At 45.2% G+C, this 1,107,157-nt stretch overlaps 1 protein-coding gene, 1 long non-coding RNA gene and 1 pseudogene across 9 annotated transcripts; 1 reads left to right on the top strand and 2 right to left on the bottom strand.

The window, feature by feature from the left end:
• Positions 1–179,378: 179,378 nt before the first annotated feature.
• Positions 179,379–196,859, bottom strand: LOC146775900 (uncharacterized). The gene is made up of 3 exons (XR_014972193.1): positions 196,728–196,859; positions 179,971–180,276; positions 179,379–179,523 (listed from the first exon to the last, which is right to left on the bottom strand). It is a non-coding gene; the product is annotated as an uncharacterized LOC146775900 (long non-coding RNA).
• A 36-nt stretch (positions 196,860–196,895) lies between these two features.
• NDRG4 (NDRG family member 4) lies at positions 196,896–1,082,735 on the top strand. 8 transcript variants are annotated; one of them, XM_085637545.1, is made up of 17 exons: positions 196,932–197,145; positions 478,049–478,140; positions 662,291–662,335; positions 858,208–858,313; positions 913,323–913,443; positions 916,649–916,711; positions 917,925–917,985; positions 919,346–919,432; positions 927,276–927,332; positions 932,779–932,882; positions 966,010–966,066; positions 970,611–970,662; positions 975,690–975,737; positions 984,860–984,895; positions 993,733–993,784; positions 1,031,246–1,031,284; positions 1,079,997–1,082,735. In XM_085637545.1, the coding sequence occupies exons 2-17, from the start codon at positions 478,072–478,074 to the stop codon at positions 1,080,149–1,080,151; spliced, it is 1,152 nt and encodes a 383-aa protein (XP_085493671.1). In that variant the 5' UTR covers positions 196,932–197,145; positions 478,049–478,071; the 3' UTR covers positions 1,080,152–1,082,735. The 8 variants fall into 8 exon arrangements, with proteins under 8 accessions (XP_085493673.1, XP_085493671.1, XP_085493674.1 ...); XM_085637550.1 differs by lacking the exon at positions 196,932–197,145 and adding an exon at positions 337,042–337,200; XM_085637546.1 differs by lacking the exon at positions 196,932–197,145 and adding an exon at positions 399,695–399,813.
• On the bottom strand, positions 758,347–758,925 carry LOC146775899 (ADP-ribosylation factor-like protein 4C; annotated as a pseudogene).
• Positions 1,082,736–1,107,157: the final 24,422 nt, after the last annotated feature.

Genomic DNA, 1,107,157 nt, shown 5'->3' with positions numbered 1-1,107,157 from the left:
TTGAAACTGGAATACCATAGTTGGGGAGGCACTTAAATAAAAACAATCGATTCCTACCCAGATGAACCCTTTTTGCAACATTAATATCTGCTTTAATCTATACTTTGCAGTGCATGAAGTTCTTTGATGACTGTTCTAAATTCACTGTTCTATTTTAGGATTTTAACTAATGAGCTGCAAGTAACAAAAGCAGTAACCCACTGACCTATTTACATTTTATGCACTTTGTGTTCTGTATGGTACACTTTCTTTGCAGTGCATTTTAACCCGTCGCTACCTTGTAATGAGTTATAACTTCTTCCACTAGGCAACTCCATCTCTCCAGCAAGAACATTAATCACTGGCGTTATCTTGACATTTTTATTGTGTGGAATTGCTTGAGGCCAGGAATGTGTCAGGGAGTGCTTTTAAAAGCAAAATAAACTCCGATACACTTCCCCTCTGCGCTGGTCAGTATCCAGTGTGATCGCACTGCCCTTGTGCCAGCCCTGCGTTCCTGTTTTGCATTTATTTCATGCACTACATTTGAATGCTAATTTACAGGGGATATTCTTCCAGAAAGAAACATTTTGGCCTCTGCGCTAAACCGAGAGGGGAGACTTCCAACCCCTCAGCCAGCAGCCAAGCACAGGCCGTGGAGGGGAGGAAAGAACACAAGCAGAATGCATATTAAAGTATCATTTGAAGCATAGATTTAATGGAACTGAAACCATGGCTGTTTTTAAATCATGGTTTCACTTTATTTTACTTATATAATTTAGAGCTGCAGTAGCGAGATGGCATGCTGTTGCAGTGTTGTTGTGCATGTTTCTGGATGAAATTAAAGGAGGCAGACTTGGACTTAAAACCACAATAATTAATTGCTTGCATTTCAAGCCAGGTAGCGAGCTGTATTTAGGAAGAATACAAAAGAATGCTAGCCACATGGAAGGAACTGGAAGGGTTAATGCTGCAATAAAATGTAGGCAGTGACCGATCTGAGCAGCCACAGTGTAACACAAGGTTGAAAACATAATAAAATAATCCCTCTAGGAGCAGATCAACAGAACAAAGCGTAATGATATTGTAAAAAGTTCCTGCTCCTTGGAGGAAAAAGGAGGAACAAAGAGGCACGACTGGCCACTAGCAAGCAAGGATTTTTAAAGGACATTGAGACCAACAAATGAGAAGCAAGGAATGGCATTTGGCCCACAGAGGTTTATGTATACTAAAGTATACAAGAGGTCGTAGGCTTATGCTCGACCTAAAAAAAATAATATATATTTACAGTTCATTGACCGAGCATGCGCACTGTAGGCGAAACCTGACAACATTAAATATATCTACCAAAGCACAGCTTCACCAAAATGAAAGGGAATTATGAAACAGAAGAAACATCATACCATTGCTGGGTTCGTCCTTCCTAGTGTGCATTAATCAGTGCAGGTTCGTTGACTTGTAATTTGCAAGTGATTTTCGAACTGCAAGGTACAGCATATGGGTCATTTGATCTTTGCCTATAGCAAGTGGAAATGCCTCTCTTTTTCTGATATCACACCTCCACCAATCAAGGGTCATAAGAATAAACTAGCTACCATTTTCAAGAATAAGCTGAAGAAAGTGGCAGTTATTTGTGTTTGATTTTTCTCTTACACACTTTGCATTAAGAAGTAGATGGATCTCTTCATTTTGAATAAGCGGTTGTGAATTTTGTCTTTCTGCCTCTGCGGATACCGAATAATGCCAGCTGTTGAATTCTCGATAAACCATCTGACCCACCCTCAGAACTCGCTGAAGTGGAAGCAAGTGCCTAAAATTTGAAACGGTATCTATGATGAAGTTCTCGTGAAATGTTGGCAGAAAGACCGCACTCAAACATTGCCCCCACCAAGCCAACGGACAAAACTCTGTCTGCACATTGGCACCACCGCTGTCTTTCATGGATATGTTAGTAGCAGTGCCCACATGTGTACTTTAACTGCTTATAGCAGTATATGATATTGGTTTTCAGATGCATATTTGTCTATCTACACTTTAACAATGCTAGTGCCGCACATTACCTATGTAATACTTGCAGGTCCATGCACTTGCACACAAATGCGCAAACTTCGGCATATGATTGCATGATTGCATAATGTTATATTCACTGGTTCATTCAACCTCACAAAACGTGAGTTTATGCCCAACAAGCATAGCTGGACAATATTCTGCAGTCTTTTAATGACTATCCTGGTAAATACATTTTGCGCACAGTTCGAAGCTTACCTGTGTTGCCTACCGTGAATTCTACTGTGCTGCAGGACCTGCTGGTAGGAAACCCTGCAGAGGATGCGAAAACCCTCAGAAGGGCAACCAACCAACTGAGCAGTATTAAGCGACTCATTTTGAAGGTTCTGCGTGGGATGACACTGGCAGCAAACGGAGCTGTGCTAGATCCATGCTTCATGGCATGGGCAGAAAATTCTGGAAGAATGCAGGTGGAAGTGAGCAGCCAATAGGAAGTAGAAGGCGTGAACAGTAAGAAGCAAGGTAACGAGTGACGTAGAAGCCAACCAATGGTAAGTAATGGGTGGGCTCTAAGGCCGTTTTTAAAAGGTCTTTTTCGCTGACAGAATGCACGCTGTAGGCGAAACGTAAACATTTTACAGTCTAGCTGTCAACCTTGTTTCCTTCCTTCTCTGATGCACGCTTATTTTCACGTGTCATAAGCTCTTAGCACTGCGCTGTCTCTTTGGACCACTTGCTTGTGTTTTGTTCCTTATGCAGTTTTTCACCTTGTATAAGTTATTGCTTTAACAGTTATTAAAACTGACTGATCTGCATCACTAACTCTGACAGACTGATCTCATTCTCGATTGTTAATCCAAGGGAACAACTGTTGTTTCTATCATTGAAATCCCCAGGTTACCAGGAATACTGGGGTGCCCAGTACCCTTTTTTGAGTTGATTTGCAGTTCCCGTAACTGCAAGGGCTTTTTTTGCTCATCTCCTCGTAGCGTGAGCAGTATGTCTGTCTGAAAAAGGGACCCTTTCCTATACTGAGGAATATAATGCAAACTCTTGAAGGGTCCTTCATTCTGATTTCAGTACCTAACCGTGTAGCTGATGCCTTGCAAATAAAAATAGACAAACTAGTGAAATTGAAGAAGAAACTAATTTGATCCAGTTGCATGGTCATGTAATGAAACAATACTTGCAATTTAACATTATTTCTGTATAGTTACAAGTCAAAAATGAACCTGCTATTTTGTTGAGGATCTCCTATTCAGAGAGATCTTTAGTTTCAGTGCAAATAAATGCTCCTGCAATTGGATGGTTCTAGGGATAGGGGAATCCCTTAAACACATATTCAGAGTTGAAAAATAAATAGCAGACCTCACAAAAAAAAACTTTGACCAGAGATTTATAGATGGCAAGGAATCTTTGGGTAATCTAGTGAAATTGATTAATAATTTCAACATTATTACTCTACATCGGAAACTAGGCAAACTTATAAAGGATATTAAAAAATATGACAATTGTAAGACTTAGCCCTACTTATTTGACTACTATGAGCAAGATGATGTAGGTAGGTAGATGTATCAACAGGAAAGGATTCAGCCAAAAGATCTTAACCTTTTCTGCTACCTTTGTTTCTGACACCACTCACAGACCAGCACAATTCCTTCCCCATTTTCACCAGGCCCTACTCCTGAACCAAATCCTCCTTTGGGCAGAGGTCAAAGACAGCAGGGAGCGAGGCGAAAGAGATGGAGTTTTTCCCCCCCAACAGGACACTGAAAGTGTCAGACCTGATGCCAACATTACATTTTGGTAATCGCTGCATCTACCACAGAGCTCATGAAACCTCCAACAATGGCACCCAATTCTAAAATTTCTAAATGCATCCTATGAAATTTCAGTAGTGAGCACGCCCTTGAGTTTTGTTTAACACAATAGGCCCAGTTTTTTACATCAAAGTTGAAATTCACATTTTTTTGGTAAGCGTAGATTGAAACATTTCCTTACTAATAACTCATATCAAGGTCAGACAGATTATGCTGGATTATGACCATCATCTACCTTTATTCTACTGCCGAAGTCCTTCCATGTAGAGTTATTGACTTTTGAAAAAACAAGCATTGGCAAAGCCAACAGGTCTCACCTTTGGAATCTATTGGCTTTCCTAATAGGTTTTAGTGATGCTGCACGGTATCCCTGATGCTGAGCAGTATGGATAAAGATACATTTTAAAAAACCTATGATGTTGCTGGCTACGTCAATTTGTAGGTGCTCATATCACGCATATGCACACCTGCATAATGCTGTGGGTGAATTTTTCACCAATCTGAGTTGGATCGGTAAATAAAAAGAAGAAAAAGCAGGTGGAGAGCAACATTGGGGTGTGTGGGGGTAAAAGGCAGTCGAGAACAGAAGCAACATGGGCGGGGCGAAAGCCACACGAAGGATATGGTGTGGAGAAGCAAGATGGAGAGCACAGGTGTGGGGAAACGAATGACGAATGGGGGGAGCAACATGGAGGGCGCCAGTGGGTGGAAGCAAATGACCAGGAGAGAAAGCAAAATGGAGCACAGGAGGGAGAAAAGCAAATGCGAGAGAGAGAGAGAGGGTAAATGTGGACCTGATGGGGAAAAGGCTACAGACAGGAAAGCAATGCTGTGTGGCTGAAGCACGAGGGCAAGCACATTGCAGAGAGGGTGGGGTAGAAGCACACAGGGGAGAGAGAGAGCAACATGGAGCGCTGTGGAGGAAGGAACAAAAGTACATTAGGCATTGGTGGGTCTGCCCCCACCTCGTTCAACTCCTTGAATACACACGCTCGTGCGCCTCTCCCGGTGTACCTCTGTCTTCCTGGACTTCACCCCTCTTATTCCAGTACCGAGAGCCGCCGTAGGTAGCTCCCTCAGTGTAGCAAAAACAGTCCACCACACTTCTATGTATTAAATACATGTATACATCATTATTGGTCCATATGCACAGTAAGATTGATTTACAACAAACAGTTGTTTTCCCAAGAAAAAAGTTGATAAGATCTTGCGTTATTTAAGTTCATTCTTTATTCATTTTCTTTTTAAATTTGGAAACCGCCAACGCGTTTCGTCTTCAATTGGACTTCTTCAGGGCTTAAACGTATAAATTGCACCCGTTCATATGGTTGTTGCCAATGCATTGAGCCAATTGATTTGTAGACTATGTATATTCAAGTATGCAGGTCATATCAATTCATTAAGTAAAAGTATATCTTGAAACTAAGTATGTCCAAACAAGTATGTTGTATCGATTCAGAGGCTCATTGATAAGTGTGTCGGTGAATGTCACACCCGTCTCCATGCAGTCATCTGGTTCGGAAAAAGGATCTTAGTCACTGGGAAAAGGTATGGATGACCGCTAAAGAAAAGCAACACAGGACAGAAAGGTTTTCTGTGGAAATGAGAGGCCCAGGGGGAGTGGATGGAGAGGAGGGAGGGCGTGGGATGACACTGGCGGGGTGGTGGAGGGAGGGGTTAGAGGGAGCCGCTCTGCCCCGTCTCAGTCTGCACTCAGCAGCGACCAAAGAAGGGCAGAGAGGATCAAGCGGGCGACACTAGGAGGGACTGGAGGGGAGAACGGACGGACAATAGGGAGTGCTGAGGGAGTGAAGGATGGAAGAGGGAGCGGAGGATGGAAGGAGGGCCAAGTTTTCCCACAGGTGGAGACTGCGAGCCCGTATATATTTCTCGTATAGCGTCTGAAGCAGATCTTCGTAGTGTTCAGAAAGATCTTATAGCGTCAGAAACCCCCATTGTTTAACACTGTGCGAAGCACTTCCGGATAGCGCTCCAAAGCCCCCATTCTCCATTTCCGCAAGGAACAGATAATCATAGCTCCCAGAAACTCTAGTTCTGTATTTACGCCCGGTCCAGATTTTTGTAGCGCTCAGAGGCCTCATTCTCTATTACCGCAAGGAATAGATAATCAAAGCTACTAGAACCTCAAGTTCTGTGTTTATGCCCGCAGCTGATTTTATAGCACTCAGAAGTCACAAGTCTAGTCTGACCACGGCACTCACTGCTTCCTGTTCCTCTAGGTTAAGCACACATTTGAACGATGGATGATCTAAGATAAGCAAAAAAACACGTTTAGACAAAACACTTCAAGGGAGATGCAAACCTGCATCCAAACCTGTGGACCTGCAATAACGCATGGATGAAAACAGCCGAAAGCATGGCGCGTTCTGTGTAACTAGTAACTTGAGCCACAAGAAATGCCGCTGCCAGCCTGCGCGCCGCTGCTCGCTCTCGATAGCAAAATGCTGTGGGAGTGAACCTTTGGAGAAGAGGTGGGACATGCACCCGCCTTTGGCCATTTGCGTGCTTCCATTATTGAAAGCCATACGCAAAGGCCAATGGAATGTGTGGGAATTGCCCGACCCACACGGAGAAGTTTCGGGGAAGTTTGGAGTTCTCACAAGAAGCCTCCCATAGAGCAGCGCATGCGTGCTGCGCTAGGCTCAACCTAATAATTAAGGACATTGACCTACTAAGAACCAACAGGCGCAACATCCTAATACAATATACCCAAGACTGAACGTATGGCTATTCTTTCTCTGAGGAACAACAACAGAATCGTTCTTAAGCCAAAAGACAGAGGATGGGGATACTTCTACAAAACTCTAGTGACTCGGAAGGAAATTTTCAACTGACTTTCAGTAACCGATTGTTATAGAACAGATCCTACCAACCAGATCAGAGCAGTCATCAAAGAAACTACAGAACATGCACTTGATAAAGGCTTTTGAGTAGAAACAAATTTGAGTATTTGAACTAACAACCTCCCAAAATCCTGTTACTTTACATTCTAAAATACACATGGTGCTTTAAAATCCTCCAGGTAGACCCATTGTGTCTAGCTCTATCCTTTAAGCCCTTGTGTCAATATGTTGATCTTTTTCAAGACATTTGTTTGCAATACCAAGGCATACATAAGGGACAGTATGCATTTCAGTAAAACCATTTAAAATGAAAATTTGCCTAGCTCAAGTGAAGGTAGGTTTCAGTTCTATTAAGGACACAGAGGCAAGGATTATGCTTATTCCTTCTTCGCTTTAATCAGTAATTCATAACACAGCAGCCAATTAAAGCCAAAAGGAATTTTCCCAGAACACTTAGGGAAACAAACTAACAAAAATCCACAGTCTTTAATGTCCTTGATCAGTCTCCACAAAGTTCTCTGTCACAGCTTGCTCCTCATATTTCTTCGCGCGAATCATGCCCACAGATTTTTCATGCATCCTGTATCGACCCATCGCCTCCTGCAAAGACACTTTGCATCAATAACCAATCTACTCAAACTTCTGAACAAAAGAGAGGATCGGTCAATGAGTATAAACTTATTGTTTAACCAGATAAATCAAGATCATATAACAGAATATCATACAAAAATACATGTGGAATGAAAACAGACTACTTACACCAGTATGGGCGGGTCTGTATCTGACTTGATTGCCGGGTGGGATAATCCTCACCTCCGTGTCCTTAATAGAATTGAAACTTACCTTCACTTGAGCTAGGCAAATTTTCATTCTATGTCAGGACCGGAGGCGAGGATTATGCTATCTCAAAGCTTACTTACCACCACATGAGCCCCGTTCACTACTGGTTGAAAATAAAACCTCTTAAAACTAGAGTCCGAAGACCAATCCGCTGCACACATAAGATCCTCCATATGTGCTCCCAGGCTAAGAGCTTTCAAGGCCATTGCCCCTAGCTGAATGTGCTACAAAAACCAGCCTCCTGCATCACCTATCCAACCCAGCGGGATATCGTGGGAGAATTAACCGCTCTGTACGGTTTTCTGAGGGCAATAAGGAGCTGTCTTTTGCCTGGAGGGCGGACTTGCTCAGTAATCTCTTTGGAAACCTTAAGGCATTTGACCATGCACAGCCTGGGAGACTCGGTGAAAGCCGGATAAAATATTGTGCAAGTGTTCGACTTGGTGCACCTGCTTAGGGTAAAAGTCACTCTATCGGGGGAAAACAGCCTGGAAGTTATGTCCAAGGCCCGCACCGCAGAGACCCTTCTGCACGATATAAGGCAAAGCAATATTGCCAATTTCGCCAAAATCTTTATCCGAGACAGGAACAGATTAATCTGGCATGAAAAAAAGAAATGAAATACCAAATTAACATCCCTGTTCGCCGCATAATGAGGTTCAGGGGTAAGGGATACTGAATCCACCACTCCCCAAGCAGCCTACAGACGAACAGGAGTTTACCCACTGGCAAGCTATCTACTGGGGCATGGCCCACTGAAATGGCAGAATGAACGGCATTGATTGACCAATATGCGAGCCCCTCCTCTTTGAGGCTTGATAGAAAATCGAGGATTTGGATTACATCAGATCCCACGGGATCCTCTTCCCTTCGCAGACACCAACATGCCCATCTCGAACAGGCAGAGCGGTAACACTTTGTTGTGCTGTCTGCCCATGCTCTGGATAACAGGAACTCAGCATGGCTGGAAAGGCCTGGGAGTTTCTATCTTTGCCTGTGATCCACCACACCATTTGATGTAAAGAACCCTCTGACACCAGCTGATGCGGTTCGTTGTCCGGATTCTTCAGAATGTGAGGATAGTGGGGGAGTCTGATTGGAGAAGCCCAAGAAAGTTCCTGAAGAACTGGAAACCATACATGAGACCTCCAGATAGGTGTTATCAGGACAACGTCAGCCTTTTGCCTGCAGACCTGAGCTGCTTCCCTGGTGATCATTGATAAGGAGGAAAGCAGTAAAGATATGGGCAACTCTGGGTCAAATGGTAGCAAAAAGAAACCTCGCACGACTCTAAGGGGGCAGAATTGTCGCCGAAACTTGAGGCCTGCAAGGCGGATATGGACTGGTGTATAATCAGGGAAAAAACTGTATACGTTGCACGTGGCTGCCCTAAAAAATTGACTGCTCGCTAGGGCAAATGGAATGCCTATCGTGGATATATATGTGCACCATCTGTTCTTCCTTCCCAGATAAATCCACATCACCATAACTATTATAACTTATCATGTCTTACTGAAAAGGTGTTTTGTAATACCTAACTATCATATCTCCACAACTGTACAATTTTGATGTTTGTGATTGTGTTCAGTCGTGACCAGTAAAGTTTTAATAAAAAGAATTCTAAAAAAAATAGAAGGGGGTAAAGGCATAACCCTTCTCCGACTCCAATGCTGGAGAAACTAGTCTATCGCCTCTGCCACAGGGTCTGGCCTCCAGCTGAAAAAACGTGTCAGCTGGTGGCCCAGGTGGTGCACAAACAGGTCCATTGAAAAATAACTCCTCCTGTTGGAAAATTTGAGAGTCCAGCTTCTAAATGCTGGAGTCTTGCGGGTGCCGGGAGTGCCAGTCCGCCACTTGATTCTCTTGACCTGGAAGGTACTCCGCTGTTACCGTTACCCGATTGTCCAGGCAGAAGTTCCAACATTTCTATGCCATATATATATTTTTTTTCTACTCATTTATTTTTATTTTTTGATTAGTATATAAAGTACAGGTACAACAACAGCGCCGTGCAGAAAACTATTGCATACAATCGAGTGCAGTCGGCATTCTTATTCAGTAAGGCAATCTTCTACATTGCCTGTCTGCCCCAATACATGGCTACCCGCCTCTTGGCAAGCAGCAGGAGCAGAGCCGCCAGCTTCCTATGTGCTGGCACGGGTCACACATGTCCCAAGAGGGCTGTCAGTGTGGATCGCTTCAACTCAAATTCAAGCATTTCATCTAGCACTTCAAAGATGTGCTCCCAATACTATACAATCTCCGGGCAGGTCCAAACTAGATGCAGGAAATCTGCCTCCGATGTCTGGCATCTCTCACTCCTCGTGCTCTCATTCAGACCAGCTCTATGCAGCCAGACAGGGTTCTGTAAATGCAGTGGAGGAACTTGAAGTGGATTAACCTCAATCTGTAGTTAGGAAATAAGCCCATTGCTCATCCTTCAGAGGGGCGCCTAGTAGCTCCTCCCATCCTTTATGCTCTGCTGGTACACGTTTTGGCGCCTCACACTCGTGTACAGTTGGGTGATGAGTTTACATTGTGATGGGTTGTTTAAAAAGTCCTTGAGGACCTGGAAAGTGGTGGTGCCTCTGGGAACGAGGCATATCTCACTCGCAGTGCCACATGGATCTGTATATATGTCATTCTTTTGAGCAATCCGTTATCCTCACTCACAAGAACTGCCTCAAGCGACGTGAAGGTCCCCTCAGGGAATACAAACCCCATTGTATGAATACGGAGCCTGTCCAATCTCCGAGACGTTCCTGCGTCCTCCAGGAACGGCCGATCCGGGTGACTTGGCAGGGGCACAGAGGGAGCGTACATCTCCCCTAAGTGTGCCCTTCGGCGCAGCTCTCGCCAAGCCCATACTGTGCAACCGACTGTGCGCGGTCTAGGTTGCGATTTTATAAAGTACCATATGCAATGGTGTGTTCTGGCGCCATATGTGCCATAAATTGGGTGGGGAAGAGCCATTGAAAGCCGAACTGGGCTTGGGCGTAGTTGTAATAGAGCTCTATGTCTGGGGCTCCAAGTCCCTCTTGCTCGAAAGGCAGTGTGAGGGTCTCCCATTATACGCTGGGTTGTTTGCCCGCCCAAGCGAACAATATGAAATTGGCACGCAATCTGCGCTTGAACGCCGCAGTGAGAGGAAGCGGGAGATCAACAAATACATACAGGAACTTAGGGAATGATCATTTTAGCAATTGCTAAATGCCCAGCAAGGGACAGTGAGCGGTAAGGAGATCCATCGCTCCACCCGGCTCTCATGCCAGTCCATGAGTCTCCCGTAGTTGCATTGCCATAATTCCTAAACATTTTGGCTGAGCCAGATCCCAAGATACTTCACTGGGCCGTCAGTCTATCCAAGTGGGTATTCCGACTGAAATCGCGCCGTGGCCGCTGTTTGTGGAAAAATCATTGATTTCCCCAATTTTATAGTTATCCCAGAGAGGTTGCCTCATCGTGTAATTTCCCTGATCAGGGGGCCTAAAATTTCCGCCGGGTGCTTGACATGTCATGTCATCTGCATACAGCAGCACCAGAACCACTCTGGGTACAAATGACAGGCCTCGGTGTGCATGAGGTTGTTGCGGCCAGTGGCTCCGTGGCGATGGCAACAAGGCGCAGGAACAGCGGGCACCCCTGTTGGGTACCCCGAGACACGGAGAAAGGGGGAGAGACAATTCCATTTATCTGGAGCCGTGCCGTTGGGGATGAGTATAATAGGGCAATAAGTTAAAAAAAATATGTGGGGCTGATGCCCAATCGGGTTAGTAGAGCAAACATATATGGCCATTCCAGGGTATCAAAAGCCTTGGTGGCGTCAAGGAATATTGCCTCCCCTGGGATCGAGGGATATAATTCCTGCATAATTGTAAAAAATGTGCGCAAGTTGTGGAAGGTGGCTCTTCCGAGGACAAAGCTGCACTGGTCCGGTCTGAGTATCAGAGCAAAAGGGGGACCAGCCCTGACGCAATGAGTTTAACCAGAATTTTATTATCTAGGTTGATCATTGACCGCGGTCTGTAGGTGTCGCACATTAGCAGGTCTTTGTCAGGCTTCAAAATAGTGACAAGTGATTCCCAAAGTGTGGGGGGGAGGACTCCTCGCTCAAGAGACTCCGCATACATGTTAATAAGATGTGGCACCAGCAATGGTGCAAATTCTTTATGAAAGAAGCCATAAGACCATCCAGTCCCGGGGCCTTATCTTCCGGTAGAGCATGGATTACTCCAATCACCTCAGCTGCCAGACATGAAGACTTTTAGAAGTGAGGTTTTTTGTTTAATTTTATACCTGAACACTGTACCTTGTAACTTCTTCCTCAACTATTGGAGGTCTTTTGACGTGAGAACACAGGGCACCTTTCTCAGAACTGCAGCGGGCTCGGCAGACTGTTGTGGTGGGATCCCTGGACACTAACGGAGCCATATCATTCCCAGTGGCCTCGCAATATATGATGGGGTCCCCCTGCAGAATATAAGGAGAGCCCTTGAGATGCCCATATCTTGCAGATATTCATTGGGCTTGGGTTGAATGATGCCCTCTGAAGGGTTGAGGGGTCCCTTAAAGGGTTAGGGGCAACCCTGCACCGAAAGGCTGCAAAGGCCTGGTTACACCCCTGAGCATTCTATTCTCCGCTATAACCAGTATAATAAAATGCAGAATTAAGGTGCTCTGGGATGTAGCACTCAAATTTAACTTATAAACGAAAATGTAAGTTTAGCAATGAACAGTTTGACATCCTCATGAGTAGAACGGACCAGTTGAAATCATTTTTTACTCTGATTGGTGGATATGCACAGATCATTTAATGCTGTATCAGGGGATCACAATTTGTATGTAATTGCATATTGGGGTGGCCACTCGAATCTGGAAGAAAGAGTGTAGCTCCTGCTTAGGGGCATAGGCTTTAATCTCCTGCAGTAAGTGGCAACCTACTCTTGTGATTGGGGCAAACACCCTAAAGTTGGTGTAGGTTGTTCTGTGAACCATTTGCAGGCCTGGTGCGTGTGGTGATGATTTGCTGTTGGCCCTACTCCACAGCCAGCATCACTGCAAAGTGTTTTGTGTAGTTGCACTAATAGACTGAAGGTGCCATGAATCTGATGGCTGTGTAATGCAGTTATACATTGTGAGATCATGTATTGACTTTGACTACATTTTGCTTTAACTCCATTTTGTGGGCACAGTTTCATCTTGTGTCTGTCTTACCATGACTTTCAGCTGCAAACGCAGGCAGGCGCAGGTTACTTGTGCACACAGGTTATTTTTCTCACTTCACCGAGCGAGAGAGCTAAGCTGCTGGAACATACAGTGTGGGAGGCATACAGTGTCCAAGGATGAGAATGTGAAGAATTCTGCTTCAGAACTCTCATTGGAGGCTTGCCATCTCCATTGAGTGACCGTGATGCAGAGTGTGTAGCTAGCACCGACAGCGCAGACAAAGGGAGGGCGAGCTTCCAGAAATCTCTCCCCGTGTTAGTAAAAAGTATAAAGAGGGAGACCTCTTGGCGCTTTGACAGGAACTCTCCTGCGGAGTGGACACGCGGTCCATGGCCTTTATGTGCCCGGTTGAAATCTCTTGCCTTAGACTGTAGACTGTTAATGGGTTCACCAGTTGTGCCGGTGAGGATGATGCCAAAAAGACAGCCGGTGAAGTATTCCAAGTTCTAATGACTTATTCTTGTGTACATACAGTTATCTTTCTATACATTTATTCTTGTGTATATACATTCACTATATGCATTTATTTTACATATATATTATTGCCAAGGGAACTTGCTGCAAAAAATATTCCCCTCTATTTGGCAAATGAGTGATAAGCTTTGTCCACGTTGTATTTTGTTTGGTATTCTAAAGTGTTTAGAGTCCTAGTTTGAAGAATGTTTAAATTGTGTACTGGTATTTTGAAGTCTTGCTCAGGTCCTCTGAAGGAAAAAAGCAAGACCTGGATATCTGCTACGCTGCCCGCAACCAGTTTCCAGTCTGTCTGGGATGAAAGGTGGCATCTTGTTGAGGGGCTGAATCTTGAATTTATGATTAAATAGGACCCTGAATCTCTTGAGAGAGAAGCTCTTTTGAGGTAGACTGTGGCTACTCTGGGTTCACTCACTTCTTTTGGGCTCTCAATATTTGATCTCTAGGTTTTTCTTCTGCATGTCTCCACTTTTTGAGTCTCTGCTTTTCCACCAGTTATCTAGATTTCTGTTATGTTAACTTACTCTTTATCTTCCTTACTTCTTTTACTCAGTTGTTGGCGATGGTAGAAATGCAGGTTTAAACAATTTTATGTAATATGGTGTCCCCCATCTCCTGTGCACAGGACAGGAGGATTGCAGACTGAAGAGTTGGTAATTTACAATCTCAATTCCAGCAGTTATGTCTAGGCTCCATTCAATTTAAAAAGTTTTCTGAATGTACCAGAAGCATTCACCTGTGTGTAGGATTACAACTTGCCTCCATGTTAACACAAACATTGTTTCCATTCGTATACTAAGACTACAACTCACAAAATGCTTACATCCCTTTACCGCTATCCACCCCATAACCCTAAATTACACATACATCCCTTTATCACTACCCATCCCAAAACTCTAAAATTACGAGCACACTGCTGTTTAGGTCTCGACCTGGCGTGAGCACCGCATGCGCTGCTCTTGCCATGGCAAGGGCCTATTGGAATCGATACAGATTCCAGGCGTGCACACGGTGGGACAGAAGATGTGCACGCGGGGACTGGATGCTTTACTGCCGGCGTGATACTCTGGACTTTTTTTTTCGCCGTCAGTAGAGCCAGTCCCCGTGTGCACATTACCTGGTATCCAGTATGTGAATGCCCGTCTCTGTGATGCCCCTGTTGTATGTTTGCCCTCTGTTCTCTCAGTTGGCCCTTTGGGGGTCTGACGCAGCCGCCCCTTGCACTCCTGTGAAAGGAGACCCTCTCTCCGCCTGTCTGCAGTGGACCTGCCTTTTTCACAACTGATTATCCCCGATAGCACCTCAGTGGGTTGAACGTTTGCCACGGAGGTATGCGGAGATCTGGTGGTCACAAGCGCGCTTCCTAACGAAGTCGACTTGGCCTACCATCCATGCGAGGTCACTAAATTGAAAACACTGACGTTGGGAATAGAATCACCTGTTCTTTCGAGCTCTTAGAAGTTGCAGGGGAGTTTCACGAAGAGCTAGGTATAAAAGCATCCATTCTTATTTTAAAGACTTGGATATCGGGAAGTTGGTTGTACCATTTACCGCCAATAAGAACTTGTCCGGGTTTGGAAAGTTGCTCCTCCGGTGTCAGCAAGGATATAGTTCCTTGACTTACCGGAGTGACCTAGGAAATTACGTCACATATCCTTAGCTGTGGTCCATCAAGCAAAGTGACGTTGTAAAGCTTTTGGTGTGGGCGATGCAGGGTTGGGCAACGAGAACTAGATGGGTTGTTTTTTTCTCTGCATGGCTCTTTAAAATCTATGGGAAAGAACTCCTTTCAGCTGGAGTACCCGGTCTACTTATATTTATGTAGCTCTGTAAGAATTCAATAAAACAAGATCTCTGTCCGATGAGATGGCACGCATCGCAAACGAAAAGTGATCTACAAAACTTTAAAGTGACTACTGTATGTTAACAGCAAAACTATGTTCATTCTGTGAACCTCACGTGGATGAAAGGCTGAGGTCGGGCTTCACGTCATTCTTTAAAGACAGTGCAGTTGTGTTGTTACGGACACAGCCCACTGGGCTATCTCGCCGTATAATTGATCCCCAGTGAGTGCATTTACTTACCAACAAAAAAATAGTCAGTCTGGGAAAAAACGCATAAATTAAACAATGTCTTTTTTGAAGAATGCTGGAGGGCGCACACAGTTCCTGGAAGATGCTGATACAGATGTCACACCCACTACATGAATATCTAAATATAAATTGAGACTCCATCAAAATTATTCAATCTCACGTTTGTGGATGAACGTTTTCTGTAGAATAGGGTACCACGATGAACTGCTGTAATAAATATTCGGTTCCAGTTCCACACGAGCAGCAAATGTAAATGGGACAAGAGGTGTTATCTCTGGAGGCACAAAAACCCCAGAAACGTATACTTATCGCCCTTATTTGAATGTAAAGTACAGGGCAATATATCTGTAGACCGGTAGTTCCAGGAATCTGATTGCCCACATTACAAACTAATTAAGAATTGTGTACCTGCAACTTTGTACCCCCAAATTAAAACACACTAACTAGTGCCATATGTCTATTTCAGGTTATGCTAAGCGCAATCGTGCACTGGAACATGATTGCAAAACACCTTTTGCAGTAACTGGGCAAGGGAGAAATGCGGGTCAAATTTGTCTTTTCGCTGGTGCAAAATTGATCGGCGGCCAAGCCAATGCATGCGACCTGACGCTAATGTTTTATTCACCTCAAATGTTGTTGTTCTTGCGGCTCTGTAAAAACACAACTGCCACAAATTCTTTAAATGCTGCCTTCTTCATAACCCACTTTTATTCATTTTGTGCTACATTGTACACGAGGCAGGATAACATACGTTTCATCATGGCTATCGAATGTGAGCTGTTCACTGGACAATTTCACATTAGCATTTGCATTGAAAGACCGCTATAAACGAAATTTTCTTAAAAGCCAAACATAATCCCCATTGGGTCAGCCAATGAACATGTCATTTTTGATTTTTCGTTCAGAGCAAAATGGCCCGGTCACCAACACAAAACTGATCAGTCAACAGGGCAACCTGTTAATTGACGGAATGGGCTGCTTTCAGTTGGACGAAAATAAATGTAAAATGTGTGCATAATTTTTACACATCCAGCAGAAAATAAGTGTGAAGTGTTAGGGATGTAGGGCAAGACAAGCGCCCACAAAAACGAACAAAACGTAGCCAATTGCAGAATAAACACAAGATAAACCAGCATTGAAAATGCAATAGGTCTAGCCTTTCATTAAGTTAAAGCCATTTGCTTTGCTAATGGTATTGTATAGCAAAGAAAATGGCTTCAACTTAATAAAAGGCGAGACCTATTGCATTTTAATGCTTGTTTAATTATTTTTTCACTATATGAAATTAAAAAATGAGTAAAAATCTCAAACTTCATCTGTGTATGGTTTTGCTTCTCCCTATGACAATCCGCTCCTATAAGTATATGCCATTGAGCTTTTCTAATATAATATATTTTCTCCATAATATTTATCTTGTGGCATTGGAACTATTTTACACAGTCTGCCTTTAGGCAGTAAATAGCTGTGATTCTTTTTTTTAAACACATTACTTTATTGTGTCTGTCTAGAACAGAAGAAATGTGGATGCGTTATCTGTACCAGGGTATCCTGACACATGAGAATTAAATCCACAGGCCTCTCTCTCATTAGTCCTTTAAGCCTGTTTGACAAATTAAGACAGTTCTGTGTCCTCTGTACCATCCCTAGTTGGGACTTAGTCAGGATTTCCATGTCTAGTTTCTTGTGGATGCTTGGTTGGCAGATTGGCAAAGGAAAGCCCTGGAATTTCTATGCAGTTTGCCGAACTCCACTTCGCATGGCTCTTTTGAACTTCAGTTTCTTTAGAAATCCCATTAGGGGTCCTGTGGTTGTGAGTGGTTGTGACCTGTCCTTTCCACGTTTGGGTCTCCCTCTTTCTCTCTCTTCAGTTAACCGGTTTCTAATTCTTAATACACTTCCAGGATTTATCTTTCTGCAGGGACAAGATTCAGTTATCAATCCCCCTCTTTACTGGACTTGAGGGATGGTTTCAGATAAATTAACTTATGCTAATCGTATTACAGGAACACAAACATGGCTTTTACAGGTCTGCAAGAGTAAAATTATGAGATTGTGTCACTGCATTTTGGAAGAACAAATTAATCTTATTTGGGCATCACTTCTAATCCAGTACTCCACACATATCTAGTCAACTCATCTCAAACCCCATTCTTCTACTTTCTCTAATGCACTACCCATTTCTCACCTTATACCTCTAGCAATATATCCTCTGCCTCAACTCTCTGACTCATGTCAGATCTCATTCTACTACTCTTTCGAATACATTACCCTATTTCTCACCCTATACCTCTCTCAGAATATCCTCTACCTCCACTCTCTGACTCATCCCAAACCAATTCTACTACTATGATCTTGAAATAGCCCTTTCTAGACTCTTCCCTCCTCTACCCCTCCTTGCATCATCTCATACCTCTTTTACTATTAAGATCTCCCAAACAAACATTTCTAAACCCTTCCCTCTGACTTTCCCTCCTCCACCTCCTCATTACTCCTCTTAAACCACCTCCTACTGCTATGCGCTCCAAAACAAACCACCTTCTAGCCCCTTCTCTTTTCTATCCCTCCGCTATCCTTTTCAATCCAGCTAACAGACTTGCATGTCCACTGCTCAAATTAATTATATATTTTCCTGTACTAATTCCCCACTAATCCTGCTTCGGTTCCAGAGTTGCGTGCTACCTGCCGAAAAGCGATTTGACACATCTTCAAGGGTAGCAATCGCTATATAAATGCAAACCCTTACCTCTTCTTTCTCTCCAGTATCCTTTTTCAATCCAAATAACAAACTCACGTGTCAGCCGCTCAAATTAATTTTATATCTCCCGATACTAACTCACCACTAATCCTTTTCGGGTTCCGGATTAGCATGCTACTCGTCAATAATGCGCTTCAACGCCTCATAAGGGATAATAAGCGCTATATAAATGCAATTACAGGGGATAGTTTAAAAGCGGGCATTGCAGGATATCAATGAAGTGCCTTGGGAGAGCAGGTCTCTCCCGAGGAAAGGGTATCTTCCTGTGCATGTACTCAAGAAGAAAAGGAGAGAAAGATGGTCAACTACCTGGGGTACAGAACCGGGGTGAGTGGCGGGGGGGTGTTAATTGATGCTTTTTGAGTGGCTGGGGTGTGGGTCTAGATGAGGGATAGTGCATAATGGCTCTGTGAGGGGTCACAGGTACCCCTGTATATGTGTGCAGTGTAGGAGAACTCGGGAGAGCAGATCTATCTCAGTCCCCAGGATAGACATTCCGTAGACACCCCAGGCAAAACCTATGGCAGTGGGTATGTCATTTAATTGTCGATTGTTTGATGAAAGAGTAGGAGTAACATGGCCCATTCAAGGGAGATAGGACAACGCCGCATTCTACTCTCCTCTTCATTACAGAGTGCACCTTCCTCTGCAGCGCCCCACTAATAGACTGCCCCTATCCAGGCCACTAAAGGGGGCTCGTAGGCGTGCCCCAGTGCATTGTGATTCTCGTTTGGCCAGAAGGAGGGCCAGGGCTGTAAATTGCGACTGGACTTTGTGATGCTTTCTGCGTCTGAATATACCTAACGAGCATGCCTCCCAGGAGGAGGTATCAGGAAGCTCTGTGGCCTCACACAGTGTTCCAGGACTGGGCAGGCCCAAGACGTGTGTAGGAGTGTTGTGCTAGGGGCCCGGCATCGGGGGCAGAGAAACTTCGACTCCAAGTAGTAGTGCTGGAGCCACTCCGGCATCAGATAGGCCAGGTGTAGAATGAAAAATTGTATATTTTTGAAGTTGGAGTCCCGTGATACCTTCTTCAGGAATTCTTGGGCACGTTCCCACTCCTTATCATGAAATGGCCTCTCAGACTCCTCCTCCCATTTGTGTCGCAGCTGGACAAGTGGGGCAGATGTCAGTTTCCGAATGACCTTGTATAGCCAAGTGATAAGGTGATGGCCGGGGCCCATAGTCATTACTGCGTGCAGTACTGGGTGAGTCGCAGGCTCGCCCCTAGACAGATCCGAGAGACGCCGGCAGTCAAGAGCGATTTGTTGATGGAGAATGAATTGCCCCGAGGGGAGTCCACTCTCTTCTGTCAGCTGATCGAAAGGAAGAAGTTGGCCTTAAAAAAAAAAAAAGGGATTCCACCTCAGTAAGCGAGAGGTCGGTCTAAACCTGCAGTGCTCGGACAGTGAATATAATCCTCACCCTGGGGTAGGCCAGCCAACGGCAGCAGTGGGGTATAGAGTGGGGTCCCTCAGGACACGCAGTGGACCTGCAGCATACAGGTTTTCGCTATCACTACTTGTATTGAATGGGTAGAGGTAGGCCGGGTTCCCGATAAGCGTAGGCACGCACTGTATTTCCGGCAACGATAGAGGCCCAGCATCAGAGCAGGCCTCCGCTAAGTAACGCCCCGCCGCCGAGCATGACAGCCACTGAGCTGTGCTGCTTGGACATATGCCTCAAATTATGGGACTCCGAGACCTCCTCGGTCCACCGGCAGCTGCAGAATAGCTAAGGCGACTTGCCGACTACCACTTCCCCAGATAAGGGAGCAAAGCAGGGTGTCCAGCTCTTCAAAAAATGGGACGGGAAGGAATGACCAGGAGGTTCGAAAAGTAGTAGAGAAAGGGGGGTAAGAGGATCATCGTTGCCAAAGCAATTTTCCCATGGTAGCTAGAGGGAGGGTCCTCCAGAATCCGACCAATGATTGCATGCCCGCCAGTGCTCTATGGTTGTTGCCCTCATAGAGATCACAGGGGGTGTGGTAAAGTCGGACACCCAGATATCGAGCTGCCTGCGCGCGCCAGGCGAGGTAAGAACCATCATTATGCACCTCCCTCGGGAGAAGGTCGGAGCTGAGAGGATAGACAGAGGCCTTTGCCCCATTGACCCTCAGTCTGGCCGCGGCCTCGAAGTCCGACAATGTGACCTCAAGAGACTCGAAGTTGGCTGAGATGTCCTGCAAGTAGAGGAGCAGGTCATCTGCGTACAGGGATACACTCTGGGTCTCGCCCATCAGGGGGATGCCCCAATCTCTTTCCTCCCCCCTGAGGCTCAAAGCCAGGGGCTTCCTTGCCAAGGCAAAGAGCAGGGGGAGAGCAGACAACCCTGACACGTGCCCCGGAATACAGGGAAAGGGCCCGATACATAGCGGCCCAAGTAAACCTAAGATGTAGGATTCAAGTACAATAACTTTGTGTAGGCCAAGAGCTTGGGTCCTACTCCCATGGGGCAAAGTACTGCAAATAAATAAGGCCAGGACAAGGTGTCAAAAATCATCTCCAGGTCCAGGACCACACATGCAGCAGAAGGAAAAAGGCCACTCGCCCTGTCCTGGGTGTGGAAAAGGCAGCAACTGTTCTGGGAGGTGTTCCTACCAGGGACAAACTTAATCCGGTCAGGGTGCATGACTACCAGGAGGATTTGTGCATAGCGGTCTGGTAGGATCTTACCAAGGATTTGGTAATCCGCCGCCAAAATGGAAATCCAAAAACAACAGTTGATGGACAGAATGCAGAACAATGTCATACATTCACCCCAGTACAGAGAACTGGGCCTAAATCCATCGTTTTTTTGCTCACCATGCCGTTCCAGTTTGACGTGAGTCCCTTGTTCACTTTACCACTGGATTCAAGCAAGCCTGGCTGAAGACGGCTGAAATGCCAGAAACCGGTCCTAGGAAGCTTGTTTCCGGTCCAGGGAAGGCATGGCTTCGCAGTTCGGGCTAGACTGTTCCCATGAGGCACAGGGTCAGACTGATTTGCATATGGCCATGTCTTAACTGGGGTGGCAGAGTGGGCTAAAGAACGGTGATGGATCAAACCCAGATCTGTTGACTGGGTGTGAGTGTTTGATGGTTCTGATGCTCCGTCCATCACCACCCCCTTTTGTACCGCTTTGTTCGCCATAAGTTGGCAGGGTATGCTCAGACGTGAGTCCCTTGCTCACTTTGCCACTGGATTCAAGCAAGCCTGGCTGAAGACGGCTGAAATGCCAGAAATCGGTCCTAGGAAGCTTGTTTCCGGTCCAGGGAATGCATGGCTTGGCAGTTTGGGCCGGACTATTCCCATGAGGCACAGGGTCAGACTGATTTGCATATGGCCATGTCTGGGGTGGCAGAGTGGGCTAAAGAACGGTGATGGATCAAACCCAGATCTGTTGACTGGGTGTGAGTGTTTGATTGGTTCTGATGCTCCGTCCATCACCACCGAAGGCACCAACCCGGCGGGCCTCCGGAGGGCCGGATCTCGGAGCTCGAAACTGGGACGGGGTCCCACAACGGCAGTGGCCTATGTGGTGGCCCTGGGGGAGGTTATGGGTGATTGACTCTCACCTCGCTTCGAAATCGGCAGACCTCACGACCTCCGGGACCGGGTCCAGCTGCCTGGCCATGCGGCGTGCGGGGCGACAAGAGGTCGCCGGCATGGTGGGGGAGGGCTATATAGCATCCCCTCACGCCCAGAGGAGCCCCGGAAGTGACGCCCGTCGCGTCACTTCCGGACAGGAAAGAGGAGGGGGACACCGGCCGGAGTCCCCGCGTCCCCCTGGAGGGGGAGGCGGGGAGGGGTGACTGGTGCCCAGGCGACACTAGGGCGCCGACCGCTTTAGTGGCCCCCTGCGGGGGCCGCAGTCAGCGGCAGAGTTGTGGTAATTCCTGTTAAATGCTGTCCCTGGTCCTGTGGTGGTAATCTTTGGCAACATTCTGGTACATTGTGAGTAAGGCCTCTTGTGTTGTGGCAGGCATGGCATGGTGGTGTCACTATCAAAAATATAAATCATTTTGATTACATTAAAGAACAGACGTCCTCAGAGCAGAGAAGGGAAGAATCAGGTCAAGTAAGCATACGCCATGGGTATATCAGTGTAGATGCTTAGCATATCTCTTCAACGCCCTTGATAAATGTCTATGCCATTGGCCGGGTTTTAGGACGAACACTGGAAAAGGTGAAGCAATGTATCCTTGTGTAACGTAACCAATACTCATGTAAAGCGCTCCAATACCTTGGGGTCGCGTTCGCGCCATATAAATCTGCAAAAAAAGCAGATTGTTTTGTAAATGCTTGCTTTATTGTTATGCACATGAAAGGCAGAGGGTCCCTCTTTGACACTTCAGTTCTCACTCATTGGCTTGGCGTCTGAACATATGCAGCACAGCACTCTTGGCCAGTCTCAATGGCAGTAAATTGGTTTCATACCTGAGGATAATGAATTGTTGTGCAATGATAATCGTCTTTGCAGAACCCCATCAAATCTCTCGCCAGTGGAGGGTCTGGGATATCTTTGCTCTCTGGATTGGCTCAGTTTTTGTCAGCCTTCGTCTGAATGATCAATGTTGTCGCCGTCTGACGTACACTATACCGCCCCTCCTTTGTCCTTCGCCTTCAGAGAGCGAAAACTCACTGTAGACGTTGTGTGCTGTTCGTCAACAGGGGGCAGCACAGAGCTTTGCAAAAGCATCTGACGCGCAGGAAGCAGCAAAACTCCTAAGAATTATGGGGTCTCGGCATCTTCAGCGAGGTCGTGGAAAATTATTAACGCCAGTAAGCTGTCACCTTCCACTGGCCACCCGCCAATCTAAATAAAAAAACTTAAAAATAGAACCTCACTTATCTTGGAAGGAAGATTAGACAGGGGCAGAACATCAACAAAATATAAGAAACATGTTCGTCCACTACATTGTTTACTGGTAATTTTCCAGTTATAAAATAACCCAGCCGAGGAAGACGGCGCTTGGCCCTAGAGAGAAATGTAGAAGTTGTCCGCAAATAAAGCTCATCAGGCCTGCAGCTCAGGCTGCAATTGATGACGTTCTCCCCAAGGCACAGAACCTACGTTCTCTCCAGTTTTACCCTTGTTTTCGAAGTACTATTTCTTCTGTGTGTTTTCCTAGGTTTAAATCGATCGCCAATCGTTATCAATAACAATAACACAAGATGTAATGTTTTCACCAATCATGCCACCACAATTGCTGCAATTCTACGTATACTGTCAATCGTTATCCTCACCTCTTCTGCTGGAAGACTTTAAAATGCTCTCGCTGTCTGTCCTTTTCCCACTCGAGACCTCGGAACTCATATCGTGACATTAGACATATTTTTCTGCTAAAATGCTAGCTTTTGTGTACTTTTTAAAAAATTTAAATCGAATGTTTAAACCACATCCCTTCCTATCAGTCCCAAGACCACTATCTGCAAGACTGCTGTAACAACACTATTTCTAGGATTCAGAGATGGAAACTGTCATTCCTTGAAGACCCCACTTTGTTTAACATATATATGCGTCTACTAGTGCAAATTGTGCAGGAGTTTGGGTTGTCAATTGTGTTATACGCTGATGACACACAACTAGTAGTTTCAGTGTCCGGGGAGACTAACTCCAACCACCTCCAACTGGTACCATGCATGGAAAAGGTGTCCAGCTGCAGCCTTAAGCTGAACGGCGATAAAACAGAGCTGATGTTCCTGGGGAATTGCCCTGGGCCCTAGATTAGCTGGCCAGAAGATTGGGGTGCTGCCCTCATCCCCAAACCTTCCATAAAGAATCTGGGGATATGGTTAGACTACAACCTATCCATGAAAACCCAAGCAAAAATACTTTCAGCAACCTGCTTTGGCATACTTCGATTGATCCGTAAGATCATAGACCTTATCGCAGATCAGGCACGGAGAACGGTGATCCAGGCTCTGGTGGTCTCACGCCTGGACTACAGTAACTCCCTGTATTTGGGTGCCCCAAAATACGTGGTCAACATGCTTCAGGTTGCCCAAAACTTGGCAGCTAGATTACTCCTGACAGGAGTCTTGATATCTTCAGCCCCTCTGAAAAAGCTGCAGTGACTGCCCGTTCAATCCAGGATCAGATTTGAATCCCGCTATCTAGCTCAGAAAGCTATGATTGACAGGGGTCCAGCTCTGCTAAGACCCTCATCTCCCCATATGTCACCAAAAGGTCCCTCAGGTCATCGTCCGACTTCCTAAAGAATAAACCAAGAAAAAAAGAGATCAAGATGGGGAGGAAGATACTTCTCATACCTGGTCCCTAAGCTCTGGAACTCAGTGACCAACGGACTGATACTGCTGAAAGATGAACGTAATTTAAGACATATCTGTTCCCATAATTTTTCTCTTCTTATCACCTCTGCCTCCTCTCTTCAGTGCTGGGAAACCTTTGGGCAGCCATGCGCTTTACAAATCCCCCAAACATAAACATAAGACCCTATCAACAGTTGGCTGTCTACCCACTTCAGTAAGCACTGACAAAGCCGCTATGTCTGGGTATAATATGATAACACATGCAGTGTTAGCACATTAGAGTGAAACACAGAAGAGAGCCTGCAGGAGAGGAGAGAGAAGGCCATTTAATGCAAGCAATTGAGCGGATGCGGATGTGAAAGAATACACCCCAACAGCCAATGGTTAGAGGTGAGATATCAAAACTCTCAAAACTGTGCTTGATATCAATAGGATAAGTAAATAAGCCAATGCTGATGAATCAATATCGCAACTTTTAATAAATGTCTTGATTACTATGGCACGTGTAAAGATGACCTAGTATATATAGGCACTGGCAATCACTGGTTAAGTCAAGTGCCTTCTACCATTTTGTTAGTAAAATGTTTTTTTGAGTGGCACTATATTTATGTCCCAGTAAAATGCTCACTGCCTTATGCTGTGAGCTGTGGTAGGAAAAAACAAAATACAAGCCTATAGAAAAAGATATTTGGTGAAGGGTCGCCTATATATTATATCAGGTTTGGGAGCATGTGTGTGTATATATACATATATATGTGTGTGTATGTATATATATTATCTACTGGCGGTCGCCAGTAGATAGTTATAGTTAGGATCGTGTTTCCATAGGAAATCCGCAACATTCTATTTGGAATAACTTTGGCGCCGATTGACGAATCCTCGCAAAATTTTCAAAATAGGTGGGGCGCTCTGCTCCGCTCCTTCCCTGAAAGTCTCGGGGGGATTCGTCAAGCGGGGGCTGAGAAAAAGGGGGGGTCCCAAAACGCGTTTTCCCCATGCATTTTTCCATAGGACCTTTAGTCCAAGCTACAGCCCGAACGGCTGAACAGAATTACTTGAAATTGGGCAGAGAGGTAGTCCTCAGGTCAGGGATGTGCCTTTTGCAGGTCTGGTGTAAATCTGTTCAGTATTTCCTGAGAAAATAGTATTTAAAAGCATATATATATCTATAAGCGCGCACCGTGCGCGTACGGTAAAACTTACCAGTATGCGCACGCTGCCGTGCGCGAGCGCGATTCTGATTGGTTGTTAGATCTTAGTAAACATTCGAATCGGTCGAAACCAGGAAGTGTCGGCTGCCATTTTGTCTCTCGCAGTCTGAGGGGGTGAAAAACAAAGGTGGAGAACGTGAAAAGGGGGCAGGGTGGACAGTTCCTGACCCCCTAGCCTTTGTCAGGGGGTCTCAGAAGGACCCCCAAGGGCCAAAATTTCATTTAATTTTTTTGCGAAAAATCGCAGAGTACGCGTAGTGTGCGCGTACGGTAGAAACAGAAAAATTCCGCGAACTGCGTAACGTGCGCACAGCGCGCGCACGGTGCGCGAAGCGCACTGTGCGCGTACGGTACGCGCACGGTGAAAAACCTTAAAAAAAAAAAAAAAAAAATACATAACTTAGCATTTAAAAAAACGTACAAATTCACTGAAAAAACCATAGGTTTCACACACGTTATAGTTAGCTGGACATTTCACTCGTGAAAAACCATTGAAATTCCCCCCTTATAGTTAGTGCAGGCAACTATAACTCACGCGACCGCAATCCTCTGCTGATGACGTCAGATATTACATCACTGATGACATATGTGTTTTTCTGAAAAAAAATATTTGTAATATATGTATAGCTAAAAATTAATGGAAGAAGATATGGGTAAATAAGTGTCTGAATACAGCGATGTAATATCTGACGTCATCAGCAGAGGATTGCGGTCGCGTGAGTTATAGTTGCCTGCACTAACTATAACGGGGGAATTTCAATGGTTTTTCACGAGTAAAATGTCCAGCTAACTATAACCTGTGTGAAACCTATGGTTTTTTAAGTGAATTTGCAAGGTTTTTTAAATGCTAATTCCTAACTATAACGTGTGTGAAACCTATGGTTTTTTCAGTGAATTTGCAAGGTTTTTAAAATGCTAATTCCTAACTATAACGTGTGTGAAACCTATGGTTTTTTCAGTGAATATATATATATATATGTGTCTGTGTGTGTGTATATATATATATATATATATATATATATATCCTGCAACTCTAGGCAGGAATTGTAAAGATTTAGCATTTGACTTGAGGGACATCTAGTAACAAATTGAGGAACTGCAGGTTTGTGAGTTGGGACCTAGTTTCCATAGGAAAAGCGTTTTTTCTTTTGCCAATATCTTTGGCGCCGTTTTACGAATCTTTGCGAAATTTTCAAAACTAATGGGGCAGGGTAGAAACACCCTGATCTCCTAGGCCTGGTCAGGGGGTCCCACAGGCAACCCTAGGGCCAAAAAAAAAGCATTTAAAAATATATTTTCAGCGGGATTTGCGCTGCGTAGCCCCGGGGACCACCACTTCCCCAGGGCTTTTCATATAAAATGCATGGGGGGCTCCTGTCCCCCATGCTGCCCGGGGACCGCCACCTCCCCGGAACATTACTGTAATTATGTGTGGGGGGCCTTGCAGGCCCCCCAAGCCAAGAGGACCGCCACCTCCCCGGGGCTTCAATTGAAATAAATAAGTGTGGGGGTCTCCTGCCCCCACACACTGCCCTGAGGACTGCACCCTCCTTGGGGCACGGTGAAATTAAGGGTGGGGGGCCTCGCAGTCCACCCCCCAAGCCCCGGGGACTGCCACCTTCCCAGGGCTCCAATACAATTAAAGAAGTCTGGGGGACTCCTGCCCCCCCCCCCCCCCCACACTGCCCCGCAGACTACCACCTCCCCGGGGAACTAATTATGTTAATGCGGGAGTCCGTTACAGACCCCTGGCCCAGGGACCACCACCTCCCCTGGGCTATATACAAGTTGGGCCCTCCAGGAACCCTCCTTGGCCCTGGGGACTGCCACCCCCCAGGCCCAGCTCCAGCTATGTCCCGGTGTGCCCACCTCCGGGACATTGCAGTTTGCTATGGCAGGGCGGGAGCACGGCACCCGCCCTGTCATTGCAAACTCTGCTTCTCTTCATGGAAGCAAGAGCAGAAAAACTGCTCTCGCTTCCATGAAGCAAAGCAAATTGCTTTTGGACAAGGGTAGCTGCATGCCAAAAGCCATGCCGTTTCCCACAGAAGCAGGGAGCTGGCTGGGACCGCGGGGGCATTGGGGCTCCCCCCACGGTCCCAAAAATTAGGCCTGGCCTGCGGCATGGGGTCCCCGGGGCCAAAAGTGGTCCAGGGAAGGGGGGCCACACGGCCCCCCTCCCGTAATTTTTTTTTCTTTTTAAATGGTAAAGAGGCAAAGCCCCGGGGATTGGTTCCCCGGGCCCAAAATCGGCCTCAGGATGGGGGCCATGAGGCCCCCTTCCCATTTAAAAAAAAAAAATAATAAAAAATGGGTCAGGCCCTGGGGGATGGGGTCCCCAGGTCCCAAAAACTATTGAGAAGTGGAGCCACACAGCCCCCCCTTCCAAAAAATAAATAAAAGAAAGGAGAAGCCGGCATCTCACTGGAGGCCCCACCCCCTTCCTGCATCACTCTGCAAACGCACCCTTCTGGTGCTTTCTGGGTTGTGGGATTGAGTCCTCTTGAATCCTAAGGGTCCTTAGGGGGCATCTAGCCCACCAGGTACCTCCAGAAAGCCCCACATAGTGGGATTGCTGAGAGGTGGTCGGAGGCCACTGCCCTTTTTACACCACTCTGCAAACACGCCTCTTGGCGCACTGCTGGTGGGTCGATGAGGTCCTCTTCTGTCCTGAGGACCTCAGGACTAAAGTGGACTTCATCCCCCGAGCAGCAGTGTACCAAGAGGCGCGTTTTCAAAAGGGGCATGGCCTCAGATCACCACTCAGCAATCCAGTTGTTTGGGGCATACTAGAGGTAACAGGAGGGCTAGTTGGCCCTAAGGACCCCCAGCAGCGATGGGGACTTTAATACCCACCCAGGAGCGCACCAGGAGGCGCGTTTGCAGAGTGGTGGGCAAAGGGGGCATGGTTTGCTATGAGAACTTAGCAATCCTGCTTTATGTGGGACTTAATGGCGGTAATAGAAGGGGTAGTTGACCCCCAAAGATGTCCTTGAGGGCCAACTACCCCTCCTGTTACCTCCAGCGAGTCCCACACAGTCGGATTGCTAAGAGGTCTTCGGAGGCCAGGCCCCCCTTTCTCTACCACTCTGCGAACGCGCCTCCTGGCACACTACTGGGGGATGAAGTCCACTTTACTCCTGAGGGACTTTGGGGGCCAAGAAGCCCTCCTGGAAGTCCTACACAGCGGAATTCCTGAGTGCTGGTCAGAGACCCAACACCCTTTCTCTACCACTCTGCGAACGTGACTACTAGTTAAAGAAGCATTTGCAATGTAATATGTTTCACATTTGCGAGAGTTAGAGCTATTGGCGTTCTAAATGTAAAAGTTTCTTACTAATGTTTTTGGGAGTGGAGTGGATGTACGTTGTGTGTAAATTATGTGGTATGTTGTGCAGTGAAATTATGTGGATAGAAAGTATGTGGTATTCAGTATATAGGAATTATGTAGAGTGGGATTATGTGTTATGGAGAGTAATTATGTGATATGGTAGTCTGTATTGTGGAGTGGTAACCTCAGTATTGGACTTGGCCCTTTTGGCAGGTTCATCCCTAAACGTTTTGCCTTTTCTCTGACCTGGTGTTGGTGGTTTTAGGCCTCTGGGCACTTTAGCACTGTGGTCCAGTGTAAAGTGCGTGCGCTCTCTGTATACATTTGGTAAGGTTGGCCTGCCCTCCCATAGGTAATTCCTGGGATGGGAGGAGCAGCGTTGTCGAATTTAGTATGTATGAAATTGTAAGAATAAATGCTGCGCAATGGTGTGCGCAGATTTATGATGACTGGTTGAGAAATGCCACTTTTAGAAGTTGGCATTTCTGTGTGCTATGTGTCTGCCTGCCTGAAGTGAATTGCATGTCTGGCTTTTGAGTGACAGGGGCTGAGAGGTGTGTGTGACTCCAGGAGGGGCAGGGTGAGTCAGCTCTAGGCTGAATGGGACATCTGCCTTGGGAGTAGTGGTAGGAGTAATCACATGATTCTAAATAGGACTGTGCTAAGCCTGGACAATGCTGCTCCGCCCTCTGTGGTGTGTCTGGTCACCTAGCCCCCACCTGACAAAGGGGAAGAGGAGCTTGGTAAACAAATGCTCCAATTCACCCCGAACCAGTTGCATCTGGTTCCCCCAAGCCCTGCACTGCAGACAAAGAAATTGTGCGGTATAAATATAGGGGCTGTGACCCCATAAAGTTAGTTTGTCTGTGCTTGCTCCTGAACCTGCGGGGCGTGCTGCTGCTGGGGCCCAAGAGGAACCGCCATGAGAGCTTGCTTCCCTGGGCCCAGCATGGCCCCCTTCATCTCTAAGGACTTTTGTGGACCTCTTGCGCCCTGTGAGCGCTTTTACATTTTAATTATCCTGAAGGGGATCGCTGTGCTTTAATTTCCCCAGGAGCGCTGGAGCTTTGCAGCGCTGAGCTGCAGCCTTTTTGAGAGGGAATCCCCACCGTAGGGATTCCCCCGTAATGCCTCTTTAGGGATATTCCGAGCGGGTGCCCACCACGCAATTGCGTGTTTCTGAGCAGGAGCCAACCCCGCTTTATGGTTTCAGAAAATGGCGGGTGCCCACCCCGCATTTTTGAGGAGATCACCGCCGCGACCCGAGCCGCCGAAGAAATCCTTTCCGGGCTGCTGATGAGCGTGACCCGGAAACCAGGCGACCTTGCCTGGTTGTGGGCAGGGCCTCCTACGGGCAGCCGGAAGTCTGCGCAGGGCTCCCGTAAGCATGGAGAGCCCAGCACGTCTGAAGGGAGAAGTCCCGGGTCCCAGGAGGGGGCCTGGGTGAAATAAGGAGATGAACGAGAGAAGTGAGGCCAGACGAAGCATCCCCAGCAAGGGAGGAAAACAGAGTGCGAGCCCTGACGCGGCACCTTGTGGTGCCGGTCCCGCAGCGAGAGAAGAGTCCTACCCAGAGCTGGTGAGTGGAGGCTACTCAGCTGTTCTTTGTGGTGCCGATCGAGGCACAGAGCGAGTTCTTAGTCCTGAGCGGTCCCACCGTTGCGGGCTGCTCCAACGTTGGGGGGACAATTTTATTCAAAGAGCCCCCGTGGAGGCCCCGAGGGGACAGACGTGCCAGGGCCTGTGCCCCTTACCTTTTGGCTATTTTCTACAGCTGCCCAGCTTGCTAGAGGGCAGCTGCACTGATGGGGGCAATTTGATTTAGAGAGGCCCAATGGGGCTGAAGAGGCAAAGATGTGCCAGGGCCCTTTCCTTTGCTTGTTCAGAGCTGCGCCGCACGAGCGCGGGCAGCTACAACGTTTTGGGCTACATGTGTTTACAGAATCCCAGTGGGGACCCACTCTCAGGGCACAGTGGTGCCAGGGCCTTTATTGGATTCACAGCTGCACGGCAATTAGCGTCAGCTGCAACGTTTAGGCCAACATTTCTTTGGGGGCATTTTTGAATGAGATAGGAGTGAGATACACTCCTCTGCCCCAGCGTAATTGTGCGCATTTGGATTCTGCTGCATTGGCAGCCAAACTGACACTTATGGACATAGGGCATATGAGCCCTCTGAGAAGGCCAGTTGGCCAGGGGGACTGTTAGTTTGGTAGGGCACCAGGCTCTAATGTATTTTATGTGGTGCGCAGGAAATGTGATTCATGTACTGTGATTTATGCACCCTGTGTTATGCCTCTAAATGTGGTTTATGTATGAGGTTATTTGAATACTGTGGTTTATGCTTGTGAGGTTATCATCTAATGTGAGTTATGATTAGGAGGTTAGAGTCTAATATGTTTAGGCTTATGAGGTTGGCGCATAATGTATTTTTGCCTGATGTGATACTGTGCATAATATAGTTTGTGTTAAAGGATATAATGCTGAATACATTGTTTGCCAGTAAGTACTGGTTGTGTTCTACGTTTATTATATGTTCTACATTAACTATGTTCACTTTGTGAGGGTTCTGACAGTGGTCCCAGTGGCCCTGTCATGGGTATATAATCCCCTGTAAATACTGTCTAGTGCCAGCTGGCACAGTGTATATTGTGTGATGACTATTCTAATGTGTTTATGATACTACAAAGGCTATTTTTATATATAACCTTGTGTGGAGTTCCTTTTGTGGTGTGCCTAGTATGTTGTTGCTGTGTGTGTGTTGCGCAAACGCTTTACACATTGCCTCCAGGATGAACCTGACTGCTCGTGCCAAGCTACCAAGGGGGTGAGCAGGGGTTATCTTTGGCGTGTAACCCCCTTGCCCTGACTAAAGTAGTGGTTTCTGCCTGGCTTTGGCGCAAGCCTTAGCCAACCAGAAATCCCATTTCTAATACTCCGGTTTAGTCTTCCTTGTTTCCATAGAAGCTAAGCTATAAACTCAATGAGACAAAAAACTACTGAGGAGCACTTCTGGACCTAGTCAGAGGTATGAGCAGGGCCACTGAAATTGCCTGCACCGACTTTCACACAATTATAACTTTTCTGCATTTGCCACATAATCCATCATCTGCTGCATAATCTGCAGATTTGAACAAAAAAAAACTTGTTTCTAGTTCAACCGACTCAACCATTATCAAAAATGCAGCAACAAGTGTTACAGTGTGGTGGAAGGCTCTTTGTAAACCTAAAATGGTCACTTTTACTTATTGCTAATTGTAGGTGTTAAATTGGTACTAATGGTGTGCAAACCACTCTTGCTTCTTTCTGCGCCTCTCTTGCCTCTTTCTGCATTTCTGTTGCTTCTTTCTGCACCTTTCTTTCTACTTTCTGCACCCCTCTTGCCTGTTTCTGCACCTCCCTTGCCTCTTTCTGTACTTCTCTTGCCTCTTTCTGCACTTCTCTTGCCACTTTCTGCACCTCTGTTGCTTCTTTCTGCAGTTCAGTTGCTTCTTTCTGTACTTCTCTTGCTTCTTTCTGTACTTCTCTTGCTTCTTTCTACACCTTTCTTGCTTCTTCCAGCACCCCTCTCCCCTCTTTGTGCACCTTTCTTGACTCTTTCTGCACCCCTCTTCCCTCTTTCTGCACACCTCTTGCCTCTTTGCGCACCTCTGTTCCTTCTTTTTGTACTTTTTTGTTTCTTTCTGTACCTCTCTTGCTTCTTTCTGCACCCCCTCGTGCTTCTTTCTGCACCCCTCTTCCTGCACACCTCCTGCCTCTTTCTGCACCTCTGTTCCTTCTTTCTGCACTTCTTTTGTTTCTTTCTGCACCTCTCTTGCTTCTTTCTTCACCCCTCTTGCCTCTTTCTCTACCCCTCTTCCCCCTTTCTGCATCTCTGTTGCTCCTTTCTGCACTTCTCTTGCCTCTTTTGCACCCGTCTTGGCTCTTTCTGTACCTCTGTTGCTTCTTTCTGCACCCCTCTTGCCTTTTTCTGCACCCTTCTTTCCTCTTTCTGCACCTCTCTGGCCTCTTTCTGCACCCCTGTTCCCTTCTTTGCATCTCTCTTGCCTGTTCCTACAACTCTCTTGCCTCTTTCTGCAGTTTTCTTGCCTAATTCTGCACTCTGATGCTTCTTTCTGCAGGTTTCTCTTTCTGTACCCCTCTTGTCTGTTTCTGCACCTCTGTCGGTTCTTTCTGTACCTCTCTTGCAAATTTCTGCATCCCTCTTGCCTCTATATGCAACTCTCTTGTCTCTTTCTGCACCCCTGTCCCCTTTTTCTGCACCTCTCTTGCCTGTTTCTACAACTCTCTTGCCTCTTTCTGCAGTACTCTTGCCTCGTTCTGCACCTCTGTTGCTTCTTTCTGCACTTCTCTTCCCTCTTTCTGCCCTCTTATCTGTTTCTGCACCTCCGTCGGTTCTTTCTGCACTGCTCTTGCTTCTTTATGCACATCTCTTGCTAATTTCTGTACCCCTCTTCCCTCTTTCTGTACCCCCTTGCCTCTTTCTGCACTTCTGTTGGTTCTTTCTGTACTGTTCTTGCTACTTTCTGTACCTCTTTTGCCTGTTTTTGCAACTCTCTTGCCTATTTCTGTACTTCTTTTGCCTCCTTCTGCACATCTGTTGCTTCTTTCTGCACTTCTCTTGCCTCTGTCTGTACCCCTCGTGTCTTTCTGTACCGTGTTTGCTTCTTTCTGCACTTCTCTTTCTGCACCCTTCTTGCCTCTTTCTGCACCTCTTGGTTATTTCTGCACTGCTCTTGCTTCTTTCTGCACCTCTCTTATACATTTTTGTACCCTTATTGCCTCTTTCTGTACATCTCTTCCCTCTTTCTGCCCCTCTCTTGCCTCTGTCTGCACACCTGTTCCTTCTTTCTGCCCCTCTCTTGCCTGTTTCTGCAACTCTCTTGTTTCTTTCTGAACTTCTCTCGCCTCTTTCTGTACTGAAATGGGAAGTGCAAGCTGTCAAGTTTAAAGGTCTGTGTGCTCTTGTGACTGAGGTGTATATGTCTATTTGAACATGTATTCTCACATGTGTTATGCATCTGAAGATGGTAGCTTAAAAAGCGGGTAACTTCTCCTATAGGTGGTATAATCTTCTTAGTTCTGCTCAGTCATTTGGTTGCATAAGCAGACATGTCTTATGCATATAGGTGTGATAGAGCCCCTCAAATATACTGTTGAATACCCATGTGCCCTGTATTATGAGCAGAAAGAAATACATACACCTTTATGTACACAAATTTACAGAGTATGCTGTTTGAAACACAGGTATTCAAGTATTTGTATGTTTATTTTTATGTAACATGTCACTAGGTAAAAGCAGAGAAACATGCGTGCATACCTTCACAAACTTGGTCAGGCTTACAACAGTGATATGCTTAGGATTGCAGTTTTATATTTGATACGCCTAACATTCTGAGCAGTCGATTAATAGTGAACCCTCAAGAGAAAAGTGAGGTTTAAAACATCTTAGGAGAAGAATTAGTGATTAGGCTACTTTGTATGAGTCTGTTGTAAGGTACAGTCTGTTGGTTCTTTCTGCATTCCTCTTGCTTCTTTCTGCACCTTTCTTCCTCTTTCAGCACATGTCCTACCTATATAGGAATAGTTCAAAATTAGCATTTAAAAAACCTTAAAAATTTGCTGAAAAAAACATAGGTTTCAGGGATGTTACAGTTAAAAATGAGCATTTAAAAAAACCTTAAAAATTCACTGAAAAAATCACAGGTTTCAGGGATGTTATAGTTAGACTCACATTTCACTCTTAGAAAACCAGAGAAATTCAGCTGTTATTGTTAGCTGAGCTAACTATAACTCGCGCCCCCGCAATGCACTGCTGATGATATCACATGTGCCGCTCGGAGGCTGAATCTGGTGACTGAGTTGTATTTTGAATCCTTAACTTACCGGTGGGCTGAACTCTGAATTTCCAACTTAACGGAGGACTCTGCAGGGCGGACACAGTATGGGACAGCTGATTTTTCTGTTCCCCTGAAAGCATCCGGGACTGCGAGTACCAGCGGCCCTTCTGCCTGCGTGACATCGGCAGTAACTGGTGGCTCCTCCCACGTTCATCTGTATAATTGTGCGCCCATCTACGCGTACGCGGGACGCGTACCGGGCGAAGCCCGGGCCAAGGGCGGGCCCGTTCCAGCCCGTTACAGACCGAGCAAGACCGGACCGGGCCACATCTCTTTCTCTTGCTCCTTGGACTTGGACGGTGTTGCTGGTAACTGCACCTATTTAATTTTTAATGTTCATAAATGGCTGCTAAGGGAACACGTAGCAAATGCCCCTCGATGAACACTTCTATTGCAGGCACCCTTGATTCCTTTTTAGTTAGAGCGAACTCAGTATTCAGTAATGAGATAACTGCTTTGGAGAGGCGCCTGTCGATAGGCATTGAAAATGCTAAGAGATCCTCCCTCGGCCACATTGCTAATGCGAGAACGCCCGATAGAGATGTTATCCTCCAAATGCACCCCTCTCCTCTCCCTACTTCTGAACCCTCCTTGCTGGTAGCTACTGATTGTCTTCCTGCCAATTCTGGTGCTTTGCCACTTCTTACAAAAGGGTCTAACTTCTCCTCCCCCCTACCACAAGCTCGTAAGCGCCCTAGAGCTGCTAGGGAGGGGGCTATTCCTAAGAGGAAAATGGGTCCGCCTTCAAAGAGAACTAAGTCTCGCAAGGCCCCGATTTCTTCTCACCTGCGTAATGATTCGGGGGCTATCACAAATTCGAGCATGAACTCTGTCATAGCGCAAAACCCTATACTCCCCCTGCCCACTCTGACTGTTCTCACTCCTCAGATAACCCCTGTACCACATTCTGCTACGGTGGGTACTACTGTTAATAGAACCACAATGACTGAACCCCAATCCCAAGACCTGGAGGTCTTGTTGAAAACCATACTCAACCCTCTGCAAACTAAACTGGCTCAAATTGAGGATAGACTAGTAAACATGGAAAGAGCGCTCGGGTTGCATCTAGACCCCAGTCTTACTCTTCCATCTGTACCTAGGGGGCGGGTTAACATGGTAGATAAGGAGAGCCAAAGTGCCCCAATACTTTTACAACCCCTACAATCAGTGGAAAATTCCCATTCGCATCTGAAGAATGCCATTACACTCAACCGCTCTGTCTCTCTTTTCCCCCCTCGAGATAACTTTACTTCTGCACCAAGGCTAGCGGGAAACATGCGGGAGGAGGTCACTGCTTCAAATGTGTCTATCACGGGAGCTCACCAAAATCTACATCTCCCCCCGGAAGCAGCACCGTTTGTTGTTGTTCTAGCGGGAGTTCCCAAGCTTACTGAGGGAACCATTGAACCCTGTGCATCACTTAAGAACAAAGTGATGAGCTGGCTTACAAAACATAGACCAGTTCCGCGAAAATACTCAGGCGAAATCTTGATGGTCCGTAGGGTTCAATGGGTGGGCCCCACTAAGAAGGATCTTGAGGGCGATTGCGTGATCATTAACATGAGGGATAAGGGTGCAGTCTCTTTTATTTTGAGTTCTTCCCATTTAGGGACACAGTCTTCCATTAAGACTCTCCCATTAGCTTCTTTCTATCCTCCATTGAACAGTAAACAGAGGCAAGACCTTGAACTGGGGTGGACAGGGGTGGGACGGAGAGGCTTTCCTGTTGAGCATAGAATCGGTCAGGATCTCCACCCCCCCGCAGCGCATTTCAGAGACTATTATCGATTTAGGTGCCTTAGTGAGATTGATTGACTAACTAATCATTCTATCTTGGATCCTCAGCTAGATTCCTTAGGGCTCCATTTTGGTAGTACAGTCATTAATTCTAATCTCAATAGTTTACTAATCCCGGGTGCTATAGGATCGGAATCGGCTGACTTTCGAGAAGCCCGGCCTCCAAATACATCTTTACAGAACCTTTTCCATGTGAATCCCCTCACAGGTTCTCAGGGGGGGGGGCTAATAAGTTTGGTGTATCCTGTAGAAATTGTCCAACTGAGGTAGAAACTCCAATTCTAATTGTAGATTCACCATCTTTATCCACTTACAGTGGGGCTAATATGATTGGTGGGAATCCCATAGCTGGTGTAGATAGCTCAATTGCAATTGTTGACTCACCGTCATTCCTTTACAGCGGGGATAATGGGATTGGTTTATGCACGGGAAATTCCATAACCGAAGCAGATAACCCATCTGTAACTGCAGATAAACCATCTTTGTCCCCCCCAATTAAAAATTTTATCGTGGAATGTAGCTGGTTTGGTTAATAAACTGGGGTGTCCTGACTGGGGTCAATTTATAGACACTATGGATATCTGTCTTTTTCAAGAAACCTGGGCAAGGTCACCACAGTTTCGTAATGCCTTTGCTTGTTTTTCAATTCCAGCTCAGTGGCAGGGCCGCGGCAGACCATCAGGTGGTTTATCTATCTGGGTACGTACACACTTGGGCTGCAATGCGTCCGAAGTGAGTGCAGATTCCCCAGATATTCAGTGCGTGACTCTGACTTGGCCAAATGATGTTCATCTCACTCTGGTCAACGTATACCCCAGGCCAGTTAATCCGACCGCGGAGTCTGTAACCATCACTCAGCTTTCGCAATTTTTGAGCAGCCTTCCTAAGTGCTCCACTGTGATAATAGGTGGTGATTTTAACTGTCACCTTGAACCCCTCCCTGGTTTGATAGACGGTGATATACAGGTGGAGGATGATTATTGGAAAATCCCACCATCTGTTGGAAATCCCCCTAGGGCTTGGACCCCACTGTTAGTACAGATCACGGCCTTGACTCTGCAGTATTCTTTCAGGGCCTGTAATGGCCGTACTAAATCTGATGTCCCTGCCAAAACTACATTCAACAAACCGGGCCATGAGTCCCTGCTCGATTATATATTCGTGGAGACAAGAGCGTGGGACAAGGTTTATGATTTTATGGTTCATCCGAGGGCTGAAAGCGACCATAACCCATTACAGTTATGGTTTTTTCTCCAGGGGGTTTGTAGAACTTTGGATAACGACAGTGATACAACGAGCATTGATACTGGACTTGTAATTTCAACCAATAGAAGAAGGGTGAGGTGGGAAAATCTGGTCATGAAGCCTGGAGCAATTGATGATCTCTATGTCAAGGCACTTCCATCATTGGAAGCAGTCCGACACTTACCACTCCGAGCTCCTACCAAGGCCACTTATGTAAGATTTGAGGAATTAAATTGTGAACTTATCATTGCACTGGCCAGCGTCCTCAATCCTATAACTTCCAAAGAAAGAAAGCCTTCTGTAATACCTAATTGGTACAATGCATCTTGCAGAAAAGTGAAAACTCAGCTTATTGCTGCACTTAAATCTGCAAATAAAATATTAATAAAACAGAAACGCAGAGAATATAAAATATTAATTGCTCATGCAAAATCTGAGTGGGATGCAAGTAATTGGGAGAATTTAACTCAGGCATTGAAAGACAATGATCCTCGACTATTTTGGCAAATTGTCAACACAGGATCAACGGCCTCTCTCCCGGCAGTAATGCCCAATGTAGCCGCTAGTGTCTGGGAGTCTTATTTTTCAGCTCTCTATGCCTGTAATAATCCCCCATCCCATGAAATCTTGACAGAGGAGGCTAACCGGGAGGTTAACCCGGAGGACCCTGGCTTTTACCAACTTGTGGATGAGTTTCAGATCTCTGAAGTAGCAGATATTCTGATTAGTCTCCCTAATGGGAAAGCCCCGGGCTTGGATAAGCTCCCCGGCGATCTTTTTAAAAGTGAGCCGACAATATGGGCCCCTTATTTAACTGCACTATACAATGCAGTTTTAAAAGGTATGGCAATTCCCACTACCTGGCTTGGAGCAGAGACAGTTCCAATTTTTAAAAAAGGCTCTCCTTTACTTCCGGCTAATTATAGGCCAATTAGCCTTATAGACGTCTCCCAGAAGATTTTTACACGATTAATTTTAAATAGATTGCAAGATTGGATGGAGGTCAATGCTATCCTCAGTCCCTATCAGGCTGGCTTTAGGAAAAAGGTATCCACGGTAGATCAAATCTTCCGTCTCATGCTTATATATTGGAAGACCGTACATGTTGAGGCTGGATCTCTTTATACTGTGTTTGTCGATCTTCGCGCGGCTTTTGATCTGGTCCCCAGGGTCAAACTCTGGACCGTCTTAGCAAACCTTGGAGTGCCTGCCCCCTTGTTGAATATCATAATCCGCCTACACAAGGGGAACTTCGCACAAGTAAGATATGGGAAGTCGGGTATACTTACTCCAAGATTTGCTGTAGAGAAGGGAGTTAGGCAAGGCTGCGTCCTTGCACCTACCCTTTTCTGTCTTTTTGTAAACGGAGCCTTTACGTACTTGAACAGGGTTGTCAACAGTGATGCTCCTAAGTTGGACCGCAATAGGGTCCCGGCGATAATGTTCGCCGACGATAACCTGCTTCTCTCCAAATCACCCCTGGGTCTGCAGAGGGTACTAGACGGGTTTGAGCTTTTTTGTGGTGAACAGGGATTGGAAATCAACACGTTGGAAACTAAATTTATGATTTTCAACCCTCCACCTAAAACGCGCCCAACCCCCTCTATAGGCGGCATTATCCTGGAAAGAGTTCATACCTTCGACTATCTAGGCCTTACCCTAAACAAAGGATTATCCTGGTCCTCGCATCAAACAAAAGCCCACCTAAAACTAGCCCAGTCGACTGGTGCAATTTTAAAGTTTTATAATTCTTCATCCGAAAAGCCCTTAGCTCCACCCATTGAAATATATAAGCTTCAGGCCCGTGGACGGATTCTATACGGTGCAGAACTTTGGGGTTCCAAATGCTGTAATGAGATACCACTCTTGGAATCCAAGTTTATAAGAAATCTAACAGCGTTACCCCAAAGTACCCCTTTACTTCCCGTAAGATTGGATTTGGGTCTACGACCGATAGATGAAGTCATTGGTCTGAAGCCATTGATTTTTTGGAGAAGGATATGGGCAACACTTGAGCTGGAGGTCTACAAAAATGAATTAGCGGAAATATTGAGTCTCCCAAGTGCAGCCAAATTTCCCTGGTTATCTTATGTAAAGAATCAATTGGCTGCTATTGGATTATTGGATCTCTGGTTAGATCCAGAGTCGGCCTGCACTACTATCTCTCGGGAAAAACTTAATAAAATATACTACGAATATAAACTAGCAGAGATCATTTCTAAATCTCAACCTTCTATTTTAACTCAATCTTTTTTAAAAGTTAAAGACGATTATCACTTTGAGTTGGCTTTAAGTGAGATTAGACCTTATTTTACTAGGAAATTGTTTTTGCAGTGGAGATATGGCACACTGCCCCTAAGAGCATTCACAGCTAAATGGTCGCATCCCACGCTGCAAAATTGTCCAAGCTGTGATGCAGAGTTAGAGTCAGATTTACACATGTTATTTTTTTGCCCCGCCTACAGAAGGAGTAGGAAATATTGGATTATACCTATCTGTAGGAATTTAGGGTTCTCACATTGTATGGAAGCTTATAGAGTTTTTAAATCAGACTCCTCTAGGCAAATAGTATTTGCAATCTCCTCATTCCTTGCAGCAATGTGGAGGACAAGAAGACACAATTGTCCTAGTTGAGTTGGCCAACTTGATCTTTGTTTTAAATATGGATGATTGTCTACCGTGCAAGATAACTTATATTTTATTACTTTATAGACTGGACTGTACTGCAAAGGCTGGAGTTCTTGAATGATTGTCCTATATCTGCTTCATTTTATGACAACTGTATTGTTTTTATTCATGTATGTGCTTTTATGACTAAATTAGTCGCAATAAAGTTAAAAAGAAAGAATATCACATATTACATCACTCATGACATGGTCAGTGACATCACTGATGACATCTCAAATGACATCACTGATGACATCATCCACTTAATATCTGATGCATATCCTCACACCCTAATATAACCTTTGATACACCCACTCTAAAATACAGACTATCATTCTCGAAACCATAGACACACCAATACCAGTTAGTACATAGCCACTCACTGATTCATAGGTGTACACACATCCACTCACTCACCCATACAGTCACTCATCTGTACGGCCATATATGCAATTATATCCCCGTACAGACACTCACACACTGCCACTCACCCATAGTTATTCATACACCTATAGTTATTCATACACCTAGTCAGTCACACAAAGATTAAATCAAATTGCCATTTACTCACCTTTACAGTTATACACACATCACCTCACTTATTCATACAAATAATAACACATACTTACTCTCTTATACAATCACTGACACAAGCACACACTCATCCATACAGTCTCTCTCACAATCCTCACTCTTACATATAATCACTTATATACTCTAACACTCACATATACTGCCACTGTGTTGTCTATATGCAAAGTTGATGCCTAAACCAGCACCCTCCTAGACACATGTAGCAAGATGAGGGACTGGAACTTTGTGTGCAAAGATATATCAAAGAGTACAAGCAATGAGCAAAACAAAGGCATTCATTAAAAAAGTCACTTTTGACTGATACTCTGGACCCATCTGTGTTGCATTGCATGCAATATGCGGGGTGGGGACTGTGGGCTTCCTTCTGACAAGTCATTGTCAAATCTTGCAGGATAGGTCAGTTGAGTAACATGTAACACTTGCATTAAGGGTCCACGATGCCATGACAGTTCTGGGGGGTCCACTGTCTTACTGTTGAAGAACCATGCATTTGCCCTACCAGCCTCCTGTCTGGGTTTTCTCTGGGTACAGTGGCAGTTCTAATTTGATTTTAGTGTTAGATGTAGAAGGACACTAGAGTTACCATAATTCTCTTCCCACACACACCATAGCCCTCTGTGCCCAGGTTTAGCATGGCTGAAGACTTTCTTCATCATCAAACTTTTCAAAGACGATGGCATTTGCCTGGTAACTTTTACCCCCATTGGTTAGGGTGTTCCTAGGAGACATTCCCATCCTAGCTTGTGCCAGGCATACATGTGGCATCTCTTGGCACTAACACTGCAGGAGCACTGAAAAACTGGACCTAGTCCCTCTTGTAATCCTGACAAAGAAGTGGACTTCAAAGGTCACCACCTGGTCAAGCTACAGGAATACAACAAATTCCAAGTGGCCTTTTCCTGGTAGAACCCAGCTGACCCATGGCAAAAGATCACGGATTGGACCCTACTGTTGGCCTCTGCCTGACATCCTGTGAGTCTCTAAGTGCCTCCCCTGAGGTCTTGGAGGACTTTAGAAATAAACTCCTTTGGTGGATTGCGACTAAAAGCACTAAGTCAGCATGTCAATCTTTGACCAGGACGAACATTGTTGCTGTATCGGACTTGCTCCCCTTCGCGAATAGCTTCAAATTCGGCCTAGTACCCGGTTTCATTCTGTGGGTTATTGTGTGCAAATCCAAAGTCTGTGGTTTCTCTGTACACATTGTTTTGTGGATTTTCAGGATGCATTTGACCTGCTAAATTGAGAAATTATGTGGTCTAAACTACGACTTTTAAAGATGCCTCCCAGAATACATTGAATGAACTATATAGGGGTAATTGGACTAGGGTCAAATTGGATTGTAGGGTTAGCATTTGGAGGAAGATAAATATCAAGAACGATCAGCACCAAGGCATTGTCCCAACATTATTTTTATTATACTTAGCAGATCTCTGGGAGTTTGCAGTCTACTCTGTCTGCTTTTTGCCAACGTTCTTGTGGTAATGGATAAGACCACGAGTGGCCTCAATGGGCAGGCAAGGTTCACTGGACAGGCAAGGGTAGACAAAGTGTCAGAGCATAGGTGTTTAGGGATGAGTTTTAATAAGTCACTTTCTTGGTCTTCACACATCTGCACTTTAAGTTTAAAAGCTACCTCTTCTGTTAGAGGATTGAAAAAAATTAAAACGTGATCAAGAAGGACCTTCCTTCCAACCTGTACTTGCGGCTTATAAAGCTGTGGTACCTCCCCAATTTTTATATCGGGTAGAGATACTTGGTTTGAGTGGATATCGAAAATGGGAAAAAAACTTGCAATCTTTACCGAAATATGGAAACCATTTTGGTATCGTGATCCTCCTCTGCTCAAGTACGGCCCTGAGATTTTGAAAAAAACTATTAGCAGAATATGCAAAACTCGGCATTTTATGTAAAGATGAAATCATTAAAAGTGAACTCCACTGGGCAAAGAATTAAAGAATCAGCTGGCAGATATTACAATTTCATTAAAGATGAATAATTGAATGCTTCCCTCTCTATAGTTCTTTCAAAGAAAGAAATAATAAAGTTAGGTACGGTGGTTTTGAGAGAAAGAGGTTTACATTATTTACTAATAAAAACTTCGACCTCAGATTTGTGCGAGTTGTGGGAAAATTAGTCTTAATTTTTATATTTATACTCTCTCCCGAACCAGCAAATGTGCAGCATAATACAAAAATTCAGAATAGAACTACAGGCCATTTTGCACACAACAGTCTGGCATAAACTCGTTCAAGAACTGAAATGGCTTTAAACAAGCATTGTTCTAGAGTTCATATTGTATTTGATTACTTTTACTTTTTATCTCAGTCTCAAATTATTAAGTTCTGGATTGGTAGCTGACTAGCTGTGAATTTTTTATTGTTAATGCAATATATGGATGTTACGTCTGCACTTGCTAGATTTCCAATGGCTTTAACTTATTTTAAAGTTTGAATAGGTATGTATTGTAATTTATGTTATTATTTGTTCATATTTATTGTTCAAGAGACATATGTCTTAAATAAAAAAAATAAAGTTCTAACTGTAGGGACCGGTTGTCATGCACTCACCAGGTTCCTACAGCGGAGATGGTACTGGAGCTGATGCTGGTCCTCCTTTCCCCGCAGGGCCTGGCCCGTTCAAAGAAAAGCTTCTCTCTAAACAAGGCATAGCCCTGGGGGGAGGGGGGTTTGGGACAACATAAGCAAAGAGAGATTGGCTGTACTGGTTCCATCAGCAACTGTGCGTCACAGCATTAACTGGAGGCCCACTGAGTCACTAGGTAGATGTTCACAGGCCCGTGACCTGATTTTGCGAAGACGCAATGCACTAGTAACAACAAGAAGAGACAATTACCATCAATACACTACAGGCCTCTCAAACAACGGATTTGCAATAACATCAGCAACCTACAGTTACAGTCTCATTCAGAAACACAGCATGGAAACAAAATACCCTGAACCACAGATTGGAGCTGTTCACAAATCTCTCAATAGTCCTTCATTCAGTTATTTTTATTTTGTGCCTGCAGCCAGTACAGATCCCGCCAGCCAACACGTTTCATCAAAGTGGGTGTTAACTTATGACTTCATCAAGGCTCACATTTCTAGTGATGTATATCTTCTATCTTTTTTACTCAGATTCATCTTTGTTCGTCTGTACCATAGTTTTTAACTCAAGAATGGAATCCTTCTCAAGAGTGTCCCACATTATTTCTAGAAAAGAAATGTTAAAATTACTCTGCTTTGGGTACTCCTTACCTGGGTCTGAAAGTTCTTGTCTTTCATTGCTAGTGTAAATACGGAAAGTGCCATCACTAAGGGACTGATTATGATGTGGTGGTCGGACTGCCGACAGGCCATAGGTGGCGGTCTGACCACCCTTCGGTCTGACCACTGCGTCTGGTGGCTTAGTGTACTAATGCATCCACTCTAGGGGCTTGTGTTTGACCTCATGGTCACAGGTTCAAATCCTAGCGGATCCACTCAGTCTTTCATCATCTGAGGTTATAAAATGAGTACCATTGAGTTGCGTAACAATAAACTTCTGTTATTTAGCGCCAAGATACCCTTGTGGGAAAGTGCACTTTACAAATACATATGGTATGTTATGTTATACTGGCGGTCAGACCCACAGCTGTCAGATGCAAGACCGCTGCCTCTACCAGGATCATGGATCCCGATGGTGCAGCGGTCGGAGGAGTGTCCGACAATGGCACCAGTGCCGAGGCAGGTACAGCATCAGGATTTCCATATCCCTTTCCGAAGGCCTTTTCATGGCGGGAGCCCCGCTATGAAAAAGTTGTTGGAAAGGGATCGGGGGAACAAACAGGGACCCTGGGCATCAAAGCCCAGAGTAAAATGTGTATGGGGGCACATGTAGTGCCCTCCCTCTCCTGGCACTGTCATGTGTGCACCTAGTGCCATGCACGACAAGGTGCATGGCACATGGTGCACAGACGTGTCTGAGGAGTTTCACGGTGGCGGCATCTGCTTCTGCCCTTTTCTATGGCCACAGCAAGCCCCTGCCATGGTACAGCCAACATCCGACCACCAACATGGCAGTCGCATCAAAATATGATATTTGGAGTGCCCACATGCTTGTCGGCGGTCTCCTGACCGCTGCAATAGCCGCCGGCTGTCCAGCATCCCAGCATTGTAATCAGGCTCTAAGTTCATGTGTTTTACTTGTTTGTTACCTAATATCTGGTGTGTTGGGTTTGATCAGATGGTCTTAGCAAATCTAAATATGTACCCTTCCTTAGAATCACTCACTTCAGTTTTATTCTTCCAGTGTTTAATATCTTCCCGGGATGTGTCGATTACCTCCTGTAAGAGAGCATAATTTTTCTTTGTTGTTTCAGTCATATATTTCTTTTTTAACTTCCTTAATCTCCTATTTGAATTTGGTCCCTTCCTCTCTGCATTATATAGCAATATTTTCATCAGATTTTGTAAGATTTAGTGAATTCATTTTCCCATCTAGCCATAAGACATGTGTCCAGGTTGTTATATTTAAAGCACAAAAAAATGTAAAGGATAGGAAGTTGGGAGTCAAGAGGTCTGAAACTAGTATTCATGTATGACTGAAAGAATCATTTACAAGAAGACATCAGTGCTCAGGCAACACAATAGAGGAAAAACACAAAAGAAATGCATCAGGTCTAAATAGACCTGTCACATTGGATGGGTCACAAGCTGAAAATCTCTTGATTTAGAGAAATCTCTGCTTTTAAGGACAAAAACCCTCACCAACCCTTAGGTGGCCTACTTCATCACAGGGTTCCTCTACACACCAGTTCCCAGAGATCAGTGGTGTAGGCGACAACTCCCGATCAGGAAGGAGCCCTTAAGGTCTTAACACAATGGGGCAAGCTTAGAAGTGGTGGAGAACAAATCTGTAGTGGCTGTGGCTGAGGAGAGACTGGAAGGCATCATGAGATGAAGAACCCATATGGTTTGCCCACCGAGGCCGTAAGTTAGGGAATGAGCTTCCAGGTGACTTTAAGTAGCAATAGCTGGTATTAGTCAGAGCCTCGCAACATGCTTTATTGCAAGATTCCTGCTCCACTCAGTTTGTTCACCATTACAGTATCCGCACCTTTGTTGTGTCTTACCTTCCCTACAAGTTTCCTATCTTTTAGGTTCCTGACCTGTAAGTTGTCCATTCATCAGACGTTTACTTCTCCCCATCTATTCTGCTGCTTCCTGTGCTTGAGAGCTTAGAGAAGGTCTTCTGGCACGGCCTGGGTGGGCCACGACTTGGAGAATGGAGCACATCTGCTTCTTTAGGAGATTTTTTTTGTGATGTTGGCTGTAAACATCATTAAATGAAGTATATTCTCTTTTCTGAAGATTCCAGTGAGTGTATTATGGGGAGCTGTACCACAATCCGCTAACAAGTCCTACCAGTCGATATCCAGTAGACAAGAGGCTGCAGCGTGGTGTTTTCTCTCTCTTCTCCCTTGCCCCTATTTCCTCCTGTTGAGGTCTAGGCAATAACATTTTCTCATTAGTATTCATCAATGACTTGCCCTCCTAGGGATATGAGTATTGAAATCTTGTCGGAAGCCTGTCTTGAACTATCCGCTTTCGGTCAAGTCTTGACACTCACACACAGGAGCTATGAAGACTGTAGCACCATGCACCACTACACACTGCCTTTTTCTCATTTCTCTTTTGCAGCTTTCTTATTAGGCTCCTCTACCACTCTGTCTTTTATACAACTCAGCTAACCTGCCTTAGAGGGAGTCAGTCTCCTTGGACTTGCACTCACCCTCTAAACAAGCAAAAAATGCCTCCCAAAAACTTCAGAGGTATCGCCCAACCAGACAATTTCCTTCCCTCTACAAAAAAAACAACATATTTGTTGATGAATTCATTGGGCGTGCTCTAAAAAACACTCTGTTTTATACTCCCTGGAAACTCATAAGGTTGAAGGGTATGTAGTTGCTATTTCATGCCCATATAGGGGAAGGAAGTAGTGGAGCGCAAATAAACTATAGAGAGGTCAAATAAGCTAAGAATTCGCAGGTGCTATTCTTTCACAAAACCTTACCCAAAATGGTGCAAGCTGCTGATGGTTTTAATTTACACCTACCTCAGGAACTGTCACCATTCACAGGGTGCCCTTAACATTACCATAGTAAAAGGGCACACTGAAGCCATTGTATTCACCCACATAAATAACACTAGCTATGGTATTAATTTTGGTATGCCTTAGGCTAGTGTATAGATTGACAAGGCAAGCCCATCACCTTATCTTTATCTTATTGTAACAACATCTGTTTTCCAGTTGTCGAGTTTGTTTCTCAAGTTGTGGCATCCCTCCACACCCATCCACTTCCACATACTAATCATGTGAGTGCAGATCAAACTCAAATACCTGATGATTATATCGCATACACTGATGTTTTGACAAAAAGTTAAATCGTTACCAACCCACAGGGAATTTGATTGCCTTCATGATTTTCTTCCTTGGACCAAAATACCCTCTGGCCGAGTATTTGCTTTGACTGAAGCCGAAGATACTGTCCTTAAAAATTACATTGAGGAATCATTAAAATATGGCTTTATCCAACATTAAAAACCCGGTGCTGCCTCCCATCTTTTCTTTGTACCTGAGAAAAGAATGGAAACTGAATCACTTCAAGACTTTTTTTGCCCTGTTTTAGGGCTCAACAATCAAGTGCAGCTTGGTTCAGAGTTGCTTGTGTGCGGGTTCAGAGAGCACCTGGCATGGCATTTGGGGGCTTGACTGTTCCTATTGGAGCAGGGTCACGAGTGATTTACATATGACTGGGTCCAAACTGAGGTAGGATGGTGTGCAAAATAACGACGGACTGGCAAGCGGCCCCAAGCTATTAGCAGTGGCCGAGATTAATTCAAGCTTTCGATCATCACTTTTTGTATACTTCAGTGTGATTTTTTAATAGAAGGCAGACTATCCTGGTTTCAGTACTATGAGTCCAGGGAAGAAATGTATATATTCTCTGTCCTTGAGGTGGAAAAGACACCAAGGATCTAGCGGGAGTTGTCTAACATTAGATCTTTGAGTAGACCTCACTCACTGTTGCTGCATAAATCCAGGTGACCGGATCCATCTAGCACTGAATCGATAGTTACTGTTCAGCCTCTTCCCACTATGATTTCGGAATAACCAAATTCAGTGAAAAGTCTATTCAACTTCACTGATGTAGTCATGCTACTGGCCACTGGGGGAATAGACAGAGCCGGGGATAAATATAGTACTCTGCAATGACAATTTAGCAAACACATATCAACCCTTGGGTTGGACTCTACTTTCAGTGTCCTGAATGCTAGACACCGGTGAATGAGAATAGATACACCACCTTTTCAGTAGTGCAATGAGAGTATACAGACTTGTCTTGAGGACTGTCAGAACCAGAAGAGAAGACTTTGCCCACCCAGTCTCGTTGTGATCTTTGTAATTCACTTTTAGTAAGATGAGTCTCTTGCAGTAGTACAATGTCTTGCTTGTTGATCACTAGGTGAGTTAAAATATTTTTACACATAATGTAGCCAAAAGGCAATTGACGTCCAAGTATCATATTGAGAGAGCTTTATTTTAAGACCTGTGGATTCAGGAGAGCTGGCATCTGCTAAGCATCAAGATGTAACTGTGTCTTCATCTTGCTGAGGACTCAAAAGGCCTACAATGAGCACCGAATAGCTTGCTTCCAGTGTACGTAAATTCTTTGCTAGCAGTTACACCAAGTCCGATATGGGAAAGTCAGTAGGCATGCTTAAACTGTGCATATTTAAGAGAAAACTCTCCAATTTAAAGTAACAGTAGAACCCTGAGGAGTGCTAGATACTTTAAACATGTGTGCTCCATTCCTATCGTCTCCCTTCACACTGTGTACTCCCTAAGTATAGTATGTCATGTCAATGATCATTAGTGCTGAACATTGAAGACGCTCCTCCATGTAAGATCACATGTTTCAATAATGTGGGCCATCTAAACAAAGAATAAGGACTCAAACTTTTAGAGGTTGATCTCGATTTGTCTCAGTCCTTTTAGCGTTATCCCCCATGACTGAGTTTCTCACAGTGTCTCTAGGGTGGAGACATGGTGCTTGAGCAGTATCAGAGCTATGTTGGTCTTGGGAACGTAGAGGATTGAGTACAGAATCTCCACTACTTTGCTGGGTTGGTTCAGTTTCCATTGATAACAGCTCCAAACTTTCCAGGAAACGTTCCAGTTCATCTTGATCGTAGAATTCCCTAGGTTTGCCTTTGCAAGTCACAAACAATATGGTGGGTTCTCGAAACCCATATTATATATATTTTTTTAAATATAGGCTGTAACACAAGTAATTTTTTTCATAGAAGATATGTTTCATGTAAAAAGAAGTCATGATCTAAAGTAACTGTATGTCCATTATACATGTGGAGGCCATGTTTCTTAAACATCTGGAGTATTAGCAACACATGCTGGGGACATATAATGCAAGTGTTAATATATCTCAGTGGGCCAGATGTACGACCATATCAACTTGCGAGTCGCTAATTGCGTAGTTTTGCGACTCACAAATAGGAATGTACAACAGTGTGTCAGACACTATTTGCGATTCCTAATGGGGTTGCAAATTTCCTGCCTCATTAATATTCATGAGGCGGTGCAATTTGCGACCAAATTAGGAATGGCTGTCACTCCCAGGGATGGTGGCTTGCTGGGGTCAGAAGACCACCATGCCTGTGACTGCTTTTTAAATAAAGTAGTTTTTATTTTTAAATGCTCCGATTCATTCAAAAAGGCAAAATGAAAAGTTAAACTGTTTCATTTTTTAAGAGTAAGCAGTGGTCTGTGGGACCACTGCCTGCTCTTAAAAAATACTTTCAATCCCAGTCACAAAGGCGTAGGGGTCCCCTGGGGACCCCGTCCTGTTAGCGAGTGGGTTACCACCCATTTTAAATTGGTGGTAAACTGCGAGTGTTTTGCGGCAGTGTGTGCGGCCACAAAATTATCTTACATTGCAGTGCGAGTGCTATTAGGAAGGGACACCCTTGGCACACCCCTTCCTAATAGTGAGTCGCAACCCCTATTTTGCGAGTAGTAAAAGGTTACCGACTATCAAAATAGGGTTTGTAAATAGGGCAGACCTATTTTGCGGTCGTAAACGGGCTGATTTCTCATTTGCGAGCGCAAAATATGGTCGTATATCTGGCTCTGTGTGTCATTGCTGAGACACCCTCTTCAATGAATTCTGTGGCCCGTCTGGAGTTGGTATTCGGACAAAATATTAAATTAAAAATATTGTGTAACATAAATATTGTGTCAAGAATATCGTGACACATAAATATAATTTTTAATATAGTTGTCAAAAACATCGTTTTTAGTGTTGTATGTAATATTTAATATTGATATAGTTAATAATATTGTTTTTAGTGGTAAATAGTGTATAATATATTGTATTTTAGTTTTATATGTTTTTTATTTATATGAATTGTTTATAAAATTGTAATTTTTTTAATAAGAATTTTTTTGTAATGTAATTTATTTAAAACATTTTTTATTTAGTATAATTATATTTATTAGGAGCGGTATGTTGGGATTATAGGAGGTAAGGGTGGGGAGTATTTAAAACAAAAGACACACAATTGATGGAGGGAATGCAGAACAAATCAAAACATTCACCCCCAGTCAAGAGATCTGGGTTAAATCCATCATTCTTTTGCTCACCATGCCACCCCAGTTTAGACCTGGCCGTATGCAAATCAGCCTTAACCCTGTGCCTCATGGGAACAGTCCAGCCCGAACTGCCAAGCCAGATCCTCCCTGGACCGGAAACAAGCATCCTAGGACCGGCTTCGGGGTTTCATCCCTCTTCAGCTAGAATAGCTTGATTCCAGTGGCACAGTGAGCCCGGGACCCACGTCTGGGCATACCCGGTGCACTTAGGGCGAGAAAGCAAAAGACACACAATTGATGGACGGAATGCAGAACAAATCAAAACATTTACCCCCAGTCAAGAGATCTGGGTTAACTCCATCATTCTTTTGCTCACCATGCCACCTCAGTTTAGACCTAGCCATGTGCAAATCAGTCTCGACCCTGTGCCTCATGGGAACAGTCCAGCCCAAACTGCCAAGCCAGATCCTCCCTGGACCGGAAACAAGCATCCTAGGACTCTTCAGCTAGAATAGCTTGATTCCAGTGGCACAGTGAGCTCGGGACCCACGTCTGGGCATACCCGGCGCACTTAGGACGAGGAAGCAAAAGACACACAATTGATGGACGGAATGCAGAACAAATCAAAACATTCCCCCCCAGTAAAAAGAGATCTGGGTTAACTCCATCATTCTTTTGCTCACCATGCCATCCCAGTTTAGACCTGGCCATATGCAAATCAATATATAAATCAAGCATTTGCAATGCAATCTGTCTCGCCTTTAGGACCTTAAAAGTATTTAGCCATGCAGCACATTATCCTGGGTGTTATATCTACTCTTCTCATTTAGCCTTACACAACTGCTTCAATGCCTTATAAGGGTAGTATATATATAGGATAATAAAATACCACCTTTGAAGCGGCGGAGGCTATTGATAATGTGTACATTAAGGAAATAGAGACATAAAACAAGGTGAATATATGGTTTACTGCCCAAGTTGTGAATTCTAGAAGCACTATATTTATTTAAAAAAACACGACTACAAAAATGCATTCTTCTGAATTCTCAAAATCCTTTAGGACCTTAAAAGTGTTTTGCAGCTGCTGACAGTGGACACGGGCACTATTTGCGGTTGTTGGCAGAAATTTGCGGTTGTTGGGGGAAAAAAAAAAGCTTTTTAAATGATTGCATTTTAGAAACTTTGACCTATTGTTATTGTAAATGACAATGGCTTTTATTATTGCAGGTTGTTTAAAACAAATATAAGGCATTGTCATTTACAATGCCAATAGCTCAAAATCTCGCAATTGCGAGACCTATTGCATTGCAAATGCTTGTTTGCTTATGTTTTTTTGTTTATAGTGAAGTGGATGTATGTTGTTTGTAGTGGAATTGTGTGGATTATATTGGAATTGTTAGTTGTGGAATTGTGTGGGGTGTAATTGTGTGGTGTTTAGTGTATTTGTCTATTGGAAATAAGTGAGATGGTGAATTGATAGGTGTGAGGTGAGAGTTGTATAAAATAGAAAGTAAGAATGAGAGTGATAAATACTTGGTGTGTGAAGTGGTGAATGAACTCTAGATAGAGTAGTGGAAAGAGTGTGAGAGAAAGAGAATGAAGGGGAGAGAAGGTTATAGACGCATAAACAGGCTAAGCAATATGAGAAATGCTGGATCAGTGTGTTTGTGTGTAATGGAATTATGTGGATAGTAAGTAGGTGGTATTAAGTGTAGTGGACTTTTATGTAATGGTATTGTGTGTCGTACAGTGGCACGTATTGAGTGGAATTATGTGGCATGGTGTAGAATTATGTAGCTTTATTTCGACTTTTGTGGAGTGGATTAGATGTATGTGGTGTGTAGTGGAATTATGTGTTGTGGAGTGGAATTGTGTGGCGTGCAATGGAATTGGAGTTGAATTGTATGGTATTGAGTGAAATGATGAAATGAAGGTTGTAACAAAGTGTGGATGCAATAATCAATGCAGCAAGTGGTTCACTACTACACGTTTGGAACAACCCTCCAAAATTCACGTCTGACACCAAAACTCTTACCACATATGTCTCTCTATAATCCAACGCTTCACGAACAAAGTACAATAAATGGAGTAACCTCACCCAAAAGCACTTTTGGGCTTTGTCAGGGGTATGAGAAACGACACAAATGTAATAAACAGTTTGCTACACTTATTAAAACCTCAAAATCGAGGGCTCAACAATATGAAGTTCAGAAACTTAATTTCAGGGAGACTTTAGCAAAGCATTATCGCCTACAATGCCAAACCATTTTAATTATGTGGCAAACTAGTTTCAGGCAACTTTGCCCCAGAATTGACGCTCATGCAAATTTCAAAATGCCACAGAGGTCCTATTTTGTTTAACTCAGTGATTCTAAAATGATGCCAAACACAATCTTCACTCCATGAGTGACTGTCAACCAAACACAGCCAAATCTCAAAGCTATTTAACAACCACAGACATGTTTTTCTTTCATGTGTGGGAATTTGTAGTGATGCAGTTCACATATTTTGATAGAAGTGAAACTTGAGCGGAGGCAGCAATGAAACCACGTCTATGCAAAAGTAATTACAAATGTAAGTATAAAAGGATCCATTCAAATATGCAGTAGAAAATAAATTGAGTACTAGAAGGTAAATGAACACCTGTGTGGGTCTTCTGCAAGGTATTTACCTCAACCTATATCGGTTTGACAGCATCACACAAACAAAGATTGCCTTTTGATTATGACATTATGCTAAGCTTTTGACCTAAATAGACTGCTAAGTAGAAGAGGCCAAGGGACAACAGTAAAAAAAATTAAAAACTCGGAAATGATTAAATAAATCGACGAGAACCACATGTTCAAAATTGCAGAAAGTAAGATGGAAGTGTAGTGGAAAGAAGGTTGATAACCAAAGAAGGAGTTTGAAAGATGATAAAGAAAACTGCTTGTAGAGAGGCAAAACTAGATGGGATAATGAAGGAAAAAACAGCACCAGTCCACAAAAATGTGATGGAGAAACCTCTGCTTTCCTTTTTGAAGACTGCTTTAAAGGTGAGGGACTGGGATGAGCGAGGGGACATTAGATAGGCCAATAGAGCGTCTTGGATCCTAATGCAATGAAGGAAAATTGACACACTGCTCGACTGTTTGAGGAGTACAAGGCATATCTAAGGTGCAGTATGCTACAACGTTCCCACTTTTGGACTTTTGATTTACAAATCACCAATATCACATTTTTTGTCTATTTAGTGCAATGATAGCAATATAAAACTACCATACCCAGAAGGCATTAGGTTGTCATATGACAGTCTAGGACTGGAAACAATGTGATAGCACAGAGTGAGCTGGCCACCTTAACTCTGTTTTCAGAGCCCAGGCACCACTATTCCTGCGGTATTAAGGACAGCTACATCCTCAGTAGTACTTAAGCACATCAGCTGAACCACGAGGACCGAAAACATGTTACAAATGTTTGAGACGGGCACGTCCAGGAGTATTTCCGTGGAGCAAACATAGCTGGCAAGCAGTGACCCTCTCAGCAATAAGCGGATGAAAAGATCTTTGTTCTCAGTGACACTGTAAAACGTAAAACAAGGAGACTGCGAAGGAGGAAACGAGGCAGGAGAGGTGAACATGAAGAAAAAAGGGTTGGTGGGATAAAAGAGGAAAATTAAGAAAGGAATTGGAAAAGATTTTAGATAGCGAATTAGAAGGAGGAGAGATTCTGTGTGTTATATATTTTGCATAGTTCACCAATTCCTTGGCCTCTATGGGAATCTCGGAGCGCAGATTCTCTTCTGCGCAGTGTGATGGATAAAGACAGAAGTGAAGACAGTGTGGATGAAAGGAGGGGACGATGAAAAATGACGGGGCGGGGAGAAATTATCAGGCAAGACAAAGAGATGTAGTATAAAATTATGAAATATATGTAAGGGAGAAGAGATGGGGCTGAAGACCGAAAGAGGGTAAGTATAAAGATACATAGGAGAGGAATAGCGACCGTTGGGGAATGTGAGAGGGGTTTCAAAAGAAAGGAAACCTAGGAAAGGAGGATGACCCTCCAGCTTGTTCACGTTTTTAAACCCAGAACTCATGAAGAGATTCAGTGGAGCCAATGCGAGACATTCACCTGGTGTGCAGTGAGGAGTGCATGCTGGGCATTGTAGTTTGCTGATGCAGCTACAATGCTTGTGGTCACGTTATTCCGCCCACCTGGATTGCCACCAATGGCAAAACGATGTGAACTACATCTAAGCGCTTGGCTGAAAGGACTTTCGTTGCAGCAGGCATTTGAAAAAGGCATTACGTCCGAAACGCTTCATGCCATGCTGAAATACATTTCTTACCTGTTATTCCCGCTGTGTCCCTCCGGTTCTTTGGACGAAAATAAATTTTGGGCATATATTGTAGGATATATTTTTGGTTGTTGGTTGGTTTAAACATTGCATTTATCGTAATTTTTACTGCTATTTATTACTTGTTTTAACAATATTTATGCAGTCAATATTGTGGATTTCGATATTTTTGACACAGGCAGGATATTTCTGTTTTTGATATTTTTGTTTTTGATATAGGTTAGATTAGATATTTTTGACGTCGATACCTATGTTTAGAATATTAGTGACTTTTTAAATTAAGTATAGGGACTCAATATTTTTGTAAACGATATTACATTTTCGATAATTCTGTAAGTAGATATTTCTAGTCTTGATATTATGTCAGTGATCCCTGGAGTTGTATAGCTGGCAGGAATTCCAGGTCTACGCTCATTGGGAGAAACGCAGATCCTAGAACCTTTTCATATAATTTCCTTCTTTTGATTCTGAGACTGCAAACTTGTGAATTTTCCCTCCTACTTCTGTCTTCAAGATCAGTCCCTTTTCTTTGGACATTCCACAGCTCTTTCCCCTAACCGGGAAACTTCAAATTCTTTAACTTCAAAAGCATGTAAATGTTTTTCCGATCAATCAAGTTGTTTAAAATGCCATAAGTGAGGTGCATATCGACTTTAGCTTTCGGTTTTCAGATGTCGATAATTCCACTGTGGTCATCAACATTTGATGCCTTTGAGTCACGCATAATTCCAATGAGAGCCATTGTTGGTACAGTAGCCTGCATGGCTGCTTTTTTTTTTTTTTTTTTTACCTGGCTGGCTATGGTTAGCTATTGTGTTCTAAAGGTGCTGGACATTCAGCACAACATGAAACCTTACTGTTGCTTCAGTAATGGTGTTAATGGCCAAACGTGAGGCAATATGCAAATTAGTATACTCAACAATGTGCTACTTGTGCATAAGCTATAGATCTAAAGATGGCACCTCTAAAGCTATTACATCTTGCTGCTATTCCTCCTTAAACACGGCATGCTCTTCTCCTAGATTTTATGGTGTATTTACCTGAGGTTAAGGGATTTATGAAGCTTTTCCTCGTGGTTGACACCTTTAACAAAAGTGCTTATTAATGTCATGTAAGGAAGGAACTGCTAACATCATCAACCCTAGCAAAACTATTCTTGTGAACTCTGTTCCATTTGCGTAGTGTTGCAACCATATATATGCTGGGCTCAATTTACTTTTCGGTTCTGGAGGGAAATCAGCAAGCTTTAGGGCACTGGCTTACAGTATTATTCAACTTATCATCCACAAAGCAATGGGCAAATGGAAAGACAAAGTAGTACTTTAGAACACTGCATCTGTTGCATTTACTTCTGGATCAAGAAGGTTTACAATTGTGTCTGCTGAGTACAGCTGAATTTGCTTAAGACAATTACGTGGACTCATCTACAGCAGTGTCTGCATTTTTTACATCTCATAGTTTTCATCCTCAAGGTTATGAGAATCATTGACAGAACCCACTTGTTGCACCATCGTCAGTGATTCAGGGTGTACCATGTAGTCTATCCCTCAAAACACCAGACAACATATATTCAAAGCTAAAGAGAACGGCAAGCCCATTGATCTGAGGCTCCATTTTATACCATTGGTGACTTAGCGTCTTATTTTGAGTGTGGCAGATAACCCTGCTCATCAAATTCTGGTTTTGCCCACTTTGTTTAGAGTCAGGCAACAGTTATGTTTTTGCTGGCAGTCTCTGATGGCAGAAACCTTAGACCAACGGCCCATCAGACATCAGGCCTTTGGTCTAAATACCTCAAATTATCCATCCTGTTTAGAGCAGACGTTCATACATTTCTTTTTCCTGCATAGACTGCCAGGAAAAGTCTGGCAGCCCCATACAGAAAGAAATATTAAAATTATACCACACCCCGGGAGAAAACTCCAGGTGTATTGGGACCAACAAATCTCCACTTTGGCAGCTTTTTTAAAAATAATATAGACCTTTTCTGAACGCCAGCATGAAACGTGGCAGCTGTACAGCAAACCTACCATGCATTCGTATAAGTTGCTGTTAAACAGGCTCCTCTAAAGGCACAAAGATCTTAGCCTAGCAGGCGGAGACCTCTAAATATGGTATGCGAACATCTGTCAGGGTGGCGCTGGTCTGGTTGTCTAGGCAAATTATCCAAATACCAGGAAACAAGAAGTTCCTTCTTTAGTAGATAAAATTGTGAATTCTGTACTGTGAGAAGTTGGCCTGGTATATGCTGTCCACTAATTAAAGTTGGCTCCTTGTACCAGTCCAAACAACCCTTATTGATGATTAAGTTAAAGACAACCTTTATTGAAAGCTAGCCTAGTGGTAGCTATGGAGAGCAGCCTTCAGGCTAAGTCTCAAAGGGATGTAAAGCAGCTTGGTTTACCAGATTATAACCTCTTGAATGACCAAATGAAAGGAGAACCACACAAGGTGTATATATATATATATATATATATATAAAATATTTGTATTTATTACTAAACACTCTCTACTAACCTCTTTATGATATTATTGAACAAGATACACAATATTAAAGTACTAGAACAACAGTAAATAGCACAATACACAGTGGGCTCGAGAGGGAGACCAAACCATATATTAAGAAGGTGGTATAACAACCCAGACTTGACTGGACACAGTGCCTAGAGCACGTAGAATCGCTGGGACCCCAAGGAACCATCCAAGGTAGTGACACAGGGGACCCACGGGGGACGCGTGCAGTGTGAGAACACAGCCACGAGCTCCGTAAAATCCTATGGGAAAGTTGCGGTTGAAATTTTAAAGCTTAAGGACACTTTGGAGAGGACTTGGAGCAAACCCTTTTAAACTTAGAAGGTTCTAAGGCCATCACCCATGTGAGCACTGGAGTACTCATGTTACCTAACTCAGGGAAGCCAGGTGCATAGGTGTCTTTTGGTGTCGGGAATCTTCGTCGTTTTCAATGGCATGATGCTGCAAAGTGCTGCTGCAGTGAAGAGGAAAAGTGTGCTGTGTGATCCAAGCCTGGATCGGAGCTGAGAAGAACCTGAAAGCAGAGGGGAAAGAGTCTGGGTCACTTGCCAGTGACCAGGGGCACGATAGACGAATGCCCACCAATGTCGGGTGTCTCAGGTGTGAAGAGGTGGAGTTTGACTCTGTAGCCACGGGAACCAGGAGACGTCGACAATGGCCAAATTCCGCAGGCGAACTTTCCCACAAAGGATGTCGAGTGGGAGGGGTCAGTGTCCGGATTGGAGGCCAACAAGCCTTGGCAACTGCAACCCACACAGTCAGAGAAAAGATGCTTCGGTGTGGACCAGCAAGGTCTTGTGGACTCCCCAAGCAATGGAGAGTCAGGGCACATCTGGAGCAACCAGAAATGCCCACTGAAATTTAAAGTAACCTTCTCAAGGACCCACAGGTCGACGGACCAGGGATCGCGAAGGGACCTTGAGAGGAATCACTAAATACCAGCCCACGGAACACTTGTGGAGTGTAGACCAGTATTCTTTGGTGGAATCACTGCTCCGGTTCTGGACTACAAGTAGCCCAAAGCACAGCCTCAGGGATTGCCAAAAAACATATGCTGCTGCAAACGTGCACGGTGTCCAGGGGTTCGGGTTGCACGGTTCCCACGAGGACTGCGGGTCTCAGGTTTGCTGAGAGCACTGGTTGGCCTCGGGGAAGCTTAGGAACCCACCTCCTGTGCTGCAAAATCTTCGGAGTCCGTCAGGAGCTGCGTAGATGCAAACCGGTCAGATGCGTCTTTGGTGCCTGCCTTGCAGGGGAGTAACTCCTTTACTCCAAGGGAGATTCTTCGGTCATCCAACGTAGTGTAGATAGTTGAAGTACTTGGTTTCTGTAGCAGAGTTTCGTCCAGGTCAATCTAAAGCCCTGTAGCCAGCGGTTCCTACTTTATACCCAAGGAAGGGGTGGGACACACTCTGGGGACCCACCTAGGGCTCGCATGCATGTGCAGTTTTCTCAAGCATTACCGGTACGGCGAGGAAGAGGAGGAGGGCAGCCCGAGGACCGATGTTCCCTCTCATTTTTTTCCTCTGTGTGTTGCAGTGTAAGGTCTATGTGCGCTGCAACCAAGGCTGTGTGTGCCAGTAACCAGGCTTGCGTGTGGGTGCAGCGCTAAATATCACTCCAAACTTTTGCTTAAAAAAGTGAAAAGACGGTGCATTTCCTCACATACAGATCCATGTGAATGGTGTTAAGGCTGGTTTGAAACCGTCCCAGATAGCAATTTGAAACCTTAGCAGCTATGTTGCTGCATTTCTTTTGTTAATAGAGCTAGGCTGCGGGGTGATTGTGTGCATTTGTTCAAGTTTTCATGTTGATTTCAGCTCATGATGGGTGCTGCGATTAACATGAAAACTTTAACAAATGCTCTCTTTGAGCAGGAAAAATAAAATTATAATAAAGTTATTATAATTTTAGTTTTCGCAGATTCAGGGCTGGGTTAGGGTAGGGCCACATCAGGCTTTTGACTAACACATTTTAATGCTAGTGTCCGTATCACCGCATTAAAATGCATTAGTCACGTATTCTAGCGCCCCTCTGACAATACTGCAATTGAGGCACACTGCCAATGAGGCAGCACCAGCATGCTAAAATTGTCTAACATATGAGAGCATGCAACTGCGCCTTCAAATTTAAAATGCTATGCGTCAGAGATATAATATTCATGAACTGCGCTGAGCAGGCAGGCGAGAATTTACCAGATCAATTAGCCGTGCCCCAACCAGCCTTCCTGTGAGTCTACTTATTTAATTTGATAGGTTCCCTTCTCCTGCTTTTTTATTTTAAACATGTGTCCCAGGATGGCAGAAATAGCCAAGGCCCACAGATAAGGCTCGGAGTTCGGGGCAGGGCGGGTAGAGAAGGAAAATGACTCTTGTCTCTTCCTTCTTGCCCAGAGAAGACCAGGACAGTGTCCACTTCTGCTCTGCCGCTGGCAAAAGCACTCACTGATATCTGAATAATTAATGTAAAAGCGTCAAGGTAACCATGTTGTTCCTGCTTACATTTCACATGCTTTACTTAAACTTGCATTCCCTATGAGTGTTTGCTTTCTCCATGATTTTGTAACTTTTTTTTAGGCAGCATATTGCTCTTGTCTAATGCGGAATTTGAATTGTGTCGCATCCAGGAGTTTATAGCGGGCCACAATTGGGTTGTAGCTTAAGCCTGTGCAAGTTTCTCTCAGTGTGGCAGTATGGTGTTCAGTGGAGGAGAGGATGTGGCACGATGGTCAGAGCTGCCGAGTTTGGAACTTGGGAACCAGGTTCAGCCTTCATGACCAGTCCACCGGACCACTCTCCTGAGGGAGCACATTCCCTTGCTATACCTTAGAAGACCTGGTGTCTTTGCACCATCAAGCGTACCCTAACGGTGGCAACTGTGGGTAAACCTAAAGGCCTGTCAACCACAATCCATACCGAAGTTCACCTCCAGTCTTGCAGGCAGGCCTATGAAGCAGCACACCCTAGCGCGACAGTCACTGAGGTCACAGGACCCTTGGGCAGGGTGGCTCTAGGTTGGTGCGATCGCACCGGGCGCTGACTTCGGGTGGGGTGACATGCTAGCAGAAAAGTTTCAGATTATGGTGCAAAGTGGGAATCTTTTCACTTGCTGGCTATTCCCTTGTAGGATCCTCCTTGAGGAAAAGTCTTGGAACAACGTGAGAATGTGTCCAGAAAAAAAACTAATAAGTAAAAAGCTGAAGGCAGAAACACCGAAGTCCTAAGATCCAGTTGTAGAGAAGATGGAAAATAACCCACTAGATCAGTTAACTGAAAAGCTGCTCTGCGCAGCAGCCTATGGCAGTATGCAGTCAGCGTGTGTCCCGGGCCAGGCGACCAGCCCGAAGTGGTAACTTAAGTTTTACTTGACAGTTACAGTAACACAGTAGTTAAGCAGTACGGAAGAGGTTAAAATAGTGAAAATAACTACTATTAGCATAACCACAGCCGCCATGCCACCATCACCATGGTCGTGAATATGCCGCCCGTGGGTGATGGTGCCCTGGCGTAGTGGCCCAAGCCAAACCAACAAATACAAATTTTTGTTTGGGTGCGTGACTCCACAGTCCACCCTCGGAATCCATCAGACTGTTCAGAGAAAACACAGACCCTCAACAAACTCTTGTAAGAACACGGGGGTTTGGACAAGATGCCTGCCTGGAGTGCAGTTTCATTTCTCTGGATTGCTTCATGTGACTGACTGCCTGGAATCAACGCGTCCTCGGTTATTTTGAATAATGAGGTCATAAAAATAACTTCTCTCTCGTAACTGAAGAAAACAGATTGTGGTGTGCAATTCATCGTCGGCTGCCTCAAGCCACTTCCCCTGTGCAGACTGTGGCTGGGCTCTTAATTGCCATTCAGCCTTTAATATTGCAAATGCGCATTCAAGTTGTGTATCACTTGATACATTTATTTAGCATATTTATAAATACATAAAAAGGTTAAAAACATGCCGTAAACGTGAATAGCCGACATAGTGAACAAAGGCACAATGTGGACAGAATGTGGCCTCACGGTTATGGTGGTAGAGGTAGGAACTGGGGAACGGTGCTCGAGTCTCCGCAGGGACGCTCAAGAATGTGTGTTTTGGGGCAAATCAGGCAATCTCCCTGTGCCTAACAAACATGATTGTGTGTGTATTTAATGCAGCTGGTGCTTATGTAAAGCGGTTTGATACCTCCGGGTCTACTTAGCAGTAGATAAAGCTCCACATATAATGTGAGAGTGAAGTGTAAAAGGTCAATATAGTAGTGAACAAAGGCAGAATGTGGCCTTACGGACAAGTAACGAATAAAAAGCGAGCTATTCAGGAAGGTGCCTTACAATTAGCAGGGACTTTAGGCTATAGTCCAAGTTGTAGCGCTTTAAAATGCGTACGTAATGGTTGTGCTTGATGTTACAGTATTGTGCAGAAGACAGGTGTGGTAAATACATTTTAAAAGTATTTGTACGATTTTGTGCAAGTTATTCCTGAAAAACATTTTGTATAAAGCTTGCCATATGATAAAAGGCGCGGCGCCTGTTTTCTTACAAATTAAGCAGTAGCAAAGCAGCTGTAGGTAACCCACAAACAATAAGGAACTGCAACTGGCTGGGTACATGTGCATTGTGGGGAAAGTTGCGTTTGAAAGTAAAATAAACACGAGTGCTGACAAAGTAGATATGGCCATTGGGGGTACACATGGATGTGCGTAAAAGGCACGTCTGGAAGCAGATGTATATATGAGTTGTAAGTGACATACTTTACTGTTTATTAGGAAGGCAAACAACAAACATTTAATAATAATCTGCCGCCTATTAAGAGCCCCGGCACCTCTTTAGTGACAAATTAAGCACTGTTGACCTGGAAGCAAATGCCGCGTTTGTAAGCTTGCTGCATTTCTTCTCATAATAGAGCGCAGCTGCAGGGTGATTGTGTGCCTCTGTTAACGTTTTCATGTTAATGGCAGCGCCCTTCATGGGCTGCAATTAACATGAAAACTTTAAAAAAGGCACACTATCACCCCGCAGCCCAGCTCTATTTAGAGAAGAAATGCAGCAAGCTTACAAACGCAGCGTGTGCTTTTAAGTGATTCTAAAAAGCACACGCTGTGTTTCTGCATTTCTTTTGTTTTCTAGAGTTTGGCTGCGGGCAGATTTGTGCTTTTGTTTACAGCCGCACTCTAGAAAACAAAAGACATTTAGCAAGAGGGAGCGCTTGCTAAATGCAGCGGCGGCACGAATGCTCTCGGGGATGTGCGTGCCACAGACACACCAGTGCGCGCTCCGGGTCACAAAGGTGAGCGGGCGCGCGGGCGCGCAGGCGCGCGCGTTCGTGGGAATTCTGCCAGGGATGCCGCAGTACACAGGTAAGTGGGTTTGAGTTTATTTTTAATTCATGTTAACATACTTCTTAATAGGGGGTGGAGGCGGGGGACGGCCAACTCCGCTCTGCTGCGGAGTGTGCAGAAATTTGCCTTCTCCACGGAACGCGGAGAAGGCAAATCTCCGCACACTCCGCGGGCGGAGCGGAGGTCTCCGCCTGGGGTTAAAACTAATGACGGCCCTCCGCTCGCTGCAAAGGCCTTTACCCAGGGTAAAAGAAGGAGGAAGATATAGAGAACAGGGATGAAAAAGAACCCACAAGAGGCAAAAAGTATTGGGTGGGGTCTGAAGAATGAGTTCTGGGGTTTGACTAGGACTTGGCTGTCTAGTTATGGCAACCCGGGCGCTGGGCAACGACAGGTACCCCAAGGAAACTTGCGCCCCTGCACCCAGGGCCGGCTTTAGGGCGTTGCGACTGGTGCCACCGCACCGGGTGCTGGCTTCCTGGGGGCACCGTGCTTGAATGTTTATTATGCTTTTGAAGCACCTGCTGCAGCGTTTCTTTCCCCCAGCAATTACCAGGCCTCACATAAATGTCACAATAACTCCTGTGATTAATTAACGTCCTGGGGAGAGAACAGCATTTTGCATAGTTGATGATTTGACTTATGTGAAGTTAGTGCAGAGGGTTAATATGCCAGCTGCAAAGAACGTGTACCAAGTAGATTACAGAGTGCATATGATGTAAACAGATCAGCAGGTTACTGCTTTCAAAAGAGACATCCTTTTGTTACTTGCAATTTATAACTTAAAGTCCTAATATAGAATAGTAAACTATTAACTTTCATCCTAGAACTGCATACACACTGCAAAGTATACATTATTAGAACATTGATTAATGTTGCAAAAAGGATTAATTTGGCTAGAAATCGATTCTTATTATTAAAGAGAACTCCCAACTATGCTGTTTCTTTTTCGACACTGAGTTTGTGCTTCTCCACACCAAGCACTCTAAAACTATACTGTCTACCAGTATGGATGACCTGTGACTCCTACACTTTTAGTCCTTTGGCTTATGTAACATTTCCTATACACTGATTTACACACGTATGATTGATTGTCTCTGTGTAATGTGTGTGTGATGTAAAGTGCTCGGACACCCTACACTGGTATGAGTGGCGCTATTTAATTAAATGCATCTGAGAGAGTGTGGTTATGGAGATTTCGTCACTGTTAAAGGGTGCTAGTGAGAGAATCCGTGGTGGAGGGGGTCATTGGGGGGGGGAGCCAACAAACATTGTCGCACAGGGCGCCATCAGCACTAAAGCCGGCCCTGCCTGCACCTATATACAGCGAGTAAGACAAAGGAGTCAAAATTGCAACCACGATTCTGAAGAAATGGAAACGTCTGGACGTTTTTTAGCGCGCGAGAGCATTCCCTCTGCCCCCGCCCCCCTCCCTCCGCGCGCATGTTCTCTTCCCGCGTGCCTCTTCCGTTACCCTCAAGCACCGCACCGCATGAAATGAGGTGGCCACCAACTGCGCAGAGAGTGGACAGGAACACACAGGAAATAGATTGTGAACAACGGAACAGAGAATTTGACAGCAGATAAGAACCGTCAGGCGCAATCTACTCTGCCAAATCAAGCAGCCTCCGTAAAATTAGCTCGGATTGACAGCCGTCTGCAAGGAGTGCTGAGAAGCGCATGAACAGCACGGTCTGCCCTGTCACAGTGTCAGGGGTACTCTGGAAATACTTGAGCACCAGCAAGAGAAGAGGTGGGTATCACAGGGGGCAAATTGCGGAACTTTTCCCTTCCATTCTCGTAATACAATTAGGAGTGTGCTGGCTGGCTGTGCTTCTGTTTCTCATAATGGATATAGGCAACAAGTAAATTAGCAAAATAGAATTATTATTCTTCAGTGATAGCTTTGTAAGGAAATTGCAATCTGATTTCAGAATTAACACTGGATGAGAAGAGGTCGTTACAGTCATAGATGAAGACATACCCTCCTAGGAGGCTGGAAGGGGTCAAAAATGAGCAGGTTCAATGGCACCGGCATTCTAACGTGTGAGAGGTTCATAGCACCACATCTCGGGCTGCCTTTTACTACCCAACTGAGGCAGATTTCCTTGTGTTCCTCGCTTGTATTAAGGCCTGTGACACCCACTGCACATGTTCTAGCTCACAGTTACTGCTACTCAACCCTCCATTGCCACCCTCTTGAAGCGCACACTGTTGTTAGAGTACCTCCTGCCCTGAGTGCCTCTCCTAGGAGCGGTTCAGCCAATGGGTACACCAACTTGTGTGAGAAACAAGGTGCAAGTCCTAAAAACAGTAGTGGGGAGCCTAACCAAGTTAGGCAAGACAGTATGCAAGCGACATCACATCACAGTGCGTGACATCACACGGAGTTACAACACGTGACCTAACAAGAAGTGACATCAGATTTGAAGACCTCACAAATATGTTCAGATGATCTATCATGAGTACATTACAATATTTAACAAATAAGAATTTGGATCAGCGTTGTGCCAAAAAAAAGACGTAACCCAGATGCAAAATCTGCACCTCAATTTTTACGTTTATTTTTTAAAGCTGTGCCACAATGAAACTGGCAACAAGGAGAAACATTGCCATAGATATGTTCTGCTTAATCAGTGGCAAAGCTTGCATTTTAAAATATCTCATGGGGTTAAGGCACCTGCTACATAGTTCTTTGTGTACCAGTAAATCTCAGGGAATAATAATGGTAACATAACTCTAAAGGTTAAGGCACTTGCTCAAGAGATCTATGTTTTGTCTAGTTCCAGTTTTGAATCAAAGTAGCATAGAGGGCTAATATGTCGCCTGAAAAGCACATCATGTGACTTGCAGTTGACAGATTTTTTATTTTATGCAGATGGGTAAATGAGTTACAGCTTTTAACACAAATCGTTTTGTTACTTGCAGTTCATAACTTGTAATCCTTCTAATATAGCACTGTGAGCTATGAATAACATGTAACTCCTACACCATGTAACCCTCACTGCCACATGTAACACATCCTTTACCTTAATTTACACACATGCTGGCACATGCATCAACAATGCCATTTGCGATTCCTTAATAGCGAAAAATAAGGATTCGCTAATAAGGATTAGCAAAGGGCTATGCATGTAGAAATCGCTCACAAAATAGCGATTTCTAAACATTCCTTAATTGCTACTCGCAAATTGCGAGTCGCAGTTAAGGAATACCTCCCCATTGATTCCTATGGGCCTAGAGGCCCATAGGAATCAATGGGAAGACTTTCTCAATTTGCTAATCTCAATTAGAGAATCGCAAATTGCTCATGCTATTTCAAGGGTGCCAGGGCGTCAAGAAGACACCCTGTTGCACCCCTGAAATCTGCATATGAATACATCTTGCACACACACATGCCCCAAGGGCATGTGTGTGTGTAAAATGGAACTTTGAAAAATGCACTTTAGTGCATTTTTCAAAGTTTTTTGCAAATTACCATGAAGTTCAACTTCATGGAATTTGCTCCCCCTATTAGCAAAATCGCTAATTTTTAAACTTTCATGCATTGCATTCAAGGAATCTCAATTTGGGATTCCTTAAATGCAATAGCAATTTAAGGAATCGCAATTTAGAGATTCCTTAAATTGCGAATTTTGCATTTGGGATGATGCATCCCAAATGCAAAAATCCCAGTCGCAAAGGGGCAGATTCTGAGAATCTGCCCGTTTGCGACTGGCTTTTGCTTTGATGCATGTGGGCCATTATTTATTATCACTGTATAATGTGTATGTGTGATGGAAAGTGCTTCAACACTCGGGACTAGAACGAGTAGCACTATAAAAGAAAAACAAATAGTGGTATTTGAATTGTTATTTGTGTAAATACTGGGACAGACCAACACATCTGACATTCTTACAGTGCATGCATATTTCTTATACACAGGGTCTGCACAAAATCAGAAGCATACCTCTCAAGTACCTGTGAAGGTGTAAGCTGTATGGATGCCTTTGTTTCCCATCCATCATTTAGGTGTAAGGCTCCAGATAGCTCCCAATCAGGATACTAAATCAAAAGGAAGCCTGATCGCACTTAACTTTAGCCTTTGTTTTGAGGCTGCTCCAGTTTAAAATAACAAAGCCCCCTAGCTTGCACGTTACTTACTGCTTGGAATAAAAGCAGACGCTGCTGAACGTGTCCCAGTTTCTGAAAATTACACCGGGGCCAGATTAGCATTTTTCTGTGGGGCCCAGCTTTTTGACAGGGTAGACGGCGTCCACCCTCTGAAGAGAGTGGTAGACGCCGTCTACCCGCGACTTGTGCCCTGGTGAGAAATAATACATCAAATCTTCCTGACGTTATTAATCATCACTATGGCAACCGCTCCCTCCTCGCTGGAAAGGTCTATTTATACTTTCTGATATTGGCACCCTGAGCTTTGTCTATACTCGTGCATATACAATAAACAAACAAACATGGGGGTCTGCAAAACAGCAGATCAGTCCGTGTCACCTGCCTGCATGAGCTCAGCGTGTTATTGGTCATGAAGGGACACGTGACCAGGTCTAATAATGGGCACATCAGCCTGCAGGGTTCCCTGTACCACAGCTAACCTGGGCCATGCCCTAAGGTGGCCAAGTTCTCTCATTTTGCAGTTATGTCCTGCAGTCATGGCTCCTGTCCTCTCTCCTCACAGAGGAACTACGGGACACCCATCGTCCTGTAGTTCGGCCCAACGTCACTTTCAACCCTCTCAAAGGGCAAGCAACTCCCACTCTTTCATCCGTTTGTGAGCTGTGAAAGCGAAATCTATTTGCAGGGGCGTATCTTAGTCAATAATGTGTGTGTGTGTTGGGGGGGAGGGGGTCTGAGATTTCCCAAAAAGCAACGTAGTGTACGCAACTAAAAAGGACAGAAGGCTATGCCAGCAGAGGTGGGAGCATTGTCTGTTATCTGGGCAGTAGTTCTGAGATATTTGGTAACATTACATTATAGGTAGCTTTAATATATACTTAGGGACGTAAGACACAGCGCAAGTTAAGACAGCAGCTACTTGAATTGGAGTCATGTCATACGCTTGTTTTTGCCTACAGTTGAGTGTAAAGTGTACTTTTCGTGTAGGGCAATATCTGGGTTTAGATTGAGCTGGATGTATCGCTGACGTGGGAAATGCTAAGCCTGCTGGATGGTTTGGAGCAGGTTTGCGTCAAAGGATGATACCAGGAATTATGCTGAGAGTTTACTTTTGGAGCAGTGCAGCTGTTCTGACTGTGAAGATCTACACAGTGGAGGGCTGGGCTGACCTGTGCGATAGAAGCATAAGGAGAGAAAGTGCCATCTCCATGGTCTCAGATGCATAAACCCAACATTAGTCTTTTGGTTTCTCAAGACGTTGCTAAATAAATAACCTGAAACTGGTTAACCTACCTTTTATTGCTGGTTAAGCAAAGGAAACCCGACATGCAGCACCAACTTGGCAGGTAAGGGTGCAAAAGACTATTGCTCTCTGTAGGCTGAGCTGTTCTGTAACACCCCATCCCTCCCATGTCCAGAGCAGTGCTGGTAATGTTCCAGGGAGGCTAGGTGGTACAAAAGTGTTCCATGTATAAAGTGTAGAGATTTGTGCTTAACGGTGCCAGAAAGAAGCTGTGAGAGTGTCAACCCAAACTGATGCAACTCCCTCTCATGATGATAGCCCATTCAAGCCTCAGAATGACTCTGGGAGCACACTAACCTAACAGACTTTCAACATCAAGCTCCTACATCAGACTGCTAATGCGTTGTCTCCATCTTCAATACCCACTACACCAGGCGGTCCAGAAATTGGCATCAAAGGATGGGGACATGTCAAAATCTAGCTGTTGGTATCTGTGTAACAGCTCATATAGTCTCATCCCCATTGATTATTCAGAGACTGTACCTTTTTCCAAGCACACCTATTTAGCAACCATACTGATTCTTTTCTGGAAGACTGACATAATTTGGTGATATCCTATTATTTTTAGAAAGCTGCTAATGAACCTTCTAAAAATATATCCCCAGCTGCCTGAATACTAAAATACACCTTGCATGCTTCATACTTCAGATTACCGTTAGTGCACAACTCACTGAGCTATTTCAGCAAGTTTGCCCTTTGAAACCCACAGGTCTAACAATGTTTCTGAAATAAAGGCACTAACGCACTGACTAGATTACTTACAATACACGTTTGTGGCCTATTGTTAGTGATCTGGAGCAGGCACATTAACCTCTAACTTATTTTATGAGGATTCTAACATGTGGCCAGAATACAGACAGAAGTGATTCCAGCAAGTGCATTACCCTAGTCCTGGCCCTAGGGTGATGGCATCCTGAATTTTTCATCATCTACTCCGCGGATTTCAGTAAATTGAACATGTTGCTTTTTCACAGTGGGTCTACTGAAGAAAGGAAGTTCAATTTCTCATTAATACCCTTTTGTCTTTTAATAAATGATAAGTCCAGTAGAGAAGTATATATCCTTTATTCTCAACTCTGCTACAAGAGCAAGCAAGCACAGCCCTTAATGTCCAGGCTTCAATCCCCAACTGACATCCCCAGAACCCAGCTCCTCCTTATATTCTACATAACTAATAATGGTTCCTAGAAGATTCTAAAAGAGAATACAGCAACTTCACACATCGCCCATCCATATATAATAAACAATAAGAAAACATAACAATAGAATACCAAATTGATAACTATATACAAAGCGTTTCATCTAGGTAAACAAACAATTAGACACACTCAAATTGGAACACAAAAGTAAAATTAATACAAAATCTTTCAGCCTGTTCGGAGTGTGAATAATTCGTCCCAATCTACCCAACCTCCTTGAAGCCACATCCTCACAATCCTGTTCCACCACTTCTCCAGCCACAATCTCCATATCGGATTGCACCCGCTCCTCATCCTCCCACAACCAACCAATCAAATCCAACACATCCCCATCTCCTCCTTTTCTTTTCTCAAAATGTTTACATTTAGCAATTCGACTCATGTGCCATACACGATCATCGCTCAACCTAGCAGAGTTTTTTTTAACACTCCGCAACCTTTGATGGCTCTGAAAATGTACTTCAACCTTTCAACACTCTGCCCATCTTCTTAACTTTCACCCACTCTCCCACTTGTAACGCCTCATCTCTAGCCACATTCCTCAAGTCATAATTCATTTTGTACACACCTTGAGCTTTTATGATATTCTTTTTGACTTCTTCTGGAGACCACTCCACCTTTCTAGAACTGCTCATCCATCAAATGCTATCCTTAGTGAAAGGTTCTCTACCCCGCATCAACACAAATGGGCTATATCCTGTCAGACTGGGTGTCATCCTGTATCCCTACAACATTTTTTTCAACTCTACTTCCCATTTTTTCTTGCTTTCACATGCAATTTCAATAGTACCTTTAATAACACAATTACATCATTCTACATCACCATTTCCAGCTGGGTGATACACTGATGTTTTTACATGTAGAACTCCAATTCTTTTAAGAAATTCCTCTACTTTTAACGCCGTAAAATGTGCTCTGTTATCACTCAGTAGCTTTTTTGGGAAACCTTCCTTTAAAAATTCACCTTCCAAAAATCTCACAACTGTGACAGCATCTTCTCTCTCCACCACTTCCAACTCTACCCACTAACTAAAATAGTCAACCAACACAATGATGTACTTATTTTCCCTTGACTCCGTTTTAACAGGACCCACAAAATCCACTGCCAACATATCCCAAACCATCTTGGGACATTCCACTGGTATCAACGAAGGTTGCAACGTATGCAAACGTTTGTCAAAATTAACACATTGATTACAATCCCTCACTCTCCTCTCTACCTCAAGATCAACTTCTGGCCACCAATAGAAAGATTTGACTCTTCTCTTTGTTCTCACAATTCCGAAATGTCCCTCGTGACACAAATCCATCACTCTTCCTCTCAGGCCCTTGGGCGGTAGAATTGTTCCTCCCCTCATCACAAACCCAGATTCCACTCCCAACTCACTACGTATTTCCCCAAAACTCCTCAACTCACCTTGTTCAGGCTTCTTAGCACTCCAACCTTCAAAAATATTATCTTTCACCCTTTCCATCAACTCATCCTTTTCATACTCCGTTCTCCACTCTTCTCTTCCAGTAGAATTTAACCCCTCCTCATCTGTGAATGCAATTTGAAAATCATCCCACTCACTACTCTGTGCCTCCCTGATAGGTAATGACATGCGACTCAAACAATCGACAGCTCTGTTCTGTACACCCGGCACATACTTAATCTTATAGTTGTCATCCTGCAATCTCATCGACAACCTTACAATTCTTGCTGACGCCTTCACAAACCCTTCAGTGGTAAGCAAATTCACCAAAGGCTTGTGATCAGTTCTGACCTCAAACTCTGTTCCCCACTCAAACGCTCTGAAGTGCTCCATTGCCCACACACAAGCAAGAGTCTCTCTTTGAATTACTTAGTACACTTCTTCGGCAGGTGTGAGACTTCCTGACACAAACCCAATCACAAATTCTTTTCCACCATCTTCAGTTTGAGTAAGCACTGCACCCATCCCTTTATCACTTGCTTTCACCGTAAGTACGCTATTAAGATCTGGTTCAAAACCTTGAATGTGTGCTGCATTACAAATTTCCTCTTTTATCATCTTAAAACTTCCTACACACTTTTCGTTCCAATCAAATTTGTTGCACAATTTCATTATTTGTCTTAAATCATATGTTTTCTCAGCAAAGTTCCTTACAAATTTTGAATAGAACTCGGCGAGACCTAGAAACGAACAACGTTCATCCTTATTTCCAGGTTCCGGAGCATCTCTTAATGCTTCTAACAATTATTTCTTCAGAGAAATACCATCCTTTCCAATTACATGTCCCAGATATGTCACCTTGTTTTGCGCAAAGAGACACTTAGTAAATTCAGCTGTTAAACCCTTCCTCTCCAATACTTTAATTTCCTCCTTCAACCTTTGATCATGCTCCTTCCTGTTCTCTTCCATAATCAGTACGTCATTTTGGAAGTACACCACGCCTTTGATATGTTTTCAAATTTCGCTCATCAACCTTTGGAACACTCAGGCTGCCGAAGCCAGTCCAATGGCATCCTAACATACTGGAAACATCTAAACGGTGTAACAAATGCAGTAATTTCCCTGCTTTGCTCATGAAGCAGAACTTGGTGATATGCTGATGATAAGTCCACCGTTGAAAACCACTTAGAACTTTTTTTTTTTGCGAACAACTCACTTATTTTTGGTAATGGAAATTTGTCCACTTGAATTTGCCGGTTCACACCCCTCAAGTCCACACAAAGTCAAATTTTTCCATTGGACTTCCTGGCCACCACGAATGGAGACATTCAATCCGATGACTCTATCTGTTCTATCACCCCCTCCTCCTTCAACCTGATCAACTCTTTTTCCCTCTCACTTCGTACCACAAAAGGAACATTTCTTACTTTAAAATTCACAGGAACTTCATTTTCCTGTGTGTGAACCCTTTTAACAACCCAATTTTGCCTGAAAATTCTCCCTTAAATTCGTCACATAGTTTTTCCCCCACAGTATTCCCGTCCTCAATGCCAACACTTTATTATTGGGGTTCAGAATAATATTCAAACTTCGTTGATCTCTCCATCCCAAAACACATGGGCCATGTTCTGCCACATACATTCTACCATCAGCTTTCCTTCCTTTAAATGCAAAAGAAACATCTCTGCACCCCATCATGGGTATGGCCTCCCCTGTGAAACGTTCTGGTTTGATCTCACACGTCTTCAACTCTTCACCAATCGCACCTTTAAACTTCTCCTTCCACATTTCCAAATTAATGATACGAAAGGACGATCCTGAATCAGCCACTAGAACTACAGGTATTCCTGACACCACCACTTCACATTTGGGTTTGTTCCTACCCTGATTCTCAACATCCAAAACTACATCCTTTACAAATATCACTCGATCATCTTCTTCAGACCGCTCCTCCTCTGAAGAAAATTCTCTCTTACTTTCCATCACACACTGAACTATCTTGCTCCTATCTCTCCTCCTACACGCTTGTGCATAGTGTCCTATTAAACCACAAATAGAACACTTCTGATCCCTCGCTCTGCATTGTTTACTGTTTGCAAGATGTTCCTGAATGCCAAATCTGTAACAACTCAGACCTTTTTGACCTCCTCTCTTGTACTGCACTTTTGCTGAAGTAGTATATTTCCTAGGGTCTTTCACATCTTGCGCTTTACTCCCCACCACATTCTTTTTAATAGATCTACCACTTTTCTGATTATAGATTACACAAACTTCTTCACGTTCTTTGCTATCATCCAAAGCAGTCTTCACACATCTCAAGGATACTTCTACTCTCCTTACAACCGCCAACACTTTGTTTAATGTACCATCCCCCATGGCCCATAACCTTTCTTGTACTCTCTTATTATTCATTAGCATGATAATTTGTTCTCTTATCAATTCCTCTTGTATTGTCCCAAATCTACATAGAACTGCCATTTTTTTAAGCGCCGCTAAATAATCTTCAATTGTTTCATTTTGTTCTTGCGTTCTACAGAAAAATGTATACCTATCTATAGCAATGCACACAGTAGGGGCATAATATTATTCCAAAGCATCTAAAGCATTAGCATAGACGTCTGTTTCATCTTCACCTCTCTCTCACTTTCTTTTCCATTTGATTGTACTGCTTAATACCTTCAGGTCCTAATTAATGTTAAAGAATACCTTTTTTGTTATCTCTGGCGTTAACATTTCATTGATTATAGTAAGCATATAATTCTCAAAATAATCTTTCCATTCTTGCCACTTCATATGTGGCTCCCCAGGACATGGCAAAAATGGTTTTGGCGGATTTAATGTAAAACTTTGCGCTGCACACATGACTGTTGCTAACTATACCTTTTTTACACTTGTAATTCCCTTATTATTCCTTTTAAAAGATTAAAATTATATCACAAAACTGTTACCAAATCCCCAATACATCCAAATACTGTCCACTGTTAAAATTAATACACATTTAAAATTAAAATATTTTCCTCGACCAAATAAGGTGTGCGCATCACCGCTGCGCTACTCTTCCACCTATTTACATTTTACAGTATCTTAAAGTTCCATGTTCTGAAGTGGTGCATGTACAAACAATGAACAACTTGCCAATTACTGGTGTGGGCATCACCGATTGTGAACACACATTACTTGCATCAGGTGTGTGCATCACCGTAATGATACGCCATCCGCTTGACAACTCAACATAAATTCTCTCATAATGGTGTGTGCATCACTGTCTGGGAACGCACTTCACCTCTGACTGGTGTGCGTATCACTATAATGAATTACTTCACAATGAATCTCCTTTACCCACTTTATGATTGACGCTTCTTACGTAAGACGTGCTGCGTCATAAATGCTTGCTTGCGCCCTCCTCCTTCAGCTTGAATGACGAATCTGCCTCTTCAGAGTATTTCCTCCCCCACCTAAAATTACCGCTCCTCACATTTGACGCGTTGCGTCGTGACCGCTTGTCTGCTCCTCCTCCTTCAGCTGTAATGACGTTGCCTTGTCTTGCTCAGCCTCATGAGACTTCTCGCACTCCTCTTGGTCTACGACGACTCTGTGCACTCTATAACGGCACCGCTCCACATCTCAAAATCCTTTTATTTCCGCACCTCTAATTTTTGGATCTTGCTAAATCATCTCTTCGTCCGTCCCAAATGTAAGTAATCTTATTTCTCCAATTACTCTTGCTCCGCCGTGTCCGTGTTGATCCCCAATAGAATTTTCTCAGCTGAACACTGGCTCTCGCAGAGTTGAGCTCATCGCCCTATTTGTAATAAATATTATGTCCAGTAGAGAAGTATATATCCTATATTCTCAACTCCGCTACAAGAGCAAGCAAGCACATCCCTTAACGTCCAGATCTGTGCCTCTCTTCTAATGCAAAAATGTAACCCTACCTCAATATTTGTGGAATGTTGCAGTTTTTGGCTTGTAAAATCTGGTCACTCTCCATTAACCGCCCAAGTTATCCAGCGCCAGTAGCTTCCATTATGTTCAGTCCTCCTGAAAACCACTACGACATGCAGTAAGCCGGCCAAGTTTTCAGGTCTTACAGTTTGTGACTTGTAGTTTAATTATTTCCACTATAAAACCAGAACTGCAAGTCCCAGAATGCAAAGAAAAACAGTTGCAGCTAGTGTCACATGAGCCTGAGAAAAGTGGTGCAGCTTGATGAAGCGCTATTTGTAAAAAGCGTTTCATTTATATTAGAACATTGGAATGTGGCACGCTCCATTGAATACAATGGAGTGCTCCGGGCTTCTATGGGCCGGTAGGAGCCCGCAGAGCTGCTGCTGTGAACAAAGGACTCTCGCAGCCCGAGGAGATTTAAACCACCTCGGGCTCCGAGAGGCCTTTGTTTTTAGTAATTAGAACATTCTGCCATCTAGGGGTGAAATGTTCTAATAGCCTTTGAGCCCAACCTAGCGGGCTCTACTGGCCATTAAAGGCCTGCTGCCTGTTAGCCTTGTTGGGCCCTTGTTGGGCCTTTAGCGCTGGAGCGGGCCTTTGATGGCCAGTAGAACCTGCTAGGTTGAGCTCTAAGGCTATATGGGCATTTCTGGCTAAAATGGACCCTTGTCTAAGAGAAATCATAATTAGATATACTGTGCTCAGGTTGTCACTGACTTGGCACCACCTCACAGGCCTGTGGGCCATCTGTCATATAATGCAGGTATAGATGGGTGACATGCTGCGAGAAAGCGTGTGGAAAACCTGGCTGTGTAGTGCTCTGAGAGTTCAGGATCTAATTTGGAATACCTGACTTACGGTAAAAGCATGCAATTGCCTACATTTGTTTTTTCATACACAATAGAAGCTGCGGAACCGTGCCCAGAGTCCTGACTAGGCACCACTGTGAATATTGCTCACTGCTGTCCAGGCAAGCAACAAAGGTAGGCAGATTAAATCACCCAGTCCCTACCTACGTGCCACACCCACACACTTATGAAACTTCAACTCTCAGTCCCAGCAGTTATGTAAAGTGATGACCTATCCGACTGTCACTGAGTTTGCAAGCAGCTGTTACCCAACTCTAAGAAATAATTAGGGGGATGTTCCACCCGATGCACCCCTCTTGAAGCTATGCCCTGCCTATGCTTTTTAATACTGTATGCATAACATCTCAGTCCAGGGTATCAAAGGCTTTCTCGATATCAAGCGCTACTAGGTTTGTGCCAGATATGCTATCCACAATATGATGCAGCCTACTCAGGTTCATTTGTGTACTGTGACTATGGATAAAACCACACTGGTCCAGATGAACCAGAGAAGATACCACATGCTTCAACCTTAAAGCAAGTATCTTTGCAAAAAAGCTTAATGTCCATGTTTATCATGGACGCCTATATGGACCAAGGTAATTTGGGTCCTATTAGGGTTTAAGATCATCAGAACCAGGGCTTCTGTCATGGAATCACATAATCTCTGTCTACTGTATGCTTCCTCATGAACCACCTGGAGCTTGTCCGCAAGGTCTGTTCGGAACCTATGCTAGAATTCTGAAGGGAGGCCATCCAATCCTGGTGTCTTGCCAGCTGTTATACTCTCAAGTGTCACCTGTAACTCTTCTTTAGCTCAGCCACCATATCTTGTCTTAGTGTAGGTAATCTAATATCCTCGAGGTACATAGACATCTGCTCTATCGAGGCAGTGTCTGTTCTGGCATAAAGTATAGAGGCAGTCTCTATTCTGGCATAAAGTATCTTTAAATAGCAAAACCGTGTATTATTAATGCACTCTTGCATGTTGATAAGCAATCTGTCTAGTCCTGCCAGTGACATAGTGGGAGTGGGGTGCTCTCACTTCAGCAGCCACCCCAACATTCTACCAGAATTGTTTCCTTCTGCGGGCAGTCACTGCCTAAAATCTTTCAATTATTACAAATCCGTGTGGCAGCTATAGGTAGAATACCAGTTACAGTGTTACTACCTTAAGACAAGCAGATGTAAGTCCAATTTGGATGTTTACAGAATTCCTGTACAGGTGCAAGGCAAAGGGAAGATCATTCTTATGGAAGAGGAAGACTCACACACGTATTTGTGTCCTGCTTCATCATCGGCAACCTCTACCCACCCAGGCAGGACAGTGCCACCAGGCAAGACTCGACCTCCTGTTGGTTTCAGAGCAGGAAGGAGTTCTTAGATAAAAAGCTATTGGATAAAGACTGGATCCAGTTCAGTGAGTTAAAAATATCGTACAGTTCCTCGGTGAGATACCTTTATTACGTGGAGACCACAGGTAAGATTAATAAATGATTAGGATGGTTGTTGAGAACAATGACTCACACCGTCTCAGTAATTAGACCAACATGGTTCTGCCCTAATTAAAAAGCCCTTACGAGTCTGGGGTATTCCTCTAGGCAAGGATCCTTAATTACATCCTAATGACCACTATGCCAAGGTTTGTGATATTAAAAGAAGAACAGTTATTAATATACTCAGGTGAGTCCTACCTGTGGTGAACAGGTCAACTTTTAACCGATTAAAACAAAAAGGAATATTTTGTTATAACCATCCCTGGGTAAATACACTTGGACTATTGTGATGTGAGCATACAAGTGACACTGCACAGCACACCACTGCACTCTAAACAAACTTGATATGTGATAAAAGAATGTATGACGTTACAACGCATACATTTACAATGCATGCCTTTACAATGCAGTTTTTACATCGCAACATCCTTTACAATGCATTCTTTTAAATCGCATTTTCAGAAATTACCTTTACAACGCATTCCATTACATCGCATTATACCTTTACAACTCATACCATTACAATGCATACCATTACATCGCATTTAAGATAAGTGTTGGATAGTATAGGGGTAATAATTACTATTCTAACTCCAGTGAGTGCAACAGTAGGGTAAGTGTTGGATAGTGTAGGCGTAAAAATTACTATTCTAACTCCAGTGAGTGCAACAGTAAGGTAAGTGTTGGATACTGTAAGGGTACTATGCGTTGTAATGGTATGCATTGTAGTGATATGCGATGTAATGGCTGCATTGTAATGACATGCGATGTAAAGGATGTTGCGATGTAATTACTGCTATGTACAGGTAGTGCGATGTAATGACTGCGTTGTAAAGGTTGCTTCCCGTGATAAAAAACATGCAAGCATGACGCATATGCACAATATTATGCTAATGTCAGTAATAATCAATCTGATATACTGTAGTCACTTCCAAGTAAATGTCTATTAGAGAATATCCCTTACCCTAAACTTTAGGGTGGTGCCCTTAATAATCACTCCCTGGTCAGCCAAAATATAAATTTAGATAAAAGGTGTACAAGTTAACTGTAAAACAGATACATGGGTTCCCTGTGTGCCTGAGGTGCACTCCTAAGAGTCTGCTTAGACAGCTTGCTTAATTTACATGAAGGTCCACAGGACTCTGAAAAAGTGGTTGTTCCCTTGACCTCAGTAAAAGAGATCCTTCAGCTACCTCCCAAGGTTGCACATGAGAAAAGTAAACCACCAGCTGTGCCTGGTGGTTACTCGTTCTAGTATTGGTTGTTATTTGTTTACGCACTTCACTAGTATTTAGCCCCTTTCAGAACAACAGCTATGTGTATCATCCTATTTGCCACTATATAATTACTCATAAGCACAGCATTATCGTGAGGCCCAATAATGGGGATAGAGAGGCATACCTTCAGAATTGGAGGGGGGTCCATTTGCCGTGTAACTGTTATCTGACCCATGGGAATGGATGGGAGAATACATCTCCACATGCGGCGTACTCGGGTATGTTATCCATATTGTGGCTTAGATATATGCCTTAAAGGTTTTTAGAGAATTATTGCCCTTGCACAAACACACATTCTCCATACCGTCATAAACTGTTATGGAGTTAGATGCAGGTGAATAAAACCATGGGGCTGACTCACCCTGGCAAATAATGGGTGTCCCTTGTGCCTGGGCCAAGCCCCAACAACAGCCTTACAAGGGAGGATGGGCGCTATGCCATAGTAGGAGCCCCGCACTCCAGGAGAGAGGTAGGGAGACTGAGGGAAAAATACAGACCTGTGTAGGAGCAGGCGTCAGGCTGCAGTCCCGATATCACACGGATGTCACAGCTTCCAGGTGGCTCAGGCTCCGTGGGGATGCACGTCTGACAGATTACCCTGCAACTGACAAAGACAGCGCATCCCCACAAAGCGACGAGACGAGGTTCGCACTCTCTCAGTGCACCCTCTAGTGGTATTCCAGCCACCACCTCATCAACGCTGCCCGAAATGGTAGGCGGCACCATGACTGGAGTGATGAGGAACGCTCCTGCAGGCCCAGAACACTGCGACAAAGGCACTGAAAAGCACAAAGACAAAACGCTAACTGTCACACTCTAACTGGCAAAACTATATCAACACCCCACATCAAAAAACGCTGAGAATGGAGAGCAACTTAACTGCTGGAGAAGCAGGAAAAGAAAGAGGACGTTACCCAGAAGCCTAATGCCTTTGTGGTCGACTGAGATTGCTCATTGGTTCATCTCTGTTGACCTTTCCCCTATGGACTATGGGAAAAGTATTTTTTTCTGTTTATTGAAGTTGAATACTGCTGGAAAGGAAAATAAAGAAAGTTGAGCATAAACCTCGCCTCAGTGTCATTAATAGAATTGAAACTTTCCTTCATGTCTACTAGGACATTTTTCATTCTTCAACATTGTAATGTGTATTGGAAGCCTAGTCGCTTTCTACCTTTGTGATAATTAAAAATTGAAGATTGCTGGACCACATGCAGAACCAACTCCACAGTTATGTGCCACACAAGTTTCCCAGTTCAATAGAAACATGAGGCAGCACTACAGCACTAATAACATATTCCGTTGGTGAGTGAACCAAAAAAGTCCCACTATAATTAATCACAGCTTTGAGGGAAAACCCAGTGACCACACAGAAACAAGCAGAAATAGCACATATATAGGTCATGCTAATGTTTTTGGTAAATGTGTCATTGTAAACACTGAGGCTGCTATTCCATCTCTGGTCTCATGAGCGTGGCCTCAAATCAAACCACATGTGTCTCTTGCTGACCCTTGGAGGGTTTGTCACAACATCAATAAAAGTATAGGGCATGCAGTAGCATCTGCATTGAATGTAGGTAAGATGGGAACATCAATGCCACTTCTAGGGCTGGAACCCCAGTGAATAAAACAGATTTCAGAAACCCAGGCATTAATTACAGGCACTATCTGAGGATTATACACTCATGCTGCCCCACGGAACGTCATCATTAAGCCCATGGTGGTCTGTACGGAGCCTATAGATCCATCTCTGCTCAAAATTTAAGAAAGGTCTGGTCCTATCTGCACATGATTTTTTTTGTTTCTCAATCACACACTACTCCATCTCATTAACCCCATACTATGTAGTTTCTCGTCAGCTTTGTCGTGTCACGTTTACACCTGATTGTGCTGCAGTGTTCAATGATGCGGGTGAGCACACTTCTGGAAGTCATGCCTATATACACTAGGCTCATGGGCACCTAATCATTTAGATGACATCTTTGGAATTGCAGTTGGTCAGACTTTTCAGGTTTCGCTGCGTCAAAACTCTATGCCTGCTTGAAGCAGGCGCAAGGATGACTGACACAGTGTATTAGGAATAGGCCTCCCCATGCTTTGCTGGACTTGCGTTGTGCTAGTGACACCACTCCAGCAATGCCTGACTTTTCCGCCGACAGATGCGTCAAATCTTCTGACACACCTGTCAATCCTTGAGCCATGGTGCGCTGTATTGTATATATGGCGCATCCATGGCGGTGCAAGGGTTTCGCTTGCAGGCGCAGGGAAGCTGACACATTTATACAGATGCATCAGTTTCTTGTAAATAAGCCCCTATAAGTTTAGAGAGACGCTGGAATGGTGTGTTTTTTACAAACACCTTCGTGCCGTGGCAAACACAGGGGTCTAGCAACAGGGCACCCCCTCTCCCACTTCACACCCCCTCAGTTGCCCAAGCATCACTTCTTCCATCTCGTCCAGCCAAACACAAGGGTCTGGAGTGACCCCCTTGTGCCAGTCCGACAGTTCTTTCATGGCCTGTGTTTTCCGGTCCATCCCGGGATGAGGACTCATCTGTCATGTTGTCGCTCTTCCTAATCTTGGTCTGTCCCTTGTCCTCAGGCCACATGGGGTCTGTCAGGTAGAGAGTATCGTCCTCCTTCACCATCAGTCTACTCTCGGTGTGCCAAGCCGATGGAGTGTAATGACTCACCCGTCCCCCCCCCTGACAAGTCCCTGCCTCCCACTTCGATTACCCGGGATTATCCCGTGTTTATGTGCAGCCAGGTTCCGCCAGACACCGCCAGCCAATCCTAGACATCCTCTGGAGGTGTAAAGAAGTGTTCCAGCCCCTCATGTTGCAGCCACAGCCTCACAGGGTATAACAACATATATTGAAGTACCATCTCACAGAGTTTCTGATGGATCGCAGTGTATGACTTGCTTATGTGCAGTCCAGAAAAATTCTGATCGTACAGTTATCATATGAGGGGTCTTCCCCGCCTGTTGGGCCCATTTGAGAATATCCTTGTCATAGTAGTTTAGGACTTTTGCGATCATTGCCCTAGATGGCGCCTCAGAGGGGGGTCGGGCCAAGGCCCTATGCACGTGAATTTACAAATGGTGCACCCGCTAAGGTGTTCTGCTCCCCTTCTTTTATAGCCATGAGGACTATGCCTCACTGGGGCCTAGCAGACTATACCTGATGATGCTATATTCTTTACCAATGTTCTACGGACACTCTGGCGCATACTCCCATCGGTGTCATCTCCGGGAACTGTAATAGTAGGGCAGTGTGAGGACTTAAGTTAAATGCGATCCTGCCAAGAAAGGCCAGCGGACAACCTCGGGGGCCTGGGGTGGGGTGCTGTGGGCTACAGCGTGCCCTGTATTCCCTCCAGGGATGGATGTGATCCCTTCCTCACATATGCTGGGGTTTGAAGGAGGATGGCCGGGTTGGGTAGTGGAATTGGGAAGTGTGAATAAATCCAGTTCTTATATGTTTACCTGTTAATCGAAAGGGTTATGGTTATAAATCTCCTTCTTGCAAACTTCAGTACTACGCCCACCTGAAGGAGTGAAGTTTGTGCTTCTTAATGGTCTGTTTGACTTCCTTGGACATTCTAAGCGATGGTTAAAGTTGTAATGTGGAATGTTAATGGTTTGAATGCCCACATTAAGCGCCACAAGGTGTGGAGGGAAATTAGGGAGGCTTATCTTGACATCCTAGCAGCACATAATAACGATATTCACAGCTGTCGCACATCATTGGTAGGATAACATTCCCCTCCTCTCCACCCGGTACACAACGTTGATTTATCACATAGAGTCAATAGCAGTACACATTCCTGCAAGTTTCCAAAGAAATAAAAAATCCTTAACAATGCTCAAACAAATAAGAGCTAGAGGGTGGTATGCTCCAGGCATCCTCTGTCTCCAGGAGAAAAAACTGTGATTTGCTGATATCTACTTGACAAAAACAGAATGTACCTCACCCATTTCTTTGCAGCCACTAGTATCAATGAATGCTGGGTTATGATCTCTATCCATAAGGACTTTGACCTTGAAATAGTTAAAATGGTCAGGGACAGCATTGAGGGCCACTATATTTATATTGAGGGCAGCGATCAGGGAAAACCATGTAACATATTTAACGTCTATGTCCCCAACCAGGGTCAGGATAATTATCTGATACAACTTTTGAAGCAACTTGGAAACTGGGATCCGACTAGTTTGATGTAGGCTGGATATTTTAATTCTATTTCAGGACCGGAGACGAGGATTATGCATCACTCTCTTCGCTTTTATTAACAGCAGCCACTTTCATAGAAAAATTACTATTCCCATGAGCCCTTGGGAATAGGGTAAAGATCACAACAGTTCAACCAATAGACCAACAGTCAAGAGTAACAGCCAATCAGGACTCCACATATAGCCATATAATCCAGTAACAGAATCCCACAATCCTCTTTGTTGCTCGCAGCCAAATTAAGCACTCTTTCCCTGCATCTATGCTTGTCTTGATTTTACCTTGCAAAATTGTTGATACTGTACAGTTCATAAGCCATTGTTTACTTTGTACAGTGTTGTTTTTTCTTTCCTAGGGAAGAACATGCTGCGGAACCGCTATGCCCTCCCTTCGTGGCTGATTGTGGGTGCGGCCCTCTGCCTGCCAGGTGGTGCACGTGAGGTGCATCACTATTCGTGACATGAGGTCTCGTTCCCTCAGTTCGGGTTCAGCCCTTGCACCGCATTTGTTGAGCCTAAAAGCCTGGAGAGTGACGCCCCAAGGTTTTCTAGGGTCTGTAGCCCGCAGGGCCTCTTGATTGTGTAGTAGATGCCCGATGTCGTGGGTCAGTATAATTAGTGTGTTCACACGTGTGATGCCTGGGGGGGTGGGGGGGGAGGGGGGGTGGGGGTCAGAATAGCCCTCTTTTACTTGGCCTGACCCGGCCTCCAGTTTCAGCGCTGACTGCCTGTGAGCGTTTAAAGAGGTTATTTCAGGCGCGCTTCATATGTATGGACACCATCTCACTGACTTGGTCCTCTTTTTATATATTAATAGCACCAGAGGGGAGTGTATCCCAGTGCTTGTACACCCAGCAGTCCAGCATTGCCCTCCCAAACGTTGTTTAGTTGTATCCCAACCCCGTTTGATTGCAGTGTGATGTCTGTCTAGCCCTCCTGGGGAGTGGTTTTTTGGCTCATTTCATTTAGCACTTAGTTTGGTAACCACTTTTCCTGTTGCAACTGTTATGGAGGTTTATGATCCCCTGGAGTACCTGCACTTTGATGATGACTTTTATGAGGCGGTGGATGGTTCAATATGTAGAGTGGTTGCGAAGGCCATGGGGCCTATGGAGCAGAGACCCTCCAAGCAGCTTGCGCATGAATGCGCTAGTTGGCAAGTTTGGCCACCCCACCCTCTGGCACCCAGACCCCTGTCCAGACTTCTGATGGGGATGAGGCCCTGACCAAGCGCCGCAAATGAAAGATAGTGGGCCATGACTTCTTCGAGTATCTTGAGCACATTTTCCTTAATAAGGACCCTCCCTCACTCACCACCTGGAAACCCCCTGAGCCCTACTCAGACTCCCACCCTCCAATTGTCCAGACCCGTAGGATCCTCACTGGGATACTGACGATGACCAGGGTCTGTCAAGACCATGGCTCCCTTCTTACCTTCCACCCCGCTGAGCCCCCTACTAAAGCTCCTGGGTCGAACTTATTGAATTCCAATGGCATTATCCACCCAAGATCGGCAGAGTGGGCCCCTTCTGAGAAGGTTGCCTCATTTGTGGCAGCGCATATCCAGAAACCTCTAGAAAAGCAGACTCATAGCTACCTATGTGTAGAGTGTCCTCGTCCCTCTCTTGAGGGGAAGGTGTCTCCAACCCCCGAGCTTGACCCCCATCATGGCCACCTTTCTAGGCAAATTTATCAAAGACCCAAAGAAGGGGATTGAAAGGTCCTGGCGCTCGTGCCAGAATAAGCTCCATGGTACTCTTGGTCCTGTGACAAAGATCTTTGACATGGCCCAGGATGCAAAATCCTCAGGCGCCTTCATCTACCCTGACTTTCTTTTTGGGTAGGCTCAGCGAGCCATTATATTTCCTGGTGATGCCAATTGAGCTTTGTCACCAAAGAATTGATGTTTTTTTCAAGGTGGATCCCAAGTTGGGAGATTTGTCGGTTTGTCGATTTCTGAGGCTGGCGTAGTTGCCTAGGGGACCCTCTTCAGGAAGCCCTTCATATAGAAATTGGGTATATTCGTAAACACTTTTACTTCTCTAGATAAGGCCAAGTCCTCGATCAAGCGGGTCTTTCACCCTCAGGTTTTCCAGGGGGCTGGGCGAGGTTGGGGCCGCTCATCCATTGTGGCGCTCCACAAGTGAGGCATCTATCAAGACAACAGCTGTTATGCCTCCTTATACCCTACCCAGGCTAGTGCTTCAGAGGCAGAGACAAAGGATCTAACTCTGCACCCATTTCCGGTGAGCGTCAGTCCTTCTTCATCACTGAGGGTCGGGGTCCACTGGCGGTTTTTGTTCATGCTTGGCGCTCAATTGCCTCCGATTCTTGGGTTCTGAAGATCATTCAAGGGTTTCGGATAGAGGTCTACGGTTCCCCCAAACAGTCCGTACTCCCCAGACTTATTCAATTTTCCACACAAAAGACGGTGCGGATAGACTCAGATATTTCTTCTCTTCTAGAAAAAGGTGCGATTTGTCCCTCGGTTCCTAATCCTCGGGGGTTTATCAGCAACATTTTCTTGACAGACAAGGCAAATGGCGGTCAATGCCCTGTCATAATCCTCCCCAAGTCAATGAGTGACTCATATATTGGAGGGTATCCATCTTCTCTGCGATCTCCTGCAGCCGTCGGACTGGATGATTCGGTTTGACCTAAAGGACACCCACCTGTCCATTCCAATTTCCCCCCCACAGGAGATTTCTTAAGTTTACCTAGCACAACCGGACGTACACATTTTATACCATGCCCTTCAGACTTTCTTTGCCACCCTGGTGCTTCACTAAGGTTCTCAAACCAACCATGGAGTACCTTGGGACCCAAGGAGTCCCCCTTATTGTCTTCCTAGACAACATGCTCCTTCTAGCTCAGTGCCCACGGCCGCTGTCTTCGCAACTACAGATGGCGGTCAACTTGTTGCAGGATCTTGGGTTTGTCATCAATGACAAGAAATCCCTATTGGAGCCCTCTCAATCAGTCACATTTCTGGGTTTTGTGATAGATTGAACCAAGGCCACTTTAAGGCTTCCTCAATGGAAGATCACCAAGATTCAGCACGAGTTGCACAAGATTCTAGCATGGACTCATGGGTCCCTGAGACAGATTGCCCGTCTCGTGGGTTTGCTCACCTTCTCTATCCAGGCAATCTTCCAGTGCCCGCTTCATTATTGGGCCCTTCAACGTTTGAAAGTGGGCCAACTGTGGAAGGGGCTCACGTATTCGCAAAGGGTAACCCTCTTGCAGGAAGCGAGGGACAAAATAGGTTAGTAGCTCGCCCATATTGATGCCTGGAATGGAAGGGTAATTTTCGACTCTGCCCTGGATCTTGATATCAAATCTGATGCCAGAAGGTTTGGTTGGTGCGCCAGGTGTGGAGAGTTCTCAAAAAGAGCTTTCTGATGGATACATCTGCCAGTGGATTCCTCACCTTGTAAATATCCCCTGCGCCAGCATTCCACTGAACTTTTTTCCCCAGCTCTCTACGCCGACGTGGACGACGTCACAATGCATCGGCTCCGCTCGCGACTCCATATGACGTCACCGGAGCCATAAGAGAGCCACGTCGTGTGATGACGTCAGTTCCCTTTTTTCCGCGCCATCGACGCGCAACGGTTTTTCCAGCACTCTCCTGCTACTTTGTAGTCGTTTAGTGGTTACTGTTGGAGAAAATTGTCATGTCTTCGACTAGGAAGTCGGGTTTTAAACCCTGTAGGGAATGTGGGGGCCACATGTCAATGACATTCCCCCATGAAGATTGCTTGTGGTGCCTTTCATCCGACCACGACGTGGAAGATTGTTCCAGCTGCAGAAGGATGAATCCCAAGGCCTTGAAAGAAAGGGAGGTGAAGCTCTTCATGGCCAAGGCTAAGAAGGAGAAGAGAGGTAGGAAGAAGGAAAGATCGTGACCGGAGTCGTCGACTTCGCATTCTTCGAATTCGAAGAAGCATCATAAGAAGCGGAAGCATTCCTCTCGGCGCCGGTCTTCGAAGAGCAAGGCGTCGAGATCTACTTCGCCTCGACGTCGAAGTAAGGATGTGTCTCCTTCTCCGTCTAAGTCTCCTGAGGGATCTCCTTCGCCGAAGCGGACTCCGGCGCGGTCCCCGGCGCCGTCTCCGGCGCAGTCACCGGCTCAGTCACCGGTTCCAGTGGAGTCTTCGGCTTCGGAGGCCGAGCAAGAGCAAGAGAAAGAGCCTTCTCCAAAGCCGGATGATCCTGCAGCGCCTGTGGAGGACACTGCGGCTCCGGTACCAGGTACTCCACAACCGGATCCGGGATTATTCCCTTATCCGCAGTTCCCGACTCCGGGTTCTTTAAATGCGATGTATGGGATTTTCCAACGGGCTGCCTTCCCATCCGGCGCACCTACTGGTCCCGGGGGTCCTATGGCTTATACTCTGGGAGTGCCGCAGCATTATGCTCAGGCCCCGTTTATGCCCTTCCTGCCGATGGCGCCTTCGTGGCAGTTTCCGGCGCCGTCTGGGGATCTCTTGGCTTCGATTGGATCGACCTTCTTCGGAGCCTTCCTCGACGCCGTTGCCGACTCCCTCGGCGCTGCGTCCGGCGCAGCCGACTCCGACTCCGGCGCCGCCGACCCCGACACCTCCGGCTCCACGTTCAGTTCCACCGACTCCGCGTACAGCTCCGCCGACGCCGGCTCCTCGGATCCGTTCAAGGAGGGAGGCCCAGAGGATCTTAGAGGAGGAGCGTTATAGAGTGGAGGTGGAGGAAGGTGAGGTGGATACATCTTCCGACGAATTTGAAGGGATTCAGGAGGCTAGTGGCCTGGATACGACTCCGGAGTGGGAGCATTCTTCCTCTAGGTCCGCTCCACCGCAGGAGCTGGCTCCTTACCATCTTGTGATAAAGAAGGCCGCAGAGTTGCTGAACTTGCAGTTGCCCTCTGCGGAGTATAAGCCTAATCTTCTGACGGAGCTGTTACACTCGCCTACCTCGACCAGTGAGCCTTTGCTGCCCTCTAATGAGGCTATTTTGGAGCCAGTTATGGATGTCTGGCGTAAGCCACTCTTTTCGCCGGCAGTCTCCAGACAGGTGGCAAGAGGATATAGGGTGGCACCTGGGGATCCAGGTTTTCTATCTTCACACCCTTCTCCAGAAAGTCTGGTGGTACAGGCGTCATGCTCGAAGCATGCTTCAGGGGCTTTTCCTCAGACTCCTGCGGATAGGGAGTCTAAGAAGGCGGATCAGGCGGCTAAAAATACCTTTTCGTCTGGGAGCATGGCGCGTAAGTCCACTAATGCCACCTGCTTGCTAGGGCGCTATGTTCTTGCTCTTATGGACTCAATGAAATTGTTAGCCCCTAAGTTGCCAGAAGGTGATAAGACGGTGGTCACGGACACTCAGGCTGCTGCAAGGCAGGTGATTCAGTCGGGGCTTGATACGGCTGATTCGGTGGCAAGGATAATGGGGTCATCTATAGCCACTAGGAGGCAAGCGTGGCTTTGTTCGTCTGGCTTCTCTACGGACGTTCAGGCCACATTGGTGGATTTGCCATTTGACGGACAGAGGCTTTTTGGTGAAAAGGCTGATTCCGCCTTGCAGAGGTTTAAAGAGAGCAGGGTGACGGCGAAATCTTTAGGTCTGCAGGCTCCTGCTAAAGGATTTGGGCTTAAGAAGTTCAGAGGTTTTGGGAGGTCTTCATTTCGCTCATTCCGGCAGCCTCAGCAGCAACAGCAGCAGCAAAATCCCCTCTATAGGTCCTATAGAGGGAGACAAAGAGGTCGGAGAGGTTCTGACCGCAACCCCTCTTCGTCTTCTACCTCCTCTGCTCCCAATGAAGCTTCAGGGAAGCAGCCCTAGATCCCCCATCCTGGAACATGTAAGACCTGTGGGGGGCGGGTGTCCCATTTTCTGCGAGGTTGGAGATCTGTTACAACCTACCTTTGGGTTTTAAACCTCGTGGAGACTGGGTACGCCCTTCCCTTTTGGGAGTTTCCTCCCCCTTACCCTCCTTGCCAGGGTTACTGCTCAGAGGACCATCTACTTCCTCTACAGAAGGAGGTGTTAACTTTGCTTCAAAAGGGTGCGATAGAGGTGGTTCCAGAGCAGAAAAGGGGTCAGGGATGCTACTCCCGGTATTTCCTGATTCCCAAGAAGGACGGCAGATTGCGTCCGATACTGGACCTCAGAGTCTTGAACTTTTACCTGAGACAGGAGAAGTTCAAGATGCTGACCCTTGCGCAGGTTCTTCAAGCGTTGCAGCAAGGAGACTGGATGGTGTCGCTCGACTTGCAGGACGCGTACTTCCATGTCCCAATCCTGAAGTCGCACAGGAAATATCTCCGTTTTACGGTTGGGTCGCAACATTACCAGTTTGCGGTCCTCCCGTTTGGTCTTACTACCGCACCTCGAGTCTTCACGAAGGTGATGGCAGTGGTGGCAGCCCATCTCAGGAGGTCGGGGATTCCGGTTTTCCCCTATCTGGACGACTGGCTTCTGAAGGCAGAGTCCCCAGAGATGGTGCAACATCATCTGCAGGTAACATCTCGACTGTTATACGACTTGGGTTTTTCGATCAATGTACCCAAATCTCACCTGGTGCCCTCTCAACGCAACCTGTTCATAGGGGCAGTATTGGACACTACTGTGTGTCGAGCATTTCCTCCTCCTCAAAGAATTCTCGACATTCAGGAGATGGTCCCTTTATTCCACTGTGGAGCGGTTGTTACAGTTCTGAAGGTCCTTCGTCTGCTCGGTCTATTCGCCTCCTGCATTCTGTTGGTCAAGCATGCACGCTGGCACATGAGGGCGCTCCAGTGGTGCCTCCGCAGGCAGTGGTATCAGCACAACGGAGATCTCAGGGAGTCTGTGAGGATCTCCAGAGAAGCTGCGGCGGATCTGTTTTGGTGGAGCGTGGAGGGCAATCTGTCCCAAGGAAAGCCCTTCCATCTACCTCCATCGGTGGCCACAGTGATTACGGATGCATCCACTTTAGGGTGGGGTGCTCATCTGGGGGATCTGGAGATCAAGGGTCTTTGGTCTCCAGAGGAAAGGTTGCTTCACATCAACCTTCTGGAATTGCGGGCGATTCGTTTGGCACTAATGGCCTTCCTCCCTTCCCTACGCGGTCAGTCTGTTCAAGTCTTGACGGACAACACTACCGCGATGTGGTATGTCAACAAACAGGGAGGAGTGGGGTCGCATTGTCTCTGCAGAGAGGCTCTGCGTCTATGGTCCTGGGCTCAGGACCATCAGATTTGTCTGATGGCAAATCATCTGGCCGGAGTTCTGAACGTGCGTGCAGACAGTCTCAGTCGGCAGTTCTCCGCCGACCACGAGTGGAGGCTCCATCCGGAGGTGGTTCGTCACGTCTTTCGGACGTGGGGGACACCTCGGGTGGACCTATTCGCCACCCGCGAGAACGCGCACTGCCCGTCGTTTTGCAGTCTCCAGTATCCGATGAGTTGGGGCTCGCAACTCCTTTACGCGTTTCCTCCCATACCCATGATTCCTCGGGTTCTGAGGAAGATTCGCCAAGACCGGGCCCAAGTCAGATTGGTCGCCCCGGATTGGCCAAGGAGGGTGTGGCATACAGATCTTCTCCACCTCTCCTCGTGCCCTCCGCTCCGTCTCCCTCTGAGGGCAGACCTCCTCTCACAGTCGGAGGGGCAGTGTTAGAAGGCGACCTCAGAGGAGCCCGGAGGGGGCCCTGACTGTCCTGAGACCCACCCTCAAGGTATCGTAGCCGGGCACTGGCGGGAGATTCCGCAGGGGAGGAATCTCGTATCTAGGATCGTACACTCGGCACCACACGACAAAGAGACACCACACCGAGGGTTCTTAGGATTCAAGCTTTATCAAATTGAAGTGGTAAGATCTTTATGATCAGCAAGGCAGATATTTACAAGCAGAGCGTGGGCTCACAGAGTCTTGGCGGGGATAGGAGGTAGCGGGACAGTCTTTGGGGGGATATGGATCAAATGCAGGAGCGTTCCCGGCGCACAGCTCACAATCCTCGAGCTGGGGGATACGCTTGTCGTCGTGGGGTCCGGCGGGACCAAAGAGAGTCTGGGGTAGCCGCGAGTCACTCAGCAGGCTCAAGCACAAGTTCGGCGGTCTTACGATCTTCAGGGAGCCGCGAGTCACTCACCAGGGCTCAAGCACAAGTTCGGAGGTCTTACGATCTTCAGGGAGCCGCGAGTCACTCAGCAGGGCTCAAGCACAAGTTCGGAGGTCTTACGATCTTCAGGGAGCCGCGAGTCACTCAGCAGGCTCAGGTACCAGTTCGGAGGTCTTACGATCTTCGGGGAGCCGCGAGTCACTCAGCAGGGCTCAGATGTTCCAAGGCGAATCTGCCGGACAGTCCCAGAGCACCCCTTGTTATAGGTCGACCCCTCTTTGATGTCCGGAGTCTGTGCAGGCAGGGGTCTTGTCACCTGGGGGTCGCTTGTCGAGGTTTCCTGCCATTGTCTTTTGATCCTTTCAGGGCCGGGTCGGGAGGAGTCCCAGACACCCAGCAGGCGTGGAGCCAGCTCTCAGGGAGGCCGGAGGGCCGATCGAAACCCATCGTCCCAGGGGAGTTCAGAGGTGCGATAGAAACTGCTCCTCCCTCTCTCATCCCCTGGAAGCGTGATGTCCTCCAGCCGGAGTGGCGCCTCTAGGCCCGGGTTGTGCTGGGGCCGGGCGGCCATCTTGGTGCACGAAGTGGGCACGCGTGCCCGGGGTGGCCGAAAGGAGAGAGGCCATGGACGGGGAGGCCCGGGTCGCGTGTGTGTGTTCTGGTGGGAAGGATCGGCTGGGCCGTGTGCTTGGGGTCCCTGGTACCAGGTTAGGTAGTGCGAGGACAGGAAGAGCCATGCTACGAGGCCGGGTCTAACAGGCAGGTTCTACACCCCCACCTCCAGAGCTTACACCTTCATGCCTGGAGATTGAACGGGGCAACCTGAATTCCTTCTCTCTCCCGCGAGATGTGGTGGATGTTATTTTAGCGGCCAGGCGACACTCCACCAAGTCCATTTACTCATATAGGTGGTCTAAGTTTGTTAAATGGTGTGGAGAGAGATCCATTGACCCTTTAAAAGCCCATCTTTCTGATGTGCTTCAGTTTGCTCTTTCCTTGGCTCAGCAGGGCTGTGCTGTGGCCACGGTCAAGGGCTATCTATCGGCCTTATCAGCTTTTCTAGGTCTTCCTGATCAACCGTCATTATTTAAATCTCCGATTGTATTAAGGTTTATCAAGGGCATTACAAACATATTTCCTCCTGCTCCTTTTGTAATGCCACAGTGAGACCTTAATCTTGTCTTGACTTTTCTGATGGGGTCCCCGTTTGAGCCTCTTCATAGTTGTCCTCTGAGGCTTTTGTCCTTTAAAACGGTCTTTCTTGTAGCCATAACCTCGGCAAGGAGGGTGAGTGAGCTTCAAGCTCTTAGTTCTAAACCCCCTTTTCTCACATTACGTGCTGAAAGGATGGTACTTCGGACCAGGGCTGCTTTCCTGCCTAAAGTAGTTACTCCGTTTCATTTGGGGCAGTCTATTACTCTCCCTGTTTTTTATCCTCCTCCTCATCCCTCCAAAGAGGAGGACAGACTTCATCGCCTGGACCCAAAGAGAGCTGTAAGCTTTTACTTGGACAGAACGAAGGACTTTCGTCTGGACGATCAGCTCTTCGTGGGTTATGTTGGTCGTTCCAAAGGAAGAGCGGTGCACAAGCGCACGTTGTCGAGATGGATCATCCTTGCCATCAAGATCTGCTATGCCCTGGCTGGTAAGGTTCCACCTGAGGGTATTAGGGCTCATTCAACTAGAGCTAAATCTTCTACATCTGCTTTGGCCAGGGGTGTTCCTGTGGCAGATATTTGTAAAGCCGCGACTTGGGCCTCCCTCCATACTTTCGCAAAGCATTATTGCTTGGACTCTGAGATGAGGAGGGAGGGCCACTTCGCGTGCTCTGTCTTACAGGACTTTCTGGTATAGGAAGGTGGACACCCTCCTCCGGGAGTGGGGACTGCTGTGGGAATCTATTCACAAGGTGAGTAATCCACTGGCAGATGTATCCATCAGAAGAACAAGTTACTTACCTTTGGTAACGCTTTTTCTGGTGGATACAGTATCTGCCTGTGGATTCCTCACTGGCCCACCCGCCTCCCCGTTGTCCACCTTTGTATACCTTAAAAGTTGTCTTGTTTGAGATGTTGTTATGCTTTCTGGTACATTGGTAGGAAATGCTTGTTTGGTTTAGCTTTCCTTTTGTTTATGTGCTATGTATATTTGATTGTATATTGTATACTGTGTATACTTCGAATTTGTCGTAGGTCCACCTGTGCGCCTCGGGGGCACGGAAAAAATGGGTGGAACTGACGTCATCACGCCGACGTGGCTCTCTTATGGCTCCGATGACGTCATACGGAGTCGCGAGCGGAGCCGATGCATTGTGACGTCGTCCACGTCGGCGTAGTGAGCTGGGGAAAAAAGTTCAGTGGAATGCTGGCGCAGGGGATATTCACAAGGTGAGGAATCCACAGGCAGATACTGTATCCACCAGAAAAAGCGTTACCGAAGGTAAGTAACTTGTTTGTTTGGTTCCTTCAGGACCAGGCACTACATATCAATTGCCTGGAGCTTCTGGCCGCCTCCTTCGTGGTCATGTGTTGGACCAGGGTCAGGATACAGTTGTGCGTCCTCCTCAAGATGAACAACATATCAGCTGTCTGATCTATCAATCATCTGGGAGGAATACGTTTCAAGACACTGTCGGATCTGGCTTCCAGTTTTTGGCAATATTGCTACCAGCATCACATTTTCATTATGGCCCAGTATTTGCCAGGACAGGAGAATCAATACCTGACTGGAATTCCCTCAATTTCCAGAATTCCAGCCTTTGGAAGCTGCACAGTCTTTGCGTTGATTCAGGAGCCCTGGGGCCCTCTCTCAATTGACCTGTTCACCTCCCGACACGACCTTGAGTTGCCCAGATTCCCCAATTGGAGGCTGAACCCCATGGCAGTAACCTCAGATGCGTTCCTCCAAGATTGGAGTCGGGGGAAGGGGTATGCATTTCTCCCCTTTGCAATGATTACTCAAGCTGCATTTCAAATAAGGCGGCAGGGTGTGTAGGGGGTCATAGTCACCCCAATCTGGAGGTCTCAAGTGTGATTTCCAGTTCTTCTGAAATTTTACTGGGATTTTCCAATCCAACTCCCACTGTATAAGTCCCTCCTTCTGAATCTGAATAAGGTTCCGCATCGAATAGTGCTGGAAGGCTCCCTTGCCTTGATGGCCTGGCGGGTTTCAGGAGCAGATGTTTGGTCAAGGGCCTTTCGCGAGAAGCTGAGGATTTCCTCTCTAAAGCATGACCCGGAAACACTATCAAGCGTTGAAAGTTCACTTGGGCGCGATGGACCAGTTGGTATATGCAATGAGGTTGTGATCCTGTGGTCGCCAATGTAGTTCAAGTGCTCAATTTTCTGGCTTCCTTAGCATCAGAAGCGTTAGCATCTCTGTGGGGCATGTCCCAGTGGATGGCTATCCTGTTCGGGGAACATCCTATTGTGTGTCGTCTTCTCAGGGTGTTCCGTTGTCTGTTTCTCCGGAACCCAGGTACTCAGCCCTAGGGATGTTAATCAGGTTCTGAACTTGTTTCTGTCCTGGCAACCAAGCAGATTTTTATCCAGAAAAGAGCTTTTCAGCAAAGCTAGCAATGCTTCTTTGTCTTGTCTCATGCAGACGAGTTTCAACAAAAAAGTACTGGCACAATGTAGCAAAGAACTTTCTTGTTACTCTGGACTAGGTGGGAGGAAGTGTACGTTATCACAGACCTCCAATGCTCGTTTATAAAGTCTGGAGACAACCCATCCAGAATGCTACAAACTTAACAATTAAAAAAATAAAAAAAATAGAAAAGTAAGAAAAGGAGAATGTGTAGTCAGTCCACAAACAGATACACTCTACAGAAACCCTCAATTGGTGACGAGGTGAGAAAATATGTAGAGAGAGAGAGAGAGAGAGTACCTCACGTGCGCACCACCAGAGGAGCTACTGGTTGGTTCTCACCAGCTTGCCCACGTTTATTTCATCATCGGTCACTCTCTCTCAGAGTGTATCTGTTTGTGGACTGACTACACATTCTCCTTTTCTTACTTTTCTATTTTTTTTTTTTTTTAATTGTTAAGTTTGTAGCATTCTGGATGGGTTGTCTCCAGACTTTATAAACGAGCATTGGAGGTCTGTGATAACGTACACTTCCTCCCACCTAGTCCAGAGTAACAAGAAAGTTCTTTGCTACATTGTGCCAGTACTTTTTTGTTGAAACTATTGTTGATTGGAGGGCGTTCTGGCACTTGTTCCCTCTTTAGCTCCCTTGTTTGATTAAATCATGCAGACGAGTATCTGACGCTAGAGACCTGGATATTACTGGCAGAACCTTTTCCCATTCCGCGGTTTCTTTTACTGTCAGCAGACACCATGGCAATGCAACACCCAGAGTTATTTCTTATCCGGCTTTTCCAGATTCTCAGAAGCTTTGTGTGGTGCAGTTCCTTAAAGCATATGAGGAGAAGTCGGAAGAAATCCTGATCGCCAACTTTTGTTTACACTCCGTAAACCACACAAGGCTGGCTCCTCTCCTACTATAGCCCGCTGGTTAAGGTGGGTGATGCAGAAGGCTGGCATTGTTTTAAAGGATTTTAAAGCACATTCGGCTCGGGGAGCAATGGCCTCCTAGACCTTTAGTTTGGGAGCAAGATTGGAGGATATTATGAACGTATCAGATTGGTCGTCTGATTCAACTTTTAAGAGTTTTTTATTTTAAGCGTGTGCTAGATTCTACCAGATAAGATGCTTGACTTCACATGGTCGTCTTGGCTCATGCGACAAAAGAGGACAGTGAGATTCCTGTTAATGGATTAGATGGCAACATGTGGAGTCCTGCTTGGCTGAAACTCTGGACTGTTAGTCTATTGGTTGAACTGCTGTGATCTTTATTCTATTCCCAGGGGCTCATGGGAATATCAGTTTTTATATTGTGTGCTGTGAAAATGGCTGCTGTTAATAAAAGTGAAGAGAGTAATGCATAATCCTAGACTCTGAGTCCTTTATAGAATTAAAACTTTCCATTACGCTAACTAGGACATTTTTCATTCAGTACCAGACCCTCTAGTAGATAGACACCCACATGACAGGTACCTCCAGGGTCCTACGACACCGGCATGGTTGCAGGGGGTGAGTGAGTTTGACCTAGCGGATGTATGGAGAAGCACACTCAGACAAACAGGAATTTACTTTTTTTCACACATACATAGATCATATTCCCAGATTGATCTTATATACGGTACCCAGATATCTTGAAAATTACAGAAGCAGTCATGCATAACGATATTGAATCATGCTATGGTAATGTTGGCAGGAGCAACCCGTGAAGGAAAAATCGGTGGGGTGGTTTGGGGGGGTATTTGACAGACAACGACGAGCGAAAAAAACAACACTTACTTACCTTGTGCTCGGTGATGCGGCGAGCGCAAGGTAAGTGATTTTGTTTTCTCCTCGTTGTTGTCTGTTAACTCTTCCTCACCCCGCCCCACTGCTCTTACTGCACGGACCACTGCTGAATGTGGGAGGAAATACGACACACACGCACCATTTGGTGTCCCTACTGGAAATTTGACAAATCTTTACTCAGAGATGTCCTTTTCTGTCAAACTTTGAGAGACACAATCACGCACTATTTCAAGGAAAACACAGGTGAACTGCCTCTTAATGTAGTATGGGATCCTTTCAAGGTGAGAGGGAAAGTCAACTCCAGAATTATAGGGATTATAGATCCGCTTTGGAAGTGGAGCTTAAGGCTGCCTTAGAACGCCATAAAAAAAACAGGCTCTCTGAAAGATTTGTGCGAGGCTATTTCTCTTAAAGGTATAATTGATCTCCTCACTACAGTAAAATCTGAGAAAGCCCTACTATGCCTCTGGCAAAAATTCTACAAACAGGCCTATAAACCTGGCTCCTTCTTTGTGAGAAGACTTTGGGGGCAGACTGTTTTTAGACGGATTCCCTCCTTGTGGAGTAAACGGGATGTCATCCTCAATAAGAATGAGGATAAGCTGAGAATAAGGATATGCTGAGGGCCTTTCAGGAGTTCTTTGTGGTTTTGTAGCGGTATGACCTTTTTTTTCCAGACAAAACACAGTCCATCAACGATGGAGCAAGCCTCCAGAAACTTACTAAATGCAATAGAGATAAATTAGAGGGATTGATAATGGAGGAGATCTCAACTGCAATTCTAGCTCTGCACTCAGACAGGTCCCCTGGTCCAGATGGGCTTACCAGTTGTTTTTATAAGCACTTTGGGAGCATTGGTTCCCAATTTTGCCTCCCTCTTTAATTCTATTCTTGCATCCTATGCAGTGTTACCCTCGATGTAGAGGTATATATAGCGCTGATACACAAACTGGCTGATGGGTGTGGCTCCTAAGGTCCATTGCCCTGCTGAACTCAGACTCATACATTTTCACAAAAGTCTTGGCGAATAGACTCCTATCCCACCTGACTTGCCTAACTAACCCTCACCAATTGAACTTTGTCTCACAAAGATGAGCACCGGACAACATCAGAAGTGTACTGCACATTAAAGAGGCCAGTTGTCGACTCCTAAGGCAGTCCTGTTGTTGGATGCATAGAAGGCCTTTAACAGGGTCAACTGATTCTCCTTATGAAGTTCTTGGAAACAATAGGTCTTGGTCCCCGTATGCAAACCTGGATACCAGCTAGTTATAAGTTTCTGACGGCACGGGTTATTGCCAGCGGGGATAGGTCAGGAGTGACTCCTCTTACTAGGGAAATGAGGCAGGTGTCACGTTGGTTCAGCCCTCGGGATCGGATTGTTGCTAATTGTGGTCCACCTCTTGATCTACCCAAGCCTAGATAGCCGTAATGGCATAGGTCATTAGGAGGATCAAGTGAGGGAAGGAAAGGAAGGGGACAGCAGGGAGGGAGATCTGCAAAACACAAAGAACACGATTAATACCCTACCTATCTTCCCTACCTTCTTGGTAATGCCTCCCTATATATATATATGCTTCATAAACATACCACAATATCTGTGTACCTGTAAAAGAAAAGAACGTGCAGCTTTATGGCGTAACTCTTCGAAGGGTGATCCTAACAGATGTTCTCTTTGGTTGGCTACATTAGAGGATACACAGCAACAAGGAAATCATAGGACAATAACACAGCGTCACCACTGGGCACAGGTTTCTCCCCAATACATGTCACACCACAGTCTAGTTCTCCCCGCACCTACCCCAAGCAATGCTCCACCTTGCTTCACAGGGAGAGCGCGTTGTCCGCTCGCTTATAAGGGATCCCTGTTAAAGATGGAGTCAAGAGCACACACAACACAACAATGAACATATATGAGTAGCCACAGAGAGTATCTCGCCAAAGGGGTTCTTAGCCTCCGCTTGAGGTCAGAATCCCGACATAATGCATAGCGCTAATTTATGACGTATGGATAATGAAATAATAACTGTGTCAAGCTCTGAGGCCAAGGATAATGCTGCCTTACTGGCCAGCGACAATTGCAAGGAGATTAGTGTCTAGAATTGTTCCGTAATACTGATAAGAGCCGGAAGCCTCCGGGCCTGTTTATCAACCAATAGTCAAGGAGTCGGTGGCAACGTTACCACTGACGTCGAGGGCAACCAAGAAATAACCACTTCCCCTTACTCCGCATGAGCTTGAACTAAGCTCTCCAACGGAGGAAGGGATGGAGGGAACAGGGGGTCTGTGTCGGACTCGGTGCACTGCACCCTTACCGGACCTTCTGCGAGACGGGAGGCGCTATCTTCACGAGGAGTACCTCGGATCCACCACCACCACCACCTGACTTCCGCACCGGGGCTGCACTGGCTCCACAGCTACCGCAACACTGGAATACTGCTGCAGGAAGGAATTTCCGACGCTCGGTGTGGCTGCGACGACGTCTTTGTAGCGGACGCTCGTGCGTGATGACGAATCTCGCTGCGTGCGTGATGCACGCCCGGGGCGTCTGGGTAATGTAGTTCCGGTGGGAAGGGTTGTCAGATTTGTCGAGCGCGCTCGAGCACGATCCGTAACAGTACATCCCTCTCTTCAACGAGAGCGCGCAAGAGGACTTGGTTTTCGTGGGTATCTCCTGTGAAATGAGGCCACCAGACGGTCTGCGTGAACGTTGGATGCCGGTTCCCACGAGTCTTCTTCTGGCCTGTACCCCTTCCACGCTACTAGATACCACAATCTTCGACCATAGAATTTGGAGTCTTTAATCCCTTTCACCTCGTACTCCGGAACATCACCCACCATGACTGGTGGAGGGCGAGCGGTGTGTGATGCGCAAGCTGGCTTCAGTAGAGAGATGTGAAAAACTGGGTGTATCCGAAGGTGTGAGGGCAATTGCAACTTCATATTTACCGGACTGATACACTTCTCTATCTTGTACGGGCCGATATATTTAGGATGAAACACGCTATGTTTTTTGAAGCGTATGTTACGTGTTGACAACCAGACGGAGTCACCCTTTTCATATACCGGTCCTGGTCTTTGGTGCTTATCCGCTGATACTTTGTACTTGTGTTTCGCGGTCCGTAATTTCTTTTGTGTTGTCTCTACAATTTCCTGAATGTGTTTCACTCTCCTGGATACTTCGGGTATGCTGGTGGAGTTGTTTGGATGAACAAATGGGAGGAACCGTGGATGGTATCCATAAGTGCAATAAAATGGGGAAGATTGCGTGGAACTATGGGTGGCGTTGTTGTATGCTATTTCCGCTAGCCATAGGTAGTCTATCCACTTCTCCGTGTCTTGGTGTACATAACACCGTAGGTATTGCTTTAGCGTCTGATTGAGGCGTTCGGCTTGCCCATCGGTTTGAGGGTGATAACTCGTTGACAGGGCTGTGTTGATGTGGAGAGCTGAGCACCATTGCTTCCAAAACCTTGCTGTGAACTGGGAGCCTCTGTCCGACACAATGATCTTGGGTATTCCATGCAACCGCACAACATTTTTCATGATCATTGTGGCTAGTTGTCCCGCCGTAGGCACAGCCTTGCAAGCCACGAAATGTCCCATCTTGGTCAAAAAGTCTATGACCACCATTATCACGGTGTACCCGTTATCTGCGGGCAATCCCACTACGAAGTCCACTGATATGTTCTCCCACGGACTGCTAGGAGTGGGGAGAGGTTGTAATAGACCTTGTGGTCGTTGATGGTCTGATTTCATTGTGGCACATGTGTTGCATTCCTTGATCCATGATCCCACGTCGTATCTTATGGAGGGCCACCAAAACTGTCTATTGAGCAGACTAAGGCTTTTTTCTATTCCAAAGTGCCCTGCGCTAGGTGATTCGTGACACCAACAAAAGGCTTGTTTCCTGAGCTGTTGAGTAGGTATCAATAGGCGGCCTTGGTTCATAGGAAGCCTTCCTTGGCTTGCCATTCCTTATGGCTCTTTAACCATGTTCTCCATATTCCTGTATTAACTCCCTTTAGTACTCCTTTGAGGAACACATCCGGCTGGAGTACTCCTATTACTTTCGTGGGATGAATGATGGAATGTTCCTGTGTGTTCTCTTCCAAGGAGGACGACTGTCTAGTCAGTGCATCGGCTTTGCGATTTTCCACTCCGGGTCTATAGGTGATTATAAAGTTATATTCTGAAAAGAACAGCATCCACCGCAGTTGTCTCGGTGTAAGATGACGTGCCGCTGCCATGAACTGTAGATTTCTGTGGTCTGTGTACACGGTTACCACATGTCTGGCCCCCATCAGAAAATGTCTCCATTCCATAAATGCCCCTTTAATGGCCAATAGTTCTTTTTCCGAGATGTTATAGTTCCGCTCTGCATCATTCAATTTCTTAGACATAAAAGCTATTGGATGCATTTGTCCAGTGATGGGGTGTCTTTGTAATAACACCGCCCCTAACGCCACATCAGATGCGTCTGCCTCGACAATGTAGGGTTTCTCGGGATCAGGATGTGAAAGAACAGGAGCCGTAATGAAGGCGGTTTTCAAGGCTTCAAAGGCGTCTTGCGCTTCTTTCGACCACTGAAATTTCTGGGATTTCCTCAACAATCGGGTTATGGGTGCCACGAGGTTTGAAAACTGATGGATGAAGCACCGATAGAAATTGGCAAACCCTATAAAACATTGTACATCCCGCACATTCAATGGGGTCGGCCACTCTTTAATTGCTACAATCTTTCGTTCAGCCATCTCTTGTCCATGAGGGGTAAGCATAACCCCTAAGAATTCCACCGTGGTCTCGTAGAATTCGCATTTTGTCAATTTGCCGAACAGGTGATGGTTACGAAGAATTTGTAGTACCTTTTTTACGTGTTCAACGTGAATCTCTGGGTTTTCGGAATATATGAGAATGTCGTCGATATAGACGACTAAATAGTGGTCTAGAATTTCTCTTAATACGTCATTCAGGAAATACTGAAACACTGCAGGGGCGTTGTAGAGCCCAAACGGCATGACCAGGTATTCGTATAGGCCATAGCGTGTCTTGAATGCCGTTTTCCATCTGTCACCCTCCCTCATCCTCACGAGATGATAGGCCCCCTTGAGGTCGAGCTTGGTATATATCTTGGCCTTTTTTACCTGTTCGAGTAAGACCGGGATGAGAGGCAAGGGGTAACGGTTCTTTACTGTGACTGCATTCAACGCCCTGAAATCTATACAGGCGCGTAGCTCGCCATTGGCCTTGGGAATGAAGAAAAGCGTCGAAGCCGCCGGGGACTTCGAGGGACGAATGAAACCTAAGTCCAAATATTTATCCAGATATTGTCTAAGGTGCCTGTTCTCTGGCTCGGTTAAAGCGTAAATTCGCCCACTGGGCACTACCGCTCCTGGAACCAGATCGATTTGACAGTCATATTGTCTGTGGTGTGGTAGTTCTTCCGCCTGACCCTCATTGAACACTTCACGGTAGTCTTGATATACCATGGGTAACTGGACGTTTTTCTCTGCCGCAGTGGCGATAGCCAGTCCTGAAGCTAATGCTGTAGTGGGTCCTTCAAGATTCCCTTGGCAGAATGCCTGGCAATACGGTGAGTTCATGAGCACCGTACGGGCTTCCCAATCGATAGCGGGGTTATGGCGTATTAACCAGGGCAGACCCAAAATGATGCCATACTGTGGGGCGTGATTCAGGTTGAATGATAATCTTTCCAAATGAGAGGTACCATATTGCACCTGGATGTCTTCGGTATTGTATCCAACAGGTCCTGTGATTAGTTCCCTCCCATCAACGGCATAGATATGTTCAGGGCTGTCTTTCGGTACTAGAGGCATATTTCTGAGCTTGGCTTCTCCAATATCCATAAAGACCCCCGTTGCCCCAGAGTCAATCATGGCTGTCACCTTAACCCATTCCGTCTCTATTAACAATAACAAAGGAATGAACAAATGTCCTTGTTCCACAGTCGTAGGACTGCACAAAGAAGGGATATACCTTTTTCCCCAAGAAGTCCCTTCCGCCTTTCTTGGTTGCTTTAGTTTTCCGGGGCCATATCCCCCACTGCCAAGGCTGATTTGCTGCGGAATCGATTGGTCTTTGGTTTTACTGGACATTCCTTGACAAAATGCCCTTTTTTGCCACAATAAAGGCACAACCCTTGTTTGCGTCTGGCCTCTTTTTCCTCTGGGGTGAGAGCTGCTCGTATTGAGTGTCGCGATTACTGCAGGGAAAGGCCAGGGCAAGGCGCGCACCATGCATTTGTCCCCCAGCGCTTTTAGATTACAGCGCGCGTTTCGATATGCAGGGCGCGTAAGGGGAGGTAGTGGCACACAACAGCACAGGGCACTACAACTCCCAGCATGCCCACAGACAAAGAACCGGAAGCAGTACCCGGCGGTGTAGCCGGAATACGATTAAGCACTTCCCTCTCCCAGGGTTCAGTGCTTGCCAATGAAGTCCCAAGCATTCTCGTAGCGGAAGGATTCTGCCCGCCGACGAAACTCCGGACCTGTGAACCTGTAGCAGCTTACTTATCGAAGATTCCACGTCGCGTTTCCGAGGCCGTTACCAATTCAGTTACCTGTTAGCTCGCACGGCGCCAAGGAGCTCGAGGCGCCTCCCGTCTGAAAGCCGTTCAGTGAGTAGTGCATATACAAGGATTCTTGCTTGTTTTCCTTTTGTTCACATTGACACGCAGGAGAACTTCGATACTGCTCTGCCTCATTAAGTCTTGCTGCACTCATTTGTTTCAATACATTTTGGCTTTCCCATGAACACTCTTTTATGCCTAGAAACCTGCTGCTCTTCAGTCTTGAACAGGATAGTGCTTTTGGAAGCCCTATTGCAAACCCCTACACCTGTGACGTAACAGAGTGGGGAAAATAACTCTGCCACAGCTCAGTCCTGAGATGCTAGTTCGCATTTCGCCTTTGTGCCTGCAGTGAATTGCCTTTCTGATGATTTCCTTATCGCTGCTGCTGCTGCTATGTTTAGTAAGTTGCATTTGCTAGGGGAACATCATAAGTTAAAGCACTTAAGAAGACAGGGGGTGGGCAGCGCGTACTGACCTCTCTGTTGCTTCTCTTCCCTCTATAGTTCTTTCCCGGGAGGTTCCCTGCTGAGAGACAGAATCCCTTTTAGCCGCAGGATCAGAAGATATCGCAGCAACATTTTATTATTTTATCCACTTCCCTTTTCCCCGGGGGGCTTTCCCGCGCAGCAGTGTAGTTATTACTCTGTGAGGGTCTGCGCCTCAGGGTCGAGGGGGGATAAACCACGCTCCATCGCTCCCGAAGGCTTCCTTCCGAGGTCAGTGGCAATCTGCATGCTGTAACCACTGACTCCACGACATTGAGCCTATGTCCATTGGCTCTCCGGCTTGCACCACTCGAGCTTCCGTAGTTTTTGGGCGATCCCACTGAGGCACTTTTCTTTCTTTTCTCTTGTGGTCGCCTTGGCGTTCACTTAACCGGTGGTCTAGTCTTAAGACCAGATTTATTAGATCTTCACAAGTAGCGGGCTGTGGGTCGATCTGTGCTATAATATCCTTAAGGTCTTCTCTTAGCCCTTGATGAAAGATGGCTGCTTGTTTAGTTTCTGGCCACTTGGTTTCCGTTACTAACCTCCTAAAAGCATTTAGGTATGTGATTAAATCTTTATTACCTTGCCTCAATTCTAATAATTCCCTATCAGCTACATATGACTCGGTTCTCCTATCGAACACCTTGAGGAACTCAGCCCTGAAATCATCCCAATCGTACAAGAGGGGATCATCACGGGATACCAACGGTACCGCCCACTGAGCGGCATCGCCGGCTAAGTATGAAATGAGAAAGGCGACTCTCGCTTGGTTAGTAGGAAAGGACTTTTGTGTGCACGAGAAATGAAGCAGGACCTGGGTTAAAAACACCTGGACCTTGCTGGATTCCCCGTGAAACCTCTCTGGTGTGGCTAGCGGTACCGATACTGGTAATTCCACTAATACTGCGCTTGTGGGAACTGCCGTTGCTGACGCACCCCCTGCATTAAAGGGGTTACGTTGCATGCTTTCTACCCTAGCTCTAAGATCTGCGGTTTCTTGACGGGAAGCTGTTAGTTCTGCCTGAACACTAGCAAGAGCTGTCAATACGTCATCGAGCATGGCCATTCTCACAATCCGACCAGGAGGACTCAATTCGTGGGTCGGAAATTCTGTCACGTTGGTTCAGCCCTCGGGATCGGATTGTTGCTAATTGTGGTCCACCTCTTGATCTACCCAAGCCTAGATAGCCGTAATGGCATAGGTCATTAGGAGGATCAAGTGAGGGAAGGAAAGGAAGGGGACAGCAGGGAGGGAGATCTGCAAAACACAAAGAACACGATTAATACCCTACCTATCTTCCCTAACTTCTTGGTAATGCCTCCCTATATATATATATATGCTTCATAAACATACCACAATATCTGTGTACCTGTAAAAGAAAAGAACGTGCAGCTTTATGGCGTAACTCTTCGAAGGGTGATCCTAACAGATGTTCTCTTTGGTTGGCTACATTAGAGGATACACAGCAACAAGGAAATCATAGGACAATAACACAGCGTCACCACTGGGCACAGGTTTCTCCCCAATACATGTCACACCACAGTCTAGTTTTCTCCCCGCACCTACCCCAAGCAATGCTCCACCTTGCTTCACAGGGAGAGCGCGTTGTCCGCTCGCTTATAAGGGATCCCTGTTAAAGATGGAGTCAAGAGCACACACAACAATGAACATATATGAGTAGCCACAGAGAGTATCTCGCCAAAGGGGTTCTTAGCCTCCGCTTGAGGTCAGAATCCCGACATAATGCATAGCGCTAATTTATGACCTATGGATAACGAAATAATAACTGTGTCAAGCTCTGAGGCCAAGGATAATGTTGCCTTACTGGCCAGCGACAATTGCAAGGAGATTAGTGTCTAGAATTGTTCCGTAATACTGATAAGAGCCGGAAGCCTCTGGGCCTGTTTATCAACCAATAGTCAAGGAGTCGGTGGCAACGTTACCACTGACGTCGAGGGCAACCAAGAAATAACCACTTCCCCTTACTCCGCATGAGCTTGAACTAAGCTCTCCAACGGAGGAGGGGATGGAGGGAACAGGGGGTCTGTGTCGGACTCGGTGCACTGCACCCTTACCGGACCTTCTGCGAGACGGGAGGCGCTATCTTCACGAGGAGTACCTCGGATCCACCACCACCACCACCTGACTTCCGCACCGGGCTGCACTGGCTCCACAACTACCGCAACACTGGAATACTGCTGCAGGAAGGAATTTCCGACGCTCGGTGTGGCTGCGACGACGTCTTTGTAGCGGACGCTCGTGCGTGATGACGAATCTCGCTGCATGCGTGATGCACGCCCGGGGCGTCTGGGTAATGTAGTTCCGGTGGGAAGGGTTGTCAGATTTGTCGAGCGCGCTCGAGCACGATCCGTAACAGCAGGGTTACCCACTACCTCCTTTGCTATTTGTAATCACAGTTGAACCACAAGCAGCAGCTATTAAACGGCATGCATTTAGTCAGGGATTATCGAAACTGATTTGCCCAAAGTTTGCTATTTCCATAAGGTAGGAGTAAGTGGACTTTGTGATTAGATTAATCTGTTCCTCAGCAGAACTGCAGCTGGACCCAAAATGGTCGATATGAGTCTAAATGGTTCACATAAGCCCATTAATGTTAATTTTTGTTGGTCTCTCTAACTTTTCTCTAGGAAACTGCACTTGGACCCAAGTCGGCTGATGTGAGCTTAAATGATTTACACAAGCAGATGGGACTTTAATGTCAATTTCCTTGTCTTTTTTTAACTTTGTTAATTACTTGCTTATATGTAGAATTTTAAAATAACAGACTACATGGGGAAATCAACTATGTCATTTCTCTTCTGCGACTAACTATATTAACTGGAGGATATAACACGTTAATTACATTTTAGGGCCCTTTGGTTTTTAGCATGCAATACTTGCGTGTACACAAAACAATTATTAGGGAAAATGACTTTGCACGTGGAGGAACACTGGAGGAATCTTATATGAAATAGTATGTAAAAATAGTTGTAACAAGTTTAAAATATAAGTTGGTGTTGCAAGAGGAATAAGCAAGGTTGTCACTAGTCAGCAGGAGTGAAGGTAACGACAGGGGTAGGCATTTATGAAATTTGACTAATTAGATGATTTTAGTATTTCATAGAACGTAAACTTATTTTAATATTGTAATGGTTTCAATTAACCAAACAATAAACTTCTTTTGAAACTTTGGAAAAAAATGGCAAACGTAACTAAATTAGACATTCTTAGTGTGGGCGTGCCATCAGAGATTAGAACCAAGCTTGCATCTATGCTAGGACTTTGCTGGACAGTGAATCAAATACTTAAATACTTGGGGGTGTATATCACTACGCCTGCTCTATACAGCAAATTAACATCTATGGCAGAAACCTTTAGATATTTCGTGCATATGGAGGGTGCGGCAATCAAATGAAATATACTCGGGTAGTTGTCCTGCTATTTGGAAAAACATTCTGTGGTGGAGGAAGAATAGTTTGGTTATAGGCCAGGGAATGGGACTCAGATGGCCCTTCTTACTGCCATGGATAATCTTTGGTTAAGGGTTGATAATGGCCAGTCCACAGTTCTTGTAATGCTTGACTTGTCAACCACCAAATCCTCCTGAACAGACTAGCACTGTATGGAGTTGGTGGGACTGTATTGAAGTGGATGAGATCCTGTCTATCTGGCAGGTGCTAGGCGGTCGCCCTGCCCCTTATCCCTCTGTCTATAAGTCTGTGCAAGAGGGAGTTCACCAGGGATCGGCGCTTAGTCCGAGCCTTTTAATATCTACATGAGACTACACATCACTTTGATTAAAGCCCACAACATCAGGCTAGTTAACTCTGCTGTTGGCACGCAGATGATCCTGTCTATAAGCGATAATCACCAGGATGGTATTGATTCCTTTCACAACTGCGTGCCAGACATGGTTAACTGGCTGAAAGTAAATCTCTCAAATTTAATGGGGAAGAAAACAGAACTCCTTTGTTGTTTGTCTAATAAAGTCCCCATGACACTTCCTGATAATGTTTGGCCACTCCCTACTGAACAAAAACTGTCCCTACCTGATACAATCTGCAAACTTTGGGTCACTTTTGATGATAAACTCTCTGTGGAGAAACATGTAAATAAAGTGTCCGGGACCTGCTTTTCTCTTTGCTGCCATCTCAAGCCAAATCTCAAAGTAGTGCACAGCGTTATTTTGAGCAGGTTATGAGCAGGTTGGACTACTGCAATGCCTTACTTGCTGGCTCTACGGATCATTTTATTAACAGATTATAAAGAGTACAAGCTTCTGCTGCGAAATTGGCATTAAACAGACCTTGTAGAATATCTGCGTCTAAGGCAATGAACGAATTACATTGGCTTACTCCGAAACAGGATATTCTTTAAATCGTTGTGTATTGTCTTTAACGCCTTGCAGGGTTCTGGTCCCATGCCCCTGCAACAGGGCCTACAGAGATCCACCGCAGGACGGTGTCTCCGATCAGCCTCAGCTAACCTTCTCTGCCTCACAAGATTTCGCAAAACTAGACAAGGCAGGCAAGCCTTTATAATTAAGGCAGCTCAACTTTGGAATACGCTGCCTGCTGCCCTCAGCTCCTCCACTGACCTACTCTGTTTTAGGGAGGCTCTGAAAACGTGGCTATTCCCAAAGTAATCTATTGACTGTCTTGGTCTTTACCTTTCACTGCTATCTCTGTTTAGATGAATGTGTGCCGTGGCAGGATACCTGTAAGGTGACAGTTAAGCTATATAGAAGCATGAAATAAAATTAAAAAAAACTGCCCGGGCCACTCTACAACTTCAAGGCAATTTCATGTTAAGTTCCCAGAAACTGGAATAAAGATCTTACAGAAGTCCATAGATCTATTTGTCTGGGATGGGAAAAGAGCAATACTCTTCAGGAACGTATTGAGGGTGCTAAGAGGTGGGGAGGGCTGGCACTTACGGACATTCGAAAATATTAACAGGCAGTCCAGCTCCAAATGTTCTTTGAATTCCCATTGTATGAAAGCGAGTGTCAGTTTGTACACATGGATGCTTCAGTGATGGGCCGGCCGCCCTGAGCCATACCATGGCTCCCAAAATATGCAAGGTCCTCAGTCTGCTATTTTTCTGACATTCTTAAGTATTCTTTTGAGATCTGGGATTCTCTCACAAGATATCATAAGCTCCCCTCTTTCCCATCCCCTTTCATACCCTTGCATGTTATGTTATGTTATGAGTTTCTTGTAGAGCGCACAACTCACCCTGGGGCATCTAGGCGCTTACTGGGAGAACTAAGCTGAGGGGAAGGAAGAGGCTAGCCACGAGTGGATAGATTAGAACAGGAAAGCTTTTAGATGTTTCCTAAAGGTAGTAAGTGAGGGGATTTTACGAACCGCTATAGGAAGCTTGTTCCAATAGCTCGGGGCTAGATATGAGAAAGCTCTGCCTCCCGTACGCGTGAGACGAATTCTGGGGACTTGAAGGAGGTCTAAGGTGCTAGATCTGAGTTTTCTGTCTGAAGAATATTTAACTACTTTCTTTCGAAGGTAGAGTTGACCTCTTCCCCTCAGAGCATTATAGGTAAGGCAACAGATCTTGAAAAAGGATCTGTTCCTTATATTTAGCCAGTGCAGCTCCCTCAACAGGGGGGTTGAAGCTGAGCCTGCAGGGCGGTTCAAAATCAGCCGTGCTGCCGTATTCTGAATTACCTGTAGTTTTGCCAGATGGATTTGACCCACTTCAGCCAGCAAGGCATTCCCATAGTCTAGACGGCTAATAACCATCGCCTGGACTAGGGTTCTGCGCTGAGAAATAGGTAAATAGGGAAAGATTTTCCTAAGCAACCTTAAGCCATAATAGCACGAGCTGGTTGTTGCTGCAACCTGATCTTTCATGGTCAGGGCCTGATCTAATTGTAGACCGAGATTCTTTACAGACTGTTTAGGAGTGGGGGGATGACCCAATTGACTAGGCCACCAGTCGTCCGACCAGTGAGTATGTTTAATCTGGGAGCCCTTCTTGGTGTAGAGCTCGGCGCCATCCTTCTCGGGAGGTAAACAGGATTCAGCTGGGCTGTAAATCTGGCATGGGGCAACCTCAACTGTGTCAGTGAAATGCTCCTCTAACTAGGCAAAGTAGTGATATTGTTTATATAATAAACTTCACCCATGTTTGCATGCCGAAGCCCCAGTCAGGCTGTCATTATTGATTCTATCCTGACAAATCTGTTGCTGAGCAAACAATAATAGATAACATAATTTTGCGCAGTGAGCTTTAGCTTTCATACAGAATATTCAAGGCTCTGATAATATGTCTAGGAAGATGTATAAATGAAAGCAAAGTTATTTCACGGAACATTATCCATACAAGTACGCCAGCAAATGTGTGTCAAAATGTCAACGTTCAAGAAAAATATGTCAACTTTAAACGTGAACATGTAAAATGGTGGTGTTCCTGCCTGGGCTTAATGTGACCACATGACACCATATGAATTGCCTTTTGCAAGATGGTGCTCTGATCAAGGAATTCTGTCTGAGGTTCCCAATCCAAGATGAAGTTGATTCTTTTCCTATAACATTATTTCCTGTTTGCATTATGTATAAAGCAAGCAGCAATGAGGGAAGGATGTGTTGCACCATATATGTTCCCTTCTTTTTTGTTTCATTTATGTAACTATTGTTTTTGTACCCGATTTGTGCTCCTTTACTCTGGTTGGATTTTTGCTCTGTTGAGCTGATTGCATTTCCCTTTGGATTTTTTGATGTCAGAGATAGTTCAGTGCTAAATTTATCTAATCCTGCATTAGTCTTTATATTTAGTCAAGAGCTATAATATTGCATAAGTGTTTTTTTTACCCTTGTGTTTTTATTTTCTAACTGGGCCCCTCTTAAGGAGACTACTGACACGGTTCATGTGTATATTTAAGGACATGTTTCCACTGTGCCTACCGGGAGGAATCACCATTTCTTCAGGCAGACAAGAAGGAAACTCAAGAGAACTTCTCAGCGTCCAGCCCTTGAAAAATTGTGATACCAATGACTCCATGGGTTTGCTCACAGTATGGATCTTCTCGAGGCCTATCATAAAGTTACAACAACTATGTCTTGAGAATTTAGCATTGAAGCCAGCCTTGGTTTAACGTCTACAGATATCCCCACATTTTCCTGGAGATCAATGAAGGTAAGATCATTTTTTTATTCTGTAACTGTAGCTTTAGCTTTCCAATAATTCACATTTCAATTGAGTAAAGGTAAGTTACCTGATTTACTGTCATACTGGACCTGCTTTGGCCACAACAACTCTTTTAAAAACAGCTTCAGAAACTGGTTTGAAGATATATGATATCCTTCTATGTTCATTTAGGAAAATGTTTGACCGTTCTGTTCTGGAGTACTTTACTGGGCATGCTTTGTGCAATATTCAGCTGGGTGGAATGGATGCACTGACATATGTGACTTGATTTTGTCAATTAGCAGCTAAAACTAATTAGGTGAAAAGAAGCAAAATCACTCTTTTTTAATATGATTCTGTTGGTTAATTTGCAACTTCCTTCTGAATTTTCAGAAGATATTGATTTAATGCTGATAATTGAACATAGATGACAAAAAAGATTAAAGAACATAGTGAGTCCTGATTAAGTAATGTGCTTTGCATTTTGCTCTATTTGTTAAATTACTTTCTTTGCTCTGGCTCTCAAGCCAATGTGTGATCAACATACCAAGTTTTCAGTCACAAAATTGACAACAAAGGCTTTTTCCAAATTTAGAACCTCTGGCACGGACTGTTTTACTGTAAATTCCACTGAACCAAAACGTTCATTGTGGTCAAAATTCTTATTACTCGGCCCGAACATGCTGCTCTTCATTTAGTTCACTATCATTTTGGTTTACCACTCAATCCTGTTCCTTTCAGATTCTCTCCTTGCTGCAAGAATATCTTGCTCCTGCACTACCTGACGTTTTCAATTATTCTCTTTCTCTTTGAATTGCTCAAGACATTTTCAATACTGGTACTGTTATTCTCCACCTGAAAAAAAAAAACTTGATCTGATATTACCTATCAGATAGTTGTAACAAAACAAGTGTACAAATAACTTGATATGATATTTTCAACGATTATCAAATGGGATTTCACCCTCATTGCAGAACAGAATTAGCCTTGCTGGCAGTGGTAGATGATTTGCACATGGATGCAGACAACGGATATAATAATTACCTGATACTTTTGAATCTGTCAGCGATGTTTATTACTCTCGCTCACCAACTTCTTATTAGCCAACTTCTTGCTGTCAACATTCATGATAAAGCCCTTGGTTGAACAGGCAATCAGGATGCATCCAAATCAGTCTTGTTTAAAAAAAAAAATGTTTTTATTGAATTTTCCAACTCAAAAAACAGGCAGTGCATGGTACAATGTAACACCTAAATGTACAGTACATGTGATGGACATGTATACATACAGATGTCTTGCAGTCTTGTAGTGTCTACATTAGGTTTCAGACCCGCATTAACTTACAAATTGTTGGTCAAGCATGGCATCCCCTTTCTTACAAATACAGCATAATACATTTTGCAGAGTTTCCATCCTAATACATGAACTTCCTCCTGTAGGCAGGCCTCATGCACATGCTTTAGTCCCCCCCCTCTCCCTCCATGGACTACAACATAGGAAATTTGCCCAAACAACCAGCACCGTGCACTCAGTTTCAATCAACATGATACCGTAGATATTCCACCAGGGGTTACCAAATATCTCTGGGGCTGGATGGGGCTGGCAGTAGATCTGCATAGATCCTGAACTGGTTTTTACAATATATGAAGTCTGTGAGTCAGTTTTTGAACTTGGGGGCCCACCCCCTGCCCCATCTACAAGTCACCCTGCGCTTGGCCAGTAGCAGTTCCATTGCTGCAAATTTCCTATTTGTTTTCTGTATGTCAGCCGTGGAGCCCAGCAGCGCAAGCAAGGGGGACCGTGGGAGTGTGGCTCTGATCATTTTGGATAGTGCATCTATCACCCCCGCCAGTACCCTTGTACCTCACCGCATAGCCATGCAAGATGTAGGAAATCTGCACCCTCCTGCTGACACCGCACGCAACGATTGTCGTTTCTCAATTTATATTTACATAGCAGTGTAGGTGTATAGTAGGTTCTGTGCAGGAACTTAAAATTGATGATTCACAGTCGGCTGCTGGACGTGATGGCTTAGGTCTGTTTACAGAGACCATTGCTCATGCGTCAGTGGTGTTTCCAAATCATGATCCCACGCCTCCCTGGCGCCGTATGACAACTGTGGCTTTTCTAACAGCCCAGCTCGATATATTTGGGACACGGCGTGCGCCGGTCCTGACATCTGTAACACTGTGTGCAGAACCTCCAGCGTGTGGGGCTCCTTTGGGAATCCCGGTATATTAGCCCTAATTTCATGCTTCAGTCTTATACATAAAAAGCCTCCAGCGGAGTGGCCCCCTCTTCAGTCAGAAGCTCCTGTCGGTCTTTAAAGTTGCCCTTGCGGTACAAATCCAAATCAGTATTGTTAAACTAAGAATTACATCAAATTGTAAATATAATAATTGAAATTGTGGTATTTTTCATATGTCTTCTTTATTGAATTCCAAATTGAAATAACTATACATTCACGGCAAACTTGTTTGATTCTATAGAACTTCTTAAGGACATGAATTGTATACCAAGATGTTGATCGCATTAGTTCTTCTCAAAGGTCAAGAAGTGGAAATGATTTTCCCAGCACTTCTTCTTCTCTCAATTCTGCTTTAGGGATGACTAATTATAAACTCTGCGAGTCATGCAGGAAAATCCTAAAACGTTTTCGCCCACCCTCCAGACAATAACAAAGGTGGGCAAAAAATATACAAACCCCTCTTGATGGTCCAGAAAAGAAGGAAATAGAGTGCCGATCATTACGTATGGTGTAGGTCGCTGATTCAGGTGTCCACACTGGCTTAACTTTTTTGCCTATGTTTTGGAATTTAATAAGGAAGACATATGAAAAATTAGCACAACTTCCATGACTATATTTTCAGTTTGATGGAACGCTTAGTTGACTGAGTTGATTAATACTGATTTGGATACATCCTGATTGACTTTTCATGTTTTTTCGGCTTTGGCAGCAGTATCTTTAGTGGATGGTGATGTTCAGAGTGTGCACCAAGTTATAATTTGCAACGGATTTGGAAGCGCTGTATTTTTTATGTAGCTACTATGTAAATTGTTTGGTAAATTCCTCGGTTGGTTCCTGTCATTCCAGTATGGCAGATCTCAATATGTTACTTTAAAACAATGTTGTTCCCATCTTGTAACTATTAATGTGGTGTTCTCCAAGGCTCAACTCTGTCCACGTATCTTTTCAACATCTATTTGAAGCCTTTGGCTTTACTGGCACGTTCCTTTAACAACTAAATAAAATGTTCAGCCAAAGTTATTTAGCTTCTGCTAAGACTTAGAAATTCCCCCGATGACATTGCATTATTGCAGAACTGCTTTACACTTGTTCATAACTGAATGAGCTCACCGTGGTTGAAACTTAACAAAAACAAGACTGATATCCTGATAACTGGGAATATCAGAAATTTTGGCAATCGATCTTTTGGTCACTTGATTTCAGTTTTTGTTCCTCACGTGTTTCTTGTGTAAAGAGCTTAAGGTAAATGCTTCACTCCAGATGGACAGCCAGGTCTTTGCGGTGGTATCAACTTGTGCATTTCATTAATGCCACCCTTGATTATTGTTTCCTTTGCTCTCCCAAAACTGCAAGCAGCTATTCAGCTATTAGAAGATCATAATTGGACTACATTATTACTCTTTGCCTAGGTATGAATAATTATTTTCTTACCAATCTTTAGGCAATACAAAACCAAGTTGCAAGGATAATGAAGGGCGCTCCTTACCACTGCAATAGTAAATCTCTGGGGCTCCGTCGGAGCCCTGGTTCACGGATAAGCTGAGAGCCCAAAAACAAAGCTGTAGAAGGAAATAGAGGCAATGGAGAGCAAACTATGATCCATTAGAGAATCTAAACTATGCACAATCCCTTTCGGACTATAAAAAATGTTTAGTAAAAGAGAAAAGCAGGTATTTTCCAGAAAGAATTCTGCAGGCAAAGAACTCCAGTACAGAGCTCTTTCAAACAGTAAAAAGCGGAGCCAAAACACCAGAGCCTCCGCTAAATGTAGAACAGACCTTACAGCTGATAAGGACAGCATAAGCTGGGGCCCAATCAGATCCATGCTCCCCAAAAATATTCCATCTTGCCTCTGAAATCATCAGTGACAATTGGTGATCGTTTTTAATGAGATCATTAATTATGACTCCTACCCAGATGTTTGGAAAATAGCATCAGTACTTCCTCTTATGAAAAAAATCAAATTTAGATGCCTCCGAACCCTGTAGCTATAGACCAATATCTAGACTACCCTTCCCGACCAAGGTATTAGAAAAGGTGTTAAACACACAACTCACGTCCTTCATCTTATCTAAGGATCTAGTTGATCCTCCTCAATATGGATTCTGGGAAGGGCATAGCACTGACACCGCCTTGGTCATGGCCTCGGAAGAACTGAGAGCTATTCTGGATGAAGGAGGTAGAGCCGCCCCAATTCTATTGGATCTGCCGGCGGCCTTCGATATGGTGAATCATGAAATTTTGGTAAACCGGCTAACAGACGCAGGTATGAAAGGTATGGGAAATCAAAGTACAGGAGTAAACCTGTTAACCCAGGTGAGACCGGATGGAGTAGGTTACAAAGCAACAGTGTCTCAACTGGTAATCATTAGGGAAGACAATTACAGAGATAGTATAAATCACTTGAGGGGGGGCGAGAAGAAAGGGAGACCACAAAAGGATTTCGTACAGTATAGAGTATTATTTGCAAGTAGTTGTATCAGTACTATAGTACAATTTTATATACAGTAACCATAACACACAAGTGTGCACTGAACGTGCTAGTGACGGTGAACGGCGCAGTGACAAAGGGGTGAGAAAACCGTGTGAGCGGTGAAAACAGTAAAAGCAAGTAATTATGTGCTCAATGATACAATGCAAATATGTACAAGGTAAGCATTCCGATTTAGACTGAATTGATTGACCACAATAACACCACGGTTTGCGCTGGGTAGTTGACGGTGTTTCGACCTGTTCGATTCCAGGTCATCATCAGTACAATGGTTACTAAATTCAGAATAGTGCTGTACAGAGAAAAAAGGGGAAGAAGGACAAGCTGAAGAAATGGGGCCTCGGATACAAGTAAATGATAGTGGTAGATGCTCTTGCCTGTAGCGGACAACTAATCCTACCTGTGCCCTGGTCGAACCTGCAGCAGTATCCCTGGACGCCCACGCCAGCGTGCTCCGGTGTTTCCCTGCCGCTGCCGCAGTTCACATCTTCGCGGCCGCAGTGTGCAGCGGGACCACAGTTCCCATCAACCCTTGCGGGGGAAACCCGCCTACGTCATCCGCATCGCACTCGCAGGCGCATAAATTAACCGGGAGCCCCGGCAGAGCGGGCGTGCTCTTGCCTGTAGCGGACAACTAATCCTACCTGTGCCCTGGTCGAACCTGCAGCAGTATCCCTGGACGCCCACGCCAGCGTGCTCCGGTGTTTCCCTGCCGCTGCCGCAGTTCACATCTTCGCGGCCGCAGTGTGCAGCGGGACCACAGTTCCCATCAACCCTTGCGGGGGAAACCCGCCTACGTCATCCGCATCGCGCTCGCAGGCGCATAAATTAACCGGGAGCCCCGGCAGAGCGGGCGTGCTCTTGCCTGTAGCGGACAACTAATCCTACCTGTGCCCTGGTCGAACCTGCAGCAGTATCCCTGGACGCCCACGCCAGCGTGCTCCGGTGTTTCCCTGCTGCTGCCGCAGTTCACATCTTCGCGGCCGCAGTGTGCAGCGGGACCACAGTTCCCATCAACCCTTGCGGGGGAAACCCGCCTACGTCATCCGCATCGCGCTCGCAGGCGCATAAATTAACCGGGAGCCCCGGCAGAGCGGGCGTGCTCTTGCCTGTAGCGGACAACTAATCCTACCTGTGCCCTGGTCGAACCTGCAGCAGTATCCCTGGACGCCCACGCCAGCGTGCTCCGGTGTTTCCCTGCCGCTGCCGCAGTTCACATCTTCGCGGCCGCAGTGTGCAGCGGGACCACAGTTCCCATCAACCCTTGCGGGGGAAACCCGCCTACGTCATCCGCATCGCGCTCACAGGCGCATAAATTAACCGGGAGCCCCGGCAGAGCGGGCGTGCTCTTGCCTGTAGCGGACAACTAATCCTACCTGTGCCCTGGTCGAACCTGCAGCAGTATCCCTGGACGCCCACGTCCATATGGATATAATGTCTAAAACAAGGAATCCTCCAATGACAAATACTATGGACAACTACTTGGTCCAGATTGTTAGTAAAATCAACAACGACAGGATGACATCATTGGGGTTAACATGTTCTCCTAACTCTCCACCGTTGATTCCTTTGTCTGGGTTACCGTTGGATTCTCCTTTACAGGCTACTAGTAGCATGTCCTCTGACCTAATGATTTTGGATAGTGATATCCCTGATTCTTGCGCACCTCTAGCTCCCAACTCGCCATTAAATCCCGCCTTAGACATAGAAGAGGCTGATGTAGGGGCTGACCCGCAGTCTCCCGCTCTTCCCTTGAGAAGCAGGTTAGTTAGAGCGTGTAGAAAATCCCAGTTTAAAAACAATGGGACTCGTCTAGGGAGGAAAAGGGCTACCACTGTGAACAAAAGCGCTAATAAAGAAGATGCATCAGGGTCGCTTTCTAACAAAAATCCCGAGATTGAGCTCTCTGAGAAGATAATAGACATGATTGATACTAAAATAGGAGGTATCATAACCCCATTGGTAGCCAAAATTGATCATCTTATGGCAGAGGTAGCTAGGTTGAATGCTATAATAAATAGACCTGTGGAGGAAGTCACTAGAGTAATACCAATATCCCCAAATGTACGTATTATAAATGGGGTGCCCCCAAATGGAGGACAAAGAATCGCAGCAAATGAGAAAGTGAACATCCCAATCCAGCAACCTGAAATCAATAAAAATCTCCCGAAGGCAAGCATAGATACCCCTAAAGCTTTAACACTGGCAAGTGACCAATTTCAATGTATCTCCGAGGCTGAACCCCTTACATTGGTTCTTGCCAATGTCCCTGCTTTGACAGTTGATAAAACAGAAACTACATCTTCTTTGATCAGTAAATCTTTGTACTGGTTGGTGAATAACATGAAGATGTCTCTATGGGGTGAGCAGAAACTAGCTGGGGAAATTATTATGGCTAGAAGGGTCCAATGGCTAGGGCACCATCCAAAAAAGTTCAAAGGTGATTGTGTGGTCCTAAATTTTTCTAATCCTGAAGTCCTCCCAAATGTTTTGGCTAATATAAACCCCCCGCAGCGAAGACAAGGTGTTATCATCCCGCTAACTCTCAAATACTTTTATTATAAGAGAAACCGAGACACACATAAAGTATTATCGAGATCAGGGTGGACTCCGTCTCTAAGCAAAGGGGGTAAGAGTGTTTCCACTAGCAATTGGAACATTAGCCTAGAAAATAGGTTTGAGGTGTTATCTGACTTAAATGCATGCGATTGACTTGAAGATGGAACTAATCTGGTGAATATGAACTTAGCATCGCCCAAAATTGTGACCATCTCTACAACTTTTGTTAGCCCCAGAGATACTGGGGCAGTAGGGAACTATCAAGAAATCCAGGTTGATGTTATTGAATCATTGGGGCCTAAACTCCCTAATAATCCTGGAGGGGTGAGCTTAGCACTTGATTCATTGGTAAATGTTGCACCAGGTATTTTAAGTTCTACCATTGACTGCCAGGGCAGGGCAACTGGTGAGACACAAGGATTATTGACTAAACACCTTTCTTACCCTCCTGCAACTGATTCAGGTTTGACTATCCTATCCTGGAATCTTGCAGGTATAAATAATAAGCTACATTCTGGCGTATGGAGCAGTTTTGTTGACCAATTTGACATTATTTTATTCCAAGAATCATGGTCTCTGGTCCCAGTCTTTCGCTCTGGATTTCTTAATTTTTATATACCTGCTACCAAAAAAGCAAAAGGCCGACCTTTGGGGGGTTTAATAATATGGGTACGTCAGTCACTATGTTGTAAAATCACCCAACCCAATCCTCCATCCATAGATATTTTGTCTTTATTCCTCAATTGGCCCAGCAATCAGGGTATGGCTATTTTCAACACTTATGCTCGAGGGATGGTTGGGGGAACTTCGTCTGATGTGATAAATGTTTTGGACCACCAGCTTGCAGCGCTCCCCCCTGAAATGATAAAAATTGTAGGAGGAGACTTCAACACAACCTTTGAGCCTCTTGGCCCGGAGGACCAATTTCTTGCTGTTGAAGAAGACAATAGGTGGCGTATTCCCCAGCTGGATCTCCCCCCAGTCAAGAGATGGTCCGCTGCAGCCATTCAACTCAAAGCTCTTTGTCTAGAAAGAGGGCTTAGAGCTGCTAATGGGCGCACTAAATCAGATCGTCAGGGCGCAAGCACGTTTGACAACGGCAGGTCTGCTAGTCGGATTGATTATTTTCTGGTGGATGTTAGAGCTTGGAACAGACTGAATGACATGTCCATAATCCCACGGGACGAAAGTGACTATAATCCCCTGTGTTTAGAATTACATTTATTAAATACCCCTAGAGAATCCAAAACTGGGGGGGGGGAAATAACCCTGGACATTGTCGTATCGAACAACATGCGACATGTTAAATGGGATAGATTTATAGAGAAGTTGGGAAATTTGGATGACCTTAAGAAAGCGACCATTTGTGAGGTGGCTAATTTAGGTTCCAAATCAACCAATTCCAATTTCCATTTAACTATGCTTGAGGCCCATAACATCTTTTTCACTAAACTCCAAGGGTTCTTTATGAAGCCCCCCAGTAGTGGAAAATCTATTAAGGGATGTCCACCAGAGGAGGGATCGTTCAACAAATCCTGTAAAATAGCTCGCAAGAACTTGAGTGTTGCTTTGAGATCAAGAGTTGCAGAAGATGTGAGGTCAGCCAGGAAGCTATATAGACAAGTCCAGCTAGTAGCTAAGAAGGACTGGGATGAGAAACAGTGGCAGGATTTGAAATACGCATGCTTGGCCAAAGACCAAAAACGATTTTGGGCTACAGTAAAGTGGGACAGAGGTGGGTCTGCACCTTCCCCTCAAAACAATGTGGCAAAAAACCAATGGGTAGACTTTTTTAAACCACAGTACGCTTCTGCCCCATCCGTAGGAGAGCATCCACTTCCCCCTACCATCTATTTCCAAACACAGGTGTTTTCAATCAAAGAAGTCAACCTAGCTTTGGATAGTATAACAGTGGGTCGTGCACCGGGAATGGATGGGATACCTGCGGATGTGTTTTTAACAGACAGATCATCTTGGTGCCAATATTTTCAATGGCTAGCCAATTCAGTAGCCATGGGTGCACCCATTCCTTCTTCATGGAAAGGGGCGGAAATAATCCCGGTCTTTAAAAAAGGGGACAAATCACTCCCAAGTAACTATAGACCTATTAGTCTCATAGACTCAGCACAAAAACTAATAGGTCGATTAGTGCAAAACAAGTTACAATCTTGGGTTGAAGACAATAATATTTTGTCACCATATCAAGCTGGGTTTAGACCTTGCACCAGCTCTATTGATCAAGTTTTTTACTTTTTAGCTCTTTACTGGAGGAATGTGAAGCTGACCAAAGGGACCCTCTATGCGGTCTTTATAGACCTGAGATCAGCCTTCGACCTGGTGCCTCGCTCTAAACTTTGGAGGGTTCTCGCTCAAGCAGGTATGGCCCCGGAACTACTAACCTTACTCGTCCGCTTACATCAGAACAATTATGCACAAATTAGATGGGGAAGCCAGGGGGAGGTGACTGACCCATTTCCTGTCGAACGTGGTGTTCGACAGGGATGCGTCTTGGCGCCCACGTTGTTTTCCTTGTACATTAATGGGATAGTTGACCACCTTGGCTGTTCCCCCACGGATGCCCCTATACTGGCAGGATCCAGAGTGCCTGTTCTCATGTTCGCGGACGACACGCTGTTGGTTTCGCGAACTCCAAGCGGATTACAGAAAGCGCTAAACATATTTGCTGATTTCTGCCAAGAACGGGGCCTTGAGATAAATACCTCCAAAACTAAATTTATGTGTTTAAACCAGCGACAAAATTTTAGAGGAGTGATTAAATTTAATGGTATTCCACTGGAGCAGGTTGAAGCTTTCACATATTTAGGAATATCCCTCCAGAACAATATGAAATGGTCAAACCACATTGACATGACTGTCTTAAAGTTCCACCAGCTAGCAGGTGCAATTATTTCTAAGCACAAATCCTCATTGACCAAGCCAATTAGGCCTGCCCTGGAAATTTACAATATGAAAGTTATTAGTGCATCGCTGTATGGCTCGGAACTATGGAGCTTTGCCAACCTAAATTGCTTAAGGCTGGCTGAAAATAAGTTCCTACGTAGCCTAACAGGTGTTCCCCAAAGCACCCCAATGATACCATTAAAATATGATCTAGGGAGGAAAAAAATTGAAGACCTGGCGCGACTACGTCCACTTTTGTATTGGCGGCGGATCATGACAACGCCAGAACTTGCACACTACGCTATTGCCCTGAAAGACATTATTAGGGCTGACTGTTTTCACTCCATCTCTTGGCTCAAAGGAATTAAGAATTTGCTTATAAAACTGGAGCTAGGGCACTTATGGAATGATCTAAACGGTTTAAGTATCCCATCAAAGACAATCCTCAAGAAATTGTACTGGGATATGACCCTGACATCTGCCTCTCGTGCTGGCCAAGACTCTAACTTGACTGGCCGCTTTCTTGATATCAAATTTTTACCATCTTGTGAAGCATTCTGGGATATCATAGAGAGGCCCATGGACAGGAAACTGTATTTCCAGTTCAGAATTGGGTCTCTCCCTGTAAAAGCTTTTACCCATAAATGGTCACCCTCCCAGGATGATAAATGTCATTATTGTCTAGACTTGATTGAGGATATTGGTCACTTGTTGTTTGTGTGTCCGCTATATACTGCCCCCCGCCTTAGGTGGTTAAAGCCAGTATGTTTAAATTTGGGAACACGTAGCTATAAGGAAGCTCTAAGAATTTTAGAATCTGATTGCACCCCCTGTCTGGCTATTGCTGTTGCTAAATTTCTGGGGTGGGCATGGATATTACGTCTTCGTGCCCTGAAATCCCTTGAAGCTGATCAATGAATGTTTTGTCACCAAGAAATGTCTAATTAACTTTTTTATCCAGCATTTGATCTTTTTAAGATTTTTTATCCATCGATGTCGTTTTTATCTGATGTTACTCGCCAGCAATATGATTTAATGTATTTTTATTACATTTTAGCTTAGTATTTATGAAATTGTTAGGATGTACTTGCTTTTATGACATGCTGTCGAATAAAGCTTTTGAAACTTGAGTGGTAGATGGTAGAACGCGCCAGGGAAAAGATGGCGTCGGGAAAGGTTGATTGCACCGAATGCGAGCGTGACAGAAATTCAATTATTTACAATGAATTGCAATGGGGAATACAGACATCAGTATACATCGTATTCTACGGTGAAAACAAATTCCAGGCTGAGTCTTGATAACAAACTATACGAGTAGTTACCAATTGCTGAATAAAGATGAAACATATAAATAGGTTTACAAAATGTCATCGATTGAAATAAAGGCGTGACAATAATCAGTATACATCCAGAGGATGGCAAGTTAAGAAATGTAATACATGGATTATGTAAACAGGTTCCATGCTATGGTGTCAAAATAAAATTGACAACTGATAGATACAATTTATGAAAGAAGGTATTCACAATGGTGTAATTACAGATAGTACACAGCTTGGTTGCAGTACAAAATACGGAATAACGAAGGGGGAGCGGATTGGGAAGGGGACGGGAAGGAGAGGGTGGCAACGAAGGAGTGAATGGGGATCGTGAAGGGAAGGGGAGAGTGACGAAGAGGGCGGGGTGAGGGACGCGAAGGTAATAAAGGAGGGGATGGGGGGTGAGGCAGAGAAGGGAGGCATACATTTGTAGTACAAGTGCAGACAATTTGAGCATATTTACCTAAAGGATCATATTCAATGTACATAGGGGGGCATGAAACAGTGTAAAAGGTAGAGTATGACCTAAACCAGGGTTCATCAGTAATGTCAAGATACAGCAATAACCGTGTTCCATTCATCAAGTGAGTTAAGCTCATTATTAACAGAATCGCAGCGTGCAATCCACCTGCACTCGCATTTATTCAGGAGTAGTTGTAAGTTCCCGCCCCGGGTAGGGAGTTCCAAGCGGTCAATGACTTGCCATACTAGGTTGGTTTCAGAATGTTTTATTTCTTTGAAATGCATAACAAGTGGTGCTGTCTCGATGTTGCATCTTATGCGGCTTTTATGCTGGGAAATACGTTGCTTTACCATCTGGTTCGTTTGACCAATATACAACAAGTTGCAGGGACAACGTATGGCGTAGATCACGTTGGATGTGTGGCAGTTAGAGAATTGTTTCAGTTTGTATGTGTGATCAGTAGTGACAAATTCCTTTGTGTTACAGGTAAGAATGCACACTGAGCAGGACTGGCATTGGTAATGGCCGATAATGGGTGGTAGCCCCCACATGAAGCTCACGGATTGGGTTTTCTTTTCTTTTTGTGGCCGTTATAGCATGGACCAACTTATCTGAGAGGTTGTTGCCCCTCTTGTATGAGAAGAGGGGAGGTTCCTTAAAAGGGGCATGGGTCCGGAGTATGGATCAATTTCTCTTAATCACCTTGCTCACCTTGTTGCTTGAAGGACTGTAGGTTGACACAAAAGGGATGCGCGAGTTGGTACGCTTCGGGGAAGGAGAGAGAACTACTTCCCTGTGGCTGTACCACGCACATTTAGATGTACGGTAAACCAGGTGTTTTGGATAACCCCTGTTAATGAGTTTCTCAGAGAGAATGGCAGCCTCTCTGAATTAATCTTCGCGCCATTTACAATTTCTCCAGTTGCGGAGAAACTGTCCGTATGGTAAGCCATCCCTAAGGCCTCTTAGGTGATAACTAGAATACAATAAAAGGGTATTGCATTCTGTGGGTTTTACAGTATAGAGTGGTACCGCTTGCACCGTCCTCTGCGTGAATGGTTAAATCAAGGAATGGAAGGTCATTGTTTCTCACATCCGAAGTAAATGTGAGGTGAGCTTGGCAATTGTTAAGCCAAGAGATGAATGATGACAGATCTTCATGTGTGCTATGCCAGAGTAAAAGAATGTCGTCACTGTAACAACGCCATAGGTTGATTTTGTTAAGAAAAGGGTTTTGAACGGACAGGATGTGCATTGTTTCAAGATAGTGTACGTAGAGGAGAGCAACGTTGGGGGTGAAGCAAGCCCCCATTTAGACACCTTTAATCTGGAGATAGAAAGTGTCCATGTAAAGGAAACAGTCATTAGTCAGTGCAATGCGTAGAAGGTTCATTATAAACTCTAGTATAAAACGTACAGCGCTGAAGTTGCTGAAGTCATTTCTGTCCAATCGGATTCAATCGGTAGAGATGGATGCCTTCTGGTCTGACCAATTCAGACTAACGTGTGGGGTACCGTAGGGCTCATCCCGGAGCCCTTCACTTTTTAATGTCTATGTCACCCCATGTCTAAAATCATTAGGTATTTCGGCCTCTCAGTTATCTCTTATGCTGATGACACTCAGCTTTTGGTCTCAGTCTCCAGCAATTTGGAAGAAACCGCAGATTGATTTAACAAATGTCTGTTGCAGGTAAATTAGTGGATGAGCTCCAATTGTTTTAAACTTAACGATGAGAAAACAAACAGAAGTTATCCTCCTGTGAGGAGACACCTCCTTCTTGTCACCTAAATGGTGGCCATCTACACTGGGCAATCTTACAGCACCAGGGAAAAAGGTGAAAACCTAGGCATCATCTTTGATGATAAACTGACCTTTAAGGATCAGATCAGCACTCTCATTTCCACAATTTTCTTTATCCTGAAGATGTTGGAAACATTTGCCCTTTTATACACTTAGACCTGCAAAAGACACTGGTGACAGCACTAGCCCTTTCCAGATTGGACTAAGGAAATGCTCTATATGTGAATATCAAATCACAGCAACTTCAAAAGCTACAGCGGCGTTCAAAACGCAGCAGCTCGTCTTCTGCTAGACATCCCAAGGTTTCAGTCAGTCACTGATGGTTTAAGAACACTGCACTTGTTCCCAGTTGGTAAAAGGATCAAGTTCAAATCCCTATGTCTTACTTACAAGGCATTACATGGATCTGGTCCACACTTTTTGAAGAATCACCTGATCTGGTACGCACCGCCCAGAAACTTACAGTCGTCCCACAGTAAACTGCTATAGACCCCAAGATTTAACAGAGCACACTGAGGAGGAAGGAGTTTCATTGTAGGAACGGTCAAAGCATGGAATTCGCTCCCAATAGATATAAAAAACAGTCCTAACTTACTATCCTTCAGAAAATCTTTTAAAACTTGGCTTTTTACCAACTAGAGCACACTCCATGACTCATCTGTAGCCTTCTGGTTCCTGCTTGCAGCAGCGCCAAGACGCCCTCGGGCATTCGTGCGCTATACAAATGTATAAATCAAACCTATTTTAGATGCATTACACTGGTTACCCATTTTTAACTAGGTTTTTTTCTAGACTGTTTAACACACTGCATATTTATGGGACTGTCCCAGGCACAATGTTTAAAAGAATCATTGGAGATAGGCATCTCCATTGTGCATCATTTGTTTCTTTGATCATTCCTAATTTTTGAAGGAGTCGTCTTGGTGTGAAGGCTATTTCTGTTGAGGCCTCCCACATTCGAAACCACATTTCCCAAAAATAGAGACCATCACCCATTATCCACAATTTAGGTAGACCCTTAAATCATAGCTTTACCCCTATTCTTATGTGCTGTTCTGTCACTGTTATTTAGCCTGATGCCAAGAGACTCCCAGGTGCTAGTGCGCTCTGCAAATCCAATTTCAGTTTTATAGATGAGTTAAAACCACGTCTGATATAGTTTATACTCTTGTTGATGTCCTCCTATTAAATCTGTTGTTCAGGAATATGTTCTTGTTTGCTTTTGTGCCCAACATACATTTTTACCATCTGGATATTTAAAGCTGTTACTGGTACCCCCTGAACTTTGGCTTACAGATTTCCACAGATATTATACTTAGGCTGTGGTATGCAGGATTGGTGGGTGTGGGTGGGATAGTGATAGAAACATGTCCGTTGCAAACTGTCCATCTAGCAAAAGACAATAAAGTAACCAAGATAAGGACCTTGAGGTATGGAGTAACAGGTCTTTGATAAAGATCAATGATAGAAATATGCATGAAAGTCATGGATGGGTAAAGAGATTTACCTGAAGATAAAAGTTCTAAAAATGGAAATTATGGAACAATAGGGAGGCAGGAGAACCAAGTAGGTCTTGTTTAAAATGACTGAATTCCTTAAGGAAGAGCTTTAATCTGATTCACTGCCCCCATAAAAAGAAATATTTGAACAAAAAATTTTAGAAAAACAAATGAGCTAACCCTTAATATCAGAGCATTTCTAATATTGTTAAATATATTGTAGTTGGTTATATGTCAATGTAAAGATTAAATCATTTGAAATGTAAATAAATTGATTATATGACATTGCATACAACATTTTGTCTTTGTATGATGTGACATGACATTATATGCAAACAATTATTCTAAATACATTGATTTTTATGTTTTAGTTATTTTAGAAATATTTTACGTGGAATACACTCTTATATGATAAAACACTCTTTGGTCAAACAATTATGTATGAAAGTTTTGGGGACAGAAAATTAAATAAAGTTTGGATGCACCCCATTTTGTAAGGAACCGTTATTATGCCATTATTTTTACGTTGACATCCCCTGGGCCTGTTTCTCAATTATCTATTACTGGCATTAGGATAGAAAATAAGCCAGTACACAGTGCCAATGAATCTGGTGATGGCCAGGACCCAAAGTTAAAGTAATGATAGTAGAAACCACATGTAAGAAAGGGCCAAAGGTGAGGGCAGAAAGAGGAAAACAGCCAAGAAATAATGTATTAAAAACAGAGTGTCTATCTAGTTGTTGTTTGGTGTTGCTTCTCTAGCAAATAGTAGCAGCAAGAAGCAGAGTTTGAAGGCTCAAGGTATTTACAGCACACCCTGCAATCCAGAAGGGTAAAGAATGAAAAAGCAGAAGACCTGAAATACATCATTCATTTTACGACATCATCATTTCTCACCTCTAACTCCTCATTCTTATTCCGTATCTCTTAACTCCTCATTCCTAACTCCATGTTCTTTGTTCCTCATCCTTTATTTCACATCTGTCATTGCTCTTCCACCACTGCCCCACCCTCAGTCATTTCTTACTCCTCATCCATCACACCAGACCCTCATTCTTCATCCCTCATTCCTACCTTTTCATCTCTCGTTCCTTATCTCTCATTTCTCATCACTCACTCCTCAACTATCACTGCTCAACTGTCACTTGTCAACCCTCACTCATATCCCTCAGTTCTAACCCCTCACTTGCCATCCCTTGTTTCTCACTTCTCATCCCTTGTTGTTCATTCCGTAGTCCTCATCCCCCATGCCTTGCCTCATTCTTGACCAGTCTCTCACTTGCTCACCACTTGTGCCTTATTCCTCTTCCCCACCCCTCATTCTTCACCAATAATCTCCAGCTTGTTGTTGGTCCTGGCCCTTTTTGCAGGGTCTCCCCCAGATTGTTATCTTCTTTTGCTGAACGTGTGTTTGTTGGCATTAGGACTCTGTGCACTTTCCACTGCTAACCAGTGCTAAAGTGCTAATTCTCTCTCTGTAAAACATGGTAAAATTGTACTGCACCTAATTGGCACATTTAATTTACTTGTTAGTCCCTAGTAAAGTGGTACCACATATACTCAGGGCCTGTAATTTAAATGCTACTAGCCCCCTGCAGCACCTATTGTGCCACCCACTAAAGTAGTATTTTAAAACATGTCTCAGGTGTGCCACTGCAGCCTGTAGCGCAGTTTTAAACTGCAATTTCAACATAATAAAATAAACCTTCCTTTTTCATACATATAAGCCATCCCAAGAGTAGGCCCTAAAGGCTCGTGGGGCAGCATGAATTATATTTAAAAAGCAGGACATGTGGGTTTACGTTTTACTAGCTTGGACATGTAATGGTAGTGAAACAATCCTAAAGTCGTTTTTCACTTCTGTATGGTCTGTCTCTCCCACTGACTAACATGGGTTACCTTGTTTCTTTTAATAAGTGATAACTTTTGATTAGGAGCAAATAGAGATATGGTGCTTACATTAAAATGAATTGTAATTTCATATCTTCTTTAAAGGTAAAGTTGGATTTTAACTGACAATTCTGAAAATGCCACTTTTAGAAAGCTGCAAAAATAACAATTGATGGGCAGAATGCTGAATTGTGTAAAACATTCACCCCATTACAGAGATCTGAGCCTAAATCCCTTGTTATTTTGCTCCCCATGCCATTCCAGTTTAAACACAGCCATATGCAAATCAGTCTTGACCCTGCTCCCCATGGGAGCAGTCCAGCCTGAAATGCCAGGTCCTCCCTTGACCGGGAGCAAGTAACCCAACCAAGACAGAAATACTGTTATTTGCCAAGAACAACAAATGCGATACAGTACAAACCTTGCTCAAACACAAGAAGCTTGATGGCTTTGAACCCCAACTTTCAACAAGTGCCAAGTCACTTGGACTCAGCATGGAACCCAACCCAACTCAATCACGGAACATGTTGTCAAAAAAGAAAGACAACCCAGTATTAGCTTTCTTCTCTAAAGAAAGTCTAACCATTTATTCCTAAAAACGGCTTCAGACAGTTGTTCAAGCCCTCACACTCTCTCATCTGGATAGTAGTAATGCCCTACTCCATGACCTCCCTGACTCTACACTGGCATCCTACATGCCGCAGCACGCCTTCCAGGGCCTGAAGAAATATGATCACATCATCCCCATCCTGACGGAACTCCATTGGCTTCCCTTGGTAGCCCGCATCATGTTCAACACCAGTTGCATCATTTACACAGCTATTGTGACCAGCTCTCCCACTTTTATTGCAGACAAGCTCACCATTGCTGGTGTATTGTATTGCAGCATTTAAATAGCGTTTACTACCCCATGTGGGGCGCTGAAGTGCTTGCCTACATGAGTAGCATGCAACACTGTCTAGGGTGTGCAGTTGGAAGGATGTTGTCTTTGTTTTGATCCTATATGGGGAGTGTTTCCGTGTTGTGCGTGATGACCACCGAGGTACGGTTATCGTGTTATGGGACACAGCAAGTAGCAGTGTGTTGAATGATGAAGTGTGAGAGACAGACACACAGTTTTAGGGTTTTTAGTGTACTGGTAGGTTTGTACAGCTCTACAGGTCCCTTTATGGTATTCCATATGATGGAGTCTGCTAACATGGTTACTGTACTGGGTTGTCCAGTCTGAAATTTGGGCCCGATTCACAATCTTCTTACTATTTTTCAGTATTCACAAACAAATGATTTAATAGTAAGTTTACAACTGTGGAAGCTCCACAGTCAGGGCAGAGAACTCCGCACATAGAAAGATAAGCCAATCCATGACTTTTAATTTGCAAATTATTACAAAAATGCCCCCATACACGTCTAAACAACAGAATCTAATAGCATTACTTTTGCAACGGTTCTATATGAGACAACAGTATTTTCTTTGTTCTTTGGTGAACTTTGTTTGCCTCAATGTTTTTTTGGGAAAAAATAACTTTTCATCAGATGGCTTTCTTAATGAGTTGTTAGTATCCTATACATATATCTTGGAGACAATTGTTAAACATACATAAGACATACAAACTGTAACATTCAGATATGTGTAATATGGCACACTTATGTGGAGCTGTTGCAGGTTCCTAAAAGGGAACTCTTGGATTCAGATTTTACAGACTGAAAGCTTTGCACTTTTCGTGTAACTTTACAGATATATAACATTTTTGAACTCATAGCTCTGCTCAAGGCAACAAAGCATGCAAGAGTACCCTGTACATGGAATGATGACTTTTGACTTTCCCACTGACTTTACCAGGGGTTCCTTTTAATGCGGTGGCATGGGCCACTGCCCACCAGGGCCATGCCTTAAAAGATCTCTGGATCATCAGTCTATTTTTTCTGGTAAAGCCACCTTCTCTTCCAGGGGATCCTCATCAATAGTCATAAGCACTGAATATTCCCGCCCATGTGCGGGGACCCCGGAAATAATAAAATTATATATGTAAAAAACATACATATATACAGCTCTGTATATGTATAAACATATATCATTTTTTCCAAGCAAATGCAGCTCCCATAAAAGGCTAGGCAATGTAAATATACACATCCAATAACACACATATATCTATATATATGTATAAAGGTATAACAATACACCCAAATCTCTTTTTTTTTTTTTTTTTTTTTTTTTTAATGAGGTAAACACTCATGAGAAAGCAAAAAATAAAGAGAACAAACTGTGGAAAAACACAGATGTATAACACATTGCCAGCCTGCAGGCTGCATTGCAATACAATACCATAGAGACTAAAAAGCCCTGTACAGGTAAAAACTGGCACCGTGCCTTTAAGGCAGCCCTGACTTCCATATCCCATCATGCCTCAGGGGTGACAGTTAGGTCAGTTGTTCTTTCCGGCTCCTTCAGTCAGGACCCTGGAATTCAGCTCTCTTCTTTTTTGACTCTTTAGTCAAAAATTATAACAACTTTAAGATTTTTTTTGGACTTCTTCTTACAATTTCTGTGAGGAAGTCAGTATCCTGTGTTTTTCTGACTGATTTTTCAACCATTTTGTCAGAAAAATGCCTTCTTTATTTGTTCCATGCCCATCTTGTGGAAAAAAGAAGGCTGCGTCAGACACACATGAGGTGTGTATCATCTGTCTGCCGGACTCTCACTCTCCAGCAACATGTCGTCATTGTGAAGACCTTTCCAAAAGGACTTTAAAGGAGAGGGAGAGGATTAGGCTGTATGGCCTAGCAGAACGGTCGACGTCGAAGCAGTTGGTCCCTGTTTGCTCTCCATCGACGTCGGGCTCGGCGTCGAAGACTCCAGCGGCGGGATCGTCGCTGAGAGGTGAGGAGTCAAGGGGAAGTCATGCTGCAAAGAGAAAATCGACGTCGACTTTATATTCAGCGTCGAAGAGGATGCGTTCGACGTCGACGGCGTCTAAAAGCTCGGCGTCGAGGACTCGGCGCCATAGTTCAACGTCGAAGAAGCATCTGTCGACGTCGAGAGAAGATCGATCGACGTCTGCACAGAGATATCGTTCGTCGTCGAAAGAAAGACATCGTTCGACGTCGAGGTCGGCGAGACATCATTCGACGTCGCGAGAAGAACGTAGACGATCTCCACAGTCGACGTCGAGACCAAGATCGCCGTCAAGATCAAGATCGCCGTCGAGGAAACATCGTTCGACGGCGAGGAGGCTTTCGACGTCGTCGGAGCTTTCGACGTCGAGACAGAAGTCTCCGTCAGGAGTGACGTCGAGGCAGACGCCTCCGTCAGGGCCGACGTCGAGGCAGGAGCCTCCGTCGGAGTCGACGTCGAGGCAGGAGCCTCCGTCGGAGTCGACGTCGAGGCAGAGGCCTCCGTCGGAGTCGACGTCGAGGCAGAGGCCTCCGTCGGAGTCGACGTTGAGGCAGGTGCCTCCGTCCTCACAGGTCTCCAAAGCTTTGGTGAGGTACATGAAGCCTCCGTCGAAGGTAATCTCGACGTCGAGACAGGAAGCTCGGAGCCTCGAAGATTCGAGTCAAAGATCTCCGGTGATAGGCTTATCACCGTCGAGGCAGCCCTCTGTTGAGGGTACGCAGGAGGTTTCACATATTCGCCTCACAATTCGACCAGTCTCAAGGCGAAAATCTCCTCATAGACTGATATATACAGCTCCGGAGTCACCGCGTATCATTTCTATCTCGCCTTCAGGATCAGAGGGCTCAGGTTCAAGGTCAGCATCACCAGAGCTTGTACATCAATCTCCAGTTCCTGCAAGAGAAAGTTCGCAGGAGGAGGACAATGCTGTGCCTCAAAGTCCCGTAAGGGAGATGCCTCAGGACCCTGCTATGACAGACACAATAAAGGCATCGCTAACAAGAATAAGGGGCGTGGTATTCCCAGCGACACCGATCAGACCAAGATCTCGAGAAAGAGAATCCCGAAGTCACTCTCGAGCACCAAGAAGGCGATCCAGGTCTGCCTCCCTCAGAAGAGAGTCGACCAGATCAGAGAGAAGGCGCCGTAGGACCCCTTCTACCTCCCCTTCTTCCAGATCATCCAAAAGGGATTATTCACCGACACTCTCGGAGACGCCACCCTCTCGGGTATCTCCGGTAGATGACATTTCTACATTTCAAGAAGTGTTGTGTAGAGGAGCTACAAAATTAAGTATCCCTATGCCGGTTCAGGAGACCACCACATCCATAATTTTTGAAACTCTTCATGAGCGCACAGTGACACGCCCGTTGTTGCCATTAGTCCCCGGTTTGCTACAACCGGTAATGGATATCTTTCTCACGCCAGCAACCACCAAAACGGCGCCGGCGAGAATTCTAAAAAAGTACCGTCCAGCTCCGGAGGATCCGCTATTCCTTAAAACAGATCCTCCACCGGACTCTGTCATCACCGCCGCTGCCAGAAAGACGCATGCAGTAGCTGGCTCTTCAACGGTGCCACCAGATAAGGACAGTAAAACGCAAGACTCCTGGGGGAGGAAAGTTTGCGGCTCAGCATCCTCAAGCTTGAAGGTGGCAAGTGCCTCGGCTCTTCTGGGGCGCTATGATAGGTCACTATGGGACTCTCTTCAGAGGTTCGTTGAAAAAGTTCCATCAGAGGACAGACGGGACTTTGAAGAGATTTTGCATGAGGGGAGTCTAGTCTCTAACCAGATCATAAGTGCAGCGGCGGATGGGGCAACACTGGCAGCGCATGAATATGCACATGGAGTCACAGCCAGAAGATCATCCTGGCTTAGATTGACGGCCCTGAAACCGGAAGCGCAGGCAAGAATTTTAAATCTGCCTTTCTCCGGTAGTTCTCTTTTTGGGTCCCATGCAGACGAGGAAATGGCCCGTATGAAAGCAGAGCTGGAGACCATGAAAGCAGTCGGGCTTGAAAAGAGGAAAGAGTTTCGACGCCGCAAGGGAAATGACAGGCGCAATTACCAACAGAGGGTTCAAACCCCTCATTGGCAAAAGAACCAGGACCAGCAAGGTCAAAAGAAACAGCAATACCAGTCCCGCAAGCCATCCAGGGGACGAGGTAACAACAGGCAGTCTAATGCTGGAAACAAAGCACCGGGGAAGCAATGAGAAACCGCTTCCTCCGATGCTGTCCACCGCTCCGGTGGGAGGAAGTGTTGCGCATCATCTTCCAGAGTGGCAGACAATCACAAAGGACAAGTGGGTACTCAATATACTGCGTCATGGGTACTCGCTTCGTTTCAAAAGTCACCCCCCATCGATTCCTCCTGTCAAGTCATCCCAGCATCTAAAGCAGCTCAGAGAGGAGGTAGCGACGCTACTACTCAAATCTGCAATAGAGAAAGTGCCCATAAACCAGAGAGGAAAGGGAGTTTACTCCAGATATTTTCTCATCCAAAAGAGGAGTGTGAAGGCGGAGTTCAGACCCATTTTAGACCTACGGATACTGAACAAGCACATAAGAAAGGAAAAATTTCGCATGCTGGCGCTCCACCAAATATATCCTCTTCTCCGGATGGGCGATTGGATGTGTTCACTGGACCTTCAGGATGCATATTTCCATATTCCCATCCTAAGGAATCATCGAAAATTTCTCAGGTTTGTGGTAGGCAACGCTCACTATCAGTTCAAAGTCCTCCCATTTGGCCTGAAGTCAGCTCCTCGAGTATTCACAAAATGCGTGGCAGTAGTAGCGGCTGCTCTGAGGCGCGCAGGAGTCTTCGTCTATCCCTACCTAGACGACTGGCTAATAAAGGGCTCATCGCCACAGAATGTGCGGACACAGCTGTCGCTATGCCTGAACTTATGTCGCAGGTTGGGTCTCAGAGTGAATGTCAAAAAGTCCAATTTTTCACCAACGCAGAGAATACACTACCTGGGTGCAACTATAGACTCCGTAGTAGGAAAAGTGTTTCCTTCGGAGGAAAGACAGTCATCCATTATGCTAAAAGGCAGACAGATTATGACCAGCAATCTGTCGTCGGCAAGGCAAATCTCATCTCTGCTAGGGGCCATGGCATCCTGCATCTTCCTAGTGCCCAATGCCAGGCTAAGGATGCGTCCTCTCCAGCAAGATCTCGAGGACAAATGGGATCAAAGGAACTCTCTGTGGGAAGAAAAGGTTTGCCTCTCCTCTGCAGCCAAACAGTCAATCAAGTGGTGGCTGAAGCCAAGGAATCTGCAAGTGGGGATTCTTTTCCATCAAGAGCCCCCAACTCAGACCTTAATCACCGACGCATCCCTTCAGGGATGGGGTGCGCATTTTGGGACTCTGCAAACTCAAGGACGGTGGTCCAGCAGCGAACAGTTGTACCACATCAACATGCTGGAGCTCAGGGCGGTCCACCTAGCCCTCAAAGCGTTCCTACCTGCGATAACGACGAGTACCATTCTAGTACAGACGGACAATACCACCACAATGTACTACCTGAACAAGCAGGGGGGTACTCGATCCAGAACGCTCTCGCTGGAAGCTCAGTCCCTGTGGCACTGGATCCTAGCAAGGAACATCTCATTGAAAGCGGTGCACCTACCAGGAGAACTCAACGTGCAAGCAGACTTGCTCAGTCGGCATTTTCAAGAGCCAGAGGACTGGGTAATCAACGACGAAGTGTTAGAAGACATCTTCGGGGAATGGGGGCGCCCGCAAGTGGACCTCTTCGCGGACGAGCAAAACACAAAATGCCGAGGCTTCGCCTCAAGATACCATCGACCAGGATCCCTAGGGAATGCCCTTTTGATCAATTGGTCAATGACATTTGTGTACGCTTTTCCGCCTCTCCCACTAATTCCCAAGGTGGTGACCAAGCTACAGAATTCATCTGCCAAGATGATACTCATAGCACCGGACTGGCCGAGGCAGTGGTGGTACACGGATCTCCTACACATGTCGATCCGCCCCCACAAGCGGCTGCCGTGCAGGCCGGACTTGTTATCCAAGATGCAGGGGAAGATTTACCATCCCAGCCTTCCCTCGCTGAGCTTAACAGCATGGCTCCTGAAGTCCTCCAGTATGGCCATCTGAACCTCCCTCAAGAGTGTATGTCCATACTGAAGGAAGCCAGGAGGCCTTCGACAAGACACTCCTACTTCTGTAAGTGGAAAAGATTTTATATATGGTGTGCTCAGCATCATTATGATCCCACTAAATGCCAGGAGGATGTAATTTTGCCCTATCTTCTACATTTAGCAAGGGCAGGGTTGAAATTTTCTTCCATAAAGGTTCACCTAGCAGCCATAACAGCATACAGGCGTTCGCCTTCACAGCAGTCATTTTTTAAAGTGCAGGTAGTGAAGGATTTCTTGCAAGGACTCAAGAAAGTCTATCCCCCTGTTAGACCTCCCTCTCCTTCCTGGGAGCTAAACTTGGTTCTGTCGAAGCTCATGGGTTCACCTTTTGAGCCTATTCATAAGGCTACCCTACAGCACCTCACATGGAAGACAGCATTTTTAATAGCCATCACTTCAGCACGGAGGGTCAGTGAGATACAGGCCCTCTGTTCTAAAGAACCCTACACTGTTTTTCATCTAAATAGGGTGGTGATGAGAACTCACCCTTCGTTCCTACCCAAGGTGGTATCGGAGTTTCATGTAAACCAAGCCATCTCCTTACCAACCTTTTTTCCCAACCCCTCCTCTCCGGCAGAGAGGGCGTTGCATTCTCTGGATGTCAGAAGGGTCCTAAAATTCTACCTAGATAGGACTAAGAATATCAGGAAATCTGACCAATTGTTTGTGAACTATGGGATTGTCCGTATGGGCTTTGCTGCATCCAAACGTTCCATTGCTAGGTGGATTGTTTCTAGTATTACTTTGGCCTACCAACTGGCTCAGAAACCATTGGGGGCGCGCCCTAAAGCGCATTCGACAAGAGGAAAAGCGGCTACCGCGGCTTTTCTCAATAATGTCCCACTCTCCGAGATCTGCAAGGCAGCCACTTGGAGATCTGTCCACACTTTTACCAGGCATTATTGTCTGGATTCGGACACCAGGGCAGACACTCAAGTAGGACAAGCCTCCTTGAGGAATCTGTTCCAAACATAATCATTTTCATGATTCTTTTTCTCCATGGGTGATACAACCTTAGTTTCATTTGCCTGCTGGTGGAAGGGGAGCTTGCTACTCTATTCAGTGCTTATGACTATTGATGAGGATCCCCTGGAAGAGAAGGGTAAGTTACTTACCTGTAATTCTAGTTCTCTTCCAGGGGTATCCTCATCAAAGTCATAAGCAACCCACCCACCTCCCCAGGCAAATGAGAAGAGGTGTATTATTCATTATGGAAAAGGTATATCTTTGTGTTTAGGACTACGGTCCCGCAAAGAACAACTGACCTAACTGTCACCCCTGAGGCATGATGGGATATGGAAGTCAGGGCTGCCTTAAAGGCACGGTGCCAGTTTTTACCTGTACAGGGCTTTTTAGTCTCTATGGTATTGTATTGCAATGCAGCCTGCAGGCTGGCAATGTGTTATACATCTGTGTTTTTCCACAGTTTGTTCTCTTTATTTTTTGCTTTCTCATGAGTGTTTACCTCATTAAAAAAAAAAAAAAAAAAAAAAAAAAGAGATTTGGGTGTATTGTTATACCTTTATACATATATATAGATATATGTGTGTTATTGGATGTGTATATTTACATTGCCTAGCCTTTTATGGGAGCTGCATTTGCTTGGAAAAAATGATATATGTTTATACATATACAGAGCTGTATATATGTATGTTTTTTACATATATAATTTTATTATTTCCGGGGTCCCCGCACATGGGCGGGAATATTCAGTGCTTATGACTTTGATGAGGATACCCCTGGAAGAGAACTAGAATTACAGGTAAGTAACTTACCCTCTGTGTTTGGCTTAACGGATGGTGGAGTTGGAGACGTCTCCACAAGTGAGGTATCCACCATTTGCTGAACTGAAAGTCAGCAATCATACCGCTGGCAGTATGTGTTAGTTAGCATTGCCAGCCTCCTCTAAATAGTGTTCTCTATACATACCACTCACTTGTTTATGTTTGCAGCCTTTTGTTTATACCAATTTCATTAAAGTTTATTTGAAGTCTTCAAGCAATGCCATGCTACACTTCTACACACACTAATTCTATGTAGGAGAAGAAAACCTGGATTTTAGAGGGAGCAAACATTGGCAAGGCCAATAGGTGGCCTTGCCCGGCTGGTGCGATCGTTTTTTTATTTTTTATTACAAGCATATGCCACAAAAATAATGATAAGAAATGCTGGTACTTAAATGTGGAGGCTAGATACTTGCTACTCAAAAATTGAGCATCACATATAATTTTCATAAAACAATTCGGGTATTCACTAGCATGCAGATGTACCTGAACAGGTATATAAACCATTTTTAGGTCTCGGCTGCGAAGGCTGCGCTTGCGCAGTCTAGCTCCGAGATTTAATGACTTGGAGAAGAGGGGCTTGAACCCGCCCCTCTTCTCCCCTGTTCTCCATTGGCTGGCCTCTTGAATGCTGGCCAGCCATTGGAGAAGAGGTCAGTCATTCCGATTAGGCCCCGTCCTTTTCGGATCAGGGGGCGTGTTTTTTGCAAGAGGTCTCATTCTCTCCTCCAGCCAATGGCTGGAGGAGAGAAAAGACAAACACGCCCCCGAATCCGAAAATGCTGCTGCCTTTCTCCGAGGCATTTCTGCTCTGCCTCGGAGAAAGGCGGTGGTGTCTTCCGGTGCCCTCTTTACTTGTTGGCTTACAAATGGGGTCTGTTGGCGTGTATGAAGATGTGCTGAGAAGTGTCCCCGCACCATCGTGAGGAGTACAAATCTCTCAGAGGGCGGCGCACAGGTTGTTTGTAAAAGTGTCTTTCTTCGGTATTAGTGCAGTGTGTGCACTACGTACACATCGCAGTAAAGTTCTCAGGCCCCATCGGAATGAGACTGCTCGTCTCCTCCCTGCCTTCCTCCTCCTTGTTGAACTGGTGAACATTCACTTTCGGTTTCGGTTCCGGGGGAGGGTGAGGGCTGGGAGGGCAGTCAGAGAGGACACAGTCGGCTGCACGCACTCTTCATGGCGCTGCTAGACATCTTCCGGGGGCCCCGGGACTGGACCCTGCCCCTGGACAGTACCGAGAACGACAGGAGCCAGGGGCCCTGCAGGGAGCTGCTCGGGGGCCACATGGCCCTGCCTCGGGGGCTGGAGGTAAGGAGGAGCGGGGATTCACGGGCGGGGAGGTACCTCTGCACCAGCTGCTGCCAGGGGGCACCGAGAGCACCAGTGTAGGAGAGTGGAATCTGACTAATGGTTGCCCCCAACTTTTTGCCTGGTATTTAAGTGGTTTTTGACCCTAAAACTGTTGTGAGTACTCTAGGTACAAACATAATTGGATGCTGGGCATGCCCTTCCAGTCCCTTGTAGATGGTACCCTAGGTACCCAGGGCATGGGTCCCCCAGTAGGCCTACCAGGGCTGCAGCACGTATTGTGCCACCCTGGGACAGCCACCCAAACTGACACCACCAGGCCACTACTGTAGCCTGGGTAAGGTGGTGCTAGCACCCCTTACAGGGATGTAGGTACCCTATGTCCCATACCATTACAACACATATACTCTCATAGGTCACCCCTATGGCAGGCCCTGGTAATCCTACAGGGCTGGGTGCTGAGGTATGTGTGAGGGGGGACCCCTACATGAGTAGGACCTCCCTGCAACCTTCGTAAAACCGTTACTGGGTTGTTTGTAGTGTAGCCATACCATATACTCTTACCGCATTATAAGTTATTGCGTCATCGCTGTAACTTTGGAGTGGCTACACAGAACCATATCGTGTTTGGTGTCAAACATGAAGGAATCATACCCCCAGTCCAGCCATGGGCATGGGGGCACGATTCCCCCTTGCTAGGAGGGTGATATGGGAAAAGCGGTAGAATTTGGAAACCAATTTAAAAGTGCACATGTACCACAAAATGGCTACTGTTCGCCACCTACACGACTCTGGCTGGCTGTTGCTGGGGAAAACCCCAGCCTCGCCATCTGGACAATAGGGCTCCTGTGGCAGGGAGGTGCCAGCACCTCCCCAGACAGGATATGTGGATTGGAACAGGGTGGGTGCACCAAAAGTCCATTCAGAGTTGCACGTAGGCAGCTGCAGAGCCCCAATTCTGCATACACCGCCTGGAACCGGTTCAGGGGCATCCTGCCCCTCGCCCAGGCGGGAAACACACAAAGGGGAGTGGGTGTAGCCACCCTTTCCCGCCTCTACTCTGATTGGTAGGCTCTATGTTGGACCATCCCCTAATCTTGGGGATATATGGGAATAACTTTGCCCTAGAGCCTTAGATTCGTACAGGACTTCACAGAACTGACCTTCGACGAGCTGCTGCCCAGCTGACTGAAGAAATCTCCCTTGGGATAAAGGAGTTATCCCCCTGCTTGGCAGGCACCTAAAAGACTACAAGATACCCGGTTGGAACTTCGTTGCTCTCACGACCTTCGACGCCTTCCAGCGACCTCGAGGTGGGTCTCCAGTGCATCCCAGCGTCCTGTGAGTGTGCCCAGCAAGTCTGAGCACCCTGGACCACGTGGGTGTCGAGATCCCCGCATACCCCGAGACACCGGCCACCTCTTGTCCAGCACACGACCCCGACCAGTGGGGAAGTTGTGCTTTGGCCCATTCTTGAGCCAACCTTCAAGCAGCATTTGTGCCGACCCTCAGCTCCCTGGCCCGCTCCGGTGGCCCGTGGGAGCCCTTTTACGCACTCCATTTTGCTGCCTTCCGCGGTCCCTTGTCTCTCGACTTGTGGGCCCTGACGGAGGACAATCTTCTTTTCTAAGAGTTCCCCTGGTTGCTCCAGGCCTGCTCTACGCTCCCTGCAAAGGAGAGCACCCTCAGACCACGTGGGTCTGCACCAGCAGCTACTTTGTTCATCTTGCGTGGGTTGCGGTTGCCAATGCTTAGTGGATCCGATCGGGACACTAACACCGCAGCGACCCTCAGCCGACGTGGGACAGTCGCCCTCCAGAAGCTGGCCTTCCTTGAAGCCTCCCGGAGCCCGTGACTGCAGAGCCCAGCTGTACCTTCCACACCTGAAGCACCCGACATCCACGAGCTCCTTCCTGTGAGCTCCCTGGTCACTGTGCTGTGACCCAGACTCTGTCCCCTCTGCTTTCAGGTTCATCTTTGTCTTTTCTTCAACTTTAATCTTCACGACTTCAGCGACACTTCCAGCTAGCAGCAGTTTGGACTCCTTTTCCATAGAAAATCAGCCCGCGACCCGACACCAGAATCGACCTATGCACCCGGCTTCCCTGGGGCAGGTAACAGTGGTACTTCGGTACTTCCGTGGTGGTGGGCTCTCCAAAGCCTTAAGTCTCAAGCCTTAACTTTGTACTGTTGTTAGAAGTGTCCTTAAACCTTAATTATTCAACCGCGACATTCTCCATAGGCTAACATTGCGATCCCGACAGCAACTTCTCGCACTGCACACGCCTCCCGTGGGTCCCCTTCCTCTTAACTGTGGGTGGATTCTTAAGGGGCCAGCGATCCTGAATGCCCTAGGCATTGCCTGTAGAATTGTCGTGGTTCTTATACCACTATTTTAGTATATGGTTTGGTCCCCCCCTGGGGCCCATTGATTTCTGTGCTATTTATTGTGTTTAGAAATGCTTGTTTGAATTGTAACTTTGCCACTAGCCACATAAAGTGACTGTGGGATTCTGTCTAGAATAAATACATATATTTTATATATATACCTGTGTGGGCTACTCTTTCATTTGGTTATTCAAGAGGTTATTATGGTAAAACAATAAGCTTAACACTCCTTCAAGACTTAGCCTGAAGGCTGCTCTCCACAGCTACCACTAGGATAGCTTTCTTTAAAGGTTGTCTTAAACCTACCATCAATAGGAGTCGAATTGGACTGGTGCAAGGTGTCCCTATAACTAGGAACAGCATATGCCAGGCCAACTTCTCACATTGGTGTGCAGCGGTTGGATTCAAGCTTGCCATTGTTTTACCAGATAACAAATTGAATTTCTAAAGTGAAAGCCACAAGGTACCAAAGGTACATATAAATTCAAGCTAGAATACAATAAGTTCTACTGAACTTGGAGTTGTGTGTAGAGGGTTTAGCACACCTTGACTACAACTCAAGAGAGGGTTCAGTAGGCCACACTTAGTGTAGGTAGATACATCACTACACTAAACATGTCTTCAGGTGGCACTAAGGCTATGGAAGGACCCCAGAGGGTCCCAGTAGATAAGTATGATAATTTCACCTTTGCAGAGCTCAGGGAAATGTGCACCCTTAGGGGACTGAAGACAGAAAGAGGTGCCAACACAAAACGTCTCAAGGAGATCCTGCTCATAGCAGACTTTATGGAGTCCATAGGATCCAGAGGGACGGACAGAGTGGGTGGGCACCCCTCAGAAGAGGACACTCCCAGAGTGGAATCTGAAGAGGAACAGGAAGAGGATGAAAATCCTGACCTGGAAGAAACAAACCACTCACAGCATGGAGGTGATGGCCCAAGAGGCACTCCCTCCACCCTTAAAAGGGGAGTGGTGGGTCCAAGAAGGAACAGATCCCCCTCAGTGGGATCCAACCATTCTAAGGGATCCAAAGGGTCCTCTGCCTCTTCTCAGAGAAGAGAAACCTCTCATGAGAGGAAATGCAGACTGATCAAATTTGAGCAGGCTAAGCTTGAGCTTAAAAGAGAACAGTTAGCATTAGACAGGGAAACCCTGGAGCTTCAGAAAGCTTCAAGAAAGTGGGGTCTAGAGATCCCTGGTGGCAGTAATGAAACCCCTAGAGTTAGAGAGAGAGTCCCTGACAATAGGAACCTCCACAAGATTGTGCCCCCCTATCAGAATGGGGATGATATCCACAAATGGATATCTGCTCTTGAAAGGGCCTGTAGAGTACAGAGGGTCCCTGTAGAGCAGTGGGCAGCAATCCTGTGGCTCTCCTTTTCAGATAAAGGGAGAGACAAGCTCCTCTCTGTAAGAGAAGAGGATGCTGATGATTATTATATCTTGAAAGCTGCTTTAATAGATGGGTTTGGCTTAACCACTGATCAATACAGACTTAAGTTCAGAGACACCCAGAAAGCACAGAATCAGGATTGGGTAGACTTTGTGGATTGTGCAACCAAGGCACTGGAAGGTTGGTTAAATGGCAGCAAAGTTAATGATTATCAAGGATTGTATAATCTCATTATGAGGGAGCAGATTCTTAATAATTGTCAGAACCAACTTTTACACTAGCACCTGGTGGACTCTGATCTGACCTCTCCCCAAGAATTGGGAAAGAAGGCAGACAAATGGGTCAGAACCAGGATCAGGCCTAAGAACCAAGTTGGTGACCAGAAGAAGGATTCCACTAAGCCCAAAGAGAAAGGTGGGGATGATAAACAAGAAAAGTCCTCTGAAGGGCCCCAACAAACCAGTGCTGGGGGTGGGTCCCAAAATACTTCCTCTAATACCAAGAAACCATATTGCCATGTGTGTAAGAAACCTGGCCACTGGAAGACTGACTCCAGCTGTCCTAAGAATGGCAATAAAGAAAATGTTCCTCCAAAACCAGCTCCAACACCTCCTGTTACTACTAGTAGTAATCCCCCAGGTGGTGGGAGTGCACCCAAAAACTTAGTTGGGTTCTCTTTGGGGACACCAGTGGACTCTGGCCTAGCCAGGTCCCCTGCATTAGCAACTATGGTCTGTGATGGTGGCATGGGGTTTGCCAACTTTACCATGAGCCCCAGTATTCTGGGCAGGTACAGACAAGAACCAATAATCAATGGTCAGAAGGCTGTGGCCTATAAGGACACAGGGGCCAGTGTCACCATGGTGACCAAGAGGCTAGTGCCCCTAGATCAGCTTTTACCTGGGTTTAGCTATCAGGTGACCAATATTGATGGAATCAGGACAGATCATCCCATGGCAGTGATAAATCTCAGCTGGGGAGGAGTCACTGGCCCCAAGAGAGTGGCAGTGTCCCCAAACTTGCCTGTAGATTGTCTACTGGGGAATGATCTAGAAATCTCAGCCTGGGCTGAGGTTGACCACAAGGCCCATTTGAAAATGGTAGGAATTCCTGGGAGAGTGGATGAGACCCTGAGGGCCTCACCTCCACCCCAGGAGGAAATAGCAAGAGTGAAGCCTGAAACTATGGATCACTCTACACAAACAGAGAGCATAGGGGAGGAAGAGCAGTCTTCCCCCCACCAGACTACAGGTAAAGGTCCAGTTTCTCAGGGAACTGACCCTGCCCCTTGTGAAGTAACTGCCCCAGAAGTGGACAGGCTTGGCCTGCCCACCTCTCTGATGGCAGGGGAACCTTCCAAGGTGGTACCCAGTCTGGAGCAGGTATCCTGCCCCTCTCTACCCTGCCTCAGTCAGCCCAGGGCTGCAGAGGTCAGGGAGGTCAGTGGACCCTTATTGGGCCCCTGCCCAGAGGAACCCCCTCATCAACAGATTAGGGACACCCAGCAGAGTAGTTTCAGCCAGGTGAATATTCCTCTACAAACTGAGGGATCCACCTTACCCCTAGGTATAGGCACCCCTCAAATGGATGTTGTTGAGCACAGGGAAACCTGGGGCCTAGCTGCCCCAAACCTTCCAGTGCCCTCCACTATTCCAGCCAAAGGGATCCAACCCCCAGCTGTAGGCAGCCAGAGGTTGACCCTTAGGGCCAGATATGACACAGTCATGGGCAGAAAGGCTTCCATAGTGGCCAGTGATCTGAGGAGGTTGAGACCAACCCAAGTAGGGTCTCACTTCCAGACTCAGACACCCCACCAGCCCACCTCTGACCCAAAAACCAATACAGGTAATTTCCCTAGACTTTGGAGAAACTCTAGAACCCCTTGGGGTAGGATTTCCCAAGTGGACCATGACACAGGGAGCAACCATGTTAGTACAGGTTCTTCCTTATATGGCCACTCAGGAAATAAAGGCTTATCTGGACAAGGTTAGCCTTATCTCCTTTCGTTTGGGGGGGGGTTATGTAGGAGAGTGGAATCTGACTAATGGTTGCCCCCAACTTTTTGCCTGGTATTTAATTGGTTTTTGACTAGTCTGGCTGGGATCCTGCTATCCAGGACCCCAGCCTATCTGCTTTCTCCCTAAAACTGTTGTGAGTACTCTAGGTACAAACATAATTGGATGCTGGGCATGCCCTTCCAGTCCCTTGTAGATGGTACCCTAGGTACCCAGGGCATGGGTCCCCCAGTAGGCCTACCAGGGCTGCAGCACGTATTGTGCCACCCTGGGACAGCCACCCAAACTGACACCACCAGGCCACTACTATAGCCTGGGTAAGGTGGTGCTAGCACCCCTTACAGGGATGTAGGTACCCTATGTCCCATACCATTACAACACATATACTCTCATAGGTCACCCCTATGGCAGGCCCTGGTAATCCTACAGGGCTGGGTGCTGAGGTATGTGTGAGGGGGGACCCCTACATGAGTAGGACCTCCCTGCAACCTTCGTAAAACCGTTACTGGGTTGTTTGTAGTGTAGCCATACCATATACTCTTACCGCATTATAAGTTATTGCGTCATCGCTGTAACTTTGGAGTGGCTACACAGAACCATATCGTGTTTGGTGTCAAACATGAAGGAATCATACCCCCAGTCCAGCCATGGGCATGGGGGCACGATTCCCCCTTGCTAGGAGGGTGATATGGGAAAAGCGGTAGAATTTGGAAACCAATTTAAAAGTGCACATGTACCACAAAATGGCTACTGTTCGCCACCTACACGACTCTGGCTGGCTGTTGCTGGGGAAAACCCCAGCCTCGCCATCTGGACAATAGGGCTCCTGTGGCAGGGAGGTGCCAGCACCTCCCCAGACAGGATATGTGGATTGGAACAGGGTGGGTGCACCAAAAGTCCATTCAGAGTTGCACGTAGGCAGCTGCAGAGCCCCAATTCTGCATACACCGCCTGGAACCGGTTCAGGGGCATCCTGCCCCTCGCCCAGGCGGGAAACACACAAAGGGGAGTGGGTGTAGCCACCCTTTCCCGCCTCTACTCTGATTGGTAGGCTCTATTTTGGACCATCCCCTAATCTTGGGGATATATGGGAATAACTTTGCCCTAGAGCCTTAGATTCGTACAGGACTTCACAGAACTGACCTTCGACGAGCTGCTGCCCAGCTGACTGAAGAAATCTCCCTTGGGATAAAGGAGTTATCCCCCTGCTTGGCAGGCACCTAAAAGACTACAAGATACCCGGTTGGAACTTCGTTGCTCTCACGACCTTCGACGCCTTCCAGCGACCTCGAGGTGGGTCTCCAGTGCATCCCAGCGTCCTGTGAGTGTGCCCAGCAAGTCTGAGCACCCTGGACCACGTGGGTGTCGAGATCCCCGCATACCCCGAGACACCGGCCACCTCTTGTCCAGCACACGACCCCGACCAGTGGGGAAGTTGTGCTTTGGCCCATTCTTGAGCCAACCTTCAAGCAGCATTTGTGCCGACCCTCAGCTCCCTGGCCCGCTCCGGTGGCCCGTGGGAGCCCTTTTACGCACTCCATTTTGCTGCCTTCCGCGGTCCCTTGTCTCTCGACTTGTGGGCCCTGACGGAGGACAATCTTCTTTTCTAAGAGTTCCCCTGGTTGCTCCAGGCCTGCTCTACGCTCCCTGCAAAGGAGAGCACCCTCAGACCACGTGGGTCTGCACCAGCAGCTACTTTGTTCATCTTGCGTGGGTTGCGGTTGCCAATGCTTAGTGGATCCAATCGGGACACTAACACCGCAGCGACCCTCAGCCGACGTGGGACAGTCGCCCTCCAGAAGCTGGCCTTCCTTGAAGCCTCCCGGAGCCCGTGACTGCAGAGCCCAGCTGTACCTTCCACACCTGAAGCACCCGACATCCACGAGCTCCTTCCTGTGAGCTCCCTGGTCACTGTGCTGTGACCCAGACTCTGTCCCCTCTGCTTTCAGGTTCATCTTTGTCTTTTCTTCAACTTTAATCTTCACGACTTCAGCGACACTTCCAGCTAGCAGCAGTTTGGACTCCTTTTCCATAGAAAATCAGCCCGCGACCCGACACCAGAATCGACCTATGCACCCGGCTTCCCTGGGGCAGGTAACAGTGGTACTTCGGTACTTCCGTGGTGGTGGGCTCTCCAAAGCCTTAAGTCTCAAGCCTTAACTTTGTACTGTTGTTAGAAGTGTCCTTAAACCTTAATTATTCAACCGCGACATTCTCCATAGGCTAACATTGCGATCCCGACAGCAACTTCTCGCACTGCACACGCCTCCCGTGGGTCCCCTTCCTCTTAACTGTGGGTGGATTCTTAAGGGGCCAGCGATCCTGAATGCCCTAGGCATTGCCTGTAGAATTGTCGTGGTTCTTATACCACTATTTTAGTATATGGTTTGGTCCCCCCCTGGGGCCCATTGATTTCTGTGCTATTTATTGTGTTTAGAAATGCTTGTTTGAATTGTAACTTTGCCACTAGCCACATAAAGTGACTGTGGGATTCTGTCTAGAATAAATACATATATTTTATATATATACCTGTGTGGGCTACTCTTTCATTTGGTTATTCAAGAGGTTATTATGGTAAAACAATAAGCTTAACACTCCTTCAAGACTTAGCCTGAAGGCTGCTCTCCACAGCTACCACTAGGATAGCTTTCTTTAAAGGTTGTCTTAAACCTACCATCAATAGGAGTCGAATTGGACTGGTGCAAGGTGTCCCTATAACTAGGAACAGCATATGCCAGGCCAACTTCTCACAACCAGCCTAAGACGTGTGTATGCGCCAGGGACTGGACCGTAAGTTTCTCGTAGAAACTGCATCTGATGAGCAGGGGGGGGCCAGGCCCGGCCCGACGGCTGTAGCGAGCTCAGAGACCCTGCGCACTTCAGCGCTCCCTTTCTGCTCTCAGAGGCACGTGTGTCTGAGGACTTGAACTCCAGAAACTAAGGTACTTTCTACCACTGATCCTGCTGGAACACGCCTGGCTCGTCACCATGCCTGTATGCACACCCCTGGGGGTGGAACTGTGTCCGCATCCATGTGGGATTCACGTTTCGGAATCCCTGGGAGATTTAAATGTCTCTCTAAACTTAGGGTGTTCAGTTGTGTGTAAAGCTCTAAGTTGTATGACTGCTTCTATATCCCTGGGATATTCTCCCTAATCTTAGGGTGTTCGGATGTCTCTATGCCCCTAGGGTGTATGACTGCTTCTATATCCCTGGGGTATTTGCATGTCTCTCTAACCTTAGGGTGTTCGGATGTCTCTATGCCCCTAGGGTGTATGACTGCTTCTATATCCCTGGGGTATTTAAAGTCTCCCTAATTTTATGGTTTTCGGATGACTCTATGCCCCTAGGGTGTATGACTGCTTCTATATCCCTGGGGTATTTGCATTTTACTTTATTTATTTATTTTATTTAATGCGCTTTTATATAGCGCAGACTTTACCCGAAGGTGTCAGAGCGCTTCACAATAGGAACAGTAATGATACAGAAGGAGAAAAATTACAAGTGAGCATGTTACAAAAGCAAACGTTAAGTTACATGAGGCAATAGTGACAATTGTGCAAGTATCAAGAGCAAACAGAATACAAGAGGTAGCAAACGATACGTTACAAAAGGAACAAGCATTTACAATGCAACGGTCTCGGCATTGTTAAAGTTAGAGCTATTGGCATTGCTCATGACAATGCCGTTTCTTTAAATGTTTTAAAAACAAAAACTTAAACAAAAATAATGTCATGAGCAATGCCAATAGCTCTAACTTTACCAATGCCGAGACCATTGCATTGTAAATGCTTGTTAGTTTTAGTGCACAGCACACATAAGTGTAATTCTTATTGGTGCAAGGAAAAGCTGCAAATTGTTGTAGGCAGACAACATGATTTAAAAAAACACTAAGATAAATAAAAAATAAAAAAGGATAAAGAACAGAAAGAAAAAAACATTGACAGAGTAAAGGATTGGCCCTCAAGCCCTGGCACTCAACTACATTTGATTTTAGGCGGATGTGCACATGTGATGAGGTATAATGTAGTCACTCACAGTGCTAGTGAGCCAATGGTAGAAATAGGCTGGTGGACTCCTAAAAAAACCCACTACATTTGTTTATTTGTTTAATAAATTTAGCACTAATTCTAGCATCTCTCTTCACTTTCTCGGTTAAGAATATCGAAGTGTGCCATCGGACATCTGTTATCTCTTTCCTTTCTCTACATTCTTTCTAGCCACCCCTGCTTCGGTCCTTACGCTCTCAAGGTTCCCTCCTTGGCGTTTATACAGAGCCATCATATAAAAAATCAATGTCGTGAATTACACGTACCAAACGCAGCACACATTAAACATGAATAATTAATCAATTTATCACATTCCGGCGAGAATGAAAATTGAAAACCGATTCTGTGGGGAAAAAAGATAATTCTGTACCACCTGGGAGCACTTACAACTCTAGACCCAAGACCGAAATGACGTAAACTCAATGCCCTGCGGCACAGTAGACTCTGCTGCTATTTCATGGAAACTATCGAGCACATTTTGTGTGCCTGCGCTGTATTTGTAACAGAGAGAAGAGCATGGCTAACAGTTCAACCCAATGGGGCTTCGCTTCTGCGTGCACACAGCAGTAGACACAAATCAAGTTGGGAACATCCGCTTGAGTGTTCACTTTGCACAATTTATGAACTTGGTAGACCAAAGTTTGGCAACATCTGTAGGAAATTAATTATTCTGGGGTATACCGCGTCATCTTAATCTACGGTTTACACAATTGTAATCTTGTGCTGTATGCAACGATTTTACTCTACTGGCATGAATACATTTTTAATTTGTTAAAAAAAAACATTTGATAATGTTAACAAAACTCAAAGTAAAGACAGGAAGCCAGCTATTAATAGAACATGAAACAAGGAAGAACATCCCACAGGCAGCAGATAAAGTAAAACCAGCCTTCGACAGTTAATCAAGTCAAGTATGCCCAGTTAGAATCTTGTCAGTGGAAATACTCTTCATCCTTCCCAGCCCCTGAATACTTAGCCAGTGCATTCAAGAAGCGTGCACTGTTGGACTTGGCCCTCTCTGCAGGTTCACCCCCAAACATTTTTGCCTTCATCCCTTCTGTTTTCTGAAAAAGATGTTTTGTTGGCTTTTAGGACTCTGTGCACTTGAAAACTGCTAAACAGTTCTAACGTGCTTGTGCTCACTGCCTAAAATATGGTAATATGGCTTACACCAGATTGGCAAACCAAGTTTACTTATGTCCCTAGTAAAGTGGCATACCATATACACAGGGCCGAAAACTAAATGCTATTAGAGGGCCTGCAGCAGTTATTGTGCACCCCCAAACTTATTGTGCCCCTTAAAACATGTCTCAGGCATGCCATTGCCGCCTGTATGTAGTTTTAAACTGCCAATTCGACTTGGTAAAATACTTCCCTTGCCAAGCCTAAAACTCAGTTTTTCCATTTTATTACAAATGTCACCTCTAAGATAGGCACTAGACAGCTCATAGGGAAGGGTGTATAGCAAATAAAATAAATATGGGCATGTACTTTTAACGTTTACATGTCCTGGTAGTGAAAAACTCACAAATTTGCTTTTGACTGCTGAGAGGCCTACCTCTCACTTAGGACACCATTGGGTTACCTTATTACATTTAATAAGTAATAACTTTTGTTTGGGAGCAAGTAGAAATGTCATGCTTGGTGTCTAGGGAGTCGTAATTTAAAATCCTCTTTAATGGTAAAGTTGAATTTTAAGTCACGATTTTGGGAATGCCACATTTAGAAAGTTGATATTTTCTTATCCTAACCACTTATTGCCTAAAGCCTGTTTTCTGGGTCACATGACTAGGTGTAGGTGACAGTTGGCCTTTCTATATTCGTCCTAGACAGCTATACAATAGGGAGAGTGAAGTGTTGGCAGGATGGGCCATTCTAGGCAGAATGTGGGATGGGGCTGTGCACAGTCCTACCTGCACTTCAAAGACACTGCATGAGCTCACAGAAAAGAACTTCACTAGCCTATTGTGCCTCTCAACTGGGATCAAGGTAGGGAGGCAAGGAATTCAAGACTCTTCGGTGGGAGGAAAACTCCAGGAGTTTCTTCCACTTTAAAGTGGGCACCAGGTATAACAAGCATTGGCATAGCCAATAGGTTTCGCTTTTAGGACCTTATAAGCGTTTAGCCAGAGCTATTGGCTTTGCCTGCGCTACCAGTCTCTGATGTCAGTCTTTTCAAAATTGGCACAGGTGTTCCCACTTGTCTCTGGAGGTGGGTGCACTACCTTTGATGGAGGTTAACCCTGCTGTTGTCACAGTGTTTGGGTAAAGGGAAAGGGCTTGGGTGAGAGAGGGGAGAAATTGTTTTTTATGCTCTTTGTCGGGTGAGTTCAGAGCTAAGAGTTGTAGAAATAATGGCAGATGTCAATAAAAAATGTAAAATGTCTGAAAAGGAGTATCTTTCAAATGTAACACAGGAACGGCCACTCACAGCTTTAAAGGTTTCCACATCCCACTCTACCGTCTCTTCGTTGTCTCAACCACCTCGATAGTTGGGAGATAAGTTTAAATAAATAAAATTTGACATTTTGACCGCCTGTCACTTCCAGTCTTTCAAAAACATTGACCTTTGGAATTCCTTCAATTACTATCAAGCGTTGCCTTTGTACCTGCGACAAAACTTTCCATTTTGGAAGTTATCTTACTGTAAGTGCTGTCTAATTGTGAGGGAAAAAACTAATTGGAAACCCTTTAAAGACAGCAGGGGAAAACAGTGTTTTCAGAGCACAGCTTGTGCACGGGCTCTAAGATCCGAGCCAGACCATTGGATTGACTCTGACTCGGCTTTCCCTGTAAATGGGTTGGCTCGCCCATCTCTAGTTGTTGCTCGGAAACATGAATGTTAAAAGGTTGGCCTTGCGTGACCTTGGTATATTGCTAGAAGCTTAGAGATGATAGCGTACTGGCAGGTGATTTTTTGTAAAGGCTCCTTTCTATGAATCCTTCCTGCTTTTTATCACGACCCCTCTCATGTCTCATTTACAATTGTTTTATTCTTGTTACGTCTTGTGATATTTTTAAAACTTAGATGTGATTTTCACCTGAAGCAAGACGGGTAGGAGGTGTGGAAAGAAGGTTTGTGCATCAGCCACGAAGTGACCAGTTTCTCTGAAGTCTTGAAATCAGTGACACTTTAAAAACACACCTTTTTACTTGAATGAGTTTTGCGCAAAACTCAATTACCTGGCTGGAACAACACCCAAAATGCAGGTTATTGTGCACTGACATCCCGTTCTGTAATTAAATTACATGGCATGTTGCCAAACTCTCCGTAGCTTCGGGAATCTGGATGAGAAGGAATAATTCCACTCAGAAAAATTCCTGCGCTGCCACAGACAAGAACGGCTGACAGCTGCAAAAGCTTGGGGCAGCCACAGGTTCTTGGGCCAGTTCGTGACACACTGATTATTCACCAATGAGAAGGAATAAGGACGGGTAGGGGGAGGGGTGAAGGAGAAACACAGGGGTGGATGGGGAAACCAGTAATAGAGGCAGAACAAGTCAATTAAAGTAACGTGCTGATCAAATACAACCATTTTTACTAGTCCGTGGGTAAACTCACATTTAAAATCTTCTGACCTACATGGAATATTGCCAAAGTCCTTGTAGGTTCGGAATTGGGTGCCATGCAGCTCCTGCTCCTGTGCCCCAGCCGCGGTCATGAGGGGCTGTTTTTGTATTAGCTAGATTCTCTCTGGGAGGGTTTTCCTTCTAGGAAGAAGCTTAACTGTTCTACTAAACAAGCATTGGTCGCGGGGAATTCAAAGATGGAGGCTGCAGCGTGAGAGAGAGGTGGAGGGAGTTGTGTGCACGCGCGTGCCGGCAAACACGCGAGTGGTGCGCACGCAGCAACTCACAAAGTGAAAGTAATCAGAATGCTGGCCGCTGTGCACGTTCACGTTCGCGTGAACGCAAGCATTAGGCCAGCAAAAGCCGGTGGGAAGCACTTTTAAAACCCACTTACTAAAAGTCGAGCAACAGCGCATGCGCTGCTGTAGGCTCGACCTAAAAACAGGACTACCAGACCCACTCTTCAGGTCACTTCTGGACCTGCATAAGGACCTCAGAGGACTGCCAGGCTGCCTGTGGCATACTGTGTACTTCAGATGGCTGCCCTGCTGCACCAAGAGGACTGCTCTGCTGCCTAAAGCCTGCCATGCCCGTCAGAGTACTGTTCTACTGCTTGAGATCTGTTCTCCCGCTTAAAACCAAGACTTTCAGAGTAACTCCAAAGACTGATGAGAGACTGAAAAGGCTTCAACCATCTTGAACCCGCACCTGGACCGAGTTTGAGTGAGTCTTGACCCTTCAAATGATGCCCCTCCAGTCATGGACCCTTGGAAGTGCCGCTAAAGGCACTAGACAGCCCAAATTCAAAACTTGGCACTTAAAATGTTTTCTGCCAAAATGTGTTCTTAGAACCGAGAGGAGACCGAGACCTACTTGCTCGCCGATCCATCCAAGGTGCATTGCCGATCGACCTTAGATCGACCTTAGTTCGCAGCAGTTCCCACTGTGTTCTTCTCCGCAGCAGCAAATCCTGTTCAGCGGCTCGTCACACAAGGAGTATCCAGCCTAGTGGAGCCCTCATTGGCTACAACCTGCAGCTTCATCCCACTGGAGATTTTCTACTGAAAATCTGTTTTATTAGCCTTTCGTAGTGCGACATAAACACATATCACAGTTCAAAGCTTACAGCAAGCTTGTGCCACAGATAAACAGTGTGATAGTTAGCAGTAGAGCCCTCAAGGGGGCCCAGCGATGAATGTCTATGCATTTTCGAAGAATAAAGACTGCGGTGAGAAAACAGAGCAAGGTAACTGAGGATAATGGGGGAGGAGGTGAGGGAGCCCAGAGGTACTGCATCATGTGGCCTGGCAAGCTAATGTGAGGAGTATGGCGAGAAGCCTAAGAGTTGAGGCGATAGGGCAAAGGGGGGAAGGATATATAGAGGGACGTTCACATGTTGTGAGGTAGCACACTTCACGGTGGGAGTTCAGCTTCACGAGGTAGGAGAGCATCTTCGAAGAGCTGTAGGGAGCGGAGTCAGGAGGAGTAAAGCGGAAGTATTCTAACCTGGAAAAGTGCTCAAGCAGCGGTTGCCAAGTATGTGTGAAATGTGGCATATTAAGAGTTCCATCGCCATGATATGCCAGAGGCGTGAGAACCACAGAGAAGTAGGCAGGCTGAGGATTTCTTCCAATGGAGGGCAAGGATTTGTTTAGCTGCCCCCAGCATTTGCGCGATAAGGCGCAAGTCGGAGTGTGTCATGGCTATAAGCCGTTGCCGGCGGATACTAAGCAGGACTACTGTGGGTGTGTTTGGTATGGGGAAGCCCACGGTGTCTTTGATATGACTTAGGACTTCCTTCCAAACTAGGACTAGTAGTGGGCAAGACCACCAGATATGAATTAAAGTTCCTGTCGCAGAGTTACAACGCCAATAAAGGGGTGAAGAGGTAGAAAGGATTTTCTGTAAGCATAACGATGTGTAATGCCAACGGGTCATAATTTTATTGGCTGTTTTATGTTAGGGGATGCTTCTATATATCCTAGGGATGTTGCGCCATAGTTTTTCCCATTGTTACAGGGAGATGTCCTCTGTGGAGTCTGCGTGCCATTGTGTCAGGACACGGATTCCAGTAAAAGGATACAAAACCTCGGGGGCGAAAATATGTCTCCTCTCTCCCCTCAGGGCACGACCAGATTCGAAAACAATCTCGACCTCTGACCTGCTGCCCCACTGGGAGGTAGGAGATAGCGTAGGACCACCAGACTTCAAGGAAGGTGCGACTGGATATATTTGTGTGTCAGGTAAGCGTGTTCCAGGCTGAGATGTCAGGAGACTGATTCCCTACAGAGAGAGAGAGAGGGTAAGGGACATGATAAGTAAAGCTCCCCTTCTATTCTTCCCCACCCGCCCACCTAATCCTGCTAAATCCACTCCCCTTCTACTCCCCTTCCCAGGAGGTGTGTTCTTACGGACTCACCGGTTCAGTAATCAGGAGAGGCGTCTCAATAACGTAGCAGGTGGTAGAAACGTAGTTCTTAATAGAGTAGAACACCTTTAGATGTGACTGGATGTTCCACTGTTCGGGATATTCAACATGTTCACCTGGAGAGACTCTACACGGCAACACTAGCAGAGTTCCAGCCGCGAGGTAAGAAATTACACAGGAGATGGATCCGGGTTAGCGGTGCAGGGAAAGTCCGGTCTGGCGGGGGAATGGAAGCGGGAAGCGTCCGATTTTGACAGCGTCAAGCCTGAGGCAGGGGTAGGGTCTATGGCGTTGTAGAGGAGAGGCAGCCAATGGGGACGAGGCAAAACGCGTACTGGAAAACGGATTGGCGAAAGCAAAATGAAGGCGTTTCTCGGCGGCCCAAAAACGCCTATTCGGTGGTGCGAATCTGCTGTTAGCGAGGGGTATCAAAGTAGTTAGGCAAAGATCCGGGTTCAAACTAGGTACGGACTGAGGCGGGTCCGAATGGGATAGCAGCACAAGCGCTGTAGCCAAAGAGCTCCAAGGCAGGAAAGGGGTCCGAATGCAATTGGCTACGCGCGGTCCAGGTCGGAAGGGTTTTGGCAGCAAACACGATGCAGACGAAGAGTTCTCCGGCAGGCACACAGTTCGATGCTCAGCTGTCAGGAGGCGTGGTCCATCCAAAACGGAGGGATTGTCAAGCTTCGAGGAGAGGGAGAGAGACGCTTATATCTCCGCCTCTAATGTCAGGTGATCACCGCAAGCACACACCCCCTCCTACCCTTCCCTTCCCACAGGATGCTAGGAAATGTAGTGCAATTGGTACCCACTGTTCCCAGCGCGGGGGCTATCGTGTAACAGTTCCCCCCCGCAAAGACCTCCCCACTGGTCTGGGTTTGCTGGGATTCAGGGCGTGAAATCTTCTGACAAGAGAAGGGGCATGTACTTGAGCAGCTGGTTCCCATGTTCTGTCATCAGGGCTATAGCCCACCCAATCTACTAAATATTGCAGTTTACCTTGCACCCGTCTAGAATCTACAATGCGCTTGACTTCAAACTCCTCTTCTCCATCAATGAGTAGTGGAGGGGGTGGGGGTTCCGAACAAGATGGTGTTACATACGGTTTTAATAGAGAAGTATGGAACACAGGGTGAATCTTCATTTCCTCGGGGAGGTTTAACTTCATGGCTACAGGATTGATTACTTGTTTCACCCTATAAGGCCCTGTGTATCTGGGTTGTAGTTTGCGAGGTCCCGGCAGTCGCAAGTGTTTAGTGGCTAACCAAACTTGGTCGCCTTCCTGATACTCGGGAGCGGGTCTTCTCAGTGTGTCTGCATGTTTTTTCATCCTGTCTTTAGCCTCAGTGAGTGCATGTATCGCTTGTTCCCATATCTGTGTGAGCAAGGCATGATGTTCAGCAACAGCAGGGAATTGTGCTACAGAAAGGGGGAGAGACAAGGGTAAAAATGTAGGATGATAACCATAGGAAAAATAAAAGGGAGACACCTTGGTAGCCGAGTGATCAGTGTTATTGTAGGCAAATTCCGCCAACGGCAGAGCCCGTATCCAATCTCCTGTAACAGTACTCAACAGACACCTTAAAAACTGTTCCAGGGTCTGATTCGTGCGTTCTGTTTGCCCATCTGTTTGCGGGTGATATGCAGAGGATAGGCGATGGTCTAAATGAAGGGCATTGCAGATTCCCTGCCAGAATTTTGAAATGAATTGGGGGCCTCTATCGGAAACAATCACAGAAGGCAGTCCATGCAAACGTACTACATTCATGATAAATACTTCTATGAGTTCCTTGGCTGAGGGGAGTTTTTTGAGCGGTACAAAATGGGCCATCTTTGTTAGCATGTCTACAACCACGAGTATGGCAGTGTACCCTTGCGATCGAGGTAGATCTGTTATAAAATCCATACTAATGGATGACCAGGGTCTTGAGGGAACTGGTAGAGGGTGCAACAACCCCGCGGGAGCGCATCTAAGGGCTTTCTGTCGAGCGCAAACGGGACAAGCCTTCACGTACTCCTGGATACACAGCGACATGTTGGGCCACCAAAACCATCTTTTGCACAATTGTAAAGTCTTTTCCCCCCCAGGATGTCCCACAAGAGGTAGAGCATGACACCACTGGATGATTTCCTTCTGTAACTCTCTAGAAGGAATATACAACAACCCTCCATGATAGAATAGAGAGTGTGTGATTGAGTTCACCGGGTCTTGTAACCATTCGTCTTGACTAAGGGTAGTGTAGGTGGCTAATAATCTTTCGATAAAAGGGGTCATAGTTTCCTCCTTTGTTTCCCCCGCTGCCACAATTTTGTGAGTTGGTATCAAAGGCACCGGCTCTTCTATGATGTATCTTGCTTCCTTGCCTAATCGGGACAAGGCATCTGCTCTGCCATGTTGAGCCCCGGGCCTGTAAGTTATGACGAAATCATACTCACAAAAGAAAGCCACCCATCGCATCTGGCGAGGGGTGAGCGCCTTTGCTGATCTGAATATATCGTGATGACATGTGGAGAACCCAATAAATAGTGTCTCCACTCTTGGAATGCCAATTTAATCGCGAGGAGTTCTTTCTCTCCGATTGTGTAATTTTGTTCTGCGGGAGCAAGGGTCTTTGAAAAATAAGCTACAGGATGAAGTGTTCCTGTCCCCAGGTCTCTCTGCAGAAGGACCCCACCCACCGCATACTGAGACGCATCAGCTTCCAGGTAATAGGGCTGTGTTTCGTCTGCATGTCGCAAAATCGGAGCTGACACGAATTTGCTTTTTAAATATTGGAACGAGGCTTCTGCTTTGTCGTCCCACTGGAATACCACCCCCTTTTTTAAGAGCCTGGTGATGGGCGTGATGAGGTCTGAGAAGTGGTCTATGAAACGCCTGTAGAAATTGGCGAAGCCAAGGAAGGATTGTATGTCCTTGATGGAGGTGGGACTGGCCCACTGTGTGATGGCCGACACTTTCTTCGGGTCCATAATAATGCCCTCAGGGGAAATCACAAACCCTAAAAAATCAACCTTTTCTACGTGAAAGAGACATTTCTCCAGTTTAGCAAAAAGATGGTTGTCCATGAGTATCTGGAGAATCTTCTTCACGTGGGAGACGTGTTCGTGCCTGTTCTGGGAATACACTAAAATATCGTCTATATATACGATGACGCACACATCAAGGTATTCTCTCAGAATTTCATTGATGAAGAATTGAAACGCTGCTGGAGCGTTACATAGGCCAAACGGCATCACGCAGTACTCATAGAGGCCAAACTTTGTGCGGAAAGCCGTCTTCCATTCGTCTCCCTCTTTCACTCGAATGAGATGATAAGCTCCCCGAAGATCGAGTTTCGTGAACACCTTAGCTTTACGGACTTGGTCCAGAAGGCCTGGAATGAGAGGGAGAGGATACTTGTTCTTTATAGTGACCTTGTTCAATGCTCTGTAATCCAGGCAGGCACGTAAACCCCCTTCCCTCTTGGGTATAAAAAAAAGAGGGGAAGAGACTGGCGAGGTCGAGTGCCGGATAAAACCCTTTTTTAACATGTCTTCAAGGTATTCCTGTAGGTACTTGCTTTCGGGTTCAGTCAAGGCATAGATTGTACTTACTGGTAAAACTGCGCCAGGGATTAAGTCAATCCGACAGTCAAACGATCTATGAGGAGGAAGAGCCACCGCCTTTATCTCGTCAAAGACCGCAGCATATTCTTGGTATTCCGTCGGTAAGACGGTGCTAAGGGACTCCGCGAGGGCACAAGTAACAGAGGTAATGGTAGGTGTGGCGTTTTGGTAACAGTTTTGCAAACAATAGGGAGACCGAAGGGTCACCCTGCGTGTCACCCAATCAATATACGGATTATGTTTCTGAAGCCATGGCACGCCTACGATTGCCCCAAAATTCGGCGCGGCAATCAAATCAAACTGGACCGTTTCGGTATGTCCGTTATCACATACCATTACCATGGCAGGGGTTTGGTAGGTGATTCTACCTGACGATAGCTCGGTCCCATCTACGGCCCTCACTGTCTCAGGCTGAGTTTTGGGTATGAATCGTATTCCTAAAGTTTTGGCTAAAGTAAGGTCGAGGAAGTTACCCGTCGCCCCAGAGTCTAACATGAGAGACAGCTTGGTCTTATCGGTATCGGACAGAAACAATATAACCAATAAGGTTAAGTGCTTAGGTGTCATAGAGGAAGTATTCACCAGATATTTCGAGACCACTGTGGTTGAAGGACTTGAAGAACGGATCTCTTGTTTCTCCAAGTCAACTAGTTTTCCGCCTGCACTGATAATCCTGTCTTGCCCCCAGCAGGTTTACCACCAGTCTTTGGTCTAACAGAGCACTCTCGGGCATAATGACCCCCTTTACCACAGTATAAGCACAGATCAAGTTTTCTGCGCTTCTCTTTCTCCTCTTTACTGAGAGGACCTCGGATTCCCCCTATCTGCATAGGTTCAGTTCCATCCTTTTGCTCCTTTCTCTCACTACGCGTCACCAATAAGCGAGGAAAAGCACCCTTCGTACGTTCTCCCTTTCTCTCATTAAGTCGGTGATCCATCTTAACCACCAGATCGATAAACGAAGAACAATCTTCTGGTGGGTCCACTATTTGTGAGAGTATATCCTTCAAGTCGTCACGCAGTCCTCGATAGAATAAAGAAGTGCGTTTTTCTTCGGGCCAATGCGTTTTCGCCACCAGCCGATTGAAGGTGGTGATGTAAGTTACCAGGTCAGTGGAGCCTTGTTTCAGCCCTAATAACTCGTTATCGCTAGCCTGCATGTAGGCGTGCCGAGCAAAAAGATTTTTCATGCGTTCCTTAAATCGGGCCAGATCATACAGAATGGGGTCATCGTTTTCTATTAATGGAACCGCCCATAAGGCAGCATTGCCAGATAAATAAGAGATGATGAATGCTACTTTTGCAGCGTCGTCAGGGAAGGAGGCTGCGCGACACAAAAACTGCAAATGGCATTGATTCATGAACACTGAGTATTTCAGACTGTCTCCAGAGAACCTCTCAGGCATTGCCAGAAGGGTTTGAGGAGGAGTAAGTACCGTAACGTTCACCGGTGCGGGTTGAACCCCTACAGGGGCATCTGCCACCGGAGAAGGCATCTGAAAACGAGCCGGTTGTATATACGTCTTTTTTGTTTTAACAGACCCATCTGAGGAACTGGCATTGGACTGGTTTTGAGTCTTGATAGTGTTTAACTCCAAATGTAATAGGATGTTCTCATCCTTTACCGCTTGAAGCTCTTGTTGTAGGTTGTGAACTACTTCGGCTAACTGTGACATTGTGACTACCTGATGGGGGTCTGCCATAGCTTCTGCTCCGCATATTACATCCTTATCCATCTTCGCCCGGGGGTTGGGAAAGACGTAGGTCTTGACAATCTGTCAGGACACGGATTCCAGTAAAAGGATACAAAACCTCGGGGGCGAAGATATGTCTCCTCTCTCCCCTCAGGGCACGACCAGATTCGAAAACAATCTCGACCTCTGACCTGCTGCCCCACTGGGAGGTAGGAGATAGCGTAGGACCACCAGACTTCAAGGGAGGTGCGACTGGATATATTTGTGTGTCAGGTAAGCGTGTTCCAGGCTGAGATGTCAGGAGACTGATTCCCTACAGAGAGAGAGAGAGGGTAAGGGACATGATAAGTAAAGCTCCCCTTCTATTCTTCCCCACCCGCCCACCTAATCCTGCTAAATCCACTCCCCTTCTACTCCCCTTCCCAGGAGGTGTGTTCTTACGGACTCACCGGTTCAGTAATCAGGAGAGGCGTCTCAATAACGTAGCAGGTGGTAGAAACGTAGTTCTTAATAGAGTAGAACACCTTTAGATGTGACTGGATGTTCCACTGTTCGGGATATTCAACATGTTCACCTGGAGAGACTCTACACGGCAACACTAGCAGAGTTCCAGCCGCGAGGTAAGAAATTACACAGGAGATGGATCCGGGTTAGCGGTGCAGGGAAAGTCCGGTCTGGCGGGGGAATGGAAGCGGGAAGCGTCCGATTCTGACAGCGTCAAGCCTGAGGCAGGGGTAGGGTCTATGGCGGTGTAGAGGAGAGGCAGCCAATGGGGACGAGGCAAAACGCGTACTGGAAAACGGATTGGCGAAAGCAAAATGAAGGCATTTCTCGGCGGCCCAAAAACGCCTATTCGGTGGTGCGAATCTGCTATTAGCGAGGGGTATCAAAGTAGTTAGGCAAAGATCCGGGTTCAAACTAGGTACGGACTGAGGCGGGTCCGAATGGGATAGCAGCACAAGCGCTGTAGCCAAAGAGCTCCAAGGCAGGAAAGGGGTCCGAATGCAATTGGCTACGCGCGGTCCAGGTCGGAAGGGTTTTGGCAGCAAACACGATGCAGACGAAGAGTTCTCCGGCAGGCACACAGTTCGATGCTCAGCTGTCAGGAGGCGTGGTCCATCCAAAACGGAGGGATTGTCAAGCTTCGAGGAGAGGGAGAGAGACGCTTATATCTCCGCCTCTAATGTCAGGTGATCACCGCAAGCACACACCCCCTCCTACCCTTCCCTTCCCACAGGATGCTAGGAAATGTAGTGCAATTGGTACCCACTGTTCCCAGCGCGGGGGCTATCGTGTAACAGTTCCCCCCCGCAAAGACCTCCCCACTGGTCTGGGTTTGCTGGGATTCAGGGCGTGAAATCTTCTGACAAGAGAAGGGGCATGTACTTGAGCAGCTGGTTCCCATGTTCTGTCATCAGGGCTATAGCCCACCCAATCTACTAAATATTGCAGTTTACCTTGCACCCGTCTAGAATCTACAATGCGCTTGACTTCAAACTCCTCTTCTCCATCAATGAGTAGTGGAGGGGGTGGGGGTTCCGAACAAGATGGTGTTACATACGGTTTTAATAGAGAAGTATGGAACACAGGGTGAATCTTCATTTCCTCGGGGAGGTTTAACTTCATGGCTACAGGATTGATTACTTGTTTCACCCTATAAGGCCCTGTGTATCTGGGTTGTAGTTTGCGAGGTCCCGGCAGTCGCAAGTGTTTAGTGGCTAACCAAACTTGGTTGCCTTCCTGATACTCGGGAGCGGGTCTTCTCAGTGTGTCTGCATGTTTTTTCATCCTGTCTTTAGCCTCAGTGAGTGCATGTATCGCTTGTTCCCATATCTGTGTGAGCAAGGCATGATGTTCAGCAACAGCAGGGAATTGTGCTACAGAAAGGGGGAGAGACAAGGGTAAAAATGTAGGATGATAACCATAGGAAAAATAAAAGGGAGACACCTTGGTAGCCGAGTGATTAGTGTTATTGTAGGCAAATTCCGCCAACGGCAGAGCCCGTATCCAATCTCCTGTAACAGTACTCAACAGACACCTTAAAAACTGTTCCAGGGTCTGATTCGTGCGTTCTGTTTGCCCATCTGTTTGCGGGTGATATGCAGAGGATAGGCGATGGTCTAAATGAAGGGCATTGCAGATTCCCTGCCAGAATTTTGAAATGAATTGGGGGCCTCTATCGGAAACAATCACAGAAGGCAGTCCATGCAAACGTACTACATTCATGATAAATACTTCTATGAGTTCCTTGGCTGAGGGGAGTTTTTTGAGCGGTACAAAATGGGCCATCTTTGTTAGCATGTCTACAACCACGAGTATGGCAGTGTACCCTTGCGATCGAGGTAGATCTGTTATAAAATCCATACTAATGGATGACCAGGGTCTTGAGGGAACTGGTAGAGGGTGCAACAACCCCGCGGGAGCGCATCTAAGGGCTTTCTGTCGAGCGCAAACGGGACAAGCCTTCACGTACTCCTGGATACACAGCGACATGTTGGGCCACCAAAACCATCTTTTGCACAATTGTAAAGTCTTTTCCCCCCCAGGATGTCCCACAAGAGGTAGAACATGACACCACTGGATGATTTCCTTCTGTAACTCTCTAGAAGGAATATACAACAACCCTCCATGATAGAATAGAGAGTGTGTGATTGAGTTCACCGGGTCTTGTAACCATTCGTCTTGACTAAGGGTAGTGTAGGTGGCTAATAATCTTTCGATTAAAGGGGTCATAGTTTCCTCCTTTGTTTCCCCCGCTGCCACAATTTTGTGAGTTGGTATCAAAGGCACCGGCTCTTCTATGATGTATCTTGCTTCCTTGCCTAATCGGGACAAGGCATCTGCTCTGCCATGTGGAGCCCCGGGCCTGTAAGTTATGACGAAATCATACTCACAAAAGAAAGCCACCCATCGCATCTGGCGAGGGGTGAGCGCCTTTGCTGATCTGAATATATCGTGATGACATGTGGAGAACCCAATAAATAGTGTCTCCACTCTTGGAATGCCAATTTAATCGCGAGGAGTTCTCTCTCTCCGATTGTGTAATTTTGTTCTGCGGGAGCAAGGGTCTTTGAAAAATAAGCTACAGGATGAAGTGTTCCTGTCCCCAGGTCTCTCTGCAGAAGGACCCCACCCACCGCATACTGAGACGCATCAGCTTCCAGGTAATAGGGCTGTGTTTCGTCTGCATGTCGCAAAATCGGAGCTGACACGAATTTGCTTTTTAAATATTGGAACGAGGCTTCTGCTTTGTCGTCCCACTGGAATACCACCCCCTTTTTTAAGAGCCTGGTGATGGGCGTGATGAGGTCTGAGAAGTGGTCTATGAAACGCCTGTAGAAATTGGCGAAGCCAAGGAAGGATTGTATGTCCTTGATGGAGGTGGGACTGGCCCACTGTGTGATGGCCGACACTTTCTTCGGGTCCATAGTAATGCCCTCAGGGGAAATCACAAACCCTAGAAAATCAACCTTTTCTACGTGAAAGAGACATTTCTCCAGTTTAGCAAAAAGATGGTTGTCCATGAGTATCTGGAGAATCTTCTTCACGTGGGAGACGTGTTCGTGCCTGTTCTGGGAATACACTAAAATATCGTCTATATATACGATGACGCACACATCAAGGTATTCTCTCAGAATTTCATTGATGAAGAATTGAAACGCTGCTGGAGCGTTACATAGGCCAAACGGCATCACGCAGTACTCATAGAGGCCAAACTTTGTGCGGAAAGCCGTCTTCCATTCGTCTCCCTCTTTCACTCGAATGAGATGATAAGCTCCCCGAAGAGCGAGTTTCGTGAACACCTTAGCTTTACGGACTTGGTCCAGAAGGCCTGGAATGAGAGGGAGAGGATACTTGTTCTTTATAGTGACCTTGTTCAATGCTCTGTAATCCAGGCAGGCACGTAAACCCCCTTCCCTCTTGGGTATAAAAAAAAGAGGGGAAGAGACTGGCGAGGTCGAGTGCCGGATAAAACCCTTTTTTAACATGTCTTCAAGGTATTCCTGTAGGTACTTGCTTTCGGGTTCAGTCAAGGCATAGATTGTACTTACTGGTAAAACTGCGCCAGGGATTAAGTCAATCCGACAGTCAAACGATCTATGAGGAGGAAGAGCCACCGCCTTTATCTCGTCAAAGACCGCAGCATATTCTTGGTATTCCGTCGGTAAGACGGTGCTAAGGGACTCCGCGAGGGCACAAGTAACAGAGGTAATGGTAGGTGTGGCGTTTTGGTAACAGTTTTGCAAACAATAGGGAGACCGAAGGGTCACCCTGCGTGTCACCCAATCAATATACGGATTATGTTTCTGAAGCCATGGCACGCCTACGATTGCCCCAAAATTCGGCGCGGCAATCAAATCAAACTGGACCGTTTCGGTATGTCCGTTATCACATACCATTACCATGGCAGGGGTTTGGTAGGTGATTCTACCTGACGATAGCTCGGTCCCATCTACGGCCCTCACTGTCTCAGGCTGAGTTTTGGGTATGAATCGTATTCCTAAAGTTTTGGCTAAAGTAAGGTCGAGGAAGTTACCCGTCGCCCCAGAGTCTAACATGAGAGACAGCTTGGTCTTATCGGTATCGGACAGAAACAATATAACCGATAAGGTTAAGTGCTTAGGTGTCATAGAGGAAGTATTCGCCAGATATTTCGAGACCACTGTGGTTGAAGGACTTGAAGAACGGATCTCTTGTTTCTCCAAGTCAACTAGTTTTCCGCCTGCACTGATAATCCTGTCTTGCCCCCAGCAGGTTTACCACCAGTCTTTGGTCTAACAGAGCACTCTCGGGCATAATGACCCCCTTTACCACAGTATAAGCACAGATCAAGTTTTCTGCGCTTCTCTTTCTCCTCTTTACTGAGAGGACCTCGGATTCCCCCTATCTGCATAGGTTCAGTTCCATCCTTTTGCTCCTTTCTCTCACTACGCGTCACCATTAAGCGAGGAAAAGCACCCTTCGTACGTTCTCCCTTTCTCTCATTAAGTCGGTGATCCATCTTAACCACCAGATCGATAAACGAAGAACAATCTTCTGGTGGGTCCACTATTTGTGAGAGTATATCCTTCAAGTCGTCACGCAGTCCTCGATAGAATAAAGAAGTGCGTTTTTCTTCGGGCCAATGCGTTTTCGCCACCAGCCGATTGAAGGTGGTGATGTAAGTTACCAGGTCAGTGGAGCCTTGTTTCAGCCCTAATAACTCGTTATCGCTAGCCTGCATGTAGGCGTGCCGAGCAAAAAGATTTTTCATGCGTTCCTTAAATCGGGCCAGATCATACAGAATGGGGTCATCGTTTTCTATTAATGGAACCGCCCATAAGGCAGCATTGCCAGATAAATAAGAGATGATGAATGCTACTTTTGCAGCGTCGTCAGGGAAGGAGGCTGCGCGACACAAAAACTGCAAATGGCATTGATTCATGAACACTGAGTATTTCAGACTGTCTCCAGAGAACCTCTCAGGCATTGCCAGAGGGGTTTGAGGAGGAGTAAGTACCGTAACGTTCACCGGTGCGGGTTGAACCCCTACAGGGGCATCTGCCACCGGAGAAGGCATCTGAAAACGAGCCGGTTGTATATACGTCTTTTTTGTTTTAACAGACCCATCTGAGGGACTGGCATTGGACTTGTTTTGAGTCTTGATAGTGTTTAACTCCAAATGTAATAGGATGTTCTCATCCTTTACCGCTTGAAGCTCTTGTTGTAGGTTGTGAACTACTTCGGCTAACTGTGACATTGTGACTACCTGATGGGGGTCTGCCATAGCTTCTGCTCCGCATATTACATCCTTATCCATCTTCGCCCGGGGGTTGGGAAAGACGTAGGTCTTGACAATCTGTCAGGACACGGATTCCAGTAAAAGGATACAAAACCTCGGGGGCGAAGATATGTCTCCTCTCTCCCCTCAGGGCACGACCAGATTCGAAAACAATCTCGACCTCTGACCTGCTGCCCCACTGGGAGGTAGGAGATAGCGTAGGACCACCAGACTTCAAGGAAGGTGCGACTGGATATATTTGTGTGTCAGGTAAGCGTGTTCCAGGCTGAGATGTCAGGAGACTGATTCCCTACAGAGAGAGAGAGAGGGTAAGGGACATGATAAGTAAAGCTCCCCTTCTATTCTTCCCCACCCGCCCACCTAATCCTGCTAAATCCACTCCCCTTCTACTCCCCTTCCCAGGAGGTGTGTTCTTACGGACTCACCGGTTCAGTAATCAGGAGAGGCGTCTCAATAACGTAGCAGGTGGTAGAAACGTAGTTCTTAATAGAGTAGAACACCTTTAGATGTGACTGGATGTTCCACTGTTCGGGATATTCAACATGTTCACCTGGAGAGACTCTACACGGCAACACTAGCAGAGTTCCAGCCGCGAGGTAAGAAATTACACAGGAGATGGATCCGGGTTAGCGGTGCAGGGAAAGTCCGGTCTGGCGGGGGAATGGAAGCGGGAAGCGTCCGATTCTGACAGCGTCAAGCCTGAGGCAGGGGTAGGGTCTATGGCGGTGTAGAGGAGAGGCAGCCAATGGGGACGAGGCAAAACGCGTACTGGAAAACGGATTGGCGAAAGCAAAATGAAGGCGTTTCTCGGCGGCCCAAAAACGCCTATTCGGTGGTGCGAATCTGCTGTGAGCGAGGGGTATCAAAGTAGTTAGGCAAAGATCCGGGTTCAAACTAGGTACGGACTGAGGCGGGTCCGAATGGGATAGCAGCACAAGCGCTGTAGCCAAAGAGCTCCAAGGCAGGAAAGGGGTCCGAATGCAATTGGCTACGCGCGGTCCAGGTCGGAAGGGTTTTGGCAGCAAACACGATGCAGACGAAGAGTTCTCCGGCAGGCACACAGTTCGATGCTCAGCTGTGAGGAGGTGTGGTCCATCCAAAACGGAGGGATTGTCAAGCTTCGAGGAGAGGGAGAGAGACGCTTATATCTCCGCCTCTAATGTCAGGTGATCACCGCAAGCACACACCCCCTCCTACCCTTCCCTTCCCACAGGATGCTAGGAAATGTAGTGCAATTGGTACCCACTGTTCCCAGCGCGGGGGCTATCGTGTAACACATTGTGTTTGATAGGTGTGAGCGGGTATGGGGGTGGAATGTTGTAGAACCTGATATGTATGGGAAATCAGTCCCCATGTACAATCGAAGGAGCGCACCAGCATCTCGAAGGGGTAAGTGGTTACATTACCCCTTGCGTGTTAGTTGGCGTAAGTAACCAGTGTCGGAGCTGGTAGTATTGCAGTCTTGTTGTGTCAGGGAGGCAAAAGTTCATTTTGCATTGGTCAAATATCTTGAATACCTGTCCCTCAAAGAGATCCTGGATCGTGCGCCACTCCCCCTCACTTCAGGCTGTAAAGGAGTGAGGTTGTAAGGTCGGGGGAAGCTAGGGTTATGGGCCAGTGGGGTATTGGGCGAAGGAAAGGATGTGAGGTCCTTGGAGATCACAATTTTATCCCAGATGTCTAGGACCGTTTTTGTGGGGTGGCTATGTATGCGCTGTGGGTTGAATCTTGTTCGAGAGCCAAGCCAAGTCCCAGTGAGGTCTACACGCCACCGCCCTATCCATGTGAAACCAATGTTTTTCGCTTTTGCGAACCACCCACTCCAGGATATAGCGGAGATGTGACGCCCCATAGTATACCAACAAGTTACGGCAGGCGACTCCCCCCCGATTCCTGGACAGCATGAGAAGCTTATTGGAGAATCTCGGGTGGTCCTTTCCCCAGATAAAGAAGTTCATATTTCTCTAGAGCCATATAATGTCTGCTTGGGGAATGTATGGGTGTGGGAAGAGTTTGGAATTGATACAGGATTTTCTGCAATATGGACATCTTGACTGCATTAAGACAGCCAAGCCACGACATGGCAAGCGGTTTCCAGAGCCTCAGGTCTTCCAGGACAGAGCGCCTACACTCCAGCCAATTGGCTTGGGACCACAAGGTCAATGTGGGGGTCACATTTAGGCCCAGATGACGGATCGAGTGAGTCTCCCATTGGAACGGGTGTGTGATTGCAGTTCAAGGACTTCTACAGTGGGAGCGATAAGATCAGCGACTGAAATGGCCATGTTGATCTTGAGCCCCGATATCTGCTCAAAGGTGTGAAGGAGCAAAACCATAGCGGGCAGGGAGTCCCTAGGTTCAGTCAGGGTAAGTAGAAGCTTGTCTGCAAAGAGCGCAACCTTATGTTTGTCACTGCCAAAAGGTATACCCTTGACTGTGGACCCCCGGCGTGTGGCTATCGCCAGCAGTTCCACTGACAGGGCTAAGAGCAGAGAAGAAAGCGGACAGCCTTGCCAGGTTCCTCTTCTAATGTGTATGGAGGGGGAGGACAGCCCACTAACACAGATCTGCGCAGTGGGAGCGACGTAGGGTGCCATTATTCAGGAAGTCAGAAGCCCAACCCAATCTTCTGTAAGACTGCTCCCTGGAAGGCCAGTTCACCCTGTCAAAGGCTTTCTCCGCGTTGAAGGAGAGGAGGCATGCCAGGATATCCTTAAGCTGAACTTTCTCTACCAAGTGTGCTATTTGGATATTATTCACCCTTTGATGCTGGCATATAAATCCGACCTGGTCCGGATCTACCAAGCCAGGTAGGTATGTCATCCGTATTAAGTAGGGCGATATGGCGATAAGATGCAGAGAGGGAGGGATCTTTCCCTGGCTTCGGTACAAGAGCTATCTCAGCCATAGACATTATGGGGGTGAGGCCAGTGTAAGAGAAGGAGTTGAAAAGACCAAGTAGGTGATCCTGTGTTTGAGGTAGGAACATGCGATAGAGGGAGTCAGTGAGTCCATCTGGGCCCAGGGATTTGCCAACTGGTAGGTCTTTTAGCGCCGGTTGGACTTCAGCCAGCGTAATTGGGGCCTCCAGAAGTTGGGTGTGGGTGGGATCAAGAGGAGCCTATGGGCAAGATGTGAGCAATGGGCCGACTTCTTCCTGAGTAAGAACGCCCTACCTATATAGGGCAGAGTAGAATGAGTGGAATGCCTGTTGATTGCCGTTTTCGGAAGTGGCCCAAGTACCGTCCTTGATTTTAGAGATATGGGCTCGGGTGACCCGAGTGCGGAGCTGGTGGGCCAAGAGCGAACCCACTTTATCTCCCCCTTCATAGTATTTTTGTTTCAGCATAAGAAGTGAACGTTCCGCCTTGTTCGCTCAAAGGACCCTCAGTGAGCACCGGAGCAGGGCCAACTGCTTTTTATGCCTCCACGAGAGTGCAGTGTTGTCCAATCGCTCCAAGGCCTTGATGTCTTTAGTCAGGCCAGTCTCTACTATCCAGGCCTTCTGGGTCTGGGCGATTACAATTGAAGTGATGGTGCTGCGAATAGTCGCTTTGAAAGCATCCCACAGAATATGGCCCGCAGTGTCGGGCAGGGCATTCGCCTTGAATTAGGCTAGGATTTCTTGCTGAATCTCTTCTACATTGACCGGGTTGCATAAGATATAGGGAGGGAGCCACCAGCGGGGCGGACAGCGGGTCGCTGCATTGTTGCTCCTCAAGGTCACCTCGAAGTGGGCATGGTCCGAGATAGAGAAGTCAGAGATATGCGCTAAATCGAGGGTCCGGATTGGCGAGTGTGAGAGAAAGAAATAATCGATGGGTTAAAGCGAGCGGTGGACTTCGGAGAAAAAGGTATAGTCTGGGGTGTCTGGTGATTTATATCGCCAAGCGTCCACCAGGCCCAAAGTTGTGATATCCCTTTTCAATGCAGCAGACATCGCCCCGCACCCTGGAAGGAGGCTATGCTACGTTCTAGCTCAGGATCCTAGACCGAGTTGAAATCCTACCAATGAGTAGATGCCCTTCCTCCTTTGTAACTAATTCTTTTGGAGGTTTCTGAGATGAATGTCCTGCGACTGGTTGGGGTCGTAGACGTTCATCAAGGTAAAGGGTTGTGTGTCCAGCTGGGTTCTAATCTTAAGATAGCGTCCCTCCCAGTCCCGCATCACCCAAACTCCCTTCAGGCAGAGGCCCACTTTGCAAAGTATGGCAACTCCAGCTGTCTTAGATATAGTGGACACCCAGTACTGGGATGGGTATTTGGGGTCGGCCATGCAATATGTGTCTGAGCGCAAGAGGTGCGTTTGTAAGAAAATGACATCTGGGTCCTGTAGAAGAAGATATCACCAAATCTTGTGTCGCTAATTGGGGGCATTGAGGCCCTTAACATTAAGTGAGAGAAATATAATGTGTGGTATGTTTGTCAATGTAGGGGACAGTGCAGGCAATCGCCATAGTGTGCTTAATATGTAGGAGTGACTTACCATGACGGGGGGAGCCAGCCCCATCAACCAGCCGATCGTGAATTACGCGTCCAGGGAGTAACCCTACTGCAAGAAAGTGAGGGATTGGATGGGGGAAAGCAAAGAGATCAGAATGGTGTTTCCAGCTGTGTGATCTATGGCGTATCCTCCTTGAAGAGAGAGAGTAGCAAAAGGGGAGCCTAGGTGACCCCTGACCCGGGATCCCCAGAGAAAGGGAGGGTGGGAAGAGAACAAGGGACCAATGGCAAAAATATGAAAACGCCAAAGGGGACTAAGAGTCCCATTCAAGTCCTGGAAAGGACCAAGGTCATTCTGAGGAAGTCACTCCCCATAGAGACAGGTTGAATGGGGGTATTCGGGAGAAGGCCTCGTGTGTGTCGTGGTCTTTAGAACCTGCAGCCAGTGGACCGCAAAATGGGAGGGAGTCCTTCCCGGGGACCCGGTTCAGTAACGAAGCAGTCTCACAGGCAAGCCACCCCATGGTTGAAGGATGGGGGCCATAGGTGGTCCTAGAGGTGCACAAATTCCGTATTAATGACTGCAATGTCCGGGCAGAAGCCTCTTCTGTTCATCTCTGGTCTGTGCATGTCAGGGCAGAAAGTTCGTTGCCCCAGTGATCTCGGGTAAGTGGGGCCATTGTGACAGAAACCGCTGTCAATGGATGAGGGTGTTAGCATTTATTCAGAAGTCGGGGGGATTGGGCAGGAGACTGGGCCTCATCCATGGAGCGAAGGTGTTGGATAATGTCTTGTTTGGCTCGGAGGGATGACTTTCCTTTGGCATGTAGCCTGTGCCAGGGGGGCGGCACCATAGACCATTCCGGGCGTATAGAGTCTCTGGGTGAGGCATCTAACAAGACCAGGCTGGCCTCTCGGGAGGCCGCTGGGATATGGAGGAGTTGTTGTGCGTCCCATAGGAAGCATAATACTCTGCGTTTTGCCCTCCCAGGTGAAGATCAGAACAAACGGATGGCCCCACTGGTACTTGATGTTGAGGTTGCGCAGCCTATCAGTAACGGCTTGAAGTCCCTCCGGTGCCGGCGCATCACAGGAGAGAGGTCCTGAAAGATTTGGATGTGGTGCCCATTATAGATCATTTCTGTCTTGCTCCTGGCAGCCTGCCAGATGGCCTCCTTTTCCGTGAAGAAATGTACCTGTGTGAGGATGTCCGTACAAAGTCTGGGTGGCCCCGAGGAACAGCAGCTCGGTGGGTTCTATCCAGGGCCAGCGGGGAGGCATCATCGTCACATCTGATCGTCTGGAGAAGGTCCGCCGTGAATGTCATGATGTCTGCCCCCTCCGCACCCCTAGGGATCCCCCTGATGTGAATGTTGTTCCTCCTGCTCGTGTTTTACAGGTCTTTCTGCTTTAGTTAGAGGTCAGTATATTGCTCCTCTAGAATAGTCATCTTACACCACAGGTTCTCCTGGTCTTCCATACGTGTATCTAGTGTACGTTACAGGTCGTCGACCCTGCCCCTAATTTCTGCAACTTCTGGCCTAAGATCATGTAGGCAGGCTCACCAGGGGTCGATGCCTGCGGAGGGGCCAAGGGGACCGAGGTTGAGGAGCTTAACTTAAGCCACATGGAGGAAACCGTAGTGTCTCTTGACGGAGCAACTGACGCCTTTTTACCAGCTTTGGTGCAAGGCATGGTCTGTGAATGGCCCCGCCAAGTAAAATCTCCAGTGAAGGTCACGTAACAGAGGGCCTGAGTCAGGGTAGGTATTGCTTCGGTATGGGCTGGTCCACTCGTGGCCGGGGCCCTGAAGGAGATGTGGTCCCGCCTTGATCTGAGGTCGTCTCACCCGGACCCCAAGTGGATGTAGGTTTCGGGGGCCTCTGGAATGGGTAGAGAATGGCCCCCTCATGCTGGTCTGCATGTTGATGCACCCCCTCCCGAGGGCAGCACCCCTAGCTCCCCCAACACCTGCAGAGGGCCAAGGAGTGCTGAGAGGACGAGAACCTAGGAAGTGCCAGCCAGCCAGGGAGGCCAAGGGGCACCCGCCTCCACGACGAGATCACAGAGTCAAGGCACACAAAGGTGTATTCGGCAAGGGGCCCTCACCGGTGGGTTGAGGCCGAGGTAGGATGGGTGTGGGGCCCCAGAGAGCGATTCAGCCTGGGGCAGCTCACTGAGTCAGTGCATTGCAGGGTGTCTTAAGGGTGCAGTCAAGCAGGGGGCCCAGGAGCAAGCAGGGAGAGGGAGACCCCAGAGGGCCCCTGTGGTGGTCAGGAGACAGGCCCAAGGTGGCAGAGGCTGCTGTGAGGGTGCAAAAGCCAGGCTATGCCCCGTTTCAGATGCAGGGGTGGGGGTAGGAGGCCAGCTTGCTCAATGGCGCAGCCGATCGCCCCCTACCTTAGTGGTGAGGTTCCTACTCCAGTCGAAGTCCGCCGGCAGAGATTGGTGTTCCAAGTCGGTCAGCCAGCTCCCCCAGGGTGTGGCAGAAGATCTCAGGCCCTGCAGAGTGGCAGGGGGCCACCCTAGGCCACAAACCACCCAGGGCTGGGCTTGGCAGGAGGGTAGCAGCAGGGGGCAGGTGTCTAGGCACAGTGGGCACCACAGCAGCAAGTCCTGGTCAGAAAGGTAGGCAGATCAGGCCCATCACCTCCGCCTCTGCACGTCACAGGAGCGATGCAGAAGTATTGTTGCAGTAGTCCAGGGGCCAGAGGATAGGTATAGCAGGGCCCCCGGGTTTTCACCCACGGGTCATGCCTTCATTCCTGCGGATGCAGGAGGAGTCATGTTGGGGCCCAGCGGCTCCTGAATGAGGCCCACTGGAGAGGAGCAGATACAGGCATTCGGCCGCACTCTAACAGGGCCTTCCACCAGGCCTGGGCACAGCAAGATGGTGGCGTGAGGCTTCACAAATAGGCCATCTCCTGGGACACAGGGGAGGCGGCGGAGAGGAGCATGGTTCACACCCCTCTGGCCGCGACCAGATTCTGGAGGCCCCACAGAGTCAAGGGAGAGGGGTGCAAATCAGCCATGAACTCCCAGGAAGTGGCAGGACATCACCTTTCAGGCCTCAAGATGGCAGCCCGGCCACAATCGTTCTTCAGACAGCGGCCAGCCAGTCGTCGCTCTGTCTCGATGGCCCCCTGGCACCATCAGACTGCAGCAGGTAGCGGCAGGGGGGTTAGAGCGGTCTCAATGGGCATCTCCCGGGCCCCGATGCCATAGGAGGGTGTTAGCTGGCTGCGGGGGGGCAGAGACATCGGAAGGATTCTCTTACTCCATTGGCAGCCCGGCTACGCCCCCTCCCACTGGATACTTTTAACTTCCATAAAAGAGAATAAGTCCGAACATAGAAATCTTCACCACAACTTCGTTCTGCAGCTCCCTGATGACCACGCCTCCTCCTCGGACAATGCCAGCTGCCTTGCCGCGCTGCACTTTACCTTCACAGACATTTTTTTTTAAATGTCTTCTAAGCCCAAAGTAAGCCCGATCTACTTTGTGTATTTGACCTAAGCTCCATTAGGGTTGGCCATAACTTCGGTTTTGCCCTGGTCTAGTGTGACTAGATGTCCACAGTTGGTAGTTTGATTTTTTTAGGTGATATTTTACCCTTTAAGCTTTAAAAATACTGATTGGAATTTTGGCTTTTTGATGTCAAATCATTTATTAAAATATACTCTTTTTTTAATTAGTGTGCAATTTTTCTTGTGGTGTGCTTTCACTTTACTACAGTCAAGTGCTGCAAAAGTTATTTTGTGCTAAGCTACCAGAGGGTTAAGCATATGTTAATTTATTGACTTTTTGTTGTTCACCCATATAAGGACTGTGGTTGTTGCTTGAGTAAGGTTTAACCCTCCTCAACCAGTACCCCAATTTTTCACATACACCATAATGGAGGTTTAACCTGTAGACAACTCCTAACTGTTAGTAAGGTACAGAACATTACTTCTAGAGGATTAGAATATAGAATTTGAGGATATGCTAATATAGCTTATTGAACTCTGTCAAACCGTCCACTAAATTAATCACATAACCATCACAAGAACTCTGATTCAATTATAACAAGTTTTTGTTTTACTGGCAAATTCCTCTGCATCATAAGCAAAATCATTGTCCAACTAGAACAACACTGAACTAACCTCATCTTGACCACTTCCTTTAGTGTAGGACAACATTACCATAAAAAAGAAACGAAATACTCAACATCATTGTTGAGTTTATGGATCACAAGAGACAACTCCTCTGTGACTAAACACTAAGCAGGTAAATGTCTTCTGGCCACTCCACAAGTATATTGCACTACCTTCCTCAACTACCATGGGGCCTTTGTCATCAATTTGTCTTTTTGCTCTAGATGCATTACCCAGGACAGTAAACATATACATCTTAACTCCATTGATCAAGAACCAGACATCTTGATTAAGCACCACACTTTTTCACTTCTTCTGTGATACCTAAGATACTACAAAGTGTTGTTTTACCCCAACTCTGGCGCCTCTTCAAATGCCAGCACATCCTGCACGCCCACAAATTATACTTACAATCCAAATATGGATAGAACCAGTAACTGACTCAGTATTACTGGATATGCCATCCTCAATTGAAGGAAATTTGCTCATGTTCATCCTCCTAAATCAGTCTATAACCTGAAATGTAATACTACTAGAAACCAAGCTGAAAAGCATTACAGACATCCCACAAGATTAAATCACAGCTCTGCATTGATGCACACCTTTTTCCTACCAACGTTTATCGGCATGTCACTGTAGACATCTTTCTACATTAAGTTGGAGCAATTACTTGCTGCCACTCAGAGGACTGCCATGCTGCCTGTGGCATACTGTGTACTTCAGATGGCTGCCCTGCTGCACCAAGAAGACTGACTCGCTGCCTGAAGCCTGCCATGTCCACCAGAGGACTGTCCTCCTGCTTGAGACCTGTTTTCCTGCTTGAGACCTGATTTCCTGCTTGAAACCAAGATTTCCAGAGTAACTCCAAAAACCGGTCAGAGCATCAGAGACAGAAAAGGCTTCAACCATTTTGAACCCGCACCTGGAACCAGCCTGAGTGAGTACTGACTCTCCCAGTGGTGCCCCCGCCCCAGCCATGGACCCTTGGAAGTGGAAGAAAGCCCAAATCCAAAACTTGGGACTTAAAAAGTGTTCTGCCAAAATGTGCTCTGAGAACCAAACCAAGAGTAGACCAGGGCCTACTAACTCGCCGATCCACCCAAGGTGCATTGCTGATCGGCCTGACTTTGCAGCAGCTCCCAGTATGTTCTTCTCCGAAGCAGCAAATCCTGTTGAGCGGCTCCTCACAGAAGGGGTATCCGGCCTAGTGAAGCCCTCATTTGCTACAGCCAAGATTTCTGATCTTTGTTATCTCTGTTCACCAGTATGTTTACTTTTGATCCCCACAAAGATCAATAGTGGGGGGGAATGGATCACCTGTACCTACGTTACCAGGGTTTGTTAGTTATTGGTGCCTTCATTAAAACCATCATACACGTACGTAGATGGAGAGGCGGTATATCTTGGTTCTCCGCCTATCCGTAACGTGACCGCATCAAAATAGGGTTTATTTTTCGCTATGCTGACCTCCACCTGGAGGTAAACCACTGGTATTGCAGTAGTGTCCAGAGACCAAAAAATTCTAAATGTTGAGTACTCGGGGTGAAGTGAAATTAACATTCTTTAAACATCCTCATTTGAGTGCAATTATTTATTGGTGAATGGGTGTTAAAGAAGTAAAAAATAGTGGGTGTGCGTGTTTAGATCGTGTTACCAGATCTGACGCACTAAACAAGTCCATACGTGAGGTCGACATGTTTCAGCCCCATTTTGCCCAGCTGGGTCTAGGGGTCTTTCTTCAGGACCGATGAGAATATGCTAGCACCATTTGCGCCGCAGTAATGTGTGGTTTACTGATTTTCCACTATGGAAATAAGGTCAATAGTACCTGTAATTGTAAGCACAGCGAGAAAAAGGAATATATGTGAATACCTTTTTCATTTCTAGATGCCAGTCATGCATTATCTAAACGTTTCTAAAACATTAAAAAAGGTTTATGCGGTTAAGATTATTCATCCCACCACATTGTGCATTTCGACGAAATAAACACTAATGTAGCACTACATGAATTAAGGCATTTACTTGAGGTTGTGGCCTATCAGATATAGGGGGCACAGGAGGTCTTGCGTTACCAATGGACATTGTCAGGTGTATCGAGCGATATCAAGTTTAAATCTCCATCACTGGCTACGATAAAATAATCTGATTGAACCGAACATGCACTTTTTTGTATTGGCACGGAAAATCTGGAAATAAACCGGGTATTATTATTTCTCTATGTAGAACCTGTTATGACTGCGTGTAGACGGGTGTGCTTATCTACAAACATTAATAAATTACGTTGTCGCTTGTCTATTCCGCCATTAGTGGCAGCCAGGACTCGATAATAAAACCCCCGTACGAGTGCTCAATTACCTGTGAAAACCCACTTTTGGGCATCTTCGGGGGCCGGCAAGTGTTTCCTGGCTTGCTGTGATAAAGAAACAATATTTAGTGGAGGCCTTACTTGAGTTCGGGAGAACGCGGACTTTCAGCGTGTCTTCCTCACCTGCAGCTACGGAAATTTCTTGCTTGTGCTTGCTCTGCCCTCGATTAAGTTGGTCTGTTTGAAGCCATCATTTGTTTCTTCACATTGATAAACACAGAAGAAAGACTAAATGACGATTTGCAATGTTTGAGTGAGGATTAATCGTGATCCTTACTTCGAGTGCTATATAGGGTGTTATTGGTGACTATTTCAGTGGAAATTAGTCGTGAATATAGTGTACTTTTAATAAAACGTTAGTAACTGAATCTCTAAATATAAACATTTTTTTAAATAAAGATTTTTTTAATAAAGATTTTTGTGTTTTCGTAACCCAAGTGTTTGTGTGTAGAATTAATGGTTTGGTTTTAATAAAATATTAGCAACTAAATCTCTAAATATAAAAAAAAATTTAAGAAAATATTTTTGGTGAATTAGTGACCCAAACAGATTGTGAGGAGGGTGCTTGTGTGTAGAATTAATGTTTTGGTCACCAGTGTTTTTTGGAGGTTCCATATGGCAAGTGTTCAGTACATGTTCACAATTTGGCTAATCTAAGAATGAATCTTTGGGAGGGTTGCGTGGCTAGGAGGTCAATTCAACTGGTTCCATGGTTCATTACACAAAAATCTTTATTTAAAAATCTTTAAGGGGCCCAACACAAGCTCGTCCAGTGGCAAAAACCCCCGGTGGAAACCTCTCGACAGACGAGGAGCCAAACAAGCTCGAAGAGAAATTGATAGTCAACTTATCAATTAGGCCCCTGTCTACAACCGAGAGGCTTGTACTTCTGAAAGGCCTGGGATTCTTCCCTGCACCTAAGATAGACAAATTCCACTCTACTCATGAACTACATCAGTTGTTCTGGAAGATTTGCTTGCAAGCCTTCTTCCTTGGTAAACCCCGAACTGATAATACCAACTCGGATCTACACCTAAATTCTACCTTCACTCCCTCAGTAGTCATGGTACCCAACATGGTGCTTACATTTAAACAGGCAGTCTTGAAAGAGGTTGAGAGATGTCCACCAAAACGAACCAATTACAATATGTCCAACCCTGAAACCACTGCCATGCAAACTCTGGGTAATGACACCACAATCACTATAAAACCTGCCAAGAAAGAAGGTGCAATAGTGATCCTGAATACAAATGACTATGTGATAGAATGCCAACAACAATTGGGGAACCTGGCATACTATACTGCAATCATGCAGGACCCCACAGAGGCGCTAAGCAGACAGATAACTGCACTTGTGACATCGACAGAAGCACAAGGTTGGATCAGCAAGAATATCAGTACTCCCTATTTTTATACCCTCCCCAAAATCCATAAGGGTATACAGCGTATACAGCCACCTCCAAGTAGACCTATATTGTTAGAGATAGGATCTCTCCTTGAGCCCCTGTCACAATTCTGTGACCCCTTTCTCCAGCCTCTGATAACCAAGACTCCTTTCTTTGCCAAAGAAGCCACTGATGTCCTCAACTTACTGGGTGCCACCGACGATGACATCCAGATTGATTTACTAGTCTCGCTGGATGTCGAGGCTCTATAAACCAACATATCCCAGGATGCCACACTAGCAGTGATAGAGAACACATTTCAAATAGAAGAGTGGTCATCGCCACACCAGTGAGCTTCATCATTGAATGTGCCACCATCGCACTGAAAGAGAATTTCTTTCAGTTCGAGGATCAGTTATACCACCAGATGCAGGGGACATCCATGGGCAGCACTTTCGCCCCAAGTCTGGCCTGTCTTTAAATGGCAGACTTTGAACAACGACACATCTGGGGGGAGACAAACCCGCTTCTCCACTAACATCTTGATCTGGCGCCGCTTCATTGATGATATTCTGCTTCTGTGGCAAGGCACAGAAGACACATGTGAAAGATTCTATAAATGGGTCAATACTTTGAACCCGTATCTGAGGTTCACCAAACATATCTCAGCGATACGCCTACCTTTTCTTGATTTGTAGATAATTCTGAGAGAAGGCAAGCTGTGCACATCTACATACAAAAAACTGACTGACTGTAATAGCTTGTTAAGATATGACAGTCACCACCCTTAGCACCACAGAGACAGTCTGCCTTTTGGCCAATCCATGCGTCTACATCGCAATTGCAGTTCAGTTAGCGACTTTACAGACCTAGCTGAAACCCTCACTATGAAGCCTGATTGCACGAAAATATCCCTGCATGTAGTCAGAACTGTCTGCAAAAGAACAAGGAATAACAACAGAGCAGGACTGTTAGAACAATATGAGCATCCAGAGAGTCAGGTATTAACCTGTGTTACATCCTTCAGTCCGCAATCCAATCAAATACTGAAGATCATCAAAAAACATTGGTAAAATCTAAACACCGGGTATTTGACATTGGCCCAACCATGCTTTGCCTTCAAATGCACCAGTAATCTCAAAGATACCATTGTACACACAAGGCCAAAAACTAACAGACAGGGAACCCAACAAACACTCTGTGTCTCCCCCCGCTAGTGGAACACTACCCATGTGGATCATGTAGTGTCTGTACACCTACACAGTCTTCAAAAGAAATCCACTTCCAAACTTTGAAATCATGGGTTCTGAGATCACATACTAACTGTAATACTAGGAGCTGAATGTATATGATCACCTATCCATGCAAAAAACACTATATAGACATGACAACAAGGGCAGTCAAGATAAGAATCACTGAACACCGGAGCAACGTGAGATGTAAGAGACTCACAACCAAAATGAGCGCCCATTACATTGAGAGTGGACATACCCCCAAGGATCTCCGCTGGACAGTCATTGAGGCACATACACACATACGCAGTGACGATTTATTCCGTAGGGAACAACAATGGATCTTTCACCTTTCCACACACATCAATGGTCTCAATGACGAAATACCATGGAGTGAAGTAACACTGTAGGGACCATACTTTTAGCGCCGGGACGCTCTTTGGAGCAGCTGAGCGCTCTACAAAACAAACAGTAACATAACATAACATAACTAGTATCACCTCATACTCTGTTGTTTGGAATGATCACGTAGTGGTGGGCACCACCAGGGACCGGACAGCGTAGCCCTCTCATATGTGGACATGGTAGGGTGTCGCATACCCTGACTACACTCAACCCCACACAAAAAACAACTCCTGAGTAAACCACCGAACGCCCCCACTCTACTGTGAACCATGTAAGGGATGCATTCACATGAGCAATAACTATTATTTAGACCCATTGCCATCTCCCTAGTCACAGACGGGACGCACGTCACCCTGCAAGCTAATCTGGCAGAACCCCCTGCCATCATTGACTCCACCAAACACAGGACTGTACCCTGATGTACGTATGGATCAACCGGAGATATGGATGAATAACCTGGCTTTACTGAACTAAGCAGTCTGCAACCACCCTAATATTGGATCACTCGAGTTTCCAACTATTTCCGAATTTCCCAGTCCCCCAATAAACCTTAGGAGATGGGCTTTCTATATGCCCCTTGGGACGGAGCGCTTCCAACCAGGTCGTGACCTACTCTGAATATGGTGGCCAGTGTGCGCTTTACCAGCTTTGCATGCTCACGCTCCAGCACCTTGGTGACCAATAGCAATGTGAGAGGAACAGGCGGAAGAAGAAGCGAGGAGGCTGGATTTTGGGCTCAATGGTGGTACACTTTATTTGGTTGCACACTAACAAGGTCAACTGTAGCTGGTTGTAAGGGTCATCTTCTCTCCTGGCGGTAGCTGGGGCCTTCGTTTCTCACTCCTCTGGGGGTTCGTCTTTCAGGGGTGGATGTCCCGGGAGGCTAACAAGGGAGAGAAGCAACATAAGAGAGGAGCGGTTACTTCACCTTGTCCTGGTAATGGTTTAGCAGAACAGAACCCTTCACCGGCTAAAGAGCCCACAGGAGTGCGTAGTACGAAAATGAGGTGGACTAAGAGAATACAGCGGATCAAGACAGATAGAAGCCCAAACATGAGGTCTCCAGACTGATTTCCATGGAGTGCCCCGCTTAGCGTCTAATGTGCAATATCAGAATAGGGGTGGAACTTGGTTTTAGTGCAGGGGGTGAAAGAACACGGGTGGAGCGGGTGATACAGTCGTGAGGGATCGGGCGAAGTGTAGGAAACAATGGGGAATCACACACACACACACACACAGTGATTGCACTCAGTGAATCCCTTAACATAACCAATATTCCCGACGACCCTCCCTTCTACTCCCTCCCCGTTCCCCCTCCCAAGCCACGTACCGCGTCAGCTGCAACTCTCCGGAGCTGCGGCGGCTCTCCAGCATCCTCCGGGGGCGTCCACCACTCCTCCGTCCAGGATTCGGATCCGCCGTCTTCATCCGGGTCCGCAAGGTCGGGGCTCCCCGTGGTCTCCTTCTCCTCTCTGCTCTCCTTCAGAGTCGTCTCCTGCGGCACGGCGTCTCTCTCCTCCTCCTCTTCCTCCCGGCATAACGCGCTCTCCCTATCTGCGACTTCCGCCTTTAGGGACCATGACCCCGCCTCTATGTGGTCTGATTGGTGGCAAGGCCTCAGCTGTCCGTGACGTCCCTGGAGGCAAGAGGCAGCCAGCGGAATTAACTCCTGCCTCCTCGGTCTGCGCGGATCTACATGTGTGGGTACAGTGTTAGGGGAGCACGGAGACAGGGGGGGAAAATATAACGTCCTCATCGACCCTCTCACAAGCAAGATTTGTACCTTGTATGTTGGTGCATCTAGATATGTATGAATGCACAGTTTATTGTAATGAGTAACCCACATCGACCACAGCATGGGAACAACCTAGCTTCCCAGTTTCCAATCCCTGTTTCCTGCGAAATCCATAGGAGAAACTCTTTTTTTAAACTCTCCACAGTCCTTCCTACATCCCAGTAGGACAAAAACCACTTCCAAAATGGTGCCCAGCATGCACCCCTTACGCACTACACACTTACGTTCTAGAATCTGGACGTAACCAGGTAGTAGATTAGGGACCACACTGATGGCAATTCTACTCTGGAACCAGCAGAGCAAGGGGTAGGTCGAAAGCCTGAACCGAGCTCCGATACTGTAAATATAACTCCCCCCCCCCCCTTTTTTTCTTCCCCGCTTTCTACCTGTCCCCAGACCCCGGCACAAGCAGCAGAAACGTACACCTCGAGTTAACCACCACGGCCCTCTGCCCAAGCCAAGCACCTTGCGGCAACACAATTGAGTGTTGAAGATTGAATGGCTTCTTCCTGCTTTTTAGGTCTCGCCTGACCCAGCGCATGCGCTGGTCTGGCGAGACTTATTGAGAGGGCTCCAAAAAGTGCTACCAGGCCAGCCTAGAGCTACAGTGCATGTGCGCGGGCGTGCGCGCCCCGCTCGACTGAGATTACTTTCACTTTATCGGCCGCTTTGATGTTTGATCGCGATCACTTTCGCGGCCGCACGGCCGCTTGGCATAGCCAATAGGTCTCGCTTTTGGGACCTTATAAGTATTTAGTTATGCAACTGTTGCATGGCTAAACACTTATTTATAAGGTCCCAAAGGCGAGACCTATTGGCTATGCCAATGCTTGTTTCAGTTGCTGGACCGTCAGCATACACAAAAGCGTATGCTCTGACTGGGACCCTAAGTTTTGAAAGTTCTGGGTAAGTTACCCACTACCTTTGGTTGCACTCAATGTCCCAATGGGGTAGTCCGCCCTCGTTTGTGTGTTTTTATGTGACAGCCGTTCCGCTCCGTGATCCTGATGAAGCGCATTAATCATAACAGTTCCCATTGCCTCCAGAATACTGTGATGGCTAGGTTAAAGGCGAACACACCAGATAAATAACGTAATTTATGACATATGTGATTGCATACACCATCCTGCTTGCTCGCTTGCCTGTGAAGAGCATGCACTTACCCGAATTATGAATAGTGTCACCACAGCACTGATGGTTCTCCTCAACTTTTTATTTGCATGTTATCATGAATATCTGTTTTTAATCTTTTCCTTGTACCCTCTTGGCTCTCCCAAATCTAGGTCTGTCCCCGGGAGATATACTAAATATCCATGTATACAGGGCATGGTTTTCACACACTTTACCTGTCCATCCCTGTTGGAGTAGAATAAGGGTTTGTGGTCCTGACGAAAGGCCACGATCCTCCGGGACTGTAATAGGTATGAAACATGTTGACCTTTTGACTTACACTTACTGTAGCTAAAATAGACCATTTCCTCTATTATATGCTTGACTCATGTTTTTTAACCATGACAAAGGGACCCAATAATTAAATTAAGGTTTCTTTTGGATTCCCTTAGCCATTTTTAATACACACCTTACTTACCCATTCTACTCATATGTCCTCACTCAGCCTCACAATTCACATTGGCAAAAAAGAACAGAACTCTAGTAAAGCATTGCAGCGCCAGTACAATGAGGAACGGCCCGATGATGAAGCATGACACCCCAGGGGGTGTGTGAGGGCCCTTGCTCCTAAAAGGAGCACTCCCCTTGGCTCACCACATTACAAGACCTAGATACCCACATAGGAACTGCACACTCCTTGGTCTCATAGCTGTAGGGGTGCGTGTGCCGGACCTTACAAAAAGCCAGAGTCCCTCCACCCTTGTATTAATGAATTCCAGATTGGAAGCCCAGGGCATGGCGAAAGACTTGTGGAGATGGAGAAGCCAACCCAGACAGATTAGTGGATTGGCTGTATTCCTGAGAGCTGGGTGTGACACACGCACTGGAGGATAGGCTCCCTTGTGCACTTCAAAAGGGTGCTTTGATTCTGAAAAGGTCACTGGTCAGTGGGTCCGGGCACATCTCAGGAAGGAGATAGAGCTGATAGTGGAATCATAATAAATAGTGCTCTGGGCCTTAATAACCTTTTGATAAGCATTTATTAGTGAGACTGACATCCAGGTGTGATCATGTAGTCCCTCTTTGGGCCTCTGTGAGGGGCTATCGAGTTTGGAGTCAAAGATGTAGTGGACTACTTACTGGACAAAGGGCAGGGCAGAGGAGTGGGCACTTCAAAGAAAGGCAACACCCAAAACACGCACTTCAAAGACTAAGAAACTAAATCACATGTATGTCTTGAAATAGATTGTAAAAAGAGGAGCTTGAGCTTCCCAAAATTATGAAACTGGAGCTGTACATCAGCATGGAGATGTTCAGCCTGACTTTTGCCTATGGTGACCAGGACTGGGAATGAAGGTCTGTTAGTCTCCCTGCTGGCGAGAGGACATTACCCACGAGAATCAAGACCACTCACCCTGGAAATTGGAGCACCAGCATCTGTCTGCCTACCGAAACCAGAGAACCCTCAGGGGAGGAGACTGCCTAGAGGGTGCAAGATTCTGTGGGGGTTCTGTTTACTGGATCGCTGAAGCAGAGTGTTAGATTTGGATCCAAATTGAGGACCATTGCACCAATTGAGCCATCTGCTTAGGTATTGCTGTTCGCAAACTCCAAGTGCCAGTTGGGGGCTGCAGTCAAGATTGAGGACCGTTGCACAGATGGGCTGTCCACTCTAGTGCTGTTGTTTGCGAACCCTGTGTGCCAGGTGGGACCCAGTGAAGACTGAGGACCACTGCACCAATCGGCCCTCCGCTAAAGTGCTGCTGTTAGTGACCCCCGTATGCCCGGTAGGGGCTGAGGTAAGATTAAGGACTGCTGCATTGATTGGCCCATCCTCCAGAGTGGTATGTTATGTTGATTTGTAGAGTGCACTGATCACCCAAGAGGGTATCCAGGTGCTCGGGAAGGTGTGTAGCTCTGCGGTCCAGAGGTGCTTAAATGAAGAGCCAGACCTTCTGCTTCTTGTGGAACTCTAGAATTGAGGCGGAGGCTCTGATGAGTTGAGGGAGGTCGTTCCATGTCTTGGGTGCAATGTAGGAGACTGAGGGGCCTCCAGTTTTGCTTTTGTGGATGGGAGTGTGTGCAAGTGAGGCAAAGCATGGTTGTCAGGTGGCTTGGTGAAAGTGCATGCGGCTTTTCGGGGAATCTGGTCCTGTGTTTTGTAGGGCTTTGTATGTGTGTGTGAGAAGTTTGAATTTGACTGTGATTGTGAATGGGGAGCCAGTGAAGTTCCTGAGGTGCAGAGTGATGTGGGTGCGGCGTGGGAAGTAGAGTGGGAGTCTTCTGGCTGTGTTCTGGATATTCTAGAGTCTATGTAGGAGTTGTTTGGAAATTCCAGCATAGACAGTGTTGCCGTAGTCTAGCTTGCTGGTGATGAGTACTTGTGTGATGGTCCATCTGGTGCTCTGAGCCAACCACTTGAAGATCTTTCACATCATGCGCAGGATGTGGAAGCAAGAGTTTCACACTGAGTTGACTTAAGCCATCATGTTGAGTTTGTCATCTAGGATAATACCTAGTTCTCATCCAGGGGATACTCATCAATAGTCACAATCTATGAATAATCCCCGCCCATGTGCGGGATCCCGGAACATATAGAAAATACATATTTATACATATATATGCATATGTGAAAACATATACATGCAGCCTAAAATGTTTCAAACATGGCAAAAAATGCTGAAATTACATAGGTTTGCATTGTAGTACCCCTAACCCATAAGGAAAAAAGGAAGCACTAAACCAATTGTCACACAACAATGCTTTATTGCCATAAAGCAAACTTGTAATTGCAGGCATTTGCCTGTAGGCTGCAGTAGAGTATCAAGAAAACAAAGAAAACTGACACCTTGCCTTTAAGGCATTAGAGTAGGGGGACCGTGCCTTTAAGACCTGTAGGAGACCCCTTGCTCCTATGATGCACCACAGGTGACAGTTAGGTCAGTTCTTTTTTCCGGCTCCTTCTATGAGGATCCTGGAGCTTGAGCTCTTGAGTTTTTTGACTGAAAGTTTTTCTCTTCAGATTTTCTCAGAAAATTCGACGTTTTCTGGCTCCTGAAAGCTTATTCTGCTGGTTTCCTTAGTATATTCTATTTTTTTCAGAATGCCTGCTTTATTCAGGAAATGCCCTTCCTGTGGCAATAAGATGGCACTGGCAGATCCACACTCTGTGTGTATTGTGTGTCTTCCAACTTCACACAATCCTGACCGGTGCCCCTACTGCCAGAAGTTTTCCAGGCGCACTCTGCGCGATAGAGAGCGCATAAAGCTACATGCCCAGCTGGAGAAGGAAAGAAGCCGTCGTGAAGGCAACCATTCATCCTTAAAACCACCCTCTTCAGCTAGACGACTTCAGAAACAGCGACATACCACCTCTCCTGATCCCAGGAAGACCAAGGTTCCAGGAGATTCGCCGTCGACATCGAAGTCACCATCTAAAAGACCCAGGACTGCTTCTGCGTCAAGAGATCCATCTCGACGTCGAGACTCTCCGCCGCATACAAGTAAGTCGGCGTCGAGGCACAGCACTTCGGGCTCGAAGGCTGTTAGTCCGATGAGATCCGGACAGTCTCCGTCGATGTCGAGGCTTCCATCGACGTCGAGACACTCTCCGCCGACCTCGAGGGGGTCAGCATCGAGAGCTGCGACGACGTACATCTCGCCGCAAGTGGGTCGATTGACGTCAAGGCATTTGACGTCGTGGAGATCAGCCTCATCTCGACGTCATGGAAGATCGACGTCGAAAACACCGGACCGCCGGCGAAGGTCGACATCAAAGTCGCCAACTCGACGGCGAAGGTCAACGTCAAAGTCGCCAATTCGACGGCGAAGGTCGACGTCGAAGTCACCAGCTCGACGACGAAGGTCGACGTCGAAGTCTCCACTTCACCGTAGGCGATCGGCGTCGAGACCACCGTCGAGAGCGGAGCGGCATTCCCAGCAATCAGCACCGATGGTGACGCAAACATCATCGACATCGAGACGTTCGATGTCGAGGGATCGAACTGCAGCGGCCACGGAGGAGATTAGATCTAGATCTTCATTAGGGGATCGATCATCATCTCCAGGTCTACATATTGTACAGATTTCTCCGGAGAAATCCCCTAAGGCTACAGAGAAGTTTGGACTTTCACCTCGCTGGTTGGAGAATGTGGGTACAGGTGACTGCAGAAGTCCGGGCTCGGGCTATTCTTGCACGTACTTGCCCTCCAGGATTTCTCCGCGTAGAAGAAAGTCTCCTCTGGTAGGCCAAAGACACCTTCTCCATGCTGGTCACGATCCAGGAATCTTCCTTCTCCTCACAGAAGGCCCAGATCTCCTTCTGAACGCAGATCACGGTCCAGGGCTCATCACAGTGACCGTCTCCACGAGAGGCGACGCACCAGATCGCCCACCTGGTCTTCCTCCACAAGGTCCTCGGTACGGGACTATTCTCCGACCTTTTCCTCCACTCCGCCATCACGAGTGTCTCCTATTGATGACATCGCTACTTTCTCTGAGGTCCTGGGTAGAGGTGCGCAGAAATTGAACATCACATTGCACACCCCTGTTGTTCCCACATCAATTATGTTTGATACTTTACATCACCGTTCAGTGCCCAGACCTTTGCTACCGTTGGTGCCAGGGCTGTTGGAGCCAGCTATGGCCACATTTCTCACTCCTGCTACGGTGGGCACTGTGCCTTCAAGGATCGCCAAGAAGTATAAGGCTCCTGCCGAGGATCCCTTATTCCTAAGAGCGGACCCGCCAGCGGACTCAGGTATTGTGGCGGCTGCCATGAAGTCCCACTCTGCGTCTGTTTTCTCTTCTGTCCCCCCGGAGAAAGACAGTAAGCAAATGGATTCCTATGGCAGGAAGATGTGCAACACTTCTGCTTCATACATGAAAGTGGCGAGTGCTTCAGCTCTTCTGGGGCGTTATGATCGTTCACTTTGGGATTCACTCTCCAGATTCGCTGAAAAACTTCCAAGGGAAGACAGACAGGATTTCAACGAGATTCTCCTTGAAGGTGGGCTTGTAGCCAATCAGATCATAAGTGCGGCTGCGGATGCTTCGGACCTCGCCGCACATGGATACTCCCATGGTGTATGCTCTCGACGTTCAGCCTGGCTGAGGCTAATGGGCCTCAAGCCCGATGCTCAAAATAAAATTCTTAATTTGCCTTTTAACGGTTCGTCCTTATTTGGTGCTCACGCTGATGACCAAATGAACAAAATGAAAGCAGAGATGGACACCGTTAAGGCTGTTGGACTGGAGAAGCGCAAGGAATATCGGAAGCGCTTTCATCAGGGCGACAAGCGCCCCTTTCATCAGCGTGTTCAAACACCTCAATGGTCCTCTCAGAACCAACAGAGGCCCCAATTCCAACAAAGGGGTCGTGGCAGAGGGAGAGGGAACACCAAACAGCAACAGTCCTCCACCAAGCAGCCTTCCAAACAGTGAGGTCTTACTTCCTCTGCGCCCGTTCGCCACTCCGGTAGGAGGAAGTATCAGTTTTCACCTGGAAGAGTGGGAAGCCATTACAAGAGACAAATGGGTACTTTATATTGTACAGCATGGCTACTTGCTGAGGTTCAAGTCTCCCCCTCCGCAAGTACCCCCACGGAAGCAGCACCTTCCTCAAATTCAAAATCGGCTTTTACTGGACGAAGTAGATACTCTCCGCTCCAAGAACACCATAGAGGAAGTACCACCCCTGCAAAGAAATCAAGGAGTATACTCCCGCTATTTTCTAGTTCAAAAGCGAGGAGTAGTCAAAGAGTACAGACCCATCCTCGACCTGCGTCTGCTCAACGGATTTGTCAAGAAGGAAAAGTTCAGAATGCTAGCCCTGCATCAAATCTTCCCGCATCTTCACCAGGGAGACTGGATGTGTGCCATCGACCTGCAGGACGGCTTTCTTCATATTCCTGTCTCAGTGAAACATCAAAAATTCCTCAGGTTTCAGATCTCTCATCAACACTACCAGTACAGAGTTCTGCCGTTTGGCCTCAAATCCGCCCCACGGACATTCTCGAAGTGTATGGCGGTGGTAGCTGCCTTCCTCCGCAAGCGGAAGATCTTCGTCTATCCCTATCTAGACGACTGGCTACTGAAGAGTACCAGTCCTGTTCTACTCCAGAGCCATCTCTCGTTCTGCCTCAATCTACTACAGTCATTGGGATTACAAGTCAACTACAAAAAGTCGGTCCTCAATCCCACTCAGCGGATTCACTACCTGGGCACCTCTCTGGACTCCGCAAAGGCAAGCGTGTGTCCTTCGGAATAGGTTATTATCCATGCTTCAGAAATGCCACACGCTTCTCAACACTGCATTCCCCACAGCCAGGCAAGTGTCTTCACTTCTGGGGTCGATGGCTTCGTGCATTTACATTGTGCCAGATGCACGCCTTCACATGCGTCCTCTACAACAAGCGCTAGAGGATCAGTGGTCGCAGAGGTCAGGTCGCTGGGAAGATCTGGTCTCTCTTCAACAAGCCGCCAGAGACTTCATCAGATGGTGGATGAAACGCTCCCATCTGCTTCAAGGCGTCCCCTTCCATCAGACGCCTCCGACACAGACAGTGGTCACAGATGCCTCCATGCAGGGCTGGGGTGCTCATATGGGCCAGCTTCAGGTACATGGTCTCTGGTCCACTACCGAAAGAACTTATCACATACATTTTTTGGAGCTACGAGCAGTCCATCTGGCTCTCAAATCCCTGTATCCTTCTATCCAAACCAGCCACGTTCAGATTCAGACAGACAACACAACAACTATGTTCTATCTGAACAAGCAGGGAGGCACCAAGGCACGAGTCCTGTCTCTGGAAGCTCAGTCCATTTGGCAATGGCTACTGGCGAAAGGTCTTTCAATCATCGCAGTACACCTGCCAGGAACCCTGAACATGCAGGCAGACGGCCTCAGCAGAGACTTCGTAGAAGCGCACGACTGGGTGCTCAACGAAGACGTCGCCCAAGAGATCTTCCGGCAGTGGGGAGTACCAGACATCGATCTTTTCGCAGACGTGGCAAACAAAAAATGGCCCGTCTTCGCCTCCAGGTTTCCCCAACAGGGATCACAGGGGAACGCACTTTTGATCAGCTGGTCGCAGACATTGCTGTTCGCTTTTCCTCCTCTCCCTCTCATCCCAGCGGTCATACAGAAATTCTACAGGGCCAGAGCAAGGATGATCCTAATAGCTCCGGAGTGGCCCCGCCAGTGGTGGTATCCGGATCTCCTCCAGCTGTCAGAGGTGCCACACCAGAGATTGCCTTGCCTGCTGGACTTACTGACCAAGAACCAGGGGAGAGTGTTCCATCCCAACCTCCCCTCCCTTCGCTTGGCGGCATGGCTCCTGAAGTCATCAAGTACGGACATTTAGATCTTCCGGCGGACTGTATGAACATTCTTCGAGAAGCAAAAAGGCCCTCCACTAGGAAGTCTTATGCCTTCAAGTGGAAGAGGTTCTACATTTGGTGTAGAGATAACGCCCTTGATCCAATCCAGGGTCAAGAACAGGTTATTCTCCCCTACTTATTGCACTTGGCAAAGTCTGGTTTAAAGTATACTTCTATCAGAGTCCACTTAGCTGCTATCACAGCTTATAGAAAATCTCCTACCCAGGCCTCATTCTTCCAGATGCCGGTAGTCAAAGATTTCCTAGAAGGGCTTAAAAAAGTATTTCCACCAGTGAGGTCTCCTTCCCCTCCCTGGGAACTCAACATCGTTCTCTCTAAGTTGATGGGAGCTCCTTTCGAACCTATTCATAAGGCATCCTTGCAGCATCTGACCTGGAAGGCTGCCTTCTTAGTAGCCATCACTTCTGCCCACAGGGTAAGTGAGATTCAGGCCCTGTGCTGCAACGAACCTTACACGGTTTTCCATGCCAATAGAGAGGTACTACGTACTCATCCGAGCTTCCTGCCCAAGGTGGTCTCGGATTTCCACATTAATCAGGTTATCACGCTGCCCACTTTCTTTCCTCAGCCAACCACTCCCCCGGAGAGAGCTTTACATTCTCTAGACCTCCGGAGGGTATTGAAATTTTATCTTGCTAAAACCCTTTCGCTTAGAAAGTCGGACAGGCTCTTTGTCAATTACGGTCCAACAAATACCGGGCTGGCTGCTTCCAAAAGGTCTATTTCTAGATGGATTGTTTCCTACATAGCCTTGTCTTATCAACTGTCTCACAAGGTTCTGCAGGTTAGACCAAGAGCACACTCTACGAGAGGGAAAGCTTCTACTGTAGCTCTCCTTCGCAATGTTCCCATTTCTGAAATTTGAAAAGCGGCTACATGGCGCTCTATACATACCTTTACACGCCATTATTGCCTAGATTCAGACGCACAGGCCGACGCCCAGGTGGGACAGACCTCTTTGAGGAATTTGTTTGCATAACTTCTATGCGAATGTGATTTTAATGCATGTTCTAGATGCTTTATTGCTCGTCCGCAAGATTTAGGGTATGGGCTTGCTACTCTATTCATAGATTATGACTATTGATGAGTATCCCCTGGATGAGAAGGATTAGTTACTTAGCTGTAATCCTAGTTTTCATCCAGGGGTATACTCATCAAAGTCATAAGCGACCCACCCACCTCCCCGGACGAGCATTCTCCTGAAGTTATTGTTTATTGATTGCAGATCTACTCAGGTGCGTGTACACCGTCAAAAATAACTGACCTAACTGTCACCTGTGGTGCATCATGGGAGCAAGGGGTCTCCTGTAGGTCTTAAAAGCATGGTCCCCCTACTCTAATGCCTTAAAGGCAAGGTGTCAGTTTTCTTTGTTTTCTTGATAATCTACTGCAGCCTACAGGCAAATGCCTGCAATTACAAGTTTGCTTTATGGCAATAAAGCATTGTTGTGTGACAATTGGTTTAGTGCTTCCTTTTTTCCTTATGGGTTAGGGGTACTACAATGCAAACCTATGTAATTTCAGAATTTTTTGCCATGTTTGAAACATTTTAGGCTGCATGTATATGTTTTCACATATGCATATATATGTATATATATGTATTTTCTATATGCTCCGGGATCCCGCACGTGGGTGGGGATTATTCATAGATTATGACTTTGATGTCTATACCCCTGGATGAGAACTAGGATTACAGGTAAGTAACTAATCCATTTCTTGCATGGTGTGTGAGTGTGGGTGTTGTTCCTAGCTCTTACAGCCACCAGGTGGAATCCTATAGGGGAGGTCTTGTTGCCAAAGACCAGTATTTCTGTATTGTCGAAGTTGAGTTTCTGCCAGTTTATTCACATCCAGTCTGCTACCATAGTCATGCAGTTGGTGAAGTTGGTTCTGGTGGTGTTTGTCCTGTCTATCAGGGAGAGCTGTCCATCAGGGAGAGGATGAGTTGGGTGTCATTGGTGTATGAGATGAGGGTGATGTCTTGTGATCAGATGATGTTGGTGAGAGGTGTCAGGCATATTTTGAAAGTGCTGACTTTCGCAACCCCTGTATGCAAGGTGGGGTCCATGGTAAAGATTGATGACTGTTGTACCAATTGGGCCGGGCAATTGAGTGTTGCTGTTTGAGACTCCCTTATGTCAAGTGGGGGTCGTGGTAAAGAGAGAGGGTCATTGTCCTGGAGCAGCGGGCGACCATGAAGGGCAGCTGGTTGTGACCGTTGAAGTAGAGCATCAATTCAGTCACCGGAAGCATACAGACTTCCGCTTGCCGCTATCACGCCCAGCCTTGCTGAACCCCAGCTGCAGTGACAGCGAGTATGACTGATTACCGGGCCACTGAGCCTCTGGGGAAACTTGCTTTGACTAAAAGTGTATGCCACTGGGACACAAAAACTTTTAAAAAAAGCCATTGTGGAACTTCTAAGACTTGTACTTTCTAGTGGGGCCTAACCTGAATGTTGCCTCACATGAATGCGAACAACCCAGTGACAGCTCCTCCATTCGAGCAGAGGAGCATCGTCCCCCTGCTGCGAACGCAGCAAAGGTAATAAATAAAATGATAATACATTTGATGTATTCTCATTTTAATTGTCACTGCTCCCAACTCAAGTCAAGTGTGATGGTAGGGCGGGCCATTGCTGCTGATTGGCAGCAGGGTAGGAGTAGTGACAACTCCAATATAAAATGTGCATGTAATTTTGGCTGGCTGTCTTGCAACGACCACCCTGACATGTGCACTTTAAACCTCTCCAACCCAATCTGGCTTAGACAGCCAGGTTGGGGAGCAGGCACAGGTCCCCAGTGCCTAGAGGAGCGTCAAGCCAGACCGCTTCAACCAATCCTGTTGCTTCTGTCATGCTGCTTAACATTACTAACAGCATGAGAGTACCTTCTGTATTGGTTAGGGAAGTTGACTCTCAGACCACGTGCTCGGACGGACTGCAAGAACACGAAGACCAGAGGAGGTACACATTTTATTTTGAACTTTATGACCCATTGACAGCCACTATTAGAAACTTGCTCTGTCTTCTACCTCAACAACAGAGCTCTGAGTTGTGGTCCGTTATGAACACTGTTTATAATGAGCCATCATTGAGAGATTTGGCGTTGACCCTAAAGGCATTGCTGGTTTCTCACAGTGCCTGCCAGTGTGTCAGAATAATAGATTTTCTTGCCACACCACTTAATCATGTCACCAGCCGCCATTGGGAGGACCACAGTCCTTAGACAGGGACGTGAGACTCAGGGACATACCTGTACAATGCTAGAGTGCTGGCCTGATGAAGACTGTCTGTTTTATTTGTTGTGTGCAGTATTTCACTTTGAACTTGTATATACATACTATTTTTTTCATAAAAGCAAGTATATAGCTGGACATTCATTTATTTGGATTGCTACGCATGTTTTTGAGTTGTGAGTCTGTGTGCACATTGCACCTATGTCTACCCGGAGAAGCTTTGGACTGCTTGACCCGTGTTACCAATGAAAGTCAAGTGCTGAAAGGGTAGTACTTGGCCCAGATGCTCTGGACCCACGGGATCTTCAGGAGTGAGGCCACAGCCAACGCAGTTGGGCCCAGTAGGTCCTGCTTGCCCCATGGCCCTCTGAAAGCGGTTCAGACAAGTAGTTACTGGGCAGAATATCACTTGTTTTCAAACTGAAAATGTAGGGGACCATGATTAGTAGGCTGCATGGTACTTGATTTCCGATGTTCGCAATCTGTATCATATATTTGTGTCTGAGCAGAAGATAGAAGAGGTATGACACCCTGTGTATACAGAGAAACGTTATCCACGAAGGCAGTAGCATTGCTTTACACTTATCTTTCAAGGAAAATCTGAGTTTGGTGAAAACGCTAGGAAATTGGCAGTTTTTCAGCGAGTAAAATTTCAGGATCTCAGTGCCAATACATTTGCTAGGTTCTCTTTCCTCTGATAATGTCTCCAGTGACTCAAAAGCTGAACCCATCTCTACATGCTATGCTGTTTGCAGGACTGACTGCATCCCTTCCATATGGTGTCCATAGCTTGTGGGGACACCTGTGGATCTGCAGTATAAGGGTCGTATAGAGTTAACCACAGATTTGTATAAAATGCTGACTGATTTTTTGTACTTTACCTTCTAGATAATCCTTTGACCCAGACATTCCTATGACCCATTGTCCTATGTTTGCTTTCCATCAAGCACCTTTTTTTGGTTTAGGTGTTAACAGATTAGGTTCCTGGACTGCAGATCTTGTGCAAAGATTTGTTTTTGCTTCCTTCTCTTTGATGGACACTATGTAGATCCTTGGGCAGCCATGGGCAGCCATGAGCTTTATAAATCCCATAAACATACTTTTTTTCGAACGTTTCTAGAAACATCCCTGCCCTCATTTAAAAATCTCCCTTGACTCTTAAGTCTGCACCTCCCCTCTTCTATCATTCAGCGTCTTCGAGCCTTTGCCGCAATCACTGCAGCTTTAAGACCTCTCTACTCTGAACCTCGAAATGCTGCTAGTATTTGCGTTGTGGTTTGAAAATGAAAGGTCTCAGGTTTTAGCTAATTAGAAAGTTGAATTTTGGAGGACAAGACAAGGAGGGGATAACCGATTTTCTCAATGATGAAAGCTACTTCATCATCATCATCCTGTTTTCATTGATAAAAATACATACACAAACGATATCCAATAGCACTGTGAATTCATGTAGGAAAAGGCCAAGACTCATACCGGACAGCATGGTCAATTCACTAGAATTCTCCATCCCTGTCCTAACAGGAAATCTGGATGAGGCTGATATGATCTTGTCAGATTAGATCAACCAAGCAGCTGACCAATGTCTTCAGAAAGTTAGACCAAGAGCACATCGCACTTTTAAAAGAACAGCAAGCATGGTTCAATACTCATTTAGCCTCCTTGAGGAAAACATGCAAGAATATTGAAAGAAATTGGAGGAAAACTTATGACCCCCGACCTCAAGTTCCAGTATAAGAAGGTCATTAGACACTATCACAATGAAAGCAAACTAGCACAGGCCAAGTATTTCGAGGAGAAAATTAACATGGCGTCCATCTCATAAAGACGTTGAGGATAAAAAGGTCAAGATGGGGAGCAAGATCATTCTCATACCTGGTTCCGAAGCTCTGGAATTCCATGTCCAAGGAAATTAGACTGCTAAAAGATTGACACAGCTTCAGAAAAAAAACTAAAGACATGGCTGTTCCCATGGTGACCTAATAAATCCTCTCACTATCACCTCCTCTCCGCAGCGCTGGGAAGTCCTTGGGCAGCCATGAGCTTTATAAATCCCATAAACATACTTTTTTTCGAACGTTTCTAGAAACATCCCTGCCCTCATTTAAAAATCTCCCTTGACTCTTAAGTCTGCACCTCCCCTCTTCTATCATTCAGCATCTCACTTTGACCCTCATTCGTTTTCTCCTTGTTTCGTCTTTGAACATCTCTTGTCGTCCCTAATTGGCCATCGCTACTGGTCCCCAGTGAAGAACCTGTACAGTCACTAATGAAGCACTTCTAATTATTCCTAATCCAGCATCTCTGGTGGTCTCTAATTATGTAATATAGCATTTTCCTGATCTGAAATGCAACGACCCTGGTTCCCAGTTGAATGTTATGGCTCCAATCTAATTTACCATCTCCACCTGTCCCTAATTATGCCTCATACTTGCTCTCTAATTATGTATTCCATGTGTCCGTAATTAAGCATCTCTCTAGATCGCTAATAGAGCATCTCACGTATTCCCTGATTCAACATCTTACATGGCTATTAATTCAGCCAACTCACATTACCTCTAACTTACCATCCCCACCGGCCCTATTTAAGCATCTTACTGCTTCCATAGTTAAACATAAGACTAGTTCCCTAATTAAGCATCTTGCGTGTTCCCTAACTAAGCATCATTTTATGTCCATAATTACATTTCTCCATGGGTCTCTAATTGAGTATCTTACTTGTTATCAAACTAAGCATCTCCCTCGATGCCTAATTACCTATTTCCATAGATCCCTAATTAAGCATTTTCCTCAGTCCCTACTTAAGCATGTTACCTCGTTTTTATTTCGTCCAGTACATCTTGTTCCTAAATCACCATCTCCCCTGGTCCCTAAAGCACAATCTCCTGTTGTCCCTAAATCGCCATCTCCCATGATCTCTAATTCAGCGTCACATCGGTTCTCAGAGCAGCACCTCACTTGGTTCCTAATTCACTATTATCCCTTGTGACTAACTTGTTATTTCATGTGTCCCTAAATAAGTATTATATTTTTTCCCTGATTCAGCGTCTTAGCTGTTCCCTACTTAAGCATTTCCGTAGTCCTTAAAGAAACAACTGCCTTGATTCCTAACTAATTATCTCATGTGTTCTTTAATTCAACACTTTATATGGTCCTTGATTTCCAACTCTCCTTGTGCCTAATGTACCATCTACCCTGGTCAATATTTCAACATCTTGCTTTATACCTAAGCCACCATCTCCCTAATTTAGCATCTTGCTTTATACCTAAGCCATCATCTCTCTAATGTAACATCTTGCTTTATACCTAAACCACCATCTCCCTAATTTTACATCTTGCTTTATAAATAAGCCACCATCTCCCTAATTTAACATATTGCTTTATACCCAAGCCACCACCTTCCTGGTCCCTATTTTAACATCTTGCTTTATACGCAAGCCGCCATCTCCCTGGTCCCTAATTTAACATCTTGCTTTATACATAAGCCACCATCTCCCTAATTTATCATATTGTTTTATACCTGAGCCACCATCTCCCAAATTTAACATGTTACTTTATACCTAAGCCACCATCGCCCTAATTTAACATCTTGCTTTATACATAAGCCACCATCTCCCTAATTTAACATCTTGCTTTATACCTAAGCCACCATCGCCCTAATTTAACATCTTGCTTTATACCTAAGCCACCATCGCCCTAATTTAACATCTTGATTTATACCTAAGCCACTATCTCCCTAATTTAACATCTTGCTTTTTACCCAAGCCACCATCTCCAAGGTGCCCTAATTTAACATATTGCTTTATACCTTAGCCACCATCTCCCTAATTTAACATCTTGCTTTATACATAAGCCACCATCTCCCTAATTTAACATCTTGCTTTTTACCCAAGCCACCATCTCCCAGGGGCCCTAATTTAACATATTGCTTTATACCTTAGCCACCATCTCCCTAATTTAACATCTTGCTTTATACATTAGCCACTATCTCCCTAATTTAACAACTTGCTTTTTACCTAAACCACCATCTCCCAGGGGCCCTAATTTAACATATTGCTTTATACCCAAGCCACCATCTGCCAGGGGCTCTAAACCAACACCCCTCTGGTTCCTAATTAAGCATCTTCTGTGTTTCCTGTTAAGACTCCCCGCCCGTTATTAAGCAGCTCACTTTTTTTCTCATGCAGAGTATACGTGGTCCTCAACTCACCAAGTCCCTTAAGTATCATGTCCCCTGATCCCTAATGCGGCGTCTCTCATCTCTAATTCATCACTCCCTTGGTCCCCACTGCAGTGCTCCCTTCAACGGTTCCAAGTGCGACATCTTGCATTGCCCATCATTCACCATGTCCCCCAATCTTATTAGGTATCACCCTTGTTCCATTCCCTGGTTACGCTGTTTCTTGGCACGTAATTAAGCATCTCGCAGCTTCCCTAATTAAGCATCTTCATCGGTCCCTAATTCACCATCCCTCCCTTTCCCTAATTTACTCCCTTTCCTCGAACATCATTTTATGCCTTCTCTGTTCCTTCATGAAGCAATTCACCTGTTCCTTATTCGGCACCTCCCTTCCCCCAGCCCGGATTGCTGTAAAGCAGGACGGGAAAGCAGACACCAGGGCCCCGCTCTCCAGAAGCAGATCTGGGCCAGCATCATCACATGTGGAGGGCACCGCCACCTTCCCTCCTCCCAGCTCCAGAGCGGTGGGGGCTGCACGGGGGGGAGGAGGCAGGGAGTGAGGGAGGGAGGCAGAGAGGACGGAGGAGGGGGCTAGGCTGCTCAACTGCTCGCAGGGGCTGGGCTGGGACCTGCCATCAGGGAGGAGAGGAGAAGAGGAAGGAACATTACAAACATACACACAACTTGCCTTCTGTGGGAAGAAAAAGGTGTGCAGAGCGAGCCGCGTGACTGACAGCTCAGGGGCGACATAGCCCTCTACTCCCATCTCTAGCCCAGCAGAGCGGGTGAGTGCCAGCCCCCAACTCCTGTTGCCAGGAAGGGGCGGAGGCGGAGGAGGATAAGAGGGTGTGGGTCTGTCACAGCATGCTGCATGCTGTGCCATTGTTGTATCGCATGCCTTTACATAGCGCCAACCCCCGGGTAGCCAGGTGTTTGCCCAGTGTTGGCAGTGGCCTCGCAGACATAGGGTAACAACCTGCTTGATGCATGCCATTGTCCCGCAGCTGGACAGGTGTCTGGCTGCGCGCCTCTCTCCGGAATCTGTTAGTCCGCATTACTGCACGCTTTTACATAGAACTACAACAGCGCCAGACCCCCTGGTTTCCAAGCGCCCGTTCATACATTCAATGGACCTGTGAACATAGAATGAGTCTGGTTGGTGGGGTTGTGTGGGAGGGGGGTAGTTCCAGTTCCTTCCTCAACTGGGCACGTGTGTCTGAGCGGAGCAGACTTTGCTGAGGGCGTCAGACCCTTTGTTCGGTCCCTGGCTGCGTAGGCGACGGTACAGTATAATGATGTTTGTCCATTTTTGTTGCACCGAGCAATATCAGCTCTTGTGTTCGCATGGACGTCTGTGCGCTGCGAGGCGGATCTCGGATCTCCCGCCCCCTCTTCCATCTCCTCATTCCTCTCCTCATGGCCTCTTTTAGCGCGATGACAGCATCATGCAGCGGGGAGGGACTGCCAGTGGCTCGGGATCCCTGGGAACGGTGCTGGCCGGCTCCATAGTGTTTAAGGCGGTGTTCTGCGCTGCCTCATTTCGCCACAGTTTTTTCCCAGTGCTGGATCCCAGCGCACTCTTATGGCCCGTGTTTTTCTCGGAGCTCCGAGTCGGCCCCCCCCCCTCCCACTCCTCTTTCCGTGGTACCCGCAGCCCTTGTTTACTGCAGGGTTCACTGGGCTTGGCCGCTGTGCCAACCCTGCTCGCGGGCACCTCTCAATTGTGCAACGATTCGTGAGGTGAGGTTAAACAGGCGCACTCGCTTACTTCACCCGATAGTTTTGTCTGGAAGGACGTTATCCCCTTCTTCAGTGAGATGACATTGGTTCGGTCCGTGGCGAGGCCGTCTCTGGGCTGTAGCTGTATTTTTCGACTGGGGCTGGCACAGTGTCTGCCACTGTGTTTCTGTTTACCGCCAAGTGTCTGTTGCCTTTGTGTTGATTCAAGGCATTGAACGTCTCTTTATCTATCCGCGCACTCCCTGTCTCTGAATGTGCAGTTAGATGTCCGCGGGGTTCCTGTCTGTCTCTTGGCCTGTACCTCTACCAGTACTGGGGACTACTACGACAATGGTTACCAGATATCTCCATTTTACCGGGGACACTACACTACACTCAGCTCTTTTTTCCATTTAACAAACCTTTTCATGTAATGCTTTAGTGCTAGTGATACAGACGCCTAGGTTTGTTTAACTAAGGCCCAGGTCTGGAAAACAGTACCCCTGATGTCAGAGAGTCTTCAGGTAACCGTAAGAATAGCAGTCTGCCTGTTTGTGGTTGTTTCCTGGCAGAAGCACTAGCTGCCACTGAGTCTGTAATTGGTTGTCTGCTTTGGTACAGTACAGTCCTTCACGGGGTCTGTAGTTGTAACATTATGGGATAAGTGTCTCTCGATCTGCAGTTGTCTTGACACTGGCTATCTCTAAGACTGTAGCTGGATGTTGACAGGAAAATGGACTGTCTCCCGGCTCGAAGTTATACCTAGTCTTACCATTGGCCGTCTCTGGGGCTCTGGTTGTACTTATGTGATGGCAATAGCTGTCTTTAAGACTGTGGTTGTATGTTAGCAGGTGAGATGGCTATTGCAGGGCTAGGCTTTCTATTTGGGCTGACTCATGACTGTCTCTGGGATGGTGGCTGGGCCTATGCGTTAGTACTGTTTCTCTTAGACTTACATTTCTTTAATAAAAAAAAGTGCTAGTTGTCTCTGCATCTATAGATGTTCACCGGCACCTGTTTATTTAGGGAAGGTACATAATAACCAGAAAAAGAGTAGAGACCAAAAGGCCACTTTATTAGTGCCGGTCTATAACTAGTTTCAAATAAACTTTACAATCATCATAAAACCCCTCCTCACTAATATATTTCAAAAACCTACCCTGCCCTTAAATCTCCCCCAACTATGACAAACTTCAGCAATCAAACAACCCCAGCATCCACTCCCATCACCCATTGTTTTAACCACGGGGCCTTCACCCAGCCCCGCTGTTGTCTTCAAAGTGTCCCATCCTCTAACTCCTTTTAGCCTTCTATCTTTGTGTCAGCACCTTCATCTCTGCAATGTGCCCAGGTAGCAAGAAACTAGCCTCCCACCTGACAGTTTAGGAATTTATAAACCCAACAACGTGACCTGAAAATACACAAAACAATGGTAAAATACGGAAAGCACCAGATAAGAAAAGTCCAAGGGAAAAAGAGATTAGGAAAAAGGTAGCAGAACTAAATCAGCTAAAACCTGCCCAAACCCAGTCAAACTTTGGGAGGAAGGGGTGGCCATCAAAAAGAGTGCACTCCCCAGACAACAGCCACCAGACAAGGAGGGCACAGTGACCTCCTGTCCCCTAAGCCCCATCCCAGGAACAAAACGAACCAATCACGGTGCCTTCTGTTTAGGAAAGGGCCACCTGCCCGAAGTCCCCAGGCGTAAAAGTCTCAAGCCCCTCTCCCTCTGGATCCCTATCGGGTTAGATTGAGCAGAATAACCAGTTTAAGAGTAGAGAGCAAAAGGGCGCTTTCTTTCTAAGGTCTAAAGAGAGCTTCAAAGAAACATTACAAACATCAAAATACTCACCTCACTAGTACATTTCAAAATCCTATCCCCTCCTACCCTTCAACCTCTCCCAAACTATGACAAACTTCAGCAATCGAACAACCCTTGCACTCTCATGAAATATACTTTGAACTACTTTCCTTTCACCCAGGCCCAAACGTTACCTTAAAACTGCCCAATTTTGCCAACGTCCTCGAGTCACACCCCTAAGGCTTCTGTCGACATGCAACCCATAAAGGCCCTACTGAAGGCAGTCTGGTCCCCACACCCCTTCTATTTACAGTCTGGGCTGTTACAGTCCAGTGAGTCCCCAAAGGTATGGCAGAGGTTAAGGTAGATAATACCTTACTCTCAGTTTAGTGGTAGCTGGGCTGAGCAGTAAGGCTTATCAGAGGGTAGTGTGAATACATTTGGTGTACATACTCATACAAGGCAGGAACACACACTCAATGACTTAGCTCCAGGCCAATGGTTGCAAAAGTATTATTTTAGTTACTTTTATTTTAGGAACCAAGCGAACTAATTTACAGACAAATAGACTTTCAAGTCAAGTCAAGTCAAACTTTATTTCGGAGAATATCTCCATAAAAGATGCATAGAATTATATTATTATAAAAATATTTAAAAACATGCATAAAATTAATTAAAAAGTGGTTTAAAATATTTAAAACATTTAAAAGACCAGGACATCTATATGGCCGCTCGTTACAACAGTCATATACAGTTTAAACCAGTACAAATTGAATCAGGTGAGCGTTTCAGGTACCGTCTCCTTGTATGCCAGAAAGCCCCCAGAAATTTGGCCACAGCAAACACAATATGGGCAGCCATTTCACTCTTGAGGATTCTAAAGGCTTCATGACACCTAGTAAAACCCAAGTTCCTGCAAATGGGGATGATCCATTTTCTCCGCGCCTCACTATAGCCCGGACAAAAGAATATTATATGCAGTTCAGTTTCATCACTTACTCTGCATGCCGGGCAAGTGCTAGGTGCGGACTCAGTCCAATGACTAGTGAGTGCACGGATTGGCAGGGACCCATGCCTCCATTGCAGATACAGCTTCCTTATTAGTACTGGGTGTATATTGTCCAGGGCTGGTTCCAGGCTATAAACATTTTTAATACAAATAAATTGCTCCGTGAGGGTCCTAGGGGTTGTGCAGGGGTGGAATGTGGGAGCCTTGGAGTCATAGTACATTTTAGTGAGGGCCTTTTTTGGAAGCCTGGGGCAAGCATCTAGAGGATCATTCCATAGGGTGTCAAGGCCTAGACCCACCAGACTACTCCTTACAAATTTGAGCCAACCAATATTCCCCGAATTCGGAAGGCTAAGGACTTCCTGCAAGCCCTGCCTATAATGGATCAATTCGGGCACCGCCCACAGTCTGCGCCAGTAGATCAGAGGGCGGAGCGCCAGATCTTCTTCCAGGGGTCTAATACCTAGGTCAAGTCTTAGTGGCACTAAAGGTGTGCTTGGAGGGAGGGCTACTAAGCACCCGAGAAACCTGTTCTCCTCCTTTGCCAAGCAAGACGAGACTTTGTGGCCCCATAGTTCACTGCCATAAATAACGGCTCCTCTGGCTTGCGCCCTATAAATGTGGAGCGGAGGGCCTATAGGTTTAAGAGTTGACCTATTCTTCCCCAACAGCCTTAATATCCCACCCACATGTTGTACTAGTTTTAGCTTTGCTTTCTCCTGATGCGGACCCCACCCCATTTTCTCATTGAGGGTTACACCAAGATATTCAAAGGTGTTAACCCGTTCTAGTGTCTTGTTCCCTATACGGGGAATGCAGTGGAACCTAGGCGGGGGATTGAAGGCCATAAATTTGGTCTTCGTAGTATTAATCTCCAGTCCGTGCTCTCTACAGAAGTCCACAAAGCCATCCAGAACACGCTGGATTCCCATCGGCGACTTGGAGAGGAGGAGGGTATCATCCGCAAACATAATTGCCGGAACCCTCCTTCCTGCCAGCTTTGGGACGTCAGAATTAGGGACCCCGTTGAGGTGGTCAATGACCCCATTGACAAAGAGGCAGAACAGGGTCGGTGCAAGTACGCACCCCTGTCTTACCCCTCTGCCAACGGGAAACTTGTTGGATAGGGCGCCCTGCGTACCACACCTCACTTGAGCATAGGTGTTGGTGTGAAGTCGAATAATCATCGACAATAGATCACTTGGTACCCCCACTCTAGCCAGCACTTCCCACAGCTTACCACGTGGAACCAGGTCAAAGGCCGCCCTCAGGTCCACAAATACAGTATAGAGGCTGCCACCCTCCAACTGTATTGTTTTCCAATATATGAGGGACAGCCTGAAGACCTGGTCTATGGTAGAGACCTTTTGTCGAAACCCAGCCTGGAGGGGGCTCAAGATTTCCCTATCTTCGATCCAGTCCGAAAGCCGATCCAACAGAAGCCTCGCGAAAAGCTTCTGGGGGACGTCTATCAGACTGATCGGTCTATAATTGGCTGGAAGCAGAGGTGAACCCCTTTTAAATATAGGGACAATCTCTGCCCCCAGCCAAGTAGAGGGAACCGCCATACCGTGGACAATAGCATTAAAAAGTACGAGGAAGTAGGGGGCCCAAATTCTAACCTCATGTTTTAAGAGGTCGCCTGGGAGCTTGTCAAGTCCTGGCGCTTTTCCCAAGGAAAGGCGAACAATCGCCATTTCCAAATCCTCCAAGTTAAAATCTTCCATCATGGAGGAATTACCAGTGGTTAGGGACACTATCTCTCCAGCCTCGGTTCCCAGGTGATCCAGCCCAGCTATGCAATAGAGGGATGAAAAATGTTCCTCCCACGCTTCGGGCGCAATATTTGCCTCTATAGCCAGAGCAGGCTCAGCAGAGCCATGTTTCACTATTTGCCAGAACTTCCTGGGATCTTTCCAATAATGCAATATTCTTGGCATTAGGTTTGTATAGTATCAACCAATACTTTTCACGTACATGAACCATGTTTTAGTCTAGTAGAAGATACTTTGTATACAGGTCACCACTGAGCCCAGTATTGGTTGTAGGGGCTGTGACCACTTGAAATGTGCGTAATTCAGTATCAGGTCCGAGGCAGTCATTACCAGCAATGATATTTACCCTTGCGGTCGGCGGAGGACAATGAGTGGGATAGATTTCAGCAGGCAGGCAACACAAGTAGCCTTGCAGTGGCTGGCGGTCGGTTGCTCTAGATCAGATGGGTTTCTGCAATCGTCTGACTTTCCTGGGGCGGCCGCGGTCGGACAGTTGGTGCAGGAGGAGGCCAACAGGGCCACTTGCATGAGGACATGGGCTCTCGGGCATGGGGGCTGTGAACAGCTACGGTTTTGCGGGCATGGGGGCTGTGAACAGCTGCAGTTGTGCAGCCAGGAGGATCCCTCATGGTTTTAGAGACAGTCTGGCTGGGGTGCTTTCCTCCAGCAGGTCAGAGTCGCGTAGGCACAAGTGCCAGTCCACCACCACTGCGGCTTTTGAAGGTCTTGGGTAGCAGTGGGTCACATCAACAGGAGTGTCGTTCCTCAACTGCGGCAGTTCTTGGAGTTCTCTTGTAGCAGGGAGTCGCGTTGACACAAGTGTCGGTCCTCCCTGTGGTGGTTCTAGTAATTCATGTACTGGTGGATGCCTGGGACTAGAGTACTTTGGCAAAGGTTGCGGGGTCTCTGGGCTTTCTTGGAGGCCTGGCAGGGTTTCCGGGAGGACAGCAGGTTCATTGGTCGAACCGGGTGCAAGTGGCGGGGTTCTTGCCGGGTTCAGTCTGCTGCGGTTCAGTTCCTGGTCCAGCAGCAGTCCTGGTCTGTCTTCTTCTTTGATCCAACAAATTTGAGGAACAAGGTTCTGGGGTGCCCTTAAATACTAAATTTAAGGGCATTACTGAGGTTGGGGGGGGGCAGTAGCCAATGGCTACTGTCCCCAAGGGTGACTTCACCCTTTGGGTGACCCCTCCCTTTGGGGAGAGGGGCACCTCCTGGTTCCTATTTGGCCTAATTCTCCAACTCAAGATGGAGAATCTCCAAGAGAGGGTTTTACCCCTGCTCCTCGCGACCCTAGGCGTGTGCCAGGCTGAGGTGGATACTCCTACTCTGCTTAATAATTTTCCCACCCGTCCTGCCGCCAAAAGTGGGACCTGGACAGGGGAGTTGGCAGCTCCACTAGTTAGAGCAGCCCAAACCAGCATATCACAAGGTGAGAGCCTTTGAGGCTTCCCGCCAAGTGTGGCTGTTCCTGCCAAGGGGAGGTTTGAAGCACCTCTACCCAGAGCAGACTTTGTTTCTGACCTCCGAAAGCACAAAGGCTGTCACCTCATGAGGTCAGAAACCTGTCTGGTGGTGGCTGGTTGGCTGGCGGGGACCAGTCAGCCAATACACTAAAAGTTGGTCTTTTTTCAGGGGGCATCTCTGAAATACCCTCTGGCTGCATTTTATAACAAATACAACACTGGCATCAGCCTGGGTTTATCATACTGAGAAGTTTGGTAGCAAACATCCCAGTTTTCAGTAAAGCCATCATGGAGCTGTAGAGTTTGTAATGACAACCTCCCAGCCCATGTACTCAAAATGGCTTCACTGCACTTACAATGTCTGTGAATGGCACATACACTGTAGGGACATATTGCTCATGCAGCTATGCACTCAACTGTGGTATGGTGTACCCTGCCTTAGGGCTGTAAGGCCTGCTGTGGTGGGTGACTTACCCGTGTCCCAGGCAATGTTGGTGGGCATAGCACATAGGGATGTGTGCCATGTCGACTTTTCAGTTTGGACTGCACCAAAACATGCAGCCTGCAATGGCAGTGTGTTGGTGTTAAGGTGAGGGGTCTCTGAGGGTGGCACAATACATGCTGCAGCCCTCTGAGGCCTTTCCCTGGTCACCAAGCCCTTGGTACCCGGAGAGCCTCTTACAAGAGACTCACATGTGGCCCAGTGGGGTGCCAATTGTGCAAACAAAGGTACAGTTTTGGGAAAGGCTACTGATGCTGGGGTCTGGTTAGCAGGGTCCCAGCATACACTCAGTCAAGTTGGCATCAGGTATCTGGCAAAAGGTTAGGGACCATGCAAAAAGGGGCAATTTCTTACACTGAAACAGCCATAAAAAATTGAAAAACATTTTGTTAACTCCTACCTAAAAATTAGAGCTGTCGTTCCAACAGCCATTCTGAAACTCTGTCAACACCACAAACGAACTGATAACTTCTTTGCCAACAACTCCTTTTCACCATTATATAATATTCATTACCTAAAAAGGACAAATGAACTCTTGCTTATAGAGGAATCAACCATGCTGACGTATAATACCATGTTGCAAGAAATGTATCCCCCTAACTGTACAAATATGCCTCATGTCCCTATTCACCTTGCTTCACCGCTCCTCGCCATACTGTCCTCAGCACCAATTCCATTCAAATCAGATGAGTGCCTGACTATGCTTCAAGATCTTGTCTAAATCGTGCTTCATTAACTTTAACAGTCCTAAGCCAGCACTTATAGTAGATAATTTCTACCCAAATGAACAAAAAGAATATCAGGACATGCATGCCACAGCCCAAGCTCAAATAATCATAATAATAAAATATAGTAATATTAGGTGTTTAGTGGCGTGCCTGGAGCTTTTGGTTCCGGTGCTACTGCGCCTGCTGCACTATTGAAATCATGACTCTAGTGCTTGCTAGATAACTGCACTCTTGGCTGCCTGTTTAGTTGTAAAATATAGCAATATTAGGTGTTTAGAGGCGTTCTGACAACTTTTTGCCCCTGTGCTACAGCACCTGCTGCACTATTTAAATCAAGCCCCTTTCAGTTGCAAGGTAACTGCAATTGTGGCTGCCTGTTTAGTAGTAAAATATAGCAATATTTGGTGTTTAGAGGAGTTCTGGTAACTTTTTGGCCCAGTGTCACTGCACCAGCTGCACCATTTAAATCATGACCCTAGTGCCTGAAAGATAACTGCATGTGTGACTGCCTCTTTAGTAGTAAAATATAGCAATATTCGGTGTTTACTGGAGTTATGACAACTTTTGGCCCCGGTGCCAATGCACCTGCTGCATCATTTAAATCAAGCCCCTTTCAACTGCAATGTAGCTGCAATTGCAACTGCCTGTATAGTAGAACAATATAGCAATATTAGGTGTTTATAGGAGTTCTGACAATGTTTTGGCCCGGTGCCACTGCACCTGCTGCACCATTCAAATCATGACCCTAGTGCCTGAAAGATAACTGCACATGATTGCCCATTTAGTAGTAAAATATAGCAAATGTAGGTGTTTAGTAGGGTGCCTAGAGGTTTGGTCCTGGTGTCACTGCACTTGCTGCACCATTGACATCATGACCCTGTTGTCTGCAAGGTAACTGCACTTGTGACTGCCTGTTTAGTTTGACATTTTAGCAAGAATCTTGGTTTAGTGGGGTCCCTAGAGCTTTTTGTCCTGGTGCCACTGCACCTGCTGCATCATTCAAATTAAGTCCCTTTTAACTGCAAGCTAACTGCAATTGTGACTGCCTGTTTAGTAGTCAAATATAGCTATGTTATGTGTTTAGAGGAGTTCTGACAACTTTTTGGCCCAGTGCTACTGCACATCACTGCCTGTTCAGTAGTAAAATATAGCATAGCTCTTGTATATTAGCTTTTTTTTAAACAAGCAATGTTTATTACAACATTTAGAATTTGATCATACTGACCAAATAGATTACATTGAAGAAATCCATCCAATAATGACTACAAAGTGCAAATAAAGGCACAGAGGCATGAATAGGAAATACCACAAATGTTTTAAGGCTAAAGCTTCTGCTTTACACAACTTAGCAATAAAAAGCAAGCATTCCAGTATACTGTCAGAAGCTGTTGCCTTTTCCATGGGAAGAGCTCTTATCTTGACAGTGAATGGGGCTTAAACAGTGTGAACAGCTTTAGTAGAAGTATTTTAAATGTATGCAGCCAGGGGAAGTTAAAAAAAAAAGTTCCATACAAAAGCAGATGAACACAGTAATTCAGCATTGGGAACTGATAAGAGCCCCTTTTTAAGTTATATTAAATACAAGAGATTTCACAAGCACAGCGCTAGCGTATTGCAGGCGAAACCTAAAAGGTAAAATTAGTCATTTGTATTTAGACCATAGTTTTGGTAGCCTCACATCACCTCAGCACTCTCTTTTACAGTTCATCTGCACAGCAGGTCCAACACCCCAATTCGTGCCATGTAGACGGCATGTAGAACAGACACTAGCTCAATAAGCATTGGCAAAGCCATTAGGTCTCACTTATGCGAGCTATTGAGTTTTCACATTGTTTTTTGTCAAAAGTCATTTTATTCAGCATCATAAGTAAATACAGTCAAAAAGCTTTATTTCGATAAAAGAATTATCATAAAAGCATGTACATACAAACATATAAAAACAAACAGATAATTCATCAAGAGAGCAATATTTACAGGTAATCGCAATATTTGTGAGAATGCTCCTAATCTTGGTAGCTTAATGATTAGTTATATAAATTCATTATAAAAATGTTAAAACCAGTTTAAAAGCTTAAAAAGAGGATGAAAGTGTTATAGACAAAAATCAACTACTAGGGCTAGTGAGTTTACTTCTAATAATCCAGGACCAGCCCAGAAATTTGGCCACGGCACAGACTAGCACCAAGCTTGTGTCAGATTGTAGAATACGTAAAGCAACACAATAGTTTGTAGTGCCCAGGGGGCGGCAAGCTGGGCCTAACCATTTCCTTCTTGGATTACTGTACGCTGGACATTCGAACATGATATGGGCAATGCTTTCGACCTTCTCCACACAAATCAGACAAGTATCAGGTGTCTGGTGGGGAGGCTTCCATTTACTAGTGAACTCTCGGGTTGGAAGAATCTCTAGTCTGAACTGGAGATACAAAGATCTATCCCTTGGTTTTTGTACAAACTCGAGATAAGGTTCGAAGCAAATAGACTGCTTGTGAATGTAAAAAGCTTCAGTCAACCTGCCCGCATTAGGGTTGCTAAGATCCTCATTATCGATCCAAGCCCAATATGCTCTTTTGAGGTCCAACACCTGGAGTACAGTAGGGTGTACAGGACCCAGAGTCAAAACATTCAGCCAGTTTCACATAGCGCTAGGTCTGTTACAAGCCCCCTGCAATCACCAGAGCCAATGGCTGTTTTTGTTTTGAACTTTCAACGCTGAAAACAACCCCTTAAGCAATAGGAAGAACAAATATAAACCAGAAAACCCCTCCCCAACCCAACCCTCCCCCTCCCCTACCCTGGTGGTGATGCTATACGAAAGTGAAGCAAGTAATCTGGGTGTGTCAGAAAGGTGAGACTGTAAGAGCATGGCTGGAGATTTTAGGGGAGTGATGAGTGCTTCAGCTAACCCTTTTCGGAGCAATTAGAATTGAAAAAGATGCATAATCCTTAATGAGGGAGGGCAAATCGCCGAGGGTAGACCCCTGGACAGATAGGTCACTAGCGGGCCCCATTTATTTTCAAAGTTCTTGAAGTCATCCCGGAAAATATCTGCATGGCATTCCATGGAGAGAATTCTCCACAGACGGGCATGCCACAAGGGGGAATCTGGATGGCCAATACAAAGATCATGGTGTTTCCGGACTATTCCGGAGAGGTACAGAAGCAACGCAAAACGTTTGATTCTGTGAAAGATAAGCTATGACAGCTGCAAATCACATACATGCTCCTTTTCCCTGCCAAACTCAAGTAGATTTATCAAGCCAAGACACTGTTTTTCAACACCCCAGAAGCGGTCTGGCATTGGCTGGAGGAGCGTCCTCTGCCGAGAGCAACCGGAGGCACAACAGCGCTCTCGGGGAAAGCCCCATCAGCATGCAGTAACAGACCCAGATCACAGCTTCTCATTGGAGGACCACCGAGACTGCCCCAAGCATGAAACTTAGGGCGACACCATACCGGAGTGGGAGGGTGACGGGATCCTCTCCGCGAGCCTCGGAATCCGAAAGCATACACTGCACGGATAGGCCTAGAGGGGCATTGCGGATGGAGGTCCTTGTAACACAGCGCTCGGCGGACTGCACTGATCAGGACATAACAATCGACTCAGAGGAAGAGCATCCCTTGTTGCAAAACATCAATCTTTTTGAAAATCAGGAAGAGGCAGGCACGGAGAATGACACGGACACTTGGACCCAGCACGCAGATAAAGAAGAGTGATGGGTGGTAACTGTCCTGGAGAGTCGCAGGGACAGCGGACCGACAGAGGAACTCGCACGCCACCCCACGTGTTTTGTTTCCCCTGTTGTATTTGACTTTCCTGCGTCCATCTCCCCTGCATTTTCTTCCCGACCCCCCCGTTTCCCCCCCTTGTTTCCCCTTTCTGTTTTCATTCATTTTATTTCACGTTGGACTTTTTGAATAGTTTAATTTTGTGTGTGGACTCCCTGCCTACTAGCTAGTTCTCGTCATTAGCAGCTTGAGGGCTTAACCCGCAGATAGCCTAGTTAAGGCCAGCAGATCTGTGCGGGAGGGGCCTGGAGGGACAGGGGGCGGCTTGAGGAGGCAGATTTGGGGGGGGGGTGGGCGACAGACCTCTCCAGTCCGAACACGACACAGTTGGTCCTGTTGACCCAAGGGGCAGTCGGTTGGAAAATGGGGGAGCATGGGGGCGCGGGATGGGGCGTTTGGGGTTGGGGGTCTTATACGGTTCTGTGGTGAAATAATAGGAAGACAGGCATTATGAGATTACAGAAACAGCAGCAGTGGGATGGAAGAGGCAGTCCTGACAACAGGACGGGCACAGCACATTGCCGGGAAGACTGCACCTAATCTAGGGACGTACTCGGTCCTCTCCTGGAATGTGAACGGGTTGGGAAACAAGGTTAAAAGAGGACTGGTGGTGACATATTTCAAACGACTAAAGCCAGACGTCATCCTTCTGCAGGAGACACATTTAAAGGGCACACATTGTGGGTTCTTAGGCCGAGGGGCATATAAGCCACTGGCCCACGCCGGGTTCTCCACCGGGGCAAGTGGTGTTGTAATACTAATTAGGAAAAGCCTGCCTTCAGACTTGAACGCACATGGACAGATCCCAATGGTACATATGTCGCGGTTAAGGGTGTGTGGGACAGACGAAACATCACCTTCATCAGTGTATATGCACCCCCCATGTTACAAAGACAAACGCTGGAGTAGCTCGCAGTGGTCCTGCTGGAAGCGGGATCCGACATGCATATTATTGGGGGAGACTTTAATGACGTAATGGACCCCACAATTGACCGTACGACTATCCCAACGGGAGGCCCCAAAGAGACACCGGTCAAGCGGTTTGCAGACACACTAACACTTACGGACAAATGGCAAAGGCAACATTCCCAGACCAGAGCCTATTCCTTTTATTCAGGTGCTCACAAAGCCTTTTCACAGTTAGATTACCTACTAGCCCCAGTGGGAGAACAAGGAGAGATACATAAAATAGAATACCTGGCGATAGGCCTGTCGGGCCACTCGCCCCTGTGGCTTACAGCGAGCACCCATACACAACGTCCGGCTGGGGAGTGGAAGCTTAATCCATGGGATTTAAGGGACCCTCAGGTCGCTAGGGAAATCAGGGTGGACACGGAACGTTACTTTCGTGAGAACGTGGGGTCAGTGGACTCCGCCATCACACTATGGGAGGCATACAAACCTGTATTGCGGGATAGGGTCCAGAACATCATAGCCCATAAAAAGCGGAATGAAGGTGAAGAGATTGCAGGGATTGAATCCCGACTATTGCAGATAGAAACACAAGCCAATACAAGCAATGACCCCTCCTTGTTGCGCAGATTACAACTTCTCAGACGGGAATACTTTGCGTTGGCCAAGAAAGATGCGCAACATGCGATACAAGCCATGCATCGACGTCTTTACGACACAGGCGACAAGACCGGTAGACAGCTTGCATGGCTTAGCAAAAAAGAATTGGATAGTAGGTGGGTGGCCCTGATACAGAAAGAGGACGGCCAGACTCATGTAACTCCCGTTGCAATAGCTAACGCTTTTGCGGAGTATTACGAGACCTTCTACACGCAACGTTCTCTGGCAAATTCAGGCCTATCTCCAGACAATACAGTTCCCTAAGTTAACAGCTAGCGAGTCGCTGACGCTGGACGAAAAGATTACAAAGGAGGAAATTATAGCAGCCATCGGTCAGCTGGAAACTGGAAAGGTCGCGGGCCCTAATGGGCTCCCTCCTGAATTTTTTAAGCAGAATGTGATGCTATTTAACCCCCACCTCCTCCAATTATACTTAGAGGCGCATGAGGCGGGTAGTCTCTCCAGAGATTTGCGGACGGCCATGATTGGGGTAATTCCCAAGAAGGACAGACCACCACAGAAGAGTAGCTCGTACTGACCTATCTCCCTTATTAACATGGAGACCAAAATACTGGCCAGAATACTAGCCAACAGGCTCACCATGGTAATTACTGGTCTCATCCATCGGGACCAGTCCGGCTTTATGCCAAAGAGGTCGACGAGGCGCAACCTTCGGAGGCTACACAATTGGCTAGAGGTGGTGACCACAAGGGAAGACCCACACCTTATACTGTCCCTTGATGCCGAAAAGGCATTTGACACCGTTCATTGGCCCTTTCTTATGTCCGAATTTGGATTCTGCCCGGTATTCAGGCGATGGATTGCGGTTCTTTATGAGAGACCCCTGGCTAGAACCAGGGTTAACGTTGTGGTGTCACAGGAATTCTCAATAGGTATGGGCACTCGGCAGGGATGCCCCCTGTCCCCTCTGCTCTTTGCTTTGGTTCTGGAGCCTCTTGCATGTGCCATCCGAACACACCCGGACATAACGGGATTCCGGGGAAGAGGGAATGAGGACTTGGACGAGCACATTTCTCTATACGCCGACGACATACTGATGTATGTCACAAACCCGGAAACGACGCCCCCTAATATTATGGAACGTTGCGAAACCTATGGCGCATATGCGGGATATAAAATTAACTGGGAAAAATCGTGTCTCTATCCGGTGGGCATGGGAGGTGGTTACAATGCCTGCCCAAGCCGCCTTCAGCTAGCCCCAGAGTGTATAAAGTACCTAGGGATTTATGTCACAGCGAGCACAGCAATGGCGCTGGAGTGCAATCTTTACAGGGTGCTTGGGGAGTTTCGCACGGATGTCGAGAGATGGAGGTCCTTGCCACTGACGCTGCTAGGCAGGGCAGCGCTTTATAAAATGATAGTGCTCCCGAAATTCCTGTATGTTCTGCAAAACACTTATCAGCTGATACCAGATGAAGTATTCACTAAAACTGATTATACACTGCGGACGTTTCTTTGGGATGGGAGACCGCAGAGGAGAGTGCTGGTGACACTGCAACGTAACCAATATAATGGCAGTATCTCCCTACCTGACCTTCGGGCATACTATTGGGCGACTCATCTAATTATGGTGAACGAATGGAAACATGTGGAGAGGGATCACCCCACATACACACTTGATCGCACACAATTTGTTGGGCGCTCATACATGCACTACATCTATGGGGGAGGGGCTCCGCACAACTCTTAACAGCTACGTGGATAGTCATAGCGGCATGGAAAAAGGCGGAAAGGCAGATGAAATGGGACGGGCGGGTGACCAAGGAAACCCCGCTTTGGGTGGGAAACCGACTTAAAGAAATCGCAAAAGTGCAAGGTTTCCAGGAATGGGACTTGCTACGCATCTCACAACTTAAGGACATACTATATCGTAAGGAGCTGGTATCTCCAGACTGAGTAGGACATGAATCAGACCCAACGCTATAAATACTTGCAGCTCACGCACACGTGGCGGGCACAACACATAGACACAAGTGACATCCCCGAATACGCACCTTTAGAGGGTCGACTCCTGATGGTCGAGATCGGGGAAAAGGCAGTCTCATGGACATACAGAACCATAATCATTAATAAGCTGGATTCCTTGCAGAAGTTGAGGGCGAAATGGGAATTAGACCTGGGAGAGATAGAGGCTCTAGATTGGGAAATGGCGCTGATGCACCCCTGGGAGGTGGCTATCGAGTCATGACTTCAATTGATTCAATTCAAATCCTTACATAGAGCATATTATGACAGAGCTCGACTGCATCACATAGGGAGGGTGGAAAAGCCCAATTGTCTGCGATGTCATGCGCCAGAGGGTAAATTCTTTCACACGGTTTGGGAGTGTTCACAGATTCAAATGTACTGGGCAACCCTGCTGGAAGAGTTAGGAGCTATCTTGGAGGATACAAGTCCCTTGTTTGTTCTGTTGAGAATATCCACGGAGATAGACCTCTTCAGAACAAAGTTAACCCTACTTCAGTTAGGATTGGTGGTGGCAAAGCACTACCTGGCTAAGGTATGGGGGGCTGTATCGAGTCCATCACTGGCCGACTGGAGAAAGAGTATGGATATGTATGTATATGCTTGGGGAGAAAACGACTTATAAAGCACGGGGCTGTCCCAAAAAGTTCTGGAGAATATGGAAGCCATGGCTCACACTATGAACTCACGCTCACTGACTCCCAGTGTGGAGTGATGGGTGGGGGGAGGGGAAGAGGTGCTTAGTGAATCTTAGGTACATGGAACTGCTATTTGCCCATTTACCACTGCTAATGGAATATGATGTTGATATACCACCGAAAGAGCTAATACGCTCCAAAGATGAGTATTGTTTCTGTACTGTAATTAAGAAAATGCCAATAAACACATTTAAAAAATAAAATAAAACAAGCACTGGGTTGGACATTCAAATTACTGCGCCATTAGGTGATTCTTGAGTCCTGAACTTGAAGCATTCCCACACTACCTCCTTATAAGTCTAGCCATTGCTAACACTGCATATCCAGTATTGAAGTGCTTGTACTTGGCCTAGTTGCAGAGCCACAGTAGCTCTGACCCTACGATATTAGAGGCAAACAACTCCAGCACCCCACAGCTGAGGCCCAGATGCCCCTGCTTGCAGCATGGTCTCCTGAACAGGGTCTGACAGGGTGCAAAGAACTTGTCGAGCATATTCAGATTAGGAGTGCATTTTCTTTTTTTTAAAGCTGTATTTATTAAAGTTTTAAACAGTGACAAATACAATTATGCATCTTGTGCAAGCTTGTGGTAAAATAGGAACTTTGAAAACATGACATATGAAACCAGCCAGTGTATACTTCAGCACCCTGCAATCCTCTCCAGGCTCTACAGGTCCGATTGGGCAACCTAGTCGCCAAATCTGGCGAATGCAGTTCTTTAATAATACCACACGTAGGATCCAAGGGAGATCAACAAAGAACATATCACTCCTTATCTAAATCTAACAACTCACTAAAGATATGTTCTGCTAGTAATGGGGTTAGTGTGATGTGTATGTGGGAAAGATATCTCCTAGACGGACGAGAACCCTCACTCACCTAAGGGTGACATGCTTCATCATTGGGCTCCCTCCGCACATCGGGGCCAGATGGTCCCAGATGTGGGCTACGACTCCCCACCTAGTGAGATGATGCCTCAACAGCTCCAGGAGCGAAAACAGGCCTTAGACACCAAGTGCATGCCCAGATGTTGGTCCCTTGCTCACTGTGACACTGGAACCAAGCTACACCTGACTGAAGAGCCCTAATCAGGGCAAAACCAGTCTTGGGTTGCTTGTGTTCCAGTTCAGAGAGGACATAGGTTGTCAGTTCAGGAGCAGGATCAAGACTGATTTGCATATGATTGGGTCTAATCTGATGTGGCATAGTTGGAAAAAGAATGATTGGTTGTAATGCAAACCGAGTGATTGCCAGTGGTTATACCTAGTGCAAGCATCCTCCTATCACCTTTTGTGTGTTTGATGTATTACACCCCCGCATATGCCTCCCACACTGCAGCACCTCTGAGAGGACCATTTGTCCATACTCTGTGAGGAAGTTCATGTGCAGTTCTTGGCAAAGGAAGCGATAGAGCCAATGCCAGCATCAGAGATTGGGACTAGGAGTCACTCCTATTATGTCTTGATGATGGAGAAGGATGGAGGCCTTCATCCCATCTGAGATCTTCGGCCTTTAAACCTTTTCCTTCGGAAGAAGAAGTTCTAAATGCTCACCTTAGCCCTAGTTCTGTCTGCCAAAGATCCAGCAGATTGAATGGTGGAGATGAATCTACAGGAAGCCTACTTCCATATTCCTGTCCTGCAGTCCCACAGATGCTACCTGCAGTTTTAGGTAGGTCAAGACCATTTTCAGTTCACTGTGCTCCCTTTGGCCCTACCAGTGCCCCCTGGGTGTTCACAAAGGTGATGGTGGTAGTTTCAGCCCTTCCGTGGAGGTTGGGACTACCAGTCTTCCCATACCTCAATGACTGACTACTGAAGCCGGGCTTGCCTCAAGCAGTCGTAAGCCACCTCCAGACAACGGTGGACCTTTTGATATCATTGGGCTTTTCCATCAATGTACCAAAGTAACATCTGACTCTTTCACATCAGCTCTCCTTAATCAGAGCCATCTATGCACTGTGCTTTTCAGAGCCTTTTCCCACCTCAGGGAGTCCAGGACATTCAGGCTATGATGATTCTACCCTTGACCTGGGTCTTGGTGAGAGTGGGTCTTCTGGGCCTCCTGCAGCCTACTTCTGCACCACGTCAGGTGGCAGTTGTGGGATCCACAGTGGGATCTGAAGTCTCAGTTTGATAAGCACTAGGCGGGACCTCTTAGAGTCCATCAAGTTGTCAGAGGAGGCTGCAAAAGACCTGCAGTGGTGGCTGTCTGTCCTCAATTGCGACAGACTCTTCTCCCTAACCACTCCCAGAGCTAACTGTTGTGATGGAGGCATTTCTGATGGGTTGGAGATATCGCCTGGGAGAGGTGGCAATCAGAGCACTCTAGTCTCTGCGGAAGCTCGTCTGCAAATCAACCTGCTTAAGCTGCAAGTGAATTTCTTGGCATTGAAGGCATTCTTCCTAACCATCAAGGGGGAATGAGTACAGGTTCTCATAGACAACACAACCACCATATGGTACTGCAACAAGCAGGGAGGTGTGGGGTTGTGGGTCCTGTGCCAGGAGGCGTTACGTCTCTGGAAGTGGCTGATTGCACTTTGCATTTCCCTGATTTCCTAGCACCTAGCAGGATCTTTAAATGCTAGGGCAGATGTACTTAGCTGATGATGCCTAATGGATCACAAATGGTAGGCGTAGGGTATCTTCCAGCAATGGGGAGCACCTTAAATCGATACCCCGCCACTGCAGAGAACTCGCATTGTCCAAGCATTTGCACATTGAAGTGCCTAGGGCAGCTGTCCTACAGAGTCGCCTTCTGTCTAAATTGTGGCTTAAGACTTCTGGACGACTTCCGGCCCCTGGCTCTCCTGCCCAAAGTGTTGAAAAAGATCATGAAATACCAGGACTAAATAATCTTAGTGGCCACGAACGGAGCGAGGAGAGTGTGGTACCTGGAACTTCTGGCCATGGACACCTGTACTCCAATCCGGCTGCCCTTTTGCAAGGACTTTCAGTCACAACAGCAAGGGAGGATACTACACTTGAGCCTTCATAACCTACACCTCCATGCTTGGAGATTGAACAGGGGCAGTTACTGACCTTTGACTTAACTCCTGAAGTTGTTGGAGTCATCCTGGAAACCAGGCATCCAGCTACCAAAACTGTTTATGCAGGACGCTAGGAGAAGTTTATTGTCTGGTGTTCCTCCAAGAACATTCAGCCTCTGATCACAAAGTTGTCTGATGTTCAAACGTTCTGTCTTTCCTTAGCCCAGCATGGCCTTGCTGTGGTGACAGCTAAAGCATATCTTTCGGCACTCTCGCCATCCTATGTTTAACAGATCAGCCCTGCCTCTTCAAGTCATCAGTTGTGTTGCTTTTTTTGAAGAGACCGAAACATCTTTTTGGCAAACACAATTTGTCGTGCTGCAGACCTTAACTTGTTCCACACTTATTTGACGTGCACACCTTGCAAGCCAATGCATAGCTGCCCCCTCCGTCTCCTAACCATTAAGATGGTGTTTGTCATTGCCATTACATCTGCAAGGCAAGTCAGCGAGCTTTAGGCATTGTCTGATGCACAGCCATACTCTTTACTCTTCCCAGACAAACTGGTCCGACGGACAAAAGCAGCATTCCTGCCAAAAGTAGTCATGCTATTCCATACATGGCAATCAATCACCTTGCAGAGTTTTTATGCACAGCCCCATCCCTCCAAGGAGAAAGACTGGCAACACCGTCTAGATCCTAACAGGGCCCTTAGTTTCTATATTGACCGTACCATAGAATACAGACAAGATGATAAGCTATTCATCAACTTCTTTGGAGTAGGAAAAAAACAAAGCAGTGCAGAAGAGGAACATCTTCCAATGGATTGTATATGCATCAAGCGCTGTGTGCTGGTTCCAGCGATCTCCCACGCAGCTACATGGGCGTCCTTTCACACGTTCTCAAACCATTACTGCCTGGATAACCAGGTCCGGAAGGATGGGCACTTTGGCTAATATTTCCTGAAGGATTTCCTGATCTGAGCCATTCCACAGACCCACTACCTGGGGTGGTACTGCTTTGGTTTCTATTCACTATGTGAGGCATCTGCATTTAGAAGTCGCTATCAGAAGAACAAATAACTTACCTTCGGTAATGCCTATTCTGGTAGTGACTCTGTCTAACTGCTGATTTCTCATCGACCCTCCAGTACCCCCCATTCTGTACAATGTCCTCATTTAGCCGTTAATAAGGTCCCAAATATGAAAGTCAACACACAGCCATACTCGGATTTCAAAGACTCCGATTCCGATGGAGCGGACAGGAATCAGGAAGAAACTGATGCTAATGGGCTGAAGTTGCACATAAATGGGGGCCCCAAAATTACATCCGGGCGGGACAGATCCACGCACGATGCCACCTACCAACACTCGAGGGATTTGCTATCAAAAGTTTCTGGATCCAGCCTAGCGGCTGAGGAAATTCACGAGGTGACAAATCTGCGGTGCGATAATGTCTCTACCAGAAAAGGTGATATAGAAGGAAAGTACTTGTTCTTCTAGCCTCTCAAGAGGTCTGCCACCTCACTTGTAGGTCACAAGGCAAAGAGTATTGAATGATTAATATGTACCAGCTACTTGTTGCCCAAGGCACTGTTGCTTACTTGTTACCGGACTAAGGCAACTAGCGATGAAAAGGCAGTCCTTTAATGAGATTCAAGATGCAAGACATTTATGTAGGTTCACAATTGTCTCGGGCGAAATATTTTTTTTAGATTTCGGTTCTGCCACATGACCATTACAACCCGAATGACTATTGCTATACATAAACTCCTCATAAGAGGTCAGACTTTAGGGGTCATTTTACAGAGATGACATTCTCATGTTATATATATATATATCTACACATACATATAATATATATACATACATACACACACACACACACATATATATATATATCAGAGAACGCTGGGTAGTTCACGGACCCTTCATGGTGCAAAATAATCGCACTATATTTTTCTTTCTTTGTGCAAGTGCATGTTCATGATGCGTTTCGGCTGCACTCCAGCGGCCTTGATCACATAAACGAGCTACGTTCCACTTTCTTCATTTAACCTGTTTAATCACGTGATTGACCACACAATAGCTAACCACAGGCATAGACAACAGACCATATGGTTTTCAATTTCTTAACTTTCCTTGAAAAGACAGACTGTTCCCTGCTATGTTGTCTTTCCGTACAAATACAGTATTACATATGTTTTCTCACCAGGCTTCAAACTAGATGGATCTAATATTAAACAACTCATAAATACATATATTTAGCAATTTACACAATAAATAACATTATCATTATTATTTTTTTGCTTAATTTATCTACCCCACAATGCTTGTAATCATTGTATAAATAATTAAAGAGCTATTTAAGATCACCAAATCATATCTGATACCAAACGGCCTGAATGTCTTTGTCCAATATGAACCATACAGAGTGCATAATAGTGCCCAATATTTAGAGTGCTACAGTGCTTAGCGACGAAAAGTTTTATAGCAGCGACACAAGACTTTATGTAAAAAATTACATCATTTTCACAGTATCTTGTGTCATCCTACAGGATAAAATACCTTTGAATTTCAAAGTGACTTGTGCTTTAAACATACAAACGTCACCTAGCAGCATCCCCAAATTCGATTTCCTTTTGCAATAAATCACTGTATTAATGCATTTACACTCCATTACAATATAGATTCTGACCGATTAATAAAAACTGGCATTTGGAATGAATGTGTTAATAGAATCAAAGAAAATGATGCAAATCTTCACTGGTTTTCAAACCATTCGGTATCTTTGTATCTAGTGCAAGTATGAACTTGGATTCTAGCTGCCTTAGCAACTTTTCTCTATTTCCACCTCTCCTCAATGTCGGCACTGCTCCTATGACAAAGTATTTTAAATTGTTTAAATTATTATCATGTACCAATTTAAAATGATGCGCCACCGGGTAAGTAGGGCCTGAGTTTACTATTGCCCTAAGATGTTGTAAAATTCTGGCGTGCTGACCATATAGCGTAGGCCGCGTGTACACTCTAAGACATATACTACATGGTCTGTCCTATAGTTGTGATGCCCCTTAATTTCAATAGGCTTGTCACTGAATGGCAACTCGTATCTGGTGGTGTTGATCCCAAACTTTCAAGCCCGACATGAGTTGCATTTAAAAAAAACTTTTTTCGGGGACAACCAGTTTGTTTTCTTAACCAGTTCATGGCAATTGTTGACCTAAGTATTTCTCATTGATGGTGCTCGCCTAAATGTTAGTATATGTTTCTTGGGGAGAACTTGACTTAGGGTGATGTCCGTTAGGACAATGGGCCTGTGGTCGCGCTGTTAAAGAGAGGGTTTAATAAAGTTGGTTTCAGTTTAAAAATAAAAATAGACAAAGAAATCAAATGTCTGAAGTCTGAAGGTTCTGGCAGGATCCTTTTTCCGTGTCTCCTTCAGGTACGCTTCTCTTCTCTCTGGCTTAGAGTTCCCCTCCTCGTCTCTTTCTCTCCTTGCTCTCAGTATAAAGAAGAGGACATCAGGTTAATCAGCTGACTCTTGACAGTGTTTCCCGTCACCACACCCACGTGCTCAGTGTAGGCTAGCCAGCCTGCTGTCTCTTCAGGTGTGAGGGTGCTCTTTTACTCTTGGGGGCTGTGAGGTACCCAGGTGTCCTGGGGGCTTCCCTCCCACTACTGCCAGAAGAGAAACTGAAATACCGGCACTTGCCTGAAGCCACGGCCCTCCAGGGTCGTGGAGAGGGTCCTCTCGGTGTTCTTTGCCTCTCCTGGGTGTCCGGGTGCTTCTTCGTGGTCTTCCTCCGCTCTCTGTCGGTGGGTCTCAGGGTCTCGGGCTTCCCGCAGTGCTTCTCCGTCACCTCAGCACTCGCGCCCCAGTCTCTCTTTGTCCTGCTCCGCTACGCTGGCGTCGTCCTCTTCCTGTGTCTCCCCCGAGTTCCGTCCTCCTGAGTTCCTTATTGATTGGGACTCCGGTGTCCTCCTGACGTTTACGCCAGCCACTAGACCGTTCTAGTCGGGCCTAGGCTGGAGGGATGGTACGGCCATGACAAAGTCCCCGGGAGTCCGCAATACCGGACCACAAGGCCATTGCTTATTGATGATGGATCCAATCTGTCATTGCTGTTGGGTGAAAGTAGTGATCAATCTGATGCTATTAACATCATTAGTGTTTGGGGGGTCGTTATCAAACATGTGATGGGAGCTGGCAGGGATCTGACGTACCATGGCTTCCCTAGATCTCATATTATCTTTTTCTTTAGCATTTTTAATGATCCTAAAATTGTATCCCCGCTCAAGGAATCTCCTGGTGGCTTCCTCGTGGCATTATGCTAAACCATTGTCTGAGCGGCAGATATTACGCAGCCTCAGAAACTCTCCATAAGGGATGCTTTTTAGTAAATGTTTAGGGTGGAAACTGGATGCATGCAGGATAGCATTCTCCGCTGTGCTTTTTCAATGTAGTTTGGACTTTAATATACTGTTCTTAACATAAACGTGGACATCCAGAAACTCAATCACATTCCTGTTAATTTGTGTGGTGAATTCTAAGGCCATGGTATTTGCATTATTACTTTCAACAAATGAGACCGCACTCTCCTCGGTCCCCCTCCAAACTACAAACAAATCATCAATAAACCGCCGCCAGGACACCACATGATTCTCCCATTCTGTGCTGTGGTTTACCTAGAGAACCTGCTCCTCCCACCAGCCCACGTGTAAACACGCGTAGCTGGGGGAGAAGCAGACTCCCATGGCAACCCCCCTCAATTGTTGGAACAGCTCCTTTCCAAACATGAAAAATTGTTATGTAGACACCAACTTATCATCTTCAACAACATGTTGTCATGATTATATAAATGAATTGGTTGTTTTTTCAAAAAGTACTCCGCCCTTAGGCCATTCTTGTGCTCTATACTTGTGTATAGCTCAGTGATGTCCATAGTCATGCGTATATAATCCTCACTCCAGGTCATTTCATGCAGTTTTCCTAGAAAATCCTGTGTCCTTAATATATGATAGTAGCTTTATACCAAAGTCCTGAAGGAAATAGTCAACATATTGTGAGATTTTCTCGAGTAGACTCTTTTTTGCAGAAATGATTGGGCGGCCTGGGACTGAAGATATGCCTTTATGTATTTTGGGGATGAAATATATTACTGGTAGTACAGGAAATTCTTTATTTAAAAATTGAAATTCTTGTTTCGTAAAGAGACGTTCATGCTTCCTTTTCAACAGATCTTCCTCTAAGGTTGCTTTTACAGTCCTAATTTGTTGCATTGATTATCTTCTGTAACATTTTACATCACCAAGATGTCTAAAAGCTTCCTTAATATAGTCTGCCCTAGGCCATAGAACCACATTGCCCCCTTTATCAGATTTGTTAATGATTACTTCACTCTTTTTGCCCAATTTCTGCATTAAATTATGATATTGCCTCACATGATATTTGAATTTCCTCATCGTTTGACTGATCTTCCTATTCAATTTCTTAATTTCTTCCACTACCCGGTCATTAAAAATGTTCACCACATCCCTGGGCATCACTGGCATGAAGGTCGAAGTGGGTCTAAATGGACTCTTAATGGTTCCTGGTGGGTTTTTACCAGCTGAGATCATCACTTGTTGGGTAGAGATTGCTATCTGGTTGGTTCCTTCATCACTTTCTAAAGCTTGTAATGTCCATAATGTTTCTACATCCGATACTTGTAGATTGTCATGCACTTTCTCACTCGATGTTATAGATTGCTCCGTCACACATTAAGTGTGAAATATTTTGCGAGTTTTAACTTCCTAATAAATTTGAACACACCTATCCTGGTTTAATTATAATTGAAATTGCTCTCAGGACAGTATGTGAGGCCAAGTGAGAGTAGTTGAGTCTCTGCCCTCCTTAGCTGAATGTTTGTTAGATTGATAATAGTGTTGTTAGTCATATTTGTTACTTTCTCCACTTCTGATTTGTGGCTTTTTGTTTATTGCGGTCTTTGAGTTTTCTCCTTGCCCTTCTCCTTTGGTTTCTTCTCTGCCTTGATTCTGGATTTCGCGGGCGTAGTGTTTGCCTGCGATCCCGTTGTAAAAAATCTAGTTCCTCTGCCAGTGTCAGATTTACCAGATCTTTACCCCTATTGTTTACATTGTCTCTTCCAGCCTCCGAATCTGTTTCACTTAACACAGAGCTTTGGTCAGAGGCAATATATATAGTGATGGACATTCAATAACAAGGGGAAAGGGCTAGGGAACATAATTGCAGGATGGATGTATTTCAGCAAAGGAAACACCTGACACGTATATCTGACCCAAAATCCCTATCTAAATTGTCAAATAGCTTTAAAGATAAAACTATGCACAAAAAGCTCTCTTCCAACAACCCCTTTTAAAAATCCTTGATACCAGTGTCAAAACACTGATTATTTTGTACATCACCATTTCCAATGCATAGTTACAATATAGAACCTATGCCTGTTGAATGGAATCCGTGGCATAGCAAGAGTGCCACAGGGCTCAAATGGTGGCAAGGAAAATGGGCTTCTCGCCAGTAGGCTCAGCTGCCATTCACCAGCTCCACTATTGAAAGTTATGGTCCATTGTGAAATAGTACTAGAACAGAAAAAACATCTGCTGAGACAGGTTTCATTTTTCTCATCTTTTTTCATGGAGGTACACCATCTAGTGTGCTCTATTAGTGGTTTTAGATAAGCCAAATTCCAAGTATGCATTGCTCAAAATAGCAAACATTAAGATGTTTTGTCGTTCTTTCATGTCCCTGAGTGATATCCAGGATGTCAAAGACCTTGCCTCAGTTGAAATCTTGCCAGTGCACATTATTTTTAGATTAAATATATGTTTCGTGAGCTGAAATCAGAAGACCACAGTTTGGGGGATACTCCGAACTGTCGATCACCATAAAACAGTGTTTAAATCCATTTTCCTCAACAAAGCCAAAACAGCATGGTTAGCTCCTCAAAGCCTCGTCAGTGGGGTAATAAAGGAGGTAAGATACTGCACTAGTTTTGTGGGTATAAGGATGTCTGAAAGAACATTAACCATTTAGTTGTCAGCCTAGGACAAACGGTGGTTGATGGACAGGCCATTGTGCAGACCTTTGCTGCTTATTATCAGAGTATATACGCAAAGTGAAACCCCACATCTCAGCGAATTGAGGAGTTTTGTCTTAAGCCGATTACAGATGGGGAAAACTCCCAGATCAAATGGATTGCCGGCATAATTCTTTAAGCTTGCTTGAGAAAGTTCCTTTTATGAGTGAAATGATGCTAAAGACATCTCTGTAAGTGAGGGAGTTACAACCTGAACTACACATGGCTGAAATGATGGTGATACATAAACCAAGCAGACCTCCAGAATTGTGTTCTTCCTACCGCCCAGTTTCTCTTATTACTGTTGATGCTAAAATATTACCTAAAGTTTTGGATACCAAATTGCTTGAGTAATTAGATTCTTGGTCCATCCCGATCAGTGTGGTTTTATGCCAGGTAGAGAGAATACAGAAAACATTAACAAAGGGAGGGAGTTAAGAGGAATATCGGTAGAATCTTCCTCCTGTCAAGCTTTTCAGAAACAATGTGATTCTACCCTGTAGTAGTGAAAATTATTTTTAATTTATAATTTTTCAGTGAACAAAAAAATGCTTCATGAAGTGTCATGGGAAGGCACGAAGTGTTTATAAAAATACCCCTCACACACTATGAATCCCATGGTGTCATGCTTCGTCATAGCGGTATTCCCGTCCCTCTACGGGGCGGGCGTGCTGCGACCAGTAAATATGTGGGAGCACTGTTGTTTGTGAAGGAATAGGCTATGTGTATTGTGAGGGTGAGAGTGGTAGGGTTAGTGAATAGTTACAAAAAAGATTAAAAATTCTCTGGCTAGTGGAAAAAACAAATGTATTCAATTCCCTGGCTGAGAATATTAAAAAAGGGGGGTTATGTAGGGGGTGTACCTTAATCTGACACTCCCTACTGGGTCAACATGTTTCGTAAGCAGTCCCCACTGCTTTACTCATCAGGACATATATTTGTCCCTACTACACTCAAAACATTTTTTTAGATTAAATGAATTGTATGCCTATTACTCAAAAACCAAACAAAAAAAAGTATGCAAGTTTGGAGAAGGTTTGTAAGGGTACAATGACCTTTGTCGTTTTGAAATAACTCATTTTCGGTATATTGTTAGGAATAGTTATCCTGCTTCATGAGCTTGCACCGGGGGGAAGGGAGCCTTGTAATAGTCAATGCTGAAGGTCTCTCCTCACCTCTGTCTGCCACCGTGCTGCTCTGGTAGAGAGAATAGACATAATATCAGACGTCTTTGCAATGCCTTGGTGCTGACTAACGGAATAGATTTTCCATTTGTTCTCTTAAGAATAGATTTTGAAAATGCCTTTGATTCTGTGTGATGGGGATATTAGTTTACACTCTTAGAAAAGATGAATTTGGGACATAGTATGATCCACCTTCTGAGGGATAAGATTAGACTAGGGGGAGATGTTTTAAACAACTTTCTAATAAATAGGAATACAAGACAAGGTTGTCCATTACCCGATTGCACTTTTGCCATCACTATCAAACCATTGGCAGAAGGGATCCGAACTGATTTCTAAATGTAAAGTTTATAACATAGGTGCAGAATCTGAGGTAGCCACATGACTCTCATAGTTGCTAGGGATGGATTGCAATAACAAGATGTTTTTGTAACGATGGAGAAATCCCCGGCATGGTGGATTAGTATATTGCCCCAACTAAATAGATTAAGATTAGGGCTCCCTGTTTTCCGTTTTTACGGATTTTTACAGATAAATACAGACAGAAAACTATTTGGTTTCCTGTCTGTATTTATTTTTAAATACAGAAAAATACGGAAAGCAGGTATTTTTTAGATGATTTTTTCAATAGTCAATCATGAGTGCCAGGTCAGTAGGAGTACAGATTTAGAGGTAGAGGAGATGAAAAAAGACAATAGATTTCCTAATTAAGTGCAGATCTACAGTTATTGTTGCTATACTACAATGCAAGTGTATTCAGATAACGCTATTGCACTGTATACTGCTGAAATCTTTTGTACATTCAAATGCAAGTATACATTTATCAGTCAAATAAATGTGGAAAAATACAATTGGCAGCTTCACTTATATGGAAAACATAAAATAAAAATGGATAAAAACAGAAAAAATGAACAAAAAATAAATATGGATAAATACAGACCGAAATGTCGAAAAAATAAATACCAAAAAACCGGGAACCCTAATTAAGATGTAATCTGTCCTTTTGGTCACCCCTCCCACTTTTGATCATGTAGGGCAGCCATTGTTTAAAATGGTATCTCTGCCGCGAATATTATACCAAATATAAAAGCACCCGTTTTTAGCTTCCATGTAGTTTTTTCAAAGTCGCTAGTAGTAGAGCTCCTGTGGTAAAACGGCACCTGAATCACCCTTATGAAATGTTTTCCAGAATTGCCCTTACAAGATGTTTCAAGTCATACTTTGATGGCGGAATAGAGGCAGTGGATATCAACTCTTGTTTTAGAGTATCACACCTGGATATGGTACATTAATGGCTTCATGAGCCACAAATGGAACTTGACTTTGTGATAGAGAAATAGGCAATGGGGAACTCTCACGCAATCATTTGTAAAATAGACGGAAGCGTGCTTTGCCTCTACGCCCGCAGCACAAACTGTGATACAACTTTGGGGTGGGATGTTAAAAGATTTAAAGTGCCAAAATTGACTAAGAAGGCAACTCTATGGCTGCAGAGTGCTCTATGCCTCATCCATTGCCTGTGAGCATTTTTGGGCAAGGGCGTAATTGGGATTTCCAATTTAGGCAATGTGATGTTAAGGCATATTTTGCATTTCTTTGAAGACATGCATGCTGATTACGATACGCATAAGGGTCAGTTCTTTCTCTACCTTCATCTCCCACACACACTAATCCCTCATAACAGGGGCCTGACTGAGCTATCAGATTTCAAGTCTCGTGAAGCTAAACAGTTGCATTGGGAGATGGGAAAAGCACAGAATTTCTTTACTTTATTGTTTACTGGTTATTTATACTCTTGACAGCTTCAGCGAATTTCGACAGGCATTGGAGAGAGATGTGGATACACTTACCGATGAAGAGTGGCAAGAGACCTACATAACTTCATGTGAATCTGCTACAGCAACTCAATTTCCGGTGATCCAATTCCAGTATATGCACCAACCACATCTCACTGCATTGAAGCATGGTGATGTGGCCAGATAAACTCCCCTCAATGTTTAAGCTGCACAGACCGAACACGAGATTTCTTCTGTGCTATATAGCATTGTAAATTAAAGAAAACCTACTAGCAGTGAGTTCATAATATGTTGAAGGAGGTGTTGACAGGAGACTAAAGCAAGACCTCAAGGAGGCTCTGTTACATATTACATTAAATCTGGGCACCAAAAGGTACAAGATGGCACACCTGTGGGAAGGTTTAGATCTTTCAAAAGGGATATTCATAAGAAATGGCGTATTGTTGAAACCCTAAGCCTGGAAGCATGAAAAAAATGTTTGGATCAGTGTATGACATTTGAGGTTCCAATATACCATTGAATGGATTGCTCCCAGAAACATTATAAAATATGCGGAGACTGGAGCCAATATCGAGGGATTTGTTTGAACTTGAGCACATGAACACTCTCCAATGGCGAGTTGCAAACATAAAGTATGAGTCAAGGTCGGTCACATTACGTTCTGAGTGTAAAGAATAAGCAGAATAATATTATCAATATGCTTGATACACCCTCCAAGCTAAGTAAACATAAACATAAATATATTATGTAATGTATGCCATTGGGTTTAACTAAATGCTAATAAAAGTGTTTTCTAAAAAAAAGAAGGCGAAAATGTCGGCGACATTCGTGCAGGTTATTGGTGGCTTATTGGACTTACTGGTCCTTTTGCCCTTTCCCTGGTTGGTACGACTCCTCTGGGGTTTTAGTTGTTGCATCGCACATCCTGCCAAGTTGTGGATGATAATATTTGAAAAAATTTGGCGAGTGACCGACATTTTGAAGACGTATGAACCATAAGACTGTGGGGACCCTAAATAAATCTCCATCACGATGTTTCTGATTGCGTTCATTTGAACTCATATTCGCCCCGAAGAAGTCCATCTAAATAGACGAAATGAGTTGGGTGTCATTTCTACTTGTACGTGAAATCTTACTATACACAAAGAACTAAGAAAAGAAGAACAATAAAGACAAGAACAGGGACAGCTCCCCCATGTGGACGGAGGAGCTTCGCCCCACTGCTTTCTCGCAGCGCGAGAAGCAGAAACATATAATGGTATTATGAATACCATTTTATGTTTCTGCTTCTCGCACTGCCAGAATGCAGAAGTGTTTGGTTGGGGGTGGGCGGTCCTGCTGCAGGGCAGGGGAGGAGTGGCTTTCCCACTGTTGTGGGCACTGACTGTTTGGTCGGCCCCAGGGCCGACCAAACCAGTCATACGCACTCTCCGTTTTCTCCATGTAGGCTACATGGAGAAAACGGCCTCCCCATAGACGCCTGTGCGGTCGGTGTTCCAGCCAATCGCATTGTGATTGGCTTCGGGGAGGAGAGGGAGACTGCCTGCTTCCTGTGACTCAGAGGGGCGCAATGCAGAACCGGACCATGCATGCGAAGGTAATTTTTAATTTTTTTAATTAAATTACCCCCTTACGCGCGACCCCCCCCCCCTCCCCCAGCAAGTAATGAGGGCCGCGACTGGACAAGAATCACAATTCTTATCGTTTGATCATTGGCGTGGTGCATCTCTACGTTTCTCAAAGTAATTTGTAACAAGTTCTTGGTTGATGCACCCAGACCGAGGGTGCTTGTAGTGTTTGAACACATTTGTACCTTTTTATGTTCAAAGATATTAGTTGGAAAAACGGGTCTTGTGCAGTTTGTTTCTAGGTCCGCTGCCTTTCCATTACTTGATAAGAATTTCAGGAAAGTCTATGTTCCCAAATATTTTCTCCATTAATCCGTACGTTGTTGTTATAGAGCCAGTGATTACCTCTGCCACTTTTCTGAACTCATATTATACTACCTGGAGATGGACATTGTCTTCTTTTAAAATCTTTAAGGAACATGGTCATATGATAGGGTCTATTTACACGAGTCTACAACAATGATATAGAATTGTTTCTTGAAGCAATACACAGTAGTATACATCCATAACATGACGTGCTAGTTTTGCGCTAATCAAACAGTACTTTCAACTCACCATTTTTCTTTCTTGCTACCCATATTATGGAGGCATGTGATCTTGTTAGGAGAATAGGGAAAAGTCAGTGTGATCCCTCACTGCAGGTGAACTTCTGCCATTCTGGGGCAAACGACTTAAACTTGCCCAGCTACTTTATCATGTAAAATTTCTTCCACTTGATCTAGTTTCAGAAAGTCTTAAAGGGGGATCACTGACACATCATCAATGTAATAAATATTGATGTAAAAAATATCGAGTATAAAATATAGATAACAAAAATATAGACTCCTATACTTAAATAGATAATTACAAAAATGTCGACTAAAAAATATCGATGTAAAAAATATAGATGTATAACATATCGACTTTTATATAAATATAAAACAAAATAATATATATTACATATCATTTTAACAAAATTAAATACATGTAATATACATTTTAATAAAATATAACAAATAAACTTATTAAAAGATAAACACACAAACATAATATTGTATACATATATATTTACATTAAAGCAATGAATAACCTATTATTTTTAATTTATATTAAAAGTTTAAAATAATATAAAAAATATAAATATATATAGTAATGATTTAAAATATAAAAAATATATAATAAATTAGAAAATTAAACTATTAAAAAAGATTTTTAAACTTACATTTCAAAATACAATCAATGCAACAGTAGGGAAAATGTTGGATAGCAAAGGGGTAAAAATAACTATTCCCACGCCACTGAATGTAACAGTAGGATAAGTGCTGGATAGCAGAGGGGTAAACATTTGTATTCCCACTCCGGTGACTGCAACCACAGGGAAAGCGTTGGATAGCGGCGGGGTTAAAATTAAAATTCCCACTCCAAAGAGTGTAACAGTACAGAAAGTGTTGGACAGCGAAGGGGTAAAAATTACTATTCACTCTCTAACAGTTAAAAACAATTATATATATATATATATATATATATATATATATATATATTACCTACTGGCGGTCGCCAGTAGGTAGTTATAGTTAGGACCCTGTTTCCATAGGAAATCCGCAACATTCTATTTTGAATAACTTTGGCGCCGGTCGACGAATCCTCGCGAATTTCTCAAAATAGGTGGGGCGCTACGCTCCGCTCCTACCCTGAAAGTCTCGGGGGGATTCGTCAAGCGGGGGCTGAGATAAAAGGGGGGTCCCAAAACGCGTTTTTCCCATGCATTTTTCCATAGGACCTTTAGACAGGGCTACAGCCCGAACGGCTGAACAGAATTACTAGAAATTTGGCAGAGAGGTAGTCCTCAGGTCAAGGAAGTGCCTTTTGTAGGTTTGGTGTAAATCTGTTCAGTAGATTCTGAGAAAATAGCCTTTAAATCAATATATATATCTGAGCCAGCTTACGGTACGCTTACCGTAAGCTTACCGTACGCGTACGGTGGCGTGCGCGAGCGCGATTCTGATTGGCTGTTACATCTAAGTAAACATTCGAATCGGTCGAAACCAGGAAGCGGCGGCCGCCATTTTCTCTCTCGCACTCTGAGGGGGGGGCTGTAAACAAAGGCAAAAAACATATAAAGGGGCTGTTTAGACAGCGCCCATGCACATAGCCATGTTAGTTGAGTCCTCAAAGATCCCCTAAGGCCAAAAACGGTAAATTTTTATTTTTTGAAAATTTCGCCGATTACGCTTACCGTACGCGTACGGTGCGCTTACGCTAAAAATTTTAATTAAAAAAAAAAACACTCTCTGTGCATGGCGTATTATTGTCATCACTTACAAATTAAATTTAACAGATTACCTATCACAAGGAAGCGCATAATATGTCCTCCATGTGCGCACGGTGCGCTACGCGCACCGCGTGCCCACCTTGCGCGCACGGAACGAACTGCGTTAAGTGGGCGTGCACGCCACGAATGGCGTAAAGTAACTTAGCATTTAAAAAACCGTACAAATTCACTGAAAAAACCATAGGTTTCACACACGTTATAGTTAGGAATTAGCATTTAAAAAACCTTGCAAATTCACTGAAAAAACCATAGGTTTCACACATGTTATAGTTAGCGGAAATTTTACTGATAAAAAACCAATGAAATTCCCCCGTTATAGTTAGTGCAGGCAACTATAACTCACGCGACCGCAATCTTCTGCTGATGACATATGTGTCTTTATGAAAAAAAAATATTTGTAATATATGTATAGCTAAAAATGTATGGAAGAAGACATGGGCAAATAAGTGTCAAAATACAGTATTAGCATCAGCAGAGGATTGCGGTCGCGTGAGTTATAGTTGCCTGCACTAACTATAACGGGGGAATTTCATTGGTTTTTTATCAGTAAAATTTCCGCTAACTATAACATGTGTGAAACCTATGGTTTTTTCAGTGAATTTATATATATCTATATCTATATATATATATATATATATATATATATATATATATATATATATATATATATATATATATATATATATATATATATATATATATATATTATTTATTTATTTATAAATTAACAAAGTGCTCGAAAGCTTGTTTAGATGGCACACACAGCTCGCCGAAAGTCCCCAAAGCCTGGATTTATCTTTCTTACCCGACGCATTTTGAGGTGAGAATCCTCTTCTTCATGGGCTGGTTACAAACAGGCATCACAAACTCGCTGGTGCTTACGCCTTCCGGCAATATTTATTTAATTTCATAGCCCCCTAGTGGGCGTGCTCATTACCGCATATTTTCAAGAAAGCACACTGGGAATTGTAGTCCTGAGCGAGCATCAATCATCCCTGAGTGGGGGTGTTGCCCGTTTGATTATTTTCTATATATTGTCCTTGTAGTAAGGTTCAGACATCCGGGGGCCAACATTAATCACCAGGGCTTGCTGTACTGCTTACTCGGACTGGAACAGTTCCAAACCCACAGTCTCTTGTCTCTGATAAAAAGATGGTGCTCCTCATCGCGGCTCGGCGACCGCGCTGAATGTGAATCAACAAAGTGCTCGAAAGCTTGTTTAGAGGGCACACACAGCTTGCCGACCTCCGGTCTACGTTTCTCACAGGTTAGTCCCCAAAGCCTGGATTTATCTTTCTTAGCCGACGCGTTTCGAGGTGAGAATCCTCTTCTTCATGGGCTGGTTACAAACAGACATCACAAACTCGCTGGTGCTTACGCCGTCCGGCAATATTTATTTAATTTCATAGCCCCCTAGTGGGCGTGCTCATTACCGCACATTTTCAAGAAAGCACGCTGGGACTTGTAGTCCTGAGCGAGCATCAATCATCCCTGAGTGGGGGTGTTGCCCGTTTGATTATTTACTGTATATTGTCCTTGTAGTAAGGTCCAGACATCCGGGGGCCAACATTAATCACCAGGGCTCGCTGTACTGCTTACTCGGACTGGAACAGTTCCAAACCCACAGTCTCTTGACTCTGATAAAAAGATGGTGCTCCTCATCGCGGCTCGGTGACCGCGCAGTATGTGAATCAACAAAGTGCTCGAAAGCTTGTTTAGAGGGCACACACAGCTCGCCAACCTCCGGTCTACGTTTCTCACAGGTTAGTCCCCAAAGCCTGGATTTATCTTTCTTAGCCGACGCATTTTGAGGTGAGAATCCTCTTCTTCATGGGCTGGTTACAAACAGGCATCACAAACTCGCTGGTGCTTACGCCTTCCGGCAATATTTATTTAACTTCATAGCCCCCTAGTGGGCGTGCTCATTACTGCACATTTTCAAGAAAGCACACTGGGACTTGTAGTCCTGAGCGAGCATCAATCATCCCTGAGTGGGGGTGTTGCCCGTTTGATTATTTTCTATATATTGTCCTTGTAGTAAGGGCCAGACATCCGGGGGCCAACATTAATCACCAGGGCTTGCTGTACTGCTTACTCGGACTGGAACAGTTCCAAACCCACAGTCTCTTGTCTCTGATAAAAAGATGGTGCTCCTCATCGCGGCTCGGTGACCGCGCAGTATGTGAATCAACAATGTGCTCGAAAGCTTGTTTAGAGGGCACATACAGCTCGCCGACCTCCGGTCTATGTTTCTCACAGGTTAGTCCCCAAAGCCTGGATTTATCTTTCTTAGCCGACGCGTTTCGAGGTGAGAATCCTCTTCTTCATGGGCTGGTTACAAACAGGCATCACAAACTCGCTGGTGCTTACGCCTTCCGGCAATATTTATTTAATTTCATAGCCCCCTAGTGGGCGTGCTCATTACCGCACATTTTCAAGAAAGCACACTGGGACTTGTAGTCCTGAGCGAGCATCAATCATCCCTGAGTGGGGGTGTTGCCCGTTTGATTATTTACTATATATTGTCCTTGTTGTAAGGTCCAGACATCCGGGGGCCAACATTAATCACCAGGGCTTGCTGTACTGCTTACTCGGACTGGAACAGTTCCAAACCCACATTCTCTTGTCTCTGATAAAAAGATGGTGCTCCTCATCGCGGCTCGGTGACCGCGCAGTATGTGAATCAACAAAGTGCTCGAAAGCTTGTTTAGAGGGCACACACAGCTCGCCGACCTCCGGTCTATGTTTCTCACAGGTTAGTCCCCAAAGCCTGGATTTATCTTTCTTAGCCGACGCGTTTCGAGGTGAGAATCCTCTTCTTCATGGGCTGGTTACGAACAGGCATCACAAACTCGCTGGTGCTTACGCCTTCCGGCAATATTTATTTAATTTCATAGCGCCCTAGTGGGCGTGCTCATTACCGCACATTTTCAATAAAGCGCACTGGGACTTGTAGTACTGATCGAGCATCAATCATCCCTGAGTGGGAGTGTTGCCGTTTGATTATTTACTATGTATTGTCCTTGTAGTAAGGTCCAGACATCCGGGGGCCAACATTAATCACCAGGGCTTGCTGTACTGCTTACTCGGACTGGAACAGTTCCAAACCCACATTCTCTTGTCTCTGATAAAAAGATGGTGCTCCTCATCGCGGCTCGGTGACCGCGCAGTATGTGAATCAACAAAGTGCTCGAAAGCTTGTTTAGAGGGCACACACAGCTCGCCGACCTCCGGTCTATGTTTCTTACAGGTTAGTCCCCAAAGCCTGGATTTATCTTTCTTAGCCGACGCGTTTCGAGGTGAGAATCCTCTTCTTCATGGGCTGGTTACAAACAGGCATCACAAACTCGCTGGTGCTTACGCCTTCCGGCAATATTTATTTAATTTCATAGCCCCCTCGTGGGCGTGCTCATTACCGCACATTTTCAAGAAAGCACACTGGGACTTGTAGTCCTGAGCGAGCATCAATCATCCCTGAGTGGGGGTGTTGCCTGTTTGATTATTTACTATATATTGTCCTTGTAGTAAGGTCCAGACATCCGGGGGCCAACATTAATCACCAGTGCTCGCTATACTGCTTACTCGGACTGGAACACTTCCAAACCCACAGTCTCTTGTCTCTGATAAAAAGATGGTGCTCCTCAACGCGGCTCGGCGACCGCGCAGTATGTGAATCAACAAAGTACTCGAAAGCTTGTTTAGAGGGCACACACAGCTCGCCGACCTCCGGTCTACGTTTCTCACAGGTTGGTCCCCAAAGCCTGGATTTATCTTTCTTAGCCGACGCGTTTCGAGGTGAGAATCCTCTTCTTCATGGGCTGGTTACAAACAGGCATCACAAACACGCTGGTGCTTACGCCTTCCGGCAATATTTATTTAATTTCATAGCGCCCTAGTGGGCGTGCTCATTACCGCACATTTTCAAGAAAGCGCACTGGAATTTGTAGTCCTGAGCGAGCATCAATCATCCCAGAGTGGGGGTGTTGCCCGTTTGATTATTTACTATATATTGTCCTTGTAGTAAGGTCCAGACATCCGGGGGCCAACATTAATCACCAGGGCTTGCTGTACTGCTTACTCGGACTGGAACAGTTCCAAACCCACATTCTCTTGTCTCTGATAAAAAGATGGTGCTCCTCATCGTGGCTCGGCGACCGCGCAGTATGTGAATCAACAAAGTGCTCGAAAGCTTGTTTAGAGGGCACACACAGCTCGCCGCCCTCCGGTCTACGTTTCTCACAGGTTAGTCCCCAAAGCCTGGATTTATCTTTCTTAGCTGACGAAAGAGTACCACGTACAAACAACAAGAAACGCGGCAGGGGCTGGTGGAATCGCCGATAAATACTCTTGAGGAAAAGAAAAGAACGGTGATCAATCTATCTGAAGCCGTACTAAGCAAAGCGGAAGTACAAATACTGGCCCTTGGTCTATCCTTCTGCAATGAATCCAATTTTGACTATCCAAATACTCGCATGGATATCTACAAATTCGTGAGAAAATTGAAACTTAAAAAGTATCATGCGATGAAAAAAACTAAATCAGATGCTGCCACTACACTTGTAAACTCCTCAGAAACACTGGAACATACACAGTCCATGTTCTCTACTGACCAAGCATTGCTACAAGTTTTAACTGACTTACGCCAGGAAAATGAATGTATGGAAGAAGTGCTCTCTCCTACCCTAACAACAAATATCTTGACCACACAAGCTATTCAAAGTAAAAATACCCCCTTCAAACAGAAATCTAAGTTCACTCCAATATTGATAAGAGATGGTATTGACATTTTCAACGAAAATGTAACAAGTCAAATCAAGCTGCTAAATTACAAAATCTCCAACCAGAGGAAAACAATATCCAACAAAAATAGACAATACTATCAACTCATCAACAAATTACAAACTTGCTTTAAATACAGTACCATCATTAGTGGAATTGGCCACTCCTTTGCATTGTCCTCCAAAGGAAGTACAGTTTACTGACCCTTTGGAAAGTATTGAACATCTCATAAGGTCATTCATCTTACCAATTATCGAGAGGTTGAAGAGGGTTGAGGAAAGGCTAGGGAACTTAGAGCTGGCCATTAGTAGTGAAGCTGGGCAGGTTAAGGACCAAGCGGTCCTGGCCCATTCTCCCGTAGCCACCATGCCTTCTTCTTTTCCTGTTGCGCGTGAAGGCCCAACCAAAGTTAGCACGATCACAGATTTTAGACAACAGAGGCTAATACCCCCTAAACTTGCAAGGCAATCGGCCTCGCCTGTTGCTAGCGAAACCCAGAGGGTTGGGGAAAAACAGGGCGCAGGATTCATGGGTGATGAGATTAGGAGCTCTGGCATTGCTAAGGACACGACACGTAAGGAGCCTCAAGTTGAACTACCGCCAGAATCTGTCCCCTATGTGGTTGTACTAGTGGGAGTCCCAAAACTTCCGGATGGTAAGAGGGAAGGGTTTTCTCAGCTCAAAAATAAAACTGTATATTGGCTGAGTCAAAATCGTCCCCTCCCTTATAACATTAACGGCGAGATTCTTCACGTTCGCCGACTCCCTTGGCTGGGAAGTAGGGTGAAGGACATTAAGGGGGATCTAATTGTTATTAATTTCAGAGACCCCGAGGCCGTTAGACATATTCTAAACTGGTCAGTAGGGACTCTTGGTAATTGTATCGCCCCTTTTGAACTTACCTATTTTTATCCCAGAATCCAAGGGACCAGAGTTGGGTACTCTGGGGCTCTTGTCTTCCCACAGACTAACTCACGTGTATTTTATAATAATGGGTGTACAATGTTGGAACCTAATTTTAAACTAATGACCTCTGATAACGTCCCAAGGTGGGACATTGTACCGCCCAGGAGTTATGGGAGTGGTAACAGGAGGATGGAGCACCTGGTGCCATTCACGCCGTTTGAAGCCTTAAATAGATTGAAAGCTCTTTCTGGCCTCGACGGTTGTGATTGACATACGTGGCCATTGACCAACTTACCCCTCGCTATTGCCCAATCTGACCCAATTGATAATCTTAGACCACTGCATATTGGCAAATCTGACTCAATTGAACGATTCAGACCACTAGAGGGGATCTTGACATCAGAATCATCTGTCGAGTCCCCATCTACTCCTTCCTCTATCTTTCATTCTCTTTCAAATTGTATACTTGAGCAGGGGACTGGTGCTGGGTCCTTCACCTTGAGTGATTCTAATGGTTCCTCGGTCCCCCCTAACACCTAAGCATGGTACTGATGCTGAACATGTTAAAATTCTCTTGTGGAATGTGGCGGGTCTCAAGAATAAACTTCCTATTGCTGAGTGGGGTGCGTTTATTGCCTCATTTGACATCTGTTTGTTGCAAGAAACTTGGATGCTCAAAGAGAGTGTGGTCCCGGGCTTTGCAACATACGACATTCTGGCAAGTAGGAGCAGTAGGGGCAGGCCTTCGGGCGGGCTGTCAATATGGGTAGGTACATATCTAGGAGTGAAGGCACTAGAAATTCCAACTAATTCTCGGGACGTACAACTTGTTCTGTTGGACCCAATAAATGGCCCAAATATCGCTTTGATAAATGTTTACTCAAGGCCAACCAAGCGGGGCCTTGAATCTGAGGCTATTACTGTACTGTCCAAGCTCATACAGACACTTGACTCCTCCACTGTGTTAATTTTGGGTGGGGACTTTAATTGCCATTTTGAGCCCCTTTGGGATCCAAATGTAGGAGACTCAGATGAAGTGGATTCACTATGGAATATTCCAGACCCGCTGACCCCTTTGGTTAAGGTCTGGACCCCCCTTGTCTTGCAACTGCAGTCGCTCGCCTTAGCTGCATCGTTACGAGCATGCAATGGAAGGGTGAAGCCAGATAGACCTGGGAAAGTATCATTTAATAGATTAAACCATACTTCGATAATTGACTACATCTTTATTGAAGCAAGGCATTGGGACAGGCTTTACGAGTTTGTGGTCATTGAGAGGTTTGACAGTGACCATAACGCTCTAGCTTTGACCCTTAAACTGGGGAGTTTTGGACTTAAAAACCCTCCCCCGGATGTGAACCAAGTCACTGACCCATTGATTATCACAAATTGCAGAAGGAGGGTCAAATGGCCAGAATTTCAAATGTCCGACAGTAAACTTGCGGAACTGTATGAGATCATCATACCATTCATTGAAGAGATGGGGAGAGTTGGCCCCTTGGGCGGCTCAACTGATATTCATGGCCAATTGGTTGCTGCTCTACAAGATATCCTGTACCCAGTAAAGAGGGTAATTCAGCTTCGGACCGCAACAGCTCGGTGGTTCAACACGACTTGTCGCATGGCCAAAAAGGCTCTGTTGCTGGTCTTAAAAACCAACGACAGAGAAGCCATCAGGGTAAATCGTTCCCTGTATAAAAAGGCAATCAGCGATGCTAAGAAGGAAAGGGAGGCTGAAGTGTGGGAGGAGTTGGGTTTTGCGCTTAGTAGCAAAGACGCAAAATCATTTTGGTCCATCGTAGCAACTGGAGTTAGTGGGCAACTCCACGCTCCTGCCCCCAATATTGCCTCCTCAATCTGGGAAAGCCACTTTGGTGATCTATATGGCACGCCTGATTATGATGGTTTGTCTGCTAGTACTCCTGAACCTTTGCCACCTCTTGTATGCTGTGCTTCATCCGACCTTTTTACCCTGGTTGAGGTAGAAACAGCAATAGGAAAAATGCTCCCTAATAAGGCTCCCGGCCTTGATAAATTGCCTGGGGACCTGTTTAGGGCACAACCAAAGTTATGGGCCCCCTATTTGGTCGTCCTATTTAACCATATCCTGCAGGGGGACGACATGCCCCCCACCTGGTTAGGAGCCGAAATTGTGCCCATTTTAAAAAAGGGCTGCCCATTGACTCCCTCTAATTATAGGCCCATTAGCTTAATTGATACTTCGCAAAAACTAATGGGGAGGGTTCTCCTGGACAGGGTCCTGGGGTGGATTGAGGAGAATGGGATTCTGTCTACATTCCAGGCAGGTTTTAGGGCTGGTACCTCCACTCTTGATAAGATCTTTCGCCTGCAGGTCTTGCACTGGAAAACAGCTACGGTGGAGGGTGGCAGCCTCTACCTTGTGTTTGTGGACCTGCGTGCAGCTTTCGATCTAGTTCCACGAGCTAAATTGTGGCAGGTTTTAGCAGACTTGGGTCTTCCGCCCTATTTACTGGCCGTCTTATCTAGGCTCCATGATAATAATTTCGCCCAGGTGAGGTGTGGCAAGCATGGTGGTCTTACTGACCGATTTCCTGTCCAAAAAGGTGTCCGCCAAGGGTGTGTGTTGGCTCCCACTCTATTCAGCCTTTTTATTAATGGTCTTGTGGACCATCTGAATTGTGTGGTAAACAATGATGCCCCTAAATTGGTTACAGGTCGAGTGCCCGCTCTGATGTTTGCAGACGACACCCTGTTGCTGTCTAGAACATCATCGGGCATTCAAAACACACTGGATGGTTTTGTGAAGTTCTGCCAGCTGCGGGGATTGGAAATTAATTTGGGGAAAACAAAATTTATGATTTTCAACCCCCCCGAAGCGGGTGCGCCCAAATCCAGTTCTATTTGGCACTCCCCTTGAAAGGGTTAAAACCTTTGTTTATTTGGGCATTACTTTAACTGAGAACTTTAACTGGAATGTGCAGATTGCAAAGTCGACACTCAAGCTTTCTCAGCTGGTGGGGGGTCTAAACAAAGTTTTCAAAAAAATCAACTTACAAACCAGTGTCCCCTGCTTTGGAGATTTACTGTCGGCAGGCCAGAGTGGCTGCAATTTATGGGGCTGAACTGTGGGGACATAAGCAGACAGGGACCCTTATAAAGGTTGAGCAGTCCTTTTTAAGAACTCTTGTAGGGCTCCCTTCTAGCACGCCCTTGATCCCACTTAGATTTGATCTTGGTTTAGTCCCAATAGAGGAGATCATAAGTGCCAGACCAATCTTGTATTGGAAGAGGTTGTGGTCGGTCCCGGAACTGGCCTCATATAAAGCAGAATTTGTTGAGATTTGGCCTGCCCTGAGACACAAAAAGATCCCTTGGCTCCAGCATATTAACACAGTTAGTATTTGTCTAGGACTGCCGGAACTGTGGGTAACCCCGGAAACCTTCTGTTCTGAGCTATCAAAGAAAGAACTCCTCTCTCTGATATGTATACGGAATTCCCAATCACTTTCGAGTTCTACAGCGGTGGGTAGGTTGACTTCAGAGTTCCTCATAGTTAAACCAGATCCAAAACTTGAGGAATTTATGGATCGAATTCAACCTCCGCTTGCCTGAAAATTATACATTCAGTTAAGGCATGGTACCCTACCGGTTAGGTCCTTTTCATCTAAGTGGCAGACGCAGAACCAGGAAATTTGCCCTGCATGTAATTATAAAACGGAGACTGTTGCACATGTGTTGTTCTTCTGTCCTGCCTACTATGTAATCAGAAAACGTTGGTTGATTCCCATCTGCAGGAACTTGGGATTTCGTCATTTTATGCAGGCTTGTAGGTCTTTAACTTATGATACCCACCCCCCTATTGTTTTTGCAGTATCTCGCTATCTATACAGCATGTGGCGTAGGAGACGAATTTTTTTAAATTAATTTTTGTACTCGTTCCTCTTTTACTGATAACTTGTAGTTTAATTCCTTTTTTAATCTTTTATGCTTATTTATTGTCTTATTGTATTTGCTGATGTACTTATGTGTACTTTTATGGTCTTATGACCGAAATAAAGTTATCACCCACCTAAAATTACAAACAGACAATAACATCATAGTGAGAAACTCTGACAAAGGGGGTAATGTCGTTCTGTGGGCAAGAAAGGACTATATGTTGGAAGCCCTGTCACAATTAAACGATAGATCCTGCTATCGGCTCAGCAATTCAGTAGCCTTAAGGGAAACTGCCAATCACTTCTATACTAAGTTGGTGGCTTGGAAAGGCGCGGGATTGTTAACTATGGAAGAATGCCAGTTTATCAGAAATGATCATCCAACTATTCCTAACATTTACTTTATCCCTAAAATCCATAAAAATGCTTCCAATCCGCCTGGCAGGCCCATCATATCTGCAAGATCAAGTCTTCTAGAGAATGCTTCCAAGTATATAGACTTTTTTCTTCAAGAATGGGTACAAAGTTTGTCATCATATATTAGGGATACCAGTGACCTTTTAGCCAAAACGAATGACTTTGAATGGAACCAACGATTTTACCTTCTTACGTTGGATGTATCCTCCCTATATACTTGCATTAATCACAAAGATGGCCTTCGTGCAGTGGAATTTTATCTTAATCAAAACAGGGCAACTTGCCCCCAACACAACGCTATGCTGTTAAATATGATCAGTTTTTGTCTAAACAACAATATTTTCCTATTTGACAAAAGCTTTTATCAGCAAATGCGGGGCGTTGCTATGGGAGCCAGCTTCTCCCCCAGCTACGCCTGTTTATTTATGGGCTGGTGGGAGGAGCTGGTTCTCAAAGGCACACACTGAAGGGAGTTTGATGAACATGTGAAAATGTATTACAGACATATTGATGATTTATTTATCATATGGGATGGATCAAAAGAGTCAGCTAAGAACTTTGTCACTATGATCAATCAAAATGATGTCAATCTAAATTTTACTGCTACCATAAGCAACCAAAACAAAAAATTCATTTCCTTGATGTAGAGGTCTATATTAACAATTGTAAATTAGAAACCAGGCTCTACAGAAAGGAGACTGCTGGGAATGCGGTACTGCACTTTTCTAGCTTCCATCCACGGCACCTTGTACACAGCATCCCCTATGGGGAAATGCTCCGCCTAAAAAGAATCTGCAGCAATCAAAATGATCTGATACAAGCGCAACAACTAAGTAAAAATAGATTTTTGGCTAGGGGATATCCCCTTAAAACAATACAAGAGGCAATCAACAAAACCCAAGATCTGGTCAGAACAGAACTATTAGTGCCCAAAAAATCAGGAAAAGAAATAAAAATAGAAAAGCCCAGTTCTGATGAGTTAAGACTTATTACCACCTACAGCGCCCAAGAAAAAACTATTTAAAAAATTGTTTATAAAATTTGGGCTCTTGTCAAAAATGACCCCATTATAGGTCATGAACTCCCTATAAAACCTAGCATTACCTATAAACGGGCACCTTCAATGTACAACAGTTTAATTTCCAGCAGCCCGGAATCATCTAACCGTACGAATTGGTTAGCTGTCCTTAACGGATTCATAAAATGCAAAATGTGCAAAGCATGCCAATATGGCATAAACAAAAAAAGTTACTGTACTGCATTCAGCAAGCAGGAGATAAAAATCAACAAACCTTTGCACTGCAAAACAGAATTTGCGATATATGTTCTGGAATGTACATGCCCATTAAAATACATAGGCAGTACTAAATTACCGGTGAACAAAAGAATCCTGCAACACATCAGGGCAATCAACAACAATGATCCCACTTACCCTGTCGCTAGGCACTTTGCAGAAGTCCATAATAACGATCTAAAAGACTTTACATATTTTGTGATAGATGCTATACCAAAACCAAACGAGGGGGAGACAGGGAATACTGGCTGAGACGACTTGAAACTCGTTATATTCTTAATATGGACAGTAAATCTCCAGGAGGTCTTAACAATACGGAAGACTTATACACCTGTTTATAAAAATGACCCATTAATTTCCCAGAACTCTGCGCGCCCTTTTTACCAATTGGCACATACTGTATTATATATCTACTTTTGATGAAAATTTAACAAATTATAGTTACGTCGTCCCAATCAAGTTATCAGTGTTTTGAAGTACAAAATATACTTGAGAACAAAATTCATGGGACACATTTCCAGGCGTAAATGGAGGCTGCTATGTCACTCAAAACCAGTTAACATAATGGTTTTTTAACTACTACATTCATTGCACTTTAATATTTTAACACTTAAGGGTTTTTTCATATATTAGCACACAGCACTTTTTGTCATTAAGGGTTTTTAAATTCCCAAGTAGGAACCTTTGATCCTTGCACTCATGCCAGCTGAATCTCGCCCCAAACAACCGTTTTGGATTCATCCTGACATTGTTTACATTGTATGAATATTTATATATGAGCCAATAGAACGAAACTAAGTTCTTTTAGATCACAATATTTATTAATGTTTTTATAACATTTAACAACGTTTTTAGATGATTTATTACGACATTTTAAAATGTTTGTGTCTTATCATATTTAAGGTTATCTATTTATTTATTACTATCTTTTAACCTTTCACATCAAATTTTGACAATTTATATTTGTTGTGAGTTGGCATTAGACTTTGTGATTTTTATTATTCATACTCTTGTTATTTAAAACTCAACAATGAGCGACACTGAAAACCCATGAGGGCATGTTTAATTTGTTTTCTGTGTCTATTATGTAGCAGCAATCACGTGCAAATTGTAGCGTTTTAAATGGTCTGTGAACATTGACGGCGTTGTCATGTGATCAAGGTCCTTCCTGGACCGAATTGCGTAATGGCCGACATTAAACAGCTATTGTAAGCACAGAAAATTGAGTCTGAGTCTGCTTGCCGAGCAAAGTATAATCGACTTTGGTGATATATATATATATAATTTTTTTTTAAATAATAAAATGAAAAATACAATATATTATATTTATAAAAAGAAAACATATTATAATATTAATTACATATAACAAACTACAAATATTATATAAAATAAAATAATAAATACAATTTAAAAAAATAATTGTTTTATACAAGAAAATATTTACAAACCAAAAATTAATCAATACATAAATGTATTTATTTTATTTCCTACCCTATAACACCACACCAAAAACAAAACACTTCAAAATGTTAAATAAAATGTACTTCCATAATTAACATAATTAATAATCACTTAAAAAAATATTATTAATAAAAAAACTAAAAAACATTAATCAACGACACACACTTTAAAACTATAATATCCACAACACACACCTAAATTAAACTATAAAATAGTAAAACACATTTAAAACTTATATTTAAGGGGCGTGGCCAACAACCAAGAAAGATGGCCACTCACTAGGGCGGCTCTGGCGAAATGCACCCGTTAATTGTATAAATCGGTATAAGTATCCGGTGATACTTTAGCTGCAGTAACTTCAAATGCAACCGGAACCTGTCGGGATCACTTTCAGGGAGAAAACGGGCGAATCAAGTGCCGATTTGCTGAGATTGGTTCGAGTTTGCCGGAGGGAGGCCCAGCAGTTAGGACCGGAATGTGGAGGAGAGGCGCCCGCAAGGAAGGCATATGGCGATTGAGTGGAGAGACGGAAAGTGGTGAGACTCTGCAGTGCGAGGACCCCGGGCGTCAGATAAAGCCTGGCCCCAAATCGAGAGCGGGTGAGCACACAGAGGTGGGGGATGCCCGGGGATACGCACATTAGGACAGAGTGCAATCCACAGTGAGAAAGGTGATCGCAACTGCGCAATTGAACAACGCTTGGCCGAGGCGGTGGGGAAACAAGGGGCGCATTAGCAGAGACGCAGGTGGAAGTTGCCCGGTGGCCTCCCGGCTCGGAGAAAATGACCGCAACTTACCCATAAGTGAGGGACGTCACCTGTTGGGAGGGGGAAACAACCCCAAGGCAATAGAAAGACAGCTCGGGGGAACAAAGAGCAGAAGAGCCAGGAAGACTCAACGCATACAGCTGAGAGTAGTAGCTGAGCTGAGCTGAGAGAGTAGCTGGGACAGGAGCACCGCCCAGATGGACTTGGGGCTCACCAAGTTCCGAGATGGCAGGAGGCAGGAGTGGCAAAGCGGTAATGCAAACTAAATTGGACAAATACGCTTGGCAGAAAGGAGCTGGAGCACATGAGAAAGACGCTGCCGAAACGCCAGCGAAAACTCAAGCACCAGATAGGCAATCAGAGCTAACATTGCAGGTTATTATCATAGCAATTACCACGGTAAGAACGTCGTTGGAAAACCGAATGGACTCTGTCTCAACCGAAGTTTCTTTAATCAGGGCGGACATGAGGAATATGAACACTAGAATTAGGGAAGTAGAATCCACAACAAGTTCCCTAGTTAAAGACACATCAGCCCTCAAGAAGCAAGTAAGTGACCTCCAGACCCGAAACGAAAAAATGGAAACGCTGCTAGATGCGTACGAAGAGAGGTCCAGTACGAATAATGTTCGAATCCTTGGAGTGCCGGAGCACTCTGAAGGGCAAGCAACCAACCTTTTTGTTGAGGAGCTGATCACAAAATACCTACAACCTAAAAGTTTATCAATATTTCTTACTATTGAGCAGGCGCACAGGGTGCCGGAAGGCAGACCAAAACCAGAAGCACCCCCTACCAATAGTGACTAGAGTATTTAACTATCGAAACAGAGACGTCGTAATGCAAACGGCCAGTACAGCGCCGCTAGTTGATTTCGACAACAGTAAACGTCGTTACGCTCAAAAACAGCGTCAACGGCGCAGCTTCCTCAACGTGAAAAGGGCCCTACGAGAGAAAGAAGTCAAATATGCAATGATCTTCCCTGCCAAACTGCATGTGGAGGCAAAAGGGAAAGTGTGGTTCTTTGGCAGCCAAGAGGAAGCTTGGGAACTGGCTGGAAGGATGGCGCACGGTGAAGAAAAAGAATTAAGAAAACCAACTGAATGGATCGGGACAATCAAGATCAGAGCAGAGTAAGGGGGTTGCGTTTGGGGAAGACCACTTGGATGAGGATAGATATGACTAATTGGGTAGGACTTTTGATCATTACAGTGGATGATAAACTAGAGTCTCCCTTTACCCACTAGTCCCCAGTAGAGTGCAAGCATAGATAAACCTGTGGAATCAAGTGAGACTGTCCCTGAGAAGATATCATGGGTGAAACGTAACGACCCGACAGTCCAGGTTCCAAGTGACTGGTAATTGTAATAATGTTCACAACAAAATCATTGTAAGCGGGCGCGGGGCTGGGCCACGCACCAGTAGTCCAGGGGTGGGCGAAAGGCACTCTGCAGAGTTGTGGAGGTGGGTGGTTTTAGCCCCATCACATAGGGAAGCAGGGTGGGGGGGACAAAGTTTGATGGAGGGTGGGATTTCCTGTTGTTAACCATCCTACTTAAGACATTGACGGAATGGGACAGTTTACAGCCCAAATCACATTGAGACGGGAAGGGGACAGGGGAAAATGTGTTGAATACTGTATATAGTTTAGATGACACAGATATGAGACTATTGACAGGGATTGGTAAGATTTTAGGGCGTTGCGCTGGGACGCTGGCACTAGAGGGTATTAGACTGATGGCTTTAGTGAAAAAAAAAGAATTGCATGAGACTGGAAGGGAATCTCCTGATGAGACAAGGTACCAACACAAATAGAAATGGGTCCACGGCTACAACAGAGACTTAAGCTACTGTCCTGGAACGTAAATGGTCTGGGCGACAAGATAAAGAGAGGTATCGTGTTGCAATATGTAAAGCGCCATTCCCCAGATGTGATTTTACTCCAGGAGACTCATCTCATTGGGAATGCATGTGGGGCAATGACCAGGTGGGGTTATGAACTGATGGCACATTCAGCATTCAGCTCCGGATCCCGGGAGGTGGGAATTATGGTGCGGAAAAACTTTCAGATGACGATTGATCGCGTAAGAATGGATAACCTGGGCAGATTCTTGGTGATCTCTGGGAGGTGGGAGGGCCGCATGTTGAACCTAGTATCTGTATAGGTGCCACCTGGCCTCCAGGCCCTAGCTCTTAAGGACCTGGGCGACCTCTTACTAGCACTATCAGAGGGTAGGCTCCTTAAAGGGGGCGACTTCAACTCAGTCGTCTTAGGTGAACTGGATCGCTGGCCCTCGAGGGAGATACCGTCTACTCATACACAAATCCACAGTTTCCTGGGAGAGATGGGGTTGGTTGACACTTGGAGGGCGCTCCATGCTATGGAGAAACAGTATACAGTCTACTCTGGAGCTCACCGCAGCATGTCTAGAATAGATTATAGCATGACACTGGCGGACCAACTAGACCAGATCAAAGAGGTGAGCCACCTAGCAAGGGGCATATGAGACCACTCTCCAATTTGGGCTCTGATAGAGGTGGGAGAGCCGCAGGCGGGAAGGGTAGCCCCAGTAAACCCATGATATCTTAGGATCCCCTGATTAGGGAAAAAATCATAAAGGAGACTGAGCCTTATTTCAGGGAAAAAGTATTATCAGTGGATTTAGCACAAACACTTTGGGAGGCATTCAGTGTAGTTATTAGAGGCCACGCTAGTTCCCTGATCTCAGGAATCCAGAAAGAAAAGCAGGCGGCACTAGTCAAACTAGAAACAAAAATACTACAATTGGAAAAACAAGGCTGACTGGGGATGAAGAAATTTACCCACATCACACGTCCATTAAAATTCAGTTGTTTCTAATGTGAACATATGTTCAGTTTCAGTTTTCTCTGTTCCATGCGCTAAGCCTGGTATAGAATGTGCCTGGTCTGTGCCACCCCTTAGCACCAGACTGCAGACACAAGTGAAAATGCAAGATCTAGTTTATCCTTGCCTATTTGCTTACCAGATTCAGTCATTTCAATCATGGAAGTAAGTCCACTAAAGTAGTGCCTGCTTATAGTTTGCTGGAACGGAGGATGCATCTTTCCCACTTTTTGTATAACAAGCATTGGCAAAGTCCATATGTTTTACATTTGTATGGCAGACAGGTAGCTTTGCAATTCTTGTTTTGTGCTCTTTGGAGTGCAAGGGTTGCATTGTTTATCGTAGCTTCTATTGTTCTAAACTTTTTAACTCTTGACCATAAAATAATTTCAAAGTAGATCACACATATTCACTTTGCTACACACCCCACCCCATCTACATTACTATTCAATTACAGCTCTTCATATTTGTTACTTTACTTCAATATGACACTTGGGCCTGATATGCAAAGCAATTTTGCTGTCACAAAGCATGGAATTTGCAAAATCACAGGGTTTGCAACACCAACATGGCTATTTATGTAGTAATCCATTTTGCGATTCTGTAACAGGTTACTAAATCACAAAATCAGTTTAGAAGCCCGAAACTAAATGCTATTTCGAAAAGGCATGTTTAGGGTGTCCCAAAAAGCAATTAGTTAAGAGATGTATCAATGTTTTGTGACTGTAATCCGGTGGGAAAACGTTGAAAAGTTACCAAAATACCAACTTGGGCTGATAAGGCTTTGGCAAAAAGGATTCCTTCCCTTTTGTCAATGTAAAAAAAAAGTTTCTTGGGGGTAGACAGTGGTCCATGGGACCTTTGCCAACTCTCAAACGTAAAAAAAATATAAAACTTTTATTTTTAAATGCAGTACTATTTACCTTTAGGAAAAAGGGCTGCTTCTTTATTAAAATGCCGTCACAGACATGGTGATTTGCTGATACCAGAAGGCCACCATACCTGCGATGGCATCGAATTGTAGTGAGTCGCAATTAACAATCTACCTTACGGATATTGGTGAGGTAAGTCGGATTGTGACCCACCACAATTTTGCATTTTTTGATTTGACCTATCTGTACATAGGTCTGTTCACAAAATACTATTCCTTTCACTAAAATTGGTGTGCAATTTGCTACCACTTTTTGTGAATGGATATTTTGCACACTAAGGGCCTCATGTAGGTAGCGAAATACCGGTCGGTAACGGCCGATTTTCGGTAAATATGCCGTTACCGACCGGTATTCAGACAAGTGAGATGTAGGAGTCCAAAAACCACTTTTCGGTAAATATGAGGCGGTAAATACCGATTCATAGTTACCGAATTCCAAAATACCGATTCATGTTTACCGAATACATAATTAACGAATCGGTAAATATGAAGTGGTAAATATGAAGTGGTAAAAATTTAAAATGACATGTAGGAGCAGGCGGTAATTAAGAAATCCAGGAAAATCGGTAAATAAGAGTCGGTAATTAACACGGATTGAAAGCAGGTGGTAACCATCAACAATGCACATAAGCAATCCCAAAATGCAACAGCGTGGACAACATGGCCGCCATGTACGTCATTGCAAGGCGCCTACGTCTACAGGCAGCAGGACTGAGGGTGTGGCGACGGGAGGAACAAATCTACAGACAGCGCATCACACTACTACAGCTGACTGATGCAGAGATACATGAGAGGTACAGGCTACACCCCGAAACCATCATGGACCTGATAAGGGACCTGCACCCACTCCTGGACCAGCCAACAAGAAGGGCGCACGCCATACCACCACATGTGCAGGTGCTCTGCAGCCTACATCTACTGGCATCCGGCAGTTATCAGGTGGTGATAGCTGCGGTGGGTGGTGTATCCCAGAGTTGCCTGTCCCGTTTCTTCAGGAAGTTCCTGGATGCCATGATGCAGAGAATGCACCACTACATAAGCTTCCCAAACACACAGGCTGCACTGCAGAAAACAAAAACAGACTTTTATCACATGGCACAGTTCCCCCATGTCATCGGCTGTATTGATGGTACACACATCCCAATCTGTCCACCAGCTGATACAGAGCACATCTACAGGAACAGGAAGTCCACCCACTCCATCAATGTGCAGGTGATCTGTGATGCAGGGAACATCATCACAGATATTGTTGCAAAGTTTCCTGGGAGCACCCACGACTCTTACATCTTCCAGAATAGTGGGATCTACACACGACTGAGTGCCGGAGAATTCGGAGAGGGATACCTGCTGGGTAAGTAACAGTGACGCCCCTTGAAACCTGCAAATCAGAGTGTATAGAGGCATGTAACTGATGGTTCCCTCTTACTCATCCAGGCGACAGTGCATATGCATGCCGTTCATTCATCCTCACTCCCTACCTACACCCAGCAACCCAGAGTGAGAGACGATACAACGTGGCCCACAAAACAACACGCAATGTGGTGGAGCGCACGTTTGGACTACTGAAGAGCAGGTTCCGCTGCCTCCACAAGAGCGGAGGCGCACGCCAGTACAAACCCATCACCTGCTGCAAGATTATTGCCACTTGTGCAATGCTGCACAACCTTGCCACGAAAAAAGGTACAGATGTGGAACTAACATATGTTGAGGACAACGAGGATGAGTCAGGCCAGCCAGAGGGCAGCGCAGCTAGAGTGCCAACTGCAATCGATGGGAGAGAGAGACGGGCAGAGATCACATGCAACTATTTCTGAGTAAGTGAGGGGACACAGCGAGTTGTGAGAAGTCATGACGTAGTTTAATGTGGCACCACGCCATGAACACATGAACAGGCCAATCTGGCAATATACCATCTATACAAGGAGTATGTCCAGGGTTACGTCACCCAATGGGAAGTGGCTAAGCAGGGCCACATCAATGTTTGCGCATACGCGCTGCAGTGGTGGATTGCACGGCCTGTGCATCCTCACTAGAGCCAACCCCAAGCCGCCTGCTGCTCCTGCGTGCTTCTGGGACGGGGGGTGTGATGCTGCTGCTGGTGTCGATGCGCTCCGCAGCATCCCCTGCAGCAGTTGTCGACGCCTGACTAGTCAATAGCACCCCTAGTGCACTTGTCACCTGCACCATCCCCCGAGACAGGTCGCTGCAGCACTGTGTTAGGCCCTCCTGCATCGTCACAGAGCGCCGGCAAAGTAGGGAAGTCGCAGTTGCCAGACGGTTGAGTGCCCTGCTGGTAGTGTCCCTTCTCTGGCGTTCCCGGCGCCGTGCTTCGATGTCAGCATCTAATTTGCTGCACAACTGCTGGATTGACTGGGACATGTCCCGAATGCCCGCAGCCATGCCGCCAATGTTTGTGTCCATGTTGACTAAGCTTGTCTTCATCACCCGCAAGTGCCTCTGGACTGACATAACTGCCTTTGATTGCAGGCGCTGTTGCTTCAACATTTGGCCCTCGAGCCCCAAGAAGACACCATGGCCGTCAGTGGGTGCTGGTGGACTCTGGACACGCGACCTGCGGCGCCCTCTTGCTCCCGTCTGTGCTGCCTGTGAGGTGTGGGGCACAGTGGGATGGCTCCCTTCCTGGTGCCCGGTGCGGTCTTCTGGGCCCATGCTGTCGTCTGACGAGGTGTCGAAGGCTCGTAGCCTGGCTGCTGGACGCCTCCTCATTCTCACACCTGCAAGCGGAGATGTGGCCGGTGATTCGAACATGAGTGGCGATGCTGGCTGTGGTTGTGGTGATGCTGGCTCTCGGTGAGGTGATGCTGGCTCTGTGTGCGGCGAGGCTGGCTGTGTTGGTGGTGCGGCTGCCAGTGGGCCTGCTCCCTGGTCTGAACTCGTGCTGGCTAGAGGTGATTTTTGTGGCAGGTGTGCCGTCTCCCCTGCAGCATGCCCTGTACTGCATGATGTCACATCTGTGGACAGAAAAACAACATTGGCTCAGTGTCCCCGAAGGGCTGCATTGCAAGCGTCACAATAAATCATTTCACATTCCAATCTGTCCTCTGTCTCCTTGTGCCTCGAGTGCGTGACATGCCCTGTTGCCCTGTGACATTTACGTCATGGTTAGTGTTGCCCTGACTACATCTCCCGGAATGCATTGCCTGTCTGCACTGACACGTGTGGACTGCAGTGTGATTCTCGTTTCACAATGGGGGATGTGGGATAGGGGTAGGGGGGGCTACATTGCTGTGCTTTCGTCTTACCTTGGTGTGTTGCGGCTCTGGCAGAGCTGTCGGCGTCCCCAAGACCCACGACGCTCTCTTGCTCGATTGTGGCCGCCACCAGCTCCTCCAGTTCGGTGAGGGCAGGTGCCCTGTTGGTTCCACCTCCGGTCTGGCTGGCCTCCTTCTGGATGTCGCCCATCTTCCTCTTGGTCACAATCCTCAGGTCATACCAGCGCTTTTTGAGGACCTCAATGTCCCTGTGGGTCACTCCCACAGCATTGACCTGCGCCTGGATGGCCAGCCATATGTTGCGCTTTTCGGCCTCAGGCACTTGCAGGGATTGCCTCCCAAACAGCTTCTGGTGCTGCTTCACCACCTCCTCCACCAGCACCTGGAGTTCCTTGGGGCTGAATTTGAGCTTCCTCCTCCTTTCCCCTCCGTCTTTCTGTGTTCTCTGGCTGGACATGCTGTTCGTTTCCCGCTCGCACATGCAACTGCTCCCTGCCTCTCCTCTGCACTCCAAGCCTCTCCAGGGTCGGCTAATTATGTACACCTGCCTGGGTGTGGCCACGTCGGCTAATTGTGTACACCTGCCTGGGTGTGGGCAGTTCCTGGTTGGGTGGGCTGTCGTTGCACAGGATTAGCTGTTTCGTCAAGTCATGTGATGTTATTTACCGAATCCGTACATACAGATTCGGTATTTTCCGATTCGGTGGATACCACCTCGGTATTTTCCGAATCGGTAGATACCACCTCGGTATTTTCCGATTCGGTAATTATCACCTCGGTATTTACCGATTCGGTGAATTCCGATTCGTATTTACCGAATGTTACCGAATCGGTAACTGTTACCGAATTTTTACCTACATATAACTTACCGATTCTAATTTACCGATTCGGTACGGCTCGGTATTTAAGAACCGGTAAAATTTATTTACCTACATGAGGCCCTAAGTCCTTATTAGTTACTTGCATATTCAGTTTCCCCCAAATTCTTGAGACTCAGCAATATGTTAAAATAATCCCCTACTTTCATTACACACACCCCACATTTTACCAAATTTCTTAAGGCAGACCCTAACTGAGTATATTGTCTTTTCTACCATTATGCTTCAGTCCACATTCTAGACCCAAGTCTCTTTCTTCAGTGAAAATCGTCCACCCGCAGGTTGGTGATGTCTCTTCTGGTTAGTATCTTCTTGCTACCATAATTACTAAACCACAGAAAATGCGTTCATATCTGGTCATGATGCTGTCCTTCCGTATTCCAATTAGAGCCACCTCCACTAGCATTTCAAATTCCACCCCTATAGCTTTGTATATTCATTGCCTAACTTCACACCAGAAGGCTTGTATCATGGGGACATGCCCAGGAAGTGTGCAGGAAAGTGCACACCTACCAACAATCCCTTACACAAATATTATCTTGGATTCTACCAAATCTTGCCAATTGTACTCGGGTATAGCAGGTATGATTTAGTATTTTAAGTTGGACTAGCCTGAAGCCTCCTCTTATGGCTAATTCTCATGTGTATTTTACTGGTTTCATCCTAGTCTGCATCTTCTAATGGCCCTGGATAATTTTCCCATCTAGCTTTCTGACTATCAAGTGGTTTCAGAGATTATTTGTTAACGTTTTGTAAATCTGGGATACCACATGTTTATGTAGCGAGACTGTCAATACCCTACATTCTAGATGGGACTCATCAGCTATCACTTGTGCGGGCCTAATATGGTCTCACCACATGGGATAGTTGGAGATATCAGTATTACTGGGAGGTTGCTAGTTGATATTCATCGTCTCAAATGATTTGATTTGCTCCCCGCCCCTTCCCGATATGTCACCTTTTAAGAAAATGCCTTTGTGTCCCATCTATGTATGTAATGTAATATTTTAGTTTCGCTGTGATCCAAAGTTGTGTGTCTAATGCAAGTTTGTCTTCCAATCCCGTTACTTTTGTACCACTTTTTGTATTATTTTGATCACTGTTGTAGCGTGGGTTGGCCCAAATCCTGCGGTTGGACTTCTGTATAGTGCATATACATAGCCTCTCTCCCCAATACACATCTGTCTGCCACTATCACTGGTTCCCTCTGCAAACCAAAGACCCAGTGATTCACAATCAATTGTGACACCAAATAGTAACTTCGGCAATGCGATTCCACCTTCATCTACTCCTCTGCATAGTTTATCAAGGGCTTTTCTGGCAGTTTTGCCATCCCACAGTAATGTATGAAGAAATCCATTTATTTTCACAATTAAATTGCCTGGAACTTCATATGAAGTATTCTGAAGTTCATACAGGAGCTTAGGGAATGCCATAATTTTTCAACAGGAAGCTCTTCCCATCAACGACAGGGGTAATTTCCTCCAGTGCACTACATTGTCCTTAGGAGCTGTCATGAGCACCATAAGGTTTTCTTTGATAAATCTTTCATCACAACATTTCACCGGACTTCCCAGATAGCAGAAGCCTTCCATCAACATTTTCAATGGACACTCAAAATCACCCTGTGGGCCCTGTTCATCCACAAGGGAAACATTCCATGATAAGGGCATATTTCCAGATCCAGAAGGCCAAGTGTTCCACAGCCAGGCAAAAACATCATCAGGGACAGAGAGCACATCTGTCTCATGCCCAACCCCAGCTGTAATGACCTAAATACTGTTCAATTGATATTCCCTCTGGCCATATAGACCAGCCTTATCCAGGAGCCGAGGTTTGGGCCAAACCCCATTCTGTTTAAGACTGTGAAAAGAAACAGCCATTCAACAGAGTTGAATGCCTTCTTGGCATCTAGGGATAAAACTACGTCAGGTTCTCTTAGATATTGGACCCTCTCCACACAACCATATAAACGGCATAGATTGTGACTAGTGGCAGGGTGACACATGAAGTCTGTTTGATCTAGATGTATTCTGCCCACTTGCAGCTTGTGCAGAGCGGCTGCACCACTGCTCTTGTTCTTTCCTGGGACATGGATCCGGTAGGCTCAACTGGTGTCACACCACGCACTAACACTGTGAAGATGAGAAGCTCAGCAAATTGGCTGGCTTCCCATACTAAGGAGGCACCTCTGCCCAACCCAGTATCGGTGGCAAGAGAATCTCCAGTGGTCAAAATATCATTGTACTGGGCAAGAACCTTGTACACGGCCAGGGTTTTGCAGAGAGAGCCATCATTCGTATTAGCATGGAGAAATTTCTAACTTTGATCACGTTGTGGACTATGCCATATAATTTGTTTGCCATTATTTAAAAAAACTTCTTAATGTGTAAGTTAAGCAGAGAGATCAACCTGTATGAAGCACAGTCAGTCCTCCAGGGGATTTCTTTGTTTATGGTTAAGAATTATATGTGCAAGCCATATGTCTTCCATAAATTGCCTCTCTTCCTTGGCTTTATAAAACATTCCACAAATGTGTTGCATAAGTTTTCCTGAAAGACATTTATATATTTCTGCTGGCAATCCATTTGGGCCAATTGCTTTCTTAATATTCCAACTGTTCTATAACCTCTGAAATTTCTTCATCCGTTATGTCTGCTGTCTACTAGGCTTCTGAATTCATTATTTGAGAGATCAGTCAGGTTCAGGTCTTGCACTGCCTCTTTAGCTCTTCTGTCGTGCATGTTAGTTTGGCCTAGGATAGTGTTTTGAGATACTTTATGAAATGTATTCGGTATGCCCTCTGCCAAGGCTACTGTGTTCCATTCGTTATCTCAAATGATTTGCCCAATTCCCTTTCAAGTGCCACAAAACATCCCATCAAACCGTCCCAGATATTAGTTACCATCAGTGGCAGATTTTCCTTTTTGAGCCAGATCTAAATCCCAAATGTATTCTCACTTGTATACCCCCTGCCAGTGAAGGTGCACCTGTTCCACACTAGATGCGTCTCCTGAAAGAGTCCAACATTTGGCTTGTAGCTTCAATTTTTTTAATGCTTTTGCCAGTGCTTGCTCCCACTACTACTACGCCACTCGCTCACTATAAAAAAGACCCTCATTGCTAAGAAGTTCACTTCACAGTCCTTGTAGTAAGAATAATTTATTGTTGAAGAGCACGGAAGGACACGTCCAGTAGTATCGGTGTCCACCCTTCAACTGCCTAACAATCGTAATCACTACTTGAACACAAACATTCCAGGAATGCGTGCTGGTCAAGCATTCCTGGTAACATAGCAACATAACACTTCCCCCATCTAATAGGAAAAAAAAATGAAAGCATATAATAGGAAACATAACATAAAAAAAGGCATTACCATGACAATAATAGCTAAATGATACCATAAGGAAAAATATATGAATTATTAACAACATAGTAATTTTTAAAAAAAACTATGCATTACTAGTAACATACTGGCACATGCATCAACAATGCCATTTGCATTCCTTAATAGCGAAAAATAAGGATTCGCTAATAAGGAATAGCAAAAGGCTATGCATGTAGAAATCGCTTACAAAATAGCGATTTCTAAACATTCCGTAATTGCTACTCGCAAATTGCGAGTCGCAATTAAGGAATACCTCCCCATTGATTCCTATGGGCCTAGAGGCCCATAGGAATCAATGCGAAGACTTTCTCAATTTGCTAATCTCAATTAGAGAATCGCAAATTGCTCATGCTATTTCAAGGGTCCCAGGGCGTCAAAAAGACACCCTGTTGCACCCCTGAAATCTGCATATGAATACATCTTGCACACACACATGCCTCAAGGGCATGTGTGTGTGTAAAATGGAACTTTGAAAAATGCACTTTAGTGCATTTTTCAAAGTTTTTGCAAATTACCATGAAGTTCAACTTCATGGTAATTTGCTCCCCCTATTAGCGAAATCGCTAATTTTTAAACTTTCATGCATTGCATTTAAGGAATCTCAATTTGGGATTCCTTAAATGCAATAGCAATTTAAGGAATCACAATTTAGAGATTCCTTAAATTGCGATTTTTGCATTTGGGATGATGCATCCCAAATGCAAAAATCCCAGTCGCAAAGGGGCAGATTCTGAGAATCTGCCCGTGTGCGACTGGCTTTTGCTTTGATGCATGTGGGCCATAGTCCTTTAACCAAACAGGAACCTTATTTTCACTTACAATTTTTTGATTTTCAGTTTCATTTGCCTTAGTATCATCAGTCACCAAAGGTATATTTGCATCAGTTTGAATTTCTAAAGTTTCCGACTCTGTTTCTTCCACTGTATTCTGTGGTGGTACAGCCATTTTGTGAAGAAATCACTTCCTCACTTCCAGTGATGGTACAATCATTTTGTGAAGAATTTATCTTTCCACCAGGACTCAAACCTAAATCACATTCATCCATCAACCAATCCCAGTTTGTCTCACCATCTTTTCTTCATTCTTACTTAATTTTCTTCCTTCAGCTACCCTCTTGAAATTCCAAACTTTACCATTACTAAGTCTTACAGCATTTTGCAACACTTCTGTGACTTCTTCTTACTAATCAAACCTGTTTTTTTAATCCGTACCCAATCACCCACTTTAACTTTGATGGGCTTTACACCATGTTTCTTGTCATATAATTGTTTACTTTTGTCATGAATTCTTTTCAATCTACTTCTTACTTCTTCCTTTGACCAAGATTCAATACCAGACTGACATAACCATGAAGGATTAAATTTAGATTGTGGTTTCCTTCCACGCCTTATAATAAAAAGCGGTAACCCTGTGGCGTCCGTGCTGGTAATGCGGTAAGTCTACACCATTTTACCTACTTTTGTAACCCAATCTTCACCACCATTCATGGCCAATTGTATGGTACCTTTTAATACTCTATTGAATCTTTCCACTGTACCATTCCCGCTGGGATTGTATAGGGAAATGGTTCTGTGTTTAATTCCTAGTCTTCCAAAATATGTTCTTGCTTTATTAGATAAAAATGTAACTCCATTATCACTTACCACACATGCTGGAGTACCTTCTGATGTAAGGGTTTCATCCATAAATTGCAAAACAGTATCTGTGTCAGCTCTGTCCACTACTTTAACTACAGGCCAACGTGAAAACCAATCCATTAAGACAATTAAATAGTTTTGTGAATGTAAGAGGGAGGGTCGAAAGGAAAAGCGAGGAGGCCGAATTCGAGGATCAATGGTGTCAAGGTTTATTAGTTTGGTGATAAGAATAATTCCAAAACAGGTTCAGTATGACTGGATGGTCTTCTATATCCGGGAATCGTGTTCGCGGTCTTCCCCAGGTGATGGATCCCTGACGAGGTCGGGTGTCTTCCCCAGGTTTCCTCGGAAAGAAAGAGGGAGAGAAGGCGGTAAGATCCCTGTTCAGGCTTTCCGATATAAACCCTCCACCAGCGGCAACACTAATCAAAATAACCAAAATAACACCCGTTGTGCAGCGCGACAAACAGAGACAGGTATAGCGATTGCGTGAAGGACGGGGATGTGGGAACGAGGTATATTCAACAGGATACCAAACGAGTAGCGAGGGTAGGGGACGGTCCACAGTAACCCAGAATAGCTTGACTGATTGTTGGAAGGTTTACGCTCCCAAAGGCACCGTGCAGGTTAGACTAAATAGTTGAGTAGCGCTGTATACCTTTCCTCAGATTATGGTGAGATGACAGAGGGTAGATCGCTTTACCTGTGCAACAACAGTGCTACCCGCTAGTCCCCTAGCGGGACTCCACTTATACCACCCCCCCTTCCCGTGTCACGTACCGCGGTGGCCGCAACTCTCCGGAGCTGCGGCGGCTCATCAGCGTCCACCTGGGGCGTCCACCACTCTTCGGACCAGGTCTCGGCTTCCTCGGCTTCGGGAGTGTCCTCCGGGTCGACGGTTGGCCTCATTGCTTCCTCTCCGGGATCGACGGGTACGGACTCCTCTCCGCTCCTCTCTTCCTCCTGGCGTGGCGATTCTCCCTGCTCCTCCGCTTCCACACCCCCTCGCTGGTCTTCCGGGTCTCTTTCGTACTCGTCAGTTCCCCATTCCTGGGGATGCCATTGGTTCTCGTCGGGTCTGGGCGGGGCTCCTCCCTGCACACAAGAGGTAGGGGAAAGGATTAACTCTTTCCTTCCCGGCCTTTTCGTTTCATTCTCTTTCTGTTCAGGGGACGATGGAAAGGGCATCCCGGCTACGGAGGCCGCCTCCTCACATCCCCCTTCCCTTACTTTCTTGCTGGCAAGAAAAGAGTCCATGGGATATCTAGAGAGATAGTCAGCATTGGAATGGTCTTTCCCTTTCCTATGAAATGTTTTGAATCGGTAGGGCTGTAAGGCCAAAAACCACCTCATAATTCTGTCGTTGTGCCCCTTGTTGCGAGATAGCCATTGCAGGGGGGCATGATCCGTATACAGAATGAACTCTCTTCCGTCCAGGTAGTAACGTAGGGTTTCTATAGCCCATTTTATGGCTAATGCTTCCTTCTCGATGACCGCATATTTGGTTTCCCTAGGAAACAGTTTCCTGCTGAGGTACAATACCAGTCTTTCCTGGTTTTGGGTGTCGGTTTGTGACAGGACAGCACCTAGTCCTTGATCCGACGCATCCGTCTGTAAAATGAAGGGTTTGGTATAATCAGGGCTCAGTAAAACCGGTTTGGAGGTTATAGCTGTTTTCAGGGTCTGAAAAGCTGTCAGTTGTTGGTTTGTGGGACACCGTAGTGCTTTCTCTGTGTTGATGGTCTTTTGTAGGAGGTCAGTCAAGGGGGCAGCTGTATGGGAAAAATCTGGTATGAATCTCCTATAATACCCAAGGATACCAAGAAAAGCTCGCAGATCTTTTTTTGTCTGTGGAAAAGGTATACTGGCTATGGCTGCTACTTTCTCTGTTTGAGGTTTAATGAGGCCTTCCCCGAGGAGATACCCCAGATATTTCACTGACCTTGCTGCTAACTTACTTTTCGCAGGGTTGATCGTCAATCCACTAGTTTTCAGGTTCCTTACTACAGCCACTAAATGATCGAGATGTTGTTCCCAGGTGTCACTAAATATGACGATATCGTCAATGTAGGCGGCAGCGTATGCTGCACATGGTTTTAATACAGTGTTCATTACTCTCTGAAAAGTGGCTGGAGCCCCATGCAATCCAAAGGGTAAGACTGTAAAGTGATACAGCCCTCCGGGGGTTGAAAAGGCGGTCTTTTCCCTGTCCTGTCTTCGAAGGGGGATTTGCCAGTATCCTTTACTTAAGTCTAGAGTGCTAATGTATTTGGCGTTACCTAGTTTCTCGATCATTTCATCGACCCTAGGTAACGGGTAGGAATCAAACTGTGAGATCTTATTAACCTCGCGAAAATCTATACAGAATCGGATAGATCCGTCAGGTTTTGGAACTAAAACAATTGGAGAATTCCACTCACTAGTAGATGGTTCGATCACCCCCATCTGGAGCATCTGTTGTACCTCCTTCTCCACCGCCAACCGGCGAGCTTCGGGAATTCGGTAGGGACGTAATTTCACCCTCCTCCCCGGTTGAGTGTTGATAGCATGTTCGGTCACTGTGGTGTGACCTGGGAGGGTAGAGAAGACCTCCTGTAAAGGCTGTAGCCTATCATACAGGTCTTCCTGTTTTTCTTCTGACAAGTCAGGGTCTATGCTCCCGGAAAAGGGGGCGGATTTCCGTGCGATGGCCACCAAGGGAGGTACCGGCCCTTCCCATTTCTTTAATAAATTAATATGAAAGATTTGGGTGTTGGTAGGCTTTGTGGGGTCCATTTCCAAGCGATAGGTTACCGGAGTAGGGGCCTCTAGGACTCTAAAGGGACCCTGCCATTGGCCTAGGAGCTTGTGGTCCGAGGAGGGCATCATTAGTAAAGCATAATCACCCACTGTAAGAGACCTATTTCTGGTGCCCTTATCGTAAGAACGTTTCTGGGCTTCTTGAGCTTGTTCCAAGTGGACTTTACAGATATTGCGTATTTCATGGAGATGCGTTTTCAATTGTAGGATGTAGTCGTGTAGGGGCTTAGTGCCCTCGGGGATTTCTTCCCACTCCTCTCTAGCCATGTCAAGTAGGGTTCGTGGGGGTCGGCCATATAACAGCTCGAATGGGGAGTACCCAGTGCTTTTCTGGGTCTTGCAGCGGATGGCAAAAAGGGCAAGAGGCAACATGTCTTCCCACCGACGGGTTTCCAGCTCAAGCAGTTTTTTTAGCGTGGTCTTAAGAGTAGCGTTGTATCTTTCCACTAATCCATCGGTTTGTGGATGATATGCAGATGTTCGGATTTGCTTGATGTTTAACTGGGTACAGACCTGTTTCAGGAGTTTAGAGACAAAAGGAGTCCCTTGGTCCGTTATTATTTCTCGTGGAAAGCCTACTCTGGAAAAGATGTTAATCAGGGCTTTAGCGATTTGTAAGGCGTTTGGGTGACGTAATGCCACGGCCTCGGGATATCGAGTAGCATAATCCACCAATACTAACACGAACCTACAACCACTTCGAGAGGGGAGCAAAGGGCCCACTATGTCCATTCCTACCCGAGAAAAGGGTTCACTAATGACAGGCAAGGGACGCAAAGGGACTCTAGAGAAGGTGTGTCTGTTGGTTTTTTGACAGATGGCACACTCTCTACAGTATCGGCGGATTTGTTGGTAAATACCTGGCCAAAAGAACTGTTTGAGTATCTCTTTTTCTGTTTTGTCCTCCCCGAAATGTCCCCCTAGTAGATGGCTATGGGCAAGGAACATTACTTTCTCCCTATAGGTGCGTGGGACCAATAGCTGTAGGGGTTGGTTGCTTCCCCCCTTTCTATATAGCAACCCCTTCTTTATTAGGAATTGGGGACCTACTGCAGTTGGATCTTCCACCTCTGAGGCCTTGTTCCAGGCTTCTCGTAGCGTGTCGTCATCTCTTTGTGCGGCGAAGAACCCACGGTCATACTGCCACATGGCTGCTTCCTCATTCCGTGTGAGAGCTACTCGATTCCAGTCCTGTTTCTCTCTTTTCTTCTGTTTTCTGCTTTTTGGTTGTTTCTCTGGTGGTGGGGTGAGCTGAGGTTCCTTTGAAAACGGGGCTGTTTGACACCAGGCTTCTGGGGTGGGGTGAGAGTCCGGTACGACTGCTGAGAGATAGGGATAGTCAGACCCCAGTACCAACGGTTCAGGCAGCCGAGGTATTAACCCAACTTTTACAGGCACCGGAGCGTGAGCGGGACTGTGTTGGACTTGTATAGTGGTAGTTGGATACCTCCTGTTGTCCCCATGGACACACTGTATATTTACCATGCCATTGGTTTGGGTAACGCCTCCGGGAACTGCGGAAGGCTGGATAACGCTCTGCAGGCATCCCGTGTCCATCAGGGCTTGTCTTTTCTCCCCATTGACCCTTACAGTGTGATGATAGGGAGGTCTCTCCTTCCCAGGAGTACAATAATAGGACCGGGTGAGTCCGATTTCCATAGGTTCTTCTTTTTGAGGGCACACTCGTGCTATATGCCCGAAACCACCACAGGAAAAGCACTGGGGCCCAGGGGGTGTGGTAGACCGAAGGGGGTTAGGTGGGGGACCAGGTAAGAGGGTGACCGTTTCCGACCTCCTGGGACCCAGTGGTCTCACTGGTTTGCTGGGTCCCCCGCTAGGACGTTTCCAGGACTGTTCGTCCTTCCCTCGATGTAACTCTTGGGCGCGAGCATAGGCGCCAGCAATGTCTACGGCTCTATCAAAAGTCAGTCCTGTGTGCTGTCGCACCCATCTTTGTACGGGGGGGTGTAAAGAGGTCAAAAACTGCTCGAGATACAGTTTCTCCATGATATCTTCTTTTGACGCGGTTAGGGGTTTCAACCATCGGTCGGCTAGATCCCTGATCCGGAAAGAGAGGGCCCTAGGGGTCTCCTGAGGACCTTCTTTGATTTGTCTGAGACGTAATCTGTAGGTCTCGTCGTCTATCCCCAGCCTCTCTAACATAGCTTTCTTTACATCCTCGTATGGCGTAAGGCCAAAAGGGTTAGCAGCCTGGTAGGCGGCCTGCAAATCCCCAGTCAGCAGTGGCCCTAAGTACTGACCCCATTTGTCAGCAGCCCACCCCGCCGTTCTAGCCATTCTCTCAAAATTGGAAAAGAAGAAGTCCGGATCTTCACCGTTTACATACTTCTGGAGGACAACGGAGGGTAGAGTGGTCTGATTTCTTTGTTGCCCCATCGTATCCGCTAGTCGGTTGAAAATGGCTTCTTGGGCCTGGCCTTGTTCAACCAAGGTTTTATGGTGTTTCTTCCTCTCTTCTTCGGTCATAGTCAGGAATTGTTCCATAATGCTTCCTAGTTTTTCTTGGCCTTCAGCCATTTTCTTGATTGCGGCCTCCATCCCTTCTGATCCCACTTCTGACACCACGTGTAAGAGGGAGGGTCGAAAGGAAAAGCGAGGAGGCCGAATTCGAGGATCAATGGTGTCAAGGTTTATTAGTTTGGTGATAAGAATAATTCCAAAACAGGTTCAGGATGACTGGATGGTCTTCTATATCCGGGAATCGTGTTCGCGGTCTTCCCCAGGTGATGGATCCCTGACGAGGTCGGGTGTCTTCCCCAGGTTTCCTCGGAAAGAAAGAGGGAGAGAAGGCGGTAAGATCCCTGTTCAGGCTTTCCGATATAAACCCTCCACCAGCGGCAACACTAATCAAAATAACCAAAATAACACCCGTTGTGCAGCGCGACAAACAGAGACAGGTATAGCGATTGCGTGAAGGACGGGGATGTGGGAACGAGGTATATTCAACAGGATACCAAACGAGTAGCGAGGGTAGGGGACGGTCCACAGTAACCCAGAATAGCTTGACTGATTGTTGGAAGGTTTACGCTCCCAAAGGCACCGTGCAGGTTAGACTAAATAGTTGAGTAGCGCTGTATACCTTTCCTCAGATTATGGTGAGATGACAGAGGGTAGATCGCTTTACCTGTGCAACAACAGTGCTACCCGCTAGTCCCCTAGCGGGACTCCACTTATACCACCCCCCCTTCCCGTGTCACGTACCGCGGTGGCCGCAACTCTCCGGAGCTGCGGCGGCTCATCAGCGTCCACCTGGGGCGTCCACCACTCTTCGGACCAGGTCTCGGCTTCCTCGGCTTCGGGAGTGTCCTCCGGGTCGATGGTTGGCCTCAGTTCTTCCTCTCCGGGATCGACGGGTACGGACTCCTCTCCGCTCCTCTCTTCCTCCTGGCGTGGCGATTCTCCCTGCTCCTCCGCTTCCACACCCCCTCGCTGGTCTTCCGGGTCTCTTTCGTACTCGTCAGTTCCCCATTCCTGGGGATGCCATTGGTTCTCGTCGGGTCTGGGCGGGGCTCCTCCCTGCACACAAGAGGTAGGGGAAAGGATTAACTCTTTCCTTCCCGGCCTTTTCGTTTCATTCTCTTTCTGTTCAGGGGACGATGGAAAGGGCATCCCGGCTACGGAGGCCGCCTCCTCACAGTGAATTGCTGTGAGAATCACATACTGGTCCCATAATGTCTATTGCTACGGTTTCCCATGGTTCATCAGGAATAAATCCTTCACACATTGGTGGTTTTAAGGTATGAAAGGAAAAAGCACTGCACTCTCTTACCATTCTTTCAGCAGCTATGTCTATTCCAGGCCACTAAAACAAATTTTTCAAAATAGATTTTATTCTATTAATCCCAGGATGGCCTTCGTGGCATAATTCAATAATGCTAGCGCAAAAATTGCACAGAGGAACAATTCTTTTGCCTCTTAGTAAAAATTCCTCATCCATTGTCAATTCAGATCTAATCTCTCAGAAAGGTTTGACTACATCATTGAGCGATTCCTTTTTGGACCAACCTTTCAACACATATGAGATAATTTCTTGTAAGACCAAGTCTTTTCTAAACTCCAATTCCCATTCATTTTTATTAATTGCTGAATGACCCTGGTCATGAATCAAAGCTATATGAAAATCATTCCACTTATTTTCTTCACACTCCTCTAACATTGTAGGCATTTTAGAAAGAAAGTCAGCTACAACATTATCTTTTCCAGGAGTATAAATAATCTTGTAAGTAAAATTCTACATTCTCATTGAAATTCTCGCTAACCTTGCTGACACATTTGCTGAGCCTTCTGATGTTAAAATCTTAATTAAAGGTTTATGATCACATTTTAAAATACAACCTTTACCCCAAAAAAAGGATTTGAAGTGTTCCAAGGCCCAAGCACACGAAAGTGCTTCTTTTTCAATAATTGGATATTTCTCTTCGCAAGGAGACAAAGGGGCTCATTATGATGGGGGAAGGACTGCCACTGCCGGCCCCGGCCGTGGCGTTCCTTCCGTCATCATACAGAAAATTCCCACCGCCAAATTAGGATGGCGGTGGGAATCACAATGGTTCCGCGGTGGACGGAAAGTCCGTCTGCCATGGTTCCGCAAGGCGGTCCTTTTCGGTCCACCTTGCGGAACCCGGAACCAGGGCAACATTGCAGTGGTGCCGCACAGGCACCGCCTTAGGGATTACGGTATGCCTCTCCGCCTGTCCTTTTGCGGCTGATATCCTGCCGCAAAAAGACAGGCGGAAACTGGCTTTGAGGGCCCATTGAGGGCCCCCTCTGTGTGTGTGTGGGGGGTGCATGGGGGTACCCCTCTGCAGTTCCATGCACCAAGTGGCAGGCACCGTGTGGTGCCTGCCACGTGGTGCAGGGAAATGGGGTGCATGCACCTTTATCATTGCGGACGGTGCTGCAGCCAGCAGCACCGCCCGCAATGATAAAGGCCCAGGATGTGCCTGCCAGTTTGGCGGGCGCATCCTAATAGCAGTGGTGGGACCGCTACATGTCTGGCAGGTGGTACAAAACACCAGTACGGTGGTGGGCGGACCAAGTCCGCCTGCCATCATAATGAGCCCCAAAGATCTTGATGCAAAAGCTATTATTTGTTCTTTTTCTTTGTTATCCACTTGGGACAGAACTGCCCCCAACCTCTTATTGCTCACATCTATGGTAATTATACTATTATCAGCAGGGCCAAAGCTATTTAAGGAAGTAGCATTCACAATTGCTGATTTGATAGTTTTAAAATCATTCTCACAATCAGAAGACCATTGAAATTGACACTACTTTTTGAGTAGCTGTCGAATATTTTAAGTCTTCTCTGCAAAGTTAGGAATATACATTGCGCAAAATTCTGCCATACCTCAAATGACCTCACAACGTCCTTGCTAGTAAGTGTAGATACGTGTTTAATAGCAGCCACCAACGTAGGTTTTGGTTTTACCCCAAACTCATCTATCACATAACCTAAATATGTAACACTTTTGCTGGCAAAATTACATTTTGAATATTCTACAGTGAGCCCTTTATTTTCTAGAATTTTCAATACACCAGAAAGTCTATCTTCATGTTCTCTTTCGTTTGAAACAAATACAAGAATATCATCGTGAAAAAAAGTAACACCAGGTTTACCGTTGAACAATTGAAAAATAAGACGCTGAAAAACTGCAGCGGCAGAAGCTAGCCCAAAGGGCATGCATTTGTACTGATAGCAGCTATATGGAGTAATGAATGATGTGAATTTCCTGGATTCAGGTAACAAGGAAATTTGGTGGTATGCCGATGAGAGGTCGATGGTGGAGAACCACTTAGCCCCCCTTAAGCATGTGACCATTTACTTGATTTTGGGTAGAGGAAATCTATCAATTACTATGTTGTTGTTTAAATGGAGCAAGTCCACACACAATCTAATTTTTCCGTTACCTCGTCTAGCGATCACAACTGGAGAAATCCAATTGGATGCCTGAATTGGTTCAATTACATTGGCATCTATCAATTTCTCAATTTCCTTAGCAAATTCATCTCTTACCAACAAAGGTACGTTACGGCATTTGTGTAGTTTAGGAACAGCGTCTTCCTTAAGACGAATTAGGTGTTAAAAAACTTGGAGATTGCCTAATTTATTACTAAAGATAGATACAAACCGGTTCTGCCTTCTCTTTCCCAATGTAGTACCTTCATCGGCTACCAAAACTTGTTCTTTGCTATTTGGATCTAAGATAATGTGTAACATTTTCTGATCAAACCATCCAAGAACAGGTGGAGCAGTTTTAGCAACATATAACTCCCCTCTATGTTGTCTGTTTATAAATTGAAATTGGAAACATCTGAAACCCATTAAATCAATTTTCTCACCACTGTAACCTTCAGGGTGTATGTCAGGTTCCAATAAGTGTTTGCCTACTTTTTTAACAAATATTTTTTCCCTTAAGTCTTCATTGATTATGAATTAATTAATGAATACGCACTTGTATAGCGCATGGCTACCCGAGGGCATCCCAGCGCTTAATGTGGCGCCTCAGTCAGCAGGCACTACTCAGGAGAAAAGGAAAGTTTTCAGCTATTTCCGGAAACTAAAGTAATTAGGTTTCAGGGGGATATGCTCAGGAATTCGGTTATTATAGTATATGGTGAGCCAGAGTCAACAAATATTTTGAGTTCTATGCCTCCAATCGCCATCCAACATTCTGGCTTATTTCCACATACTACATCATTGAAAACGAAATTGTTTCTAACATTCATAGCAAGACTATTCATAGAATCTTCTTCTGGTGAATTACCTGACATATCGTGATCTTCATCAGACTTGTTTACAAATTTTACTTCAGTATTTTTTTTCTGCACAATTTTTACTGTATGCCAAATGGTCTAAACTTCCACATCTGTAACACCTTATTTGTTCTTTAGGTCTGGTTCTATTACGATCAAATCTAAAACCTCCTGTTTTTTCTATCCTATCCCTACCAAAATTTACTTTTCCTACTAGTGAGGAATCTTGAGTGTCTTCTTTTAAAACAACAGCACATCTGCTAGACATTTCAGCCTTACGCATTATGGCTAAGATTTCTTCTAAGGGACCATCGCCATTTATCCATAATCTCTCCTGGATTGCAGGATTACAAGCATGCATTACAACCTGGTCTCTAATTAAGTCATCATGTAATACCCCAAATTTGCAATCTAAGGCTAATTTCTCTAGTTCTGAGACATAGGTATCAACTGTTCCACTTTACCTTGTTTTCTTGAGAATTTTGTATCTGTAATCCCAATACACACTTTAGGTGCAAAATAGTTATCTAAATGTATCAAGGCTAACTCATATACATTGATATCCCCTGCGATGGAACATTTCGTCATTTGGTTATACACTTTCAGTCCTACAAGACCTAAGGAATGTAAAAGTAATCTTTTTTTTTTGTGCTGCTGCCATTTTTCCAGCTTCATCCATTGCGTCGATATAGTTTGCAAACTATGCCTTTCATTCCAGTCATTTGATTGATGGTTCTGATCCAGCTGGCCAAAATGCCTGTGGAGGAGTAATATTAAAATTTTGGGTACTCATATATGGATATGTCTAGTGTCCCTTCTAAACAAAATATTATATCACTGTCCTGATCTTCACCATATAAAGTACCAAAAACCAAAACAAATGAAGAATGTAGTAGTCAATATGAACAGAATTAGTAAAAATAATTTTTATAAATACAGTTGGAAAGAATAAAGTTGCTTAAATACTTCAGATTTAATGTCTCTGTTTCGGTGGTCCAATTGATATAAATTCCCGCCGCCGAGGTCACGTTGCATGACCTCGCGTGATGACATTACTTCCTCAGCCTTGCTTTTGCAATAAGAGCGTAACAGCACGAGGAAGAGAATTTCACTTTAGGAGTCACGAGCCAGCACAAGGCACAAGCTCTTTAACGGCAAGCGCGAGCTTCCCAATGACATGTGCGAGCTCCCCAAAGGCATGCGCGAGCTTCCCAACAGTAATGGCACAAGGTACTCACGCGCCTGAAATATCCGAGGCCGATTATCTCCGCTAATGCTGGACTGAAAGGAATCCGCTTGGTCCGTTGTCACAAACATCTGGTAATTTTACTTTTTCATCGATCGGTCAGCAAAAGATTTGGTATAACTTGCTTGAAGTAAAATCAATTTCCATGAAAACAGATTCTCTGCATGTATGGGTTCTTGCAGCTCTTCAACACTAGTCATCGCCAGTTTTAAGAAGTTAACTACACGGTCCTTGTAGTTAGAATAATTTATTGTTGAAGAGCACGGAAGGACATGTCCAGTAGTTTCAGTGTCCTCCCTTCAACTGCCTAACAATCGTAATCACAACTTGAACACAAACATTCCAGCAATTCTTGCTAGTGAAGCATTCCTGGTAACATAGCAACATAACGTTCATACATTACAATGAAGTCAGAAGCTCGCTCCCACCAATAGTAAAAGAACAAGACTGACACAGCCACAGCATTGAGGATAATCTGGTCAAGCCCTCCTCCCTGATTAAGGCTCCTACCATCAAAGACGCCCTTCCACTGCTCACAGCTTTTATCGACTTTACTAGTGCATTTGATAAAGTTGACAGATTGAGACTGGCTGAAGCTGCAAAATTGGCGAATCCCAGAAATCCTATTGAGAGCTATCATGAGTCTATATACAAGGACTTAGGTGTGAGTTAAAATATGTGCAAATACAATGACAACTCATAAGATGCAGACAAGCACAGTTCTAAAAGAGGGGGGCATTTTAGCCCCCCTTTTATTCAATCTCTATTTGGCTGACAAAAATGGTGCACTAGCCACAGTAAAAGCCTTTCCCCCAATCTTGCGGGTTCACACATCCAGTGCCTCCATTTATGCAGATGATAGGCTAATATTTGATCATACGGCTGTTGGGCTGCAACGATCCTTGGATTCTCTTTCACTGTATTGCAAAGAAAATGAGCTATCAGTTAATCATTCAAAAAGAAAAATCATTGTGGAGTTAGAAATATGAATAAAGTCACATTTGTTATGAATGACACATGGCAGGAGCAAGTATCAAGTACCTGGTCATCCATTTTAATAAGTGTGATCTCACCATGCACAGCTGTCCATTTTAAAAGAAATCTCCCTATCAAGCTTTCCAAACTTTTAAAAAAAGATGCATGGATGAGACCTTACGGGCGTCTGCAAAATAATTGACGCCAAGTTTATACCAACCTTAACCTATGGCTCATTGATATTTAAGGATCATCTCGCCACGTGGCTGGACAAAGCCCAAACCCAATTCTACAAACGCCTGTTCCGGCTCCCAGATGCTACTCCTTCGTCCCAAATACGACTGGAATTTGGCCTCTGTGAACAACCAATCATGCTGAAGGCTCGTTTTTTGGAATATTATGTTAAGCTTAAAGCGGCCCCCAAAGGATCTCTCGAAGATCTTATAGCGTCAGGAATCCGGGATAAAAAGCACTAATGGGAGTCCTACTTGAGAGACTCAGTTGAATTTGTGGGCGCACAGAGTCTTTTTGAAAAAAGTCCACCAAATTTAAACTCCAAAATCCTTGCCAAAAGCACAAAAATAAAATCGGGCGCAGAAGACCAGCAAGAGCTAGCACAAAAGGCTCAATGGTAACTGTGAGTATCTTTCTATGAAGACCAGGGGAAAGGTCCATACTTATCCAGCCCTATGAAATTGGTCTTCACAAGGGAACTTGTGGGATTGAGATGTGGAATAATCCCTTTAAAAGCATACATATTTAGGTGCTTAAAAGGCTCTTCAGAATATAACTGCAGACTGTGTAATTATAAGCAGGAATCACTATTGCATGTTGTTTTTCTTTACCCTAGTTTAAAAAGTTGAAGGTGTTACGCGTTAAAACCAATATTCCGACATTTGGGCATAAAGCAATATAACAAAGCTATATTGGCATGTTTGAGCAGAGTAGATGGACAGCTCTCAGCCAAGTTGCTGAAATTTCTCAGGGAAGCCCTTAAGATATTGAACATGAGCTCTGAGGGCTGTTGCAGACAGTTTTTGCTCACTTAACTCTAGCCTAAGAACAGCTGCCGCCTGGTATTTGCTGCTTAATGAAATTGCACAGTACACTTTATCATCTGGTCGATAATTTTGCAGCGCAATGTTGGAGGGTAAAGAGTATTGAGCTCTCTCGTCTCACAACTTTTGGGTCCGGGGGCTGTTAAAAGTAGCGGACTGTGTCTTGCTGACTTATCATCAGCCCTTGAAAAGTTGCTGCTTAATTTTTGGTGCTCAGTACACTTTATCAACTGGTCTACAATCTTGTTGAGCCATGTTTGTGGATAAAGCTGCACAACTTCATCTTCCACAACTCTTGGTCAGGACTAGTGTGTGTTAGGTTTGGTAGTCCTCCCGGCATTGTAAAATGCACATTTTGGATTTAATTTGAAACCGCCTGGTTTTTTAAGCCTAACGAAATTTCACAGTGCACTTTATTAACTGGTCTACAATCTTCCTATCCCATGTTGCCGTAAAAAGTTACACACCCTCATGCCTCAGAACTTTGGTCCAGAACAGTCTGGACTCAAGTTTTATAGGCCCCAGGACATTATAAAATGCACTTTGACTTTTAACAATTCATTATGATGTCAGCTTCTGTAGTTTAGTGATTTAAGTTTTTTAGACAAAGGTCCTATAAACTGTGATTCTTGATGCAATATTTAAATCAATCAACGGTGCGAGGTTGGCAGAAGTAACATGGAGGGCGTGGGTGGGAGAAGCAATACGGAGGGTGGGGGTAGGGTCGGACTAAGACAGAAAATAGGCTAGGGCACCAAAATTAAAGTGTCCCCCAATTGTAAATTAGATAGCTAAAAAATAACCCATGTATGCTGTAGATGGTCATTCATAGTAGCCATTTGACATGTTTTTTTAATGAGGCAGTAGATGGACCTGATCTCAGGAGGAAGAGTGTTCCAAATTCTTGGAGCAAGACCAGAAAAAGCACGATTGTAAGATCTTTCCTTATTGAATTTGGGAGGTTTCAATAGTAGGGTGTTAGAGCTTCTTAAGTACCAAATCGAGCCACATAGCTCAAGTCTTTTTGCCAGGTAAACGAGGGTGTTGTAATGAATAGCTTTGTGCGTCAGGCATGCTATCTTGAGCCGGATCCTAGCTTCAATGGTCAGCCAGTTTAGTTGAATAAGATCTGGCGATATTTGATCATGTTTTCTGGAGCCTGTGATGAGTCTGGCCAAAGCGTTCAGAGTGGCTCTGAGTGGAGCCAAACTAGCTTTAGGTAGCCCAGCTAGGGTCACCAACCCATATTCCAAGCGTGAGATAACTAAGGATTAAACTGCTGGCGGGATGTCTTCGGACGGAAGGAATGACTTGATTTTCCTAAGGGTGTTGAGCTGAAGATTGGCTCCCTAAATGGTTGAACTGATGTGGTCTTGCACATTAAGGTATTTGTCCAGGGTTATGCCTAAAGATTTAGCAGAGTCAACAACGTGAGGGGGGCAGTTAAGTGCATTAAGTTGTTTGAGCCAGTCAAGGGTAGGAGCAGAGTGGTTGCGGGGGGCAATCAGAAGGAATTCTGTTTTGAGAGCATTTAACAGTAGGTGGTTATGAGATAGCCATTGTTGAGTTTTTAGGAGTGCATCATTTAGAGTGTTTATGTCATCTGGAGAGGAAATCTTCAAATACAGTTGTGTGTCATCAGCATAAATATGGCAGTGAATGTTAGAGCGGTTCAGAAAATCAGAGAGTGGTTCCATGAACAGGTTGAAAAGTGTGGGGGAAAGAGCGGAGCCTTGAGGTACTCCAATAGTGACCTGGGTACTGGTTGCAAGGGATTGGTTAACTTTGATTCTTTGGGTGCAGTTCTGTAAGAAAGGTGCAAACCAATTTAACACAGTGCCCGATAATCCCATCCTATATTGAAGAAGAGCAATCAGGTTTTCGTGTTTGATGGTGCCAAAAGCTGAAAACAGGTCAAGAAGGATCAGAAGACAAGGGACATTTTGATCAAGGGATCTCAAGGCGTCATCTACAATGTGAGTCAGAGCTGTTTCGGTACTGTGCCCCTCTCTGAAGCCTGATTGGAATAGGTCAAGGAGCTGAAATTTCTCTATGTAGTTGCAGAGCTTAGTGTGGACGCATTTCTCATGCAATTCTCGTGCAATTTAGCTAGAGTCATGATATTGGTGATCAGACGGAAATTGTTTGGATCAGTTACGTCGGCATTTGAGCTTCTTTGGGATGGGAGGTACTTTACCCGTCTTGAGGCAGTCTGGACTCCTCCCATGTAAGAGAGATTCTTGAATGATCCAGGACCAAAGTGGGAGAATGGCCGAATTGAGATCTTTAAAAAACTTGGCTGGTAGTGGATCGCTGAAGTGATTGGAAGGTTTTAAGGATGCCATAGATTGGAGCAGCTCTGTGTCATCTGGAGGAAATAAAGAATTCCAAGAAGTGTTGTTTTTGGGAGCGCAAATTGAGTGGTGAGATGGTGCACTCACCGCTGAAGGATCTGTAGGTTCCACTGATGAAGCGTGGGAGTCCAAAGGCTGCAGGTTTGGAGTGGCAGTTTGCAGCTCAAGTTCAATTTTTCTGGCCTTTTCAGAGAAGTGCGTTGAGAAGACCTCCCCACTAAGGCAGGAGGTCAAGGGTGCAGAGATATTGTTGGTAGAGTGGTTAGCTTGTTGCTTGATGATTCCAAACAGTATCTTGGGTATGTCTTTAGCACTGTCAAGCTTAGCCCTGAAATTATTGGTTTTAGCATTGCAAATATGTTTGTTGTATGCACTTCTCATCTTCCTTGACTGTTTGAGGTTTGAAGTGGAGGGAGAGTTTCTCCAAAGTCTCTCTGAAAGCCTGAGTTTGCAATGTTCCTCATTTAGGGAGCCATTAAACCAGGTTTTGGATTGTTTGATCGGAATCTTTTTGAGTTGCTTCGGAGCAATAGTGTTGAAAATACTAGTCATAGAGTTACTGTAGTGATCAGTAAGGTCGTCAAGGTTAGTCATGTTAGGGGGTGGCTGAAGTTGATTCTTGCTAATGGATGTTGGATCATTAATGTTGATGTCTCTCAGATTACATGACAGTTGTTTGGTTTTCAGTTGTTGGCCCTGTCTGTGCAAGACCTTTTCCAGAATGTGGAAGGCTATTTGGTGATGATCCGACCAGCCACAGGGTGAGATGACATCAAATTGCATGATGTTGTATTTAGCTATGATAAGGTTGAGGGTGGCGCCCGTGTTGTGAGTAGATCCCTTGCAGACCTGGGTGAAATTGAGGTCCAAGAGGAAAGCCTTAAAGGAGCATACTAGAGGATCATTTGTGTCATTCCAATGAAGGTTAAAATCAATGAGGAAGATGTGGCTGGGGTGTCGGTCCAAGCAAGAGGTAATGGACTCCATAATTTGCTAGATGAATAGTAGATAATCACCAGGTGGATGATAAATCGTGTGGAGCACACATACAATCTTTTCATTGTTCCAACTTTCGGTGACTAGTTGCTCACAGGAGGACATCAGAGCATTTTGTGTTTGTTTCAGCATGAGGTTGGAGCAATGGATGCCAGCAATGCACATGGACGAATGAGAGAAACATAGAGCGCGAGAGGAGAAAAGCACACTGGCTATAGAGAGGGAGTTTGAGTTGTTGGGTGAAGCACACAAGCGAGAAAGCAATTGCAGGAAGTAGACACAACGATGAGCACAACACAGGGAGGCCAGGGAGAATCACAATGGCGAAAGAGAGAGCAACCTGGAGCTTGCCAGAGACGGAGAAGAGCAGTACACAAGGGAGGCAGAGGGTCGAACTGCCTTATAGGGCAATCAGGAAGTGCCCCATGGGCTGCTATGATAGGTCAATGCGTGGGCTGGTTTATTATTTGTTTATGGACTGGTTTTATGGTCTGGTGCACCAGTTTTTACTGTTGATTTCCATTATATTTTAACGAACTGCCTGCAGCAAGCACAAAGGCATGCGCTCTCCCATACCTTGTAAAACTCCTACCCAACATGTCTTTTTGAAGATCAAAACTGCCCTATTTGCATAGCTAGGCCTCTTTTTAGCTATTTAATTCAATAATGGGGCCACTTCTATGTTGGTGCCAGGGCCTATTTTCTGTCCCATTCTGACCCTGGGGAGACAACTGTAAAACACATGCATTCTTTTGGAGTGCTTAACCAAAATGAAAAGTAGTGCTTCAAAAGTGAGCAGTGGAAGGACGTGAGTAACATTTACATGCTCCAACAGAGGGAGAAACACAAGAAGAGGAAGGAAAGCCTGCCGAAGCTCATGAAAGCAAAGCACACAAATGAGAGTGACAGAAAGGCCAATAACTGGTAAGCCTCTAAGCCCATAGGTCTTTTGCCAAAAGAAAGCTTGGGCTGTCTGCTAGGAAACACCTAAGAAGTTAAAAACATAACATAATATAATGCAGTGCAACACAATAACAGTATAAACCAATACAAAAAACAGTCCAACAACTTAAACCATCAACACACCACAAAACACTGTAACACAGCAATACAACAACACATTACAGTAAAACAAAATAACACACCACAACAGCAAAGGAATAACACAAAAACACAACACAACCTAACAACAGCACAAACACACAATACCTTTGCATCGGTGTGCTGTTGTTTTTTTAGTTCTATTCTGATGTTTTTGTGTTGCATGATTGTGTTGTGTTTCTGTTTTATTGTGTTGCTATTTTGTTGTGGTATGTTGACGTTTTGTGGTTGTTCTTTTGATGCATTAATATATTGTGTTGTAATGATGATGTGTTGTGTTCCTTTGTTGTGATGTGTTGTGTTCCTTTGTTGTGATGTATTGTCATTTCATTGTGTTGGTGTGTTATGAATTTGTTGGGATGCTCTATTGTCTTTTGTTTTGATGTGTTGCATTGTCTTGAGTTGTTTGGAAATGTGAGTTGTTGCATTATATTGCAGTTCAGTTATTTTGCTGTAGTTATTTGGCATTGTGGATCTATGTCTTCATGGTCTTGTTGTAGTTGGGTCTATGTCATTGTTGTACCTCAACTGCAGACCGTCTTCTTTAATATACAGAAGCATCCTTATAACATTTTACCACTGCTACAAATCCAAGCTCATAATGCAGCTGTTCTCTTCATATTGCTTTATGGAATTCTAATCCACCTGATTGCGAATGGCCCTGATCCATGTAGGAGAACATCTAACGCAATTTTGCCAGCCAGAAATACTGGCTGGTCAAATTGCTTTATGCCAGGTCTGCTCCACTTTGATCCTGTCTGACTTCTTTCTCCAGCAAGGGTGAGCATGCAATGCTCCACGTGCCAGGACACGTCTTCCTCTTCCTTTTCGCGCCCCTCCTATCCCCTTTCTTCACGCCCACACCACAGAGAAGCCCCAGCTTCCATTTATGACCTGCTCCGAATCAGTAGTAAGTGGGACCGCTAAACCCCTTAGAACTGGGAACTCCAGGCATATGTATGCTCTGCAACCCTAGGTCTGCACAATTATTCCAAATTCCATGGAGTTTAACTCATAATTGCACGTTACTGGGCGGAATAAGCAGTTATGGGTGCAGAGCTTGCACCCAGCTAGTAACATGCAAGCCGTTATGATGGTAAACGTTTCTTGCAGCAACGGCTCACTTGCCAGCCAAGGAAAAGTAATAGCCCAGTCTAAAAATGTCAGTAATAATTACAAAAACAAGAATAGCATGGTAGAAATGGGGCGTGGTGCTGAATTGTGCCACAGGAGGTAAATGGAGTGAAAGAGAGAGAGAGAAAAATACATTTTCGCTTTACAAAAACACTGTTATTAATCACTTTAATACTGTGCTAAGGATTCCACACTAGTAGCTGGTTGTAGAATAGCCCCGCTGTTTGCTGGTGGTAGGTTACTCATCTTTAAAACTCTCATTGGCATACAGTTGCCCTTGGGCAAGTTTGCTGAATTTTTCGTTGCATGTGGACTAGAGGTAATCCCTATCAAAACAAAATGTATGGCCCTTAACCCACATAAAACATTTTGAGGGGGGGTTATGATGGCAGACTCCAGACTTGAAAGAGTAACAGATTTCGATTATTTGGGGGTAAAAATCAATCCTAATATGGACTGGTCCAAGCAAATCAACAAGAGTGGTCTTAAATTACTTCAGAGCACTGCAGGGATACTTAGATACTTTAAATGCACCACTTCCAGGTCTGTTTCACTTGCTCTACAAAATTATAATATGCAGGTTCTGCGAGAGGCTCTTTACGGTTCCGAATTGTGGGGATACAAGAAGATGAATCAGCCATCATCAATATAAAACAAAAATTATGAGGGCCTTAGTGGGCCTTCTACAGAGCACCTCATCAGTACCCCTGCATGTGTATATGGGTGTGAAATTATTTGCCCGAAGGGCTGGCCTAAGGATGCAGGTATGCTGGAGGATATTCTGGGGCACTGGAGAGTTACTAGATTACAGGCTAGAGAAAGAAGTTTTCGGTTCCTAAGGAAGGCATTGAGAGGGAGGGGTTATATCCCAGGTTCCAGGAAGTAACAAGAACGGCCGGGGGGATAGCTCCTATAGGAGTAAGGGCCCTCACACACCCCGAAGGATGTCATGCCTCATCATTGGGCAGCTTCTCGTTAAGCTGGCGCTGCAATGCCCAACGGGCCCAGCAGGGAGGCTCTTTGCCAGAGGTCTTCTCTTTTTGCCAATGTGAAGTCTGCTGGGTGTGTGGGCAAAAAAACTGGCGTGAGTAGAGACGGGAAAGTGCAAGAGTGAATTAAAAATAGCTTTAGGAAACCCACAAGGAATCCCTTATTCACTGGGTTTCCATGCTATTTTAAAAACAGGGACTAGATAGCTGTGGCTGGAGCGGGAGAAGTTATATAACCCTTCGAGCTTAAATTGGAATGTGTGTAGTGAATGGGGCAACATGTTTCATGCCTGTTTAAAGTCCAAGGGATCTCTGCGTTTCGTCAGGACCATGGGATCCTTGTCTACTCTGACAGGGATGGATAGTATATGTGGTTGTGGGAGTGAAATGCCGTACCTTGAGATCTGGACTCAAAATATAGCCCCAGCAAATTACAAACAAGATGCCTCCAGGATACACCTAGAGGTGGGGGAACTACTGGCCCCCTTGTGTCCCGTTGACCACCCTGATAAATACAATAAATAAAGAAGCGTGGCTGCTATACTTACAGCGGTCCACGCTGGCACATTTATAAATAAAGAAGCGCGGCCACTATAGTTAAAACAGACCGCCATTACTAATTAAAATATAAAAGCGGGCGGCGTGCTGCGTTGTAGGAAAGCACGTCATGGGTGGAATATGGGAAAATCATTAAAGAAAATAGTGCTCACAGACTAGATAAAGCAGACCGTGTAACAACACAAGTAAAAAGTCCAATCCTCATTGGAGGTTACATATGCACAGTACCAAGGCGGGACTACTAAGCCTATTTATGAATCAAATGCATCAATTTAGAAAGGACAGTAACAGGAGCTGATTGAGAAGATGGGCATGAAATGGACGGAGCTTCAAGTTTCTACCTGAATACAGCATGCCTCGCAGAGCAGCGAATGCGCTGCCCAGGCTCGACCTAAAAAATTATCTCAGCTGTGTGGAAGGCAAGCAACTTTATGCGGAAGCGCACAACTTCTGCCCAAACAAAAGATGTACTCCTGGATCCCAACATTTGGGTGGAGCAAAGCCCCCTCCCGGTAGTTCCAACATAATTGTCTGGGAACAGCTGAGCTGTCAAGCCAGACCATAAAAATAACAGGTTGCCAAGGCTAGACCTATTAGCCTTGCCAATGCTTGTTTATTTTTCGAAGTGAGGCTGTATTTTGCCGACAAAAACGTCACAATGAAGAGGGAAACATGCAAGAATTTTTCCACTGCAATCTGCCCCATGTCCAAAACCCTCCCATTGCAAATGTAATTTCTTCAGATTGAATGATGAACACACACATTGAATACAACACACCCAGAGTGAAAGAAAACTCCCCAATGGCTTCAATCTACCCAGCAGTGATTCACTCAATGCATCTCAAGGTGAAATAGCCTGTCCCAACAAAAGTGTCTGGTGATTCACTTGCACTCGAAGACGAATACATCTGCATTATTGATATCTGTAGTTCTTTTTAGACATGGTGGCTGCCTTTATTTCATAAATGAAGTACAGAATAAGGGCGGCTCAAAAAGAATGTTTTGTTTTGCTGCTAAGGTTCCCGATTCATCATGCGGTCTTGAATAGGTTGGTCAAATAAGCTAAGGATTTGAAATGGTTGGTCTGCTAGCTAGGCAACCCAGCTTGAAGTTGAATCTGACCTTGATAACAAGCCAGTGATTTTCAGTGAGCATTGGGGAGATGTGGTTCAATTTCCTGATCGAGGAGAATAGTCTGGCTGCAGCATGCAAGACAACTTTTAGTGGCTTGAGGTTCCCCTGCTAAAATCGCATTACCAACGTCCAGTCGGCAGAGAGTTAGAGCAAGTGCAGCAGTTTTCATGTGATCTGGTTGTACAACTAGTTTCTTCATTTTTAACATCTGAGGTTGGAAAATAGTGCTTTCAACAACTTTATGTGTGGGACCGTGGTTAGAGAGTGGGTCTGATGATATTCCACGGGAGAAAACCAATGATGCCAAAGTGGGGCTGACATTCGGATGGTTATGGTGCAGTAATGGATCTGGGTTGAACGATATTTTTTGATTTTGGTGAAAATAGAATGAATTCAGTCTTTTGGGGGGGTAAGGAAGAGAAATTTTTGATAATGAGTAAGACTTCTCTTGAGGAGAGGATCTCTTTTAATGTTGTGGTTGCTAGGTAAATCTGTGTGTCCTCTGCATATTGGTAGATAGACGCGCTTGAATCATTGCAGAATTTCGTTAGTGGTTATACATAAAGGCTACAGAGTGTGGGGATGGGATACACTCTGGTGCCAGGAATGGGCAGTTAGTAAAGCTGCCTGGAGCACCGCTCCTGCTCCCAACCACATGGCCCCCACACCAGTTCAACACCTTTCAGGAGAGTCCAGTGTTGCCAGGACCAGGGGCAGCCGTGGTGCAGCGCAGCGAGGCCCAACGAAGGGGGCTCACAGCCATGGCCTAAATTGGCTTCAGAAATCTAATTACTGCATCTGCACGAGAACAGCAATTAGATGGGTACTTGAAGCGCCCTTAGGTGTGAGATGAGTCCTGCCCTGGCTTGAATGAAAAGCACGGTGTCCTGCTAGGCTCACAACAACAGAAATATCCATACCCATCACAATATGCATCAAAAGGCGATGTTTTTTAAACATGAACTGAAAAACATTACTGCCCCCACTCTGATGATTATAATGGTGTTAGTGAACTAACAGGCACGTCAAGGTTCATGTGTACCCTATATGTGGATTACATTTTTACTAAATATGGAGCTATATTATATATACATCAAATGCACGAGTTGTCTGTACAGTGCACTCCCTGAATGCATGTATTAGAAAGTGTTCTGTTGTGTGATAATGAACAAAATGGAGCCTTGTGAAATACAGCATTTGCCTGGTATCATACAATTTGGTCAAACAGGGAAGCAAAGATTTTCCAGATTATTTTCACCGTGTAATTCAAAGTAGTCATATCAGTTTTGGAAAGACCTAGGCACCGCTTTTTCACCCAGTTTGATTAATGTAATGTGTTTCGACTTAATACAGCTTTAATATATGTGTGCCTATATTCTATGAGTTAATATTGAATTATTTGTATTTTTAGCCATTTTAGAGATATCCACACTAGGTAAATAGCTTCTTGCACAGCTGCTTCAACAACACAGGAAATGTAATGATCAATTGATGTCACTTCCTGTGATGTTACTTCTTAGTTGGGCCTTTCACATTCATATTCTGCCCAGGGCCCCACAAACCCTAGAACCGGCCCTGATTGGATGGATTGTGGAACTCCACAAATGATAGGGACTGGGTCAGAAACACGGGCACTGATGTTTAAGGCTTAGGAGCGCTTGGAGAGGAAGGACGAAAGACATTTAAGGACTGTGTCTTTAAATCCAAAGCAGCATGTAAGGGGGTCAAGTAATCGGGAACAGTCAGTTGTTTCAAAGACTACTGTTAAACCCAGTGATACAATCAGGTGGGATTCACCACCATCCAGTATTCATTGGATGTCATCCAGGATTTTTTAAGATGTAAATTTAATTCACTGACCCATTCTAAATCCAGATTGGTGGGCGGTGCGTTTTTTCACTATTAATTAAGTCAAAGAGTTGTAGGGTTATGCATTTTTCAGTAGTCTTTCTTAATTAAGAAAGTTTAAGATTGGTTGATAATTTTATGGTGGGTTGGGATTGAGGCTGTTTTTTTTGCTACAGGGTGAGATCTAACTGCGCTTGAGCGAGTCAAGAAAGGGCCCTTAAGAGAGGGAGAAGTTTATTTTTTTGTCCCAAGCACCAGAAGACAATTAATGATAGCAGCATGGATGACATTGTTGTAGTAGGGGTGGCTTTGAGGTTTTTAACAATGTTGAAGAAGGCATCTTGTGAGACAGACATGAATACTTTCCAAGTACTACCTGATTTGTCTGTGATAGTGATAGGAGAGACCATGGATGAAACAGTTGAGTGAAGCAAACAGATTTTGTAGGAAATAAGTTCAATAAGGGCTTGCTTTTATTGGTGGAAGTGTCCGAGATAGGTTTGCCTTGAGGTGAGATGTTGGTATGGGTGTATTGGAAGAGAGCTCTGGATGAGTTCTGCAAGGTCTGAAGTTGAATGAGAAGGAAGTTGGATTTTGCTGAAGATTGTGCTGTGTATAAAGCTTTCTTAATGATTTCATTTTTTTTTAAGTATTGGTGGGTTAGAGACTGTTGTTTATTGAGCATTTGCGTTTATTTCCTTTTTTTATTTAGACCTGGATGAACCATGAACATGAGGGCTTTAGATGTGTACATTTTGATTTCAAAGGGGCCGTTGTGTCTGTGGCTTGGGAAATGATTTCGTAGTAGGTGTCAAATATTGCTTTAACATCAATATTATCAAGCAACGAATGCAGCTTTTGTGTGATCAGCTCTTCGATCAGATTAGATGATACGTTTTTAAAGGAATGGGGAAGGTGTCGGATGAGTAAATCTTGATTGCTTGAAGGCATTGGACTGCCTTAGCACTGGTAGTTATGAGATCAAATATATAACTTTTGCTATGGGTGGAGATGGAAGCATGTTGTTTTAGATCGTACATTTTGATAAGGGAGTTCAGGGAATTGAAAAGGTTTAATTTGTTGTTACCCTAAGCAGTACTGAGCTCTCCAAGGAACGTGTTGTTCAGAGATAGTATCTGTTGAGAGGCAATGTAGTCTGCTATTTGCTGTATAAAGTCAGTTTTAAGTATAGGTGGGTGATAGATGACATGGATATAGTGATCGAGCGAGGGTCGGTTCTTAATAGCAACTCTGAGGCATTTGAAGGGTGATGAGTCGGTTGTTGGCATTGGTGTGCAACTGAAGGACTTTCTGTGTATTTACAGTCGAAGCCTCACCTATGTTTGGAATTCTATCTTTGCAAACAATTTTATTATTTGGTGGTACTAAGGAATCCGGAATGGGATTTAAGAGGTCATTCAGCCACTATTCTGTGATACAAATGAGATTTTGTGCAACAATGAGGTCTGCTGTGTCAACATGGTGGACGTTTGCAGATCTTGTGTTACGCAGCATGCGTGGTAGTTTGAAGTATGAAGGTGTGCTTAGATTAGTAGCTGTCGGTGGAGGTAAGTGCAGAAGTCTTTGTATGTGGATGAGGCGTGAGGAGGGGACTTAGTTGTAATGAGATGGTTGGAACTTGAAGTAGATGATGGATGCTTGAAAGTTTTCAGTGCACCAATACAAGGGAGAAGTATAATGGTGGAAATCAAGTATTTCCTTGGATGTAAATATATGGTGCTTACAATACTTAAAGCAGATGCCTGGAAATATAGAAGTTGTTTGAGTTGCTGACAGTAGATGTCTAGGGTTACTAAGGCGCTACCAGCTAATAAGGGTTGTTAAAACCAACGACCGCTAATATGGAGGGAATTGAAGAAGACGCAATAAGACGTTGTTCAATCTATTGTTTTGATAGAGCATGAGCATTCCTCAGAATCGTGAAATATCAATAATAAGCTTGAGATAAAATAAGTATTAGCAGGATGTAACTCTTATAATTAGCTTAGCAGACGACCGTACCTAGGATTGATGTAGATCCTATTTTAAGTTTAGATGCAGTCTGTATTCAGTGGTGGGGAAAGTCTTTCATCCAGATTGGTGATTTCAGATTCGGTTGGCCGTCTTCAGTATTGAATACTTGGCACCTTAGGTGTGTCTCTTTTTAAGTCTGGCTTGACAGCCCACCTGTCACCAGACAAAAATTTGATCAGCCTAAGAAAGAGATTTCAGGAGTACTACAGATAATGGCTTTGGCCCCATTCACATGTCGGAAGTACATTTTGATTGCACGGAAGTTCTGTGCTTTCACAGAAAAAAAAACTGCTTTCCCTACACGCCTCAGCCACCACCACTATGGTTACCTGAGCTTTATCATCCAGGGCAACACCCATTTCACTGTGATGCTGTTAAAGTGTCTTAGATAACTAGGTAATTTACTATGGTTGTTTTTCTCTGGCAGCAGCACAAACGATTGGAAGACGGTCATGAGGATTGTATTGCATTCCCAGCAACCTTCCCTTTCATCATTAACTTTAGACTTCAGAGTGCAGTTTTGTGTTTGAGAGCAGTAGGGGATACCCAAGGCTACACTAATCTGCACAGATTTTTAGTTCTGGTTTAACAGTGCAATTGTCACACACCTCATGTGATGAACAAAAAGGAACTTTCAGAATACTACTGAGAGATGGGCTTAGGCTCGACACACATGTTGGTTCCCCTGAGTACAGGATGTGATTGGACTGAATTTTTGTCCATCTTCTGAAAAAACTGCTTGTATTGGATGTTTTGGCCTGTGGCAGATCTTATACTTGATGCAGCAGGACTGAGTTTGTTATGGTGGTAAACCAATGATCATGGCTGTAGGTCTTATTTGTTTATTATGAAATGTTACGAACAAAGCAGTAGGCCTGGTGTATTTATTGTGTAAAGCATATGTTAAATTCAATAGGCATTTAATGGTGGATTTTTATCACTCCATATAAAGTCTATTTATTTTGTTAAATAGAATCCCACAGATTACTGCAGTAGGCAATGGTTTTGGTGTTGGTCAGCGTGTGCGACAACTGGCAATATAGAAGGTTTGCTCTTTGAGCGTTATTGTTAGGCCCTCTTAGGAGGGATAGTATTTTGCTTAGACAGCAGTAAAGTTTTACACCTCCTTATTTTTATGACTGTGTGTCTGACTGTTCCCTTGTGGAAAGCTTATGCTCAAAACCGTAGGCCTGACTTGTTATCGGGGACAAGCTATAGGCCATATTGGTGCACTGGGAAATGTTATGCCGATGCCACAGGTCTGGTCACCTCATTACGAAATGTTATGACAAAGGCTGGCCGGCTTTAGGGCCCTGCGGCTGGTGCAGCCGTCCCTAGCGCTTAGCTCGGCCGGGGCGCTGTGTTTAGAAATAACTTAAAAGTTTAAAAGTACCTGCTGCAAAGTTCCTTTTGTGTCCAGCAGTTTTCGGGCAACAGTAAACATGTCACGATACCTCTGGTGATTAATGTTCCTACTGGAGAGGAGGAGTTTTGTCTAGTGGCAGTTTTGAATCATCATAAAGTAGCGCAGAGGATCATTATGCTTGCTGCAAAGACCATGTACCATACAGATCACAGAACTGTATTTTATGTGTATAGCTCAGTGGGTGGGTTACATCTTTTCTCACAGAGATCGTTTTGTTCCTAGCAGTTCATAAGTTAGAATGCTAATATAGCACAGTGACCTATGAACTGTCATCAAAGAGCTGTATGCAAACTGCAAGGTATAGGTTAGAATGTTATGTGTTTTGCCCCAGTCTTTCATTATCCTCTTCCTATAAAGGGTGTGTTTGGGTATAAATACATTCTTATTAGTAAAGCCAACCCCAATCACTGTGTTACGTTTTATATCCTGAGTTTGTGCTTCTCCAGATCAAGCATTCTTAAAATATACAGCCTATCAGTATTGTTGACATGTGACTCCTACATCTTGTAATCCTCATTGTTTTATGTAACATTTCCTATACACTGATTTACACGCATATTATTCATTGTCTGTTCAATGTGTGTGTGAGATGTAAAGTGCTCTGACACCCTGCACTGGTATGAGTAGTGCTATAAAACAAATAAAATGCATGTAAAAGAGGAGCTATGGAGATATGAGGGGCACCGTTAAAGGGTGGTACTGAATGAATCCGTGCAGAAGGAGGTTGGGGCGCCAAAAAAGATTGATCCACTGGGTTTCACCAGCACTAAATCCAGCCCTGGACAAAGGCATTTGGTCTAGTTTATTAATTGTGAAAAGCATTTTTTTAAAGCCAGTATGCCTTTCCCAGTTTGTTGTTATCACACTGTTTTACAGGCTGTAGACAGGTGTTTTGTTACATGTAATCTTACAGATTTCTGTAGTGTGCAAGTATTTTGGCTTGGCTTCCCACTTTGACAACAACTCTGATGGTTCTTTTTTGGCCCTATTTGAAAGGGGCTTTATATTGTTTTGCAAGCAGTGTTTTTCTACATATTTGTAATTTTATGACTGTATGCATGATGGTTGCACTTCAATAGCCTGGTGTTCAATGAGGGGTAAATCCAATTGGTAAAGGCTTAATCGGTTCATTGGGAAAAGTCAAGGCAGATTTATTATTATTATTATTACTGAGCTTTGTATCGCGCCTGGTTACCCTTGGGCATCCCCGCGCTCTTCCAGAAAAAAAAAAAGGCACCATAACACAAGACAGCGGCATTAAGCAGGGAACAGGTAGGTCTTTAAAAGTTTTCGGAAACGTAAAGTACTCGTTTCAGAGCGAAGAAATAACGGAAGGGAGTTCCACAGAGTTGCAACGTTTATGGAAAATCTTCTGCCGCCAGTCCTGGCCTTCCTCACTCTCGCGACTTGCAGCAGATGTTGGTGATCCGAGCGCAATGTACGAGGGGCCTTGTAGGGTTGAACCATCTCCCGTAGGATGGGTGGCCCTTTACCCTGCAGGATTTTGTGGGCCATGTAGAGTGCTTTAAAATTCACCCTCTCTCTGATAGGAAGCCAGTGAAGCGCCTTAAGCGCCGGGCGGGCAGATTGACGCCTGGGAAGATCCGTCAGGAGCCTAGCAGCAGCATTTTGTACTTGCTGCAGTTTGTTTAGGGTTGTTTCTGGGGCCCCCAGAAACAGCGCGTTGCTGAAATCCAACCGTGAGATGATGAGTCCCTGGATTAGCAGCCTCCTCGAAGCCATCGGGAGAAGAGGTAAGATCTTCCGGGCAGCCCGGAGCAGACCAAAGCACACGCCTGCTGTTATTTTAGCGTGTGTCCTAAAAGAGAGGTCCTTCTCCAGCCACACCCCCAAGCTCTTAATCTCCTGTTTGGGGGTGGGTGCCACTCCCAGGCAGCTGGGCCAGCTGCTCGGTGAGAGGGAGGGAGGGGAATTCCCCAGCATCATCAATTCGGTTTTCGAACCGTTAAGTTTGAGTGCTGAGCTGCACATCCACGTAAAGATCTGAGACAAGCAGGTGTGCAGCCGGTCGGGTTGGTTAGCCGACTGGGGGAGCCCTACCACCAACTGGGTATCATCGGCGTAGCTGATGATCTTGATACCCAGTGGCAGCACCACACTCTCCAGTGGGGCCATATAGATGTTAAACAATGTAGGGCTCAACGATGAGCCCTGTGGCACACCACACTGGAGAGGGACAGATGTTGATTTCTCCTGGCCTTCCCAAACCTCAAACGTCCGGCCCTCCAAAAATGACGCGAACCATTTCAGGGCCATCCCGGAGACCCCCACCCCCGCCAGCCGTTGGAGTAACACCTGGTGGTCTACAGTGTCAAATGCCGCACTAAGGTCAAGGAGGATCACTGCCACCGATCCCCCTGAATCCAAAATGCTCCTGGCATTCTCCACGACTGCGAGCAGGGCAGTGTCCGTCCCCTGACCAGGGCGAAAACCCGTTTGGGAATCACCCAGGAGGGAATTGGATTCCAAAAAACCCGATAGACGCCTGTTCACGAGTTTCTCCGCCACCTTGCTAATGCCGGGGAGCAAAGAGATAGGCCTAAAATTAGCAAGGTCGGCGGGGTCCAGGCTAGGCTTCTTCAAAAGGGCCTTGACAACCGCTCCCTTCCAACTGGGGGGCACCACTCCTTTGGAGAAAGAAAGATTTATAAGGTCAGTCACAGAGCCGCCGATGATAGAGGCGACCTGCTTCAGGTATTTCATCGGTACAGGGTCTCTCGGGGACCCACTCTTCACAGTCGCCAGAACCCCGAGAGCTTCCTCCACCGTAACTAGACCAAAGGAATCCAGCTCCACTGCCCGCGGCCCAGGGCAAAGCCCTGGGCTGCCACCCGAGTGTGTCTCCTGGGCTAGCTGAGGAAGGGATGCCAAGATGTTTTCAACTTTGGTCTTGAAGAAAGAAGCAAGTTCGGAACATTTCTCACGTGGGTTGTCGTGAGTAACCAGGGGTTCAGGAGTTTGCAGGAGTTCTCTGATAACCCTGAAGGATTCCTTCGAAGAGTTGGAAGAGAGACCTATTCTCTCCTCGAAAAACACAGCCTTCGCTGCCTTGATGGCAGATTTATAGGTACCGAGAGCCACCCGATATTCTGTCCAGCTGTTTTTACTCCAGTCCTTCCTCCAAGTCCGCTCCATCCTCTTGCAGCCCTTCCTGAGTGTTCTCAGCTCTGGTGAATACCAGGGGGCTGATCCCACTCTTCTACCCCTGGTAAGTAATCTTTTCTTAGGTAGAATGGCATCGAGCGAATTGGTCAACCAGGTGCTAAGGTACACATCGGCTACCAGCGGATCGGACCCAAGAAGGGGCCGGGACGACTCCAAATGTGTTGCCCAGATGTCCACTGGAAGCCTAGACCAGGCTCTTCCAACCGTAAATACCCTGGGAGTTGATGCCACTGCGACATCAAGCTGCCATTGGACCAGGACCATAAAATGGTCTGTCCAGGGCAGAGCCAGCGCGGGCAATATTTTGAGGCGATCCGAGTTTGAAAATATAGTATCAAGCAGATGTCCCTTTGCATGTGTTGCACCCGAGTTGGCCAGGCTGATCTCAAACGCCTTGATGTCGAACTGCAGATCTGCACCCAGAGAGCAAGAGGGGTCGTCAAAGTGAATGTTGAAATCACCCAATGCCACAAAGTTGGCAGTAGAGGAGGCAAGGAGCGCGACCGTTTCGAGAAAGGAGTTGATAAAATTGCCCATAGTCCCAGGGGGGCGGTAAATCAAAAGGCCAGCCAGGGACGCCGTAGGCGACAGACGTAGGGAGAACTGACAGCTCTCGCAGTCGCTCAACCCTCCATCTTGAACCTTACACACTAACGTATCCCTGTAAAGGATGGCAATTCCCCCGCCCCGGCCCACCGGTCTGTCTAGATGGAATATGAGGAAGCCTGGTGGAAGTGCTCTAACCATGTCCGGGCCGGAGCATGATGAAATCCAGGTCTCCGTTAGGAACAAGACATCCAATTTATGGTCAAGGATGAGAGAGTTAATTTCCGTCGCGTGGTTGGGTTAAGAGCGGCAGTTCAGCAAAGCTAGTGATAACACAGAGTTATCCAAATCCGGATTGCAGGCCCCACAAGGGAGGAACGGGTATCCGTCTGCGTGAGCAAAGCTACAAGTAGATACAATAGGGGACCGCCAAGAAAGAAGGTCATCCCTCCTATACCTAATACATGTAGGAGGTGGCTCCTGTGAGACAGGCAGGGGGACCAGCCCTGAGCCCGTCTGGGCCCGGACGGGCTGAACTCTGGCGTAACTCCGGCGTCAGTCCGGCGTCCCCGCTGTGCGTGGCCGCTGCGCGTCAACGTGGCTACCTAAATACTCTCCTAGCGAGGTAGAGAGAGGACTTCAACACGCGCTAGGACCCACTCACCTAAGATGGCCGCCACGGGACAGGGGCGGAGGACCCACAAAGAGCGGTGATTTCACTATTATAGTGCAAGTATGGTGACAGAGGTGGGGGTATGCGAGGCCAGGCTGATTAAGAACAGGGGATAAGTGTTCAGAAACAAGCTAAATAAAAGGCAAAAAACTGGTATTTTAAAATCAAGGAACTGCCAAGAGCAGCGCTCCAGGTATAGCGCTCACGCTGGAATAGGGCGGCGCTGCAGGATTTGCCTACCTAAATACTCTCCTAGCGAGGTAGAGAGAGGACTTCAACACGCGCTAGGACCCACTCACCTAAGATGGCCGCCACGGGACAGGGGCGGAGGACCCACAAAGAGCGGTGATTTCACTATTATAGTGCAAGTATGGTGACAGAGGTGGGGGTATGCGAGGCCAGGCTGATTAAGAACAGGGGATAAGTGTTCAGAAACAAGCTAAATAAAAGGCAAAAAACGGGTATTTTAAAATCAAGGAACTGCCAAGAGCAGCGCTCCAGGTATAGCGCTCACGCTGGAATAGGGTTTCATCTGTTTACTAATGTTATGACAAATCTAGTAGGTTTTATCCACTTATTGTGAAAAGTGTGTGTTAAAGACAATACGCTTTAAAGGAGGGATTTTTATTACATTGTCCTAAAGCCTGTAGGCAAGTATTGTGTTTCATGTAATTTCACTTTTTACTGTAAAAGGCAAAGGTTTCGGTGTTGATGATCCACCTGAAAAATCTTGAGGATAGGGAATACGTACTACAATAATCTCTTAGCCTCTCTTAGGTGACATAGTATTTTGCTTTTCTCATCTGAAATTTAGTGTAGATTTGTACTTTAATTAAAATTTCACTGTGAGAATTCTTGTCAAGCTATCTTAGGAGAGATAATAATTTGCTTTTGCAACTTTCGTTTTAATTTGATTTGCAATTTTATGACTGTATGCCTGATTAGTTGCCTTGTGGGAAAGATTACTTTCAGCACAGTAGGCCTCAGTTGGGTATGGTGACAATCCAAGGATAACAGCGGTAGGTTTGGTTTCTGTGGTGGGAAATGATGGGTCGAAATGGCCTACAGAGCAGTCTGTCAGTCTCAGAAGGGCTGGTCTGACAGCTCAATGTGTGGGACAGTTTGTGGCTGTTTGTAGTCCTATTTTAAGGTCTGGTGTTTTTTTTTCACTGCTGATTTCCTGAATATTACCACAAATATCACCTGCAGTAAGCACAAATGCATGCAGTCTCCCATACCTTGAAACCCATCTGTAGAGCATGCCTTTAAAAGTTCAGAGTTGCCCCATTTAGAGAATGTGGGACACTTTTTTAGCTGTCTGATTCGCTGATTGGGGCAACTTTAATTTTAATGCCTGTGTCTATTTCTGTCCTGGCCTGGTAATGTTATGCTAGATGCTAGAAGTGTGGCCTGTTTATAAGGAAACGTTATTACAAAGGCAGTAGGCCTGGTTTATTTATTGTGAAAGGTATCCTGTAAATCCAAAAGGCCTCTAACGGTTGATTGTAATCACATGATATTGCCAGCTGGTAAAAGGTATTTGGTTACATGTAATCTCACAGATTACCTTACTAGGCAAGGTGTTTGGCGGTGGTCACCCACTCTGACAATCCCTGAGTGTTGAATTTCACTGTGATGATTCTTGTTAGGCCCTATTTAAAGGGGTTGTATATTATTTTGCCAACTGTCATTTTATACTTATTTGTAATTTTATAAATGTATGTCTGATGGTTTCCAGTCTATGTACACTTCAGTAGGCTAGTGCAGTATATAGTGTCAAGCCGTTGGCAAAGGCTACAAGCCTATCAGTTCACCAAGAAAAGCTATGCCCGATTCTTTAGGTGTGATATATTTATAATGAAAAGCTATGGCAAAGCAAGCTGGCCTTACTTACTGATTGTGAAAAGCCTGTGTTAAATGCAATAAGCTTTTAAGTGTGTATTGTTACTATACTGCTTTAATGCCTGTAGGATGGTATTTTGTTTTATGAAATCATCTGTAGTACGCAAGAATTTTGTGTTGGTGACCCACCCAAACAAACCAAACAAAGGGCTCTTTAATTCAGAGGCCACCCAAATTGGCATTGTCAGCACTTGTTAGGTCTGACTTGACAGCGCAGCTGTCACCATACCTTATGTGATCAACCTAAATAAGAACTTTCAGGAGTACTACTGACAGGGGGTTTGGATCCACCCGCATGTTGGTGGACAAGACTTCATGTTTTGATTGGGGAGAAGTTGTGTGCTTCCACAGAAATAGTGCCCCTCCTCCATGCAGCTGTGATTATTTTGTTTGTTTATTCAGATGCCAGAGCACGCAACAATATAACTGCCTATGGAAGGCTCCATTACGCATATTGTTTCAAGTTTACAATGGAGTTGAGCCTCACAATTCATGGGCTCACAAATGGCATTGTAATGTAGATAACTTACAGCGTATGTTTTTCTCTGGCAGAAGCACAAACGGAAGGATGGCAGTCATAAGGAATATATTGCTGTTTTCCATTCCCCGCTCAATTCTCTTCCCTATACAACATTAACTTTAGACCTCAAAGTCCAGTTGTGTGTTTAAGAGCAGTAAGGAATGCCCAGAGCTTCCCAAATCGACATGCATGTTTGCATACTTTAACATAGCACTCCTTAAAAGAATGGTGTGCGGGGGGTTCAATGGACAATGATGAGGGAAGCTTAATTATTTATTTAATTTTCCCCCTGCATCGTCCGTCGAAATCTCTCCCCCCTCCCAATCCGGCCCTACCACCCTTACCTGCACCGGCCGCGTCTGTGGCTGATCTGTGTATAGTGGGATTCTGTGTGGTATGCTACCTGCTAGCTAACAGTGTTTGGCTGTTAGCAATGAAATAGCAGATGCTGCTGCAGGATGGAGGGACCTTGGCAGAGTTATGCATGAGTTGCGCATTGTGAAAGTAAGCGCAGTTGCAGGACAGAGATTCGTAAGGCACACTTTGTGAGTCTAAACACTGGAAAGTCTAGGGGTGCTACTGAAAGGGACTCAAGAGCATTGACAGAGCCATGAATGGCTCTAAGCACTGTGAAATTGTAGTATGGGTTAACCACTCCCTATGTACAACGCTAAGTTAGCATAACCTCGTCGGCTGTTAGAAAGCCAGCTTGCCGCTTCTGCTGCTTTTGCACGCGATACTGTTGTTACATGTTATTCATTCGAGAACTGCTGACTCGACTTTGCTTCACATGAGAACCGTCTGTTGTTTAACATCCTTAACAGTGAGCAGTGACCTTGGTCTGTATACCATGTAAAGAACGAGTCTGGGTCACTAGACGGTGCAGGTTGTTGTGTTCAGGTTGATCGTACCACTTCTTAGCCATAACATACATACAGCTGCCAATACCTGAAAGACGAGTCCTTTAATATTGCAGAGCAGCATGTTTTCAGTTACATTCGAAACGAAGAGCTGTTGCAGGAGAGAGCCTTGCTGATCCTGTGATGTGATTCCACTAAGCTGATCTATAAGGTATGGGGTCCCCCATGCAAGCCTAAGAGACCTTCTATTAGTCTAATAATAACTTATTAGTAGCTAGAGAAAGGAGGGTGGTCGCTTTCCACTGTCATTATTATTATGATTGCTCCTTTCATTTTCTATGGTATTGTAACAATGCTGATGGTTCTGATCTTAACCATTTGTCTGCTTGTGTTAGCCAAAGTACTGCATCTTAGGACGCGAGGTTTATAAAATAAACTCTTTAAACTTTACAGTGTCTTTGTTATTCTGTTGTGGACTGATATATATATATATACAAACGGGTATTTTGGATTCCAACCACTCCTGAGAGTATCTAAGTCGCTTGTTCTGGGTTGTCTATACATTGGAACCGCCGAGCTAAATCTCGGATAACGAATGGGACACTAAGCTAGTCGGATAGGGGTTCTTGGTTCTGAGGGGAGTTTCTGGTACACCACAATTCTCTGAGGTCCTGGTTTCCTGCGCATAGTTCTGTGCATAAGCAGAATCCCTGCAACATGGCGCACCTAACGTTTGGTCTTTTGATCTGAAACGCCTTAGTAGTGCTTTTATTAGTCCACAACGCCCTCACTCTGGTTTCCGGACAACGGGAGTGACGGCTTAACCTACCTAGGTTTAGACTAAAGGTTCTTTCAAGCTTGATAATTAAAAAGGTTTTCTTTTTCTGAACCCCAGTGCTACTGTAGAGCTTGTTGTTGTTCTTCAGTGTGTCCCGATGGCGGTCAACGTTGCCGCGCATAGTCGGGTTCCCCTGACCGCACATTTACGGGTCTATGGGGTTCCTGATGATGGGTTGGCTGTTATTTTTGTGGTAGGGGCTGATGCAGCGTTCCCATATGAGCTGTTTTACTCTTGGGTGACGTTCGATGCAGTGGATGCGAACGATAATTTGTTCCTCGAATACACTGCCACAGCTATGCCTGCAGCCTATGCCCCTTATCGGACACTTGAAATTCCTCTCACTGCTTGGCAGCATACAATTTGGTTTAATGGCGCCCTTCCCCATGCGGTAGTACCGGCAAGAATGGGCCCGTTGTCTATTGCAGGGGCCACATGGCCGGTGCTGGCCGGTTATACACCCCATCCCCGCTACATGACTGTGGCGGTGGCGGAGTTGCGTGTGCTACACACTGCCCTGATTACGGTCCATAGGGCGTTAGTGCAGTACGTGTCTCGCAATGTACAGGTGGGGGCACCTGTGGTTGCGGGCCACACGACTGACCATCACACGGTGGTCATCAGTCCAGTTATGGTTAATGCGGTTGTCGGCAAGCGCCCCCAAAATAAGGATGAATTTCCTTACTGGCTTGCTGAAAAGTTTGATCAATTAGAAGCCGTGTTTCTGCATACTTCTCCTGTGGATAAACACAGGATACTCACTATTACTTTGCCAAAGGACCTGGTCCCGGATATTGTCGACTGTGACAATTGGGGCAAGGTCTTTGCTGCGACCTATGCGAAGTGCTATGGCACTCCGTCTATGTCCGTACTACCCTCTGTCATCAAGAAGGTCCAAGACAATCATGGTGCAGAGGCAGCCATTGAGTTGGGAATGAGGCTTGTCGACAGCTTCGATGTGGTGTGTTCCATGGTAATGGGCAACCTCAAAGGAGATGCCATGCAATTCCAAGTGTGCAACATGTTGGCACTTGTGGATCCGGCCGACAGGCCAAAGGAATTCACTAAAATTATAGCGAAAGCCAACAGAATGGTGGGTCGTAGCGCCTTGGGTGTGAAGCCCACCGTGATCATTCCTACTGTAGTACAGCAACCTAAAGTGAGTTCGTCTACCAAAGACGAAAAGCCCAACTTTCCAAAACAAAGTTGGCGAGCCAAAAAACAGGGGAAGCAGCAAGAGAAACGGAGGTCTCGTTCTGCGTCGCCGGTGCAGATATAAACTGAACGCACTTATGATTTGCGCGATCGTTCTAATATTAAGTCACCTGATAGATTTCAGGTTCCTGAACAACGCTCTCCTCGTTCTTCACAGGAAACATCGGCTTTTCAATCCGGTGGCGGAGATCGTGGGAAAGGGAGGGGTGCTCAAGGTCGTGAGCAGCCCCGTCAGACTGAAGGTAAAGGCAAGCAGGACGATTCTGCACGTCAAAGTCCCCCGTTTCAGAAGAAAAAAGTTGCTGCTCTAACTGCGAGATATGCCTCAGATGGTACGGACACAGCTTCTGAACCAGACATGGGCACTAACGCTGCTAGACAGCGCGGCGGAAGTTACAGTAGTGCGACAAGCGCTGCGTCCATTTCTGGCGGCGACAGCAACTGACACATTTGTAAGTGTTGAAACTGCTGATACTCGCGTATCTCCCCCTGAACGGATGTTTGAAATTGTCCTTATAATTGAGGGTGACAGACAACGTAAAATTAAAGTGGTATTTTGGGATAATCTAACCTCCACCTATGATATCCTTTTGGCGGAGGCGGATTGGCCCCCGGCTTTCGTTTTAGATGCTCCTAGAGGGGAGGTAGTGATCCTCCCGTCCTTTCGGCACACAGTGCCACTGGAACATTCTAACAGGTTAGCAGGGGAGTGGGCGCAGGTGCTCGCGCCTGCGTTGTATCGTACTCAGGTGGGCTGGGACAAATTTTCTATCAACCATACGATTCCGTTGCGGTCAGAACCCCAGCCACAACCCCAATATCCCATGCGTCGCGGGCTAGGTCTCACGTCGCGTCTATCCTTGAACAATTGGAATATCAGGGAGTAATTGAAACATGTGTGTCACCCATGAATAATCCTTTATTCACTGTGACGAAGCCTGATGGATCGTACCGCCTAGTTTTGGATTACCGGCACTTAAATTCGCACTGCCGGACATGTGCGGCACAAAATACTCACAGTTCGGCTCTTGTCGATAGTCTCGTGAGAAAACGGTTTAAAACCACACTTGACATCTCCAATGGCTTTTATAGCCATAATCTGTCCCCTCATAGCTATGAGTGGACGGCGTTTACCTCGGGTGGCAAACAAAAGAAGTTCAAAAGGCTCCAGATGGGCTATAAAAATAGCCCCGGGGTCTTTGCTGCTCGTGTGGTCTCTCTCTTGGAGATGGTTGACCCGGAAGCATACTTGTATGTAGATGACATCTACCTAACGGACGACGAGTTGCTTCCACACCTTGTTCGCGTGGATAACATAATCACTATGTTTGCTGACTTCGGTTACAAGTTCAACTTTGCGAAGTCCCACATTGCCGAGTTCACAGTGTTGTTCTTGGGGTACGAACTCAATAATGAGGGTCGAGGCTTGGCTCCGCAGTTCCTTGAGAAATGTGCACGCCTTAGTGCTCCTACGACACTGAAGAAATTACAATCTTTGCTGGGTTTTCTGAATTTCAGTCGTACCTACATTCCTGATTATGCCCAGCGTATCAAGTCGCTTTATGCCTTGGTACAACCTACTTTTACCAAAGCTTGCTGGCTGCCTGAGCATTCTGCTGCATTGCAAACTTTGCAGTTTGATCTTCTTGCTTTGAAATTCTTACAAACTCGTGATAACCACACTAACCTGGTCATTAGAATCGTACCAGGTGCAGTGAGTTTCACCTACTTGACGTTCAATGAGGGCGACACTGTCCCCATTGCCTACAAATCTCATCTGTACACTTCGGCTGAGCTGCGCTTCTCCGCTGTCGAAAAAGTACTGACAGCAGTTCAGATGGCGATCCTGAAAGAACGAGCGCTATCACAGGGGAAGCACATGCTGGTGGTAACACCGTACCCTGCCCTTGAGGCGGTCACTAAGGCCAGTGTACCGAATTCTAAGGCTTTGCATCCAAGGTGGATACAATGGGCAACCTCCTTGACCTCGCCTGACGTCACATATATCTTTGACGCGGCATTACAGACACAGGAGTTCTTGGAGTATGAATTTGTTCATCCGGCTCCTCTGACTTTGCGCCCGCTCGAGGAGTACCATTGTGTCATTTACACTTATGGGTCTGCGCAACCCGCGACTGGATCAAAGCACGCCTATTCAGCAGCCTGCGCAATTGTGGTGGGTACTTTCGTGAACGAAGAGTTCCAATCTGATGTCGTGCATACGCAGTCATTGGGTGATTGTGCCGCGCAGTTAGCAGAACAGAGGGCTCTGGTGCTTGCACTGGAGTTTGCTGATCCTCGGGTCACTACTCTTATAGTGAGTGACTCGTACTATTGTGTTCAATCATACAACGAAAATCTACATTTTTGGAGTCTCAATGACTTTCGTGATTCTAAAGGTAGCACAGTAAAGCATAAAGCACTTTGGGTTCGAGTGGCAGAACTTAAAGAACGTTTGCCCCTCGTGAATGTAATTCACACTCTTGGTCACCAACGGGTTGGTGTCCATGCTGTCGGTAACAGTTTGGCTGACGAGGCAGCAAAAACCGCAGTGGCGACATATTTAGTGGCAGCAGTTACAAGATCCAAAAGTAAGATTAATGATGACATCTTGGCAGCTATTGCTGCGTCCGAGACAGGGACAGCCTTTCCGAAAGGTTTCCCTTCTCGCTACCATTATCGCTTAAGTCCTGATAACGTCCCGTTAGTGAGGATTAACGACGTTGGTGACAGATTGATTCCCAACGCGGACTGCAGACCATCTCTGATTTCAGCTGCCCACGAAGGTGTTGCGTCTGCGCATGCCGGCGTTTCGGCTACTGTATCTCTTTTGACATTTGCCAGCAGATTAAACCTTCTTCTGCCGCCCGTCCACCACAAACGCAGCTGTTTATATCTAATCAACCACTTGCGTGTGTTTATTTAGATCACTGCGGTCCTTTTTCCTCTGATACTGCGTACAAGTACATCTTAGTTGCAGTGGATTCGTGCACACGTTTTCTGTGGGTGTGGCCGCAAAGGAGTGCTGATGCCCGGACTGTCATCAAGGATTTGCGTGTCTTTATTGGGAGTTTTGCATGTGGTACCCTTCATTCTGACCAGGGCCCTGCGTTTGCCTCTAGGGCGTACAAAGAAGCCATGAGAAGTTTGGGGGTCCAAGTCAAATTTTCATCTCCATACCGGCCTGAGGGCAATAGTGTTGTGGAGCGAATGAACAGTGACCTTAAGCAATCTTTGACAGCAAGGGTTTTAGGTACAGGCCGACGCTGGCTAACCCACTTGTATGACGTGCAACGTGCACTTAATAATCTCCCTAGAAGGTCTCTGGGTGGGCGGACCCCATACATGATGCTCTTTGGAGTACGAATGTTTGTCCCGGACCTTGAGGGTCTAGACATGGCGGCTGCCGCGCCTTTTGACCTAGATGATCACTGTGCTGTATTGCAGAATCTTCAAGTAGCCAGAGACACTCTAGCAAAGGAACACGTACCCTCTACATCCGAAGCTGAGCTCCAGATTCCGGTAGTCGGCTGGCTACCTCGAGTTGGTGACCTGGTCCGTGAGAAGGTGGAGAACAAGAAAGAGTTTGGCCCCTCTTATCGTGCACCGATCCCGGTGCTTGGAGTCCAGGGTACACGTACAGTTATTTTACCTCCACTTCCTGGTCGCAAGGCTAACAGGTACATCTCGATTGACAATGTCAAGCTACAGCGGGTGGCCGATTCTCCATAGTATGACACCTTCAGTTTCTTGCCCTTCCATTCTTTGAAATTCTGTTGTGATGCCGCCCTCGAACATCATGCCTGAGTTTGCCGTGGAGATGCATGCAGTTACTGCTCCTTCTATGCCGCCTACTGCTGGGGGTTTGCCTGATGATCCTGAGTATGCTTATCCTGCAGGTGTCCCGTTGCCTCTGTTACATTCGACAGCGATTAACCAGTCACGTTCTTCCTTTGACACTGAATCAATGACTTCCACTGCCCCGTCCAAAAATTCTATATTTTTTGCCTGGTTCAAGAGACATTTTTTGGTGGCACCATGGACTTACATCTGGCTGGTGCTGGTGCTGATGTGTTTTTTTGTTCATGACAATTGGCTTTGTGGTAGTGTTTTTTAAACTTATCAATGGACACTACCTGGCTGAGCGAGCTGCGATTAGGTTAATTGATGGAACTTTGGCCCCCCATTCCTCATCACACATTATGAAAAGGGACCAGACTTTTGTGAACATTACTGCCTGGCCTGTGCGTGATGGGATCGCTTGGGATGCTGTTAAATTTCAAATTTATGGACCTACTGAAGTGATTAATGTGCCTAATGTCTTTCGTGTTTCTATGGGTGATGTAGTTAAACAGAATATCCGATCTGATGATTGGGATGTACAAGCAATAGAAGTACTATTTTCTGATCTGAAATATTATGCTGCATTTGATGCTGAAGATTTGTATTTAAATTCTGCAAATTATGGTGAACACTTTTGTTATCAACATTATGGCACACATTTCCTACACAGAGCACATACCTTTCGTAATTTTGTTAATTACACACAATGGGAACACTGTCCGGCCCCTTATTATGGCAGTTCTGCCACATTAGTGAACAAGTTCACATATTTTTCGGATTTTAGTTTGTCTCGTCCGACCTCCTTTTATTTTAAAGTGGCGGCTGAGACCGCCTCTAAGGTTAGGTTGACACATAACAAATTGTTATATTCCAAGTCCTTTATGGACGAATTGGCTATCGGAGGCTATGAGCTATGGAAAGCTACTATCGATCTTAAATCGGTTTGGGGTACTAAACCATGGCAGGTTCAGGGAACAGAAGCTTTGCATCGGCTTGTCTTATCCCAAACCACATTTTGTTTTTGAATTCATCTATTTTTCAGACCACCTGTTTTGGATTGGCCACATCTAAAAAATTGAATTCCCCCTCGATCCCGGATCTGGGTGCTTATCCCGGCTGGGGTAATCACACAGATCTTTCCCTTACTAGGTTGCAGTCCCTCATTCCAAACACCACCTTTAATGTTTCGGCATTTAATCCTGATGGGTGGTTGGTATGGCAAACTGGTTCAGATTCCTGTCAACGTCGATTTCTAGCCTTAGCACCTGGGTATACTCAAGTCAGGGTAGATCCTCGTTTTGAATCATCACACACTGTAACTACCTACTCTGTGGGTAAGTTATGCCAGTCATGGCTGCAACATTCCACATTAGCATCTGTTAAACTTCATTTGTCACGTTTAAACGACAAAATTGATCTGAATGATTTTATTAAGGCTCCTGCGACAGGCAGGTCCAAAAGATGGGTATATGCTATTTACAACGAAGTTTGGAAAATGTTGCAAATTGAAGCTGCGTCCAGATTACGTGCTATTGACCAGGCCAATATGGAAAAAGTATTGGCTGTGATTGATAATAGTATAAACGCCTTGTCTTCTAGGATTTACACTTTAGATAATATTGTTTCATCTGTCGTAGACATTGTGCAGGATGATTTGTCTGTATTGTATCATGGCCAGAATCAGTTGCGTTCTGTTATGCAGTATGTTTGGACTTTACAAACGTTAAAGGCAGGGAAGGTCCCATGGGATTACATGAATGTTTCATCTTTGTTCCTCCCTTTTAATTTAACTGCAAAACAACAGTTTATGTCCATGAAAGATGCTACTTATTCATTACTGCACATTGAGAAATTAGAACTGTTACCTTTCTCTATTGCTGAGTTAAATTCAGCCGTGTGGCTTATCCACGGAGTGATCACTTTACCTTTTCCGCTTTTTAAGTTTAGTTCGTACATGAAACATCATGCTCTTGGCAGATATGAACAACTTGGTACTACATTCCTGCACAAAGTCTGGTCGCTCCCGTTCACATATAGATGCATGCGGGAGGGAAAGAGGTTTATTTGAAGGGTGAGGAATGCACTTCTGCCCCTGATCATTCTGTAGTGTGTAGACACATACAATTACATGGTGCTTGTAATGTGCACGCTCCTAATTTGGCTTGCATCCTGAAAGGTATACCGGTGCCGGTTATAACCCCTTCCTTTACGCTGCATGCTAACGGTAGTTATTTGCTTTTAAATAATGAGGATTGCTGCAGGATGCTAAAGGGAATACCTTACATAGTAACTGTTTCACAGCGTGTTGTTTGCTGTAAAAATGTCCTTTTCCCACCCCCACATGGCCGGCTCGAAGTTTCTATCTGGCCTTCGATTCCAACCTTGAACGCAGAGTTCAACCAAATGAGCAGAATAAGGGCTCTTTTGTCTCAAAGGGAGGTCGCTTTGACTTCGTCCCGTGAAACCTTTCTTCTTCACGTGGCAAACACCCGCACGGAGGTGCAGGCGCTTTTGAATACTGACCTCCCTTTCCATTTTGGAACATTGATACAGACTATCTTTAATGCCTCGTCTACGACTGGCATAGTTCAATTCTTTAAACTTGTGGGCTCCGGTCTCGTGACCTCCTTTCAAACTGTTTTTGGTGTGATTCCCGCATTTTTTCATTCTATTTTTTCCAGCGTCTTCGGAGGTCTCCCTTTGCTTCTCGCCCTTATAGCTGGAATACTTCTATTGGTTTGCGTACTACGCAATGGCTGCACAACGTGCGTACCGAGACAACATGCCCGGGCTGTTGCATCTCCGTAACTGGATGCTTGAATACTATGGCACCTTACCACTGGCGACCTTAAGTGTCGCATATGGATTGTCCTTCCGGTTTCCATTCTTTACTTGTGTGCAACCAGTCTTTCACTGCCTGGATTGTCCATTCCAGTGGGCTCTGGATTTATGCCTGTCAAACTCTGTGTCACCTGTCCCGGATTTTGATCAACTAATGGGCCCCTTAGTGGCTCATGAGTTTGAATGTTCTGGTGTCGGCAGTGCTTAATTTGTAAAATATTAAGTGCAGGTGCTCCAATTTTTTTATTAGGCCACACCCACTTCCCCTGGCTCCACCTACTTCCACCACTGGCTCCACCCACATCTGTATATGCTCCGTCCAAAATTCCACAACTGGCACTACTGAAAGCCAGATGTAATACCGGAGTTGAATTTCAGCCAGCGAGCCTTCCTCCAACATGGTGTTGATAGAAGGTTCCTCCCCTCCAGCACCCCAAGTAAATTTTGAAAAAAAAGTAAATCACAAAGTGCATTTAAAGCACAATTTTGGCGTAAATTTGCTAAAATCACTAATGCACTGAAAGGGAATACATGAAATATTCCTTTGCTTTATGTGACGACTTGGGGAAAGGAGAATACTGAGGTATATCCCGGTCCCTGTATCTTAGAGGTCAGCCTGAACTTGTGACTTTCCCCCAGTCTAGATCGACCAGATGACCGCAAGTGGGGCTTTGTGCTTTTAGGTGAAATACCTACAATAAATCTTTAAAATTGCACATCTGCAGTTCTAACAATTAGATTTTTGTATTTTTGGTGTCAAATAATGTATTACATTTTAGTCTATTTTTTTAAATTGGTATGGGGTTATTCTTATGTTGTGTTTTCACTTTAATACTGTTTGTGAGAGCTGAATAAATACTTTACACGTTGCCTCTATGCTAATCCTGACTGCTTTTGTGCCAAGCTATCCGAGGGTTAAGCACAGATTAATTTAGTAACTTCTAAGGTTCACCCTGACAGGGATTGTGACTGTTGCTTCAGAAGGGCTCACACCCTCCCCTTCAATCAACAACCTAATTTCTCACAACAGCCATACAATTTTCATCTTGTACATAACCTGTACCAAGATTTGACTGTGACTGTGGTCACTCACCAGGGATAGTGGAACACCCTCTTTTACTAAGTAGAGCAAAACTTTAGAGCGATCAGGAGAAGGGACAGGATAGAAAGAAGGCAGTGCTGAGAAGAGAGGGGCCAAGGTGAGGTAGGGTATAAAAGAAGGCAATACTGAGAACAAAGCAGGTAGGGAGAGTGAGAGAGAAGGCACTGCTGAGGGGAGACAGGGCAAAAGCAGGAAACGGGCTGAGAGCAGAAGGTTTGTAGGCAAGAGGTTTGGGAGGAAGAGAGAGAGCAATGATTGCTGAGGAAAGAATGTCCAGGCATGAAGGGATTGAAGAGAGTGAGGTCAAGCCCTTGTGGGGAGAGAGGGACTAGATTGTGGAAGGCAGAGAAAGCAGGCATTGTTGGGCAGGGGGAACAACCTTTACAACGCAACTTTTACAACGCACTACCATTACAACAAAACTGTTACAACGCGAGTGCATTGACAACGCAGGACATTACAACGCAAGTCTTTACATCGACTTGCACTAGATGGCGTGCTAACATTAAAAATAGTGTAGTTTACTATCCCAACACCTTCCCTACTGTTACGTGGACTGGAGTTGGAATAGTAAATTACACTTTTTTAATGTTAGCACGCCATCTAGTGCAAGTCGATGTAAAGACTTGCGTTGTAATGTCCTGCGTTGTCAATGCACTCGCGTTGTAAAACTTTCGTTGTAACAGCATGCGTTGTAACAGCATGCGTTGTAACGTCATACAACCTTGGGCAGAGACTGGAACTCAGGCAGGACCTGACTCTCACACTGGGGCATGCATCGCGCCTTCCCTGCCTCTAGCCTTCATCCTGAGATATTAAAAGGAGTCATCAAACTATTTATTATTAAACAGGTTTTACCTTGTTTAATTGTTTTTTTGCGTCGATATGTGCAATTGGTACCACCTAACAAATGCATCTTTGATTTTTGCTCCCCAGCCATTTGAGAAAATAGTTTCCATTTACCAAGTTCTCGTGCAGTTCTTTCCTTAGTCTTATAACTAGTTACCATTTGCCAGCAGTAACTCACTAGAGATATCCAGGTGCTGCATGACCTGTCTCCCATCCACCATGAAGTTTTGTTGGTAAAAATCACAGTATTGTAGGTTAGAACCTTTTTATATTCGAGCCAAAATAAACCTACCTCTACGGAGAAAATTATGTAGGTTTGTATGCAAATCATTTTATTCTGAAAACTTATGTCAGAAAGTCAAAGACAAAACGCGTGAACAAAATACTTGAAATGATGCTCAGACATGAAAAATATCTGGTGCCTTTTAGGGGTCAGAATCACTGAAAAGACAGTTGATGAAAACTATTATTATAACAGACCCACTGAACAGCCCCAATAGCCATGGATTTTGGTTCCCTTTCATTTTGTAATTCACTTCTGCTCGAACAAAGCATTACAAATGTAAAAGTAAGGATGTAATACATTGTAGTATAACTGAACAAACTGAGATCTGTGGTGTAACTTGATTGCCACAGGATTAATGCAAAGATGGAAAGTAGGCCGCCTAACGGCGCCTATCCCCTGCTTGGGTTATAAAAGGACAATATAATTAAGCTTCAGTGGGCCTTACACAGCCCTGGAACCCAGCGCCAATAACCATACCCCTTATTGCGATGCAATTATAAATGGTGATGGATATTGCCTTCACATTCCTAAATTGCCTTTATAAATGAATGCACGATTGAAATAGCATTGTCTCTCTGATCAGCTACCATGCCCTTCCTCGTCCATGTGCTTCCAGCCATCCTTTGTATTCCTTGGGTTCCTGCTATCTCTCACTCTCAATTGAAGCCCAGTGCGGAATACACAGAAGTGTTTGCTCAAGTGATTGTTCATCTGTATTGGTGAACAGGTAGAAAGATTAGCACAAGAATGCAAGTGTTACCCGCAGACACCATTCAACACCATCACACACCCATTTTAATTTCAGCAATTATCAGTAAGCGGGGTGCCTGCAGATCAAATCAATGCAGGACAGCCGATGAGTGTTAACGGGCATTTCACAAAGGGACGCCCACTCACACCTTGTAGCTCGAGGTAAAGCGGGCTTTTTGTGTGCTTGAATATGTTACACTTGTCCTTCAGTCACAAGATCGTATTTGCATACATATAGAGTGTAGGAACATGGGTACAAATAGCATAGAAGTCAGATGTGAATGCACCGCTTATCAGCACACACTGTTTGAAGTTATTTTTTATTTGCTGTTTTATAACATGTAAGATACACACATACCCACCCCGTCTCACACAATCAGCAAGCACACATAAACACACACACACAACCCTCCCCCCCCCCCCCCCCCCCCCCCCCCCCCAGGGCCCATCCACCTTCACTTTTCTGCTCAGTGAGGAGGGTCAGGATGATACGATGATGGCTGGTCACAGCAGGTCACCACTGCGCTCTTCGGTTTGTGATCTAATCTGTGCAGGCCAGGTAGGTTGGTGGAGGTGTCTACAGTTCAACTTAGCTTGCCATGCATGCTACCCAGCTACTCCCGGTAATGCTGCCCCTGCCAGGTTCACGCAACACAGCAATAAAGGTGATGGCAGCTTTTATACAGCGGCAGTACAGGGCAGCACATGCACACCGAGGTTCCACAGTGACTATGGCCAAATTCAGCTAGTTTCAGTTCAAGTGTGACCTGATTAAAATGATGCTACGCACTTTTAATTTTCTCCACAATATCGCATACACAATATCGCATACAGTTTCTCTTGAACTTTCTCAGCCTGCCTCCCCCACTCCAGCTCACCCATCAGTCCCTCCTCAACCACAATTATCCAATGGAATTTGGATATTACGATGTTCCATAGGGAAAGGCAGGCATGCACTGCGTCCATCACCCTACCCAAAAAAAAACAGCGTTGGTTTTGGCACGGTCTGTGGTGGCATATTATTGGAATAATCAATGGCATCCCTAGATAGCTGGCTTCGCTTAGCTACTAGTACTAAAGTTAGTTAGTTTACAATCACTGCTTAAGTGCTTAACTTCTAATCTTACCAGTGCTTAATTTGCGCCACTGCTGCCAGCCCCCTCAAACTAGCGGAAGCAGCTGAACACATGCTAAAAACCAGCGGTCATGCAGTAGATGACATCACAAAATGCAAAACCTGCACTGACATCATCAAACTTGCATTCTAGAACACCTACTATTGGTTATTGACAGAAAGAAGGAGCGCGGGATTCACAGGACGATCCCCTGTGGCAGCTCAGCTCAGCTTCATGTGACTGGCCAATAGCTCACTTAATCTCCCGGCGACCCACAGCACCTTGAAACATTAAGGGCTGATATGCTCACGCTTTACAAATAGTAATTATTATCATAAAGATGCAGGACTCGATAAAGAGAACAGTGTTTTTCTGTACACTTGACAGTCTCTTTAACACCCTCTTTCGAACAGTGCAGTCCAGCATTTTCCACTAAGCCGCACCTTGAGCTGGAGTTGGACTAAGGTGCTGCACTTTGTAGACCCCTTTAATAACATGGTTTTTTCCCCCCCTTTGTTTCCGGCATTCGTGCTTTATTTCTCTTCCACCCTGCTTTCCAGCGAGCCTGGCACAGTTAGGCCTCTCTGGCATGAATGTGTAAACTCAGATCCCTAGGGCCGCAGTGGCTGCGAAGTCCCTGGAAACCCCTTTTGTGCAGTCAATCAAAGGGGCCCCTGTCTTGCTGATGGTCCCTGCAAATTTGATAAAATGGCAGAGTAAGTGCATTACTGAGTGCCTGTGTGTGTGTGCTTATGTGCCTGTGACCGTGAGTGCGTATGTGTGCATCATGCTTGCACATGTGTGAAAGCATGTTTGTGTATGGGTTTTCATGACTGTGTGAGTGTATGTTTGTGCTTGTGTGCGCATACATGAGTGCTTGTGTGTGTGTATTGTATCATTGTAGTATGTACATAGGGCTTCCAACTCCTGCCAAGGTCAGGCCACGCTTGTTAGACATAGGTTGTCTTACCAGAGAAGTGTGGGGTGAGGTGTATGAAGTTTAGAGATGTGCAGTAAACGTGGTGCAACGGCGTTGCTGCACATAATCATGAAGTGGTACGGAGAGTTCGAGAATGCACACATACACTTACGTAAATAAAGTTTGTATTGAAAACATTGAGGAATCCACTTACCGTCTCTCGTGGTGAGCCGGCCGGCAGGGACACACACTGGCTGCACTGCACTGCCTTGTGCCTTTCCTTTAATTAGTTCGATTGATTAGGCCGCGGCGGCCGGTGCTGCCTACTTGCTACCAGACCGTCAGTACTGTAGTACTACTGGCTGCCAGTTGATCGATGCCTGCACAGGGCGGCTGCCCAGCTCTGCCCTTTACGTCGTCGTCGGTCCGGTCAGGTCGGGCCGGGCTGACAACGTCGACGATGACTCATGGGGAGCTGCAGTAGTTATGCTGGGGCGTGGAAACTGGTGGCAAAGTGAAAAATTTGCGCATGCTACCGCGCGCACAGCCACTACCCCTTCAGAACCTCCAGCATGGCCCGCCCAAATAAATCAGTGTGTGTGTGTGTGTGTGTGTGTGTGTGTGCGTGTGTGTTCCGCAGCCCGCCCACTGGCAAGAGGCACAACAGTCAACACTGCACTGACTGAACGAAGAAGGGTCGCGTTGGCCCGCGGCCGCCATGACATATATATATTTATTATTAATCTGACTATTCTCCTGGACTTGGGCAGGGCTGCAGGCTAAGTGTTTAAGAAGTGAGTCACAACACTAAACGCCATGACACTGACTCAGCGGGATACGTGAAAAACACGCTGCTGGCCTGTGGCTGCACCAAGTACAGTAAAGGTAAATTTAAAAAAACATCACTGTGGACGTGCGCAGCAGATGCATAGACCCGGCCCTGATAATTAAGTGCCGGTGCTAAGCACCGGAAAGCACCGGCACAAATTAAGCACTGGGTGTCGGGTTTATGGCCTTGGGTGCGGCACATGGAGTCCTTGGGAATTGGGCCATTGAGGAGGCTGCGATTGACTTGCTGGAACGAAGTTATGTCGAGGAACCTTCCTGTTGTCCTCGTGTGGTGCTGGAAGCTCCAATTGTGAGTGAACACGTGTGTTCCTTTCCCTTGCTGAATTGGATGGCGGATAATTTTGCGGAACGCTCCAATGATTTCCTCTTGGAGGCTGTTGCAACTTATTGTGCCTATACCTTGATGGATTGACTCTTTGTCTTGGTCAGCTCATGGTGCATCCATCGATGTCATTTTTTCCCATTTTTGCATGGTTTTTTCCCTGAGGACATCATTTTTCCATTTTTGACGCTTTTTTTCCTTTTCGAACTTTACACTTACCTTATATGGACTTATAGTTCATGCCCTTGGTTCCGTTCTTTCTAACTTGAACTCTGCGTTCTTGATAAGTGCGCCTCTTGTGGTTAGTAGTCCGATCAAGGGGGGGGGTGTAGTATGGGTTAACCACTCCCTATGTACAACGCTAAGTTAGCATAACCTCGTCGGCTGTTAGAAAGCCAGCTTGCCGCTTCTGCTGCTTTTGCACGCGACACTGTTGTTACATGTTATTCATTCGAGAACTGCTGACTCGACTTTGCTTCACATGAGAACCGTCTGTTGTTTAACATCCTTAACAGTGAGCAGTGACCTTGGTCTGTGCACCGTGTAAAGAACGAGTCTGGGTCACTAGACGGTGCAGGTTGTTGTGTTCAGGTTGATCGTACCACTTCTTAGCCATAACATACATACAGCTGCCAATACCTGAAAGACGAGTCCTTTAATATTGCAGAGCAGCATGTTTTCAGTTACATTCTAAACGAAGAGCTGTTGCAGGAGAGAGCCTTGCTGATCCTGTGATGTGATTCCACTAAGCTGATCTATAAGGTATGGGGTCCCCCATGCAAGCCTAAGAGACCTTCTATTAGTCTAATAATAACTTATTAGTTGCTAGAGAAAGGAGGGTGGTCGCTTTCCACTGTCATTATGATTTATTATTATGTCATTATTTATGATTGCTCCTTTCATTTTCTATGGTATTGTAACAATGCTGATGGTTCTGATCTTAACCATTTGTCTGCTTGTGTTAGCCAAAGTACTGCATCTTAGGACGCGAGGTTTATAAAATAAACTCTTTAAACTTTACTGTGTCTTTGTTATTCTGTTGTGGACTGATATATATATACAAACGGGTATTTCGGATTCCAACCACTCCTGAGAGTATCTAAGTCGCTTGTTCTGGGTTGTCTATACATTGGGACCGCCGAGCTAAATCTCGGATAACGAATGGGACACTAAGCTAATCGGATAGGGGTTCTTGGTTCTGAGGGGAGTTTCTGGTACACCACAATTCTCTGAGGTCCTGGTTTCCTGCGCATAGTTCTGTGCATAAGCAGAATCCCTGCAACAAAATCAAGTGTTGATTCATAAATGAGGTATATCAGCTGAACTGTTTCTGTATACAGTTTGTATGGGACGGAGATGCACTGGCAGAGTTATGCATGGTTCTTTGTGCTGCAATAAAAGTGAGATATATTATCAGACGTATGTGTACGCAGTGTGGTAGCAGAGCTTATGGACATTGTTTGTCTCACATCAATCTATAACTAAGTTGTCTTTAATTTATTGTCTACCCTATGGTGTCCATTGAAGGGGGTGGTGGGACAAGGGGGATTAGAAGGCTTTGCAGGACAAATGAACAAGATGACCTGCTGTATGTTATACATGCACCACATCCAGTAGACATGTTATTGATTTATTTAGTTTTGAGATAGCAAACCTCAAACCATTCTTGGATTTCAGAGAGTTTCACATAAAAAGGAGACACGCCATACTGAGAACTAGGGAGGCGTATACAGCAATGTGATGGAGTCAGAAATGATGTTCAGTATCAACATATGCAAGTAGGACAAAATCGATGCACGCATTGAAAAGTCGGCAAGTTTCTAGATAAAGCACAACTAGACTAAATTGCATTATTTATTTATAAGGATCAGCACAAAACCGATATCCCCACAGTCACAAAGTTCTTTTTGCTTCATATATATTTCAGGCACACTTCAAAGGTGGTCAGCCCCAGGAGCCTGAGCAACAACCCTGTTCGAACATCCAATGTGCACATTTTTTTCACTACAAACGTTCTGTCTTTTTTTTTTTTTTTTATAGAAAAGGGGATTTTGATAGATTCTAACAGATTTGAGAATTGTTGAAGCACTTGCTTTCTGTGTGAGCAGCGGCGGCAAGATGCGCACTCCCATGCTAATTTGCATTTGGAACTACAGATCAACGCAACCATGGGCTATGAAGGAAGGACTCTAGACATGTGCTGCTTGAACAGCTGAAGAAGGAGCACACAGCAGACACTGGTGTTTGGGATTGAGGGCTGGGAGTGTTCAGGAGGCTTGATGTCTTCTGTGGTGTAAACATTTGATACTGAAGTCGCCTCAGTGGGGTGGAGGGCTGGTGGGGGGGTCGTGTTTTGTTTGTTGGGGTTGGCTTCTCTGTAGCACAGTCAGCAGCAATTGACAAAGTGTTTCAACACCTCTTCAGGATTTGTAAGCACAGTTAAAATCAAATACAGTGTACTTATGTAGCTTTTCAGAGAATTAAAGACAACATATTAATCTTTGATGTAAATCAGGATTAAGAGATACCCACCTAGAGGGTGAACTGTGCAGCCAGGAAATCTGGTGTTGATCCCGGATTCTATACTTCACCAAATTGTGTGAACCAAGGCAATTACCTTATTCCACTGTGCCTTCTTTTCATTTACCATCCCATTAAGAGCACCTTTAAATACATCAGTTCAGGTTGTGAGCTATACAAAAACCTCCCTTGCCCTCCCTTAATATTGATCCATCTATATTACAAACATAGGCCCCCACTGGGGTGCACATGACAACTGACTTGTCTCTTCGTTCACTAATGGCATTGTGTTAGGGCGGTAGGGGGCGTGAAGTCGCTGTCAACAGTAGGAATTAATTACACTGGATGCCGCATGCTAGTATGCTTGTGTGTTGCTTTCCAGTTAATTTTACTCCCAGTCGCCGTGATCTGTGTTTATCCCTGACAAAAAGACTGTGTCAAATCCAGTTCATTATTTTGAGATGCTTTGTATAAACACAGAACTTTTCCAGCCATGTCACACCCACGGTGTGGAGTACAATACAGTCTCAGCCAACCTGGGATACACACCACTTTGAAAACTTTGTGGAGAGGTTTACAGCAGCCCACCCTCTGTGCCCAGTAGCTGGTCAGAACGACTACCCTCTTTCTTCTGCAGATGGCCATTTTAAAGGTGATAGTGAAGAAACAACATTAAGAAGTGATACTATTATCTTAAGTGATCCATAACTCTCTGTGCCCAGCTGCTGTGGTCACCCCATGGTGCCCCAGGCTTAGCTTACACAATATCCCCCACCCCAGTTCCTTTCTCCTGTCTTAGTTGTGGAGCATTCCGTAGGGTGGTTGACTTCACCGCAGGCCCCCAGGCTCCTCTCCATGAAAAGCATAGTGACTGCCAGGAGCCCGACCATAAGCCAACAGGAGACCGTGGTCTGCAGAAAGAAGCACATTGTGTAAGAAGCACGTGGACACTCCTGCACCGATAGGTCTGGCACTTTCTGTCCGCTTAGCTAAAGTACACCACCTGCCTGTTAAAATGCAAATGTGTGCCTTAATCTGCAGATCCATAACTTCAATCCAGAACATAACAAAAGGATGTGATACTTGGCATTTGCAGTGCCCTTCCTCTGCCCAAAAAGAGTCCTCTGTATAAGTTATTTTGAAAAGTAAGAAGGCTTTCCAGTGGTGTCCTTTGTTTGTACTTATGAAGAGACAGACAAAACAGAATGTTAATCCATAGGGAACTACTGCTGACCCTGATGTCATTGACCCCAGGTAAGGACAGCGCCTAATACTGAGTTATTCCTTTGCCTAGTTCTGAACAGCCCCAGTCCACACTCCTGGGGATTCTGCAACACTCTGCACTGGAGTCCCAACATTCATACCTGTGCACTGTGCCAACCTTTGGAGCTCCACAGAGTTTGATGCAGCCAGCTGCACTCTAGTACCACTGTACAAAACTGTTAGAAGTGGGGTCTCTAGTTGGCAGTGGTTTGCAACCTGTCCAAGAAGGGACCTTCACTCTAGTCAGGGTAAGGGAGTCACACAGCTACGATACCCCCTGCTCACACCCTTGGCAGCTTGGCATGAGCAATCAGGCTTATCTTAGAGGTAATGTGTAAAGCATTTGTACATATGCACAGTGAAAATACTACAAAAGGAGTCAACACCAGTTTAGAGAGATAGCCAATATTTATCTGAGTAAAATAAGACCAAAAGGACAAAAATCCAACATACACAAGTCAAAATATCTCTTTTAAAAGATTAAGCAAGTTTATTCCATAGAAATCAATTGATGCGTTCGTTTAAGCATAAAGTACTTTAGATGTGTCAAAAATGAAAGACGGTGCAAGGTGCAGGAGTGGTGAGGCGCCAGTTTGCAGACATGCGGACACGGTTTCTTACTGTGGCACAGTGTCGTTGAAGAGTTGGCGTTGAAGGCCAATGCTTGGAAACTCCAGACACACTGCGTCAATGTGACAGGGGAGAGGCAGGCGCTGTGTCGATTTCACAGCTGCGAGGCAGGCACTGTGTTGATTCTTCAGCCGCGAGCATGTGCTGCATCGGAGCGGGTGCCTTAGATGCTGGTGACACGGTGCTCGGGACTCATGCTGCAGCCCTTCTTCTGACGTGCTGTGATGACAAGCTGGGACCTGCAGTGAAAGCCATGGTTGATGCTTCCAGCAGGAATCACACTTTGGTGCAGGCAGCGGCGATGCTTAGATTTTTTGCAGCAATGCTTTGAGAAAACAGTTGCTGGGAGTCGATGCGTGGATTTTCTCCTTAAGATCACCAGGTTACACTTCCAATGGCCCAGGAACTGGATTTGGCACCACTTGGCAAGTCAGGACTGTCAGCAGAAGAACCCACTGGCAGGTGAAGTCTTTGAGGGCCCTGAGGCTTCTTAATAGGATGCAAGCACACACAAGCCCTTGGAGAACCTCAGAAGCAGCATACAGAAAGCAAAGTCCAGTCTTTTCACTCCCAGAACAGAAGCAGCAAGTAGCAGGCCAGTCCAAGAAAGCAACAGGCATAGTGACACTCCCTCCTACAGCATCCAGCTCTTATTCCTGGAAGAATGTACTCAGTCCAGAAGTGTTCGAATTTTGGGGTGTCCAAGGTCCAATACTTATACCCTTTCTGCTTTTGAAGTAGGCAAACCTTAAAGGAAAGTCTTGTAGTGCACAAGATCCTGCCTTTCCCAGACCTGCCTGCAGACACACCACAGGAGGGTGGGGACAGCTTTGTGTGAGGACAAGCACAGCCCTATTTGGGTTTTCAGGGACAACTCCTCCCACCACTCTAGCTTAGTAAGGCCCTTCAGCCTGGTGATGGCCCATGAGGATATGCAAGGCACAACTCATCTCCATTTATACGACTATCTAGAGTGAATGCACAAGGGCCCAACATTCAGCCAACCCAGACATGTGTTCTACAGACAGGCAGAGGCACAGATTGGTTGAGCAAGAAAAGACACACTTTCTAAAAGTGGCATTTTCAAACACACAATTCAACAAGCATTTGCAATGCAATAGGTCTCGCATTACTAACAGTTTGAGTTATTGGTGTTGCATAATTATTTGCAAAGCCAATAGCTCAAACTTTCAGTAATGCAAGACTTATTGCATTCCAAATGCTGTACCTTTGGTATAACCGCGGCACCCGCACTTTACTTTTAATGTTATAAGTAAAGCACGGGTGCCGCGATTATACCAAAAGTAAAGAAATAGATGTTTTTTCTATTCCTTTACTTTTGGTATAATCGCGGCACCCGTGCTTTACTTATAACATTAAAAGTAAAGCGCGTGTGCCGCGATTATACCAAAAGTAAAGAAATAGAAAAAAAATCTATTTCTTTACCTTTGGTATAATCGCGGCACCCGCGCTTTACTTTTAATGTTATAAGTAATGCGCGGGTGCCGCGATTATACCATAAGTAACGAAATAGATGTTTTTTTCTATTCCTTTACTTTTGGTATAATCGCGGCACCCGCGCTTTACTTATAACATTAAAAGTAAAGTGCGGTGCTTGGACGCCGATGGTGATGGTCGCCTGAGAGCTCGGCTCCGGGACTGAGCCCGTGATTATCCTGTAAATCGGCGGCTGCGGGGCACCCCAGCCCCCGCATTTTGCTGACCGGCCCGACGGAGACCTGCCGGGGCCTCTGGCGCGATCGGCACGAGCGGTGACCCGGCGAAAATCGCAGTTTGGGGAGCTGCGGAGTGCGACCCAACATGGCGCCCGAACTTCTTTGTCCCCTTGGCCGGATCCATTAGACTGGAGGGACATCGCTGGCGGTGGCGCATCCCCTGCTCTGCTGTCTCCCAGTGGGGGATGGAGCTGGACATCGGTCAGAGCGGTCTCTTTTAACGGGGATTGCACTTGGATGGGCGGATGCCCACACCATAGCGGATCCCACACGGGGACGTCTGGAGGTCCCGACGGTGGCCCCACTCCCTACACCGCACTTGGCTACCTTCTCCTGGCCGACCCACTTCCATGGGAGGCGCAACTCTTTGGGGCCGCGAATCGTCCGGTAGAGTTGGTGACACTCACTCCGGGACTCTATCGGCCGTGCGGGCCTGCCCGACCTGGCGACGATTGTCTCCGCCTCCTCCTCGGTGCCCCCGGACGACGTGTTGGTGGCACGAGCCAAGGTTGAGACGGTCCGACGGGCCCTGGAGATGGGGATCTCCGGCACTCGACCCGAGGCCCAGTACCCGAGGGAGTCATAGCCGGCGCCTGCACTCGGGGACGCCCGCTCCGGGACCCGCGCGGAGAGCGGCCGGCGACATGGGGAAACCTAGAGGCGCCAAAGGGGCTACCCCAGCTGTCTCGGACTCGGAGACCCAGGACAAGGAGGAACGTGGGGGCCCGGAGGGTTCTGGCGGTGCACCACTGCAGCAGCAATTTGACCGCGTCTTAGAGGCAATAGCGACCACGCGCTCGGCCCTCCAGCAGGACATTGCTCAAGTAGCGACGAGCCTAGGTCTCCTTAGAGCGGACCACGGCAAACTTTCAGACCGGGTCAAGGAAGTGGAGAGCTCGGTGAAAACCTTGGAGCCGGCACAGCGAACCTTGGCTGCGGCTATGAAGGATGCTTTATCCCGGATTACGGTTCTGGAGCAGAGAGCGGAGGATGCGGAAGGCCGTAACAGGAGGAACAACATCCGTGTGGTGGGCCTGCCGGAAAAGATTGAGGATGGCGGTATGGTGGCATATCTGGAGGCCTGGCTCCGAGACACGGTGGCCCCGGAGGGTCTATCCTCCTTCTACACCCTGGAGCGTGCCCATAGAGTCCCGGCGAGGCCACCGCAGCAGGGACGTGCCCCGCGACCGGTGGTGGCGCGGTTATTGCACTTTAGAGACAGAGACCTCATCCTCAATGCCGCCAGACATAATGGGCCATTTAAAGTGGCGAACAGCCAGGTGAACATCTTCCCGGATTACACCTATGAAACTCAACGCAGACGGTTTTCCTTCCAGGCGGTTAAGCGCGAGCTCCGGAGCGAGGGCATCCAGTACTCGCTCTTCTATCCTGCGAGGCTCCGCATAATTGTCGATGACAAAACTCAGTTCTTTGATAACCCAGAGGATGTTTGTAACTGGCTTGAACTTTATAGAGCGGGGAAAGGTGGATCCGGCTCCTCACCTCCACAGACGGCGGAGCCGGAGCAGAGACGGCGATCCAGGAGGATTCGGGGTCGCCGTGGCCGCTCGGGAGGTCCCTCAACTGCAGAGACATCGACGGAGCGGAAGGGAGTACTAGAGGTGCTATCGGCGCTGTCTGGTTCACGGGACGATGCCATTGCGGAGGAAGCGGTCCCTGATGACGAGGGGGGTCCAACGGACTCCGAGGAATCCGTGCCTGACAGTGTCCATACGCCGGTGATCACACCGCAATCAGTGGAGGACCTTCTGGATGGACAGGGGTAACGGGGTGAGCTACTTCATTTTGGGTGGGGGCCCGGCGGGGGGGTGGCGGGTGTCGATAAGAGATGCTGACTCCCGGGGACGGGAGGGTGGGGTGCCCTGGATTTGCCCCGAGGGGGTTTCTCTGTGACACTGTTTTGGGCTTGCTATAGTCCTGGTGGCCTGAGCGTCGAGGGCCCACTGCCTCCGCCCGGCCCGCACCTGGCCCTTAAGGCCTTCCTACGGTGGCGACCGCAGGATTAACAGGGTATAGTGGGTTGTTGGAGGGTATAGTTTGGATGGGAACTAGATGGTGCTATTTGGGTCCTGTTCTGGGGAGGGTGGCTGGGGAGTTGGTTCATATTTGGGTTGTTAAGTTTTGGTTGGGGAAAATGGCCGCCATCAGTGCTGTGAGGATCGATGTCCTTCCCTTGTTGGGACCCAGATGGGGAGACTTTGCGAGAACAATATGGGACAATGGCTGATGTTGCTAATCTGAAATGTGTTACTTGGAACGTACGGGGGCTTCATGCTATGTCCAGGCGTCACAAGGTCCACGCTTACTTAGTGCGTAGGGGGATACAAATGGCGCTGCTGCAGGAGACTCATCTGAACAAGGCGGAAGGGGCGGCGTTACAGCGTAGGTGGAGGGGGCAGGTCTTTTGCACTTCGCACTCCGCATATGCCAGAGGGGCGCTGATCTGGGTTAGGGCTGGGGTTCCCTTCCAGGTCACGAACACAGTGATAGATCCAGAGGGGCGTTATGTGGCCATTTCGGGGACTTTGGGAGGGAGAGACCTGAACGTTTGCTGTGTGTACGCTCCTAATGTAGACCAGACTGCCTTCCTTTCCAGGTTATCGGGCTCGTTGGCCCATTGCCTCTCCGGGCCCCTCCTGCTCGGTGGAGATTTCAACTCAGTAGTGGATGTAGACACTGACCGCTCGCACCCACCCCTCCCCGATTCTCCGGTTCGGCGCTTGGCTAGGGATCGTAGGGACTGGCAGACTCACTGGGGTCTCACGGATATCTGGAGGGCGCAACACCCCACAACTAGGGACTACTCCTACTTCTCGAACCTCCATGAGTTGCACGTTCGACTGGACGGATTTCTTGGCTCGCCCGAACTGGTGTCAGCAGCGGTCCGGTCTGAATATTTGACCAGGACCATTTCTGACCATAACCCCCTCCTGCTGGACCTTCGTTGGTTTCCCGGGGTGCCTGCGGTGCCCACCTGGAAATTACGGCCCGAGACCCTTGAGGACAGTGTTTTCAGGGCGGACCTAGGTGATACGATCTCAGAGTACTTTGCGTCCAATGGTGGCACCGCGAGCTCGAGAGCGTTAGAGTGGGACGCTTTTAAGGTGGTGGTGAGGGGGTACTGCATTTCTGAACAGGTCGGCGTGAGGCGAATTATCCTCGCCGACTTAGAGGCAGCGGATCGAAAACTCCGCGAGCTGGAATTACGCCGCCCCGGGCGCCCCGAATTACAGGCACGCACGGCGGAGGCGAAGGAGGCGGTGGCGGCGGAGGTCGAACGGCTCCGTTGTTTTGACTATAAGGCCTATACGGTTCGGTCCATTGCAGAGGGGGATAGGTCGAGCGCGCTGTTGGCATGGCTGGCCAACCCGACGCGGCAGTCCTCACTGACGACGTCCATGCGCAGGGCAGACGGAACCCAGGTGTACACCCAGCCTGCGATTCTGAGCTGCTACCGGCAATATTAAGAGCGCTTGTACCGCAGTCGCTCTGTCCGAGACCCTGACCTGCTCGATAATTATTTGCGGCCTCTAGAGATCCGAACAATGGAGCAGGACGTGGCGAAAGCCTTGGGGTCCGACATAGAACTGGGAGAGATCCGTAGCGCCATTAAAAAGATGGCGAGAAATAAGACCCCGGGCCTGGACGGCCTTCCTGTGGAGTTCTATGCGGCTTATGCTGATCTCCTAGCTCCTAGGTTGTTGGTAGTATACAGGGAGGCAAAGAGGCTTGGGTGTCTCCCGGGCTCGATGTGCGAGGCATTGGTGGTCCCGCTCCTCAAGCCCGGAAGGGATTCATCCGATCCGGGGTCTTACCGTCCCTTATCGATGCTGATGGTGGATTATAAAATACTGAGCAGCATCTTGGCCTCGAGGCTGCTCGGACACATGAGCTCCTTGGTACATGAGGACCAGGCTGGCTTTATCCCCAGGCGTAACACGACCATGAACATTCGCAGGTTGTTCCGCTTGCTAGGGGACCCGCTTGTGGACGCCCCGTGCCCGGTTGTCCTATCAGTGGATTTAGAGAAGGCTTTTGATAGCCTGGAATGGGACTACCTTTGTACTGTGCTACGGAGGTTCGGCCTCGGGGAGGGCTTCATCAGGTGGACCAGGGTTCTGTACGCCTCGGCGTCAGCCAGGGTTCGGGCGGGACCGCTGATTTCCTCACAATATCCGGTGGAACGAGGCACGAGGCAGGGGTGTTCGTTGTCCCCACTGCTCTTTGCGCTGGCGGTGGAACCTCTTGTGCTGCATCTCCGGTCGGGAGCCCATTACACGGGCCTGTGGACTCCTTCGGGCCCGCACTACATTTCACTGTATGCAGACGACCTGTTGCTCTTCCTAGAAGACCCGCTCGCTGCCCTGCATGGGGCTGCGACGGCGCTCACGGAGTTTGGGGAGGTCTCGGGCCTCCGAGTGAATTGGACTAAGACCTGTCTTTTCCCGGTCCGCAGGGGCACCCCTACCCCTGCTCTAGGTAGGGAGATTAGATGGGAACCCGACTGCTTTAAGTATCTAGGGGTGTATGTCTACCATGAACCTTCTGACCTCCTGGATGGGAACATTACCCGGGGCATTCGAGCACTTCGAGGCAGTATGAGCTTTTGGGCCACGCTACCGCTCTCGGTGGCAGGGCGGATCGCTTTGCTTAAAATGGTGGCGCTTCCCCGGTTGTTGTATTATTTCCGGACACTACCGCTCTGGGTCCCACCGGCCACGTTTCGCCAATTACGATCAATGATAGTCGGATTCCTCTGGGGCTCGGGCCGCCGGCGGGTGGCCCTCAAGACCCTGCTGAGGCCGAAGGAGGAGGGTGGGCTTGCGGTGCCGGACTTCGAAAAGTATTATTTAGCGGCGCAGCTCCAGGCCTTCACCCAGGAGATCGCCCGGGAGTTCCGGGGCCCAGAAGACAGGAGGGGAACGGGCATGGCCAGGCATGTTCTCTCCTTCATAGCGATGAGACAACGGTTGGCCTTGCAGGACTTGTCACTGGAGGAGCGGACCGTTCGCCTGTGCTGGAACCGAGCTCACGCCCGGGGCCACCTGAGGACACCGTATGCGCCCGAAATACCTCTGGGGATGCTAACGGCTTTGCCCCATGGGGGCGATTGGTCACGGTTGGCGACCTGGGAGGACGCCGGTCTACAGCTAGTCGGTGATCTATACGAGGACGGGACGCTCTTGCCCTTCCAGGAGCTCATTGATCGCTTCGGGATTCCCTGCGGCGACTTTTTGCTGCACTCTGCCCTTGTTCGAGCGATCCAGGCGCACTGCAGATGCGGGCAGGAGGAACCTCCCTTATCCCCGGTAGGCCAATACGTGATGATGTCGGCGGGCACGGTAAAGGCGGTCACTTGCCTTTACGGCAGGCTGATCAATGAGGGGCTGGCTCCCCTCACCACCCTGAGAAACCGTTGGGAGGAGGACATTGGCAAGGAGATCCCGGAGACGACCTGGTCCCAGCTGGTGCGGCGAGCCTGGAAGGGCACACGCCACGCCCGCTTTCAATTGGTCCACTACTACGTGCTCCATAGAGCATATTTGACCCCGGTGAAAATCAGGCGATATTTTGCTACAACTTCGGCGGAATGCCCCAGGTGCCCGGCCCAGGAGGCGGACCTTCTCCACATGCTGTGGGCCTGCCCGGGATTGACATCCTATTGGGTAGAAGTGGGGAAGACCCTGGAGGAGACGACGGGGAGATCCTTATCGTTTGACGCGGCGGTGGGTCTCCTGCACTGGTTCCCTCATACCCCCAAGAATAAAATATCTAGCAAGTTCATTGATTTGGGGTTGCTCCTTGCTAAACGGGAGGTGACCAGGAACTGGAAGGCACGAGCTGGTCCGACGGGAGGCCGGTGGCACAGCGAACTTTTGAAGTGGGCGGCGGGGGAGAGCACGCTAAGATACCAGCTAGCTTGGAGGCAGCGTAATGAGAAGGCACAGGAGGCAGCGCTGGAATGGGAGATGTTAGTGCAGGCCCTTAGGGATTATTGCGCCCCCAGCGACTCTGAACGTGAGGAAGCGGCTCGCCCCGAGTCCCGATAGACGATTGCACTTTTCAGCTTTGTTGCTCTCCCCATGGGTCCTTTAGTAGATCCTGTTGCGGCTGTTGCCGTGCGCTGATGGCGGGGGTGGGTGGGTTTTCCTGGGTTTGTAGCGTTTTAAGGGTGGGGTGTTCTTTTTGGGTTTATAGGCTTGTTTGGAAAAGCAGATGACGGACAGTGGGTCATCCAGGCCAGCTTCGACATCCTTCTGAGCCCCCATTGAATTCCGCCGCCCGACCCTAGGGTTGTGGGCTAAATGGCTGTGTAAGCGACTCACGGTGGGGGGACGGAGGGTTGTGTCTCATTGATCTGGCTTGATATATAATGCTGGCCGATTATGTAACGATTTACTGATTCCTGCAATAAAAATAATTTAAAAAAAAAAAAAAAAAGTAAAGTGCGGGTGCCGCGCTTATACCAAAAGTTAAGAAAAACATGTGGCGCGCGCGTCACGCCCGTGTCTGGGCACGATCATAGCTCCTCCCACGGCCTATTGATGTCTATTACGCGCTTGGTGCGCGTAATAGACACCAATAGGCCATGGGAGGAGCTATGCGCGTGCCTCGGGCCAATTGCGTGCAGTCTTTTAGAATAAGACGCACGCCAAGGCCAGTGGGGGAGCTGAAAAGGGAACGCACACGCACGAGCGCATGCGATTCCTAGGTCAGCTTGATTTCCCCGTTTTTCACCTACTAAAGGTCTTGCGACCTGCGGAAGCACTGCTGCGCAGTGCAGCGCAGGTCGCGAGACCTAAAAACCAACATCACCAAAAAGTGTGTTTTTAAAGTGTGGGTTAAGAGACCCCAAACTTCAAATCTCTATCTGCTCCCAATGGGAGATTACACTTAAAATATATTTCAATGTTATCCCCATGTGGGAGAGATAGTCCTTGCAATAGTGAAAAAATTAATTGCAGTATTTCACTATTGGGACATGTAAAACACACCAGTGCATGTTCTACCTTTTAAATACACTTCACCCTGCCCATGGGGCTGGCTTAGGCCTACCCTAGGGGTTATTTACATGTGGTAAAAGGGGAGTTATGGGCCTGGCAAGTGGGTGCACTTGCCAGGTCGAAATGGCAGTTTAAACAAACTGCACACATAGACACTGCAGTGGCAGGTCTTAGGCACGTTTGCAGGACTACTCATGTGGATGGCACAAACAGTGCTGCAGGCCAACTAGTAGCATTTGATTTACAGGCCCTGGGCACACCTGGTGCACTTTACTAGAAACTTACATAAGCAAAAAGACGGGGGACATCACACCAAAAGATGGCAGATCTAACAAACACTCTTATGGTGAAACCACCCCACCAAGCCCTAATAGTGCCCTTGTCGAGACCACTGGGGATTTCATTAAACAAAACTGAGTGTTACACTTATTTCCGTAAGGGAGGTAGGAGGAGCCTTTTTATTATGCAAAACTGTGTTCTAAACACAACTCTTGATTAAGACCAAGTCTCAAAGAAGTATATTGATGTAGAGAGATGCATGCAGGACTAGTGCAATGATTTTTAGCACTCCAGGCAAAATGGCATCTTGATGTTGGAACGCTCTTTGCTGTTTTTTCCCTACCTTTGGCAAAGCTAATAGGGATTGCTTTCATCATGTGATAACATCTGTATGTGCAATGCATATAAGAGCATCTGTGAATGCCTGTGTTCACCTGCATCAGAACATGAAATTAATGCCAGATATATTGGCTTTGCCAATGCTTGTTCGATTTGATGAAGAAGGAGCTTTATCCATCCATCGGTTATCAGAAACTTTCGAATTTAATTGTGAGTGCTTGCATTCCATAGTCTGGAAACATTGCTCACCTCTACTGCTTTGACGCCCTTTCTGCTGGTCACTGCCTTTACTGCTGAGAATACCAGAAGCCGCCACGAAGGCCAGCTATGTCATCCCAGCCAAGGTGATAATACTGCTGACCAAGCAATGCCCCCGAAATCCCAAAAGTCACCGATCCACCCCAGCTTTTGGCGAAGGTTTGTATTAGACAACAATTGAATGTTGTGGGCCAAAGAATAAAATCACCTCCGTGCGTGGTGGGGATAATTGTACCAGCACTACTATCCCAGATGCTGCCTTCATACTGGCGAACAGGGCTCGCGACCAGGGCAGTCTGGTAATCATTCACAAACTGACCCTTGGTGCAGATAAAGTCTTTCAACTGGTGAATCCACAGTTAGATCATGTTGATTTGGAGTGAAAGGTCGGATTCTGGAGATTAGAGGAGCTGATGAGGGGTGTTAGAAGGTTGTACACTCTTCAGGCATGTGCTGGGTTTTAATATTCCCTAGGGTTTGCTGCTCCTTCGTGTTCAATGAGACTATGACGTGTCCCCAAGCAAACCATCAAAGAGCACCTATTAACGTCCGGCTGAAGCCATGGTCAAGTAAGTGAAAGTAAGCTGGTGAGTTAGATGGAACGTAGATTCCACAAAGACCGGGGTTTGGATGATCTGCTTTTATCAGGCGGCCATCTTGTTGCAGATTTTCATGCTTTATACTGAGATGTGACTAACCCGTTACTGTCTTTAACATACAGGGCACTGGCCAGTGATGAAATGCCATTATAATAAAACCTCCCCATTTAATTTTACCTACCCCCCTGGTTGTTATGCAATGACCTTACATCTCACAAAATGGATTCTATTTAGGTCAACCGTTGGATTGGGTGCTTTGAATTTAAATCGTATTTATAGTCCTAAGTATGTGGTAGGAAGCAGCATCATTGGTTGGATGGAACTCGGTGTGCAGAAGTACATGGGCACAGTGCATTGTCCAAAAAAATATTGTGACATTGTCATTCATGTTTCGGTGCTATGTTTGGTGTTGCACTCTGACTAGAATTGCATAGCACCCCTGGACAGCGAGGACATTGAGACCCGATAAAAAAGCAGCCCGTTGACCAATGAGGAAGCCACTAGCCTCCCCAAGGGAGATTTCCTGCAATCTCTGCATGTTTTGCCCTCTCAGTCGAGTAAAAAACACCCGCTCCTCAAATAAGGAATGTCCCCATCACTGCGACAAATATGAAAATGCTGTGTAAACATGAACTTGCATTACGTCTCTAGAATGTGTGCAGTGTGGGGCGCATTCCTGAGTTTAGGGGGCAGTGGAGCCATGGTGGTAGGATTGTTTTAATTGAGTTTTGGGCATATACCCCTGAAATGATGATGGCCACTTAAAGGATCTGTTAATAATTCAGTAATTCCACGAAGAGATAGAAGTGTCTCCCACATGATGCATACCTCTCTCTAGGGCATCTATTCATAGTCTGCAGTACAAATGTAACAAAGTCTGTAGGCCTTCTCGTTTTTTAAGCCCAGTGGTTGAAGTGGGCGGGATCGGCATCGCACGGCGTGCCCAAACTTTTTTAATTTAATAAAATCCATTCCCCTACTTTTTTATGTTACAAATGCGCCCCAGGACGGCAGAAATAGCCAAGGCCTACAGATAAGGCTTGGCATTCGTGGCTGTTCGGGGAGAGCAGGTGGGCAGAGAAGAATTGGGAACTAAAAAGTGGGGGGGAGCAAGCCGACACGAGACCACCTTCTGTGTGTGAAAAAGGCCGCTTTATTGAAACAGGTGCATATTACAAATTTCAACCCTTGGCAACTGCCTTCCAAAACTAAGAACCTCACTATACAAGAATTTCCTGCCCCCTTGTTCCTTCCCTCCCCTACGATCCCCACATCAGATCCCCCCACCCCACGAAATACTACATAACATTCCATAACCATACTCTTACCCACTCCTACAAAATGTAGCATTTTCAAATCCTAAACTCCCGTGAGCCTAATCCCTACCTGCCTTTGTGCTACTGTAACTAACCAACCTCTAATCTAAACTTATCCTACCTGGTTACCCTTTCCCTGCTCCTGCTCACAAACTACCAACATATAACAAAAAACTACAGCCAATCCCGGCCAACTGTCAACCACCCCGCCACCCAGAAAAAGGCGGGAGTGTAGGCGGAGAAGCCGCCTCCCCCTTTTTCTACCCCCCCACAACACAACAACAACTCCCTTCTCAACGCCTATAAACACCCAGTAACCTGGCCAATACCTCTCTCAATTCCAATAGGTACAAATCCATCCCCAGCCGGGATAAATGGACCCCGTTGTCCCTGAAAAATTCCGCCGTGTCATACCTGATATCTTTATGGGCAATCCTGCAAATCCCCGTCTGCCGACAAAATCTCACCATTTCCGTGTTCAACTTACGCCTGGCCTTATCCACCGCACCCGGGTTAACGGCCCCACTCCAAACCCTGCGAGGAACAAACTCTGTCCAGACAATAGAACAACCAGCCCACCAAGCTTTAACCAAAGCCAAGTCCTTCTTCATGCAACGCATGAGTGCTAAACCCGTCTCCCTAACCATATCGTTTTCGCCTAAGTGAAGTACCAACACATCTGGGCACCTACCAGCCACCAAAATCCCGTTAAGAACCTGTAATAGCTCATTCCACCGCATACCACCCCAGCCACGTCAACCCACAGAAAAAAGATCTTTATTGAACCCCAAACTTTCCCCAAAATAGCTTGAGCAGGCCTGGAATTGCACCCGTTTCACAAAGGAATGGCCGACAATCCAAATGGACATCTCCCTGGCGAGGGGACCCATCACCGAACCTGCAACGAGAAACATGAATGAACAACAGGAAAAAGTAAGAACAAATGCGCTATAGCCCCCCCTGTACGCTGCGCACATAACGTTGATAACAGTCCGAAGACCATCTGCCCAACTTCATAATGTCTCCTCGCTCCCAGCCTCTAGAGTGAGATTCTGACGCCGCGCCAATATGAAATGAATGCGTCCCAAATTCCTTTCCGTCAATCCCCAGCCTGCCCAAAGCCTTCCGCAGTACGGCTGTACAGCGCTCCCAGCCACCAGGTCACCAAACCTAAAATGGTGGCTGGGGAGGCGCGAAAATCACCTATATACCCCTTGGGCTATAATTCCAAATATTGGGCTACAATTGGGCTAGTCCCAATGTAGCCCAAATTATACAAAATGGCAGCTCGCCGGCCACTCCCCCCCCCCCCCTTCCCAATCTGCCCGGGGGGCAGACCTCGCCGTGCTCGGCTGCCCCCCAAGACCCCAATGGCACTCTGTCTTTTCCTTCTTGAAGACAATGACAGTGTCGCTGGCTGCTGCCCCCTCTCTCTGTCTTTCTCGTATTCCCTCTCTTTCTATATCGATCCTCCTCACTTGCTGAAAACCGTGACTTCAAGAAACAGCTCGTACCCTCTCTTTCCCCTCTTTTCCTTCATTCGTTCCCTGTGAAAGGAATCCAAAAAAGAAAGAAACACTTTTGCTGGAAATGTATTTTTTTCTGACATTTTTCTATTCCAAATTGCTGCCTCAGGGCGAAGAGGAAAACAAGTTTCAAAATACGAAAAATAAATAAATACCTAAAGCAAGACATGTGGCTGCAAAGTGGCCATATAAGTTGTATTCAAATCCAAACAACATAGCGCCACTTTACAGAGTTTGCCAGTGAAGCACTACTTTCGTTTTCTCAACTTTGTTTGAACAACATTGTTTTCCCTGGGTGGGAAGTGCTCAATTTCTGGAGGTACTGGAATACCTGGTTAATGTGTGGAGTGGAAAACCTTTATTGTAATCCTTATCAGCTGTTTTCCTTATTTTAGTTTATAAAATGTGTACAGATGCTCGATGTACACAGGGATGTGCTCTTTTTAAGCTATACTGGGTACGTTTGGTAAAGATATTATCAATGGACAATGATACGGTTCCCTTCTGTGGCCTGTAGTCATGTCCTTAACTTTTCTGGCTAAAACAATCATTGATTTCTGAATAATGAGTGTAAAAGCGTTATGGTAACCACGTTGTTCCTACTTACATTTCACATGCCTTAAATAATCTTGCATTCCCTATGAGTGTTAGCTTTTTCCAGGATGTTATTACTTTTTTGTCAGGCAGCATATTACTTTGGCTAGTGCATAATTTGAAATGAGTCGCATCCAAATGTTTATAACGAGACACAATTGGGTTGTAGCTGAAGGCAGTGCGATTTTCTCTCAGTGGGGCAGTATGGTGTTAAGTGGTGAGAGGATGTGGCACTACGGCCGGAGTTGCTAAATTTCAAACTGGGGAACCAGGTTCAGCCTTCATGAGTAATCCACCAGACCACTCTCCTGAGGGAGCACATTTAATGCTAGACCTTAGAAGACCTGAGTCTTAGCACCAGCAGGTGAACCCTAGCAGTGGCAAATGTGGGTTAACCTTGAAGGCCTGTCCACCACAATCCATACTGAAGTTCACCTCCAGTCTTGCAGGCAGGCCTATGAAGCAGCACACCCTAGAGCAGCTTTGACTCTGTCACTGAGGTCACAGGACCCTTGAGGCTAATCCGCCTCACCCATTGGTACCTCCATTGTCCTTGTTTCTCTCTGCTTCATGCACAAGCACTTTTAACATGTGCTGTCTGCTTTGGGGGCACTGGAATTATGCAGCAGTGGAGGACAAAATTATGTTTCATTGTTTCATTGTTGACTAAATTATGCAGCAATAAAAAGGCTGCAGTGCAATGCAGTACATTTTCTGATTCTTAATTATTTTGACATTTTTACACATACTAACAGTCTCTGCAAATATGTTGCCTCATTAGTACCAGTGTAACATACAAATGCAGCAGTGAGAAAGGTGACCAGTCAACCAAAGGACAATCCACAATTTCCAGCAACACAAGTCACACTTTTTAGTAACTTTTGATCCATTTGAGTTACAAACAATTTTTTGGTAAAAATCGTCAGCTTATGTGGCAGCTGAACCAGGAAGCACTGCCAGGCTCTTGTCACCAATCACAGCACTGCAATGCAGCGTAGTCATTGGTAAGGACCCAGGCTCCCCTGACCAATCACAACTCAGCAATGCAGATTTGAGCGCCCTGAGCATGTTTGTCATGCATTCGGTAATGCAGCCTGTATGGAGAACATGCAAAGTGCGCATGACGGTTTGGCCAGCCGGGGATGGTCGGTCAAAGCATGATTGTGCACTTAGGAGTGGGCAAACCACTCCTCTCCTCCCCTGCTCTGAGAGCAGAGCAGCCACGCCCGCCGCCTGCCAAGCAGATGTAAACAATAAAATGATAATAATGTTGCATCAGTATCATTTTATTGTTCCTTAGTTACACTACTTAAAAGCAGTGGGGCGATGCTGCTCCGCCTCAGCGGAGGAGCAACCACTGGTAATTTGCAAATAAAAAAAATGAAAAATAAGTGCAGGGTCCAAAGTTTTCCTTAGAATCCTACTGCTGGCGCCGAGCAATGCTGGTGTTTCTAAATACTAAGGCTGCCTATTCATAATCTCCCCTAATGCCTCTCTGTGCACCACCCTACACTTCCTGTCTCTTTAAAACACTCTCACAGGTTCTCTCTCTTCCCTGCTCTCTCCCTTTGTCACTGTTATTTTCCATTTCACAGTTCCTCCTTTTTTCTGCCTTTCTCTCTTTTGCTCTGCGTCAAATGACGACAATTAGTCCCAGTCCCCCAAAATGGGAGGCGGAGTCTAGCGCCTGCACAGGTGAAGAACTGGTAAGGAGCCTTCATACCCAGAATCTCCCTGTCGCTTCGCCACGTCCTGCGAATCCCCCCCCCCCCCCCCCCCATACACACCCCTCTTCCCTGCAGTCCACCTAAGCCTTTCCATTGTCTTCCAGTCCCCGCACTCTCCCCGCCGCTGATGATTCATCCGAGCCCTCATTAGGCAGCTGCCGCCCGAATTCTCACTGTAAAAATGATGTATGCGTTTCCTGGTTGTTAATACATTATTTGGTCATCCCTGCGACGCTTTCAAACACCGTCGACTCCGCATTATCCTACACTGGGAACCTTTAAAGGGCGTTTGGCTGTTTTGCTGAAATACCGATACATTATCCACGAGTTCTCCATTTTATATTTTCCTTATGAAATAGTTCTCCACTTCATTTGGTGGTGTCGGTGCCCCTTGATAGATAGGTGCAGTTAGTGACGTGTTATATAAAGTCAGTGATACTTTTCTACTCATTCAAGCACCCAGGCAGCATGCTCTTAAATGCGGTTGCACGAATGCAATGTGGAGAAAGAGCGATTCTCAATCGGGGCACAAGCACAACCATTGTTTTATCTATGGTTTTAGCTAAGAGCTTTTGATTGTGATTAAAAAAAGTATATATAAAATATGCTTACTATGGTTAACTCTTATCCAGCTCATTAAATTTGGCCCAGATTTTGCGTCGGGATTGCGCCACTTTTTGGCACAACCCTTACACCTAATCTCGTTTGTTAAATCTCATAATGTGCCTAAATGTACTAATTATATACCTGATAAACATTTGTAAGGTTTTAAAATTGGATGTCACTTCCTGTGGTGTCACGTGCAATGTCACGCGTTGTGACATCATAGGCTGTGATGGCACGTGTCATGATTGCACTTGCATACTGCCTAACCTGATTAGTCCCCCCCACTTCTTTTTTTAGGACTTGTGCTCTGGCTCATTTCTTTTATTGGTCTCACCTGTGATTCATTTTGCGAGTGCCCACCACAACATACAATGTGGCCAATCGGTCAGCCCACTTGAGCCATTGGTTTCTTTTTCTGTAAGTGACAGCATTCTGCTCAAACCAGGCGCGCAACACCCATTGGACTCAAAGGGCTTCAGCCCCCCCCCCCCACGTCGTGTGTGGCAACCCGGGCTGAGACACCTTCCCGGGCAAAAAAGCAGCCGCACCCGAGCACTTCACAGGTCTTTAAAAGACCATTTGCATGTTAATGAGGCCTCGCTGGTGTTTCACCCCTTCTAAGAGCCCCTGCAGCTCCACTCTGCCTATTACTTAAAGTTCAGCCCCCCCCCCCGAAATTTGGCTCTAGTTGCGCCTTTGGCTCAAACACAATTTCATCGCCCAACAAAAGTAGTCCCTTTAGTCCCATTAAATTGTGGACCATTGTGTGCTTGTAAAACTAAAAAAGTTAAAATAAATGTATTATCTGCTTATTTTAAAGATTGCAAGGGCTCGGCATCTCACAAGGCACTGCTATAAGGCCCTTTTTGGCGCTTGCGTCTGTCGTGTCCTGTGTTCACTGCTTGCAGCTGGCATGTTTTGAAACATGCTTTCATCTTACTCCAAAATGGCTGCCTTTGGGTGTGCATGTGGGTATATAAATTGGTGGCCATCTTTAAATAAAATTTCAACTAATTCCAAAATGGCTGCCCGTGCATGTGTAAGCTCAAGGGCAGGGATTTTAAATGTTTTTGTAACTCTTTATTACAAAAAAGAAATCACCTGTGCATCCTCCTAATTTGAATGACCAGTTATCACTGTTTTATCACTGTTACTTGCTGTTTTGCTTGGAGTGGGTTGCGTAAACTTTTGTTCCTAGGAATATCCGAATCTGTAGTTAGGTGTTTTACCAGAAGTTTTTGTGTTTTCTGTTTTTCTAGCGGTGTTTGGATGTCAATAGATCGGTAATGGTGTTCGGGCAGACAGCTGTATGTGTTGGGGATCTGCAGTGCTGTGTGCACAGTATTATTAAGCATCTTAGGATCTTCAGTGTGTTTGAGTTGTTTGTGGACGTAATAGTGAAGTCCAATAAGACCAGGGCCGGCTTTAGGGTGATGCAACCAATGCAGTAGCATCTGGCACTGACCTCCGGTAGGGGAGTGGGGGCTGTGTTTAGAAATAACTTCTTGTGTGTCCAGCAGTTTTCAGGAAACAATAAAAATGTCAAGATAACTCTAGTGATTAATGCTCCTGCAGAAGAGAGTTTGGAGTATTGTCTAGTGTCAGTTTTGACTGTTCATCAAGTAGGGCAGAGGGTTAATATGTCTGCTGCAAATTACATGTATCATTCAAACCACAGATCTGTATTTTATGTAGATAGCTCAGTGGGTTACTGCTTTTGGCACAGATATACTTCTGTTACTTGCAGTTCATTAGTTACAATCCTAATACAGCACACTGACCTATGAACTGTCATTAAAGAGCTGCATGCAAACTGCATAGTGTAGACTAGATTATGTTTTTTTTCCACCCAGTATTTCATTATGCTAATATTTTTAGGAAGTGTTTGGGTAGAATTGAATTCTTATTAGTAATGCCAAGTCCAACCACTGTGGTACATTTTAAATCCTGAGTTTAAGCTTCTTCAGACCAAACACTCTTAAAATGTAGTGCCTACTAATATGGATGACAGGTGATTCCTACACGTTATAGTCTTCTTTGTCTTATATAACATTTCCTATTAACTGATTTACACATGTATGATTTATTGTCTCTGTATAATGTGTATAATCTAAAGTGCTCTGACACTCTACACTGTTATGAGTAGTGCTATAAAAGAAATTAGATATATGTGAGCGAGAGGTTATTGGGGTGTGGCCTGACCACCAAATATGGTGGACGCTGAGTACAGGAGTTCCTCTGACCCCGCTCTTCCTCGCTTATCCTCCCGGAGATCAAGGCCAATTTCAACACTCCCAACCCAGTTGAACATCTGGAACCACCTAGCTCCCACTCGGGCCACTTGTTTGCTGAAGCAGGAAATGGCTCCAGGGCTGCTCGATGCTCTGTAGTGTAGCTGCGGTGCATGTACTTAGCGGCGCTCACTCCCTCAAGTGACCTCTGCAGGCATCGCTGCCCACCTCTGGGGCTTGGGGGGAACGCTGCTCCGGCCGAGAAGGCCTCCCCCTCTGGCACTGGGGTGATTACATGTTGGCCTTGGGCTCCCCATGGACCTGCACGCCTACAAAACGGTGGGTGGGCCGGCTAGCTTGGGCCAGATTGGCTCCCAACATAGGCTTCCTCCAGGTAGTGGGGCTTTGCCGGTGGTGCACCAGAAGGTCCATGCATTCTGCACAACCTGGTGAGACGACTCCAGTCCCCTCGTCCCCCTGTCCCTCCCCCAAATGAAGTTGTCAACCAGTTGGACAGGGCTTGCAGCCTTGCAGCTCGAGTAGGTTGCGCCCCGCACATCATCGAGGAAATCGAGACCCACACCCCGAATCTGCCCTCAGGCCTCCAGGGACACAGGTGAGACACTGGCAAATTAAGTAAAGCATTAGTTCCTGGCATTTTCAACTCTTATTGACACGCCCCCCTCCGCCTCTAAGGATCTAGCTCTTGTTTGGTCTTGGAGGGATCTTGTGGTGCTGGGACCTGATTTGGCACTGCGAGAGCCGTTGTGCAAGTTCGTTTACATGGATGAGGCGGGTCTTCTAGACAATTATACCAAGCTGACTTCATATTGACCCTGCCCCACCTCTGCCATAGGGCCCCGTTATTCATGGCATCATCCACTCACTACCACATAGGCAAGCAGGCGGGGCACGCAGGCCACTGAAAACCTTTACCCCTAATTGTCTGTCTGAAATGCTACAGGGCCCAGTCAGTGAGCAGCTCGCCGAGACGATCCACATTGACATCCACTTTGGACCACCCCAGCAAGCCAACTTCCCTCTCGGTGCAGAAAAGCTTGATCAGATACTGACTGAGATCGCAGACTCCCAAGAGGCTTTTGAAACCAAATTTGACTTTTTCACCAACGACATGGTGATCCACAGAGATAATCAACAAAACTTGCTGAGAAGGTCAATACTAATACACTGGGTATCGAAGAACTTTGTCCAGGTACCTGGGATCTAGCCAAGCAGACACAGTCAATCCTGGAGCAGTTGCGAATCTCAGAAAATAAACTAGACGCAGAAGGAAAGTCTCCCGGGAACAACCTCCCCATAGCAGGACTGCCTGAGGACACAAAGGGAGATGATCCTGTTGTCTTCCTTGAAACCTGGATGAAACGAAACATCACCCCTAACACTCTCACCCCACATTTTGTGATCAAACAGGCCCATAGAGTTCAGAGAAGCACCTACACCCTGACGTCCCACCCAGGCCGATGGTCGTGAGATTCCTAAACTCATGAAACCGAGACGCCGTTCTGACAGCTGCCTGTGGAAAAAGTTCCATCATGTATGCAAATGCCAAGGCGATGTTCCTCCCAGACTACACTTTGGTGGTTCAATGCCAGAGGACATCATTTATCCAGGTCAAGAAAAAATGACGTGATATTGATCCTAAATATGCTCTGCTATTTCCTGCTAAACTGTGGGTCTTGTCTGGTCGGCACCAACATTTTTTTGACTAAACCAGAGGTGGCATGTGACTGGGTGGAAACTTGTGATTAGAAACCGCTTAGCCACTCCCCCTCCTAATCGTCCGCCCCTAAGGTAGACCAGGTCTCAGCCACTGTTCGCCGCTTGTGCCGCTGGCGACAATTATGAGATGCCCCCATGCCTGCACAGAGCCAGAGGGAGCAACGGGAGAGTGAGACAGTGGTGGCATCCTTGAAGGTCCCATCAGTGAGCGACCCCTCACCTGCTTTCCTCTGACTCTTATATCTCTCGCGATGACCAAATATCAGATGAACCTGGCTCAGACATAATAATCCCCACCAATATTTACAGCTCAATCCATGGATGAACTGGGGTGATTGTCTCCTTCTGTCTACTTTCTGTCGCCAACTCTAACTGAGAAACCCTTGGCTTCTGGCTTAGAGGGTCCAGCCACTGGTATCACCCATATATTTTGCCAGTCTTACTACGTGGTATGCTGGGAGTCCCCCTGGAACTAAGAACTGCAGGGTTATACTCATTATTGTAAGATTGTATTGATGGGCCTGGATTCGCATATACTAGTTCTTCAGCAGGGTTGGGCTCTCTTTCTGCAGGGTTGCACCCCTCTATCTGTTCCTTTGCGTATGCCTGAGGGACTGAAATGCTCTTGTTATGTCTGCCCATTATCATTTTCCTGTTTATGGTTTTTCTTTCTTTCTACTTTTATTGGACGGACATGTTGGCTCTCTTCTACAGATGCGAATTGCATCTTTCTAGTTTTATACCATTGTCTGTTCTCCCCCACCACACCATGCTTGCAACTCTACCCATTGGCACACACGGTCCACACATCTCTGCCCAGTAGCTCCCATCACAATTCTCCTGTACATCAGATACATATTGTTCACTAAAACCTATAATTTGAGTACATGGAATGTCAGTGGTATTAATTTGCTGCAAAAGCACTGCAAAGTGCATGCAGCATTGCTTAGATGGCAAGCACAGATCGTCTTCTTGCAGGAAACTCACTTAACAGCTGTCGAGGTCTCCAGACTGAAATCAGAATGGTGAAGTCAAGTATTTGGCACAATTTCTCTGCTTATGCCAAGGGGAGGTCATAGGGATAAGAGTGGGTATTCCTTTTAAAATAGATAAAGTGCAACCAGATGCAGGTGGCTGTTTCCTATTAGTGAAAGGCACCCTCGATGGACGGCACCTGAATCTGGGTGTCATATATGCTCCACACGTTGATCAACTGTCTGGACCAGACTGACAGCCCTTCTCGTTGACTGGCCAGGAGCCCCATGGAATATTGGGGGAGGGGGCGCTTTAACTGTGTTCTTGATGTGTACCTTTATAGATCAACAACCTCTTATTCCCCTGTTCATAATTTTTTCTCACGACTAGGCAAGTTTGTTTGTTCCATGTCTGTCTCTTCAGTCAAATGTACCTACTGTGCTTTACCAGTGCCAGACTCTGTCGGAGCCCAACTCCTTGGCCGCGAATGTGACCTGGGGTAGACTGCTTTCTCCTAACCCTGTGTGGAGGCTGGCAGTTTGGATGTTGGAACATATTGTCTTCCGACAGACACTGCTTCATCACATAGAAATCTTTTTTAGGGAGAATGCTGGGCCCTCTTCTTTACTGCAGTGGGAGGCCTTTTAAGTAGTGACAAGGGGCTTATGCAACAAAACAGCATTGGCATTCCGAAGGGTGATGTTGAGAGAGATAGTGAACAAAGAATCATCTCTATTCGATCATGAACTAGCTATATAGTCCTGGAAAGCCTTTGAGCGGCACAAGACACTCGTTTTAATAGATTGGAATTGCTCCGCTGTCATGATTTCTCAGCAGGGGAATATGCATCGCATGTGATACATTGCATACCATTACAACGCAAGTCGTTACAACGCCTTGCTGTAGGGGGCGCAGGATGTTGGAATAGTATAATTTACTATTCCAAGTCCAGCCTGTGTAACTGTAGGGAAGGTGTTGGATTTAAATCCAACACCTTCTGCCCCCTACAGCAAGTCGTTGTAACTACTCGCGTTGTAATGTAATGCGATGTATCGCATGCGATGTATCGGATGTCTCCCCAGCAGGGTGCACAATGAAGGGAAAAATTCAGCCGTCTACTGGTGCAAATGGATGCTTCTCAGCAGACAGGTTCTGCTCTGCTCACCATCACTCTCTTCTCTGGAGAGATAGTCAATACGCATTTGCCCATTAATGATGTTTTCCACATGTACTATAGGGACTTATACATGGCTCTGCCATCACAGAATCGATGTTCAGTCCTTTTGTGGCTTTTATCCGTTTCAGTCATTTACCCTTAGAAGCCCGACCAGCCTGCCCAGGATGCCCTCCTTACAGAGCAAGAGATTAAATCACTAATGAGGGATTTACCCCATGAGAAAGTCCCAGGACCAGACAGCCTACAGGCTGAATTTTATACCATATTCACTAATTCCTTAGCGCCCCAACTGGCAAAATTGTATAATACTGTTTTTACCACTGGCTCCTTGCCTCCGACCCTCACTGAATCCATAATCTCAACATTATTGAAACCACACAATGACCCAACAGACTTGGCAGCCTATCATCCATCATCTATTTTAAATACCAACTATAAAATCATGACTAAATTACTGGTCTGCAAGCTACTACAGGAATTACCAGGCATAATTATTGGGAACCAAGCAGGGTTTGTCCTGGGTTGTACCACCTCCCTCAATCTCCGTAGGCTATGGCGTATTAAGGATGAATCAGCTGCTTTGATCCCTAACGGTGCACATATTGCTCTCGACGTGGAGAACGCTTTTGATTCCCTGCAGTGGGACTATATGCACAAAGTGCTTCATTCGTTCGAGATAGGTCCTTATTTATGGTAATGGATACATATCCTCCACTCACTCGGTGAGGGTAAAAACCAAGCAATGCATCTCAGCCTTATGGTCAACTGGGAAGGGCACTCAACAGGTTGTCCGCTCTCACCCTTGTTGTTCACCTTGACCATGTAGCCGCTAGCAGCTTGCTTACAACTCCCAGGAATACAAACGGGGATACTGATCTGAGGCACGATTCGCGCAATATCATTATTTGAGGATGACTTACTCTTATATATACAAGATGCGCATTTACACTTGTTTTCTATTACTCAGGTATTATCTGAGTTTCCAATTATCTCTGGCCTTAAAGTAAACTGGGACGAATCCTGTATTGTTCATTTACAAAAGAGATGCGGGCTTCCCCTTCAAATGCACCTGGACCACAGATGATTAAAGCACAAACTGGTTACATATTGGTACAGACGATGGGTGTATTCCACACCCGGATTTCCTTTTGGTCTTCTCTCCCACTATCAGTGATGGGTCGCCTCTGCTTGGCGAAGAAGATAGTGCATCATCGCTTTCTGTACTAATTTATTAATCTCCCACTGCTTGTTCGAAGCTCCTTCTTTAGACAACTGGACTCATCTCATATAACGCTGATCTGGGGGCTGGAAGACACAGTGTAGCCTTAGCTACACTAAATCTTCCAGTGCCAGCAGATGGGCTAGCTCTTCCAGATTTTGAGTGCTATTACTTCGGTGCACAACTATAATGGCCAACTCTAGGGCTTACTGGGCACTCCCTGCATGAGTCAGGGTTTACAACTGATTAATTTAGGGAAGGCCTATTGCACTGCTCTTTGTTATCCAACACCCGGCCCGCACCCCACAAGGCTACCTCACACAGCTCTGGCTTGCCTGGCCTGGACCAAGAAATTAACTAATACGTCAGCAGCCTATGCCCATGCCATCCCTCTGTTGGGTCTTCCTACTAAAACAGCGCAGTTACAACCAAGACAATTGCGCCACTGGCAGAACGCGGGATTATCTACGGTGGGTTACCTTTTCTGTCAAAGGCAAAATTATGGCCTTCCCAGCCTTTATAGCAGACTATAGCCTCCCTCTTGTGCAATCTCTCACCTATGAAGGTATTTGTCGATCCTTCTATATACTTTATCATACTCGCCACACGCCTCCACCAACACATGAAGTGTATCAGACTCTTTACACTGCTGGCATGGGAGGTAAACTGATAAAATGATTCTACATGGCGTTTCTAGCTCAGGAGATAACACAAGCCCCTCTACGGACCTTTTGGGAAGCTGACCTGGCAAAGCAGTTTCATAACACTGACTGGAAAAATAAACAGGCATACCCTCTAATAGTATCCCGAGGGGCATGATTCAAATACATCCAATCTAATGTCCTGAATAGAATTTATCGCACACCAGTCCGCATCAACTAACTCTTCTCAGGGGCAGAAGCAAAATGTCCCTGTTGTTCACGCCCCAGCGCTAATTGCCTACATATGCTTTGGGCCTGTCCAGAACGCCTGACTTTTTTGTTTTGCATTTATTGGGGGGGGGGGGGTGTAACACCCAAAACACACCCTTCCCCCCCCCACCCGCCCCTCAAAGCTACGCCCTTGTTGCAGGTGTGTACTGGTGGAAAGAAAGTGGTATTGTATATCGGAGGTGTAAGTTTAGTGATATGCATCTGGGTCATTCGTGGATTTTGCAAGCTATTCGCAGTATTTTGTATTTAGTAATTTTTTGTCTGTAATGGAAGAATTGAATAAGTTTGAGTCTGGGAAAAATTTTCGACTGCGTTGTAAGTGATACTTAGTTGTGTGGGGTTCTAAGGCAGTACTATTAAAAATCTTAAAGTTTATTGTGGTATTCTGAAAATGTTCCTGACTCTCTATATGTAGGTTTTTTGGCAGTATTATTAAATATCTCTGGGCATGTAGTGGTGTTAGGGCAATGCTAGAGGATACCTCTTGGTCTGTATTGGTGCTTGGGTAGTGTCATTGGCTATCTCTGGGTCTGTATTTGTGATTGGTCACTCACTCTAAGTAGATTTCGTTGAATCTCTAATGGTTTTTGGGACATGTTATTGGATTTACCTAGTTCTATATTCGTGTATAGGCAGGACTATTTGATAGCTTTGAGTCTCTAGTGGTGTGTAAGCCACAGTAATTGATGTATGTAGGCCTCTAATTTTGAACAGTGTTACTGGATGCATCTTGAATTGTAGTTGTGTCTTGGCAGTGTTCTTGGCTTTATCTAGTTGTGTGTTCTTGTTTCGCTATGTGATTGGATGTCTCTGGGGCTGTAATAATTTTGGGCAGTGTTCGTGGATTATCTAGCCTCGTTCATATTTAGGCAATGTTACTGGATACTCCTAGGTCTGTAGCACGGTCTGGGTGGTGCTATCATATTACTCTAGTCCTACAGCCTTCTTTGTTTAGTGTTACACGATATCTCTGGATCTGTCATGGTGTTTGGCTTGTGTTATTGGATTTCTGCTGTTCTGTGTTTGTTCAGGCAGTGTTTCTGAATGCCTCTATGTCTGTAGTGGTGTTTTGGGACCTATATTCGCGTTCAGTGTTACTAATATCTCTGTGTTTGTTGGGGTGTTTGGGCAGTAACATTGTACTTACCTAGGGATGTATGTGTATCTGGGCTCTCTCCGGATATGCAATTGTGTATCGGCTGTGGCATTTGAATTCGCTAGGCATATATTTGTGCATGGGAAGTGTTTCTCAATATTAGTGAGTTTCTAATGGGGTTTGGACAGTGTTTTGAGACCTCTTGGTCTGGCTATGAAAGGGTAGTGTTATTGCATGTGTTTGGGTCCAAAGTCTGAGTTGAATTATTGATTTCTATTGGTGCTTAGTAACATTTAGGCTCCTGAAAGACATATCTGAGCCTGTACTTGTATTTTGGGCTGTATTATTGACTACCTACCTCGTGCTCTTTAGTGATGTGTGAGTGATTCATAATTATTTGAGTATGCAGTCAACTGGCCCATGGTTTGTGATACTGGAGTTCAAAATAAGGTGATGCGCTGACGTTTGGGCATTTCTTTAGTGGTATCATGAACTGATATTAGATGACTTTATGTGTTTAGAGGGGTGTGTTGGTAAAGTCCCTGGCTATCTCTGGGCCTACTGCAGTGTTTTGGCTGCCTTCGTGGAAATGTTTCGGCTTCTATTGTTTGTGCAGCATTACTTGATAACCTTGCATTGTGATGGTGTGTCTGGTGGGTTAGCAGTGTTATTGGTTGTGTGTGGCTGTAAAAAGAAGGGTCGTGTTTCGGAAACTGGTAGTTGGTAGTGCAGTTTGAGTCCTGTTACTGCATACTCCTACTCTGTAGAAGTGTTGATTGGTATTACTGTTTAGGTAGAAGTGTTTGGGTCGATATTGATACTTTCCTGCTCTGTACTGGTGCAGTTCATTGATTCTTCTACTGTTGTTGTCAAGGCAGTGTTTTAGGCAGCTTTGTAACTCTGATTGTGTTCGGGACGGATGTTTGCCTGTCTCATTGGTTCAGTAGTGGTATGTTGACTGCGTCTGGTGTGCCTTTTGGGTGCCTTTTAGTCCGTAATGGTCTGTGCTTGATGGACCTGGCTCTCTCGCTGAGTGAGGGCAAGGTTCCTGCAGGTTTTGGCTCTGCAGTGCGAGCTCTGCTGGCTGGCTTTCTGCGACTCGTTCTGGAGGCACTGTGCTTTGTAGTCATCGCTGCAGGGTCTGCAGTGCCAGCTCCGTTGCCTGGCGGTCTGTTGGCAAATGCTGGGAACAGTTCGTCTGCATCGTGGTGTCGCCGCCGCATACGCTCTCTGCCTCCCTCCCTGTCAGCAGTCAGTCTCTCGTGCCCTCTACCTCTCGCCATCCTTCCTTCTCTCCCTTTAAATCTTCCGTGCCCTCTTTGCATCCCTCCTCCTTTCTCCACCCCGCAGTGTGTCATATCTGAGCAGTTTGTCTCGAGGACGCCAGGGGATCGCCGCTCTCCCTGTGGTGGGTGGGACATCCTGACGCACGCACCTGCTAGAATAATGAAAGTGCTCGGACACAAGATAGAACTGTTGACAGGTAATTCTGTTTTTCTATTTCTTTATTGAGTGCCTGTCGTGGTGGGCGCTTTCTGGGAGACTGCCGAAGCCACCCTATGCCTCATAGGCTGGGAGGCTCCCCAGGGGGTCCACGTTGTGCCGTCGCGATTGGACGGATCGCGATGAGCGTCAGAGGGTACCCTAGACCCGTGGATGTGCCCTAGTGGGCAGCAGGGTGCCGTGCACCAGAATACATTCACCATGTCACCCTCTTGTCATTCTCAAGGTGTGTTGTGAAAAATGATTATAGTTGGGTGTCGTCTGTCTTTGTTCTCACTACATACGCCTGGGTTGTAAACTGTTGCTGTCCCATGCCTGGAATGTCGAGGCAGCCTGATTACAGTCACCGGCGTTGGTCAGTGACGCCATCAGTGAATGACTTGTGGCGTCGTCGGAAAGACTCTATCGACGCGACAGTTGTCAGTTTCACCTCCAGTGATATAGATAATAGCCGTTTATTACACAGACAGGGGAACTTACTCGCATGTGATGCCACAAAGTAATGGGATTATTACTCAAAGTAATTGATTCATTTGTGATGTATTCCCTGGGCAAAGTAGTAAAACTGGGCTGACGCCTATGTATGACTTCACAGTGGTATGAGTCTTTAATGTGTGAAATCAAAAATCTCAAATCTGTAGTAAAATGAGTGAGTGAAACGGGAAGCATTTTTTTGTGAGCCGTGGGCAAATTAGAGGCCAGTGATATCATTAGAAGTATTCCAAAATGTAATGTCGCGCCGGAGCGCAAAAAGTCCTTTCTGCTATGTCACCAATGACTGGACTCGTGATCACACAATGCCAGAAAGAGGGAAATTACCACAAGACGCCCAGTCAGGGCCGGCTTTAGCGCTGGTGGCGCCCTGTGCGACAATGTCTGTTGGCGCCCCCGCCCCACCCCCCAATGGCCTCCTCTGCACGGATTCCCTCACCACCCCCCTTTAACAGTGCCCTTCAAGTCTCCAGAACCACTGTCTCAGATATTCATTTAGTTTTATAGCACCACTCATACCAGTGTAAGGTGTCAGAGCACTTTACATCACATACATATTGCACAGAGACAACCATAGGTGTGTAAATCAGTGTATAGAAAATGTAACATCAGACAGGACTACAAGGTGTAGTGTAGGAGTAACATGTCATCAATACTGGTAGGCAATATAGTTTAAGAGACCTTATTCTGGAAAAGCACAAATTCAGAATTAAAAATGTAAGACCATTGTTAGGGGTTCTCTTTAATAACAAGAATTGTTTTCCACCCAAATGAACCTTTTTGGCAAGATTAGGATAATGAAAGACTGGTCAAAAAAATATAGCTCTAACATATACCGTGCAGTTTGCACACAGCTCTTTGAGGACAGTTAATAGCTCAATGTTCTATATTACGATTTTGATTTACAAACCATAAGTAACAAAAGGAGCTCTCTTATAGAAGTAGTAACCCACAGACCTATTTACATTACATGCACTTTGTTATCTGCATGGTACACGTTCTTAGAAGCAGGCATTTTAACCCTCTGCGCTATCTTTGGATAAGTCAAAACTTCCACTAGACAAACCTCCGGTCTCTTTCCAGGGAGAATATAAATCACTGGAGTTATCCTGACGTTTTAATTGATGTCTACAAAACTTGATGGAGGCCAGGAACGCCCCAGCAGGTTGATGCTTTTAAAATGATAATATTACTTGTGAAAATGACGCCCCCACCCCAAGACCGCGCCCGGTGCAGTGGCACCGCATGCACCGCCCTAGAGCCGGCCCTGCGCCCTGTTGCTCTAAAAGCAGAGTCGACCTGTATGGCAGTGCTCTCGCCGCGATACCACATGTTTATTGGTAACACTTCAAGTCTCGTGCCCCGATTGATTCTCTATTCACTAACTATAACTTGACTAAGCTTCTCGCGGCGGTGTTCCGCGTTTCCAGGTAATCCAGTTTTCGGTGTAAAGATTATTACAAAATAACGACTTTTGCTTACAGAGGAAGCTCAATTCCACATTAACGTGTGATGTCACTAAGTAGTGAACTCATAACATTGTAATGTTAGCGAAGAATGAAATTCTAAGGCTCTAATGGTAATGGTTAGTTGAATATTTTGATGAACGGCATTATTAGTGATATATTATCATATTTCACAGTTTGTTGAAGAGTCCCTAAAATCACTGGAGTGTTGAAACACTTTATAATGATGCCGACATTATTGTAACTGTACCAACAAATCCTACATTTTGCAATTGTACCGTAAAAAAGCATGTTGAAAAACTAGGTAAATTGAATTTACAATTACATCTTCATGTTCTTCCTAAAATCCTCTGACGTTGGAAGTGTCCCTATCGCCACTGTTAAGTTGTTAGTTGTTCCTGTTGGAATCATGCCTGTTATAAAGGGCTGCCTAGACTTTAACTGTGTACTGCTTTAAAGGGGAGGCAAGGGACTTTAAAGAAATGCGTAGCCTTAACAAGAAGCCATCACCGGTATGATCATCTGCTAGTAAAACATTAATCTACAATATCATCCCTGAGCAAAGTCGCCAGCCGATGATGTCACCACTAGAATTCAGAAGCCAGTGATATCAGCAAAGAATGAAGCAGAAATATGTGACTTCCCCCGGGATGAAATCATAAACCTATGCAGTTACCAATGGATAAAATCAGAAACCTGGGATTTCCTCAAGTGGTAAGGTCAGAAACTCCTGATGTCAGTGATGGGTGTAATTAGAAACTTGTGAAACCATCAAAGGTTGAAATTAGAAATCTGTGATAAACATCAAGTGGTGAAATCAGTAACCTCTGATGTCACCCATGTGGGTTAAATCATAAATCAGTGATGTACCAACTAACAGGTAACATTGGAAACCTTTGATGTCACCAATGAGTTAATTCAGAAATCTCTGCTATCAGCAAGGGTTAAAATCGTAAACCTTAATTTCCACAAGTGGTTAAATCTGAAATCTGTGATATTACCACAGGTGAAGTTAGAAAGTTGCGTAGTCACCAATGGTGAAATCAGAAAACCATGATGTCTCCAAGTCAGAAAATTAGAAATCTCTGATCTTAGGACAGGGTGAAATCTTAAATCTCCAGTGTTAGCAGTGGGTGAAATCAGAAATCTGTGATGTTATCAAAAGGGGAAATTTGAAATATATACCGTCACCTAGGATGAAATCAGAAGCCTGTGATGTCACCAAATGTTCAAATGAGAAACTTGTGATTTCACCAAATTTAGAAATAAGAAACCTTTGATGTCAACGAATGTTGAAATCAGAAACCTGTGACATCACCAAATGTTGAATTCAGAAATCTATGATGTCACTAAGGGGTGAAATCTGAAATATGTTATGATACCAAGGATGATATCAGAAATCGCTGGAGTAACAAGTGTGATGGCAGTAAGTGATTATTTAACCTGCTATTAAAATGAGTGAAGTCATCAGAACATGACCTCACCTATGGGGAAAATCAGAACCCTTCAAAATGAGAAAAGATTGAAATCAGATACCTGCGATTTCTTCTGATGGTGAATGCATGAACCGTTGATGTAACAATGGATGAAATACAAAGCCTATGATTTCCCCAGTGGGTGAAATCAGAAATGTTTGAATTTAACAAGTTATGTAATCAGAAACTTCTAAAGTCAACAGTTGGTGAAATGAGAAACCAGTCAGGTCACCAATTGATAAAATCAGAAATGTTTGCTATCACCGAGTGGTGAAGTCAGAAACCTAAGAAGACATCAATGTGTGAAACAAGAAATCTGTTTTATCACCAGAGGATTAAATCAGAGAAATTAGAATCCCATACTATCGTCAATGTGTGAAATGAGAAACCATGGATGTCCCCAAGCAATAAAATCAGGAACCAGTGATGTCCCTGGTGGGTGAAATCAGCAATCTCTGATATGACCACATGATAATGTCACCAATGGACAAACCATAAATCTGTGGGGTTACCAGTGGGTGAAATGAGAAATCTGTGATGTCAACAAGACAGAACTTCAGAAATGTCTGATGTAACGAAGGGGTGAAACCTGAAATCTTTAATGTTAGTAGTTGAAATCAGAAATCTGTGATGTTACCAATAGGTGAAATTAGAACTCTTTAATTTTATTATAGTTGAAATCTGAATCCTGCGAAGTAACTGAAGGTGGAAAGTAGAAACGTTGAAGTCAGAAACTTGTGGTGTCACTAAGGAATGAAACCAGAAAAATGTGATGTCACCCAAGGTCGAAATCAGAAACCTATGACGCCACTCACAGTTGAAATCAGAACCCATTGATGTCACCAGTAGTGGAATTTGGTAACCGGTGAAATCAACAAAGGTTGAACACTGAAATCTGTGATATTCCCAAATGATGATATCAATGCCCCAATAGGTGAAATGAGAAAGGTGATTGTCACCAGTGGGTTCAATGAGAAATTGGTACTAAAACTAGTGGGAGAAATCCGAAACCCATGCTGTCACCAGTGGGTGGAATAAGACATTTGTAAAATCTGCAAAAGGTTGAAGTTCAAAACCTTTGACGATGAAATCTGAAACCAATGATGTCACCAATGGATGAAATCACAGTTCTCTAGTATGACCATATGGTGATGTCTCCAATGCACCAGCACATTCAGATGCCTCTAGAATCCGTGTACTCTCATAAAGAGCTGCACCTAACATTCCTGTTAGAATTATACGACGAAGGCCGAATAGCATACCTATAGAAGTTGCATCCCCTCGTACAGAAGGCCAACAACCATATCATGAACATCTTCAGCAATCAAGAGGAGGCACAGAAGTTGTCCATGCACCAGTTTTGATGAAACTGTTCGCCTACATGCATACATTAACTCAGAAAATCGGAAAGTTAGTGTATTAGTTGCAGACAATGCAGCGTAGATACATGAATAGAGTGTCACTGCTCTGTGTTTCCAATTTTGTGCTGTTGACAGCACAATTTGAGGAAACATATTGACATGTACCCATTCAGAACCTTCAAACTGAAGTAGAACATATTCATTATACCGCCCCACGATCACCAAGTTCAATTTTCATTGCTATTGCCACCATATCAAAATGCAGTGGGCAAGCTGAAAGGAAACCTAACGTTTGACAAAGACTTCTCTACAAACTCAAGATGATATCTTTGGAATCCTACTGAGCAATACTCATTCTTTCCCCCAGACGGAAAATGCACCACACCAGCGAATAATGCATAGAACACAAAGGTAAAGTGTCTCATGCAAGTTTCACAAATGCCTGGAACCAGCACAGTCCGTCCCTGCTTTCAGATAAACCAAGTTCCACATGCTTGGTAAAAATCAATCCTTAGCTGTCCTTGAGATGGCTTTCAAATAAAATGAGAATCCTTTAGGCATGTCTCTACGTTGTAAAATGAGCTTTATTGATGGTGTGAATTGTACAGGTGAACAACCCAAGGCACCATGCAGCTCATGAAGGTTCTTTACTGCCTCAGCTGCACAGCGGCGGAGTTTGCTGTCACCAAAGGCAGTACAGTTAACAGTCTGCATAGTAATTCCTTAACAGATGTCTCCCATATGACCATAAAGAGCAAGAATACACCCAGACCAGCCAGTTCTATCACATTTATTAGTCCAGTCCTTCCTTGGTTTCTTGAGACAGAGAGCGTTCCAGAGTGACACTGGTTAGCAATAACTGCACCCCCCACAATATATATATTATTATATATATCTATATTGGTTACTGTGACTAAAAGAATGCCACTTTCCACTATTCGATGAAGGTGAAGCGACTGATGTTACCTTGGGGAAAACACCGATTGGGCTTTCTTTAAAACAAAATCTAACGTCATTGGAGAAGCTAACCAAATGTGAACTTAATAAGGGGTGGGAAGTCACCCCACTAACCAATAACATCAAAGTGGGGCGAGTACCCAGGGGACTCAGGATATCAATTATCGCCACATATGAAAATCCGAACGCCGAATTATTGAAGGAATGGGCTGCATTCATGGCTAAGACCTGTAAAGGGATGTTGGAGATATTAGTTAAGTATTCCAAGAATGACTTAGAAAATACTAGAAAAGAACTAGGAAAACTCTGTGAGGTGCTCAATAAACACAAAGACGAACCATCGTCCAATAGTCATTGAATTCCCCAAAAATCTGGAAGTCATAGTGAAAAAGTAAGAGGAGGTATTAAGTTGAAAAAACAATGAAAGTTCATACATCACAAAAATGATTTTGCTGAGGGGAGAATCCTCACTTTTGCCAAGTGCTTCGACTGACTGCAAAGGACCTCAAGGTCAACCAACAACAGCGCAAACAGGAGCTCTTATCTACAGGCTCTAGTTCAGAGGTAAACATTGAATCAGAAGACCCCCTACATAGCATCCCTTTAGGGACGCGTCCTCTAACCTTCCACCCAGTGGCGTTGGAAGGGGGGTGCGGTGGGTGTGGGCCACCCCGGGTGTCATCACTGAGGGGGGTGACAAAATGGCAAAATATGTGTTCTAAACACATATTTTTGCCATTTTGTCAAACCGGTGGTGACAAATGGCATCACTGAGGGGGGTGACAAAATGGCAAAAATATGTGTTTTAAACATATATTTTTGCCACTTTGTCAAGCCGGGGGTGACAAGAAATTTTCCGCACTGGGAACCACCTGACCTTGCTAGGCCACTGCTTCCACCAGCAATTTCAACTGCTAAAACAAAAGCAGGATATTCCACAATACAGCAAAAACATGGGGAAGGTGCAAGAGGAGGAAGAGGCCAGCCAGGAGGGACAGCAGGAACAAGTGGACTAAATTAGGCCACGCCAAATCAGCAGTCCACAACGCAGTTATCACAAGTACTGGTAAATCAGTAGTGAACTTATCTAGCAGATCTCTGAGCCCTGAAAGATCATCGGCACTCTCCTTGGAGTTATCCTTTTGCCCATGAATGACTTTGATTACACCAATACTCGAATTGACTTATTCCTTTTTGGGAGAAAACTCAAGTTACAAAAATTGTTTTCCTTAAACCAGGGAGCTTAAATACACAGAATGAAAGGCGGACAAGAAAGTTGCATATCAAACTTTGGATTACAGGACATAGATTCGATATTGGCAATCCATGAACTGGAAACCAATAACAAAATTACAATGTATGACAAAGTGGGAGACTCCCTAAGCAGGTTGGGTTTTGATGTGGATAGTGCTCAAATCAGTGGTCTGAGACCTAGGTCAAGGTATACTCCCAACGTTGCCCACAATAACATTGAGACATTTCACAATGTAATGATTCATGAGCTAATAAAATCACAGAGACAAAGGTTTGCATACACTGAAGACCACATAACGCAGGCTCAAAGATCAGCAACTAAAGAATTAATGGATGAATTCCTCTATCATTATAAAGCCCTCTGACGAGGGGGGGCAACATTGTGGTAATGAATGTCGCAGACTATAGTGCTGAAGCTCTAGGAATGCTAAGTGAGTATAACTGCTACGAATCCATTCCCTGGGAAATGTACAAACAATCCATTCAGACATATCATGAACTACTGAAGAGATGGCAGCAGGAAGAACAATTGAATTTGGACGAATATAAGTTTCTTAAAGAGAAACACCGAAAGTACCATGTCTATACTTCCTGCTCAAAATTAATAAAAGGCTCATTCCCCCTCCCCCCACCCAGGAAGGCCTATAGTCTCCTCCAGTGTGGGTCTATTATAGAATACAGTCATCGTCATAATCATGTTTTGTCATCCAATGTAATGGTATTAAGATCATACTGTCAGGATAGTACAGATTTCCTGAAGAGGATACACAACATCACAAGGGAGGATACTTACACAATGGTTAGGTTGGATGTGTGTTTCCTATACACATGCATAGAACAAAAGAAGGTAGTTGAGGCAAGTGCATACTACTTTAGATGTAGACCCATAAAATATTATCTGCATAAACGTATGTTAGAGCACATGATGACATACTGTTTTGAAAATAACATCTTTCTATTTAAGAACACACTATACCACAACGTTCTGGGACAGTAATGGGCACCTGCTTCGCCCCTAGCTTTGTGAATTTATTCCTCTGCTGGTAGGAGGAGCAGATGGTCTGGACGGAAGACAATGAAAGTATACACAGCATATGCCAATTTGGATCAGATACATTGCCGATCTGTTCCTGTTTTGGGATGGAGATACCATGCTTGCCACTGAGTTCATTGAGACATTGGAACGTAATGATCTCAACTTGACTTTCACATACAAAATGAGCAGCACCCATAGTGAGTAATTAAACATTTCCATCCAAGTGAGGGATGCGAAATTGGTTACATCCCTACATAGGAAAGAAACAGCAGGCATTAGTGTACTACACACCAAAAGTTACCACTCTAATTCACTGAAATGCAGCATCCACTATGGGGAGCTTTTACGGGCAAGGCACAATTGCAGTGACAATGATGATTTCATCTGGGAGGATAATAACATCATAGAGAGGTTCTCACAGACAGGTAACCTTCCAAAGATTCTCAAACAAGCCGAAAATAAAATCAAAGATGCTTCGCAGGAACAAGTACTCTTTAGAGAAAGAATCCTGAACAAAGGCTTAGGGACTACGAACACTATTACACCCAGGTTTAATACCATTTACAATAATTATTTCTATAAAGTCAGGAATCTCATGAAGCAGCAATGGAACATACTAAAAGCTGATCCCATCATAGGCAGTGAATTGGGCAATCATCTTGCCATCACTTATAGAAATCCCAAATCATTAAGAGATATGCTTGTTCACAGCCGAAGAAATCTTCTTGACTTTCCCCTTTAGCCGGCTTTCATAACTGTGGCTCTTGTAAAGCCTGCAGAAATAGTAACAACCAAAGTACTTATGTGTTACCTACAGGTAAGCATTTGAAAATCACCAAGTTCATTACATGCACTTCTGACTTTGTAGTGTATGTTCTACATTGTCTATGCGACTTACAGTACATAGGGAGCACCAAATTGCAGGTTAGAAATCGAATTTTTGAGCACCGACTTGCATAAAAAATAATGCCCCCCAACTACTCTGTCGTACGGCAACTCCATTTAAAACATACTAGAGATAACAACCTGTTGAAAAACTTTGGTATGAACAAAATAGCGAAAAATATCAGAGGGGGTGATCGAGAGAAATATTTGAGGATTCTAGAATCATGTTACATCATCAAGCCTAATTCCAAGTTTCATCATGGATTGAACAGTGATGAGGAACTAGCCATACATATTGGAATGTAGCTGGCTTATCTCTCTGTTCTCGTTGTCTGCCCCACCATGTTGATATCTGTACTGGCCTGGATTCCTTGGCTTCTGCCTCATATATCACCTGCTTTTGGGATTAGGATATGTTTGGCTCCCTCCTTTTTCCAAGTATAATTTTCATGTTTTAAATGTTTTTTTTCCCATTTTATATTTTATATTATCACCTTTAACTAGATACACTATGCACGTATTCACTTCAGAACATTAGATGGGGGTTTAGAACTGCTCCTACTTTTTCCCAGGACAGCATCACCCGTTGAGTCCTTTTTAGTGTTCGACATCCGGTCTTATGGAAAATGGGTTGTGGCACCATGATCAGTAGAAATTGACCCAACTCACAAACTTTGTAGGTATGCTGCATACATGAGATTGCTTACAACTTTTCATATGACAACATTATCCGTTGAGTCCTTTACAGACTGGTGCCCGGTCTTATGGGGAACTGGCTGTGGCACTGTGTTTTATAGGGATTGACCCTACTCTCTATTTTTTGTAAGCATGTTATATATATGAGATTTCTTACGATTTTTCTCCAGGAGTTGCAACATGAGACTTCATACTGTGGCCTCCACAGAGATGTGTCAATTCATCTTCCTTCACACACATATATGGCTACACATTCCCTCTGTCCCTCCTATTTTTGAGGACTGGGAGTGACCTAGACTAGACCTCATCACATAGTAGAGCTATACCGCTTTGTAACCGCCCACATCAGGTTATGAATGTTTAATTTAAGTATCTGACATTCAACATATGCCATTGTTTTTAATAGCACATTGTTTGGGTACATGGGTACACCTTTTATTCTTCTTACACACTCACATTTGAATTGCATCATCAACGCCCCCATCAGTTTGTACACTATGATGATGACTATGCACAATACTTCAAGGACACAAACTCACGTAAATCTTTATACTCATTCAGGCCAACGCCGTACTAGGTGTTCCACCGTCCCCCAGTGATCATGTACCATTTGCAATTCATTTTATCAATTGTGTTTTCTGTTCAAATCAATTTGGACATCTCACTGATTACTCTGTCAGGTTTGATTTTTTATGACATGTAATACTCAAGATCACACTACAAGACAATGTATTGGTCAGTCCTATTTACCATCATGACTTGAAATACTCGTGTATGAGAACTTGTGTGAATTTGAACATGTGAATTTTATGAGAGGGTATTTTCAACAATGAATTCAGATAATTAAGTTGATGCACATATTTGACTGACTACTAGAATATTATACTTGAAAGAATTATGTTGTGTATCATAAAACATATGTTTTCTATGTCTATGCACCACTTCTGCTTTTATTGACTGCGTGTATGAGTGATTTGTACTTGACAAATGCTACTGGGTAGCTCAAACGCATCATTGTTTTCGTGCTAATACACTGGTACAAGGATTTGGTGTGCCGCTTAATCTATCACTGGATGGGACTGATGAAAAACTGTATATGTATATATATATATATATATCTCAACAACAAAGTCCAAATAACGGAGGGCGTACAAATTAGCTGGTGCTTGCGGCAAGGCTGGACCAGTCCTTGAACGTATATTTAACACCAAAAATATCATGCAGCACTCTCCAGAGGGATTTTTCTTTTAGTTTATTGAGCCATCCTTACTCCACCTACGATTTTCGACCACGGTACATGGCAGCAGTCCATCCTTGCTATATATATATATATATATATATATATATATATATATATATATATATTATCTACTGGCGGTCGCCAGTAGATAGTTATAGTTAGGACCGTGTTTCCATAGGAAATCCGCAACATTCTATTTGGAATAACTTTGGCGCCGGTTGACGAATCCTCGCAAAATTTTCAAAATAGGTGGGGCGCTCCGCTCCGCTCCTACCCTGAAAGTCACGGGGGGATTCGTCAAGCGGGGGCTGAGAAAAAAGGGGGGTCCCAAAACGCGTTTTCCCCATGCATTTTCCCATAGGACCTTTAGTCCGAGCTACAGCCCGAACGGCTGAACAGAATTACTTGAAATTTGGCAGAGAGGTAGTCCTCAGGTCAGAGATGTGCCTTTTGCAGGTCTGGTGTAAATCTGTTCAGTAGGTCCTGAGAAAATAGCATTTAAATCAATATATATATATCTGTAAGCGCGCTCCGTGCGCTTACGGTAAGCTTACCGTACGCGTACGGTGCCGTGCGCGAGCTCAATTCTGATTGGTGGTTACATGACTGTAAACATTCGAATCGGTCGAAATCAGAAAGTGTCGGCCGCCATTTTCTGTCTCTCGCACTGAAAAACAAAGGTGGATAACGTGAAAAGGGGGCAACGGAGAGAGTTGCAGACCCCCTAGCGTTTGTCAGGGCGTCCACGAAGGACCAAAAAGTACGAAAAATACATTTAATAATTAAAAAAAAAAATCGTGAAGTGCGCGTACGATAAGCTTACCGTACGCGCACGGCAAAAGAAAAACAAAACAAAAAAAAACGAAATAACAATCACATTTATTAAATAAATTGAAGGACCGGCAAGGGAAAAAAAATTGTTACTGTGTAAAAAAAGGCGAGGCGCGCACGGTATGAACTGCGCAACGTGGGCGCTCGGTGCGCGAAGCGCACCGAGTGCCCACAGTGCGCAGGGCGCAGGGTGTGCGCACGGTGAAAAACCAGAAAAAAAAATAAAAAATAAATACATAACTTAGCATTTAAAAAACCGTACAAATTCACTGAAAAAACCATAGGTTTCACACACGTTATAGTTAGGAATTAGCATTTAAAAAACCTTGCAAATTCACTTAAAAAACCATAGGTTTCACACATGTTATAGTTAGCTGTACATTTCACTCGTAAAAAACCAATGAAATTCCACGTTATAGTTAGATCAGGTAACTATAACTTGCGCGACCGCAATCCACAATGTGTCATTTCAGATGTCATCATTGATGTGATGAGTGATGTCACTGACCATGTCATGAGTGATGTAATATGTGACGTCATCAGCAGTTTATTGTGGGCGCGCAAGTTATAGTTACCTGATCTAACTATAACGTGGAATTTTATTGGTTTTTTACGAGTGAAATGTACAGCTAACTATAACATGTGTGAAACCTATGGTTTTTTAAGTGAATATATATATATATATATTCACTGAAAAAACCATAGGTTTCACACATGTTATAGTTAGCGGAAATTTTACTGATAAAAAACCAATGAAATTCCCCCGTTATAGTTAGTGCAGGCAACTATAACTCACGCGACCGCAATCCTCTGCTGATGCTAATACTGTATTTAGACACTTATTTACCCATGTCTTCTTCCATACATTTTTAGCTATACATATATTACAAATATTTTCTTTTCATAAAGACACATATGTCATCAGCAGAAGATTGCGGTCGCGTGAGTTATAGTTGCCTGCACTAACTATAACGGGGGAATTTCATTGTTTTTCTATCAGTAAAATTTCCGCTAACTATAACATGTGTGAAACCTATGGTTTTTTCAGTGAATTTGCAAGGTTTTTTAAATGCTAATTCCTAACTATAACGTGTGTGAAACCTATGGTTTTTTCAGTGAATTTGTAGGGTTTTTTAAATGCTAAGTTACTTTACGCCATTCGTGGCGTGTGCGCCCACTTAACGCAGTTTGTTCCGTGCGCGCGCGGTGCGCTTCGCGCACCGCGCGCCCACTTTACGCAGTTAGTACCGTGCACGCACGGTGGGCACGCGGTGCGCTACGCGCACCGCGTGCCCACGTTACGCTAGATGGGCCATGTACGCACGATGCGCTTCGCGCACCGTGCGCACATGGAGGACATATGATGCACTTCGTTTTTAAAGGTAATATTTTAATTTTTCGCAGTAGTTATAAGCCATGCACAAATGGTGCCCTTCGGGCACCATTTGCACACGGGGTGGAGAGAGTGTGGATAATTTTATTTTTTAATATTTTTTTTTTTAATCTTTTCGTTTTTTACTTTTGTGATAACCCATGCACAATTGGTGACCTTCGGTCACCAATTGCACACGGGGTGGGGTGAGTGTGGATATTTTATTTTTTTTAAAAAGTTTTTACCGTACGCGTTTTTTAAATGCTAAGTTACTTTACGCCATTCGTGGCGTGTGCGCCCACTTAACGCAGTTTGTTCCGTGCGCGCGCGGTGCGCTTCGCGCACCGCGCGCCCACTTTACGCAGTTAGTGCCGTGCACGCACGGTGGGCACGCGGTGCGCTACGCGCACCGCGTGCCCACGTTACGCTAGATGGGCCATGTACGCACGATGCGCTTCGCGCACCGTGCGCACATGGAGGACATATGATGCACTTCGTTTTTAAAGGTAATATTTTAATTTTTCGCAGTAGTTATAAGCCATGCACAAATGGTGCCCTTCGGGCACCATTTGCACACGGGGTGGAGAGAGTGTGGATAATTTTTTTTTTAAATATTTTTTTTTTTAATCTTTTCGTTTTTTACTTTTGTGATAACCCATGCACAATTGGTGACCTTCGGTCACCAATTGCACACGGGGTGGGGTGATTGTGGATATTTTATTTTTTTTAAAAAATTTGTACCGTACGCGTACGGTAAGCGTAATCGGCGAAATTAGCGAAAAAATTAAAATTCCGTTTTTGGCCTTGGGGGATCTTTGGGGACTCCCTGTACATGGCTATGTGTGTGGGAGCTGTCAAAACAGCCCCTTTAAATGTTTTTGTGCTTTGTTTGTTAATCATCTCTCTCAGTGCGAGAGAGAAAATGGCGGCCGCCGCTTCCTGGTTTCGGCCGATTCGAATGTTTACTAAGATCTAAGAGCCAATCATAATCGCGCTCGCGCACGCCACCGTACGCGTACGGTAAGCGTACCGTAAGCGCACCGTAAGCTGGCTCAGATATATATATTGATTTAAAGGCTATTTTCTCAGAATCTACTGAACAGATTTACACCAAACCTACAAAAGGCACTTCCTTGACCTGAGGACTACCTCTCTGCCAAATTTCTAGTAATTCTGTTCAGCCGTTCGGGCTGTAGCCCTGTCTAAAGGTCCTATGGAAAAATGCATGGGAAAAACGTGTTTTGGGACCCCCCTTTTATCTCAGCCCCCGCTTGACGAATCCCCCCGAGACTTTCAGGGTAGGAGCGTAGCGTAGCGCCCCACCTATTTTGAAAAATTCGCGAGGATTCGTCGACCGGCGCCAAAGTTATTCAAAATAGAATGTTGCGGATTTCCTATGGAAACGTGGTCCTAACTATAACTACCTACTGGCGACCGCCAGTAGGTAATGTATATATATATATATATATATATATATATATATATATATATATATATATATATATATATATATATATGTATAGTCACAGAAAAAACCAAAGGCTACAAAGACATTATAGAAATCAAATAGAGTTAAAAAACCTCAGAAATTCATAAAAAAACAAAGGTTGCAGGGACATTATAGTTAGGGTCAGATTTTACTCATACAAAACCAGAGAAATTCAGCCAATATAGTTACCTGAGTTAACTATAACTCACGCCCACGCATTGCACTGCATATGACCTCACAAATTACATCACTCATGACATGGTCAGTGACATCAGTGATGACATCAGTGATGACACCATCCAGTGACTGTGAGTGTTTTTAAAAGGTTTATGAGTGTTAAAAATATATACAAAGGTGTATTAGTGAAAAAGTGGGTGTATGATTGAATGTATGGATGAGTGGGTGAGTGACTGACTGTATAAGTGAGTGATTAGGTGTCTTAGTGAATGTATGGGAGAGTGACTGGTTGTGTGAATGTGTGTATCTGTCAGTTCATGTCTAAGTTGGTGTATGAGTGTGTTGGTGGGTAATGTGAATGGCTATATGGGTGATTAATTAGTTGTCTGACTTCCTCTATGGTTCTCTGGGTGTCTGTGAGTGTGGGTGAGGAGGTGTGTAACTGCCTGTATGGATAAGTGAGTGGGTGAGTAGTGGCTGCACGGGGTAGTGTGTGAGAAGCTGTATGGCTGAGTGAGTGTCTGTATAGCTGTGCCAGTGATTGAGTGCTTGTGTCAGTATGAGTGAGTAACTGGGTAAGTGAAAGGCAGTATAGGTGAGTGACTGGGTATATAAGTGACTGTATGCGTGACTGAGTGAATGTGAGAGCGGCTATATGGATGAGTGCATGCTTCTGTCAGTGACTGTATAGGTGAGTGACTATGTGTAGCTATTTGTGTGAGTAAGTAAGTGGGTGTGTGTAATAGTTCGGTTGAGTAAGTGGATGTGTGATTGACTGTATGAGTGAGTGTCTAGGTGTGTGAGTAGCTCTATGGGTGACTCACTGTGTGAGTATTTGTATGTGTGTATGAGTGGATATGTCAATTGCTGTATTAGTGAGTGAGTGAGTGGGTGTATGAGTGGCTGTATGGGGTAGTGAGTGGATATGTGTGTGTAGAACTATGAATCAGTGTAAGTACTGGTATGGCTTTGTGAATGGGTTTGTGAATAGTTGTGTGGGAGTGGCAGTGGGTGTATAAAAGTTTCTATAGGGGTGTGAGTGGGTGTGTCAGAGATGCTGTGGATGATGTCATCACTGATGTCATTTGAGATGTCATCAGTGATGTCACTGACCATATCATGAGTGATGTAATATGTGAAGTCATAAGCAGTGCATTGCGGGGGACGAGTTATAGTTAACTCAGGTAACTATAATGGCTGAATTTCTCTGGTTTTGTATGAGTAAAATCTGACCCTAACTATAACGTCCCTGTAATCTTAGATTTTTTGTGTGAATTTCTAAGGTTTTTTAATTCTATTTGCTAACTATAACGTCCTTGCACCATTTGTTTTTTTCAGTGAATTTCTAAGGTTTTTTAAATGCCAAAACCTAACTATAGCGTCCCTTTGACCTTTTCTTTTTACTGAATATATATATATATATATATATATATATATATATATATATATATATATTCCAACACAAATTTCTCCGTGAAAGGGGGCCCCCAACCCTGGCAGGGCGGCCTCGGAATGCAGGAACGGAGTGTCCTGCTACTTGCATCCAGCAACATAAACAATTCAGCCGAGGCTCGACTTCAGAGACAAAAGTGCTTTAATAGTGCAGGGCGGCAGCCAATCACTTCCAGACGCGTTTCAACTGTTCATTCAGTCTTAATCATTGGAGAGCCTTCTCTGGTAACCAATGGGGATGCACTACCTGGTGTCTCAATCCTCCATTTCCCAGGATGCACTGTGCAAGCGAAATGCAAAATTCTTTTCAAGCTGCCAAGCAATTATCAAATGTAAATATTTCTGTGCAACGCAGTCTTGTAAATACAAATTAATTTATGCACTCACAGGGCATCTTTGCTCGTTGTGCTGCCACAGATAAAATGTCATTAGAAAAGCTCCTGTCTCCATAGTCAGCTTTAGGAAGTGGAATACTCCCCAAGCATCCCTTGCTCGCCTCCATGCGGTAAAATGTATCAGGGAAATCCTTTCTTTTCCGACTTGAAGGCGGGCGGGTCATGCCCCCTGAATTAGATTCCAACACAAATTTCTCCGTGAAAGGGGGCCCCCAACCCTGGCATGGCGGCCTCGGAATGCAGGAACGGAGTGTCCTGCTACTTGCATCCAGCAACATAAACAATTCAGCCGAGGCTCGACTTCAGAGACAAAAGTGCTTTAATAGTGCAGGGCGGCAGCCAATCACTTCCAGACGCGTTTCAACTGTTCATTCAGTCTTAATCATTGGAGAGCCTTCTCTGGTAACCAATGGGGATGCACTACCTGGTGTCTCAATCCTCCATTTCCCAGGATGCACTGTGCAAGCGAAATGCAAAATTCTTTTCAAGCTGCCAAGCAATTATCAAATGTAAATATTTCTGTGCAACGCAGTCTTGTAAATACAAATTAATTTATGCACTCACAGGGCATCTTTGCTCGTTGTGCTGCCACAGATAAAATGTCATTAGAAAAGCTCCCGTCTCCATAGTCAGCTTTAGGAAGTGGAATACTCCCCAAGCATCCCTTGCTCGCCTCCATGCGGTAAAATGTACCAGGGAAATCCTTTCTTTTCCGACTTGAAGGCGGGCGGGTCATGCCCCCTGAATTAGATTCCAACACAAATTTCTCCGTGAAAGGGGGCCCCCAACCCTGGCAGGGCGGCCTCGGAATGCAGGAACGGAGTGTCCTGCTACTTGCATCCAGCAACATAAACAATTCAGCCGAGGCTCGACTTCAGAGACAAAAGTGCTTTAATAGTGCAGGGCGGCAGCCAATCACTTCCAGACGTGTTTCAACTGTTCATTCAGTCTTAATCATTGGAGAGCCTTCTCTGGTAACCAATGGGGATGCACTACCTGGTGTCTCAATCCTCCATTTCCCAGGATGCACTGTGCAAGCGAAATGCAAAATTCTTTTCAAGCTGCCAAGCAATTATCAAATGTAAATATTTCTGTGCAACGCAGTCTTGTAAATACAAATTAATTTATGCACTCACAGGGCATCTTTGCTCGTTGTGCTGCCACAGATAAAATGTCATTAGAAAAGCTCCCGTCTCCATAGTCAGCTTTAGGAAGTGGAATACTCCCCAAGCATCCCTTGCTCGCCTCCATGCGGTAAAATGTACCAGGGAAATCCTTTCTTTTCCGACTTGAAGGCGGGCGGGTCATGCCCCCTGAATTAGATTCCAACACAAATTTCTCCGTGAAAGGGGGCCCCCAACCCTGGCAGGGCGGCCTCGGAATGCAGGAACGGAGTGTCCTGCTACTTGCACAGAAATATTTACATTTGATAATTGCTTGGCAGCTTGAAAGGAATTTTGCATTTCGCTTGCACAGTGCATCCTGGGAAATGGAGGATTGAGACACCAGGTAGTGCATCCCCATTGGTTACCAGAGAAGGCTCTCCAATGATATATATATATATATATATAATTAGTTGATCTTTGTTATTTGTGGGAAGAGTAGCACAGCAGGAAGGTTTGTTAAATGTGCACCATTAACCCTTTTATCTACTGTAATCAAATCTTAATGGGGTGCAAACCAATGTGGATCCTGCACATGGAGTGGCATTGTATTGCTGAACGGAGGATTTTTAAAAGTTTTGAAATCATGGGAAAAAGCTGAAAACACCAGAATTCTCAACAAATATAAACCTCAAACAGGAAAGGCAATATGTAGCGCTTTGTTTACATTTTCTAAGTACTGTTAAAAAGAAGCGTTAACCCACATTGCGTAAAGCAGTATCTGGTTTTTTTCTTCTGTAAATATCAAACTAGGGTTTCCCATTTCGTTGTGTCATATCTGTCGTTGCTCATAATCTTTGGGTGAGCACCAAGGTGCAAGTAGATGTCTGGAGCAAACCCTGCAGTGAAATATGAGCTAAAATAGGTTGAGATCTAGGGAAACACTTCAAGATAAACACAATTGACAGGAAAAATGGAAAAGTCCACTTGAGGAATAGAAAACAATCACTAAGGAAATCTAATTTCACATTGTAAATTCTACATCTAGGGCCATTCCATTTTGCGAGTCGCAAATTGCGACGTTTTGCGAATCGCAAAATGGAATGTACAATAGTGTCTCAGACACTGTTTGTGATTCCCAATGGGGTCACAAACGAGCTGCCTCATTAATATTCATGAGGTAGGTCGCAATTTGCGAACGCATTGGGAATGGCCAGCACTCACAGGGATGTGGGCCTGCTGGGGTCAGCAGATCACCATGTCTGTGAATGCTTCTTAAATAAAACAGTTTTTAAAAAAACGCAGCACGTTTCTCTTAAAGGAAATCGGGATGCATTTAAAAAAAGAAAAATTAAATGTTTCTGTTTCATTTTTTAAGAGTAGGCAGTAGTCCGTGGGACCACTGCCTGCTATTAAATTTTGTTTTCGCTGCAAGTAAACTTGTACAATGCGAGTGTTTTGTGACCGCAATTGCGGTCGTAAAACAATCGTACATAAAAGTGCGACTCGCTTTTAGGAAGGGATGCCCTTGGCATGCCCCTTCCTACTAGCAAGTCGCAAACCCAATTTTATGAGTCGGTAATAGGTTACTGACTCACAAAATAGGGTTTGTAAATTGCACAGACCTATTTAGCTGTCGCAAATGAGCCGATTACCCGTTTTCGAATGCTAAAAAAGGTCGTACATCTGGCCCTTAGAGGACAGGTTCACGGTTGCCAATCAATCATAAGGCCATCGTGTTACAGAAAATCAACATTGCAAGTATATTGCAAATCATTAATGAATTATTGTGCTATCTAAATTCACACTGGCTTAGACTTCATTGCCTTTATTACATCACACGTCTCTGAGGTGTTATGCAATATCTTTTTGCATGTGCAGTTGGGTGTACTTTATTGATTTTATCGCATGTCTTCCTCTCTTAGCCTAATGATGTTTACAGTATCCCTTTTTGACATGCTTACATAAATGTGTCGTCCCCATTCTTCACATTTCTTGGTACATTCTTTATTATCCCACTCCCCTGCACCCCCCATGTTTTATTAAATACCTTTTAGACCATCCTCCTTACTCTTTACCCATATTAAATATGCTTATCAGGTTGGGGGAGGCTCCATCTTCCTTGTTATTTGTTTTTAACATTCCCTGCCCCCACCTACTGCCACACTTTTTCTATTCCTATCTTTGTGATTCTCTGACTCCACGTTTTTCATTGTTTACTGCAGCACCAATGCAGAAATTGATCCCAATGAAAGGCTCAAGTTTTGTATTTTTATGATGCTAAGAAATGATGTTAAAAAGATAAACGTGGGTATGGTGACGGAATCAACCACTATTTGTGACTGTCAGGAGCTGTGGATAATTAGTGGCACAACACAGAATGAGGGGGCTCTCTCTGTAGAATTTGATGAGGGTCCGGGAGTCTCCCATATCTCACAAATATTCATTGGCTTTGGACTGAACAAGTCTCTTTGAAGATTTGGGGAACCCTGGAGGGTCTCCAGCCCCCCTGCGGTATAGAGGCTGCAGGGCCCTGCGTTAAGCCCCTGTGGATAACAGATTGTCATTTTACTGACAACACCGAGTGACATTTGTATCTTATATTGAAAGGGAAGACAGGTGCTCACTTTGTTTCACAGCCAGCTCCTATGTCACATCACTAGTAATAATTTATTACAAGCAACTAGATACGTTTATCGTGCCGGGCTGTTATGATGTAAGAAAGTTTTTGTACTGGGAAAACATTTTCCAAATTTCTATAAGGAGCGGGATAGGTGGTTTAGTTATTAAGTCCACTAAACTATTATTAAATAATCTTAAAAGATGAGAACACTTAAATCCTTACGCTTCACTTAGACTATCTTTAAAGTCACTGACAATATATTTGACGCAAATCCTTTTACAAATTTAAGGTTCTCTGCCTTCTTGATAAACTAACAACAACTGGTAGAGATTAAAAGTCTGATACAAACAGGTACAGAGTACAGAAATGTACTTGATTGCCTCACCATCATGGACGGCTCCTCCTTATGATGGCTACAACCATACTCAAGCCTGCTCCTGGAATTTAAAAACATATCTATTGTAAAATGTAAACAGGTTTACAAAAGCATCCCCTGTACCACAAAACTGTCCCATCATTCATAATAGACCTCACTTACAACTTTCAAAAACAAATGTTCATCCAAAGAAGGAGAAACCCAACTTAAAAGTCGGCTTTGATCAGCACCTGATCACTACAAGGTGTCCTCCAAATTGGCATCCTTTCTGTTTTCCACCACCTTACATTCAGAGTATGGAGAGTGGTGGAGGTAGATGGGCGGTATCAGTTACGTATCATTGACTCAGAGTCAAGATTTATATTTGTCTGTGAAATGGTATCTCGATACTGGGTTCCATGGAGCGCTAGGATCTACTGAAGAATATGGAGCTGATCTCCAACACTTAAGGTTAGTTTCTTCTTGTTGGGGGCCAAAGAAGCTCCTAAAAAAAGTCCTGATGAGGGAGGTTTGAGGGTGACATTCTGCAGGACTAAAAAGTATCAAAGGGCTATCCTTTAAAACTAAAAACATGACCCACTTGACAACGTAAGTCAAAACAATTTCAGGGCGTATTACTGCAAAGATGGATAATAAAAAATGGATATTGATCCAAGGGTCTAAAGAAAGTTAAATGAAAAACCAAAGGGATCATTAAAGGTTTTGCGATGCCGGTTATTCTCCCAAAAATTGCAGGTGCCCCATCCACCAGATTTTAATTTCCCCACCTTCATGTAGAGTCGAAGGAACCTCAGGGTATCTGAAGGCGATCCTCAATGTCTCCACCCTTAGAAGCATTTGATCTGATGGTCAGTCAGGGCTGTCAAGTCATAGTGACTGTTGCCTCTTGCTGGCGGGGTGAATGCCACTATATTTCCTTTCCCAACCCAATATGCAAGATCTCGGTAAGGAGATCAATGAATGTCCCCAAAGTGCTGTAAGAAAAAATGGTGCCTGCTCGGTGAAGTTATTTTCCTTAGGGCACTCACTGCACCAGAGACTGAGCAGAAGGTTTTTAGAGATCCCTACTAGGAAGACAGAAATTTCTTAATCAGGTAGGGGGAGCAGTCTGTTTAGTTGGTGGGCCATGCATGGAAACCTGCCTGCCTGTCAAAGCCTTTTTATGGTAACAGCATCATAGCTGGATGGAAATGCCGAGAAGGTGCCATGTTACTTTGGCCCCACTCAGCGTTTCTGGTTGGTTTTTCAAAAACAAACATGTAAAGTAAAAGATTTGTATCTGACACGGAGGGAGTTTTGACCATGCACATCGGGCCATTAATTTCCCTTTCCTGGACTGCCCTTCTTTGCATTTCAGTCCCAGGCATTAAATAGAATGGCAGTCATCCTTGCCAGGTAGGTGGGGCGATCATCACCATGACCTAGCAGCCGAGTGGTAGAGGTCCCGTCAGGTCAAGAGTTTGTTCCGACAGAGCGTGCAGAGATGGTGTCGGCGCCTACCCTGCAGTTCTCCCATTTTTATATTTGACAGGGCGAACTCTAATGATCCAACTATTATAAATGCAGGCTCAGAGCAGTTCCTACTTTTTGTAGGTCTTTTGATCAGGAAGTTTATAGGACACGTCTAATACCTTCCTAGTGTAACCAGGATAAAGTAAGAATGCTGGAAGTCATTATAAGGTCCATTGTAATCCAGCAAAAATATGGTGATAACAGCAGCTATTATCCAGAGTCCCAGACATACATGAAAGTTCTTTGTTTAAAGCGCTGGCTAAATCAAACTCAAATGTGACCAGCAGCTGTGTGCTGGCAAAGAGTCCACTTCAAGATACTTATCTTTTCCAGGTACAGAGGTGAGCACTCTTTCAGCCCTCTGTATTATACAAAGTGCCCTAGGGGAGAAGCGGGCATTTGACCCTCTTTTCACACCCCCCCTGAAGGCAGCCCTCTGGAGCCGGTGAAGGGGGGTCCTATGGACCGCCTAGATATTCCCTTGCATGCGGGTGCAGTCACTCACTGCATCTGCCTGCAAGGGGATCTCAACCCCCTCTTAAAATTGCAGGCGGGTTGCCACCTGCACAGTAAAACACTGAGCTGCTCCTTCAACGCTGAGCCGTATTTCACTTAAATGCGCTACCCACAGGGCAGCATGAGTTCGCGGCTGCCCTGGCGGCAGCGCCTTCACTTTAATATGGCTAACTCTCTTGTTAGCGCCAAACTCACCTTTTGAAAGGTGCTCCCTGGCGCTATCCAGGAAAATGCGCCGCATTATATAAAACAAAAACAACAGTTGATGGACAGAATGCAGTACAATGTCATACATTCACCCCAGTACAGAAATCTGGGCCTAAATCCATCGTTTTTTTGCTCGCCATGCCATTCCAGTTTGCACCCAGCCATATGCAAATCAGTCTTGACCCTGTGCCTCATGGGAACAGTCCAGCCCGAACTGCCAAGCCAGGTCCTCCCTGGACTGTAAACAAGCATCCTAGGACCGGTTTCGGGGGTTCACCCCTCTTCAGCCAGGATAGCTTGATTCCAGTGGCATGGAGAGCATGGTACCCACGTCTGGGCATACTCATCCCACTCGGGGTGATAAATGCAAAAACAACAGTTGATGGACAGAATGCAGAACAATGTCATACATTCACCCCAGTACAGAGATCTGGGACTAAATCCATCGTTTTTTTTCTCACTATGCCATTCCAGTTTGAACCCAGCCATATGCAAATCAGTCTTGACCCTGTGCCTCAAGGGAAAAGTCCAGCCCGAACTGCCAAGCCAGGTCGTCCCTGGACTGGAACAAGCATCCTAGGACCTTGCTCACCATGCCATTCCAGTTTGAACCCAGCCATATGCAACTGATGGATTTAACCCAGATCTTTTGACTCGGGTGAATGTTTTGATTTGTTCTGCATTCTGTCCATCAATTGTGTGTCTTTTGCTTTCACGCATTGTATAATACGGCCCCAGGTAACTCAACGCCTGAGACCTGAGCAGGCCGACAATCGTAACTTTTTTCCACCTGTTATGCTTTTAATGTTTACATGTAGCCAGTGCTTAATTTGTGCAGTGTTTGCAGATGGTGGACATTGACAGTCATTTTTGGGGACCAGGTTTTAATTTTCATCATTGGGCTTTGACCCAGAGAGTGAAAAGCAAAAAAAGGTGAAAGATCTAGAATGATTAGGAAAGGAAAGTAGGGCTAAAGCAGGGATAAACAAGATCCTGCAAGTTTAAGATAGAAACACCAAAGTGTCGGGTCATGGACCAAAGAGGCATGCAGTGTGACCAAGATTAGACAGCTTTAGCATTTGGCAATCCCCTCTGTCCAGTAGCGCCGGCAGCAGAACTCTAGGAAAAACTTTGGGTCCTGTATCTATTTTATAATTATTATTTTTTTTTTACAAATTCACAAATTCAGCACTGCATGCAGCCTCCTTTTACCATATGTCATGGTTTGCTAGGTTTTATCATAGGTGTTTATCATACATTCTATTCACAGTGCTTTAAATGGGCCGGTACTCGCCGGTACGGAGTACCGGAACTTCCGAATTTTTTTAACGTCAGTACCGGCACTTCTCTGTAGCCAGGGAGAGTACCGGTACCCTGATCAGCAGCACGGCATGCTCAGGTTAGTTTTCTCCACCAGTGCAGGGCAGTAATTAACTTGGCTGAAGCAGCCTTTGTAGATTTGCTGGCAAACATTCCAGCAGCGCCCATTTGAATGTCCCCAAACTGCAGGCGGGTGCGAGGGCTTGTGCCACGCTGTGATTAACAGGACAGGGTCTCTAGACAGACCCTGCACTGTCAATCAGGTGCGCAGCGACCATTCGGGTAAAAGTGCCATCATGACTTTCATTTTGTGTAATGAGTTAATCTGTTTTTTGACAGAAACACATTTCTCATGTGTTTTAATATGTGCTGCAACTGGTACAGAAGTAATTATGTATGATCATATTTTGCCCTTAGCCCCGCCCATATCCCCGCCCACTTGCCACACCTCTATTTTAATGAGTACCTGCACTTATTTTTCCCCATTTAAAGCACTGGCTATTCATAACTTCTAAATAGCCCCATGTGCCACTGTGAGCCAATATTTGCCTTTTAGCCATTATCACTTTGCATGCTAGGATTTTTAAGGCCATTTTTATAATCATGAATGCCCACTCCGCCAAGTTTAATAACGACACAAATCGGGGGCATTGTCATGAAGGTGTGTGCCAGCAGCGGCCGCTGCAGGTACGAGCGGTGGGGCCGGCTGGGGGGGATTTCGAGAGACAACCACAAGGGAAAATTAAATAAATAATTATTTTTTCCTCGTGGTCGACTCTCGAAATCCCCCCTCAGTTGGACCCACCGCCCCACCACTTATACCTGCAGCAGCTGCGGCTGGTGTGCGCAGGAGCAGAACACAGCTGTATGCAAGTTTCTGAACATAGTTGCGCTGTCTGCCGTGCGTGCGTGAACTTACAAACTCTGAGTTAGCGCATGAGCTGAGAGTGCCCCAATCAAACTCACAGACCCGGAATCACAGCCCCATGATTGCAAGCTGTGCTCTCTCACCCAGTGATGTAACGAAACTTGAGAAGAACCAAAACCGGCCCTGGCAAATTGCTCGGCCGGCATCCCCCCCCCCCCCCCCCCCCCCATTGGGGGTGCCGCCGAGCTCTTTGCCAGGCCGGTTTTCGGCCGATTGTGTTACAGGGCCGATTTTGCAGCTATGCTGCAAAAACGTCCCTGTAACAAAAACGGCCTCCAGGGGCCCAAAACCGGCCTCCACCCCTGCGGCGCACCAGGGGATTGTCCGGGGCCCGCTACAGCCAGTCCGGCCCTGGCCCCCCCCCTCCTGCAAAGTACATAGAGCCTACCCTCTCCAGACTCACTCCGGAGCTCTCAGGCCTGGGTACTGTGCTGAGGGGGCCCCCTGAAGCTTGTGGCCCCTCGCACTGTGGGGCCTTTGTTGCACCACTGTCTGCACCCCATGCTCTCACTCATGCACTTACCGAGTTAGCGCATGCACTTGTAGACATGTCCAGGTGCTTGTCCATGATGTGGCTCCAAAGTGGTTGAAGGTGTCACCTATAGAAAGGGCCCACTTGGCAGCTATGTAAAAATACAATTGTGATGTAAAAACTCTGGTTGCAGTAACGTCAAGTACAGCAATGCATAGTTCATCACTGGTGAAGTTCATTTGACTCTGGTTGAGCTTGCTCTTTCCATCACAGTTCTTCTTCCACATGCTACAGGCTCTAATAGAGAGAGGTAGCTCAGTGAGGTACAGTGCTAGCTTCAGAGTAGGGTGACCAACCGTCCGTAAATTTCACGGAGTTTAATAAAATTGTGGCGAAAGTTAAATCAGGTTCCCCAAGGGATCCTCTTAGACCTGCCCAATTTAGAGAATCTGCGTCACTTTGTCTCCCTCCTCTACGTGACCTTGTTAATTTATCTTTGACGTCTGGCTCGGTCCCTGCTAGTTGGAAACAATCCCAGGTGATGCCTATTTTAAAAAAACCTGCCCTGGATCCTTCAAAATTGGAGAATTATCGCCCTATATCTCTTCTTCCGTGGGTGACAAAACTGACTGAGGCCCATGTCAACGCCATTTTATCCAACCATCTTCATTGTGCTAATATTTTAGATCCCTCACAGAATGGCTTTCGACCCGGCCATAGCACTGAGACCGCGTTGCTCTTTATGGTCGATCACCTGCGAACCTTGGTCGATTCTGGTCAAACGGCGGCACTGGTGCTTCTTGATCTCAGTGCCGCGTTTGACACTGTCTCCCACGCTATATTATTACAGCGTTTGGGTGAGGCAGGTGTCGATAACATGGCACTAGAATGGTTTCGATCGTTTTTATCTGGTCGCACGTTCAGGGTTGTTACACCTCCCTTTCAATCTAAACCCTACCCTGTTGCTCAGGGTGTGCCGCAAGGGTCGGCTCTTAGCCCCACACTTTTCAATCTTTATGTGCAGCCGCTGGCTGCTGTCGCCAAGCGTTGGAACCTGACTATGGTGTCCTATGCTGACGACACGCAGCTGGCGGTTGCATTAAGTGGAGCCTCCGACCTTGAGGCTGCTAAGTTCCGTGAGGGAATTAGCTCAGTAGCCCGCTGGATGACAGATAATTGTCTGCAACTGAACGCCAAAAAGACCGAGGTGCTCATTGTTGGCAAGCAGAGTCATCTATGGGGCGCTCATTGGTGGCCATCTGAGCTTGGTCCAACTCCTCTCCCTGCTACCGAGGTCAAAAACCTTGGGATTTGGTTGGATTCCAGACTCAGTTTTGTCCCCCACACAAAGAAAACTGCCGCCACGTGCTTCGGGATTCTTCGTAGGCTCAGACCTATTTTTAAATTCTTTGATGCCCCAACCAGACAGCTTATTGTACAAGCTACGATTCTGTCTAGGTTGGACTATGCAAGCTCTCTTTTGCTGGGAGCTAATTTGGCCGAACTCTCCAGACTTCAATGCGTTCAAAACGCTGCCGCCAGGGCTCTGGTTGGCTTACCGAGATTTTGTTCGGCCAAAAAAACCATAGGTAAACTCGATTGGCTCCCTGTTGCTCAGAGGATTAAGTTTAAGTCTCTCTGCCTTTCGTTTAAAATTTTGAAGCACTCTTCTCCTCAGATTTTGGAGCATTTTATTCTGCCCTATGTACCCTCGCGCTCTCTAAGATCCTCAGGACTGCACCTGGTTACAGTCCCGCGCTTTAAGAGGGCTAGGGCCGGTGGCTGCTCCTTTAGAGTGCTTGCTGCTAGGCTCTGGAACTCTCTCCCTGTTCATATCCGCGCAATTAACGAACTTTTGGCCTTTAGGAAGGCTGTTAAAACCTTCCTTTTCTCTTTGGACTCTTAGTGTTATGCTCATGTCTTTGGTACTGCCTGTGTCCGGTATTTTGTCCTTCATAGCGCCGGGACGCCCCTTTGCTGGGGCATCTGTGTGCTTTATAAATCCGGCTAACATAACATAACATAATATGACTGCCCATAATTTGGGCCTCTTGTCCGTTGTCGGTAAAGAGTTCTTTCACGAACGCCTTTTGTCCGTAATTTTGGGGATGGCACCAAGCTGTGCTGTTTCCCTGCGACAATTGCCGGCTCGCACTTCTCCTTGAACTCTAGAGGCTGCAGCAGCCCCTCCCTGACCTCACTCAGTCTGTGGACAGGCCCATTGTCATTCCGAATGTGGGTGATTATCAGAAAGAATGACAATGGGCCAAAGGCGTAGTGAAGCACCCGCAATATCTGCTTAAGTGGGGGTGTCACATAAGGTCAGCATAAGACCCAATAACAGATAAACACAGCAGAATAATCACCGTGAGGCAGCTGTAGGGAGGGGGCTAAACTGTGCCAAAGTAGCCAAAAGCAGCGACAGAAAGTGAAGTGCACAATTGTCTCAACCTAATATAAACTTATTTTGACGTCTACTTATGTTGGTTGTCTATTTACTTATGTACTATGTCTGTAAAACGTACCTTTTGTCCTGAAATTTGACCTTCTGTCGTGAATTTTTCCGGAATTTTGACCCTTTGTCCTGAATTTTTACACTCACTGTCCTGAATTTGCACCTATGCCAGTGGGTCACCCTACTTCAGAGGCCTCTTCCTACTTCGTTATTCGAATGGGCCTAACTCAGTGGGATAACCTAATGTATTAAGCGTGTGCTTCCAAAGTGCATGTGTGTGTAACCAGGAGAAATCGTGGCACTCCACTGGCAACAAAATACTGTTTGAACCTGAAGATGAGGGTCACTTAAGAGCTGCGTGATGTCAACTCTTACCTAGTGGAGGTCCCTTGCCTGTAGTCGAAAGAACTTCCTGGTCTAGCCCGTATATCTTGTGATCTTTCAATCCTGTTTTCTTTATGTGCTCTCAATTATTAATTTCCCAAACTCCTTTGGGTGAGAAAGCCCCTTGCAAAGTAGTCTTTACACCCTACATTGTTTTGAACCTTACTACTGGCCTGATTTGCATAATTCAGTTAACCTGTTGCAAGCATATTTGGCAAACATTCCTTCACCCGCCCTTGGTGTGTGGAGCTATATGTATGGGATAAAGTGCTCTCTCCTACATAATATAAGGATACCACACGTCTCAAAGAGTTCTTTGACCATATAGAGGACCGAGGAGCAAGGTTGGGTTCCTTTTTAAGAGCAGGGAACTCTGAGGAATCCTGGCCCTCAGACATATGGGCAAGACACAAGCCAATTAGCTTATAAGCACATCTGCTAAACCTTTGACTACGTCAATCAAAAGCTACAGCACATCTTATCAACAACAAATCGTAGAAATCCCGAGCCTGCCTGCTACCTCTACAGCGCCACAACTAACAGCCTGCTGTGGAATACTCCAAACAAGTCACAGAAGTTAACAAGCTCGATGTGCACTGCAGAACAATACCAATGGTGGAATGTTTGCATTATAAATATGTATACCTTAACATGCATATAAGTGACTTTGAAATAAGATCCTTTCCCCACTTGGATCTGAAAGAAAAGTAATCTGAATAATTAGACTAAAAGTTCAAGTGGGGAGAAAAGGCACATCATATATTAGAAATCTGCCTCCGACTAATTAAATAATTTTTTAGATCAGTCTGGTGAAGAACTTAGGTAATAACTAAGATAAAAAAATTATTGTGATTTGTTACAATAAATGTTGATTTGTACATCGATTCAAAGCATTTGTTTCCTCAGGTAGAAACCCTGACAAATGTGTGATATCAAAGAATAAGTGTAGGAAGCACTTCAGAAAAAAACAAAAAGCAATTGTTTTTGAGTCCAATTTATACAGGTTTATTCATATCAGCAGTTTATTTCAAAATAGATACACATAAAGAACCATAAATGGAGGAAGTATACCTCTTTTGCCTGATACCGCCCATGCTCGGTTTGTCCACACTGTTTAGCGTTAGCGTTACCTCAATAGCGGGCAGAGTCTCAATGAGTCATTTTTCTTCTTTTTCTCATCTTCTGAGGGGTTGTAGGCGTAATTCAGGGTGAACTATTTGTAGCCCCCCGTACTCACAGGCCTAGCTCCAATCAGGTCTCACTTTCTATCAAGGACAAACCCCCCTGCTGTGTATGTAGACTTAGACACCAGTAACTCACCCTTGGGATTTCCACCACCTAAGCTGTGCTTAGAATACAGCTAACACAGCTGGAATGCTAGCACTGTTCACTCACTCAAATGCCTACCCTCTCCTACCTCAGAATTCCAGTGATGAGAATATTCCTCAGTCTAGAGTGCTTTCACACTCAAACACACAAGCACACCACGCTTCTTTCTTTGCGTTCTTAACCTGTCTTATTCTCTGTCTTCTGCTGGAAAGGCAATGTAGGCCCGGCTGCACATAAGAGTCTACTCTTCATATGAGAGCCTGGGTTACTTGGTCCTCCCAGAGAGACTTCTGGAGTGCAAGTTTGGCTGCAACTGTTCAGCATTACAAGCTCCTGGTGCAGGTTCATCCTCCGCGAGAATGCTTAAAGAGAGCACACCCCTTTGCCACACTACAGGCAGCTTTATGTTCCTTTACAACAAAGGTGTGGCAGTGTAAATTCTGCGCAAGATATTATGAGATATTACAGAACATTAGGATTCAAACAGTGCTGAAAGGATACAAAGCGGCCACTCTGCACTTCCAAGCAGAAGACAAGCCGCTCTCTAGTTGCTTTAAAAATTATCCTGATCCACAATGTCCAAATTACAAGTGTCCACATAAGTTGATGTAGTTGTAAACTCCACTTCACTTTCACTCTTCATATGTGTCCAATAAATCCAACATGAAACTGTAGCCAACACGTGTTTTGTCTATGGTAGATACACCAGTGACTTCGTCAGGGCTACAAAATAAATGATAATCAACCTTAGCTATTTACAGTGTCTTTCTCACCTGATTTTAATTATCACCATGGTGATTGGGACCATAAGTGGACAAAACAGACCCCAAGCCACAAAAGAGTGTAAGAGTCATGTCAAATGTTAGTTCCCAGTGCATGTGTGTCGAAGTTCCATAGTTCCACCTTAAAAACTGTCACCAACGTGAACAGCCAATGGACAAAAGCTATTGATGACTTGAGAAAATAAAGATAATGAGGATGGAGGAGCAAATGTGTCCTTTTGCTGAGGGCATGCCATGCTACTCACTGCGATATTTTGATCAAAACATAAAGTCTTCCAGTGCCAAGCTTCCCTATCCCCAATAAATTAAATTTTACTCACCCAACGTTACTATCAAAGACAACCTCGAGTACAGCATCCAATAATAATTGCTAGTGCCTCCTTTTATCTTGTACAGACAAAACAAATATATTTGATAATCCAAAACTAATGTATATAAATGCCAATATCGACTTCTTACTGTATCTTTCCCTGTGGCCGCCACCCGTATATCAGACAATTCTTCCGATTAGAAATACGTATATTCTTCTGTAGATGTTTAGTATCTTGGGAGCTATGTTAAGCACCTACCTTAAATTCTAGATCCTTTGTACCTTTGCACTTCCAGCTTTGCTAAGGTAGTGAGATAAGAGTGCCATGGCTGTCCTTCACTCACCTGGAAGCTCTTGCTTTTCATGTGGTCACAAAGGGGCTCGCCACCTGCACTGCACACACCTGCTTTCTCAGTAATTGACCACTTGTAGAGGAGCTAAGGAACATCCGTTTTCTGTGTCTTTCTTTCCAACTATCTCTGAAAAATTCTACAGCCCAATCACCACAGATCCAACCATAAGACTCCAACAGACGATTAAGATTATGGTGGAAGAGGCTGAAACCAACAGATGGATATCACACAATGAAGCTGAGTTTTTGAAAACCATCTCACCCAGAACACCATATTTCTACTCCCTCCCAAAGATACACAAGGAGAAGAGACCACCTCCAGGCCGCCCCATTGTGTCGGGCATAGGATCGGTCTTGGAGCCGCTGTCCCAATTTGCTGACCATTTCCTAAAACCGTTAGTCCAACAAACACCTACCTACCTAAAGGACACTCGCGACCTACTGAATCTTTTGCAAAATGTCAACTTCTCTCCTGAGACAATGCTTCTAGTAGGTTTCGATGTAGAGAGTTTATATACCAGCTTACCTCAACAAAAAACTCTCGAAACTTTAGAAACGATACTCTTCGCTCAGAATTGGACATACCAAACCCCCAGACATTTTATCCTACAATGCTGCACCTTGGCTCTCACAGAAAACTACTTCGAATATGAAGGGAGACTCTACCAACAGCGACACGGAACTTCGATGGGGAGTACCTTTGCGCCTAGCGTAGCTGGACTCTACGTTAGCGCATTTGAACAAATGTACATACAAAATCCCATAAACCCATACATTACCAACATCCGTTTTTGGAAACGATACATTGATGATATCATGGTGATTTGGGAAGGTGACCAGGAAACCCTAAACAACTTTCATCAATGGATGAACGTCCAAGACGAATGTCTCAAATTCACCTATACAGCCAACAATCTACGGCTCGACTTTCTAGATCTAACCATCTATGTTGAAAATGACATCATCAAAACACGAACATTCTTCAAACCAACGGCAAAAAACAGTCTCCTCTCATTCAACAGCTTTCACCCACGCCCCCTGAAAGAAAATCTACCTTACAGCCAGTTCCTGCGGCTCAAACGTAACTGCAGCGACCTAGCAGAATACAAAAAACAAGCTGATGACTTAAGCTCCAAATTGCTTAGAAGAGATTATCCGACCAAGATCATCTCCAAATGCAAAAAAAGAGCCAGAAATCAACCCAGAGATTGTCTACTCCAAACTACAGTAAAGAACCCTACAGATGATACACCCACTTGTGTCACCACCTACAGCACAGCAAGTAACGCTGTCAAGAAAGTAATTAATAAAAACTGGCGTATCTTGACCTCTGGACACCTGAAATGGCAGAAACCCAGATTCGCAAATAAGAGGACTAGAAACCTTAAAGACATCTTGGTACACACACGACCGGCGGCTCCACTTAAACTGAAAAACACCCTTTGGGACCTCCAACCAGTCACAGGTCACTACCCATGTGGACAGTGTTCAGTATGTCATCTAACAACACCAACGAAAACCATCCAATTGCTACCCAACCTGAAGTGGACCATAAAACAACACACCAACTGCAACACAGCCTTTGTAATCTACATGATTACCTGTCCGTGTAATCTTAGGTACATCGGAATGTCCTGCAGAAAAATAAAGGTGAGAATCTGTGAACACAGAAGCAATGTTAAGTGCAGACGTGAAACCACCAAAATGAGCCGTCACTATATTGAACAGAAACACTCAGTGAACGACCTTAATTGGATCATAATAGAAACACTAGTAGGGTGCAAGAACAATGCCGAGAAAATTCTCTTCGAAAGAGAACAGAGGTGGGTCCACCGCCTCAGGACAGACACGAAAGGCCTGAACGATAATATACCGTGGCTCAATTTCAAATAGGGCATGACCAATTTGGCCTTATGCTACATAGCACCAAACACGCTGAAAAGTGCCATCCTGTTCCATTCATTAAGCTCCCAGTTCTGAATTATATACATGCAATGACCTCTTTGATTTTTAAATGTTTTTAAACCATTCAAAAACACACTAGTTCCATGCTAAGTGTATCGAATGGTTATACCCCCCTTTGTTAATAATTTTTAATAATTCATCCTCCCACTTTTTCTTGAACAAAGCGCTAGTCTTTTTTCAGTTTCTTTTCATACACGGAGCTAAAAACCGGCAATACACGGGATCTCGTTCTCCACGAGCCCTGCCTGCCAGCGTCAGCACAAGTCGTGCTCTGCCCGAAATTGAGGTACGGAAGGCTGATCCCGTCGGAGGTCAACAAAACCGCGATGAAGCTCAACCCACTAACGGTATCTTTAATACCCTATTCCCCCACCCCCCCCTCATCCTCCCTCGTCCCTCTTTCCTCTGCCCCACCTCCCCTCCCTGTCTTCCCCGTTCTTTACCTACACAGGCAAGATAGTGACGCTGCCACGGCAAACCGCAATTCGGACGCGTCTCAAGGTAATCTGCCTCTGTCTATCTAATGTTGGGGTCTGCTTGTACTATAATTGTTCGATTCAAAAGATACAGGCAGCAGAATGACTGTAACGATTGGACTATTTATCTTTTGTATCTTCCGTTACTTTCACGATACATTCAAATTCATTTCTATGACTCGATAAACCAAGGGAAACCTGTCATAGAAACGTGATCGGGCAATTGCACCGCCTACTAAGATATATCTTTCCTTGGCAACTACAATCGCACAGTATATCAGAGATTTGCCATTATATAAGTTGCTTGACAGTATCAATAAGAATTGCCATTTTGTGTTTGTCTATTGTTTTAACTCACTAGTCTATTTTTAGCCCACTACCACCCTAAAATTTGGGGTTGATTTCATTGATAGTCTCTTAGGTTTCGTTTTTCTCCACAGGTTACAGTATTTCTGAGACGTAGCTGTCTATCACGTTGCTTGAAGACAGCATTTGTTAAACCGCTTGAACTGTACAACAACAGCTCACACTAATAGGTCCTGAAGAATGCCCCACGACCCCCTCCTGGGGCACTGAATGGGCAGAAACATGTCGACCTCTTGATATGGACACCTACTGTGCTTTGGGTACATAATCTATCCTTCAGCACCACCTCTCTTTTTAACGGTCTCCCCACACGCCTACCAGAATAAATCGTCATTTCTTCAAGGTAGTGTGGGTACGACACTTTTAACCTCACTATTTTTCACTATTTGCACACTTATTACTGATCACTACCAAGAAGCAGTGGTTCCCTCCAGGTGGAGGCAGCATGATAAAAGAGACCCAATGATAATGCTGATGCGTATCTATAAGGCGGAGAATCAAGATAAACCGCCAAGAACCGCCCATACCACTCAAAAAATACGCTATTGAGGGTTCTCATTAACACCTATCTAGGTGTTAATATTTTCAAATTCAGATTTACGAACCGCCACTTTTGGTTACAAGTGATCCATTCCCCCTTGATCTATGACATATGCCTTGGAAAATGAATGGATAACTATCTTTTCCAACTCCCTCCTCTCTTGATTGGATGATATTTCGCAGCGCACAGCTGTGGGAGCTATCACTAACTATTTTCTTCAAAATTGAGAATATATAGTGATTTCTTTTATATAACAAGAACCAAGGTCCACGACGACTTGAATTTTAGACTTTACTTTGTGTTCCACTCAAGTAAACCATGGCTGAAAATTTAGGTTTGAGTTACTCAGTAGACGAAATCAATGCAATCCTTTCTTTACCTTCACTGCTACATAACAGTGATCTCACACAAACCCTAGAACAAAACTCAGATTGGGATGAACTATCTGAATTGAAGAAGGAGCAAGTGAGGACGGCCATTCACGGCGTTATTATGACGGAATATCTGCGAGCCAATGCAGCCCCAAGGGGACTTTGGGTACATAATGCACCACGTATTTTTCTCAAAGATCTGGCATTCCGGAAAGACTGGTCCGCAATATCGTGGAAGTGCACAAGAGATTATTTAGTTCTAATAATAAAAACAGCCACAAGATTGACAGAGACCCTCACTATCAAGATCCAATTGCTTGAAACCAAAATCAAGAACATGGTACAAATTTCAGTATACAAAAAACGACTTGAAGAAATCAATAAGGAAATGAACGAGACAAAAGACTATATTACTAACAACAAAATACAGAAATTAGGCAAGGACCTGAAACGCTTCTCCATGGAGAAGATGCACCCATACAGTAAGGACGATTATGAGATTCCGGACTATCAGTCTGACACCGACAACAGTGGAACCTCAAGTGATAATTCTGATTGGAATACCACAGACACAAGACAACCAAGAAGGAACCGTGGCCCTTATAGACGACAACAACTACGTAGACCCAACTTCTGGCGCACTTCCCAATTCGGGAATCAACATCCAATCCCATTTCAACCATACACACCAAATTTCCAGGGTTGGATGAATCCCTACACTACAGGGCCCCCACCAATGGGACAATACATGGGACCCTACATGCAACAACCGTCTTTTTTAGGACGTGGCCAAACCAACCAGAGGGGACGACGAAAAGGAGTAACATGGACAGACCCAGAGAGACAAGTCCAAACAAGGAGCATGTCCAACGTAACCAAGGAAAAACCGGGAACAAGCATGACACGTTAATAATCAATCTGACAAAAACAACCCTCACACAGGCCCAAGAAAGCGTGTTGAACAAAGGATTAGGGTATGTACCAACCCCTAATCTGGATATTTTTAAGACAAAATGCGAAGTCTCAGAATTTTGCAGGAAATTAAAACTGAAAGCCTTTTTTTCAGGAAAAGAAACGGAAAACAAAGAAGGGGATACATCCCTACGCCTAAAGTCCACTTTTTGTCCACTAAACCATCAGGTGCCCATCGAACTTTTGGCCTTCGAACAGGCCATAATGAAAGAGATTGATGAGTTGACAGTCTCTAAAAAACCATTCATGAATTTAACCAACACAGAAAAACAAGCATTGGAGACATTGAAAAACAACAAAGAGATAATAATAAAACCGGCAGACAAGGGTGGAGGCATCGTCCTAATGAGTAGAGAAGGCTATAACCATCAATGCCTTGATCTACTGTCAGATGAAAAATTCTACAGCCCAATCACCACAGATCCAACCATAAGACTCCAACAGACGATTAAGATTATGGTGGAAGAGGCTGAAACCAACAGATGGATATCACACAATGAAGCTGAGTTTTTGAAAACCATCTCACCCAGAACACCATATTTCTACTCCCTCCCAAAGATACACAAGGAGAAGAGACCACCTCCAGGCCGCCCCATTGTGTCGGGCATAGGATCGGTCTTGGAGCCGCTGTCCCAATTTGCTGACCATTTCCTAAAACCGTTAGTCCAACAAACACCTACCTACCTAAAGGACACTCGCGACCTACTGAATCTTTTGCAAAATGTCAACTTCTCTCCTGAGACAATGCTTCTAGTAGGTTTCGATGTAGAGAGTTTATATACCAGCTTACCTCAACAAAAAACTCTCGAAACTTTAGAAACGATACTCTTCGCTCAGAATTGGACATACCAAACCCCCAGACATTTTATCCTACAATGCTGCACCTTGGCTCTCACAGAAAACTACTTCGAATATGAAGGGAGACTCTACCAACAGCGACACGGAACTTCGATGGGGAGTACCTTTGCGCCTAGCGTAGCTGGACTCTACGTTAGCGCATTTGAACAAATGTACATACAAAATCCCATAAACCCATACATTACCAACATCCGTTTTTGGAAACGATACATTGATGATATCATGGTGATTTGGGAAGGTGACCAGGAAACCCTAAACAACTTTCATCAATGGATGAACGTCCAAGACGAATGTCTCAAATTCACCTATACAGCCAACAATCTACGGCTCGACTTTCTAGATCTAACCATCTATGTTGAAAATGACATCATCAAAACACGAACATTCTTCAAACCAACGGCAAAAAACAGTCTCCTCTCATTCAACAGCTTTCACCCACGCCCCCTGAAAGAAAATCTACCTTACAGCCAGTTCCTGCGGCTCAAACGTAACTGCAGCGACCTAGCAGAATACAAAAAACAAGCTGATGACTTAAGCTCCAAATTGCTTAGAAGAGATTATCCGACCAAGATCATCTCCAAATGCAAAAAAAGAGCCAGAAATCAACCCAGAGATTGTCTACTCCAAACTACAGTAAAGAACCCTACAGATGATACACCCACTTGTGTCACCACCTACAGCACAGCAAGTAACGCTGTCAAGAAAGTAATTAATAAAAACTGGCGTATCTTGACCTCTGGACACCTGAAATGGCAGAAACCCAGATTCGCAAATAAGAGGACTAGAAACCTTAAAGACATCTTGGTACACACACGACCGGCGGCTCCACTTAAACTGAAAAACACCCTTTGGGACCTCCAACCAGTCACAGGTCACTACCCATGTGGACAGTGTTCAGTATGTCATCTAACAACACCAACGAAAACCATCCAATTGCTACCCAACCTGAAGTGGACCATAAAACAACACACCAACTGCAACACAGCCTTTGTAATCTACATGATTACCTGTCCGTGTAATCTTAGGTACATCGGAATGTCCTGCAGAAAAATAAAGGTGAGAATCTGTGAACACAGAAGCAATGTTAAGTGCAGACGTGAAACCACCAAAATGAGCCGTCACTATATTGAACAGAAACACTCAGTGAACGACCTTAATTGGATCATAATAGAAACACTAGTAGGGTGCAAGAACAATGCCGAGAAAATTCTCTTCGAAAGAGAACAGAGGTGGGTCCACCGCCTCAGGACAGACACGAAAGGCCTGAACGATAATATACCGTGGCTCAATTTCAAATAGGGCATGACCAATTTGGCCTTATGCTACATAGCACCAAACACGCTGAAAAGTGCCATCCTGTTCCATTCATTAAGCTCCCAGTTCTGAATTATATACATGCAATGACCTCTTTGATTTTTAAATGTTTTTAAACCATTCAAAAACACACTAGTTCCATGCTAAGTGTATCGAATGGTTATACCCCCCTTTGTTAATAATTTTTAATAATTCATCCTCCCACTTTTTCTTGAACAAAGCGCTAGTCTTTTTTCAGTTTCTTTTCATACTCGGAGCTAAAAATCGGCAATACACGGGATCTCGTTCTCCACGAGCCCTGCCTGCCAGCGTCAGCACAAGTCGTGCTCTGCCCGAAATTGAGGTACGGAAGGCTGATCCCGTCGGAGGTCAACAAAACCGCGATGAAGCTCAACCCACTAACGGTATCTTTAATACCCTATTCCCCCACCCCCCCCTCATCCTCCCTCGTCCCTCTTTCCTCTGCCCCACCTCCCCTCCCTGTCTTCCCCGTTCTTTACCTACACAGGCAAGATAGTGACGCTGCCACGGCAAACCGCAATTCGGACGCGTCTCAAGGTAATCTGCCTCTGTCTATCTAATGTTGGGGTCTGCTTGTACTATAATTGTTCGATTCAAAAGATACAGGCAGCAGAATGACTGTAACGATTGGACTATTTATCTTTTGTATCTTCCGTTACTTTCACGATACATTCAAATTCATTTCTATGACTCGATAAACCAAGGGAAACCTGTCATAGAAACGTGATCGGGCAATTGCACCGCCTACTAAGATATATCTTTCCTTGGCAACTACAATCGCACAGTATATCAGAGATTTGCCATTATATAAGTTGCTTGACAGTATCAATAAGAATTGCCATTTTGTGTTTGTCTATTGTTTTAACTCACTAGTCTATTTTTAGCCCACTACCACCCTAAAATTTGGGGTTGATTTCATTGATAGTCTCTTAGGTTTCGTTTTTCTCCACAGGTTACAGTATTTCTGAGACGTAGCTGTCTATCACGTTGCTTGAAGACAGCATTTGTTAAACCGCTTGAACTGTACAACAACAGCTCACACTAATAGGTCCTGAAGAATGCCCCACGACCCCCTCCTGGGGCACTGAATGGGCAGAAACATGTCGACCTCTTGATATGGACACCTACTGTGCTTTGGGTACATAATCTATCCTTCAGCACCACCTCTCTTTTTAACGGTCTCCCCACACGCCTACCAGAATAAATCGTCATTTCTTCAAGGTAGTGTGGGTACGACACTTTTAACCTCACTATTTTTCACTATTTGCACAATTATTACTGATCACTACCAAGAAGCAGTGGTTCCCTCCAGGTGGAGGCAGCATGATAAAAGAGACCCAATGATAATGCTGATGCGTATCTATAAGGCGGAGAATCAAGATAAACCGCCAAGAACCGCCCATACCACTCAAAAAATACGCTATTGAGGGTTCTCATTAACACCTATCTAGGTGTTAATATTTTCAAATTCAGATTTACGAACCGCCACTTTTGGTTACAAGTGATCCATTCCCCCTTGATCTATGACATATGCCTTGGAAAATGAATGGATAACTATCTTTTCCAACTCCCTCCTCTCTTGATTGGATGATAGTGAGATAAGAGTGCCATGGCTGTCCTTCACTCACCTGGAAGCTCTTGCTTTTCATGTGGTCACAAAGGGGCTCGCCACCTGCACTGCACACACCTGCTTTCTCAGTAATTGACCACTTGTAGAGGAGCTAAGGAACATCCGTTTTCTGTGTCTTTCTTTCCAACTATCTCTGCCTCGCTCTCTCTCTGTAAATATATGTTACTGATTCTTTCTATTTCTCTTATACAGTCTCTGTTCTTCTTCGCCCACTCCTCCCTCTCTCCCTTCCTCAATATATTCATTATACCTTGAAGATGCATCGTCCTCCATGTAGTTGATCAAGTTTTGCAATGGTCGGCTCAGGAAAGCATCGGAGAGACAGAAAGACATCCTTCACGTGAAATAAATACTCAACATTTACTGCTGTGAATTATCATCAATTTACATTACAAATTTCCCCAAAACGTTATTCGACGTATTAGGTTATAAAAGCACAAACTTACATTTAAGTCCATTCACAAAGTATCTACAAGCAATTCATATATACTGTAATCAAAATCGATATATACCCCCCTGATTAGAGAAAATATAAAATCCTAAAACTCTATATAGAAGTCTAACATTTTGTTAAAAGTCAATATGCTAAAATCTTTGTGACTAAACTACAATACATACTACAATTAATACCAATTAAAAAAGGAGCAATTGATTATACAGAAATGCATTACAGCCTAGTAAAAGTGCTAATGGACAGATGCCTCATCGTGGGACCTCGCACTTATGGCCCACACCCACCCCAAATATTTAGCCATGGCTATAACAATCGCTTCAGTAGTATTACTTCTTAGGATTCTTTCTGCTTCATGCGCCCTTCTTGTTCCCAAGAGCTTGCAAATTGGAGTCAACCAGGCACGACGTGGAGCTTTACAACCAGTGCATTCAAACAATACATGGGCCAGTGATTATTTTCCAACCCGGCACACCGGACACAAATCATTACAATCAGCTGTTAAATGACGTAATTTGACCAGAAATGCCATCTAACACTCTTTTGCCCTGACACATGTCCCACTTGCCTAGTCAAAAGATTCATATGCCTCAATCATATTCGAAATGCTTAGGTGATCTGTGAAGAATAATTAAGGATGTTCAATGAAACAAACTAATACGTCTCTTAAGATGGTCTGGTAATGGGGCAGTCACACTTTTTGAGGGAGTGTTCTGTGTTCAGACAATGCATAGTATACAGGGCCAGCTTTAGCGCCGGTGGCGCCCTATGGGAGAATCTTTTTTGGTGGCCCCCAATGACCTCATTCTCCAGGGATTCTCCCTCACTAAAGCTCTCCTAAAGTGCCCCTCATCTCTCCATAGCTCCTCTCGCACATGCATTTCATTTGTTTTATAGCGCTACTCATACCAGTGTCGGGTGTGGGAGCACTTTACATCACACACACATACAGAGGCAAAGAATCATAAATGTGTAAATTAAAGAAAATGTTACATAGGGCAATGAGAGTTGCAAGGTGTAGGAATCACGTCATCCATACTAGTAGGCAGTATTTTATAAGGGCGTTTGTTCTGTTGAAGAACAAACCTAGGATTTAAAATGTACCACAACAATGAGCAACATTAGGATTTTGAAAGGCTGGGGAAAAAGCATAACTTTCTAACATAGGCAATGCAGTTTGCATGTAGTTCTCTGGTGACAGTTCATAGTTCACTGTGCTTTATTAGGATTATAACGTATGAACTGCAAGTAACAAAATGATCTCAGTGACAAACGTAGTAACCCACTGAGCTATCTACAAAAAAATATAGCACTGTGATCCTCATGTTACACGATCTTTGCAGCAGGCATATTAACCATCTGTACTACTTAATGATGTGTCAAAACTACCGGTAGACAAATCTCTATCTCTCTCCAGCAGGGACACTAATCACCTGAGCAGTGACGGCTGGCTTGTACCCAGGGTGGTGAGGCAGGGGAGGGGGATTGGGAGGCATATATATATATATATATATATATATATATATATTTTTTTTTTAAATAAATTCACTAACCTTTTTTGCAATGCGACATACTCTTCCCTCGGATGTCTTCCAGAAAGCTCCAGATGTAGGAAACTGCACTACCCAATCCTGGTGCTGCTTTCAAAGTATGAAAGCAGCGTCAGGATTGGATAGAGGAGGATCTCCCAGCGCTCGTAAGAGCACTGGAGGCCTGCGCTCTCTCTAACCCAGCTGTCTAAGACTGCTAGGTTAGAGAACTCTAAAATTTGCATGTCTGACTTTCCAATTTCGTGCATTGTTACCAGACAACCCCACACCCAGCTTTATTGACTTAAGCCTAATGTCCATAGAGTCATACTCTCTGATTTGAACAAAATACTTTAACTGGGGGCACTTTGACAGACCTGCTGTGTCTTTCAGTGAGAATGTGGTCTTTGGGGATGCATGAACATGTGTGCATACGATTGGGATATATGAGTATTGGTGACTGACACCCTGTGCCATATGTACTTGTGGCAAAGTACATACTTTTCGCCATATGTGGCACATTTACATGTATAACACAAACGTACAACAATTTTTTCAAATGGGAGGAATTCAAAGTGCAGAAAACTGTTTTGCAAATATGTTCATATTGTGAAACATTCTTCTGCACTTTTAATTGCTCCCACTTAAAACAATGACTGTATTTTTCAGTTATAAATATGGCACTCTATTTGCCAGCCACTGGTAGCAAGGTGCCTACTATCTGTAAAGACAACATTTTGGCATGGGAGAAAATTAAACTGAAGAGTTAACTTGGTTTATATGAATTCATCCATAACAATAGGGTATACCCAGTATACAGTTGGACCTGGGTGATTTATGGTAAATACAACAAGAGGTCTGACTGACCTATATGTTTTTCAGAGAAAGACAAAAAAACTAAATAAGACACCCAACAATTATGAATTAAATAATAACCAAATAATCTTGGTTCAGAAAAAGAATTGTATTTAAGAATGTAATCAAATAATCACAATTTCACAGGATGGTGAATAAAGTGCTCCAGGTAGTGCTCGTGAAGTGGTGGTGATGTGACAGTTGGAATATAATTAATTACAATATTTACATGAATGAGAACGACCTGTCTAACAATAAGTCAACAAACTGACTGAAAAAAGCCCAAGTGATAGGATGCCAGGAATGTATATTCTGTTTACCGCTTCTGGAATGCAGGATAAGTACTGGTCAAAATACAAGTGAAAGTCGATGTTTCGACCCCAGAATTTGAAGAGAGCAATTGATTCCTATCAGCAGGGTCTCCCTCAAGTGGATTAACAGAGCAACCTACAAAGTAGGTAAAGTTAACATAAATACTTGTGCACAATAATTATGGGTTGTATATCTCAAAACACATGGCAACACAGGCTCACCTTAATCTAGGACTACCGGTTCAGCAGTGGAGAAGTTCAGGATAGGGCTGAAGGCTCCAAGTCCAGAAAGAATGAAGCCACCGCACATACAGAGACTGAAACAGTGAATGAAGGAGGCACGTCGGTGCTCAGTACACATGGTCAAGGAGAAAAACAACCGTTTTTGAAACCACTACTCACAGGGTGGAGACTTGGCAAGGATTAGAGCAATTGGAGGACGATTCTTGAGTGCAAAAGGGCACAAAGCTGTGAGTCAATCAGGAATGGATTTAGTCTCTAATCAGCAATGTGCTGCTGAATAAATCAACGCGTTTCTAAGAGACAATGACGTCCATTAGACAATGGCAAGTCAAAAGAGAGGGGTAATGCATACAAGCTGCGTAACACTTGGTCTTAAAGGTGATACCGGGTGGAAAAGACAGTGCTACTTTACGCGTTAATATAAAGAGGGCGTCTTAGACGAGTGCTCACGTGGCTAGACAACATTGTTGGCAATGGTAGTATAGGAATCCTGCACAGCCAGTGACAAGAAACCTCTGGTGTACAGCAGACTCTCACTGTGGACGCATCTTGTTACGTAGTGGAGGGGCGCATATGAAATCAATTAGGTCACTAGTGTGTATATTTAAAATGGTTGCTAGAGTACAGGGGGATAAAAGCTAGTAAACGCTGGGTGTCAAACATCAACCCTTGGGTGCGTGTCTATTCTTAATTAGGCCATAAAAATTAAATACATCGGAGTTAAACAGACCATCTCGCAGGGAAGTGAGCGTATCAGTATAAACTAACCTTCACAATTTCCAGACTTTGTAGCCAACCCGTCCAATTTTTCATGAGCTTCACAGACACACCTGGCAGGATTCCTGCTCAAGACATTAAGCTCTATTTCATTATACCCATCTATGAAATCTAACTTGAGATTTCCCTTTGCAAAAACCCCAAGTTCTGCTTTTAATCTTAAAATGTCCAGTTCTCTATGAGAGGCCTGCAGCCTCTTTTTCTTGAATTTGCGACTCTGGATCTAAGTTGGCATCACCAAAGGACATGTTTATAGGAGGTACCCCTCCTATATGGTATCATGCTTCCAAATCTAGTATAGTACCAACATCAGATATACTGGGAGGAGGGTGACAACTGACGCACCGGGGGTGGTTCTAATAACAGTAGTTCTAGTGGCTCTTAATAACGTATCTGGAGTGACTACTGATAAACTTCCCTCTGGGAACCCTAGTCACCATGCAAACTCACAGCCAATTTTGCTCCTTCTCCCACAACTCCAAATAGGGGCTGTTGATATCCTCCAAGATGATGAACAACATTACAGGGAGGTAGTTAGGAATTTAGCAAATCATCAAAAAATTCATCATCTGTTTCATTGTCGCTCTCATTCTCTCTCTTTTCATCTGTACCTCCCTCTTGTGATTTCTTTCCTTATTTTCCTTCTTTTGCTATTATAGGACAAAATCCCTATACCGTCAAGCACATTTCTTTCCACTCCTGCTGCTCTGCATTCCACCTTACCACCTTCCAACTACGGACCTTATTCCTTATTTGATTTTTTATATTTCTCCCTTTCCTTTCTATGCTTAGCACAATCCCATGCATTGAAAGCTTCACACTGAGCAGGTGTTGGCAGGAGATTCATTTTGCACAACACTTACCTTAGGTTCTCAAGTATTCTCACATTGAATGTGCCATGTGGGGAAATTTGCAATCACCCTTCATTCACTGTGATCTTATATCCATTGTTTGATACAGAGACAATTGTGGAAATCGACCGTAGTAGTCATTGAGTATGTGAGCTTGTCCTCTGGATGAGTCTTCTCACCTTCGTGAGCCGGTATTATTAAATCATTTCTCAATATAGCTCTTATTTTCTTAAATAATGTCATCTTTGCCCTTTACACAGAGCAACACACAATCTGTAAACTCCAAATTCAAATAACCATCAATTCCCAACAAAACACAATGCAGTTCTCAACGGCACAAACATCCAATCCTAGCACAACACGCCTGAAGTGACCACTCGCAGCACGGCACCCAATGGCATAACAACCCATCTCTGTGTGGTACACAAGCAGAACAATCAATCTCAGTGCAACACCTAATGATGGAACTTGCAGCACCAAAGAGCGGCTCTCACTTCACTTCGATCAGCTACACATAAGCTAAACTATCAAAATAAAATAGTAGCTCTTCTCTGTTTACCTAACAAAATATAGAACCAACACTCACTCTAGGGGATTAGGGACTAGCACCCTCATGGTACTATCAAGCACATGAATTATGTTCTCAACCAGCGGGTACCCACTGTGACTAATGCGGTCCACTTCATGTGCACTGAGAATCAACCAACATCGATCTCCGTTACCACAATCTCACATTAGAAGTTTAATAAGTCCCCATCTTGGTGTGGCCAAAGGCACCTCACAATCCAATACCACAACCTTAACAGATAAATCAAATATCTCTTAGTATATCTCAGTATCTATCTTGGGATCTTGAATTACGATGAATCCTAAAACCCAGCGTCTCCTCTTTACAGTAAGCACATACATGAAAAGTTCTTCAATTATCAACTTTAACACAGAGCCCTCTTGGACCCAAATTTTACACTGCAATTCAAAACATGACAACTCATCCAAATGACAGGGACCCAGCAACTCTCTCCAACTCACAATAAAAATCTCATTACCCTACTTTTACTCCCACTCCTAAAATACTGCAATCGCTTTTAAGAATGCTGCAACACTGTCAATAATCCAAATGGGAGCATGGAAAATTGGGATCACAGATTAAATTGGAGCAAATCTTCACTCTCCCTTTAAATTTTAAATCTGCATAACCTCAGGGAGAACCATCCTCTGCCACCAATTTTACTAGCGCTTTTCTTTGTGCACATTTGGGGCCCAGAAAGCACTATTTGATGAAGCGAAATCCACAACTGGCCTAGTCATCAAATCAATACATTTAAATAACGTGAAGCACACATTAGGCTCCACAAGGAAGACAGAGTGGCTATAAAGGTTTTTTAAAGGTTAAATTGTTACAGATTCCAAATCATCAATTACTATTAATCTATAATCATTACAGAATGCATTTAGTAAATATGAAGTTCAAATCAATCAAAATCACATAAGCAACAGGATAAATAATTACAAAGCTGTCTCAAAGGAAGAGTTGAAATTAATTCATTCTCCCATAAAGAGACCACTCTACTTTGCTCTAAGTTGTCTCAAAGTTGCTCTAAGTTGTCTCAAAGTTGACAAAAGCATGTCTGAAAAGGTTTCTGAACTCTCATCTACATTGCACTAGCTTAAATCAAACAATTCTAACATTTGCTACACCTACACATGGTTCTCATAAAACACTCTAATTAGGTGAAAGCATACAGATACAATCTAGGGCTAATTAATTTCCCAGAATCCTTCACAATTCAGCTTCTCTAAACGTCCTTCAAACGTAGCTATCTGCAACAAATAAGATACATTGGACCAGCCTGTACTCCGCAGGTGTACTGTAGCTACTAATTAAAACATTCTGCAGTTAACACATAAAGGAAATTATTGCACATGAGAAACAAAGCAAACTCATATTGCGTTTCTAAACTGTGGGTTCTGCTTCTCCTAGAAATAAAATACACGTGTGACATGAACCACACTAAACACAGGCCGGCATTAGCTAGAGGCAATCTAAACTTGAATAATACACAGTTAACAGTATTTGCGTGTTTACATATTAATGTTGATAGAATGCAAAAACATAATGAAAAAACCTTATCAACATGAACCACAGCGCGAAACCTAAACCTCTGACAGGCTGTCACTCTCAACAAAGCACTCACCAAGTTCCCCCCTGTAATCAAACTGGTCGTTTCCTGATCAATCACATCCCTGCCTCCCCAAACCATCCATCACGCATCCAACAGCCAGAACACTGAAGGCATGCTAATTGACAATGCGCTGCTCTCACTGCCAGTCATTCATCTTGCCACCCTATGCGTAATCTCCTACAGCTACTGTGGCATATGCAAGTGCGATCTGCATGACCTGCTGCATGCCCCCAGACAACAGCTTGTCCCGAGTCAGCACACAGCATTGTACTAGAATGAAACTATTCTAGCTCATTGTAACTGGTTCCTGGACTACCTAAGCTGCACAGTTACACAAACTCAGACAGCCTAAATACATACAGTACATATGCTCCAAAAAGCCCTAACATTGTGTCTAGATGCTTCAGACAGGCCTGAAGTGCAATTCATTTCAAACCATTAACAAACATGCACAGCTCTAATACTGGTACCATAACAACAACATTCTAAAGGTCCTGACATTGGCGTAAATGGTGTCTTGCTCTTGTTTCCTGGTGTAGCACAATGCTTGTTCCTATAAACACAACGGAGGGCCCTAACATTGGGGTAATTACTGCTCCATTTTATTGCTGGACGAAGCTTGCAAAAGTTTCAGCAAACTCCTGCAAGAAGAATACAAACCAGATTAGATAAAAAATAGGTGTATTATAAGTTGCCAGGTTGGTTTCTGCCAGGCTACTGGACAACAGCACAATGTATAGGGTTATCTATGTACATTTTAAAGTATGCTTTCCTGAAGAAATAGACTTTTGGGACCTTCTTTAACGCGAGGACTGCTTTCGACAAAGTGGACAGAAACTGCTGAGAGAGTTCCTGCCGTAATGCCCCAAAAGATCTAATAGAGGCAAATCATCTTCCATATACGAAAATATTGCGTGTGTCCACTATTGCCATATCGGAGAAGTGACTGCTTTGAAGTTGATCCTGGGGGTGAGTCAATGATGCCTACCTGCCCCTACTTTATTTAATTTTTATTAATGATATAGTTTGATATCTAATATCTGTCTCAAGCATACAGTTAACTGGATATTGGAACCCCACACCGTGTGTGTTTTTTATGCAAATGATGCTATCCTTGTTGGTGGGAGTGGGAGTTCCCAATTTGCTACACTATATTGAAACATATTGTAGTCAAAAATGAAATTGACTCTGTACATACCGTGGAAAGCCTTTTGTTTATATAGTAATTAATTGGAAATTGGTAAATAGTTTGAATATTTAGGTTTATGATATAGTATCTGAGGAAAATAATTATCTCATATAGCAAAGAGTGCACATTTTATCAAACTCCATCAATGTACTATCTGCGCATGTTGTATTCTTGAAAATGGCAGGTGGAGGGGTGTTCATCTGTTCCTTTATTTGTCATAAGGTCAAAAACTGAGAGTGCTCTTTACGGTGCCGAGTCATGGGGCTATAGTAACTTGAAACTGCAGATAAAATAATTGTGTGTGTTGCACATCTTAAATCAATTATGTGCTGGATTAGACTGTGGACAAAGCCTGCTGCATTGGTTAAGACAGTGGTTCTTAACCTTTTGACTTCTGTCGACCCCCACTTAAACATTCCTGGAACCTACGGACCCCAACTGAATCATCATGGAATCCAGGGACCCCCACTGAGTATCCTCAAATTTCAAATTAGTTCACATTTGTACATTTTGCTTCTTTATTTATATACACTTTATTGATCTGTTAATATTATTTAATTTTCTAAGCAGTCACGGACCCATTGAGTAGGCTTTGCGGACCCCAGGGGTCCCAGGACCACAGGTTAAGAAGAACCAGTGGATTAAGATATTTATTGGCTTTTGAGCTTTCCTTGTGTCTTCCCTTCTGCAGCTCGGGTTGAACTGTATTTGGTCAAATCCTACTTGTACCACCCATACAGACTCAAATGCTGCCAAGGCAAGATATTGGGAATACATTTATTTCAATTCATGTACGGAAACTAGATGTGAATATACGCTGAAAAAGAAAAAGATTGATTGGTTTTACTACTTAGACTGATGGTGCTGGAGAACTTTTCTGAGTGAGGTGGTGCTGCTATCAATGTTACTTTACTAAAGTTCTTGGGATAGTGAAATATCCATGCATTACATAAAGAACACGTGTAGCAAATTAACAATGCTCATTCTTCAGGAGAGAGGTAAGAGTGGTGTGTGTCCGGTGGTGCATTTTGGTGCACATTGTCCCGAATATGTGACTAAAGCATGGTGTGGTAAGATACTGTATTCACAAATAGCATATTTTCCATTGAAATAGCCTCTTGAAATGGCTACTAAATTTGCACCATCCATGCAGTTTTATTGCTAAACATATATGGCACACACACAATGTTGGAAATCGGAATCTAGCACATATTTATTATTTGAATAAAGTATCTTGGCTTGTTTCGATCCTAATGAAATCAAATCTTTGTTTCCATCACACTATAGAATTACAGAAAAAGCATGCCTCATCTTATGTACTTTCTGTTGCAATATGTGTATATTTTATTTACAACTCTTCAAATGTGTGTAAGAAAACATTTTGAGAACCTACATTTTTTCTTTACTCGTTCCCTGGAACTTAGCAAGATTGTCCTTTGGCTCACGATACATATTTCAATGAGCGTGCAGTTAGAGAAAGGAAAAGAAAATAATCAGAAGACATTGTCTAAAATTTGACCTCTGTCTTTGAACGCCCAACAAATGCAAACAAGCATTTGCAATGCAATCGGTCTTGTCTTTGGGACCTTAAATGTATTTAGCTATGCAGCACATTAGCCTGGGTGCAGAAACATCTACTGTTCTATAACATGGAGGTAAAGTAAGCACCTAACTGCGTGCCACGCCAGGTATGGAAACACATGGAGAGAAATATTGCCTTTCAGCGGGAAATGGTATAGTCCAAAGCTCTATTTTTAATATAAAAGCAGGGCCTTCGGTGGTCATATCACTGAAAATACAAGATTTGAAAAAAAATATTATTGTCTACGGGTGCTCGTGGAAGACAATTTCTATGGGCTGGAATCTAGAGAATGCTAAAGTGATTCTGGTATTTTATTGACCTCTGGTGGTCGGTTTGTATCAAGAAAGTTAAATAGAGGCAGTTGCCAGAAAAATTTAAAAAAGAAAGTCCCTAAGCAGAAAGCAATTCTGGTATTTCACTGACCTCTACTGGTCATTTTCTATCAACACAGTTTAATAGGGGCAGTTGAACAGAAAAAAAGTCCCTAAGCGGAAGCATACAAGTCCTATGGCTGATCTCCAGAGCCCACAAAGTACATACACATATACGTATATACTAAAGTATATACAAGAGGTCTCGAATGCTTGACCTAAAAAGATGTAAAATAAACGCAAAAGCCTCTTTCTTGCTTATTCTCCTCCTGACCTCCTTCAAGGTTTTTTGGGAGGTTTGCTGCACCTCCTGAACCACTACCTCCAGCGCCCCTGACCTACACATGATAATAATAGCCCCATATAAATGATCCTTATATAATAAACAGAAATTGGGCATTTTCCCCTTAAGCTATTTCCCAGCTAAGCGGTAACTTTCAACTTCCTCTAGGAGTTTCTCTAGAAACAATGCTATTGAAGATGATTTTTTTTATTCTGCCGTCTGAATAAAGTGCAGAAAAGTGGCGTGTTAAAACCTATTTCTGTGGAAGTCGGTATTAAAAGGGCCGTCACGTGGTCTAAACCCAAGCTGACATCTTCAAACAAAGCAACAATCCAGTAAATGTATTGTTGGTAATTGATAGTGATTCAGGACTGGGTAAAGTGGACTGTTTTTTCTTTGAGCTGGATAGCCCCATTAAAACTTGTAGAAAGACTATGTCTTTGTGCAAAATATACAGATAAGTAAGGATTGAATTTTGTGTTAAAGGAGCAGGATTGACCTTTTACTCTGCCTTATATTGAGGAAGACTTAATAGTTTAATGCCTTCCACATTTTAACATATGTTTTATTATCATTTAAATATAGGTTTTTGGTACTTTATGATCAGATATTTATGCAATGTATTTGTAATTTTGTAAGAAAAATGTAATGGGATGTAAGATATATTTTGTCTTAAGATTTATCAATGATGATTGTTTCTTTTTTAATGGAATTAAGTTTCAGAATAAACAATATTTGAATATTTGATTTGCATCAGTGTAATTACCCATTTTGCTCATTTAGGAAATACGTGGGTTACATTTTTGCCTTTAAGAAACATGACTGGGTTTACAATTATTAGTGTGACTTCCCCAGTATTGCTTCTCAATGCATAACCTTTCAGGCCTTTATTATATAACAGCAACATGGAGCCCAGAGTTTGTGGTCGCTCGGTCGCACATTAAGAAATACCCTCTTATGTTCTTTACAGCCTCCTGCCATTTCCTCGCTGTCCCTTCATTTTATGATTGTAAAGAGAACACCAGGGCATCTCTCCCTTCCGGTCAGTCATGCTGTGCTCTGGCATCGCCCAGAGCTGGCTTCATATCAATTTGCTTTCCCAGCACGTTCCTCACTGCGTCAGCCTGTGTTTATGAAGAGCAAACCCTGTCACAATTCAGATAAGTCACTGTTGCGGATATCTTACGCCCAGATAATTCACACAACGTGGGGCTCTCTGAAGCTCCCTTCAAAAACATCAGGGCGGCTCAAGCTAGCATCCTTCTTCAGTGATATCAGGGGAATTTATGAGCTGTGCATGGGCTAAACAAGATTGACTACCCGGCAGCGATGGCTCTCAGAACGCGATGGGATGGAAAAGTAGCCCCACACTACCTTAACAATGAAAACTGTGGCCAAGCACAGATTAAGAGGTTTGTCCAGTGGCCCTTTACTTGCCTAAAAGTTCTTGAAATTGGTTGGCAACCAGGGGCGTAGCGTAGTCAGTGAGATTTGTTTTGGGGGGATACTCAAAATTTCCCAACAAAAAAGCTGTGGGCTGCGGGGTGGAGTGCGATGACCAATATTCAAGATAGGCTGTTTCCCTGAGGATCAGGGTCTGTACTGATTTGCATTAGTTGGGCCTCTGTCTAGAGTGGCACAGTGGGCGAAAAGCAGTGGGTTGAAATGCTACCGCTAACGATTGACACTGGTTAGACTATTTGAAAGCATTCACCCCATCATCTTTTGGGTGTTTGATTGCCACTAGTATGCCTGGAAACTTGAGGCATTGTTGCAGCTTTCCAACAATGCTACTGCCAGTGTTTGTGAATTCCAAAAGGTAGTACATTTGCACCCATTCAAGGAGTACTTCTGTGGGTGTAGATTTGCTATTTTTTCTCACTATACTCATGCTCGAAGTCCTTGGGTAAGTTCCACAAGAAATTCAAAAAGTCAAAGAAGTTTAAACACTCCTTAACTTCACCACGTCGGCCCAAGTCTTCAGACAAGGTGCAGGAACAAAGTCACGCTAACCCCCGCTCCTGAGCCAACCCTGCCGCTGGGTCTGTTTCCCGCCTCCCTGAGTTTCCTGGAGCCGGAGCGACCCCCGCCCAACTCTGTGAATTTTATAAGACCATGCACCTCATTCTTGGTTGGGCTGACCCCTCTAGAGGGCCTTTGGGGCCCCATGGGTTTGGCTAGTGCCCCTAACGGATTCCCTCTGCGGGTCCCCCCTTGGCACCAGTTGGGTCCCATGGATCCAGTTGTGGATTTGGAAAGATTCCGGTAGCGATACCACAACCTTCCCTAGTGCCTGTTCCCGGCAGCGCGACCCCATAATCATACCTGACTCCGATACGGCGCCGGATCAGTGTCACCCAACATCAACTCTGGTGCCGGTCGGAACTTGGCCTTCCGAGTCAGAGCCAGGACATGCTTTTTTAACAGGCCTGGGGAGGAGTATGATTGGGAAGGATCTGAAGATCCTTTGGTTAAACTAGCCCTCTTGATGCGGCCGAAGATAACTGGTATTAGATGCTGGTGGATGCCAGTGGTCTGGACTTTTCCCTAGTCACTGGCCTGGTCTCTCCTCCTTCTGAGGCTACAGAGGAAGGGGCTTCCTTTGCTATGGTGGGGAGAAGGGTAGCTGAGGTCCTGGACCTTTTGCTGCCCTCAGTGGTAGTCAAAACCAATGTCTTGACAAAAGTGCTTTAACCGGAAGTCGCCCCCTCAGAACCCTTCCTCCCTTTTGATGAAGCCCTCACTGACGCCCTCCTTGGAGCCAGGGCCAAGCCCTACAAAGGGGTACCTTTACACAGGACAATTGCCTGCAGCTATTGACTCTCTCTTGGGGACACAGCTTTCGTCACCCATCCCCCATCCCGGAGAGCCTGGTTTTCCAGGCCTCCACACCCAAGGTCAACCCTGGCGCATTCCCTACCACACCATGGTGATGACCTGTTAAATTATGGAAGGACAGACATCAATGACAAAATCCCTACTGAAAAAGTTACTTATTAATATATGTTGTGCGATAGAAAAGTGATGAACTCTTAATTTATACACTCACCCATGCACAATATTGGATTAATATTTATTTTTGACTCTTTTTGTTTATTCTTTATATGTTTATCACCTTGTGCCTCCCACATGAGTTTCGCGAGCACTGTCTTCTCCCTGTACACTTAGCGCTTACTCTTCAATTTATACTGCTGCTGCTTTTAATTGATCATAAGAAGATGCAAAATACAGAATTATTTTTGATTATCATTGGCTATACCTTTCTGTAAATAATTTAGATACACAATATATTTGCTAAAGTATTGTATAAATGATAATGATTTCTCTTTTGAATTATACCTTTTTGGGGATTGTCCCAGATACATATTCTATCCTAGTCCTTTTAGGTTTATGGGTGACTCCTGTTTTGTATACCAATTTCATACTTTATAGACATACCATTCCATGGCACCCTTCTCTTCGACGACAAGGTGGATTCAGTGCTGGAACCCTTTAAAGATAGCCACGCCACTGCCAGGTCCTTGGGCCCCTCCATGGCCCCACACCAACTCTATTCTGCCTTTCACTCCTTTTGTGGCTCTGATGCAGGCTACCAGCTGTGTCCATTCCCACCCAGCCACCAAGGCCAACAAAGCCACCCGCAGTTTCTTGGCTGTGGTTCCCACAAGCCTCGTGGGGTAAACAGCCAGACTTCTATTAATGCCACCCCTGCATCCTAAAAGCCACTTTAGTTTGTCCTCATACCAACACAGGCAGCCAGTTGGCTGCAGGATCCAACATCACCTACCCTGTTGGCAGTCCATTACATTGGACAAGTGGGTGTTACTAATTGTTTTGCTAGGGTACTCCATCCGTCCGGAAGTTTAGGCTCTTTTGGATGAGGGTGCCATCAAGAGGGTGCCGGCATCAGAAGTAGGTCATGGTTGTTATTGCTGCTACTTTCTGGTGCCCAATAAGAGAGGCCTCTGCCCTATTTTAGACCTTCACCCTCTCAATTTCTTCCTGATGAAGGATAAATTCAAGATGCTCACATTAGCTCAGGTTCTTTCTGCCCTCGACCCTGGAGACTGGATGGTAGCGCTGGACTTGCAGGACACCTACTTCCATATTCATTTTCTGTAAGCTTACAGGCGTTACATGCGGTTCTCGGTGGGCCACAAGCATTTTCAGTTTGCTGTGCTCCCTTTTGGCCTTACAGGTGCACGTCGAGTGTTCACCAAGTTGATGGAGCCTATTGCTGCTCCCCTGCGGAGGTCAGGGGTTCCAGACTTCCCCTACCTCAACAATTGGCTGTTGAAGACAGGCTCGCCCCAGACAATCATCTCCCACCTCCAGACTTGGCAAACGTGCTGCATTCACTGGGGTTCACTATAAACGAGCTAAAGTCACACCTGACTCCCTCTGAGGTGTTACCTTTCATCTGAGCTATTCTGGATGCAGTGCAATTTTAGGCCTATCTTCTGGAATAATGAGTCCAGAATATTCGGGCTATGATTCCGATGTTTAAGCCTTTATCCTGGGTTTTGCAGAGACTGACTCCGAGGCTGTGGGGCCTTAAGGCCTCCTACATCCTGCTGGTAACACATGCTTGTTCGCATATGTGGGCTCTGCAGTGGAATGTGAAGTCCTAGTGGGCAGAGTATCAGGGAAATCTCTATGATCTGGTCCAAATATCAGAGGGAACTGTAAAAGACCTGCAGTGGTGACTGACGAACCAAGATATGGTCAATGGAAGAGCCCTCTTCCTTCCCCATCTGAAGCTGACTGTAGTGACAGATGCGTCACTCCTGGTCTGGGGCGGCCATCTGGAGGAGGTGGATATCAGAGGACTCTTGTCTCAGGCTGAGTCTCCTCTCCAACACAAACCAGTTGGAGCTGGCAGTGATCTGACTGGCATTGAAAGCATTTTACCTTCCATAAAGGAAAGGCTATTTCAGGTGTTCACAGACAACTGCCAAGTGGGACTGCAACAAGCAGGATGGGGTGGGGTTATAGGTCCAGTGCCAAGAGGCCCTACATCTCTGGATATGGCTGGAACGTCAGGGCATTTCCCTGGTGGTTTACCACCTGGTGGGTTCTCTGAATTCTGAAGCAGACAAACTCAGAAGTTGATGCTTGGTGTATCACGAATGGCTTCTCAAGCCTGAGGTGGTGCAAGGAGATTGAGGAGAACCTTGGTTAGATCTATTTGCCACCGCCAAGAACGTGCAATGTCAGGACTTCTGCACACTAGAGTATCCAAGGTGACACTCACCCAGAGACGCATTTCGCCTCAAGTGGAGCTCACGCCTCCTGTATGCCTTTCCTGAACTCCTGAGCATGAACATCAGGCCTCCAATGAGGTTGCCCTCTCAGAAGGCTCTTCTCTCACAGCAACAGGGCCGGGTTCTGCACCCGAACCTGCACACGCTCCGCCTTCATGCATGGAGACTGAGCGGCAGGCGTCCCTAAACAAGACTGTATACTCCAGTTGTTGAGACAAATTAATGGCTTGATTCACTGCCAAAAATGCTGATCCCCTTTCTGCACCTCTGTCAGGGGTTTTGTTTCCATCACATTGTCTACCTTCTTTGCTCCGCCACACCCTTTCAAAGAGGAAGAGACTCCAACGAATGAACCCAAAAAGAGCACTGTAGAGCTCAGGGTGGGGGATCAGCTTTTTATTGGGTTTGTCGAGGTGAAAAAAAGGAAGGCCATGCAGAAAGAGAACATCTCAATATGGATTGTGCTGTGCACTAGCCAAGAAGCAACCCCCTGAGGGGTTGCAAGTTCATTCCATCAGAGCCAAACCTGCAACTACTGTGTTACATCGTGGAGTCTTTGTCGTGGACATTTGTCAAGCTGCCACGTGGGCATCTCTGCACACATTTACCAAGTACTACTGCCTGGACAGTCAGATCCGTCATGATGGGCTCTTTGCCCATTTGGTCCTCCAGGATTTTTTGGTCTAAATCTGTTTGCGGACCACCCTCCGGAGAGTTTATTTCTTGGGTATCTATTCTAGGGTAAGGAATCTGCGGCTAGAAGTCTGTATCAGATGAACACGTTTTTTACCTTTGGTAATGCCTTATCTGGTAGAGACGCTATCTAGCCACAGATTCCTTACCGGCCCACCCATCCTCCCCGCTATGCGATCAAATTTCTCCATATAGGGTAACCCTTATGAGGTCCTTAGAGTCTGCACACTGGTACATCAGCAACCTTAGTGACTTCATGCTTCTAGCTTGGAAAGGTCATGAAAAGTAAGTGATGTCGATGCACTAGGGTGACTCCTATACATGCACAGCACATGTTACTTCCAACGCGAACAATGCTGATGCATAGCCAAACTGTGCCATCTACTGCTCAAAAAATAATCCTGGATCCAGTATGATACCTTAGGAATATTCTAAGGTAAGAACTCTGTGGCTAGATAGAGTCTCTACCAGATAAGGCATTATCGAAGGCGAGTAACTTGTTCATCTAGGCCTGGATCATAGACATTTCTAAAAAAACAGAGACCCAAGGGAATCCAGGGAAATGGGATGTGTTGGAATCCCAGCATGTTCAATTACACAGGATGCCTTAAAAATGTCAAAGTATGTGTAATAAATCACAATAACTTCACTTTTCTGTGATAGCAAACTCCATAACTTCTGGCAAACATCAAAAGTCCCCCCAGCCAATGTCCCAACACTTCACATGATAAAAAACAGTACCACACATGGGAGGCTAGGCATATCGGACAGGACAGCTACAGACCAAAACTTTAACTTTCTGAAGACTACATTAACTGTACATTAACTTCAACAGTTACAGTTTTTGCCCATTTCTGTCTACTGTGATAGACCCATCCACACATGTGAGGTGCTGTTTCTATCTGTAGAAGTCTGGGAACACTGGGTCATTAGACCTTTGCTGTTCATCACAAATTCCAGGAATTTAGGACACAGACATATAGGGGAATTCTTTTTTTTTTTGCTTTTAAACCAAAGTTGACATTTGTGCTGCATTCTGGGTAAGAATAATTGGTGGCCCGACACAACCACATCACCCACAACTCCCCCAGGTGTATAGTTTTCAGAAAAGTCTGGGGGGATTAGTTCTCCCTAAGTGGCAGCCGAACCCTGCCCCAAGCAACACAGCCACCCACATCCCAAAAATCAACCTAATTCCAAGCTTCTGAGTTGCGATTCCATGCTTGTGTTCTTATGCCTTTGTCATGCCAGATTATAGACTGTCCCACACTTGAGGGGTACCATTTTAGTTAGGAAAAGTGTGGGGGTGTAAGGGGGTATGACATTTGCTATTGAATTTACCTACGTTTTTTCCTTTTGTATTCACGTTTTCCCATTTTACCAGTATTTATTCATATTTATTTATTTATTTGTTTTGTAAATCAATGAAGTTCTAAAGTCAATAATATCACTTATATTTAAAAGTAAAACGTGCACTCTTACTTTGCTTCATGTCTGGTTTTAGCATATTGCACAGTCCAATTTAATAAAAAAATTACACCCACATAAAAATATTAGCATTATAGCACCTACATATGTTAAGATATTCTGTCATTTATGTAAATCTCATGCTGTTTTTTAACTTCACATGCTATAAATGTACTCCGCTATTGACAGGGAATTTGGGAATTACAGCATGGAGGCTCAATCAAGAGAAGCCAAATTTTCTGTATTTTTCTGCTTTTAAAAAGTAAATACAGATTCAAAACACACTGTTTTCTCTCTATATTTATTGTTAGAAATGAGTAAACAGGGAAACTATGAGCCTTAGTTATAAACCACGTCTAGATGGCAGGCTCTTGGTATTGTGGGCTTTGAACAAACTACAAAGACTAATCATGTCTGCAACACATAATTCTGTGCCCCAATAAGGAGGCAGATTATTTTGTGATTTCATTTTAACCCTGAGAAAAAATCCAAACAGCAACTGGCTCTTTTTTGGGGCTCGCACTGGGGAACCTACTTGTGTGTCTTTGCAACACAAAGGAGACAGATGCTGATTGGAATTCAAACAGCATCTGCCTCCTCGCTGGGGCATAGACTTGTGTATTTGTGCCCCAGAAAGGAAACAGACCTCGTTGGATATTTTTTTTAGGTTAAGAAGAAGTCCAAACACCGTCTAGCTTCTTGCTGGGGCACACACATGTTTGTCTGTTCCCAAGAAAGAGCCAGGTGCTTAGTGGATATTTTCTTAAGCTCAGAAAGAATCCTATAAGTCTCTGGTTCCTTTCTATGGCATAGATGTGACTCAGCAAGGAACCAGATGATAATTGGATTTTTTCCTAGGCTAAGACCTTGCTACTTGCAGGGGCACATAATTGTGTTTATGGCCCTCTTGGGCTAGGAAAAATCCAAAGTCCACCTGTCACTTTTTAGGACACAGACATACCTTAAACAGAGAGAGGCATTGTGATAGGAAGGAGCTGTATGTTTATGTCCTAGCAGGGAACAAGATTCTGTTTGTCGTTTTTTAATAGCCTAAGAACAAAAGCCACACTGCATCTGGCTCCTTGCCGAGGGGCAGACTTGTGTGTCTGTCCCACAACAAGGGGACAGACATTTAGACTAAGAAAAATCCAGAGAGCATATGGCTCTTTGCGCAGGCACAGACACAAAGCTCCTTCCTCTTAGAGAGGATATGTCTGAATGAACTAGGAAGCATAAACTGGCAGTGGAGGAACTAGGAACAATGCTAGTCCCTTTTCTTCCAGTCCCCCACATCCTGGGTCATTTATTCTGTTGATGGGGTGAGATATTTGTTAGAGGGAGTGTGGGAGGGCCTCGGCTGCTCCTCTCACCTTCTTGACCATGCCACCCCCTACCTCAAGAGACAAAAGGTGAATTAGACTAGTGGGCATGGCTAAGGAGGAGCCAGGGTGATAAAAGCTTTCCTTACCCCCTCCCTTAACCAGCTCACCGGATCGATCCTTGGCTGGGCCAGTGAGGGTCCATCCAGTAAGTGTGTGTGTTTGTGTATATGACATCACTAGTACTGTCACATGCATACTGATTAGGCAGCCCTAAAGTGAATATGGGCCCCCTCATTTGGGCATTGTCTGGTACTCCGATGGGGTCAAGCCTGGCAAACTCCTTAACAGCACACCCCGCACCAGGAGGAGTTTATCCCGAACCGATGAGGGATAATTTTCTTTTTTTTAAAAGGCTACTAGGCTCAGTCGCCACTGTGTAGTTATAGTAAGATCAGAATGTCCATAAGAAGAGTGTTTTTTGTTTTGCTAATAACTTTGGTGCTATTTGACATATCCATCAAAAGAGTTCATCTGCCTCAGCTCCTTCCTGGAATGTTTCAGGGTGATCCGTTAAGCGTGGACTTATAAAAAGGGGGGCCCCAAAACATAATTTTATCATGCAATTTCCACATGGTATTTTAGATGGCTTAATGGACCTTCACCACATTTTTCAGAAAGCTAGATTTACCCAGAAATCAGGCCTTTTGTGATTTGGTGTAGGGCCTGGCTGCAAGACAGGCTCTGCACTCAACACCATACACGGCCAAAGCTGCGCCCGGCGCTGTGCAACCCGCGAGTGTTGGATATGTTAATAAAATGCTATGCTTAAGATCTCACAGGTTGCAACACTGATGGCATGTTCAATGACATCACTGATGACATCACTGATAAAATCCCAAATGACCTCATTGATGACAACATAGAGCACGGTGGGGCATAAGTACTAGTTAGCTCAGTAAACTATCACTGGTAAATTTTATTGTTTTTTTTAGTTACGCATGTTATGTTTTAACTGACACTTTCACCTAACTATAACATCACTTTAACCTTTGTTATTCTGAAGTTTTTCTGTGTGAATATATATATATATATACATTCCAAAAGACATTGCTCTCCCCTTCAAGATTCAGCAAACCAAGCCACACCACTGTCCTTTGTGACCAACTTTATTCAGGCAATGACAGGTAACATGCATTACACGTTTCAACTCTGGCGAGTCTTCCTCAGATGCATTTAACAGGGTGGCAGCCTCAAAGTTTCTTTATAAAGGCAGATGAAAAGCAGTGATGAGAGTCACATGACTAACTCAGTTTTTCAAATTGTTAAAGAGACATTGCTCATGATAGCCGCCCCTTTCTGACAAATGTCTAATAATATGTTGGATTCAGTGCATAATTCTTCTTTATAGTCCTTATAAATATCTTCAAAAGTTCATTTAATTATCTTCATGATTACTTGCACTGACATTTGTCAGAAAGGGGCCGCTATCATGAGCAATGTCTCTTTAATTTTAAAAACTGACACGGACACATGACACTACGATGATCTCAAAGTTGGTCCCTTCTCCGAGCGACTCACTGACCATCGTGGCATTATATCATATTTCCTGCAATCGCCCGCCTGCTAGCGCATGATTGTATGGTCATACAACCCACCAACGGTGGCCCACTTTCCCTCTTCCCATCCCCCGTGGCATGCCTGGCGAATACCAGACCTGCTAGTTGGTCATTCTGTGCAGAACCATGCACGCTCGCTTACATGACGTACCGATATTCCATCATGTGGAGGTGTTGATTAAGTGCTGACTTAATATTCCATACATATGTTTTTCAATAACGTTAGAGCACTCAAATTGTTGCACCTTATTTTGCCTTTTTTCTTCCTTCCCTTCTCCTTCTTCCCCCCAGCTTTTTTCTATCCCCGCACTTCTCACAAAGTTAAATGCCGCACAGTATATCCTGCACTCACGAATGTACCTCGCACAAGGGTATTTGACATCAATGTTCATTGCATACCTTGATGCCATATTGTATACGTACATCTAATGACAACAGATCCGCTGTTATTTGCTGCAATTTGCAAACTGTGCTGCCAATAATTTTATTTTTTTTAAAGCCAGGAACTCTTGTATGTGTTTCTGTTTGTTGAGTGTGAGCATAGCTGAAGAGCAAGAGTGGCAAACAATTGTGCAAGCCCCGAGTCACGATTTAGGGTCCTGGGTGGTGAATCCTAACATTGGGAGCTGTAGTATCACTGAGTATTCAGCTGCTTTTTGATTTGCAGAAGGATCGAGGAAGTTCTGATGTTGGTTGGTTTCTTGTTCCTGATCCTTGAAGGGTAGCTGGAGAAGGATTGTTTCTGTTTTTCTCTTGGCAGTATTTTTTTTCCAGTCTGGCAATGTCCTGGCATCCGATGTGGCTCAGTCTACCTGAGGTAGTTCATATGTCTATATCTCCGGCTGGTTAGGAGTGCCTGTTCTGGTGGTGTTGCATGTGATGCAGCTAATCTTGAAGGTCATGTGGGCTTGGAGGAGGAGTCCGTGTAGTTCCTCCAGGTTTGGAGTGATACGCTCAGTTTCTCTTGGGAGAAGTCCCTTGAGAAAATAGTCAAAGTGCACCAAGGGAACCAGAGCTTAGCATTATGAAGATTTAAGTTTAGGAATGTATAGAATAAAAAAAGTACTATTCATTAAGAATCTCATGGGAAGGTGCATGCTGAAATATGACTTACTGTGTCGTAACTGCACGTTTCTAGCACTGGATGGACAGATCCAGATCCTTGGACCATCACAGTAACAACTCTAGGTTTTTTTTTTGTTTAGCCTAAACATATAATTCAGTATTTGCTTAGCAGGATTGATTGTTACTTTTGGACCTTTTAAAGATGAAAGTAACAACCATTCCTTCCTATCTGGAAGTGGATAGCCCTGGTCTGGATTTAGGGGATTAGAAACAATATTGAATCACTTTGCACTTTAGAACATACCGTCCTCTGCGATGTCTGCTAAAGTTTACATACCTCCGTTGGATCCATCCAAAAATGGCGTCAGGTTATGTATACAGACATAGCATGTTTACTATAAATCCAAAACCGTAGTCTGCTTTAGCTTGCGCTCGGTGAAGTGATGAAGAAAGTGAGGCATACATACCTTTGATAGCCACGAGAGCTTATCTCACATTGTCAAATTCATGGCATTTAGAACTGGGAGGAAACCCAGCAGCTCTGGTTTGTGTCTGCTGAACCATGGTAAAAAACACTGATGTCACTGGCTCTCAAGGGCCACTTATATTGCTGATAAGTCACTTCTGTGAAGTCATGTGACTTCACTCCATGACTCCATTGGCACCTCCTAGTGCTATTCATCCCTGAAAAAATAATGTGATTCTTGTGTCACCGGGGAAGATGTTCATCAAATAAGCCTTCGGGAGCTCCTGTATCCACCAGAAAAACCGTTATCAAAGGTAAGTTACTTGTTCTTTTGACTTTCTGATTCATAGAAGTCTTCATTCTCAAATCTATTACTGGATGCAAGTGTGACATTTACAATATTCAGATTAGTTTCAGCCTCACTGATAGTTTTGCAGGCTAACCTGTGCAGTGTTTAGTATTTAGTTTGGACCAGTAAAAGTGGCTGCTATTATCTGACTGTCTGTAACTGAATCCTCGCGTTTGTTTCTCTTTTGCCCGTCTGTATCTGACTGAATCTCTCTGCAGTGCTTCAGTTAGTGCTTAGCCCCGACTTTGCATATTGGCTGCAACACCAATGTTTGCTTACAGAAGACATCAGAGCTTTTGAGAAAAGGATTCTGTGCACTTCTCAAACAAGAAATAGTTCCCTGCTTAGATTCTAACACTGAGCTAACAGAAGCGATTCCATAATAGTGGGTGGAGTTGGAGGTGGATATGTATTTAGCAAATCTGATATTTTAAGTCGACGCAGCATTGGTATGAATTTACTGATAGTAGATATTTACGAGTTTAAGGAAAGATCAATAAGAGCGATGCCTCAAAAGACATTTTAAGCACATTGGACCATTCCATAGTGGTGTACTCTGAGCTGAAGATTGCCTATTGCAGCAGATTGACAATGGGCGTTTTCTGTGTTATTTATTTAGATAAAGTTTTATATAGCGCAAACATGACCCTTTTGAGCGCTGTACATAAAAAAAGCCAAAGGTGAACACACAAGAGTATACACATGTGGGTGAACAAAAAGAGAAGAACGTAGATCTCATTCAGAGATTCCAGAATTGAAATGTTCATCTAACTAATATATAAAGTGGCATCATAGAAAAATAAATTACTATAGGTATGCCCAGATTCTGCTGCTGCTGCCTTCTTGGCCTCTCTTGCTGCCGCCTCTCCTTAATGCCCCTGCTCTCCAGGCTTGCCCTCGCTCTCCCGCTCTGTCTTCCCGCTCTTTCCACCCCCCCCTTCCGCTCCCCGCCGCTGCTCTCCTGTGGCCCTACCCCCTTCTCTTGGCACCCGCTCCCCATTCGCCACCCCGCTCCCGCCTCCCAGCTGCTCCTCCCTCCCACTTCGCCATATATGGCGGGGACCGCGCGTATGCGCAGCGGCCACACGCAGCGGGCGCGCCGATTGCGCGCCGAAGGCACGCCAAAGGCCAGCCCGCCTACGCCCGTCCACGCCTGGACCGCGCCCAGCACCAGAACCCCTGGACCCCGCCGGAGCCAGCCAACCCGTCAGGGATAAGACGCCGCCACCCTCCAAGCACTCAACACTGGCCGACAGCCAGCCTGCTACCAAGCCAACCCGAAACGCACCCACGGAGCATTCACCTGCCACGCCTGCAACTTCACCTGCACCCGATCCTGCACCGCACCCACCAAGCCAGGCTCCAGCAACGACCACCTCAAGTGCATCTTGCTCAACATCCGCTCCATCCACAGGCACGCCGTCGAACTCTGGAACCTTCTCGACACAACATCACCAGACGTCGCCTTCCTCACAGAAACATGGATGAACGCCTCCTCAGCTCCCGACATCGCCATAGCCATCCCGGATGGCTACAAGATTGCCCGGAAGGACCGCGTCAATCAAGCCGGAGGAGGCATCGCCATCGTCCACAGAAACACCATCCGAATCACGACCAACTCCGACGACATCCTCACCGCCGCCGAACACCTTCACTTCCAGATACACACCGACCCCAAGACCACCCTCAGAGGCACCCTCGTCTACAGACCCCCGGGACCACGCACACAATTCAGCGAAGCCATCGCAGACTTCGTCAGCCCGCACGCCCTTACCTCCTCAGACTACATCCTCCTAGGAGACCTCAACTTCCACCTGGAGAACAACAATGACAGCAACACCGCCACCCTGCTGGACAACCTCGCCAGCCTCGGACTCAAGCAACTGGTAAACACCCCCACCCACATTGCCGGCCACACGCTTGACCCCATCTTCTCCTCCAGCAAGCACATCTCCTTCAGCCACTCCACCGGACTGCACTGGACAGACCACAGCTGCGTCCACTTCAACTTCAGGAGAACCACGACCCACAACCACCCTCAACAGGTTCCCCGCAGAAGCTGGAGCAAGATCACTGCCGACCAGCTCACCACCTCCCTCAGCCAGAACCCCCCCACCAACACGACGGACCCCATCGAAGCAGCCCGCTACCTCACACAGTGGCTCACCAACTGCGCCGATGACCTCGCACCACTGAAGAACCCCCCCAGCAGACACGGCAGCAAGAAAGCCTCCTGGTTCACCAACGACCTCAAAAACTCCAAGAAAACCTGCCGTACCCTCGAGAAAGCCTGGCGCCACGACCAGACTACAGAAAACATGACAGCCCTCAAGAACGCCACCTGCAAACACCACCAACTGATCCGCACCACCAAAAGGACCACATTCAAAGAACGACTGGACAACAACTCCCACAACAGCAAGGAACTCTTCAGCATCGTCAAAGAGCTCTCCAGCCCCAGCGCCTGCAACACCGACATCACACCCTCGCAGGACCTCTGCGACTCACTCGCCTCGTTCTTTCACCGCAAGATTGCCGACATACACAACAGTTTTGGCGCACAGACCGCGCACACTACCACCGATCCGGCGCCCTCCACCACCACCCTCCGCACCTGGACGACGGTCAGCACCGAAGATACCACCCACACGATGAACACCATCCACTCCGGCTCCCCAACCGACCCCTGCCCACACCACATCTTCAACAAAGCCGACTCCATCATCGCACCCCAACTCCGGAACATCATCAACAGCTCCTTCGCATCCGCCACCTTCCCAGAGAGCTGGAAACACGCCGAGCTCAGCGCCCTCCTGAAGAAACCCACCGCGGACCCACGGACCTCAAGAACTTCCGCCCCATTTCGCTCCTCCCCTTTCCGGCCAAAGTCATCGAGAAGATCGTCAACAAACAACTCTCTGCCTTCCTCAAGACCAACGGATCCCTCGACCCCTCGCAGTCCGGCTTCCGAGCAAACCACAGCACCGAGACCGCCCTCATCGCAGCCACCGACGACATCAGGTCCCTGCTCGACAACGGGGAAACAGCTGCCCTAATCCTCCTGGACCTCTCGGCAGCCTTCGACACCGTATGCCAAAGCACCCTGATACAGCGCCTCAGCAACATTGGAATCCAAGGAAAGGCCTTGGAATGGATCATCTCGTTCCTCGCCGGCAGAACCCAGAGAGTCCGCCTTCTCCCGTTCCGGTCTGTGGCCACCGAAGTCATCTGCGGCGTCCCGCAAGGATCCTCACTCAGCCCCACCCTCTTCAACGTCTACATGAGCCCCCTCGCAGGCATCGCACGCCAACACAACCTCAACATCACCTCCTATGCCGACGACACCCAGCTGATCCTCTCCCTCACCAACGACCCCGCCACAGCAAGAACCAAACTCCAGGAAGGAATGAAAGACGTCGCGGAATGGATGAAGCTCAGCCGGCTGAAACTGAACTCAGATAAGACGGAAGTCCTCCTCCTGGGAACATCCCCTTCCGCCTGCGACGACTCCTGGTGGCCCCCTGCCCTGGGCTCCGCTCCAAAGCCAACGGACCATGCTCGCAACCTGGGCTTCATCCTGGACTCCTCCCTCACGATGACCAAGCAAGTCAATGCCGTCTCGTCATCCTGCTTCAACACCCTGTGCATGCTCCGAAAGATCTTCCGGTGGATCCCCACCGACACCAGGAAGACGGTCACCCAGGCCCTCGTCACCAGCCGACTGGACTACGGAAACACCCTCTATGCTGGAACCACAGCCAAACTACAGAAAAGACTCCAGCGCATACAAAACGCCTCTACACGACTTATCCTGGACACCCCCCACTTCAGCCACATCTCTCCCCAGCTGAGAGACCTGCACTGGCTCCACATCAGCAAGAGGATCACGTTCAGACTCCTCACCCACGCACACAAGGCTCTCCATGACATGGGACCCACATACCTCAACAACCGACTCACATTCTACACACCCACCCGCCACCTCCGCTCCGCCAGCCTCGCCCTCGCCACCGTCCCGCGCATCCGCAAGACCACCGCCGGAGGAAGATCCTTCTCCTACCTGGTGGCCAAGAGATGGAACTCCCTCCCCACCCACCTACGACTGACCCAGAACCATCTCTCCTTCAGGAAACAGCTCAAGACCTGGCTCTTCGAGCAGTAGTGGATCCCCCTCCCCCCAGCACCCTGAGACCCTACGGGTGAGTAGCGCGCTTTACAAATTCATTGATTGATTGATTGATTGATAGTAGGACCATATAGTGTAAGGGCAAGCCACAGAAGTTAAAGTCTGGGAAGATTGCATCTTTATTGTGGTAGGAATCTATTCATTAATAGAGACTTTACTTTCTGTTTGAAGAGTACTGTTGTGGTGTTGGTTTTGGTCTCAGGGGGAAGCGAGTTCCAAATTATAGAGGCAATTCCGTAGAAGGAACATTTGCAGGTTTTCTTGTTGTTGAACATGTAGGGCTTCAGTAGAAGGGAACCTGTGTTTCATAAAGATCTATTTTAACCTAATAGGACGCGTTTCATTGACAGGTAGGTTAGAGTGTTGTGGCGAAGAGCTTTGAGAGTCATGCAGGCGATTTTTAGGTGGATGTTTCACCTCATATTGTAGCCAGTTCAGCACTTTCAGGTCTGTTTAATATGATCGCTGTTTTTAGCCTGTGATGAGTCGAGCTGCTGGGTTGAGGGTTGCCTTCAGAGGAGCCAGTTTTTATTTTGATAGACCCATGAGGGTAGCACTCACAAAATCTAGTTTGGAGATCACTAGTGCTTGAACCACTGTCTTGAGATCTGCAGTCGACAGAAGAGGTTTTAATTTCCTTAGTGTGTGCAGTTGGTAGTTAGCACCCCTGGTGGCGGTGCGATGTGATCATGCAAAGAGAGGTGATGGTCCAAAGATATTCCTAAAGATTTTCATGAGGTTATGATGTGTGGAGTACAGTTCAAGGCTGTTAGATGTGAGGGCCATTCTTTGACGTTAGGAGTGTGGTTGGGTGTGGAGATTAAGAGGAATTCAGTTTTGAGAGCATTGAGTTTAAGGTGGTTACGAGTTAGCCAGTGTTAATTTTTTTGTCAGGGTGTTATTGAGGATGCTGATGTCTTCTGGAGAGGTAATTATTTTTATGTAGAGATATGTATCATCAGCCTACTTTGACAGTCTGAGGATTTCAGTCAAGGGTTCTATGAGCAGATTGAACAGGTTGGGGGAGAGTGAGGAGCCTTATGGCACACCAATCATGACTCGCATCTGGATGGATAGATCGTGGTTGATCAGAACTCTTTGAGAACTGTTGTGTAGGAATGAGGACAACCTATTTAACACTGTTCCGGAAAACCCCATTCTGCATTCTAGGAGGTTATTATGTTTAACCATGCGAAACGCAGCTGACAGGTCAAGCAGGATGAATAAGCAGGACTCACTACGGTCGAGAAATCATAACCAAGATGTACTGGTAATTTTAGTTCTTGGTACACATTAATAAAGTAATAATACTACTAATAATAATAATGATTTTGTATAGGTCTCTCATGACATTAGTCGTGTCTGCACATTTAAAGGATATTTATTGCTTCTACCTATACACGAAAGTCAGCTGTGAACAACTACCTTTAGCTGTCACACAAGGGAATTGAAGAAAGACTGATCAGGGCAGGTCTGTATGTATAAATTGCTGTCAATGGAAACAATGCAGGGTTCTTTGTGATATGTTGTATGCATGTTACCACAAGGAAGAGTAACTTACAGTCCTTATCTGTAGAACCAGGTATAGGAACCTCACTTTTCTGACTTGTACGGAGTGGTGAATTGAAGACACGCTGGTCCAAGGTATTGCAAGATTTCTAAAAAGCACCCTGAAAGTCATAATTTGAAGTATCCACTGTACATAAGATAAAGGTCTGTCTGGTGTTCTTGGCGGTACTAAGAAAAGTGTTTTTCCTTTGGAAATAAGACTGCGATTGGACTATGTACTTCTGCTCTCACCTCTCTTTTAGTGCCATATGATATTATTATGGTTGGTAAATGTGTCATAATAAAAGCAGTGTTTGAAATAATTTCCTATACTATCTGTTGACTTCTCAGACATTTAAATGTAATAAATGTAAAATAAATTGTTTGTTATATTTTAAAAATAGAGACCATCAGCCCTTGGTCCCTATTTACCACCTGAGTGTCCAGCCTGAATTCAGGGACAGACGAAGTTAGCCATTAGAGCAGAAACAAAGGTGGTGCAACCATGTGGATATAAACAAGAAAGGGAACATGTAGACATGTACCTGTGTTGTACATAGAATAGTATAGTTGTGCTTTGAGTTTTCAAATTTCAGATATTGTTTCTGTACCCGAACTCAAGCATCACCCTGCAAGCAAGCAGTGACTCTACCGGTTCAACTTTAGCATGAAACTAATAACCCTCAGAAAATCAAACCTCTAGCTCACACAATAAAAGAAAAGATACATATGGACTACCCTGGGGACATTGAAGCCAGTGAATAGACCTATGAACACCTTAACGGGGTCTCTACTTTGTGTTGGTCTGAAGAAGAGCCGTGATCCTTAGTCAATCAAATCTAGGCAAACAGGGACACTGACTGCCTAATCCTGGAGGCCTAGTTCCCAACAGCCTAAGCTAAGCTTGCTACTATCCGCCCGCTTAGCTACGGCCATAGCCGGCCACTACCACCCACAGGATTGCCAGGCCTAGTGATGGCCTCCACACGGTACCTGCATTTCACTCTCATCCTTGTTACAATTCCTACTGGTCTGCAGAAGCAGTAGGGTATATAGGTAGCTCGTTATCAGCTGGCTTCCACAAAGGCACCGTCTGCAGGGAAACCTAGTCTAATGCCTTTCTCCCCAATCCAGTACCTGTACTTTCCTGATTAGCTTTTCTTCCAAAATGGGACAAATGTCTACGTGTGATGTCAGTTTATTAGGCTCCAACTTCAATACCTTTAATTCTCAGGCATTCAGTGAATTTCTGAAGTTTTTTTGAATATCTAATTATAACTGTCTGTTAAAATTTGTTTTTTTCATTGAATTTCTATTTTTTTTTTTTAATGTAAGTCATTGTCAATATATAAAAGGCAGGCCGATTGGTTTTGTCAAGGGGTCATTACAATATCAAAAAACAATTTAATAAAGCATTTCCAGCCACAACAGCCTTACACAGGTGTTAAGGTCAAGCCATAAGGCCAATCACAAAGGGCCCCTGCATTCCCAAGCTCAAGAGCAAAACCTCCAGCTCTGGGAATGTTTATAAATATCATCAAATTTTCCTTGGGTCATATTCTGTAGGCCCCGGGAAACACAAGGTTAATTTTGTTTAAATATTTCTGGGGGTGCTGCTGCACTCCCTGCAGCCCCTCACTACACTTTTGTAACATTATGGTGGTACCCCTGACCAGATTTGGGTACCACAAAGGAGGAAAAAATAATCACATTTCTCCTTTGAAGCGCATTAAAAGGCGCTGCAGTCCGGAAACAGTGACTAATAAATGAGCAGCTCTGGCCACTCATTTATTGCTCTTTATTTTGCCTTGTATGTTTTTATTTGTGGGTGCCCTAGTCTCACCCGGGCACCCCCAACTTTTTGTTTTGTTGGTTGTTGCCAATGCCCCGCAACTTCTACCGGCTCCCTGGCCTGCACCCATACTGGGTGTTGGCCAATGTTTTGGGGGACTACCCCTTTCCCGCAAAAGGGTGCCCACATCTCTCATATGCCTTGGGTGCTGCAGCTCAACAGCCAGCACCCAACCTGGGTGCTGGCGGTAGCCGGCAACAACTATGTCCCCACACTGCAGGAGCAGATTTTAACCCTGCTCCCACAGCGGGAGCAAATATTCACAAATATTTGCTCCCACCTGGCTGGGGCATTACTGGTCCCGCCGGAGGAGGTACACATAGTTAGTGCACCAGGCTATGGTGTACCTGGTGCCGTAACAAGGCCAGGGAAGGGGGGAGGCACCACGCTCCCTCCTCAAAAAATGGAAATCATCTCAGAGGTATGAGGTCTCCAGGGCTGTACTATGGCTTGGGGAAGGGGACCCATGCCTTTCCCCAAAAATAAAATTGTTCCTGGTAGATGTTGTCCCTGGGGTCTTTGAAAGGCTCAAGAAGGTATGCCGCACACTCCCACACCCTTATAAAAAGCCCTGGGGGTGAATTCCATCGGACCTTCAGAAGGCTCAGGGATGGGTACTGTATGCTGCCCTCTCCATTTCAGTTGGCACCGGCCCGGGAGGATGGAGTCCCCAGGGCCTTCAGAAGGCTTGTGTATGCCCCTCCTCATTAAAATGGTATTGCCCTGAGGGTTGAGTTCCCCGGTCCTTGAAATTTTTCCAGGAGGGGGACACTCGTTCACCTCGCCATAACTTTAATGTGCCATTTTTCCGGGTCCTGGCCCACCCAGGGTGGCTTTCATTTAACAATGACAGGAGGCTGCCATTGTCTTTTTTTGTCTTTTTTGAAAGGTTAGCAGTCCATAGTACTGTTTAAGAAAAAAAAGGGTTTTGCTCCACCCTACCCTGACCAGCCTTAGGGGATCAAGGTTTTCCTACCCTCCCCTATGTTTTTGTCTCATATTTTTTCACGACAGGGGACTGAGTCACCGAGTCCTAAGATGACTGATGCAACATCTTTCTCAGTCTTTAGACCAGATCAATAATACATCTCCATAAAAGTGTTTAGCTACCCGAGAGGGTTGAATAAAAGAACTCCAAGGACGAGCAGTATCACTCGCCTGTGAATAGGACATGAGCCATCTTTGCCTCCTGCACAACGATTTGAGAGCTTACTGGAATGTGCCAGTTTTGATCAAGTACAATCTGTACAACCCGATGCTCCCTTTGCATTTTCTCTTGGCAGATAAGTTTGATCATGTTACCAAATCAGTGTCTATTTGCATATGGCACTGAAAGTACAAAATGGAAATGAATCTGTTTTGTAATGTTTGATATGTTAATGTCATTTATCTCTGTAGCAGGCCGATGGCTAGGTGGCAATTGTGACAAGAATCCCAACTGCCTGTTCTGTAAACCCAAACTTGTTCTGCGCCTTCCATTGAGGATTGAGGCCTGTATTTTTGCCTGGGCCCTTCTGTGTTTTTCTTCGTATAGTCTAATCCGTACCTCCTGCACTCACGGGGCTGGAGTAGGGAACAAGAAGCAGCCCACTCCCTCTTTCCATCCTCCCTCGCTCTCCTCTCTAACGTCTCCCTGCGCACCCACAACACTGGTAGAAGGATTTATGACCCGGTACCAGATATATTGGCCACTCTGAACTCTGTTTTTATTAAATGTGCAACTCACGAATTGATTCTCAAAGTCCATGTCAATGCTGGTTTTAAAGTGGACAAGGAGAGAAACAAATGGGTTTTTTGTTATGTGGTTTTATATAGCGCGAACTCGACCCGAAGGTATTGGAGCGCTTTACATGAGCACCAATTACGTTACACAAGGACATGTTCCTTTTTGTTAGACACGGGGAGATTACGCGAATTGCCCGGAATCACAGGAGGGTGAGCCGACGCCCAGATTCGAACCTGGTTCCCCAGTTCCAAAGTCAGCAGCGCTGGCCGTTACCCCACATCCTCTCAATGCTTACAGGCCAGGGGCGCTATTATGTATAGGCAGTGGCGTCACTAGGGTTGGTGTCACCCGGTGCGGGTAACTCATGGTGTCACCCCCTCACGACTTACCGCATGGACCTCCTCCGCCCCGAGTCCGCCAGTGGACACAGTTGGCAAATAACGGGACCATACAGAATCCTTAGTAACGTTTGTAAATGTAGGTCCTATATTTACAAAATGTGCCTGTTAACAACAGTGTGATAATGATTCGTTAATCAGGTTGTACAGTGGGCTACCTGCTAGTCAACAGTTTATTGGAATTTATAATATCATTGGTATGGTACTTTTTACTGGTGTGGTGTTCCCACTATCCATCAACACGATATATCAGTGGTCGAAGTGGGGGAAAAATAGTATGGGAACTGTGGGCGGAGAATCAAAGGGCGGGAATAACCCAAGGATTGGATCAGTGGGCAGAGCCAGAGGCGTGGCCAGAATGCGCAAACATCCCAATTTTTTGTATTTGTTTGGTTTCACTGCCCAGTTTTATCAACCAATGGATACACATTATTATTTAAGGTTATAATGAGTTATTGACAGTAAAATGTGTTCACAAAGTGGGATAAACTTCTAATCACAGAATGTCCCCAAATACGATAAAATGTGGAAGCACAAGCCATTTGTCTCCGAGCCATGGAGTTTCTGTCATCAGCACTTCTCCCTTTACCAAAACAGCAGTTCAAACATGAATGGCTAAAAATCCTAGTTTGCAAATGTTTTCTAAATAATAATGGCTCTGCCATATTTGCCTCATAATGCAAGATCTGCAGCATGATCTCACCATTTAAACTAATAAATTGTGTGTTGCTCAAACGTATCAAAAGTTAATAAAAAATTTCACTTGTGTTGCTGCGGAGTAGATGACAGTTAATAGCTCACTGTTCCATGTTAGGATTTTAACTTATAAACTGCAAGTAACAAAAGGATCTCTCTGACAAAAGCAGTAGCCCACTGGCCTATTTACATTATGTGCACTTTGTGATCTGCATGGTACATGTTCTTTGCAGCAGGTACATTAACCCTCTGAGCTACCTTTCCATGAGTCAAATCTTCCATTAGACAAAATTCCGATCTCTCTCTAGGAAGGACATTAATCACCAGAGTCATCATGACATTTTTATTGTTACCAAAAATTACTGGCGGCCAGGAAGGAGGCAGCAAGCGCTTTTAAAACCATAATATACTTGCAAAAATGATGCCTCCACCTAAAGTGAGCACCTGGTGCGGTCACACCGGTTGCACCGCCCTTGAGCTGGCCCTTCTCAAGGGTCTTGTAATCTCAGTGACAGGGTCACTGTTCTAGGGTGTACTGCTTTGTAGGCCTGCCCGCAAGACTGGAGGTGAACTTCAGTATGAATAGTGGTGGACAAGCCTTGAAGGTTAACCTACACTTGTCATGCTAGGGTCCACCTGCTGGTGCTACGACACCGGGGCTTCTAATGTCTTGCGAAGCCTTCTAAGGTCTAGCATGAGATAGTGCTCTCTCAGGAGAGTGGTCTGGCGGACTGGTTATTAAGGCTGAACCTGGTTCCCCAGTTCCAAATTCAGCAGCTCTGGCCATAGTGCCACATCCTCTCCCCCACTGAACACCATCCTGCCCCACTGGGAAAAACTCAGACTGCCTTCAACTACAACCCAATTGTTGCCAGCTATAAACACCTGGATGCGGCTCAATTTAAATTACGCACTGGGCAAGAGCAATATGTGGCCTACAAAAAAAAGTGACAGCATCCTGGAAAAAGCAAACAATCATAAGGAATGCAAAATTTTGCAAACCATGTGAAATGTAAGCAGGAACAACATGGTTACCTTAACGCTTTTACACTCACTGTTCAGAAATCAGTGAGTGCTTTTGCCTGAAAAGTTAAGGACATGACAACAGGGCCCTGAATGGACCCATTTCAATGGCCATTGCTTATATCCTTACAAAACGTAAGCAGTATGGTAAAAAAAAGACAACATCCCTAGATACAGAGCAGCAGTACACATTTTGTTTTTCAATCCTCACATTGCAGTACCTCCAGGATTGGTGCACTAGCTCCAAGCCCAGGGAAAACAAAGCCAAGACAACAAAAATAGCACTTCACTGGCAAACTCTGTAAAAGTGGCGCTAATGTGTTTGGGTGTGAATAAAAATCAATCTGGACAGTTTGCTACCACTCTGTCTTACTTTGTTTAGTTATTTACTTTTCATATTTTTAAACTTTTATTCCTGATGCTGCATTTTGGAATTAAATGTCAGAAAAATACGACATTGATTTCCAGCAAAAGTGATTTTCTTTTTTGGATCCATTTCACAGGGAAGCAAATAAAAGAAAGGAGAGGAGACAGTGTGCACTGCGCACAGGCACGTCATCTTCCTAAAAGGTTAGGTTGCTCTGCGCACACGGGCCCCAGGGCCGGCTTTAGCGCTGGTGGCGCCCTGTGCGACAATGTTTGTTGGCGCCCCCCCAATGACCACCTCCACCACGGATTCTCTCACTAGCACCCTTTAACAGTGACCAAGTCACCATAACCACACTCTCTCAGATGCATTGAATTAGTTATATAGCGCCACTCATACCAGTGTAGGGTGTCCGAGCACTTTGCATCACACACACATTACACAGAGACAATCAATCATAGGTGTGTAAATCCGTGTATAGGAAATGATACATAAACCAAAGGACTGAAAGTGTAGGAGTCACATGTCATCCATACTGGTAGGCAGTATAGTGCTTGGTGTGGAGAAGCACAAACGCAGAGTCGAAAAAGAAACAGCATAGTTGGGAGTTTTCTTTAATAATAAGAATCTATTTCTAGCCAAATTAACCCTTTTTGCAACATTAATCAATGTTCTAATAATGTATATTTTGAGGTGTGTATGCAGTTCTATGATGAAAGTTAATAGTTCACTATTCTATATTAGGAGTTATAAATTGCAAGTAACAAAAGGATGTCTCTTTTGAAAGCAGTAACCTGCTGATCTGCACTCTGTAATCTACTTGGCACACGTTCTTTGCAGCAGGTATATTAACCCTCTGCACTAACTTCACCTAAGTCAAAACCTCAACTTTACAAAACACTGATCTCTCTCCGGGAAGATAATTAATCACACCAGTTATCTTGACATTTATGTGAGGCCTGGTAATTGCAGGCGGAAAGAAACGCTGCAGCAGGTGCTTCAAAAGCTTAATAAACTTTCAAACACGGCGCCCCCAGGAAGCCAGCACCCGGTCGCACCGCCCTAAAGCCGGCCCCTGACGGGCCCTGTTGGTGTCACCCCACTTGAGGGTGTCACCCGGTGCGGTCCGCACCCCCCGCACCCCCATAGTGACGCCGCTGTGTATAGGGCGCACTTTCCCTGTTTGCACCCGGTGCACCTTAAAACAGGTGCGCCAGGTGCAAACAGGGAAAGTGCACCCTATTACATGGAATGCGCTGCCCCCAGGGCTTCTGCGGGGGCAGCGCATTTCTGTGAAAAACTGAGCGGCTGCTTTAAGCCACTCTGTGTTTTCACTGTGCAGCAGCACCCGCCTGCACTTTTAAAGGGGATTAGAGATCCCCTTGCAGGCGGGTGCAGTCAGTGACTGCACCTGACTGCAAGGGAATGTCTGGGGGTGTCCATGGGACCCCCTTTCTCCCCTCCAGAGAGCTGCCATCAGGGGGCGCACTGACATTTAGCCACCTTTTGTTGGTGCACTGTCAGTGCGCCTCCTGAGAGCTTCTTTGTTTCTGCATCCGCCGTCTGTAATAGGGTGCGGGCACATATATAAAGGGATTCCCTAATTTTCATGGGGCACGCCCCCATGCAAATGAAGGAATGCCTCCTGCAGATAGCGCTGGTGCCCCCAGTAACAAAACCGGCCCCCACCCTTCCGGCCCACAGGGAAAACACAAGGTGCCTGCTACTGCCAGTCCAGCCCTGCAACCAGCTCAAAAGACAAAGCCTTGTCTGTTTACGCTCAGAACTGTCATTCATGAAGACTTCAGCTGGTTACTGTTTTACCCAGTGCCCAGTTCTAGGTCCCAGTTGGGGGCAAAAGAGGACTTCTTATAGTCAACCTGGCATATGTGTGTGTGCATGTGTGCGTGTATGCAAGTGAATAAATGCTGAGCACATATCTCTATTTGTGGGCAAGTGGAGGCTGGAGAAGGGGTAAGCTTGTTCAGAGGTCTGAAAGGTCATCATGACCATCCTTCACATATTGATAGCAATTTTAGCAACATGAGGCTATCCCTGCCATCATTGTGGTTCGCCCACGACATACTGTCAGCATCCTTGACAATATTCTTGGTGTCCCTGTCATTAGCCAATCCTTGACATATGGTGGCAATTTTATGATAGCATTCTAGTTACCCTTGGTATGATAGTGGTCTATCCATGACATATTGCGAGCATTGCTGAAACAATTCTTTGTGTCTCTGTTACAATGGTACACTCTTAACATATTGAAGCATCCTCGACAGCATGCTACCTATACCTACCTAGCTTAAAGGCAATCCATTACTGACATATTGTGACCAGAGTTGATAATATTCTGGCAACCTGTGGTATAATAGTTGACATTCAATGACTTATAATGGGCATTCTTGACAAAATTATGGCTATCCTTGGAATAATGCTGACACATACTTGACATATTGTGGGCGTTCATGACATAGTTATGGTTATCCCTGCCACAGTTGTGGTCTCTCTGTGACATATTGTGATCATTCTTGGTTTATTTGAGGTCATTCAAAGAATGGTGGACATCATTGACATACTGTGGGCATTCTTGATTTAATTGCAGTTACCCAGGTATTTGTTGGCACTGGCCTAATGGTGCCCATCTTTGACTTATCATGGGCATTCTTTTTTTTTATAACATCTTTTTATTTAAAAAACAACAAAGTAGTTACATTCACTACATAAGCAATATATTTTCACTTCTCTTGATTACATCCTTAACATTTCTAGCAATCTTTATAGCACCACCTTATAAAGTATCCCACCCTCTGTACCCTTATTAGTCAATTTCCTCATGTGTTTCCTTCCACCTCCTCTGCGGCATTGGGGCCATACATGGGTTACCTCTAATGTCATTATCATGGGCATTCTTGACAAAATCCATAGCATAATAGTGACCCATTCTTGACATATGGTGGGCAATTGTAACACAATTCTGACTACAATAATTGTTTTTGAGTATTTTTTAACTGCAAACAAGGAAACATTTGAAAATAATATGGAAAAAGTACTTACCTGCTGCCCGCCGCTCTTCTCCATGCCCTTCCTGCAACACAGGCTCCAATCCTGATGCTGCTCTCAGTGTTTGAAAGCAGCATCAGTAATTGGCCAGAGTACTTTGAATTTGTGCGCCTAGAGAGCATGGAAGCCTGTGCTTTGCTGTCTCCAACCCAGCAACACAGCTGGGTTGGAGACAGCTCAGTGCGCATGTCGGTTCGGCCAACCTTAGATAGCCGGCCAAACTGATGTGCACTGATCGCAGTGCAACCACTCCCTCTCGTCACTGCCTCACGATGGTCCCGCCCCAAAGACTCGCCCAGCCCTCATAACCTGAAAAATAAAACGATAATAAACCTGTTTTATTATCGTTTCATTTTTACGTTTTGAGACTAGCAAAGGAGGCAACGTTTGAAGTCAGATGCGGGACCTGCCACGTAGGCAGAGATTCTAGCATGCGCTACCCTTGTGGAGCACTACCTACCCTATTGTGGGATCTTCGCTTGCCTAGCAGGAATCTCATTACCTTCAATGCAGTCTGTGGTAATACAGTTGCAGAGAGGGCAGATCATTTCGCTGTGTGGGTGCCATGCTGTTTTAGCCCTGCTCAACAAAGGTTTTTGTTTTTCAAAAAACAACTTTGATTTTGAAAAAAATAATAATACAATGCCCCTGACATGCAGAGAGTTTGTTCCTTGTGTGCTGGGCCATTTATTTATTTTCTTGCTTGGGATCACCATCCTAGCAGGGGTGGAGTGACTGTTGCTACGACCAACATGCTCTGTAGCATATTGGCTGCCAGATAAAGGGTTTCCACTGATGAGACTCCTCCAGTCGGGCGCCTTGTGTTTCCCCCAGCTCTAAATGATGTGTTGGAACTGGAACTTTGGCAGGTGGGTGCATCACCAATTTAAGGCTGTTCACCTACTCCGGCAGTCTCTATGTGATCGACCCAAAAGCTCAGGATTCGATTATTTCACAGTGCAGCAGTAATGTAGCTCGACCAGGCAGCTGGGCAGCCTGACTCTGCATTAGGCAGCTCAATTTTAAGTCTCGCTTCAGACAGTGTATGTGAGGCTTTTGGTTACTTTACTGGAGACTTTATAGCCACTCATTGCTCACCCTTGGTTGGCTTCATTGTCACTCATCTGCTCGCTTCCTTTTCTTCAGCTTTCGTAAGCTTCCTACCTGTTCGTGTGTTTTTCCCTCTCCTGGAGCATAGACCCATTACTTGTGTCCTTCAACTGCTCATTTTTCAGGTGGCACTATTTTCTTTTTGTTTAAACCCTCTACAAGAGTATGTGTTGTATGTGTGTTTTTCAGCTGTCTCCGTTGTGTACGCCTCCCCTCGATGTGTTCCTCCCCATTCCTCCAACCTCTCTCTATTGTCCATGTACTTGCCGAAGCCCCACTGCCCAGTGCTCCATTGTCTATGTGCTTGCCACCAGGTCCTCCCGACCACCCTCTGTTGTGTATGTGTTTGCTCCCAGCCACTCCCGACCACACTCTGTTATCTGTCTGCTTCCACCCAGCCCCATCCTGCCCACCTTCCTTTGTCCATGTTGTTGGCCTGGTCCCACCTGCTCACTGTCCCTTGTCTCTGTGTTTGTCTCTAGCCCCTCCTACTGGCCCTCCATTGCCCTTGTGCTTTCCTCCAGCACCTGCCGCCCACCAACTGTTGTCTGTCTTCTTGCCCCCAGTCCCTCCTGCTCAACTTACATTGTCAGTCGGCTTGCCCCAGCTCCTCCCTCCTTCCCCCCCCCTCCCCTGAGTGCTCCCCATCCCCTTTCACCTGTCCTCTTCCTGCACCCGCATCCCTCTCTCCCGCCCTCCCTACATGTTGCCTCGTGGGAGCATCAGTATACAAATAAAAAAGAGAATGCTATGAGGAGGCCAGTGCTAATTATCTTTGTTATGCATTAGCACTGGCCCCACTATAGTGATTTTTTTTGTAGTCCTCCTACATGCCAGACGCACTTCTGTACAGCATGGCTACAAAACATTGCCAAAGTCAATAGGTCTGGTAGGCGAGCCATATTAGCTTTGCCAATGCTTGTTAAATAATTAATGTAGGAGAATAATAAATCATTGCCCGCGCGCACTGTGCTCCGTGTGTGTGGAGCTATTAGCAAAGACATGTTCCAATCCAATCCTTCCTGGCCTGACACATCCAGAGCAAGGTCCTACTGGGATGATAGATTGCAACAACATTAGTCTGTAAGGAGCCATGTCACCTCTGGAACAGGAAGTGATGCATTAAAGTACAATTTAACAGCGCATCAACTAACTGAACTCACCAGTGTTGCTTTTTTACAGGATCATCCTTAAACACCAGAGCAGGGTGGGTACCAGTTCTTTGTGACGTGGGGTATGTACAGTAATGGTATGGTATGCCAGTCAGTCAGTCAGTCAAAGCTTTTATTTCGGTATAATACCATAAAAAGACATAAATACGTATATACATTTAAAACATGATTAAATAGCATTGTGTAGAGTGTAATCCATTAAAACATTAAAATAGTTCCATAAAACATACGCAGTGAAAAACGTGATCTTTTCCACGAAAACAAATTGTTAAAAATTAATCCAGGGCCAAAGATATACACATTACACCTCAAAGTACTATGATGGTAATATAGGTAATACTGAATCAGGAGAGATGAGTGGCGGAAGACATAAATTTGGACCTTGCAAACCACATTGAGAGAAGGAATTTAGCCATTACAAACACTATCAATGGGGTAGTATCATATTTCAAAATTCTAAACACCTCCTTGTGGTCCCTGAGACCCCTAGACTTACATAACTGGATGATCCACTTTTTTCTTGCAATAATATATAAAGGGAAAAAGAGAACAACATGCAGCTCTGTTTCACAGATAGCAGAACATAGGGGACACGAGCTAGCTACAACATTGGACCATCTATGTGTGAGATCTCTCAGCGGAAGCGAACCGTGTCTGAACTGGATGTAAAGTTTCTTTGCCAAAGGTGGTTGGATAACGTCCAGGAAAACTTCAAACTGGGGACTACACTTAGTATCCAAAAAGGTGTCAGTAAGCCTACCCAGGGAGGAGTGAAATAGAATTCCCTTCCTATAAGATTTCAAAACCTCCCGCAATGAATTCTTCGAGAGTGCACGGCAGGTCTCTTCCGGGGCGGACCATAGATTCCCCATCCCAATTAGGTTGCAGAGGTTCTTTATGTAGGCAAGCCAAGGGATCTTATCCGATTTTCCCCTTGCCATAATGTCACCAAGATCATACCTGTAGCTTACCAACTCGGGCGTTGACCAAAGACGCCTCCAGAACTGAAGAGGACGGTTCAGGGCAATCTCTTCTATGGGAACCAGACCCAAATCCCATCTCAGAGGAATTAATGGGGTGCTGACAGGTAGTTTCAGCAATCTCCTGATAAAAGAATTCTCAATAGATGAGAGGGAAGCGGGGGTGGAATATCCCCATAATTCAGCGCCATAAAGTGCTCCTCCTCTGGCTTGAGATTTATAGATTTCCATAGGGGGGCCCAAAGGTTTAAAAGTGGAGTTATTAAACACCTTCAAGATGCCCCCCACTGATTGGGCTAATCTCAGATTTGCCTTCGCCAAATGGGACCCCCAATTCATTTTATCATTAAGGGTCACCCCCAAATACTCAAACGTGGCAACCCTATCCAACTCAACATCTCCCAGTTTAGGATGGGGGCAATTAAATGAATTTGAACCGAAAACCATAAATTTGGTCTTGGAAAGGTTCAGTTCCAGATCCCTGATTTTACAAAAGGAGCAGAAGGCCTCTAATGTACGCTGGATGCCCATGTAAGATTGAGATAACAAGAGCGTATCATCAGCGAACATTAGGGCCGGGACCTTACGCCCCGCCAGTACAGGGGAGTCCAGGTTAGCGGAGCGCAGAAGATACTCAATCAGCCCATTGATGAAAAGGGAGAAAAGGGTGGGGGCCAGGACACAGCCCTGCCTCACACCCTTCTCGACCGGAAATGGCCCAGAGATTTCCCCACATCTCCCATATCTCACCCTTGCATAGGTGCCTAAGTGGAGGCGTTTGAATAAATGGCAAAGGTAGGGGGGGCACCCATCTCTAGCAAAAGGGCCCAGAGATTTTTCCCTTTGCACCATATCAAAGGCGGACCGAAGGTCCACAAAAATCAGATACAAATTACCAGCACCCATGCTGACTGTCTTCCAATAGATCAAAAGTAATCTAAATAGTTGATCAATAGTAGAAACCTTAGCTCGGAACCCCGCCTGGAGGGAGGTTAGGAATTGTTGATCCTCCATCCAGAACTGCAGTCTGGATAAGAGGACTCGGGCGAACAGCTTCTGTAAAACATCAATCAGGCTTATGGGGCGGTAATTGGCTGGATCCAGTGGGGAAGATTTTTTGTGGATGGGTATAATTTCTGCACCCAACCAGGTGTCCGGGATTCTAAGGCCCTGCAAAATAGCATTAAAATACACACATATATAAGGGGCCCAGATTTTTACATCACTTCTGTAGAGATCACCAGGGATCTTGTCAAGCCCCGGAGCTTTCCCTACTGATAGGGAATTGAGGGCCAATTCTATTTCTGAAAGAGAAAAGGGACAAATCTCAATTTCTTCCTGACACAACAGGTCCGTTGCAATATCAATCCGTGACATGCCTGCATCGGTGCCACCCGGGGGGTTACTGACCGAGTAGAGGGGTTGGAAATGGGCGAGCCAGACCTCCTCGCTGAGGTTAGGAATAATTGCAGGGGTACTGGCTACCGTGCCCGTTCGGACAATGTTCCAAAACGCCCTCGAGTCACGGTCTACTAAAGCTTGCAGTAAATTTTGCCACCTTAGATCCTCCCACTCGGCTTTTGCTTCCTTGATCAGGTTTTTGTAGGTGGCCCTAGCCGCCCGGATACTAGACAGGGTACCCTATTTTACTTCTTTTAACAGGGCAGACTTAGCCCGCCTACAGGTACCATTAAACCAGTGCTCGGGCCTAGGAGGCCTTGGTTTTGAGGCAGTAGGGCTGTAGAAGAAGCTAGCCAAACTGCCAAGGAGATCCTTGTGAATGGTCTGGAGATCGAGGAGTCGGGACTGCGGAATGTCCCCGGCGGGGCTCAAGAGGTGGGAGACTGCTTCCAAGGAGCGGGTCACAGTGCTATATATATCAGCAAGCTTTAGGTCATCAGACACTACCCTTTCCCACCTAATCCGTCTACCACCTGCCACTAGAACCAGATTCTCACTATGTAATGGTGATTGGGGCCTAGAGAATTCACTACCACCTAACTTGTTAATCAATTCCAGTGACAGTAGGTTGTGATCGCTATCGGCCCGTGGAATAACAGAAAAGGCGGCCAAGTGGCCCCAGAATTCCACGTTCACCAAAACATAGTCGATAGTCGAACAGCTCCCGGATCTATTAAAGGTGAAAGACCCCGGCACGTCCGGGCAGAGTCTACCATTGCAGGCCCGCAAGGAGTGTGCAATGGTAAGCCTATTAATCTCAAGGGCTAGAGGGGAAAGGCGTTTGGCAGGGTAGGAGATGAGGTCTGGGATTAGATAGGTTTCATCCTCGTCACAGGTGGGGGAGGGGATCCCAAGGAGGGGTTCGAAGTGGCAATTAAGATCTGCGCCAATTAGTTTATGGGACGCGGGTGGAAGAGAATGTAAAACATCTTCCAGGGCTCCCAAGATCGACAGACCCAACTGTACCGGCTGGGGGCGCAAGTAGACATTTATTACTACTAGCGAGTAGCTAGCGGGGAAAGTGAGTAGCAGGCATAGGATGTCAGGGGACTTTGGATCCAGTAACTTTACTGAGCACCCCAAGTGTGTTGCAACCCATACTACTAACCCCCCCGAAGGTCTTCCTCTCGCCCCTTGGACTGCTGGGGCCGAAAACGATGCATAACCCACCCTCCATGGTATGGACCGTAGCCAGGTTTCTTGGAATATGCAGATGTCGTAATTGTCCATTAGCTCTCCCCACTCGAGATCAGAGAGTTTGGACTCCAAACCGGCCACATTCCAAGACCCAACTAATGGTCTCCGGATAGGTATTCAGGGCGGGCTGTCTGCCCGAGGGAGGGAAGAGGGGGGGCTGTGGGAAGCAGAATGCTCAAGGGGGTTCAACACTAGACATCCCACCGTGGCGCTGAGGGACAGAAATGAGGGAGAAGGGGGCCCAGGGCCACTCTCCGTGCCAAGAGCTGCCGGGGGAAAAGCCATCATCGTATCATAGACATCCCCAGCCTGATTCCCCCCCAAGGGCATAAACCCTCCCTTGCTAGGACTCAGAGGTGATGGTCAGTCCACCGCGTTGAGCACGCCGAAACGGTTTTCAACCGGGATGTTAAAGTAAGAATTATGTGGGACCTGGTGGAAGTATGGTAAATCGACAGGATCCAGAGTATTGGAGATGGAATAAAAATACCCCAAATGCGATGCCTCAATGGCTCCCCTTCTGTGGTGCCCTCCCTGCTCCAGTATGTGTCCTACTACTCTGGGGTCCCTAAAGTTAATCAGGACACAGTCCCCCCCTATGTCCTTTGAGCGGGTCCCCAGCCAGTTAACCCTCCGAACATGAAGAATCTCCCCTCTCCCTGCTCCCTTCAATGGTCGATTTTTGGACAGCCAGTGGATGACTTTATTTTTTAATTCAGAGTAAGATTCCCCCCTTCCATTCATTAGCGGTGGAACTCCTGTGAGCACGATCACGTAAGGTGCTGCCTCCGGGGGAAGCTGGACTAGAAGATGGGAAACTTCCGGGCTCCGTAGGGCTCGGTTCCCCCCCCCAGAAGGGAGGGTTCCATCCCCGTCCGAACTCCGAGGAGCTAAATCCCTGCAGCTAGAAAGCTGCTCATGTGATGGAACAACAATAGGGGCTCGGGGCACAGTCGGGGGCATACGGGAACCAGCAGTGGGGGAGGGGGCAGTTGGATGCACCAAAGAAGGCTGGCCTGGATCCGTAACCGACTGGTTCGGGGGTAAAGGTGTCTGTATTTGGGGGGTAGGATTGGTGAGGGTTACTTGAGTACTGGCACCCTCCGTACTACCCATGTTGTACTTTAGGTCCTGGTTTGGCTGCTTCTTCCCGAAACCTTTGGTATTAACTAAGGATACCAACCTGTCAATTTTGGATGACAGGGTTTTTAAAAGATGGTTTAGGGACTGATCTATGTGAGACTGTAGGTCAGTTAATAAGGTAGTCACCCAGGTCGGAGGGATAGAAGTAGGAGGGTGATGGATCGGGGCCAAGAGGGGAGAGCTGTCTACAGGAGGAGCTGGTAAGAAGCTCCTTTTTCTGAGTTTCTGTTTTTTTTTTTTCCTTGGCTTTACCTGCTTTATGGGGGCCACAATAGAAACAAAGGAGGATGATGATGGCCCATCTTCCACTAAAGCTGGCTCATCTATTAGTGCCTGCGCGCACGGTAGTTGTGTGAACGAGGGCAACAAGGAAGACATCGCATCAGGATCCACCTGGTATGAGGATAAGTCAGCCAATCCATCAGAAGGAGGGGCCATGTTAAGTGCCGGTGTAATCGACAACCGTCTTTCAGTATTTTCGATGGCTGTAGCCACCGCCCCGATTGTCTTCTGCAGCATCTTATCTATCGCTGTGAGACTGGGGATCTGTGGATTGGAGTTGGCTAGCTGTCTGGTCATAGGGCGACTAACTGTAGGTTTGGAGTGCTTCCCCATGATTCCAATGAGCCAACAGCGATAAGCAGTGAGGAACCTCTAACACAAATACCTAAAATCCAAACAATATGAGATAAAAGGAACACACTCTAAACAGAGCAACAGACTGACAAATAGTGGATAAAATGGCCTTAGCCAGTGGGGAATAGTTCACACTGTTCCAAGGAGCAGAGCTTAGAGGAGCGGCCCAGCCCAGCCTCCTTTGGCCCCTGACGGCCACAGACGGCCCGCCCTCTGCCCGGGCTCAGCCCGGCGACGCCCGCGCGCGTCCCGCGACGCGGAGGGAGTTCCTGGCGTTTATGCGCCTCCGGGCGCGAACTGGCGGCAAGTGGGCGTGCCAAATCCCTAGAGCACGCTGGGAGCTGTAGTCTCCCCTGCGGCGGCCATGCGGAGCTGGAAGCTACGGCGGCGGGGGAGAACTAGCAGCGTCCGGGACCCAGCACCAGTGTTGTCCGTGGCAGTGTTTCGCGGTAAGTGGATGAAAAGAGCCTCCCGCTCCACCGAGGGAGCTCCTGGCGTTTATGCGCCTCCGGGCGCGAACTGGCGGCAAGTGGGCGTGCCAAATCCCTAGAGCACGCTGGGAGCTGTAGTCTCCCCTGCGGCGGCCGTGCGGAGCTGGAAGCTACGGCGGCGGGGGAGAACTAGCAGCGTCCGGGACCCAGCACCAGTGTTGTCCGTGGCAGTGTTTCGCGGTAAGTGGATGAAAAGAGCCTCCCGCTCCACCGAGGGAGCTCCTGGCGTTAATGCGCCTCCGGGCGCGAACTGGCGGCAAGTGGGCGTGCCAAATCCCTAGAGCACGCTGGGAGCTGTAGTCTCCCCTGCGGCGGCCGTGCGGAGCTGGAAGCTACGGCGGCGGGGGAGAACTAGCAGCGTCCGGGACCCAGCACCAGTGTTGTCCGTGGCAGTGTTTCGCGGTAAGTGGATGAAAAGAGCCTCCCCGGCTATGCACATTTTTGATGTTGCTTGTGTCAAGAATTCCTGTCATGCGAGGGGAGGAAAACGGTAATCAGCGAAAATGGACTACATCTCCCAGGATGCTTAGCGGTTGAGAGGTTATGTAAACAGGAGAGCTGTTACATAACTCAAGGAAAACACGCCCTTATGTAAACAGGAGAGCTGTTACATAACTCAAGGAAAACACGCCCTATAAAGGGAGGAACCGGGAGGTACAACGCTGTCGGATATTGTGTTTACACCGACGTACCTGCTTAGTGAAGAGCAGTGTTCCGGAGTGGTGCTCCAGTAAGGCAAGAACGGAGGTAGGTCGAGTCGTTACTCCCTGGGCCGTGTCTTGCCCCATCGTCACCTGTGAAGGACCCGGAAGCTCTACCGGATAACCATTGAGCTTCGCTTTTTGACTCGGCTGAGTCAAAGCGCAGTGACGCTTTTGCTGGTTGGAGTCGTAACTCCCAGCCCGACCAGAGATACAGGGACTGCCAGCTGTAACGCACACCAGGAGGTGTTTGCCGCGTTACAGACTCGGAAGTCCACAGGATCGATCGAGCGGCTGCTCTCGGTTCAGTCTTCTTTGCTTGTGATTGGGGTATCGGTGACGCATCACCAGGAGGTGACTCCGTGTCCCGGTGCAGTCTGAGGAAGAGGTTGAGCGGCTGCTCCCTTCAGGTAGAGACCCCGGCTGGGTGTTTCCCTGACTCCTCGATTCTCCCCAACACTCTTCGTGCCCCTCACAGCCTCCCGATTGGCATTGTCGGCCATTTCATTTCTGCCCTCTGTTGGCATACGCCGGGATCGGCGTATATGCAGAGGACGGTTAGGACCATCCGTGCTGTGGGCTGGTAACGTACTTAGCCTGGAGGATTCCAGTGACTATAACCTTTGTTTATTCCTTGTATTATTTTTGCCTTCATTAAAATAACTAAACCTTCACAAGTGGTTGCGTTCTCATTATCGTGTCTGTTAAACGATCCTGAGACGTTCAGGGCGTTACAGCTTGTGGACTGCCAAGTGTTCGTTACTGTGAGAAAGAGTAATGGGGACAATGGCAGTTGAGTGAGAGGTAACAATTGCATGAGGCAAGTAACGTAGAACAGGAGCGAAAGTGAGGAATGGGCTCTCAAGGAAAAGCCATAATTGTACTTCCCACAGCACTTCCGATACTCCTAGAAAAGGCCTTATTTCAGGTCTAGGGGGACCACCTTCCCTCAGATTATTACAAACACTGTTCTCAGTCCTGGGTTTTCTTTTGTCAATGTAATGCATTCTGGGTGTTGTAGTCTTGTTTTCCTTCCATTGAACTAATTGGAAAAACACACCTGTAAACAATGGCATGTAGATGAATAGTCAAGGAGTGGAGACAGCGCGCAGGATGTGTCCAGGAGTGGCCCTTTGCAATAATTTGCCACCACAAGTGAGGACTATAGGTCGGCCGCCTTAACTCAACATATGGAAGCTCTGGTCCAAGCGGTGGGGGGGGAAAGGGTAAGAGAGAGAAGGGTGAAGCAGTTTGTCAAAGTGAAATCCCAAATGGTTGCTCCTGAATGCATGGTGTATGCAGTCACAATATAAGACTGCTGAAGCTGTGGAAGAAGTAGCTCTGGATTTTATTTATGTTTTTCATCAATAGAATTAGTTACTACACGAAAGGCCTCCAAGCAGAAGGAATGGAGTCTTAATCTGTATCCGAATTCAGAAAAAGCAGTCACAGACACTGATGATGAATAACATAGGCCACCTAGCTAGTTATCTGAACCCCAGGCCCGCATCCTCTTCGAAGCCATCAAAGCCATGTTTGTTGGCTGCCTCAAGGGCACTCATCCCATTTGGCCAAGAACTTGTACATTTGAAGGTAGATCCTTGCCTTGGAAGGTATGCTTACTCTTCCATTCAACCTTTCCCTCTACTATACACTGGCTTGATGGAAAACCTTCGATGAACCATCATATCACTAAGGTAGCCTCCACCTGTTTCAGCGTTCTAAGATGGTTAAGGAATATTCTTTGGCTACTGCCCACTTCTGCCCAAAGATTGGTATTACAAGCAAAATCATCTCCAGGTTGGATTTCGGAATAGTCTGTGCCGGGAGCCTCTAAGGCTTCACTCAGGCGTCTTCAGGTAGTCCTGAAAGGGGGCGCCAGATTACTAGTTCACCTCCCCAAGCATTCCTCTACCTCTGATCTCCTTCGATATCTCCACTGGTTCCTGGCTGAAAAGATTTCAAAGCGTTGTGCTATATACATAAGGCTATGTAGAATGCAGGTCTACTCTATCTTAGATGGCTGGTGGCACCGTATCATCCCAGCCGTTCTCTTCGATCACGCAACAGTACTCTCTCTACAGTTACCCGAGTGAGGAGAACCCCACAGGGTGGCCGGTCTCTCTCTTCTATGGGTCCCAAACTGTGGACTGCTTTGCCTGCCTCTATGAGATCTTGCCGATCCTTTGGTGTTTTTGGGAACTCTTAAAGACTTGGCTCTACTAATCCTTTGTTCCCCAGTTAAGATTCTGATGCTCTACCTTAATATGCCTAGCGCGGGAAACCCTGTTAGGGCTCTACAAAACTATATAATGGTACACCCCCAAGGTACTGTAAACCCAATCTGCCCACTTGCCACAGTCCAGTGCTTTGAGACTCATAGCGCCTTGAGTCCACTATAAAGTGCTTTTTCGGGGTCTATTAAAAAAAGTTAGATGAATAAATATTTGTGTTTCCCTGCGGTGGCATTAGAAAGTGGTGGTGTTAAATTAGCACATTAAAAATGTATTCTCAGATACAAAAGGAAACCTGCAGCCATATTTTGAGCTTCATTGAACGAGTCTTCCAAGCGTTGTGGTTGGGTGTTTCCTTTAACTGCGCTCGGCATATGTTTGTCACAGAGGATGATAGTGTTACTCGGCCCAATTAGCATCACAAGGTACCGCAGTGTTGTGTTACCAACTACAATAACTCTCTCCGACAAGGATTACCGAATGACTCCACGCGAAAAGGACACCACTTTTTCTGACGCGTTGGAAATGTGTGTTTATTTCTACGTAGACCCACAACACTTGCCCTGCAGACCATCTCCCCCTTGCACTGCACAACCCGAATTTACGGGACGATGTCACTCCCACTAAGCCACTATGGGAATGCACTCATAAATACATTTTGAAGGAATAGTTTTACAAGCACATGGGAAGCCATTTTAAACGGAAGAGCCATTGAAATGGTTTTAAACAAAACACAAAACAAACCACGTGTTTGTGAGTGTACGATGCACGTTGAATGCCACATAATTTATGACGGGCATATAGGCCAAAATATGTCTCCGGCTGCTTGTGTTCCCATACAGTCCCTGATAACGTGAAATACGTTGTTTATCGCACTTTGATAAAAGGCAGTACCACCTGGTTCCTAATTTATTGGCTGTAAGATATTCAGTTTAATATAAATGGTGACCTAAAAATGGAGAATAACGTGCAGATTTTGTTTTTATACCAGAAACCGCATGCCCTTCTTTTTTTTCCTCAAGTAACTTTCGGCATGTTTGACTTGCTGAAATTTAACAGAAACGCAGAGTCTATCAGACTGAGTAATTCATGAGTTTGATAAACTTCACACCACTTCTATTTGTGATTTGTTCACGGATCACAGTTATCCTGCCCACTTGTAACCAGATCTTTAGTTTGTACTTTGCCAAGCTTTTCGGCCACTTCCTTGATGGCACAGGTAACAAAAGAACAGTGGAGTGGAAACTGCTGAGAGTAAGTCTGATTCATTCAAGCATTTCCTCCATCACTTTTTATTTTTTTCAAATGCATGTTTAGTAAGTATTGTTCAAATATTGGTGAAGCAATCACCGTGCTTGCTGGAATTGCTTAGGGCCAAAACGGTTGTCTTTTGGCACAGAGAGTGATAACGTGATGGAGTGAACTGCTACCTGGAGTAATTACCAGTAGTCTTGATTTTTTCAGATATTCCCTCAATCGCATTCTCTTTCCCCCAAATACATGTTTGAATATTGCTCTGGTCAACATAATTTGGGCAGTAACTGTTGTTCAAATGCAAGATATGTAAGCATCTCCCAAGTAACTCAAGTGAGCCCCCTCCCAGCTGCCCCTGTCTCTTAAAAACAAACTAGAATATCCAGCTCTGTCTTCCTCGTGTGCTATTGGCTGTGCTTGTGATAATTACCTTGTTGGCCTAGCTGTTCCAATAGCGTACCCTTCCTGAATATTTAAAAAACGTTTACATTATTTATGCTTTTAAATCAAAATGACCGATAATAACATCCCCGTGGAAGGCCCCTATTTCCTTAAGGTGAATCAGAACATTTTTGTAATTTTTTTCTCAATCTCAAACCACCTTTGGAGAATCCAAGCTCCCATGTAAAGTGTGTAAATCCTGGTAGACCAATGTTCCTTAAACTGAACACTTTGTCTCTACATTTTCATTCCAAGGAAATCTTTTGAGAGGAAATCATCTACCCACAGAAAACTATTCTTGCAATTTCATTACATTTTACCTATGTTACTAGTGTATTGTTTTTACAAACTCAGCTGTAAAGTTGACTTTAGGTTCTATCAAATTGTGACCAATATTGCTGACCTAATGTGCTTACAGGTGTACGATTTGTAATTGTATTTATATAGCGCTTACTATCCCTGACAAGGTGTCGAACTGATTTTTCAGCGATTAGCACGCTACTCTGGAACCCAAAAAGGATTAGTGATGAATTAGTATAGTGAAATATCAAATTAATTTGAGTGGTGGATATGTTAGTCAGTTGTTTGGATTAAAAAGGATAGTGGAGGGATAGAAGAGGGAAGGGTTTGCATTTATATGATGCTTGCTACCCCTGATGAGGTGTTGAAGCGCATTTCGGCGAGGAGCAAGCTACTCCAGAACCCAAAAAAGATTAGTGGTGACTTAGTCTAGGGAAATATTTGTCAGTTCCTTGTCCCTTGACTCCACCTGATCACACTTGCCAGGCTGCTCTCTTTCTGGAGAACAACAGCACAACTGCACATATAACGCACTGAACCTACTCAGCAGTTCTTGCTAAACTCCTTTGATGCAGATTCCTGTGAGCGGTGTGTGGCACCCTGTAGCAGAATAAGCTTACCACAAAAAAACCTAGAACTTTTTCTAAGATCTATCCGAATACTGGGATGAAGGGTCTGGATCACTCTCGGGAACATTGGTCCTCTCTGGCGTCAGCCCTGAACTTGATGCTGCTCAGAGCTCCTACCATTCCCGCAAAGCTCCCCAGCACGAGCTCCTGCAAGCTCTCTGACCTCATGGAGACCTGTGTAGTCAGAGCCTGCAGCCGCAGTCTGCTGGTAAGAGAAGAGATCTGGAAAGGATGCATAAGATGAAGCCTCCCAGAGTACCTGACAACCTCACATCGAGAAACCGCTGCTCAGAAGCATTTTCTCCTGCCTTAAGCTTTTCGTTGTTTCTAAACTTTCTTCACTCAAGAACTGGACTGTCGATCTCGCATTCTGGCACACCTGTCAGATGAAGTCTTTAGATGCCCTCTTCTGAAGCGAGAACTCTATAAATCTTAAATGTATTCAGCGATCTAAGTCCCTTGGCTCAGTCAGGTTGTGCACTCATGATCCGGCCTCACTACGGCAACCTGAAGAGACCTGCAGCATCATTTCGTATAAGGTGTAATGATTCACAATACGATTGCATTGATTTCCCTAGAGTTCCATGCTCACAGCTGCGCGGATTGCTTTTCATTGCAACAGGTGAACTTACTTTTATCTTGTTGTCCTTTATCGATTTTCCTTGAACGCTTTTGGCAGTTAGCTAATTTAGCTAGCATATTTTCGCTTTTAGGAACTTGCTTTGGACTCTTTGTCCTTTAGTTCAATTCAATTCACCAATCTTTATTCACATACCAGAGGTATACATAAAAGGAAGGTAAGACAATATAACAATAAAATATGATAAATACAAGGATTCTTCATGATCCATAAAAACTGTGCGTTTTCGTATGCAATCAATTAATCATATTTCGAGAATGGAAGGCTAATAAAAAAAAATAGACTTCCCCTGCAAATAACATTTGTAAGAATCTAAGAGCAACTCTGCATTGAGCACCAGTGTGCTTCTAAAGGAGTAGTATCAAGATATGCTTAGAAAAAATAAAAAAACAGTAATAAAAAAAAATGGAGCAACATTTACTCCGAGGTTTGGTCTCAAGGACAGACCCCCAGAGGTTCATCATTCGTAAAACCCATAGGAGAACGAAGCAAATGGAGAACTGTGCCTGCCCTGAACTGGAACAAATGGGACCTTTCCCATTTTCCAGGTTAGGCTGGACTCCGTACCAATATTGCTTTTTAAATTTGCATAACTATATATTGAATGTTTACGTCATGCAGTGCTCTCCCTTATCACTAACCTCTTCTCAAAGAAGAGTGTTTTCATAACCCCGTTATCTCCCTTGGTAATCAAAGGTGGTGAATGGAACAGATCTGGGCAGCCAAAGTCTTTCAGGTATTATTCAATATAAGCTATCCACGGATAACTGAACCCTTATCCAACTGCAAGCAGTCTCTAAAATTATCCCTGCTCAAGGTATCCTCTGGGTTTGTCCATATCAAAATCTAGGATAGGATAGGAGCTAATTTTATGCGATCCTCCAAATATGGTGGGCCTCGCTCGCTATGGCACATAAATTGCGAGCTAGAGGGAGGATGGTTCAATATACGGCAGCAGATCTAGGGGACTGGTGTTAGTAGAACCCCAAACACCGGCACCATAGCATGCAGTAGAGGCGCACTGGGAACTATAAAAGGATGTAAGCGGGGTCAAGGTCTTACGCCCAGCTGGCCATGGAAGGCTCAAAAGTACACCTGTCGCCCTAGAGAGCTTTAGGGTACTGGCTGTAGTATGGGGTCTCCATGTCCCCGAGATGTCAAACCTTACACCCAAATAAAGGAAGCTATTCAATTAGGCCATGCTATCAAAAGGTGTCACATATAAATATGTAAATAACGTTTTTTGTTTATCTCTGTGAGATGTAAATGACCAGGTTTTGGATGCTTAATAAATATTGACTTCCTTTTATAGGTATACTGTTAATATTTTATACCAAATTTGTGATGCTAAACCTATAGCAAAGTGTTTAAATTGCTAAAGCTATAACAAAGTGTTTCTATTTTTTATTATTGGTATGCATGATGCTAAAGGAGCAGGATTATGGAACACATATGGTACTCCAGTACCTGGTTAAATATGAATAGCTCCAAAAAGGGTTTTAAGCATAAATAATGTTTGTTTCATATTTTGGTATGGTGTTGTCCATCATAAAATGCACAGATATGCCTACATCATATTGAGATCAGTTACTCCTTCAGGGCACCGACAGTTAAAAAGATACAGAAATGATAATCACCTTCAGTGGCACCTAGATCCCACTGGGATACCATGAGCATGAGAATAGTTGAATTAGAAAGAGCTATAGGTATTAGTTTGTTCCTGTACAGGTGCAGCAGAATTCACTATATCAATTTCACTCCTTGCGAAGGCCACGAGTTGGGGGGCATTGGTTGACATGGGGAATATTATGAAGATATCTGCTTTCAGCCTTTTTTGGTCCTAGGGAATACCTTAACAAGCCATACCACAGCATGCCTTCATCACACAATGCCTTTACCACGCATTACCTTTACAACGGAAGCCTTCACCACGCATGCCTTTACAACACAAGGTAAGTATATATAAGGTAAGTCAAATCCTTATATATATATACATAGGCTCACGCCACCCCTCTGCTGCTTATGTTGCATTGGCTTCCGGTCAAACAGAGATCCAAGTTCAAGGGCCTTTGCATTGCCAACAAAGCCATCTATGGCCAGGCTCTTGGCTTTATCAAGGAGCGCCTGATGAAATATGCACGGGGACGCATACTTCGATCGTCTACGGCAGGCCTCTTGGCCCCCTCATAAGCCAAAATGGCATCTAAAGGTGGCAGAGCTTTCTCTGTTTTAATTCCCAAACTCTGGAATGAATTGCCAGAGAACCTCCGTAAGGAACCCGTCCTCCTCCCTTTCAGGAAGCGTCTCAAGACTTATCTGTTTAGGGAAGCCCTGGCCATAGTCTAGTACATTAGTTTGGTGCTCATTGTATATATATATATATATATATATGTGTGTGTGTGTATATATATATAGATATATAGATATAAAAGCTCCAAGTTACCAAGTTCCCACACGTTGAGTCAGCACTCGACCACAAACACAAGGTGATAAGCCTTTAATCAGGGTATAAGAAGACATCTGTTCTCTGCTTGCATAGTACAGCCAAATTCTGCCGCCTGACGTGTTTCGAAAGTCTATTCTTTCTTCTACAGAGGCTTTTCGGAACTGAATGCGTGCATCCGGTTTCAGTCCCTCAAATAATGCTTTAATTACGCCCACAGATTGGCCAGTCAAATGACTGCTGCATTATGGGAACTGAAGTCCTGATATTTTCATCCATCAATGGTGGCACTAATTTCTGTAATCCTTTCAAGCCCGTGGATGGGACGCAGCGATCAGCGTCTTCCCTCAATCCCGTGTGGGTGGTCCACAGATTGGTGCGGAATATTCCAGGCACGTGTCCCCCTTACATCTTGGGGCGGTGCGCGACTCGGCAGCTGGGCAGCCGCCCAAGATCAAAGCTCCAAGTTACCAAGTTCCCACACGTTGAGTCAGCACTCGACCACAACCACAAGGTGGTAAGCCTTTAATCAGGGTATGGGAAGACATCTGTTCTCTGTTTGCATAGTACAGCCAAATTCTGCCGCCTAACACGTTTTGAAAGTCTATTCTTTCTTCTTCAGAGGCTTTTCAGAACTGAATGCGTGCCTCCGGTTTCAGTCCCTCAAAAAATGCAATAATTATGCCGACAGATTGGCCAGTCAAATGACTGTTGCATTATGGGGACTGAAGTCCTGATATTTTCATCCATCAATGGTGGCACTAATTTCTGTAATCCTTTCAAGCCCGTGGATGGGCCACAGCGATCAGCGTCTTCCCTCAATCCTGTGTGTGTGTGTGTGTGTGTATATATATGTATATATATATATATATATATATATATATATATATATATATATATATATATATATATCCAACAACACCCCACTTCACATGCAAGAGAGCACGCCCACGAGGACTGCTTGGTATAAAAGGCATTTTTTTATTCCATAGGGCCTCCTCCAACCCGGCAACACAGAGAGACTCGTTTCAGCTGTCGCAGCAGCCTACCTCAATCTGATAAGCGCCATTGTTTTAAGAACATTTATACATGTCACAAACATAGACATAGAAGACATTCATCTAGCTTCTATTTAAAGTGATACATAAGAATAAAAATAACATAAAAACATGTACACATTTACATTCACTTAAAATGCCTTGATGATGTAAATGGTCACATTTGTAATTAACATGGTCTTCAAGATGCATAGTGCATGGTGCATCTACATACACCCTTTATCCGCATAATGCGAAATCGGACCACAAAGTTGTACATGCTATGTGTACACATAACTGTCACAAAAGATATGTATCCTTATTATATACATTGAACCTCTATTAAAATATAATATGGCCAGCAGCTTTCATGTGACGCTTTTAAATCTTAGACGTATGCTGCATAGATGTAATGCTTCAGAGAAATGGAATTACGCCCACATGATCACTTAATTGGCATGGAGATCGCTTAAAACAGTATCCTTGGAGCTCTCCGATAAATGCACAAATGGAGCGTGTCCGGTAAGTGTTTATATAACAGAACGGTCGTATCAAAAGTAGGAGATTGATATTATTGAGGCGGCTAACTTACTGTTGCAATGTAACACCAGTGTGTATTTAACCACACTAATGTCACCTCGTAATTAGCTAAGTGAAAACATAAGCAGTGAATTGAGGGGAACGCAAGTTTTAGTTAACTCAGCTAACTATAACTGCTGAATTTCACTGGTTTTGTACGGGTGAAATCTGAGCCTAACAATAACGTCCCTGCAACCTTTGATTTTTTCAGTGAATTTCTAAGGTTTTTTAAATGCTGATTCCTAACTATAATGTCCCTGTAAGCTTTGTATTTTTTCAGTGAATATATATATCTCTTTGTTTATTTTTATAAATTGGGGAGACACCCCATTTTTAGGTTGAGCATTCGAGACCTTGTGTATATACTTTAGTATATACTTATATGTGTATGTACTTTGTGGGCTCTGGAGATCAGCCGTAGGACTTGTCTGCTTCCACTTAGGTACTTTTTTTCTGTTCAACTGCCTCTATTTAACTGTCATGATAGAAAACGACAAGTTGAGGTCAGTAAAATACCAGACTTGCTTTCTGCTTGTTCAACTGCCTCTATTTAACTGTCTTGATAGAAAATGGCCAGTAAAGGTCATTAAAATACCATAATTGCATTCTGTTGAGGGACTTTCTATTTTTTTCTGGCAACTGCCTCTATTTAACTTTCTTGATAGAAAACAACCAGCAGATGTCAGTAAAATACCAGAAGCCCTTTAGCATTCTCTAGATTCCAGTCCATAGAAATTGTCTTCCACGAGCATCCGTTGACAATAATATTTTTTTCTAATCTTGTATTTTCAGTGATATGAACACCGAAGGGCTTGATTTTATATTAAAAACAGAGCTTTGGACTATACTATTTCCAGCTGAAAGGCAATATTCCTCTCCATGTGTTCCCACGCCTGGCGTGTCACGCAGTTTGGTGCTTACTTTCCCTCCATGTAAAAGAACAGTAGATGTTTCAGCACCCAGGCTAATGTGCTGCATAGCTAAATACATATAAGGTCCCAAAGGCGAGACTGATTGCATTGCAAATGCTTGTTAAATTTACCTTCACCATGTCATACTCTACACCTACCCACATCAAAACATCAAAAACACCCTTACCACCCAATACCCCCTACCCACCCCTAAACCGTAAAAACACCTTTACCACCCTATACCCTTACCCACCCCTAAACCCTGTAAAATCACCCATACCACCCAACACTCGTACCCACCCCAAAACTCTTAAAACACCCTTACCATCCAATACCCTTACCTACCCGTAAAACCTAAAAACACTCTTACCAGACAATGTGCCTACCCACCCCTTAACCCAAAAATACCCTTACCACCCAATAACCCTTACCCACCTCTAACCCTGAAAACACTCTTACCACCCTATACCCCTACCTACCTCTAAAAAACCGTAAAAACTAAGCATGAGCTAAATATTCCATGCCACCTTCGAAATTGGTGGAATTTTGGAGACTTCTTCATACTCTTGTAACGCAGAGTTTTGTCCAAATCCCACCAATTCCTGTGTGGTGGAATGTTTTTTTGCATATGTGCCTAAATGGTAACTTGGCGTGTGTGTGCGAGATTTGGCATCCCCCATCATGATTTCTGGCCAAAAGGAGGACATCCAATCAGATTTTTCCAATGCTGGTGGTCGTGACCACTCGCTGTCAGAAGCCTGCCGCCCGGGTAGAAAATCTACTCGAGTGTCAGAAAAATCAAATTGAGAACACGCCACTGTTTGCGCTAACTCACAATGCGAGCAGAGCGAAGTGCCTGTTGGTCGACTCAAGGTAATCTTGCAGAATTTTTTTGTCTGCACAGACTTAACCCTTGGCACAAATATACTGATTAAAAAATGCAGATACTCATATACAGTGTCAAATCCTTTGCCGTTCTCCTGACACAACTGCCTGAATACTCCGGAAACTTGTGTACCTTTGTTGTGTTTATTTTATTAACTGATTTGTGTGCCATCTACCTAAACTAAGAATGCTAATATTTATAATTGCTTTGTTTTATATACACCGGGTATCCAGTATAGCTTAAGGATAGTTTGATCTATGCCAGATTTGTAGTATAACTATAGACACTATAAATATTTTGTTTTTAGGTTTATTCCATTTACATTTATTTTATGTGGCTATCATAAAATTTTGAACTTAATCCAGCCTTCGTGGACATATGTTGAGCACCCTTGATACACCTGATACACCTGTGACCAAAACATACATTTGCAAGGTGCATTTTTCCTCTTACAATGTGCATTGATACTTTTGTTGAAAACTAGCAAAAAAAAATATTTCTGTGGCCTGATCCATCCCACTCTCTTAGTAAACACAATTTGGTGTGCTACTTCTGAGGAAAAATTAGAATTAGAACTAAGCCAATGTACAACCTTGTTCTTCAAGGATTCAGTGGTCTTGCTAACACCGGATTTTAAAGGAGAAACATTTACCAAAACAGCCATATAAGGGCAACAGACAGGTGGAGGATTAAACGTTAGAGTCATGTCGTGGCATTGTGACATTAGATTGGGTATGGATATTTGCTACTGGCTGGGGCTGTGTATCAACTGAAAGTAATTGGCTCTGATAAGAATGACCCATATTAGATGTCTGTACAGGGAGCGCATGTTTCGCCCCCTGCATACAATCAGCCACAGGTCTCACAGCGGTATGCCCTGGAACTCAGGTAAAGCCATTGCATTCTGATGAATCAGGGCAGGGTTTCTAACAGAATTAACCTCCTAACCTTTGATGAACACGACTCAACAGCACCAGAAGTCATTATTCTCTCAGTAAGTACTTTCGGATAGAAAAAATTACATTTCAAATATCACCTCCAGACTATCCAATTTGTCTCTAAAAGGTAACAATAAATCATTAATGGTGATTGAAAATTTACTCCAAAAGGAAGTCCAAAAGGGATGTTCAGCAGCCTCATGTTGGACAGAGAGATCTGGAGGACTCGGTTTAGCAACTGAATCCTTCTGTGACTTCCTTTTACATTTTACTGCAGGTGGGCGAGCTGGAGATCTTGAGTCCAAGTGGGATAAAGGAGGGGCTGCCACGGTCCCTGGCACAGTAGAAGAATGGTGATTAATAGTACCATCCGGAACCTCAGTAGTGCTAATACTATGTCTCTCCATAGGTCCTGTTCTTTACTCAACCCTAGTTCAGAGTCCTCAACAAACACCACATGTTCATCTGCCCCATTTGGCCCAACCATGCTCAAAGATAGACACCATTCTGCTAAGTCTATTTCTTTACATATGACTCCCACGGCATGTGCTAAAAAGGAGTCTATGGTAGTACGCTTGGGAATGGTGTTTGGATCTATGGGTGTCTTAGCACCCCCAGCTTTACGTTTGCCCATCGGTGCTAGTGGAGCCAACAAAACACCTTTAAATAGAGGAGGGATAATTCAACCCCCATGTGTTCCCCCTCTTTCACAGCTACAAATAAACCAAAAGTCTGGAAACACGCTAAACAAATCAACCTACTTACTTCACAGTAGCTAGACAGAATACCATTCGGGGTGCCTGCTCCGTATTAGTAATCAAAATCCACAAGACCCAGAAACCAGGGCCAAGAGAATAGGCCCAGCCCGGCCTCCACCAGCTGCAGACAGGTCCAGACAGGTCCACCCACAGCAGGCTGCACTCTGGGGTACTAAGTCCCACCCCAGAGAAGCTTTAGGGAAAATTCAAAGCCCCCCCTGCAACTGATCACATGGTGAAGTAATTTCCTGAGCACGGACAAAGCAAGAGACTCCAAGGGTCAGGGTCTGACCTCCTGTTTGCAGCACAGGGCTACAACTGCTGAAGAGGCTTGCTAGGACGTAGGTAGCCCAGATTACCCGATCGCTGCTTCTGATTGCCATATGGCACCAGGGGCCAAGACTCGACCCTCAAAAGTTCCACCTGAGTCTGCTGGACGTAGGCGACAAAAGCAAAAGTAACATTTAATGGATGGAATGCTGAACAAAGCAAACATTCACCCCCAGTCACAAAGATCTGGGTTTAATCCATCATTCTTTTGCACACTATTCCACCCAAGTTTGGACCCAGCCATATGCAAATCAGTCTTGACCCTGTTCCTCATGGGAACAGTCCAACCCGAGCTGCCAAGCCAGGTCCTCCCTGGACTGGAAACAAGCATCCTGGGACCCGTTTCGGGGCATCACCCCTCATCAGACAGGATAGCTGGCCTCCCTGTCTCGGTCCGGTACCAGAACCAAAAGATCAGATCAAGAGCCTTGGCATGTGGCTTGACCGCTCCCTTAGCTTTAACCATCAGGCCACCAAGCTCTCAGCTTCCTGCTTTGGCCTGTTGAACATTCTCCGTAAGATCCTCCCTCTTCTCCCATTCCAGGCGAGAAGAATCCTGGTCCAGGCCCTTATCCTCTCTCGCCTGGATTATGGAAACGCCCTTTTCTGGGAGCCTCTCTATCCACCACCTATAAGCTCCAGATTATCCAAAACTGCGCTGCTCGTCTGCTTCAGATCCCCCGCAGACATTCTGCCAAACCAGCATTGAAGAACCTCCATTGGCTTCCCGTCAGGGCAAGGATTCTGTTTAAAGCCATGTGCCTGGCACACAAGGCCTTCTGGAAGTGTGGCCCTGCTATCTCCCAATCCCTAGTCACTCCCTATCATCCAACCAGGAATCTCCGCTTCAACTTCACTTTCTCTGCCGTCACCCCTAGAATACAGTGAGCCAGAAGGGGCGGGTGCTCCTTCTCCTTCAATGCTGCCAACTCCTGGAACGCCCTCCCTCTCCATCTGCGGAGAGAGCCCAACCTGCTAGCAATTCGGAAACTCTTGAAAACCCATCTTTTCAACTTCCCTCTCTAACACCTGCTTCTGGCCTGCTTGATCCATCCACAGCGCTGGGAGGTCTCAGGGTAGCCATGCGCTATACAAGTTTCACTTCATTCATTCATTCATTCAAATCCAGTCGCGCAGTGAGCACGGGACCCACACTGGGCATATCTTTCCCACTTAGGGCGACAAAAGCAAAATGAACAATTGATGGATGGAATGCTGAACAATGCAAATATTCACCCCCAGACACAAGGATCTGGGTTTATTCCATCACTCTTTTGCTCACCACGCCACCCCAGTTTGGACCCAGCCATATGCAAATCAGTCTTGACCCTGTTCCTCATGGGAACAGTCCAGCCCACGCTGCCAAGCCAGGCCCTTCCTGGACCGAAAACAAGCAACCTGGGACTGGTTTCGTGGCATCACCCCTCATCAGCCATGCTAGCTTGAATCCAATGGCGCAGTGACCACGGGACACATGTCTGGGCATACCCTTCCCACTTAGGTGACAAACGCAAAAGGAACAATTGATGGACGGATTGCTGAACAATGCAAACATTCACCCCTAGTCACAAGGATCTGGATTTAATCCATCGTTCTTTTGCTCACCACGCCACCCCAGTTTGGACCCAGCCATATGCAAATCAGTTTTGACGCTGTTCCTCATGGGAATGTCCTGCCCGAACTGCCAATCTAGGTCCTCCCAGATCGGAAAAAAGCATCGTGGGACCGGTTTTGGGGCATCACCCCTCATCAGCCAGGATAGCTTGAATCCAGTGGTGCAGTGAGTACGGGACCCACACTGGGCATACCTTTCCCACTTAGGGCAAGAAAAGCAAAAGGAACAATTGATGGATGGAATGCTGAACAATGCAAACATTCACCCCCAGTCATAAGGATCGTGTTTTAATCCATCATTCTTTTGCTCATCACGCCACCCCAGTTTGGACACAGCCGTATGCAAATCAGTCTTGACTCTGTTCCTTATGGGATTAGTCTAGCCCAAACTGCCAAGCCAGGTCCTCTCTGCACCAGAAGCAAGTATCCTGGGACCGCTTGTGGGGCATCACCCCTAATAAGGCAGGCTAGCTTGAATCCATTTGCGCTGTAAGCACGGGACCCACGTCTGGACATACCCTTCCCTCTTATTGCTACAAAAGCAAAAGGAACAACTGACAAACGGAATGCTGAACAATACAAACATTCACTCCCTGTCACAAGGATCTGGGTTTAATCCAGTGTTCTTATGTTCTCTGCACCACCCCACTTTGGACCTAGCCATATTCCAATCAGTTTTGACCCTGTTCTTCATGGGAACAGTCCAGCCCGAACTGTCAATCCAGGTCCTCCCTGGACTGGAAACAAGCATCCTGGGACCACTTTCAGGGCATCACTCCTATTCAGCCACTATAGCTTGAATCCAGTGGCGCAGTGAGCATGGGACCCACGTCTGGGCATATCCTTCCCACTTAAGGCGTCAAAAGCAAAAGGAACAATTGAAGAATGGAATGCTGAACAATACAAACATTCACCCCCAGTCATAAGGATCTGGGTTTAATCCATTGTTCTTTTGCTCACCACGGCTCCCTAGTTTGGACCAAGTCATATGCAAATCAGTCTTGACCCTGATCCTCATGGGAATAGTCCAGTCCAAACTGCCAAGCCAGGTACTCCCTGGACCGGAAACAAGCATCCTGGGACAGCTTTTGGGGCATCACCCCTAATCAGGCAGGCTAGCTTGAATCCAGTAGCGCAGTAAGCACGGGACCCATGTCTGGGCATACCCTTCCCACTTACAGAGACAAAAGGAACAATGACGAACGGAATGCTGAACAATACAAACATTCACCCCTGCCACAAGGATCTGGGTTTAATCCATCGTTTTTTTGTTCTCCGCACCACCCCACTTTGGACCCAGCCATATGCAAATCAGTTTTGACCAGCATCAGTGTCTCATTCGCTCTTCATACCATATAGAAGCTACCAATGATTAGACAACCCAGAACATGCGACTTTAGAGTACTCTCAGGAATGGTGGGAATCAGAAATACCTGTTCGTTATTATTCTCATATCAGTCCACAACAAGAGTATTCAGAGACACAATAAAGTTTAAAATGTTTATTTTATAAACTACGTGTCCTAAGATGCAGTACTTTGGCTAACATAAACAGACAAATGATTAAAATTAAACCCATCAGCATTGTTACAATACCATAGAAAATGAAGGGAGAAATCATATCACAAATGACACTGGAATACAATCACCCTCCCTTCAATAGTAAGCTAGTATTATTAGACTAATAGAAGGTCTCTAGGTTTGAATGGGGAACCCCATACCGTAAAGATCAGCTTAGGTGAATCACATCACAGGATCAGCTTTCCTCTGCGCCTTGGAAAGTTCTTCTCCAGAATGTGTGTCTAGTGCATGCAAACTGCAATATTAAAGGCGCTCGACTTTCAGATATTTGCTGCTATGTGCGTGTTATGGCTAGAGCGTGGGCCGATCAACCTGAACTCAAAAACATACATTATTTGGTGACCCAGACTGTTTCTGCACACAATGTTCAGACCAAGGTCGCAGTGCACGTCTAGGTATGTGAACAACAGACAGTTCTCATATGAAGAAAAGTCAAGCAAGCATTTTTCAAATAATAACATCTATCTGCAGTGTCGTGTGCAAAAGCAGAAAAAGTGGCAAGATGGCGTTTCTCACATCTAAGACGCTTATGCTAACTTAACAATGTATGCCATCTAAAACTCCGCCTCCACTACAGTTCCTCATGGTAACAGTCCAGCCCAAAGTGCCAAGCCAGGTACTCCCTAGACCATAAACAAGTATCCTGGGACCTTTTTCGGGGCATCACCCCACAATCAGCGAGACTAGCTTGAATCCAGTGGCATAGTGAGCAAGGGACCCACGTCTGAGCATACCCTTCCCACTTAGGGTGACAAAAGTAAAAGGAACAATTGATGGACGGAATGCTTAACAATGCAAATATTCACCCCCAGTCACAAGGATCTGGGTTTAATCCATCCTTCTTTTGTTTACCACGCCACCCCCAGTTTGGATCCAGACATATGCAAATAAGTCTTGACCCTGTTCCTCATGGGAACAGTCCAGCCCGAACTGTCAATCCAGGTCCTCCCTGGACTGGAAACAAGCATCCTGGTAGCGGTTTTGGGGCATCAACCCTCATCATCCAGGATAGCTTGAATCCAGTGGCACAGTGAGCATGGGACTCACACTGGGCATACCTTTCCCACTTAGGGCAACAAAAGCAAAAGGAACAATTGACGAATGGAATGCTGAACAATACAAACATTCACCCCCTGTTACAAGGATCTGGGATTAATCCATTGTTGTTTTGTTCACCACACCACCCCAGTTTGGACCCAGACATATGCAAATAAGTCTTGACCTTGTTCCTCATGGGAATAGTCCAGCCCAAACTGCCAAGATAGGCCCCCCTGGACCGGAAACAAGTATCCTGGGACATGTTTCGGGGTATAACCCCTAATCAGCCGGTCTAGCTTGAATCCAGTGGCGCAGTGAGCACGGGACCCACGTCTGGGCATACCCTTCCCACTTAGGGTGACAAAAGCAAAAGGAACAATTGATGGACGGATTGCTTAACAATGCAAACATTCACCCCTAGTCACAAGGATCTGTGTTTAATCCATCATTCTTTTGTTCACCACGCCACCCCAGTTTGGACCCAGCCATATGCTAATCAGTCTTGACCCTGTTCCTCATGGGAACAGTCCTGCCCGAACTGCCAAGCCAGGTCCTCCCTGGACCCTGGACTAGAAACAAGCATCCTGGGACCATGTACCATCTTACTCAAACTCTTGCAGTTCGCACTTTACCACAGCTACTTTTCTTGGAATGAGAAATACTTTTTACAGAGAACTGGCACTTCCATGGGCTTTCCCGGAGCCCCTTCTTATGCAAACACGTATATGGCTTACTTTGAAGATAAATACATTTGACATGACGAACAATGGCAAAAACATCTGGTGTCATACATGAGTTACATTGATGATATATTAATAATTTGGCAAGGTAACCAACAGGAATTGGTAAATTGTATTCATACACTCAATCAATGCAATCCCAGGATTCAGTTTACATATGACATACAATCGCAAAAAATTCATTTCTTGGACATAGAAATCAAGAAAACCAATAGGGGTTTACAAACCTCTGTATATAGCAAAGCCACCAATAAAAACAACGCTCTTCAATTTGCCAGCGCTCATCCACCATCTTTAAAAAACACTTACCAGTATCACAACTGATTGGAATCAAAAGAATCACATCTGATTCAGATGAAATGAACAATCTAATTGACGAACAAATACACAGATACCAAAAGCGGGGATATCCACTGATTATTCTTGAAAAAGCCAAGGAGGTGGTGTCTCATAAGCCACGAGAAGACCTATTGAAAACCACTGTTAAACCATCTAATCCTCGGGAAGTGTTCGTGTTGAAACACTCCGAACAGGCCATTAAAATCAAACACATAGTGCTCAGGCGATGGGAAATTGTGGAACAGGAATCGGACTTCAAAAAGGTCTTCCCTGACAGACCACTTTTGCTCACACTAGAGCTAAAAACCTAAAAGAACTACTCAAGGCACCACCTAAACATTCGGCAGTCATACACAAAGGCATGAAAAAATGCTTTAATTGTGGACAATGTGGCAATCCTCACACAGGTAAAAACATCATGTTAAGACACACATCGGATTGCAATACCGAAGGGGTTATATATGCTATATGTTGCCCCTGCGGACTCACATACGTGGGATGAACGACGAGAAAAATCAAGACAAGAATCATAGAGCACAAGAGCATGATACGTACCAAAAACACGAAATCATGTTTAGCGGCACATTGGATCACCACACCGCACACCATTCCACAGTTGCGATTTACCATTCTTGAGCACATACAGGCACGTGCTGGTATAGAATACAATATTTTACTTGCCCAGCGTGAAACGTTTTGGATCGATTACTTAGGAACCCTTATACCTAAAGGGTTGAATGACCATTATGAATTGCTATGCTATCTATGATGAGATCTCATCCTTATGCAACTCCATATTTATTTATTTATTTATTTTATTTATTTTTGAGATTTTTATTGCGCAAACAATTACCCGGAGGTGTCTCGGCGCATGTGTGAGCTAGCAGGATCATAATAGTAGAGTTCACTGATCAAACAGCCATGTCTTTACGAGCCTCCGAAAGCTCATCAGGTTGGGGGCGTTTTTGATATTTAGTGGGAGAAGGTTCCAGAGTCTTGGTGCAGCCACTAAAAAGCGACGATCTCCCCAGGTTGCCGTTCTGGTGCGAGGTACGGGCAGAAGGCAAGTGTTAGCCGATCTCAGCAATCTTTTGGGGGTATACAGCTGGAGTGCCTCAGTCAAGAATTTAGGTCCTGTGCCATGCATGGCCTTGTAGGCAATGCAAAGGGCCTTAAACTTAATACGGCTCTCTACTCTGAGCCAGTGAAGCTGGCGGATGGCTAGGGTGGTAGGCTGGCGGTGAGGGATGTTTAGAAGAGTTCTGGCAGCCGCATTCTGTACAGACTGTAGTTTTGACAGCACTGATTTCTGGGTGTTGAGGAAGAGGGCATTTCCATAGTCCATTTTGGAAAATACCAGAGTGGTAACTAAAGTCTTCCCAGCAGAGGAGGGAAGATAAGGCAGCAATTTCTTTATTTTCTTTAGCATGAAGAGAGCAGAGGAGACAACCTTGTTGACATGAAGGTTGAAGGTTAGTTTGCTGTCGAAGATGACTCCCAAGTTCCTCGCTTTTATCACTGGGACAGGAGGAGAGCCCAGTTGTTTGGGCCACCAGGTGGAGGACCATTCTGGGGCGAGGTTGCCGAAGGTCATAACCTCGGTTTTATCCGAGTTAAGCCTTAGGCAGTTGGAGGACATCCACGTACTGACAGCAAGCATTGCTTCCTGAAAATTAGCTGCCACTGCTGTGCCATTCTTATGGATCGCCAGCACCAGTTGGGTATCGTCTGCGTAGGAAGTTAATCGCACCCCGTAGGCCTTTATTACCCTCGCTAAGTCCGCTACGTAGATGTTAAATAACGTGGGACTTAGCGAGGAACCCTGTGGTACTCCGCATGGTAGTGCAGAGACGGGAGAGTAGAAATTACCCAACTTGACTGTCTGGGTGCGGTCGGCCAGAAAAGATGAAATGAGATTTCTAGCCAGGCCGTCAATCCCCAGAGCTGTGACACGGTCGACCAAAATGGCATGGTCGACCGTGTCAAATGCTGCGGATAGGTCCAGAAGAATTAAGATGGCCATTCCTCCCTGATCCATGATGGTTCTGATTTCATCAGAGGCTTTTATTAGAGCGGTCTCCGTCCCGTGTCCCTTCCTGAAGCCAAACTGCGTTTCGTCTAATAGTTGGTGCGTATCGACGAACTCTGAGAGCTGTGTATTCATCAGAGCTTCGCAGATTTTGGCCGGGAAGGGAAGACAGGCAATAGGTCTATAGCTGACCGGGGCGGAGGGGTCCAGGGAGGGCTTCTTCAGAAGAGGCTTGATCACAGCCTTCTTCCACGGGGCTGGATAACATCCGGATTGAAAGGCATTGTTGCAGATTTCCATAAGTGGGTGAGAAATCACCTCACTTAGATTAGCCATCACAGAGGGAGGGCATGGATCCAGAGGGGATCCAGACTTGGTGATGGAGATGAGTCTGCTGATTTGGTCTTCTGAGGTGTTAGCAAATAAAGAAAGACGGTCATGATTGATGAGGGGGGGTTCCTTATTGCTGGCAATGGGTCTGGCCCCTGTATCTCCACCAAAGGATGCATAGATATCTGCCACTTTAGTAGTAAAAAAGGTGGACAATGCGTTACAGAACAGTTGGGAGGGTTCTACTCCGAGACCCGATGGAGGTGTAGATAGGGAGTTGACTACTGAAAACAATTCTCTGGCCGAATTCCTAGCATTGTTTATTTGGGTCGAGAAAAAAGTCATCTTCCGAGTAGTGATGGCCTTTTTATATATGGTTAAGGCATCTTTGTAAGATTGCTTGGCAATGGGGCAGTAGGATTTCCTCCAGCGTCTTTCTAAATTCCGACAATGTTGTCGGTGAAGTCTAAGTTCTTCGGTGTACCATGCCGCCGAAGGCGACTTTCTATTAGGTTGGATAGATTTTTCTGGAGCGACCTGGTCAGCAGCATTCCTAATCCAGTCTTGGAAATCAGAGGCTGAGGGGACAGGATTGGATTCTATAGTAGGGGAGGATAATATCAGAATATTTGCCATCTGGGGGATGTCAGCATTCTTCCAGGCACGAATTGCTGCCCTGCTAGGTGGTCTGGAAGCGGGAAGGTTGACTGGGCGTGTGTCAATACCAAATATAATAGCTCTATGGTCAGTCCAGGTAAGGGGTAGAGTGTCTAGTATCGTAATAAGAGGGTTGCTAGTGAACACACCGTCTAGTGTGTGTCCCGCCTGGTGGGTGGGTCCCTTGACCAATTGTTGAAGTCCTAAAGTAAGGAGATCAGCAGTGAGTTGGACGGTGTCGTGATTTCCCTGCTCTTCCAGAGGGAAATTGAAATCTCCCAATACTGTGTATATTGTTGAAACATTTGTACCTCTGCACTTGCACCCACTGTCATCATCTACTGTTACTCACCTTCCAGTACTTTCCCATTTTCGTTCTTGGGGACACGGTCTAGACAGAAAAATCGTAATAAGTTGGCATTTGACTCATGTTTCTCCTCGAAGTGCCGTGCAACGGGATATGCTGCATCTCGATTCTTAATGGCACGCATATGCTCTAAAATTCTTTTTTTAGTGGGATGGATCGTGCTTCCTACATATCTCCTGTTGCACGGGCACTGCAAACAATACACCGTATAATCAGAATTGCAATTCTGAGTTTACTGATCTTCCGTCTAGTCTTCCTTCCTGGTATGCTATAATCTTTTACTTTGGAGCTATTTTTACATGCCTTGCAGTTAATGCATGGAAAAAATCCCCTAATCAAATCCTTTTTCTTAGGTACTTTGGAAAAGTGGCTCCTCACTAGCTGGTCTCTCAGTGCTGGTCCTCTCCTGTAAGTTATTAATGGGGTCTGTGGAATGATGGATCCTATTATATGATCTGATTTAAGTATATTCCAATTTCTTCTGAAAATTTGAAAGACTTCTGTAGATCCTGTTGTGTACTCAGTTATCATCCTCACCTTCCCCTGGGGTTCTAAAGTTGAAATTTTATTCCCCCCCATTTCCAGCAGCAGGTCATTCCTTTCTACCTCTCTGATCTTTCTCTTAGCATTAATTAGGGTCTCTTTCCTGTATCCTCTTTTAAGGAACCTATTGTAGGCATTGTTACTCTCTTTGTTAAAATCCTCATCAAGTGAGCAGTTACGTCTCAATCTTATGAGTTCCCCATACGGTACTCCACTAATTACACACTTAGGATGGAAACTATTCGCATGTAACACGCTGTTTCCCGCAGTGGGCTTCCTATATAGAGTGGTCTCTAACTTATTCTCTTTTACATATACCATCAGGTCAAGATAGGGTACATTAGTTTGACACATACATTCAGTAAATCTCAAGTTCATGTCATTTTTGTTGAGTTCTGCTATATACATTGTGGCCTCTTCCATCAACCCTCTCCAAATAATGAAGAGGTCATCGATGTATCGAGACCAAAGAACCACTTTTTCCAGCCAAATTTCATTATTGCCTGCCCAGGCCACGTGCTTCTCCCACCAGCCAACGAATACTGCCAACGAAACGCATAGCTGGGGGCGAAGCACGTGCCCATCGCGGTACCCTGTTGTTGGTGATATATCTCTCCTGAAAATAGAAAAAAGTTAATGTAGAGACAGTATGTGATCAATTCTTTCAACATGATGTTATGTTCATAAAATTTCAGATTTCTCTTTTTTAGGAAGAACTCTACTGCTTCGAGTCCCTTCTGATGTTGTATGCTTGTATACAGACTCGTTATATCGAGAGTTACTTGTAGCATGTCCGTCTCCCAATCGATATTAGCAATAATTCTCAAAAAGTCTTTTGTATCCCTTACATAAGAGCTGAGGTCAATTACCAATGGTTTTAGAAAACAGTCAATATATATTGAAGTATTTTCTAATAAGCTGTTTTTTGAAGAAACAATAGGTCTCCCCGGTGGATTTACAGTACTCTTGTGCACTTTAGGGAGAAAATAAAATGTTGGTAGTTCAGGTTATTCGCAACTAATGAATTTAAAATCTTCTTCACCCAGTATACCCTTGTCCCTCCACTTCTTGGGAAGTTGATGAAAATTTTGTATGCTTTTTTCGTATGTCATAAAGGTTGAGATTTCATAACAGCTTGTGTCCAAGAGTAATCTCCTTGCTTCCTTAAGATAGAATGGTTTGTCCATTAACACCACATTTCCCCCCGTGTCCGAGGGTTTGATTATTAAATTACTCTCTTCACTCAAATTCATTATCAATTTTCTTTGGTGACTTGTTAGATTCTCCTTGGTCAAGTTAGGACCCTTGGCTTGTAGTTTCTTCAGGTCCTCAATTACCAGTTCATGAAAAGTGTCTGTTGCATCATGGGATGACTGCGGAATAAAACGTGATTTTCTTCTTAGGGTGCTCATAGCGCCTTTTTGTGTGATCCCCATCTCTTCCAGAAAGTCTATGGTCTTGCTCGGATCATCCTGACTACTGCTGATTCCTGTTTGTAATTCCCTCATAGCCTGAAGGGCACTTAGTTCCATTCCTGTGAGAGAATCACTTTCTTTCATAGTGATGATGTCTGTTTCCTTACTCTTCTGTGGATGTAACACGTGTATTTTCAACAGTTTCAATTTGCGTATGAATTTATATAGATCTATACGCACATTGGTATATTCAAATTGCGTTGTCGGACAAAAACTGAGACCCCCGCTTGCTCCTTGTTCTCCATTCAATCGGTGAAGTATCTCTTGCCTTTCCTTCCCCTTGGTGTTTTTCGTTTCTTCTTTCCGGGGGGTGGGTTCTTGCTGGTGGGTGCTGTCTTGCTTCCCTCAATAACCGATACTCGTGAAAAAAAGTTGTTGTGGACGCTGTTTCATTGTTTTTTCTTCTTGTTACTAGTTCGCCTTCCGAAGCTTCAATTTCAGACTCCGATGTATCACATGATGATGTCTCACTTGGTTTATGCTGTAGTAGTTGTTTCCTAAGTGCATCATACTTCCTAGCAAATGTTAGAATTCTTCCAGACTCATAATCATTCTCATCCCTTAAAAATTTAGTTTGTTTGCGATGTCTGATGATGCTCTCATAATCTATTAGCCGTTTCTTCATACGTTGTTGTAATTCCTCCCTTAGTTTTACATCTTCGTCTGATGAAATTAGTGCTTCCAATTCTTTAATCTCATCGAGTAGCTTTTGTCTATCGCTCCAGGCATACTTGATTAAAATTTTCACCATGCCTTTTGCTGATTCAGTCGTGTATTCAGCCCATTCCTGTAGCAGCATGGGGTCCGGGTGCTCATATGATGGTGTTGTATAGATGCGCAGCCCCCTGGGAATACGATCACAGTCTAGATACCTCTGCAACGAGGTAGCCTCCCACCACTTCCGTGTCTCCTTTTCGTAAGTTTTTTCCAATTTATTGAAGAGGGTTTTCAAATTGCTGCTCGTCGCTCCATCTCCCAACGCTCCTTTTGGATCAGTATCCACATTCCGTTTGCTTCTCGTAAAGAGCCCTTCTGCTGCCTCTTCCCTCTCTCGATCAGTAAACATCCTATGTTGAAATACTGTGTTCTTAACCAAACGTGTGTGATTAATAATACTGTGTAAATCCTTTGTGCCTACGTGCCTGCCGTTACTGCATTTACGTTCAGGAAAGTGATGCGGGTTGTACTCACCAGAGAGGATCTGCCGACGGCTCCTCGTTCTCCAACCCGTAGCTTCCGGTGTTCTCCCGCTGGCAGTACGCCCATTCAACTTTCCTCACAGTTCTCTTACTTCCAATGAGCTCCGATGATTTGTCGGATAGACGCACGGCGGGGTTGACAGTAACATTCAATTCCTATGCGTTCACCAACTGTCGCTCCACTCGGCATGGGTGCTTCCCTCCGCGTTGGTGAAACATGATACAAATCCAACAGGTTACCTCCTCCTCCGACTACGGACACAAAACGAGGCGCACTCTGGCAGCGTAGTTATTTAAATTTAATCACCACACACGAACATGGACAGACGCGTTTCGGCTGCATGCCTTCCTCAATGTCACATTTTGGTTTCAAACAAATTATTTATATATACAAACAAACAGTGTTCATTAAACAATAAAGAGAGAGAGAGGACTGGCAGCTCATAGACATAGAAAAAGGGGTCATTGCTAACACTGCTCAGTGACTGCGGTGGCCATGATGAAATGTCCGAAAAGGTCTTAAATGTACGTGAACTTCTTTAAATGTTAAATCAATATTTCATTATTTATGTTTCATAATGCATTATTTCCAAACATCTAACAAATCAAATAGTTGAAATTCATTCATTATTTTTGTTCACACATTACAGAGTTCATGACATCTATAATTAAACCCACAATGCGAAAGCTGATACGCGTTGCGTTATTGCAGTCAATAAATCCACTTAACTGCAATCTTCCAAGGTGTCCAGGCGTTACTTTTCTATTGAAGAGTGTGGTGCGATATATTTAGGGCTGCCGGTTAACCCTGCACGGACCGCCCTGCCAGACAGCCTTCTATCTTTACCGGGATTGCGCTGTTATATATATATATATAAATATATATATATATATATCTATATATATATCTTCTGGTACGCTACCTTATTTGTAGGTAAGCTCACAATTGAAGTTGATACACAGATTTCTGATGGAATTCACAGGGCCTACTGGGGATCCCATCAAAAATAGCCTCTGCAGTGGTCCAATCTTGGACAGCGCATGACCAATATCTCTCTGTCTTATTTCTTTTTGTGGCTCTGCAGGTTGTTCAGTTACCAGTGCTGTTTCAAATTCAGGCTCTCCGACACCAGTGGTGCCTCACCAGAGTCTCAGAGCAGGTCAAGCAGTAGGGCTGCAGCATGAATAGAGATATTCCTGTAACTGCTTAGTCACTTCAGCGTCTATATATGTTTACAATCAGTGGTGAGAATAGCATGGACCTGCAATAAGCCAAGGTGGATGAATTTGGTTAAGACTTTCTTAATAGAGTTAGAAGAACAGCCTGTTTGATGATGGTTGGTAAACCCATCCTTTGCTGTGAAGCATCAAAGAGTCGAATGGGTCATCTGCCAAAATGTCTATTTTAGTTTTCATCAATGAGGCAGGCATAATATGTTCAAAAGAGCCGTAAGCGTTCTTCTTGCTTACATTATTAATTAAAAAAAGATCGTTTTTGCTTGATTTAGAACTTTTACATACGGTTTTTATAGATTCTTTTAAATTTTTCTGCATTTTAACAATATAATATGTCACTACACAAGTAGACTCACTAGAGATAAACCGAACAATAAGACAAAACGGGCAGCTTTCCAATTATTCACTCTTCTTGTATTATCTTTGTCTTGCACCATTTCTATTTCAGAAATGTTTTATCCAGTTACAGCTTCTGTCATGCCATGACTATTAAGTACAATTTATCTTTCGTCCAATCCGAGAACTTTATACAGGTTGAAAGTTGTATAGACTGACTTTTTAAGCAACATTTTTTGAGTCTATTTGTTTGCAGTCCATTGAGGTGATTCAGACCCCTGCAGTAGGTCCTTCAGCCTAGATGCCTGGGGTAACCCCGCCTCCATTGTTCTGGCAGTAGACTGACACTATAGTTAGAGATTGCCACTGAGTCCATGGTGAAGGTGCTGCCACAGGAGCACTTTTATTAAAATTGCAACGCCAGCAAGCCACCATTTCATGGCTATTAAGCCTTGAATGCAATCGCTCTGGCCCGGTCTAGCGTGAGTCACAAGGCGACACAGAGAAGAAAAAAAGTACATGTCAAAAGGCCATCCTAATTAGAGAACTCGATGGTCCTGTGGCAAATGGACCGCTTAGGTTTGCTAAGGCAGAGCTAGTCGAGGCTCCACAATCAGAAACCTAGCCATTCCACCACCTCTAAAGGACATGGGAGAACCACATAATTTTTGATTCAAGGCGGAGTTAGCACTCTACCAGACCCTAAAGTCATTCCTATTTTTTCATTCCATATTGTTTGATATGGAACGTTCCTTCCGCATGCAATCGCACTCCAATGAAGCCGTTACTAACTACATCAGCAGGTGCCCGCACCAAATGATGGTAACAAGCCCCATTTGCACAGCCTGTGGTGTGCTATAACAGCATCACTACGGGCTATACAAACAGAAGAGAGATGGTCTTTTATCGGCCAAGATAAAGGGTGCTGTAGTATCAGGCGCAAGATGGGCCAGACAATGGTGCGTATACTGGGAGCCCCTCAGAGGAACATGCTTGCGCAGGGCTGGTAACATCAGTACATGGTGGTGCTAACCATTTCCGATATTGACAGCCATTTACCTCACTTTCAGTCATTTGCTTTCTTATGAGAATCGTCCTGAACATTTCAGAAGGCTTTATCCTCTTTTGACTTGATTTATTCCATCCTTTAACTATTCGTACTATGGAGTCAGTTCTACCCAAATCTGTCTCGAACAGGACTTCACCCGCACCTTATTGTTCAAGAGTTCCCACATCAAGTGAGTGGCTATATTGATGTGGGAATTGTACACATTTCATTTATCCCCAAGTACTGTGGGGTTTTTTGTTTTTTAGCCCCTATATGACCCCATGGCATAGAAGAGATTATTAAATTATGTATAAAACGCCTGGCCCCAAAGTCAGATTTAACTAGCAAAATAAACCATCCAGTAGAGTCAAATCTACTGAGATCTGGCTTGAATAGGTCTTCAGTCGTTCCTTATCGTTCAAGAGTTCCCACACCAAGTGAGGTGCTATATTGTTGTGTCCTAGGTCCAAATTAGCATTTAACTGGCAAAAGAAACTTCTTCAAGTAGTGTTGCTGTAAAACATTTCAGAATTGAGTAGCTTGCCAGTGGTACCAGCTCACAAAAATCAAACATTTTTCTAAAAAAAATAAGATTCAGTGGTGCATTTACAGTGGTGCATTTAGAGCATATGTTCCCAAATATCTTGGTAACAGGAAGTGAACTTAATTCACCAAAACGTGTGGTAGAACCCCACACCCCCATTAATATCACAGAATGTGACATCAATGGACTTTTGAACCTCCTCCTCCTATATGACCCACGCACCTATTAGCATCACATGAGGTGATTTTGGGAAGGCAAGGAAGAGCATTTTGAGCTTTCAAATGTAAAGCAGTGGTAGAATGGCAAAGATCTATTAGTAAGTAGAAATGTTTAAAATTATCAGTTGTGTCTCCCACCCGGTGGGCAACCTCCTCAAAAGTTATATCGTTGGGACGCATTGTATCTTTCCTCATTGCACCTCTCATCCTCATACTTTGCATGCAAAACATTTTAATACGAATAGTAATGAGTAGTAATGACTAAAGGTGCGAATGGCATTTGGGACTTGGTGACATCACAGCATCTGTCTTTAGAATTCCCCCTTTTCATGTTAATTGAGGGTACATGGAAACAAGGAAAAACATCTAAGAAATCGAAATATTTTAATTGTTGTGGAAAGTTTACAAACAGCTACGACTTAACCACCATCATCCATTCCAAATCTCTACTGATTGAAACTACGAGTCCAATCCTTGAAGTCACGTTTAATGTTACAACTGCCACTTTTTAGTTTGATGGAAGGTACCATTTCCTCCTACTAACGTTATACCATGAGATTGTTCTGCAGCTCCCTGTGCGCAAAAAGAGGACAGTTGCATGCAGATCGACAGTCAATACCCACTATGTGTGAGCTAGTGGTTACTTCCAAAGGTGTTTATTTCCCAAATAACAATTTTCAGTTTACTTATGCCATCTTCTCAACTTGTAGAGCCTGAAAAGCAGAGCGATAAATTGATCGCCAGTTGTTGCTAGGAGACAAGGGGTTGAAAGTAGGTCCATGGGGGTAGCAGATGCCCTCCCTTTGTCAAAAATTGAATTTCATGGTAAAATATGGTATACAGGTGGTATGATAATATCTGATCCATTATAGTGAGAACACTCTTCTTTAATATGGCAGCTGAATGCTAATAAATCACCTGAAACAACCGCTGGCAAGCCTCTTTACTGTTTTAATTGTGGAACATTGCGCTCCTAATTGCTTTTTGCAACATGTGAAGGTCTGTTTTAAAGATAGATCTGATAGGGTCTTAATAAATTAATCTAATACTTTTACAAAATGTAATGGGGACCAGATTCAACACCGTAAAACACATTTCAGTGACCTTCAGATATATTGTCTGGTACAACACTGTTCTCAACAGAGTCGATTATCTGCTGGAAGAGCATTTCTAGTCCTTGCAACTTAAATATCAACATAATTTTTTTAAACCTTTCAAGCCATTTATTCTTTACACTCTTCATGTATATTTTTTCTATACAGAGTTGCGCAAAGAAAGCCAGCCTCTGCATGAGTATGGGATGTACTTTTTCTGTTTTGCTAAAATACTGCACTATGGCTTTAGTCTTAGAAATACAAAGAGATACATAATTACTTAGCTATTTTTTTAAAAAATACTCACTCATATTTTTACTCTTAGGGCCAGATATACGACACTTCCAATTTGTGAGTCACAAATTGCGTTGTTTTGTGACTCGCAATTTGCGACTCAAAAAATGTAATTTTACAACAGTGTCTCAGACACTGTTTGTGATTCCTAATAGGCCCGCAAATTGCATGCCTCAGTAATATTCATGAGGCAGGTGCAATTTGCGACCCCATTGGGAATGGTTAGCACTCCCATGGATGGTGGCCTGCTGGGGTCAGCAGACCCAGAGTGCCTCAAACCTCAGTTTCTCGCTTACCACACTTTTACTGCTGGCTCCAAGTTCTAACCTAGACTTCACTCTTAAGAATACACAGGCTTACTCTGAGCTTTGTTCTTGATAATACCCACATTCACAGAAAGCTCTGCTGCTATTGATATTACTCATAGGCACTCAAACTCTGTCCCCGTGATCACGTATAAGTGTTGCTAATACAAAATTTGGCCCAGACGTAATTCTTACTAATATACCAGCTCAGTCATAGCTTTGTTCTTGATAATACCTATATTCACAGACAACTCTGCTGCTTCTGGTAATACCCAAAATCACTTACACAGAACGGCTTGAGGTTATGGCCTGCTTCTCACTACTTGAGAAATTCCTGGTTTGAAAATTTCGAAACCGCTAAAAGTAAAACCTCAAAGCGAACTGTCTCATGCCTAACTCCTAGACTATGTAATTCCCTCCCTGACCATATTAGACAAAAACCTAATGTTCTTGATTTCCGTAAAGACCTGAAAATGCACCCTTTGAGACTCCAGCTACATAATTAATGCGCAACCCATAATTCTCTGCTACGACTATTGGGTCCGCCGGCTTACTGACTGTAACAATGTGTTTTATATATAGTGCACCAAATTGCCGCCTGTTAATGCTCTCTCCTTGTTGCTGTACTGCTCTTCATTTAAAAAGGTGACTTGATAGTTTTGTATATTGATATAAGAGCGTGTGTTTCAATACATCTCTTCCATTAATTTGATATTTTGTTATTTCTAAAATGAACCCCTTGGGGCTAGATCCACACTGTATAAATACCGCAAATATGTAAATTGAAGAGAGGCCTTTGCCATCCAAACGACTTTTGCTTTCTTTGCAGTTGTATGGGTCCTAAAGCATGGAGCCATCACCAAGCTTGTATTCACAGAGTAGAACCCTTACTAAGCAGGCCCTTCCAGGCTGTCCTTGCTATGGTCAGTGCCTCTGAGTAGGAGGTTAGGCCTGTAGACCAGTGACAAGCACACTTTCCCATGGAGAAGAGCTCGACTAGCAGGTCTGCACTCAGTCAATAAAATACAATTAAAATAAGGTATGATTAATGTATAATAATCCTTTGCAGCCCTATTGATGAAGGCATACATCATAAAAAGGTGTACCCAGCACATGGTTATGTATGTTTTCGTATTTTGGTGTCTGGAACCTATTTTGGATTGTCCTGTCGGTTGTTTTCTTTTATACCTTGTGGTCACTTGAGATTTGTTCAGTGACAATTTTCCTGTTAAACAGTACATTTTCCAAAAGGGTTTCTCAAAGCTTTTCTACGTAAACAGAGGTACCAATTTCATTTGGTAAGCACCATTGTTGTTATATTCCCCTTAAACAACGTATGCTATTTAAACAATAGTGTGATTTTTAAAATTGATTTAGTATGTCAGAAATGTGGTCAATAGGATGACTCCCAACCTCCAGTCGATTTCAAAACAGTGGTGTGGCTTTCAGTGGGCTCCCTGCTTGCTGCAAAATAACTCAACCACAGGGAAAGACCAATACTAGAGAGTTCCTAACCATTTTTAGTACAGCAGGTCCTTAAAGTGTGCGGATTTGGTAAGCAATATGTTCCTGTCACCAACCTGACATCAACTGAGGATGTTTAAATAATACAGAAAACGTTTTTAAAGGATTGACTGCTATCTAATCTAATGAAATCTAGCCAGTCAGTATGCAAGGACTAGGAGTGGGTTTCTGATCAGCAACTAAGTGCCAAATATTTGTATGTTAGTGAAGTGGGTTCCCGTGCCTACTTTGCAGTCCAACAATTCAGTTCATAAGAGGTAAAGATCAGTGTCACAAACGCAACAGCAGGAAGCAGTCCAGCACAATACAAAAGAGCGCGGAATATTGTGGACGTGAAAGAAATCCCAAGAAGGAAGATAATTAACGTTGTACGCCAATAATAAACAATACCCAGGCCAGGTGTCACAAATGTCCTAATTTGTGGGTCTGCAATTGTCTCAATTTTAATTGAAAAATGAGAGATTAAAAAGTGTGATAATAAATCAGAGTGTTTTGAGCCTCGTGTGCATTATACAAAGTACAATTAATGTGTCAAGGTTTGATATCTGACCCTGCTTACATAGTTTGTTTTAATCGCAGAAGAGTGTTCATAGGCAACGCGGCTCATTTGTTCTTGAAATGTGGGTGACACAATTTGAATTACCAACACTTGAGATAGGAGTTTTTTTTTTTTTGTAAATCTTTTTATTAAACCAGGACATGTTTAAACATACAAATAGTATATCAAGAATCATATCAGTCTTTTGACATTCAAATCTGTAGTACGTATTACCAATTAGAGGCATCAAGCATAGGCTGTACAATCTTAAAGGAAGATTTATTTTTAAATCTGTGGAGGTTAGGCAACCTTTGACATATGCTTTGTGTTTGTACCATGTTCTGGCGCCCAGCAACAAAATCAGTGAGGTTCAAGCTAAAAAATGCCCCCACATTGGAGCCAGATTCATGAAAATATAATCTGTGTGATGAAAGAATGAGCAGTACTTTGTAAAAAGCAGTTGCTTTCCGCCTGAAAGGGACATCTGCATGGTACTTTTTTTTTTCTTCTGGAAGATACTTCCAACAGCAGATTCTTACCTTAAAATATTCCCCAGAGGACTCATTCCGTAAAATCTTGAGCAGTACCTCTGCATGCTGGTGGATGGCTCCAATGGCTCCACGTCAGCGTCATCTGCTCCGGGTGTGACATGCGCAGTGCCTATATAGGCGTCACCCCAGCATGCTGACATCAGTTTTTTTCATGACACATTCTGCGTTCCCATACGCGGAGCCACAACAGAATGATTGTGACTAGTGTGCTGGATCTAAGAGAGTCTCTCACATAAGGAAGTGCAGTTCGCACAGTGGGGAGGAAGGGAGGTTCGGTAAGAAATCTGCAGTTAGATAAAGTGTCTGCTAGAAAAGGCGTTACCGAAGGTAAGAAACTTGTTCTTCTTCTAACCTCAAATTCCTTACCTAAGAATAGATACCACAGAAATAACCTTCGTTGAGGAGGGACTGTAAACTGACTTAAATCAAGTAGCCCTGCAGGACTGAGTGGGCAAAGTGCCCCTCTCAATGGACCTGACCATCCAGACAGTAGTGCTTCATGAACGTATGGAGTGACGCCCATGCTGCCTGGCATATGTCGAGTTGCAGCCTTGCCTCTGATAGAATGAAGTCTCAGGCCTTCCAGAGGCTGCTTCTTCACCAAAGCATAGCAGATTTTCATACAGAGTATAATCCATCGAGAGATGGTCCTCTTCTGCACATCCTTTGCCTTCTTTGTTTCGGCAAATCCATTGAAAAGCTTTTCGTCCAGTCGATGGTCCTTGGTATGGTCAATTTAAAAACTAGGGCCCTTCTGCTTCGACGTGGAACCATGTGCCCCATCTACCAGCACACAGAGGTATTGCTCGAGATTTTCTGGATCCAGTCTGACTCCTGGGGAGTATTCTAAGGCATGGAATCTGGGGTCAGAGTCTCTACCAGAAACGGTGTTACTGAAGATAAGAAACATGTTTCGGTTTGACTTCGAGAAGGACCTTTTCAGTTTTAACTTTAGTGTTGATCAAAAGCATATTACCCCTACCCAGCCCTCATATGGCCCTCTTTCTTATAACCACTATTGAAGGATATCTGCCATATCGCCTTTCATCCATCAGCTCTTTAACAGTATATAAGAAAGGCAGAAGCAGGGCAGAGTCAGAGAAACAGCACTGCCCATCCCCTCCCTGCTGTCATTTAATTGCGGGTGGCAAAGGCAACCGCAGTGCTTGAGAGTTTAATATAGCTTTGAACTCACCTGCCTTTGAGGCGTGACAAAAGCCCTTCGTGATCTTACGCCTGCTCACCCACTAGCTTCTTTTCTTCACTTCTGCTGTGTGCTAGAAGCTTTGAATGGAGCTCAAAAGCTCTGACATTGAATACCAGCGGGAGCGGGTGTGGCGTAAGGGCCAGAACTGCTGACTTGGGAACTGGGGAGCCAGGTTTGAGTCTCGGTGTCGGTTCAACATCCTGTGGTTCTGGGCAAATCACTTATTCTCCGGGTGCTTACCAATAATTATTGTGTCTTTGTGTATTTGAACTGTTGTTGGTGTAAAGCGAGCCAATACCTTCTGTCAAGTTCGCGCTCTATAAAACTGCAAAACAAAAATGAAAACAGAGCTATGACAAAGATGTCTGCTGACAGACAGTTTTCAGCCGAGAGATTAGTGAAAATGAGGCCAAGTGTGTCAGACGTTTTTGTCTCCTTCGGGGACATAGAAAATACAGCAGTTCCAACATCCAGCATACATTTTGCAACATGAGCACTGGGTCCTGGGAAATAATGCCCCCTTTTTGACTGCCCTTATGGAGGCTATGAAACAGAATAATACTATTGGGAAATAATATGACGTTGTGCTTTGAGTGGTGTGGTTATAGAGAGCGTAAAATATGCACAAAACTAGAATAATGTGCGTTTGGCTTTAAAAATATGGGAATTGCCCAGAAGTTTCATCCGTTAAACTGCAGTGACCTGTTCAGCGGTGTGGCATTCTGCATTTTCCAGGAAGGAAGGGGATGCAGGAGAACCATGGTAACAATCTGCTTCATGACTGACCCCAATGTAAAAGCTGTGCCTCTTCTTTCTGTAAGCAAAAGTAGTTTAACAAAAAAGGTGCAATGAGGTGAATCAGTCTAATGGTAAAACATATACAGTGCTAATTTTGTGCAGGCGGTTCCAGGTGGTGGGTGCAGGCACTCATTTCTACTGGGGCTTATTCCTCATCATCAAACCGTGGTCTAGAACAAGGGAGAGAAAGGACGAAAGGGAGAAAGATTTCAGAAGAAAGATATTGGAAAACAGTCATAAAGGGAAGGAGCAGTGATGAAAAGGAACCTGCAAGAGAGAGGTAAATGTATAGGTAGTGTGAGGTGATGGGCGAAGAAGGCATGAAGTGGAATCATTAGTCAGCCTTAGAATTCCAAAGCTCCTGCATTTGGCAGAGCAGGTGGCGGGCTCCTCAGAAAAAGTATGGGCCCCCACAATTTCTTATTTTAAATACATTAATCACTGAACAAATGTACCATGAGACCATCCCTCTAATTGACCTAACTAATGAATGTCTTTGAACGCAGAACAAAGAACGCGAGAAGAAACCCTTCAAATGTCCTCATTATTATACATTCTCTTGTTAAACTCCTAGTAGGTTATCTTGGGATGCTAAAGTACATGCTGTGCCCTACTAACACACTCACTCATCCTTTCTGGTAGGGCGGCAAAGCTAAAATATCCCTATTGAAAAGTAAGTTAAGATAAAAGCGGTTTAAAGAGCGAAAACAGCAAAAGATTGAATAATAACCATTCACGTAGAAATAGAAAAAATAATGTATTGTATAACGCATTTAGAAATATAGTTCATGTCCGTGGCATGCTTGGTTGCAATGAGGAGAAACCAGCAAAAAAGCAAAATGCTAATTCTTACTTAGAAATACCACAAGGAGTTCATAAATGTAAAATTTCTATTCACCCAACTTTGGTAAAGTAATGAGCAAGCATGAGTCATTGGTAAAGTAAGCTTTAATGAGCCAGCGAGAGTTGTGGAAAACAAATATGTGAGCTAAGCAGTCTCACAATGTGCCAGTGGTTCCCCAAACGCAAAACTCCAAGCACTATCACAGGAGGAGAGCCGTTGTTTTTATCACCCCTGACAGTAAAGCAGCTTGAAACATGAGACTCTGGTTGTCAATTGGCTAGATGCATGCTTTCAACTATTCAACTAATGGGCAGCTGAGAGTGGCATGATAATCTCTTGTGAAGTGTTCACTGCAGATTATTGGCTACAATGCCCACGGGGGCGTATGATTGATCTGATTCTTCTAATATCAATATATTTCAGAATATTGTAGTTTAAATATCGTCTTGCCATATATTGTATCCATGAGATCAGGTACCAATATCATCAAAGTAAGTGTATAATGGGAAGTATAGAGTCTTAACTTCACATCTACTTACCTTGATGATATATTGGCAGTCAATATAATGGATGCATTATTTTGGCTGATAGATATTAAAACCACTATACACACATAAAATGTTTCGGTAATTTATACTTTATGGGCTGGATTACTTCCCTAAATGCTATAGTCCTCCTTACCTCTAGGCTCAAAAATAAATGTTTAAGGGGTTGCCTCCCCCACAACTTTTCGTGGGATGCTTCATCATTGGTAGCCCCACATACTGGAGTAAGATAGTACTACACCTGTGGACTCAACCAAAACTGGGAGTTCTTTGATAATAATATACAAGACAGTACAACAAGGTCCAGATATTCAGCTAAAAATACCTAAGGGTATATGAAGTAAAGTTCATCACGCAGGTAAGAGTAAAATCCTTTATTTGGTATCAACGATAACTGCACCCTCAGCTTGCTGGCATAAGGTACACACAGTGAAGGCAACCTGTTAACATTCCAAAGCTGCCTTCATGTCAACATTCTAAGCATTACCAGTGTGAAGGGTAGAAGAGGGGAGGATGGAATGTACCAAGTGGCAAACTATAACACATCTTCCTCCCTAAAGAAGAGCAAAGGAGATATAAGAGAAAGTGGTGGGGTTTGACATAGGGCGGATGGAACCAGGTGCCCTATAAGTGGGGACCCCTAGACATGAGAACAAGCGAGGGAGCAAAAAGTTCTAACAAATGTTCAAACCATTCTGAAATCTTTGTGCCAACTTGGAGGATTCCTTTGTCTCAACCCCCTTTCCACTTGAGCCTCACATGCTCTGGAACTCTGGACCAGAGACCTGCTGTCCCCCACCTGGCCTGTCTCCCTCGGACCTATGGCAACTCGATCCATGCTCCATTTTTTCCCATCTTCCAAGATGACAACATTTTTTTTGACCTCTCTTATTTTCTCAGGGGCGTAGTACTTATCATCTTTGCCACCTAAACTCACCGGTTTCCTGATATACACACTTTGCCCCTTGCTGAAAGACCTTTCCTTTGCACCCCATTTTCTGTCATACCACTCTTTGTACCTCTTTTGTCTGGATTCAATTTTCTTACTGATTTCTTCCCGGATTGACCCCCATTGAATCCTTGGGATACAACCAATTAGGTGACAGTTTTGAACCTGCCTTCCTCCCTCTCAACAGCTCAAAAGGAGTATGACCCGTGGAGAGGCTAGGTGTGGTGTGGTAGGACCAAAGCATGTCTCTCAGAGCCGATTCGATAGAAGACTCTGACTTGACCGCTAGTTGGATGCACTCTTTCAACATTCGATTGGCCCTCTCTACTTTACCATTGGCCTTAGGACAGTACAATGGGGTACGTATGTGAGTTATGGACATGTCCTTTAGAAACTCCCTCATCTCCTCTGACACCAATTGAACGCCATTGTCCGTGATCAAGGTGGAAGGTATACCCTCCTTTGAAAACACCTCACTCAAAAATTCTATCAAAGATTTGGTGATGATGTTGTTCACAAATTTGTAAGTGATCCAATTTGAGTAATAATCAATAAGCACTAAAAGGTACCACTGCTGCGGTCCTTTAGCCCGTATGGGGCCAGTGATGTCAAATCCTAACTTGTCCCATGGAGACCTTGGGATCTCAACAGGAATAAGTGGGGAGCGCCTAATACATCTGGATTTATCGCATACACCACACGCATAACAATCCTTCACTTTCTGTTCCATACACTGATCCATACCTGGGAACCAATATTCAGATCTCAATCTTGCTTTGCATAGACTCCTACCAAGGTGCCCGTCATGGGTGAGGTCAATGATTTGTCTTCTTAACCCCTCTGGAGGAACAATTTTCCCTGACTTGAGGAGATACCCTCCTACAATTGACAGTTCGTTACGTACATTCCAAAAAGGTTGAATGCACCCTAGCAGGTGTTTGCACTTGTTAGGCCAACCTTTAATTACAAATGTTTTCACATTGCTGAGGGTACTATCCTGTTCCATGTGATAGTCCCACTGTTCTTTTGTCACAGCTGGGAGTTTTACTTCCAGGACACCCTCCCTACCCGTGACTTCTTCCTCCTGTCTTTCCACTGGGGACCTAGATAAGAAATCGGCAACTTTGTTCTGTTGGCCAGGAATGTATATCATCCTGAAATTGAAACCTTGCAAACCTAGAACCCATTTTGCTATGCGGGGAGTCATGTTTTCTAAGACCTTATTGCCAAACAAGTAGACTAAAGGTTTGTGATCGGTACATACTTCAAATGGCAAATCCCACACATAGAAACTGAAATGTTTAATCGCCCAATACACAGCCATCGCCTCCTTTTCTATTGTAGAGTAATTTGACTCAGCCCCAGACAAAGACCTTGATGCAAAAGCTACCACTTTCACACTATTATCAATTCTTTGTGAAAGCATGGCTCCTATTCCTTTGCCACTTGCATCAGTTGTAATGTCCTTGTTCACATCAAAGTTGGCAATAAATGGTGCTGACACAATTGACTCCTTGATGTTTTCAAAAGCCAGTTCTTGATTCTTCTCCCAAGTGAATGGCAAGTCTTTTTTTAAGATTTCTCTGAGGGGTTGTGCTAACATCGCAAAGTTCTTGATAAACTTAGCCATATATTCTGCTAATCCCAGAAATGAGAGAACTTCCTCTTTGCAAGATGGAGTAGGTGCTCTCCTCACTGCTTCAACCAGATCAATTTTAGGCTTTATCCCCTCCTCGGAAATTGTGTGCCCTAAATAGTCAACCGATGTTACACCCACTTTACACTTGCTTTCTTTTGTGGTGAACCCTACCTCTCTTAACCTTTTGAGTACTCTCTCGGCATTCAAATTATGTTCTATGTCACTCGAACAATAAATCAGAATATCATCCTGAAAACACATCGATTTAGGACAATCTTTTAGAACATGTTGCATTGCTCTTTGAAACGCAGAAGCTGCTGACGCCAGCCCAAAAGGCATCCTTAAGAATTTGTAGTTGCCAAATGGGGTGGTGAAAGCAGTCAATGGTTGCGAATCAGGATGAAGTTTAATTTGGTGATAGGCCGATGAGAGGTCGAGTACACTAAAAACCTTAGCACCTTGCAACGTACTCAGCATCTCATGTATCCTAGGTAAAGGATGCCTGTCAACAACAATGTTGGCATTCAACGCCCTCAGGTCCACACATAGTCTAATGCTTTTCCCCCCATCCTTACTCGTTATGACAATGGGCGCCAACCACGTTGAACATTCAATCACTTGTATGACCCCTTGTTTGACCAATTTTTCTTATTCCATTCTTAAAGGTTCTCTCATCAATAAGGGGATCGAACGTGTTTTGTGCACTACTGGTGTAGCTCCAGCCTTGAGTTCAATTTTATGCATGTAATTTTTAAGTACCCCCAAATTTTCATTGAAAACTTCAGGAAATTCCTTTACCAGATTAGCCCCAACCACTGGGGGATCAATAAGAAGTACTTGCTCATGGTTATTAGGGTTGAGCTTAATTCCCAATTCCTTCTGATGTTTCCACCCTAATAGACATGAGCCCTGCCTAGTTATATATACCTTCCCAACGTGTGCCTGTTTTTGAAAGAAATTCTCATTCTTACCATTCCTTCCAACGGGATGGGAACTCTATTGTAACCCGAGGGAGCAATATCAGCTGTCACTAACTTGATGTTGTGTTTTGAAAATTTCTCATTGAACATGTTCTTATCCACCAGGGTAAACGGAGAGCACGAGTCTGCATAAACCTTGAATTTTTCCCCATCTAGACTAATCTCACATGTGGCATACTGTGTGTTTGCTTCCTTGCTCCCATCCTCTATCTGAAAGATAAAACTCTTTTCCTCCCCTTCATCAACCACATTGTGTTCAACCACATGAACCTTAGTACTACTTACATTGCACACTTTTGAAAAATTTCCCTTTTTGTTGCACTTCCTACATATAACATTTCTGGCTGGACATCGCCAATTGTTAGCCAAGTGATTGTGGTTCCCACACCTAAAACATTTCAGGCCTTCCATTTTATTGCTAGGGACCTCCCTATTTTTACTTTCAACTTTGCAGACTGCCTCCAAACTAGAAGAATCTTTAAGTCCAGACTTTTCCTTAACCTCCTCTGAAACTTTCATTTCTCTCATACATAGTGCCGTGTGTTCCAGACCTTTTGCTATACTAATAGCCTCCTCTAGGTCTGGATTTCTTGTCAGTAATTCCTCCTGGACCTTCACATCATTAGTGCATCTTACTAATTGGTCTCTAATAAGAGAGTCCGTAAGCGCCCCAAACTCACAAGTGGCCGCCATACCCCTCAACACAACAACATAAGAGGATACCTTCTCCTCTTTCCTTTGAATTCTTTTGAAAAATTTGTGCCTCTCAAGAACCACATTTATTTTAACTTTGAAATGCGCCTCTAGTTTCCGTAAAGTATATTCATAGACATCCACCCCTTCATCATCGTCATGATGTTCATCTTCCACTAGTCTACCAGTTATGTCCTCGAAAACTTTCCTACCATGTATACCAAGATTATGTAACAGTATATGTTGCTTTCTTATGTTTGAAAAATTCCCGCCCCCTATGGCTGTCAGATAAGACTTGAAAATTCATTCCCACCTTCTCCAAGGAATATCCGGCTCCCCTAGCTCATTTAAAAATGGGGGCGGTTGACTCATTCCTGCACCTGCCATTATGAGGAGTGTGTACAATACTGAACTAACTACTAGACAAAAGCTAGACAAGAGATTTTCAACGCAGATGAAGGAAGAGCAAGATAAAGTAACAAGGTAAGGATAGTAGAACGTAAATAGTGTAGACTGAGAAAGAGTAAAGCCAGTTAAAATTGATTATATGACTATTTGCTTTATCCTTCACAATACATTCCTACCTTGGATAATATACAACATACCACTAAAACAATATAACCCAAGTGGAATGCAATTTTCTCTTACTCTCTTCTCCTCACACAAAATTCTAGTCCTATTTTTGTATTAATGACAATCTCCCATAGTTCCCCCAGAGAGGCAAGAGCATACGCTTCCTGTAGCTGTATTCATGAGCAAAAAAAAAAAAAAAAAACCCTCAGGAAACACCGGACAACACCTCTTCTGGTAAAATCCTGACGAGAACGAAAATGTCCGTCAAAGTACGATTGCAGCTGGAGACTGTTCCGTGCCTTTAAAACCGTTGATTCCCAGTCGATCTTGAACACTTTTCTCCCTCCAAGGCCACCACACGCGAGGCGCTCGTACGGAACACTGCTCCACTGATGCGAGAATGCCCGGGATATGGAAACACCACCTCGCTGCACCTCATCCGCTACACTTCAAATGCGCGTTGTGGGAGGCAGAAGACGCACTGGAAAACAGGCTTAATGAGGAGTCGCAATACGAATGGAACCACAATGCAGGTGGAGCGCACACAACCGACTTCCTGCTGCCACCAAACCAAGCAGAGACCTTCCGGCTGAACAATACCCCTCCGTGGGGCACAACAAAGCGTAAGGACGTCCTCTGAGGGGCACCAAGCAGCGGCAGCCCCTTAAAGATGAATGGACTCCCTGCACAGACTTCGCCAGGATCACTTTTAAGGGCAGGCTCCAGAGTAGATTTCGCCCCTCAGCCTCACCCCCCACTCTCCAGATAGACGAACTTAAACCCTGGATAAGTCTCGGGGGGCAGGTAATCGACACCTTGCACCTCAATATGTCACCGCCACGGTAAATTTCACCTCACCGTCAGAGATAATAAAGACGAATCCACTCAAGGAAAGCCTCACTCGTAGAAGGACATCTCGAAAACCTCCAAAAGCCACCAAGGTGTAATCTTCACAGGGAAGGATGCAGCGCTGTCCCTGTCACAGCTCCATTTTCCCTCGTCGCCAAAATGAAGTAAAGTTCATCACGCAGGTAAGAGTAAAATCCTTTATTTGGTATCAACGATAACTGCACCCTCAGCTTGCTGGCATAAGGTACACACAGTGAAGGCAACCTGTCAACATTCCAAAGCTGCCTTCATGTCAACATTCTAAGCTTTACCAGTGTGAAGGGTAGAAGAGGGGAGGATGGAATGTACCAAGTGGCAAACTATAACAGTATACCCCAAGATTATGTCTTTATTATAGGGTTCCATTGATATGATATTGAAACAAATAAAAACAGTTCACGAGTGAAATAATGTTTCACTCAACCATAACAGATTACTAACATGTTTCGACCGATTTACTTGCCAAAAGATGATCGCTGGTCTCCTTCAGGTTTACAGAACTCCCTAGCTGGGGTCTGTGAGCATAAGGCATGCAAAGGCTTAGGGCTCTCATACCTGTTTGATATTTTACAGCAATAAGCCCCTTTTTAGGGGTGTATCTGGGCTTCATGGTTCAAAATGGGGGGGTGTCTCCCCTGTAATCACATATTCGACTAGAGGTAAATGCAGGGGGTAATACCTGTTTCGGGCCTACTCTGCCGCATAGTGAATGTGTGTGTGTAACTCTTTGATTGGAGGACGTGCTTGAGGAGGTTTTCTTCTGACTCTCCTATGGTATATGTAAGATGCCAAAATCACATATTTGTAGTAAAATACCCCTATCAGTCATGATTCAAATATTTCTCCCACCAAGGAACATTTATATTTTTAGGATTATGAGAGAAAATACAGTTGTATAATGAGTGTGTTATTTATGCATTCCTCCTTGTAACACAATACTTTCCCTTCTACATCACTGGGGCGGTGTGTGTCCTACACTGATGCCTTCTGCACCAGATCTTCAGAGGATGCTTCCTCTCTTTTGATGCCACGGCTTGGACATTGTCCTGATGGTGTCTGGTGGAGACCTCTTACTCTTTCAATGGCAAGCCCTGAACATTCTCTCCTTTTCTCACACAGTACTGGGTATAATGCACAGTGCAGGATCCCGACCCTCCTATGGTTTCATTCCCTGATCTAAACCCACTAAGGTGCCAAAAACGAAAGGTTACCCCGGTTGTTTCCTATGAAGTCCACACTGTAATCTTACTGAATGAGATGTCCCCTTTTGATGATGCTATGACCTTCCATGAAAGGTGGGTGCTAAGGCAAGGCGATTCTGTAGAGCTGTCTATAGCACAACAGGGAGTGGCTGCAAGATATATCCTTCAGGCATCAAAATTGGCGCAGCTGTTGCCGAGGGAGGCAGATGGTCACTGGGACTATGGCCCTTTTCTGCACCCAATCCTGCTCTGAGACAAGCAGGTTCAGGTCCAAGCTTTTGGAAAAGGAAAGAAACAACGTTGGAGTGCCTAAGGATTCCTGAAAATAGTAAGGTCAGCCCTGTTAGCTACAAACATAAGCTGTTGTACAAGCTTTATTCGAGATATTTCTCATAAAAGCACAGCATAAAAACATTTAAAGATTAAAAAACAAGATATTTACAAATATAAATTCATATAGCACAGCATAAAAACATTAGAGGTTAAAAAACAAGATATTTACAAATATAAATTCATATAGGCGTTCTGTGCAGCTCATACAGTATAGGCATAGAAATGTTTACATTTAACAAGTAATTTTACATTTTTAGCCCAAAAAAATAAAAAATAAATAAAAGAAAAACCTGATTAACTGGTCCCCCCCATTAAACGTTGCCTGATGGCCCAGGCCCAACCCAAGTATTTGGCTACCCCAATGACTATCGATTCATGGGTTGTTGTACACACAATTCTTAAAGCCACTGTGCTATCACGTGTCCCCAGGTTTTTACATACAGGGGTAAGCCATAGTCTCCTGGGTAATGAGTAGGCTTTGCATACGAATAGAAAGTGACCTACACTCTCCTCTGCATTACCACATGCTGGACTTAACCTCTTGGTCGACTTATGCCAACGTGACGTTAGTTTTTTTAAGGGAATAGATCCGGATCTTAGCTGGAAGACTAACTTCCTATCCATTGGTACCGTAATAGTATCCCAATAGTTTTCTAGGATAGGACAAATTTTTGTCTCCAAAAAACGACCAGCCATAGAGTCGGACCTAACGTCGTTCAGCAAATTGCCACCCACCCAATCCCAATAACGTAATTTGAGGTCTTCTTTGCTTGGAAACTCTTCACCCGCTGGGTTATTCCAAAGATTGGAAAACCCCAGATCAATTAGCATTGCCCTTAGATTTTTAAGCCAAGTTATCTTGTGAAAAATGTCTTCCTTAATTATCCAGAGAAAACCCTCTGCATATTGTCTAATCTCTGGAGTTGTCCAAAGACGCCTCCAGTAGAGAACAGGGCGCAATCGCGCTCTATCAGTAATTGGGCGTTTACCTAACTCCAGGAACAATGGTATTAGGGGGGTGCTCTGAGGAAGTCCTGTTATCCCTCTGAGGAACTTGTTCTCAGATATCTGTAAGGCCGCTAGATTGTCCCAGGCCCATAACTCCGCACCATATAAAGTGGCACCTAAGACCTTGGCATCGTACACTATAAGTGCGGGTTTAATCGGCTTTTTTTTTGATTTGCGGTGTTCACCCCTCAAAGCACCTGAAACTTCTTGATGTTTTATGACCACTTTTTCCAAATGATGCGACCAGCCAGCGCTCTCTGCTATCTGTACCCCCAAATATGTAAACTCCTTAACGGTGTCTAACTTACAATTATTTAGGGTTACCTTGGGATAGATTCTACGGTTTGGGGTAAAGGCCATTAATTTTGTTTTCCCCACGTTTACCTCAAGCCCGTGCTCCGTGCAAAAGGTATCAAAAATATTTAATGCACGTTGCAGCCCTGCAGGGGTTTTTGACAAGATAAGAGTATCGTCAGCGAACATCAGGATCGGAACCCTGGCGTCCGCTAACGAGGGTGCGTCTACGCTTGCTTCCAACATTCGCCTAACAATCCCATTAATAAATAATGAGAAGAGTAAGGGAGCCATGGAGCAGCCTTGTCGGACACCCCTTTCCACGGGAAAGTCCGAAGTAAACTCGCCATTCCCACCCCACTGTATTCTTGCGAAATTAGATTCGTGGAGACGCATAATTAATGTAAGCAAATCAATAGGAATTCCCATTTTTTGCAAGACCAACCATAGCTTAAACCTGGGGACTAAATCAAATGCCGCCCGCAGGTCGACAAACGCGACATATAGGCATCCTCTTCCCAGTAAAACCGTCTTCCACCGCAGTATGGTAAAGCGGAAGACCTGATCAATGGTACTGGTAGCTCGTCTAAATCCTGCTTGGTATATGGAAAGGGCATTGTTGGCATCAACCCAGTCCATAAGCTGGTTTGCAACCATTCTTCCCACTACTTTTTGTATGGTTGCTATTAAGCTTATGGGCCTATAGTTGGCCGGCGATGAGCGATCTCCCTTCTTATGGATGGGAATAATAATTGCACCTTTCCAAAGGTCGGGGACCACCCCCCCCTTGGCTAGGGCATTTGCTACTAAAAAAATATACCTCACCCATCTCGTCATATCATACTTAAAAATATCCGGGGGTATCCCATCTAACCCTGGGGCTCTCCCACTTTTCACAGATCTAATCGCGATTTCTACTTCTTTGAGGGAGAACATGTTGTCAATAAGCACATACACGAGCACATCCCTTCTACTCACAGCCTCAATCAACTTTAATACTGTCAGCTTATAAAAGCAGATACTGATAGTTTAAATTTAGCACCAGCTTGCGGCAGGTACATACAGCTAGTGTTTAATTTGTGCCAGTGTTTGCAATTGGTGGGTACCAGTGCTCATTTTTAAGGATAGTGAGGAAGGAGAAAGAGAAAGATATACAGTGATTTTGGACTTGGCCCTGTCTGCAGGGTCAACCCCAAACATTTTGTCTTCTCTCCTCCTGGTTTGCGGAATTTGTTTTTGTTGGCCTTTGAACTCTATGCACTTTACCACTGCTAACCAGTGCTAAAGTGCTTGTGCTCACTCCATAAACATGGTAAAATTGGCTTACAGCTGATTGGTATTTTTAATTTACTTATAAGTCTCTAGCAAAGTGGTATATCATATACCCAGGGCTAGTAAATTAAATGCAAGTAGTAGGCCTCCAGCAGGTATTGTGCCACACACTTAAGTAGCCCCTTAAAATATATTTCAGGCCTTCCATTGCAGCCTGTGTGCAGATTAAACCTGCCAATTTGACTTGGCAAAATAAAGCTTCTGCCAAGCCTAAAACTCCCTTTCTATTACATATGTTACCACTAAGGTAGGCCCTAAACAGCCCATAGGGAAGGGTGGATAGTATTTAAATCGTTGAACATGCAATTTTAAGTTTTACATGTCCTGGTAGTGAAAAACTCACAAATTCGTTTTTCACTACTGACTCCTACCTTTCCCTTAAGATAACATTGGGTTATCTTATTACATTTAATAAGTGATAACTTTTCTTTGGGAGCAGGTAGAAATGTCATATTTCGTGTCTTTAATAGTAAACTCGGATTTTAGGTCACAATTCTGAAAAGGTCACTTTTAGAAAGTTGGCCTTTTTTTTTTTTATCCTAACCATTTCGTACCTGCAGGCTGTTTCCTGGGTCGCAAGGCTATGGGCCCGATTCCGATCTCGTTCTTAAAGCATACCGCCCGAATCGGTTCCGGAATGCTTTCCGTATGACTCGGATCAGGGGAGTTCAACCAAACGAGTACGATGCATCCATATGCATCCTGATCCGATTCGGTCGGAATCCCATTGAAGCCTATGTTCTGAACGTGAACACAGGCTCACATTGAAGAAAGGGGTGGTTGGGGAAAACCTTGCACCCTGTGGCAGGCACCCCATGATGCCTGCCACACTGTGCATGGTTGGAAAGGGTGGACCCATGGGTACCCCCACGGGCCCGATACGGAGGGCCCCGGGTAAAGGGGGGCCTGCTATGGGCCCCCAAAGACCAATTCCGGAAGCATTTTTGGGCAAACCGAATCGGAAGGGCTGTCTGAATCGGTCATCGTTCTCGCTTGCTCGGAAACCGAGTCCATAGAGCTGATCGAATTGGCTCTGGAAAGGCTCGACATGTCTGGATGCCTTTCGGAACAGATTCGGGCATCCCTAACGGTTTCCACGCATCGTACTTGGTCATTTGGAACGGGAAACGAATCGGTCGGAAACTAGGGCTCCGGATTGGATTCGGCAAACCCGAATCCGATTCGGAGCCCTTCCGACCGACATCGGAATCGACCCCTAGGTGTAGTTGGCAGTTGACCTTTGTGTATACCTCCCAGATAGACACACAATAGGGGGACTGGGTGTTGGCAGGCTAGGCCATCCTGTCAAGATGGGAGAGTGGAGCTGTGTACAGCCCTACTTGCACTTCAAAGTAGCTGCCGAGGCCCTCACACAAAGAACTTCGTACCAGCCTTATGTGCCTCCAGACATCCTGGGACCAGGGCAGGAAGGCTGGAAATTCCAGACACTTCTGTGGACGGAAAACACGTGAAATTTCTTCCACCTCAAAACTGGCACTAGGCATAAGAGTAGGATCCCCAGAACCACTCTTCAGTTTACTTCTGGACCTGCAGAGGACTCTCAGAAGACTGTCTTGCTGTCTGTGGCCTGCTGTGTACTTCAGAGGACTGACTTGCTGCACCAAGAGGACTGACCTGCTGCCTGAAGGCTGTATTGTGCCCTCAGAGGACTGCCCTGCTGCTTGAGGCCTTCTTTTCAGCCTGAAACCAAGACTTCCAGAGTGACTCCAACAGCTAGTTGGCTGGTCTCCTGATCACGCCTCAGGGACAGAAAAGGCTCCAACCAACTTGTTCCCACACCTAGACCCATCCTGAGTGAGCCCCGACCCTCAAAGTGGTGCCCCTCTAGTCCTGGACCCTCAGAAGTGGTGCTAAAGGTGTCCAGGTAACCCAAATCCAAAGCTTGGGACTTGAACATTTTCAGCCAAAAAGTGCTCTGAGAACAAGAGGACACCAAAAACCTACATACTCAACGATCCGTCTAAGGTGCATCACCTGTCGGCTGGAAATCACTGTAGTTCCCACTAAGTTCTCCACAGCAGCAAATCCTGTTCAGCTGCATCTCGGAGAACGGTATCCTGCCTAGTGGATCCCTCGTCGGCTACAGCCTGCAGCACGTCCTGCTAGAGATTTTTGAATTCCAAAAAAGAGACTAAGGCCGATTGCAGAAATCTTCACCGTGACTTTGTCTAGCGGCTCCCCGATGACGCCTCCTGCTCGGACACGGCTGGCTGCCTTGCCCTGCTGAACTTTACCTTCTCAGGAATTTTTCTTCAAAATTTCTTCTAAGTTCGAAGGGAAGCTGAGACCAGAGCGAATCCACCCTGGTTTATCCAAACTGCACTCCATAGCGGATGGCCAATACATTCGACTCTTCCGGTCTTGCACGATTAGATGTCTGTGGTTGACACTTTGATCTTTTAGACGCTATTTGAAAATTCATAACTCCAGTTCTACTGATTAATATATTTGTTCTTTGGTGTCAAACAATTTCTTTAAATGTGTTCTATTTTTCTAAATTGATGTGGAATTTTTCGTGTGTTGTGCTTTCACTTTATTACTGTTTAAGTGCTGCATAAATACTTTACATATTGCCTCTAAGCTAAGCCTGAATGCATTTGTGTCAAACTACCAGTTGGTTAAGCACAGGTTAATTTAGTGACTTTCTGTGGTTCACCCTGACATGAGTTGTGGCTGTTGCTTGAGAGCCACACCTCCCTCCACCAACAACCCAATTTTTCACAAGTGACAATTTAAAAGTCAGCATGGATGGAAAACAACCTACAACAGAGGGATAAAGAGACAGGAAGTTTAGGGTGGTGAAAAACAGAGGTCTGAGCTAGAATCAAGATTAGGTAGCCTTGGTATTCAGCAATCCTGGCATTCGGCAGCTTCGCGGGACACCCACACAGATGGCACCCGGTAAAGCCTGGGCCAACGGCAGGCCTGTCCATGCCCGTCAGAGCCCAAAGGAGGCTGGGCTGGGCCATTCCCCTTTCACCTGACCCCCACCTTAAGGTACTGTGTCCCTGCGCTGCCTGCTGTCCGCGCGCTGTCAGCTCTCCTTGTGCTGCCTGCTGTCCCTGCACTGCCTGTTGTCCCTGCACTGCCTGTTGTCCCTGCACTGTCTGCTGTCCCTGCGCTACCTGCTGTCCTTCTCCTGGGATGTCTGCTGTCCCTACCCCTGGGATGTCTGCTGTCCCTGCCAATACGCTGCTGGCTGTCCCTGCGCTGCCTGCAATCCCTATCACTGTGCTGCCTGCCTTCCCTATCACTGTGTTTCCTGCCTTCCCTATCACTGCGCTGCCTGCTGTCCCTGCACTGCCTGCTGTCCCAGCCCCTGCGCTGCCTGCTGTCTCTGCCCCTGCGCTGCTCATTCCAGGTCCCTGCTAGGTGTCTAGGACCTACTACCTAGACCACCAATTGAGGCTGCCGCACAGCCACGCTGCCCAGGCACACTACAAACTTACCTCCGGTTGGACAGCTCCCAGCGCCAGGACCCATGGCCCTACCGCCAACCGATGTTGCACAGTCAAGGAACTCCTAAACCTGAACCCCAGATGCCAAAACAACAGCTGCATCTCTTCCTCCCCATGCACCACCAAAAGACCCTTCACCTGCCAACACTGCCACTTATCCTGCGGCATAACCTACAAAAGATTCTGCACCACTGCTGCACACAAGACCAAGAATACCCCACAACTGGAAATCTGGGACACCCTCACCACCTTCGCCACAGACGTTGCCTTCATCACTGAAATGCGGCTCAACCACTCCTAAGACCCCAACATCACCACCGCCAATCCCGAAGGTTACAAGATTATACACCGGGACCATGCCAACAAACAAGACGGAGGCATCGCCATCATCTTCATTGAAACTATCAAATGCACTGTCACCAATGACAACACCACACCTCTCATAGAACACCTCAACTTCCTACTACAACTACAAATTGACGCAAAAACCAGGACCCCAAGCACCATTGTGCGATGCCATCCCCAACCTCATCGCCCCCCTAGCAATCGACTCTCACCACTATGTCCTACTCGGAGACCTCAACTTCCACATCGACGACCCCAAGGACGCCAACTCCATCGCCCTTCTGAGGAATCTGAACAACATTGGCCTCACCCAACTGGTCACTGAACTCACAGACAAAGCTGGACACACACTCGATCCAATTTTCACCTCCAACGACAGAATCAAATTTAGTCACACCACAGAATTTACTTGGACTGACCACACCATTGTACACTTCACCATCACTGGCACCCAGCACATCCTCACCAGGCACCAGTTCTCCCCCCACCACCGCAGCTGGAGCAAGGTCACCGAAACTGAGTGGTCACGGGCCCTCACCTCCTCCTAACCCAGGTCTCAACAGACCATGCCCAGGCTGTCCATTACTTCACCGCCTAGATCACCGACAGCGCTAACAAAGTTGCCCCTCTGAAACCTAATAAATCCAACAAGCCCTCCAAACAGGCCAGCTGGTACACCCCAGACCTCAGAGCCACCAAGCGCAACTGCCACCAACTTGAGAAACAATGGTGCACCACCAAAAACACCGCAGATAGAACAGCTCACAAAACAGGCCTCAGCAACTATCACTGGCACATCAAGGAAGCCAAGAAAGCAGCCCTCACCACCCACATCGACTCATCAGCCAACCGCACAAAGGAACTCTTCAAAATAGTTAAAGAATTCTCCAACTAAACAGCCATAGAGAACATCATCCACCCCTCCCATGAACTCTGCGACACCCTCTCTGACTACTTCAGCAGCAAGATCACCAAAATGTACAACAACTTTAACCTCCACCCCAACAACCGCTACCAACCAGCATTCATCAGCCAAACCATTACCACCTGGTTTCCGCTCACTGCCCAGACCACCTCAACCATCATGTCTTTCATCCACTCTGGGGCACCCACTGACCCCTGCCCACAATACCTCTACAACCTTGCTACGAACCCCATCAGCATGCAACTCACCAGCATCCTCAACACCTCCATTTACACAGCAACCTTCCGGAACAGATGGAAACACGCAGACGTCAGACCCCTCCTAAAAAGTCTCCGCCGACCCGATGAAATCTCAAAAAATACTAGTCGATCTCCCTGCTCCCCTACCCGGCCAAAGTTCTTGAGAAAGCCATCAACCAGCAGCTCACCAGATTCCTGGAACAAATCTACCTAATGGACGAGTCACAATCAGGATTATGTGCCACCCACAGCACTGAGACGGCACTGATTGCCACCACAGACAACATCGGAACACTCCTCGGCCATGGAGAAACAGTGGCACTGATTCTCCTCGACCTCTCTGCGGCATTCAACACTGTCTCCCACAACACCCTCATCAACAGACTCTACAACATAAGCATAGAGCAACACGCCCTCACTTGGATTGCCTCATTCCTTACAGGAGACACACACAGCATCCAACTGCCTCCCTTTACCTCCCCACCCAAAGACCTCATATGCGGTGTACCACAAGTATCATCCATCAGCCCCACCATGTTTGACATCTACATGACCCCCCTCGCAGACGTCAGATTCCACTGACTCAACATAATCTCCTACGCAGACTACACTCAACTGATCAACTCGCTCACCGAGTATCTCTCGACTGCCAAAACCAACTTCTGCAACACCATATTCAATGTAGCCAAATGAATGAGAGACAACTGCCTCCAACTCAACTCCGACATAACTGAAGTTCTGATTTTCGGAAAATATACCTCTGCATGGGACCACAGCTGGTGGCCTGCAGAACTCTGAATACACCCTCACCGACCAACCATGCACCTAGCCTCGGCATAATCCTTGACAGCCAACAGCCAACTGACCATGAAACGACAGTCAACGCAATGACCTCCTCCTGCTTCCACTCACACTGCATACTACGCAGAATCTTCAGATGAATCCCAACCAACACCAGAAAGACCATCATGCAGGCCCTTGTCACCAGCTGCCTCGACTACGGCAACGCCCTCCATGCCGGCATCTCCACCCAGCTCCTCAGAAGACTCTAGACCATACAGAGCGCTGCAGACAGACTCATCCTGGACCTCCCGAAACGTACCTACATTGCTCCCCACCTGAGAGACCTCCACTGTCTCCCTATCCAGGAGAGATGCTAGTTCAAGATCCTCATGCATGCCTACAAAGCCCTCTAAGACCTAGAACCTGCCTACATCAACCACCGATTGAACTTCCACCAACTTGCACTCCTCTTCACTCCCCCTCAAACACACTGTCCGCATCCATCGCAGCTGCAGTGGTAACTACTTCTTCTCCTTCATCGCTGCTAAGACCTGGCATGACCTTCCCCTCAAGCTACGTACAGCCCCCTCGCTGGAAGACTACAGAAAGAGACTCAAAACCTGGCTCTTTGACTAAGACACAGCACCCAGATGCCCCTAAGGGCGACAGTGTTGTGCTTTACAAATGCTGTTTGATTGATTAATTGCCGGCTCTTGAGAAACGCTTTGGATCCTTTCACTTATGTATTTTTGGTACATAAAGCTGCTGCTCTTGTCTGATTTTCCTTAATCAAATATAACACATTTTTGCCACCAATATCCAAAATCACTTGGCTTGAGGGATTTCACTTCTACAATACAACCAGACTTTCAGTTCAGGATCAAAAGTGGCTCCAACTTGGCTCGATGGGTGCTGCTCTTATTAGGTGAAAATAAAAAATACAAATGCAAACTATGGGTGTCACTGAAAGGTCTATGGATTTATTTCACAGGTCAGTAAATATAACCCATTAGAGATGAACACGGTTGTTGCCTTTACAAACGTATCCATCTAGATTTTAATGTTGTATTTTTACTGGTTTAAAGCTGCCAGCCGCAGGTTAGGCAGATAAGTCATCTGAGTTGGGTTGCCCAGAATGTCATATGTTTTCATAGAACGAAATCAAGATTCATGGCCCTGGTTCCATAGCCAAAAGTTCGACCACTAGAACATTTCTCCTCCATTTCTTTTTAAAAATTCGAACAAAAACTTGATGATCTAAATCATGTATGGTGCATTTTAGTATTCTATGTATTTCCTTTTCAGATAGGTGTGAGTGGGCATTGATGTGTGTTGGTTGTGTTTTAGGAAATCAAAGACCCGTTGTGGAAGTTATCCAGGACAGGGAAGATGCAAAGAATAGGTGCGAAGGTAGAGTCAGGGAGCAGGGTCTGAAGAGCGACAAGAAGTAGTCAGGGAGCGATTTAGAAGAGACTTGGGTGAAAGCTGGAGCCCACACAATGAAGACTCTCCTGGGAGAGCTAGGCAGCAGGGTGGAAAGGAACTCAGAAATGTGAAAAACTGAAAGAGGCCGAGGGTCCCCCTACAAGCTGGAATTCCACCCAGTACTCCCCCCATCCGGATTTACTGATACCGCAACATTGGTAAACTCGTGGTAGGGAGATTGCGCATTATTACGGGATGTTTGGGATTAACATGCATGAATTAGTATTTCTCTGTTGAGCTGGGCTTTTTTTCAATCATTTCTGCTGAATTTTCCCGCAGAGGCTTTTCCTACTTCCAGCCAAGTCTCTGGTCAAATTCTTTACCGTGGTGTTGACAATGGGACCAGAAACTCCTGTTACAAGTCCCATCGGAATTACCAGCTCAGACATAATGAGAACCAGATAGGGGGAATTAGTTAAGTAGTGGGAACGGGTAAAAACCCACACAGAGGCAAGGCCAGGAAATGGCAGGGGAGACAGATGAAAGAATGCCATAGCGCAGTTAGGCAGTATAGTAGTTACTCATCAGTTTCACTGTGCACTGCTCTGCTTGGAGGGAGGATGAGTGCGGGAAATTGGAGTAACGGGGTAAAGCCGTTGGGTTTGAGGAACTTCCATGCTCACTGTATATAGGGTGCCAATGGGAAGGAGGCAATTTGGATGTTTCTAGATGGACAGTGTGTTAAGGGGGTAGACTCACAGTAGAATATCTGCAAATGCTTTCAAGGACGGCTCATTTTGACCCTTATACATGTGAGCAGTTCAACTAGATTTCCCTGGGAGACAAGTGCGGTCAGGGTTGTCCTCCATCCCATTTTGATGTGCATAGTTATAGATTTTCCCTCAGTTATCTTGTATGCAGGTTGACTTTTGTTATTTCATTGGTATCTTTGGGTGACCTCTCCACTGTGGTTTTCATCTAATGCAGGGCTGTTGCTGCAGGAGGTGAACATGGCGGGAATGAATGAAATGCGCTTTACAGAGGAGAAGCCTCTTCTGCGGGGACAGGACACCGAGCTGGTGAGTTACCCCTTCGAGATCAACCTTTGATCATCTTTGTTCTTCGGTATAGAGGTTTTAAATGAAAGCTGCACCAAGGTAGGTGTGCATCCTCTTTGTAGGCAAGAAATGAACCAATGGGTTCCAAGTAGACCCCTAATGTCTGTGTAGACTCTAAGACCCAATCATTTTGCCAGGTTCTCTCACTTGCTTGTAACAATCTGAGAGGGCACTTCCTGACGTCTGAGACTAAACCCAAACAAATACATTTGGATAAACTAAACTGAACACCTTCCCAATTTTCGGGTGACTTATGGTTGTGACTTAGACTACTAACCCATTTTTCAGAAGTGCAGTTTGAAAAGTTAATCAGTTGAAATGTGCCTGTCTGCACAAAATATTACGTTTTTTTTTTAAAAAAAACGTATTTTATTGAGTTTTCACAATACAGGTACATCGACATTCATGGCATAACCCCCCCCCCCCCCCCCCCCCCCGACAGAATTCAAAGTGAGCAACATTTTGTTATACTATAAGCATATACCAACCATGGATGTGCTGACATTCTAGTGTGCTGCTACAATTAGGGCCCCAATGCCCTGTGATAGAAGGCGAAGTTACTCTGTAACGAGAAGAAAAAAGGAAAAATACAGCAAACCCCGAACCAGCCCTAAAAGAGAAAGGTTAGTACATATAAAGCAATGAGTAGAGTCGTTTTGAGTATGCTCCAGTGGTGGGGTTCTCCGAGTCACCAGATAACTCAAACGGATTATCTCTAGAGGTGCAGGGTTTCATCTAGGCATTGTTCCTCAGGGCGATCTCATTTTGCATTAAACATTAAGTTGAAAGGTCACTGCAGCTTTTTTTTTTGCTTGTCGCAGGAGTGTGTCAGTTTCAGGGCTTGTAAACTTCCAGTTTCAAGGCTTGTAAAGTGCCTTTAAGTAGTTGTATATTGCCTGCTATACTCTTCACAAACCGATTTTAGTGCAAGTTAATCCTTCACTTTCAATATGCAAAATAAATTCATAGGTGGGTTATGTGCTTGCTGCAGAGAAATATGTCTTACATAATTGAATGCTCACATGGCAGCTACGTTGTTTCCTGGCACGTCAAAAATAATAGTACATTTTACAAAGCTGCTTGCTTTATTTACTTCAAAAGGACCTGGTTGTGTGTCATCACTACTTCAATTTATATCACATGAATATGCACACAAGTTTGCACACACACACCCCTCTACCCAATACCTCCCCATAACCATTACCTTTTTTATATGATCTTTGCCAAAATACGACATTCTCACGTAGATTTGCAATTATCAATCATTTACTCATGTTTTCAAAATCCAGACCGTTTGTTTGGATTCTTAAAGATCCCAAAACTACCCTAACATTGGTAAGCAATTTGCAAATGTATAGAGAATTTCTCAGTGTGAGAGTCACCACAGTATTTCTTTCAAAAACTTCTCACCCGAAAAAAGCCTAACACCATTCAGAAAACTTGTATTTGTTCATTTGTTATAAGCAACATTCTAAAGCTCTTTTGTTCTCCATCTCATCGCCCTTATATCATATTTCCTTTTGTTGCTACCATTAAGTATGTAACTACAAATCATTATCCACAACTTAAATCGTACTTTAATGTTTTTAATATTAATTTGCAAAAAACTTCAAATATAAGTCGGCAACATTACCAATTACAGTAACAATTCATACAGTTCTCATAATCCTTTCTTAATACGTGCAGTAAAAGTATTGACCACATCTTTAATTTTGCAACCATGAACCCAATTGAAGCAAAATACTCTGGGTCCTGCGTTATTTTGGTTCACACCCAGAATAATAGAAAAAATAAAAAATACCTGTCTTTTATCCATGTGTGAGAGTAACTCTTTGGTAAAGTGGTTCACAGAAAATATTATAACACGTCTTTATAGGTTGAGTTTTCATGTAAGAAAATGCAATAAGCCAGGAAGTAGTTATGGAAAGGGAATTATAATGTTATTTATTTGACTTGTACTTCTTAAAAGGTCACATATTTACGTATACTGTCTAGAGAGAGAACATCTTTGGTGCTGCAAAAGCATCAATAATAATGACTTCAGAAAAGCTAAAAGGATAAGTAATTCACATCCATATGTTATCTTGTATTTTTCCTCGTTTATCTTCTTGCTGTGTTTCATAGTGGCATTACCTAACGGTCTCCAGAGAAAGGCACATCTCTAAAAATAGTACTTTGTGACTAGACTGCAGTGTTTGCAAAGCATTTATCTTCCAGACATACAGCATAGCAGCAGAATGCAAACCATGGAAGTAACCAATAAAAGAAAGACTTAACTACCATCTTACTTCTTCTTCTTTGCTTTACTTACTCACGGCACTGCACAAGTGATAGTAGTGGTAATTGAAATAAGAACATGTGATGTCAGTCCCCATTTGGCGGGCCACAGGGCAGGCAAAGGCTTCTGGGTGTTTGAGGTCCGTCCTACTATGGTTCTGCAAACTAGACCAATTACAAGCCCTTCTGCCCTTGACTCTCAGGGTAGCGACGGAGAGCAGGTTAAGGCTTCTCAGGGAGGTAGTGTGTGGGCAAGAGCTCAGATCTCAACATTGAACCAAGAGACACAATCACCTCAATGTCCAGCCCAGTGTTTGTCCTTTATTGAAAGCCAGTAATTATACAACCAAAATAAATACCACACAATCCAGTTGTGTCCTCGAATAGAGGATTGCATCCTTGTTTGTGTTCTTCGGGTGCTCAACAGCCTTCAGATCCAAACTCCTCAACCCACCTAGGTGATATCTAGGCACTACAGCTCTCAATATCTAGGCTCAGGTGGCAATTATCACTATTACTCCTATGGGGCTTGGAAGGACAACTCAGTACCTTGGTCTTACCCTTAGTTCTAATTCGAATGGAGAGTCTCAAGTTACTGCATGTGTCTTCCTTGGAGCACGTACCAATCCATTGTGTGCCAGTCATGAGGCAGCCTTACAAGTTTTATGTGCCAGTACTTGAAGTTTGGGCAGTGAGGCAAGACCAGTTGTGCTTGTGGTAGCCGTTTTCTGGTGCAGACAACACTGTGTGAAGGCAGTACAGGTGAGGGTGTCCCAGTTAGCCATGTTCACAGCGATGATATACAGGTGCAGCCTCCTAGGCCGATCAGGCCTTCAGCAGTGAGTTGCAGTTGTGGCTTTCTAGGCTGAACAGGCTCAAAGCCAGGTGATGCTGCAGCCGCACTGGTTCACAGCCTCAGTGGACAGCGGATCCAGCCACACCTGGTTTGGTACAGACCTTGGAGAGGCTGTCAAGTAAGAACCTCACAGGGGACGTCCTCATGATATGGGTCACTCCTGGCTTTGCTCTCTGATGGTGGCCCATTTATCTTGATGCTCCACACACTGGGAACATGCTGGGCTTCTCCTCCTTGAAAATCTCTTCTCCTAGAGGTCCAGGCACACTCCTTTCTTTTAGACCTTCCAGGCACTAGGCAAACACATTGCTTCTCCAGCAGGAAATGCAGATGTTAGGTGATGTTCCCTCACGTCTATGAAACTGGCTGTCAGGCAGACACTAGCCCTGGTTGCAGTAAACACAAACAAGAAGTAGGTAGCCACTTAATCATGTGAAAGCAGGAGATCTAAATATAGTAAGTCATGTGCAAACTGTAAGGAGGTCTAGGAGGACATTCTTAATGGAAGAGGATACCTCAAACACAATATTGTGTCATGCTTCATTATAGGCATCCTCTCCCCACTCTGGTAAGATGGTGCTACCAGGGCGGACTCAACCTCCGCGAAGACTTCTGGCGATAAGAGGGAGTTCTTACATAAAACTTACAGGATAAAGCGGGATCCAGTTAGATTAAAAGTGCTTTCAGGTTCCTCGGTTGTCACCATTATTAGTGAGGACCTGAAGTACGCTAAAATCAGAAAAATCGGTGGACTCTACAGAGAATAATGTCTCTGATCCATCTCTCCACCGGCCAACATGTTTCTGCCCACACAAAGAGCCAAATAGGTCTGGGGCATTCGTCAGGGATGTTGGATCCCTACTACAATCTAACTAAGTGTTCCCTGTGTCCCTATCTAATAGAGAAGGGAAATCCACCTAAAGTGTACCCAAGTGAGTCCTACCTGGGATAATCGCATGCGTAATTCATCATGTGCCCTCAGTTAAATGGGGTACCACATGTTCAGTCAGAAGGAGGGGCGATGGCTTTTGTAGTCACACATTTGTCAGAAGAACCGCCACGCTGGTTCACCTACATTATCCGCTCCTTGCCGGTTTGTACCACAGAAGCTACCTGAGTACTCTGCAGAGCATGCCCTTCTCTGATTGAGAAGAAGTTGAGACGGGAATAAAGTGGCATGGTTTGGATCCCACTTTTATACACATTTTCTAGACAGGGCATGTGGATCCACTGTCCCTAATATTAGAACCTATCTGGGGTGGTTCTCTTTAAAGTGTTCATCTCAGGATGCTTGCCGGACCCAGGCTGTATGTAAAGTGATGTTTCTCATAGCAGGTAGCAATGGGGCGAGCTCCAAGCATGAACACCTATCACATGGGCACAATGAAGTGTGAGTTTTCTGCTCGGGCTGTCATCAGATGTTTTAAGCAGTAATCATTGGTCGAGGAAAGGGCACGCCTAACCTTGAAACTTTCTCACCTGAACAACAGAAACTGCAGTCCCAACCTTGACCCCTTCCATCCACCAATTATCAGTGTTCAGGAAGAGCTAATGAGCAGCCTCTTGCTAATAGAATTTCTGAAAGTTAGCCCTCCCTTCATCCTCTTCCCTTCAGGTTCTGGATCGCCGCCATTCAGTCACACAAATGCAAGCAACATACTTCCACTGACTAGGAAAAGTGCCCTTTTCTATATCTGGTGCCACGCTAAACTAGCAGCATTCAAACTGGATCCCAGTGACTTCAGCACTCAGACACACAAACACACACACTGAATCCTATTACCATGCATGTATAACTGTCTCACTATGCACACACACATGATCGACATACACATGTGATGTCTATGCACGGATCTGGCTGACACATAACAGTGTAACTTTTAACTTTTAACAAAAGGGGACAGTAAGTCTCACTCTCACTTACACAGATAAAAATGCCTGGTCCAAATATGAATAATGAAACATGGTAAACAACCACCACCGCTCCACATAGAGATTAGTGCGACACCAGGACCAAAATATAAGCCAGGATGCCAGATTCACATGCAGGCAGGCACTCAAGGTGGAGTAATACGTCTGTATTCAACAGACATTAATGTCCAAACACATTAGTTCTTGTGTTTACATAACACATCATGAATTTTGAGTAAACTCAGTTGTACTTTGGACAAAATTATTATTCATGAACATTGGATTGTGACCAAAGACTCTGTGCTGCTTGGTAGTCCCCCTGAATTTGTGCTGCATTTTAATGTTTATTTACATAGGGAGAGAGCAACCAGCGACAGCATCCCTACTTGTCAGACTCTTCCTGTGATTTTAAGTAAGCACCAGTATAATTTGGAGTGCATGAGAGGCCACATTTATCTAGCACTTGTGCTTGTCACGAAGACAGTTTAAAAACAGGAAGATCATACATATGTGCCCATTAGCAAAAGATTATAGTGTGTTTGCAACCTTGTGAATTAATTCAATATGTATTCATTTTTAATAGTGTATTATATACATATCAGATACATCATATCAAAACGTTATGTTCATTCTACTACAGATATATGGAAAATATATTTGTTCTTGAAATAAATGTCATATTTTGTGGCTGTCCAGTATGGATGGTTTCATCTACCAGCAAATTCAGAAACACATTTTTAAGTGATTGTGCCTTCTGACCTTTTTGGAAGTAGAACATATATTTTTATCAATGTCACCTATAAGTGATAGTATCAGGCATTGTGAACTTTCACATACATCTGGTGAAGGCTTTAGAGCAAACACCAGTGTAGGCCAATAAGGTCTCCACTGCACTTCCAAATTAAATCCAGATTTTCCCTGAATGCTCAAGAACCCCTCCCCTCCCAGGAGAAGACTACATTTCATACATGGGCACAGATAGCAGAAGCAGTAGTGATGCTGTAGTCTTCTCTCAAACACACTCCGATCCTATGTGCATCCATTGAAAAGGACTGTTACCATACTTTTTTGCTTTTTGCTATTCTTCACCTCCAATTTGACTTTGCCCTAGCTACTAGTGTGCCTACAGCCAATGGAAATGTTGAGCTACTCAGTCAGCTAGCTGGGGGTGCTGGTTGTGATGATTTTGTATATGAGGTAGTTGGTTTTAAAGGTGCAGTTGTTCAACCACAGGAACCAGTGGAGATAGATCAGGATTTTGAGGATGTGGTCCCACTTTGTCAGGCACTTAATTATGTATGCTGCAGTGTTTAGGATACCTTAAGGGAGATCACTGAGGAGTCTTGGAGGCTGTAGAGTAAGGCATTGTCGTCAAGTAGATGCGGAAGTATGAGGGCTTGAACGCCAGTTCCTGAAGTTGTGTCCTGAGAGAAACACTTTCACCATTTTTAGTAGACTGTGCTGGTACCAGGCAGTCTTAGTTTTCTTGGCATGCAGTGATTCCTACGTAGAGCGTGTTTCCATAGTCCAGTCTGCTGGTGATGAGGGCCTGTGTGAGGATCCTTCTGGTGTCTGTCGGGAGCCACCTGTGGAGCAGCCAAAGGGTGTGGAAGCAGGTGGATGAGACTGCGTTGACTATCTTGTGGAGCAGCCAAAGGGTGTGGAAGCAGGTGGATGAGACTGCATTGACTATCTTGTGGAGCAGCCAAAGGGTGTGGAAGCAGGTGGATGAGACTGCGTTGACTTGCTTCTCCATGGATAGCTTTCCATTCAGAATGATGCCGAGGTTACAGAATGGTCTGTTGGAGCGGGGATGTGCCTAGCTCTGTGGGCCACCATCCGTTGGTCCATGGCGAGGTGTTTTTCCAAAAGATGAGGACTTCCATTTATTTGGTGTTGAGTTTGAAACAGTTGTCCTTCATCCAGTCTGCGACATTCATCATACATCAGTGAAAGTTCATACAGTGGAAGGATGAGCTGTGTGTCGTCGGCGTTGGAGATGATGTTGAGTCCATGTGATCTGATAGTGGTGGCCAGGGGGGTCATGTAGGTGTTGAAGAGGGTCAGGCTGTGGGAAGATCATTGTGGGACTCCACAGATGCCCTTCTTGGGCTTTGAGGTGAATGATGGGAGGCGGATCCTTTGGATTTTGTCAGTGAAATACGAGGCGATCCATTTGGGGGTGTTTCCTTGAATCCCGATATGGTGAAGTCTTTTAATCAGGATGTGATGGGAGACGGTGTTGAACGCGGTGGACAGGTCCATGAGGATGAGGGCTGCTGTTTCCCCCACGGTCCAGGAGGGCTCTGATGTCGTCTGTGGCTGCAATCAGGGCTGTCTTAGTGCTGTGGATAGCTTGAAATCTGGATTGGAAGGGGTCCTCCTGGAGGTTGTGGTCTTCTAGGTGTTGGGTGAGTTGTTGGCTGACCGCTTTCTCAAGACCTCAAGTTTTAGTAGCAAGAATGAACCCCAAAAGCAGACAAGGCCCTGGAAGTCTTCATTCCCTCCTAATTGTTCCACTCAACACATCTCAGAATTCTCAGATAGCAATAGAGCTCTTACATCTTTTCAAGAGTCTTTTACTCAGACCTTGGATATAATTGCACCTTTGAGATCTAATTGCTGCAATTAAACCAGACCACATGCTTCATGGTTCACAGAGGAACTTAAGCAAGAGAGATTAGCTTGCAGGAAACTGCAGATGAGATGGCGTATCTCCGAAGCTCCCTTTGACAAAACGACCTACAAAGTAGCTCAAAGAGCTATTACAGAAAACTTAGAGCCACTCGTAAATCTCATCTCCTCAACAAAATTGACAGCACTGGCAATTCCACCAAAGAACTCTAAATGAGTTCACGCAGTCGATGGCCATTATTTCTCCCACTCCAGTCTCACAGGAATTGTGCGATGTCTTGACTAATCATTTTGAGGACAAAATTGAGAATATCCACAGGAACCTCACCAACTGCCCCTCTCCTACTGACTTTTTGCCTACCACTCCATCTATTTATAATTCTGGAGCACTTTGAACCCAACAATCCAGGATTAGTATTAGACACGATGAGAAAGGTCAAGTCAGATTTCCTCTCTGACCCCTCTCCTCCACACATAATGGTGGTTCTTGCCACCATTTTTTTGCTCCCTGCCATTACAGCACTGTTCAACCTTTCCCTTGACACCCCTATTTTACCTCAGGCATGGAAGACAGCGCAGGTTATGCCCATCTTGAAGAAACCTAACGTGGACCCTCTAAATCCTGCAAATTACATGCCCATTTCGCTTCTCTCATATCTCAGTAAGATATTGGAAAGCTTAGTCAACCAACAACTCGCATCAGGACTCTAATACTCTTTTAGACCCTTCACAATTTGTGTTTAGAGCTTCACATACTACCAAAACAGCGCTGATAGGGGTTCTTGCCACCATAAGACTCTCGCTTGACGAGGGCTGTCCAGCCATGCTGGGGCTGCTTGATCTCTGGGCTGGCTTCAACAGCATCTCACACTCCATCATGATTAAAAGACTTTCTGAGATTGGAGTCGGAGGTAACTGATTACATGAGGAAAATTGCTTCCTGGGTGCCTACAATTGCCTACAGCTCAAAGGTGGTAAATTGAAAATGTGCTGTTTGGCAAGGCCCATGACTACTGGATGAATGATTGGTGGCAACCCGAATTAGGCACCCCTCCTCAACATAAAAAAAGTGGTCAAAACCCAGGCATCCTAATTGACGACACAGCCTCTCAATAAGAGAACAGGTTAAATCTAAGTTTCGGGATAATGTCCATTTTGAGAAAAGTATTTCAATGGATGCCTCTCCACACAAGAAAGACTCTCACACAGGCTCTTGTTGTTAGCCGCTTGGATTATGGAAATGCCCTAATGGCAGCAGCTAATGATTCTCTCCTGTTAAGACTACAAGTAGTTCAGAACATCGCAGCGTGTCTTGTCCTCAAACTCCCACCTGGTACCTCCTCAGAATCTACTCTTAGATCATTGCACTGGCTTCCTATTAGGAAGTGAGCTATTTTTAAACTTCTGTGCTTGGTAAATAGATCTCTTTCAGATAAAAGGCCGGCTTATCTTCAAAACAAGCTGTCAATTTAACGGCCCACCAGAGGTTTGAAATCCAAGGATCAATTCTTGCTGTACCCACGCCGTATTCGTACAATCAGATGTGATGGTTGATCTTTCTCATACCTGGGTCCTTTTCATTGGAACAGGCTCCCGTTTCTTATTCGTGTCTGATCTGCTTTGTCTGTTTCAAAAAGCTACCTAAATCCTGGGTCTTTTGAGTGAATTTGTTCTCTTCCTCTTTCTTCTGAGTCTGCGATTCAGCTCTAAAATACCCCTCCAGGGGTAATTTGCTGCAATATATTAAGTTTCGATAAGTTAACATAACAAAACTTTTGTTGGGTAGGGGAGCAGAAAGATGGGCCAGTAGTTCTTCATTTCGGTTGGGTCAGTGGATGGTTTACTCAAGAGAGGCCTCACTTTAGCGTGTTTCCAGTCCTCAAGGTATATAGGATCTTCCTGAGGTCATTGCTGATTGTCTTGTTTCCAAGGTTTAGGATGTGGTGGAAGCATGGATCTGTAGGTGTTCCCAAGTGAACAAAGTTCATGATGGAGAAAGTTTCTTGCACGATGAGGTGTTTCCAGTGGGTTAGAAGGTGTTTGGGATTGTGTTTGCAGGTGTAAGCCGGTTGATGCTGTCTGTGGCGGAGGGTTGGTGTTCGAAGTTTTTTTATAGATGGCCTAGATCTTCTTGTGGAAGAAGTCTGCAAGGGTGTCGCACAGTTCTTGGGAGGGAGGGAGTTTTTTCTCGGTGGCTGTGGGATTGGTGAACTCCTTCATGATGGTGAAGAGTTCTTTGCTGTGGTTCGTGCTGGCTTTGATGCAGTCTGGTGGGGCACTCTTCTTGGTTTCTTTCAGGAGTCAGTCGTACTGGTTCAGAGAAGACCTGAATATGGTGTGGTCTTCTGTCTTTTTGATGATGCGCCACTTCCTTTCAATTTGTTGGCAGTTGCATTTGGTGGAGTGCAGTTCCTCAGTGAATCTGCTTGCTCTTTTGCTTTGTTCTTTGGTCCTTGCTGTCTTGGCGGGGGCGATGGCGATGGCAATGACACAGTCTGTGATCCACTGGGAGAAATTTTTAGCTTGCTTCATTCAGGGTCTTGTCTAGAGTCGGGGAGTTAGGGGCGGAGAGGGTTGTCCCACTGATATTCTGATAGCTTTTTCCAGTCTCTTTGTGTGGATCTGTTGGGCATGGTGCCGGGGTGGGTGGGTCCTGAGATAGTGAAATGTACGCTGGGGTAGTTGCACCAGGTAAATGGTGTGGTGGGGATGTACCTGACTCTCACTGGAGGTGAAGATGGGGTTGAGAGTTTGTCCTGCGATGTCGGTAGCGTCAGTGACAAGCTGCGTGTGGCTCATGTTGCTCATGCTTTCCAGGAGGTCGGTGGAGTTGGAGTTACTAGGGTCGTTGAGTTGGAAGTTAAGGTCTCCTAGGAAGATGTAGTGCTCCGAGTGGATTGCGAGCAGAGTGATGAGTTCTGGCATGGCATTACAGAAGCTGGGGAGTAGTCCAAGTGGTCCAAACGAAAGGGTACCTCTGAGGATGCTTACTGTAAATAATCTAGGGCAACTTCAATTCAATGGAAACATCAGAACATGTCAAATAAAAAGTAGTGACACTAGCATTTAGAAAAATACAAAAATGGTGTGTTTTTTATAAATAGTGTTGTGTCAAATTTAAAAATATGATTGATGTAAATCTACAAAGAACCATGAGTTATGCAACATACTTACTACAGTCATCCATCATGCATTCATACTTCTAAACTGATATTATTTTCAATATTCAGTCTGTTTGACAGTTCATTAACAAGCCATATAAGGTATAACAAAGAATCTCTTTAGACACATGATTTTCGGGTGGTTTCCAAGTTGTCTCAACGTGTGTTTCGGCAGACCACTGCCTTCCTCAGAAGTTCCACCTCCAAATATTATGTTCTGTAAAGACAATTATATATCACAACCAAATACAAAATACAAAGTATAGTGTCACTACTATATACAGTGAAATTATTCACACCATTTAACATTAAAGGATACAATACATGGTTCACATCTTTTTTTATGTATATGGGAGCCTTATAGAAAAAAGTTAAAAATCTCAAAATAGAGATAGTAAGTGCTTGGCCATAGTGAATTGAAAGATAAGAACAGATATGAGACAGAATTTTGTAGAAAAGGAACTAGAATATACCTAAATAAACCCTTCTGCTCTGAGAATGCACTCTGCATTTTATCCTAAGTTGGGTGTAACATATACCAGGTTGTAAAATAAACGTGGATGTACTGAGCTAAGCACAGCACTCCAATGGCTAGATGACTTACCAATAGGTAAGTAATTCTGAAATGATGATGCAGCTGGTTAATAATGGGTATAGGTCACAGCATCTAAACCAACTAATGGTGTCAGGCCGAAGAAATCCTGTAAAATTAAAGGCAATTTTTGCAATCTTCATATGAACCAGATAAAACTCGATTACATATCTTAATGATGTGTTGACCCATTGCAAGCTAACAGCAAAGGAACACATATTCATGTTAGCCAATACATGAAAGCTTACCGGTTTCACAGGGGGTGCTAGATATATCAAAGTATAGGTCGACCTGCAGACCAAAAGAGAAGTCTAATTCCTTCTGAATGGGATATTTATTTCAAGCTGCATACAGTTGGTTCTGTGCAACAAAAAAATAATAAGGAAAAAGGGAAAAAGAAAGAATAATATGTAATGTCCCAATTTTTACCTTTGGTAAGTACACAGATTTAAATACATTTCTAATAGTAGACAAAACCGCTACCTCATAGCAGTGATGGCTACAGCAGAGAGGAGAACAGGATCTTTCTCGATATCACCTAGTCCTCTAAAGACGTACTATGAACAAAAGAGAAAAATAGAGAGAAAATGAGTATTGTAGTTGGCCAACATGAAATCCAAGGATCAAAACAAGGAAACTCGTGAAGCAGGAAAAAATACCTCACAAGAGACTATCCTGACCTGGTGGACGAGCTGCTAATCCACAAGATGCCACAACGTCTACTGGATTCTAAAAGTGAACACAACTTATAAGAATTTATATATAGTGCCCAAACCTATGTTACGTTATAATTTTATGGCTTCTGAGATGGGTGCACCTTTTTAATGGGCATATAACAACTCAAAGTTTTTGTTGGTAAAACTAGCAAACACTGAGAAATCCTTGGCAACATTCTAACTTTCATATTGAGAAACCGTGCTCTATGTGGAACAAGGACTAATCTCTGTCTTGTTTAGGATGTGTAAGATCCAATTCATAACTTGTGATGAAGCCGCCATGCCACAAGTGACACATAAATTGGGCAGTAAAATATACTGTTTGTTGTAAAACACAAGGCCAATTGTAACGCGATTATGAATTTCCAGCTAAATCAAATAGGAAACAAGCATCCTAATATGTAGGGGCTGCGGCGAAAAAAAAAAAATACAATGCTCGTCTGTAGATCACGGCTTACCGGTGAAATTTAGATATGATGCAGGCAGCTCAAAGACTGGAGCCGGTCTTCGCGAGTAAAGCGCCCTGCTCGGCTAGGCTAAACGTTTGATGGACACGCGCCGGGCGTTTAAACATGGAAGTGGATAGATCACATGACTGTCAGCTGATCAAGGCAGTCAGTGTGTCTTGTTTTCGCCTGTCAGATTCCATCTGACAGCGGTGAGTTTTTGGATACCGAGGCGATAGCCTCATTACTCCACATTCATTTTTGAGTTTTTTAGTCGCTGTTTCGGTTGTCTTATTGATGTGACGCTTTGTCACAGTTGAGGTTGGATCACAAGGTCAGCGCTGTGAAAGGCCGCAGGTTGCGGTCAATATGGTTTGCGGAAGTGTCAGCAAGTTTAGTCGCAGAGTCTTGTATTCGTCTGCCAAATGTCTTCTGGCGGTGATGAGCTTTTGATGGCTGCCGCGGCGGTTGCCTTCTGACAGTGATGAGTTTTGGGTACCTACCGGGGCGATTTGCCCTCAGGCAGTGATGGGTTTTTGGATGCTGTGTTGCCGTTTCAGTTTCACAAGTTTAGCGCTTCGATGGGCCTCGGGTAGCGGTCAAATGGGTTTGTAGAAATGTCTGCAAGTTTCCTCATCAGTGGGTTATCTTTTTGATCCAGTCCTTTGTAGAATGTCATGTTGAGTTTGCGGAGATGGTCGTCCAACATCTCAACGCCTAGGTCTCTGTGGAGGTCTGCTGTTCTTGTGAAGAGTGGAGCACCTGCTGCAATCCGTAAGGCCCTGCTCTGTAGTCTCTGCAGGTCTTTCCGAAGCTGCGGGCGGCAGCCACTCCAAACTGGTGCAGCGTACGTCATTGTTGGCCGGATTATTGCGGTGATTACTCGCACCTTGCTCTGCCAGGGCATCGACTTGGTCTTCAGGAGTGGGTATAGTGCAGACAGTTTTGTTGCTGCTTTCTGGCAGGTCTTCTCTATGTGGTTTCTCCATGTGAGTTTAGAGTCCAGAGTCACCCCCAGGTAGGAGCTGCTGTTTTCCCATTTGATCTCATCCCCATTGAGGAGGATCGCTGGGTGTTTTCTGTTCAGCTTCCTGGTGAATAGTGTTGCTGTGGTTTTGCTAGTGTTCAGGGTGATCTGCCAGTCGCTGTACCATTCGGAGAGTCTGCTGAGCGATGCCTCAAGGTTCTTAGCCACTTCCTGTTCGCTGAAGGATTGGGAGATGACTGCTGCATCATCGGCGTAGAGAGCCAGATCTGTCTTCTTTAGGTCCGTGGGGATGTCGTTTGTGAATATGTTAAAGAGGAATGGTCCTAGGATTGATCCCTGGGGCACTCCAGCGAGGATTGGGCGTGGCGTTGAGCATTTGTCTCGTACCGCCACGTGGAAGGTCCGTTTTGACAGGTAGCTAGACAGCAGTTTAATCAGGTAGCTTGGAAACTTGAGCTTGATAAGTTTGCAAAGCAGTCCCTCATGCCATACTCGGTCGAATGCTTTGGCTACATCCAGAAAGACTATTCCAGTGGACTTGTTGATGTTGAATCCATGGCTGATGATGTCCACAACTCTGAGGAGTTGGTGATTTGTCGAGTGGTCTTTCCGGAACCCAAACTGTTCTTTGGCGAGGAGGTTTTCGCTTGTCACAAAGTCCACAAGGCGGGCAAGGATAACTTTTTCGAAGAGCTTTGATAGGCCAGATAGCAGACTTATAGGGCGGTAATTTGCAGGATCTCGTAATGGTTTCCCAGCCTTGGGGAATACGATGACTCTTGCTTCTTTCCAGGCATTAGGGAAATACTGGTGCTGCATGCAGGCGTTGAATATCTCAGCAAGGTGATCCACTGCCGCGTCTGGGAGCATCTTGATGGCTTGGTTGACTATTCTGTCCTTTCCAGGTGCAGCTGCGGCACCGGAATTTTATACCAGTGTTAAAAAACGGCGGCCATTATGGAACGGGTTGAAAGTTCAAGCGTTACCCTAGAACTCAAAACGAATTGCCGCTTGCAAATGCTAAAAGACCAACATGGTATAATAAAAGGATCCAAAAATCCTGACCTCAAATGTGAGGCAAGATGGAATCTGCAACCGATTGCGAGAGGGTGTACAAAACTACATGAATCATCAAAAAACCGATCGTATAGTCACATGGTATGTCACATAATGTGTACTAAAACTAAGGTATACTGAAGGAATCAGAAAAACCTCTAATGATGCTTCCGTCTGTGTGGGGTTGGAAGATGAGGTGTTCCATTCCTGGTGTCGGGTCATCAGGGGATGTTGTGCAGTGGATGGTGTCCCTGTTGATGATGGCTTTACTGCCTCCGTACTTGTTGGTTCGGTCCCAGTGTGTTATCTTGTAACCTTCAGGGATGGAGATGGCGATGTCTGATGCCAAGGCGGGGTTTAGCTAGGTTTATGTGAGGAAGATGACATCCAGATAAGGGAGAAGATCATATCCCAGACCTGCATGGCGTGTTTCCCGAGAGAACATATGTTGAGTAGGATGCATTGGAGTTGTGACATGGAGGTCCCAGTTGATGTAGCAGATGCGGCAGTGTTTGCCGTGTCGCTGGTGTCGTTGACTGCTTTGGGCTGAAGGTGAGGCGGCATTGTCGGCGGGAGAACAGTACTCTAGTGGTGTGCGGGGATGTGCAGCAGCTGTGGTTATTGGTGCGTCCTGTGTCTGGGCTCAGAGGTCAGCACGGTGTATTATTGCTGGGTGGGAGGACATGGGGTCCTGGCACTGGCTGTTGCCCAGGTCCTGGTGGGCTTGCTTTTGGCGTGCCAGCAGCGTGTCTGCTGCGGCCTCCATTATGTAAGTCCTAGTAGAAGGGAGGGGTGCTGGGAGGGAGCAGCAAATGGGAATAACAAGGAAAAAGCAGTGAAAAATTGAGGGAAGAGCAGGGAAAAGCACTCAGAAAAATGAGAGAAAGGAGGAAGAAAGCAGTAAAAGTGAGGCAGAAGGGAGCACTTAGAAAAACAGGGGTAAAGGAGGGAGAAAGCAGACAGACTGGGAAAAAGCAGAAGAGAGTAATACAGCAGCATGGGAGAGCTGGGCTTGAGACCTTTGCCTACTTTCTAACAGTACCCTTCCACCCTGGCCGAAAGAACTCTTCGTACTCTAGATGTCAGGCAAGTCTTAAAATGTTACTTAGACAATACAAAAGATATTCACAAGTCTGATCAATTGTTTGTAAACTATGACCTGGTCTGTACAGGTTTAGCCACGTCTAAACAATCTATACGCTGATAGTGTCTTGCATCCTAGTATGCTACCAGAAAGCAGATAAGGTTCTATCCGGTAAACCTAAAGCTCATTCCAGTAGAGGGAAAGCAGCTACAGCTGCTTTAATGAGAAATATACCCATTGCTAAAATATATCTAAAACAGCTGCATGAAGATCCGTTCACACTTTTACTAAGCACTATTGTTTGGACTCAGATGTTCAAGTAGGACAGGTCTCTCTGAGGAATCAGTTAGCTTAATCTGGCCTATGGGTCGTCTCATTTCCTTTCCTCATTTGTTGTAGGGATGGGCTTGCGATACTATTCAGTGCTTGTGATTATCAATGGAGAGCCCCCGAGAGAGAAGGAATGGTTTCTTACCTGTAATCATAGTTTTCTCGCAGGGGAATCCCGATTGAACTCATAAGCAACCCGTCCTCCTTCCCTGTGGAAGAACCAGAGACGATTAATGTACGATTAGTTTCCCTTGCTAATACTACCACTGTCTTTGTAAAAAAGAACTGAGGTAACAGCCACCTGCTGGGCATGATGGGATACTGGTTGGCTGTGAGATCTTAAAGGTGCAGACTCTCTTTTCATATCTACAGAAGTGCAGCCTATGAGGCTACATTGTCCTCTTTCTTCTTCATCTCTTTCCTTTAAAAAAGGTCTGTGGTTGAAATTTAGATACTCAAACAATGCAATTCCAGTTAATTTTCCTGTTACTTTTAAGTATATAGTACCCTTTTTTAAATGCAATTTTGAAGCAATTGGCCAATATAGCCCTCTTTATAGGCTGCAAAACGTTAATATCTTAAGTATCTCCAGGCCATTCTGGAGAAAGGCAAACATCTACAGTTAAGAAGATATATTGTAAAGAAGTTCTCCGGGATTCTCGCACATGGGTGGGGCAATTTATTGCTTACGATTATCAATGTTGATCTCCTGAGAGTGAACTAAGGTTACAGTTAAGAAGCCATTACATCTCGAAGCCCACTGATAGAAAACAATAGGTCTCGAAGAGACAGTGCATGCGCCATCTACGTAAGAACTAAAATGGAGTCCACATTAGCAAACGGGGGTAGTTTTGAACTTGTTAGGAAACATTGTACAGGGTATTGCAAGATATTGGACAATGCATCTTGTTATGCTTGCTGCAGGCAATCTTTGTAATAATATCAGGGAAATCAACAGAAAAACAAGCATTGGTAATCCATCGGTTTCGCCTATGTAACAAATTAAGATCTGTTTCCATCAATCATCGTCTGGAAAGAGCTACCTGACAGATAACACAGGAGAGAATGTGGTCCAGCGGACAGAGCTGCGGACTCGTGAGCAGGGGATCCAGGTTCGTGTCTGGGCGGTGTGTGGCGCAACATCCCGTGATTTTATGCAAATCACTTAATCTCCCCGGGTGATAAATTGTTATATAAATATGCTGCAAGAGTAAAAAGCAAAACTTTATGAAAATATAGTTTCACCAAACCGGCTGTTGACAGTATTTCAGCAGCAGGAAACTGATAAGAGAAACAGTCAAGGAACAAGCATTGGTAATTGCAGGAAAATATGCTACCTCCAATAGAAATGGAGGAAAGGTAAAAATGCCACGCACAGAAACCAATGAGAAGCCAGGAATGAGATGAGGCAGGATGTAAGTCGCTTTTCAGTTTATATTCCTAACAATAGATTTCTCAAGCACAGCGCAATTGCTGGGCAGGCGAAACCTAAAAACGGACTACCACACCACTAAACAGGTCCATAAACGCCACACTTACTGACCTGTCAATGCAGCCTTTCTGGAACTGCCAGATTGCCCTATAGGCACTGCCAGCCCTCGGGGTCAGAGACCCGTACCCTGGATGGAGAGGTCAAAGGGGTGAAACCAGGCGAGTGGCAGTGCTGTGCTAGCAGTCCTGTGCTAGCAGTACTGCATCAAGCAAGAACTGAGTTTTTTACTGTTTACTGTTAAATAGCTCCATTACATTTTACTAAGAATTCTTCTGTTCTTTTACGTGGCTTGTTTTACAAAGCAAACCTATTTTACCAGATAATCTCTCTGAAACGAATTATTTCACTTGTATTCCTGTAGAGCTGGGAGACATCTAAACAATAATCTCTTTCAATAAAGAAGAAAACGACAACATCCATTCCCTCCCCCGAACTTTTCAAGCATTCATGGTGCATTTCCTCTGCTTAAATGTCCTCCTGCCCCCACCTTCTGCACACATGGGAATGGCTGGGTCTTATTCAAGTAATACCAGCTGTGGTGCGATCCCTATTTTGTAATTTATAGCTCCTCAAGTGTCTTTTTCCCATAGCGCCAAACACAGGGAAAAGAAGCGAGAACAAACTGTTATAAAACATCAGTGTGAAAATGAGTTTAAACTACACAGATCTTTCTTTATTAGGAGTCGGCTAATAGCATTTAATGTTACAGAGCTATTTTCCTGAGCCTTGAGCCTCATTACGAAATGCACTTTAAATCTTAAATTGTGAAATATTCCAGAGTAATGACTGGATTAGCCATTCGCCAAACAATAAAAATATTTTTTCTATGATCTGCTAATATAATATTGAAGTTTTTTTTCTCTTGTTGACATAAATGCTTGCTTTGTTGAAAAAAAGGACGAGCAGCTGAGCTTGTCTACTTTGGGGCAATATGTTCTAATTTTACTTTGGTAAATGCAGTTTGCTCGTGCGCTGTTGTTTGCCTGGAGTAAATGATCAGAGTGCTTTTCCTGAAAGATTGTGTGTGCTCCTTCAGTGACTGAACAAATATTTGCACTAAACAGGATAAACGTCACATGAAATACCAATTTGAGTCAGGGCTGGACTAGGGAACCAAAAGCAGCCCTGGAAAAAATGCTCACTCCTGCGTCTCCTTGCGCACTCACTCTCTTTCCATCCATCCATTCTCGCTGTCTCCTTCTCTTCCCTCTTGCTTCTTTCTCTCTGATCACTTTCTCTTTACCTTGTCGCCCCATTCCTTTATTTCTCTCTCTCTTGAAACCACCAGTGCTTGCCGTGGTTAACATCTTGGAGTTGGGGAAAGTGACAGAGGCACCAGGGGCCATATTATAAATACGCCACATTTTCCTTAATTGCGCCGGGTGCAGCATTAAAAACGTGCGCCCACCGCAATCTAGGAAAGTGCACTGTATTAGGGTGAATGCACTGCTCCCAGGGCAGCCGCGAACTTGCGCTGCCCTGGGGGCAGTGCATTCATTTGAAAAAACAAAACGGCCGCTTTGAAGCCGCTTCGTGTTTTCACAGTGCTGGCAGCACCCGCCTGCCCTTTTAAAGGAGAGTACCCCTTGCAAGCGGGTGCAGTGAGGGGATGTCTGGAGGGGACCCCCTTTCCCCCCACCAGAGGGCTGCAATTAGGGGGCGCACTCACTGACAGTGCGCCACCTTTTAGGGGCGCTCTGTCATTGCAGCTCCTGAGAGCTTCTTTGCCTCTGCACCTGCATCTGAAATACGGTGCGGGCGCAGAGGCAAAGGAATTCCCTTGTATGCATGAGAACACGCCCCCATTCAAATGAGGGAATGCCCTTGTGATGATGCGCTGATGCTGTATGTTTGCTAGCGCTTTCAGTATTACAGAAGGGGATGCGCAAGCATCTTTGTCCCCTTTTTAATACCTAAGTACCCCGGGGGTGTGCAGAGTGTGCGCTAACACCTGTTGCGCCCTCGGGGCACTTCTTTAACACAGTCCCAAGAGATCCTGGGCTTTCAAACAGCTGCGAAGGGCTCCAGCCCACCGGGGAAATGCCCAGTGGAATAAAAGAGTTGTTAGGCTCTGGTTTGGATTGTGGCAAACCAGTGGATACACTCTGTAAAAATAGGCAGTAGATCCGGAGCTATGTGTAGCTTGCTGCCACTGGTCCCAATCAATGCAGTAATTTTTAGGTCTCGCCTGAGCCAGCGCATGCGCTGCTCTGGCGAGACATTTAGTAAGTGGGCTTTTAAAAGTCCGACCACATGCTTTTGCTGGCCTCAAGCTTGCGATTACGTGCACAGTTACGCGCAGAGCCGCCATCTGGCTTTTTGTCATGGCTCATTAAGTCTTACAACCCTTACAGCGCGCGAATCACTTTTATTTCTATGCTCCTCCACCCCCTGCTCTCTGCTCTCACTACCCCCTCCCTTCTCCCCGTCCCTCCTCGTCAGTTACTGGGCTACAGCTTGTTCTCTTTCCTTTCCACCCCCTGCTCTCTGCTCTCACTACCCCCTCCCTTCTACTACCCCCTCCCTTCTCCCCCTCCCTCCTCGTCAGTTACCAGGCTACAGCTTGTTCTCTTTCCTTCTACCTTTTCTGCTTTTTTAAATTTATTTACCCAGGTGTTTTAGCGCTTGTTTAAGTCGCTATGTGCGTGCCTTTACTTTTTGCTCTCTGCTTGACCATTACTGAGAGCATATCTGGAAATAAGCATTTAACTGTCGGCATCCGTGATATTGCTGCACCATCCGTGACAGAGTGGTCTTACGTTTCCTACAAACCGACTGAAGCTCTCACTGCTGCTGCTCTTATAGTGCTGTTTTCTATGTTTTACCAATACGCTTTCTCAATACAAAAGTCTTAAACCAATGATTTTAGTTTGTAACCTCTGAGGGGCTCCTTAACCCCTTTGTAAACGTGGTCCTTCACCAATCTGTGTCCTAATCTGTAGGCTTCCAGCCATTCGCAAGCTCTGGCAAGTGGAGGTTGAACCACTGGACTTTGGCTCAAAGCATCAGGAAAAGGATGTTCGTCTGAGAAATTAAACACGCTTCCCTACGAGAAATCGGTTTTATAAACTACTTTAAAGACGCAGATCGAATATAGTGGGATACCACACCTATTTGCTGATCACATCCCAGTAGAGTCAGATTTTTATTATTTTCCACTATAATCCACAATACTAAAATCAGGGCACAGAACATGCTGAATAGCTGGGTATCTATGTGCTTAACGAGGCACGGACCACAAAGAAAAACCATACCCAAAATACGAACGAACACTTCACATACACATACACATACACAACAGCAACACTCAGCACCACCACAGGATCACTCAAGGCCACAATAATTTCATTCTGATGGATACATCTGCCAGTGGATTCCTCACCTTGTGAATATCCCCTGCGCCAGCAACATTCGGAAACTTTTGTAGCAGTCCACGCCGATGAGGTCGAAGAGGACGTCACAGAGACACGGCTCCGCTCGCGACTCCGCTGACGTCACCGGCTCCATAAGAAGACCTCGTCGGCGTGATGACGTCAGTTCCCTTTTTTCCGCGCCGTCGACGCCAACGGATTTCGGGAATTGCTGTTGCTAGCTTCACTGTTACTTTGTGTTTTTCTGGTTTTCTCTGTTTCTCTTTCGAGAAATATGTCGACAAGGAAGTCGGGCTTCAAACCCCGTCGGTAATGTGGCAAGCACATGTCAATTACAGACCCACATGAAGACTGTGATTGGTGTCTCTCGTCCGACCATGATGTGGATGGTTGTTCTTGTTGCCGGAAGATGAGTTCTAAAGCTCTTAAAGAAAGGGAGGCGAAGCTTTTCATCGCCAGGATGAAGAAAGAAAAGAGAGGAAGGAGAAAGTCCAGGTCGAGGTCGAGGACGAGGTCGAGGTCGGCATCCAAGTCGACTTTGGGACATGCTTCGAGAGGCAAGAAGCATAAGAAGAAGAGGAGGCATTCTTCACGGCATCACTCCGATAAGAGTTCGGCTCCGAAGTCGAAGTCGCCGGCTCGGCGTCGGAGGGAATCCGTGTCTCCTTCTCCAGTCCCGGCCTCACCTCTGGTTCCTTCTTCTCCGGTGGCTTCGCTGGCTCCGGCTTCATCTCCGGTTCCGGTGATATCCCCGACGCCGGCTTCATCTCCGGCTCCATCTCCGGCTCCGTCTCCGGCCCCGGTTGAGGATCTTCCAGTCCTGGGTGAGCCTGCGACGCCGCTTATTCCACCGTCGGCGCCGGTAGACCCGAGTCCGGTGATGCCTGACCAGTACCCTGCCTTCCCTGGACCAGGCCAGGACCCCTCGCATTATCTGAATGCGATGTATGGGGTGTTTTCGAGGGCCATGTATACCACTGGTGCACCTGCGGGTCCGATTGGTCCAATGGCTTTTAACTTGGGAGTGCCGCAGGTCTATCCTCAAGCTCCATTTATGCCGTTCTTTCAAGAGACGCCGTCTTGGCATCTGCCAGCGCCGAGGACGTCGACTCCGCTTCCCTCTTCACCGGTGCCGGCTCGACCTCGTTCGACGCCGGCTGCTCCTGTGGATCCACGTTCGACGCCGGCGCCGGCGGATTCGAACACGGCGCCGCCGACGGCGCTGGTGCGGATTCGATCCAGAAGGAAGGCACAGAGAGTGGTGGATGAAAGGAGGTATCTTTTGGAGGAAGCTGAACCTGAAGAGGGACAGTTGGTTGAGTCAGATGAGGTGTATAAGGAGCTAAAGGACGCAAGTGGTTTGGATTTGTCTCCGGAGTGGGAGATCACTCCTCCATTAGATGAGTCCTCAAAGGATGCAGCGCCGTATCATGCGGTTATCAGGAAGGCTGCAGAGCTGCTTGATCTCCAGTTGCCAACTACGGAGTTTAAGTCAAATATATTAACTGAGGTTTTGCATTCTCCTACGGCAGTGTCAGAGCCATTGCTTCCCTTCAATGAGGCTATTGTTGACCCTGTGTTAGAGGTCTGGCGTAAGCCTTTTTCTGCTCCTGCGGTTTCCAAGACTGTTGCTAGGAGATACAGAGCAGCCCCAGGGGACCCTGAGTTTTTAACATCACACCCTTCGCCTGAGAGCCTGGTGATTCAGGCAGCTTGTTCGGGGGAGTCCAGGGGTGCTTTTCCTCAGGTGCCTGGTGATAGAGAGGCTAAGAAACTAGATCAGTCAGCCAAGAAGGTCTTTTCATCGGCCAGCATGGCACTTAAATCGACAAACGCAACTTGCCTCTTGGTACGATATGTGCATGCGCTTATGGATTCGGCTAAGAAACTGGCGCCGAAACTGTCTAAGGAGGATAGGGCTGGATTCAATGAGATCTTGTTGGATGCCCAGGCGGCTGCACGCCAGGTGATCCAGAGTGGATTGGACACGGCGGATTTGGTGGCGAGGGTCATGGGATCTTCTGTCGCCACCAGAAGGAGTGCATGGTTAAGATCTTCGGAGTTTTCACAGGATGTGCAATCGACTCTTTTGGACCTGCCATTTGATGGTTCTGGCCTGTTTGGCAAAAAGGCAGATGCTGCTCTGGAGCGATTCAAAGACAGCAAGGCGACAGCTAAATCTCTGGGCCTGCAGTCTCAGTCGAGGGGGTCTTTTAAAAGATATAGAGGTTTCGGAAGGACATCTTTTCGAACCTATATGCAGACCCAGCAGCAGAAGCAGCAGCAAGGTTCCTCGTCTAGAGGTTACAGAGGAAGAATCAGGAGTCGCTCACGTGGCCGTCGGCTCTCCTCCTCCTCTTCCTCCTCCTCAGCCCCTCCAATCCACCGCAAAGCAGCCCTAGATCCGCCATTCCGGATCATGCTGGTCCTTTGGGGGGCCGGCTTACCCATTTTCTGCAAGTAACTACAGATCTCTGGGTTCTGGATCTTATAGAAAATGGGTACGCCCTTCCCTTTCGGGAGTTCCCTCCGAATTACCCTCCTTGTCAAGGTGCTTGCTCGGAGGACCACCGTCTTCTCCTACAGGAGGAAGTCCTGAAGCTGTTTCAAAAAGGTGCGATAGAGGTGGTTCCAGAGCAGGAGAGGGGTCGGGGATGCTACTCCCGGTATTTCCTGATTCCCAAAAAGGACGGCAAATTGCGTCCGATACTGGACCTCAGAATCTTGAACTTTTACCTGAAACAGGAGAAGTTCAAGATGCTCACCCTTGCGCAGGTTCTTCAAGCGCTGAATCAGGAGGACTGGATGGTGTCGCTCGACATGCAGGATGCCTATTTTCACATCCCCATCCTGAAGTCGCACAGGAAGTATCTCCGGTTTACGGTAGGGTCGCAACATTATCAGTTTTCGGTCCTTCCGTTTGGTCTTACTTCGGCACCTCGAGTCTTCACGAAGGTGATGGCAGTGGTGGCAGCCCATCTCAGAAGGTCGGGGGTCTCGGTTTTCCCTTATTTGGACGACTGGCTGATCAAGGCGGAGTCGCCGGAGAAGGTGCTGCGTCATCTGCAGGATACAACTCAGCTGTTGTACAAATTGGGTTTTTCGATAAACGTGCCCAAGTCTCACCTGGTGCCCTCTCAGCGCAACCTGTTCATAGGTGCAGTACTGGACACTACTGTTTGTCGAACATTCCCTCCTCCTCAAAGGATTCTCGACATACAGGAAATGATTCCTTTATTTTACAACGGAGCGGTCATTCCAGTTCTGAAGGTCCTTCGCCTGCTCGGTCTGTTCGCCTCCTTCTTCCTGTTGGTCAACCATGCATGCTGGCACATGAGGGCGCCCCAGTGGTGTCTCCGCAAGCAGTGGTATCAGCACAAGGGAGATCTCAGGGAGTCTGTGAGGATCTCCAGAGAAGCTGCAGCGGATCTATCTTGGTGGAGCGTGGAGGGCAATCTGTCCCAAGGAAAGCCCTTCCATCTACCTCCATCGGTGACAACAGTGATAACGGATGCATCCACCTTAGGGTGGGGTGCTCATCTGGGGGATCTGGAGATCAAGGGTCTTTGGTCTCCAGTGGAAAGGTTGCTTCACATCAACCTTCTGGAATTGCGGGCGATTCGTTTGGCGCTCAAGGCCTTCCTCCCTTCCCTTCGCGGTCGATCTGTTCAAGTCCTGACGGACAACACTACCGCGATGTGGTATATAAACAAACAGGGAGGAGTGGGGTCTCTTTGTCTCTGCAGAGAGGCCCTGCGTCTATGGTCCTGGGCTCAGGACCATCAGATTTGTCTGATGGCAAATCATCTGGCCGGGGTTCTGAACGTACATGCAGACAGTCTCAGTCGGCAGTTCTCCGCCGACCACGAGTGGAGGCTTCATCCAGAGGTAGTTCGTCACGTCTTTGAGATGTGGGGAACTCCTCGGGTGGACCTGTTTGCCACTCACGAGAATGCTCACTGCCCGTCATTCTGCAGTCTCCAGTATCCGATGCAGGGAGCGTTGGGGGGACGCCTTTCAGTTGAGTTGGGGCTCTCGACTCCTTTACGCGTTTCCTCCCATACCCTTGATTCCTCGGGTTCTGAGGAAGAATCGCCAAGACCGGGCCCAAGTCATATTGATCGCCCCGGATTGGCCAAGAAGGGTGTGGTATACAGATCTTCTCCACCTCTCCTCGTGCCCTCCGCTCCGTCTCCCTCTGAGGGCAGACCTCCTCTCGCAGTCGGAGGGGCAGGTTCTACACCCCCACCTCCAGAGCTTACACCTTCATGCCTGGAGATTGAACGGGGCAACCGGAATTCTTTTTCTCTCCCGCCTGATGTGGTAGATGTAATTTTGTCTGTCACACGTCATTCCACCAAATCCATATATTCCTATAGGTGGTCTAAATTTGTACTTTGGTGCAGAGAGAAGTCCATTGACCCTTTGAAGGTTCGTCTATCTAACATCCTTCAGTTTGCCCTTTCTCTTGCTCAGCAAGGCTTTGCTGTGACTACTGTGAAAGGATACTTATCGGCTTTGTCGGCTCTCCTTTGTTTGCCGGATCAGCCGTCATTATTCAAATCACCTATTGTTCTTCGTTTTATAAAGGGCCTTACAAACAAGTTTCCTCCAACTTCCTTTATTATGCCTCAATGGGACTTAAACCTTGTATTAACTTATCTTATGGGTTCTCCCTTCGAGCCCTTACACAAGTGTCCCTTGAGGCTGTTGTCCTTTAAGACAGTATTCCTCATTGCAATCACCTCGGCAAGGAGGGTAAGTTAGCTTTAAGCTCTAAGTTCAAAACCCCCATTCTTGACTGTTCATGCTGATCGAATGGTACTTAGGACCAGGGCTGCGTTTCTGCCTAAGGTGGTAACTCCTTTCCATCTGGGGCAGTCCATTACCCTTCCTTCCTTCTATCCTCCCCCTCACCCTTCCAAGGAGGAGGAGCGGCTTCACCGCTTGGACCCTAAGAGGGCGGTGAGCTTCTACCTGGACAGGACAAAGGACTTCAGGGTTGATGACCAGCTCTTCGTGGGCTTTGCTGGCTGCAGGAAAGGTCGAGCGGTGCACAAGCGCACCCTTTCCAGGTGTATTGTCTTGTGCATCAAGATATGCTACTCCCTGGCTGGTAAGGAACCTCCGGAGGGTTTGAGAGCTCATTCCACTAGAGCAAAGTCTTCCACGTCTGCTTTGTCTAGGTGTGTTCCTGTGGAGGACATTGTAGGGCGGCAACTTGGGCCTCCCTCCACACGTTCGCATAACATTATTGCTTAGACACCGGGGTGAAGAGGGACGGACACTTTGCGCGATCCGTCCTTCAGGACTTTCTGGTATAGAAGGGTGGACACCCTCCTCCGGGAGTGGGGACTGCTGTGGAATCTATTCACAAGGTGAGGAATCCACTGGCAGATGTATCCATCAGAAGAACAAGTTACTTACCTTCGGTAACGCTTTTTCTGGTGGATACAGTATCTGCCTGTGGATTCCTCACTGACCCACCCGCCTCCCCGTTGTCCATCCTTCTATACCTGTAATTCTATTGATGGTATTTCAAATGTGTTTTGTTACTGTCAAAGGCATTATGTTATTTCTTGTGCCTTGCTATTTATTCTCCACACTGTGTGTGTTGCTTTGCATATCATGTACTGTGTATGCTCTGTATATATTGCTGTCAGTCCGTCCGTGTGCCTCGAAGGCACGGAAAAAAGGGCGGAACTGACGTCATCACGCCGACGAGGTCTTCTTATGGAGTCGGTGACGTCAGCGGAGTCGCGAGCGGAGCCGTGTCTCTGTGACGTCGTCTTCGACCTCATCGGCGTGGACTGCTACAAAAGTTTCCGAATGTTGCTGGCGCAGGGGATATTCACAAGGTGAGGAATCCACAGGCAGATACTGTATCCACCAGAAAAAGCGTTACCGAAGGTAAGTAACTTGTTCCTCAGGGTCACAACAACATCACTCAGCACCACCACAGCATCACTCAGCACCACCACAGCTTCACTCAGCGACGCCACATCATCACTCAAGGCCAACACTGCATCACTCAACAACACCACAGCATCACTCAGCACCACCACAGCATCACTCAGGGACACACCAATATCACTCAGCACAACCACAGCATCAATCAGCACCACCACAGCATCACTCAGCACCACCACAGCATCAGTCAGCACCACCACATCATCACTCAGCACCACCACAGCATCCCTCAGCACCACCACAGCATCACTCAGGGACACAACAGTATCACTCAGCACAACCACAGCATCAATCAGCACCACCACAGCATCACTGAGCACCACCACAGCATCACTCAGCACCACCACAGCATCAGTCAGCACCACCACATCATCACTCAGCACCACCACAGCATCACTCAGCACTACCACAACATCACTCATAAACACCACAACATCACTCAAGGCCACAATAATATCACTCAGGGCCACAACAACATCACTCAGCGCCACCACAGCATCACTCTATGCCACCACAGCAACACTCCGCACCACTACAGCATCACTCAGCACCACCACAGCTTCACTCAGCGACGCCACATCATCACTCAAGGCCAACACTGCATCACTCAACAACACCACAGCATCACTCAGCACCACCACAGCATCACTCAGGGACACAACAATATCACTCAGCGCAACCACAGCATCAATCAGCACCACCACAGCATCACTCATGACCACCACAGCATCACTCAGCACCACCACATCATCACTCAGCACCACCACAGCATCACTCAGCACCACCACAGCATCACTCAGGGACACAACAATATCACTCAGCACAACCACAGCATCAATCAGCACCACAACAGCATCACTGAGCACCACCACAGCATCACTCAGCACCACCACAGCATCACTCAGCACCACCACAGCATCAGCCAGCACCACCACAGCATCACTCAGCACCACCACAACATCACTCAGGGACACAACATATCACTCAGCACAACCACAGCATCAATCAGCACCACCACAGCATCACTGAGCACCACCACAGCATCACTCAGCACCACCACAGCATCAGTCAGCACCACCACATCATCACTCAGCACCACCACAGCATCACTCAGCACTACCACAACATCACTCATAAGCACCACAGCATCACTCAGTACCACCACAGCATCACTATGCATTACCATAGCATCACACAGCGCACCACAGCATCACTCAGCACCAACATAGCATCACTCAAAAACACCACAGCATCACTCAGTACCACCACAGCATCACTATGCACTACCACAGCATCACTCAGAGCCACCACAGCATCACTCAGCACCACCACAACATCACTCAACGCCACCACAGCATCACTCAGCACCACCACAGCATCACTCAAGCACACAACAATATCGCTCAGGGTCACAAGAGCATCACTTAGCGCTACCACATCATCACTCAGGGCCAGCACAGCATCACTCAGCACCACCACAGCATCAATCAGCACCAGCACATCATCACTGTGCACCACCACAGCATCACTCAGGGCCACCACAGGATCACTCACCTTCACCACTGCATCACTAAGCACCACCACAGCATCACTCAGTGCTTCTTACACTTTTTAATTACAACTTCTCAGCATACTGCACAGCAGCCACACTTCTCTGCAGCACAGCTTAGAAACATTGCCATAGTCAATAGCTCTACCTAAACACTTATAAGGCCCCCCAATGCATAGCCAGAAGGTGTCGCCTTTGGGACACTATAAATGCTTAGTTATCCAGCACAATATCCTACATTAAACAACATCAAGTATTGCATGGCTATTCACTTATAAGGTCCCAAAAGCGAGACCTATTGGCTATGCCAATGCTTGTTCCATAGTGTTCTTAGAGTGTCACAAAATCAAATTTAAAATGGGCTGTCCTTGAGGAAATCTTCAAATATCAAAAGCACTGGGCACATTTTGACTTGCATATAACTATTAACCCACTTAGCAATTCCAATTGGCCATATATATGCAGTTTTATTTTTCATCCTTTCTTTGTCCAAATATACTGCTGTTTTTAGCTCTCCGTGTACAACTGCCCAATTCTTAATTCGCAAATGGCTCCTCAAGCATGAACCTTGGCTTTTTTTAAAAACCTGGAAAAAAATATTTGCTGTAAGTGCATCACATCACATTTTAATAGACTTTCTTTTTATATGAGAGAAATAAGTAGCGCCAATCCTGAACAAGTATGGCATTTGTGTAGTTTCGAGTCCTTTTCTTTTGTAAGGTTTACTGTGTGTAAATCAATTTTGTTTTGCGAATTAATATTTTATATGAAAGATGGCAAGAAAAGTGGCCGAAGGATATGGTTGATCTACAGATTGTAAATCATGTCCATTACTCCCAGGATCTTAGGAGCATCATTATATTGCTAATTGCTTAAAAATGTAGACTTATAAGTATATGAATTGACATTCCAAGTATAAATATGGCTCTTTGTATAGCTCTATTAAATTTAATATATGTGTTCCGTAGCAGATCTGACAACTATGTGTGTATTTATTTCCAAGTAGTTATGTTGACCTGCAATGTTTGTCACTTATTATTGTGTCTTATTGTTATTGAAACTTACAGTCTATATTTATTTATTTACCCATCTTAAAGCATTTCAACAGGAAATGTCATACTAGTAATATTTAATCGCTACATAGGGCATCTAGCACTTTAGTGTGATTACGTATAATTGGGGTGGGTGGTGCTGGATGATGTATAAACATTACATTACAACATTTATCATGAAATACTTTACATTTATTCTTACATACATTTATCGCAATGTATACATAGATACAATACATTACATTATATTACATTGTTACAGCTTCTACCATGAATTCGACTGGGCACGTTGTAGGCATTGTTCCTATATGGACTGAGAACAGTCAACAAAAAACAAGCTCTTCAACTGAATTCAAACACTTTGACTCAGTGTTTCCCAAACGTATTAGACCCAGGCCCCAATTTTTAGAAGACCAAACTTTCGTGCACCACCTAGCTTTAATGGACATGAGGCAGGCAATCTTGTGATGTAACTTTAGCTTTAGGTGGTAGTCCACTGTCATTTACAGACATCACATTTTCCTTTGAAACAACCAATAATTTGCACAGACATACAGTTGTACTGATAAAACTATAGTGCACACAAACAATGATGTGTGGAGTTTGTGTTTCATTTGTGCATCACAAAGTACAGTGTCTTGATTTGTTTTACTCCTATTAAAATCTTTGTTTCCCTCACACTTCAGAATTACATAAAAATAGCCTTTCCTTTTTGCTTTCCAAACTGCTGAATGTGTACAGTTCATTTACTGGTATTTACAATGTGTCGTATGTTGCAAAAAAACACATCCTACAGCTTCTCTGTACAAACTCCCTGTGCCCCAGCACCATTGTCACATAATTCACTTCACTTTTCTTTCTCTGACTACAAAGTAAGAGGGGTATGTAAATACCAATCCCCATGTTAAAAAACATAAGCAGCAGTTTGTCAGAAGTCATAGCCTGACATTTGACTTCCGTCTTTGAAACGTGACTAGTTAAATACAGAATTTAAAGGCATCTTTATTTATTATTGGACTTTTGTGACCACCCAAATATCGGCTCATGGCCCACCAGTGGGACGCGACTAACAGTTTGGGCAACACTGCTCTAACTGAACCTTCACTAGACAATTTTTAGGTTAGTTCATTGATAATATAAAGCCAAAATGATAATTGAAAGAACCGGGTTTCAGTGATGCACAAAATAATATTTGTAGTGTGTTTTTTCTTAAATGTTAAAACTAAAATGTAAATTAAGTAAACTACCATCATACTTTTGTCGCACCTAGTTGAGCCTATATGGGATTGCTATGGATAATTTTATCCTTTAGCTTTGCCTCATTTACTTGTATCCAATAATTTAATTCTAATTCCTTATGTGTAAAGAACTATAATGATCCATACACTTTAATACCTTACTGGAAAAATAACTTATTAGAAAAGGAGTGGCTCTGACATAGGACACCAAAATAGCAAATTGAAAATGGCATTTTGAGAAAGTCCACATGAGGTGATTAAGTACTTGCCCGTATTTAGTTCTGGAATTAGGATTGGTAAATTAGCCTCTCCAAAAATATTCTCCAATCTGAAAATTAAATTCTCCTTGTTACGTCTAATTGAGTGCTAATATTGGCATGCACTAAATCTATCTGAAAACTGATTAATGAAAAAATTATAAAAGAAAAATAACCTATTAACAGTAATTAAACATTAATATATTGATAAACTGTGTACAGGGTTTAAAAATCTTTATATTAACAGTAATTAAGCATTAATATATTGAGAAATTGTGCTCAGGGTTTAAAATGTGTATCACATATTTTAGAACTAAAGTTCAGAACAGTATCCTATCCTCCCTCAGAACATTTTCATTGGGACAGGCACTATGTGACTACTTTTATTCAACATAGGCGTTGTGTAGAATTTCTAAATAATCTTTTTCTAAAGTGATGTTTTGATGAATAGCTGTTTTTCATATTGTTTTATTCAACCAGCTAGTGGAAAAGGACAAGGGGGTTGTTTCTCTAGCTTTTGTACCTCTACGGATTCTTAACAATATTTATGACTTAGCTATGTGCCTTTTTACTGCAGTACAGAGAAAGGTAATATATACAAATGAGAGACAATACTCTAAATCTTGGAAAAATGGAGCTGCTTTGATTATCTACAGATATGTAAAGATTCATAATCATTCATCATCTGTTTATGCATCCGACTTACCACCCTGGTGACTTGCTGTCAGGTCAGGGCACACAGTATAGCATAAGAGAAGGCAAACTTAGAAGAAATGGCACACAGAACAGTGGAAGTTACACCATTTGACGTAAAACTACATTTCCCCAAAGTCAGAGTTGCATCTCCTGCCACTAGAGGACAGTCACAGGCAGAAATGTTTCCAGACCAGTAGTGGTAGTTGGAGTATATAGACTTGACTCACACTGAGCTCACTTCAAGCAGGCCTACCAACGGTTGTGGTGACTCCTTGCTACTCATATTAGTTTTCACCCGGCTTGACTTGTTCCTTCACTTTTGTTGTTATCACCCTATTCTGATATGCTGCGCCTAGGAAACCAATCTGGATATTTCAACTCCAAACTTGCACAAGTGTCTCCAAACTTGCACAAGTGTCTATTTCTCTCTCTCTCTCTCTCTCCCTCTCCCTCTCTCCGTTTCCTCACCCCCCTTTTCAACTTAGCCTTGGTATTCTGTACCCTCCTTGACCTCAGACAAGACAGTAGTCAGCCTCTAGGAGGAGAGGGAGGGATTGGGTTTGACACAGTCATGCTTACAACACCGAGTCTGTGGATGTTTGTCAGAACCATACAAGATGAAGTCTGATGCCAGTCCCCTGCAGGTCATGGCACAAGCCTTCCACAAGATGATCAAGAAGAAGTTGCATGACAGAAGCGTGCTTCTCTATTAGAGAAATTGAATCAGCAATTAATTGGCAAGGTCATCCAGTGAGGTTGGATCTACTCCCACATTCCCGCCTAACCAAAACACCAATCTTGATTCTGGAAGGTGTAGTATAATGACCACCATTTACATTGTGCCTCATTATGCCTCTTCCATGCTAACACCACCCAAAAATTGTATTGGAGACCTGTATCCTTTCAAGCCTTTATGCCTCAATGCCAATTACATTTTATAACAAAAACACAGTGATTTGTAAAGGATCAAGTAGAAGTTACTTTTATGTTATTCTGTCTTAATGAAGGTACATTGGCTTGGTCAGCTCCTCTCTTTTTAAATCAAAGCTGTGGCTATTGTTTTAGGACATTTATGCAACACTTTCCTGCTATCACTGGGGGAAAAAACAGACTGCAGCTGCCACACATGCAGACTTTCCCTTCGACAAGGAAAGGAAGACCTGGTATCTTATATAAGTCGGTTTCAGCAGCTGATGGCAGAAGCCGTGTGGATAAAGGGTGGGTGGCAGTACTGAAGGAGGCCCTCTCAGTTAAGGTGAATTGATCCACTACCAGTACAGTACTGATAGATCTGGCACAAAAAATTGATGCTCATCAATCGCAAAGGCGACAAAAAAAAAAACAATGGATTCCTGCTAAGATGTTAATTCCCTCTTCTCTAGGCTCCCCCAATGAGCATTTTGGTCTGAGAGAGGAAGTAATGCAATTCGGAAATATTCCAAAACAACCAGCCACAGAAGAAAGGCAGCGTAAAGTGCAAGAAGGGCTATCTTTATTATGAAAAACAAGGGCATTTTGTAAAATAATGCCCAGTTTCACAGGAAACTCCAGACTTTCCTGTGAAGGGTGAACCACAGTTGAGTGCTATTCCGATTACGAGATTGGTCTCCATCATATGAGACTGGAGCATAGACCATTTTCAGCTTCCGATACACATTATAACTAAGCATGAACCTCTCACTACAATAGTTCTCTGTGGTTGTTGAGCTTCGGTGTGCTACATGGGTATGCACTTCCATGAAATAAATTGATTACCTAAACAACACACAGCAGTCCATAAACCTATTGAAAGGACTGATGAAAATACAGTCGCCTAATCAAACACCCATTGTGATTTTGGAGGCAGCAGTATAATGACCAGCATTGCTGTTGTGCTCCAGTATGCCTCCTCCATTCTGGCACCTCCTGAGAAGTTTACGGGAGACCCATATTGTTTTCAAGCTTTTATTTTGGCTCTGTCAGTTACATGTTATAGCACACCCAGAAAAATCTGTAAATGATCAAGCGAAAATTACATTTGGCAACTCCGTCAATTTTAAATCAAAGTCCATGGCTATAGAATTTTGGAACATTTGTGCAGCAGTTTACTGCTATCTTTGGCGGAAAACAAACTTGAGCTACTGCATATGCAGCATTACTTTTCCTTCGACAAAGAAAGGAAGACCTGGTATCTTTTATCAGCTGGTCCCGCAGCTTATGGCAGAAGCTGCTTGGATGGATGAGTCAGCAGCAATGGCCTTCTGTCAAGGCCTATGAGAAGGACTGAAGTAGGCCCTCTCTTTAGTGGTGATTCGACCCACTACGAGTACAGCACTTATAGCTCTCACGACTCCAGATTGAAGCTTAGCAATCGCAAAGACAGTAAGAAAAACAATGTATTCCCGTGAAGTTAATCATTCTTCTACTCCTGACACCCACAAAGAGAATACTGGCGTAATGGAAGAAACGATCCAACTCAAAAATATTTATAAACTGTTAATCACAGAAGAAAAACAACATAGAAAGAAAGAAGGACCATGTCATTATTGTGGAAAACAGGGACATTTTGTAAAAGAATGCCCCAGCCTGTTGAGAAACTCAAGGACTTGTCTATGAAGGGCAAATCATAGTTGAGACCTTTTCTGATTTTGTGATTCACCTCCAACATATGAGAATGGGGCACAGAACATGTTAAGTCCTGGTACAGATTCCAACTAAGGGTGAACCACTTATTACCTTTGCTCTCATCGATTGTGGAACTTCAGGGTACCTTCTGGATATGGGATTTCATGAAAGAAATGCGTTACCACAAAAACTCAAAGGAGTTCCTGAAGCTATCGTAGAGATTGATATAAAACCTCTGAAACCTGGAAAAGTGTCTTAGGAAACTCCTTCTTTAGGAATGCCATTTAATAATGGACACTTCGAAATAATTAACTTTGGACTCATTGAAACACCTACTTTTGATATGGTGCTAGGTACGCCTCGGTTAAGAAGACACTATCCCTGTACTGACTGGGAAAAACAGATCATTACTTCCTCATCACAATGCTGACATCAACACTGCTTTCTTAGAAAGGTTTTGGAAAAGGTTTTGCCTTTAAAATGCTGTGTGATACAAGAGGAACTTGATCCAACATTGATATCAGAGGTGTGTAAGGATTTCTGTGATTTTTTGCAGTAAAAGAGGAGCTGATCAATTTCCACCTCATTGCCTATCTGACTGTTCCACCAATTTGATTCCTGGTGCCAGGATTCAACATGGGGGAATATATTCGCTCACAGTAGAGAAATATAAGATCCTCCGAATGTATATCACAGAAAACCTTTAGAGGGGTTTTAGTCAACATTCTACAGTATTGGGGTGTCTTTCATAGATTCACATGCTTGAATATTCCCCGTCGTCGAAGTGGGAGTCCCACGGTACATAACAAAGCAATGTAGTAATAACATAAGCCTATTAGGCCTACAGGAAAGAAAAAACCATAGAGTTTTCATGGATAGACAACTTGTCACTTCTATAACATATCACTGTCGTTTTGTTCTAGGTCAAATCCAGCCAATCAGGTGTCCGCACCCTCTAGAACCCTCTCCCCAGAGACTCAGGCTCTCAGATTTTCTACCGCACGTGGTGTGAAGGGAGTCTCCCTGAGCTTGCTCAGTTTTTTCATCTCATATTTCACAGAAGATTGAGTCTAGGATGTCTTCAACCAAGAAATCCCTCTTCAGACCTTGTGGGAGCTGTTGTAAACTGAGACTTCATTCTGAAGATCCTCACAAAAAATGTATTTATTGTTTGTATCCTGAACATTTGGTAAAGGACTGTAAAATTTGTAGAACCTTCTCACAGAAAACTTTGAAGGACAGAGAAGGGCGTCTCCTTCTGTGGCTACAGAAGCTGAAGACTTCAGAAAATCCTGTTTCTGATGTGGAAAGTGTGTCTTCCATCCAAACTGCTCCCTCTTTGAAGAGGTCTTCTGACTCTCAAAAAGTTTCTCCTCGACCTAAGATGGTGAAGAAACATCATGGAGAACCTTCAACTTCAAGAGGGGTGATTTCCCCCACAGGAGTCTCTCTGTTTCCTTGACGCCCCCGAGATCTGATTCTCAGGCGTCTAAGACTCCGTCTACGCAGTTTTTACCTCAAAAACTGCCTCTCTCGTCGACGAGTTCATCAAGCCTTCCTCCGTCGACGAGAGCTGCCATCGTCGCACCTACATCGACGACATCGGCATCTATGTCTCTGAAGCCAGCAATGATCATGTCGTCGGCGTCTTCACCGTCGACGCTGGTATCTGTGAGGGTCAGACCCATCTCGTCGACGTTGCCTTTAACTTCGTCGTCGACGAGTATCAAGCATAAGAAGAAGCTGACGTCATCGACGAGTGCTTCGTCGTCGAAGGGTGCTTCGTCGTCAAGGGGTGCTTCGTCGTCGACGATGGCTTCGTCGTCGACGGTGGCTTCGTCGTCGACGCTGGCTTTGTCGTCGACGCTGGCTTCGTCGTCGACGCTGGTTTTGTCGTCGACGGAAGTTCAACGGCGAATTTCAGCACCGGCAACGAGAGCTACAGCTCCAATTCTGGATTTGCTACCCTTAGACACTTCAACCTCTCTACTTCAACGACGGCAATCGTCTCTGGAGACCCTAATGCCACTCAAACCACCTGTGCAACCTCCTGAGTTACTGTTCTCATCTGACAATGATGAATATGAGGATGACAGATTTCGGGCTGCTCGCAGTCCTTCCGAGCTCTTAATTAAATGTCAGGACACAGATGATGATGAGGAGGATTTGCAACAAGATGATTTCTCGTCTTATGACACGCATCCACTTCCGCAACCTTCTTTGGCACAATTGCCTTTAAGTCTGATTTCCAATTTGCAATATATGCTCGATGATTATAATCGCCGTTTTCCACGGTCTGGGCATACCACTCCAACACCGCAGACACCTCAACAATCTGTGTTTCATAGAGAACCAGGAGTCACACCGACGCCGGTGACTAGTGAACAATGTCTTGGGGTTCCTCTTATCACGCTTGAAGATGTTATCGAGGAACAGGATGATGACGCTGACATATAGGAAGGTGAGCTGGATGATGCTTCCCTCCTTTCCGACTGGGACAACTATCAGATCCAAACTCCTTCTCCCGCTGATCCCGCTCCTTTGGATTCTCCCCCAGTTGACATTGGTGGTTTCCATTTGCTTATGGAGAGAGCAGCTAAGAGATTTCACCTCCCTATGACAACTAGAGAGGAGGATTGTTTCTTATATGACTTTAAGGACCAACCTCAAAAGCAGGTCCGCTGCATTCCAATCATTGATTTCATATGGCCAGAGGGCCTTAAATTAATGCAAACCCCTAATTCGATTCCAGCCATCCTTCCTAGAATCGACAAAAAGTACAAGGCTCCTCCAAATTCTCCTGCCTGTTTGACTTCGCAAACAAAGCCTGATTCCATCATCACTCAGGCAGCCCAACGCCGATCCAGAAATCCTTCATCTCCTTTGTCGGCACCTCCAGATCGCGAAGGTCGAAGTCTGGATGGTATAGGGAAATAAATTCCACTATGGCGGCGGCAACGGTACGAGCAGCCAATTCTTTGGCGATCTTAGGCCGCTACGATCGCCAAAGGTGGTCGGACATTTCATCTCTGATCAATCTTATTCCCGAATCATCCAGACAAGAGGCTTTGAAGATTCTCCAAGAGGGAGAAAGAATTTCTTCGGAAATTATAGATTGCGCCATTGATGTGTCCTCTTCTGGCTTCCGTCTTTTGGCTGGCGCTGCAGTCCTCCGGCGTCAGGGCTGGTTACGGGCCACGTCCTTTCGTCAAGAGGTGCAAACGAAGATCCTGGACATGCCTTACGATGGCGAATTCCTTTTCGGCCAGCATATAGATGATGCCCTACAAGCAATCAAGAAGGACACTGACACAGCTCGTGCTCTAGGGTCTTTACAATTCAAAAAACAGCCATTTCGGGGCGCAAGAGGTCGTGGTTCCTCTTCTTCCTTTCGAGGCAATTCCAACCAGTACAGGCAACGACAAGGCCGCTATTCCTCGCAAAAACCAACAATGGGGAAGCGCCAAATTCCGAGCCTGCCTACCTGCTGGGTGAGTTGCCTGTGGATCCGCCACTGTTCCGCTGTTGCCGCTGGTCTTGGTCCGTCTCCCGCTGTGTGTCTCTTCCGCCGCCGCTACATCTCCACGCGGCCGAGAGCGGGGAGAGACTACAGCCCCCAGGCTCCCTTGCGGCCGGTGACGCCGCCAACGCGACCGGAGGCCACAAAAACATCGCGGCTCCCTCTGGGGAGCGGGAAGCGCCAAATTCCGAGCCTGCCTACCTGCTGGGTGAGTTGCCTGTGGATCCGCCACTGTTCCGCTGTTGCCGCTGGTCTTGGTCCGTCTCCCGCTGTGTGTCTCTTCCGCCGCCGCTACATCTCCACGCGGCCGAGAGCGGGGAGAGACTACAGCCCCCAGGCTCCCTTGCGGCCGGTGACGCCGCCAACGCGACCGGAGGCCACAAAAACATCGCGGCTCCCTCTGGGGAGCGGGAAGCGCCAAATTCCGAGCCTGCCTACCTGCTGGGTGAGTTGCCTGTGGATCCGCCACTGTTCCGCTGTTGCCGCTGGTCTTGGTCCGTCTCCCGCTGTGTGTCTCTTCCGCCGCCGCTACATCTCCACGCGGCCGAGAGCGGGGAGAGACTACAGCCCCCAGGCTCCCTTGCGGCCGGTGACGCCGCCAACGCGACCGGAGGCCACAAAAACATCGCGGCTCCCTCTGGGGAGCGGGAAGCGCCAAATTCCGAGCCTGCCTACCTGCTGGGTGAGTTGCCTGTGGATCCGCCACTGTTCCGCTGTTGCCGCTGGTCTTGGTCCGTCTCCCGCTGTGTGTCTCTTCCGCCGCCGCTACATCTCCACGCGGCCGAGAGCGGGGAGAGACTACAGCCCCCAGGCTCCCTTGCGGCCGGTGACGCCGCCAACGCGACCGGAGGCCACAAAAACATCGCGGCTCCCTCCGCGTCGCGGGACGCGCGCGGGCGACGCCGGGCTGAGCCCGGGCAGAGGGCGGGCCGTCTGTGGCCGTCCGGGGCAGGAGGAGGCTGGGCTGGGCCACGTCCCTTGTTCCTGCTAGACCTGTGAGTACATATTCCGCTTACGTACCCACTAAACTATGTCTACCCGTTCTGGTAAACTGTTAAGGAATGAAGGCGTAAGGGGGCCAAATACAGCAAGCCCCATTATTGGATCTATGGACCGCTTCATTACCAGGGTGGCGGCGGTGATTGATAAGGAGATTGCAATGTCTGAGCGGCGTTTATCTGAGGTCTACCTCCCTTCGAGACGTTCATCCCTGGGGGGCGATGCTCAATCATCACTTATAACTGCAAGTACCCAGTCCCAGGACGATATTGCGCCTAGTGTTTTTGGTACTTCCTTAAACCCACCCCAGTTGGTTGACATTGAACAAAATATAGGAAGGCTAGAAAGTTTGGCTGCTCTTTTTCCAATAGTCACCATGGAGCCAGATGGTCTTGGTAAACAGATTGCATCATCATCCATCAATGTCCCAAGTGAACCCACTACTGTTGTGGATCCTCTATTTTCGTCCACCTCGCTCTTGGGATTATCAGTAGGGGAGATAGATAGGTCCCCCAATAATTCCCAAACAACCATCAATAGACAGGAGAATAGGCCCTTAAGCAAAAAGGTTCGTAAACGTAAAAGGGGCTGCCCAGTTAGGCAGGCCGCGCTTTATCAAAATTCAAGAAAGCCTTTTGGAGTGGGTATGAGAACTTCAAGGGCCAAAGCTGTAGTGAATAAACTGGCCATACCTGGGGATGTTGTAAACTCTCCTGAGGAGCCACACTCTGGCCCAAATAGCGCGAAACTTTTAAAGTTTACGGACTTAGCAACGGTAGGAAATATTCTTGAGAAGGTTTATAGACTCTTGAATCCGTTGCTAACTCAAGTCAAAGGCCTCGGGGATAGGATCGACAAACTCGAGCAATCAACCCTTGACGGCTTTCACTCACTTAAAGTAGCAGTTAAACAAACAAGTAGAGTGACCGAAGCTAAGAACCTGGTCGCAACCGGAAACGTGCCTTCATCCCAGGGAGCCTCTAAGCATCCACTATGTTGTGAGAAGGGAGCTTCTAATAGCCCATCTACTACAGCTTCCACATCCATTCCAAGTCCCAAAGCAGGACTTTTGCAAAAGGGTCCACAAACCCAGATAGTGCCCGATAACAATAAACCTAAGTCTCCCCGACAGAAGCAACCACAGGTAGTGAGTCGTATAATGGAAATTCCTAAAAAACAAGGGGCTTGCACCAACTCTAGCAGGTTAGCCTTAGAGAAATCCCTTAGGTCCGTCCCCCATCCTATCACCAGATCGACCCTTTCACCTGCCCCTAGCAAACAAGTGAGTCAAATTCCCCCAGTAAATCTTCCACCAGACTGTCAACCCTTTGCGGCAGTCATGGTTAATGTGCCTCCTTTAAAAGACGGCCAGTGGGAAAATCAACAATCACTTAAGAATAAGTGTATCCACTGGCTAAAGGCAAATAAGCCAATCCCGCTAGGTGTGGATGGCATTATACTGAGTGTTCGTAGAGTGGACTGGGTTGGACATGGAGAAAAAACACAGGAGGGGGACTGTATAATTGTAAATTTCCAAGATCCAAGAGTGGTACCATCTATTTGTACCCCTGTTCCTAATATGGGGGTCCCGGGGGTTAAAGTGGTAGACCTTTCCTTCTTTTACCCCAGGCAAATCATTGACTCGACCGGTCGAGGCTTAAGTCCCCCTGTTCTTGATCAGAATAGGAATGGGACTTTAGGGGACTCCAGGGAGAAACATTTGTGTTCAGCGGGACCCATTTGACTGGAAGTTGGGCAGAGAGTAGATTCAGTGGAAATATTATCACTTAGCAAAAGTAAGCCTGCAAGTGGGATAGGTGACCTTATACCCACCTTGCAAGACCCTTGCTGTCCTCACGTTTTCCCGAGGAGCTCTACAGGCGGGGACATTCTGGTGCCCTGCAGCACTCCGGCTGTGACGGACCTTGTCGTTAAGGTTTTCAGCTGGAATGTCGCGGGGATTGCAGGAAAGCTGCCCCTGGCTAACTTTACTACGCAGGTTGACGAGCACTCTCTGTGCCTCTTTCAAGAGACATGGAGTTGTGTGCCGGTACACAGGGTGGGTTTTTCCTCCTATTTCTCCTCTGCGCATGTCTCAACTTCAGGGAGGGGGCGCCCAGCCGGTGGCCTCCTTATCTGGGTGGCGGCATCTCTCGATTGCAGAATTATGGATTTCCCCACAGGTTCTCCTGACATTCAAAACATAACTTTAATAGACCGAAGGGGGAGAGTTGTTTTAAACGTTTATAATGTTTATGCCCGGGGAACCGTGGGCGGGAGAAAGTCTCCTATAATATCATTACTCGAGACTTTGTTAAACAACACCCCACATAAGTCTTGTACATTGGTTGCAGGTGATATGAACTGTACGTTCGAGCCTTTGGGTTCGGACGTCTCCCTCGACCAAGAAGAGGAGGACACTAGGTGGGGGATTCCGGCTCTGGAAATCCCACCGATCAAGAGGTGGTCAGAAGTGGCGCTTCAGTTATACTCCCTGAGCTTTGAATTCAATCTAAGGGCTGTTAATGGGAGGACACCCTCGGATAGGCTGGGTGCTCACACGTATAATAGGCCCGGACATACCTCTAGGTTAGATTATCTTTTAGTAGACGTGTGTCTTTGGCCCTATGTAAGGGACATGCAGGTGGTCCCCTCGGTTGAAAGCGACCATAACCTGCTTTCTTTAAGTATGGTTCAGTGGTGGCGTCACTCAAGTAAGGTTCCTATAAACCAAGTAGCAGCACCACCTGAGGTATCGGAAGTCTCCCCTTGTGGCAGGCGAATTAAATGGGCCAAACTGGTTTTATCAGAGGGGAAGGTAGAAGAAATAAAATCTCTCCTAAACCATACAGTCCTAAACCTTGGAACATCGTCGGAAGGTGTGGGTAGAGTGAGTGGGCTCTTTGTCTCCCTGACTGATGCCTTGACTAACGTCTTTACCCTTCATCATAATAAATTGGGTAATAAACTCTCTAAAAAACCCCCTGAGGGTTGGTATTCCCAACCATGTAGGGTTCTTAAGGCTAAGTTAGTTGAGGCGATTAAAGCTAAGTCCTGTCTTGAGATACAGGAAGCAAGGAGGGCCTACAATAACTCTCTTAAACTAGCCAGGAGGGAGTGGGAAGATAAATATTGGGATGACCTGCTCCAGGCCAGCAAAAGTAGAGACCCAAGGGCATTTTGGAAACTTATAAGTGCACGGAAAAACCCCGATGCACTTATGAGACCCTGTAACATCTCGCCACAAAGCTGGGTAAAGCACTTTGGGTCTTTATACCTCCCTCCAGAAGGGGATTGTAATGCGGGGATGGCTCTTACGCATATAATTGAACCTCATGCCTACGACCTCTTTACTCCGCTAGAACTTGAGGGGGTTATAGGGTGGGTAGCCCCACGCAAGGCTGCGGGTCCCGATGGCCTCCCGGGAGACCTTATGAGGGCATACCCAGCTGAATGGGCACGGGTCATAGCAGCGCTACTTAATGACATCATGATGGGAGGGGCAGTACCTGAATCCTGGAAAGGGGCGGTGGTGGTCCCAGTTTATAAAAAAGGGTGCAGGGAAGCTCCAGGTAATTACCGACCCATAAGTCTGATCGACTCCACCCAAAAGATAGCAGGTAAAGCTATCCTCGGAAGGATCCTCCATTGGGTGGAGGAGAATAAAATTCTTTCAGACTTTCAGGCAGGTTTTCGGGTCGGAATGGGGACAATTGAGCAGGTGTTTAGGCTGATATTACTGGGGTGGAAGGTGGTGGAACTGGGCAAGGGCAGCCTTTATTTGGCCTTTATAGACCTGAAGACTGCCTTTGACCTAGTCCCCCGAGAGGATCTTTGGAGGGTACTTCTCGAGCTGGGCTTACCCCCTTACATCTTGTCACTTCTTATCAACCTTCACGCCCATACCTTTGCCCAGGTCCGCTGGGGTAAAAACGGTGAACTTACTGAGAAGATTCCAGTCTCCAGGGGCGTAAGGCAGGGCTGCGTTTTGGCTCCAACCCTATTTTCACTTTATGTGAATGGGGTGGTAAAACATCTCCAGCAAGAACCAGCCGACGCCCCCTGTCTCGGTGGAGTCCGGATCCCCACCCTGCTATTTGCGGATGACACGCTCCTGATTTCGAAGACCCCTCAAGGTCTCCAGAAATTACTAACACGATTTCAGGAGTTCTGTGATACAAGAGGATTAACAATAAACGTGGATAAAACAAAATATCTAGTCCTAAATCCTCCTAAGAAACTGGGCCGCCCCCCGACTCTAAATTCGACCCCCCTAGAGAAAGTAGCCGAATTTGACTACCTGGGTATCCGGATTACGGATAGGATGTCCTGGGCTAGTCATATTGATAAAATGGTCCTCAGCCATAGGAGAGTGGGAGGTGCCCTTATGAGGGAGTTCAGGGCCTCTCCAAGAAGATCACTCACCCCAGTAGTTGACATTTACAAGGCTAAAGTAGTGTCATCAGCCTTGTATGGGGCAGAACTGTGGGGCCATTGCTGTTTGAAAGATCTAGAGACAGCGGAGAGTAAGTTATTGAAATCTCTTATCTCCGTTCCCCTGAGTACTCCATCCGTACCTGTCCGGTTGGACATGGGCTGCAAAAATATTAAAGACCAGGCCCAGCTTCGCCCGCTTTTGTTATGGACAAGAATCTGGAGGGGTGAAGAATTGAAATCTTATGCTGATGCCTTGGGAGAAATTATGAGTCTGGGGGGCTGGGCCAAAATAAAGTGGCTTAGAGATACCAAAAAGCTTTTGGAGAATGTCGGTCTAGGAGGCTGCTGGTCATCACGTTCAGCCCCTACAAAAGAAGTTGTCAAGGCGCATTATTGGAACTGGTGTGCGGAGCGGCTAAATACAACCTCCAACCACTGCAAGTCGACTGTCGCCTTTTTGCAAATTAAAGACACTGTGGCTTTTGAACCCTACCTGGACTTGATAACTCTCCCTTGTGACCGAGCCCTTTATTTCAAATTCAGAGTTGGATGCCTCCCCCTAGGTGCATTGGTATCGAGTTGGTCACCTGTGCCCCGCATTTCTCCCAATTGTGCATGTTGCCCTAGCAAGGTTGAGACTATTGTACACGTTTTATTTGCTTGCCCGGATTATGCAAGGCCCAGGGGTGTCTGGTTGAAACCCCTCTGTCGCAATATGGGCACACGTAGTCACCTTGAGGCCCTGCGCATTTTAACGACGGACACTTCCCCCCTTTTTGTGTGTGGAATTGCGAAATTTTTAAAGTGGTCCTGGCTCATTCGCTGCAAGAGATTGTCAGTAGCTGTTTAATTCTTTTTTAGATAATTTATTATGGGAAATTTATGCCCTTTTTTATATTCTTATGTACTTCATACTGGCTTCTTGTAACTGTGATTTTTATGTGTCTATTGTATTTTTTATGTGCTTACAAGATATCTTGCATATCGAATAAAAGCTTATGACTGACTGACAATCTTATCGGCAGCAAAATTCCTCCAAATACAGACAATACAGAGGCAAATCTTCCTACAGAGGAAAGGATTCCTCAAAGAAACAATGACTCTCCTTACCCTCACTCACGGACTCCTCCAAAACTTGGAGGTAGAATCTCCCGCTTCTTCTTCAAATGGTCGCAAATCACCACAGATCAATGGGTTCTCGATCTTGTGCGCAGGGGACACGCTTTGGAATTTATAAAGATTCCTCCAAATACTCCACCAAGAGGTCCCCCTCCTGCACATTTGAAAGAGCTTTTGATTCAGCTAAACATATTATTGAGAAAGGGCGCCATCGAACTGGTGCCAAAACTACAGAAAGGCAGGGGGTTCTACTCAAGGTTCTTCCTTATTCAGAAGAAGTCAGGAGAATGGCGTCCCATTTTGGATTTGAGAGCCCTGAACAAATATATAAAGAGACAAACTTATCGTATGTTGTCCCTACAAGAGGTCCTTCCTTTTCTCTCTCACGGAGAATTCATGACAACGCTAGATCTCCAAGATGCTTACTTTCATCTTTCCATATTGCCAAGACACAGAAAGTTCCTCCGATTCAGGGTTGCCGGATGGGATTTTCAATTCAAAGTCCTGCCATTCGGCCTTCGTTCTGCTCCCCGAGTGTTCACAAAAGTCCTTGCACCGGTGGCAGCTTACCTTCGCCTTCAGGGAATTCAAATCTTTCCCTACCTAGACGACTGCCTTCTAAAGGCAAAGTCCTTCGAACTGGCGTCAACGCAAACTCTGGTCTGCAGCTCCCTGTTCCAATCTCTGGGCCTCACGCTCAACTTAGACAAATCTCAGTTGCACCCAGCTCAAAGCAGACTGTTCTTGGGAGCCATTCTGGATACAACTCTAGGGAAAGCTTTTGTGTCGCATGAACGACGACAACGTCTTCGTAATCTAGCGGCCTCTATCCATCTAAAAGAGTTCGTTTCTGTCCGACAGTTGAAGTGTTTCCTAGGGATGTTGTCGTCCTGCATTCCTCTAGTCCCTCACTGCCGCCTGAAGATGAGACCTGTCCAAGAAGAACTGGACAAGCAATGGGCTCAGGTCTCAGGCAATTTCAACGACCTAGTCAGAGTCACTCATCGCCTCAAAAAGGCTCTTTTATGGTGGACTCACAAAGAACATGTCTCCTCGGGGCGTCCTTTTCTGGCGGACTCTCCACAATTCACCCTTACCACCGACGCCTCTCTTGAAGGTTGGGGCGCTCACCTGCAGGGTCTTACTGTGAAAGGCAGGTGGTCTGTTCATCAAAAGACAAGACACATCAACCTGTTAGAATTACTGGCCATCTTTCTGGCTCTGAAAGCTTTCCGAAGCATCATTTACGGAAGCACGGTATTGATCAGGACGGACAACACAACGTGCATGCACTATATCAACAAGCAAGGAGGCACGAGGTCCGTTCTGTTGTCCCTTCAGGCCCAAAAGATTTGGAAGTGGGCGATTCAACACCACATCGCCCTCACTGCAGTCCATGTTCCGGGAGCGTCCAACGTCCTTGCGGATTCCCTAAGCAGATCCTCCACGACCAATCACGAATGGGAATTGCACCAACCCATTCTGGATCGCATATTCCAGCTATGGGGTCCCCCGAATCTGGATCTCTTCGCAACCTATCTGAACCGGAAATGCCAGTTCTACGCAAGTTGGCTTCCCCAACCAAAGTCATGCGGGAATGCCTTTTTGATGAATTGGTCCAAAATTTATGCTTACGCCTTTCCACCGATACCTCTAGTCCCCAAGGTCCTACGGAAAATGAGGAGAGAACCCTGTCGGCTCATCCTAATAGCCCCCCGATGGCCTCGACAAATATGGTTCACGGAGCTGCTGCTACTGTCTCAGTGCGAACCAATCATGCTTCGTCCTCTTCCGAATCTCTTGACCATGGAACACGGTCAAATTTGCCATCCCGATCCTGCGTCTCTACACTTAGCAGCTTGGAACCTGAGCACTTTGAATTTGTGAATATGGACATCCCTTTGGAGTGCAGAGAAGTATTGGCAAAGGCTAGAGCTTCCTCTACTGTAAAAACTTACAAACTCAAATGGAAACGCTTTTGTTCATGGTGCAGTGATGCCAAAATTCATCCTATCCATTCTAAGCCTGAACAACTACTACCTTTCTTTTTGCACCTAGCAAAATCAGGCCTGTCATATGCTACCCTTAAAGTCTTTTTAGCGGCAATCTCACGATTCCGCCAAGATGGCTCGAACTCCCTTTACTCGTCAAGAGTAATGAAACAATTCTTCAAAGGACTTTTTTGTATGTTTCCTCCGATACGTCGGCCTCCTCCTCCTTGGCATCTAAACATGGTATTGGCGCAGCTCATGAAATCGCCATTCGAGCCAATACATAAGGTCAGCCTCAAACATGTCACCTGGAAGACTTCTCTTCTCCTGGCGCTTACATCCTCACGCCGGGTCAGTGACTTGCAAGCATTTACCATTAACCCACCTTTTCTTCAATTTACTAAAGACTCTGTTCTGCTTCGCACCAATCCGGCCTATATCCCTAAGGTGCCATCTGATTTCCACCTCAATCAGCCGGTTGTTTTAAAAACATTTTTTCCTAATCCTCAAACTTTTGCAGAAAAGTCACTTCATTCTTTGGATGTCAAGAGATGTCTCAAATTTTATCTTCAAAGAACTGCTGCCATTCGTAAAACTGACCAACTCTTTGTCGCCTACGGGCGAATGCGGCAAGGTCATCCTGTCACCAAACAATCTATAGCACCTTGGATATCCTCTGCTATTGCCTTTTGCCATCAACAAGCAGGAAAACCTCTCGCTGATGCTGTGAAAGCGCACTCCACGAGGAAGGTTTCTTCTTCCACTGCGCTTTTTGCTGGAGTCCCTCTTCAATCCATCTGTAGAGCGGCGACATGGTCCAGCAGACATACCTTTACGAGACACTACTGTCTGGATGCTGCAGACAACACAGATACAGCTGTAGGACAGGCAGTCCTGCGTAATCTTTTTAAATAAGGTGAGCCTCTGTTGCTTCCCTCCTCCTGCATACAAGGTACTTTTATTTCTTTATATATTTACGTATAATATGTATATATATATCTATATATATTTATATATCTGTTATATATAGTTAGACGTCTATTTTTTATGCATATAATCTTTGCACTGTCTAAACTACTATCTGGCTTCTTATGTACCTTGTATTATTCTGCTACCACTGCTCACTACTCTTATTCAAGCATGTGAATCTATGAAAGACACCCCAATACTGGAGAAGAACAAAAGTTACTTACCTGTAAACTGTGGTTCTCCAGTATTGGTGTCTTTCATAGATTCACATGCGACCCACCCACCTCCCCTCAGAGGCTCTTCCTTGTATTTGACTTTATGTCACTCTTGTGCTACGAAAATCTGAGAGCCTGAGTCTCTCGGGAGAGGGTTCTAGAGGGTGCGGACACCTGATTGGCTGGATTTGACCTAGAACAAAACAACAGTGATATGTTATAGAAGTGACAAGTTGTCTATCCATGAAAACTCTATGGTTTTTTCTTTCCTGTAGGCCTAATAGGCTTATGTTATTACTACATTGCTTTGTTATGTACCGTGGGACTCCCACTTCGACGACGGGGAATATTCAAGCATGTGAATCTATGAAAGACACCAATACTGGAGAACCACAGTTTACAGGTAAGTAACTTTTGTTCTTCTTCTTCACCAGCTAGGGTCCAAATTTTCTTCATTCCCAAATCGGGTGGTGAATTTCAACCTTGTATATACCACAGAGACTTTGATGCTGTGACAATTTGAAATAGATACCTCTTACCCTTGATCTCAGTCCTCTTAGATCAAATTAAGCCAGCAAAGATCTTTTCAAACATGGATCTTAGCAGAGCTTACAATTTAGGGCAATTTTCACAAGGGGATGATTGTAAGACTTTGCTCTAAATATTTAGTAATGTCCTCTAGGTTATGTAACGCACCCACAGCCCTTCAACATTTCAAGAAGTATATTTTGGGAGATATATTGGCTTTCTATGTCTGTATCTACTTTAATGACATCTTAATATTCTCACACCCTTTGGAAGAGCATTGCAAACACGTCAAGGAGTTACTAGGATATTTAAGAGTACAATGATCCTTTGCCAAGTTAGAAAAATGCTTATGTGAAGTACCAGAGGTTGTGCGCCTCGTATTTAGTTTTTCACAAGACGGGATACATATGGATATGAATTAACTTGAAGCTTTACAAGAGTGGCTTTACAAGAGCACTAAGAACTGTCTAGGAGATCCACCAATTTATGGGCGTTTCACATTTTTACAGACAGTTTATTTGAGACACTTCAGAAATTGTATGTCCCACATCAAGGCTGGCTCAAAAAGGGAGTTTCCTTCTGTTGAAGTAAAGTATAAGAAGACACATTTGAAACACTTCAGAAAGCATTTATGAATGCACCTATCTATGGCATCGAGATGATACACAACCCTATATTGTTGAGTATTATGTGTCACTTTTCACTATTGGAGCCATCCTGTCCCAAAAAGACCAAGCAACAGATATCATTATTTCTCTTGCTTAATATTATTTAATTGTGACATCATCAGAAGATTACTTCACTATCTACGAAAGGGAGCTAGTAGCGATTAAAGAAGACTTGTCTCACTGGAGCAACGGTTTCCAGCTAATAGCTTGGGAGCTACTGGTAGCTCTCCACTTCCCTGGAAGTAGCTTTCTGAAGTGCAGCACAGCACAGTACAGTACGTTATTCAGAGCATCTAGCCATTTTGAATACAACAGCTCTCCACATTTTGATATCTTTGGGATGGCCACCAGCCAAACCAGCGGCAGGGCTACACACTTACACATAGACACAAACTGAGGCAGTCTGCGGTACCTGCAACACAACCACCTGCCTACACTCTCAGTTTAGCAGTCACACGAATATGCAAATGCATCTATACAATTGACGTTTGTTAGTTGGTTTGTGTGAATAATAAATCCGTGTAGTTTATTTAAAATGAATTCATGATTTCATGCAACAACTTGTGCTTACATAAGAGAATGAGACTAGTATGGGAATTATGACTATCAAACATTTGGAAAATAACAGTTGCTTTTTTAGAGTGCTGATTGGAAACGATGAGTAACTTCATGCACACATTCCAAATTTGTGTCTAGGACTTTCTTTGTATGAGAAATTGTAAACATAAAAGTACATTTGGAATAAGCCAACGTGTCTACCATCACCATTAGGTTGCCCTTTTAAGGAAAAGTGAGTCAAAGAGCTGCTTTATTTTTATGTGTTACTGCCAAGTTAATCATCTATTGGGAATGTTCGACCAAGTACCTGATGGAGTAAGCAGTGCGTCCCAACTAATAAAAGAGATTTTTGGACTTTCTGGAGATGAAGATGAATGCTCCGTAATGCAGAAGAACCTTCTGTCCAGCAGTTTTCCTTAAATACAAGGTGTATATATACTGAAAACGACTGCGGCGAAATACTTTGTGATGAAAGTACAAAATTGTCAGCTTCATCCTAGGCTTTGTGAAGAAAGAACAAAGTATTTAACACCCCTCTTGAAGTCACGAGGAGGCAGAGGAAGGTACTGTAAGAAGTTTGTAAGTGGTCTCTCCTCTTTAAGTGAAAATGAAGAAATGTTGTAGTGGACCAAATATTGGAGCCCATCATATAATGAGTTGGCAGGCCCAAGACTCTGTTCACCACAGCACGCAAGGTGGTGCATCTATTGTTCTGTGAAAGAAGGAAAGAGAAGGTGTTATCAATTGAATTGAAAGTGGACAGATTTAACCACTGCTTAATGAGGGCATGGTTCTTAAGTGAGGTATCAACTGAGAACCTAAGGTTCCAGACTGCTTTGAAGAATGAAATTGTCTAGTCAAAAAAACAAAAAAGGGAGATATGGCTAGGGTAGGTGCTGCTCGCCTCCTGTCCCTCCCCTCCTCCAACTGTAGGAGTTCAGTTTGTTCTCCATCAGCAACCGACAAGTCATTCTAATATGTTATTTCTTGCATCTAGAGAGCAGTTCAGATTCAGGAACCTCTATGATGGTGCCGACAGTACAGTGCACACCTGGGCATTAAAAGTATATAAATAGTGTGTCACCTGAGCTATAACTGAAACATTCAGAGGATTGTCCTATTACTTACCGATAATCTTCATTACTCCTGGTCCCGTTGTCCTCGTCCCATTCCTTACTAATTGGAGATGACCATCTCCACGGCAGAAAAAAAGAAAAGGAGCATGCTGGGATACCCTACCCACTCCCTCCCACTGGGAGTACATAAGCGGTACCAGCCCAGCATGCAGCCTGAAAACACCAAGCCAACAACCGGAAGGCCGGCCGCCAGGGATGGAAGGGAGGGAGGGGCGTAAGGAATGGGACGAGGACAACGGGAACAGGAGTAATTAAGATTACCGGTAAGTAATAGTACATTACCCCCAGGTCCCTCCTGTCCTCGTCCCATTCCTCGCTAATTGGAGAATACCAAAGCAGAGAACTCGGCCTTCCGGAACTCCACCAACGCCAAGGGCACCAGACCAAAAAACGGCACCCCACAGGAGCAAAAGGAGCCCACAAGAAGCAGAGGAACGCCAAAGGGGCACCCAACCAAGCACGCCCCCAACCAAGCGGACACGCAGAGCCAAGCCCCCAATGGAGCAACCAGAGGGGCCAAAATCAACGGAGAAAAGGAGCCAGAAAGGGCAAACGACCAGGGAGAAACCCCCACGGGCGAAGCCCCCGGACCCAGGCACCACCAGGCAGCCACCCACCCAGGGACTAAACAGGCCAACCCAGCCCAACGGTCAAGAGCAGTGGAGAACAGACCGCACAGGGCTGCAGGGCCGAAGGCCCAGGAAGGAAAAAAGTAGAAGCAAAACACGACCAACCACCGGACCACCCCAACGCACCGGGGGAAGCCACCAGCAGAGCCGCAAAGAGGGCAGAACCGGAGAAGCAAACAGGCACTCACCCAGAGGAACAGCCAGAAAGAGAAGGGGCCGGGAACCCAAGCAAGGCCCCCCCCTTCCCACAGACAACAGCAGCAACATGCAAACCGGAGGCCAGAAACCCACAGAAGGACAAGGCCAAAGGCCAAGACAGACCAACAGCCAACCCCAGCCGAGGCACCGAAGAGCCGCAGCAACCAAAAGGCCCCCCCAACGGGAGAAGAACCCGGGGAACATGAAATGGCCAGGCCCGAGGCACACCCCCAAAGCAGGAGACACAGGGACAAGACATCCAGCAACCCGCCCAACGGAGGCCAGGGAGAGCAAAGAAGCGCAACCCAAAACAGACCCGGCAAAAACCAGGGCTCAAAGAGCCCCCACACAGAACTGGGGAAACCAAAACCCCAGAACCGGAAAGGAGGAAACCCCACCAACCAAGAGCCGAACAACCGCCAGGAGGAGAAAGGAGGACACCAAGAACCACTGAAGGTGAACCCCAAAAGGCAGAAGGACAAAACCGGAAAGACCAACAAGGAGGTCAACAGCCCCACCCCAAGAAGCCAGCCGGAGAACCGGTAGGCAAGCCAGCCAGGAGGCACACAACACAGCACCACCAGGACCCGGAAGGAGAGGCAAAAAAAAGCCCCAACCATAAAGGGGCTCAGGGAAAGGCACAGCAGGCAACCATAGCCAGGCCACCCAGAGAGCGGAGAAGCAGAGGATGGGAGCCCAGAGTCCACTCAACGGACCCAGTGCCACAGCCAGCCGAAGGGAGCGGCACCGGAAAGGACAGAAGACCATCCCAGGACCGCGACAAGGCATACGAGAATGAGCGGCCAGGAAAGGACCCAAGCAGGGACCGAAAGAGGCCCCCAAGAAACCAGGGCCCCACAGCACAAAGCCCAACACAACCAAGCCAAGAGGCGCACGAGCAACCCAAACGCACAAGCGAACGGGAGGCCAAACACAGGGACCGCAAGGGCAAAACCAACAGAGGCAAAGCCCAGGCCCCCAGAGCACACCGGAACAACCCAGGCACCAAAAGCAAAGGAGAGGAGCCCGGAGATGCCAAAGGCTCACCACCCAACAGGGGAGCAGGAGCAGGAGCAGACCCAAACAAGGGGAGAAGGAACACCCCAGAGTAAACAAAAGAGCAAGGGTCACAGACAACACAGGCCGTAAACAGCCCGCGCGGGAACACAGGACCAATGACAGGCCCCCAAAAGAAAAAAGACCTAAGCCCCAGACCCGAGGCAAAGCCAACCGCAACCCAAAGGGGAGCAAGAGGGGCGGGAAGCAGGAAAGTGGCCCACACAACAGGGGAAGCCGCCACCCAACACCCCCAAGCAGGGAAAGGGCACAGCACACAGGGCAGGGCACAATAGCCGGGCACCCGAAGAAAAAGAGGCCACCCAAGGCAGAGGCCAAGGAAGACCAGCAAACCCCAGCCACCAGAGGAGGGAAACGGAGCGACGTGCGAGAAGGAAAGCCCAAACCTCAACAAGCCAGCAAGGAAAACACAAGGGGGGGAAGGAAACCACAAGTAGAAACCAAACCCCAGCAACCCCGGCAGCAGGCGAGAATTTGCAAACCCAACACCGGCCAGAACCCACCAGGGCCACCACCAGCACTCCACCGGAGCCAAGAGCCCAACAAGGCCAAGGCCCACCGGGACAGAGGAAGGGCCCAACAGCCCCCCTATGCAAAACGAGGGGGAGAACCCAGCAGAAGGCAGACACCCCGAGCACGGAGCAAGCAAAAGCACCCGGAAGACGCAAGAAGCGCCCGACAGAGAAAACCGCCGGCAGGCAGGCACCCAGACAATCATGCACCCAGCCCGAACCCACAGAAGGGCCGGAACCAAGGGGCGGAAGAGCGCAGGCAGCCAAAGGAAGCCCAAGAACTGCAAGGCAACAGGGACAAGCATCCAGGGCCGACCAGAACAGGGAACAGCAACCGGCAAACCCAGGCGCACCCCAAACCAGGAACCACCTTGGGACAACCAGGGACAGCAGAAGCCAGCAGGGCAGGACGCCCGGAGGCCCAGAGGACAGAGAAAAGAGGCCACAAGAAGAAGCCAAAAAACCCCAGGAGAGACCGCTCAAAGCGAGCCACGGCCCAGAGAGGAACCAAAGCCCACCAGGCCAAACCACAGGGTGGGCAGCAGGCGCAACAGAAGCCAAGGCCGCAGGCCAGCAGACGGAAGTAAGAAACCTCCATTTAAGCAAGCACCAAAGGGACAGGCCAACAGCAGACCCACAGGAACCGACCCACACCCCAGACGCCAACCAACAACAAGCGCCGAGCAAGCGGGAAGCCAGAAGGCCAGGGAATACACAAACCATGGAGGAAGGCCCGAAGGAACGCCCCAGGCAGAACCCCCCCAACAAAAGGGCAGCGACCCAGGGGAAACCAGGGCCCAAAAGAGGACAGCGAAGGCAGGGGAGCCAAAGGCGCAGCCGGCAGAGGACCCGAAGTACGTCCAGGAGCCCGGGATCGGAGACACCAAGGACTACGGACCGAGGCAGCAAACGGACCAAACGCAACCAAGCACAGAGGGCCCATACGCAGGAACAGGAGCTAGCAAAGAAGCCGCAAGAAGGAGGCCCCGGAACCAAACCCTGACCATCCCAGGGGACCAGGCGCACAGGGTGGCAGCAACCAGAAGCAAAGGGGAAGACACACCAGCCAGGGCCGCAAGTGAACTCCCAACCAGGAAAGAACCAGTCAGGAACCTAGCCCATCAGCGAAAGCAGACAAGACCAGGGCCGACAACCATGGAAGCACCCAGACAACCACAGCACCAGGTATCCCAAAGCGGACCCCCATCCAGGCACCACCCAGGCGCGACACTCCACAACCACGGAGACCAGACAAGAGCAAGTACGCAGTGGCCAGGAAGTCGAACCACGGAACCTGCAGAGAAAGAGACAGAAAGAGCAACCAGCAGGCCACAACAGAACGGACAAGCGATCAAGCGCGTGGGCAGAGGGCCGTGGGAAGCCAGGCAGCCCCCAGAGCACGGAAACCACCGCCAGCTAAACACCCAGCAACACAGGAGCACAACCCAGAAGCAACATGAGCCCCCATCAACTGGTAGCAGCACGCCGACTCCCATCCAGGTAGAAACCAGGGCTGACGCACCACAACATGTGAGAGCAGACGAGAGCAGGCGCCGAAGGGCGGCACGGCCGCAGGCCAAAAGAACAGCCCATGAGAAAAGGGGGAAGCCGCACCCAACCCCAACAGGATGCCGGCAACGCAAGAGCCGTAAACGGGCCCATGTGAGTCCTCGGGGCCAGACCGTACTGTGGTGCCTAGAACCATCATCCTGCGGACCAAATTGTGCTTCCAAGAGTAAACAGCGCCGAAACATGTTTTTTGCTCACCATGCCATTCCAGTTTGAACCCAGCCATATGCAAATCAGTCTTGACCCTGTGCCCAATGGGAACAGTCCAGCCCGAATTGCTAGGCCAGGTCCTCCCTGGACCGGAAACAAGCATCCTGGGACCGGTTTCGGGTTCATAACCCCCATCAGCCAGGCTATCTTGAATCCAGTCCCAAGTGGGACGGGTATGCTCAGACGTAAGTCCCATGCTCTCCATGCCACTGGAATCAAGCTATCTTGGCTGAAGAGGGGTGAAACCCCGAAACCGGTCCTAGGATGCTTGTTTCCAGTCCAGGGAGGACCTGGCCTAGCAATTCGGGCTGGACTGTTCCCATTGGGCACAGGGTCAAGACTGATTTGCATATGGCTGGGTTCAAACTGGAATGGCATGGTGAGCAAAAAACGATTAATTTAGGCCCAGATCTCTGTACTGGGGTGAATGTATGACATTGTTCTGCATTCCGTCCATCAATAGTTCTTTTTCCACAAGTACCATCAGCAGAGAGAAAAAAAGGGAAATTTTTCCGCTATGCGGTACTCACGAAGGGGGCAGGAAGAGCGCCCCACAAGCTCACTGCTCCCCCAACAGCCATCCCATGTGCGCACCAGGAAACCAGCGCCGGGTGGCCAATCCCGCCAACAATGGGCTCCAAGGCCACAGCCAGGCCAGCCCCGGACCAACCCAACCTCTCAACAGGGTCGCCAGGAAGAATGGAGGAGGCCGGCAGGAGAAAGGGTGAGGAGCCGCACCGGGCATGTCGTAATCCGAACAGGAGACCCCCAGAACACAGCAAAACGCATGGTGCCGAAGCTGGGTGCGCAGAAACGACTCCCACAACCTCCGGTCATTCCAGGCAAGGTCCACGCAGCCATCCATCAGCCAGCCACGCGACCAGCAGCTGACCGAGGCGAGCACCCGAGCCAACATGAAGGCTCCAAAATGACAGGTAGGGGGCCCGGTAACAATGCCCAGCAAAGCCCCAGGACCCGCCAAACAGCCACAACAGCGCGTCCCCCAGACCGGCCAAGCCACAGGGAGACTCGCACTGCAACCCGGAAGAGATCCGGGAGGAACGGCGCCCTAGCCGCAAAAGGCCGGGCGGCAGGAAACGCGGCTCCAGTTAAGCCCGGCAGGCCAGGAGAATGCGTAAGGAGGACGGTGAGGACAGCCCAGCAGCCCCGACGAGACGTCCAATGAAGAATCCAATGAAGAATTCAGGTAAGTCCCAACACGTCCCATTCTGTCGGAAGACAGAAAAAAAGAACAGGCTGCATGCTGGGCTGGTACCGCTTATGTACTCCCAGTGGGAGGGAGTGAGTAGGGTATCCCGGCATGCTCCTTTTCTTTTTTTCTGTCGTGGAGATGGTCATCTCCAATTAGAATGGGACGAGGACAGGAGGGACCTGGGGGTAATGAAGTAAAGAAAAGGAGGGGGGAAAGGAGTGAGCACTTTGGTACATTACATTACAGTACAGACCTTTGACAGAAGATCCCTTTCTTGGTATGCTGTTTTTTGCTACTGGGTACTTCTCTGTGCACTGCTGGAACCCCAGACAGAGAGAGAGAGAGACTGAGAGAGAGAGAGAGACAGAGAGAGAGAGAAGAAGAAAATGATAATCTACTGCACCAAAGTCCCGTCAGATTTTAGAGATTTAGTTCGAATGGAAAATCTTCATCTAGGTCAGATCTAATATCACCCCAAGTGGTGCTGCAACACTATGATTGCTTGAATTCGCAATCAATATTCGCTGATGACATGAAGTAAGGTAGGGTGCTTTGAGAATGTCTTCCAATGGTCAGGACAGATGTCGGTCCCCGGGGTGCATGTGGGGTTCATCTGCGCAGCATTCGTCGACACTGAGTCTCACCCCACGTTTGGTTAGTGTCTTTTACCAGGCAGTCCCACTGCTCGATTCTTTCCACGGGGGGCTGTGTCTTTCCAAAGAGTGTGTCGCACTATCAAATTGTCTCCCAGATATCTTCCAGGTACAAAAGATCTATTCTTTATTAAATATTTTCCCATCAGAAAGACGGCACATGCTGACAATGTAGGTACTTGTCAGTGATGGTTGATCCGCTCTCAAAGATGACTGTCTTCAATTTATGAAGTATTTCATCATGATAATATTCTGCAATCTTGATTTGAATCAGTGAAGTAGAAAGGTAGCCCCTGCCTGTGACTTGAAAACCATCGATAAAGGACGATGAAGAGACGGAGGCTGAATTAGGCCTCGGCCATGGAATATACCATGCATATTTAATATATAAATATTTCATGACAAAGCACTTACTGATTCAAGACACCAGACCTGAATAAAAAAAGTGGTTTGTGATAAAGGAGTCATTTATTCCACCCTGTTCAATTATATGTTAGCAGCATTAATGCGTTTTCTTTCCTGTTGCAGAAAAAAAGCATTTCAGTAAAGGTTGTTAACGCCAAGAGGGCAAAAATATCACCTCTCTAGTACCAGAACAAAACACTCAGATGTCAGGTGCACTCTCACCTTTTTACATAGTATCTGGAATGAAGCTGAACCCATTGAGTAGTGTTTTTAATAATTACCTATCTGTGCTGTTTGTTTATGTATTGAAATCTGCAAATCATCGAGCAAGTAGTGTATTATATGGAAAATGTGGAAAAGTCGCACTAATGCGGAAAATGAAATGCAGTCGAATTGCGTACCTCCAATGGCCATAATTATTGATGATGTTTCTATACTCCTACACATTTTCAGAATGGAATCAGAATTGGAAAATGTTGAAATGTTGTGCCGAGGTGAGAAATCACAGAGAACGTATGACTGAGACAGGACCCTTCACTGATATCCACATTTGTGGCTGGCTCGCCATTATGCAGCACACTCTGCAAGCGGCAGACCCAGAATTATGCAAGGGACATTCTTAATGAAATAGCCACACTTTTAAAATATATTCTGCCTACAAGAGCCAAGGCTTTACAGCACTCACTGCAAATGCAGTCAATAGCGCCTGAGCACACTGCTAATTACAATCCCACATTGTTTACTTTTTTTAACTGATGTTAAAGAAAATTCTAATTTTCCGATAAGTAGATAGCGTAGAAATACCAGTTTATACGGTAGCTCAGTAAGTCTCCAACTGAGTGTTCCTCGGGTCCCTGATTTGAGGCAGCGAACGGTGTCCATTATACCAAAAAAGCGTTTCCCCATGATTAGCTTGACAATGAGAGGCTCCTGGTCCTGAAAAGCAGACTAAATTAAAAACGCAAAACAAAAGAGGACACAACGAAGAGAAAGATGAGTTCCATCTTTGTCTTCAATTTCAAGATTTAATTCGATCTATCACTATTAATGCAAGGTATAGTGCTTAGAAGAAAACATGTCCAAGGGCAACATTGAGGTCAATCTGCAAACATGAAAATATCCTGCAGTGCATCACCTGAGAAATGCCATTTGAACCCCTGGCTCCCTAAGCTAATATTTTGTGAAGGAAGTTGTATCCAATCCTGAATCAAAAGTTGGTCGCACTCTGCTCGTCACACCAGCAAGTTGCCCCAAGGAACTGTGGTCAATGTAGTGGTGACGGCGAGTACGCCTATGCCACGGTGTATGTAGAAAAGTATGTGTCGCATTAGCCATCCCTGGACACGTGTTTCGAGGTAGTTGCCTCTCGTCAGCAGGGAGCAGGTCAGTGTAAAGGGGTGCCGCGTGGACTGCCAAAATGTAATTAAAACAGGTAGAGTACCTCTCATGGCGCGCAGGTGCAGGTCCAAGGCTCGTCAGCCCGTTGGCTCAAGGGAGCCGTAATAAATGAATCAAAAGTTGGTCGCACTCTGCTCGTCACACCAGCAAGTTGCCCCAAGGAACTGTGGTCAATGTAGTGGCGACGGCGAGTACGCCTATGCCACGGTGTATGTAGAAAAGTATGTGTCGCATTAGCCATCCCTGGACACGTGTTTCGAGGTAGTTGCCTCTCGTCAGCAGGGAGCAGGTCAGTGTAAAGGGGTGCCGCGTGGACTGCCAAAATGTAATTAAAACAGGTAGAGTACCTCTCATGGCGCGCAGGTGCAGGTCCAAGGCTCGTGGGGCAACTTGCTGGTGTGACGAGCAGAGTGCGACCAACTTTTGAATCTTGTATCCAATCCTGCTGCGTGTAGGATGGGTTAGATTGTTTTTATAGATCACAGTACGGTTATGGGAGACACAAATGACATCCCTTCTTCAAAATGTTGTGAAGTATCCCTAACATTTCAGTTAAGCTTACACCCCAATAAATACTGAGAGGACCTGGATTTAGCATGGATCAGTTATGCATTGGGATCTGCTTTGACCCCAGCAGCTTCAGGGTAGGATGAGTTAAAAAGCATTGGCACAACCAGAGTGGGGATTAACAAGTCCTCGGTTCTCTTATTAAAGGGGATCAAATGAAGATTGGGATGTAGCAGATCTGGTTAAAATAAAGTATTTTAAAGACAACGTTAATCTGGGTCAGTAATGTGGTTTTGGGGTCAAGGAGAGTCTGAAGTTCCATAAAATTACTTCCGAGTGAGACTATACCATGAGGAAATATGAGATCTGGAGAAAAGTTTGGATGTTAGAAAGGACTAATTAAAGGCCAATACAAGAATTTTCTTGAGGCCATACAGATCTTGATTTTGTAAAAGCTGACGGGCCATGTGCCGAAAGTGTTGTTGGGTGTTGTTTGTGTAATGGTAAAAAATCTGACTGCTAAATTATGGTAGCAAGCATAAAGTTATATAGCACAAAAGGGGAAATACTGTAACCCTGGATGTTTGGATAGAGGATCAAACTGAGTACGTTGTTGTAGTGGGAAGTACTTGAGAGGTAGGACATTTGCTTAATCGAACTGGCAAAAGGAGAAAGCAGTGGGGCATTGATGCTTGATAGAAATGAATCCCGCAACCGAAGGGGACCTAGAAATAAAGCATCAATATAAGTGATGGTCAAAAGATAACCTTCGGGGTCTGGTTCTGACGAGGGAGTGCTTAGGTCCATAACGGGTGCCTGGCGCTGCAGGTGGTGTGCCATTCCGCCACCACCCCCCTCACGTGACCCCTGGTGCTTCGAACGTTTGCACCTTCTAATAAACTCGGTTCCTCTCTACGCCTGACGGAATCTACTCTAAGTGTTTTCTGATATTTTTAACACTTGCGAACCCTTGGTCAGGGTGGGCCTTAGTGCGCCCATACCGCCGGGTTTTTTACACTTTACACCTTTGGAAATGAGAAAGCCTGTTTAATATTCATGTAGGCAGAAACATGTTGAATGCACCTTTAGGGATAATATAGGAACTTCTAATGTCAGTTCGTTATCCCACACACATATTTTTACCCATGTCTGATTGGCAAAATTAATAAAGTTTTTTTTTAACACAATTGGACATTTTTAAATTTCACCAAATTCACCTTCACGTTACACGTTTTTTACCAGCTACGCAGTAAACTGGCGTCGCAGCACACTAAGGTGGCACTCGGCCACTCCTGGTGGGGCACAATGATGAAGCATGTCACCAACCAGGTTGGTGAGTGAGGGCTTTTCCAAAAAAAATGAGTGTTTTTTTTCAACAGTGATAATTTACTGCGACTATCTGCATGTTTGCTCTTCTACTAGTTTAATACACTCCTCTGTTGATTGTTTCAAAAGATAACCTTGCCAGATTTCCTAATGATAAGCACTATTTCCATAATATCCCATAAATATTAATTTACAATTTTAGTTTTTATCTTAGATGTTTTAGTCTTGATATCTCAATATCTAGAAGCAATCCAGCTTCTCAGTAAGTATAGTACCAATATGTCCTAACCAGTATATAATTTGACAGACATATTGTGTCCTAAATATCCTTTACAAAAAGATCACCCCATCACAGTTAATTATTGAAAATCTGCATCCACAAAGACAATATTTATAAATGATATTTAGGTCACAATATTTCTGGTAGGCAATATTTTTGCTATTGATATTCTGATATACAACCTCTTAGTGTCAATGCAGATTCATTGCACCAAAACATCTGTTGTGGCTGAAGTCTTCACATTGGCACCTTGATTCATTAGGACTTGAACTTTTCCAGTGATGAATAGATGTCAGAAATACAAACTTATTTTTGCACTGTAAATCCTGATGAGTATATATTGGGTTTTGGGCTTTTTAAGTACAATGGGCGGAACACAGATGGAAAGGGTGGGAAGTGTTCTTTTGCTTTCTTCTCATACGGACTCAATTGATGCCCAATTAGGGTGAAAGGTTGACGCTGTTGATATCAAAGTCTATGTGGGGTATATTTGCCCATACTCAATAGTATGATGCCCTATTGTTTCAATATTTTATCATGATGCCGAGCATGACTTGCAATTCAGTTCATACCTTATAATTATTTCACAGCTGTCACGTGTCCCTCTGCTATCTCATCATATCCGTTTTTTATTTGTTTAATTGTGTTTATATTTCACTTGCATAAATTCATAAAATTTTAACTCACTCAATGCATTATCCTGCTTGTATATTGAATTATGGGGTACTTAAGCCTATACATTATGTATGAGTAATAATTATCTCCTAGGAAGCCTGCAGTTGTATGCTAGAGGCATACAAATTATTTTAATGAAGTCTTCCCTGTTTGCTGCTAAACAATCTCATCTAAAGCTCATATTTTAAAATAACGTACATATCCTTAATCTTCCCCGAAATGGACAAAATCACAACACCAGAAATTCAGACAGTGAATACGGTGGAAACGGCTGAGCCATAAATACCATTATCATTTCCGCCACATTTTGAGAGTGATACGATGATTCGTGGAGTTACTGGGGGGCACTGTTTCCAGTGGTCATTACCACAGATCTCCTCCTGTAAAAGGATTACTTGGAGTTGTGTTGCATTATCACTTAACCTTCTGATACAACAATTGCAGTTCTTGGTATTTAGCCAGAAAACGAATGGAGCTGATTCCAAAACATGTCCAATGAGCTGACTGACAAAATAATTTTTGCTCCGTATAGTCAATGTCAACATCAAAAATTAATTAAAGATATTATTTGCTGTTGACCATACCCCAGGTGAGGTGACTTTCTCCTTCCTGTTCATAGAGCATGTTCCATACTTTTTCTCTCTGATCACAGTCATCCAGCTTACATGGCGCCCATTGACTGGGAAGACGCCTACAAATACACTGAGGGGAATACGTTTTGCATGACAATGTTCGATATCTCAAAAAACAAGACGTGTATTTGGTGATTATTTGCTATTGCAGCTGCCAGCCTGGAAGCTTAATCTCTATTAAGCCCTGACTCCACAATAGCTTCCCCGCCCTTAGATAATAAATCATGCATTAGTAAGACTGGTTTAAAAAGCGACAAATCATTGTGGGGACCGGCCAAGCTGATTAATTTACAGATCCAAGAACCAGGATTGCTTTGTGCATAACGTTGAACGGATAAAACCTGGTTGTTGCATTTGACACTGTTTTATAGGAATGCAGGCAGCTTGCATACAAATAATGTCCATGGTTTAGGGCCTGTCTAAGAGTTTGGCGGATGGGACAGCTATCCCGTCCACCATGTTACAAGCTCCATTGGATATAATGGAAATGTAATTTGACAGACGGGTATCCGTCACGTTCGTGATGCATTATCCCAACTCGTAATTAGGCTCTTAGTTGTTTATTAAGGCAGTCAGTCCTTATTTTTAATCAGATCTTCTCAACACCCAATGTGTTATCCCTGAGGCATTTCTGACTTCTTGAGCACCTCTTGATGATATCACCAGACAAGTTGGTTGCTTCAAAAACTGAAGTACCCAGGGCTGGACAAGTCTTTTATTCCACCGGGTTTTTCTCCAGTGGGCAGGAGGCTGGTTTTGAAACCCCAGGGCCGCTCCTGGTGCTTCTGTCACTATACATAGCTCCCTGAAGTTCACTGTAGCAGGGACACAATTGCTTCAAGAGACAGAAAGAGAGGGTGGGAGGGAGGGAGGGAGGGAGGGAGGGGGAATGTAGAAAGAAAGGGATCAGAGAGGGAGAATAAAGAGTAGAGAAGGAGCTAGAGAGAATGGATGGAAAAAGAGATTGCACAAGGAGACGTAAGGAAAGGGGTTGGTTGGAGCATGTTTGCTAAGGCTGCTTTTGATTCACCAGTACGGTCCTGGATGTACCGCAATCCGCAGGCTTCCATTTCCTGAACACCCTTCTGCTTGTCAATATGTTCCCAAAGGCAAGGTGACAGGCAGCACAATTCGGGAGTGCCAAAAAGGCTGGTCTGACAAGTGAGTGGGCCCATTTTTTGGCTGTTTCTAGGCCTGTTTTATGGTCTGGTGGGCTGGTTTTTACCATTGGCTCCCCTGATATTAACTCAAACATTACAAGAATCACACATCCATGAAGTCTCCCGTACCTTGCAAACACTTGTATAGCATGTCTGTTCTAGTTCAGAACCAACCCGTTTTGAAAATGTGGTCACTTTTTTCAGTTATCCGATTTGGAAATGGAGCCACTTTTATTTGGCAGGTGGCAGGGGAGCCAGGGCTGGCACAACCAGGCAGGGCACCGGGAATAGCTCTGACTGGCTGGGTGTCATTTGGCTGCCTGGAAGGCTGGAGGGCTGTTGGATGCTATGCCCTGCCCTGTGGTAGCTTTGCCTCTTTAGTTCCATTTGCTTAGCTCATTTAGCCTAGCCATATTCCTACCCAATGGCCCTTTCCACAGCCCAGCGACCGCAGAGGGACAGAAGAGCAGCTGAGCTGGAAACGCAGCAGTGCTTCACATGCAGTTTATTAATCCAGTGTGAAATAAGAAGGTGCCTGTGAAACTGTGCTCTTTTCTTTACAAGAACATGCGTCATGGCATGCGTGTAAGAAACAGCTTTACTCTGCAAGCAGAGGGAAACATATCCGGGTATGGGTTCTGCTTCCAGTTAAAACGTTGCTTGGCCCATCGTTTAAGAAACTGTTTTTAGGTCTCGCCTGGGGTGGGCTGCGCACATGTGCAGTCTCGCTGGCGAGATTGAATGATTTGGGGTATTTTCTGTAAAGGGCATTAATCCCCGCCCCTCTTTTCCATTGGCTGGCGTCACCGTTTATGCTTAACGGTGGCCAGCCATTGGAAAAGAGCTGTTCGTGACGTTTTTCTTTGGCTTTTTGAGCCGTCCCATTTGGACGGGCTCGTCTGCCTTCCTTGCGTCGTGAAAGGATTCTTACCTTTATGGGGCCATGTGTTTAAACACATGGCCCCATAAAGACAAGAGATCCTCTTTCACTTTCGGGACCACGTTGTGATTGTTTGTTTCCGTGGGGGGCAGTGGGGGTTAGGCTGACTGAAATTGTGGGTATCACTGGTGTCAGGGGAGGTTCAATCCTTTTGTGTTACGTGGTTGCAGCACTGTTGATGTACCGACCCCAGTCATGTTGGCTCCACATTAACTATGTGATCTGAGGGAACATTTCATGAAGTAAGATGGAAGGCGCGCGCATGGGCGTGGCTGCCCCGGAGCCTGCGTATTCCAGGAGCGGCTCGAGCATTTCATCAAATCCACGGGGGAGGGCTCGCAACGCGACTCCATGACTGTTTTTCTTCATTTATTAACTGTCGCCCTTCACCGGCGCTGTGCAGGTCCCGCAGGCAGGAAGTAGGAGCGCAAGGTTTAAAAAAGAAGCGTTTGTGACTGACTGAGAATAAATCGATTGGGAGTGTTACAATAGATATGATATCGGAGTCCGGTCCTACCATTGAATATTTCTTGCTGAATGGTTGCTTTTATCTATTTTTATTGGTGCCAGTCCCCATAAACTGCATCTGCTGATGTATTCGTTTTTGTTCCCGTGTTCTTTCGACCAGGGAGTCGTTCTTCCGGTGCTCGAACTCTTCCTGCTGGTTCAGTGTGTGGACAGCGCCTCCCCCTTCAGCCTTTAAAGAGAGCATGTGCGGTGACCGTTAACACGTGTGGCCGCCGGCTTGCTGCCGTGGATTGAGTCCTCGGCGTCGCACCATGTGATCTCAGACCCCGAGAGTTGCTTGTGGTGAAGTATTCTGGGTTTATGGATTGCAGCCCTAAAAGTTTCAAAAACTAAAAGGCGCAGGCAGCTAATAAACGCAGGGTGTCGCGTTGGGACAGTTGTCGCTTTGGGGCAGTGTTTTCATCCGTTGTTCCTTTGCGTTTGACTGTTCCACTTCATGTATTTGCAATACCAGGACCCTGCACGCAGTGGGGAAACAGCACCCTGCTTCTCATCGCTCAAACGGTGCCCATAGCCAGGCTAGGCAAGCTGAACTGCAACCAGACTGCCGAAGGGGTACAAGTGCGATATTCACCCGCTGACCATACATACGGCGAGGCGCGCCAGTAAATGCACAAAAGAAAATGTGTGAATGAATGCACGCACCATAAAACCCACCGAAGGAAGAGGGGTAGAAAGGCCGCGCTCACCTCGCCTCCCTCCTGTACCCGGGGCAACAACACATCGCCCAGTGCACGGTGCGACAGGGTGATCATAGGAGGTCTGTAACCGGAGTATATCATAGAGTGCACATGCTGGCATCATCGTAGGCTCTGTGAGGCCAGTGTTCAATGGTTGGGGTGATGCTCGGAGTCCTGTAACCATTTATTGTGTCTACAGAAGGTATATTTAATAACAGATCACACTGTGCTTGTGAGGACAATGCGATCATAGGTGGCTTGTCACCTGATTAAACTTTAACAAGCATTGGCATAGCCAATAGGTCTCGCTTTTGGGACCTTATAAATATTTAGTTATGCAGCACAATATCCTTGGTGCAACAACAACTGTTGCATGGCAAAACACTTAGAAGGTCCCAAAGGCGAGACCTATTGGCTATGCCAATGCTTGTTCTCTCTGGGGGCTGGACAGAAGGAAGCCTGCTGGGGTTTTAGGTCCGCAGTGGTTAGATATGCTCCTGACACTTGTCGGGGGTCAGTGAACGGGAGGACGGGGCTTTGCATTGGTACTTTAAATGGCAGTGAAATGTAAAAACTGCGATGGGGCATTACACTTGCTGGAATCTTGAGAACATTCCGGGGGTGCTTTACGTACTGATGCAGTAGAGAAACTCAGTGGCATGGCAGAATGGTACTTCATATTCAGGTAGTTTGGAAACTTGGAGGGGAATCTGTACTATACATGCTGGGCACTCTGGGAATTGGTATTGGAATGTGTAATGTGCATACCAAGCAGTGTGAAAACTGGAATTGTGTTGTGTGTTTACATAACCGTGAATTGGAATGTGTTTTTTTTCTTTTTTTTTTAGGATTCGCCTACGCAGCGCACATGCGCTGAATAGGAGGAGACCTCTTGAAATCGATTCGGTTTTTCGCTTAAAAACGTGCACGCATTGCATTGCTTTCAATGGCAATGCGTGCACGTTTGGCGATTCCCTTGCGGGAGCGAGCTTTGAAACCATCTGTTTGTAATTAACGTGCAACCAGATGGTGCCCCTGCTCGCTCCCGCAAGGGAAACACTGTGTCTGCTCTCGGCCGCACTCCCCCCACCCCTCTCACTTGTTTTTTTATGTGAGCGCTGTGCAACATACCAGTGTTCGCACATAAAATGTGTCCCTTAGACATTCGTTACACAAACGAATCTTGCCAGGGTCTCGCAAGACTTTCTAATTTACATTCAGCGCGATGTCCGCGGTTTCACTTTCAAATATGTTGGGACGATTGCGACCGCTTGTTGGGAGCAGGCAGCGGCGTGTGCCGAGCGCGCTGCCCGAGGAGCCGCCTGCCAACTCACTCCCAGGAAACTCACTGCCGCTCCATAGACGTGGCCTGTCACTCACCGGGCCACCTAGATCTGGCACATCGCTCCCAGTTGCGGGCCATGCGCCCGGCACCCAGGGGGAGAAAGGTGCCTCCTATGATGTTGTGGGCTGCAGAGTGGATAGCTGGAAATGCTTTACAACATGTCACTAGGACAGAACTCATCAAGTTTTAATGTTGTACATTTGGACACTTTGCCATAACATTCTACTCTAGCCTTAAGAAGTGTTCTAGCACTGTTCCTTATTCCACTTTAGACATGGGCTAGACCCTAAACTTTACAATCAAGAGCATATTGTGAGGAAACCTCAGACAGCGTAGTACCAACTTCGTTCTCTCTTAACACTTTGACTAGATATTCCCACTAACTCCTTTCCCTCAACAGTGCAGAACGTTTTATTGATTTAACTAGATATCTGAACTGCACGTCCTAAAACCTCGGTTTCATACTGCTCTTGCATAAGAGGCCTAGTAAGTGTGATCAAAATACCCCTTTTTTTTAATCCCTCCTCTGGCTGACTCTGCGACCTACTACCTGATTTGAAACTGTCTTCTTACCACTAAAGGCTTTCTATTTGAATAACTAATACCAATGAGTTCCTTGTTATTTTGTGATCAATCCACAAACCTCCATTTGCGCAGGGATCACAATTACAAGAGGAGTACATTTTGTAATTTGTAATTGCATTTATATAGTGCTTACCACCACTGAAAAAACTTTGAGGTGTTTTAGGCCTGGCAGCACGCTGCCCTGGAACCCAAGCTTAGTGGTTCATTCTGTGGTTATTATTGGTTATTGGGATTTGCTTTAATCTCTAAAGGATATCATTCTATGCATTTACTCCAGTGTCTTTGTGGTGGATTAAATTAGTAGGACTTAGGTGAGATCGTTTTATCGGGGAGAGTGTTATGTGCGTTCATGGAGATGTTAGATGGGATTGATGGATGAACTAGAGGAAATTAGATATTGCTAGGCTGCAGGGTATGATTTTCAAAGAATGACAGGTTGTGATCTTTGAAATGAGATGCTTGCAGTTTGCAGAAATCTAAAAATATACATTATGGCAAACATGCACATGAGTTATAATAGGCTGTACTTAGAGGAGGCATACAGAGGATGGACAGTAAGAAGAGGGCTGTTCAGAGGAAAAAAGAGAGTTTACAATTGGATGTTTTAAGTCAAAGTCAAAAATTTCATGCAGGGTTTTAGGAACATAAAGTAGATTCTTGAGATGGCTTGCACTCTAATGATGCAAAACTGTTGAAAGAAACATCATTATTTGCATGTGAGATAGTGCTATACTAGGTACTTTTGATAGGCCTGAGAATCGGGCGAACTGTCTCTCTATTGTTAGGTTATTGGAAGACCACCGCTTCACCATTGACAGCTCATCAATTCAGGGGTTGGAAGCAATGGCTGGATGCACATATAAGGAAATATCAAGAGCTTAACGCTTCGCTTGAATGAAGCGGTAACCTCATGATCAAAGCAATATTAGAAAATATGCTGGGTAAATAAATCAAACAAACAATGCAAACATCGAAAAGGATTCTGTAACTGCTGGAGTGGATCCATTTGAATACACCCGATTTATCCATAGTGCAGGATGGCGTTGAGGATACCTTCAGAGACAGTGAAAGTGCATTGCCTGGATTCCTGTGGCTGGAGAGAGGAGGGTGAGGCCAAGCAACCTTCAGGAATTTCATGGTCCCTTTTGTTTACCGAGGAGATGCAGATTAGTCCTATAGAGAACTTTCCTTTGGTAGATTGCAGGGGTGCGACTTCAGTTTCTGTTTTTCAAGGTGACAAAGTTTCTAGGTCAGGCCGGTCCTCTGTCTGCCTCTGATTGCTGGGTCAGGAAAGATGACACCGCCAGATGCTGAGATTTCACACTTCATTGTTTGGAGGCAGGTTTTGTACTTCCTTCTGTTAAAGACATAACTTTACACAAAGAGAGTTGAACAAGAAACCACCTCACTCCAATGTGCTCATTACAAAATCTTAAACTATGCTTTGCTTTTTTTTTTTTTTTTACATTTCAAAGTATTTTATTACATTTTACAGACAGGTAAATTCGCTTTAACGTTACAGGGTACCGGCCAAGCTTGGTTGGTGTTGCCATGTGACGACATCCTCATTGTGACAGAGTATCCCAGGACCTCCATTGAGGCCCTGATAGAAACTATATAAATATATTCAAATCATTCAGTATATAAATTCAACAAGGACAAATCAGAATGTAAACCACTCAACATCCACACCACTAGGGACACCATAGGTGGGTCGGGCCTGACCTGGCAAACAGGTTTCATCAAATACCTAGGGATCCACTTCGGTAACGACCTTAGGTCAACACTAGACCAAAATGAGAAGCTATTGTTCGGGAAAACAAAGACTCTCTTGGAGTCCTGGTCTCCCAAATTTATAACCTGGTGGGACAGAATAGAAACGATCCAGATAATGATCATCCCAATGATTAATTACCTGCTGTGCATGCTGCCACTTTTCCTCACTGACGACTTCCACCGCAAAATGGATAACCTGATTAATAAATTCCTATGGCGAGGCAAAAAAGCGCATATAAGTATTAAAAAACTAAGGCTAGACAAAAAACTGGGAGGACTAAACCTAGCAGACTACAGAACCTTTCAACCCGCTTTCTTAGCAAAGCAGGGAGCCTACTGGATGTCAACCCCTCAAGGGTACACGCCGGTATGCTTTGCTTTTTTATTTGTGAGGAGGAGATAAAATAATCAGCGCAATAAGAGGATGGTTGAAGCCTCTATGCAGGTGCTGCTTGAACCAAGACCCTCTATTTGCCGTGAGCGCACTTGCAAGTATATGTCTCCTAACCACTGTCCAGGAAGCTGCAGTATTGTAAGTAATCCATTAAGAGACTGAAATCTGTTTTCAGCTTTTAAACATTCTCCAGTGATAAGTACTGAAGTGTGAAAGTGGAGAATAAATAGCTTTAAACTCAAACCTATCCATGTGGCAGTACTAAACAGCTGTGTATCCCTCCATTAAATTGCCCTGCACTCTCGATTGATTGTTTATTATTTACCTTGTACAATTGCAGTGACCCGCAAAATGAAAAAAACAGCAGTCTTTAACGATGACAAGTGAGGAAATGCATAATGATTGCTGGAGCCTGCGTCTCCCTCGCCAGGAGTGCATGGACTTCATTTTAGGACTCGTCAAGGGCCTCAGGTGCGACCCCCTGGCTTGCCCCTTGTGACCCCTGGCACCACCTTTGCAACACCTGGATCAGAGGTGGCAACATCAGTGCCAAAAACACTGGGGTGGGTTCCCACTCCTTGTTTTCTGTTAATTTTTCATTATACTAATAGTGAATAGCATTCTGTTATTCGCAATTAATTAATAAAAACATGGAGCATAACTATCTGGAACAGGACCTTCGGTGCCAGTTGAAGTAAGTTAAAAACTGCTTTTAGATTGATGTTGTATTCTTGCTTGCAGGTGAGAGTGTGTTTATGTGCCAGAGGGTGTGTGTGTATATCTGAGCATGTGTGTCTTTGTAAGAGTATGTGAGTGAAAGGGAGTGAGAGACAGTGACAGAAATTGAGTGAGAATGTGTGCGAAAGAATACAAATGAGTATAAAATAGTGTTTGAGAGAGCGAGTGAGGGAACATGAGTGAGTGAGAATGTGGTGTCGTGCTTGTGAGTCTGGCCTTGACCCTGAGATTCTGAAGGTAATTCTTGTCTCACAGAAACGTCATGGCAAAATAATGGCACTGGCATACTTGAGGCAATTCTTAACACGGCAGACACCTGTGACAAAATATTGGCACTGGCAGTAATTCTTGCCTTTAATGGTCACCCCGGGTAAAATACTGGTACTGATATACGACGGGTAAATATTGCATGTGGCGCACTCATGGAAAAATGCTGGCATTCTTGAAAAAATTATTGTCTTAGTCATGACAAAATCTGGTACTATCACATTGGAGATAATTCTAGGCATAAAGGACAACAATCTGACATATGAGAGGGTGGCAACCATGGCAAAAGTCTGACCCTGAAATACAGAGGTATTTTTTTTTTTAAATTAGGATCAACTAAGGGATATGGACAGCAGAAATGGCAAAGATTCTGGCACTGGAATAGTGGAGGGGAGTATTATTCCCCAGAACTTTCAAATATCAAGTAAACACCATGATATACATGTTATCTTAAATGGACATTTGTCTGTAATGTGTTGTTACATTAATCACACAGTTATTATGGAACTTCAGTGATGTCAGTTATTGTGATGTCATCAGATTTTAGGTCATGTGACATGATGTACTGAGAGAATCAGGGTCACAGATCATGTGGCGTTGTTTCCTATGATGTCATTAAGGTCACAGGTTATTAAATTTCACTTCTGCTATCCAGACATTATGGTGGATCGACGTCTATATAAATGCGCCAATAAAAAGTTTAACTTCAAATTGGAACAGCTGAAAATAAACACACTAGCGTAAACTTAGGAAGTTAGGTGAAGTGTAAACCAAAACAAGAACAATGCGAGAAAACTACCACTAAGGAACACGTGCTGCACAATCTATCAGGCTAAGGTTCAGTTCTAGGCTCCAGGGCCTTGAAGGCCCACGCTTTAGAGCAGACTTAGGCGTTGCATTCTTATCGGTGCCTTGGGTCTGTCATAAGCTCTGAGTGACACAAGATCAGGGAGAGGAGGTATAGTCCAAGAGGACAGGGAGTGGCCAATCTCTTGGAGCCTAGGAAGGAGTGGTGCTACACTGCAGGACTTAGAATGTCTGCTCTGCCTCCCTCACTTTGCGCCCGTCCCAGTGGAAAAGCAAATCATTAATATGAGTCAATGACGCATCAGTTAAACTCTGGGGAACCATTGGTCCACACAGCTATTGCAAATATACATGACCCAACTGTGAATGAAACATTAGAAATAACTGGTCGGCATCTCAGAGGCCAGGCCAGGGACTGGGAAAGTCGGCACCCCATAACTTTATTCCCCCCTGTCTGCCGCCCACAGATCTGTTCCAGCGAATCGTGTCCTGAAGCATTCTGCACATACTGAGCCTGCAGCCAAGGTTGGTCCTCACTTGCACTGCCTTTGACTTATTCTAAACAACTATCCCTGGCCGAGCTTGGCTCCGCTATTCCCTTGTGACTTTTACCTCAGCCGGGCTTGGCTCCGCTGTATGGTGTGGTCGGGACTCCATCCCCCAGCAATCCCGCTTCTGACGTGGACGCCGCTGACGCTACTTCCAGGAGCCAGGAGGCGCATAAAGGCCTGTGTGGGGCCGAGGCCCTTGTGGAACTTATACTAAACAACTATCCCTGGCCGGGCTTGGCTCCGCTATTCCCTTGTGACTTTTCCCTCAGCCGGGCTTGGCTCCGCTGTATGGTGTGGTCGGGACTCCATCCCCCAGCAATCCCGCTTCTGACGTGGACTCCGCTGACGCTACTTCCAGGCGCCAGGAGGCGCATAAAGGCCTGTGTGGGGCCGAAGCCCTTGTGGAACTTATTCTAAACAACTATCCCTGGCCGAACTTGGCTCCGCTATTCCCTTGTGACTTTTACCTCAGCCGGGCTTGGCTCCGCTGTATGGTGTGGTCGGGACTCCATCCCCCAGCAATCCTGCTTCTGACGTGGACGCCGCTGACGCTACTTCCAGGAGCCAGGAGGCGCATAAAGGCCTATGTGGGGCCGAGGCCCATGTGGAACTTATACTAAACAACTATCCCTGGCCGGGCTTGGCTCCGCTATTCCCTTGTGACTTTTCCCTCAGCCGGGCTTGGCTCCGCTGTATGGTGTGGTCGGGACTCCATCCCCCAGCAATCCCGCTTCTGACGTGGACGCCGCTGACGCTACTTCCAGGCGCCAGGAGGCGCATAAAGGCCTGTGTGGGGCCGAAGCCCTTGTGGAACTTATGCTAAACAACTATCCCTGGCCGGGCTTGGCTCCGCTATTCCCTTGTGACTTTTCCCTCAGCCGGGCTTGGCTCCGCTGTATGGTGTGGTCGGGACTCCATCCCCCAGCAATCCCGCTTCTGACGTGGACGCCGCTGACGCTACTTCCAGGCACCAGGAGGCGCATAAAGGCCTGTGTGGGGCCGAGGCCCTTGTGGAACTTATTCTAAACAACTATCCCTGGCCAGGCTTGGCTCCGCTATTCCCTTGTGACTTTCCCTCAGCCGGGCTTGGCTCCGCTGTATGGTGTGGTCGGGACTCCATCCCCCAGCAATCCCGCTTCTGACGTGGACGCCGCTGACGCTACTTCCAGGCGCCAGGAGGCGCATATAGGCTCCCGTGGAACCTCGTCCCGCGGGACGCGCCGGGAGAAGCCCGGGACAAGGGCGGGGCCGTCTGTGGCCGTCCGGGGCCAGAGGAGGCCGGGCAGGGCCACCCTACTGATATTATTGAACTGAGTAAGAACGTAGATTTAAAGTTTGTTAGGATATTACTATATGTGACCCATGTCCATATATGCTAGATATCATCTGCTGGTTGCTCCTACTGCTATCTAGCATATATTTTGAGATTATTTAACCATGACCAGACGTCAAGTAAAACCTGTAATGGATAAAACACATAATTCTATAGATACGTATCTGACCAAAGCAGTTAGTGCTCTGGCGGAAGAAATAGATCGTACAGAAAGACGTATTTCAATGGGAACAGGTACAAGGAGTGGGGAACAAGTTAGTCTGATTGCAGAGATCCACACAACTAGGGAGGAAGGACTGACTATTACAGATTGGGTACCGAATATGACATCTGACATAGCTATGGCTGACATGGAGAACTTACATGTCTCACGGACTTCAATTACACCGAATTTATCTAACTCACCCCCCTCGCCCCCGCTTATAAATTCAACTAAAGGGGGCAAAAGGAGAAATACAGGCCAGGGAAATAGCAGGTTAGCCAAAGAAAAGCAAACTGTCACAAGAGGGACTTCGACAAAACAGAAAGCTGCATTGAATAATGAGCAATTTAAGTGTTCTTTCAGTATGGAGGCTCTGATTGAGAAAATAACAGAGTTAATCCGGCCATTACATGAAAAAATTGATAATTTGACAAAAGAGGTACATAAACTTGATGGGTACATGGATAAATTTAGATTACAAGACCAAATAGTTAATCCAAGAGATCAAATTAACGTGAATACAAATAATGTCCCCACCAATCTGGCAACCAGTAACTCGCCAAACCTAGCGATGGCTGGCCCTAGTATAGGTATGATTACAGCCAGAAATTCAGATAATGGAAAAAATTTAGAGGTACCAAATAACTTACCTTACGAAAAAAGAATTGTGCCACCGATAGGTAAGGAAAATCAAAGGAAAGAGACCCTGGAGCAGGCGAGAGGGTCACGTAACATAGATAATCCCAAAATTACTGATATACCAGCAGTCATTAACTTACCACCAGAATGCGGGGCATATGTCGCTGTTCTCTCCAATGTACCTAAATTACGGGAAGGTCAATTAGAAACCAATGAAACTTTGAAAAATAAAACACTGTATTGGTTATCAAAAAATTGTGTCTTTCCCACAATGGGGGCTGATCAGATAATACTTACTCAAAGAGTTGGATGGATAGGCCCATTACCAAAACAATTTGATGGTAACTGTATAATAATTAATTTTAGGTCACCAGGTTGGGCGTACAAATCCCTACTAAATGCTCCTCCCCCTTCATGTTGGGATTTTAATACAACACTATTGCCATTGGGTTATTTTTATAGATATTTGCCAACAAGTGATTACGTTGCTAACCAAAAGGCATACTATTCTAATACCAATTCAATGTCCCCATTAGTATCCCGACCTACATGTTTTTCTATCCCGTTGTATAATAGATTCCAGCCCCTGAGCCCTATGGAGGATAATGATTGACGTGAGAGACTTGAGGGTGTATCCCCAAATGATGAAACAGATAGGAGGGTAGTTTATAGACCAATCGAAAGGGGAAATGAAATCAGTAAAGAACAACTCCCATATATAGACCCCAAGCAGGTGGATATAGGTTGTGATAGCACTGGGAGTAACGACCTTGTTGTTATAAATAATGTTAAAGAGTTAGTAATTGGGTTACAGAATGCAGTGACCCCGGTGAATGTAGCCGCAACTACAAATCCTACCACTAGCCAAAGAATGCCAACAATAATACAAGGGGGTTATACACTTATAACATGGAATATTGCAGGCCTTGGTAAAAAATTAGATACCCCTTTTTGGCAGGACTTTATCTCCTGTGGCAATGATTTTATTTGCCTACAAGAAACATGGAGTACAGTCCCGGTTGTAGTTGAAGGATATTCATCATATTGCTTGAGTGCAACACCTTCCATAGCAGGAAGAGCTAAGGGAGGATTGCTGCTGCTTATATCAAATAAATTACTTGGGTGTAAAATTATAAGCTACTCATCCATTCATAATCATAGCCAAGTACTGAGATTCGAGTTCCCAAGGGGCAAGGACTTGGTTTTAATTAACTATTATAATTCTAACTTTACCAATGATAGGGGAGGATCATTAGATGCATTGGAAAAGGTGATAGATAGGGTATTGGCACTCTCTGGTAAACTTGCCATTATTCTATGGGCTGGCGATTTTAACATACGAGCATGTCTTTCAACACAAACTAACTCATGTGGGTTTATGAAAGCCAATAGTAATATTAATGGGAACAATGATGACTTGTTACACTTTCCTCACTGTAGATATGGTATGATTTTAAATCCGATAATGGCAAAATTCGACCTCGATTTATTAGATTGCTCGATGAGAAAGGGCTTTATTAAATGCCTAACTTTCACTGGGCGAAATGTTTCTAGTAACATAGATCATATTTTAATTTCTAAAAATAGTTTCTATACTGATCTATGGATATCTGAACAGGTGGTGAGTGACCACAATAGCATTTCTATCGTACTTTTAGACTGGGGTAATAAACTAACGAACACCGAGGAATGTATCTCGGATATTCTCCCTGTTAGGCCTAATGGCATGAGAATTAAGTGGGTCGGAGTAGACCCACCCAAAGTTCAAAAGGAAGTGGTCACAAACTGTAGAAAAGACATTGATTATTGCCTTAGTGAAGAGGTCCTCCCTGATATCCTGTTAGATGCATTCTCTGATATAAATAGATCAATTAAGAGTTTACTAACCAAAAGTACTAAAAACTCGAGTAAAACTGGCTCGAGGTGGTTTGACTCAAAATGAACCCTTGCATTACAGAAACTGAAATTGGCGCTGGGGACCAAACCCCGAAATCAATTGTATATACATGAGTTGCGAGATGAATATAAGCAAGTTATATTGGCCCACAAAAAAGAGCTTCGAGCGGATGCATGGGACAAATTAAGTCTGGCAGCCAATACTAATATCAGTAAACTTTTTTGGGAAACTGTAAATAGTCCCTTCTTAAAAGACAATTGTACCCCAGAATTAACGTCCTATGTGAATTGTACAGAATGGATCGAACATTCTACTAATATTTTTAACCCAGATAGGGTGCTCCCAACTGTACTTTCAAATGACGATTTTATGTGGCCTACATTGCCCATGTTAATTGACGTGGAAGAAGTACAGGAAGGGCTAGTTAATAGTAAGGGGGGAAAAGCACCAGGTCCGGACGGAGTCCCGATCGATTTATATAAGAACGAAATGGATCTATGGGCCCCAATCCTTACGAGGGTTTTTAATATTGCGCCTCTAGGGAATTTCCCAATATCTTGGGGTCAATCATTAATTATCCCACTTTATAAAAAAGGGTTCCCCGCTCTGAAGCCTGTAATTACCATCCAATATCTTTATTGGATTCTTCAATAAAGGTTATGAGCAGGGTTCTCTTAAAAAGATTGGAAACCTGGGCCTTGGACTATAAGATTTTATCTCCTGTTCAATATGGATTTAGGAAAGGCCTAGGTACCTTAGAACAATGTGCAAACCTTGATTTGCTAATTAATAAATCTACATCAGTGAAAGGGGGTAACTTGTTTTTATATTTTGCTGATTTAAGCAGCGCTTTTGATTTAGTGCACCACTCCCTTTTGTGGACCGTACTGCTTGAATCTGGGGCCCCGAAAGAGATAGTATTCTTTTTGGCACGAGTATACGAGAGACTATCCTGTAGCGTACGATATGGGCCAACCGGTGAACGAACCCCCTTTTTTGATGTAAGAAGAGGTATCAGGCAGGGGTGTGTTTTGGCCCCCCTTTTATTTTCTTTATTAATTAATCAAATAGCCACGGTTTTAAGTCAGATTTCAGCAGATGCACCAATGATAGATAAAAAGGCAGTACCAGTATTATTATATGCCGACGATGCTGTTTTATTAATCCGTACCCCGATAGGCCTTCAACGGCTCATTAATAATTTTACAGATTTTATTAAAGGCAGGAAACTCTTAATTATTAAATCAAAAACTTTTACTATGACATGTGGCAAGAAGTCGAACTCATCAAGGTCCTTTTTTTTAGATGGTTTTAAAATTCATGCAGTTAAATCTTTTTGCTATTTAGGTATTACTTTTGCTCTAAGTGGTAAATGGACCAATGAACATGAAAATATCAGATATAAAATGATCAGGAATACGAATGGCATATTTAGGTTTGCAGCTAAATTAGGGGATCGGAGGGTAAAGGACATGGTGAACATATACAACGCAAGATGCATCTCCTCAGCCCTGTATGGGGCTGGAATATGGGGCCATTGTCCCGCTGACCAACTCCAATCAGACGAAAACAGTTTTCTTAAACGGTTACTGAGTGCACCTGCCTCAGCCTCCACTGAGTTAATTCATCTGGAAACTGGTCTTAATTATATTTCTGACTTGGCTGCTTTGCGTCCCTTACTTTTATGGCGTTCCATCTGGTCTAAGAGTGAAACTGAGTTCACACAGTCTATAATTAAGGACTATTTAAAGTTGGACCTTTGTTCCCGTATACAGTGGATAAGTTACATCAACCACTGGTATAACCTTTTATTTGATTTTAATATCCTTGATGAGTCCGAATATCCAATAACATTATCTAAAAAAGAGATAAAATATTCCTTTATGTCCTACAAGAGGGGGGAACGAGTAAAAAAATTAATTGGGACCCAAAGAACACTTGTGTTTTATAGGCAACTTGAACTCAAAAGTGGGCTTCAGCCGTATTTGGTAGATGTGTCAAGATCTTCGCATCGATTTGTATTAACACGCCTTAGGCTGGGAATCGCTCACCATCTCGTAGCCTTCCCGGTTATGGGAAAAAGCTCCAAAGTGAAGTGCCCATGTGATAATATTTCTAAACAGAGTTGCTGCCATTTCTTACTATTTTGTAAATTTTATGTATCACTTAGGAAATGTTATTTAAAGCCAATCTTTTTAAAACATAATACCCGACTAACTGTAAATGCTATGAAATTACTATGTAAGTTGGAGAGCCCAGATATGTGTTTTTATGTAGCAAATTTTATAATGAAATGTAGAGCTGCTAGAAAGTCGATAGTACTATGAAATTCTGCTTTAAATTGTAAAATTGCACATAAGCATATGTCACTTTATAGCGAATTTGCACAGTTTCATGTACTGTAACAGTTAGTCGGATGGATATTGGCACATCTGGATTCTGGCATTTGACACTTTATAGCATAACGCACTTTGATGTTTTTTCCACGAACATGTGTTACAATAATTGTATAGGTCGAGGAATACTGATAAATTTGTGTTAGAATAATTATACATGAAGAGGAGTACCGATATTTGAAATTTTGAATTTTATAAATGTTGATATAATTGTTTAGCTTATATGGTTGTGTTATGCAAACCGAATAAAAGCTTTTGAACTGAACTGAACTGGCCTCAGTCACATATTTCAGCCAGCCCAAGCCAAGCACCTGAGCAGGTAACACTGCTCGTGTGTAAACAGGAGAGACGGTTCCTACAAGTCAAGAACCTACTCCTCCCAGAAGTATGACTCTTTCCCCATATTACCCATCCCAGTCCTTAAACCTGAGGTGCCCTGTCCCTCGACAGCCAATTCCTGAAAGTGTAAGTAACAAATAGGGAGACATTTCAACATCTTTTCTTCTGTTGTTACTATGATATTACAAAACCCTCTCCGTAACCTCCCAGCGTCCTGCTGCTTTGTCCAGGGACCCTTCCAGAGTTACGGGCAAGGCGAGCAAATCTAGAAAATGCAAGTGATTTATGATGAGTGTTTTTGTTCGTTTTTTACTTTTCCAATGCTCGGTGGACAGGTGCTCAGTCATGTGCTGAGCTGGGGTGGGGAGTGATGTGAGGACGCTACAGTTAACAGTCCCGGTCATATTTTGTGCATCTCTTTCATTGCTGAGGTGCCAAGAAGTGTATCATCACGGTGTGTTTAGGTGTGACACCCCCCAAATAGATGCATTCTTGGCCTGAGAGTTGGGTTTGGGGGCCCTGAATCCGGTCTCCGATGCCTTTGTTGTTTTTGATCTTAGTCCTTATTTGACTAAAGGGTTTAAACTTGTTAATTTTTTTGTCATGAACTTAAACAGAGGCCCACCTAATACAAATTAGTATTGAACCTGTTCCTCGTGGGAGATAGTTGGGTGTAGGAGCCTAATGTTTGAAAGAAAGAACACAATAGTAGAATGATCCATATTCCTGTCAGCTGTTAGTTTTGAGTTTTTCGGATGTATATTGTCACCGTAAGAATCATCGTTAAGCATGTCAAAATAACTTTGAATATTGAAATTAATTTTACCGCATTTAATATTGACGAAACTCGAGATTCAAATGGTAACATTATTTTTTTACTTGTCATTGTAGTGACCCCTGATGAAGGGCACCCAGGTGCCCGAAATGCATTGGGATTTTGTTAAATAAACAACATTGCTGCCTGACGAATTTGCATTATTCGTGTTTTTTGCGAGAGGTTCGGATGGCCCAGAATAAGCACTAGAAATCATGAAAATTGGCAAGCTTCCTCCGCATGTGGATAGAGAGAAAACATGTTACAAACAAGTTGAACCATAGCGCTGAAAATATGGATTACATCAGGATACATGGAGAAATTTGTTTGAGAAAGATGACAGCCCATTTGGCGATCTCAGCTGTGCATTTGGTCGGGGCGAATTTTCACCCCAGTTGTGAGCATGTTACATATCCGGTGCTGTTTGGGCATGGCACCTAACCAAATAGCACGCATTTTGTTTAAAATATGGATTAATTCTACTTATGAACATTATTGGTGTGCATTCCTAATTTTGTGAATTCACAGTGTATCCCAAACCTTGGTCATCTCATCTCCTCACCCTTCGGCATACGGATTATCAGTTGAACAATTTGCCATTCATACCCCTGAAACTCACTGACTAACCTAAACCCCTGGAGGTGCGAGACAAGATGGGAAAGGGTACCTAAATCTTGCCTCATTCTCATGGTAGGTCGTTTTTTGTTGCATAGCAACCACTGCAAATAGAATGCTGCCTTTAGTGTGTTCTATCTGTCTGAATTAAAGATGGAGCAGTTAAAGCGCTCTAAGAAGAGGCACCACACTGCCAGACTCTGAGGTTGAGGAGGGGCTCACGTTGTCCAGAGGAGAACTAGAAACTTATTTTAGAAAAGATGCTGCCAATGCTGCATTGCTGGAACCAAAAGAGAAAAGACAAAAGCTTTCTGTTACAGATGAGGATCAGGAGGAGAGCCCTAATGGAAAATATATTCAGGGTCAGCAATTCACAGAGCTTCTTAACCATATTAGAGAAGTTCTACATTTCAAGAACAAGCCTATGCAGCAAGAGGACGAATTATTTGCACAGTATACCACATTGAGTTCAGAGGATTTACCTTTTCATTATGCCATTTAGAAATATTGCTAAAGGAGTAGGAAGATGTTGAGATGGTCTCATTCCCAAGATTTTTAGGGAAGAGATGCCTACTGGAAAACTTTGATGACTGTTTCTCTTAGTTTCCTAAAGTAAATTAAATTCTAATAAGTATGGCTTCATCATCTTCCATGGCCTTGGAAGAAGCATCTCTTGCTGATACGGTTGATAGGAAAATCAAGTCTGCATTAAAAAGTGTATATTCTGCTGCATATTTTCAATTTGAGTATGAACATAAGCGACTTATGTCTCCAAGCCCTACATAAAGACAATCAAACTCTATTTAACTGTTTATAAGCAAAGTCAGATACTTCTGGAATCCCATTTAAGATGGAATTGTTAGCACAATTTCTATTTGATACCTCCCTCGATGCTTTATGGTCATCAGCAACAGCTGCCAGGGCTTTGATTGGGGTAGGAGACAGCGTGGTGAAAGTTTTGGAAGCTGTAATCCTCTCAGCTAGAACTTCTTACTCATCTGCTTTTCAAGGACCAATACTATTTAGATCAGAGCTCAATGAGTTCGTGCACAAATCAGCTAAGGAAAAGAAAGTGCTCCAACTTTTCAAAGTTGCATCCGGGAGTAGATCTTCAACACAAAAAAGAACTTCTCAGGACACTAAACATCCCTTTAGAGGCCGGGGGCCACCTTGTCAGATAAGTCCCAACCTCAATCCATTGCTCTATACCAGCCTCAAAAGCAGTGATTACACATTGGCACAAGTGGGGGGAAGGATTGCAAAATTCTTCCGCAATGGAAAACTCTCATTGCGGACAAATAGGTTCTTCCAATTGTAAAGAATGACTACGACATATAAATCCTGTCTCCTCCTCCAGTTCTTGTTTATGTCATCCACAGCCTCCAACTATAGAACAGAAGTTATGCAGCTTTAGTCGGGGTCCAGAATCTGCTTTGAAAAGGATCAGGAATCGAAATGAGGACTTGGTTTCTATTCCAGAATCTTTTATGTTCCAAAAGCAGAAGGGACATTCCGACCGGTTCTAGATCTAAATCACATTTCTTCTTTGTACGTCCTTCAAAATGGTAACTGTGTGCAGTCAATTATTGCGCTGAATAGTCAAGGCGATTTCCTAGTAACTTTAGACCTACAATACACATATTTTAAAGTGCCAATTCACAAGAACAGTTAGCAATACCAGAGATTTCCTCTTAAGGGCCAACACTACCAATTCTAAGCTATGTCATTTGGACTGTCAACTTCTCGGGTATTTGCCAAGATATTGGCTCCTTTAGTAGCAGCCTTGATTTTACCTTGGATTCAGATTGTACCATATCTTGATGATTCTCTGGTTATTCTTTTTTAAGGCAAAACAAAGTCTGCAAATGTCTACAATGAGTGGGGGTTGATATCAATATGAAGAAGCCCGATCTGCTCCTCAAACTGTGGTAGTAATAGCTAACAACATAAAACAGTTCTTGTATCCAATTTGCTGGTGTTATTACCCCTTGAACAATGTGTTACAAGGACAGTTAACACATGTTCCAAACTGGTTGTAACTGACTGTGCAAAAACGGAAGCAAATGCATTTTTCAACCAGCTCCTGCTGGGAGCATGTGTTAGAATGGGTGCAAACCCAATTGCACGCGTTCTACACAAACTTATACAAACTGGGTTGGAAAATTCCCAAATATCTCGAAATTGACGAGGGTGCCCTTCTGTAAAACAACTGAGATTAAGTTTTGCTTTGTAGTCAAGTATTGTACTAGATTTACTGCACAATTCCATTAGACTTTACCCAAAGGACCACACTGATGCCATGAATTGCCATCCACAGTACGCATGGCACTGAGTCACTGCCTCCAGACACATGTGCCGTCTTACACAGAGTGTAAGGAGATGTGTGTGCGCAGAGCTGAAATGCTAGGAGGACTACACTGAAGGAGACCACTCACTCCCCACTACATTTTCTTTTCTTTCAGTGGCGTGGCACAACTTAAGGACTCTCTGCCACCTAATCTCTTCCTGCCCACTACGATTACCATCTCGTGCCATGTCACTATTGTTTGCCATCCTGGCACTATTTCCTGCAGCATTGTCTTCAATGAATCAAAGATTTTTTTTATTTTCGTTCACTATAGATCATAAAAGTACACCATAGAACAAGCACAAACATGAATATAAATTAAACATAAAACATTAAAAATACTCATTCACCGTCCGTCACAATGACAGCACAGTAAAGCGATAAAAATTGCATCATTAGTGGAACCGAAAAAATTTATCATAAAATACTATATAAAAAAAACCAATATACACATAAAATAGCAGCATTGTCTTCACGAGTGTCCGTGGCACTGGCAGCCATCCAAGGCCACAACTAACAGAATGCATTAGCTTGTCAGGTGGAAGAGCAGTACTGGAAACACATGCTGTGTCAGCAAGAATCGAGGTAATGACCCAATCCACCACACTGCAGCAGCATATGACGTCACTAAGAGCACCCCCAGAATCATGATTTTTTGGAGCCACAACTGCGATTTTACTTTGCCATTTACGGACTCCTGTGTCTCATATCCACAGTCTACCCCCTCTTTGGCCGTTTGTGTAGTGGAGCCTTAAGGCAGCTGCGTGCACACTCCCAAAGCAGAAGAAAGGAAACACAGCTCAGTTGGGAATGAAATGCCGTTCAGAATTCTATCTGCAATGTCACAGTCACTAGAAACACATTTCAAGACCAAAGAGCATAACATTGTATGTTTGTTAGGAATCTCTAGCCCTATAGGATGTCATCATTCCATCATGTGCCAGGCACTGTAATGAGCCTTTATCTGGTGCAATTCCTGGTCAGGATGACGAATACGCTGTGTTCAAGCACATGACACGTTATCCACGACAAACTGCCATGTATTCACCCGATGCCCCCTGAGTGTTAGGGTCTGTGGGACCTCCCACGATATCTGTTGATCAAGGGACTGTGCTTGGATGTTTCTTAACGACCTCTTCTCAGTGCTTAATTTGTGCGGTGGATTCCAGTGCTCAGCACCGACACTTATTTCACAGGGCCGGCACTATAAATTTCTTCACTTGCGGTCGGATTGCCTGATAACTGTTCAAAACAAAAATAATTAGCTGGGTGACTGCCTGGGGTTGGCGGAGTAGAATTACTGTTTCATCTTGTGTGATTGGGAGATCAGAGTAGTCCTAAAGTGGAGCAAAGGAGCCATAATATTGATGACTGGTCTGGTCAGAAAGAAAAAACATGTTTCCCAAAATGAAGGCCTATGATATGCCATCTGACTGAGTTGAACACGACTGTGCCTTCTAGGGAGAAACGAAAAGTGAACACTAGTGTACAGGACTGGCAGTCTGGCAGCTTACAGAACGGTTGTAAGCCTCGCTGATATTCGATAACAGAGTTATAAAGTACACCCTCGCAGCCCACATTGTGTGTGGGTTGGGGGCCAGGGGCAAGCCCTGTAATCCTGAAGGGCCCCCTTTGAGTTGTGTGTGTAGTTGTGGCATGGCTGTCTTACACTGTCTTTTTCACTGACAGTGCTGTGTGCAGTAGACTAGTAGAGCCAAGCTGCTGACAGGTGAAAGTAACAAGCATTGGCATAGCCAATAGGTCTCGCCTTTGGGACCTTGTAAGTGTTTAGCCATACAGCACATTATCACCCACCGGGCAGATTTCTGTAATGAAACTAGTACTTATGTAAAGTGCTTTGATACATTCATTCGCACTACATAATCCAAAAAATAAAAAGGAATGAAAGAAGAAGTGCTTACAGATTTCTGAGGTGACAAAACCATTAGGTTATAGGATCCGATATTCGTGTGTGGCAAATGTATCATCACAACAAATCGACATCCTAACACTTGACACTTTAAACTGAAAATGAAAAATACGTGTCAGCAAAGACAGAATCATAACAAAGCGAAGTATGCAATTGGCAACGCCTGAAAGGGAGGAACATAAAAAATAACAAAACGGGCTCCAAATCCGCACGAGTCCGGCCCAACCTTCGCACTGTTCGTAAACATGTTGCACGTATTAATGTATGTATATTCTCATCATTCTGTATATCGTTTTGAAATTGGCAGTTCAGTTTATACTCCTTTCTATGGAAAGAAACACTATTTTGGGACAAATACTCGTTCTAAACAGTTTCTACACAAAAGTTGTTATAAACTAAGGGGTGACTATTTGCATTCGAAGCATCTAAGAAGAGGGGAGCCACTAGCCAATCAGCAGTAAAGCGATTAACAACAACGTGGGAATAACACGTACCCTGTATCTAATTGGGTACAAGGGATTGGATTTTTAAAGGGATTATATATCAGGTATGCTTGAATCAAGTTTTAGAGGCGGTTTGGTGTAGTTTTTAGGCATAAAACGTTTTTGAAGGGATTAAACCTTAATTCAGACATTTTAACGTTTAATCGAGTTTAGACGGCAAATTACTCCATAAGAGGGGTATTTATACAACATTTAAGGGTACGCGTATCCTAGATGATGCGTTACACAAAATCAAAAAATAGTATGTGTGATGGGAGACCGCTTACATTTCAGGGGTAACAGAGCTCCACATATTCCAAATAATGCGAGAGTATCACGTATACAATTATACATTCTGACGGAGTGACGCGTTAATAGGATTCGAAATAATTTGCCTTTGACAATGCAGACTAGACTAGTTCACAGAGCGGGAACTGTACTGGAAAGTTACAACACCTTCGAACAGCAATCACCCCACTGCGATCCAATAACTGTACAAACACGCCGCGCTCAAGGTCCCCCGGGGGCACTTTAAAAATGGCGAAGAAAAGAAACGAACTGAGCTGCTTAACTTTGCAGCGAGTGTAGCCAGGGCTCTAAGTTTCTACCAAGGGTTCATAATGCATGTAACAAACCCGGCCGTCCTGTAAACACGGCTTCTGTGTGTGGGGAGGGGTGGGGGTCACCCGCCCTGAGAGAGCATGTGTGTGTGTAGCACCCAGATGTGCAACAGCCGGGCACGCTGCCGGCCCATTCCTGCTCTTTGCCGGGGCCGGATGGTTGCGGAGAGTTGTTTGTAACATAACGTAGACACCGGATGTTCGTGCAGGTCGGGGCCTGGCACAAGACGGGTATATCTGATACAGCCACAGGGTGGAACGATGAAGGCTCGGGTGTGTAGTAGTGTTGGACGGAGGTGTTCGCTGCGCGCGTGCGCTTGGGAGAGCAGTCTTCTCATTTTCAAGCACTGCACTCGTGCTTGTGACGCACCGCTGCTCGCTCCCGCAAGGTGAATGCTGCCACAAACACGAGTGTGTGCTTCAAAATTAGCAGAGCGACGGCTAAAGGCCCTCCTATGTAGCGCATGCGTGCTGTGTAGGCGAGACCTAAAAAACAGAAAAAGCATATTAAACAAAATGGGTGGATGCCCCTTAAACGACTGAATAGAACCGTCCTGTCACTGTGCTCATATTAAGAGTTAAGAGGATGGTCAGTCAGTTGCAGAGGAAACACCCCTTATTTACAATACCAGCCGACTGGGGACCATTTGTCACCCACCATCACCCGTTGGCTCTGCAAGGACCCATTTTCCTTGTTTGACCAGGGCCACTGGAATCCATGCCATGCCTCTGGATGTGAACCGTTAAGTAATATAAGTGCTTACTTTGAGCCGGTGGCTGAATGTGGGGACACCAGCACTTATTTTTGGGCACTGGCACTTATTGTTCCTATCACACTTTGACCCAAGACAAGAGAGAGAAAAACACAAAAGGGGAAGACGAAGAAAAAGATGAAACAGTGACAAAGGGTGGAAGCAGAGATGTCAAACAACGTGCAGAAGTGAGAGAGAGGGGCACGGAGTGTCTGGTGGTGGGTTAAATGTGCATGAGGGGCGCTTAAGCCTACCCAGTCTTGGTCTCTGGCACCACAACATTCTGCAGTTCTGGTGGCTACTTAAGAGGAAAACTTTCAGCCCCCACACTTAATATTTTACAAATTAAGCACTGCCTAATCTGCCCCTCAGCTCAGGATGTGCTACAGGAGGGAGGCCAGAACTGCAAGCCCCAGAACGCCCTGAAGTACTTATGAGGCGGGGAGGCCTGAACCTTTCCAGCGAGGAGTGCTTCTTCAGGTGACAACGGCCACTATAAAGAACATGGGTTTTAAGTTGAGATGGGGTCCCATAACAGTGAGAGTGGAGCTGTACAGCCGGGGACTGCTAAGGCCCCTGCCGGCTTCCTATCTTCAGTTGGAGAGGATGTGGTGTAACAGCCAGAGCTGCCGACTTTGGCGCTGGGGAACCAGGTTCGAGTCTTACTGTCAGCTAAACATCCTGTGACTCTGGGAAAATTGCTTATTCTCCCATACCTTCCAAAAATGAATGTGTTCTTGTGTAACAAAACTGGCGCTCATGTAAAGGCTCCAATATCTTTGGGTCGAGTTCGCGCTATATAAAAAACTGCAACAAAAAAAACTGTGTGATCTCCCTGAGTGTTGATAAGCTTATCAGCCAGTGTTTGGTGTTCCGTGCATTGAAACAGGTGGCCACCGCTGAAAACCACAAATGACATTTCAGGGCCTAAAAACACTGATGTGGCAACATGGAACATTTGTCTTAAAATACGCTTTACAGCCCACTGGGAGTAACACAACGCAACTGCATAACTCACTGCCTAGTTAGCTCAGTAGGTTGAGAGCCTGCTGCAGCGAACTCTACGCAATGTGCAAGGCCAGGGTTTCGATAAACCGTAAAGTTAGCTCTGGCAGTTAACACATAAACGCATGGCAGGAGTGCCGAGAGGTGCAGGCCCTCTCCCCTTCAAATGAAAGGGGTACTCAGTCCCGGACCGGACCGCACCTACCCATCGATATTCTGGCTTCGACATTGCTGGCCTGCTAGAACCAGAAGAAAGACAGTGGAACCCTCACAGTGTCAGCACCTAACCATTAATTAACTCCTAAATCTTTAACCCTTATACATTTGATCAAGGGTGTGTGTGCACACAGAAGCAGTGCCCACTGTTACAGTACTAATTCCAACGGAACTATGACAAATAAACCCAAAGCAATGGTGCACCAGTCCGTATCATACAGATCAATTTAGAACATTAGTATAGTCCAGATCCAATCAGTGAGTAAGCCAAAAGTTTCATTAACACATCTTGGCCTACTCCCTTACCTTGCTCGAGTGTGAGGGTGAGTTGTGTATGGGCTACGAGGCTGCTTGGAGTTGCACTCATTTGTCAGTGCGCGTCTTTTATTTTATGTTTATTTCTAAATCATTACTGCTTCCTAGCTGGCTTTTGCTTTGGAATTTAGGCTAGACAATTTATCTTTTTGTACTTAGGTGTCTTTCAGTGAAGATGTGGCTTATTGAAATAGTTGTGAAAATATTTGTTGTTTGCAAGATTTGAAAAGCATTTGTGTCCAGATGATGGACAGCGTTAGGGGTATTGAGAAGTCACTTCGGGTAGAGTTTCCGTTACAATTCAAGACCACACAGAGCACTCAGCAGGTATTTTTTTGAGAGTTCACCCCCGCAACAGAAATTCAGAAATGGCTTCCACTAAGGAACTCCTGGCAAGCAAGTACGGCTGAGAAGGTCTAAGGGTCTGTAACCCACTGATTGAGGATTCATCCAGCATGAAGCACGCTCGCTGAACCCACAGGAACATGCCAGCGCCACCATCAGCGCTCAGTTTGTGCCACGTTGCAGATGGTTGGCACAAGTAATCTTTTTTGGTCACCAGAATTTATTTAATCATAAGACTTTGGCGCAGAACAAGTGATCGGAAAGCAGAAAAGGGAGAAGGGCGGAGGAGGAAGTGGGGATGCAAAAGAACCTGAGACAGTGAGACAAAAAGACAGCGAGGGGTTGGTGGTGGAAGAAAGGGTAATGCGATGAAGCAAGACTAGGCCGGCTTTGTATTTGGCGTCCCTGGTGTTTGGCAGTGCAGTGGGGGACTCTCTTAGCTCCTGTAGTTATATAGATGCATTTATTCTTTTTTAAATTAGGAACTGACCATGCTGATTCTGAATAAGCTTACCTCACTGGTACTTCCCACTTGGCCAGTGCCCAAGCTTATGTCTGCTAAGATGTCTGAAATACTGTCCCTCGGTTATTACTGTAGTATCGAGGGCAGAACATCTTCTTACACAAATGCCTGGATTTAAACTGGCCCATGGTGCCCAGCCAGTACTTGTCATCTGGGAGGAAGTGCTTTTCCTAGGCTGTCTCTGAGGGTTGGCCAGTGCTGGGCGCTGCCTGCTTCCCACAGGGAGGATTATAAGGCTGCCCCGGAGAGGCTGTGAATGTGTGCTGGGTCAATGGAACCGCCCTCGAGTGGATTAAACCCTTCCTTTAAAATGTGTTCAGTACACTAAGCTGGCAGGCTTGGCCGTCAAGTAGTCTGAACGGCGGAGCCCCATATGGCACTGATGCCCCCCACCCCCGCTTCACCCCCCTTTTCAACATCTATATGCATTTGCTGACTTAGGTTTTGCGCATCGCAGCGTGTATTTCCAGATGTGTGCCGATGACAGCTGGCAGGACCGCCAGTGAGGGGCGGGGCTCTCTTACCTCAGCTGCTCAGGTCTCGGGCTACCTTCTTGTTGCGTACACAGGGGCGGATGCAGACACAGGGGCGGATGCAGGCCCATGGGCTTGCCACTTATGCCTTTTCTAAGGCAGATGTATAGGTAGCTTGTCCCATTTATCTAAAGTTGCCCTCGATCCCCTCTCCAGGGATCCTGCTCCCCCTATATTTATGACTTTAGGGGGCCATCCTGGATACATCCTCTGTTTCAGAGCACAAGGGGTAACATATCAATGTTGTGCAGCACACTGCTTGCCAGTTTTGTCTAGGTGCTCTCTCGAATAAATGTTAATATTTTACAATAAAATAAATATGTGTATTTTAAATAAACATTTAGCTTCCTCAACATATCATACAATTCATATACTAATAGAAGTACAGACATTATCAAGATCCTGAAAATATTAACATGTGCATAAACAGGCAATGGGAAGGGGCTGTGTGGAGGCGAGGCCCGATGTGCCTTATTACTTGGTACTTTTTTTAAGCACTACATAGGCTTTTGCAGTAGCTACATTGTACTAGACTTACAAACAGTAGGAACGGACTCTTTAAGGGACACAGTGATCGACACCCCTGTGATGAGAAAGGGTTCCATGATGGGCACAGTAAGTGGGTCGCAGCCATACCTCCATGGAAAGGGGTTCTTTAATGCACATAGAGTGAAGCACTCCCAGTGGGAAGGGCTGCCATGATTTGATACCCTGGCCCACACCCAGTGGGAGTAGGGTCTGTAATGGGGACAATGGGCGGAGCATGTGCCCCTGGAAGAAGTTCTTTATTAATACAGTGAGATATTGATCTCCTGTGAAAGGGTCCAATAACTCATGCTTGTGAAGGGACATAATAGATGCATCGACTGAAACCACAACCAAGGTTCTGGCACTGGCCCATGACATGGGAGAGGGCAGATGGATTGGGGTCTTCGGTCCTGATGACAGGTGAGCGTCGCAGCGGTACCTGCTGTGAAATGCGTTGAGGCCTCTGAATCCATCATATGTCAGCGGCAGCATGGCATGGTTTGTTAGAGCCCCCATCAAGGCACAGGCTGTGAGCAAGGTGGTGGTTCTGGGGTGTGAGTATTATGCCAGGTGATGCTGCTGCAGCTGTGTAGGTCACGTACTCCTTACCCCGGGATACCCATGAGAAGACACTTGCGATTTGGACCCAGAGAATGGGGTGGGAGCAGCCAATGGAAATGATCCGTGCCCCCGGCTCCTGGTTCTAACGCTCAAGGTCTCCAGCTTTTCGTCTGGTTCTCAGATAATGCAAGTTTAATTTGTTCTTTAGCCCTTTTTCGTCATTTATTGGTATTTTGGTTGTCACATGCTCTATTGCTGCCAGCTAATCTTATAGTTGATAATCATTTAAAATCCGATCTGAATATACGTCAGGTTGTTGGTGCTATTAATACCAGTGCAGTGAACAAGGCATGAAAGTGAAATGCTTTATTCTTTGGGAATATATAATTAAGTGCACAGAATACTTAATTGCATACATGTCACACAGTTTTATATAGTGCCTCTGTTTTATATAGTGTGCTCCGTTTCTAATGGCTTCTGAAGCATTTGGATGTCTTTGGTGTGTGATTCATTGGAGCTTTATCCCAATCAGGGCAGTACATTCTCCACTGACCAATGCAGTGATTTGAAGGTCACAAGTACAACCTTGGTAAGGCAGACTAAGGGCCTGATTACGAGTTTGGTGGTCTTGTAGCGGGCTGCCACGTCAGCGCCCCTCTGCAAGGCTGCCAAATCCTGGCCGGGCGGTCCTGCATAGGTGTGCCTTAGACATACACTGCCGTGAAACTGCCCAGCCTGTACCTGCATGGAAATAAGTTCCCTGCAGGAACAGGGGGTGGAAAAATACAGGGGAGGCACAACATGTGCCCCCCTGCATGCACCCCCATGTACTGAGGCGACCAGGGGCCTTGTTAGGGCCCCCTGAGATTCCTCACCTCCACCTTTTTCATGGCATGCTCACCCCATGAAAAGTAGGGCAGTGAGGAAACTTGTAATATGCTTGGCAGTGCCACAGCGGCACCACCAGCATATTGCAGCCACAGACCGCTGCGCCACTGCATCGGGATCCATGATCCCCAGCAGTTGCGGTGGTCCTGTGGTGGTCCCACTGCCGCACTTGTAATATGGAGGTTGGACCGCCAGTGCAGCGGTGCTTGGATCGCCACCGTGGCTACGGTGGTCCTATGGGCTACCATAGTCACATTCAACCCCTTAGTTTTTTCAGTGGATTTCTAAAGTTTTTTAATGTAAAGTAAGATATTCATTGCCATTCGCAGTGTGGTGTTGGGCGCAGGGTCTGGGTGTGGGCAGGCCCTGCGCCCTATGCCCCGCCGGTGCCCATTCCCCCCCCCGCTCCGGTGAGCACAGCCTTTGGCCATGCATGGTGTGTGGTTGGGCACAGGGCCTGACCTGAGGTCAAGTCCTGCGCCCAACCCTACCTCCGCGGATGCCCTACCACCTGCTGTGCCTGGCCATAGGCTGTGAATTTTGTGTGGTTAGACATGCACAGTTGACTATGAGGTAACAATATAAAGGGTATAATTTTATATAAGGCAGACCTACTGACAATATAAAAAGAGGGCCTATTGGATTTATCGAGGGGTCAGCACATCTACATTTATAAGGCAGATCTCTTGGTCTTTTGCCATAAAGTCACCAATAACCATAATCAAAGGTATATATTTTTTTATAGATACACACATTGCAATTTATTATAAAAGTGATGATCATAAAATATAAAGCCTTTTTACAGAAAACATTAACGTGTCTTCAAGTCTTTCTTTTTAACATTTTTCAGGCCACAAAGTGCAGGCATAGAACTAACCACAAGAGGTCCCAACACTCCAGCTGAAAAACTTCCAGCTCCAGCCCAGAGTTCCTTTAAAAAATATGGTAAACTCTCCTGTGGTCATGTATTCAGTGACCCAGGAGACATACTGTGTTTTCTTGTTAGTGTTGCTCGAGGGCTCCTGCACTTCCTGCCACCCTCCACAACCTTAAAACAATACATGGTGAATCTCATCAAAGGACTGGACGAGAGACACTCCAAAGCCTGATTGTCTCGGAGAATAAAACACCTAGCACTGGCCCACATGGGGAATTTCGTTCATGTGGTCTTCAGCTTATGCTGGACAACATACAATTTGTAGGAAGAAGACTGAGATAGGGTGATGAAAGTCTTTACCCCTGATGAAGTCCTCTTGCAAGCATAAAACGCTTAGGCCGGCGTGGAAATTAATGTTTCGGAAATAAAAAAAAATCTGTCGGATTCAACATTACTGCGCCGGGGTATTAATGGACTTTGGAAAGAATCATCCACTTTGATGAACTGTGTTAAATATTAGATATAATGAACTAACAGTTACTTATGTGACATGCTATGCTAAAGACTGAGTTATAAATGCTCAGGGTTTATGAGCAGTAGGACCATAAGAGATAAAATGCTACTCCCTTTCTTTGACTGTTTAACTACCATCGCTTGTGTAGTCTTGTAGGGCCATTACTGCTCTTTTTGGAGGCCTCTGAATACATGGTAGTCCTGGCACCACCGGGATCCGAAATATATATCTTTTTTAAGTCTTTGCATCCCATTATGGAGCGCTCCCGAGATGGAGCAGTGAACTCTGCTCATTACACATTGATTTTTTTTTTTTTATGTGGGGAAGGGGTCCTGGGACCAACATTTATTTTTGGGGATGAGGCATGCTATCCCTAACCCAATCTTTGAATAGGCTCAGAAACCCCATCTCGCAGGGCCAATTTTTTTTTTTTTTAAAGGGGGTGAGGAAAGGCCCCCAGCCCGGAGCCTTCTAAAAGCCTTGGGAACCCTACCCCTGGGGCTGATTTATTTTTTGTTTAAAGAGAAGGGTGGTGTGGCCCCCCTCCCTGAGCCACTTACGGACCCTGGGCTGATTTTTCTTTTTTGGGGCTGGAACGTTAGGCCCCCCCCCCACCCGACCCATCCAGTGGGTCCCTGCCCATCCACCAGGAATGATGGCAGCAGTGTCCTGGAGAACCATGACCCCCTGGACACTGCAGTTCCTTGCTTGCATGTGCGTGGGAAGAGAGAACTTAAACTCCCTGCCCGCACTCTTGTAGGCAGAGTACGTAGGTTTTCTCCCGCCCAGCGGGAGCAGAGAAAAACTGCTCCCGCTAGGAGCGAGCAAACAGATGAAGCTGGCTTCTGCTGCACCATGAAGTGTGCAGGCTGGGGATCCGCAGCGGTCCTGGAGCTACCCCTGTTGCCCCATGGTCAGCTATTGCTGATGGTGCCCTGGGTGGGCACTGGAATACACACAGCAATATTTCAACGTTTTGCAACCTCGGTCTACGGAGTTCCAGGGGCCTCTAAAAGGCTCAGGGAGGTTGGCAGTGTGTCTCATCCATGACATGAGTGATGTAATGTGTGAGGTCATAAGCAGTGCATGGTGAGGGAGCAAGTTATAGGTAGCTGTGCCAACTATAACTTGTGAATTTCTGTGTTTTTTTCCGTTCAAAATATTAATGTTTTCATTGACACATTCACATAACTATAATGTTACTTTAACCTTTGTTTTTTCAGTGAATTTCTAAGTTTTTTTTTAAACAAAAACAGATCATTTTATCACACCTAACTATAATGTTACTTTAACCTTTGTCTTTTTCAGTGATATATATATATATATATATATATATATATATATATATATATATATATATATATATATATATATATATATATATATATATATATATATATATATCTCAAGCAAAGGCTCCATTTTACCAGGGGCCCCCGACCCTGCAGGGCGAGCTCTGTTGTCAGGAATGGAGATCCTGGAGGAATTTGCAACAGCAAGAAGAAGTGCAGCGCCACAACACGACTTACTTCCAAAAAAGACTTTATTCGTCTGTGCAGCATTTGTACTCAGTGTCCTTACGCGTTTCGGCGGGAAATCGCCTTGATCACAGGTGAGTAGAGTAGAGTATAAGCCAAGTGGTCACATGGCCTGTGCTACCAACTACGGGCCAATATATATATATATATATCTTTCCACAATGTGATCCTTCGACCCTGCACGCTCATTAACGGGTGCTCTGCGTTGGGGCCGGATCCTGGCCCAAATTTTGTCAATTTTACCACAAAGGACGCGGCACTCAAGGCTTGGATTTTAGTTTAATTTAATCAGGATTAGGCACTCAGACCAACACGTTTCAGCCCTCTGTCAGGTACAGATAGGTTAGACACTAACCTCAGAAGCCGGATGCAGCAGGAGCGATGCAGGTAGCTCGGTCACCCTCTCCCCCTTGATGGAAGTACCCGAGAGCCGCCAAATAGTGCTCAACAGGCAACACCACCACAGGGGAAAGGGAACAGATAGGGAATATGAAGAACCCAGAAGGAAGTAGCTGCAGGACCCTCAGAAAGGCTGGTCTAGAGTTGAAACCGCACTCTAGTTGTGTGTCCCTCGTGTACCCTGGAAGAGAAGAACACAGCGCCTTGTAGTCTTGCTTGCTTATGCCAACACACAAATAGATGTGGAGCGGTGCCTGACAAACTGTAACACTTACGTAGCTACTGGCGAGGTCCTGCCATAGTGCAGCCCTAAGAGAAGTAATCGTATTCCCCCCTTGCAGGCACTTGGCGTCGTGGTTGCCCTCGAGGTGAATCACCTCGACGAAGTTCAGGGGAGAAGCAATCGCCTCCTTCAAAATTCGATAGCGTCGCTCTCTGAGCCTTTCAACCAGCTCCAAGCGCGCTGGTGCACAGGATGCGATTACACTCTCCGAGCCTTTTAGCCGGCTCCAAGCGTTCCGCGAAAACAATAGTGTTGGCCTGGTTGGGGTCCTCCCATGACTGCTCCAGGAGGCCCCTATCACCCTGCAGCCATGAAAACAGAAAGTGGAAAATGCCCAGCAAAGGTGTTGTGTGCTTTTTAGAGGCCACACCACTTATATCGGTGTGCCTCTGGCGGGAGTCCCTGTCCCACGGCAGTAAAAGGTTAAAAGGAAACAAACAAAGAATGCTCATAGAAGTTGTGACGCGCTTCAGGCAGGGTCCTTACCGAGAATCGCTCTGGCGTGGCTCCGTTTCCCAGCGCTGAGACCCAGGGGGCAGGGCGCTGCTCGTCCGGCGTCGAAGTTGTCAGGAAACTCTGAGGGCTTTACAGAGCGTCTCCTGTGCACTCCCAATGGAACCTCGGCAGGAACAAGGTATAGAACGCGCAGCGCGTTTAACGCGACTCACTGGGTAACTTGAGGTAAGATGCGTCCGTCTCGAAGTCCGAGCTGATCAGGATTGACAAGCACCTGAGGACAGGAAGGCGGGGCCTTTATAGCCCGAGTTCCAATCGAATACCGGGTCCTCTCCCAGGGAGTTGTGGGAGACGTAGTCCTGACCGGTGTAACTGCCGTTTGTGCAGTTACGTGGCATGGCCTGCGGGTGGCTATCTTCGGGGCGAAATATGATACCCTTTCACAGCTTTGTTCACGGTTAGTGAGTCATCTTTAGTTTCTACTATATATCCCATCTCTGCCTTAATGTGGCTTTATGGGAGTTGTAGTTTCACAAATAGTATACATATTTACAAAAACGAAAGAAATTGCATATTTCAGGCTATTTCTAATCTCTTGATATATAGACATTAGCCTTATGGTTATTCATGCGGCATTTGTAATGTCATAGAGTTAATGGTGCAGTACCTATATCATTTCATGTTTTTAATGGTAGTTTATATGTGCTCAATCATTTTGTTTTTCCGGTTAGTAGTATAGTACCCATGTTAACCAATATGGAAACAATTTCAATGCAGATAAAGTCTTTACATTAGTCATACTGACTTATCTTTGAGAAGTACCGATGTTACTTGCAAATTGGCACATTCTGCATATTTACATTTTGTACACTTTTTATACAATTTTACAATCTTGATGGATGTAGTACCCAAAAGGTTGTTAGAACATTAAATATAATGTCCATGTAGTTCTTCAACCAGTTATTTTGTGACTGAGTCAAACACGATTGTATTCCTTTTCGTTATTTTCTTTTAGACCAGCTCTTTCCTTCAATCCAGATGTACATAAAGTTCCTCATCGTTGTTTATTCCTCCCGGTATTTTTGTTTTAAGTCTGATGATGAACCCTGATTCAATTTGTCGAAGTTTTTTCATCCTATCGCCACTACGTTCTTCTTTTGGTATCATATGAATCCCATAATAGGTCATAGCTCTCCAGTCGCTTTTCTGGCAAGATGCCTTTTGGTTAGCTGTAGCGTATGACATATCTTTATTTTTTACAGCCCGGATGTGTTCAAGGATTGGTTTTTTTAACATGCATACAGTACTTCCAACATATTGCATCCCGCAATTGCATTCAATTATGTATACCACATGAGTCGAAGTACATAAGAATTTTTGTTTAATCCTGATGGTTTTTCCATTCGGTTCATTAATGGAGCTCTTATTTTTCCCAATTTTGCAGGCTTTGCAGGTACTGCATCTTTTGAATCCTTTCTTTTGACTACTTTGCCAATTTTTATGTTCGGCTGCTTTGAAGTGGCTTGAGACTAGTGCATCTTTGAGAGAGTTTGTTTTTCTATAAGTTATCATCAGTCTTTCTCCCAACATTTTTCCAATGTCTGGATCCCCAGATATTAGATGCCAGTATTTTTTAATTTTGGCCGCTATTAAGCCACTCTCTTTGCTGTATGTTGTTACAAAACGTGGAGGGCCATGTTCTTGTCGTTTGACATTTTTTGATATCAGTGTTTCGGCTCTTGATTTTCTATCAATTCTCTTCTTACTTTTCCGTAAAGTTCTTTCATTGTAACCTCTTGCTCTTAATCTATTCATGGATTCTTTAATTTTTTCTTCTGCATCTGTTTTTTATGAGAAATTTTGCTTCATGCGGGTAAACTCTCCGTATGGAATACTTGCTAACAGAGATTTCGGATGGAAACTCGTCCCATCCAATATGCTGTTTGTGGAGGTCTTTTTGCGGAACAGAGTGGAATGAATTTGATAATCTTCAATGTAGACTTTGATGTCTAAGAAATCTATTTCCTTCTTGCTTGAGGTACATGTAAATGCAAGGCCAATATTATTATTCCATAGTTTGGAATAATACTGGTTGAAATTCTGTGATGTTCCATTCCATATTAGAAAAAGATCGTCTATGTACCGGACAAATATATTATCTTGTCTAGGTCCCCTTGGTTCACTGAATTCCAGGCAATTGTTCTTTACCACCAACCCATGGTTATATTAGCATATTTAGGCGAAAAAGAGATACCCATGACGGTGCCACATTGTTGTTTAAAAAGTTGTTTATTAAAAAGAAAGACATTATTTGTGAGACACATTTCAATCATGTGGAGAAGCATTCGAGTGTGTTGTAATTCGTTGATGTTCCTTTGTTTAAAAAAATATCCACATGCTTCTAATTCCACTTCGTGCCTGATTGAAGTGTACAAAGATACTACATCGATGGTAATCAACAAATATTCCTGACTTCAGGTAATTCCATTAAGGATGCAAAGAAAATCCCCTGTATCTTTGATGTATGAGCTAATATTCTTGGCGATAGGTGCCAAGAATTTATCTACATACTGTGAGACATTCTCATAGAGTTAATCACAGGTGGGTTTATTAGAGTCTTATGAATCTTCGGTAAGAAGTATATAGTTGGTGTCACTGGAAAGTCTTTTGAGAGGAATTTCAACACTTCTTCACTGAGTAAGCCTTTATTGTAACATTCTTGTAGAAAGACATCTAATTGCATTATCATTTTATTGATGGGATTATTGGCTATTCTACAACAATTGCTGGTGTCATTGAGTTGTGGTAAGGCTTCATTGACATAATCTTTGGTATCCATAAGAACAATATTTCCCCCATTATCAGCGGGTTTGATTGTTAGATTTTTGTCTTCCATTAGAGTTCTTATAGCCTCTCTTTCTTTAGTTGTCAAGTTTTCCCTTTGATCTGCATTCCGCAATTTCGGTATTTTTTCAAGTTCCTTAATGATGGCATCATAGAATAGGTCAAACCTATTACCTGGAGATAGGACTGGGCAGTATTTGGATTTTCTCTTGAGTCCGCTATTCACTCTTTTATCGGTATTTACATTAAGATGTTCAATTAATTGCATTTCGGTCACTTCTTCACCATTTTGATTGTACATCAAGTCGAACATATTTTGTAGGTCAGGTATTTCTTCAATTGTCCATTCCAATTCTCTATCCTCACTTTGTGTTGTCACTTCCACTGGTTCTGCGCTTGCTTTATTTGCATGTATTTTGGCTAGTTTTTACTTGCGCACATACTTATATAGGTCAATTCTGACCTGTGTATGATTGAAATGTTTTACTGGACAAAATGATAGCCCTTTATTTAATAATGATGTTTTTTCCTTAGTCAATATATGTTGCGACAGATTTACATTTAAGTTCACCCATGACATGAGTGATGTAATGTGTGAGGTCATAAGCAGTGCATGGTGAGGGAGCAAGTTATAGGTAGCTGTGCCAACTATAACTTGTGAATTTCTGTGTTTTTTTCCGTTCAAAATATTAATGTTTTCACTGACACATTCACCTAACTATAATGTTACTTTAACCTTTGTTTTTTCAGTGACTTTCAAAGGTTTTTTTAAACAAAAACAGATCGTTTTATCACACCTAACTATAATGTTACTTTAACCTTTGTCTTTTTCAGTGAAAACAAAAAAAAAAAAATATATATATATATATACATACACACACACACACACACACATATATATATATTATATATATATATATATATATATATATATATATATATATATATATATATATATATATATATATATATATATATATATATATATATATATATTATCTACTGGCGGTCGCCAGTAGATAGTTATAGTTAGGACCGTGTTTCCATAGGAAATCCGCAACATTCTATTTGGAATAACTTTGGCGCCGATTGACGAATCCTCGCGAAATTCTCAAAATAGGTGGGGCGCTCCGCTTCGCTCCTACCCTGAAAGATTCGGGGGGATTCGTCAAGTGGGGGCTGAGAAAAAGGGGGGGTCCCAAAACGCGTTTTTCCCATGCATTTTTCCATAGGACCTTTAGTCCGAGCTACAGCCCGAACGGCTGAACAGAATTACTTGAAGAGAGGTAGCCCTCAGGTCAGGGATGTGCCTTTTGAAGGTCTCGTGTAAATCTGTTCAGTATTTCCTGAGAAAATAGCATTTAAATCAATATATATCTATGGGCGCGCTCCGAGCGCGTACCGTAAGCTTACCGTACGCGCACGCTGCCGTGCGCGAGCGCGATTCTGATTGGTTGTTAGATCTCAGTAAACATTCGAATCGGTCGAAACCAGGAAGTGTCGGCCGCCATTTTGTCTCTCGCAGTCTGAGGGGGTGAAAAACAAAGGTGGATAACGTGAAAAGGGGGCAGGCTGATCAGTTCCTGACCCCCTAGCCTTTGTCAGGGGGTCCCAGAAGGACCCCCAAGGGCAAAAAATTAATTTTAATTTTTTTTTCAAAAAATCGCCGACTGCGCGCAGCGTACGCGCACGGCGTAAACGGAGAAATTCCGCGAGGAAAAATTCCGCGAACTTCGCGTAATTACGCGTACCGTGCGCGCACGGCAAAAATTGTTTTTCAAAAAGGAAAGCTTAAAAAAAAATTTAAAAAATTGTGAGGTAAGGTTGGCTCTTAAAAGAGCCGTTGGGTTAATACAGGGATGGAGGAAAGAAAGAATGGGAATATTATGAGCGTCTACAAACGTGCTGGTCTATCTTATTGTTAATAAGGGAAACACTGGTCTCCCCAAAAACAATAAGACCACAACACCTTGTACACCACATTGCAACCCTCCCAAATCGAGGGTTAACGTCCAGAGGAGCAGAAGAAGGTGATGCTCCCACCTCAGAGGAAGGGCTCAGCTGAGCTGCCGATGATGTACTCGGCTGAGCTTCTGAGGTTGGGCTCTGGTGACTTACTGAAGAGTTTTCTCCAGTATGTCGAGCAAAGGTCCTGGGATGTCTATCCCTAAGGTGTCTCATCATAGAGTGATTTCCAAAGGAATACTTCTTCCTTGGATTTCCTCTAGATAAAACACGGTCACAAAGTGTGCAAGTGACCAATGGAGCATTGACCTTTTTCTCCCCCTCTGGAAAAGTAAAATACTCCCATACAAAAGAATTCTTTTGTTTCCTCCTTCTCTGGATGATGGTGGTGCTGCTAGCCTCACTCTCAGAAGAGGTCTGCTGTTCTGCCATTGTATCTCAATGTCAATTCAGCTCCTTCTCCTAGGGGATCTCAAGCAGTAATGAGGGGAATGGGTGTGGTGTGGGAAGTTTCTGGAACTGAAAGTAGTTTCAACCAATGAAAAGTGTTCTTTGTGGATCACATGACCTACCGTGCGCGCTCCGTAAGCTTACGGTACACGCTCGGAAACAAGTACGCATGCGCGAACGTGACGCTTACGGAGCGCTTACGGAGCGCGTACGTAAGACGCACTCGCGCATGCGCATTACACGCCCCTGCGTAACCGCGACGTTGCTTCCGCGTGTACGCGTACGTCACGTACGTATCACGTAAGCGCGCTGTACTTATGACGTGCGGAGCGCGTAGCATCAGCTTACCGTACGCGCATCGTATCACGTAAGCGCACCGTACTTATGACGTACGGAGCGCGTAGCGTCAGCTTACCGTACGCGCATGGAAAAAAATGCATAAAAAAAAATTAACCATTCCATAATGCAGGATATAGTACATATATTATTTTATACATAGGTTTACCAAAAATCTCCCAAAAAAATTTGCATTTAAAAAACCGTACAAATTCACTGAAAAAACCATAGGTTTCACACACGTTATAGTTAGGAATTAGCATTTAAAAAACCCTGCAAATTCACTGAAAAAAGCATAGGTTTCACACATGTTATAGTTAGCTGGACATTTCACTCATAAAAAACCAATGAAATTCCCCCGTTATAGTTAGTGCAGGCAACTATAACTCACGCGACCACAATCATCTGCTGATGATGTCAGATATTACATCACTGATGACATATGTGTCTTTATGAAAAATAAATATTTGTAATATATGTATAGCTAAAGATTAATGGAAGAAGACATGGGTAATTAAGTGTCTAAATACAGTGATGTAATATCTGACATCATCAGCAGAGGATTGCGGTCGCGTGAGTTATAGTTGCCTGCACTAACTATAACGGGGGAATTTCATTGGTTTTTTATGAGTGAAATGTCCAGCTAACTATAACATGTGTGAAACCTATGGTTTTTTCAGTGAATATATATATATACAATTTTATATTAGAGTTTGCTTTGAATCCATACAGACACACACAAGTGCAGATACAACTGCACTGTCATAGGCACTCAGCCATGATTTTTTGCTTAATACTAAAGCATAGTTTATACCTTCTAATATACAAACACGCAACCTTGTGTTAAATTGCTTTCAGGTGCATTGCATTCAGTAACTAATGATGTATATATTCACAAAGGTATTTAATCAATAATGTCTTTTTTGTTAAAAGTACTATTATTTTGAAAGGAATGATGTTAATTCCGTGCATTTTACACTTTTTGAACTACAATACCCATAATGCAATAATAGTGGCACCTAATAGCAAATGTATAAAGCTAAGAAATGGAAACAGGACCATTGTAACAATCTACCGTGACCAGGAACTACGGTTCGAAACGCGTAGGGAGGGTTACTATCTGAGATTAAAATAACATCCTAATCGTCGAGAGGAGTGCCGCGTTATTATTTACTTGTGTTTGATACCTAACCGAGATCGCTGTCCTGATCCCGACGTGTGCACCAGCTGGCAAGGTGCTCCTTCCGTGCAGGACAATTGTGTATAATATATATATATATATATATATATATATATATATATATATTCACTGAAAAAAACAAAGGTTTCAGGGGCGTTATAGTTAGGAATTGGCATTTAAAAACCGTTAGAAATTCACTAAAAAAAACATAGGTTTCAGGGGCGTTATAGTTAGCTGGACATTTCCATCGTACAAAACCCTAGAAATTCCCCTGTTATAGTTAGTTCAGCTAACTATAACTCGCGCCCCCGCAATGCACTGCTGATGACGTCACATATTACATCACTCATGACATGGTCAGTGACATCACTGATGACATCTCAAATGACATCACTGATGACATCATCCAGTGAATGTGTGTTTTTCTTAAAAGTTTAAATATGTTTTATATATTTATAGTGAAAGGCCTATGGAAGAATGAGTGGGTGTATAAGTGTGTGAATGGGTGATTTTCTAGGTGCGTAACTGACTCTATAAGTGAGTCATTAAATGTATCTTACTGCAGACTAGTGACTAAACTGTGTGAATGTCTGTATGTGTCTGTGTGCTGGTGTATAAGTGGCTGCACAGTTTTGTGAATAGCTATATGAGTGTCTATATGGGTTATTGATTGGTTGTCTGAGTATCTGTATGGGTGCCTGAGTGTTTGTGTGGGTAGGGTGTGTGTGACTCTGTGCATAGATGTGTGAGTCGGTGATTCTATGGTGCATGGTTTTAAGAGTGCAACTGTGATGGACTGTATGGTTGGGTGAGTGTATGTATGAGTGTGTTAGTGATTGAATGTATATCTCACTTGTACATGTGTCAGTAACTACATATGTGAAACGCAGTGTAAATGTGTGTAAGAGTATATAACTATCTATGTGTGAGAGTGTGTGATTGAGGGAGTGCCTGTATGGATGAGTGTGTGCTTGTATTAATAATTGTATAAGAGTGTCAGAATTTGTTAGTATTTTTATGAGTAAGTGAACTTGAGTGTGTTTAACTGTATAGGTGTGTTTAATTATTTGCACAACTGACTAGGTGTGTCAGTACCTCAATGGATGATTGGCGGTGTGTGAGTGTCTATATAGGTGTATGAATGCATATGATAGTCTTGTACGGAGTGACTGTAAGTATGAGTGACTGTACAGGTGAGTGAGTGGAGGTGTATGTAGACCTAAGAGTCAATGAGTGGGTATGTAGTTATTGGTATTGGAGTATTTATGGTTTTCAAAATGGCCGTCTGAAATTTTGAGTGGGTGTATCAAAGGTTATATTAGGGTGTGAGAAGATGCACTAATTTATCACATGGATGACGTCATCAGTGATGTCATCAGTGATGTCATTTGAGATGTCATCAGTGATGTCATCAGTGATGTCACTGACCATGTCATGAGTGATGTAATATGTGACGTCATCAGCAGTGCATTGCGGGGGCGTGAGTTATAGTTAGCTGAACTAACTGTAACAGGGGAATTTCTAGGGTTTTGTACGATGGAAATGTCCAGCTAACTATAACGGCCCTGAAACCTATGGTTTTTTTAGTGAATTTCAAAGGTTTTTTAAATGCCAATTCCTAACTATAACGCCCCTGAAACCTTTGGTTTTTTCAGTGAATTTCAAAGGTTTTTTAAATGCCAATTCCTAACTATAACGTGCATGAAACCTATGGTTTTTTCAGTGAATTTCAAAGGTTTTTTAAATGCTAATTCCTATCTATAACTTATCTCTGAAGATATCATGTTTAATTATTTTGATTGGATTTCTATATTTTTCAAATTCAGTGTTTCAATTTCATTAATAATCTTTTTTTGAAATACTTTTTTATCACCATTTTTTAAACTTATTTTTTAAATTAATTCTTTTAAAAATTAAAAAATATTATTTGAACTTAATGGGTTTTTCAAACATATTTTTTTATATTTTTCAAAATATTTTTTTAACTATATTTTCAAAACTGTATTTTATATATTTTTTACAATGTTTTTGGATCCGCGCACCCTATGCGCACCGTTCTCGATCCCTACGCGATAGCATCCGCGCATGGTATGCGTTGGGTACGTGTTTAGTGCGCGATCGCAATGCGACCGGTACGCGACTCCCAGCCTATACGCGACACGTTCGATGTACGTAACGCGACGTTTACGCACTTCCACAATGCGTCATCTGCGTCTATGACGCGGTAGGTGCGCGGATCCCGCGAAGTATTTAACATTTAAAAAAACATATGTATGTATTTCATGTGAATATTAATTGAAGACAAACTCTAAACTAGTCTTAAAACTAAAATATTTTTGCATCTAATCCTATAATTTTTTTAAATTAAATTTTGCGGATGCGCGCTGGGTGCGTGCTGCGTAAGCGCAGGGTGCGCGGATCCCATGTGACCTGCAAAAAAAGAGATTTGATTGGTTCATTACACTTCCTCTTCTAACTATTGAAAGACCCCACACATTTCAATCATTCTTCTTTGACCTTCTTTAGAGCACCATCTCTTTGGAGAGAAGAAGATTTTTTAGACTAAGTTTACACTTAGCTCTAACTTTTTTCAACCAAAAATGGCTTCAGGGCAGCAGGCATCACCTGCATCACCTCATACTTCTGAGGATGAATTTTTGCCGGAGGCACCACCCAAAAAACTTTTTTCTTCAGTGGTGTGGACATTTTTAACTTTTCCCGAGGGGCAGAATAAGACCAATGCCACCCTGGTCACGAGCAAGATTTGCAAAAGAGTCCTGTCGCGAGGGGATCCTAACAAGAAATACTCTTGCGGCACGGCAAGTATGATGAAGCACATGAGGACCCTTCATCCGAACAATCTTGCACAAGAAGAGTGCCGACGGATGAGAAACACTCCTGCCCCTGCGCCATCCACCTCATCGCAGCCAAGCACATCAAGAGTGCATCCATCAGCCCAAACCTTGCACATCCGTCCTCAATTTCAATTTTTAAAAGTGCTCTGCACTAAGTGCAATAAGACTTTGTGCTATGGTGAGCAGTGAATCGATCTGATCTGCCGCCAGCAAGAAAGTCACATTTGCTAGTTTTTTTGTTTTTTTTTTATTGTTCCCTGAAGTTCATTGTTTGGTTTCTCCTGTTTTGTTTTTTGGGTTTTTTTGCAGAAAAACCAAAAAAATGTAAAATTTGTTCAGAAAACCCCCAAAAAATTATAAAAGAAGAAAGAAGAAAAAAAAAAGTTCTTGTAAGAACTAACTTTCCTGGTTTAAAAAAAGAGCTAAATTTCTTTGTTAGTGTTAGTTTAGATGAATGTATGTGTAGTACGTAATTGACTGAATGAATGCATTAGTAGCGTATGGTGAATGTATAAGTGCAGAAGTATGAGGAAGTGCTGCAGCATCACACAGTAACCTCTTTAACTGCAGTGTGCTGTAGTACTTCTGAAGCACAGGGATGCAACATATGTACATAAATATGTTGCAAATCTATGCTTCTCTCTGCACGGCTGCTTAAACTGCGGCCATGTGGTGACACAGGCACCCTTGCACCATAGTGCAAGGATATCTGTGTCATGTGCTGTTTGTTTTTCTACAGGAAGACACACCTCCCTGCACAAAAACAATGAGAAAATGCATTTTTCTCCTTCAATGTATGCTGAACATTTCAGCATGCATTGAAGATATAAAAATGTGGAGAAATTAAAACAATTCTCCTTGTTGTGCTTTCCTACACCAATTTTAGAATGGTGCAGCATTCACACACATATCGAGATTTATGATTTCTGATAAATCTAGACATGTGTCTTGTTCTATGAGTATTAAGTGCAATCATGCACAACAACACTTATAGAACACCCTTTCAACACAAAGTGGTGTGCATGATGAGGTTATATTTACATGGAGTATATAAAGTGCACAGAGTGCCTTTTCCTCTCTTTGTAAATATGAAAGAGTATCTTGCACAATAACTATGTTACAAAAAGTGACATATTTCCGTTTTTAAATTTACTTGCGAATGATAGAAGGTAAGCACCGAGTTTTGTCTGCAAAGATGTTCAAAGAAGAATGATTGAAATGATTGTGGTCCTTCAATAGCTAAAATGGGAAATATTATGAACCCCTCAAATCTCTTTTTTTGCAGGTCACATGATATCTGATTATGGTCAGATTTCAAAACTACATAAACAGAGTGTTTTTAGAAACGTGTTTCAACTTTGTAGTTTCTTGCAGACCTCTTCATTCTGCATATTGAGACTTAGTTAAACTTACCTTCACAGTAATAGGAATAAAAAAATTGTATACATTTTTTTCTGCTTTTCATTCAAATATAAATTCATATAAATTGCTTATTTTAAAATTTGGTTCTGTGAAAGAAATGGAAAAAAAATTATAACATGTAATAATACATTTTTTACAACACAGCATAATTTCCACAAAGTCATTTTTTTGCCTTTTTTGCTGTTCTCAGAATATATTAAATTTCACTAAAAATAGTGATTTCAATCGTACTCATCACTTAACAGCGGGCAAAAAAAACACAATCTCAAAGATTGTTAAAAAAACAACAACATGCCATTCTCAAACTAGACTAGACTAGAAAACATCTTTGAGGAAGAGGATTTGGCTAATAATATCCCGCTCCTAGATAGTAATCCAGTAGTGCCATGCACAATAGCAGTTGCGCAGTTACTAAGATTTGTTTCGGGGCACTGCTTAAGAGCCTGTAATGGCCGCTTGCCCTCTGATAGCCCAAAAGCCCCCACATTTATTAGAAATAACCTAAAGGGCCATATAGATTATATATTAATTTCGATCGCGCTCTGGTCGATGGCCCTTGATTTAGTAGTTGACGACAGAATAGAGAGTGACCATTACCCATTACGCTTCACATTGGCAGCTCACCTTTTTCATCTTGTTACTCCAAGCTCAAGAGAACCTGATAGTGATAATATAGATCCACTATTAAGTAATAATCGGAGAGCTCTAAAATGGCCCTCGATAGGGGGAAATGCGGCGGCAATTAAACAGATCTATGAAACTTTTGCAGATGGGGTTTCTTTGTATATAGGTTTACCTGCTTCAGATATTCCGATTATGGATATTCACTGCAAATTAGTCAAAGATTTATTACCCATACTGAGTAAAATTCCGAAGAAAGCTAGTAATGGGATCATAGTGGCTGCGGAGTTGAAAAGCCCGTGGTACAATAAAGCATGCCGCACTGCAAAAAATGAGCTCATTTTAGCCTCAAAAACCAAAAATATAGTAGCCTTAAGGAAAAAAGGGCTGAATATAAGCAATTATTAGCCTCCACAAGAAGAGAATGGGAGGAGAACATTTGGGAAGAACTACTTACAGCAGCAAAAGATCAAATTGGTTTCTGGCGGCTGATATCAAAGGGCAATAAAAAAGGAAGTTGTAGTAAGGACCTTTTCCTAGATGCAAATACCTGGATAAAATACTTTTCTAGTCTTTACTCCTCTTCCCCTAATGATATCGAGTATTGCCCGTTAGAATATGAAACAACATTAAATGCAGTACCATTATTGTTTAGTTTGAAGGAAACATTGACAGCCATAGATACAGTAAAAACAGGAAAGGCTTTCGGTCCTGACATAATACCTGGAGACTTATGGAAGCATGACAAAGGTGTTTGGGGCCCTTATATCAATTTGTTGTGTAACTCTATTGCCTCAGGCGCATCGCTACCCGAAACTTGGAAAGGGGCAGAGATTACGACTATTTTTAAGAAGGCGAAAATCCCTCACACTATCGACCAATTAGTCTTATTGATGTTCTACAAAAGATATATGCTAGGCAAATGTTAAATAGTCTGATTTATTGGATTGAGGAATATAACATTTTATCACAATATCAGGCAGGTTTTAGAGAAAAGACTGGCACGATAGACCAGGTTTTTAGATTTCTTTGTATAGCCTGGAAATATATAACATTTAGAAAGGGTCATTTGTATATCACCTTTGTGGATTTAAAAGCAGCATTTACCTTATTCCCAGAAATCTGCTGTGGAAATCCCTAAAAACTCAAGGGGTCCCGGGGGAAATTCTTCTACAGATAATAAGATTACATGAGGATAACTGGGCAAGGGTCAGATGGGGCCCACAAGGTGAATTAACTGAACCTATTAGGGTTAATTGGGGTGTAAGACAGGGGTGCGTTTTAGCCCCAACTTTATTTTCGTTGTATGTCAATGACATCCCTGATTACCTTTTGGGTTGTGATCATGATTCCCCTAGGCTGGGGGGGGTGCCAGTACCGGCACTCCTCTTTGCTGACGAAACGATTTTAATTTCCCAAACACGGAAAGGTTCGCAAAACTTAATAAATTCTTTTGGGATATACTGCAAAGATAAGGGGCTAGAAATAAACCCCAGTAAAACTAAATATATGGCAGTTAACCCACATAAAACCTTTAGGAAAAATGTAACTGTGGATAACCAGAAGATCGAGTATGTGCATGATTTTAATTACTTAGGTATCACCTTGGATTCAAAAATGACTTGGAGACCTCAGCTAGAAAAAAGTAAAACCATATTACTCCAGAACACTTTCCCATTAATAAGGAAAATTGAAAGTAGTTCATCCAAAGTAGTTTCACTGGCTCTTGAAGTATACAAATATAAGGCGCAATTGGCTTCATTGTACGGGGCAGAGCTGTGGGGCCCCGTGACGAATGACACGTTCAAGGTGGGTGAAAATAAGTTTCTTAGGAAAGTACTAAGTCTCCCCATATGAACACCACTGACTCCTGTATTGATGGATTTAAATTTTCATCGTGTGGATGATCAGGCTAACTTACAACCATTGTTGTGTTGGGTTCGCCTGTGGTGCACAGATGAGCTTATCTAATATAGAGAGGGCCTTGAGGAAATCCCAGGACTTAATAAAGGTGTAGGCTTGATTTGGTTAAAGCACATTCACGACTGGTTTTTTAAATTGGGACTTAGGCATTTTTGGGATGAGCCATCTGGCTTGACAACGACCTCAAAAAAGCTTTTACAAGGATCCTATTGGTCGTTTATACATGATTCTATGTCCCATTCTTCAACTGTGGGATCTTTGACATCAAGGTTCCTCCAAATAAAAACAGTTTGGAACTTTGAGCCCTTTTTAGATGAAATACAGCCGCAGCTAGCTAAATCTTTATACCTGAAATATCGCTATGGTGTCTTACAAATAAAGTCAAATACCGTGAAATGGGCGCCAGGCAGGGCAGAGGAGGGCAGATGTGTTTTATGTGATTTAGGTGCAATAGAGAATGAAACACATCTGCTGTTCTTCTGTTCAGCCTATGTGCGATGCAGGAAGAAATGGATAAAACCCATTTGTCGCTTACTTGGTACTAGATCCTGCCTTGAAGCAGAAAGACTATTACGATCTGACACCGCGCAAACAGTGTTTTTAGCGTTAGTAGGTATTTGTTTGGCGTAAGCTTAATAAGGAAAAGGGAAGGTTTGAAACTTTAGGCTGCAAAGTGAATGGAAAATTATAATAAGCCGGGCACATGCACTTTATGATTATAATATGAAATATATATTGATTTATATATCATGCATAAAATTCTCTTTTGAAATAAGCTTTTTAAACACTATTTTAACGGTATTTATTTAATTGTATTGTTGTATTATTAAATGACCTGATATGTTTATTCCTCAAACCTGTTTTTTAGAAGGGTAAAATTAGGGAAAATAGTATTATGTAAAATTGTATAAATTTGAAATATCTTTAGAACATCACAAAACTGGTCGGTCAAATCCATGTAGAATCCAGTGGAATTAGTAGTATTGTATTTTATGTTCAAAATGATGTACTGTGGGAATCTTTGTATTGTTTTATTCTTGTGAAAAACATTTATGGTTTTATTAACCGAAATAAAGATTAAATGAAGGATGACACCCCACCTGTCTCCTTTTCTCCCTTCTGGGTGTTGGCCCACCCCACCGTTGCTAAGATCTGTTCAATCAGGTGTGTCTTGATCACTTCTTTTCTGCTTCATGCCACTTTCTTCTGTTGTGTTAGACACTTACTCCCTTTTATTCCTTTTTACTCCCTACAGCTTTTTGGCATCCTCCATCTGCATATCCTATACATCGTTATTTTCCTCTTGACATCATCTGGTCACTCTCTTCTTCTGCACATACTAAAGTTTATCTCCTCACTTCACCAACACCGCGCACAACCAGTTCACAAGCAAAGCTTTAAGCACTGCATTTTATCCCCCCTTTGGTGCTGTCAATATTTTGACAGCTGTGTACTTCCTTTTCGCTCTTTTCTATCAAATCATAATTACAGTCGGCGCATATATGATCAATGCACTGTGCATTCTGCGGAGGACAAGGATAGCATGTTCATGAAGCTTACCTGCATTTGATTCCAGAACGTTACCAGAGTACTCTCCGTTTACCAGATTACTCACTGATTGAATACTATACGCTGACTGGGACATACTCCTGGAGTCACATCCGAGATATTTGGCTTTGTAAATTTTATCACTGATGAATATTGACTGAAAACTCATCCTATTCGTGACGAATATAATTTTGTATCACATGCTATTTAAGCAGAGTATACACTCAACATGCCCTGAGGAAGTCGTTTGGGCCACTTGCCCTAAGACGAAACACGTGTTGGCTGCAAACATCTTTGGTCTGTGTATAAAATATGAGACCCTGACAACTGAGACAGTAAAGAAGAATATCTCTCACGCACACAGATTGGATTGGGCATTGATTTCTGTTTGCTCTGGAACAACCCATTGTGTTTATGTATATCGTCGATTACCTTGTGTAATGGAGGATTTTGGGATCTGAAGTGGCTATTTCCCTCATTGTTCCCTTGAGCATTCTTGACTTGCCTTCCATTTACATTTTTGTTGATTTTGCGCAAAGGCAACCTAGCCACGGTTCGAGATTTCATACATGTGCATGAAGCATTTATACTATTATGACCTACTATCTGGCACTGTAAAATATTGGTACTACCTTCAGACTCATCTCCAGAGCTCTCACTCATGCCCCATCATGAACACTCACCCACGACCCAAACTCACCCAGACATATAGAGGCAGCTCAGTTCACATCAAAGCGTCATATGTCAAGGAAAAACTATAGAAACACAATCGAAAAAAGCAAATGGGGAATGCAAAATGAAGTTAAAATGCAATGTAAGTATGTGACAAATCAAGCTCGCTGCTACATCGTTTGTGCCAGCGTGTTCTTTGCCCAGTGAGGATACGGGGTATCCCTGACGGGTATGGCCGGATACTCATGGACCCTGCTCAAATTGCTGCTAGTTTTGCGGCGTACTATGCAGAGCTTTATGCTCCCAGGGATGCCCTTCTGGAACCTCTCGTCCACCAATATCTTGACCATTTGCCTCCCAAGGCCATTTCAGACAGTGTTAGAGGGGATTTAGACGTCCCGCTGACAGTCAACGAGCTGGGCGCGGCGTAGGTCGATTTAAGAGCTGGGAAGGCACCAGGACCGAACGGCTTCACCTGCGAATTTTTTTAATTGTTTCGGACTCAACTCCTTCCCCATTACTTGGAAGCGATACATGCAGCCCTTGACGAGGGGAAGCTTCTGCCGGACTGGCGGCATGCTGAAATCGCGGGTTTCCCCATGCCGGGCCGACCCCCAGATCAGCATTCCTCGTATCGCCCTATTTCACTGTTGAACCTCAAGGCAAAATTACTGGCCAAAGCATTGGCCAATCGCATTCTCCCCTATATGTCCGAACTGGTTCACCTAGACCAGGCCGGTTTTATGCCCCAGCGGGCTACCCGTCATAACAGTAGACGCGTGCATAATGCAGTTACGGCCATTGATCGCCTTCAGTGTCCAGCGGCCCTGCTCTTAGCCGATATTGACAGAGCATTCGACTCGTTGGGGTGAACTTATTTGTTTGCTTTATTACACTGTTTAAATTTCGGCCAGCCTTATCTCGTATATTAAACTTCTTTACACTGACCTTTTGGCCTCCGTTAGAATCGCTGGCGCGGTGTCCGGTTCGTTCCCTATAGGGCGCGGCACCCGACAAGGTTGCCCCCTCTCCCCGTAATTATTTGCCCTAGCTATGGAACCCTTAGCCACCTGGGTTCGTATTGACGCACAGGTTACGGGATTTGAGTGGCCGGGTGGGTTCTCAGATCGGATCGCTCTTTATGCTGACGATGTCCTGTTTTTTATTATGGATCCTCAACGGACAGGTCCACGTATTCTCCGCATCATGCAGATCTTCGGCCAACACACCGGCTTATATATGAATGCCAAAAAATCTGTACTTTGGCCTGTGCGCGGGGGATCGGATATGGGCTCCTGGGTGGTGGAGGTGACGGTGGCTACGACCGGGCTGAAATATCTTGGTGTGTATGTTTCAGACACACAATCGGTATCATGGGATTGAAATATCACCCCTATTTGGTCATGTACACAGGCGGAGATGGAGGCATGGTCGCGTATGCCCCTCTCTATACTAAGCAGATCCGCAATATTTACAATGGTTTCCCTCCCTCGCCTCCTATACCATCTACAGAATCACCCCTTTCAGATTGCACCTTCCTGGTTCCGACAGCTGATTTCTAGGCTGAGCCGCTTCTTGTGGCACGACCAGGCTGCCAGGGTGTCCCTCAGGATATGCTTCCAGTCCACCTTTTGCTGGGGTATAACGGCCCCTGATCTCCAATCATATCACGCAGCGTCCCACCTATTGGTTTTAAAGGACTGGTGGTATAGCATCAGCACTGACCCGGCATATCGAGTGGAGAAATGGCTGATGGGAGATATGTTGCCGCACAGACTGCTATATGCGCGGAGGGAGTTGCGCAGGCTGCCGCCCGCTACCCGGGTTGTATTCGGTGTGTGGACAGACTCACTACGTCGGGTGGGGTGGCTGTGGCGGTTGACGAGGGAGACCCCACTCTGGCAGAGCGGCCTTATGCCGCAAGTGTCTGCACTAGGGACGCCATCGGTATCTCTATGCTGGGTGACGTTATGAGGGGCACTACGATTAAATCGTTTCAAGACCTCAGGCTTGAATATGCTATGCCACATACTCTGTTCTACAAATACCTGCAATTGCGACATGCCTTATCCCCGTACATTTCACACCTGGACTCCCTTCCCGAATTCAACCCTATCAAGGCGAAAGTCTTTATAGGGGACTTGGGTGATCATAAAACTGCAAAGATATACCAGACGTTAGTGACAAATCGGTCCAGAACCCAACAGCGTTAGAGGTCCCCATTGTGTTGTTGGTGATTTTTCACAAAAAGTGCTATTGCTGACATGACAGGACTCCTTTCTGCAAAACCAGCGACCTGGTAAGAGTTTCCTGGTTTTTCAGATACAAACCCCTGAAGCCAGTGCTTAATGTGTAATAGACTGAGTATTAGGGCACAAAGTTTTGCTGCGAAGCCTGTAGCCAGCACTATTGTATGTCGGTGTGCTGAATACCAAGAATGTGTATTCTTAAATCCACCTCATGCCTTATTAATCCACCACCGGACACTTCCTGGCCCTTTATCTCACTGTTGCAAGTTCCTGCTGTCACCCTTTGTCAGGTTTTTCCATCTTTTTCTCCTTCCTTCAATGTACCTGGTGTGTTTTTCTCTCTCTTGCTCTGGGTCGAAGTCCCCAGAAACGAGTGCTGGTGGTACCCACCTATAGCCACCGGCTCAAACTAAGCACTATCTTAAGCGAGAATTTGTTTCTGAAAAACAAAAAGAAGTCTCTAATCAGTGGCGTAGCAAAGGGGAGGGTGCAGTTTGCCATGGCATCACAAGTTTTGGGGGTGGCGGCCTCCTCCTCCCCCCACCGCTTTTACCTGCAGCCATCACGGGGCGGCAAACGCAGAAATCGCCAGCCCTGCTCCTACATGCGTCCACCGCAGGATGGCAAATGCAGGGGCTGCCATGGGCAGGAAAAAGTCTAGCTACGCCACTGTCTCTAACATTCTGGGAGATGAATCACACCATGTGGGAATATTTCAGATGTTTCCTTTTTGCACCTGATGGCGCTCATGAACTAGCAAAAAGAGTGCCGGGAGATCTGCCCTTGATAGGACAGGCCTTCTGTGCAAGAAGTGAGAGAAAAGTGTCTTAGCGTATGACTTGCATGAATGGTGCTTGCAGCATAGAGCGCATGCATGTCTTTGTGTAGAGCAGTGAAGTGTGTGTGCACGGTTGTGTGTGTGTGCACAGGCGAGAGAGGGCTGCAGAGAGAAAGATGAACTGGGGAGAGAGAGTGAAAGAGAGAGGGGAGACAGAGAGATCCTTCCTCGTGGGATCTATTTAAATCCATGCCTGTGAAAACAAATTGCCGGAGGAAAATTTAGATTTAGCTCAGGAACTGTACCCATAGCAACGTACTTGGGGCGGGTCAGGCTCAGACTGCGGTGGGGTGGAGATATGAGAACAAAGAGAGATGAGAAAGCAGAGAAGAAACTTTCCCAGTATGCAAAGTGTCAGTTTCACACCATGGGTGCTAATAAATGTCACTGAAGAAAGGACTTGGTGGGAGGCAAAGCTACAACAGGAAATGGGAGGAGAAAGACTACTATGAAGAGAGAGGAGAGGCAGAGACCATGAGAGGAGGGAAAATCAGAGGCAGGAGACATTTTGGGAAAGAGATATGGGTCGAGCAAGTGTAAAGGTGCAAGTGCGTTAATGAAATCTAGAAAGCAGGTCAAGAGTGAGAGGGTGTGCAGGGAGGTAGGTGTGAATATTTGTAACAAGTTGATAAGAAGGAAGTATTCAGAATTAGCCTGACATTTTACTAAATCTCTTCCAACCCTTCTTTTCTTTTCATATCATTCAGTTGAGAGGGTATTAGAGGGTATTTGATGACCAACTTATGCCCCAGTGTGGATAACGCACATCGGCCCCTTTAAAAAGGACAATACTCCTACACACCAACACACAGACATGCATTTACCCAAGTTATGTTATTGTATCAGTACATTGGGAATTAAACAGGTGGGAACTTCAGACAGGACGACTGTTTTCTGTGTCCTACACTACCCCATGGCGAGCCCCATGTCCATCGTCTGGGTACGAAGGTGCTATGCTGTGACCTGCACAACTTAAGGAGCTTGATGCACGAAATACTTAACATTTGCATTGGCAGTGCAGCTTACTTTGCAAGCGCAAAGTTCAAATTCGCTATGCAAAAGAGGGCACTGTGACTCCTAACTGACATTATGAAGCGCAATACACAGACTGTGAGGCATAAAAAATTGCCAGGAAAAGCGCTACCAATGGGACGGTCCATCCCTTTACGAAGCACAACAGAATACAACATTTCTTTATTATCGCTTACACAGTGTCCTCCACTAATCTATCGACAGCCCAAGGAAACATTTGTGGCTCAATTCACAAAGCGATGTACGTGTAGGAAAGTTGATAGTGCGGAGTCTCCATACGAGGGCGGAGATTCCACCTGAGTGGCTAGACTCCACCACAAATGTGGAGGCTCCCCACTCGTAACTCTCCTACACGTGAGTCCCTTTGTGAATTGGGCCCTTAGTGCTTAAATTGTGTCGGTTGCAGCTAGTGGGTATCTGCAGTCATCTTTAGGGAGCAGGGCTTATTATTCATCATCAGACTTTGTCTTAGAGCAAGTCAGAGAAAGGCACAAAAGGGAGCATGGAGAAGGAAGAGAAAAATAGGAAAACAGCGACAATGGATGTAAGCAGGTCAGTAAAGAACCTGCAAAAGTGAGATAAAGAAGACAACAAGTGTAGGGTTGTTGACGAAAGTCATAATGTAAAATTAAGACTAGGCAGCCTTCGAATTCAATAGAACTGGCTTTTGTTAGCACCGGTGGAGAGCTCCTAAACAAAACACTAGCCCTGATCCAAAAAAGTCTTTGCATTCAAAAAGGCGGTACATATGTCTTGAAACGCAAAGTCCTAATTTGTTATGCATAATGGTGTTTGGAACAAAATAATGCACAAATACTTTTTGATTGCTTAAATTGTTGAAAATCATGAAATGTTTACTGACTACCAAGAGCAGATGACAACCTTTTGTATAGTAAATGTTGTCAATGTCTGGTAGCTTACACTAGGCGTTGACAGGCTGTAGGCCTCAGCAGGAACAGACAGCTTTCCTATGGTCAGGACACCATTTGGCACTTTTTTGGGGTTGCAATGCCGGCCCATCGCGATTACAAGTGTGAGATGTTGGTCTGCTGGCCCATGCAGGCCGCAGTCTCAGCATTCACTACTGTTCGTAATGAGGAACAAAGTTGATTCCCACTCTGATAGCATTAATGCGACATGCGGTTTGTAGATCAGGCCCCAGAGAAGTGGGCCTTGGCTGCTGTGGACCCACTCTAGTCCCTAGTGGATGACCCTATGAACCTGACTTCATCTACCGTCGGCAGGTGGCACCTTCCTTGGTCATGCTATGCCCATGGATCCCATGCTTGGTAAACTATTTTGAGGTTAAAAATGTACTAATTTTCAAAAGTAATGACTTCTATTGCTCTTTACAGTTTAGATGTGCACAAACACTTTCGGACTGTGCCTAATTCTGGTGCTCACAATAACTACAATGCTACCATTATGGTCCTCCATGTATGCTTCAGCCCATAATACAGAGTGACTTTGGTGCTTCATACTGCGCCAGACAAAAGTAAGCTTGAGTTACTCTGCTAAAGGTTTTCATGCATGGCTGCAGGAGCTGACAAGCATATGTAAGTTTGCAGGCCCCCATCGCATATTTCCACCCAAAGGTCATCCTAGGATGTAGGCCATTAAATATTGCTCTAACTGGTTCTGAAACTTATTAATATATCGGGTGGATACTTCTAACAACACATTCCTCACCTTTTGAATATACCTGTGTGGCTGACTGTATCAGGAAGATTGTTTAGCATAGTCCCTGAGCACCAGTAGCTGGCGTTGTGGGGCTGTGCATTGATTCCGCTCCGTCTTGGAAGTGACAACTGCATCTTATATCCCCACTCCAGCACACTGTTAGAAATGAGGGGGCTCTGGTTGACGCAGGTGTGAACCCACAACAAGCAGGGACCCTTTACTTCTTGTCAGGGCGAAGGATGACTCCCCAGAATAACCCCTGCTCACCCTCTAGGTGCGTGGCGCGAGCAGTCTAGGCTAAGTCTCAGGCGTACACGGTTAAGCAAATGCAATTACACATACAGTAAACCCCTTGCATGCACCACAAACGGACACCAATCAGGAAGTATATAAAAATAAGCTTTTATGTAGATTCAGCAGATCCAAATACAAGGCCCAGTAACGTTGAACTGATGGGGCCACAATTCTTAGGAATACGGTAAAGTTCTCTTTGTTACGGAAAGTTCTTTAGGCGGGCACAAGGTAACTGTAGGCCTCAGTGCACTTCGTGCTGAGGCGGCGACCGGGAAGCACGCGGCAGATGACAGGGAAATCAGAACGTTGCGGACCCTGGATCCGATGCGAGCTCGCGGTCGAGTTCGTAAGTACAGTACCTTGTTTCTTGACGCGAAGGTGGGTGCGGGATTTCAGCGGCTCTTCGACAGAAGGGCGAGGCGGCGTCCGAGGCTCCCACACTTCACGATGGGTGTCTGATCTTCAGGCTCACGACAAGAGCGGGGTGTTGCAGGTGGCGGGTGAACAAAGCGGGGCAGCCGGGCACGCAGATACGTCCGGGCCGTCCGAGGCTTGGAGATGCTCACAAACGCCGATTCCGGCTGGAGGGTGAAGGTGCACAGCGAGCCTCCAACGAGCAAGGTGACAGGAGCGGCCCAGCACAGCGTAGGGGGAGCGGCTCCGATCGAGCGAGGCTCTTCCCAAGGCGGGGGCGGCTAAGCAGTCCTGGTCACGGCTCAAGGAGGGACTGGGGCACGAGGGTCACAGCTCCGGCGAGGGAAAGGACACCACAGTCCAGCGGCAGGCGAGTGAAGATCAGGTAGAGCCCAATGGTCCTGGGGCTCAGTTCAGGGGGAAAGCTCAGTTCCAAGCCCTTGGAGATCGTTTTGGAAAAGCACAAGTTTTGAAAGTAAAAATAAAGCAAAGTCTTCAGCAACAGTTTCTCTTCTCCCCTTTGGCAGCAAGGTCACCACTGCAGGTCAATCCCCCAGGACAGGGACAGTCTTCCTCCTACAGCTTTCCCGGTGCCTCCTCCTCAGGCAGAGATTCTTCTTGGTCAAAAGCGGATCTAGTTTCTCAGGAGCAGGGCTCCTCCATTTATACAGCAAATCTTTTGTTCTCCCAGGCCAGGGGGTCCCTTGCCTAGTTCAGTCCGGTTTCTGAGCACTTTGTTTACGCAATGCAGGCTTCTTCTTTCAGAGTGCAGGGCAGAGTCCTCAGACGCTCCACAGGGGGCGGAGCCGGCATTGAGGTGGCAGAGCACTGTCCTATTCAGAGCCTAGGGATACTCCTCCCACCCATCTACCTGTCGATCGTCCTATTCACCACCAGGCTACCTAGCCCTGCCCATCTGGGTTCCCCCAGCCCTGTCACTCACACCAGCCAGACATCAGATACACATCACGCAGAGGCGGGCTGAAATGTTTAGGCAAGCAAAGGCCAGCTTTCTAAAAGCGGCATTTGCAAACCCGGAATATTAAAATAAACCTTGCGAAAAGATGTACCTTAATATTCCGAGTTCAGGCATACTAAACTCGATCTCCTACCATGTTCCCTGGGCCGGTTAGGATCATAGGGTGTAACAATCCAGGCCGCCCATACTGGCCTATGAGAACAGGGTAGCCTTGCAGTAGTGAACAACAAGATGGCGGTTATTCACTACTAGGACATGCCACGCATCCAGGCTTGTCCTACCTTAGGCTTACAACGTACCCTGCCCGTGGGCCTACCAGAGGGGTGACTAACATGCAGCTAAGGGAAGGTTTTAGGGACCGGCAAGTGTGGGCACTTGCCAGTCAGCATGTCAGTACCAGACTGCACGCAGGTTCTGCGATGGCAGACCTTAGACGTATTTTACCGGCCGCTTCTGTGGGTGGCACAACCTGTGCTGCAAGCCCACCAGCGGCGTTTGTATTTACATGCCCTGGCGCTCCTGGCGCACTTTACTGGGGTCTGACAGTAAATCAAACACTTCAATCATGGAATCCAACCAACATATACAATTTACATTGGGAGCACTCGCACCGCGACACTGGTTGGCAGTGGCACAGCGCGCTGAGCGGCCAACACCATAACAACACATGAGGCACAGCGACAAAAAGAGGAAGGGAGACTCACGCCAAGGTGCCAGGTCTAACACGTGTCCCCTCCAGCTGAAAAGTGGGGAGAACTACCCTACCCCAGGGAGTTCCTCATCACTAAGGCGGAAAAATCTGGACAGACCGTCAGCATTGGCGTGATCTGTACCAGGGCGATGTTCCACCGTGAAATCCATACCCTGTAGGGAAATGGACCACCTCAACAGCTTTGGATTCTCACCCCTCATATGCATCAACCATCTGAGGGGCCTGTGGTCCGTCTGAACCCGGAAGTGAGACCCAAACAAGTAGGGTCTTAGCTTCTTCAGCGCCCAGACCACAGCAAATGCCTCACGCTCAATAGCACTCCACCTTTGTTCCCGTGGAAGTAACCTCCTGCTAAGAAAGGCTACGGGTTGATCTAGGCCCTCCTCATTAATCTGTGAAAGAACAGCCCCCACACCATGCTCTGAAGCGTCTGTCTGAACGATAAACTCTTTGGAGAAGTTGGGAGCCAAGAGCACGGGCGCCGTGCACATAGCAGTTTTCAAGTCCTCAAAAGCTTTCTGACAGGTGTCAGTGCAGATCACTTTCCTGGGCTGCTTCTTCGAAGTCAGCGCTGTCAAGGGGGCAACCATGTTGCCATACCCCTTGACAAACCTCCTGTAGTACCCGGTGAGACCTAGGAAGGCTCTCACCTCCGTCTGGGTTTTGGGCGCCTCCCAATTGAGGATGGTTTCTATCTTGGGCTGAAGGGGTGCCACCTGGCCACTCCCAACTTGGTGCCCCAAGTACACCACGGAACCCTGCCCGATCTGGCACTTACTTGCCTTGATCGTGAGGCCTGCCTTGCGCAGCGCCATCAACACTTCCCAGAGGTGTTGCAGGTGTTCCTCCCAAGTGGAGCTGAACACCGCGATGTCATCCAGGTAGGCTGCACTGAACGAATCCAGCCCAGCCAACACCTGGTTGACCAATCTCTGGAAGGTGGCAGGGGCATTCTTCATCCCAAATGGCATAACCCGGAACTGGTAGTGCCCATCTGGGGTGGAAAATGCTGACCTCTCTTTGGCCCCCTCGGTCAAGGCGATCTGCCAATACCCCGACGTTAAATCAAACGTGCTGAGGTAGTTGGCAGCCCCTAGCCGATCGATGAGCTCATCAGCTCTGGGGATGGGGTGTGCGTCAGTCCTAGTGACTGAATTGAGTCCTCTGTAGTCCACACAGAACCGGAGTTCGGGTGTGGCTCCCGGCGCTGCAGCCTTTGGGACCAAGACCACGGGGCTGGCCCAAGGACTGCTAGAAGACTCAATTACCCCAAGTGCAAACATCTTGGAGACCTCCTCCTTGATGCATGTCCTCACCCTGTCAGTCACCCTGTAGGCCTTGTGCCGTACAGGTGGGCTATCCCCAGTGTCCACATCATGGACGCACCAATCAGTGACACCAGGGACCAGGGAAAACAGATCAGAAAATTGTCCCAGCAACTGGCGACAATCATCCTGTTGCTCAGGGGTCAGGGTGGAAGAGAGGATGACACCATCCACTGACCCATCTTGCTCCTTGGCTGACAGGAGGTCAGGAAGAGGTTCTGTCTCCTCTTCCATTCCAGCATCTGTTGCCAAGAGCATGCCCACTTGGGACCTCTCCAAGTGGGGCTTGAGGCGGTTGACATGTAGGACCCTTAAGGGGTTCCTAGGAGACTTCAGGTCCACCACGTAGGTAACAGGACTCTTGCGCTCCACCACCTCAAAGGGACCGGTCCACTTATCCTGGAGCGCGCACGGCTCCACGGGGGCCAAGACCCATACTTTCTGTCCAGGCTGAAGCTCTACCAGAGTGGCATTCTGGTCGTACCACCGCTTCATCTCCTCCTGGCTGGCTTCCAGATTTGCCTCAGCAAGTTGCCTGAATCGCCTAGTCTGATTCCTGAAGGCCAGCATGTAACTATATACATTCTGGGGAGGTTTCCTGGGAGATTGCTCCCAGCCTTCCTTGACCAGACTTAGAGGTCCTCTGACTGGGTGACCATACAGAAGCTCAAAGGGACTGAACCCCAGAGACTTCTGTGGCACCTCACGGTAAGCGAAGAGAAGGCATGGTAAGAGGACGTCCCACTTACGCCTCATGGGTCCTTCTAGGCCCATTATCAAGCCTTTGAGGGTTCGGTTGAATCTCTCAACCAACCCGTTTCCTTGGGGGTGGTAAGGTGTGGTGAACTTGTAGGTTACACCACACTCTTGCCAAAGAGATTTCATGTACTTGGACATGAAATTGGTACCTCGGTCAGACACCACCTCTAGAGGGAATCCCACTCGGGAGAAAATTCCCATCAGTGCACGTCCCACCACGGGGGCCGTCACTGTCCTCAGAGGAATGGCTTCCGGGTACCGGGTGGCATGGTCCACCAGGACCAGGATGAACCTATTGCCCATCGCTGTCCTGGGGTCCAGTGGCCCTACAATGTCAATCCCCACTCGCTGGAATGGGGTACCGACCACAGGGAATGGCTGGAGTGGAGCCTTCTGCTTCCTTCCACTCTTTCCACTTGCCTGGCAAGTCTGGCATGTCCTGCAGTGAGTATCTGAACTCCTGCGCATTTGAGGCCAATAAAAGTGGGTGACAAGCCTTTCAAAGGTCTTGTCCTGCCCCAAATGCCCTGCCAATGGCACATCGTGAGCCAGCCCCAGTAGGAAGGCTCTGAAGTCCTGGGGTACCACCAGCGCACGGGCTGACCCAGGCCCAGCAACCTTAGGCTCTCTATATAGGAGGTCGTTCTCCCAGTAAACGAAATGCGATCCTGACTGATCACCTGCGGCCTGGTCTGCAGCCTGCTGCCGCATACCCACGAGAGAAGGGCACTCCTTCTGTGCCTTGCAAAAGTCCTCCCTGGTGGGACCCCCTTCCTGCTGCCAATGGGTCAGCTCCGGCAGGTCTCCCAGTTCAGCTATCTGTTCCCCTGTAGGCTCCAGGGCATCCCCCTCAAGGTCTGCTTCCTCCTGGACCGTGGGAACTTCAGGGGCCGGCTTCCCGCGCCCCTTGCTCCTTCTCTCTGAGGCCGGTTCCTGGGCCTCCCTCTCAGGCTCCAGGACCTCTTGAGTCCCTCTACTGGCTGCCATGGACCGTGTGGTGACACACGCCCAATCCGGCATACCCAACATCTCCAGGTGAGCACTCCGCTCCACCTTAGCCCAAGGTGAGCTCTCCAAATCGTTCCCTAACAAACAGTCTACAGGCATGGCGGGCCTCACAGCTACCTGAAGAGTACCAGAGACCCCCCCCCACTCAAGGGGAACCTGAGCCACCTTGCAGTGCCTCTCTGTGTTGTCAGCGGCAACAACGGGATAGAATGCATTGGGGACCACCTGCTCCTGAGACACCAGGTGACACCTGACAGCTGTCACACTGGCTCCTGTATCTCTAAGAGCTTCCACTCTATGGCCATTTATGGTCACCCACTGCCTGTACTTCTTAGTGTTCTCAGGCAGCTGGGTTGGAGGGACCACTTCACGGTCTCCTAGCGAGACCAGGGACATCTCTGCGGGACCCCACCCACCTTGGACATCCCTCTCCTCCCCCAAGGCTACACTAGTCACCTGCCGGGGTGGAGCACCAGTGGGTGCTGGTTTACCAAACAATGGACACTTTACATCAGAGGCAAAATGCCCCAAATTGTTACACCTGTAACATCTGACGGGCCCCTTCTGAACAGGAGGACCTGTCGGGGCCCCGGTCGGTTTCTGGGGTGGGGGAGGCTGAGAACCCTTCCCTTGGTTCCCTTGGGGACTATTTTGGGGCCCTTTTTGGAACTGCTTCTGTTTACCCCTGTCCCCCCCACTCTTCTGCTGGGGACCCTGCCCACCTTTGGCGGAATCTCCCACGGTACCCTTGTGGACCCTGGTACTGACCCAGCGGTCCGCCTCCTCAGCAAGCTTCCTCGGGTTAGTCAGCCTACTATCTATCAGGTGCTGGCGTAGCTCAGGAAAACAATTACTGGACAATTGCTCCCATGCCATTAAATCAAGAAGCCCTTGATAATCATTTACCTTACTACCCTTTACCCAACCATCCAGCGCTCTGTAAAAGAAAGTCACATACTCCACATACGTACTATTGGGAATCTTAGTGCAACCCCTAAACCTCTGTCTATATAACTCAGGGGTCAACCCATACCTAGCCATCAATGCTTCCTTCATATGGGCATAAGAATTATGAACATCAGCAGGTAAATCTAACAGTGTGTCCCGCCCTTCACTCAAGAACCGTCCCCACAACCCCGCTCCCCAATCTTTCTCAGGGACCCGGTGGGAAGACATGGCTACCTCGTAGGCTCTGAACCACTGCCCGATGTCGTCATTCTTGAAGAACTCCTTCACTACATCCTTGGGAATATAAACTCTTGGTTCCGCCGGTACTGGCGGTGTGCTGCCACCAGAGGGATTAAGCTCCAAACTTTTTGCTTTCAGCTCCAGCTCCCTCAGCTTCATGTCATGCTCTAATTGTAGTTTCTTTTCTTCCATGGCTAATCTTTGTTTTTCCATATCCATCTGCCCATGAAGTTTTGCCATCTCTACTTCGTGTGCCCGGGTTGCTGCCCTGTCTGCCAACTCTTCTGGCGACAGGCCTCTGCCAAACTCATGGACACTTTCTGGTGGAACCATTTCCACCTGATTCTCTGGTGCCTTTGACTCATACCAGGCCCTCAGCGCCTTCACGAGTTGTTCCTTCTTTTTCAATCCAGTTTGGGCAATTCTGAACTTGGAGCAAAAACCTCTCAACTCTTCATTGGTATAATTCTGAAGTGCGCTTTCTTCCCAATCTATGTCCTCAAATCCAGAGATTATAGAAGCTGCCCTTCCGGCGGGGAGTGAACCAGACATGGTTCTAACAACGGAGATTCTTGGCAAAACAAAAACAATTGCTAGTCTTGTGGCTGTGTTACTGGTCTGCTCTCACTACGTGGTGATCAGTGGTTCACTATACGCAAACCACAAATGCAAATCCGTAAATCCTCACCGCTGCCACCAATGTTAGAAATGAGGGGGCTCTGGTTGACGCAGGTGTGAACCCACAACAAGCAGGGACCCTTTACTTCTTGTCAGGGCGAAGGATGACTCCCCAGAATAACCCCTGCTCACCCTCTAGGTGCGTGGCGCGAGCAGTCTAGGCTAAGTCTCAGGCGTACACGGTTAAGCAAATGCAATTACACATACAGTAAACCCCTTGCATGCACCACAAACGGACACCAATCAGGAAGTATATAAAAATAAGCTTTTATGTAGATTCAGCAGATCCAAATACAAGGCCCAGTAACGTCGAACTGATGGGGCCACAATATTTTAAAAACAGAGGGTTTCATTTCCATACCATAGAAAGAATGAATTGTGTTTTTTTTTAAAATAAATTGTTATACCCCATCTACATCCACAACTAGATTAACACACTCATAGTAATTGTACTCTACTCATTTACTAGAAACTAACGCTACACAAATTCCAATGTCTCAGCAACCTCTACAAAACCCCACAAACCACACCTTTGCACCTTCTACCCCAACTACCATACATCTGCACCTTCACTTACACGCAAAACACCACTCTATCCTATACCACTAAACAATCCATTCAGTAAAAGCACAACCCAAATCCACTCCATACCTAACTATATCCCATCCAGACACACACTCGTTGCTCTAATTATTCCTAGCAGACACCTTTTTGTCACCAACAAACCTATACTTAGCCTTCCACCTTTTCATCCACCAACACCCTCCTCTTCTTTTTATCACAATAACACAACCACACAAAACTTACACTTCAATGCACCACACATATTACCTCTTTTAGCAATCAAATCTAACACAAATACTCAATTCTTCTTCATCCCCTCTCACTCACCACATACACTCTTTTCCAAAACACATCGCCACCCCTTCACCTTGCAGCTTCTACTCACCAACAATACTTTATACACAAATTCTTTTCAGATAATACATACATCATCACCTCCTTTCACTACTCCTCTAAAACAAAACATAACACACACACACCAACACAACAATACTCTCATAGACAACATAATTTCCATCATAAACTAGAAACATACACCCACTCTCACCTTCCTGACTACAAAAATAATGCACCCCATAAACAAACTCCTATGCCAAGCTTTCTCTCTTCCCCAACACCTAAGAAATATGCAGCTAGACAGCAACTCTCTTTTTACATCATGTCATCCATTGGAGAATTTAGAACCTTACAACATGACCCACATGATTCACCACCACCTCTAACTCATAACCTTCCACCCTAAACAGACGCAAACAAAATAAGCAATTTGCCACTCTTCACAACTTTGCTTCTCCATGTCTACTGCGAAACAAGGCTACTCTACAAAAACAACACTGCTCACAAAATCACCCTCAACCACAATCTCCACCACCTACACACGCAGACCCATCAAAATGCCTTCTTAGCCTGCTGGACAAGGACCATGATATAGAACAGCTACACTATTGCTATCCTAATAGAGCTAATACCAGCACTAAGGACACACCTGCTACAAGCACACAAAATATTGCTCTCTCTTCTACAAAACAAAGTCACACTATTACCAAAGCACATCCTCTAAACTGCCTCCTAATAAATGCTCTATCACTCTAAAGAAAACAAGCATCACATCTACGACCTTCTCACTGACACACAACCTGACTTACTCTTCATAACTGAATCATGGTTGGGAGATGATATGACTCCAGTTTTGCATTAAGCGTTTCCTTTAGGCTATCAAACTATCACACAAAATCGTATAGGCAAAAGAGGAGGTGGCCTAGCTGTTGTGTTTAAGCAAATATTACATAGCACTAAAGCTTACGACTTCTCCATACAAGGTTGCGAGACCCAATTCACCAGATGCAACCCTACACCATCTTCCTGCTGTAACTTCCTGTTCCTTTACAGAACCCCACCTAGCAATGCAACATTCCCAGACACACTTCTAGACACAGTTTCAAACCTTTTAACACCACACTCCAACCTGTGCATTCTGGATGACCTAAACATTTGGTTTGACAAACCCAGCATGCCACATCCGAAAACAATCATCACTGCCCTAGACGCACTGAACCTACACCAGATTGTCCACAAACCACACACAACGATGGACATATCCTAAATGTAATTTTTGCAAATTCAGAACTAGTTACCTTTCAAACAATAACTCCAGTCACATGGTCAGGCTACCAGTTGCTTGCTTTCCAACACAAAACAACACAAAGCAACACACCTTAAACCAGCTTACATGTATGCAGCTATCAATCGTGTAACAAACTCAATTTGGAACTCTTAGAAACACAGCTAACATCCAGTACAGATATAGACACAATAAATTCCATTCAAAAACAATATGATTGGCTACAGGAAACTTTTTATATCCTAATACCACTAAAATCGACACAACTGTACAAAAGAAACAGGCACCTTGGAAAAATACAGAGCTAAAAGAGATAAAACAGCATATTAGAAAGCTACAACCTAACTGTCTCAAACAAACATCAATCAAGTCAGCTATAAAAAAACAACAAAAAACACTATTCAGACAGAATTCAAAATGCTAAATGTGCAAATCAAGAATTCTATAACATTCTTACTGAATTTCATAAACCATTTTTCCTAGGAAGTCATCCCATTACTTAAGATTTCACAGATAAACTGGCAAATAATTACACAACCAAAGCACACACGCTGGACTCCTATTTTAAAACCACCAGCACTGATCCTTTTCCAAAACAACAATCCAAGAGTATGCTAACCCAGCCTCTCCATTCCTTACAATAAATTTATTGTGATTAATTTATGGACCTGGTCAAAGCAAGCAGGTATGCTGGAAGCCCTAATGACCTGTGTCCACCACAAACCTTCAAGAAAAGTCTCTTAACTACCTCTGCTGCCTCACCAGTAAGAAGAATCATCAACAATTCCTTAACTACTGGAATTTTTCCAGAAAAACTAAAAAAAAGTCATACATACCCCCATTACTCAAGAAAACAAACCTGGACACGCTTAACCCCAACAACTACAGACCGATTGCAAATAGACCTTTCTTGGGCAAACTGATAGAAAGAGCAGCATTCACCCAGATGTCACAGTTCATTGAAGATAATTCCATACTTTCAGACTTCCAAACTGGATTCCATCCAGGAAGAGGAACAGAATCTGCCCTCGTTGCCATCTGGCATGAACTTAAGAACACAGTTGACCGGTAATGGGTTGCTGCACTATTTCCCTTGGACCTCTCAGCTGCCTTTGACACAGTTGGCCATGACACTCTAATTCAAAGACTCCAGGAAGCCGGCATAGAGGGGACTGCTTTAGACTGGATCACATCCTACCTTCTCAATAGAACTAATGTCATCCATACCCCCTCCCCCCTTTCTCTTCCAAACCATACTTCAAAAAAGAAGGGGTCCCTCAAGGCTCTATCATGCTTTTCAACATTTACTTGAAGTCATTACCGGCACTGATTAATCAATTTCACCTAGCATGCTATAACAATGCAAATGACACACAAATACTTCTTAAACTGGAAAGCTCCAAAGACATTGGAAACTCACCAATTTTCAGTTGCTCAGAGCCGTGGATGAATGGATGACACAGAGCCATCTCAAATTGAATGTTTCCAAAATGGAAATACTTACGTGTGGAAATTGGAAAAATGATGACCCACTCAGCGTCTGGCCTAATGATCTGGGAACACCACCTAAAGTATCAAAGGAAGTAAGAAACCTCTGTATTATCATGGACTACGAGCTATCAATGAATGCCCAAGTGGACAAACTAGCAAAATCAAGCTTCGTTGCTATAAATACTCTGTGACACATTTTCCCCGACCTGGGATTTCCACACAAGTTCCAGTCTACTATCTCTCTAGTGCTGTCTAAACTTGATCACACCAATAGCCTTTAGCACCGGTCATCTTTAACAACTATGAAAAGACTACAACGGATTCAGAACTCGGCTGCCAGACTACTCTTACATATAAAGCCACAAGCCCATATCTCCCCTGCCTTGAAAGCCGTTTCATTGGTTACCGGTTGCCAGAAGTTCCACATTTAAGCTGCTTTGTATCACCCACAAAGCGATACATGTAACAGGACCGCTATTCATCAGGAATAAAATCACCAAATACCTTCAACAAAGGAACCTTCGTTCTAGATTGGCACCTCGCCTCAAAATCCCACCATACAAGAAAAAAAATCATAGGTGGCACATCCTGCTCTGTTCAAGCTACCAAACTATGGCACTCTTTACTCCCAAACATAAGATCCACAGATAACTACCTTATCTTCAGAATACTACTCAAGGGTAGGCTCTTCCCCACATAACTGCCATACTCAAACATAAACAACTTATGCCTCTGTATATAAGCATTTATTTGGACTATAGATGTGTACCTGCTTTGTATAAACGTGTGTATAATACTTATGTTTTAAATATGTAGATATTCGTCAGTTCAGCCAAACAAATGTACACGCTACTTATAGTTATATTATTCTATGTTTAACATGTACATAGATGACTGCATAAATAAGGAAAACTTTTATCATAACTATCTATCTATAATTGCTTCACTATTGAATTGCAACCAAAAAGACTAATAAAAACAAATACATTAACTTAAAGTACAGAAACACTTGAAAGTCTGAGTTTATTAAATACAAGTTAAATCTACACATATTACCTTCCTTATACATATATACCTTCCTTGTACCTATGTTTCTTTATATTTATTACTTTGCTTCTAATTCAGCATCTCCAATGCACTACCCTATATCTCAACCACCCTATACCTCTCTCAATGTATTCTCTACCTCCACTCTGACTCATCTCAAACCTCATTCTACTACTCTCTCCAATGCACTACCCTATTTCTCACCCTATACCTCTCTCAATATATCCTATACCTCCACTCTCTCACTCATCCCAAATCCCATACCACTACTATGATCCCCAAAATAACCCTTTCTAGACTCTTCCCTTCTCTACCCCTCCTTGCATCATCTCATGCCTCTTTTACTTTTCAGATCTCCCAAACAAGCCTTTCTAAACCCTTTGACTTTTCCCCCTCCACCCCCCCCCCCTTTACTCATCCCAAACCTCCTCCTACTGCTATGAACTAAAAAAAAAAGAAACTTTCTAGACCCTTCCTTCTTCAATCCCTCCACCATTCTCCCTATACTAATTCCCTACTAATCTTGTTTGGGTTTCGTAGTAGTGTGCTACCCGTTGAAAAGTGCTTCAACACTTCATTAAGGGTAGCGAGCGTCATATAGATGCAAACCCTTCCCTACTCTATCCCTCTATTATCCCTTTTCAATACAAATAACAAATTCACATGTACACAGCTCAAATTAATTTCATATTCCCTTATACTAATTCACCCACTAATCCTGTATGGGTTCCGCAGTAGTGTGCTGCTTGCCGAAAAGTGCTTCAAAACCTCATCATAGGTAGCAAGCGCTATTTAAATGTAAACTCTTCCCTCTTCTATTCCTCCACTATCCTTTTCAATCCAAATAACAGACTAACATGTCCATCGCTCAAATTAATTTCATATTTCACTGTACCAATTCACCAACAATCCTTTCGGTACCAGAGAAACGTGTTGCTCTCCGAAAAAACGCTCCGATGCCTCGTCAGAGGTTGTATACAATTTACAAAGCGCACAGTCTTGTTAGTTTGTTCGACTCCGGCCCTAATTATTTTGCAGTGAGAGCTTCTTCTTTATTACCACTAGATGGGGGTGTTGCATTTGTTTTCAGCACTTGTTGACCAAATAAACTGCATGTTCTAGAAACAGATGTACTGGCTCATATAATTGTACTTTTATTGAGTTGTCTGGTACCCGGTTTAAAGGTGTTAGCGTCCCGCCTGGTGGGATCAGTTCGACAATCCCTCTTGCATGAAAGCTACTGGCCGAATAGGTATAGCGTTGGGAATTCATACGTTCTGAGGGTTAAGGTCTTGCATGCACATGCCCTGATGGCGAATAACATACTGCGTTTTAGTTAGGGTTCTGTCTTTGTTTACAAGCCCTTGCGCCGCCCGCCGGTGCTTCACTTTTTACTTGGGAAATAGTGACCTACGGACGGCGCAAGGGGCTTGTAAATTATCACGCTCGAGCTCCAGAAGGGGTGCTTTTGGTGTCACTCCTCCCCCAACAACCCTCAATGAATAAATACATCTTCCACTTGCTAGTTGGGTCCATGGACTCGGAGTTCGGGTTTCCTTTGATTCTTACAGACCCTCAGCACCGGTGCGTGTCTCTATTAACCTGTGTAATACTTGTTTAAACCAGCGTCGCCATCTTCCTCCCACAAAACATTTGGCAGAGATAATTAAAGACAATTATTAGGTTGTGGCGTGATCTAGTGACTCTTACATGATCTGGTGCAGAGAAGAGAATCCTTTGCAGGTAAAATGCTGCTTCTCACCCTTTTGACCCTAAGAGAAGACGTTTTCAACAATTTTTTTGATCAGGGGCAAGGGAGAGTGCAGGCTAAATGCCAATGGACCTCTGTTTAGTAGCTCTTCTGTTTCTATAGGACGAAAGAGAAGTGAATCAGTCAAACAGGACAAAAGCACGCAACATGCCTACTTGTACTTTTCTAATTGTTTGAGGAAAGTAGTAGCTTACTAAGAATGAGACCCCGTCCATATATATACATGTTCATACTTTCCAGCAGCCTTTTTAGCCAGACAATCCTGACCGTCAGGCCTTTAATGAGCATATTCACTCTAGCCTTTTCTTCCTACATTTTGAAAGGCATCTTTTTCTATTGGTAACCTGAGCGGCCAGACTGGTGCCATGCTGGTCACCCGTTGACTCTTGTCAGCTATTCTCCATCTCTTCGAATCAGTCAGTGTTTTTACTCTGCCACAGAATATGGCGTGCTTTAACCCGCAGCGGCTTGAGATGCTGCTGCTGGTATAAACATGGTCTCTGTGTGAGACTCCACTGCTCCTTGCAGTTAGGTTCATTCCAAATATCAAATGCCTAAAAGAAAGCAAGAGCAGCTTTGAGGTTGTACACACATGCATGCACGCACCAACACACACAACACTCATAATACACACACTGGTGCGTGCATTAACACTCCAAGCTATCTCACCACATTGGAAGCTGTGACCTTTTCATTGCTACACACAGATCACCTGGTCTTGTGAATTATGTCATTGGGATCAGAACTGGAAACCATACGTGACACGATTTCTATATCTTGTGTCTCTCTCAACACTCTTTTGCCAGCTGTTACCAGAGCTCATTCTATACAACACACAATGATCGCATAGGCTGGCGAGGCTTTGAGAATGTCCATTTCTTTCCAGGCTATCGATGACCCTGTCTTTGCCCTATTACCAGTCAAAGCATCCCCCCTCCCAATGCTTATTTTTTCAGTCCTGCAAACTTCACTGGACGCACCATCTTTTTTAGTTGGGCACACTGCAGAGATGGCTGGGGAATTTCAGATTTTCACCCCTGAACCTCACGGAGTAAGTTATAAGAAAGCTCACCACGTACGGGGGTACTAGGGACAGGCGCTAGCATGAGAAATACAGTAGGTTTCGGATGCACATACTTGCAGCCCCCCACTTATGGATGTTCCACATTTGTTAGCCATCCCCGATTCTACAAGTTCAGGAGGACACCACATTCTGACAAAGAAATGCACTTAAGAATGAAGCATGCCACTTTTTGTGGATGAAGGAGCCACATCCTTTCACCAGAATTCTCCTCACATAACTACAACACTTAATACATCCAGTGTGGGACACTGTAACTGGTCCAAGGAAGAGGGGTAGTCAGGAAGAATCTTGTTTAGAAGAAGTTTGGTCATTACTCTAGGGATCATATGCAATTGTCTCATTTACACAGCACATCTGTGGTGGATTGCAATACTCACAGAAAGTAGTGTCTACCCCTTTTCTGCGACCTCTTGTTCCACACTTATGTGCAGTGGCGTCTTAATGCTACTCATGTCATGAACCACACAACCTCCCAAGAAACTTGGGGTCATCTCTACGTGACTTTTCAATGTTTTATGTTGAGAGTTTGGAGGTAATCATGAAACTAGCTGCTTTGAATGAGGTCTATTGTTACTCTGTATTACTTGAGGAGGCCGTATGCGGAAAGCATCCTTTCTCGCATAGGTCTGACTTCTTCATATGTGGTGGATAAGACGATTTCAGTAGCTGGGTGTTTTGTGTAAGAGTCCACAATAACATTAGTCCACATAATTCTTTTTTGATGATTTTCTGTGCTGGTCGTTTGGCATTGCCTGCAGATATGATAGCTACCTATGAGGTCTTCTTTCTAATTGAGGCCTGTGACTCACAACTTCCCATGAAGCTTTACCTTTGCCGTCAACATTTTTATCTCGAGTCAATTAGGGATCTCGCTATTGCGATCTGGTCACCCCTCAGGATTATGCCATCTTTAAGAGCACAGATTCAAATGTTTCTGTTGCAATGTTCCTCCAGGACGGGTTTTCATTAATTATCCTGCCAGCGACAAGGGTGGTCTGAAGGCACTTCAAGGGTGGTCTGAAGGCGCTTCAAGGGTTTTCTGAAGGCACTTCACTTTGGCTGCTTATTTAAGGTTTTCGAGACTCATGCTTTGAAACAGACCCCTTGTGCTACCATGTTGATGTGTTCTTCTGTGTTCATGGTCAATTGACATTCAGATTTCTTGATTCGTTTTGACAGGCATTGCACAGAGTTGTTGGCTCATGAGCAGTACTATACGTTGAAGGGTTGCCATCAGAGCTGGAGAGCTCACTTCTCAATTTGTTGTTGTGGATGAGGGAGATGCCTTGAAATAGTAGGATCAGTAGATACTCGTCGTTGATGACTCTGAAGTCAGCTCGTATAGGCATGTGTGAAACCACAGCCATCCCTAGTTGACAGTCAGCTCTTCCCATTCATTCTGGTCTTTGGATGGGAACCCATTCTTCTGGTGATTGATCTTGTAACAGGACGAACCGTAGTCCACAAAGACCAGCGTCAACCACGAGATCCAAAGATTTGGCATGGTCAAAGTACTTTGCGACAGTATCCTGGTGCATGGTATTTGTAGTGTCTTGGAAGACCTTTTTCTAATGTTGCCCAGCCCACTTGGTCTTGCTCATGATTTGGTTCCCTCACAGTTCTATGACAGTTGGTTAAGATGCTACTGTAGCAGGCAAGAATTCACTAGGATTATCTTGTAATTTGATCTGTTTAAGGGTCACATGCTATGCAAATACAAAATAAACACATGTTAAAAAATAAAAAAGGATGAAACTGCCACTGTAGGTCGCCAGGCCTTCCAAGCAAAGGAGTTTTGTTATGTTTTGAAGAGAGCCAGCAGTCTCAATGTCTTTGATCATTTGGAGGTCAGCGCTCGCCCATTGGCCTGAGAACATATACCCAAAGAACTGTAGAATGTCTTTCTGGAATTCCCATTTTGTGTAAATGTAGGCCACTGTGTGAGATCCTCTGGAGAACCGTGCACACGTCGAGTGGTTGCCCTGGTTGCGCTTTGCTATGTTTTTAAATTGTTGCTTATGCTCATCATTCCTTCAGGTCCTGCAGAGCTGCTATACATTATATGACAACAAGAGCAGCCCAATAAGCCATTGGGAAAATAGGTCAGTACATTTGAAGAAAATCAGTGATTCATTTGGAACTCATTTTTAGAAATGTTAATATTTGTTTTTGCAGTGGAAATCACTGCTCACATTAAATGACAACTGAATCAATTGTTTGTGCAGTGGTAATCGCTGCATGCAACAAATGCTGCAATTACACCCACCTTAGTTGGTAACGTAGTTACCCAGTAGAAAATATCATCTTTACCTTTCATAAATGAAAAAAGGTGCAGTGTGTCACCAGATAAAAGAAACAAGACAAAAGGAAAAGCAAGTGAACAAGAATTTGTGTATTCATATCAAGCACATAACTGTCGTACGGTTCATACTATTTCAGTAAGATTGTGAATTTGGACAACATAAACTTCAAAACTGTGCGGGACTGAGTCCGTGCACACCATCAGGATATGTTGACCTCAGTCCTGACTAGCTCACAGTGCTGCAGGTGGACTCATAAATCCTACGAGGTACAGGATAGCATGTGCAACCCAGAACATGAAAGTTGAGCTTCCCTCACGGGGAGCTTCCCTTATGTGCACTGCCAGAATTCCCAATGGAGGACAATATTCACTTTAAGGGTTTTAGTAGCTACCAACTTTATTCAGATTAAAATTTTCAAACTGTATTCTTTTTACTTGAAGTTACTTATTCAAGTGTAGCATTTGATGTATATCAAATGCATTGTTTTTGAAGATACATCATTTATGCGTGTCCTTAACAGGACTGGTCATCACTCATTTTTTTGCATCCTCAAACCATTTCGGGCTCACATCTGCCCTTCATCGGGGAGTAACTTACTAAAAAAAGAACCAAATAATGCGAAATAAAAATGACTGTCTTGGTGTGGAACTGAACCCATCACCTTATGTTTGGTGCGCTGTGACCTTGTGTAATGTCCATCATATGCAACTTTAATGTATTCAGACATGCCTATGATCAGAAGACGATACCTTACTTCACGCCAACAACTTACTACAACCAGATAAGAAGTAGCATACTATTCACAACAAATTTGAAAGTGCGTGAGTCCAGCTCAATTTCCTTTACACCCTCAGAACATGACAACCCTGACTCCCCAAAGAAATCATAGAAACAGATCTGACCCTTTTGTTTGTAATTCAGGCATGCCTGGAGGAAACCACAAGAAATACTAATATTGGCATTTCAAACATTTATTCAAGCAACAAGATTATTGTGTAGAATATGTGTGCTGCAATGATTAATAGACTGAAACAAAACAGAGTAATCAGCGTTACGAGAATGGTAAAGAAAATAAACAGTTCAACCACTGTGCTGTTACATTGATTATATGATTACATATAATTATATCCATTCTCCTACCTAGTGCTTCCTAACCGAGCGGGCTTAGGGAGTGCAAATCTGTCAGAGTACCTTTGAGTGATCTAACTCCCCAGTTACCTGTGGGTATGTTTCATCAGGGAGACTGTTCTTGTGCAGAGCAGGCTCTTGTCCTTCTCAGGAAGGTAACAGGATTCATCTGGGCTGGAATTCCGGCATGGGGTGACCTTGACAGTGCCAGCAAAATGCTCCTCTGTCTAAAAAAAGGAGTGATTTAGCTTATATATTAAACATCACCCATGTTACCATGCCGGGGCTCTAGTCAAGCCATCATTATTGATTGTACCTTTGCAGCTCTGTCGGCAAGCGGACATCAACAAACATCAACATTTTGCGCAGTGAATTTAGTCCTGTTACAGAATGTTCAAGGCCCTTGGAATCTGCCTATGAAGAAGCATAAATATAAGCAGAGAATATGATCCAATATGGGTGCATAAGCAAATGTGTGTCAAGAGTCAGAGCTTAAGAAAGATGTCAACTTTAAACGTGAACATGTAAAATGGTGGGGTTCCTTGTCCAAGGCCTATGTAACCACATACCACCTACCCTGTGGATGTAAGGTAATTAAAAGATCCCTAAAACATATGCTAAAATATAATTTCAAATAGGTTGTTAAACCTAAAATCTTAAAAGCAATATGCTCTTTAATATTAAAAGCATAAAAAAGCCAAAAAATATATTTAAAATATAAAAAGCACATAAAAAGACTACCTATAAAAGTAATTTTGCATGTAAAAACATTGACGACTTAAAAAAATCTTCACTGCTCGAAACTGCCACCTTGTTTAAATGTTCGGAGAAGCAGACAAAGCCATACTGTTCCCAGCTGCTGCAGACGGTGTTTCTGTTGGCACCCCTCGTACATGTTCCAAACAACAAACATGGTGAAAGCCACCCCCCTCAGCAGACGCTGAAGATGTGACAGCCAGTAATGCATCCACAGAGGACAAGCCAGGATCCAGAAATTCAGGAGCTGAGGCATCCCATGAAGGCTCATAATATGCATTTTGTAGCAATGGCAATCGCACAGGACAACTTTCCAAGAGAGCTTTCAAACAATTCTACCAGCAGATCTATGTCCATAGATTGAACCGGTTACATTCCATGGCATACATCCAGGGCACATTCGAAAGTGCACAGCAGAACACAGGCTGCATGCAATGTAACCAGGTAGGTCGAAAGGACAAGAGCCACTTATCATAGATTTCCTGAAGTAAAGGTGTGCCAAAATACTGTATCATCTCTTAACGACACAGTAGCACATGTGACAGTGCCATCCCCATTTGGCTGCACGACGGAACATCCATTGCAAAGCAGATAAAATAAAACCAATATCCTGAAAATAAGGAACAGGACAAGTAGTAAGCCTCCAAAAACGCTTCTAGCACGGAGTGTATGAACAACGGAATTATTCCGAAGACAGTCTGGAAGGTAGTAACAATCCCAGAGCCCATTGTTTTTAAAATGTGTACTACTCCTGCAGTATTTGAGGCATTAAAAATGTGGTGCACCATCACCCCAAAATGGTGTGGGAGGTTAGTGTGTAGTAACTACTGTATCTCAGAAGACCATGCAACTTGATGATCAAAAATCTCCCATGCAGATGTTGAGGCAACTTACTTCTGAAAAATTTAGACTTTCAGTTTGCTCACAGCATCAAAGTTCACATTTGACATTGAAATTGATGGCCAAATTGTCACTTCCCTAATTGGCGGGCAGATGGCAAAGTACTTGTGTACAACAGGTCACCACCGGAGAAACCGTCAATAGATATGGTATTCCCGGTTTCATCCCCCAGCAATCTTGGTAGTTCAACCTCAAATTACTCCCATTCAAAAGCAATCTGAATGCTGGCCGAATTACAGCCGCCGGGGAACCCTTCAGATAAGTGAAAAAGTTTGCCCTGAAGGCACAACGTGCTTCATGAAGTATGACCTTCCTGCAAACTAGTGAATGACCTAAAGTGTTCTCGCAGTCTGCACTGCTAAGCAAAACCTCAGTACCCCCATTTCTACACCTGTAAGTGAAAGGTAGGAGCCATGCCTCATGTACAAATCTCTCCCCTAGTGCTTTGTATCTCCTACTTCATAATATTTTAAACAGTTCTTAAAGTGAAAGGTTGAAATTCACAGAGAACTAAACCCATGTATTTTCCAGTCAGCTGATGGTGTCTCGGCTACAGTAAATGGTAAGTTCTCCAGTTTTTCAATGTGTAACATCATGTACGTTGTGTCTTTTGGTGCCATGGTTGTATGGTCAAAATAGACTTGTGGCATTTAAATGCTTCCTTGAGATGTGCCCATGGTGCAAAGTCTGCAAACTCCAGCTCAAAATCATGAAAGATCAAAGCTGTATTTGGCCATGTTGTAAAAGGGACATATCACTCTGTATGATTTCAATAGCAGATGACACAATGTTACTTAGAGAATAAATCCTAGTAGACAACGTAGTCATACCATTATCAACCACTGCTAGAGCCTTTTCTAAAGTTGCGCTGTCACCCCTTGTTAGATTCAAGTTCGCTCGTACTTTATATTCAACTCAAAGCTTTCTGTCCCATCACTTTTAAAATGCACCAGCCACAGCTGCTTATAATGTTATGTATAGGGCAAGACGGAAGAAGGGAAGGCATAATTACCTCTCTGAGTACAGGTGGCCACCATGGTAATCCATGGTCCAAAATTAAATCAAAAAACATATAGTGACACTGGTCAGTAATTGTATAATAATAATAATAGTAATGCCCACAGTATTGAGTAGTCATGGTGGTGTTGCTCACATAAAGGTGGAGGAGTCTGTGATAGATAAGGTGAGTGGTTGAAAACATACTTTTTCCTGGGCCGGGTGTATTAGACCTAATCATGATATGAAATGTGTTGTCAGGTTCTTTAATTAGATTTATACAGGTACCAGTGCTGGAATTGGAAAAAAATATTCTGGGAACCCATAAATTCCGGCCCAAGGTGGACAGAGAAAAGGGTTTGGAGTATGAGGGGCGGTACTTGAAGATCAGAGTCTGACAGTCAACTTATACATTTATTTAAGGACATTTGTGACACTAAGGTCCTCATTACAATGTCAGCCGGAAAGCAATCCTATGACTCCTTGTTAAAATCAGTTCTGACCGACTCCGATCGACCGATTACAATGGTTCCGAACACCGTTCGCAAAGTCTCCCATTGACTTCAATGGGAGCTTGTGTTCTGACCGACAACACAGGGTCTCATTGAAAAAAGGGGTAGTTGCAGAAAACCTTGCACCCTGTGGCAGGCACCCTATGGTGCCTGCCACCCTGTGCATGGTTTTAAAGGGGGGTCCCTTGGGTACCCCCACGGGCCCAACCAGAGGCCTCAGGGTGAAGGGGGGCCTGCTATGGGTCAGTTTCCTACAGCCGTTCAGTGTCGGACAGACCGATTTGGAAAGGCTGTCCAAATCCGACATCGTAACACATCAGTCGGAAACGCGGTCTGTAGAGCTGTACGATTCGGCTGCGATCGACTCGGAATCTCCGAATGCAGGTCGGAACCGATTCGGACTGACCGAACGCTTACCTTTCCATCGTAATCGGTCAGTCGGAAATGTTTCAGAGTCAGTCGGAAATATAGGTTCCAACACGGTTTAGGAGAATCTGACTGCCATGCAGAGGCTTTCCGACCGACATCGTAATAAGTCCCAAAATCTTTTTAGTTTTCTTAAATGGTCACATAGAGGCTGCATTTTAAAATATCTTACAGGGCTAAGACACTTGTAGAGATCATTGTGTGCCCAGCAAATTTAATGGGATTATAATAGTGATAAAATACCTCTAGTTGTTAACACAGTTCTAGGAGAGTGCTGCGTTTTGTCCAGTCACAGTTTTGACTCATAAAGTAGCATTGAGGTTCAATGTGCCTGCTGCAAAGCACATTGTATAACATGCAGATTTGTATTTTGTTCAGAAAGTGGCCTACTCTTTTTGACACTAAGTTCATTTTGTTGCTTTCAGTTCACAAGCAGCAATATAGCGCAGTGATCTATTTACCCGCACAAGGGGCTGCATACAAACTGTAAGTCATGGGTGTAGATCCTTATTGTTTTTTTCTCAATCTGTTGTCGTTCTAAGATTGCAAAGAGTGGTTCCTTTGGGAAATAATGAAGTCTTATTAGTACAGACCACAACGTTCACTGCGTTACCTTTTATATCCTATCTGTTTCCCCAGACCATTTACTCTTAACATATAATATCTACAGGTATGGCTAATATGTGATTCCTCCACCTTATAAGCCCCATTGTCTTATGTAACATTTCCTATCCATTGAATTGCACACTTTTGTGATTTATTGTGCCTGTGAGTGTGACTCTACATTGGGATGAATAGTGCTATAAAAGAATTACATTAAAACACATATATCAATATTTGTGTATTTACACATACAGACAGTTAAATCTGTATTCTTGCAGTGGAGGCTCATCTCTTACAGAAGGGGTTTGAACAAAGTTAAACACCTACCATCAGTAGTTGCACTTAAGTACTTGTGAACTGATAACATGCTGCGCACCTTTGTTTCCTTCCATTCAATTGGCCTCTAGGTATTAGGCTCCAGATGCCTCGCAGCCAGGATGATGCTTGAATAAAAGGAGGTCTGATGGCCCTTTAAATAAGCCCAGCTTGAAGTGAATATAAGAAAGCCTCTTGTCGCATGCGGGTTGCTGTTCCAAATAGAAGGCAGACAGCGTGCTGGCACTGCTGAATTAAGTCCCGGTGTCAGAAAATTGCACCTGGATGAATTCAGCATGCTTCCCTAGAAATAGCTGCTGGAACCGGGGTCCGTCCGGCGGGCTCCCTCTACTTTCCACCACTTGTTGATACGTCAAACATTAATAATATGGACTTACCAGGAGTGAGGCAGAAGTTGGGAGGTGCATTGCTGGGCTTCCAAGTCAGATGACGCAAGAGGTAAATTAAAAAGGCGCATGGTAAGTGCTGGTATTGGTCAGTACCGCCGGGGTTAACACGAATGGGCACACTGTGGGGTAATTCCACTGTTAAAGATAGGTAGTGCTCCGGGCCAAAGCAGCACTGTGTTGGATAGAGTAAGTAGCGCAAGGTCAATTTCTGTGTCTCTGCTACAAACAGTTTATCGGGCTTAGGTCAAAGGAGCAGCGCGTCATCATTCTCTCCTCGCTGAGGATCCTGTGCACCTGGGAGTGTAACAGGCCTAAACATGGCTGTCAGCCAAAAGACAGGCCTGGAAGGTGTGCTGCCTGGTGTACATCGGGATTATTATTGAACTAGGACAACATACTGAATTGATGAGCACTGGGGGCCTCATGAAATAATTTCTGGGTGTTTAATATTGTATGAACATAGGGTTGCATCTTGAGGGATGTTGGTGTAGAGGGCTTCTGTAGTATATAGAGTTTTATATTAGTCTATGAGATCGAATCGTTTATGACATTTCAAAAATGCATATTTTCACATGTGATAAAGAATACAGGAAATATTAAAAAATCAGAGAAATTGAGTATTTCAAATAGTTGCGATTTGTTCTGCAGATAATGTATTCAACAGATTCAATAAATAGCTGCAGTTGGCCCAAGAGTTAATGCTATCAAAACCTGTGGATGTAATAATAATGGATATCGGTGCATTAAGTTGTTCATATTGCAATGTATCCATATGAATAGATTTTAGTAATGTTTTCTGATAGCTTCAGCCTTGTTTTGGGCTGGATGCATTACCTCTTGTTTATATCATTCACCAAGATGCTGGTGATCAGGAGGCCTTAAACTAGCACTATGGATTTTTAGTTTGAATTTCAAGACTTCTCCATACTTTCCACAAATGAAACTATGAATACCCCTCCTTCCTCTTCCTCATTGTGTTTTGTAGAAATCTTTAGTGGGTTCCATGAACCTTACCTCCATCTGTAGTCTCTGACAGCCCATTTCTGGTTGACAGCGGACACTGTTGAGACGGCAGTCTCACCCAACACTTCTGCAGTCATGAGCGCATTGGTTAATATGGACCGAGGCAGAAAGAATCTTTTCTTGGGCTGGGCATGCTGTGGTGTGGTTCTCCTTTGCAAAAAACGCACGTTCTTTGGCAATTTGGACGCCACATTATTCGGCTTTCAAAAGTCTTTGGAGGTTTTCTGTTTTTTATGATGACATTCTCGATCTTGATAGCGCACCGTGTTCTGTCTTGATCCGCATCTTCACAAGCGTGTACTCCATATTTGTTTCAAATGATTTGGAAAGCTTTTGTGACCTGCTCAGAGTGAGGGTGCCCTCTTTTTTCATCCTTGGTTCATAGACAATATGTTTCTGAGTATTGACGACATAAAGCCCTAAATGATTTGAGGTTTCACCTTTTTGGTCCGGTCTTTGACAGTGCAGTTCACACAAGTGGGCATGGAGGCTGTATAGGCTGTCATCTTCATGCTGCTCTGCCTGTTTGAGACTGAACCTCTCACATTCCTGGCTGATCTGTGAGTTGAAGTGAGTTTCAACTGACAGCTAATGAATTAGATTAACAGACCTGAAATCGATTAGTAGGTGAGCAGTTTAAGAATGGAGATAGGGTCCGTAATGACTTAGCATGAGGTGGCAACTCTTGCCACCGTTTCTATGTTTTCCACCACTGGGCTGCTGTTGCTGATGTAGTGACATCACGGAGAATGGAAGCAGGTTGGTCGCCCTGCCAATGTGTCCACTGTCCAACCTGGTAATTTTTTCAAGAGGCTCATCTCCCGTTTTACCCCTTTATTCAGCCTTCTATTTATATATTTCCTTTAATACTTTTGTTCAATTTTTCTGTATATTCCGAGTTTACAATGTCTTACCAATGGGTGCATAGTTCAGACAGATGTTGGCACTCAGTTTCTACCCTGTAATTTTCATTGATGGTGGAGGGCATGGTCTTCAGCATACTCTTGGTGAAAGAAATATTGGGCATAGGCGAAATCACAAGTGCCCCGACGTAGGGCCATTTTGCGCAACTGGGTAGAGCGATGTAGCATAGGATCCGGCCTTCTTATTACCTTTGTGCTGGCCCCAAGGCATAGGCAGGATCTCTGTGGCCGCTAGGCACAATAAGTGGATACCATGCACTGGGTGTCTGCCTAAAGAGCGCGTCTTGTATACCTTTTGCTTCTTCCTGCAGATTTGTTTTATTGACCTGGTACCATCAGAAATATCTGACATGCCTGTAGACAGTTCTTCTGATTCACCTCTGTCCCAACCAGCAACAGCCCTTGTAAGTCAATTCTAGGAACTGAAGAGATCTCCAATAACGCACTCATTCCTGAACGGCGGCAGTCATTAATATCCCACTCCTGCTGACATGCTAACAAAGACTATGCCACACTAGTAGTAGTAATAACTTTATTGGGTAGCCAGGTACCATCAAAGTATACAAACACATAACAGTACAATAAATATATCAAAGTGCACTTTAAAATATCTTCCATCACAGTTCAATTTCCATATTTTTACTTTTAAAAGAGATAGAGGCTATTCAAAATTCCTTCCCTTCCATTGTTACTAGCACGTAAAAGCAGAAGCTGTGGACAGGCTAGACCAGGGGTACTCACAAACTTTCTCTTGGGGGCCAAATTTACAGTGTGGTTTGTGGCCGAGGGCTGCACCTTGGGGGCGGGGTCATTGGGGGAGGGGGCGGGGCTAGAGTAACAAACAAAAAAATGTGACCATGAGGTGGAACACAGGTCCCTGCAGCGGACGCCTTCGTCCACTGAGCCACCGGACCCGGCATACACATATCTCTCTCTATCTCCCTCCCTCCTCTGTCTCCCTCCGTCCTCTGTCTCCCTCCCTCTCCCTCCGTCTCCCTCCCTCTCCCTCCGTCTCCCTCCCTCCTCCATCTCCCTCCCTCCTCCATCTCCCGCCCTCCTCCGTCTCCCTCCCTCTCTCCTTCTATCCGTCTCTCTCCCTCTCCGTCTCTCTGTCTCCCTCCCCCTCTCTGTCTCCCTCCCCCTCACTGTCTCCCTCCCCCCTCTGTCTCCCTCCCCCCTCTGTCTCCCTCCCTCCCTGTCTCCCTCCCTCTCTCTCCCCCTCTCTCTCTCCCTCCCTCTCCGTCTCCCCCCTCTCTGTCTCCCCCTCTCTGTCTCCCCCCTCTCTGTCTCCCCCCTCTCTGTCTCCCCCCTCTCTGTCTCCCCCTCTCTGTCTCCCCCTCTCTGTCTCCCCCTCTCTGTCTCCCCCTCTCAGTCTCCCCCCTCTGTCCCCCTCCCTCTCTCCCTCCCTCTCTCTCTCCCTCTCTCCCCCTCTCTCTCTCTCTCCCTCTCCGTCTCCCTCCCTCTCCCTCCCTCCATCCCCCTCTTCCCCTCTCTCCCTCCCTCTCCCTCCCTCTCCCCGTCTCCCTCCCTCTCAGTCATGGTTACCTTTTTCCTTTTACACTCATTATTCTGAAATGAGTGAGTGCTTTTGCATGAAAAGGTAAGGCCATGACTACAGGGCCCGGAAGGGACCAGTTTCAGTGCCCATTGCTTATATTCTTTCAAAACATAGGCAGTATGGTATAAAAAGACCACATGCTTAAACACACAGTCGCTGTACACATTTTGTTTTCCAATTCACCCATCAAGCAGGTATTTCAGTACCTCCAGGCAAGGTGCACTTTCCCACACAGGGAAAACTATGTTGTTCAAAGAGAGAGGAGTAAACAAAAGTATCACTTCACTGGCAAACACTGTAAAATGGCACTAATGTGTTTAGGTGTAAATAAATCAATCTGGACACCTTGCAACCACTCTGTCTTGCTTTAATTAGTTATTTATTTTTCACATTTGGAATGTTTTATTTCTCTCCACCTGGAGGCTGCACTTGTGTCAGAGAAAGACAACGTTTCCAGCAAAAATGTTATTCTTTTTTGGATCCATTTCACAGGGGAGCAAATAAACCAAAGGAGGAAAGAGAGGGTAATACCCTTTCTTGAAGTCTCGGTTTTCATTAAGGAGCGAGATAGAATGAGAGGGAAGACTCGGAGGCTTAGATGCCGTCACCGTGGTGTGTGCGCACACAGCTTAATTTATGGGGACTTGGGGAGGCTGAAGAGGATTGCTTCCAGGCGCAGCCGTCTCCCTTGCTTAGAGTGAGGGGGCCCCTGGAGCGTGGGGGCCCCCCGCACCACGGGGGCTGCGTTATGCCCCTGGCAGCTGAGGCAGCTTCCCTTCCAGGGCACACACACAGCCCCACCCGAGTACTTCACAGGTCTTTAAGAGACTATTTGCATGATAACGAGGCTTTGTTGTATTTCACCTCTTAGCGCCCCAGCAGCTCCACTCTGACTATCGCTTGAATCCCCGGGCCCCCACAGAGTCTGTGTTTGTTGCAAGGTCCGCGGGCCGCCAAGAAAGGCTTGCCGGGCCGTACTATGAGTACCCCTGGGCTAGACTATGTGCAAATAGGGCAAACACTTTAAGACATGTAAAATGTACCTTTTGACTTAGTACATAAAATACATAAAGTTGACACAGTTACAATCAAACAATGATTAAAAAAGAGTTGATCTAAGAACTAGAAATCAAATTCAACAATCTGCTACATTTGTGCCAAACTGCCTGTAGAAATTTGCTCACAGCAACAACAATAACAGGAGTAGTATCACTTTTTAAAATTTAAAAAGGCACTAGATATTTGTTCACCTTCAAATTATGACACAAGGGAATAATCCATTTCCGGCATGGGTCATGGTAATGAGGGCCGAAAAATAGTATATGTACTTCATTCTCATCTCCCAGGCCACACACAGGGCAGATACTGAGACTTTGAACCTTATGCCATTTATTAAAGATCTTAAGGGTAGAGTACCAAATCGGAAGCGAATATAAAGGCTTTTAGCTAAGGGAGAGGAAACAAAATCTAAGAATTCCTCAAAACGGGAAAAAGGTTTAAAGTCTAAACATCTCTTTGTCAGTGTGCCTACCTGCTGGTTATTAAGATAACTGTCTTGGATATAAACCCAGTAGCTAGATTTCATAATATTGAGATCGATTTTGCTTATATTTTCCGGGTTAGTCCATAATCTTGTTAAGCCCAGTTTATTGAGCCAATTGGAAACATGTTTGACCCAGGATATCGACTTGGCACCCCTGATAGAGAGCACTTCCAACGAGACAATCTCTGAATTCCTCTAGCTCAGGGGTGACCCAAAGCCGAATCCAGTAAACAAGTGGTCTTAGAGCGGCTAGATCTGCAATTCTTTTGAGTCCTAGGTCCAACAACAGGGGAGTTAGCGGTGTACTGTTGGGAACAGAAACCAGCCGTCTTACAAATCTATTTTCTGCAGCAGTGAGTAAAGAAACACCAGCACATCCCCATATCTCGGCTCTATATAGAGCAACCCCTTGTGCCTTGCAGCATTAAACTTCTATAGCTGGCGAGACAGCACAAGAGCTTGTTTGTCTATGCACTTTACTAATAGCATTTGCTCTATGATTGAGTAGTAACATGCTTTTCCTGAGCTGATCGTTCCACTTCAAGCTCTCCATTACCTTGACTCCTAAATAATCAAAGCTCCTCACCCTCTCCAGTGTTTCCTCCCCGGCCACTCCCTTCCCAAACACCATGAACTTGGTTTTGCTAGCATTGAGCTCCAGACCCCTTGACACACATATATCTGTGAATTTGTCAACAAGGAGCTGGAGTCCCATTGGAGTTTTGGAGATGAGAAGGCAGTCGTCGGCAAACAAAAGGATCGGTACCTTGCTGCCGTTCTGTTTAGGGGAACAATTTCTGCAGTCCTTCAGGATGTCAGCCACTTCGTTTATATAGAGAGTAAAGAGCATAGGAGCAAGGACACACCCTTGACGCACCCCCGCTGTATAGGAATGTGTTAGTTCTTCTGCGTGCCCACACCGTACCTGAGCAAAGTTATTACTGTGCAGTTTGGACATGAGATGGATCAGGTTCGCAGGAACTCCCATCCTATTCAAGGTAAGCCACAGGTTAGAGCGGGGGATAACATCAAAGGCAGCCCTAAGATCAACAAACGCCACATAGAACTTCTGTTGTTGAAGTAAAATATATTTTCAATATAATGTGGCAAATCTGGAAACTTGATCTATAGTGCTCTTCTTAAGGCAAAAACCTGCTTGAAGGGCTGACATGATGTTATTTGTGTCTACCCAATGTAACAACTTGTCCAGGATTTGCCTTGCAAAGATCTTCTGGGCATTGTCAATTAGGCTAATTGGCCTGTAATTAGAGGGCTCGTCTGTGTTGCCCTTCTTAAATATTGTAACGATCTCTGCCCCTCTCCAGGAATCAGGTATCTCTCCCCCTCGTGCTATAGCATTAGCAAGTACATTAAAATAGAATGTCCAAATCTCAGGTTCCGATTTATATAAATCCCCTGGGATCTTATCAGGTCTCGGTGCCTTGGCAGTTTTTAGCGCAGAGATAGCATTAGCAGTGTTTTCTAAGCTAACAGTAATAGCTGAGCCATAAGATTCTGAGGTATCACAGCAAGACAAATCCATAAAAGATCCTACGTTACCACATGGGCTTAGAGGGGCATCAGTCGGTAGCACATACAGATTAGAAAAATGAGATACCCACTTATCAGCTGATATATGATGTTGGTAGCTCTTTGCATTGTTGTCTGCTCTAGTTTGGGTCACTGTACACCAGAAGAGATTGTTATCATTTATTTTAACTGCAAGCAACATGTCCTCCCAGATTCTATCGTCCCAACTCGTTTTAGCCTGTTTTAATGAGACTTTACAAGAATGCCTGGCTTGGACTATTGGACTACTTTCCCCTCCCAGAACAGCAGTCCTTAGGAAACATTTGGCTTGCTTGCAAGAAAGATCAAACCATTTGATATTTTTCCCCAGAGCTGACTTATTGTGGGCCACGTCTTTATAGAACACCTGTTGCAGCTCTTCAAAGAGTAAATTGTGTATATTCAATATTGAGATTTCCAATTCATCCATCCCTTCATAGTTTTTAAAATGATTGATATAAAGCCCATATATCTGGGCCAGCAAAAGAGGGTTTGCCATAACTTTGGGCCAGGAGACATAGCGTCTACAGTTGGATAAAACAGGTTCGGGCACGACTGAATTGCATGTGTTTATTACCCCAGCTAATGGGGCTCCGACCAGGGACACTGCCAAAGGATCATGATCACTGTCAGGTCGCCTATCTACTCTCATGTTGGCTAAGAGTGGCCATAGCCTCACGTCTAGGAAAGTGAAGTCAATGACACTCGCATGGTTACCACTTCTAAAAGTGGGTGCTCGATCAGGATCTGAGCTAGTGCGACCATTACATGCCCTCAGTCCTCTGCCCACTGTTATAGAGCCTAGCTTACGTCCTGTAGCTGTAAAGTTTTTTCGTGGCTTCCCAGTTAGTGCTCTAATACCCCATTATGTATCCTCCTCTTCTGTTATCTCGCTAATATAAGATAATGGCTCATTAGGATGTGTTAAAATCCCCTGCTAATATTATTTTTATAATCGGGTGAAGTGAATCTAATATTTCTTCAAGAATAGAGAGAGTAGGGGATTCAATATTAGCCGCAGTTGTTCTAACTTAGATGTTTAAAAGGACCAAAGCCAGTCCCGACTGTAACAAAGCCTCAACCCCCATTAGGTCTAAGCATTCTTATTGTAATGGAGTGCATGACTTAAATACATAATTTCTTATGAGGATCAAGAAGCCCCTTGAAGCCCTCCCGAAATGTTCTGGTGGTTTGGCTTCTACACTATAGGTCATAAAACCATCAACAAAGAGTTTTTCTGTTGCCCAGGTCTCCTGAAACATACAGACGTCATGCTTACTTATATACAGTAGCCAATCAGGGTCACCCAATTTAAGTGGAATCCCTGCCAAATTCCAAGATATTAAGCTAATATCTGTATGTGTTTGAATGACCTCATGATTAGCTACTTGTGAAATTCTTGAGCCAGGAGCCACAGGTATAATGGTTGGAATACCATCCATTCTTGCCCCTGCTGTCTATCACGGTTCTTGCTAATCCCACTTGGGCCTAAGGTGTCATCCTGGGGTTTTTCATCCCAGCCTCTGGCCCCATTCACATTTGGAATCACACAGTTTGTGATTTCCACCATCCCTGTATTTCTCCTCCTGCCACTGGAGAGATCTAAAACATCACCAATAGGGATGGCAACCATACATGCTAACATTGTGCTAGGATTTATACAAATATTCCATACATGCTCATTACCCAGTCAATCAACTGCATTCAGATTGGAGACAGGTGCTAAGTGGCTAGCCTGCATAGTTAGATTGCGAGATTGCACTGGGGAGCCTTCAAGATTTCTAATGTTTGGAGAAAATAGTTTCAGCCTTACCCCAGACGCGTTGTTCCCCAAAAGATGGCAAGTGCAGTGTTAAAAAAGAATCAGGTTCTCCACTAACTGTCTGTTGCACAAGGTGACCTGTATACAATCAAGTGCTACAATATCTGAGGGATGCCACCTTGCTTCTAAAATGTCAGATCTAATGATTGAAAGGCATTTGCGCTCAGACCTCAGCCAATAAATTACGTTTGTTAATTAGCGCATCAGTGTCTTCATAAGTTTCAGGGTTTAGTTTGAGCACTCACGTCAGGTAAATTAAATGTTAAAAATCTTGATTTGATCTTCCTTGGGTATTTGCAGTTTGAGTTCTTGGAGGGTAATCTCGCTGGGAACAGAGGACAGTTTCTTGTACATTATCCGAGTAGATGGGAAGAGTTGCATTAACATTATCTACTCCACCCTTAACCAGTTTAACATTAGCTACCTTGCTATAGGATACTACTTGATTTAAGGGCCTCGGGGTCGCATAAGCTGATTTGCATTAGGCGCCCTTAGAGGTTGGGTGATTCCCGGCACCTTTTTAGACATTTGAATAGATCTTAAAGCAGCAGTGGATTTTTGTGCCCATTCTGTTCCATTACAGACTACTGCCGCTACGGGAGAATGTTGATCTGTATAAGGTGTCATAAACAGTGCATCCGGGCATACTTGTTTGCAATGGCAAAGGGAACTCCTCTTTTGCAACAAAGAGACTTGATCCACTGGTGAGAGGACCAAACTGCTAAGATGGTTCAGGTTAGGATTCAATGTTAATAAAGTTACTGTCTCAGAAGGTGTCCCGGGCTTGGCCTGCGGTAAATGTGAATGTATCCTTCCAGTGCCTTCGGGAGATTGAAGAGGGGCAAATTGATTTTGACAATGGATATTGAGAGCAATAATAACTTCCGGGAAAAGCAGACATTGGGCATAGCTTAATTGTTCGTGAGTTCTGTTTCCTTATGTTTCGACAATAAGGAAGCTGTATCCTCTACATATTCAACAATCTCGGTCTGGTGATGATCTGAAATGGCAGGATTTGCAGGTTGTGCAATAGCCAGCTTATGAGTTTTTTCGATTTTTGTATTTTTTAATATAGCCGGAACCTTTGGAGCTTTTGGAACTTTATCCTTTCCCTTCCCCTTGTCAGTATTTAATGGATTTAGTAGAGACTCAACCTCCTCAATTAATAGGTCAATGTCCGTCAGCATTTCGGTGTCGCGTTTGCATGCGGGTCAACTATCAGCTTCTTATGTCCTGGTTTCCTTGTTTTTTTTGCATTAATTTCCACCCTCTGGAGGTCAACAGCTTTCCTTTTGCCCATACTAAGAAATAAAATTCCCCCCTAGGGGCAGCGTAACCCGCAAAAGAGATTCAGATAAGAAGAAGTAAGAAAACGTGTCTCACTCAGGAACGGTGAAGCCTGTAGGTGGTGTCAGGGTAGTCTCTCACGGATCATTTGGGAGGTCAGTTCCTTGTGAGGAACCAAGTCAATTCACCATTACAGTATCACAATCAGGAAACTAAAGACTATGCCACATTACTCATGCAACTCTGTCCTTATCAGCAGACAGCATCCCCGCTGCCATGCCACTGTTGAAAATCCAGACATAGCACCACAAACATATGTTATTCATGACCCACAATGCCCTCTGAGATTGAAATGCTGACACTGGAACATGGCTCTACCAATAACCTCATTCCACACAGGAAGAAACCATTAATCTTCAAAGTCGAGATGCAAGTATAACTCTATCATTAATCTTGTCCTTATTCGAGACCAACTCATCACCTGTTTCTCAACTTACCTCAAGTTCTACCAAGCACTTCTGGCTGATACTCATCTGCTAAGATCTGATCTCTGTTCTAGCAATGCATGTCATTCTCATTCTATCCTGACCAGCAGCACTCCCTCATTTTCCAGTCCATCACTGAGATCCAAAAATAGTCTTAAATGCCCATGTGCCTATGTCCTGCCCAATAGCACCCATGCGGTGTGTCTGCTGGGATGTGATCTTCACACAGCTCTTCCAAGTCCCTAAGTATGAGCCTGGGTACAGCTGGAACTCATTCATGCACATCAAACTAAGCTAAATGTTCACATTCATTGAACATGTGATCCTCACAATAGTGATAAACTGAATTTTGAAAGACCAACATGGACCACTGCATGCTAACTGATCTTGCATTCTAACCATTACAATTGCTAGAATTTAAAGGAGTTATATGACACTGTATCCAGGACCATTACATCTTCGTACTACTACATTATGTCCATTAAACCACAACTTAATTAGGTTAGTTTATTATTATTATTATTACCATTAATTGTTATATCTTTTTTATTATTATCATTTTTATTGTAACATTGTCTACACTATATTGTATTATTACGTTTAGATCAACTTTATTAAATGTACTTTTTGTATTATCTTTAAGTGTAAATATATTGATTATATTTTTAACTTTGTAAGTGTTCCTTATTCATTTGTTTTTAGGTTGTTTATAGTTCCAGATTCAGTATGCTTCTGGCATATGGTGAGAAAGTCCTTCACCGGGTACTGTAAAATATCTTCTGTGACAGGAAGTCTATAACTCTTCCATGAATGACAAAAATGCACAGAAACAAGTGTTGGAAGAATCTCTAGATCACATAGTTTTTAGATCAGGTGTCTCTAACCTTTTCTGTAATAAGAACTACTTATGTTGAATGAAAATCAACCCACACTGCTATTATTAGTGATGTGATAGTGACCACGCCAGAGAAGATTACAATAGTGGTCACATATTCTAGATTACTAGCAGTGATCAACCCAGTGCATCATTTTGCCGGCAGTTATGTAAAATGGCAGTGTCAATTTGGAGTGAACATGGGTAATACATAACAGCCATAGCTGCATGCCCCTGTCACCAAGGTAATAATATGGGTAATGATTCTATCCAAATCCCCATGAAATATCACTCAAATGTCACCTTTAAATATATTTTTAAAGCACATCCATTTTTCTCCAAACATTATCTTACAAGTTCGGAAAATACATACTTTTCCATCTTGAATACACTCTTTCAACTTTGGTGACACATATTAATTCAACCAAGCAAAAGCTTATAATTTAGTAGGCTGGGCTGAACACATGAGAGCTACTTACAGGTAGCTGTGTAGTTACCAATATGTCGCGAGCTACTCGTTGGAGAAGCCTGTTTTAGATAAACCAGAAAAGCAAGACTGATTCAGAGCTTATTTTGGCTCCGTAGATATGATTACATTTTCGGTACCTCCAGGCCTATTTAACGGACCCTCTCACCCTAAGGGCAAGATTAGACTACTCGAGAATGCAGTTCCCCTCATTTGATTTGGGTAAATATAAACCAAAATGGCGATCTAATAAAGCTTCAAATGGCATGTAGCAGCGTTATTGCTTTTGTGATTGTAAAAGGCAATCCTTAGTACACATTGGCCAATATGTGCTAAAGGATTTTCCCTTAGTCAAAGGATGAGGAAAACCCTTTGATACACACACATATATATATACACACATATATATATGTAGATGGTTTAAAGGCGACTGAATTTTATCTGAACAGAAGATCCTTGAGATTCTTTAAACACAACGAAATGATCTTAGAGATGATGCGATGGTGTTTAACCAAAAATATGTTTTTGTTTGGAGAGGAAATGTTCCAACAAGAACAGGGTACAGCGATGGGCATCTGCTTCGCCCCCAGTTATGCCAGTTTACATCTTGGCTGGTGGGAGGAGCAGGTGCTCAGGGGCCCGTCATTGGAACATTGGAATGACAACATACTTTTATGGGTACGATTTATTGATGATGTTTTCGTGCTGTGGCAGGGCACGGAAGCATCAATTGAATCTTTCATTAACGAGATAAATTGTAATATACTTAATCTGAGATTCACTGGTCAATATAGCAAATCCTGTATAGACTTTTTAGATATAAGAGTAAAAGCAGTCAATCGAAAACTAGAAACAACTGTTTTTAGGAAACCTACCTCAGGGAATACGATCTTACATGCTGGGAGCGCTCATCCTGCCCCTCTAATTAGGAGTATTCTCTTTGGTGAATTTCACAGAGCTAGAAGGACATGTAGTAGCTTTGAAGAATATTTTAAAGTAGAAGAGGAAATGAGCCAAAGATTTTTACAAAGAGGTTACTCACAGGACGTGATAAAGGGGGCAGCCTTAAAAGCAAGAAAACTTGACAGAAAAAAAGTTTTATTCGAACCCTCAAAGTCAGAACAAAGGAAAAAGTAAAACTTCAAACAAGGGCCAGGTGATTACAGGTTTATTACAACATATAATAAAAACCATAGAGAAGTTAGAACCATTTTAAATAAACACTTGCATTTGGTAAAAAATGATGCAGTACTTGGCCCAAAAATGAAGAAACATCCTGAGATTAGTTTTCGCAAATCTAAATCATTAAAGGATCGTATTGTGAACAGTGAATTCATTGAAAGTAAGAAATCAGGACCACCCACATGGCTGACACGGAAGATGGGTTTTAAAAAGTGTTTTAAATGCAAGGCATGCCAGAATGGAGTGAATCGGACGCATTTTAAGACATTTTTTAATAAAGCCATCAATATTACAGGCTTTTTAACGTGTAGATCTAGTTTTGTGGTCTACGCTCTACAATGCTCCTGCCAACAAATTTACATAGGGAGTACCACCTTACCAGTGTTCAAACGAGTTTTGCAACATAGAAGAGCGATTGTGAATAAGGATAGAACATATCCAATCGCAAGACACTTTGAAACATTCCATCAAAGTGATCCCACAGGTTTACAATACAGTTGTATTGCAGAGATCCCTAAGAAAAGACGGGGAGGGGATAGAGCGAGAGAACTCCGTAAATTAGAAACGTATTATATTTTGGAGTTTGACTGTAAGGAACCTCAAGGCTTGAATGTAGATGAAGACCTACATACTTGTTTGTACTAAGGAATGTTTAGATTGCTAAAGAAATAGAATTTAGAAGTGTAAAAAGTCAAAGTAACTAAAAGAAGTAGGGAAGAGGGAAATAGAAGATAATAATGAATAGAAATCTTCTAATACTTCCCTACAGTGTTGAAATAGAAAGATGTCGTACATCAATGGACTATTTGTTTAAAGAGGAAATTAAATTGTTTTAAAATGTAAAGAGGGACTCAGACGCTTTTTGGTTTTAGGGTTAGGAGCATGTATATATATTTTTTAATTCACAGGTTTAGAGAATATAGCTTTCTCTCAAAATAATGTTTCAAAGTAATTTTTCATTTGAAAAAATAGAACTTTCTCTTTTTTTTAAAATAAGTATATATTTTACATAAGCATTTTTAATGTTATGTAGTACTGTATGAAAAAAATAATATTAATGTGGTAATTGTTTACATTGATTGACTAGAAGCACTAGCACTTTATTGAGAGAGATCCGAACCTGGAATGTATGTTTACATTAATAAGCACTAGCACTTTGTGAACAAATGAATAATCAAAAAAGAAAAAGGTATATATATGCACCTTAATGAAATAGTATGGTTCCTAACTAATAGTAGAAGGATGGGAGAGAAAAACAAGAAATGTAATAAGAGGCACTAGCCGATTAATACTTAAACATGAACTACCTTGTAAATATGATGAAAGGTTTAAATTTACCAATGTTTGATTCTTCCTCAAAATTTTATGTGATTATTATGTAATTCTATGTAAAGACACTTATGATGAAATAATATGTGTTTATAATATTGAAAACTTTGCGTTAAAGCAGTTTTTCAGAATGGCAATGGAGAAAACAGGCAGAATGTAATGAAATGAAAACCATTACAAAATGGTGCCAGCATTTCCCTACCTTTTACTGTGTTGATGAAAATGTGGTAGTCCCTCATTTATGTCGTTTGTGATAAGTGTTTTTTTAAATCAGAAACGAATGGTTGCTCACTATCGTGAACAAGATGGCGAGAGGCCATCGAAACGCGTTGATGTGAACTCATCAATAAAGGAAGCCGTAAAAGAAAACCCCTTGGAGTGCAGTGTGGTTACTGTAGAGCTGTTCGTAACCCTATGCTGAATATATGTATATATATATATATACATACATACATATGTAGAGAGAGGGGGAAACGTGAGAGATGCATTGATTGCCACATTGTGTATTTTTTATATTGAGGAGCTCCAAACCCCACTTTTATTAAAGTTTAATGTTTAAAATACATGTATTTTACTTGACATATATGTCTACCCCTAGTACCTATTATATTCACCTATTACATTTTCCTACACTTACCTTGCAATGGAGTTGTATGTTGATAACGATGTCTGCTGCGTACCATTGTGGTTGATGTAGTGGGTGCTACGTAATTGTATGACCTTAATCGTAGGGCGGGGCAAAGAAACAAACCATGGAGAACAGCAAACATATTATTCCACTGTAATGCATTCTCCAGGGTTTGCAGTTCCGATATTTCCCACAGTGGGTCCATGTGTTTTTCCAACATCCCCCTTTACAATGTTTGCAACCCTCCAGTGGGCCTCGAGAAACGATGTCTGGTTTAAATCAATTTCACTCCCATGCCGCGACTGTGCTGTGTTTCCGTTACAGCCCCGCAGACCTGTATTCAGTAAGCCAGGCGGTGCAATCCTTTGTAGCTGAGGCCGCCCCGTTTACACATCCTCCAAGTTTGCCCCAGAGCTCAAAGACGCCACACCTGCGGGAGAGAGTTCACAGAACTTTATTTAAAAACCGGCACATCCAGGAAATATCGGAAATGCAAACCCCAGCATGCTATTCACTGGAGAATGCATTACAGTGGAATAATATGTTTGCTGTTCTCCATGGTTTGTTTCTTTGCCCCGCCCTATGATTAAGGTGATGTTCACCGAAATGCATCAGGACTATAAAATGAATTGAGACTGGATTTGCTGGTTTTTGAATAAAGTTACGTGAACTCTCTCCCGCAGGAGTGGCGTCTTTGAGCTCTGGGGCGAACTTGGAATATATATATATAAGCAAGAACCATAATTTAATGCGTGCAGCTTTACGAGCCCGAAAATAAATATGTTTTCAAATTAATCGAGACAGGCGGAGGCAGCACAAGTCTTCAAATGTGCCCCGACATCCCGTGTCGAAAAGGATCATGCAAACAAAGAACCCAGTTCACTCGAGAACCAATTTGTCAAATTAGAGAGACTTTTGGAACGAGAAACACGCAAATGGTGGGAGGCCACCTCGCTCCAACATTATATTGATGTACAACGTATACCTCGAGGTTTACGTATTTATACGATTCCTTCTTATGAAAACCCGGACCCAGCGCTGCTAGAGGAATGGGCTGCATACACAACGGAATCTTCAGTTGGCATGCTTAAAATTTTGATAAAGTTTGCATGGAGCGACCGTGAAAAATGTCTCAAAGAAATCGAGGAATTGGAAGCCATTATTGCGACTAACCCGGATACAAAAACCAAAGATGAACTCAGACAAGCAATGAAGGACCGGTTGATAAACTACCAAGAAAAAATCAAGACACGCAAACATACGAAATTCAATAGAGATGCAAGGGACTACGAACAAGGAAGAGTACTTACTTTTGCACGAAAGTTTGATGGGCCAAGGAAAGCGCTCAGAAGGATTGTTCCTCAAGATCAGGAAATCCAAGATACCTCTGAATCAAATGTGAGCACAGATGCAGAGCAATCAGGGGAGGAATTTAGTGAAACAGCCATGCCCTCCTCAATACAAAGTCGTTTTTTAGAGGAGTTCAAACTAATGCGCAACTCACGACAAAGAGGGGGACGCGGCAAGTTCCAAACATCAAGGAGAAGAAATGTGGCCGGAAAACAAGACGGGGCGGCCACTCAAAGCCAAAATCAAGGAATCGCCTGGCAAACCCGCAGCAAGAGAGGATCCAAAAATTAGAGAGCTCTGATAATCTCACTATTGTTAACTTGACTCAAAAACAACTAACGGAGGAACAAGAATCTGTTCTCAAAAAAGGCCTAACTTTCTGTCCAGCAAAAAGATGTGAATATACACAAACACGGATCGATCTATATCTTTTTTCCAGGAAGTTAAAATTGATGAAATTTTTCAAATCCAAAAACGTGCAAGGAAATATCAGTGTTGCACCTCAGCAGATTTCCGTCCCTGATCCAACAACAACCCTTACAGGGGATGACCTTGAAACATTATGTGTACTTTCCAGTCAAGAAACAATGGGACTAGGTGCAACTAAAGATATTTCCCGTATCCAAAGCTTTGGTATTGAACAAATTGCTCCAAAAACCCATTTCAAGCAAATATCAACCTTTGTTCCAGTTACTCCTTACGACTCTATAGATATCTTTGAGGAATCAGTGAAGAAAGATCTCATGGAATTGAGACTCTCAGAATCTACGAACTTATCCAACAACCTTACCGTGAAAGAAAGGACTGCTCTTTCACAATTAATGGATGACCCAAATATAATTTGTAAACCCTCCGACAAAGGAGGGAACGTGGTATTAATGACGAGGAAGTTCTATGTGGAGGAGGCATTGAGATTACTCTCAGACAGATCATGTTACTCTCCAATTGTTAAATCTGAGTATATTGCAAGTATCAATGAATATCATATATTGATTCAGAAACGGTTTGATCGACATATGCTCAATTTTGATGAATTTAAATATCTAACATGCCCATATCCCACTACAGCTACTTTCTATCATTTACCCAAAATCCATAAAAATCTGGACAGACCGCCAGGTCGCCCTATCGTGTCATCCATTGGGTCATTAATAGAACATATGTCTCAGTACATTGATTTTTTCTTGAGGGAGTTTGTGGTAACATTATCTTCTTATATCAAAGACACGACGCATTTCATCTGTAACATTGCCAATACACCTTGGGAGCCTGACATGCTCATGATTGTCTTGGACATTACAAGCCTCTACACAATCATTAAACATGAGCATGGTGTGAAGGCAGTGGAATATTTTTTAAAGGAGAGATCTCTCCAATTCGCTGAGCACAAAATCATGCTCACTGAATTTATTCTGTTCTGCCTCAATAACAACATTTTTTGGTTTGACAAACAACACTATCGTCAGATCCAGGGTACAGCCATGGGCACCTGCTTTGCCCCCAGCTATGCAAACCTATTCGTAGGCTGGTGGGAGAGGCAGGTGGCCTGGGCTGATACATATGAACATTGGACTAAAAATATTATTTTATGGTATAGGTACATAGATGACCTGTTTATCTTGTGGAAGGGACCTAAGGATGAAGCTGAAAAATATATTTCAGCACTCAACACAAATACTTTGAATCTTCATTTATCTGGACAAATTAGCACGCAACAAGTCCCCTTCTTGGATCTTAAAGTCTTTGTCCAAGACGGGAGTATATGTACCACTCTCTTCAGAAAAGAGACTGCAGGGAACTCAGTACTAGAAGCACAGAGTAGCCATCAAAAATCTTTAAAAAACAGCATCCCTTACGGTGAATTACTACGCCTAAAAAGAAACTGTTCCCGTGAGGTGGACTTTCAATATGAAGCATCAACTGCCATTGAAAGATTTCGATTACGTGGCTACTGTCCTAACCTACTAATGAAAACTCTAAGTAAGGTCAACAAAATCTCAAGACAATCCCTACTAGACACAAACCGTGCTAAGGCTAGAACAAAATCAGAAATTTGCAGATTTATTACAACTTTCTCTAATGAGACAAATACCCTGAGAAAGATCCTTTGCCGGAACTGGCACATTCTGAAAACAGATGTAATAATAGGTGACATCTTACCACCCTATCCACAAATAACCTTCAGAAGATGTAGATCCTTAAAAGACAAATTGGTTAACAGCCACTATGAACCTATTCCTTTTGTCCAACCTATCAGTAAAGTCTCCGGTTTCTTCCCCTGTCTGAAATGTAAGGCGTGTAGGAACAGTAAAAAGGTATCTTCATACAATGTCCCTGGTATGAAAAAACCGAGACCAATCAACAAACTGATGACTTGTAATACGCCATTTTGCGTTTACTGTCTTACATGTCCTTGCCCAAAGCAATATATTGGCAGCACGATCCACCCCACAAAAAAGCGCATCCTAGAACATGCCAGAGCAATTGAAAAGCAAGACTCCTCATACCCTGTAGCGAGACATTTCGCACAACATCACAATAGTGACAGAAATCTATTGTCGTTTTTCTGCCTTGATCATGTCCCAGTCAGTGACCGAATGGGAAATCGGGAATTGAGGCTGAGGAGATTAGAATCTCGCTTTATTATTGACCTCCAAACGACAACACCTTATGGTTTGAATACAGAGGAGGAACTGTCATGTCACCTAGGTAAACGCTGAAATAATATATTTTTTCGATATTTGGGGACTAAGATGGCAGAGTGTTTTTCCTGCTTCACTGTGATGAATATATTACTGTCACTTTATGCCCATACAGGGCTCAATTATGTCTAGAGAGTTTGAAATGAATCATATGTAAATATTTACTTTTTGTTGAATGCAGAATCTTGAATTATTAATTACTGTAGGCTGACTTGACTCATTTAGGGTAACAATTCGCCTAAAATTGACCGCCTGTCTATGTATTTACTTTATTGGTTCCAAAGTGCTTTTTTCACTTGTAATAATGAACTCTAGAATTATTTACTCATGATGCAAAATATATAGTATTTTTCAAGTGAACAAAAGTCCGATTTAAACTGTATTTTCAGTCTTTTCACTATGTTTATGTTTAAGTGAACCGGAACTAGATTATGTGAACCGGATATAATACTGCTCACGTAACCTGCACGTTGTAACTCAGTCGAAAAAGGCGCGAACGCCGAAACGCGTCCTGGTGTTACTGCTGCTATCTCGAAACAATGCAATAAATAATCGCATCAAGAAACCTTGCTGAGTGCGGTCTCCTTCATTCTTCGAGTGAAGTTCTTGGAGCTCTATATATATATATATATATATATATATATATATATATATATATATATATATATATACATACACGCTGCACGCCTCCTCTCTCTCCAGAAAAGACACAGCACTCGCGGGGGAGAGTCAAATAGGTTTATTATGACTCACAACGCTCCAACCAGACGCGTTTCGGCAACGCCTTCCTCGGTGGTATAAGGGTGCGCCAGAAACTGCCATTTTTTTTATATACATTTGCATCTGACCACACTTCCTGTTCAGCAACATCAACAAAGGACTAGTACATGTAATTCATGAGCGCCATTTTGGAATGGTATATACATCATTTATCAATTGTAGTTCATACTTAGAACAATTTCCTGATAATACCATGACATTTATATTCACATGATTCATTATTCCTGAACTCTATCACGCCCTGTATGGGCCTTAAGGTCTACATGGAAATGCCAAAACAATTAAGCCCTATATGGGCCCAGGCGCTAGAATTACATCGGTCCTCCTAAAATTTCGGATAACCAGCATGTGAGTCCCAATCTTTTCACAATGACACAATTTCGCAGTAAAGTGACAAAGAACAACAAAGAATCAAAAGATTAAAAATTAATTAAAGCCTCATTGAAACTAGTTCATTCCTCAGTTGACAGAGAGAATACATTATGCATTAATCATCAGAGTCATACTTAGATATTCTACAGTATCTATAATTCATTTCAAAGTGTATCTTATATTCTGAATTCCTGAATATAATAAAATAAAATATGATACCCTGTTTGGTGTGACCATTCCTAAGGTAGAAATCCCTCTATCCTAGATGCACAGTGATATATATATATAAGGTTCGTCACTTACAGACAGTGGGTGTTTGAAATATACGTTATTCCACAACAATGGCTGAGGATTGGATCAGGGAGAGAGAAGCGGCAGCAATTGACATATTTAGCGATCAGCATGAAAGCACAGCTACCCCGAGAGGGAACACGCAAACGACAGCAGCAGGAAACAGCGTAAAACAACTATTGGGTGAATTAGAGAAATTACGGAGACATGAGGTGGCCAAGTGGTGGGAGTGCACATCTCTAAAAAGATATCTCGAGGTGGGGCGGATACCGAGGGGTCTGAGGATTTTAGTCGCACCGACCTATGAAAACCCAGATCCCGCTATGCTCCAGGAATGGGCTGAGAACAGTGCCCAATCGTCCAGAAACATGTTGGAAATACTAATAAAGTTTGCCACGACGGACAGAGAAAAGATCTTGCTACGTATTGATGAAATTTGCAAAGAACTTGACAAAGCGTCAAACCCAGATGAAGTGAGTAAGGGTCTGTTGGACATCAAGAATCGTGTCCTCAAGTATGAACAAACTATCAAGGAGAGAAAAGCCATAAAATTCCAGCGAGACAGGAACGATTATCTCTTTGGTCGTATTTACACCTTTTCGAGGAAATTTGACAATATTCGGCGCCAACAACTGTCAACAACTACAAGCAGCGGTACCAGTGGACAGCCTGCACCCAGTGAATCTGAACTAAGTTCAGAAGTCGAGTCTGATCCGGAAGGTACCGGGAGCGGACCCCAAGTAAGCAAAGCACCTACACCCGCACAAGAGTTGGGTTTTTTACGTGTAGAACGTCTAATGAGCTTGCGCCCAAGGCCACAACAACGCGAATTCACAACGAACAGAAATCCAAATCAAAGAGCAGACGGAGAAAAAACAGGAGATGGCGAAAACGCTCAACAGTTCGCAAAACCGACATACAGACGGAACAGACGGAGATAAACGATACTACAGAGGCTGATAACACAGTAATAAATCTTTCTACGATGGCGTTATCAACAACAGAAGAAAAAGTTTTAAGTCTTGGCCTATCTTTCTGTAAACCCACGAATTTTGACTATGCACAGACCAGGATAGACCTTTACCATTTCACGAGAAATTTGAAATTACGTAAACATTTCTTCAGTATGAAAAACAAAAAGGATGCGCAAGCAGAAGACAATCTTTTTCCAATGGCATTAGATGTGGCAGACATGACAACCCTGAGAGACATGGTGGAGTTGGAATACAATGAAGGAAGTGATCAAGTAAGCGTGAGTCAAGCAGCAGACAGAGCGGAGCTAGATATTTCTACAACTCTCCGTACGCCATTTAAACCGAAATCGGTTTTCAACCCTATAATGCCAAGAGACAATATTGACATTTTCTCTGATAAAGTGATTACTGATTTAAAGAGATTGGCAATCAGTAGCAGTAATGAATTTCAAAAAAACGTAAACAAACAGGCTACGCAATACACAAAGGTTATGCAAAAAATTAAGGAACGGACTGACATTGTCATACGTTGGTCAGACAAAGGAGGAAACGTAGTGTTGTGGCCCATTGAAATGTACAATAGAGAAGCTTTGTCACAACTCTTGGACAAAAATTGTTACACTCGTATAACAGCCACAAACATAATCAGTATTAAGGAAAGATACCATGGCTGTTTATATGACTGGAGAGGAAAAGGTCTAATCTCCAAAGCAGAACTTGAATATTTAAAGAACGATTATCCTATCACTCCGCAGCTTTATCTACTTCCTAAAGTCCACAAGAATGCAGAATGCCCACCGGGCAGACCCATCATTTCTGCCATTGGAAGCCTTTTCGAAAACACCAGCAAATACATAGATTATTTTCTTCAACCGTTTGTGCAAACATTACCTGCATATTTGAAGGACACTGGGGACTTTTTGAGGAAGATTTTCGATTGTAATTGGCATAATGTTTTTGTGTTTATGACATTAGACGTTCAAAGTCTTTATACAAGCATTCGACACAGAGACGGCTTGAATGCAGTGAAACATTATCTCAGCACGAGGAATATTGGTCTCCATCAACACACTTACATGTTGTTGAATATGATTGAATGGTGTCTAGAAAATAACATTTTTTTGTTTGACAGACTTCTGTACAAACAACTACAAGGCACTGCGATGGGTACTTGCTTCGCCCCCAGCTATGCTAATTTGCATATGGGCTGGTGGGAGGAGCAAGTACTCATGCAAGAATTTTCTACAGTAATGTCACAAAATGTAGTGCTATACCAGCGCTACATTGATGACATTTTCATTTTATGGAGAGGTACCGAACAGGAAGCTATTGATTTCGCTACCAGACTAAATGTAAATAATTTGAATTTGAAATTTACGTGTAATACTAGTACGACATCCATAGTATTCCTTGATCTAGAGTTGTACATCAGTGCAAACAAAGTTCAGTCTCGCACATTTAGGAAAGCCACATCGGGGAATGCGATTTTACATGCCCAGAGTTTCCATCCAACCAAATTAATTGAGAGCATTCCCTATGCTGAATGTTTGCGAATGAAACGAAATTGTAGCACCACAGAGTCTTTACACGTTTCCACAAATAATCTTTTCAAAAGACTTACCAAGAGAGGCTACAAAGCACAAACTTTGAACAAAGCTAAACAGAAGTGTTTAAGTACCACCAGAGAAAATTTGATCTTCAAAAAGTCAGAAGTAAAGTCGATCCAGGAAGTTCAAACCCCTAGATTAGTCACAGGGTACAACCAGTATCATAATAACCTAAGAAAAATCTTGTATAGACACTGGCCGTTAGTTCAATGTGACCCCGTCATAGGCTCCTCATGTACCAAGCTCCCGCAATTAACATTCAGGCGGGCTAAGTCTATGAAAAGTGAATTGGTTGTTAATGCCCCTGTAGCTGAGAAAGGTAGCAGTTGGCTAAAAGCACAGAAGGGATTTTTCAAGTGTACAAAATGCAAAGCCTGCAAACATGGGGAAAATACTACATCAGTCCCCACCCCCCTTAGGAAAACTCCGTTTGTAATCCGTGAGCACTACACTTGCAAGACAGAATTTGCGGTGTATGTGCTACGCTGCACATGTAATAAAATGTACGTGGGTAGTACAATTCACCCCGTTAATGTAAGGATACTTCAACACCTGAGGGCAATTAATAACGACGATCCGACATATCCAGTGGCCCGACATATAAATACAGTACACGGAGGAAGATCAGAGGATCTTATATATTTTGTCATTGACAGAGTAAAAAAGAATGTTAGGGGTGGTAACAGGCAGATGCTGCTGCGGAAATTAGAATCCAGATATATAATCTCATTGGATTGTAAAATTCCAAATGGCATGAATGCAGATGAGGCATTGAGTACACACCTGTAATCCCCTAGTGCTGCTTAATTACAGGCATGTCTTATAAATCGCTTTATGATGTAAAGTTGTTGTCCGCTTTGAAACCCTTGTGAGAATTCTCAGGAAATGTAATGAGTTTCATTTGTTCCAAACCTTCCCCCCCCCTTTTTTCCTTTATTTTGCTGACTGGTTTTAAGTCCAATTTCAGTTTCCTTTAAATTTGTAAATTTGTTAGAATATCGAATTCACGTAATCAGGTCAACTGTTCTAATTTTATTATTTGCATTATTTCATTTTGTTTCAATTAAGATCCATTGATGACTGCCCACTGGGGCTGAATGGTAAACAGTAAACATTTAACAATGTTTAGAATATGTTCGTAATATTTAGAAGGTAACACACTAAATCTAATTTTTTATAACAATGTAACAATCACTTACAGTTGACTGTGTTTAACACATGGTGATAATGTGTATTTAATGCTTTATAGTTGTTCTTTACGTGATTCCATCATTAATGTGTCACTTACCTCAAGAACTCTTCTATGTCCTTCACTAACCTCATGTCACTAAGGCAACCACTTAACGTTTTGGTATAAAGGTTGAAAACTGAGATAGGACTGTAATTGAGTGAAAAAATTGGGAAAGTGAGCAAGGCGGACTCGTCCGCCGAAACGCGTCTTGGTTTGGACCGTTGTTTGATGGAATAAATATCTTTGGAATCATCCCACGGTGTCAGTGCCTGTGCGTAATGTGCTTGCGGGTTTGGATTTAATATATATATATATATATATATATAGCTATCTATCTATCTATCCAGGGGTTCTGAAGGCACACTCGACAGCGCTTGCAAAGCCGTGAGGCTTTATTAACCACAGAGAGCCAGCATTTTCATTCAGGGTAAATAATCCTTGTCCTACGCGTTTCAAGGCGGGCAGCCTCTTCTTCATGGACACTTGACGATCACCACCGATGGCTTCAATCACCTTTTAAAGTTCATGCTAAGACCCGCAGTAGATCCTGGTAAGTTCAGTAGTATAGTACAGTGCATGCTGGGATCGAAGAGTGTAGTTATTACCTTAGTAGGTTCCGTGTTGTGTCTATTAAAAGCATTATTTTGCACTCCAGTGTGCCCCCATCTGTTATGCTGGCTAATTATCTCGCAAACGCTGTGCTGCTTGCAGTGGCAGCATGGATCCTGTCCTGCGCAGCCTTTCATTGTATTAACTGAAATGGTGCAGCCTTCCACGGCCGGGCAGCCGTGTTAATTACGTTGTATTTCAAAGCCCCAGGGGTTCTGAAGGCGCACTCGACAGCGCTTACATAGCCGTGAGGCTTTATTAACCACAGAGAGCCAGCATTTTCAGTCAGGGTAAATAATCCTTGTCCTACGCGTTTCAAGGCGGGCAGCCTCTTCTTCATGGACACTTAACGATCACCACAGATGGCTTCAATCACCTTTTAAAGTTTTTAAAGTTCATGCTAAGACCCGCAGTGGATCCTGGTAAGTGCAGTAGTATAGTACAGTGCAGGCTGGGATCGAAGAGTAGTTATTACCTTAGTAGGTTCCGTGTTGTGTCTATTAAAAGCATTATTTCGCACTCCAGTGTGCCCCCATCTGTTATGCTGGCTAATTATCTCGCAAACGCTGTGCTGCATGCAGTGGCGGCATGGTTCCTGTCCTGCGCAGCCTTTCATTGTATTAACTGAAATGGTGCAGCCTTCCACGGCCGGGCAGCCGTGTTAATTACGTTGTATTTCAAAGCCCCAGGGGTTTTGAAGGCGCACTCGACAGCGTTTGCAAAGCCGTGAGGCTTTATTAACCACAGAGAGCCAGCATTTTTAAACATTATAGAAGCACTCACAGTCACTGGATGATGTCATCAGTGATGTCATTTGAGATGTCATCAGTGATGCCATCAGTGATGTCACTGACCATGTCATGAGCCAACTATAAAGGCTGAATTTCTCTGGTTTTGTACGAGTAAAATGTCAGACTAACTAACTATAATGTTCCCCTAACAATTGTTTTTTTCCATCAAAAAAAAAAAAAAATATATATATATATATATATATATATATATATATATGTGTGTGTATATATATATATATATATATATATATATATATATATATATATATATATATATATATATATATATATATATATATATATATATATATATATATATACGGAAATCGCTGGTGCATGGAAGACGTAGTAGACATCCAAAACTCCAAAAACACTCGCTGACACGGACCTTTGGTAAAGTGCTTGAATTAATTAGTTCGTGAGGCTGTCGTCATAACGTTTCGGCTCCGTGGAGCCTTGATCACATGACAACGTCAGTACATAACAAAGACCAATAAATAGCCCGTTTTCAAAGTGCACCATTCGATACCATGTGACTTATGTTTTCATGAATATAAAGAAAACACTGCTTCTTTTACATAATGTTGAGCAACATAACGCAAATGGCTTGATCCCAATAATAAACAGAGAACAGAATATTAGAATGTGCAAATTGTGGCAATAATACATGATAATATATATTAAGACAATAAATAGATAAATACGTTTTTAAAATAAAAACATACAATCCATTAAAATTCTATGATTAAACATCACTCATTTTGGTGAAGGCATATTCTAGAATCATGGCTTAAATGCCTATAGTCCCAACTGAAACCAGACACTGCAAACAAATAAATATGTTAAAAGATCATATTAATGACATAAATGCCAAATGTATCGATTGTCTGAGATGTGGACATCCAATTATGTGTGTGTTGGGGCTATCCAGTATGTAGATTTAAATAATTGTTTGTCTCTACAACAAAAGGGAAGAAACCTGTGTATATAGAAGCATTCGTATATAAAACACATGTATCAGAAGGTCTCACATAATGTGTATCAGGGCTAAAATGGTTTCATAAATAGATAAAAATAAAGTTGTGTGTGCACAAGTGGTGAAAGAGTTAAAAAAGTGACTAAAAATGGTGTGCCTCATCCAACGTACATGTGTAACTATAAATTGTTGGATAAAAAACCACTACACTTAGAGCTAAACGCACAAGGTTAATCAGGATCATATTTCTTAAAGAAGTCTCATTGATAAACTAATCATAGGGTAGAGCCTTAAGCACAATGGAAAACATAGAGGAGATATCGGATCACTGCTAGCAATGAAATAAAATCTTCAATAGATTGGAATAATAAAAGAATCATCATAAACCATCACATCACATAATCAAGGTAAGCAGGTGTAAAGGTCCTCGGTTGTATTAAGCCCCTTCGGATGTTTGGTATCAAGGCGTAATATGTATTGGGTTTCTAATTTACGCAATTTTGCCTCCCTGTTGACACCTCGTCTGCTCACATTTATTGCATCAATGACATAAGAACTGAGTTGGCGACTATCACAGTTATGGGACTCCCTGAAGTGTCTTGCCACTGGGTATGTGTTATCTTGATTATTGATTGCCCTCAGATGTTGGAGGATGCGTTTGTGCACCGGTAATTTGGTGCTTCCCACATACCTTAATGGACAAGGGCAAGTCAGGATATAAACTGCGAATTCCGTTTTACATGTAAGCAGTTTAGTGATCAGGTGATCCTTGCTACTGAATCCATCCTGATAATTTTTAGTGTTTACACCTTGGAGACAAGATTTACATGTTTTGCATTTGTAAAACCCTGAATTGGACTGTAGCCATGATGTTTTCTCAATGATTTCAGGATTCGTGTCAACCAGTGAGTCGCTCATTGAGGGAGCTCTACTGAAAGTAAGTGATGCTCGTGTAGGTAGTGAAGCACCAATGACTGGGTCATTGAGTACTATGGGCCAATTACGATTGATAATTTTGTATATGTCTCTATGCTGCTTACTATATCCTGTGATAACCCTGAATGTGTTATGTTTTTCATCATCAGGAATGAGAGTTGAGCTTGCAATTAGGGTACTTTGATTGATTGCATAGGAGCTCAATAGTTTCTCCCTAGTATGCTGCATAGATTTGCTGATGGCACTATCAATGACTTTTTTAGAGTAACCTCTCTCTTGGAATCTCAAGCTACTGGAACGTTGAGCCATGGTTAAATCCGCTGGATTACTGCAAACCCTTCTGATGCGTAGCATTTCCCCGTAGGGGATGCTAGCTATCAGATGGGCCGGATGTGAGCTCTTAGCATGCAATAACGTGTTACCTGCTGTTTTCTTGCGGTAAAGTCTGGTTTCCAATTTCCCTTTGAAGATATATACTTCAGTGTCTAGGAACGTTACTGACGACTGACTCATTGTAGCAGTAAAGCTTAAATTGTAATCATTGCTGCTGATGTCTCCAATGAATTTATTGGCCAAATCAGCGTCACCCCGCCAGACAATGAATAAATCATCGATAAATCGGTACCAAGCTACCACATTGTTGTTCATTACTTCATTGAATTGAGTTCTGAGGACCAGTTCCTCCCAAGCCCCCATTACCAGACAGGCATAGCTTGGCGAAAAACTGGCCCCCATAGCCACACCCTGTAGTTGACGGTAGAGGAGGTTATTGAACATAAATACATTGTTGGTTAAACAGTACTGTAACATCTGCAATAACATGGTATTATGTTCCTTGTCCTGGTCACCCCTTTGTTGCAGGAAATGCAAAATTGCTTTAAGTCCAGTCTCATGAATAATGCTCGTATAAAGAGCTGTAACGTCTAGTGCTAGCATCCAGTAACCTTCATCCCATTTAATTTGCTGTATCTTGTACAAAAAATCCCCTGTGTCCTGGATGTAAGAGGGTAGTTGTTTGACAAAGGGTTGAAGGAAATAGTCAATATCAATTGATGTTTTTTCCAGTAGTCCACCCCTGGCTGAGATTATTGGTCTGCCAGGAGGTTTGCTGATATCCTTATGTACTTTAGGGATGAAATAAATAATAGGTGTAATAGGGTTATCAACTCTAAGGTACTTGTACTCAGCTTCCGTGATCAATTTTTTGTTTTTCCATTTAGTGAGTTTCAAGTGGTAGTCTTGAATCATGATTTTTAAATCGCTCGCATTGGACCTCATATAGCATTCTCTGTCATTGAGTTGGGCATAGGCTTCCTTCTCATAGAGTGATTGCTCCAAAAGTACCACATTGCCACCTTTATCGCTTTGACGTATCACAATGTTCTTATTGTCCCCTAATTTCTTCATTAGGTTATTGTATTGCATAGTTTGACGGTCATACTTTTCCCTTTCTGTTACTGTATTTTTATAAAGTTTTTTAATTTGACTGACCGTGTTTTCATGAAATATGTCTATGGCATCTCGTGGCATTATTGGATTAAATGTAGATGGTGGTTTGAAATGTGTTGTTATTGGTTTCCTTTCATTTTGGTTGGATTGGAAACCCTCACCTTCTGTTTCCCATAGTTCTAGGAGCTCTGCTGTTTGTGACATATCACTAGAGTCCATGTTGCCCTCTGCCTGACTGCTGATTTTTTTACCGTCAGTGTTTTTGTTGAGTGCAAAGAACTTTCGTAATTTTAATTTCCTCACCGCCTTGTAAATGTCACGCCTAGTTCTGGTATAATTCATATTGCTTGGCGGTACATAGGAGAGACCCAGTTTGAGAACATCCTCCTCTTTTTTGGTTAGAATACAAGAGCTGAGGTTAATGATGGTGTTGTCTGTCGATTTGGTGTTTATTCCTTGGGCTTCCACTGACCCCTGCCCCTCCTTCTGTTTGAGTAGGCGCCGCCTCTTCCTCGCCCTCTGCCTGTGCCTGTTCTTGAAATTGGTGTGTTTTCTTCTTGTTGTTTTTGGGTCCGGGGTCTGAGCGATTGGAGTCTCTCCCGGTTTAAAAAAACGATTTCTCTGCCCGGGGAAGGTTTGTTGCTTTGCCTTGCTTGTGTCTCATCGCGCATCTCAGTTTCAGATTCTGTTCCTGTCCCTGAACTCAAATCTGATACCGTTGTTTCAGCTTCGTTGGCTTTTCGGGTAATTCCCCTCCTCGTCTGACCTGTACTGTTGGCCTTTCTCAGAGTGTCAAATTTCTTTGAGAAGGTGAATATTTGGCCCAACTCGTAATCATTTCTGTCCCTCTGGAATTTATATGCTTTTCTTTCCATAATCCTGGTCTCACATATATATATATACCTGTGAAACCGGCACTGATGACGGCCATTTCCGGCCAGAAACACGTCTGCCCAAGCGTTTCACGGACTGAAAGGACAGCGCTGAATTTGTGCTCAATAAATCCTTTGTTTTACCCGGAGCAAGTGTCCCGCTAATTTTCATGAAGATTAGCATTGGGTGTATATTTAGCCGGTTTTGCTAATACCGGCATTGGGACACGCCCTCTCGTTCTGGAGCCCCGCGAACATTAGCAAATGCTGGCTGGAGTACGTTGGGTACATCGCGGTGCCCCCCCGAGCAGAGACATTACCCTTGGGTGATTACTTTCGCAAGGGGAGAGAGGAGGCAGCATTGAGCTGCCTGATAAGGGTCTAAACAATGGTGTGAGCGGGACTATCACATCCGGGAATTCTATGGTGGTATGCAGTCCGACGCCATGTATTTGGTAGCATGATTGATGCTGGGAGTTCCTCTTCACTGTAATGAAGAACTACGAAAGACTGCATGAACCATCATGCATTGTGCCTGGAGCCTTAAGCGCACTCAACACACCTGCCTATGGAGGAGGAGCCGAGAGACCATTTCATAAGGAGTGGTCTTTGAGTCCCAGAAACACGAACCTACCTGTGAAACCGGCACTGATGACGGCCATTTCCGGCCAGAAACGCGTCTGCCCAAGCGTTTCACGGACTGAAAGGACAGCGCTGAATTTGTGCTCAATTAATCCTTTGTTTTACCCGGAGCAAGTGTCCCGCTAATTTTCATGAAGATTAGCATTGGGTGTATATTTAGCCGGTTTTGCTAATACCGGCATTGGGACACGCCCTCTCGTTCTGGAGCCCTGCGAACATTAGCAAACGCTGGCTGGAGTACGTTGGGTACATCGCGGTGCCCCCCCGAGCAGAGACATTACCATTGGGTGATTACTTTCGCAAGGGGAGAGAGGAGGCAGCATTGAGCTGCCTGATAAGGGTCTAAACAATGGTGTGAGCGGAACTATCACATCCGGGAATTCTATGGTGGTATGCAGTCCGACGCCATGTATTTGGTAGCATGATTGATGCTGGGAGTTCCTCTTCACTGTAATGAGGAACTACGAAAGACTGCATGAACCATCATGCATTGTGCCTGGAGCCTTAAGCGCACTCAACACACCTGCCTATGGAGGAGGAGCCGAGAGACCATTTCATAAGGAGTGGTCTTTGAGTCCCAGAAACACGAACCTACCTGTGAAACCGGCACTGATGACGGCCATTTCCGGCCAGAAACGCGTCTGCCCAAGCGTTTCACGGACTGAAAGGACAGCGCTGAATTTGTGCTCAATAAATCCTTTGTTTTACCCGGAGCAAGTGTCCCGCTAATTTTCATGAAGTTTAGCATTGGGTGTATATATATATATATATATATATATATATATATATATATGTTCATTCCAACGTCTGCTTCAAAATTCACCACAGACTCCAGCATGCTTGGGGTTGGGTTGCTTAAATGCGTGTTTATTCAGGCTACATACAAGTAGGTAACTTTTGGCCCAAACATGCATCTCCACGTAGTAAATGCCAATGCTTTTGCATGATACACCTTATATCCTTGTGCTGTATATTGTACCCTGTGATGAAACGGAATTGTGGTTTCACTTCTTCTGTCGCGCAGTTCACAGCAGGTTTCCCAAAAATCAACTCATTCCTGGGCCTTGCATCTGCTTTGATTCTAGCTACTTTCAGGACCGATGGGCTATATCCCCGGTGTTTAAATCTCTTATCTAGCTCTTCCTGCGCCTGATGCAATTGCTTGGGGCAGCTACAGTTGCGTTTCATCCTTAGATTTTCAGCATAAGGTATGCTATTCATCAGTATCGGAGGGTGGGAACTTTGGGCGTGAAAATAGTATTCCCCGCAGTCTTTTTCCTAAATGTTTTAATGTTGATCTCTCCACCCTCTATGTACACTGTCAAGTTCAGGAATTGGACCTCTTCTCTGTATATATTCAATGTAAACTTAAGATTTAAATCATTGATGTTACTACGATGAATAAATGACTCAACAGAAGCTACATCACCCCGCCAGATGATGAAAAGGTCGTCAATATAACGGGTCCATAGGACTGCGTTATCTGACAGCTCTTTGGCATATTCAACAGCTAGAACCTGCTCCTCCCACCAGCCCATATGCAAATTAGCATAGCTGGGGGCGAAGCAGGTGCCCATTGCTGTCCCTTGAAGCTGCGAAATAGGTCCTTACCAAATAAGATGTTACTCTTAAGGCACCATTGTAGCATGTCAATCAACATTTCTGTATGTCAGAGTAGCATGAGGGGGCATGTTTTTAAATAATGACGCACTGCCCTGACTAGCTGATCATGCGCAATACTCGTGTACAGGGAGGAGACATCTAATGTTAACATAATGTAGTTCTCCTCCCAAATGATATCATACACTTTCTTTATGAAGTCTCCTGTGTCCTTCATATAGGATGACAAATTTCTCACATATTCCTGCAAGAAGTGATCTAAGAACCTTGAAGTGTTCTCAAATACACTTCCAATCGCAGAAATTATTGGTCTGCCTGGCGGTTTTAGAATATTCTTGTACACCTTTGGTATTAAAGATAATACCGGTGTTACAGGTGAATCCTTTTTCAGAAACTTGTATTCTGCCTGTGATATGAGATCAGCCGATATCCAACGGTCTAACTGACAATGAAAGTTGGTGATAGTGGTTAATAGTACTTTTTCATCCACCTTTATGTAACATTGTTTATCTCTAAGTTGCATTTGGGCCTCTTCTTGGTACATGGTAAGCGTCCAAAGGACAATGTTACCGCCCTAGTCCGCCTGTCTTACAACTATATCCTGCCGTGCCTGCAACTTCTTAACCAATTTGTCATAGCCAATATCTTTTGCTAGTGTGGTTCTTCTAGCCTGCTGAATTATGTGTAACTTTCTTAGGTCGTGGATGACCAACTCATTAAAAACATCTATTGCATCTTTAACCCTTTCGCTGCGTGCGTCGGCTAACGGCCGTCGCAAGCACTACCACCGTAGTGCAGCGCACGTCCGTTGGCTGACGCAGCCCCGCCCGCGCACGGAAACGCCCGCACCGCGGTGGATTTTCTGCCGCAGTTAACGGGTTAGGGACCATAGGCAGAAACACTAACGGGTTTGACGGAGTAATGGGCTTGTTATATACATTAAAACCCTGTTCTCTTAATAAAACATCATCCGTACCCTCAAATTCTCTGCCTCTTTCCAAACTGTCCATGTCCCTTAGAGTTTCCAAATCGAAAATCTGTAATGTTATAGGAAAATCCATGTCTCTCACAATTTGTCCTTCACCAGCCCTCCCAGTTGCATAATATTTGGCCAATCTTAATTTGTGTGTAAATTTAAAACAATCACCACGGGTTTGTATGTAGTCCATATCCTCAAGGGCACAGTAAGAAAGACCTCGAGACAAATTTTTCATTTCTTCTGCATTTAATGTTAGATTAGAAAGATTGATGATACTAATGTTATTGTCCATTATTTGTTCTTCTTGTTGGTCACTCTTTTTGACGTTTGATCTGCTTGTTCTCCGTGACCTGCGGGCTTTCCTCTTCCTCTTCCTCCCCCTCGGAACGGTTTCTCTTGTCCCCGTAAGGGCCACAAATTTGTACTTCTGTCCCACCGCAAAAAAATGCAACTCGTCTTCTACAGTTGGTCTGCTGCTAGGCTGCCCGTGTTTCATCATTTTCAATTTCCGCCTCAGAACTGAGACCCGATTCAGACTCCACAATCCATTGGACCTGTGCTAGCTCTCTCAGCTGTTTAGCCTCGCTAACGCCGATCCTGCTTTATTTAATATTTTGCACTTTGCACATTCATAGTACTGTAAGAAATGAAATGAAATGAAAACGTTGATGCCATTCTTTTAAAAAAAATCTTTTTAGCATTGGGGGTGATGTGATATTTTATCTCTGAATTGGTGAAATCTAAAGCTAATAGTTGAAGTTGAAATTGCTGGGAAGCTGTGGGAATCGAACCAGGGATTGAGGGAACCAGGAAGTGGGGAAAATCATTTGTTTGCGACCCGCCATCTTGGGCAAGGCGCGGTCTAGTTCTTGAATCACGGAGACGATAAAACGGGACCTGTGCTAGCTCTCTCAGCTGTTTAGACTCGCTAACGCCGATCCTGCTTTATTTAATATTTTGCACTTTGCACATTCATAGTACTATAAGAAATGAAATTAAATGAAAACGTTGATGCCATTCTTTAAAAAAAAATCTTTTTAACATTGGGGTGATGTGATGTTTTATCTGTGAGTTGGTGAAATCTAAAGCTGATAGATGAAGTTGAAAGCGCTGGGAAGCTGTGGGAATCGAACCAGAGATTGGGGGAACCAGGAAGTGGGGAAAATCATTTGTTTGCGACCCGCCATCTTGAGCAAGGCGCGGTCTAGTTCTTGAATCACGGAGACGATAAAATGGGACGCTGCGCTAGCGCGCAGTGGACGCACGCAGCGGGCGCGCCGAAGGCAAGCCCGCCTGCGTCCGTCCGCGTCCCGGTTGCAACGGACCATCTTGGAATCAGCTGCATGGGTAAGATGTCTGTCAGCGTAAATAACGCACGTATTAGATACAATAGTATAGTCCTCAAAGATTTGAATGGCTGTGCGAAATGTTGCCCCCACTCTCTTTCGGTGGGCTTTATGAAAGCATTTGAGCTGTGAAATATGCCATTGGACCCTCCCCCTTCCATCGACTACTGTTGAAATATCTTCACTGGGAAAACCTGCCCTTGAACATACCCTCGATCAGTCTATTTTAATTAACCAGCGAGTTAGCAATGATTTAAAGCTGATGCTTCTTAACACTCGCTCTATGAAACACCTTCTTTCTGAATCCAAGCCCGACGCGCTGTTCCTCACAGAGATATGGCTTTACGAAGGATCCAACCCAACTATTGCCAACGCCATCCCACCCAATTATCTTATCTTAAGGAAAGATCGTGTAGGGGGACGAGGTGGAGGAGTTGCGATTATTTATAAAAATACTTTCACCTGTACTACTCTTCCCAATTTCACCTTAGAAAATGCTGAAAGCCTTAGTTTCCTTTTAAAAATGTCACCACATCAGTCTATTGCAGGGGCTCTAGTCTATCGACCTCCGGGTCAAGCCAAAAGCTTCCTGGAAGGTTTAAACTTTGCTATTGCCCCTATGATCGCTAAATACGAACGGTGTTTAATTTTGGGAGACTTTAACATCCATATGGATCTGTCTCATAATTTGGACTCGATGAAACTTTATGAATCGTTAAATATGTTACATCTTACTCCTTATGTCACACGTCCCACTCAGGAAAGGGGACGCATTTTAGACCAGGTGTTCTCATCTGAACTAATTGAAATGGCCTCACCCCTCCCTCTGGTTTGGTCAGATCATCATTTATTAACTTTTATTATCAAGGAAACATCTGCTCAATCTTCTAAGCAATATGTAAAACGGACCAATAGTTTCAGGTCTTTTAAATCAATGACCCCGGCAGCTGTAGGAGTTTTCCTGGAGGCACACCCATTTTATTTTATGGATAGTCTCACACATGATGTTCCATACTTAGAAAGCTGGCTGGAAACTTGTATTAACGGCATAGCCCCTCTCAGCAAATAGAGGTAGCAAATAGAGGTAGACTATCTGCCCCCTGGTTTACGGAAGATCTCAGGAAGTGTAAGAGCCTATGTAAACGTTTAGAAAGGAAATGGAGGCAGGATTTTAATCCACTGGCCAAACAAACTTATAAGACAACATTAAAAGCCTATTACAATAAAGTTCGCATGGGAAAAATGAATTTTCTCAATGAAAAAATTGAGAAAGCAGGAATTAAAAGTGAAGAACTTTTTAAAGTTGTAAAAGATTTTACGGCCCCTTGTGCTACAAAGAATCCCTTTACTCCGACAAAAGAATGGACAGAGAGCATTGCTCAATATTTCTTCACTAAAATCTCCTCTATACAGGCCACTGTTAATGTTAATGTTACAGGATTTCGAGAGCGCATAGCTGCCCGTGAGCGTCCCAGCGCTGAATGAGTACAGATGAAGTCGTGGGGGGTTTCACGGGAACAGCCAGGTTTTCAAAGATTTTCGGAAGGCCAACAGATTGGGCTGTGCACGAATGTCAAGAGGGAGAGAGTTCCATAATTTGGAAGCATTATAGGAGAAGCGCCGACCTCCTGATCGTGCTCTCCTGATCTTGGGTGGAAAAGTTAAATGAGGATTAGAGGATCGGAGAGGTCTAGAAGTGGTGTAAGGAGTCACCAGGTCTTTAAAGATTGGAGGGGCCTTGCCATTGAGGATTTTGTGCGTAAGACAAAGTGCCTTAAATTGTACTCTTTCTACCACGGGTAGCCAGTGGAGTGCTTTGATAGCTGGCTTGGACGAGCACCAGCTCTTGGTGTTGGTGAGTATCCGAGCGGCCGCGTTCTGCACCACCTGCAATTTGGTAGTGACTTTCCGTGGGGCACCCAGAAACAGAGCATTGCCATAATCCAAGTGTGACAAGATGAGACCTTGGATAAGGAGTTTCCTTGATGGAAAAGGGAGTAGTGGCAAGATTTTTCGAGCAGATCGCAGAAGCCCATAGCAGACCCCAGCAGTTTTCCTGGCTTGAGTGTGCATGGTGAGATTTTAGTCAAGCCAAAGTCCGAGGCTTTTGATCTCGGTTTTGGGGGTGGGGGGCTTGCCCATGCATGGGGGCAATAGAGATTCTGGTCGAAAATGAGCCTGATTCCCCATTACCAGTATCTCCGTCTTGTCGCTGTTAAGCTTCAAGTGCGAACTATCCATCCAGCTGACTATGTCTTTCAGACAGGAATTAAGGTTGGTGGTAGGGTTTTCCTGCTGAGAAAGGGAGACCACCAGCTGGGTGTCATCCGCATACGTTAGGAGTTTAATCCCGTGGGGGGTGACTATTTTTTCCAAAGGGGACATATACACGTTGAAGAGCGTGGGGCTCAACGAGGAGCCCTGTGGTACTCCGCAACGTATAGGGGTCTCCCTGGAAGTGTAGCCACCCTCGATCACCTGGAATGAGCGATCATGGAGAAAGGATTTTATCCAGGTCAGGGCGACACCCGTAATCCCAAGATCACTAAGTCGTTGGACCAGGATTTGGTGGTTGACAGTGTCGAAGGCCGCACTCAGATCCAGGAGGATCACTGCCACTGAACCTCCTGAATCCATGATCTTCCTGGCCTCCTCAACCACCGTCACCATAGCTGTTTCCGTGCCCTGGCCGGGACGAAAACCCGTCTGAGATGGTTTAAGTAATTCATTCGATTCCAGGTAGTGGGAAAGCTGGACATTTATGAATTTTTCTGTCATTTTACTGATGCAGGGGAGGAGCGAAATGGGCCTGAAGTTGCCTAGGTTGAGGGGGTCTAGATTAGGTTTTTTTAGTAGTGCTCTAACCTTCGCCTTTTTCCAGCTAGGGGGAACCACACCGAATGTCAATGAGGCATTAATCAGGTGTACCATAGGCTCGAGGATGGTAGATGTTACTTGCTTTAAGATTTTAACTGGTGCAGGGTCAGAGGGTGAGCCACTTTTAAGAGATTGAAGGATGGGGACCAAGGTTTCCTTACTTATGGGAGTGAACGTCTCCAGTCTAGAGTTGAGATTCTGGGCTTGTATTAAGGAAGTAGGCGATAAATCCAGGGGGATGGGCGGAAGTTGCTGCAGGATGTTTTGAATTTTTTGATCGAAGTACGTGGCCAACTTATCACAATGGTTGTCTGTGAGGACAGATGGACAAGTGGACTCCAGGGTTTTCAGGAGGAGTTTTACAATGCGAAAGGTCTCCCTCGAAGAGCAGGATGCATCATTAATTTTCTCTTGAAAAAACAAAGTTTGGGCGTTTTTCAAGGCTTTTTTATAATTGAGGATGGCCAACCTGTATTCCATCTTGCTTTTGGGGTCGAAGTCTTTCCGCCAAGTTCTTTCAGCCCTTTTACATTGCTTTTTCAGGAGGCGGGTTTCCTGGGTGAACCATGGGGCGGAAGTTTTTTTACGGGTTGTAGGGGAGAATGGTGTTAAGGGAGTTTTCTATCCAAGATGAAAACTCTGCATCCGCTGTGACGGGGTCGCTAGCAAAGCTGGGCTTAGAGAGGTCCAAGATATATTCCCATTTACTGGGGTCAAGTTCAGCCCAGGGACGTACCGGTTTGCCGGGAGATAGAGTAGGAGGAACGATGGTTGGGATCTCCCAACTAAAGGGAATGAGCCTGTGGTCTGAGAAAATGGGGTCAAGTAGATGGCCATGACTATGCGTAGGTTGGTCATTCTGAATATGAAGGTGATGGGTGGCAAGGTCTAAGAGCAGCTCTGATGCGATGTTATCCTCCCCCTTATCAAAGTGGATATTAAAATCCCCTAGGACAAGTAAGTTAGACAGAGTGCTTGTCATAGCTGTGGAGAATTCCACAAGGGAACTACAAAAATGACCCAAGGCTCCTGGGGGGCGATAGATAAGAGCTCCTGAGAGTGAATTGCAAGGGGACAGTTGAATGCTAAACTGAACATTTTCACAGTTCAATAAAGGACTGTCCCGAAATCTGCATGAAAGATGTTCCTTATGGATAATGTCTATCCCTCCTCCCTTTCCCTTCACTCGATCCAGGTGTTGTATAAGATATCCCAGCGGTAACGCCAGCACCAGGTCGAAATCAGAGTCTGGGGTGAGCCACGTCTCCGTGAGAAATAATATCTCAAATTGCTCTTCTTCTAGAAGCATGAAGAGTTCATGGCTATGTTTGGGCAGGGATCTGCAATTTAGCAGGGCCATCTTAATGATGGTCCGGGGCGTTTGAGTTTCCAACACCGGGGTAAATTTATACAAGCAGTGCGTACAATGAGTAGAAGAACTCTCACCATGTAGAATAGACGTGCAGAGGGGCTGGGGAGGCCGATGTAATTGCATCAAGGAGTCTCTGGAGTATGCTATCATAGGATGAGTGGAAGTGACCAGGGTAGCTGGCCCTAGGCCCGACCTGGCGCGGACGGGCACGGACGGGCTTGCCTTAGGCGCGCTGACGGCGCGCCCGCTGCGCTCGTCCGCTGCGCTTCCTCCAACGACACATTTTTATACGAGGAGGAGAGTTAAGGGGGGGGCGTGGCCTCGGTGCACACCGACAATGACGTCCACAAGTGGCAGCCCGTCTGTGTCCTTGACAACGCTAGGAACAGCTGTGCCAGGAGTAAGGGCCGCGTCCGCAGCGAAGTTACCAGGTACGAGAGTAAATTATTAAAACACAGAGAATCTACAAACACTCAAATCTTTAAAAATATGTCACGCTCCCGGCTTCCGCCTCAGGAGTACTAATTCTGTGGGGGAGCTCGTTCTCGGCGCTTTTAACTGGGCGGGAGGGGGCGTGGCCTCAAAGGGGGCGTGGCCTCGGTGCACGCCGACAATGGCGTCCACAAGTCGCAGCCCGTCTGTGTCCTTGACAACGCTAGGAACAGCTGTGCCAGGAGTAAGGGCCGCGTCCGCAGCGAAGTTACCAGGTACGAGAGTAAATTATTAAAACACAGAGAATCTACAAACACTCAAATCTTTAAAAATATGTCACGCTCCCGGCTTCCGCCTCAGGAGTACTAATTCGGAGTGGCTTGTTCAGACTCTCAGGTGAATTTGGAAAAGCTTTTTTTACAGACACCTAAGTCTGCGAATTGTCTATTACAAATTCCAGCACTCTCGTTAGAAAAATCCTTACACATTCTTCGCTCTCTTAAGTCAGGCTCTCCCGTGGATCCCTGTCCGGCAAAGATTCTTGCTTCGATAGCAGAGGTAATCAACCTGGCAGTTAATCGGGTGCTGAACCTATCATTAACTGAAGGAACAGTACCGGATAGCTGGAATCACGGGAAAATTCTCCCTCTTTTAAAAAAACCTTCTGCCGATCCCTGGACAGCAGGTAATTACAGACCTATCTCACTGCTCCCGGCCCTATCCAAGACTCTGGAGAAATATGTAAACCAGGTTCTCGGGGAGTTTGTTGAATCCAATGGCATTCTTCATCCTAGCCAATCAGGGTTCCGTGCTAATTACAGCACAGAAACAGCTCTCCTTGAGATATCGGAGTCCATAAAAGTTACCTTGGATAAAGGTGGGAAAGCAGTTTTGATATTGCTTGATTTATCAGCAGCTTTCGATACCGTACCCCATGACCTTCTTCTTGATCGTCTTTGGAGGTGCGGTATTGGCGGCATTGCCCTACAATGGTTCAGGTCCTACCTCACCAATCGCCAGCAGACAGTTTGGTCCCCCCCTTTTGAGACCCCCATTCAACCAATGAATGTGGGAGTTCCTCAGGGATCCATCTTGAGCCCCACACTGTTTAATGTGTATATGGCTCCCCTGGCATTGTTGGTTGAACCTTTTGGTGCCAGAATCGTTTCCTATGTTGATGACACGCAACTGCTGTTCACGTGCGGCAAGGGCGAAGTCTTGGACGGGAAGAGGCTTAACCTATGCCTATCTGCGGTACTCAATTGGTTTAACGTAAACCAACTGCGCTGCAACTCTGAAAAATCAGAAATTATCTTCTTCGGCTGCACGCCGGGTGAAGAATGGCGAGAATGGTGGCCATCTAATCTGTCTCCTCCAACCACCTTGGCTACTACGGTCAAGAATTTAGGGGTTAAATTGGACAATAACCCTTCCATGAATGCCCAGGTTCAAACGGTGGTGGGTTCATGCTTCGGCCTTTTAAGGATGATGCGCAACTTCCTACCTTTAATTTCTGTATCTCACAGGAAGATAGTTGTGCAAGCCCTAATACTATCTCGGCTCGACTACGTGAATGTCCTATATTTAGGCCTTCCCGAGTATCTGATCAATCGGCTTCAGGTCGCCCAGAACGCTGCTGCCCGAGCTATTTTTTTGGCTGATCGGCGTACACACACGACCCCTCTCCTTAGAACGCTTCACTGGCTCACAGTGCGTAAGAGGGTGTCTTTGAAAGGCATTGGTACTGGCCTTTAAGGCATTTCATAATGTCGGCGCTCCTTATCTGAGGGATAGATGCCACCAGTATGCTCCCGCACGTAATCCACGGTCTTCGTCCTCCTGTCTTTTATTGACCCCAAGGTTTTATCGTGCTCGGCTGGGAGGTTGCTCCTTTCAGGTACTGGCATCTGCACTCTGGAATAATCTACCTATTGAGCTGCTCCGGGAAAATGATCTTTTGCGCTTTCGTCACAAACTAAAAATGTTGCTGTTCCTATGATCTGGGTCTGATTGCTGAGGTTTCATGTTACGGGTTCTCTATGTTAGCGCCAGGGCACTCCTGGGGGTAGCCGTGCGCTCTATAAATACCCAGTAACATAACATAACATAACATTACTCTTGGTGCCTGTGGCCATCTTCTGTTGTCTGATATTCTCAAACCTTTTGGAGAATGTAAAACTCTGGCCCCTCTGGTAGTCCAGTTTATCCCTTCTAAACTTTGTTGCCTTACGATCTTTTATAATGTGTTCATATTTCTTGATCCTCTCTTGCATTTCGCCCAGTAATTTCTTAATGTTGTCTTGGTCTGACAATTTGCTTAATTGTTCAGAGAGTATATCAATTTCTTTGAGAATGGCCTCCCTGTCCATGTCGGCATATTTAATTAAAATAGCCAACATGCGCTTGGAAGAATCAACATTATTCATGGCCCATTCTCGCAGCATGTGTGGATTAGGAGGCTCATACGTGCGCGCTATTAATATGCGTAGGCCCCTCAGGACCCTACCCACTTCCAGATAGCGTGTCAGGGACTTGCTCTCCCACCATTTGGAGGTCTCTCTCTTGATCAATTTACCCAATGCTTGTAGCATCCCCTTGTGGTCACTGGCATTTACAGGTCCTCCTTCTTTCCTAACTTTTGCCGGTCCATCATTAATTTCAGCATCGCTGAACAGTTGGTCTGCCACGCTCTTCCTTTCCTTCAGCCACTCCATGCTGAATGTGCTGCAGCCAAACAAACACTTCCAGTCTAGCGCCCCGCTGCACAGAACTAATGCTGCTCTCCTCCTTCCCTGCCGCGTCTAATCGCCGCTCGCATCTTACCGTTTCCACTTGACAATGTCCTCCAGTTGCGGTTCGCGTTTGCGGCTGGCAATTGCCTTCCGATGTCTGTCTTGCGGCAAGGGGGCTCCGCGCTGTGTACCTTGTACACATATATATATATATATATATATATATATATATATATCATCATCATCCTTATGACTGTATTTCATCACATAATACTCCTTTAAGGCCCTCAAAACCTATAAACTGACAATTTAGCAAACATAGTATATATAGAAGATTTATCACGATTTCTGCAGAGTAATTTGCAATAGCAACACAGCTTGTGTGTGGATATAATAAAGGTCAGTCTTACGTTTCAGAGAAACAAAGACACAGGCACAACTACACTGAATTTTGATATCAGCCGCATTGGTTTTATACAATTTGGCAACGACTTCACAATAACCCAAAAAAGAGCGTAAGGGAGAATTGATATGGGATGTAGGACCGAAGGAAGTGCAAAATACCACAGGGATATAAATACTTTTAAGCCGAGAGGATTTTGGCCAATGTTCCAATGGTTATGTTCCCAGCTTGATGCTTGGGGTAAGCTCCCGCTGTCTGTAATAGGCCGAGGAGCCCTGTTCAAAATGATAGCCCTGTCCCAATGGTTGTACCTCCTCCAGAATTATCTATATGCCCTCCCCGGTTCTTCACCTCCCTGAAATTTGTCATCAATAATTATATATGAGATGGTGGGACCCCCAGGGTGGCATTCAATAAATATGGGCAAAACCCATATGATGGGGGTTGGGACTGGCGGACATCTGACGATATTATTACGCCTCTCAACTCTTGCCCATCAATGACTGCCTGTCTGCAGATAGGGATGACTCCTCTTTTCGGCTAGAGGTGTCCTGGGTCACTGTACCAGTGCTCCTTGCATAATTATATAGCTACTGGGCTTCAAACGATTTACCTGAAGTTACCAGAATCATGATTGATTGTTACTGCAAAGTATTGAGGGCTGTGAAATGGAATGGTAGACTTACTGAGCAAACACCTCTCTGGCATAGGACCTAGTTACCGGAGGCCCCACAGCTCAGTGGGTTTGCTGGGTGGGACACTATTGGGATCTCCAGCCTGGCTGCAAGAGAGCTTGTGATTCTGGTGAGGCTTCCTCTAATTCAATTTAAATATTCTCATAGAATATATGTCACACCAACACGCCTGTACAGGATGGGTACATACACATAGTATGGGAATGTCCTGTGATATCCAGATACAGAACAAGGATTTACTCACGCCTGGCTGAAATCACGGGGTTTCCAATCGATTTGGACTTCCGCATGGTGTTAATGGGAATAATGTAATGGATGGGATGGGAATTGGACGGGGAAGAAATTGGTCGCAATGGGTTGGATGATTGCCAAAAGAGAGATAACATAGATATGGAAATCGGTGACCACCCCGACTATGGTAGAGTGGACAAGAGCGATGGACTTCTGTGCAGCTGCAAAAGAAAGGATATACTTGGTCCAAGGATGCCCCAGGAAACATTCAAAAAGAATTGTCACCGTGGCTGTCTGGGACAAGTTAATTGTTGAATGCCTTAGACTGGGGGGCTGGGGGATGGATGACTCATGGAAATCAGTTATCCTATGTATGTAAGGGGAAACAATGATCCTCGAAAGATGTCTAGGGGAGTGAGATGCATAGTGTTTACTGCATGCTGCCTTTTCGTACAGTGTTATTTCTGAAAACTCAATAAAAAGAGTTACAAAAAAACTGAGAGGATTTCAATTGTGATTGCAGAACTAGGGGTGTGATACAGCTTCATACGAATACCTCAGGGGCACTAACTGCTATATACATGCAATTACAATACAATACAGTTGCTAACCAGTATCTTCTACCCAACATCCATTAGTTTCCAATCTTCTGTACACGTCTGTTAATTCTGTTACCTCAGAGTCAGTGTCCTTCAGTGTCTCCATCCTTGACACTGTGTTCCTTGTACAGCGTTCCCTTGTATACAGTGTTCAGTTGTTCACAATGATCCATGTTCACAGTGTTCACTTATAGGTAGTGTACCTTGTGCAGTGTCCAGTTGTAAATGGTGTAAAATTATACACAGAGTTCCTTGTACAGAGTCTTTATTTGCTATTCAGTCTCCTGTACTTAGTGTTGCTAACTCTTCGGTCTCTTGGACCCAGTGTTCCTAAATGCCCCTTTTCCTTTTACACCATGCCCTTGCTGGTAAACCTCTTGTACTCCGTGTTGTTTAGAATACAGTCTCTTGTACACAATACCTGTTGCTGTCTGGTGTCTCATACACACTGCCTTCCTGCGTTTCGCTCTCTCTCTTCTACACTTTGCCCACTGATGTCTACTCTCTTATGAAATGCGCCTCTTGTTGCTAAGGCTCTTGTGTCCAACATTCTGTTGTGCCTTGTTTCCTGAACGCAATATCAATTAATATCTGTTCCTAGTACCCTTTAATCCTGAAAGCCTTATTTCTTCTACACAGTGCCTCCTGCTGTCTAGTCCCTTCTGTAGCTTGCCCCTAACCTGTATAATTATTGAACACACTGCCCCTGCTGTCCAGCCTCAGATACTCCATGTTGCTTACTCTCCTGTCTCTTGCACTCATCACTTCTGACAGTCTTCTCACTTTATATAAGTGATGCATAACTGACTGTCTGTTCTTTCTTTCTTCTGTAGGAGAGCACGGATACATTCCTGTCTGCCGTTGACACTGACTGGAAGGTAAGGCCCCAGGCCTTGTGCCTGCAACTCTTGAATGAAAATAGTGAATACACTCACAGTCCCTTCGGCATTGGAAAAGAGAAAGTGTGCTGTAGGGGAGTGGTACAGAATTTGCCACTGCACTGGCTATGGAGGAGACCAAATTAAAGATTAGGAAACCACTGATTATGTATATAAACTCCATTTAAATTCACTGCATGTAAATGTATTTCATATTCAGCTGTATTTCATATTCAGCTGCAGTCCAGACATACGGGCTGAGGGGTCATGTCCCCCACCTTTTTCCAGGCAAGAAGAATGTCTGTCAGGTTGAACAAAGATCAGCCTGAAAGACATTCTTCTGGTTCAGGTCAGGCAGCCAGGAGCAAGACATGCGCTAAATGTGCAGGCTCCAGGCTGATTGAGCTGAACTTTGCGAGGCTGAGGATTTCACTGTCCTGTGGGCATGACCTCCTCAGCCTGGCAAAACTGCCTCAACGCCCTTCTGCTTGTGATGAAGGGGAGCATCACCAATTGCCTGGGAGCTGGAAGCTTCATTTTTAAGCCCTGAAGTGCCCAGGGCTGAGTGTCAATCAGGGACACCTTGTCACAGAGTGGGGTTAGCAGTCTCACTGACCCATCCCACTCTGTGACGAGATTGAGACTGCTGCCTTCCTTCATTTGCTGCCCTAAGGACATCCAGTGAGGCAAGTCAGCAGTGCCAACCCTCCTGGGACCTCCGAGGCTTAATACTGGTGCTTTCCCTCATTTGCTGACCTAAGGACATCCTATTAGGGACGGCAGCAGTCCCAATCCTCCTGGGAACTCTGAAGCTTCCCTACCGAAGAGCTGCTGTTGAGGTGATTTTTATGGGTTTTTTTGTTTGGTGCATGCATGCGTGCATGCATGAATGTATGTGTATTTGTGAATGAGTGTGTATGTGTGTATGTGTGTGCGCTTGTGTGAATGAATGGTTGTGAGTGAGGTGTATGTGTTCGTGTATGCACCCCTCCATGGTAAAATTATCAGCTGCCACTATTAATATGACTATCCTGACAACTTATGACCTATGTTGAACTCCCCTTTACCAGATATGTGCTCTAAACATGGCCTGCCTTTGCCAGTAGCAGCACCTCCGCTAAGGCGGAGGAGCGTCACCCCACTGCTTTTCGCAATGTAAAGAAAGAAAAAATAAAATGATAATAACTGGATGGTATTATCATTTTATTTGTTCCCACTGCGAAGTCTTGGTGGGGCAGATCTCCTCTGCTCGCAGAGCAGGAGGAGGAGTGGTGGCACTTTGTAAGTTTGCATGAATGTTTGGCCGGCCCTCTCAGGCCAGCCGAACAGTCATGCGCACTTTGCAGTTTCTCCACCCAGGCTGCATTACAGCATGGGTGGAAACATGCCAGGCTCCCATTCCCTGGCTGAGCGCCAAACCACGGGGAGCCTGGAATCCCGGGAACCCGGGTGCTTCCTGTTTGCACAGGAGAAGCCAGGAAGTGGATGGAGAAGAGTCGGTGGCGGGCCGGCCGGCCGGCATGTAAGTGAAATTTTTTTAACCCCGCTGCTTCCTGGGAGCAGCCACCACTGGACCTCACAACACCTTAGTATTGGTACTCTCAGTGTATACTACTCCTAAAGATAAGTAATGCTGTGCACCCAACCCTTGTATCACAAATCAAAATCCCAACGTGAAGGACCCCACATAATCCTTCCAACAAACATTTGCAGGTACAGTCACTTCGTAGCTATATTTTTATCAACTTCAAACCTAGCCCTTATTTTGAGCTGAGGGCAGATTGCGCTCATTTGCAGCTTGTGTTTGCAGCTGCCACCAGCCTCTAGCTGGTGACAGCTGCAAGAGGAAAGAAGGAAAATTGCAAAAACTATCCATCACAATGCAAAAATAACCACCGACCATCAAAAGTCTAAATTCAGTGATAAGAAGTTTAGTAAATCCATAGTTCAAAAATATTTCACATATCCTTTTCAATAATGAATGGTGGATATTACACTGGGGGCGGTTTACTAAGATTTTGCGCCATGTTTGCGTCACAAAAGTGACGCAAATGGGGTGAAAATCTTTTTTTCCCTATTTACTTTCCAGCACTAAACTTGTTTAGTGCTGGAAATAATGGAAAAGTAATGTGAAGCAGCGCTATGCACTGCTTTGCATTAACTTGTGCCATGGGGGAGGGGGGGGGGGGGTACCAAGAGTGGAGCATGGGCATTCCCATGCAACCACACATAGTTTCTCGCACTAAACCCAATTTACTAAATAAAGTAGGTTGGGTTTACCGTGAGAAAACTGCGCCCTTTTCAAGTAGGTGCAAGGAAGGTGAAATGCTTTCATTTCTCCTTCCTTTTCTGACTTTGCATGCGTGCGACACTGTGCAACACGCATACAAAGTGGGGAGAACTTTTCACCATGTCTGGGCATCGTATTTTGTACAGGAAGGGTACCCTTCCTGTACAAAACCTATGCTAGACTAATGCACACACCCTAGCACTATGGCGCTAAGGTGTGTGCATGGCGCAGAGCAGCTGAAGTCAGCACCGGCGCTAGGGAAAGAGATGGAGAGAGCTATATCTCTTAAGATATGGCGCTCTCCTGCTCCCTCCCTGTTGCGCAACACAGCGCAGCCTCGCAGAGGCAGTGCATACATTTTTTGTAAATCTCACCCCAACTATCTAAATTATTATTCGTAGGGCCACTGAAATTACGTGGCCGGAAAGGACCAAATTATGCAGCAGAGTTGACTAAATTATGCAGCAAGAAAGGGCAAATTATGCGGCTTAATGTGGCACAGTTTGTAATAGTATTACCTCATCATTTTGTAATTTTTACATATGACCACACTATCTGGGGAAAGGTTTCATTCACCTTGTTAGCACATTTCTTGCCAGGCAGGGTGTAAGAGGGCAGGCTGTGGACTGCAGTGTAAGCATGCTGACTGGAAGGCTGGTGTGAGGACAATCTGGGATGGATGCTGTAAGGGGCGGGTAAGGGTGTTGCTGACGGGGATGGATTGGAAGGGCGGACCGGGGGTCGGTGCCATGTCGTTATCGCCACGTAGAGCACTTGTGAAGAGCCTTGATGCCGCGCGCCTCACCCGGAAGGTGGCGGGGCAGCTCTGCTTCCGAGACTTGAATCAGCAGTTTCTCCACATGAGCAGTGTCACCGCTCTGCAAAGAAGGCTCCGTTGCCTTGGAAACGGTTGCCATGGTAATCATGTCCCTTTTTTTCTCCACCTAATTTCGACCTTCTAGCACTTTCGGTAGTTATTTAGAGATAGAACACGCCAGTCTGCCCGCCCTACAGATCTAGGGACAAGACGTGCGAGCTCTCCTACAGTGCTAAGTGCAGTCACCTCCGGTGTGGGAGGCGGAGCGGAGAGTCACGGTCACTGCATCAGGCGGCGGCTCCACGGGAGACGCAGCAAACCCAGACAGGCGGTGGCGCCTGTCATCACGGCCTTCTCTCTCTTTGCAGCAGGAAACCACTTACCATCCCTTATTGATACATATTTTTGCAGTTCTGTGTAGCGCGAAGGCAGTCCATGCACATTGTAGCGCTTTACATGAGCACCAGTTACATTACAGAAGGCCAGAGCCATTTTGTTATTGTTTATTTTAAGACACAGAGAGTTTAAGTGATTTGCCCAGAATCACAGAATGGTGAGCAGACGCCAACACTCAAACTTGGTTCCTCAGTTCCAAAGTCAGAAGCTCTGAGTTTCACATGTCCTTTCCCCATTGTAATTTTTCAACTCCAGCATCCCTCTGAGCGCACATTAACGTACCCTGTTGGCAGTCCGGGTGAATGGGGCCAATTTTTTTATTATAACAAAATTGTATTTTTGTATTTGTGCCACCCAGCCAGGTGTACTCTGAAGAGCTGAAGGGAGTGGAGGGCCTAGGGATTGCATGCCAGGTTGGATGACTGAGTGATTCAGACTGTACATTTTAGATGCGGGGGTCTGTCTGCCCCCCTCCCCCCAGCGGTAGGGTTAGAGATAGGGCACACACCATGAAAGTAGATGGTGGGGAGAAATTTGCCTGCAGCCTTAGTGGAGCCGGCCCTAAATGTGAAGCAAACACTGGCAAAGCCAACAGGTCTCGCCTATGCAAAAGCTATTATCCTTACCTATATGTATTAGCAGTGGCGTAACATAAGCCCCCGCAGTACAGGGGGCCCGAGCTCAGCTCGGTACCCTGGCCTGAGAGCTCGTGTCTGCAGAGGGCTCCCTCAAGATTTGTTACGCCCATGCCACCCCTCCAATTCTTGTGGGCTCCTAGAGTATAGATTATTTCTCTGTTGTGCCTGTGCTGATATAATTTGCATCCCTAAAGACCCTATATTCTGGAATTCGACACATCCAATACTGCTATGAGTGTGATTCTGGATTTAAGTCAGCTCCAATAACTTCTTTCGTTACAAGGGTAAGTTGTACACCTCCAGTCTCGAGATGTGTTGCACTGATGTTGTCATGACTTCCATTCTGCTGACCACCCAGGTACTCACACGACTCTGTGATAGAGCTTCTACTCGCATATGAAAATGAAGACTACATGGCCAAGTGCATCATACGCCGAATGCATCAGCTCTCCACACCTGGGTTCATGCCCAGGATTATCTATGGATGCCATTACTTTCTTACCATGTCTAACAGAAACACTGTGATCCGGTATATTGTCAGTTCACTACTCAAAGAATATCTCAGAAGTTACACCAGGTTCGATTACAATGTAAGGGTTCGCATGCTTACCACTAGTAGAATCTGCCTATAAAAATGCCCAACATTCTTCTACAAGGAAGTCTCCATTCCCCAGTAAACTTGACAAACATACCCGGTGCGTCTTCTATGTTCGAGCACTTACATTGCTGTCCAAAATCCAGTAGCTGTTACTCTTGCTAAGAAATTGTGTGATGTATAGACCATGGAAAAATGTAATTAATATAAAACAGCAGTTAAAACTACAAGCTGAGAAGAATCAATGAGACATTCCAGTATTCGCTGTGCATGATTGCGTATAATTGAACACCAGTTATAAACAGATATCTATCATCAACACAAAGTTAAAGCCTCACTAAATGGGATCCTACAACATACTCAAAAGTCATAAACCTAGAGACCATGAAGTTGCACATACCCAGAGAAACTAGCATACATCAAGTCTTTGATGGATACCTACTGAAACCAGCATGAGCAGAAATATGTATAAGTGCAGGCTCCGCCTGTTGCATGGCCATGCATCAAGACACATGAGGAACCTTTACACTCATCCCAACAAGCTGCTACCCCCCACCCCCCACATCTCCTCCTCCATCCACTTGAGTTACGCAGATGGCCCTGGAGGGGATGGTGTTGGGCCAACTACTATTTGTAGTAGGAGTACTAATAAACTTTATTGCAGCCATATGGCCATAAAAGTGTGTAATAAAATACAAAATTCACACTCTTTAAAACAAATAATCAAAAAAAGACAATACATGTCAGGTGAAAAAAGAGCACTACACAATAATAACACAGCAACAACATGTTGTTAACATATTGATGTACATATTTAAAGTTCACTAGGTCTCGTGCAACATGTAGAAGCATCCAATATAGATATGAAGGTTAACAGAGGTTTAATCGTTTAGGGACAACTATAAACAAAAAACGAGATTGACCAATTATAATTGCGTATGTAAAAAAACTGAAATATAGCTGAATATAATACAAGATAGTACAGCACAAAAAAAATAAACGTTCTAACAGAAGTAAGACCTGCTAAAATCTTGTAATTGCTGTTCGTAAAATGTGTACTCTTGTTGTAAGCGGTACTGCACATCAAAACATGGGCAAAGAAGTGCAATAGCAGAGATCAAGGGCCACGGAAAAACAAATAAATGCATCAGCAGCAGATTAGTGGTCAAATAAAGTGTTTGTTAATGTAGCGCCACACATTTTATGAGATTCTACAACATAGAGCATCCTAATAAGGGCTACTGATTATTAGTAACGAATCAAAGGCTACTTAAAGGGAATCTTGCTCGCTTAATTAGCAACTATAACATGCAATCATAGTTGTAACTGTGTAATAGAACAAGCATTTGCAATGCAATGGGTCTCGCATTTACACAACTTTGAGCTATTGGCATTGTAAATGACAATGCCTTTTATTTATGTTTTAGTTTTTAAAACATAAATAAAAGGCATTGTCATATACAATCCAGATTTGAGCAGAGCACATCAAAAGCATGTTCAATATACATTAAAAAAACTAACACAGCTGGCCCAAGCCATATTTACAACGTAAAGTGGCATTGAATAGTCAAAAAGTAACGCTTGCATTGTGTCATGTTTAGAATTTAGCAGGGCTATCTGAGACAGTGTGTAGTGCCAACCATGTTGGGCTCCTCTGTATGTTACAATAATTATGATAAAGGCAGTATGCCTGATGTATTTATTCTAAAAAGCATTTCATAAAGCCAATATGCTTTTAACAGTGAATTGTTATCACATTATATTACACGGTATAGACTAACCACTGTTTGGTTGCATGTAATCTTACAGATTACCATATTAGGTAATAGTGTTGCTAACCCACCCTGAAAATCCCCGGAAGTATAGACTAGGAATGGAAAGTTTTAGGTTTAAGAGAATGTAATTCAAGTTTTAATGATTGAGTAATTGGTGGAGTTGTATTAGGAACTGTGACAGTTTAAGTTGTTTGTGTGTGATAGCTTGAGTGTCATACAGATATTTTTAAAGCAACTGTGCCCTCTGTTGTAAATAGACCTGGATTCATTGCATGCTGGAGAACGGAGCACTGAAAAAAGTGAAGTAAGGAAAATTCTTCAGTCCTTGATTGGCACATTAATTTTGTTTTGTTTAATAAATAAAGGTTCATAGAATTAAAGGGACACATCTTTGGTTTCACAAAAATGGCAAAGCAAAAGCACGGGAAACGGTGTAAGATTTTGGAAAAGTACATCCACAAGATGCCAGTAAGTCGCTAAGCCATATCCTAGCAAGGAGCCAGCTTAGCCTTTTATTCTTGCGGAGTCTATACATTGAATAATATTATAGTAGGTAATATTAGCAACTGTTATTTTAAATACTTAGAAACTGCAAAAGCATTAAGCTCTTTGTGGAAAAAACAAACAAATAGCTTTTATTGCTTAATGATGGCTCAAAGGTTTCACAGAACCTGTAGTACAAAGAAGCATAGTTGCTCTGGTTAACTTGAAGCTCCAGATCCCCTAATAGTTCTACTCCTGGGGTCATCAACCTAATGTTTGCAGCTCCCTGTAGCCGTGGCCAGTATGTTCCGAAGCCGGCTTGCTATGTAAATTACTATAGTAAAACCTAAACTCAAAGTTCTGTCTGTTACATTTTAATGTTTTTGCACCATAGGGAAAGGTATTTTATGCACGGATCTGTTATTATTGAGATGCTAGGTGCACAAAGCAATTGTTTTAAGACTGATTGAATCATGTAACTACTGTTAGCCGTGTCTCTGTACAGGGGGGGGGGGGGCACGTGCTGCTGAAGTGAATGTCGATTGATTTGTATCTGTTGCTGGCCAGGATTGCTGGACCAATTGACGCACCAATGCTGGAGCGAGTTTGAAGCAGGGTGCGATTGTGACGATCTCGTTTATTTGATTAGGTGGTAAAAAGATACTTAAGCTGTGTGATGCTGCTCTGCGGACCCTGCTGACATGAAAATTCAAATCTCTTTCCCTCTTACGCATGCTGTTTCCTGCTCTTCCCCTTTCTCCATTGCGTCTGTCTAATCTCATAATCTTTTCAGTATTTGACGTGGCATTTTTGTAAGAAAAATTGTAGGTGCCTTCTTTTTAATACCCAAAATGCACGGTCTTATGGCAGACAATCAAAATTAATATCTGAAAACTTTTGAATGGTCAGTACATTTGGTCACGCTTTGCAAGCGCTAAACCTCTCTATGCACATTCCAGGCACAATGATTTGCACTTAGGGTGCAAGGGCGATCTACATTTTTTAAATAACGGTGAAGCCTTGTGCCTAGACACTTTACACGTTTTAAAAAAAGTGTGGGGGAACCAGCAGAAACAGGAAGTAAGTTCTGTACAGAGGTGTGTTCAAGCACAGACAATGGGAGGTAGGGCGAGGAGTGTTATAGAAGGCACAATAACGGGAGGGAGGGAGGGGGATAAAGAAGGCATGGACAATGGGAGGGACGGCGGGGGGGATAAAGAAGGCACGGACAATTGCAGGGAGAGGGTAAAGAAGGCACGGAGGACAAGGGGGTAAAGAAGGCACGGAGGGCGGGAGGGAGGGCAGGGTTGTAAAGAAGGCACCAAGGACTGAATGTAAGCAAGGCACGTCATGCCTGCAGAAAGAGAAACACGATAAAGAAAATAGTGCTTACAAACTACATAATAGGTACCGTGAACAACCGAAGTAAAAGGGCCAGTCACCATGGGAGGTGACAAATGAAGCTGAGGCTGTACTAAGAAGGGACTAACAAGCCTATTTCCAAATCAGAAGCCAGCATTTAGGAAGGACAATGACACAAGCCCATGGCAAATATGGGCGGAGAGTGGGCGGGGCTTCTATTCCCTACTCCACTACAAGTCTCGCAGAGCAGCGCATGCTCGTTGACTCTAGGCTTGACCTCAAAAGCAATAATTCGGGAGTCGCAATTAAAGTGCATGATGTGCAGCAGCAGTAAGTTTAAGAGTGTCTAGAGCGTATGATCCATGCTGAGAACTAATGTTTGCTACAGAGAACACAACGGTTCTTACAGAGGCAGTTGCAGGTATTCTGCACAATAAACAGAACTATGCGCAGGAAACCAGGACCTTGGTAGATAGTGATGCACCAACCTATCACCTCAGTACCCAAAATCCCTAAAACCGACTAGCAATTGTGTCTCACTCGTTCTCCGACTAACAGCGAAGCTACCAATGATTAGACAACCCAGAACACGACACTCCCGACTCTCTCAGGAATCGCGGGAGCAAGACAACTCTTTTGCTCACTCACTCATACTTGTCCACAATAAGAGTAATCCGAGTCATGGTATAGTTTAAAATGTTTATTTTAACTAACGCGCTCTATGGTACAGTACACGTGCCATTACTAGCAGCAAAATGCATAAACACTATATAGTCAGCATTGTCACAATTCCATTGAATACAAACGGGGATATCATTTTATAAAGACAGTGAAAAAGGCTACAATGCCTAACTACCCTCCCCGTGATTAGAAGTAGTTTATTATAAAAAAGAAGACCTCTGTCTTCAGTTTTGTCAGCAGACCCCATACCTCAAGGCCTAGATGAAATGTTTAGATCTCAGGTCAAGCACAGCTCTTCTCTCTGGAAGGGTCTCTCTCCAAGTGCCTGAACAACATGCTTAGCTTGCAATATTAAAGCATACGATTTTCAGTAGTGCAGCTGTGTGTCATGTTATGTCTAGGTGCGAGGGACTGACCATAACAGAAAAACAAGGGACATTGTTTATCAACCTTTTACATCGTGTGCAAACTAAACCTCAGAGCACAGCAGAGAACGAGAAAAGCAGACAGTTCTCATCTGAAAAGGGTACAAACAAAGTTTTGCAAAACAAACGCATGTAGTGTTGTGCGCAAAAGCAGCCTCATGGCAGCAAAGCTCTTGATTACTTAGCAATGTTGACAAAGAACCCACCATCCATACTACAAGGCTGACATAAAGATCCGGTGGCAATCAAGTTAAGGCACAAGGGCCTTATCCATTTGTGCCTGGGACCAGCATAAAAAGGGCTAAAAAACAAAAAATTATCAGTGTCCTCAGTTTTGTGCTCGCACTTGTTAAACTTAGTGGATGTTGAATAACCTGAAGACCATTTCTTAGTTAAAGCATAAAGAGGCAAAATACCAAAGCGATATTTAATAAAAAGACTTTTCTCACGGGGAGAGGAAAGCTTCAAATTTAGGGAGCGGTTTATAGGATAAAAAGTGATCAGGGGGGGTCCTAAATTAGTAGAGCAAGGCCATTGGGTCATTACGAACTCCCAGTAAGTTTTTATTAGGGCTTTCGTGTTGGGTTTTATAGTCTCTGGACATGTATAAATTGTCTGAAGTCCCAGTTTTACAAACCATATCTTTAGGTGCAAGAACCACTTAACTTTATTGCCAGTATCAAGATTTTTCACTTCCCTAAGATTCTTTTTATATTGGTCTAATATCTGATAGGACCAAAGCCTAGCCCAGTATAAAAGGGGTTTAAGAGCAGCAAGATGTTCAACTCCCATAAGGACAGTATTGTTAATTATAGGTATGGCCGGGGCTCCTAGTGGAAGATTAAGTAGTGTTTTATTGGACCTACGTTTCTTGGCTTTCAAAGGACTGAGGTTGGAAACTCCCCATAACCCTGCTCCATAAAGTGCTGGTGCCTGAGTTGTAACCGTGTAGACCTTCAAAGCAGGAGAAACTGCCTGGAGTTGAGAGGATATATGCATTTTTAGAATGCCAGCCGAAGTATGTGGTGTAATCAGGCTCGTCTTAAGAATCAGGGGAGACCAGAAGAGAGTATTAGCAACTCATAACACAAGGTATTCAATGATCTCAACCAACGGCAGTGCAGTATTACCTAGGGTGAATTTGTTCTTACAATTTTTGTGAGGTCTAAATGCCATAAGTTTAGGACCCCGGAGTAGCAAAATTCCATAAATTTAGTTAGAAGATTTTAAAGGCCAGACACACTCCTGGACAGGAGGAGGGTATCGTCCAAGAAGAGAAGTGCAGGGATCTTCTTTCCACTGAACTTCAGGATGTCAGAACTCCCAGAATTAAGATAGTCAGCAACCCCATTAATGTATAAGGAGAATAATGTAGCTGCTAATACTCACCCTGCATATGGTTATAGGCTCAGTCAGTTCACCACCTTTTCCCTATCTAACTTGTGCATAATTTGGTTGTTGAAGCCTTATTAGAGTATCTAATATTTGGTTGGGGACTCCCAAATCACCAAGGACTTCCCAAAGGGTATGTCTAGGAACCAAGTCTAAAGTGGCCCTAAGATCAACGAAGGCCACACATAGGTGGTCCTTCAAAAGAGTGACATATTTCCAGGTGATGAGGGAAAACCATAGAACTTGGTTAATAGTGCTTATCCTACAACAAAACACAGCCTGGAAGGAAGAAAGAATTTTAGCATCATCCAACCAGTCCCGGAGTTCGGTAAGATCTAGATACAGAAGTTTTTTTGCAAGTTATCAAGAATGTTTATGGGTCTGTAATTTATGGGGTCACTCCTGTGACCTTTCTTGTAGATGGGGATAATATAATCCCCTGCGTAGGTAGGGGGTAAATCTGCACCCTGTAAAATTTAATTGGAGAGGTAATTGATTGTGGGGGCCCAGATATCCACCTCCGATTTGTAAAGATCTTCTGGGATGGCATCGGTCCTGGGGCCTTCCCTGGATGTAAGGATTCAATGGCCAGCCTAGTATTCTCAAGTGAGAAGAAAAACACATTCCCTGCTGGGGTAAATAGGGAGCCAAGACATGGGTTGGACTACTCTGGTTGAATGTTGTCGTAGAGCTCCAGAAACTGTTTTTCCCAGATAGGTGGTGGATTGAAATGATCTGTGGATGAACTAGGCCAGATGCTACCATGGGATAGAATCTTCCAGAACACAGCTTCATTCCTACCTAAGGCAGCATCTAGCAGATCTCGCCAAGTGGTTTTAACCCACCTGCTTTGCTTCTCTCTGAGGACTTGCTTAGAAGATTGATCGGCATCACATACTGCAACAGGATTTTGGGACTTGACCCCCTTAATAAGATACGTTTTAGCCCGGCACCCATGTTTATCATACCAGGGAGTAATTTTCGACTGTTTGCTAAAAATGTGCTGACTTGGCTTTGAGAATAAGTCCTTTAAATACTGGAAAAGAGAGAGGTGGCTCTCCATTACTAACTTGTTAGAAGAAGAGGAATATTCGAGTGAACCAAAATAGAATAAGAGACAGTATAGATTTGGGACGGAAAAGCTGGGTTATTGTCTACAAATGACAAATTAATACCCCTCCTGTTCTTGGTGGCATTAAGACAAGGTTGTTCCTTTGCCAAAGTGGCAGACAGGTCACAAAGAGGATCGCCAGAAGGAGAAAGTTCTAAAGCATTGTAAAACCTTGAAATCACATAACTCGCCCCATAGTCTAGATTCTAAGATGCAATATTCAATTTGACTTTTCTTATCACCCCTATTGAATGTGAATACCCTAGATCTATTAGCCCCTCAAGCTCCCATTACGGGTCCTAAGTCCAAAAGAAAGGGTTAATGAGGGAAGCTGTAAGGCAGCCGTACCCCAAACTTTAATGGTGTCGGCTTCCAGAGATGGAACACACAAGATTTTGTCCTCACTTTGGGTAATAGATGTGCTAAATGTAATAAAGTCTATAGGTTTGTATGTGATGTTAAAATATCCTGCTAAAAACATGAATGCAGTATTACTATGAGAGGAAAGAATATTTTCCAAATTTGCTAAAATAGGGGACTCTTTTGGCCTGATTCACAAAGAGCTTCTGCACTCGTGGTGGAGGCCCACTGTCGTGTACGTGTCTCCGCACTCGGAGCGGAATCTGAGCAATGGGAATTCTCATTGCGGACATTCTGCAGAACCCCATCCCCCCAACTGCGTGGCCTCTGTCACAAGTGCTGAGGCCCTCTGTGAATCAGGCCCTTTGTTTTTAGGGACCGAACAATTCTAAATGTTCAAAATATTGATGCCGCTACCTTTGCAAGGCCTATTGTTTAACCCCAAGATGTCAATGGAAGGAATATCCAATTTTATAATGTGGCAATAAAGATATTTTAAGGCAAATTATCAGGCCACCTTACGGTCTACCAGTAGTACATGGAATTTTCGTTTTTACAAAAAGTAGGGTATCCCACTTTGTGAAATAAAGAGACTGCTCAAGAGTCCTGGAGTAGAATTATATGAAAAGAGTCCATGAAATTGTTCCAGGCAGCATCTGCAACTTTAATGGAGACTCCTGCAACATTTCAGGAAACTAAACAGATTTCACTGTATCCCTTCAGGGGGTCTACAGTAACATTTGTACAAATATCAGGAAACTTGGGAGAAGTATTCAAAAGAAGAGTGGGGCAAGTGTTACTTGAATTAACAGTGGTCTCAGGTTGAGAGAGTCAATCTAACTCATTGAGAGGGCAACTAGGAACCAGCATGGAAACAGACATGGGTGCGATCAAAGGATCGCTCTTGTTGAAAGGTTCCTTAGCTGCCTGTAGTTTGCATGGTTGAAGTCCAATAGGGTGGCTACAAAGCAGTGAGCGAGCAGCAAGAGGTCTGTCCACGGCCAGTGATGGTTTCAAGTTATGAGAAGAAGATGAGCATACTAAAGGATCCGGCATAATGTCTTAAGAAATATTAAGCTTGAACAAAATTTGAGAGCCTGAAAAAACTATAGACTTAGTGTGAATGCTCACTAGACCCTGTACCTGGTGGTCATCGGCAAGTGTAAACAGATACACTCAAGAGGAATGGCACAGGTCGATATCCTGTGTGTGTGAATAATGTCATACTGTTAGACCTGGTACCATTGGCGTGAGTCTTCCTTCCATTTTTACTAATTGCCTCCTCTGTTTTTTATATGTTTTGCTGGTTTAGATGCTTTGGGCACTGTGCCCCTGCCATTCAGTGCCACAGTGCAAGTGCTCCCTATGTTCAATTTCTGTATTGATTAGTGACTCCTTGATTGGGTTAGTGCACCATGTGTGCCCAGGGCTTGTAAATCAAATGCTGCTGGTGGGCTTCCAGCACTGGTTGTGCCACCCACAGAAGCAGCTTGTAAAGTGTGTCTCAGGTCTGCCATTGCAGAGCCTGTGTGCAGTCTGGTACTGCCATGCTGACTGACCAAGTGCACTCACGTGCCAGTCCCTAAACCTTCCCTTATCTTCATATCAGACACCCCTATGGTAGGCCCAAGGGCAGGGTGCATTGTAAGTATAAGGTGGGACATGCCCTGGTGTGTGTGGCATGTCCTAATAGTGAATTACAGCCATTTTCGTTTTTCACTATTGCAAGGCTACCTGTTCTCCATAGGCCAGAATGGGCAGTTTGATTATTACATCTTGTAATCCTAACTGACTCAGGGAACATGGTAGAAATTTGAATTTAGTATGCCTGAACTCAGAATGATAAAATACTTCTTTTAGTGAGGTTGGTTTTAACATTCTGTGTTTGAAAATACCACTTTTAGAAAGTAGGTATATTCTTGCTTAACTGTCCAAGCCTGCCTCTGCTAGGTTGTGTATTGTGTGTCTGGTTCTGTGAGTGACAGGGGCCAGGGATTCCAGGGGAGTGGGTCAGTCAGCACAGGGCTGAATAGGAAGATCTGCATGTAGATGGGTGGGAGGAGTTGCACCTGGGACCTGAATAGGGCTGTGCCTTCTGCCACAATGCTGGCTCCACCTCCTGTGGGGTGTCTGATGTATCTGCCCTGCACTCTGAAAGGAAAGATTGAGTCAGGTAAACAAAGTGCTCCAGGGCTGACCAGAACTGGTTTGGACTAGGCAAAGGCCTCTCTGCCTTCAGAGAACAAAGAGAAAAGTAGTATAAATATGGGGACCCAAACCCCAAGACTTTAGATCACTTCTGGAACATCAAGAAGAAACCTCTGGCAAGGAGAAGAACCAAAGGAAGCTGTAGGAGTTGGACTGCCCCCCTGCCAGTGTGCTGTGTTGTTGGGTTGGCCTGCAGTGGTGTCTTCATTGCCAAGGAGAGGAGAAGGAACTTTATACAGAACTTTCATGATCTTGCAGAATATTTCTCCAAGGGCTTGAACTTGTGCTTGCCTCCTGCTAAAGTTTCAGGTACAACAGACTTCACCACCAGCTCCCCTCTGAATTTCCTTGCTGGGAATTCTATCTGCAGAAGCCTGCATGTCGCTGGGAGCTGGAAGCGCAACGCAACGAGAAGAAGCGTGTCGGCGCCGCAGCTGTAGTCACCGCATCGCCAGCTGTCTGCTGTTGCATCACTGGAGAAGCGTGTTGCAACCGTGAGGGTCACCGTCGCATCATCGGAGAAGCGTGTCGCAGGGCCTGTCGTGGCTCCGAAGTACAGAGTCACCGCAAGGCTGCCAGGGCGTGTCGCATCGTCTCAATGCCGTCGCATCAAGGGCGCCATTTTATCGCATCGCACTGGATTGTTGCATCGCATCGAGGCGCCATCTTGCCGCATCGCAACCGGGCTGCAGCACAAGAATCTACGCATCACCTCCTCTCCGGTAAGGATCAAGGCACATCGTCTCCCCCAAAGCAAGGAACCAACGCATCTCCAACGCTGCGAGCCTTTTGTTTATTTTGCGTAACGCATCCAGGTACTTTTGTGAGAACTGTGTCGCATTTACCAACAACTTGAACTAAGCTGATTCTACCGTCTTCAAACCAATTTAAAGTACAGTATTGTGGATTTTTGTCATTTGTGGTCTTGTGTTAAGTCTATATAAAGAATACTTATTTTTATAAAACCTGTGTGGTGTTCATCTGTATTGTTTTCACTGTATTACTGTATGTGTTCACAAATGCTTAACACACTGCCTCTGAGATAAGCCTGTCTGCTTGTGCCAAGCTACCAAGGGGGTGAGCAGGGGTTATCCAGTAGTGTAATCCCCTTTCCCTGACTTAGAACCAAGGGTCTCTATTTGGTCAAAGGTACCTACCTCTGCCAACTAGAGACCCCCAGTTCTAACACATATCAAATAATAGAAGTGAAACCGCTCTGGGTTCTAATCCAGCAGATTTATTTGCAGAGAAATCGTCATCTTCCAATGCCCTGGCCTTCAGTTTGGGTCCATTGATTATAAAAACCTTTTAACCCTTGTAAGTTTGATACGTCCCTAAGTCTAAGGTACAGCAGTGCATGCTTCAGCAAACTTCAGTGCTACACTTCCTTTGGTCTGGTAGGCACTAGCAGGCATTCAGTCTCTCAGTGTTTGTTTAACCCACAGTCTGTGTTTGTGATAGGCCTCACTCTGGTCTAGTGCTCTTCAGTGCTGGTCCTTTTGCAGTGGCATATGACGTGCCAGCCACACGTGCCTGCCACGCGTGCATCTAGCTGCTGCTGCACTCTGAGCAGACCTGGACCGCCCTCTTCCAGGCACATGCAGTCGGCGGCAGGTGGGCTGCAGGTGCCTCCAGGGCCTCCTTCCTTCTGGACTAAGTGAGTCGTTGATTCAGTAGCTTTTGTCCTCCCTGATTTGAGATTGGAATATTGTTTATTTCCAGGGATGGAGCCTGAGCCACTTCAACACACTTTAGGGCAGCAGCGGTGGCTCGATACAATCAGTTGCCATTCCGGTTAGAGCCTTGGCAGCCACACAGTCACTCTAGCACATAGATTGCATGTGCCTTGAGGCAGCTGCTTCACACCTTGTAGTCTTCATGGGCACGAGTCGGGTAAGTGCCACGGGGCTAGCCACAGTACAAGTCAAATTGAGCACAATTGGGGTGTGGTCTCTTTTTCAGCAGCACAGACCGCTTGGACAAACTTGGAGCAAGTACCACGGCTGCAACAACAAAGTCAAATCAACCACACTTGGCAAGTACCACGATTTAGTGATAGTCTCAATATCTATACAGCAGTCCGCTCAGACATACAATGAGCAACTGCTAAAGCTTTGACAACAGGGTCAACAGGGCAGTCTGCTACGCTACACTTTGACAGTGCTGCAAATCCTCTGTTTCAGCTACCGTGACCACCTCTGAACTTGGAGCACACCAGTCCCCACCCATGAATCTCTGTTAGATGGACCTGCAGCATTGGGGTCTACTGCTCTTTCCTACACCAGCAGCCCACTCCTGTGGCACGGTTGCCTCATTACTTCGCTTTTCCTCCAGGCAGGATCCTCCAGGATTTCCAGGACAAGGAATAGCTCTTCTTTATGTCAGACTTTAAGTCAGACTGCACTTCTAGGGTGCTGGCCGTCAGGCAGATACAAGTCCTTGCTATGCTGTGATCTACTGGGTACTCTACAGGTCACCCTCTCCTTGGTCAAAGAGAACTTGAAATTGGAACAACCAGAGAATCAATAGCTGCCACTGCTATACAGCACCTCAACCAGGGATGTGTATATTCTCTCTGCATTTCCAGAACTGGTTTGGGTTGGTTCTCCTATCATGTGTCCTTCTCAGGTTATAATCCAGACTCAGCCATTGTCTAAAGAGATGATCCTCACAACAGGGTCGTTGCCAAGTTAGAGTATCCACAACAGAGGCACAAAGAGGTATGCGTATTCTCAACCTGGCAAACACAGCCACACCTGACAGTGATCTGGAAGAGACACAAAAGGCAGACCCCTTTCTAAAGGATCCTGCACACTGACAACAGGAACTGTAGCCCCACCCTTCAGTCCTACCATCCACCAAATGGCAGTATTTACGGATACTAATCAACAGCCCTCACTGCAAAAGCACTACATTGAATTTCCAAGGGGATTTTATCACCTCTTTTCCCTTTTCAATGTCTAGATACCCTCACTTCAGCTTCAGAAATGTCAGCCATATTCTTTCACTGTCTTGGAAAGCGACCACTCCCCATCTTGTGCACATGAAGAACAGGTCAGGGACTTCCGAAATGGAACACATATTCCTCCTTCACTTTCATTCACTCAGACCACATACATACACACAAGCTGTCATATGGCACAGGGATCCATGTTCACTAGTAGCAGCGGAACTTTAGAAGAGTGTGCCAGTAGTCAACCACTCCATTGATACTCATAAAATGGTATGGTGCAGGGGGCATAACGTAGGCCCCTGCGGTGCAGGTGGGCCCCTAAGCATTCAGGTGGCCCCCCAAACTTTCAGGGATCTCCCATTCAGCCTGATGCCTGTGAATATCTGTGAGATATTGGACACCCAGGAGCCCTTCATTACATTATGCAGTGGGATCCCATCATTTTGGGTTATGCCACTGGTATGGTAAATAGTTTCAACACTACTCGGAGTCCTCACAGCAGTTCATCAAGCAAAGCTTCCAAAAGATGGAGAAAGTACATACTTGGAGAATTTGGTCCATAGCAAAACTACAGGTAGCTTCCAGTCTTCACAAGGTATTGTAGGAGAATACTGAGTTACAATATCCTCTGACATAAATACTGTCTTGTCTCCTAAATATAATTTACAAAATTTCATCTCATGGGATTAAATAATAGAAAATCTACGTGCAATGGGACAATATCTTTGTAAACAATATTTGGGTTACAATATTTCTGTGAGGCGTTCTTCCTGAGTATGATATTCTGACATACAACCCTTCACTGTACAATTTGTCCCATAATAGCCTATGTGCTTTACATCCAAGACTATCCTCTTTGTCAGTTCTCTTCTCCCATAATGTTCTAGAATCTAGATAACTCAAATTCCGTCATTTACAAAATCCTCTTCAGTTAAACAAGTTGCCAATCTGATCAGGCCCACCAATGAAAATAATGAAGGACTATTTCAGTGGTGTGACGTTAGCCTTGCAGCCCCCACGGTGCGGGGGGTTCCGAGCTCCAGCACTGTGCATGGATGGGAGGCCCTGGCCTGAAAGCTCCTGACTGGGTAGGGGGGAGGGAGGCCCCTCCATGTACTTTGCAGGGGGGCCCCCTCAAGTTTTGTTAAGCCACTGGACTATTCTGAAATAATATACTGGAAATAACTCTGTTGAGTTAAAAAAAATTAATACTGAGAGAATGTCTATTCTATCGATAATTAATATAAAAATATGAATGCATAACTGTTCACAAGGTATACTTAAAGCTACTCTAGCAGTGAATAAAAAACAGATTTTGCAAATTTGTCATGAACTGAAATAAGAATTAGTCCATATTAATACACATTTCTATACTATAAATATAATTATTCCCATGGAAATGTTAATCAAACATAGATGGATTGTTCACTGAGAATATTTGTATTGCTCACTATTCGTCAAGGGTAGTTCGTCATCACTAATTTGATAAACTGGTGGTCGCTTTGCGTTTGTGCGAAACATAACAAAATGCACCATATATTGAAAATCGAGTCAACAAATAAAATAAGTCAAGTGCCTCTCAAATTCCAAAAGTATGAGAACAATATTTAATTAAGCAAGATTCAGATATGCTGAGTAGGATACATCTTAAGTAGAGAGAAGAGGCATAAAACTATGCCTATGAGCTACAAAGCAAGGATGAACTCCAAAGTAGTCCTTAAAAGGAGTCTTAACTGGGAGTCATAGGGTGCGACCTCCAAATCAGTATGGTTGTGTTATTGCAAGAAGACACGGTGTTTGCGCCCGACCAAAATTTCATAGACAAAATGGCTATGTTCTTTCAGAACAAAGTTCAGACTGTCTACGAGGAATTTGTGAACACAGCAGATAACACAGGGAAGGATTGTAGAGAGTTGGTGGTGAACATTCCAACTCAGTCTAGCTTGTCACGGTTTTCAGTGTTAAGTGAAAAACAGATTACAGATCTGCTACTACAAACCAAGTCCGCTCCCCCCTAGATCCATGCCCCCCCTACATTTTACATCTGGTGCCGGAGGAGGTTAGTGCGTCTCTGACCCCCCTCTTTAATGAGATTACGAGCGCTGGGGTCTTTCCACAGCTCTGGAAAAAGGCCTGTATCAGACATATCCTAAAGAAAGATACACTAGATCCCCAGGAGACAAAGCATTATCGTCCCATATCTTGCCTCCCGTTGCCCTCCCAAAGTTTGGCGAAAGCCATGAATCTGGAATTGATGGAGAATTTGGATTCCAACAACATCCTGGACCCCACACAGCATGGCTTTAGATCTCGACATTCAACGGAGTCAGCACTGATAATGGCAACAGAAGCGATCCGCAAGGTGATGGATGGAGGGGGTAGGGCTGTTTTTATCCTGCTCGACCTAACCGCTGCTTTCGACACCGTAAACCATGCGGTGTTGCTGCAGCGGTTGGAAGCAGCGGGTATCAAGGATACAGCTCTAACTCTTCTTACTTCTTTTTTGGCCTCCAGGGTACAATTAATTCATTGGAAGGGTCTTCAGTCAGGGGAATTCTACCTCCCTTGTGGAGTTCCTCAAGGATCAGCCTTGTCCCCGACAATGTTCAATCTGTACGTCACACCACTAGCTAGACTAATAAAATATCATGGTCTGACGCTAGTATCATATGCAGATGACAACCTAATAAAGTTTGTTTAAAAAAAAAAAAAAAAAATCATATGCAGATGACACCCAGCTTGTGGTGTCACTCACACAAAATGTGGACATAACAGCTTAACGATTCCGTAATTGCCTCACGGTGCTGATGGCTTGGATGATTTCTAATTTTCTGAAGCTCAACACCGAAAAAACCGAGGTTGTTGAGTTTGGTCAGAAACACTCAGAATGGAGCCAACTTTTGGTGGCCCCCCCTGAAGCCGGCACCTGCCCTGTTCCTGTGTCTAAAGTTAGGAACTTAGGTTTCCTGATTGACAAAGACTTAACGTTTGCCCCACAAATCAATCAAGTTACTTCGGCTTGCTTTTTTATGATGAAGGTTCTACGTAAAATACTTCCCTTCATTCCTTTTTCACTAAGGAAAACGGTAGTAGGAGCCTTGGTTCTATCGAGAGTCGATTACTGTAACGCCCTGTATCTGGGAGCTGGCACAAGACAGTTCTCAAAACTTCAGTCACTACAGAATGCAGCCGCTCGAATATTGCTGGACTTACCTAAACATCACCCGACGTTCAGCGGTATAAAGCATTTACATTGGCTTCCAGTTCGACGACGAGTGGACTTCTAGGCCCTCTGCTTGGTGCACAAAGCTCTATATGGAGGAGGAGCAGGAGATCTTAGGCTCCTCTTCCCCCGGTACGTACCAGCTCGCTCTCTTAGGTCTGCAAATATGGGGTTGGTATGTCTCCCAAAGACAAGAAGAGTCAGATGGGGGAGGAAAAGGCTTTTCATTCCAAGCGGCTAAGCTTTGGAACTCCCTCCCTACACAGATGCGACAACAACCTAATAGAACTTTATTTAGGAAAACGTTGAAAACCTGGCTTTTTGCAAAAACTTAGTTCTGCCAATGATGCACCACCCGCACACACCTCAGCGCAAAACCGCCTCGGCAATAGCGCGCTTAATAAATAATTCAGTCAGTCAGTCAGTCAGACTGCCCAAATTAGCAATGGTCAGTTATAGATGGGTACCAAAATAGGTCCAGTTTTTCTGCCCCTTGTGTAACATTGCATGAGAAGGAATTTGGAGATGAAACAAGAGGGGACAGCACTATACACTCAAAAGATCCAGTTGGGAGTCTGTCCTTTAAGGGCTCTATTGATTCAACAGTTCCCTACTCTTTTTCTATAAATTCATTTGCAGTTAGGAAAGAGAAGAAAGATTATAGGAGCCAGATGTACGATGGGATTTTGCATGCGCAAACGGGTTTACGACCCGTTTGCGCATGTAAAATCCCTGTGGGCCATGTACTAACACTATTTTGCGAGCTCGCCAAATAGTGTTTATTGACTCGCAATTAGTAAGGGGCGTCCCTTGTCGCAAATCACTCACAATTTACCGTCCTCTTCAAGAGGGTGGTAATGCAGTCGCAAATGGGAAAGGGTCCCCACGGGACCCTTTCCGCTTTGTAAATGCAGTGGGAAATATTTTTTAGGGGCAGGCAGTGGTCCCAGGGACCACTACCTGCCCTTAAAAAAATGAAACGAAAACGTTTCATTTTTTTTAAAAAATGCAGCCCGTTTTCCTTACGGGCTGCATTTAAAAAATACTTTATTTAAAAGCAGTCCCTGACATGGAGGTCTGCTGAGCCTTGCAGGCCACCCTACCTGGGAGGGCCTGCCATTCTCAGTGGGGTCGCAAATTGCGAGTGCCTCATTAATATTCAGGAGGCATGCAATTTGCGACCCCATTGAGAATCACAAACAGTGTCTCAGACACTGTTGTACATTGGATATTGCGACTCACAATTTGCGGCTCCGAATCAAGCGCAAATTGCAAGTCGCAATTTCCAATGATCGTACATCTGGCCCATTATCTTATAGATGGCCAAAGCTTATCATCAGTTTTTTATAGTATATCTGCTTTGAGAGATATTGATTCGATTGACATCAAGATAACACATTTTGTACATGATGGGAAAAGGATTGGTGGTTACAATGGTAATCCTGTACTCCCAATTAGTATAAACTAATTTTGGAATGTGAACCAAGCCTGATGAAGCTTGGGATTATCCACTATGGAAGTTAAGCTGGAACCCAACTTTCGAAATAGCATGGGATTAACTCTGGCTCAGATTGCCACAAACATTACTTACAGAAGGATATACCTGTTGAATAGATAGAGGCCTGGTTGAGAAGCAAGAGTGAAACTGATCTGCTAAGAGAGTGGGCCTAGGCATATTGTGGAGAAATATTTCTGCCAAGGTTCCTTTTACTCTCTAGAGATTGAAGATTGTTCCCATGAATTCCTTGTTATACTTGAGTTGAATATGGTGCAAGATACCAATATGGTCTTTGCAGACTATTCCTAACAAGCCAATATCAAATGTTAGTTGCGGCCCGATAGCGATGGAATGGGACAGTGGTGTTTCTATGCTTGTGGAACCCTGTTGAAAAGGGGTTGGGGTGGGGAGGGGGGGCTTGAGGCGAATTGCTGCAGAAGATATTCTTTGTACCTTTGATGTAGAATCCCTCTACACTAACATTCCCCAAATAGAGGCAATGTTGATAATTGAGCGTATCCTGAACCAAAGAACCCGGCCACATAATGTACCAACCATTTTTATACTACAACTTTTGGAACTGTGTCTCACAAGGAACTTTTTCACATTCGAAAACAAATTTTATCAGCAGGTGAAGGGCACATCCATGGGGGCAGTTTTTGCACCGAATTTGGCCATTCGGTATATGGACAATTTGGAAACCTCCAGAATCCTCACCCCACAAAATCCTTGTCAGGCAGGGATCACCCTATGGAAACACTACATTGATGATATCTTTTTAATCTGGCACTCCACCGAAGACACTCTGAAACAATTCCAACATTGGCTTAATAACAACTGCCAAGGCCTCAAATTCACTTTAACATATAATAGAACTTCCATTCCTTTTCTGGACCTCACCATTCATCATACTAATGGGGAACTAATCACTAGTCTCTATAGGAAACCTACCGAGAGGAACACCTTACTGAAATACAACAGCAACCATCCACATGCTCTAAGAGACTCTCTTCCTTATTCACAATTTCTCCACGTCAGGAGAAACTGCTTTTGGAAAGAAGGCTATTTCCATGAGGCAGCAGTCCTTTCATCCAAACTACAAGCCTGAGGGTATCCCAAACCGTTGGTGCGTAATGCACGCAAAAGAGCTTGGTATTGCCCAAGAGAAATCCTTCTATCTCCCAAACCTAAGACTGACCAGAACCACATTGTTTGCGTCACCACTTTCTCACCTGTCTCTAATGCCATACGGAAATCCATTCTCAAACATTGGACGATACTAAATGCTGGCACTATCAACATCGAGCGCCCTATGTTCGCTTTCCGTAAAAGTAAAAACATCAAAGATCACTTAGTCAGGGCAGCCCTTCCCATAACCAAACCACCCGCTACTCTACCTGAACTATGGGGAATTAATCCCTTAGTAGGGCATGCAAAATGTGGTAACTGCAGTGTTTGTGAGTTCACAATTGAAGGTCAAGTGTTCACTTTCAATAATGTCACGATCACACCCAAAAGTTTCACAAACTGTAATTCATGCAATGCTATCTATGTTATCCATTGTCCTTGCGCAAAAATATATATAGGACAAACAACTCAGAAGGCCCGCATCAGGATCTGCCAACACCGCAGCTACATCCGGTGTAAGATACCCAATGCACCATTGGTTGAACATTTTACAGAGAATGGATACAGTGAAAACGACATTAAATGGACAATGATCTCAATGATCAAACCACCTCCAAGAGGCGCTGACATTGCCAGTATGCTGAACAAAGAGGAACTCAAATGGATTTTGTTCACCCAAAGCATTAAAAACGGCCTGAATAGGACCGAGGACTGGACAAATCTACTGTGAATTTGAATTCACCATTGTTACTTTTGTCTGCTTAGTTCTCGAATACTGTATTACCTCTTGATTGAGTTTTATGAAAGCCCCTTCTCCCATTTTGTCCCCATTTAAATTCATGGTTACTCTCAGCACTCTTCCTCAATTCACTCCTTCGCCAGTTTATGCCTTATTACTGTAAAACTGTAATGTTTAAGAAGTTTGCTCAAGCATGTAAACCCCCCCCCTTTCAAGCATGCTTCACTCACTATTATTCAAGCCTCATTGTCGTTCCCTCACCTAAGATGGCCGCCCCAGTCACCTCGTCGGTTTCTACCCATCACGCGCATCTATTTAACTGACTCTTAGCAGTCTCCACTCCCATATCACTCATCAAGCCAGCGCGCTCCCTGCACGCCAACGGATTCTCATGGGCTGTTATCTTAATCCAGGTGAGACCGTCCTCCCGGTTGCTATCGGTTTTAGACACCTCTCGCTTCCCCGCATAGGGCAACAGCTAATCACTTCCTCTTTCCCCCAGACCGCACCGGGTCATTCCCACAGATGCCCTGTGTCCCGAACCCAACCGGGTCGTTGGAAGCAAGCACTGTCTTGCACTCCTCTTACTATGTAAGCCTTATTACTTCATCGCCGCAACCTAGGTTGGTCCTTTCCCTCTTCAAATCCTCTTAAGTAATTAATTTAATTTCTTCTCTTAGAAGCAGCCGTTCTTCTGAAACCGTCAGCCCGCTCCTCACCAATACTCTCCCCCCCAGGTATTTTCCTTATCCGATCAGTCACCGTCTGTTCTCCACGCTCTCGCGCCGCTTTTCATTCGCAATTACTGCCTTCAATTTACGCACTTCTGATAGCAAATTAATCGACCTTCGCCACCACGCCACCCCGGCAGCGCATCATTACCCGTGCATTCTCGTAGCGCATCGCCACCACATCACTATTCCCCTTCCTACTGCACTACCCTCACGCCGTCAATTATGATTTACAGCTCGGTTATCTTCAATTGAGGTCAGCATCCGTTAACCCCCTCTGTCACTTTTAAATACAAAACGCATTCCTTCCCTAGGGATATACGGTACGGCACAATAATGGTTTCTTAATCCACTTAGAATAACGGCAATTGTTTCTTAAAGTGGTTTGAATATTGTTTCTAAATTGAAGAATTTTTTTTTTAAACTGTGGAACTGCCTTGTTGGCTCCTGGAAAGCTCTTCTTAACCTCCAATGTTTTTTTCTCTTTTTTTCCCCCCAAATATTTTCTATCATTTGTCTGTACTTTAATTTGCTCAGGCCTACATTACCCATGTCCTGATGATGAACCCAATATTCTCTACATAGGGATCGAAACGTCGTCGACACTATAAAACACCGTACACACTAACAATTTTATCACTATGTGTCACGGTTGTAGCCATTTATCACGCTTGTGGCATTTCCTTGTATCGTGGTACAAGCAACTGTTTCTTTCGCCTGTTTGCTTCTTGTTTCTTGGTTAAAAATATGTCTTGTGAATTGTAAATTGTCAATGTTTTTTTTTTTTACTTTATGTGAAATCGGATACAGGACTGTGTCCCACTACTTACTAAATTTGTTCCTTTACATTGTTTAATTCTCATTAAATTATACAATCCGGCTGGATAGCTTACATATAGAATTGATTTCTTTCCATAATTATTCTCTGGTTGCTAAATCACTTTTGACAAGGACCATTGTTCTTTTTAAAATTTAAAGCAGAAGAGGAGGAGGCGGGTGGTAGCTGTTTTTGGAGCTGGTAAGCAGAGATAGGAGTATGGGAGGAGCAGCTGTCGGTGGGCACAGCCCTTCTGTACAGGAGATGCAGCACAGTAATAAATCAAGTCTACACTCCAATCAGGCAGCATAGACTTAATTGTCTTGCCTCGCGTCTGCGCTCCAACGACAGTATGTTCCTGAGCACCTTCCTTAGTGAGGATTGGCTGCAAGATAGCACAAAGGGGGAACAAGGACCTGGGATCCCTGAATTAAATTCATAGCAGCCTTAGACCTTGGAAATGCAAAACCATGTCTCAGAGAAATGACACAAGGGGCCCATAGGACAGGACAATAATATTTCAAGGATTTGAATCACTGATAGCTGCCATCATCAGTCGCACCTCTTATTCCAGTGGGAGCTGCACCTCATTCTAGCACAGCTTGTAGTGCTGAAAAAATAACTTAGACTGGGCAACGCCTGGTCCCCAACCCAGTCAAGCCGGTGCTACGTACCAGGGCTTGGCGTTCTCTGGGGTACATTGGCCCCATCATGTAATTGGATTACCCTTGCCTGAATAAAAAACAGCATAGAGCAGCCTCGACTTGGGGTCGCCGAACAGTGCACGCACAGCAGTGACTACAATTTGCTCATATATATTAAAAACTTAAATAATTCACAATGGGAAAAACAGACCACTCTCAGCCTAAGCTTTCATTCGATCCCAACATATCAATAAGGACACAGTATGTAGATGATACACCAACCCGGTTAGAATAGCCAACCACTACTGACTTCAGCGATGATGACCATCAGACCATATTGAGCGCTATAAAACACAGTCTCCAAAATATTGATGGGAAAATTGATACGTTGACCTATCGAAAGGATAGTATGATGGAGAGAGTTGATATATATTAACACAATGGGGTGACCCTGTGTCCCTAGGAACCTGGGTATTTAACGTATAAAGAACAATGGTTCCCTTGGGTAGAAACAATGCGTATTGTAGTTAGCCGTAGTTACTTCAGCATAACATATAATACATTTCTGAAAGCAAAAACATTTCCTGAACAAAAGGGGAAAGAGGAACAAGAACACAGAGAAAGGATTTTCATTGATTTATGTATCAGAATTGATAACATTCGATAAACAGAAACACATTGCAGAATTTTATACTTCCAAATTCATACAGTGATACAAAAAAGTGAGATAGTGGTGCTCAGTGGTGATATAAATACATAGTGCAGTGAGGTGAGGGTGGGAGGATGAGGTTTGTTTTTGAAAGGCCAGATTAAAAATGCAGTAACAAGTAAGTTAAACAAATTAAATAGTTGGTAACAACTATGTCCTGCAATCTGTGCCACAATAGATCGTCGAGAGAGTTGGTAAGCATGCCTCAAGATTAGATATGATAGAATGATGCATCTTGAAGGCTGAGTGTAATGCAACTGTCATCAAAGAAGCACAGAATAAGACTGAAAGAGAGCTGACTGCGATCCAAGCCAAAAAAGAAGGCTAAGAGGCCAGGTCACAGCAAAATAACATCAAGGTGGTGGGAGTTCCAGAATTTACTACCACTGAAAACATGAAAATCTTTGTGGAACAGCTTGTGATAGAGTTTGTGGGGCAAGATACATTTTCTACATTATTTGCTGTGAAGCGCGCAAAATTAGCTTCTTGGCGCCAAAGCAGATCCTTGGTGCAAGACTGATTTCTCAGTTACAGAGATTGAGGCACTGCATTGTGGAAGGTGAAAACTGTGTAACTTCCATTCTCCAGTATTTGGGGTGTCTTTCATAGATTCACATGCCTGAATCATTCCCCGTCGTCGGAGTGGGAGTCCCACGGTACATAAAAAAGCAATAATTATGCATATACCAAACGAAAAACCTTGGTAACCTGAACCAGAAAGTAAAGTAGCCTAAGCTACAAGGGAAAAAACTTCCACAGCTATGACTATCACTGTCATTACATACAGTCCAAACTGCAGCCAATCAGGCGACAGCACCCACCAGAATGTTCTCCTCAGAGGCTCAGGCTGTCAGATTTTCTACCGCACGTCGTGTGAAGGGAGTCTCCCTGAGCTCTGCTCAGTTCTTCAAGTTTCTGCTGTTTCTACAACTTCTAGGATGTCAACTACAAAGAAATCACTCTTCAGATCTTGTGAGTCCTGTGGAAAGCTTAGGCTTTTTTCTGAAGACCCTCACAAAAAATGCATCTATTGCCTCTATCCTGATCATGAGGTGAAGGAGTGCAAGATTTGCCGTACCTTCTCTCAGAAGACCTTAAGAGATAGGGAGGGACGCCTTCTTCTGTGGCTACAGAAGCTTAAGGATAAAGATGCTCCTTTATCAGAGATAGAAACTGCCTCTGGATCCTCTATCTCGTCCAGAAAAAGGGTGGCTGAGGAAGAATCTTCTTCTACTGGGGCAAAGGTGTCGAGGAGAGCCCAGTCTGTTAAGGGCTCGGGGCAGTCTTCGTCTTCATCTAAGAAGACATCTCCACCTTCAGGATCCAAGCCCTCTACGCCCCCTAGGAAAACAGGAAAAACCCAGCCAGCTAAGAGTTTTCCTGACAAGAAATCACCTCAGGTGAGATTGCCGTCGTCGACGGCGCCGTCGACGGCAGTGGCGTCGACAGTTATTATCATCGACGCGATTTCAACGTCGACGATTACATTCTCGTCGCCGAGACCTACAATGATAATGTCTTCAGGTTCATCGCCGTCGACGCTGGTTTCGGTGAGTGTAAAACCCATCTCGTCGACGAGGGAAATGTCATCTCTCGTCTCCGTTCCGTCGACGGTAAGAATCAAGAAGCTGGCTCCGCCGACTACTTCGTCGACGTCTACCCCGTCGACGAAGATTGTGGCATCGTCGACGAAGAATACCTTGTCGACGAAGAATACCTCGTCGACGAAGAATACCCCGTCGACGAAGATGGACGCGTCGACGCCCTCGTCGTCGAAGACGACCCCGTCGACGAAGACGACCTCGTCGACGAAGACGACCTCGTCGACGGCAGCATCGTCGACGAAGGCTGCCTCGTCGACGGCACCGTCGTCAGCGAAGATTGTCCCATCGTCGACGGATGCCATCTCGTCGACGAAAACAGCCTCGTCATCGGCTGTAATGTCAGGATTCGTTCCGTCGACACGAGTGTTACCACCTTCACTATCTACCTGCATAGATATGCAGGTATGGACTGCGACTCCGTCGTCTGTCGTGTCTGATCAAAGGTCACCAGCATCTACGCTTCTACAGCGTAGAGGATCATCTTTAGAGACTATATCGCCTCTAAAATTACCGGCGCAACTTTTACAATCGGAGGATAACGACTCCGAAGAAGATGAGAGATTTCGGACTGCAAGGAGTCCATCGGAGCTTCTCATCAAATATCAAGATGAGGATGATGAGGATGATGAGGATGAACAATACGAACATCCTAATATGGAACCACAGCCAACACCACCTGCACCAGTGCCATCTGGTCAAATGCCGGTGGAACTACTTGATAATCTGCAGTATATGTTGCAAGATTACTATAGACGGTTTCCTCCTTCGGAAACGGCGGAATCTCTTCCGGCTACGCCCAGACCACGAGTACAGTTGTCGTCGCTCCAGTCACCAAGACCACCTTCTCCGTTGCCATCTCGGCAATTGCAGGTTTCAGACGATGAAAGGGAGGAAGGAGAGGTAGATGATCAATCTATCATGTCGGAGTGGGATAATTACCAAGTACAAACTCCTTCTCCAAGTGCTCCAGCTCTGGTGGACTCTCCCCCGGTGGACATTGGGAATTTCCATTCATTGATGGAAAGAGCGACCAAGAGATTCCTGATTCCCATGGAAACAAAGGAAGATGACTGCTTCCTATATGACTTCAAGGACCAACCAAGGAAGCAGGTTCGGGCAATCCCAATTATTGACTTTATTTGGAAAGAGGGATTGAGACTGATGGCTACCCCTAATTCTCTTCCAGCAGTGTTACCAAGGCTGGACAAGAAATATAGAGCCCCAAGTAATTCACCAGCATGCCTGATTGGTCAACCTAAGGCAGACTCGGTTATAGCACAAGCAGCTCAGAGACGAGCTAGAAATCCCTCAACACCCATATCAGCTCCACCTGATAGAGATGGTAGAAGGTTGGACGGAATAGGAAAGAAAGTGTCTACGATGGCAGCCACCACAGTTCGGGCTGCAAACTCCCTGGCGATTTTAGGGCGATACGACCGTCAGATGTGGTCCGACATCTCTCCTTTCCTCGACATGTTACCGGAGCCTTCAAAATCCGAAGCTATAAAGATCCTGCAGGAAGGAGAGTATGCGTCTGCGGAAATCATCGACGCAGCAGTGGATGTGGCATCAACTGGTTTCAGGCAGCTGGCAGGAGCCGCAGTGCTGAGAAGGCAGGGCTGGCTGAAGTCCACATCGTTTCGCCAGGAGGTGAAGTCTAAAATTATAGACATGCCATTTGATGGCGAATCCTTGTTCGGTGCACATGTAGATGAAGCGCTACAGGCAATAAAGAAGGATACAGAGACGGCAAGGTCCCTGGGTAGTTTGCAATTCCGAAAATCTACCTTCCGCGGAGCCAGAGGACGTGGATCCTTCTCTAGCAGGGGAGGTAATAACCAGCAGCGTTCCTTTCAAACCTCTCAGTATAACCAAAGATCTCAGAATTATCGCCAGCAGTATTATGGACAGCGAAATCAACAATATTCGCAGTCGCGTAAGAAGCAGTCCTTTCGCGGACGAGAGTCCGGTAAGAAGCAATGAGTTCAGCCACCTGCCACCATCTCTACCGTTCCCACGTACAAGAATCGGAGGTCAAATATCCCACTTTTATTCAAATTGGTCCAAGATTACCTCAGACAAGTGGGTATTAGATATAATATCCAGAGGACATGCTCTGGAATTCACAAAGATTCCACCAAATTCTCCTCCCAAAGGTCCACCCCCTGCTCATCTCAAGGAGCTTTTTTCCCAAATAAATTTGATGATTCAAAAAGGAGCAATAGAAAAAGTCCCTCTCTTACATAAGGGAACGGGCTTTTACTCAAGATTTTTCCTCATCCGGAAAAAATCAGGAGAGTGGCGTCCAATTCTCGACCTTCGCGCCCTCAACCAATTCCTAAAGAAAATGTCGTTCCGGATGTTGACGCTCCAAGAAATTCTGCAGTTGCTTTCAATGGGAGATTACATGGCCACCCTCGACCTGCAGGACGCCTATTTTCACGTACCAATCCTACCAAGGCACAGAAAATATTTACGGTTCAGAGTGGCTGGCAGGGATTTCCAATTCAAAGTCCTCCCATTTGGACTCCGTTCTGCACCCAGAGTCTTCACAAAGGTCATAGCGCCAGTGACTGCGCATCTCCGTCTGCAGGGTGTTCAGATATTCCCGTACCTGGACGACTGTCTTATCAAAGCGAGTTCCGCCAAGGTAGCATCCGAGCATGTTCAGAAATGCCTTTTACTCTTCCAATCCCTGGGTCTATCAACAAATCTGGAGAAATCACATCTAATTCCTTCGCAAAGAAGAACGTTTCTAGGAGCGACGTTGAACACGGATCTGGTCAAAGCCTTCGTATCAAAAGAAAGGCAAACCAAAATATGCAATCTTGCGCGCTCTCTAAAATCAAAAGAGTGCGTTTCAGTCCGTGTATACAAATCCTTCCTAGGGATGATTTCGTCTTGCATTCATCTCATTCCCAACTGTCGGTACAGAATGAGACCAGGAGGAACTCAATCTGCAATGGCTTCAGGTCACAGGGTCATTCGAGGATCTCATTCACATCACCCCACGAATGCGAGAGGCCTTTCAATGGTGGAGTCAGATGGACCACTTGAAAGAGGGTTGCCCATTTCTGGTCGAAATGCCGGAGTTCACAGTCACCACAGACGCATCCCTCGAGGGTTGGGGAGCGCACCTTCAAGGAATGACAATCAATGGCAGGTGGACACTAGAACAAAGAAAGTGGCATATCAACCTGCTAGAACTGCAAGCCATATTCCTGGCTCTAAAATCCTTCCAGACCATCATCCAAGGAGCATGCATACTTGTAAGAACAGACAACACTACAAGTATGCATTACGTGAACAAACAAGGCGGGACGAGGTCAGCCCTCCTATCCCAGCAAGCGCAAGAGATTTGGGATTGGGCGATCCGCCACAAGATCAACCTCAAAGCCATTCACGTCCCGGGAATCACGAATGTTCTGGCGGATTCCCTCAGCAGGACCACAACGTCGAATCACGAATGGGAGTTACACCAACCATTCCTAGACGAAGTGTTTCACGAATGGGGGCATCCCGATATAGACCTCTTTGCGACCAGCCAGAACCGCAAATGCCCATTCTTCGCAAGCTGGGCTCCCCACAAGGACTCGCTGGGGAATGCCTTTTCGATGAATTGGTCGCAAATATATGCTTACGCCTTTCCACCGATCCCGTTGGTTCCAAGAGTTCTGCGCAAGATCAAACAACAGCCTTGCCGCATGATCTTAATTGCTCCCAGGTGGCCCCGCCAGTACTGGTTCACAGAACCTCTCCTCCTCTCGGAGGCCGAGCCCATACAATTTCGACCAATTCCACATCTTCTGACCCTTCAGAACGGTCAAATTTGTCATCCGGACCCAGCATCGCTGAGATTAGCGGCATGGCTCCTCAACAGCTTGAATTTGCACACCTAGATATCCCTCCAGACTGCCAAGAGGTTTTGGCCAATGCTCGAGCACCAGCAACTGTTAAGACTTACAAACTAAAGTGGAAGAGGTTTTGCATGTGGTGTCAATCCGTTAATCTCCATCCGATCCACGCAAAGCCGGAACAACTTCTACCTTTCTTTCTACAATTGGCGAGGTCTGGTCTTTCCCACTCTACTTTGAAGGTGTTCTTGGCTGCAATTTCAAGATTCCGACAGGATGGTACTAACTCTCTCTATTCCAACAGAGTCATCCAACAATTTTTTAAGGGGCTATTTAGGATGTTTCCGCCTATTCGGCGTCCGCCTCCTTCTTGGCACCTTAATATAGTGCTTTCACAACTAATGAGGCATCCTTTCGAGCCCATCCACAAGGCGGATCTAAAGTTCCTTTCTTGGAAGGTTTCTTTATTATTGGCTCTAACTTCTACAAGAAGGGTTAGTGACCTTCAAGCGTTCACTATTCATCCACCCTTTCTGCAATTCACATCTGATTCTGTGGTGCTGCGCACTAATCCAAAATTTATGCCAAAGGTCCCGACGGATTTCCATCTTAATGAACCTATAGTTTTGAAAACGTTCTTTCCAAATCCGCAAACAGCTGCAGAAAGGGCCTTGCATTCCCTAGACATCAAGAGATGTCTGAAGTTTTACTTACAACATACAGCACCGCTGCGCAAATCGGACCAGCTCTTGGTAGCTTATGGCAGACCACGTCAAGGCCATTCAGTATCAAAGCCAACCATAGCTCGTTGGATCTCAGCTGCAATTTGTTTATGCCATGATCAAGCTGGAAGACCACTACAAGCGACCCCAAGAGCACACTCTACGAGAGCAATCTCGTCATCTACATCTCTTTTCGCCGGTGTGCCTCTTCACCAGATCTGTAAAGCTGCAACATGGTCCAGCTGCCATACGTTTACCAGACACTACTGTTTGGAAGCTGCAAGTGATGCGTATGGTTCAGTGGGACAAGCTGTTCTACGTAATCTTTTCAAATAAGGTGAGCCTCTGTTCTCCCTCCTCCGCTATGCTTTTATAAGACGCTTTTTGTGATGTGAAATTGTTTTGCATAAATTGAAACACATGTGTATTTCTGTATGGTTATACTGTTTCATAATGTATATGGTGTATATATATATATATATGTATATATATATATATTCACTGAAAAAACCATAGGTTTCAGGGGTGTTATAGTTAGCTGGACATTTCTCTCGTACAAAACCCTAGAAATTCCCCTGTTATAGTTAGTTCAGCTAACTATAACTTGAGCCCCTGCAATGCACTGCTGATGACGTCACATATTACATCACTCATGACATGGTCAGTGACATCACTGATGACATCTCAAATTACATCACTCATGACATCACTGATGACGTCATCCAGTGACTGTGTGTTTCTGTAAAGTTTAAATATGTTTTATATATTTATAGTGAAAGGCCTGTGGAAGAATGAGTGGGTGTACAAGTGTGTGAATGGATGATTTTCTAGGTGCGTAACTGACTCTATAAGTGAGTCATTAAATGTATCTTACTGCAGACTAGTGACTAAACTGTGTGAATATCTGTATGTGTCTGTGTGTAGGTGTATAAGTGGCTGCATGGTTTTGTGAATAGCTATATGAGTGTCTATATGGGTTATTGATTGGTTGTCTGAGTATCTGTATGGGTGCCTGAGTGTTTGTGTGGGTAGTGTGTGTGTGACTCTATGCATAGATGTGTGAGTGGGTGATTCTATTGGTGCATGGTTTTAAGAGTGCATCTGTGATGAACTGTATGGTTGAGTGAGTGTATGTATGGGTGTGTTAGGGATTGAATGTATATCTCAGTGGTACATGTGTGACTAACTACATATGTGAAAGGCAGTATATATGTGTGTAAGAGTATATAAGTGGGTATATGTGAGGGTGTGTGATTGTGAGAGTGGCTGTATGGATGAGTGTGTGCTTGTATCAATGATTGTATAAGAGCGTAAGAATGTGGTAATATTTTTATGAGTAAGTGAACTTGAGTATGTATAACTGCATAGGTGAGTAAATGGGAGTGTGATTAATTATTTGCATGACTGACTAGGTGTGAGAGTACCTCTATGGATGATTGGTCGTGTGTGAGTGTCTATGTAGGTGTATAAATGCATATGATAGTCTTGTACAGAGTGACTGTAAGTATGAGTGACTGTACAGGTGAGTGAGTGGAAGTGTATGTAGACCTAAGAGTTAATGAGTGGGTATGTAGTTATTGGTATTGGAGTATCTATGGTTTTGAGTATGGACGTCTGAAATTTTGAGTTGGTGTATCAACGGTTAAATTAGGGTGTGAGAAGATGCAGTAATTCATCACACGGATGATGTCATCAGTGATGTAATTTGAGATGTCATCAGTGATGTCATCAGTGATGTCACTGACCATGTCATGAGTGATGTAATATGTGACGTCATCAGCAGTGCATTGTGGGGGCGCGAGTTATAGTTAGCTGAACTAATTTCTAGGGTTTTGTACGAGAGAAATGTCCAGCTAACTATAACACCCCTGAAACCTATTGTTTTTTCAGTGAATATATATATATATATATATTCACTGAAAAAACCATAGGTTTCACACATGTTATAGTTAGCGGAAATTTTACTGATAAAAAAACAATGAAATTGCCCCGTTATAGTTAGTGCTGGCAACTATAACTCACGCGACCGCAATCCTCTGCTGATGCTAATACTGTATTTAGACACTTATTTGCCCATGTCTTCTTCCATACATTTTTAGCTATACATATATTACAAATATTTTTTTTTATAAAGACACATATGTCATCAGCAGAAGATTGCGGTCGCGTGAGTTATAGTTGCCAGCACTAACTATAACGGGGCAATTTCATTGGTTTTTTATCAGTAAAATTTCCGCTAACTATAACATGTGTGAAACCTATGGTTTTTTCAGTGAATTTGCAAGGTTTTTTAAATGCTAATTCCTAACTATAACGTGTGTGAAACCTATGGTTTTTTCAGTGAATTTGTACGGTTTTTTAAATGCTAAGTTACTTTACGCCATTCGAGGCGTGCGCGCCCACTTAACGCAGTGCGTTCCGTGCACGGTTTTTATCAACTTTAATAAGCCCTGTACATTTGGTGGCCTTCGGCCACCAAAAGCACAGGGGGTGGGGTCAATGTGGATAGTGTTTTTTTTATTTCGATTTTATAATTTCATGTTGCCAAAATATAGTTTTTTTACAGATGTAATAAGCCCTGTACATTTGATGGCCTACGGCCACCAAAAGCACAGGGGGTGGGGTAAGTGTGGATAGTGTTTTTTTTATTTCTATTTTTTACCGTACGCTTACGGTAAGCGTACTCGGCGAAATTGCCGAAAAAAAAATAAAACCGTTTTTGCTCTTGGGGGATGTTTGGGGACTCCCTCAACATGACTATGTGGGAGGGAGTTGTCAAAACAGCCCCGTAACATGTTTTTTGGCATCATGTTTGATAAATAACACTCAGTGCGAGAGACAAAATGGCGGACGCCGCTTCCTGGTTTCGGCCGATTCGAATGTTTACTAAGATCTAAGAGCCAATCAGAATCGCGCTCGCGCACGCCACCGTACGTGTACGGTAAGCGTACGGTAAGCGTACCGTAAGCGCGCTCAGATATATATATTGATTTAAAGGCTATTTTCTCAGAATCTACTGAACAGATTTACACCAAACCTACAAAAGGCACTTCCTTGACATAGGGACTACCTCTCTGCCAAATTTCTAGTAATTCTGTTCAGCCGTTCGGGCTGTAGCTCTGTCTAAAGGTCCTATGGAAAAATGCATGGGAAAAACGCGTTTTGGGACCCCCCTTTTATCTCAGCCCCCGCTTGACGAATCCCCCCGAGACTTTCAGAGTAGGAGCGGAGCGTAGCGCCCCACCTATTTTGAGAAATTCGCGAGGATTCATCGACCGGCGCCAAAGTTATTCAAAATAGAATGTTGCGGATTTCCTATGGAAAAGGGGTCCTAACTATAACTACCTACTGGCGACCGCCAGTAGGTAATATATAGATATATATAGAAGTGGCGTCTTATGAGCAAAAGGTTATGTACTGCTATCTACTCTGATTCAGGCATGTGAATCTATGAAAGACACCCTAAATACTGGAGAAGAACAATAGTTACTTACCTGTAATCTGTGGTTCTCCAGTATTGGTGTCTTTCATAGATTCACATGCAACCCGCCCACCTCCCCTCAGAGGCTTTTTAGGCTATGGTATATTACTTCACTCCTGTGCAAGAAAATCTGACAGCCTGAGCCTCTGAGGAGAACATTCTGGTGGGTGCTGTCGCCTGATTGGCTGCAGTTTGGACTGTATATAATGACAGTGATAGTCATAGCTGTGGAAGTTTTTTCCCTTGTAGCTTAGGCTACTTTACTTCCTGGTTCAGGTTACCAAGGTTTTTCGTTTGGTATATGCATAATTTTTGCTTTTTTATGTACCGTGGGACTCCCACTCCGACGACGGGGAATGATTCAGGCATGTGAATCTATGAAAGACACCAATACTGGAGAACCACAGATTACAGGTAAGTAACTATTGTTCATATTCTGGATCTAACATCTCTTTGTTCCTATATTTTACTATATGGGTTCCAGAGGCCAGGAAAATGCTTCTGCCTGTTAAAAAATCCCTCAAGCACTTAACATGGAGTACAATATGCTGTACCCTGCCTCAGAATAACCATGGGTGACAGACATGTTTTGCCCATTCATTAATCCACAACAAGGGCAGAAGGCACCGAAAAACCAAGCTGGGGGGAACAGCAGAGGAGAAGCGCCTTAAGAGCCACCGACTTAGGAGGACAATGAGTAATAGCTAACTATTCTTGTTTGATTAGAAGCTCTCTCTGATGCCAGTATGCAGTCTAATATGTATGATGCATTCTCCATCAGATATGTTCTTGATCTCCTGCTAAGAATTACACACTGTAAATGTCCTTGAACAACAGTGATAATTGAGTTTAAAGTCATAATGCTTTTCCTGCTGATGGAGCTGTCATATTATTGGCACAGTCACAATAAGCAGATCTGCCTAGTTTAGAATGTACTGTTAATGTTACATAACAGTGAACGGATAGTAAAACTGCCTGAGGTAAGCTGCTAACTACATGGTTGTGGCCACTACTGCCCTTCCAGCAGTAGATATAGGGCTTGTGGTGCTCTGCCGTATTTGGATGTTTAACAAATCCCCTCTAGGGGTTTTGTTTATTGTTTTTTTGGAAGGGAGTGGGTGGGATATGTTCACTGCTAGTTGGAGTACAGAGTGTTGGAGGCAGAGGGTGGTATATTTTGAGTATGTTTAGAAGAGAGTAACATTACTTAATCACCAGAGGGGATGCCAGACCGAGGGGGCAGAAATGTTAGGGTTGATACAGAGGAGAAGTTTTATATATGGGTTTGTCACATGGTGCTAGTTAAACTAAGCTGAAAATGTCCTGGAGAGGCTTAAATGATCAAATGAAAATATGCAACGTATTAACCTACCTTAAAAGGCATTCTGTTTTTGTGTAACCTACAGTAAAAAAACATATTTCGCGGCAGGTGCATTGGGGTCTTACTTGGAAGTTAGAGGCACATGCTACATCTCGCCTTTCAGTTGACATGCAAGGCAGGTGCAGCTCTGGATAGGAGAGGATGTGGGTTGTGGGATGTGATGTCAGAATGCAGATATGCACTGGTTTCATACAAGGCTGAGAGTAGAAGAATTGTGATTGTGTCAAACTATAGCCTTAACTATGACCACCCGCAACCTACACTGAGTCATTAACATATTCCAGTGTGACACTGTGATATGTGAGGGAGAGATTTTAATTGTACCTCACATCCACTGCTGGATAGATCCTCAGGTCTGCCTAGGAAACAATCAGCTATAGCTGGGGAACTCAACCTAATGATACAGCAGAAGCACCTAGTAGGCATAGGGAGACATTGAAATCCTTTGGCTTTAAGAAGCACAGTCTACTCTGCGGCACACAACATGCATTCTCGCATTGATTATATCCTGTTGTTCAGGGATGTTATATCTAGTGTGCACCCATGCGGGAATTCAACTCGTGCGCTTTTTGATCATTCTCCTGTAGCAATAGAATTTAACATTCCTGACAGATTTCCCATCTGCTTTTCATGGCAATTTCCCTCGGAATCCTTGTTATATACTGTCTTCCAATCCGTAATAGCAACAGCTATTACAAAGACTATTTTGAGCATAATGTTCGACCAGTTGACTGCTTTGACTGCTTTGAAACTGTGTGGGAGTCATCTAAAGCTTATATTCATGGTGTTCACATAACTAAATATGCAGGTGTATTATGATCCATAAGTCATCACTTAACACAACTGGATCAGGAGATTAGACAATTGGAGCGATCTCACGAATGGACGAGGAATGAACGCATATGGCATAAAATTCAGTCAAACTTCTCAAATTCTATGACTTTGCAAATAAACAAGTTATGCATATAGGCAAATATATAGCTGCCAGAGTGTACGGTGAGGGCGAATTTTCAGGCAGAACCATTGCGATCTTGGTGCGCCCCAAATCGACAGAAGGTATAGCAACATGTATAGATTCTTCCCTTATATGGTTTCCTTTTAAATGTCAAGCGATTCAAGCCGTAATATGAAGAACTCTGTATCTCTCATTGAAAGCCTTTGGCATCAGCCATCACGGAATATCTTGATGAGTTAACAATGGCTTGTCTTGAAAATGACCATACAGAATGTATTTTTGGCTCCATTGACCTGTGAAGAGATTAAACAAGTCATAAAGAATATGCCCTGTGGATCTGCAGATAGCCTCAACACCAATTTTTAAATGAATATGTTGACAATTGAAACTGCGTATTATAACACTTTGAAACCATAGTGGAAAGGAGATACCTCCCTCCCACTATGTGAGAAACTTTGATTGTTACCATTGTGAAACTGGATAAATTCGTGATCTTACGCTCATCATATCAGCTGCTCTCACTCCTTAATACGGACAAAAAAATGTGTACAAAGATACTAGGCAATCACGTCTATGCATTTATGCCAGGATTGGTCTTAACCGTACAGTCAGGTTTGAACCAGGATGGACAATTCCCAATAATCTGGAAACTTTTTAGGCGCAGATGCGAAGTTAGTCCCAGAAATCCATGCCCCAGCCTCATTTTTATTGTATGTTGACAAGGCTTTAGATTCTGTTGAATGGGATTTCATGTTTGCACTATTGGGAAATCCGAGAGCGGGAGATGTGTTCCTGAAGTTGACTAGATTACTGTATACTATGCCTTTGGCTTACAACCGTGTAAATGATCAACTATCTGAGCCTGTCAATATTACTCAGCGAACCCAGCATCAATTCCCACTTTCCCCTTTGCTATATGCATTAGTACCTAAGCTGCTGGGATTTGTAATCAGACAACAATATGCACACAATGGCCTCAGATTCCAGGGAAAGCGTTGATAGTTTCGGCTTATGGATATGAACCTTTGCTCTGTTAGAGTCCCTGACTGAAACCACCCTCCAAAACTTGTAAATCTTTCTGGCCTGAAGGTAAATTGGGACAAATCCTTATTTTTCCCGCTGACTGATATTACTAAGATTTGTTCACTACAGTTTCTTTTGAACTGGACCACTGAATCTGTCCGATAGCTAGCCACAAGTCCCACAGAGACCATGTGATGGTTATTGATAGCATTTGTGGCACAGCAGTAGTCAAACTTTCTGATAGTATAGATAGATGATTAAAACTTCCGTTGTCTCTAATGGCCAGAGGTCCCATAAGGAAAATGGAGATACTACCACAGCTTCGGTATCCATTTCTTACCATCCCTATCGCCCTAACTAGAGTATTTTTTAAAACATTTTAACAATTGATGACAAAAATGGTGTGGGTGGGTAAACAACCACAAACTATGATACTCCCCTATGAACAAGGTGGTTTGGCAGCCCCAGACTTTGAAACAGGGTCAATTCAGACTTAGGGGTTGATTCCGATCTTGGTCAGAAGGGCTCCAAATCGGATTTGGGTTTGCCGAATCTGATCTGGAGCCCTTGTTTTTGACCGACTCGTTCTCAGTTCGATGGCGATCAAGTACGCTGCTTGGAAACCGTTATGGCTGACCAAATCGGTTCCGAAAGGCATTCGGAGATATCGAGCGATTCGGACAGCCGTTCCGATTCGGTTTGCCTGGAACGAAACGGCTGCCGGAATCAGTCTTTGGGGACCCATAGTTGCCCCCCCTTCACCCGGGGCCCTCCAAATCGGGCCCATGGGACCCCCCTTTCCAACCATGCAGTGTGGCAGGCACCATGGGGTGCCCGCCACAGGGTACACGATTTTGCCTGACCACCCCTTTCTTCAATGGGAGCCTGTGTTATCGTTTGGAACACAGACTCCCATTGAAGTCAATTGGAGTCCAACCGATTCATATTCAGATGCATATGGGTGTATCGTACTCGTTCGGTCGGATTCCCCCGATCCGAGTAGTACAGTAAGCATTCTGGAACCTAGTCTATTGGTATACTTTCTGACTGAGATTGGAATTGACCCCATAGTTGGGTCCATAATTCGCTTGGGCTACCAATTTTGTGGTTGGAGACAGGCACCCCTACTCCTTCCCTCCCTGTAGTGAAAATATTTAAACACCCCAGAGGAAATATAACTGTATGGATCTGATTGGGAATACTGTGTATGGATGGTATTGGCTGGAGATGCGCCACTGTGACCATTCATTGTACTCCCCAGATGTGAAAGTTGCATGATGTGCAGGGCTTCCGATATGTAGGGTGCACAACTGCAAATCATAACAATGGGAGATATACTCTCCAGTGCCAAGGTTCAAGAGCTTGATCATACCAGATGTCAAAATCTGGATCTAACGGCACTTAATATATATCTTTACTACAGAATTCAATGTGCTTTCCGATCATTGATTCCCCAATTCCCTGCTGAGCACTCATCTTTACCATTATTGACATTCTGGATACGCGTAATCTCTCACCTTTATGTCCTGGAGCTCCACACCTGCGACTTTCCTGAAATTAGGATAGCTATGGCAGACTGATACTAATACTGACGTAACAGATGAACACTGGCTATTATGCTGCTCAGCTAATAAAATGTCCCCTTAAAGGCAAGAACTAGATGAATACAATGCAGATACATACAGATTTTTATCGTAGATCAGTGAGATTACAGAGATTTGGCTGAGAGATGATGTCTGCTGTCTGCATAGCACTTGGCATGGAGTTGCCTCGTTTGTAATTTATGCAGAGTTTTTCAGACAGTATATTGAACTAAGCAAAATGGTAGATATGAAGGAAGTGCCAGGGCCTATTTTAGCCTCACTAAATTACATCAAGGACACCCCAGTGGCCACATGGAAATATACAGTCCTGGCATTACTATTAGCTAAAAGACGCATTGCAATACATTGGGACAAAACACCTCACTCTACTGTTGCTGAATGGACTAAAAAGTTAACATATTGCAAGCAACACTATGTGAGATACCGTGCTGATGCCAACGAAGTCCGGGGCGAAATATGTATGGGTACTCCTGCTAGCATATTTAGATAACCAAGCCATGGATCATTAGGTATGTGTTTTTGCAGTCAATCAATCAATCAGGTTTCTTGTAAAGAGCGACTACTCACCCGTAAGGGTCACAAGGCGCTAAGGGGGGGGCATGGGGGGGGCGGGGTTTATTCAAAGAGCTAGGTCTTCAGGTCCTTCCTGAATTGAGGCAGTGGCCTCTGTGAGCTCATATAGGCCCAAGAACAATTACCATATCATCTGTCTCTGATAAATTACGGAGGAACTCCAATTCAGTCAATATCTACTCATGCATTTATGTTGCCTGAGATTTATGTAGACACTGCCTTTCTACAGTGATCGTATCATACATAGTGCACTAATGTACAGCTTTACGAATGAAGTCATTTTCTGATGTCACTCTCTGACATGTTATAAATTAATATATACAATTTAAAAAATGAATGCAATCGCTATATCTTTGGTGAAGCTGCTTCTAGAACAATGCATTACTGGATCGATTTTAGCAAGTTGATTCTTTTCATGCAACTAGGTTTTCAGCCCAACAATACTGCAACTGACCACTGGATGAGAAGTACCTAGGAAAACAACTGAGCACGTGGTAGCCTTTTCCCGTGCATTGTGGGTGATATAACTGCTTTTGATACTATTAATAGAGACTTTTTGGAGAAAGATGCAACATAGTGGTACCCGGGGGATTAATTTCTAACTTCAGCTGTTACACAAAGATAATTGGGAGCAAGCGGAGGTGTCAAGACAAAACTGAAATTAAAAATGGAAAGGGCCTGCTCGTGTTTACCCTGCTATACGCTGAAATCCGTGATGGCACTAACATTAGTGAGATCTTCCTCTGGCGAGAGTACCAACGGGCATGTGACATATCTACTTCATGCTAATGACATGGTTATTCTAGACCTAACATCTGTAGGACTTCAAAGAATGATTGATGCTCCCCAAAAATATTGTCCAGTAAGTAAACTAATTAAACGTGAGACTCAGTTATTGGTGTTTGGTCAAAAGACGGTTAATTCCTCTGCCAATTGGAAGCAAATTATAGGTGGTCGAGAGCTCGAGATAGCGGGGGATATGTTCACCGGAAGGTTACTCTGGGCATTGCGCTGGGAGGGGGTGAAGAATAAGATTCTTAGTTCCCTCAAACCTACCTGTGGATGATTGAATGTGCACTTCTGTTTGGGAGCACACTATTGGTTTTCGATGGTAAAATCAATTCAGAGGCTTTTGAAGAAACACGTTTGAACAAAATCCTGTACAGAGATTTCGAGTAGAACTGAATTTGTGTTTTTTGAATTATATGCCAATAGCCAGTTGAATAACATTTCTGTATGGCTTGCAAAATGTGTCTGAAAGACATTTGTCGTTGCCTTTTCTACCTGATGTGAAAATCAGCTTGCTGGCTGGAGCAGTTAAATTGAGAGCTAAAATTGATGTAAGCTTTAAGATGTGAGATTCTGCATAATGATCATGTGTATGAGTTATCTAAATCTTCTATAAAGGTAACAGCTAAATATTTAGGTGGTGAGGTTGGTTTTGATTATCTGTCTGAATTCCCCGGTCCAAAACTTAGAACAGAGGTTTTTATTTGGTGATTAGGTTTTGATCATGCTTGGAATGTGGAAGGTTTTAAGGCAGTAATGCGAGCAAATGATGGCAACGTGTATGTTCTTAAGATACTCTTTACTCCCCCGTGCTTTAATTCTTGATTGCCAATAATGTCTGACTTTTGTCATGAATACCTGCCTCCTCTTGTTTTCAAAAATGAAATAAAAGCTGTCAAGAAACTTTGTTGCTATGCAATATATGGATATTGTTGCAGCTTTAGGAAAAGTTTTGATAGCAGTGAAATTCTGTAACTTTTAATGTTAGTTTGTGTATGGATTTTGTATCGTTTTAAAGTTTTGTATATGGTTAAAAGGCACATGCCTAATAAACAAAATATTTAATATAAAAAATACAATACAAATATATTTGTAAGGTACACTTTCCAATTTGGCTACAAGGCACCAAAACACAGGTAAACAGTAAGGAAACAAGGAGAAATTCACAATATAAGGCAACCTCAAAATCGTCTTTTAAGCACGGGGGCCTGCAAGGGCTCATCTGTAGCCATGGTCTTGCATATGGTGGAACAACACCAAGCATGTTCTAAATCCGGAGTGTTCAGTGCACGTCCGTGAGACTGGAACCATGATTGATTTTCAGTATAAACACTGTATAAATAATTTCAGTATAGATTTCTTGTTCTTAAATCTGACTACTGTAGGTACTTGAAAATCTGGTACTCTTTCTGTCCTCCTGGGCCTATGCTGGATAGCCATATGCTAAATGTATTACTTAATTAATTACAAAGGTTTCAGACACATTTGGGTTCTCTCATGTGACAATCAAGGATCCGCCCGCCTACCTTTTCCCCCTGCCACATTACGATGGCAGGGGGGAGCCCGGCGGACGGGAAGACCGTCTGCCGGTTTTCCGCTGGTCGACGAGTTGACCGGGCGGAAAAGGGGCTTAACATGGTGGCGGTGTCTGCAAGACACCACCATCCATATTAAGATGCAGGCGGTCACTCGCCATTGCCGCCAGGGAAAGGCTCGCGGACTTTGTTGTTGGGGGCCCGTAGTGGGCCCCCAGGGTGTTGGGGGGTGCACATGGGGGGTACCCATGGTACACCCCTGCATTTGTATGCACAAGGTGGCAGGAACCGCGCAGTGCCTGCCACGTTGTGCATGTAAATACACAAATTGCCTTTTTTACATTGCGGTGGGTACTGCTGAAAGCCCCGCCCGCCGCAATGTAAGAAATGCGGGATGCGCCAGCTAGTGTGGCGGGCGCATCCTAATTGCAATCGCGGGACCGCCACACATATGGCGGGCGGTCCCTTTTGCTGTTACGTGGCGGGCAGACTTTGTCCACCTGCAATCGTAATGGACTCCTATGTGAGTAACGGATGCCCATATACGGCAACAGCTTTCAGGAACTGTCTTACTTCAGTTATCCCTAGTGCCATTCCTATTTACAACCTGTCTTTTCATCATTCATTTTGGAGCTTCCTTTGTGATCTCCCTCCAAAGATCACCTTAAATCCTGCTGGAATTTTTTTGATGTATTTATCTCTTAGCACTTGTAAAATATTTGACCTCACCAAGAAATGTGTGTTTTTTGTGTTGAGGCCTAGGCGTTGGAAGGGAGAGCAAACGTTAAAGCAGAAATTAATTTAATAGGAGCAAACTTAGTGAGTCTTGAAGTGTGGCATCTGCTTTGTACAATTTAGGATCTTTAGAATTGTGGGCATTGCAGGGTTAACTTCAGATAGCTTATTGATTAGCTGAGAATTAGAATGTGTGGTCATTAAAAAATTGAGTACAGCCTTTCTTGGTGCAAAGGGTCAAATGTTCACACAGTCCATGTTAAGGCCCTCATCTTCATCTGATAAATGACCTGTTTTTGTATTGTTCTTCCCTTCTCGGTCCTCTAACCGGTGGGGGGGCAGCTGAGCAGTTTGTCAGGGCCGGTTTCTGTTCGCAGTCCGGCCCTGCGGTCGAGCCAGCATGTCGCCGCAGCCCAGTGCTCATCTAACTAGACGCACTACCCTACCTCCACATTCCCTTACTCGTTATAATGGCAAAAAGGGAAGACCTCCGACAAGTGCCCTCTCTTGGGGCCCATGGGGCATTGCAGCGCCAGACCCACAAGGAGCAAAGCCCTAGATGAAGCATAACACCCATTTGGGTAGGTGAGGGCTCTATCTTCGGATAAGGATGATTTTTCTGTTCACATTACATTCCAACCACGCTTCCCCTTTTACTCTTTTCTGTAGGAACAGCTACCCCCTTGTGTATGTATGCTTCTGGATGGGAGCATGGGTGCTGGACCTTGATTTGCTCCTTGTCCCCCCTTCTTTGATTGATTAGAAAATTTCGAGATAGCCAGACGACCAGGGCAAACCACATAAGCCTACCCAGTAGATGCACAACTTCGCTGAGCTAAGAAATTAGGTTTCTCCCACTCAGAGTTTCTCCGCAGGAACAAATCTGATTCAGCAGCGGGCAGTGAGAGGGTATCCAGCCTTGTGGAATTTATCCCTTAATAGGAACTTGGGAAGCCACTCACCACAAATAACTCACACCGATTCATTGCATCAACCAACCATGGCTGTGCTTATCAATGTATATATGGCACACACAACACACAACACATACAGATATCAACCACATATTCACCTGGCCACACACCACAACAGTCAGAAGATAGGGGAAGTACTTATTAGCCAGTTCCTGCACTTTTTCAGGTAAAGGGTCCGCTGTCGTGCTGCAAGACTTAAAGATTTCAAAGCAAGCCTGCTTTATTTATTAATGATGAGGCATCGAACATTCCTAATAGCAGTAGATGGCTCGATAGACTGCAAATTTGCTGACCCACCCTGGTTCATGCAAAAGCTTCTGACTTGTTCGCAATAATACACACATAAGCACTTGCTAAGGCAGTAAGAAAATAGGTTGCACAAAGCTGTTCTCTACTCTGCAGGCCACTTTGATATTTGGGAATTAAAATCACTGTTAATGGCACCCTCTCTCCGGCTTTCATCCTGCCCCGGGGGGGGCAGTCCATTCTCGTTACACTGCAGCTGCTCTCTCCCTGGTCCCATGGATTCCCCTTTGTACCTCCAATTAGAGGCCACCTTTAGCAGGATGCAGAGACGGATGGGGCCAGCAGGGTGGAAAACTGACAGAGCAGGAGCAACATGAAAGAATCTTTGACAAGGCTGCAGGGGTTATCCATAGTGGCACAGGAGAGGATGTGCCAGGGCAGACTGTAGGACGTCTTTCAGAAAACAACAAGCATTGGCAAAACCAATATGTTTCTCCCATGCAAGTGCTACTGGCTTTGCCAGTTTGTTTTAGACATGTTGCTCACTATCATGGTTGCTCTTCAGCGTAGCTAAAAGTTAGTGATGTAAAGGAGAGTGGCGTGCTGGCAAGTAGGGTAGTAGAGTGTCATGGAGTGGCGAAGAGTGAAGTAGAGTGACTTAGAGTAGAGTAGAGTAGGGTGGCATTGAGTGGAGTGTTGTAGAGTGGAGTGTCGTGGAGTGTCGTGGAGTGTTGTGGGGTGGCATAGAGTGGAGAGGAGTGTTGTAGAGTGTTGCAGAGTGGAGTGTCGCAGAGTGAGGTGGAGTGTCGTAGAGTAGAGAGTAGTGTCATGGAGTAGAGTGGTGTAGAGTAGAGTGGTTTAGAGTGGAGTGGTGTGGTGGGGAAGGGCATAGAGTGGAGTAGAGTGTTGTGGACTAAAGTGGCATAGAGTGTCATAGAATGGAGTAGTGTGTTGTACAGTAGAGTGGAGAAAAGTGGCACAGGGGGAGTTCATAGAGTAGAGTGGGATAGAGTGGAGTGGCGTATCGTAGAGTGGAAGGGCTTAGAGTGTTTTTAGAGTGGCATAGAGTGAAGTACAGTGTTGTACAGTGGAGTGAAGTGAAGTGGTGTAGAGTGTCATAAAGTGGAGTGTCATAAAGTGGAGTGTCATAGAGTGGAGTGTCGCAGAGTGGAGTGTAGTAGAGTATTGTAGAATGAAGGTTTCTTAGTGGAGGGTTATAGAGTGAAGGGCCCTAGAGTGTCATGTATTTGAGTAAAATGGAGTAGAGTGGCGTAAAGTGGAGTGGCATAGAGTGGAGTACAGTGGCCTAGGATGGAGTAGTGTTTCAGAGTAAAGTGGAGTAGCATAGAGTGAAGTGGCATAGGGGGAGTTGCGTAGAGTGGAGTGGCATAGAGTTGAGTAGAATGTCATAGAGTAGACGGGCTTAGAGTGGCATAGAGTGAAGTAGAGTTTCTGTGAGTGAAGTGGCACAGAGTGGAGTACAGTGTTGTAGAGTGGATTGGAGTGAAGTTGAAGTGGTGTCGAGTGAAGTGTCGTAAAGTGTCATAGAGTAGAGTGCCTTAGAGTGAAGGGTCCTATTGTGGAGGGTCGTAGAGTAGAGTGTCTTAGAGTTTCAGGGAGTGGAGTAGAACTGAGTAGAGTGGCATAGAGTGAAGTGGCATAGAGTGGCGTAAGGTGGAGCATAGAATGGAGAAGAGTGGTTAGAGTATCATAGAGAGTCATAGATTTAACTGTCATTTAGTGGAGTGTTGTAGAATGGAATTTTCGTAGAATGGAGGGGCTTAGAGTGCCTTAGAGTGTTGTGGCTTACAGTGTTGTAGAGTGGACTGGCATAGTGTGGAGCAGAGTAGTGCTGTAGTGTGTTGTGTTGTGCAGTGGAGTGTTGTAGAGTTTAGTGTTATAGAATGGAATGGGATATAGTGGAGTGGGGTATGGTAGAGAGGAGTGTGGTAGAGTTCAATGTCATAGGCTGGAGTGTCATAGAGTGGAGCTTCATAGAGTGGAGTTGGATAGCGTAGAGTGGAGTAGAGTAGATTAGCATACAGTGCAGTAGAGTGGCGTAGAGTGGAGTGGGGTAGGTTATCGTGGATTGGCATAGAGTGGTGTAAGGTGGGGTGTCGTAGAGTGGATGGGAGTGGTGGGGCATAGAGTGGAGTGCAATAAAGTGGAGTGTATTAGAGTAGAGAGGAGTAAAGTGTTGTAGAGTGGATGGGTGTAGAGTGGCGTGGAGTGGCGTAGTGTGGAGTAGAGTGTTGAAGAGTGGAGCGGGATAGAGTGTAGTGGAGTGGAGTGGTGTGTAGTAGAGTGGAGTGTCAGAGAGCGAAATATCATACAGTGGAGTGGTGTAGCGTAGAGTAAAGTAAAGTGTTGTAGAGTGTAGTAGAGTAGAGTGTCAGAGTGGGGTAGAGTGGATTGGCGTACAGTGAAGTGGCTTAGAGTGTCATAGGGTGGAGGAGCCTAGAGTGAAGTGGAGTAAAGGTACGTAGAGAGGAGGGGCATGGAGTGTTGTAGGGTGGAGGGGCGTAGAGTGTCATTGAGTGGAGGGGCGTAGAGTGGAGTGCATAGAGCGGAGGGTCATAGAGTGTAGCAGTGTAGAGTGGAAGGGCATAGAGTGGAGGCGCATAGAGTAGAGGGGTGTAGGGTGGAGCAGAGTGGCGTAGCGTAGAGTGGAGTAAAGTGGTATAGCGTAGAGTGGAGTAAAGTGGCATTGAGTGGAGTGTTATAGAGTGTCGTAGAGTGGAGTGCCATAGAGTAGGGTGGCGTAGAGTGGAGTAGAGTAGAGTGCCTAGAGTAAAGTAGAGTGACCTCAAGTTGAGTGGCCTATAATGGTGTACAGTGTCATAGAGTGGAATGGCGTAGAATGGCATATAGTCGTAGAGTGGAGTGACATTGAGTGGCGTGGTGTACAGTTGCGTAGCAGAGAGTGGAGTAAAATACCATAAAGTGGAGTAAAGTGTCATAGAGTGGAATGGAGTAGAGTAGAGTAAAGTGTCATAGACTGGAGTGGTGTAGCATAGCATGGAGTGTTGTAGAGTGGAGTAAAGTGGCATTGAGTGTTGTAGAGTGAAGTAGCATAGAGTGTCGTAGAGTGGCATTGAATGTTGCAGAGTGACGTAGAGTGGAGTGGAGTAGAGGTTCATAGTGTGCCATAGAGTTGAGTGGGATAAAGTTGAGTGGTGTATAGTCAGGGCAACTGGAATTATGTGATCGTGCAGCAATTTCAAATAATTACAAATTTACTGCATTTGTCACATAATGCATAATCTGCAGATTAAAAAAAATTAATTTGTTTCTAGCTCAAACGGTTGAAAAGTTATGAAAAACACACCTATACATGTTGATGCGCAGTGGAAGGCCCTTTGCAAAAGTTGACTGGTCACCTTTCTGTAGCTTATTGCTGTGTTTGGGTGTTAAACTGGTACTAATGAATTGCAACTAAAGCCCAGACAGACTTAACTAGTTTAAAAGACAAAATAATGAAGTAATAATATCCCCAAATGTGCCATATAATGCCGCATAATTTGTCTTTTCTTGCTGCAAAATTTACACAACCCTGCCACATAATTTGTCCCTCCCCTGCTACATAATTCCAGTGGCTCTGCAAATAGTGGAGTGGCATAGAGTGAAGTAGAATGTTGTACAATGAAGTAGCGTAGATTTGACTAGAGTGTCAGAGTGGAGTGGCGTAGAATGGCATAGAGAGTCGCAGAGTGAAGTAGAGTGGAGTGACATAGAGTGGAGGGTCTTAGTGTGATGTAGTGTAGAGTGGATTAAAGTGTCATAGAGTGGAGTAAAATGTCATAGAGGGGAGTGGCATAGAGTGACATAGAGTCATCGAGTGGAGTAGAGTGGGATGGCAGAGTGGAGGAGCGTAGATTGGTATAGCATAGAGTGGAGTAAAATGCCATAGACTGGAGTAGAGTATGGTAGAGTGCTGTAGAATGGAGTCAAGTGACATAGAGTTGAGTGGTGTGGAGTAGATACTGCGAGAGGTACCGACGGAGAGAGCGGTGCCTCCTAACCTGAGCAGTTGCCAGGCGGGGTGAGGCACATACCCAGATTAATTCGGGTACTTTCCTGTACCGAAAAACAAGGTCCAGGTTGTATATAAAAATATATATTCTATGTATCTTAGTCACAACATTACTAATTGCAGTAGCGTTCTGGTCCTGACGAAAGCTAGGATACAATGTATCCAAGAGCTGAAACATGTTGACCAGTTTTTTCCAACACAGTTATCCTTTCAAACTGTTACAGCACTGTCTTGTTTTATTTTGGTACCCAGGTAGCACTTCATTAAAAATATTTTCGTGCCTGGTTAACCAATTTTAATTTTCACATTTCTTTAACACTAGCACTGCACACATCAACCCTCATTTAGTTTTTTGATGGTTCCTTCGATCTAACTAGCATATCAATAGATACATTTGGGACACATTACTGAACCGATATCTACGTCCATCTGGTAGAAGACGGTTCTCTGGTGAAGTTCCCAGGTTCCCAAATGATGAAGCGAGCCACTTGTTGTGGGTGATGGGAATCTTTTTCATATATTTATATACACATACACATACCTGTTGATATAGTTGGCACTTCATAAACAGCAATTAAATTCTGATCAGTACTTACTTAGTGGTTTTGTTACGGTCACTCAACCTCTTTTGACTCACAGTTTCTTTTTTGTATACATTTGTTGATTTGGGGATTACAAACTGTTTGAGTCGGTAAACCTATCCCTTAGACCCCTACTCCTTGTGAGATAATTTTTTATAGTAGGGTGGAGTGCCATAGGTGGAGTAAAGAGGCATGGAGTGTAGTAGAGTGAAGTGACATAGAGTGCCATAGAGTAGCATGCAATGTTGTATTGTATTGTATTGGAATTGTATTTATATAGCGCTTACTGCCTCTGACGAGGCGTCAAAGCGCTTTTTCGGTGAGTAGCACGGTACTCCAGAACCCATAAAGGCTTAGTGTTGAATTAGTTTAGTGAAATATGAAAGTGATTTAAGTGGAGGATAAGTTAGTCAATTATTTGGATTCAGAAGGATAGCGGAAGGATAGAAGAGGGAAAAAAGGTTTGTATTTAAATAGGGCTTGTTACCCCTGATGGGGTGTTGAAGCACTTTTTTTTTGGGCGAGTAGCACGCTACTCCGGAAACCAGTAAAGGATTAGTGGTGAATTTGTATAGTGAAATATGAAAGTAATTTGAGTGGTGGATATTAGTCAGTTATTTGGAGTGAGAAGGATAGCGGAGGGATAGAAGAGGGAAAAAAGGTTTGCATTTATATAGCGCTTGATACCCCTGATGGGGTGTTGAGGCGCTTTTTTGGCGAGTAGTACGCTCCTCCGGAACCCATAAAGGATTAGTGTTGAAAATTAGTATAGTGAAATATGAAAGTAATTGGAGTGGTGGATATGTTAGTCAGTTATTAGGATTGAGAAGGGTTGGGGAGGGATAGAAGAGGGAAAAGGTTTGCATTTATATAGTGCTTGCTACCCCTGATGGGGTTTTGAAGCGCTTTTTTTGGCGAGTAGCACACTACTCTGGAAACCCATAAGGATTAGTGTTGAATTAGTATAGTGAAAAATGAAAGTAATTTTAGTGGTGGATATGTTAGTCAGTTATTAGGATTGAGAAGGGTTGGGGAGGGATAGAAGAGGGAAAAGGTTTGCATTTATATAGTGTTTGCTACCTCTGATGAGGTGTTGAAGCTCTTTTTTGGCAAGTAGCACGCTAATCTGGAACCCATAAAGGATTAGTGGTGAATTAGTATAGTGACATATGAAATTTAAGAAGTGAACATGTTAGTCTGTTATTTTGATTGAAAAGGATAGTGGAGGGATAAAAGAGTGTGTGGATGAGCCTTATCTCTACTCACAACTCTTCCCAAGCCAATGAGCATGAAAATTAGACTTTAATAAACACCATGTCCAGTAAGACTCCTCCATACAGTAACAAGTTTGCATACCAGAGTGTATTCAAACATCACGTACTTCTTCATACTTTTCACGATACCGCAAGAGTCTTGCAAGATCGTAACATTTTTTGAAAACCAGAATTGACTATTTAATCATGACAGTACTATCTGTTACACAGTTCTAGTCAAAAATTAGGACCACAATATGCAATCCTACTAATAGAGTATATTGAGAACTCATCTACTCCTTTTTACTATTCACGATCCAGTTAGAGTCTCGTTAAGATCATAAAAATTAGTTTAAAACAATATACATTTATTTTATTCACAGTAGTTATCTCTTAGAGACCTTCTCTCTAAATCTCAGGGGACAGCATACCGTTCTTCTGTGCCTTTATTTAGCTATTTTAATTCATTTCCGCCTCCAATTTTTTACAGTAAACTAGCAGCGACCATTTCATTTATAACATTCCAACAGCCAGCCAATCAGATCGCTCACTCTTGCGGGTCTTGTGGGAGCCTCTCGCTCCCTCTAAAGCTTGAAGGGTCTCTGCAAAATAGAACTCTCAACCTATCAGAGAGCTCCATTTTTTATTTTATGATCTCGCGAGATGCTCGCTGGACTCTCGCAACCCCAACTGAGAAAATATTCCTTTATATTTTACCCTCAATTTTTCAAAAACTGCTGAATGGATATATATCAATTCACAAAAAGCACAATCTGAGGACTGAGTTCTAGCTTGCTGCCGAATTTGGTGTAATTCCTTTCAGCAGTTTTTGATGCAGCCCTGAGGAATGTACGATGTTACAACACATACATTTACAACGCATGCCTTTACAACGCAGTTTTTAGATCGCAACATCCTTTACAATGCATACATTTACATCGCATGCCATTACAATTAATTTTTTTAAACTACATTTACAATGCATTCCATTACATCGCATTATACCTTTACAACGCATACCATTACAATGCATACCATTACATTGCATTTGAGGTAAGTGTTGGATAGTGTAAGGATAAAAATTATTATTCTAACTCCAGGGGGTGCAACAGTAGGGTAAGTGTTGGATAGTGTAGGGGTAAAAATTACTATTCTAACTCCAAGGAGTGCAACAGTAGGGTAATTGTTGGATAGTGTAGGGGTAAAAATTACTATTCTAACTCCAGGGGGTGCAACAGTAGGGTAAGTGTCGGATAGTGTAGGGGTACTATGCGTTGTAATGGTATGCGTTGTAATGACATGCGATGTAATGCCTGCATTGTAGTGACATGCGTTGTAGTGTCATGCATTGTAGTGACATGACATGCAATGTAATGGCTGCGTTGTAGTGCAATGCATTATAAAGGATGTTGCGATGTAATGACTGCGGTGTAAATGTAGTGCGATGTAATGACTGCGTTGTAAAGGATGTTTCCCAGCCCTGAGGTCTATGGAAGCTTTTATGTTTTGAGACCGCCCCACCTTTTTACTTGCCCTGCGCTGGTCGGATCACCCAAAAGTTTACTTTAAGGAGCTGAGGTGGATGAACTTTTTTAGGGAAAGTTTTGTGAAGATTTGTCAAATGAGGCCTATGCAGTCCATTACGATGGAAGCATGGTAATGGGAAAAGGGACCACCCGCCATATGTGCGGCGGTCCCGTGATTGAAATTAGGATGCGCCCGCTACACTGGTGGGCGCATCCCGCATTTTTTACATTGCGGCGGGCAGTGCTGTCAGCAGCACCCGCCGCAATGTAAAAAAGGCATGTAGTGCATTTGCGTGAACAACGTGGCAGGCTCCGCGCGGTGCCTGCCAACTTGTGCATGAGAATGCAGGGGGGTACCATAGGTACCCCCCATGTGCACCCCAACTTCCCCAACACCCTGGGGGCCTGCTACAGGCCCCTAATAGCAAAGTCCACAAGCCTTTCCATGGCGGCAATGCCGCCATGAAAAGGCGAGTGACCGCCTGCATCTTAATATGGCTGGCGGTGTCTTGCAGACACCGCCACCATGTTAAGCCCCCTTTCTCATCGACCGTGGGAAAACCGGCGGACGGTCTTCCTGTCTACTGGGGTCCCCCCCTCCATCGTAATGTGGCGGGGGAAAAGGTAGGCGGGCGGTGAATTTTGACGGGTGGATTGCCACAGCCATGAAAAAGCAGAACTAACTATAACTACCTAGTAGCAACTACCACTAGATTATATATATATAGTAAAGGGAGGTTAGGGTAATTTTAGGATTTAGGCTTGGGTAGTAGTAAAGGGTGGTAAGGGTACATTTGGGATTTAGGGGTGGGTAGTGGCAAAATGTGGTTAATGTAATTGAGATCTAGGGGTGGTAAGGGTACTTTAAGGGTTTATGGGTGGGTAGTTGTCAAGAGTGTTAAAGGTATTATTGGGGTTATGGGTGGGTAGTGGTAAAGAGTGGTAAGAGTAATTTTAGGGTTGGTAAGGATAATTTTAGTGTTTAGGGGTGAGTAGTGGGAAATGGTGGTATGGGCAATTTTAGGGTTTAGGGGATGTATGGTTAAATTTTGCGTTCAGGAGTAAGTACTGGTAATGGAAGGGAAGGAGTAAATTAAAAAGGGGGTTCACCTCCTTAAAAAAGAAAGAATTTCAATGTTGTATTATATATATATAAAAGAAACCCCAAGCTGTGTTTGAAACATTGATTTTTTTGTACTGATGAAGGCCGATGCCGAAATGCATTTACAATGAATAAATCTTACTTGAATTCCCGAGAGTGCTCCGAAGGTTCGTATCGTAGTTGTTGTGCAACAATGACGGACTCACCCCCCGTCCGGAGGCACCCGCTGCGAGTTCGATGGCGTGGGTGAAGCGAGGAATTGATTTATGTTCGCCGTCCGAACCACTGCAAGCAGGAACAGCGCCAAACCGAAAGGATGTGGATTATGCAAATCCAAGGTAAACTGCCATGAGAGTGTTACCTGCGCTATTCCCGTGAAGTCCATATGCAGCAGGCGAGGGAAATTGAGCACGGCAAGTGATTGAATTACTGAGCAACTTTGCGGCGATAAAATGAAGGGGACAGGAGTGGCGCTACAAAAAATACCGATTGGGACACAATTAATTAGGTATTGCTGCATTGTGGGAAACTGAGGCCACCGGCTCCCTGAAAGACACACCCTTGATAAGAAATGTCACCAATCAGAGTTGACATGAGCCGCACCAATGAGGAGAGACACTGTTGCTTTTAAAAGAAACCCCAAGCTGTGTTTGAAACATTGATTTTTTTGTACTGATGAAGGCCGATGCCGAAATGCATTTACAATGAATAAATCTTACTTGAATTCCCGAGAGTGCTCCGAAGGTTCGTATCGTAGTTGTTGTGCAACAATGACGGACTCACCCCCCGTCCGGAGGCACCCGCTGCGAGTTCGATGGCGTGGGTGAAGCGAGGAATTGATATATATATATATATATATATATATATATATATATATATATATATATATATATATATATATATATATATATATATATTACCAATGGGTCGCCCCTGTGAAAACGCCACACACGGAGGGTCTCCGCTCACAACACCACAGGTAGCACAGCTTCACAGCAGGTAGCAGCCCACCCAAAGCGCCATACGCGTTTCGAGCTGTGCGCTCTTGATCACTGGCTGGCTGAAAGAAAGGAAGCGGCATTTGAAGAACTCAATTTATTCAATTGTAAGACCCGCCCCAAATGGGCACAATGTGGCATTCTGGGAATTGCAGTTAGAAATACACCACAAGGACTCGAAAGTTCACTCCCCAAGTGGGCTCCGCTGCCTCCATTCAAAATGTCATACCCTGTAGGGTGGGGGGCTCATCATCCTGTTGTCGAACCATGCAAGTACGTCCCTGTAGTGTAGGCCCCCTCCGTTCCCACAAGTGCTCACGATGCAGAACACTCAGGACCCGCTCTGGCAAGCAGTGGGGCATTTTCGCGGCCGGACCAGCCGCAAAACAAAATTACCAATGGGTCGCCCCTGTGAAAACGCCACACACGGAGGGTCTCCGCTCACAACACCACAGGTAGCACAGCTTCACAGCAGGTAGCAGCACACCCAAAGCGCCATACGCGTTTCGAGCTGTGCGCTCTTGATCACTGGCTGGCTGAAAGAAAGGAAGCGGCATTTGAAGAACTCAATTTATTCAATTGTAAGTCCCGCCCCAATGGGCGCAATGTGGCATTCTGGGAATTGCAGTTAGAAATACACCACAAGGACTCGAAAGTTCACTCCCCAAGTGGGCTCCGCTGCCTCCATTCAAAATGTCATACCCTGTAGGGTGGGGGGCTCATCATCCTGTTGTCGAACCATGCCCATTGGGGCGGGACTTACAATTGAATAAATTGAGTTCTTCAAATGCCGCTTCCTTTCTTTCAGCCAGCCAGTGATCAAGAGCGCACAGCTCGAAACGCGTATGGCGCTTTGGGTGGGCTGCTACCTGCTGTGAAGCTGTGCTACCTGTGGTGTTGTGAGCGGAGACCCTCCGTGTGTGGCGTTTTCACAGGGGCGACCCATTGGTAATATATATATATATATATATATATATATATATATATATATATATATATATATATATATATATATATATATATATATATATATATATATTCACTGAAAAAACCATAGGTTTCACACATGTTATAGTTAGCTGGACATTTCACTCGTGAAAAACCATTGAAATTCCCCCGTTATAGTTAGTGCAGGCAACTATAACTCACGCGACCGCAATCCTCTGCTGATGCTAATACTGTATTTAGACACTTATTTGCCCATGTCTTCTTCCATTAAATTTTAGCTATACATATATTACAAATATTTTTTTTTCATAAAGACACATATGTCATCAGCAGAGGATTGCGGTCGCGTGTGTTATAGTTGCCTGCACTAACTATAACGGGGGAATTTCAATGGTTTTTCACGAGTGAAATGTCCAGCTAACTATAACATGTGTGAAACCTATGGTTTTTTCAGTGAATTTGCAAGGTTTTTTAAATGCTAATTCCTAACTATAACGTGTGTGAAACCTATGGTTTTTTCAGTGAATTTGTACGGTTTTTTAAATGCTAAGTTACTTTACGCCGTTCGTGGCGTGCGCGCCCACTTCACGCAGTTCGTTCCGTGCGCGCACGGTGCGCTTCGCGCACCGCGCGCCCACTTTGCGCAGTTAGTGCCGTGCACGCACGGTGGGCACGCGGTGCGCTACGCGCACCGCGTGCCCACGTTACGCTGGATGGGCCATGTACGCACGATGCGCTTCACGCACCGTCCGCACACGGAGGACATATTATGCGCTTCATTGTGAAAGGCAATCTATTAAATGTTCAATTGTTTATTAGGCCATGCACGAAAGATGCCCTCCAGGCACCTTTTGCACACGGGGGGGGGGGAAATGTGGATTTTTTTTTTTTTTAATTTTTTTTGGACCGTACGTGTACGGTAAGCGCATTCGGCGTTTTAAAAAAAAAAAGAAAATTGTATTTTTTGGCCTTGGGGGTTCTTTTGGGACACCCTAACCAAGGCTAGGTGGTTAGGAGCTCTAGCCTGCCCCTTTTCATGTTATCCAACTTTGTTTTTCCTCCACCCCTCAGAGTGCGAGAGAGAAAATGGCGGCCGACACTTCCTGGTTTCGACCGATTCGAATGTTTACTAAGATCTAACAGCCAATCAGAATCGCGCTCGCGTACGGTAAGCTTACCGTAAGCGCACGGAGCGCGCTTACAGATATATATATTGATTTAAATGCTATTTTCTTAGGAACTACTGAACAGATTTACACCAGACCTACAAAAGGCACTTCCTTGACCTGTAGACTACCTCTCTGCCAAATTTCAAGTAACTCTGTTCAGCCGTTCGGGCTGTAGCTGTGTCTAAAGGTCCTATGGAAAAATGCATGGGGAAAACGCGTTTTGGGACCCCCCTTTTTTCTCAGCCCCCGCTTGACGAATCCCCCCGAGACTTTCAGGGTAGGAGCGGAGCGTAGCGCCCCATTAGTTTTGAAAATTTTGCGAGGATTCGTCAACCGGTGCCAAAGTTATTCCAAATAGAATGTTGCGGATTTCCTATGGAAACATGGGCCTAACTATAACTATCTACTGGCGGCCGCCAGTAGATAATATATATATATATATATATATATATATATATATATATATATATATTCACTGAAAAAACCATAGGTTTCAGGGGTGTTATTATTAGCTGGACATTTCCCTCGTACAAAACCCTAGAAATTCCCCTGTTATAGTTAGTTCAGCTAACTATAACTCGCGCCCCCGCAATGCACTGCTGATGACGTCACATATTACATCACTCATGACATGGTCAGTGACATCACTGATGACATCTCAAATTACATCACTGATGACATCACTGATGACGTCATCCATGTGATAAATTAGTGCATCTTCTCACACCCTAATATAACCTTTGATACAACGACTACAAATTTCAGACGGCCATTTTGACAACCATAGATACTCCAATACCAATAACTACTCACCCACTCATTGACTTTTAGGTCTACATACATCTCCACTCACTCACTTGTACAGTCACTCATACTTACAGTCACTCTGTGCATTTATACACCTATATAAACACTCACACACTGCCAATCATCCATTGAGGTACTGACACATCTAGTCAGTCATGCAAATAATTAATAATAGTAACATTTACTCACCTATACAGTTAAAAACACTCAAGTTCACTTACTCATAAAAATACTAACAAATTCTGTGTCTTCCTGCAGAAAAACAAACAGCACATGACACAGATATCCTTGCACTATGGCGCATACAGCCACTCCCAAAAGCACACACTCTCACATATAGATAGTTATATACTCTTACACACATATACACTGCGTTTCACATATGTAGTTACTGACAGATGTACAACTGAGATATACATTCAATCACTAACACACCCATACATACACTCACCCAACCATACAGTCCATCACAGATGCACTCTTAAAACCATGCACCCACTGAATCACCCACTCACACATCGAGTCACAGAGTTACACACACCCTACCCACACAAACACTCAGGCACCCATACAGATACTCAGACAACCAATCAATAACCCGTACAAAAGTGTGGGGGCTCGTGGGAGGGAGGAGCAGCCGTTTGGCAACATAACACACAGTGAACTCGACCATGTGCCACATGCTGGGCATTTCATCCATGATGACCACGGTCGCAGACATCCCACAACACCAACGACTGGCCTTTGTATACATCCTGTATGAATGCAGCGTGGTTTTCACTTCTATGCTCGTTCAGTGGTGTGATGTTGGCAGGTTGTGTGACTTGTGCTCCTTGTTGGTGTGTTTCATTTTGGCCATTGTTAGTCTATATGTGTGTTGTACTTAATTGTGCATGTGTGCCATTCTGCCCATCTCCCCCCTCCCCCCACTCCCTGCTTCTTCCTCTTCCTAGTGCTCTTGTGTCTATAATTTTGTTGCTGCACACATAAATACATGTAAAGAATAAATTAGAATAGTTCCTTGATTCTTTTAGGTTTCAAAACTTCTCTATTGGTTTCTTTTTAATTTTCCATATGAACCATTTTTTTTAATATTCAACAACACATAGAAGTCAGAAGTGCAACGTATTCTATCATCACACTTTCTAGAACATTCTACAATACGTGCAGGTTGAAAGTTCTTCAATTTTTAAAAACTTTACGATATTCTTTTGTAACATTATCTTGAACATTTAACGACACGTGCAGGTTAAAAGTTGACGATTGTTTTAAGTTCGAACAGTGCCTTCCAAATGCAAGTAGCAGGTGTGGTTGAGCTGAGCAAATTTTATCCTATGATATGTACTCCACGTTGAAACTGCTTTTTCTTAACCAATCACAAAGATGCTTTTCCACAAAACTAATGTGCACCCTACTTTTAAAAAAGAATGCTTTTCATGATATCTTCAGAGATAAGTTATAGATAGGAATTAGCATTTAAAAAACCTTTGAAATTCACTGAAAAAAACATAGGTTTCATGCACATTATAGTTAGGAATTGGCATTCAAAAAACCTTTGAAATTCACTGAAAAATCCAAAGGTTTCAGGGGCGTTATAGTTAGGAATTGGCATTTAAAATACCTTAGAAATTCACTGAAAAAACCATAGGTTTCAGGGGTGTTATAGTTAGCTGGACATTTCTCTCGTACAAAACCCTAGAAATTCCCCTGTTATAGTTAGTTCAGCTAACTATAACTCGCTCCCCCGCAATGCACTGCTGATGACGTCACATATTACATCACTCATGACATGGTCAGTGACATCACTGATGACATCTCAAATGACATCACTGATGACATCATCCATTGAGTATGTGTTTCTGAACAGTTTTAATATGTTTAATATATAAAGAGAAAGGCCTGTTGAAAAATAAGTGGGTGTACAAGTGTGTGAATGGATGATTTTCTAGGTGCGTAACTGACTCTATAAGTGAGTCGTTAAATGTATCTTACTGCAGACTAGTGACTAAACTGTGTGAATGTCTGTATGTGTCTGTGTGTTGGTGTATAAGTGGCTGCATGGTTTCGTGAATAGCTATATGAGTGTCTATATGGGTTATTGATTGGTTGTACGGCACGCCATTGTAATGCCTATTTGCACATGTCCTGCTACATTCCAACTACAACATCACAGTGCCGTTTGGAGGTGGTGCATGCCACTTTACAACATCGACTGCTGCGGCTCTTGTAACAGGCCACACCAGAACACAGAGACACACTTACCGCACTTCCTGTACACGGACATGTCCGAGACACCCCGTTCCCCTTGCCAGATAGGCACACCCCTGCACTGACCTGTGAACGACAGACCAGCACACGCCAGTTGTGCATGCAGGAGGATGCGTACATAGCTACACATCCAGGCTCACTGCCAACGCTGAGGTGACAGCACACTGTGATGTTGCAGGGCTCGTGCCTATCATGCTAAGACAATGAGCACAGGGACACACTTACTAAGATGTGGGTTTGGGGGGCATTGGCGGTCATGGAGTTGTTGACATGAGTCTTCTGGCCCTCATGGGTATCCCTGTATCATGCTCATTGACTCAATGGCACCTGTGGGTGTTCTGGTGTGGCTCTTGGCTGTGTTCCCTTTCATGGTGCAGGTAGTTGTCCTACTTAACACCAGCAGAAAGCAGGTGCAAAATCCCTGGTGCTAACGTGTCTTATCGCCGGAATATGTTTCGCATTGCAATTGGTGTGAAACTTGTGATGTAATTTTTTTCGTGTGCACAACAATATACGAACTGAGCAGTGTATCTCATCAAGATCCAGCACCTGACGCACTATTCCCAATCAATATAAATACAATGAGATTTCTTAATAGATTTTGTGTGTACACTGTAAGTGCAGCCAATACCTCAGTGCAATACAATACAGGATTTTAGTATTTAGAATAAATCGCAAAGGTGCACCTCGTGTCTTTTTGCACGGGAACGGCTACTCTCCATTTCATTGTCAGCACTTTAACGGAAGTAAAGTTGAGATAAATCTAACACACTATTCAGAAGTTGGTGCAAACTGCAGATATCACCAGTATTCCAGCGATAAGTGCCCCAAAATTTAACACCATGGTGCACTCCATCAAATAACAGTAATAAGAACAAGAAAGAGTCACACAGCAGTTAAGAGAACAACTAAATATATAAACGATAAACTATTTTCAAACTTTATTTTTTTATTAACATAAATATAAACAATAAACTAATAAACAAAATGTAACAACAATAATACAAAACAACAAGGCGGAACACTCCTGTGGGAACCACAGATGTCGACGACAGACCTGGAAAATCAGAAAGATTGTTAAAAAAACAACAACATGGTATTCTCAACAAAATACCACAAGAAACAAATCACAGATATATAAAATGCATACAGCTAACAAAATTTTATAAGTTTAACTTACAAAAACTGTAAATGTTGCAGCTTTAAAATATTTACCGAATCTGAGGATTTTTTTTTGCAGAAGGCACCACGCCCACAAAGTTTTTCTTCAGTGGTGAAGAAATTTTTAACTTTTTTCAAGGGGCAAACAAAGACCAATGCCACCTTCTTCATTCGCAAGATTTGCCAAAGAGTTCTGTTACGAGGGGATCCTAACAAAAAATACTCATGCGGCACAGCAAGTATGATGAAACACCTAAGGACCCTTCATCCAAACAATCTTGCACGAGAAGAGTGCAAACAGATGAGAAACACTCCTGTTCTGTATCTGTAAAAAAGAATCACAAATAAATGTATATTAATAACTTTCAAATTTATACTATTCCATTACTGTACAAACACATTTTATATAAAAACTGACTAAGAAACTATAGCCCTGAACCACAAGTGTGACGATCGTTAAAACACTACATGCATAGTGCATACTACTTTGAAGCAGGTCATGCCCTAAAGCCTACCTCACTAAAAGACTGCATGCTAACTGACTAAATGATTACAGTACTATAAGGAGACACACTGGGTGAGTGACAGGGTGTTTGCTAGAAGAGTATGAATACTAACTAGGGAATTGAAGGTGTGAAACACAACTGTGTAGGTGATTAGAGGACTGCATCCATACTGCATAGGCATTTAAAGCAGTCCATGTGCTAATGCCTGGCTCACTGCATGACTACTTGGGTACTGACTGAATGATTAGAGTACAGCAAGGAGAGTGCCTAGGTGAATTTATAAGTGCTAGGCTTTTCGCACAGGGAATGGATTAGTACTTGGTACTGAATGGGTCACTAGAGGAGTGCAACGGCAGTCACAAGTGCTGGACTGAATGGATACTGACTAGGAAATTGAAAGTGTGAAAGACAAGTGTCTAGGTGGTTAGAAGACTGCATGCATAGTGCATAGGGGTTTGAAGCAGTCCATGTGCTAAGGCCTGGCTCAGTGTATGAATACTTAGGCACTGACTGAATGATTAGAGTACTGCAAAGATAGCATCTTGGTGAATTTATAAGTGTTTGGGTTTTAGCACAGTGTATGGATTAGTACATGGTGCTGAATGGGTCACTAGAGGACTGCAAAGGGAGTGACAGGGTATTTCCTGGAAGTGTATGGATACTGACTAGGGAATTGAAGGTGAGAAAGACAATTGTGTAGGTGGTTAGAGGACTGCATGCATAGTGGATAAGGGTTTGAAGCAGTCCATATACTAAGGCCTGGGTCACTGGATGAGTACTTGGGTACTAACTGAATGATTAGAGTACTGCAAGGAGAGTGCCTGGGTGAATTTATTAGGGTTTGGCGCAGTGAATGGATTAGTACATGATGCTGAATGGGTCACTAGAGGAGTGCAAATGGAGTGACAGGGTGTTTGCTGGAAGTGAACGGATACTGACTGGGGAATTGAAGGTGTGAAAGACAAGTGTGTAGGTGCATAGAGGACTGCATGCATAGTGGATAGGGGTTTGAAGAAGTCCATGTGCTAAGACCTGGCTCAGTGCATGAATACTTAGACAGTGACTTAATCATTAGAGTACTGGAAAGAGAGTGTCTTGGTGAATTTATAAGTGTTTGGGTTTTGGCACAGTGAATGGATTAGTACATGCTGTTGAATGGGTCTCTAGAGGACTACAAAGGAAGTGACAGGATGTTTCCTGGAAGTGTATGGATACTGACTAGGGAATTGAAGGTGTAAAAGATAAGTGTATAGTATGTTAGAACACTACATGCCTACTGCATAGACATTTGAAGCAGTCTATTTGGTACTTAGACACTGACTAAATAATCAGACTACTTCTTGGACGTTGCCTAGGTAAAACTTTTACATTTTCAGTTCTGCCACAGTGAACAGAAGAGTACATGGTACTGCACCTTAGTGTCAAACCCTGACTCATTTTATCAATGCATACGCAAAGACTAGCTTCTAATGCTACTAAAACTTGACAACATGAGAGGTTTTGAATTAGTTATGTCAGCAAATACACGATGTTACCAAATGCTTCTCTCACAGTGGTTCTCAAATGCACACAGACTCACAGTGTGATTCTAGACAACAACCACTATACCTAGGAGTTTACCAAAAATCATTCACTACTGTGGAAGTGGTAAGCGAACTGCACACAATCTTCATATTTCAGGACTGCACTTTTATGTCAAAGCCTGACTCATATAATCAAAGCATAAGCAAAGACTGGCTTCTAATGCTACTAAAACTTCACAACATGACCGGTTTTAAAACAGGTATATGTCAGCAAATACACAATGTTACCAAATGCTTCTCTCACAATCCTTACCAAAATGCACACAGACTCACAGTGTGATTTTAGACAAGCAACACTATCCTAGGAGTTTACCAAAACTCATTCACTACTCTGGAAGAGTTAATGGTACTGCACACAATCAACATATTTAACTACACCACATCAGTGTCAAAGCATGACTCATGTAATCAACGCATAAGCAAAGACTGGATTCTAATCCTACTAAAACTTCACAACATGACAGCTTTTAAAACAGTTATCTGTCAGCAAATACATGATGTTACCAAATGCTTCTCTCACAGTGATCCCAAATACACACTAACTCACAGTGTGATTCTAGACAAGCACCACTATCCCTATGAGTTTACCAAAACTCATTCACTACAGTGTACAGTGCAAGTGGTAAGGGAACTGCACACAATCTACATATTTCACAACTGCAATTTACTGTCAATGCCTGACTCATAAAATGAAAGCATAAGCCATAATTGTCTTCTAATGCTACTAAAACTTGACAACATGACATGTTTTACAACACTTATCTGTCAGCAAATACACGATGTTACCAAACACTTCTCTCACAGTGGTTCCCAAATGCACACAGACTCACAGTGTGATTCTAGACAAACAACACTATCCCTAGGAGTTTACCAAAACTCATTCACTACAGTGGAAGTGGTAAAGGAACTGCACACAATCTACATATTTCACGACTACACTTTAATGTCAATGCCTGACTAATTTAATGAAAGCATAAGCCATAACTGCATTCTAATGCTACTAAAACTTGACAACCTGACTGGTTTTAAAACAGTTATCTGTCAGCAAATACACAATGTTACCAAATGCTTCTCTCACAATCCTTACCCAAATGCACACAGACTCACAGAGTGATTTTAGACAATCAACACTATCCTAGGAGTTTACCAAAACTCATTCACTAGTCTGGAAGAGTTAATGGTACTGAAGACAATCTACATATTTAAGTACAGCACATCAGTGTCAAAGCATGACTCATTTAATCAACGCATAAGCAAAGACTGGATTCTAATGCTACTAAAACTTCACAACGTTACAGGTTTTAAAAAAGTTATCTGTAAGCAAATACATGATATCACCAAATGCTTCTCTCACACTGATCCCAAATCCACACTAACTCACACTGTGATTCTAGACATGCACCACTATCCCTAGGAGTTTACCAAAACTCATTCACTACAGTGCAACTGGTAAGGGAACTGCACACAATCTACATATTGCAGGACTGCACTTTTCTGTCAAAGCCTGACTCATTTAATCAAATCATAAGCCATAACTGTCTTCTAATGCTACTAAAACTTCACAACATGACAAGTTAAAACAGTTATCTGTCAGCAAATACACAAGGTTACCAAATGCTTCTCTCACAGTGGTTCCCAAATGCACACAGACTCACTGTGTGATTCTAGACAAACAACACTATCCCTTGCACTATACCAAAACACATTTCTTCATCTAGAAGTAGTACTACATTTTAGTATAGAAACATAACATAACTCATTTCACAAATTCATAAACAATGACAGGTTTCTAATTCTACCAAATTATAAAAACAGCACAGTTATCTGTCTACAAACACATGAAAAACACAAATGCTTATCACAGAATGGTTTCTCCATGCACACACATTGTAGAGAAAAAAAGTATTCCCTACACTTTAGCAGGAAAAATACATTAGTCTGATTAAAATCAAAATAGTCTACATACATCCCCCCACAATTAAATAACTCATCTTTCAAGTTATTTTTTAGATTAAGAAGTATATCAATCACTCACCATATTTTCTTTTACAGAATCTCTGCACTGTGCACCTCTCAGCAAAAGCAAAGAATGAAAAACTTTCCCTTTCATTTTCCACACATATACATGTAAACATCAAATCACAATCCTTCGCACATAAACTCAAAAGCAAACACACATTTCTATTGGTTAAACATTTCAACCCTTTCCAACTGAAATACATTTCAACCCTTCCCCCAATCTGCCTTCTGCCTGTTACCATAGAAACAGGTCATGGAACACTGCACTGAGCTCACAGGTCACAAGTTCAGCACACAATGTTCCTACACAAGACAGGAAGTGTGCTTGACTTTTCAACATATCAGCTTATCATATATAATGTTCCTTACAATCTGTTTTTGTTAACCAATAACAATCATACCTTTAAAAACAGAAATATACACCCTACCTTTCAGTGTAGAAAGTTGTCATATAACCAATGATTTCTTGTCGTTTTTCAAAAAACGTTGCCGTGGATCCGCGCACCCACCGCGAGAGAATCCGTGCATCTAACGCGATAGGATGCGCGCACCGTGCGCGCATTTCTCCGTGTTTTTTTTTTTTTAAAAGGGGGCCCCAGTGGGTCCTTCTGGGACCCCGTAAGCACCTCGACAGCCAATTAGCATTCAGCGTGCGATCGGGAGGGTGCGCGCTCGGTTCGGGGAGGGTGCGCTTACGGTCCGCGGATCCTCCGCGGCCATAGATATCACTAACTTTTTTACCCTCATTTTCTCAGGAGCTACTGAACAGATTCACACCATATATGCAAAAGGCATGAGTCCGAACTGAGGACTACCTCTTTGCCAAATTTGGTGTCATTCCGTTCAGCGGTTCGGGCTGTAGCTGCGACAACAGATCCTATGGGAAATTGCATGGGGAAAACGCGTTTTGGGACCCCCCTTTTTTCTCGGCCCCCGCTTGACGGATCACCGCAAAACTTTCAGGGTAAAAGCGGAGCGGAGCTGGCCAAAAGTTTGGAAAATTTCGCGAGGATTCGTCAACCGGCGCCAACGTTATTCCAAATAGAATGTTGCGGATTTCCTATGGAAAATAGGTCCTAACTATAACTATCTACTGGCGACCGCCAGTAGATTATATATATATATCATCATGAGACCAAGGCCTGTGACGGGCTGAAACGCGTAATGGCGGCGATGGTGTTTTTTATATTTAAATAAATTATTTGGATTCTTCACCGCATTTTGGGGCTGCTTCCGTTTTTTGAGGACATTCCTTCAATTTTGAAACGGAGTTTGGTTTTATATATATATATATATATATATATATATATATATATATATATATATATATATATATATATATTCACTGGAAAAAACAAGGGTGAATGTAATGTTATAGTTAGGTGAATATGTCAGTGACAACATTAACTTTATGAACCAGAAAAACACAGAAATTAACCAGTTATAGTTAGCGGAGCTAACTTTAACTTGCGCAACTGCTATGTACTGCACATATTGCAGGATTATAGGACTATGACATGTTCTATGACATCATTTATGACATCATTAATGACATCATCCAAGCTTCTTTTGCACACATTGCTTTATAAATTAGTATGGCTTTAGAGGCCTGAAAGTAAGTACAAAATAGCTCAGAATAATATCAAACATCATTATTGCCATCACTTATCCAACTTCCTTGGGTGTAGCAAGTATGGGATATGTGCAACTTTGACCCTATACCATACACTTCATGGGTACCTAGTTCAGATTAACAAACAACCACTTATATAAGGGAAACCCTTACTGTACACAGTGTTCAATCTGTATACAAGTGTTCAGATAAAGTCAAGTCCCTCAAAATTCTCAACTTCTCTTCCAAAACTAATAACCTACTACAGACATCCTTTATCTGTAACAAAAGTCTCACAGTCACCAAACCTACATTGAGAAATGAAGTTTAAATGAGTAGAAAAGTGGCTACTTTAAACAATGTTTTCTATACAGAGAGTTTACTCTGCACCACACTGTTTACAGACATTGAGACTCTCACGAGAAATACCCTAAAGAGAATTAAAAGTATCTACTAAGAACAGTATACACTCTCAAAACGTGTCCAAAGAAACACTATTCACTTAAAATAACCAAGGTCTGTAGGTGCTAAAGGTCACAGTACCTGTAGCCATCATATTATGCTGAAACATTCACAGATACATCATTTTCTAAAGCTAAACAAGTGCATAGGTTAGTAACTGGTGCACACAGTCTTCTATGTTATGTAGAAATTGTCATGGTGATACGATTCTGTCTAATAATTCAAGGCTGCTTTCAATACTTAGTACATACTATGTAGAATCTTTGCCCTGTTGGAAAAAATTTCTGCAGAGCCAAAACACTCGCGTGGAACATACTGAACAGAACCCCTCAACTGCCAACTGCACACAGAGTTACTCTTCAATACAAAGCTTTATAATGTGTTCAATGCCTTTACAGATCTATGATGCATTAGAAGCACATCCGTTTTGTAAACTCTTACATCCAGTATCTGGGCACAGACTGTACTTCTTGTAAAATGGGTGCTAATTCAACTCTGCTCACACATAGAAAAATTCCAACTGTTGGATCATCATCAATCTGGCTTCAGGAGAGGGCACAGCACCGAATCGGCACTCACGCACATCATGGATGACATCTTAAGATTCCTAGACCATAATGAATCCTGCTTATTGATCCTCCTTGACTTATCTTCTGCCTTTGACACTGTGAACCATATCAAACTGCTATCTACTCTGGAACACAGGATGGGCTTTTCCGGGTTGGTATTGAAGTGGTTCACTTCTTTCCTTCAAAACAAAACCCAAAGAATAAATATGAATCAATCTCTTTCCCAGCCCCGTACAGTAACTATGGGGGTTCCACAGGGGTCCGCCCTATCACCCATACTGTTCAATTTATTCTTGGAACCGTATGCAAATGCCTAGAACTCCGCGAACATTCGTATGTAGGCATACAACACTCAACTCTATTTGAAAATCACCTCCCCTGAAGACATCATCTCACTCAATTCAATCCTGATGAATACTCAAAACTGTCTCACGGACAACTACCTCATGCTAAACACATCCAAAACCGAATTCCTTCTCCTCACTCCCCCTAATCACATTCCCAAGACTGACCTTTGGATGAAACACCTCACAGCCTTCAACTGTTCCCCTCACATCATTGAGTCCGCTAAATTGCTTGGAATCACACGAGACTTGCATTTGAATATGAAGAATCATATCAGCAATGCAACCAAGGGAGCTAATCGTAAGATGAGTATACTAAGGAATCTCAAACCATTCCTCCCACAGAAAGACTTAAAATTGGCGGTACAAGCTATAGTTTTGCCAAGACTAGACTACGGTAGTTCCACTCTATGTGGTCTCCCCAAAATGAGCCTGGCCCCTCTAAGGGCTTTCCCTAATGTCGCAGCTAGACTGATTACTAGGACAAAAAGAATTCACCTAAAAATTACCTGCATGACGCACAAAGCCCTTAACTTCAAGACCACCATCTATCTGACTCAAAAACTAGAACTATCAGGGGGCTGCAGAGTGTCTCGAAGTGCAAGTACAATGCTCCTGAAACCCCAGCTTTTACACAAAAAGAGATCGAGTAACAGAGTCTTCTCTAGCATTGCCCCAAAAATGTGGAACTCTCTTCCTCCGGAAATCCGGACAATCTCCTCGACCGCTTCCCTCAAAAAGGCAGTGAAAAAAATCCTAATGCTCAAGTTCCTGCCTGAATATGCCTTGATTACTTGACTCAATTACTGCCCTCTATTTGGTCTTCCTGATTAACTTTGGACATGATTATATACCTGGGAATAACATTGTTAGCTTGCTTTGTGCCTACATATGTTCGAATGTTTCTCACCCATTGCTGTATCCGCCCTACCCTTATGTGAAGAGTTCCGACACCTACAGGAGTCTTGCACGCGTCTTGCATAGTTATGTAACGAACAAATGTTTTGCCTCCCAATACTGTATCCCTTTTACCCAAAATTGTGAAGCGCTCTGATACCCGTAAGGGTCATGTTCGCGCTATACAAAACTTTATAAATAAATAAAATACTTCATTAGGTAGAAATCTAATATGGTAGCTACCTGCCAATGTGTAAACAATAAAACTAACTAGGACACTCATTGGATGATGTCATCAGTGTTGTCATCAATGATGTTGTTTGAGATGTCATCCGTGATGTCATAAATGATGTCATAGAACATGTCATGAGTGATGTAATATGTGAGGTCCGAAGCGGTGCATGGCGGGGGCGCAAGTTATAGTTAGCTCTGCTAACCTTAACTGGTGAATTTCTGTGTTTTTTGTAGTTTATAAACTTGATGTTGTCACTGACATATTGACCTAAGTATAACGTTAATTATCTTTTGTTTTTTCCAGTAAATGACTACGTTTTTTTTTTCTTACAAACGCAGATCTTTTTATCGCATTTAACTATAATTTCCCCTTAACCTTTAGTTTTTTCAGTGAATCTCTAGGGTTTTTTTCAATGTAAAGTAGTATTTTATTACCATATGTAAAGCTAACCCCCTCCTCGCACAGTGATCTGCAAAGGGTTGGTCACAGGGCCGGGCCTATGGCCACATCTCCAGCAAACAGCCAACCCACCAGTGCACAGAATTTGCCGTGCACAGCATAGGTTTGGCCTTTGGGCCCAGGTGACACATCCGAGGCCAAATATAAGAAAAAAGGGGAGGGGGGTTGCGCGGCTCCCTCTCCAAGCCTTATTAGTCCCTTGGGATCCCTTTCACCAGGATGATACCAATAAAAAGGGAAGGGAGTCTGTGTAGCTCCCTCTCCCTGAGACTCATTAGGCCCTGGGGACTACATCCGCCAGGGTCCTTTTTTTACTAACTACCCACTGGGGCCCACCAATAGGTAAAGAATATTATATATATATATTGTATATTCCATGCTTTTGGGAGCCAGATCTTTTTTGCCACAGACACAGCAAATCATGTCATTGTATGGTCACAAAAATAATCTGATTGACAATATTGTATATGAATTGCACATGTTTAATTCCTTGGATAGTTATCGCCATTTTATTGCATATATGCAGATGTTCACTGGGATCCAATGATGTGCTGTAATGTATTATACATGATTTTCATGTCTGTGTGGCAATTCAAATATGGCCGCTGTGGTTACGATGAATTGTGGTTAACCCTCTGCGAAGTCCCTTGTCGATGTTACTTGCTAGTCCTATCGACCAATGACCGTACTTATTATTTATATGTGGGTTTTGAACATGACAAACTAACACTGACGAAGGCCAGGGTGCCGGAACGCGTGTGTTAGTCTTCACGGAGAAGAACGAATAAAGCAAATTTCTTTCGATTGAGCCTGAGTGCGCCGCACGTTTTTTCCAGAGACGTGGTGTTTGGCAATAATTGTTTGCGCTATCGCCCGCGCAATTGGTGCACCCGCACTGCAGAGAGCAAAGGAGTGGGGCGGTGTTGTTTTTCGCATATATATATATATATATATTATATATATATATATATATATATATATATATATATATATATACATATATATATATATATGTATATTAGATACATAACGTTTTCTTTTTTTCTTTAGTTCTAACATCCCCCGCTTTCTCTTTATATTTAATTTTTATTGATTATTTCTTGCTGGGTAAGGTTGTTTAACCGAAACTGTAATAGTAAAGACTGGCTTCATTTATCTATAACCCTGACTTTGGTCTTCTTAGGATTCGTTATCCTGACTTCTTACATTTACATTCACGCATAAATTGAACCACACATAGAGCACCGGTGAACCTGCGCCCACAGTAACCAAGCGCCGGTTTTCTTTGAATGCGCACGTCAGGTCCCCGACTGTCGGCACCACGTTTTTTAGCTTCTGGTAAAGTACTACGTGCTTTCCCTTCACCTTCCCTCTCCCCTCTCTCCCTTTACTACACATATTTAACACAGACTGACTTATTTACTAATCACCATCTATGTGTTACATCACATTTGCCAGCATTAAGTAGACGCTCTTTATTTTCTAAATAATTAATTAAAATTATTTTATTTTATAAATCCTTTTTGACCAGCGCTCGCTCACTATTTTTTGACAAGCGATTCCCCATACCTTGACACACACGCGCTATGCTAAGATCTCCATCTATACTTAGCTTTGGCCATGTCAAATAGTACCCGTGTTTGCCTGCTACATATTACACTAATCACCTTAATAGACTGGCTCTCTTTTCATAGTGTAAAAGATCTGAGCTTACCGCAACTGAGCATTATATTGGCAACTTTGCCTCTGGAGCTCCATAGTCCTTAGTCGCAGGCACATAGCACACCTTGTTGCACTGCCATCAATCGTCCAACTCACACTAGTACTTCCTTTATTAGCCTCTAGTGCCACATGGCACAGTTAGTCTCTTTTCCAAATCGCTTGATGAGTCACAATCCTGGACTTACTGTAATCTCTGACAGTAAAGCATTTCTTCTGCTGTAAAAACGCACGATCATGTTGCAAAACGTCTACTCACTGCATGAACATAGTAAAGTTACTATTCTTTTTATGTGTCACCATGTATGTGTATAAATATTACTCACTGCTTTGCAGCCCAATGTGTGAACAAGGCCGCATGTCTGGCGGCCGAAACGCGTCCCTTTTAGACAGCTTTATGTTGGAATAAAGACACTTGATTCATCATCGCTTGTGGAGTCTGTGCCTTGGTGTTGCGCCGGTGTTACTGGACCAGCCCTAGGATTTTCTTTGGATATTTTTGCAGAGCCTGGCTTCCTCTGCCACACAGACCCCTTCTTCGAGAGAAAACTCACTGGGCCAAGGTGATCAAAACAAGCTGTTTCATCACTTCACTCCTGGAGGAGTATCTGCAGATCACGGCCCCCTGATTGCCACAGCTGTGTCGGTTCAGAAAACCATCGAGTCGAGATCCCAGGTCGAGTCGGAGGGCCTGACCGGATTCTCTACTACCGAGGGTGAGTACCAATCGCACCTGGCATATATCAGGTTGGGAAGAGGAGCTACTTTACGGTAATTGTGCCTGTAGCTAGCACTCACGCTACTTATCAAAGAACAATTACTGTCTTTACTTTATTCTATCACCATCACCATAATACCCATGTCCAACATCGCGCTGCGGGAGAGGGAAGCAGTAGCAGAAGCACTATTTGACAAGCTACCTAATATTGATAGTTAAACAAAAACACCTAACACCCGAACCACAGAAGACAATGGCAATTACAAAACCTTACTGAAAAAATTGGAAAAACTATTACGCACAGAAATAACAAAATGGTGGGAGGCCAAGTCACTGCAGAAATACAGAGATGCTGGGCGAGTACCACGAGGCCTGAGGATTATGCTATCACCAAGTTTTGAAAACCCAAACCCGGATATGCTAAAGGAGTGGGCAGAGAGCAATCTCGAAGCATCAATGCGTCTGATAACCATTCTGGTCAAATACGCAGAAATCGATCGAGCAACTGTGATAACTGAAATAGACAAAGTGGACAAAGAACTAGAGGCTTGTGAACAAAAAGAAGCAATAGCAAAAGGAAGAGTAGAAATCAACGCGCGCCTCAAAAAACATGAAGAATCCATACAAACCCGTACGATCTTTAAGTTTGCCAGAGATAAAGCAGACTATGAGTGTGGGCAAATATTCACCTTCGCTAAAAAATACGATATAATTAGGCAATAAAGGCTCAACAAACTCACCCTACAAGCGCAACCACTGAACGCAGCCGGCGGTGAAGGAGACTCTTCATCGATATCTGACCTAAGCTCGGTTATAGAAAGTAGTACTGACTCAGAAGACGGTGGGGCCACAAGAGGAAGACTCAACAAAAGCGGAGCGAGTCTGGCACAAGAATTGGATTTTTTAGTGTTCGACAGAAGACAAACACTGAGGCCGAGACCACCGCGGAAGCAAGGAACAAACGCAGCAGACGGAGAAGGGAAAGGAGAAAGCTCAGAAAAGCCCAAACAAGAAAACAGGAGAAGAGGCAACTGGAGGAGAAGGTAAACATGCTTTCTGACACCAAAACCATTATCAACATGAGTAATATATCCATATATGAGGCGGAAAAACAGTTACTGGCGCTCGGCCTAACTTACTGTCCTGAGAGCTACTTCAACTACTGCAACACACGCATTGATGTTTTCAGGTTCATCAGGAAACTAAAACTTATAAAATTCTTTAAACTGAAACAAAACAATGCGGCCTCTCAATCGAATGCTGTCTCCATCCCTGATAATGTGACCAACAGTACTAACACAGGGCTCTGTGTTTCGGACATAGCAACCATATGCACCCTTACAGAGTTACAGGCGCCAGATGAAACAACCAACACACAGCAACTCTTACTAGATGTGGGCATTGACAATGCCACCAAAGTTTCCAGCCCATCCAGACCCACCTCCACGTTTACTCCGATGATGCCTAGAGATGCCATAGACATTTTCAGTGATGTCATCACGGATGAACTAAAGACATTGCATCTCAAAACTGCTAGGAACTACAGCAGACGCCACTTTCTGAAACACAAAAAATACCAAGACCTCATCACTAAACTACAGAATGAAACCGAGGTAATCATCAATAAGGCAGATAAGGGTGGTAACATCGTCCTATGGAACTGTGAACTATATTTGGAGGAGGCCAAGAGACACTTGACAGACAGTAATTGCTACGGAACATCAAGTCACAAAGGAATCAACATCAGCTATAAAGAGCTCAAAAAACACCTAAATTCATTCAGGACGCAAGGTATCATCAATAAGGAGGAACATGCATTTCTTACCATTGAATTCCCAATACTGCCTATACTGTACTTCCTACCGAAGGTGCATAAGAACACCAGCCCAGTACCAGGACGTCCAATAATATCAGCTATAAAAAACGTATGCGAAAATGTTTCTAAATATGTTGATTTTTATCTTCAGGAACATGTGGTTTCCCTGCCATCCTACCTTAGAGACACGAGTGACTTTTTGCTGAAAATCTGAGAATTCAAGTGGCAGAACGATTATGTACAAATGTCTCTAGATATAACTTCATTATACACCAGTATACGCCACGCAGACGGAATCAAAGCTTGTAAACACTTTCTAGACAAAAGACAGATCCACTGCTTCAAACACAATGCCATGCTATTGTTCCTCATTGAGTGGTGCTTAACACATAACTACTTTATGTTTAATAATGCTGTCTACCAACAACTCAGGGGAGTGGCCATGGGTGCTTGCTTCTCCCCCAGCTACGCATGTCTACATGTGGGCTGGTGGGAGGAGTGGGTCCTCAGGGACACCCTCTCCGTGACTTGGAACAACAACATCGTATCCTGGCTAAGATACATAGATTACATTTTTGTTATCTGGAGGGGTGATGTGGAAAGTGCTAAGGAATTCATCAATGTACTTAACCATAATCAGTTTAACCTTGAATTCAATGCTAGCATCAGTACCACCTCCATTGATTTTCTTGATGTGGCTGTATACATTGCTAATAAGGAAATACATTCTAAACTGCATAGGAAAACCACGGCAGGGAATTCCACACTCCATGCCTCAAGCTTTCATCCACGTCACTTGATTGCCAGTATCCCCTACGGTGAGATGCTGCGCTTGCGCAGGATATGCAGCTCAGAGAGTGACCTCAAAATGTCGCAGGAGGAGGCCTTACAAAGGTTTAGAGCTAGGGGGTACACAAAAGCTTGCATCAAAAAAGCAATCAACAAAGCCAACAACATTCCCAGGGAAGAACTTCTCACAGGGGTACCTATGTCAAATCCCTGCACCGCCACCAGTGAACTTGCTGCACAGGAACACCCAGTAACCACAAGGTTAATCATTACCTATAACACGCAGGAAAGAGCTATAAGATCTGCCATTAACAAGCACTGGGGGATAATTAGATCAGATCCCACACTGGGCCCCATGGTAGCCCAATGCCCCAACCTCACGTACAGGCGTGTGGCCTCCATGCATGACGCCCTGGTAAAAAATAGCCCTGAAGTCATTGCTAAAACTAACTGGCTCTCGAACATCAAAGGCTTTACTAAATGTAATAGTTGCAGGGCTTGCAAATTTGGCATGAATAGAACACAGGTGGACTCAGAGTTCAGAAAACAGCCCCTTGTAATAAAACATAAACTCACCTGCAGAACAGAGTTTGCTATTTACCTGCTCGAATGTAAATGTGGCCTGCGATACATCGGAAGCACTAAGCTTCAACCACACGCACGCATCCTGCAGCACATACGGGCCATTGTAAATAACGACCCAGCCTATCCTGTAGCCAGGCACTTCAGGGAAAAACATTGGAACAATCTTGATCATTTGCAATACTCTGTTATTGACTGCATACCGATCTCCAAAAGAGGCGGCAACAGAGAAAAACTGCTAAGACAGCTTGAGAGTAGATACATCATTGAATTCAATACCAAGGCACCGGCAGGGCTTAATGCCAGTGAGGACTTACACCACTTCCTATGAGACATCTTTGGTACCCTAGGCTAATCTAGTTGTTGACACACTGATTACTGGCCTCCTCCTCCCTTCTACTGATTTCTGTGTAAATACATATGCTGTACCTTACCGCTCTCTGTATTCTTCATTGTATATATATGGATTTGTTCACTATTATCTATTCATCTTAGATACCTGTATATACACCCCCTGTGTACTACCAGCTATACCTCATTTTTGTACCATCTTACAATTTAATTTTGTTGTGTCTGGAATAGCCATTGCGCACTAGCGCTGTGATCTCTACTTTAACGCTATTCTGCTTGTTAGCATGGTAGACCTATTTCCATGCTTAACTAAGGGAGAGCTATGTCGATTGCAATCACTTGTTAATGCTTCTAATTCCTTTAAGTTCATTGAGATATGTGACACAACCTTGGTCTCACGTGGGTTGAGCCTTATACCCCTTCCTTGGATACATAACGTTTTTTTTTCTTTATTTCTAACATCCCCCGCTTTCTCTTTATATTTAATTTTAATTTATTATTTCTTGCTGGGTAAGGTTGTTTAACCGAAACTGTAATAGTAAAGACTGGCTTCATTTATCTATAACCCTGACTTTGGTCTTCTTAGGGTTCGTTATCCTGACTTCTTACATTTACATTCACTCATAAATTATACCACACATAGAGCACCGGTGAACCTTCGCCCACAGTAACCAAGCGCCGGTTTTCTTTAACCTCTTGAGTGCCCATGACGAGCTGGTCTCGTCATGGGCCGCGGTAGCGCTGTGCCCATGACGAGACCAGCTCGTCATAAACCCCGCCCGCTAATGCAACGGCCGGCACAGGGCGGGGAAAGGGGCGGGCACTCAAGGGGTTAAATGAGCACGTCAGGTTCCCGACTGTCGGCACCACGTTTTTTAGCTTCTGGTAAAGTACTACGTGCTTTCCCTTCACCTTCCCTCTATCCCTTTACTACACATATTTAACACATACTGGCTTATTTACTAATCACCAGCAATGTGTTACATCACATTTGCCAGCATTAAGTAGACGCTCTTTATTTTCTAAATAATTAATTAAAATTATTTTATTTTATAAATCCTTTTTGACCAGCGCTCGCTCACTATTTTTTGACAAGCGATTCCCCATACCTTGACACACACGCGCTATACTAAGATCTCCATCTATACTTAGCTTTGGCCATGTCAAATAGTACCCGTGTTTGCCTGCTACATATTACACTAATCACCTTAATAGACTGGCTCTCTTTTCATAGTGTAAAAGATCTGAGCTTACTGCAACTGAGCATTATATTGGCAGCTTTGCCTCTGGAGCTCCATAGTCCTTAGTCGCAGGCACATAGCACACCTTGTTGCACTGCCATCAATCGTCCAACTCACACTAGTACTTCCCTTATTAGCCTCTAGTGCCACATGGCACAGTTAGTCTTTTTTCCATATCGCTTGATGAGTCACAATCCTGGACTTACTGTAATCTCTGACAGTAAAGCATTTCTTCTGCTGTAAAAACGCACGATCATGTTGCAAAACGTCTACTCACTGCATGAACATAGTAAAGTTACTATTCTTTTTATGTGTCACCACGTATGTGTATAAATATTACTCACTGCTATGCAGCCCAATGTGTGAACAAGGCCGCATGTCTGGCGGCCGAAACGTGTCACTTTTGTACATCTTTATGTTGGAATAAAGACAATTGATTCATCATCACTTGTGGAGTCTGTGCCTTGGTGTCGCGCCGGTGTTACTGGACCAGCCCTAGGATTTTCTATATATATATAAATATATAAATATATATAAATATATATATATATATATATATATATATATATATATATATATTAAAAAACAAAGGTTAAAGCTTAGAGTTTTAGGGGTCCATTAGGATGGCGGGCGGAGCGGTGCTGGGACCGGCCGCCAGTGGTGCGGCGGTCCCGCACCACCAATTAGGATGCGACCGCCGCCGTGGCAGTTGCATCCCGCATATACAACATTGTGGCGGGCGGTGCTGTGAGCAGCACCCGCCACAATGCAGTAAATGCATGTTATGCATTGGCATGCACAACGTGACAGGCACCGCGTGGTGCCTGCCACCTTGTGTATGCCAATGTAGGGGGGTGCCGTACCATGGGTAGCCCCCAAGTGCATCCCCCCAGCCCCCTCGGGGCCCGCAACGGGCCCCCAAAGTAAACACCGCCTGCCTTTCCGTGACGTAGTCTCCGCCATGGAAAGGCATTAAACTGCCATCATCATAATATGGATTGCGGTACCTGCCACCATAATGCAGGGGTTTTCTGCCTGCTAGGCAATCGTGACGATTGCCTACCGGCGGAAAAGCGGCGGACGGTCTTTTCGATCCGCCTCGGTACCCCCCGCCATGTTAATGTGACAGGGGGTAAAAGGCTGTCCGGCGGCGTGTTTTGGAGGGTGGCGATCCGCCCGCCATGGTAATGGGCCCCTTAGTTAGGAAAACTTATTTTCCCAATACTAACCAAGTTTAAACTACAGCAACTTAAAAAATGCAAACTTTATAGTTATAACATTAATTTACAATTTATCTATCACCTTCAAATTATTATAAGTAGCGGATCTCGTTACACACTCTTTTAAGCTCGCTAACCAGATAACACTAACTATATGTCAGGAACCCAAGATTACAGATAGGTTTAATTGCGCATCGAAGACTCAAAGTTTGTACACCCCGAGCAATGGAAGGTACATGGGTGGAGCTGACTCGGAAATGGCGCCAGAAAAGGCCACCAGAACCGAGTAGCTGTTAGCGTTCTAGTGTTTGGGAGAGAACGCGCTGGAATCCTAGGTGAGGCTCGCGCTGCCTAGGAACTGCGCACTTCACCAAGAATTCTAGAGAGTCAGGTGCGCATTCCAGTGTGCGCTGACTAGAAGATTTTTCAGCTTTCGCTCGAAGGCCTTTCAGAATCTACCCTGAAGGGCTTTCGGAAGTCAGTAGATACAAGTTCGAAATCCGAGTTCCATGAAGTAAAGTGACTTTTGAGGAGAACAGCAATCTTAGTTTGTGAAGATTTCACACCGAGTCGTCAGGGAGAAGAAGCAGCGTCAACAGGAGCATCTGAGGGAAGAACAAGAAAAATGAAGCTAAGTTAACGAGTGTATATTTGTCACGTCAGAGAACTGAAGTAAATTACTGAAAGCAATAGAGTCTTAGAACTTACTGTGAGGAAAGTGGCTTTACTGTAGTTCTTCACAGAGGTAACGAGGAGTCGCGACAAGTCCTGAAAAAAATCAAAGAGAGAATTGCAATATAGGTTAGAACTCTTGAGCAACTACAAATAATAGAACAAGATAAAACCATACTTACCACAGAAATAAGTCGTCGAACAGTAGCTAAGTACAGAGAATAAAATACCACCACGAAAAGAGAAGAAAGCATTAAACACACAGATGAATAATTACCAATAGGAAAAGACCTCAAACTCAGTAAGTAGAATACCAAATTAAAATAGATAACATCTAGTTTAATAGGAAGCAGAAGTTCTTAACAGATAAATGTAACTATATTACAGGTGTGCAACAAAGAAAGAAAAAGAAGCTGTGAATTAAGGCAGATACAAAGGAAGATAAAAATAGGAAAGTAAGTAAGAAGTTCAGAGAGAAAGATTTATATGAGGCAGATAAACCTTGGGTTCTAGCTATTTCCTTTTAATTGCAGGCGAAGAGTATAGTGAAGGAAATAAAAGCACACACAGAAAAGAAATAGAAGAGAAGCAGAGTTCTGAAATTGGAATGGTAAGGAAATAAGGCAATAGGGGTTAAGAGATAAGAGAGGTTAAGAACTAAAAGTTTACGATAACAATAACTCTTGTCTACAGGTTATCTCTTCAGCAAAAGAAGTCTGCTGGACGGACTCCTGAAGGAAGCCGCAGAACAGTCTCTTCTCTCTTTTGTTATTTTATCCACTTTCCCCCTTCCCCCCAGATAGCCACTCTAGAGACTTGTCACACTAAGCTCTGGATTGCTGTCGGGGTGGATTTGGGAACTAGCATCTCTGTTCCTGTGTAAGTTTGAGTACCGTAATTAGAGTCTGACAGAGTGAAGTGCCCACGTTGCATTTAACACCCGAACAGAGATGGCTGAGGGAATAGACGTACAAGGTTTAGGAACAATATTAGATACCATACAAAAAGAGTTAAGTGCAGTCCGAGAAGAAAACCAGAACCTCAGATTAGAAGTAGTAAATTCTAGAAAAGAAACCGCAGAATTGGCGCAAAGGCTTAGACAACCTTTTGGTTCAGAGTCGGACGCTCAAGCTTCATTGACAGAAGGGACTAATAGGATGACAACTCAGGTGATTCACTCCCTCTCACCTGTCATTCCATTAGCGGCACCCGAGCGTTTTAGTGGGGATCCGCAGAAGGCTCAAATATTCATTACGCAGTGCTCATTACATTTCATGTGCCGCCCTTCCATTTTTCCAGATGCTCAGTCTCGAGTGGCCTTTGTGTTGTCATACTTAAGTGGGGATGCAGCATCCTGGTCTTTGCCTCTGATTTCAAAAGACGATCTCATATTGCGGAATTATGAGAACTTCAAAGAAGAGTTCCTTCGAATATTTGACAGAAGGCGGATATCCCAAGCCGTAGACAACGAACTACTCGACCTGAAACAGGGCAACCGCGATGTGGTCTCTTATTTAGCTCAATTCAATAAACTAGTGGTGGAAACCAACTGGCCTGAGAGTAAGAGAGCAGCGGTGTTTTATCGAGGTTTAAGAGATGAGCTAAAAGATGCATTGGCCGGAATACCCAATAGACCCACAGAAATCTCCGCGTTGGTGGATTTAGTGCTGGAAATCGATTTCCGTCATGGGGAAAGAAAAGGTGAAAAAAGGAAAGATTTGAAAGTCAGTGATTCCACGATTTGATCGAGTAAGGTCGGAAGGAGGACGAAGCAATGAAGGTCAGCAGGGCATCGAACCAATGCAGATTGGTACAATACGGGGTCCTCTTTCCAAAGAAGAGAAGGAAAAGAGAAGAACCAACAACCTATGCATGTACTGTGGATCGGGAGGTCATTTTGTACGTGCGTGTCCAAAGAAACCCAAGGGAAGTTTCAAGCCGAAGGAAAACTAAAGGCACCATCTGTTTCGATCAGACTCCAAAAGAACATAGGTTGGCCAATACTCTACAGTCTGCAGCGCCACATCTAACATTATCAATGGAAATCAGGTTTCGACACGTGACGCTGAGGGAAGTCTCAGTGATGATCGACTCAGGAGCCACCGGAAACTTTTGCGATCTAAAGTTTGCGAGCAAGGTGGGAATCGAAGCCATCAAAAAGTTAAAAGCAGAGCCCGTTAGGGCAGTGGATGAAACCAACCTGTCCTCTGGTCCAATAATCAGTCACACAGAATTAATTCATCTGATCTCGAATGACGGGCATGAGGAGAAGATCCAGTTTAACTTAATCGATGCCCCCCAATTCCAGTTGATCCTTGGGCTTCCCTGGCTTACTGAACATAATCCAACAATCAACTGGAGTACCAGAGCCATTAAGATGGAATCAGATTATTGTTTGGGAAATTGTTTCAAGGGCCAGCTGCAGGAGCAAGAGGTGAATCCTGCACATTTGTTGTGTCAGACGGGAGAATCAATTTGTGTAATCCATGTGCAAGACATACCAGGGGAATATCGAGATTTTGAAGACGTATTAAATGAAGTGGAGGCAGAACAATTACCACCCCATAGACCTTATGATTGTAAGATTGAGATAGAACCCGGTTCAAATCTACCTTGCAGCCTTGTTTATGCCCTTACGGAAAAAGAACACCATCACCTAAAAGAGTATTTAGATAAGTATCTAGCAAACGGCTTCATTCGTCCCTCGCAGTCCCCAGTCTCCTCGCCCCTATTTTTTGTGCCCAAGAAAGAAGGAGATTTGAGGACCTGCATCGACTACAGAGCCATCAATAGGATTACAAAAAAGAACCGCTATCCATTGCCGCTAATATCTGTTTTGCTAGATCAAGTGAAAGGAGCAACAATTTACACGAAGTTGGATCTGAGGGGAGCGTATCATCTGGTGAAAATGAAGGAGGGCGATGAGTGGAAGACAGCTTTTAGAACGAGGTTCGGCCTATTTGAATATCAGGTTATGCCCTATGGACTATGTAACGCTCCTGCAGCCTTTCAACACTTCATTAACGATGTATTGAAGGAATTCATCGACCAGTGTGCACTGGTGTACATCGATGACATCCTTATCTACTCAGAGAACAAGGAAGAACATCAGGATCAGGTTAGAAGGGTCTTACAGAAGCTGAGAGAAAACAGACTGTTTGTAAAGCTAGAGAAGTGTGCCTTCAGTGTCCCTCAGGTTGAATTTTTGGGCTTTGTAATTTCACCAACAGGCATTCTTATGGACCGCAAGAAGATCGAAGCGGTGATAAATTGGAAGTCCCCCGAGAGCGTCAAAGAAGTACAAAGCTTTATTGGTTTTGCCAATTTTTACCGGAGATTCATTGGAGAATTTTCGCATAAGATTTTGCCACTCACCCGTCTATTGAAAAAAGGGGTCAAATTTGAATGGACAACTGAAGCTGAAGAAGCCTTCCAATCCCTAAAGAGAAGTTTTACGTCAGCCCCAATCCTACAACATGCAGATCCGACTGAACCATTTTATGTGGAGACCGATGCCTCAGATCAGGCGGTGGGGGGAATTTTGTCCCAACGAAGCAAGCAAACGGGGCAGCTGCATCCAGTCACTTATAGGTCAAGAAAATTAACTCCGGCAGAAATAAACTATACCATCACAGAGAAGGAGCTATTAGCCATAAAAGACGCATTCAAAGATTGGAGACATCATTTAATGGGGGCACAGCATCAAGTCACAGTATATACAGACCATAGAAATTTTAAATTTCTAAAAACAGCCAGAACCTTAACACCAAGACAATTGCGATGGTCGCTCTACTTTGCTGATTACGATTTCGTCATTACTTATCGACCAGGGGCCCAGAACGGAAAAGCAGATGCCTTGTCTAGGATAGACACGGAAAATCAAAAGACACCTCTAGGAAATCAATCCATTATCCCAAGTGAGAAGATTATTGGAGCAATCACTTCAGTTGATCTTGAACAGGGTATCACTGACGCAATGGATGAAAAGACCTTGAAAGAGTGGGCGAAGGAGGAAGGAAGAGAAGTTCGTAATCAGTTGCCCTACTTCCAAGGAGCTCTGTATATTCCCACTAAAGAGTTGCAGCAACAGATCATCAAGGAATGCCATGATGCAAAGTTAGCAGGACATAAGGGAGAGGCAAAGACCAGAGAACTGATCCAGCGACACTACTGGTGGCCTGAAATGTCGAAGAGTATTGAGCAATATGTTAAGACTTGTGAGATCTGTGCTCAGGGAAAATCCGAAAGGCAGGCCCCAAAAGGCTTACTTATGCCCTTACCCACTCCACCTTATCCTTGGCACACAGTTACATTGGACCTCATAACTGACTTACCCCTTAGTCAGGGCTACAATACCATCTTAGTGGTAGTAGATTCCCTTTCTAAAATGGCTCATTTTACAGCTTTAAAGGGAGTGCCAACAGCTAAGCAGTTGGCGACTCATTTTAGTGCTCAAATAGTGAAAATACATGAAATCCCTAAAATAGTAATCACAGATAGGGGTCCACAGTTCATTTCCCACTTTTGGAAATCTTTCATGGAAGGGTTGGGTACAGAAGTCCGTTTTTCCACCAGTTACCACCCAGAAACTGACGGTCAAACCGAGAGGGTGAACCAGGAACTTGAACAATATCTGAGATTGTTTCTTTTGAAACAAGAAGGAGATTGGTCGGATTATTTGTGGGCAGCAGAGTTCGCCCATAATAATGCAAAGAATGTTTCCACTGGGTATTCCCCTTTCTTTATGAATTATGGAAGACATCCCAACTCGACCCTCAGGCAAACCGAGATCTCAGTTCCGGCGGTGGAGGAGATTGTAACACAGTTAGATCAGGTACATAAGAGGGCAATAGAAAATCTTGAACTAGCTAAAGAAAAATATAAGAGTTATGCAGACAGAAAGAGACGAGTAGGCCCCTCATTGGAAATAGGAGACAAGGTTTGGTTAAGTACTAAGAATTTGAGATTGAAAGGTAATCGGAAGTTTCAACCGAGATTTATTGGTTCATATCTGGTAGAGGAGAAAATTAATCCGGTGACTTACCGAGTTCAATTTCCACCAAAGTTGAAAAGACATCCAGTTTTCCACATATCCCTGTTGAAGAAGGCTCCAGAAGATCTGCGAAAAAACCTGCCTCCAAGGCCTCTTCAGCTAGAGACTGGTACTGAATTTGAAGTCAAGGAAATTCTAGACTCCAAAATACAAAAAGGGAAGTTATACTATTTGGTGGACTGGAAGGGTTATGGGCCCGAGGAAAGGTCTTGGGAACGAGAGGAAGATGTCCATGCTCCAAGATTAGTTAAGGCCTTTCATCTACGGTCACCAACTAAACCCCAGAGGAGAGAGCCTACCTTGTTGGAGGGTACTGTCAGGAACCCAAGATTACAGATAGGTTTAATTGCGCATCGAAGACTCAAAGTTTGTATACCCCGATCAATGGAAGGTACATGGGTGGAGCTGACTCGGAAATGGCGCCAGAAAAGGCCACCAGAACCGAGTAGCTGTTAGCGTTCTAGTGTTTGGGAGAGAACGCGCTGGAATCCTAGGTGAGGCTCGCGCTGCCTAGGAACTGCGCACTTCACCAAGAATTCTAGAGAGTCAGATGCGCATTCCAGTGTGCGCTGACTAGAAGATTTTTCAGCTTTCGCTTGAAGGCCTTTCAGAATCTACCCTGAAGGGCTTTCGGAAGTCAGTAGATACAAGTTCGAAATCCGAGTTCCATGAAGTAAAGTGACTTTTGAGGAGAACAGCAATCTTAGTTTGTGAAGATTTCGCACCGAGTCGTCAGGGAGAAGAAGCAGCGTCAACAGGAGCATCTGAAGGAAGAACAAGAAAAATGAAGCTAAGTTAACGAGTGTATATTTGTCATGTCAGAGAACTGAAGTAAATTACTGAAAGCAATAGAGTCTTAGAACTTACTGTGAGGAAAGTGGCTTTACTGTAGTTCTTCACAGAGGTAACGAGGAGTCGCGACAAGTCCTGAAAAAAATCGAAGAGAGAGTTGCAATATAGGTTAGAACTCTTGAGCAACTACAAATAATAGAACAAGATAAAACCATACTTACCACAGAAATAAGTCGTCGAACAGTAGCTAAGTACAGAGAATAAAACACCACCACGAAAAGAGAAGAAAGCATTAAGCACACAGATGAATAATTACCAAATGGAAAAGACCTCAAACTCAGTAAGTAGAATACCAAATTAAAATAGATAACATCTAGTTTAATAGGAAGCAGAAGTTCTTAACAGATAAATGTAACTATATTACAGGTGTGCAAAAAAGAAAGAAAAAGAAGCTGTGAATTAAGGCAGATACAAAGGAAGATAAAAATAGGAAAGTAAGTAAGAAGCTCAGAGAGAAAGATTTATATGAGGCAGAAAAACCTTGGGTTCTAGCTATTTCCTTTTAATTGCAGACGAAGAATATAGTGAAGGAAATAAAAGCACACACAGAAAAGAAATAGAAGAGAAGCAGAGTTCTGAAATTGGAATGGTAAGGAAATAAGGCAATAGGGGTTAAGAGATAAGAGAGGTTAAGAACTAAAAGTTTACGATAACAATAACTCTTGTCTACAGGTTATCTCTTCAGCAAAAGAAGTCTGCTGGACGGACTCCTGAAGGAAGCCGCAGAACAGTCTCTTCTCTCTTTTGTTATTTTATCCACTTTCCCCCTTTTCCCCAGATAGCCACTCTAGAGACTTGTCACACTAAGCTCTGGATTGCTGTCGGGGTGGATTTGGGAACTAGCATCTCTGTTCCTGTGTAAGTTTGAGTACCGTAATTAGAGTCTGACACTATAACTCACCATTATACCATGCACTGTAGTGTGACAAATAATATCATTTGAGAAGTTATAGCTGTTGTTATGAATGCTATGATTTCACATGCTAGAAGTGATGTTGTATGCAAGGGTATAAACAGTGCATGGAGAGACACGAATTATAGTTAATGTAGTGTTTGGAGGTACTAAACTTATAGTAATTTAAAGGTGGTGTGTCAATTATAAATGGAAGTTATAGTTATAACTTCACAATTTTTAATGTTTGTGTATTTAAAGTTGTGTTTGTATAGAAAGAAAATATAAGGTATTTCTAACTATAAATTATCCTTAACCTTTCTATTTTTCATTCTATGCTATTTGTTTTTCTTTAAATGTATTTCAAATCGTAGTGTGGAGTGCCATTGATTGCAGTGTCGTAAAGTGGAGTGTAGTACAGTGCAGTGAAGGAGAGTGTCATTGAGTCTAGTGTCGTAGAGTGGAGTATTGTAGCGTGAAATACAGTGGAGCTGAGTAGAGTAGAGTGTCGTAGCGTACAGTGGAGTAAAGTGTTATATAGTAGAGTGGTGTGGTGTGTCGTGAAGTGGAATGGGGAATTGTAGAGAAGAACGACGTGTTGTACAAATTAGTGGCATGTCAAACAGTAGAGCTGAGTGTTGTATAGTGGATTATGGTCTACTGGAATGTGGTGGAGTGAAGTGCCATCGAGTAAAGTGTTGTAGAGTAGCATAGAGAGTAGCAGAATGTTTAGAGTGTAGTGGCGTAGAGTGGAGTTCAGAGGGGTAGAGTGCCATATATAGTTCTGTGTTGTCGAGTGTAGTGTCGTGCAGTAGAGTGGTGGAGAGTCTTCTACAGTGTAGTGTTGTACAGTGAAGTATCATTATTTGTGAGAACACAGTGCACGGTAGAGTGGCAAGTTATAGTTAGTGTTGTCTGGTTAGCGAGCTGAAAAGAATGTGTAACAAGGTCCGCTACATAAAATAATTTGAAGGTGGTGGATAAATTGTAAATGAAAGTTATTACTATAACTTTTGAATTTTTAAATTTTGTGTAGTTTAAACTTGGTTTTTATAGGGAAAATATGTTTTCCTAACTATAACTAAGCTTTAACCTTTGTTTTTGCCATTGAATTTCAATGTCAATTATTATTTTATATAAAAAAGGGGTTTCATTTTGTAGAATCCAGTGCCGCAAGTGGAGAGTTGTTACATGGAGTGTCATACAGTACAGTGGAGGAGACAGTTGTAAAGACTATTGTAATAGAGTGGAGTATTGTACATTTGAATGGAGTATAGTAGAGTAGAGTGTAGTAATGTATCAGACAGTCAAGTAAAGTGTTATAATATAGTATAGTGGCATTGTGTCTCATATAGTGGAGTCAAGTATCGTAGACTGGAGCAGCGAGTTGTACAGTGGAATAGCGTGTTGAGCAGTAGAGTATGGTATCGTAGACTGTCAAAGAGTAGAGTAGAGGGTTTTAGAGTGGAGTAGGGTGAAGTAGAATGTCATAGAGTAGAATACGGTCAAGTGGAGTGTCAAAGAGTGCAGTGGAGGAGAGTGTCGTAGAGTGGAGCGCTGTGTGATCTAGTGGAGTGGCATACCGTAGAGATAATTTAAGTGGCATGTTCTTGAGTGTCATACAGTGTAGTACAGAGGCGTAGAGTGCATGGGCATAGAGTGGTGTAGAGTATCATGGAGTGGCATAGAGTGTAGTACAGTGTTGTAGAGTGGAGTTGCATACAGTAGAGTACAATATCGGACAGTGGAGGTGGGTATAGTGGGGTATAGTTCAGTGGCGTAAAGTGGGATGAAGTGGAGTACACTGGAGTGGGATACTGTAGAGTGTAGTAAAGTGTCACAGAGTGGAGTGGCGTGTCATACACTGTAGTGGCATGAAGTGCAGTAGAGTGGAGTGGCATAGCATTCAGTTGATTAAAGAGTCCTAAATTGGAGTACTGTGTGGTACAGTAGAGTGTAGTGGGGTGTAATACAGTATTGGAAAGTGATGTAGACTACAGTAAAGTAGATTGGCATACAGTCTAGTTCATTTTTGTAGTGTGGAGTGGTGTACAGTGGAGTAGAGTGGAGTACTGTCAGATTAGAGTGCAGTAAAGTGGAGTGCAGTAGCATACTAAGAGTTGCATACCATTTTGTATAGTGGACTAGAGTATCATAGAGTGTAGTAGAGTAGAGTATTGTACAGTGGCATACAGTATAGTGCAGTGGAGTGAAGGGGTATAGACAAGAGTAATGTGGCAGAGAGTGGCATACAGTGTAGTAGAGTGTTGTAGAGTGGAGTTGCATAGAGTACAGTTGTGTGTGTATTGTAAAGTGGATTGTTGTTTAATAGCGCAGAGTGGGGTAAAGTCTCGTACAGTGGAGTAGAGTTGAGGGGAGTGGTGTAATGTAATGTGGAGCAAAGTACAACAGAGTGTATTGGTGTGTTGTAGAGTAGAGTGGCATGGATTTGAGCATAGCGCAGGTAGTTGCTGATATAGATAGGAGTGGGGTCTCGTACACTAGAATGAGTGCTGTGTCATATGGAAAAGTGTTGTATAGTGGAATAGAGTATTGTACATTGGAGTTATTGGCATATAGTGGAGTATAAAGTTGGACAGTGGAGTGTACAAGGATAGAGTGGAGTAGAATGTCGTATAGTTCCATGAAGTGTGGCAGACTATTATAGAGTGGAGTTATACAGAGTGGAGGAGAGTGCCATACAATGGAGCAGCGTGGAGTGGCATACACTGTAGTGGTGTAGAGTGGATTACCGTAAAGTGGAATAGAATACAGTGGAATACTATATAGCGGAAGGTAGAAGAGTGGAATAGCATAGAGTGGAGCGCTGTACAGTGGAGTGGTGTAAAGTGGGGTAGAGTACAGTGGATTCGCGTAGAGTAGGGTGGTGTACATTGAAGTGGCACAGCATAGATTCCAGGAAACTGTTATAAATTAGAGTGGCGTCTCATACAGTAGAGTGGAGTGCTGTGTCGTACTGTGTTGGAAACTGTCATAGAGTTGAGTAGAGTGTTGTACAATTGAGTGTATTGGCATAAAGTCAAATGCAACTTTGCACAGTGGACTGTACAGGGATAGAGTGGAATAGAGTCTAGTAGAGTGGCATAGAGTGTAGTAGAGTTTTGTAGAGTGGAGTTGTATAGAGTGGAGGAGAGTACATTGGAGTGGCATAGAGTGGAGTAGCATACAGTGGCGTGGCATAAAGTGAAAGAGCATGAAGTGGAGGAGTGTAGGCTGGCGTGACGTACAATGGAGTGGCATAGAGTATAATAGCATTTAATGTAGCAGCCTACAATGGAGTGGCATAAAGTGTAATAGCATATAGTGTAGTAGAATACAGTGGAGTGGCTTGGAGTGAAGTAGTGTAGACTGGAGTGGTGTACAGTGAAGTGGGGTAGAGTGAATTGGTATATAGTGGAGTGGCGTGGAGTGGTGTGCAGTGAAGTGGTGGGGACTGGAGTGGGGTAGAGTGGAGTAGCATATAGTGGAATGGCAGACAGTGGAATAGTGTAGAGTAGAGTGGTGTACAGTAGAGTGGCATAGACTTGAATAGCAGACTGGACAAGCGTATAATGCATTAGGGTAGGCTGGAGTGGCATACACTGGAATGGGGTAGAGTGTAAAAGCATACAGTAGAATGGCATAAAGTGAAGTGGTGTTCAATGGAACAGCATAGAATGAAGTGGGGTAGAGTGGAGTGGCATAGAGTGGGGTAAATTGGAGTAACATACAGTGGAGTGGCATACAGTGGAATAGCATAGAGTGGCATACAGTAAAATGGCATAGAGTGGAATAGCATAAACTGGAGTAGCATATAGTGGAGAGGCATACAGTGGAGTGGCTTACACTGAAGAGGTGTAGAGTGGAGTTGAATACAGTGTAAAATCTTAGAGTGGACTGGTGTAGATTTGATTTGTGTAAAGAGTAATAACGTAGAGACGAGTGGTGTACAGAAGAGTGTTGTACAGTGGAGTGCATAAAGTGTAATAGTGAAAAGTGGAGCAGCGTAAAGTGAAGTGTCATATTTTTTTGTGTAAACCTTGATAATGATATAACCGGTGATAGTATTTACCCTAGCATAACATTCATTATCAACATTTTCAGAGTGGATAACTGTGTGTCCATTGAGGGGGGTGCCGGTCTTCGTGTATGGGGAAGGCCTAGATGCATGCTTGTTTGGGGATGTCGGGGGGCCTTATGGAATAACCGTTCCCCGGGAGCGAGTGTTGGATCTATGCTGTCTGTGTGTGATGGTGCGAGGGGGCGATCCATACCTACAACTGTACTGGGGAGATATAACTCGGGGAGAAGGGGGTGAGGGATAATGGACCTCGTAGGTCCATTATCAGCGAGCGTTGGTTTCCCATCAGCGCTAGCGGGGTGATCTACTCAGGGCGGTCGAGGTGGTGGCCTAGTATAGGGGGGGGGGGTCTTGTGACAGTCGGGGTGTATTCGGACCTGACTCCATCTGGGTGGCTTGTGGAGTCTCCACCAGGGCGGCCTGTGTTTGTACAAAGTTATGGAGGAGCAGCGACCATTCCATTGATATGGGGTTTTGTCACGTGCCGCGCGCCTCTTCCTGTCTGATGATGTCCTCCTCGGATGCGCCCCACTTCTTCACTTCCCCCCACCATGCGGCTATTGGGGGACCGTCCAGTGAGCGCCAGTACATTGCAATGCTTCGCTTTGCGAGGAGTATAGCTAGTAATGCAAATCGGGTCTCTACCTTTCTCTGCTTGTGTTGCTTAAAGATACTTAGGGCACATGCCTCCCATGTGGTGAGTCCCGCCAGGCCTTTGACCGTCTGTAGTGTTGTGTGCACGGTTGTCCAGAGTGCTTGCAGTGTGGGTCCAGAACATGTGGATTAATGGGGCTTCAGGGGTGTGGCAGCGGGGGCAGTCAAACTGTGTCGCTGGGAAGAAGCGCTTAAGTAGCGCCGGCGTGAGGTATGCGCGGTGCAGAATGGTAAATTGGATATTTTTGAACCTTTGATAGCAGGACACTTATTTGTGGTGCTCTAGTGCTGTGAACCATTCTTTGTCATGGAGAGCCCGGCCGATTTCCTCCTCCCAGTGGAGTCGCAGACGTGTTAGGGGTGCTCGTGTAAGTTCCATGATGGATTTATAGATCCATGTGATGAGGTGTTTCCCTGTCCCCATGTTTAGGAGCGTATGCAATATGGGGTGTGTCTTGGGTTGTCTGTCCGTGAGGTCCTACGTCTGTCTGCAGTTGGCCACCAGTTGTCAATGTAAGAGGAACTGGCCGGCAGGAAGCTTTCTTCAGTCAACCCTGCGAACGACATCAGCTGACCTTCAGTGAACAGGGCTTCTATCTCGGTGAGTGCGTGCTCTGTCCACACTTGCAGTTCCCCGGTGGCATAGTACCCCTTCCCCTTGGGGAGGCTCGCTAGCGGCAATAACAGGTAGTATATGGGCATCGCCTTGGATAGACGGTGGATTCGTAGGATGCAGGATCTGGCCGCTTTGATCAGTAGGGGGTACGCCGAGTTGGGCTTGGACCCCGGGAGGAGCATCCGAGTCAGTTTAGAAATTGACATAGCTCCTGTTAGTGTTTCTGTTTCCCCCAGGTTTCGGCTCGCTGTCCATCCCGATAGCCATTGCAGTTGTGCTGCGAGGAAGTAAGCCTCAAAGGACAGGGCTCCCAGTCCCCCCCCCGTCTCGTGGCAGCTGCAGTGTTGTCAGGACTACTCTACGGCGGCCCTTCCCCCAGATCAGCGCGGTCAGTAACGAGTCTAGCTTTTGAAAAAAGGTAAAGTGAAGTGTCATATAATGGAGTGGTGTAAACTGGAGTGGTGTACAGTGGCATGGGGTAGAGTATATTAGCGTACAGTGGAGTGGCGTACATTGGAGTGGAGACCAATTGAATAGCATAGAATGAAGTGGTGTAGAGTGGAGTGCAATGCACTAGAGTGGCGTACAGTGGAGTACCATACAGTAGAGAGGCATACAGTAGAATAGAGTACAGTGGAGTGTTTTAGAGTGAAGTTGCATATAGTGGAATAGAGTACAATGAGTGGCATACAGTGGAATAGCACAGAGTGGATTAACATCCAGTGGAGTACTGTACAATGGAGTGGCGTAGTGTGTAGGTGTGTACAGTGTAAGCGTGCAGTGTAGTGGCGTACAGTGGCATTGTGTACAGTGTAATAGCCTAGAATGGAGTCTGGGACAGTGGAGAGGCATAGAGTGGAGTGGCATTGAGTGGAATAACTTATAGCGGAGTGGCTATGGATGCATGTGAAATTTAGCAGTAATGTAGATTATGGTGTGCAGAGTAGCACAAAACAGCGAATTGCGCTGCCTTGCATTCCTCTGGATTTACCAATCAACGCAGGGCCAAGCATGGTTGCCTTGTAAATCTGACTTGGGTATTGTGTTGCCCATGCAACACCATCCGTGACGCAAGGGTAGCGCAATTCAATAACACAGCTAGGCCTTAGTTATATTTTGGGCCCTGGTATACTGTGATATCTTTGCAGTATTCTGTGGTACATGACGATGACATGCCAGTACATAATTGGGTAATGGCTGTTATTAGAGAATGAAAAGGCAGTCATATTGTTTTGACTGCACTTTGGCTGGGTTCATTGTTAGAACCTAAGATATAGATAGGTAAATAATAGGTCCCTACCTATTACCACTTAATTAAAGTGGTAATAGGTAGGGAAAGGTATTTATATTTATAATAAATTTCTAAATGTGCTTACAGCCATGTACCAAGTTGGTTTCACAAACGTTTTAGAAATTCTGCGAAATGAACACAGTGACAGATCTCACTGAGCTTAAATGCCTTATAACTTAAACAAATACTTACTCTACTTAACTTCAGAACCCAAAGAGCATAATCTCTCAACCATAATGTATACTTTTGCCAAATTTCATGTAAATCCATTCAGCTGTTTTCATGCTACATCAAATACAATAGTCAATGGAGAATTCATTGCTGGAAAAATGTGTTTTGAGACCCTCTTCTATCTTTGCAACCCCTCAATGATTCACCACAAAAATTTACATTCTCTCAAAAGAGATTTGTGGGGATTTGTCAGACGTGTGGAAAGGTATTAGGGGGCTAATATCCAAGACATTCCTATCTTTGGGAATGCTACTATAACTAACGAGTGGCAATCAGATTTAATGTGATTTCTTTCTAACTATTGTATTTGTAATGCATTTGTTTATAGGTTTACATAATCATGTGACTATAAATGTGTCTTATAGTTGTTCATTTAGTAATTCTGAAACTTTACATAGGCAGTCTGGTTTCTTTTTGGGGCTTCTTTGCTATTTTTAGTAGGATTGAGCTACATATGAAGCTCACAGTGAATGAGAGCCAATCATTGTTATTATAAAAATGAAGACTATTTTTTTTCCTAATGGACAGTTATCATGTCCTCCATATAGTAGTTTGTATAGCTCACTGCTAGGTCACTTTTCCATTTTGTTTCACAGGAGTACATAAAGAAAATGTTTTTGTTTGGCTTATAGGCAGATTTTATTTTGTGAGTCAGAGAGCATGCAAAGAAAATGTATGTAGATTAAGATGTTTTGTATTAGTTATGTAGTTGTTTATAGGTTTCCATTAGCATGTGAACATACATGGGTCTTTCAGTTGTTCATGTAGTAAATCTGAAACTTTAAATTTGCAGTCTAGTTTATTTGTAGGGCTTCCTTGCTACTTTTGGTAGTATTGTGCTACAAGATATCACAAAGATGTTGGCCCCTATAATTGCATAACCACTTCATAACTTCACTTGCAATAACAAGAAGAATCATCTACATAGTCTAATGTACATTATGTGAAATTTCAGTACAATCCGTTCAGTCGTTTTGCCTCTACGTGAAACACAAAAGTCTCTGTAAAATGCATTGGATTTCAAGCCTGTTTTGGAACCACCCTTTTTTCTTTGCACCCCCTTGACCAAATGCGCAGAACTTTTAATCCTTAGACAATGTAATCGGTGAAACAGGTCTGCAAAATTCCACAGAGACTCGTAAAAAAGGAGCAGAGTTATTAAAGGGCAAAAATCCAATAAATTCCTATCTCTTGTGACCCTAACTGTATTTATTTTTATTTATTTATTTTAAAGGTTTTATATAGCGCTGGCTTGACCCGGAGGTATCAGAGCGCTTTACATGAGTATCAGACCATAGTTGCAGGTTACATCGTTACAAAGGGTTACACAGTTATTAGAGCATGGTAACATAGTTACATGTAAGGTCGAGACCAACAAGAAGGACATATACGTAAGGGAAAAAGCAGGCAAGGGGAGAGATTCAGGGGAGGGGGTAGGAGCAGGGGAAGTAGACAGTGAAAGGAGGAGGGAAAGAGGAGGGGAGGGTGAGAGACACAGCATGGAAAGAGGAGGGGAGGGTGACAGGACACAAACCGGTAGACGAGCCAAAGCTGCGTCCAAAGTCCGGTAAACTGTGATCCCAGGGGGTGTGGTATAATTTCCCTATCTCTGTTGCGAGAGGTTCCCTATACGCAGTGGACTCTCTCAGAGGGGTCTCTGAGACTCCAAGGCCTACATACTGGATCCTTCCCCAAAAAGGGGAGAGGGAGTGCTTTGGCAAGGGGTGCCATACCATACCTCAACTGTGAGTGGCTCCCTTGGCGCTGTGGACTCTCTCAGCGGGTTCGCTGAGACTCCAGAGTATAAATATTGGATCTTTCCCCAACAAGGGGAGAAGGAGTGCTTAGTCACAGGGCACAAAAGGGCAGGGGGCTAGGCGGTGTAGCATGCAAGGGGAGAGATTCAGGGGAGAGGGGATGGGAGCAAAGGAAGTAGACAAAGAAAGAGAGTACTAAATGGGAACAAACAGCATCAATTTGGGGGACAGACTGCTTTCTCTCTGTCGCCATGGGGGATGGTCCAATGGAGAGAAGCTTCCATTGACGTGTGGTTTCAGTAACAGTCCTCATATAGGGAATATAACAGGTCTACAGTAAAACCCCCAGGCATGCATTCAGTTCTGCCATGCTCAAATCACCACTTCTGCAGGTCCAACCGAAAGAAGGATATGGAAGAAGGACCCAAAATTGAGTTGGCTGGTGGGTTTGTTCATGTCACAGTTCTCTCCGGTCTTTTAAGCACCCATGTCGCTACAGCTTCTTCTTCTGTTTCTGCGACTTCCTCCTCTTCAGGATCATCTCGTAGAGTTTGTCCATGCATTCGGTCAGGCCCTCGCCGATGATGGCGCAGGCTGGCTGCACGTGGTAAGCAGTGGAGGCTGCCAGCTCCTGCAAGGCCAGCTGTCTCTCGATCTCCAGCACGGGCAACGAGCGGGGCAGATCCTGCTAGTTTGCAATGACCAGCAATGGTGTGCCCTGGTTCTCAGCAAATTTGGTCACCTTGTGCAGCTCTGTCCTGGCCTCCTCCAGCCGGTCTGCGTCCACCGAGTCCACCACGTAGATGATGCCATCTGTGCAGCGGCTGTAGGACTTCCAGAGGGGGCGCAACTTTTCCTGGCCCCCCACATCCCAGAAGTGGTAGCTGATGCCCTTGGCGGTGCCATTGCTCAACTTGATCTTCTCGGTGTTGAAGCCAATGGTGGGCACAGTGTTGACGAACTCGTTGAATTTGAGTCTGTAGAGTACAGTGGTCTTCCCAGCCGAGTCTAGGCCAAGCATGACGATGTGCAAGGACTGGAAGGCTGACATGTTGGACGAGAGGTTCCCCATGGCTCCAGGTGGGCGCCAATCTAGCTGTCCAATGGGTTCCTCTTGTGCGAGTCGACGCTGTGCGCTTTTCCAGCGTCCTGCAGCTATCCTTGGACGTCCGTTCCTCCTGACAGGGGGCAGCCGCGCTTCTCCACAACACCCAGTAGTAAGGGGAGGGTGGCAGGCAGCCAAGGGGGACACCTTGGCTCTCCGCAGCAGACCCAGGCACAGAAGCGCTGCGGCATTACTAGTGGACATCCGACATCAGAAACCCGGCAAGAACGGACGAGGGTCAGCCTTCTCCATCAGAGACGGAGACACCTCTCCCCCGCCACCATCTGAAAAATGCAGCGACCAGAAAATCGATTGGTTTCACTCGCCAGGCGCTGCTGGGTTTGGCAACACTCAGCAATCATTAACTCCTTCCTGCCCTGGCCACGGTGCCACCACTGACTTAGTGCAGCTCCGGGGCTGTGGTCCTGCGGTTCAAGCCGCTGACGCCCACCCTACCTCTACGAGCCAGGGCTGGCGGAGCAGCGGGCGCGACAGGTGAGAAAAATGCAGCCCGCTCTGGGGTCCAAGAGACAGTCAGTGTCCATCTCAGTCGGGAAAAGAGAAGACAGTGGTCAGCAAGAAGGTAGATAGATGTTCGGGGTGGGGGTCCTTCCCAGATCCCAGCTGAAAACATTGCCCGCCTTTTTATATTCCTCCTAGTGCCTTCTGGAAGGTCACTGCTCCAGACGCCGCCGAGCGTATCTCTCGGTTTCTCTGGGTGTCTCGAGGGTCCTCCGGTGATCGGCGTCTGTCTCTTCCAGTAGACTGCAGCAGTGGCACCTCGCTCTACGGTGAAATGTCCCTGGCGAGCGCCATTTTGAGGTCAGGCGCGCCGTATCCCGCGTGAAAAAGCTATCAGAGTTTGTTTAATTGTGGGCTAAATTTGGGTACCCTCCATTCCTCTGAATTCCCTTTCAGATCGCCGGATATTAACTCCGCTCACCGCCTCAAAGTCCCTGCTGCGTGTCAGATGTTAGGTTCGGGACTCTCTCCTCATCGGCGCCGTCACCCACGAGCACCCGACGGGTTCACCAGGCGAGGCTGAGTCTGACGAGTGTTGTCGCGGTCACTCCGCAGGTACCGGGGGATCATTGGGTAATTCTTAGATTGTAAGGTCAGGCTCTCCCGGCCGGGTACGCCTACAGAAGAGGTCCGGTGGGGGAGGGGCCGGAGCCTGAGTCTTCGCTTTTGTGACTCGCTTTACCGTAGTTGAGGTTAACACCGAAGGGCTCAGAATGTTCGCAGTATACCCGGGGGGGCTTCCAGCATGATTTTGTGGGCGGCTGGCAGTTTTTCGACAGCTTGTTGCAGGATATTTTTTGGTCGTGGCGGAGCGCTATATATATATACCTAGAGTGATATATATATATATATATATATATATCACTCTAGGTGCCTTCCGGCACCGGAAAAGAGAGACGGACACCTTCTTCTTTAGCTGATACTGCAGCCGCAGTAACGTTTTATTAGTTCATCTGTTTGGTGCAAAGGTCGAGAAGACGCGTTTCGGCCAACTGGGTGGCCTTGCTCACATGAGCGCTTCGCAAGAGAGTGACGTATTTATTTACAAATGGATACTGAATAATAGTCGTGATTGGTTACTATCTCGTGGCTAAGTAATAGATATAGTAAACATACCCGAAAAAATTCATCGTCCAGATATATACTTTTCATTGGTGTCTTTAGCATGTTTTAAATAAACGTACAAATACATTTGTTTCATTCTTTTTCGTGACAGGGAAAACAAGGAAAATAAGACAAAGCGAGCATTAAGTTCATACCACATTGATTCCGCCAATGGATGTTACACACTTTAAGCTAGATCATCTAATAATAACACTGAAATGAACAGTGACAAATTCCTCTGCACTAATGCTATTTGTAATTATAAGCTTTTAAATAGCAAAGCATGAAACATTGCCTATTTATATTAGGCTTTCAGTGCCCACATTATATTGAAAACGGAATTTGATTCAAAGTGCAAATACTTCACCTGTAACATATTGTGTCCCTGACCACTTACTAGCCCACATGTCATAAAATCATGCAAAGCAGTACACAATCTTATATCAACCTATCCAGACTAATCTATATGCGATAGGCAATGTTGAGTAACCTTAAAGTGCTCAAAAGTGTTTAGTGCGTAGTTTTTAACTAAATAATAAACTAGAAAAAAATATAAACAATTTATCGAAGTGAGGGCAGCGGGTATATCTTCAGCCCGTTTAACCATGAATATACATATGTTTGCATTAACGGCTGTGATCAGGACATAGGTAAGAAGCAAATAACCACAAATTTTTATTGAGAGACAAAACTCCACCTTGGTTAAAATTAACCTAAGCAGGATGTTACTCCAACTAGTGGATTCTGTTATAGCTGGGAGCAATCAGAGAAAATGATATAGATCTTCACATAAATTAAGGCCCCTTGGGGCTTTAGAGTCCAATTCTACTATGTATTTTGTTTCCAGTTGCCTCAATTGTTTTTCACGGTTACCACCTCGTTTATTTGCTGGAACATTGTCTATAACATAATATTGGAGCACATTCAGTTTGTTATCATGTTCCAATTTGATGTGACGGGCCACAGGGTATGCGGGATCAGAGTTTACTATGGCACGCAAGTGCTGTAGAATACGTACATACACCTGTAGCTTGGTGCTACCCACATAGCGTAATCCACAAACACATTGTAGAATATACACGGCATAGTCCGTACGACTCATGTAGTGCCCTCTGATGTTGATGGAAAGATCTGAGAAAGGGGTACAGTAAGATTTGGTGTTCACACCAAATTTACAAGCCCTGCATGTGCTGCACTTGTAGAAACCCTTTTTGGGGGATAACCATGTGTTTTTGGTGTCTAATTCGGGACTAGTTTTGACTAAATCACTTCGCATAGAATGTGCCTTGCGATAGGTGAAATTCGGCTGTGTTGGCAATGTGAGAAAGCACTGTGTCAGTTAAGACAATAGGCCATTGTGAATTAATGATGGTTCGAATCACATTAGCTTGCCTACTATAGGTGGAAACAAATCTACATGTTGTTTTGTCTGTATTGACACCCTTGTTGTCACTGGAGTTAGAACTCCTTGAACCCATGGTATTGGACTCAGGGCCAGGTTTAGTCAATAACAACATTTGTCTATCTTTGCTGTTGGCCTTCCTTAAAGCCTTATCTAGTTTATTGGCTTGGTATCCTCTTTGCAGAAACCTGTCTCTAGCTGATTCTTGAGCTATTGATAATTTTTCATCATTACTACAGGCTCTACGAATTCTCAAGAATTCCCCATAGGGGAGACTAGATATAGTGTGATGAGGGTGAAAGCTAGTGGCGTGTAGAAGGGTATTGCCAGCCGTTGGTTTGCTGTATAAACATGTCTCTATTGAATCATTATGTATATAAATAGTGAGATCCAGAAAATTCACTGTCACAGGGTCTATATGAGCGTTGAAATTCAAATTCAAATCATTACAGTTGATCTCTTCAATTAAATCTTGGGCCTGCAGAGATGTACCTTTCCAAACTATGAATATATCATCGATATATCTCCACATTGATACAACATGCCTGTCAAATAATTCTCTGTGGGAGTCCCTGAGGACATGCTCCTCCCACCAGCTCACATGTAAACATGCGTAGCTGGGAGAGAAGCATGCCATCATCGCCACACCCTGTCTCTGTCTGTAGATCTGCCCATCAAACATAAACATGTTATTATACAGACACCAATGTATCATTTTGTGTAGGATTTCATTATGTCTATACATCGAGATGCAGAGTTTTTTTAAGAAATGATCAATAGCAGACAGTCCATCGAGATGCCTAATGCTGGTATATAAAGACGTGATGTCTAGTGTCAACAACATATATTCCCTGGATGGAATTCAATTTGAGCAGAAAAACCTTTGTGTCCCTAATATAGGTAGGCAAACCAGCAACATGTTCCTGTAAATAATGATCCACATAGCGTGAAGTGTTCTCAAAAATACTCTCTTTAGCTGAAATAATAGGACGACCCGGAACTGGATCAACTTGTTTATGTATTTTTGGAATGAGATAAAACGTAGGCAAAACAGGGAATTCTTTGTATAAAAAGTTCAATTCATCTTTGGTGATAAGGCCCTCTCGTTTCACACACACACACACACACACACACACACACACACACACATACATATATGTTTTCTGCAACCAGCGATGGGCACCTCCTCTCCCATTCTGGAGGGCTAATTTCCCCGATGATGGTCCCGTCTCCACCCCCCTCATCGGCTCTCTTTCTGGTGCAGCTGGCACTTCTTTGAACCAGGACACATTTCTGGTGACTGTGCATTGTCCTTGCTGTGCCGTGACTATAGTGCCATTTATCTTGATAACTTTCCAGACATCCAGTTCATAAGGGCTCCTGAACTTCCAGCCGGGGAACCTATCATTGACGATTACCCCATCACCCACTCTCAGAAAGGGGTGCTGTGCTTTCCGGTGTGCACTCGCCTTCTGGTTGGTGACTTCCTGTCTGGCTTGAGTATCTTCACTGTCTAGGTCCGCTGGGCTTCCATAACATCAGATGAGCTGGGGCGCAGTTGATAGTGCTGAGAGGGGTCTTCCGATAGGCATTCAAGAACCTGTGTAGACATCTCTCTGCCTCCTCCCCCCGTTCCACTCCTATCAGGAGAGCATAATTTAGCGCCTACATACATCTTTTTTCTTTCTCATTTGCCTGTAGACACTGCAGGGTGATCTTCCTGGGTTTGATGGCAAGGGAGGCAAGGTATTCTTGGAACTTGTGCCCCTTAAATGGCGGGCTTTTGCCGGAAGACCTAACAGCGCAAAAGTTTTATCTAACACAGCCTTGACATATGGAAAAGCAAAAGAATGCACCACCTCCATGATGGGAACCTTTGAGTGTAAGTCAACCAACAGCACCGTGCATCAGCCATCGGGGAAGCTTCCGAAGTCGATGCAGACTTTAGTCCAGGGTTGCAAGGCTTCGTTCTTCTGTCAGGAGGGGTGCGGGTAGCTGGCCTCCACCCGTTTTGGCACATGAGTCACAGTTGCGCATTGCTTCATCGATGAAAGCATCCATCCCAGGGAACCATACTTTGCTGCAAAGCCTGGCTTTGGCCTTCACTGTCCCTTGATGCCCTAGGTGAGCTAAACCGATCACCATGCCCCACAGGTCTTTGGGAACTGCAATCAATTGGCCTCACAGCCGTAGTCCGTGCTGACCCTCGCCTAGCTCAGACCGGACTATCCACAGTTTTTCTCTCGTGAGCTGATCCTCTGTTGTTAGTGACCGGGATCCTTCAAGGAAATGTTGCCAATGCTTTTGTGCCAGTGCCTCTTTGGTTCAGCCAGGTTCTCATCATGCCTTTTCACCTGACTAAGTTCCTCTACGGTCAATGCCTTGGGGCAGGCACTCTGAACATCCCATCCGAATTAACTCTTTGGTGAGCTCCTCCTCCCGGAGTGGGTTTAGGGTCTTTTCTGGCAGGTAGTCAGCCAGGTTGTTGGCTCCAGAGCGGTACACAATGTCAAATGTATATGCATGCAGTTGTACTGCCCATCTTTCGATCCTGGGGGAAGCCAGTCGGGTTGTGCCCATAAACAGGGGAAGGAGAGCCTTGTGGTCTATCACTACTCTGAATTCTTGCCCGCAGAGGTAAAGGTGGAAGTGCTAGCAGGCCCACCTGATAGCCAGAGCATCCCGCTCGATCTGTGCATACTCCATTTCTGTCGCCAACAGGGCCCTGCTGGTATATGCTAGTGGTGTTCACTCTCTCTTAGTGCCTTCCTGCATGAGCACTGACCCTAAACCAACTGGGCTGGCATTGACAATTAGCTCTGTCTTTTTCTTTGGATGGAGGTACACCATGATGACCTTGTCCATGAGGTTGTCCTGGATTGCTGTAAAAGCTTTGATAGCCTCATGGTTCCAGTCCCAGAATGTTACGGCACGCATGAAGGCCCTGAGGGGCTCCGAAAGGGTGGCCAGGTTGGGAATAAAACACCTTCAATAAGTGGCCATCCCAAGGAAATTGCGGACTTCTGATGGGTTTCTGGGGATGGGCGCGGTTTGTATGGCCAGGGCGTTATTTGGATCAACACGCAGTCCTTCCCGGTAGAATATGTATTTTAAAAATCTCAGTGAAGTCCTGATAAAAAGAACATTTGTTCTTGTTCAGTGTCAGACCTCTGTCAGACAGGCGCTTCAGCATGCCTCTGAGGCAATTGTGGTGCTTTTCAAGGCTGTTCAAGAAGATGAGGATATCACCACTGAGATTGATGACTCCTAACAGTCCAGATGAGGTCTCTTTGATGGCGTTGTGGTGGAGTGAGGCGCATTACCTGTCTCCCCCTTTTCCTTCAGTCTCTTTTGTTCATTTAATTTAATTTTTGTCTCTATTTTTGTATTTGCTGTAGCTGATCTGGCCCCCAGGTGTGTGTCCTTCCCTGCATACATTTCAGTGCCTTTTAGTCTCTGTATGTCCCCTGTGTGCTGTAATCACATTTGGCAATGTTTGCCCACTCTGCTGGACTGCCAGACATGGGCAAGGGGAGAAATGGTGAATGCCAAGCAGTCTTGCAGCGTCTACACAGCTGAAAGGCCACCCGCTGCTCCTGGGCTGGACTGCTGCCGAGGGCCTTGAGTGATTGAGCGTCTCTGTGGAGCGGAACTCATCAGCAATGTAAAGGAGGAGGCCCGTGTCAGGCACCGCCTCTCCCGCTGCAGGCTTACCGCGTGGCTGCAATGGAGCGGCAAGATACCCCGGCTGACTGCCAGGGCTGCCGGGACAGGAGCAGCTCACTCGCGCAATAAACAGACCACACCGTGTCTTTAGCGTAAAAGGCCATTTATTAGGACCAGGCTGCACAACATAAACAATAACCAAACATTATCTGAATAAACTTTCCCACAACACTCTACCATCCTTCACTCCTTTCACCCACTCCACACTCCCCTTTTGTACCACTCCATGCCCCTTCCGTTCCTCACCATTCCACAAACCTCCTTGCATCCTCCCGGCTCTCCTCGGCCATTTCACTCACGCCTCCAGTACCCCCACCTCGTTCACTCTTCCCCCCCGAGGGATGGGTGTGCCCGCTAATGACTCCCCCCACCCCTCCAAAGTACCGCCACCCCCGCAGCCTGTCCTAAACTGGCACGCTGTAGCCAACCCCGAAACCCAACCCTCAACTGCAGGGCGGGCGGGTGGGTGGCCTTTGCTAAACCCTCCCGATGGTGCCGAGCGCAGGAAGAGGAAGGCGCCTTCCTCCCCTGCGCTCATATACCCACCCCCTAACTCCACCCCTTGACCCTACCTGGTCCTACCCTCGCGCGAATGACCCCGGGGGAAGACTAGTCTGCGACTCTGCTTCCCCCGGGGCCCGGCATTCGGGTGCCAGGTGTGAAGCACCTACCGCAACGTGCCTCCTCTGCTGGGCTGCAGGGTTTGAGCCGCAGCGGAGAAGAAGTGAGGCCAGGATATTCGCTGCTTGGGTGTTGTAGGAGGCGGGCTGGAAGGCCTCTGAGCAGGCAGGGTAGATGTGCGCCCCTGGTCTCCAAGGTTTAGGAGCACAGCGTTGCAGAGTCGGTGTTGGGATCTGTACCTCACCCAGGAGCATCAGCAGCCTGGGGCGTAGGTCGTTACCGGCCTCGCCGCCAGTGTAGCGGGGGCAGTTGTACTGCATATGGCGGCCCCGGCCTTCTTATGTGCAGGCGAAGGCCATGTGCATCTGCACAACTTTTTATTTATCTCCTCTGGCCGCGTCCGGCCCTGGAAGTGACAAGAGTGGAAACAATGTACAGTAGAGTCCGGGAGGTTCTCTACATCTATCAAGGCTGCTGTCTTTTTTCTAACTAATGCCTCTTTCTCTGAGCAAACTATACTTCTTTCCTCTTTGTCTCACTCTTGCAGGCTCTGTTTCATCCCTGAAAAACAGAATCTTTTTGTCAAGGTTTTACTATATTTCTCTTCCTGGTTCTCTTTTTTTGAATTTCTCCTCCTTGGCCTGGCCCAAGTGGGCAGAGCAGACGAGACGGAATAGGAAGACAGAGGGTACATGTAGAGAGGCGGAGGAGCGGTTACACAAGGGAAAGGCGCGAAAAGGGGAAAATAATGGGGTTTAACGATGCGCAGCAGGGCCACTAGCAGATTAAAGAAAGGGGGAGGCAGTGGTTAGGGTGGTAGGTTGGTGGGTGGGCCGCCTCCTTCAGTCACAAATCGATCTCTCCTGCTAGAGCCAATGGGGGTAGGAGGGTGTTGGGTTCAGCCACTCAGAACCCCTGCCTGTCATTACTGCAGCAAAATAATAAAAAAAAGTCCGTCAGACACGTGCGGGGGTGGGGCTGGGTGTATACCCCCTCCGGGGCTCAGACACTGCAGAGCCGCGCACAGCATCACAGTCTGCCGCCCGAGAGCCTCAGCCCGTCCGCTCATCTGTCAGCCTCCAGCAGCACCGCTCCGGAGGACACGGCCCCGCTCGTCGACATGCCGCAGTGCTGGGATGGGGTATGTCAGCACTGGCAGAGGGCGGGACCCTACTGGAATGGGGGCACGTTTTAAGCAAACGTCGCTATACCCCACGCTCCGTGCCCACGCAGCCCGTGGGACCTCTGGCCACGCCAGAGACCGGGGAGGGGGGGAGGGGGGGGGGCATGGGGACATATTCTCACTGGACTCTTTTACATGTTTCGTGTGCCCACTTAGGTGCGCCTCTCCAAGGTGCCGCCGTGCGCCCTACATCGTTTGCAGGGTGCTCGTGTAAACCCGCTGGCCATTGAATCTGGGCATATGCTTTATTGCACTGTTCAGGAAGCATGCATGTACTTCATTCTCAATGTCTTCTGTACAAAACGCGTGTAACGATGTAATGTGATTGGAATGTCTGATGTGGACACATTAAGCATGTATTTCATGTGCTTTGGTCACTTAATGTTCTGTATGTAGTGAGAATGTGTCGTATGCATTTCGTCTTAATGGTATCCTCTATGTATTCATGTATGAATATTGTGTTGCGCATGCATTGTGTTAACATTCTGTGTAATATGAATGAGAGCGTGTATTGCAATTGTTGTGCATTGTGTATGTATTTTACATGTAATAGATGCATCGTTTGTGGTACATGCATATATGTAGTTTTATTGCGTAGGGAGTGCTGTGAGTACGCAGTGATCGTATTATGTATTCTGTGTACGTTTTAAATTGGCACTGAATGCACGTTCGTTTTTCGTAGTTAGCATATAACTGATAAGCGTGTCTGTTTTACGTGTGCAGGAGCATACACGTTCACTGGGGTTGAGTTGTGCCTACATTTTTGGAATGCGATTTTATAATCTGTGGATACAAATAATTGGTAGATTGCACATTATTACAAACCTGTGTATTCCAGCATACATGTGTGTGACGTGTGCTTTATGCGGGTTTGTGCTGTCCCAGCCCGTTTTATTAATCCCAAATATCAAATGGTCGCCCCCTCAAATGTGGTGTCTGGGGTGAGCGTCACTGTGCAGGGTGGAGCTCCCCCCATCCCTGTCCTGAAGGCCCGTGAAGTAGGACAGACGCACGCACTCTACTAATAAGGACTTTTTATATGGTGAGGCTCCGAAGCGTTTCTTAATTGACAAGGATTTAGTTTTAACAAAACTAAGTCATACTCGTTTTATTAGCCCCGGGGAGTTACCGTGACCTTTAGGGAGAGTCCAACCTTCATTGCTACCTCTGAGCTCAGCAGTTTGTTGTGATGCGTCACCTAGCTACGTGACAGATCCACCGACCCCACACAGACCCTTCCTCGTTTTTAGTTTCCCCCAATTGTCGCTCTCCTTAACACCCCCCCCCCCCCCACACACACACACACAAATCGGTTTCCTTCATTTGCTACAATTTGCCGACCCTGTTTCCGCTCAGTTTCTCTCTTTGTGCCAGGGTTGCACAGATCGTCCGCTCGACCCTCCCGGCCCCTTTGAGTGGCCGTTGGGCGCGTGCGAGTTGTCCCATCCTCTTCTTTGGAGCCAGGAACGAGGAGACTGGCCGTCCTGGAGTCCAAGAGTGAGGGATGGGGCGTCGACATATAGGGCCAGACGACGCATAGCTCGTGATAGTGGCGAGGGCGCTGCCCCTTTCCGTCAGGAAAGGTCGTGGGGAAAAGCCAAGGTCACAGCGGGGAGAGGGGCGCGGCAGCGGAGGTGACTGCGCTGCAGGGCGTAGGACTGAAGGACGTGGTCATCGCAGGGCGGCGGTCACTACATAGCAAAACCAAGGGGTGTCGGTGTAAAGGAGGGTCATAGCCACATAGCAGGTAGCCAAGTCACAGAAGAAGATATGAATCTTGCCTCCAAGGGAGGCAGAGCGACATGGAACAGATTTCACACCATGAAATGCCCGCCGGGTCCTGCTGGAAAGGGCCTCGCTTAAAGGAAAGTTTACATTCACTGAAAAAAGATACTGCTGCAGGGAATAGCCACTGCATAAAAAATGGCCACGTAAGGGTCAATGAATGCATGAACTGGAGCATAAAGAAGTTTATGTGCAGTGAAAGACATACCGCTGCAAGGCATGGCCTCTGCGGGGTTTGGGCGGCACTGCAATGGAGGGCCTCCCACAGAAGAGCGCGTCATTTAAGCGACAGGACCCATTTCATAAAGAGGGTCAGACTGAGTAGCAAACTCACGGCACTGATAATTCCCCTGTAAAAGAAACATCACTGCAGGGAACGCACCTGTCCCAGAGAGAGAAGCCCCATTGCAAGGGGGAGACACATGGGCAAGGTCACTGCAAGGTGAGTTTACTTGCAAGGAAGTACCCCAGGTCTGATGGTCTCTATGAGGTGTCTTGAGTATGGTGGGTTGTCACTGTGGTGCAAGGGACTCTCTGCAATGGAAGGCCACTGTGGTGAGAGCATGTCCAGAAGAAGGTCACACAGGTGTTGTGTCAGAACAGACCTAGTGCTCAAGATTTCTTTCATAGGAGTAGCCACGAGTGGTCTCTCACTTGGCGTGTGCTAGTACATTTTTAGTATTCAGAAGGTCTTTGGTTCCGCCCACCCTGCTAGGAGGCCAGGTATAGATGATGTCATTGGGCTGGGATGTCTCAGAGAAGCGTTTGAAGTAAACATATGCAAGTATGCAAAAGAGGCTGAGTTCGTGGCAGCGGGCTAAGTTATTGGCACTTTAGGTCTTTGTCCTCACTGGCAATTCATGGGCGTTTAAATATTGTAAAGCATGGGAAGATGTGGCTCACTGACCCTTAAAATTCAGTTGTTGTTTTCATTGTAATTGCTTTCATTATGTTTTCCTCTTCTTTCCTAAAACAAACTCATACCACAGACGTGGTCAGTATTCCTTTTTAGATTTCAATGAATGCTATTTGGGGGATTCAAGCTAAAGCTTTAGTGAGTGTATTAACAAGTTACGACAGTATGCTTATAATGCTAACGTTGTACTTATGCAGCAATTTCTTTGGTGGTGTTAAAAAGGAAATCGTTCAAGGATCCATTTTGGGCCAAGCTTCATTTGGATGCAATTTATGTGTGTGTGTGTGTGTATATATATATATATATATATGTATGTATATAGTGCTTGACCCCCATTATGAGGCACTGGAGTGCATTTCGGGAAGAGTAGTACTTGTGTGTGTGTGTGTGTGTGTGTGTATATATATATATATATATATATATATACTTTGTGGTTGGAGGAGTTGGTTTATGTATTCATGAGTTGCGCCATCACGTTATGGCACCCGCCTCAACGGTGCTCGGCAGCAGTGGTGGAAGTTGTGCAATGAATATGTATATATATATATATATATATATATTCACTGAAAAAACCATAGGTTTCACACACGTTATAGTTAGGAATTAGCATTTAAAAAACCTTGCAAATTCACTGAAAAAACCATAGGTTTCAGACATGTTATAGTTAGCGGAAATTTTACTGATAAAAAACCAATGAAATTCCCCCGTTATAGTTAGTGCAGGCAACTATAACTCACGCGACCGCAATCTTCTGCTGATGCTAATACTGTATTTAGACACTTATTTGCCCATGTCTTCTTCCATAAATTTTTAGCTATACATATATTAGAAATATTTTTTTTTCATAAAGACACATATGTCATCAGCAGAAGATTGCGGTCGCGTGAGTTATAGTTGCCTGCACTAACTATAACGGGGGAATTTCATTGGTTTTTTATCAGTAAAATTTCCGCTAACTATAACATGTCTGAAACCTATGGTTTTTTCAGTGAATTTGCAAGGTTTTTTAAATGCTAATTCCTAACTATAACGTGTGTGAAACCTATGGTTTTTTCAGTGAATTTGTACGGTTTTTTAAATGCTAAGTTACTTTACGGCATTCGTGGCGTGCACGCCCACTTAACGCAGTTCGTTCCGTGCGCGCACGGTGCGCTTCGCGCACCGTGCGCGCACGGTGAGCACGCGGTGCGCTTCGCGCACCGCGCGCCCCCTTTACGCAGTTAGTGCCATACACGCAAGGTGGGCACGCAGTGCGCTACGCGCACCGCGTGCCCACGTTACGCACCGTGGGCACATGGAGGACATATTATGCGCTTCCTTGTGATAGGTAATCTGTTAAATTTAATTTGTAAGTGATGACAATAATATGCCATGCACAGAGAGTGTTTTTTTTAAAAAAAATTTTTTTAGCGTAAGCGCACCGTACGCGTACGGTAAGCGTAATCGGCGAAATAAAAATTTACCGTTTTTGGCCTTTGAGGACTCAACTAACATGGCTATGTGCATGGGCGCTGTCTAAACAGCCCCTTTATATGTTTTTTGCCTTTATTTACAGCCCCCCCCCTCAGAGTGCGAGAGAGAAAATGGCGGCCGCCGCTTCCTGGTTTCGACCAATTCGAATGTTTACTTAGATGTAACAGCCAATCAGAATCGCGCTCGCGCACGCCACCGTACGCGTACGGTAAGCTTACGGTAAGCGTACCGTAAGCTGGCTCAGATATATATATTGATTTAAAGGCTATTTTCTCAGAATCTACAGAACAGATTTACACCAAACCTACAAAAGGCACTTCCTTGACCTGAGGACTACCTCTCTGCCAAATTTCTAGTAATTCTGTTCAGCCGTTCGGGCTGTAGCCCTGTCTAAAGGTCCTATGGAAAAATGCATGGGAAAAACGCGTTTTGGGACCCCCCTTTTATCTCAGCCCCCGCTTGACGAATCCCCCCGAGACTTTCAGGGTAGGAGCGGAGCGTAGCGCCCCACCTATTTTGAGAAATTCGCGAGGATTCGTCGACCGGCGCCAAAGTTATTCAAAATAGAATGTTGCGGATTTCCTATGGAAAAGGGGTCCTAACTATAACTACCTACTGGCGACCGCCAGTAGGTAATATATGTATATATATATATATATATATTCACTGAAAAAACCATAGGTTTCACACATGTTATAGTTAGCGGAAATTTTACTGATAAAAAACCAATGAAATTCCCCCGTTATAGTTAGTGCAGGCAACTATAACTCACGCGACCGCAATCCTCTGCTGATGCTAATACTGTATTTAGACACTTATTTGCCCATGTCTTCTTCCATAAATTTTTAGCTATACATATATTACAAATATTTTTTTTTCATAAAGACACATATGTCATCAGCAGAAGATTGCGGTCGCGTGAGTTATAGTTGCCTGCACTAACTATAACGGGGGAATTTCATTGGTTTTTTATCAGTAAAATTTCCGCTAACTATAACATGTGTGAAACCTATGGTTTTTTCAGTGAATTTGCAAGGTTTTTTAAATGCTAATTCCTAACTATAACGTGTGTGAAACCTATGGTTTTTTCAGTGAATTTGTACGTTTTTTTAAATGCTAAGTTACTTTACGCCATTCGTGGCTCTGCGCGCCCACTTAACGCAGTTCGTTCCGTGCGCGCACGGTGCGCTTCGCGCACCGTGTGTTTCGCGCACCGTGCGCGCACAGTGAGCACGCGGTGCGCTTCGCGCACCGCGCGCCCACTTTACGCAGTTAGTGTAGCGCACCGCGTGCCCACGTTACGCTAGATGGGCCATGTACGCACGATGCGCTTCGCGCACCGTGCGCACATGGAGGACATATGATGCACTTCGTTTTGAAAGGTAATATTTTAATTTTTCACACGTTTTATAAGCCATGCACAAATGGTGCCCTTCGGGCACCATTTATACACGGGGTGGGGAGAGTGTGGATAATTTTTTAAAAAAAATATTTTGTTAACGTACGCGTACGGTAAGCGTAATCGGCGAAATTATCGAAAAAATAAAAATTCCGTTTTTGGCCTTGGGGGATCTTTGGGGACTCCCTCAACATGGCTAGGTGCTTTGGAGCTGTCCAAACAGCCCCTTTACATGTTTTTGTCCTTTGTTTTTTAATCCACACTCTGAGTGCGAGAGAGAAAATGGCGGCCGCCGCTTCCTGGTTTCGGCCGATTCGAATGTTTACTACGATCTAAGAGCCAATCAGAATCGCGCTCGCGCACGTCACCGTACGCGTACGGTAAGCGCACCGTAAGCGCACCGTAAGCTGGCTCAGATATATATATTGATTTAAAGGCTATTTTCTCAGACTCTACTGAACAGATTTACACCAAACCTACAAAAGGCACTTCCTTGACCTGAGGACTACCTCTCTGCCAAATTTCAAGTAATTCTGTTCAGCCGTTCGGGCTGTAGCTGTGTCTAAAGGTCCTATGGAAAAATGCATGGGAAAAACGCGTTTTGGGACCCCCCTTTTATCTCAGCCCCCGCTTGACGAATCCCCCCGAGACTTTCAGGGTAGGAGCGGAGCGTAGCGCCCCACCTATTTTGAAACATTCGCGAGGATTCGTCGACCGGCGCAAAAGTTATTCAAAATAGAATGTTGCGGATTTCCTATGGAAACGTGGTCCTAACTATAACTACCTACTGGCGACCGCCAGTAGGTAATATATATATATATATATATATAAATATATATATATATATATAGAGAGAGAGAGATTATCTACTGGCGGTCGCCAGTAGATAGTTATAGTTAGGGCCTTGTTTCCATAGGAAACTCATTTATTGTTTTCGAAATAACTTTGGCGCCGGTTGAAGAATCTTCGCAAAATTTTCAAAACTTATGGCCCGTCACGGTCAGTTCCTATCCTGAAAGTTTCGGGGTGATTCGCCAAGTGAGGGCCGAGAAAAAAGGGGGGTCCCAAAACGTGTTTTCTCCATGTTATTTCCCATAGGAAACTTTAGACACGGCTACAGCCCGAACTGTTGAACGGAATTACACCAAATTTGGCAAAAAGGTACCCTTGGTTCAGAAAGAACTCTTTTTGTTAAATGGTGTAAATCCGTTCAGTAGTTCCTGAGAAATTCAAGAAAAAGAGGTGAAAAAATTAATTTCCTATAGGAAACTTTAGACACTGCTACAGCTCGAACTGCTGAACGGAATTACACCAAATTTGGCAAAAAGATAGTGCTTAGTTCAGAAAGCACTCTTTTTCTTAAATGGTGTAAATCCGTTCAGTAGTTGCTGAGAGAATCAAAAAATTAAAGTATCGATATCTATGGCCGCGGAGGATCCGCGCACCCTGGCGATCACGAGCTGCATTCTAATTGGCTGTCAACACTTCAAACCAGGAAGTGTTGGCAGCCATCTTGTGCCTCGGTAGAACCGAGGCACAAGAAAACAGTAAAACTAGTGCAAAAACCAAGAAAAGGGGGCAGGGTAGAAACACCGTGACTCCCTAGGCCTGCTCAGGGGGTCCCACAAGAACCCTCAGGATCCCAAAAAAAGCATTAAAAAAAAAATCGGCCGAATTCATGCAGGGTGCGCGAATCCGGCTGAGAAAATAAAAAAAAAGCTAAGCACGGGTTCCCGCGCTTTGTTTAATCGAAGCCCTGGGTTGGCCAGGTCCCAGGGGCAGTAAGAAAATATGTGGGGGGTCCCCAATCCCTCCCACACTCCCCCAGGGACCGCCACACCCGGGGCTTTTCATAAATATTAGCGGGGGGCACATGGCCCCCCCACAGCCCCGGGTGCTTGTTTTTAAATCTGTGGGGGGCCTTGGAGGCCCCCCAAGCCCCGGCGACTGCCTCCCCCCAGGGCTTTTATAAATTAATTAGCAGGGGCACATGCCCCCCCCCGCTGCCCCGGGGACCGCCACCCTCCCCGGCTTTTAAAAAAAATTAATACACCTGTGTGGGGGGGCTCGCCCCCACACACCCCAGGGACCGCCACCTCCCCGGGACACTAATATTTAAATGTGGGGGTCCGTAACGGACCCCCGGGGACCACCACCCCCTGGGGCTTTGTCAATGTTGGGAGGGGGCCTCACGGCCCCCCTCCTAGAGCCAGTGATGGCCCTGGGGACTGCCACCCCCCAGGGCCGGCTCCTGCAGTGTCCCGGGGTGCCCACGGGGTGTGGCGCATTTTAAGTTGGGGAATTAATTCCCCTTCAATCCTGAGGGGCCCTGGGGGCCAACTAGCCCACCAGTTACCTCCAGTAACCGCCACAGGTCTGCATTGTAGAGAGGTTGCCCAGGCCACGCCCCTTTTTACACCTCTCTGCAACGCAGCTCTGTGGCGCTTACTGGAGTGATGTCATTTGAGATGTCATCAGTGCTGTCATGAGTGATGTCACTGACCATGTCATGAGTGATGTAATATGTGACGTCATCAGCAGTGCATTGCGGGGGTGCGAGTTATAGTTAGCTGAACTAACTATAACGGGGGAACTTCTATGGTTTTGTACGAGTGAAATGTCCAACTATAGCGCCCCTGAAACCTATGGTTTTTTCAGTAAATTTCTAAGGTTTTTTAAATGCTAATTTCTAACTATAACGTGCCTGAAACCTATGTTTTTTGCCGTGAATATATATAGATATATATATATAGTGCTTGACCCTGTTATGAGGCGCTGGAATGCATTTCGGGAAGGGTAGCACTTGTGTATATATATATATAGTTATAGTTAGGACCTAATATCCATAGGAAATCCCAACATTCTATTTGGAATAACTTTGGTGCCGGTTGCCGAATCTTCGCAAAATTTTCAAAACTGGTGGGGCGTTCCGGTCCGCTACTATCCTGAAAGTCTCGGGGTGATTCGTCAAGCGGGGGCTGAGAAAAAAGGGGGGTCCAAAACGTCTTTTCCCCATGCAATTTTCTATAGGAACCGTTAATCGCAGCTACAGCCCGAACTGCTGATTATACCAAATTTGGCAAAAAGGTAGCCCTTGGTCCACACTCGTGCCTTTTGCTTCAATGGTGTAAATCCGTTCAGTAGTTCCTGAGAAAATCAAAAGTAAAATCATAGATATATTTATGGGCGCGGTGGATCCACGCACCCTGCCGAGCACGAGCTGGATGCTAATTGGCTATCAACACTCCAAACCAGGAAGTGTTGGCAGCCATCTTGTGCCTCGGTAGAACCGAGGCATAAGAAAACAGAAGAAAAAATGTGCAGAACGCAAAAAGGGGGCAGGAGAGAAACACCCTGACCCCCTAGGCCTGCTTAGGGGGTCCCACAAGGACACCCAGGGCCCCCAATTATTATTATTTTTTTTAAATTGGCAAAATCCGTGCTGGGTGCGCGGATCCTGCTGATAAAAAAAAAAAATGAAGCGCGGACTCCCGTGCTTCGGTGCTAATTTGCCCCCGGGGGCAATGCTACTATTGGGTTGGGGGGCCCAAAGAGGCCCTGGGGACCGCCACCCCCGGGGCTTTATGGAAATACGTGCGGGGTCTCACAGCCCCGCCAGCCCCGGGGACCGCCACCCCCGGGGCTTTAAAAATGAATGGTTGGTGGGGCTCAAAGGCCCCCCAAGCCCCGGGGACTGCCACCCCCCGGGGCTTTGTGAAAATATTTGCGGGGGACTCACGGCCCCCCGCAGCCCCAGGGACCGCCACCCCTGGGGCTTGTGTATTTAAAAAAAAAAAAAATACCCTGTGTGGGGGGGCTCAAGCCTCCCCACACACCCCGGAGACCGCCACCTCCTCGGGGCTCTAAATATGTAAATTGGGTGGTCCATAACGGACCCCCCAGCCCCAGGGACCACCACCCCCCGGGGCTTTGTAAATTGGTGGGAGGGGGGGGCCACGCGGCCCCCCCCTGGAGCAAATGATGGCCATGGGGACCACCACCCCCCAGGGCTGGCTCCTGCAGTGTCCCGGGGTGCCCACCCCCGGGACACTGCTGTTTGCTATGGCAGGGCGGGAGCCTCGCGGCTCCCGTCCTGCCATAGAAAACTTGGTTTGGATTTTGAAAGAGAGAGCAGGAAACCTGCTCTCTCTTTCAAAATTCAAACCAAATTGCTTTTCCATACGGGGAGCTGCATCTTAGCAGCTCCCCATGTGGAAAAGCAATGCCGGCTCCCGCAGGAGGCGGGGAGCGGGTGGGACCGTGGGGGGATTGAGGACCCCCCCACGGCCCCCAACAGAGAGGGCCAGCCCCGGGGAATAGGGTCCCCGGGGCTATTAGTGGCCCGGGAGGGGGGCCACGCGGCCCCGCTCCCCAAAATAAAAAATAAATAAATAAATTAGAATGGCCGGCCTGGGGGATGGGGTCCCCGGGGCTTTTAGTGGCCAGAGGAGGGGGGCAACGCAGCCCCCCACCCAATTTAAAAAAAAAAAAAAAAAAAAAAAGGCCATGCCCCAGGGGATGGGGTCCCCGGGCTGATTAAGGCCTCGGGAGGGGGGCCACGCGGCCCCCTTCCTAAATTTTAAATAATAAAAAAAAATTAGGGGGCAGGCCCTGGGTGATGGGGTCCCCAGGGCCAAAAAATGAGAAAAAGAAGGGGGGCTACGCAGCCCCCATTTAAAAAAAATAAATAATGAAATACCGGGATCGCGCCGGAGGCCATGCCCCCTCGTTTAAGCACTTTGCAAATGCGCCCCCTGGCGCGGATGGAGAACGAATTCCCCTTGAATACTGGGGGTCCCTGGGGGCCAACTGGCCCACCAGGAACCTCCAGTATGCGCCAGGGGGCTGCGTTGCAGAGAGGTGTTCTGAGGCCACGCCCCTTTATACACCTCTCTGCAACGCAGCTCTCTGCTTAATGGAGGTAGCTGGTGGGGTAGTTGCACCCCAGGGACCCTCAGGATTCAAGGGGGGGTAATCCCCCAACTTAAAACGCGCCACGGGGTGCGTTTGCACTGTGGTGAAGAGAGGGGGCGGGGCCTGAGGTGATATGTGTGCAAACTTGCCCTGTGGCGCGTTTTAAGTTCAGGAATTAATTCCTATTCAACCCTGGGGGCCAACTAGCCCACCAGGTACCTCCAGTAAGCGCCACGGAGCTGCGTTGCAGAGTGTTGTAAAAAGGGGTGTGGCCTCTGAACACCTCTCTGCAAGGCAGCTCTCTGGCACGTACTGGAGGTACCTGGTGGGCTAGTTGGCCCCCAGGGACCCTCATGATTGAGGAGGAATTAATTTCCCAACTTAAACCGTGCCACAGGGTGTGTTTGCAGACATGTCACCTCAGGCCATGCCTCCTTCCTTCACCACTGTGCAAACGCGCCCGTGGCACGTTTTAAGTTGGGGGATTAACTCTCTTTTAATACTGAGGGTCCCTGAGGGCCAACTAGCCCAACAGGTATCTCCAGTATGCGCCAGGGAGCTGCGTTGCAGACAGGTGTTCAGAGGCCACGCCCCTTTTTACACCTGAATGGAACGTAGCTCTGTGGTGCTTACCGGAGTTACCTAGTGGGCTAGTTTGACCCTAGGGACCCTTAGGATTCAAGGGGACTTAATCTCTCAACTTAGAACGGCCACAGGGCGGGTTTACACAGTGGTGAAGGGAGGGGACGGGGCCTGAGGTGACGTGTGCAAACACGCCCTGTGGTGCGCTTTAAGTTGGGGTAATAATTCCCCTTCAATCCTAAGGAACCCTGGGGGCAAACTAGCCCACCAGGTGCTTCCAGTAAGTGCCACTGCGCTGCATTGCAGAGAGGTGGTGCAGGCTGTGCCCCTTTTTACACCTCTGGTTTTTTCAGTGAATTTCTAAGGTTTTTTAAATGCTAATTTCTAACTATAACGTGCCTGAAACCTATGTTTTTTGCCGTGAATATATATAGATATATATATATAGATATATATATATATATATATATATATATATATATATATAGTGCTTGACCCTGTTATGAGGCGCTGGAATGCATTTCGGGAAGGGTAGCACTTGTGTATATATATATATAGTTATAGTTAGGACCTAATATCCATAGGAAATCCCAACATTCTATTTGGAATAACTTTGGTGCCGGTTGCCGAATCTTCGCAAAATTTTCAAAACTGGTGGGGCGCTCCGGTCCGCTACTATCCTGAAAGTCTCGGGGTGATTCGTCAAGCGGGGGCTGAGAAAAAAGGGGGGTCCAAAACGTCTTTTCCCCATGCAATTTTCTATAGGAACCGTTAATCGCAGCTACAGCCCGAACTGCTGATTATACCAAATTTGGCAAAAAGGTAGCCCTTGGTCCACACTCGTGCCTTTTGCTTCAATGGTGTAAATCCGTTCAGTAGTTCCTGAGAAAATCAAAAGTAAAATCATAGATATATTTATGGGCGCGGTGGATCCACGCACCCTGCCGAGCACGAGCTGGATGCTAATTGGCTATCAACACTCCAAACCAGGAAGTGTTGGCAGCCATCTTGTGCCTCGGTAGAACCGAGGCACAAGAAAACAGAAGAAAAAATGTGCAGAACGCAAAAAGGGGGCAGGAGAGAAACACCCTGACCCCCTAGGCCTGCTTAGGGGGTCCCACAAGGACACCCAGGGCCCCCAATTATTATTATTTTTTTTAAATTGGCAAAATCCGTGCTGGGTGCGCGGATCCTGCTGATAAAAAAAAAAAAATGAAGCGCGGACTCCCGTGCTTCGGTGCTAATTTGCCCTCGGGGGCAATGCTACTATTGGGTTGGGGGGCCCAAAGAGGCCCTGGGGACCGCCACCCCCGGGGCTTTATGGAAATACGTGCGGGGTCTCACAGCCCCGCCAGCCCCGGGGACCGCCACCCCCGGGGCTTTAAAAATGAATGGTTGGTGGGGCTCAAAGGCCCCCCAAGCCCCGGGGACTGCCACCCCCCGGGGCTTTGTGAAAATATTTGCGGGGGACTCACGGCCCCCCGCAGCCCCAGGGACCGCCACCCCTGGGGCTTGTGTATTTAAAAAAAAAATAAATACCCTGTGTGGGGGGGCTCAAGCCTCCCCACACACCCCGGAGACCGCCACCTCCTCGGGGCTCTAAATATGTAAATTGGGTGGTCCATAACGGACCCCCCAGCCCCAGGGACCACCACCCCCCGGGGCTTTGTAAATTGGTGGGAGGGGGGCCACGCGGCCCCCCCCTGGAGCAAATGATGGCCATGGGGACCACCACCCCCCAGGGCTGGCTCCTGCAGTGTCCCGGGGTGCCCACCCCCGGGACACTGCTGTTTGCTATGGCAGGGCGGGAGCCTCGCGGCTCCCGTCCTGCCATAGAAAACTTGGTTTGGATTTTGAAAGAGAGAGCAGGAAACCTGCTCTCTCTTTCAAAATTCAAACCAAATTGCTTTTCCATACGGGGAGCTGCATCTTAGCAGCTCCCCATGTGGAAAAGCAATGCCGGCTCCCGCAGGAGGCGGGGAGCGGGCGGGACCGTGGGGGGATTGAGGACCCCCCCACGGCCCCCAACAGAGAGGGCCAGCCCCGGGGAATAGGGTCCCCGGGGCTATTAGTGGCCCGGGAGGGTGGCCATGCGGCCCCGCTCCCCAAAATAAAAAATAAATAAATAAATTAGAATGGCCGGCCTGGGGGATGGGGTCCCCGGGGCTTTTAGTGGCCAGAGGAGGGGGGCAACGCAGCCCCCCACCCAATTTAAAAAAAAAAAAAAAAAAAAAAAGGCCATGCCCCAGGGGATGGGGTCCCCGGGCTGATTAAGGCCTCGGGAGGGGGGCCACGCGGCCCCCTTCCTAAATTTTAAATAATAAAAAAAAATTAGGGGGCAGGCCCTGGGTGATGGGGTCCCCAGGGCCAAAAAATGAGAAAAAGAAGGGGGGCTACGCAGCCCCCATTTAAAAAAAATAAATAATGAAATACCGGGATCGCGCCGGAGGCCATGCCCCCTCGTTTAAGCACTTTGCAAATGCGCCCCCTGGCGCGGATGGAGAACGAATTCCCCTTGAATACTGGGGGTCCCTGGGGGCCAACTGGCCCACCAGCAACCTCCAGTATGCGCCAGGGGGCTGCGTTGCAGAGAGGTGTTCTGAGGCCACGCCCCTTTATACACCTCTCTGCAACGCAGCTCTCTGCTTAATGGAGGTAGCTGGTGGGGTAGTTGCACCCCAGGGACCCTCAGGATTCAAGGGGGGGTAATCCCCCAACTTAAAACGCGCCACGGGGTGCGTTTGCACTGTGGTGAAGAGAGGGGGCGGGGCCTGAGGTGATATGTGTGCAAACATGCCCTGTGGCGCGTTTTAAGTTCAGGAATTAATTCCTATTCAACCCTGGGGGCCAACTAGCCCACCAGGTACCTCCAGTAAGCGCCACGGAGCTGCGTTGCAGAGTGTTGTAAAAAGGGGTGTGGCCTCTGAACACCTCTCTGCAAGGCAGCTCTCTGGCACGTACTGGAGGTACCTGGTGGGCTAGTTGGCCCCCAGGGACCCTCATGATTGAGGAGGAATTAATTTCCCAACTTAAACCGCGCCACAGGGTGTGTTTGCAGACATGTCACCTCAGGCCATGCCTCCTTCCTTCACCACTGTGCAAACGCGCCCGTGGCACGTTTTAAGTTGGGGGATTAACTCTCTTTTAATACTGAGGGTCCCTGAGGGCCAACTAGCCCAACAGGTATCTCCAGTATGCGCCAGGGAGCTGCGTTGCAGACAGGTGTTCAGAGGCCACGCCCCTTTTTACACCTGAATGGAACGTAGCTCTGTGGTGCTTACTGGAGTTACCTAGTGGGCTAGTTTGACCCTAGGGACCCTTAGGATTCAAGGGGACTTAATCTCTCAACTTAGAACGGCCACAGGGCGGGTTTACACAGTGGTGAAGGGAGGGGACGGGGCCTGAGGTGACGTGTGCAAACACGCCCTGTGGTGCGCTTTAAGTTGGGGTAATAATTCCCCTTCAATCCTAAGGAACCCTGGGGGCAAACTAGCCCACCAGGTGCTTCCAGTAAGTGCCACTGCGCTGCATTGCAGAGAGGTGGTGCAGGCTGTGCCCCTTTTTACACCTCTCTGCAATGGTGCTTACTGGACGTACCTAGTGGGCTAATTTGCCACTAGGGACCCTCAGGTTTCAAGGGGAGTTAATCTCCCAACTTAAAACGGCCACAGGGCGTGTTTACACAGTGGGGAAGGGAGGGGACGGGGCCTGAGGTGGCGTGTGCAAACACGCCCTATGGCGTGTTTTAAATTGGGGAAATAATTCCCCTTCAATCCCAAGGGCCCCATGCTAATAACAGGGGTACCCCAACGCATAGTGTTCCCTAGCGTATGTAGGTGTTTTAACTGTATTCTAAGTGTCTTTTAGCATAGCACTGGCTCTAGGACTGGTTAGTCAGTCAGTTACCACCAGTACCCATCTGAAAAAGTTGAGGGTACAGGATGATTTTGAACAAAGACTCTTTCTGCTCCTCTGTTTGTTCTTTCTGCACGTCTTCCTTCTTCCTGCACTTTTCTTCGTCTTTGAGGTCTTCTGTAGCTTCTTTCTGCATTTCATTTTCTTCTCTCTGTGTGTTTTTTCTTCTTTCTTCACCTGTCCTACCTCTGTAGGCATAGTTAGAAACTAGCATTTTAAAAAGCTTTGAAATTCATTAAAAAAACTATAGGTTTCAGTTACGTTAAAGTTAGAAACTAACATTTAAAAAGCCTTTGAAATTCACTTAAAAAACCATAGTTTTCAGGCACGTTATAGTTAGGAATTAGCATTTAAAAAACCTTAGAAATTCACAGAAAAACCATAGGTTTCAGGGGTGTTATAGTTAGCTGGACATTTCACTCGTACAAAACCATAGAAATTCCCCCGTTATAGTTAGTTCAGCTAACTATAACTCGCGCCCCTGCAATGCACGGCTGATGATGTCCCATATTACAATCCATAAGAAGAGAAACAATACCTGTCCAAAATGAGTATATTTGGGCCTAAATAGGTCCCTGGTTATAGACAAAATAAACTGGAAGAGAATGGACAAATTAGATAACCTAGGACACCCAACAAAAGTTATGGATATAAAAATATATCTCTCTTCTTTATTTAATTTTTAGTCATATCATTATTTTCAATTTTTACAGAAAACAAATAGGTTAATACATCCATATACATTCAACATTTAATCAAAAAAGACATACATATAAATATATATAAATCAAAAACATTGTTCAATGTCCCACACGTGAATCTAATTCATGCACACAAGCAATCATTCCAGACAACATTCAAACCGGCAATTCAGGTCAAGATGGAAAAAGCTATCCGTTGGTGCTCAAATGGGTGTTATAACTAATGCATCAACCAGGAGAAGCTGGGTGATACTCTAGGAAACGAGAGGTCGACGAATCAAGCGCCAACGCGCGTTTCGGTATAGGACCCACGGTGGGGCCCCACCTTCATCAGGGCGTAGACCAAAGGGTAGTTGGGGACAAGAACAAAACTTAAAAATAGACCCTCAATATCGGAGTCAGGAAAAGCAATATCAATCTGATGTGGGTATACGCAAATGCAACGTGCCTTCCCTCTACGCCGTTGCCACCGCAGGACCGAGGATTTAATGGAACCGGAGTACTGAACCAGCTAATTCTCGCTGAGACGTCCCTGAAGTATTATCGTCATTGACGATCGGGCGCTTACTCATCCCGTGGATATGTTGGATATCTATGATTTTGAGTCCTATGAGGCCAATTTTGAAGCCCCTGCGCTCCTCCAGGCACGGCGCCATTGTGACTGATAAATTTGTGAATTGCCGGATTGTCTCATTCTTTGAACTCCCGCACCCTGACCAGATTGAGCTAACAATCTTCACACGAATACGCCTGGCGACTATCTCTGATGCACAGTTGCATTTGCGTATACCTACATCAGATTGATATTGCTTTTCCTGACTCCGATATCGAGGGTCTATTTTTAAGTTTTGTTCTTGTCCCCAACTACCCTTTGGTCTACGCCCTGATGAAGGTGGGCCCCCCCGTGGGTCCTATACCGAAACGCGCGTTGGCGCTTGATTCGTCGACCTCTCGTTTCCTAGAGTATCACCCAGCTTCTCCTGGTTGATGCATTAGTTATAACACCCATTTGAGCACCAACGGATAGCTTTTTCCATCTTGACCTGAATTGCCGGTTTGAATGTTGTCTGGAATGATTGCTTGTGTGCATGAATTAGATTCACGTGTGGGACATTGAACAATGTTTTTGATTTATATATATTTATATGTATGTCTTTTTTGATTAAATGTTGAATGTATATTGATGTATTAACCTATTTGTTTTCTGTAAAAATTGAAAATAATGATATGACTAAAAATTAAATAAAGAAGAGCGATATATTTTTATATCCATAACTTTTGTTGGGTGTCCTATGTTATCTAATTTGTCCATTCTCTTCCAGTTTAGTTTTCTCTATAACCAGGGACCTATTTTTTAGGCCCATATATACTTCTTTTGGACAGGTATTGTTTCTCTTCTTATGGATTGCTATTTACCCGTGTATACCTGTCCCATATCGTGTTTTTTGGGTCCCCCTCTCTTAATTGATGTCACATATTACATCACTCATGACATGGTCAGTGACATCACTGATGACATCTCAAATGACATCACTGATGACATCATCCATGTGATAATTTGATGCATCTTCTCACACCCTAATATAACCTTTGATACACCCACTGTAAATTACAGGCTGCCATTCTCAAAACCATAGACACTCCAACACCAATAACCACATACCCACTCACTGATTCTTAGGTCTACACACCCATCCACTCACTCACCCGTACAGTCACTCATTCTTATGGTCACTCAGTACAGGACTATCATATGCACTCATACACCTATATATACACTCACACACCACCACTCACCCATAGAGGTACTCACACACCTACTCAGTCCTGTAAATAATTAATCACACTGCCATTTACTCACCTAAACAGTTATACACACACCAGCTCAATTATTCATACAAATACTAGCATATTCTTTTTTTTTTTTTTTTTAAAACCTTTATTTATACCAATCTGGAACACAGCTATTCAGCCGACATCCCGGAGGTTCGGCAGCTAATCAAGCAACACATGAAAGCGTCCATAGCTCTAGTACAGGAAAAAGACAAAGGTTCCGTTTTTGAAAACAACCTACAATAAACACTACAAGCAAGGCAGAATACACAATAAACTTGTGCCAGTTCCCTATGGGGGCGTGGCCCCATTCCCAAAATCAGGTCAAAGCCACCGGTCGGGAGGATGAGGGAGAAGCAGAGGCACTAACATTCTAGCACATTTCTATCGTGAAAATCCCAAGTTGGAAGTGTGGCAAGGGGGAAAGTTGCTCCTCTAGTGGTTCAGTAGCCGGGGGCAGACATATCTCACCCCTATACTGGTTCCATCGTCCCCATATCTTATGCCATTTCTTAGGTCTCCCCCGGGCACTATACACCGTTTTCTCCTGAAACATGCTCCAGTCCATATTGTCCCTCCATGCATCCAGAGTGGGAGGTCTCTGGGAGCCCCACAGTCGCGCTATATCTCGCTTAGCCACCATATTTCCTAGGGTCACCCATTGAGTCTGCGCAGCGTCATAATCAGTAGGACCCCAAACATTCAGAAGACAGCGCCGCGCCTCTGGCAGCAGTGCAATACCCGTGACCTCCTGCATCACTACATGAATTCGCTTCCAGAACTCCGCAATCACACCACATTCCCATATGATATGCAGAAAGGTGCCCACCATCCCGCAGCCCCTCTTACATAACCCATCATCGGAGAAACCCATATGAATCAGTCGGGGCCCAGTGACGTAGACCCTATGAAGTATCTTAAGCTGGACCAGCCTTAAGCGTGCGGGGATCGCGACCTCCTTAGGAGAGGAGACGGCGTACTGCCAATCCTCATCGTCCAGCTCAAGGCCGTCCCTAGTCCACTGATCCCGCACCCCCAGGAGGAGGTCGGTCCGGACATTAACAAGCTTCTTGTAAATTAAGGAGATTGTACTCTCCGGCATATGTCCGTCCAGGATCCGATCCTCCAAGGGAGAGGACTCAGGCACCTTCTCCCCCTCGACGAGGACGGACCGCAGGGCATGGCGCACCTGTGCGTACCGGAAATATTCCGTACCCTCCAGCGCGTACTCCGTCCGGAGCTCATCAAACGACTTAATCCGCCCCTTAACCAGCAGGTCCCCCACCCTGGAGATGCCGATCAGATCCCATTTCTCGAATCCCTTCGTGTGCCAAAGTTTCCCCAACATATCTACTAGCATATTCTTAAGCTCTTATACAATCAATGATACAAGCACACACTCATCCATACTGCCACTCTCACAATCACACACTCTCACTTATAGCCATTTATGTACTCAACACACATATATACTGTCTTTCACATATGTAGCTACTCACACATGTACCACTGAAATATACATTCACTCACTAACACAACCATACACACACACACCCACCCATACAGTCCATCACAGATGCACTCTCGAAACCATGCACCCAGTGAATCCCCCACTCACACATCTATGCACAGAGTCACACACACCCCACCCACACAAACAGTCAGGCACCCATACAGTTACTCAGACAACCAATCTATAACCCATATAGACACTCATGAAGCTATTTGCAAACCCATGCAGCCACTTACACACCAACTGACAGACGGATACAGACATTCACCCAGTTTAGTCACTAACCCATGCATTCAGTAAGATACGTTTAATCACTCACTTATAGAGTCAGTCACGCACCTACAAAATCATCCATTCACACACTTATACACCCACTCATTCTTCAATATGCCTTTCCCTATATATAATAAACATATTTAAACTTTACAGAAACACACAGACACTGGATGATGTCATCAGTGATGTCATTTGAGATGTCATCAGTGATGTCACTGACCATGTCATGCGTGATGTAATATGTGACGTCATCAGCAGTGCATTGCAGGGGCGCGAGATATAGTTAGCTGAACTAACTATAACAGGGGAATTTCTATGGTTTTGTACGAGTGAAATGTCCAGCTAACTATAACACCCCTGAAACCTATGATTTTTTCTGCAAATATATATATATATATATATATATACTTCTTGGTTGGAGGAGTTGGTTTATGTATTCGTGAGTTGTGCCATCAAGTTATGGCATGGCACCCACCTCAACGTTGGAATATGTGTGTGTGTGTATAGTGCTTGACCCCGTTATGAGGCGCTGGAGTGCATTTTGGGGAGGGTAGCACTCCACATGGAGAATGCATTGTTGGCAGTGTGTTGTATGTGCTCTGATCCTTTGTGGAGAATGGTTTAGTGTCGCTTGTGACTGTCCAGAGCGGTGCTGTTGTCTTTGGGTTTGTGGTGGAGGGGGAGATGTGAGACATAGGCATACAAAGAGAGGAGAAAAGGGAAAAGAGGCCGGGAACTAACTGGAAGGTCTGTGTTACACGTCGCCCAATTTGAAGGCAGGCAGACCAAAACATATGGGCACCTACATAACACCAACCTAGCCAGATAGGCTGTGGGTGTCTGTGTGCGTGTACATCTAAAAAGGATAAATGAGAGAAAACCTTTTAATCTGTATGGCAACATGCATAATTCAGACATCATGACATATAAGTAAAATTATGCCAAATTGGTAAGAATGGAAATTAGTGACATGAGCAGTAGTTATGCACCTTAAAGGCAGGAATACTCCCTGCTGCTGTATAAATACACCTTACAAGCGAGGTACGAAGCAGAAGAGCAGTGAAGGCTGGCAGCCTGACCAGAAACACACAATCTTTAGTGGCCCAGATTCCACCTACTCCTGCTAGAGTGAAGAATAGTACAAATGTGAGTAAATGTTCACGTCCAAAGCTCCTCTCATGGTGTTAAAGATGAATGATCACCAGTCAGTTGGGTAAAGGCTAGCACCCTGTACGTGCAAGAGTGACAGTTGAAGCACTGGGTAGGTTGCTGTCCTGACGGTGCAAATGGGAATTGGCCCACCCTGTGTTACATTTCTTTCCTCACCCCTTAAGGAATGCTGGCTCTAGCCCACAAAGTACATTGATTGAGTTTGCTGGACACTGCACCTCCCATTTGCCATTGGGCAAAGGAGTTTTTTGTTCAGTTGTTTTGTATTGAAACATTTATATAGTGTTTCATACCCTGTTGCGGGGCAATCGAAGACCGTTTTCAAACTGATAGCATGCTTCACCCATGGAGAAATGCGTGGTTTGCAGTGTGTTGTATTTCTTGTGATACTATGCAGTAGCGGCTGGCAGGAAATGAGAGTGGAGGGGTGGGATGGCTGGTGGCGGTGGGTACAAAACATTAAAAAAAACACCTCCTCGCCATGTCTCTCCTCCGTTGTCTCTCCTTCGTAGTCCCTCATCATCTCTCCGCGGCTGGAACCAGGAGAAAAACAGCCCCCCCCCCCCCCCCCCCCCCCCCAAGCCAATCACAATGCTGCAATGCAGCGTTGTGACTGGTCTGCGCGCTGTGGGTCGGTGCTCAGACAGTGAATGGGAGCCTGGGCAAGTTCCTCACCAGGCTGTGTAATGCAGCTTGGTGGGGAACATGCAGAGTCTGCATGACTGTTTCGCTGGCCCAAGACGGTTGCCCAAACAGTCATGCACACTTGGAATGTGCAAGCCACTCTTGCCTGTGCCACCAATCCAGCCCTAACCCAGCCACAAACCTACGAAAAATAAAGTGATTATAACTTTATTATCATTTTATTTTTCCTGCTCTGAGAGCAGCGGCGGCCCTTCATAACTCTGGCGAAATATAAAAATGGAAGATAAATGCGAGACAGCCAAGTAAAATCATTCTGTTGTAGCACCTTTGTTTTAGTCATCTATGCTTTTGCAAAATGGATCCTGAAAGACACATAGCCGCCTATTCACATATACGGTTGTTTATTTACTCACAGGTACATTTACTACTACACCTTGGTGTAACTTCACTATTTTGGTGTTGAAAATCACTTAAGTGTAGACTTACGTGTCTCCATCCCTCAGTTCTTGGGGTGGAGACATCTAAGACCGAATTTTCCCTTTTGTGAGTGTAAAGTTATTACTGATAACTTTTTAAATATAAGTGGAGAGCTCTTTCACCGTAGTAGAATTCTCCCAATTGGAAAGTATAGGGAAATTAATACAAATTATTAATTAAAAAAATATCACAACTTTTTAATGTAAAATATAGAAAGTAGAATAATTATTTTTAACTTGGAACTACTAAAATAAAATGTTACAGCACATTGACTCTTCAAAATTAATGTGTATTAAATATTTAATATATATTTGATAAATATTAGTTTTTGAACACAATTAAGAAAATGTGTGTCTTTCTAGCATTTTTAATTTTATTTCATGTTCAGTAAATTTAATGAAAGTCATGTTTTATGTAAATTATTTGTAATTGGTAATAAGAGTTCAAAAAGATATAATTTAAAAATGTAATTTAATGTATTTGTAATAAGTTAACTATTAAATTTTAAATTAATTATTTCTGTTGAATAATTTTTTTCCACAAAATATATACAAATATTTAATGTAGGAGTCTAAATAATATAATTATTATAACATTGTTTCCTATCTGGTGTTATTTTAATTCTTTGCCTCCTTTATGTTTCTTTTCTGGAGTTCTTACCTGTGAATGGCCATGGGTGGAGATTTAATTACTCCAAGTTTGGGCTTTTTGTGACCTTTGGGGCTGTAGTAGTTTGTGAGAGCTCCGCATACAAAAGATAGAAGAGGCACAGGTGTCCGCAAGTAAGTTAGTGAATAACATTTAGTAGTGCTACAGTAGTACTACTTCACACACTACAAAGTGCAGTTTGTAAATAGGTCCTAATATTCTTTTGAGCAGATGAAAACAAAAATAATTGTATCTGTCTTCCATAAGCGGCAATTTGGGGATTTTCTAGAACATGAAACCTGGTTAATTTAGGGATCATAGGCTACCAGTGTAACTAGGGTTGCCGGATTGCTCCGTGTAAGGCAATCACTGGGTTTATAGCTGCAGACGTTTAGTAAAAAAATCTTAACATTATGAAAGTTGTACTCTTAGTTTCCTTCATTTGAACTCAACTGATGGGAATGATTTGCAAAAGGAAAGCCCTGGGCTGGATACATGCTGTTCCCTGTGTGAACTGCGTGGAGCGATCTTGCAAGTATAAGTGTGATGTGAAAGTGCCATGAGAGGTACGCATACTGAAATAGAGTACATTATGTGTATGACTATATTTAAGAAGTGAAGAATAGAATGAACATTTGGGCCTAATTACGACATTTGGCGGAGCGGTGGCGTGGCGGTGCCAACCGCCGCGCCACTGCTCCACCGAAGGTCGGTGCGCCCGCCATATTACAACCAAATTTGTGGTCTGGCGGGCGGCATGGCGGTCCTGCTGCGGTGCGTCTTTCAAAGGCAGCGATGCCTTTGAAAGAGATAACGCAATGGGAATGCCACACAAGGTTCCTGCATGGCTTGGTCTCAAAAGTCCATGACACGCAGGAACCTGGGTTCATGCACACAGGAGGACACATGTTGTGCCCCCCCCTGCATGCATCCCCCGGCTGAGGGGGCTCAAGGGGCCCTGTAGGTCCCCCTTTATTTCAGCACTGCTAACCTTTTCATGGAGGAAAGGCCTCCATGAAACCGCTGGCGGACCTGAAACTTGTAATATGCATGGCGGTGCCGCAGTAGCACCACCTGCATAATACATAGCCCCTGACCGTCGTGCCACCGCCCTATAACAGCAGTTCAATGCCGGCGGTCCAATTACAGTCCGACCGCCTAACTCGTAATAGGGCGGTCAGACTGCCGGTGCGGTGGTGGCTGGACCGCCACCACTGTGCCACCATGGGTCTGACTCGTAATTAGGCCCATAGAGTGCACTTATAATTTTTGCAACAAGTACTCGTTTAAAAGACCCAATGATCGAAGTGTTCTCTTGCCTACTAGAAGTGGTTTCTCCACGGAAGGCTCAATAGTAGATAGGCATTGACATGCCATTCATTATCACCCTTATATGGTACTTCCTCTGCAGGTAAAGTCTCGCACCAGTTATGCATCCATTTGTCTTCTGCTCTCTACCAGTCCATCTGCCTTTCAATCTCTCTAGTACTCTGTTCTACTGTCCATGTTTAGCAATGTGTATATAATCATGAATGTAAGCGTCTGTGTCGTGGACACCTCTATGTCGATTGGTACCTTTACGTCTCTTGGTCTTTTGGCAAGGGGCTTGTATACCTTTTAGTATGTATTCTTCGGTCCCTCTTGGTTTGTTAGATATCTATATGCATGTCTGTGCTCATGAGTACTTTGATATCTGTTGACCTGTATGCATTAGCCTATGGCTGTTGTTGTATGTACTTAGGTGCCTCCTGTGTCTGATGGTTTGTGTGTGTGCTTTGTATTGCTTGTTTGTTGGTTTGTGAGCATTGGTGTCTGTTGGTATGTGTGCACATGGTTACTTTCAGGTGTGTTGCTTTGCCTAGATGTATGAAAATATGATCTATGTCAACGTGTGTATTCAAGTTGGGTGTCTTTGTGTGCATGCACTCTAAAAAGGCAAACGTATTGTATTTGTAAAGTGCTTGTTTCATAGGTACCTTTTTGTTTTATATTCAAGTTGAACGTCCTTAAATCGTCTACCAAACGAAAACACAAAATCATTCAACTATGTGTAGCTAATGTTTTAAATAAACGCAAAGTTCTATTTTATGTGGTTCTGTAAAAGGCCTAAAATCATTGTTCACCTGCATACACGAGTTAACACCCGGTAACCTTGAAAAATACACCTGCACACCTATGAGCGCCATCTTCTTGAAAATTGATAATGGAAATACAACATTGCAATTACATTATAGATGTTTTATTTAAGACTGTTTAAGTGATACTTTGAGTCTTTCAACAGAGGAATGTTTGCGCATTTTATTTACGGTGTCCACAGTTATTCTGTGGCACACAGCTTCTCAACACAACTTACCCGCTATCTCTCATACCCTATACTCATCACGCTGCTAGGCGTTGCGCCCCAAGACAAGATAAGAGCATAAGAGCACCTCTCTGGCCACTCACATACAACAAGAATACACCCTTTCAATCACTCAGTCTCACACAAGTGCTACCAGGAAGATGCTTTGGCACCCCACATAGGGATATGAAGCGCAGTTTAAATGCCTCAATCAATCAGTTGCACTCTGCGTTTTTCACCCCTCCCTCCGGGTGCCTAATATTGCAAAAGTCGCTTAATTGTTTTGTTCCTTGCTATTGTTATTGCATTTATACAGCGCTTACTACCCCGGACGGGGCTTCAAAGCGCAATTTGACGAGTAGCATGCTTCGCTGGAACCCAAACAGGATTAGTGGTGAATTAGTATAGGGAGATATGAAATATTTTGGAGTGGTGGACATGTGAGTTTGTTTTTTGGATTGAAAAAGGATAGTGGGGGGAGGAGCCTAGCGCTTGACCAAGATGGCCGCGTGAGCTTTGAGCTCCCGGGACCCACGCGCCCTCCGTCGATTATCCTGTCTTAAATCCTGTTTTACATGCACGGCATCCTACAGATGACTCATTGCTGAGGCGATTGATGCTGCCCGGGTTCGGATCGCCCACCGGGAACCGGAGTTGTGCACGGCGGAAGACTGAGGCCTATCTCCGAGGGATGCCAGGGGCTGGCGTTGGCAGGATGCCCGTCCACTAATTGAACAACAGCGGCTTGGCGAGGTGTGAACTGGCGGACGGAGAACGCCGCACTTTCACTTTCACTTTCTCGCCCTTTGATTGCCTTGGTCCGTGAGTGCCTTCTGACGCTTTACTATCCTCTGGACGCCTTGCGCCCTACTCTGACTGGTTATTGCAGATCCGGCTTCTCCTGTTCCCTCTGACTGAGAGAGGGTCGTCTCTCTGCACCGGGTTGCTCGGTGCCAGACATGTCGGGTAAAGCAGAGGTGGATAGGCTGAAACCCAAGGCTACCAGGCGGGGAGCCTATACCCAATCCAACAATATGGATCGCTATGCCCAGCAGAAGGGATCGCCTGGTGGATCGGGCCAGTCGCTGGACGTACAGAAGGCTGCCTCATCCCCGACCTCGGAGCTTTCGTTGCAGGATGTCATGGGTGCGCTCGAGGGGATGCAGGCCTCGATTGGGAGACAGTTTGATGCCCTGGCGCATAAAGTGGATACTATCTTGGTGGATGTCAACCTGATCCGCGCGGATTTGGGCAAAACCAATGAGCGGGTTAAGTCCCTTGATCTCAAGACCACAGGCCTCGCTGATGATGTCTCGGAACTTCAGACCGAAGTTCGTAAGCTGCGGGCCGAGAACGACCTCTCCGCCCGCCGGCTGGAGGACTTTGAGGGCCGGGCCAGGCGCAACAACGTGCGCATTATTGGGGTCCCGGAATCCTCGGACGAGATCTCCGTAGATCTGCTTGTGGAGGACTTGGTGCTTAACCATCTGAAGCCTAAGGGCCTTGGGAAGTTCTTTGCAGTCGAGCGGGCTCACAGAGTTCCTGGCGGGAGGCCCAGGGCGGGAGCCCCTCCGAGACCGATCGTCGCCCGGCTCTTTCACTTCCGAGATCGGGACGCTATCCTGCAAGCATCGCGGGTGACGGGCCCGGTCCCTTTTCAGAACGCATCAGTGAGTTTCTATCCTGACTTCACCCAGTTGGTGCAAAAGCAAAGGCAGAGTTTCCTGGGGGTGAAGAGACGTCTTCGGGAGAGGGACCTGAAGTCTGCTATGCTTTTCCCAGCCAGATTACGTGTGGTGTATGAGGACCGGACTTTCTTCTTCGAGTCGCCTGCTATGGCCGGAGACTGGTTGGACGCTTTGCCCCGACGACGGACTGGCGGGGATGCTGCCACAGACGTGGAGGGTGACCGGGATGGGCAGGATTGATGCCTTTGGAGCCAGACTGACTTGCTTTGGTTCCGGACAATGACTTGAGCTGATTGCAGTAATATGGAGGGTTGCGGGAGGAAGATGGGAGCTCTTTCCTCCCTCAGGGTACTTTTTGTAGTTTTGTGTTATGGTAGGGCGACAGACACACTGCAAGTTGGGGGGGCTTTGTAAGCTGCAGCAGGGGTGCAGGGTGGGGGGTAGAGTTGGGATTTTGGGGTTGTTGTTGGGGGTTTGTTTTTGCAAGGCGTAGTAATGGTTGTCAGGGTTGTACACTGGTGGCTCTTCGGGTGTGGGGTGGGCCTCTTTGTGTGTGGGGATGGGGGGTAGGGGCTTAAATATTATTAGCTGGAATGTTAATGGCTTGGGAGATCGTATTAAGCGGGGGATAGTCTTGCAGTTCTTGAAACGGTCTTTGCCGGATGTGGCCCTACTGCAGGAGACACACCTTATAGGTAATACTTGCTATGCTCTTAATAGAAAAGGTTACAAATTCATCGCTCACTCGGGATTCTCCTCAGGCTCCAGGGGTGTGGGCATCCTTGTTAGAGCTTCACTACCATTCGAGGTGGACTCCACCATTGTTGATGATAGGGGGAGGTTTGTGGCGGTGGCGGGGAGGTGGGAGGGAAAAACGTTGGTGTTGGTTTCGGTTTATGTCCCTCCTGCCCTGCAGGCCTCCACGTTTGCAGATCTGGGCAGGGCCTTGTTGGACCTCCCGGAGGGTATGCTAGTGGTGGGGGGAGATTTTAATGCTGTCGGCTCTGGGTTGCTGGATAGGTACCCGCCCAGGGACACCGGGGGGGCTCAGAAGTGGCTTCCAGACTTTATAGATACACTCGGCTTGGTAGACTGCTGGAGGCTCCGGCACCCCACACAGAGCCAATATACCTTCCACTCCGGGGCGCATGGTAGTCTCTCTCGGATTGATTATCTGCTCACTCTGGCTGCGCACGCCTCATTGGTATCTGAGGCTAGGCACATGGCGCGGGGCATATCTGATCATTCGCCAGTGTGGGTCCGGCTGGATGTCGGCCGCGAGGGAGGGGGCAGGGTTGCTCCTATTAACCCCTGGTACTTTCGTGATCCCAAGATGCGCAGTGCGCTGCTGAAGACAGTTGATCACTATTTTAAGGACAATCAGGGTTCCGTTGACTCGGCTGTGTCGTTGTGGGAAGCATTTAAGACCGTGTTGAGGGGGGAGGCCCTCTCCTTGGTAGTGGCCGCCAAGCGACGGAGGGATGGCGAGGTTATACAGGTTGAGGATGAGATCGCGGCTTTAGAGGTGGCCCTGGAGGGGGAGGTTACAGCGGCCTCACTGCATAATCTGAGCTTGAAGCAAGCGGAATATAGGGACCTGGTGGCGAATGCCGCCAAGACCCTCAGTAGGGAACAGCAGGGTCGCTTGTACGATGTTGGCGATAAGGCCGGGAAACTCCTAGCGTGGCTGGACAAAAAAGAACGTGTTAATAGAGTGGTGCCGGAGCTGACAAGAGAGGGGGGAGAGGTGGTTGTTGATCCCGAGGGTATAGTACAGTGTTTTTCGGATTATTTCCGTATGGTTTACGCCTCGGTTTCGGATAGGCCAACTGAGGATTCGCGTGACCTCCTGCGTGACATCGCTCTGCCCTGCCTTTCTGACGTAGATAGAGATGACCTCGATGGAGATATAACGGTTGATGAGGTGGCGGGTGCTATCCGCGCGCTGAACTCGGGCAAGGCCTCAGGCCCAAATGGTTTGCCGATTGACTTGTATAAGCTGTTTCCGGATAGGGTCGCTCCTCACCTGCGCGCCATGTTTGTGGAGGCGCGGGGGTGTGGGTCCCTTCCGTTGGACCAGCGACTGGCGACGATTGTTGTGATACATAAGGACGGTAAACCCCGGGACAAGTGTGCCTCCTATCGGCCAATATCACTCCTTAATGCTGAGCCGAAAATTCTGGCTAAAATCCTGGCGGGCCGCTTGGTCAGGGTGCTTGGAGACCTGATCCACCCGGATCAATCAGGTTTTATCCCACACCGTAACACTGCGTTAAACCTTCGGCGTCTTCATGGAGTGATTGCCAGGGCGAGCACGCTGCGAGAACCAGCTATTGTGGCGTCTCTTGATGCCACGATGGCTTTTGATACGGTGGAATGGGCATACCTGTGGGCTGTGCTTGCCAAGTTCGGCTTTGGCCCTGGTTTTGTGAGCTGGGTGAGGTTGCTTTATGAGGGTCCCCTTGCGAGTGTTGTGGTAAACGGGCGGGCGTCGACTCCGTTCCAGCTTGGGAGGGGCACCCGGCAGGGTTGCCCCCTGTCGCCTTTGTTGTTCGCCCTTGCCCTAGAGCCGCTGGCGGCGTGGATACGCTGGCACCCGGATATACGTGGACTTAGATGGTCGCCCGATCACGAGGACCGTATTTCGCTCTACGCCGATGACATCCTGTTATATCTCGCCTCACCCAAGAACTCGCTTATAGTGGTTTGTGACGTTCTGACATCTTTTGGTAAGAACTCTGGTCTCGTCATCAATTGGAATAAATCATATCTGTATGTTCTGAGCGGCGATGTTCCACCTGTCCCGCGAAATTGTTCGATCCAGATCGCCCAGCAGGGCTTCGTGTACCTGGGGATTTTCATCTCCACTGATTCCACTTTGCGGTATGAGAAGAACCTGCTCCCTCCCCTGGCGCGTTTGCGGCGGGATGTTGCGGGCTGGCGGAGGATGCCGATCTCCCTCCTCGGACGCGCCGCTTTGTTCAAAATGATGTCTCTTCCCCAGTTCCTCTACGCCTTGCAGAATACTCTTGACTGGGTACCGGCCAGTTACTTTCGGGAGGTCGAAAGCCTCCAACGATCGTTGTTGTGGGATGGCCGGCTGCGCATTGCGATTGCTAAGTTGACGCTTCCGTGGTACGACGGGGTATTGCGCTTCCGGACATACGACGATATTACTGGGCCACCCAGTTGAGCGCGATTAATCATGGTTTCTATGGTCCGGCTCTAAGCCCCGGCTACGCCATGGACCGATGGTTGTTGCGCGGCGGTAATTATCACAGAGCGTTGTACTCGAGATCGCTGGACTCGTCCCTCACAGGGCCCACTGGGGTGGCGGTGCGGGTGTGGAAGTTGGCGACTGACTCGCTGGGCTGGAAGGATAGGCTCACCCTTGCTACCCCGTTGTTTGAGTCTGAAAAATTGGGGAAGCTCTGGCATACAAAAGGTTTTGAGAAATGGGACTTGATCGGTATCTCCAGGGTTGGAGATTTGCTGATTAAGGGGAGGGTGAAGTCCTTTGAAGAGCTGCAGAAGGAGTATGAGTGGGGGAAATCCGAGTTTTTCCGCTATGTTCAGGTGCGTCATGCCCTGCGGTCAGTTCTCGTAGAAGGTGAGAAGGTGCCTGAGTCCTCTCCATTGGAGGACCGGATCCTCGATGGCCATATGCCAGAGAGTACGATCTCTCTTATCTATAAGAAATTGATTAATGTTCGGGCTGACCTGCTATTGGGGCTGCGGGATCAATGGACTAGGGACGGACTTGAGCTGGACGACGAGGACTGGCAGTCTGCGGTTTCCTCTCCTAAGGAGGTTGCGATCCCGTCGCGTCTGCGGCTGGTGCAGCTCAAAATACTCCACAGAGTCTATGTTACGGGGCCAAGGCTGGTTCATATGGGATTTTCTGAGGAGGGCTTATGTAGGAGGGGCTGTGGTATGGTGGGTACCTTCCTGCATATCATTTGGGAATGTGGCGTCATCATGGAATTTTGGAGGAGAGTCCATGCGGTAATGGGGGAGGTGACGGGCATTGTTATGCAGCCGGAGGCGCGGTGTTGTCTCCTGAATGTTTGGGGGCCTACTGATCACGATGAGGCACAGACCCAGTGGGTGACTCTGGGTAACATGGTGGCTAAGCGAGACATCGCGCGCCTGTGGGGCTCCGCGGGACCCCCCACATTGGCTGCGTGGAAGGAAAACATGGACTGGAGTATGTTCAGGGTATATTGCGCTAGAGGGCGCCCTCGGAAGTGGCATGCCATTTGGGGGCGGTGGAACCAATATAGGGGGGGCATATGTCTTGCCCCTGATCTGGATCCCCCCGAGGAGCAGCTCTCTCCTTAGCATTCTTTCCAGCTCTGTACATATTTTTTGATTGTTAATTGACTTCTTGGGTCTCTGCTTTTCCCCTTTTTCCTCATATCACAGCACTGTGACTGATAGACGAGGGGGGTCCGGTCTCCCCTGAGGGGCAATCACCAGATGTATTCAGTGTATTTGGCCTTGCTTGGGTTTGGTTTGTGTTTGTGTTTATTTAAAATAGAACCTTTTTGCTTCTCCTTTCTATGCACTGTGGACGCTTCTTTGTATTGCTCTCTTGAAGCTGCCGAACCTCCGGGTTCTCGGCTGAATAGCTGTGTCCCTATTTTTGATGAATAAAGGTTTTTAAAAAAAAAAAAAAAAAAAAAGAAAGAAAAAGGATAGTGGAGGGATAGAAGAGGGTAGGGTTTGCATTTATATAGCGCTTGCTATACCTGAAGAGGTGTCGAAGTGCTTTTCGGCACGTAGCACGCTACTGCAGAACCCAAACAGGATTAGTGAGGAATTAGTTTAGTGAAACATGAAATTAATTTGAGCAGTGGACAAGTGAGTCTGTTAGTCGGATTGAAATGGATAGTGGAGGGATAGAAGAGGGAAGAGCCTAGAATGTGTTTTTTTGCAGATCATAGCAGTAGGAGGAGGTTTGGGATGAGTAAAGGGGAGGTGTAGAGGGAAGAGTGAGACGGAAGGGTTTAGAAAAGCTTGTTTGGCAGATCTGAATAGTCAAAGAGGTTTGAGATGATGCAAGGAGGGGTATAGGAGGGAAGAGACTAGAAAGGTTTTTTTTGGGGATCATAGTAGTAGAATGGGCTTCGGGATGTGTCAAATAGTGGAGGTAGAGAATATTTTGAGAGAGGTATAGGGTGAGAAATAGGGTAGTGTGTTGGAGATAGTTGTAGAATGAGGTTTGGGAGGAGTCAGGGAGTGGTGGTAGAGGATATATTGAGAGACGTATAGGGTGAGATAAAGGGTAGTGAATTGGAGATGCTGAATTAGTAAAGTAATAAATATAAAGATACATAAGTACATGAAAGTTATAAATGTATAAGGAAGTGAATAAGTGTAGATTTAAGTTGTATTTAATAAACTCAGACTTTCAAGTGTTGCTGTACTTTAAGGTAATTTATCTGTTTTTATAACAATTATTTTTTGGGCAATTCAATGGTAAAGCAATTGTAGATATATAGTTATGATAAAAATGTACTTATTTATGCAATGACCTATATAACATCGAAAAATATAACCATAATTAATATGTACATTTGTTAATCAGAGCTAACAAATATCTATATATTTATAAACATAATTATTATACATGTTATTACAAAGGGATACATTTATCTAGGTACACATATATAGTCCAATTGATAAACAGGGATATGCTGTATATTTATGTTTGAGTAGTGGTTATGTGGGGAAGAGCCAACTCTGAGTAGTGTTCTGAACATAAGGTATTTATCCTTGAATCTTATGTTTGGCGGTAAAGAGTTCCATAGTTTGGCTGCTTGAACAGAGAAGGATGACAATATGCTTTTAGTCTTGGTGGTAAAAGAGTGGAGTTCATAAATCAATAAAAGTTATAGGTATTGGAGAGGGAATTGAGGCGGGTTCAGTCGATTTCCAACTTGCTAATTCTGTTTGGGGGTTGAAGTATGTTTAAAACTCTCCACTCTTTTAAAACTGTGTACTGCCCTTTTGAATAAGTCTTGTCTTTCCAACATTATCACATTATTTGAAAGGACGCAGGGGGAAATCTGACGCGCAGTGGGCTGGAAACACTTTGCATATAGAGCTGTGCTTCTAGGAGCCATTTTGAGCTTGGTGTGCTCTAGTGCTCCAAAATAATAGGCAGGCGGAGTCTTCCCTCCTATATATTAATGGCCGCAGTGCAGACGTGCAACTTATAGGTATTACATTGGGAAGTGAGGCAGGTTCGGTCGGTTTCCGACTTGCTAATTTTGGTTGGGGGTCGAATTTCTGTGTACTGTTTTGAACATGACTGTGGCGTTCCTGACTTTTGCACCAAACTTACGCTGATAACTTAAATGAAATGACATTTCTGCTAGTTTGCATTGACGCTAGCTTGCACATATTTGCTTTTATATTTTGCACAAAAAGTATTTTTTCAAACTGTCCTCTCTTTTTAAATTGGCCTTTTTAATAAGAGTCTTGTCTTTTCAACATTATCACATTGTTGGAAAGGATGCAGGGCGAAATCTGACGAGTTGTGGCGGGGAGTACTTTGCATGCAGGGCTGTGCTTCTGAAAGGAGGGGCACTTGCGGGACACGGGCAGCGCCATTTTGAGCAAAGCGCGCTCTAGTGTGCCAAAATAATTAGCAGCAGGATTTTTCCCTCCTATATATTAATGACCGTAACGCAAATGCGCAGCGGGCTCACTATTGGCATGTAAGGCAAGCCCATCTGCGCCCATCCGCGTCCGAACTGCAGCCAGCGCTAGCCACCAGGGGACCTATTAAGAATGACTTATTCTGCTTCTGAACTAAAAGGTATGGGGGGCACCAAATTTATGCAGTCATTTTCTGTTGGACTATATTTGCCCTATTTCTTGTGTCAAATGTAAACACAGTCTACATCCCCTGAACCAGAAGCCCAATAGTATGTTAGGCCCAAGTAAAAATCAGAAACAATTCAAGGCCACCTGGATTAAAATCCGTTCTTTGCATAAACATGCTTTGGACATATTTAACTGCTAGAGGAGAGTCTGGATGTGCTTTCATGAAGGAAAACTGGATGGACGAGGACTCATATCCAGATCTGCAATTCGCCATCCCTGGGAACTATGTGTGTGTTCACTTAGACAGGGTGGGAAAGAGAGGGGGATGAGTTGCCATTATATATAAAAAAAGTAATACAACTATAAAACATTTAAATTAGATGAGATGATAGGTGCAGAAGCCCTTGGTTTTTAGCATCTCTACTGGAGTGCAGCACTTTATCTCAGGGGAGTTGGTCTACCTCCCCCAGGACATGCAAGTGATTTTATAGCATCCCTAGACCAAGCATTACCCCCTAAAGGTATTGCTTAGGCCAGGGGTCTCCAACAAGTAGCTCGGGAGCTACTGGTAGCTCGCCAGTACCCTCAAAGTAGCTCTCAGAGGTGAAGTCAATCCCAGTATCTCATTCAGAGAGTCTATGCAGAGTCTCTAAGCATTTTAAAAAAGGCAGCACTTCTCATCTGAAGATCTTTAGCCAACCAGCCTATGGCAGGGACTAATATTAACAATCAAACACACACTGTGTCGGCCTATTGAGTCTGCCACATGGTCACCTTTATCCAATCTCAGACTAAGTCACAAGGTGATTAGGCATGTGGTAGTCAACTGTTTTATCAATTTCACCATGTGTGTGAATAGTGGGCCATAAATGAAGAGTGCCAGTGGTAGCCTGAGCAGTAATCAGGGCTGACCCACTAAAGTGTGGGACTTCAGGAGTCAGAGTGAAAATGTTTTAGTTGGGTGCATGAGCAGCCAAGGGCTGAGGAAAATTATGATCCCGAGCAGAGAAAATGAAGAGCCTCATCTGCATTCATCTATGTTTGCATCCATTATAAACATTGTTGATTCCTGTAAGCTACACCTGGTGTCACGGACTACCAAATGGGTACGCTAGCCACCATCATATGGGTTTTGTCTGTAGCACAATTGTGTCAGTTCATGGCATAATAGTCCCAATGATATAATTATGGCCATCCTTTACTATTTTGGGTATTCGTGGTCTAGTTATGGTACACTGGCAGCCATCAGTGACATTAAGAGCATGACTGCACTATATTTAGGTGTTCCTGATATAATTGTGGCTGCTCCTTGCATAATAAGGACCATGACTAATAATACGGTGGCCATCCTGGTCCTTATGGTGTCCAGACTAGGCACAATTTATACTGGTGTGCATTATTGGCATTATACAGTCGTCCTCGGTGCTATGGTGCCATGGATTATGACTAATACCTGAGCATTTGAAGCAGCCTGTCCATATGAGGCATTTGCACAGGTGAGTGCTCAATTAAAATGACTAGCTGATGTTTGCGGACTATGTATTTCCTAAAAATGAAAAAAAACAAGGGTTTTCTTCAGGAAAATGTAGTTTGTTTGCCAAAAATGGAAAGTGGTGATAGAAAAATCTGTATATTTTCAGAAATTGATATGCTGATGAAGACAAAAGGTTTCAATTTCAAAACACATTTAAAGTTGATACTTGAAAGATATGTCAAGCTGAATTGAAGAGACTTATTGCTGTGGTTATGTCCTTTGTGCCACAAGGCATGTGAAGATTTGAATATTACTTTATCAGTCAGATGGGGGCATTTATTATTGATAATTGTTTCCCTAGCATTTCTTCTGGTACTATCACCTGGAATACTTGGGTGGCACTATGATAATCCTGTTTAGGGTGGTCATAGTGTAATGTTTACATGTGCTGTCAATATTTTACAGTGATAAAATTTGCGAGGAGCTCAACAGGACTTTCCTTGAGCTGAATGTGCTGTCAATATTTTACAGTGATAAAATTTGCGAGGAGCTCAACAGGACTTTCCTTGAGCTGAAGTAGCTCTCAATACAGAAAAGGTTGGAGACCCCTGGCTTAGGCTAACTCCACCATTCATGGTGATTTTAATTTTCATTTGCATAAGGCAGGTGATACGCTTTCCATCCGCTTTGTGGAAACTCTTGCCTCTTTAAATTGTGCTGTCTTTCCTTGTACTGTTGCGACGTGGAGGGAGGGGTAATAGAGGAGGCAAAGAAAGTTAAGTGATGGCTTACACCGTGTAGTCCAGCTCAGGGCACATTGCATGATAGATGTTCCAGGATGTATCTTAAATCCTGACCTTTCTGGGCTACAGATGCTTCCACATCTTCTACAAGTGGACAACCCATCAACCTGATAGGAACAGTCGAGTCAGGACTGAGCCCTGGCAGAGCCAAGCCATGGGTCTCACTTAGCTGTAAGACCAAAAGCACGAGCCAAGCCATCAAAAGAATCATCTGTGCCCACTAGACATATCTTCACTTTCCTAAGCTACCTTTAATTATAACTACGCGCACTGCATAAGTAGAAAACACACTTTTTGTACATCATACCATACAATGTTGCGGACAGTTTCCGTAGCTAGCAGTCCTACTCAGCAGCAGGAGTCTTAGAGCTGGTGTCAGACTTGGTAAAACAAGCACTGCCTGTGTGTACTTCAATTAAGAGGTTCCTGAGAGATGATGGCTACCAAGGGACAGTGATGGCGATGAGTTGACTAAACTTTGTGATCACAGCGCATTTGCTTGATTTGGGTGAGTTTCACAGGGCCTAAGAGCTTGTTTGAGTGGACAATTCTGGAAGAAGGCATGTCAAAGACTCAATGGGTGAGTTTGGCGCACATTGTCTCTTAAGAACTTACATTGGAGTGGGAGAGTTGAAAGAGCTTCTCTTGCTCTACAGATGTGTTTGAATTAGAGTGGGCAAACTGGAAAGGCTTTGTCTGTGCTGTAAACTGTAGCTCTTAGGTTTGGGAATCAGCGCAGAACACATAGAAGCACTTGTCACTGTAACCTGCCAACTCGATATGGATGGTGACAAATAATTGGATATGACTCAATTTTGTCAGCTTTCATATGGCAGAAATACTAAAGAGAAGTAGTTATACAAACCAATATTCCCCGCATTGCTCAAAAAAGCATATTTTGTCATCTCTGAAAATTGTTTGTAGAGATTGAGCTCCATTTCCATTGGGCGAGAACAGGTCCTAGTTTTGTATCAGTGAGCTGCAATTTTTTTTAATGAAAATAATTGTATTATTTTTTAAAGTAACAAAAACAAACAAAGAAGATCCTAGACAACAGAGAAAATAGGAGGAAGGAAAACGAGGGCTCTAAGTTGAGAGTGACATTAATGGGGACAATTGTAACATCAAGGGGAAAGACAGACATTGGGTTATAAGCAGGCTTACCCAGGAGAGGAAAGGAATAAACAGTCACCGCCAATGTTTCCTCTAATTTATTTTCTCTGTGTGCGGCAGTGTAAGGTCTCTGTGCGCTGCAGCCAATGCTATGTGCGCCAAGAACCGGACACGCATGTGGGTGCAGCAACAAATATCAGTGCAAACATCACTCCAAACTTTTGCTTAAAAAATGAAAATTCAGTGCATTCCACACATACAGCGCCACATGATGGGTCTTAAGGCAGGTTTGCAATATACATACACACACCAAGACATGAATTGGTTACACAGGCAAGTACACTTCTGCTTTAGAAAAGCACAGGACTCTAACGGTGGTACCAATATAAGATTTCACTAGAGATTCCCAACTAGAGCTCTGTTCATATGGTAGGGAAATGTTGGGAGCCTATACAAGATCGCATACCTGGGGATACATGCAGGGGGGCACATGTTATGCCCCCCTGTGTGCATGCACCCCCAGTTCCTGCAGGGCATGGACTTGGCAGTCCATGCCCTGCAGGAATTTGCTTTGCTGTTCCCATTTCAGAGCCTTTTTTATAGGTACCGCCGTGGGACAGCCTGTACTTTGAGATCTGCATGGTGCATATTCTTTGCAGCAGGTATATTAACCCTTGGCGCTACCGTAAAACATCCACTAAAGAAAACTCCGAGCGTCATCTTCACATATTTATTATTGCATGAAAATTGCTGGAGGCAAGGAGTGTCAAAGCAGGTGCTTTTAAAACAATAATATACCTGCAAACCCGGCGTTCAGCCCCCCACACCTCCCAAAGTCAGCAGCCGGTACAGTGGCACCGGTCATACAGCCCAGAGCCGGCCCTGGCCCCGCGGCTGAACCCTATTAACCAAAGAAATGCAGCAAGTCTACCAGGAACATCTTAAGGATTTTGGGGGCCCCTGTTCAGAACAGGCTTGAATTTATAATTGCATTTCAGCTTTCATGCCCTCTTAGGCCAGGTCACTGACAGTATACAGGCGTGATTGTCCGAATTCTAAATGTGTTTACATCTAATGTTCAGGGATAGTGATGTGTGTTATCAATATTGTAACACATCAGCAATTCACTAATATTACTGCAAATTATATCTGTGATGCACTCCCATTTCTCATATGTTTGGTCCTATTGCGATCTAAAAGAAACCTTTTTATGGATGTTGCATGAAAAATAAAATTTTCTCTGCAGAATGGCTATAGTAGACTCTGTTTGAACTGCTCCCGTGATTATCAACGTGACGGACGTATTGATTTGAATTTTATAAACATAACACGAACCAAGTGACTACGTGCATTTGTTCTGAATATGGATTTTAACATTTGAAATTTCATTTAACATCTGCATTTTATTTTTAATGCTTCACAGTACATCAGATGACGGGCGTAATAGTAAACATCGTAAGGGTGGGCGGAGCAATATAGTAACAATCGGATGTGGGTTTGGAGAACAACGATGGCCTTAATGATATGAAGCTTGGGTACAACTCAGTGGAGGATTATGGGTTCTGTAGTTTCTGATTTTGTCGATGAGAGGGAGGGGTCTGACGAGTTTAAAAAGGGAAACAGGTGAGAGTAAGTTGATAGGCGGTTTTTGGAAAAGGAGTAATGAGATCAGGAATGGACATACATCACAGGTACGGGAGTGCTTCCACGAGATTTGGTTTAATGAGGATGGGTTATTTTGAACATTAAGGCAGAGGGGTGACATTCCTATATGGTGTACAAACATGGGATTGAGAATGACGGGTTGGTATTGTATCTTGGTCTGATGTTGGTTGTTATGAAAGGGAGAACGCCGTTCGAGGCATTTAAAATGTATATATAATGAACATTCACTAGTTTAATATGCATTATGTTTTTAAACTCTAAACATACTGTCTAAATTCGCTGTTTATATTTGTAGTGAACCCCTGACGAAGGGCGATGAAGCAGCCCGAAATGCATTGGGAATGACACACTATTGAGGATGAAATATGTATATGTCCTGCTTTAGCGAAAAGGCCTGGATGGGCATACCTACTGCATCAGATTTTTATACATAAAATGGATTTCATGTGACAAAACGAACTGAAAAGGCAAATGAAAAGTTTGGAATACTTTGAATAAAACGATTTAATGGAATTAATTGTGGCATAATTTTTGCGACGCAACAGCAGTGCTTCCGGCATGGGAGCGAAAACACGTTCCCAAATTATTATATAGTAGACTCTCACACATCACCCACCTTAAAAATAAATTGAGGGATAATGGTATTCAAAACAATCTGTGTAGTAATTATTCAAGGTCATCACAGCAGGACTTTCAGGAGGCTCCCCTGAAAGGCTGGGGCCCTGGGCCAGAGTCCACTTTGGCTATGCCTTAAACCGTCTCCGAAGTCTCAGCCCTGCCACGTACCACGCATTAGGCATTAGCAAACGCATTTCAGTGTGGTGGTCCGAATCACTGCACTGAAATGCAAAATCACTCATAATTGCGGGTCCTCAGGAGCGCTGGTAATCATGCACTAATACTGACTGATTGATTTTCACTGACTAACTTTAACTCCTGTGCTTATTTTAACTGACTGACTTTAACTCCTGTGCGCTTATTTCAGTTTTCTACTGACTGCTCCCTCCAAGCAAAACAAAGCGGAGTCAAAATCATAACTTTCACTAGATGCGGATGGGGCTAGGCAGTGGGTGTACGTTCACGCGGAAGAGAGGGCAAAGCCATAATGGCTGAAGGCTGGAGTAGGTACGTCGATGCCCTGACCAAGCGGTGCAGAAGCAGCGATTGCCCACGCTGTCAAAGGCAACCTGGTGGTAATTTCTGAGTGACTCGGGCAATTACGGCGAATGATACGGAATCATGTTCATGCGTGCTGGGCAAGTATGACTTGATGGAATGGTGGAGCCGCCTATCGCCGTAGAGTCAAGTATCCGACAGACGGGTTGAATATGTGACTTCTACCTGTGGGCCTCCTTTGCCTGTTTCACACCGCATCTACTAGGCCTCTTGTGGATTAGAATATTTGCTTTCTACGAGAGGGCAAGTCAGCATATAATTGACAGAGGCGAGCCGGACATCCTGGTTTGGTGTATGGTTTCCACATTGAGAAACATACCGGCCATTTGTACAGTTTTCTTGAGAGGCCAAAGTTTGTCTCTGTGAAGCTGCTACTGAGCCATAGAATCAGGCTCGGGCCGGCGTTTGCCAAGGGAGTTGTTACGGTGAAGCGACCCATACCAATTGCTGCTCCTCAAGAGTCGCCTCGCAAAATAAGTAGTGCCTTAGTGAGGCATTTCTCTCACTGCTTCAAAATGTACTTTCAATTATTAATAGCACCAGCTTGCCACCACCTGGTGCCGGTCCAATTAATTTCAGCACCAGCACGTTAAGTCAGCAGAGCCACCGGCCTGGTCAGTGCCAGTGGTGTGTAGTTCTGTGACAACCTGTGGCTGCAGGGCTGTAATGGTTACATCATGTTTTTTAACAGTACGATCAGGTTTGCTAGGTTAGTGTCCTCCCAATTTTCAGGGCTTGCTCAGGGGTGCAACTAGACCCGAACTTCGGGGAGGGGGGGGGGGGGGCTAACACTCCCAGCCAGTGCTGGCCTTAGCACTGGTTGCACATGGTGCAATAGTCTTTTTTTGGTGCCCACTACCCCATTTCCTCCTTCTCCGTGAATTCCCTCACTACCACTCGCCAACAATGGACCTCATCTCTCTATAGCACCTTTCTGACAAACATGTCATTTTTTTATAGTGCTCGTCATAGTTTACTCTCACTCAGTTCTGTGATCTGCATGGTACACGTTCTTTGTAGCAGGCACATTAACACTCTGCACTGTGTGGGTGACAGGAGTGCCCATGCAAGTGCATGATGAGCAATGCGTTACAACAAACAAATGATGGACGGAATGCTGACAATGCAGACATTCTCCCCCAGTCAAGAGATCTGGGTTAAATCCATCGTTCTTTTGCCCACTACACCACCCCAGTTTAGACATGGCCATATGCAAATCAGTCTTGACCCTGTGCCTCATGGGAACAGTCCAGCCCGAACTGCCAAGCCATGTCTTCCCTGGACCGGAATCAAGCATCCTAGGACCGGTTTCTGGCTATCAGCCGTCATCAGCCAGGATAGCTTGACTCCAGTGGCGTAGTGAGCACGGGTCCCACGTCTGGGAATACCCATCCCACTTAGGGCGAAAAGCGTTACAACAAACAAATGATGGACGGAATGCTGACAATGCAGACATTCTCCCCCAGTCAAGAGATCTGGGTTAAATCCATCGTTCTTTTGCCCACTACACCGCCCCAGTTTAGACATGGCCATATGCAAATCAGTCTTGACCCTGTGCCTCATGGGAACAGTCCAGCCTGAACTGCCAAGCCATGTCTTCCCTGGACCGGAATCAAGCATCCTAGGACCGGTTTCTGGCTATCAGCCGTCATCAGCCAGGATAGCTTGACTCCAGTGGCGTGATGAGCAATGCGACAGTGTGAGAGTAGGGTAAGAGGAGTGACTGCAGGGTAAGTGAGGTGACCATATGAATTTGGGTGCGGATGTAAGTGCAGAGTGGGACGAATGTATGCATGGTTAGTGATGGGCTTGTTTGAGTGAGATTGCAGATTAAGCAGTGAGGGGGACAGGTGAGTGAAGTGTCACATGAGTGCAGGGTGAGTAGTGTGCTTGTGTGACTGCAGAGTGAGGTACAGAGTGAACAGCGCAATTGCATTGTGAGTGCATTGTGATCGCTGTGAGTGCAGGGTGAGCCTGAAAGTGAAGGGCGAGAATGAGGAGTGAGTTGTCTGAACACATGGTGCATTCCGAGACACTTGAAGTAACTCAGCATGTTATTGACGGTGGCATAGGGTTTCAGATACAAGTTAAACTATTGCTATTATGACGTTAATCAGGGATCAAGGGTGGAGGAAATAAATAATGTGCTGATCCTGCTACAAACTTCCAGTCTTATGATTAGGGTTGCCAGGTCATTAATTTGATGTCCAGACAGTACAAAAATAAACAGTCACCTAAAGCCATATTTTCAGCACTTATCTGTGCATACTTCGAACAGCGAATATAAATAGAAAGCACTTTAATTGTGTTCCAGGGCTGCCTGAATGATCCATGACTGATAACTAAAGGGAGCAAAGACAGAAAAGTCACATTACAAATCAATACATACTTTTTTATTTATAACCCTATTTAGTGCCAAGATGAGGTCTTTACAGGCTCTTTGAACAACACATGGCTGGCATTTTTCTTTTGGCAACCCTACTCTATATTCCTTTTCATTAAATGGATTTGCACACTACCGCAAAGGAATAGGCAGAGTGGGGCCCAGGGGGTGCAGACCTGTCAAGTATCACGCATCAGGCGTTAGACTAACGCATTTCAGTGTGGTGGTCCGCATCATCACACTGAAATGGAAAGTCACGCATAATAGCGCTTCTTCAGCTGTCAAGGGAGCGCTAATAATCATGCACCAGACTGAGTGAAACTAAAGCTGGAGTGGCAGTGCTCCGTGCGCTCTGCCCCCTGCATAGGGTGACCAGGCATCCTGGATTTGCCCAGACAGTCCCGGTTTTCCGCCAGCTGTCCTGGCAGATTTCAAGAAATTATGCTCATGTCCCGGTTTTTAGAGAGGGTCGGCTGAAAACGGTAGGAGGTATATTTTGATGTTTTGCAAAGCAGGTCTAGTTAGCAGCTGTTATAAGAAAGCAATTTTTAATTAACAGGGCTGCTACTGGCTTTAAAAATTGTATTTTATGTATGTTCTTACTGCCTCTTCTGTAATTTTCTGCTAAGGAGCACTGTCACTCTGTGCGCTGGGTTGCAGTAAAATGGTAGTCCTTCTATTTTTGGGAAATGTCCCGTTTTTTGGCTTTAAAATTCTGATCACCCTACCCCTGCAGGCTTGGGGGCTGGCTCAGAGTCCGCAGCTCTAAGCTGCTGCAATGTAACAGAATATTCACTCCCATTAATTGATACATTCTTGACTCAGGCAGGCGGCACTGCTCGCTCCACTTGTTGTGACTCAGGCGGTTATTTGATCAAATTAGACTCCCACAGTGGGGCAAGACTCCACCACCGGCAGCTGAGACAAGTATCTCGTGGACTGCGGTACCCACTGGAGTATTTTGCTGTCATTTGAGACCTCGGTGAGTTAGTGTAAAAAGTGAGTTAGAATGAAACCATGTTTTCAAAACACGCAGCAAAAGTGTGGTGTTTGCGCACAGGGCTGTTAATCCCTAGTAGGGCATGAAAACGCTAGCAATGACGCCCAGCCCACGTATAATTACATTGCCTTTCCCGCGCAAAGACCCCCTTAACATCTCTTTATTGTTATTTATTTATACCTCTTGCCTTGATTTGATGCCACGTCCCATTGCTGCGCAGCCTCGAAAGCCTGAAGGTCCTTGTGGTGCACTGCAGAGTAAACAGGAGGCCATCAGCCCAGTCCGATTAGTCCACCGATTACAGCACTCGTGGCGCCGGTAAAACCTCTAACAAAGAAGCGATGATCTGCAATTCGCTCTAGATCTAGAATTCTCAGCTGCCTTTCAGATTGCAAGGTCGGAAGGGTGCTGGCTATGGTGAATGTTGAGTGAAGGGTGTGGGGATTGGACTCCTGCTTCTTTCAGGTTGGGGTGAACAGGCAGCTGAGTATAAACTAAGCAGTGGTCTGTGTCAAAAGCCATTTGCACACAACCGAGAGGACTAATGTAGATTATCGTTACTTTTCACTAAAAGTTTAGCACTTCACATTTAGAAAGTTCACTCTTTTATGTAGAGGGAAATATAACTTGTTTTACCATCAAAGCGAGGAGACTGACTTCGTTCCTTCTGACACACCTTGAACAGCCGCTTGCAGCTGCAGCCCATCTCCCCCTCCTCATGCCAGCCGAATCACTGTAATGAAAGTCTCTGCATCGGCTTAGAAAGTGTCAGTGGTCTGTCGGGAGCTTCTATTTGAATGAAAATGATGAATTAAACCTTGGTTAGGTCAAGGGGATCTATCCAACACTGCACTCTTTCTAGTCAGTCTAGACTGCTCACCATTTGGCTTAAAGGGCTTCAGCCGCACCCTTCCCCGGGAATGGTACCATGAAAAAATAATGTATGCCTCGGTAACCAGTTTACAAATGTGTGTAAATATGCTACTGGTCTTTAAAGACCTGTGAAAATCTCGGGCGTGCCGGAGATAAGACTCCAGACACTGCCCAACCAAGCCAGAACACTATCTGCCCTTCTTTATTGACAAATGAAATGCAGCAACCTACAAGCACAAAGTGCTTGTAGACTTTCTGCCTTTCATTTGGTAATAGGGCACAGCTGCAGGTCAGATTGTGTGCTTTTGTTACAGTAATCATGTTAATTGCAGCGCATCATGGGCGCTGCGATTAACATGATTACTTACAAAAAGGCACACAATTTGACCGTTTTCACGCCGCACGCATTTTAAAAGCGGCGGTGCGAAGGTCCTCAGTTGCCTGTGCACGCTTTAAATTTTAAAATGCGTGCTGTGGGAGACATAGGTGCGCGGGCGCCCAGGCACCCACCTTAGAGGGTACAGTGGTCACCACTAATGATAGCATTTTTCCTAAATTAAAGGAAACAGCAGATTTTAGATCTGTAGATGATGGATACATTCTTCCTTTATCAGGGTGGTTTCTGAACTTCTACAGTGTGATGGCTCGTCATTTTTAATAGGGTTCAGTTGTTTAGGACATCATCTAATGGTATCCAGATGCACTTCATGCCTGTTAGTACTGGATCATTGTCAGAGTGTTTGCTTCCAGTTCTATGTATTTGACATAATTAATTCCACCATTGAGAGATGTAAGGAGGGTCAGCGGCTTTCCTGTTGCTGGTCATTTTTGGATATATGGTTGCAGTTAATACGTGCAGCAGTTTATTAGGTCTCACTTAGGCAGCGCATGAGCTGTCTCTTTGAGACATGCTGTATCCATTCTGTGGGCTTACATCCTGCACTTGCTTTTGATTTGTTTCTACGTGTGTCCGTCCCAAAAGCTTGGTTCAATGTGGGTAATTGTTTTTGTTGTCCCTCCTTCTTGTGTCTTGCTCCCTCCCACGTAGCCATGGACTATTGCTTGTATTCTTTCACTTTACGTTTGTTTCAGTTTCTGTATGCGCACAATTTTTTTTGCTTCTTTCACCCCGTGTTTAGGGAAGGTTCCCTTTTGTTTCTTTGTAGTGTTGATGTTCCTAGTGCTGTTTCTGTAAACAGCCCTGTAAATCTTGTCTTTATCTTGTCACATTTGCTGTTTTCCGAGGGCACCTGTTCCGTCCACCCAACCCCTTTGTCTTTGTTTGCTCTTTCTGTCTCCTCCCCTCTGAGTTCCGCTTGAGGTACTTGACCCTCGTTACACCTGCTTCTGATGGAGAGCTACACACACATGTGAGACCGCCAATCATCACACAGAGGCACAATGCATTAACAAAAATGTTCTCAATCGTATATGGAAACCAAAAAGATTGCAGCTATTTATTTTACACAATGACCCATTCACTTCTGCCTATTTCAGTTTGTGTATGCGCACAATTTTTTTGTTTCTTTTAGCCTGTGTTCTTTGTAGTGTTGATATTTCTAGCGCTGTTTCTGTAAACAGCCCTGTAAATCTTGTCCTTATCTTGTCACATTTTCTGTTTTCCAAGGGTGCCTGTTTCGTCAACTCACACCCTCCCTCATCGCTGCTTGCCTGCTCCATCATCGGCCTCTCTTTCCGTCTCCTTCCCTCTGAGTCCCGAGTTAGCTTCCTGGTCCCTCATTGCAACTGCTTCCAATGGGGAGCTATATGCACACGTGAGGCCTCGAATCATCACACAGAGGCACAATGCATTAACAATAATTATCACAACCATATATGCAAACTCAAAACTCTACAGCTATGTATTTTATAAAAGGGACCATTAGTGCACAGTCTTGCAGCTACCCCACGTGTTCCCAAAGTTAACGTTCAGGAGCAAGGAAAGCAGTTGTGCGAGCAGTGTACTTCTTCTTCCCGCTTTGTCACATGACTCAAGTTCGCTGACGTGTTGCTTGGAGACGATGCTGCAAGTGGTGATTGATTTGCAGACATTGATTCACACTTTTACGCCATACCCCATCAGCAATACTCCAGAAACGAGCTACCACTTCTACCATATGTTGTGAGGGCTCTGCCTTGACAATATACAGAGCTCCTCTGCACTGAATGGAGGCTGAAATAAGACCCCCTCTCCTACTGAAAGAACCAAGCCTCTGTGTGCTGTGGTTAAATGGCTTAAAGAAAAGCATGTGTTCACTGAATACATGCCAAAGGAAACGTATGTAATCTGCAGTAATGGTTTCCAATGCCATTGAGGTAGCGCAGAGCATTAATACTTCAGCTGGCTGTCATCAACAAAAAACATTTGCAAAGCCTATTGGTCTACAGAGGCAGTCAAAACATCCAACATACATTGCTCAATCAACAAAACATTAAAATCTATTTTATTAACAGAAACACAAGCAATCTATACTTACTATCCTCACAACTACAGTAGAATAGAGCAAACAAAAATATAACTTCCCGCAAAGGCAATGCTTATTTTTATTTAGCAGTTGGTTGTTGGGATTCGAGAGCTGAAAGAAAAGGTTTTTTGAGAGGGTGAGATCAAAATATGTGGCGATGCTGAAGTTGTTTCTTGAAACCATGTTCCTGTGGCAGTTCAGCTTGATGTTGAAGAAAAGCACAAGTTAATGTTTTACTGTTGCTTGACTTCCTAGCCCCTATTTTACCTTCTCCTTCTTTTTACTAATCTTGTACTTTGCTTTGTATTCTGTGTTTCCCCCAATTTGAAGTTGCATTTTACATTTATGTGTGGAATCTTGAGTGTGCCCAATTGTTCTACTGACCATCAAACATTCATGGGCTGCTGGCCCTGCTAGATACCCCAGTATATGATAGTTTCTTACCTCTTTTACCCTAAAAACTTCTTTTTCAAAAAGTCACTTCTTGCAGTGGTTGTAAATGTTCAACAGTCACATTCTCACCTTGTCTCCGAGAGGAGTTGTTTTCAGGAAAGTCTGATTTGTGAAGATTGCTCGGGGATTATAGTGTGTCATGGAAAATATAGAACAGTGTCTATTCAACGCAGATTTTGTGTAACTGCTGGTTCTTTTGATTTTGGGTCGGCCCCGTCAGAGAGATGATTACTGGGTTCCGCCATGGCTGTAGCATGTGGATGAGGGAAGGCATATACCAGTTGTTTCTGATCTAGCTTGATTATTTGTATGTGATTGTAGCAGTAATTTTCCATCAAGTCTAATGGGATAACTGCTTAAGACTGCTGTGGAGAAGTTTTCGATATGGTTTATTTTGTTTGCTGTTAAGTAAATATTGTTCCTTAAATTCTTGAAATGTGGTGTGAATATCTTCTGTGATGTATCCCTCTTTGTATGTAAGTTTTCCAGATTGTGCAAAGTGTGGTTATAGTCAATTGATTATTGAGCCATACAGAACTGTTGAGCCACTCTGCTTTGGTATCTCTAAAGTACTTGTACAAAAAAATAAGCAGTGAGTATTAGTAATTGCTGCTTACGTTGTAGGTAGTTGCTGGACTCACTATGTTGGAATTGATTTGGTTGGTTATTTGTGGTAGATTAAACTGCCAGTGACAAAAGACTTTTAAGAAAGGCTTCAAGTTCAACACATCGAGTGATAGTGGGGCTGTTGGGAGGAGCCTACCGCTGGAATGATTAGGTAACTTTGATCAATTTTGGAAATGGCTGTTTCCTGGAAATCTAAGCCCTCCATTTCGGTAATTGTTTTTCGATTTTCATTTTGGAGTATTTTCCTTTCCACACAAAACTGCTTAAAATTAATTTTTCTTCTCAGAAAAGTAGTGGAGCAAACATAAGTGGATACAAGGACATAGGAGCACATGCATCAACCTAAATACCAGTCGCAAACGGGCCGATTTGCAATATAGGTAATTGCAACTTTTGCTATTACCTAAATTGTGAATACTTTTAGGAAATCGCAAATTGCGATTTCCTATTTGGGATACATCAAGCCTTTCCTAAATGCGACTTCGCATTTAGGAAATGCTAATTACCATCAACTGCAAGTTGATGGTAGTTTGCAGAAACTTTGAAAAATGCACAAAAGTGCATTTTTCAAAGTGCCTTGTGGCGCATACAGGCATATGTGTGTGTGCCACATGTGCACACATGCCAAATGTGGGGGTGCAGCAGGGTGGCCTTTAAGGCCCCCTTGCACCCTTCAAATTGCATTCACAATTTGCGAGTACCTATATGGTCCTCGCAAATTGCGAATGACTTTCCATTCATTTCTATGGGCATCTCAACCTATAGGAATGAATGGGAAGGTATTCCTTAATAGCGAGTTGCAATTTGCGAGTCGCTATTAAGGAATATGTAGGAATCGCAACTTTTTTTGCTATTCCTACATGCATAAGTTATTGTGATTCCTAAATAGCGATTTCTTAAAAATCGCTATTTAGGAATCGCAATTCCTTACTTTGATGCATGTGGCCCTAATTTTATAGTACTGTAGATGCAAACATCATCTCTGACCCACCAGAAAAACCTGAAGGGGGACCACGATGGTGATGTTTCGTTGATATTTGCTTGTATTTTCTTTTGATGCAGGCTAGAACAGTTGATTTGCTTAGGCAGTGTACTGATATTTTTAATATTGATCTTTCATAATATTGTGGCCAAAATATCCACTACCACTAAATCATGAAGGGAAGAATATATATATTGGTAAGTACAGCGTTACATTTCTTAACACCACATATATGTACCATGACAATGTATATATTTTTTGGCAGTTTGATATTTTGGCCCTTGATATTCTGATACACAAGCACACAGAGTCACTTTTTGCAGTTATGGAATATTTATTTTATGCACAAATGGTTTAGTGAAAGTATTTGCACAATTTTTTTCTCTTGGTTGAGCTTGTATTGTGACATTGAGGCATAGCAGCCCAAATCCTATAGGAGATTTGAGACTGACGTGGGGGACTGTTGTTGAGTAGGAGAGGAGTGTCACATAAGCCAAGAGTTTGTATTAGTTGTTCTGAATTTTGAGACTCAGTTTGCTAATCGTGTGAATCAGATATCCTTAAAAGGCGTCAGTACCACCAGCTATCCCCTGACATGGTGGCACCACTGGACAGCCGATAGTGTACCAAATATTTCTTCTCATCCTGGTAGAAAATTGTGCATTATTAAGTAAATTATCGAAAGAGTATATCATTTGCTTATCCAAATAAGAATCAGACTAATAGGAATAGAAGAGTCAAGTGCTGTAACAACAGAACAAGGTGAGGATGCGTACTGTTTAACGTACAGCCAGTGAAGACCTCCTTCATTCAGTGAACCCAATGATTCACAAATGGAAGTTAGAGCAAAAGAATCACCACACTCACATTGTTTTCCAAAAACAGTCCCAATGTTGAAGCTGCTTACCCACATTAGCTACTACACCCGACTACCAATAGCTGCAAACTGTAGTTACCATTGTATAAATGGTGGAATACACACTTGTTTATATCAGTATTAAACCCTGTATACCCCTAAAGTCCTTATACTTCAGTATGAAAGAAATTCCATAGCTGGTGAAATTGAGGTTTCTATATGTGTTATTTCATTTCAGATTTCCAGCCAAATGTCCTCAGGCTTTCATTTGTTTAACACAATTTCATTAGCAAGCACATTTAGTTTCTTTCAACAGGAATTTCCTCAGGGCAATTCTCTAGGTATAAATGCCTCTTTAGACATCAATGTATGTTATTCACATTGTATATACAGAAACATTCATCCCATAGTAGACTCAAAATCTAGGTACTTGGTTATCTAGTTTGATTTGATTAAACCTACTTCTCACTGTAACTAATATCCCAGGTTGATTTGGTAGGCGTATTGCTCCCCCCACGTGTTTCGGGTATGCCTGAAACACGTGTGGAGAGCAGTACGCTTACCGGAATCAAATTGGAATACTAAGTACCCTCATAGCTAGGTTTCGTCACAGCGAACTAGATAGTTTGAGTGTGTCATCAGAACAATGAGATTGCATTGTTACGTCATTATTCACTAGAACCCAACATACGTTTTTTTCCCCAATATTAAATGGCCTATTTTATGCTAGGATGGCATAAAACCTTTTTTTGCCAAAACAGTAAATATTTATTGAATGCAGAAAGATCAACATTGCAGTGCAGTATTTGTTGACCTGTCATTTGTAGTAAAAATATTAGAAAGAATAGTTTATTTTTGTTACTAACCAAGTAGAGTGTCAGGTAAATCTTTTTCCCTTTTGTTAATTGATCTTTTAAAAGCATGCTTTGTCTAAGAATGGCTGCTCTTGGCATCTGCTCATTGCAGTTGTCAGCTAATATTAGACAGTTAATTGAACTGTATGTTGGTGTTTGTTCACTTTTCATTGCTGCAGTGCTGACTAATGAAGGGAATTTATTGAACTGCCTAGTGTGCTTTAATTCTTCAAAGGGATTTTCATTCTGAAACAACAAAGAGGCGTTGACTGTCAAGCAGATCAGACTAAAACTCTTTTTAATAGAATTGCATCAGCTGTGTAAGAAAGTGATGGAATTCCTTTAAATTATGCAAAATAACTCCTATATGACATAATTGCTTTTTGTGGAAGACAATAGCCTAATTAAGGTATGGAGCAATTGTTTCTTAGTATATTCTGTTCGACTAGCCCATTTGGTACACATAAACCGAATACAAAATATAGGTGGTATTAATGTACCACATTTAGATGAAGCATGAAAGCTTGAAGATAAGCGATTTTGAGATTTGTTGCTTTTTTCAGATTAAATATCATCAACTTTACTCGGTTTTTACAAGAAAACCATAAAAGTCAAACAACATCTTAAAAAAGATTCCAGCAAATAATTTAACATGAACAATACATAATAAAGAGGTAAATAGCAAACACTTTTGATGGATCCATAATAAAAACAATTTCATATTACCACGGTAACCCAGATTAACCATAAAAATGAATCGCAGCTGGACCTAAGCTTAATTGCAGCCTTTAAAAAGCTAAGTGTGTATAATACAGAGTTGCTTGAAAGCAGCTGTAAAAAGATAAAAGCCGGTCTAACCTGCCTAAAACTAACTTTCTTAAAAATAGAAATAACAAAAGACTTTCTTCGGACCTCATAAAAACTACAAAACATTAAAAAGTGAATCATATCCTGTGGAGACTTTCCGTTGCAGCCACAGGTAGGAGACACTGCCTTCTATATGCACTAAGGGGATGAGCTAAGAGATAATGAGAAAGGTCCAGACGAAATCGAGTCAGTAAAAAGCGGTCATGGGCACTTTTGGACCATAAGAGATAGGGCTCAGTGAATGGTATCATCTTCAACAGGGAATACCTGTGAACACTGGGCTTCCTCAACTCCTTTTCTTCCCTGGCCCATGTGCACATTTTGAAGAAGTTCTCCTTTACTCAATACATATCCTTTCTACATATTCCCTCTGGATTCTCAAAAAGATCAGCCCTTTTCGTGCTGGAAAGACTTTCTCTGATATACCGCAACCTGCAAATACAGTTAGAATAATCAAAGGAAAGACAATCCCTCTTTACTTAGGTCGGCTCCCTTCTTCATCCAAATTTTCATCCATAATGTCAATGGATGATAGGCCAGCACATCTGAGAGGAAGGCCATCCCAAGTTCTTCGTGGTCTATTAACGATGGAATACACTGGGGTAAGCAGAGAATCTGCCTCAGAAAAGTGTTTCAACAGATTGCAATACGTCGTGTTCAATATAACGCCAAATCTCACTTCCATAGGTGACCTTCGATATACATTTAGCTTAGTAAATCTGCAAGAGTGCCCGATCGGTCTGCTTCCTATTCTGGGGGCAAAATTATGGACGGACGCGATAGCCCTTGCAAACTCCCCTTTCTTTTGACTTGTCAAGGGAAGCCAATTCAGGGCTGCATCAAACACCAGTCCTAGATAAGAAAAGACGTCAGTCTCCTGACAAAAAATTGCAGGGCTTAGTTGAATTTTGGCCCACCTGCATGATAAATGACTTGCTGTTATTGACCAGGAAGTCCAAGCCCTCCATGAAGTGTACAAAGGAGTTCAATAAGCATTGTAAACCCCTTGTTGTCCTCGCAATGAGGGCAGCATCATAAGCATACAGAAGGACAGGCAAACCTCACTTGCCCACCTGATGGGAGTCAGTATTTCATTTCAAAAGGGACTGCTCCAAGTTATTAATACACAAATTGAAAAGAAAAGGGGCCAGGATACACCCTTGATGGACCCCTCTCTGTAAACAAAACTCACAGGATATTTTGAGATCCTTAGAATAGCATACTACAGCTTTGGTGTCTCTATGGAGATCCCTTAAAAGCAGAACGGTGTCTCTATTGATGCCAATAGAGAGCATTAACTGCCAGAGCTTGGATCTGTTAACGCGATCAAATGCGGACGAGAGATCCATGAAAGCTAAGTAGATGGTGCCAGTATGGGCGACTGCGTACTTATATCTTGTCTTGCCCAGATGGTTGATGTATCGTACTGCCGACACGCTGTCCATTCTCAGAAGAATACAACAACTTGTCTTGTGCTGGGATAGAGGGCGAACTGCACCAAGGACCCCATCAACAGCTCTAGGCAATTGAGAAAGCTCGTCCGGGGACCCCCTGCCCCCGTCTCCACCAGGCCACCCAACCCCATCAGCTGGCATTGGATTCTATGAGCACTTCCGGAACTAGCGCTAAGATAGCTTTGCCATTCCAGGCATTCATGTGCTCCAACCACCAGGACAACTCCATCCTGGCTTCCTCCAATAACACTATTCACTCTGAATAGGACAGTCCCTTCCGAAGATGTAAGATCTTCAGTCTTTGAAGGGCCCGATAATGAAGGGGACCTGGCAATATCGGTTGGGTGGGTCTGTGAGTTAGTGTGTAAGTGGGTATAAGAGTGTCTGAGTGGGTACGAGTGTCTGAGTGGCTCTCTGAGTGGGTGTAAGGGTGTCTGTGGGTCTTCCAGTAGGTGTGTGAGTGTCTGACTGAGTCCGTAGGTGTCTTCATCAGTGTCAAAGTGGGTGCATGAGTGTCTACGTGGGAGTGCGAGAGTCTGAGTGGGTGTGCTAGTGTCAGAGTGGGTCTCTAATGGGGTATAGGTGTCTGAGTGGGTGAGTGAGTGTGTCTGAGTGAATACATCAGTGTCTGAATGGGTCTGTGAGTGGGTGCATGAGTGTCTGGGTGGGTCTGTGAGTGGGTTCATTATTGCCTTAGTCAGTCTGAGTGGGTTTGAGAATATCTGAGTGGATCTGGGAATATATGCATGAGTGTTTGAGTGGGTTTGTAAGTGGGTGCATGGGTGTCTCAGTTGGTCTGTAAGTGAGTGTAAGAGTGTCTGAGTGGGTCTGTGAGCATGTGTGTCAGGGTTTGAGTGGGTTTGTGAGTGGGTGTGTGAGTATTTCTGGATCTGAGAGTGAGTGCATCAATGTGTGGGTCTGAGTGGGTGTGTGAGTTTCACAGTGGGTCTGTGAGTGGGTGTGTGAGTGTCTGGGTGGGTCTACTACTGAGTGGGTCTCTGAGTGTGTATGTGTCCGAGTGGGTATGTGAGTGGGTGTATGAGTGTGTCAGTGGGTCTCTGAGTGGGTGCATGAGTGTCTGAGTGTGTCTGCCAGTGGGTGTATGAGTGCCTGAGTGGGTCTGCTAGTGGGTGCATGAGTGTCTGAGTGGGTCTGTGAATGTCTCAATGGCTTTAAGAGTGAGTGTGAGAGTGTCTCAGTGGATCGTCCAGTGGGTGTGTGAATGTGAGTGAGTGTGTCAGTGGCTACATCATTGTGTGAGTGGGTGCGTGAGTTTCTCAATGGGTCTGTAGTGGGTGTGTGAGTGTCTGAGTGGGCCTCTGTTGGACCTGATACTTGTCAGGTAGCATTTCCCTAACTGTTTTGCTTTTTCCTCTTATATTTTGCTGGCTTGCGTGGGGAGCCTTAAGGCTCTGGGCCCTTTCCTACTGTACTGCAATGTAAAAGTGCACGCACCCTTCCAACGCATGTTTGGAAGTGGTGCAGGCATGATGTTTGTAAACGTAGATCAGGTCTGCCATTGCGGCCTGGGTCTGCACTTATATCTTGGGTGTGGTTAAGTTACTTGTCCAACCTGCTCTGGCAGGCCGGTGTGTGCACTTGCACGGACTGCATTTTTCAAACCTGTGTCCGACCTGCCACAGCAGGTCTGTGAGAGCACCCTTGTGCGCTTACTCCGACTGGCTCGTAGTAAACACGGTCCATCCGGAGGAGGTCTTTTACTTCCACTAGGATGGAAGATGGAGGCTGGGAATGCTCCTACGGATCTTTGCTGCCCAGGTATGAAGGAAGACTCTTGAAGGTTCCCCTACCTAAGAGGATTAGTCTTCTCTCAAGTTAGCATGGGGAAGGGGTCACTGGTATCTTAAGCTGCAATAAGGGATTGCAGTGGCGCAGCCTCATGATGTTTCCTTTAATGGATTCGCTAAGCCAAACCCATTCCAGTGGTAACTGTGGGCTTTTGCATATCTTGCATGGAAATGCCATTTATGGAAAGTGGACATTGTTATGCCTCAAACTCTTTGTGTGCCATGGTATCTGGCACCGGTCAACATCGGAGACCAAAAGAGCACATCCTGGCATTCCCCAGTGACAGTCGATAAACCATTGGGCATACAGTTGAGATAGCTGAACTCTGCCATTTGCATTTGCTGGCTTGGCGGAATATATGGGGGGGTAGAGACTGTGACACCTGGCCTCTGGGGCCAGATTATCACCTCCATAAAGATAGAGATCTGCATTTTGCGACCCCATAGCAGACAGGGAGGAAATGTAGGAGACCCATCTGTGGTTCAAAGGAATACCCTTTGAACCTTCCCTCAACTTCAAAGGCCCAATGGGGTATAGCTACCCAATGCCATACCATCATGAGAAGAGATCCACTTGTGGGGAAGCAGGACCAGAGAACCTGGTCTGTGTGTGCACATTGGCAGCGGACTCAGTTGTGCACATTGAGGATAACTGGCCATGGAAAGGACCACAAACCTTCCTGAATAGTGGCTGGCCTGGGCCAACGTCCTGCTGACGGGAAGCACCCTAAAGTGGGCTCCCAAGGACTAGTTCTGTGGTCTCCTGTTCTCGCAGACATTTCAGGGATATCTAAGATCTCCTGTGAGGGACCCACACCATCTACTGGTGACATCAGGAGAGTGGTGCCCTCTAAGTGCTCTCATCGCCTGTTGAAAGCTGGACAGTGCTCTGTGATCTTGGAACTACAGAATCGTGCCTGGAGTACCTACTGCAGAGCTCAAGAAGTTGCTTCATCTACGGCGAAGTGGTTCCCGTACTGCGGGGGCCTCAGTAAGCAGAAGTGTCTTTTTGGTGGTGAGCGGATTCACCGGTTGCGGGATCCAACAGCCCGCTTCGTTGACTTTGCTGCATTTCTCTTGTGTGCCATGCCCACTGCATGCTTATTGTATGTAGTGTCCAATTCAGAGGTTGCGACCCTCGGAGGTGGGGTACGCAACTATTACTGTCTCATTCTACCTCGTGAGGCATTGTTGAATTTGCTCCTGTGTGTGTGACTCAAAACATCTATTGCAACCGACATCAAGGTTTGCCAAAACAATGTGCCTCATTTCCAGGAGGTAGAGAATTGCAACCCTACTTCATGTAACCTGAAGTATTTAGTGCGACTCATCTTGTTGTGCACCAGACCCTGTGCCCGGATTGTCTGGGCTCAACCAAGATCAACGTGTAATCGACTGGGTGACTCCTCAAACCGAGAGGCTCCCCTGTGTAATGTTCTCAATTCACCACTTGTTCCCCTAATGGCCATATCACGGTGGACCAACTGCCCTCCCACATCTGGCCCTTCCAAAGCCTTTGTGGTGCCAGGTACGAGTGAGAGGAATTGACTAGGCCGGAGGGATGCTTCCGAACAGGTTTGGGAGCAGGTAAAGAGACTGTGTGAAACCCTCTGTGCTTTGCAGAACAGGGATCGTGCCAGAAGGCCCTGGTGGACCCCTGTTTGTAACAAATTGTTGCTCTTAGCTGATTTCTGCTTCGCAGCTTGTTGGTGAACTTCCTGAGTGGTGCCAAGACCCCTTTTGTTTAGGTCTACCTCTTGTTTATGCTTACTGTCTATTCCAACCCACTTTCCAGGGACCCAGGCGAGGTGTGACCTCAGTCATGAGTGGCCTTGTGTCTAGAGAGAGGGGCTGGTAAACTTCCATCCGAAGTGTCCGGGACAGTGGGGGTGAATCGGAGGGTGGCAAGAGGTTTGGAGCCAGGGGGTCTGCTGAGTGTTACCTATTGACCTGATTGGTATCATTGGCACCGCATCAGAGTGTCGGGTGCGTATGTGAGTGAAAGTGCCAAAAAAGGACCAAGCTGGTACCTGTCGCATTGTGTAGCAGTACAAAATGAGTATGAGTGTGTGAAAGTGACCATCTGTGAACCACCTGTGCTTCATGATACTGGTTGGTTGTGTTTGTTTATAAGCGGTTCTTGTGCCAAAAGCACTTTACCTCTCAACATTGGGTTTACCTGCGTGGCCTCATCCCGCTGTGCTGCTAAGTGTTATAATTCTGTGTATGTACATATTACCGATATAGTTGTGGCCCAGGGTGCACACTGAAGCATTATTGGGATTGTGGAGGTAGGCTGAGGCTGACAACATGTCGCACCACATAAAGCTGTAGGGGAGGGAAAATAGATTCTGACTTTTCCAATATGTGCATATTATTGAGATCTGATCAACAAAACCAGGGCCTAGTGCTGCAGGTAATATTGCCAAGTGTTTTTAATGCCCAAGATTCCATGATATTCATATTGCATTGGTTAAGGTGTTCGTTGAATATAAATAACATTTTCAATGTCAAGTGTGAAGTCTCTATTTTGTGTTGTGTGGAACGTTTATTGTATGTGCATACTGTGCTATTGCTATACACATTGCTTTTTAAGGACACCTGACTGCTCAGTGCCAAGTTACCCAAGAGTAAGCCCAGGCTGTACAGTGTGTGCAATCCCCTGCCCTTGATGGTACCGGTACCTTCTGCCTGGCTGGGGCATGCATCCCAGTGGTCAACCAGACAGAATTGGTTCCAACAGTCTCTGAGTGGGTGTGAGAGTGTTTAACTGGGTCTAATTGGGTGTAAGTGTCTGAGTGGGTGTGTGAGTAGGCATGTGAGTGCCTGAGTGGGTTTGTGAGTGGGTGTGTGAGTTTCTCTGTGGATCTGAGAGTGAGTGCATGAGTGTCTGAGTTGGTCTGTGAGTAGATGTATGTTTCAGAGTGGGTCTGTTGAGTGTCTGAGTTGGTTGGAGAGTGTGTGTGTGTGTGTCTCAGTGGATCTCTGAGTGGGTGCATGAGTGTATGAGTGTGTCTGCCAGTGGGTGTGTGAGTGGGTCTGTGAATTGGTGCATGAGTGTCTGAGTGGGTTTGTGTGTGTGTCTCAGTGGGTCTTTAAGTGGGTGTGTGAGTGTCTGAGTGAGCCAGCCAGTAGCTGCATCAGTGTGTGAGTGGGTCTGTTAGTAGGTGCCTGATTGTCTGAGTGAGTTTGTGGGTGGGCCTCTGAGTGGGTGTGAAAGTATCTGAGAGGGTCTTTCAGTGGGTGCATGTCTGTGTGGGTCTCAGAGTTTGTGTGTGAGTGTCTGAGTGGTCTGTGAGTGGGTGCATGAGTGACGGAGTTTATCTGTATATATAGGTATATATACTTATATTTATGTATATATATATATATATATATAGAGAGAGAGAGAATATATATATAGAGAGAGAGAGAGAGAGAGAGAGAGAGAGAGAGATCTAAACACATATATATAGATATATACATATATATATATATATATATATATATATATATATATATATAATATGATATATTTTTTGGGGGAGGGGCTTTTTTTGGACACAATTTGCAAATTTTCACATGAAAAAACCCTTATTCTGGGGTATTTTCTGGCTAATTAGTGGTCCCTCACAGACCCCTTAATTGCACCCATCGGTTCAGGGTACCCTTACTCTGCCCCTCCTACTACATTTTACTTCAATTTACCCAGCCGGGGACAGTTACTTGATACATAAAATGGCGGCCGCAACGTTTCAGTTAGGTTACAGCCAGCTAATCATGGCATTGCTGTTGGCACATGAATTTGAGCCACCACGATGGTTTTGCGGAGGGACCGCGCCCCTAGACATCTATATTTCTTTTTTCTTCAATATCTCATAAATTACAAAACGGATTTACACCAACAGATGTGTTAATCATGTCATCAGTTTACTGCTTGTTTGCTATTTTGCACATGTACTGGCCTACAGTCTGCCCCTAGAGGTTGCTTGTTGCTTTGCTCGTTTGCACAAGTGCACTTGCACTTTACAGAAGAATATGTGTTTTTATCCCCATGCTGCTTTACCACCTCTCTGCTCTATACTGTTCTTAGAATATTAATCTTTTTATGCTCCACGCATTCAAATATCTATTTGCACTTGCACTTAAATATTTAGCATTAGTATTATTGCCTAATAATTGCAATTTTGGTCATTATGAATTATCTATATTCGGAGTATGATAATGTGGTATTAGATCACGAATATCTGGTTTGAGACTACGAGAGGCTGAGTTACATTGGGGTTTTTGACCACGGCACAATTTAAGTGAGGTATGTTATTACAGCAATCTATTTATGGCAGCGGGGCGCTTCTAGAGCACCATTTTGGGCATGAGTTAATTAGGCTGCATCCCCCACTACATGTCATGTATCGTCTATTAGGAATGCAGACGTACAGTCGAATATGAGTTGAACCGCTACGGTCTCCCCCTATTTATCACATGCATTGTTTACCCTTTGCCTGACTATGATGGTAATAGCGGCCTTCAGATTTTTAACATTTGGCACTTGCACTATTTCTACTTTTTATCACATCAGCTTCTCTTTTATCAGGTTGATCACTATACAATGTTTTTAAGATCAGGGAAAATTCACTGTGTAATAATTGACCACTGTGGTGGAATTATACCAACAATTTACATGTATGAATTCAATCGAGAGTAGGATGCATTCTCTGTTCTTTAGAGATGGTATTTCCTTTACATGTAGTTTTTCTAACCTTTGTAGTATGTCGCTTATTTTCATTGTATGCTGCTATTGGCTGAAAAGGGAGGAGGGTAACTTATGACACTATATCAATAGAATTAGGGTCCTAGCGTGTCATGTGATCAAGGTCGTGGCAACACGGCCGAAACGCGTCATGCTGATCTTCACGGAATAAAAAGCACTTATTGAACTCTCAGCACGGTGTGGTCTGTACCTGATTATGAGTTGGAGAGACGGGATTGTGGTATTTTATATATATCCACTGAAAAAAACATAGGTTTTAAGGGTGTTATAGTTAGCTGGACATTTCACTTGTACAAAACATGTGAAATTCCCCCGTTATAGTTAGTTCAGCTAACTATAACTCGCGCGCCCGCAATGCACTGCTGATGACATCACATATTACATCACTCATGACATGGTCAGTGACATCACTGATGACATCACTGATGACATCACTGATGACATCATCCAGTGAATGTGTGTTTTTCTGAAAATCAAATATGTTTTATATATGTATATCTCAAGGTCGATGGAAGAATAAATGGGTATATAAGTGTCTAAATGGATGAATTTGTTTTGGGAAAATTGATTCTATAACTGACTGATTAGGTGTATCTTAGTGAATACATGGGTTAGTAAGTAATCTTTAAATATGTAAATATCTGTATCAGTCTCTCACTTAAGTGGCTGCATGGGTTGGTGATCAGCTACATGAGTGTCTATCTAGGTTATTAGTTGGTTTTTTGAGTATCAGTATGAGTGTTTGTGTGTCTGTATGGTTCGGTGGGGGGGTATTACATAGTGCATAGATGCATAAATGAGTGACTCACTGTTTGTATGTGTTGAAGACAGCATGTGTGCAGCACTGTATGGGTGGATGAGTGTGTGTATGGGTGTGTTAGTGAGTGAATGACTGTCTCAATAGTGTCTTTATGAGTAACTACATATGTTTTAAACTAGTATCTGTGAGTACTGGTGTATATAAGTGAGTATATGCGAGAGTGAGAGATTGGAAGAGTTCCTGTATAAATTTGTCTGTGTTTCTATAATTGATTGCTTAAGCGAGTAAGTATGTGTAAGTTTCTGTAGCAGTAAGTGTGGTGGTGTGTGTATAACTGTATATATGCAATTTAATGGATGTTTGATACTTTGTTTGCATTTGTGACTATGTGTCTGAGTAACTATGGATGAGTGTCACTGTGTTACAGGATGTATAGGTGTATAAGTACCTATGATGAGTGAGTACATGTATGAGTGACTGTATAGGACTGTTGGTGAATGAGTGGATATGTGTGTAGATCTTGGAATTACTGAATTGGGTGTTGTAAGTGGTATTGCTATGTCCATTAATTTGAAAATGTTAGTTTCTGTTTTTGAGTGTGTGTATCAAAGGTTCTATTATGGTGAGAGGAGGTCTGCCACTCTATCACATGGATGATGTCATCAGTGATGACATCAGTGATGTTATTTGAGATGTCATCAGTGATGTCATGAGTGATGTCACTGACCATGTCATGAGTGATGTAATATGTGACGTCATCAGCAGTGCATTGCGGGCGCGCGAGTTATAGTTAGCTGAACTAACTGTAACGGGGGAATTTCACAGGTTTTGTACAAGTGAAATGTCCAGCTAACTATAACACCCCTCAAACCTATGGTTTTTCAGTGAATTTCCAAGGTTTTATTGATGCTAATTCTTAAATATAACGTGCCTGAAACCTATGGTTTTTTCAGTGAATTTCAAAGGTTTTGTAAATGACAATTTTTAAATGTATTAATTGTTATATTGATTTTTTTATACTGATTTCCTAAATTTTTGTAAACTATTTATTTTTAGATATTTTTTTTTTTAATGACATTATAATTACATTATACATTACATTATCTCCAAACAATTGCTACCTGTGCTGCTGAACTTCTTGCGTGGCGGGTGCTTCCTTCGTGCAGATAGCATGCACGTGAAAAAATAAACCAACAAATTGCCCCTGCTTTCAGGAACAGACCTGGAGCACTCTGGGTCTGGAATCCTTTATTTCACATCGCATGACGCGTTTCGTCAAGGCTGACTTTCTCAAATGCTGTTGTGTGAAAAGGAATTGTTGGCATTTCAATGTCTACATTACAACATATACTTTCTCAGAACGAATTACTTTAATATAAATACTTTGCAAATAGGCAATAGACTTTTAAGTACAGTAGTTACAGTTGTTGCAATGGGCAACACAATTTCAAACACAATGCAACATTGAGCTCAATGAGAATTTCTAGTTAAATGCAAATAGTTACTTTATGGATTACTTTTCTAACCACAGGACTGGATCCAAGATCCAGTCTTGGGACATCTCCTGTAAACAGTAGAGTAAAAGCGTTTTGGTTACAGTAGTGATTTTTAAGGAATATTATTGTATTTTAAAAGTTGACACTTAGAAACTTTTTCACATCGAATCACCAATGTTATCCTATGGGAGGAAATTCACTTACCAGATAAGTAGTGTTATCGTTACTTTTTCTTACTCAGTGGTGGATCCTGGATCCAGCACTGGTGCATATCCTGTAAACAGTTGAAAGAATGCGTTTAAGTCATACAGGCGATTTTTAAGGAATATTTGTAGTTTGTGAAAATCGACACTTAGAAACTTTTCTGGTGAAAACCACACAATAGATTCCTATGGAAGGAAATACAAGTTACTGGTAAGTACGGTTAGAATTACTTTTCAGGGTCAGTGCTAGGCAAAAAGATGCAGCACTAGGTTCTCTCCTGTCAATGTTAGCCTATGGAAGGAAATTCAAGTTACTGGTAAGTACGGTTAGAATTACTTTTTAGGATCAGTACTGGACTCAAAGAAGCAGCACTGAGGTCACTCCTGGTAACAGGTGAGTAAATCGGAATTCGTAGTTCAGATGATTTTAGAGGAATATTTGTACGTTTCAAACATCGACACAGAAACTTTTTCAGCAAAAAGCAGGCAATGATATCCTATGGAAGGAAATTCAAGTTACTGGTAAGTACGGTTAGAATTACTTTTCAGGATCAGTACTGGGCTCAAAGATGCAGCACTGAGGTCTCTCCTGATAACAGGTGAGTAAATCGGAATTCGTAGTTCGGCTGATTTTAGAGGAATATTTGCACAATAGTGAAGGAAGGGGGCGGGGCCTGAGGTGACATGTGTGCAAACACACCCTGTGGCGCGTTTTAGGTTGGGGAAATAATTCCTCTTCAATACTGAGGGACCAACTAGTCCACCAGGTACCTCCAGTATGCGCCACGGAGCTGCGTTGCAGAGAGGTGTTCAGATGCCACGCCCCTTTTTACAACAACTCTGCAACGCAGCTCCGTGGTACTTAGTGGAGGTACCTGGTGGGCTAGTTGGCTCCTCAGTATTGAAGAGGAATTATTTCCCCAACTTAAAACGCGCCACAGGGCGTGTTTGCACACATGTTGGCTCCCAGGGGACCTCTGGATTGAAGAAGAATTAATTCCCCAACTTAAAACGCGCCACAGGGCGTGTTTGCACACATATCACCTCAGGCCCCGGCCCCTCCCTTCACCACTGTGCAAACGCGCCCCGTGGCGCATTTTAAGTTGGGGGATTAACTCCCCTTGAATACTGAGGGTCCCTGGGGTGCAACTAGCCCACCAGCTACCTCCAGTAAGTGCCACAGAGCTGCGTTGCAGAGAGGTGTAAAAAGGGGTGTGGCCTCAGAACACCTCTCTGCAACGCAGCTCCCTGACACATACTGGAGGTACCTGGTGGGCTAGTTGGCCCCCAGGGACCTCCAGTATTTAAGGGGAATGTGTTCCCCCTCTGCAAACGCGCAAGGGGGCGTGTTTGCAGAGTGGTGCAATGAGGGGGCGTGGCCTCCGTCTGCGATCCCGTTTTTTTTTTTTTTTTTTTTTTTTTTTTTTGAAAAATTTTTTATTGAACAATAATTCGGTTACAAGTATGGGCCTACAACCACCCGGGCCGGCCGCTAGGTACATAAGGAAATGTATACATATCAAGGCTGCAGTCCGTTCCCAGGGCACTGCCCCGCAGTGGCTCAAGATAGTTCTCGAAGAGCAGCAAGCGTCAGTCCAACAGTAACAGAAACAAAAGGAAAAACAATAAAAACAAAAGGCGAGTTACGAGGGATAACAGTGCGGTTCAGGCTCCCCCCGGGAAACTCCAGTCAGAACATTTGAGCAATCCGCTAAAGAGAGGAGTACCGGGAGGCCGGGGACGGAGGGGGGGGGGGGAAGGGGATCAAGGGAGATGAACGTCCATATGGAGTTGTTACAAAAAGCGCCAGGAGCCGTCAAGGGTCAGGGGGACATGGCGATATCAGTGTCTACCAGGGGGGGCGTACAGATGCCTCCGCGATACGCATTCCACTGACCCCAAATTCTACCCCATGCCCCCGGCTTGCCACGGGCCACATACACTGTCTTCTCCCGAAACATACACCAGTCCATGTTCTCCTTCCATACTGACACGGTGGGCGGCCGTTGAGCGCCCCAAAGTTGCGCTATATCCCTCTTGGCAATCATGTTCCCTAGGGCCGCCCACCGAGTCTGAGCCGCGTTGTAGTCATTGGGCTCCCACACATTCAGGACACAGCGACGCACCTCCGGCAGCAGCACAACCCCGGTGACCTGTCCCATAACCGTGTGGACCCGGCGCCAGTAGTCCGCCACCTCGCGACATTCCCAAAGGATATGAAGAAAGGTGGCGCTGAGCCCGCAGCCTCGCTTACAGAGCCCGTCGTCGGAAAATCCCATCGCGACCAAGCGCGGACCCGTAACATACACCCGGTGGAGAATCTTGAACTGTACCAACCGGAGACGAGCCGGAATGGCAACCTCCTTGGGGGACGACAGTGCAGACTGCCAGTCTTCGTCATCCAATTCGACCCCATCCCCAGTCCAAGCCTCCCGAAGGCGCACCAGGAGATCCGCCCGGTGATTAATCAATTTTTTATAAATTAAAGAAATAGTACTATCAGGGACATGTCCGTCAAGTACGCGGTCCTCGAGGGGCGAGGAAACAGGGATCTTGGTCCCCTCCCCGAAGACCGAGAGCAGGGCGTGTCGAACCTGGGCGTAGCGGAAGAACTCCCTGTCGGTCAGCTCGTATTCGGCCTGGAGCACCGCGAAAGTCTTGACCGTGCCCTTGTGCCACAGGTCTCCCACTTTGCTGATACCAATCGTGTCCCACTGGTCAAACCCCTTGGTGGTCCACAAGCTGCCCAGGCGGTCGGAGGCAAACAAGGGAGTAGCACATGTCATTCGCTCACTCCAGCCCATGGCCGCAGTGGCAGCCCTCCAGGTCCGCACAGCAATCTTAGTAGGACCCGTAAGGGTCCGGTCAGCCAGGCGGGAATAAAGTGCCCTGTTGTAGTTCCCGCCGGGAAGCAGGAACTTGTCCATCTCATACGCCGGATTCAAGCCGGGCGCATACGTGGCGTGGTTAATGGCAGATAGCTGCGAGGCCCAATAGTACCTGCGAATGTCAGGAAGCGCGATGCCCCCGTCATACCAGGGGAGAGTGAGCTTGGCAAGAGCAATACGCGCCCGGCCGTTCCACACCAGTCTCCTCTGCAGGCTCTCCACCTCCCGAAAGTAGGCCACTGGGATAACGTCGAAGGAGTTCTGGAGTGCATAGAGGAACCTGGGAAGGGACATCATTTTAAACAGCGCGGACCGACCCAGCGGGGACAGGGGCAGCCTGCACCACCGGGCCGTGTCCTCACGCAGTCGCCGAAGTGGACGCAGAAGATTCTGCTCGTAGCGAGCCACCGGGTCCAGCGAAACGTATATCCCCAGGTACTTAAAGCCGCTCAGAGATATTTGAATCGGGAGCCGAGGCGGCAAGAGAGGAGGACCACCAGCGATGGGATAAACGCAGGATTTAGACCAATTGATCGTGAGACCCGAATTGTTCCCAAAGGAGGTCAGAACGTCAAAGAGGACGTTGAGTGACTGCCGCGGTGAGGTGAGATACAGGAGAATGTCGTCCGCATACAGCGAGACCCGATCTTCAAAGCCCGGGCCCCACCGGATCCCTCTAAGCGAGGGCTCCCAACGGAGCCAGGCAGCGAGTGGCTCCAGGGCGAGAGCAAAAAGCAACGGGGACAACGGGCACCCCTGCCTCGTGCCCCTGCCGAGGGCAAAGGGCCGAGAGACCCGCCCATTCACCACCACTTGAGCCATGGGTCCCGTGTAAAGGAGCCTCACCCAGCCAATAAATCCCTCTCCAAAGCCGAATTTATCCAAGACGGCCCAGAGGAATGGCCACTCAATAGTGTCAAATGCCATCGTGGCATCCAAAGAAACCAGCACGGCCGGTTCGGTGAGGAGCTCCGCCCTGGCGAGGACCCCATGCAGACGCCGCAAGTTAAGAGCGGTGTTGCGGTGCGGGATAAAGCCGCATTGGTCCGGATGAATAAGGTCGCACACGACACTCAGCAATCGATTGGCCAGGACTTTCGCCAGGATTTTAGGCTCCGCATTGAGCAGTGAAATAGGCCGGTAAGAGGTACAGCGGTCACGCGGCTTGCCCTCCTTGGGGAGAACGACTATAGTGGCCAAGCGCTGGTCGGCCGGAAGGGAACCCGCCGCAAGAGAGTCGCGGAACATGCGGCTGAGGAAGGGCGCAAGCTTATCAGGACGCAATTTGTATAGTTCAATGGGCAGACCGTTAGGACCCATAGCCTTGCCCGAGCGAAGGGAACGAATCGCGGTCGCTATTTCATCCGACGATAAGGGGGCGTCCAGCCGCTCCCGGTCCTCAACGGACAGGCCGGGCAGAGCAATATCTCTCAGTAGGAGGCGAGAGTCATCCTCGTCCCTGTCAGTCACCGGGGAGTACACCGCCCGGAGGTGATCAGCGAAGCATTCCACAATCTCATCCGGCTCAGTCACACACACACCATCCGCAGCACGCAACTCGGGGACCACACGATTCACTCTCTCCTTTTTGTCCAGCCATGCAATCAACTTTCCCGCCTTGTCCCCCGCGTCATACAATCGGCCCTGCTGTTCCCTATACATAGTTTTGGCCGCGTCAGTGACCAGGGACCTATATTCGAACTGTTTCAGGCTAAGGGCATGTAGCCCGTCCGGAGTAACATTCGCCTCCAAGGCCGACTCCAGCCCCGAGACGTCAGTCTCCAGCTTCACCACCGCCTCGCTCCTAACCTTCTTGGCCACCACTATCTGGGCGAGGGCGTGTCCGCGTATAACAGTTTTAAAGGCTTCCCAAAGGGACAATGCAGACGACACCGACCCCTCGTTTTCACTGAAGTATTGGTCCATGGCCTTAACCAGGCTGTCACGAGTCACAGGGTCCCGCAGGTACCAGGGGTTAATGGGAGCTATCCGCCCCGCGGACCGCGACCCGGTGTCAAAGAGAAGCCACAGCGGAGAATGGTCGGAGATACCACGCGCCAGGTGTCTGACCTCTCGAATCCGACCAGTCTGCGCCGCGGGCATAAGGAAGTAGTCTAACCTGGAGAGACTCCCATGCGCCCCCGAATGAAAGGTGAACTGGCACTGGGTCGGATGCATTAGTCTCCAACTATCCACCAAGCCGAAGGTCTCCAACATCCCACCCAGCCATGACTGGGCAGCGGGGAGGGTCCTCGGTGGGTGACGATCCAGTTCACCCGAAACCACAGAATTAAAGTCCCCGCCCATGAGCAGGAGGCCGTCCGGGAGGTCAAGCAGCATTCGACCCAAATCAGTAAAGGTGGAGTTCTGGAGGCCCGGGGGGACGTAGACTGAAACCAGGATAAGGGGCTGCCCCTCCCACCTCCCAATCAGACACACATAGCGCCCTCTGTCATCCGAGACTATCCTCGTGATCTCCACCGGAAGGGAGGTTCGCAGGAGAATGCCCACCCCCCTGGAGCCAGTTGTGAAACCAGAATGGGCTACGAGGCGGTATCCCCCCCTGTTCATCGCATGGCAGACATTGCCGACCAAATGCGTCTCCTGGAGAAACACCACATCAGGAGTCAAACGACGCAAATATTGCAGTACAACACCCCGCTTAATACGGTCCCCCAACCCATTGACGTTCCACGACATAAGCCTCAACCCGTCTCCCCCCATCCCCTCCAATAGAGCAAGAGGCCCCCAGCCCGCAGCACCGCTCCCAAATATGGATAAAAATCAATACCTCGCCCTGTAAACAAAAAACACACAACTAAACAACCCCTCTTCCCCCCCAACCCCACCCCAAGTCCAACGCCCCCCACCCTGCACCCCTGCGGGCCAAAGACCCCCCCCAACTTGCAGTGTGCCTGTCGCCCCACTAACCCCATTCTACAAAAAGACCCCGGAGGAGGAAAGGGACCCGAACCCGCCCGCACCCCTCACGGGTCCTGGTAAAACACAGTATGCAAAAGAAGTAAGACCCAACTGTACAGTGCAAAACCGCAAAAGCAAGGACCAAAAGTCAGTCTAAGGGGACCCGTCACCTGCGGTGCCCCCAGAGGGCCCGGGCCGGCCACCCCCGTCCGGCAGCGAGTCCAGCCAGTCACTTGCGGCCACAGGAGTGTCAAAAAAGACTGTCCGCTCTCCATGCTCCACTCGAAGTTTCGCCGGGTAGAGCATCGAATACTTCAGGCCTAGCTCGCGGAGACGGCGCTTCACCCCTTGGAATCCCATCCGCTGTTTCTGGACCAGTTGCGTGAAGTCCGGGTAAAAGTTGATGATCGAGTTCTCGTAGCGGACCGGGCCACGGGTCCGTGAAGCCTGCAGAATAGCATCGCGGTCCCTGTAGTGGAACAGTTTAGCCACGATAGGCCTCGGGGGGGCCCCCGGCCGCGGCCGGCCGCCAGGAACTCGATGGGCCCGCTCCACAGCGAAGAATTTGCTCAGGCCAACCGGGGACAGCTGCTGCAGGATAAGTTCCTCGACCACGAGGTCCACCGGGCGGCTGTCGGAGGACTCCGGTACCCCAATGATGCGGATATTGTTGCGTCGGGCCCGTCCCTCGAAGTCCTCAAGCCGCCGGGCCATATGGTCGTTGACCACTCTAATGTCTCCAAGCGCGGCCCGCAGATCCGACACCTCCGCACCCAGGGTGGAGGTCCGTGTGTCAAGGGCCTGGACCTTCTCGTTGGTTTTAGAGAGGTCGGCCCGAATCAGGGTGACGTCGATCGCGACAGTGTCGATCTTACGGGCCAGGGCCTCATATTGCGTCGCGATAGTTTCCCTGATGCCCTCGATGGCGCCCATAATGTCCTGTAGGGAAGGTTCCGCAGCGACGGTTGTGCCTCCCCCCGCAGCATCCGGGGAGAGGCCAGCAGCGCCAGGGGACCCCCTGCCCTGGGTATAGCGGTCCATGTTGTTGCTCTGGACCGCTCCCCCGCGTAGTGAAGCCTTGGTCCTGCGCCCCTCCGGACCCCCTTTGCCCGCCATGTGAGCGCAGTCACTCAATGGGACCTCCGATCAAGGGGTGCGCGGGTGCCAGCGAAAGGATCACAAACTGTCGGTGTAGGGGTCGGAGGCGTCAGACCCGCCCGTAGCAGGTGGAAGCAAACCCCGGGCAGAGGCCCAGGAGGCACCTCGCCACCTTAAGCACGCACGCCAGCTGATCTCCTGAAGGCCAAAACCGAAACCGAAAGTGCTGAATCGGTAACTGGCACCGTGCTGAGGCCGCTGTTGTTCAATTGCAGCCCGGCCCCACGGGTCACCTTCACCCCGGCCACCTCCGTCGGGTGGGTCCCAAAAGTTCCGGCGACGATAACTCAGGATTCCCAGGTCCGATTAGAGTTTGGAAAAGAGATCTATGATCAGCTGGTCTTCATCTCCCAGATTCCATACACCAAATCAGGATAGTCTCAGGATTTATTCCGAGGAGCAGAAAGGGTCCGGGGAGCCCTGTGCTCACGCGACCATCTTGGATGCGCGCTAGGCTCCTCCTCGATCCCGTTTTTTTAATGTTTTTTTTTAAAGAAGGGGGGCTGTGTAGCTCCCCTTCTTTTTCTAAGTTTTTTGGCCCTGGGGACCCCATCCCCCAGGCCTGCCCCCAATTTTTTTTTAATAATTAAAACATTGGGAACGGGGCCATGTGGTCCCCAATCCCCCCATGGTCCATGCCTGCGGGAGCCGGCATTGCTTTTCCACATGGGGAGCAGCTAACATGCTGCTCCCCTTGTGGAAAAGCAATCTGCTTTGCTATTTGGAAGAGAGAGCAGGTTTCCTTCCCAATAGCAAAGCAGTTTGCAATGACAGAGTGGTAGCCGCGAGGCTCCCACCCTGTCATTGCAAACGGCAGTGTCCCAGGGTGGGCACCCCGGGACACTGCCCTAGATAGTGGCAGTCCCCAGGGCCTGTACAAGGCTCCAGGAGGGGGGCCGCGTGGCCCCCCTCCCACATTTATAAGAAGCCCTGGGGGTGGCGGTCCCCGGGGCTGGGGGGGCCTCAGAGCCCCCCCACACCCAATTTTAAGTAGCCCCGGGGGTGGCGGTCCCTGGGGCTGGGGGGGCCTGAGAGCCCCCCACCCAATTTTAATAAGCCCCGGGGGGTGGCGGTCCCCGGGACAGGGGGGGCCTGAGAGCCCCCCGTATATAATACAAAAAAAGCCCCGGGGTGGTGGTCCCCGGGGCTGGGGGGGCCCTCTGGGCCCCCCTTTATTTACATAAATCACCATTGCCCCTGGGATTTGGCCCCCCCGGGGGCTAAATACCAAACAAGTGCAAGAGCCCGCGCGTAATTTGTATTTATCGGCAGGATGCGCGCATCCAGCGCGCATCCTCTACGTTTTCTTTTGGGGTTTCTTGTGCCTCGGTTCTACCGAGGCACAAGAAGGCTGCCAACACTTCCTGATTTGGAGTGTTGACAGCCAATTAGAAAGCAGCTCGTGCAAGGCAGGGTGCGCGCTGGGTGCGCATACGATATGCGGATCCTCAGAGGCCATAAATATATATGTACTTTCAAATGTTATTTTCTCAGGAACTACTGAACGGATTTACACCATTTAAGCAAAAGGCACGAGTCTGAACTGAGGACTACCTCTTTGCCAAATCTGGTGTAATTCCGTTCAGCAGTTCGGCCTGTAGCTGCAGCTAAAGGTCCTATGGGAAATTGCATGGGGAAAACACGTTTTGGGACTCCCCTTTTTTCTCAGCCCCCGCTACACGAATCATCCCGAGACTTTCAGGATAAGAGCGGATCAGAGCTGGCCAAAAGTTTTGAAAATTTCGCGAAGGTTTGTCAACGGGCGCCAAAGTTATTCCAAATAGAATGTTGCGGATTTCCAATGGAAAATAGGTCCTAACTATAACTACCTACTGGCGATCGCCAGTAGGTAATATATATATATATATATATATATATCTATATATATATATATCTATATATATATATCAAGAAACAAGAGGCTCAGCCTGCAAGGACGCACTCGGGAGGTCACAATCATCCAAGGGCGCTGCCAGCACCACGACCACAGAGTACGCCTGACACGTTTCGAGTTTCCCCTTAATCATAGGCAAAAGTACTCATTTTACTCGGCTGCAAACAATTTATTCAAAAATGGTGGCCCGCCAATGGGCTTCTAGATAGAAAGTCCTGGAGACTTATGGGACTTTAGTGTTGCAGCTTGAATCCTGACCCCAATGGGTATGGTATGCAATCATATTTCACATCAGCCTTGGATAGGCTGCGAGGCAGTGGCAGTGTCCAAAATCCATGGGCGGCCTCCCCACGTTAGCGCAACAACATCTATTACGCCCGTGGCCCCCTACATGTCCTGGGGTGGTGCATCCTCCGCGCCCGGAGCCGGCGCGTTAAACCTCAAGAAACAAGAGGGGGATACCCTGCCCCTCTAGTCTTAATGGGGAGACCCAGAGGGACTGATGTAGCATAAGTAGCTGCTCACTGCGGACGGGAGCAAAGGCGGCTCCCACAGTATGCTGGAAGCGGCTGGGGCAGCGGGAGCCCTGGGGCTCCCCCCACAGCCCCCAACATTGTAAAAGGTGGGTGCCCTATGTTGGCACCAGGGCATCCACCTATTTTAAACACACACCCTAGGGAATGGGGTCTCCAGGGCTAGAATAAGCTCGGGGAGGGGGGCTGCACGTCGCCCTCCCCTCTAACTTAATTAATGGCCCTTAGGGATCGGGTCCACAGGGCCTTTGGTCCACATGGCCTCCCTCCCTTTTAAACAAAAAAGGGTGCTGGAGATGGGGTGCTTATTGCCTAATAAAGCTAGAGGAGGGGGACCACTCAGCTCTCCTCCCCTTTACAAAAAAAGGCACTGGGTAATGGGGTCTCCAGGGTCTAATGAGGTTTGGGCGGAGGGGCATGTGTCCCCCTCCCCTTTAATATAGTTAAGGCCATGGAAGATGAGGTCCCCAGGGCCTAATAAGGCTCAGGAAGGAGGCAACATAGCCCCCCTTTATTAACAAAAGGCCCTGGAGATGGGGGCCCTGGGGGCCCAAGAAGGTTTGTGAAGGGGGGCTGTGTACTAACACTAATTGGATGATGTTATGAGTGATGTCATGAGTGATGTCAATGATGTAATTTGAGATGTCATCAGTGATGTAATAAACGATGTCATAGAACGTCATGAGTGATGTAATATATGAGGTCATAAAAAGTGCATGGAGGTGCGCAAGTTGTTGTCAGCTCAGCTAACTATAACTGGTGAATTTCTGTGTTTTGTTTTATTTCAAAACATTAATGTTGTCAGTGACATATTCATCGAACTATAATTTCACTTTAATCTTTGGTTTTGTCAGTGAATAAATATATACATTTGCCTACCAAAATGTTGCTGTTTTAAAATATGGGTGCTTTTAATCAGCTTAGACTGGGAGGATGATGTTCTTCTGCAATTATCGCTTTCTCTTTAACTGATTTTTGCCCCTTAAAAAATATATTATGCTTCAATTGACTGAAAAGCCATACCTGCCCTCATATTTTTAACCATCTGGTTTCATGCTTGCATTAATATCTTGTTGCTCATTTACCTCAGCCTATTATTCAGGAAAGGCTTTGAATTCAGCAGGAACTATTCTAACAAAAGGAGGATCCAACGATAAATGGCAAAGTTATTAAGCTAATAATAAATGCCTTTTCTTTGAAAACAGACTCAAATATAATTGTAGAGGCATTGTTGTTTCCTGTGTTATATATATATATTAATAGAGAAAATAGAGAAGAGTCCAATTCATAAAGCCATTTGCGCAGTTCTGTCGAAATTGCATTATTGGCAGTTTTTTAAAATGCGGATCCATGTTTGCATTCACTGTGGAAAAAGATTTTCTCACATTTACTTGAACATGAGTAAATCATTTCCTGTGGGTAGGGAGTCGGTGTTCTAGTCCTGGAATGGGGTTTTCTGTTGCAAAAAAATCCTTGTGGGAAAAAAAAGTTTTAAACTTCTAAAAACAATACCGTTTTTAAAAGTTTTATGGTGCAATTGTACTAATGTGAGGTATTTGTGCTTGCGTAAATATACTCTGCAAACTTCTATTTTACAGAGGAATTGCATAACTACCCTTGCAAAACCCCGTCTGTCTCAGTTTCCCAAAAATAATTCTGGAATGTTCTCTGTATTCCACAAAACTCCGAAATTTACTTCAAATGCAAGCATAAATCTGTAAATGTGTGACATATATGAAAACGGGCTGTTTATCCTGGCCAGTTTGTGATTTTTTATTTCAGAAAAGAGGGTGTGAGGAAACGTGCTTGTATGTTTCTCCTGTGCTCACACTTCTTTCCGTTGTTAATCCACCTGACAATAAACCGGCTCAAATCTAATTTCTACTGGAAGCACCACAATAGCATAGCAAACCTGAAAGCCATGTTTCAGAGCTCTATTATGTTAACCTTGAAATAAATGGGGCACTTTAATTTACTATAATGCGTTTGCAAAGTCAATTACCAGCACAAATCCATTTCAATTGCTTTGGCATAACTTAAAAGACTATCCGTAGCTCTGATGCGTCTACACAATAGATGCAATCCATAAAATCTTAATAGTCTGTAGTTTAACATAATTCTCCTTTCCAGTAGTCACTGCTTATCTGAGACCGGCACTGCCTAAGGCAGGCCACCAATTGGGCACCAGTACACTGACACTGAGGTGCTGCAGTGTGCAGTGCAAAAACCACCCCCTTTTGTACTGCTTTGTTCGCCATAAGTTGGCAGGGTAAGCTCAGACGTGAGTCCCTTGCTCACTTTGCCACTGCTGGACTGTTCCCATGAGGCACAGGGTCAGACTGATTTGCATATGGCCATGTCTGAACTGGGGTGGCAGAGTGGGCTAAAGAACGGTGATGGATCAAACCCAGATCTGTTGACTGGGTGTGAGTGTTTGATTGGTTCTGATGCTCCGTCCATCATCACCCCCTTTTGTACTGCAGTGTGCAGTGAGCACCAATGCAAACAAGGAAATGCTTCTATTGCTTGGTTGTCTAGTGAAAGGTAGTTGCAATTGAGGCGCAGTGGGATCCTCACGCACAGTCCTGCCAAGTATCACGCAACGGGCGTTAGACTAACGCATTTCAGTGTGGTGATCCGCATCACCGTACTGAAATGCAAAGTCACGCATTGTAGGCATAGCTTCTGCCTTGGCTGTCAAGCCGTATCACTGCTATGCGGACTGTAAAACTAGTGGCTGGAGAGGCGCTGTTACGAGAACGCTGCTTCAGGCAGGCTTCGGGGGCTGGCTGAAGCGGAGTTTGGAACTGTGGAAGCCTGGCTGGGCAATTGCGACTCTCACGGCCGTGCGGTAATTGAATCAACGCGACCGCAGCTGACACTCAGGCACACGCTACAGTACTGCAGCTGAGCCTTGAATGCAGTGGGGCTGAGGGAGTCTAGTAGACCGCTGTGGCCTGGAGGAATCACTATGTGGAGGCGGGCAGCCCGTATTAAACCGCATTTCCCGTCTGCCGTTCCCCTCATGTAGTGTAAGTTTGTTTTCTTACAGACTAGTGCAGGTAAAATTTGCGTTATGTAGCGCAGCTCGCTGTAACGCACTTTAAATCATATGACGTTGGCTCACTCAGCTGCCGCACTGTGTGTGTGAGTGTGTGAGCACCTCGCAGCCTTGTCCCCGGAATGAATGCCCGGACCGGGGCTCTCTGAGGCGGCGGCTGTAAGTCGACTCTCTGTGTTGGCTCATTAAGGCAACTCACCTGGGCCTCTGGCTACACCGGTGCTGGGAACGTAGCGGCGCGCCAACTGGGCCGTGGACCTCTTGCTTTGGGTAAGAGTTTGTTGGGGCCTCGCACATGATCTTGTTAGGGCAGCCTAGTCGTAAAGGGCACTGCGTTATTGCCCTTCTATTTGTGGTGCTTTGCAGCAGCTAACTTAAGCGTTTCTCATTGCTCAGATAGGTGTTATTTATGATATTTGTGTTTCCCTTGTCTTCATTCCTTGATTTTGCTTGTGAAAGGTGTCACTCCTATTTGTGGCAATGTCACTCATAATTACACTGAAAATATGACAATGTCACACGTAGCAATCTGAAACCTTGGCAGCTATGCACACATGTAACCCCTGGCATCACCCCACCTACTGCAGCAACAATAGTTACACTGCTGTGAAGGCAGATTACCAGGGCCCAACAGTTAAAACCCTTTTCTTCCGCTCCAGCAGAGCATGCAACATAGGACAGGATATAGAATTTTGTGGACGGAGTAAAGGCAGTCAGAGTGGTGGAGGACTTTGCATTCTTTACTCTGCCCGTGAGATTGAGAGTAAAACACTGACCTGGGGGTGAACTCTATGGATTTGTATGAACTGCTCAGCCATTGAAAATGTTGGTCTGCATCCATCATTACATATGGGGTCTTACATCAAACTTTTGAAAGTTTTATCTTTTTCAATAAAACAAACTCCAAAAGCTGGAGTTTGTTTTGAGGAAATGGAAAACTAATGGACATTTGTAAAAATGTTTTACACAACTAGGTTTTACCTGGTGGTGACGGACAGCAGTACAACAAACCATCTAGCCACCCACTCTTAATTGGTCTTACAGTCAGATGGCTTACCTCAGATGACCTGTACTCCTTCAGGCTGTAAGGGAGTATGCCGGCAACGGAGCCAAAGTAGGCTCTGTCGGCAACATATTGTTGGTCTGCCGAGCCATAAATTGGGAAGTCAGACCTAGAGTTTGGCTGAGAGCATACTCTGCCGCAATTGCAACTGTGTACCCTCTTCGCCAAAATCTAAAACGGACCCATAGTGTTGAGTTTCAATCTATTTTAAAATTTTCACTCAAATCCTGTTTTCACTAATGCTGTTTACTTATTCCATATTTTGAACATATATATAGATATTTTTTTTACAGAATTTTATATAGCACGAACTTGTCCCGATTCGGCATCATAGCGCTTTACATAGCACCAGTTGCATTACATGAGGACACATTCATTTTTGTTAGGCACGGGGAGATTACGTGATTTGCCCAGAATCACAGGATGTTCAGCGTCATTGCTGAGACTCAAACCCAGTTCCCCAGATTCGAGGTCGAACGCCCTAGCCGTTAGGCCAACTCCTCTCCCCAATTAGTATCACAGCTACTCTTTTGGACCAAGAAGACTGCCAAGAAGAAGAGCCGGAGAAGCTGTGAGGAGGAACTACCACTTTGCTGTGTGCTTTGCTGTGTTGGCCTGCAGTGGCTGCTTCTGTCTTGGGTAGTGAAAGGACTGAACTTTCTGCAATCTACTTTGTGAGTTTCTCCAAGGGCTTGAGGTAGAGCATGCCCCCTTTTCAAGAAGTCTCAGGAACAGCAAAGACTTCAAGATCTTCTGCCCTCAGCACTGGGGACTGTGTGTTTTGTGCTGCAACAGAGAAAAGCAACCCGACGATATCTACAACGCCGCTGCCGACTCCGTGTCCTGAAGGCACCGCAGAGGGCACCGCCACAAAACATCATCATGACCCTGGTCTCACCGACGCCGCCTGCTGATGACGCCACCGAGCCGCTGCTCGCACCGTGACCTGTGGGCACCGCACTCCGCACCGCCTCACTTCACGACGACGCCTTGATATCCCCGACGACGCCGCTCCACTCCAAAATCGATGCCGCTGCTTGCACCGTGGTTCGAGGGCACCGCTTGTAAAGTTACGCGATGAACCGCTCTCATCTCGCATCGCACCCTTGGCCTACCGACGCCAGCGCCATCGACTGCAGTTCGTCAGCCGACAACAGCGCTTCAGCAACCACGACGACGCTGCTTGCACAGCGACCGGCCAGCACTGCAACAAGCACCGCATTCACCTCGCACTGCAACCCTGGTCTCAACAACGACACCATCTGACGCCGCCACCGAGCCGCTGCTCGCACCGCGACCTGAGGGCACCGCACACCACACTGCTGCCCTTCGCACCGCAGCACCCAACGCCTCCCGACGCCAGTGCTCCTGACTCCAACAGAGAGGAGATCGATCTGCAACGCGTGTGACTTCGAGGGCCCCGACGACTCCTGGACTGACCTCCGGAACCGACGCCTGCGGACGCCGTGCTTTCGGAACCTCAACGAGAGGTCGCAGACGCCCTTCATTTCTAAAAGGTACTGTTTGCGGGTCTTCTCAACACCGTAGCCAGAACTGTTTGGATCTGTTTGCTCATGACGCCGTGATAGCCCCGGACGGAGCTATTGACATCAAGGAACTGTTTTTCAAGCATATTTTGATAACCGAAGATTTTTAAGTACTGTATTGTGGATATTTGTTACCGTTTTTGGTCTTGTCTTAAGTATTTAAAAATATTAGATATTTTTCTAAACTGGTGTGGTGTCCTTTTGTAGTGCTTACACTGTATTACTGTTGGTTAGGTACAAATTCTTTACACACTGCCTCTAAGATAAGCCTGACTGCTCATGCCAAGCTACCTCGGGGGTGAGCAAGGGTTATTTTAGGAGTGTAACTCCTTTATCCTGACAAGAGTGGTAGTTTCTGCCTGGGTTTGGCACATGCCCTAGCCTACCAAAAAACCAATTTCTAACATTAATATTATCATTGTAACTTTGTTTAATAATTGCCAACCTGTTTGGCCCATTGATAATTCATTTTTTTATTTATGGAGTGAGGCACATACACCCTGGTGCATCTTGGTGTCAAGAATCCTAAAGCACAAGAACACAATCAAAAAAAGCTAACAGAAGTAAAAACAGTACATAAAGGCAGTACTAATAATGGAGGTGCGTCTCTTGAACTAACGAAACACTGAGTAGTCACAGATCGTAGGCGATTGAGGAGGTTGTTTAACTGTTTTGAGTAAAGGTATCAAAACGTCTGCTACCTCAGTAGTTACACTTAGCGAGAACCAACAGGTGCACTAGTCTTGTTGGTCTTATGGGACAGGGTGTCAATAGGCTGGATAGAAATCTGGGTCCTCGTTTACACTGGGCCAGATAGACAGTACCTGAGGACTTAAAGAAATGTACTGCTTTAGCGGAAGCCAGCATAAAACAAATGCGCCCTGGAAACATGATCAAACATTTGTAGCTCCCAGGGCAGTCTCATGGCCATGTTTTGGGTTCTCTACAGTTTAGCTATCACTGACTCATGATGCCACAAATTTAGGTTTTTCCCAAAGTTTAACTGCAAGGGAATATTATTAGCAATGACCCTAGAATAGCATCAGCTAAGGGAAATGAGAGAATCATGGGCAGCAGATGCATCCAAGAGGCATCATGCCCAGCCTTTGTGCACATGAATGGCAAAGGAGAGTTCATGAACAAACAAGACATCCAGGGTTTTCACCTTGGGAACTGAGGCACGCAGAGTCGCCCAGGTCCAACTTGTCTAGGGTGACTGGTCCCCTCCAGTCATCCAGACCTCTGTCTTTTCACCATACAATTTCATTATACTCGTGCCTACCAAGGTGTGGATGGTTCGGAGACCCTCTACCAGTCTGACTATGGAATTGTGGTATGAACCTTAGGATTGAATGTGTTTGAATCAGAGATCCTGTCCGGCTGTTAATTTTTGATTGCCTCATAAAATGATCACATATTAAAATGGTCTGAAGGCAGAGTTCTCCTTTCCCCTAAAGTTGAGATCATTCTAAAGAGAAAACTCAGTCATTGAGATATTGTCTCTCAAACGTCCTTCATTCCTATAGGAGATAAACCTTTTGAGAAAATTGTCATTGAAAAGGAAGGCCAATCTACTCATTTCTACACTGGTATTTATTATCCATGAGAAAGGGAAATGGTTGAACAGGTTTGAAGTCTTTAAACCTCTCCAGGAGATTAATAGTATTAAATTAGTGTTTATTCATGGTTTATACAAAAGACAAATAAACTGAACAGTATTCAATTTCACAAACTATTGCACAAGTTATTAAAAATCAGAGGCGGTTCCTCCATTTAGGCAGAGGCACGTCACCCCCCCCCCCCCCCGCATCAAGTGCAGCAAAGGTAAAAAATAAAATAGTAATAAAGTGAATTTATTACCATTTTGTTTTTCACTTTTCCCAGCCAGAGCAGTGCTTGATGGCGGGGCTACTGCTACGGACTGTCAGCAGTGGAGGAGTGGTGCTCACTCCAATTTAGAGCGCGCATGTCATTTTGGCCGACTGTCTTGCAACGGCCACCCTGACATGCGCACTTTAAACCTGTCCAACCCGAGCTCTCTTATCTGGATGGAGATCAGGCACAGGCCCACAGTGTCTGAAAGAGCGTCAAGGCAGCTCCATCCAACCAATCCTGGCGCTTCTCTCATGCTGCTTAACATTATCAGCATCATGAAAGCAGTGTCTGGATTGGTAGAGGGAAGTTGGCTGAGGTTCTGGGACTCGCACTCCGACAGCAGAAGAGAATGATAAGGACATGTGGGTAAGTCAACATTGTATCTCTTTATTATATCCTTTTTGACCCACTGACAGGCACAGTGGGAAACTCGCATTGCCTTCAGTCTTAACTCTAGAGCTCTTAATCATGCCCATTATAAACAAAACACTGTTAATCAGCCATGATTGAGAACTTTGGCATTGAGCCTAAAAGCATTTTTGGTTTATCACAGTACCTGTCACTGGGTTAAAATTCCCTTTGCTTTCAAACACCGCTCCACTATTGAGTGTCACCACACGCCACTGTTACAAATGTAAAAACGTTGAGGTGAGTTGCGGATATGATCCCTTAAATTCTGAATTATTGTAACATTGAGACATCATTGTGTCTTACAACATATTGAAAACAGGCTTTAATTTACTTATAGCACAGAAAATGTAATTCCTGACAATGAAATATCATGTTCATAATTGTATCTATGTACATCATAGAGAAGTCACATGTATATTTATTTTCGGGAATGCTGTGTATGTTCTGCAGTATCTATAATTATGTATGATCCAATTGTTTACTCATGAACATTCATTTTTTTTGGTTGAAATCCTAAAATATTCGTAAAGCTTAATTTAGCAATTATCATTTTAGTTCAAGCGAAAGTTGTCATTTGTCTACTTAATCAAAGATCTTACTAGTGTGTTTTAGATATGTGCCGAATAAGAATGGGGAAAATGCTAGTGAATTCCAAATGCACAATTGACCGATTTCTGGATTGCATTATTATTTTTTGGTTTCAGCTATTTCCATTTAGCCAATAGACTTTGACGCTTTTTTTCTAAGTACGCCTTGCTTCTATGCTTTTTAAACCATCTTTTGATAAAAGCAGTTCAAGTGATTCCCTGGCACTTCGTCTAAATGTGATTGGCGTCATCGTAGTGCCACGAAGTGCTTGTTCAAGATCAACTTCATTCAGATTGTTTGAAATAAAGCTTCAAGTAAATATGGGCCTAAAGTAATATCCATCAAAATCACAACTGCTATTCTATTCGTTATTAATTTTATTTTGAGCAGTAATGAAGAGATTTCATTAAACATTGGGTGTGTTAATGTTTTGCTATCAATTCTTTAAACACAGCAACATATGAGGGTGTTGCTAAATCGCCTGAGTTGCTCAAATTGGAGCCATGCTCACAAACTGGATGGTTTGGTAACCGTTTTAGGAGACAAAATTAAGCAAAAGACATGTCAGAATCTTTGTAAACCGCCTTTTTTTACAACCAATAAGTCGATGCATGTGTTGGTTGTTTTGCAACAAGGCCACAACGCGTTTGCGCGACATGACAGCAGACATTAGTGTTTTCTCTACCCTCTGGCACCAGTAGCCCGTCTTTGCACTGTTTGGAATATCCGGCTGGCACCGAACATATTATTAGTTGACACTTTGCTCTTGGGGGCACATAATATTTAAATGAGAATATGAGCCGTTTCCACTGGGAACACAGCAATTCCGAAAAGCAACAGATTCAAGCATCTGGACATACAGCCAGTGACTGAAGAACGTCTTGTACTGTCACATACAGCCTTCCTAAAGAGTTCACCAGTTTCAAATGGTTTCTAATGGGTTTGGGTGCAGCACATTGTGTTTTGGACATGGTATTATAACTGTCCTGTAGAAAAAAAGCGTCAAAGTCTATTGGCTAAATGGAAATAGCTGAAACCAAAAAATAATAATGCAATCCAGAAATCGGTCAATTGTGCATTTGGAATTCACTAGCATTTTCCCCATTCTTATTCGGCACATATCTAAAACACACTAGTAAGATCTTTGATTAAGTAGACAAATGCACAACCTGTAACAGGCAATATGTTAAGGGCTGAAACATGTTGACTAATCAGGTATTCCGTGTAATTGTGTAGCTGGGAGGCACAAATAAAATTCATTTAGATTACCCACCCGCAATTTTTTTAATAAATATATTGTATTGTTTTGCAAAATAACACAAGAAAGAAACCTACATGCAGTAATCTCACAGAACACCCACAGTTCCTTTTCAGTATGTACAGCGAACCAGTCACAGCCTGTCCGGCACTCAGGATCATAGCAGGTGTTCCAGGCGGAATCCTGTTCTAGAGAGGACTTCTGATTTAATTCCTCTCTTCTTATTTTGGAGAATGTTTAAACAGCAAGATAAAATTTCAACCAGTGTGAGCAGTCTGGCATGTTATTCACAGAGTTGCTTAGTACGCAGTCAATATTACAGCAGGATTTTTGTAATCAGTTGGCAACTTCAAGTCAACAAATTGTAGATTCATACGTAGGCACCATACCTTGCAAACACACTGGAAGCCCCGCAACGCCAAGCTCGCACACACAGTCTTACGGTAATTGAGCAGTCCCTTAGACCAGTGTGAATATTATAATATAGTTTAGCAATCCATGACTAATAAATATAAAATGACATCTCAGAAGTGAACGCTTTATGTCTGCACACATTATTCATGTGGGAAATGAGTGAGAATGGTTAGAGCTGGCTTTATAGGGCAAGATGGTGCCCTGGTGACCTCAGCCAGAGCTTTGGCACATCCTAGAGTTGCGTTTGTTGGCCCACCAATAGTGAAATACATTCAGGTTTGGCTAATGGACAAAATATATATGTATTCTTTGTTGAAATGTATTCTTGTTAAATTGTTCTTCTACATAAGCATTCAAGTTGCCCTGAAAACCCAGCAGGAATTTATTATGTGATGGCTTTAGAGAACAAGCATTGAAATGCAATAGGTCTCGCATTTACGAGATTATTGAGCTATTGGTGTTGTAAATGGCAACGCCTTTTATTTATGTGTTGTTTTTTAAACAGATGCATTCAGCGCCCATGCTATAGATTTTTTTTTTAAAGCGTTAGGAGAGAGCATCAGGCAGGAAATAGTGCTGTAATTAAAGCCTACTGAGTAACAGGGGGTGTCGCCATGGGAGGTTAGAAAATTAGACTAAGCCTATTGACCAATGAACAGCCACAGTTTACAGTGGACAGTGACAAAAGCCAATAAAATATATGGGTGGAGAGTGGGCGGAGCTTCAAGTCCCTACCTGAATACAGAATCCCTCGCAGAGCAGCGGATGCACTGCCCAGGCTCGACCTAAAAACCTAGTCTTGTCTGCTAGCGCTGAGTATTGTTTTGTTTTTTAGAGCTTCACCAAAGGCATCTCTCATGGCATGTCAATCTCAGGTGCCCAACAGCTCAAACAGGACTTACTCAGCATACCTCTGGGTGTAGCCACCTCTTTCATGTGCCATGCAATCCAGGAGCCACACACACTTTGTTGCCCTGAACAACACAATCAAAACACCCATTTACACCCTCACTCCACTAAGAACATGAACATTAAAAGCTAAAGCTTCCGCCGCTGGTGCACACAAAAACTCATGGCAGACGTTTTACCCTTAAACAACAGAAGAACTTGACTCAATAAAGGAGTGGCCTAATAAAACAAATAAAACAACTCATACCAAAACCCAAAAGCACCTCTTGTCAGCTTACACACCCAAAGACCTCAAGCATTTGAAACCACCAACGCACCACCCATCTTTTCATGCAAAACACCCATATGGGGCCACCAACCTTCTCAAGTGAAGGCTGTATTCCCAGTCTTGCTATTTTTGAGCAACCAGCTACGAAAACAGCATCCTGTCCCCGACTGTAACAAAATAATTCACTGATAAAGTTCCCATTATACCTCTTAACACAACCAACGCAATCAATGTATCCCTTACTTAAAGCATCTTCCTAGACTTCCCCAGAACTAGATAAACCCCTAACCAAGTGGTTCATAAACTGTGGTCTGGGGACCGCTGGTGTCCGCGGATTGAAAATTAAATAGTAACAGATTAATAAAGTGTATATTAAGAGTGAAATTGTAAAATCGAATTTTTTATACGTTCTGTATATCTGAAGGAATTTGAAATGGGAGGCAAAAAACTTGCTTAGTATCCTCATATTGATTTGTGGGTGCAGTGCAAGTGCATCAAACAATATACTAAAAATATTGAGTTTCCTCAATTAAATTTAGAAATGCTCCAATCTTCCAATTATAAATAAAAATACATTGTATTTGTATATGAATTAAATAAAGTATTTCTGCATGTGTGTGTTTGATCAATTCTTGTTTTTGTACTTTTTGCATATTTTCTGGTAGGAATCATAAAAAATGCTTAGGCCCTGGTCCCTAGCTTCCAGCTCAGTGGGGGTCCCAAGATTCCAATATTGAGTCAGTGGCTGGGGTTCAGTATTGATTAAGTGGGGTCTACAGAAGTCAAAAGGTTAAGAACTACTGCCATAGCCTATGAAAGTCAACCACCACCTCACATTCATCAGAGGTGTTCTAAAGCTGTTACCATCTGTAAAAACGGATGAACACCGGCAGCCTACTCTCTACCTCATGACTACAGTTCAGGCTTCAGACTACGTTACAGCACCGATACATCCACAATCCAAGTTGTGGACCAGAAACACCTCTTCACAGACTAGAGTGCCCTAGCGCTCTTCATCATAACCACTTATCAGCAGCCTCAGTACATTTGATCATGAAACCCTCAACACCCTCTAAATGAGCACGGGTATCAGTTAATACCATGCTGCTGCATTCTTTTCATACTTCTAATCACCCATAGCTTGTTCCCAGGTGCTCCTCAAGGTCGCCACAGAGCACCAATGACATGCGATGTCCCACAAGGATCCAGCTGATCCCCTGCGATCTTCAGTCTCTACATGAAAGCACTTAGAAGCCTCTCACCAGCCATAGAACCACCATTCAGCACTACGATGATGATTCCACACTGTACCTAAAGGTATTCCCTATCAGTGACATTGCCACCCTCAAGTACTGTTTCTCCCTTATCCAAGCATGGATGTTGAGCATCTGCCTTCAACCGAACCCAACCACTGGCTCAGACTGGGACAGAAGGTAGGACTAGGCACCTTAATAAAAGTGGCCCCTATTAGCAAATCAGGCAAGTTTTCGAAATCATACAGACACACTGTATGAGTATTTAGCGAGGTTTTGGTGATGGCATGAATGTGTGCTTGCTTCAGGCAGTGTGTGGTAATACCAGAGAAATCAACAGTAACAACCTGCCGACCAGACCATAAAACAGGTCCAGAAACAGCCAACAAAAAACAGGCCCACACACTGACCTGTCAGACCAGCCCTTCTTGCACTGCCAGATTCCCCTACCAAGACCCTATTTGTTTGCATGGCTAGTGGCATCGAATAAGTCCACATTTTGGATGCCTGCCAGTAGGACCTCAATATCCATCAATGAGCCCAAAATCACGGACTTCATGACTGGCGCTCACCCCTCCTTTAAAGCTCCTTTCGGCCAGAATAGGGGCAATGTTTTATGAAGACTATTGTCCCGGTGACACCACGAGAGCTTTTCAGAATGCGAATAAGGGCCTTATTGCTAGCTGCAGAAGAGCACCGAAACGGCAAAATGCTATTTTGCATGGGGCTCCGGACATCATTGTAAAGTAGCAATTTGTATAGGACATAATGCCTACACACGCACATTTCGACTCCCATGAATCATATTAGGTCACGGCAAAACGGATTCGCTGTGATCACATGATCACCGATTCAGTCTCTGAATCTTAATGAGCCGCGCAATCCTGTAGGAAACAATCCTGCATAAATACAGCCAGTTCTCCCTCTGTATGTTGTGTTACTCCCCTCCCCCGTTCACTTCCATGGCAATTACTGCTCAGTAGAAAAAAAGACAAATTGAGGCATCTCTGCCTGCCCGCGCCGCCCACCATTACTGTCACAGCAGTTCCGAGAATGTGTTCTTTCAGTGGGGCGCTTTTGCAAATTGCCGGTTGTTTTTCAAGAGGACGGTACTTTTATTTTCTTTCAATGTCCTGTCGAAATCAATGAAAATCCCGGGGGACTCCAGGCCAGTCCGGAATAGAAAACGACAACTGTGTGTTCTGCTACCCGTGTACTTGGTGACCAACGACAAAAATGCAGTCTCATTTTCAGAATGATAAAAAACTTAACGCTAACTACCGAATGAATTTCATTACATTCATATTATTTTCGCACATACATCACGATAGCATTCGACTGGTTGTTTCTGTTTCTGAGCCAAGGGCCAATCTCAGCCGTGTCTCCTAGGGTTGATCAGTGCATTTATCCCCTCACACCCTCCAAGGCATCTCACTTTAAAATCCCTGACAGTTCAACCACACTTGATGCGGGAGGCCTCTGTGTGCCGCCACCTCTGTCCAGGTCAGCTGTTGGTACCATCCTTCATTCTCTCAGGTTCTTCCATCGATTCGTGTGAATCCTCCCTCTCAGCTCACATACATAATGTGGAAAACGAAAAGTGATGGGTAGAATGCTTGAATTAATCTCAGCAACTGGTAATTACTCAGGGCCTCATTCCAATCCATCGGTTTTGCCCACCAAGCAACCTTGGACATTAAACAGCCATATTTAAACAAGCCTTGTTCTCGTTCCAATAAGAACGGTCCAGCACAAACTGTCAAGTCAGATCCCCTCTGAACAGCAACACAAACAACCGGTGAACAGATCAGGCCTCTTTAGGCCTCAACAGCAGATGGCAGCTCAAGTTCTGTGGCACAGTGAGCACGTCTGGGCATATCCAGCACTGAGGAAAATAGGAGTGGAATTCTTGAATTAATCTCAGCCACTGGAAACTAGTCAGAGATGTATTTCAAGCCATCATTGTTAAGTCCATGCCACCTCAAACAGAAACCAGTCATGTTTAAGTCAGCCTTGGGTCTGCTCCAGTAAGAACAGTCCAGCTGAAAAGTCCTCTTCGACTGGCTACAGAAGCAACTCAAGGCCGATTTCAGTTATTAGAATCTAATCAGTAGGGTTCAGCATGAGTCCTAAGGCATCACAATCACATGACGTGATGTGGTGCACGCACACCTAAATGATTAATGACAGCCCTATCACTCCTTTTGAAAGATTTCAGGGTACTGAACAATATACCAGAGGCATTCACCATAGTAAGATTGGGTGACACTAATGACTATACAGAGAATAAGCAAAAAGTATAAGTTGAAGGTCCTAACTATGAGGTGACAAGGTAGGGTGAGGTGTTAACTGCATCTGATTAATACCACTACCCCCGTGTCATGTGGTCACATTTAGGCCCGAGTAGGTACTTCACCATTTTACATGCTCACGTTTTAAAGTCGCCTTCTTTTCTTAATCACTGACATTTGCTTGTGTGCATGTGCAGGATAATATTCTCTGAAATGGCTTTGCTTACATTTACACTTCTTTGTCCATGAACATTCTGTACAAGGGCTGAGTTCACCACCCAAAATGCTGTTGTTTGTTACTATGCGCTCGGCAACTGAGCTATAATGGAAGAATCAACAATAGCGGCCTGACTGGGGCTCCATCATGATTGCTTGAGTGCAGTTTATTATATTAATATCACTCCTTTGTTGAGGCAGAGGAGCATTTTGCTGGCACTTCTGAAGTTGCCCCCATGCCGGTATTCCAGCCCTGCTGATTTCTGTTTACCTCCTGTGAGAGATGATGGCCAGCTCTCTGCTAAGACAGGCTTCCTGATGGCACTTACACACAGATAACGAGGGGAGTTAGATCACCCTACAGGTGTTCTGGCAGATTCACCCACCTTAGACTCCTCAGGATAGGTAGTGTTAGGTAGGAGCACAAAATATATTTGTAATTATATGCAAGCATATATTCTCTATAGCAGCACAATGGTTGAATTGTTTATCTTCTTCCCCATTCTCGTAATGCTGATCACGCTATTCTGTTTCCTTCAATTGATTATTGCAGCACAAGTATTTTAAACTAGAATCATAATGCTTCAATAAATATTGAAACACCATGTGTATTTCTTTTGTATCTCTTTGGGTATGCATGAGTTACCGAACTAAATGGTTCTAGATCCGTTTCCACGATTTCCTTGGGAAAATCAGGGGTGTCATGTTCTAAGTTTACACATTCTACCTGTTACCTTGCCAGGTTAGGGGTACAGATGGTGCACTGTGTGCTAGCAGGACTAAGGTCAATATATCTTGATGGTGTGCATAGAATCAGTCTTGCACATTTTTGATGTTGATGTTGTGCAACAAAAGTTTTACTGAGAAAGTATGAACCATACGACACCAGGTGATGTATTTAATGGGCAGTTTTTTCCTTGAAATGAGGCACAACACATAATATTGATATTCAATAGATCCAATTGCTATTTTGCATTTTTTCTAGTCCTTTTTCCACCCCAATAAATGTCTCCATGTTTGACTTGTCAAAACCTGGCAGGCAAACTGTGGGTTTCTAACGCAACTCAGAATTCTGATACCTGTGTAAAGTCCAGTTTAGACAGAATTAACCCCAGCTTGTAATTAAGGTCTAAATATCAATGACCCGCTGCAGGTAAAAAGTCTCATGACTTGAAAGTTAAGGACTTCTCAAAATTCTAACAGACTTGTTTGAGGTTGGGAGCAAAATGCCTGGTTTGCGAAGGATTCCTTTGCAAATAGAAAACTGCATTTTAGGGGCCCCTTTCCAAGGCATGATCGCTATATCATGGGGATGTATTTCCAAAAGTTGGAGGAGGGTAGCGAAGGATTCTGAGAGGCTATAGAGCACCATTGAGTTAAGAGACGATGAGTACTGCTTGTTTGGTGACTTAGATGATGTCTGGTTGGTTAGATTTGCTTTTTTGAAGTGGACTTGTTTGTTATCAGGCAGTTTGTAACTTTCTGACTGTGTGTCCTGAGTGTACGCTGGGAGTCAACTTGGAAGCCTAGTGATATTGTTCAGGCAATGGTAGGGTGGGGTGCAGAAGCCACTTAGTACCTTTTTATCAAGTGAGACCTGAATATTGGGGTTCTGTTTCAACAAGACTGCTAACTAGACAGTGTAGCTGAGACAGGAGTTTAGAGAGTAAACGCCCTTCACATTAAACACTAATTTGGAGTTGGAAGTTGTCAGCATATGGGTGAATAGAAACATCTTTGTTCCATACGCAAGAGAGACTAGCTGGCTATGGTGGAGTATTTAAAGATTCTGTTCCAACTCATTTTTGTACACAGGAGAGGAAGGGTCCAGGACTTTCCCATGTCATGCACATGTACGGTATTAGTGTGAAGAGTGACGTCTTATGCCCTAACGTGTTTAATGTGACAGAATGGTCCTGTTGGGTAAAGAGACTGGTGTTCTCATTGTCCAAGTTAAGGAGGTCTATGTTGAGTTCTTACAGATCTGCAGTTTCGATGCTCAAGTGTGGAGAGGTGTGGCTCACTGGTTAGAGGCGGCAGATCCGCAAGCAGAGAATCGGCCAGGGACCAGGGTTCAATTCCCGACGCGGCAGGGTCGTGGACCAGGGTCAAAACGGACTCGATAATTCTCGCCTCGGTACCTACTCTAACCAGGAACACACTCGGCAACTCTGGGCATTAGCTTGCCTCATCTCCACAACGGCCCCCCACATTCGCCGGGGATGCCTGGTTTCACCTTGGAGATACCCAGGAGGGACCATCTCACAGGGATAGCCAGGACGGGTTCCCCAGCGGTCTACAGCGCCACGGCGCCTCAGGGCAGCAGTGCGCTTTACAAGACACATACATTTACATTTACATTTACATTTATTAAGTCTAGGAATAGGTGGTCAGTGATAGGGCAGTATGTGCTTAGCTTAACCCAGCGGGATACGGATTGCCATTTTTAGGAGTAAAGAGTACCCAGTTTTAACTTTAAAATGTCTTGTGAGAGGGACTTACTGGGATGTCAATAAGTGGAGTCAGAGCTGCTGGACGGGGTAGATGCTCATCGCTGTAGGTGATAGCTTTGAGGGATATGTTACAGTGCAAGTGAGGTTGGCCAGCACTGGGGAATGTCCGGAGCTTCATTTTGATGTTGGTATGAAGGACTATATATGGTAAGGTACAGTAGCTTTGGATTTGCAGTCATTTTAAGTCGGGTTTTGTCTATTTTAATTTTATAGTGTGTGTTTTGAATCTTTGCTTTCATGGGTGTGGTGGGGCAGGGGGTTGAAACACTGACAGACATCCTTGGGGTAAAGTAGTATATAGGCCTATTATAGATATAATCTTGGGCATAAAGTCTTTCGTCCTCTTTGAGAGAATAACAATATCTGAGGGGCACATGGCCGGTGGACTGGTGAAATCTAGTTGGGGAGGCTCTTAAGGGTGAAGGGCTCCTGTTGAAATATATAATTTATGTAATCCAAGGTTTCAATTTTTGTGACAGATTAGTGTGCTTAAATAATGAAGGCCTTTAGTCGGTGAACAAAGGACTCTTTGTAGAAGAAGGAGACCTCCTTTTTTAGGTCTCGCCTGGCGACGCAGCGCTAAAGCGCTGTCGCGAGCGAGATCTATTGTTGCTAACTTGCCTCGGAAGGGAGACAGGAGATGGGCACGCGCATGGCGATTGGAGGTTGAGAACGCGCCCGTGAACACGCACGTGCACACACGCGATGTGCACATCTCCTGTCCCCCTTCCGTCCTCGAAAGCCTCATGCAATTTCATGTTTTTTTAATGCGGGGTGAGACAGTGGCACACAGGGAATAGAAACAGTGTTGAAACACACAGTAATGACACTGCACTGCCTCGCCCCTTCTCTGTTTATCGCACGGCAGTGACGTCACACCCTGCGCATGAAAGTTAAGCTCGCACTGCGCTAGAAAGTTGGGTACTGCACACGGTTCTGTGTTTAGCAGTGGCGCGTCTCTCAAACTCACAGCCTGGTGAGGCGCTTTGCTTCAGTGCACTGAGTCTGAGTAGCGCGGCGCTCACAGGCACGGCAGTGCCGTCACTCACCCACCTTGGTCGCCTCCCAGTAGCTCTTCTCGGGCAGGCAGGCTCCTCTGCCGTGCAGCATGGCGTGCAGGGGCTTGTCTCTTATATTAAACGACCTCACGTGCCTCAGGCGAGCAAGCGCCAGACCTGGCTTTTACGAAGGCCTCACACAGCACCGATTGCCCTCCCTCCCCCGGGGTGGTACGCACAGGCGGAGGTGAAAATGAGGTGCAGCATTTAGTCAAGGAGTAGCGTGCACGGGCTTGGCAATGGTGAGAACGCGTGCATGTCGCGCGCATGGGTTTTTTAGGCTGAGCCTGAGTCAGTGCGCATGCACTGTTCTGCGAGACATGTGGTGGAATAGGAAATAGAAGCTCAGCCCATTTTTGTCATTGACTTCTCAGTCTGTCTTGAATGCTGACTTCTGATTCGAAAATAGGATTGTTAGTCTCCTTAGTACCACCGCCTCTTCATTTGTCACCTCCCATGGCGACTGGCCCCTTTACTTCGTTTGTTACAGGGTGCGTGTTATTTAGACTGTGAGCACCATTTTCTTCACTTTGTTTTAACTGCAAGCAGGACGTGCTTTGGTGCCTTGTTTACCCCGCCCCCCCTCCTGTTGTCCGTGCCTTCTCCCAACCCCAGCCCGCTGTCGTCGGTGCCTTGTTTACTTTAGACATTAATACATTTTAACTGTATGCTGTTGCGACCAACACCCCGCTATTGTTGCAGACACTCACCATTTCTAGTGGTTCCCTGCGCGCCCGCACCTAGGACGCCATCCGACCTGCAGACTATGGGGTTTAAACAAGCATTGGCAAAGCCAATAGGTCGTCCTATGGAGATCTGTTGGCTCTGCCAATATCTTTTCTTCATGCTGTACAGTATCAAAGCAGATGCTGTGGAGCATGAAGGAAAGTTTGAAAAAATAAGCACAATGAAGCGGCTGCCAAGTAGGTGGACAAACAAGAGCAACATGCAGTGATGGGACAGAAGCACGCCAACAAACAAGACCAACGTGGGGGCATAGAAGTACAGAGGCGAGAGAGCGCAACATAAGCATGGGTGGGACCAGAAGCATACCAGTGAAAGCGACACAGAGCGCATGCATGAACTGGAGAGAAGCACATGAGGGAGACAGCTCAAACACATGCACTGCCGTGGAGTGCTTCAACAAAAATAACAAGCATTTGCAATGCAATAGGTCTTGCATTATTAAAGTTTGAGCTATTAGCATTGCTAAATATTGCAACACCAATAGCTCAAACTTTAATAATGCGAGCCCTATTGCATTGCATATGCTTGTCAGTGAAGGACAGGGCCCTTTTTTGGGCACTACCTCACATCAGGCTAAATCTCTAACAAATGGAGTAGTACAATAAATAACGCCTCTAAATAGCCTCCTTCTTTTGCTCTTGTCCTGTATTAGGAGCACGATGTGGAGACTCCCTATGGGATGCTACACGTGGTCATTCGTGGATCCCCGAAAGGAAATCGGCCGGCCATCCTGACATACCATGATGTTGGACTGAACCGTAAGTATAGCATTCCTAAACTCCCATTTACCCTATGTTGACTGGCCTCTGGTTTACCCGAGCAAACACATAAACTTTGAAATCTTTCAATTTGTGGTCTGGTTTTCATCATTCTCCATGCCTGATTTAGCTATTAAACCCAAAGCAATGTTTTAGATCGTGGTTTACATGCTCAGTGCAATTTATTTAAAAAATCCACAAATTCCCATGTACCTTATTAATTGAGTTTTAGTGTTATTTGGCACTTTCATAGCTCACAATCGTATTCTACTTTTGCACCATAGCAGAGAAGAACAAGCATTTACAATGCAATGGTCTCTGCATTGTTAAAGTTAGAGCTATTGGCATTGCTCATGACATTATTTTTGTTTATGTTTTTGTTTTTAAAACATTTAAAGAAACTGCATTGTTATTTACAATGTCAATAGCTTAATCTCTCTCAAATGCGAGACCTATTGCATTTGCACCCACACACAGAGCCACACACACAAAGCCACCCACACACACACAGCCACCCACACATAGCCACCTACACAGAGCTATTCACATAGAGCAACCCACACACAAATAGAGCCACCTACACACACAGAGTTACCCACACACAGAGAGCCACCCACGCATAGAGCCACCTACAAAAAAGCCACCCACACAAAGCCACACACATACACACACACACATAGAGCCTCCCACACACACACAGAGCCACCCACACACACACCGAGCCACACACACACAAAGCCACACACACAGAGCCACACATACATACACAGAGCCACACACACATACAGAACTAGACTTTAATGAAAAGATCCAGGCTATACCTTAACAAGAAGTACCTGCCTGGGAGGGAAGCTGGAGAATTTGCATGAGGAGCTCTGCACCTGATGTGTGTGGGGTGGGACACCCTGCAGTTGCTGCTCTGTCTGGAGGAGATGAAGGACTAGGGACTGAGTTCAGTCCGAGGTGCTGGTGTGTAAAAGCGGTGTTACATGCACGTGTTCAAAAGCAATTCATAATACTTGCCTGGGGATATTGAAAATAAAATGTGCATACCGTACTGCTCACTCTTTCTGACGCGTGTGAATCACGTGCATTTTATTTTTAAATATTGCACAAAATACAAATGGATTGTATGCATGTCTGTTAGTGAAACCGTTAGATTGTGCATTCTTTAACACTGGTCGACGGTGGCAAAAACAGTAACGGGCTAGGTAGGGGTGACTCCTAACTCTGGTAGCCCAGGGCGGTGCATTCACCCCTCATGGGGGAAGCAGGAGAGGGGCAATAGAACATCAGCATCTCTCAAATCCTGGGGACCACTTAAGACAGGAACACTAGACACACCCTTCAGGCGCACACTGTGGCAGCCCCGGTGTGAGACTGTGCTGAAGCCTCACCTTCTGAGAGTCCATGGCGACGGACACCGTGCTCCGCAGGATCCTCCAGTGACTTGGGTAAGTGACTTCAGCTGGGTGAGGACTGAGGAGCAGCGGCCGAGGGCCTGTCACCGCGCCCCGCCCTCTGCTGCTGTCACCCATCCCTCCGCCCTCAGGGCTGGGAGCCAGAAACAGGAAAGAAGGACTACAGAGGCAGGCAGGCAGGCTGAGCGGGGGGCGGGGGCTCCATTCAGTGAAAGAAGGCGGCCATTGCGCAAATGTTTTTTCTCAGTATGAGCTGCCAACTCGAGGCAGCAAATCGGTAAAATATTGAGTTTGTCCCACGTAACTACTATTACCGTTTCAGTTGCTAACTACTAATAAATATAGGTGGTCATCACATTGATATGTATTGATGTCGCTTTGTTTTTCTAATGCTAACCTCAAGTAAGTTTACCAGCCTAATGACAATTAATATTCACACACTATACTCCTGTACCTTATTTCCAGGGCTTAGCTTGTGTTGTGCACGTGACAAAACCAACCTGGTTTCTGTCTTCAGGTTCTGCCCTATCACCGAAGACGAGCTAAATAATACTACACGTTAGATAGAGAGACGACCACTGACCGATCTGGTATCGTCTCTGCAGATAAAGGCAACGGAGGCCGCCATCTTGCAAGTTTCTTATCAGTTTGCTTTGTCCAGCAACACCCGTCACACTCATTTGTTTCCCATCAGGGGAACAAGCCCAAAAACTAATAGTCACTGGTTGCTAGACATCAGAAATCAGTGAGTGCTTTTACCTGAAAGGGCCGGACTTGAAACGCCGAGCAGCAAGGAAGAGGCGACCCCGCGTCCCACTCCGTGTAAAAGGGGCGGAAAGGGGCGGGGCTTCAAAAAACCGAAAGAAGTGAAAAAACACGCCCCCGAATCGGAAAAAGACTGGGCTTGTTTGGAGAGACAAAGCTCTCCTCCAATGGCTGACCAGCATTTAAGAGGCCAGCCAATGGAGAAGAGGGAAAAAAAGGGGCGGGTTAAAGCCCCACTCCTAAAACCTTAAATCTCGCGAGCGAGACAGCGCAAGCGCAGCCTTCGCTAGCCGAGACCTAAAAAGGCTTGCGCACTGACTTAGCGTTAGATTTTAATGGAAAATCAGCTAATGTCTGGTGGGAAATGCTGAATCCCATAAAGTGCCCGCTGGCCAAATTTCAGAAACCGTACTATCGTTTTGTGAGTGAAAGTGAGCTGTTGGGCTCTCAGAATTCAAACATTGCCTCCAGGAAGGGGAGGATTCTTTGTTACTATCACTCTCAGTCAGGGTGCAAGTCACAATGAGTCAGATTTTCAAAGCTTTTTCTTACTTCAGATTTAGGAGTGACATACTCGTCTCATGCACATCCAGGAATAAGACCATCTTGGGGAATTTTTTTTAATTCCATAGCCAATTCTTTTTAACCCCGCCCATAGTGAGAACGTTATTGTTTTTGGGGTTGGGGGGGGAAGCCGGGGATTTTCCTGGAAATTCAAAATTAATTCATACCCAAAACAGGAATAACCCAACTACAGAAACAAACTTGCAAATCAAACCTGATATCTGGAAATTGAATTTGGGCGATATCGGGGATTGCACTTTTGTGGTATTCTAGATTGTGGGTCTGATTTCGAATTTGAGGCTAACAGAAATTTCTGCAATTCCTGGAGTGAAACAATAAACCTGTGGGCGATTTCGCCAGTGGCGTATTCCTCACCACAGACACCGTATGTTGCTGGTTATTCATCTCGTGAACTCTCCTCCAGATTTACCGTTTCCTCCATATGTTAGAGGATCTCCTGTTACCACTGAACTGTAAGTCAGGCCTGTATGAGTTTATTCATCAGAGTGGGGTGTGGCTGAAAAACAAGCAACACTTCTCCAACCTCAAGGTGCAGTCGCATCTCTCAGGCCCCTTCAGGTCTGATATTACTATGGAGGCTTATTCATACTCTTCCATTATACCAAGACGAATAAGCACAACGCGAGCGCTGTAGTTAAAAATTGATAACGCTTGTGTCTTCGACTTGATGGGGCTCTCATAATGACTGCAGCGAGGGTAAAGATGAGATGTGGTCATGTACTTCCCATGGATTCTTCTCCATGTTAGTCCACCTCTCCGTATGCCAACACAGTCTCTTGAGAACCAGTTTTCTAAGGTCTGCCCTCGTTCCACAGTTCCTTTAAATGTCTGCTCATCATATGGACCAATGTTTGGAAGCAGCCAGTGTCTTAGTTGCTGGTGGTGGACACCTGCATTCATTTTTGGGCAAGGGAAATTATTTTTCCTCAGCAGTCTTCGATCTAGATCAAGAGAGAGAAAAGCAGACGTTGGAAGAAAGACGGTGGGAGCAAAAGTTGCGAAAACAATGACAAAGTGAGAAAATAGGAATGAAAAAGAACCAGCAAAAGTGAGACAAAGAGAGAGGAAAGTGTAAGATGATGGCAGAAGGAAGCGTAAGGTGAAATAAAAGACTTGGCAGTCTCGGTATTCATAGCCACCTGCAGTGCTGGCACCTGATTCAGGGGCTTGCTTGCTTTTCTTACTCCGACTAGTACCTTTTTGCACAGTCAGATAAGATGGGAAAATGAAAAGAACTTGTAAAACAGTGTTACGTAGTGGATATGCATCCACTTGTGCCCGGAACATTTCATCTGCTTGTAACCTTTATGGGAAGCCAGAAGAGAAGGCCTACCCTTGACTTCTTGTAAGAGCAGCAAACATTGTTACAGCCAATAGATCTGGCGATGACTAGCAGCCTGCTGCTTTGTCATTGCTTGTTTTGTGTTGTAATGGTTTTAGTAAAACTTCATTGTTGTAGAAACTGCCTGATTCTTATTGATATAAAACAAATAGTGGCTAAAAGCAGACATACATTTTTGGCCTTTAAATGTACTTATTGTCATAGTAGTCTGTGGCACTGAAGGAAACTACTTTGTGTACCAATGTGCTCCTTGTCAAAGTACAGAATGCCTTCTCTCACAGTCAAATTAACCAATGACTGAAGAAGACTGCCCCATTGCCCCATGCTGTGTGCTGCTCTGGGTGGAAGAGAAATGTGAATTATTCAACAATAGACCAATGGATGTTGAGAGCTGGCTGAAAGCCCATATTAATAAATATATCATATCTATAATTTTAATATAATCAAAAGGTATTGGCTAACTCCAGACCTAAAATGAAATTACTGTCAAGAAAGAAAGCTGTGCAGTCATCTGTTTATCTCTACAGCAGCTAGGTAGGCACTGGCACTAGTCTAGTACTGCGTGGGCAATCCTTGCAGTTTGAATTGCACGCAGCAAAAGCCTTGCAGCCTCATAGGTGTTGCTGGCCCCTGGGTCTTGAAGTATATATTGCAAAAAACTCTTCAGGGCATTTTTGAGGCTGTGGTTTTGAATACCGATACGTTAAAATCACATAAGGCCTATTTGCAGTCTATCGCTAATGAGCTGAAACAGATAAATGGTTGTATGCCCAAGTTGGTGAGGCCTGTTGAGGAAAGGGATGACCCAGCGGGTCTGTGTGGGGGTGTAAGTGTGGGGTGGGAGGAAGGCGAAACGGTTAGATCTACGGTCACGGCCAAAAGTGGTGAGGTGCAACCCTCTGTATACATATCTAAATGCCTGATGCTAATAAAAATAAGGGGTAACAATTATTGCTGTGGAGACAGCTATAGCTCCTATAGCTACTCCTCTGGCTCGGGAACCCATAAGTTAAACGGGGAAAAAGAAGTGAGCTGGGGAGGATGGTCGGAGGTGGGAAAAAGAAAACCCATAGTGTTAGGAGACAGTCCCAACATGCAGCTGGAAGCTCAGAAAATAGTAGATTGTAGACATAGTACCCTGGGAAAAGGTAGACCAACCACCCTGCACTGGGCCAGTGGTACAAATAATATATGTAAGCAAATGGAAGAATGCCCCCTGCCTGGGCCCAGTGCAAGAGACCAGTTGGTAGGTTACTGGAGGGGCAAAGGGTAAATAAAGGGAGGCAGCGGGACCAGAAGGTGAAGGCCAGTAAGGACAGTAAAAGATGGGAGTAACTAAATAGGGCAGAAAGGCTGTACCCCGAGGTTAGATTTGTCCCTGAAGCGGTGCAAAGTTCTAGCAAAGCCCAGGGGGTGGCTGGCCCTCTTCCACTTAGGCCTACAGACCAGGGGAGAGAGGTAGACTTCCTATGGGTTTATCTTAGCCAGCCCAAGGAAAAGGGCGATGGAAAAGGCTAAAGAAGTTAAACCCTTTACATAGAACTCGGCTCCTTGAAATATTCTCCTCTTGCCCCAATCTATGCTCAGTCTCCACAACCGACGTGAAACAGGTGGGGTTCTTGGTAAATAGAGATGGAAAGGATGTCACTAAAATCTTGCTGTATTCCGGGTTGGTTAGTGATATCCATCTCCTAGCAGAAAATGAGCTTAAACTTCAGGGGGTGAAAATAGCTAGGGATGTAGCTCCAGAACAGCCCACTTCCCAAAGTTTGGGATTTCTGAAGGGTCATGGAGGCCTAGAGGCAAACCATGTAAAATGTGTCTCGAAGGAGGATTGTGTTAGCCATAGACGCATCAAGGAGCGTAGTGAAGGCAGACTTCAAGTTATACTACCCCACCAAAAGGGTATAGACATAGGGGCATCCCCTTCGATCCAAAATGTATGATTGTTTGGACTGGGAGGACTATGTGTGTGAATGGGAAATCTTAAGTAATGTGGACTAGGGGTGAGCTTCTCTGCTCAGCATCAGCTTGTTCTCCTGTAATACTCACAGGTTTAACAACATTGGTTGAAGGTGCTCAGAGAAATTACAAAGCAATACTCAATTTTATGTTTCCAGGAATCATGGCTATGCAGAGAGCTGCCACAGATGGATGGCTTTCTGGGGATCTATCTAAAGGGCAGTAGAAAATGCTTCAGGACAGTCCTCGGGGGTGGGGGGAGGTGGAGGTGGAGGTGGAGGGGGGGGTTGGACTGCTAACATTGGTATGCTCGAAAATCGCCTCAAGCATATGGCAAATCTAAACAAGGTGTAATTGGATACTAGTTTGTGGTATACAATTAGCAAACGTAGGCAGGGGGAATCAATGTATTATTGTTTTAAATGTATATGTATGCAAGAAGCACTTCCGACTATATGGGAAATATTGAATTGTTTAGAGAAGGTGTGATTAATATAGGTATTCAGTACCCCCACAACCTGATCATCTTGATGGGAGACTTTAATCATAAACTGCTTTCTGAGGTTGCGGATGTAAAATATGAGGATCATCTAGCTGCTTTTTATATTCAACATGTTTGCTTTCTGTCAAACGAGGCCTCAGTGAAGGAAGTGGCCTTGTTAGACTTCCTCATATTAAATGGTTTGGTGAGTCCAAATGGTTGAATGCCTGCAGATACCCCCGCAAAGAAAACGTTCCAGACCTATCCCATTGATTACGTGTTTGTACAGCTATGGGCCTTTGAATTAGTTGAGAAATTTGAGGTCCTGCTGTTGGAAGGGAGCGATCATTACTCCCTAAGTACAACCCTTAAATTGGATATTGCACCTAGGCAGACAAGGGATCTCCCCCGAATGGTTGACTGTTCAAAGCGTCTAAGAACAAGACTCTCCAAGAGTTTACGTTTTTCAAAGACTAGCCAACAAACAAAATTATGAAAGCTTAGTCTCGTGGAAGGTACTGATAGATCCTATAGTTTGGTATGAGGAACTAATAAAAAAGGTTGTTGCATGTTTAAAAAAAAAGTCACGGCCTTTAACACTACACTTAGTAAACTTAAATCCTCGAAACAGGCCATAAATAGCTGATTTGATAAAGAACGTAGAAATTTAAACAGTAACATCCGTAAGCTGGAAAGACATCTGAGGTACTCAAGAAATAAGATTGGAGGGCTACACCTTCTTAGCTTAAAGAGAGAATTTAAAAACTTGGTTGCTAAGAAGAAGCGGTAGCTAATTGCAAAATGTTGGAAAACTATGATGGAGACCATAGACACGAAAAATATAAGGATATTTTGGAGTTTGGTACAGAGTGGGATAGGAAATTCCCAGGGTCAATCATTGGGCTCCTTGGGGGAGGAGTTTTGGGTAGAAGTCTTAAAGGAGGCTTATAACAATGATGCCACCACTGTTCAGCGCCCAACTAGATTTCTGAACAAGAAGGAGACAAATAAGCAGTTCTCCGAGCTAACAATCAAGAAAACAGATGAGGTGCTAAAACTTACAAGGGCTGCTGGCTCTTATAATTTGCCTGCAGTAGTATTAAAAACAAATACTGCTTGGTGGTCCAGTCTGTTTTATACCCTCTTCCAGGAAATACTCTCAACAGGAAGATTCCCGGATAGCTGGAAGGGAGCAGTGATTAAACCTATCTATGAAAAAGGTCAATATGCCCTCCCAGGAAATTACAGACAAATACGTCTGTTGGGTGTAAGTGGCAAGGTCTTCTCTAAGATCCTTTTGGGGATGTTAAATAGTTGACTGATGCAAATTGTATTATCTCTCGTGAACAGGGTGGTTTTAAAGAACCACTTGCCAATTGATAATTGCTTTAGCCTATGGGCCATTGCTAAAAAATCCATAGCGCAGTGCAGAGTATTTGTTGTTTTGTTGACTTCATCTCTGCATCTGATTCTGTTGATCGAGAACTTGCTATGGGAAGCACTAAAGGAATACGAGATCCCAAAAGATTTGCTTGCAGGAACTCCACAGGGAAAACTGGGCCCAAGTGGAATTGGATAGTGGAGGATCTCTGTCTAAAAGAATTAACATAAGTAACGGCTTGAGACATGGGTGTGTATTGGCACCAACACTGTTCCCCCTTTTCCTGGCCGAGCCTCTCCAGTGTTCTAAGTCATCCAAATAATTTTAGCCCAAAAAATGAATGGCATGCATATTAGCTGCCTTCTATAGGCAGATGACTTAGTGATTTTCAATTTAACATTGAGCTCCAAAGAAAACGAAATATATTTGCAGACTTCTGCAAGTTGAACAAATTAAAAATAAATATGGAAAAGACCAAATTCTCCAAATAGGGAAAACATAGGAAAAGCAAGAGTTGGGTAGTAAACAAAGTCAAATTAGAGAGAGTGGACAAATACTAGTGTGTGGTTCTCCCATAAGCTATGATGGAAGGATCATCTTGCCTCGACACAAGGAAAGGCAGTTTTGACAGTAGGGAGTCTAAGGAAATCTGACACCCGTTATGGGGGCCCCTACCTGAGACAAGTGCTGATGGCCTATCACGCCATGAAACGACCACAATTTCAATGTGGAGCGGAGGTAGTCGGCTTGGGCAGTAAAAAGAGTTGGGACTTAGAAGGACGGTACCTAAAAAGACTACTTCCTCTTCCATCTTCCTCTATGGTGCAGGCTGTTAGAGTGGAAACGGGCCTCCTTGGGTGTACATACTTAGCCTATGCAGAAAGAATAACATTTTGGACATGAATAGAGAGTGGGGAAACCTTTAAAATCTCCTAGCTGCGTAAAAGGGAGATAATGTACAGTGAGCTAGTTTGGGCCAGTGGTGTTAGAGGGAGAATTCAAACATGCTGTAGGGATTTAAAAATAGCTGTAGTAGATTATATCAGTCTGATAGGAGTGAGTAAGATGTGATGTTAACAGGGGCGGCTCCTTCATTAGGGCGGAGGAGCGACGCCCACTGCTTTCTCGCAGTGTGAGAAGCAGAAAATAAAATGGTATTTTAAATACTATTTTATTTTCTGCTTCTTGCACTGCGAGAAAGCAGAAGGCAGGGGTATGCCTGATTGGGGGAGGGTGGGAGGACATGGCTGGTTAGGGGTGGGCGGTAGGCAGGTCGGGGAGTACTCTGACTGTTTGGTCGGCCCTGTGGCCGACCGAGGCAGTCATGCGCAATCTACATTTTCTCTATGTAGGCTGCATGCAGCCTACATAGAGAAAATGGCCTCCCAACAGGTGCCCGGCCGGGCACTGTCCGGGACTCCGCACCAATCACAATGCTGCCATTGCAGCATTGTGATTGGCTCACAGGAGGTGAGGGAGCATGCCTGTTCCTGTTCACGAGCATAAAAACGCAGACCCGGCCCAGAAGCAGACGCGGCGCGGGACCAGTCAGGTAAGTTTTATTTTTATGTTACCCCCACCCCCCCTCGCGGTAACCCCTGCATAATAAACCATGCGCGACAACCCCCCCCCCCACCCCCACTACCTCCCCCCACTCGTGAGAATTGCGAGCCGTGACTGGATGTTAAGCTCATGGACGTATGGTGAAACCTTCCCTTCCCTGGAGAGAATGCCGTATATCAAGATTCGTCAAAGGCTCCTGAGATTTAGATGAGGGTTGAATCAAGTGCTGATGTCAGGAGGTAAGGGAATTTTGCTAAACAAACGGAAAAGTGAAAGTGAATTCAGTTCACAACCATGTGAGTTGTTGGTGGTTTTCATCCTAACAGAAGTCTTTTTTAAATCCCATGTTTATAAAATATGATACCAGGGATAGGGGGCAGCATTTCAACTATTGGTTGAAATGAGATTCGTAGATGTGACATGTGCCATGGGTTGATTTTTATTGACTTGTGTTAGACTTGGCATCTTTTGGCATGTTTCCCCTGAGTTTTTGCTTTCTGACCTCCCGGTTTTGACTCTGTATTTGCTGGCGTATTGTTTCCGCGCACTTTTCTCACTGCTGATCAGTGGTAAAGTGTAAGTGCTCCTGTGGTAAATGGTGTTATGGATTGAAGGGCCCTTGGTGTCATGCTTCATCATAGGGGTCTTCCCGTTCCGCTGCGGCACGGGGCGTGCTACGACCTGCGACTACACAGGAGCACTGATCTTACAGTACTATGTGTTGTGTAGGGGTCGTGAGAGGAAGGGTCTGGAGTGAATGTAAAAGGTGAATTTAAAAAGGACCTGGCCTCATGGACTTAAGAAACTTTAATAGGTCATCGAGGCTGGACCTGTTAAAATGGTGGTTCGGAGATGTCCTGCGTATAATGTGCGGATACTCCTAGTACGTCAACATGTTTCGAAGCATCAATGCTTCTTCATCAGGACTGATAGATCCCTTCAGTACTCACTATGTTGCTATCGAATGTGAAAGTGGGCTATATACAGAAGTGAAAAAAGTGCAGAAGTCCCATGCACTTCATACGATACCCAATAGTACTCCTAAAATATTAATTATGTAATGTTGGAGACAACTCCATGAGCCTCTGTAACAGGTGGGAAGGGTGTCGCCTCTAAATTGTGGTTGTCAACACTGCCTCGCTCCAAATAACGCCAACTTGCGGCTCCGTGATGAAGCATGACACCAAGGGCCCTTTTGATGTGTGAGGGGTATTTAAGCAAACACCGTGTGCATCCAATCCAGGATAGGAAACACACTTCCTTGACACAGTAAGACACTTTATCAAGAAAAAAGAATAGCCATGGAGGAAAGGAAGATGATCTTAGATCATGAGCGAAGTCTTAAGGAGCCGGAGCTAAGGAATAGAGCCAGCTCAGATGGTGGCAGCAACTTGTCAAGATAGGCAGACAGAATTGTGCACATCCCTAAGAATGTAGACAAGGAATTCAAGAAGGGGGACGACATACAAAGGTGGTTTCAGGGTTACAAGGCAGCGATACACATGAATGGGGTCCCTGAGGAGAATTGGGGAGCAGAATTGTGGCCTCTGTTTCCAGAAGAAGCAAGGGATACTTTAGTAGCTTTGGGTAAGGGGTATAACCTCACCTATGCTGACATGAAGGAGGCCCTTCTCACTAGACATGGTCTCACTCCTGGAAAAAAAAGGGATCAATTCAGTTCCAGTTGGAAGTCTGATGCCAACACTTGGTTGGAATGTGTAGATATGTTTTGCAGGTCACTGGATGGCTGGGTGAAGGGCAGTAATGTGACAGATTTTCAGGGTCTCTACAATTTGATTGCATAGGAGCACATGTCTAGTCTATGTTTTGCAGATCTGCGCCAGCACCTAGTCGATAGTGAGTTGACTGACCCCAGGAAGCTTGCTATGGAGAACCCGGGTCCACAAGCAAGCGTTTGGGGGAGACTCAGCTAAAGGTGGGCAGGGTCCCCAGCAGAAAAGTGGCTGGACAAGGGTAAAACACAGGAGTTTTCTAAAGGGCCCAAAACTAACCCCCAGGGTAAAGGTTCCCATCCCCCCGGAGATAAGAAGCAAGGGGTCTCTCTTCAGGAAAGCCTGCTGAGACCAGCCCCCGCAAGCGTTTTTCATGTGACCAGGTGGGCCACATGAAGAGGGACCCCAAGTGCCCTCAGGGGGCACAACCACCCACCGGTGGACAGTCCAAAGTGTTGTCTAGTGTAGTGCTTGGGTAGGAAGAGTACCCACAGGAGGGTGGGTATCCCGCAGAAATGACCCTCGTCTCACTAGGGGACAGTGAGATGGTGCCAGGAAACCAGGTGCCCCCTAACACAAAGAAATACAGCACATGGGTGACCATCAGTGGGAAAAGGGTGGAGGCTCTCAGTGATACTGGAGCCAGTGTGATCTCAGTCAGGTGTCACCTGGTCTCTGAGAAGCAGGTAGTCCCCGGGGCATTCCACCAAGTAATTGCTGTGGACAATTCAGAGCGCCAGGGTCTGGTGGCGCGGGTTCCCTTTGAGTAGGGGGGTCCTCATGTCCCTTGAGGGTGGTTGTGAGCCCTTCCATGCCTGTAGATTGTCTGCTAGGTAATGCCCTGGAGCAGTCCTTATGGAAGGATGTCGAGTTCATGTCTCACTTGGAGATGCTTGGGTTGCCAGAGTGGGCATGCGTGTCCACTTGGTCAATGGTGGCCAGTGAGGGTGATCAAGAGGACTTGGAGCCTGAAACAGTGGCCAAAGTCCCTGCCAAGAGAAAGGGCAAGGGGTGCGGAAAACCAGCCTCTGATGTTCCCAAGTACCGGGAGGAGGCGGACCTCGAGGGGGACGCCCGAGTGCCTACAGAGGAGAAGGTAGCTGAACTGGGGGACATCTCTGAGCTGACACATTGGCAGCAAGAAGGGGGTCCCACCAGGGAGGAATTCTGCAAGGAGCAGAAAGAGTGCCCTTCTCTGGAGGGTCTGTGGTGGCAGGCTGCAGACCAGGTAGCTGGTGATCAGTCCGGATCACATTGGTTCTACTGGGAGAATGATCTCCTGTACAGTGAGCCTAAGGTCGCTGAGCCTGGGTCAGCCTGTGTGCTGGTGGTACCCCAGCGTTTCAGGACCTTTCTACTGGGTCTGGCTCATAACGTGCCTTTGGCAGAACATTTGGGGCAGGACAAGACCTTTGACAGGCTTGTCACCCACTTCTTCTGGCCTCAAATGCGAAGGCAGTTAGATGGACATTGCAGGTCTTGCCAAACTTGCCAGGCAAGTGGTAAGAGAGGGAGGAAGGTCAAAGCTCCTCTCCAGCCTTTTCCAGTCGCTGGAACACCTTTTGAAAGGGTAGGGATGGACATTGTGGGGCCACTGGATCCCAAGACAGCCATGGGCAACAGGTACATCCTGGTCTTGGTGGACCATGCCACCCGGTACCCGGAGGCAATCCCTCTCAGAACAACGATGGTGCCAGTGTAGTGCCATGGCGTTAATGGTGATCTTTTCCTGGCTGGGGCTCTCCAGATGCGTGGTTTCTAACAGAGGGAACAATTTCATATCCAAGTATATGACATCCCTGTGGAAGGAGTGTGGTGTAAACTACAAGTTCACGACCCCTTACCACCCACAAGGTAATGGTCTGGTGGAGAGATTCAACCAGACCTTGAAGGGCATGATTAAGGGTCTAACTGAACCCAAGAGGCGTAAGTGGGAAGTCCTCTTGCCATGCCTTCTCTTTGCATACAGGGAGGTGCCACATAAGTCTCTTGGGTTCAGTCCCTTTGAGCTTCTGTATGGTCACCCTGTGAGAGGACCTCTGAGTTTGGTAAAGGAAGGCTGGGAGGCAGCTCCCAGGAAAATTCCCCAGGATGTGTTTAGTTACATGCTGGCCTTCAGAAACCAAACTGCCTGCTTCAGGAAACTCGCTCAGGCGAATCTAGAAGCCATCCAGGAAGAAATGAAGAAGTGGTATGACCAGAATGCCACTCTGGTCATATTTCAACCTGGGCAGAAAGTGTGGGTTATGGCCCCAGTGGAACCTTGTGCCTTGCAGGACAAGTGGACTGGGCCGTTTGAGGTGGTGGAGCGCAAAAGTGATGTCACCTACCTGGTGGATTTGCAGGCTCCAAGGAACCCTTTGAGCGTCCTCCATGGGAACCGCCTCAAGCCCCACTTCGAGAGGTCCGAAGTGAGCATGCTCTTGGCGACAGATGATGGGGTGGAAGAGGAGAGTGAACCTCTCCTTGACCTCCTGTCTGCCAAGGAGCATGATGGGTCCGTGGAATGTGTGATCCGCTCCCCTACCCTGACCCCCGAGCAGCGGAGCAACTGTCGCCAAGTGTTGGGTCAGTTTGACCCACTGTTCTCTCTGACCCCAGGTGTTACTCACTGGTGTACCCATGACGTGGACACCGGTGACAGCCCTCCTGTGAAGCACAAGATTTACAGGTTGACTGACCGGGTCATGGCTAGCATCAAAGAGGAGGTCTCTAAGATGTTGGCGTTAGGGGTGATCGAGCCTTCCAGCAGTCCTTGGACCAGCCCAGTGGTCTTGGTTCCAAAGGCCGCTGCACCTGGTGCCACTCCAGAACTGCGGTTTTGTGTGGACTACCGGGGGCTCAATGCCATCACCAGGACTGACGTACACCCCATCCCCAGAGCTGATGAGCACATTGATCGGTTGGGAGCTGCCAAGTTCCTCAGCACATTCGATTTAACGTCTGGGTACTGGCAGATTGCCCAAACCAAGGGGGCCAAGGAGAGGTCAGCATTCTCAACCCCCGAAGGACATTACCAGTTCCGGGTGATGCCCTTTGGGTTGAAGAATGCCCCTGCCACCTTTCAGAGGTTGGTCAACCAGGTGTTGGCTGGGCTGGAGGATTTCAGTGCCGCCTACCTGGATGACATCACAGTGTTCAGTTCCAGCTGGGAAGAACACTTGCAGCACCTCGGGGAAGTGTTGAAGGCGCTGCAGAGGGCAGGCCTCACGATCAAGACCAGTAAGTGCCAGATCAGGCAGGGTTTGATGGTGTACTTACGACACCAGGTAGGAAGCGGCCAGGTGGCGTCCCTACAACCCAAGATTGACACCATTCGGGCTTGGGAGTCCCCCATGACCCAGACAGAGGTGAAGGCCTTTTTAGGACTCAACGGGTACTACAGGAGGTTTCTTTAGGGGTAAGGCACCATTGTTGCCCCCTTAACAGAACTGACTTCCAGGAAGCAGCCCAAGAAGGTGATCTGGACTGAGTCCTGCCAGAAGGCTTTTGATGCCCTGAAGGCCGCCATGTGCACGGCACCCATGCTCAAGGCACCCGACTTCTCCAAGGAATTTGTCGTGCAGACTGACGCCTCAGAGCATGGAGTGGGAGCAGTGCTCTCACAAGTGAACGAAGAGAGCCGAGACCAGCCTGTAGTCTTCCTTAGCCGGAGACTACACCCCAGGGAACAGAGGAGGAGTGCCCTAGAAAGGGAAGCTTTCGATGTGGTCTGGGCACTGAAGAAGCTGAAGCCATACCTGTTTAGGACTCACTTCCGGGTTCAGACAGACCACAGGCCCCTCAGATGGTTGATGCAAATGAGGGGTGAAAATTCAAAACAGCTGAGGTGGCCCATCTCCCTACAGGGAATGAACTTTACGGTGGAACACTGTCCTGGCACAGAACACGCCAATGCAGATGGTCTGTCCAGGTTCTTCCGCCTCAGTGAAGAGAACTCCCAGGAGGGTGGGTAGTTCTCCCTACTTTCAGCTGAAGGGGACATGTATTAGACTTAGCATCTTTTGCCGTGTTTCCCCTGAGTTTTTGCTTTCTGACCTCCAGATTTTGACTCTGTATTTGCTGGCGTAGTATTTCCGCGCACTTTTCTCACTGCTGATCAGTGGTAAAGTGCAAGTGCTCCTGTGGTAAATGGTGTTATGGATTGGTGTTTCCATGATTGGATATTTGATTTACTTGTTAGTCCCTAGTAAAGTGCACTTAGTGTTAGGGCCTGTGAATCAAATGCTACTAGTGGGCCTGCAGCACTGATTGTGCCACCCACGTGAGTAGCCCTGAAAAGATAACTCAGACCCGCTATTGTGCAGTCTGCATGCAGTTTGTAACTGCCATGTCGACTTGGCCAGTGCGCACACTTGCTAGTCCCTCACCTGCCCTTTTCTTACATGTCAGCCACCCCTAAGGTAGGCTGAAGGTTCCCCTGTGGGCCAGGTGCAGTGTATATGAAAGGTAGGACATGCCCTGGTGTGTGTGGCATGTCCTGATAGTGCATTACGGCCAATTTTGTTTTTAGCTCTTGCAAGGCTACCTGTTCCCCATAGGACAGAATGGGGAGTTTTCTTTATAACATCTTATAAACATAACTGGCCCGGGGAATTAGGTAGGAAAATAAAGTTTAGTATGCCTGAACTCAGAATCAAAAGATGCATCTTTTAGTGAAGGTGATTTTTACATTCGGTGTTTGAAAATACCACTTTGAGAAAGTAGGTATTTTCTTGCTCAGTCACCCTGTGTGCCTCTGCGGAATGTGGATTGCCTGTCTGAGTTTTAGATAACAGAAGGCTGGGGAGCAGGAGTGGCTCCAGATAGTTTAGGTGGGTCAGGAAAGGGCTGAATTGACCTGGGCTGCAATTGGGGAAGGGGGAGGAGATTTCCTTGCACCTCAAAGGGCCTGGTCTGCCTCTGACCATGCCGTCTCCACCTCCTGGCAGGAAGTCACACCAGAGAAGGCATAACTGGTTCTGGCTGGGCACAGACACTCTCTGCCTAAGAGATCAAAGGATTTGGGGATATAGATACTGGGGCCCAGACCCCTGAACTTTAGAACTCTTTTGGACCAAGAAGACTTACAAGAAGAATTGCTGGAAAAGCTGTGAGGAGGAACTACCACTTTGCTGTGTGCTTTGCTGTGTTGGCCTGCAGTGGCTGCTTCTGTCTTGGGCAGTGAAAGGACTGGACTGAACTTTCTGCAATCTACTTTTGTGAGATTCTCCAAGGGCTTGAGGTGGCGATTGCCCCCTGTACAAGAAGTCTCAGGAACAGCAAAGACTTCAAGCTCTTCTGCCCTCAGCACTGGGGACTGTGTGTTTTGTGCTGCAACAGAAGAAGAAGCAACCCGACGACGTCGACGGCGCCGCCTCCGTGTCCTGAAGGCACCGCCGAGGGCACGGCCGCACCGCGACCCTGGTCTCACCGACGGCACCTGCTGACGCCGCCACCGAGCCACTGCTCACAGCGCGACCTGTGGGCACCGCACTCCGCACCGCCTCGCTTCACTTCACGACGACGCCTTGGTATCCCCGACGCCGCCGCTCCATGCCGAAAACTACGCCGCTGCTTGCACCGTGATTTGAGGGCACTGCTCGTAAAGTTACACAACGCACCGCCCTCATCCCGCACCGCAGCCTTGGCCTATCGACGCTGGCACAATCGACTCCAGTTCGTCAGCCTACGACAGCGCTTCAGCCATGACGACGCCACTGCTTGCACCATGACCCGCCAGCACCGCTATCCTGGTCTCACCGACGGTGCCATCTGACACCGCCACCGAGCCGTTGCTCGCACCGTGACCTGAGGGCTTCGCATGCTGCACCGCTGCACTTCGCACCGCAGCACCCAACGCCTGCGGACACCAGAACTCCTGACTTCAACAGAGGGGAGTTCGACCTGCAACGCGTGTGACTTCAAGGGACCCGACGAATCCTATCAACGACCTCTGGAACCGACGCCTGTGGACGCCGTGCTTTCGGAAGCTCAACGAGAGGTCGCTGATCACCTGCATTTCTAAAAGTTACTGTTTGTGGGTCTTCCTGACATCGTAGCTGGCCCACGACGCCGCGGTCAGTCAGAACTGTTGGGATTTGTTTGCTTACAACACCGTGATAGCCCCGGACGGAGCTATCGACATCAAGGAACTACTTTTCAAGCATATTTTGATAATTGAAGATTTTTAAGTACTGTAGTGTGGAATTTTATCGTTTTTGGTCTTGTCTTAAATATATACAAATATTGGATATTTTTCTAAACTGGTGTGGTGTCCTTTTGTAGTACTTACATGGTATTACTGTTGGTTATGTGCAAATGCTTTACACACTGCCTTTAAGATAAGCCTGACTGCTCGTGCCAAGCTACCAAGGGGTTGAGCAGGGGTTATTTTAAAAGTGTGACTCCCTTATCCTGACTAGAGTGGTGGTTTCTGCCCGACTTTGGCACATGACCTAGCCGACCAAAATTCCCATTTCTAACATCTGTTGACAGGTTTTTAGAGTCAATCTGAGATAATTAATTTACAATGTTGGAGTTCTTCATTTAATCCACTGGTGTTTCAGAATGTACATATTTTTTCATAGTATGAATTACGTTTTATCGTATTTTTTACCCGTATTTTATATTAGGTGTTGTGTGTTATCTTACCATGATCTTGAAATTTTTAAAATTGTTTAACAAGACTGAGGTCTAAATAAACATTTACTACTTGGAAGTATATATTAATGCATATTGATGCCAAGAGTACTGTATTTTTCTGTTTGCTAAAGCTTCTTCATACATCTAGAACCCTAAGTTGAAGTACTGTGGCCATTTTTATTTCTTCAAAAAAGATAATTCCTTCTTCTCATGAACTATAATTTATCACCATAGCATACAGGAATAATTCAATCAACGTTCTTATCAATCCCAAAAATGTTTTATTACATTTATGTAGCATTAGTATCAAAACATGCAGTGAACATCATTCTTAAAAATACTAAAATGCATCAGATTTTTTTTACAATTAGGAAATGTAAGCGCACCCTAATCCATTTTAAAAAGATGTTTATAGTAATTAGGGGTTCATCACGTTCTCACTTAATACTGAGTATGTCCAGTACATAGGGTTACAGAATATATTATAATCATTAAATTTATATACTGACCTGATTAATTTAGTGGCTAATCGCCCAGTACATTTACACTATTTTGTTGATGTATTAATATCGATCCTGTAAACATAGTTTCAGTAAATTTATCATGTTTTTGCTCCATTAAGATATTCACAATTATGACAACTGTTAAAGCATAACTTTGTCACGGTGACAGTCGTTAAAATGATAGGGGTGTGTCTACAATATAAAAAAAACAAAGACAGACTGACTAAATTCTTTGAGTGTGATGTGGAAAGGAAAAATGTAAATAACTTCACTAAGCATGGTATACATTTCCTTAGTTAATTCCGGGTTTTTCGTAATGCAGTGGCAGGGTGCGTAGCTGCACAATGTGGGTTTTGCCATGCCAATAACGCTGTGTGTAGAACAGCAGAGAGGACTCTAGCACAAATTCGAGTGGTGCTTCTTAAACCAGGACAGTGTGGGTGTTTGCACTGAAAGGCAGTGCAGTATATTACTAGGCAGTATGGATTATGGTATGGCACTGTTGCTGTATATCCGAGGACATTGTTGTTTCCCGCATGACAATGATGTGTGGTTCCTGGTGGCACACTCATATTTAGATGGTGGAGGAGTGTAGAAAGCGCCATGGCGGTTTGTTGTTTTATTCTTACTGGGGCAGAATAAGCACTGGCATCATGGAAGTACCAAAACAATTCGGTTTCTGGTGTGACATTGATTTTTTTCCATATTCCCACAAGTAGTGCTGTGCATATTGCAGTGGTGTTTTGTGTAAGGAGGCAGTTGAAAACTGATGGCAATGCGGGGTTTCTATAATGAGGCAATGGAAACACTGGCATCACAGTGATACTCCTGTTTTAGCAGAAAACCAACACTGACAGCTGAAGTTGTATAATGAGTAACCTGCACTAGTGTTGGCACACGGGAAAACGTGTCACACTCAGCAGCATTGACGTTTTTGAACATGACTGATCCCCTCTGACAAGTTGGCATTAAAAAAAAAAGAATAGGCTGGAATTTTAATTCCACCCCCTGGAAAGCTAAAATTTTAAGCTGCCCAAAAATGTTAAAGAGCTCTTAATTCACACAGAAACAATGGTGGGCATTGTGGTCTGATGGTTAATTAAAAAAAACGCGTTCTTTCTTTTGACATTGCATTTTGTTTGGGCAGTTTCTTTAGTGAGGCGCCGTGTATCAGATAGGGTGACATACACAGTGCCCTGCTTTGCATCCATTTATTTTGAATCTGGTGCTTGGTTTGAAAAGCAAAAACATTATTATCTTGTTTGGAGAAATACTGCCCCTGATTACTGTGGCAGACTCTGAGGTATTTGAATATTTTCTGTCTTCCCCTTTAGACTTTTTGCCCAACATAATTGATATTTTGTGCTTTAAAAAAGTATCTGCACGTTCGATTTTTTTCCCCAATGTTCCTTTAGCAGAGAAAACCCCCAAACATTTCTTGAGAGAGTAGATCCGGCTCATTCACGTTTGTTTAAAAACAACCTAGAGATGTTTTCGCTCTCATTCTGCCCTGCAGCTTTGTGGTGCCCTCAAGAACAGTTACTGTTGGGTAAAGTGTTGTTGTGTAGCTGTACCTGTTTCAAGCGGTGTGTGACAAGATGAGTATTCAAGTCAGAGCTTGATGTATGACGTACAGACCCCTGTGAAATGGCTGCCCAGCACGAACCACTCAAAGGCGCTGATTGCTGGTGGATGCACAATGCAGTGCAGTCCAACACAAGATGGTTATCATGCCCTCCTGTGACTCCCTCAATCTCCTTGGAGGCTCTGTTACCTTCTTTCTAGTCCTGATAAGCCAAGTGTTGTGTCATGAGGTGTAGGGGTTGGGTTATTAGTGCAAAGCGACATCCGCAGCAGCAGCATGCCACCCATGTGAGGCAATAGCAGAGGATTGGATCATTTATGAATGCAAATCACTGGAATACATTGGATCAGACCCTCTTCACTCATCTACAAATATGAGACACTAATAAAGAAAGTACTAGAATGCCGTACAAATGTGAGGCACTTGTAGAGCTGGGTTTAGAGCTGTTCTCTATTCTGAACCACCCATTCTCTGGCGATGTGCTGGTAAATTGTGCTGACCTGTATAGCAGACATCCAAGTCGGTAGAGCACAAGGCATCCTGTGTTCCTGCTTGACCTTCATGTGTATGCATGTGTAACCATATACATCCCCTCTTTGTTGTTGCTTAATCACCCTATCTGTTACTGGCAGGTTATTTAAAGATAGTCATTACAGATCTATGAAAGTTAACTTGAGAAGCTGACAGTTGCATTGGTGGTAGGGAAAAGAAACTACGAGGAAGGGGGGAAATTGTTACTGGGAAGGAGAAAAAGGAATTATTGGAAAGTTGTCTAGAGAAGCAGTGATGAGCATCCTATAAAAATGATGGGATGATTGAAAGAGAGATTGTAGTAAGGCAAAACTGGAGAAAAGCTGGCAATAATAAGCTGAGCATGTCTGAATCTGTCCAGGCGTGAAAAACTAGTAAAGAAAACAAGCATAGTAAAGAGAACAAGCACTGGCAAAGCCAATGAGTCTTGCCTTTGGTAACTATTGGCTTTCCTGATGGTTCTTAGCCAATGCTGTATATAATTGCTGGTGCTGTGCAGCATGACTACCGCAAATAAACTGTAAACAAGCGCTAAGACATAACAGTTGCGTCATTTTGTCATTTCGCACCCATCACATGCCGATGCCAACAAAATTATGCAAGCAATTTTTTTTTAATTGATGCACTGGTTTGAAGTGAGCAACATAGAATGATAGAGTTCGGGGGGAGTAACACGGCGGGTGCGGAGGGGTAACGGATACAACACAGAGGGCGGGGTTGGGGAGGAGATGCAACTGACAAGAAAAGGAGTTACAGGTGGGGGAAGCAACACAGAGGGTAGGATGGAGGGAGCAGCAGCTAGGCGGGGTGGGGAAGAGAGGGGGCTGACGAGAGAGTAATGTAAAGCAGGTGGGGGAGAAGCACACAGACAGGTAGGCAACCATGAAATTATGTGGTAGGGCACAGAAACAAGGGACGAGAGAGGAGGAGGGAGAAGTACACAGGCAGGAGAACAACACGGAGCACTGAAGGGGGAAGAGAAGCTCACTAGGGAGGTAGTTGGATAACACACGTGCTCTTGCTGAGTGCTTAGGACAAAAGAAAAAAAGTAGGGCCCTAAAAGTGAGCAGAGGAAGTCACAAGTAAATTGTCTGATCCAGGGGCGGGACAGACACAAGATGGGCAAGACGAAAAAGAAGCAAAAAATTGAAAGTGGCAGGAAAACTAACCTATGGTAAGCTACAGGCAGGCTCCAAGTCCAGAATGTCTTGCAACAGACAGCGAGTGGACCTACTATTAGGTGCGACCTAATAACAGACATAGCAGGCGCTCTCTAGTAGGCTCAGCTTTAAAAAAAAGGCTACAAGACAAGCCTGTGATGTAATTGTATGTATGAAGTTCTAATTGTAGCTGGCCCTGCTCCACTAGATCTTGTGCCACTGAGAATGGCTGCAGACCACCATTGACAGATGGTTTGCAATCTGTTGTATGTTGATAAAATAAGTTTGGATCACAGTGGGATTATATTTTTGCCACAAGAGTTCTGTTCCCAAGTAAATGCTCAGTGGCGGGACATTAATACAGTCTATTGCCTCAGTTTTGATGACAGGGTGTTTCTGACCTGGCATTGCCTGAGGCGCTCAGTTTGAATGACAGTATGGTTCTGATCATTCGTAGCTCTCTGGTCTCATGGTAGTGCCATTCTGGCTTGCTGGCAAAGTTTTGAACCTTCATTTTAACGAAAGCTGTGTTCCACCTGTTCCTAATCAGAGAGCCTTTGTCTAGTATCTGTGTGACTGGAGTCCTGTCGAGTTATTACCAGATAAGAGTCCCGGGATGGCCTCTTTAAAGCACTGGTTGTGAGAATTATTAGGTATGAGGAGGAGATGTAAGGACAAGTACTCTCGAACAGGTAATGGGGAGTAAATTAAATAGTTAAACTAGAAAATGAGTTTACACACGGAGGGGGGATAAAAACCTTGAAAGGGAAAGAGTAGCATAAGGGGTAACGCCGAAAAAGGGAACAAGACATTGTGTGGAAGGAGGTTGGTACCTTTACTAAGTAGTATGCGAAAGAAAAGCTGGTGGAGCGAGCGAGGCAGGCGGCCCCATGTGACCGCGCCACTTACGGGCTCGCTTTCTCACAAGGTCACCTTGGCTGGTGGCTCGGCAGAGCGCGAGACAGACGGGGCGGGAGCGCGGGTCTCAGGCGAAAGAGGGGAGCTGCAGGGAGAGTGATGCAAAAAGAAGCGCCAGGCAGGCGAATATCACACGAAGAAGAAAAAAAGATGCAAAGAAAACCTGCGGCTCAAAAGTGAACTGCGAAAGTAGAGGGATGTGACTTAAAAGCAGCACTTTCAAGCCAATTCTCTAGTAACAGGGACAGGACGTGAGGAGACAGAAGAACAAGACCGCCATGCTGCTTTAGTTCCACATTAGTCAACAAACAGTGTTTTGTATGGAAATGTATTTTATTTCCGTTCGGTAGTTGGGCAACAATATATCCCATGAATAAAACGCTGTTAAAACGTGCATGTGGGCGAGCCAGCAAATGCATAGACCGAGCCAGAGCCGAGCTAGGGGTCTGGCCTGGCTCTAGTTAGAGCGTTAACACGAGACTAGTAACAAAACGATTTTGCTTGTAAACCACGCAACAAAAAACATTTAAAAATATTATAAAGACACATCTAAAACTTTAACCATAGTGTTTCTTTTTTTGGAAGATTATTCAAAGTAATTGTTTCTAAACCATTTAAGAAAAACCCAGTACCCTGAAGACATTGCCTTGAGTAAAACAATAAATAGCTTTTTCACGTGGGCTGATTTTGGCCTATGTTGTGATATGTGTAAGTTCTTTTTTGATGTAAAAATTCAATATAAATGGGATTGTTTGTACAACGCTCATCCTGAACTGAGTTTCTCCAATGTGCTTTCTAATTGGCCACTCCAAGAAAACGAGGCACAGTGAAATAAAAATATTTTGCCTAGGCTCACAGAATTTGGTCAATTGAAGGATCTGGGATTTGAGCCCAGGCTTCTTTGTTACACATGAACCAGTTTAGCCCGTAAGTGGATTTTGTCTTCAGTTTCCTATTTAACAACAAATGTCATGGTTTTGTGTTCTGTCTTGAGCAAAATTAGTAAACTGTGTTAAATAAATACCTGTATCATGTTACATAAATGTAACATTAGATATGTAGAAATATTTCTTGAAAAAAGTGAAAGTGAGCCGTAAGGGAAGGCAGTGCACTTTAGTCTTCATCATTATAAGCTTCACTTGCCTTCACTAAACAGACTATTAAAAGCACTTCAACACTTGAGTAATGGCAAATAAAAAGGTAAGCAAAATAAAGAAGCCCACAGAAGATCACACAGGTCGCAGGTCTCCATCAAACACATGCGAAGTACAGATTAGCTTAATGTGGAAAGACATTCATTTACATATACTACAATGAATGGCCTGAAGCGAGAGCAAGCGCAAAAAGAACAATTGATGGACGGAATGCTGAAAATTGTCAAACATTCACCCCCAGTACAGAGATCTGGGCCTAAAGCCATCGTTTTTTGCTACCCATGCCATTCCAGTTTGGACCCAGCCATATGTAAATCAGTCTTGACCCTGTTCCCCGTTGGGAACAGTCCAGCCTGAACTGCTAGGCCAGGTCCTCCCGTACCGGAAACAAACATCCTGGGACTGCCCAGACATGTGTACCATGCTCGCCATGCCACTGGATTTAACTTGCCTGGGTGATACCCCAAAAGCACTGTTGGCCAGGGCTCAAGGTGACCCACAGGGAGCCTGACCCTCGCCTGTCGGAGGCCTGTGCCGGTCTCCCCCTCGGAAGTCTGGCCATCGCACGCACTCCTCACCAGGCCTTCGGCTCTGCTCCATGCACTCAGCGAGGTCCTCTCCACAGTCAGGTTATCAACAGTGGGTGCCAACTCCGCTGGGCTGTGCTGCGCCACTGCCCGCACCTCTGCAGACGCGAAGTGCCACCCTCCAGCGGTGACCCCGTAGCCTATCACTTGTCCACCCAGGATGTGTTCAGGATGCCAGAAGGGTTCTGGCTTCTCGGCCTAGGGTCACGACCACCCCAACCTGACCGCTTCAGCCCAGCCGATCCCGTTCCATCCCTCTGCATTCCACCAACGAGCACCCCACCGGAGGCAACAGGTGAACAGTCAGCCAGCTCCTCACAGCAACAGGCCGTGTACACAATGGGTCTGGCAGCAGGATCTGCCCCTCAGCGTCCAAGCAGCCAGGGCAACTTATGTTTCGAGGGCTACTCCGCCCAACCCTCCTCAAGGCAGAGAAGATGGCGCCGCAGCCCTTTTCGGCCACCGGTCCGCCAGAGGCCGCAGACACTCCGGGAGACCGCCTGAAAGATTATAAGCCACAGAAGGAGTGCTTCATATCTCCAGGCTTTACGCTGCCTTTTTATGGGGAAATTGTTGTGGGGAGCCTTAGGATGTTGCTGGATTCAGTATTTGTCGGCGGGAGAGCTGGTAGAGGCGTCTACACGGCCATCTTGTCAGGGCACACCCCCTATCCTACTCTTCAGTTAAAGTGAGTCGTCTCCAAGCTTGGAACACACCAGTCAGACTTCTACAAGTCTATGTCTGATGGAGCCACAGCACCGTGGTCAACTAATGTTGCCCAAACGAGTAGTCCATTCCTTCTGCAGGGTTGGCTCACTCATTCCCTGTTCTCCCAGACAAGATTCTCCAGGCATTCCGGGATACGAAACAGCTCTTCTTTAAGGTCAAACACCAGGCGATGTATACTCCCCACCGCAATACACGTTTGCACGCATGACAGGGGCAATAGTTCTGTGTCACTATGGAGAGAGTGCTTGTTGCACTGCTCCAAGACAAGGACTGGACTCACATCAAGGGTCAGCTCTATGCCTTCGCTCACATGCAAGATTAGCTTGAGGCTGGGACAAAAAAATCAAAAAACTAGGATACCAGCTACTCAGTACATAGTTGGGCACTCATGGCAAAGGACATGCCTCTGCACCATGCTGGAAACATTACTGTCTCAACACAGGAACAAGCCCGGTGGCATTGCAACCTGGTAGACATACGTAAGTGAAGTCATTGGCAAAATTAGACACACAATAGGCTAAAAGGACTAAGTCCAAGTGATTTTGTGCCAAAACTGCAAAAAGAAACCAACATCTTATCAGGGTCTCAAGACACCAAGCAGGCTGGATAAGTCATTGTCACGTAGTTTGATCTAATTGATTCCTGGGCCTCATGTGTCACTAGATACATCACAAAGACAACGCTAAAGAAATATGCAGTTTCAGTCCAGATATCCTTTTACTGACAAATGGCCAGATCTCCTTGTGTTGTTATGTTATGTGTATTTGTAGAGCGCTGCTACTCACCAGTGAGGGTATCCAGACGCTGAATAGGGCAGGCCTGAGTGGGGAGGAGGAGTTCATGTCTTTTTCATCTGGAAGAGCCATGTCTTGAGGTTCCTTCTGAAGGTGGTTCTGAGGTGTTTCAGGAGGTCGTTCCAGGTCTTGGCTGTGAGGTATGAGATGGAGCATCCTCCGCTTCTGGTCTTCTTGATACAAGGTAGGTGTACTCTTGCCTGGGACGCAGATCAAAGGTGTTTAGTGGGTAGGTAGAAGTTGAGGCTGTAGTTGAGGTAAGTTGGACGGGTGTTGTGGAGAGCTTTGTAGGCGTGGGTGAGTAGCTTGAACTGACATATTTCCTGTACCGAGAACCAGTGGAGATTATTGAGCAGTGGAGAGATGTGATTATTTTGCAGGATGTTCAAAATGAGTCTCGGGATGGCGTTCTGGGAGGTTTGGAGTTGGTGTAGGATATGGCCTGGGATTCCGACGTAGAGGGCCTTTCCATAGTCTCAAGCCTCCTTGTGATAAGAGCCTGGGTGACCATTGATCCGGTGTTCAGTGGGATCCACTTGAAAATGTTGCATAGCATTAACAGAATGTGAAGGCATGATGAGGAGATGGCATTGATCTGTCAGCTCATGAAGAGGTTGGTGTCCAGGATGTTCCTGAGGTTCTTGTTGTGGTCTGCAGGGGTGGGTGGAGGTACACGGATGGAGGGCCACCAGGATGCATCACAGGTGGAGTGGTTGTTGCCGAAGATCAGGACTTATGTTTTGTCTGTGTTGAGGGGGAGGAGTTTGTTTTTCATTCAAGCTGCAACACTGCTCTTGCAGTTGACGAAGTTCTCTTAGTCGATAAGGGAGAGGATGAGCTGTGTGTAGTCGGTTTAGGATACTTTGTTGATGCCATGGGCTCTGACAATGCCTCAAGGGGCGATATGTAGACATTGAAGAATGTGGGCTGAGCAACGAACGTTGAGGAACTCCGCATATGAGTTTCTTGGGTTCTGAAGTGTAGGGGGAAGCCTAACTCTTTGAGTTCTGTCCATGAGGAAGGAGGATATCCACTTTAGGGCCGGTCTGCGAATACCCAAGTGCTGAAGCTTTTTGATGAGCGACTTGTGGGAGACTTTATCGAAAGCTGTGGAGAGGTTGAGAAGGATGAGCGAGACTCTTTCTCTTCGGTCGAGGAGAGACATATGGTCTTTCTCATGGACCAGTGGCAGTAGAAGGCCAGGAACAATGAAACTCCTGACTAAAAGGGAGAAACCCTAAAGTGAGCACTAGGTAGACTCTAGTTTCTGTGTTGCTTTGCCCACGAATTTGACCAACTGCATGTTCAGTACGGTGTTCTTGGGATGCAAAGTTACAATAACAGCGTGTCTGTGTGAACGCATTCCTTGGTTGTTAAATTGGCTATGTGGATTGCTGATTCTCTTTGACTCCCACAAGTCTGAATGTAGTTCCTTTGTGGATTCTCAGCTGCTTAGGGGTGTTTTCAGTGTAGAAAAGTCCTCGAACCTCAGTGCCATAAGCCTATTCTTTGTATGAATTGAAAAACTGTCTGATAAGTACTCATGGGGTTTTCGGTATTTAGAGGAGTGTGTTACCATCCAAGCATGGGATATCTGTACCAGTGCAGATTTATCTTCTAGCCAGGAAAAGTGCTTTTGGTGTTTGTTAATAAACGTTTTGAATACATACTGTGAAACATTAAGTTTCAAGATTTCCTGTGCTGAAAGTGCATCTAGGGCCTCTTCTAGGTATCGCTCGTGAGCTGAAGTATCTCTTGTGGTATTTATCTCTTTCCAGGCCAGATCATCTAGGCTATTGTTACTGGCAGAACTCAACTTGTGGCACAATTTGAAATAAGACCCCCGCCTGACTCGTTTAATTCACCTGTACTTTAACCTCAGGTATCATCAACTGTCTATATGGAAGTGTAGCACAACCATATATATTTGTTATATCTACACAACCTAAGGTACTTATTGCTGGGTGTCAGACTTACCACACCCTTATTGGTTGGCCAGGAAATCCTGCTGGTCATGTTTATCATATCTGTAGCACTTTTTCCCCAAAACATGGTGATTCCTTTCAGTTTCCCTTGCCCAGGAACGTATTTCTGCTGTGGTTTGACCCCCCAACTTTATTCCACTGGTTTTTCTGAGCATGTTAGTATCAGCCATGAATTAATTTTGTATGAGTTCAGGGTTTTCACAGCCAATAAGCTGAGAGCAATGCATTTTGGAAATTGTGGAAAGGAACTGCTGGCGAAATTCCATTTGTTAAGTATGTGGGTTCTGGTCACATATCACTTCTGAGCCATATCGATACCTACCACAACCATATATTATTAGCATCTACACATTCTAAGGTCTCTAAGTGATTGAGTTCCAAAACCTTCTCACCCTAATTGGCTGGCTAGAAGGTCACGCTGAACATATTTGTCAGATTTTTCAATATTTTTCCAAACCGTGGCGAATCCCTAGCAACAAGGCTTGACCTCCAACTTTATTCCCTGGGCCTCCTGGTGTGGCTCTTTCCTCAGGCACAGATTCATAGCTCATTTTGTCTCACAATGCTTCTCGACAGAGAAAAATAATGAAATGAAGGAGCTGTGAGAATTTTAATCTGAAAGTGGGAATTGTAAGGGGAGGTAATAGGAACAGACCTAGTCCCTCCTTTTCCAATCTTCACCTGTGAGTTCAATGCATCTGCTGGGGTCGTGGAAGAGTAGGTGGAAAGGAGGGTGGGCAATAAGTGAGTGGCTGTGTGAGTGGCTGTATGGGTGAGTGAGTGAGTGGGTGTGTGAGTGGCTCTATGGATGAGTGAATGGGAATTTGAGTGGTTGTATCGGTGTGTGTGTTTGTGTGGGTATGCAAGTTGATGTTTGAGTGGTTCTGTGGATGATATAATCAGTGATGTCATTTGAGATATATCAGTGATGTCACTGACCATGTCATGATTAATGTAATATGTGAGGTCATAAGCAGTGCATTCGGGGGTGTAAGTGATAGTTAGCGGAGGTAACTATAACTGCTGAATTTCAGTGGTTTTGTAAAAGTCAAATCTGACCCTAACTATAATGTCCCTGTAATCTTTGTTTTTTTTTTCAATTAATTTTCAAGGTTTTTAAAATGTATTTCCTTACTATAACATCCTTGTAACCTTTGTTTATTTCAGTGAATTTCTAAGGTTTTTTTTAAATTTCCTAGCTGTAACCTGTTACCTTTGAAAGTGGTTGTATGAATGGATATATAGGTCGGTGAGTGGGTGTGTGAGTGCCTGTATGGGTCTATAAGTGGGAGTGGGAAAATCTGACTGGGTCTGTGAGTGGATGTCTGTCTCTGTCAGTCTGTGAGAGGGTGTCTAACTACCTGTGTGAGTGGGTTTCAGAGTGTCTGTGTGTGTGTGTGTGAGTGTGAGAGTTTTTGTAAGGGTGCCAGAGTGGGTGTGGCAGTCTGGGTGTGTGAGTGGGTGTTAGAGTGTTTGCATGTGTGTCACAGTGGGTGCAACAGTGTTTGGGCATATCACTGGGTATGAGAGGGTTTGTATGGACATCAGAGTACATGTGAGAGTGTATGTATGGGTGTGAGACTGTTTGCATGGGCAATAGTAGTTGTGACAGTGTCTGTCTAGGGTGTGAGAGTGTTTTATATGGGCATCAGAGTGAGTGTGAGGGTGTCTGTCTGGGTGTGTGAGTGCCTGTGGCAGTGTTTATCTATCTGTGTGAGTGCATGTGAGAGTGTTTGAATGGGCATCAGAGCGGGTATGAGAGCATCTGTCTGGGTGTGTGAGTGGGTGACTGTATGTGAGTGGGTGTGAGAGTGTATCTGTCACTGTGGGTGTGAGAGTGTCTGTATGTCAGTGGGTGTGAGAGTTTGTATGGGCGTCAGAGTGGGTGTGAGATCGTCTGTCTGGGTGTGTGAGTGGGTGTGAGTGTCCGTGTCTTTGAGTGGTTGAGAGTGTCTGTATGGAGGTCAGAGTGGGTTTGAGAGTGTCTAAGTGTGTCTCACTAGGTATGAGAGTGTTTGTGTGGGCATCAGAGTGAGTGTGACAGTGTCTGGCTGTGGGTGTAAGTATCTGTATGGGTGTCACAGTGGGTGTGAGTGTTTGTATGAGCTTCAGAGTGGGTTTGAGAGTTTCTTTCTGTGTGTGTCAATGGGTGTGAGAGTGTCTGTCTGGGTGTGTGACAGGTTGTGAGGGTGTCAGTATGGGCATGGGTGAGTGGGGGGGAGAGTATCAGTATGCGTGTCAGAGTGGATGTGGGAGTCTCTGTCTGGGTGTCACAGTGGGTGTTAGACCTGTCTGGGTGTGTGAGCGTGTCTGTTTGGGTGTAATAGTGGGTGTGAGAGTGTCTGTATGGGTTTCACAGTGGGCGTGTGAGTATAAATATATATTTTTTTAATTCACGGTGAGATTTGCGGATCTGCCGCACATGTACACTGGGAAATGTTTACTCTGCAGGTCTCACGCGTGGCAAATATACGTTTTCTGACATTTTGCTGACCATTGTACATGCTTTTCCCACATCTGTAGCACACACATAGGGTCAGGAAAGCTCTAACATGGACCCCTTCATTTAGTTTAGATACTACCTTTCAGCCCCGGGGAACATTTCCTGAAATATAAAATGGCGGCTGCAACTTTTCTTTCAGGTTGCGGCAAGCCCCTCTGTGCCATGCTGTGGCCCATTGAGCCGCGGATTTACCGAAGGTGGATCCACGGAGGTTCCATGTCCCTAGATAGTAAAAGAAAACCAAATTTGTATATCTCAAACTACTGAACTGATTTACACCAAATATTAAAAAGCGTGCTTTCTGGACCAAAAGCTACCTTTCTGCCAAACTTGGTTTAATTCTGTCCAGTGGTTCGGGCTATAGTTGTGTTCATTATCCTTCGGGGAAATTGCATGGGAAAATCGCAATTTGGGAACCCCCCTTTTTCTTGGCCCCCGCTTCACGAATCACCCAAAAACTTTCAACACAGCAGCTGGAGTGAGTGACGTACTAATTTTACAATTTCATGAAGATTCATCAAACAGCGCCAAAGTTATTGGCAAAGCCTCATTACAGGTGTTCTCTTAATTCCGATAAGGCCAGTAACAGCAGTTACCGACCCCATCAGAAATTATATCTGCGGGAAAACGCGGATCTCTTTATTTTCACATGGAAATTTTGGCTGCATTGAGCAGCTGAAATCTCCTTGTGAAAGAAAGTCTGGGAAAAAATAACAAATTACTTGGGGAAGAATACTTGGAATTACATGCTACCCAACAGTTCCTCATTTCTTGGTGGACCCTTAGGGTCAACTTCTAATGGGTCACATTTTCCCCTCCCATGGAGTTGTGGTAGTCCAGTATTAGTAACTCTGGCAATCTGAGAGTGTGATCCTGGATCGCCAAACAGCTACAGTATTGGACAAACAGCGAATGTCTTGAACATAGACAGAAGGGAAAGATTCTGTGACCAGATCTGCCAGGTCTTCGGACTGAGCCCCTCTAGCTTGTTTATATATCTTACTCCAGATACATTATCTGCAGGAGAACACGCACTTTGCTTTGTCTTTGTTGGGACAGAATGTCCTAAGCATGGTTAACTGTAGTGTCCCCCGCCCTGCGTGCCCAACAGCGAGCATCTGAAATCTTGTATTTTTTTTTATTTTGGTCCCAGCCTCACGCTATTCTCGCGTGTGCATAAAGACCTGAACCTGCCTTTGACAAGAGGCTGGTCCTGGACTTTTCCTGTTCCTGGAGGGGCATACCAGGTTCCTGTTTCTTGTTCAAGCATGTAGCGCAGTGGTGGCAACATACGTGTTTTGTGTTGATCACTGTGTGGCCATACTTTTGTATCTGCATCATGAGAGTGGAAGCCTACTGGCCCACTTGTGTAAATTCCAACTGCTAGAAATTAACCCAAATCCTACGGCTCAGATACCGAGCAAATTCATGTATACATGATGTGTTTCATGAGCTAGTTACACACTATATGATGTTATGAGTGAACCAGAGAGGGAGAAGCTTCCAATTCCATTTTATGAGCTCTGACCTGTGTTTATGCTGAAGATGGAGATGAGGTTGCTGTCCTAGAAGGTTGAAATGTATTTGTGACATTCCTGATACTGGAAGGAAGAAACCTCGACACTGAAGTATGGAAAGAAGAGTCAGGCTCCCATTTAGAAATGTGATTAGATGGTTTGATCCAGAAGGCTGCTGATTAATTTTTCAGGATACTGTAATTTTGTGGGTGGTATGATTTAAGGGTGGGTCTGCAATGCCTGTTGTCAAGGTGTGCAGAGTATTTTGAAAAGGGCCAGCCTTTTGTGTTTCTTCCTGATCACTGTCACGTGCTGTCTGATAGTCAGGGGCAGATTGCACACACATCTTTGTGCCGCTGTTGTGTGTGCTCCAGCCTGGAGACCACCCTTCGTTGAGCATCAGTCAAGACAAATGCTGAGTCTGGAAGACAGGCTAAGATCGACACATTAAAAATAAAAAAACGCTTAAATCAGTTCTGGAAGTGAAGACTGAGAACACGTATCTTTTGTCTGCCTGTGCCTGCATAAAATTAAGTGCTGCTCACCCATTTGTGGTTCCGGTTCCAAATTCCTTTTGAGCAAGGAGGGTGTGTTCCACTGAGTACCTAGAGGAACACTGTACAATCAGAACTGGTGTTTGCCTGACAGCCAACTTCCCAGAGGTAAGGGGATATAACCTGGAGTATGATGCAGTGGAGGAACTGCTTTCCCTGTCCTGGACTATCTGGAAATTCCTCCATGAATGAACAAAGAAGGTGCGATATGACCCTGCAGGACGAGCTGACTGTTGGTGTGGACAAGAGTGGTTGGGCATGATGCTTTTATCCATTCACTAGAGACCCAAGAAAGGTTTGATTGGTGTGCTCCTGCATCGTAGTCAGTAACTGAACCAGAGTGGAGAATCTGTGGCACTGCCCCAGTGTGCCCCAGTGAATCCCGTCATTGTCCGTGACATTGTAACTGTGCCCTCTAGCCTGTGTGTGCTCAGTCAGCCTACACCACTCAAGAAGGGGTTGTTGTTGACCCATGTTACCGATTTGTGCACCCAAAGTGACTGTTTACGGTATGATCGTGGCTGTTGAGTTGTGTCCGAGTGGTCCATGTTGCTGAAGAAGAACCTTGTGAACCGGTGGCACTAGCCTCAGGGTCCCCTGAATGGACTGAGTGTGTGGCTAACCCTGGCACTTGCCAGTTGTGTGCCACATATGCTACACCACCCATGAGAAGAAGCTGCGGTCTTGAGGTACTTCGTCCCTGTGTGCCAGTTCGGACACAGTCATGGTTGTCAAAAGCACCTAGAAGCTGCCAAGTTGCCAGCTGGGACCTGTACCTGAAAGGAGTATTGCATTACGCCTCAACCCAGGGATGCCAAGCAACTATCACCATTACTCACTGGTCCAGAGCTAGTAGGCCCTCTGCAACTGTGGGGCCCCTCTGCTGCCGACACTGTCAAGCCCGGATGAGGGATGCTATCTGAAGAGCCAATGCTGCCTCGAGAACACTGCCTTGTGCCCTGTACTTGCTCAATCCGAGCAGGTCAGCTGCATTGCTCGACCGCAGCAGACAAGCCTCGATTGAACATCGATTGAAGGTGCAAGGCCGAACGATGGCTTACTGCAGCCCGTCGTAAAAGACTGAATGATAATATAACCCAAAATATACTATGACTAAAGAGGGGAAGACTACACTGAGTTCTACATTTAAAAAACGAGTATACGAGAGGGGCAAAAGGGGGGTATATTTCGGTCGGAGCAGCCTTCCTAGCTGTATTAGCCTTGCACCTATGTGCTACTTCTGTGTTAATGTGTAGTACTGTGACTTATTGTGTAATCTAGTAGCACTGGACTGGACAAAATGTAATTGTGCTCCTGTGTGTCTGCTGAGCTCTTAAACATTTTGTAATCTGAGCCTATTGTACTTCAACACTAACCTCCCTATGAAGTCTGTGACTGCTCGCCATCACTACCACTGAGAGTCAAATGCTGAAGGGTTATTGCTTTGCCCAGTTTACAGAGCTGTAGCAGGACAGACTTGAGGACAGTAGAGGCAAACTACCCCATCCTTCGCGTAAGTGGCCCAGTAGACCCTGCTCTCCCCCTCATCTTGCCCACCCCCGGAACATGGTCTAGCAGTCTTCAACGAACCTCTATATGGGAAAGGCATAGGCGAGGATCATTAACTAGTTGATATGACGTTCACTTTGTTCTAGAATCCACTTGCCTTTTTTAACTAAATATCCATGCCTTGCTCCCCAGAACAACTTGCTGGCATCAGTGTTTAACATGTTATTTTGTGCCTAGCTGAAAATTGCTAAAAAATAAACTTTCATCCATGCTTCAGTAACAGAACTCATGCCATGCATCATTAGATAGGGAGATTAATGTTGAGCAAGGTATATATCACCCAGATTTAAGAGATTTTAGACAGTGAAGAATCCGGTAATGAAAGGGAGCTGGAAAAATGACCTGAGTGAATGCTGAAAAAAGGCCTACAATTCTAGCTAGTCTCCATAAGGAGAACCTCTTCTACCTCAATACTTCACAAATTTATTTTGGGCTTACCTTGAGCTTCGAGTTTAAAAAAAATAGTGCCTTGATAAAGTCTTGCATGAATCCCTAAAACTGAATATTATGGTCGGACTAACACTGAGTTGTTGTGTATGTTCCAAAATCACCATTGCCATTTGGACCTGATCCTCCAGGGTTATAGGGTTATATTGTCTCGGATAGTAATAGTTTGTGGTCTAGGTACACAATCAGTCTGGCCCTCTGGGCGTCAATAGGGCTGCCACAGGCTTCAGACGCTTTATAAATTACGAAGTGACAATATAGAGATCAAAAAGAAATGCCTTGAACAGGTATTTCTTGTGACTTCCCCTGACGTGAAGGAGTTCCTGATGAGGTGTTCAAATTGGACCCATCAGATAACCACCTTCAGATCCAGTACAAACACCCAATATTGATTCTTAATGGAATCTCTTAAGAGTAGACAGTGGATTCCCTTATTTGAAGTGTTTTCAAAGCTCTTTAACAATTTTAGGTTTATCACTGGATGAACACCAAAGTCTCCTTTCCAGACAATCTCTAATGTATGAATTAAGACCACTTCTATCACACCTTTGATTAAAATCCTTGTTACCTCCCCTTATATGAAAGGCCTTTCATTTGTTAGGAAAACTGCGGGAAATGAAGAAAGGACAACGGAACTAGACAAACGTAACCTTGAACATTAGGATTTGACACTACACTTCATCACTGGTGGTGGAGAATGCAAATCTGTCACCCAAACGTTTTGTGTGTGTGGGATTTAAATGTTGGATAATTTAGGATCACTTTGTTTCACTGAAGTCGGTCCTTTCGTAGTGCACTATGTTTGGGATAGTGGGAATAATAGGATGACTGTACAGTCACTTCATTGTAGTCAAAGAAATGTGCTAATCTGGAAGTGACGAACCTCTTAAAAAATGGGCTACAGACCTCTCTTTAGATCTTACCTTATCCAAGGATCCAAATGTCTGCACTTAAGGAGAAATCACTTTAATTTTTTTCTCCAAATAAATCTCCTTTTGTGTCTGAGACCTTTTCTTTATCTGCATTTCTCTGAATTTAGGGTTAATTCTCCGAGCGTACTTCATTTCCATTCCTTAATAAACAGGTCACTCTTTTGCTCCTGTCTCATAAAAAAAGGCAGATTCTGACCTATCTGAATCTATTGAATTTGTGTAACGTTGCTCTTACCCAGCAGAAAACAAAGTCTGTGATAGAGGGAGATGGTGTCCACACCCAGGCCTTGTGTGTTTTAATAATGTTTGGATCAAATTTGGAGGTGATGCAGCGGTAATTTCACAGTAATTTCTGAATGCAAAACCTCATTAGCTCCAATTTACAGCTGTAAATGTACTGTACCCTTGCCACTGTATATTACCTTCAGGAGACTTTCCATAAACATGAAAAATCAAAAATGCATTTAATATTTAAGCCAATAAAGAGAGTTGAGTATTTTTAAAGGGTTTTATTTTCTTAGTTAAAAGTGAAGTTTTGAGGAGGAGCCTAGCGCGCATCCAAGATGGCCGCGTGAGCACAGGGCTCCCCGGACCCTCTCTGCTCCTCGGAATTTATCCTGAGAATATCCTGACGTGGCTTATGGAATCTGGGAGATAAAGACCAGCTGAGCGTATATCTCTTTTCAAAACTCAAATCGGACCTGGGAATCCTGAGTTGTCGTCGTCGGAACTTTTGGGACCCACCCGACGGAGGTGACCGGGGTGAAGGTGACCCGAGGGACCGGGCTGCAATTGAACAACAGCGGCTTCAGCGCGGTGCCAGCTGCCGATCCACCACTTTCGGTTTCGGTTTTGCACTTCAGGAGACCGGCAGGGGGGTGCGCTCGGGGTGGAGAGGTGCTTCCTGGGCCTCTGCATGAGGTTTTCTTTCAGCTGCCACTAGAGCGCCTATCGCCTCGGACCCCCTATACCGACATTTTGTGGTCTTCTTGCTGGTGCCTTACACCTCTTGATTGGAGGTCCCCTCGGGTGACCGTGTTCACATGGGGGGCAAAGGGGGTCCCGAGGGCCGCAAGACCAAGGCTTCCCTCCGCGGGGGGGCAGTCCAGAGCAATAACATGGACCGCTACACCCAGGGCAGGGGGCCCTCTGGCGCTGCTGGCCTCCCCTCGGATACTGCGGAAGGAGGCGCGACCGCCACGACGGAACTATCCTTGCAGGACATTATGGGCGCCATTGATGGCATCAGGGAAACCATCGCGACGCAATATGAGGCCCTGGCCCGTAAGATTGACACTGTCGCGATCGATGTCACCCTGATCCGGGCCGACCTCTCCAAAACTAACGAGAAGGTCCAGGCTCTCGACGCACGGACCTCCACCCTCGGTGCGGATGTGTCGGATCTGCGGGCCGCGCTTGGAGACATCAGGGTGGTTAACGACCATATGGCCCGGCGGCTTGAGGACTTCGAGGGACGGGCCCGACGCAATAACATCCGCGTCATAGGTGTACCGGAGTCCTCTGACGGCCGCCCGGTTGACCTCGTGGTCGAGGAACTTATCCTGAAACAGTTGTCCTCGGCTGGCCTAAGTAAGTTCTTTGCCGTGGAGCGGGCCCATCGAGTTCCGGGCGGTCGGCCACGGCCGGGGGCCCCCCCGAGGCCTATCGTGGCCAAACTGTTCTACTACAGGGACCGCGACGCTATTCTGCAGGCCTCACGGACCCACGGCCCGGTTCGTCATGAGAACTCGACCATCAATTTTTACCCGGACTTCACGCAACTGGTCCAGAAACAACGGATGGGATTCCAAGGGGTGAAGCGTCGTCTCCGTGAGCTGGGCCTAAAGTATTCGATGCTCTACCCTGCAAAACTCCGAGTGGAACATGGGGATCGGACAGCCTTTTTTGACTCTCCTGTGGCTGCAAGTGACTGGCTGGACTCTCTGCCGGACGGAGGTGGCCGTCCCGGACCCTCTGCGGGCACCGCAGGTGATGGGTCCCCTTTAGAATGACTTTTGGTCCTTGATTTTGCCCCTTTTTTTTTGCACTGTACAGTCGGGTCTTATTTCATTTGCATATTGTGTTTTACCAGGACCAGTGAGGGGGGCGGGCGGGGACGGGTCCCTTACCTCCTCTGGGTTCTTTTCGTAGAATGGGGTTAGTGGGGCGACAGGCACACTGCAAGTTGGGGGGGTTTTTTGGCCCGCAGGGGTGCAGGGTGGGGGGAGTTGGTCCTGGGGTGGGGTTGGGGGGGAGGAGGGTTTGTTTTGCTGTGTGTTTTTTGTTTACAGGGCGAGGTACTGATTTTTGTCCTCATTTGGGAACTGTGCTGCAGGCTGGGGGACCCTTGATCTATTGGGGGGGATGGGGGGGGACGGGTTGAGGCTTATGTCATGGAACGTCAATGGGTTGGGGGACCGTATCAAGCGGGGTGTAGTACTGCAATATTTGCGTCGTTTGACTCCTGATGTGGTGTTTCTCCAGGAGACGCATCTGGTGGGCAATGTTTGTCATGCAATGAACAGGGGAGGATACCGCCTCGTGGCCCATTCTGGTTTCACAACTGGTTCCAGGGGGGTGGGCATTCTGCTGCGAACCTCACTTCCGGTGGAGATCACTAAGATAGTCTCGGATGACAGAGGGCGCTATGTGTGTTTGATTGGGAGGTGGGAGGGGCAGCCCCTTGCCCTGGTTTCAGTTTACGTCCCCCCGGGCCTCCAGAACTCCACCTTCACCGACTTGGGTCGAATGCTGCTTGACCTTCCGGACAGCCTCCTGCTCATGGGTGGGGACTTTAATTCTGTGGTTTCGGGTGAACTGGATCGTCACCCACCAAGGACCCTCCCCGCTGCCCAGGCATGGCTGGGTGGGATGCTGGAGACCTTCGGCCTGGTGGATAGTTGGAGATTAATGCATCCGACCCAATGTCAATTCACCTTTCACTCGGGGGCGCATGGGAGTCTCTCTAGGTTAGACTACTTCCTTATGCCCGCGGCGCAGACTGGTCGGATTCGAGAGGTTAGGCACCTGGCGCGGGGTATCTCCGACCATTCTCCGCTGTGGCTTGTTTTTGACACCGGGCCGCGGTCTGCAGGGCGGATCGCCCCCATTAACCCATGGTACCTGCGAGACCCTACGACTCGTGACAGCCTGGTTAAGGCTATGGACCAATACTTCCTGGATAACGAGGGGTCGGTGTCTTCTGCAATGTCCCTGTGGGAAGCCTTTAAAACCGTGATCCGCGGACACGCCCTTTCCCAGATAGTGGTGGCTAAGAGGGTCAAGAGTGAGGCAGTGGTGAGGCTGGAGACTGACATCTTGGGGCTGGAGTCGGCCTTGGAGGCGAATGTTACTCCGGACGGGCTCCATGCCCTCAGCCTGAAACAGTGTGAATATAGGTCCCTGGTCACTGACGCGGCCAAAACTATGTATAGGGAGCAGCAGGGTCGACTGTACGATGCCGGGGACAAGGCGGGAAAGTTGATCGCGTGGCTGGACAGGAAGGAGAGAGTGAATCGTGTGGTCCCGGAGTTGCGTGCTGCGGATGGTGTGTGTGTGACGGAGCCTGACGAGATTGTGGAATGTTTTGCCGACCACCTCCGGGCTGTGTACTCCCCAGTGACTGACAGGGATGAGGACGACTCTCGCCTTCTACTGAGGGATATCGCCGTGCCCTGCCTGTCCGTTGAGGACCGTGAGCGGCTGGACGCCCCCTTGTCGGTGGATGAAATAGCGACCGCGATCCGCTCCCTTCGCTCGGGCAAGGCTATGGGTCCCAACGGTCTGCCCATTGAGCTATATAAATTGCGCCCTGACAAGCTTGCGCCCTTCCTCAGTCGCATGTTCCGTGAGTCTCTGGCGGCGGGTTCCCTCCCGGCCGATCAGCGTTTGGCCACGATAGTCGTTATCCCCAAGGAGGACAAGCCGCGAGATCGCTGTACTTCTTACCGGCCTATTTCACTGCTAAATGCGGAGCCTAAGATCCTGGCGAAAGTCCTTGCTAATCGTCTGTTGAGCGTAGTGTGCGATCTGATTCATCCGGACCAATGCGGATTCATCCCGCATCGTAACACCGCTCTTAACTTGCGGCGTCTTCATGGCGCCCTTGCCAGGGCGGAGCTCCTCTCCGAACCGGCCGTGCTGGTTTCTTTGGATGCCACGATGGCTTTTGACACCATCGAGTGGCCATTCCTCTGGGCTGTCTTGGCTAAATTTGGCTTTGGGGAAGGATTTATTGGCTGGGTGAAGCTTCTGTATACGGGACCCATGGCTCAGGTGGTGGTGAACGGGCGGGTCTCTCGGCCCTTTGCCCTCGGCAGGGGCACGAGGCAGGGATGCCCGTTGTCCCCTTTGCTCTTCGCTCTCGCCCTGGAGCCACTCGCGGCTTGGCTCCGCTGGGAGCCCTCGCTTCGAGGGATCCGGTGGGCCCCGGGCTTTGAAGATCGGGTTTCGCTGTATGCGGACGATATTCTCCTATATCTCACCTCACCGCGGCAGTCGCTCAACGTCCTCTTTGACGTTCTGACTTCCTTTGGGAGTAATTCGGGTCTCACGATCAATTGGTCTAAATCCTGCGTCTATCCGATCTCCGGTGGTCCTCCACTCCTACCGCCTCGGCTTCCGATCCAGGTATCACTGAGCGGCTTTAAGTACCTGGGGATATACGTTTCGCTGGACCCGGTGGCTCGCTATGAGCTGAATCTCCTGCGTCCGCTTCGGCGATTGCGAGAGGATACGGCCCGGTGGTGCAGGCTGCCCCTGTCCCCGCTGGGTCGGGCCGCGCTGTTCAAAATGATGTCCCTTCCCAGGTTCCTCTATGCACTCCAGAATTCCTTCGACGTCATCCCAGTGGCCTACTTTCGGGAGGTAGAGAGCCTGCAGAGGAGACTGGTGTGGGACGGGCGGGCGCGTATTGCTCTTGCTAAGCTTACTCTCCCCTGGTATGACGGGGGCATCGCGCTTCCCGACATTCGCAGGTATTATTGGGCCGCGCAGCTTTCGGCCATCAACCATGCCACGTATGCGCCTGGCCTGAACCCGGCGTATGAGATGGACAAGTTCCTGCTTCCCGGCGGGGACTATAACAGGGCGCTGTACTCCCGCTCGGCTGGCCGGACCCTTACGGGTCCTACTAAGATCGCTGTGCGGACCTGGAGGGCCGCCACTGCGGCCACGGGCTGGGGTGAGCGACTGACATGTGCTACTCCTTTGTTTGCCTCCGATCGCCTGGGGAGCCTCTGGACTACGAAGGGGTTTGACCAGTGGGACACGATTGGTATCAGCAAAGTGGGGGACCTGTGGCATAAGGGCGCGGTTAAGACTTTCGCGGCTCTTCAGGCCGAATATGAGCTTACGGACAGGGAGTTCTTCCGCTATGCCCAGGTTCGACACGCCCTGCTCTCGGTCTTTGGAGAGGGGGCCACGATCCCGGTTTCCTCGCCCCTCGAGGACCGCATACTTGACGGACATGTCCCGGACAGCACTATTTCTTTAATTTATAAGAAACTGATTAATCATCGGGCTGACCTCTTGGTGCGCCTTCGGGAGGCTTGGACGGGGGATGGGGTGGAACTGGACGACGAGGACTGGCAGTCTGCACTGTCGTCCCCCAAAGAGGTCGCCATTCCAGCCCGTCTCCGGTTGGTACAGCTTAAGATTCTTCACCGGGTGTATGTGACGGGTCCTCGCTTGGTCTCGATGGGATATTCCGACGATGGGCTCTGTAAGCGGGGTTGTGGGCTCAGTGCCACCTTTCTCCATATCCTGTGGGAGTGCCGCGAGGTGGCGGACTACTGGCGCCGGGTACATACGGTTATGGGACAGGTCACTGGGGTTGTGCTGCTGCCGGAGGTGCGTCGCTGTGTCCTGAATGTGTGGGAGCCCAATGATTATAGCGCGGCTCAGACTCGGTGGGCGGCCCTGGGGAACATGATTGCCAAGAGAGATATAGCGCAGCTTTGGGGTGCCCAGCGGCCGCCCACCGTGTCAGTATGGAAGGAGAATATGGACTGGTGTATGTTCAGGGAGAAGACTGTGTATGTTGCCCGTGGTAAGCCGGGGGCATGGGGCAGAATCTGGGGGCAATGGAATGCTTATCGCGGGGGTATCTGTACGCCCCCCCTGGTGGACACCGATATCGCCATGTCCCCCTGACCCTTGACGGTTCCGGGCACCTTTTGGAATGACTACATATGGACGTTCAGTTCCCTTGGCCCCCCTCCCCCCGTCCCCAGCCTCCCGGTACTCCTTCCTTTCGTGTGCTGCTTAATGGTCTGACCTGGAGTTCCCCGGAGGAAGCCTGACCTGCGCCGTTTGTCTTTATGCCTCGCCTTTTGTTTTTCTTTTAGTTTTCTGTGTTTGTTTGATCTAAGTCTCCTGTGCCTCTAGAACTATCCGGACTCACTACGGGGCCGACCCCCGGGAACCGACTGCAGCTTTGATAAATGTATATTTCATTCTGTACTTAGCGGCCGGCCCTGGTGGTTGTAGGCCCGTGCTTGTAATCGAATTATTGTTCAATAAAAACTTTAAAAAAAAAAAAAAAAAAGTGAAGTTTTTCTGACCCTTTATTCATTAGTCAAATATCAATCAGGTTACAGAATTTGGAAATTAGGAAAATATAAAATTAATACAGAACATATTACAGTATCACATGTAGAAAAGAAAATGTGGCGCAAAATGTCAGTCAAAACTCTTAAAGAGTTTCTAAGAAAAGAGTGTCTTGCAAGACTAATCAATAATGGCAAAAATCTCCCATAAAGAGAAATAAATGCATAGGACAAAAACATCTTTTCAAAAGCAGTTAGTCAAAGCATGAAATTTAAAGTTTAGCACCTAAAATCTAAACCTGTTCTTATCCTCTCAGCTCTCTCTCTGCCTCGCTGTGCTGTCTCTCTGTCTCGGGAGCTGCAAAAATAGCCCCCACAGACGCAGCCCCTCCTTCTCTCTCTAAAGGCTTCCAGTTATCCGACTACTGTCCTGCCTGGCGTTCAGGAAAAAAATGAGCAAAAATCCACCCCTCCCACTTGTAAGCCATATTTCAAGCAAAAGTCCACGTGCTTGGTCTTCATAGCTGGTCCAATCAGAATTTCAAGACACATCGTCTCCCCATGGGCTGACAGGATATGTCATTAATCTGGCGTGTTCCTCATTACATGACTTCACATCCTTTTACATTTTAAAGCAATTACATTTTCTGTAACAAAAAGTATTATTTATGAGGAAACAGAAAAATTCATGTTATAAGAAAAATGTGTGCTCTGCAGTTTCTCTTCACTCCACTGTTTAAACAGGCTACAAAAAAAAAATATGCAACATAGGGAAGGTCGAAGAGACGGAAACAGGAGGGCGTGATTTATTAACAAAGCCCTTTCATTGAAAGTTGGTAGGGAAGAGGAGCACATTCCATTCTTATCTTCAAGGGCAAAAACTGCAGTAAGCTGAGTCCACTAAAGCAAACTGAAATCACATGGTTTTCTACAGTGCAAAAACACATTTTAGCACATTTCTACTCTTGCAAAAATACATGTTAATTCAGTACAACTATATGCTATTTGGAAAGTACAAATATATTTTCTAAATTAATGTGCATTCTATAGTGAGATTACATATTGATTAATCACATTTAAACTTGGCTGTTTAGCATTTTTTCTTTTTTACATGAAAGCACTTTTAAACTGAAAGCAATCTGACCAGGCCTTATTTCATATTTTCACTTGTAGGTACCAAAAGTGTTACCCTTTTAAAGCATCTGATTAATGTTTTCACTTTTCATGCACCAAAATCTGCCACTTAAAAAGAATACATTTGACCAGGCCTTATGTCATGTTTTCATTTTGAATGCACCAAAGTGCACCTTTTAAAAAGCATTTCTCATTTCATAATCTCATGTGCCATGTGTTTTCCACTTGCACCAAAATCTGTGTCAATTTAAATGCAGTATGTCTGAAGCACAAAAATAAAGCAATGCCAAATCTTGATGAAATCTAGCTCTATCAGAGGTCCTTAATGAATACAAAATAATCTTATCAGAGGCACCTGAAATTGGGACATCTAAAGGAACCTGATCGCCTTCTGGAGGCCATTATTTTATTTTGGGCTAGGGGATACAGTAGTGTCAATGACGAGTGTCTCCAGTGAACTTCAGAAACGTTCCTCTTTTCTAAAGCGTCTGCTGACCTATAAAACAAATTGCACCCTTTTCAGCACTACGGAGTGTAAGTTATCTGTCCTATTTGTTGATTAAAAAAGCAGAGATTCATGTGACTTTTTTACATTTCTGCAACATGTTTTCTCTTAGGTTATCATAGGCAACCACCCTGATTCAGTTCCCACAGGTGTCCACTAAGCTCTTGGGAATATCCTCAAAATGGCATTGGGAAAATAGGCAACACAGCTATCATGAGACACTGCAGTAGTTACTTAAACACCATGCAAAGACCACATGGCAGCATAAGTAGCATACTGGACCATATTATCAACCTTGACCTGAACATCAGTGTTCTGGAGCACCTTCACACCTAGATTACCATCCTCCCACACAGAGGCGTCTGAGACAATATCGCCACAGCCATTCTGAATTATGCCAAAATGTATTTCTTTCAGAACTTTTATGTATGCCTTCCAAAGCACACCTTCCATTAAGAGTCATTCACTGGCTCTCTGTGAATGAAAATGCATTTTGAATACACTCTATCTTGTAGACAAAGCATTACATCACTGAACTCCGAACTAAATGACTAGGCTCTTGGTTCCTTATTAACCAACTCGGAATTTCCAGTCAGTTAACAAAAGCCTATTGTCACCTCAGTAATTCAGAAACAGAAAATAGGGTGGCTGTTCCCTTCGGTACCTCTGGAACTTGTTACCCATTCTCCTAAGTTCTTGAGGACTACCTCAAGTGAGGAAATCCCTGAAGACCCACCTTTAAAATGTGGCAGTCATATACTCTTACTGTTCAGGAGCTGTAAATCACAGCCTTATCTTATCCTGCTTGTCAGACAGCTAAGACCCACCACCCTTAACACCCAGCCTCTGGAACTCTACACGCCCTGCGCCTTTAAAACATTGCGAATTCTTCAGTGGAACTATTTTAGGACACTGTAAGAGAAGGCCTGCTTGGGACACATTACTAAATCTGGCGTCAGTATCTCACCCATTCGCTCCTACTCTTTGAGCACCCTGAGGCCACCAAGTGGGTGGATAATAGTTATTTACAGAAACTCTAAAAAATAAAGGATGGATTCAGGAACAAACGCAGGAGCCTGAGAGTGGTAAAAATGCCTAAATGTTATTAATATGTAATTTACATTTACAAAACGAAGTATCACGATAATAAGGGCAAGAAGCCTCAAACACTTACAGGGAAAATAAAAACATATAAATCTTAATAAAAATACCTTAATACTTACTGTTAAACATAAAGGTTTATTAAAAACACTTTTTTTGCATAAAACTAATGCCTACAAACTCAACTTAACAGTTTAAATATCCATACAGAAGGCCCAGTCAGGCAGCTGAAACAGATGACCTTTGTACGGGGTCTGAAAACCTGATGCTGAGGGGAGAGAACACGCTTTTCTCAAATCGTGTTTCAAGGTCAAAACCGGTCAAAGTAAAGAAAATAAGTTCAGTTTATTAGTCAGATTTATTGCATTTACTTGAAGGGAAATGCGACAAGAAATACATACAGACATTTCTTTGACGCCAAGACAAAATACCTGTGTTTAATGAGTGTTACACAATAGTGACACAGCGCCTAACAAGATAAGTACACATACACTGTAAGTGCACTGCACAATACACAAAACCATAATAATGTGTAATCACAATACATGTTTACCAGTGGTATGAGAGAACACGACGTCACAGGGCAGGAAGCGGTGTTTATGGGATTTAGTGTATAGATATAAGATTATCTTTTTGCTGTATTTCTTCATGAATACCACGATTATCAAGTAACTTTTCAAAACTTTTTATAGCTTCAGCGTCAGTGGATGTTAAAATTTCCACCTTCTGAGGTCTTGAGAATTCATCTGTAACAACCAGCAGACTCCCCATTGGGCTTGGAGCAGGTGTCTGCACACACACTCTGCCAGGCCCAGACTCTCTTACTGATGTGTTAATGTGGTGTGTCTGCACAAACTGCGGCTTGGCACATGAATCACAATGCAACCAGTTAGTTGACCATGGTATTGATTCCAAGGATCCAATCGTTTTCCTGGTCTTACACCTTTATTTTCACCATTTCTTAAAAAAACCCTCTTCACCAGCTCCACCATCTGCTTGGTTAATGCTTTTGGGATGACTATGTTGATTTCTTTCAAGAAGAGCCTCTCTTTGGACTATGTTTGTTGGAATGGTCACAGTGTTAACTGCTACAGGGGAACTATGGCTTTACCAATCAGAATGTTCTTACCCAAGAAAGCTCACTTTGACCATGTGAGGTCCCAGTTGCCTTCCGTCACACGGCCACGTACCTTCAATGAACTTGTTGAAAAGTATGGCTTTGTGCATGGCTTGATTAATGAGAAACGTGATGTGTGGCTCAGTAAAGTCAGTCTCCTTTGAGCCTGCAGGAGGCGCATTAACAGTATGACATGATGAAAAGTTAACAGACGTTCTCATCCAGGGGATACTCATCAATAGTCATAATCTATGAATAATCCCCGCCCATGTGCGGGATCCCGGAGCATATAGAAAATACATATATATAAATAAATATATATATATACATATGTGAAAACATATAAATGCAGCCTAATAATGTTCAAAACATGGCAATGCTGTAAATTACATATTTTTGCATAGTAGTGCCCCCGTAACCCGTAAGGAAAAAAGGAAGCATCAGGCAAATTATAACACAGCACTGCTTTATTGCCATAAAGCAACATGTAATTGTAGGCATTCGCCAGTAGGCTGCAGTAGAGTATCAAGAATCCAAGAAAACTGACACCTTGCCTTTAAGGCATTAGAGTAGGGGGACCGTGCCTTTAAGGCCTGCCCGTGACCCCCTGCTCCCATGATGCACTACAGGTGACAGTTGGGCCAGTTCTTTTTTCCGGCTCCTTCTGTGAGGATCCTGGAGCTTGAGCTCTTCAGTTTTTTGACTGAAATTTTGAATTACAGCTTTTTCTAGCTTTTTTCGACGTTTTCTGGCTTATAAGGGCTAATTCTGCTGGTTCCAGTGAATTTTCCAATTTTTTTCCAGTCAGAATGTCTCCTTTATTCAGGAAATGCCCTTCTTGTGGTAATAAAATGGCACTGTTGGATCCACACTCGGTGTGTATTGTGTGTTTACCATCAAAACACGATCCTGACCAGTGTCCCCACTGCCAGAAGTTCTCAAAGCGCACTCTGAGGGACAGAGAGCGCATTAAACTGCATGCAAGACTGGAGAAGGAACGAAGCCGTCGTGAAGGCGAGCATTCCTCATCAAGACCACCTTCTTCAGCTACGCAAGTACAGAAACGGCGACATACCAGCTCCCCGGGCTCCAAGAAGACCAGGAGTCCAAGAGGTTCGCCGTCGACGTCGAGGATGCCGGCGAAGAGGCAGAGAACTTCGGCGTCAAGGGATTCATCCCACCATCAAGAGTCTCCGCCGCGCAAAAGTAAGTCGGCGTCGAGAGGCGGCCCTTCGGGCTCGAAGGCTGCTAGTCTGGTGACATCTGAACTGTCTCCGTCGACGTCGAGGCTTCCGTCGACGTCGAGACACTCTCCGCCACCCTCGAGGGGGTCGACGTCGAGAGATGCGGCGACGTACATTCCGCCGCGAGTGGGCCGGTCGCCGTCGATGGTTACCCCCACTCGGCGACATAGAAGGTCGACGTCGAGAGGAAGATCGACGTCAAGAAGTCGACGTCGAGAGAGGTCGCCGTCAAGATCACCACGGCGACGTCGAGAGAGGTCGACGTCGAAGTCGCCCAGTCGACGTCGAGAGAGGTCGACGTCGAAGTCGCCCAGTCGACGTCGAGAGAGGTCGACGTCGAAGTCGCCCAGTCGACGGCGAGAGAGGTCGACGTCGAAGACACGGCCGACGTCGAGACCATCTAGCCGACGTCAGGTGCCAGAGAAGAGGAGATCGACATCGAGGTCTCCACGACCGGCGTCGAGACCAGAACGGCATACCTCACACTTGCCGATGGTGACGCAGACGTCGACGACGTCAAGGGATTCGACGTCGAGGGCGAAGACTGGACCGCCCGCGGAGAGGTCCCCAGGAGAACAGTCATCATCTCCGGGACTGCACATCGTGCAAATATCTCCAGAAAGATCACCCGAGGCTCCAGAGCGGTTTGGACTGTCACCGCGCTGGTTACGAGATGTGGGCGCTGCCGCATGTCGGAGTCCGGGATCGGACTACTCCCGCATGTACTCCCCACCGCGCAGGAGTAAATCGCCTCCGAGGGATCCACGGCCAATTTCACCACGCCGGTCTCGTTCCAGGGACTGTCGCACCGCGCCAAAACGTCCAAGATCTCCGTCCAAGCGCAGATCAGGATCAAGGGCTCACCAAAGCGAACGCTCCCACAAGAGGCGACGCACCAGGTCGTCCACTGGGACTGCATCCACAAGATCCTCAGTCCGGGACTACTCTCCTACTTTTTCATCCACGCCTCCATCGCGAGTGTCCCCGGTGGATGACATTATAACTTTCTCGGACGTCCTGGGTAGAGGGGCGCAAAAGTTGAACATCGCACTGCACGCCCCTCAGGCACCCACTTCTGTGATCTTTGACACTTTACACCATCGGTCAGCTCCCAGACCTCTGCTCCCGTTGGTGCCAGGATTGTTAGAACCAGCGATGGCCACGTTCCTTACACCGGCTACAGTGGGCTCGGTCCCCTCGAGAATAGCAAAGAAGTACAAGGCTCCGGCCGAGGACCCTTTATTCTTGAGGGCGGACCCGCCAGCGGATTCGGTGATAGTGGCGGCGGCCATGAAGTCTCACTCAGCCTCAATATCTGCTTCTGTCCCCCCTGAAAAGGACAGCAAGCTGATGGACTCCTACGGCAGGAGAATGTGCAACACATCTGCTGCGCATATGAAGGTCGCTAGCGCTTCAGCCCTGCTAGGGAGGTATGATCGTTCCCTATGGGATTCCCTGGCCAGATTCGTGGAGAGATTGCCTAGGGAGGACAGGCAGGACTTCACGGAGATCCTACATGAAGGCGGACTGGTGGCAAACCAAGTAATAAGCGCAGCGGCGGATGCATCAGACCTAGCCGCGCATGGCTACTCCCATGGCATCTGCTCCCGCCGTTCGGCCTGGCTCAGATTAACAGCCCTCAAACCAGATGCGCAGAAAAGGATTCTTAACCTGCCGTTTAATGGATCATCGCTATTTGGAGCTCATGCGGACGACCAAATGAGCAAGATGAAAACGGAATTGGACACTGTAAAGGCTGTGGGACTGGAAAAACGCAAAGAGTTCCGCAAGCGCTTTCGCCAGGGCGACAAACGTGCCTTTCACCAGCGCGTTCAAACGCCCCAATGGTCCTCTCAAAACCAACAGAGGTCCCAGTTTCAGCAAAGGGGCCGGGGCAGAGGAAGAGGAAATGCTAAACAGCAGCAGTCCTCTAACAAGCAACCTCCCAAGCAGTGAAAACTTACTTCCTCCGCACTCGTTCGCCACTCCGGTGGGAGGAAGTGTCACCGCTCACCTGGCAGAGTGGAATACAATTACAAACGACAAATGGGTGCTGAGTATTGTAGAGCGTGGCTACTTGCTGAGGTTCAAATCTCCCCCTCCGCAGGTACCCCCACGGAAACAGCCACTCCCTCTCAGCCAAAACAAGCTTTTAAAGGACGAAGTTGCCACTCTCCTCTCCAAAAACGCCATAGAGGAAGTTCCAAACAGGCAGAGAAATCGGGGAGTGTACTCCCGGTATTTTCTTGTTCAGAAAAGAGGAGCGATCGGAGACTACAGACCCATCCTCGATCTCCGCCTACTCAACAGATTTCTCAGAAGGGAAAAATTCAGGATGCTAGCACTGCACCAGATCTTCCCACATCTACACCAAGGGGACTGGATGTGTGCCATCGATTTACAGGATGCATACTTCCACATTCCTGTCTCAGCGAAACATCGGAAGTTTCTCAGATTTCGCATCTTTCACCAACATTATCAATACAAGGTCCTGCCATTCGGCCTCAAGTCCGCGCCACGAACGTTCTCAAAGTGCATGGCGGTGGTGGCTGCATTTCTCCGCAAACGGAAGATATTCGTCTACCCATATCTAGACGACTGGCTCTTAAAAAGTTCCACCCCGGTTCAACTCCAGAGTCATCTCTCGTTCTGCCTAAACCTTCTACACTCGTTGGGCCTTCAGGTCAACTACCGGAAGTCGATCCTCAATCCAACTCAGCGGATCCACTACCTGGGCGCCTCTCTAGACTCCTCAAGCGCAAGCGTGTGTCCTTCGGAGGAGAGGTTATCCTCCATGCTGCAAAAAAGCTGCACGCTTCTCAGCACGGAATATCCCACAGCCAGACAAGTGTCATCTCTCCTGGGATCCATGGCCTCGTGCATCTACATCGTGCCCAACGCACGTCTGCACATGCGTCCTCTGCAACAAGACCTAGAGGATCAGTGGTCGCAGAGGACCGGCCGCTGGGAAGATCACATTACCCTTCATCAAGCCGCCAAAGATTCCATCCGGTGGTGGATGAAGCGCTCCCATCTGCTTCACGGCGTCCCATTCCATCAGGCGCCTCCGACACAGACGGTGGTCACAGACGCCTCCATGCAGGGCTGGGGGGCTCATATGGGCCGGCTTCAAGTACAAGGTCTCTGGTCCGCTACCGAGCAGAGCTATCACATCAACTTCTTGGAGCTACGAGCAGTCCATCTCGCTCTCAAGTCCCTGTACCCATCCCTGCAGACCGACTATGTTCAGGTTCAGACGGACAACACCACAACTATGTTCTATCTGAACAAGCAAGGAGGGACCAGATCACGGGTCCTGTCTCTGGAGGCCCAGTCAATCTGGAAATGGCTTCTGGCGAGAAACCTGACGATCGTCGCTGTTCACCTGCCAGGGACCCTGAACGTGCAGGCGGACGGCCTCAGCAGAGACTTCGTCGAAGCGCACGACTGGGTGCTCAACGAAGGCGTCGCTCAAGACATCTTCCGCTTGTGGGGCATACCAGACATCGATCTGTTCGCAGACGCGGACAACAAAAAATGCCCCGTCTTCGCCTCCAGGTTCCCTCAACGGGGGTCGCAGGGGAACGCGCTTTTGATCAGCTGGTCGAGGACATTGCTTTACGCTTTTCCTCCTCTCCCTCTCATCCCGGCTGTGATTCAGAAGTTCTACAGGGCCAGAACTCGGATGATCCTAATAGCACCGGAGTGGCCCCGGCAGTGGTGGTACCCGGATCTACTCCAGCTGTCGGAGGTACCACAGAGGAGGTTGCCATGCCTGCCGAACTTGCTGACCAAGGACAAGGGGAGAGTGTTCCACCCCAATCTCCCCTCCCTCCGCTTGACGGCATGGCTCCTGAATTCATCCAGTACGGACATCTAGACCTTCCACCGGACTGTATGAGCATTCTTCGGGAGGCGAAGAGGCCCTCCACGAGGAAGTCGTATGGCTTTAAATGGAAAAGATTCTGCTTCTGGTGTAGAGATAACACCCTTGATCCGATCCGGGGTCAAGAACAGGTTATTCTCCCCTACTTACTGTACTTGGCGAAGTCTGGGTTAAAGTACTCTTCCATCAGAGTACACTTAGCTGCTATTACAGCCTATAGGAAGTCTCCTACCCAGACCTCATTCTTTCAGATGCCAGTGGTAAAGGATTTCTTAGAAGGGCTTAAGAAAGTTTACCCACCTGTGAGGTCTCCTTCCCCTTCCTGGGAACTGAACATCGTTCTCTCTAAACTGATGGGAGGTCCTTTTGAGCCGATTCATAAGGCCTCCTTGCAACATCTGACCTGGAAGGCTGCCTTCTTAGTAGCCATCACTTCGGCCCGTAGGGTTAGTGAAATTCAGGCCCTCTGCTGCAAGGAACCTTACACGGTGTTTCATGCTAATAGGGTGGTGCTCCGTACTCATCCGAGCTTCCTGCCCAAGGTGGTTTCGGACTTCCATATTAATCAGGTGATCACGTTGCCCACCTTCTTTCCTCAGCCGACCACACCCCCGGAGAGAGCTCTACACTCTCTTGACCTCCGGAGGGTTTTGAAATTCTATCTAGCTAAGACCCTTACTCTTAGAAAGTCAGACAGGCTCTTTGTTAACTATGGACCCACTAATACCGGGCTGGCTGCGGCCAAGAGATCTATCTCTAGATGGATTGTCTCTTGTATAGCTTTGGCTTACCAACTGTCCCACAAAGTTCTGCAGGGTAAACCTAGAGCACACTCTACTCGGGGGAAGGCTTCTACGGTAGCACTCCTTCGCAACGTTCCCATGTCTGAGATCTGTAAAGCGGCTACATGGCGCTCAGTCCATACTTTCACGCGCCATTATTGCTTAGATTCAGACGCACAGGCCGACGCCCAGGTGGGGCAGGCCTCTTTGAGGAACCTATTCGCATAACTGTAATGCAAGATGTGTCTTTTAATGTATGTTTTAACTGCTTTGTTGCTCGTCCGCGAGACTTTGGGTATGGGCTTGCTACTCTATTCATAGATTATGACTATTGATGAGTATCCCCTGGATGAGAAGGATTAGTTACTTACCTGTAATCCTAGTTCTCATCCAGGGGTATACTCATCAAAGTCATAAGCGACCCACCCACCTCCCCGGACGAGCAATGTTTTCTCTTTAAATAAGTGATGTATGGAAGGCAGATCTACTCAGGTGCGGAGGCACCGCCAAAAAGAACTGGCCCAACTGTCACCTGTAGTGCATCATGGGAGCAGGGGGTCACGGGCAGGCCTTAAAGGCACGGTCCCCCTACTCTAATGCCTTAAAGGCAAGGTGTCAGTTTTCTTGGATTCTTGATACTCTACTGCAGCCTACTGGCGAATGCCTACAATTACATGTTGCTTTATGGCAATAAAGCAGTGCTGTGTTATAATTTGCCTGATGCTTCCTTTTTTCCTTACGGGTTACGGGGGCACTACTATGCAAAAATATGTAATTTACAGCATTGCCATGTTTTGAACATTATTAGGCTGCATTTATATGTTTTCACATATGTATATATATATATTTATTTATATATATGTATTTTCTATATGCTCCGGGATCCCGCACATGGGCGGGGATTATTCATAGATTATGACTTTGATGAGTATACCCCTGGATGAGAACTAGGATTACAGGTAAGTAACTAATCCTTTTGGTTCACTGGTGTCACTTGGAAGTTCATGCCCTGCAGCTAGCTGGTAAATCCATCCACAACCAAGTCAGTGACATTGACTCCATAACTACAGATCTTTCCATTCACTGTGGCCCAGGTAATCCCATCTAAGCACTACTACCTCCAGCACGGCCTGGCATGGCTATCTTGAGTAGAGCCCCAGAATTAAGATACATACACTGTGGTTGTTACCAAAAGTGTCACCGAAACGGCAGACATTTATTAGGAGAAAGGCAAACGTATTACCGCCCTCCCAATGCACCTTGAGAACCCAATGTTCCCAAAGATTGTGGATGAATAGATGTTGTGATCAGTTCTTTGGTGCGACCAATTGTGTAGACATTTCAGGTCTGTGCTGAATGGTGTTGCATAGTTCGTTGTTTTTGTTGGATATTGTTTATAATTTCCTCATTTACGTTGGGAGTCATTGCTGAGTTCTTTGCTTGGATTAGATTTTGTTGCTAAACTCTTTGATCGTGTTGTTAGGTACAGCTGACCGGTCGTTCTTTGCACCCCAGTGCTAGCTAATTCCTGTGCTAATTTAGTTTTTGTTTTCAACGTCTTGCATTGTACCAGTCTGTTTTAAGCTAAATAATCCTCAGTCTGTTCCTGCATGACGTCACTCTTTCTGCAGTTGACCAGCATGGTGCAGTTGTCAGTGAATGTTGTTTTGCTGCTAGGCACTGGCTCTGCCTTGTTGCCTTTCCTCCATCGATATTGGTGGCACGGTTTTTGTGGTCATATTAGCCATACATTTTATTATTTTGTCTTGCATTACTTCTTAATTTTAATGGTCACTTTTTTATACTGCTGTTTTCTTTGTTCTTTATTTCTAGCTGCTTGCGGCATTGACTTTGCTAGGCAACTTTATATTCATCTTATCCTTTGAGGGCAGTACTTGCCCTTGTTTTCTTTTGTGGTGCTGCTAGGGTAAGTGATGTTTTATTTTGTGGCTGCTGCAGGCACTTGGTTTGCTGCAAGGCCATGTTCGTCTAATGTAGCACATTTTCTGTTCTTCTGGGCCTCTGCAGCCTGGCTTGTCTCTTCTAAACTGTTGCAGGGTAGGACGTTTCTCTTCTAGATCTCTGCAGGGCCAAACTCACCTATTCTGTCAACACCATAGAAATTGATTTTCTATAAACTAAAAGTCACTCACCTTGGTTGGTCATGTACTAGTTGCCCTTTCCTCCAAATGAACCCACCCTAAATCCCCTCTCTTTAGAAGGGAAAGAAAAGCCCTTGGCCGTGGGAGACCCTCAAGTGCCATTCAATGTGCTCCCACAATTTAAACTCTTGCCATGCACATCCAGTGCCTCACTTGGGATACGTCGCGAGCCAAAGGAAAATGCAAATGAAGGATTTGGAGCAAAATAATTCTTTTGGTAAACAATTTAACTTTTTTGCTTGTTGATATCCAAACACAAAGTGGCAGTGCTTATTGTTCAAACCAGTTTTCATTTGATTGTAAAACTACTTAATGTGTATTCCACATCCTTGTGCCTTTATGTAAAATTTCTGTCACATACTTATACATTCAAAGATGGTTAAACAGTTGCATGTTACATTTGCCTAGGCTCTAGTGCTGGTAAAGGGGGACTTTTATCCATTATTAAGAAGATATTTCCCTAGATGTGCCGGGGTATCTTAGTCCACACTTTTAGAGGTATGGTTGTTTCTTGAGTTTTGGCTGATGCGTCCATGTTTGGTGGGGCTCACACTAGATCAACTAACTATATTGAAATCTTCTGACTTGGAAAACCAAATGTCAGAGAGTTTAGCGGACCACAACACAAGTAAAAGGAAATGTTCTGCTTACTGCCACATGTATAACATAAACCACCACATAGGGAAGCACCCTATATGTCACCTTGCCAGACTTTTCGAACACTCACAACTTGCTTCTGGCGGTCCTTAGGATATGCTTCTTCACAGAGAAGGTCCTTCTAGACCTGCTTTCACAAGGCAACGTTCTTCATTGTGCCCCTTGGAAGCCCAAGCATTTGCGAGGGCCCTTGAGACAGCCACTGAAGTGTTTCATTAGTTAGCAAGCAATTGAAAATGAATTCCATTTCTCATGTATAGTAATCCGGCTTTAAGCAAAACACAGGAACTGAATGTTCTCTTTTATATAATGATCAAGCATACACCACCATCCACCACACAGCATGTCTTACTAGTCATGCTTCAGCATGTCCCTAACCATGCTAACACCTGATTAGGTTACTTACACGTAATGGTTTACAGCGATTCTAAGCGCTAACCTAGATCCCCCTTTGCATTGCTCAGAGAGTCAAATGGATTGACTATGATTGGCTGTCTCTGAAAGGTTTGTGTTAGCTGTGTATTTCAACTGTGACCTCATCCTTTCAGATAAACTGTGTTTCAACACCTTCTTCAACTTAGAAGATATGCAAGAGATCAGCAAGCACTTTGTGGTCTGCCATGTGGATGCTCCTGGACAGCAAGCTGGAGCATCCCAGTTTCCACAGGGGTAGGTACTACTACAATCCATCTTGTATGTAATGACATTCCAGTGGCTGGTTTGAGGGTGGTGGGTGCAAGAATAAGTGGGGAAGTAAGCAAACCCCTTTAGCAATCTGTGATTACCTGTGTTCCTGTGGAGGCAGCCATATTGGAATGTTGCATGCTTGGTAGTGCAGTGGGAGTGCCTCTAGAAATCTTAAAAAAGAAACCTTTTTATCATCAATAGTAATAGGAAGTTAATAATTATTTAATAAATAGCTCTCATTTCCAACATTAGAATTTTGGGGGGAATTTGTGTTTGAGGATTTGCTAAAGAATTATTGATGTATGCCATCTGCTTTGATTCCATGGAACCGTTGAAACTTTTTCACAGGATACTCACTAGAAGGTATGGGGCGTAGGTCTGTGCCACATAGAGGGGAACGTAGCTAGGGACTGCCTGGAGACAAAGGGTTGACCAAAGGGGTGAATTGTGTATCCATACTAGTGTCACCCTTGTTTAGGTGCATCAGAAACCTTTCATGGCTGCATAAATTGAAGCTATGCCTCTTTTGAAATGTTTATATTAATGTTTATTCATTTCTTACGTCTCCATGTTAAAGTATGTTGTTGCTAGGTGTTCGTTAACACTCATGAGCTGATGTGGTCGCATTTGTTCTGGCCTTTTTTGGAATCAGTGTTACTGCATAGATATAGGTGTCATTGACGCATGGCTCTAGTGTGATAGTGGCGTAAGCCCAAGGAGGTGACATGCGTTGGTTGGATCTGACGAACACATAGCAAAACGGCCATGATTCTGACCTCAGGAGTAAATTCTGAAATCTTGTGCAAACTGTGTTAGCTCCTGAATTGGGATTACAAATTTAACATTGATGAACATCACCTCCCACCCTTCAATATTCCCCTGACAGATTCTGCAAGGTTAATCTTGTCAACATTTAATGGGGGAGGGCCTGGTAAAAAGGCAACAAATGCAGATCTTGCCATAGTAAATACTGAATCTGTATGTTAAGCTTCATTTCGAGTTGGGGAACTCAGAATGAGAGGTATTTACTGCATGGTGTAAATACCTTCACCTTATGGTATTAGTATAGCCAGGTGCAGTATTTTACTGCACCTGATAAATACTCATCCAACAGCTCACCAGCCCTTACTGTATTCAATGCCTCTGTGACGGTAGCGTTGTTGGGAGAGAATGTTCCTTGAGCAGCGAGGTGTGAAATTGGGTTTGAGGGCGAAATTAAATATTGCCAGATCAACACTTTTAACAATGAATAAATTGTGGAGTGATTTGGCAAGTGAGGTCGTTGAGGGGACATGAAGAGAAAATGGCAATGGCAGATGTTAGTCTGTTTCCTGTTGAGAGCGGCACAATGCCAGTGTGTTGTTACATAGTACCGTGGTGAATGAAAATGAGATGACGTGGAAGATGTGAGGGATCACTTTTAGTTAATTCAGAAAGAGTTGAGAGCTTAGGTGGTCACGTAAAGAGCCAAAGGTCGGCCCCAGAGACGGACAAGTGAGAAGTGGTTCTGGAAGGCAATGGGCCGGTTTGAGAATGGCTTGGAAAGGAACTTGACTGAGGACAGTTCTGACCAGGAATGGTCTGGATGAGCGTTCACTCCCTGGGATGGTTTGGATAGAAGTGATCTGAATAGAAATGGCCTGGGGGCTAGTGTTGGTTGCTGTGCCACTGTACCCCTCTTCATTGATTACACAGAGAGTGGGGCTCCTGACCAAGATCTGTTGGAGGCACTTCACGCACATTTCCAAGCATGCTCAGGATGTCAATCCCTCCCATGCCACATTATTACCATCCAGATGGAAGGCTTGGTGGAGGCTCCTGTTTAATGAACGCTTTACCTGTCATGGTATCCGCCTGACGGGAGGATGTTCCTGGTCCTAGTATTTGTCCATGTCCTTCAGGCAGCATATTTCTATTCCAGTCTGAGTCGGACTGGGACAGAAAATAGGTCCGGGCACCAAAATAAAAGTGACCTCTATTAGTGAATTAGAGAGCAAAAAAAAGTGGCTATTGTTTGCAAATTGGGGCACTTTTGAACTTGCAAAGACACCTTGTATACATGTTTTGAAAGGTATGGGAGACTGCATGGATTTTAGCTTCCTGCAGGCAATGTTTTTTTTTTAATATCATGGAAATCAACAGTAAAAACCGGCCTACCCGACCATAACTCAGGCCCACATACAGCCAAAAAATCAGCACAAACACTGCCGTGTCAGATCTGCCGGATTGCCCTATAGGCCTGTGCAATCCCGGTTTCAATGTATGAGTTTGGATTCCCTTCTGTCCCTTCTTCCTGTGTTAGTGCTCATTGTCCTAGATGGAAATCGTGTATGTACCATGTGAGTCCTCATGTAGGTGTAGGCGTGTTTCTTGATACAGGTTGCCTGACTTTGCAGTACATATCAGTGACTTATAAACAATGCAGGTAAAGGAAACCAGTAAGTGGGACCAACCTTCTGGGCTGAGGCTGTTCCTGCTTTCTCAATATTCAGCTCCAACTACTGCTCCCTCTCTATTCTTACTGTTGGCTTGTGAGGGAGTGACCTTGGCAGGAAATCCATGAGAGCACCCCAGAGAGGCGTCATCAGTCCCATTTACGGCAACGCTAGGCTGACATTCAGCAGAGGGATGGCCGGATTTAGAGATCACAGAACTCAACAGTTGGTGCATGGGGGAGGATCTCTTGACCTGTTTGGACCTTTGCTTGCACTAAAGGGTGAGCACTTTCAAGAAGCACTTGAAGGACCATCACAGGAAGGCAAAGTATCCCCCGACCCCGCTGATGGAGGCCACCCTCCAGGTCTCGACCAGTTCTCCTCACCAGTTGAATTTCACCAATAGAAGACCATAGTTTCCTCTTCCCCTTCACACTAAAAGTTGCTCAGTACTCAACAAAGGACAGTAAATAAATGACTACAGTAATTATGTCTCCTCAAAATGCAGCCTCCCGTCTGAACTTAAAAACCCAGAGGCCAACAAATACAAAAATGCAGTATTCAAAAATAATTTTAATCTCACTCCATTGCAAGCTTAGAAAAAATGAACAACTTACAGACCTTTTATCACATGTATATTTCGTTACATTAGGGTTTCGTTTTTTGATACCTACAGTACCCTGGCTACTTTCCCCATGTGTTTTCGCTATTTCAAGTACATCTAACCTCTGTGTTTTCTCTCTTCCCACAAGGTACCAGTATCCCACCATGGAGCAGCTGGCCGCCATGTTGCCCAGCGTAATCCAGCACTTTGGGTGAGTAGCACGAAAGAAGGGAGTGGTAGGGGTGATCTTCCGTATGTAAAGTGACCCCCTTCTTCCAGGTTATTACGGACTCTGTTTCAAGTCCTGGACGTGCGTGTGATAGAGTAGCACAATTGAAAGCAATGATATGTAGACAGAAAGTTCCCTTAATGACTTGGAGTAAGATGTTACCTTTTTTGTATGTTCTAGATGATGACATCCTTTGCATTATGAAAACGTTCAAATGCAAGTGAGACGGTCCCAGTCACTGTGAACAGTAACTACCTGTGTCAGAGTCTGCCCTGCAGAGCGTCCTGCTTCTTCATACCACAGCTCCTTTTTGAGAGACATCACATGCTTACATACATAATACATACATACAGACATACAAACATACATACATGCGTGCATGTATTTATGCGGGCCAAGACTTTGCTTCCTAGATCAGTAGAGCAGGGCAAGCATCATCTGAGGGAGCAGGTCATCCTTTCATGCGCTGGTCCATTATTATCCTTTTACTGTGCCATTATTAAGGGAGGAGGCTCTTCTTCTCGTGACACTTGAGGCAGTGCTGCGTGTATCTAACAAGTAGTGAAAAGGTGGTGCGGTCTACTGGCTGAAATGTCAGATTTGTAGGCAGGGCCTTGTACTGCGGCGGGTCGGCCTGCTCCATGCGTGCCAGTCAGCAGTCCGCTCCCACCTACTCAAGCGCATGTAGTACCATCATCCTTAGGCCTCTGGTGGGCGATGTAGATCAGTTTCCATAAGTGTCTGGTGTGTACCTTGGTCTGTCTGTCCTGAGGAAGTGGCTGCCAGTCTCCTCATCGCTGCTTGGGGGAATCTTTATTTGAGAGCTTCAATAAACTGGAGGAAAGGACCTAGAGATCTGTTGGCCTTTGGACAAGCGTGTTAGTATATTATCTTATTTGTGTTCTTATTTTCTTTTCAACTCTGGAACGCCTTTTACTTTACAATGCTGTGGAGCTCTATCTGGAATCTGTGCTGTTGGTGGGTTCTGGATGCAGGGTGACAGTTGGAGATTGGATAGTGGGCAGAGGGGCCCACAATGTTGTGGTGGGTTGCATAAAGATGCTTGTCTTCCCTAGATGGGCCTTCTCTTCATGATAGTTAGACATAAGGATTTGTTTTTGATGTCCCCCGTCCTTCTGTCTGTAATTGACTACTCATTGACTAACTGCCCTAAATCGTCTTAAAACTCTTTCAGGTTCAAATACGTGATTGGCATTGGTGTTGGAGCTGGGGCATATGTTCTCGCCAAGTTTGCTGTAAGTAATCCTTCCTCCCTTCTGGGTGGGTTCCATGACAAAAGAATGGAGATCTGTCCCTTTTGTTAATTGGCTTTCAGACCATGGAGCCAGAGCGAAACACTGGAGCTATCCCTAGTCCTATTGAGAGACTGCCTAGGCATGCTCGATCTCCCTCCTTGCCCTCTAAAGGAAACATCCAGTATTTCAGTCTAATTCGTGTCGCATTCGCCCCTCGCCTTTATCATGAGCAGTACTTGTTATTCTCTCCTGGGACTCCCTACACTAATGCCATTCCCAGCCTCCCTGGTACCAGTCTCTGTTCAGTATGCTGAATCTCAAAGATTATTTTCCATTGAAATGTACCACCTTAGACCCCCTCCTACGGCCTCCACCATATTGATCACAGCCGCGGAGCCTGCCTGTTGCGGGTCCATGCCATCTTCTAAAGTTTGCTAGTTAATTTCACTTGGTTCGCACCCTACTGGATTCCCACTAAGGCCTTACCTTACTGGACCCCTTTCCTAACCTATGCTTTGATAGTGAGTAAACAAGTCCTTCTCCCCTACCCTGACCCTCCCAAAACCTTCTCCCTGATAGGCACCTTTCAAAGGCCTTCCCTGCACTGCTTTCTTTTGTCTATCAGTGCCTGAGTCACATAGGTTTCTCTCTCTCGAACCACACCTTACACAAGATCCTTCCCATTAGCTTTCACTGTGAAGGCCCCTTTGACCTTCACCGTGCTGGGCGTTCTTGCCTCACATTCTCTTACCTGGTTCCCCCTTCATCACCCTGATTTCCGTGCGCTTCTCCCTCTATTGTAGACTACTTTGGTCTCTCTCCTCTACACTAAGCGTTCTCGCCTGGCAAACACTCTCCTTCGTCTCGCCACTCTGACCTGCAGCACACTGGTCACTTCCTTTTGTCTGCAACGTACTAGTTCCCTCCACACCACTATGGGCCCTTTCCAGTGGCCCGCATCATCCCTACCCTTGTCCCCTGGCCTGCAGCTCACTGGTCCCTTTCCCTTGAGATGCACTCGTCGAATTCCCTTTTACCCAAGTTGATCTCTGTTCTTCACATCAAACTGTTCCTGTCCAGAGGCCTGCATCAATCCATGGTCACACTACGCTGTACCTCGCCGGTATGCCTCCAGTCGCGTGCTTCACAAGCGTCTATCCTCCCCTGGATGGTATCATACTGAGCCCCCCGTCCTCTATCCACACTTGGTCTGCTCCTTTGGCGTGCATCCCTGTAATCCCTTTCCATGGCCAGCGTTGACCCGCCCTCTCACCCAGTCGTGCCCTGTGCTGAGTTTCTGAAGAGCTCTGATGCCACATCCGGTTTTAACTTTCCCTTTTACTGCTGTTCTTCCCTACAGCTGATCTTCCCAGACCTGGTGGAGGGGCTCGTCCTGATCAACATTGATCCCAATGGCAAGGGTTGGATTGACTGGGCTGCCTCAAAAGTGAGTGACCTTTGTCTCTGCCCTGCTGTCTAACACTTGTACTCGAAAAAGCTGTAATAATAATGTGTGCTTTCTGCCTGTAGGTGGTTAGTCTGACATGTCTGTAATTTACTTTGACTGAGTTGGTGATTTTATGTATTTATGTTCCTCATACTCAAGGTCCGATGTACTTGCACTTCACTTTTAAGCAAGAACACTTTTCGGGGTGTTCTGTGATGTGACTGATTGCCAGGCAGAAGCAGCTTTTCCTGGCCAGGCAGATCCCATTTGCATGTTGATCTTCTCATCAGTAATTTTTTTAACATACAGAAGCCTGTTTATTTTTTATTATTTTATTTATTTTAACTTTATTTATAACTGTCTTGATCGCTAGAGATGAAAGTAATTTCATACATGGCTCAATTGACTTTAAAATCAATTAAGTTACTCTGCCACTCAGGAATTCGGTTGTATGACATACCTCCTCACAGGTATACCCTGTTTCTGCCAAAATACATAAAGATGAACAATGACACTCAAATAAACCTTCCGGGCTTTCGTTACCTATGCACACCGCAGATTTACACCTTGTTTTGTACCTGCAACAAATCTAAAAATAATCTCTTCTCCAGTGTTGGGAATATTACACGCTCACTAGGACATTCTTCCGTGTGCCTGCTCCAAACTGAGGTGTCCCTGACTAACATCCCATTGTATTATATGAGGGGCATGTATTCATGTAGGAGGGTCGGATCTCGTCTACAGAACTAAGGGCCAGACAGATGCACAAAAATAGGAATAGCGATTAACCACCTGCAACTTTTTGTAAATAGCAACTAGGAAATCGCTACCCCCAATGTGTGAAACTATTTTAAGTTTCATTGGCAGTTCGGTAAGGACAGCACTGTGCTAGTCCTATGCTTAAAGACTTTGCTGTAGAAATGGCAAAATACTTTGTCCTTTTCTATCTCGACGTGGATGGCACTGCTAATCCTATGCTTAAAAACTTTGATAAGAAAAGCAGACATTTGAGGTGAGCAGATCTAGAGTGTCGCTGGTGTTGAGAGTGCTCTATACAGGACCTGCTTACCCCCTAAACTTGAGAACTACCCAGAGCTCTCAGCTTCTTTATATATATATATATATATATATATATATATTACAAAAGCGGCTCCGTGTTGTGGACCCCTGGCGCTTCTATTTTCCGGTGCGGAACCCAGCAGAGCCAAGCCGTCATGAATTCGTCATCTAATTTCCTCCTGGAAATAATTGGCACGCACTCACGGGTTCTGAAATTAATATCCCAAATTTCCTTTTATTCAGCTTGCAGTATCCAAAATTGAGGGACAAACCAACGCGTTTCGCTATCAGGCTGATAGCGAAACGCGTTGGTTTGTCCCTCAATTTTGGATGCTGCAAGCTGAATAAAAGGAAATTTGGGATATTAATTTCAGAACCCGTGAGTGCGTGCCAATTATTTCCAGGAGGAAATTAGATGATGAATATATATATATATATATATATATATATTCCAAACGAAAGAGAACCCACAGTTGGAGGCCCACATTCAAGGTGCAAATAACTTTATTTTGCCAGGCGACATGGTGAGCAACCTCGTGCAAACGACACGCATTTGTAGAAAAGTCCGCGGAAGAGCGGGTCCAGCGCTGACACTAGATCAGCACAGAAGGAACTTTGTGCCATTTTGCCTGGGTTGAAACGACGTGGCAACAACTTGGGGTGCACACAGACAACCCACTGGGAATTTGAACATTATGAAGGAGTTTGGGCGGTGTCACCTACTACAGAATATAGAATTTCAAAACTGCAAGTACCATCATGCTTTGTGCTGTTACGCCCACTGGGCGGGACTTTTCTACAAATGCACTCACCTGTGACGCCGCTGCTCCTCAATATGCCTTCCTGTGAACAAGGGCGAATGGACGCCCGAAACGCGTAGGGATCAAAGGCTGATTGTGTCGTTTGCACGAGGTTGCTCACCATGTCGCCTGGCAAAATAAAGTTATTTGCACCTTGAATGTGGGCCTCCAACTGTGGGTTCTCTTTCGTTTGGAATATATATATATATATATATATATATATATATATATATATATATATATATTCACTTAAAAAACCATAGGTTTCACACAAGTTATAGTTAGCTGTACATTTCACTCGTAAAAAACCAATGAAATTCCACGTTATAGTTAGATCAGGTAACTATAACTTGCGCGCCCACAATAAACTGCTGATGACGTCACATATTACATCACTTATGACATGGTCAGTGACATCACTCATGACATCAATGATGACATCTGAAATGACACATTGTGCATTGCGGTCGCGCAAGTTATAGTTACCTGATCTAACTATAACGTGGAATTTCATTGGTTTTTTACGAGTGAAATGTACAGCTAACTATAACTTGTGTGAAACCTATGGTTTTTTAAGTGAATTTGCAAGGTTTTTTAAATGCTAATTCCTAACTGGAACGTGTGTGAAACCTATGGTTTTTTCAGTGAATTTGTACGGTTTTTTAAATGCTAAGTTATGTATTTATTTTTAATTTTTGCGCCTGCTCTCTCTTTCAAAATCCAAACGATATTGCTTTTCCACACGGGGAGCTGCATGTCATCAGACATAATAAAAGTATTACTGAAGGCAAATCACTGCAATGGGGGACGGCGTTGGATGCAGTCTCTGAGCAGAGGGCGCAGGTCTCAGCCCCACCTCCCTGAGGGTGGCATGATGCACAGGGCCTTCCCTCATAGTACCATCCTTTATTTTCAGCATGGGGACTCAACTGCGCACCTTCCATCGTGACTCTTCCCACAACACACTCTCCTACTCTCGGACTCCCAGTCCCCCGCTTCCTCTTGCATATGCCACCCCCTTCCACATTCACCCCACATGCACCTCAGTCATCTGACCCCGATTGTTGAACCTGCTCCTCTGACGAGGGGATGGTATCATGTCGGGGAGCAGTCAATAGGTTCACCATCTCCTCCCACCTCCCGAGGTCCATCTCCGTATGCTCATCAGTTCTAACCATATGCAATTGCCTCTCGGTAGATCCGTGGGACCACTGCCTGCTCTTAAAAATGGATTTACAAACATTCACAGAGGGAAAGAGGTCACTTCCCGTTTGCGAATGGGTTACCACCTACTTGAAGTAGGTGGTAAAATCTGAATGTTTTGCGACCGGTCACAAAACATTCATACATACCGATGCGTTTCAGTATTAGGAAGGGACGCCCTAAACACGCCCCTTCCTAATACCGAATCGCAAACCCATTTTGCGATTCGGTAACAGGTTAGCTGCCTGTTTGCGAACGCAAAAAGGCTTGATACTTCTGGCCCTTACTCTCCCTGCGCCTACCAAATAATGAATGTGTCCTTGTGTAATGTAACTGGTGCTCATGGAAGCGCTCCAAAACCTTTGTGTTGAGTTCGTGCTATATAAAGCTGCAGAAAAAAAGGAGGCATTGTCAGAGGAGGTAACCTCCAACTTGACAGCCGTAATTCCTCTCAGCTTCTCCACCACTGCGCTCTACAACCCTCCCAGCCGTGCACATGCCCAGCTCATGTGTAGAAAAGTCGCCGAATCAGCCCCACATCTAGGGCAGCCGCCAGGTCGCTTAAGGGACGACCTATGAAGCTTTTGTGATGTGAAGAAGGTGCGGTGCAGGTAATAAACTTGTGTCAGTTTAAATCTGACATTACTCGCCGCCTTTTTCACTTGTGCTCATGCTCTGCCTTAGTCTGTCAGGGTGTCAGCTAAGTTTTCCTCTCAAATCTGTTGCATCCTCAGTGTGTCCTTATAGCAGTCCAGTTTGTGTGCTGGATACAGGCACGATATCATGTCCCAACTGGAGGTGATGACCAAGACAGCCACCATCAGCTGGGGATGCGATGTAATCTTCTCATCAATTAATTTATGGATAGAAATAACTGAGATCATGTATGGGTGATGGCTTTGTCAGTTTAAAGAGCATCAGTGTCACAGTAAGAGTTTTTATTGTAGGAGAGCCAGAAGAGTATGGTAGAACCTTTTAGTGCTTGGGCTTCAAGTTTCGCAGTTTAAGATAGAGAACTCCAGTTCGAAAGCAATTTCCACTTCTGGGTTAGTAGTGTATTTGTTGAGAACATTCTCAAAAACCTTCTTTTGTGCTAATATTATTATTAATATCCATGTTGAGCTAACTTGGTAAATAGATCTGGGAGAGGGATTCAACATGAGTCCTGTTATCATCTGGGCGCCAAATTATCTTTCCATTCTTTTCAGTAAAGTCACCCCTCCTAAGTACAAGTTATCTCTTTGCTGCATCTCATATGTATAGAGTATCCAGTACAGTTCAGAACAAATGATATTGACTGTGCACAGGCTCTGGGGCACCAATGGAGGCAGGTCCTCAAAGTGTCAGAGAGAACATTAAATGTAGCAAGGGGTTTCCTCCTATCAGTGTGGATGGAATTGGCAAATGCTGCCTATGTGCTTGCTCTCCATTCCGTGGAACCACTGAAGGTCTTCATAGTTCATCTGCACAACCAACCCCTTTGAAAAAGTTAATGTAGTGCAATTTCCCATCATCATTGATTGGCAGAAAAGTGGAAACTGTGTTTAAGAGGTACGTTGTGGACATGAAGGTGGGGTAAACAGTAAGGCAGAGGTGGTGGTAGCAGATGAACTCACCATCCGGTGCAACAGTCCTCCTGTTCATCTGCAACTGCCAAACCGCTTCAGTTTCCCTCCGTCTGGTATATAGGGCTTGTAGGGGACAGCATCCAACATTGACTCTCCGACTGGCATGTGATTATTTCGGACCAGTGGGTCCTTCATATTGTTCAGTTTGATTACGGCTTCCCTTTCTTGTCTTCTTCCTTCCCACATTCCCCGAGTTTTTACTCAAACATTCATGGATCATTCTGAATTTTTTTCAGAGATTGCCTACCAAGGGCTCCGTTGAGGTGGTGCCCAAGGCAGAGAGAGAGGCATGTGTTCTATTCCCATACTTTGGTCCCCAAGAAGCCCAGGGGATTGAGGCTGACCCTAGACCTCAGACTCTTGAACACCATCTTATAGAAGATAAGTTCAAAATGATGACACTGGGCCAGGTCCTCTTGGCCTTTGGCCTCGAAGACTGTATGGTATACTTGGGCTTGCAAGGTGGATGCCACCAATCCTGCAGTCATAAACCAGTATTTCTTCGAGATGGATTCAAACCATTTTCACTTCACTTTTCTGCCCTTAGACCTAACCTTGCCCCCTTGGTGATGGCAACCCATCTTTAGAAGTCTGAGGGTGCACATAATCCTGCACCATAACAACTGGCTACTGAAGGCAAGTTTGTTTCAGGTAGTCTCAGATCACTTGCAGGTGACGGTTTTGATGCTGTTTACTCTGGGGTTCTCCATCAGTGAAACTAAATCCCACTCTCTGCCTGGGCAGAGCATTCCATTCATTGGGCCATCCTAGTAACTTCATCGTCAAAGTCCTTTGCAACTTTCTCTTCCTTTCATCAGGGCAGTCAGTCGAAATCCTGATGGATAACTTAACCACAAGGTGGTACTACAAAAGACAGAGAGAAGTTGGGTCTCATGCCCTCTGTCTGGAGGCCCTGAGACTGTGGCTAGAACCTCATGGGATCTCCCTGACAGTCATTCCTCTGTCAGATTTCCTCAATATCAAAGCCAACGAACTTCTCATGCAGCATCTTGCCAATCACGCGTGAAGTCTAAATATGGAGGTGTAACAGGGCATTTTCGCCTACTGTGTGAGCAGATCTGTGGTGGTTCTATTTGCTACCTCTGAGAATATGCAATGCCCATGCTTGAGTTTTTCCCTAGGAGATGTATTCTGTTTCTAACAGGGCTCAGTCCTCTTTCATGCATTTCCTACTCTGCTGATGATCCCACAAGCCTTGAACAAGGTCATACTTGACCCAGCTCAGCTCATTACAATATCTGGGACTGGGATTGGAGGGTCTGTTACTCAAAGCTCCTAAATCTCAGCCTATGCCCCCCTCTCTGAGAGGAATGAAGCAAGGCGGAGTCCTGTGTACGAATCTCCATATTCTGCACCTCCATGCATGGATATTGCGTGGTTCAACTGAACGGTTGGAAGCGGTGGATGTCAGTTTGGCTTCTCATTGTCTGTCCATCAAGTGTATTTATTCTGGCAGTTGGTTAAATAAGTCAACTGGGGCAAGTAGAGGCAGTTTGACTTTCTACTGGCTAAACCGTATGATTTCCTTGTGTGTGTTCTGTCTTTGGCCCAGCAAGGTTTTACTGTAGGTACTGTTGAAAGCTACGTATTGGCACTTTTGGCTTTCTTAGCCTGATTTGCCTTCTTTGTGTTTTTTGAAAGGGCTTTCACACATTTCCTCGACTTCTTTCATTATGCCTCAGGAGGATCTGATTTTGGTTCTTACTTTTCTGATGTGTGCTCCATTTTAAACTCTGTACTGTTGTTCCCTGAGGCTCTTAACTATGAAAATCATGTTTCTCATTGCCGTTAATTCTGTGCATCGCATCAGTAAGTTACAGGTATTTTCTGTCCAGTCTCTGCATACCACCTTTTACCTTACAAATTGGTGCTTTGGACAAGTGTATCCTTTCTTCCAAAAGGAAGACCTTTTCAACTGCGGCATATAATCAAACTCCCTGAGTTCTTCTCTTCACTACATCTCTCTACCAAGGAGAAGATGCCACACCGGTTGGATCCCAAGAGGGCTAAGGCTGCTACTCAGGCCCTATCACAGAGTTTTGGACATCTGCCACATCTCCGCCAGGCACTACTGTGTCGACTGAGTCATGTTGCCCACTCTGTCCTGTAGGCCTTCCTGGTGCAAGGTATGCTCCTTAGACCTACCTCCTTGAGTGGGCATTGCTTTGGTATTGATTCACAAGCTGAGAAATCTGCATTTAGAAGTATCCATCAGAATAAACAAGTTATTTATGTAATGCTCTTTCTGGTGGATACTTTAACTGTGGATTCCTCACTGCCTGCCCTCCTCCTCCTCCCCAATCTGTGGAGTAGACTTTTCAGAAGTATTAAGGTTCCAAGTCAGATTTAAAGTTGAAAGTGGAAGACGCCGTTCTACAAATCTTTCTCCGATTTTCCACGATTCTTCTCTCCAATCTTGGGAGCTTCTCCATATCGATCCAGACCCAACTGCGGAAAAAAAGAATCTGAAGATGGCTGCCAAAGAAGGGAGCTTCCAAAGGAAGCCCGTCGACGTCACAGAAGGGCACCAAATGGTACTACGTCGTTGACACCCACCAACAGCAAAAAAACAAAAAAGGAGAATAAATACTTCAATTCTGGACCCATCCACTAGATGGCGGAATAATGCACAGCATAGTGAATCCCGAAAATTCTTTAAGCTGCAAAACTACACCGACAGGTAAGAAACTATTAGTTCCAAGTCAGGTCAGACACAGTGTTAGTATCTTCAGTTTTCTAGTTGTGTTCCGTGTCAGATGCTGCAGAAAATGTCATTGAAAAAACTGATTTGAGCACGCAGGGGTGGCAGTTATCTGGGGCTCCAGGTTGGGATGTTCAGAGATGGACAGAGTCCGATGGCTGCACCTGCGCGTGTGCAGAATCTGTTGCAAATTGTTTTCTGGATCCAGTGTGAGATCTGGGGAGATTCACAAGCTAAAGGGTATGCGGCTAAGTAGAGTATTCACCAGAAGGAGCGTTACCACATGTAAGTACTTTTTTCTTCTAGTCTTTATCTCAAGCCCTGCATGCGTTTTTGTAGCCGGGGAAAGACGGTAGTCCTGAAAACTGTGTCAGTGACCATTTTCTAGTTGTGTTCCCCATTGCTAAGTTTCTTTTTTCCTCCTTTTTCAGCTCTCTGGCCTAACAAGCTCTTTACCTGAAACAGTGTTATCCCATCTCTTTAGCCAGGTAAGATCTTCCTGTAATCCGCGCTGGAGATAGTTCAGTCTGTGGTTCAGTTTGTGCTGCTATGTTTTGCTGCAGGTATCGTTGATGCCCCTAGGTTTCATGCTGCAGCCTGCACCAGTTGTCTTTCTCGAGTATACTCGACCATGCTCTGTCTCACGCCACTGCAGGCTACCTGTTGCTTGCATCCCATGCCCTGCTTAATGTCTCTCACATGCTTGCTCATTTTCTCTCTCACAGTCTGAGATAAATTTACAAGGGCTTATCGCCACAGAAATGTCACTTTTTGCAACTTTCTTGTGGCGATAAGGCCTTTTCCTAATGAACGGGGGTGGTGGAGCAGGGGGACATGGGGGGGGGGGGTTTGAAAAATATAAAATAAAAACGCACCTACCTTTTCCGCCCCTGCTCCTCCTTCTCCGCTTCTCTTCCTGACTCCAGTCCGGAAGAAGCTGCAGGATGCACCGCGCACACAGGCTCCACTGAAGGTGTCTCTTCCTGCACATAAACAATCATTAAAACAAGTATTTGCAATGCAATAGGTCTTGCATTTGGGAAAGTTAGAGCTTTTGGCGTTGGAAATGACAATGTTTTTTCATAACTGTCAAGTTTTCAGTTTGTACATTTGTGACAATTCTAAGTTTGCAATGTTCATTGTGTTTCGTTTATCTCAAGTGTTAGAGTGGCACTATATCGAAACAACTTGAGAAAGATTTAGTTTTTTAAGTAAAATAAACAGCCGTAGAAAGAGGAGAGTGAAATGAGGGAAGATGTGAATGGAAGAAAAATAAGAAGAATAGAAAGACAGCAAGCAGGACGTGATAAAAAGAAGAGAGGTTCCAAGTGATGGATGGGAGGCAAAGCAGAGGAACTGTAATAGGAAAATAATGTGCACTACCCACTGTCAGACTCGCATACCAGCACCGCCATCTATGAAGGATCCTCTTACAACTCGTTTTCTTCCCTTTTAATATGCTAGAGCAGATCTTACTGGTGTTATAGCCATGCAATCAGTGACCAGTTAGGCAACTAAGGTCAGGAGCCCTTGTGTCCGACTATGTCAACTGTGGAGCACTCCCCAGACACCATGCTACATCACTCTCTCTGAGGTCCCAAGCAGGCTGCGCAGAGCATATTGGTCTGGCCCAGCCTTCCTGCAGGAAGGGCATAAACATACCGCCTGCAATGAGGACTATTACCCTCCTTTGCCCAGCCTAAGCAGCCTTACTTACTAAAAACAATAGGCAGAGCAGGCATCGAACCACCAGCGCCAGCACACTGAGAGTGAAAATGCTGCTCAACATAATTGTGTGACAATCTCGGGTGAAATGTAAAAAAGGGGACAGGGTGGGCGTGACAACTAACTTCTAAACCTATTTTAAATATCAGACACGAAAAAACACTTGGTCAAGAGCTGTCATGCCAGATGCAGAAAGTAAAATAGGATGTCAAAACTGAACGAACTTCGAATGGCAAACTAAAAACATGAAATCGGCTAGAAGGCTTACTCGTGCATTTTAGTTTTCCCAGCTCATAATCTCATGGAAAGTCATTGGCTGTCCATGCAGCTAGAAAATGGTGAACAACCTTGTAAGGTAGCGTCACGGCACTAATGAAAGCTCGTAGGTGGCCCACTGTATTATGGGACATGAAGAATAAATACCTGCACTTCGAAAATAAACTAAAACAACAACTGCTATTTGTCCATTACTTAGTCAAGATAAATGAAATATATCAGCTTCCTTGAGAACTGAAATCTGTTTCAAGAAATCGCATCGTCTTATGATACGCAAGGAAGTGAACTTAACTGCCCATACATGTAGAGAAAACATAAAAGAAAGAAAAAAGAGTAGTACCATACTGAGAAAAAAATCCATCCATGCCATGACAGTTACAAAGTAGTAAATAACAGATCTGAGAAGGCACCAAGGATCGTAGGGTTATAGAAAGCATTTGTGTACTACTACTTCTCAAACTAGATGGCACGTTGTGGAACTGTAGTTGCAAGACTGGGTATTAACACTAGAATTTGTTACTACAAAATATGTCATGAATGTATATTACAGCCTACCAGCAAAAGTGGTATTAAAAAAAGTGTAACTTTAAGTTATTGGGAATAATGCCTAGTGAAGAAAAGGAACAATGTTAAGAGGACAGTCACTAATAAAAAGCAGCCTTACTTGTCAGTGGCCTCGCAGTCTGGCACTGTCCGATTTGCAGCGCTGTCGCTCTCTTCCTTGTCCTGCAAATGGTTTGTAGAAAACACTCCTGAGAAACTCCTGGTAACCCCCTCCTGCCAAGAACCCTCTTTCTTCCGGCCACACATATCAAGAGAGGTTGGAAATGCTGAGGATTCCTCGGGACAACAAACGTCCGACTGGAAAAGTATCAAGCGATTCCCACTGAGAACTCCAGGAGTTAGTTGGGTGAGCAGCGCATTTTGTAAACATCATACACGGCCGCCCTTGGTAATGAAAAAATCAAGCCTGAAGTGGGGTGAAGCACGCCAATTTGCAAATAAAGGCGTTTTGCTTCATGCTCCAGAGCAGTGAAAACCGAGGCACTGTTACTAGCAGCACCAGGAAAACAAAGAGGAAAAGAAAGGCGTGCGGCGGCTGAAGTTAAAGCGTACTGCGCTGCCAAAAAAGAAGAAAGGAAGGTGCGCGACTGCAATAGTTAAAGCGTGCTGTGCTGCCCCCCCAAAAAAAACATGTTGTGCTTGCAATAGAAGAAAATCCATTAAGAAAATAGTGCTCATAGACGGGAAATAAAACATACTGAGTAACAACACAAGTAAAAGGGCCAGTCCCCATGGGAGGTTACAAAAGGCAGTACTAAGGAGGGACTGCTAAGCCTATTCACGAATCAAAAGCAACCATTTAGAAAGGAGAGTAACAGGAGCCAATTGAAAAGATGGGCCGAAAATGGGCGGAGCTTCAAGGCCATACTGAATACAGCATGTCTTGAAGAGACAGTGCAAGCGCTGCCTAGGCGAGACCTTTAAATGTACAATGCAGCACACATAGGAGTTACAAATCACCATTAGTGAATGTTTATGTTCAGGAAGGGACACCTTCCTGCACATAAACAATCATTCCCTCAACGTAGGCACCTGTGCACTATTGTGCATGGGTGCCTGCGTTGGCGCTAGGCAACTGAGTTTAGCGCTAGCGCCAAGGAAAATGCAGCCATGTGTCATGCTACTGTAAATACGGCGCATCCCTGTATTTTCAAAATGGCGGGGCGTGGCATTAGCAATTTTTGCTTAACGCCATGCTTCGTCATTCACTTGTAAATATGCTCCTCTGTTTCTCACACCTGCTTTGTATATGCGAGTGATCCATGTTTGTCTTTCACATTTTGTTAGTCCACCCAAGCTTAAAGCTCCCTGTCCTGCCATACTCCCAAATTCAGAGCACATCTTCCTATACTGCTGCTACATACTGGTAATGACTATCACCAAACTCTGCATGAACCAAAAATCTATTTAGAATGACCTATTTTTATAGTGGTTCATACTGCACTTCCAACATTTATAAGTACTACAAAGACCTAGTGATAATGTTAACTCAATTTACCAATACTCAGTTTACCAACATAGCATGGGCGCAAGGCTAAGCTGGCCTTGTTGGGATTTGAACTTGTGATGGGCAGATCACAGCATATGTCAGTGATGAATATTGATGCACTGAGCCATCTTGCTATCTTTTTCCCACACCATTACCATATTCTCTACCAGTGGCAGCTAGCTTAAAATAAAATGGTGGGGAGCAAAGGCACACAACCCACCAAACGCAGAGTCTAACTGCATGGCTCCTGAAGACAGAATTTGGTCATCTTGGAGTGCCATAAAAAACGATGGCAGTCCTCAGTGAGGCAAGCAATCAACTACTACGAAATGTTACAAAGTCAAATGAGAAAGATAGGAAAGATGCACACAATGGTGCCAGAGATCTATACTGCTTCAGGAGAGGACACATGAAACTAGCCATCTGATATTTTACACACCTGTTAGGGGAAAGCATAACTTATGCGTAGTTGAAAGTTCATTTAGCAGCTATAGTAGCCTACAGAAGGGGATGCATAGAGAGGTTTTTTTTCAACATCCCAGTAATTAAAAGGTTTCCGGAGGGGGCAGGATAGCGCTACCAAGGAGTGCGCCTACAACCACGGTAAATCTTAACGTTGTCCTGACAGAATTGATGACAGAACCATTCGAACAACTCCACAAGGCCACCTTGAGATTCATCCACTAAAAACCGCTTTTGTAACTGCCATGACGTCACTTTGCTGAGTAAGCGAGCTGCAAGCACTCACCATGCAGGAACTGCATATGCAAATACACAAGGATGGAGTAGTCAGGAGAACTGACCCACACTTCCTCCCGAAGGTCATATCCCACTTCCACATAAACCAAGCTATGCAGATACCAAGTTTTTTCCAAGAGCCAAAGACTCGAGCAGAAAGAGCATTATTCACACTGGACGCCCGCAGGGCAATAATGTATTACATGGAGAAACCAAAATCTGTCAGTAAGGGAAACCAACTCTTCGTAACATTCTCAGACAATGACAAAAGAGAACCAGTTACCAAGAACTCCATCGCAAGATGGATAACTCAGACTAATAAAATTTGTCACAAGAGAGCGGGCATACAGCTAGAGACAAAACCAAGAGCACATTCGACAAGAAAGAAAGCAACAATTGCCTTCATTGCCAACGTTTTAGTTAATGACATATGTATGGCAGCTACATGGTAGTCAGTACATAGGATCACAAAACAATACTGCATTGATGTACAAGTGAACAGAGAGACACAAGTGGGACAGAGAGTACTGAAACATCTGTTTACAACCTTAACCTCATCTCTAGCCCAGCCACCACAATAAAAAAAAATGCTGTGAAGTTAATGCACAGCATGTGAATACAGAAAAGATATATTCTGCAAAAAGCAATGGTTACTTACCTGTAGGAGCAGTTTTGCAGTTTGAAGAATTTATGGGATTCACATGCGACTCTCCCGCCTACCCAGCAAAAGAGGCAAGACAAGTAAACTTGTGATATTTAAGTACACCCAGGGAATTAATTATACAAACATTCCCAAAAAGAAATTGAAGATGGTTATCATGAGTGGGTATTTCCAGGGAGGGCCTTCTAATGTCAAAGGAGGCTGGAACAAGCATGAAATAGTTGGGACCGCCGACACCCAAAAACAAAACAAAAAAAAAGGAGAAAAGCAAAAAGGACTGCTATACAAAGGAAGAGTTCAGGATGCAACCAGTAGATGGCGTAATAATGCACAGCATGTGAATCCAGAAAATTCGTCAAGCTGCAAAACTACTCCTACTGTTAAGTCACCATTTCATTACTTGAAGTAGTTACCCTATTTTTCAGTCCTAATGTTGTTGCTCTTTTCTTGAACTCTCTTTACTTCTGTTCCCGGAGTGCAGGAGGAGATGATGAACAACACTGAGATGGTACAAAGTTACCGACAACAGATTGGCAGTGTCATCAATCAGTACAACCTGCAGCTCTTCTGGAACATGTATAACAGGTATTGTCACCTGGCACGGGAGAAACCAGCATGTGGATTGAACCAAATCTTTTTTCTCTCAACAGATGCATCCCAGGTTGAGTGCTCTACTCTTTTTGTTTGTGCATGCATGAGCCGAGTCGGCAGGGCATTGGCCGAAGTGCCATACCCAAAATCATACGGACAGTTCAGGGTAGAGGATGTGAGTGTGGAGATGCCGTTCACTAATATGTCTCATAGAAGCTGCTCAGTAAGTGGAGACGAGATCCCAGAATGAAAAAATCACGATCTCAGGATTCCAAACAAACTTTCTAAACATTCAAATCATGAGGAAGCAGCTAATTGTTTTTTTTGTTTCAAAAATAAGTTTATTAAGAGAGCTTAAAAAATAGAAGTACATAATGTAATGAGACAGTAAATAAAGACATAAATATAGATAAAACAGTTAAAGAGAAAAATGCAACAGTTGGGTGTAAATAACTGGTTAACATGGTTTAAAAGGGGAATATAAAAGATAATTAAACTAATACAATCGAAGAGATATTACATTTCCTAAAACGAAAATAGTGATGGTGCTAACATAAGTGAATTGATAAATCACCAAAATGAGGAAAGTCATGGAGGTTGAGAAATTTCTTATTGGATCAGGGTTTGGAAGAAAGAGAGCCTAGCTTGGCGTCTATGTACATAGTGACAGGTGACCATAAATTTAGACGTTTCAAAGTAATATGAGCATGGTGTACAAAGGCCGTATCCAATCTATGATTATGACAAACAGCGTAGCACCAAGCTTGGAAACATCAGTTGGTGAATTCTTTCCAATTTTTGGTAATTTGCTGAAAAGCCAATGTTAATAATAGGTCTGTAATCTTTGCGTTAAAATAACAATTGTTTCAAGCAGGAGACAAACTTTCCAAAAATAAGTGAATATTGGAGAAGGGGGTTTTGAACCAAAGATTGAATTTATTTAAGACCAAACACTTTTCCAAAAGTTATGTACATGAGGGCATGTGAAAAGTAAATGATATAAGTAAGCAGGTGTGGAAAAGCATGTCCAACAAGTATCAGGGAGTTTGGGATGTCTCTTATTTAAAGTCACTGGGCATATTAAAAGTCTATTATAGATAAAATAGAGTGTTTGTGTAGTGTTGGCTGCTCTGGATGACTTCCTAATTTTAGTCCAAATGTTGTTCCACAAAAGGATCGGCCAATTAGCTTCTAGATCACGCTCCCAAGATAGCTCTACTTTAGATTTATGTCTAGCAACATGGGAGGTGCATAAATGAGTATAAATAACAGAGGCTTTGGGACGGATTAGGGTTTAGGAACTGAGTATGTGCAGTGTGGATAGCTTGTATCAGAAGATTATATTTGGATTGATAGGCGGTGGCGAGATCAAAAAGTCGGCTAGCTTGTGAGAAAAGCATGACCCTATCTGGTACATAGAGATGATGTACCTAAATTAAGCCTTTATGTCTCCAAGCCTTCCAATAGAAGGGTTTACCGCGGATCAGTATCAACTTATTATGCCATACTTTGGAGTTAAGAAAAGAATCTGATTCTGAAGGCATTGGAAACGACCCGGAATCCAAGATTTTGTATGTATATTTAAGGATGGGAGTCGATAAGGATTGTGGTTTGCTAGAGAAGGATAAATACTCTTGGAATGAAAAGGGCAAAAAGAAAGAACATTCAAGTTCAACCCATAAGGGATTGTTAGGACAGGAGTCAGAGAGCCACTTTGAGGCTTGACGGAGAAAAAAGATTTAAGATATGCAGAAAAACAGAAAAGTTGACACCACCCTCCGAATTTGGCTGTGTTAATTTTTGTAATGACATGCAGGATCTTTTTTTGTTTCAAAGAAACAAAAATAATATAGAGGTTTTTTTTTTGGAGATGGTCACTGGAATATTGAAAATGGTGTATAGTATTATAGGTGTTAACATCATCTTAATGGTGTCTAAACGGCCCCACCAGGATAGTTGTAGGGGATGCCATTTAGTAGTTAATGTAGAAATTCTCTGTGTACACTCATCCATGCACATGGATATTGTAGATCTAAATATTTATGGAGTGAGAGTTCCATATAAAGTTTGAAGCAGCAAAATCATCTTTGAACGTGTATTTGGTTAGAGGTAGTATTTCAAATTTATCTTTGTTTAATTTGTAACCAAAAACAGAAGCAAAGGATTTGACTTCATGGAGGAAAGCAGGGATGGAAGACTGGGGTTGTGAAATAAATAATAGTACATCATCGGCATAAGCTGCCAGTTTAATTTGTTGTTGTTTAAACTCAAATCTATGTATATCTTGATGTTGACAAATTCTAGATAAAAACGGTTCCAAGGCAAAATGAAAAAGAACCGGGGATAAAGGGCACCCCTGATAATCCCCCCTACCAAAGTGGAAATACGTAGAAGTGTTACCATTTACACATACAGCTGCTCGTGGGTGCGAATAAAGAATCGAGATCCAATATGTGATCTTTGGACCAAAACCAAACCACTGTGTTTGAAATAAATAAGGCCATTGTATACGGTTGAATGCCTTCTCGGCATCCAAAGCCACTGCTGCTAGTGAATGAGGTAAGTGGAAGGATTTGGACAAAATGTAAAAAAATAAGCGAGTATTGGACGAAATTAGACAGCCTTTGAAAAATCCAGACTGCTTTGCACCCAGTAAATGGGGGAGGTAAGATTCCAAATGTAAAGCTAAGGCCTTAGACAAAATCTTATAATCAATATTGACTAGTGATATGGGTCTATAGTTTTTGCAATATTTTAGATCCTTCTCTTCCTTAGGAATTTGGCAGATTAGGGCGTCCACAAAAGAACCAGAGGATTCATCCGAGTGGAGAAAAAAGTCTAAAAGGTCACATAACTTAGGGAGAAGAAGCTGTGCAAAGTGTTTAAAGAATTTAACGGTGAACCTATCAGGACCTGGAGCTTTAGCTCTTTTAATTGTCTGTAACGCAGTGAGGAGTTCTTTTTGAGATAGGTCGGATTCTAAGGAAGTAAAATCTAATTGGGTATCAAAAGAGTGTTGAGTGTCTTCGAGAAACTGAGAAATGTGAAGTTCTGAGGGTTAGTTCTCTAGTGTGTATGCTGACCTGTAAAAGAGGAGAAACTCATGTAAAATTTCGGAATCTTTAAACTTCAATGTTTGTTGCTCATCCATAATAGACTCAATATTAAGCTTATTGTGTTTGACTTTCAAATAATTTGCCAATATTTCCTCAGCCTTGTTCTGGCCACCATAAAACCTTGTGCTAGACTTCAATAAATAAAGTGAGGCATTATTAGTCGATTGCTTATTAAATTGAAACTTGGCATAAATAAGCTCAGACAAGCAATCTTTCGACTTTGTTGAAAAGTTCTTTATCCTGGTTAGGATTTCTTTGTGTATTTTTTTGTGTGAGGCATTACATTTCTTGGAAACCAAACTAATAATAAAATCCCTAGCAGCTGCTTTAAATGTGCCCCATATAATATAGAAAGGTAGGGTATCTGATTGATTAAAAGAAAAATAGTCATTTAAAAAGGAGATAAAAGAGGAGGTAAACGTCGAATCCAAGAGAAGTGCGTTATTAAAACGCCGTCTTCTAGTTGTATTACGATTTTGCAAAGCATCCAATTGAATAAAAATGGGGGCATGATCGGAAATTAGAATGGAACCCATGTCTGCAGCTCCTAGGGACTGGGAGACAGTGTGAGATATAAAGAAATAATCTATTTGTGATTGGGTTTGGTGGGCTGGGAAGTAATAGGTGTATTCTCTCGTAGTGGGATTGCAAAGTCTCCAAGCATCAATGAGTTTAAATTGGTGAATATTTTGGACAACATTTTTGTGAGCAGTAAAGGAGGCCATTGAGCTACAATCAATGGATGGATCAACAACTTGATTGCAATCCCCCGTGAGGATAAATTTGTCATCAATGCAATGTGCAATTTGTTGCGTAAGGGACGTCCAAAAAGGAGAATCTCCAGCAGTAGCAGCATAAACATTAAGCAAAGAAATCGGAGCATTCCCAATCTGCAATTTAGTATATAACCATCTACCATCTTCATCGGAACTCTGTGAAAGAAGTTTAGCTCGAAGCGATTTACGGCAGAGTCAAGACTCCATTTCGTTTACCTTCTCCTGGAGAGAAGACGACCTCCCCTACACATCCCCCTTGTAATTTTACGGATTTAGTTGGACAGATAAAACCAATTGTCTTTTTATAGGAGAATTTAAACCTATGACATTCCAAGAGAAAATCTTTATAGACATGACATAAGCACAGATAAGTAAAAAAAAAAATCGTAATCTAGGCAAACCATCAATAAGTAAAATAAATAAACCATATATCAACCCAACCAAGCCAGAAAATAATAAAAACAATGCATAAGAAATAAGAAACGTAATTACAAATAAAGATATAGAACATTAAGTGTAGAGAAAGAAAAGGAATAAAGCTGAAAGATAGGATAGAAAAGTGGCAGGGGAAGAAAATAGAAGAGAGAAAAAAGGTATAAATATAAGAAAAGACAAAACATACCTAAGAGTACCATGGAGAGGTGTGGGGGGGGGGGGGGGGGGGTGAAACCACATGGATAGATGACACGCCCAAACACAATGGAACGTAGGGCAACGGGAAACCGCATCACAAAGGAAGAAGATACAAGGCGGGTATGAACAACAACCTACCTAAAATGGCAGTCCTCGCTGAGCTGAGGCAATGGTTTCCACCGCTGGAAGGTAGGTCGCGGACCTCAGAAGTGTCCGCCAAATTTATTTCCCGTGACAGTAGGACATCCGCAAGGAAGACCGCCTGTTGTGGAAATAGAAAACACTGTTGTAGTGCAGTCTGCCGCTCCGAAGAACCTCACTCGGGTGCCGCCATCTTCCGCGGGCGTCAAGCCACGCCCCAGGAAGCGACTCATTTAATATCAGTGCTTTCCTTTGTTTCATGGACTTGGCATTCAGTTTTTCAGAAAACTGAAGATTCAATAAAGAATTATAATATAATTCCATTGGGTTCATTCATTATTTGACCTCAACCCCATCTTTCTGTATTTAACCTATATAGTGTTAAGGAATTGGCACTGCAAGTGTGGGGCCATATAGCTGTTCTGTTTTTTATGACCATATAGAGGTGGATGAATCAGATGCTGATACCCGCCTACTGATACTGGCTTATAACTAGATTTACAAAATGTTAGTACCTCGGACAGTACTTCAGAGAGGGACATCCCTTACCTTTCTATTACTGCTTCAGAGGAAGTTTACTCATGTATACTTGTGGTATAAAAGGCACCAGAATCATTGGAATCGACCTTGCATGCCGCAGAGGTTAAGTCTAATATTTTTAATGAGATCTTGGACTCTTCATCCCAAGGGGTGGAGCCGTTGCTGCCATTAAATGACAAGCTCTCTGACCCTGTCATGGAGCCACAGGAAGAGGACTTATCAGGCTCTGGAGCTTACAGCCAGATGGCCCGTAGCCGTGCTTGGTGTCAGCAGAGGTCTGAGGCGGGGATAATGCTCTCTTTCCCTATTTTATTCCGTGCATGCGAGTTAACTCCTATAGGCAGGGCTTTAAGTGGGCCGGGTCTCACCGGTGCTGAGCACCGGCAGTTTTTTAAAAGGGGCCTTAAAACGGGTCCCTATCGGGCTCTCTTTTGTGCCTTGGCACAGGTGGTCCGTTTTTTTCCGGACTGCAGTGACAGCTGGCACATCAATGTGTGCACGCTAACACTGCTCAGTTCTCACTAGTGGAGAAGTTACAGCATGACTCATGCCAGGTGAGTGTTGTAGGGGAAGGGAAATCATTTACAGGGAGTCATTTTCTCTCATGGATTTCCCTTCTCTTTTTAACCCCTTCCCTGCTCATGACGGAACCGTTCCGTCATGAGCCACGGTTGCCGTGTGCTCATGACGGAACGGTTCCGTCATGACAATCCTGTCGGCGGCCGCTCCGCCTGCGCGGCGCTGTTTCCCCGCCTGTGCGGGGCGACAACGCAAATGGGCGGAGTCATGACGGAACCGTTCCGTCATGAGCACAGCTCAACTGTGGCTCATGACGGAGCGGCTCCGTCATGAGCACAGGCCCGCCGCGCTGCCCCCCTGCCCCCCCCAGCGCTGCAGCGGAATGTCCGCAGCAGCGAAGGGGTTAAAACCCAGGAGCAGCAACATTGTTGTGGTGTCACCATGACTGCTTTTTCAATATTATATACAACAAGCCTGCTTATTTACCTTATGCAACTAACAACCATTGACAAAGCCAATAGTCCTGACTTGTTGTAGGTATGATGTTACTTGTAGCATATATCTGGATGCAATTACAGGAATAGCAAAATACAAGTCGGGTGACACTCTATGCTAAGCACAGATTATTAGCTTAGGTGTTCGCCCCTTTGAGAGACCACCCCAGTTATTTCATCTCACTTAAAGCCCAGCCTATAGGTAAGATTGACAGAAACTAGTTACTGTGTTTGTCTCCGCCCACGTCGACCTTCAGACATGCTTTAACAAACTAGGACTGACATGCTACAAAAGCGCAGGAAAATATGGCCAGGTACGGCCTAGACCCCCTCTTCCTAATGACACAACCCCTACTAACATGGTCCCTTTTACCAGTGTCAGGATTACCGCCTCCCTTCCACCCCAAGGCGGTAAGTCATTTTCATACAAGACAAATTTTTGGATTGGGGGGTCGCTAAACCCCCGGCCGTATTTATTAAAATAAAAAATTAAAATTCGAAACAATTTTTTATACATTATTTACATAATACGCAGAAAGTCCATTGCATTACATTTGATTACATTGATAGGTACATATGTCATGTTGCTAACCTTAACATTTCTCTAATACATATATATTCCTATCCGATCTAGACATTACGTAATTAAATACATTTATCTTTCTGCGTATTTCTATTTGAGCCTACGGCAAGGTCAATGACTGGCACCAGATCCTGATTAAAAACTATGCCTGCCCTCCAACCGGAGTGCGCATGCGCAGGGGGCCCGTTCCCCGGAAGGTACTTCCCCCCCGAGCACCCCCATACGCCCAGCAGATTAACTCCATACGGGGCCCTTGCTGTTAAGCGCCGTTTACTTGTGCGCGAACGGGGCGGACCACCAGCCTACTGGAAAGCAGAACTTCCCTCCCCCGCACCCTTCCAGCCAACCGGCTGTAACTGCCCCTGGAGTTCCGTGAGAGACCACTTGTCCCTCCCCCTTGGGCGACCCCATTCAAGAATGGCGCCGCCCCCTAAGGACCTTAAATTTACTCCTCACCAATCATGACCTTACCGCCACAGGCTTGCATACTTGCCCGACTATCAGGCCCCCCCCAAAGCTCACTGAAAGGTCATGCCCTGTCCCTATACCCAACTAACCAGGCCAGAAGATTCTCCATGAATATTTCATTTTCTAATTTGGACAAATGGACGCCGTCTTTTAAGAAGCACAGCTCCCCCCAAATGCACCCATGGGCTATAGGCTGTCGATGTGGAGCCCTGAATAACCTTGCCAATTCGTTATTAATTCTTTTCACTGAGAGGTTCAATGCCCTCACAGACTCACCTCCCCGCCACTGGAATCTCGTCACCATCTGTGACCAAACGAGGGTAAACCCTGGGAATAGACGTGCCAACCAACCCACTTCAGTGATTAGTGTTTCGACCAGTCCCCGTCTACCCAGGTGTACCAAATCGTACTCCCCCAAGTGCAGGATAATAATGCTCGGGCTAGCCCTTTCCCTGTCTAGCAGATCTAACACAAAGCTCCTGAATTGACCCAAGCGCAGCCCCCCCTGTCCATGGGATGATAACCTAAAACCTGCCTCCCTCGCTCTCCTCTCGTAGTTGCCTGAAAGAAAAAAGTTACTTAGACGTCTCACATATGAATGACCAATAACCCACACGACATGTGTTCCTCGGTCCCGGGCTTGCACTCGTTCTTGCGCTGATCCAAGATGCTGCTGTGCCGTTGTCAGTTTCCCTCCTGCGTGACAGGCTTGAGAGACTGTAAATTAAGCAGAAAAGAAACCCAGCATCAGAACAAACTATCTGACCAGTTCTCATAGCATATGCAGCCGCACATAGCGCTTATAGCAATTGGATGACCACCTGCCAATCTTCTGCACATCGCTCCTGGTAAAACCCCTCCTATCCTGAATGAATGTGTGCCAAAGCTGCTGGGATCTAGCCTTGCTTTCTGCACCGCCATGTCCAGGACCCTCTTAAATTGAAACTTCGTGAGTGGGGTACCATCAGCATGAATTAACAATGGCCCCCCTGTCTTCCAGGGTCTTTGCCTCAAAAAGGCCTCCAGGTCGGTGATAGGGCAGCAAATGCACCCCTGCGCCTGGTGCAGTACCACCCCCTCCTCACGGGCCTCTTCGTCGGTCTTAGATCTCTGGATAGATATGAACAAGGAGTCGCTTTGGATCCTCTCATGGCTAAACTGCAAACCACCCTGTTGATCTTGCTTGTTTTTGGACACCAACGCTCCAATTCTGAATGCGCTGTAAAATGCAAGTGAGAACGCCGCATGGAATAAAAGTGCTTCCGCCTCACTGTTGCAAATCTGGCTAAGGGTCCCCAGTATAGATCCCAGGAGGTTGACCCCTATAGGCCGCCTTGAGTCCCGTTGTGACCCCTGGAGGCGCTGCCAACCCTTGAGAGATTTCCTGACTGTGAAACCATTCGTAGGGCCACCCTACCCTTTGCTTGCACGAAAAAGGAGATTGCTGCTACATGCCTCCTTGCCACTGAGTGCCCCTAATCTCTCAACGCCCCCAGGTAAGAGAGCACAGCTCAAGTATTATGCCATCTCTCTCCCCACTCCTTCCCTAAAAAGGTACAGTATGCCCAAAATGCCCCTTCGTAGGCCTTCTTGGTCTTGGAAGGTAGGCTAGCTGCCACGAGTTCCGGTAGTTGGGGGCATCAAGCTGCCAAAGTCGTTCTGGGAAGGGTGTCTTTTTTTCTGCCGCAGCTGGGAGATGTGCCCTGAATACCTGCATCTTGAAGCGAGAGAGAGCATCAGCAGCATGATTCAACACCCCTGGGACATGCTTAGATGTTTATTTTAGTTCGTGATTTACTGTGTACTCACACATTGCATTATACTGCCACCTACTTTTCAGATCTGCCATCGTACTCGAGCTTTCTAGCACATTTTATCTCTGCGGATATTGGTGTATGAACCCAAATACCACTCGTTAATTATTTTCCCACCTTTTCGGTCCCTCTGGATATTGTGATGATCCAAAATAGACCGGATTGTGGTGTATTTAAAGGACTCAAAGGATTCTACTCGAAACTTTTTTTTTTAGTAGGTCGAGGACGTCAACATCGCAGTCAAGAAATTAACGGACCTGAGGCCCAATCTGTTCAAAGGCAGGTCGCATGTAAAGTGTGACTTTTATTTTTGGTGATTTTTACTTTTTTTGGCAAGTTTTTTATTGTGTCGACGGAGGGGAAACCTTCTACCTTTTTAAGGAATATCACAAAACTGTCTCCCAGTTGGCCAAGGCAAGTTAAACTTTCCAATGCACGGTCTTCTGTGCCCGTCCAGGCCTGGACAGCCGCAGTGCCACGGCCCCATGTCGGGTCACTCACTGTTGCCCCTCCATCAGCTGCTACCGCACCGTACTTCACAGCACGGTAGAACCTTTTTCCTGCTCCCACTGTCACTTTACCAGCAGCAGCTCTGCACCACACACTCCACTCACTCAGACTCTCACGTCACCCTCTCACAGCCTCACCACACCCAGCACCATGCCTGACCCAGAGCATACCCTCAGAGCCATGCTCCTAAACACTTGCTCACTCAAAAACCACACCATCGAAATTTGGGACCTCCTCAGGAACAGCACTCCAAACCTCCTCTTCCCAACAGAAACCTGGATGAGCCCCGCCTCAGCTCCCGACATTGCTGTGGCCATCCCAGCAGGATACAAATAGCATGCCACAAACCCGGCAGAGGACTCACCATCATCTACAAAGACACCCTCAAATGCACAACCACCACTGGCTCAGACATCACTTTCATGAAACACATGCACTTCAGTCTGTAAGCAAACTAAACCCGCACCCTCAAGATCACCCTAGCTTGCAGACTACCCAGTCCACAAGGCAACTTAAGCAACCTAATCTCAGAATTTATCCCCCCCCTCACCATAAACTCCAAGACCTTCCTACTTCAACTTCCACCTGGAAGACCCCTCCAGTCACTGCTCCTCCTACCTCCTTGAGAGGCTACACAACACAAGACTTCCCCAGCTCGTCACAGACCCTACACACAATACAGGACACACTTTGGATGTAATCTTTGCCTCTGTCAACAGCATCTGCTACCGCTCTGCCTCCCACTCCCATGGGCCAACCACTACATTATCCATTTCGATATCTCCACACCGCAAGCCAAACATCCAATCAACACCAACCAGCACTGGAGCAGAATAATAGAAACAGACTTGTGCTACTCTCTCAAAACAAATCAACCCACCACAACCAACAACCTTGCTGAGAACATCACCAACTTCAACCAATAGATCTCCAACTGTACTGACTTTCTTGCACCCATCAAAACTCATAAACATCACAGACCCAACAACTGAGCCTATATCAATCAATCAATCATGTGTTTGTAGAGAGCGAGTACTCACCCATAAGGGTCTCAAGGCGCTGGGGAGGAGCAGGATCCAGTCCATCAAGGAGGACGTCTGTCGAAGAGCCACGTTTTGAGGTTTCTCGTGAAGGTAGGAAGTGATGTTGTCTGTCTGAGGTGGAGCGATAGGGCGATCCAGGCTTTGGCCTCGAGAAAGGAGAAGGAGCGGCCTCCTGATCTGGTCTTTCTGGCACTGGGAACCACGGCGTAGGAGAGCTGGACTGATCGTAGGGTTCTTTGGGTGCGTGAAAGTTGAGTCTGCTAGTCCGGTGTTGTGGAGGGCTTTGTGTGTGTGGGTGAGGATCTTGAAGGTGATTCTAGTCTTGATGGGGAGCCAGTGGAGTGTGCGCAGGTGCTGGGAGATGTGGCAGTGTCTTGGCAGGTTGAGGACCAGGCTTGCAGCGACGTTCTGGATGTTTTGTAGCTCGTGGTGAGGTATTTGTCTATGCCGGCGTAGAGTGCGTTGCCGTAGTCGAGTCTGCTGGTCTCAAGGGCATGGATGACGGTTTTTCTGTGCTCGAGGGGGATCCATTTGAAGGTCTTAAGTAGGAGGTGGAGGGTGTGGAAGCAGGAGGATGCGACGGAGTTGATCTGGCGGTTCATTTTGAGCTCGGAGTCCAGGATGATTCCAAGGTTGCGTGCGTGGTCTGTGGGGTGGGTGGGCTTCCGAGTGCGGGGGGCCAGCAGGTGTCGTTCCAGGTGTCGGGGTGTGGGCCCATGATGAGTACTTCTGTTTTGTCGGTGTTGAGTTGTAGGCAGCTGCTCTTCATCCATTTGGCGACAGCTTCCATGCCTTCTTGGAAGTTGTCTTTGGCTGCGTTGTGTTAGTTGGATAGGGAGAGAATGAGTTGGGTGTCGTCTGCGTATGAATCAATGAGTCCGTATGTTCTGACGATGGGGGCGAGCGGAGCCATGTAGATGTTGAAGAGTGTTAGTGTGAGGGAGGACCCCTGGGGAACTTCGCAGGTGGTTGGTGTAGGGTCTGAGAGGAAAGGGGGAGTCTGACCCACTGTGTTCTGCCCAAGAGGAAAGAGTGAATCCAGTCGAGGGCCTGTCCCAGATCCCTGCGTCGTGGAGTCTGCGTATTAGGGTGCGGTGGGATACAGTGTTGAAGGCAGCTGAGAGGTCGAGGAGGATGAGGGCTAATGTTTCTCCTTTGTCCAGTAGGGAGTGGATGTCGTCTGTTGCGGCGAGGAGGGCGGATTCTGTGCTGTGGTTTTTTCTGAAGCCGGATTGGGACGGGTCGAGGATGTTGTGCTCTTCGATGAATGGGTCTGTTGTTTTTTAGGTCGATGGGGTCTGCCTAGGGCTTCTTCAGGAGGGGATTGATCTTGGCGTGTTTCCAGTCATCGGGGAAGGAGACATTTGCCAGGGAATGGTTGATGGTGTGGCAAACCATGGGTGCGATGGTGTCAGCGGCTCTGTTGAAGATGTGGTGAGGGCAGGGGTCCTAAGGGGACCCGGAGTGAATTGACTTCATCGTCTTCAGTGTGTCTTCGGTGGTGATGGCTGTCCAGCTGTCAATTGTTGGCTTCAGGGTGTCGGGGGTGGCTGGCGAGGGTTCAGTGTGTTGGTTGTCTTCGTCGAAGTTGTCGTAGATGTTCTTGATTTTGTGGAGGAAGAAGGTGCTGTGTTTGTTGAAGAGGTCTTGTGAGGGAGAAATGTCAGTAATCTGGCTGGTGGGTTGGGCGAACTCCTTGATGATGTTGAAGAGTTCCTTGCTGTTGTGTGCATGTGTGGAGATTCTGTCTTCCATTGCTGTTATACTCGTGTTTCTGATGAGTTGGTGGTGGGTGTTGGTGGCGGCTTTGAAGTTGTTGTGGGCTTCTGTGGATTTGGAGTTTCTCCAGGCCTTCTCGCGGCAGCGGCAGGTGCACCCGGACTCTCGAAGCTCGGTGGTAAACCATCTGGCTTTCTTAGCGTGTGTGTTTTTATTCTTCTTGAGGGGTGCTATGGTGTTGGCGCTGTCGGTTATCCATCTGTGCAGAGTTCAGGCTGCGGTTTTGGGGTCATCGTCTTCAGCGGTGGTTGGGATGGAGTTGCCGAGTGAGGAGGTGAGCTGGTCGTCGGTGATTTTAGTCAAGTTTCTCCATTGGAGCAGATGATGGTGTCTGTGGGTGGTGGGTGTTCTGAAGGTGAAGTGAATGCATTGATGGTCTGTCCACGCGAGTTTGGGGGTGTGGCTGAAAGTGATCGAGTTTCCTGTTATGAAGAGGGGGTTGAGGGTGTGTCCAGCTAAGTGCGTGGGTTCGGTCACGATCTGGCGAAGTCCAATGTTGTGGAGGTTGTCCAGGAGGGATGCGGTGTTAGGGTCTAGTTGGTTGTCGAGGTGGAAGTTAAGGTCTCCGCAGTTGGTGGATGTGATGGCTTGCGGGGAGATGATGTCCGTGATGGAGTTGGTGAATGGTCCGCGGGGTCTAGGGGGTCGGTAGATGAGAGTTCCCCAGAGGGTGATGGTAGGGTTGGAGTCGTGAGTCTCCTGGCCCTTGCTGGTCCTCTTCCTGCAACGTCTTACTTCCTGTGTGGGGTGCTTTTGTCAAGGCTTATTGGTGCTCCCGCTGGACACCGACCCCTCAGCACTCAACCTCCTTTGTGGGACAGCTCGTATCCGGTTCCTGGTCATCCTCAGCATCGCCTGGTCCCTACATCTGCAGAGTCAAGGTCAACGACATTGAACCTGAAGCACCTGATATCGGTGGGCATTCATCTACCGAGTCTGGTCACTCCCAAGTGACCCAGGCTCTGTCCCCTCTGCTTTCAGGTACTCTCCTTCACTAATTCACATTTGGATTCCTACAGACACTTTCTCCTCTTCCAGCAGCAGCACTTTCCTGAATTCCTCCATTGGGTTCGACTGCGGTTTCCAACGCCACTTTACAACTATGCACACGGCTTCCCTGGGTTAGGTAACTTGGGTACCATGGTATCCATGGGTGGTGTGTCTCTCAAACCTTCTGTCATCCATGGGGTTTCTTCAGGGTCCACTGGGAAGGGTTCCTAATCTTTAACATTTTAACTGCGACTTACACATAGACTTGTACGGAGAACGCCGTTGTGTTCACACTCTGCACACACTCTACCTGTGGGGTCCCTATCCTCTTACCTTGGGTGGCGCTGTGGGTCGCCGGCAATTCTACGTCCTCTTGACATTGTCCTGACTCGAGTGGTGGTTCTTATACCACTTTCTTAGGATATGGTTTGGTCCCCCCTTGGGGCCCGCTGTGTATTAGTGCTATTTATTGTGATTTCTTTGCTTAAGTATTGTGTGCTTTGTGTCTATCTCCGTGTAGGAGGTACTGCAACATTCTAGATAGTGTTATATAATAAATACATATGTAAAACAAGCTGCTTAACACTCCTTCAAGACTAAGCCTGAATGCTGCTCTCCACATCTACCACTTGGATATCTTTCTAAGGTTGTCTGAGACCTTCTAAATCACCATAAGGGTTGTCTGGACTGGTGCAAGGTGTCCACTTATATTACTGCACATAATATACCAGGCCAGCCTTTCTCAATAACTAAGTATGAACACAAATTATAATTTTAACACTACTTACACTACTAAAAATTACCATTTACACCAAATAATCTATTTTTCTGCCACATTACATATACATCCGTTAATGCCCTTTCACGTTAGGTCTGTTCAATTACAACATTTTACGGTACGCAACTAAACTCTATGCCGCTCCACTTTGTGCCACTCCACTCTATGCTATTATACTGCATGCCAATCCACTCTACATAACTCCACTATATGCCACTCCACTCTATGCTAACCTACTGTACAACACTTCATTCTATCCCACTCCACTCTACGTCAATCCACTCTACACCACTACGCTGTACACTATTACGGTTCAGGCCGCTCTATTTTATGACACTCCAGTGTACGCCATTCCACTATAAGCAACTCCACTGTATGCTATTCCACTGTACGCAACTCCATTCTATAACACCACACTCTTCCCCAGTTTTGGGAAATCCTATCCTGCACTGACACGTACACAAATGTATGTCAAACGATGCCATTTTGTAGAAAGGATGCAAATTAAGAAACATGAGCAGAAAGAAGGCGTTTGGTTGCATGCCTTGGCAACGTGACACGAGTAATGTACGCTACTACACTGTACACCAATCTACGCTGTTTTACTCTATGCCGCCCCACTCTACTCCACTCCAGTTTACACTATTCCGCTGTATGCTACTCCAGTGCATGCCACTCCACTCTATGCTATTCCACTGTACCCCACTACAGTGTACCTCACTCCACTCTACACCCGTCCACTGTACGCACTCTACTCTATGCCACTCCAGTCTATGCCACTGCACTTTACGTTAGTCCACTCTAAGTTATTCCACTCGAAACTATTCCACTGTATACAAATCCACTCTCGCCATTACACTCCACTCTATGCCACTCCACTCTACTCCACTCTTGAACACTCCACTCTAGAACACTTCACTCTAGAATACTCTACTCCACTTTATGCCACTCCATTTAATGCCACTCTACTCCACTCTACGCCACTCCACTCTATGACACTCTACAACACTTCACTCTAGGCCACGTTACTCCTCTCCACATTACTCCACTCTATGCCATCCCACTCACCAACACTCTATATGAATCCACTCTACAGCACTTCCTGCTATGCCACTCAAATCTATGACACTTTATTCCACTCTACGCCATGTCACTCCATTTTATGAGACTTTACTCCAGTACACTTCACTCTAATTCTCTCTACGTCAGTCTATGCCTCCATTCTCCACTCTGTGCCACTTGACTCTATTCCACTCTGCTCTATGACACTCTATGCCACTTCATTCTATGACACTCTACTCCAAAGGTCTTCAAAAGGGGATCAGGACCTCCTGGTGGGGGGGGGGGGGGGCTTTAATTGACCCCAGGCGGGGAGCCAGGCTCTGACCAAGAGAAGCATCAAGCTGATAAAAGTGCTTTGTTTCAATTGGAAAACATGAGTATCGGTAAGCCACTCTGTAATGGGCCATCACTAACACCTATTGTCATTGCAAATTTATTTGGGTAATTGTTAGAAATTCTGGCGGGCCTGGTGATTTTTTTAATGAGGGGGCAGCTTTAAAAAGCTTGAAGACTACTATTCTACTCTAATCTATGCCACTCCACTCTAAGCCACTTCACTCCATACCACTCCACTCTACTCTACTCCACTCTATGGCAAACAATGAGCCTGTACTCCACTCTACAGCACTCCACTCTACGACACTCTACTCTACTCCACTCTATGCCACTTCAATCTAGGTTACTCTACTCCTCTCTACGCCACTCCACTCTATTCTACATCCACTCTCTCATTTATCCCAAACCCCATACCACTACTATGATCCCCAAATAACCCTTTGTAGACTCACCCATACTCTACCCCTCCTTGCATCATCTGACACCTCTTTTACTATACCGATCCCCCAAAACAAACCTTTCTAAACTCTTCCCTCTGACTCTTCCCCTCCACATCACCTTTTTACTCATCCCAAAGGCTCTTCCTACTGCTATGACCTCCCAAAAAAAAATCTAAATCCTTCACTCTTTTATCCCTCCACTATCCTTTTCAATCAAAATAACAGACTAACATGTTCACTTCTTAAATTTCATATTTCACTATTGGACTGTATCTTGAACTGAAGGTGTTCCATCAGGTCTGTGGGTTCATCGGGGAGTGTGCTCAGGCGGAGGGTGGATTTGTGGACTATGGCGATTCCTCCAGGGCGAGTGGAGCGGTCCTTCCGGGAGATCTAGTATCCTTGGGGAATAGTGATGGCCGGTCCCGAGGTGGTGTTGGTCCAGGTTTCGGTTGAGGAATGCTACGTCTGGGTTGGTGCTGTCGAGAAGGTCCCAAATTTCTGTGGCGTGTTTGTGGAGTGATCGGACATTGAGGAGAATGCATTGCAGTGTCTTCGGTTCAGGTGTGTTCTTGCGGGCGGGTTGAGCTGGGTTCGTGTTCCTGGCAGTGCTGTAGGTGTACCGGTCTCCTGGTACAAGGAAGAACTCCGGGACTCCAAAAGATGCTGCAAGCAGCTGGAAAGGAAGTGGAGAACCAATCACGACGCCAGCGTCAGATCAACCTACAAGACCACCCTCATGCACTACAACCACCTCCTGAGAGTTACCAAGGGATGATCCCTCAGAGATCGGATCAAAGCCGGTTCCAGCAGCAGCAAAGAGATATTTGCCATCATCAAGGAATTCACCTCAACCAATTCCATCACTCCCTCTCAGGAAGTCTGCAACGACCTTTCAAACTACTTCAACAGCAAAATTGAGATTATCCAGTATTGGGGTATCTTTCATAGATTCACATGCCTGAATCATTCCCCGTCGCCGAGGCGGGAGTCTCGGTAGATAAAAAAGTAGTGCCAAAAAATAATTAGTAGTAGTAGTAGTAGTAGGCCCAAAGAGAAAAGGCCCTAAGGCCTATATCTTAGAAGCCTATCTACCTTGTTATGTAAAATAACCCAAGAATTGGTAGCAACCAATCAGACATCAGCACCCTTCTAGAACCCTCTCAGCAGAGCCAGCTCTCCTCAGATTTTCACCGCACGTCGTGTGGAAGGGAGTCTCCCTGAGTGCCTACTCAGTTTCTTCTTTTCTTCAGTCATGTCTGACAAAAAAGCTTTGTTTAGACCCTGCAGGACCTGTGATAAGAAGAGGGTCCATGTAGACGACCAGCATGAGGAGTGTATTTATTGTCTACATCCTAAGCATGTTGCTAAGGACTGTAGAATTTGCCGGACTTTCCCTCCTAAGACCTTAAGGGACAGAGAGGCAAGAGTTTTGTTATGGTTGAAATCTTCCTCGGCTGAGGAGGATGACAAGGCCTCGACATCTAGCAAGAGAGCTAGATCAATTGATAGTTCTTCCAGTGAAGGGAGAAAACATCATAAGGCCTCTCATGTAACTTCTGACCATTCACAGAAGTCACAAGACTCTGACAGATCCAAGAAGTCTTCAACTACAAAAACCGTGAGTAAATCTCAGGTTAAGACTTTGTCAGTGGGATCATCTTATACTATCTCTGTGACTTCTGCGGCTCCTCTGTCGACGGCTACAGTCTCCACTACTTTGATATCGTCACCTATCATGTCTCCTAGGGCGTCTAAGACTCCGTCGACAATTGCGTCGACGTCGAGCTTAAAGGAAGTTCTGTCAGCATCGTCGATGACAACATCGACGACGAAAACCCCGTCGACGACAACCCCGTCGACGACGAAAATCACGTCGACGACGACGACGAAGACCCCGTCGACGACGAAGACCCCGTCGACGACGAAGACCTCGTCGACGGCGAAGACCTCGTCGACGGCGAAGACCTCGTCGACGGCGAAGACCCCGTCGACGGCGAAGACCCCGTCGACGGCGAAGACCCCGTCGACGGCGACTATTTCGTCGACGATGACGATCCCGTCGACGGCGAAGACCTCGTCGACGATGACGATCCCGTCGACGACGAAGACCTCGTCGACGATGACGCTCCCGTCGACGACAATGACAATCCCGTCGACGCCTCAAAAGACAACAAGTCCGTCTATGAGGGGAAGCCCGTCGACGAGAGGTTTCCTTAAAGCGATTCCAACTACCCAGGTTACGCCTATTGCGTACACGCATATTCAGCTAAGGACTTTTCATAAACAGGATTACAGCAATATTTCTCCTTTGCTGCCTTCGCATATCCTGGACTCATATACAGAAGGGGATGATTATGAAGAGGAGGATGATGAGGGTCCTTTCGGGATAGCTAGGCACCCCTCGGAGTTGCATATTAAGTGTCAGGAGATGGATGAGGAGGATGACTACCATGAGCATGCTTACCAGGAAGGCCTTGCTGCACCAGTTTACAGGCATCCCTCAAGGGATTGGGATCGTAGAGAATCAAGTCATCTCCCGCCTACACTGATTCAGGACCTTCAGGCCATGCTGGCGGATTACCGCCAACGCTTTCCTCCACAACAACCTCTTCCTAATATACAACCGACGGAAGAGTCGCACACGGACATGCCAAATTCGCCGATTCACCCTGCTGGTTCGGGTACACAATCGCACCATGATACCATTTCCACTGATGAGGAAGATATCGAAGAGGGTGAAGTACCGGATAAAGACACCAATCTGGATCCTTGGGATGATTACATTATTCTCATGCCTTCTCCACCTATTCCACAACCATCGGAATCGCCTCCAGAGGATATAGGTGGCTTTCACAATTTAATGCAGCGTGCAGCAGTCAGGTTTCAATTACCAGTCACTGTGGAGCATACGGATTGTTTCCTCCATGACTTTAAGGAGGAGCAAAGGAAAATTACCAGAGCAATTCCCATCATCGATTTTATTTGGAATGAGGGGTTAAAAATTATGAAAACACCTGCTTCTGTACCTGCGGTCCTCCCTCGTATTGATAAGAAATATCGTGCTCCTCCAGAGACGCCCTCCTGTCTCATCGGTCATCCCCGACCAGATTCCGTTATATCACAGGCTGCTCAACAAAAGTCCAAAAATCCGGCTATGCCGATATCGACGCCGCCGGATAGAGAAGGGCGAAGATTGGATCTGATCGGCAAGAAGTTCTCTACGATGGCGGCAACTTCTATCAAGGCTGCAAACTCCTTGGCCATTCTTGGTCGCTATGACCGCCAGATGTGGTCAGAATTCTCTGAATTTATAGACCTCATTCCTGAGGATCGTCAACAAGAGGCAAGGAAAATACTTCAAGAGGGAGAACGAGCCGCATCAGAGATCATAGACTGTGCTCTTGATATTGCAAATACCAACTTTAGGCAGCTTGCAGGGGCAGCAGTTCTTAGGCGTCAAGGATGGCTTAAAGCAACATCTTTTAGGCCAGAGGTTCAAGCCAAGATCATTGATATGGCCTATGATGGAGAATCCTTGTTTGGGAAACATATAGACGAGGCCCTCCTAGCAATCAAGACTGATACGGATACAGCTAAGTCACTAGCTGCTCTCCAATACAAACGGGGATCTTTCCGTGGTGCAATAGGTCGAGGCTTTGTTTCAAGGGGAAATTATCAAAGTCAGCAAAATAGACAATATCAGTCTCAATATAGACAGCCTTATGGACGATCATCTTACAGGCAATCTTCCTCGAATAGTTTCTCTCGTCAGGGAGGAAGAAGGCGATCGAACAATCAGGGTCGCGACGCCAACAAGAAGCAATGAGTTACGCTGGACGCCAGTCATCCCTCCTTCCCTCCCAGTAGGAGCAAAGATAACAGCTTTTGCTCACAATTGGGAGGAGATCACCTCGGATCGTTGGGTCATCGACTTAGTCAGAAACGGTCACACCCTGGAGTTCTCAAAACAACCCCCTACTGCCCCGCCCAGGGCTCCCCCTCCCCCTCGTCTTCACTTATTGTTCAAAGAAGCTTTAATAATGCTCCGCAAGAACGCAATAGAGAAAGTTCCTTCGCCCCAGAAGGGAACCGGGTTCTATTCTCGATTTTTCCTCATAAAGAAAAAGTCAGGGGAGTGGCGCCCGATTCTGGATCTCCGCAAGCTCAACAAATTTCTAAAGAAGCAGAGTTTTCGGATGGTTACACTGGCCGAAGTGTTGAGCTGCCTAAACAAGGGGGATTTTATGGCTTCTCTGGACATGGAGGACGCGTACTTCCACATTCCTATCCTTCCCAAGCATCGCAAGTACCTGCGATTTGTAGTGGCTGGCGTCCACTATCAGTTCAAAGTCCTTCCGTTCGGACTGAAATCTGCTCCAAGAATTTTTACAAAGTGTCTTGCACCAGTAGCAGCGACTCTAAGGTCACAGGGAATACAGGTATTTCCGTACCTGGACGACTGGCTGCTCAAAGGCCCTTCGAAGCAGACTACCGTAGAGGCAGTTTCAGCATGCCTAAGTCTATTCTCAAACTTAGGCCTCACTCTCAACAACAGCAAATCTCAACTGCTCCCTCTACAGAGAATTCAGTTTCTGGGAGCAATGCTGGACACCAAACAATGCAAGGCATTCTTGTCAGAGGAACGTCAACTTCGTTTACAAAAGCTAGCACTTTCAATCGCAAGAAGAAAGTCAGTTTCTGTCCGGAGGTTTGCGTCTCTGCTGGGGATGTGTTCTTCAACTATAAATCTTGTACCTTTAGCAAGGCTCCGAATGAGACCTCTGCAGGAACAGTTACATCTACAATGGAAACAGGCCTTGGGGTCGTTCAACGACTCCATCAGGATAACACCTCACATGAGAGTCTCTCTGCATTGGTGGTCACGGATGGAAAACCTGACTTTGGGCCTTTCTTTTCTAACATCTCCTCCAGAATTCGTGGTAACAACAGACGCCTCCATGGAGGGGTGGGGAGGACATCTCCAAGATCTACAGTTTCAGGGACGATGGTCCCAGGAATACCGCCAACAACATATCAACAGACTGGAGCTTCGCGCCATTTTTCTCACTCTGCAGGCGTTCCTCCCGAGGATTGCAGGGGCCTCAGTGCTGGTCCAAACGGACAACACTACCAGCATGTATTACGTCAACAAACAGGGAGGAACGAGGTCACTGTCCCTTTCGCAGGAAGCTCAGGAACTATGGGAATGGCTTACAACACACAAGATATCCTTACGAGCAGAGCACGTCAGGGGCCTTCACAACACGTTGGCCGACAACCTAAGCAGATCCCTGGCAGGCTGTCACGAATGGGAGATAGAGCAGAAGCAACTAGACGAAATTTTTCAGTCATGGGGCAAACCGGCACTGGATTTGTTTGCTACAAGGGAAAACAAGAAATGCCGCTATTACGCAAGCAGATTCCCTCAACAGGGATCAAGAGGAAATGCCCTGTCCATGAGATGGTCAGGGCTTTGTGCGTACGCTTTTCCCCCGATACCACTAATTGCGAAAGTGATCCGCAAAGTGAAGATGGAACATTGCCGCCTCATCCTGATTGCACCCCGTTGGCCAAGGCAATATTGGTTCCAGGAGCTGCTTCTTCTAGCTCACAGCTCCATCCGTCTAATACCAACAATGACGATGTTGACAAGGGAAAGGGGTCAAATACTCCATCCAGATCCACAGTCGCTGCACTTGCACGCATGGCTCCTGATTTCCTAGAATACAAAGATCTAACCATTTCACAGGAATGCCGTGAGATTCTATCTAAGTCACGCGCACAAAGTACTTTAAAAACTTATCGTTTGAAGTGGAAACGATTTTGTCATTGGTGCGAGGGGAAGGATGTCCATCCTTTACAAGCTCCAGTAGAGCAGATCCTTCCTTATTTGTTATCCCTAGCCAAATCGGGACTTGCATTTTCATCAATTAAAGTTCATCTTGCGGCTCTATCAAGATTCAGGAAGAGTACCTCTAAACCTTCGCTCTGTTCCTCTTCATTAATAAAACAATTTATGAAGGGGCTATTCCGCGTTTTTCCACCAATTCGTGCACCTCCTCCAGAGTGGGAGTTGAACACAGTTCTAGCTCAATTGATGAAAAGCCCTTTTGAACCTATCCACAAGGCTGAGCTAAAATTTTTAACATGGAAGGTAGCTATTCTTTTGGCTCTTACATCGGCTCGAAGAGTCAGTGAGATTCAAGCGTTCACCATCTCAGAACCCTTTTTGCAGTTCTCCAAAGACTTTGTTACTCTCAGGACAAATCCACGATTCATCCCTAAAGTTCCGACTCAGTTCCACTTAAATGAGCCAGTGAAACTAAAGGTTTTCTTCCCAAATCCAGCCACTCCAGCTGAGCGAGCGTTGCATTCACTGGATATAAAACGCTGTCTGAAATTTTACTTGCAAAGGACGAAGGACATCAGGCGGTCCAATCAATTGCTTGTAGCTTATGGTCAAGCTACACTTGGGTCTGCTGTGACTAAAGCGACTATAGCCAGATGGTTGGCTTCTACAATTCATTTTTGTCATGATAAAGCCAATAAACCATTACAAAGAAAGGTCAAGGCGCATTCTACTAGAACTATGGCAGCATCTACTGCATTGTTCGCAGGAGTATCCTTGGAGAATATTTGTCATGCTGCAACGTGGAGGAATGTTCACACATTCACGAAGCACTACTGTCTGCAATCTACTCTGCAGGAGGATACAGCGGTAGGACAAGCCGTCCTTCAGCATCTGTTAAACTAAGGTCAGATATTTATATATGTTTCTTCAATTTACTGTTTATAATTGCTATATTTTAAGCTACATTGTCTTTTCTTTATGTAAGATAGATGTTTGAATTTTAACAGAAAACATCTTATGCCTTCTACTTATCAAGTTGCGGGCGTAATTGGGAGTGTATCAGCAATAGTCTCCCACCATCCGCAAACGACTGTATGCTTAGCATACTGCTTGCTACTCTGATTCAGGCATGTGAATCTATGAAAGATACCCCAATACTGGATAAGAAAACAAGTTACTTACCTGTAACTACAGTTATCCAGTATTGGTATCTTTCATAGATTCACATGCACCCACCCTCCTCCCCGCAGAGTCAGTTCTCTATGTTTGGGATATAAGCTTCCCACTCGTGCTAGGAAAATCTGAGGAGAGCTGGCTCTGCTGAGAGGGTTCTAGAAGGGTGCTGATGTCTGATTGGTTGCTACCAATTCTTGGGTTATTTTACATAACAAGGTAGATAGGCTTCTAAGATATAGGCCTTAGGGCCTTTTCTCTTTGGGCCTACTACTACTACTACTACTAATTATTTTTTGGCACTACTTTTTTATCTACCGAGACTCCCGCCTCGGCGACGCGGAGTGATTCAGGCATGTGAATCTATGAAAGATACCAATACTGGATAACTGTAGTTACAGGTAAGTAACTTGTTTTCATATCTCCCATGACTCCTAAAATCAACCAAGCCCTGAGGACATCATCAGCAAACTGCACGCCTACCACTTGGATAGACACCTAACCAACTAGAGAACACTAGCAGCGGAAGAAACCACCTCAGTCATGAAGACCGTTCTCTCCAGGTACTCCAATGACCCATATTCACACCATATCTACAACCTTGGAGGACCTCTGATTAGCAAATTCCTCACCCACAACTCCTCCTTCGAGTCCACAACTGTCCTTGAGTAGTGGAAGCATAGTGCAGTCACAGCCCTTCTTAAAAAAACATTGGTTGACCCCAATGAACTGAGTAACTTCTGACCCATCTCCCTACTACCATACCCAGCAAAGGTGATAGAGAAAGCGATCAACCAACAACTCACCAATCACCTGGAGCTCCACAGTCCTCTCGACCATAACCTATCCAGCTTTCATAGCAATCATAGTACGTAGAAAGCCCTCATTGCAGACACAGATGAGATCCGCATCCTTTATAGACCCAAGATTAAACCACATTTCTCATACTCCTGGAAATCTCAGCTTCATTCGACACTGTGTCACAATCCATCCTCATCAAAAGTTTACATGCTACAGACATCCAAGGTCCAGCCTTCAAATGGAAATGATCCTTCCTCACAAGGAGTTAGACAACCCGTCTACACATCAGAGCCTAAGGACCTGATCTGCAGGGTTCATCAAGGATCATCCCTCAACCCAACCCTGTTCAACATTTACATGATACCACTCGCTGACATCATCAAATCTCACAGCATCTTCATCGTCTCCTATGCTGATGATGCCCAGCTCATCCCTTCTAAGTCAGACAAGTCTCTCACTACCAGATCCAACTTCACCGAATGTATGATCCACATAGCAGAATGGATGAGAACCAACTGCCTGAAACGGACAAGACAAAAGATCTGAACTTCGAGAACAAGAACTCCACCTGGTAGCCACCGGAGCTCGGTCCAAAACCATCACCCTCTAACCACGCATGTAACCTGGGTAACAGATGACAAACTCAACATGGCTGCACAGGTGAATGCAGTTAGCTCCTCCTGCTTCCACATGCTACACATCCTTAAAGAAAATCTTCATATTGATTTCTCAGGTGCACCAGGCATACCGTCACTCAAGCCCTAGTCACCAGCACACTTAACTATGGCAACACACTCTATACTGGAATCCCCAACCACCTCCTTCACCATCTTCAGACTATTCAGTACTCCACTGGTAGACTAGTCCTGTACCTCCCACGTCACACCCACATCACGCCTCACCTCAGTGATCTCGACTGGCTGCCGATACACAAGCGCTGCCAATTTAAACTCCTCACACACACATACGAGGCACTGTACAGCATTGCACCAGCCTACCACTTCCACCAGCCCACTAGACACCGCCGCTCTGCCTCGCTCTCTCTCTTGCAGGCACCCACCATCCACATAAGCCGAACAGAAGACCTAGCCTTCTCTTACTTCACACCCAATATATGGCACAATCTCCCTCTACACACAAGGGACTCCTTGCTTCTGGAATTCCGCAAGATGCTGAAGCACTGGCTTTTCAGCTAAGAACCCAGCAGACAACTTTCACACTTGCTCCAGCACCTGGATACCCCTCAGGGGTCGAGTCACACTTTACAAATCCCTATAACATAACATAAATGAAGCTCCCTGTTTTCTGTTTTTTATGGATTTTTACAGCTAAACTAAGACCGAAACCCATTTATTTTCCTGTCTGTTTCTATTTTTAAATGTGGATAAAAACGGAAAGTGGGTTGTTTTTTGAGGGATTCTAAATTCTGTTGGACATGGCTGCCACGCGGATAGCTGTGCAGATTAACACGCAAAGGGGTGAAAAAAGAAAGGAACAGCAGTAGATATGCACATGGTTTATACTGATATGTGTATGTTTTTATATAAGTGCATTGATATATCATCTGTGGGTTTTTATATCATTGAAATCTCTCAGGCATTTAAGCATGAGTGCAAATTTATAGGTTAAATACATGCGGAAATATACTAGTTTCAGCTTCATTTTTTTCAAAAAACCCCAAATAAATATGGATAAATACAGATAAAATGAGCAAAAAATAAATATGGGCAAATACAGACGAAAAAGTCAAAAAAATAAATACAGTAAAACCGAGAGCCCTAAACACAACATATAAACTTGTTGTCCCAGAGATTCTCCTGGAAGGAAATATATGGGGCCAGAAGAGCTGTTCTGCTCCAGCAACCTCGCGTACATGGCCTCTGATATTTTTGGGTGAGCAGTTTTGCAGTAGTCAGTATGAGTATTCGGAGCAGTCAGAATTATTTAAAAACCAAAATAGTATTGTGTGAATCCCTAAATAAATGACAAGAACAAGTCACTGTAGATTTCTGACTGTTCCTTACATTCAGGCCACTTTGGCTCAAAGGGGCTGCCCTAGGAACACTCCAGAGTCCTCTGATCTGGCTCCCTATAAAGCTTGTTTTTCCTTGTATCCACACGCCTTCGTTCTAGCGTGCTCACCTATGCACCTGCCTCCACCCCGAGGCATCCTCTCACCACCGTCCACCCTGGAATATAGGAAATGGAGGTTGCATTGTTAATTTGCAATTTGTTTAGGATTCTGTGTTAATGCCAATATTGCACATTTAATGAATTCAAAGTTCACTGTTTTCTGAAACTTGTATCTATTTTATATCCATAAAAAACAAATGCAAATGAAACTGTTTGTTGAAACTCTCTGTGAGATCTCTCACCGACACCCAGTTAATACCCAGGGGAAGCCCCCTCTTGTCGTGGAGGGTGTCTCGTTGTTTTCGGAGTGTACTGTTTCTCAATCGTGATTATAACATGTTGCCACTGTCAGGGAAGCCATAGTTGAAGGAGTTGTTGGAGCAGAGAAGGGTTTGAACTAAGAGTGCCCAATATGCTGGCTATTTAAAAAAAATTGCTATGGATCTGTCCCTGTTGGGCATATGTTGAACATGATATAGATATTTTTCACTACAGCTTTTGGTTTCAGGAAACCGTGTGTGATATCATATGAGTTGGCCTCTCCTCGCAATTGAAATGTTGGCACCAAAGTCACTGGGCTCTCAACATTCTTGAAAGTTCATCACTGCTTCTGTACTGGGCAAGTCACAAATGTGTCGAGGGTAAGATAAGATATCTCTGGGGAACGGAATGCCCTCTGAAGTGAAAAACAAAATGTGCTGGACTGTGTGTCTTCTGGTTTAATCTACAACCAGTGACATTAAATTAGACTCCAGTGCAACACATCGGTATCCATCATTATCAAAACCAGTCTTTAAGCTCATTCCCAAAGCATCTTCAAGCGCGCCCTCCCTGGCACCACCCCTACCTTCTGCACTCACTCATCCTCTAGAATACTCACAGGAAAAAGAAGTGGATACAAGCACAAGTCATAAATTTTATTTCTATACATTGAACACTGCTTTTGTGCAGTATTTCTGATTCTCTTGTAATTAATGATTGCTGAAGGAACATGCTGGGTACTCCTTATATCCCCCATCCATCGTCAAGGTATCTGTGCTCCAATATTTGTACCCTGTAGGGTGTAATACCGAGCCCCCGGGCTCTTGTCGTCGGGGACTACAAGGAGGAGGACTCGCAAATATTGGGTGAGATGTTTGGTGAAGGGCTCTTTACACTGTGGCTGGGAAGGCTGGAGAAGAACTGTTTTAGTTCACTTCCAGAGTTAGGGCTTTAAAGTACCTTGCTGTATACCCTTTGATAAATAACTTTAAGCCAAAATCTCCCCCGGTGTTGGAACCAGCAGTAAATGCAACAATGACTCCACCGTCTATACTGGATCAACTGACACAGAGCTTAATTTGAATCGGTGATTGCAGGTGGGGCCCACCGGCACTCATTGTTGGGGATCAGCACTTATTTTTCCACAACAGACTTTGATCCAGAGCAAGAGAGAAAAACACAAAAAGGGTAAAAATGAACAAAGAGAAAGAGAAATGGTGTTGTATAGAGACTACACTGCCTTGGTATTTAGCACCCAACCCTTTGATAGTGCAGGCAGCGTGCATCTGAGCAAAACTCCAGGCTCCACATTTATCCTTTTACAAATTGAATTGGCACCCATGATTGTGCTTTTTTATTGATCTGTGGTTGGTCTTGAGAGGAGAAGTCACTTTTTTAAGGAATGAGCTGGATTCGGTATTCCATTTGGGCCTTCTAATACAGACAACCAGTATCCACCCTAGCTGAAGCCAAGCTTGTCCTCTGATCACAGCGACTTTGTTGAGGTTTGCAGATCTTTCTAAGACCTTACTGACCCTAGGCTGTAACACCGCATTGGTACACAGTCTTGCGGCTGAACCTGTTTTCTCCTGGAGGTACTAATGCCTCTATGAGAAAGGAATCTGGACCCTTTGATCTGGTAATTGGAGGACCTTGGCCTGTGGAACAAACCCCCAGACAGGTAACAAGTGGCTTTGCTCATAACAACATCTTCCCTCCCTTTACCAGTGTCGGTGCAGAATCGAATCAGGGTGAATTTAACAATTTCTTCCGAGAAAGCCCTCCTTCTTCGTATTTATTTGAAAGGTTTTATAGAGCGCGAACAAGACCCTTGCAGGTATCAGAGCGCTTAACAGCCAAATAGAGTTTTTATACATAAATCAAAGGGAAATTGTAACATCTATACAGAAAAACATAATGCAAAACAAAGTGATCAAGTACAGCGGGCCTCTATCCCCTTGAGTCAGGGAAACAATAAGATGGGATGTCCAAAACTTCGCTGGACCCTTGTCATAGTCCGGGTAATGGTAACACTATGGCAGATCACAAGCCATCAATGGTCAGTACTCAAGTGAATTTAGCCATGAGAATTGATTTTACTTCCTTTTTGAAGGATGCAAAAGAGGTGTTAAGTCTGGTTTCAGGTGGTAGAGCATTCCAAATTCTTGGTGCCATCTCTGAGAAAGTACGGTTGTATGTTTTTTTCTTGTTGAATATCTGTGGTTTTAGAATTAGGTTTTCCGCACTTCTAGAGGATCTGAACCCTCCGGAGATTGTTAACTTCTATGATAGGTATCTGGGTGTTTCGTGGTGTATGGCTTTATGCGTCATACACGCTATCTTCAAGTGAATTCGGGCTTCCAGGGGTAGCCAATTCTGGGATTTGAGGTCCGGTGTGATGTGTGCATTTCTTTTAGAACCAGTGATGAGTCTCGCTGCAGCATTGATTGTGGCTCTTAATGGTGCTGTGGTTGCCTTGGGTAGGCCGCAGAGAGAGACACTACCATACTCGACTCTGGGGATGACAAGTGCTTGAACTGCTTGCTTAAAGTCCTTGGTAGGCAGGAAGGGTTTCAGCTTCCTCAGTGTGTTTATCTGGTAGTTGGCTCCCTTAGTAGCGTTACTGATATGTTTTTGCATACTGAGGTTACAGTCGAGAGTTATTCCCAGAGATTTCGCTGAGTCAACGATGATTGGGTGGACGTTGAGTGCCGTAAGGTGTTTTAACCACTCTTGCATTAAAGGGACTTGGGCGGGTGGAGCTATAAGCAGGAACTCGGTTTTTAAGGCATTTAGTTTGAGATGGTTTTTTGCCAGCCATAACTGGGTATTCCCAAGCGTTGTGTTGAGCAGTTTGATATCATCTAGGGTGTGGATCTTGAGGTATAATTGAGTGTCGTCAGCGTACATGTGATATTGCACGTTAGAGGCTTGAAGAATTTCGGTGAGGGGTTCCATGAAAATGTTGAACAAAGTCAGGGATAGAGCAGACCCTTGCGGTACTCCTAATGTTACTGGGACAGGTTTAGACATGGAGTTGTTGACCCTGAATTATTGTGTTCGATTATGGAGAAATGAGGTGAACCAGTTTAACACTGAATCTGATAGACCCATTCCGTTCTTCAGCAGGTCCAATAGATTCTCGTGTTTGACCGTATCAAAAGCTGAGGATAGGTCCAACAAGATGAGAAGGCATGATCCATTCTGATCCAGGATTTGTAACGCGTCATCAATTATATGTGTCATGGCTGATTCTGTACTGTGACCTGCACGGAAGCCTGATTGCAATTTATTAAGCAGGTCAAAATGGTCGATATGCTTTGTCAGTTGCTGGAGTACACATTTTTCCAGGAGTTTGGCCAGTGTAGGGATGTTGGAAATAGGCCGATAATTATTTAGATCCGTGGGGTCGGCCAAGGGCTTCTTAAGAATGGGTGAGACCTGGCCCACTTTGAGGGTGTCCGGAATGCAGCCTTGTTGAAGTGAACTGTTTATGATCTTAGTCCAGAGAGGCAGCAGAAGTGGGGTAAGGGATTTAACCGCGTTAGCGGGTAGGGGATCGGAGAAGTGATTGGCAGGGTTCATGACCCCAGGTATTTTACCAATGGCTTCTTCGGAATATGTCGAAAAGGATGACTAGTCGGCCTCATTTTTTAGGCTAGGCTGTGATGGGAAATGGTGCGGTGCCATTGGCCTTTTTGGGGGGGGGGTCTTCTTGTGCTGTCCCGTGTGTAGGATTAAATCATTCAGAAGGTCCGTCTTAATATTGTCTATCTTCATGGTGAAGAAGGCGGAGAATTCTTCACAGTTGGGTTGCTGGCAATCTATGTGTTGTGGACGTTGAGCAGGGTCTTTAGATTGGGATTTGATGAGTTCAAAGAGTTTTTTGGGACGATTTCTTGCCTGGTCTAGTTGGTGTCTAAAGAATTCTGCTTTAGTGCACTTGATCTTTCTGAAATAAGCGTTTCTCTTTTTCCTTAGTGTATTTAGGTGATTGGCTGAGTTGACCCCCAGGTACATTCCGTGGCTCGGAGAGAGCGTCTGTCTTCGTTGAGCATTCCATTGTACCAAGGCTTGGAGTCCTTAATGGAGGCTCTCTTCAATTGCAGGGGGGCTACCTCATTTATTATCCTGGTCATAGAATTAAGGCAGTGATTGGTGAGGACATGGACTTCTGAAGATCCCATGGGGGGCAGAAGTAGGTTGTAGCTGGAGGATGGAAAAGTAGTGGGGTTGATTTTTTGATGTCTCTTTTCCAAATTTTAGGTCTTGTAGATTGCACAGAGATCGGTTTAGCTATTTCCTTGATAAAAAAGGTGATGATGTGGTGGTCAGACCAGTCACATGGTTGGATCGAATCTAGCTGAATGCAATCTCTTTTAGAGATTATTAAATCCAAAATTGAGCCTTTGTCGTGTGTGGGGCTATTGCAGCTTTGGGTGAGGTCTAGGTCTTCTAAGAAATTTTTGAGGCTATTGACCGCTGCATCCTTGTGGTCGTTCCAATGTAGATTGAAGTCGCCAAGGAATATTTGGGTATTTTGGCGCCCGGTGTTTGTTGAAACCAGGTCCATGAAGTGTTCGGTGAAGGCCAGGTTGTCACCTGGTGGATGATATATCGTGTGTAGGGAGCATAGTGGTTTATCATTAATGGAGATGTTGAGGCATATGTATTCACAAGATGGAAGTACCGGTGCAATTGATCTGCTTACTGAGATATTGCTTCCGTGTATGCAAGCGATGCTTGTATGTGAATGAGCAGACTTTTAACAGAGATTGGTGCTGTCCCAGAACTGAAAAGTCTAGCTGAAATCTCATGCAAGTTTCCAAAGCAAACAAGGGAGCAACCAAAAGCTGTAGTAAAAAATATCTATACGGCATGTTCAACATGCCCAATAGGGCTGGATCCATAGCCATGCTGAGAAATCCTAAAAAATAATAAAAGATGTGTTATTTAAATTAAATAAATGTAGTTAGTCCAGAACAACGGTTTCTCGGTAGAAAAGAAGAAACGCAATTCACGAGAAAAGTAATGGTTGAATGTGCTAACAGTTGCTGAAATCCCTCAAAAAAGAGGAAAGAAATAAGAACAACAGAAGTGGGTGATGATCAATAAGTGGGGAGAATAGGAGCAGGGCGGTGGATGTTGGTAGCATGGGAAATAACCTTTACAACGCAGTCATTACATCGCAATCATTACATCGCAACATCCTTTACATCGCATGTTATTACAACGCAGCCATTACATCGCATGTCACTACAACGCATGTCATTACAACGCATGTCATAACAATGCATGTCACTACAACGCAGGCATTACATCGCAAGTCATTACAATGCATACCATTACAACGCATAGTATCCAACACTTACCCTACTGTTGCACTCACTGGAGTTAGAATAGTAATTTTTACCCCTACACTATCCAACAACTACCCTACTGTTGCCCTCACTGGAATTAGAATAGTAATAATTACCCCTACGCTATCCAACACTTACCTTAAATGTGATGTAATGGTATGCATTGTAATGGTATGCGTTGTAAAGGTATAATGCGATGTAATGGAATGCGTTGTAAAGGTAGTTTCTTAAAATGCGATGTAATGGCATGCGATGTAAAAGAATGCGTTGTAAAGGATGTTGCGATGTAAAAACTGCGTTGTAAAGGCATGCGTTGTAAATGTATGCGTTGTAACGTCATACATTCTGGTAGCATAGCCTAGTGGTAGGTGGCTTGTTGAGCAACAAACCCCTTTGGCTTCCCTGGGGACTCATACTCTTTCAGGGAAAGTACTGGTTTACCCTACGCCTTCATCCAGTAGATTGTCAGTCATATTCAGTGGCGAAGCAGAAATAATGACTTTGTTGCGGTGAATGTACCTCTAGGGCCAGTCTAAGATTCCTGTCGCGGTACTCACTGCAAAGTGTGGATCTTTCCTGGTCTTCAACTTTCCTGTCTGACCTGGGTCCTGTCATTCCACTTTGAAATACATTATAAACTCAAATAATTTAAAGCAAATTTATACTTGATCTAATTACTCTAATAAATATTGTTTTTGTATTGCAAAAGTTAAAGTAAACTGGCAGATAATGTGATTAATTATGCTTGTGATCTGAGTGTCACTTTTCCAAAATCTCCATCCTCCTGCCTACTAAACTTATCTTTTTTTTCAGAGTAGGGGAAAAATATCACACTTTTTAGGTGCGCGCGCAGTCCCACCTCACTGACGTAACCTCTTTCTATAACGTTGGGTGGAGATAGCGTGGAAATGAAATGTAAAAGGACAGGATGATGCGATTTTGGTTTCTTTTTAAATTTTTATTTTGTTATCATGTAAACATTGTATGGACATCTTTTGCAGTATGTTCAAAGCAGCCACATGGCTACCTACATGTTACCTTCAAGCTCTAATGTTTGAATGTGTTCCTAGAGTTGGTATCCACAAAAGTAAAGCAGTGCTCTGCAACCCCTGGGATCACATACACTCTTTCACTTCTTCATAGTTTGGAATCGGTGAAGTGATGACTGGTATAGTAACAGAACGACTTACGTGTCACATACGTTCTTTGTACAACATCATTCTTGCACCAGACTGGGATCTGCTGCAGATTGTTCATTCAGGGATTAGCTGCATTTGGGTCCACTACAGGGTTACAGAAAAACTGGGATATCCTCAAAAGGGATTAAGAAGGCTTTGGACCAGCCATGGGAGGGCATAATTGTAAAGATGAGATATTAGTTTTCTAGATTGCTGACATGATACCAGCGACATCCACTTGAGTGTGCAATGCGTGCAGTGAGGAACCATTAAACAGAAGTTGTGTTACTTGTAAGCAAATGGTCCAACAACTTTTTCTATCACTTTTTTCTTGTACAGTCGCCGAGATCTCGAAATGAACCGGCCAGGGACAGTGCCCAACGCTAAAACACTCCGGTAAGTCCTTTGATGGTCACAGTGTTCACCGTGCAAGGCATTCATTTGTCAAACTGCATTGGTGTTCAACAGGGAGCCCACTAACCCATATATATGGACCTTGGGCAAGGACAGTGTCCTTTGACGAAGTCTGCACTATAATCAGTCATTGCCTTTCTGACCAGAAAGTGCTTGTCCCATAAACTAGTTTCCATCTGAGAGAATAGACAGGTTACAAATGACAATGCAATGTGTTTTTCCACAGTTACGTTCCCTGCTCTGAAGCCTCACATCTCAATGACGTCCTGCTGAATGACACCACCACCATTCTAACCTGATCATAGGGATATATTCGATCCATGCATACTTCAGAGCAGTAAAACCTCTTCTCTTTGGTTGTGGGAAGTTGTCAGGACCCCCTTCCATAGCATTAGATGTACCTCTCCAACAATAAACAAGGGTATTGGCTGTTTAGGAAGATTCATCTACCTTGCAGATGCTTGCCTGGGTATTAGCCAGGGAATGACCCTAGATCAGGCCCTCATGTAGCTACTGGGGGGTATCGAACAGTTTTCGGGCATGGCATTATTCTTCTGATGAACATCTGGTCTGGTTACTTGAACTTCACTTAGATCCTGTAACTAAAGGTCAGTGCATGATATTGATGTATTTGTGATCGTTGCATTTATGTAGTGTTTTAACTTGCAAGAGGTGGCCCTAATTGTGTAGAAGGGTGGCAGGCATCTAACATACAGGGGAGACATGGGTGCCACATTTTCAGGCAGGCACGGTATGCCATTGAAGTTATAATGTACCTGGAGTTTGATAGCCTTTGCAGTTTAAAACCATTTGTCCCACCTGGAGTTGGGTGAACTCTAGATTCCCTGAAGCAAGGGGAAGTGTGTGGCCTTGATAAGGTGCAGGGGGATTTTTATTGTAGCTGTCTAGTGTTTTGGTCTGGCTTTATACTAATAATACCTAGTTCCATATTTAGGTTGGGTTTTAAATCAGGGTTCTGGAGCAGAGCTTGAAGCAGTCTCCATATACAAAAAGGTGAGTCTCAGACCCAGTGAACTATCATCAGTATCTTTCCTGGATTGCCTTGGAAAAAATTGGGGAAACTTCTTTCAGAGGTGCCAGCAGTGGGCTGAGGAACAAAGCATCTTCACTAAGCCTCAACCAGGCTTCCATTAGGGAATGCATACAGTCGCCCTATTATTTTGGCTGACAGTCGTTAGTATGAAAAATGTGTACCTTAAAAACCAGATTGTCTATTTAGTATTTTATTTAAAAAGTGTTTTTGATTTGGTGGATAAACCGAGATTGATTGACATTTTGAAGACAATGGGGTTCGACTCACTTCTGATAGAGTTGGTCCTCTCCCCATCTGGGTACTGAGGCTTGTATCCAATATGGTTTGGGTGGAAAACTTAAAAAGGACTTTGGTATTTTAAGGGGAGTTCCCCAGTACTGTACTTCAGCTCTATTTATGTTTAATATTTTTATCAACAGCCTTAATGCTGCCCTAAAGACAATCCAGTCCAACGTTCCAATTAAAATTTGGTTAAGTCCCAATACTGCATTATACCATTGTCACTTCTTCAAGCCACCCCCCCCCATTTTGCTCCACCATTAAGAGCTGGGTATCTTAATGTTTCTCACCATGCCCAGCTTCGACCTCATTTTATTTCAGCTGTAGACTAACCGTGAAGGGGCCATTGTCATATTCTATGAGAGATTGTCTTGCTAGGTCTGCATCACATTGCTTCCGTGGTTTAAACACAAAAACGTCTATTTTGACTCTACTCTGGCACACCATAGGCCAGGGACGACTTACAGGCACATAAAGGTTCCCTAATTCAATTGAGAAAGGTAATCAGGAGTTTGTTCTGTTGATGTCCAGATGAAATTCATATCTCACCAATAAAACGTCTGTGTCTGCTTGCTCTTTATAAAACTATTAATTTATATATTTCATATGCGGTGTCCTAGGTATCTGTTTATAATTGTATTTGTGTCTTGATAAGCTTGTATTACTTTATATCAATCATGTTGTATTGGTTTAATGAGTTTATGGGTTTCTAATCTTAGGAAACCAGGCCTATTGCAGAAATAATTGTGGGTTCTAGAAACACTTTGAAAGTTGAAAGTGGTCATAAGCATCAGAGGGTGAGATCAGGGGTGCACTGGTTAGACTGGGTTGGAAAACCGGAGTTAGGAGTAAAAAAAGGTAAAGATGCCACAGTTTGATGCTCTGTAGGCTGATTGAGTGAACCTACAGCTCAGCTCACATCTCGATTATTAGCTTAATAGAATCTACCCCCCTGACATCATGAAGAACTGTCCAATAGCAGCGAGAGGCCCGGTGTGTTGAGGAGCAATATAGTAGCAGCAAGCACCTTGGGTAATGGGGAGCAGTCTAATGCAGTACGTTTTAACCTTTTGACTTGCTGTGGACCCCACTGAATCACTATTGGAATCCAGGGACCCCCATTGAATCATTATTGGTGGGCAGAGACCCCCAGCCTAAACAATGTCTATGATTTGAACTTCAAAACAATGCACGAGAATACAAAATTATGTATACACCAAACACATACCCAAATATTGTAATATTTACTTTAATTCACAATCAAATTTGGAAAAGATATGCAATGTTTAATTTAGCTTCTCTATTTGTATATCGTTTCTTAATTTGAATTGATCATTTTTAAATTATTTAATTAAGTAAAATAGTGGTGGACCCCCAGAAAAAGCCTTGCGGACCCCCAGGGGTCCCCCGACCACAGGTTAAGAACCACTGGTCTTAATGTGTCCAACAACCTTGGAGGATGCTGCAGTCGAATGGCCTCAACACCCTTGGTAAATGGCATTTAGCACCCTAGGGTGGTGAGGGGCAGTATATTGGCTTTAGCACTCTTGGGTGGTGAGGGGTTGTGTAGTGGTATTTAGCACCCTTGAGTGGTGAAAGGCAGTGTAATGGCCTTAGCACCCTTGGGTGGTGAAGGGCAGTGTAATGGCCTTAGCAATCTTGGGTGGTGAGGGGCAGTGTAGTGGCATTTAGCACCCTTGGGTGGTGAGGGGACAGTGTAATGAATGGCCTTAATGCCCTTGGGCGGTGAGGGGCAGTGTAATGCCTTACCACCCTTGGGTGGTGAGGGGTAGTGTAATGGCATTTAGCCCCCTTGGGTGGTGAGGGGCAGTGTAAGGACATTTAGCTCCCTTGGGTGGTGAGGGGCAGTGTAATGGCACTTAGCACCCTTGGGTGGTGAGGGGGCTGTGTAATGAATGGCCTTAACACCCTTGGGTGGTGAGGGGCAGTGTAATGGCATTTAGCACCCTTGGGTGGTCAGGGGCAGTGTAATGGCATTTAGCACCCTTGGGTGGTGAGGGGCAGTGTCATGGCAATTAGCACCCTTGGGTGGTGAGGGGCAGTGTAATGGCCTTAACACCCTTGGGTGGTGAGCGGCAGTGTCATGGGATTTAGCACCCTTGGGTGGTGAGTGGGCAGTGTAATGGCCTTAACACCCGTGGGTGGTGAGGGGCAGTGTAATGGCATTTAGCACCCTTGGGTGGTGAGGGGCAGTGAAATGGGATTTAGCACCCTTGGGTGGTGAGGGGCAGTGTAGTGGCATTTAGCACGCTTGGGTGGTGAGGGGCAGTATAATGGCATTTAGCACCCTTGGGTGGTGAGGGGGTTGTGTAATGAATGGCCTTAACGCCCTTTGGCGGTGAGGGGCAGTGTAATGGTATTTAGCACCTTGGGTGGTGAGGGGCAGTGTAATGGCATTTAGCACCCTTCGGTGGTGAGGGGGCTGTGTAATGAATGGCCTTAACGCCCTTGGGCGGTGAGGGGCAGTGTAATGGTATTGAGCACCCTTGGGTGGTGAAGGGCAGTGTAACGGTATTTAGCACCCTTGGGTGGTGAGGGGCAGTGTAATGGATTTAGCACCCTTGGGTGGTGAGGGGGCAGTCTAATGGCCTTATCGCCCTTGGGTAGTGAGAAGCAGTGTAATGGCATTTAGCACCCTTGGGTGGTGAGGGGCAGTGTAATGGCATTTAGCACCCTTTGTTGGTGAGGGGGCAGTGTAATGGCCTTAACACCCTTGGGTGGTGAGGGGCAGTGTCATGGCAATTAGCACCCTTGGGTGGTGAGGGGCAGTGTAATGGGATTTAGCACCCTTGGATGGTGAGGGGCAGTGTAATGGCATTTAGCACCCTTGGGTGGTGAGGGGCAGTGTAGTGGCATTTAGCACCCTTGGGTGGTGAGGGGCAGTGTAATGGCATTTAGCACCCTTGGGTGGTGTGGGGACAGTGTAATGGCCTTAACAGCCTTGGGTGGTGAGGGGCAGTGTAATGGCATGTAGCAACCTTGGGAGGTGAGGGGCAGTGTAATGGCATGTAGCACCCTTGGGTGGTAAGGGGCAGTGTAATGGTAGCTCGCATTCTGAGGAAACGAGGAACAGTCTATTGGCACCTTGCCTCACCAAGTAATAGAGAGGAGTTGCTGCTTGCTTTCTTTCTGAATGCACAGTGCTCACTCCCTTCACATGTTTATTTTGCAGCCCTCCAGTGATGCTCGTCGTGGGAGACAACGCACCAGCTGAAGAGGGAGTGGTGAGTCATGAAATAAAGGGAATCTAGCTGCTTGAAGGTAACCCAACTGAACTGCTGGCAGAAAGTGCTGCTACTCTACTCTTACTTCTCCTCATATCACTACCAACTACTCAGCATTACTCAGTATGAGGTATAGCCCACCCCAATCACCAGAGTTGACAATGGTTATCCCCTAATACTCTCACTGCTGACGTCAGATCATGAAAATGCACCACTTTCAGGCAGTTTTCCACCAGGGCCAGCTAAATATGCACTGGTGCTGGGCTTATTCAGCACCTGTTTGGATTTCCACCAATCTACATACAAAATGTCATTTTTACCCTGATCAGTCGGTGCATTTCTCATTTGTTTGCAAACATCACCACAAAACTGCTCGGCATAGATGCAAAAGTGACCTTGACAGCAATACATTAACCAGCACTGGTTTAATTTACTTGATCTGGGTCCTGGTTTTCCTGTCATCACTATGCAGATCACTCGTCTCCTTGCTCTTAACAGCATACATTATAGAGATCCTGCAATTCTCAGTGTATAATCAAGGCATTGCTCCACTCTACTGTGCTCCTTCACTATCACAATGCACACTCCCGATCTTTTGTAGTCCCCCTTCAGTACACACTGCTGGTGTCTTCTCCCCTTATGTGGACACTGCTAGTCTCTTCTCCCTTAAAGTGCAGTGATCACTGGTGTCTTCTCCCTTGAAGTGCAGTGATCACGGCCAGTCTCTTCTTCCTCACAGTGCTCACTGCTGGGCTAGTCTGTTCCCCCTTACAGTACACACTGCTGGTCTTTTCCTCCTTATAATACACACCGCTGGTCCTTTCTTCCATAAGGTGTACACTGCTGATCGTTTGTTTCTTACAGTACACACTGCTCATCTTTTCTTCATTACACTGCACACTGCTGGTCTTGTCTTCCTTACAGTGTATGCCTCTAGTCTTTTTTTAATTTCACTGCACCCTGCTTGTCCTTTCTTCCATATGGTGTACACTACAGGTCTTTTCTTCCATACAGAACACACTGCTGGTCATTTCTTCCTTACGGTGTACGCTGCTGGTCTTTTCTTCATTACAGTGCACCCTTCTTGTCTTTTCTTCCTTATGTTGTTCACTGCTGGTCTTTTCTTCCTTACAGTACACACTGCTGGTCCTTCCTTCCTTACTGTGTACGCTGCTGGTCTTTTCTTCCTTACACTGCACCCTGCGTGTCTTTTCTTCCTTAAGGTGTACACTGCTGGTCTTTTCTTCCTTACGGTGTACGCTGCTGGTCTTTCTAACTTATGGGTCAGACTTCTGGTTTCTACTCCCTTGTAGTGCATACTTCTGTCTCCCCCATAATTGGAGTAGTTTGTTAGTGTCACTCTGTAGTCACTGTACACACTACCTATTGATCTCACTCAGTTCTTTATATACATCCTTGATGAGTACCCTCTAGAGTTTGTGCCTGCTAGGTCTCTCCCTTACAAAAGCAACAGGTTGAGTCTTAGCCAGTCTCATTGAATGTGAACTGAGAGTAAACTGCTAATTGGAATTTACAGGAAAGCTTCACCACAATCCCTTGTGGGTGTATTGTAGACAGTATTATGCCCCAGAGGATTGCTTCCTCTGAAATGACAGGACTCAATTTTTCTTCACAAGATCCTTGTGCTCGCTCACTGCTTGACATGGCTCAACAAATGCCCATGTTTGGGATTCATTCAGATTGCGTTTAGACACATATTCTCTTTCTCCAGTCTCACTGCTGCCAAGTAACTCCATGTTATCTTTCACACTTTGATCCTGCTCTGGATTTTTGGGATCATACTCAGTAGGCTTCCACTGCCACAAGTAGAAAAAGTAAACTTGCAGATGTCTCTCACCAGTCCCACTGACTTATGCTCTCATGGAGATGGATGTTAGGACCCAGACAAATCTGCCAAAGAATCTCTCACCTGCAGGTGAAAATGGAGAGCCCCCCACCCAGAAATCAGTACATGCACAAAAATATTGGTATTGTACAACAAAGTCATTTTATTATGTTCTGTTCTGCTACAAATAACATGAATAAGAATTATTGCCATAATTATTAATATTTCAGCTAACAAAATTATTAAAATTAGAACTCTAAATACACCCCATTTATATTTCATCACACATCCCTAACCAACTAGTTTAAGTCATGCCAGTGTTTTGACTTGCTTGGTTACAGCTTAGATTATTCTAGAATACCTATGCAGAACTACTTAAAGGCCTGCATACCTTTATGTCATCAGGCTTGGGTTCATAGATTCATCTCTCGGCATCCTTTTAGCATCCAGTTCATCTGCTTTGTTATCCCCAGTTATTGTTAACCGTTTATGACTTCTATGCATTTTTTCATACATTGTAGTCAATGGAACACATGGGGGTTGGCCTGTTCTTGGCTCCAGTGAATGTTATGCAGAACATTAAACAATGTTTTTTTTCAGATTTCAGTAAGCATACGTGTAGGAAAGGGCTCCTTTTTGACACGGTCACCCCCACTTTTTGCCTGGTAAATGTTGTGAATTCAACTGGTTGTGCACTGGGTCCCTGCTAACCTGGTCCCCAGTGCCAGAGCTCTTTCCCAAAAAGTGTACAATTGTTCCCCCAATTGGTAAAACCTTTAGCACCCTCTGGAACTCCCTAATAAATGGTGGCTTGGTACCTAGGGCACAAATTGTGCCACCCTAAGGGACCCCTTACCAAGCACATGTAAGACTGCCTTTGCAGCCTGCGTGCTGTGGTGCACACAAAAGTGAAAACACGACATGGCACACATTCCTGTGTGCCACATCCCCCACCACTGCATGTTATATTTGTTAGTCACCCCTACAGCAGGACTAAAAGCCCTAAGATAGGGTGCTGAATATTGAGGGCATACCTGCATGAGCAGGGTAGCTAACTTAAGACATGTGCTGGCCACTGATGAAAACGAGTTCCTCGGCTACATGATCGCTTCACTGAAAATTGGGATGTTTGGTATCAAACATCTCGTATTGATAAACCCACACTGATGCCAGTGTTGGGTTTACCAATACATGCACCCAGAGGGCACCTTAGACGTGCCCCCTGAAAAATCTACCAGCCTCTGGTGTAGTTGCTGACTAGTTTTTACAGCCACCCTGCCATCTAGATGCCACCTTTGGAATGCAAATCTGGCTCCCCTCACAGGAGAGGAAGCCACCCCCATTGTCCAGGATCCCCTTGGCATTTGGAGAGGTGGGGAAATTAGCTAATCTGGTAGGCGTGCCACCTCCAGGCTAGTACCACCCCTAAGGTGAGCCACTGTGAGGTGGACATGATTTTTCAGAAGTAGACATCTTCATGGCATACTTACCCTAAATTCAGTATTTAGGTGAGCACCTGCACTAGAGAAGCAGATCCTGATGACCTAAGAAGAGAGAGAACACAGAAGAGCTGCAAAAGCAGAGAGGAGAGAAGAAGCAACTAACCTGGTACCAACCCTGCAGGCCTGTCTGCATTCCTCGTTGAAAACTGCGCCAAAGTTGGCTCGTCCTGCAGCGTTTTACTCTAGAAACCTGGGAGGACTGCCTGCCTTTGAAAAAGACTCAAGACCTCCTGTGAACAGTGGACCTGTTCTGAAGAAACTCCAAAAGAGGAGACTCTGATGCCTCCAGAATCACCAAAACCCAACACCGAAGTCACCACTGCTCCCGTCGCCTCAGGCCCGAGTTAAAGTGTGCCACCGGTGGCAACAAGGCCCCCAGCCCTCCAGAGCCCGAGTGCATCGTGGTTTCAATCCTCCTGGACTCCTTGACGTTGCCTGCAGTCTCTGCATGCAGCCCCCTCAACCGTAACTGCTCCGGTAAGGAAAAACATGACATCTAAGGACACGCCTGCACCGGTTGCCTCTGGGCCTTGGAGTGTTCCCCCCATCCCCGAGCATCGCAAGGTATGAGCCCACTTGCTTGTTCTGTCCGACTGGCCTACTAGCCAGAGCCTGGAGCCTCTTTCCGCAGTGACTAATCTCCATCAAAATACATTGGGCTCCAGACGCTGTTTTGCACCCTGCCGCCCCCGTGCCGCTAGTGGTGTACTGCTGGTGCTGACTTGGACCATGCTCACCACTCACCTTAACTCCTGGAGATTGGTCTTGTAAGTTGCTGTGCTATTCATGTTTGCAGAATTTGTTCTTCCTTTCATAGGATAACATTGCAGAACACAGAAATTGCAGTGTGTCCACATTTTGTAAAGTGAAAAGAATTTACATTTAAAAACGTACTTACCTAAACGATTTTTCTCTGATGCGAAATCATATGTAAAAGTACTTGGTATTTTTATAAATTGTAATTTATTAATCATTGTGTGTATTTGCAAATGTCTTGCACTTCTCTGTGTTAAGCTTAAGGGGGCTCGACCACACTATCCCCCTAATAGAGCATTTAGGAATTGCATAGCAAGCCCTGTCCACTCATAAGGGAACCCCTGGACTCTTTACACAGTACAGCAGGTTCTTGATACATCACATAAAGAGCCAGCTTCCTACAATACGGAATCTGCCACTATTGTATCTGTACCATTCCTTTTGTATGTAACCACAAGGCCATTCTTATCTTCATAGCTACACTGTTGCAGAGTCTAAAAATGAATTCTCTGGCTTGTTAACCATGAGCTACAGAAAATATTTTTTGCCTACAGCTGAAAGTCCCACTTTATTATTGAACAGCCCTATCTTCTAAGCCCTAAACTACCGTCCTGCACTTCAGTGCATTCCATATTCAAACAACAGCCGTATTAACATACAGCAAGGTCTGTGCTCTATATACCATCACATAAACATATAGTAAATGCTATGCTCCATACGTCATGGGACTTGTATTTCCCTTTTCCCGTTATATGTTTGGGCTTACAGGTTGCAGCATTTAAAGTGCCATTGGCTTACAAAAAAGACTACACTAATAAGCCACCTAAGAGATGAGGCCAAATAACAGCTATGCAGTCCTACATTGTTACTGTTTGATTGTTTCTCTTTGCATTTCAAGTTTTTGTATTTTTTTTAATTTACAGGTTGAATGCAACTCCAAATTGGACCCGACGAACACCACTTTCCTGAAGGTAATGTGTCCTAGCCGCCGCCCTTCCCAAGTCTGCTTATTGTGCGCCATGCTACAGAGGCAAACAAGCCTTGAACGGAGTCTGCAGGTTTTTCGAGAGGCCAGATTATAACATAGTGCAGCCATGCTCCTCCAAGGGCATGTTAGTTCTAGCCACTAGAACAACTAACATGCCATTGCCATTGGAAGAACATGCTCTACTATGTTATAATCTGCAGTTTCAGGTAGGCCTTGTATTTTAAGAAAACTACGCTTTGATTTCTGGGATATTTATGTCAATAATTATAAAATGAAATGTGAAACTTCAAGAGGGGATGATACCTTTGAATGGCTGAATGGTCTGGGTCTTGGTATATCACATGTCATTCAAAGATGTGAGTAACTCGGCCATATCTCAAATGGACTTTAATTACATTTATTGTCCGATTTCCCTCATTTGTAAATCTGCTGCTGGGCACAATATCTTATGTAGAATATTTACTATTGAGCATCTGATCAGACGATCCTTAAAACATAGCCGCTATCTATAACAGACCTCCCTGTTGCGATTGAGATAAGGGGATACACAACATGCAGGCGTATTTTTAAGCCTCCTTTGGACGATATTTAGTCCAAAGAACCGCTAAAAATATAAAAAAAACAGGTGCCACAAAGTCTGTAGTTTTCTTTCTATAAAAAGTATTTTTGAAGTGGCGAAGTAAGATTTTTCTCCCTCCTTGCATACCCAATTTCCACCGTGCACTAAATTGGGACTCTCAAAGCTCCCATTCCCGCTTTGCCTTATGTTTTACCTCAGAATTGAAAAACAGAATTCAGCAGATTTAAAACTGGCACCACACCTAACTATTGACTTTGATTTTTTTAATCGTGCATCCTAAACATGATGCTAGATTGATCTAAAACACTCAACAGGTAACACTAATTTTAATTGAATTAAAATGGGTCGCATTGCATGCTTTCTGCGCTCTTGGAGCAGCCGGCATGATTTTTAAAGCACTGGATCTTAACAAACCTCACCCCCCAACGAAGAAAATTCCTTACTCAGAAAAGTGCAGTACTAACAATTTCCTCCTGGAATCTAAACCATGCAACAGGACCTCAACATTATCCTGCTTCTTCTCAGGTTTTGTTCCCAAGTTATGGAATAACTTCACCATGGGAATGAGATGGGTCCCCTCCTTGAGTAAAAGGTTAAATCAAGCCAATCCTCCACAAAATGTAATGTGAACACGAATGTGTGCTCATACTAACAGGCCTGTGCAAGCTATGACTAATTCTTGAGACTTATTATGTAGTGAAGTAATTGGTTCACATAATGCTATAATCTAATTGTAAGATATACAACAGAATAATAGCTGCCTTAAGGCATTCCATTTCAAGCACTCCCATATCCACCTGGATCATTTCCATGCTATATGAAAAAACGAAATAAATAAATGTGACTTCTACTCCCAAGATTTAAGTGACTTGCCAGTGATGTGGCTCTCCAAAACAGCTTGGCAAATCAGCCTGGACGATCCAACTAGTAGTGCTCTGCCACTTATTCCAGTCATGCCTGTTGTGTTTTATGCTCCTGTTAGCTGCAGAATCATCAGCTCCTCCGCACCCTGGACAAGGTCCAGCAGGTACCGGCGAGAAAGCAGCTTTTGAGGCTGACTGGTCAGAATGTCATGTTGGCTACAGTGTCTGCATCAGCCAGCAGTCTTGTTCTTCGCTGTGAGGCACCTCTCGTTGATTTAGGAAGGAGGGAGCAACAGAACAGCCAAATAATAGCAAAATGTGTACATGTCTAGATTCTCGCTTATTTGCAGAAGCCACTCACAAGTGCACTGAAAATGGATCAGGGCTATTTCACACTGTATAGTATATGGATGAGCTGGCAAGTAAGATTAAAGAAAATCTGCAATTAATACTTCTGTAGCAAGTTTGGTGTTTTGTATCCTTTTATCCTCAAACTAGGTTCTAGACTGTGCCATTAATCTGAGCTTCAGAATTCCATACATTTTCCCATTGTGGAAGTCATTGAGCATTGTCTGAGGCTGAACTGCGGCACCGTGTTGTTCCATGCCTGGAACACGAACACCCAGATCTTAGCTGCATCTCAGTCCTGATATGCAGCACTCTCGGGTAATCCATGCCTGGGAACCACAAATGCACCTTTTCCCATTTACCACAGTCCTAATTGCTGGACTCTTAAAAGGGATTCAAAAATCTTTCTGAAACATTTATCAAATACCATTTGGAATCAAAATAGATGATGTGCTGAATTTCTCAATTATAAAATAGTTACAATTGTATGCACACAAACCAGCCAATTAATTTGTAAAATGGTGTATGTTAAAACTTTGACACCTTTGGAATAAATAAATGCATATGTTCGAGGCTATGAGCTGCAGATCTCACACTTAGCATTAGATCGCCATCTGCTGTTGGGCTCGGATGCTTGCACCTTGTTGTTGTCTTGGAAGAAGTCTTTGTAGTCACGAGATAGGTGACTCCTCCCTTGGATGATAGTGTGCATGGGCATCGACTACATCCTCAGATTGGGTTTTTTCCGCCATTGGGTTCGGATACAATTTTTGCGCACCGGTTCAAAACTTTAGTTTCAAACTTTTCGACGTGCAAAACTTTCACAAACTTTTCCGATTGACTAGACACATAGAAATCTCGATGCGCCTTTCATCGGTTCTATTCCAGTCATCGACGCGGGCCGCTGGGCCTATGGGCGCCGTAAGGCCTACTGCTCATGGAAAGGACGCCTTTCAAAAAATGCCCCCAATGTGGAGCAAAATTTCCACACAGTGACCATCACAAGGTCTGTAACCTGTGCCTCTCGCCAGATCATGACGAGTCCAGCTGCCCAGCCTGCGCCTCCTTTCAATTAAAGAAGACCATTCGAGATCGTCGAGCTCGACGACACTTCATGGCGCAGAGATCAGCTCCGGAACCGGTGGACATCTTCGACGAAGGCCCAGATGTCCCAGAAGAAGATTCCGAAGATCTCCAAATCGTGTCAGAGGCAGAAGACTCAGACAACCCCATCACTCCTGGGCAACGAGTGAGTACTGCTGCCCCCTACCCCAACCCCCACACCAAAGCAGAAGGCACCGGTCAAGACTTCGCCTGTTGGCCCCAGTCGCGACCGAAATCTCACTTCAGAAGCCCCGCCTCTGGGCCCGGCTCCGAAGAAAAAAGACAAGCCTTCCGGTAGCTCGGAACCGAGCAAACCGCATGTACTAGTCCCACCGGCACCTTCGGCACCGAAGCCAAAAGAACACTCGGCACTGAAATCTGCTCGGATTCCTTCCACTTCCAAAGACAAACCGGCCTCGAACACATTGAAGCCCGTGGATAAGCCGGCGTCGAACAGCTCTAAATCTAAGATTCACGCCACGGCTCCTCAACCAAAGGCTTTGGAACCGAAAACCACGCCTAAGGATTCCACCAGGCCTCCTAAGGCCAAAGAGCATAAGACTCAGCAACAGCCCCGCTCGGAACCGAAAAACTCGGCGCCAAAAGCAGTTATCGAGGAGGAGGAACTTTTTCATCCGGATCCTGTTGATCCTAAACAGAAAAAGATCTATATCAACCCTAAAACAGGACATGTCACAGCTGTGCCATGCAAGAAGAGGAAATTGGACACAGCACAAACCCCTCCAGTGCCTCTGAAGAAGAAGGCATGTGCCACATCACCTATGCCTCCTTCTTCTCCCGTCCTTCCATCTAACACCACTCCTCTACCCAAACCTGTTACACCGCCTCAGCCTGTAGCTTCTCCACCACATACACCACCTCCAGACGATTATGATGATGACCTAGGGTTGGGTGGTGACCCTAATGACCCGTTCACAGATCCAGATGACCCACCACAAGATGATTGGGATTACAATGATCCAATAGATCCCCCAGACCTCCCAAGCCCCCAACCATACCCAACAAAACCATCTCCTCCAGATGATAATATTGGTTTTGGACAACTCATCAATAGAGCTGCTGAAGTTCATGGGGTGCACATGCACTCAGACACACCAGAGGAGGATTTTCTTCTAGACACATTTGAACAGTCCCAGAAAACTGTACAAATATTGCCAATGATTAAAGGGGTCATTAAGCATGCTCCTGACATATTTAAAGATCCTGTATGGGCCAGGACTCTTAATCCTAGGATCGATAAGAAATATAGACCTGCCCCGTACGATCCTGGGTACATCAAAGGTCAGCTGCCTCTAGATTCATTAGTAGTGTCCAATGCTAGTTAGCGAGCTAATTCACAAACCTCAATTCACAAGCAAGAGGGTAGCTGCGCAGGCGGACAATCACTGGCGCATAGCCAACACTCAAGCACTGCTGGCTAGATATGATAGGGCCCATTATGACCAGCTGGAAACCCTATTACAGCATTTGCCTGACCAGTATAAAACTCAAGCAAATTACCTAATCCAAGAGGGCAAACTATTCACCAACGCATCAATTAAATATGCCCTTGATGCAGCAGACACTGCCGCTAGGTCTATTAATACTAGTATACTGCTCAGAAGACATGCCTGGCTGCGTATTTCAGGCTTCGAGCAGGAGGTCCAAACAACCATTCTAAATCAGCCGTTCAATCAAAACCAACATTTTGGGCTGGCTGTGGACATTGCTCTTGAAAAAATGAAAAAAGATACAGAGACTGCTAAGTCCATGGGAGCGTTGCAGTCTTCTCAAACACGTGGCTCCTTTCGTCGCTCCTTTTATAGAGGAGCCTCCAAGAACATGGGCACAGATAGCTCATCTTCCTTTAAAAACACCACCCAACCATCCCCTAATAGAGGATATTTTAGAGGAGGTTACAGAGGGAACAACAATAAAGGGAGAGGCCAAGGTAACAACAACACTCGTACCTCCCCTGCTGCTAAACAGTGACTTCCCTCCACTCCCCCAGACCATTCCACTATGGTCGGGGGAAGATTAACACAGTTCCTACCTGTCTGGAACCCCATCACAACAGACAGGTGGGTAAGACAAATTATCCAATATGGTTACTGCCTGGAACTTACAGCTACCCCCAAACATACTACCCAGACAGCGTCCAATGTCCCCAGACCATCTTACACTTTTGAAACAAGAGGTTCTCTCACTGCTTCAAAAGCACGCCATAGAGCTAGTCCCCTTACTACAAAAGGGAACAGGGGTTTACTCCCTGTATTTCATAATCCCCAAAAAGGATAGGACCCTACGGCCAATTCTCGACCTCAGACCCCTCAATCAGTATATACACTCGGATCATTTTCACATGATCACTCTCCATCAGGTGCTTCCACTACTACAACAAGGAGACTTCTTTGCCACACTAGATCTCAAGGACGCCTACTTCCACATTCCCATACATCTTGCTCACAGGAAATATCTAAGGTTCGTACTGGACGGACAACACTATCAGTCCAAAGTCCTTCCATTCGGGGTCACCACTGCTCCAAGAGTGTTTACCAAGTGCCTTGCAGTAGTTATGTTATGTTATGTTACGGTAGCTTATATAGCGCATGGCTACCCCAGCAACGGGGCGTCCCAGTAGTAGCAGCACACTTACGAAGACAACAGATCCATGTCTTCCCGTATCTGGACAACTAGCTAATAAAAGCCAGATCATTCAACCAGTGTGTTCAACACAATCATCAAACCATCCAAACACTACACAACTTGGGGTTCACAATCAACTATACCAAGTCGCACCTTCAGCCCTCTCATGTACATCAATATCTGGGGGCCACAATAAATACTTCCACACCTCTAGCGTATCCCAGCCCAGCCAGGATAGCCAGTATACAAGCTCTCATCACCAAATTTCAAATCCAACACTCTCTCCCAGCCAGAGTGTTCATGCAACTCATAGGCATGATGGCATCTTGCATTTTCATCGTACCTCACGCAAGACTTCAAATGCGTCCCTTACAGGAATGTCTAGCACATCAATGGAATCAGGCTCAGGGACAACTTACAGATCTGGTGTTGGTGGACAGCCGCATACATCGCTCTCTGCAGTGGTGGAACACAAAAAACTTGTCCAAAGGGCAGCCGTTCTTCGAGCCTGTTCTACAGATAGTACTAACAACAGACGCATCACTCACAGGGTGGGGAGCCCATCTCTTAGCTCACACAACGCAGGACAAATGGACCACTCAACAAAAAGTGCTCCACATCAATCATCTGGAACTACTAGCGATATTCCTAGCTCTGAAATCATTCCAACTCCATGTACAAAACAAAGCCGTCCTGATCCGAACGGACAACATGACGGCCATGTTTTATATACAAAAACAGGGAGGAAAACATTCTCTACAACTCTCCCAGCTTGCACAGAACATTTGGAGGTGGGCCATCCCACAAAACATATACCTCCTTGCAGAACACCTTCCAGGAGTTCACAATCGCGTTGCGGATCTGTTAAGTCGACAGACACACAAATGGGAAATACATCCACAAGCTCTTCTACCTTTTTTCCAGATGTGGGGCCAACCAGACATAGTTCTATTTGCCACACACGAAAACGCAAAATGCCCAACCTTCGCTGCCAGGTTTCCACACCCACTGTCCAAGGGCAATGCGATATGGATGAACTGGTCAGGCAGATTTGCGTACGCTTTTCCACCACTTCCACTGATTCCACTAGTGGTACGCAAGCTCCGACAACAGTCTCTAAAAATGATCCTAGTGGCTCCCACATGGACGCGCCAACCGTGGTTCACAACACTACTGGAACTCTCACTAGTCCCACACCAAAAACGACACCTCTCCCCATCACTACTAACGCAGAACCATGGAGAGAGAAGGCACCCCAATCCAACTCCAACTCAACTGAATCTCGCGATTTGGCTCCTGAAGTCCTAGAGTTCGGTTACCTTAACCTTCCACCGGACTGTATGAACATCATTAAAGAGGCCAGGCGCCCTACCACCAGAGCTTACTACGCAGCAAAGTGGAAAAGATTCGCCATTTACTGCACTAACAATCATATCGATCCACTAGATGCGTCCATCCAGAACATCATTTGCTACTTACTACATTTGCAAAGATGTAATTTGGCATACTCATCCATACGTCTACATCTAGCAGCACTTGCCGCTTACTTACAAAACAGACAACACTTGTCACTTTTTAGGGTCCCAGCAATTAAAGCCTTTATGGAAGGCCTTAAACGAATCATACCTCCCAGATTACCACCCTCTCCAGTGTGGAATCTCAACATTGTGCTTACTAGGCTCATGGGACCCCCATTTGAACCTCTACATAAATGTGAACTTCAGTTCCTCACATGGAAAGTAGCTTTCCTTATTGCAATCACCTCTCTCAGGAGGGTAAGTGAGATCCAGGCTTTAACCATACAAGAGCTATTTTTACAAATACATCATAACAAAGTGGTTCTCAGAACAAACCCAAAATTCCTGCATAAAGTAATTTCTGCATTTCATCTTAATCAATTTGTGGAGCTACCGGTGTTTTTTCAAAGCCCGGAATCCGTAGCAGAGAGAGCTCGTCACACCCTAGATTTCACAAGAGCTCTACTCTATTACATTAACAGGACTATCCTTTCGCAAAACAAAACAATTGTTTGTAGCTTTCTCTCCACCGCATAAGGGTAATCCCATCTCAAAAGCTGGGATTGCAAGATGGATCGTTAAATGTATCCAAATATGCTACCAAAAAGCCAAGTGCACATTAACAATTCCCCCTAGAGCACACTCAACACGCAAACTAGGGGCTTCCATGGCATTCTTAGGGAACATTCCGCTAGTAGACATTTGTAAGGCAGCGACATGGTCTACAACACACACCTTCACTAAACACTATTGTTTTGACGTGACAGCCAAGCAACAAGCTTCTGTAGGCCAAGCTGTTCTTAAAACACTTTTTCAAACTACTGCAACAGATACAGGTGACCACCGCTAGGGGAGATACTGCTGTACAGTCTATGCTAAGTGTGAGATCTGCAGCTCATATGCCTCGAACGGAAAATGCTACTTACCAGTATGCATCTGTTCTTGGCATGTAGAGCTGCAGATCCTCACACGCCCAACCACCTCCCCGGGACCTGTATATGTTCCAGTACTATCTTACTTAGATATACACACATGGACATCTCTTTCTTTTCTACTAACTCCATCATTTCCCATCATGGCGAAAAACAATCTGAGGATGGACTCGATGCCCATGCGCACTATCGTCCAAGGGAGGAGTCACCTATCTCGTGACTACAAAGACTTCTTCCAAGACAACAACAAGGTGCAAGCATCCGAGCCCAACACCAGATGGCGATCTAATGCTAAGTGTGAGGATCTGCAGCTCTACATGCCAAGAACAGATGCATACTGATAAGTAGCATTTTCCTTTTGCAGCATCCACTATTCAAAGCTGTCATTGGAGCATTTTCATGATGGCATTTTCATGAGAGCCCAGCTGGGAGCATGAGCTAAATCTTTTGCTGAGTTGCTATCTAACACTGATGAACAAATGACTTGACGAAATCACAAAAGAAAACTTAGCAGAGTAGGAATTTGGGGGATTGTGGTCTGGAAAGAAGGAGCACAACAAAGGGGAGGATGGTGGACTCCCTGTTTGTGATGGAAAAACACAAAATGACTTATGATGATTTTGTTAATTTAATTGTGTTCAATTTTGAATATTGTCTCCAAATGATTTTCAGTGAAGTAATTTCTGTCAGTGTTGTTTGACCAAAACTACTCATGTCTCAATCCAATTGTATGTACTCATGACTTTAATTCAAGTGTATCTAACAGTATTTTGTAATATTGAGTAATTTAGTTCGTAAGTTTGTGTTAATCACTTTTACACCCCTTAGTACTGTGAGCCTGACCAAGGGTGCCCCATCTATTGCCCCTAAGCCTGACCTGATGCTCCAATAATTCTGAAACCCAAACAAAGCTTTGCTAATGTACCCCATTCCAGACCTACAGCATCCCCTTGTGTGCCAATGTTGAACCTTCAGAAAGCTTGACAAGAACCCTCGAACATGATGAAATTTGAGTGAGACACCTCCCACATAGAGCCATACTTGGGTAAAGAGACCATGGAATGATGCGTCCCTTTGGGAGGGCCTGTCTAACAACTTCTTTGTCTCCTCTACAGATGGCTGACTCTGGAGGACTTCCTCAGCTCACACAGGTGAGTGCCCCAGTTAGTTCAAATGTGTACCTTTGCATATAAACAATATTTGTATACATTCCCCTGTAATTAATTTGTAAAATTTGGTTTCCTTCAATGGACGTGGAGAGAATAGTTTTAGAGAGTGAAGACTGTGTTTTGTGAAATTGTATTTTATTTAAAACAGCAGGATTTAAAAAGACCAGGAGGGAAGGTGGGTGAGGGTGGAAATTTAAATTGTAGTTATTGGACTGATACTTGGTGATTGCTGAGGAATCTGGTTAGTGAGTTGAGACGAATACCAAAACAAAACAGACTGCCTGTAAAGGATTATTTGGTGGAATATCTCGCCATGCTAAAGGATGCTTACCAAGTCATCCATGGAATATATATATATATATATATATATATATATATATATATATATATATATATATATATATATATATATATATTCACTGAAAAAACCATAGGTTTCAGGGGTGTTATAGTTAGCTGGACATTTCCCTCGTACAAAACGCTAGAAATTGCCCCGTTATAGTTAGTTCAGCTAACTATAACTCGCGCGCCCCCGCAATGCACTTCTGATGACGTCACATATTACATCACTCATGACATGGTCAGTGACATCACTGATGACATCTCAAATGACATCACTGATGACATCATCCATGTAATAAATTAGTGCATCTTGTCACACCCTAATATAACCTTTGATACACCGACTCTAAATTTCAGACGGCCATTCTCAAAACCATAGATACTCCAATACCAATAATTACATACCCACTCTTTGACTCTTAGGTCTACACACAGCTCCACTCACTCACCTGTAGAGTCACTCATACTTACAATCACTCAGTACAGGACTATCATATGCATTTATACACCTATATAGACACTCAAACACTGCCAATCATCCATAGACATACTCACACACCTAGTCAATCATGCAAATAATTAATCACACTCCAATTTACTCACCTATATGGTTATACACACACAAGTTCACTTACTCATAAAAATACTACCACATTCTTACGCTCTTATAAAATTACTGATACAAGCACACACTCATCCATACAGCCACTCTCACAATCACACACTCTCACATATACTCAGTTATATACTCTTACACACATATACCCTGCCTTTCACATATATAGTTACTCACACATGTACCACTGAGATATACATTCAATCACTAACACACCCATACATACACTCACCCAACCATACAGTCCATCACAGATGCAGTCTTAAAACCATGCACCCATAGAATCACCCAATCACAGATCTATGCACAGAGTCACACACACCCGACCCACACAAACACTCAGGCACCCATACAGATACTCAGACAACCAATCAATAACCCATATAGACACTCATATAGCTATTCACAAAACCATGCAGCCACTTATACACCAACAGACAGACAGATACAGACATTCACACAGTTTAGTTACTAGTCTGCAGTAAGATACATTTAATGACTCACTTATAGAGTCAGTCACACACCTAGAAAATCATCCATTCACACACTTATACACCCACTCATTCTTCCATAGGACTTTTCCTATATATTAAACATATCAAAACTTTAAGAAACACAGACTCACTGGATGAAAAGCGTCGCGTAACGAGCATCGTACGTGTCGCGTATAGGTTTAGAGTCGCGTACTGGTCGCATTGCAATCGCGCACCAAACACGTACCCAACGCATACCGTACACGGATGTTTACGCGTGGGGGTCGAGAACGGTGCGCATAGGGTGCGCGGATCCCCAAAAAATGGGAAAAAAAATTAAAAATACAGTTTTGAAAATATAGTTTAAAAAATATTTTTAAAAATATATAAAAATATATTTTAAAACATTATCAATTAAAAAAAAACCCTATAAAAACAAATAATATTTTTTAATTTTTAAAAGAATTAATTGAAAAAATAAGTTAAAAAAAAGGTGATAAAAAAGTATTTTAAAAAAACATAATTAAAGGAATTGACACACTGAAATTGAAAAATTTAGAAATTCAATGAAAATCATTAAACATCATAGCTTTAGAGATAAATTATAGATAGGAATTAGCATTTAAAAAACCTTTGAAATTCACTGAAAAACCATAGGTTTCATGCATGTTATAGTTAGGAATTGCCATTTAAAAAACCTTAGAAATTCACTGAAAAAACCATAGGTTTCAGGGGTGTTATAGTTAGCTCGACATTTCCCTCGTACAAAACCCTAGAAATTCCCCCGTTATAGTTAGTTCAGCTAACTATAACTCGCGCGCCCCTGCAATGCACTGCTGATGACGTCACATATTACATCACTCATGACATGGTCAGTGACATCACTGATGACATCTCAAATGACATCACTGATGACATCATCCATGTAATAAATTAGTGCATCTTGTCACACCCTAATATAACCTTTGATACACCGACTCTAAATTTCAGACGGCCATTCTCAAAACCATAGATACTCCAATACCAATAATTACATACCCACTCTTTGACTCTTAGGTCTACACACAGCTCCACTCACTCACCTGTAGAGTCACTCATACTTACAATCACTCAGTACAGGACTATCATATGCATTTATACACCTATATAGACACTCAAACACTGCCAATCATCCATAGACCTACTCACACACCTAGTCAATCATGCAAATAATTAATCACACTCCAATTTACTCACCTATATGGTTATACACACACAAGTTCACTTACTCATAAAAATACTACCACATTCTTACGCTCTTATAAAATTACTGATACAAGCACACACTCATCCATACAGCCACTCTCACAATCACACACTCTCACATATACTCAGTTATATACTCTTACACACATATACCCTGCCTTTCACATATATAGTTACTCACACATGTACCACTGAGATATACATTCAATCACTAACACACCCATACATACACTCACCCAACCATACAGTCCATCACAGATGCAGTCTTAAAACCATGCACCCATAGAATCACCCAATCACAGATCTATGCACAGAGTCACACACACCCGACCCACACAAACACTCAGGCACCCATACAGATACTCAGACAACCAATCAATAACCCATATAGACACTCATATAGCTATTCACAAAACCATGCAGCCACTTATACACCAACAGACAGACAGATACAGACATTCACACAGTTTAGTTACTAGTCTGCAGTAAGATACATTTAATGACTCACTTATAGAGTCAGTCACACACCTAGAAAATCATCCATTCACACACTTATACACCCACTCATTCTTCCATAGGACTTTTCCTATATATTAAACATATCAAAACTTTAAGAAACACAGACTCACTGGATGATGTCATCAGTGATGTCATCAGTGATGTCACTGACCATGTCATGAGTGATGTAATATGTGACGTCATCAGCAGTGCATTGCAGGGGCGCGCGAGTTATAGTTAGCTGAACTAACTATAACGGGGGAATTTCTAGGGTTTTGTACGAGGGAAATGTCTAGCTAACTATAACACCCCTGAAACCTATGGTTTTTTCAGTGAATTTCTAAGGTTTTTTTAAATGGCAATTCCTAACTATAACATGCATGAAACCTATGGTTTTTTCAGTGAATTTCAAAGGTTTTTTAAATGCTAATTCCTATCTATAATTTATCTCTAAAGCTATGATGTTTAATGATTTTCATTGAATTTCTAAATTTTTCAATTTCAGTGTGTCAATTCCTTTAATTATGTTTTTTTAAAATACTTTTTTATCACCTTTTTTTTAACTTATTTTTTCAATTAATTCTTTTAAAAATTAAAAAATATTATTTGTTTTTATAGGTTTTTTTTTTTAATTGATAATGTTTTAAAATATATTTTTATATATTTTTAAAAATATTTTTTAAACTATATTTTCAAAACTGTATTTTTAATTTTTTTTCCCATTTTTTGGGGATCCGCGCACCCTATGCGCACCGTTCTCGACCCCCACGCGTAAACATCCGCGTACGGTATGCGTTGGGTACGTGTTTGGTGCGCGATTGCAATGCGACCAGTACGCGACTCTAAACCTATACGCGACACGTACGATGCTCGTTACGCGACGCTTGCGCGCTTCCGCGATGTGTCATGTGCGTGCAAGACGCGGTGGGTGCGCGAATCCCGCGAAATATTTAACATTTAAAAAAACATATATATATGTATTTTATGTGAATATTAATTGAAGACAAACTGTAAACTACTCATAAAAGTAATATATTTTCACATCTAATCCTATATCGTTTTCTCCCCAAAAATTCAGTTTTTTTTCCTTGGATCCGCGCATCCAACGCATTAGGAACCGCGCACCCAACACGAGAGAATCCGTGCACCCAACGTGTTAGGATGCGCGACTCCTAATTTTACCGTAAAAAAAAAAAAAAGCCCTTATCATTAATTTTTATTATCCCCGGGGACCCCATCCCCGGGGCTTATAAAAAAACGTTGGAGACCGTGGGGGGAGCCCCCACGGTCCCAGCCGGCTCCCCGCGTCCTTCGGGAGCCGGCATTGCTTTTCCACATGGGGAGCTGCTGACATGCAGCTCCCCGTGTGGAAAAGCAATATCGTTTGGATTTTGAAAGAGAGAGCAGGTTTCCCTGCTCTCTCTTTCAAAATCCTAACGAAGTTTGCTATGGGAGGGCAGGAGACTCCCGCCCTCTCATAGCAAACAACAGTGGGCTCCAGGAGGGGGGCCATGCAGCCTCCCTTCCCCTATTAATTTACAATCATTTTGCCCCCGGGATTTCGCCCACCCGGGGGCTAATTATCAACGAAGCGCGAAAGCACGCGCTTCGGGGTTTTTTTTTTTTCCCGGCCGGATCCGCGCACCCTGCGCACATTTCGCCGATTGTTTTGTTTTTTAAACAGGGGGTCCTTCTGGGACCCCCTAAGCAACACTAGATGGTCAGAGTATTTCTACCCTGCCCCTTTATATGTTTTAAACACTTATTCCCCTTACTTCTTCAGCCTCGCTTCTACCGAGGCACAAAATGGCTGCCAACAGTTCCTGGTTTTGAATGTAGACAGACACTTGACAGCCAATTAGCATTCAGCACGTGATCGGGAGGGTGCGCGCTCGGTTCGGGGAGGATGTGCATAGGGTGCACTTAGGGTGCGCGGATCCTCCGAGGCCATAGATATATCTATCTTTTTTAGTCTAATTTTCTCAGGAACTTCTGAATAGATTTACACCATTTATGCAAAAGGCACGAGTCGGAACTGAGGACTACCTCTTTTCCAAATTTGGTGTAATTCCGTTCAGCAGTTCGGGTTGTAGCTGCGTCAACAGGTCCTATGGGAAAATGCATGGGGAAAACGCGTTGTGGGACCCCCCTTTTTTCTCGGCCCCCGCTTGATGAATCACCACAAAACTTTCAGGATAGGAGCGAACCGGAGCTGGCCAAAAGTTTGGAAAATTTCACAAAGATTCGTCAACCGGCGCCAGACTTATTGGGAATAGAATGTTGCGGATTTCCTATGGAAAATAGGTCCTAACTATAACTACCTACTGGCGACTGCCAGTAGGTAATATATATATATATATATATATATATATATATATATATATATATATATATATATATATATATATATATATATATATATATTCACTGAAAAAACCATAGGTTTCACACATGTTATAGTTAGCGGAAATTTTACTGATAAAAAACCAGTGAAATTCCCCCGTTATAGTTAGCGCAGGCAACTATAACTCACGCGACCGCAATCCTCTGCTGATGCTAATACTGTATTTAGACACTTATTTGCCCATGTCTTCTTCCATACATTTTTAGCTATACATATATTACAAATATTTTTTTTTCATAAAGACACATATGTCATCAGCAGAAGATTGCAGTCGCGTGAGTTATAGTTGCCTGCGCTAACTATAACGGGGGAATTTCACTGGTTTTTTATCAGTAAAATTTCCGCTAACTATAACATGTGTGAAACCTATGGTTTTTTCAGTGAATTTGCAAGGTTTTTTAAATGCTAATTCCTAACTATAACGTGTGTGAAACCTATGGTTTTTTCAGTGAATTAGTACGGTTTTTTAAATGCTAAGTTTTTTTCCCTTATAATAAGCCCTGTACATTTGGTGGCCTTCGGCCACCAAAAGCACAGGGGGTGGGGTAAGTGTGGATAGTGTTTTTTGCCCTTAACATAAGCCCTGTACATTTGGTGGCCTTCGGCCACCAAAAGCACAGGGGGTGGGGTAAGTGTGGATAGTGTTTTTTTTATTTTTATTTTTTTACCGTACGCTTACGGTAAGCGTACGGTAAGCGTACCCCGCGAAATTGCCGAAAAAAAAATAAAACCGTTTTTGCACTTGGGGGATGTTTGGGGACTCCCTCAACATGACTATGTGGGAGGGAGTTGTCAAAACAGCCCCTTTACATGTTTTTGGGCTTGATATTTTAAAAATCACTCTCAGTGCGAGAGACAAAATGGCGGCCGCCGCTTCCTGGTTTCGGCCGATTCGAATGTTTACTAAGATCTAAGAGCCAATCAGAATCGCGCTCGCGCACGCCACCGTACGCTTACCGTAGGCGTACGGTAAGCGTACCGTAAGCTGGCTCAGATATATATATTGATTTAAAGGCTATTTTCTCAGAATCTACTGAACAGATTTACACCAAACCTACAAAAGGCACTTCCTTGACCTAGGGACTACCTCTCTGCCAAATTTTGAGTAATTCTGTTCAGCCGTTCGGGCTGTAGCTCGTTCTAAAGGTCCTATGGAAAAATGCATGGGAAAAACGCGTTTTGGGACCCCCCTTTTATCTCAGCCCCCGCTTGACGGATCCCCCCGAGACTTTCAGGGTAGGAGCGGAGCGTAGCGCCCCACCTATTTTGAAAACTTTGCGAGGATTCGTCGACCGGCGCCAAAGTTATTCAAAATAGAATGTTGAGGTTTTCCTATGGAAACGTGGTCCTAACTATAACTACCTACTGGCTATCGCCAGTAGGTAATATATATATATATATATATATATATATATATATATATAAGCAGAGAACTCTAGGCAGTTCTCAAGTGTAGGTGGAGAGCAGCTCTTTTATAGAGCACCCTCAACACCAGCGGCACTCTAGGTCTGCTCACCCCAAATGTCTGTTTTTCCATTGAAGTTTTTAAGCGTAGGATTAGTGCAGTGAAAGCAGACATTTGAAGTGAGCAGATCTAGAGTGTCGCTGGTGCTGAGGGTGCTCTATACAGGAGCTGATTTCCACCTAAACTTGAGAACTACCCTGAATTCTCTGATTCTTTTTTGCATAATTTATGCGTCACTCTGTGCCTGAAAGGGTATTGTTTTGACTTTATCCCACCCAAGAGGTTATCATCCTTTTTGTTAGTTGTGATATTCTTATTGTCATTTCTTGCACCTTGAGCTGTATAGGTATATATATTTTTGTATGATGCTGTTTACAATAAATAATTTATATTTTTGATACAAAAAAATATTTTTTCTTGATCATAGCACTAATGGTCTCTTTTATGCTTCTTTTTTTAAAAAAAAACATCTGTTGTGTGATATATATATATATATATATATATATGTATATATATATATATATATATACACATTAAGACTCCATGGATGACTTGGTAAGCATCCTTTAGCATGGCAAGATATTCCGCCAAATAATGCTTTACAGGCAGTCTGTTTTGTTATTTTGGTATACATAATTGTTTCCCTGCTTTGTCTTCCTGTGCATTCATTACTCAGGGGTCCTCTTTTTTTATTTGTTTAGTGAATAGAGAGGAGTTAGGAGAAAGGGAGCTGATAAGTAATCTGGTATTTAGAAGTGGTGTTAGTTCTCTTGATAGGGTTTGTAGATGCTTGTAAGGAGTATTCACCCTTAGAGTGTTGTAAGAGTTACTATGTGATTATGATGATGTATTGGATGGAGGAAGTCAATGGGGAGTGGTATTTGGTGCCTTTGTAGTTGTGCTAATGGGGAAGCCAAGTTTCATAATTGAGTAAGCAAAAGTCTTGTATGGATAAACAGTTATTTGTTGGGGATATAAGTCCTGGGATTTGGTGGATGAAGACCTATTTATTGAACAAACATGTATTTAATGGCTTTTAGTGTTGTTTAACGCAAAAGAATGGCTATTGTTGAGTGATGATGCTAATTGGGATATGGTTGTACATTGAATGCTGAAACTGGTTTTAGATGATGAAGTATTGATTTGAAAGGGGGGATGGGTTGGAATTAAAGGATTTCTTAAGTGAAGTGACTTCTTTTGGGTGGGCCTGTAAGCGAGGGACAATGAATGCCAGATGTTTATTGATGAAGAGGAATTATATGGATGGGGTGGTGTATTTCTGATGAAACGATTATTGATGGTCAGATGTTTGTTGAATTAAATGATTTTGGGGTGGGAGTTTTTTTTTTTGATTCATGAGATTTGGTAAATGTGGTGGATACTATTGATTACGGATGGTTACTAAATCTGTGAGTATTTAGTGAAGAAGGTTTGACAGATGGGGTAATAATGTTTGCTGAGTGAGGGAGAAGTTTGTAGATATGTTACTTTTATTAGAAGAAACATTATTTTATGAATGGGTTAGTCATACTGGAGGACGATGGTCAGTGTTTAGAATTCATGTTTTTTGGATTACAATACAGCTATTTGTTTTCACTGAGCCGCTCAGGCTGGATCTCTCATATGGGTGCACAATGTTCAAATCCATCTGCTTCCAAGTCCTGGGACCCATTGACACACACTAGAACAATGGAGGTTGCTGGTTACATGTTTGAGAGAGGTCAAACAGAAGATTCAAGGTTAGAAACCTTAAATACTTTTTCTTTATTCCTACAGCCTGGGAAACTGACAGAAGCATTTAAGTACTTCCTTCAAGGAATGGGATACAGTAAGTAAAATTACTTCAGATCAAATTCCCCATCAGAGATGCATGTGTGTATGCATGTGTGCCTATATTTATACAACCGCCCATTGACACACATTTGTCGACTTCGTTGGTGTGGATGAGTGTGAGTGTTACCAGTGGATGCCCCCCTGTGAATAGGTGAGAAGGGATGTTTATGCAGCATCTACACACTCTCCACTAGGCACTATCGGTGTGTGCCTAGGGGTGCCATTGCACAGAGGCCTTAGGATGCTCCTCACTTCAAAAGTCCATGTTTGGTATATAGTAGCATCATGCCACTGTCATGGTGCTGCCTCTGCACTGAGACCGCAAACATGACATTATGGGAAATATGGGGGTGATCAGAAGAGCACAGGTCATGTGTAGTGGGTGTTTGCATCTTGCAGTGGTTTGATGGCAAGGCCAACGCAGTGCTGTGCGCAGGCAAAGGCTGTATGCAGCAGGGGGTTGGGCACCCACAGGAGGTGGGCGCAGGCCCTGTATCGAAACCCCTGCTTCACACAGCCAAAGCAGGGGTTGACTTCCCACAGAGGAGTTGGATGCAGGGCTCTGAGATCAAACAACACTCTCCCCTTCCCGCCCCGTAGGCGCCACCACGCACACACTGGGCATCCGCACCGGGAGTTGAGATGTTATCAGTGATGGTGATGTCATTTAACACGTCATTAATGATGCAATACATGAGGTCAGAAATGGTGCATAGCAAGGCACAAGTTAAACCATAACTAGTGCATTTTATGTTTTCAGTCTTTTATAAACTTTATTTTGAAAAACCTAATTATTGCTTCGCTTTAACCTCTGTTTTTTTAGTGAAGATAGACAGATGAGAGAAGCATCTTCTTTCTGACAGCATGCTGACCTGCTTGGCTTTTTCTACTTTTCTTTTTGCTAAACACCAGAGAGACACAAGACTACCAGCACCAACAAACAGAAGTGTAACAAAAGAAGGGCTTTTAATCGCCTCCTCTGCACCTCTACTATCATTAGAAAGCGGCAATAGGTCTGGACACCATGGCGTAATGCAAGATGATATGGCTCCCTTGCAGAATGTGATAAGCAGCCTCTCAGAATCCCTTGTTTCACAAATATTCATAAGCGATGGGCTGAACTGGGTCCCCTGATAGGTGGTGGCTCTTGCCCCTGTCAGGGAGGTGCTTGAAGAAACCAGGTGAGATCCCAGTTTCACCCAATACGCCCACTGTGTTAACATCAACCAATGTGGCACACTAATAATCCACAGGAGCCAAGAGGGCCCTTCTGTCTCTCTATGAGGATTGCTTGTATGATTTCGAGAATACACCAAAACAAACGATTCTTCATGGGGAGCCAGAAGGAAGTAGAGTATAGAAGACCACCAAAGTTTGGGCGAAGTAAGGTCCTGAAGTATCCAGTCTCTGAATGACTGTAGGTGTAGTGTTGGTCAAGACTGAGGTGTTCGTGGTCCAAAAGAAGCCCTAATGCAGTGAGAAACAAAAAGGAAAGGAGAAGAGAAGAGACATTCATTAACCATTCTATGAGACAGTACTTTTAAACAAGTTGAGTGAAATATTCTTGTGCCTCAAAAAAAGCTATGTGACACTCACCCTAAGGATCTCCTTTCACTCTTTGAAGTTAAAAAAGGAAGAAGATCATTCTCATCAGGCGAGAGTATCAAACTCAAATGATATCATAGTCCAGCCCAGGACATATATATAAAGTCTTGCACAAGTCTGGCTCCAGAACAACTAATAGCTCTCTTTGACAATTTTCACTCAAACGGCAGAAGCTGAGCAATCGATTTTCACTAAATAATAACGGGCCAGGTAGAGCACACCGACATTGTCTCACCGCTCAATCCAGAAGCATCTCGGAGCGGTAATTTTCGCAGCAAACGCTGCGTGCAGGCTGGTAGGAGAAGAGGCGAGAAGATCCGTGTATTGCCTCTCTCAGCAGGAAGAAACAGGCTGAGAGTTTGTGCTCGCAAGGTTCAAAATGGTTTGATTTTGCCGCCAGTCAGCAGTACCATCGGTTGCACTCAAGAACCATGTCAAGATAGTCGTTCTTGGTACACTCATATCATGGAGGTGTACCTCTAGTATTCACAGTGTGGTGGAAGGTTGCCGTATATCATTCGGTCCGCACTCTTGTTTGAAGCTACAGATTACTTAAAGATTCACGGTTCTCTTCAGCCAATCCATATCAGGTTTGCCTGGATGTGTTTTCTATCGCCGTTGTGAATAACAATCATCGATGCTTTCAACTTGCTGATCACCTTGAAAAAGTCTTAGTAAAGACAAAACATGTGTCGGCTAGATCGTGTGCTGGGATTCCTTTTAAAATAATAAAGACGAGAATCTACAAACTTTGATTGGGTTTGGATTTTCTGTTGGACACGAAGACTACTGATTGATTGAACTGATCTCTCCTATATGTACTGACGAGTACATGTTTTCTTGTGTTTGTTAATCAACACATACCAATGTTGGACTGATAAATCAACAAAAGGGTGTGCTGTTCAGGCTTTTTCTGATTGCTAATATATGCATGTTATGTATTTCATATGCTGGTGATGTCTCTAGGTAGTAGACGTCAATAACTGCTTTGAGCACCCCGTTCTAATTGACAATATATTACGTTACACGCTACAGAAAAAAATCTTTTGGGAATACATATTTTGTTATATTCTATTGTGCGGTTTTTCCTTTTTAAGGAACACCACTACCTATTTTTGTGTTTTAGGTATTTTAGACTAGACCACCAGGCTTTTTTCTTCTTAGGAGACATGGCACTCAGTGCCACACTACACTAGCCTTTTCTGGTTTCATTTTTGTATCCTTGGAGACGTGACCGGCAAGTGTGCCACTCTGCTGTGTCTGGCGCTGCCTCTCCAGGGAGTAGTGGGCAGTGCCACCACCGTATGTGTGTTGTTGGGAGATATGGCAGAGAATGGTTTTGGCACTTTGAGGGGTTTTACTTGCTCCGTGCCTTGGACTGGTGCGAGCCCTAAAGTCGTAGGTGATGTGCACAATCTAAGGTGCCAAGCGGTGAGTTACACATTATTATATGTCGGAGAGGTGAGCAGACAGCACCAGTGCCACCTTCTATCGGTGCGCATTATATCTCGGGGAGGTGGGCAGACAGTGCCGCCTGCGTCACCTTGTACTGGCTCACAGTGTATACCCTGGTGAGGTGGGCAGATACCACACGTTGCTGTTTCTATGGGTCTGTCTGAGCCTGTGCTAGCCCAGTAAAGTACCCTCTACTTGCTGTTAAACTTGCAGCCGTCTGAACACAGCCCAGAGTGCAGTCACGGTTGTGTAATGGGACCGGCGTTTTATGGTATGGGCGCCACTCCCCATCCCTTACCCTCGCCCCTCCCGTCTGCTGCTGTCAGACGCTGCAGCTTTCTTGGAAGCACAGGGTGGCTCCCGACTTCTTTACTGAGGCTGGCTCAGTACCTCGCCAGTGTGAATGCATGCCACTGCAGGGGGGCTTGTAGGATGAGCACTGGTGGGGCTGGAGAGACCAGTGGGCGAGCTGCTAGGTACATGGGTGGGGAGGGCTCGTGGTGGCTCCTCATATTGCAGTGCTTTTGCACTCCTTGCATGCTAGGCAGTGGCCTCCCCTGTCCCGAGCCTAGTGTTCCCTGTGACGTGTGGTACTAGTAAATTATTGCAAACTACCCCCTTGCTTTGGTGGAAACCGCACGATCACACGATGTCGCCCCTGCGTTTAACCTGCTTCTAAATTGTTATAGTTCTGGTAGGGCTGAAGTAATTAAACTAACTGGTGAATGTAGTTATCTGTCCAGGATCACAGATTCTGCTTGAGCTATATGCGTCGTATTACAATATGCGCCCAGTTGTTGCAGGCAGCTCGTATGTGCACGTGCTCACGGCTAGTCATGCTGCACACCAATGCACCAGGGCTCCGTGGCGTTGCGGTTCATGGCGGTGCCTTTGCTTGGGTCCGGTGTCTGTAGTGCGCAGCCACCACTTCTCCGTCTCCATCTGTGACACACAGGGCAGTCGGAGGGTCTGCCGATCGCTTGTGGTGGTGTTCATCGCACCACCCTCTCCTTCCATTCTACAGCTGTCCTTTAGGGTCACGCGGGGGCATGAATTGATAAGTGGTGTATGCATGTTGGGGCTGGGCAGTGGTAAGGCACGGCATTGAATAGTTGACGTGTGGTGCAGCGTTAGGGAGGAGTACTCAACTGCTGGTAGCCAGGTGTGGTGCTGAGGTATTTGCAGCTGGGTGGATTTGCAGCGGGGGGAACTGCAATGGGAGGCAAGGTACTTGTTAGTGAGGCTTGAGTGCATGGTTACAGGTCTGTGGTGCCGGTGTGCAGCATCTGCCTTTGGATTCTTGCTCAGACCCCCACACCCACCCCTCCCTGGATTCCTCTGCAGCTGTCACTGTCACTTAAGTGCTTGTCACATAATGCATCGACATCTCTCACTTTCTCCTCCCTCCTTGTATGTAAGATCAGGCGTGTCCTAACCCTCTCGTCGCCGGCTCTGTCTGTTTGCGTTGTGCTGCCAGGGAGGCAGTGCATGGCTGTTTATTTTGTGCTGCCTTCTAGACTGAATCGCATCTAAGCGCTCACAGCTGGAACAGTTCCCTAAGACTTCTTTAAAACATGCAGTTGCGAATGTGTGCGCCTGAAATTAGCACTCAATACCACACAATTACTATCAACATATTTCCACTTCATACTTTGCCACATAATTCCACTACACAAATCCACTTCACACGACAAAATTCTACACCACACAATTGCCCAACTAATAATTCCTTTCCAACCCACATAATTCCATTACACACTACATACATAACATAGGTTAAAAAAAATGCCATTTACAGCGCCAATAGCTCTAACTCAAGCAAATGCAAAACCTATTGCATTTCTAATGCTTGTTTAATAGGGTGGTTCAGTTGTACATAATGCCTTCCTGGTTATATATATGGTAACAAAAATGCTTATAACACTTTTCTATTATAACTTTCCAACATGCTGCACAGCAGGCACACTGCTCTACACCATGGCTTAAAGACATTGGCAAAGCCAATAGCTCCGGCTAAACACTTACAAGGTCCCAAAGGCGAGACCTATTGGCTATGACAATGCTTGTTATACTGGGTGCAGTGCTCCTCCTCTGCAACACCTGCTGCCTATTAACTTCCATTGCAGGTGAGTTAATTAGACGGCAGAAATGGGGTAGTGAGGAGTTTTAAGACACAAAGAATGTATTGTGTTGCTTAGAAGGAGAAAGCGTAATTTGTGCAACTAAACCTTACTCTTTCCATAGGTTTGGGTTAGTGGGAGGGCAGTGATTGTGCAGGATGCGTGGGGTGTGACACCCAGGCTGTTTTACAAAGGTATACATGAAACAAGTAAAAATTCTTGAAGCACAATAAAATCATCTGGAAGCTAAATAAAACAAAAATTCAAAGCCAACCCTGTAGAGGGTAGTAATATACACCTGCAGGGTAGAAGCTGTGTTTGCAGTTCCTCAGTGATAGGGAGATGGGAAACTTTAAACAAATGCAGGGTGACTTAAGGGTGGAAAAAGGTTGATTAGCCTTCCCCTCCTCAACCAGGTTCATTATTTGCTGTGGGAAGTTCTAGTAACCAGAGAGCCACTAGAAAGAAAAATAGACACCATGTTCAAGAGATACCTAGAGTGGGACCCAAGGGCAGGGCTTTGAGTGGTCCGGGTCTCACCGGGTCTGAGCACCGGCAGTTTTTTAAAGGGGGCCTCGAAATGGGTGTCTATCGGGCTCTGTATTGTGCCCTGGCACAAGCGGTCCATTTTTTTCGAGCCTTATAGGGGAAGGGAAATCCTTTAAAGAAAGTCATTTTCTCTCTGGATTTCCCTTCTCTTTTTGAAACTCAGGAGCAGCAACATTGTTGTGGTGTCACTAGGGCTTTAAGTGGAAGCTTTTTCAATATTCTATACAAGCAACAGTTGCAGCTTATTTATCTTATGCAACTAACAACCATTGACAAAGCAAATAGTCCTGACTTGTTGTAGGTATGATGTTACTTGTTGTATCATATATCTGGATTCAATGACAGAAACAGCAAAATGCCAGTCTGGCGGCACACTATGCTAAGCATAAATTCTTAGCTTACGTTACACCCTTAATTACATTGGCCACGCCCCCTTGAGAGACCCCCCCCCCCCAGTTTTTCTTCATCCCACTTAAAAGCCCTGCCCAAGGGTTTCTGAGAAATATCTGATGAGATTGAGTCGCCAGGAAAAATACAGTAGACTATGGTGTTAAACAGTGACTGAGATAATTAGAATGAGTGCAACTCCCTCAAGGTCAACAGGAAACTTTCAGCGATAAATTGGAGTGTGTGTTCCATCACATGTGAAATCAGGCTCTGGGGGCCATGCAGTGGTTGTAGGGCTGTCCATTCAGTTGTCTGACTGAGGGGAAAAAACCTGACAATGAATAAAAAGCAGAAGAAGGTAGACTCCCTGAATATGCCGTTCTGACCCGAAAGGAGAAAATCTTAATGTAGAACTTAGACCCTGATATGGGACAATATAAAGTGTTGTTAGCTGGACAAAATTGGTGTTGGACAGAGAATTTGATAGCCCCAGAGTGGGAAGTTCTGTCATACAGTCCAACCAGGAAAGAGCAAAAGACAGGCATGAGCTTTGATGGCAGTTGAGACTGAAGCAATCAAGTAATGACTTAAGGGCAGGATTTTAACAGGATTAACTGATCTGCCTATTACATTCACTCATGTATTTTTGAATAAAAGTACTCACCTTCAAAAAATCTGATTTAGTTATGATCTTTCCTTTGCTTGCCTGCCTCACTGACTTTGGCTTTCCAGCCTGGACAGGTATTAGGAAGTATTCTTCCAATGCAAACATATGTTTGCCCTGGGAAACTTGTAGAAATAAGGTTGTTGTTGTTCAATAGTTTTTTGGGGTCTTTTTGCTCTAATTTGGGAGCATGCCATTTGAAAATGCGAGTGATTTTAGTATTCAGTAAAAGGTGTATATTAGATGTGTGTTTACTCACTCTGGTGTTTTTGTCAAAATGTGTGTCTCGCGGCAATTGCAGATGTTTTAAGAGCACGATATTCATGTACCCATGTATATTTACAGAGGTATACTAAAGCCAAAACGTGAATGCAGAAGTGTATTTGCTCATTGGTGTACTTACATACAGTTAGTAGGATGTGTTCTGATGTGTGTCTGCAGAACTGTTTTTTGTGTGCACTTGTATGCACTCAGGTGACTGTGCCAGTTTTTAAGTGGCATCACATGATAGTCCAATGGTTTACATCTGACCAGGTGTATATGGACCCGTATGTCTGTAAATGTGCATGAACAGGTATGTTGTAACTTAGAGAGCTGCAGTGTAGTATCTGTGTAATCAAGAGATTGTGTAAAGGTGTACATGCTTCCCAAGATGTATATGATTTTTATATGTGCCTGCTCAAGTTTAAGTTTAGAGAAACAAGAGTAGGTCAGACAGTAGGACGTTTAAATAGGCAGGCTTTTTGAGATATAAATGCCATTACATTTATCTGTGTGATGGCTCGGCCTGAGTCATAAGAGCCTAGGACATTGGACACAATGTGCAAAAAGTTGTTGGAAAGTTCTCAAACAGAGAATGTTGAAATCCTGCATTTAAAGTAAGGTGACCTAGTCCTGTTGCTTAGTGTTTCAGCTGTGCACTTCCATGAAGAGGATTACAATTGAGTCTCTTGACCAAGATGCTGTGGGTTTTCTGCATCTTTTACACATCTGAGAAATGAAAAGTTTGAAACTTCAGATCCTTTTTACGTTGAGCCTGGGCAGCGCATGCACTGCTCTGCACGGCATGCTGTATTGAGGTAGGGACTTGACGCTCCGCCCACATTTTTGATTGGCTTGTGTCATTGTCCACTGTAAACTGTGGCTGTTCATTAGTCAAAAGACTTAGTAGTCCGTCCTTAGTATGGCCTTGTCTCATTTTGTAACCTCCCATAACGACACCCCCTGTTAAGTGCATTGTTGCTCGGTAGGCTTTAATTATAGCCTTCGAATACTATTTTCTCAAATAGCTTTGTCCTTACTGCTGTTGCACACAGGACACGCTCTCTCCTAATGCTTTTTTTTTACAGCACACATATGCAAAGTAATAAATCTCGCATTTGCAAGAGTATAAGCTATTGGCATTGTAAATGACAATGCCTTTTATTTATCTGTTTTAAAAAAACGACTCATAAATAAAAGGCATTGCCATGACAATAGCTCAAACTCTCATGAAGGTGACACCTATTGTATTGCAAATGTTTGTTAAGTGAGCAACTGAGAAGAACCTGACAATGCTGCATAGTTTAGCCTGTCACGTGATACTGACCCCATATTTTGGGTTTGGCTTTACTGCTCAGCGGTGCACTGACCTTTTGTCACCAAGTCTTAAAATTTAAAAAGAATACATTTTGGCTCCACCTGAAGGAGTGTTCTATCTCACGTCATGCCTTTGTCTCTTTGGAATATCATTCCACCTCGTATGACGTTCTTGCATCACAGTACAATAGGAACTATGTTATATCTCAGAAGAATACTGAATCATCACGCATTACATTCTCTATCTCATAGATGCATTGCATACAGAAAGTAGTTGGGATGTTTTGTTTTTTACTGTACAAGCTTGTTTTTGTTCCTTTTTATGGTTTGCCCAATGGTCAGCTCACTTGATTCATTGCAGTTTGAAACTACCTTTATGGGTTTGTAAAATAAGGCCAGAAAAAGCTTATTGTATCTGCATACCAAGCTTCCTTCATTGTAGCCCTCCATCTTGACATTGAAATGAGCTGCCAACTTGCATGTATAAAAGTAGTTCCAATCATCTACCCCATACTGACAGAGCTCTAAACCACTTATTCGCTGGGCACTAGATTCATCTCTGACGGCCAAGATACTGATGAACGGTGCTCAGTAAGACCTCTGTTTGAATGCCTGAGCAATTCTGATTGGAGCCAGTAACTGAAGTTACTAGCTACATTGAAAGTACAAGTTTTCTGGAACATAAAATACCTGATGTATTTGTTCTTGAGAATTTGGAAACAGCTCTGCTCTGTGGGTGACATAACGGGTATGAAATAAGGACTAACCACTGGCATTAGGAACTGGAATTAAAACTTTCCTTGTTTATTCATCTTTTCAAAGGAGATCCTCAGGGACTCACTTGTAACACCTGTAAACGTCTTGCCTCTCGGGTTACTTCCAGCAGTGGTACATCGTGGAGGGTGAAATTACCACTTATAGCCTGGGGCACTCAAAATGAGGCCTTTAGAAGGGGAGTCAAATAAATAATACGAGAGGCAGGACTCTTATCACATTGAGGTCCTTATAGATTAAGTCAGAAATACCTTTGAGTAGTAGACAGTAGTAATCCACTGGATTAAATCAGGCAACGATGAATGAGAAAGAGTTTAGAGGAAGTCAAAATGTAAATAGAAATGTATTGTTCCAAGAGTGGCGAATGCAGTTACTTGTAACAACAGCACATAGTGTATTGGACATTGGCACGGAGAATCCATCTGGAATAAACAAAGATAAGGTAACAGTCAAAAGCAGGATTCATTCAGCCTATTTGATGTTCCAAATGCAAAAACAACAATTGATGGACAGAATGCAGAACAATGTCATACATTCACCCCAGTACAGAGATCTGGGCCTAAATCCATCGTTTTTTTGCTCACCATGCCATTCCAGTTTGAACCCAGCCATATGCAAATCAGTCTTGACCCTGTGCCCCATGGGAACAGTCCAGCCCGAACTGCCAAGCCAGGTCCTCCCTGGACTGGAAACAAGCATCCTAGGACCGGTTTCGGGCTTTCAGCCCTCGTCAGCCAGGATAGCTTGATTCCAGTGGCATGGAGAGCAAGGGACTCACGTCTGAGCATACCCTTCCCACTCGGGGTGACAAATGCAAAAACAACAATTGATGGACAGAATGCAGAGCATGATGAAAGGGAGTCTTAGAAGAGCTAAGTGATACATTTCAGGCAGTCAAACAACTGAAAATAGCACATTAGGCCCAAAGTATAGTTCATTATTGGCCTTTTCACAGGAACATTAATATCACCAAGCATACATGGAACTCTTTGAGTGGCTTAAAGAGGAAGCATAAAAGAAGACTTTCAATTATGACCAGAGACCAGTGCACTCTGACAGGAGTGGAGTCAGAGGCTGAAAACGTTGATCTTGGAAGGTCCAGAGGTCAGGAGCTGCTGATGTTGCACCCATGAAGAGCAGCTAAAGGAGTTTATTTTTAAGTAAAGCATTTTATTGATAAAAATATTAACATGACAAAAACAATATATGGGAACTTGTATAGACTGTAGGAATTAAATTAATAAAAATATCATAAAGAATTGAAGCTGTTTAACAATTTTGAAATATAACGGGGAAAAGGAGGGGGAAAGCATAAAGGAAGGCCAAGTTACCAGCAGATCAGAGCACTACCTGAAAAGAAATATAGCAATATAATATAATATAATAAACCGAGCAAGGAATAGCAAAATTAGTATCCATGGCTGAGAAATATGGTGGTTTAAAATGTCCGGATAAAGTCAAAAGAGGAGCTTTATGAGCTACATCATCTAAAAAGGAAGTCAAAGGTAACCAATATAGAACTATATTAGCAGACAGACAATAAAGAGAGGAAAAGGCAGTATCTAATCTATGGTAATGACAAACATTATTTCACCAGGCTTTATAAGAAATATTTGATGAACATTTCCAATTGATTGTGATTTGCAGAAAGGCAAGAGCTAGCATTAGATCTAACAACCATAAATCACAATGTGGAGAGTGGATATCCTCAGAAAGACTACCCAAAAAGAGTATCAGGGGAAATACTGAGCTACTTAAATGAAACATTGAAGATAACTGAGACCAGACCTTTTCCCAGAATGAAGCTGTAGGGAGACAGTGAAAAAGCAAATGCATATGGTCACAAATTGGTGGCACAGGACCAACATTTAGGAGAGGAGCCCATAGAGAATCTAGCTAGTAAGGAAGGGGTAAGATATAGTCTATGATAGAGAAAGAACAAAGACTGAGAAGTAGGCGCTGTCCTGGAGGTTTTGTAAAGTGTATCTCAAATCTTATTCCAAAATGGAAGTCCAGGTACATCCCAAATCCAATTCCCACTGCATTTCCAACTTAGTTTTGGGTCTGACGTTCAATAAAGAGCAAAAAAGTCTACGTATAGGTGAAGCTTTAGAAATAGAAGTAAGAATTGAACAAATGGGGGATTGAGAAGAGGAAGAAAGGGAAGCACTTGGTAATGAGTGAAGAACATCAAGAAGAATATTTACGAGAAGGAGATATTTAGGTAAAAAGAAATAAGTGTTAAAATTGGGAAAAGGAGAGAGGATAATTATTAGAAAATAAATCTTTTACCCAAATAATACCTCTTTGCCTCCAGGCTTTCAAAAATAACAGTTTGTTGTTAATAGTAATAAGATTGTTATACCAGAGAGGAGATTGTCAGAAGGAATCACGACATACAAACTGCGATTGATAAATCTGTTTTAGAATAGTGCAAGTGTGTTTAAAAAGAAAATATGAAATTATGGAAGGCTTAGCTGAGAAAGATATAACTTCACGGGGAAGAAAAGGAGCTAGAAAAGAGCATTCAATATCCAACCTTAAAGGGGTAAATGAGGTTTGCGACAAAGAAAGCCATGTAGAGGCTTGTCGGAGACAGAAATCCTTATCGTACAACGAAAGTCAGGGAAAATGACTCCACCTTCCTGTTAAGCCTTCCTAAGAGAATCTAGAGAAATTTTGTCTTTTTTATTCATCAAAAGAAATTTAGAAAGTTTAAAGTCTAATTTTTCATCAACTTTATCTAGACAATCATTGACATTTGCCAAAACTGAATCATAAATGGAAGGTGTGAAACAGATTCCCAAATACTTAATTCTGGAGGTATTCCAGTGGAACCCCGTGGCAGTAAAAGAATGACTAAAAGTAAACTTAGTAATAGGCATGATTTCTGTTTTGTCAGAATTAATCCTGTATCCAGAAACAGAGGAAAAAGTAACGATGTCCTGAAGAAGAGCCAGAACAGACTGCTCAGGAGTGGAAATGAAAAGAAGTATGTCGTCAGCATAAGCTGAAATTTTTAAATGATCAGCTCCATGTTGTAATCCACTGATTTCAGCATTATGTCTGATACTCGACAGGAAAGGTTCCAAAGCACGCATAAATAAAAGAGGGGAAAAAGGGCAACCCTGATGAACACCACAACCTAACGGAAAGTAACTAGAGATCGTCCCATTGACTAAAACTGATGCCATGGGGAAGTGATAAAGTAAGGAAATGAACAAAATAAAATGGGGACCTAACCCAAGTCAGGCTAGGGATTTGAGCAAGGAGGACCAGTCAAAGCGATCAAATGCTTTCTCAGCATCAGTAGACATTGCTGCCAGAGGATATGAAAATATGCCTTGTTTAAAACATTAAAAATAATCTAGAATTATCAGAGTTAAATCTACCTTTAATAAAACCTGACTGATCCTTACCAATCATTGAAGGAAGGGTTCAAGGCGTAAGGCTAGTAATTTGGCGAATATTTTTGTAATCCATGTTGACTAACGATACAGGACTGTAGTTTTTACAAAGAGACGGATCTTTACCTTCCTTATGGATAAGACAAATGGTAGCCTCTTGGAAGGAGCCCCCAGTGGAACCAGACACAGAAAAATTGAAAGAGTTGTAAAAGTCTAGGAAGAAGAAGATTATAGAAGTGAAGAAAAAATTTGACTGTGAAGCCATCCGGAACAGGGAATTTGTTCTTCTTAAGAGATTGAAGTGCACGAAGGATCTCTGATAAGGAAATGTCAGCTTCAAAGGATGAGAAGCCTCTAAAGGATTGATGTTGTTTAAGAATAGATTTTTTTTACGAGATACGAAACGATAATACGACTTCGAGCAGAAGCTTTAAAAGTATCTCATAGTAATTGTAGAGAAATAGTAGGGTCTGCATGAATTCCAAAAAAATCTTCAGAAAAAGCCAAAAAAGAAGAAGAGAAGGTAGGGTTGACTAAAAGGGAGTTATTGAACCTCCACCTATTGAACTTGGAATGCACCGGGAGTTAACCAAAATTTATAATGACATGGCCATGATCAGAAATCACAATTGGTTCAGTAGAAGAACCAATGAGATTTTGGGAGAGCAATTTAGAGACAAAGATATGATCCAATCTGGATAGGGAACCATGAGGAGGGGAGAAAAAAGAAAATTCTTTACTAGATGAATAGCAGATTCTCCATGAGTCCACCAAAAAGACTTTGAGATATAAAAGATGAAATTGTTTGAGCATTTTTTGGGGAATATACTTACCTGGGGATTGACGATTAATAAAGGGGTCCATTACTTGATTACAGTCACTGCCCAAAATAAAAAAGTCATTAGCATGTTACACATATTTTTTGGAAATGTTCGGCCTAAAGGAATTATCAACCTGGGTAGGACCATAAATATTACAAATAGTTAAGGGGGTATCATTAACAATTAACTTAACAAAAAGCCATCTGGCTTCGGAATAAAATTCTTGCAAAACAGTTTCCAATTTTAAATTCTTGTGACAAATAAGAATAACGCAATTTTTCTTATTTACGGAGGAAGAGACAAAAACAGAACCCACCCAACCTTGTTTAAGTTTCAAAGCCTCAAGTTCAGAAAGGTGAGTTTCTTGGAGCAGAAAGAGGTCAGGAGAATTTTTTGCCAAACTAGACAAAATTCTCTGCCTCTTTATAGGGTTAATTACTCCTTTAACGTTCCGAGAAATAACTCTGAATGGAACAACAAATAGAAATATATGCACAAAGTTGTTTTTTTAAGACAGAAAATACAGCAGACAGTACGGCACTGGGCTTGGGTGACAAGGAAGATAAAAGAGAGCGTGAGCGTAGGCGATGAGCTCTCTGAATATTCAAGCACGTGGAGGAAGGTAGGCCCACCAGCAGAGGCAAACAAGAAGTAAAAAAGGAAATAGTATCCATTCCCTCAAATCTTTCCTGAAGGCCATGGAGGCCAAGTTATTTCTTTTATTTCCATGTTCTAAATCTTCAGAGTTAGCCGTCAATGCCGCCAACTCTTTATCCAAAGCTGCAATTTTTAAAGACTCATCTTGCACCTCACTGACACGTTGTTCAAGGCTCGTGACTCTGGTTTCCATTTGTGACCAGTTATCATCCAAGTTCTAAATGTGCATATTGGTTTCTTCCATGAATGGACGGAGGGCATGGATTTCCACAAGCACCAGGTAAAGAGAAATTGGAGAAGATGATTTCTCAGGAGAGGGAAGGCCCTGTTTGACTCTCTTGTGGGTACACGAGGTTGCAGTCAGACCAATTTTAGCAGAAGAAGAGTATGAGGATGACATATTGGTTGTAGATGAAGTACACCTCGATTGACAGCTGGCAGATTTTAAAAATGATAACAGTTTTTGTGAAGAGGAGGCTGTGTGAAGAGAAGTTGCCTTGAGTTTCTTCAGTCTGCCCAAAAAGTGTGCAGAGAAGCCTTTCCAGAAAATAGAAAAGAACCACTGGTCGAGAAAACAGCCCACTGCTTGTAGTACTGGAAAAATAGAGCATCGCAGAAGAATTAAGAGGGAAAAATTACCTCAGCGTGATGGACCTCAAATAAGCAATGCAGAGTACAGCGGGGAAGCCAAAGGCATGCATGGCATCAGGAGGAATCCATGGATGCAGCAGAACAAGTCAACAAACCTCCTGGAGAAGTACAGCAAAGAGTGCAGGAGAAAAAATAACTTCCTCAGGCATAAGCCAAAAGTATCAGAAATGGCCGCTGCAAAGAGGAAACAACAGAGACACATAACAATGGTCTCAAAAGGACCCAAAAAGTAAGTTCACCATATAGGATGGCTCACCCTGCCTTCTGGACGCTCATAATGACCACTTGTGCAGTAAAATTATCAAAGGAAAGGCTCCAGTCTGCTCTGTTTGTAGGCCGATGCGAATAGCTCCCGAGCTAGGCAGCCATCTTGTTCGGTGGCTGTGTGCGCTCCCCCAGCTAAAGGAGTTTTGAATTTAGGGTAGGGTCTAGAGTAAGAACACAAGCCAAATATTAGGTGGTAACAACATGCTACTGTTTTTCCCGGTCTTCCGATTAAATTACCTTACTCTTGGGCCCACCATTTCACTTCTTTCTTAGAGATTACAGACAGGCAGCATTGGAGCTACTGCAACTATCAACTGATACGAATGACTCCATAGCTCCTTAAACCACAGAGGACTGGTTGGTTTAAACCCTCAGTATTGAATTGAGGTAACAAGATGTTTAACCAGTATTATGGTGGCATTAACCTCATTATGGTGGTCCTCTAGACTGTCTATATAGAAAGAGAGGGGAGGGACCAGGAGCTTGTTACGGTCCAGTGTCTGTGCTCCGTGTGTCATCTATGTCAATCAAATAAGGAGTAGAGGAGAGAGGAAACAGAAAAAAGTATGTAAAGAAGGTCCTAGGCTATACGAGACCCAAGTGTCGAGAGGGGAAGCAGAGCTTTTCTCTTGTTGCCCTCACACACCCCGAGAGGTGTCATGCTTCATCATCGGGCGTTTTGCTCCTCGTCGGGCCGGCGCTGCAATGCCCTATGGGTCCCCCGAAGGGTCACTTTGGCGGAGATCTTTTTAGAGAAAACGCCGTCTGGTGCATGCGGGTGTGTGGTATGGGTCCTACAAATAATGGTGGTGCAGTAGTGTGTGTGATGTGTCTGTGTCTGTAGTGCCAGGCATGGCAGGTTAGTTATCTGCCTGCCACCTGAGTAGGCCTTGCCTGTCTCAAAAAAAGGATTGGCTGTTCTTTGTATATCTGGAAAGAGCATATTTCCAAATACTTATCTGGGAGAAACCCTGATAGTTTTGTTATATTTATGGAAGAAGTTTGTTTTACCAAGTCAGAACCCAACCTTTAACTCAGGTTTAGTAGCAATGAGCCTGATTTTGTATTTTTGATGCACGGAACTCGGTCTGCCACGATGGTGGAGGATTTTACCTCTGCCAACCTTACAGACTGCTGTTCACCAGACTTATGTGGCAATTTTCGGGATGTCGGAGGACGTTTTCCATCGACAGAGCCCACAAGGATTCATTGACAGAAAGTTTAAGGTCTGCATGCCTCTAAATAAGCTGGTGGATCGAGGGTTTGGCAGGCTGAATACTCCCTGTGCACGGACCTCTAAATTGGGAACAATGTTCCTTACCAAAGCTCCAAACCTATAGCTGTCACTCCCCATTTAGTCTTATTGGTGGAACTAGAGATCAGAGAAATTTAGAGCAAACTCTTCATCATGTGTAATAAAGTCGTAATCTCCTGTCAAAGAGCTGCACATGTGTTTGCTACTCTTTGCCCTCTTTGTTCTACCCACATTGTTTAAATTCTTGATAAAAGACTGTTTGAAGTGTTGTGCAGGGCCCTAGATGAACAGCCCTGAATTTATTAGGACAAATAGATTAACATTTTCTGTGGCTTCCTCAAACCATAAAGTAATAAGGAAAATATAAATGTACTACTTCAGGCAAGTGTGTATGTCAGAATCAAATACTCTGGGTAATTACTGAAGTGAAACTGTAGCTCTGGAGTAGTGCTATTTATGATGTGAAAGCTAATACCAAGAGCCACCGAAAGAAGTTGGTCTTGAGAATGATCCCGCAGGCATATTCTAGCCGAATAATCTATATGCAGTCTCAAGCACTATCTTCCTCAAAAGTGTCTTCTGATTCAAGTAGATTAGTATTTAGCTCTCAGTTTTAGATTTCTGACAGATTTTCTTTCCTGGGTGATGTCCCCCAGACATTATCATTGTCGATGCATCCATCCTCTTCTATGGCTGATGATAAAAGCTTCTTACAGATGCACTAGCTTTATTCCGTGTGAGTCTTTCTACAGCTCGAAGATTCTTCTGACCTCTAGAAAGGTCTCAACCAGATCTCATTAAAGTTCAAATGTTTTTTTTTTTTTTATTGATTCTTTAAAGATGACAAAAAGCACCAGTGTGGTATACTGCATGTCTCTCAACATTGGTATTTTGTATATGTAGTGAATTTGTATAGAGTGCAACATACACCCAAAGGTTTCAAGGTTCTGTAAAAGCTGTGGATAAAACACAGGTACCACAATTATTTTAGAGAAACAGGCAAGTATAATGTATAGATAGAGTTGCAAACAATCATATTTTCTTGGCTCACCTTAATTTTATGAGGTTGGGCTCTAGGTGGATTGCCTGTGAGAGGTAATTCCATTGCACTGCCTCCACCACACGAAAAACCTCACCTAACTTTTGGACCTTTAAAGGTTGGCACTGCCAGAAAGGTGCAAACAACAGAATGCAAATTTTGGCAAGGATATTACTGCTTGAACTGATTAGACAGTGAGGTCAGTCAGAGGTTATGCTAGAGGCACATACATGGCTTTGAATACAATCTGATGATTTATGGCAGCCGGTGAAGAGTGGCTAGTGAAGGAGAAATGTGATCACATCTACATAACTTCAGAATTATTCTGTCTTCGGTATTCTGAACAAGCACAAGTAGATGGACAGAGGACTCAGGGAGATCTAAGCACAGTGCATTATAATAATTGATTCTAGATGATATGATTCTATTCTTAAGAGAAATTCTGTTCAAGGAGTAAGACAAGATGAGCATTTTCTTTAATGATGAGACATCATAGATGTATGACCAGGCCATCAGATTAATTTGTGCTGTCATGGTCAGGCTACACACCCAGATTGTTCATGCAGCTCATCAGGTTTGAATGCTGATCGAGGGAGCAAGGCTAAAACATGTTTCTGAAAGCAGAATGTTCATAGCAATTGTGACTGTTGATACACAAGCTCTGCATACTTCTGCCATCTAGTGTTGGGCTTGGACATTACAGTATGCTTTTCTTCGAAGTAGTGTCAGGTCATGAGATATGCTGTTACTCCTCCCTTAGTTTATAGTGTGCTTAAGCACTGACTCCACCTTAGGTTTTTGACCTTCATCTGGTTTGAACGTGTCCAGAAAGGACTCTGAAATTTGCGCGTATACTCTGAGCTGTGTGTTTGCGTCCAGCTGTTCTACTCTTCGAAACCAAAGACTCAGAAGACAGTCACCATGCTGTTGGTGCTGACAGGAATACTTTTTCTTTCTGATGAACCACCCAGCCCTCTCAACCAACCACAGCCGTCTTGTCGCGCCTCAACTTTCCCTAATTGGACATTCCCCAAACATGTTGGAGGACCTTAAGTTTATCAGGGTATTACTTTGGAGAAAGCTTTGTGAAAAGGAGGTGATGCCCAAAGTGCAATGTAAAGACCATTGGTTGGACCAGCGCATTGTTTGCAACCTCTGCAGCTCCCCTAACCGCAGTGACACCTTCAAATCCTGCTATGCCTTTCACTGCAAAAAGATTCTGAGTTATCAAAGGGAAGGCCATTGTGCATACAGGTGGATGCTTCAGCAACCTTCCTCAGAAATATCTTCTGGGAAAATGACACTCTCAACATAGGGGAGAACGAAGCAGGCCCTTTCGGAGTCCCAGCGGTTCAACAAATGCCCAGTTAGGAGATGCTTTTGTCAAGCACTTCTGAAGAAGAAGACCGCACATGACCTCCTCAGCTCCAAAACTATAAGGCCCTCGAATAAAGAAGTCTCCCAGGGGCATGAGTACGACATAACCTTGCACCCTGAAATTCCCACAAACTGAGGAAGAGTACTGCTCTCGCAGGATTGGGTGGTCCTTCGCACTAATCCAGAGTTCTAGCCCAAGGTAGTTTCACCTTCTTTCATAAACCAGACAATTGGTCTGCCTATTTTCTTTCCACGACTAGATTCCATTGCAGAAAGAGCATTGCTCACCTTGGACGTCATCTGGGTGCTAATGTACTATATTAAGAGGATTAAGGGGCTGATTTAATTCCTGGCAGATGGCTTGTTGTTCCAATGGAGTGATGGAGTAAATTATGCCTGCTGGCGGTCATTTATAAAGTGTTGCCAGGAGCCACTGTCACAGCAGTTCTTGTCATTGCATTTCGCAGTTTAGTGCAGGGCTGGTCAAAATGATGGAACCCTGCACCAAACAGTTTTCTTTTTTATTTTCAAAAAGTGTATTTTCTTAATGAAAATAAAAAAAGACAATGCTTTCCTCATGACGGGAGTCCTCTTTCATGGCAAGGGGAGCATTTAGCAGTTTTCACTGGGTTTTTCTGGCAGTGACGGGCAATGAAAACTGACCTATAATTCTGCCCATCTAATTTAGGTAGGTGGAATTACAGGTCTACCTACGACAGTCCTTGCACCACAGGACCATCGAGGGGTTTAATCCCTGCAGAGATGGAGTAGTCTCTGCCGTGATTAAACCCATGGTCTGCCCGGTATAGGTACTTTGTCACTGTTACAATGGAGTATGTATACCACCAAGATATAAATCGGCCCCTAAGTGTTTCTGCAAAACCAACTCTTTATAGCTTTTGTTAAACTCTACAAATGTGACCCCATTTCCAAAGCAGGCGTCACAAGGAAGATTGCCAATTGTATCCATACTTGCTTTGGTAAAGCTAAAAGTGTACTCACTTAACCTACCCAGTCACACTTTCTCTCACAAAGGGAGCATTAATGGCTTTCTGGTGTAACAATCCATTGGCAGATATCTGCTAGGCATCTGCCTATTATACACCGCAATTATTTTATACTTGGCCAACCCATATTGAGAACATTGTTTGAAACATTTGCATCATCTGCCCTCTAGCTACTGATTTAGGAGGAAACTGTTTTACAGTTGATGCAGAGCATGTGTATCTATAGCTGCACATTCTGTGAACGAAAATGTTGCTTACCCTGTAAGCATCTGTACATAAAATGATGTAGATTCACTTGTGCCCACCCTCCTCCCTGGAAACTGGCTATGATGGTAGATGTTTTAACTTCTCACACTTTAATGCACAAGGCATACCATATATGGGGCCGATTCCGATCCAGGTCGGAAAGCACTCGGACCGAGCCATATCCAGAGTGTTTTCTGACCGAGCCGGAGTCCTGCAGTCCGACCGGGCGAGTACGATGCGTCCATATGTTGCCGGACTCGGTTCGGTCGGACTTCCATAGAAGTCAATGGGAGCCAGTCGTACGACGCGTACATGGGCTCCCATTGACTGAATGGGTACGTTGCGGACAAGTGCGCCCCCTAGAGTGGGTACGCGTTGGTGCCATCCGTACCATACATGCCTGTGTTGGGGAGACCCATGGGTCTCCCCCTGTGTCCGAGTCGTAGGGCTGCGGGTGACAGGGGGTCCGACGCGGACTCCCAAAGGCAACCACCTGGAAGATTTGCGAGCCAGACACTCCAGCTCGCACAGGCTGTCCGACGCGTGCATCGTACTGGCTCGGTCGTGAATTGCATCCATTGCACGCCACGGTTAGCTTACGGCCGAGACGTACGGGGCGGTTCGGACCCAGAAACGACTCGGTCGGTGAATTTTCTGTAGCTCGCATCGTACTTGCTCGCTCGTACAGCTGTACGAGTCGGCCGGAAAACACACGTACGGCTCGTAGTTTTTCTGGCCGGATCGAGTTCGGTGCCCTTCCGACCCAGATCGGAAACGGCCCCTTAGTGTTACTCTACACTCCACTTTCCCTATTTACCTGCTGAGAGGAAAACAATCTAGGGTGGAGTCAGTGCTGATCGGCATTGTGGACAAAGGGAGGAGTCACAACATACCTTGTGACTCGAAATTTCAAAGAAAATCAAGCTGTAGTGTTTGAGCCCACACATAAGATAACATTAGTATGTGAATCTACAGCCCTACACACTACAAACAGATGGTTAAAGAGTAAGTAACCTTTTCTTCTGTCTTGTCATCATTGAGTTTGAGTTAATTATTAGTCATCCAATGTTTCACTATCTCTAAACATACATAACAATTACGAGTTCAAAAGCCCTCACAGAAACTTTCCTCGGGACATTTTGTTATTGGTATACATAAAATATTCAGTTTCAAAGGACTGCATCAGGTGCATCTGAGGATTCCTTTAGTAATTGAAAGTAGTGGCGAGAAAATCGACCCCAGTGGAACTCCTCAAGTAACTGCCAGAGCAGACAATGAAAAAATGTTTCAACCTAACACATTGGGGGCTACTTGTATTAAACATTTTTTTTGTTGCAAACAGTTTGAATCTCTGGGAGTGCAGAAACACTTTTTTTTTTTATTGTGTACTAAAGACATATTAGGAATCACCTACTCCTATAAGTGATTTGAGACTCAGTTCAGTTCAAAGAGTTTATTCGGTTGCGGAGCAGCCATAAAAGTGCAAATAAGCAATGAAAACACACATTATAATCCAATTTTACCAATACTGTTAAACAAACAAATATGACGGCATGATTTATAACAAGCAATCATTATAAAACAAATATAAAAGGATAAAATGTGGTATTTAAACAACATTAATTAGTATGCATTGTGGCCCCTGAGCGTACCACTTCACATAAAAAAGAACTTACATAAAAATAGGTCTCATCATTAGATAACTGCTGTAAGAAATGATAAGCCTTGATACAGTGCCAGTGATTTGAGATGCATAATGATTCAATATTGTACTATATGAAGTGCTGTATTGTATGCGTCCCTTCCAAATGCAAATCGGTGTAAGTTCAATGTTTTGCACCCGGAATCGGGTAGTTGAAAAATTACTGGCTCCTGAGTTGAGGTGGTGATGCTCTTGTAAAAGAGAAAGGGTGCCCTTGAAACTACTTACCGTTTGGGAATGTTATAAAAAACCACAGTAATTTCTCAAACTTCTCACGAAAATATTGTTTTATTTTTTAAAAGCAGAACGTTTCCTTTAGGGAATACGGGATGCATTTTTTTTTAAAGGTTTAATGTATTGAAAGGCTATCACAAACTTGGTGGTCATATATTGCAACCAGATTTTTGCAACAAATGATTAGTAAATTGGGCTTTGGGTTCTGTCAGTCACAATGTTTGAAAATCACAGTTGAGGGTGGATTTTATCATTTTTGTAACTTATCTCCCAGAAACCCCTCTTTAATTCCTTAAAGTGGTCCTCAGTTGATGGGCTCGGATGTTGGTATTGGAATGTCCCAAGGTTCCTCAGTATTGCAAAAAGGAGAATAAAAAAAAATGGAAACGACATGGAAGAGTTATTACTCAAAGGGATTAGGAACAAGAGGAATATTTCTTTCCTGTGACCCTCTGTTGGTCAGTTTTGTCTCGTAACTGGGGTAGTCCGTTGCACAGTTAGCAGTAGCAGACTGCGGTAGCTGTGTAGACATGGTGACCTAACCCCACAATTAGTGAGCGAGTCCATGAGCATCATCCGGTCTCCAAAAGTAATATATTCTGCAAGTCACAGTCGCACTTACATTTGTATGGTGGAGAATTCTGGCCTGTCCAACCTTTGCCTGAAATTCCTGACAAATTTGGACCATCTCTTTTCTACATTGCTCTGTGATTCAGTAAGTTTTTTGAAGAAGGGGATGGGGCAGACCTTCAGGTGTAAACAGACAACTGAAACTGAAAGACCCACAATGTCCCCACTCGATCTTGTAGCTGGGAAGCCATGGAAGTGCTTCTCCTGTAGTTTCCACTTTCTCATTTTCAATCTTCTACATATATGAAATTTCCAGGCCCTTTTCGGTAGAGCTGTTCTCTGAGATCTGACAGGACCCCGGCCACATTTTCAGATTATTTAGAAACAATAAATATGCAACAAATTAATCTTTATAGCAAAAATTTACATAATCAGTGTTATCCCAAACGTTTGCCATGGATTTGCCACTCCTAGACCTACATTGGACGTCACTTGTTGTTGCAATGCCTCCACTTCTGATTAGAGTGTGATCCAGATGTACTCTTAAGGAAAGATTTCTTAAAGGTAATTGACGCTTCGGTTAAAAAATACTATTCTTTTATTATTTCTGATTCTTTATTTGCTGTTTACATTTTGGATGAAATTGACTGACTAGTTGCAAAAACTATTTGCGTGAAAAGTCTTAGGATCATGAAGATGGGCCTGAACACTGGTATGCTTATCAGGAACACAGACTGTATTTCGAGGTCTTTCAACCTAAAGATTAATACTCTGTAGTTGAATGTTGAAGAGGTGGTTTTTATTATTCTTAGTTAAGGATTTTTTCATAGGCCAACACCTGTTTCACGACAGCAAGTTGCTTCATCATAGCCGAAAGATATATATTTCACTATTAATCTTATAAACAAGGCATAGTGGGAACCAATCAACATTCCAATGTGGGAACAAAGAGATAACAGAGAGAAAAACAAAGTTTGATCAAAGTGAGAAAACAACAAAACATTTAGTGTCATATAATCTTCATTCAAATAACAGCAGACATATCCTTGTAAATAGATACAGAAACCTCAACTAAAACTGAGGCATAGGATCAAAAGAAACTATTACCAAAATGTGTTTAACAAAAAACGGTTTCAAAGTGACAAGAGTAGAACCCAGTATCAGAAATTGATTGAGTAAGACTACAATCATTAATAAGTCATGAAAAAAAGAGGAGTGAAGCCAAAAATAGAAGAGGAAACTAAGGAGATCGAATAACAGAAAAGATGACAAACATATTTAAAAATCTAGATCAGCCTGTTAAGAATCCCAAATAGCTTATCACAATATAAGTGAGTAATCCTAAATAGGGGGTATAACAGTATAAGAATAAAAGATTGTGCTGAATATATCGCATTAGTTGTGACCTAAAAAGATTAAAACACTGAGAGTACATTGTAAGCCCAAATGAGTATTAGAGAAAGAATATACAAATATCATTGTAATTAAAATCAAACCAAATGTTGTGAGCTAAGAGTGATCTAAGACACTTTTCAGATTGAGACAACGAATAGTAGTAGTAATAACTTTATTTTGGGTATAAGCAGCCGCGGCCCGTGCAGGTAAGAGCGGTGGGGTGGTGGGGCCGGGTGAGGGGAGATTTTGACAGACAATGGCGAGGGGGAATTAAATAAATAAATAATTTTCTCTCGTCATATACCCCCTCACCCGGCCCCACTGCTCTTGCCGGCACGGGCCGCGGCTGAATATAAGCCATAAAAGTGTAATAATCTTCCATAAAACACAATAAAACAATACATATAATCATCAGGTAAAAATCTTCAAAATATTACATCATAAAATTTAGACATCTGGAGTTAATCACAATAAATCAAGTCTAGCCTCAATTAACATCAGAAATTCAAAAGTGAGCCTGATTTGTCCCATTTGGAGGTGTGAGTTCTTAATGGAAGTAGTCCGCATCTGAATTGAACATATAAACGTTTGGTTTGGAAGGTAAATATTCTGTCCATATAGGGCTCAAACCAAGGTTGCGATTTATGGTTGATGAACTGTCCTGTTATACTCCCCTCAGAATGGCCTTTCCATATCTGGTACATTGCTTCCTTCCAATACATTTGTTTCACTTCCTGTACATCGGTTTTAACTATATATGCTGGGGCTCTCCATGGTTCCCCCATCCAAATACTGCCTGTAAGTTTTTTATTTGCTTAAGCCAAAGGGTACATATTTCTTTATCATGAGTTATCAATTCTTTTAGTGATTCCCACTACGGTGTCAGCTCCACAGTTAACCATAGCTGAGTCCAATATAACCGGGGTTTAAGCATGAAGACCATAATAATGGGAATTAAATGCCAGATCAAATCTAAGGGGTATAAGAGGTGTACTCACAGGCAAGTTAAAAAGGACCCTAAAAATGTATTATCGGTCTTATTAAGAATTGCTGTGTCTACATAACCCCATATCTCAGCTCCATAGATAGTTGTTGTCAACGCCGTAGCTCTATATACAGTAATGGCAGGCCATACCCATCCTCCAGAGGTGGCCTTATATTTCCTCCCAATTGCAGATGCCTTCTGATGTAACATGTTCTCACTTTTTTCTAATTGAACCCCCGTGTCAGATTATCCGTTAATCTAACACCCAAATAATCAAAATGTGTTACCTGTTCTAGGGGAACCCCATCTATTTTTATCTTCCCTCTAAAGGTCCTATGGGGATTTATTGACATGAACTTTGATTTAGATGGATTCATTTCTAATCCCCTATTAGCACAAAAGACTATGAAAGTATTTAATTCTGTTTGTAGGCCAATGGAGGTTCTTGATGGAAGTAAAGTGTCATCTGCAAACATTAGTAATGGGAGAGAGACACGTGAAGATTTAGGTGCATTATGTCTGCATTGGGCTAGCCATTTGACCGCTTCATTAATATAGAGACTAAAGAGAGTAGGTGCAAGGACACATTCCCGCCTAACTCCCTGCTTAATGTAGAAATCTGTCCGTTATGTCCCCCTCCATATTCCATTTTACCCTGGCATATGTATCAGCATCAAGTACCCTCAAGATCCGGAGTAGATACCTTGGGATTCCATAGTCATCCACGACTTTCTAGAGGTTGTCCCTCTGAACCAGGTCGAATGCCACTCTTAAATCAATACAATTGACTATTTTTGGCTTCACTCGTCGCTTTTCATGATTTTGTAATGATTTTAGACTTAATTAATCAGTTTCTGATTCCGGGTTCTACTCTTGTCACTTTAAAAACGATTTTTGTTAAACATATTTGGGGGATAGTATCTTTCAATCCTATCCCCCCCACCCACGCCTGTTTTAGTTGTGCTTTCTGCATCTATTTACAAGGATATGCCTGCTATTGTTTGAATGAAGATTATACGAAATCAACGAATTAAATATTTTGTTGCTTTCTCACTTTTTTTAAGTTTGTTTTTCTCTCTGTTATCTTTTTGATTCCGCATTGGAATGTCAGTTGGTTCACACTAATTTGTGAAGTATATAACTTTTGGCTTAGATGGAGTGACATTTTGTTGTGAAACACGTGTTGGCCTAATAACTCCTGAACTAATGATGATAAAAATCACCTATCTGGGGGCGTGGCCAAGATGGTGACCGAGTAGGACTTGCCTGCTCGTCGCTCCGTCCTGTCGACTAGGCCCCACCGACACAGCGTTGAGTAGCAGACCAGACAGAGTCACGATGCCTTACTCCTCCCCCCCCCCCGACAACAGCCCTAGGGGCCAGCAGAGCCAAATCCTGATGGTGAAAGGAGTGGAGAGAAGGGGTTTGGCTGCCGCTTGGACATCGCAGATGACCCCGGGTGGTGTAGAGCTCGTGCTAGGTTGCACCTGTTGGTGTGCGGCTGGGTGACTCTCCCCTTGGACGGGAGTGATCCAGTCTTGTTCTCGTTGACTGGGGCCACCCTCAGGTGTGCAGAAGGCCTGGGGTGCACTAAAGACGACCCGGAGCAGAGGAGGCGACCATGGACCCTTGTGGTGAGAGATGCTCGGGCCGTAGGAAGTGGACCTAGCCTCTCCCCCACCCCCCCACCCCCAGCGGACACTCAAGTACGAGCAGTGGTGCCGTGGGGTGGGGACAACGAGGGGTCTCGCAGGCTGTAGGTGTTGATCGGCTCCTAGTTGGAAGAACAGGTGGTCCACTGGGCCTGGACACTCGTGGTCTGGAGCTGGGCCAAGCGGCCATGATCGAACAGGAGGTTGAGGTGTGTGGCATTCCCTCCCCCTGCTTAAGCCTTACTAAACATAACTGTGCTGAAAGACCTCAGCTTTAGTAGCAGTGACCCAAAGACCTGCGGAGCCTGGTTTGGTCGAGGTCCACTGCTGGGATTACAGACCCGGCCGCTGCCCGGTTGCTGAGCGCGGCTCAGGCCGGGGCTGCGTGAACATTTGTCAGGAATCCCCTCCCGCACATGGATTCCCTCCCACGATGCCACTTCCGTGAACCTGGTGCGCTTGGAGGAGAGCGGACTACAACTCCCAGAATGCCCTCCGGCAACAATTGCCTCATGGAACTCAAGAGTTCTGGTTACATAACACCAAGGGTAACGCCTAGTTTTCATGTTATGCAACTCAAGAGTTCTGGTTGCATAACACCAAGGGTAACGCCTAGTTTGCATGTTATGCAACTCAAGAGTTCTGGTTACATAACACCAAGGGTAACGCCTAGTTTTCATGTTATACAACGCCGAGAGTACTACTTAAGGAGAAGATCACTGGGACTCGGCGTCGGATATTCTGATCTTTGCCGGAGTACCTGGTTGAGGTACACGGACCCGTTGGAGAGTGGAGCGGCGGAAGGAACATTCTAAGGAGCGGAGGAGAGGTGCTGGCGTGTGCTTCCTGCCCGTGTCCTGTCCCGTTCTGAGAGCCGTATTCAACGTCATTGGGCACAAGTACCGTTGGTAGAGCCGAAGCTCCCAACGGCCTGACAATTTGGAGAGATCGAGGTTGGTGCGAGCCGAAGCTCCCAACCCTCGTTACTTGGGTGAACACACGCTTAGAGCTAAGACGCTATCCAGGAGGTGTTTCCGCGTCTTAGCCATCGACACTCGTAGGAGAACTGGGATAGGTAGAGCGGCTGCTCCCATCCATTCTCTGCACCACCTTGGGTATCATCACTTAAACCCGGATACAAGAGACGCACACTAGGAGGTGTTCCCAGCGTCTTTGTGTTGTGGCAGTACTCTGGGGGAAACTGGTAGAGCGGCTGTTCCCAGGTGGTAGAGAGCCCGGCCGGGTGACTCCCACGTGCCCCCCGTATATTCCACAACCTTGGAACTACCCTTCACAGCGGTCGAGTGGCATTGTCGGCCACTGCTTAGCACTGTGCCCTCCGTTGGAGCATACCGGGACCGGTGTGCATGCGGAGGACGGTTAGAAGAGCTGTGAATGGGTATCGTACTTTAACTGGTGATTCCAGTACCGGTATTCTTTGTTGTCTGTAGTTGTTTATCTGTTTATTAAATCCTCCTTAACCTCCCTTTCTCTGGTCCGTTGTCTGTTTGTCCCAACCCCGAGAAAGCCAGGACGTTACATAATATCCGACCTCTTCCATAACTATCTCCTGGTTGGGCGAACGACATGGCCACGATTGAGGATGTTTTGGCCGTCTTAGCCGCGATGCAAATCGAGCTCACCGCTTCCAGAAAGGAAACAGCAGACGTTAAGGCTAGACTGGACGCTCTGCAGAACGATCCGCTACAGGCGGATGCCTCTCACACGGCCACGGCTCCTGCGGTTGTGGTAGAGATGCCCGTAGCCATTCCTTTGGCGACACCAGAGAGGTACAGCGGAGACCCCAACACAGTGCAGGTATTCCTCACTCAAGTAGCACTGCATCTGTCCTGCAAACCAAAGGCCTTTCCGACCAGCCAAGCCAGAGTGGCCTTTCTGATCTCGTATCTTGCTGGGAACGCGGCGCAATGGGCAGTCCCACTGGTGAGCAGGGACGACCCTATCCTATGTGATTGGGGAGCCTTCCGCGAGGAATTCTTGAAGGTGTTTGATCGAAGGGCGGACTCGTATACTGCCGATCGAGAGATGTTGGAGCTGAGGCAAGGCAACAATGATCTGGTGCAGTACCTTAATGCTTTTCGACGGTTAGTGGCCGAAACCAAGTGGCCCATAGCCAAACAAACCGCGCTGTTTCACCAGGGCTTGAGCGAAGAGCTCAAAGATGTGGTAGCACAAATCGACCCCCAACCCAAGACATGTGAGGGCTTGATCAACCTGGTGCTACGGCTGGACCATAGATTGAACGAAAGAAAGGGCGATCACAAGAGGAAAGGGAAAGCGCTGCCATCGTATGTTTCGATGGGTGGCCCTGAGACCAACTCCTCCACCAGGACAGAACCCATGGACATAGGAGCTATAAGGGCGAGCCTTACAGCCACTGAAAAAGAATCACGCCGCAAGCAAGGCCTTTGCCTTTACTGCGGAAAAAAGGGGCACTATGTACGCGAGTGTCCAGCCAAGCCAAAGACCTCACGATACCGAGCGAACAAAACGGTGACAGCAGTGGTGGACGCACCGGCGGAAAACTGAGGGACTCCGGGTCTAGGGAAGGGGCATCTTGGAGTCACACCCACATCCCTTCCATGTTGAGCCCGAATCAAAAAGGGCGAAGACATTTGTTTATTACCTTACACGTAGGAGTGCAGGACCAGTGGATACCTGTGGTAGCCATGGTTGATTCAGGAGCCACGGGCATGTTCATGGACTACAATGAAGCACGGAGACTGGGTCTCACTCTCCTTCCCAAACAGATACCAGAGGAGGTGTATGCAGTGGATGGGAGAAGTCTGGTGACCGGACCTATCGGACAGCACACAGGAGAAGTACCGGTGAGGTTCGGAAAACTGCATAACGAACGTATCGATTTTAGCATAATCAGAGCCCCGCAGTACGGGGTCATATTGGGTCTACCCTGGCTCCAAAAACATAACCCAACGGTGGATTGGCCTACGCATCACATTGAGATGACTTCCCCATTTTGTGAACAATGGTGCGGCATGCGGCAGTACCCCCACGTAGGTGAGGTAGGCGAAGGGCACACGGTCGCCACGGAAGCAGAAAAGGCCGTAAAGCTGCCCAGAGTGTATCACAGTTGCGGGGACGTCTTCGATGAAATCCGAGCGGTGGTGCTCCCTCCACATAGACCGTTCGACTGCCAAATCGACCTGGTTCCGGGGGCTAGCGTTCCAAGCGGCAGACTGTATGCGCTCACAGAACCCGAAAATGTACATCTACGGGGATATTTGGATAAGTTACTAGGGCTGGGGTTCATCAGGCCGTCGAAATCCCCTGCCGCATCGCCTCTCTTTTTCATCCCGAAAGCAAATGGCGAATTGAGGGCCTGCGTGGACTTTAGGGCCTTGAACGCGATAACCATAAAAAAACGGTACCCCTTGCCTCTCATAAGCGTTCTCCTGGAACAGGTAAAAAAGGCCCAAATATACACAAAGCTTGATCTCAAGGGGGCATACCATCTAGTGCGCATGAGGGACGGTGACGAATGGAAAACCGCCTTTAAGACCAGGTTCGGGCTCTTTGAGTACCTCGTCATGCCGTTCGGACTATGCAATGCCCCTGCCGCCTTCCAATACTTCCTCAATGAGGTGTTCCGGGAGGTATTGGATATCTACGTGGTCGTTTATATAGACGACATACTCATCTACTCCAACTCAGAGGAAGAACACGTACAGCACGTATCCGCGGTTCTCAAAAAACTGAGGGAAAACATGCTATACTGCAAACTCAGCAAATGTGACTTCCACGTCACATCAGTGGAATTCCTTGGGGTGATGCTGAGCCCCAACGGACAGGAGATGGCGGAACGCAAGATCAGAGCGGTGGAGGAGTGGCCGGTGCCCCGAGGAGTAAAGGAAGTCCAGAGCTTCATAGGCTTCGCCAACTTTTATAGGCGTTTTATTGAGGGGTTTTCTGGCTTGGTTGCCCCGATCACGCAACTACTAAGGAAGTCTCAGGAGTTCGTGTGGGGACCAGAAGCACAAAAAGCATTTGTGGCCCTCAAGAAGGCCTTCAGCACCGCCCCGGTGCTAGCTCACTCGAATCCGGAATTACCCTATGTGGTAGAAGCGGACGCCTCTGATGTGGCGCTGGGTGCCATTCTATCTCAGAGGAATGAGGTGTCGGGTTTGCTCCATCCTGTGGCGTACATCTCTCGTAAATTGAACGACGCGGAACGCAATTACCATATTGCAGAGAAGGAACTACTCGCAATAAAGGACGCATTTGCTGAGTGGAGGCATTTGTTAATGGGGGCCAGACACGTGGTTACAGTGTATACGGACCACAGAAACCTCCAGTTTCTGACGGCGGCGCGGCATTTATCTCCCCGTCAAATGAGGTGGATGATCTTTTTCTCCGGTTTCAATTTCCACATCACATACCGACCCGGTACGGAGAACAGGAAAGCGGACGCGCTTTCGAGGCAATCGAATGCCAGGGATCCGCAGCCGGTTGCCGAACATTCCATCATCCCTCCAGGAGTTGTGATAGGGGTGATTCAACCACAGACGTTCCTCAGGGGGGTCCAGAAGGGGACCCATACCTTCATGTGGCAGAGGTGGCTTCACAGTCACAAGGAGTGGCAGATGAAGGACGGGATTCCGGTGAAAGGACGATGTATGTTGTTACCCACGCCTAGGCTTCGAAAACAGGCCTTCACCTGGTGCCACGTGTCTCCCTGTGCCGGCCATCTGGGTGTCGAAAAGACGGTAGCGAGCCTAGGACGGCAGTTCTGGTGGCCTGCCATGAGAACAGATGTCCGGAATTGGTGTTCATCATGTACCGTTTGCGCATCCATGAAATCGGACCACAGAAGATCGCAAGGACTCCTCCAACCCCTTCCTACACCGACCAAACCCTGGGAAAACATATCCTTGGACTTCATTGTCGGGCTACCAAAGGATCAAGGAAAGACGGCCATACTGGTGGTGGTGGACTATCTCACGAAGATGGGGCACTTCCTCGCTTGCAAACAGGTACCTTCGGCAGGAGAGCTGGCGTCGTTGTTATTGAATAATGTAGTGAGACTACATGGCCTACCCAACGTGATCGTGTCGGACAGGGGGTCTCAGTTCACGTCGCACTTCTGGAAAACTTGGTGTTCGGCGTTACACGTCAAGTCTGCCATGTCCACGAGTTATCACCCGCAGACGGACGGCCAGACGGAGCGCCTGAACCAGTCGCTCAAACAATATCTGCGTTGTTTTGTAGAGCAAGGAAAGGATGAGTGGGTGGACCTACTTTGGATCGCGGAAATCGCGTACAACAACGCCACACATTGTTCCACCAAGGCCTCCCCTTTTTATAGTAACTACGGCCATCATCCCCGGTTCTTGCCGTTTCTGCACCCGGTCAGGGAAGACAGATTGCCGACAACAGCCAAGAGGGTGGCCCGCATCAAGGAGGCCTTGATGAGTTCTCGAGTTGCCCTGGAGGGGGCTAAAGCCACGTATAAAGCCTTTTCTGATAGGAGGAGACGGCCTGGACCGGTCTACAAACCTGGAGATTACGTCTGGGTCTCTACACGGCACATGAGATTCAAGAAAAGTAGCGTGTTCCATCCCCGCTTCATGGGCCCATATAGGATCCTTCGATGCATCAGCCCGGTGAACGTGAAAGTGTGCCTGCCCCAGTCCCTGCGGATCCATCCCGTGTTCCACGTTTCCCTCTTGAAACCCGCGAACGCGGTGAGGCCTCGTACGCCGGTGTCGGTGACTGTGGATTCGGAGGTGGAGTACGAGGTGGCTGGTGTCTTGGATTCCAAGTGGCGCAGGGGCAAACTATGGTATCTGGTGGCATGGAAGGGGTACGGACCCGAGGAGCAGTCATGGGAACCTGCGGCGGGGGTTCACGCTCCTCGTCTGGTATCGTCGTTCCATCGTCGATATCCTTCCTGTGCTGGTCCTGATGGGGGGCGCTGATGGGAGGGGGATGTACTGTCAGGAATCCCCTCCCGCACATGGATTCCCTCCCACGATGCCACTTCCGTGAACCTGGTGCGCTTGGAGGAGAGCGGACTACAACTCCCAGAATGCCCTCCGGCAACAATTGCCTCATGGAACTCAAGAGTTCTGGTTACATAACACCAAGGGTAGCGCCTAGTTTTCATGTTATGCAACTCAAGAGTTCTGGTTGCATAACACCAAGGGTAACGCCTAGTTTGCATGTTATGCAACTCAAGAGTTCTGGTTACATAACACCAAGGGTAACGCCTAGTTTTCATGTTATACAACGCCGAGAGTACTACTTAAGGAGAAGATCACTGGGACTCGGCGTCGGATATTCTGATCTTTGCCGGAGTACCTGGTTGAGGTACACGGACCCGTTGGAGAGTGGAGCGGCGGAAGGAACATTCTAAGGAGCGGAGGAGAGGTGCTGGCGTGTGCTTCCTGCCCGTGTCCTGTCCCGTTCTGAGAGCCGTATTCAACGTCATTGGGCACAAGTACCGTTGGTAGAGCCGAAGCTCCCAACGGCCTGACAATTTGGAGAGATCGAGGTTGGTGCGAGCCGAAGCTCCCAACCCTCATTACTTGGGTGAACACACGCTTAGAGCTAAGACGCTATCCAGGAGGTGTTTCCGCGTCTTAGCCATCGACACTCGTAGGCGAACTGGGATAGGTAGAGCGGCTGCTCCCATCCATTCTCTGCACCACCTTGGGTATCATCACTTAAACCCGGATACAAGAGACGCACACTAGGAGGTGTTCCCAGCGTCTTTGTGTTGTGGCAGTACTCTGGGGGAAACTGGTAGAGCGGCTGTTCCCAGGTGGTAGAGAGCCCGGCCGGGTGACTCCCACGTGCCCCCCGTATATTCCACAACCTTGGAACTACCCTTCACAGCGGTCGAGTGGCATTGTCGGCCACTGCTTAGCACTGTGCCCTCCGTTGGAGCATACCGGGACCGGTGTGCATGCGGAGGACGGTTAGAAGAGCTGTGAATGGGTATCGTACTTTAACTGGTGATTCCAGTACCGGTATTCTTTGTTGTCTGTAGTTGTTTATCTGTTTATTAAATCCTCCTTAACCTCCCTTTCTCTGGTCCGTTGTCTGTTTGTCCCAACCCCGAGAAAGCCAGGACGTTACAACATTCCAGTTGGACAGATGGTGCGCGGCCTTTCGACCTGGTGACAACTGCCTGGCTCGGACTTCGGTGAGCCAGAGATTGGCTCCCCTGAACTGTTGGGCCTGTGGCGCAAAGGAGGCTGGCCCGAGACAGTGCAGCCGGCCTGAATCTGGACCGCGAGCGACACAAGGCCGTGAGGGGCAGGCCGAATCTCCCCATCCTCTGGACGATGCCCTGAAGACTAGGTCAGTGTTGCCAGGAGAGAGGGGGGATGAAGCATTTCATTCGCTGCGGGGGTCTCCCAGCTCCCAGTACAGGGGACAAGAGATTCGCCAGGCCTACAGGACTGAGTTTGGAGGAACCAGGCCTAGAAGGCTGAGGGTGGAAGTGTAGGGGGTGAGAGGAGTGCCCCCCCCACCCCCGGTCTGTCCCTGAAACACAGTACCGAACAGAAAGCAGCCTCCCCTGGTGCTGATAACTTGGTCACGATTAGGGTCAGTCAGACCCAATCAGCTAATAAAGCCTGACTTAGCCCAGTGGTGGCCGAGAGGCTGGAGCTCGAATAGGACTGGTGGGTTTGGTGCTGGTCCTGAGGGGCAAAGAAATAGGCTGAACCGAATCCGGCTGAACTGGTGCCAGCCTTTGTGAACGAGACTACTAGGGCTGGGCCACTCGCCAGTAGTCTGAACTGGGTAGATGATCCTGGAAACCTGGGAGTGAAACGGGCCCTGGAGACCTATACCTGGATCTGGTGGGCCCGAGAGTACCGGACGGGGCAAGGAGCTGGGAAACGCAACGCACTATACAGAGGGATAGAGCATTAGCAACGTGACCGCGCCATAGATGCCAGCAAGACACGGATGTGCTTAGCAAACCAAGTGGCGGGCACTGTGCAGTTGGGAAATGGCATCAAATAAAAACAAGAAGGAACTCTCTGTTAAAGATCTCCTACTTAAGTCTAGCACCACTAACATAGACGTGGCCCCCTCCGTGCAGGGAAGCTCCATGGGCCCGGAAGTAGGAGATGCAGAGGCCCCAGTGACACTCTCCTTTCTTGAAACCTTGTTCACCTCTCTGAAGGATGATCTGCACACTATGAAAAAGAAGCTAGCCCAAGAGATTAGGGAGGTCCGAAGGGATCTAGACTCAGTGGGAGAGAGAGTAGACACACTAGAGACACAGGCCTCCGCCAAGGATGAGGAGATAGACCAGCTTCAACAGGAGGTCCTCCGCCTAAGGGACCAGCACAGCACCTGGATCTCCAGGCGCATGCGGAGGATCTTGAAAAGTGCTCCCGACGTAACAACATACGAATCGTGTCGGTCCCACTCGGGGTGGAGGGGACAGATATCGAGGCTTATGTTCAGGAACTCTTCCGCTTCATTCTGGGTGCCCCGCCGGACCAGTGGATAAAGTTGGATCAAATGCCCAGGGTGGGCCTGAGGAGAGCGGGCACGAGCCCCCAGCAGACATTCTCACGTGCGTCCATGATTTTCAGTTCAAGGAACGAATTCTCCGAGAGGCCCGAGATAAGCAACCCATCGAGTTCCGGAGCTCCCGACCCCTCTTGTCAATACAGACTTTGAGGCCGCATGATTATGCTGGTTGGGATTGGCCTTGGGTCCCGAGGGTTTGAGTTATAGAACTCCCAGTCATCTTGACTGAAGGGGCCTGGGTAGGACACTCCTGGCACCCCTATTGCAACACTCTGGGATGCCCTGAAAGCAGTGGTCAGGGGAAAGTTTATCACTATCACCGCATTCAACAATAAAATTCAGAGAGAAAAAAGGGAGCAACTTTCCCGTGAGGTAAAGGAGTTAGAACGTATTCACCAGAGAACAGGTGCCCCAAGGGTCTGGAGGCAGCTCAAGGCTGCGCGAACCCAATAAGCAGGCCTGGATATTGACAGGGCAAAGTATGCAACGCTAAGGCTTAGGCACTCCTTCTACACTGGGGGGGACAGAAGTGGGCGGCTCCTGGCTAACAGTTTAAGGGCACAGCGGTAGGCCTCCAATATTCCCACAGTTATCGACCACTCCGGACAGGAGCAGGCCTCCAACCAGGCCATTGCAGAAACATTCCGGCAGTACTATTTGTCCTTATATGGAGCACAGCAACTTCCTGATGATAGTCCTGCCAAATATCTGAATGGCGTGAATACCGCCAAACTAACACCTGACCAGAGCGATGAGTTTGAATCCCCTATCAAACTGGAGGAGGCGATCTCAGCCATCTCCAAACAAAAACTGTTCAAGTCTAGTGCCCGGATGATTTTCCATCCCTTTTTTATAAAACCTTCTGCTCCACGGTGGCCCCAATACTTGCAAGGGTGTATAACTCGATTGGGCTCTCCTCTCCAATTCCATCCACGATGCTAGAGACATTAGTCACAGTCATACCCAAACCAGGGAAGGACACGCAGCATTGTGCATCCAATCAGCCCATCTCCCTCCTCAACATGGACCGTAAACTGTTCACAGGGATCCTTCTCTATCAATCTTCAGGGTTTGATAGACCCGGATCCGTCGGGCTTCGTGCCCAGTCGTCAGTGCTCTGATAACACCAAACACCTTTTACACATCATCAGCAAAGCCTAGTGTTTTGGTATTGAACGCATGATTCTCTCTATTGACGCTGAGAAGGCGTTCAATATGGTGCACTGGCGCCATCTAACAGCGACCATGCGCCACTTTAACCTGCCAGAGAGAATTATAAGCTGGGTCCTAAGGAGTTATACTAACCCAACTGCCTCTGTCTGAGTGAACGGCCTCACCTCGGACCCCTTACCTATTCTGTAGGGAACACAACAGGGCTGCCCGCTCTCACCACTCTTCGCCCTCTACGTGGAGCCTACCGCCCAAAGGGTGTGTAATGATCCTTAGATATCTGGGGTGGTGTTTGGGGGTGAGGAACACATGATCAGTTTATATGCGGATGACGTAGTTGCCACTTTGGAAAACCCTGTGGTCTCCCTGCCTGCCCTTATGGCCGAATTGTAACACTTTGCGCGAGTGTCAGGATTCAAGGTCAACGTCCACAAGTCACAAGCTCTTAGCCTGTCTCTCTTCCCGGACACAACAGAAGAACTCAAACTCACAGACCATATTCAATGGACCCAGGAGACCATCCCCTACTTAGGCCTTCAACTCGCAGCTAACACACCACCTCACTGAACTAAACTACGCTACTGCGACAAATAAGGGGCTGCCTCCGTAGATGGAGACCGCATTCGCTGTCTTTGTTGGGCCACATAGGGGCGATAAAAAAACATTTTTACCAAAGATGTTATTTATTTTCCCTCCCTTTTTCTGTGACGGGTATGCTTATGCTTTTTCACCAATGTTTAAACTATTTGAAGATCAGCCTTTAGAGTTCATCCAGCTGGTAGTCCTGCTTTTACAGGCAAGGATATAATAAAGCCTCTGAGCAAGGAGTCCCAATGTTACTGGTAAGTAACTGTTTCCCTTATGCTTACAGCTCTAAGTTCTGCCTTATGAGGTAAGGTATACTAAGCTGTGTCTATTGCACTGAAAACTCTGCTTCTTTCTGTTAACACTTTTGTCCAGTTGTATTTGACTTTAGAAAATTGTAATCCGCTCATGCCACCACCTTTCACAAGCATACCAGCTACATTATCAGTGGTTGACACTTTATTAGCACATCGGTGTTAGAATAGTTGTGTTCCTCCATGTCCTTCCGAGAAAGCATGTGATTTTCCTTTTGAGACGGTGACATTAGTGATTCTAACTAGAGACATTCCCCACATCAGTGTTGGTAAAAGCAAGAGTGTGCATGTCTGGGTGTTTCCATTTTATCTTACATTCATGTTTGTCACTCTTTTTTTCAGTGTCTCTTGCTTTTGTAGAGGAGGAGAGTTCTGGAGTCATCTGTAAATGAACCATTCTCTTTGTCTCCCGCTCTTCCCTTTCTTGTCTGTCTGTCTGTCTGTCTTTCTCTCAGTTGCATCCATGAAGGATCGGAGGCAGAGCGTAGGAGCAGGTACTCCCTGGTGCTTTCATCCCCCACTTGTTCTTCTGCACACTACCACCTGTGATCAGTACATTCACACAACTGCATCCCTTGGAATGTTGCATGTCTGTCTGTCCCACGTCCTATCTTTTTCCCTTATCCATGTGCATCATTGATGAATGTTTTATGATATTTGAGAATTAACCCTGTTTCTGGGACATCCCTAGTCAGTAAAGCTCAGAGGCATGTAAGAACTATAGCTCCAACAGTTATTGGGCCAATCATCAATGGAGTTACTTGTTGGTCTTGTAAGGTGTGCATGTGACATGCATGTTGCTGCCTGTGCACTGTGTGGGTGAGTGCTGGGATGCAAGTGAATCACTGGGAGACATGTTTGTATGATAACTGCTGAGTTGACATATAGAGCAGTGGTCAGAAGGGCTTCTGGGCAATTTGGCACTTGAAGGTCTTCAGCTGTTGCACATTGCCTGCATTCCGGTAACTTAGCCTATCTGAAGAAACACATTGCTTGCATTCCTGGTTACTTAACCTATCCCAAGAAACACACTTTTCTCCATAGGTAGCTGCAGAGAGAAGCATGTATCTCTTTCTGTAACATCAACCTTAAAACATCTGTTACCATCATACATTTCATAGAGCCCTATAGCAGCCCTATGCATTTCTTCTTCCTAGTTAATTAATCTTAATATCTAAAGTAGAACCAGCCAGCGCATTTTTCTCCTGTTAAACTGTCCTTTCCCCCAACCAAATAACTATTTCTTTAATGTGTGCCAAGAAATAGAGTACAGCCAAATATGAGATGCACCATTTTTCTTATTTTAGAAAAGTACCTTAAAATTGTATTGCTGCTTAAAGTTCTCTGGTAATGGTGAACCTTCTAGCTGTGGACTTTGTTTCACATCTGCTTGTTTCTACATTGAAATCTCCTTTTTTGTTTGAAGAATAATTCCTCGCACAGTAGCGTGCCTTAAAAAGTTGTAATTGTTCAAAAGAAACCACAATGTGTTGCATCACAGCCCTAAGCCTGCCCCACAGATGGCACAGGTGAGGGATTATCTAACTAGTGGAATGGGAATTGTACCCAGTGGCATTGTGATATGTAATGGTAACAGATCAGTGAGCTGGGCTTAAAAACACGTTTGTTCACCTTCTTAGCTTGCCTGACCGTCAGCAGTGCTAAGCCCATTTTAAGAGGGGAGTAGGAGCATTAATCCGGATATACAAGCATACCTTAAATGAGCAGTCCTTAAATTCTTTTTGTTTTTTGTTTAAATGTCTTTTATACGAGCAGTCCTTCTATTAGTACATATCATTATCCAGACTCTGAGGTTCACCTATGCAACACAATCAATCCTCCAATTGCTACTTATGTAGCAACCGCCTGAGGTGGAAGGCTTATGTTACATAAGATAACTCCCCATTTGATTTTTGTGTGAACTTTTTATGCCCTTAAAGAACCAGGTTTGTGTATTTGTGAGTGGGTAGGTATGCCCCGTGCTGTGAATTTTCACACAATTATATAGGCCTCTAACTTTCACCATGCCTCCTATCTACAAGTTTTATAATTCTTTAGGGCTATGTTTATCCTCAGCAGGAGACTCCCCAACCTGTAAGCCCCCCTCCCCCCGAACCTCATCTCTCCCTTCTTGGTCACTGCCAAGAACAGTAAGTGTCAGAATCTGTCTAAAACTCGATCAGCACTTCCAGGCATTTAAATGCAACACCCATTATGCTTTGAAATTGCTTGTGCCTATCTTAGAATTTACAAGATTATACATCCCTAAATCAATTTTCTCCTAGAAGAAAGCAAAAGAAAGATTTCCAGAAATAACTTCCAACTTTAGTAGCTATGAATTATAAATAAGGTCACTACTGCATTTTCTGTTTTGGCCAATCCTGTTTAGTTCTTTTAATCTTGAGTGGCAGCCTCAAAAAGAGAGGCCAAGCTTCTGTCAGTGCATGCATATAAGTTACGCACCTGGGGTATAATGTATTATTGGAAGAACTGCAACATTGTGTGCTTGATCCACCAAAATGCAAAAGTGATAGTCCCCAATCGTGCTCCTGGAATGGATAACATCCCTGGAGATGTGTTTTTAAACTATAAATCCTCGTGGCGCCTGTATATAAGACATCTAGCTAATGCTATTGCTTGTGGGGCACCAATCCCGGCCTCTTGGAAAGGGGCCGAGATTATACCGGTTTTTAAAAAGGGGGATAAATCCGCTGCAGCCAATTATAGACCAATAAGTCTTATAGATTCCATGCAAAAGGTCATGGGTAGATTGATCCTTCAAAAGCTTCAGGCATGGATGGATGATGAGCACATTCTTACCCCATTGCAAGCAGGCTTTCGTCCTCTTACGAGTACTATCGATCAGGTTTTTCGTTTTATCAACATTTATTGGAAAACAGTCGTATTGGGGAAGGGTGCTCTGTATGTGGTATTCGTTGATCTGAAAGCAGCCTTCGATCTGGTACCTTGACGTAAGCTATGGGATGTTTTGGATGAAATGGCGTTGCCAGCTGATTTGCTGTCCTTGGTCGTCCGCTTACACGAGGACAACCATGCACGGGTCAGGTGGGGACAAGGGGTGAGGTCACCGATTAATTTCCCGTTGAAAGAGGAGTGCGCCAGGGTTGCGTGCTTGCGCCTACTCTGTTTTCACTCTTCATGAATGGGGTCGTTGATTTCCTCCAGGAGACCCCCACCGATGCCCCTGTATTGGCAAAACAACATATACCTGTCCTCATGTTCGCGGACGATACATTGTTCGTTTCTAAGACCCCTAGTGGCCTACAAATGGCACTTAGAAGGTTTGAGGATTTCTGCACAAATCGGGGTCTTATAATTAATACTGAAAAAACTAAATTTATGACATTCAACGAGCACAAATCCTTTCGGGGTAAGGTATTTATGAATAATGTACCCCTTGAAAAAGTAGACGCCTTTACCTATCTGGGGGTTACGCTGCAGTCAGATATGAGCTGGTCCAAGCAAATTAATGCAGCTACCCTAAAGCATAAACAGGCCGAGCTAATTTTAAAACCTCGTTCTCCAAACCACTTGGCTCGTTTATGGAGATTTATGGTCTGAAAGTCCTAAGCTCTAGTCTGTATGGTGCGGAACTATGGGGGTTCCAGAACCTACGTACTATAACGGCTGCTGAAAATTCTTGTTTACGTAGGGCTGTTGGCGCCCCAAAAAGTACCCCTATGTGCCCATTATTGTTTGACCTAGGGAGGAAACCAATAAGGGATTTGGCTAAACTTCGCCCTCTTTTAAATTAGCAAAGATTGTGGTGCACGGGGGACCTTTCACACTATGCTAGAGGGCTAAAAGATGTAATGGACTCAGATTGTTCCCATAAGATTAAATGGCTAGGTGAGATAAGGTTGCTACTGGTGAACCTAGGCCTGATTGATCTCTGGGATGACCCCCTAAATGCTTCTTTTCCGTCAATGAAGTTATTGAAGGAGAAGTACTGGGGTATGACAATGGCAACAATGCGAGCAAAGGGTGTTACTAAACATTTGACAGGCCGATTCCTTGAACTGAAGACAAATCCTGCGCTAGAAGATTATTGGGATTTTATTGAAAAACCTTCAGACAGGAAGTTATACTTCCAAATGAGGATCGGTACCCTACCGGTTAGATCTTTTACTGGTAATTGGGCCGGGATTACTACGAAAGATTGCCCAAAATGTTTAGATAAAGAAGAAACGGTTAGCCATTTGTTGTTTTTTTGTCCATTATATAAAAAACCTCGGGCCATGTGGGTCATTCCTATCTGTAAGCTTTTGGGTTTTAGGAAGCATGATGAGGCCCTAAGAATTCTTACAACGGATCCATTACAGCCAATAGCAATTGCCATGGCTAAGTTTCTAGGCTGGGCCTGGTCCATTAGATCCAGGGTGGTGATTGAGGGTACCTGACTATTTGGTCTCAGTCATGAAGTTCAGACCAAATTATGAAATTTTAATATGTATATCGTAATGTATTGTGTTTTGCTTTTATGACATAACTGTCGAATAAAGCTATCTTGAACTTTGATAGTCCCTAGATTTCAACTTTCTTTGAATCCAGTCTGGCAAGAATGGTTCCACCTTATAGCCTTCTACTTCCTCAGATATACAAAGTACATCAATGGTATTACTGTGTGATTCTCCTTCTGTTTTTTCAACTCTTCACACTTCTTTGCCCTGTCTAAGAGGGATTTAACTTTCACTTTCATTGTGCTTACATCTTCAGGTAGTCTTCTGCTTCCATACTTCACAAATCATTTTTTATTAGATTCACAAACATGCTTAGGAGTTTATTGTGCCCTCCATTTCTGTCCTCTAATCTTGTTCCACCTTCAGGGACCCCTTTATGGAAGTCTTAGATCATCTTCATTACTCTCCTGTGTTCCTTTTTCTCCCACATGATTCTCATTTCCAGAGCAGCACATGCCTGTTAACTTATCTAATTTGTTTGTTAGTGCCTGCTTAATGACTTTCTATTTGCCCATCTCAGTTCAACTAAGTGTCTATATTATGAGCCACAAAATCCAAGTCATTTTCCTGCTTGACTGACATTGTTTCATTAATTAGCTCTTGTATGACTACAATGTGCCTGCCAGTGCGGCATGTAGGCTTCTTCAGTTCAACATGACAGATTCACACTCTACCAGCTCTATCAGATTCAGCTTCCATCCATGGTATTAGAGATAGTTGTCTGCCCAGACTGAGTACTACCTGCCACCCTCCCCTGTGCCGCTCAAAGGGAATAACGCAAGTGTGTGTGTACGTAAGCCCATACCTTTCACAGTATGATCTGGCAGCCTATCAGTCTCTTAGGTCACTAGTCGCTGACCTCAGCTCTGTGCCCACAGCTACTCAAGTACACAAGCTCTACTTGAGGACTAGAGCTTCAAATCACATACCATTCAAACAGGCAAGACACCTCCCTGTCACTCTGAAACTAGCCTTCTACTCCGAGGCTCCAGCCAGTGATTTCCCCCCAGCTGGCGTCCCACCTTTCACTACCAATCTGCTGTGTTTGCAAGTCTCCCATGGAACACTCTGGGTTGGTCATATCCTCTTGAACTGGATTGCTGCTGCTTCTTGATGCTCTTTTATAGACTTTTTGGCACATGTTAGAGAGTCACGGCAGGATCAGTCAAGGGGATGGTGGGAGCTGTGGCTAAACATGTCTAGGTAAGCATACCACCATTCCACACCCCTTGAACTTGAGCCTTAGTCCATTGGGAACCACTAAAGCTCTTACACAGCTGAGGTGATGTGATCTCATTTTTTTTAATTGCGATGTAGCCAGACTGCTTGATTTTGGATTGTTGGAAGCTACTGGAATCCTTTTTTTGTTGGTCACACGTGGATTACATTGCAGAACTCCAGCTGGGAGTTAACAAGCGCTCTGGTGAGCTCGATGCTAAATAGTTTCTGGAGGAGAGAGAATACCCTTTTGAACATCTTTAACTGGCAGTGGGGGGTTGTGAAGGCAAGTGTGTTGTGCAAAGGAAACATTGTGATCAATCTAGACCCCAGTGTTTTTCACTTTCTGTAACGGGGTTGCAGTTGCTCTCAATTCTTGAGCCTCGGAAATGGGACTGTGTTGTCTGCTGAGGCAGCCAGCAGTAGGGATCTTAGGTATGGCACCATTAAGGCTCGGAAAGCTTTCCTTTATACAATGGTCGATGTTTCAGATAATCTGGGATTTTGCTTCCGAATTCCTCTTAGTTGCCAGACAAATGTGGACACGCCTGTGATCTCCATACATTTAGAGTTGCTGCCATACATTTAGAGTTGCTATTGATGTAGTGAGGTTATATAATTGTCAAAATGGCAAGAGTGTTCCCCACCAATACTTTTCTAAAAGAAACATTGAAGGCCATTCAATTTGGCTTTTGTATAATTCATGCATATAGAGGAAGACAAAATACTTGTGCATAGACCAAAACACCTGCAAACAACCATTTAACTGGTATACAGGCACCCGTGCACAAACTCAGACATAGACACTTCCCGGCTCACAGGCCAACTAAGATACTGGCATACATTTATACAGGCCATCGTATGTACAGACATCCATGCAACGACCAAGTACTCCATGCTGCAGACATAAGGGCACCCCTGCACAAAGTCTCTCATTCTAAATAGGAGTATAGGGACAAGGTTAATGTATGGTCATGATATCATCCTTTCAAATGATTCAATACACTAAAACAAGTACAGGCTTCCTGTTGTTTTGTCTGCTTCATTCAGGATGCTAGACTGGTGAATCAATGAGTTTTGCAACTTGAATGTGTTGGATGAGTAGGTGGTCAGTACCTATTCTAGTGAGTATACAATGCACACAAGCACAAACCAACAGTCATATATACCTCGTTGTACCAGATAAAACTGGGTGATGTGCAGCAGGGAAGCATGCAAGAGGCATAGACTAGTGAGCAATGGAGTGCACAGGTCAGTGTACAGCAGCAGATAAGTGGTTGGTGGACAAGAGGATAGAACTCAGTGGGCACAGCAGCAGATCAGAAGGAGATTTGCAGGAACGAAGTAGATGTTGACGAACCTAACAAAAGATCATGTAGGAGTGCCTCAGAAAAGCACAGGGGATCTACATAGAGGGATTCCACATGTAAAATAGAAAACGGGGTGCCTAAATGAGTGATCTCAGTGAGGTGTTGGACTTAAGAAAAATGATATTTAATTTATTTCCTTTGAACGTCTTTGGTTCCTTCATTTTCTATCTCCATGCATTAAAATGGCATGGCAGAAAATAACCTTTATTCTGAGCAATATTGAAATACGTGAAATTTGAGGGCAGAGAAACTTCATGAACCTATTCTATTTGTCATTGCACACAAGAGCCTGATTCAGTATAATCAGCTATTCAAAAGGACTGAATTAGTCAGAATGGGAGTAATTCACTTTACTGTGCTGAGTGTATTACCACTGCATGCATTTATGCAATGAATAACCCAGTATTGTAAATCATTGGAATATTATTTGGGGCGGGTGACTGCTCACCTCAAGGAATAATCATAACCCTTGTCAGGGGGAACCCTCAAAGTCAATAAATTAGCCCGTGGTTAATTCCCTGGTAGCTATGGAACAGAGCAGTCAGACTTAGCTCAGGGCAATGTGTAAAGTATTTATGGAGTACCAAAACAGTAATAAAGCCATAATGTATCTCAATAAAAATCCCAAACTAAATTTAAAAAAATAGAATAAAATGTAATAAACCAAATGACAAAAATACTATAAGGGGAACCAGAGATATGAATTTGTAAAGTTTTAAGTAGGAATAGCACCAAAAAGCACAAAGTGTAAATGAATGTCAATGGTCGCTGTAGACTGGGACTTAGGCCCAATTTGAGGTTGCTATGATAGAGCGCAGTTCAGGTACACAACCAGGTTCATTGTAGTCAAAGAATGTACCTTCTGATGTAACCTTTAAGTCTCAGTCCACCACAGGAGTATACTTCTAAAAGCACCAGGACCTCGTTTGAGGCATCCAGAGACTCACAGAGTGTTAGACAGGGGTCAACAGCAAGTTTCATTCCAGGTCTAGTTGCCAGTGGTCAGCAGGGCAGATGCAAGAAAGGCCTCTTGTAGCTTGTTGTATCCCTGCTGAACAGGAGGTCAGCCTTATCCTTGTGACTGTTAGAGTCAACTTCTATGTCCTGTGTACAAGATGTAGAAGGTACAGCCCTTCAGGGTTCCTCTCAGGTCACAGGCAGCTGGTCCAGTCCTCTCCTGTTCTTCCTCAGGTCCAGCAATGTTCTGAAGAGTGTGCCTGGAGTAGCTACTTTTATCTCTGGCACCAGCTAGTTGGTGAGAATGACTTGTGGGCACACCCTAATCAACTGGGTAAACAATCCCAGGGCCAACTCTATCAACTTTAGGCATTTTCAAGTTGGTTAAAGTCTTCGCCCACATTCAACTTGGACTCTGAGGGCTTGGTGTGTGTGTGTGGGGAATGTACTATGGTAATCCTTGGGTCTTCCCACATCTAACTCTAAAATTCAGTTTGAAGCATCCACCATACCCACAATAAACCAGAGGCAGAAGTCTGGTACAAAAACAGGGGGTTTTAGCAACCAGAATACACAGGAATTGTCTTAGCATCTTGTTTCCTTACTTTCAAGTACGCCCCAAGTGTTATATTGAATACCCAGAGACAGAAGCCTAGTAGGACAAATCAGGGCTCTTCAGCAACCAGACATTGGATACACAGGGAATTGTTTTGGCATTGTGTTCTCTACCTTTTGAATATTACATGTGGCTCAGTAGTCCTGTGAAACAGGATTTTACTCTGTGCTGTCAAAAGGAGGCCCACAGCCCAACCATGCATATTCTGTGAGGCTCAGAGAAGTCTTATGTCCATTCTGGTCACTCTATGTTTTTTCTCCTGGAAGGCATTTCACACAGTTTTCACAGGTTTCAAATGCTAATCACTGGCTGGTAGAAGCTGGAGAGCAAATGCACATGAGCATCCACAACTTCAAGCAGGGAAAAGGTAACTTTCTAAAAGTTTAAATTCGTTAATATTTATTACAAATAAAACTTTACCATTGAATTTGGATACTTAATAAATATTAAAACTAGTTTTTTCAATATTTTTCTAGCTATTCCATTCTCGAAACAGAGCTTAAGGATTTTAATCTGTACTATTGTTTTCTACAAAGGACAGCTATGCCTGCCATAGTAAAAAATAGTTTTTGGGTGCTAGTCACTGTAAGGGCATCTTAACTTTAAATTTCTATATGTCCTACTTATCAGTTAAAATAATGCACCCTGGCTAGAAGGCCTAAATAGGTATAACTTATTAAGATTTAAAAGGGGGGCTTACCCTTCAGAGGGGTTTATTTTGAGAGATCGAATTGCAGTTTTTACACTACTACAGTCAGGCAGCACTCATAGACTTCAACCCATGTTTCCACTGCCACTCTATTGGATGGCACAATAAGTGGTGTAGTCCACTAGTGGCATTTAACTTACAGGCCCTGGTTGCATCTTGTACCATATACTAGGGACTTATAGGTAAGTTAAATATAGCAATTAGGAACAGGACTGGCTTTAGTGCTGGTGACGCCTGGTGCAATAATCTTCTTGGTGCCACCTCCAATGACTCACACATATCAGTTTAGGGTGTCAGGGCACTTAAATCACACACACATTATACAGAGACAATGAATGTGTCAGTCTAAAATAAATGTTACATAAAACAGTTAGGATTACAATGTGTAGGAATCGTATATCATCCATACTAGTAGGCAGTATATTTTAAGAGTGTTTGGTCTACAGAAGCACATTCTTCAATTTACAGTTTACCACAGTGATTGGGGTTGGCTTTATTGATATGACTATATTTTTACCCAAGCAAACCCCTTTTAGCAACATTAGGATAAATAAAGACTGGGAACAAAGGCATAACATTACAAAATATACCATGCAGTTTGCATGCAGCTCTTTGATAACAGTTCATAGGCCATTGTGCTCAATTTTGATTGTAACTTATGAACTGCAAGTAACAAAGGGATCTCTCTGACAAAAGCAGTAACCCCCTGAGCTATCCACATAAAACACAGTTCTGTGATCTGCATGGTACACGTTCTTAGCAGCAGGCATATTTACCCTCTGCACTACTTTATGATGTTTTAAAACTGGCTCTAGATAAAACCCTGGTCTCTCTCCAGCAGGAACAGAAATTGCCAGAGGTATCTTGACACGTGCATTGTCGCCTTACAGCTGCTCGGCACACAAGGAACTCTGCAAAAGGTGTTTTTAAACCCATAAGTTATTTCTAAACACAGCGAGCCTCCCCCTGAACACCCCACCTGTCAAGAATTCCTGTCATGCGAGGGGAGGAAAACGGTAACCAGCGTAAACGGACTACATCTCCCAGGATGCTTAGCGGTTGAGAGGTTATGTAAACAGGAGAGCTGTTACATAACTCAAGGAAAACACGCCCTTATGTAAACAGGAGAGCTGTTACATAACTCAAGGGAAAACACGCCCTTATGTAAACAGGAGAGCTGTTACATAACTCAAGGGAAAACACGCCCTTATGTAAACAGGAGAGCTGTTACATAACTCAAGGAAAACACGCCCTATAAAGGGAGGAACCGGGAGGTACAAGGCTGTCGGATATTGTGTTTACACCGACGTACCTGCTTCGTGAAGAGCAGTGTTCCGGAGTGGTGCTCCAGTAAGGCAAGAACGGAGGTAGGTCGAGTCGTTACTCCCTGGGCCGTGTCTTGCCCCATCGTCACCTGTGAAGGACCCGGAAGCTCTACCGGTCAACCATTGAGCTTCGCTTTTTGACTCGGCTGAGTCAAAGCGCAGTGGCGCTTTTGCTGGTTGGAGTCGTAACTCCCAGCCCGACCAGAGATACAGGGACTGCCAGCTGTAACGCACACCAGGAGGTGTTTGCCGCGTTACAGACTCGGAAGTCCACAGGATCGATCGAGCGGCTGCTCTCGGTTCAGTCTTCTTGCTTTTGATTGGGGTATCGGTGACGCATCACCAGGAGGTGACTCCGCGTTCCGGTGCAGTCTGAGGAAGAGGTTGAGCGGCTGCTCCCTTCAGGTAGAGACCCCGGCTGGGTGTTTCCCTGACTCCTCGATTCTCCCCAACACTCGTCGTGCCCCTCACAGCCTACCGATTGGCATTGTCGGCCATTTCATTTCTGCCCTCTGTTGGCATACGCCGGGATCGGCGTATATGCAGAGGACGGTTAGGACCATCCGTGCTGTGGGCTGGTAACGTACTTAGCCTGGAGGATTCCAGTGACTATAACTTTTGTTTATTCGTTGTATTGTTTTGCCTTCATTAAAATAACTAACCCTTCACAAGTGGTTGCGTCCTCATTATCGTGTCTGTTAAACGATCCTGGGACGTTCAGGGCGTTACAAAATATCCGACCGTAATAACACTAACTGTCTCCCGGTCGATAGCAGACATGGCAACACTTGATGATGTGCTGGCTGCTTTAGCGACCGTGCAAGTTGAAGTGGCTGCCTCCAGGCAAGAAACAGCCGATGTAAAAGCCAGACTGGATGCTATCCAATTGGACCCGCTCACGCCCAGCACCTCCCTCACGAACCAGACCCCTGCGGTAGTAGTGGAAATGCCGGTAGCCATCCCCTTGGCAACACCAGAGAGGTACAGTGGGGATCCTAACACAGTGCAGGTATTCCTCACACAAGTGGCGCTACATTTATCATGCAAACCAAGGGCGTTCCCCACGAGTCAGGCTCGTGTGGCTTTCCTTATTTCCTATTTGGCTGGAAACGCGGCACAATGGGCCGTACCTCTGGTGAGCAGGGACGACCCCATCTTATGTGATTGGGGTGCTTTTCGCGAGGAATTCCTGAAGGTATTCGACAGAAGGGCTGACTCGTACACGGCGGACCGTGAAATGCTTGAGTTGAGACAGGGATCCAACGACCTGGTGCAGTATCTCAACGCGTTCCGACGGCTAGTTGCGGAAACCAAGTGGCCTGTTGCTAAACAGACGGCGCTCTTCCATCACGGGCTGTGCGATGAGCTCAAAGACGCCGTGGCTCATATTGACCCTCAACCCAAGACATGTGAGGGCCTTATCAACCTGGTATTACGGCTGGAACATAGGCTGAGTGAAAGAAAAGGGGATCAGGGGAGAAAAGGAAAATCCCTTCCATCCTATGTGACGGTGGGAAGTCCTGAAACTTCCACCGCATCCAAGGGAGAACCCATGGACATCGGCGCAATACGAGCGAGCCTCACAGCCACGGAGAAAGAGTCACGCCGTAAACAAGGATTGTGCCTATATTGTGGCAAAAAAGGCCACTGCGTACGTGAATGCCCTGCCAAGCCGAAGACGTCACGTTATCGGGCCAACCGGTCGGTAACAGCCGTGGTGGACATACCGGCGGAAAACTAGAGGACTCCCAGACCAAAGAAGGGGCATCTCGGAGTCACTCATCCATCCCTTCACTCTCCAACTCGGTCACTAAGGGACACCGACACCTGTTTCTCACGGTGCACGTGGGAGTGCATGACCAGTGGATACCCGTTGTGGCCATGGTGGATTCAGGGGCCACTGGCATGTTTATGGACCACAACGAGGCATGCAGGCTAGGGCTAGTGCTTCTTCCCAAAGCTGTACCCGAAGACGTCTATGCTGTAGACGGAAGGCGATTGGTGACGGGGCCCATCGGGCAGCACACGGGGGTCCTTCCGATGAGATATGGGAGGAACCATTTGGAACAAATCGATTTTAACATCATCCGAGCGCCCCAATATGGCGTCATATTGGGATTGCCGTGGCTACAGAAACACAACCCCTCTGTGGATTGGCCAACACATCGCGTCGAAATGACGTCACCGTATTGCATCCTGCATTGTGGAAAAAGAACGGAATCCCTTGACGCAGATGAGAGCGGGAGTCAGACGGTGGCTACAGCGGCAGAAAAAGATGTGGCTCTCCCCCAGGCTTATCACAGTTTTGAGGATGTATTTGATGAGGTGAAGGCGGACGTGCTACCACCACATAGACAGTTTGACTGCCAGATCGACCTGGTGCCAGGGGCCAGCGTTCCCAGCGGCAGGCTGTATGCCCTGACGGAGCCTGAAAACGTGCATCTCCGGGGGTACCTGGATAAACTCCTCAAGCTAGGATTCATCCGCCCGTCCAAGTCTCCGGCCGCCTCGCCACTCTTCTTCATCCCGAAAGCTAATGGGGAGCTGAGAGCCTGTGTGGACTTTAGGGCATTGAATGCGATAACCATAAAGAATCGGTACCCCTTGCCTCTCATCAGTGTACTGCTGGAACAGGTCAAGAAAGCTCGTATCTACACCAAGTTGGATTTGAAAGGGGCATACCATCTGGTGCGCATGAGGGACGGAGACGAGTGGAAGACCGCCTTTAAGACCAGGTTCGGCCTTTTTGAGTACCTCGTCATGCCGTTCGGTCTGTGCAACGCCCCGGCAGCCTTTCAGTACTTTTTGAATGAGGTATTCAGAGAGGAGTTGGATATCTACGTGGTCGTATATATCGACGACATCCTCATCTACTCGTCCAGTGTGGAGGAGCACGTACACCACGTCAATGCTGTGCTCCAAAAGCTGAGGGAAAACAAGCTGTTTTGTAAACTCAGCAAGTGTGACTTCCACGTCACGTCCGTGGAATTCCTCGGAGTGATGCTGAGTCCAGAGGGACAGGAGATGGCAGAACGAAAGATCAAGGCGGTGAAAGAATGGCCGGTGCCCCAAAGCGTGAAGGACGTCCAAAGTTTCATTGGCTTCGCCAACTTTTACAGGAGGTTTATAGATGGATTTTCAGGATTGGTGGCCCCAATCACACAGCTACTGAGGAAGTCCAAGGAGTTTGTCTGGTCCCCTGAAGCGAACACAGCCTTTGAGGCCCTGAAAAGCGCCTTTGGTAAGGCGCCGGTGTTGGCTCACCCCGATCCGGATCTCCCCTACGTGGTGGAAGCGGACGCATCGGATGTGGCGCTGGGGGCTATCTTGTCCCAACGCAACCACGACACAGGGGTGCTTCATCCCGTTGCGTACATGTCCCGCAAACTCAACGACGCCGAACGCAACTACCATATTGCGGAGAAGGAGCTTCTCGCAATCAAGGACGCCTTCACCGAATGGAGGCATTGGTTGATGGGGGCAAGACATGTGGTATCGGTGTACACGGACCATCGGAATCTACAGTTCATGACGGCCACAAGACACCTTTCTCCCAGGCAGCTGCGGTGGATGATCTTCTTTGCGGGGTTCAACTTCCGCATCACATATCGGCCGGGGACGGAAAACCGGAAGGCGGACGCCCTGTCCCGTCAATCTGCAGTTAAGGAACCATTGCCTGCGACCGAGCGTTCCATCATTTCCCCGAGGATGGTATTGGGGGTTATCCAACCGGATACTTTCCTGAGGGGAATAAAGAGAGGGATCAGGTCATTCGCATGGCGGAGGTGGCTCCTCAGTCACAGAGAATGGCAGCTGAAGGACGGGATACCCCTGAAGGGCAGGTGCCTGTTGATACCCACGCCTAGGCTAAGGAAACAAGCATTCATCTGGTGCCATGACTCTCCATGCGCAGGTCATTTGGGCTTTGAAAAAACGGTGGCTAGCATGGGACGGCATTTCTGGTGGCCAACCATGAGAGTGGATGTCAGGAGGTGGGGACAGGAGTGTCCTACGTGTGCTACCATGAAGGCCGACCATGGCCGAACCCAAGGGCTCTTACATCCACTTCCGACCCCGGATAGACCATGGGATAGCATATCACTGGACTTCGTGGTGGGCCTACCGGTAGACCAGGGGATGACGGCAATACTGGTGGTGGTGGATTACTTGACGAAAATGGGGCACTTCATCCCCTGCAAGAGAGTCCCTACGGCCGGGGAATTGGCGTCACTACTCCTAAAGAATGTGGTACGACTGCATGGATTACCTGGGGTGATCGTGTCGGACCGGGGGTCGCAGTTTACTGCGCAATTCTGGAAGACTTGGTGCACTGCGCTGCATGTTAAGACCGCCCTGTCCACCAGCTACCACCCTCAAACGGACGGCCAAACCGAGCGCCTGAACCAAACGCTCAAACAGTATCTGCGATGTTTTGTGGACCAGGGCAGGGAAGAATGGGTCGACTTGCTATGGGTTGCAGAGATAGCCTATAACAACGTCACTCACAGCTCCACACAGTCATCTCCGTTCTATAGCAACTATGGCCAACATCCCAGGTTCTTGCCATTTCTACATCCGTTCAGAGAGGACAGGATTCCCGCCACAGCGGACAGGGTGGCACACATAAAAGACACGTTGATGCGCTCAAGGGCTGTCCTAATAGAGGCCAAGAGACGATACAAGGCTGCGGCCGACAGGAAGAGAAGGCCCGGGCCACTGTACCGCACTGGAGACTACGTCTGGATATCCACAAGAAACATGAGGTTTCGAAAGAACAGTGTGTTCCATCCCAAGTACATGGGCCCCTATCGCATTACCAAGTGTTTGGGTCCCGTGAACGTGAAGGTGTGCTTGCCCCAGTCATTGCGGATACACCCTGTCTTTCATGTATCATTGCTCAAACCAGCACCCTCCAAGCCGTCTGGGACACCTAGGCCGGTATGCGTGGAGTCGGAGGTGGAGTATGAAGTGTCGGGCATACGGGCGTCCAAATGGCGCAGGGGGAAGCTGTGGTACCTGGTTGCGTGGAAAGGCTATGGCCCGGAGGAGCAATCATGGGAACCGGCTGAAGGGGTTCATGCTCCGCGCTTGGTCTCCTTGTTCCATCGGCGTTTTCCTGCCAGCGCTGGACCCGTGGGGAGCCGCTGAGAGGGAGGATGTACTGTCAAGAATTCCTGTCATGCGAGGGGAGGAAAACGGTAACCAGCGTAAACGGACTACATCTCCCAGGATGCTTAGCGGTTGAGAGGTTATGTAAACAGGAGAGCTGTTACATAACTCAAGGAAAACACGCCCTTATGTAAACAGGAGAGCTGTTACATAACTCAAGGGAAAACACGCCCTTATGTAAACAGGAGAGCTGTTACATAACTCAAGGGAAAACACGCCCTTATGTAAACAGGAGAGCTGTTACATAACTCAAGGAAAACACGCCCTATAAAGGGAGGAACCGGGAGGTACAAGGCTGTCGGATATTGTGTTTACACCGACGTACCTGCTGCGTGAAGAGCAGTGTTCCGGAGTGGTGCTCCAGTAAGGCAAGAACGGAGGTAGGTCGAGTCGTTACTCCCTGGGCCGTGTCTTGCCCCATCGTCACCTGTGAAGGACCCGGAAGCTCTACCGGTCAACCATTGAGCTTCGCTTTTTGACTCGGCTGAGTCAAAGCGCAGTGGCGCTTTTGCTGGTTGGAGTCGTAACTCCCAGCCCGACCAGAGATACAGGGACTGCCAGCTGTAACGCACACCAGGAGGTGTTTGCCGCGTTACAGACTCGGAAGTCCACAGGATCGATCGAGCGGCTGCTCTCGTTTCAGTCTTCTTGCTTTTGATTGGGGTATCGGTGACGCATCACCAGGAGGTGACTCCGCGTTCCGGTGCAGTCTGAGGAAGAGGTTGAGCGGCTGCTCCCTTCAGGTAGAGACCCCGGCTGGGTGTTTCCCTGACTCCTCGATTCTCCCCAACACTCGTCGTGCCCCTCACAGCCTACCGATTGGCATTGTCGGCCATTTCATTTCTGCCCTCTGTTGGCATACGCCGGGATCGGCGTATATGCAGAGGACGGTTAGGACCATCCGTGCTGTGGGCTGGTAACGTACTTAGCCTGGAGGATTCCAGTGACTATAACTTTTGTGTTCGAGGCATGTGGGCTGCTGAATTCATATCTGTGCATAGATCGCCGCCTAGTGTTGGGTCCGGATGTTTGCACGTTGTTGTCCTGGAAGAGTCTTCGAAGTATCCTTGGATAGGTGACTCCTCCCATGGACTACAGTGCGCATGGGCATCCTCTCCATCCTCAGATTGTTTTTTTCCGCCATTGGGTTCGGATGTGCTATCTTAGCTCAAGTTAGGAAAAACTTTTGTCGAGGCCACAAGGCCTTTAGTTCGCGTCGGTACTGTTTATCGATCGGGTTTCGATACTTTTTGTTAGTTTACTAACTTTCAGCACCGACTTTGTTCGCATTTGCCTGTCCATCGACTCTACTTCGACGATGGAATCCAGGACGCCATTCAAAAGGTGTCCGGTATGCAATGCGAAGTACCCACACATCGACGTCCATCCGGTGTGCAACAAATGCCTTTCGCCGGACCACGACGAATCGACATGTATGGCCTGTGCCCGGTTCCGTTCAAAGAAGACTCTGCGGAATCGTCGAGCGGCGAGGCTCGAAGCGCAGCACGCGGCACCGGCCCCAGCTGACATCTTCGACGAGGCTGACGACGTCGAAGAAGTAGAAGTCTCACCCTCCAGTCCCGTTTCCGAACACGAACACGAACCCGGATCGGACGAGGCCGACGAGTCACTCTTCCACAGAGGTGAAGACGACACCGAGGTAGGAGACGACGAGGAGGCCTTAGGAGCCGAAGAGAGTAGCTCCGATGATGAACAAGGCCTACCTGTTCAGACCGAAATTTCACCAGCGCCACAGACTATGGCTCCGGTCGAGGGATCGCCTTCGGGCCTTACCCGAGACCTATCACGCAGTCCTTCGGCCCCGCCCTCGGGCCCGGCCTCGGACGTTCAGCGGCAGCCATTACCGCTTAAGCCAGCTGGTTTCCCTTCCACGAAACCGAAACCGAAAGCTGCTCGGGTTCCTACGAAACCGAAACTGAAAGTGGCGCTAGTCGGATCGAGGCCTTCAACACCTTCGACGCCAGCGCACCGGGTCGGCACCGACCGCACCAAGAGAGACTTCGGTGCCGAACTCGAGACGGGCGACATGGGAGTCGACAAACGGAAGAAGGTCATCGGCGCCGACAAACCTGCCCGGTTACCGGCGTCGACGCCACCGACACCGAGGGCCGTCCCGCCTGCTACGCCTCGCAGCACTCCCTCGACGACACCAAAACCTCACGTGTCGAAGACGTCGACGGTGATCTCCGCACCTCGACTCGATGCGCCACGGGCGCAGAAGATATCTGCAGCCGCCTCGACGACCCTGGCGGGGGCCACGACCTCTAAGGCGCCCCGAGTACGGCCTGGCGCGATGCCAGGCTGCAGATCCAAGGACGCCCTCCAGGACCCGTCGGGTTCCGGTTCGGCTCCGGCGGTTTCGTCGGTGCCGACCAGCATTACCTTCGGCTTGCCTCCACCCACAATCCCGAAGGCGTTTCAACTCAGGACACAGGTCACCAAAACTGCGGTTACACCTGTCGAGCCGTCTCCGTCACACGTCATCGACGCCGACACTGGCAGGATGATTCTCCACGGCCGAAGGATAACTTCGGAACCGCCATTGGAGCCTTTCAGGATCCCGCTAAAGAGGAAGCTGCCTGTGGACTCAGAACCTCTCCTGTATGAACCCTTCTATTCACCCTACCAGGATCCACACCGGGCCTCCCCCACACGCTCCGACACGGATGCATTGGGGGACTACTTGGATGAACAAGTCCCCTACCATGTGGACACGGACCCTGATGACCAGCAGGACCCTGACCAAACTTGGGGCGACCCTGCAGACCCCAGTGCACCTCTTGATGCACAGGACACACAACTATATGGGCCAAAAACATCACCCACAGAGGATACTGCGGCGTTCAACGCTCTGATTGAACGTGCGGCAAACAACCATGATGTACAGCTTCACTCTGATATCATCGAAGATGACTTTCTAATGGACACCTTTGCATCCTCAGAAAGACATGTAAAGACTCTGCCAATGTTGAAGGGGGTCCTCAAGCCAGCCACTGACATTTTCAAGGAACCCACCAGGGCACGAGTGATAAACCCCAGGATCGATAAAAAATACAGATCAGCACCTGGGGATCCTACTTACATCAGAGGCCAATTACCACTCGACTCCATCGTTGTGGCGAATGCCCGCAAGAGGGCACACTCGCAGACAACGGGTGACGCTCCTCCCCCGGACAAAGAGTCCAAGGTGCTAGAGACCTCCGGCAAGCGAGTTGCCGCACAAGCTGCAAACATATGGCGCATAGCTAACACTCAAGCGCTCCTCGCTCGCTACGATAGAGCGCACTATGACACACTGGAGCAACTTCTTCAGCACCTCCCTGACCCCTACAAAGAAGGTGCAGAAATCCTTATCAGAGAGGGACAGCTACTCACAAATGCTGCCATTAAATGTGCACTAGACGCTGCAGACACGGCTGCCAGGGCCATCAACACTAGCGTCATCCTACGACGTCACGCCTGGCTACGTATCTCAGGATTCAAGCCTGAGGTACAAAACAATATACTTAATCAGCCCGTCAACCCCGACTTTTTGTTCGGACCTGAGGTTGACACCACCCTCGAGAAGATAAAAAAGGACACGGACACTGCAAAGTCCATGGGCGCCCTACAAACTCAGTCCTTTCGGAGCGGCTCCTTTCGTCGCCCCGGAAACAAGGGGGCAGGTAGAGGACAGGGGTCACAACAAACATATAACAAGGGTAATACGCAGACCACCTACGATAAGAACACCCGAGGTGGCTATCGTGGCTCCAGTACCAAGGGCAGAGGACGTGGCTACGGCAACACCAGGTCCTCCCCCAAGAACAAGCAGTGACGCCCTCTCCCTTCCTCCCGACCACATAACACCTGTCGGGGGAAGGCTACAACGGTTCCTGTCCACGTGGAACTCCATCACCACGGACAGGTGGGTCAAAGATATTATAAAACACGGTTACTGTCTGGAGTTAACTTCCACTCCACCCACAATACCACCAAGAAACCGTCCTATGTCCTCAGAGCACTTAACGCTCTTACAGCAAGAGGTAGAAAGTATGCTTCTAAAAGGCGCTATCGAGCTCGTACCCATCCACGAGCAGGGCACGGGGGTTTACTCCCTCTACTTCTTAATTCCAAAAAAGGACGGGTCGCTCAGGCCTATATTAGACCTGAGACCCCTGAACCAGTACATTCTTTCAGAGCACTTTCACATGCTCACTCTACAGCAAGTCCTTCCGCTTCTCAAGCAGGGAGACTTCCTAGCATCACTGGACCTCAAGGATGCGTACTTCCACATACCCATCCACCCCTCACACAAAAAATACCTCAGGTTTACTGTTCAGGGGCAGCACTATCAGTTCAAAGTCCTTCCCTTCGGCGTGACAACAGCGCCCAGGGTTTTCACGAAGTGCCTAGCTACGGTGGCAGCACACTTACGGAGGCAGCATATACACGTCTACCCCTACCTAGACGACTGGCTCGTTCAAGCGAAGTCGGCCCAGCAATGTGCAAGCCATATGTCCCGCACCATTCACCTTCTTCACAGTCTGGGATTCTCACTAAATTACCCAAAGTCCCATCTCCAGCCCGCACACGTACAACAGTACCTGGGCGCGACTATAGACACTCTGGCGGCCTCAGCTCAGCCAAGTTTAGTGAGGATCAACAGCATACAACTGCTGATCTCCAAGTTCAAACACAATCACTCGCTTCCAGCGCGAGTGTTTATGCAGTTGATAGGCATGATGGCCTCCTGCATCTTCATAGTCCCGCACGCGAGATTACATATGCGCCCACTTCAGGAGTGCCTAGCACGTCAGTGGAATCAGGCTCAAGGACAGTTGAAAGACCTAGTGTTGGTGAGCGGTCGGGCATACAACTCTCTGCATTGGTGGAATCCACAAAACCTTTGCAAGGGGCGACCGTTCCAAGAGCCTGTTCCACAAATAGTACTGACAGCGGACGCGTCTCTCCAGGGATGGGGAGCTCATGTACTACACTACACAGTGCAGGGACTATGGACGACACAACAGAAGAAGATGCACATCAACCTTCTGGAACTGATGGCAATCTTCCTGGCCATGAAGGCTTTCAAAGTACATCTGTGCAACAAGGTCGTGTTGATCCGGACGGACAACATGACCGCAATGTACTACATACAGAAACAGGGAGGGACACACTCTCCACAGTTGTCTCATCTGGCTCAGAGCATGTGGAAGTGGGCCATTCAGAGGAACATGTTCCTCATGGCAGAACACCTCCCCGGCAAGGACAACCAGATGGCGGATCTGCTCAGCAGACACAGCCACCAGATGCACGAGTGGGAGTTACACCCATCAGTACTCCAACCGTACTTCCAGCAGTGGGGTCACCCAGAGATAGACCTATTCGCGACAAGCGAAAACGCAAAATGCCAAAGCTTCGCCGCCAGATTCCCACATCCGCAGTCGCAGGGCAATGCGATATGGATGAACTGGTCCGGCAGATTTGCGTACGCTTTTCCCCCAGCACCGTTGATACCGCTGGTGGCTCGCAAACTCCGACAACACTCCCTGACACTCGTCCTAGTTGCTCCCACGTGGGCACGCCAGCCGTGGTACACCACCTTCCTCGAACTTTCCGTGGTACCGCATCAAAGGCTGCGGATCAAACCCGCGCATTTGACGCAGAACCATGGAGAGGTTCAGCACCCAGATCCGCAACAGCTGAACCTGGCGATCTGGCTCCTGAAGTCCTAGAGTTTGGCTATCTCAATCTGCCACCTGACTGCATGGACATCATCAAGGAGGCCAGGAGACCTACTACAAGAGCTTGCTATGCAGCCAAATGGAAAAGGTTCGTCATTTATTGCGGTAATAATGACATTAACCCGCTGGACGCATCCATCCACGACATCATATGTTACCTCTTACTCCTATACCGATGCAATCTGGCGTACACCTCTATACGTGTCCATTTGACCGCAATATCAGCCTATCTGCAAACCAGGCAGCACCTCTCTCTATTCAGAGTGCCTGCCATCAAAGCATTCTTGGAAGGACTCAAACGAGTCATTCCACCTAGTCACCCACCGGCTCCAATGTGGAACCTCAACTTGGTCCTCACACGCCTGATGGGTCCACCCTTTGAACCTCTACACTCATGCGAGATTCAATTCCTTACCTGGAAAGTAGCCTTCCTGGTAGCGATCACTTCCCTAAGAAGAGTTAGTGAACTCCAGGCACTAACCGTTCAAGAGCCATTTATTCAGGTTCACGCCAACAGGGTCGTACTACGTACCAACCCCAAATTCATGCCCAAAGTAATATCGCAGTTCCACATGAACCAGACTATTGAACTGCCCGTTTTCTTCCAAAACCCACAAACTGTTGCAGAGCGGGCATTACATACACTAGATGTACGGAGGGCCCTCATGTACTACATCGACAGGACTAAACCCTTCAGGAAGACAAAACAACTATTCGTTGCCTTTGCCCCACACCACAAAGGTAACGCCATCTCCAAAGCAGGGATAGCCAGATGGATAGTTAAGTGTATTCAAATCTGTTATCAAAAGGCAAAACGCACATTAACTATTCCACCACGAGCCCACTCAACACGCAAGTTGGGGGCTTCCATGGCCTTCCTAGGAAATATTCCCCTGCATGATATATGCAGAGCAGCCACATGGTCCACTACACACACATTTACAAAACACTATTGCGTAGATGTGCAGTCAAAACAGCAGGCAGCTGTAGGACAGGCTGTTCTCAAAACACTTTTTCAGACCGCTGCAGCTGGCACGGGTAGCCGCCGCCAATAGAGGGCACTGCTATGTATTCTATGCACAGATATGAATTCAGCAGCCCACATGCCTCGAACTGAATATGCTACTTACCAGTATGCATCTGTTCTTGGCATGTAGGGCTGCTGACATTCATATCGCCCTCCCTCCTCCCCGGCGCCTGTCGCAGCTGCAGCTCTCAGAATTATTGCAAGCATGGTCATCACTTTCTGTATCTACTCCATCACTGCCACAATGGCGAAAAACAATCTGAGGATGGAGAGGATGCCCATGCGCACTGTAGTCCATGGGAGGAGTCACCTATCCAAGGATACTTCGAAGACTCTTCCAGGACAACAACGTGCAAACATCCGGACCCAACACTAGGCGGCGATCTATGCACAGATATGAATGTCAGCAGCCCTACATGCCAAGAACAGATGCATACTGGTAAGTAGCATATTCATTATTCGTTGTATTGTTTTGCCTTCATTAAAATAACTAACCCTTCACAAGTGGTTGCGTCCTCATTATCGTGTCTGTTAAACGATCCTGGGACGTTCAGGGCGTTACACCACCCGAGCTCAGCACCAAGTGTGCTGCACCGGTCTCACCGCCCTAAAGTTGGCCCTGTTTCGAAATATGCCTGTTACACCATGTTTAAAAGGGGAGCACATGCACCTCAGTACTGGTTATCAGGGAAGAGTGCACAAAGTTCTAAAAAATAGAAAAAAATATACGGTGAAAAATCCAGAGGAACACACAGAAAAGGAGGATTTCCTACAAGTATGTGTTTGCTTTGGCTGATGCAAAGGAAGGATATTTATTGTTTAAAACATTGCAAGTCCTCCTCAGGCTGTGTACCATTTTCCATTTATATACCGTCAGATTCGCAGTGACCAGTTAGCGGAATACAGTAACTTTTTCTTTTGCATGGGTGACTGGCTTCTGAATGCAGTACGCTTTTCAAAATATCTCTGTATGAAACTCTTAAACCCGTGCTGCACATTCCTGCAGCTTTTGAAATTAATGGATCAAATGTCTCTTCAAAGGCCTTCATGCTTCAAGTCTTACAGATGGTGCAGCAAGAACATTTCTGATGGATACTTATAACCACAGATGCCTCACCTCAGAATACTACCCAGGTGCCAGACTGGATCTGGAACCTTTGCAGCCCTGCTCCTGGGCATCGCTAGGTGGCACCATGCAGCCCTGCGCTGGTTCCATACCACTCCTTCAGTGACGGAGAAGTGCCACCCCTATGTGCTGATATCACTTTCTTTCTTTCTGCACTTTCCAACTCGGATTCAGAGCATGCTCCCAACTTTGTCACTTTTCCAGCCACTTTCAAATAATTTCAAACCAATGTGCTAACAAACAATGTCTCCAACTAAAACAACAGTTTCAGCCCATGCTGTGACTGCAGGAAGCAGATGCGAGTCATGAACCTGCATTAGGTGTTTCCTTGGTGCTTGGGTTTGGGCCACAGCTCATCATGCAATAAGTGCATGCTCATGCAACCAAAGGTGATCCAAGGCCAAGAGGAGGAGCTGGATGTTTCAGAACACAAGAAATTCTGACCTTCGTGTACGTCTCACTCCCTGATTCAAGTTGAGGGCACTGGTTTGGCCCCAAGACCTTTCGTGCAATCGCTTGCCTTCCAGCTTGAAGTCTTCAGGTAAGTCCAAGCACAAGACAGCAAAGCAAAACTCATCCTCATCCCGCCATTCTGTGTCTGAAGAGAAGGTGCAAACGCACGACGATGTAAGCCACACCCTTTTAGGGTCTCCAGTCATGTAACAGATTCCTCAATTGAACACCACAGCCTTTAATTTCCTTGGCCATCGTCGGCCCTTAGTCAGATTCAGGTCTTTAAGGAGGCCATGCCACAGATGTTCGGTGTGCTTCCTCTGGCATGCCCTTGGGCCATGCCCTTGGGCCACACAAAACTAGAGGGGCCCACAGTAGAGATACCAACTGTGGGTCCACCCCCACACCATCTTTCTCCTTGGGACCCGCTACCGAGCCCATACCAACTTTGTTACAGGCTCCAACTCATGCCCCAAGATACATGCTAGTCCCTGCTGTGCCAATACTGACGCCAATGCTGTTGGCCCCGGAAGAGGACCCCGTGATGATGCCGTTGTCAGACCCCAAACTGACTTTGGCTCAAGTTCAACAAATATCACACTATGAGATTACAAAAGTGCAACCAGTCGTTTTGCAACCTGACTCTAACCATGTGCCTCTGCCATGTCGCATTTACTTACAAAGGCTCCATTATCTTTTTGGTTTTGATACTGATCTTGCGCCACAGTAGGTGCATTCAGATGTTGATGATGGGGATTGCTTGTTACCCCCTCACTGTACTGATGATGGCTTATACATTGATTCACAAAATGCCATTGGGCTTGACTCCTTGCCTGAAACAGACATTGACTCACCACGTGGGCCACCAATGAAGAGAGTGTTTCATTTGTGGTTCTGGTCCGGAGGGCAGCATATGCATTAGAATTACAACTACCCTCCATTGAGACCAAAACAATTGTCCTAGACCCATTAGCTTAATTGATTCACTACAAAAAATAGTGGCCAGGACTATTTTAGCTAGGGTCCATGAATGGATAGATGAATCTAGGGTATTATCTGATTATCAAGCTGGTTTTAGGTCACACGTAAGCACCGTTGATCAGGTATTTAGATTCATTATGATCTATTGGCGTACGATCATTCTATCGGAGGGGACTCTGTACGCACCATTTATCGATCTAAAATCTGCCTTCGATCTAGTCCCCCGTAACAAATTGTGGGATTCTCTTATGGAAGCTGGCATGCCGACCCCTCTTTTATTTTTTATAATCAGGCTCCATACTTCGAACTTTACACAAGTTCGATGGGGCCAACAGGGTAATACAACTGACAAATTCCCTGTAAATAGAGGCGTCCGGCAGGGATGCGTTTTAGCCCCAACCCTGTTTTCCCTTTACATCAATAGAGTTATATCCTACTTTACAAACTATCCAACCGACGCCCCTACATTAGACGGTTCCAGGGTTCCACGTCTTATGTTTGCAGATGACACGCTCATTTTAACAAAAACTCAATCTGGTCTGCAACGGGCCCTGGATCGTTTTATGCTGTTTTGTAATGACCATGACCTGGTAATTAATGTCGACAAGACCAAGTTCATGGTGATGCACAAACATAAAATAGTTAAGAGTCAAGTGTCATTGAACGGTATCTCCTTAGAACAGACTGACACATTCTCTTATTTGGGCATCACAATGAGTAGAAAGCTATCCTGGAAGCCACAAATAGATCTATTTGTTCTCAAACATAACCAGCTTGCTGGAGCAATTTTGAAGGAATTTCGAACTTCCTACACTAAACCAGTGGGACCTGCAATTGCTCTATATAAGGGGAAAGTCAGAGCATCGGTCATATATGGGGCAGAGATCTGGGGCTTTGATAATTTATTGCCCCTAGTCAAAGCTCAAAATAAGTTTCTACGATCGTTGACCTCTCTTCCACAATCTACCCCCATTCAGCCCCTCTTGTTAGATCTGGGGTGTAGGGCATTTAATGATGATGCTGGGTTTAGACCCCTTTCTTATTGGAGAAGATTGTGGACCACCCCCGAGCTCCTATCGTATGCCAATGCAATCTGGTATATCAATCTTGACACGCAAAGGAGAATTGCCTGGCTTCAATACATTAAAAAGGGCTTGCTTGACATGGGGATGGGATATCTGTGGACGGATCCCAGAGGTAATCAGTTCCCCAGCAAGCTTGAGTTTAAAACCTCATATTGGGAATCCAGGTTACGGAAATTGTGGTCTGAGACGAATAGCAGCTCATTATCTGGCCTCTTCCTGGATCACAAACTTCTAAGTAGCTTTGAACCCTACTGGAATTTTATCTCTAGAGTAGGGGATCGTAAACTATATCACCAGTTTAGAGTGGGATCACTTCCGCTCAATTCCTTCAGCTACAAGTGGAAAGGTGGTATTGATAGATGTTGTCCCATCTGTAAAACACAGGAAGAGTCCATTGCCCACGTTTTGTTTGTGTGCCCAGCCTTTGTTCTCCCCAGGAAAATATGGCTAAAGCCGATCTGTACCAATCTAGGCACTAGATCACATAACGTAGCTATGCGCCTTTTGAGAACTAATACCCGAGAGGACATAGTTGTTGCTATATCTAAATTTCTTAGCTGGTCTTGGGCAATACGCAGGGCTCAGATGAACAGGAATGATTCTTTAGCGCCTCCAGTTTTAGAACTATAAGTACACTGATGTCCTGATGTACCTAGTTTCACTTTGTTTCTCTTCTTAAACCTTTAATATAATATGAAAGATTTCTACTTTTTATATAGTTTTAGCATGACCCCTTGGGCTGGTCCTGGATTGAGGTCTTTGTATTTGTCTGCTGTATATTTTTATATTTTTACTGTAGTGTATCTTTCATGATGTAACAATCGAATAAAGATTTGTTGATTGATTGATTGATTGAATTGTCCTAGCAGAGATCTTACAGCCTTGGCCACCTTCCTTTGAGCCCCTGCTGCTCTTTAATGATGTCCTTACTGATACTTTGATGGCTACTTGGTCAAAGCCTTGTTCTTGCCTGCCTCTAATAGGCAGTGGCTGGACGTCACAGACTGGCTCCTGGAGGTCTGAATCTTCACACCAAGCAGCCCACTGCGAAGAGCCTTAATGTGCTGGAATTGACCTTAAGGTGAATTTTAACATGTTTCTAACGACTCCTCCAGAGAGGGAATCCAAGAGGATTGGAGAATTTGGCAAACACATTCTTTCCTCTGCCAGTCTAGCAATGCAATCTGCAACTCCTGTTTGCTTGCTGGGTCACCAGACACATTCCCCTTGGTATACAACCAGCGTGATCTTGCCGGCAGTCCTGGAAGACCTTGCGCCTCTTTTGCTCAGGTGATTTATGTTGGGCAGGACATGGCAAAACATGCTATCTTTGCAGATCTGGATACTACATATAATTTGAGGAGAGCAGTTAGTGCTAGTGTCATACCCCATAGACACGCTTGTATGTGTTCCACAAGAATTTCCATAAATGTACGGTCCTTCCTTATGGATATGTCCTTTGATGGCTCCCACTTTTTCAATGAGAAAGTAGACTCTGCGTTGGAGCATTTTAAAAACAGTTGAGCTACCGGGTGCTCTTTGGGACTGTTTCTACATAAATGGAGAACATTTAGGGGCGTTCAGTTTACTGTGCTACTTTTTGGGCTCAGCAGCACCCTATTCATGTTCATGAAGTGATGGCAGTGGTTGCAGCCCATCCTCACAGGTTGGGGATACATGTATTGCCATACATTGATTTGCTGCCTGTTGAAGGGGGCTTGCCCCAGTCAGTCGTAGACTGCCTCCAGATGACAGCAAACCTCTTAACATCATTAAGGTTTACTTTCAGTGAGCCAAAGTTCACCTGACTCTTTTTCAGAGACCCCTTTCATTGAAGCAGTCCTGCACACTGTGGGGTTCAGGGACTTCCCTCCTCCGCAACGAGTCCAGGACATTCGGCCATGATCTCAGTGTTTTAGCCTTGATCCTGGATAACAGTGAGAGCAGCTCTGAGATTGATTTATTGGCCTCTGAGCCTCCTACATTGTCCTCATCAGCTATGCCAAGTTGCACATGTGGGCTCAGCAATGGAACTTGAAGTTCAAGAAGACCTAGCATCAAGGCAATTTTACCAATATTATTCAGGTGTCTGAGGACGAAGCTCGACACGCACATGCAGTGGTGACTGCTCTAAAGCAGATGGTCCAGCATCAGACCCCTATCCCTTCCCCACCCAGAGCTGACGGTGGCGACCAATGCATCTCTGCTGGACTGGGGGGGGGGGGGTCATCTGGGAGAAATGGAATCAGAAGACTCTCCTGTGCAGCGGAAGGCTGCAATCTTGTCAGACAGTTGGAGTTGCAGACCACCTGACTGGCTTTGAAGGCCTTTTTGCCATCGAACAGGGGAAGGCTGCTGTGAGTTCTCACAGACAACACTACTGGTATTGCAACCAGCAGGGTGGAGTGGGACTCAGTGTCACCGAGCTCTGTACCATTGATGGTGACTGGACCTTCATATCATTTTCCCGATTGCGGGCCAACTGGCAGTGTTCCTAAATGCCAGAGTCGACGAACTAAGCAGGGGGTGTATGGTGGATCATGAGTGCCATCTGCATCCCAAGGTGGCTCAGGGTGTCTCCCAATAATGTGGAGAACCTTGGCTAAATCTTTTTGCCACTGCCGAAAACACGATTGTGTCAAACATTTTGCGTGTTAGAGTTTGTGCAAGAACACTCATTAGGAGATTCTGACTTGAATTGAACACTGGACTGGTAATATCAAACGTTCAGTGGTTACTCTAGGACTGTGCAGTTTTAACAGCCATCTAAACTTTTCAAAAAGATCAGCAGATTTATTGTTCTCTTTGAGGTAGAAGTGGATATAGAAGGCTTCAGGAGCAGAAGTCATTCAGTCCTGACTGTCCTCTGCGAGCTCTGCTGCCTATAAACCCCTCTTACTCCTCACTACCTCCCAGACCACCTCCTTACAGTGAGGGAGGGGGAGTCTCCCATTTTGTCACCATTTGGAAAGCAATCACGACAAACTGCTGAAATATCCAGGCAATTTGCCAGGGCTCTTCTCCACAATCTGGACTGTACCAGCCAATGTTAAACTCTCTCACCTCACTCACACTGAACTGCTAAATTGTATTGGGAAAATGCTTAACACAACTATTATGAAGGCCTTCCGCTTCCTCAGAAGAATATAGATATTCTGGTGATGATTCCGATGTGTATGACTCAAGCTCTGATACGAGTCCTGCAGGCATTACCCCAGGAGACCTCATGGCTGCTTCCTTCCTGATGGTGCTCACGCCTGACAACTGATGAGCACTTTCCAGTGGTGTCTGAGGAGGCAGTAGTTACAAAATCAAGGGAGCCTCTCGGCTCGGGTTATAGATTTTCCAATCAGTGGATCAGGAGCTGCACTGGTGATTGGACTGACAAGCCGCCTGAGTCCCCCACAGCTCATGCTGCTGTGGTCATGGATGCCCCTCACTGGATGTGGTGCTTGGCTAGGTGAAAAAATGGCATGCGCCTCGTGTCCATGTAAAAACAGCACCGTGACATAAATTTGCTCAAGCTGTGAGAGGTCAATCTTGCCCTTAATACATTCCTCCGTTCCATCTCAGTAGGTACCATCCAAATTCGGATTATACCACACAACATTAGGAAGGGTGGGGTTGTGGACACTCTGTTGGGAAGCGATTAGTCTGTAGAAGTGGGCACAGCATCAGTTTTTTTCCTAGTGGCGGCTTACCTGGCAGGCTGCCTCAGTTGAGGGCGGATGCACTTAATCGCCACTCGCTGGAGATCAATGACTTGGACGCTACACCCTTATGTGATGAAGTAACATTTCTCCACATTAGGTTTCTATCAGTGGATCTCTTTGCCGTGGCCCAGAAAAGAAAGTGTCCTGAATTCTGTGCCATACATTTCCAACCAGATGGTTTCCTGGGGATGCTTTCAGGTTCAGCTGGTCTCGCTGCCTGCAGTATGCATTTCCATCAATCCCACTCATAACCTTAGTATGTGTGCAAGTGTGGGAGGGCCAGGCGTAGCTGATTCTGATCGCTGCATGCTGGCAAGCAGAATTTTGCACTCTGATCTTTTTGCATTCAGCATTTGGCCATCTCTTCCCACTCTCATAGCGAATGTGTTCTTGCAACATGATGGTGAGATCCTCCATCTCAATCGCCAGATGCTGCAGCTACATGTGGGTAAATTGAGTGGAGCCAGCTTCAGTCTATTTGTTTCCCTTATGAGGTACATGCTGACAGCAGAAAAGCCTAACACTTAATCCATCTACACAGGCTACTGGAACAGATTCGTTGGAGTGAAGTGAGTTGGAAGGCATCCATCCTTTTAAATGTCACCTGTCTGACATCTTGAGGTTTGCATTGTCCCTTGCACAGAAGGGAATGCTGGTGGCTATGAATAGAGGCTACTTAGCAGCTTGTGTTTATATGCCTTGGTGATCAACCTTCCTGATTTAAGGTGCCACTGGTGAAACATTTCTTGAAGGCTTTGCTTTACTTGTTTCATCCCACTCCATATATTGTGCCCTTCTGGGGTTTTAATCATGATTTGACTTGCTGGAATCTCCGTTTGAGTTGTGCACAGGTGCACTGTTCTGCTTCTAATTGTAAAAACGTTTCTGATGGTGCAATTAATTCTGCTCACAGTGTTGAAGAGCAGTATTTCTGTCCTTTAAAGTTGGTTCTTTGCACCTGACAATTTTGTATTTTTTTATGGTCCAGTCTATCACACTTTCAATTTTTTTCTATTCTCTGCATCCAACCAAGTAGTAAGACAACTTCGTACACTGGAGCTTAGGTTTGCAGTATCTTACTGCATTGACCACACTTGACAGAATAGAGATCAGCTCAAGAAGAGCAAGGTAGTGACCAAATGCACCGTTTTGTGTTTGGTCACCCTTTGCATTACAGTCTTTTGAAAAAAACACCCCCTTTCGCCCCATCAGAAGACATTTGTGGTAATTTCACCTGCACAATGGCTACTTCCATGGCTTTTTCCAGTGGCACCAGAGGCGTTTCTCAACAAGAGTGCAATAGAAAAAGCACCGATGACCCAGAGAGGGAATGGGTTCTATTCACGTTTCTTTCTGATAGAAATGAAGTCAGGAGAGAGGCGATCCATTTTAGATCTTCAAAGCTCAGCAAATATCGAAAGAAGCGATCCCTTCGCATAGGTACTCTGCAGGACATCCTACATTTGATAGCTTTAGATCTTCAGAATGTTTACTTCAATATCCCAATTCATTCAAATCATTGCAGATTTCTAAGATTCACAGTAGCCGGAACTCACTATCAATTCAAAGTACTCCATTTGAATTGAAATTGATACCGCGTATCTTCACAAAATGCTCGTTTGAGCCAAAGAGGTTTCCAGGTATTCCCATTCATGGACGATTGGTTGATAAATGCGCCCTCGGCAAGCAACAAAGGCGACAAGAGCCTGTCTTGCACTTTTCAACAACCTAGGCCTTATAGTCAACAAGCAAAAATCGTCCCAACTTTCTTGGGTGCAGTTCTCAACACGATTCAAGACAAAGCATTTATTTTAAAAGAGAGGCAAATATGTCTCCATCTGTTAGCATGGAAATTGCTTAAAAGAAAGTCTATTTCAGTTTGGCAATAGAAGTCACTCCTTAGACTGATATCTTCTTGTATTCCGCTAATGCCAAATTGCCACCTAGAGATGCACCCTTTACAAGAGGAACTAGACAGACAATAGCTGCAGGTTCAAGGGTCGTTCAACAATGTAATTCAGATCGTTCCAACCACAATAACATCTCTGCAATGGTGGAAACAGAACACAAACCTGTCCTAAGGATTAACATTCCTGCCTCATAGTCCCGAATTTGTTATTATCACAGATGCATCCCTGGAGGGATGAGGCACTCATCTACAGGATGTAACCATCAACGGAAAGTGGACCCAACTCCAGATGAAAATGCATATAAACCTGCTCAAGCTCCAAACTATAGCACTGGCTGTGTGATCATTCCTGCCCAGGATAACAGGATCATCAGTACTAATTTGCATAGACAACATCACCAGCATGGATTATATAAACAAGCAAGGTGATATGAGGTCAAAAGCTCTATCACAGCAAGCACAGGAGATTTGGAAGTGGATTTTGCAGCACCAAAAAACACTCAGGGCGGAACATGTTCCCGGAATAACCAATGTCCTAGCAGACACATTGGGTAGAACAAATTCTAGTTGTCACAAGTGGAAACTCAACCAACAGATTCTGAACAGCATTTTCGATTGTTGGGGCAAACCAAACCTAGATCTGTTTGCAACAAAGGAAAATCGGAAATGCCAATTCTTCGTAAGCTGTGGTGGAATGCGTTTTCAATCAGATGGTCAAGGGTCTTTGTGTACACTTTTCCCCCAATCCTGTTGATTTCAAAGCTCTTCAGAAAATTGAGAAGGGAACCTTGTTGACTAAGTCTGATTTCCCCCAGATGACCCAGTTCTGGTTCACAGAGCTCTTTCTGCTCTAGGAACAGACCCACATACCAACTCTATTGACAATGAAACACAACCAAGTACTTAATCCGAACCCAACATCCTTACGCTTGTCGACCTGGTTTCTGAACACAATGAGTTTGCGACCTTTAGTATTCCTAAAGATTACAGAGAGATCCTTGCGAGGGCCAAAGCTCATGCTACCAATAAAACGTGCAAGCTTAAATAGAAAACATTCTGTTTGTGGTGCCAAGAAGCAAAAGTTCATACCATTTCAGCTCCACCGGAGCAACTCTTCCCATGTCTGCTCCTGTTCGCAAAATCGGGCTTGGCACACACTTGTATTAAAGTACACTTGGCAGCAATCTTATGATTTAGAAGATCAGATGAATCAGCTTCACAATGGTCGAACAGAGTGATTAAGCAGTTTTTCAAGCGCCTTTTCAGAGTGTTTCCGCCTGTAAAGAAATCACCTCCATCATCTTTCTTGGCACCTTACCATGGTACTTGGGTAACTAATGAAAGCCCCATATGTCCGTTCACAGTATTGATCTAAAATTCTTAACATGGAAAACTGCACTTTTATTAGCACTCACATCTGAAAGGAGAGTTATTGATATTCGAGTGTTCACAATTAAAGAACAGTTCATTGCAGTTCAAGACATAGTGTAATTCTAAGAACTAATCCTAAATTCATATCAAAAGTTCCATCGGATTTCAGTTAAACGAGCCAATCATCATAAGTATGTTCTTTCCAAATCCCCAGAGTATGGCAGAAAGATCCATACATAACTTGGATATTAAAAGAGTCTCAAGTTTAACTTGCACAGGACTCAACAGTTTAGAAAATCTGATCAGCTATTCGTCGCTTATGGCAACCTCCGTAAAGGTTTCCCAGTTTCCAAGCCGATTATAGCTTCGGGGATCACAGCAACTGTACAAGTTTGTCACAGCAAAGCCAGAAACCATTGAAGCATAAAGTAAGAGCTCATTCTACCAGGACTGTCTCTACTACCACCGCTCTCTTCGCTGGTGTGCGTATTGAAGAAATGTGGTAATGTGGCTGTGGGACAAGCAGTGTTGTGCCGTTTGATTCAATAAGGTAAGGTGTGTCTTGCTTTATTTCCAACCATCTGCTATTGTTTTATTTTAATATTGGTTGTGTACCTGTTTTAACTGCTAACTATTCTAATTTAAGCATGTGAATCTATGAAAGGGTCAATATTGGAGAAGAAAATAAGTTACTTACCTGTAACTGTAGTTTCCAGTATTGGTATCTTTCATAGATTCACACAAGACCCACCCTCCTCCCCATAGAGGCTCCCCTTGTTCTCTGGGGTACTCTTATCCCACTTGTGCTGGAAAATCTTAGGGTGTGAAGCCTCTGTTGAGAGTGTTCTAGAGGGTTCTGTTGTCTGATTGCATGGACTTTGTTTCTTGGTAAATTATATGGATAAGTTATTGAAGTGAATGTTCTTACCATTTTGTACTATGTATGTCATCGTATACTGCTTTCTAATGGTTCCATGGGACTCTCACTTTGACAACGGAGAATGGTTCAAGCATGTGAATCCATGAATAATATCAATACTGGAGAACTACAGGTACAGGTAAGTAACTTAGTTTCTTCTGTTCCGGCAAATGTGTGCCTACAAATTTGGTACTCTGAAGATAGGACTACTATTTTTTACCAGAGACAGAAATTAATAGAGCAGATGCAATATTAGCATGGTACAACAACTAATCCCTACAAACCATGCATGGTACATCCACACTTTTTGGTGCCCAAATTGCAAAGCATGCACAATGTCAACAAAAACATGTGCCGTGAATGTCATAGGTAACATTAATTAAATACAGCTGAAGAAGGAAAACACTCCCATCAGAGAACATGTATGAGAAAGTTTTGTCAGCATGTGTTGTAATAATTTTAAGAAAACACTTTAGTTCCTTTGTTTCCTCAACAGGATTGTTTTACGGAGTAGCTGTAAGGTGGATGGGGTTTTAACCATCAATAAGTTAAATAGAATAGAGGAATAACAAATCGTATTGCAAATTGGCAGTATATTGATATATTTACAATATTTACATATTTACAATATTTTTTTGACACCAATTCAACGTTACACGTTGATTTGTTTTTTCCTACATTTTTCCTGCAAATCTTTGTGGTAAATAACTTTCCTTAGAGGGAGCATGGTGTCATGAGTGAGGGTGTGTTATAAGGAATGATCTGTTAATAATAGCATGTGTGGCTGTAGATACACATGCTCTGCCTAATCCTGCAATCTAGTGTTGGGCTTGGACATTACAACTTATTTTCCTTTGAAGTTGTTTTGAGTCACCAGATGTCCTGTGGCTCTTCCCTTAGTCCACAAAGTGCATGGTACCGACTCCACTCTAGATTGCTTTCTTCTGTGTCTAGTTTGGACGTGTCCAGAAACAGCTTTAAGATCGACATGTTCCTCCTGCTTTTTTGGTGTCTTTTTACTCCTCTCTTCCAAACAGGTGACTCTGAGAATGACCACAACACAGTTGGTGCGGTGGTTCTCCCGACAGGAACACTGCAGTAAATTCTCCAACCATAACCATTTTGACCTCCGTGCCCGGATGTCTAGCATCTCCTTTGCCTTCCTGTTCTTGGTCCTGTTACCGCCTTAACTTCCACCGACCCCCCAGGAACCTCTGCTCCACACATCTCTCCCTCACACAGATCCCTTGCATACGCCGCTGTTGTGCCATAGGGTGTTCCTTCTCCCATCTTGCTGGCAAAGCCTGGAACACGCTCCTCCCCCACCTCCACACCACCCCCTCACTGACCCACTTCAGGAAAGGGCTCAAGACCTGGCTCTTCCAATGAGACATGCTGCAAGCACCTGAGTATCTTCTTGGGTGACAAGCTGCACTATACAAGTATGACCTAATTGATTGTGTGATTGATTGGTCGAGCCTCTTCAATTCCTGTTGAACCCCCAATAATTAATACTGGAAGGGGGTAATAGAATGCTCACCCTTCTAAATTTGTCTGGGGAACAACACAAAATATTACTGGGCAGACCAGCATGGCATTTGGAACTTTTATCTCCTGGACCACGATACCCCCTGCATGTTCTGCCTCGCATTTCAGGGCAAGAAGAGCTTATGGTACTGTAGAGAATGATGTTGGACGTACTGATATAGTGAACTGGAACAAAAAGGAGGGGGGGCTTTGTAACCCTCTAAAGCCTGAGCTACACCACTAAACAAGAGAACAAAAAGATAGCTCTAGCAGGATAGATATATTTAATTTTAAAGGGAAGTAAACTTATTATTTATAGCCTCGCTGGGAATGAAATCCCCTTTTAAGAATGGATCCTGTATATTCAATTCGACCCACACCCCCTATGATCTATGCCAAGCAAGAAGAAACAACAGAGAATTCAAATTTTGTTGTAGACCAGCATTTGAGTTATAGTTGTATACAATTGATTTGTGCCCAATTTATTTGGGGGGGCGATGGGAGTTTTATATAGCGTGGACTAGACCCAAAGGTATCAGAGTGCTTTACATGAGCACCAGTTGCATTACAGACCGGCACATTTCTATATATTTATTTTTTAGTTACGCATGGGTAGATTAAGTGATTTGCACAGGATGTTGAGCGTCCCTGCTGAGATTCGAACTCATTTTCACAGGTTGGAGGTCAACAGCCATAGCCGTTAGGCCACATCCTCTCCCCAAACTATTTGAGCAGGTCTGATATTAGCTGGCGTTCATACATAGAGACAGCAATTCTTTGTTGCTTTTTAATAATGGCGTATCATCCATCATCGCGGTCCTAATGCTCACCTGCATTTAAAAAAACAAAATGACACCTATTTCTTTTGATGTATAGTACTAAAAAAACATGAAGGTTTTTTGTAAAGTATATTAGTAACATTGAACAAGCAGACATGGTTATGAGAACGAGAGTTTGGTGTCATTGTTTTTCCTGATTACAGCGCACCAATGCCTCTCATAATGATTGTATTTTTGCAATTGAATATATAGGGCCGATTCTTAAAGGTTGATTTCAGTCCCAGCGATGCTCCATATAATAAGTGTGCCTCCCTTTCATATTTAATATATCTATCCTGTTAGAGCTATCTTTTTGTTCTCTCGTATTGCAAAAGGCAGCAGCAGTCATCTTCAGAGACCCCTGCCATTTTCAGAGAACAAGATCCCATTCGAGGAGGAAAAGGCAGGCCCCTCTGGGAATCGGACAGGGCAAACAACACCCAGTATCAAAATGTTGCACTTGAGTGCTGCAGAGGGAGAAAACCAAGATGGGGCATCCTCTAAACTGGCAGGGTTCCTAGCAAAAAGACTCACAGAGGTGGAAGTATTTCTCCTCCACAGTAAAGCCAGGGGATGAAACCCCGCCCCATAAAGCACTCCCACAACAACGCAGAGCACCCCTCCTGCGGAACTTGGGCGCTGACCCTGAGCAGATCCGAACCTCCAACTCACCACCTTCCTCAGGCTCCAGTCAGCACTGAGACAAGGCTTCGAAGCTGAGCAAACTCTCAGCAGGGGAAGTCGAGCCAAGATAATTGTTGATCTCCTCTCACACCCCCTTTGGAGCCAATATCAAAACCAAGGCATATCCGAAATCAAGCGACAAGTCAACACCTAGATCTGAGGAATTTGAGGAACACATCCTAGCAAGGCTCATAAAGGAGCTTGACACCAGGCATGAGCAGCTCTTCATCCACCCAGAGACTGTCAAGGACACCACTAAGCCACCCCCAGCATAGCACTCAGGTACACTGCTCACAATTCTTAAGAAATGGAGCCTAACCTTCAAGGAGGAGCTCGCCTTTGACGCACCACATCTGGCACACAAAAGCACAAGGACAAGGCTTCAAGCACTCCACCCATCCTCTTACACCCAAGCAGTCTCCTTCACCACTACCTCTTCTTCCACCTCCACTACCATGACCACACTAGCCCACCAGTCTCCTGACTGATCAGTGCACTCATACTCAGGGACTGACAATCCTTATGGGGAGGGAGACCTTTACGACCATCCTCTTGGGACAGTTGACCGGTTTGAGCCCTGGGACAGGTAATCAGTGTCAGCATGTGGATGATTCTAATTTGGAGCTATAACCAGCTAAGCACCCCTGCCGGATGATACCTTTGTGTATTGTGCAGTTATTCAGAAGGCACCTTGCCACCACAAAGTTGACATGCATGTCCTACAGGAGGAGGGTGATGTTTTGGTGGAGACACTCTCCAAGAATGAATGTACCATTCAGTTTGTCCAAATGCTCACGGACATGTTAAAGTCGGCCCAAGACAATATTAAGTACCCTGTCAGGACAAAAGTGGTCAATACACGGGTCGAGAAGCAGTTTAAAGCTTCTCTTATCAACCCACTCTACGTCCATTACCAGGTCCCCCTGACTCCTTGCAGCACAGAAGTGGGCCTCAGCTCGAGCCATAGGTGACAACACGTCCTCCCCCCCTGACGGGCAAGATAAGTAAGTGCATCAATGATGCCCGCAAGCGCATTGGTTGGAGCAACCACCGAATGGTGTACTGCCAATTTGGTTGGATCGCTTTTGAGATATGACAGGTTTCATTGGGAGGAGCTGGAAGTACAGGGGCAACATCTTCATGAGACTTATAGGAAGAAGGAGGAAAAACTTGTGGACGAGGGGAAGATTGATTCCTACTTAAATATTCTCTGTGCACTTGATTCTGCTAACTCGCCTGTTGTAGTGTGAACACCAGTATCTTGCTCCGCCACCATGCATGGCTACGCATTTCTGTGTTCAAGCCAAAGGGAAGGCTGCACATTATGAGCATTCCATCTAATGGGTAACATCCCATTGGGCACAAAGGAGATGCAATGTATGTTGAAAAGAAAAGCTTAAAAAAAGGGACACTGAGTTTGCGCAGTCTATGAGCGTGCTGCAGTATACCGCTACGAGGAGGACCTATCGCAGACACCAATCCAGGGGAAGGACGAGGAGCACAACCCCCTCCCCCCCACCCCAGCCATGTGCAAACCTATGGGTACCTCCAGCAGACCTTTCATGAATCTGAGGCAAGCAGAGTGCATAAGAGGCGACTACTGGGGTAACAACAGCAAAGGCCAGGGTAGAGGCAGTTCTGGCAAAAGAGCTCCCGCTCTCATACACTGAATAGCCCACTCTCACCCTGATCGCACAACACCTGTCATGGGGAGACTAGAGGATGACCACCCTCACTAGGGTGAAATTTCCTCAGACCAATGAGGATATCTACTTCGATATCCCCATCATCCCTGCCGATCAACGGTACCTTTGGTTCGTGGTATGGAAACAGTTCTACATATTCAAAGTTCTACCCTTCGGAGTCACTATGACTCCCAGTGTCTTTACCAAGTACTTGGCAGTGTTGGCAGCTCACCTTTGCCAAGGCGGTATCAATGTTGTCCTGTACCTCGATGACCAGCTGATAAAGAGCAGCAGTTTGCAACAATGCCTAGCTGTCATTCAAAAAGCCGTGACCCTGCTTCACAGCTTAGAGTTCACCTTAAACGGAAAGAAGTCCACTTCCAGTGCCAACAGATCCAGCCCTTCCTGGGCTCAGTGTTAAACACGGTCAAAGGGAAAGCATATTCCAACCAGCAGAGGGTACTGGCATTAAAGTACTGTTGCCTCTTTTTTAGTTCCCTTGCCCGCTGACTGTAGGAACTGTAACAAACTTTTTTGGTGTGATGGCATCCTCCATAATAATTGTGCCACACGCCGCATTATACATGCACACACTCCCAACAGTGGTCACAGGTAGAGGGTCATTGGGAAGATCTGGCTTTAGCTAAAAGCGATGGTTTGACAAATGGTGCTAACAACATTGTTCCAGATATTTGCATCATATGTGCGCTAGCCACAGCGTAGGAGAAAACTGCTTTACAGTCGATACTGAGCATGTGTATCTACAATCACACATGCTGCAAACTGAAAATGTTACTCTGTAAGCATCTATTCAAAACATGTAGTACTTAGTTTTACAAATGCCTGGCCTCCTCCCCTTGAAGCAAGTGATGATAGCACATCTATAATTTTCTCACACTTTACTCTTCTACCACTTTTCAGTGTTACTCTACACTCCACTTTTACTTCCCATCTGGGTGGAGTCGATTCTGATGTGCATGAGGGAAGATCCACAGCAAATCTTGTAACTTCATTGAAGAAAAACAACTTGTAATGTCTGAGCCCAAGTCTAGATGACAGTAGTATGCAGAATGTGCAAATCTACAGCACTAAACAATACCAAAGGAGGCTAACACGTTAAAGTAGCATTTCCCTTTCCTCTGTTGTATAACAAAATAGAAATGGCAAGTCTGGCATGTAATTGTGCCTGTTAAAGGCATTTGGACCTCGTTGCTCTCTGTGGTCACAGAATTCGTCAGTACTTTTCAGTACTCTTATAATCTGATTGTCTAGAATTATGTTGCATGGAGGACTAATTTATGTGGCATGATTGGCTAAGGCACAAAGGTATGAAAATGCAAATTATGTAGCAAGAGAAAACAAATTAATGGGCACATTTTTTTTTGACAGATCACTGTTTTGCCATTTTAACACATTAATACAGAAGAGATCCCAACAATTTGCAAAATACAGAGATTTCAATAGAATTAGAGTAAACACATTCACCAGAACATATTAAAGATACAATTCACCAAAAATAATGATTTTGCATTGCAAGGCTGTCTAGCTGTGTCTATACATTTCACTTGATAAAAGGCATGCCTATTTTAGTCTGTGTATTCCAGTGTTGTTTTAGAAGAAGTCTTCAGTTTTGGTTTTACTCTAACCACCCTGTTGTGATCCATAAGTGCAATGCGGAATAGCCTTTTAAATTAAATGTGGATAATGTAAGTGTCTTGTTAAGAGGCACAGTGACATTTTAGTCATAGTATTTTAAAAAGTGAAGTACTTTGTTTAGGATTTTTCTCTGCTTAGAGTATCCTCCTGCTATTTTAAGAACTTCATATCTTTTGTAAAATGAATTTGAACCTGAAAGGTCACCAGAGCAGTTGTAAGTGGCTTCCCCATTATGCACCATGAAGGCAGCGTGTTTTTTTGGATCTTTTAGAGCTAGAATGTTTCTGTTACCGAAGTCTACAAATTATGCAGCAGAGATTGGCGTATGTGGCAAGTGCTGTAAATGTATGTTCTGTTAGAGACTTCTAACCGCAACCGCAGGGTCCTCAACCTTTGAATAGACCCCAGGCATCAGACTGAATCCAGAAACATATGAGCAGTCCCGCTGGGTGCTGGTAAATAGCACGGTGTGGCCCGACACTGATGTTGTACTACTCTGGAAATTACACGTGAAGCCCGTATATGCGCTACTCCTGTGTGCTGACATCAGTTCCTTTCTTTCCACGCCACCAGACTCCGATCTGGAGCTACCTTGCATCTCCTTGAGACAGTTTTTCAACAAAAAAATTTGAGTTGCAAGGGAAATGTCACCTTCAAAGACCTCAGGTTTTAAACCCTGTAATGACTGTCAAAAACAAATGTCTGTGATAGTTCCTCACCAGGTTTTCCTGTGGTACCTGGGGATGAGGCACGACTGTAAGGCCTGCAGTGACTGTGCATCAATGAACCTGAAGGGCATACAGGGCTACGAGGTGAAACTCAACATCCCCAAGCACCGGAAGACTTCACAATTAGACCTTTCCAAGGCAAATAATCGACCCACGTCCAGAAGTTTCAGGAGTGTTTTCTGAAGTCTGTCACTGTTGTGCTCCAAGTCTTTGGGTAAGTGGAAGAAATAACATAAAAAATCCAAGCGGGACTCAGCACCTTCCTGACACTCACATTCTCCTGAGAAGGCACAAGGGTGTCTCCATGCCTCTTGATCTGGCTCTCAAAGTCGACGACCTCTGGGTCCATCCCTCAGCTTGTCCCGGCACTACTCGAGTTTCTAGGGCCGGTGCGATACTGAAGCTGATCAAAGAGTTCTGTGAGGCCATGCTCCAACTCTTCATCTCCGTAATGACTCCCTCTGGCGAAACTACGTGCCCCAAGGAGCCGTCAGATCTTTCATACTGCTGGCAGGTTCACCCTCGGCGCTAGTTGTACACTTAGAATCTGCCAATGGCCCCCCTCTGGCTCCTGCACTGACCCCGCCTCCAGTGCCATGCTCCACAATAGTTCCTGGGGGTCTCAATGCCAACACCACTGATGCCACAGGACGAGCCGCCCATTGTGCTGCGTCTGCTCCTTTGCAACCTCATCCGAGGCTGTGGTCGACTTCCTCCAAAGCGCCGCCTCCTCCACTTGACTTTTCATCTCCACAAAGAAGGACACATACGTTTCATCCCTCATTAATGTGGTTTCAGACAACAATTACGATGAAGGTGATGAAATAGAGCAGCCATACCACATAGAAAATTGTAATGATTACTGTCTAGAAGCAAGTGACCTTGATTCTGAGCCAGGCCTTCTCTTAGTACCTGGTGTTGCAACTGAGAAGAGAATTTCTTACGCAGTGGCCATACATAGGGCTTTTGAAGTTCTTGGCCTCCAGTTCCCCACCTTAGAGGATAAAAACAATGTCTTGACGGACATACTCCAGCTGAGGCAAACTTCTACTGAGCCCCTCTTGCCCTCCAATAAGGCTCTTACAGATGCTTTCCAAAGGGCATAGGCCAACCCTTGCACAGGGCGACCCTGCATTTTTATCTCCGCACCCCTCGCTGGAAAGCTTGATGGTGCAGTTGTCCATAAGTAAGACTAACCTAAATACCTTTCTGACTACTCCCCCTGATAAGGAGTCTAAATATGTGAAACCGTTTACAAGAGAGTATTTTATTCCACCAGCCTGGCCCCAGATCTGTGAATGCAAGCTGCCTCCTAGGCCTCTACTCCCACACTGTTTGGGGATTGAGAAGCTCACTTTCCAGAAGACCTCCATCTAATCCTGACTCAAGCCATACAGGAGGATTGTGATGTGGCCAAGTTCACATTTCACTCTGGCTTGGACACCACCAATTCCGTCACGTGGGAAATGGGCACCAGTGTTGCATTCACCACCTCACTTGGCTGTGCTTCTCTGTTTTTTCAAGTGATGTCCAGTCGTCCCTCATGGACATGTCCTTTGACAAGACTTGCCTGTTTGTGGGCAAGGCAGATTCCACTCTAGAGCGGTTCAAGGAGAACAGGGCCACAGCAACTGCCCTGGACTTATCTGCCCCGGCTCGCCAACCGCATCAGTCCTGCCATTCCTTTTGCTGCTTTAGCAGAGATACCCATGCGATAAGCTAATTCAGGTGCTCAGCAGTTTTGCGGCAGCAGCCATAGCTCCCATCACCTCCGCGGTCAGGCTTAGCAAGACAATCAGTCCACTACCCACCCTGCCACCTTACCTTCCCAACCACTTTAGCATGCCCTTAGTGGATCACAGGCGCCCGGTTGGATATACTATCCAACAACCCTTACTGGGTTGGCAAGCTACAACATCAGACAGGTGGGTCTGTTGTGTGTAGATTTAGATTCCGTTTATAGGTATCCCGATTTATGCCCTTATATAGGTACAATTCACATTGCCCTTATTTGGACATAGAAATCCGGCTCTTATTTAGACATTGTCCGTACAAACCAAATACAGACATGGCCACCTACATCCGTCCATCCACGTCACAACGATTTCTTGAAAAACCAGACCCTTAAGCCTTAAGGAATTTCCCCCAGCTTGAATATTGATTTCTCCAAGAAATCATTAAGTATGCATGAACATCTATTCCTTAGGGGTTCATTCATGACGTTCCTCTGCCTGACTTTTACGTCAATACTGGCATGCCTAGACACCTTCAAGGTATAAATATACCAGCACTTGCCTTGGCAAATTGCGGTTCCCGTAGGATTCGATCCAACCCAGACTACGCAGTTTGCCACGGCAAGTTCGGAAGGCGATCGAGTTCCAGCCTGATGCACTGACCTGACGCTGCCATCCTCCTCGTAGAGAATCCAGCTCCAGTGCTCTCTGACTTCCCTTGCGGGGGGTTAGACTATCGAGTCCAGAAAAGACATTCCAACCTCTCTCATTCTCAGATATGAAGCTGACTAGAACGTAGAGAAACTTTTGGCAAATCTTGGCTCAACTAAAATATAGATAGCTATACTTTAGAAATAACAACTACTTCAAATCTCGTACTGCACTTAGGTTAGGTACACTGGGGTAGAACAATTTAGAAGCATCAGATGAGTATCACATTTTAGCATATGTTATGTATGTATGTATTTTGATTAATATATGCCCAAGCTACAAACCATGCTATTGCAGTATTATTTTATCTTACTGCTAACCTCGTACATATTGTACTTCTCAGTCTATCTTACGATTGTAGCAATTCATATCTCTTGCACGAGAAATAAGACTGTTAAATAAACCCTTTTTATTGAAAACGCTCGTCTCTCTATTTCTGTGCAACTCTGTAGAAACGAAGCGTGCACGATTGACTGAGTGAAACTGTTATCTATTGTTTCCACGATTCTGAGACTGTTCCGATTCTAAAGGGAAACAAAGTTGTTATGTTTATGCGGTTGTCAGAGACTAATCCCTTCTTGTAAATTCGAGAAGTTTCTAGTGACCTCTGAGTTAGCTGGCACACTCAAAGTAATTAAGTTTAATATACTTGCTAGAGACATACTGACCTTAGTCCTATGTCAAATCTATAGTGTATGTTATTCCAATGCACAGAGCCTATCAGGGATATAGGAACTACACTACAGGTCCTGCATATTGTCTGGAAGGGATATGCCTTAGCCTTCATTGCCACTCTGCTACACCTTCCACTGTCCCCAGAATGACTGATGGACCATCTTTCCATCGTACAGCAGAAAGTACATGCCTTTTTAGCCAAAGGGGCTATCGAGAGGGTACCTGCACCAGAAGTAAGTCGTAGTTGTTATTCCCGCTCCTTTCTGGGACCAAATAAGAACAGATGCCTTCATCCTATTTTAGTCTTGCAACCTTTCAACGCCTTTCCCCATAAGGACAAATTGAAGATGTTCATCCTGGCCAAGGTCTTGCATGCCCTCAACCCTGGAGATTCGATGGTGGCATTGAATCTGCCGGATGCCTATTTCCATACCCGTCCTGCATTAGCATCAGCACTACCTGTGGTTTATGGTGGACAGGAGCATTTTCAGCTGTGCTCCCCTTTGGTGCCACAAGCATGCCTTGAATGTTCATGAAATTGATGGCGGTGGTATAAGCACACTTCCGAAGGTCAGGGTTCCTAGTATTCCCCTACCTTGATGACTAGCTGCTGATGGCGGGCTCACTCCAGGCAGTCGTCAACCAGCTCCAGACCACTTAAATCCTTCTGTCATCTTTGGGGTTCACTTTCAGCATGCCAAAAAGTCACACTTGACTCCTTCTCAGATGTTCCCTTCATCAGAGCCATTCTGAACACGGTTCGGTTTCATCCTGTTCTTCCAGAAAGGAGAGTCCAGAACATCCAGGTTATGATACCAACCTTTCAATGTCTGTCACGGATTTCAGTGAGGTCAACTCTGACTACTGGGACTGATTGCTTCCTGTATCCTGCTTGTGGAGCACACCGGGTGGCATATGCGGGATCTGAAGTCCCAGTGGCCTCATATCAAGGGGACCTCTCCGACCAAGTTCAGATTGTGGAGGAGACTATGAAAGATCTACAGTGGTGGTTACTGGTCCGCAAGTGGGTCTTCCTACTCCACCCAGAGTTGACAGTGGTGACAGATGCGTCCCTTCTTGGTTGGGTGCGGCCATCTGGGAGAGGTGGAGATCAGAGGCCTCTGGTCTCCGGCAGAGGCCCACCTCCATATCAACCTCCTGGAGCTGCAGGCCATCCGCTTGGCGTTGAAAACCTTCCTTCCATCCATCAAGGGAGGCTGGTACAAGTGTCTATGGATAAGGCCACTGCCATGTGGTACCTCAACAAACAGGGTAAGCTGGGGTCCTGTGCCCTGTGCCAGGAGGCATTGCACCACTGTAAATGGTTGAACCACCATGAGATCTTCCTGTTGGTGAACCTCCTGGAAGGATCATTTAATGCCACGCTAGATGAACTTAGCATTGATGCGTCCCAGATAACGAGTAGCAGTTACACTCAGAGGTGGTGCAAGGTCTCCTCCATGAATGGGAAGAACCTTGGCTCAATCTATTCACATCCACCAAGAACGTGCAATGTCAGTACTTTTGTTCATTGGAGTTTCCAAGACATCTCTTGCGTTTCCCCTAGAGTGGACCTCGGGATTCCTGTATGCCTCCCCACAATACCTTTTCTGGCCTGAGTTCTGAAGAAGATCAGGACCGAACATGCCTAAGTCATCATATTGGTCCCAGACTGGACACAGAGCATGTTATGCAGAGCTCGTGGGCTTAAGTATCTTTCCCCCGATCAAGCTGCCCCAACGGGAGGAACTGCTGTTGCAGCAACAAGGCAGGGCTCTGCACTGGGGCCTTCTCAATCTCCTCCTTCGTGCATGGAGATTGAGCGGCATCAGCTGAACACCTTTGACCTTCCTCCAGAAGTGGTTGTTGTCATCAAGGCTAAGTTATCTGATGTTCTGTTTGTTTTGTCTTTCGCCTGGCAAGGCTTTGCATTGTTTAAGTCACTAGTCGTGATGCATTTTTGAAAAGGCTACAACACTTGTTTCCTCCCTCATATTTTTTGTCATATCACAATAGCACCTTAACTTGGTCCTTGTCAAGAATTCCTGTCATGCGAGGGGAGGAAAACGGTAACCAGCGAAACGGACTACATCTCCCAGGATGCTTAGCGGTTGAGAGGTTATGTAAACAGGAGAGCTGTTACATAACTCAAGGAAAACACGCCCTTATGTAAACAGGAGAGCTGTTACATAACTCAAGGAAAACACGCCCTTATGTAAACAGGAGAGCTGTTACATAACTCAAGGAAACACGCCCTTATGTAAACAGGAGAGCTGTTACATAACTCAAGGAAAACACGCCCTTATGTAAACAGGAGAGCTGTTACATAACTCAAGGAAAACACGCCCTATAAAGGGAGGAACCGGGAGGTACAACGCTGTCGGATATTGTGTTTACACCGACGTACCTGCTTAGTGAAGAGCAGTGTTCAGGAGTGGTGCTCCAGTAAGGCAAGAACGGAGGTAGGTCGAGTCGTTACTCCCTGGGCCGTGTCTTGCCCCATCGTCACCTGTGAAGGACCCGGAAGCTCTACCGGATAACCATTGAGCTTCGCTTTTTGACTCGGCTGAGTCAAAGCGCAGTGGCGCTTTTGCTGGTTGGAGTCGTAACTCCCAGCCCGACCAGAGATACAGGGACTGCCAGCTGTAACGCACACCAGGAGGTGTTTGCCGCGTTACAGACTCGGAAGTCCACAGGATCGATCGAGCGGCTGCTCTCGGTTCAGTCTTCTTTGCTTGTGATTGGGGTATCGGTGACGCATCACCAGGAGGTGACTCCGCGTCCCGGTGCAGTCTGAGGAAGAGGTTGAGCAGCTGCTCCCTTCAGGTAGAGACCCCGGCTGGGTGTTTCCCTGACTCCTCGATTCTCCCCAACACTCTTCGTGCCCCTCACAGCCTACCGATTGGCATTGTCGGCCATTTCATTTCTGCCCTCTGTTGGCATACGCCGGGATCGGCGTATATGCAGAGGACGGTTAGGACCATCCGTGCTGTGGGCTGGTAACGTACTTAGCCTGGAGGATTCCAGTGACTATAACCTTTGTTTATTCCTTGTATTATTTTTGCCTTCATTAAAATAACTAAACCTTCACAAGTGGTTGCGTTCTCATTATCGTGTCTGTTAAACGATCCTGAGACGTTCAGGGCGTTACAGTCCTCACATTTTTGAAGTGCACTTCTTTTGAGGTTCTTCAGAGCTGCCTTCTGTGGCTTCTCACCCTCAAGACAGTGTTCCTCACCGCTATAACATCAGCATGGTGAGTCAGTGTGCTGCAGGCTCTCTGTGTCCATCCACCTTACAATACATTCTTCCCTTGTAAACTGGTTCTATGAACACGAGCATCCTTGCTGAAATTTGTGCCGCTGTTTCACATTGGTCAAACCATCATCGTTCCAACTTTCTATTCTCCGCATCACCCCTCAGAGAGAAGGAGAGACTCTCATCGCGTGGACCCAAAATAGCATACAAAAGAACACCAGGTGGGAAAAAAGCTCTTTGCAGAGTTTGCTAGAGCAAAAAAAGGCAAGGCCATGCAGAAAAGGGCCATCTCTCGCTGGAATGTACTCTGCATCAAGATCTGCTATGTAGTGGCCAAAAAGCAGGCCCCAGAATAACTGGTGGCTCATTCCACCAGGGTCAAAGTTGCTGCCTCTGCTGTGACACATGGTATTTCTGGCCTGGAAATCTGCCTGGCAGATACTGGGGCATCACTCCATAGGTCCACGAAGCACTAATGTCTGGACAGCCAGGACGGCATTATGAGAATTTTGCCCGCTCGCTCCTACAAGGTTGAGCCAATTTACAGACCCACCTCCTAATAGGTACAGCGCTGCTATCTATTCAAAAGGTGAGAAATCTGCTCTTTCTATTAGAGACTCAATCTAACACAGTTCCTCACCCACCACCCTCTCGCCATACCACACCCATTGTCCCCTTTCTGTGAATTAGGCTCTATCCATTATTAAGATCTCAAGTCGGTTAATGCCAGTTTGCTATTGGGGCTCTGTGCCTGGGGGCACTGACATCCTCGAAAGCAACTGACATCAGTGCGTGGGGATAGGATCCTATATCAGTCCTGCATTTCATTTCTGGAGCCGTACACTGTGGCACCGCCGGGTGCCACCTACTGGCAGGCAGAGGCACTGCTCAAAAGTTTTCAGATCCAGTCTGTCGCATGTAAAATATTTAAAATGTGAGGAATTTGCAGTTAGATAGAGTATCTACCAGAAAGAGTTTTACCAGATATAAGTAAATTGTTCATTGTGTAGAAAATGCTGTAGCCACACAATCGTTTTCCTGTGACCCTGCTTTTAATATCCTTGTAGTGTAGAGTAAAGCTACTTAACTCCATACATTATGTGTTCCAGCCCACATTTTACTTAGAACAACACGATAAACTCGCAACTTGTCCTAACATACCTCTGTTCCTTTTTTCAGAGGTTTTGCAGACCAAATTCTTTCCTAGTGCTTTTACAGTTTGAGAGTTTCGTACCACATAGGCTGTGTCTCCTGGATTAAATAAAACCTGTGAGACATCATCCCTCCTTTACAAAGAAAGGGTAGAGAGAACAACCATTTATGTCTCAGCACAAATTAAGGATTGAATGCTCCAGTGATCCACAAGGAAGTGAGATCTGCTCAATAGCACGTCATCCATATTTCATACTCTGGGTGTGTTTTTTTTAGATGACCACCATTGCTAATGTGCAGGGTTGAAACCATCCATGAATCTTTATTTTATTTTTCCTTAATTGTTCTCTGACTATGTTTCTCTTTTTCTTCCCTGGTACTTTCCCTTCCTCTCTTTTCCCAGTGCCCTCAGCCAGCATGACCCGCCTAGTCCGCTCCCGCACCGCTTCACTCACCAGTGCTAACTCCATGGACGGTGCTCGTCCCAGGACCTGCACCCACTCAGAGAGCAGCGAAGCTATGGGGCAGATCAACCACACCATGGAGGTGTCATGCTGAAGTGGTATCCAACACGTCCCACCAGCGGTGGCTTCCTTCTCTGCAAACACCACCGCATCTCATCATCTAACCATCTTCTATGCTCTTTCCTACAACTATTTTGTCGGGTCGCTGAGTTTTGTAATTTTTGGAGTTGCACTTTGTCAATATCCTTTATCCTTGTCCAGGGAGGAGGTCCAGTCTGAAGGCTGAGGAACTGGATTCACAGAAAGGTGGTGGTTTGGTTTTCTAATCCTCCCCGCCACACTCCATCTGAGCTTTGAAAAGTTATTTTATCCACAGGTATCTCAGTTTTTATCACGTGTAATTGATTAGTGTTTAGATAATAAATAACTTTGCTAGTGTGAAGCACGATGAAAATAATATGATAGATCTACGACGGGGGTTTCGTTGTCAGAACGTAAACACGTTATTGAAAGTCAGAGAAGTACCCTGTAGTTGACCTTATCAAACAGTTTCATTGATCATTTGACCTTATTGTTTACTGGACAAGCTACAAAATGGAAGATGAATATATATGTTATGCACAGAATGAGCACTGGGGCAGCAAGGACTGGGGAGCCTGTCTTAATTGTATTTTAAATGCGATTGCTGCAATACAACAGCAGTATTTCCTGATTTGTCAAATATTTTATTTAGGTTGGTCTCTATTAACAGAAAATATAAATGGCAGTTTTTCTAAAACGTATTCCATTTGTTTTTAAATAATTTAAATATGTACTACTCTGGAAATAACCCTAAATTAACTTTTTCATTTTAAGATTTGGATTCAAGGGGAAAACGGCATAGCCTAAAATGAGAAATGGTCTGTTTCAAGGCAGGCCAGGTTAATTTCAGATGGGATGGGGATTTGCCATTATAGTCTTTTTCCGGTGTATTTGCTTAAATGATTTAGTTATTTTGTTTTACTAGAAAGGTCTCTTAAAAGTATGAATATGTTCCAAAGAGAGTGGGATAAGTCACCCTTGAACCCCAGCACAACATCAGAGAAGGGAAATTATATTGTTGCAAGGACTTCAACATGAGGTTGAAGGAACACAATGTCCCTTGCTCCAGTTAATTTTATGATACCGTTGCTGTCACACACGTCATGTAATGGTTACTGAGGCACCAACAAGCATTAATTACTGGTGTTCTGATCCCATGGAGCCAAGAAGTGGGGAATGCAGTCTTTAGTCACCTTCTGGGACGGCCACTGGCTCTCTTGTTTTCATTCTAGTTAATAGCATTTGTTTTGGAATACCACTATTATACGGGCCTCGTGTGTGATTGGATTAGTCATCTCCTCAAACACCCAACCTTATCAAACCTGTCACTCTCTGCTGTACTAAATATAATGTAGCAGCCACCTCGAAATTGGAGATTTCCAAGTCAACAGCAGCAGGATACCTTGCTGAAATAATAGTGAACAAACATAAAAGAGAAAATATTTTTATTGAAAAATGGTTTATCTTAAATCCTGACATATTAGATGCACTTTAGGTTTTGTTCTGTTATTGCATAAACGTTTTTTTAAGGAAATGTGTAGACTTTCAGAGTGGCCGTTCTCTTTGAATAGAACCTTAAATCTTGGAAGCTCAAGATGGAACTGGAGGCTTCGAACGAAAAATGTTTTTAGAGTCATATGGTAGATCATTTTGCTAATTCAGAGTAGGAGATTGCTTGGGAAACGTCACGCTACCCTGTTGGCACTTACAGCGAAAGCAGAATAGGAAGCACTGAAGCTGGTTAAATGTGGCACTGCAACACCTGTATTGCTGGAAGGCACAATTACAATTGTTCCAAACTGCACAGATCTGTTCACGTGGTCTCGGGGGTGGGATTCATGGTCTCGGAGTAGGATTAGTATGTATATACTACTGAAAGCAACTAGTTGTGATCTTTGCAACTGTCATTTGTGGTCTGGTATCCTCTGAAGGCATTTTAAAGATGTTTTCTCTAAGAATCGACAAACAAGGGAAGCCAACATGGTCATGGAGAGGGGGTACATTGCTGCAAAGCTTTTATCTGTGTGTTATGGTCAGCTGATCCAAAATGGCTGAAATGTGGGCTTCTTTCCTCTTTATATATTACACAAGAATATTAAACAGCATAGCCAGCATAGCCATATGTACTATAAGCCCTGAATTCAGAAATAAAGTAAAAGCATGTGCAAGTATATATGCAGATTACCCTAAAAAGCCTCAGTCCTAAAAATTCAGTTATGTCATTTTCCTGAATAATATCCATTATGTTTCCACTCGTACACAAATTATTGAATGGCCCAGCTTGTGGTGTGGAGCTTCCAGCTTAGATTTGCACAAAGCTAGTCAGGTTAGAAGTGCCCGGAGATACTCAGAACATGAAAGCTTTGTCTGTGTCTGTTTGCGTGTGGCATTTGTGTGCCTCTGTCACATTGCTTAACCCATCTTGCATTGCTGCTTCTTCGTATTTGCTCTTTATAAAAGGTGTGATGTCAAGTAGGAGCGTAAAGCGAGACAACGTGATAGAAGTCCTGTAATCCTCTATGTTTGTCAAGTTGAGATCCATGTCCAATGACTGTGCACTTATTTAAAAAAATAAAATAAAGAATCGTTGAACAGGAGTGAGCTTGAATTCCGTGTCAGATGTTAGAAACATCTATTTTTTGACAATTTCCAGTCTTTGTATGCCCCCTTTCTAAAAGAGATAGTATAATAAAAAGTTGACTGGAGCATGTTCAGGACACCTGGTTGTGTGACTACAATGATGGGTGCAGGTTGTGAATTTTTTCAGGCTTTAAGTATAAGAAAATTGGTATGTTCCTCAAAAAGCAGAACCTGGAATTCTAGTTTTGCTATTTGTGTAAAATGTGTGGTAATGTAACTTCAGTTTCTTTACTGGTGCGCTTCAAGAAATTCGAGAGCCTCGTATGCTCTCCTTGAAGAGTATGCCACACTACCTTTCCTTCACTTTACACTAGCATTCTAGTGTATCCTGACTGGCAGTGCAAATTCCAGCTGGGTGATTTGCAGTGGCAGTTATCTGATTTTGTATGTAAGGAGAGAACATATCTCAAATATTTGTCCCCTTGGGTGCCCTAATACAGTTATGTGATAATTTCTGAACGGAAATGTCCCTAGCATCAAAATGTTCTTTATTGTCATTTGGTGGTGTAAATCATAAGTTCTTGGATGTGCCTTAATGTGTGCTTAATTCTGTGACTCATGGAGTACAGTGTTTTATAGATTTTGTTGGCACGTTCCACACTTATTTTGTGGTTAAATGCTTCAGACAACTAGTAACTGGCTATAAGGGAGAAGGACTAGTCAAGTCCAGAATGACTTTATTTCAGCTCAGAGAACCATAAAAAGATAAAAGTTTAAAATACAATGCATACAGAAATCACAGTAAGAGTTACAAGGAACACTTTGTAAGCTGCAACTATATCATATTAAGCTTTTACAGAAGAACAATGTAAACAACTGACTGTAACCCTAATAGTCTCTATACAGATTCTTACTGATAATGCTTTCTGGTTGCAATGGAACGTCCTATATAATTAGCTACTAAAGTACAGATTTCAGCAGTAGCCAGTGACAGTAAAAGGTTAAAACCATCAATATAGGAACAAGGGCGAATTTTTCCTTAATAATGGGAGCAGAAATCTAGTTCTCTCTGATTTATACAATGTGCAAAATAATAGTGCTTTGAGCGGAAGCATTGTCACATGAGCATGGCATAAGCTGTTTGACCAGCCTCCTTGGTGAGTAAATGCCAGCAAAAAGACAACGATGCATAAAGGAAACCTGGTTAAATAAAAGCGGAACTGGGACTAAATAGAGAACGATAGATACAATTGTGCAGGGGCAGGAAGCAAGCAGGGGAGTCTCCCATATCGCCATGTTGGTGACTAATAAGTCTATTGTCCTTGGAACAGTACGTCTCCTTGATAATACTTTTGGCATTCAGGGGAATTCCTTCAGGGTTTCCAAACCAATCTCATTGTATTTTCTCCTGAAATATTGAAACCATGGAATCTTTGAAACATTGTCTGATTTTAGTCAGTCTTTGATAACATCACATGAAAACGTTAAATCCTCAGAGGTCCATTTCTTGACCTATAGGAGCAAAGGGGCACTTCCTATACAGTCTTCTATAAATTCTAAACCAAGTTCTATATGGCAGAATAGGGTAGGTGCGCTTTTTGGGAGCATCAGTTATCTTTTCATAAATTTGTTTTCCATTACTATAAGCTGTTGGCTTTTAGCGTAGCCCCAAAACCCAGATCCATATATGGCAATAGAAAGAATCTTGGCTCTATAAAGGGTAATTAATTCCTTCACAGGCGTATGCCCCCATTTGCAAGCAAAACGGAATAGTGCATCCACCGCCCTACTAGTCAGCTGCACTCTTAAAGTTAAAAGTGGTTCCCATGTCAACTGATTGTAAAAAAGATTGCCTAGGTATGAGAAATTACTGACCTTTTCTTTTTTCGTACCCCGCACAGTAAAGGTTTTAGTTTTAATTGTTTTAGGACCACATACAATTGTGTATGATTTGATAAAGTTTACTTTTAAATCAAGAGAGGTCACAACACCGGTAAACGCATCAAGAGATTTCTGCAAACTCATATCTGTCCTTGCTAATAAAACCGTGTCATCTGCACAATATAAAAGCGGGACAGTTTTATTGCAGATTTTGGGAAAATAAAGTTTCTTACTTAATAAGAACGCCTCCAGCCCATTTTCATAAATTAAAAACAGGGAGGGGGCTAGGATGCATCCTTGTCTGACTCCCTCCGCAGAAATAATTGAATGAGTTTTGTCCCCATTACTACCATATCTAATTGTGACTGTGATACTGGAGTGAAGCCTGCGGAATAGGGTTACTAGCGCTTTTTCCACACCCATGCCTTCCAACATAGCCCCTTATTTATCTCGGCTGACAGTGTCAAAAGTGCTAGATAGGTCCATAAAGACCAGATGGATAGAGCTCTTCGGACCTAAAGTGCTTGTTGATAATTACAGATGAATTAAGACATTGCTCAGTTGAACTCCGCCCTCTCCTAAAGCCATATTGAGTATTGTACATGATCCCATTTTCTGATGCCCAGTCTTCCAAGTGTGCAATGAGTACCCTGCCCAGAACCTATGGCATCCCGGGTCACTTCTTGCACCTTTTTTGAAGACCGGGACCACTATTGCTTCCTTCCATGATGAGGGCAATGGTCCAGTAATGGCTGCTTTGAAGACATTCGTAAGCAAGGGAGCCCACAGTTTAAGATTATTTTTAAAAAGGTCAAGGGGCACCCCATCAGGGCCAGAGGCTTTCAGACAAATGCCCTGTGATAGAGCAACCTCCACCTTGTCCACTGTAATGGATAGACTTACTTAGGTGGCTAAGGGTAGGTCAATGACTATTTCCCCTGGGTTCGTCTTCTGGCCCCCTAAGTAAAGGATGAAAAATGACTGTAAAATGAGCTTCCCAGGTTTCCCTAGGATCAGTGAGTCTATCTGCCTCACCTATTCTGTAAACAATGGGCAGTTAATTATTTCCCAGAATTTTGGGGAATCTTTGAGTGAGCCAGCTTGTTCCAGATCCTCCCATGCCATATTCCTTAATTCCTTTTTCCTATCTTCAGTCACCTTTTTGTATTTATTCCTTGTGGGTTTAATTAGCTCCCTGGCACAGAGGATATTACATAGTGCACTTTTTAATTCCTTGTGGGCTTTGGAGCATTCTGTGTTAAACCATCGCGCTTGAGTGATTTCTTTTGGGTGACCTTCCTGGTCAGCCTCTGTGCTACATCACCGCAAAATAGCTCCAACGCCCAAACTACTTCTGCTGGGAAAGAATCTAAGTGTAAACATCTGTCTATTAGCTTATAATTACTTATAATAGGATCTTCCTCACAATTTACTGGTTTTACATGTCCCCAGTTCAGGCTACATCCTTTGTTAGGGTTAAAATAGATTGGGCGATTATTGACACATCCTCTATTTGTTTGCAGGCCAAACGAAGCAATGAGAGGGTAATGATCACTTGCACAATTTGGCTTGACCTTGAAAGTGGTAAAATGCTTTAACATTAACATAAAAACAATCGAGCTGGCCCTACCTCTGCAAGTGAAAGTTGGATGATCCAAAAAAGGTTTACAACCATAATTATTTAGAAAGCTTAAATTATTGGCCATAAGTATAGAATTTAGTGCATCACCCTGGGGAGAGTGAGTGAAATGAGTTCGAGCCTCCCCTCAATATTTTCCAACCCACACACACTCTAGAACTAAACTTACAAATTGTACAAAAAAAATCCCCAACCCATAAAAGACATAATGGTTGCCATTTCATGGTGGCGTGGTAATTTTCACTTGCAGGTACCCTATTACTTGGCAATTCCCTTCATCACAAATGTTATGGTACCAATTTACGAATAATATTTTATCCTTGGCCAGGCCTGAAATGGTTATTAGTTGAAACCAATGAGATACAGTTATACATTTGACTACTATAGATCCATGTTTAACTGCAGTAAGCACCATAATACCACCCGTAGGTCTCCCTGATGGGGATTGGGTTGCGGGAACACAAAAGGAACGGTAGTTATCAGTAAAGAAATCATCTAAAGACCAGGTTCCTGTAAACATAAAAGGTTGAAGCCTTTAATGAAACCCATCCAGCCCTTATTTATTCCCCAAGTTAGAGCGAATGCCTGCTATGTTCCATGATAGAATTTTAAAGTTTTCCATGACAACAACTGCATGCTGAGCAGGGCCCTGGTTTAAGTTGGCAGGCACCTCAAACATGCCCTCACTGGAGTAACCTCCTCTACATATGCATTTACCTCCTCACGTGTCATACCCTGTAAAGGTTTACCTATGTTGGCCAGGCTTCCCTCATCGCCTGGTTGACAAAGCAAATCCTGCAGTCAATCAATATCTGTTAGTCAAGAAAACACTTCAGAGATATTTGACAGGGTAATAGGCTGGGAATTAATAGAATTGTCTTGTTTGGGTCTGGATTGATTTTGCCTTTCTCGGGGGTATAAGCCCGAATGGGGAGGATAAAAGAACCCTAGGGGATATGTCCTTATGGGACCATTCTTCTCTAACAAATCCTTAATGCGTTGCAACACAAAGAGTGTACATCTAGGGTCCCTGAAGGTGAGGACCACACAATCACCCCCCACAGATTACAGGTGTGTGGCCTAATCAGCCCACCCGCCGTGCCATAATTATATCATCAAGCAACTTAGTCTGGCAGTTTATTTTGCTAGTGCACCAATTGGTAGATTTATTTATAAGGCTTTGACAGTCTTCATGCGACTCTGATGGCAGTGGGGGGACACCAGCTAATACCAGTGTATAGGGGGTGCAGTCAGGCAGTAGGCTTAATACATTTTGTGAACCTTACCCGCCCCGTTCAGTAGATGAGAGTGGTGGGCAATTAGTCCACCCGGTCTGACCAGAAATGTTACCCCCTTGGCACGCCTCCCGTGTTGTCCTAGATGGAACTGTTATCCAGGGATCCTGATTAATCAGAAGAGTAGACTTATTGGGGCCAGCTACATTGGAAGTGGGGGAGTGTGTGATGGTTAAGGGGTGATTCTCTCAGCGTAGGCGGCGTCATGGTTATCAGTGTGGGTGGCAGCATCCCTTACCTGGGTGGGTAATATTTTATTTTTAGAGTTCCTCACGACTAGACAGAGCTGGTCTTCGATGTGGCCAGACGTTCAAAAATAGGGTTCAAGGCCTCTACTATCATTTGATCTACATGGGAGAAGGAGTAGAACACTGTAGATCGTTTTAATCAGCACTTCCTATAGAATACATAAAATAATTTGATACGTTTTTATATACATATATTTTATTATGTACCCCTGCTCCAATCACAATTTTACCCAGTTGCAGATGGCTACCAGGATAAACTAAAATATTTGAACTGTCAGTTAAAAAAATCTCCACATTTCACAGTATTGTAGAGAATATCATATGGCTGCTAAATTGGACTGATCTAGTCATTCTCCTAACCCTCACCAAATGTAGTTGTTTCACACTGTGGTTCACTCACAACAGCAGGCTGATAGTGATTCAAATGACAAACAGATAATTCAGAATGTAATGGTGTCCTTCATTGCAAAAGAATTGTAGCAAGATTGCCTGATCCTTCATTGAATTACCACAGTGCTGTAAATTACCATTCGGGCATGATATTTCCTCAGTTCAAACAATAGCTTTGCAGAGCAATCTTCTATTTTGGGAGGCTGTATTACAAGAGTACAGCATTACCAAGGTCTCCATTTCAACGGCCTGGTGTCAGTTGCAAATATTGTAGATGAAAGCCAGCAAATCCACGACCTGCATGTGTTGTCCTCTTTCCAGCAACAGATGAGCACTGCCCAATGACTGCTGGTGTTGCAACAAGAAGCACGTGAATGGTATCTGAAGTGCCTCTTTTAGAAGCACAGTGTTTATACGTAATTCCATCATTATTCCATAGCTGCGTCATATGTCGTATCTGTTGTTCCCCACTCCTTTAAAAAGACCTAGCAAAAATTCTTAAGGGATTTAGTCTGAAAGGCGAGACCACTTGGAGTTAGTTTGATTGTTTAAATTGGTTGACTTATTGTGATAGTGGATAAAATGTTTAACAATAACACATGCAGTATAATTCTGAAGGGGTCCTTTTACTCAATGAGTGTCATCAGAACCAGGCCAGTTGCTGATAATTGTTTTTTCACAAAAACAATTGCCTTTAGCCACTGCAATTCCAGCCTTGCTTATGCTTAATAAGCACATAAGGATAGGCTATTAGGCCAAATGGAGATCGACACAGGTCTAAGGTAATTACACTTGTGTATGAAAGCAATCATTGTGTAAATTCCACCATCCAGTACATGAACCTCCTTCCCCATTATAGAGTTCCACATTCCTTGAATTGGTAAGCATCCATAGCTCCATAAGCAGCCTGTTTAAGTCCTCTTTTCATTCATCATTTATCCACATTTTTCTTCAATGACAAATAGTTGCTTGAAGGAAGAGTTGATTAAAAGACCCTGTTGAAAAGTAATTGTGCATCTGTGTGCAGTTAATGGCTATGTGCACATTATGAGGCTAGCAACATTGAGTTGTTTCTAGAAAACCATGCCTCTGCAGCAGAATATATGGCCCTATTGCTATGAAAGGACATTCTACAATCTAGTTGAGACCCAACTCTTGTGGTGACTGATAGCACTAATCAGTGTTTTGGAAGTGATTAGGCCATGATCATTGGCTCTAGTGTTTAAGAACTTCCTAGTAGCAGATTGCCTGCACAAGGTTATAGATTCTTGCTAAAAGTGTTCAAAAGTACTACCCTCACTAAACATGCGTAGTGTAAAACCATGGTTTCATTACTTCGATTATAGCAATGACTAATGAATGTCATTTAAAGAAATAAGATGGTTGTAAGAAAGTTGTTGCCTTGTAGAAGAATGTTCCAAAGGCTAGGTGACATGGGATATTGGACTGTAAGTGCTAAAGAAGTGTGTGACCTACTATATACAGGAAATTAATGCATTGTTTGGGAACATGTACGCATAGACGAAGAGTTTTGTTTACAAAGGAAAAGGATTTCTAGGGATTGGAAGTGAGTTGGGACCTCAAAGAGGATGAGTGTTTCACTCCATCCAATGCATTCATCTGCTTCCCTTTCAAATGATAAACAGAAAGATTAATTAGTATATGACCAGCTCTACACAATTTGAATTGTAGGTCCTGTATCAAGTATTTCCACACTAAAATAGGAGAAACCACAGTGAGCATTTCCACGCAGGGAGGTTAAAGAAGAGGAAGTATTTAATAATATGCTGTGACAGCATGAATGTATATTTCTGAAGGTGCCAAACATTTGTAGGAAGCCCACTTGTTTAACAACATCCAGCATTTGGTCATAAGACCTGTCTACAAGATGGTATTTACATTTGAATACCTTGCCTGACTGCATACATACATACATAGTTTCTTACTTGATTGCTTTAGAGACAAAGGAGATGAAGAAATCCACTTGACATATATATCATAAGGCTAGGGAGTTGGATTTAAAGCCTGGGATGTACGGATAGTTAGACAATTGGGTACATGGTTTAAGAAGCAATGTCTTGAAAGGAGTAAATGACCTGGAAAGATCTAGAACCTGTTTTGTACTTGTCTTTTGTTATTTTTTAGTGCTTAGACCCTCGGACATTGAATTGCATTTCTTCGAATGATTTTAAGAATTAACTTGAAAATGTGGGAGTTTCTTTGTTGTTAGTAATCACATTTTCGGTGGTTAGTTTGTTGCACATGAAAGGATAAGCTGCTAGGCAGAACTGAGATTGCTCATAAAATGTAGAAGGACCTTATTTAAGGTAGTTGTGAATCTGACCTTGCGAAATTCGAAGTATCAGTTTGAAATTTGACCTTTCAAGAATCTTTCAATTAGTTCAGCATTTTGATGACCGGTGTAGCCAGAGAGCATTTAGGACTGCCCATAACAACATTAGCTACAGCACTTTGTTGTTTTTCTAGACTTAGAATTAGTTGCCTTTCTCAACCTTTGCTCTTTATCGTGGCTCTTCCAATAATTTATGTGGTATGTTATGTGTATATTATGTGATATGTATCTTTGAGCAGCAGCATAATAGCGTCTGGGTATCTAATTAATTGTGCTCTGTAGAAGTTATTATGCCTACGCCATTCTCGGGGCAATCTTGAGAACTGTTTCCATGCATAGATGTCTGCTGTGGTAAGAACTTAGAAACTTAGAAGTTATGTTCACACTATTTAAATCCTAATAACAAACATTTCACAAAAGTAAATTTCTTATATAACAGTGGATAATTCAGCAGGTGAAAGGACTTCTGCTGTCCTAAGTTCAGGAAAGGGATTGGAACATGCATGTTCCAAGGGGAAAGACGGAGGCCTGGCCATTATCAATGTTCAGAACACTCACAAATGTGGGTCTTTATGGGTATTTAAAACATTTCACAAGGCTTTATCTCACCTTGTATGAATATAACAATTTACCAAAAAAAAGTCTATAGTAAATGTATGTTTAGGCTCAAAAAGTACTTCAAACAACTGTATAGGCTATTGAGAATGTGGGGATGGCCTTTCTCCACATGAAGAAAATTGGAAATCTTTTCAAATTGTAGGAACTATAGAGCTGATTACAAATGCGGATGGCCTTCAGTCCGTCCGGCATCATCTCGGGGAGTGGGATCGCCTGCCTACAAGGCAGCGATCCCATAGGTGGTAGTACGAGCGGCAGCAAGTGTCATACTTAATATTGCGATGGGTGCTGCTGGCTGCAGCACCTGCCGCAATGTTATAAATGCACTTTCTACATTTCCCTGCACTACATGGCAGGCACCATGCAGTGCCTGCCACATGGAGTAGGGAAACCAAAACCAAAGTGCCCAGGTGTAAGGGGGGCCCACTATGGGCCTCCAAAGTCCTTCCCCGCCAGCCTTTCCACGGCGGGTGGACTTCCATGGAAAGGATGGCGGGGATGACCATCCTAACTCCTACAGAGGTGCTTGGTAGGCACCGCCACCATTCTGGAGACGCGTAGCGGTCCGACAGGCAATTAGAAAGATTGCTACTATCGCACCCGTTGCGGTCGGGCTTTCTGCCCGCCAGAACACTGCCCTCTATCAAAATCTGGTGGGCGGGAAATGGCTTCACAATGGTAGTGAACCCGACACCGACAGCCTGTCGGTGGCGGGTTCACGTCATCATAGTCAGCCCCAATGTAACACCCACTAGATTGGTACTTTAAAAAAATGGTTTAGTGGTCTTTTACCAGTGCTCTGTTTTTGATATCACAATGGGATGTTAGCTCCTGCATGGTGGCATAGTGTAGCATATTTTTTTCCTTTATTGTTATTAGCGGAATCAATATCAATATTCAGCTTCCATTGATATGACTGATTTGCATGCTTTTTCTGGTTATTTGCTTTTCTTTGCCTAAAGCCTAACAGGGAAATGTGGACTATGTTTCATGACTCCTCTGAGCCACACATCACCCTGGACATCACCTCTAGTTATGAACCATAGATTTTAACTTGGAATTATAAATAGATGTTTACCAAAAGTTATTTAAATAATCACAAAAAACAGTTAATTTGTACTACAAATTAAATGATTCTTTACAAAAGCAATTAATTTTGGTTACTTCACTATGTAATGTGTTTCACAAGTCTTAATTATATGAAAAACCCTTGCTATTCATGTATCTTCATTTTAGCTAGTATTCAGAGATCTGATCCCTATTTGCAGATCATTTCCACAAAGCGGAAACAAATTCACCCAGACCTTGAACATGGTCCTGGTCTTCCTTAACATGATTGTGATTAACCACTGGAGCATGACTAGTTCTTCCTTAGTAACAATCATTGTTGGCGCTCTAAAAAAATATTCTTCTCTTTTTTCAAGTGACTGTGTTTTCTATCTCAAGCATGTTCCTGTTGCTTAATGTGGTTGTAATTCACATCCACGCATGATCCTGTCCCCTACGGTTTGTACTTTTTAAGATATGCATGGTGCTACATTTCCTTGCTATGGCTTTCATTGATGTTCTGTACCTCAATCAGTCCTCTCTCAATGCCATGGTTTATCAGGACTCTGAGAATGGTCTTGACCTTTCTTAGAGTGATTGTAGTATCTGATGCATGCATTGCCTCTTTATCCCCTAATATGATTGTCATGGGTCAGCTCTCCCTTTTTGTGGGTGTGGCTAGTTTACCTCTGTAGGCACCAGCAGTGCAGTTATTGGCACTTTCTACTGAATTATGTATTTTTCATTTTTTTCCAAATAGGTACAAAGCAATACATTGGTGTCATATTTCTCTTTCTTAATGTCAGGTTCAGATTTTGTATCACAGAGGCTGTAAGGGGCCAGAAAACCATCTCCCTATGTTCTTCTTTGAATCATTTGCATCATTCAAGAAAGTATATGGCCTGGGGAAGGGGGCTGCTAACTATTTGTATTTAACTAAAAAATAGCAAACTAAAAAATACACTAATAAATAGCAAACGCAGACAGACACAATCCAAAACTGGCATGTAGTAGCAGTTTGTAAATGAAGACATTTTGCTTACCCACAATGTTTGTTTCTTGTATTACCACTATCAGGCAAGACTGTCACTTCTACTGCCAAAGCAAGCCTTTCACCTTCTCTTAATCCAGAAGCTGGAACTATAATCCTGTAGTGAACCGCAGGTTCCAGTGCCTTTCCCAAATTCAATTTTCGCATGTGAGTGCTTTCCCAATTTGGACATCAGATAATTCAATTTCCTGTCACTCGGCTGCTCTTTGATCGATTCATAACATGGTGCCCTTCTCTGTGGCTCCTCTTCCAGCGAAGTAATTATTGTGAGGAGGGAGAGCCTTAGCGTCTCAAAAAGCACTTTGCTATTTCTGGTGTAAATTGTAATTCCTAATTCAAATGTCATCTTGTGTACGTTGATTGAAGAAACATCCTTGCAAAAAAACAGACAAATCTAAGGAGTGTAACAATGCTTTGTTCAGATTTCAGCTACCCCGCAATTTTGTGTCATTACCATGAAAGAAAAATGTCAGACTATTTTCTACAACTCATTATTTTGAGGAAATTATCACTGTCCAAACCTTTATAACCTTCTAAGTGCCTCATATTGTGTTAGATGCTTTGTGTACAGGATAGTTTGGCAACCTCAGAAACATTGGTCCGCTGCTTGGACTTGTCAGTAATAAGCCATGTTATTGATACTGATTGATAAGCATATGCAGGGTGGTATTGCCACTGCTGCAATCCTGCCACTGCATACCACTGTCAATATGGCTCAATGGTGCATTTAACTAATGATGGAATCTTTTGCTCAGATTTAATTCCTTTCTCTTCTTCTGTCATTCTTTTTTTCTACCTTTCTATTTTTGTCACATTTGTCTTTTGTATTCCTAGTTTACTTTCTTTTCCTTTTTACACTTGCCTCTTTTTCGTTTTAAAATGTATTTCCTAGTTCTTTTCGCTTTTCTCTTTCTCTTTTTTCTTGCTTGCCTCCGCTCTTTCTCTTTAATTTCTTTGCTCTCTTTTCTCCTTTTTCACTGATTTTATTCAGCTGTTTTGGTTTTTGTTTCCGTTTGTCTTTTTTCTCTTTATCATATCGTTATTTTTTACTTTTTTCTTCCTCTTTATGTATTTTTTTCATTATAATATTTAGCAATTTCTTTGTAAAGTCTTTTTTGGGGGGGTTTGATTGTGTTATATTTTCTATAATAATTGATTTATTATATACTCGTATTTATATGTTTCAATTTTCTAACATTTCTGTATAATGTATAAAATAGCTGAGGATAATACTGTTAAAGCAATGATGGTATGTGATGTCGTTGCCACTTTGATTCGTATGCTCCTAAGCATGTTCGTATTTTCCAATCACATTGTATTTTCAAGGACGGAGAGATTACTTTGTTTTTACTACTTCGAGAGAGGTATTTAGTCATAGCTTTTCTTCTGTCTTTCATTTGGCTGCTATTGGTGAACAAAATGGCATATTTGCAGCAATCTGGCCAGATTTCCTTTTTTCCCAAATGAATCTCAGACAGTATATTGAACATCAGGCAGCTGAACAATTTTGAGAATGTGAGGTTGATAACCTGGAAAATCCCTGGTTGTTTTAATATTTATTAGAACATTAGAATGTGGAGCACTCCATTGAATACAATGGAGTGCTCCGTGCTTCTACGGGCCGGTAAAGGCCCGCAGAGCAACATTCCAATGTTGCTTTTGTTCACAGCTATTGCTGTGAACAAAGGCCTCTGGGAGCTCGAAGGGATTTAAATCCCCTTGGGCTCTGTGATGCCTTTGTTTTATTTGTTAGAACATTTTGCCCTCTAGTGGCAGAATGTTCTAATAGCCTTATAGCCCTTTGTAGCTGGGCTATACCGGCTATTAAAGTCCCGCTTCCTTGTTAAAGTCCCTCGCCTCCGGCTCGGACCTTTAACGCTGGAGTGGGACTTTAGTAGCCGGTATAGCCCGCTACGGCGGGCTATAAGGCAATATTCTAATCCAGGCTTACGCGAACTGAAGCCCGGGATGAATGTGATGCCATTATTGTGTGTTCTATAAAGAAAGAGGGGTAAGATGATCTGCATTGGCATCTGCATCAATGCAGAGCAGGTCAGCAAAAGGTCAACAATGTAAGTGAAATAAATCAGTCAGGTGTAGCTAAAGACAGTGCTTAAATAATGACAATAATCTTCCATCATACAAAAATTCAAACTCAGAACAACTGTCTCAGAGGCTTGTTTGCCTCCGGTTTTCAGTTGGAAAATTTTTTCAAATCTAAAACACATATGTATTATGCCAATCTTTTCAATTGAATATATAATGTCTTTGGGTAATATTTTATCCAAGGTCAACAAAATGGATCCTTGCACTTTAGGCATGCAGACACAGTAGCTTTCTTCAATCTACACCAAGGATTCACATTTCTTTTTGTTATAATCACACTTTTGTAGTCATGCACTTTTTATCTACACTGTATACTTGTTTCTGAAATGTTTGCAAAAACCAAATACAAACTAAATTTGCATCTTGGTTCAGGTATGTTTCTATCAGCCAGCCAGGTTTGTTTTTAGGTCTACCCTAGACAATGCATGCACTATCTCTTCGAGACATATTGTTTTCTCACAAAGAGCTCGGAGGCAACCTTTTACTTACCATTGGTTACTTACCATTGGTTACCTTCATTGTACTCTCAAAACCTTGCTTCTTATTGTGCAGCCGCCATTGGCTTCTTTGCACTTCACATGTTTGTCCCTTACCTTTAGCATTGGCGCATTAATTGTGTCCTTCCTCTTCTCATTTTTTTAGGCACTGTTTCCCACGTGTAATTGCTTACCCTTCATATTCCTCCCACCCACCAACCCTCCACTGTCCATCTGCTTGCCCTCAGCTCATCCCTCCCACATTCCATTGTCTTGTCCCCAGCTCCATTCTTTTGCTAGCTCAGCCCCTCCCTCCTGCTGTTGTACATCTGCTTGTTCCCAGCCCCACTCTCCCACACTCAGTTTTCATCAGTTTGTCCTCAGCCGCACCCTGCCACTCGCGGGTTATCTTACCGCATCACCTCCCACCCTCTGTTGTCCATGTACCCCTAACTCACCACACTCCTCCTTGTTGCCTCCCATCTCTCCTCCTGCATTAAACAAAAAAGTGGTATTACACAGCCAGCTCTGAAATTGTCATAGTGCTTTTTTTTCCACTCCCTCCATCCTTGTTGCCTCCTTTCCACAAATGCTCCCTCTGTGTTATTTCCTGCCACACTAGCAGTAAAAACAAACAAAATGCTATGATGCTAAAACAAAAATTCACAAAGCCAATAGCTCTCCCTAAGGCAAGAGCTATTGGCTTTGCCAATCCTTGTTTACCTTCTTGCTCAGTACCATGGTGTTGTTTTGTCGGAACGTGTTTAGTTCCTTGCTTAAATGCATCCCTTTTTATGATCCCATTTTTTAACTTACTTGAAGATAACTTTACTGAAAATGTGAACTGAAGATTATCATCAAACACTTGCTAAAAACTTAGTTAACATGTTTTTTTCTCTAACTGCAATTTATGAGCTGAATATGAACAAAACTAAAATGTGCACTTGGCCTGCAACTTATGGACCATCATGTATTTTTTTTCTTTTTTTGCTTTAAATTGTTTTAAAAAGCGTAACATTCCACATTTTTTCCGCTTTTTTAATTACATTTTTGAGACATGGACAATACAACAATTTATCAATTCCTCAGTTTAGATCACACAGCGTCAAGAGTATACATGCTACTACCAATCCAGAATGCACATCCTGCTGATAAAGAGACAAGACCCATCATGACCTTACGGAACCTTATGCCAAGAGAAAATCGTAAATATCTGTCCCTGAGTTAAAGTTCCTTAAGGTTTTCTATTCTAATGTCAAGATTTTGTTTAGATGTTTTTCTGTCTGTATCTCCAAGATGAGTATTCTGCCTGCCTTGAATGCATGCTAAATGTAAGCTAAACAAATATCGTCCTTGTTTTGAAATGCTTGTTGTCTGAGGGAGTTTGTAATTGCAATATTGACTTCACACAGTTACGTATCAAGGGAATGCACATCTCCACATTTGTATAATCATTGGGGATCATATAGAGGTCTACCAGGAATTACATCTACTGAAAAACCTTTGAGTGCAGTAGATACATGCTAAAGAATAAATGGCCAGTTAACTAAAAAATAGAGTCCCAAATGGCTTAATGAGTTAGACACAGTGATAGACAGGTGACTCTGTCAAAGGACCTAGTAAAAATCATGCAGACAGTGATAAAATATGTGTAGAATCAAATGTAATACTGCACATAGTGGGACAGAAGATTCAGTAAAATCTGTAAACGTAATCAGAAATTAGCTTCGTTTGGATTAAAAGAACTGGGTTGATGACAGTAGCGCTGTCTGCTAAATTAATAATAAAAAAAAAACATCTGAGAAAAACTGGACGCATTTCTTTAATGCCATAATGCCAGAAACACCTTATGTTGTTGATATAGGCAGTGTTTAGATAAGTAACGGAGAGCCTGGGCCCAAATGGAGGTCACTGTCCCTGAAGAAAAGAGGACTTCAGTTCCTCACCACACATGCTTTGAACAGTTGCATGTTAGAGAGGAGTGCTGGACTAAATGGCTTCCCAACAATAGACCACTGGTGTTAACGTAACTGCTTCATTAGATTAATATTTAACAAAACACTTTTCCACTAGAGAAATCCCATCTACCGATTGATTGCTTATCACAGACACAGGTAACATAAAAATACCTTTTGTGAGAAAAAAAAAGCCTTTGACGGTCAGCCTGTTCCAGAAAATCCTATAAAGTATTTGTGACTTGCCATGAGACTTTTTTCTAAAAGGGATCCGTCACCAGCAGTTGATTTTCTTTTTTGGAATATAATTTATTTTCTTGTAATCCTTGTAATGTGATATGTAGGTGTTCAAAAGTGACTTAGGATCATAAGCAATCTCAGAAGCAGTGAAAGGCTAGGTAATTATAGACCTCGGATGATAAAGAACAATGAATTCTCAGTACTCTGTTCAACACACAAAAAAAATAAATGTAAATAACTTCTTCATAGGCAGACAAGACTTCAAATAGCCATAAACAGAAGAGAGACAAACCGCAAAGTGTGGCTAACACAAATGCACAGGCTCCTTATTTGTATACATAGAGGAGACTGAATGTCAGAGAATCAGATGTTGGGAAAACAAAGGCTTTGGCGTTCCTTACAGACTAAAGACAGGATAGTAACGTGTTACAGACACCGAAAAGATAGGTCTTTGAGAGGCTCTATACTGATTGCATCATGGAAGGATGTACAGATGGAAGTTATGACCTCAACAAGGTTCAATGTATTGGAGTTATACACAGTTAAGACGAAACCTATAGTTGTAAAAAGGGTATACATGACCTCAGTGAAGCATAAAGAGGAAGAAGGAACCTCATTTCATATAGAGAGGAGACACTATGCTCTATAGATAGGAGAAAGAGCTCTGGGGAATTACATCGGAGAAAGGACCTTAAAGACTTAGACAATCAAGGGATATGCACGACCTTAAGTAGATGCACAAGGGGAGAAGAATCTTAAGAAGTTGTATGCTGATAAAAGTAAGAAACTCAGTGAGATACAAATAAGGAGTCAGAGTTCAATCAAGGTATAAATAGGCAATAAGGGACCTACAGATGTTGCATACAGGAAAGGGGATAGCACGTCCCCTGGGAGTTACTAGAGCCTAATGTACAAACGGATAAGGCATGACTTCCAGAATTTTCAAGTAATGAAGACATAACCTCAGTACGCTGTGAGGAGGCACCACAGAGGTACATAGACAGTGGTGACACGTCTTTACGTACACACAGGATCAAGACAAATCTGAGCTAATTTCATGTAGATGAGAGATCGTACCTTTTATGTACATGTTTGAAAGGACCCCATGAGGTAAAATTCACGTGCGAGACATGACCTAATATAGTTACATGTAAAATGTATACATGACATTAAAAAGATGCACCTAGAAGAAGGACCAGATTTCAAGGACTTAAACTTTTAGAATGGGAATAGAAAGGTACATCAATACATAAGGGCTACCCAATTCAGTATTGTATGTGAACTTGATATTTGAGACATTTACACAGACATACACATATGACATAGAATAGTTGTATAATTGCACACCAATAAATACAAAACTTTAGGGTACTGCATATTGAGGAGTAAAGTGCTGAATGACGTTGAATGGAGAAAATTATTGGACTGAACATTGTTCTCGGCAGAAGTGAATGAGAAAGACAAGCAGTGCACGGGCATCACACAATCGGTTAAAGGGCTTTACTTACTAAAAGGTATAGAGTAAAAGTGAAATAAATACAGATATAGATTGGGTTAAAATTGAATATTTACGGAGGAGTGCAAGAGTACATGCGAAGTGGCAAATGGCTGGAGGATGTTGGTTCAATAATAACTTAATATCACAGTAGTTTCAGTTTCTAAGTACTGTTACTAATACAAATTATAATGATAAACGATTTAACAACCTTTGAAGGATCAAATGCTGACTAGTGCTTCCAGGATTCCAGCTCATTACCTACCGGTCTGACCATACGTAAATGATTAAGTCACAGTCCTTTTCCTGATTAGATTTGAAGGTCTTTATAGAAAACAGAGGACAGGGCAGAAGGTATCTGTTGTACTTACATTTCCTGCTGCTCAGCGAGTATGCATGAGTGTGAGTATGGAATGTTGGAATGCCTGATGACTATGTGGAATGTTGGTGTGCCTGGTGGATTGGAGGAATGACAGTTAGAGAGAGAGTTAGAGAGAGTGGGCTGAGCAGCAAAGATGCAGCTCCTGGTGGGGCCATGAACTAGCCATGAATTGATCTTTACCATCTTATCTACTTGTAACTACCATCCTGTAACTTACCAATAAACCTCTACTTTGGTTTACCACTCGGCTACCATCCATCATTTTCAACAGTATCTATATCCAAAGCAGTACTAAGCTGAGGAGCAGTAGACTGAGAGAAGTACAGGACAGTTGGGCATTACATACAGAGAAGTACTGGCCTGAATAAACTTAGGTATAGCAAGGTGTGTTACACTAAAACAGTGTACCTGCATGGCAGTACAAGACTGAAGACCATCACAAATGGATTTCTAGATTGAAATATGGCAGCAACAAATGATTAAACGTCTGCAAGCTGTTGCAAAAGCACTGTTAATGACTGAAAGAATTTATGTACTAATATCCATAGATCTACCAAAATGTACAAAATGCATTTTACTTTCAAAACCATAGTGAACACTGGCATCATGCATAACCATAGTCTATCCATAAATGGTGTATAGCTATCTATGTTACCAAAGCAATCATGGCTTCCCCAGAGACTCCTAGAAAGCATATTGTGCTCTTGCGGGTCAGCAAAATATGCTAATACTTCAAATTATTCATAACCAAGGGCTGGAGTAGTCTAATCATGATAAAAGTGTTAACTTGTGAGTTTGTAAATGGGGACCATTCTCTCAATCAATGGATTAAGAGTAGGAGAGAGTCTACTTATTGTCGCTACAAGACCTGTGACCAGTCACCCGAACAGCTTTGTGACATCATCAGTACCATCTCAGACCCTTTGTGGCGTGTGTGCTGTCTCTCCAAGTCCTGTTCTGTGCTTCCTTGTGCTTCTATCGATGTGCTCCGCAGCCGTAGCAATCCTGTAATGCTGTATATCTGTGCCCTTAATTTGGTGTATTCTTCCAGGCAATTATATATATAAATATCTATATATAAACTATATATATATATATATATGGTTCTGTTATTTTCCCCTACTAGCACTGGGGAGAGTGCAGTGTGTATTTTTTACATTTATAGTGATCTGTAATTGTTTTTTTGTTTTATTTTGTTAAGGTGGAAGTTCATGACCTTTGAAAAAAGTGTTTCTTCAATGTTCAGGATGTTCAATATAAATATTTATAAATATATATACAATGTATATCTTATTTTTGTTTGTTTGTTAATTGTCGTGCTTAAAGCTCTAAAATGGCATTGAAGCCATACTATTTAAAGATGAGCAACTGAACCATACTCATAAATATATATGGTCAAATTAGACAGGATGAAGTCTGTTTAAATAAATTATAATTAAAAAAACGAGCATTCACGTATGTGTATTTTTTATCATGAAACAAGCCACCAATAACTTGAAATGATAATTCTGACAGACTACATAGACCTATTGTAGCTCTTGTAAATATTGTTCTTCAATTCCCCCACCCTCTGATTTTCACAAGCAAGTTCCCTTCTCTGTTGGGTTGTTTTCTAAGTGAAGATAACTAAGTTGAGACAATATACGTTCTCTTACAAATTAAAGTTGATTTGTGTTGTTAATGTGCATATGTGTATATCAACCTTGGGTGATGTGTGTGAATAAAGTATGAAAATGGACTGTGAAAGAGCATGCAATGTATTAGTGTATAGTGTATGAAACAATTGCAAGCAAATGAAAATATGGTGTATTATATTACAGAAGAAATGTGTCTTCCCTCCCCTGAACTGCTAGCTGTTTTCTGCTGGCTGTATACTTTCAAGGAGGAGGGACTGGCAACGAATAACAGAGATCACCTTGCTTGAAATTCAAATATGTGCTATGTACAAATGATACATATTTAATACTATATAAACAAAAGCAAAAATACCTCCTGCCTCATGTGACAGACACGCAATACATGGGTCGTACGCACTCGGACCACAACCCACACTTCATGTCCATAGCCTGGGCCCGCCCACACCCCCCTGTACCTACATGGCGCCTACAGCCAGCGCTGTTACTAGATGCGACTTTCCGCGCTGCCCTGCTCGAGCGCGCCGCGCAATATTTTGAGGACAACGCCGGTACGGCAACTGATTCAAGGGTGGAATGGGACGCCTTCAAGGTAGTGATACGAGGCCACTGTCTACATGCCCAGGGGCAGATAAGACACCAGCTGGAGAGAGACCTAACCAGGCTGGAATCGGGCTTGCTTGCACGGGAGGGGGAGGCTGTGGATGGGGACGGGGGCCCACTACATGAAGCCCACACGGAGCACACGCGCCTTTTGGAGCGACTTCGCAATGTCAACTACGCTGCGCACTCGGCGAGAACTCATCATCTCGGTGACAGACCGGGCAAACTTTTAGCGTGGCTGATCTTGCGGGACGCCCGCTCCGCCCCGGTGACGGCTATACAGGGAGAGGGGGGGGGAACTAATGTACACGCAAACTGGCATCCATGACGCTTTCACTGCCCACTATAACGCATTGTATCGCTCTCGTCTCACAGTCCCTTACTCTGATATAACCGACTATCTCTCCCCCCTGCCAATACCACAGTTGACTATTGCGCAGCAAGACGAACTTGGCGCCCCGCTGGAGGCTGACGAGCTCAGAGAGGCCATCTTTCAGCTCTCCAATGGAAAAACCCCAGGCCCGGACGGGCTGCCGGCTGAATTTTACAAGGCTGGCTCGGACATCCTCGTCCCGGAGCTACTGCGAATGTACGCAGCGGAGGGAGCTGCTTTGCCCCCAACATTGAATGAGGCCACATTGGTCTCTATCCTTAAGCCAGGCAAGGACGGCACGCGAGTAGGCTCTTACCGCCCATTGGCTCTGCTAAACACAGACTATAAAATCCTAGCTTCTGTGTTGGCTAGGAGGCTGGCCCCTCATGTACCTGCTCTGGTGCACCGGGACCAAAATGGATTCGTCCCCACACGCCACACTTCCTACAACATCCGCCGCCTCTTTCGGATACAGGAATACGCCACGCAACAGTGGCCAAGGGCGGGATGTCTGATACTGGACTTGGAGAAAGCCTTCTACTCCGTTGAGTGGCCGTACCTGAGGGCGTTTGCAGAGAAATACCGGCTGGGGGGGGGATACAACGCCATGATTGACCTACTTTATAGCAGGCCGACTGTCCGAGTCCGCACGGGCCGCATCCTCTCTAATGCCATCCGGGTCCGCAGAGGCACCCGCCAGGGCTGCCCGCTGTCGCCGCTGCTGTTCTCGCTGGCAATGGAACCCCTGGCTGCGACTCTTAGGGCGCACGGACTGGAATGGGGAATCCCATTGGCGGATGGCCTGCACGCGGTATCTCTATATGCAGACGACCTGCTGCTGTACGTCAGGGACATAACTGCCATCCCCGCCTCCCTCGCTGACGTATTCCGCACCTTCGAGGTGATGTCGGGCCTGAGGGTTAACTGGGCCAAGTCGGGCATCCTATCCCTTTGGCCCAGCGACGCCTGAATGCGACGTCCGACTGGGAGGGGACAGGTTGCAGTGGCATCCCACCACCTTCCGCTACCTGGGGATTAGAATCTATAGAACCCCGGCAGACGTTTTGGACGGGAATCTCCTCAGAGCGATCGCATCTGTTCGTGCACAGGTTGGCTACTGGAACACCCTACCCCTCAATGTGCCTAGCCGGGTGGCACTGACCAAGATGATAGTGCTGCCCCGCCTATTGTACTATTTTGCAAACCTGCCCTTGTATGTACCCGCCAAGCTGTTCCGCGACCTGGAGGCACTGCTGCGCGGCCTCATCTGGAACAAAGGGAGACCGCGCGTAGCGTTGGCCAAATTATACATGCCCACAGACTCCGGGGGCTTGGCGGTCCCCAATATGGAGCTGTACTACCTCGCGGCGCAGATGCAATGGGTGGCGGGGTGGCTGAGCGGCAAGCAGCTAGAGGACACTGCCTCGCATGCGGCTGCCTGGACGCGGACGCAAATCAACACACTGTTCCACCCGATGACCCGCGCGCCCTGCCCCTCCCAGGTCTACCTGGCAGTGGCGCGCAGATGTTTCCAGCGGTGCCTTCGCCTCACCCGCGCGACCAAACCGTACGCCCCGGGGTTACCACTATTGGGCATGCCCGGCCCGACGGGACCGCTCACGGAGGCCCACTTGGCAGGATGGGAGCAGGCAGAAGTAGACACGCTAAGCGATCTGTATGAAGATGGCGACTTGCTTACGTTCGCCGCCCTGGCTGAAGACACGGCGCTCCCGGCGGGGCAGTTCCTCCTGCATGCCTCCCTCATGCAAACACTCACGGCTTCCTGGGGTGACATGGCGGTGGAGCCGCCGACACATACCTTCATCCAATATCTGCACGTTATGGGCAATGGCGCGCATGTCATACATTGGCTAGCGCAGGCACTATTGGCACATTCGCAACCATCCACTTTGGTGCTGAGGGAGCGCTGGGCGGCAGACAGGGGCAGAGACTGGACAGACAAAGAATGGGCGATGATACTGGCCAGCCCGACCAACGTTCCACGCAACACCCGCTTTAAACTTATACAATATTACATTCTGCAGCGTGCGTATCTCACACCGGAAAAGATAAACAGATATTTCTTGCGGGCGGACGCTATTTGCCAGCGGTGCTCGATACCGGGAGCGGACCTCTTACATATGCTATGGCACTGCACTGGTGTACAGGCATACTGGAACGACGTGCTGTCACTAATTGAGCGCGGTGCAGATGGACGACTACCACGCACGTGGGAGGCATGCATATTAGGCTTATACAAGCGCACGAAAGCAAATAAAGTGCAGGCGCGCTTTTGGGACATGGGGCTTGTAACGGCCAAACGCCTGCTCACCAAACATTGGAAGGCAGCGGTCCCCCCGCACATCAGACATTGGAGGGCCTCCTTCGTAAACTGGGCGCAGGCGGAGAGTGCAGTGCTTCTACGTGAGGAAACTGCAGGGCTCCGGAAGTTCCCCATCGCCCAGATTTGGGATGACCTTCTTGCAGCCTTTCAGGTGGCCTGCCGGAACCGAGGGATAACCTGAGCCTTTGGAGGGCATCGCTGCCCTGCTGGCTGGATGGCGACATCCCTGAGACCATGACAGAGATAGCTCCCGGCCCCCTCTGCTTGCTTGCCCCCCTAGCGCCTCTCGCTTTTTGCTCTGCAGGGGGCTGCTGCCAGACATCGCCTGCGGTGCGTCTATGGCGCGCGCGCGGGGCTTGCTGCCGCCGCAGTTTGAGACGGCGCGCGCGATACTGGGATACGGGCACGCACGGGAAGACATGACCACTCCGCCCTACTCAGGAGCCCCCTCCTAGGCACGGAGGAGCACCTCCCTCGTACGAGAGGGTAATCTAGGGCTACGGACGCAGACACAGCGGGCTCTTGGCCCTTTTGACGGCCTCCTGCCCCCCCCTCCCCCCCCTTTCCCCCCCCCCGGCCTGCTGCTCGGCGCGCCTCCCATATGGCCCAGCTGTGCCCTGCTTGACAGCTGCTGTCTCCTCCTACTCTAATGCAGAACGATCTCCACCTCCCCCCTCCCCCCTTACCCTGGACCTCACCCGAGTTTTTTGACCCTAGTCCTGATCCCTCCATTCGCACTACACACACGGGGAGCAGTTAGGCTGTTGGTTACGCTCCCTGACCGAACCCATGTCCAACCACAGAAAACAGTTGCTGGAAGTGTTATCCGACGCCCCCGAGGCGCTGCCCTACCTAGCGCGCTCTGTGTAGCACTGATGAGGCAGCAATGGCGCGCACTACGCGCAGGCGGCGGCTATGCCCGGCAAACGCGGAATGATCCACTCGAAACGTTGCATACCAGGCTTACACAGGCGCTCGGCGGCCTGGGGAGCGCACCACTGAGGGGACGATAGAGCGCCACGTACGAAGCTGCACACTGGGCTCGTCGGATATACACGCTGACATGTGTGTCTTTGTGAGCTATACTGCAACCTCCTCGTCGCGCTCCAGCTTACGCCAAGAGTAGGACACCAGGGCTCCGTTGCCCGGAGACCTTGACATTTGGTGGTGAACCTGGTGCCTTGCGCGATTCCCCCTACGGGCCTAGGGGTAAATCGACGGCGCCGCAATGCGGGCTGGAACACAGCGCCCTCCTCTCTTGCAGGCAATGCGCTTCAGATGCGACACAACGAAACACAGAAAAACACCATAGACCCACTTTCACACAATGTACATACCTGATTCCTATGCAAATGTTCAACTGTTTACCGCCGCCGGACCTCCGGGTTGCCGGCTGAATGGCTGTGTCTCACCATCTGGACATGTGTGTCTTTGTATTGCTGATTTGACGCTTTGGTAAATGGACGTACATTGTAAGTTGATGCAACTGCGGTTAATAAAGGTTTTTAAAAAAAATAAAAAATAAAAAAATAAACAAAAGCAAAAATAAAGTAGACATGCATATTCTACAGCATCTCATGCTCATGTGCAGCAAAGCATGTCTTTCAATCTCAAGCACCTCATCCAACATATACAGTATAGGGGGCGTGGCCTGCAGCCAATGGGATCGGACAGGAGCTGAAGAGCTCTGACCGCCGCTTCCCCGTTATCAAGTATCCTGAACCACGTTCAGCCCTGGGGCGACAAATTCTAGAACCGGAGGAATTCCTGGTGCTGGGGGCGTGTGGCAGTGAGTCATAATTGCCCACATTGCTGCCGCAAGAGGGAAAATCTGACCTTGCAGGCCAGTGTGCGACAGCAGCAAGATGGCGCCTCTTGTATGAATGGAGGCGCACAGAGGTCAGGGCTTACTGGTGAGAATGCGTTGCCTTGCGGCGGGACCTCACCCACTAAATTGAGAGCCTGGAGGTGATATCAGCAAAGTGGGAGCACAACAGCTGTGAGTAGCCTCGTACAACTGCAAGACGGGGAACACGGCTCGGCAGGAGCGGCTGCAAAATGGCACCCGTGGCTCCGGCAGCCTGACATAGCCGCCATAGCGGTGAGACACTACTACTTCCCTTATGGGCCCTAGAGTGCAACATATAGCGGTGAGAGATTAGAGAGAGCTGCACCGCTTGGGGAGAGAGAGAGCGCGAGCGGACTGCGGAAGACTGCCTGAACCGGGAGATTGTGTTCGGCGGTCCCCGGGGAGCGCAGCTAAGCGGAGGACCGCGGGAGGGACGGCTCTGCGCCGCTGATCAGAGTTC

This window comes from Triturus cristatus, chromosome 12 (genome assembly GCF_964204655.1).
Source record: "Triturus cristatus chromosome 12, aTriCri1.1, whole genome shotgun sequence".
Taxonomy (NCBI): domain Eukaryota; kingdom Metazoa; phylum Chordata; class Amphibia; order Caudata; family Salamandridae; genus Triturus; species Triturus cristatus.
This window is presented reverse-complemented; position numbering and strand designations above follow the sequence as displayed.

What these genes read in the sequence shown, in the direction of transcription:
- NDRG4 (XM_085637550.1), top strand. Translation starts at nt 337,164, where the DNA reads ATGAAAGTGCTCGGACACAAGATAGAACTGTTGACAG. An exon ending in ATGTTCTCGCCAAGTTTGCT is followed by an intron (nt 917,986 to 919,345) that starts GTAAGTAATCCT and finishes TCTTCCCTACAG; the next exon opens with CTGATCTTCCCAGACCTGGT. An exon ending in TTCTGGAACATGTATAACAG is followed by an intron (nt 932,883 to 966,009) that starts GTATTGTCACCT and finishes TTTCTTGTACAG; the next exon opens with TCGCCGAGATCTCGAAATGA.